This window comes from Eschrichtius robustus, chromosome 6 (genome assembly GCF_028021215.1).
Source record: "Eschrichtius robustus isolate mEscRob2 chromosome 6, mEscRob2.pri, whole genome shotgun sequence".
NCBI classification, from domain to species: Eukaryota; Metazoa; Chordata; class Mammalia; order Artiodactyla; family Eschrichtiidae; genus Eschrichtius; species Eschrichtius robustus.
In genome coordinates this window covers 13036866-13940000 of record NC_090829.1, presented here as the reverse complement: position 1 = coordinate 13940000, position 903135 = coordinate 13036866, and the positions used below count along the sequence as shown (strand labels likewise).

The following is a 903135-nucleotide window of genomic DNA, read 5'->3' as shown; positions in this document are numbered from 1 at the left end:
GGAACCTCCATACTGTTCTCCATAGTGGCTGTACCAATTTACATTCCCACAAACAGTGTAGGAGGGTTCCTTTTTCTTCACATCCTCTCCAACACTTACTATTTTTTATGAGCTGCTTATGAGCATGAATTGGTATTTATAAGGTTTTTAATAGAGAATGTAGCCCATAGTGAACATTATAGTGCCAAGACCAATCTGTAGTCATCATGGCCCTTGGGTCTTGAAATAACTTGAAAGAAGACAAAGATTATTTTGCTTTATAGTAACAAGGGAGAGTTTTAATATTTTTGTGAATTCAAAGGAAAGACAAGATGAGATACCTCAGGCCTGCCTCAAAGTGTAAAATTTTGTCCTGAAATTAACATTCAATAATAAGAATATTAATATTTATAACAAGAAATCTCTTTTCCTTGTGCAAAGGATGATCGAAGGGAGACATCACTAGTTGAGGTGGGACAAATTAGCTAATTTCTGCCCCTTTTCTCTGGGAGGTACTCTTAGGGTTGCCAGATGTAGCAAAGAAAAATACAGGACACCAAGTGAAGTTTACATTTCAGATAAAGAACAAATAATTTGTTAATGTAAGTAGTCCCCAAATGTTGCATGGGCATCCTGTATTTTGTCTGGCAATCCTAACCCTTCTACCTCTTCTCGTGAGATCCTGGCACCATAGGGCTTTCTGCTCTGGACATTTTACCAGACATCTTGGTGATGTGATTGTCTCCCATGTCTGTGTCAGAAGATCATCAGTTACCCTGAATTACAGAGTTCATACATCAAGACAAGAAAGCAAAATCTCCTAATACTAAAGTCTGGAGTGTGGGTTATAACAAGGCTGCTCTGTTTAATCAGTGAGGAGATGCTGGATGGAGGGTTTCTGCCTGGCTCAGACCTTGAGCATTATCCTAATCCATCGCCCTTAAATAGGCAGCTCAGGATATACCTGCCTTTGTGGCTGAAGCTAGCCCCCCAAAATATTTGATAAATAATAGTAGTTATTGATATTTGTCCCCATATCACTGGATTTGCTGATCACCTGGAACCATCTGCTCTAGCTCCACTGTGTGATGAGTCTTGATGGAAATGCCTGTCAATAACAGGTGGGGCTTTGGGGAGTAGGATTGATGGCAATTTGTTGACAATGTTTATTTGAGAAGCTGCATTACTCTGTGATAATTATAGAACCATGAGTAAATCATGCTTCCTCCCCTCCTTTGCATTGGTAATTAGAGCCACAAGGACATGTAGAAATTGCAATGGTAATTTTCAATGATCTCTCTAGGAAGCTCCTTTTCCCAGGCAGCTGGAATGTGTTTGGGGACTCGGCAGGCTCAGTGATGGCAGCTGCTCCTCATTTTTCCAGAATGAACACAATAGTCTGGAGCTTCCTTAGGGCCTTTTAGTGGCTACCTGCCTTCCTTCCCTTAGTAACAGTCTCTCCTGACTTAGTGGGGAAGCTGGAATTATTAATAAAAACTCATTGAAGTTTGCAAAATCAATAATAAAACTTGACATTTGTAGGGATTCTTGAAAGGTTCCTTCATGCATTTTATCCCTTTGTTCTTTCATAGCAATCGCTGTAATCCCCATTTCACAGATGAACAAGTACTAGGGCTTCCTTAAGGTAGTTAAATTTCTAGGATTAGAATCCAGGTCACCTGACCATTGACGAGGGCACATTCTATCTGACTTCCTTTTGTGATCACCTTCTAGGAGAGGAAAGTTTATTTCATTAGCACTTGAAGAAAAATTTCATGGTCCCAGAAGAAGGTATCATTCCCACTTGGCCCAAAATTTCATTTAAAGCACCATGGAACTCAGAAAATATTACAAATTGTCCACCTCTCCCTAATCAGTTATTAAACAATTACCAGTACACCATTGCTAACCGTACAAGACATGGCTTCTCTCCTCTGTCGGTTTATATAGTCATTATTTTCTAAAATAACTGTTTTCTCTACTACAACTGCATTGTCTAGCATGGAAGCACTAGGCGTGTGTGTTTACTGAGCACTTGAAGTGTGGCTAGTTTTTTTTTTTTTAATATTTTTATTTATTTATTTGGCTGTACTGGGTCTTATTTGCTGCATGCAGGATCTTCATTGCCGTGTGCAGGATCTTTAGTTGCAGTGTGCGGGATCTTTAGTTGTGGCATGCAGTATTTTTTAGTTGTGGCATGTGAGCTCTTAGCTGTGGCATGCAGGATCTAGTTCCCTGACCAGGGATCAAACCCAGGCCCCCTGCATTGAGAGCACGGAGTCTTAACCCCTGGACCACCAGGGAAGTCCTGAAGTGTGACTAGTTTGAAGTGAGATGTCCTGTAAGTGTAAAATATACACGAGGCTTTCAAGATTTAATATGAAAAAATATATAAGATATCTCATTAATAATTTTAAAACTATTGACTACATGTTGAAATGATAATATCTTGGATATGTTTGGTTTAATAGAATATATCATCAACATGAAGTTCACCCTTTATTTTTTGCTTCTGTTACTGTGGCTACTAGAAAATGTAACAGGACATGCATGGCTCAAAATATACATCTGCTGGGCAGCATTGCCAGACTGTAAGCTCCTTGAGGATGGAAGCCATGTTTCCTCATAAATAGTAGTGTCTGCTACACAGCAGGTGCTTAATAAATGTATGTTGACTGAATGCGTGGAAGAAGGTAAGCAAAGAGGATAGCTCTACAGGATGATGGGGTGGGATCTTATCATCCATAGACCTGCACAACCGTTAGAGTTGGAAGGGATGAGAAGTCATATACATAGACCCAGTTCTCTGCTAGGGACAGAACACCCTCTTGGGATTCCTGGTGGAGGGCATCTGCATCTTTAGGAAAATGTTTGGTGACTGAGAACCTAGTGCCTCAAGAGGGCATCTGCCCCTGGCGGGGCCTTTATTTGCTCCAAGGATACCCACTGCATAGCCTTGGACACACACACCCACAAGTTCCAGCAGCTGCCTCGTTGGTGAGAGTGACTCCAGGTTCTAATTCTCTCCCTCTTCCTTGTTGGCTCCACTGTTGGCCTCTTTCTGGGGTCCTTCCCCTTTGTCAAGCTCTGGTTGGTTTGGTGATGTATTTGCATGTCTTCTGGGATTTTGAATGAATACTTTCCCAGGCAGCACTGCCTCCTTAGTTTCTCCCTCAGCTTCACGCATCCCAGCTCTCAAACAAGGAAAAGGCTCAGGTTCACCCTCAAATGATTTTTGTAGGTAAAGACCACTGGCTTAGGGCACCATCCAGATCTCATGCTGCTCGGACAGGGGAACTAGGACGGTAGCAGTTCCATTGCTGGAGGTGTTTTTCCAGGGGAAAGCCTCCCTCTTTGGGAACTGAATCTGTCTCCTAGAAGTTTCCACCCATTAGTCTATCTTTCTCTTCCTCCTCCTCCACCTCTTCATCATTTAATAAAAGTAGCTAATATTTATAGAAAAATTCCATAAGCCATTGGCTCTGCTAAGTCTTTTACACCCCTTATCTTTAATTCTCAAAATTGCCCTATGAGACAGGTAGATTTTTTTGTTTTTGTTTTTTTTGCTGATTTACAATGTTGTGTTAATTTCTGCTGTACAGCAAAGTGATTCAGTTATGCATGCATATATATATATATATATATATATATATATATATATATATATATATATATATATATATATATATATATATATATATATACAGTGCTATACAGTAGGACCTTGTTGTTCAGGTAGTATTATTAATTCCATCTATACTGATGAAAGAACTAAACCTTAGAGAAGTTAAATAACCTGCCAAAGGTCATCCATAAAGAATGGCAGGACTGGAATTTGACTCAAGTTTAGTCTAATTCCAAAGCTTAAACCACTAAACACATTGCTATGGTGTTTTGCAATTAGTTAATTCTGCATTCTGAACTTCATATTCTCTTCCGGCTTTGCTTCACAAATCTCTTCCTGCTTGCATAGGGTAGTCTTACAAGAGTTTGAAGAAAGCAGTCACCTCATCCATGGCCTAATTCAATTTTTTTCAGACTGATCACTTTTATTTTCTTCTACTTTTCCTCCTCTGTTTTTGGCTGTCGAGCTAGTCCTGTCCCTCACACCTTAGCCAGGTGTTGGTCATGCTTACGTTTTAGAATTAAAAGAAGGATATATGATAAAATAACAACATATAGCTCTTAAAAAAAGAATTTTTAATATACTCATCTTGAGTTTCACAACAATCTTGAGAGGTAGCCTTAATGTTTTCAGATATTGCGATAATTGCAGACAAGAAATTAAGCGACTTATCTAAGGTTGTATGTATGATGAATAAAATAATTAGAACTTTAAACCTAGACTGTCCTGCAAAGTCCATCTTTTCCCCACTTTAAGTGCACTAATACATGATGTTTGGGTCTTTATACTTATTGGCACATTAGCCCTGGGGGCTTGGTTTCGTGAGTTTCTGTACCAGAGCTCCTTGGAAAGTCTGACACAACTTTGACAGCCAGATTCACTCTTTCAGAAATATTACAAAAAGATTGCCATTTATTTATAAAGATGCAAATTTTTGAAAGAGTAACTGAATCTTTCTAAAAAGCTTTAACTTTGGTTGAGAAACTTACTTGGATAGCTGAGAAGAAAGACAAGAGACTGAAGGAAACCATTACAAACACCTTGGAGAACCAAAACTCAGCCCTGCGGACCCCTGGTAGAGCATTTAGTAAAGTCCCTGGCATGCAGTAGGCCTTCAGTAAGTGTTCATTTCAATGACTGAGCTCACATAGCCTTACAAATGTGGAATAGAGCAGACTAACCTTCTTTCTCTGTGTGCAGAGCAATCAGAGCCTGAAAAACTGAGGTCACTTCTCAGTGTTTAGGAATATCGAATATTTAATGGCATAGCTGAGGCCAGAGCTCAGATTTATGTATCTGGGCCAGCCCTGGCTTTGGTCACCACCTCATACCCCAGCACAGTCCTTAGAACAGGGGTCCCCAACCCCCAGGCTTCAGGCCAGTACCGGTCCGGGGCCTATTAGGAACCGGGCAGCACAGCAGGAGGTGAGCAGCGGGCAAGCGAGTGAAGCTTTATTTACCACTCCCCATCATTCCCCATTGCTCGCATTACTGCCTAAACCATCCCCTCTCCTCCCGTCTGTGGAAAAATTGTCTTCCACGAAACTGGTCCCTGGTGCCAAAAAGGTTGGGGACCGCTGCCTTAGAAGGGTCCTTCTGGAGGATGTGTTAACAGTTGCCATGGTAACTAGGTTCCATGGTAACCAGACACAATTACGATGGTGGTGGTGGTGGTGGTGGTGAAGTTGTAGCCAGTATATTTCATCATTGCTTCCAATAACAAGTCTGCCCCGCTGTTCCCGGGGAGAGGACTAGGGCATGCCCAGCAGCAAACATGTTTCCAATGGAAATCAAATAGCTTCATAAATTTTCCTATAAGATCACCACTGAATTACACTGATCAGCCCACTAATAAGCGTTCAGTGCTCTGTTTAACAGCTCTCAGCCATATCGTCACAGTGCAGTTAAATGAAGTAGCATTGTTCTGACTCTCAGGTGAGTTTTCATAACTTAAGCTAGTTTACTTCCCCTTTTGCCTCCACTCATTCGCTGGGAAACAGTAGCACCATTTTTTTTTTTCTGGATGACATATAAATGCAGGTTGCTCTGTGTTTATATCCAGCTTAACAATAATACGTGCGTGATGGTAAAAATAATCATGGATGTCAGTGTACTGCTTTGCAGTTCACTGAGTACTTATTATAATCATTATATTTCCTCCACACATGAATCCTGGGATGTATTTATTATCCGTTTTACTGATAAGGAAGAGAATGAGCCTCCGAAAATGGAAACATCTTATTCAAATCAGGAAACTGGTAGTGAAGGGGCTGGGACAAAAGACAGGTCTTTTCAGTTTCAAAACTGTATGCTTGCTACTCCACTGCACTGAGCACAACCTCTTGTGTGTCTTCCCAGCCTTTTTTCTTGCAACTCCTCCAGAGTCATCCTAACCTACTCTGTTATATTTGTGGGGAACTGTGTGCCTGGTCTCTGAACACCATTCTGCTTCTCCAATCGCTGCCTTTGTTTCTCCTTCAGGAATCTTCTTTAGCTTCTGACCCCCCTGGAAAGTGTCTACTCATCTTTAGAACTCAGATAAAGCATCACCTCCTCCCTGAGGTACTCTTTGAACCTCTCTTCTTTGTTGAAAAAGACCTGTTGTTCTAAGGAACGGCCTTTATCACTTTTCCCATTTGTCTCTCCCCTAGGCTGTCAACGACTGAGGGTAGAGCCTGGTGCTCTTTTGTTTCTGTATTGCCAGGACCTACCTCAGTGTCCAAAACTGGATAGAAACGTAATAAATCCCTTTTGAAATGATAGGCCCACATGTATTCCTTCCTTTTAAATTTTAATTTTTTTTATTTTACTGAAGTATAGTTGATTTACAATGTTGTGTTAACATCTGTTGTACAGAAAAGTGATTAACTTATACATATATATATATTCTTTTTCATATCTCTTCGATTACAGTTTATCTTTGTCTTAACAGTTACTGAGGTCAAATTTACAACTCTCATTACTTGGAGAAATTTGAAAAATGACTTGTTCTAAGCTCAGGAAGGCTGGACACTTTGCAGTTTTCTCATCTCTTTAGAGCAGTGCTAAAAACATTTATTTTCTCAGTAAGCACAATTTCTCAGTTGTTGTGAAGCCCATACTTGTCCTTCTCACTGAAGATAATCATCTGAGATGGCGCTACTTTTCCTAAACGAGAATAATAGAATTGTAAGCAGGTTCCCATCGGGTTCCTACAGCTTTGTTTTGCCCGGAGCTTTCATAGCTCTATTCCCTCATATACGGTGATAAAATTTTCCTGCGTTTTCAATTAAAGGAGTATCTTTTAGAAAATTAGCTGCTAAGAATTAGACTATGGGGTGCTTACATATCATCAGACAAGTATCAGTATTGGTATATGTGGGAGACACTATGAGTTACTTTCCCTTAGTCCCAGCTAACAGAACCCCAATTTTTAAAATATATACATTCTTTTTCATATTCTTTTCCATTATGGTTTATCACAGGATATTGAATATAGTTCCCTGTGCTATACAGTAGGACCTTGTTGTTTATCCATTCTGTATATAATACTTAGCATCTGCTAATCCCAAACTCAGAATCCATCCCTTCCCCAATCCCCCTCCCCCTTGGCAACCACGAGTCTGTCCTCTATGTCTGTGAGTCTGTTTATATTTTGTAGATAAGTTCATTTGTGTCCTATTTTAGATTCCACATATAAGTGATATCATATGGTATTTGTCTTTCTGACTTACTTCACTTAGTATGATCATCTCTAGGTCCATCCATGTTGCTGCAAATGGCATTATTTCTTTCTTTCTTATGGCTGAATAGTATTCCATAGTGCACATATACCACATCTTCTTTATCCATTCATCTGTTGGTGGACATTTAGCTTGTTTCCATGTCTTGGCTACTGTAAATAGTGCTGCCATGAACATAGGGGTGTATCTATATTTCCCAATTATAGTTTTGCCCAGATATATGCCCAGGAGTGGGATTCCTGGATCATATGATAGCTCTATTTTTAGTTTTTTGAGGAACTTCCATACTGTTTTCCATAGAGGCTGAACCAATTTACATTCCCACCAACAGTGTGGGAGGGTTAACAGAACCTCAATTTAATTTCTGGCCTCAACAGGACCCTTGTGATTAGTGTAAGTGTATCATGGCTTTCTGGCTCTCCTTTGCCAGATAATTCCTTTCTCTGCCTCCTTGAAATCTAAGGGTAGGATTTTGAGTGTCAGTAAGCTAAAGGGAAGGTTCTTTAACGAGGCTGCTTCCATTCCTATCACTTCTTGTCTTGAGACCTTGAGGTGACAAGCCTAAGGTTAAGAACCAAATCCCTAGGTGGATGGAGGAAAGCATAGCAGTTGCTGAATCCTTGAGGACACTTTTGAGCTTCTGAACCATCCATGCGCTCCTCACCCCTGGGTGTGTTAAGTAAACTACAAATATCTTGAAAGTTTAAGCCACTGTGAGACTTTTCATTACTTGCAATCTGATGCCAATGACAGATGGAGTACAGTGAGTATTGTATTTCCACATCTTTAGCAGTCAGAGACTCTACTCCTTTTCAGGGACCTTGTCTCTGCCCAGATTATGAGGTGCTCCTCTAAAAATGTTGCTTTTTTTCCCTCTGGCTAAGTATGTGCCATCCATTTCTTTATAAATTCAGCTTGCATTAATTTGCATTTAATCTGTATTCGTTTCTCTGCCATCTAGGATCTTCTCAGCGTTTTTTCTTAATATTTCCAGACAATGGCAGGTAGTAAGTAAACCTATCCCAGCAATTATAATGAATACTTTGCTTTAGTTTTCTGATTGTATAACTATCTTTTTCTTCTAGGCCAGTACTACCCAATAGAAATATAACAAGAGTCCCATGTGTAATTCAAAATTTTCTGAAAGGAGGAAGCACATGCAGATTACAATACAATAATATCCTATAAAATGCAATGGTTAGAGTGAAATGTAATCCTAGCAAAACAATACAGTGTGTTGAACAGAAAAGAAATATTTTGCATTGCTTCAGTTTTAAAATGGAAATTAATTAAAATTAGTTTATTGCACTAGTCACATTTCAAGTGCTCAAGTAGCCATGTGTGATTACTCTATTGGGTAGCTCAGGACCAGGCTTTAAACTTCTTGAAGGCAAGAACTGTGTTCTATGCAGATCACCCTTTAGTTGTTGCTTCTTCCTGGAACCCTTCTCAGGTCCCCCAAGACTGGGTTAAGTGCCTCTCTTATGTGCTCCTACAGCCCTCTGCACTAACTTCTCAGGCAGTGCTTGCCTCCTGCATTGCAATTACTTATTTAACTGTCTGCAGGCTCCTTACAGGTAAGGACTGTTTCTTGCTTTTTTTCTTTCCTTCCTCCTTTCTTTCTTTCCTTTTTCTTTCTTTTTCTTTCTTTCTTTCTTTCTTTCTTTCTTTCTTTCTTTCTTTCTTTCTTTCTTTCTTTCTTTCTTTCTTTCTTTCTTCCTATCTTTCTTTTAATATTCAAGACTCCTTTTTAAAATTCTTTTCCATCATGGTTTGCTACAGGATACTGAATACTGTGCTATACAATAGAACCTTGTTGTTTATCCATTCTGTATATAATAGTTTGCATCTACTAGTCCCAAACTCCCAATCCATCCCTCTCCCACCCCCTCCCCCTTTACAACCACAAGTCTGTTCTCTATGTCTGTGAGTCTGTTTATGTTTCGTAGGTAAGTTCATTTGTGTCATACTTTAGATTCCACATATAAGTGATATCATACGGTATTTGTCTTTCTGACTTACTTCTCTTAGTATGATCATCTCTAGGCCCATGCATGTTGCTGCAAATGGCATTATTTCTTTTTGTTTTAGGCTAAGTAATATTCCATTGTATATTTGTACCACATCTTCTTTATCCATTCATCTGTTGGTGAGTATTTAGGTTGCTTCCATGACCTGGCTATTGTAAATAGTGCTGCTATGAATATAAGGGTGCATGTATCTATCCGAATTATAGTTTCATCCAGATATATGCCCAGGAGTGGGATTGCTGGATCATATGGTAGCTCTATTTTTAGTTTTTTGAGGGACCTCCACACAGTTCTCCATAGTGGCTGCACCAATTTACATTGCCACCAACAGTGTAGGAAGGTTTCCTTTTCTCCACACTCTCTAGGCAAGGACTGTTTCTAGGTTACAGTTATATGTCCTGTGCTTAGTACAGGGCCAGGCATATCATAGACACTCATCATATATTTACTGCTTTTATTGATGAATTGTTAAATTCACCAAAAATGTTGTTTTGGGAGCTTTTATCAGAATAAGAGTTCCTTGAAGATAGGGATCATGACATTCATCTCTGTAGTCTCTTTACCTAGCATAAAGCTTAGCACATAGTAGGCACTCAATAAATGTTTGTTGAATGACGACTGAACCCTGCCACAACCCCAGGCTTTGCAGCCCTTCTGTCCTTACACCTGTGGCTGGCTGGTTCTGCCTGCAGCCTCAGCTTCTCCTTCGGGCTTTGAGACTTCGAATCACTTTATGAAGACTTGTGTCTGACCCTCTGAGTTTGAGTCTATCCTGCTTCCTCAGTCTGGTTGGTGCTGGGGCCTGTCTTGGGCTTGTCAGGCTCCCTCTGCCTCCATCATCCTCTGCATGATTAAAGTCAATGGCCCTCCTGGCTTTCTGAGCCCATTCTCCCTTTGGAGTGCTTTGTCTTGGATTATGCCTTCCTTTGATTTACATGCTGTGGTGTCTTGGTGTAGACTGATTTCTGGCCCATAGCCATGCTTACATGTCTTGAGATTTCCTTTTCCACTACCAGACTAGATTTCTTCCAAAGTCCACCTCACTTTAGTTGTTTGGGTTGTGCAGTGACAGGACACACCTCCAGGGGGTAACATTCATTCACCCTAGATATAAGCAGTTATTTTGACAACATTCCAGCAGATGGCAGTAAAGCCTTTTGAGCAAGGGGTGCCTTTTTTCTAGTTTGCACAAGGCCCTCAAACAAGCCAGGATCTGGGCTGCCAGTGGGGTCTGTCTGCACGTCTAGCAGGAGCTTCTAGTTGTGGTTCCTGTCTGTCTCCTCTTCCTCTTATCCTGGTAATTAATTGTACTTGGCCAGGTATAAAGAAGATGTAATAAATAGGAAAAGCCTCATGCTTGGAGAATGAGACATATTTCCTTAGGACGATTTCCTGTTACCATGTGTCACAGGTAGCACAGCATGGACCCTGCATAGCCCTGCCTTGATCCTGGCACTCTTGTCTCATTCCCTCATTTCCTATAATTCATCTGTGGACAACACGTGTTCTATCACAAGTCTGATTAAGAGTCCTTATATGGAACATCAGTATGGGCACCAGTGGAACATGGCCCTGGAGATGTTGGAACATCCTATGCAGAATTGTTTTTAAGAGAAAGCTTTTTAAAACCATCAATAGGAAAGAATGCCATTTGCAGCAACATGGATGGACCTAGAGATTTTCATACTAAGAAAGACAAATATTGTATGATATCACTTATATGTGGAAATATAATGAAACAAATGAACTTATATATAAAACAGAAATAGACTTACAGACATAGAAAACAAATTTATAATTACCAAAGGGGAAAGGGGGGGGGTAGGGATCAATTAGGAGTTTGGGATTAACACACACACACTACTATATATAAAATAGATAACCAACAAGGACCTACTGTATAGCACAGGGGACTCTACTCCATATTTTGTAATAACCTATAATGGAAAAATATCTGAAAAAGAATATAGATAGATGGTAGATAGATAGATAGATAGATAGATACACACATACATATAACTGAATCCCTTCACTGTACACCTGAAACTAACACAACATTGTAAATCACCTATACTTCAATTTAAAAAAATAAATAAAACCATCAAAAGGAAAATACAAAGAAATGAAAGGGAACTATTTAATGGTTCCAAGAGAAGCAAGGTGCCCAAATGCTTGTGATGCTAATTTTCCTTTTAGGCCTAATCGTTGGGACTGTGGAGTCACATTTAACTGTGACAGATCCATAAAGCTGTGAGCATCTCTGTGTGTGAGTCCATCAGGAGGAACTCAGCCCTCTGATTATTGACTCTCATGATGCATTTCAGAATGCATTCGGGAAGGAGAATCTAGACCCTGCAGGGCTAGATTCCATGCCTCCACCCAGTGGGCTCCAAGGAGGAGAACACATCGCAACATGAAGCATGTGGTCAGTTCTGTCCTGTTTCAGGAGCCAACTTCATCCCTGGGAATCCCCTTGTCCCCAGCTCCCCTGGGAATGTATTCCTGCTTAGGAGAGCAGAACCAGTCATTATGTGGTTTGGTTCTTCTAGGGTTGGAATATTCCTGATTATTTCTTGGTGGTTTGTAGGCCAGTTTGATATTGGTGACAAAAGGCCAACACCAACTGCTTGGGACAACTGCCCACTGACCTGGCATAGTGGAGATCTTCTCAGCTTTCTTTCTAGAAGCTATGTAACAGATATGGCTAAGATTAAAGATGTTTCATTGTGAAACATCACTGAGGGTAATAAAGAGAATTGGATGGGCAGAAAAGAAAACTGAGGTCTAACTTTGGTCCTGTCTCAAGTAGATATTTAGCTTCAGGAAATTCATCCTTTCTGAATACTGCTTCGCTTACATTAAATGCAAATTTGAAAGAGGGGAAGTTCCCAGAATTCTCTGACTTTGGGTATTGTAAACCTGGCAGGCATTTCCAGTGGAAATTCTGAATCATTAAGAGCAAGAATGGCAAGTGCCTGGCACGGCTGCCACATTGCCCAAAATCAATTGCACTATCCTTTCCTCTTGAGCCAGAGTGTGGTCTCAGAATCTCTCACAACACAGTGCCCAGGAGACCACTACCAATTAACTGAAGTTGGCTTTCAAGATAGAATCTTCTTGCCATACCAGACTGTGAGAATTCAATGTCTGCCTCTCTCATCACGCTGGAATTTCCATTTCCCTAACAGCTCCTAAAGCTGGTTAGTTGCTCATGACAACAGGGGTCTCAACTGACTCACCAAGATAAACTCACATTCCCAATCTTTGGCATACATCAAGGAAAGAATGTCTGAATGTGAAAATAAATGAAATGAACAGCAACAGTAAAGACAGAGGCTATATATATCAATATAAGTGAATAACATTTGATTTGTGCTATATTAAGTAGGAGCAATAGAGAATTTTTTAAAAAAAGATTCCAAATCTAGTTTGGCAAAGTATCCTCACATCTCCAAATAGGGGGAAAATCCCTTTGGCTGATGATATTTAACAATTCTGTGCTGCTGACTTGAACACTGAAGGCTTTTTCTTTGTCTTAGTATAAACTAATGGACAGTAGAGCTTATTGTGTATGTTCTCCAGGGACAAGAACCACCACATCCAAGGCCTTACATCCTCTGTTCTTTAATGTTAATCCTTTTCATCTCATTTAGATGCAGTATTGTACAGCTGGAACAGAATTTTTTTCGTGATATCAGTATTTACTAGTGGTTCTCAGACTTTATGGTTAACAGAATTTCATAGGGAGTTTGCACACAATGCAATTTCTTGGGCCCTATCTCCAGCAAGTCTGGCTTAACAGGTCTGAGTATGGTTTTTATCAAGTCCCAGATAGTCCTTAGATCATAGTTTGCTAAAAAGTTGTCTATTGTATAGTGAAGGAGTTCTTTCCTGAGTTTAAAACTGGATATTGATGTTTCCCATTTTTCATGTCAATGAGCCACATGGTACTATCATTTAAGTCTGTGGTGCCCAGTTTGCATCATATCTTGAAGAATAAATTCCAGAAGCTATATGGAGAACAGAGTAGTTCTTGAGTATGAAAACCCTGAATGACAAAAATACTCATATATCCATGTGATAATATTGTACTTTTAGTATCTACTGATGGAAAACATATGCAATAATAAGAAGAGGTTATGAGCTCATTAACATTTTTAAAGGCATTTATATTTCATCACCTGCATCTATGCACATCCAATGGCATTTTTTATGGAAGTAGAATAAAAAATCTTAAAAGTTGTATGGAGACACAGAAGACCCCGAATAGCCAAAGCAGTCTTGAGGGAAAAAAACGGAGCTGGAGGAATCAGACTCCCTGACTTCAAACTATACTACAAAGCGACAGTAATCAAGACAATATGGTACTGGCAGAAAAACAGAAACATAGATCAATGGAACAAGATAGAAAGCCCGGAGATAAACCCATGCACCTATGGTCAACTAATCTATGACAAAGGAGGCAAGGATATACAATGGAGAAAAGACAGTCTCTTCAATAAATGGTGCTGGGAGAACTGGACAGCTACATGTAAAAGAATGAACTTAGAACACTCCCTAACACCATACACAAAAATAAACTCAAAATGGATTAGAGACCTAAATGTAAGACCAGACACTATAAAACTCTTAGAGGAAAACATAGGAAGAACACCCTTTGACACAAATCACAGCAAGATCTTTTTTGATCCACCTCCTTGAGTAATGGAAATAAAAACAAAAATAAACAAATGGGACTTAATGAAACTTCAAAGCTTTTGCACAGCAAAGGAAACCATAAACAAGACAAAAAGACAATGCTCAGAATGGGAGAAAATATTTGCAAGTGAATCAACGGACAAAGGATTAATCTCCAAAATATATAAACAGCTCATTCAGCTCAATATTAAAAAAACAAACAACCCAATCCAAAAATGGGCAGAAGACCTAAATAGACATTTCACCAAAGAAGACACACAGATGGCCAAGAAGCACATGAAAAGCTGCTCAACTTCACTAATTATTAGAGAAATGCAAATCAAAACTACAATGAGGTATCACCTCATACCAGTTAGAATGGACATCATCAGAAAATCTACAAACAAGAAATGCTGTAGAGGGTTTGGACAAAAGGCACCCTCTTGCACTATTGGTGGGAATGTAAATTGATACAGCCGCTATGGAAAACAGTATGGAGGTTCCTTAAAAAACTAAAAATAGAACTACCATATGACCCAGCAATCCCACTACTGGGCATATGCTCAGAGAAAACCATAATTCAAAAAGACACAGGCACCCCAATGTTCATTGCAGCACTATTTACAATAGGCAGGTCATGCCTATTTACAATAGGCAGCAACCTACATGCCCATCAACAGATGAATGGATAAAGAAGTTGTGGTACATATATACAATGGAATATTACTCAGCCATAAAACGGAGACTGTCATACAGAGTGAAGTAAGTCAGAAAGAGAAAAACAAATATCGTATATTAATGCATATATGTGGAACCTAGAAAAATGGTACAGATGAACCGGTTTGCAGCGCAGAAATTGAGACACAGATGTAGAGAACAAACGTATGGACACCAAAGAGGGAAAGCCGTGGGGGGGTTGGGGGGGGGTGGTGTGATGAATTGGGTGATTGGGATTGACATGTATACACTGATGTGTATAAAATTGATGACTAATAAGAACCTGCTGTATAAAAAAAAAAAAAAAAAGAACCAAAACAGCCAAGACAATTTTGAAGAGGAAGAAGAAGATGTGGTAGTGATAAAGTGTGGAGACTTATTTATGCAATAACAAGACTTTTAAAATAAAACTAGTGTAATGTTGGCATGGGAGTGGGCAAGTACTGTATTTCAATGTAACAGTTCAGAGTGCTCAAGAAATGACCCACATATAATGAGAACTTGGTGTTATTATAAATTGACATATTGATTAATCAATATATTGTGCTAGATAATTTTGTATGAAAAAAATCAACTTAGTTCTATATCTAGGACTCTTCTTGGAGTTTCAGACTCATACTCAACCAATGTATCCCAAACTGAACTGATTGTAACTTGTCAAACTATTCCTTTTGTATTCTGTGTATCACTAACAAAGAAATTTGAGAGCCAGTATTTATTCTTCTGCCTCCTAAATTTATCTCACACATGTAAGCAATAAAATATTTTGTAGAGTTTACTTTCTAAAAAAAAAGTATCAGTTGCATATATGTGTGAAAGATATGGTTTATTTATTTTTTTATTTTAATGAAGTATAGTTGCTTTATCATGTTGTGATCATTTCTTCTGTACAGCAATGTGATTCAGTTATACATACACACACACACACACATATATATATATATATATATATATATATATATATATATATATATATATATATATATATATATATACACACACACATATATACATATATATACTTTTGCATATTATTTTCCATTATGGTTTATCACAGGATATTGAATATAGTTCTCTGTGCAATACAGTAGGACCTTGTTGTTTATCCATTCTGTATATAGTAGTTTGTATTTGCTAATCCCAAACTCACAGTCCATCTCTCCCCACTCCCCTCCCCCTTGGCAACCATGAGTCTGTTCTCTATGTCTGTGAGTCTGTTTCTCTTTTGTACATATGTTCATTTGTGTCATACTTTAGCTTCCACATATAAGTGATATCATATGGTATTTGTCTTTCTCTGTCTGCCTTACTTCACTTAGTATGATCATCTGTAGCTTTGTCCATATTTCTGCAAATATGGACATTATTTCATTCTTTTTTATGGCTGAGTAATATTCCACCATATATATATTATATATATATATATTATATATATATAATATATATATAATATATATATATCAATATACCAGATCTTCTTTATCCATTTCATCTGTAGATGGTTATTTAGGTTGCTTCCATTTCTTGGCTACTGTGAATAGTGCTCCTATGAAAATTCGGGTGCATGAAGATACTGTTTATTTAATCTACATACAACAGATTAGGAAACCCTGTGAAAGAATTCCATCAGCTAACCCGTATGTCCCCCATTCTGTGTTCCTTGACAGAGAAGCTTGAGTCATTTGGGATATGGAAAAGACCGGGGTACTTGAGTTTGAACTCCACAAAGGACACACACTGCCTCAGTTATGTAGAGACTTTACCCATAAGCCTTAGTGTCTTCATCTGTAAAATAATGATGGTTAACATATTCTTAATGGGTTTAATGTAAAGATTGAACTATGTAATGTATGTACGCTTCTTGGCCTGAAATAGACAATTAACATTGGTTTTCTTTCTCTCTTCATAAGAATTAATGAAGTGACTCTTTAGGACATAGCCACAGGAGAATCTGGGGCTTTATGCTTTTCCCTTAGATTCAGCTTGAATGACCCAGAAGCTGTCCTCCTCTACAGGAGACAGTTTAAGGGACTTTCCACTTGGTGCTATACTGATGCTGTATTGTCCTGTGCTTATTTAGTGCCTGTCAGTTGACCACAAGTCTATAAACCACAGTAATCCTGGGAAAATAAGGTGCAGAATTGAAGTGGGCTCCTGCAAGTTATGCGTATCTGACACTATTATTCTTCATTAAAAAGATTCTCACCACTCGAGGAATGATACAGAACAAACAACTACCCCATCTCCTTTCACTTGGAGAAGAACACAGGAACATCACCCATAATTAGTGTGTTTTTGTCTTAATGTTCCCAAGTCAAGCCTACAGATGGAGCCAAGGTTATTACATCCACTTGGAACCTCCTTTTCTGCCCCTCCTCAGGAGATAGCAGGAAGAAGCTTGTGTTTCTCTATTCCTCTGTGACTATTCTACAATTTGACACTAAAAACACTCAGGCTTGAGGTTTAATTTGAATATCTATGGTATAAAATTACCAGTGTTCACATTCCCTAGCATTTTCCTGACAAATTAATTGCCAATACAATTTTCTACAGAGGGGGTGTGTGGAGGGTGATGGGGTTGCCGGTTCAGTTTACGGAGGTAATTATGGGTGCCCTTGGCCAGGAAAGAGCAGAGATGATACTAAGGGGGCCAATGTTGAGGGTAAGCAGCACCTGCTCCTTTGCCTGTTCCATAGATCCATGGGTCTGGGAAACACGTGTAATGTGTAGGATTTAGTACCTTTGTTACATATAATTCAATCTATTCAACATGTTATGATCTGCGCTGCCACGAGCTCTCTGAAATTACACCCTGTGTCACCATTACCTTGTTCTTAGGTCTTTGCTCTATTTTCTCAGCATTCAGAGTCCTTAAAACTTCAGGATAAGGGTGTAAACAGTGAAACTGGCTAAAGCACAGGGTAAATAAGGCTAAAAAGAAATTCTTCATTTTGCCTGGGTCTGAGGGAAGGAGCACTTTTGTTGACATATCTATAAGTAACTGGTCTCCTCTGAAAGACATGGGAAAACATTCTGTTAGGATAAAGCATCTGACCTTTTAAGAAATAATCTCTGCTCATTTCAAAGCCTGCATTGAAAAACCATTTCCCTGAAAGATACACCTTTGGAAGAGATGCATACCTTCCTTTTTCAGCCTAAGCCTCTCACAGCAGTTGTAATTCTCTTGTGTCAGAGGGATTTCCTGCTGGAGTTTTAATTTTTATCGTGCCTAATTGTAAAAACAAAAAAAACAAAAAAGAACAAGCAGAAAAATTTTAAAAAGCCAGTAAAAATCCCAAACTCGGGTGAGGAAGGCATGGAGGTAGTGCATACCAGAATAGATAGAAACCTTTAAGCATCTTCCTTACATTTTTTCAAGTGTTTCAAATACTAGTACTTTTATAGATTTCTTTTCATCTCAAAGATATTTTTAGAAATAAAGTGTTATAACATTACTGTGTGACAAGAAAAAAAAAAACAAAAACCCAAAAGCAGAGAAGTGCATACTATATGACTTCATTAAATCTAGTTCTAGAGTTTTCCCTGTGATGTCAGTTGCTTTCAAAAGTATTAAAGATATAATGAAGATGAGATAACACTTCTGGCACTTTAGTTCCTGGAATAATGGGATTGGAGAAAAAGGAGTGAGGTTCTTTGTTGGCCAAGGCTAATGAACAAGGCTTTCACTTGTCTTTTTGACTAATTTGGATCTCATCAGCCAAACATCTCAGCTCCAAGGCTTCGGCCAAACATGCCTTGGGAGGCAAGGTCACTCCCTCAGAACTTTCACCAGGGTAATTGGTCAGAATATGACAGAGTAGGGGGAACATCTACTTCAGTCTTTCATTTCACAGAGGCCCACGGATGGTCAAGGGATTTCCCAAAGATCGTCAGGTAAGTTAGTAATAGAATGCACACCTGATTCTCTTCAAAGCAGCAATAAGCAAATGTTATGGGACCATAATCAGTTACTTTACGTGGGTGTGGGCCTTGAGTACTAAATTTGTAAATCAGCTTTGCTCTACAAAATTTGCAGATTATGATGCTTTGATAAAAATACCATGGTATTGACTTTCAAGTGGAATTGGGGAAGGAGAAGAGAGTGAATGTGTATTGAGCACGTACTATCACAAGGCATTTCCTATTTACTATTGCTTGTAAATTTCATGTCTCTCCAGTGAAATGGATATTATTCCTAGTTAACAAATGAGAAAATCTAGACTTAGAGAAGTTGAGCATTTTCCCCAAGATCTTTCAGCCGTTAGTGTAGGATTTTTTTTTTAAAATTTTATTTATTTATTTATTTATGGCTGTGTTGGGTCTTTGTTTCTGTGCGAGGGCTTTCTCCAATTGCGGCAAGTGGGGGTCACTCTTCATCGCGGTGCGCGGGACTCTCACTATCGCGGCCTCTCCTGTTGCGGAGCACAGGCTCCAGACGCGCAGGCTCAGTAATTGTGGCTCACGGGCCTATTTGCTCCGCGGCATGTGGGATCTTCCCAGACCAGGGCTCGAACCCGTGTCCCCCGCATTGGCAGGCAGACTTTCAACCACTGCACCACCAGGGAAGCCCTAGTGTAGGATTTGAACCCATAAATATACAATTCCAAGTCCATTTATAATTTTTCTATTCACTATCATTGTTTCACCCATTCCAACATTATTATTATTTTTTTAACATCTTTATTGGAGTATAATTGCTTTACAATGGTGTGTTAGTTTCTGATTTATAACCAAGTGAATCAGTTATACATATACATATATTCCCATATCTCTTCCCTCTAACATCTCCCTCCCTCCCACCCCTCTAGGTGGTCACAAAGCACAGAGCTGATCACCCTGTGCTATGAGGCTGCTTCCCACTAGCTATTTTACATTTGGTAGTGTATATATGTCCATGCCACTCTCTCACTTTGTCACAGCTTACACTTCCCCCTCCCCATATCCTCAAGTCCATTCTCTAGGAGGTCTGTGTCTTTATTCCCGTCTTGCCACTAGGTTCTTCATGACCTTTTTTTCCCCCTTAGATTCCATATATATGTGTTAGCATACTGTATTTGTTTTTCTCTTTCTGATTTACTTCACTCTGTATGACAGACTTTAACTCCATCCACCTCACTACAAATAACACCATTTCGTTTCTTTTTAGGGATGAGTAATATTCCATTGTATATATGTGCCACATCTTCTTTATCCACTCATCCGATGATGGACATTTAGGTTGCTTCCATGTCCTGGCTATTGTAAATAGAGCTGCAATGAATATTTTGGTACATGACTCTTTTTGAATTATGGTTTTCTCAGGGTATATGCCCAGTAGTGGGATTGCTGGGTCGTATGGTAGTTCGATTTTTAGTTTTTTAAGGAACCTCCATACTGTTCTCCATAGTGGCTGTATCAATTTACATTCCCACCAACAGTGCAAGAGTGTTCCCTTTTCACCACACCCTCTCCAGCATTTATTGTTTCTAGATTTTTTGATGATGGCCATTCTGACCGGTGTGAGATGATATCTCATTGTAGTTTTGAGTTGTATTTCTCTAATGATTAATGATGTTGAGCATTCTTTCACGTGTTTGTTGGCAATCTGTATATCTTCTTTGGAGAAATGTCTATTTAGCCCTTCTGGCCATTTTTGGATTGGGTTGTTTGTTTTTTTTGTTATTGAGCTGCATGAGCGGCTTGTAAATCTTGGAGATTAATCCTTTGTCCGTTGTTTCATTTGCAAATATTTTCTCCCATTCTGAGGGTTGTCTTTTGGTCTTGTTTATGGTTTCCTTTGCTGTGCAAAAGCTTTTAAGTTTCACTAGGTCCCATTTGTTTATTTTTGTTTTTATTTCCATTTCTCTAGGAGCTGGGTCAAAAAGGATCTTGCTGTGATTTATGTCATACAGTGTTCTGTCTATGTTTTCCTCTAAGAGATTGATAGTGTCTGGCCTTACATTTAGGTCTTTAATCGATTTTGAGTTTATTTTTGTGTATGGTGTTAGGGAATGTTCTAATTTCATACTTTTACACGTAGCTGTTCAGTTTTCCCAGCACCACTTATTGTAAGAGGCTGTCTTTTCTCCACTGTATATGCTTGCATCCTTTATCAAAGATAAGGTGACCATATGTGCGTGGGTTTATCTCTGGGCTTTCTATTCTGTTCCATTGATCTATGTTTCTGTTTTTGTGCCAGTACCATACTATCTTGGTTACTGTAGCTTTGTAGTATAGTCTGAAGTCAGGGAGCCTGATTCCTCCAGCTCCATTTTTCGTTCTCAAGATTGCTTTGGCTATTCTGGGTCTTTTGTGTCTCCATACAAATTGTGAGATTTTTTGTTCTAATTCTGTGAAAAATGCCAGTGGTAGTTTTATAGGGATTGCATTGAATCTGTAGATTGCTTTGGGTAGTAGAGTCTTTTTCACAATGTTGATTCTTCCAATCCAAGAACATGGTATATCTCTCCATCTGTTGGTAGCATCTTTAAATTCTTTCATCAGTGTCTTATAATTTTCTGCATACAGGTGTTTTGTCTCCTTAGGTAGGTTTATTCCTAGATATTTTATTCTTTTTGTTGCAATGGTAAATGGGAGTGTTTTCTTAATTTCACTTTCAGATTTTTCACCATTAGTATATAGGAATGCAAGAGATTTCTGTGCATTAAATTTGTATATTGCTACTTTACCAAATTCATTGATTAGCTCTAGTAGTTTTCTGGTAGCATCTTTAGGATTCTCTATGTATAATATCATGTCATCTGCAAACAGTGACAGCTTTACTTCTTCTTCTCCAATTTGTATTCCTTTTATTTCTTTTTCTTCTCTGATTGCTGTGGCTAACACTTCCAAAACTATGTTGAATAATAGTGGTGAGAGTGGGCAACCTTGTCTTGTTCCTGATCTTAGTGGAAATGGTTTCAGTTTTTCACCATTGAGGACGATATTGGCTGTGGGTTTGTCATATATGGCCTTTATTATGTTGAGGAAAGTTCCCTCTATGCCTACTTTCTGGATGGTTTTTATCATAAATGGATGTTGAATTTTGTCAAAAGCTTTCTCTGCATCTATTGAGATGATCATATGGTTTTTCTCCTTCAGTTTGTTAATATGGTGTATCACGTTGATTGATTTGCATATATTGAAGAATCCTTGCATTCCTGGAATAAACCCCACTTGATTATGGTGTATGATCCTTTTAATGTGCTGTTGGATTCTGTTTGCTAGTATTTTGTTGAGGATTTTTGCATCTATGTTCATCAGTGATATTGGCCTGTAGTATTCCTTCTCTGTGACATCTTTATCGGGTTTTGGTATCAGGGTGATGGTGGCCTCATAGAATGAGTTTGGGAGTGTTCCTCCCTCTGCAATATTTTGGAAGAGTTTGAGAAGGATAAGTGTTAGCTCTTCTCTAAATGTTTGATAGAATTCACCTGTGAAGCCATCTGGTCCTGGGCTTTTGTTTGTTGGAAGATTTTTAATCACAGTTTCAATTTCAGTGCTTGTGATTGGTCTGTTCATATTTTCTGTTTCTTCCTGCTTCAGGCTCGGTACGTTATGCATTTCTAAGAATTTGTCCATTTCTTCCAGGTTGTCCATTTTATTGGCATAGAGTTGCTTGTAGTAATCTCTCATGATCATTTGTATTTCTGCAGTGTCAGTGGTTACTTCTCCTTTTCATTTCTAATTCTATTGATTTGAGTCTTCTCCCTTTTTCTCTTGATGAGTCTGGCTAATGGTTTATCAATTTTATCTTCTCAAAGAACCAGCTTTTAGTTTTGTTGATCTTTGCTATTGTTTCCTTCATTTCTTTTTCATTTATTTCTGATCTGATCTTTATGATTTCTTTCCTGCTGCTAACTTTGGGGTTTTTTTGTTCTTCTTTCTCTAATTGCTTTAGGTGCAAGGTTAGGTTGTTTATTCGAGATGTTTCCTGTTTCTTGAGGTAGGCTTGTATTGCTTTAAACTTCCCTCTTAGAACTGCTTTTGCTGCATCCCATAGGTTTTGGGTCGTTGTGTCTCCATTGTCATTTGTTTCTAGGTATTTTTTGAGTTCCCCTTTGATTTCTTCAGTGATCACTTCGTTATTAAGTAGTGTATTGTGTAGCCTCCATGTGTTTGTATTTTTTACAGATCTTTTCCTGTAATTGATATCTAGTCTCATAGCATTGTAGTCGGAAAAGGTACTTGATACGATTTCAATTTTCTTAAATTTACCAAGGCTTGATTTGTTACCCAAGATATGATCTATCCTGGAGAATGTTCCATGAGCACTTGAGAAAAATGTGAATTCTGTTGTTTTTGTGTGGAATGTCCTATAAATATCAATTAAGTCCATCTTGTTTAACGTATCTTTTAAAGCTTGTGTTTCCTTATTTAATTTCATTTTGGATGATCTGTCCATTGGTGAAAGTGGGGTGTTAAAGTCCCCTACTATGATTGTGTTACTGTTGATTTCCCCTTTTATGGCTGTTAGTATTTGCCTTATGTATTGAGGTGCTCCTATGTTGGGTGCATAAATATTTACAATTGTTATACCTTCTTCTTGGATCGATCCCTTGATCATTATATAGAGTCCTTCTTTGTCTCTTGAAATAGTCTTTATTTTAAAGTCTATTTTTTCTGATATGAGAATTGCTACTCCAGCTTTCTTTTGATTTCCATTTGCATGGAATATCTTTTTCCATCCCCTCACTTTCAGTCTGTATGTGTCTCTAGGTCTGAAGTGGGTCTCTCGTAGACAGCATATATATGGGGCTTGTTTTTATATCCATTTAGCCTGTCTATGTCTTTTGTTGGAGCATTTAATCCATTTACATTCAAGGCAGTTATTGATATGTATGTTCCTATTACCATTTTCTTAATTTTGGGGGGTTTGTAATTGCAGGTCTTTTCCTTCTCTTGTGTTTCCTGCCTAGAGAAGTTCGTTTAGCATTTGTTGTAAAGCTGATTTGGTGGTGCTGAATTCTTTTGGCTTTTGCTTGTCTGTAAAGGTTTTAATTTCTCTGTTGAATCTGAATAAGGTCCTTGCTGGGTAGAGTAATCTTGGTTGTAGGTTTTTGCCTTTCATCACTTTAAATATAACCTGCTAGTCCCTTCTGGCTTGCAGAGTTTCTGCTGAAAGATCAGCTGTTAACCTTATGGGGATTCCATTGTATGTTATTTGTTGTTTCTCCCTTGCTGCTTTTAATATTTTTTTTTATATTTAATTTTTGATAGTTTGATTAACATGTGTCTTGGCATGTTTCTCCTTGGATTTATCCTGTATGGGACTCTCTGTGTTTCCAGAACTTGATTAACTATTTCCTTTCCCATATTAGGGAAGTTTTCAACTATAATCTCTTCAAATATTTTCTCATCCCTTTCTTTTTCTCTTCTTCTTCTGGGACCCCGATAATTCAAATGTTGGTGCGTTTAATGTTGTCCCAGAGGTCTCTGAGACTGTCCTCAGTTCTTTTCATTCTTTTTTCTTTATTCTGCTCTGCAGTAGTTATTTCCCCTATTTTATCTTCCAGGTCACTTATCCATTCTTCTGCCTCAGTTATTCTGCTATTTATCCCGTCTAGAGTATTTTTAATATCATTTATTGTGTTTTTCACCATTGCTTGGTTCCTCTTTAGTTCTTCTAGGTCCTTGTTAAATGTTTCTTGCATTTTGTCTATTTTATTTCCAAGATTTTGGATTATTTTTACTAACATTATTTTGAATTCTTTTTCAGGTAGACTGCCTATTTCCTCTTCATTTGTTAGGTCTGATGTGTTTTTACCTTGTTCTTCATCTGCTGTGTGTTTTTCTATCTTCTCATTTTGCTTATCTTACTCTGTTTGGGGTCTCCTTTTTGCAGGCTGCAGGTTCGTAGTTCCTGTCGTTTTTGGTATCTGTCCCCAGTGGCTAAGGTTGGTTCAGTGGGTTGTGTAGGCTTCCTGGTGGAGGGGCCTAGGGCCTGTGTTCTGGTGGATGAGGCTGGATCTTGTCTTTCTGGTGGGCATGTCCACGTCTGGTGGTGTGTTTTGCATTGTCTGTGGCCTTATTATGATTTTAGGCAGCATCTCTGCTAATGGATGGGGCTGTGTTCCTGTCTTGCTAGTTGTTTGGCATAGGGTGTCCAGCACTGTAGCTTGCTGGTCGTTGAGTGAAGCTGGGTCTTGGTGTTGAGATGGAGATCTTTGGGAGATTTTTGCTGTTTGGTATTACATGGAGCTGGAAGGTCTCTTGTGGACCAGTGTCCTGAAGTTGGCTCTCCCACCTCAGAGTCGCAGCCCTGGTGCCTGGCTGGAGCACCAACAGCCTTTCATCCACATGGCTCAGAATAAAAGGGAGAAAAAATAGAAAGAAAAAAAGAAAGAGGGTAAAATAAAATAAAGTAAGATAAAATAAAATGAAGTTATTAAAATAAAAAATAAAAAGTAATTAAGAAAAAAGAAAAAAGTCTTAAAAAAAACAAAAAACAAAAAAATGGAAGGTCAGAACCCTAGGACAAATGGTGAAAGCAAAGCTATACAGACAAAATCTCACACAGAAGCATACACATACACACTCACAGAAAGAGGAAAAGGGGAAAAATAATATATCTTGCTCCTAGAGTCCACGTCCTCAATTTGGGATGATTCATTGTCTATTCAGTTATTCCATATCAAGTTTTTTGTGGAGCTTTAATCCGCTGCTTCTGAGGCTGCTGGGAGAAATTTCCCTTTCTGTTCTTTGTTCGCACAGCTCCCAGGTTTCAGCCTTGGATTTGGACCCGCCTCTGCATGTAGGTCGCCTGAGGGCGTCTGTTCTTCGCTCAGACAGGACAGGGTTAAAGGAGCAGCTGATTTGGGGGCTCTGGTTCACTCAGGCTGGGGGGAGGGAGGGGTGCAGATGGGGGGCGAGCCTGCAGCGGCAGTGGCCGGCGTGACGTTGCAGCAGCCTGAGGCACGCCGCACGTTCTCCCGGGGAAGTTGTCCCTGGATCATGGGATGCTGGCAGTGTTGGGCTGCGCAGGCTCCCGGGAGGGGCGGTGTGGATAGTGACCTGTGCTTCCACACAGGCTTCTTGGTGGCCGCAGCAGCAGCCTTAGCGTTTCATGCCCGTTTCTGGGGTCCGCGCTGATTGCGCCCATCTCTGGAGCTCGTTTAGGTGGCGCTCTGAATCTCCTCTCATTTTGGGAGTTCTGACGTCTTCTGCCAGCGTTCAGTGGGTGGTCTATAGGAGCAGTTCCACGTGTAGATGTATTTCTGATGTATCTGTGGGGAGGAAGGTGATCTCCGTGTCTTACTCTTCCGCCATCTTCTCCTCTCTCTCAGGGCTGCTCTGTTTACAAGAACTTTGACTTCGGTCCACCTGGCCCGCCGTCCCCAGGACTGTCGCGGCTTCGGCCGCCAGGGCTCCTCCAGTGCTGGCAGCCTCAGTGATGCCGCCCTCCCCTCGGGCTCCGGAGCAGTTCCGTGATGGAACTGATTGATAACAGATAACAGATAACAGATAACAACAGTTATGAATCTGTTATCAAAGGAATTCAACATTTTAAGAAATCTTGTCCTTTTGAGAGAGAGAAGCCAAATTCATATTTTGCACCAGCTTACTATGAAATTCATTTATTCAACTAAATTTATTCTAAACTTAGTCAATCCTAACCTTGCACAAAACTCTTTTCTGAGGGTCCACTTTCCACAAAGATTTTTATCACTTTCTTTATCGGTTACTTTATTTTCCCATCCAGAAGCAGCCAGCTATAAGGCAGACCTACTTCCTTTTCTCTTAATAAAATGTAATTCCATTCCTCATGCTTTCTTTACTGAAAACATACATCCTACTTTCCTACTGTATACTGAAATATTTCCTTTACTATTTCTATTAGCTTTAGTTACGTGTTTAAGTTAGAATCCTCAGCTCTTAAAACCCTATTTTTTTGTGTGAAAACTAAGAAATAAGCAATTATGAACTGTCCTTCACATTAGCATTCTGTAGATTGGTGACCATGAATACCAGAGATATTTAAAGAAAACATTTGCTTTCTTTAGAGAATGTGGCACCAAACATATTCATGAATAGCCTAAATACCTTTTGTTTCTCTGTAAAAGGAAGCCGATGTTCAGTAATTAATGTTTCAGTATCTTATTTTATTTGGGAATGACTTAGCTATTCAACAAGCTTCCATTACTTAACTTAATTTAGCACTGCTCTAGAATCTCAAGTTACCAGAATCTGGAGAGACTATTTTAGATAGACATTCCTAGAGCATAATTTTTCTTAATAGAATTTATCTGAAAGCTCTTATCTCATTTACATTTTCTCTCCTTAAAAGTTTCTTCACATCAAGTTACTTCACTTGTTGACAAATTTGTAGCAGATATAAAAAGATTTTATGTAGCTTGTATTAAACCTAGGAACAATAAAGTATTATACTTAATGTTGATGACTCTAAAGACATGTCTATATTAACAAGATCAACAAACATTATACCAGATATTAATTTAATACTGAATATTTCCCAGTTCATGTGAACCTGAAATTTATTTAGCTTAATTTCTCTTGTATTTAGAATTGTTTAACTTGTAAGTGCTTACTTTTCTTTAAGCCAATTAAATAGAGCTCATTTACAAATTAACCACAGCAATATTATCCAAAGACAAAGACACATACTGAGACATACATATATCCAGAGACACAACAAGAGATCTAGCTGCATTTTCTAAACTTAGTCATGAATCAGATATCATAATATAAACTCACTAGTTTATAAATAACAGTTGGAATAAGAAACAATTTTAAAAGTCTTTTTCCAGTTTTTTAAAATTCTTAATCTCAGGAATTAGAGGTGGTCTAGAGAAGATAAGTGTTACTGAGAGCTCTGATCTCAAGCTCTTTTCTCAAGGAGAGAAAAATCAGGTTCTCCTAGTAGGACTTATTCCCTTAGGGTCAGAATTCTGAAGAGAATTTTTTTCCTTCAAGCTAGCTTTCTCTACTGGTTGGGAATTGAACAGCGGTTGGTTAACCTTCGACTGGCATTGTGTACTTAATTGGTGCAACTGAAGGTTTATAATTTTCATAGATACCCCCTTTTCTTTCTTTTTAATTGTTTTGAAAATTTGGTCTGATACAGTTTCAAGTAATTAATTGTTGGTTTCCTGCAAAGAAGTAACTCTATCATTTCTTCTTTTAGAAGCTTCTAGATACCAATCAAAGTAAGCATTCCATTCAGTCTGTCTTTTTTCTAACTGTGCTTGCAAAAATATTAATTTTGGAATATCAAAAGGACCCCAATTTTGTCATTTTAGGTTGAGATCTCCTTTAGTATGAGTTCCCCAATTAAGTAGATAGTTGCCAGTATGAGTTTTTGTACATACATAAACCTGGCTGGAGTATTAGTCAGAGATTGGCTTTCTGATGCCCCTTGTTTCTGTGTTTGAGAGGCTCTATTTCCCATTTTAAAGTTGAATTTGTCAGGGATATAAACACTAATGAAATTGTATGGTGGCCAGAGTGCTGCTTGTGAGCTTAACTCCTCTAGGCATCACTCTGGAGTCTTTTCAGCCCTCTTACTTGTCTCATTTTCTCCCTTTGGCGGTCTAAGACCACTGCTGGTGCTTGGATCTCTGAACGGCCAATTCTTATCCGTGACCCCTGGATGAGCAAGTGTTTTAATTAATGGGTGGGCTTCCCTATGGGACCACTGTGCAGTATGAGGACTCTGCCTCCACCACTCCTATAAATTTCTCAGTCGCCTGAGAAAGCTGTTAACCAGCCAAGAGGAGTCTTGTCCCTTTTCTTCAGAGCAAAGCTCTCATGTAATATCTTCACTTTTATCCTGACAAATTCTACTAATGCAGCTGAATTGAGGAAAAGCGTCTGATCAGCCTCTTACCTAACCACTCAATGCAGACCACTCAGTCTCCTCAACTGAGCAAACCCTGGTATCTTTCAACTGAGCCCCACCCAGTGTCTTTCCACTGGGTGGGTATTTCCCTGGTATCTTTCAACCAGGTGCCCCCCCCCCCCAGTATCTTTCAACTGGGAGGAGGCAGGTACCTGCTAGACCACCAAATGAAACTCAGGATCATCAACCAATATGGGAGATCCGAGAACCAGGAGAGACTTATCCAAATTCGTCTGGATTCTCTGAGGAGATGGATGGGTGCAAAGGGCCTCTGCTGGTACCAAAGCTCCAGTTCCTCACAGAGTTCAGGAGAAAGAGAGAAGTCCACTCTGGGTCCTTTATTCGTGGTCGCCATAACTGTTGACTTTTAAAAAATGCACAATGTGAGAGTTGCAAGTTAAATTTTATTTGGGGGCAAAATGAGGACTGCAGCCCAGGAGACAGCATTTCAGATAGCTCTGAGAAACTGCTCCAAAGAGGCAGGGTGGAAGTTCGGTATATATGTGATTTTGGTGATGGCGGAATACATGCAATCAAGCACATATTTTTTACAGAAGGTTTCTGCTAGTCTCGTGCAGGTTACTGCTAGTCACGGGGAGCAGACGTCACCATGAAGGATTTTAGTGCTTTTCTAGATATGAGGAGATCTAAGAATTGGGCTCATAAAATTGGTTCTTGAAAATATCTAACTATTTGAAGACTTGTTCTGCCTGTTTTTCCCAGAACACAGAGTACCTCATTTCAGCTCTCCACCCTGAACTCCTTTCAGGGGGGTGTTGAAAGTCAGCAGCGGCAGCAGCACATGATTTAATCCTTATAGAGGTAGATGGCAAGTACCAATGGAAAGTGCCAATTTGTAGCTGACAAAAGCAAAACAAGGGACAGACAATTACATATAGCATAGTCCTACATTTAACATATACGATATATATTTACATTTATATAGTTAACAGAGAAAAGCATAGAGGAAGTTTGGGAGGATCTATTACAGTATTCAGAGTAGCTAAGTTTAGGGAGTGGGACCAGGTGGAGGTCGACTCTCCCTAATAATTTTATGTACCACTTTATTTTTAGTTTTGTAATGATATGTTAATGTTTTTATTTAACTTTTTTAAAGGGAAGGAGAGGAATGTCATGTCATCCCCTGTCACAAAAGACTGTTTGTTACATCATGTGAGCTCAAGATATTAAAAGGTGACATCAATTCATTTCATCCACATGGTTTTCCTTTCATTGGAAATATTTCAACATTACTTCCCAGCCTGGGAGTAGCTGCAGGGGGTCTAACTTCTAAAGCCAAGACTGAAACGCATATCCTCTCAGCCTAGGCCCACTTCTAGCCTCCTGAACCATGGTGGTCCTGGCGGATCACTTGCGTTTTCAGAGGACCGTCAGGTGGGTTAAGCAGAGGGTGATACCTGGCAGCATGCAGCAGAGCCAGCCCGTATATTCTGTTTCATAAACAGTAAGAACATGCATGGTATTTTTCTCTTAATTTGTTATTAACATTAAAAATTAATCATCTTCACATAAAAACCTTCATTTCCTACATATCTTTAAAAATATCAAAATATTACAGCACCGGGCCTACCTTCTCACCTGGCAGAGATCTACTCTGGGCATGTAGCAGCTGCCCCTGAAGGCAGGGCATGAGGTTTTAGTTACTCACCATCCCTCCCTTTCCCTTTCGTCTCCTTTACCCTGAGACTGAGCAACGGTTTCCATTTATCACCATACTTGTGCTGCCATTTTTATTAAAGAAGTTAAATGTAAGATCAAATTTGTTTTCACATGTCTAAAATAAGTTGGAAGAGAAAAAAACAAAACAAAACAAACCAAAAAAAACCTAGAAGGCCATGCCTTTTAAGAGATTAAGAGAAAACTTATTTCTGTGTTAGAGTCATTTCTCTCCCTCTGGGTTCAATATTTAAAAAGTAATAAAAGTGAATCTGAGTTAAATAAATGTAAGTTAAGGTGGTCTAATGAAACAAATCATAACAAGGATTCATATCTGAACAACTTCAGATATTTGAGTTTGTGACTCTGGATTAAAGGAATATTTGAACACTTTCCCCTATTATTATATCTATAATAGTTTTCAACTCTCTTTACTAATGATTTCTGTATTTGCCTAATCCAGAAATCCCTGCTATCTCATCCCTACTATGACTCGTTGTATGACTGGGCTAAGAGAACAGGTAATTTATCTAATAAGTACCAAACATTCTTAGTCTTCCACTCAGATACATAAGTCCCACATGTTTAGGTTAAGAGAAAATGAAAATGAATGACAATTACCTATTTCCTCAAGATTTTATGCCTCATTTTAGTCCTGGTCTGGTTCTCTTAAGAATCTGGATGGATAACAAAGGCTAATGTATTGGCCGTATATGCTGTAACTGAAAAATATTTGAGAGTTTTAGATGGGAAGATTCCCATGAAGTACTTTCTTGAGTGTTCAAAAAGGTTTTTTATTAAACTCGCTAAAATTATGTCCTTTCAGAAGGCTTTTAGAATAGAAGTTGTTTCCCTTAATTCTGCTTGTGAGATTATGGTCACTACAAAAATAATTCATGATTTGATTATTTTCCTGGAAGATTTCAAATGGAGGGGAAAAAGAACAAGGGAATAGGAAATGAATTTTGGAAAAGTACCAGACACTAGTATATGGCAACAGTTAACTCTTACGGCAACCTAGAAAATATTTTTTGTCCTACTTATGGGTGAGGAAACCAAGGCTTAGACAGATGAAATAACTTGCCCAAAGTCACACAAACAGTAAATGACAAGAGTCAACATTTGAACTCCTATCTGTGTGCAAAACCTTGGCTCACTCCACTGTCAAGTTCTGGAAGTGTGAGCCCCACAACATCAGTATCAGCATTACCTGGGAACTTGTCACAAATGCAAATTTGGAGGCCTCATCCCAGACCTTCTGAAAAGCAACTCTTGGGAGTGGGACATACAATTTATATATATATATATATATTTTTAATTTGTTTCAAGGGACGCAATTATTTATTTATTTATTTGTTTGTTTGTTTGTTTGTTTATTTATTTATGGCTGTGTTGGGTCTTTGTTTCTGTGCGAGGGCTTTCTCTAGTTGTGGCAAGCGGGGGCCACTCTTCATCACGTTGCGCGGGCCTCTCACTGTTGCAGTCTCTCTTGTTGCGGAGCACAGGCTCCAGACGCGCAGGCTCAGTAGTTGTGGCTCACGGGCCTAGTTGCTCCATGGCATGTGGGATCTTCCCAGACCAGGGCTCAAACCCGTGTCCCCTGCATTGGCAGGCAGATTCTCAACCACTGTGCCACCAGGGAAGCCCCACAATTTATATTTTAATAGGTTTCTGGGTAAATCTGATGCATACTCAAATTTGAGAACCCCTGCCCTGTGCCAGACTGATTCACAACAAGGGAGGACACAGGCCTACTGTGTAAAATGAAAAAAGTGTTGAGTGGGGCAGACTCTTCATAAAAAGAGTGCAGATCCTGGATGGCCTCTAGCTCAGAGCCCAGTTCCTACTTCTATTGATGTATACATTTTGATCATGAAACTTAGAGGAATAAGCAGGAATAGCTAATGCCATAAAGGGAGATAAACTCATTTAGCTCTTCCTTTGTTAACATTTTAAAGCTGGAAACATACTGATAAGTAGTCCATTTATAAGACTCAGAAAGGTGAACCGATTTCCTCCAAGTCACACAACTAGTTGGTTAGCACAGAGCCTGCAATAAACAGTTTCCCCAGTATCTAGTTGTTCTCATTCTATTGGCCTCCAATTCCTTTGCTGCACTTCACATGAACCATTAGATATAGAACTGCTGTCTTTTCCTCTTCCAAGCCAAGATGAGGAATCTGAGACGATTTTAACTTCCAGATTCTGAAAAGAATTTCAATTTTTTATTCAACCCTTCTACTTCCTGGCTCTGGGCCAAGGAAGCTGGCCACCAGTTCTTAATCCATTTTTATCAGCTGGAGAATAACTGAGGGAGAAATGCCAGCAGTAACTTCATCCAGAAATGGGGCACAGGGCCCCCTGCTAAGGAAGCTGCCGTCGGCAAGGAAATTGTGAGGACAGCTGGCAGGCAGAGATGTAATCAAGAATGAAGACACAGCAAATGCCTGCTGTCATCTAGAACTTTTTTCCTTCCTAGGTTTCCCACTGCACTGTAAGTGCACTTTGTTGGAAGATGCATGATGGGGAAATTGAAAATTAGATATGAAGCACCAGGAACATTGTTGCCAGTGACAAGAAAATAGAGGTCATGGACAGAAAATAGATTCAAGGTAGCAGTAAAGATTTTACTAAAACCCTGGTTGGGTAAGCCCCTGGCAGAGGAGGGTGGGAGAACAGAATTCAAATTGCTACACAGGTTTTCCAGTTAAGAAAGATATGGAGAACAGGGAACAGAATCCATGCAAATCCTGAGAACTACAAGGTGGATGTGAAAAGGGGAGAAAACTGTTTGGGCCACTGCCAAGCAAAAGCAAGAGAATGATTAGACTTCCTGATCTGGGGTTGGGAGAGGTGCTTCAGGGGGACCAGTGATAAGCAGAACGTAAAATGCAATGCCAGTTTGAAAAGCTAGTGTTTGTTATAGATAATTAAAAGTTTGAAGAGCAGTATTATTCTCGTTATGTTTTTATTCCACACAACTGCATTGTGACTTGTAAGATGGTATAAACATGAGGAGGCAAGTTGATACAAAGGACCCAGCATGGTTTGCTTCCCCATAAGGAGTGGCCCAAGGAGGCCTTGGCTCACGAGGACAAGGACTGGGGGCACATCAAACCAGCAACTGTGTTGGAACCCAGGTTCAAGATCAAGAAGAGAATTGAAGGGGGCTTCCCTGGTGGCGCAGTGGTTGAGAGTCCGCCTGCCAATGCAGGGGACCCGGGTTCGGGCCCTGGTCTGGGGGGATCCCACGTGCCGCGGAGCGACTGGGCCCGTGAGCCACAATTGCTGAGCCTGCGCGTCTGGAGCCTGTGCTCCGCAGCGGGAGAGGCCGCGGTGGTGGGGAGCCCGCGCACCACGATGAAGAGTGGCCCCCGCACTGCGATGAAGAATGGCCCCCACTTGCCGCAGCTGGAGAAAGCCCTCGCACAGAAGCGAAGACCCAACACAGCCAAAAATAAATAAATAAAATTAAAAAGAAAAAAAGAAAAAAAGAAGAGAATTGAAGATGTACAGAAATCAAGTTAGGAAGATGTACAGAATCAAAAATAGACATTCAGGGAGAAAAGATAATAAAGCAGAAGGTGAGCATCAAATCACCAAAAATGTCAGCTAGCATTTTTGGCTTTTTAAATTAAGCAAGAGCTGGTTCCATAAGTGAGCTCCTGGTTCAGTGGGGTGAGGGTCAGAAGTTGGGCAAGTACCAGTTAGGTGGATTTAACTAAGTTCTCTTACAGCCTCAGTCTGCTTATCTACAAAGAGAATGATTGAGAGTTTTTTCTTTCCTACTACCATACCCCAACTCCTACCAAGTGATTGTGAAAATCTAATTAAAAGTGATGTATACAGAAAAGGCTATGAAATGCAAGGAGCTCTTTAAATGCAAATGATGTCATCATTTCTCTAATGTGACTCTGGCTTCTTGGTTCAGTGAGAGGGGTGGTCTGTTTGTGAGCTGTTAGGCTGCAGGGAGAAAAACTCAAGAATGATACTCTTAAGACAGAAGGTAAGTCCAAGCAAACAGTGCAGTGGAAGTTCCTTTATCTGGCAGGGATTTATACTCCCATTTTTAAAGCCCCCCAGTTGTTAGACTAGCGATTCTCTTTATTGTTTCCCACTGCAACAACAGGAGGGTTGATTTTTTCACTTGCCAGATGTAGTGTGCACCCCAATTACTGTCTCTGAAACTTACTACAAAATGAGCGACTATCTCATACTTAGGGGCTCTGTTATTCTTTAATACAGATAAAAGAAAACCAGGTAGTCTAGCTTACCTCCAGGACCCTCTGCTGAACCTACCCACTGGGTTATAAACTCTGCCTTACCCATGTCTGTATGAGCATAAAGCAGGGCAGTCTCCAGGGTTTGCGTAAGCCAGAATAGAGAACCTATTGCCAAAACCATGTGACCGGTGAATTCTTGGCATAGACACTGCTAATTATCTATCCAACGGCCATTCCCCCCTCACATCACCCACTCCTTCCATCTTCCCCCTCAACTCACATACATGCTTCCTCCTCACTAACCTGATTTGTTCAGGGTAGCAATGTGGCCATCTAAAATTTGTAACTTCCCAGCCTTCTTTGTTGATAATAGTAGTCCTATGGCATGTGTCTGACCAATGAAATATAGGCAAACATCCCTGGATAAAATAGCTAAGCCTTGCTAAAAAGACACCCCTCCACCATTCACTTTACCTCCTTCAGTCGTGAGGCCTGGAGACATAGCTGCCTCGCCATCTTCAACCAGGAGGTGACAAGCAGGAGGATGCAGGCTGACCCAGGAAGGGTGGAGACACAGCCTGAATCCCCAGGGCCATCTCTGGGACTGGGCAGCTGTACCACTGCCTTGGTGCTTTTTATTAAGTGAGAAAAACAAATCCTTTCTTTAAACTTCTCTCAGCTGGTCTTTCTTTTATTTTCAGATGAACATATTCCTAATTTAAAAGAGAAACTTTCTAAGGGATATTGGGACTATGTGCCACATCAGTTCATCTGAGCCATTTAATGGGAAGATAGTGAAGGCAAGTAAGAATGATAAGGAAATTCTGGAGAGATGACACACAGGGACTGGGGTTTACTGATACATCATCATTTTGACATAAGTAGAAAAAAATAACAGCACTTAAAAGGCAGCAAACTGTGGACATGGCTCTTGCAGGGTTACTCAATCTATTAACCTATGAAAATTTACTGAGCTCTGTTCTGCACACAGCATCTTCTTCACGAGAATCCTATCAACCCATGCTCCCCTCTATCCTCACTTCAAAGTTACTGACACAGCAAAGCACTATTCCCAGAGGCAAGGAAACTTAAACAAGCAAGACATCCCAGCCACTGGGTTATAAAAATAAAAGTACTGTCTCTGTAATATTATGTATCCAGGAGTCTTCTAAGTGCTTTAATACATTCGCTCATTTAATATTCACAAAACAACCCCATGAGGCAGATACTATTATTATACTCATCTTACAGGGGAGGAGGAGTGGAAGGGCAGTGAAGAGAGGTTAAGTACGTTAGGATATAGTATGTGATAGTATACGACAAGTATGTTATAGTATAGAATAAGGACATTATAGTATAACATATAGTACATTATAGTATAGGATAAGGACATTATAGTATAGGACAAGTATGTTATAGTATAATGTATAATGTATTATAGTATAGGATAAGGACATTATAGTATAGGATAAGGACATTATAGTATAGAATGTAGTACATACTTTTTTTTTTCTTCCACAGTGGCATATTGTTTATGAAAACTTTTTTTTTGAAATGCATTTTTTAATTAAACATACCACTTTTACAAAAATCTACAATTTGAATTTTGGTGAGGAATTCATGAAAACTCTACATGATGTGCATATACCTGCACACCCTCTTTTTTTTTTTAACCGTCTTTAATGGAGTATAATTGTTTACAAAGGTGTGTTAGTTTCTGCTTTATAACAAAGTGAATCAGCTATACATAAACATATATCCCCATATCTCCTCCCTCTTGCATCTCCCTCCCACACTGCCTATCCCACCCCTCTAGGTGGTCACAAAGCAGATCTCCCTGTGCTATGCGGCTGCTTCCCACTAGCTATGTATTTTACATTTGATAGCATATATATGTCCATGCCACTCTCTCACTTTGTCCCAGGTTACACTTCCCCCTCCCCATGTCCTCAAGTCCACTGTCTACATCTGCGCCTTTATTACTGTGTTGCTCCTAGGTTCTTCAGAACCTTTTTTTTTTTAATATTCCATACATATGTGTTAGAATACGGTATTTGTTTTTCCCTTTCTGCCTTACTTCACTCTGTATGACAGACTAGGTCCATCTACCTCAATACAAATAACTCAATTGCGTTTCTTTTTATGGCTGAGTAATATTCCATTGTACATATGTGTCACATCTCCTTTATCCATTCATCTGCTGATGGACATTTAGGTTGCTTTCAAGTCCTGGCTATTGTAAATAGAGCTGCAATGAACATTGTGGTACATGACTCTTTTTGAATTATGGTTTTCTCAGGATACATGCCCAGTAGTGAAATTGCTGGGTCGTATGGTAGTTCTATTTTCAGTATTTTAAGGAACCACCATACTGTTCTCCATAGTGGCTGTATCAATTTACTTTCCCACCAACAGTGAAAGAGGGATCCCTTTTCTCCACACCCTCTCCAGCATTTACTGTTTGTAGATTTTTGGATGATGGCCATTCTGAATGGTGTGAGGTGATACTTCATTGTACTTTTGATTTGCATTTCTCTAATGATTAGTGATGTTGAGCATTCTTTCATTTGTTTGTTGGCAATCTGTATATGTTCTTTGGAGAAATGGCTCTTTAGTTCTTTGGCCATTTTTGGATTGGGTTGCTTGATTTTTTTTTTTTTTTTTTTGATATTGACGTGCATGAGTTGCTTATAAATTTTGGAGATAAATCCTTTGTCAGTTACTTCGTTTGCAAATATTTTCTCCCATTCTGGGAGTTGTCTTTTTGTCTTCTTTCTGTTTTCCTTTGCTGTGCAAAAGCTTTTAAGTTTCCTTAGGTCCCATTTGTTTATTTTTGTTTTTATTTCCATTTCTCTAGGAGTGGGTCAAAAAAGATCTTGCTGTGATTTATGTCATAAAGTGTTCTGCCTATGTTTTCCTCTAAGAGTTTGATAGTGTCTCATCTTACATTTAGGTCTTTAATCCATTTCGAGTTTATTTTTGTATATGGTGTTCGGGAGTCTTTTAATTTCATTCTTTTACATGTAGCTGTCCAGTATTCCTAGCACCAATTATTGAAGAGGCTGTCATTTTTCCATTGTATATTATTGCCTCGTTTATCAAAAATAAGGTGACCATATGTGCATGGGTTTATCTCTGGGCTTTCTATCCTGTTCCATTAATCTATGTTTCTGTTTTTGTACCAGTACCATATTGTTTTGATTACTGTAGCTTTGTAGTATAGTCTGAAGTCTGGGAGCCTGATTCCTTAAACTCCATTTTTCTTTCTCAAGATTGCTTTGGCTATTCAGGGGCTCTTGTGTTTCCATACAAATTGTGAAATTATTTGTTCTAGTTCTGTGGAAAATGCCATTGGTAGTTTGATAGGGATTGCATTGAATCTGTAGACTGCTTTAGGTAGTAGAGTCATTTCCACAATGTTGATTCTTCCAATCCAAGAACATGGTATATCTCTCCATCTGTTTGTATCATCTTTAATTTCTTTCATCATTGTCTTATAGTTTTCTGCATACAGGTCTTTTGTGTCCTTAGGTAGGTTTATTCCTAGGTATTTTATTCTTTTTTTTTGCAATGGTAAATGGGAGTGTTTCCATAATTTCTCTTTCAGATTTTTCATCATTATTGTAGAGGAATGCAAGAGATTTCTGTGCATGAAGTTTGTATCCTGCTACTTTACCAAATTCATTGATTAGCTCTAATAGTTTTCTGGTAACATATTTAGGATTCTCTATGTATAGTACCATCTTATCTGCAAACAGTGACAGCTTTACTTCTTTTCCAATTTGGATTCCTTTTATTTCTTTTTCTTCTCTGATTGCTGTGGCCAAGACTTCCAAAACTATGTTAAATAACAGTGGTGAGAGTGGACAACCTTGTCTTCTTCCTGATCTTAGAGGAAATGGTTTCAGTTTTTCACCATTGAGAACGATGTTGGCTGTGGGTTTGTCATATATGGCTTTTATTATGTTGAGGTAAGTTCCCTCTATGCCTACTTTCTGGATGGTTTTTATCATAAATTGGTGTTGAATTTTGTTGAAAGCTTTCTCTGCATCTATTGAGATGATCATATGGTTTTTCTCCATCAATTTGTTAATATGGTTTATCATATTGATTGATTTGAGTATATTAAAGAATCCTTGCATTCCTGGGATAAACCCCACTTGATCATGGAGTATGGTCCTTGTAATGTGCTGTTGGATTCTGTTTACTAGTATTTTGCTGAGGATTTTTGCATCTATGTTCATCAGTGATATTGGCCTGTAGTTTTCTTTCTTTGTGACATCTTTGTCTGGTTTTGGTATTAGGGTGATGGTGGCCTTGTAGAATGAGTTTGGGAGTGTTCCTCCCTCTGGTATATTTTGGAAGAGTTTGAGAAGGATAGGTGTTAGCTCTTCTCTAAATGTTTGATAGAATTCGCCTGTGAAGCCATCTGGTCCTGGGCTTTTGTTTGTTGGAAGAATTTTAATCACAGTTTCAATTTCAGTGCTTGTGATTGGTCTGTTTATATTTTCTATTTCTTCCTAGTTCAGTCTCGGAAGGCTGTGCTTTTCTAAGAATTTGTCCATTTCTTCTAGGTTGTCCATTTTATTGGCATACAGTGGCTTGTAGTAATCCCTCATGATCCCTTGTATTTCTGCAGTGTCAGTTGTCACTTCTCCTTTTTCATTTCTAATTCTATTGATTTGAGTCTTCACCCTTTTTTTCTTGATGATGAGGCTGGCTAATGTATTATCAATTTTGTTTATCTTCTCAAAGAACCAGCTTTTAGTTTTATTGATCTTTACTATTGTTTCTTTCATTTCTTTTTCATTTATTTCTTTTTTTTATTATATATCTCTTATGGTAAACCAAAAAAGTTCTTTATTTCTCAATTATCAATTTCAGAAAGAGCAATATTATAACTTATTCTATTTTTCAGGAAAGGCATAATTTGGGAGTTTCTGATTTCTATTTCTGTTTTCATTTATTCAGGCAATAAATAGGTCAATCATTTGTTTAGTCAATTTTCTCTCTGTGTTCTCTCTTCAGGGTAAGGTTAATAAATATAGAGTCAGAAGTGAAAATGGTTTTACAGTGAGAAATAGAGATGAGACATTTGAGTAAGGTGTGAGTTTAAGGGAAGTCATGAGGAATAATTACTACTGTGTACACAAAATCTTAACTATTTCCCAGTAAGTGGAATAAGGGGTTATGTGAAATTTCACATGGTATTTTGATGTCAGTGACAACATCTCCACAGTTTCCCAAACTCTTTTTCTTAACTCTTGTCAACCAAAATTAATGTGTCCACAGAACTTAATTGTTCGCATGGTCCAAGGACAGACTTTTTTTTAAGTACATAATTCAGTGGTTTTTAGTATATTCACAGACTTGTGCTACCAATACCAGAACCAATTTTAGAATATTTTCATCAACACAAGAGATAATCCAAGCCCCCCATAAGCAGTCATTCCTCATTCCTGTCACCCCAGTCCCTGGTCACTACTGCTCTGCTTTCCATCTCCATGGATTTACCTCTTTGTGTCATTTCATAGAAATGGAATCATTCAATATGTGGCCTGTCATGTCTGGCTTCTTTCAGTGAGACCATGCTTGCAAGGTTCAGCCATGCTGTAGTGTGTGTCAGTATTTCATTTCTTTTTTTTTTTTTTTTTAGTATTAGTTGTTTTGTTTGTTTGTTTGTACTGCAGGTTCTTATCATTCATCAATTTTATACACATCAATGTATACATGTCAATCCCAATCACCCAATTCAGCACACCACCATCCCCACCCCACCACGATTCTCCCCCCTTGGTGTCCATACGTTTGTTCTCTACATCTGTCTCAACTTCTGCCCGGCAAACTGGTTCATCTGTACCATTTTTCTAGGTTCCACATACATGCGTTAATATACGATATTTGTTTTTCTCTTTCTGACTTACTTCATTCTGTATGACAGTCTCTAGATCCATCCACGTCTCTACAAATGACTCAATTTCGTTCCTTTTTATGGCTGAGTAATATTCCACTGTATATATGTACCACACCTTCTTTATCCATTCGTCTTTTGATGGGCATTTAGGTTGCTTCCATAACCTGGCTATTGTAAATAGTGCTACAATCAACATTGGGGTGCATGTGTCTTTTTGAATTATGGTTTTCTCTGGGTATATGCCCAGTAGTGGCATTGCTGGGTCATATGGTAATTCTATTTTTAGTTTTCTAAGGAAGCTCCATACTGTTCTCCATAGTGGCTGTATCAATTTACATTCCCACCAACAGTGCAAGTGGGTGTCCTTTTCTCCACACCCTCTCCAGCATTTGTTGTTTGTAGATTTTCTGATGATGCCCATTCTAACTGGTGTGAGGTGATACCTCATTGTAGTTTTGATTTGCATTTCTCTAATAATTTGTGATGTTGAGCAGCTTTTCATGTGCTTCTTGGCCATCTATATGTCTTCTTTGGAGAAATGTCTTTTTAGGTCTTCTGCCCATTTTTAGATTGGGTTGTTTGTTTCTTTAATATTGAGCTGAATGAGCTGTTTATATATTTTGGAGATTAATCCTTTGTCCGTTGATTCATTTACAAATATTTTCTCCCATTCTGAGGGTTGTCTTTTCGTCTTGTTTATGGTTTCCTTTGCTGTGCAAAAGCGTTGAAGTTTCATTAGGTTCCATTTGTTTATTTTTGTTTTTATTTCCCTTACTCTAAGAGGTGGATCAAAAAATATCTTGCTGTGATTTATGTCAACGAGTGTTCTTCATATGTTTTCCTCTAAGAGTTTTATAGTGTCTGGTCTTACATTTAGGTCTCGAATCCATTTTGAGTTTATTTTTGTATATGGTGTTAGGGAGTATTCTAATTTCATTCTTTTACATGTAGCTGTCCAGTTTTCCCAGCACCACTTATTGAAGAGACTATCTTTTCTCCATTGTATATCTTTGCCTCCTTTGTCATAGATTAGTTGACCATAGGTGTGTGGGTTTATCTCTGGGCTTTCTATCTTGTTCCATTGATCTATGTTTCTGTTTTTGTGCCAGTACCATATTGTCTTGATTACTGTAGCTTTGTAGTATAGTCTGAAGTCAGGGAGTATGATTCCTCCAGCTCCTTTTTTTTCCCCTCAAGACTGCTTTGGCTATTCGGGGTCTTTTGTGTCTCCATACAAATTTTAAGATGATTTGTTCTAGTTCCGTAAAAAATGCCATTGGTAATTTGATAGGGATTGCATTGACTCTGTAGATTGCTTTGGGTAGTATAGTCATTTTCACAATATTGATTCTTCCAATCCAAGAACATGGTATATCTCTCCATCCGTTGGTATCATCTTTAATTTCTTTCATCAGTGTCTTATAGTTTTCTGCATACAGGTCTTTTGTCTCCCTAGGTAGGTTTATTCCTAGGTATTTTATTCTTTTTGTTGCAATGGTAAATGGGAGTGTTTCCATAATTTCTCTTTCAGATTTTTCATCATTACTGTATAGGAATGCAAGAGATTTCTGTGCATTAATTTTGTATCCTACAACTTTACCAAATTCATTGATTAGCTCTAGTAGTTTTCTAGTAGCATTTTTAGGATTCTCTATGTATAGTATCATGTCATCTGCAAACAGTGACAGTTTTACTTCTTCTTTTCCAATTTGTATTCCTTTTATTTCTTTTTCTTCTCTGATTGCCGTGGCTTGGACTTCCAAAAGTATGTTGAATGATAGTGGTGAGAGTGGACATCCTTGCCTCGTTCCTGATCTTAGAGGAAATGCTTTCAGATTTTCACCGTTAAGAATGATGTTTGCTGTGCGTTTGTTGTATATGGCCTTTATTATGTTGAGGTAGGTTCCCTCTATGCCCACTTTCCGGAGAGTTTTTATCATAAATGGGTGTTGAATTTTGTCAAAAGCTTTTTCTGCATTTATTGAGATAATCATATGGTTTTTATTCTTCAATTTGTAAATAGGGTGTATCACATTCATTGATTTGCATATATTGAAGAATCCTTGCAAACCTGGGATAAGTCCCACTTGATCGTTGTGTATGATCCTTTTAATGTGTTGTTGGATTCTGTTTCCTAGTATTTTGTTGAGGATTTTTGCAACTATATTCATCAGTGATATTGGTCTGTAATTTTCTTTTTTTGTAGTATCTTTGTCTGGTTTTGGAATCAGGGTGATGGTGGCCTCATAGAATGAGTTTGGGAGTGTTCCTTCCTCTGCAATTTTTTGGAAGAGTTTGAGAAGGATGGGTGTTAGCTCTTCTCTAAATGTTTGATAGAATTCACCTGTGAAGGCATCTGGTCCTGGACATGTGTTTGTTAGAAGATTTTTTTTTTTTTTAGAAGATTTTTAATCACAGTTTCAATTTCATTACTTGTGATTGCTCTGTTCATATTTTCTCTTTCTTCCTGGTTCAGTCTTGGAAGGTTATACCTTTCTAATAATTTGTCCATTTCTTCCAGGTTGTCCATTTTATTGGCATAGAGTTGCTTGTAGTAGTCTCTTAGGATGCTTTGTATTTCTGTGGTGTCTGTTGTAACTTCTCCTTTTTCATTTCTAATTTTATTGATTTGCGTCCTCTTCCTCTTTTTCTTGATGAGTCTGGCTAATGGCTTATCAATTTTGTTTATCTTCTCAAAGAACCATCTTTTAGTTTTATTGATCTTTGCTATTGTTTTCTTTGTTTCTATTTCATTTATTTCAGCTCTGATCTTTGTGATTTCTTTCCTTCTGCTAACTTTGGGTTTTGTTTGTTCTTCTTTCTCTAGTTCCTTTAGCTGTAAGGTTAGATTATTTACTTGAGCTTTTTCTTGTTTCTTTAGGTATGTTTGTATAGCTATAAGCTTCCCTCTTAGAACTGCTTTTGCTGCATCCCATTGGTTTTGGATCATTTTGTTTTCATTTTCATTTGTCTCTAGGTATTTTTTGATTTCCTCTTGATTTCTTCAGTGATCTCTTGGTTATTTAGTGATGTATTGTTTAGCCTCCATGTGTTTGTGTTTTTTTACGTTTTTTTCCCCTGTAATTCATTTCTAATCTCATAGCGTTGTGTTCAGAAAAGATGCTTTATATGATTTCAATTTTCTTAAGTTTACTGAGGCTTGATTTGTGACCCAAGATGTGATATATCCTGAAGAATGTTCCATGCACACTTGAGAAGAAAGTGTAATCTGCTGTTTTTGGATGGAATGTCATATAAATATCAATTAAATCTATCTGGTCTATTGTGTCATTTAAAGCTTGTGTTTCCTTATTAATTTTCTGTTTGGATGATCTGTCCATTGGTGTAAGTGAGGTGTTAAAGTCCCCCACTATTATTGTGTTACTGTCGATTTCCTCTTTTATAGCTGTTAGCAGTTGCCTTATGTATTGAGGTGCTCCTATGTTGGGTGCATATATATTTATAATTGTTATATCTTCTTCTTGGATTGAACCCTTGATCATTACGTAGTGTCCTTCCTTATCTCTTGTAACATTCTTTGTTTTAAAGTCTATTTTATCTGATATGAGTATAGCTACTCCAGCTTTCTTTTGATTTCCGTTTTCATGGAATATCTTTTTCCATCCCCTCACTTTCAGTCTGTATGTGTCCCTAGGTCTGAAGTGGGTCTCTTGTAGACCACATATATATGGGTCTTGTTTTTGTATCCATTCAGTGAGCCTGTGTCTTTTGGTTGGAGCATTTAGTGCATTCACATTTAAGGTAATTATTGATATGTATATTCCTATAACCATTTTCTTAATTGTTTTGTGTTTGTTTTTGTGGGTCCTTACCTTCTTTTGAGTTTCCCACTTAGAGAAGTTCCTTTAGCATTTATTGTAGAGCTGGTTTGGTGGTGCTGAATTCTCTTAGATTTTGCTCATCTGTAAACCTTTTGATATCTCCATCGAATCTAAATGAGATCCTTTCCAAGTAGAGTAATCTTGGTTGCAGGTTCTTCCCTTTCATCACTTTAAGTATATCATGCCACTCCCTTTTGGCTTGTAGAGTTTCTGCTGACAAATTAGCTGTTAACCTTATGGGAGTTCCCTTGTATGTTATTTGTCATTTTTCACTTGCTGCTTTCAATAATTTTTCTTTGTCTTTAATTTTTGCCAGTTTTATTACTATGTGTCTCGGTGTGTTTCTCTTTGGGTTTATCCTGTATGGGACTCTCTGTGCTTCCTGGACTTGGGTGGCTATTTCCTTTCCCATGTTAGGGAAGTTTTCGACTATAATCTCTTCAAATATTTTCTCTGGTCCTTTCTCTCTTCTCCTTCTGGGACCCCTATAATGTGAATGTTGTTGCGTTTAATGTTGTCCCATAGGTCTCTTAGGCTTTCTTCATTTCTCTTCATTCTTTTTTCTTTAGTCTGTTCCACAGCAGTGAATTCCACCATTCTGTCTTCCAGGTCACTTATCCGTTCTTCTGCCTCAGTTATTCTGCTATTGATTCCTTCTAGTGTAGTTTTCATTTCAGTTATTGTATTGTTCATCTCTGTTTGTTTGTTCTTTAATTCTTCTAGGTCTTTGTTAAACATTTCTTGCATCTTCTCGATCTTTGCCTCCATTCTTATTCTGAGGTCCTGGAGCATCTTCACTATCATTATTCTCAATTCTTTTTCTGGAAGGTTGCCTATCTCCACTTCATTTAGTTGTTTTTCTGGGGTTTTATCTTGTTCTTTCATCTGGTATATAGCCCTCTGCCTTTTCATCTTGTCTATCTTTCTGTGAATGTGGTTTTGGTCCACAGGCTGCAGGATTTTCATTTTTCTTGCTTTTGCTGTCTGCCCTCTGGTGGTTGAGGCTAGCTCTTTCATTTATTTCTGATCTGATCTTTATGATTTCTTTCCTTCTGCTAACTTTGGCTTTTTTTGTTCTTCTTTCTCTAATTGCTTTAGGTATAAGTTTAGTTTTTTTTTATTTGCGATGTTTCTTGTTTCTTGAGGAAGGATTGTATTGCTATAAACTTCCCTCTTAGAACTGCTTTTGCTGCATCCCATTGGTTTTGGGTCGTCGTTTTTTCATTGTCATTTGTTTCTAGGTACCTTTTTATTTCCTGTTTGATTTCTTCAGTGATCTATTGGTTATTTAGTAGTGTATTGTTTAGCCTCCATGTGTTTGTTTTTTTTACAGAGTTTTTCCCCTAATTGATATCTAGTCTATTGGGTAGTGGTCGGAAAAGATACTTGATATGATTTCAATTTTCTTAAATTTACCAAGGCTTGACTTGTGACCCATGATATCATCTATCCTGGAGAATGTTCTATGAGCATGTGAGAAGAAAGTGTATTTTGTTGTTTTCGATGGAATGCCCTGTAAATATCAATTAAGTCCATCTTGTTTAGTGTATCATTTAAAGCTTGTGTTTCCATATGTATTTTCCTTTTGGATGATCTGTCTATTGGTGAAAGTGGGGTGTTAAAGTCCCCTACTATAATTGTGTTACTGTCAATATTCCTTTTTATGGTTTGTAGCGTTTGCCTTATGTATGGAGGTGTTCCTATGTTGGGTGCATAAATATTTACAATTGTTGTATCTTCTTCTTGGATTGATCCTTTGCTCATTATGTAGTGTCGTTTTCTCTTGTAATAGTCTTTATTTTAAAGTTTATTTTGTCTGATATGAGAATTGCTACTCCAGCTGTCCTTTGATTTCCATTTGCATGGACTATCTTTTTCCATCCCCTCACTTTCAGTCTGTATGTGTTCCTAAGTCTATAGTGGGTCTCTTGTAAACAGCATATATACAGGTCTTGTTTTTGTATCCATTCAGCCAGTCTATGTCTTTGGTTGGAGCATTTAATCCATTTATATTTAAGGTAGTTATCGTTATGTATGTTCCTATTACCATTTTCTTAATTGTTTTGGGTTTGTTATTGTAGGTCTTTTCCCTCTCTTGTGTTTCCTGCCTAGAGAAGTTCCTTTAGCATTTGTTGCAAAGCTCGTTTAGTGGTGCTGAATTCTCTTATCTTTTGCTTGTTTGTAAAGTTTTTAATTTCTCTGTCAAATCTGAATGAGATCCTTGCTGGGTAGAGTTACCTTGGTTGTAGGTTTTTCCTTTTCCTTACTTTAAATATGTCCTGACACTCCCTTCTGGCTTGCAGAGTTTCTGCTGAAAGATCAGCTATTAACCTTATGTGGATTCCCTTGTATGTTATTTGTTTTTTTTCCTTGCTGCTTTTAATATTTTTTCTTTGTATTTAATTTTTGGTAGTTTGATTAATATGTGTCTTGGCGTGTTTCTCCTTGGACTTATCCTGTATGGGACTCTGTGCTTCCTGGACTTGATTAACTATTTCCTTTCCTATATTAGGGAATTTTTCAACTATAATCTCTTCAAATATTTTCTCAGTCCCTTTCTTTTTCTCTTCCTCTTCTGTGACCCCTATAATTCGAATATTGGTGCGTTTAATGTGTCCCAGAGGTCTCTGAGGCTGTCCTCAATCCTTTTCACTGTTTTTTCTTTATTCTGCTCTACGGTAGTTTTTTCCACTCTTTTATCTTCCATTTATCCCTTCTTCTGCCTCAGTTATTCTGCTATTGATTCCTTCTATAGAATTTTAAATTTCATTTATTGTGTTGTTCATCACTGGTTGTTTGCACTTCAGTTCTTCTAGGTTTTTGTTAAACCTTTCTTGTATTTTCTTCATTCTATTTCCAAGATTTTGGATCATCTTTACTATCATTACTCTGAATTATTTTTCAGGTAGGCTTCCTATTTCCTATGCATTTGTTTGGTCTGGTGGGTTTTTGCCTTGTTCCTTCACCTGCTGTGTTTTTCCCCTGTCTTCTCATTTTGCTTAACCTACTGTCTTTGGGGTCTCGTTTTCGCAGGCTGCAGTTTCATAGTTCCTGTTGTTTTTGGTGTCTGCCCACAGTGGCTAAGGTTGCTTCAGTGGTTGTGTAGGCTTCCTAGTGGAGGCGACTGGTGCATGTGTTCTGGTGTATAAGGCTGGATATTGTCTTTCTGGTCAGCAGGACCACGTCCAGTGGTGTGATTTCAGGTGTCTGTGACCTTATTATGATTTTAGGCAGCCTATCTTCTAATGGGTGGTATTGTGTTACTGTCTTGCTAGTTGTTTGGCATAGGGTGTCCAGCACTGTAGCTTGCTGGTTGTTGAGTGCAGCTGGATCTTCGCATTGAGATGGCAATCTCTGGGAGACCTTTCACCATTTGATATTACGTGGAGCCAGGAGGTCTCTCGTGGACCAACGTCCTGAACTTGGTTCTCCCACCTTAGAATCACAGGCCTGACACTCCACCAGAGCACCAAGACCCTGTCATCCGCATGGGTCAGAAGGAAAGGGAGAAAAAAAGAAAGAGAAAAAGAAGAAACAAATAAAATAAAATAAAAATTTTATTAAAATAAAGAATTTTTAAAAATAAAAATAAATTAAAAATAATTTTAAAAAGAAAGAAAGAGGAGAGCAACCAACAAAAAACAAATCCATCAAAGATAACAAGTGCTAAAAACTATACAAACAAACAAACAACACAAAAAAAACCGGACAGAACAAACCCTAGGACAAAAGGTAAAAACAAAGCTATACAGACAAAATCGCACAAAGAAGCATACACATACACACTCACAAAAAGAGAAAAACGAAAAAATATTTATATATTTTTTTTAAAAAGGAAGAAAGCAACCAAATCAGTAAACAAATCTACCAATGATAATAAACTCTAAATACTAGACTAAGGTAAACATAAAACCAGAAACAAATTAGAGCAGAAAGTAAACCCCAAGCCTACAGTTGCTCCCAAAGTCCACTGCCTCGATTTTGAGATGTTTCACTGTCTATTCAGGTATTCCAGAGATGCAGGGTGCATCAAGGTGATTGTGGAGATTTAATACACTGTTCCTGGGGCTGCTGGGAGAAACTTCCCTTTCTCTTCTTTGTTCACTCAGCTCCTGGGGTTCAGCTTTGGATTTGGCCCTGCTTCTGTGTGTAGGTCGCCTGAGGGCATCTCTTCCCCGCCCATACAGGACGGGGTTAATATAGCTCCTGATTAGGGGGGACTGGCTTACTCAGGCTGGGGGGAGGTGGGTACCGAATGCAGGGCGAGCCTGTGGTGGTGGAGGCTGGTGTGACATTGCAACAGCCTGAGGCATGCCATGTGTTCTCCCAGGGAAGTTGTCCCTGGATCACGGGACCCTGGCAGTGGCGGGTTGCACAGCCTCCCAGGAGGGGAAATGTGGATAGTGACCTGTGCTTGCACACAGGCTTTTTGGTGGCTGCAGCAGCAGCTTTAGCGTTTCATGCCTGTCTCTGGGGTCTGCACTGATATCCGTGGCTCGCGCCTGTCTCTGGAGCTCGTTTAGGCAGTGCTCTGAATCCCCTCTCCTCACGCACCCTGAAACAATGGTCTCTTACCTCTTAGGCAGTTCCAGACTTTTTCCTGGACTCTCTCCTGGCTAGCTGTGGCACACTAGCCCCCTTCAGGCTATGTTCATGCAGCCAACCCCAGTCCTCTCCCTGGGATCTGACCTCCGAAGCACGAGCCTCAGCTCCCAGCCCCCACCCACCCCAGCAGATGAGCAGAGAAGCCTCTCAGGCTGGTGAGTGCTGGTCAGCACTGATCCTCTGTGTGGGAATCTCTCCACTTTACCTTCTGCACCACTGTTGCTGTGCTCTCCTCCATGGCTCCGAAGCATCCCCCCTCTGCCACCCTCCGTCTCCGCCAGTGAAGGAGTTTCCTAGTGTGTGGAAACCTTTCCTCCTTCACAGCTCCCTCCCAAAGGTGCAGGTCCTGTCCCTATTCTTTTGTCTCTTTTTTTTTTTTCTTTTGCCCTTCCCACGTATGTGGGGAGTTTCTTGCCTTTGGGGAAGTCTGAGGTCTTCTGCCAGCTTTCAGTAGGTGCTCTGTAGGAGTTATTCCACATGTGGATGTATTTCTGATGTACTTGTGGGGAGGAAGGTGATCTCCATGTCTTACTTCTTCGCCATCTTGAAGGTCTCTCTAGAATATAGTACATTCTAAGACATGACAAGGACATTATGGTATAAGACAAGTATGTTATAGTATAGGATACTATACTATAGTATAGTACATGATAGTATAGGATACGGAAGTGATAGGATAAGTATTTTATAGTATAGGACAAGTGACAGAGGCATGGTTTGAACATAGGCAGTCTGGCTCCAGAATCTGGGCTCCTAAATGCTTTGCTCTACACTCTCCCTCCCAGGGCATGGTAGGAACCCTGTTGGACCTCAGAATGAGACCTTCACTGGTTATCCTCTATCTCCCCTCAACCTCTGACCCAGTTTTCACCCTTCTCTGCCTTCCTCTGTGTCCTGCAAACTGAACCCTGTCTGTATTACCCAGGATCCGTCGGCCTCTGGCTTCCGGTTGTATTTGGCCAGCGTGAAGGGCTGACAGGAGATGAGAGGAAGGGAAGAGGATATTTATTCCCCATTCCACTCCTTCCCCATTCCCTCCTCCTCTTCACAGTGTCAACCAAGGCTACTTCCTCAGCAGCTTCTGCTGGGCAGCAACTCTGGTCATTTTGTCCACTCCCTCCTCTATCTAGCCCTGGGGTAGTTCACAGCCCTTCTTTGTTGCCAATCTCTGGGTGTTTCCCCATCTTTCAGGGTTTGCCTTATCTCTGTCCACATTTGTTAACCTCTCTTCAACTAAAACTTTCAATCATGTCATCCATTTTACTCCATGACCTGACCTATACAAAGTTTCCTATGACAGAGACCCCTTCTTGGTCTCAGGATGGGACACATTTGTGTGACACTTGGCTCCATATCCCTAGGATCATCTCAGTTCTTCAAAATAGTTTAATAGACAAAGAGAGTTTTTTAAAATAATAAAAGGGTCAATATGTCAAGAAGATACAGCAGTTATAAATGTTACACATCTAATAGCAAAAATTCAAAATGTATGAAACAAAAAATTGACAAAACTAAAGACAGATAGATAAAGCCCATTCTAGCCAAAGATTTTAACATACCTCTCTCAAAAATGGTAGGATAACTAGATAAAATATCAATAAAAATATAGAAGATCTGAACAGTTGCCCCTGTCTTCACACCATTACCAACCATATCTGTATCAGGGGACACATCTTCTATTGGTATTTAGAGATAAAATATAATAATTTTAAACACTAGCACACTGGTGATACTGTCAATCAAGCTAAGTGCCAATGAACTATAGAATCCCTTAACAAGGAGGATATGAAAAGCAAAGGGCTCTTGAAACTTGAAAAGGCATATAAAGGGGGAACTTATGAAAAGCCACATAAAAGAGTGGCTGGAGGCTCAAAAGACAGAATGTGGCTATGATTCAATCCATTTATGTATAGTGTTAAATTTCATCCATGATGTTTGAAGTCAAGATAGTGGTTACTCTTGGGGCATAGTAACTGGAAGATGACATAAAGTGGACTCCCAGGATACTGATTAGATTTTGTCAATCGATCTACATGCTGGTTATACTGCTGTGTTCAATTTGTAAAACCTCCTTAAGCTATACCCTCATGATATGTACGCTATTCATCTTTTTTTTTTTTTTAGTTTTGTTAATTTTTTAAAAATTTAATTTTATTTATTTATTTTTTATAGAGCAGGTTCTTATTAGTTATCTATTGTATACATATTAGTGTATATATGTGAATCCCAATCTCCCAGTTCATCCTACCACCACCACCCCCTCCACCACATTCCCCCCTTGGTATCCATATGCTTGTTCTCTACATCTCTGTCTCTATTTCTGCCTTGCAAACTGGTTCACCTGTACCATTTTTCCTAGATTCCACACATATGCATTAATATACAATATTTGTTTTTCTCTTTCTGACTTACTTCATTCTGTATGACAGTCTCTAGATCCATCCACGTCTCTACAAATGACCCAATTTCGTTTGTTTTTATGGCTGAGTAATATTCCATTGTATATAAGTACCACATCTTCTTTGTCCATTTGTCTGTCAGTGGGCATTTAGGTTGCTTCCATGACCTGGCTATTGTAAATAGTGCTTCAATGAACATTGGGGTGCATGTGTGTTTTTGAATTATGGTTTTCTCTGGGTATATGCCCAGTAGTGGCATTGCTGGGTCATATGGTAATTCTATTTTTAGTTTTCTAAGGAAGCTCCATACTGTTCTCCGTAGTGGCTGTATCAATTTACATTCCCACTAACAGTGCAAGTGGGTTCTCTCTTCTCCACACCCTCTCCAGCATTTGTTGTTTGTAGATTTTCTGATGATGCCCATTCTAACCAGTGTGAGGTGATATCTCATTGTAGTTTTGATTTGCATTTCTCTAATAATTAGTGATGTTGAGTAGCTTTTCATGTGCTTCTTGGCCATCTATATGTCTTCTTTGGAGAGATGTCTATTTAGGTCTTCTGGCCAGTTTTTGATTGGGTTGTTTGTTTCTTTGAGCTGCATGAGCTGTTTATATATTGTGGAGATTAATCCTTTGTCCGTTGATTCATTTGCAAATATTTTCTCCCATTCTGAGGGTTGTCTTTTTGTCTTGTTTGTAGTTTCCTTTGCTGTGCAAAAGCTTTTAAGTTTCATTAGGTCCCATTAGTTTATTTTTGTTTTTATTTCCATTACTTTAGGAGATGGGTCAAAAAAGATCTTGCTGTGATTTATGTCAAAGAGTGTTATTCCTATGTTTTCCTCTAAGAGTTTTATAGTGTCTGGCCTTACATTTAGGTCTTAATTTTATTTATTTTTGGCTGTGTTGGTCTCTGTTTCTGAGTGCGGGCTTCATTTAGTTGTGGTGTGCTGGAGCTACTCTTCATTGTGGCGTGCGGGCTTCTGATTGCGGTGGCTTCTCTTGTCACAGAACACAGGCTTGAGGCACATGTACTTCAGTAGTTGCAGCATGCAAGCTCTAGGGCACACGGGCTTCAGTAGTTTTGGCACACGGGCTTTGTTGCTCTGTGGCATGTGGGATTTTCCCAGACCAGTGATTGAACAACTGTCCCCTGCATTGGCAGTCAGATTCTTTACCACTGCACTACCAGGGAAGTCCCAGGATTGTATATTAATCTTGAACAACAAAACACTTTAAAAAGAAAAACTCTAGGAACTTCACACTTTAATTTCAGTTCTTGGTTTATCATCATGAATGTAAGTTGGAACAGAGAAATAACACATATATTGCATATACCACTGTAGCTGGCATGTGTGTGTTTGAGGGAAACATTAGCCCTCAATGCAGTACCACAAATCACAAAGTGATCTGCAAAGTAAATAGAAGGTCCTCCTGTTAATTACTGGTTGGGATTGCTGGCCCCAATTCTTCACTCTTCCCTGTATCCATGCACTATGTTATGAGCTTTTGAAAAAAGAAATTTCCTCCTGTCTCCATTGATGGTGTACATTTCCTTAACCTTTACCTTTGGGCTTGATCATGTTATTTTCTTTAGCCAATTATAAATGGGCAGGAGTGCCAGTTCCAAGACTCAACCTTCAGAGGCCTCATGTATTTCTATTTCCTCTTTTGTGTCTCTGCCATTGCCTTGAAAAGTTGCTGTCCCTCTATCCTGAACCTCAGAATGAAACACATGCATCAAACCTGAGACAGCTGGAGCCTCAACTTGCAGCAGCCTGACAAACCAGCAGACATGTGAGCTAAGTAAATGCTTATCATAAACAACTGAGATATTTTAGTTGTTTGTTACACAGCAGTAGCTAACCACTACACTAGCCAAGAGCCAGAAATATGTGGTTGAAGCATGTTGTAAAGTTCTGCCTGAGTCCTTGAAGCCATAAGACCTACTCCACACAACATAGCCTGTACCAGATCTTGAAATGTTATCATTATGGTTGTTGTGGTGGTGGTGATAATGATGATGATGATGATTATGATGATGATGTCAGGCTCCTGACATTCATGCATATTTTACAGTTTTAGAGTAGCCAAGGGCAAGCCCAGGTCAAAGCTATAGAACAGTGTTGGATGTCAGGTAAGAGATGCAAAGGCAATTTGTAAATAGACCATAGAGTTCCTGACTTTCTTAGCTTCTGGCTTTGTGGTCTATTTACAAATTTCTGCCTTCTGCAGTCCTGAGTAAAGACTTCTACTGTCTAGTGAAGGCTTATGGACCATATTACTTGAAATGGGCTTCACCTTCCTCATCTTCACCTTTGAGTCATGCTCTTGCTGTGGATACTCTGGCTTGGCAAGTGGATCCCAAGCAAACTGAGCAGAAAGAGCCCTTCCCTACTGGCAAAGGAGGCCACTTTCCCCCATCATGCCTAATGAGTGAGTTAACACCTTCCTCACCCCAGATTGCTATTTATCAGCAATCAAAACTATGTGCTCTGATCCCATGGTACTGGAACCCCAGTTCAGGTCTGCATCCCAGAGCCTGTGAGTATGTCTCTGAGCCTCTAACCAGACCTTATCTCCAGCCATTCCTCTCAAGATGCAGCGAGAAAGAGTAAGTCCTGCCTTGGCAAGCCCTTGAAGTTCATTGGTTTAAAAATTTTAAAAGGCACTCCCGAGATCTTGAGCAGTGAAGGCAAAAGAGAGCACATCAATTGTGTTTGGCAGAAGTGCTTCCTTCCTGACATTCAGCAGCTCCTGAGGAGGCTTCATTTGCATACTCAGCGGGCCGCAGAATGAGACGTAAATCCAGAATCCAGCCTCTGTCAGAATAAGAATGGCGTTTAGAGCACCTGGTAGGGATCTGAGAAAGAAGCCCAATCTGGAATCAAACATGAGGTAGCAGGGCGCGTGGCTTTCCACTCACAAAGCAACCGACTTTTTCTTGTGGCTAAGTGAATCAGAAAGGAAGTAAAATTTACTAAAGACCTACAATAGGCCTGGTAGAGTGCTTAGGATTTGCATGTATTATCTTATTTAATCCTCATAACAGCCCTGAAAGGTCTGTTTTTTCCTTTTGTAAATGAAAAAATTGGGGCTCAAAGAGATTAGACTCATTCAATTCATGTGGCTGGTAAAAATGAGAATGGAAATTGGAACCTGGCTCTATTCCACTGTGTTCTTAGAACCCAAATGATAAATGTGACCACAGAAGAACTTCGATAAGAAAACTACCAATGACAAGTATTTTTCGAAAGTCTACAACTGCCTTATCTGAATGACAGGGTAGACATCTGCCCCTAGAATCCAAGCTGGACTTTCAGTCTCCATCAGCCATTGTCAGAGAATGTTGTATTGGATGAACTCACTTCAGGTAGACACAGAGAGTCCTCTCTCTGGTAGGTTTCTGGACACCCTAAGATCACTCTATAACAACCCAAACTTAGTACTATTGTTACCTCATAGCAGATGGCACTGTCAGGATACTTTGAGGGTAAACAGGACAGACCCACTTCCATCACAGAAAAAGGATGGCAAATGGGGAGTCTCACCTAGACACATCTGAACACCAAGAACAAAACTTTGAGATATTCATCTGCATTCTACCTCAGTACGTTTCAGAACTTAGACAAGGGCCAAGCTATGAAGCTCATTATGATTTTGACACAAATTCAGATTCCAATGTAAGTAATATTTGCAAGTATTAATTATGTGCCCATCACTGTGCTAGGACTTTCACCTGGGTTGTCTTGTTTATCTTCCTCACCAGCCCTGTGAGTGAGGAAACTCTATTGCCTGAGAAAACTGAGATCCACTCATGTTACATACATACCATGCACAGTGCCTCACAACTAAGAGCAATAAAGCTTCATGTCAACTCAGCTCTCTTGAAGAGTACTTCAGAACTCCTAGCTACAAACAGTGGTGGCCTGTTTGTAATCACTTGGATTTTTCAATAATTATAAAATAGTAAGAAACCCACAATATTTGAACAAGTATAGCATCACTGGAAAAAAAGATGCTACCTCCAAAGGTGGAAACTTGAATGATAACTAGACTGTACATGAGGGCAGAATTCACATCTGACTCTTAATAAATATTCTTAAATGAATGCTTCTTGAAAGAAACCCAAACCAGGGCTTACACATCTAGTTCTAACAGCATCACTTATGCTATAGGCACCCAGTGTGGATGTATAATGGCTTTCCTTTATGGAGCAATACCACTTCACTGATTAGTCAAATGGTCAGCCCTAAAGATCCCTAAATCCAGAAAAAAAATACTCTAGGTTTTAGGAAGATTTTGTTTTAATTCCTTTTAGGGAGTTAGATCCATGATTACCAGATGGGTTTCTAGGAGATTCCTAGCAGTTCTCAGAGGTGTGTCATCAACATTCTATCCACAAGCATTCAAAAAGGTTAGTGGAAATGCTCTGTTTATACTAGCATATGGCCTTATAGACCAACAGATAAACCAGGCTTATTTTAGCTGGAATTATATCAATTCATTGATTAGAAGGGCTGGTAGGAAGCCATGGTCAGCAGATGAAAAGATAGGTAGAGATATAAGCACACTGAAATAGGAAAATGATTCATTATTACTCATTAATTTCCAACAACTATAAAATTTCCAACAAAATACAGTTTGAAATAAAAGATGAGAATACTAATAAAAACAAAACTTGAGCAAAAAATATGAGTAGATAATTCACAGAAAGAGAAACCCCTAAAGCTAACATTACTAATCATCAGAGAAATGCAAATCAAAATAAGGTGCTACTTTTTGCTCATCACATTAGTAAAAGTAAGAAAGTTAGGGACTTCCCTGGTGGCTAAGTGGTTAGGAATTTGTCTGCCAGTGCAGAGGACACGGGTTCAATCCCTGGTCTGGGAGGATCCCACATGCCATGGAGCAACTAAGCCTGTGTGCCACAACTGCTGAGCCTGTGTGCCACAACTGTTGAAGCCCACACACTGTAGGGCCCGTGTGGTGCAACTGCTGAGCCTGCATGCTGCAACCGCTGAGGCTGCATGCTGCAACTGCTGAGGCCCGCATGCCCAGAGCCCCTGCTCAGCAACAAGAGAGAACCACTGCAATGAGAGGCCCACGTGCCACAACGAAGAGTAGCCCCCACTTCCCCACAACTAGAGAAAGACTGTGCACAGCAACGAAGACCCAACGCAGCCAAAAAAAAAAAAAAAAGTTAGATGATACCAACTCTTGGCAAGAACACGCAGAAATGGGAAACTTCATACACTGCTACTGGAATTATAAGCCTGTGCAGCCATTTTGGAAATATTAATAAATCTGGTTGTAGATTGTGAAAATAAGTATGTGTGTCCTTGAAGTCCCAGCACCCCAAATCCAAGGCATATTCCCTAAAGAAATCCTTGTCTAAGTCCAAAAGGAGTCAAGGATGTTCATTTGAGTCCTGTTTGTGGAAGCAGGAAATTGGAGGCTGCTTGGTTTATTCATTAGGGAAATGAAGACCCAAACTGTGGAGTACTCTGTTGGAATTAGAAGAAACAAACTAGATGTTCAACATGATAAAACAACATGACTGGGAACTTCCCTGGTGGTCCAGTGGATAAGACTTCATGTTCCCAAGCCTGGGGGCCCAGGTTCAATCCCTGGTCAGGGAACTAGATCCTGCATGCATGCTGCAACTAGAGGTTCACATGCTGCAACTAAGAAGTCCGCAAGCCGCAACTAAGAAGTCCACAACTAAACATACCACAGCGAAGATCCCACATGCTGCAACTAAGATCCAGTGCAGCCAAAATAAATAAATAAATAAATAAATATTAAAAACAACAACAAAACAAAAAAATGACTGAGTCTCAGAAACTTAGTGTCAAGTGACAAAAGTAAAAATCAGAATAAAGTCTACAGTGTAATACAATCCAAAAGCACACACACGTTATATTTTCTAAGAATCCACACATACTTAAGGATATGCATCTGACACATTAAAGAAGGTGCCTAGTGAGCAGCAGGCCATGGATAAAGAATGGAGGGAGGCTAAGGCATAAAAGAGAAAATAAAAGGAGAGCGGGAACTCTGGTAATAGTGCTCCATGAACTGAAAAGAATGCCAATCTTAACTCCATGCATCTGAGGTCCAAACAAAGTATGGACTGCATGAAGAGGGACAGTGAGCATAGTAAATAGGGTAATGGGAAAACACTGAGATTGATAATGATTGTCAGGCTTTTTCAGTCGAGATTCTGCCATTAATCATTGGATGAAACCCTCAGGGTCACAGGGAAGATTGACAGTTTCTATCATTCAGTCCCAATTCTTCCTCTGTAATTCCGAAGAGCTCTAAGGCACACAAGCTGTCCAGTAAAAGCCCAGTCCCATCTCTAGCTCCCAGGAGAAAAGATCAATATAAATAACTGTTGCGGTTACATCTGAGCCAGCTTAGTATAACATAAATGGCTTTGCCATAGACAGACAGGAGAAAGGTAAACAATAGCTTGGGAGAAAAACACAGCATCTCTCATTGGCCACCAATGCTAACCCATTCCTCTACCTTTGTTACCAAAGTTGAAACCTGTTTAGCAATGGCTCTGCTGTGGCTTCCCAGTTATCCCTCATTAGGTGAAGAAATTCCAGGAAATACCAAATCAGGAAAAGATAGTTGGCAGCCCTCAGAAAGATAATTGGAGACAATTAACTTCCTAAATTGCCATCTAGACTGTAGGTTCCCTGGCTCTTAATAAACAAGCAAATAAGCAAGGAAATAAAACAAATAAGCAGTTATATTTGTTGCCAGGGAGCAATAAGGAAAAAAAAAAAATAGCCTCAACAAGTAAGCAATATTTTCTAGAGCATGGAGCACAAGGCAAAACAAAAATGGGAGGAATTCTGTTGAGGTATGCAAACAGTTGTTTAAATATGAATCAGTGGAAGAGTCTGTCATATAGAGTATAGAGAGTACAAGGAAGTTAAAAAATACATTCCAACAAGAACTTCACAGATTGAATAATTACTAGCATCCAAGTTTATGCTTAAGATAAAGTCCCAGACATTCATTTAGTTAATGCATACAGTCATATGGTAGCCAAAAGAAAATCAAATTGCTGTGGATAGAACATTTGCAAATATCATGTGAAAAGTTATTTTTCAGGAAACATATTATACATTCTTAAATATTTTTTAAAAGTGAGGACTGGAGTTACACAAAATTGAATCAAACGAAAATTCAAGATCTATGTTTAAAGTTGTCAAATGTTAAACAATTCTAGGAAAATTTCGAGATTTCTAGGATTAGGGGGATCGGGAAAGAAATAATTTCCAAATAATTTACAAGTTTAGGGGACCCTTAACTCCATATGTGACTTCATGAAATACATTTTTTTATAACTGGAAATCTTCTTCTTAAACAATTCTTATTCCCAAACACCGTCATCTGATCCCATTTAATGACATTAAAAATTTAGGGGTATTTTATATTCTTTTCCAATGAACTTTCATCCTTCAGATGGCGACGGCCCCTAACACTTTTTTTTTGGCCACACCGAGGGACTTGCCAGATCGTAGTTCCCCGACCAGGTATTGAACCCCGGCCCTGGCAGTGAAAGCCAAGTCCTAAACACTGGACCGCCAGGGAATTCCCCCTAACACTTTTCAATCAGTCTTCTCTAGCCCCCTTCTAGAAAAATTTCAAGCCATATATGGTCCTTATATCTTTTCAATTCTCAAGGTGAACTAGAATTAAAATGAAATCTAAGTGAATTTTTTACTACTGAAAGGGAAAAAAATCATTCCTGTACCTTCAGGTAGCTTAGAATCTAATGGGGAAGATATAAAAGTAGAGGGATAAAAGCATACAGTGTGATAAATAATATGGTAGCAATAATTACAGGATTTTATGGGGGAATATAAACCGTACTTGGGAAGGGGAGAAAGAAGATCAGAGCTAGATGCCTAGAGGACGTGATGACCAAGCAAAAACCAGCAAAACAGATCAGAGGGGTGAGGAAAGAACAATATAGACTGAGTCATCATCTCAGCTTTCTATATCCACATGCTTTAATAGCTTAGAATGTTTAAGATCAACATGGAATATAAATGGAACTTTGTGGTGGCCCCCAAGCTGTAAGCTTATTCAGCTTTCTGCTTTCCGGAGAACTGCTTGTCTCTTTCTTGGTATGCACTCCTGACGCTGCGGTATTGAGCGTAAAAAAGGAAAATGGCTGTGACCAGTTTCATTCCAGGTGCCTGCTCTGGATCTAAGAGCCCCTGGTTGTTCCCCAGAAGAAGGACGTGCTGCCCTAAGGGGGAAGTCTGTATCTGCAGAGAATGGCCCATAAAGCATGCTGACGCATAGACAGTGGCGACAGAATTATGTGGAAAACAAGGTTTACTGATTTATTGTCTGCTATTCGTTCCGTACTAAACCTATATATACATTCATGCTCTTTGAATAAACTTGCCTTGCAACCATCAGTTGTCTTGGCCCTTCTGATCCCATACTGGTGCTTTTCAGTTCCTTACCCCTCACCGCCAGGAACTTCTAGCTTTCTGCAGCCGGTCTGTGGCAGGACTTTATAACAACAGGCCAATAACTTAAAAGTGCTAATGTTGAATGTCTATTTAACTAATACCAGGATAGCTCTACACAGTTTATTTTATAGCACATCAAGTGATGCCATGTGGGGCATCACTGATTTTTAGAGTCATCATGCTGGAAATCTTACCCATCTTTGGTTTGCTCTAAGAAGCTGTCGTGGTTCCTTGCACCCTGGGTCAACATCCTCTTTTTTCTTCTGGAATCTAGAAAAGATAATGTAGGCAATCAATAGAAATTATAGTATTTTTCTCTACATACATCTTCGACATAGCCTTATTGCATAAAAAGAAGTACACCTGGATAGAAATATTCAAAACCTGAGTTGTGATGGTAGTTGTACAATTCCATAAATTTAGTAAAACCATTGTATTTACCCTTACGATCAATAATTTTTAAGGAGTGTAAATTATAACTCAGTAAAGCCCCCTAAACGTCAAACTTTTAAAATTTATATATTAATTAATGCATCTTTCAATGCATTTTTAATGAATTTCTATATGCATTATTTATGTTATAACAGCATCAGCCTTCTGCATCCTGGTTCCCACCTGAACCAGCTCTGTGAACTCAGCAAGCAGTAAACCCCTCTGAAACTCAATTTTCTCACATTAAGGGTGAATTTTAGTATTATTTACACACCTGTCTCATAGAACACGTTGGGGAATAAATGAGAAATTACAAGATCATTGCCAATCAGGGTTCTAATAATTAATAGAAGCTTCATAAATATTATTCTTCCTTCTCTTTCTTGAAGTATAACACTTCATAACTAATTTGCACATTGCAACTCTGACACCCCTTCTACCAGGGGATTTGTATCCCTGCCGAAGAAGCTATTAGTATTCCACAGCAGTGACTTTTCCCCACAGTTTCTTCAGAATGCATGCCTCCACCTCTCCAGTCTATAACCTGCCTACCCTTTGGGTCCCAACTCTGGGGAAGTGCCAAGTCTTGCCAGTTTTCCCCCTTGCCAGTGGCCTTCTGAAAGTGATACCATCTTGGTTTGCACCTTTCATTTAAGATACTAAAGCTTATACCAAGCAACAGCAGGCTTTCAAAAGAGCTTCCAGGATTATTAACAGTGAGGTCACGAGAGAGAGAGAATTGCCACCCAGAAAAGAAAGAATCAGTTAATGTGCTTCTCCTCTGCTGGCACGCAGAGCTCACCAGCTCCCTTGGGCTGTACAGTTAATGCCTCACCAGGGAACAAGGCAGAATTAAGACATCTTGAATGAGAAGCAGGTGAGAATGGGAAGCTTTGGCCCTGATGCCAATTACAACTTAGACCTGACATGCCAATGTGTGTTTCTCTTCTCCCATGACTCATTTAAGGCAAATGTTAACGAGTACAAATCACTCTCTTCATCTCTACAGCATTCAGTGAAGGCCTGGGATCCTCGCTGCAGCCCTCAGCTCTGTGAGCAGCTCAAAGCAATGTTCCCTTGTGGGGAGGGGGGTGCTTAAATTAAGGCCACTACTTTCAGGATAAATTTTGGGTTTCTTCTGTTTTACCTTCTAGGTCTGCAGTCCCTTTGCCCTCTTGGTCTGTTAGGTTTCCTCCAGCCAACTTCTGAACACCTGGGTCAACCTCATGTGGAAGAGAAAGAATGATGTGCTTTTCAGAAAAACTCATGTCTCACATCAATTATCCCCCCACCAACCAGCTGCTAACACCTGGAATTCCACAGAAAATTGTCATTCCTTTAGCCAAGGCTTTCATTCTCAAAATATGTGTCCAAATTTAATAATATATGTTAATAGTCTTTCAAATGTTTATATCCTTCAATTTATCAACCCCAGTATAGGAATTTAGTCTGACAAAACAGAGAAATGAAGCAAGATTTCTGCAAGGGATGTTTATCACAGGATTGCTTATTACAGTCAGCTCTCTGTATCTGCATTCAGGGACTCAACCAACAGCAGATCAAAAATATGTGGAAAGGGATTTCCCTGGTGGTGCAGTTGCTGGGAATCTGCCTGCCAATGCAGGGGACACGGGTTCGATCCCTGGTCCAGGAAGATCTCACATGCCGTGGAGCAACTAAACTCCACAACTACTGAGCCTGCGCTCTAGAGCCTGAGAGCCACAACTACTGAGCCCGCATGCCTGGAGCCCACACTCTGCAACAAGAGAAGCCTCTGTAATGAGAAGCCCATGCACCCCAACAAAGAGTAGCTCCCACTCACCACAACTACAGAAAGCCCGCGCACAGCAATGAAGACCCAATGCAGCCAAAAAAATAAATAAATGAAATTTTAAAAAAATATGTGGAGAAAAATCCAGAAATTTCCAAAAAGCAAAACTTGAATCTGCCATGCTGGCAACAATTTACGTAGTATTTACACTGTATTTACAACTATTTACATAGCATTCACATTACACTAGGTATTATAAGTTATCTAGAGATGATTTAAAGTGCGTGGGAGGATGTATATGCAAATACTACACTACTTTATATAAGGGACTTGAGTATCTGCAGATTTGGTGGGGGAGGAGGGGGCTGGTCCTGGAGCCAATTCCCCATGGTTACTGAAGAACAGCTGTATATTTTAAAAAATGAAACCAAAGTAAATGCCCCCAAATTAAAATATGAAACAAATTTGGCATAGCCATATGATAGAGTATCAAGAAAACATTAAAAATCATGATTGCAATGTATTTACTAACAGTTAATAAAAATAACAGGACAAAAATTATAGAGTGAGTCTGATCAAAATAATACACATCACACACATCCCACACAATATTATGCATAGAGAAAATTCTGGTAGAAAAAGCTCAAAAATATTGACAGTGTTTTCCTTCAGGTGGTGAGATTCTAAGCGACTCTTTTTTTAATTTCTACAGTTCTATTTCTCATTTAGTGAGCATAGGTTACTTTTCTGATGAAAATAAAAGACTTTAAAAAACAAACTGGTGAAAATTCCTCAATCCTCCAGAGAAGATAGAACTTTGATATCTTGTTTTTGCATAGGGTCTCTGGGAATGTCATCAATCACTTATACTCCAAGGAGTGTCAGTTTCAAATCTTCTAGGGGAGCAAGTGTTGACTGGGAGGAGGGAAGACTTATAGCACTGAGTGTTGAGTGTAGGGAGGAAAGGAGGAGTTGGCCTGGCAGTGAGGTGTGTGTGGACGGAATCATAACACATCACTTCCTGCCCCCACTCATATTGCTCCTTCTCAGAGACCTGTAAACCTGGACACAGTATTGAGAAGACTTCTTATAAGCAGGTAGTGTGGTGTAGTGAAATCACTGAATTAGAAGTACCAAAACCTTTCAGAAAGAAAAAAAGCAGCTGCTGACAGCTGCCACGTGCTAGCTGGCCGGCACTCACAAGAAGAGCCTTGTATTCTCCAGTTAACAATTTCACAAGACATTAACACTCTACAAGATGACTCTTGTCAAAGACAAAAACAAAACCTCTCTAGAATAGTGTGCAAACCACAAAGATATCCTGATATAGTGGCTAAAATGAGTGACTGCTGCCTCTTTATCAATTACAGCTTTATCCCTACTCCACTACTTCCACCTCCTGAATAAAAGTTATTAGGATTTCCAATTGTAGCTATCAAAAATTTCTTCCTAACAACACTCAATGCAGAATAAAGCCATGCTTCCTTGAAGCCTCCACCAATGCTCCTAATCCAAGCTTAATTCTATAACAAGCTTCTCATACAGAAATGCCCCTTGTTCTCCAGGGTGTATGCTCTCCCTTGCTGAAACGAATACCAGTAAGCCCAACTTGTTCCATCACACACACGTTTATTCCTTCTGGTTTTTGGCTTGTGAACATCAACATCTCATTTCCTCTCTTGGTTCTGCCACTTACTGGACATGTGTCCTGGGGCAGGTCAATTGCCTTTACTGCACACACTTTTCCTCATTTTTAAAATGGTTACAATAAACCCTATACCTCTTACCTCTCAGGGTTTTTGCATTTTGGTGCCAATAACAGCAACTGATAAAACAAAAACGCCAAGTCTTGGTTGAAAGCAAATTCAAAAGCAATGAACAGTGAGATGTAGCTTGGAAAGAGCTAATTCAGTGCAACTGAAGTAGCATTCTGGCTCTTCCATGTGCTTACTGTGTGATATTGGGCAAATTGACTAAACTCTCTGAGTGTTATCTATAGGAAAACAATGATCATAATAGTATACCCACCTCAGAGGGTCCTTGTGAAGCATAAATGAGAGAAATATGTAAGAAACTGTTCAATACCTGTGCATAGTAAATACAATGAATATGGCAAAAAAGACATATAGAAGCTAGGTCTAAAGTTTATTCATCTTGGTTTTCCAGTGTTTGACACTTAGTAGACATCTAAAAACTATTTTTAAATGAGTAAATGTGAGCGAATTACATTTGGAATTATTTTATTCACTGAACAAAACTTTGTGGGCAGTTTCTACATGGCATGCTATATTTTACAACCCGAGAGCACAGTGATAAACCAGCTACCATCTTTTTCAGTCTAGTGAAGGAGATAGATATTAAACAAACATACAAATAAACTATATTTACAAGTAGTGATAATTGGTGGAGGAGGGTTTCCCAATGTTGGCACCATTGACTTTTATAACGGGATAATTCTTTGGGGAACCGTCCTGGGCATTGGAGGATGTTTAGCAGCATCTCTTGCCTCTACCCACTAGAAGCCAGGAGCACCCCATCTGCTTAAGTTGTGACAACAAAAGACATCTCTAGACATTGCCAAATGTCTTGGGGGGGTGGAATTCCCCATCTCCACTCCACATTGAGAGCTTCTGCTATAAAGGAAAAGGAAAACAAAGAATAGGATTCTCTGAGACAGCTGAATAAGGGGACAAAATTTTGGTGACAAATTAAGAAAAAGCCTGTTTGGGGAGAGGGTCCTGAACCTGAGACCCCAAAGTGCTCAGGATGTACCTTGGCAATAAGGGAGGAGGAGTGTTCAGGCTGGTCAGAGCCTGTGTAATAGCCCTGAGCTTGGAGTTCATAGGAAACAGAAGTCCAGTGTGGCTGGAGCACAGTGTAGGAATGAGGTGGGAGAAGAAAGGCCGTTCCTAGGGTCTGTAAAATAGGAGGACTGTTAAGACACCTGGGTTCTACTCTATGACATAAATCACAGCAAGATCCTTTTTGACCCACCTCCTAGAGAAATGGAAAAAAAAAAAAAAAACCCAAAAAACAGAACCCAAATGTGACCTAAGGAAACTTACTTTTGCACAGCAAAGGAAAACATAAACAAGACAAAAAAACAACCCTCAGAATGGGAGAAAACATTTGCAAATGAAGCAACAGACAAAGGATTAATTTCCAAAATATACAAGCAGCTCATGAAGCTCAATATCAAAAAAAAAAAAAAAAAACCCAATCCAAAAATGAGCAGAAGACCTAAATAGACATTTCTCCAAAGAAGATATACAGATTGCCAACAAACACATGAAAAGATGCTCAACATCACTAATCATTGGAGAAATGCAAATCAAAACTACAATGAGGTATCACCTCACACCAGTCAGAAAGACCATCAAAAATCTACAAACAATAAATGCTGGAGAGGGTGTGGAGAAAAGGGAACCCACTTGCACTGTTGGTGGGAATGTAAATTGATACAGCCACTATGGAGAACAGTATGGCGGTTCCTTAAAAAACTAAAAATAGAACTACCATACGACCCAGCAATCCCACTACTGGGCATATACCCTGAGAAAACCATAATTCAAAAACAGTCATGTATCACAATTTTCATTGCAGCTCCATTTACAATAGCCAGGACATGGAAGCAACCTAAGTGTCCATTGACAGATGAATGGATAAAGAAGATGTGGCACATATATACAAGGGAATATTACTCAGCCATAAAAAGAAATGAAATTGAGTTATTTGTAGTGAGGTGGATTGACCTAGAGTCTGTCATACAGAGTGAAGTAAGTCAGAAAGAGAAAAACAAATATTGTATGTAACGCATATATATGGAAACTAAAAAAAAAGGTTCTGATGAACCTAAGGGCAAGACAGGAATAAAGACACAGATGTAGAGAAGGGACTTGAGGACACAGGGAGGGGGAAGGGTAAGCTGGGACGAAGTGAGGGAGTAACACTGACATATATACACTACCAAATGTAAACTATATAGCTAGTGGGAAGCAGCTGCACAGCACAGGGAGATCAGCTCAGTGCTTTGCTACCACCTAGAGGAGTGGGATAAGGAGGGTGGGAGGGAGACGCAAGAGGGAGGGGCTATGGGGATACACGTATGCATATAGCTGATTCACTTTGTTATACAGCAGAAACTAACACAACATTGTAAAGCAATTATACTCCAATAAAGATGTTAAAGGAAAAAAAAAAGGCACCTGGGTTCTGCTGTGGCTCCACTCACTTGCCATCTGCAAACATCCATTCTTGTCTTTGCTTGGCCTCCGTTCTTCACCATCTCAACAACAAGGAATTACAGAGTATGAAGCTGAAGGGGCAGTTTCCACATCCACATCCAAGTCCTCTTCTTCCTGAGCAAACAGCCAAACTAAACGTACCCGTGTCCTAGTCAATTTGAGCTGCTATAACAAAATACCATAGACTGGGTGGCTTATAAACAACAGAAATTTTTTTCTCTCACTTTTGGAGGCTGGAAGTCCAAGATCAAGGCCCTAGCATACCACGTATCTGGTGAGAGGTTGTGTCCTTTTTCACAGAGACGGCTCTCTTTTTCTTGTAATCTCACATGGCAGGAGGGGTGAGGGAGCTCTTTGGGGTTTCTTTTATGGGGGAACTAATCCCATTCCCTCATGACCTAATCACCTCCCAAAGACCCCACCTCCTAATACCATCACCTTGGAGGTTAGGATTTCAACATGAGTTTTGGGGGTACACAAACATTCAGACCATAGCAGCCAGCCTCCCCATACAGCTGAGTTCTGGCCAATGGGATGTGAGCAGAAGTGGTGGGCGCTACTTCTAAGTCCTGCCTATAAGATACCACCATGCATGACCTTCCTTGCCTATCTCTCTCCTCTGGGTGAGTTGTCAGTGTCAAGGGTAATTATGGGAAGAACATACTGAAGATGGCAGCTCCTCTATTGGTCTAAGTCCTTCAGTGTCTGCAGGGACTGCATGAAGCAGACAGCCATTCACCCACCAACCTTCTGGTCAGGAACAGCCACAGTGGACTGTTACAGAGCACACAAGTAAACTATTGTGTTAAGCCCCTGAAATTTGGAAGTATGTTACAGAAGTTTGCATTATCCTAAAAAATAGAAGCAACATCTTGGGAAATAGCTGTCTCTTGATAGAGGAGACACATTTCCCCTGGCCAACCACGTAGTGCAAAAAAAGTAAAACATTCTCCAGCCTGATTAGGCAGCTGTGGAACATTCAGGGAACAGCAAACTCCTGGACAACTCAGAATCATAAAAGGGATAGTTTTAGCCTTAAACTTTTGATATGGAGACTATACTGAAAATGAGCAGGAAAGTCCTCTCTCTTTTCAAAATATCGTGTAGAAAATTTATTTTGTGAACATTTTAACACTGTAACCAAACAAAGAAGAAAATCCCAGAACAACAAAGATTTCTGAAAACGAATGTGGTATAGCTAAGAAACTCCAAAACTTCTGGAAAACTACCACCACTACTACCAAATTGAACATTAATTGGTTACAAATCAATTGAAGGACACAAAACATTATTTGAAAAGTGCATAATATCACCTACATTCCTGCCCTAAGGTCTTTTATATCATGTGCATCCCCAGTTTTTCTTACCAAACTTTTCCATCTAAGCTTATGAATCCAAATGTCAATAGCTAGCAATGACTTACACTTTTCAGCAATCACACACTTAGCAATCAATCAAGCAAAATGAACAATCTCCTGTATATTTATTCAAATGCACAACTCCAAATCCATGCATAATGTAAGAAATGGGCTGTAAAGGAGTTATCTTAGGGGAGAACTGTGGAAGTATAAGCCAGACAGACATGCTTTCAGCTGCAAGAAACAGAAAACTCAACCTTCAATGGGCTGAAAATATCAAAGAGGGTATTTTTGTCACTTGATTAGAAATCTTGTATTAAGTGATAATAGATGCATTTAACATTGCAATACTGTGTATATGTATGTGTGTATATGTATATACACACATGCATGTGGTTATGTGTATATATTCTGAAGTAAAAGTTTAATGAAACAAAACATACTACATGCAATGTACTCTGATACTTTTTATTCTGTTTTATTTAGTTTTATTTAGTTGTTTGTCACTGATAGCTTGTCACAAAGCTATCATGACAAACAACTCAATTTAAAAAATGGGCGAAATATTTGAACAGACACTTTACAACAGAAGATACACAAATGTCCAATAAGCACATGAAAAGATACTCTTCAGAAGATAGTCATCAGAGAAATGCAAATAAAATCAGCAGTAAGACACCACTAACACACACCAGAATGCCTAAAATTTAAAAGACTGACAATGTTAAGTGTTGGAGAGAAGGTGAAGTAATTGGGACTCATGATCATGTTGCTAATGAGAATGTAAAATAGTACACTTTGGAAAACAGTTTTGCAGCTTTTCCTTAAGTTAAATAGTCACTTACCATAAGACCCAGCAATTAATAGCATACATCCAAGAGAAATAAAAACACATTTTCTTGCAAAGACTTGCACATGAATATTTATAGCAGCTTTATTCATAATGCCCCTCAAAAAAGGAAACAACAGTCACCAGCAATAAATGAATGGGTAAACAAATTGTGGTATATCCTGACAAAGGAATACTACTCCACAACAAAAAGAACCGTTGATACACACAATGTGGATGAACCTCACGGACTATTCTGAGTGAAGGAAATAATATATATTGTATGATTCTGTTTATGTAAAATTCTATATAAATCTGTTCTTAATGACTATATATATATATATATATATATACATATACATACATGACTGACCACCAAGGGGCACAAGGGAATTTCAGGGGATGATGACAATATTCTATATCTTGTTTATGGTGGTGGTTACATGGGCATCTACATTTGTCAAAACTCATGGAACTGTATATTTAAAATGAGTAATTTAATTTTGGAAAAACACGCCTTTATTACTCAAATTTTTTAGACTCAAATAATATCAAAAGACTTCCTAGAATCCAAACGATTGGTATAATAATCCAGGAGGCTGTCATGCTACTCATGATTAGATTAAGCATGGTGTACAATTAAACATAAGACCTGGTACTCAATAATTCCAATTAGTACAGGCCTTTAGAAGTCTGTTTTCATCCTTATACTAAAACCAATAAAGTACTTTGGTAAAGATCACTTTACTCTTTGAAGAGAACTTTCACTTACATTTTATCTGACCTGAGCAATAGTTCAATAAAGCATATATTTTTATTCATCATTTACAGTTGAGGAACTAAGGTTTAGAGTCACAGAGCTAGTAAATGGACTAAAATCCACCTGTATCTGAATCTATTGTTTTCCCATTACAGCTCTTGACTTTTGGTTTTAATTTCCTTGTTAGCAAGCACTAGAAGACATATTTGGTACAAGTTATTTGCTTTCAAAAAATAAAGTTTAGTTCTGCTGATATCATTCCAACCCAAAGATCTATACTTTATGAGTTCTATAAGATCAAATGGAAGTCACCTTTTAAGAGCTTTAAAAAAAGATGTCCTTTACCTAAATACTTCCATTTTTCTTCCTCCAAAGAGTTGAATGCTCTTTCCTCAACAGATTTGGCTAGTTAATAAAAAAGAAGATACCAAAGAGGGAAATCTATGACCTCTTTGTCAAGGGAAATCAGATTATTCAATACTAAGAAAGGCTATTTTTATTTTCATCTGATGGTCTGCAGGATTTTTAAAGGTTAGCACTATGGAAGTAAAAGGGGAAACTGTTTTGGAAGAGCTCTCACAAATCTCTCTCCTCCCAATAGCCTCAAGCCTGACCTTGTCTTATCAGTAGCCAGTTACCTTGGTAGTTAGAGTGTGGTGATATAAAGAGGACGAGGTACTAGTTCCATCCCTGAGGAGGCCACCTAAACCACTGTTGACACCAGTAGTCACAGTAAAGTCCAGAAAGCTGGAGCTCCCTTAACTCCTGCTGCTTCTGGAAACACATGTCAGTAGCATCTTTTGAGCAGCTAAAAGAAGGTAGGGCATTGACTGTTCACTCTGTTCTTAGAGCACGACTATGAGAGCCAGGTCTCAGGAGATAAGAAAGTTGGGATGCATTTAGTTCACATAACACAATCCCTACAAGCTGCAGCAAAAGAAATCTTGCAAAAGCCACTCATTAACTCTGTGATCATAGGCAAACCATTTTGTTTCTCTGAGCTTCAGTTTCTTCGTCTAGAAAATGAGAACAATCATTCCCTATCTCACCAAGTTGAGGTGAAGTTTAAATGAGACAAATGTGAAAGAGCTGTGGAAATTGGGAAAAGCAGTATAGATATTCAGTCATTCTCTCCTAGCTACATACTCTTTATTAGAGGAAATTATTTTTTGCTCAAGATCTTTGTTGATTCATTTAATAAATATTTGTTGAGTGCCTGATATGTGCCAGACAATGGGCTCTGTGTTGGAAATACAGAAGAAATAGAAGGAGATCCTGATTCTCAAAGACTATATAGTCTGTGGGGTGGGGTGGGGAGCGTGGGGGTGAGGAGACAACAGGAAAAGGAGGTTAAGTATAGTAGATGTTTTGATGTGGCACCCAGATCCCCCTTTGGTGTCAAAAGACTTATCCCCCAGCTGCCAGAAGTACGGGCAGTCCCTTAGAGGGAACGCCTAGACCAAAGAGAATCCCCTCGCCCAATGTCATGCCCTCTTCCTGAGAGTTCACAGCCAATATGATCAGCTTAAGTATCTAAAGGCACAGTCCCCTTGCTCCAAACTGTGTCACTTCCGAAGGGTCACTCCTCTTCAGATTTTTCCATGGGTTGGCTGACATTGGGACTGTATTACAGCTCACCTTCTTCCTCTGACCAATCCTGCTTCCTTCCCTTCCTTTCCACAAGTATTGATCCCAGAGAGTTCTTTAATAAAACCTCCTGCACTCTGATTGATACCCTTCTCAGGCTCTATTTCTGTGGCAATTGGTTGTCTGCGTCAACTTGGCTAGGTTAATGGCACCAGCTTTTGCTCAAACACAGATGAAATGTTGCTATGAAGCTATTTTTGAGATGTGCTTAACAAAATCAGTAGACTTTGAGTCTTCCATAATATGGGTGAGCCTCATCTAATCAGTTGAAGACCTTAAGACTGAGGTCTCCCAAGGAAGAAGGAATTCTGCTTCCAGACTGCCTTAAGACTCGAGTTGCAACATCAACTCTTCCTGAGTCCCTAGCAGATAGATAGACAGATAGGTAGGTAGGTAGATGATAGATCGATTGATAGATAGATAAATTCTGTTTCTCTGGAGAACCCTTCCTGGAACTCTACTACAATATCAGGCATTTATGATACAATGATTAATGATCATTAGCACTAGAGCTGTCTTCACAGGCGGATGACCTGTGCAGCCACAACGGGCCTCACGCTCAGAAGAACTAAGCTCTACTAACACCATCTTGAAAATCTTGGTAGCTTTATCTTCAAATTTGTATTTTTTAAGTGAAATTTTATGGAACAGTAGAGCATGTGTGAGCAGAAGGAGACATGTGTAATATTCATGTTCACTGCTCCTTGCCACCTCATTCACATACAGCATCCACTCTGTATATGTACTCATTCATATACAGCATATACTCTGACCCAGTAATCCCAGTGGGCTCACAATGCATGGGAGCTCAGTGAGACTCAGAATGAGTGCAGGATAAGGTTGTTATGTCTTTGATTACATGAGTAGGGGAGGAAGGACAGCTGACAGCTCAAAGAGGCCACACTTACACTTCTAACCAAAAGTCACAGCAAACAACAGAAAGAAGGCAATCGCATTCTAACAAATATGTATGGCCAAGAAACACTATTATATTCTTTTTTATCCATATTACTTCCGTGTATCAGCCAACTATTTATCCTTAGTCCTTTCTTATTCATCAGTAGCTGAAAGTAGAGAGTGCTGATAAATGTGTGTTTATCAAGAAATGAAATTTAAAGTGTTGAGTTAGTTTTGTGCATATTTTCCACTGTCTGATAGGAACAAAATACATATGCATGTACACACTGAAACATGTATTCTGTGATTTTGGTGATCCTACATATGAGGTAAATGTTCTTATATAAAACTGGCATTGCACACTATAGAGATGAATGACAAAATTCATGTTAATTAACACTGTAAAATTTAAATTTCCTTTACTTAGAATGATATTAAATAGCACATCAATAGCAAATAGCAAACAAATAGAAAGAGACTCTGAAAGAAAAGGCTTTATATTGTTGTACTTTTAATGGCCTCTACTTTTTTAAAAAGGGACCCCAAAGTTTTGTTTTCTACTAGGCTCTGCAAATCATGTAACCAACACTGATTAGCAACATAACTTATAGGTGCATAGAGTTGGGGTTTGAGGAAAGCTCAAAAGCTGAATCTTCAGAGACTATTGGAAATAGTTGGGGAAAGAGAGTCGAGGGAAAAGGAGGAAGAGGTTCCAGGCAGAAGGAATAGGATGTACTAAGTCCTATAGTCTAGAGAGAGCTTGGCTGCTGCAGAAAACTGGAAACAATTTGGTTTATCTGAATCTTGAGTTGGGACAGTAGGGTTGCAGGATCTGGCAAGAGATGAATCAGGCCAGATCATGAGGGTGCTGGTATGTAGGTGATGGGAAGCCAATGGAGAGTTCTTAAACAGTGTTACAGGAGGAGATTCATCTAGAAAGATCTTTAGGACCACATTTGATTCTAAGGGTCTGATGCCCAGAGCACTGTGCTGCTGTTCCTCTGTGAGTTCCACACTGTCTAACCTCCTGGCATTGACTTTCCTTTCACCCAAACATTACAGTCCTAGTTGTCAAGCAGAGTACCATGTACCAGTTGTCAATCCCAAGGGAGCAGAATGCCATGCACTAGTTACCAATCCCAGGGGAGGACTCTAAGCTATGGTATTTTGGTATCAGAGTTGCCAAGGAAAACACAACACAGTCAAACACTGGGTGGAACAACACCTTCCTTACATAGACAAGAGACAAAGCAAGATCAGCCTCAGTAGTGGGTGTCATTCCTTCATGGCCAACGGGTCTCTCCTAGCAGCCAGTAGAGGACAGTTTGCCCCTTTTGTGCTGCAGTGGAAGGAAACCTATCCTTCCTCATGGAGGACAGATATAACAGTAGGTCTGGCCAGGTGTCATGTTACTCACATTTTAGGCACAGACAAAACTACTCATTGCACCTGAAACCAGGAAAGATAAGGGAATAAGCCCAGCACAGGCTGTGTGGGCTCTTTTAACTCTTGCGAAGGCCCAAGGCCCATTCTTATGGGTCTGAATGGGAGTTGAAAGGACTGTCTTCCTCAAAGCTATCTATCCTTCAAAATCCAGATCAAATGCCATCTTCTCCTTGACTCTTCCAGGATCATTTTAACAAGTGCAAAGGCAACTTACTGGAGAAATAATAGTCTCACCAACAAATGGTACCAGAATTATTGGATATGCAAAGAAAATAAACTTTAATCCAATCTTGCATCATACATAAAAATTAATTGAAATGGATCACAGCCTTAAATATAAAACTTGAAGCTAAAAATTCTAAAAGAAGACATAAGAGAAAATCTTTGTGATCTTGAATTAGGTAAAGATGTCTTAGGATACTGAAAGCATGATCCATAAAAGAAACAGTTGATAAATTAGATTTTACTAAAATTAAAAATGTTTGCTCTTCTAAAACCACTGTTAAGAGAATGAAAAGACAAACCACAGATTGGGAGAAATACTTGCAAAGTATATATGTGATAAAGAACATAAATCCAAGTATATAAAGACCTACAAAAAATAAATACCAAGAAGACAAACCACCCAACTTGAGAGTGAGGTTTGAATATACAACTCATCAAGAAAGGTATGCAGATGTCAAATAAACACATAAAAAGATGCTCAGCATAATTAAATTTCAATTAGAAAATTAAAAAATAAAATCTCAATCTGATACCACTAATATCTATTAGAGAGGCTGAAACTTTTAAAACTGACCATAGCAAATGTTGGAAAGGACATAGAGGAACACTTTTGTAGTGCGGGTGGGAATGCAAAATGCTACAAATATTTTGGAAGATAGTTTGGCAATTTCTTAACAGGTTAAACATGCACCTAAGATATGATCTAGTCATTTTACTCCAGGATTTACTCAAAAGAAAAGAAAACATATGTCCCCACAGAGGTTGTACACAAATGTTCACCTTTATTTGCAATAGCCAAAAGGTAGAAATAATGCAAATGCTCATCAACAGGTGAATAGATAAACTTTGATTTATCAGTTACAGCAGGCAGGTAGCTAGGTACAAGCAGAGAAATGGGGCAGGGGCCAGGTGGCAGGAAATCATGCATCTTGTAAACAGCGGGGGTCCATGGGCAGACAAAGAAAAGCAGGAACCTCCAGACTGACAGGAAACCACACATTTTGGGTGATAAGTGTCCTGGAAGCAGACAAAGAAATGTGGGGAAAGGTGGGAATCTCCTGCATCCAAATGTAACCTATTGCTCATTCTGCTCTCATTACAATAAAATTAGCCTTACGGATAAGAAGTTCCCATCATGAACTGATGCCATGACACTTCTGATTTAAGTTAAATAAGGACAAAAATCCCTCCTCCCCTTGGGAAGATGGAGCTGGGATGAAAATCAGGGAATACGACCCCCAAACTCCTCCTTCCCCAGTGAATATTCTGCCCCTTCATTTGTATGCCCCTCATAACTGGCTTGCCAAAGAAACCCAGGGTGGCAGCTCCTCACCTGTTTGCCTGCTCTCCCTCTGAGAACATATTCTTGCTTAAATTCTTACTTTACTTTCTTAGCCTCCCTGCTTCATCTCCGAATTCTTTCGTGATGAAGAAAGAACCTTAAATTCACCAGGAACATAGCCATACAGGGAATACTACTCATCAATAAAAAAGGAATGAACCATTGAGACACACAGCATTGATGAATCTCAAAATAATTATGCTGAGTCAAAGAAATTAGACACTAAAAAGAGTACATAATGAATGTATTTATATAAACCTCTAGAAAACGTAAGCAAATTTATAGTGACAGAAAGCAGATAGTGGCTGCCTGTGGACAGGGAAAAGAGAGACGGGGAAGAAATCGTGGGGAGTTGCCACAGGGAGAGATTACAAAGAGACTTGAGAAAACTTTGGGGGGAGTGTAAAAAATATGTTCATTATCTTGGATTGTGTTGATGGGTTCACAAGTCTGTGTATTATATCAAAACTTTTCAAATTGTACACCTAAAATATATGCAAGTTATTTTATGCTAATTACATCAATAAAGCTTTTAAAAAAATCTTTGTTGTCTGGAGATCCATTTCACTATTTGTATATGTTTAAAATAGTCCAGAATAAAAATTTTAAAAGAAGCACCTTTGTCTTTTTGGTACGACATAATGAGAGTCACAGAACTAGAAGTGGCCTTGAAATGACAGCATATCGATTCCCCTCCCCCACTGGGAGGTCAACAAGCGCTTTCAATGTTTATGCATGTTATAGCCTCAGTTATGTGGCTAGAGTTTTCAGAAACATGCTGGGCTTGCACAAATTTAGTTTGACCCCTAGATGAGCCTCATTTATTCCCCCCTACCCTCACTGCCCCTGCATCAGGGTAATAACGAAACGTCTGTCATTTCGAGCAGTAAAGATTTCCCTACAGAGCCTGACTCCCAGGAAACAGAGGAGCAGAGAAAAGCGATGCAGAATGTGTTTGATTGTTCAGTCTGCGGCTGTCTCTCTCCTAGGTAGCTCTGGCTGATTTAAAGTCAAACAGGTGCTGAAATAACAATCAGATGTTGTTTTTCATGCCACCTCCACTGATAATAATCCACAACCTTGGGCAAGTCACTTCCCCTCTCTGCACTCGGTTCCCTCCAATGTGAGAGGTTTGGTGTCTAGACTGTCTCCAAGGTCCCTTCCAGGACTGATACTTACAAATGTTCTCCTTCTCTGTTCTATATCTTCACCGAATAATAAACTTCAGGGTGAGACTCATCCAAGATGTGAATGGTGAGAGCTGGGAAGGAAGAGTGTCTGAAATGGATGGATCTCATTTGGGTTATACTGTCAAGTTCATTACACTGAAGTTGGAATATGCATCTTGGTCAGGCACAGTTTGTTGAAAAGAATAGAATCCCATTTGTACTTCTCAAGCAAATGGGTAATTTCCAGAAACTGCAGGGAATTCTTAGAACTGAAATGGATAAAGCACAGCTAGATATTATGAGAGACTGAAACCAGGGCCCATAAAACCACAGTGTTACTCATCCCATCGCTCACTCTCTCTCTCTTCTGACTCTGCCTCCACAAAATATTGCTTTCTGCAAAGCAACATTCTGTGTTTCAGTGGCCTATGGTGGGAAATGGCTAATAACAGTTCAGCATGACTTCTCACTCCAATGCCCAGCACCACCTAACTAGTCTTGGGAATTACAGATTCCCAAGAGGGGAGCTCCAGTGGAACCAGCTTAAGGGAGGTGGTTCCCGGGTACAAACTGCCGACCTGGTTGGGGGTGTGGAGCTGGGTCATGTCTTTGGGGATAGGGCGAGGGGAGGTTCTTTTAGAAGGAGGTATGAGATAATTGGTATAAAGACCACCTTTGATAAGGTTTGAGAATCCAACTTAATGCCCAGGGAGCAAGTTTCCTTCCCTAATAAGAACTGAGTTCTTAATTTCTTAGACCTCTTGAACTTTACAGATGAGGGGCCAAGATCCAGTTAGTCGTGGCAGAGCTGGATCTGGAATTCTGACCACTTGATTTCCAGCCGAGGGTGCTCTCTTAGGATGAGTTCTGCCAGAAGCTCTCCTCACATCCAGGATGGTGCTGATGTATTAAGTGCCAGGAAGGATGTTGGTTATGACAAGCACTGCCATTAAATCATAAAAAGGGAATGGGCATTTGAGAAGGACTGTGTTTTCCAAAAATGACCACAACATTCTCCCTTAACCTTCATGCCCTTCTTACGCTGTGCCTTGATACTCCTCCAGTGAGTGGTGAGGTCTGTGTTCCGTCCGCTTAAACTCTGGCAAATTCTTGTGGCTTCCTCAACCAATAGGGCAGGAGAATGCTATGCAGCTTCTGAGGCTACATTGTAAAAATGCCATTCACATTTACCATCCTCTTCTGGGACACTTCTCTTGGAATCTAGGCACCATATATAAGGAAGCCCAAACTAGACCACATGGAGAGGCCACATGTAGGTGTTCAAGCTGAGAGCCCAGCTGAAGTTCCAGCTAACAGCCAGGATCGACTGTCACCATGGAGTCAAGAAGCCTCCAGGTGATTCAAGCCCCCCAAGCCATTGAGAGACCCCAGAGTTTGAATCTGAGGACCCAGACCTCAAGGAGCATCAGAGAATCCTGTGCCTGTTTGTATTCCTGACCCACAGAATCTGTGAGCATGAGAAGAAAGTTATTTTATGCCATTGAGTCTTGGGCTGGTTTGTTATGATAACTGGAATCACACTGATAAATCATCTACTAGCAAAACTTCAGGTCTTACAGACAATTTTTCCTGGGTATTTTTATACTTTCTATCATTTTTAGAAGAAAGTTTTCCATTGTACTACTACTGGTTGCTTAATTTAAAAATAAGACACACAAATTAAACCCACTGGAGTCTGTGGACACTTGTTCCATCCCCTGCTGCAGTTACTGATTAGTGCCGGGTGCCTGTCGGTTTGTGATAAGACAGGATTCCCTCATGACCCACAGAAGCAGTCCAAAGTTAGTCTCGATTTCCTGTACTTCATTCCACTCTTAGAATACTCTCTTTTCCATTATTACTGACTGTTCCCCCCAGCTGTGGCAAAGCTGATGCTTCCTTCTCTTGGGCCATGAGAGAAGCTTCTGTACTGGTTCTAACAACTCCAGGGGGCTTTTGTGTCCAATTCCATTGGGTGGAGAGAGAGCTGGACTCCAGTAGCTTCCCTTCTCACTCAGGCCTGGCCCCCTTCTGCAGCCGTGGACTCCTGTCTCTGGCTTTCATTTCTATTTTCCCATAGTCCTCACCATGCCTCATATTCATGACTGTTCCCCAGCACTTCAATTGTGCTCTGACCATTACACATCAACGGAGCCCTCATGTTATTATTTGCAGAACAATACATGATTATACCTCCAGGAACTGTGTTGAGCAGTGGAATACAAAGGTGAAGGTGTTGCAGGACAGGTCTTCAAGAAGCTCACAATCATCACCACAGAACTTGGCAACTCCTCCCTGACCAGTGCCTGCAAAACTCTGTTGCCAACCCCATGCTATTCCTCACCCTTCCATAAATAAACAACAGCAGAGTTGCCACTAACTAACTGTGAGACTTGGGCGTATTTCTTAATATTCCTGAGACTCCATTTCATCTGCAAAATAGGGGTGATATTACTTGGTACACGGGTTGTAGGAAAGGTGAAATACATCAGCAGATGCAGAGTTCAAAGTCTAGCATATCAGAGGAACTTAATAAATGCTGTTTTTCTCTTCTGCTCTCTCTAACTCTATGCTACTATTTCACAAATCTATTTTGTTTTACAATTTGAGTGCTTTTTAGACCCATTCCTCTGACTGCCCCCCTCTCTTATTTGGGGGGAATCTGTGAAAAGGGGAAATGGTAGAGTGAATCAATATGGGCCATTCTGGCAATGTGTGAAGAGTCATCCAGCCATACCCCCTCATTTTGCAAAGATAACTTCATCTCCTTTTCCCTTTCATTGATATATCTAAGAGTCCTCCTCCCCCTCACAGTAAATCCAGCATCTGTGTTGCTTTTTTAGTCAAGTGGAGAATTTCTCTTCTCTGAAATCTCTCCAACTTCTGAGTCCTTCTCATCTGGGATGTATAGGTGGATGATGCGTCAAGGGAGGGAGGGTAGTAGGAGGTGAAGAAGTTATACATAAAGGGAGAATGCAGGTATAGTGTAATTTTTAAATTTTATAATAAAAGACCATATTTTGGAAAAAAATGTAAGGTGTGTTTAGTTTTTTTTTGGTTTTTTTTTTTATTCCTGTGGTACGTTTCTTGCAAAATTGGCCATAATTCTTCATGTTTCCCTGCATCTGCATCTTTTGCAATGTGGCTTTGCAGCTCCTTCCATCAAGAGGTGGAGTTTACTTTCTCACCCCTTGAATCTGGACTGTTTTGATGTTTTTCCAGTTCCAGGTCCAGGTCAAGAGGTTTTGCACACTTCTTTCCATTCTCTTGGAATTCTGTCACCACCATATGAAAAAGCCTGGGCTACCCTACTGGAGGACAAGAGCCCACCCAGAGGAGCAGGGCTCAGCTGTCTCAGATGAGGCCAACCTAGACCAGCCCATAACCAGCCACCACCCAGACATGTGAGCAAACCCAGTCTCGATCAAAGTGGCCACCCACCCCATAGCTGAGCACAGATGCATGTGTGAGTCCTGTTGAAACACCAACCAGCCCATAGACCTGTGAGCAAAAATAAATGCTGTTACTTGAAGCCACTGAGTTTTGAGGTGTTTGTTTTGCTACAATGCCCCTGATACAAAAACTATAGAAAAATAAAACGGAACAAATCTTAGCTGTGGAGTTTCTCAAAGCAGTGGATGAGGTAAGAGTGTCTGTATCTCTTCGGGCTGGAAGAATGAGGTTTGACATTCTATTTTCTTTCCAGGGAGACACCAACTAAAATAGGCTGAGAAACACTGATCTCAAGTTATGAAGCCTCAAGCGACCTAAATGCTGTTCAAAGAGCCTGATTAACACTGAGCATTCATCCACCTTTAAGCTGACTGTCTGTTGGAAATAATTAGAAAATGAAGCTGGGACTAGGGAAAAGTGTGTGGAGGGGTTAATGTAGGCAACTATTTGCATCACCTTCCCAACCCCATTCCTACTTCTAGGATGTACTCCTTTGGATCAGGTAGTTGCCAGCTTTCTACCTTGCCTCCTTGGCATCACTGGTTGATCCAGAAATAGGCATACAACCCTAGCAGGTCCCATAGAATACTTTCTTGAGAATTTTAATTAATTAATTAATTAATTAATTAATTAATTATTTTGCCTGTGCCGTGTCTTAGTTGTGGCCTGTGGGATCTTTAGTTGTGGCATGCAGACTTCTCAGTTGTGACATGCAAACTTCTTAGTTGTGGCATGTGGGCTCTTAGTTGTGGCATGCAGACTCTCAGTTGCGGCATGCATGCGGGATCTAGTTCCCCGACCAGGGATCGAACCTGGGCTCCCTGCATTGGGAACACAGAGTCTTACCCACTGGACCACAGGGAAGGCCCCTTTCTTGAGATTTTTAAAACTAGAACCAAGAGGAATAGACCCTTCCTCTCTGTTGGCAGGAATGAGAATAGAGAATTCCAGGCAGATATATTTTCTAGCACTTTCAAAGAAAAACCCACTATACTAAGAGAAGTTGAGAAAAAAGGCAGTGACCACCTTGGGAGCATCTGAGTTTCTGGCTTCAGGCATTTCTGGCCTTGCCATGGTTTGATGACATGAGCAATAAACTCCCCTTTTCACCTATGCAAGTTCAAGTTGCTCTTAAACACTTGCAACCAAGAGTCTGATGATAATATCAACAGCAGAGAACATCTTGATTTTGCAACGCTGCTTTGAAGAATTTTTTTTTAAATGGAGAAAGATAAGTTACTTGTGGCAGACACAGAGAAGCACTACTCAGATCCTCCTTCAAGATAGAACTCATGGTCCATCTGGAAGGATTATGATTGGCTGACACCTTCCAGCTGTAAGCACTCTCATGGGCTACCTACACTTTCAAGGCAAGGGCATACTATTCTGGGGACAGTCCCCAGCCAATGACTGACTAAAGCAATGGTAGTGGAGGTCTTGTTATCCTGGGGGTAGCCCCCAGCTAATAACTAAGCAAGACACGTGGTATAAGAACTAGCCATTTCCAACCAATGCAGGACTTCTCTAGTGGACAATTTCCACCACACCCCAAACTCCCCATTTGGCTAGCAGACACTTTGCCAATTCAGCATCACAATCTAAACTCTCTTTGCCCAATCCTACTCTCTCCTTTTCCCTTTCAGAGATGTTACTTCTTAATAAACTTTTTGTATTTCTAAACTCAGTGTCCCAACATTTTAGGAAGCCATCAATTTGGTGCTTAATGTCCTTCCTCCAGCAAATTTAATGTAATACAACCAAGACATGAATATTTTCATAGACATCCAGAACCATAAGCAGATGGAGATGATAAATACCTCCTTCTTCCCCCTTTAGCCCAAACTCTGATTCCTTGATTCTGGTTCCTATTTCCTCCCATCTTTCCAGGGACCACACTGCAATGGTGGAGCTAAATCAAAACCACAAGTCAGGAAAGCCTTCCTGATCCATGTGTTATACTTGGGGCATCAGTGGACTTGCCTCTGAGCCTCTGCGCCACCCTACCGCCAGAACCCCTTCATCTGCCTCACCTCCTAACCCATCTCTGGAGCAGAAGATTAACTAATGAGCTGTCACTCTGAATGATGTAGACTTGCACACATCTGAATCATTTATTTTGAATTCTTTCCATCATATCTAACCTTGAAGCTCCCAGATACATGATAGATAGCTGGAAACAACCTGAACCTGTGTCTTCATTTTATTTTCTACTGGTATATTTAGACAGTGTTAGAAGGTGAAGAAATTATGGCTTGTTCACACTTTGACTTACAGAGTCACTGGTCAGGTGACTGACCTTCAAGCTGAGAGAATTCCTAGCAAAACTACATATTTCTCCAGCTTGATCAGAACAAAGCACATTCACTTCATAATCAAGAATCCAACACTTTAAGTTCCACTAGTTTATTGGAAGTTTTGCAGATACCATTTCTTCAACTTTGTTCAAACTCAAAGAAACAAATATTGTTTTGATAGTACAATAACTATGTAAATAGCCTCTAAAGATGGCCACCAAAAATTTCTGAGTTCTTTTGCCCTTGAACCTGGGCTGGCCCACGAGTGCTTTGACCGATGTGAGGGAAATGATGCTAGGGACTTCAGAGTCCAGGCCTTAAGAGAACTAGAAGCTTCTGCTTCCTTTCCAGAAATCCAGCTGCTTTTCTATGAGATGTCCAAGCCACCGGAGAAGACAAAAAACAGCAGCCACAAGAATGAGCCATCTCAGACATTCTAGGGCAGCTGAGTCCCCAGATAACTGCAGCCCCTGCCGGTGACATAGACAGCAGCAGAACTGCCCAAAGGAATCCAGTAAAGCTACAGAGTCATGAGAAATAATAAAATGGCTGTTGTTTCAAGCTCCTAAGTTTGGGGGTGGTTTGTTACATAGCAATAGATAAAAACAATGAATTTTAGATATTCTTACTTAAGAAGTAATAGGAAGATATGGGGAATGGACACTCTCACATAACTGCTGGTGGGAATATGAATTCAGTTTATACTGAATGCAAAAGCAAAAAAAGTACACAAATACTTTATACAAAAACAGTTAATTTGGAGGGCAATTTGGCAGTATTTATTAACATTTATTAACACAGGCACTATAACTCAGGATCTATTCTAAAACATCACCCACATGTACACCAAGGAACAAATATAGTTATTTCAATATTGTTTGAGAAAAAAAAATGAGTGAAAAATGGAATATCCATCAATGTAGGAAAGGCTACATGTCTAATACAAATATTTTGTATCCGCTGAAAGAATAAGGTAGAACATTATGAAACAACTTAAAACATATCTCCAATATATTATTGAGTGAAAATAAGTTGCACTACAATATATACAGTAAGACAACATTTATGGCAAAAATACACAAGGTAAATACTATATATTTGTGATTGCTTATATATCAAAATGCATAGAAAGCCTGAAGGAGTTAACTGTACTCTTAGTCAGGATAAGATAAGCTATTCTGTGATAATAAATAACTCCAAGATTAAGGTGGCCCTCCTATGTGGTTCTCCTCCAAATGGTGACTTGGAAATCGGTGCTGCTTCCATCATGTAGTTACATAATCTTGTACATGTGGCCTTCAGGGTGTCTGCACCAGGGGAAGGGAGGGAACAGGGAGGCACATTGGCTCTTAACTGCCATGGCCTATAACTGACAACTAGTTCCATTGGCTGGAAGTAGTCATATGGCCTTAACCTTACTGCAGTCCCACTTTTGAGACATTTGAATTTATATTATTTTTATCATTATGGATAGATAACACCATCCTGCATGTGCATATGATAAGCTGAAAATCCCTTTCCATTTAGACATCACTTTACAGTTTCAAACACATTTCACATCCATTATCTCAGTCTAACCTACATGAGAACCCCACATGATAAGAGAGTGAGGTACAATGCCCCTCATTTTCCAAGAGGAAAATTGAGGCCTCGAGAATGTTGACCAAGGTCTCATGGTTGATCAAGGTCTCATGGCTGTAATGAAAGGATGAACTCTGTGAGTTCATCCTTTCATTAGAGACATGACAATCAGCATCCGCCCTACATCATCTCTTTTAAGATGGCCTCAGGATGGATGAATAAAAGAAACTTAGCCAGAGAATAAATAAGGATTTTAAGGAAATGAAAGAAATAGCTGTTTCAGGAACCTGGGTCAGAGTGATTCTGAAAAATCTTTGTTTGCTCATCTATCTCCTTGACTAGAGTGTGACTTTCTAAACGGGATTGGGCCACATCCACCTCTACAATCGCAATGTCTGGCACAGGTCTTGATGCATGATGAGCACCAGACAAATATTTATTGAGTGAATGAATGAATGGTGACAAAGATACACCTTCTATATCCCCAACCATAAAATCATAACATTTTCAACCTTGAGGAAATCTAGACCCTGGTTCCTCAAATGCAGTCCCTGAAGCAGCAACATTAGGATGCTGGGAACTTGTTAGAAACAAGGAATCTGAGACCCCACTCCAGATGTACTGAAACAGAACTTTCATTTTAACAAGATCTCAAGATGAATCATAAATACTTTAAAGTTTGAGTTAACTCAAACTTGTTCTTGCCAAGGGGGAGGACTGGTGGGGGAGGGAAAGCTTGGGAGTTTGGGGTTAGCAGATGCAAACTATTATATATAGAATGGATAAACAACAATCTCCTACTGTAAAGCACAGGGAACTATATTCAGTATCCTGTGATAAGCCATAATGGAAAAGAATATGAAAAACAATGTATATATATGTATAACTGAATCATTTTGCTGTACAGCAGAAATTGACACAACATGGTAAATCAACTCTACTTCAATAAAATAAATTGAAACAAACAAACAAAAAAACAAAGTTTGAGTTAACTCAAATGCACTGGACTTGAGTAAGCATTTCTGTTGTTTAGATAGAGAAATTCTGCAGGTGCCCAAACCTCAGGCATAAGCCAAGCTGGAAGTACAGTCTCACCCCTCTGACCTCACTGATTTGATGCTTTTTACACTATACCCTCTTCTCAAAATAAATGCACGATAAATGGAGTTTGTTTAAATTCAATACATTTAGTCCCTAGGCGGGGTTGGCGGAGGTAAGGTGATCTTTAATAATACGATTCTTTTTTTCTTATACATCTTTATTGGAGTATAATTGTTTCACAATGCTGTGTTAGTTTCTTTTGTACAACAAAGTGAATCAGCCATATGCATACATATATCCCCATATCCCCTCCCTCTCGAGACTCTCTCCCACCCTCCCTATCCCACCCCTCTAGGTCATCTCAAAGCACTGAGATAATCTCCCTGTGCTATGCAGCTGCTTCCCACTGGCTATTTTACATTTGGTAATGTATATATGTAAGTGCTACTCTCACTTCGGCCCAGCTTACCCTTCCCCTTACCCCCGTGTCCTCAAGTCCATTTTCTATGTCTGCGTCTTTATTCCTGTCCTGCCCCTAGGTTCTTCAGAACTATCTTTTTTTTTTAGATTCCATATATATGTGTTAACATATGGTATTTGTTTTTCTCTTTCTGACGTACTTCACTCTGTATGACAGGCTCTAGGTCCATCCATCTCATTACAAATAATGCAATTTCTTTTCTTTTTATGGCTGAGGAATATTCCACTGTATATATGTACCACATCTTCTTTATCTATTCATCTGTTGATGGACATTTAGGTTGCCATGTCCTGGTTATTGTAAATAGTGTTGCAGTGAACATTGGGGTACATGTCTCTTTTTGAATTATGGTTTTCTCAGAGTATATGCCCAGTAGTGGGATTGCTGGGTAATAGGGTAGTTCTATTTTTAGTTTTTTAAGGAACTTCCATACTGTTCTCCATAGTGGCTGTATCAATTTATATTCCCACCAACATTACAGGAGGGTTCCATTTTCACCACACCCTCTCCGGCATTTATTGTTTCCAGAGTTTTTGCTAATGGCCATTCTGACCAGTGTGAGGTGATACCTCATTGTACTTTTGATTTTCACTTTTCTAATAATTAGTGATGTTGAGCATCTTTTCATGTGCCCCTTGGCCATCTGTATGTCTTCTTTGGTGAAATGCCTATTTAAGTCTTCTGCCCATTTTTTAATTGGGTTGTTTTTTTGAAACTGAGCTCCATGAGCTGTTTGTATATTTTGGAGATTAATTCTTTGTCTGTTGTTTCAGTTGCAAATATTTTCTCCCATTCTGAGGGCTGTCTTTTCATTTTGTTTATGGTTTCCCTTGTTGTGCAAAAGATTTTAAGTTTCATTAGGTCCCATTTGTTTATTTTTGTTTTTATTTCCATTACTCTAGGAGGTGGATCAAAAAAGATCTTGCTGTGGTTTATGTCAAAGAGCATTTTTCCTATGTTTTCCTCTAAGAGTTTCATAGTGTCTGGTCTTACATTGAGGTCTTTAATCCATTTGGAATTTATTTTTGTCTATGGTGTTTAGTAGTGTTCTGATTTCATTCTTTTACATGTAGCTGTCCAGTTTTCCCAGCACCACTTATTGAAGAGACTTTTTCTCAATTGTATATTCTTGCCTCCTTCATCACAGATTAAGTGACCATAGTTGCGTGGGTTTGTCCCTAGGCTTTCTATGCCCTACCATTGATCTATATTTCTGTTTTTTGTGCCAGTACCATACTGTCTTGATTGCTGTAGCTTTGTAGGATAGTCTGAAGTTGGGGACCCTAATTCCTCCAGCTCTGTTTTTCTTTCTCAAGATTGCTTTGGCTATTCGGGGTCCTTTGTGTTTCCATACAAATTGTAAAATTTTTTGTTCTAATTCTGTGAAGAATGCCATTGGTAGTTTAATAGGGATTGCACTGAATCTGTAGATTGCTTTGGGTAGTATAGTCATTTTCACAATATTGATTCTTCCAATCCAAGAACATGGTATAGTTCTCCCTCCATCTGTTTATGTCATATTTGATTTCTTTCATCAGTGTTTTATACTTTTCTGAGTACAATTCTTCTGCCTTTTTAAGTAGGTTTATTCCTAGGTATTTTATTCTTTTTGTTGCGATGGTAAATGGGATTGTTTCCTTAATTTCTCATTCTGATTTTTCGTTGTTAGTGTATAGGAATGCCAGATATTTCTATGCATTAATTTTGTATCCTGCAACCTTACCAAATTCATTGTTTAGTTCTAGTAGTTTTCTGTTGGCATCTGTAGGATTTTGTATGTATAGTATCATGTCATCTGCAAACAGTGACAGTTTTACTTCTTTTCCAGTTTGTATTCCTTTTATTTCTTTTTCTTCTCTGATTGCCATGGCTAAGACTTCCAAAACTATGTTGAATAAGAGTAGTAAGAGTGGACATCCTTGTCTTGTTCCTGATCTTAGTGAAATGCTTTCACTTTTTCACCATTGAGTATGACGTTTGCCATGGGTTTGTCATATATGGCCTTTATTATATTGAGGTAGGTTCCCATTTTGCCCATTCTCTGGACAGTTTTTTTCATAAATGGGTTTTGAATTTTGTCAAAAGCTTTTTCTGCATCTATTGAGATGATCATATGGTTTTTATTCCTTAATTTTTTAATATAGTGTTTCACACTGATTGATTTGCATATATTGAAGAATCCTTGTATTCCTGGCATGAATCCCACTTGATCATGGTGTACGATACTTTTAATATGTTGTTGGATTCTGTTTGCTAGGATTTTGTTCAGGATTTTTACATCTATGTTCATTCTTGATATTGGTCTATAATTTTCTATTTTGTGATATCTTTGTCTGGTTTTGGTATCAGGCTGATGGTGGCTTTGTGGAACAAGTTTGGGAGTGTTCTTTTCTCTGCAATTTTTTGGCATAGTTTGCGAAGGATTGGTGTTACGTCTTCTCTAAATATTTGATAGAATTCACCTGTAAGGTCGTCTGGTCCTGGACTTTTGTTTGTTGGAAGATTATTTAAAATTAATTAATTTATTTATTTATTTTTGGCTGTGTTGGGTCTTCGTTTCTGTGCGAGGACTTTCTCTAATTGCGGTGAGCGGGGGCCACTCTTCATCGCGGTGTGCGGGCCTCTCACTGTCCCGGCCTCTCTTGTTGTGGAACACAGGCTCCAGACACGCAGGCTCAGTAGTTGTGGCTCACGGGCCTAGTTGCTCCACGGCATGTGGGACTTTCCGAGACCAGGGCTCGAACCCATGTCCCCTGCATTGGCAGGCAGACTCTCAACCACTGCGCCACCAGGGAAGCCCTGTTGGAAGATTTTAAATTACAGTTTCAATTTCATTACTTGTGATTGGTCTGTTTATATTTTCTATTTCTTCTTGGCTTAATCTTGGAAAATTGTACCTTTCCAAGAACTTGTCCATTTTTTCGTGGTTGTCCATTTTATTGGCATAGAGTTGTTTTTAGTAGTCTCTTTTAATCCTTTGTATTTCTGCAGTGTCAGTTGTGATTTCTCCTTTTTCATTTCTAATTTTATTGATTTGTGTCCTCTACCTCTTTTTCCTTCCTTTCTCCGAGCTCTAGTGTCCCCTTTCATCCTCCGAGATATCCATCCCAAGTCTGACCCTAGTTCTCACTTCTCACCATCACTGCATGAAATTATCAGGGCAGAGCATGCTAAGGACAGCCCAGGAGTGTACTCCACAGGAGAAGAAAATCAACACTGACTCTCTTAGAATTCTCACAGAGGTGATCTCTATTAACCTAAATTTTACCCAGTAAAGCTGATATTACATGCATTTCACAGAGAGGGGAAACTAAGCTCAAAGAAGGTAAGTAACTTGCTTCAGTGACTCTATAAACACAGAACCTTTGGTCACAGAGTCTAAAGTGGCCTGAGATCAACCTGAGGCAGGAGATAGATGGGCTCCAGGTTAGGCATTTACAAACTCGTGTTTGCACTTTGAAATAGAAATAACAACAAAAACAGGGTAAATAACCAGGCTTTGATTCCTGAGGGCCCTTTAAGATAACAGTCACGGCAGGAACAGAGAGGGGCTAAACCCTGTTGGAGTAAAGGGTCCAGAGGTCACATATTTCCCATCATTGGGCAAGGGAGACACTGCACATGTGCAGAAAGTCTCCACAGGGTTCAAAAAGGAGGGGGCACCACCCTAGAATAGGTGATGCCAAGCACCCCCATAGGCCTCTGGGCTGGAATCCATCTTGGAAAAAAGTTGCACACGCATGTTGTGTACGGTCCTAAGGCAGGTCACCTGCAGAAAAAGAAAACAGATAATTGGCCAAAGACCCGGAAGAATAGCCCTATATAAATGATTCAACCGCCTCTTTACTGTGCTCCTCCTCATTAGGGAGGATGCCCACACCCTTTCTCTCTCCGGGTGTGTATTTCTGCCTTGCTTCTATCTTAATAGTTTCTCTGTGCGCTCTCCCGCTTGTTGTGCTGTGTCTCTAATAATAAACTTTGTACCTGTTTTTACAGTTTTTGCCTCTTGAGAAATGCATTTTTCAACGGGGGCAAGGGCCAAATGAATTTCACTTCTAACCTCTAGCCCTTTGTGGACTAGTGGCTAGGATTCCTGGTTTTTATCCAGGCTACCCTGGTTCAATTCCTGGGCAGGGAACTAAGATCTCACTTCAAGCCACCGCTCAATGCTGTCTCTCTGAGATCAAACCCTCCTTGGCTGGCTCGGTTGGGGAATAGTCAGTGAGGCCAGCAATCTCCATTTCTGCAGTTTAGGGTAATGGTGTTGGGACAGAGGTCCATTGTCTGAGCCTTTTTGAAAACACTGGCAGTAGTTACTGGAGAACTACCAAGTTCTAAGCCTCCTGGACAGACTTCAGCCGAGTTCAGAGTCCTGGGGTCTTGAAAGTCTGGACTCAAGACTGCAGATAGCTTTCCCCTGCATGGAGATATGGCTGCCCTCACAACACCAACTCAGATGACTATACAAAGTGAGTTTTATTGCTGGTTCAACATGGTCAGCACAAGGTGGGTAGGGTGTGAGGAAGTTAGAGTCTCTAACAGTGCTCTGTGATCATATCTGATCAAGCAAGAGTTTCCAAACATTGGATCCCCAACATTTTTGCTCCTTGATACACCAATCTGGGAAATGATTTCAAGTGAGAACCCATGAAGATCAAGGAACTTTGTTCCTCCGAGTAGAACTGACTCATGATTTGATAAGAAGCATGATTTGGTAAGTGATCATCATTTAAATCAGAAGCTAAAAGTCATAGATTTAAAAAATTTAACACAAGAAAACTGAGGACCAAAGATGTAAAAGGGCCAAGGTTACATGGCTGGTAAGGGGCTGAGAAGAATTAGAATCTGGATCTAATTCATGTTTCCCATTCTGTGAGCATATCTTTGCAATGTTTATACCTAATTGGTAGCCATCTCTTTTCTATCAGTGTTATATCCCTAGGAGATCTCTTTCATTCCCATGGCTATGGCAAGCATCCATATGACACGACTCTAAAATTCTTATTTCCAATTCTGATATCACTGAAATTTTGATAGCACATCAAGAGAATACATCCAATAGCTGATCTGACATCTCCATTTGGATACCTAACAGGCATCTTAATTTTCCCAAAACAAAACTTTTCATCCACACCTCTATCCAAATTTGTTCCACCTTTAGTCTTCTCCAGGTAGATAAAAATACCACCCTTCCCTTCGTTACTCTATCCAAACACTTAACTCACCTCGAATCCTCATTTTCCCTCATACTCACATCCAATCATCCATTAGCATGTCCCACTGGCCATAATTCCAGAAGATGTCCCAGATCAATCCACTTCTCATCACTATTGCCTCCATCTTCTCTTGCTTAGATTTCTCCTAGTCAGTCTCCTGGTTTCTACTCTTGTCCCCTCCAATCCATTTCCTAACACCCAGAATGATCTCTGAACACACATGTCAGTTCATGTCCCCACCCTGATTCAAAGCGTCCAAAGGTACCCCAGGGTTTTTGAACAAATCCAATGACTAAGCACAGCCTAGGAGGCCCCACTAACCCAGCCCCTGACTGCTATTTGACTTCATCTCCTATTATTCCTTTTCTCTTCACCTTGAACATGCCAACCTAGTTCTAGATGAGGACTTTGCTTGTGCCCTTCCCTCACTCAGGGCTCTACCCCAGATCTCCTTATTCCCCCTCCATCACTCAGATCTGATCATGTGGATCCCCCTCAGGAAGGCCTCCCCTGCCCGTTCTCCAACACGTCTCTCTACTTTATCTGCTTGGTAACAGCAGTATATTTTTTATCTTTTCACTTGCTTAGGGTCTCTTTCCAGCGCCACGCTCCTCCCCACAATGTTAACTCTTTAAGCTCACGAGCCCTGTATCATCATTATTGAGAACAGGGCCCATCCTCTTCCTTCAAAAGGCTTTGTGGGTCAAAGAGTCTCTGTTGCAACTACTCAGATCTGCCACAGTAGCACAAAAGCAGCCAGAGATGATATGTTAACAGACAAGCATGGCTGTGTTCCAGTAAAACTTTATTTACAAAAACTGGTGGTGGACTGGATTTTGCCCAAGGACCACAGTGTGCCGACTTCTTAAGTAGATGAGCACTTGGCATGTAGATGATGCTCAGTCAATATTTATCAGATACATAAATGAATGAGAGATTTAAACAGAACACTCTCTGGGAGGAAACGGTAAACAAAGAGAAAATAACACTAAGCAGGATGATTCTGTATACATCTGGCAATAGCATTTTAAGTACTATTACTTTTTTAATTTTATTGAAGTATAGTTGATTTACACTGTTGTGTTAGTTTCAGGTGTACAGCACAGTGATTCAGTTATACATATATGTTCTTTTTCAGATTTTTTTCCCCTTATAGGTTATTATAAAATATTGAGTATATCTCCCTGTGTTATATATTAGGTCCTTATTGGTTATCTCTTTTGCATATAATAGTGTGTATATGTCAATCCAAAACTTCTAATTCCCCCCTGCTTCCCCTTTGGTAAACATAAATTTATTTTCTATGTCTATGGGTCTATTTCTGTTTTGTATATAAGTTCATTTGTACCTTTTTTTTTTTTTTTAGATTCCACATACAGTAAATCTCCTACATAAGAGTGAGTTCAGTTCCAAGAACACCTTCATAAATAAGTACTGAAATTGAAACTGTGATTATAAAACACCCAACAAGAAAAAGTCCAGGACCAGATGGTTTCACAGGCAAATTCTATCAAACATTTAGAGAAGAGCTAACACCTATCCTTCTGAAACTGTTCCAAAAAATTGCAGAGGAAGAAAAACTCCCAATCTCATTCCATGAGGCCACAGTCACCCTAATACCAAAAACAGACAAAAATACCACAAAAAAAGAAAACTACAGGCCAATATCACTGATAAACACAGATGTAAAAATACTCAACAAAATACTAGCAATCCAAATCCAACAATACATTAATAAGATCATACACGATGATCAAGTGAGATTTATCCCAGGGATGCAAAGATATTTCAATATCTGCAAATCAGTGAATGTGATACACCACATCAACAAACTGAAGAATAAAAACCATATGATCATTTCAATAGATGCAGAAATGCTTTTGACAAAATTCAACACCCATTTATGATAAAAACTCTCCAGAAAGTGGGCATAGAGGAAACTTACCTCAACATAATAAAAGCCATATATGACAAACCTACAGCTAACATCATACTGAATGGTGAAAAGCTGAAAGCATTTCCCTTATGATCAGGAACAAGAAAAAGTTGTCCACTCTTGCCACTTTTATTCAACATAGTTTTGGAAGTCCTAGCTATGGCAATCAGAGAAGAAAGAGAAACAAAAGCAATCCAAATTGGAAAAGAAGTTAAACTGTCACTCTTTGCAGGTGACATGAGACTATACATAGAAAGCCTTAAAGACACTACCACAAAACTACTACAACTCATCAATGAATTTGGTAAAGTTGCAGGTTACAAACTTAATATACAGAAATCTGTTTCATTCCTATACACTGACAATGGAAAATCAGAAAGATAAATTCAAGAAACAATCCCATTTACCATCACATCAAAAAGAATAAAATATCTAAGAATACACTTATGTAAGGAGACAAAAACTTGTACTCTGAAAACTATAAGGCCCTGATGAAAAAAATCAAAAATGACACAAACAGATGGAAAGATATACCATGTTCTTGGATTGGAAGAATCAACATTTTCAAAATGACTATAGTGCCCAAGGCAAGCTACAGTTTCAGTGCAATCCGTATCAAATTACCAATGGTATTTTTCACAGAATTAGAAGAAAAAATTTTACAGTTTGAATGGAAACAACGGAAGACCCTGAATAGCCAAAGCAATCTTGAGAAAGAAAAACAGAGCTGGAGGAATCAGGCTCCCTGACTTCAGACTATACTACAAATCTACAGTAATCAAGACAGCGTGGTACTGGCACAAAAATATTGATCAATGGAACAGGATAGAAAGCCCAGAAATAAACTCATGCACCATGGTCAATTAATTTATGACAAAGGAGGTGAGACTATACAATGGAGGAAAGACAGTGTCTTCAGTAAATGGTGCTGGGAAAACACGACAGCTACATTTAAAAGAATGAAATTAGAACACTCCCTAATACCATACACAAAAATAAACTCAAAATGGATTAAAGACCTGAATGTAAGGCCAGACACTATAAAACTCTTAGAGGAAAACTTAGGCAGAACACTCTCTGACATAAATCACAGCAATATCTTTTTCAATCTATCTCCCACAGTAATGGAAATAAAAACAAAAATAAAGAGTGGGACCTAATTAAACTCAAAAGTTTTGCACAGCAAAGGAAACCATAAACAAAATGAAAAGACAACCCACAGAATGGGAGAAAATATTTGCAAATGATGTGACCAACAAAGGATTAGTCTCCAAAATTTACAAACAACTCACATGGCTTAATATCATCAAAACAAACAACCCAATCAAAAAATGGGCAGAAGACTAAATAGACATTTCTCTAAAGAAGACATACAGATGACCAAGAGACACATGAAAAGATGTTCAACATCACTAATTATTAGAGAAATGCAAATCAAAACTACAATGAGATATCACCTCACACCAGTCAGAATGGCTATCTTTAAAAAATCCACGAAAAACAAATGCTGGAGAGGCTGTGGAGAGAAGGGAACTCTCTTACACTGTTAGTGGGAAGGTAAAATGGTACAGCCACTATGGAGAACAGTATGGAGGTTCGTTAAAACACTTAAAAAAAGAGCTACCATATGATCCAGCAGCCCCACTGCTGTGCATATATCAGCAGAAAAACATGGTCTGAAAGCATACATGCACCCCAATGTTCATTGCAGCACTGTTTACAATAGCCAAGACATAGAAGCATTTCATCAACAGAGGAATGGATGAGGAAGATGTGGTACATATATACTATGGAATATTACTTGGCCATTAAAAAGAAAGAAATAATGCCATTTGCAGCAACATGGATGGACCTAGAAATTATCATACTGAGTGAAGTAAGTCAGACAGAGAAAGAGAAATATCGTATATCATTGCTTATATGCAGAATCTTAAAAAAATCAGGCAAATGAACTTATTTACAAAACAGAAACAGACTCACAGACTTATGGAATGAACTCATGGTTCCCAAGGCAGGAGGTGGGGGAAGGGATAGTTAAAGAGTTTGGCATTGACTTGTACACACTGCCATATTTAAAATGGATAACCAACAAGGAACTACTGTATAGCACAGGGAACTCTGCTCAATATTATGTAACAACCTAAATGGGAAAAGAATTTGAAAAAGAACAGATACATATATATGTATAAGTGAATCACTTTGCTGTACACATGAAATTAACACAACTTTGTTAATCATCTATACTCTAATATAAAATTAAAAGTTTTTTTTTTTTTTTAAAAAAGAGATCAACATAAATGATCAAATATGGACATCAGATAGAAATTGAATTGAAAAAAATTAAACAGAGCCTTGAGGACCTCTGAGACAATAACAAAAGATGCTCCATTTTTGTCATAGGTGTTCCAAAGGGAAAGGTGAAAGAGTTCAGGGCTGAAAATTTATTTGAAGAAATAATGCTGAAATCTTCCAAAATTTTGCAGAAGATGTAAACCCAGAGATTAAAAAAGGTAAGCAACCTCCAAACAAAATGAACCTAAAGAAATCCATGCCCAGGCACATCATAATCAAATTTCTCAAAACTAAAGACAAGGAAAAAATTCTTAGAAGCAGTCAGAATGACACAACAGTTATAAGGGATCAATGACTTAACTGATAATAGATTTCTCTTCAGAAACTATGGAGGCCAGTCAAAAGTGAACCAGCATTTTTCAAGAACTGAAAGAAAAGAAATGTAAACCCAGAATACTTTATCCAGTGTTAAGGTTCCTCCAGGAATGAAGGTAATTGATGAGATTAAGGGAATCTGTCTGTAGCAGAACTGCTATGAAAGAATTGCTAAAGGGAGTTCTTCAGGTAGAAAGTAGTGCTAACAGAAGGAAACCTGGAACATCAGGATGAAGTAAGAGCAATGTAAAGTGTGAATATAATGGATTATTCTTCTCTTCTAGACTTATAAAAACGATGTTTGATGGCTGAAAGTAAAATGAAAACATTTTCTGAAGCAGTTATCAATGTATATAGAAGTAATACTTAAGGCAGCTGCATCATAATGGAAGGAGGATAAAGGGACATAAAGGTGCAAAGTTTCTAGATTTCACAGGGAGTGATAAAATGTTGATATTAGTAGACTGATAATTAAGAATAGATATTGTATAGAGAAATACAAATGCAAATCAAAACTTCAATGAGGTGTCATCTAACACTGGTCAGAAAGGCCATCATTAAAAAGTCTACAAATAATAAATACTGGAGAGGGTGCAGAAAAAAAGGAACCGTCCTACACTGTTGGTAGGAATGTAAATTGGTGCAGCCACTATGAAGAACAGTATAGAAGTTTCTCAAAAAACTAAAAATAGAGCTGCCATATGATCCAGCAATCCCACTCCTGGGCATATATCTAGACAAAACTTTAATTCAAAAAGGCACATGCACCCCTATGTTCATGGCAGCATTATAGCCAAGACATGGAAACAACCTAAATGTCCATTGACAGATGAATGAAAGAAGACATGGTACATATATACAATGGGATACTACTCAGTCATAAAAAAGAATGAAATAATGCCATTTACAGCAACATGGATGGACCTAAAGATTATCATACTAAGTAAAGTAAGTCAGAACATGAAAGACAAATACCATATGACATCACTTATATGTGGAATCTAAAGTATGACACAAACAAATGAACTTATCTACCAAACAGAAACAGACTCACAGACATAGAGAACAGACTTGTAGTTGCCAAGAGGGAGGGAAAGACTGGGAGTTTGGGACTAGCAGATGCAAACTGTTATATACAGAATGGATAAACAACAAGGTCCTACTATATAGCACAAGGAATTATATTCAAAACCCTGTGATAAACCATAATGGAAAAGAATATGAAAAAGTATATATGTATATACCTGAATCACTTTGTTGTACAGCAGAAATTAACACAACATTGTAAATCTACTATACTTGAATAAACTAAATTTTAAAAATATGTAATGCAAATCTACCAGGAAAAAAAAAAGATATTGTAATCCCTATAGCAATCAGTAAATTTAATACATCAGACACACATACATATACCCAAAATTACTAAAATACATTAAAAGTGGAATATTAAAAATGTTCCTCCTGCCACAGGAAGACAGGAAAGGGGAAACATTAATGGAAAACAGAGACAAAGAGAAAACAACAAAATGTCAGACAAATCCTAACATAACAATAATTACATTAAATGTAATTATAGCTTATGGGTCAAATCTGGCCCCCAGCCCATTTTTGTATGGCCCAGGAGTAAAAATGTTTTAAAATATATTTTAAAACCTTTTTCTTTTGAGATAATTGTAGATTTACATGCAGTTGTAAAGAATAATACAGCAAGATCTCACCATATTCCCTTAGCTACATTCTCCCAATGGTGATCATGCAAAGGTAGAGTATATTACAAGCAGGATATTGGCATTAATATAACCCGCTGACCTTAATTAGATGTACGAATTTCACAAGCCCTCGTATGTATGTGTGTGTGTGTGTGTGTGTGTGTGTGTGTGTGTGTTGTGGTGGGGATATTTAGTTCATGTTACCACCACAATGAAGCTAAGATTCCATCAAAGCTACCCTTTTATGACCGTAACTACCTTCCTTCTTGCCTTCCCCTCCCTACTCCCCAGTTACCACTAATCTGTTTCCTAGGTCTATAACTTTGTCATTTCAACAATGTTGTATACAAATGGTTTACAAATATTTTCTCCCAACCTAGAGCTTGTATTTTCATCTTCACAGCATTTCACAAAGCCAAAATTTTTTAATATTGATGAGTTACAGTTTATCAAATTTCCATTTCATGGACCATGCTTGTGATGTCATGTCTAAAACACTTCACTTAGCCCTTAGACCTGAATATTTCCCCCTATTTCTAAAAAATTATATAATTTTACATTTCACAGTTCAGTCCATGATCGATTTGAGTTAATTTTTTGTAGGAGGTGTGGTTTAGGTCAAGGTTCATTTTTTGCTTACGCATGTCCAATTGCTCCAGGACCATTAGTTGAAAAGCTATTCTTCCTCCGTTGAATTGCTTCCCCACCATTGTTATTGAGATATAATTGACATATAATTGTATTAGTTTAAGGTGTACAGCATGATGATTTAATATTTGTATATATTGTGAAATGATTATCCCAATGTTTAGTTGATACCCATAACCTAAAATGTTTACAGTTTTTGTGTCATGAGAACTATTAAGTTACTCTTTTAGCAACTTTCATATATATGATAAAATATTAACTATAATCACCATGCTGTATACTACATCCTCACAACTTACTTATAACTGAAAGTTTGTAACTTTGAACAATTTACCCAGTTTTCCCATCCCCACTTGCCCCATCTCTGGTAACCAACAATTTGTTCTGTTTCTATGAGTTTAGTATTTTAGATTTCACATACAAGTGAGATGATACAACGTTTGTCTTTGTCTGACTTATTTCACTTAGCGTAATGTCCTCAAGTTTCATTCATGTTATTGAAGATGGTAGAATTTCCTTCTTTTTTATGGCTGAATAATATTACATTATATATATAATGCAATTATATATAATTACATTATATATATTTTCTTTATCCATTAATTGATGGACATTAGGTTGTTTCCATATCTTGGCAATAATAAACATGGCAGTGCAGATATCTCTTCAAGATCCTATTTCCATTTCCTTTGGATAAATACCCAGAAGTGGGATTGCAGGATCATATGGTAACACTACTTTTAATTTTTTGAGGAACCTCCATACTGTTTTCCTTAGTGGCTGTACTAATTTACATTCTCACCAACAAAGGATTCCTTTTTCTCCTCATCCTCACCAATACTTCTTGCTTCTTGTCTTTTTGATGATAGCCATTCTAATAGGTGTGAGGTGATATCTCATTGTGGTTTTGATTTTCATTTCCCTGATGATTAGTGATGTTGAGCTCCTTTTTATGTACCTGATGGTCATTTGTATGCCTTCTTTGTAAAACTGTCTATTCAGTTCCTCTGCCCATTTTTAAATTGGATTGTTTGCTTTTTTGCTATTGGGTTCTATGTGTTCCTTGTATATTTTTTACATTAACTGTTTATCAACATATGATTTGCAAATACTTTCTCTGATTTCATAGGGGGCCTTTTCATTTTGTTGATGATTTCCTTTGCTATGCAGATGCTTTTTAGTTTGGTGTAGTCCCACTTGTTTATTTTTGTCTTTGTTGCCTTTGCTTTTGGTGTTAAATCCAAAATATCATTGCCAAAACCAATGTCAAATTGCTTACTCCCTATGTTTTCTTCTGTGAATTTTATGGTTTCAGGTCTTACATTTAGGTCTTTAGTCATTTTGAGTTGACTTTTGTGTAAGGTGTAAGACAGGAGTCCAGTTTCATTCTTTTACATGTGACTATCCAATTTTCCCAACACCATTTATCAAAGAGACTATCTTCTCCCTACTGTGTATTCTTGTCTCTTTTGTGGTAAGTTAATCTATATGCATAGATTTATTTCTAGGTTTTCTATGCTGTTTCTTTGATTTTTGTGTGTTTTGCTGCCAATACCATATTGTTTTGATCACTATAGCTTTGATATATAATTTGAAATCAGGAAGTGTGATGCCTCCAGCTTAGTTCTTCTTTCTCAAGATTGGTTTGGCTATTCAGGGTCTTTGTGATTCCATACAAATTTTAGGATTATTTGTTCAGTTTCTGTGAAAGATGTCATTGGAATTTTGATAGAGATTGCATTAAATCTGCAGATTGCTTTGGGTTGTATGGGCATTTTAACTATTAATTCTTCCAATCCATGAGCATGGAATATCTTCCCATTTATTTGTGTCTTCTTCAACTGCTTTCATCAAAGTCTTAAAGTTTTCAGTGTACATTCACCTTCTTGGTTAAATTTATTCCAGGTATTTTATTCTTTTTGATGTAATTGTAAATGTGATTATTTTCTTAATTGTTCTTTCTGATAGTTTGTTATTAATGTAGAGAAATGTAAATAATTTTTGTATATAGATTTTGTATCCTGCAACTTTACTGAATTTATTAGTTCTAACAGTTTTTAGTGGAGTCTTTAGAGTTTACATATATATATATATATATATATATATGTCATCTGCAAATAGAAATGTTCTTATTTCTTCTTTTCAGAAAATTTGTTTTTCTTGCCTAACAGCTCTGGCTAGAACTTCCAGTACTAAGTTGAATAAAAGCTGTGAGAGTGGACATTCTTGTATTTCCTGATGTTAGAGGAAAAGCTTTCAGCTTTTCACTGTTAAGTATGATATTATCTGTGGTTTTGTCATATGTGGTCTTTATTATGTTGAGGTAAATTCCCTCTAGTTGCAGTTTGTGAAGAGATTTTATAATTAAAAGACATTGAATTCTGTCAAATGCTTTTTCTGCATCTAATGCCATGATTATATAATTTTTATTCTTCATTTTGTTAATGTGGTGTGTCACAGTGATTGATTTGCAGATGTTGTACCACTCTTGCACCCCTGGAATAAATACAACTTGATCATGGTTTATGATTATTTCTACATACTGTTGAATTTTTTGGCTATTATTTCATTGAGGATTTTTGCATCTATGTTCTTCAGTGATACTGGCCTGCAATTTTCTTTTTTGATAGTATCCTTGTTTGGTTTTGGTATCAGGATAATGCTGGCCTCATAAAATGAATTTGGAAGTGTTCTGTCTGCTTCAGTGTTCTGGAAGATTTGAGGATTTGTATTAATTCTCCTTTAAATGTTTGGTAGAATTCACCAGTGAAGCCATCTGGTCCCTGACTTTTGTGTTTTGGGAAGTTTTTGATTCAGTCTCCTTACTAGTAATTGGTCTATTGTTTATTTCTTCATGATTCAATCTTGGTAGGTTGTGTTACTAGAAATTTATCAATTTCCTTTAGGTTGTCCAATTTGTCAGTGTATAATTGTTCATAGAAGTCTCTTATGATCCTTTGTATTTGTGTGGTATCAGTTGTAGTGTCTCCTTTTTCACTTGTAATTTTATTTGACTCCTCCTTCTCTCTCTCTCTCTCAGTAAGTCCAGCTAGAGGTTTGTCTTGTTTGTTTTCAAAAAAACAGCTCTTAGTTTCATTGATCTTTACTATTATCTTTTTAGTCTCTATTTCATTTATTTCCCCTGTGATCTTTGTTATTTCTTTCCTTCTGTTAACTTGGGCTTAGTTTGTTCTTGCTTTCTAGTTCCTTGAGGTGTAAAATTAAGCTGTTTATTTGAGATCTTTCTTGTTTCTTAATGTAGGCATTTATCACATAAACTTCCACTTCAGAATTGCTTTTGCTGCATCCCACCAGTTTTGATATGTTGTATTTCCATTTTCTTTTGTCTCAAAAATGTTTCTTCTTTGACTCATTGGTTTTTCAGTAGCATGTTGGTTAATCTCCACATATTTGTGAATTTTCCATTTTTCTTCTTGTAATTCATTTCTAGTTTCATACCATTGTGGTCAGAAAAGATGCCTGATATGATTTTAATCCTCTTAAATTTATTAAAGCTTGTTTTATGGCCCAACATATGACCTATCCTAGAGAATGCTCCATGTGTGCTTCAGAAAAATGTGTATTCTGCTGCTGTTTGAAAGGGATGTTCTGTAAGTCTGCTAAAGTCCATCTGGTTTATCAGGTAAAGTTTGATGTTTCCATATGGCTTTCTGTCTGGATGCTGGGCCAATTTATTTTTGACAAAGGTGCGAGAAAATTTCAATGGAGAAAGTATAGTCTTTTAAATAAATGGTGCATAATGCATTTGGAATCCAGCCACAGTGTTGTGTATTCACTAGTTCTTTATTTTTTATTTTTGACTATTATTCCATTGAATGGATGTACCACATTTTATTTATTCAGTTATCAGCTGAAGGACATCTGGGTTGTTTTTGATGGTAATAAATAAAGCTGTATAAACAGTTATGTTTTGGCTTTTGTGTAAATGTAAATTTTCATTTCTTTAGGTAAATACCTAGGAGTGGGGTTGTTAGATCATGTGGTGAGTGTATGTTTAGCTTTGTAAGAGACTGCTAAACAGTTTCCCAAAATGGTTGTATCATGTTGAATTCCCATAAGCAATGTCTGATACTTCTAATTGCTCTGCATTGTCATCCGCACTTGGTATTGCTAATATTTTTTTATTTTATCCATTTTACTGTGTGTAAAGTAGTATTTCATTGTACTTTTGTCTATTTTCTAAAGGCTAGTAACTTAGACTAATGATTTCTAATGACTATCTATATCTTCTTTGGTGAAGTATGTTCAGGTCTTTTGTCCATTTTGGGGGGAGAAGGTTGTTTGTGTTCTTATTATTGTGTTTTGAGAATTATTTATGTATTTGGAATACAATTCTTACATCAGAAATGTAAATTGCAAATATTTTTTCCAAATGTATGGCTTATCTTTTCATTCTCTTAACAGAGTCTTTCAAAAGATAGAGCAGAAGCTATAAATTTTGATGAAGTCCAATTTGTCATTTTATCTCTTATCTTTTGGTGTTGTATTTAAGAAACCTTTGCCTAACTCAATGCCACAAATTTGTTTCTTTTATATTTTTTTCTAGAAGTTTTGTAAGGTTAGGTTTTACCTTTAGGTATTATCCATTTTGAGTTAATTTTTGTATGATATGTGAGATAACGGTCAAGGTTCTTTTTTTTTTAATATGAATATCCAATTGTTCCAATATCATCTATTGTTCAGTTCACTAATATCTCTTCAGTTATAGTAAGCAATTTTCTCTTTAACACCTCCATTGAGTTTCCATTTTCAGCTATTATATTTTTCATTCCTAAAACTTCTATTTGCTTATTTTAAATTCCACTAGGTCATTTTGATATGCTCTTTTTTTAAAACTCATTTTTAGTTTTAACTTTCTTTTAAACATTTCATTCATATTTTATATTCTACATCTAATCTACATCTACAGTGTATTTTTCTGTAACTTTTATTCATGGTGATTTGTTTCCCTGTGTATTGATAATTTTGTTTGTGAGATCATATTTAATTGCTCATATTCTATGAGATTACTAAGAGCCTAAGTGGGAGTTGCTGTCACCAAAGAAGATTTGTTTGTTTCTACTGGGAGCCAGTTGGGCTACTAGTCTGGGACCACTTTAACCTCCTCCAAAGGAATTTAAGCCACATACAGAGGATTTAGCTTAGGTTCCCACTTTGCCCTACGTCTAGTATCCCTTTTCTAATGCGGGTTTTAGTGTTTGCATTCAAGGAAACTCTGGGTTTTGCACTTCCTCATCGTTCATGTTTTTTTATTATAATTTACTGTCTCTTTTCCCACCCTCCCTCCACCTAACATGACCTATCTCTTACTTTCTTGTAAGCTCAGCACTACTTTGAAAAGATTGATTTTGTAATTCATGCAGAATCTAGTTATTTTAATGAGTGTACTTTTCAGAATATTTATTATCCATACTCCAGGAGGCATGGATCTATTTTATTCCTTTTTTTTTTTTAATACTGTGTCTGAAAATGGTCACAAAAACCACTCTGAATATTTTTGTTATGTTTAAGACAAGAAACTCACTATTTCAGGATCACAATCCAAGTAGGTTCTAGAGCAGCCTTTCTCCCCTGCTTTTCAAAGCCATCTTGTTTTGACAAATGAGTGTAGACACACATTTAGCCATTCATCTTCAGAAAACCTGTAAGAGAAACATCTTAGAAAGCAAGGCAATTCAGAGTATCACTGGTTCTTTAGGCTCCCTTGGGATGGAGAACAATAATTTTTACTCAGTCATCTTGAGAAAAAGAAAAACATGCTGTAAAACACCAACTTCACTGACCCATGCTGTCTCATAGTTAGAAGCACCTATGACGTCCGTGGTCATAGCTTCACTAAGAGATGAGCATGGGTGTCAGCCTGAAAATGGATGAAATATTTAATATGCCTCCCAGACTTTAATCTCATCCCTCTTATACCAAAATAACTCTGCCTCATCTTAAATAAGCCACAGAAGGCTATCAAGAACTGGATTCAAGTGTGGACTCAATGCAAAATTTCAAGGAAATTGCAATCAGGAGATATAGCTATATTTCCTTCCCTGAGGCTACTTTTCTAATAAGACTTTTTCCTCTCAGTTTACTTTCTCTTTTCCAAAATCAATTTTGTTTAACACAGAGTTGGCCTTTCCCTCCTCTTTCTATATCTAAAACAAAGTTTCTGTTGCTGAGAAAAGAAATAAATTACATGCCCACTGCAAGACATGTTCTTATTTTTCCTAAACTGACACCATGAAGAGACAGAAGGTCACATGTTTTCAATAAAGATATTTTCTAAAATGTATTGCAAGTGTATGCCATGCCAGATTAGACTTGCCAGATAAAATACAGATGGCCTCTATATTTATTTGCTAAATCTAGCAAGCCTAGTCAGAAACCATTTTAAAGACTTTACATAGTTATCTTGAATATTTATCACAATTCTATAAAGTAGGACAAAAAATGGCCAAGCTGGGCTTGAATTCATCTGTGTCTTGTTCCTGAGTCTGGACTTCTGTTCTGCTTATTCCTGTTACACATAATAAAGGCTGATGAGAATACACAGTGGGATTGATACCTATGCTTGGCTGATTTTCTCTTCTAGGAAGAAGGTGACTCATCTCATCTGGGAATTAAGTCTCTATTCAGAAGTCAAAGGGGACTTGTGAGGAAATTGTGTCAAAAGGCTTCACTCTCAGAAGAGAAGTGAGAAAAATCTTACATTCTTTGCCCTTTTAATTTTTATTCTCTATAGTTTGAGACATATAATGTTCTGAAACATGATTTTCATAGGAGCTAAAAATATAAACAGAAAGCTATTCCTGTATCCCCACCCCACCCCCACAAATCCCTCAGTAGTTATTTACATAATAATCTCTGATTTCCCTTTCAGCAAAGGTTCTTTTATTTAATAAAGTGAATAATTTTTTTCTTTTCAAATTACAAAAAAGAATGAATGTCTATTTTTCTTTAACTTTAAAAACATCAAAATTTTATTCCAAAGAAAATTATAGGTATGGTCATATAATAGTTGAAAGACTTTAAGACAAACCATAATTCACTTCTGTGAACAAATCTGTGAGTAGTATTCATTTCCCAGAGGGGAAATCCAGTCCAGAAGTCTGAAGTGGCCTCTTAGAGGCCCTTCCATGGACCCAGTATAATAATAATAGTGATCATACAGATGAAGTGAGATCATAGTGTCCCAGTGGGGAGGATGAAAGTGAAGCTTAAAGCAGTGTTTGAAGGCTTTGGTCATTCATAGATCACCTCCAAGATTTTTTCAATTTCAATATCCTCCTGTTACTAATGTATTATTTTTTTAATTAACTATTTTTTTTTGAGAAGCATAACATTTTAATAGATGAAATAAATCCTCCAGTACATGCAAGGTAAAAACTTTACATTGGGGGGGTGGTGGTGGTGATGGAGTCACTCTATAGTGTAAATTAAAAAATAAAACACACCCTCACAGTAGCTTTTCCCCCTATTTGCAAATCACATGGCAAAGTCATACTCTTTCCACACCGAGTATATGCCTAATCCATCATGATTGCTTAAAAAATAACAACATACAAAAAGGTAGCTACATCTGATCTCGGGTGGCCTAAGCCTGCAGTGGCTTGAAGCAGAGTTTTGGTTCCCGGCCAGAGATTGAGGTCAGGCCACAGCAGTGAGAGCACTGAATCCTAGCCACTAGATCACCAGGGACCAGTGGCCAGTGACAAGGCCTTGGCCCATCAGCTGTGTAGAAATGAACTTCCACATAGAGATGGAAAGTAGTGAAGCAAGTAAAGTGTTTATTAGGAGGGAAAAAGTACTTGTGGATAGACACACAGGCCGGCTCAGAGAGAGAGAGTCGTGCCCTTTTAGTAGTTTGAGTCACTTTTACGGGGCATTTCTTCCAGGTTTCTTTTGACCAATCATCTTGCTTTGCCTGGTTCTGAGTCCGTATTTGGTATATCTGGTATATCTAAGGGTCCTCCCCTGTGTGCGTGCGCGTCTCTTAGCCAAGATGGATTCTAGCGAAGAGGCCTAGGGGTAGTTAACATCACTTACTGTGGGGTGGTGCCCCCTCCCTTTTTGATCTCCAAGGAGCCTTTCTATGTAGTCGGGAAGGTCTCCTTGACTTCGAGTGTGAGGAATATGTGGTTTTTTATCTCTTATGTGGGCAAGGCCCAGCCTCCTCTCTCACTCCTGCTGTTATGGAGTTTCTGTCCACAGGGAAGAAACTTCAGCTGTTCAGCCTGGATCCCATCTACCTTCTGCCTCACATCCATGTCTAAGGAGTGAAAAGTGAGGTAACCTTTCTTTTAATTAGGGAAAAATAAAGACCAAAAAAGAAATGAACCCATGACCTCCTTCCTGCCCAAGTAATAATAAAATTTAGTTGAGGAGTTCCGAAAGAGGAGCTGGGGTAGGGGGTGGGGGGTAATACCACAACCAGCAGATGACACCTCTTCCATCTTCTGTCCCTACTGTGTATGGGCTGGTGGGCCCCGGGGGCCCTCTGAGTGTGTGTGTAAATGGTATGCATTGTCCTGCCCTCTGGAAGATTTCTCTCGAGCACTTAACATGGGTTGGGGGGTGGGGGAGAGTTTCACCTTTGATTTCTTTGGTATAAACGGAGAGAGAAAGAGAATAAGTATCTTCCTTTAGCCTGGGAGTGGAAGAAGGAGATGGGGGGGAGGTGGGGAATGCTAATTCCCAGAATTGGAATTCACTGGTAGTAAGGTCCTGGGTGAGGACCTCTCCCTTAAGGTCTGAGATAGCAGGGTGCAGGTTTCAGACATGGCACAGCCTGAGTTTCTCAGCCTCTCCCTGTGGTCCCACATCTTGGAGTCCTCAGCAAGGTGCTGAGCCAGATCCCTGAGGCATTGGGTTAGGAGCACGCAGGCCAACACCACACTCATGACACTGCCCAAGATGGCAGTCTGAACCTCCTTGCCCTCGGTGCTCACAGCTGCTGCATGACCCAGGAACTGCGGCTCAGTGGCAAAGCCCACCAGGACGCTGACCGCTTGTACTAGGGGCCTACTGAAGAGTGCTTGCTGGGCGCCTGCCGCCTTCAGCTCGAGCACGCAGGCCAGCAACGCCATGGCGCTCCCACTCATGCACTTGACATCCAGCCTGAACTGCTCCCGTGAAAAGTGGTCCTGGGTCTTGTCACTAATCAACTAGTTTTTTAAACTTAAAAATAAATTTAGCCTTATTCTAAGCAATACTATCCTTGAAATTGAGAGTTTGATAATTATGTATTTGTTTCTAGTAAACCTTAAATCACAAACATAATGTAAAATTTAAAATATTTCTTTGAGAGCTACCTAAAATCACTCAGTATACCCATGTTCCACGGTGGTATGTATACAATACTTTGGGAAATACTGGCCTAGAGCAGGGGTCAAAAACCTTTGGCTAGTTGCCTGCTTGTGAAAATAAAATTTTATTGGAACACAGTTTTGTATTTTCTATGGCGGCTGTTGTGCTACAATGGCAGAGTTGAGTACTTGCTACAGAGAACACAAGTCTTGAAAAACTGAAAATATTTAGTATATGGCCCTTGGCAGAAGAGTTTGCTAGCCCTTGGCTGAGAGGAACACTCCCCAGTTGGGTTTTGCCCATTCCCATGGATGCCCTGGGTCCCAATCATAATCCAATTCCCTTATCTGTAGACATGTCTTTCATGACAGTATTACCAATGTTGTGTGTCCAATGCACAATGAGGCCAAATAAATTGTAAGGTCAGAGTTTGGAGCAAAGAAATGTTTACTGAAGGGCCAAGAAAGGAGAATGGTGGCTCATGCTAAAACACTCCGAACTCCCTGATGGTTTTGGGGGAAAACTTTTCATAGGCAAAATTTGGGGTGAGGGTTGCAAGGTGTGTCACTTTCTTCTGATTGGTTGGTAACCAATCAGAGGTAACAGCGTGGTTTTCCAGGGACCTTGTGCTCAGCCTGAAGTTGACATCCTCTACCTGGGTGGGGGTCTTATTTCCTGCAGAAGAATTCAAAGTTATTGTTATGTATATTCCTTGAGGGGGAACCAGGACCCTGACCCAAGTCTGCACTATTGTTTCTTGACTGCTCCTCCCTTGTTTCTGCATCCCCCTCCCTTCCCTGATTAGCAACTGTTTGAATCTGCCCTTTGGAACTCAGAGAAGGTCAAGGAGGCTGAATGAAGCCTATGTCCTGCAAATGAGAAATGGGGGACACAGAAAGGATTTGTACCCAGGAGCCCCACAGGGTCCTGCTCGGTTTCAAGAGGAGCCTGTTCCACATTCTGTGAGGACCAGGCTAGAGAAAATTCACTTAAGCATAGGCTGAACCCATAGTGTCTAATAAAGGTCTATTGATAGATCTCCACAAAATGTCAATTTGTTACAGGAACTAGCTGTCTCATTATCTGCCAACCAGCTGGGATGAACCTTCCTGCACTTTTCTTCTCTCCAATCTTCAAAATGGCAGTGACATAAGATGGGATTTCAAGCTGGAAAACTGACTTTGAATAAGAATTCACCATTGATGGAACTGTCATCTCTCGCTCTGATATCTACATTCCTAACAAGTGTAGGCAGGTTCTGTTTGAGGTTAAGCAGGAAAGTAATCTTCATCAGGTAAAATAGAAAGAAGATTGTGAGGCTGTGTCACTTTACATTACACTGGCATTTTTTTCCTTGGTTGTTTCTTGTGGAAGGGACCAAAAATTCTTACATGAAAGCAAAAGAGAATTGCTAATTTTGAGGATCAAAGATAAATGGCCATGTGTATGTATATTAACTATTGCTTGCTCTGAAATATGTTTTTATTACTCTTATTACTATAGTTCATCATTGGATAATAGCATTAAAATATATAATATATATCCAATTAATGAAATGAGGAGGTGTCACAATTAAGCATTTTTGGTATAGGCTTATTTCTTCAAGGTGTTTGTGGATTGGCTAACCAAATTATAAACAAAGTGTTGAGATATTACAGAGAAGACTGTGATTTATTGTGTGTGTGTGTGTGTGTGTGTGTGTGTGTGTGTGTTTGGGATGGGGAAGAATTGGCAAAGTTTTCAGGAGGACATATCATTTGCATCTGGAAGGATGAGTAGGAGTTTTCTAGGTTGAGAAGCAGGTGGAAGACATTTCAGGGAGAAGGATCAGCCTACCTCTTATAGAAGTTAGTGGTGGTGACTTTATAAGAAGATGCATTATCGCATCTTCATTGTCCACTGCAAGTTTGACCATTGGCAAGCCTTTAGGAACAGGCCATTTTCTGGGTTGGCTTCATGGGTCTTTTGTGAATAAGCCACTTGTTCTCAGGAAAAAGATGCTTCCTTGTCTTTGGGTAGAGAATCCCTGAGTTCTTGATGCTCTGGCCTGGCTTGGCAAACCACATGGACTCTGGGGGTTCAGGTTTGAGAAGAGAGCTGAGACCCAACCCCCAGCCTTACTGTTGGTGAAAGATTTCTTTCTCAGGGTGACTCTGGAGTGACACTAAGAAGCCTCCCTAATCCATCTGCCCCTCACACCATGACCCAGTATCTTGCTGACTTCTCCTTGGAGTGGGCTCTCCCTGCCAGTTCTCCACTGGCCCCTGTAGTGGGAATGGAATCAGACATCAGTTGCTGATCTTGTCTTTCTGCATCAGCCAGTGTCCCACAGGGCCAGGATCCCACGTTTCCTACAGCTCAGGCTTTATCCTTCTGTTAGGAAACAACATTTATCCTGTGGGTGAAAAGCAAGTGTGGCAGCTTCTATTCCAGGAGCTCTGTGCTCAAGAGCAGGAGGATTCATAGGGCCCTTTGCTGACGGAGGCCCTGGAGCAGTCTATGGTCCACAGAGAGGACAGGGGCTTTGCTCACAGCAACTCTGACGTGTTGCTGCAAACCAAGGGGTAACAGGGGCCAGTCAAAGGCAGAAGTGTAGCTTTCACAATATTGATGTCTAATCTAACATCAAGTGATAGTTTCTAGTGACTTAAATTTGACAGAGACATGTTGGGATCTCATGAAGAAGGCTTTGGTAGTGTAGCCTGTACACCAGGGGTGGCGTGGGTTAGACATCCCAGCTTTTCCAGAATCAGTGTCATCTGGAGGATGGCTGAAGTGACTCAGCCAGGAAAGCCTCATGACAGGCTGGGAATAAGAGGAAAGGAGGCTCAGCCCAGTCCTCCTGCTTGTCCTGAGATTCTGCATCATAACAAGGTTTAAATGCTCTTTATAACTTTTGTGAAAACCCTTGGATTCACAGAGTTCATAGAATTATTGGCTAGTTGGATATAGAAATGGAAGGTGTCTTATAGTTCACCTGCTTCAGCTCCTTTGTTTTATTTCAAGATGAAAACTGAAGCCTATAGAGGGCAGCTGAACTGAATTGTCCAAGAAAGGTCCAAATCCTGCTCTCTCCCTCCCTCCTTCCCTTCCTCCCTTTCTACCTTCCTTTCTTAAATATGTATTAAACACACACTATGTTCCAGGTCCTCTTCTAGGCAGTTTGGATGTGTCAGTGAACAAAACAGTAAAGAATCTCTGTTTTCATAGGTCCTACTTGCTATTGAGGAGCCAGACATTCAATAACATACATAATACGTAAGTTACACAATATGATAAGAACAATGGAAAAAAAAAAAACTATGGCAGGATTACTGGGGGTGGGAAGAGGAGGGGAAATGCCGTTTCAAATAGAGTGGTCAGAACAGAATTTGTTGAGAAGGTGACATTTGAGCAAAGGCTTAAAGGCAGTGAGAGTCTGCTGTGTGGATATTGGGGGGCGGGCGAGTATTTTAGAGTATCCTCTAGAATATTCTCTACCTGCAAATCTCCGATGCAGGACTATGTCTGGTGTGCTCAAGGAATGACACAGGGTCCAGAGAGACTGGAGTGGAGTAAATGAAGACTGGATAGTAGGAAATGAGATCAGAACAGCTGGCAGGTTTATAATTACTTTGTAAATGATTATAAAGGACTTTGGCTTTTAATTCTGAATAGGAGAAGAAATCATTGGAAGATTTTGAAGCAGAGAAGTAACATGATTTGATTTCTATTTACAAAGGATAATTCTGTCTGTTGTTTGGTATAGACTGGAAGAAGGCCAGGGGAGTAGCAGGGAACCCAGTTAGGGCTCTTTGTTCAGACAAAGAGATGATGAGATATTATGTTATATTTTTCAGGTAGAGCCAGCAGTGTTTGCTGTTGGATTGAATAGTGGTGTGAGAGAAAGAAAGTCATGGTTAACTCCAGAGTTTTAACCTGAATGATGAGAAAGATGCAGATGCCATCAACTGAGATGATTAAGTCTCAGGTGGAGCAAGTTTGAGAGGGAAAATCAGGAGTTTAGTTTTGGACATGTTGAATCTGAAATGCCTATTAGAATCCAAGCGTTGTTGTTAGATGGTGGCTAGACATAAGAATTTAGATGAAAGCTCTGGACTGAAGATGAACATATGGAAGTAGCCATTGTATATGTGGTATTAAACAATTAGATGAAATTGTCAGGATAGTGTGTATATATAGAGAAGAAGAGATGACCAAGGACTCAACCTCGAGGCACCTCAACATTAAGAAGTCAGAGAAAAGAGAAACCAGGAGACTAAGAAGGTGCAGCCAGGGAGGTAGAAGGAAAACCAGGAGCATGTGGTGTCCTGGGATCCTAGTGAAGAAAATGTAATTAAGAAGGAGGGAGCGAGGAACCGTGTTAAATGCTGCTGATAGATCAAGAAAGATGAGGACTGGACACTGCCATTTGGACTTGGACACAGAGGACACCGTCATGAGAGCAGTCCTGGTGGAGCAGCCATAGAAAAAGTGAAGTTGGAGTGGATTTAGGTGAAAACAGAAGAATTTTGGATACTGTGTATGAACAACACTTTCAAAGGGTTTTGCTGCAAGGAAAGGCAGCTAGAGGGAAAGTAGGAACTAGTGGACAGGATTTTTTTATTGAAGTATAGTTGGTTTACAGTGTTGTGTTAATTTCTGCTTTCTGCTGTACAGCAAAGTGATTCATATATATATATTCTTTTTCATATACTTTTCCATCATGTTTTATCACAGGATATTGAATATAGTTCCCAGTGCTATACAGTAGGACCTTGTTGTCTATCCAGTCTATATATAATTGTTTGCATCTGCTAATTCCAAACTCCCAATCCATCCCCTCCCCTTTGGCAACCACAAGTCTGATCTCTGTGTCTGTGAGTCTGTTTCTCTTTTGTAGATAAGTTCATTTGTGTCATATTTTAGATTCCACATATAAGTGATATCATATGGTATTTATCTTTCTCTTTCTGACTTACTTCACTTATGATAATCTCTAGGTCTATCCAGAGATCATTTCGTAAGATGGAAGAAATAAAATGTTTGTAAACTGACATAGATGATTTCATAGAAGGTGAAAATTTGCTGATGTAAGAGAGATGATGGAGAATTGCTAGGAAAATATCTTTCAGTATAAGAGGGGATGTGACCAAGTGCATTAAGGAGGGTTTTTATTTTTGTTTATAAATAAATAAATAACTTTATTTATTTATTTTTGGCTGTGTTGGGTCTTCGTCGCTGCTTACAGGATTTCTCTAGTTGTGGAGAGTGGGAGCTACTCTTCGTTTTGGTGCGTGGGCTTCTCATTGCGGTGGCTTCTCTTGTTGCGGAACATGGGCTCTAGGCGCACGGGCTTCAGTAGCTGTGGCATGCAGGCTCAGTAGTTGTGGCATGGGGGCTCTAGAGCACAGGCTCAGTAGTTGGGGTGCACGGGCTTAGTTGCTCTGCGGCATGTGGGATCTTCCCGGACCAGGGATCGAACCTGCATCCCCTGCACTGACAGGTGAATTCCCAACCACTGCACCACCAGGGAAGTCCTGAGGAGGGTTTTTAGACAGGAGTGTGGTTAGTTCACATGTTAGCAGATGAGAAGATGGGTAATGTGGCCTTGGAGATGGTAGGTGGGTAGAAGTGGTGGCAGAGTTTGCCCAACTTCTATTCTATTTTTTCAGATTTCTCCAGGAAGAAGCAAGTGAGAATTGGCTAAGAGTAAGAATGTGGGAGGGGTCTTGGGGGTTTGAGGAGAGGAGGTGTGAAAAAGTCCTTTCAAAGAGTAGGAAGTGAATGGACTAGAAAAGTAGAGCACAATCTCTTTCTCCTTCCCTCCTTTCTCCCCCTTCCTGCTTTCTCCCCTTCCTCCCTCCCTTCCTTCCTTGTTTCCTTCCTTCCTTTAATCCAGCTTTCTCTTTTGTGTCTTTAACACACCAAACACTGGATATTTTGGATATTTGTAAGCGGAGGGACAAACATTTTTCTCAGTGAATTCTAGACGTAGAGGCAGCCCTGTTCCAAGTCAGTATCGTAAATGAAATAGCCAGGTGTCAGGCCCACCCATCCTACAATCTTCAGAGCTGTTCCTGGCAGGCAACAATGGATGGATAGAAATGGGCAGTCAAAATGTCAGCTGAGTTTTACAAGAGAGTGGAAATCCAAACTCCAGCAGTGAAACTAAGTTTGCCTCCCTTCCACACACAGGTTTTCAAATTTCATTTTTGAAGGAGGCTGTTCTCATAAGTCAGTTGACTAGAAATTTGATTTGGGTTATTTCTCAGAGCCAGATGAAAAACATTTTGTTATAATGTAGTGTTTTCAGAATATATCCAAGCCAAGGAAATCCATCATTTGAATCAGCTAAAGATTATTGGTCAATATTTCTTTTTCAAGGACCATCAGGTTTCTCAACATCTTATGGGTGCTTGGAGCCTGTAAGGGATTGGATATTGTCTTTACTCATAGGGACCTATGACAGAACAATATAGTATTTATAGATTGTTTGAATTTCAAGTGGGAAGTTAAAGCCTTCACAGGAAAACAGAATGGCTAGGCATTCCATTCTAAATAGCTTTTCTCCTTTCTCAAAATTCTGAAAGTTATTTCCAACAATACGAGCTTGGTTGTTTTCAATCTTTCCCGGCACATCATTTTGACTCTTATTTTCATTCTGTTGGTCTCTGCCTTGCCTCTTCTGTTAGTGTGTTAACATACTTCCAATGACTGAGTGGCCTGAAGTTGGTCAGGATAGTTAAGTTTGACTGAAGCTACATCCATGGTTCTAACTAGAAATGCATTTTAGAGGTTCGATTAGGAAGTAATTGTATTTCTTTCTTTTTTTCCCCACATTTCAATTGCAATGTATTTTTTTAAATTAAAGTATAGTTGATTTACAATGTTGTGTTAGTTTCAGGTGTACAGAAAAGTGATTCAGTTATATATATATGTATATTCTTATATAAGAATATATATAATTCTTTTTCAGATTATTTTCCCTTATAGGTTATTACAGAATATTGAGTATAGTAGGTCCTTGTTGGTTATCTATTTTATATATAGTAGTGTGTATATGTTAATCCCCAAAATCCTAATTTATTGGTCCCTCCCTTGGTAACCATAAGTTTGTTTTCTATGTCTGTGGGTCTATTTCTGTTTTGTGTATAAGTTCATTTGTATCTTTTTTTTTTTTTTTTTTAGATTTCACATGTAAGCAATATATGATATTGGTCTTTCTTTGTCTGGTTTACTTCACTTAGTAGGATCATCTCTAGGTCCATCCATTTTGCTGCAAATGGAATTATTTCATTCTTTTTTATGGCTGAGTAGTATTCCATGTTATATATTTACCACATCTTCTTTATCCATTCATCTGTCAATGGACATTTAGGTTGTTTCCATGTCTTGACTATTGTGAATATTGCTGCTATGAACATTAGGGTGCATGTATATTTTGAATTAGAATTTTCTCCAAATGTATGCCCAGGAGTGGGATTGTTGGATCATATGGTAGCTCTACTTTTAGTTTTTCAAGGAACCTCCATACTTTTCTCCATATTGTCTGGGAAGTACTTGTATTTCTAGGGGAGATAATTTTTTATTTTAATGAGTTAAGATCATATCTACACTAGAGATGATGCCATGGCATCAACATCCCATTTGCCAGCAAATCATAGAGTGGCTTGTGGTTGTGTTCACTGTTGAATCTGTACTGAATTCAAGTCTGAGTTCCTCCACATACTAGCCACCCATCTGACACAGCATCATGATTAACTGGTGGGTCCTCTCTTGCTTTGCTGTTGGTCACTTGTGGAACTCCCTGGGAGTCCTCTTGGAGGGACAAGGCTTCCTCACTGTGGATCCATCCGAAGGGTGGATGTGGAACAGGCAACACATCCTTCCTGCCCACCCCCAATTATGTTACCCACAACATATTCTACTCCAAGTGGCATGGGGATGATGCTCTTTACTGAAGAGTTCAGAGAGGGAGATTTAAAAATTTTTATTTTATTGAAGTATAGTTGATTTACAAAGTTGTGTTAATTTCTGCTGTACAGCAAAGTGATTCAGTTATACATATATATACATTCTTTTTTATATTCTTTTCCATTATGGTTTATCACAGGATATTGAATATAGTTCCCTGTGCTATACAGTAGGACCTTGTTGTTTATCCATTCTGATATAGTAGTTTGCATTTGCTAATCCTAAACGTCCAATCCACCCCTCCCTCAGCCCCTCCCACTGGGCAACCACAAGTCTGTCCTCTATGTCTGTGAGTCTGTTTTTGTTTTGTAGATAAGCTCATTTGTGTCCTATTTTATATTCTACATATAAGTGATGTCATATGGTATTTGTCTTTCTCTTTCTGACTTGCTTCACTTAGTGTGATAATCTCTAGGTCCATCCATTTTGCTGCAAATGCCATTATTTCATTCTTTTTTACAGTTGAGTAATATTCCATTGTATAAATATACACCACATCTTTTTCATCTGTAGATGGGCATTTAGGTTGCTTCCATGTCTTGGCTATTGTAAATAGTGTTGCAATGAACATTGGGGTGCATGTATCTTTTTGAATTAGAGTTTTGTCCAGATACATGCCCAGGATTAGAATTGCAGGATCATATGGTAGCTCTATTTTTGTTTTTTAAAGAACCTTCATACTATTTTCCACAGTGGCTGCACCAATTTACATTCCTACCCACAGTGTAGGAAGGTTCCCTTTTCAAAGAGGGAATGTTAAACTGTAGGTTAAATTTGACTTTTGGCAATGTTCAAGGGAAAAACACAGGAGAATCAGATCTTTCTAGGGGTTCTCTGGCAGAGCCACCTCTCGTTACTGATCCTACTCTGGCAGATGTTTGCCTCCCCCTGGCACAGCTGACCCCTCAAGGCCTTCCCTGAGAATAGTTCTAGTGTCCCGCATTTTGGGGTCTTGACAACCTCCATCCCCTTCTCAGCTGAGACAACCTCTTTCTTTTAGGGCTTTCAAGGGAATCCTCTCTCTTCTTTCTTCCTTCTCCTCTGAGACATATAACTTAACTTCAAGGAGTTTGGGCTTTCACAGTGACAGGAATATGGGTCATAATATGTATCACCAGAAACTTCAGCTTTCTGCCCTATAAACCCCCTCACCCCCACCATTTACAAGGAATTACAAAGAGCTTGGCTACTTTCTTGAAATAGAAATAAGAGAGGAGGTAAAAATTCAGAGACAAAAGTAAAATAATATGCCAATCATTGTGCCATGTGTATTTTTGTTAACATCTGCATGTGTAACTTCTCTTGACACTTGAAGAAAATAATGACCACTATTATGGTGTGAAATTTCCTTAAAGGCTTCTTTTGAAAAATCTCCAAAATATCTTAAGATGGAGTGGTATGTGTCTTAAGTAGGCTTTTCCTAGGGTCTTCCAAGAAGGAGATTCTGGGATGAGGATTTACGTGGAAGTATTTTGAGGAACAGTCATTGGAGTAGTGGGGAACTGGGATCAGGTAGGAAGTGTCCAAGAAAGAGGTTTGTGTTGAGGAAAGTCCCCCAAAGAGATCTTTGACTTTACCCACAGAGGAAATCCAGAGACAGTGGAGTTCAAAGCTCCCCCAATCGGGAGGCAAGCAAGGTGGAATATATGTGCCCCTGCACCTGTCAGTAACTGGTTAAGGGCTATGGGGGAATGTCAATTTCCAGGCACTGGGAGGTCTCTCCAGGAACATAGGCGAAATTGTTTCCTGCAGCCTGAGGGGAGCCCTCTGACAAATGGATGAAGGTATGAGATCTTGTGAGTGTGGCAGATTGAATTTTCCAGAAATGGCACAATGCTCTCTTCCATTCCACATGCTCTCCTCACAATATAACTGTGACACTGTTCCTATTGAGAGATGGGGCTGCAGTTCTTTCCCTTGAACATGCACAGGTCCCTGCTACTGCCGCTGCAGGTAAAATGCAGCAGGAATAATGCTGGGAAGGCTAGCTGAGAAGGAAAGACCATGCATATTCTTCCTTGTTCTCTTGTGAGATTGCCTTTGGAGTCTTAAATGGCCATGTAAAACCTCTGAGGCCAGCGTGCTGTGAGGAACCCTATTTTCTCCATTAAGAGGCCAATGTGGAGAGGAACTGGCAGCCAGTATCCAACTGACAGCCATGTGAGTGAGCCGGCTTGGAAGTGGATCCTCCAGCCCAGCCTCGCCTCCCCATCTGATGCCATTCCTCTTGGAGTCAAGGTGTGTTGTTCCGTTGAACCCTGTTCACATTGTAGATGCATGTGCAAAATGATTATTTTTGTCTTAAATTAGTGAGGTGTGTGTGTGTGTGTTTACATATAGAAGGCGTGTCACCTTTTACAACCTGGCTTTGGAAGTCATAAAGAAACACTTTCACTAAAGTTACAGACCCACCCAGATTTGAGAGAAGGGAACACAGACCCAAACTCCTATGGCAGGAATGCCAATGTCATGTTGTAAGAAGAGCTTGTAGGATGAGAGAGCTTCTTGTGGTCATCTTGGCAAACATAATCTGCCCCACTGGGAAACTTAAAAACCATGGACAATGTTAGAAAGGGATGCTTCTGAATGCTGGTGTAGGTCATGACTAACCTCCACCAGAGCTGAGCCTCTGAACATCATAGACCATGGCTATCTGTTTTTGGATGCTTTGCACAGAGAACAGTGTTGGATTCATATTAGTTGCTCAATAAATGTTTATTGTATAAAAAAATGGTGTCATTTAAATTCCATCTGACCCAACCCTTAAGAACAATTGTTCCAAGTTCATGAAGAGAGGGGACCAAGAAAACTAAGAAGCATGTGACTTTACAAGAAGCATTATAAAGCTGCTGGTGACTGTGGTTACAGACCCTGACCACAGCTGGCAGAAATGACATGCATAACCCCGGTGGCCTCAGCAAGGTCAGAGTCCATGGAGAAGGAGCCAAAGGAAGCAGCAGCTGCTGTGTAAAGCCACTGTGCAGTGGATTGGATATAACACCATTGGCAACAGCAGCAGTAATAATAATGGTTATTATTGTTATAATTATAACAGTGACAATAATTATCCATTAGCTAAATTTACTAGAGAACAATCTATGTGCCAAGGGTTTTAGAAAAATAATCTCTGTGATCTTGAAAACCATCGAGCAAGGTAGGCACTATTATCCTTATATTTTTAGATGTCAAAGCTGTGATTAAGAAAGATTAAGTAATTGTACCAAGAACACACACTTATTAAGAGCAGAACTGGAATTCAAACCAAAGTAGAGCTGATCCAAAAGTCTGTGCTCACTCTGCTGCAACCTGTGTCCTTCTTAGGAAACTTTCAGTGGCCACTGGGAAATCTCAGACCCCTCCTTGAGAAAATAAAGGATTTCCGGGTTTGGAGTGCCAGGGATTCTCAGGGTTGAGATAAATGAAATAGTTACCAAGTTCTTGATGATTCTCCTTCTGACTGGCTTGACCTAGAAAGCAAGGGTTATATTAAAATACAGAAAGTGAGTGAATATCTCACTGGGAAGAACTTTCTTCTCGAGCACTTTAATTTCCCTGTACTTCGGTGCTCTGGATCTTGAAGACACATCCCTGATAAAATATTTACTTGAATGGAATGACATGAGTTGACTGCCATTTCATTTCATCCCTGGAGCATCTCAGAGCACTCATTACTTATTTGCAAGTGGTCATTCAGGAAAAGTTGCATTCGATCTGGGTTTATGAACATGCCAACCTATTTCCTATTCATTTTCCTTCAAGCACTGCTTACAGATTCATCTCCATCATAAGTAACTCTTTTTAGATCAGTTTTTAAAGTATTCATTTTCATCAAAGGTTTACATGCACATGATTTAGTGAGTCAAACTGGGTTATAAGGTTTGATATGAAAAACAGTAACACTTATCTACCCCCATTTCTCCCTCTTAAGAGGGAGCCATTTCATTTCTTTAGTGAATTCTTTTGATATTTACCGCCATATTTTAAAATAACATTTTTCTATTAGGCATTATCTATTGACTTCTGAACGAGGATTTAACTCTCTCTCAATCGCTGTAAACCCCACCCTTACACTTCCCATTCTCCTGTCATACTATAGTTATATCATAATATAAATTAGATCAATACTCAGGGTTTACACTACGGCAGTATAAAGTGTTTACACCTGAATAATTGTAGAGTACTAGAATAACAATTTTGCACTGCCTTTTGTTTTCCAGTGTGAAGTTGTCTTTGCTTGCTTGCTTTCTATGTACCTTTCCCTAAGTTCAGTTCAGTTTCACAGGCTATCCAATTCACCTCTCAATATATATTCATATACATCAGGCATTGTATTGATTTCATTTTCTTGAAGAAATTCATTCTGGAACTGTCCTACTTGCTCCAATACGGACCAATTGCTTTCTATCCTGGGCAGCAGCTGCTATTCTGAGATTACCCTTCCCCATCATCTTGGGGATTCTGGTGTCGTTTTCCCTGTTTCCTGAACCCAAATCTTTTTCTTTTTGGTTTACTTTAAAAAAAAATGGCACATATCCACCAGAGAATACTGAGAAATGTTGCATAAAAACTCAACTATAGCTTTAGAGATACATGTTTAGGTAGTAAAACTATAAAGTAGAACAAGAAAGTTTAGGATAACTATTACCTTGGGGGGGAAAGCAGTGGTAGAGATTGAGAAGAGGTCCAGTGAAAGCTTCTAAATATGGTAATGTTCTTCTTTTTTTCCTAACCTGGCTGGATGTTTCCTATTTGTTAAGCTATTAAATGATACATTTTTGTTTTCTGCACTACTATGTGTGGATAATATATTTGACCATAAAAAGTATGAAAATAAGAGTTTAAACCAACACTTAATCTGCAGTACACCTTCAGTAAATGTTAGCCATTAGTATTACTGTTAAATCAGCAGTTTTCAACTAGTGGAAACTTCCCTACTCAGGGGACATTTGGCAATGTCTAGAGACATTTTTGGTTGTTTCAGCTGGGAAAGAGGAATGGTGCTACTGCATCTATTGGGTCAAGGCCAGGGATCCTGTTAACATCCTACAGTGTACAGGACAACTCCCTAAAGCAAAGAATTATCTGGCCCAAAATGTCAATAAATAATGCTGAGATTCCATAAAAAGAAAGGAAATTGAGTTATTTGTAGTGAGGTGGGTGGACCTAGAGTCTGTCATACAGAGTGAAGTAAGGCAGAAAGAGAAAAACAAATACCGTATGCTAACATATATATATGGAATCTAAAAAATAAAAAAAAAAGGTTCTGAAGAACCTAGGGGCAGGACAGGAATAAAGACACAGACGTAGAGAATGGACTTGAGGACACTGGGAGGGGGAAGGGTAAGCTGGGACCAAGTGAGAGAGTGGAATGGACATATATACACCACCAAATGTAAAATAGATAGCTAGTGGGAAGTAGCCACATAGCTCAGTGCTTTGTGTCCACCTAGAGGGGTGGGATAGGGAGGGTGGGAGGGAGACGCAAGAGGGAGGAGATATGGGGATATACGTATATGTATAGCTGATTCACTTTGTTATACAGCAGAAACTAACAGACCATTGTAAAGCAATTATACTACAATAAAGATGTTTTTAAAAAATAATAATGAGGTTTAGAAACTCTGTTGTAAAGTCTCTCATGTGATATGCATTATCCAGAAGGCCTCAATTAATGGTCATCCCCTCCTCTACCACAAATTATTTTCTTTACTTATATCTGTTTACAGCTTTCTTGTCAATTACATCACTGTTTCAAGATGATAACAATGCATGGCTTCTGATTCCTTCAAGGTCAAACATTGGATAAACATCAAATAGATGAAAATAATGGAATGGCCAGGATTTCCTCTTACATCACTTAGCTAGGATAATGTCCTGTTTGCTAGCAATAAACTCTGCACTCCTGAGAGTCATCAGATTTACTAGGCATATGCTACATCTGTCTTTTCTTCTGAATGACAAGGGTCATCTTTTCTTTTGTTGAAGCCTCTTTCTTGTAAATTCAGTCTGTATCATTGCAGGCCTGACTTTTCAGGCAGTAGTGGCAGAGGGTCCGTGGATGTACTTACATAATCTTTGTGATCTATTGGGCCACAGTAGCTGGCTTTTTCTAGCCACAATGATCAGATTATTAGATCAAGATAATCTTAAATTGTAATAATTTTAAAAAACTCACTACAGAAGATTACAGATAATCCAAAATTAGCATGGCAGTGTTCTTCCTGTTATAGGAAAAACCTCAAAAAGGGAAGAAAGAAGCTGAATTGATAATTATCTATATTGATTTGATGGAACAATTGTGAGGCAATGATTAATTTGATTGTTCTCTAAGGTTTTATCTACCTTCATAATAATAAGTAAAATAGAACATTTGAACCTTATTAAGTCAAATACTTTTCTTATAAATTATTTCATCCCTTCACTAAACCACTCTGCCCCTCAAAAACTAATGCTTTGTAAGCTTAGGAATTCCACAAGCTGAACTAGATATGATTTAACAAGCCACACCAACAGTTTGGACCAGTTTCTGATATCACACCCATGATTTTATATTTTCTCCTTGTGTGCTTCAGGATCTGCAGTCATCCTGTCTGAAGCTACCCCTGGATACAAAGTTTAAACACCTACTAACAAGGGATTCCGATTATTTTGGTTTGGCTCTTTTGTGCCAGCATAGATGAAATTTCTCTCTAATATTAGCCTTTCACCACAGTTTGAGACAATTTTTCATGGTACAATTAAAATAGCAAAGATCTTGGCTTAGTTGGATCCCACTTTTGCCACTTACTGACTGCGTGGAAACATTCATCTAACCTCTCTGTGTCTAAATTTCCTCATCTGTAAAAGGAACAGATACTAATATTCTGAACAGCTATGAAAATGGGGAGGGAGATGTCATGGGCTTTTAGATGGGCAATTTTAAAAAGTGGTGTGGGAGAAACAGGCAATTATAAACATCACTAAATAGCTAGGGACTAGGAATTATGTTCTGAGGAAAATTCAAAGACTTAAAATTTAATTTGGCTGACTATAGAAAGAGGAAAAGGGAATATAAAGCATCTTTTTGAGTGTCTATATGCCCAATGTGTGTGTGTGTGTGTGTGTATAAATATATATATATATATATATATATATATATATATATATATATATATATATATATATATATATATATATATATATATATATGTACACACTAGGTACATTTACTCATTTTCACCTTGTTTAAATCCTTACAATTATCCTATAAAGTAGATATTAGTTTGTTCCTTTTTCAACTGAACCATAGGCTTGCCAGAGACCTGTATGTAATATGGCCTTGATTTCAAAGATGAGCTGGACCCATCCTTGTTCCTAGGAATCAGGAAACAGAGAGGGAGAGGGAAAGTGAAATAGGGAGAGAAAGGGAGAGAGCAGAGAGAGAGGGAGAGAAAGTGAAAGGGGGAGAGGGAGGGGAGAGGGAGAATACAGTTCATGAGAATTGGAGGGTACGTACCCAGTCTCCATAGCTGCCCAAGGTTCTGTCAATCCTGCAGTTTCAAGTCAAATGTATCCTCACCTAATCCTCAACCTTGTGTACACTCATTCAAAGATGAATCATTTGGGCTGTTCTCCGAGTTCCTAGTTAACATCATAATATCAAGAAAACACACACAATCCCCAGCAAGCCTCTCCTGAGTGTTACCTATGAGCCAGGCATTGTGCACACAGACCAAGGAAGCAATCGTGGCCACAGAGATAAACTTGGGTTTTTCTTCAAAGTTTCTATCTGCATATTTTCTCACTTCTTCACAGCTGGCTCTTCACTTCAGGGCTTTGCCTGGCCAATGAGAATGAATGAATGAACGGGGTTCCTAATCACATGGAACTATACACTCTATCCAGGACCACAGCAGGGAGTTATTAGGACCTGATCAACTCCTCCCGCATTGTGTATGGTTCTCTCTGCCTCTTGCCCTTTACAACAGGCCAGTTTCCCCAAATACTTAAAAAGCAAAATAAAACAACTGTGTGTGCTTGTAGCCACCACCTGGAACTTCTTCCCACCCCTTTCCCTGACCATTTGCCTATTCCTGGTCTTGTCTAATCTCTGATCCTCATCCTCTGATCTCCCAGTTCATCTCCAACCATGAACTTGTCCTCATTTCTGGTCTTCAGATCTAGGGCTCCATAGCAGGGCTATCTAGTGTTTAAACCTTGACTTTCCCCTTCAGAATTTGTTGTAATACCCCTACTGTTCATCATGCTGGCTGAAGGTCCCTGGCTAGTATCTGGGCCATTCATTGTCCCTCACAAGACAAAGTGGGAGCATTCAGGCATCCTCCCAAAGTACATTTTTCAACATCTGCTCTGGTGGGATTTAGTCACCCACTGAGTAGTCTGTATGTGAGTCCATGTCTGAAAGGGCTGGGATGGAAGGCAGGGGGCAGAATTGAGATGAAGTCAGGATCCTGAGGTTCTTGATGGCTGGTGAATTCCTGTCTGTCACTGGAGACTTCAACAGGATACAGGAGAGGAATCTGGCAAGTGTGAGGTTTATCCTGGTGCCCTGAATATCTGAAATATATGACAAGAATCCAGCATTGTTGATAAATTGATTGATGGCTTGGTTTGGCCATTCATTCTCTTGTTTATCACACTTTATTTATTAAGTATCTGTCATGTACCTGGAGCCCAGCTTAACAACAAATCTTTTCTGCTTCCACGAAATACTTTGGCCACTGGATTTCCAAAAATAAGCATTGTAAACTTGGCCAGATGTGAGACCAATGGTGTGAACAGGAGGGCTCCATTTTCAAGCTGTGCTGTGACTAGGAAATTACCAGGACAATTGCACTTGCTTTCTTTTCACAACAGCTAGCTGCATGGTGCAATCTGAGCTCCTATGAAAGGAGCAAAAACCCTTTGCTGTAGAGTCCGTGTGGAAGGAATGCCCTGCTGAATGGACAAGACAGTTACGGAGCATGGACTCTAATCCTGGACTTGGCCAGTGCATGAGTCACTCTCTGGATACAGAAAACACAGAAAAGTCTACATAAGAATTTTTATTGTCTATAACCTTAACCTTCCAGACACAATCTTGTGTACAAATAAGATTACAAGATATATACTGCTTATATTAGGCTTTTCCCACTAACATTATGTCTTGAAAAATTTCCCACATCATTAAATATTTTTAGGATATAATTTTTAAAATTTATTTTATTGAAGTATTGTTGTATTGTAGTACTGAAGTATTGAACATTTACAATGTTGTGTTAATTTCTACTGTACAAAAAAGTGCTTCAATTACAAATATATATATACATTCTTCTTTATATTCTTTTTCATTATAGTTTATTACAGGATATTGAATATAGTTCCCTGTGCTATACATTGTTTATCCAGGACAAGGACCATGTTGTTTATCCATTCTATACATAGTAGTTTGCATTTGCTAATCCCAAACTCCCAATTCACCCCTCCCTCAGCCCCTCCCCCTGGGCAACCACAAGTCTGTTCTCTATGTCTGTGAGTCTGTTTTTGTTTTGTAGATAAGTTCACTTGTGTCCTATTTTAGATTCCACATATAAGTGATATCATATGGTATTTGTCTTTCTCTTTCTAACTTCACTTAGTATGATAATTTCTAGGTCCATCCATTTTGCTGCAAATGGCATTATTTCATTGTTTTTTATGGCTGAGTAATACTCACTTCCCCAAGTAATATTCTATTGTCTATATGTACCACATTTTCTTTATCCATTCATCTGTCTATGGAAATTTAGGTTGCTTCCATGTCCTGGCTATTAAATAGTGATGCTGTGAACATTGAAATGCACATATCTTTTCGAATTATGGTTTTGTCCAGGTATATGCCTATGGGTGGGATTGCAGGATCATATGGTGGTTCTATTTTTAGTTTTTAAAGGAACCTCCATACTGTTGTCCATAGTGGCCTCTACAATTTACATTAGGATATAATGGCTACATACATCCATTATTTGAGTGTGTCTTAATTTATTTAACCATATTATTGATTTTTCTTTATTATAAATAGTGCTTTTATGAATGTTTTTTGTCTGCATCTCTGATTATTCTTTTAGATAGATTCTTAGAAGTACTGAGTTTAGGGATTTTAACTTCTAAAGGCTTTTGAGCCATACTACAAAAAGTAAGGCTTTCTTTTCTTCAGACTGAAAGTCCCCATATACATCCCATCAGCAATGTATGAGTGATTGAAACACTACACTCTCTCCAATATTGTGTATTATTTAAAAAATTCTTCTATGATTGAATTAGTTGTTGAATTATCTGTTGAAGGCTAAAAAGGGTCTCTTGTTATATTCAGTGTTTATTACCCTTTTCTGACTCTTTCCCTGAGAAGGATGAAGAAAGTGAACAGGTGTCCAGAAAGTCATCATTACTTTCTGCATTCTCTGATGTGCCTTCATCCTGCTGCCAAGAGACATTGTAAACGATTCATGTTCTTCTTCACCCCCTCCCCCTCAGAACACTTGTCTGAATGATGATGATGTCTCTCCTCTCATTCTGGCTGATAAAGAAGCCAGAACGTACTTGGGGTATGATATAACTTGGAGCTGCTGATTGGGATCTGGGAAAGGAAAGGTTATTAAGACCTTTTTACCCACTCAACATTTTGACCCTGACTTAAAATTTTACTTCAAGGACACAGTCCTAGTTTTGGTTTTGTAATACCTCCAGATGTTTTCAGTTTTACCCAGGATTGCCCCAAGATCTCTTTTTCCCAAAGGTAATTAAATATATTTAATTTGAAAATTAACTCAAAAAAAAAAAAACTTTTTAGGAGGAAAAGAAAATAAAGTAAAACCAAACCAATAACGTAGGGTTTCTCAGCTCCCTGAAGATTGGCAAGCATTTCCCTAACAGCAAAGGACCTTCTTCTGTGTGAGATATTTTTACACAGGCAGGCATGTGGTGTTTTTTGTTTGTTTGTTTGTTTTTGGGTTCTTTTTTTGTCATTGTTGTTTTTTTCCTGAAAACAGTGAGGTAAGGTTGACTGGGATGAGAGCAGAGCTGGGATTACCAGCTTACTGGGATCAACTAACAGTTTAGGGAACAGAGCTAACTGTGGAAGCTGGAAAAAAAATGTAGCCTAGGTATATAAAATGGTATCTAAATAATATGTTAACAAACACTAAATAATATGGTAATGGGTGATACAAGAGGTGGGTTTCAACAGGAAATAATGGGAATGTCCCAACAGATGGGTGCAACACAGTGTGAAAATAGATGGCTGTTGATTCAGCCACTGTGGTCAGCATTTCCAGGAAGACTTTCAGAAGATTGTCTGTGTCTGGACATTATGAATATAGGGCCTGGACACTAGTTTCCATCTACCAGGAAGAGTAAGATGGTTGAAGGACCTGCAGAGATTGGGACCCCAGGCAGAAGGCCAGGTAACCAGACTAGGACATAATGTTATCAACTTGATTTAGAAAAAAGGAGTTCTAAACCCTGAACAGAGTTTAAGGCCAGAGCTACTTCACAATCCAGGTGCAAAGCAAAAGCTTTCGGGCAAAAGCTTTCGATAGCCTCTCAGCCTGAAACTGGCTTGGTCTTAGTACAGGCTGGCAATGGAGGGCTATGGGGGCCCTGTTGTCAGGGTGAAGCAGTTGTGCTGGGATTGAGAGCCAGGCAGGCCTGACTCTAGACCAGGAAGACAGCACGGATAATGCATTTCATGCCAAACACCCCATCTGCACAGTGTCCTCTCTTTTGACTGTATACATGGATTATGAAGACAATTTTACATCCATCCCTCTTATCTTCCGTTTTCTCATTTATCTGCCAGAAGACAATCATCAATGTCCTGTTGAAGAGGATGAAAAGAGAGGCCTGAGAAGAAAGTGCATCAAATGCCCCTTGCCAATGTTGCACCTGTCAGAAGGTAGATGAGGGCTGCGGGGACAGCACATCCATCTTCTTTCATTGGAGTGTTCTTACAATAGTGGGGCCAGAGCAGTCCTCCATCATAGGACACTTAGCCCTTACCACGACCATGACTAAGTTAGAAAAGTTTTGTGCAAGCAGAATTTGGGGGAAAATGCTCTGAGTTTAAGAGGAACGTGGATACTGTTATTTTTCTCCCCACCTTAGTCAAACCATCTGTCTACTCTTCAAAGCACCTGCAGTGTCATGTGGTGGATAGAGCATGAACTTAGGGGTCAAATAAACCTTAAAGCACCACTTATTAGCTGAAACTGATCCTCAGTTTCCTCATTTATAAACCATTCTCTTCTTTGTCTGCCTTCTAGGATTATTTTGCATTTCAGTTGGAAGAAACGCTCTGCATAGTGAAAAGTGCTATACAAATAAAAATTGCAGTTTCTAAGTGAAAAGAACAATTGAAATAATGAATCATCTGTCCTCCAAGTTGTCTCTTCACCTCCCATTCTAACCCTGGCCAGAACCTGGAGACAAGTAGGGCAGTGCTTTCAGGTTCCAAATCAGCAGAGTTAAGGTCAGCCTGGAGGACCATACAGGGGCATCCCACACACAGTCTTATGCCAGGAAGGGAAGGGTCAGCAGGAGGAGGCCTGTTGTCCACTCTCTCTTTATTGGGGGTGATATTCTTGGAAAAGAAAGAAGGCAAGAGACTCAGTCAAATTTCCCAGTCAACAAGCTAATGACAGACTTCTTAGAAAATAATCTCAGTCTTTGTCTATAGAATGCTTTTGGAGGGATTCGAGGATCTTATCCTAAACCAACCTGAATCTATGTGTTTATAGGTCATGGCTCCTGGGGAAATGGGAGGTAAGCTGTGTTTCTCACTGTTCTAAGTGATGTAAATTGTACACTTCGCTCAGAGACTCATAGGTTAGTCTGGGCCTAGAGTGAGGTGGATGGGAGGTGAGTGTTAGAAGTTCTCAGGCCACTCCTTGCTTTGTCTGTGCCTTGTGGTTACCTGTATCTTTGAAATTATTAGAAAAGTTTGATTGTTTTGCACGGAAATGCCAAAAAATCCTAGAAGGCAGGCAAAGAAGAGAATGGTTTATAAATGAGGAAACTGATGATCAGTTTCAACTAATAACTGGTGATTTAAGGTCTATTTGACCCCTAAGTTCATGCTCTATCCACTGCATGACACTGCAGGTGCTTTTGTTGACAATCTGATCTTTTGTGTTATCTCAAATACCTTCCATAAAAATGAGCTGAAGCCCTCCAACAGGAATTACCTGCTTGTTATTCCATTCAGAGTGTTTGTTTTCATGGACACAAAGATAGGTGTAACCTATTCATGACTCAGTGACCCAGTAGGGAATTTTGTGTCCAACAAAACTGATATCGATCAATTTGGTCATGCTGATTCCTTTTTCCCTTGTCCTTTCTCTGCCTTTGTCTCCTCCCCGACATCTCCCTCCCAGAACCACAAATATCAGGTCCTGATCTGTCTCAGTTTACTATCACTTCTATGGGCCTCATTAGCATTGAGATTATTAGGGTCCTCTAGCTATCCCGAAAGAGACACTGTCTCTTAGACACTGTCTAATCAACCATATTGGAGTTTCCATCTGGGTCTATTGAATATGTGACCTTCATGTAGATTCTTTGTCCTCTTCCGGGAATGGCTGCTCAAAGGCCACAGGAATTCTGAGGTTCCTGTCTCTCCCTCCTTTCACTACATGGGTTGAGAACCGTACAGCTGAAGTTCACTCACAGACACTATAGACCCAATAATACTCTCTGCACATCGATACTATTTCCCGAACTTCATTGATCACATGCAAGCGTCAGAATAAAGTTTTGGCCAGCATCCTGCGCTAGCCTCACAGGCCTCCTCCCTGCACAACCTGTGAGCAACAGCACTTCCCTTGCACCTGACTAGGCCTCTGGGGTGAGGAGGTGCTGCACAAAAGTAAATCTGAGGCACAGAGAAGTTAACTACCTGGTCCAAGATCAGAGAACTACTGTGTGGCTGACAGGGTCTTGGTGATCCGGCCAGGTGTCAGACCTGAACATCTCAGAGGGAGAGCCAAGTTCAGGACATTGGTCCACCAGAGACCTCCCGTCTCCACATAATATCAAATGATGAAAGGTCTCCAAGAGATCTCCATCCCAACGCTAAGACCCAGCTCCACTCAACGACCAGCAAGCTACAGTGCTGGACACCCTAGGCCAAACGACTAGCAAGACAGGAACACAACCTGACCCATTAGCAGAGATGCTGCCTAAAATCATACTAAGGTCAAAGACACACTAAAACACATCACTGGACGTGATCCTGCAGCCAGAAGGAAAAGATCCAAGCTCATCCACCACAACACAGGCACCAGTCCCCTCCACCAGGAAGCCTACACAACCCACTGAACCAACCTTACCCACTGGAACTACGGGAACTAGGAACCTGCAGCCTGTGAAAAGGAGACCCCAAACATAGTAAGTTAACCAAAATGACAAGACAGAGAAATACACAGCCGATGAAGGAGCAAGGTAAAAAGCCACCAGACCAAACAAATGAAGATGACATAGGCAGTCTACCTGAAAAAGAATTCAGAGTAATGATAGTAAAGATGATCCAAAATCTGGGAAATAGAATGGGGAAAATACAAGAAATGTTTAACAAGGACATAGAAGAACTAAAGAGCAAACAAACAATGATGAACAGAACAATAAATGAAATTAAAAATTCTCTAGAAGGAATCAATAACAGAATAACTGAGGCAGAAGAACAGATAAGTGACCTGGAAGATAAAATAGAGGAAATGACTACTGCAGAACAGAATAAAGAAAAAAGATGAAAAGAATTGAAGACATTCTCAGAGACCTCTGGGACAACATTAAATGCACCAAAATTCAAATTATAAGGGTCCAAGAAGAAGAAGAGAAAAAAAAAAGGGGGCTGAGAAAATATTTGAAGAGATTATACTTGAAAATTTCCTTAATATGGGAAAGGAAATAGTCAAGCAAGTCCAGGGATAACAGAGAGTCCCATACAGGATAAATCCAAGGAGAAACACGCCAAGACACATATTAATCAAACTATCAAAAAATTAAATACAAAGAAAAAATATTAAAAGCAGCAAGGGAAAAACAACAAATAACATACAAAGGAATCCCCATAAGGTTAACGGCTGATCTTTCAGCAGAAACTCTGCAAACCAGAAGGGAGTGGCAGGACATATTTAAAGTGATGAAAAGGAAAAACCTACAACCAACATTACTCTACCCAGCAAGGATATAATTCAGATTCAACGGAGAACTTAAAATCTTTACAGACAAGCAAAAGCTAAGAGCACCACCACACTGGCATTACAACAAATGCTAAGTGAACGCCTCTAGGCAGGAAACACAAGAGAAAGAAAAGACTTACAATAACAAACACAAAGCAATTTAGAAATGGTAATAGGAACATACATATCAATAACTACCTTAAATATAAATGGATTAAATGTTCCAATCAAAAGATATAGACTGGCGGAATGGATACAAAAACAAGACCCATATATATGTTGTCTACAAGAGACCCACTTTACACCTGAAAGTGAGGGGACAGAAAAAGATATTCCATGCAAACGGAAATCAAAAGAAAGCTGGAGTAGCAATTCTCTTATCAGAGAAAATAGACTTTAAAATAAAGACTATTACAAGAGACAAAGAATGACACTACATAATGATCAAGGGATCAATCCAAGATGAAGATACAACAATTGTAAATATTTATGCACCCAACAGATTAGCAACTCAATCATAAGGGAAATGCTAACAGCTAAAAAAGGGGAAATCAACAGTAATAAAATAATAGTAGGGGACTTTAACACCTCACTTTCACCAATGGACAGATCATCCAAAAAGAAAATAAATAAGGAAACACAAGCATTAAATGATACATAAAACAAAATGGACTTAATTGATATTTATAGGACATTCCGTTCAAAAGCAACAGAATACACTTTCTTCTTAAGTGTTCATGGAACATCCTCCAGGATAGATCCTATCATGGGTCACAAATCAAGCCTTGGTAAATTTAAGAAAATTGAAAGCATATCAAGTATCTTCTCCGACCACAACACTATGAGACTAGATATCAATTACAGTAAAAAATCTGTAGAAAATACAAACACATGGAGGCTAAACAACACACTACTAAATAAAGAAGAGATCACTGAAGAAATCAAAGAGGAAATCAAAAAAATACCTAGAAACAAATGACAATGAAAACACAATGACCCAAAACCTATGGAATGCAGCAAAACAGTTCTAAGAGGGAAGTTTACAGCACTATAATACTCCCTCAAGAAACAAGAAAAATCTCAAATAAACAACCTAATCTTGCACCTAAAGCAATTAGAGAAAGAAGAACAAAAAAATCCCAAAGTTAGCAGAAGGAAGGAAATCATAAAGATAAGATAAGAAATAAATGAAAAAGAAATGAAGGAAACAATAGCAAGATCAATAAAACTAAAAGCTTTTTCTCTGAGAAGATAAACAAAATTGATAAATCATTAGCCAGACTCATCAAGAAAAAAAGGGAGAAGACTCAAATCAACAGAATTAGAAATGAAAGAGGAGAAGTAAGAACTGACACTGCAGAAATACAAAGGATCATTAGTGATTACTACAAGCAATTATATGCCAATAAAATGGACAACCTGGAAGAAATGGACAAATTCTTAGAAAAGCACAACCTTCCGAGACTGAACCAGGAAGAAACAGAAAATATAAGCTGACCAATGACAAGCACTGAAATTAAGACTGTGATTAAAAATCTTCCAAAAAACAAAAGTCCAGGACCAGATGGCTTCACAGGTGAATTCTAACAAACATTTACAGAAGAGCTAACACCTATCCTTCTCAAACTCTTCCAAAATATAGCAGAGGGAGGCAAACTTCCAAATTCATTCTATGAGGCCACCATCACCCTGACACCAAAACCAGACAAAGATGTCACAAAAAAAGAAAACTACAGGCCAATATCACTGATGAACATAGATGCAAAAATCCTCAACAAAATACTAACAAACAGAATCCAATAGCACATGAAAAGGACCATACACCATGATCAAGTGGGGTTTATCCCAGGAATGCAAAGATTCTTCAATATATGCAAATCAATCCATGTGATACACCATATTAGCAAATTGAAGGACAAAAACCATATGATCATCTCAATAGTCGCAGAAAAAGCTTTTGACAAATTCAACACTGATTTATGATAAAAACTCTCCAGAAAGTAGGCATAGAGGAAACCTACCTCAACATAATAAAGGTCATATATGGCATACCCACAGCCAACATCATTCTCAATGGTGAAAAACTGAAACCATTTCCTCTAAGATCAGGAAGAAGACAAGGTTGCCCACTCTCACCACTATTATTCAACATAGTTTTGGAAGTTTTAGCCAGAGCAATCCGAGAAGAAAAGGAAATAAAAGGAATCTAAATTGGAAAAGAAGTAAAACTGTCACTGTTTGCTGATGACATGATACTATGCATAGAGTTCCTAAAGATGTTGCCGGAAAACTACTAGAGCTAATCAATGAATTTGGTAAAATAGCAGGATAATGCACAGAAATCTTTTGCATTCCTATACACTAATGATGAAAAATCTGAAAGAGAAATTAAGGAAACACTCCCATTTACCATTGCAACAACAAAAAAATAAATACCCAGGGATAACCCTACCTAAGTAGAAAAAAACCTGTATGCAGAAAACTATAAGACACTGATAAAAGAAAATAAAGGATACAAACAGATGGAGAGATATACCATGTTCTTGGATTGGAAGAATCAATATTGTGAAAATGATTATACTACCCAAAGCAATCTACAGATTCAATGCAATCCCGATGAAACTACCACTGGCATTTTTCACAGAACTAGAACAAAAAATTTCACAATTTGTATGGAAACACAAAGGACCCTGAATAGCCAAAGCAATCTTGAGAAAGAAAAACGGAGCTGGAGGAATCAGACTCCCTGACTTCAGACTATCTTACAAAGCTACAGTAATCAAGACAGCATGGTACTGGCACAAAAACAAAAATATAGATCAGTGGAACAGGAGAGAAAGTCCAGAGATAAACCCACGCACATATGTTCACCTTATCTTTGACAAAGAAGGCAAGAATATACAATGGAGAAAACACAGCTTCTTCAATAAGTGGTTCTGGGAAAACTGGACAGCTCCATGTAAAAGAATGAAATTAGAACACTCCCTAACACCATACATAGAAGTAAACTCAAAATGGATTAAAGACCTAAATGTAAAGCCAGACACTATAAAACTCTTAGAGGAGAACATAGGCAGAACACTCTATAACATAAATCACAGCAAGATCCTTTTTGACCCACTTCCTAGTGAAATGGAAATAAAAACAAAAATAAACAAATGGGACTTAAGAAAACTTAAAAGCTTTTGCACAACAAAGGAAACCATAAACAAGACGAAAAGACAACCCTCAGAAGGGGAGAAAATATTTGCAAATGAAGCAACTGACAAAGAATTAATCTTGAAAATCTATAAGCAGCTCATGCAGCTCAATATCAAACAAACAAACAATCCAATCCAAAAATGGGCAGAAGATCTAAAGAGACATTTTTCCAAAGAAGATATACAGATAACCAGCAAACACATGAAAGAATGCTCAACATCACTAATCATTAGAGAAATGCAAATCAAAACTACAAGGAGGTATCACCTCACACCAGTCAGAATAGCCATCATCAAAAAATCTACAAACAATAAATGCTGGAGAGGGTGAGTAGAAAAGGGAACCCTCTTGCACTGTTGGTGGGAATGTAAATTGATACAGCCACTATGGAGAACAGTATGGAGGTTCCTTAAGAAACTAAAAATAGAACTACCTTATGACCCCGCAACCCCACTGCTGGGCATATACCCTGAGAAAAACTGTAATTCAAAAAGAGTCATGTATCACAATGTTCATTGCAGCTCTATTTACAATAGCCAGGACATGGAAGCAGCCTAAGTGTCCATTGACAGATGAATGGAGAAAGAAGATGTGGCACAGTATACAGTGGAATATTACTCAGCCATAAAAAGAAACTAAATTGAGTTATTTGTAGTGAGGTGGATGGACCTAGAGACTGTCATACAGAGTGAAGTAAGGCAGAAAGAGAAAAATAAATACCATATGTAGCACATATATATAGAATCTAAAAAAAAGAAAAAATGGTTCTGAGGAACTTAGGGGAAGGACGGCAATAAAGACACAGATGTAGAGAATGGACTTGAGGACATGGGAGGGGGAAGGGTAAGCTGGCACGAAGTGAGAGAGTGGCATGGACATATATACACTACCTAATGTAAAATAGATAGCTAGTGGGAAGCAGGGAGATCAGCTTGGTGTTTTGTGTCCACATAGATGGATGGGATATGGAGGGTAGGAGGGAGAAGCAAGAGGGAGTAGATATGGGGATATATGTATATGTATAGCTGATTCACTTTGTTATACAGTAGAAAGTAACACAGCATTGTAAAGCAATTATATTCCAATAAAAATGTTAAAAAGAAAAAGAATAAAGTTTCATACATTGGTAGAAGAACTGCCTTAGAGCTTCTCATCCACAAATAATTAACTTCCTGCTGTACCCTGATTGGGGAGAGATGGCTTTCCTAGAATCTTTGACAAATGAGCATGTTCTGTACTTTTCTGCCTCTATGGATTCGTCCTATTAGAGTAGGAGTCCTTTGTATTTAAAAATCAGTTTGAGAGGGGAAAAAAATGTTGCTACATGGGAAGAATACCATCTGATTCTAATTTTTTAAAGCACGTATTGAAAGCTTTGGAGGATGAGGAGTCCTATCTGGGATGACTCTGTGTCCTTTTCATCATTCTCCTTGTGCCTCTTAGAGGATGGGGCTAGGCAGTGTAGTGAGATGGTAAAAGGACAGGAAGCATAAAGCCACCAGGTTGTGGAGTGAACCTGTGTGGCCTCGGACCCATCCTTTCTCCTTTCTGAGTCTCATTTACCTTATGTATAAAATTGAAGTCAACATATACATCAAATGGTGGTTGAGACGGTCAAATGTGATGGTGAGTGTGAAGGCATTTTGTAAACTACAAAGAAATATTCTGATTTGGTATTTTAAATAAAAGGGCTTGATTGTTTTCTGGGGCTTCCTGAGTTATCTTTATTACCCCTCCTCCCACCCCTGATCGGCAGTTCCATAAACATTTAACGTGGGAGGTTAGGCTCTATCAGCCTCTTGGCAGACCATCTGCTAAATGAATCCAGAGATCTGTTCAAAAGGGAGCAGAAATTCAAGGGACTAAAGTACACATACACACAGATGAGCGCGCACACCCACACACACACCCACACACACATACACACAGACACCACTTCCCCCCGAATCTCAGAGCTATAATTTCTTTAAATCATGTGATGAAAAAAAAATCTGATTGTTTCTCCCACAGCTATTTATAATGCCAGCAGGGAAAGCAGCATCGGCGCCTTTTGAGCTGGAGCCTCCATGCCGGGTTGGGAATTCATGGTGACTGTGAGGTCTGAAGTGGGGGAGAAACAGGACACTCCCACAGGAAGGGTCACCTTGGGATCAGAAACCAGGGTTAGAACTCAAAATGCCAAGGCCCTGTTGTCATCCTGGCATAGACATTCTGGGGACTTGGCCCTTAGCTCCATCCCCACCTCTGGGACCTCCTGCTGTTATTCTCATGGGGATGGTTGGGAAGAAAGTGAGGCCTGCCCCATCCACTGAGCTCTTATGATGGAACCAGAGAGCAGGACAGGCTCAGCATGACCTCTGGTGATCAAGGACATTGGAGTCAGGTTACTCTGATTTACAAGGTCATGACCAGGATATTTATTCGTTATCCTAGATCTTTGTGGTTTAAACCAGGTATGTGCATCTGGAGTAGCTACATAATTCTTTCAATTTTCATCAGGCAAATCTTCATTCTTTGTCCAAAATAGGACTTAGAAAAACTAGCTGTTGAATTATGGTTGCCCTTCGGCTTTTCCTAGTTACTTGGTACAATGGAATTAAACAGACTTGGGTTCAAATCCCACTAACAAGTTTTGAGACCATGGACAAGAAGGTTAAGCTCTCTGCAGGCAGTTTTGTAAAATGTGGATAATAATAAAATCACACAGCTGTTGCCGGATTTGGAGTAGATACTTACTAAATGTTAGTCCTCCTCCAGGACCCCCTTCCTACTTCAGGACCCCTTGTTGGGTTTCCCGTGGACAACTCCCACCACCCACAACAGCTCTTTAGATTTAGATTGTTTAAAATTCATTTGGTTATTTGTCCAATTGTTTTCAAGCTAATAGAGATAATAAAAGGACCTAAGGGTACCTATCTCATAGGTCTGTTTAAAGGATAAATGATATATTACAAATAAAAGCACTGAGCTTGGCAAATAGTAGGTGGATACAGATTAGCAAAATGTATTATCCTTCTGATGAGGGAGGAAGAGGGGAAAAGACAGTCCTTGAGCCCCCAGTCAACCCCATCTTTAATTGTTCCCTTAGCGACATCTCCACAAGTCAGTAATCCTGAGTTTGAATCAGGAAGTCCTCAAAATATTGTACCTATTCCCAGTGACCTGACACTAAAGAAAATTCTCAGATTAACTAGAGCCTTGTCTCTGTTCTATTTTTCCTGTACACCTTCATTGTTTGGTTATTGCAATTGGAGTTGTTGAGACCATTCCCAAAGAGTGGACAATGAAATGTTCCCCAAAATTCTGTGCAGGGCATTTTTCTGTTTTGCCAGGCTTGCGGAGTGAGGGTGAGATGGGAGGGTCTGGAAATCCTCCATTTTACAAGGGAGGAAATACTTCTTAATTTTATCCTTTTCTGGTTCTAGCTTCAGATCACCATGCAAAGCCAAATCCACCTCCCCCAACATACCTACAACAATCTAGGGATGGCACCTAGTTCCAAATTATAACTTCTGGGTGCCAATTTCTCAAAAACCCTGCTTTCTTTAGGTACTGACATTATTGGGACTCAGTTTTTTCTAATCTTAATAGAATACATAATAACACTGATAAAGAAAGGTATAAAAAGATTCCTACCTAGAAATGCATATTTGTGGCGTCAGAAACGTGCAGCTATTTTCAGGTATGTATAGAACTGGTCCATTGGACTACAGGATTTTAAAAAAAAATGCTTCTCTAAATCTCAATGTGTAGAGAATGGCAGGTACCCTATTAACCATGAAAAAAAAAGAAAAATTACCATTTTAAAGAGCAGAAAAATTGAAAGTAGCTACTTCTGCTGAGGAGGGTTTTATTTTACATCAAAAGAGGTGGAGCTGTGACAAAGTGAGAGAGTGGCATGGACATATATACACTACCAAACGTAAAATAGATAGCTAGTGGGAAGCAACCGCATAACACAGGGAGATCAGCTCGGTGCTTTGTGACCGCCTAGAGAGGTGGGATAGGGAGGGTGGGAGGGAGGGAGATACAAGAGGGAAGAGATATGGGAACATATGTATATGTATAACTGATTCACTTTGTTATAAAGCAGAAACTAACACACCATTGTAAAGCAATTATACTCCAATAAAGATGTTAAAAAAAAAAAAGAGGTGGAGAATTAAGATGGGGAATTAAGAATCTACCTTGACTGTTTATTTGAGGGTGACACTTGAGGGCACTTCCTCTCAAGACATCAACTTAAGGGAGAGGGGGATAGCAGGATTGCTCTTCACAACAAACCTAATAAATCTGGAGGGGGGGATTTTGGATTTGGAAGGGCCACCCAGGAAGGGATAAGGTATGTGAGAGGCAAGGGAACTAGGAGAGGGGGGACAGGCAAAAGGAGGTTCAGGCAACCAGAGGTCCCTAAGTTGGCAGGAAGCCTAAAGGAAGAAACACAGCCAGGAAGAGATTGTGAGAGGGAAGGATGCATTTTGGAGTAAAATGCCGTACTTTTCAATTTTAAGACAATGTCTTAAATTATTGTGGTCCCCATTCCGTTGCTTTAGATCTTGAGTGATGCTTGGTTATACCGACCTGCACTAGGTCTTCAGTGTTTTGTGTGGAAGGAAGGACCAGCATGGATTCCCAAAAGGCTTATGATGTACAGGAAGGACAGAGAAGTTGCAGGAGGAGGGATGCAGAAGCAAGACACTGGCTATAAGATGAGATGACCAAGGGACAGGTTAAGCCCTATGGGAATCCACAGAAACATTGCAGGGGGTGGGGGCAGTGAGAAGGGAAGAGTGTGGGTGCTGGACTTTCTAAAGGTAGCAGAGACACTCTAGCAGTCCTCTTGGAAAATTAAAGGGCAGGTGATTCCCTGAAAACTTGAAGATGGGTGTCCCCCAGAGGCAGCTGATTTGTGTGTATGTGGTGGGGGTGGGGAAATCCTTGGGTGAGGCAATTAACAAATGCTGATACCTTTTACAGACATCACTTTGTACCTGAGAAAGCTACTTTGTGTAAATCATGGGGCTAAAAAAAGGAGCCTGAAAGCCTTGATATGTGGTTCTTGTTCTTGGCAGCAAACTATCCCACCTTGGCACACGGCAGGCAATCTAGGTGAGCTACAGAGATAGGTCAGGTCAGGGGTAAACTCATTTTATAGATAAACTTAGTATCCTTTTATAAAAGAGGGTAAATTACATCATGCTTTTTCATCCTACAACTGTGCTATATCTTCCTTGGCAGGGCTGCTGTGTAGACAGGTGCTTTTTGTGTATGACAAAAAGGCACCTGGCCTAAGTGGGAGTGGGGAGCTAACACCAGCCTTCACTCATCTTGAGTTGTGTGTCTATCAGCTAGTGGGGCCCAGAGACTTGAAAGTAAAAACATGAGCTCATTGTCATCATTCTTTTTATTTTACGTCTTTTGTGTCTTTTTGTAATTCTTAGTTCAATGGTTCTTTGTACAATGTGTCTTAAGAATATTCTTATTGATGGGCCAAACCTTTAAACTCAATCATTTTGTCCTCTCTGAGGTGACATGTTTCAATCTTCTCAACTTCTAAAAAAAGAGACAATGAAATATTACACAATGTATCCACTTGGCAAATTCTTGTGTTTTCTTAAGAGAAATAAAACCATTATTTCATGGGAGACTTGGAAAATGAAAATTTCCAATAAGGACTCATCATATCTATGGCTTGCATGGCTTATCATAGTCAGACGTTAGAATTGTATATATTGCAACTTGACCTTCCCAGCTGGGGTATGAGTTTTGGTGGAAAGAAGCCATGCTTGCACTCTAAGGTTGGAATAACAAGAAGATTGCATTTTGGTATGATTGGTAGTAACTGCCTTGATCAGTGTGTTGAAAAGATGATGGGGCTGTATTCAAGCTGGTTCAGGATGGGACAGCTACAAGCCATTAGTGGTGACTGCTGTGGATATGAAAGAGTGGGGCTCTATGTCCTTTTTATAACATTGGACAGAATAGGTACTGGATAAAACCTTGCTTTGTTTCATAAATTAAAACAAAAAGTATTACTACAAAAGGAATGCTGGAATTCTCACACTACCCAACTTCTCTCTGTATAAGACAAGAAGGTGTATACCCAAAACCATATGATTCATTATTCAAATGGGTACACTCTTTATAAAATTTTTTTTATTTTTTATTTTATTTTTTCAACATCTTTATTGAAGTATAATTGCTTTACAATGGTGTGTTAGTTTCTGCTTTATAACAAAGTGAACCAGCTATACATATACATATATCCCCATATCTCCTCCCTCATGCATCTCACTCCCACCCTCCCTATCCCACCCCTCTAGGTGGACACAAAGCACTGAGCTGATCTCCCTGTGCGGCTGCTTCCCACTAGCTATCTATTTTACATTTGGTAGTGTATATTAGTCCATGCCACGCTCTCATTTCGTCCCAGCTTACCCTTCCCCCTCCCCGTGTCCTCAAGTCCATTCTCTACATCTGCATCTTTATTCCTGTCTTGCCCTAAGGTTCTTCAGAACCAATTTTTTATTTTTTATTTTTAGATTCCATATATATGTGTTAGCATACAGTATTTGTTTTTATCTTTCTGACTTACTTCCCTCTGTAAGACAGACTCTAGGTCCATCCACCTCACTACAAATGACTCAGTTTCGTTTCTTTTTATGGCTAATAGTCCATTGCATATATGTGCTACTTCTTCTTTACCCATTCATCTGTCGATGGACACTTAGGTTGCTTCCATGTCCTGGCTATTGTAAATAGTGCTGCAATTAACATTATGGCACATGACTTTTTTGGAATTATGGTTTTCTCAGAGTATATGCCCAGTAGTGGGATTGTTGGGTCATATGGTAGTTCTATTTTTAGTTTTTTAAGGAACCACCATACTGTTCTCCATAGTGGCTGTATCAATTTCCATTACCACCAACAGTGCAAGAGGGTTCCCTTTTCTCCACACCCTCTGCAGCATTTACTGTTTGTTGATTTATTTATTATTTTACTTTTCTTTTTTTTTTTTTGGCTGCATTGGGTCTTTGTTGCTGTGTGCAGGTTTTCTCTAGTTACAGCGAGCAGGAGCTACTCTTCATTGCAGTGTGTGGGTCTCTCATTGTGGTGGCTTCTCTTGTACAGAGCATGGGCTCTAGGCAAGAGGACTTCAGTAGTTGTGGCTCGTGAGCTCTACAGCACAGGCTCAGTAGTTGTGGTGCACAGGCTTAGTTGGGATCCTCCTGGACCAGGGCCTGAACCCTTGTCCCCTGCACTGGCAGGAGGATTCTTAACCACTGCGCCACCAGGGAAGACCTGTAGATTTTTTTGATGATGGCCATTCTGACCGCTGTGAGGTGATACCTCATAGTAGTTTTGTTTTGCATTTCTCCAATGATTAGTGATGTTGAGCATCTTCTCATGTGTTTGTTGGCAATCTGTATACCTTCTTTGGAGAAATGTCTATTTAGGTCTTCTGCCATTTTGGGATTGGGTTGTTTGTTTTTTTGATATTGACCTGCATGGGCTGCTTGTATATTTTGGAGATTAATCCTTTGTCAGTTGCTTCATTTGCAAATATGTTCTTCCATTTTGAGAGTTGTCTTTTGGTCTTGTTTATGGTTTCCTTTGCTGTGCAAAAGCTTTTAAGTTTCATTAGGTTCCATTTGTTTATTTTTGTTTTTATTTCCATTTCTCTAGAAGGTGGGTCAAAAAGTATCTTGTGGTGATTTATGTCATAGACTGTTCTGCTTATGTTTTTCTGTAACAGTTTTATAGTGTCTGGCCTTACATTTCGGTCTTTAATCCATTTTGAGTTTATTTTTGTGTATGGTGTTAGGGAGTGTTCTAATTTCATTCTTTTACATGGAGCTGTCCAGTTTTCCCAGTACCACTTATTGAAGAGGCTGTCTTTTCTCCATTGTATATTCTTGCCTCCTTTATCAAAGATAAGGTGACCATATGTGCATGGGTTTATCTCTGGACTTTCTACCCTGTTCCATTGATCTATATTTCTGTTTTTGTGCCAGTACCATACTGTCTTGATTACTGTAGCTTTGTAGTATAGTTTGAAGTCTGGGAGCCTGATTCCTCCAGCTCCATTTTTCTTTCTCAAGATTGATTTGGCTATTTGGGTCTTTTGTGTTTCCATACAAATTGTGAAATTTTTTGTTCTAGTTCTGTGAAAAATGCAATTGGTAGTTTGATAGAGATTGCATTGAATCTGTAGATTGCTTTGGGTAGTATAGTCATTTTCACAATATTGATTCTTCCAATTAAAGAACATGGTATATCTCTCCATCTGTTTGTATCATCTTTAATTTCTTTCATCATTGTCTTATAGTTTTCTGCATACAGGTCTTTTGTGTCCTTAGGTAGGTTTATTCCTAGGTATTTTATTCTTTTTGTTGCAATGGTAAATGGGAATGTTCCTAAGTTTCTCTTTCAGATTTTTCATCATTAGTGTATAGGAATGCAAGAGATTTCTGTGCATTAATTTTGTATCCTGCTACTTTACCAAATTCATTGATTAGCTCTAGGAGGTTTTGGTAACATCTTTAGGATTCTCTATGTATTGTACCATGTCATCTGCAAACAGTGACAGTTTTACTTCTTCTTTTCCAATTTGGATTCCTTTTCTTTCTTCTTCTTCTTCTCTGATTGCTGTGGCTAAAACTTCCAAAACTATGTTGAATAAAAGTGGTGAGAGTGGGCAACCTTGTCTTGTTCCTTATCTTAGAGGAAATGCTTTCAGTTTTTCACCATTGAGAATGATGTTGGCTGTGGGTTGGTCCCACAAACCCACAGCCAACATGGCCTTTATTATGTTGAGGTTGGTTCCCTCTATGCCTACTTTCTGGAGAGTTTTTATCATAAATCAGTGTTGAATTTTGTTGAAAGCTTTTTCTGCATCTACTGAGATGATCATATGGTTTTTATCTTTCAGTTTGTTAATATGGTGTATCACATGGATTAATTTGCATTTATTGAAGAATCTTTGCATTCCTGGGATAAACCCCACTTGATCATGGTGTATGGTCCTTTTAATGTGCTGTTGGATTCTGTTTGCTAGTATGTTGTTGAGGATTTTTGTATCTATGCTCATCAGTGATATTGGCCGGTAGTTTTCTTTTTTTCTAACATCTTTGTCTGGTTTTGGTATCAGGGTGATGGTGGCCTCATAGAGTGAGTTTGGGAGTTTGCCTCCCTCTGCTATATTTTGGAAGAGTTTGAGAAGGATAGGTGTTAACTCTTCTCTAAATGTTGGATAGAATTCGCCTGTGAAGCCATCTGGTCCTGGGCTTTTGTGTGTTGGAAGATTTTTAATCACAGTTTCAATTTCAGGGCTGGTGATTGGTCTGTTTATATTTTCTATTTCTTCCTGGTTCAGTCTTGGGAGGTTGTGCTTTTCTAAGAATTTGTCCATTTCTTCCAGGTTGTCCATTTTAGTGGCATGTAATAGCTTGTAGTAATCTCTCATGATCCTTTCTATTTCTGCAGTGTCAGTTGTTACTTCTTTTTCATTTCTAACTCTGTTGATTTGAGTCTTCACCCTTTTTTTCTTGATGATGAGGCTGGCTAATGGTTTATCAATTTTGTTTATCTTCTCAAAGAACCAGCATTTAGTTTTATTGATCTTTGCTGTTGTTTTCTTTGTTTCTATTTCATTATTTCTGCTGTGATCTTTATTATTTCTTTCCTTCTGCTAACTCTGGGGATTTTTGTTCTTCTTTCTCTAATTGCTTTAGGTGTAAGATTAGGTTGTTTATTTGAGATTTTTCCTGTTTCTTGAGGTAATATTGTATTGCTATAAACTTCCCTCTTAGAACTCCTTTTGCTGCATCCCATAGGTTTTGGTTCGTTGTGTTTTCATTGCCTTTTTTCTAACTATTTTTTAATTTCCTCTTTGATGTATTCAGTGATCTCTTGGTTATTTAGTAGTGTATTGTTTAGCCTCCATGTGCTTGTATCTTTTACATATTTTTTCCTCTAATTGATATCTAGTCTCATAGTGTTGTGGTCGGAAAAGATACTTGTTACTATTTCAATTTTCTTAACTTTACCAATGCTTGATTTGTGACCCAAGATATGATCTATCCGGGATAATGTTCCATGAGCATTTGAGAAGAAAGTGTATTCTGTTGTTTTTGGATGGAATGACCTATATATATCAATTAAGTCCATCTTGTCTGATATGTCATTTGAAGCTTGTGGTTCCTCATTTATTTTCATTTTGGATGATTTTTCCATTGGTGAAAGTGGGGTGTTAAAGCCCCTATTATTTTTGTGTTACTGTCAATTTCCCCTTTTATGGCTGTTAACATTTGCCTTATATACTGAGCTGCTCCTATGTTTGGTGCATAAATATTTACAATTGTTATATCTTCTTCTTGGATTGATCCCTTGATCATTATGTAGTGTCCTTCTTTATATCTTGTAAGAGTCTTTATTTTAAAGTCTAATATATCTGATATGAGTATTGCTACTCCAGCTTTCTTTTGATTTCCATTTACATGGAATATCTTTTTCCATCCCCTCAGTTTCAGTCTGTATGTGTCCCTAGATCTGAAGTGGGTCTCTTGTATGGTTTTAGGGAGTGTTCTAATTTCATTGCTTTTACATGTAGCTGTCCAGTTGTCCCAGCACCACTTATTGATGAGGCTGTCACTTCTCCATTGTATATTCTTGCCTCCTTTATCAAAAATAAGTTGACCATAAGTACATGGGTTTATCTCTGGGCTTTCTATCCTCTTCCATTGATCTATATTCCTGTTTTTGTGCCAGTACCATACTGTCTTGATTATTGTAACTTTGTAGTATAGTCTGAAGTCAGGGAACCTGATTCCTCCAGCTCCGTTTTTCTTTCTTAAGATTGCTTTAGCTATTCGGGGTCCTTTGTGTTTCCATACAAATTGTGAATTTTTTTGTTGTAGTTCTGTGAAAAATGCCCGTAGTAGTTTGATAGAGATTGCATTGAATCTGTAGATTGCTTTGGGTAGTATAGTCATTTTCACAATATTGATTATTCCAATTCAAGAACATGGTATATCTCTCCATTTATTTGTATCATCGTTAATTTCTTGCATCAATGTCTTAGAGTTTTCTGCATATTGGTCTTTGTCTCCTTAGGTAAGTTTATTCCTAGGTATTTTATTCTTTTTGCTGCAATGGTAAATGGGACTGTTTCCTTAACTTCTCTTTCAGATTTTTCATCATTAGTGTAGGGGAATGTAAGAGATTTCTGTGCATTAATTTTGTATCCTACTACTTTAGCACATTCATTGATTAGCTCTAGTAGTTTTCTGGTAACATCTTTAGGACTCTCTATGTATCGTATCATATCATCTGCAAACACTGACAGCTTTAATTCTCCTTTCCCATTTGGATTCCTTTTATTTCTTTTTCTTCTCTAATTGATGTGGCTAAACTTCCAAAACCGTATTGAATAATAATGGTGAGACTGGGCAACCTTGTCTTCTTCCTGATTTTAGTGGAAATGGTTTCAGTTTTTCACCATTGAGTATGATGTTGGCTGTGGATTTGTCATTTATGGCCTTTATTATGTTGAGGTAAGTTCCCTCTATGCCTATTTTCTGGAGGGTTTTTATCATAAATGGGTGTTGAATTTTGTTGAAAAATTTTTCTGCATCTATTGAGATGATCATAAGCTTTTTCTCCTTCAAATTGTTAATATGGTGTATCACATTGATTGATTTCCGTATATTGAAGAATCCTTGCATTCCTTGGATAAACCCCACTTAATCATGGTGTATGATCCTTTTAATGTGCTGTTGGATTCTGTTTGCTAGTATTTTGTTGAGGATTTTTGCATCTATGTTCATCAGTGATATTGGCCTGTAGTTCTCTTTTTTTGTGAACATCTTTGTATGGTTTTGGTATCAGGGTGATGGGGGTCTCTTAGAATGAGTTTGGGAGTGTTCCTCCCTCTGTTATATTTTGGAAGAGTTTGAGAAGGATAGGTGTTAGCTCTTCTCTAAATGTTTGATAGAATTCGCCTGTGAAGCCATCTGGTCCTGGGCTTTGTTTGTTGGAAGATTTTTAATCACAGTCTCAATTTCAGGGCTTGTGATTGGTCTGTTTATATTTTCTATTTCTTCCTTGTTCACTTTGACAAGGTTGGGCTTTTCTAAGAATTTGTCCATTTCTTCCAGGTTGTCCATTTTATTGGCATAGGGATGCTTGTAGTAATCTCTCATGATCCTTGTTTTTCTGTAGTGCCAGTTGTTACTTCTCCTTTTTCATTTCTAATTCTATTGTTTTGAGTCTTCTCCATTTTTTCTTGATGAGTCTGGTTAACAGTTCATCAGTTTTGTTTATCTGCTTAGAGAACCAGCTTTTAGTTTTATTGACCTTTGCTATTGTTGCCTTCATTTGTTTTTCATTTATTTCTGATCTGATCTATATGATTTCTTTCCTTCAGTGAACTTTGGGGTTTTTTGTTCTTCTTTCTCTAATTGCTTTAGGTGTAAGATTAGGTTATTTATTTCAGATGTTTCTTCTTTCTTAAGGTAGGATTGTATTGATATAAACTTCCCTCTTATAACTGTTTTTGCTGCATCCCATAGGTTTTGGGTCATCGTGTTTTTATTGTCATTTGTTTCTAGGTATTTTTTGATTTCCTCTTTGATTTCTTCAGTGATCTCTTGGTTATGAAGTCGTGTATTGTTTAGCTTCCATGTCCTGTATTTTTTACAGATTTTTGCCTGTAATTGATATCTAGTCTCACAGCATTGTGGTCAGAAAGGATACTTGATACGATTTCAATTTTCTTAAATTTACCAAGGCTTGATTTGTGACCTAAGATATGATCTATCCTGGAGAATGTTCCATGAGCATTTGAGAAGAAAGTGTATTCTTTTGTTTTTGGATGGAATGTCCTATAAATGTCAATTAAGACCATCTTACTTAATGTATCATTTGAAGCTTGTGTTTTCTTATTTATTTTCATTTTGGATGATCTGTCCATTGGTGAAAGTGGAGTGTTAAAGTCCACTACTATGATTGTGTTACTGTCGATTTCCCCTTTTATGGTTGTTAGCATTTGCCTTATGTATTGTGGTGCTCCTATGTTGGGTGCATAAATATTTACAGTTGCTATATCTTCTTCTTGGATTGATCCCCTGATCATTATGTAGTGTCCTTCTTTATCACTTGTAATAGTTTATTTTAAAGTCTATTTTGTCTGATATGGGAATTGCTATTCCAACTTTCTTTTGATTTCCAATTGCATGGACTATCTTTTTCCATCCCCTCACTTTCAGTCTGTATGTGTCCCTAGGTCTGAAGTGCGTCTCTTGTAGACAGTGTATACATGGGTCTTGTTTCTGTATCCATTCAGCCTGTCTATGTCTTTTGGTTGGAGCATTTAATCCATTTACATTTAAGGTAATTATTGATATGTATGTTCCTATTACCATTTTCTTAATTGTTCTGGGTTTGTTATTGTAGGTCTTTTCCTTCTCTTGTGTTTCCTGCCTAGAGCAGTTCCTTTAGCATTTGTTGTAAAGCTGGTTTGGTGATGCTGAATTCTCTTAGCTTTTGCTTGTCTGTAAAGGTTTTAATTTCTCTGTTGAATCTGAATGAGATCCTTGGTGGGTAGAGTAATCTTGGTTGTAGGTTTTTCCCTTTCATCACTTTAAATATGTCCTGCCAGTCCCTTCTGGTTTGCAGAGTTTCTGCTGAAAGATCAGCTGTTATCCTTATGGGGATTTGCTTGTATTTTATTTGTTGTTTTTCCCTTGCTGCTTTTAATATTTTTTCTTTGTATTTAATTTTGATAGTTTGATTATGTGTCTTGGTGTGTTTCTCTTTGGATTTATCCTGTATGGGACTCTCTGCACTTCCTGGACTTGATTGACTATTTTCTTTCCCACATTAAGGAAGTTTTCAACTATAATCTCTTCAAATATTTTCTCAGTCCCTTTCTTTTTCTCTTCTTCTTCTGGGACCCCTATAATTCAAATGTTGGTGCATTTAATGTTGTCTCAGATGTCTCTGAGGATGTCCTCAATTCTCTTCATTCTTTTTCTTTATTCTGCTCTGCAGTCGTTATTTCCACTGTTTTCTTTTCCAGGTCACTTATCCGTTTTTCTATCTCAGTTATTCTGTTATTGATTCCTTCTAGAGAATTTTTAATTTCATTTATTCTGTTGTTCATCATTGTTTCTTTGCTCTTTTGTTATTCTAGGTCCTTGTTAAACGTTTCTTGTATTTTCTCCATTCTATTTCCAAGATTTTGGATCATCTTTGCTATCATTACTCTGAATTCTTTCTCAGTAGACTACCTATTTCTTCTTCATTTCTTTGGACTGGTGGGTTTTTACCTTCCTCCTTCATCTGCTGTGTGTTTCTCTGTCTTTTCATTTTGCTTAACTCCCTGTGTTTGTGGTCTCCGTTTTGCAGGCTGCAGGTTCGTAGTTCCTGTTGTTTTTGGTGTATGCCCCCTTGGCTAAAGTTGGTTTATTTGGTTGTGTAGGCTTCCTGGTGGAGGGGAGTAGTGCCTGTGTTCTGGTGGATGAGGCTGGATCTTGTCTTTGTGGTGGGCAGGTCCACGTCCGGTGGTGTGTTTTGGGGTGTCTGTGACCTTATTATGATTTCAGGCAGCCTTTCCACCAGTGGGTGGGCTTGTGTTCCTGTCTTGCTAGCTGTTTGTTTTGGGGTGTCCAGAACTGTAGCTTGCTGGTCGTTGAGTGGAGCTGTGTCTTGGTGTTGAGGTGGAGATCTCTGGGAGATTTTCGCCATGTGATATTATGTGGAGCTTGGAGGTCTCTGGTGGACCAATATCCTGAACTCGGCTCTCCCACCTCAGAGGCACAGGCCTGACACCTGGCCAGAGAACCAAGACCCTTTGGGGAAGTCTGAGGTCTTTTGCCATCGTTCAGCAAGTGTTCTGTAGGAGTTGTTCCCCATGTAGATGTATTTCTGATGTATCTGTGGGGAGGAAAGTGATCTCCATGTCTTACTCTTCTGCCATCTTGAAGGTCTCCCCTTGCCATATGGTTTTTAACTATGTTCCATGTTTGTGCAATACTGATTGTTTCTCTATTATGAAAAATGAAAAACTTGCACATTTGCATTTTCTCCCATTTTCCTTTCCCTTACAACCTAATTTCCTTTAGCTATATTTTACTTTTAAGTTGTCAAGATCTATAACCTTTACTTCTACTTTGTACAATTCCCATAATTGTTTAATCCTGTTTTATTGGAAAAAATTAGTCCCTTTTACACGGTTTCTGTATTCTTGGATTTTGTATTTCAATTTAACTCTTTGTTGGTTTGATTTAACCATCTGGGAGTTTTCTTTTTTTCCCCAAGGTTTCTCAGGCATTTTAATCCCTTAACTCTTTCATGGTGAAAGCAATTTTTTGTTTCCTCCATATTAGAACGACATTTTGATTTTGCAAGATAGTCTTGGTTCAGAATTTCTTGAATTCAGAACTTTGTAGCCATTGGTCATTGACTTCTGTCATTAAATTTTGCTGTGGAGATTCTAATGCCAGACTCTACTTTTTCTCCTTGTGACTTGCTTTTTTTTGTCTACTAAATACATGAAGAATTTTCTTTTAGACTTAGAGTTCAATAACTTAATGATGATTTCAGTAATCCTCTCACAAACATTAATTTTTCCTGGAACATTTTGTGTCCTTTCAGTCTGTATATTATTTTTCCTAATTTCAAGGAAAATCTCTTCAAAAACTTTTGAATACATTTTTGTCCCATTTATTTGAATTTTCTATTCTGGAACAGTAATATGTCTTTTGGGAGGTGACGGGTTTTTTTTTTTCTTTCTTTCTATTTTCTGCATCTATTATCTTTTTTCTTATTGTCTTAGGTTCTTGGGGTTTTCTGCTTTGTTTTCTTTTCTTTTATTTTATTTATTTTTTTTATACAGCAGGTCCTAATTAGTCATCAATTTTATACACATCAGTGTATACATGTCAATCCCAATTGCCCAATACATCACACCACCACCCCGACCCCCCACCCCCCACCGCTTTCCCCCCTTGGTGTCCATACATTTGTTCTCTACATATGTGTCTCAATTTCCGCCCTGCAAACCAGTTCATCTGTACCATTTTTCTAGGTTCCACATATATGCATTAATATATGATATTTGTTTTTCTCTTTCTGACTTCACTCTGTATGACAGTGCCTAGATCCATCCACGTGTCAACAAATGACCAAATTTCATTCCTTTTTATGGTTGAGTAATATTCCATTATATATATGTACCACACCTTCTTTATCCATTCGTCTGTCGATGGGCATGTAGGTTGCTTCCATGACCTGGCTATTGTAAATAGTGCTGCAATGAACATTGGGGTACATGTGTCTTTTTGAACTATGGTTTTCTCTGGGTATATGCCCAGTAGTGGGATTGCTGGATCATATGGTAATTCAATTTTTAGTTTTTAAGGAACTTCCATACTGTTCTCCATAGTGGCTGTATCAATATACATTCCCACAAGTAGTGCAAAAGTGTTCCCTTTTCTCTACGCTCTCTCCAGCATTTGTTGTTTGCAGATTTTCTGGTGATGCTCACTCTAACTGCTGTGAGGTTAGAGTAGTTTTGATTTGCATTTCTCTAATAATTAGTGATGTTGAGCAGTTTCTCAATTAGTAACGTTGAGCATTTCTCATTGTAGTTTTGATTTGCATTTCTCTAATAATTAGTGATGTTGAGCAGCTTTTCATGTGCTTCTTGGTCATCTGTATGTCTTCTTTGGAGCAATGTCTATTTAGGTCTTCTGCTCATTTTTGGATTGGGTTGTATGTTTTTTGAATATTGAGCTGCATGAGCTGTTTATATACTTTGGAGATTAATCCTTTGTCCGTTGATTCATTTGCAAATATTTTCTCCCATTCTGAGGGTTGTCTTTTCGTGTTGTTTATGGTTTCCTTTGCTGTGCAAAAGCTTTTAAGTTTCATTAGGTCCCATTTGTTTATTTTCGTTTTTATTTCCATTACTCTAGGAGGTAGATCAAAAAAGATCTTGCTGTGATTTATGTCAAAGTGTGCTCTTCCTATGTTTTCCTGTAAGAGTTTTATAGTGTCCAGTCTTACATTTAGGTCTCTAATCCATTTTGAGTTTATTTTTGTGTATGGTGTTAGGGAGTGTTCTAATTTCATTCTTGTACACATAGCTGTCCATTTTTCCCAGCACCACTTATTGAAGAGACTGTCTATTCTCCATTGCGTATCCTTGCCTCCTGTGTCATTGATTAGTTGAGCATAGGTGTGTGGGTTTATCTCTGGGCTTTCTATCCTGTTCCATTGATCTATGTTTCTGTTTTTGTGCCAATACCATATTATCTCGATTACTGTAGCTTTTTAGTATAGTCTGAAGTCAGGTAGTCTGATTCCTCCAGCTCAGGTTTTTTCCCTCAAGACTGCTTTGGCTATTCCGGGTCTTTTGTGTCTCCATACGAATTTTAAGAATTTTTGTGCTAGTTCTGTAAAAATGCCATTGGTAATTTGATAGGGATTGCATTGAATCTGTAGATTGCTTTGGGTAGTATAGTCATTTTCACAATATTGATTCTTCCAATCCAAAAACATGGTATGTCTCTCCATCCTTTGGTATCATCTTTAATTTCTGTCATTAGTGTCTTATACTTTTGTGCATACAGGCCTTTTAGCTCCTTAGGTAGGTTTATTCCTAGGTATTTTATTCTTTATGTTGCAGTGGTAAATGGGAGTGTTTCCTTAATTTCTCTTTCAGATTTTTCATCATTAGTGTATAGGAATGCAAGAGATTTCTCTGCATTAATTTTGTATCCTGCAACTTTACCAAATTCATTGATTAGCTCTAGTAGTTTTCTGGTGGCATCTTTAGGATTCTCTATGTATAGTATCATGTCATCTGCAAACAGTGACAGTTTTACTTCTTCTTTTCCAATTTGTATTCCTCTTATTTCTTTTTCTTCTCTGATTGCTGTGGCTAGGACTTCCAAAAGTATGTTGAATGATAGTGGTGAGAGTGGACATCCTTGTCTTGTTCCTGATTTAGAGGAAATGCTTACAGATTTTCACCATTGAGAATGATGTTTGCTGTGGGTTTGTCGTATATGGCCTGTATTATTTTGAGTTAGGTTCCCACTATGGCCACTTTCTGGAGAGTTTTTTTTATCATAAATGGGTGTTGAAGTTTGTCAAAAGCTTTTTCTGCATCTATTGAGATGATCATATGGTTTTTATTCTTCAATTTGTTAATATGGTGTATCACATTGATTGATTTGCGTATATTGAAGAATCCTTGCCTCCCTGGGGTAAATCCCACTTGATCATGGTGTATGAGCCTTTTAACATGCTGTTGGATTCTGTTTGCTAGTATTTTGTTGAGGATATTTGCATCTATATTCATCAGTGATATTGGTCTGCAATTTTCTTTTTTTGTAGTATCTTTGTCTGGTTTTGTTATCAGGGTGATGGTGGCCTCATAGAATGAGTTTGTGAGTGTTCCTTCCTCTTCAATTTTTTGGAAGAGTTTGAGAAGGATGGGTGTTAGCTCTTCTGTAAATGTTTGATAGAATTCACCTGTGAAGGCATCTGGTCCTGGACTTTTGTTTGTTGGAAGATTTTTAATGACAGTTTCAATTTCATTACTTGTGATTGGTCTGTTCATACTTTTTATTTCTTCCTGGTTCAGTCTTAGAAGGTTATACCATTGTAAGAATTTGTCCATTTCTTCCAGGTTGTCCATTTTATTGGCATAGGGTTACTTGTAGTCGTCTCTTAGGATAGTTTGCATTTCTGTGGTGTCTGCTGTAACTTCTTTTTCATTTCTAATTTTATTGAGTTGAGTCCTCTCCCTCTTTTTCTTGATGAGTCTGGCTAATGGTTTATCAATTTTGTTTATCTTCTCAAAGAACCAGCTTTTAGTTTTATTGATCCTTGCTATTGTTTTCTTTGTTTCTATTTCATTTATTTCTGCTGTGATCTTTATGATTTCTTTCCTTCTGCTAACTTCGGGGTTTGTTTGTTCTTATTTCTCTAGTTCCTTTAGGTGTAAGGTTAGATTGTTTATTTGAGACGTTTCTTGTTTCTTTAGGTAGGCTTGTATAGCTATAAACTTCCCTCTTAGAACTGCTTTTGTTGCATCCCATAGGTTTTGTATTGTCGTGTTTTCATTGTCACTTTTCTCTCGGTATTGTTTAACTTGCTCTTTGATTTCTTCAGTGATCTCTTGGTTATTTAGTAGCGTATTGTTTAACCTTCATGTGTTTGTGTTTTTTACGTTTTTTTCCCTGTAATTCATTTGTAATCTCATAGCGTTGTGGTCAGAAAAGACGCTTGAAATGATTTCAATTTTCTTAAATTTATCAAAGCTTGATTTGTGACCCAAGATATGATCTATCCTGGAGAATGTTCCGTGCACACTTGAGAAGAAAATGTAATCTGCTGTTTCTAGATGGAATGTCCTATAAATATCAGTTAAATCTATCTGGTCTATTGGGTCATTTAAAGCTTCTGTTTCCTTATTTATTTTCTGTTTGGATGATCTGTCCATTGGGGTAAGTGAGGTGTTAACGCTCCCCACAATTATTGTGTTACTTTCGATTTCCTCTTTTATAGCTGTTAGCAGTTGCCTATGTATTGAGGTGCTCCTATGTTGGGTGCATATATATTTATAATTGTTATATCTTCTTCTTGGATTGATCCCTTGATCATTATGTAGTGTCTTTCCTTGTCCCTTGTAACATTCTTTATTTGAACGTCTATTTTATCTGATATGAGTATTGCTATTCCAGCTTTCTTTTGATTTCCATTGGCATGGAATATCTTTTTCCATCCCTCACTTTCAGTCTGTATGTGTCCCTAGGTCTGATGTGTGTCTCTTATAGACAGCATATAGATGGGTCTAGTTTTTGTATCCATTCAGCAAGTCTGTGTCTTTTGGTTGGAGTATTTAATCCATTCATGTTTTAGGTAATTATCAATACTTATATTCCTATGACCATTTTCTTAATTGTTTTGGGTTTGTTTTTTTAGGTCGTTTTCTTCTCTTGTGTTTCCCACTTAGAGAAGTTCCTTTAGCATTTGTTGTAGAGCTGGTTTGGTGGTGCTGAATTCTCTTAGCTGTTGCTTGTTTGTAAAGCTTTTGATTTCTCCATCGAATCTGAATGAGATCCTTGCCAGGTAGAGTAATCTTGCTTGTAGGTTCTTCCCTCTCATTACTTTAGGTATATCATGTCACTCCCTTCTGGCTTGTAGAGTTTCTGCTGAGAAATCAGCTGTTATCCTTATGGGAGTTCCCTTGTATGTTATTTGTCATTTTTCCTTTGCTTCTTTCAATAATTTTTCTTTGTCTTTAATTTTTGCCAGTTTGATTACTATGTGTCTCGGCTTGTTTCTCCTTGGGTTTATCCTGTATGGGACTCTCTGTGCTTCCTGGACTTGGGTGGCTATTTCCTTTCCCATGTTAGGGAAGTTTTTGACTATAATCTTTTCAAATATTTTCTTGGGCCCTTTCTCTCTCTCCTCTCCTTCTGGGACCCCTATAATGTGAATGTTGTTGCGATTAATGTTGTCCCAGGCTGTCTTCATTTCTTTTCATTCTTTTTTCTTTATTCTGTTCTGCAGCAGTGAATTCCACCATTCTGTCTTCCAGGTCACTTATCCGATCTTCTGCCTCAGTTATTCTGCTATTGATTCCTTCTAGTGTAGTTTTCATTTCGGTTATTTCAGTTATTGTATTGTTCATCTCTGTTTGTTTGTTCTTTAATTCTTCTAGGTCTTTGTTAAAAATTCCTTGCATCTTCTCGATCTTTCCCTCCATTCTTATTCCAAGGTCCTGGATCATCTTCACTATCATTATTCTGAATTCTTTTTCTGGAAGGTTGTCTATCTCCACTTCATTTAGTTGTTTTACTGGGGTTTTATCTTGTTCCTTCATCTGGTACATAGCCCTCTGCCTTTTCATCTTGTCTATCTTTCTGTGAATGTGGTTTTTGTTCCACAGGCTGCAGGATATTATTTCTTCTAGCTTCTGCTGTCTGCCCTCTGGTGGATGAGGCTTGTCACTTTGTTTTGTTTTGTTTTGTTTGTTATTGTTGTTTCCTCTCTATGTTCACTGTGATTGTCTTCCTTATATCTTAGTAATTGTTTTCAGGTGTGTCTATTATATTCTTTGTTCCATAATGTGTTGTTTTGGTTTTGTCTTGTCTCCTTGTCTTTACAGTCTCAATTTTCATCTCATCCTGTTGTTTTATTATCTTTGGTTTGTGGTCTTATTTTATTGATTTTATTTTTTATAGAACCCATAGAAAGAGTGTAGTAGCATGAAGTACTTCTAGAGAACTTCTCCCATGTTAGCTTTGGGAACAGTTTTGGTATATTCTGTCTCCTCTCTCCCTCTCTCTCTCTCTCTCTCTTTCTCTGTCTCTCTCCTTCTCCCTCCCCCCTACCCTGCCTTGCTCCCTCATTTGCCTGTAGTGCAGTCTCTTAAGGCCACACCATTTCTTTTCACCTTCAGTTCTTGATGTGCGCAACCTTACCTAGAGTTTCTATTCGTTCTAACAATGTGGATATATTCTCCTTGACCCTTTTCTCACTCTATCAGTGACTTGTTTGTCTTCCTCTCCTGAGCTACTTTGAAGTTTGCACCTTGTGAGTGCTCCCCATTTTCCAAAATAACCTGGAACCATGGGAGGGATATTGGAAACAGAAGCTTGTGTGCAGCCTTCAGAGAATCTGGGACCTTTCTTCCTTCCAAAACTTTGTCAATTGTCCTGTTTCAGGACTCTTTGCACCTGGTTGGGGCTAGTGTCTATTCGTGCAGAGGGGAGAGAGGACAGGGATGGCATCTTTCTTTGGTCTTTCCTCCAAGTCAATTTGGACCACTGCTTACATCAGAGAGATCATCCTGGTTGTTTCACATCTCTATTTCCACTCACCTTCTTTTCTCAATATTTATTTCCATTCCCGCCAATAGAAGAAGAAATACAAAACGTCAAGTCTCTTGATGAATACCATATGATATCACTTCTATGTGGAATCTGAAATATGATACAAGTGAACTTATCTACAAAGCAGCAAGAGACTAACAGACATAGAGAACAGACCTGTGGTTGCCAAGGGGCAGGAGGGGTGGGGGAGGAAAGGATTGGGAGTTTGAGATTGGCAGATGGAAACTAGTATATATAGGATGGATAAACAACAAGGTCTTACTGCATAAATAGCACAGGGAACTATATTCAATATCCTATGATAAACCATAATGGAAAAGAATATGAAAAAGAATGTATGTATATATGTAACTGAATCACTTTGCTGAACAGCAGAAATTAACACAACATTGTAAATCAACTATACATCAATAAAATAAAAAACACATCTTCTTGAGATTTGGGTCCTCCTTTATAGTTCTGAGCAGAGAATTGAGTCTTCATCAGGGGCTCTCAGAGCACCCTTTCTGCATCCTAAGAGCACACTTTTTGTCTTGTTCTGCTAAGTCTCTGTTATTGTTGGAGATGGTTAGATCTGGGTAGTCCTTACCATTTCCCCTTCCTTCTTATTTCTCTCAGCCAGGGGATGCCAAATGGATTGCTAGGAATTCCTCCATCCCTGGCAATTCCTGTGGTGATAAGCATAGGGGTTGGGAGAGTTTTTACAACCTCCCCCAACTTCTGACTGTACCAATTTGTTAGTGATTATTCCCAGATCCACTGATTCATTTTCTTTATCCAGCTCTGGTTCTGCCAAGCTGCACCAGAATCTTCTCCCCGACACCCCTCGCTCAGCTGCCATTTTTATATGTTCATATCATAATGTTGGCTGTGGTGGTTCTTTTTACTTTTTAAATAATGTGTCATTGTTGTTATAATTATTGTTATGTATTGGGGGGAAGGAAATTCTATTACCTGCTGTCTTTATCTGCCAGAGCACTTTTTATTATGGATTATTAGGTTTTTATTAAACTTAGAGGTGCCCCGAGCTGGCTGTTTACAGCAACAGTGATCATTTATTGATACATTGCATAAGTCTGAGGTTGGAGAAAGTCGAGGGATTAACACTAGTGCACTTGAAATAGTCCCATGTGGCATTGCCCAGATGCTAGAAAATACTCTTACTGAAGGTTCCACCAGGAAAACTTTCTCTACCTTTGGGGAATATCCACATGAAACAGTAAAAATGGCTTGAAATCAAATGGTGTAGTGAAGAAATATGAGCTCTGAAGCCAAACAGGCTTAGGTTAAACCCAGCCTTTACCATACACACGTATGTGGCATTTAACTACCTTAACTTCAGATTCCTCATTTTTAAATGGGAATAATGTCCCTTGTTGTGTAGACTTATGGGGAGGATTCAATGGGATGGCACTTTCAAAGCATTGGGTCTGCACCTGACACAACCCTGGTTCTGGGAAATGTGGTTCCTACTTCTCCCCTGTCCCTGTTGCCCTCCTCTATTCTTTCTGATCTGCAGACCCGGCCAACAGGAAATGAGGAGAGAAGACAGGGAGCCTGACAGGGAGATGATTTCTTGCCTTATATCATGATCTCGTTTAACATAAAGAGTATGAGGTGAGATCAAGTTGTGGGCAGGTGGGAAGGTATTTGCTTTCTGATCTATCCCTAGATAGTGTTTATATTTTCCTTTAAAATTCAATTTGTGTAAAATCCAGAAAGTCATTAAAAAGTGATTATATACTAAACTACTTGTTCTCCCAGCTCTTGACAAGGCTCCAGCAATGTTGAATACATATTAATATAACATAGGTGTAAAAGGCTGAGGTATTTGATTTTAGATGATTTGCAGTGGGCATAATCCTCTCTGCTTGCCCCCAGTCACTGGTTTAGAAAAGGGAATCTCAGGCAGAGAACTGGCTGATAGAGGCCCTGGCAAGGAAGGCAGGGATGTGACTTGATTAGAATCTAATATTCTACTCATCTGCCCTCCAGAGGAGTAGTCCTGAGTGGGATCTGGCCATTTTCCTCTGTTGAGTGAGAAGGATAATTTGAAAGGCTCAAAGAGGTATAGATGAGCTTTTTAAAAGTCTCTTTTAGTTAATAAATCTAACATCAATGTAATGCTTAATTTGAGTTTCTCCAAAAGCTAGCCCTGAGACAAGGATTTTGGTGCAGGTAGTTTTTTTGGGAGGTGATCCTAGGAAGCAGAAGCTTCCTAGGAAGCAGAAGGCAGTAGACTTAGAGTGTCAGAAAGCCGATAAAGATGCATTTATGAAGGGTCACCACTGTGGGTCACTGGGGCTCGGTTTCAGTGAGGGCCCCTAAGAGACTATGGAGAAGATACCAAGAATCATCTCACACAAAGACAAGGAAACTGGGATATTTATCTATAAATTTCCATCCCTCTTTGGTAGAGGGTCACTCTTGGAGCATTGACTTACTTATATTCTTGCCACCCCATGCCAGTGGCCGGAGTATCCCAGACACAAATGCAGGCAGCCCTCTGTGTGTATGAACTGTCTGCAGGTGATCTCAGATGTGAGCAGAGGTATTGTGGATCCACACTAAATGGACCCAAGTCACATGAATTTTTGTCTTATGGATATCTCTGGAATCCCACAGCACTTCCATCCTCACTGTCACCACCTGTGTTTAGGCCACCATCATCTTTCACCGAGATCACTGCCACCATCGTAAGTAAATAGTCTCCCTACATCCTGTCTCCTCACCTTTAATCAGTTCTCGACCCAACTTCTAGAAGGAGCTTTCTAAGATAGAAATAAAATCATGCTAGTCCCCTTTTAAAATTTTTTCAATGATTCCTTAAAGTCCACTCTTCAATTGCCTTATAAGATCTTCAATTATCAGCCCCTTCCCCCTCTTGATTCTCATTGAACCCTTTTCCGTCTCCTGCCCCTCCCTCACCCTGCCCACTGTCTCTCTCTTCCAACTCTCTCCCCAGCCACTTTTATCTCCTGATACAACCATTTCTCTGCCTTTTCCTCCTCCCTCACTTCCATTTTCCTGGCCAACGTGTACTGACCCTTCGAGTCTGAGCCTAAATATTACCTCTTCAAGAAACTTTTCCATTTCTTTTTCTTTAGACCATGTTAACTCTCCCAGCCTGATGTTTCCATACAACCCTGCAAATTGTCTATCATAATCTCACCATGCTTTATTAGAGCAATCTGATCATGACCATCACGCCCTTACCATATCAAGTCTATTTTCTTCCCCTTTATCTCTACAGTGACAGGAAGAGTACCTGGCATATAGCAAGTGCTCAGCAAATATTGAATGAATGAATGATGATTAACACTTGCCTTTGATTCTGTGCTTCTGTATTCCCTGAAGGAAGGATTCAGGACAAAAAAAATGAATCATGAATAGATTGCCATGTTCTTGTGGCGACTCTAATAAGAGGCTGTGAAACGTAGTGTCTGTGTCATCCTTGTTCTCATTTCTGATGGATGGAAAAATATTTACAAAATAAAGGTGGGTTTGAAGTCTAGTTGACTTGATATTTATAAAAAGCAGAGATATTATGATGTGTTGAATCACTTTCTACAAATTTGATGGCCTGAATCACCCCCTTAAATGATCTGATTGACATCTTTCTTTATCCTACTTGTGCTGATTTTCATTGTAAAACTGGTTAATATTGGCAGGACGGAGCTGAATAGTAAAATCTCTGACATGCTAAATCCAGAAAGAATGTTTTGTTTCAGTACACAAAGAATGATGTTTCTGCTTGAGGTTTTCAGTTTGGGCCTCATCTGAAAGCTACTCTTTTTGTCCCCAAAGAGCAGAACGTCAAATGCTTTACCACTGATGCAGAATAAGTGAAATACAGAGGCTTCCAGTGAGAATAATACAGAAACGAAAAACAAGACCAAAGAGAGAGAAGCCATTCCCAAGGCCAGGAGCAACCAGCAGCTGGAGCTGGTAGAACACGTTTGAAGAACTGCTCTTTAGAAATAGTTGATGAAGGCTCTGCATTTAAAATGTTAACTTTGAGTGATTATTCATCAAAAGGCTGCAAAGTTTCTGCCAGTTATGTTAAAGTAGCCCTACTCTGAGGGCTGTTCCATCACAGAATGATGTTGAGAAGAGGCTCATCAGAATCTGTATAATGTGAGAAGACTACATATTGAGAGCAGACCACACACAGAACGTATGTCCTCCTGTGAATCATCATGAATTCAGTCATGGAAAATGATGTGGTGACAAATGCAGAGTCATTGTTAGCTGTAGCTGGTACCCATGACTCTCTCTCTTTTTTAAGACTTGTTATGAGGAAAGACTTTCTTTTTTAAAACATTTATTTTATTGAGTATACTTGATTTACAGTGTTGTGTTAATTTCTGCTGTACAGCAAAGTGCTTCAGTTATACATGTATATAAATTTATTTTCATATTCTTTTCCACCATGGTTTATCACAGGATATTGAATACAGTTCCCTGCACTATACAGTAGGACCTTGTTGTTTATCCATTCTATGTATAATAGTTTGCATCTGCAGATCTCCAATTCCCAATCCATCTGTCCCCTACACCCCTCCCCCTTGGCTACCACAAGTCTATTCTCTATGTCTATGAGCACATGACTCTCTTCTCAATGGTACCCCGATGTTCACTTAATTGGCCACTACTTCTCCACACAACCTACTTATTTGGGGAGTGGGAAGCTTAAGCCATCATCATGTCACATTATCCTGGCCCCAGTATTGACTCTTTGATGGCCATATGGCCTAAGTGATCCAATCAGAACAAACCTTGTAAATTTTGCTTAGGGTTTCTGGACAAAAGTGTTTTCTCCCATCCTCCGGATCTGTGAATGTGTAGTCTGAGCAGTTACAACTACCTTACTCTGTCTTACAGCAGTAAGACACAGCCAGAATTTCTGGATAAAACCCACCTGATTATTATCCTGCTTCTGGAGTCTTCCAAATACATTAGCCAATCAATTCATGATTATTTACCCTAGTTTATGTTCATTTTTCTGTTACTTATTACCAAAAATATTCCAACTTTGTTTCCTTGTATACTGAGTCTTAAAAACTATGAGAATTCTTTTGAGGCTAAACCATACATAAGAAAGAATAACAACATATGATTCGTGTATTCAATAAATATTTACTGAGAGTCTACTATGTAAAAAGCTCCATGACAGTCTTGGGTATACAATGGCAGATGAAATAGACAGTATGTTAAGGGATACAGGTAGTTAAACCAGCAAATACAGTATTGAGTGGTAAATGTTATAGTAGGGTAAGTACAGGCTACTTGTGGGCACATAATAAGACCATGTTATCTGGTTTAGGACATTCAGGGCAGGATTCTCAGGAGGAGGGAAATTTTTTCTAAGACTTGTGTGTGTGTGTGTGTGTGTGTGTGTGTGCTTGTGCATGCGTGCATGCACATGTGCTCATGCACTTCAAGGGAATTCCCAGCAGAGAAAATAGCACGTGGGAGGGCTCAGAAATAGGAGCGAAAAGTGAAAGAAATTCAGTCTGGCTAAAGCACAGATGTCAGGAGATGGACAGGGTCATAGTGTGAGACAAGCCAGAAAAGTAGAAAAAACTGGGCCATGCAGGAAATACTTGGCCATGTTAAGGAGTTCAGACTCTCCTGAGAGCAATAGAAAAGGGCTGCAGGGTGTTAAACAGAGGAATGTCATGATCTAATTCACTGTCTTGTGGATCCAAAGAAAGAAATAATGAACTAGAGGAGTGACAAATTCAAGGCCAGACAAGGAAGTTGTCAAAAATGCAGGAGTTAGGGGAATGGGGCTATTAAGGATTAATTAAACCACTTTTATACAGGTTGTGACAGAGAAAGTTAGAGGATATGCACAGGAGACAAAAGGGGAAAGCTTTGGAGAGAGACATGGCACTGTTGCCACAGTATTTGCCCTCTGTGTACTGATGTCAAAAAGAAATACGGAGACAGAGTTTTGGGGGAAAGAGAAAGAGTAACTTTATTTCTTTGCCAGGCAAAGAGGGAACTTAGCAGGCTAGTGCCTCAGAAACTGTGCCCACCCTTGAGGGGGTAGTGAGGAGTTTTGCAGTGCTCAAGGAGCAGGGCATGATCAGCTCGTGGACAATTCTTGGATTGGTTGGCATTAAGGTGAAGTTTTAAGCATAATTAACCTTCTGGTTTCAATCAGTCTAGGGTCTATGTTCCTGTGGTCAGCAGTTTTCATCTGGTGGGGGTCTGCTTCTTGAAAAAACAACTTAGAAATATGTGTCGGGCATTTATCTGTATCTTTCAGGGAACTGAGAGTTCAGTGATCCTGTGATGTGGCAGAATTACAGCCTAAATTGTTACTAGTTTCCCAACCAGCTATTCTGTTTCTCCATCTTCACGTTTCCCAACCATTAATTCTTGAGTCAGCATTTTACTTCAAAACACAAGGACACAGGGGCTTGTACATGGTTTCAGCACAAGGAGGGATGGAAGAGCGGGCAGAGCCCCACAAGGAGGAGAAAAGGAGTGCTGAATGGTTATGCCCAGAGTGGCCTTGCTTTTAAGGGAGAAACAAGTCAGTTTGTCAAAAGCAAGTCGTTTGTCATCGTGAGGTGATTACACATTTACACCAAGGTGAATGCATTTGTTTTAGACTATGTTATTGAAGTTAAAAAATAGCTGTCTCTCACCATTCTCTCCATTGAATAGATCATTTTCTACAAAGGCACATACATGCACCCACGCTGCTCACTACCTGGGAGACAGCTAGGAAAGGAACTCTAGTTTTACCACATTTAAGTAACTGTGACACTCAGTTGTGTTGGTTTTATTCTTGTTTTCACTCTATGGGCAGGGGTTCAGTGGAAGCAGTAGAGGCCTTGGATTTATTTAGTCTTTGGGTTGACTCCTGACTCTCTCCACTTACTAAATGTGTGACCTTGGGACCTTATTCATTCTCTCTATGCCTCAGTTTTCTTATATCTTAAAAAGAAATATGACTATCTACTTGTATCAATTCACTTTTGATATATAATGAACCACTTCCAAAACTCAGCGGCTTAAGATGTGAAGCATATATGAGCTCATACTTTTGTGCAGGCTTGGCTGTTTTGGGCATAGCTCATTCACGTGTCTATGGCCAATCAAGGGCTGGCTGGGGGCTGGTATGCTAATCTTGCCCAGGTTGTCTCACATATCTGGGTTTCAACTGCAGCAGCTCATCTCCACTCATCTCTTACTCACCTTCCAACAGGATGGCCTGGACTTCTCCTGGTGACTGGGTGAAGATGTGCCAGTCCTCTTAGAAATCTAGGTTCAGAGCTGGCACCAAACTTTTGCTGCTTTCTATTGGCCAAAGCAAGCCACAAGGCTGGCCTAGATTTAAGAGGGTGGACAAACAGATTCCTCTACTCGATGGGAGGAGTTGTAGAGGCACACGGCAAGGGATACATCCACATATATCCATATGTATATATTTCCATATATATTTTTTCATATATATATGAAGGAGAAGAATAGTGATCAATTTTTTGGAATCTCCCACACTCTTACCCTGCACTGTTGGGAAAAATCAATGAGAACACTCCTGAAGAGGCCTAGTACAGCGCCTGGTACACAGATGCTCAGTACCTGTTAACGTCTCCCTTCCTATAAATACCAACAGCAAGATCAGACACAATGGAGATCACCCCCTGCACGCTGCTGCAGGAGGAGGTGACAGAAGCAAAACAGATAAACTTTTTATACATGCCTCAGCATTACTTATGCCTTTGCCAATAAGCAAGTGTTTTTAAAAAAGATTTTCAAAAGAGCAAAATTACAGGCCTTACTTTTAGAAAAAGGAGGTAATGTTGTCTTTCTCTGGCTCATCTTTCCTTTTCCCCCCAAGAATACCCTCAGAATGATAGGACTTTACCTTCTCTTCTCTGGAGGAACAATGTGTTATTTTGGTCTGCCTTTGATCACCGGTGATTCACTTTAAAGGCAGCCCTGCTGGAAAAATGCAGAAAGCAGAGTTGCAATCAGAAAAATGACTATGTACAAATGGCATCCTCTGACTTTCTGTCCTTGTTTCCCAGGAATATTTTGTTTTTTTCTTAATTCCTTTGCTCTATGAGAACCAACCAGGCTGGGAAATGTGGGCTGGGTCCTAATTCTTTGGCTGTTCACATCTGAGTTCTGTGGAGTTAACTGGGGAATGTCTTCCTGTGGAATTTGCCAAGGAGACATTTGACTTAAAGATGACAAGCAGATAAAATGAGGCTTTTGCTGACAAAGTAGGCAAAAATGATGTGCTAAGTTAAATTACCATTAATTTCACAAAGTGTACCAAGAGCCTGAAAATTTTGTAGAGGCTTCACTTCAACTAGTATAACTTTATCCTAAGGAAACAAGTGGAAAACTTGTGTGTTATTTATTTATTTATTTTATTATTATTTTTTTAACATCTTTATTGGAGTATAATTACTTTACAATGGTGTGTTAGCTTTATAACAAAGTGAATCAGTTATACATATACATATATCCCCATATCTCTTCCCTCTTGCATCTGCCTGCCTCCCACCCTCCCTATCCCACCCCTCTAGGTGGTCACAAAACACCGAGCTGATCTCCCTGTGCTATGCGGCTGCTTCCCACTAGCTATTTTACATTTGGTAGTGTATATATGTCCATGCCACTCTCTCACTTTGTGCCAGCTTACCCTTCCCCCTCCCCGTATCCTCAAGTCCATTCTCTAGTAGGTCTGTGTCTTTATTCCCGTCTTGCCACTAGGTTCTTCATGACCAATTTCTTTTGTTTGGTTTTAGATTCCATATATATGTGTCAGCATATGGTATTTGTTTTTCTCTTTCTGACTTACTTCACTCTGTATGACTGACTCTAGATCCATCCACCTCACTACAAATAACTCAATTTCGTTTCTTTTTATGACTGAGTAACATTCCCTTGTATATATGTGCCACATCTTTATCCATTCACCTGTCGATGGACACTTAGGTTGCTTCCATGCCCTGGCTATTGTCAATAGAGCTGCAATGAACATTGTGGTACATGACTCTTTTGGAATTATGATTTTCTCAGAGTATATGCCCACTACTGGGATTGCTGGGTTGTATGGTAGTTCTATTTTTAGTTTTTTAAGGAACCTCCATACTGTTCTCCATAGTGGCTGTATCAATTTACATTCCCACCAACAGTGCAAGAGTGTTCCCTTTTCTCCACACCCTCTCCAGCATTTATTTTTTGTAGATTTTTTGATGATGGCCATTCTGACCGAGGTGATATGAGGTGATACCTCATTGTGGTTTTGATTTGCATTTCTCTAATGATTAGTGAGTGATGTTGAGCACCTTTTCATGTGTTTGTTGGCAATCTGTATATCTTCTTTGGAGAAATGTCTATTTAGGTCTTCTGCCCATTTGGGGATTCAGTTGTTTGTTTTTATGATATTGAGTTTCATGAGCTGCTTGTAAATCTTGGAGATTTATCCTTTGTCAGTTGCTTCATTTGCAAATATTTTCTCCCATTCTGAGGGTTGTCTTTTTGTCTTGTTTTTGGTTTCCTTTGCTGTGCAAAAGCTTTTAAGTTTCATTAGGTCCCATTTGTTTATTTTTGTTTTTATTTCCATTTCTCTAGGAGGTGGGTCAAAAAGGATCTTGCTGTGATTTATGTCATAGAGTGTTCTGCCTATGTTTTCCTCTAAGAGTTTGATAGTGTCTGGCCTTACCTTCAGGTCTTTAATCCATTTTGAGTTTATTTTTGTGTATGGTGTTAGGTAGTGTTCTAATTTCATTCTTTTACATGGAGCTGTCCAGTTTTCCCAGCACCACTTACTGAAGAGGCTGTCTTTTCTCCAGTGTAAATTCTTGCCTCCTTTATCAAAGATAAGGTGACCATATGTGTGTGGGTTTATCTCTGGGCTTTCTATCCTGTTCCATTGATCTATGTTTCTGTTTTTGTGCCAGTACCATACTGTCTTGATTACTGTAGCTTTGTAGTATAGTTTGAAGTCTGGGAGCCTGATTCCTCCAGCTCCGTTTTTCTTTCTAAGATTGCTTTGGCTATTTGGGGTCTTTTGTGTTTCCATACAAATTGTGAAATTTTTTGTTCTAGTTCTGTGGAGAATGACAGTGGTAGTTTGCTAGGGATTGCATTGAATCTGTAGATTGCTTTAGGTAGTAGAGTCATTTTCACAATATTGAGTCTTCCAATCCAAGAACATGGTATATCTCTTCATCTGTTTGTATCATCTTTAATTTCTTTAATCAGTGTCTTATAATTTTCTGCATACAGGTCTGTTGTCTCCTTAGGTAGGTTTATTCCTAGATATTTTATTCTTTTTGTTGCAGTGGTAAATGGGAGTGTTTTCTTAATTTCACTTTCAGATTTTTCATCATTAGTGTATAGGAATGCAAGAGATTTCTGTGCATTAATTTTGTATCCTGCTACTTTACCACATTCATTGATTAGCTCTAGTAGTTTTCTGGTAGCATCTTTAGGATTCTCTATGTATAGTATCATGTCATCTGCAAACAGTGACAGCTTTACATCTTCTTTTCTGATTTAGATTCCTTTTATTTCTTTTTCTTCTCTGATTGCTGTGGTTAGAACTTCCAAAGCTATGTTGAATAATATTGATGAGATTGGGCAACCTTGTCTTGTTCTTGGTCTTAGTGGAAATGGTTTCAGTTTTTCACCATTGAGGATGATGTTGGCTGTGGGTTTGTCATATATGGCCTTTATTATGTTGAGGTAATTTCCCTCTATGCCTACTCTGTGGAGGGTTTTTATCATAAATGGGTGCTGAATTGTGTCAAAAGCTTTTGCTGCATCTATTGAGATGATCATATGGTGTTTCTCCTTCAGTTGTTAATATGGTGTATCACATTGATTGATTTGCATATATTGAAGAATCCTTGCATTCCTGGGATAAACCCCACTTGATCATGGTGTATGACCCTTTTAATGTGCTGTTGGATCCTGAGTTGTGTGTTTTTTAAAAATAGCCTTTAATTGGGGTTAATTTTAGATTTATGGAAAATTTATAAAGACAGTTCAGAAAATTTCCATATACTTCTCATCCATTTTCCCCTAATGTGAAGAGATTATGTATATTCCCAGGGACATTTGTCATAACTAAACAATCAACATTGGTGTATTACTATTAAGTAGACTCCAGGTTTATTTGGATTTCACCAGCTTTTCCATTAGTGTCCTCTTTCTGTCCCAGGATCCAGTCTAGGATGCCACATTGCACTTATTGTTGTCTCAATATCTTCTGGTCTGTGACAGTTTCTCAGTCTTTCCTTTTTTTTTTCCTTTTTTTATGATGTTGATAGTTTTGAGCTGTACTGGTGAAATATTTTATAGAACTTCCCTCCATTGTGTTGGTTTAATGTTTTTCTCATGATTAGACTGACGTTATGAATTTTTGGAAAGAATACCACAGAAGTGACCATCTTGGTATTCCTGTCACATCATCTCAGGGGTACATGATATAAAAGCATGCTGTGGAAGCATTGTGTACAATAGTGAGGAATTGGAAAAAAAATGCTCAAAACAGGGAATTCATTTATATATATCCATATATAAGGATATCTCATAGTCCTTATAAATTATGATGTAGGTTAATATTTTTAGACATAAAAAGCAGGTTGCAAAGCAGGAGATACAGTAAGATTTCATTTAGTAATTAAAAAATATCTTTATGTATATGTGTTTTAAAAACTCTGCACACTGCCTCACAACAACCCTACAGGGAAGACACTGTCAAACCAGAATCTGCCCTTCAGGGCCCTGAGGTCTGCCCATGACTATAATAGCAGTGTACTTTCCTCCCCAGGAGCCAGTGTCCATGGCCACATGGAGGTTGATCCTGTGACCTGGGAAGCAGAAAGACACCTCCACCAGAAGGAGTAGGTGTTTTTCAACGGTATGAGCTACATGATGGGGCTAATGATGTCTCCTAGATTTATTGCAAAGAGTAAACAAGGTAACATGTATGAAAGTATTTGACCCAAAAGGTAATTATGGATTGTGGCCATGGGAAGAGTGGGTCGTATGGGGGAGGGAATTCTGCCAAAGCAATTCCTGTTCTTCCTTTAAATCTCTTTTGTGGACACATGGACTCATTTTTTCAGAAATAACCCTCTGCATGTTGGTTGCCTGAGCCCACAGCCCAGAAGCCTTCCTTTCCACTGGTGTCAATGGGGGCTGATGGTGTCATTAGTCCAGGAGGTGGAAGTAAATTCCCGACCAGGGGGTCCTGTGGATGACCCTTCTGGGGTTTCTTTTCTGTTCTATGCTTTGCACTTTATTATACAGTTCTGAAGAACAAGGGCAATGTTTTTTCAACCTCAGTGCCTAAGACGGTGTTTGGTACAGACTAGATGCTCAAAATGTGTTTAATTAATAAAACTAGCAAGACAAGTCTTCTGTAATATTGAAGGCTCCTCATATCTTTTTCACCTTCTTTCCTCTTTCCCCTTTAGGAAGTTTAGTGTGATCTAACTGCCTCATCCTCTCTTGTCCAAACTCTTAAAACTGACCATTAGGAACTCAAAGAAATTTTCCCACCTCTGGGCCTTCATACTTGCTGTTTCCCATGCCTGGAATGCTCTTCCCCCTGGTCGCTGCATGCCAGCTCTTTCTGACCTTCAGTCCTCAGCTCATAAGCTTCTTCCCTAGAGAGGCCTTGTTGGCCATGCCTGCTTTTGACTTGGAGCTTTTGTTTATGTTGTTTTCTTGTTTGGAAAGCCTTTTGTTCTAAACTGCCTGGTCAATTTCTACAGCTTATGAAGATGAAGATAAGTGTTATCGGTCTTTTCTATGGTAGGAAAGAATCAAGGCCATCAAAAAAGTGGTCCAGAGGATGGAATGGTCCAGAGTTGTCCAGAGTCTTGAAGTAAGCATGTATGGAGAAGAATCTGATGGCACTCACTCACTAGGGGAATTTCATTATGCAGTTGTGTCAAGCCAAGCAGACCTGGATTCAAAACTCATCTCTATAATTAACTAGCTATGTAGATTTTGACAAGATACTTAATATCTCTCAGCCTCAATTTGTTATCTACACAAAATGGAGAGCTATACATATTACCTTATTGGATTGTCATGAGACTTAATTATGATTATGTTGTAAAATCATTCAGCCAAGTTTCTAGCAGATAGAATAGGCTCAAATATTATTGTCCTTTTCTCTCCCTACACACCAACGTTTCCTCTACGATAATGCAAATGTGCTCTTCAGCCAAACTATAAAATAAGGGATAATTATTTGGGGCACCATTAATGCCCCATCTCCCCCATTTTGGCCCATTTGGCATATTGAAAGGAATGATTAATAATTATCTCTTTGTGGGTATATACATTGTTTTGTTTCTTTTAGCCAGGATCTTGTTCTCAACTCTGTCTGAAGTAAAGAAAACTGGAAAGAAGCTTACTTATCCAAAGCTATTAATAGAAAATTGTCCAGGTAACTTTCTGAGGGTATATCAGTTAGAAATACTATTTGGTTGTTAGTAATAAAAAGCTGAAAATAGTGGCTTGTATCAACTACTGGTTTTATTTTTCTCATAATAAAATTGGTGACAATGTGGTTGCCTTCATGATATCAAAGACCCAGGTTCCTTTTATCTTTCCGCTTAGCCTGCCTTGGCAAATGCTTGCTTCTTTCTAGTCACATGATGGCTGATCCACCTTCAACTTCAGGTAGAAAAAAGGGAGGGCTATAGGGGTTAGGAGACAAAAGTACAGGCCAGTACCCTAAGGTATCTCCCTCCTTTTTAAGACTATCACAGAAACTGCTCTGTAACTTTCACTGACATCTCAACAGCTAGACCAGCGTTGCAAAACAGAACTATCTGCAATGATGGAAATGTTCTGTATCTGAACTGCCCAAGATGGTAGCTACTAGCTACTTGTGACTATTAGCATTTAAAATGTGGCTCATGTAACTGAGGAAATGAATTTTTAATTTTACTTAATTTTAATAAATTTGAATTTAAGCAGCTACATGTGCTAGTGGCTATCATATTTGACAGTGCAGGGCTAGACGTTTGGCACATGACTATCCCGTCTGTAAGAAAGGCTGGGACATGTGGGTTTGGGGCTGACACATGGCCACCTCCCTCAAATTGTGCTTTTCTTAATAAGGGAAAACAAACAAATAAAAACAATTACAGGCTAGGCAAATAGCTGTCACTACAACAGAGTGATAGTTGCATGCTGACACTCCTTAAACCCAAAGGAATGGAATCTTGATTGGTTCATCACAAACATGAGGAATGGTGTAGCACAGCAGACATGATGTACCCGAAAAGCAGAATCCCAGAACTGAAGTTCAATTCAAATATCTTCTTTTCACAATGAGGAAACTGAGGGGTGACTGAGAGGCCTAATTAAGAGGTAAATGGCAAATGCAAAGTATTATATATAGAATGGATAAACAACAAGTTCCTACTGTATAGCACAGGGAACTAAAGTCAATATCCTGTGATAAACCATAATGGAAAAGAATATGAAAAAGAACGTATATATATGAATCACTTTGCTGTACAGCAGAAACTAACACAACATTGTAAATCAACTAAACTTCAATAAAATAAAATTTTTAAAAAGAGGTAAATGGGATAATCTGCTCTGAAATAATAGAGAGATGATTTAGTGTTTTTTAAAGCATCACCCATGGTAAAATATAAAATCTCAGAAAGAAAATGCTCTCTGCCAATGGTTTTTAAAATGCGATGAAGAGCTAAAGAGATTTTGATGCCACCTATTGGTAGACAAAAGAATAGGGCACCCCTTCATGGCTGGCTTGTGATGTTAGAGGTGCCAGAGGTCACACAGGGTCTTCAAATAGAAGAATGACAGATAGTAGAAGATGATATCCCTACATCAGGTTGGAATGTGTGTATCAGTTCTCTCTTGACTCTTAGCATCTTAGAAGGGCTTTCTCAGAGAATTCCTCTCTGCTTTCCAGTAATACAACTCATCTCAGGCATATATAGAAACAGCAGAGGAGACGTATCAGTCAATTCTCAAAATCACATGAAACAGAAAAAAAAAAAAACACATTTTAATCTATAAATAAGTGTGCTGGGGGGGAGGGAAATGCAAGTTTCTTTTTACATCCGAAGCCTCAAAAATAAGTTCTGTTATTTACAGCAGTCCCCTCGAGTAGTTGAGGATGTAACCATCCTACAGCCCAAAAGGAAAAAAAAAAAAAAGGAAAACAGAAATTCAATTTCAAAACAAAATGCTCACCCTGACTCATTCAGGGAAGGATCCAAGGTTTTCAATACAGGGCACTGATTCTCTGCTTGTTTTTCCCCTTCATCATCTGTCACCCTTAAAAAATGGTAGCAACTGCATTGGTAAGAATCCACATTTCTTCCCGTTCGTTCCCTGGCTCCATTCCAGTATTGCACTTGTCACACTGATGGGAGGGGTGTCTTTCATATTGGCATAGGACAGTGAGCGGATGCCTCCCCTTATGTTATCAAACAGACACCCGGCAAGTGGATCTGCCCGGAGCTGGAGGCTCCTTTGCGGCTTGGGAATGCCAGTGGCGCCGTGACCCTGTAGCTTGACTTTGCATCATTTTGACCATGGCTGTAGAGCCCAGCGGCTCAGAATCCATGACGAGGAGAGTTGGAAGGAGGTAAGTGATACAGATCAGGGGGTTCTGAGGTCACAGTTGTTAAAGGGAGTCTGGCTGGTGAGCAACTTGCTGTGGGGGCAGCGTCTGCTACCCGAGTTCATGAGCTGGTTATAGATCTTCTTTTGTAGATATGGGCTGTTGGTTCCATGGGAGAGGTGGGAGGAAATTCTGCTTTCTGTGCCTGGCAAGAGCATCTTTGAATTTACCTTCAGTGTCATACCTTGAGGAAAAAATCCCAAGTTTCTGGCATAAGGCTGCACGTGTGTTCTGCACACTGGCTTGCAGGTGACTGTTTGTTTCTAATTAGGGAGTGGAAGCCTGCTGGCAGAGGAAACCATATTTGACACAAGTTGTGGTGCTGTCTTCAGTTTGTGTGTCTGTGTCTTTAACACAGGGAGCTAACGATGGTTGTATTGGACTCTCCCTGTGGTTCTGACTCCATTATCTGCTCTGTGGTTCCTAGTTATATCATTTTAATTGTGCTTTCAGAGCCTGCTTCCATCAACACTCCTGTCCTCCCATTAACTAACTATGTTCCCTGGTCTGGGTATTCTGATGACCCAAACCCTGGGCTTTTTGTAGAGATAATAAAACCTATGTTGGCAGTTGTTGGTGGTCAATAGAGTAGCTTACAGATTGTCTGGAAATAGTACATGATCAGCACACCTTAATTCTTTTTCTCTCACCCATAAAATAAGAGGCTTGCGTTCAATAAGCTCTAAGGCATTTTTGAAAATTTAATAAATGTTTATTGACTACCTGCTAAGTGACATTGCAATAGCATAAGGGTTAAAATCACAAGACAACAAAACAGACTACCACCTGCCTTCATGGGACCTACATTTCAGAGGACACAATCAACATGCAAAGAAATACACGATCACTTTCCTTTTTCTTCTCTTCATCTTTGCAAGTTCAATCCAGCTCAAACTTCAAGTTCATCTCCAAGGCTACTTCTTAATTAAACTGGAAAGGAACATTCTCTGACTTAATATGTCCATATTCAGTAAACATATGCTAACATTGCCTGCCCAGCATCTATCTCCTCTTTTCTTGTAGGAAGACACTGAATTTCCTTTGGGGGAACATCCTGTGTCTCATGCTCAGTTGCTCTGGATCAGGTGGGGCTCCACTTGGGCTCCAGAAGTGCTGCAGAGCACAGTGAACGCTCCCAAACTCTGTGGAAGGCCTGGAGCATTAGGGGAATCCTGTATCCTAAGGCCAAAATGATTGGCTTGTGCTTAACCACGTGACCCAAATTTATCCAATCAAAGTGAATCAAAGGAGCTTCACTGCCTAAGCTGCCTAAGATTCTTTCTAGGGTCCACATTTCATGTTATCCTACTTCAGAAGGTCTTGAGAGGAAAGCTGGGGGAAGAAAAGTGTTAGTATTTTTTTTTCTTTATGAAGACTCTGCCTCTCAAAGATCTTCCTAATTGCCTCTACAGAACCATTAGTGGTGTACCTGTTCCTCATCCTATTACTTCTTCTCTGGCCTTTGAAATTGAGAACTCTGGTTGGAGAAAAGCCCTTGGCTGATAACCTCTTTACATGAAGAGAGGTCTTGTTAGATGTGCCTTAAGAAGATGGGGAGGAAGACCCGCCTATGTCCCTGTCTCCCTGTCCACACTGTAGGTAATATCCTCCATGTCATTCCAATGTCAGAGACTGCCTTTTCTGAACCTTATGGATTCTGAAGTCCAATTTGTGGTCTGACAAATGTGTGGTTCTATGCTGAGAGAATGCAGCTGTCTAGTTTATCTACTGTTGCAGAAACAATCAGGAGCAATTCACAGTATACACCTACAGCGCTCATTTGTTTGAATTCGACTTTTAATAAGTTTGGAAGAGTAAAGTCACACTTCCTTTCTAAAGTGCTTCATAACATGGGGCCGTGGTTACTCCTTACATAAGACAGTGTGTTTGTATTTATTTTTAAACATTGGTGCTCCCCAAGCATTTCTTTATCTTACATTTATTTGTGAAGTGGAGGTATTCGGGAAGACATTATGGGATGAAAAAAGCCACAATGTCCATTCATTTATTCATGCACTTATTTACTAAAAAATAATTACCAGGCTCCTTATGCCAGGCTCTCTTGTAGACACAGAGGATGAAGAGATGAGCAATCTCGTCACCGTTTTTGGTGGCAGTTGAGCATAGATCCAATAAGTTTCCTGAAATGTGTGCAAAAAGTAGCATCACTCCCACCCCTTTCCAGATATTCTCGCTTTCCCCTGAAGAGGAGGTCCCCAGGTGACGTATCCCCAGGAGCCTGGGGCGAGCGACCGGGTCGGGCGGGGAGCCTGGGCTGCGGCCGCCGCCGGCGGGACCCCGCATCCGGGACTCACCCCTGTCTAGGACCCCCTCCCGGCGGGGCGGGGCGGCGCGCTCCGCTCCCCGCCGCCTCCTCCGCCGGGGCCCCCAGGGGGCGCTCGCGCCCAGACCTCGGAACCGGCAGCGCGCGGGCGGCGGGGCGCGCGGGTTTCGTCAGAAGGTGGAGGCTCTCGGCGGAGCCGCGGTCCCCAGCTGCCCGGTCGCGCCCCGTTTCCTCCCTCCCGCTCCGCCCCTCTCTCCGGCGCCCCCACTTCTCTCCCCGAGTGACTGAGAGACGAACGGCCCCGCCCTCGCCACCCGGCATGGAGTCCGGGTCCCCGCGCAGCCCTCACTCCCCGCTCGGCGTCTCTTCCCTCCACGGTCACTGAGCTGCCCCGGAGCCCGAGCGGAGGGCGGCACGACCCCCTAGGCCGACCGCGGCCCCGCCCACGGCCGCACCGCCGCTGCGCTCTGGTTGGACCCCGACGGCCGAAGCCCAGTCCGCCCTCGGGTCCCCGCGCCAGGTAAGTTGGTCCGGACCCTGCACCGCGTACCCGGGCTGCGGCCAAAGACCAACTTTTGAGGTGCAGGGGCTCGCTCCGACCCGGCGCTGCTGTTTAGGAAGAGCTGCGCGCAGCGTCTTAGTCCAGGGGAACTTTGGTCCCTCCTCTCGCCCCTGCCCTCCGCCCGGCTAGCTCGGCCTGGCGGGGATGGAGAGGGGGCCGACCTGCCAGTCCTGAGCTGAATGGGGAGGGGGAGGCGCAGAGTCCCGGCCGGGGTCGCAGCATCCCTCCTCCTGGCGGCGGGGAAGCGAGGAGGGAAGGGGGGTGCTGTGCGGGGTCCCGGGGCTGGACCGCCGCGGTGAGACTCAACCTCTCAGCCTCCTAACCTCCCCTCCTCCCTCTCCCCCCCCCACCCCCCACATAGGTTCCAATACTATTTAACTGCATCTCGGGCTCTCTAGCTTAAAACTCATCCATAGGCTCGCAGGTTCCTTGATTCAGCCAAGTCCCTCTGCGCTCCTTCCTCTATTAGATAAAGTACCACGGGGAGGGGACGGGGATGGGACTGGAGGGACCCCTGAATCGCTGGCCACAGCCGACTAAAGTGGTCAGGACCCCGCTATCACAGATGCCCAAGGACCCTTAGGGTGGAATTGAGGGGGACAGTTAGGAGGTGGTCCTTGCGGAGTCAAGTGAGTATTGACCACCGTCGGGTGGGGAGCAAGCTGAGCCCTGAGAGGTACTGTTAGGAAGATCCGTTTATCCTTCGCCTTGAAGGACGTGGGTGGGCTTTAAGGCTCCGGTCCCCCCTGCCCCCCACTGCAGGTCCCACCGCGCCTCCGGCGGCCTTGCAATCCTGGCTTCCAGTCCCAGAACTTGCCAGGCTCTGGGAAGAATCCTGGCTGCAGAGATGGTCCCTGGGGGCTCGAGCTTAAGAAGTGCTGCCCCTGGGGTTCCGGAGGTGGAGGGAGGAAGGGTGAACGGAGTAGTGGGGTGGGGTAGGGAGATTTTGAGAGAGAAACACCCTGCATCCCCACCCCCTGCCCCCTGCAACTGACCCACTGATGCCATAGGATTTCAGTGCCTTTGGGAGGAGCTGCCTCTGCTTCTTTACTCCTGTGTTCAAAACTATGCAAAACCAACTCTTCATCCTCTGGCTGCTTTGCCAGGAGTTTTAAAGCACTGCTGTGGTTATTCTTGGCTCACTTGGTTTTAGGTTCCCTAAACAGCAGTTTTGAGCTGTCCAAGTATTTAAAAGTGCTCTCCTTAAACTGATACTAAACGCTACTCTTTTGGAAAGCTGCTTTCACTTCAGAGGAGATATTCTTTTTTCCCCATTCCTTCCTTCTACTGCCCTCTTAACAATCCCTGTTCTCAAAGACGTTTGTGTTTTTATTTTTTGCTTTATGTCAAAACGCACTCCCCCCTCCCCCAATAAACTTTCCTAGTACACAGGTGTTTCAAATCCATGCCAATGTTTTGTAGTTAGTATACACTGGTTAAGCTGCATAGCAATCCCCCCAAAAGCCAGAGACAAGCAACAACTTCACTTACTTCATTTGATGCCCTTCAAGTTTGGGAAGGTCCCATTTTTATTACCCAGCAGATAAGACAGAGCTCTGGATGGCTGTGGCTGTGATTAGATAACTTCTGATGTTTTCATTTCCCTTACTGAGCTCCTGCTTCTAGGTTAAATTCATTTTATTGCCGGTCCATTTTTAAAGAAAGACTGACAAAGTCACTCTAATAGATCAGGGGTCTGAGCTCAGAGTAGGTCATAAGTACTCACATGTAGGGAGGTGGATAAAAATAGAAGGAGGGTTGGCGAGTACAGCCAGGACACCTGTGTTAATCCTGTATACTAATAAAGGCCAGAATCTTCTCATTTATCTCTGGTGGGAAGTTCTGATGGTTTCACAGGATCAAACTCAAACCACATCAAAACTAGGTGATTTCCCCTGAGTGTTACATGAAAGGAAGTATCCCTCCATAGTAGGAGTGGCTGTTGAATCCTGGGTTGTTTTTAATGGTTCAATGAGAGAGCTTGCCTATGATAGAACCAAAGGTCTCCAAACGTGTTACCGTGTGAAAATGCTCATGGACATCAAACCTATACCATTCCTGTGAGTGCTCATCCCAGCATAATTTATTGGGAGCAGTGACCTTCCCAGCATGAGACAAGCACTTTGCTACAGCTTCTGAATATTTCTTTAAAAATAGTTGCTCTGAGATTTGTGAGTTGTTTTTTTAATTGTACTTAAAAGACTTCTGTTTATCTTCAGGTCTCTGGTAGCAGCATGGCATTTTGCTTGAATCCATGGTTTGTCTTAAGGAGACCCTGCTTTTGATTAAAAAGTGCCTTGTACTACAGGGTTTCTTGATCTGCACGTGGACTTCTGATTTTAAAATACTGCATTTCAGTAAGTAGGGAGCAAAGATGTTATCTGTTTCCAGAGAAATTTTATGTAGTTTTCCAAAAAATAGAGGCTTTGATTCTTCCCATCATCAGATGATTTGAGTCCACCATCATGACTGAAAACCTTTAGATTATACTAACCAGAAGGAATAATCACAGAGGGAAAAAATGGGTTAATGGTGGAATCTTTATTCTCATCTGCATTTGAATCTTTTGGAACCCAGCTGAATGTATTTATATAGTTTGTACCATGCATTTATCTGTCTTCTCGTTACAAAATTTCTGAAATATAATAAAGGCCTGGACCTTTATTGCCACCTTTATTCACATAAAGAAAGGATTTTTCCATGGAGGTAAACACGTTGGAGATGAGTAGTTAGTATTGTGTATAATCAACGTCCCACACTGTCAGAGGGGTCTCAACCCAGAACAAAGAAGGAGAAGAGGACTCTGATGGTACCAGACCCATTGATTGGGAGAAAGTCTCTATACCAGTTGGGAAAGTCACTTCATTAATCTTTGTAGTTTTTCATCAGAGATGTGACCAGAGGATCTGTATTTCATGCATTTTGAAGAAGAAAGGGGCTGAATTTGTTCTCTATATTTACTTTTTTTGGTCATGTTAATATTTAAAAAAACAAACAAACAAAAGCCCCTTTGGATCCCTGCAGTAACTCAAAGTCATATTTCCTTGGCAACAGGAGCTAGTACACTGGAATCACAAAATATCAAGCCAGAAAATTTTAAATGCACTTAAAATAAAATGTCAAATGGTTCAAGACCATCCTATAGTGCATTAGAACTGATCTGCCAGCATATGATAATAAAGTTCCCTTTAACTTTGCCTTTCTCTTGATTGAATGTAGATGGTAAAGACAGATTACAGAACTTTAATTAGTTTTAGGATGTCCTAAAAATTCTAGAATGGTTTTTCTTTTGAGGGAAGCATGTTATTAAAATTAAGGGGGTTGGAGTGACACATCCTTTCTTTGAGTGAGGTGTTCTTGTGGAGGTTGGTGATAAGTCCAAAATCAAGCTCAATCAATGAGTCAGGCAAGATGTGCTGTCTTTTCTATGCTATTTGAAATGGACAATATAGAGTAGAACCTCAATCAGCATTAAATTCAGCCAGTCTGCTAAAACTTGTGACTGCAGAGTAAAAACATAGTAATGCCTACGTATACTTTCAGTCTTTTCTGTACTAGAAATTTCATTTATGTGGGAGCTTTCTGTTTAGTCTATGAATTACTAAATATTCAATATATATGACATATAGTATATATTTTCCCTAAGTTAGCAAATGCTGGGAAGTCCTTTCTTTGGCTGCTGTATTCTTGGGAAAGCATCTTGAGAACCACTAGCTTTTAACTCAGTAAACATTGAAGGCCTGAAGACAAGTCTTGGAAAGTGGAAGGTGATAAGGATGACTTATTTGGGAAGGTTTATCCTTGTCCTATGATTTTGGTGCACTCCTAGGTGTGGGGGAACCCATCTAAGCTGGCCTGTGGTGGGCTTATCTCTAAACTGTGAACAACAATTTTATCACTTTGACTCTTAGACGCTCAGAACCACAGCCCTCCTGATTACTCCTGTCACTAAGAAACTCAGGTTCCCTGGAGATAATTACTGTGGTGGCACCATGGGCACTGATGATCTTGACTGAGTTGGGGATGATGGTGGGGAGGGGAGCTCCTACCTTCCCTGGGAGGAGCAGGCTTGAGTCTTATTATTTTGCTTTCTCGGAGCCAGTGCAATATTTACCCGATAGATGTGATTAAATTTGTACAAAGTCATTGTCTGCAGCCATCCCTGTTAATGTGCATGTTTTGTGAAGAAGAATTTCTCATGCACAGTCCTAGCTTTCTATTTTAAATGTCACAATTGAGTCAATAAAGTAAACAGATGTTATGTGTATCCAGTTAAGGAATCCACAGGGGAATTCCTTTATTCTGTCTTAAATTAAAGGTCCATTCAAAAAGCACAAACTTTCTAAAATGTTTCTTTTCCATCTCTGGCTCAGAATATCATATTGATAACTTTCTTCTGACTTTGAAAACTAGAACTGCTTCTCCTTGGAAACATCAGGAGAGAAATACAGTATTTCAGGTTAATTCTGAAGCAACCTTATTAGGTTTAAGGTGTACTGACTAAAAGACATTCCTTATGCAGGAGATCCTAAACCTCTGTAGGGCACTTAAAGGAGGAACGAAATCAGGCTGGCGGGTGCCCAAGGCAAGTGCAGCCCCTCGCGCCCCCTCCCCGAACTGGGTAGGGAGGCAGGAAGGGCTGTGAGTTGGCGTTAGAGCGGACTGCCGCTAGAGGGCGCCGGAGCACCAGCGGAGCCCTCGTGCAGCTCCCAGGCCAGACCTCCAGGCTTGTAGATGGGATTGGCAGAACCCCAAGGAGGTGCCCAGAGAGGAGGGGTTGGTTACCGAGCGCCTCTGACTCAAATTGCCTTGCTTCAGAGAGGGGACAGAGATCCGCCTTCAGCATCGGATGGGGCACTTCCAACCTGGTCGGGTGGCCCCGTGGCTGGACACCTGACATGCTGTCTGCAGTCTCACAGCCCTTTGTTTCTCCGGAGGCAGGACTCTGGACCCAGAAATACCTGGCTTGAATCTTGGGCTTGAAGTTTGAAAGGTGAAGGCCTGTGTGAGTGTTGGCCTCTGGAAGATGAGGCTTGTGGTGGTGAATGGGGGAAGTGTAAAAGTGGTATTTTGGTGGGCAGGCTGTGCTCATCCCTGTGCCCTTTCTCTCAAGAGTTCTACCTAAACTTCCTTCTTCCCTTTCCATTTGAGCCTCTTCCTCCTGGCCTCACACCCCTCCCCTCAGCAGAAGGGCCTCACTTATTCATTTGTTGAGCAATCACTGATCACAGTCTTTATGCCCAAAGCTGAATTAGGCACTGGGATCAATCAATGTGGAGTTCCCATGTTTCGAAGTTGCAGCTTGAGGGGCAGATGGAGAATATGAGAGAGAGATGAACAAACCATGTGGGCTGAGAGATACAGAGATACTGTCTCAGAGACCCTGGGAAATGGTCTCTCAAGTTCTTTACACTCATGTTTTTTCATCTCCCTGTATTTCAAGGAATCGGGTCTATGGAGGGAGGAAAAAGGGGAGGGGTCTCACTCAGCATGTACTTTGGTTTATATGTATATTTAACTGTGCTATTAGAGGTTCTCAAGTCAAATCAACTTGTACTACTTCCCTCTATGTGTTAATTTCATCAATATCATAAGATAAATGCCTATATAATTGACTTAATTCCATTTTAATGGGAAAATGATTTTTAAAGGAAACATAATAGAAATATAACAACAAAACCCTTACCTCTAAAGGTTGGGTCTGGAAGAACTTAAATCGAGAGTCTGTTTTTAAAATATTGAAAGATGTAGTCAATACAGATATCAACAAAAATGAAAAATAATAAGGGCAGCAGAATGGTTAAAAGAAATGCTTTATCTTTATCATTAAAGTGGCAGGAAAGTGCTTAATTTATTTGTAGGCACTGGGGACAGAGGATGCCTAATTTTATGTCTTTGTTATATTTGTGCAGTTGTTTCAACAAGTAACTTAAAGACAAAGTGGAAAAACAAGGAGGTTTGTGCCTGAGATGGCCACTCTGGGCCAGGTGAGTTAAGTTTACCTGGCCAGGTAGATCGCAGAGCTCCTGAGAAGCCAGTGTTGTAATTCTTCTGCTGGGTACCCCCTTAGGTTCTGTGACTTGATTGTGAATCATGTTGGGGGAAAGGCCTGAACAGAGGAAAAGGGTGGAAACAGTTGATCTGGGGAGGAGCTAACAACATTCATCACAGCTCATGGCCTGATTGAATTTTAAAGAGACAGGAAAACAGATACTTCCTATGGAATCAGAGAATGTGAGGGCTGAACAATCCCATAAAATTAGGAACACCCCTTCCCATTTTCCGGATGAGGAAACAGAGGCCCAGCAAGCTGAAATCCCTCACCCAAGCTGCACCCATCTCTAGTCCCCACTACGTGCTTTACAAGAGCAGGACTCTTCCTGTCTTGTTCACTGCTGAACCCCAAACAGGGCCAGGCATCTGGCAGCTGCTCCAAAAATTTTGGTTGACTCCATGAAAAATGCTATTTCTTTCTTTCTCACTCTTATTCGGGATTGTGCCAATAAACCACTAGGCTGCAATATAATTTGATAAAGGTAAGTATTTATTGAGTTTTGTTATGATAAGGGCTTAGCCTTTGAAGGTAAACAGACTAGGTTTACATCCTGGTTCTGCCACTCAATAGCTGTTTGGCTTTGGGAAAATTACTGAAACTCTCTGAGTTTTATTTCCTTGTTTGTAAAAATGGGGGTAAAACTGTATAAGGCAGAGACCTTCAAGATGGTGGAGGAGTAAGACGTGGAGATCACTGTCCTCCCCCCAAATACATCAGAAATACATCTACATGTGGAACAACTCCTACAGAACACCTACTGAGCACTGGCAGAAGACCTCAGACTTCCCAAAAGGCAAGAAACTCCCCACGTACTTGGGTAGGACAAAAGAAAAAAGAAAAAAACAGAGACAAAAGAATAGGGACAGGACCCTCACCTCTGGGAGGGAGCTGTGAAGGAGGAAAAGTTGCCACACACTAGGAAACCCCTTCACTAGTGGAGACGGGGGGGTGGACGGGGGGGAAGCTTCGGAGACACGGAGGAGAGTGCAGCAACAGGGGTGCAGAGGGCAAAGTGGAGAGATTCCCACACAGAGGATCAGTGCCGACCAGCACTCACCAGCCCGAGGCTTGTTTGCCCACCCACTGGAGTGGGTGGGGGCTGTGAGCTGGGGCTCTGGCTTCGGAGGTCAGATCCCAGGGAGAAGACTGGGGTTGGCTGCATGAACACAGCCTGAAGGGGGCTACTGCACCACAGCTAAACAGGAGGGAGTCTGCGAAAAAGCCTGGAATGGCCTAAGAGGCAAGAGACCATTGTTTTGGGGTGTAGGAGGAGAAGGGATTCAGAGCACTGCCTAAACGAGCTCCAGAGATGGGTGTGAGCCGCGGCTATCAGCACAGACACCAGAGACGGGCATGAAATGCTAAGGCTGCTGCTGCAGCCGCCAAGAAGCCTGTTGTTAAGCACAGGTCACTATCCCCTCCCAGGAGCCTATGCAGCCCACCACTGCCAGGGTCCCGTGATCCAGGGACAACTTCCCCGGGAGAACACACGGCATGCCTCAGGCTGTTGCAACGTCATGCTGGCCTCTGCCACTGAAGACTCGCCTCGCATTCCGTACACCTCTGTACCCCCTGCCTGAGTGAGCCAGAGCCCCCTAATCAGCTGCTTCTTTAACCCCGTCCTGTCTGAACAAAGAAGAGATGCCCTCAGGTGACCTACACGCAGAGGCAAGGCCAAATCCAAAGCTGAACCCTAGGAGCTGTGTGAACAAAGAAGAGAAAGGGAAATTTCTCCCAGCAGCCTCAGGAGCAGTGGATTAAATCTCCACAATCAACTTGATGTACCCTGCCTCTGTGGAATACCTGAATAGACAATGAATCATCCCAAAATTGAGGCAGTGGACTTTGGGAGCAACTGTAGACTTGGGGTTTACTTTCTGCATCTAATTTGTTTCTGGTTCTGTGTTTATCTTAGTTTAGTATTTAGAGTTTATTATCATTGGTAGATTTGTTTATTGATTTGATTATTCTCTTCCTTTTTTTATATATATAGATATATATTTTTTCCTTTTTCACTTTTTGTGAGTCTGTATGTGTATGCTTCTTTGTGTGATTTTGTCTGTATAGCTTTGCTTTCACCATTTGTCCTATGGTTCAGTCTGTCCTTTTTTTTGTTTGTTTTTAGTATAGTTTTTAGCGCTTGTTATCATTGGTGGATTTGTTTTTTGGTTTGGTTGCTCTCTTCTTTCTTTCTTTCTTTTTTATTACTTTTTAATTCTTTTTTACTTTTAATAATTATTTTTTATTTTAATAATTTTATTTTATTCTTTCTTTTTTTTCCCTTCCTTTTTTTTTTTTTATCATTGAGGCCTTTATTTGAACAATTAAAAAGAACTGTTTTCATTTGAGGGAAGCCGTTGTAGGGGTAAAGAAGCAGAATTCAAGAAGAATTTCAAGAAGGCTTTAACATCTGGAATCAGATGTCATGATTTCAGAAAGGTTAATACTCCCAAGTCGACCCTTGTTATCAATTGTCCAGTCTCAACATTACCTTTTGTCTTCTTGGTCCTTTATCCATTTTAAAGCAGCACCTAGGCACTTCTGTTTGTACTCAGGGAAGGAATGTAGCTATGGGGCGGGGTGGGGGCGTGGGGCGTGCTGGCCTTTGAGTTTTAAGGATAAAAACTAATGAATTAATAGACAAAAGGCTGGGGAGGGAGCATCAAAACGATTACAGCTTCCCCTCCTCCTTCCACAGTCTCTCGACAGCCTCAAACAAGAATCCCCAAGGCCGAGAGGGGTCCTGAGTGTCCAGATGAGAGGAGCCTGGGAGGGTCCCAGAGGAGAGCACTCTCCCTGCCGAGTGAAGAGTCAGCACATCCCAGGTGGGGTGGATTTCCCAGAGCCAGCAGCTCCAAGCTTCAGTTCCGGGGCAGACCGCTGGGCATTAGCGGGACTCAGAGGGAGCAGCTTCCTGGAGCACCAAGCAGCGGAATGAGTCCCACTCATCCTTGGGAATGAGACCCAAGGACGGAGGCAGAAAAGAGCAATCCTAACTCAAAAGAGTCGTGGGATGGGAAAAAGGCAGTCTCCAGGGGAACCTGCTTGGCCTAATCCAAAAGGTGCAGGTGGGGAATTGATATCTCAAGTGATCGAGGGTCCAGATGACATTGAAGAGAAATGAGCTTCATCTCAATATCTTGGCTTTATGCAAATATTAGGGGAAAAGAGGGGAAGATACTGAATTGACCAAGACAAAATTTTTGCCAGCCTGGTAAAATGATGCCTCGGAATAGAAATTGAATTGTAGTAATTCTCCAATTTCTTTTTTTTTTTTTTTCGTTGATTTTTTTTAAACATCTTTATTGGAGTATAATTGCTTTACAATGGTGTGTTAGTTTCTGCTTTATAACAAAGTGAATCAGTTATACATATACATATATTCCCATACCTCTTCCCTCTTGTGTCTCCCTCCCTCCCACCCTCCCTATCCCACCCCTCTAAGTGGTCACAAAGCACGGAGCTGATCTTCCTGTGCTATGCGGCTGCTTCCCACTAGCTATCTATTTTACATTTGGTAGTGTATATATGTCCATGCCACTCTCTCACCCTGTCACATCTTACCCCTCCCCCTCCCCATATCCTCAAGTCCATTCTCTAGTAGGTCTGTGTCTTTACTCCCGTCTTGCCACTAGGTTCTTCATGACCTTTTTTTTTTTTCCCCTTAGATTCCATATATATGTGTTAGCATACTGTATTTGTTTCTCTCTTTCTGACTTACTTCACTCTGTATGACAGACTCTAACTCCATCCATCTCACTACAAACACCTCCATTTCGTTTCTTTTTATGGCTGGGTAATATTCCATTGTATATATGTGCCACATCTTCTTTATCCATTCATCCAATGATGGACACTTAGGTTGCTTCCATGTCCTGGCTATTGTAAATAGAGCTGCTATGAACATTTTAGTATATGACTCTTTTTGAATTATGGTTTTCTCAGGATATATGCCCAGTAGTGGGATTGCTGGGTTGTATGGTAGTTCTATTTTTAGTTTTTTAAGGAACTGTTCTCCATAGTGGCTGTATCAATTTACATTCCCACCAACAGTGCAGGAGTGTTCCCTTTTCTCCACACCCTCTCCAACATTTATTGTTTCTAGATTTTTTGATGATGGCCATTCTGACCGGTGTGAGATGATATCTCATTGTAGTTTTGATTTGCATTTCTCTAATGATTAATGATGTTGAGCATTCTTTCATGTGTCTGTTGGCAATCTGTATATCTTCTTTGGAGAAATGTCTATTTAGGTCTTCTGCCCATTTTGGATTGGGTTGTTTGTTTTTTTGTTATTGAGCTGCAGGAGTTGCTTGTAAATCTTGGAGATTAATCCTTTGTCAGTTGCTTCATTTGCAAATATTTTCTCCCATTCTGAGGGTTGTCTTTTGGTCTTGTTTATGGTTTCCTTTGCTGTGCAAAAGCTTTTAAGTTTCATTAGGTACTTTTTGTTTATTTGTGTTTTTATTTCCATTTCTCTAGGAGTTGGGTCAAAAAGGATCTTGCTATGATTTATGTCATAGAGTGTTCTGTCTGTTTTCCTCTAAGAGTTTGATAGTGTCTGGCCTTACATTTAGGTCGTTAATCCATTTTGAGTTTATTTTTGTGTATGGGGTTAGGGAGTGTTCTAAGTTCATACTTTTACATGTACCAGTCCAGTTTTCCCAGCACCACTTATTGAAGAGGCTGTCTTTTCTCCACTGTATATGCTTGCCTCCTTTATCAAAGATAAGGTGACCATATGTGTGTGGGTTTATCTCTGGGCTTTCTATCCTGTCTATCCATTGATCTATGTTTCTGTTTTTGTGCCAGTACCAAACTGTCTTGATTACTGTAGCTTTGTAATATAGTCTGAAGTCAGGGAGCCTGATTCCTCCAGCTCCATTTTTCATTCTCAAGATTGCTTTGGCTATTTGGGGTCTTTTTTGTTTCCATACAAATTGTGAATTTTTTTGTTCTAATTCTGTGAAAAATGCCAGTGGTATTTTGCTAGGGATTGCATTGAATCTGTAGATTGCTTTGGGTAGTAGAGTCATTTTCACAATATTAATTCTTCCAATCCAAGAACATGGTATATCTCTCCATCTATTTGTATCATCGTTAATTTCTTTCATCAGTGTCTTATAATTTTCTGCATACAGGTCTTTTGTCTCCTTAGGTAGGTTTATTCCTAGATATTTTATTCTTTTTGTTGCAATGGTAAACGGGAGTGTTTTCTTAATTTCACTTTCAGATTTTTCGTCATTAGTGTATAGAAATGCAAGAGATTTCTGTGCATTTATTTTGTATCCTGCTACTTTACCAAATTCATTGATTAGCTCTAGGAGTTTTCTGGTAGCATCTTTAGGAATCTCTATGTATAGTATCATGTCATCTGCAAATAGTGACAGCTTTACTTCTTCTTTTCCGATTTGGATTCCTTTTATTTCTTTGTCTTCTCTGATTGCTGTGGCTAACACTTCCAAAACTATGTTGAATAATAGTGGTGAGAGTGGGCAACCTTGTCTTGTTCCTGATCTTAGTGGAAATGGTTTCAGTTTTTCACCATTGAGGACAATGTTGGCTGTGGGTTTGTCATATATGGCCTTTATTATGTTGAGGAAAGTTCCCTCTATGCCTACTTTCTGCAGGGCTTTTATCATAAATGGGTGTTGAATTTTGTCGAAAGCTTTCTCTGCATCTATAGAGATGATCATATGGTTTTTCTCCTTCAATTTGTTAATATGGTGTATCACATTGATTGATTTGCGTATATTGAAGAATCCTTGCATTCCTGGGATAAACCCCACTTGATCATGGTGTATGATCCTTTTAATGTGCTGTTGGATTCTGTTTGCTAGTATTTTGTTGAGGATTTTTGCATCTATGTTCATCAGTGATATTGGCCTGTAGTTTTCTTTCTTTGTGACATCTTTGTCTGGTTTTGGTATCAGGGTGATGGTGGCCTCGTAGAATGAGTTTGGGTGTGTTCCTCCCTCTGCAATATTTTGGAAGAGTTTGAGAAGGATAGGTGTTAGCTCATCTCTAAATGTTTGATAGAATTCACCTGTGAAGTCATCTGGTCCTGGGCTTTTGTTTGTTGGAAGGTTTTTAATCACAGTTTCAATTTCAGTGCTTGTGATTGGTCTGTTCATATTTTCTATTTCTTCCTGGTTCAGTCTCGGCAGTTTGTGCATTTCTAAGAATCTGTCCATTTCTTCCAGGTTGTCCATTTTATTGGCATAGAGTTGCTTGTAGTAATCTCTCATGATCTTTTGTATTTCTGCAGTGTCAGTGGTTACTTCTCCTTTTTCATTTCTAATTCTATTGATCTGAGTCTTCTCCCTTTTTCTGTTGATGAGTCTGGCTAATGGTTTATCAATTTTGTTTATCTTCTCAAAGAACCAGCTTTTAGTTTCATTGATTTTTGCTATTGTTTCCTTCATTTCTTTTTCATTTATTTCTGACCTGATCTTTATAATTTCTTTCCTTCTGCTGGCTTTGGGGTTTTTTTGTTCTTCTTTCTCTAATTGCTTCAGGTGCAAGATTAGGTTGTTTATTCGAGATGTTTCCTGTTTCTTGAGGTAGGCTTGTATTGCTATAAACTTCCCTCTTGGCACTGCTTTTGCTGCGTCCCATAGGTTTTGGGTCGTCGTATCTCCATTGTCATTTGTTTCTAGGTATTTTTTGATTTCCCCTTTGATTTCTTCAGTAATCACTTCGTTATTAAGTAGTGTATTGTGTAGCCTCCATGTGTTTGTATTTTTTACAGATCTTTTCCTGTAATTGATATCTAGTCTCATAGCGTTGTGGTCGGAAAAGATACTTGATACGATTTCAATTTTCTTAAATTTACCAAGGCTTGATTTATGACCCAAGATATGATCTATCCTGGAGAATGTTCCATGAGCACTTGAGAAAAATGTGTATTCTGTTGTTTTTGGGTGGAATGTCCTATAACTATCAATTAAGTCCATCTTGTTTAATGTATCATTTAAAGCTTGTGTTTCCTTATTTATTTTCATTTTGGATGATCTGTCCATTGGTGAAAGTGGGGTGTTAAAGTCCCCTACTATGATTGTGTTGCTGTCGATTTCCCCTTTTATGGCTGTTAGTATTTGCCTTATGTATTGAGGTGCTCCTATGTTGGGTGCATAAATATTTACAATTGTTATAGCTTCCTCTTGGATCGATCCCTTGATCATTATATAGTGCCCTTCTTTGTCTCTTGTAATAGTCTTTATTTTAAAGTCTATTTTGTCTGATATGAGAATTGCTACTCCAGCTTTCTTTTGATTTCCATTTGCATGGAATATCTTTTTCCATCTCCTCACTTTCAGTCTGTATGTGTCTCTAGGTCTGAAGTGGGTCTCTTGTAGACAGCATATATATGGGTCTTGTTTTTGTATCCATTCAGCCAGCCTGTGTCTTTTGGTGGGAGCATTTAATCCATTTACATTCAAGGTTATTATCGATATGTATGTTCCTATTCCCATTTTCTTAAATGTTTTGGGTTTGTTATTGTAGGTGTTTTCCTTCTCTTGTGTTTCTTGCCTAGAGAAGTTCCTTTAGCATTTGTTGTAAAGCTGGTTTGGTGGTGCTGAACTCTCTCAGCTTTTGCTTGTCTGTAAAGGTTTTAATTTCTCCATCGAATCTGAATGAGATCCTTGCTGGGTAGAGTAATCTTGGTTGTAGGTTTTTCTCCTTCATCACTTTAAGTATATCCTGCCACTCCCTTCTGGCTTGCAGAGTTTCTGCTGAAAGATCAGATGTTAACCTTATGGGGATTCCCTTGTGTGTTATTTGTTTTTTTTCCCTTGCTGCCTTTAATATGTTTTCCTTATATTTAATTTTTGACAGTTTGATTAATATGTGTCTTGGCGTGTTTCTCCTTGGGTTTATCCTGTATGGGACTCTCTGTGCTTCCAGGACTTGATTAACTATTTCCTTTCCCATATTAGGGAAGTTTTCAACTATAATCTCTTCAAATATTTTCTCAGTCCTTTTATTTTTCTCTTCTTCTTCTGGGACCCCTATAATTCGAATGTTGGTGCGTTTAATGTTGTCCCAGAGGTCTCTGAGACTGTCCTCAGTTCTTTTCATTCTTTTTTCTTTATCCTGCTCTGTACTAGTTATTTCCACCATTTTATCTTCCAGGTCACTTATCCGTTCTTCTGCCTCAGTTATTCTGCTATTGATCCCATCTAGAGTATGTTTAATTTCATTTATTGTGTTTTTCATCATTGCTTGGTTTCTCTTTAGTTCTTCTACGTCCTTGTTAAATGTTTCCTGCATTTTGTCTATTCTATTTCCAAGATTTTGGATCATCCTTACTATCATTATTCTGAATTCTTTTTCAGGTAGACTACCTATTTCCTCTTCATTTGTTAAGTCTAGTATGCTTTGACCCTGCTCCTTCATCTGCTGTGTGTTTTTCTGTCGTCTCATTTTGCTTATCTTACTGTGTTTGGGGTCTCCTTTTCACAGACTGCAGGTTTGTAGTTCCCGTTGTTTTTGGTATCTGTCCCCAGTGGCTAAGGTTGGTTCAGTGGGTTGTGTAGGCTTCCTGGTGTAGGGAACTAGTGCCTGAGCTCTGGTGGATGAGGCTGGATCTTGTCTTTCTGGTGGGCACATCCACGTCTGGTGGTGTATTTTGGGGTGTCTGTGGCCTTATTATGATTTTAGGCAGCCTCTCTGCTAATGGATGGGGCTGTGTTCCTGTCTTGCTAGTTGTTTGGCATAGGGTGTTCAGCACTGTAGCTTGCTGGTCATTGAGTGATGCTGGGTCTTGATGTTGAGATGGAGATCTCTGAGAGATTTTTACCGTTTGGTATTACGTGGAGCTGGGAGGTCTCTTGTGGACCAGTGTCCTGAAGTTGGCTCTCCCACCTCAGAGGCACGGCCCTGATTCCTGGCTGGAGCACCAAGAGCCTTTCGTCCACACGGCTCAGAGTAAAAGGGAGAAAAAATAGAAAGAAAGAAAGAAAGAAAGAAAGAAAGAAAGAAAGAAAGAAAGAAAGAGAGAAAGAGGCTATAATATAGTGAAGCAAAATAAAGCTATTGTAAAGCAAAGCTATACAGACAAAATCTCACCCAGAAGCATATACATATACACTCACAAAAAAAAAAAAGGAACAGGGGAAAAATTAATATATCCTGCTCCCAAAGTCCACCTCCTGAATTTGGGATGATTCGTTGTCTATTCAGGTATTCAACAGATGCAGGCACATCAAGTTGTTTGTGGAGTTTTAATCCGCTACTTCTGAGGCTGCTGGGAGAGATTTCCCCTTCTCTTCCCTGTTCGCACAGCTCCTGGGGTTCAGCTTTGGATTTGGACCCGCCTCTGCGTGTAGGTCGCCTGAGGGCGTCTATTCCCCGCCCAGACAGAACGGGGTCAAAGTAGCCGCTGCTTCGGGGGCGGTGGCTCACTCAGGCCGCGGGGAGGGAGGGGTACGGAGGAGGTGGGGCGAGCCTGCGGCAGCAGAGGCCGGCGTGACGTTGCACCAGCCTGAGGCGCGCAGTGCGTTCTCTCGGGGAATTTGTCCGGGGATCACGGGACCCTGGCAGTGGCGGGCTGCACCGGCTCCCGGGAGGGGCGGTGTGGAGAGTGACCTGTGCTCACACACAGGCTTTTTGGAGGCGGCAGCAGCAGCCCCAGCGTCTCACGCCCGTCTCTGGGGTCCGCGCTGATCGCCGCGGCTCGCGCCTTTCTCTGGAGTTCATTTAGGCGGCGCTCTGAATCCCCTCTCCTTGCGCGCAGCGAAACAAAGAGGCAAGAAAAAGCCTCTTGCCTCTTCGGCAGCTGCAGACCTTTTCCCGGTCTCCCTCCCAGTCAGCTGTGGTGCGCCAACCCCTTCAGGCTGTGTTCACGCCGCCAGCCCCAGTCCTCTCCCTGCGATCCGACGGAAGCCGAGCCTCAGCTCCCAGCCCCGCCCACCCCGGCGGGTGAGCAGACAAGCCTCTCGGGCTGGTGAGCGCTGCTCGGCGCAGAGCCTCTGTGCGGGAGTCTCTCCGCTTTTTCCTCTGCGCCCCTGTTGCTGTGGGATCCGCGCTGTTAGCTGCGGCTCGCGCCCATCTCTGAAGTTCGTTTAGGGGGCGCTCTGAATCCCCTCTCCTCGCGCACCAGGAAACAAAGAGGGAAGAAAAAGTCTCTTGCCTCCTCGGCAGCTGCAGACTTTTTCTCGGACTCCCTCCCGGCTAGCTGTGGTGCGCTAACCCCTTCAGGCTGTGTTCACGCCGCCAATCCCAGTCCTCTCCCTGCGATCCGACCGAAGCCCGAGCCTCAGCTCCCAGCCCCCGCCCGCCCCGGCGGGGGAGCAGACAAGCCTCTCGGGCTGGTGAGTGCTGGTTGGCACCGCTCCTCTGTGCGGGAATCTCTCCGCTTTGCCCTCTGCACCCCTGTGCTGCGCTCTCCTCTGTGGCTCCGAAGCTTCCCCCCTCCACCACCCACAGTCTCCGCCCACGAAGGGGCTTCCTCGTGTGTGGAAACCTTTCCTCCTTCACAGCTCCCTCCCACTGGTGCAGGTCCCGTCCCTATTCTTTTGTCTCTATTATTTCTTTTTTCTTTTGCCCTACCCAAGTAAATGGGGAGTGTCTTGCTTTTTGGGAGGTCTGACGTCTTCTGCCAGTGTTCAGTGGAGCAGTAGGAGCAGTAGGAGCAGTTCCACGTGTAGATGTATTTCTAAAGTATCTGTGGGAAGGAAGGTGATCTCCGTGTCTTACTTTTCCGCCATCTTGCCCAGACCCCCATTCCCTCCCTTTTCTTCTGAGCTGTGTGGTTGACAGGGTTTTGGTGCTCGGGGCGAGTGTCAGGCCTGTGCCTCTGAGGTGCGAGAGCCGAGTTCAGGACATTGGTCTACCAGAGACCTCCCAGCTCCATGTAATATCAAACAGGGTACGCACTCCCAGAGATCTCCATCTCAACGTGAAAACCCAGCTCCATTCAATGACCAGCCAGGTGGAGTGCTGGGCACCCTATGCCAAACAACTAGCAGGACAGGAACACAACCCCACCCATTACCAGTGAGGCTGCCTAAAATCATACTGAGTTCAAAGACACCCCAATACACACCACTGGACACGGTCCTGCCCACCAGAAAGAGAAGATCCAGCCTCGTCCACCAGAACACAGGCACCAGTCTCCTCCACCAGGAAGCCTACACAACCTTAGCCTGTGGGCAGACACCAAAAACAACTGGTACTATGAACCTGCAGCCTGCAAAAAGGAGACCCCAAACACAGTAAGTTAAGCAAAATGAGAAGACAGAAAAACACACAGCTGGTGACAGAGCAAGGCAAAAACCCACCAGACCAAAGAAATGAAGAGGACATAGGCAGTCTACCTGAAAAACAATTCAGAGTAATGATAGTAAACATGATCCAAAATCTTGGAAATAGAACAGAGAAAATACAAGAAACACTTAACAAGGACCTAGAAGAACTAAAGAGTAAACAAACAATGATGAACAACACAATAAATGAAATTAAAAATTCTCTAGAAGGAATCAATAGCAGAATAACTGAGGCAGAAGAACGGATAAGTGACATGGAAGATAAAATAGTAGAAATAACTACTGCAGAACAGAATAAATAAAAGAGAATGAAAAGAATTGAGGACAGTCTCAGAGACCACTGGGGCAACATCAAATGCAGCAATATTCAAATTATAGGGGTCCCAGAAGAAGAAGAGTAAAAGAAAGAGACTGAGAAAATATTTGAAGAGATTATAGTTGAAAACTATAGTTGAAAACTTCCTTAATATGGGAAAGGAAATAGTCAAGTCCAGGAAGTGCAGAGAGTCCCATACAGGATAAATCCAAGTAGAAACACGCCAAGACACATATTAATCAAACTATCAAAAATTAAATATAAAGAAAACATATTAAAAGCAGCAAGGGAAAAACAACAAATAACACACAAGGGAATCCCTATAAGGTTAACAGCTGATCTTTCAGCAGAAACTCTGCAAGCCAGAAGGCAGTGGCAGGATATACTTAAAGTGATGAAGGAGAAAAAGCTACAACCAAGATTACTCTACCCAGCAAGGATCTCATTCAGATTTGATGGAGAAATTAAAACCTTTACAGACAAGCAAAAGCTGAGAGAGTTCAGCACCACCAAACCAGCTTTACAACAAATACAAAAGGAAGTTCTCTAGGCAAGAAACACAAGAGAAGGAAAACACCTACAATAACAAACCCAAAACATTTAAGAAAATGGGAATAGGAACATACATATCAATAATTTCCTTAAATGTAAATGGATTAAATGCTCCCACCAAAAGACAAAGACTGGCTGAATGGATATAAAAACAAGACTCATATATATGCTGTCTACAAGAGACCCACTTCAGACCTAAGGACACATACAGACTGAAAGTGAGGGGATGGAAAAAGATATTCCATGCAAATGGAAATCAAAAGAAAGCTGGAGTAGCAATTCTCATATCAGAAAAAATAGACTTTAAAATGAAGACTATTACAAGAGACAAAGAAGGACACTATATAATGATCAAGGGATCGATCCAAGAAGAAGGTATAACAATTGTAAATATTTATGCACCCAACATAGGAGCACCTCAATACATAAGGCAAATGCTAACAACCATAAAAGGAGAAATTGACAGTAACACAATAATAGTAGGGGACTTTAACACCTCACTTTCACCAATGGACAGATCATCCAAAATGAAAAGAAATAAGGAAACACAAGCTTTAAATGATACATTAAACAAGATAGACTTAATTGATATTTATGGGACATTCCACCCAGAAACAACAGAATACACTTTCTTCTCACGTGGTCATGGAACATTCTCCAGGATAGATCCTATCTTGGGTCACAAATCAAGCCTTGGTAAATTTAAGAAAGCTGAAATCATATCAAGCATCTTCTCCGAGCACAGTGCTATGAGACTAGATATCAATTACAGGAAAAAATCTGTAAAAATTACAAACACATGGAGGCTCAACAATACACTACTAAATAACCAAGAGATCACTGAAGAAATCAAAGAGGAAATCAAAAATACCTAGAAAGAAATGACAATGAAAACATGACAACCCAAATCCCATGGGATGCATCAAAAGCTGTTCCAAGGGGAACGTTTATAGCAATGCAATCCTACCTCAAGAAACAAGAAACATCTCAAATAAACAACCTAACCTTACACTTAAAACAGTTAGAGAAAGAAGAACAAAAAACCCTCCAAAGTTAGCAGAAGGAAAGAAATCATAAAGATCAGACCAGAAGTAAATGAAAAAGAAATGAAGGAAATGATAACAAAGATCAATAAAACTAAAAGCTGGTTCTCTGAGCAGATAAACAAAATTGATAAACCATTAGCCAGAGTCATCAACAAAAAAAGGGAGAAGACTCAAATCAGAATTAGAAATGAAAAAGGAGAAGTAACACCTGATACTGCAGAACTACAAAGGATTATGAGAGATTACTACAAGCAACTCTATGCCAAAAAATGAACAACCTCGAAGAAATGGACAAATTCTTAGAAAAGCACAACCTTCTGAGACTGAACAAGGAAGAAATAGAAAATATAAGCAGACCAATCACAAGCAGTGAAATTGAAACTGTGATTAAAAATCTTCCAACAAACAAAAGCCCAGGACCAGATGGTTTCACAGGTGAATTCTATCCAACATTTAGAGAAGAGCTAACATCTGTCCTTCTCAAACTCTTCCAAAATATAGCAGAGGAAGGCACACTCCCAAACTCATTCTATGAGGCCACAATCACCCTGATACCAAAACTAGACAAAAATGTCACAAAGAAAGAAAACTACCGGCCAATATCACTGATGAACATAGATGCAAAAATCCTCAACAAAATACTAGCAAACAGAATCCAACAGCACATTAAAACGATCATACACCATGATCAAGTGAGGTTTATCCCAGGAATGCAAGGATTCTTCAATATACACAAATCAATTAATGTGAGAAATGATATTAACAAATTGAAGGAGGAAAAACATATGATCATCTCAGTAGATGAATAGATGCAGAAAAAGCTTTCAACAAAATTCAACACAGATTTTTGATAAAAACCCTCCAGAAAGTAGACATAGAGCATACTTACCTCAACATAATAAAGGCCATATATGACAAGCCCACAGCCAACATCATTCTCAATGGCCAACATCATTCTCATTGGTGAAAAACTGAAATCATTTTAGGAAGAAGACAAGTTTGCTTAATCTCACCACTATTATTCAACATAGTTTTGGAAGCTTTAGCCACAGCAATCAGAGAAGAAAAAGAAGTAAAAGGAATCCAAATCGGAAAAGAAGAAGTAAAGCCGTCACTGTTTGCAGATGACATGATACTATGCATAGAGAATCCTAAAGATGCTAGCAGAAAACTACTAGAGCTAATCAATGAACTTGGTAAAGTAACAGGATAAAAATTTAATGCACAGAAATCTCTTACATCCTTATACACTAACTATGAAAATTCTGAAAGAGAAATTAAGGAAACACTCACATTTACCATTGCAACAAAAAGAATAAAATACCTAGAAGTAAACTACCTAAGTAGACAAAAGACCTGTATGCAGAAAATTATAAGACACTGATGAAAGAAATTGAAGATGATGCAAACAGATGGAGAGATATACCATGTTCTTGGATTGGAAGAATCGACATTGTGAAAATGACTATATTACCCAAAGCAATCTACAGATTCAATGCAATCCCTAGCAAACTACCACTGGCATTCTCCACAGAACTAGAACAAAAAAATTCACAATTTGTATGGAAACACAAAAGACCCCAAATAGCCAAAGCAATCTTAGAAAGAAAAATGGATCTGGAGGAATCAGGCTCCCAGACTTCAGACTATACTACAAAGCTACAGTAATCAAGACAGTATGGTACTGGTACAAAAACAGCAATATAGATCAATGGAACAGGATAGAAAGCCCAGAGATAAACCCACGCACGTATGGTCACCTTATTTTTGATAAAGGAGGCAAAAATATACAATGGAGAAGAGACAGCCTCTTCAATAAGTGGTGCTGGGAAAACTGGACAGCTACATGTAAAAGAATGAAGTTAGAACACTCTCTAACACCATACACAAAAATAAATTCAAAATGGATTAAAGACCTAAATGTAAGGCCAGGCACTATAAAACTCTTAGAGGAAAACATAGACAGAACACTCTATGACATAAATTACAGCAAGATCCTTTTTGACCCACTTCCTAGGGAAATGGAAATAAAAACAAAAATAAACAAATGGGACTTAAGGAAACTTAAAAGTTTGCACAGCAAAGGAAAACATAAACAAGACAAAAAGACAACCCTCAGTATGGGATAAAATATTTGCAAATGAAGCAACTGACAAAGGATTAATCTCCAAAATTTATAAGCAGCTCAATATCAAAAAAACAACCCAATCCCAAAATGGGCCGAAGAACTAAAGAGACAGTTCTCCAAAAAAGATATACAGGTAGCCAACAAACACTTGAAAGAATGCTCAACATCATTAATCATTAGAGCAATGCAAATCAAATCTACAATGAGGTATCACCTCACACCAATCGGAATGGCCAACATCAAAAAATCTGCAAACAATAGATGCTGGAATGGGTGTGGAGAAAAGGGAACCCTCTTGCACTGTTGGTGGGAATGTAAATTGGGACAGCCACTACGGAGAATAGTATGGAAGTTCCTTAAAAAACTAAAAATAGAACTACCATACGACCCCACCATCCCACTGCTTGACGTATACCTGGAGAAATCCATAATTCAAAAAGAGTCATGTACCACAATGTTCATTGCAGCTCTATTTATAATAGTGAGGACATGGAAGCAACCTAAGTGTCCATCGACAGATCAATGGATAAAGAAGATGTGGCACATATATACAATGGAATATTACTCAGCTATAAGAAGAAACGAAATTGAATTATTTGTAGTGAGGTGGATGGACCTAGAATCTGTCATACAGAGTGAAGTAAGTCAGAAAGAGAAAAACAAATACCATATGCTAACACATATGCATGGAATCTAAAAAAAAAAAAAAAAAAATTCTGAACAACCTAAGGGCAGGACAGGAATAAAGACTCAGACGTAGAGAATGGACTTGAGGACACGGGGTGGAGGAAGGGTAAGATGGGACGAAGTGAGAGAGTGACATCTACATATATACACTACCAAATTTAAAATAGGTAGCTAGTGGGAAGCAGCCACATAGCACAGGGAGATCAGCTCGGTGCTTTGTGACTACCTAGAGGGATGGGATAAGGAAGTTGGGAGGGAGAGGCAAGAGAGAGGAGATATGGGCATATATGTGTATGTATAGCTGATTCATTTTGTTTAAAGCAGAAACTAACACACCATTGTAAAGCAATTATACTCCAGTAAAGATGTTGAAAAAAAAAACTGTTTAAGACAGTAGAGGACCTGTATTAAGTGTTGGTCTTTCTCACTCTTCCACTTCTGCTCTCCGTTCTTCCTAGAGAAGATGTTAAAGGGGGTAGAGTACTTTTTAAATAGGGGGTTTAATTTATTTCAGATAAGACACATCCTGCAGAAAAGATTATTCCTCTATAGAAATGTAAACACATGAAATCACTACAAATACATATTTTATGGGTTAGATATTATTAGTTCCACTTTATAAATAATTGAGCATGCCAAAGTACTGGCAACTGGATAGGAAGAGGACTCAAACCTAGGGTGCCCCACCCCAGCTTCAAGACCACGGGATGTTTTTCTTTTTTTTATATTCTTTTTCATTATGGTTTATCATAAGATATTGAATATATTTCCCTGTGCTATACAGTAGGACCTTGTTGTCTATCCATCCTATATATAATCGTTTCCATCTGCTAATCCCAAACTCTCAATCTATCCCTCCACACACCCTCCCCCTTGGCAACCACAAGTCTGTTCTCTATGTTTGTGAGTCTGTTTCTGTCTCATAGATAAGTTCACTTGTATCGTATTTCAGATTCCACATATAAGTGATATCATATGATATTTGTCTTTCTTTTTCTTACTTCACTTGATATGATAATTCCTAGGTCCATTCATGTTGCTGCAAATGGCATTATTTCCATCTTTTTCACATCTTCTTTATCCATTCATCTGTCAATGGACATTTAGGTTGTTTCCATGTCTTGACTATTGTGAATAGTGCTGCTATGAACATTGGGGTGCATGTAACTTTTCAAATTAGAGTTTTCTCTGGATATATACCCAGGAGTGGGATTGCTGGATCATATGCCAACTCTATTTTTAGTTTTTTAAGGAACCTCCATACTGCTCTCCATAGTGGATTCACCAATTTATATTCCCACCAACAGTGTAGGAGGGTTCAGCTTGGGCATTTTTTTCAAATCCGTGTTTCATATGGTCTTTGTTTCTCATCCATCCTTCCGTGTCTGCCTCTCTCAAGAAGGCTCAGATCCTCCGTTTTCACACCCTCCTAGCTGACTGTGCTTTAGCTCCTGCTGTGTAACATTGATGTGCATGGGTGTTTCTGATTCCCCGGTAGATCACAAGTTTTGCCAGGTAGTGGCTGTATCATACGCTGCTTGCTGTAACCCCAGAGTGATTAGAACTTTCTGGTACATAGGGTGCTCCCTCTGTCCCCCGTGTGTGTACCCGTCCCCTTATCTTACATCCTGCACCTGAGTCAGGTTTGTGGGTGACTACAGTGTACATTTAACTTCCTCAAAATCAACTCTGCACCCTTGATCACTTGTTAAAAATACTCATATTACATTTGGATGGTTTGCTTTCTATTATATAATCTAAATTAATGTGTGACGTTGTACAGATATATTACAGTACGATGTTGTATATGTAATGTAATATGTATTGCACTTGGCGAACAATTTATGGGATTTTTTTCAAAGATCATTTTGACTATGTGTGAGTTTTACTTTATGCATTAACTTTGAATCATATTCCTTACCTACAATGTGCTCCATTATAATTGTAAGGCCATGCTTTGTGTTGTGTGTGGTTAGGTAGAATTATTAGTGAGAGGCATACATTTTGAGTCAGGCATTCCTGGGTCTGAATTCCAGCTCTACTTAATCTCTTGAAGCTCAATTTCCACAGATGTAAAATGAGAATAACTTGAGAGCCTGTGCCCGGGGATGGCTGTGAGCCTCAGAAGATACATGCACCCTAAGTGCCCATCGTATTGTGGACACATGGAAAGTCCTCAGGTTGTCACTGTTGTTGGCTGGTGTCATCCCTCAAGGTTTAGTGCTTAGGAGTAATTCCCCTAATGGTAGTAGTTTGCTGTGTTGCAAGGGAGTTGTGAAAACTAGAAGGAGTGTGTTTATGAAGGTATGATAAAGACTAGCAATAAATCATTTACCGTCCTTCCCCCTCTCCCCTGTTCCCACCCACAAGTTTTATGCCTAGTTGCAAAGATGACTCAAGGGTTATGCTGGGATTTCTCTAAGATAAAATTTCCTCTGTTCCTGCTGATTCCAGATTTATTTCAGATGCAAAGTATGTTTAGCACTGGCCCCCAGATACACAGTCAGAATACAAAATCAATCACTCTGCTCTGCAAGTGGAGCAACAGACATTTATTGTATTTATATATCTCCTATCTTTGTCCGAAAAAGATTCTGGGTAGCCAGCAATAGACAACATATTGGGTACATTCTACTGTCAAAGTCCAAAATGCTACTAGCACAAAATATTCTTTTTTTTCAGGGAGACCCCCATTCATATTGTAAAGCCATGGTTCTCACACTGGTGCACGAATCAGAAATCTCCTGGAGGTCTCTTGTTACTACACAGATCAATGGGCCTCACAACCAGAGTTTCTGATTCGGTGGATCTAGTGTTAGAGTCAAATAATTTGTATCTCTGACGGTTTCCCAGGTGATGTTGATGCTGCTGGTTTGGGAACCACACTTTGAGAACCAATGCCTTAGATACTCCCTTTATTTAGACAAACTGTGCATTTTCTCTCCTGTGGGGTATGACTGAGAACAGCATTGGTGGTGAGGAAAGGGACCTGACATTTACTGAGCACCTGTGACATTTGCCGTGTGCCAGGTACCTCAGCAACACTTTACATGTATTATCCTATTTAATCCTCACAACTGCCCCACCAATCAATTCATAATTATTTATGAGACCCTGTCGTGTATCATGCCATGTGCTGTGCTAGGTTCTGGGGGTGTGGAACCAACGCCACAGACATAATCAGGGAAACATGCTTGAGCAGATAATTATAAGGGCGATTAGTGTGATCCATAGAAAATAGAAGACCAGAGAGGTTAAGTAACTGGGCTAAGGTTACACAGCTAGTGGGAGACAAAGGGGACAAAACAAACTTAAAAACCATTTTACTCCAAAATGTACCGTCCTTCCACTAAAGCGGAGGTTCTTAGATTTTTGGTCTCAGGGTGTCTTTACACTCTCAAAAATTATTAAAAACCTCAAAGATTTTTCGTTTATTTGGGTTAAATCTATCAACATTTACTGTATTAGAAAATAAAACAAAGTGGTTCACAGTTTGAGAACCGCTGCACTAAACCAGGCTGCAAATAGTACCATCTTTCTTAGGTTCTGAACCCTGACTTGTTTTTTTTTTAATTAATTAATTTTTTATTTATTTTATTTTTGGCTGCGTTGGGTCTTCGTTGCTGTGAACAGGTTTTCTCTAGTTGCGGCGAGCGTGGTCTACTCTTAGTTGCGGTGCTTGGGCTTCTCATTGTGGTGGCTTCTCTTCTTGCAGAGCACAGGCTCTAGGCACACGGGCTTCAGTAGTTGTGGCACGTGGGCTCAGTAGTTGTAGCATGCAGGCTTTAGAGCACAGGCTCTGTAGTTGTGGCACACGGGCTTGGTTGCCCCACGGCATATGGGATCTTCCCGGACCACGGCTCGAACCTGTGTCCCCTTCATTGGCAGGCAGATTCTTAACCACTGCACCACCAGGGAAGCCCCCCTGACTTGTTTTAATGTTTTAATGACTTCTGTAAGCCATCAAAGATGAGAAACTTCTCATAAACTATTTTTTTTTTTAAACATGAGGGCCTCTTTTGAGCCTCAGCCTATATTTCTAGTGCTGATGGCTTCCTAAAGACAAGGCTGACCTGCTTTGGAATAGCCCTTTTAAATATGTGTGTGTGTGTGTGTGTGTGTGTGTGTGTGTGTGTGTGTGTTTATGATAAGGAAAAGCCAATTAAACGGCCAATTGCAGAACAAACTAAGATGTGGTAACTTTATTATTCACTGAAGGGTCTCTATCCCAGACGAGGGCATTTAAAAAGTTACAGTTCACAAAAGTCAGTGATGTGCATTGTCTTCAGGGCTCCTCAGGGCAAACGCCATGGCCAGGGAAGCTGAGGGATCCCTCTTGCTGTCTCGTTAACAGTAAGAGAAGTAGAAGAATGACTGGACTCAGGTCAGGCGGTTTTTATGTAACGTTGGCAGCTGAATCATGCTTAATTGTGGGCTAACGACCAATATACTGCCCTTTCCTATCATTTGTATTCATTACCTAGTGAGCATGAGACAGCCTAGTAGATACTTTCCTGGTGTGTAATGGTCTGTGGTTGTTCAGACACGGACGCTCTGGCTGACTCTGAACGCTTTATGGCCTCGTTAAGTTTTACTGAGTAAAGTCACCAAATGAGAGTTGCCATAACTCAATGTGATTCTCAGTGGATGATCAATGAGATCAGATCTCCTTTTATTTTTATAGAGACCAGTGAACTGGAGAGAGGGGGGGTGTGCTGCAGCAAGGTTTGAGCAGTTATTTAGATGTAGCAGACCCTTGGATGAGAAGTAGGAAAGAGAGAAGCCTCCAGTCATATGACTGTGTGGTCTTCTTGACACCAAACATCTGGGTCACTGGTTCATGGGGAAACTTTTTTTTTTTTAACATCTTTATTGGAGTATAATTGCTTTACAGTGTTGTGTTAGTTTCTGCTCTATAACAAAGTGAATCAGCTATACGTATACTTATATCCCCATATCCCCTCCCTCTTGCGTCTCCCTCCCACCCTCCTTATCCCACTCCTCTAGGTGGTCACAAAGCACTGAGCTGATCTCCATGGGGAAACTTTTAAAATGTTTATCCAGATGTTTCATTCACATATGCATATCCCATAGCCAAAACAAACAAATCAGAAATGTGTGATGAGAGATGATCATTTGTCATCTTCCTTAAAAGCTGAATTTTGACACCAAGCATCTCTGTTGGTTGACCTGAGGCAGCACGGAGTCCTTCACACAGCATCTCTGCACAGGGCACATTTTGCCAGGTGATTGTAACATTTTAGAGGAAATGTTTTTTTCTGGAAATAAGCACTTGTATGAAGGTCTAAGGCATAAGGAATTATACTGGCAACTTGAATCTCCTTTTCACCGTCACATCAAGTGGGAAACTGTGATACATACCCTGAGGGGCCATCTCCTGGGAATCCTTTTAGCCAAGTTTCTTGTGCTGTTTGTAAGTCGTGAGCTTCTTGCCCAGAATTCTCATTTTCTGATTCCATGGGCTCATATGAGCAACTCTCAGTGATGAACCCTGTTGGTTTTGCAGATTGCTACAGCTGCTTTCAAGAACCTGTTTTTCTAAAGCAGGCACAGGGAATGCCCTGGCAGTCCAGTGGTTAGGACTCTGCACTTTCACTGCTGAGGGCGCGGGTTCGATCCCTGGTTGGGGAACTAAGATCCTGCAAGACATGCGGCCAAAAAAAATATAAAAAAATAAAAATAAAGCAAGCACAAACATGGAAGGTAGCTAGGCCCCTGCTCCTCACCCACCCTCCCTGCCCAGGGATGGGGCTCGGGGAAGACCAGACCTGCTCACCGACCCTTTGTGTCTGCCCTGTGTCTGCCTTGCCAACAGTCAACCTCAGCTTTATCCCAGCTTAGACTTTAGCCCAGCTTAGACCTCTGGAAGAAAGGGATGGGAGTTATTTTCCGCAGGGATGGGATGATGGGAATCTGCCTGACGTCATGGGGACATCATCTTCCCTAAACTGGGGAGAAAAGACAACATTCAGTTAGGGAGGTGCAATGTGGTTACTTAGGTGGAAACCCTGTCCCTCTTTGCTTGGGTGGCCAGGAAATGTTCTATTTAAGATTCCCATTCCTTCCCTGTGTTTTATGAGTGATTATATAAGTTTACTCTCTAAGCATCTTGTTCTGTGATTTTCCTTTTATAGGTATGTATTTTAATATTTAAGGGAGGTTTGAGGTGAAATAAGACATGATTAAGGTCAGCTTGAGATCTGCAGGTCAAAAAGGTCAGTGTCAAATTGAGATCCGCTAAGGCAGGGGTCAGCCAAATAGAGCCCATGGGCCAAATCCAGCATGCAGATTTTTTGTAAATGAAGCTTAGTTGGAACCCAGTCACACCTGTTGTTACCTATGCTGTTCTCACATGACAATGGCAGGGATGGGTAGCTGTGGCCCTCAAAGTCTGCTGTCTTGCTCTTTGTGGAAGAAGTTTGCCAACTCCTACACTTGGGGACATATTTCTCTTTGGCCATCTCCTGATAGGAAACATACATAGATTTCAGAAAAATCCAAGGGAATATTATTTTAAATATGGACTCTGAGCCATAAATGATAGAATTTTGTTGCTATGCCTTGTGAGGATCTCGTACATAGTAGGTGCTTGTGGGATGAATCATTGTGTATTCCTAGATGAGTGATTTATGGCCTGGGTTACATTCCCCCGTGTATAAAATCAAAGTATCTGGTGTGATCTCTAAGAATCCTTCTTGCACGACTGAACGTTCATGCCTTGTACCCCAGTCTGCCAAGCCTCTTGAGTTCCCATCATTCATATTCATTTAGCATCAGCTGGAGTTATTAGGCAGGGTCAAAAAGCATGACTATCCACATGGAGAGAAACAAGGAGGGTTAAGAGTTGAGAGCATCTAAATAATGCTTAATGCCTGTTCTGAGTTGCTTTGTGGGACATTTGTTGTTCGCGGTGTGATCTTGGACACACCAAGGCTGGATGTGCCTGAGGTCCCAAGTCACAGTCCAGGGGGTAGTGAGCAGTAGATGGATGATGTGGTGGGGGACTGAGGGAAGGAGAGGTGATGGCATTACTGTCTTCCACCCAGGGAGAAATATGAGCTGTGCCATTGTGAAGGAAGGCTCGTGCTCTGTGGTGTGATATGGTAGCCGACTACTGATTCAAAGCTTATGCTGTACCTCCCTTTAGGACCCGGAGTTCCCATGGTCACCTTTCCCGAGGAGATAGCCAGGGTTTCCATCTGCTCAGCTCCACGGATTTGACATAGGGTTATCATTTATTCATTAATTTGGGATGGTGACACACTGCCTCTGCTGAGATGTAAGCAGAGCCTCAGCCTCTGCATTTGCATCCCAGGCTGCACCCAGGTTTTCCTTTCAGGAATTCCAGCCCCCAGAGTGCTGGGGTTCTGCTGAGCAGCCCTGCCTCCTCACATCCTGGTAAGTGACTGACCATGGCAAGTCGGAAGGCTAAGGACAAGCAGGATGTGAGCAGCCCGGAGCTAAGGAAGGGGAGGCCTGCTCACTAACCCTTGGCTTCTATGTGCAGGATCCAGACCACCCTCTTCCTTTTGGGAAGAGAAGGGTAGAAAGGACAGGACCAGGACAGGGCCGAGTGGCATGATGCAGTTTGTGCCGCGTTCTGACTCTTGTACCTTTAAGCTCCATGGCTAGAAGGCATGTTGCAGGGACAGACTGACTGGTCCTGCTGGAGAAGCAGAATTTGTTCCTTTCTAGACATTTTGTTTCTGAGAGCTCCTAGTTCTTAGAACTTCTGAAGGCCTTAGTCTTAGGACTGGAGGTAGAGGGATGCTTTTTGATCTGCTGAAGCATGGCTAATGTTGCAGTTCAGTAAAGTGCATCATTATGTCAAGTGAGAACATTAAAACACATTTTCCTGGACATCTTATATTGGTTGCCTCTATCGTTTGTTTTTAAAAATAAGTGGACAAATCATATGCATCTGATCACAAACTTTCCTTATTCCTTTATATGTGTATCTTCATATGTCCCATTGAATGTATATTTACCTTTATTCATCAAACTTATTTTTCAGATGTATTGTATTACAGACTGATGCAATGCCATGCCTATTACTTTGAATCAAGTATTTAATTAAGTCCTTCATCTAAAACAGCAGCTATCTGAGTATTTCTGCTACCCACTACCTAGGGCTTAGAAGATTTCATGTGCAATCAAGGCAAAGTCTCACAGTAGAAGTTCCTTTCAGCAAGAGAAGACACCCTTTCTGCAATCTTAGAAATGAAGATGCTAGTACTTGGCTTCATGGAATTGGACATAATTTAAAACTGTAACACACTTTTCTGCTTGCTTTATTTGTAAATGTTGATCCTGGCACTGAGAATCTCAGAGCTTTTCCTATTTTCTTATTTCACAACTCCTAAGGCATGTGCAAAAGGAAAGGTAATAAAGGACAATATTTTCAAGATAAAACATGATTCATAAAGGTGACAGCTATGCCATATGTGAGCAGTGATTAACAGCTGCAGAGTCTGCTAACGGCTTTTTAAAAGCAAAGTGATAAAGCAGATTTTCCTATTATTGATATTTTGTGTTTTGTTGCTTGCTCAAGTGCATGCCCTGATTTTTCTAAGCTTCATTTTATTCTGTAGAAATCGAATCACTGTTCATGCCCCAGCAGTGCTGTGTTAGGGCTTACTTAACTATTTCACATAGCTCCCTGGTTATTCTTCCAGTGATATTTTAAGTTTCAAGACAATGATATGGTGTATTAAAACCATAACCTACCCTTCTTATTTCTGGAGAGTGCAATTGGATGGACAGAGGGCAGAATATTTCCGAGGCTTGCTCGTTTCAAATTGGTTTAATTTAGAGCAATGATGAGAGTGGGCATGCGCTTAATGAAGTATCACACGTTTCGATGGTCTTCTCCTGCCATCCCCAGCAGATCCGCTGCAGGCCTGGTGGGGACAGACAGACAGACAGGCCCAAAGACCGATTGCCTCTGAGATGGGGGGGTGGAAGGGAAAGAAAGCTCCTGTTTCAAAATTGAGTTGTCATCTTAGCGAGATCGGTTAATTCTAGGAAATGCATCTTCATGGAATTCAGTTGTCTTTGGCAAATAACCAAGCCCATTTTCTCTGATTGAGAAACCCCTGACCACTTGCCTTGTATAGGTGGTAGTTTTCCTCTTGTTTGGATCACAGTTCCCTTGGAGAATGTACTGAAAGCTATGGATTCTTTCACCTGAAAAGTGAACACACCTATTTGTACACAGAAGTCTGCAACCAACTTCAGGGGTTTATGGACCTCCCTGAAGCAGAGACCTTTTCCTTTTCCCATCAAGAACCCCTTCATTGTTTCTTCAATGGATGTGTTCTCGATGGTAAATTTCTTTTAAAAAATACCTACATTAAACTCATGACATGGTAGCATTTCTGTTAGAGGGAAAGGGAGCAGTAGAGCTGGGGATATTTTGTTACCATAAAGAGCTGTGCATTGTACTGTCTGGGGGACGCTCTAAATTGAGTGTCTGGCTCCTTGGGGGTGCTTGGAGGAAGGGAGTGCAAGAGGGGCGAGGGCAGTGCCTGGGGGTTGGCTGTGAGGGAGGCATGGCTGCATGCCAGTGAGTGTCCTCAGGGGCACCCCCCACCCCCACCCTGTGGAGCCCAGGAGCCCCGATTCCCTGATGGGCTGCCCAGGGAGCTGGTGGGCGGGGTGTGTCATGTGATGCCTTGGCACAAATAAGAGGAGAAGGCCTCCTGTCGCACTCCTGGTGGAGGGCCAGTAGTGCCCAGGCTTTTGCCCAGAAGTCCTCCAGAGCTCCAAGCCCTGGGCCGTGAGACACAGCCTTTCTGGGGCTGGCTTCTCTGGACTAGGGGTGCTGTGCTCACAGGAGATGGTGGGTGCTGACCCGTAAAGCAAATTGGCCTTGGAAGTGGTTCACACACACCTTTATGCAGGTGCATCAGGCAGCCTGGAACTCAGCGCTTGGTGCTCTGTAAGGTCCCAAGAGATATTTTGAAAATAGAGAGGTAACAAGAATAAACATGGAAGACCCAGAAGGTCAAGGGTAAGACTTGTCCTTCATCCCTTTCTTTCCCCCTTTTTTCACCCTCCCTCCCCTTCCTCCTGCCTCTTCCTCCATCTTTCCATCCATCTTTCTTTCTTTCCTGTCTTCCATTCTTCTCTCCTCCTTCCCTCCCTTTTTCCTTCATCCTTCCCAATTTTTCTCTCCACTCCTCACTTTCTTCCCTTTATCATTTCCTTTAATCTTTTCTTCCTTTCCTTACCTCCTTCCTTCCATTCAACAGACATGTTCAGGTGTCTGCCGGGTGCTGTTGGTTCTTAGCTGGTGTGGAATTTTGGTGCCCTTTCTGTCATGACGGGTCCACCCTCGTGCTACCAGGGAACATTTTTGTACTTTGTTAACTTCCCCTGCTCCTTCCTTCCTTCATCAGCTAGCATATATCAAACAGCTGCCTTAGAGAAAAAAGCTAAAATGATTATGGACTTCAGTTTCAGGAAGGAAGGTGAAAATCAAATTTAGGAATCAAGGTACAAGTATGTGAAAAGCCAAATAATAGTGGAATAATTACATGATGTCTTGAAACAAGAAGGTGAGATGCCGGAAGACAGCCTGAACATTATTGTTAGATGAGTGGATTGAGACATGTTTGAGTTTAGAGAATGGAGCAGTTTTTGTGGGGTGGATGGGTTTGGGAGAGTCTTATAGAGAAGGAGCATAAACTGGTGTTCCAAATAGAATTTTCATATTTGGAAAAGAGAGAAAATTTCAGTCCAGGAAAGGGGAATGATGTGGGTAAAAGCTCAGTAGTGTTGGTCTTTTTCTTTTGTCGCCTACATTTTCCAAGGGAAAGTTCCAGTCCAGGGAACCTCTCTTCCTCTCCTGGTCATGGCCATCTCGTCTCCAGTTCTTTATCTTTCCCCACATTTTAAATTCAGCTGTTGATGGGCTCAAGGGAAACACCCAGTTTCTCTCAGCCCCTGCCACGATCAGCAGACTAGTCACTTTCTGTTGCACATAAAGAGCCCCTCAGAGGGGACGTTTAAACTGAAGAGAGGACTTTGAAATGTCATTTCCAGCTTCATGGTTGAAATTCCAACAGTAATTTTTGTCAGCCCTTGGGTGAGCCAGAGCACTGCTTTTAGGGCTCATGGTCTGACATGCTGGAGGTCTCAGAGTGCCTGAAGTCAAGGTTTTGGGCTGGAATTCCTGGTGTGGCTGGTCCAGTGTGACTGAGTCCAATTCAGGAAACACTCCCACTTTTTTTGCACATTGTATGTACATTTAGCTGTTGTTCTTGGATGTTTTCATAGTAGATGGGTGTTACAAGCTGAAGCCAATCCATATTATTTGGTTTCAACATCCTCAGTCCATGTTTTTTCCCTCTGAGGCTGGCATTTCTCTGCGATTGTTCCATTGGATCCTTTCCAAGGCTTAGCCTCTTCGGCAACATTGCTAGGGAGATACACGGTTGCTGGGGTCCCCCTAGGCTTGTGGACTTTTGATATTTGCCCTTAAGTAAAAGAAATAATCTCTTTACCGAATACTTGCTGGTTGCTCAGAATAGAAATTTTCTCACTGGTACATTACACTTGATTATTGAAAAGTTCACATTCAGGCATCGTATATGTCGTGTGTGTGTGTGTGTATGTGTGGGTGTGTGTGTGTGTGTATGTGTGTAAAAATAATTCCTTTTCCTTCCAAGGACATTGTGATGATTCTCAGGATCTAGTTGATCTTCCCTTCTTTCATCAGATGAAGTCTGGTTAAAAGGGTTACCTTGGAGCAGAAAGGAAGGGGGATGATGGCCCTGGTGGTAAATGTAAGCCTCACTGAAAGCTGTCCTAGAATGATATTGTCAAAGGACAATTTTGAAAGTTTTAATTCAGCTTCCCATGTTATAAAAAAGGGAAACCTAGGTCCAGAGATGTGAAGTGATTTGGGCCGAAGTGATGCAATAGATTAAAGATAAACCAGGATCTGAGTACAGGTTCTCTGACTCTGGGAAATAATTACATGTACAGAATCTTTGCACCCTGTTATCAAAATATGTTAGACAAAGAAAGCAATGATAAATAAATATTTGATCAGCAGAATAAAGGAAACAGCTTTGTTCCACGTTTCATTAGGAGTGGTTTGACAGAATTTATAAGAAAAAATTTTTAAATGGGGGATAAAATATATTTCAAGAATACAGAGATCTTTTACAAAGATATATAAGGTCTGTTCGAAAAATATTCTCAGTAAAAAAAGCAATCAGACTTATTGCCCACGACATTCTCATAACATAGTATAATGACTTTGGAGGTGTAGAATACTAAGCTAATTAAAAGCTACTCAGTTGCTTGAAAACGATTAAATAACTGTTTTGTGAAAGACAGAAGCCAAGTACACAATATATTAAAAGACAATGGAAGTGCAGTCTTCTCCATATACCATGGGATGCAATCAAAACTGTAATTAGACTACATTTCCTACTCCCAAATGCCAGTGTTAGACAAGAAAAAAAAGAGATTAAAATAGTTTCTGAATCAAAAACATTTTAAGAAAAAAAAGAAGGAAAAAAGAAAGAAAAATCAAAATAATCTGGATGTCATCGAGGAAGGAAAAACCAAGTGGTCTAATGAACAAAGTTAACATTTCTAGCCCCAGCTTGATAGTGCCTCCTCTTCCTCCTCCTTCTCAGATGCCGCTCATCCTTACCTCAGTCACTGAGAAATTTGGAATGCCTGGCGCCTACACTCCCCAGAGTCAGGATCTTGGGGAGATGTGGAGAGGGGTTAGGGGCTGCCTTGGGGCCATTTTTTCTACCCTGTCCCCTTAGGGAAGGCTCTGGGAGGATCAGAGAGAGCACTGTTCCCAGCTGTAGGCACATTTCTAGAGCAGGGAGGCGGTTGAAGAAGGACCTTCTTTATGAGCTGCAGACATGCCTTCTTGCAGCTCCTCCAGTAACAGCCGCCCTCTTAGAGCCGAGCTCCAGTGCAGAGCCCTCAAGAAGGTCCTGTGTTCCCCACTCAGGAGAATGTGCAGAGTGAGCTCACTGGCAGTCATACACAGTTTGGCTTAGCTTCAACCCAGATCTCCTCCTTTGCCATCCACCTCTCAGAGTCACTACTGTCATCCACCCCAAACATTTACTGATCACCTGTATTGGTTGCATTATTAGAAGCTATGGTATCAATAGAAGTGAAGAACACTGGCTCTGGAGCTGGGATACCTGGGTCCAATTCAGGACTCCACACTTGTAGCTGCATGATTTTGGGCAAGTTATTCAATCTCTTTGTGCCCCAATTACATTGTCTGTCAATGGAATAATAATGATAGTGGGTCCCAAGGCATGGGTTGTGAGGTTGTTACATGAGAAGGGCCTTAAAACACTTTGATAGTGCCTGGCACAGAATAATGACTCCTCAAATGTTAGCAATGATTATTACTTTAACCTGTAGGGACACTGGGTTAGGGTGTAAAATTACCGTACCTGCCCCAGAGGGATTATGCTGTAATCTGGGAAGCTGAACGTTTTTCAGTCATGAAGAAGGAGTTGGTTTTGTGATGCTGAATTCTCTGAGCTTTTGCTTGACTGTAAAGCTTTTGATTTCTCCATTGGATCTGAATGAGTAGATTCAGAATCTGGGTAGAGTGTTCTTGGTTGTAGGTTATTCCCTTTCACCACTTTAAATATATTGACACTCCCTTCTGGCCTGCAGAGTTTCTGCTGAAAAATCAGCTGATAACCTTATGGGGATTCCCTTGTAGGGTATTTGTTGATTTTCCCTTGCTGCTTTTAATATTTTTTCTTTGCATTTAATTTTTGTTAGTTTGGTTAATATGTGTCTCAGTGTGTTTCTCCTTGGGTTTATCCTGTATGGGACTCTTTGCTCTTCCTGGATGTGGGTGATTATTTCCTTTCCCATGTTAGGGAAGTTTTGGACTATAATCTCTTCAAATATTTTCTCAGATGATTTCTCTTTCTCTTCTTCTTCTGGGACCCCTATAATTCGAATATTGGTGCATTGGAAGTTGGTCTTGTGATCTTGTGCATCTAGCAAAGGATCAGTTGTTATGTCTGAAGATGGATCGCCATCCCTCCCCCTCCCTCTAGCATGGATGGAGCAGAGCCTCCTTGTTTACCAAGAAGAGCTAAGCCCTCTAGTAATGTTAGTTTTTCCAGATCTTAGGCTTCTGAGAAGTCCTGTCTGGGTTTCATTCACTCTTTAAAAAAAAAAAAAAAAGCTCCTGGTTACATAGGCATAACTACATGTAATTGCGTAAAGAAATAGAATACACGTGAATTCTTGAATATGCAACTACTCTCGAGGCTAACTTTTTGGTTGTGTCCCTTTGGTATCCTGGGAAAATGCAGAGGAGAGACCAGTCTTATTTTCGGAATCTTATATGAATTTATCAATCTCATCATGCCCAGAAAGATGCATCTCTTAAAATGAAGCCTCCATGCTCTGAGTAAGTTCCTCCTCTTACTGTGTGATGCCAGTCTTCTCAGTTTAACCCTCTCCCCAATCTGATGACAATCAAGGGTAGGATGGAAGGAAGGATTTCGCACCATTGCCATCTTGGCTACTAACGTCTATTTGTCTAGGAGCGTCAACTCTTGGTGGCTTTCATGGCTTATGTCAATGAACTGGGGCTCAGGTTCTGCCCACTTCATGCCCAGCACCACCTCAAGCAGAGGTCAGCAAACTGCAGACAAGAAGCCCAATCTAGCCTGCCACCAGTCTTTATAAATAAAACTTTATTGGGATGCAGCCACACCCATGAATTGACATATTGCCTATGGCTGCTTTTGTGCTGCAGATGCAGAGTTGAGTAGTATTTGTGAGAGACCATATGGTCCACAAAACCTAGAAAATGTCCTGTCCGGCCCATAATAGAAAAAGTCTGCTGATCCTTGACCTAAAGATTAGACGTAGAGAGAGGGAGTCCTCCCAAGGCCACATAGGGAGCCAGAGATCACAACTGTTCTACAGGTAGGGAAATTCAGGACAAGAAAGGATAAGATGAGAGTAAGAAAGTTGCCTGTAGAACCAAGGGGATGAAGTAGTAGCTGAACTGTTTGCATACAGGCTCCTGCTGTTGCCTAGGCTGTAGTGTATAACAACTTGTCTAATTCCAATGGAAGTTGCCCCTAATCATATGCCGTGTTTTCCTCATCACAGGAGTCATGTGAAATCCTCCAGTGATGGAAAATGTCATGGATTCTGTGAAATGATACCCTGTCCTCCCACAGCTCTGCCGTGATGGCTTGTTACAATTTCCAAACAAAACTGTCCTTTGAGGTTTGACCTTACATTTCTGTGTTGACTCTGAGCTGGGTAATGAGGTTCCCATTTTTCAGCTACCATAGCCCCCTCACTCCTTTGAAATTATTGAGTTTTTCTGGGCCACTAGCTATGTGTGAAGTATCCCCAAGGTACCCACACCACTCCAAGTGTCTGCCTTTCCCCTTTCTGTCATTAAAGGGGACACAAGGAAGACAGAGTGTGAAATCTAGGCTTGTTGCCCAACATATCTTGCTTTGCAAGGACAGCAAAGAGCTTAGGAGCCAGTATTTTCCATGTATAACTGACTCCGTCTCTAAGAGGTCGTCAGTCTGATCTCCACTCTGTGACAACCCCTTCCCAGAGCTTCTGCACAGGGCTGTCTGCTGGCCTGAGAGCTGGTTGCTTGCTGGCTGTTCACCCTGGCCCAGCACTGCCTCCATCCAGAAGGACATCATTTCTAACTTGCACAAAGGTGACCTGTGGGCTGGCAGCAGTCCTGTCCCTTCCTCTCTCTGAGCTTCAGTCTTGCCTGCTCGGGGAAACTGAGCTAGATGGTTTCCAAAGCATCTCTTAGCTCTTTGATTTGAAGACCTTTTGAGGCAATCTGCTTGGCTGGCTAAGTCCCCTTCATGCTCTGTGCTGCTTCCCTGCCTGGAGTGCCTTTGAAGCCACCGGGGAAAGCTGTGTGCCAGGAAATCCAAGGGCTTGAGAAGAGAAGAGCTCCTGGGTTGCTCTGAGGACAGGGCTCTGAAGACTGGACTTGACAGTGTCGAGGCAAGTATCGGTTCTGAGAGACCATGGTGGGGGGGGGGGCGGGGTGTCAGACCAAAGGCAGGTGTCGCCAAGTCTGGCCTGATTTTCTCAGCATCAGAGCAGTGGAGAGAAGCCGGAGCCCCTCTGGCTCCATGCAAAGGGAGAACAGCGACGTGCACCCATGTATCTTCTCTCCCTGGCCAGACCATCGCTGGGGTCATGCTTGGCCTCTTACAGTACAGACCTGGACACCAGAGTGACCAGATGCCTGGGCTGAGCCAAGGGATAGTAATAGGGAGGACAATGAGGAACACTGTGGGTGTGAGTACACAGAGGTGAGGCTCGCTGGGGCCATGGACCCTCTAGGGAAGAGGCACCTTGTGAGCTTCCTTGAGATCTTGTCAAACCCACACTCCAGTTCCCTCAGGTTACTAAAGTTTTTGGTGTATTTCTCTTAAAAACCTTGTTTTGTTCTGTTTTGCCCCCACTTTGTTGGGCCTTGATAATGCTGGGTGTGAACATGGTGCTAAATGCTTTCGTATCATCTCATGTAATTTAAACGTTACAAGGCTAGCTGTGACCAGTTCTCTCTACATTTGGCAGAAGAGAAAACCGAGGCTCGCTGGAGTTAGATCACCTGCCCAAAGACACAGAGCTAGAAAGTTCTTCAGCTAAAATTCTAACCCAGATCCTACACCCAGATGATACTGCCTTTAAATGCTATGCCCCAGGGCCTGTCCACACTGCCTCAAACGTGGCTAATGGTGTTGCTAGTGCAATGAGGTTGCAGGGGCAGGGGGAGCTTTCTTACCTGTGCAGACAACACAACTCAGGGTTTCTCAGCCTTGGCACTACTGACATTGGAGCCAGAGAATTCTTTGTTGGGGGGAACTTCCTGTGCATTGTAGGATGTTTAGCAGCATCCCTGGTCTCTACCCACTCGTTGCCAGTAAGTTCTTTATCTCTGCCCAGTTGTGACAACCCAAAATATCTCCAGACTTTGCTAAATATCCCCTGGGAGACAAAATTGACTTTGGTCGAGTGAGAATCACTGACATGAACTAGTGTTAATTTACCAATAAAGGAAAAAAATCTCTGCACATGTAATTTCTTTATTGTCTACTTTTCTTTCCTTTGCACCAAAATTCTGCTATTAAAGGCTTGAGCCCTTCTTCCTGCCTGGCTGACATCCTGAACTGTGTCACTGGGAACGCTTTACCTTGCTGGCATCTTCCCACACGTCCGAGACACTCTCTCTTTGAGCCTGGAGCCTCCTGGGGGAAGTATTAAGAACCAACCAGCTATGAAAACAATGTGTTCTTCCTTGTGCTAAGCGCCTCTGCTCTGGCGGTAAAATGCTTCAGTGGTGTGAGCATATGGCATCAACAGGGCCTCTAAAAACCACGCAGGGCATCCAACAAGCATGGAGGGAAGGGGACAGGCTGTATGAGCTCCAGAAGTTTTTGGACGGGACCTCCCCTCCCCCAGGAGCAGCTGGGCTGGGGTTCCTCGGGGATCTTGAAACTCCACACAGGCCAAGGTTTGCAGGCCTTGAAGCCATTGCATTTTGCTCCTTTAATTAAACACCCTGCAGACCTTGACATCTGCCACAGAGAAAGGCCTAGAGCAGCCCAGTGGCCCAGCGCCAGCCCTCACTTCTGGTCCCAGGCAGGCGTCTATTAGGTGAGGGGTCTAGGCACCTCAGCAGGGACCCGCTGCTTTCTGCCCACACAGCCTCCCGAGGGCAGGACATCACTTGGAGACTTCTAGGCCAATAAACAGCCTGGAGTATTGGTCTCAGAGCAAGGGGTCTGAGCTGCTCAGTCACCCAGTTTAATAGCACCAGGTGTAAAAGCTTAACGAGGTCAGGGGCTTAGTGTGCTGGAAAATGATGCCTGTGAGTTTTCATCATCCTGCCTCCTGGGTGATGTCACTATGGGATCTGACAGTGGGTTTTAAAATAGTCTCCTTTTTTCAGAGCATAAATTTTTGGAGCTAAATAAAATCATCAGGAAAAATCTTTAGAAGTTTAGTCCACAGGGTTTATGGGTATATCCTGAACCATGGCTGACGGTGTAGGGTGTAGATGTGCCTATACCGTTATGCCCATGTGCACACATGCAGGCATACTCTTGTCTCCACGTGAAGGATGAGGGGCTTTAAGCCAGATGAGCCTGTTTCAAATTCCAGGTCAAGTCACTTCCTGCATGTACGGCATGGATGACTTACTTATGATCTCTGAGCCTGTTTCCTTATCCTTAAAATAGGAATAATCATACTGACATCCATGGCATTGTTGTGAAGGTCAGAGATAATGTGTTTGAAGTTACAAAGAATAGAAGACACTTGATAAGTGATGTTGTTGTTATTATCACAATGTTCTCTTGTGAATAGTTACAAAAAAGATACCAAATCTTGGATAGAGCTGATTTTCTTAGATTACTCTTCAGTAATTAAGTTGTTATACCTCATACTTCCTCCATTTCACTCTTGGGACTGGATGTGGATGTTTTCCATTTCGAAATACTCTCTCTTAATCCTCATTCAATAAGGAATAATACGTGATCTTTCAGGAATCTAATTATTTTCACATAAGGGCTCCTGTTTTCCATTCATTCCTATAAACATTTATGAAGCATGTACTGTGTGCCAGACACAGATCCAAGGGCTGGGGATCCAGCAATGAAAACAGACGAAGCTGCTTGCTGATTGTCTACATGCCAAGTCTGCTGCAGCCTTGCCTCCGGGAAAGATGTGCCATCCTGTGGCAGAGATACCCACTGTGAACTAACTTCGTGTCACGCTCTGTGTTGGGTGATTAGGGGAGCAACATGTAGTGATGAAAAGAAACAGTGAAATATGGCAACGTGATGGGTTTGTTGGGTAACTGACACATGAGCAACTGACTGAGACAGAAAATACAAAACCATGACAAGTGTCATGGAAATCCAAGAATTGATTTAGAATAAATTTATGGATGAATAATTCATTAAGGCTTATTAAGGGAAGTTGAGAGCATAGTGCCTGGAACATAGTATATGAATGTTTGAATGGATGAATTGTTGCATGAACGGAAGGCCTGCCATGTACACTTGTGCAGGTTTCGTACTGCACTCCAAGGCATGCCATTCAAACTGTGGCAATGATGCTCAGCCTCTGTGCTCATGTGCCAAGAATTTCACATGTAACCTCATTCAATCCTCCCAACACTCCACCATTTAAGTGGTGTTTTCTCCATTATGCAGACATGGACTTGGGGACTCAATGTGGTTGTTACCTGCCCAGGTTCACAGAAGGAGTCAGTGGAAGTGGAGGGGACACGCAATTGGAATGCAGACCCCTCTGACTCCACAGAGTTCCTGCTTGGAGAATAGAAGAAAACAGTAGCTTGAAATGAAACTTGATGGTTTAGGTCTTGTCTTTTCTTTGAACCAAATGCTTAGGTCTCTGGGGTCAAAAGGAGAAGTGGAGACGCTGAAATGATTGCTTTTCCAGATTTTGAGCTTCAAGTCACATGCTCAGTGAGACCCTTGCCCTGTCTCACATCACACTCTTAGCTCTTCATTCTCCTCTCTTCAAGAGAAGCTTGGATCCAAGATACCAGAAAAACCCATCTGGTACAAGTGGTGAATACACCATATGTATTATTTACAAAATTAATAACGAGAAAAGATAACAGCACTGGAGTGAGGAGCTGTTATTGCAGCAGACAGTCAGCCTCTTGGCCGGGAGATGACATCCAGCTCAGATGTGCTGTTTCTTTTATAACTAAGTTTAATCTCTCTCCATTCCTGACCCAGCAATTAGCTGGATAATGCAATGCCATGTTGGTGTCATGTCAAGACTGTGAACTAACAGGGCCTTCCCCACACTGCCCCCTGAAGTCTTGGCACTTCACACTCCTGTGTGATCCAGGAAATCAGCAGGAGAGGGGGTCGACTGACTGCTCCTGATTGCTGGTTGCTCTTAAAGGCAGTTTATTTCTCAATCAAGTTTTTAATATAACAGTTCAATCTAGAGAACTACAAAAGGTGAAAGAAAACTTTATGTCAGGTTAAAAAGAATTGTGGCTAACAGTGAATACAATTTTAAAGTTTCAGGAAACAGAGGATTATGAATTGTATGGCTTTGGAAGGGGAATGCAGTCTTCCTGCTTTGGAAACATCCCGCTTCTTATGCTGTACTTCTCTCTCAATTCCAGAGCCTGTAGGAGTCTTAGAGATTATCTACTTACAGTTGTAAACAGGCTTTACATCTTTTGTTTTGGTTATCTTAAAGAAAGAAGGGGAGGGGTGAGGAAGAGAATTATATTTCTGAGTTATGTGCTTGATTTCCTTAATTCCTTCCAAGGGTCCTGAAAATGAGATATTATTATCTCAATTGTATTGTTGATGAAACTGAGGTCTTTAGAAGTCCCAGAACCCAGGGTATGTGTTCAATCTTTTCATCTCTGGACTGTCTGCTGTGTAGCCCACACTCTTTGTATAATAACATATATTTTGACACTCAGGGAGGGACTACTTTTCTTAAATAGAAGGAGGAACAATTCTGTGTTAAATAATACCCCCTACAGGTAAATAAAAACAACAATAATAAGTATTTAATGAGTGATTACTGTGTTAGGCGCTCTGCCAGGTGTTCTGTTCTCTTAGCGCTCTGGTGAGGAAGGCACTCTCTTCTGCCCATTTGACAGATGATGGAGCTGAGGCTTAGAGGCAAATGACTCTCCAGAGTCACACAGCTGTTAGAAGTGCTCTAACTTTGTACTCATGGCTTTCTTCTCTGTTAGGCTTTAAAATTCTAGAAGGCAGGGACTGTCCGTAATCAATTTCTTTATTCCTAGAAGCCCTTGCAAAGTGGTTTCCCATAGTAAGTGCCTACTAGATATTCGAATGTCAGAGAATGTAACTGATCCTGGAGTCTGTCCTCTCTGATCTCATCACACATTCTGACTGTTTTATCAAGTGGGCAGATGGGGGAAAGGGTGTGTTAGCAGAGTGTTTCCTTCCTTCTGTGAAGCATAGAGGCCTAAAGCTCTTATGTACATATGATAGGAAAGGAACATTCATTCATTTTATTGTTTTGTTTTGTTTTGGTGACTGTATTAGTCAGGGTAATACAGGTTGTGCTAACTTGACAAATAACCCAATGGCTTTGAACCTCCAAGCAGCTCTCTAGGGCCGCTGCCCCCCATCACCAGTGGTGCAAGAAATGCCTTGACCTTTGGCTCTGCCATTTCAATACAAGGTCCTTTAATAGTCACCACAGTGGGGGCAGCTGGGTGCTGGAACTGTCCTGCCCTGGTCATTGAAGAGACACACATCATACTGGTCACACCCTACCAGCTGGAATTAGTCATATGCTCCCAGACAGCAAAGAAGGTGGAGAAGAGGAATTCTGCCCTGTGCACAGAAGAGGAAATTTAGATGTAATTGATCTCGAAGACTCTAGTCCACTGGTGGTCCTTTGTTTTATTTCGTCTACTGAGTTACAGAAAAGGTTAAAGGTAACAGTTACAATACTATGATATTTCTTCAGAACACTTTCATGGACTTGCAGTTCCATTTGGCAAATTATACTAATTTCAATTCCATATGTTTAACCACAGTGACTCATGTCCAACTCTGGCTATTTTAAGTTTCTATATGTTGGCTATACCAGTAACTGCAATTTTTTTAAAGGATAAGGTATTTCTTCTAAACCATCAAGGATGTTTTAGCTCAGGAAATTGTTCTATTTTCTTGATACTGTCTCAAAGGATGCCTTAACTGGAGTTCTCAATTTTTTTAAACGTCAGTGTAAAAATATTTTCCAACAGATTGTTAAAATCCTTCATAAAACAATGCTAAGTGAACCTAACGAAATATAAAACTATATATATTATGATTCCAAATTTCTCTGTCTCTCTGATAATTGCTGTCTGTGTCACTCTGTCTCTGTTCTACACACACACACACACACACACACACACACAGACACACACTCCATATTGCAAATCAATACATCAAAATCTTGACAGCCATAGTCTCTGAGCCTAATGATTATTTTGATTTTCTTCTCTATACTTTTTTGAATTTTACAAATAATTTTATACCAAAATATCTTTTTAAAGATTAACATAAGTTTTTGCTCAGATATGTTATAATCAGAAAAATACATTTTAGATATAGTTATAAATATAGGATGGATATTTAAAAGTGCTTATGTGTTTCTTGTAATTCCGTCTCACAGCACAGAATTAAATGGTGCTTATTATAGATTATTCCCTCTGTTTCCTTTTTCAAGTCATTTAGAACTTGGAGGCAATGTTGAGAAAAGGGTATGGAGAGCAGGAAGGGAGAGAGATGCCATCCAGAGATGAGGGAACCATCATTTCCATCGTGAAATCCAGTTTAATTAGGGTCAGCCAGTCCCTGTATCACTGTCCCCGTCTGCTCTTCCTGGATAGTTAATTTGGTATCTTCTGATGAATGTCATCTTGCAGTTAAAATGCTGGTGCTGGCGAGTTTCAGCATCTCAGCTGCCATGTCCCCTAGCTGTCAGCAGCCTTGTCTTTTTAATCAGGACCTCTATGGCTCTTTTTATTCAAGTAACTTTTTACTTTCCCAGATCCCAATGAATTTGGATGGAGAAGAGAGACATTAGTTGAATTTTAATTTAATCACTTGCCTCTCGGGAAATGTGCTAAAAAGGATGGTTCACACAAGGACAGGATAACACACCTGCTGGGGTCTGATTCCTACTGACTCATCACCTGGGTACAGAGCACTGAGGGTGAGCAGAAGGCCTGCCACCTGGGAGCAGGAGGTGAGGATGGCTTCCCTTGGAAGCAGGAGAGAAAGGGAGCCCATGTCTGTCAAGGTCATCATAATCCCAGCTGTCTGAGTCATGAGAGGAAGGAGATCTGGGCTCCACTTGCTTAATCCCCAGGAACAAATGACCTAGGCAAGGTACGGGGTCAGCAGAGGATGAGCTGACTGATGAGGGCTTCCTGAAGAGGCTGATCAGACTGACAGCTCAAAGCCTTCCGACCAGAGACAGTCATCACAAGTGGACTGAGGAGTTGCTCTCTGTGACAGATGCCCCCCTCCCCTGTCCTCCTTTACTTATCTCCTTAACTGCATGGAGTCCCTCAAGGGGCACCTGTGATGTCATCTGTACAACCTGTGTGGCTGTGTGGCTTACAGCGAAGTGTGCGTGTTTACCAAGTACAGGTGCTAGTGCTGGGCAGACTAGCAGGGCGAGTTGGTGATGATGAGTTCCATTCAAAACCCAAGAGCTCTCTCATTGAACTCAGAGCTTCTTGAGCCCCAAAGTGCATACAAATCACCTGGGAATCTTGAAAAAATGCAGATTCTGTCTTGGTAGGTCTGGAGTGGGACCTGAGAGTCTGCATTTCAGCAAGTTTTCAGTAGATGCTGAGACTGCTGATTGCAGGACCTCACTTTTGAGTTGTCTTCACTGGGGTCATCAGGCTATCAAAAGGATATTGGGGAAAAAAAAAAAAAGAAGGATATTGACAAAACTTGGCTTCTTGATACATTCTTCTATTGATATTTAGATTTTTATCTATTGCAAAGGATGATTTTTTTAATATAGCCTTTGATGTACAATAGCAAAGGGATTGATTCATCGTTGAGTGTCTTTCTGTTTCTTTGTTTAAGTCGGGAACAGAAGTGCCCAAATGGGCACTGTGGGCTCATTTTCTGCAGGCTTATCAGAAACACACATCCTCACCTAAATGCTGCAGCCCTAATTTCCTAAGTTGTAAGCTTCTGCAGGACAAAGGCCAATACTTCATGTAGACTGGTGCTTAATAAAGATTTTCTTGTCATAGTCTACGTACAGTTTATGATGTGATCTAACTTGGCAAAAAATAAAAAAGGCTTAGGCATTTGAGTTAAATGTGACAAGAAAAATTGAAGCAGTTTCTCTGGAATGTCATGCCTTATCTTCCTGCTTAAATCAGAGTCCAACTCCTTGCAAGACTCCCATGAAAGTGACAAGTCAGCTACACATTAATGAGAGCTTTGGTCCCTGTCTCTAACCTCTTCTTCCTGGGTCCCTCTGAGGTTTTCTGCTGAGGTATCGGTTTAATTTAATATCCCCATCTCTACAGCAATTGGTCTTTGGCCCGTCCAGATTCTGTTCTGAACACCATGGTGTGTTATTGAGATGACGAATAGGACAAATAAGGGAAGTTGAGAAAGCTCTGGGAGGCTGTTGCCACGGGGGCGTTCCAGAGGTGATGACGAGATTGGCAGCCTAACGGGTTTTATTAGCTGGTGCTGCCGTGTCTGCAGTGATGTCATTCCTTTGGAAAGGAGCCCAGGACTCACTGGGAAAAACATAACCTGTTTAAGGAAAATAAAATTGTTTGGAAAGGATCACACCTGGGAAAAACTATTCAGCAGAGGCTGACCTAGGGAAGTTAGAAAAATGAATTCAGTTGCACATGGGTTACCAGAGTTAACATACAATAATTTCTTGCACTGGGCAAGCCTTAAATAATGTCTGTGACTTGGAGGGCGGTGGTGTGACTGATGGATATGGGTTTTAGCCTTGATGTAGCCCCCAAGTCTCTGGATGTCCTCCTTATTTGTGGAGTTCATGGAAGGAGGAAGGTGTGAACTGGTCTTCCATCCACTTCATCCAGGTGTGGAACTGTTTTTAGGAATTGTTGCTTTGTGTCCATACTCAGTATGGATGGAATTTTTTCTAAATGCTGAGAACTACAGGGCACCAGGTATTTCATATGGTCCGGGCCAGCAGGCTTGGAATTTCTGTTTGTTAACAGTTGCTCCATTGTACTTGTGATGTATTTATAGTTTTTATTTGCAGACAGGTTGCCTTTGTCATATCATCTGTGGTCTGTTGATTAAAGCAACCAACCACATTGCTGACATTATCTACTCACCGTACTTGGGTGCGATTCCCCCTCTGCCCCTTCATGGAAGTGTCTTATGCTGCTTTTTCTGAATCAAGATCAATCAAAATCTTCATCTGGTCAAATTGAGTAATCTTTTGGTTTACTTAGTTAACTGTCTTGTTCTCTAGCCAGCAAAATAAATCATTTGGTATCAGTATTTAGTTGAATTTGCTTTGCTTTCTTGATCAGGTTATACTATTTGGAAGCTTAGACTTTTTTCTCCCTGTAACACTTGCATCTACAAAGTGAAGAACAGATACTATAATTGTACATGAAAGCAACTTTGTTCTTTTTTTTTTTAACTTCTAATTTTATGTTGGAGTATAGCCGATTAACAATGTTGTGCTAGTTTCAGGTGCACAGCAAAGGGACTCAGCCCTACGTATACATATATCAATTCTCCCCCAAAACTCCCATCCCATCCAGCCTGCTACATAACATTGAGCAGAGTTTTCTGTGCTATATAGTAGGTCCTTTTTGGTTATCCATTTAACATATACCAGTGTGTACATGTCGATCCCAAACTCTCCTTTCCCCCCATCCTTCCTCCCCTGGTAACCATAAGTTCCTTCTCTAAGTCTGTGAGTCTGTTTCTGTTTTGTAAATAAGATCATTTGTATCATTTCTTTTTAGAATCCGCATATAAGGGATATCATACGAAATTTCTCTTTCTCTGCCTGACTGACTTCACTCAGTATGACAATCTCTAGGTCCATCCATGTTGCTGCAAATGACATTATTTCATTCTTTTAAATGGCTGAGTAATATTCAATTGTGTATATATACCACATCTTCTTTATCCATTCCTCTGTCAATGGACATTTAGGTTGCTTCTATGTCTTGGCTATTGTAAACAGTGCTGCAATGAACATTGGGGTGCATGTATCATTTCAGATCATGTTTTTCTCCAGATATATGCCCAGGAGTGAGATTGCAGGGTCCTATAGTAGCTCTATTTGTAGTTTTTTAAGGGACCTCCATACTGTTCTTCATAGTGGCTGCACCAATTTACATTCCCACCAACAGTGTTTGAGGGTTCCCTTCTCTCCACACCCACTCCAGCATTTATTGTTTGTGGATTTTTTGATGATGGCCATTCTGACTGGAGGTAATATCTCATTGTAGTTTTGATTTGCATTTATCTAATAATTAGCGACGTTGAACATCATTTCAGGTGCCTCTTGGCCATCTGTAAGTCTTCTGTGAGAAATGTCTACTTTGGTCTTCTGCCCTTTTTTGATTGGATTGTTTGTTTTGATGATATTAAACCTCATGAGCTGTTTGTAAATTTTGGAGACTAATCCCTTGTTGATCACATCATTTGCAAATATTTTCTCCCAATCTGTGGGTTGTCTTTTTGTTTTGTTTATGGTTTCCTTTGCTGCACAAAAGCTTTTGAGTTTAATTAGGTCCCATTTGTTTATTTTTGTTTTTATTTCCATTATTCTCGGAGATGCATTGAAAAAGATATTGCTGTGATTTATATCACAGAGCGTTCTGTCTATGTTTTCCTCTAGGAGTTTTATAGTGTCCAGTCTCACATTTAGGTCTCTAATCCATTTTGAGCTTATTTTTGTGTATGGTGCTAAAGAATGATCTAATTTCATTTTCTTACATGTAGCTGTCCAGTTTTCCCAGCACCATTTGTTGAAGAGACTACCTCCACCATTGTGTAGTCTTGCCTCTTTTGTTGTAGATTAATCGACCATAGATGCCTGGGTTTATTTCTGGGCTTTCTATCCTGTTGCACTGATCTATATTTATTTTTTGTGCCAGTACCATACTGTTTTGATGACTATAGCTTTGTAGTATAGTCTGAAGTCAGGGAATCTGATTCCTCCAGCACCATATTTCTTTCTCAAGATTGCTTTGGCTATTTGGGGTCTTTTGTGTCTCCATACAAATTTTAAGATTTTTTGTTCTAGTTCTGTGAAAAATGCCATTGTTAATTTGATGGGGATTGCATTCAATCTGTAGATTGCCTTGGATAGTATAGTCATTTTGAAAATATTGATTCTTCCAATCCATGAACATGGTATATCTTTCCATCTGTTAGTGTCTTCTTTGCTTTCTTTCATCAGCGTCTTATAGTTTTCAGAGTACAGGTCTTTTGTCTCCTTAGGTAGGTTTATTCCTAGGTATTTTATTCTTTTTGATGCAATGGTAAATGGAATTTTTTTCTCAAATTTCTCTTTCTGATCTTTCATTGTTAGTGTATAGAAATGCAACAGATTTCTGTGTATTAATTTTGTAACATGTGACATTACCAAATTCATTGATGAGCTCTAGTAGTTTTCTGGTAACATCTTTAGGATCTTCTATGTATAGTATCATGTCATCTGCAAACAGTGACAGTTTAACTTCTTCTTTTCCAATTTGTATTCCTTTTATTTCTTTTTCTTCTCTGATTGCCATAGCTAGGACTTCCAAAACTATGTTGAATAAAACTGGTGAGAGTGGACATCCCTGTCTTGTTCCTGATCGTAGAAGAAATGCTTGCCACTTTTCATCATTGAGTATGATGTTAGCCATAGGTTTGTTGTATATGGCATTTATTATTTTGAGGTATGTTCCCTCTATGCCCACTTTCTGGAGAATTTTTACCACAAATGGGTGCTGACTTTTGTCAAAAAAATTTTTTGGCATCTATTGGATGATCATATTGGTTTTATCCTTCAATTTCTTGATGTGGTGTATCACACTGATTGATTTGCAGATACTGAAAAATCCTTGCATCCCTGGAATAAATCCCACTTGATCATGGTGTATGATCCTTTTAATGTTTTGTTGGATTCAGATTGCTAGTATTTTTTATTTTTTTAAATTATGTTACCTTTTATTATTTTACAATATATTTCAAAAAATGCTGTTACAGTTGCCTTAACTGCTCTATATATAAGACCTGGAATCAAAGAACACTGAGAATTAGAACACACAAACACCAAGCTGTAATACCTACTTGTGCTGAACAATTACTATCAAAAGGATGTCATTTTTTAAATAAGCAGATGTGTGGCAATGCAAAATAAAATACAAACCTGTTAAAACAGAACAGTAAACTTTGTTTCAATGGCTATAGAAAGGAGGTGGTTTTGTTTTTTGTTTTTTGTTTTTCAACACATCTGGTCTGGCAGCAAGTTGTACTATGCATTTAAAGCAATACATGCCCTGAAAGCTTATATTTTCAGTTGTGTGCATCACCTGAATCAGAGCCCAGGTGAAAAAATATTACTCTCCATACCCTCAACACCCCTCCCTCCATAAGGTCACAATGTTCTTGAACTCAAGATTCTTGTTGGTGAACTATTTTACAATAATTCTTCTCCAGTGACACTGGATGCTTTTAGTTTTCTCTAAAAGAGAAGCAATGAAAATGCAAGGAAACCCTCCAGGGTCCAATTTTCACTTCACATTCTCCAAGGAGTAAAATAGCAGCTCTACATGTTGATGAAAAATGTTTTTGATTTCCTCCTATTAGTTTTTAATCATATTAGCATTAAACTTTATCTGGAGTTAGTTGGATTTCCAAAAGAAAATTTTTTGTTGCCAAATATTTCAGAAATTTAATAAAGCATTACATATATGTAATTAGCTCTTAAATCTATACCAAAAAAAAAATATATATATATATATATATATATATTTATATTTATTTATCTTACCTTTGCTGAAGTCCTGTTCTTTTCTGGCAAAATGTTTAAGTGGACGGACAAATGCTGGCTTTATTTCTTTATAAGCAATAATTTGAGTCTTTTTTTTTTTCATTCAATATGACTGCATGTTCATAATAAATTCACAAAAGGCAATACAAGAAAACACCTACTGAATAGGCATCTGCCAAGCAATTCATGTTTTAAGGTTAGACTCTATCAAATAGCACTACGGCATTATAGGCATTCCATTTTTGTTTTCTTTTTTCAAGTTTGTCAGTTCTTTACTTTTTTTTTTTGTTTGTTTTCTTAGCAGGGGATAGTGTGTAATCACAAAGTAAGGCCTAGAGACCATTTACAGTCACTCCCAATATTAGGGTGGACATAATTCTCAAGAGCTGATATAAACCAAACTGAACAATAGTCAACTAGGACCACATTTGGTCACATTCAAATAGTCTCCAATAACATTTTGCTGATATACATGTTTCCTTCTCGACTGATTTTGTGTTAATCTTTTAAAAATTATAACAAATAAGACTGCCAAGTTTTTGTAGAGTTGTATTTTTAGGGGTTTGTTACATTGCAAGGAATATGTTTTAATTCACAAAATGTCACTAGTAACGTCCTTTCTATAAACATGGTTGGCAAAATAAAAAAGGCACAAAAGGGGAATTATGAGAAATGCTTTCAAAGCAAGTATCTTTCACGAGAAAGAAAGAGTACCAAAGCAAGTATCTTTCACTAGAAAAGGCAGAGAAAAGTGTTCAGTAATTCATGCACAACTTGAGCTAAAAAAAAACCAAAAAACTTCTCTTCAAATGGGTCCTGAGGCTTGAGAAAACAAGTTTTCCTAATCACGTGCTTTGTGTAAAATAAAATGTAAAGCTGCACAAATACATGTTTGGTTTAACAGTGGACCCATGTTTTTTAAAAAGTGAGGCAATTTAAACAAAGGAAAACAAAACCAAAACACCTTCATAAACAAAGCAATTCCACCTGTAGCCTCTGTCCTTTTTACCACTTAGTGGGGTAAAATGTCCAGTAAAATGTAAAATGCAGCATTCTTAATCATGTAATCTAGAAACTTTTCATGATAACTTATTACAAATTGCACTTGACAGTTCACCACAACAATGGAAAACTGGCCCCTTGTTCGTTTACACAGTCCTTGACCCCAAACTGAAGTCACCAGTAAAATGATCTGGATAAAAAGTTTGCAGCTGTGCTCTGCCAGCTAGCTCCACCCTCTGGGTGTGAGCCCACCCGGGACACTGTTTTGTCCTGCTCCTTTGTGGGACTCTCGTCCTCAGGCAGGTAGTCAGGCAGCTCTGTGTTCTGTTCTACTTCCACAGGCGTGTCGTGGACGGGACCAGCTTCTCTTCTCCACTTCCGCTTTTCACAACTTGCTGAGCCTTCATAACCTTGGTTGATGCTATTGCTGATGCCAAAGCCTCTGCTTTCAGATCTGAACGGATTCGCACCACACATCTTTGAACAGCCATTTGAAAAGTAAAGCTAATAACGCCTTTCATTTTTAAAAAAGCCTCTTCACACACGTTTCTCCGAGACGTATCATCAAGACCATCTATATGCAAAACCACTGTTTTGGCACGTTTGTTTGTGGTTCCCAGAAAAAACTGAGCTTTCCTTCGACGTGAATTCATTTCATTGAAACTATCACCATCTGCCATATTGGAAGACTGAAGAATTTCATAGATTTCAGAGGCCAGCAGTTTTGTTTCTCCTGGAGTTGTAGTCGAGCAAAGCCTAGTGGACGACAGGGGGGTTGGGATGTTCCATAAATAAAATAAGGTCGGGCAGACATCCCTGATCCTGGACAATGGCTCTACGGTTTAATGGATCTGCTGCTAGATCCCGGAGCTGGTTAACTACTGAGAGAGCATCAGGTTCTTCATTCATGGTGGAGGAGGACGAATTCATCTTCTATGCCATACACATGAACAAAATCTTCTAAATTCGCTCCAGCGTTCTAGGAATCCGGAGCCTGCCGCAGCATCAGGGCCACACCAATGGATAACGTAGAGGAACCAGCAGGCACGGAGTGAGTCCCTCCTTTCGCAGACGTGGCCTCAGCAATGACAAATGACCCTGATGACTTTAGGAGCCAAAAAAGCTAGGACGTTGGCGGGGAAAGGCCTTAGGGACTCTCCCCCATGACCCAGTCACCTCGGCTGGTTCAGATTGCTAGTATTTTGTTGAGGATTTTTTGCATCTATATTCATCAGTGATATTGACCTATAATTTTCTTTTTTTGTGTGGTATCTTTGTCTGGTTTTTGTATCAGGGTGATAGTGACCTCATAAAATGAGTTTGGGAGTTTTCCTTCCTCTGCAATTTTTAGGAACAGTTTCAGAAGGACAGGTGTTAGCTCTTCTTTAAATGTTTGATGTGAGTCGATCAACTGTGTGAATCACAATCAATGTGTGAATCCATCAGGTCCTGGACTTTTGTTTGTTGGGAGTTTTTTAATTACACTTTCAATTTCAGTGCTTGTGATTGGTCTGTTCATATTTTCTATTTCTTCCTGGTTCAGTCTTGGGAGATTGTACCTTTCTAAGAATTTGTCCATTTCTTCCAGGTTGTCCATTTTATTGGCATAGGGTTGCTTGTAGTAGTCTCTTATGATCCTTTGTATTTCTGTGGTGTCAGTTGTAACTTCTCCTTTTTCATTTCTAATTTTAGTGATATGAGACCTTCCCTCTTTTTCTTGATGATTCTGGATAAAGGTTTATCAATTTTGTTTACCTCTTCAAAGAACCAGCTTTTAGTTTCATTGACCTTTGCTATTGTTTTCTTTGTCTCTATTTAATTTATTTCTGCTCCAATCTTTATGATTTCTTTCCTTCTACTAACTTTAGGTTTTGTTTGTTCTTCTTTCTCTAGTTGCTTTAGGTGTAAGGTTAGGTTGTTTATTTGAGATTTTTCTTTTTTCCTGAGGTAAGATTGTATTGCTATAAACTTCTCTCTTAGAACTGGTTTTGCTGCTTCCCATAGGTTTTGGGTCATTGTGCTTTCATTTTCATTTGTCTCTAGGTATTTTTTTATTTCCTCTTTAATTTCTTCAGTGATCCATTGGTTGTTTAGTAGCCTATCATTTAACCTCCATGTGTTTGTGTTTTTTATAGATTTTTTCTTCTAGTTTATTTCCAGTATCATAGTGTTATGATTGGAAAGTTGCTTGATATGATTTTAGTTTTCTTAAATTTACTGAGACTTGCCTTGAGTCCCAGCATGTATCAATCCTGGAGAATGTTCTGAGTGCCCCTGAGAAGAATGTATATTCTCCTGCTTTTGGATGGAATGTTCTATAAATATCAATTAATTCTATCTGATCGAATGTGTCATTTAAGGCCTGTGTTTCCTTATTGATTTTCTGTCTGGATGATCTGTCCATTGATGAAAGTGGGGTGTTAAAATTCGCTGGTATTATTGCGTTACTGTCAATTTCTCCCTTTATGGCTGATAGTACTTGCCTTATATATTGAGGTGATCGTCTGTTGGTGCATATATATTTACAATTGTTATATCTTCTTCTTGGATTGATCCCTTGATCATTGTGTAGTGTCCTTCTTTGTCTCTTGCAACAGTCTTTATTTTAAAGTCTATTTTCTCTGATGTGTATATTGCTACTCCAGCTTTCTTTTGATTCCCATTTCCATGGAATACCTTCTTCCTTCCCCTCACTTTCAGTCTGTATGTGTCCCTAGGTCTGAGGTGGGTCTCTTGCAGACAGCATATATACCAGTCTTGTTTTTGTATCCACTCAGCCAGTCTGTGTGTTTTGGTTGGCACATTTAATCCATTTACATTTAAGGTAATTATCAATATGTGTATTCCTATTGCCATTTTCTTAATTGTTTTGGGTTTGTTTTGTAGGTCTTCTTTCTTCCCTTCCTCTTTTGTTTTCTTCTCTTGTGGTTTGATGAACATATTTAGTTTTGTGTTTGGGTTGCTTTTTCTTTTTGTGTGTGTATCTATTGTACTTTTTGGGTTTGCTGTTCCCATGAGGTTTTGATATAACAGTCTATATATGTACAAGTTCTGTTTGTTTGTGTGTGTGTGTGTGTGTGTGTGTTTAAGTTGCTAGTCTCTTTCCTGCCTAGAGAAGTTCCTTTAGCATTTGGTACAAAGCTGCTCTGGTGGTGCTGAATTCTCTTAGCTTTTGCTTGTCTATAAAGCTTTTGATTTCTCCATCAAATCTGAATGAGATCCTTGCTGGTTAGAGTATTCTTGTTTGTAGGTTCTTCCCTTTCTTCACTTTAAATATATAGTGCCACTTCCTTCTGGCTTGCAGAGTTTCTGCTGAGAAATCAGCTGATAACCTTATTGGAGTTCCCTTGTATGTTATTTGTCATTTTTCTCTTGTTGCTTTTAATATTTTTCTTTGTCTTTAATTTTTGTCAATTTGATTACTATGTGTCTTGGTGTGTTCCTCCTTGGGTTTATCCTGCCTGGGACTGTCTTTGCTTCCTGGACTCAGTTGACTGTTTCCTTTCCCATGTTAGGGAATTTTTCAGCTATTATCACTTCAAATATTTTCTCGGGTCCTTTCACTTTCTCCTCTCTTTCTGGGACCCCTATAATGCGAACGTTGGTGCATTTAATGTTGTCCCAAAGGTCTCTTAGGTTGTCTTCATTTCTCTTCATTCTTTTTTCTTTATTCTGTTCCATGGCAGTGATTTCCACCATTCTGTCTTACAGGTCACTTATCCATTCTTCTGCCTCATTATTCTGCTATTGATTCCTTCTAGTGTATTTTTCATTTCAGTTATTGTATCATTCATCTCTGTTTGTTTGTTCTTTAGTTCTTCTGGGTCTTTGTTAAACATTTCTTACATCTTCTCAATCTTTGCCTCCATTCTTTTTCTGAGGTCCTGGATCATGTTCATTATTATTATTCTGACTTCTTTTTCTGGAAGGTTGACTATCTCCACTTCATTTAGTTGTTTTTCTGTGGTTTTATCTTGTTCCTTCATCTGGGACATAATCCTTTACCTTTTCATTTTATCTAACTTTCTGTGATTGTGGTTTTCTTTCTGCAGGCTGCATGATTGTAGTTATTCTTGCTTCTGCTGTCCATCCTCTGGTGGATGAGACTATCCAAGAGGCTTGTGCAAGCTTCCTGATGGGAGGGACTGGTGATGGGTAGAACTAGATATTGCTCTGATTGCTGGGCTGTGCTCAGTAAAAGTTTAATCTGCCTGTCTGCTGATGGGTGATGTTGTGTTCCCTCCCTGTTAGTTGTTTGGCCTGAGGTGACCCAGCACTGGAGTCTACAGTCTATATGGGTGGGGCTTACTGGTGGCCTCCAGTAGGGCTCACTCCAATGGGTACTTCCCAGAACTGCTGCTGCCAGTGCCCTTGTCCCTGCAGTGAGCCACAGCCACACCCCACCTCTGCAGGAGACCCTCTACACTAGCAAGTAGGTTTGGTTCAGTCTTCTATGAGGTCACTGCTCCTTTCCCTGGGTCCTGGTGCAGACAAGACTTTGTGTGTGCCCTCCAAGAATGGAATCTCTGTGTCCCCCAGTCCTGTGGAAGTCCTGCAATCAAATCCCGCTGGCCTTCAAATTCAGATTCCCTGGGGATTCCTAGTCCCATTGCCAGACCCCCAGGCTGGGAAGCCTGACGTTGGGCTCAGAACCTTTACTACAGTGAGAGAACTTCTGTGGTATAATTGTTCTCCAGTTTGTGGGTCACCCACCCGATGGGTATGGGATTTGATTTTATTGTGATTGTATCCCTGTTACCATTTCATTGTGACTTCTCCTTTGTCTTTGGATGTGGATTATTTTTTTGGTGGGTTCCAGCATCTTCCTATCAATGGTTGTTCACCAGTTAGTTGTGTAAAGCAACTTTGTTCTGACATGGTCATGACTAATTCTACTGAGGGTTTGTTTTGAGTGGATTGAGGCTATCTTAACATTTCTGTGCCTTAGTTTTCTCATCTGTCAAATGTGGATGATTATAGAACACAACTAGCTCATAGGGTTGATGGCTGTGGGATTAAGTGAGATAATAGTGTCTTCTCCTTTTTCTGACATTTGTATAAGATATTTGAAATGCTACTGCCTTAGGACTTTTGCCCTTGTGTGTTCTGTCTGCCTGGACTTGTTTTCCTCCCAAAACCCTAATCATCAGCTCTCTAATTCTTTTATGTTTTTACTCAAGAATTCTCTCCTCAGTGAGTTTACCATATCTAAAATGTTACTGCTCCCCTTAACACTGCATCCTTCTTCCCTGTTTATTCTTTGTCTTAGCTCTTATCACTGCCATTAAACTGGACATTTATTTATCTTGTTTATTGACTGTTACTCCCTCTTTCCCAACCCATTAGAATGTAAGATCTATTAAGTAAAGAAAAAATCGTGCCCTGTTTTACTTCTAGCACTTGAGGATAAAGTAAATATTTGTTAAATTAATGTAATGTACTATGCTTACAGCATAGTGGGTACTTAATAAACATCACATTGTGACCGGGACACCTCACACTGCCTTCTCTCCACTGCTTATCTAGATTCTACAGCTGAATAAAATTTCATCATCTTTCTTTCTGGGTCCACTCAGCTAACCCCTCTTGCCAGCTGCCTTCTTCTTTAAATCCCTTTTTTTTTTAATGGTAGCATTATCTTTTTATCTGCCCTATCTTGTTCTCTGATTATTTCATATGAGTTGGTCCAACCATCCCAACTATCTTTGCAAATTTCTTGTTGGGAATAAATAACTCATACTTCTGCCCTATTTCCTTCAGCATAGTGCCCAAGATGTAGTGAATGTTCACTGAATATTGTTTCTGTATCAATCTGCATTGAGCAAATGATATGTGACTACAGAATTTATTGTTTACTAACTAGAAACCATGAAACCAATTGAATGGAGGGAGAGAAGTATCATTTTCAAGCAAAAATCACATTAGTGAAATACATTTATTTGTGTGAATTATTTGATCAATACTTGTCTCCATCACATTAGGGTACTCTAGCTGCACTGGCCTTCTTTTCTTTCCCAAGCTTTTATTATGAAAAATTTTAAATATCAGCAACATTGAAAGAATTTTACAGTAAATACCTGTGTACCCACCAATTTGGTTCTACTGTTAAAAATTTTAGTTTAATTGCATTATCACATAATCTATTCATTTGTTCACTCTTCTATCTGTCTATTAATCCATCTTATATTTTGGTGCATTTAAAAGTAAATGAAGGGACTTCCCTGGTGGTCCAGTGGTTAAGACTCCGTGCTTCCACTGCAGGGGCATAGGTTTGATCTCTGGTTGGGGAACTAAGATCCTGCATGCCACGCAGCATAGCTAAATAAATAAGTAAGTAAATAAATAAAACAGTGATAGGGAACTCCATGGTGGTCCAATGGTTAGAACTCCATGCTTTCACTGCCGAGGGCCCGGGGAACTAAGATCCCACAAGCTGCGTGGCAGCCAAAAAAAAAAAAAGTAAAATGAAGACATCAGTACATTTCCCCCTAATTACTCAACATATATTGAACTAGAGTTCATCATATAAATGGAATGCTGCATGAACTGTCTTCTGCATAAGGCTTGCTCACTAAACACAGTGTTCCTAAGATTTATCCATGCTCTTACAAACTCATTCCTTTTCATTGCTGAGTAGAATTCCACACTTTGTCTTGCCCTAGCTGCTGGATGTTGTGACATATGTGGCTGCTATCCACGTATGTTTGTGTACAAAGCTACCTTCTTCCCCTTGGACAAACACCTCGGATGAGATTTCTGGGTCATAGAAATCCTTTTTTGTCCTCAGACATACCAAGCTTTTCCCTGCCTTATAGACTGGCACCAGCTCTTTCCTGTGTTTGGAATGCTGTTCTCTGTGTATGAAATATTTTGCCCCTTATTATATGTAACTGCCTCTTTTGTATCACTCAAATCATAGCCTTCCCCGACCGCCTGTTCTAAAGTAATCACCTAGTCCTTCGTCAGCACATGACTCTTTCATAATTTTCTGCATAGAATTTCTCGTCCTCTGATAATTTTGTTTTTGCCTAATGTAAGCTAGGGATAGGGTCTCTTTGCTTTACTTTTCTCATTCTATAAAGTGCTCAATGACAGTTTAAGCTTTAATAGTTTTAGATAATTCTGCAGTCAAAAATGGCATTGTATGTAGTAGATAGTCAATAAACATTTGATGAAGAAGTGAATACAGGAATGAATACATTAAATTCCTAATTGCTAGGCCCATCCACCTTATTCATTGTTTTATCCTCAGTACTCAACATATAACAAGTGCACACTATCTATTTGAGGGATGAGCAGATGATAACAGTTCCTTGGTAGATCAGAAACTCTTAAGAAAATGCCACTCTGGAAAATGTCTTCTTTCCTGCCTTGTCATATGAAGGCAGTTAATTCAATTCATTAAACATGTTCAAAACCTGGGTAAAAGTGTGTCACAGCTGCAGATGTGAGGCATCTCCCCTCTGCCTTGATATCCAGTGGGAAGTTGCTGGTGGCAAAGTGGAAAACACACTTGTAAGCTGTTGTGAACAGATTGGCTCATTAACCTGGTGTTTAATGGTGCTAAAATGTATTTCTCCAAATTTAGTTACTAGTACTTATCCTGATTCGGGGGTAAGGGTGAAAGAGGAAGCACTTACCTTACAGGGCAGTTAGTTGGGTGGGGTTGGCAACTGGACATGGATTTCTTGTCTTGCTCAGGAATTGTCATCTTGGACACCTGCAGCCACAGAAATAGGAGATCTCTGAAGTTCAAGGGAAGGAAAAGTCAGCATTTTATGCTCTTAGAGTCCTGGAGTGGTAGAGAGGGACAAGAAAGGAAGAATTCCTGGTGACATCTACCTCCAGATTCTTCCTTTCTCAGTCCAGCTGACCTTGTACTATCTGGGAACAAAGAACTGGACCTGCCCATCCTGTGAGTTGAGAAGGGGTCCTCGTATCTTCCAATACTCCACAAAAGAAATGGACAACTAGTGTGGACATTGGAGGAGAATCTTCCCAGGATCGGCTTCTCTCTGCCTTGGCCACTGGTGTGCTTGTGTCCTGAGTAGTATAGGCAGAGGCATGAAGAGAGGCGAGGTGGAAGTTATGGTTGAAGTTGTGTATAGCCCACACAACAATGCTACCCCCTCAGCCCTGGCCCTATCACAGTGCCCAGCAAAGAATCTGCTTATTTGGAGACCAAACTCAAGCAGCCAACTTCCACTGTGCCTTTCACTGTTTACTCCTCTCTCAGAAAGAACTGTATCCATGTATTAAGGCCTTGCTCAGTGACCAAGTTGAACCTAACCATGTCTGGTAAATTCCTTGGTTTGAGGGAAAGGAAAATAATAGCATCAAGACAATCTAGAGCAGCTTGATGAAGGATGAGGGGAATCATATGTGGGCTTCTCTTTCTGCACTAGGCATAACAACGAAAGACCAAGCATTCATCAGGTTATTTTTTTAAAACATCAGGCTATTGTAATTCTAAGGAGGTGCTAGCTACTCTGTAATGTAATATTTTGCAAAACAGAGTTTTTCTGTAATATGAATAATCACCCTATGTTATATGCTTTAGAAACTTGGACTTTGATCTTTTTAGTTGTACTTAAATAGCATTTGAGTTCAAGAGACACTTTGAGGTAAGGGATTCTGGGAAGATGCAGCCTGAAGGTGTATCCTTCATGTCAATCCCTCTTGACTCCAAATCATCTACTTCTACTGCGCCAAGTTGCAGATGGGATTGACACTGGAGGTATTATTGAGGCCACTTTTCCTGGGATTTCTGGGTAAGAGAGCAAGCTCTGGACTTATTTATTCCCCTTTGGGCCCGATAGGTTCTAGGAAATACAGAGGCTGAGAGGCCAGGGGAAAAGAGTGGTTAGGGATGGGCATAGGAGAGATGAAAGGATCTCCTTAAGGAGGAAGTCCAAGTCTGGTCTTTGATGATGGGCCTGGTGGATCTTCCTGGACCCTGAGTAACTGCCAGGGAGTTAATAGGATGGGATGAAATCCTCAAATCCTCAAGTCTAGGAGACAACCAAGTCTTGCAACTCAGGAGGTCTGTATGCAGAGGCTTCCTCAGGGAGAAGGAATAGAAAACGGACCAGTGCTTCACTGGCCCCCAGTGACTGCTGCACTTCCCACTATTTGCAAGTTTCCTACCATCTAGGGTGATGCTTACTTGATTGCTGGAAGGTGGAATGAGTGTGGAAAGATTGTAAGTCATGATTTGCCAGAGGAAATAGTAGTGCAACCATAGGGAGGAGGACAGCAGATATTGCGTAGTGAAACTGAGCCACTAGAGATACAAGCTGACCAATGACAATGATAATAATAAGAGTATTTAGGAAGATTTTCTTACTGCATAGAAAAGTTATTGGGTTTAAAATTATTTTTTTTAATTAAAAATGTAGTAGTTCAACTGAAAGAGCGAATAATTACTGTTAAGAACTAAAAGAGTGGCTTGGAAGATGATTGAGAAGAAATATTTCAAAGTAGAGGGTAAGGATATACAAATATGAAAATAAGGAGGGATGCCAAAAGACCCAGAGGACAGTCTGAGATCCTCACTAGGCATTCCAGAAAGTCCACAAAAGAACAGGTGGTAGAGAGGCAGTTATTTTCAAAAATGATAAAAGAAAATTTCCTTAGTTTGAAAAAAAAACTTGAGTCTATAAATTGAAGGTCCTCACTGAGTTCTGAGCAGGATTAATTAAAAAAAATATATCTGGATTTCTAAAATCAAAACATTCCAAACAGCAAGACTAGCATCAGACTTGTCATCTGCAACTCTAGAATCTAGAACATGGTAGAAATAACATCTATGGAAAATCTGGATTTTTATATCTGATGTTGAACTCTCTGAAAAGAGATTATTCCTAGCTTGAGACTACATGATATAGAAATGCTAACTGATCTACTGAGTCAGAACTTAAAAGACTAGTGGGCACTCCCACTGATATTCTCACTATAGAAAAAGTCTTTTGATTGCATTTTCTCCCAAACCTTACCATTCCTTCCTGGGAAATTCTTTCCCAGTATCACTGAAGACAATTCTTGTAAATAGAAATATTTGAGAATTCCATACTGAAAATGGCTCTTCTGTATCATCCGGTCCTACCTACTACTTTACAGAGACCAGGAAACTAAGGAGTATCAAGAAAGTTAACCAAGGCTTCATAGGGAATGAGTGCAAAACTCAGGACAAGAACACAGGTCTGGTTTCCAGTCTAATCATCCTTCCAATTTAGTTGAGGAGAGGAAGTCCTTTACTTCTGTGATCTATTTCATATCCTTCTAATACATTTCTTTCTTAAATAGCCTTGAATGGGTTCCTGTTGCTTGCAACTGAAGGTCCCGAACTGATGAAAAGTCTAGCTATTCTCTCAGTTTCAATAATGACATATACTCATGAGATTACTAAATTGATATTTCTAGGCATGACCTTTTCCTCTGTTTTCAATATCTCAAATTTCCGAAGTTTCCTTCTGTAGAGCTTACTCATATTTCAGATTCAACAGGCAACAAATGAAACTCAAAATGTCATTTCAAAAATGGCTGTTTTCTTAATGTTCCTACTTCTGTCACTGATATCACCGTTACTCGAGAAATTTAAATCGCTTTTCATGAAACACATTCTCATTAAGTCACTCTCTTCCTCAGAAACGTCTGCCCTTCTCTGCTGCTTGCAAGATCATGTATGTTAACACCTTGGCTTAGCATTCAAGTTCCTGTCAAATCTCTCCACTTTATTGTCATTAACCTAACTTTTCTATATTCATACCTGTGACCATACTGGACATTCCACCTAAAAAGGATTTCCCTACCTGTGGAAATGTTCTCCATATTGCATGTAATAAAAGAAGCTCTGGCTAATGTTGTACAGCAACTATACTTCAATTAAAAAAATAAGCTCTGGCTCTGTGCTTAAAATCAAAGATACTGGGCTGTATGTTAGTTCCACTAATCCTGGCTATGGGTCCTTGAAGCTTTGGTTATTTTTATCTATAAATATGCACATTTTCTCTCTTCTAGGCCAGATCTTTCATTTTTATTCATATAAATAAAGAAAAATAAGGCACAGAGAATTTTAGGGACTTTATCAAGGTCAGATCGCTTCCAGATAAAGGAAAACTAAATGAATATGAGATGCTACATCCTCAAGTGGATCGTTTCTCAGGAGTCCCCTGCGGTCTCCTGCTTGTAGCCTTAAGCATATTCAGATGTGAAGACCCCTCTGTGCATTGGGGACTGGGTGGGGGAGGGGAGCTGTTTGGGCAGAATCTGATCTGTAAAATTTGTTTCAGTCTTCAGCCTAACAGTAGCTGTTAGAATGTCTGAAAATTTTATTCATGAGTGACCTGCCCTTTCCACTGTTGGTTAAAAACAGACTTAATATCCAGGGAAATTTTTTTCAGGCAGGCAAATTAGATAGTTGGAGGCATGCTAGAATCCAGAGACCTTGATGTGAAAATAGGTTACATTGGAACCACGGTGGAGAGTGGGACTCTTAACCATACTTGAGTTGGAGGTGTTTCTGGTCATAATGCCAGTGTCTGCACTGATGATGAACCCCCTCACCCCAGAGTTCTCCCTGTATATTATTTCCATTTAAGGGTTCTTGGTGTAACCCAGTCATTCTCATCACCAGCATGTAGATCCCCATCATTCTTGAAGCAGGTGCTTTGTACATTTTAGAATATTTCAAGAATGCTAGTGCAAACTCTCCAGGTCTCCTGAAATTCAGGCTGTTCCATTTCTGGACAGGAAGACACTTTTCCAAAGAGACGTGGCCTTGGCTTCATTATCCCACCTCCTAACTCAGAAACCAGATCATGCCTTGTACAGCTGTAAGAGTGCACTCCCAGGAGGCTGGGGATGCTCCAGTCATTATGAACTGATGAGATCTTCTTTCATACATAACCCACCTGACAGATCTGATCAGATCACACCTGGGCTCTGCAGGCAGGTGCTGGCTGAGCTGAGAGGTGATGACTGAAGTGTAGGGAGCATTAAACACTCCCCCTGTTGGTATGAGGTTTGCTTGTGTGCCTTTTGTGGGGCTTGCTCCCCTCCTCTCCTTATTACCCTCCCCATTTCACAATGATGTCATTGGGCTTCTCCTTCTAGTTCATCTTCTTCTGCCTTCACCTCGTGCACCGATTCCTTTCCCTCCTGCTTGTTGACTTTCTCGTCTCGAGCCCTCCTGCCTTCCTGCCTGAGTTCACTTTATTTTTAATGGAATTTCTCCTCTGGTTCTCTTCTCTCTCCTCCTACTCTGTGTTCTTCCACAGTCGCCCAGCTATAAATAACCTGAGGCGTCCAACCTTTTGCTCTCATGGAGAAATGAATAATTAAAACTCCAGAGGAAGACATGTGGATTAAATAAGGCACTTAATTCCTTCAAAACACAGAGAGCATTTTGTGGTGTCCTGTACAAATGGATGAGTCACAGTCAATTTCTTTCAGAGGGGAGAAAGCTGTTTGATTTGGTCAGCAGTGTATTAAAAAATGGAGCATGCTAATGAATGTCAGATGTTGGACGGGAACGACACTTCTCCCACATTCTGCGACATGAGCCCTGGAGTCCCAACTATAACACATGTGGAAGTGACAGAGTTTACTGACCAGTGGTTTGTAGAATGTTTCTCTGTAATATTTCATTTACATTATCAAATATCACAAATTTTGAGTCCTTGCTTATTAAATATGGTGAAGTGGGGAATTGCGATTCTCTTAGAGATATTGTTGAGGTGACGGCTTATGGGACTATTTAATAGTAAGTGCTCAGAAAGCTCAGGTGATGTCTCAGGAATGGGTCCACAAAGGAGGTCGGCAGTCGCTGAGCTGAATGGTTCTCACTGGCTCCCCTCATTGTACAAGTTCTTCTTCAGCTTTCCAGAGACTGGGTTCCTTCCAGAATGGTCTAATTTTATGGTATCTTCTCTTACCCTGAAACATCTTGCTGATGTCGTCAAGAAAGCGCGGGCATCAGGATCCATTATGCCACACCCTGCTCTGTTGCTTTGTAAATAGACTTTCTGAAGGAAAGTCAAGGAGGATTTTCAACCTGGATGAAGTCTACAGAGCCTTTTATGGGAGGCCAAGGGCCTCTACAGAACCTTGAAGGGGGAGGTATCGTTCAGAGATCCGTGAGGAGAAAAGGACTGGGTACTGGATTTAGAAATAAAACACACACACAAACCTAAGGAAACTATTGGTAATTTTACAGAAATATCTCAGACCTGGCTCAACCCGGGAAATAGTCATGTGTTGGAACTCCCTCAAAAGAACAGCTGTGTGTGTGTGTGTAAATTCTGCTTTGGGAACAGATAAAATAAATTAAAAACTACCTTAGAGGAAATTACTCAGTTAGGTAGGAGGGAAGGGTGAGTGGCATCTTAAAAGCTGAACAGTAAGGAAGGCAGTAGACTTACCTTTTTATTAAAAAATCATTTGGCAGCATGTGCTTTTGGTTAAATCCCTTCTTCTCTTTTAACATTGATTAGCTGCTTTTCTCTAAAATGAGTTTCATTATATAAAAAATGTTTTCATCTGTTTATCTCCCTGTCCCCATATGCTACTCTCTCAAAGTTTAGGTCCTTTGGGAGGAGTAGGTGTTAATTAAGCTAATTACTTCCTTTAGTTTATTCAGACCTTAGAGATGGCTTTAGGGCCCATTACACAGGGCTCTCCCAAAGAAATAAACACACCTTTGAAATAATTTAATTGTTTCCTTTGCATGCACTTTGCTGCTAAATAAGGGGAAAGACTTTGGATAAGGGTGATTTGTTTGGGGAAGTGCTGAAGGTGAAAGTCACACGAACGCAGTGCTTCTTAAACTTTAGTGTGTACGTGGATTGAATTGCTAGCGCATCTTGTTAATGCAGGTTCTGGTTGGACAGGGCTACCAGATAGTGTCACTGCTGCTGGTCTGAAACCACACTTTGAGAAGCAAGGAGCTAGATTTAAATTTCATGTTTTTGGTGCCACTGTAAATAGTACTTTTTAAAAAATTTTAATTTTCCATTCCATGGCTAGTACATAGACGTGCTATTGTTTTTTGTATATTGTCTTTGTATCGGCAATTTGCTAAGCTCACTATTAGTACCAATAGCTTTTTTGTAGACATTTGGGATTTCCTACATAGTCAGTCATTTTGTCCAAGGATAAAGACAGCATTATTTCTTTCTTTCTAATCTGTATGCATTTTATTTCTCCTTTCTGGAATTTTTGCACTAGCAAAGATCGCTAGTATGATTGTTGAATAAGAGTGCCTTACTGGTTCTTTTAAAGCTAGGAATGTTATTTCAAGCAATAATTAAAGCAGATCTAAGAGTGGTGTCTTAAATTGAACGCCCTATTAACATATCTTCAGGTGATTTTTTTCAGTTACTGCAAAAAGAGACTCTCCTCTGTGGATTAGAAACTTTCTAGGGCTCATCCTCTACCCAAGGGTTTTGTTTCTACTTCTGAGGCACTTGAGATGTCAGCATTTACCCAGACACCCCTACTTCAGATAAAGTCATGCCAGTGACAGCCAGACCTCTGGCTCACCACTCTCTGAACTATGCCATCTCTTACCACTCCTGCCACAAAACAGGGGTGTCTTCTGCCCAGGCAACCCACGCTTGAATAGCTCTAATTAACAGCATTTCTTGTGACTGTCTTTTGCCTTTTCAAAAGGTTGCTGAACATGAAATAAAAATCACAGGTTTCCTGGGCTCTAGGTTTAAAAAGGTCCTGAACCTGGGTGTCGTGTGGCAATCTACTTAGCTTCACATAGCAAAGGAAACAGCAAATGTATTCTCCCTTCAGAACTGTAGCACCACCTGTGATACTTTCACATCACTGAGGTGGAAGAGAGCAGACATTTTTGTGTGGACCCACCACCTCTTAATACACGGCCATGCAGTCCCTTACAGCTCTGCAGAGCCATTGTCAGGAACTTCTTCCAGCCCTGCCATGTGCTTTATCCTCCATCAGCTTTTCAGCCTCCCATATACTTCTTTTCTATCTTTATCAATGAATATCCCAGACAAATAAATTACACTGGGAGCAAAAGAGAAAGGGCCACTAGTGATTTTTTGAATCCATTTTTGAAATATAAGTTTCCAAATCAGATATTTATTATGAGATCAAAGAAAATAAGCTCAACTCTTTTCATATGTCATTCTGTATTGGCATCATGTTATAACGTCAAGTAACATTTCTGTTACATATTTCATTGGATATGTCCTTGAAAAGCTTTGAATAATTGTTATTGTTATTGTATTTGCTGGGGGATTTTAAAGGGAAAAAACTTAAAACAACATTTGCTCCACATGTATAACATTTATTCTCCCTCTGTTCAATAATGGCGATTTGGACTTAGTCACTAAAAAATTGGGTAAAACTCAAAACTCACCTCAGCCCTCAAACTGAGAAGTATTTAAGGAAAAACAAAAAACAAAAAACAAAACCTTTCTATGGCATGTACAATCACAATTTAGATATTGAAATTCTTCTTTTACAAAAAAATCCTATGGATGCTTGTCTTTTCTTTAAGAAACGTGAATATAGATAAATTTTTTCTCTTGGAGATTTAGTCATATGTCTCTAGAGGCTTGTATGATAAGCAGAAAATGATAAATGAAGATGTGTGATTTTTAAATGTCTCTTTCGTATACAAAGTTACCAGTGAAACCATGAGCATCACAGTTCAACTGGAGAGAATATGGACTTTGACTAAAAATTCACAATAATTCAATATTTGTGTTGTTCCCATTATCCAACAGCCCTTGTGCTCCAGAACATTCAGTGTCTTCCTAGAGCCCCATGCATTTCATGTCAGCCTCTTTTGCCCAGGATTCTGCACCTTCCATGCTTAGTCTAATCCTACCCACTCCAGGGCAACCGAACTTCACAACAGACTACCACCTGTTTCCCAAAATCTAAGTGCAGTTTTGCTTCTCGATGCTTTTGACATGGTATTATCTTAGGCTGGACAGGCTTTCTCTGCCTGTTGAAGTTTTATTTCTCAGCCACCACTACGTCAAATTTCATTGTCTTTATAATACTTTTCCTGTAAGAGAAAATGTATCATTCCTCTGCCTTTCACGAAAATTGCCTCCCTCTCTTCTTAGCACTACTTTCATTCTGTTCGGATTATCTGTTCTTCTTACCGTGTTTGTCTACCTGGCAAATTACATTTCTAATGAGGATAGGACTCTTGGTTTATGGATCCCCAAATTTGTGCTGTGTTTTAGCCATTGTTGGTGCTCAAGAAGTATTTTTAAGGTAAGTGTATTTGTAACCAAAGCCTCTGGTGCTGCACCCACAATGATTGATGGAAACGACATTTTATATTCCAGAGCAGCATTTTGTGACTGAAACAAGCCTGTGTGCTTTTAGGGCCATTTAGTTGACCTATAGCGACCCCAGTCAACTCTAAACTCCCATGTTTTTGTGTTGAATCTGATCTCAATAGCCACCAAAAGTGGATGCACAGTAATGTACTCAGGTCTGCAGCTTGTCTCCTAGAAGTCATGGTCATTATCACCTTTGCAAGGTACCTGTATTCATCCAGGAAGTGGGCTCCGAATGTACTTTAAAAATGCATGCTGTATGCTTTAAATATGTACAATTTTTATTTGTCAAGTGTACCTCAATGAAGCTGGAGAAAAACTGCACTGTTTTACATGTAAAAAAATACATTACTCTGGCAAGTAAATTCAACACATTGCAAGCCAGCAGAGCACACAATTATAAACAATTTCCTAAGCATGTGTCTCCATATACAGTAGTCAGCTATTGGTTTATGAGTGCTAAAGGGAAGAAGGAAGGGAGACACAAAGAGAAGGATTATTTGGATCCAGTTTTTGAGTTTTGGGGACTTTATATTCACAATGAAACATAAGTGGACCTGGCATTAGAGTGATCCATGATTGTGTGAGGCCAGTCACATAGGGAAAGAGCTATGCTGACCAATGGAAAAGAGATGCCATTGTTGTCAAGCTCTTTTTTAATTTTGTGGACTTATTTCTAGGAAAAGTCTTATATTGGTAAACTATGTTTACTGGAAAAGAATAAATTTGCATGAAATTGGGATTATCCTGGAAAGCCTTGAAAATATGAAAATAAAAGGGAGAGTGTTCCCCACCTTTGCAAATGACACCCCAATTTTTAGAGTTGTGCAAATGAGAAGACTCAGACTCATCTTTGACACCCTCATAGTCAATCTGTCATGAAGACCTGCTCATGTTCCAACATAAATATCTGTAAACCATCTCTGTTTCAACAGTTGTCACCACTGTCCAAGCTAAAATCACCTCTCCTTTGGTCTACTAGACTAGCCTTCTCTCTGGCTGCCCTCTAACAGTTCTCCACACTGGTTAGAGTGATCTTTTTAAAAATGCAAATCTGATTATGCCATCCCCCAGCTTAGAACCTTTCAAAGGCTTCCCATTGCTCCTCAGATAAAGACCAGAATCCTTGTGGCTCACAAGCCCTGTTTTCTCTGGCCTCTGCATGCGTCAGCAAACCCACTGCTTACTGCTGACCATCACTCCTCACTCTACAACCATACTGGCCTTCTTTCTGCAGCTCAGTTTCACCCTGGTCTTATAACACTTTTGCCAGTTAGGATGAGTAAATATTTAGGATGAGCATTTTCTGGTCTAATATTTATAAACTCTGGGGAGGGGGAACAGGTACTTGCTTATAGCACATGGCAGAGACTCACTGAGATATTTTTTTCAGTGAGTGAATTTTTTGTATGAATTGTTGGACCTCAGTAGACTGTGACGTCTTCAAGGACAGCATATGCCAGAGACACATCCATGGGCCTGTCGTTCATACCAACTGGGCCCAGCCCTGTGCCTGGCACACCTGGGCACTGGGTAAACATTTGTAGCACATTGACTTTAAGTCACTCTGACTCTAGCTGAGAGCCTTGAGAGTCAGACAAGTAGCATCAACATTGCTTGGGAGCTTATTAGATCCAGAATCTCAAGACTCACCCAGACTTACTAAATCAGATTCTGCATTTACCCCCCAGGCCCACTGTTTAATTTTTGAGGTATAGCATATATACAGTAAAATATGTAAAGTGTACTAAACTTAACTGCACAACCTAATGTATTAACTGTGTTACCACTTCTGATCAGAGGTAGAACATTCCCAGCACCCAAGAGCGTTTCTTTCTTCCTGTTTTCAGTCAGTACTCTCTCAGAAGTAACCACTAGTCTTACTTCTTTCTATTAATTAGCTTATTAGCTTTTCACATTCTTGGACTTATAAAGTACCACTCTTTTTCACTTAACATTTTCAGAATCTGCATTTTCACAAAACACCCACCCACAAAACTTGCATGTTCAAGTTTGAGAAGCATTTCTAGGGAGCCTTTGTTCTCACTCCTGATGGCACATTGAAGACCACTGGTGCCTGGGTACCACCCCCATGGATGCTGATTTAATTGGCCTTGGATGAGGCCTAGGCAGCAGAATTTTAAAAAAAAACCCTCAAGGGATTCTAACTTGCAGCCAAAATTGAACACCGCTCTGTATGTCCTTAAATCCTATATCAACCAGAGCTCCCTGCCTCTTTAATCTATGCTGGGAAAGAACAGTCATTACCTCTCAGAATGAAGCAGATCTCACCCAGAGCAGATTTTGTCTGCTTTCTCAGTTAACTGCTTTTCTCATCTCCCACCTTCTCTAGAACCTAGAGAAGACACACTTAAGCCTTTGGCTTGTGTTTTCATCATCCCACGGGAGCAGTGGTATGCTGGAGCTGGCTCATAGTGGCTTGTGAAGGCAAACTTTGTGCTTCTCTTTCCAACTATGCATTCAAGGACGACATGTTGGTAATTTGAAATTGGCCATGATGGGAGTCTTTATACCACAGAAATGGGCAAACACTACCAGTCAGGTTCTGTTTCCTCCCCAGTCTCCTCCTGGAGAGTTGGTTTGCATCACATATTCCCTTAATATAGGCAAAGTAGTTAGGAAGTGGTTCCCGTCATCCACTCAAGCTTTCACTTCTGCCAACACCTAACTTACCATTTGGCAATTAATCATATGTTTAAGTAATATTGGCAGTGCATCCACTGCTTTGGGAGTATAAAAAGATTGGCATGATTATCGTGTTTCTTCCATCCAGCTTAATTGGAAATCCTTAGATGCCTGCTTCCAGGGTCACTACTGTCTGGTCTTATTTAGGCCATCAGTACATGAATAACAGAGCAGAAGTCAGTGAGAACATTCATTACTGTACCTCACTTAAGGTCTTTCGTTGCATCTAGTATTCTCTTGGGGTTGTCCAGCATTTGACTTATCTGGTTTCTATTGATCATTGAATGCCACTGATTACAAAGTGATTCAAGATATTTTGCAGATATTTTGTAAGTAAACCTGTGGGGTAACACTGATAAAGGATTTATGATTCTTAGTGGTTAAAAACAAGACTTTTTAAGTCAGATAGATCTGTGCTTTAATCTCGGCTCTTCTACTCCTAACTGGGTGACTGTGGGCCAATTATAACATCTCTAAGTTTCGTGTTCCTCATCTGTAAAATGAACGAAAAATCCTTTGTGGAATTGTTGTGAGGATTAATTAAGGAAAAACAGGCAATGCACTAGGCTTCAAACCTGACACATAGTCAAACTTTACTCATTGTCATAAGCTGGGTCCCCAGGAACAGACCCTGAGACAAGGATTTGGGTGGAAGTAGTTTGAGAGGTGATCTTAGGAAATATTGGTGGGTGAGGAGTGGGAAAGGGAGACAGGGAAGAGCTGGAAACCAATAAAGGTGCAATTGTGAAGCAAATTTGCATGTTAGCAATTGGAACTTAATTTTACTGGGGAATCTGAGAAACAATGTAGAAGGTATAACTCAGGTTTGTCCCATTAGAAGGTAGAGGAAGCTGTGGTATTAATCCATCAACCCAATAGTAGTAGCCGTGTATGGGAAAGCTTCCTATAGCAGAATGTTGTTTTTCTGATCCATTACTCTGAGAAAGGCAGGATAGTATAGTCAGAGAAGCATTGATTCATCTCCTAAGGTATGTTTTAGCTGTATTAGTCACAAATAGTATCATGGCTTAATTTCTTTTTGTAGGCACAAACATTACTGCTGGTGTGAATTAAAATCACACTCACATACACACACACACAGAAAACCCTTGTACAGTTTTACTTTTCATCCTGTAGTGATGGGAAACAGTACTATATAGCCATTCAGCTCTAATATGCTGAAGCATAGATTCGTCTAGGGGCAGCATGGCTCAGTAGAAAGACCATAGGATGAGGAGTTAGGAGACTTTTGTGGAGTCTTGACTCAGTCACTTAAACTATTTTTGTAGCCTTGAAAGGAGCAAAATTTCCCTGAATCTCTGCTGAAGGGGAAGAATTACCTGCCTCGTTATTTCCTTGTGGTGAGGAGCACAGGGAATAGTGCTTTGAAAAGGGGTTGTCTCGGATGCTGAGGTCTGTATTGGAGGGACCAAGTCTCCATCAGCCACCAGAGCAAGGTGCTTCTGGTTTCTTTTGGCAGGATTCCTGAATTCCCTGTAGGGCTTCGGAGTTACCTTGTATTTTTCCTGTATCCACAGCATTGCAGTAGTTTGTGACCTGAAGACATAGTGACTCTCTGGAGGCACGTTAGACACATTGATGTAAATCAGCTGGTTCCAAGGATTCTGTGCAGTTCTTGTCTTCAGTGAAAAGTGTGGCTGCAACTGCTTTGTTCAGTTTCTCCTAGAAAACAGTGTTGATATCAGTCTCTCTGACATCCTGGAATATTTCCTTGGCTCCTCAAACATGAAGGAGAAGAAACCAGGGCAAATGTTTATATAACTTTATTCCCCCTTGTTCTCAAATCCAAGGAATGATCATGTTGGATTTGGATGGAAGCTTCTTTGCCCTCAACATGTCCATCACTTTATGAATTAAGTTCTACAGGTATATAAGGTATTGGTTTTCAATTACTGAACAAATTTTAACCAGGTAAATATTTAGGTGGAAGACTTTGGAATTGCAAGAATTTACTACATGCTTTGAACTTTAAAGAGCTCCTTTTCTATAAATTGGCTTGTCCAATGTAAGTTTTTTCTTGCAGCTCCACATGGGAGCAAGGAACTTATAATATGTATATATTTTAAAGATGCAGTGTGGCATTCTAGCAATTAAACAATCTCAGTATGATGTAAATGCAATCACATCAGATTCTGTGTTTTGAATTGCAGTGCAAAACTATATATATTTTAAGGATGGACTTACTGTTAGAGAAAAAAATACTATATCTCTTTATTTTTTAAAAAATAAATTTAGACAAATATGGAGTAATCTAGAGTTAACCAGAGTTAATTCCCAAGACTCTAAACTTAAGTACCTGAAAATTTAGATATTTATAGGTTAGTGGTTTTTAATTAGAAAATCTAATGCTCACCAAAAATATTATTCAATATTAATGTGGTTACAATATTTTTAGTTTCAATAAAAAAAAAATTTGGAGAGATTCTTTAGAAAGCAAAAATGATGACACAAATTAAAGATACTAGGAAATAATTATATCATCTTTTTCTTCTTTAAGACGGTTTGCTCAAATCAGCATTATCTATAACTTCAGCATAAGCATAAATTTCAGAGTATCCATAAAGATAATGTATGCAGAATATTTCTAGATAGTTTCATATGTAGTACATATATAATAGTTTTATTATAAGCCAATTTGAAGTTTATTGAATATTGCATATATATATGAAAATAAATCTGGGTCTTTCCTCTTTTTTCTATCAATAGAATTTTTTATACATAAACAAAACAAAACAAACAACTCACATGAGCAAATACTAATAATAGACCACCAATGATCCTGGCAACAAAGTACACAAAGTGGAAGTTACAATCTTCCTTTAACCATAAACTTCAATCATGGCAAAGGGGATAAAAAGTTATTTATAATAATTTTTTGTAATAATTATATTTGATAAACCAATTACTCCTTTTATGTGACTTCACTTTCTAAATCTGACACTTCATTTTTGTGAGTAGAAGGACCTGCATATGTTTGCATCCAGTACATAGAATATGTGCAATGAATAACTGCAGATTGATTGGACTGCTTTGACTTTTTAGCATTTTTAAAATATTGAAGTACATTGTTTTTACAATGTATTGTATTTTACAATGTAAAAACAATGTATTGTTTTTACATTGTTGTGTTAGGTTTTGGTGTACAGCACAGTGATTTAGACATATATATATTCTTTTTTTTTTAAACATCTGTATTGGAGTATAATTGCTTTACATATATATATTCTTTTTCAGATAATTTTCCATTATGTTATTATAAGATATTAAATATAGTTCCCTGTGCTATACAGTAGGACCTTGTTGTTTATCTGTTTTATGGATAGTAGTTTGTATTTGCTAATCCTCAACTCCTAATTTATCCCTACCTCCGCTTTCCCCTTTGGTAACTATAAATTTGTTTTCTATGTCTGTCAGTCTGTTTCTGTTTTATATATAAGTTCATTTGTATCATTTTTTTCAGATTCCAGTTACAAGTAATAGCATATGATATTTGTCTTACTGTCTGACTTCACTTAGTATGATAATCTCTAGGTCCATCCATTTTGCTGCAAATGACATTATTTCATTCTTTTTTATGGCTGAGTAGTATTCCAGGGTGTGTGTGTGTGTGTGTGTGTGTGTGTGTGTGTGTGTGTATATATATATGAAAATATATACATCTTCTTTATATATGGACGTTTAGGTTGCTTCCGTGTCTTGGCTATTGTAAATAGTGCTGCTATGAACATGAAGTGCATGTATCTTTTTGAGTTAGAGTTTTCTCTGGGTATATGCCCAGGAGTGGGATTGTTGGACCATATGGCAACTCTATTTTTAGTTTTTTAAGGAACCTCCATACTGTTTTCCATTGTGGCTGCACCAATTTACATTCCCACCAACAATGTAGGAAGGTTCCCTTTTCTGATTGGACCCTATTGAATTCTGGTATTTTCACTCACTTATCTCTGTGACACTTTATTTATATCTTTGCAAGTGTTTTTATTAAATCACGTTATATATGTAAGACTTTTCACTCGTTTAAAATGGCTAATTGTTAAGAGATCTGAATGGATAAGTCTTAGTGATAAGAGAATTTATCTCATAGGTTCCATTGGTAAATGAAGCATAGGGATGTTTATGTAGAAAGTTTCTAGAGCTTTCAGTGATCAAACGATGGACATTTTAAAGAACCGTCTAGAGGAGATGCCTGAAACTAAATGGCATCGCTGTGGTTTCCATGTGGCAGATCAGGGAGGAGGTGTTTTCTTCCTTGGGTGATTTATTGTCAAATATGGATTGACTGGCTATTCAGCACAGGATGTCACCTTAATTGCAGGTCCTCACTGAGGTGTGAGCTTCTCTTAACTTGCGCTACTTTTCACAGCCCTGAAAGGAGAGGGTGTTGTGGTGGCTAATTATTACTCTGTCTAGTTATTGCTGTTACAAAAAAATGGTATCTTGCTTGAATTAATCATCAGCCCATGTGGTGAAGATTACTTCCCAGGACTTATCAACTTATTAAACAATTAAACTGAAATTCTGGGGACAGTAGAGCTTATCATCCAGTCTCTGTTGCTATCTTGCTCTTGTAAGTAACAGGAGACTGTTGTCTCTATACTCCTCTCACTGTGGTTCCTTCGCTTGAAGTCCAGGATCCTTGAATACTGGATAGAATTAGTTCATAGCTGATTTTTAACTTTACAAAGACTTTTGTGGGAAAGAATGAAGTAAGTTTCACCTAAAGTAGGTTTATCAGAAATGATAATGTTTTTCCTTTATTACCTATTAATTTTTTAGTGTTGGATGTTTATTCCTTTCAGACATTTAGAAGCCAATTGCCAAATCCTTCACCAGCCATTACACAACCAGGTCATTTCCTTTGGCTCTAACTCAGAAGTAATTTCCTTGATCATTTATATGATTTTTTCCCCCCTTGAGCTTCCCTTAATTACTCTTCCTCTTGGATATTGTGCAGCCTGGGATGCTGGATACAATTGTGATGTTCATTTCAGGAGACTATTTCAGGGGGACAGATTTCTTTTTTTCTTTTTTCTTCTCCTACTCTCCTCCTGCACTTTCTTTAAAAAAACAAAACCAAACCAAAACAAAAAACAAAGAACCAAAAAACTTATTTTTCTTAGAGTGTCTCAGACCCCAATGGCCACACATAGGCTGATCTCTAAAAGTGAAAATAGCTTAGGTGAACTTTATCAAAGTTTTTGTTGTCAGTGTTGGGTTTTCATTTGTTTGATTGTTTTTATATGAACCATTTTTTAATTGGAAAAGTAAACCATAGTCATAATATAAAAAAATTAAACCCTATAACAGTAAATCTCCCTTCCAACCCAGACTCCTGACCCCAGATGCTTCTGTTGAAGTGATAGATATGCTGATTTCAACAAACAAGGACAGAAAGATGAGACAGTTATTTTGTAATATCTTTAACTGCCTCATTGGTTTTATCTTCCAAATCAGTGATTTTCCAAATTCAGTGACTTGTGTCCTGAATACATAGTGACTCTCGAGCGACATGTAAGACACGTTGATGTAAATCAGCTGGTTCCGAGGATTCTGTGCAGCTCTTGGCTTCAGTGGAGAGTGTGGCTGCAACTACCTTGTTCAGTTTCCTCCTGGAAGACAGTATTGATATCAGTCTCTCGGACATACTGGAATATTTCCTTGGCTCATCAGACATGAAGGAGAAGAATCCAGGGCAAATACTTAAATAACTTTTTTCTTCCTTGTTTTCAAATCCGAGGAATGATCATGTTGGATTTGGATGGAAGCTTCTTTGCCCTCAACATGTCCACCACTTTATGAATTAAATTCTACACGTATACAAGGTATTGTTTTTCACTTACTGAACAAATTGTAACTAGGTAAATATTTAGGTGGTAGACTTAGCAAGAATTTACTGCATATTTTGAACTTTTAAGAGCTTCCCCCCCACTCCCAAATTAGGATTACTTGTGATCCTTCTACAAATACTTCAAGGATTGAATGTTACATAGGAAAGGGAAAGGGAAGAGTGAAAGGAAGAGAGAGCATTCTCTTTTTTAAAAAGACTAATAGTGGCAGGTTATTAAGTTTTTTTTCACCCAACAATATATTTTAGAGGTCTTTCTATATCAACATCCATAAGTCTACTTTATCCTTTGTCAGAGATGCATAGTATGGATAAGTTATAATCTATTTTTTATTTTTTAAATTAATTAATTAATTAATTAATTAATTTGTCTGCGTCGGGTCTTAGTTTCAGCATGCAGGATCTTTGTTTTCACCTGCGGGATCTTTTGGTTGTGGCATGTGGGATCTAGTTTCCTGACCAGGGATCGAACCTGGGCCCCCTGCATTGGGAGCACAGAGTCTTAGCCACTGGACCACTAGGGAAGTCCCTGTAATCTATTTTGCCTGTCCTTTGTCAGTGGTCATTTCAGTTATTTCATTTATTCATTCATTTTGACGGTTAAAGTCATGCTGTAGTGATTGTCCCTATTTGTATGCCTCATAACCATGTATATACTTGTCAGATAAAATTCTATGCATACTAGACATAAATGTCTTCGCATGTAGATATGTGTGTAACTATTTGTATACTCAAACAGAATCATTAAGAAATACAATTCTCCACCACCCTGGTTTCCTCACTTTACAAGGTACTTTGGGATGGCGACAGGTACAGAGCCACCTCACTCTTCAGGTTTCCTTGCCTTTCCCTTCATAGATGTAGATGTCAGGGTGTTATTTCTACAGTGAAGACATTCAGGGCCCGCAGAAATAGTGTGAGTAGATGCCCCTGGATGTGAGACAAATGGGCTGAAGAGGTTGGAGCCAGTGGCAGGCAGGCTTGTTATAGTTCAGAAGCCTGGGCTTTTGGCCTTGGGATAGACGATGGGGCAGTGGAGCCCAAGCCCTCATTCTCTGTGTGGAGGGACTGGACATCCAGGCAAAGTCAGTCTCATGCCTGAGTCACTTATCCAGTGAGGGGCAGAACCTCCCAGCTCACCACCAAGGGCTTTTTCTACTACCCCATGGAAACTCCCATGTTTGTCTCTCTGTTTCTTGTAGGCTGACTCTCCTATTGTTTATTATTTCTCCTCATGACCTTGACTGGGTTCTCTTGACCCAGTTGAAAGGGGCATTTAGACACCATCCCACTCAACCTCTGGAGCCTAGTTAAAATTTGACAGGCAGTTCTGTCTTGCAGGAGAGATTTTTGCCAACTTCTCTGAGGCCCCCATCTCAATTTGATGATGATTTCAAAATCATTACTAAAAAATAATGATATAACTTTGGGGGGAAAACGATGGTTCTCTGTCTTTCTCTCTCCTGTATTGCTTTTGAAGATGCTTACGTGATAGGGGAATAGTGGGCAGCCAGGCCTGGTCCTATTGACATAGTGTGGGGGAGGGGAAGAGCCAGTGGTGACCTTAATGAATCAGATCACATCCACGTGGCCCTTCTCTCATGGTGGTCAGGGAAGAGAAAATGCTGCTTGGTGTCCTTTCTCAGCTGAGTCTGCCTCCAGGTGGACAGACATCTGTCAGAATCACGAGCTGAGAGTGCTGTGGTGAAAGGAAAGTGGGAAGTCATAATATATGCGTCTGCACTTGAATGTGCATGTTATGAATGTATATACATACGCATTTACTGTATATGTATATGCACACCATGTACATATATGTATATGTGTGTACAAATGGAAGCATATACATACCTATATATGTACACGCATAGATTTTACAATGTATGGCTGTGAAGGGAAGCAGAAGATAAGGACTCTCTCAAACCTCTTCCATGCAGGAAAAAAAGAAACAACTATATTAAGAAGATTTGAGAACAGAAAGTTCTGACAAAAGCAAGGATGTTTTTCTTCCTAAAGTGAAAGATCTCCCACAGGACAGATTATCTCCAAATACCCATTTTCTATCACAAGCAGTATTTATCCTTCTTCTGTCTGTTTACATGGGGGCATCTCCACTGACACTGGTTGCCATGGTAATTCAAAGCAACTGGTCTGGCCCTGTAGTTTAGGATAATATATTTCGAATAGGCAGGGTAAAGAGCCCAGAGAATGCACATTTGTGGCCTGGCACCTTGCTAATCTGTGCTGAATTCTTAGGGTAAAAAAAAAAAAAAAAATCAATGCTGTGCTCTGTGAACCAATTTCTTTTGAAAAGATAAGTGCTGGTGACATGTCTGCTCTTCTCAGGTAATTGTTAAATAGATCTGCAGATTAAATTGACCTTAGAAATAAACAGTCACACTCATTCCTCCATGGTGATAACTGTTCAAAACACACCTTCCAGATTTCTCTGGACTAGATTCCCATGTGGGGAGAAGTAGTTCTTTGGGTTGCAAGCATTGACTCTGGTGTCCAATTACCTGGGTTTGAATCCCAGCTCTGCCACTTACTGGCTGGGAGACCTTGAGAAAATTGCTTAAACTTTTTGATCCTCAGCTTTCTTATCTGCCATTGGGGATGATAATAGTCTCTACCATTTAGGGTTGTACTGAAGAAGAAATTTATTGATATATGTACAGCACTTAGAATTGTGTCTTGTCCACACTAAGGGCTACATAAATGTCAGATGTCATCGCCACCATCATCACCACCGCCACCACCATCATCATCATCATCATCATCATCATCATCATCATCATCATATTTCTGTTATTACATTTAATTTTTACTGGGAAGAATTGACATTTTTTTCCATCCTACATTTAGATGGGCTCTGGGGAGAAGAAAAAAGATAATAAAGTCCATAGAACAGAGTCTGAGTGGAAGCTTGAAGTCACAGGAATTCTTTGAGATAACCTGAAAATCTTCCTGAACACATTTGAGAACTTCCAGCCTTTCTTCCTTCTCCTAAATTCAGGTTTTGGTAGCTTTTGAAGTGGCCATCATACCACTAATCAGTTACATGAAGTGGCTTTTCTCCAAGCCACTGGATGTGCTGAGAGTTTGTGCTCAGTCACACTCTGCTACTACAACCAGCTGGAGTTTTGGAGCCAGGAGATGAGTCAGGGAGGGTATGTACATGTGAGAGGGAGAAGATGGGACCAAACCTGAGTTGAGTTGTGGACGTTTGTTATTTTCTAACTCCCTTTTTAAAAAAAGTATATGAGAAAAAAAATAAAGTATATTAGAAAGCTGAGTTCAGGGAAAGATTAAGAGTAAAATTCATTGTATTAGTGCTTTTTGCCAGGCTTTCTTTGGAACCTGTGATCTAGTAATGGCAGAGCTGGAACGAGTCCATTGGGAATATTTGCTTCCACACTCCCCTTTATGGAGGAGGAAGTGGAACCCTAGAAATGATGGCCTGGGCAGGGAGGGACAAAGGCAGGGCGAGAACCCAGAGCACCACTGGCTGAATCCAGAGCTACCTTCAGAAGTAGGACTGTTTATGGTTTGAGTCTTCAGTACCATCTGGACTCCTCCCCACTGTCACCTCTTCTACGTCATGGTCCTTTGACACTGTTAGAGGATTCTTCTCAGAGGCCTGGGACATCCTTTGTTCCATGACAGCAGCAGCCTCCTGTGGGGTGAAGTGCTTCTCTCATGGAATTCCCACAGGGAAGGCTAGTCTTCTTTGTCCCCAGTAATGCCATCTCTTTATTTAAAAGGGAACCAGATGTCACTGGGGACTGACATCTATTCTAGCTATGTGCACTTACTTGACCTCAGACAAAGAAACTGTGGTTCTGAATGCTCTGATGAGGTTCTGAGTGGACTAGCTGAACCTGGGGGATTCACCAGGCAGAGAGCTGCAGACTTTTCTGTCCTACTGGAGTGTGTACTTGTTAGTGGCAGCAAGACATTTGTTTGCCAAGGGAGGTTTGATGTATGGCCCTTAGTCTTTTTATTGACTTCAGAGTCTCTGAGAACAGTGTTTACTGTCCTCTGATAGGATAGGCATTTCTTTTTGTACTTTCATTTTTTATCTCCCTAGGATAGAAAAATAAGAAATTTCATTACTCCCAATTCTGACTTTGGTTGTCATGTGCATTTTCTTCTCTTAAGTAAATGTGCTTTGCTGGCCTCTCATCCCTTTCACTCCACAAACATCTGTCCATTCACTCCACAATATTCATTAAACATCTACGGAGTGGCAGGCATGGAGCTGAATGAAGGGGGCACTAAGGCAAACAAGAGCCCATCCTGGACCATGAGGAGTCCACAAGCTAGTGGGAGACAGGCAAGTAAGTGATTCCATTGTGTGCTCAGCAAATACTGCTTCATAAATATTTGGTAAGTTAAATTGATTCCAACAGTCAAAACTGAAATTTGGGATTACTTGGCAAGATATTTCAGGTCTGTCATCTGAGGGAATATTTCATATCATCTAGTCCAAGTGAGAAAATATTTCCAATCTTCTAGTCTGTTGTTCAACTTTTTGTTGCCGTTGCTTTGGGACATAGGGTCAATTCAAGAAGCAAATTCAACAGTAATTTTCTCATTGATATTTCATTAGAAATATTTTAACGTTCAATTAAAAAGATTAATCTAAGAATATACTTTTTACTCAATACTACCCCAAAGAGACCTCAAATAGACTTAGTTTTGAGTTGCATTTATTTTTATTGATCTTGAAGCTGTTGTCACTCTGAGGCCTGAAGGGATGAGGAATGGGGGAGGTGGGTATTGGGACTAGAGAAACCACCTGTCATTCTAGAGGGGATGCTTATAGGAGCTATGACTTTAGCTCAGCTAGAGAACAGGACCAACCACAGTGCTCCAGAAAGGAGGAAGCTGGGAATAACACCCTTGCTCCCCCTCCCCTGCCAGTGTCTCCTGTTGACTGCATCTGATGTGAAACCAGAGGGCCAGGGAGCTGCTCATGTATCCCACACAGGTCAGACTCCCGGGAAAAATGGCAGCGTGTAAAGCATGGAGATGCATCTTCAGGGGCAAGGACAAATCTAGCATAGTACGACTTTTGTAAGTGAATCCAGATGACCCTCTGGGGCCAAAAGGAAAGCATTTAAATTCATATAAGGAAATTACTATTTGCTCATCAAAGCTTAATGTCATTACTGGGGGTTTTGAATCTAATGATATCTTAGGGAATCAGAGAAACAGTCAAGAGGTTGCTGTTTCATGGTATAATAAGTATAATTACAAATGCTTTGTTTGTCCTTCCACTGAGTCACAGAATCTAATTCCATATCAGCTGGACATGGTCTTTTTTCACCAGTAAATCTCAGCAGAAGTGAAGCTCTGGGACTTCTAAGGCTAGGTCCTAAGAAGCCTTGCAGATTCTGCCTTGGAATGTTCTGAGAACTTTGATTCACCACCTAAGAAGTCCAGCTACCTTGATATGACCATATTGGACTAGGCCCTGCATTTAACATATCCAGATGAGCCTTCCTCTTCCAGCCATCCCCACCAAGGTGCCAGACATGTAAGGGAAGTCACCTTGGACTCTCTAAACCAGCCTCTTCACCAGATAAACACCAGTGAGTGACCTCATCTATGCCACATGGAACAGAAGAATCACCGAGCAGAGCCCTTCCCAAATTTCCAACTCACAAAACCAGTGGTATACAATGAATGGTTATTGTTTTACCCCACTGAGTTTTGAGTCAGTTTGTTAAGCTGGAATAGATATTTAGGAAACGCCCTTACCCTCTATGTCCACATTAATAATGGGAGGTAGCAACAACCCTCCATCAAACCCCATACACACATATACTAACACATACCACTTTAACTTTACAGTTCTGTTGTAAGTGATCTAGCCAGATAATTGAGTCTAATGTGAAACTGTTGATTCTGGATGAATTTTGAATTCTGGAAATGGAGAAAGCAGTAAAGAGCAGCATCACCAGTTAACCTGTGCAGCCTGGGGAAAGATTCAGTCTGGGGAAAGGTGCAGCCTGGGGAAAGATGCAGCCTGGAGAAGGTACAGCCTGAGGACTGTACAGCCTGGAAAGGTACAGCCTGGGGAAAGATGCAGCCTGGGGAAGGTTCAGCCTGGGGAAACATGATCATCTTCATCACCTCAAGTTGTTTTTAAATAAAAGTTTAATTTTAAGAAACTATAATAAATTATATGCTCCTTGCCCAGATGTTCCATTAGAAAACAAACATAAACATTTTATTCATGTCAGAGTGATTACACTAATTTCTAAGGAAAAAAATGCAGCAAGGAAATGTACAGGTAATGAGACAATCAGAAAAGGAACAAATATTAGTAAACATAGTACTGGTCAGAATACACTGGATTATGCTGCTGTAGCAAACCCCAAATCTCAGTGACTTCACATAGCAAAAGCTTTTTTTCCTGCTATTCTATGTGTGTGTGGGGTGTCTCCACTCACTGAAGTTACTCAGAGATACACAGTAGCTGGAGCTTTACACAGCTTGTGCTCGCACCATCTCCAGAGCTTCAGGAAAGAGAAATGGCAGCTCACATCTGGTTCTTAAAGCTTCATTCAGTGTGAAAGAGAGGCCTTCCATTCCCACTTCACTAGCCAAAGCAAGTTATGTGGCTGCACCCAGTTTGAAGAGGGCAGGGAGTTCTCCTGGGAGAAGGAAGAATGGGTAACCCTTGCTGAGGAGCACTGGTTATGACCACAAGCATGTGTTTTGGGGCAGGCACTCTGCCAGGCATGTTTCACTGAAATCTAACAAAAATCCATTTTATAGGTTGAAAACAGGCCTATGGAGGTAAAGCAAGTTGCCCATGGTCACAGCTGATACTTGTAGAGGAGGGCCTGGGACCCAGGTCCTTGGGTCAGATTCCAAAGGGCAGACTCTTTTTGACACGGTGCTTACCAAGCATATTCATATCATTGAGGAACAAGAACAGACAAAAGGAAGTGAGGAGAATTTGATAACTATTTGTATTTTGCAGCAACTTTCATCTTAATAAGGTACTTTGCTTCTATTTTGACTTGTGCTCTGAAGTGCATTGATATGAATGGTAAGTTATGGAGGCCTCACCGTGTTCAGGGCACTGTTCTTGGTCTGTGAGAGAAAGAAAAAAATCAGAACACAGTACCCTTGTAGAGTTTATTATACTCTAGTAAAAGGAAACATCTTTAAAAGAATAAGGGTTCCTTTTACATACAAACAGCAAAGTCTTGGAATTTGTTCAGGTATAAATATATATTGTTCCAAGCAGATTTTAGAACAGTGGTTCTTAAAATTTTTGAATCTACTGAAAGCTATTCTCTCTCTTAGGAAAGTGTATTTACACACTAGAACTGTACCTTCCCTATATTACGTGCTCAATAAATATTGTTTCTTTAAATTGAAGTATAATTGATTTACAGTGTTTCATGTGTACAACAAAGTGAATGAATGGAAAGAGAAGGAGGGACTATTTGGGATATACTTCTAATATATGTTCATCCTTATGTGGCTGTCACTCAGAAGGATGGTATGTACTTTGCTCTGGGGCATCTTAGCACATTTTTGTTGTTGTTGTTCATAGCATGAGAATTGGGCCCTGAGGAACTGAGCGAAGATCAAATACTGAATGGAAAATAAAACAATGGATTGATTGTAACCCTCAGAGAGTTGGCTGTTAGAGTAGTTGTTGAAACATGTAACAAATTCTGAGGGAAAGGGAAATATATCTCATCATCTACCCTTGACTGAGCATCTGCTAAGCACCAAGCACTTGTTGGGTGGGCACTGGGAAATAAAATTAAAGGTAAAATTCTGATCTTGAGAGGCCCTTAGTCTAATGGATGAAACAGAAGGAAACAACTACCCACAATGCATTGTGAGAACAGTCATAATGGAAGCATGAACAACTTGCTATGGGAGCTAAGACTAAGGCAGGGCCTTGAAGAGTGACTTGAAGTAAATGGTGTTCCTGGGTCCAGTTCCCATGTGTGTGTGTGGCAGTGGGGGTGTGTGTGGCGGGGCAGGGGCCTTCCCCATATCAACAAGGACACCTGGCTGGTGTCTGATAATTCAACTCAATTTTGACACTCTCTGCCTGGAGGTGGCATCAAATTCCAGAGGTTGAGGGCTCAATTCCACAAGACTGCCCCCTTTCCCCACTTCAGATACCACTCGCAAGCCCAGGTTATCACCTGTGCTTCTCACCAACTAGCTATAGACTGGAGGTTCCAACAACCCCCTCCTTGGACTTCAGATGCCAGACACAAGTCCAGGTTGTTTACCTGTACTTTTAACTGCCTGGCTGTAAATCAGAGGTTTCCATGACCCCCTCCTTCCTTGAGTTTCATTAATTTGCTAGAGCAGCTCACAGAACTCAGAGAAAAATGTTACTTACTGGATCACCAGTTTATTATGAAAGGATATAACTCAGGAACAGCCACATGGAAGAGGTGCATTGGGCAAGGTATAGCGAAAGGGCTCAAGACCACTCTCCCATAGATATCTCCATGTTCACCAGCCCAGAAACTCTCCAAACCCTGTCCTTTTGGGGTTTTATGGAGACTTCATTACATAGGCATGATTGATTAAACCATTGACCGTTGGTGACTAAACTCCACTCCAGCCCCTCTCCCCTCCCTGGAAATCCCAGGTGGAACTGAGAGTTCCAAACCTCTAATCACAGGGTTGGCTCTACTGGCAACGAGCCCCCACCCTTATGTGCTTTCCAAAATTCACCTCATTAACATTAAAAAAAAGATACCTTTATCACTCCTAACACTGAGGGTGTTCCAAGGGTTTGGGGAGCTGTGACACAGAAAACTTGGAGGAAGACCAAACATATATGAGAAATATACTTTAGTCATCTGAATGACCAAATCTATCTATCTATGTATCTATCTATCATCTATCTATCTATCTATCTATCTATCTATCTATCTATCTATCTATCTTTTTTTTTTTAATCTCAAGTTTTCCAGGTTAGAAGGGGAGTCTAATCAAGGGAGAACAGCAAAGGCATGGATATTTGCATATGCATGGAATTCTGAGAACTTCAAGAAGTCTAGTGCTTTTTTGCATTATTATTTGAGTAGGAAGATAATAATCTTTCATAGAAGATAGTTTACAGTGGTGAGAAGGGAAGCCAGGAGACCTGTTAGGTGGTGGTGATCAAACTGAGGTTGTCTCCAGAGGTCGAGGACATTCTTTAATGAACTATCTTCCCCCAGGTTAATACTCCCTACCATGCTCATAAGAGGTGTATTTGCTGGGCAAATGAATGAATAACTAATGAATGAGAATCTAGATTTGGCCAGTTGGATGAGATAGGTTAATGGAGTAAGAAACATTTTGGAAGTAGAATGTGTAGCAGGACTTGGTGAGGTGTGTGCTTGGAGAGGTGTGTGCCATGGCAGACCTGGGTTTGGGAAGGGAAAAGGGAGAAGGGAGAGAGAGAAATGGAAAATTGTTTTGAGATATTTAGTTTGTGTGACTCTTGGTGATGCTACTCCTTCACCTCCTGGTTTTTCTTTCTTTCTTTTTTTTTTTTTAATTGAAGTATAGTTGATTTACAATGTTGTGTTAGTTTTGCTACTTAACGCAAGTTCGTATGCTGGAAGCACAGTGAGGCCAAACACTACCAAAACGTCGGAGTTTGGAGCAGAGAAAGGTTTATTGCAGGGGCTAGCAAGTAGATAGGAGGCTCATGTCCCCCAAACTGAGCTCCCCAAATGGTTTCTGCAAAACATCTTTAAGAGCCAGGTGAGGGAGGGGTGTCCAAGGATATGGGATCAGCTCATGCACAATTCTCGGATTGGCTGATGGTGATCAATCTTTAAGACACCAGAATGTCTGGGGGCTATGTGCTCATGATCATCTAGTAGTTCATTTCTTCCATTTGGTGGTAGTTTTCGGCATCTGAAAAACTCAGGAAATATACATCAGATACCATTATCTAGGTACTTCAGAGAGGAGTTAAAGCAGAGGATATGAGGGAGAGGTCCATCCCAGGAAGGCTCCATAGGGTCCTGCTCAGTTATAGTTTCTGGTGTACAGCAAAGTGATTCAGTTATACACACATACATATTCTTTTTTTTTTTTTTTGATCTTTCTTTAAGGCCATGTTTTGTGGATTGTGATTAGGGACCATAAGCTCCCTTCAGTCCTACATTATCTGCCTTCAGTCTACTAGGTTTGGATCTTGAGAGTCAGGAATAGACAACAGAGAAGGGAGAGGAGGATACTTTTGGAGAAGCATGACCTGCTTGCTTGTAATGGGGTAATGCCGTGAATGCATATTCTAATGACTGTTTCCTTTCAGCCAGAGGTCCTAGCTGACCACTCAGGTCATTGGAAAGGCTATAACTTAGCCCACTCAGTGTGTAAGTGGCTCAACTCCATTTCTTTTGGCCTTATGATAATTCATATTGGCTGAGTGCTACTTTGGATGGATTCCTGGGTCAGGCAATATCACACATGTTTGTTCCTCACAGCAACACTGGGAGTTAACCAGAATTACTGATTTTTCACCAGTGATGAAACTAAGGCTCAGAGTGATGAAGTTACCTGCCTAGAGTCACAGAGGAGCTACTGAAATTCAATCCTTTAGGATATAAGTATGTTCAGATTCTAATACAGTACTGTGAAATGATTCCTTAAGGAAAAAAATCATTCTACGAGTCATAATTACTCTAAAGAGTTTTTTTGTAGTTCTCTCTCTCTGCAAAAGCATGTTCACATGGAACAAAATGTCCCTGATGAAGATCCAGGTGATCAAGATATTAATCCTAGCTCTGCTTCTAATCACCCACCCCTGTGGCCTTAGAGCAGCCATTGAACATTTCTGGGCTTTTGTGTCTTGTGAGATCTCTGAGTTTGTCTTGTTCATCTCTAAAGTTTTGACTAGCTATAATCAACATTTCTTGTTCTGATAAAAATTATGGTAATGAATATTTCCAATCCACAGAGTTGATTTCAAGGTAAACCCAATATCACATGAAAACATTGTCAGAAGATATTATCAGCATTTTTTCAAAGCAATAATGTTTTCTAAACTAATATGATTATATATTGTGCTATTCAGCATTGACAGTGAGTGTTGCAGTAAGGGGGACCCCTTCCAGGGCCAGAGAGTAGGCCCTTGACTAAAACTCAGAAATGAATTGTCTGAGGAGACACACGTGCAAACAAAGCAAGAGACATTATTGGGAAGGGGCACGTGGGTGGAGAGCAGCAGGGTAAGGGAACCCAGGAGAACTGCTCTGCCATGTGGCTCACAGTCTTGGGTTTTATGGTAGTGGGGTTAGTTTCCGGGTTGTCTCTGGTCAATCATTCTGACTCAGGGTCATTCCTGATGGCGCGAGCATCACTCAGCCGAGATGGATTCCAGCAAAAAGATTCTGGGAGGTTGGTAGGACATATGGACTGGAGTCTCCTCTCTCCGTTTGACCTTTCCCGGATTCTTCCAGTTGGTGGTAGCTTATTAGTTCCGAGTTCCTTACCAGGACCTCGTGTTGTAAGATAACCCGTGCAAGTGGCTACTATCTTTCCTGGCCAGGGTGGGCGGTTTCAGTCAGTGTTTCCCCTAACAATAGTGTGTTCTCTCTCTCCATCTCTATCTCTCTGTCTCTCTCCCTCTCCTCACACAGTATATTGTCAGACTCACAATTCTTTTCTTTTCAATGCTGAATCATTTGAATGACCTGAATCTTTAGAAGCACCACAAAGTATGACATATTACTTGAATTTGCTGTTGGGTTTTAGTATTCAGAAGATATATTTCTTAAAATAATGGGGTTAGTCATTCAAAAGAAGAAGTTTCTTTTAGACATTTATATTCATAGCTCACTGTCACTGTAATTCAGGGCAATGTATGACATTTTAATTTAGGTGGTTTTATACTAGAGTAGGTGGGGCGGTGAAGGGAAGCAAAAGGATTTTGCCTGAAATTGCATCTGAGAGTGGAAAACATTCTTTGCGCCTTCCACTGTTTTTGAGAGGCGCCATCACACTTTGGTGTTACAGGCAGTTACACAAGCAAGTTAGACTGGGTGGAGGAGAGACTTTTTTTAATCGGGAGTTTCACTTTCCCCATATCATAGTGGTCTTTGGATGAGAATGTTGTCGACCGAAAAAAAAAGGCACAACATGAGAATTGTGAGTTAAGTTTTATCTGGGGCAAAATGAGGACTATAGCGTGGGAGACAGCATTTCAGATATCTCTGAGAAACTGCTCCAGAGAGGTGGGGGGAAGATCGGTGTTACATATGATTTTAGTGAAGGGGAGATGTGCAGTGGAGCACACATGTTGGCAGAGGCTGGCTGCTAGTCACGAAGAACAGGTGTCACTGTTAATTATTTCAGTGCTTTTCTAGATACGAGGAGATGCAAGAATTGGGCTCATAAAATCTTCCCCTGAAAATATCTAACTATCTGAAGACCTGTTCTGCCAGTTTTTCCTAGAGCACAGAGTGCCTCATTCCTGATCTCCACCTTGAACACCTTTCAGGGGGTGTTGAAATAATGAGCTGCAGATGAGGTAGATGGCAAGTGCCAGTTTGTAGTTGGAAATGTTTAGGAAGCTGGTGGCTGTGACTGGTAGTCTGTTCTGAAAGGGCAGTGTTTGAGTTTGTGATTTTTCTTTCATGGGTTTTGATTAGAAACAGCCTGCCTTTTCTCTCTCACCCTTCTGGTCCCCCTGCTGCCTAGATGTTGAAATATTGCACTGAGTCATTTCCCTATTGTTTGATGTTTTTGATCTTTGGTGCCCAGGGATGACTGGCTCCTATGGGCCTCTGGATGTGTTAACCCCAGTCTCTCCAGTCTTCTTTGCTAACTCATTGGTTTTGGTCAGAGAACTGTTGCCTGATTCACAGCTTATGGCCAGTTTGCATCCAGATATCATTTATGGAGCCTCACTGCTCTAGATACTTGCATTTATCTCATTTCATTCATTATAAAACCCACCAGGATTGGGGAATGCAGGAATACTTATTATTAACTCTATTTTTTATACAGAAGAATTGAAGCTTAGGAAGGTACGTAGATTGTCAAAGGTCACATAGCTGGCACATAGGAGAGCTAGAATTTCATTCCAAATATCTGACTTCAAAGAGTTTAGGATAGAGCAGTGGTTCTTAAGCATCACATGTGTCAGAATCCCTGAAGGGCTTGCTAAAAATAGCGTCCTGGACCGTAGCCCCAGTTCTTAATCAGAGGGTCTGGGGAGGGGACACCGAATATGCAGTAGAATCACTTGATTTCAGAACGCTTCTGCTAGAATAAGCTCCTGGAGAACAGGGGTTGTGTGCAACAAATCTTTGATCCTCTGCAATGTCTCCCACCATTAGCAGGACCCTAACAAATATCTGGTGAGTGAATAACTAAGTGAAGGAGTTGGAAGGCATGAGGTCAAAAAGAGCTTTGCTACCTGGCGTGGATTATTTTCCCATTATAGGTTTTGTTTTCCTCAATGAAAGGCTTGAATTAGAATTTTAAAAAATTTAAATACATGCCTTTTCTATTACAGCTGCATACTTACCAGGTCAAATGATTTTCTGTTCAGTAGTTTGATAATAATGCTGATAACCAAAGGCTCTGTGAATGCTCCTCTTAGCTTATTTTACTATAAGAGTCTTCTTCTTGTGTACCTGGTGCTGAATGGAAGGCAGGACACACTAGTGACCACTGTGGTGACTTTTCTTTTTCAAAATCCCCATGATTCAATTCAAGAAGCTATTATATTTGTCCCAGGATCAAGCTGACAGGCATGGGGACATCATTTTCCTTTGGTAAGGTTTGTTTTGTTTCAGTTTAGAGGATGCCCTAGATGTATTCTGACAAGATTAAGGCTCTAGTGAGGATGTGCTCTGCTAACAGTTATAAGTATCAACAGTTTTCTCACCGAGTTCCAGTGTTGGATTATTTTGTATCCATACTCAGTAAGTAGGACATGGCATTGAACTAGGAGAGAATGCCTTTCATGCAGGATGAGCTAACACCCCATGCTAGATCAGTGTGGCTATAGAAAAGAGGAATGAACTTTTAAAAATATTTTATAACATGTTTTCTTCCTGATGACAAAAGTATCATCATGTTCATGATAAAATATATATGTAAAATTTTAATGAAAAATATAGCAAGGTTAAAACTTTGGTATACATACTATGAGTCTTTTATTCTCTCTCTCTCCCCCTTCCTTCCTCCCTCCCTCTCTCTTACCATTTGCAAACAAAATTAAGTGATAGAATATATATTTTTTTCTCACCTTCCAACCCACAGTATTTTCTTACACTCTCTAAATATTCTTCAAGAATATAACTTTTCTTGGCTATATGGTATTCAACTGAGTGTATATAAATACCTGGCTAAAAACAATCTCAGTTTTTTAATATTTATATTGTTTCCAAAATTATTGGTATTATAATAAATGCTCTATTGAACTTCCATCCCTATGTATAAATTTTGTGTATATTTATGATAATTTCAGTCAAAAAACTACACTAAAGTGGAATTTTACTGGATCATAGGGCATGAATCTGCTTTGCTGTTCCATAGATTTCAAACTGCATTTTTTATGCAAGCCATTTTAATATTTAAGATTTTATTGGCTGAAGGTGACATAGTAAACTACAGTGAGCCAATATCCATTAAAGAAATAGACTTGGTAGTTAAAAAGATGCCTCCATCAATTCTGTACCTCTCAAGTATAAGAAATACATCAGGCCAGTAAAATTTGAACACAAGTTTCATCAAACATCAATGAACTGGTAATCCCTGTCTTATGCATATTTCAGAGAACATAAAAAGAAAGAAAAGCTATAGACTTTTTTTAGCTATATTACCTTGATACCACAACCAATACTCAGAGTTTAAAGAAAAGGCTACTATAGACTAATCTCACTTAGAATCATAAATAAATAATTCCTAAATGAAATACTAACATATAAAATCCAGTATTTTAAAAATATATCACGTCCAAGAAGAATTTATCCTGAGGGTGAAGGATGGGTCGGCATCAGTCTGTATATCAGTATATATCACTATATTAATATCAGAGATTAAAAGAGAAAAATGTTACCATTGTCTTAGTAAATGTGATAGCTTTTAGCCTGAGTACCCTAGGCTGGATCTGCTAGAAAGCAGAGCCTGGGGTGCAGATTACAAAGTTGACACTTTGAGGGGTACAGATATCAGCAGGGAGAGTGAGGAAAATAGGTAATATCAGGCAAGGAAAGATGTGAAGCAGTTGTGTTGCTGTATTAGCCACAACTTCCAAATACATTGCAAAGACATTCAAGTATGTTACCTCAGCTTATGGGGATTTACACAAAAAGTTTACAAGAGGAAAGTGCCCCGTTGAGCAGTTCTATAGAGGGGCAAAGGGAGGGTAAGTTTATCTGCCCGTTTCCCTCTTCACTTTTGTTTTGCATTGGTCATGGTCTATCCCACAGAGACCTGATACTTTTGTACACCTGGTAAGATTGTGACTGCTAAAGAAGCCAATTCTAAGCCCTGTCATGTGGCATTTCATCCAAGTCCAGAAGCAGAGAGGAGATTCAGTTGGTTGGAGCACCAACCAATAGAGAAAAGAAGGAGGTAGCTGAGGGAAACAGGAGGCACACAAAAAATTTGGATGCAATACAATTCAGAAAAAGCACTGGATGTGACATAACACTTATGATAAAAATAAATAAAACAAAAGGAAAATCTCATAATCAACATGGTCAATATATCTATCCAAAAGCTCTGGTAAATTTCATATTTTTAAAAGTTCAGAGATAGTTCCATTAAGTCAGATACAAAACAAGGATGCCCACTTCTCTGCTACTATTCCACTTTTTACTGGATATTCTAGCCTTACCACTTAAAAAACCAAAATCAAAAACAAAAACAGAAAACCCAGAACTTAATCACATACTTGCAAGGGAGACTAAAATATGTAATTTCTAGCTGCCGGCCATGTGCTTAGCTAAAACAGGTGTGTGTACTGGGGAAAGGTCTTTTACCATAATGAAAATATGGTGAATGGGTGCTGGGACCATAATTAGTCATTTCTGCCACATCTATTTTGGAAAAAACCCATCAGTATCTACAGACAATAATCAAAAATAAAAAAGAGAGCTTAGTGTTTCCAGATAAAACATTAACATAAAAACTTTAGTAGTATGGGAATGTAAATTGGTGCAGTCATGAAAAACAGTATGGAGGTTCCTCAATGAATTAAAGTTAAAGCTACTATATAGTCCAGCAATTCCACTTCGGGGTATATTACATATCCAAAGGGAAAAAAATCATTATCTTGAGATAGCTGCACCCCCATGTTCATTGTAGAATTATTTACAGTAGGTAAGATATGGAAAACAAACCATGGTCTGTGTCCATCAGCAGATGATTGGATAAAGAAAATATGATATATATATATATATATATTATATATATTATATATATTATATATATTATATATATAATATATATATATGTATAATGGACTATTATTCAGCCACAAAAAAGAAAGAAATCCTGCATGTATGATAATATGGATGTACCCTGAGGGCATTATGCCAAGTGAACAGAGAAAGATACTGTATAATCTCAGTTATATGTGGAGTCTTAAAAAAACAAACTCCTAGAAACAGAGAACAGATTGCCAGAGGTGGGTGTTGGGGGTGGGGTGGGGGAATCAGTGAAAGTGGTCAAAAGTTACAAACTTCCAGTTATAAGATAAATAAATTCTGGGATGTAATGTACAGCATGGTGACTATAGTTAACAATACTAATAGTATATTTGAAAGTTGCTAAGAGAGTAGATCTTAAATGTTCTCATCACACAAAAAAAATTATAACTATGTGAAGTGATGGATATTAACTAAACTTATTGTGGTAATCATTTGGCAGTATATACATATATTGAATCATTACGTTGTACACTTTAAATGAATACAATATGTCAATTACATCTCAATAAAACTGGAAAATTTTTCAGTAATGAGCCCTATAGCAACAGTAATCAATTAGAAAATGGTATGGATAGATATATAAATTATAATAACAAAAACTACATAATGAGTAGACATAAATTTAATCCCCAAATGTACAATATTCTAAAAGAGAAAAATTACAAAACATCTCTGAAACACATAAAAGAAGATAGTAATAAATCTTGTAACCATGTTAATTCTCCTCAGATTGACCTAAAAAACTGATGCAATTCTAATAAATTTTCCAACAGAATTTTTTATAAAACTGGGCAAACTTATTCTAAAATTTATATGTTGAGATAGGTACCCGAGGATAGCCAAAACCAACTAATTGGCAAACAATAGGAAAATGGGAAAAGAGCATCTGGGCAGTTCATAAAGGACAAAACATATAAAGGGGTTCTCAGTCTCACTAGTAATGTGATAAATCCAAATTGAAGTAACCAACCACAAATTGCCCTTTTATGTGCCTTGGATTGACAGAAGTTAAAAATAGTAACAATATCAAGGGTTGGAAATGATGTGGGGACATTTGATGGAGTGAAATTTAGGAATGAAGTGAAATAGGTACAACCATTTTGAGCAATAATATGCCAACACCTAATAAATCTGAAGATGGCTATGTTAATATCTAGGAATACTACTTTTAAGTGTAGTTGATCCTCATTACTCACAGATCCCATATTTGCAAATTTGCCTACTTGTTAAAATTTATTTGTAATCCTCAAATCAGTATCCACAGTGCTTTCACAGTCACTTGTAGACAGAGAGTGGCAAAAGTTTGCATCCCTTGATGTGCACAGTCCCAGCTGAGGTCAAACAAGGCGACACTCTGCCTTCTTGTTTTGTTTGCAAACAAGTGTCCTTTGCATGGTCGATTTAGTGCCATTTTTTTCAATTTGCATTTTGTGCTTTTTGTTGCTGATTTCATTGTTTAAAATGGCCCCCAAGTATATGCTGAAGTGCTGTCTCCTGTTCCTAAATTCAAGAAGGCTATGATGTGCCTTATGGAGAAAGCATATGTTAGATACACTTTGTTCAGGCATGAGTCATAGTACTGTTGACTGTGAGTTCAGTGTTAGTGAATCAACAACATATATATTAAATAAGGTGCCTTTAAGCAGAAACACACATAAAACAAGGTTATTAATTGATTGGTTGACAAAAATATTGTGACCAGAGGCTTGCAGGGACCTTAACCCTGTGTTTCCTCTAGTAACAATGGTACAGTATCTGCTAATTCAGTGTTCACAGTGACTTTATAAAACACAACTACTGCAAATAACAGAAATCAACTATAAACCACAGAGAAACTTGCACATGTTCACAAAAAGACATAAAGAGTGTTCATTGTTTGTAATGGTGAAAATGTAGATACAACCCTAATGTATTTCATGCAGAGAATGGATGAATACATTGTGTTATATACATACAATGGAACACTTTCATAGTGCTAGCATTTTGGTTGAGACTCATACAATAAGCAAAATAACTACATAAAGTATATAATATGTTAAAAGGTAGTGAGTACTGTGGAGGAAAATTAAGTAGAGAAGGGTAATATCAAGTCCTGGAGTGTGGGGTGTTTTTTTTTTTATTGGAGTACAGCTGCTTTACAATGTTGTGTTATTTTCTGCTGCACAAAGAAGTGAATCAGCTATATGTATGCATATATCCCCTTCCTCCTGGGCCTCTCTTCCACTCCCACCCACCATCCCACCCTTCTAGGTCATCACAGAGCACCAAGCTGAGCTCCCTGTGCTGTATGGCAGGTTTCCACTAGCTATCTGTTTTACACATGGTAGTGTATATATGTCAATCCTAATCTCCCATTTCGTCCCACCCTCCCCTTGCCCGCCCCGTGTCCACATATCCATTCTCTATGCCTGTGTCTCTATTCCTGCCCTGCAAATAGGTTCATCTGTACCATTTTTCTAGATTCCACATATATGCGTTAATATAATATATTTGTTTTTCTCTTTCTGACTTACTTCACTCTGTATGACAGACTCTACGTCCATCCAAATCTCTACAAATTACCCAATTTCATTCCTTTTTATACCTGAGTAATATTCCATTGTATATATGTACCACATTGTCTTTATCCATTCATCTGTTGATGGACATTTAGGTTGTTTCCATGTCCTAGCTATTGTAAATAGTGCGGCAATGAACATTTGGGTGCAGGTGTCTTTTTGAATTATGGTTTTCTCTGGGTATATGCCTAGTAGTGGGATTGCTGGGTCGTATGGTAGTTTTATTTTTATTTTTTTAGTGAACGTCCATACTATTCTCCATAGTGGCTGTATCAATTTGCATACCCACCAACAATGCAAGAGGGTTCCCTTTTCTCTACACCCTCTCCAGCATTTATTGTTTCTAGATTTTTTGATGATGGTCATGCTGACTAGTGTGAGGTGATACCTCATTGTAGTTTTGATTTGCATTTCTCTAATAATTAGTGCTGTTGAGCAGCTTTTCTTATGCCTCTTGGCCAAGCGTATATCTTCTTTGGAGAAATGTCTATTTAGGTTTTCTGCCCATTTTTTGATTTTTTTTTTTGATATTGAACGGCATGAGCTCATGTATATTTTGGAGATTAATGATTTGTCCATTGCTTCATTTGCAAATATTGTCTACCATTCTGAGAGTTCTCTTTTCATCTCGTTTAGGGTTTCCTTTCCTGTGCAAATGCTTTTAAGTTTCATTAAGTCCCATTTGTTTATTATTGTTCTTATTTTCATTACTCTAGGAGGTGGGTCAGAGAAGATCTTGCTGTGATTTATGTCAAAAGTGTTTTTCTTAATCTTTCCTCTAAGAGTTTTATAGTGTCCGGTCTTACATTTAGGTCTTTGATTCATTTTGAGTTTACTTTTGTGTATGGTGTTAGGGAGTGTTCTAATTTCATTCTTTTACATGTAGCTGTCCAGTTTTCCCAGCACCACTTATTGAAGAGGCTGTCTTTTCTCCATTGTATATTCTTGCCTCCTTCATCATAGACTAAGTGACCATAGCTGTGTGGGTTTATCTCTAGGCTTTCTATGCTGTACCATTGATCTATATTTCAGTTTTTGTGCCAGTACCATACTGTCTTGATTGCTGTAGCTTTGTAGTATAGTCTGAAGTTGGGGACCCTGATTCCTCCAGCTCTGTTTTTCTTTCTCAAGATTGCTTTGGCTATTCAGGGTCTTTTGTGTTTCCATACAAATTGTAAAATTTTTTGCTCTAATTCTGTGAAGAGTGCCACTGGTAATTTGATAGGGATTGCATTGAATCTGTAGATTGCTTTGGGGAGTATGGTCATTTTCAGAATATTGATTCTTCCAGTCCAGGAACGTGGTATATCTCTCCATCTGTTTGTATCACCTTTGATTTCTTTCATCAGTGTTTTGTAGTTTTCTGAGTACAGGTTTTTGCATCCTCAGGTAGGTTTATTCCTAGGTATTTTATTCTTTATGTGGCAATGGTAAATGGGATTGTTTCCTTAATTTGTCTTTCTTAGCTTTTGTTATTAGCATATGTAAATGCAAATGATTTCTGTTCATTAATTTTATATCCTGCAACTTTACCAAATTCATTGATTAGATCTAGTAGTTTTCTGGTGGCCTCTTTAGGATTCTCTATGTATAGTATCATGTCATCTAAACAGTGACAATTTTACTTCTTCTTTTCCAATTTGGATGACTTTTATTTCTTTTCTTCCCTGATTACCATGGCAGGACCTTCCAAAACTATGTTGAATAATAGTGGCAAGAGTGGACATCCTTGTTTTGTTCCTGATCTTAGAGGAAATACTTTCAGTTTTTCACCATTGAGAATGATGTTTGCTGTGGGTTTGTCATATATGGCCTTTATTATATTGAGGTTGGTTCCCTCTATGCTCACTTTCTGGAGAGTTTTTATCATAAATGGGTGTTGAATTTTGTCAAAAGCTTTTTCTGCATGTATTGAGATGATCATATGGTCTTTATTCTTTAATTTGTTAATATGGTGTATCACATTAATTTTGTTTTTTTTAAATTTTTTAATTTAATTTAATTTATTTTTTTAAACAGCAAGTTCTTATTAGTCATCAATTTTATACACATCAGTGTATACATGTCAACCCCAAACGCCCAATTCATCACACCGCCACCCCCACCCACCATGGCTTTCCCCCTTGGTGTCCATACGTTTGTTCTCTACATCTGTGTCTCAATTTCTACCCTGCAAATTGGTTCATCTGTACCATTTTTCTAGGTTCCACATATATGCGTTAATATATGATACTGTTTTTCTCTTTCTGATTTACTTCACTTTGTATGACAGTCTCTAGATCCTTCCACATCTCAACAAATGACCCAGTTTCCTTCCTTTTAATGGCTGAGTAATATTCCATTGTATACATGTACCACATCTTCTTTATCCATTCGTCTGTCGATTGGCATTTAGGTTGCTTCCATGACCTGGCTATTGTAAATAGTGCTGCAATGAACATTGGGGTGCATGTGTCTTTTTGAATTATGGTTTTCTCTGGGTATATTCCCAGTAGTGGGATTGTTGGAGCATATGGTAATTCTATTTTTAGTTTTTTAAGGAACCTACATACTGTTCTCCATAGTGGCTGTATCAGTTTACATTCCCACCAACAGTGCAAGAGGGTTCCCTTTTCTCCACACCCTCTCCAGCATTTGTTGTTTGTAGATTTTCTGATGATGCCCATTCTAACTGGTGTGAGGTGATACCTCATTGTAGTTTTGATTTGCATTTCTCTAATAATTAATGATGTTGAGCAGCTTTTCATATGCTTCTTGGCCATCTGTATGTCTTCTTCGGAGAAATGTCTATTTAGGTGTTCTGCCCATTTTTGGATTGGGTTGTTTGTTTTTTTAATACTGAGCTGCATGAGCTGTTTATATATTTTGGAGATTAATCCTTTGTCTGTTGATTTGTTTGCAAATATTTTCTCCCATTTGGAGGGTTGTCTTCTCGTCTTGTTTATGGTTTCCTTTGCTGTGCAAAAGCTTTTAAGTTTGATTAGGTCCCATTTGTTTATTTTCATTTTTATTTCCATAACTCTAGGAGGTGGGTCAAAAAAGATCTTGCTGTGATTTATGTCATAGAGTGTTCTTCCTATGTTTTCCTCTAAGAGTTTTATAGTGTCTGGTCTTACATTTAGGTATCGAATCCATTTTGAGTTTATTTTTGTGTATGGTGTTAGGGAGTGTTCTAATTTCATTCTTTTACATGTAGCTGTTCAGTTTTCCCAGCACCACTTATTGAAGAGGCTGTCTTTCCTTCATTGTATATCCTTGCCTCCATTGTCATAGATTAGTTGACCAGAGGTGTGTGGGTTTATCTCTGGGCTTTCTATCTTGTTCCATTGATCTATGTTTCTCTTTTTGTACCAGTACCATATTGTCTTGATTTCTGTAGCTTTGTAGTATAGTTTGAAGTCAGGGAGTCTGATTCCTCCAGCTCCGTTTTTTTCCCTCAAGACTGTTTTGGCTATTTGGGGTCTTTTGTGTCTCCATATACATTTTAAGATTTTTTGTTGTAGTTCCGTAAAAAATGCCATTGGTAATTTGATAGGGATTGCATTGAATCAGTAGATTGCTTTGGGTAGTATAGTCATTTTCACAATATTGATTCTTCCAATGCAAGAACATGGTATATCTCTCCATCTGTTGGTATCATCTTTAATTTCTTTCATCAGTGTCTTATAGTTTTCTGCATACAGGTCTTTTGTCTCCCTAGGTAGGTTTATTCCTAGGTATTTTATTCTTTGTGTTGCAATGGTAAATGGGACTGTTTCCTTAAATTCTCTTTCAGATTTTTCATCATTAGTGTATAGGAATGCAAGAGATTTCTGTGCATTAATTTTGTATCCTGCAACGTTACCAAATTCATTGATTAGCTCTAATAGTTTCCTGGTGGCATCTTTAGAATTCTCTATGTATAGTATCATGTCATCTGCAAACAGTGACAGTTTTACTTCTTTTCCAATTTGTATTCCTTTTATTTCTTCTTCTTCTCTGATTGCCATGGCTAGGACTTCCAAAACTATGTTGAATAATAGTGGTGAGAGTGGACATCCTTGCCTCATTCCTGATCTTAGAGGAAATGCTTTCAGTTTTTCACCGTTAAGAATGATCTTTGCTGTGCGTTTGTTGTATATGGCCTTTATTATGTTGAGGTAGGTTCTCTCTATGCCCACTTTCTGGAGAGCTTTTATCATAAATCGGTGTTGAATTTTCTCAAAAGCTTTTTCTGCATCTGTTGAGATGATAATATGGTCTTTATTCTTCAATTTGTTTATATGGTGTATCACATTCATTGATTTGCGTATATTGAAGAATCCTTGCATCCCTGGGATAAATCCCACTTGATCATGTTGTATGATCCTTTTAATGTGTTTTCTGGATTCTGTTTGCTAGTATTTTGTTGAGGATTTTTGCATCTATATTCATCAGTGATATTGGTCTGTAATTTTCTTTTTTTGTAGTGTCTTTGTCTGCTTTTGGTGTCAGGGTGATGGTGGCCTCATAGAATGAGTTTGGGTGTTTTCCTTCCTCCAGAATTTTTTGGAAGAATTTGAGAAGGATGGGTGTTAGGTCTTCTCTAAATGTTTGAGAGAATTCACCTGTGAAGCCATCTGGTCCTGGACTTTTGTTTGTTGGAAGATTTTTAATCACAGTTTCAATTTCATTACTTGTGATTGGTCTGTTCCTATTTTCTGTTTCTTCCTGGTTCAGTCTTGGAAGTTTATACCTTTCTACGAATTTGTCCATTTCTTCCAGGTTGTCCATTTTATTGGCATAGAGTTGCTTGTAGTAGTCTCCTAGGATGCTTTGTATTTCTGTGGTGTCTGTTGTACCTTCTCCTTTTTCATTTCTAATTTTATTGATTTGAGTCCTCTCCCTCATTTTCTTGATGAGTCTGCCTGATGGTTTATCAATTTTATCTTCCCAAAGAACCAGCTTTTAGTTTTATTGATCTTTGCTATTGTTTTCTTTGCTTCTATTTCATTTATTTCTGCTTTGATCTTTATGATTTCTTTCCTTCTGCTAACTTTGGGTTTTGTTTGTTCTTCTTTCTCTAGTTCCTTTAGGTGTAAGGTTAGATTGTTTATTTGAGATTTTTCTTGTTTCTTAAGGTAGGCTTGTATAGCGATAAACTTCCCTCTTAGAACTCCTTTTGCTGCATCCCATTGGTTTTGGATTGTCGTGTTTTCATTGTCATTTGTTTCTAGGTAGTTTTTGATTTCCTCTTTGATTTCTTCAGTGATCTCTTGCTTATTTAGTAACGTATTGTTTAGCCTCCATGTGTTTGTGTTTTTTACTTTTTTTTCCCTGTAATTCATTTCTAATCTCATAGCATTGTGGTCAGAAAAGATGCTTGATATGATTTCAATTTTCTTAAATTTGCTGAGGCTTGATTTGTGACCCACGATGTGATCTATCCTGCCGAATGTTCCTTGCGCACTTGAGGAGAAAGTGTAATCTGCTGTTTTTGGATGGAATGTCCTATAAATATCAATTAAATCTATCTGGTCTATTGTGTCATTTAAAGCTTGTGTTTCCTTATTTATTTGCATATTTGATGATCTGTCCATTGGTGTAAGTGAGGTGTTAAAGTCCCCCACTCTTATTGTGTTACTGTCGATTTCCTCTTTTATAGCTGTTAGTTGCCTTACGTATTGAGGTGCTCCTATGTCGGGTGCCTATATATTTATAATTGTTATATCTTCTTGGATTGATCCCTTGATCATTATGTAGTGTCCTTCCTTGTCTCTTGTAACATTCTTTATTTTAAAGTCTATTTTAACTGATATGAGTATTGCTACTCCAGCTTTCTTTCGATTTCCATTGGTATGGAATATCTTTTTCCATCCCCTCACTTTCAGTCTGTATGTTCCCTAGGTCTGAAGTAGGTCTATTGTAGACAGCATATATATGGGTCTTGTTTTTGTATCCATTCAGCAAGCCTGTGTCTTTTGGTTGGAGCATTTAATCCATTCACGTTTAAGGTAATTATTGATAAATATGTTCCTATGACCATTTTCTTAAGGGTTTTGGGTTTGTTTTTGTAGGCCCTTTTCTTCTCTTGTGTTTCCCACTTAGAGAAGTTCCTTTAGCATTTGTTGTAGAGCTGGTTTGGTGGTGCTGAATTCTCTCAGCTTTTGCTTGTCTGTAAAGTTTTTGATTTCTCCATTGACTCTGAATGAGATCCTTGCCGGGTAGAGGAATCTTGGTTGTCCATTCTTCCGTTTCATCACTTTAAGTGTGTCATGCCACTCCCTTCTGGCTTGTAGAGTTTCTGCTGAGAAATCAGCTGTTAACCTTATGGGAGTTCCCTTGTATGCTATTTGTCATTTTTCCCTTGCTACTTTCAATAATTTTTCTTTGTCTTTAATTTTTGCCAATTTGATTACTATGTGTCTTGGCGTGTTTCTCCTTGGGTTTATCCTGCATGGGACTCTCTTCGCTTCCTGGACTTGGGTGGCTATTTCCTTTCCCATGTTAGGGGGGTTTTTGACTATAATCTCTTCAAATATTTTCTCCTGTCCTTTCTCTCTCTCTCCTCCTTCTTGGACCCCTATAATGCGAATGTTGTTTCATTTAATGTTGTCCCAGAGGTCCCTTAGGCTGTTTTCATTTCTTTTCATTCTTTTTTCTTTATTCTGTTCCATAGCAGTGAATTCCACCATTCTGTCTTCCAGTTCACTTATCCGTTCTTCTGCCTCAGTTATTCTGCTATTGATTCCTTCTAGGGTATTTTTCATTTCAGTTTTTGTATTGTTCATCTCTGTTTTTTTGTTCTTTAATTCTTCTAGGTCTTTGTTAAACATTTCTTGCATCTTCTCGATCTTTGCCTCCATTCATTTTCCGAGGTCCTGATCATCTTCACTATCATTATTCTCAATTCTTTTTCTGGAAGGTTGTCTATCTCCACTTCATTTAGTTGTTTTTCTAGGGTTTTATCTTGTTCCTTCCTCTGGTACATAGCACTCTGTCTTTTCATCTTGTCTATCTTTCTGTGAATGTGGTTTTTGTTTCACAGGTTGTAGGATTGTAGTTCTTCTTGCTTCTGCTGTCTCTCCTCTGGTGGATGAGGCTATCTACGAGGCTTGTGCAAGTTTCCTGATGGGAGGGACTGGTGGAGGGTAGAGCTGACTGTTGCTCTGTTGGGCAGAGCTCAGTGAAACTTTAATCCGCTTGACTGCTGATGGGTGAGGCTGGGTTCCCTCCCTGTTGGTTGTTTGGCCTGAGGCAACCCAACACTGAAGCCTACCTGGGCTCTTTGGTGGGGCTAATGGCAGACTCTGGGAGGGCTCATCTCAAGGAGTACTTCCCAGAACTTCTGCTGCCAGTGTCGTCCCCACAGTGAGCCACAGCCACGCCCCTGCCTCTGCAGGAAACCCTCCAACACTAGCAGGTAGGTCTGGTTCATTCTCCCCTGGGGTCACTGCTCCTTCCCCTGGATCCCGATGCACACACTACTTTGTGTGTGCCCTCCAAGGGTGGAGTCTCGGTTTCCCCCAGTCCTGTCAAAGTCCTGCCATCAAATCCCACTAGCCTTCAAAATCTGATTGTCTATGAATTCCTCCTCCCGTTGCCAGACCCCCAGGTAGGGAAGCCTGACGTGGGGCTCAGAACCTTCACTCCAGTGGGTGGACTTCTGTGGTATAAGTGTTCTCCAGTCTGTGAGTCACCCACCCAGCAGTTATGGGATTCGATTTTACTGTCATTGCACCCCTCCTACCATCTCATTGTGGCTTCTCCTTTGTCTTTGGATGTGGGGTATCTTTTTTGGTGAGTTCCAGTGTCTTCCTGTCGATGACTGTCCAGCAGCTAGTTGTGATTTTGGTGTTCTCACAAGAGGGAGTGAGAGCATGTCCTTCTGCTCTGCCATCTTGGTTCAGGGGGTATCACATTGATTGATTTGCATATGTTGAAGAATCCTTGCATCCCTGGGATAAATCCTACTTGACTATGGTGTATCATCCTTTTAACGTGTTGTTGGATTCTGTTTGCTAGAATTTTGTTGAGGATTTTTGCATCTGTATTCATAAGTGATATTGCCCTGTAATTTTTTTCTTGTGATATCTTTGTCTGATTTTGGTAACAGGGTAATGGTGACCCCGTAGAACGAGTTTGGGAGTGTTCCTCCGTCTGCAATTTTTTGATAGAGTTTGAGAAGGATAGGTGTTAGCTCTTTTCTAAATGTTTGAGAGAATTCGCCTGTGAATCCATCTGATGATGGACTTTTACTTGCTGGAAGAGTTTTAATTACAGTTTCAATTTCGTTACTTCTGATTGGTCTGTTTATATTTTCTAATTCTTCGTGTTTCAGTCTTGGGAAGTTGTACCTTTCCAAGAATTTGTCCATTTCTTCCAGGTTGTCCATTTTATTGGCATATAGTTTCTTTTAGTAGTTATAGTAACCATAGTAAGTATAGTAGTAGTTAAGTAGTTCTTATGATCCTTTGTACTTCTGCGATGTCACTTGTAATTTCATCTTTTTCATTTCTAATTTTATTGATTTTAATCCTCTTCCTTATTTTTCTTGAGTCTGGCTAAAGCATTATCAATTTTTTTTGTCTTCATGAAGAACCAACTTTTAGTTTTATTGATCTTTGCTATTGTTTCCTTCATTTCTATTTCATTTATTTCTGCTCTGATCTTTATGATTTCTTTCTAGTAACTTTGGGGGTTTTTTTGTTGTTGTTCTTTTTCTTCTTTCTCCAGTTGCTTTAGGTGTAAGGTTACATTGTTTATTTGAGATTTTTTCTTGTTTCCTGAGGTGAGATTGAATTGCTATAAACTTCCCTCTTGGAATTGCTTTTGCTGCATCCCATAGGTTTTGGGTTGTCATGTTTTCATTGTCATTTGTTTCTATGTATTTTTTTATTTCCTCTTTGATTTCTTCAGTGATTTCTTGGTTATTTAGTATTGTATGTTTAGCTTCCATGTGTTTGTGTTTTTTACACTTTTTTTCTTGTAATTGATTTCTAATCTCATAGCATTGTTGTCGGAAAAGATGCTTGATGCAATTTCAATTTTCTTAAATTTTTCAAGGCTTGATTTGTGACCCAAGATGTGATCTATCTTGGAGAATGTTCTATGTGCACTTGAGAAGAAAGTGTATTCTGCTGCTTTCAGATGGAATGTCCTAATAATATGAATTAAATCTATCTGTTCTGTTGTGTCATTTAAAGCTTGTGTTTCCTTTTTTATTTTCTGTCTGGATGATCTGTCCATTGGTGTAAGTGAGGTGTTAAAGTCCCCCACTATAATTGTGTGATGTCGATTTCCCCTTTTATGGCTGTTAGCATTTGTCTTATGTATTGAGGTGCTCCTCTGTTGGGTGCATAAATATTTATAAATTGTTATATCTTCTTCTTGGATTGATCACTTGATCATTCCTTATCTCTTGTAATAGTCTTTATTTTAAAGTCTATTTTATCTGATATGAGTATTGCTACCCTAGCTTTCTTTTGATTTCCATTTGCATGGAATATCTTTTCCCATCCCTTCACTTTCAGTCTGTATGTGCCCCTAGGTCTCAAGTGGGTCTCTTGTAGACAGCATATATATGGATCTTGTTTTTGTTTCCATTCAGCCAGTCTGTGTATTTTGGTTGGAGTGTTTAATCCATTTACATTCAAGGTAATTATTGATATGTATGTTCCTATTACCATTTTCTTAATTGTTTTGGGTTTGTTTTTGTGGGACTTTTTCTTCTCCTGTGTTTCCCTCCTAGAGAAGTTGCTTTACAATTTGCTGTAAAGCTGGTCTCCTGGTGCTGAATTCTCTTAGCTTTTGCTTGTCTGTAAAGCTTTTGATTTCTCCGTCGAATCTGAATGATATCCTTGCTGGGTAGAGTAATCTTGGTTGTAGGTTTTCCCCTTTCATCACTTTAAATATATCCTGCCACTCCCTTCTGGCCTGCAGAGTTTCTGAAAAATCAGCTGATAACCTTTTGGGGATTCACTTGTATGTTATTTGTTGCTTTTCCCTTGCTGCTTTTAATATTTTGTCTTTGTATTTAATTTTTGTTAGTTTGATTAATATGTGTCTTGGCGTGTTTCTCCTTAAGTTTATCCTGTATGGGACTCTCTGCATTTTTTGGACTTAGGTGGCTATTTCCTTTCCCAAGTTTTCAACTATGATCTCTTCAAATATGTTGTCAGACACTTTCTCTTTCTCTTCTTCTTCTGGGACCCCTATAATTCGAATGTTGGTGCATTTAATATTGTCCCAGAGGTCTCTGAGACTGTCCTCATTTCTTTTCCTTCTTTTTTCTTTATTCTGCCCCTTGGCAGTTATTTCCACCATTCTGTCTTCCAGTTCAATTATTCGTTCTTTTGATTCAATTATTCTGCTATTGATGATTCCTCCTAGTGTATTTTTCATTTCATTTATTGTGTTATCCATCACTGTTTGTTTGTTCTTTAGTTCTTCTAGTTCCTTGTTCAACATTTCTTTTATTTTCTTGATCCATACCTCCATTCTATTTCTGCAATTTTGGGTCATCTTTACTCTCATTATTCTGAATTCTTTTTCAGGTAGGTTGCCTATTTCCTCTCCATTTTTTTGGTCTTGTATGTTTTTACCTTGCTCCTTCATTTGTACCATATTTTTTTTTTGTCATCTCCTTTTTATTGTTGATGGATGGGGCTGTGTTCCTGTCTTACTGTTCGTTTGGCCTGAGGTATCAAGTACTGGAGTTTGCAGGCAGTTGGGCAGAGCCATCTTGGTGCCGAGAAGAGGACCTCCAGTAGACCTCACACCAATTAATATTCCCTGGGGTCTAAGGTTTTCTGTTAGTCCAGTGGTTTGTACTCGGTGCTCCCACCACAGGAGCTCAGACCCAGCCCGCGACCTGGGAATCAAGATCCTGCAAGCTGAGCAGTGTGGTTAAAAAAAAAGCAGAACAATAACAAAGAACAAAAAATAAAATAAAATTAGAAAAATAAAAAAATATATTAGAAAAAATAAAAATATAAATGAAACAACAACAAGGTAAAACAGAAACACAACAGCAAAAAAAAAGAGGGGGAAAGGCCTTGGGGGTGTGGGCTTATGTGGGGTGGGGATTAGTTAGAGGCTGGGCCTAGTATTAGGACCCACTTGGCCAGAAAATGCCCTGGGGGAGGCATGGTGGGGCCATGGGTGGTGGGGCTTAGGCTCAGCACAGATGTTTGGGGCCCCGGAGGCCCGGGACCCCTGCAGACTCACTGGAGCTTGAGGGGGCAGGGAAGACACTAGCCTTGTTTCCCTCCAATCCCATGATACCCGGAAGCCTCTCCCCATTGCTGCTGATCCCTGCTCTGTGGGTGGGCCCCTCCAAGTGTGGGAACCTCTTTCCTACCCACCCTGCCCCAGACGGGTGCTAGTGCCCTCTCACCTCCCCTTTTCCTTCCCTCTCCCTCTTTCCCATGTTCCCAGTTCCTGCTCGGCCAAAGGGGTCCCTGAAGGGCTGAGCTTTAGGCCCAGGACCCCAGCAGGCTCCCTGGGGCCCGAGTTGTTGGGGGAGATGCTAGCCACATTCCCCTCTGATCCCCCCGATCCCTCCAAGGTCTCTCCCCATCCTTGCTGATCCCTGCTCAGTGGGTGGACCCCTCCGATCATGCGAACCCCTTCCCTCCCCCAGCCACCCATCAGTGGTGCCAGTCCCATCCCACCTCCTCTTTTCCTCCCCTCATCCTTCCCCCCCAATGTCTTTCCCACCCTCGTCCTACACAGTCGCTTGGGGATTCCTCCCATCCCTTTAGGTGTCTGATGTCCCCCATCAGTGCCTGGTAGGTGCCCTAGTTGTGAGGAGATGCGAACTCTGCATCTTCCTACTCCGTCATCTTGACTGTGCCCTGTAGGGTGCTTTGAAATTTTAAATAATGTGGCCAAGGAATGCCTCCCTGCAAAGGTGTAAATAATTAAAATTTGATATTCTCTTCTTATTTCATAAGGTAGAACTTCTAGAATTTATTAAATAATAATTGTACTAGGAGATTTTTTTAAATTCCTGACTCAGAATCTAGCAAATAGTGGGGGGTGAATAAATGTTTACATAATGAATGCCTCTGATGTTTCATCTTTAAATATGATTTTGGCTAATGTCCAATACATCCACATTTCAGTGCTCTAGGAAATTTGCATATTTTTTGTGTGTTTTATTATTTCATTTGGAAAATTGGAAGAAGTGTTTTAGATTTTCCTGGCTTTCCTACACTGTGAGCTGGAGTTCCATGATTGACATTTTAATATAGGTGAAGCACTGAGCCTGGCATGTATTATCACTCAATCAATGTTTTTTAAGTGAAGTAATGAAGAAACTGAGAGGGGGAAGGAAATACAATGTTTACCTTGATTTGTAATTTTCAAATAATCATGTATTTGGTAAGTAGGCTTCTTTTTCTTCTTTTGCCATTGGCCCTGCAAGTGGTAGGGGTGGGCTTAGCCAAGGGAACTAGTGTTTGTTCAGCAATGATTATGTTCTAGGTACAGAGTGCAGAGTTCATTCCTTTGCATGTAATCATTACAAAACCCAGCAAGGCTGATATTATCTCTACTTTACAGAAAAGAAAATAGTTTCAAAGAGGTTATGCAAATTTCTCAACGTCATACATCCTGAATCATAGCAGAGCTGGCATTCCAGCCTAGTTGATCTGACACCAAAACCTGTGCTCTTTTCTTCACATACTGATGCTAGTTCCCAGAATCATAATCAGTGTGTTCAGTCTATGTATTTTTGTTTGCTTTTTCCTCCATTGCATTTTATACTCAACATAATCATGCCAAAGCATATCAGCACATAGGGAAAAATCACTTCTGGTTTTCAATTTAATAAACACTTATTGAGTTCCTACATTAGTTATTTTCAATACTTTACAGAAAACATGACCTTCTCAACATGATAAAAGGCATTTATAAAAAACCCACAGCTAGAAAGTTTTCCCCTTAAGGTCAGGAAAAGCCAAGTATGTTTACTTTTACCACTGATATCCAACATTGTACTGGAAGTTATAGCCAGGAAAATTAGGCAAGAAACATAAAAATAAAAGACATTGAAACTGGAAAGGAAGAAGTAAAATTATCTCCATTTGCAGATGCCATGATCCTGTATATGGAAAATCTCAAAGAATCTATAAAAAAGCTATTATAGCTAATAAACAAATTCAGCAAAGTTGCAGTATATAAGATCAACACACAAAAATCAGTGGTATTTTTAAATACTAACAATGAACAATCTGAAAAGGAAATTAAGAAAACAATTTCATTTAAATATCACCCAAAAGAGTAAAATACCCAGGAATAAATTTAACCAAAAATGTTAAGGACTTGTGCACTACAAAACATTGCTGAATGTAATTAAAGAAAATCTATATAAATGTAAAGACATCCTATGTTTATGGATTGGAAGACTCATTAAGATGTCAATACTATTCACAGTAATCTACAGATTCAGTGTGGTCCCTATCAAAACTCCAATGGTCATTTTTTGCAGAAATGGAAAAGCTGATCCTCAAATTCACATGGAATTGTAATGTCCCTCGAATAGACCCCAAAACCTTGAAAAAGATGAACAACTTCTTGATTTCAAAATTTACTACAAAGCTTCAGTAATTAAAATGGTGTGGTACTGGCACAAAGATAAACTTGTAGACCAGTGGAATAGAATTAAGAGTTCAGATATATACATATATACATCTATGGCCAGTTGATTTTTGATAAGGATGCCAAGACCTTTCAACAGGGGAAAGAATAGTCTTTTCAACAAATGGTACTGAGACAACTGGATATCTATATGCAAAACAGTGAAGTTGGACCCCTACCTCACATCATATAGAAACATTAACTCAAAATGGATCAAAGACCTAATTACAAGAGCTAAAGCCTTAAAACTCTTGGGAGAGAATGTAAGGGTAAGTCTTCATGACTTTGGCCATGGATTCTTAGACATGATACCAAAAGCTGACCAATTTAAAAAAAATTAGGCTTTATCAAAATTAAAAACTTTTGTTTATCATAGGACATTATCAAGAAAGTGAAAAAGAACCTACAGAATGGAAGAAAATATTTGTAAATCATTTATCTGGTAAAGGTCAGAATATGTAAAGAACTCTTACAACTCAACAACAAAAAGATAAATCACCAAATTTTAAAATGTACAAAGGACTTGAATATGTATTTCTCCAAAGATTATATGCAAAGAGTCAACAAGCACACAAAAAGGTGCTCAACATCATTAGTCATTAAGAAAATGCAAATCAAAGCCACAATGAGGTACCACTTCACACCCAGTAGGATGGCTATAATTAAAAAAATGGAAAATAGGTATTGATGAGGCTATGGAGAAATTAGAGAGTTTGTACATTGCTGGTGGGAATGTAAAATGGTTCAGCCACCATGGAAGAAGTTTGGCAGTTCCTCAAAAAGTTAAACATTCAATTACCATATGACCCTTCAATTCTATTTCTAGGTATATATCCAGAATAATTGAAAACAGTCACTCAAACAAGTATGTGTACACACATGTTCACAGCTGCACTATTTACAATAGTCAAAAGGTGGAAACAGCTCAAATGTCTATCAACAGATGAATGGATAACCAAATTATGGTATATTCATGCAGTGGAATATTATTCAGTCAAAAAGAGGCATGAAGTACTGAAACATGCTACAAAATGGATGAACCTTCAAAACAGCAAGCTAAGTGCAAGAAAGCAGATACAAAATGACAAATACTGTATGATTCCATTAATATGAAATATTTAGAATTGAGAAATCCATAGATATAGAATGCAGACTGGTGGTTGCCAGGGGCTGGGGAGAGTTGGGGGTAGGGAGAAACCATTTAATGGGTAAGAGGTTTTACTTATAAGTGATGGAAATGTTTTGGAACTAGATAGAGAAGGTGATTTCAATAACACTCTGAAGATACTAAATGACACTGAATTATTCTCTTTAAAATGGTTAATTTCATTGAATGTGAATTTCACCCCAATAAATTACTTAAAAAATATTATGACCAATCTTGGAGATTCCAGTAGGTCTCAGATGAGTACCAACTCTGTCTGTTTTGAAAAGATAACACTAGTGGTTCAGATGTGTACCAAGGGTTGTGAACTGTTGGCCTCCATGCCATCAGTGTCCTGGGAACTTTCACAACATTATCTCATTATCCCATTCCTGTCCTCATTTAACCCTCTTAGGTCCTGACTCTGTGGGTCATAATCACTATATGTGTGTCAGTTTTGGTCCTCTAATAAGAAGACGCCAAGATGGAATTAGATATGGAAGAGACTTATTTGTGGGAAATAACTGCAAAGAATAAAGGGAGGTAAAACATTTGGTGGGAAAGGCTTTCAGAGTGTGATGCAAGTCTGATATCTGTGAAAGGGGAACGAGAAGGAAGGAGGCTTGGGGAAGAAAAGCCTCAGACTTCAGTGCAGCCCTGAGAAAAGCTTATCCAGGGAATGAGATCCCCAGAGCAGATTGCCCATCAGAGGAGTCCTCCTTTGGGCTGGAATGGCCTACTTCTTGTACCTGAATCATTCCCTCTCGTTGGCCAGGAACAGCCCTGGAAGGGTGTGGCCTCAGGGATGGATGCTGCTAAGGATTTGAGTATATGGCACCTGGAGGATGTCCACCAACCAGCCTTCTTGCAGCAGGTTCTCTTGAAAGATCTGAGCACAACATCTCAACCGCCACCAACAGTGTGATATTGGACAAGTCCTGTAATCTGTCTGAACCTTATTTGCAAAATACAGTTCATGTCATCTCCATCAAGCGGTTATAGGAAGACAAAATTAGATAAGTAAAAGTACCAGGCAAGGTATCTGGAATGAATATAAGTGATTGACCATTATTATTTTTCCCAGCATACATGTGAGCAAACTGTGGCTCAGAGAGAGAAAACGACCTTTCTGAAGGCCACATAGATAGTAAGTAGCAGATGCAAGATTAAAACCCAGCCTAACTTCATGTCCTACACGTATTCCATTTAATCACATACTTATCTGAGATTTTCTTCCCAGTATCTGGAACTGGGGACTGCATGAACACTCTCCGTGTTCTGTAAGGTTGTCTGTGGAGACACATCTGCCAGCTCTGCGTGTGCAATATGTACTTTTACTTAATTTCCTTGTGCCTTATTTTCCATTGGCACATCACAGAGAAGTGCCAAGCAGCTTCTTCTCTTATCATTAGTTGTGTATTGACATTTGGAACTTTTGAAAAGATGATAACATCCAACACTGAAATATTCATCTTTGATAAACACTATCATAGGAGAAAAAATTAAGATGTAAATTGGTTTCATTTATATCTCACCACTTCCACCACACAACACCAAGTTGACACAGTCAGACTGGCATGGCTCTGCCTTCTCCTGTCATCTGTTGAGAAGTGGACGATAGCAGCAGCTCCTCCTCTGGGGCTCTGGAGTCATGGGAGGTGGCCAGCTGAGGGACTGAGGTGAGCCCCAGCCATTGCATTTCCCCTGCTGCTACTGCTGCTGTGGAAAGTGGAATATTGACAACACTAACAGCCAGAAGCAGCCTGTGGGCAGGGCAGACACACGCAGCCCTGCCGTCTCTCACTTCACATACTTTTATAGACATTATTCAAGAGCATAGCAGCCCCTCCCCATCTCAAATTGCCCCATCGTAAAGTCATTTGTCAGCTTTCATTGCAGAAGGGATGACACCAAATGGTCTCTTCTGCGCTTTCCCTGCACAGATTATTTGCTGGCAAAAAGAGAGAAAGAAGTTTGGCTTTGCTGTTTAGGAGATAAATATTTGGTGCCCGGTTAACCTTATAATACAGTGTCAGATCCAGGATTCAGTTCTGTGGACATTTTTAGTGCTCACCATGGCTAGGTACTAGAAATTTGGAGTTGAAAAAGATAGTCAAAGCAGAAACCGGGGGTGTGGTGAGAGGTGAAGCAGGAACCAGGGGTGTGGGTCAGAACAAGACTAGGTCTTATAGATCCTACTAAACGATTAGACCTAACGGAGTCAGTGACAGGAAGCCAGCGAGGAGAGTAAGTCGGGGAGATACGAGGTCACATTGGTGTGTACAGGGGACGATGGATGTACTGGGAGAGACTAGAGGCTGGGAGATCAGTTAGGAGGCTGATAGAGGAGTCCAGGTGAGAAAAGGTGAAGATCAGAATTTATGCAAATGGCAGAGGCAATGGAGAGAAGGGGGTGGACGTGAGAGAACTTCTGAATAAGAAATAATAAAGGTAAAAGGAGTAACAATAGTAGTAATAACAATTAGTTGTTGCTGTAATAACACTTATTAAATATTCATCTCTGCACCAGGCCCTATGATAGATAAGCACTCTCTTCATTTACAGCAACCCTATGAGATATCAAAAGGCTATCATCGCCTATCCAGGATTCTAAAATTCCTAAAATCCTTCAAACAAAAAGATTTTCCAGATTCATTTGCAGTAAAACTTCAGTAGACTTTTGAACTCGCTTGGTGGAAAAATTTGACTGGAAATGATGGAAGGCTACTTACAGGTTTTATTTATTTAGTGTGGACACCCACACGTTTTGCTGCAGGAATATAAATGTGTTTGATTATGGAGCATGGGCCCCAGACCCTTCTGGGGACATTACCAAATAGACTATAGATGGTGTAATGCCCTCTGCCTGTGTTACAAATTATATTTCACATCCACTTTATACCTTTTAACCTTTCCCCAAGGGTTTCAGATAAGGGACTGTGGGCCTACCTATATTTTAGCTGTGGAAACAGAGGCACAGGGAGGTTAAGTAATTTGCCCAGAAGTATGCAACTAGGTGGTGGCAGAGCTGGGATGGGAACCCAGCTTCTCTGGACTCCAGAGCCTGCACTCTGAAACCTGTTGCTGCACTGTCTGCTTAGGTTGGCAGGAAAAGATCATTTTACAGATGAGGCAACCTACGTCTCTTTTCAGCTAGCTTCTGTGAATGGTAATATCTTGCTTTCTAGGTTTTAGAAGAATGGAAGCATTTCCTTACCAAGGTTACTCAAATGAATCTTTTGGACAGAAAAAAGGACTCCAGGGTGATGAAGGAGGTTTCTGGGGATGGGGACTGGTTGCCAGTTTGGGAAGATTCATCAGGTGGAAGTGAAAGATAATAGCTGCCTAATGTCATGGGCTCCAGATTGAAGGAAAAAAGTGGTGAATCTTTGGCAAGATTATAGATGATTTTGGTTTTGATTCTTAAAGCTTTCCAGGTTTTTCACAACTGTCACAATTTACTTTTATAGTTAGAAAATTGGCTTTTAATTTCTTTGTGACAAATGACTTATTTTGGGGAGAGTTAAAGCAATAAGTGCCTTATAAATAAGAGGCATTCAGTAACTATTTGTTGATATGTTCACTCAACATATTACTTTCTTATCCCACTTGCTAACTGCCCATGAATACTGAAAAGTTTAAAGTAGAAATTTTGTTAATTATTATTCATGTTTTACAAAATGTTTTTCTTTCTCTTAAATTGAACTAATGTATTGCTGTACAATATTATATGTTACAGGTGTACGATATAGTGATTCACAATTTTTAAAGGTTATTCTCCATTTACAGTTGTTATAAAATATTAGCTATATTCCCCGTGTTGTACAATATAACCTTGTAGCTTATTTTATACCTAATATTTTGTACCTCTTTATCCCCTGCCCCATATTGCCCCTCCCCCCTCCCCTCTCCCCACTGGTAACCACTAGTTTGTTCTCTATATCTATGAATCTACTTCTTTTTTTGTTATATTCACTAGCTTGTTGTATTTTTTAGAGTCCACATATAAGTGATATTTCTCAATTTTTTTAAAAAAAGCTATCCAAGTCCACTTAATTACAATAAAAATTTTTAAAGGAATAAAAAGATTTTGAAGTCATAATGAATTGTTTGGTAAAAAAATAAAACAATACCTAATGTGATAAACATTCCAGTAACATTAGAGAATTTAGGCAGTCTTTTGAAGCTTAATAAAACCTAATTTTACTAATATTAAGTTGTAATAAGAGGACAGTCTTTCCTTGTCAAATAAGGTATTATTATGACATTTTATACATATTAGGAATAAACAATAAAATGTTGGTAAACCACAGGAGCCCATTTTTTATTGAGCACCTGATTTGTGCCAAGATGATCAGGAGAGTCTAAGAAAGGTAGTCCCCATCTTGTGTTTTAAAATGTGTATCTTCTGAACCAGGAGTTTTAACTTTCTTTAACCTGTCGTCAAATTGCCTTTATAATATTTTGCCATAAAGGACAGTAAATAGCATCAGATATATTGCATGATTCTTTTCAAAAATAGCCTCTCTTTGGGCCTTAGTTTTCTCATCTGTCACTGGGGATAAACAAGATCTGTTTCATAGAGATGTGGCTAGTGGTGTGCTGATAAATGTTTAACAAACAGCCTTCAAAAAGAAGAAAGAAAAGGGGGATAAATCTCTGATTTGTCGTGTTTCCTAATTTCTGTGGTGTAAATATTCCCATCACATCTGATTTCAGGCCACCATGGCAACATCAAAGCACCATTATACAGTATTTCCTTCCTTACTACTACATAGATAATAGGTGTAAACCACCTTAAGAGCATAGAAAATAGTAAAATGTGGTAAAAATAATTAGGAAGTGATGAGTTTTGAGTATTTATTACCTTTGTTTTAAATATAAAGTTTATATAATTTAATGTCTAAAATGGCTATGTTTGACAGCCAGCTTGCAAAAATTCCTGAAAATTTAACAGTTGACTCTTGAAGCCAGTGCAAGCCAGCTCCAGCATACCACTCACTAGGTGTTATGAAGATTAAAAGGAAATCATAAATTTAAAAACTGCCTAGTAGTTCCTCCATAAATCTCCATTTTCTTCTCTTTTCTCTTGTGTTTTATTAAGCCCCATCCTCCTCCTCAGGGTCCATGACAACATCTCTAGTTTTAATACCATCTCCAAAGACAAATTAGCTTGATGAATTATTCAGAATATTCAGGAAAACTTGGTGAGCACGATTCACTTGCTCTCAGTCTTGTGAGAAGGGTCAGCTTGAATATGAAGAAAAAGGGCCTTGGTGTCTTCATCTCTCTTTGCAAACACTTGTTCTGCACGCCTGGAATTCACTGCCCCTTTTCCCTGGATCAGTAGTTCCTCATGCTTTCTTATCCTAGAGCTGACCAAGAAGAAAGCATGATCTCATTAGAGAATCAAATCTGTGGCTTTATTCAACTTCAGATGAGAGTTCTGGGAGATGTTTCCACTGTATATTGGAAAAATATACACCCCACTGATTCTGATATAGTCATTTTTTGTTTTATTTATTTTCAACTAAGTCACATGATTAGAAATCCATGTGTATCTGAGCCCGTATATTTTCCTTATAAAGGAAATATAAATTTTATTGTGCTTTCAAAATATAAAGGTTAACCATGCTCAGTTTAAAAACCATGAAATAATACTGAGAAATATAAAAAGATGAAAACAAAATTACTCATAATTCTACAACTCAGAGAGAGCCACTATTATCTTTTAGTGGATTTCTTATTTTTTCCTTATTTTTTTTGTTTGTGTAAGTTACATAATTGGGATCATACAGTATATGAAGTTTAGTATTTAGCATGGATACTTTTTGATGTATGACTCTAGAAGATTCATACATTATGTATGAGCATTGTTGGAAACAGTTTCATTAAAAACATAAACTTACCTGTTTTCCTTTTATCTGTAAACCATCATAATGCCTTAATTTCATGATTTAGTTATGAGGAATTAAGCTTGCCAATCAAAACAATATGATTACTTATGTTAAACTTCAAGGATGGGGTTAGAACACATACCCACAAACACACACACACAGGCATACAAATATAACACCTACATACATGTCTTAGGGAACAGGCAAACCTGGGTGCAAACTCCAGCCGTGTTACTGTCTTGCTGTGTGACTTTGGGCAGATTACTCAGTTTCTTCCCATGTAAAATGGGAGTTAATACCTACCTGGAAGGGCTGTTAACCAGATTTGATGATGAGGTGGTACATATAAAGTGCTTACTTAGGATGCAGTAAGTCCCTATGAAAGACAGCTACTCTTACTGTCATTACTGAGTGGCCCAGTCCTGCCAGCTTGAGACCAGGATAGAATGAGCCACTGACTATGGTAGCAGTGGGCAGAGGATAGGCTGTGGGATTAAGTATATATAAAGTGTTTAGACCTGTGCCTGACACAGGAAGTGCCACATGAATGTTTGGTGCCAGTGTGCATTAATGATTAACCTATAACTTACCATCTAGGTTGAGACAGTTTTCTTTTCTTGTAGTACCCTGGTTTGGCTTTGGTAGTAGGATAATGGCCTTGTAAAATGAGTTTGGAAGTGTTTCCTCTTCACTTTTGGGGAAGATTTGGAGAAGGATATGTATTAATTCTTCTTTAAATGTTTGGTAGAATTCAACAATGAAGCCATCTGGTCCTAGACTTTTCTTTATTGGGGATTTTGTTACTACTGATGAAATCTCCTTACTAGTAATTAATATATTGATATTTTCTATTTCATGATGCAGTCTTGGTAAGTTGTATGTTTCTGGTAATCCATTTCTTCTAGGTTATCTAATTTATTGGTGTTTAGTTTTTCATAGTGGTTTCTTGTGTTCCTTAGTATTTCTGTGTTATCAATGGTAATGTCTTCTCTTTCATTTCTGATTATATTTATCTGAATCTTTGAGTCTTCTACTTTTCTTAGTCTAGCTAAAGGTTTGTCAATTTTGTTTATCTTTCTAAAAACCAGTTCTTAGTTTTATTGACCTTTTCTTCTGTCTTTCTAATCTGTTTCATTCATTTTCGTTCTGATTTCTGTTATTTTCTTTCTTTTAGTAAGTTTAAGCTTAGTTTTTTCTTCTTTCTCTAGTTTCTTGAGTGTAAAATTAGGTTGTTTATTTGAGATCTTTCTTTTTTCATAATGTAGGCATTCATACCCAGCAGTGGAATTACTGGATCATATGGTAGTTCTATTTTTAATTTTTTTGAGGAACCTCCATACTGTTCTCCATGGTGGCTGCACCAATTTACATTCCCACCAACAGTGTACTAGGGTTCCCTTTTCTCCACATCTTTACCAACATTTGTTTGTTGTGGTCTTTTTGATGATAGCCATTTTGAGAGGTATGAGGTGATATCTCATTGTGTTTTTGATTTGTTTTTCTCTGATAATTAGTGATAAACATTTTTTTTCATATGCCTGTTGGCCATCTGTATATCTTCTTTGGAAAAATATGTATTTAGGTCTTCTGCCCATTTTTAAAATGTGTTTGTTTTTTTTTTGATATTGAATTGTATGAGCTATTTATATATTTTGGATATTAATCCCTTGTTAGTCACATTTGCAAATATTTTCTCCCTTTCTGTAGGTTGTCTTTTCATTTTGTTTATGGTTTCTTTTGCTGTGTAAAAGCTTTTAAATTTAATTAGGTCCCATTGGTCTATTTTTGCTTTTGCTTCTTTTTTCTTAGGAGACAGATCCAAAAAAATATTGCTGTGATTTATGTCAAAGAGTGTTCTGCCTGTGTTCTCTTCTAGGAGTTTTATGGCTTCTAGTCTTACATTAAGTCTTTAATCCATTTTGAGTTTATTTTTGTATATGGTGTGAGGAACTGTTCTAATTTCATTCTTTTACATGCAGCTGTCCAGTTTTCCCAGCACTACTTACTGAAGGGACTGTTGTTTCTCCATTTGTATATTCTTGCCTCCTTTGTCATAGATTATTTGACCATAAATGAGTGGATTTATTTCTGGGCTCTCTACTCTGTTACATTGATCTATGTGTCTGTTTTTGTGCCAGTACCATGCTGTTTTGATTACTGTAGGTTTGTAGTATAATCTGAAGTCAGAGAGCATGATACCGCCAGCTTTGTTCTTTTTTCTCAAGAGTGCTTTGGCCCAGTTAACCTTTCATTGCTCTTCAGTGAGCAGCTTGGATTTTTATTAACTATTTATATGTAGGAAGTTTCTCTTTGAGGTAGTAAGGGTCCAGGGTAAATTTATAAGCATCCCAGCCCAAAGATTCTCTCTTTTTCCACTGCTACACAGACCCATCCTAGTGTTTCTTGTGTAATACCCTCTTATTTTCTCTGAACCAGACTTAGTACACCAGGGCTTCTACTACCAGCCCTATTCACCCAACCCACATTGATTATTGCAGAACTGAGACACACCTTGTACACTTCGAAGCCCTCATCTTCAAGTGAATGTTGCTTATCCTTTCAAAGCCGAGTTCTCTCTTCTGTTTTTTCATTTTACACCTCCCAGAATGTTTCTGCTTCTTCTCAGATGCTTTTTGCAGCCCTTTAATGCGTTTTGAGTCTCTGTGGATTAAATCTATTTCTTGATCTCACTAAAAATGGAGTTTGAAAGTTTTATTTTTATTCTGTTTATCACTTTTATATGATTTTCATGAGGAAAAGAGTAAGTGTTGACTTAATAGTTATTATCATACCAGAATTCCTGAATAATGTTTCTGCCAAAACAAAAGAAATATAAAACACAGTAGGAGGCCCATAATCCTGGGCCTGCTTTCTCTTCCTTTTCTGTCATTCATTTTTTGATTCATCCCAATCTGGATTCTCCACCTGTTAAAGCCAACAATGGTCTTCCTAAATCCAAAGGATCACTTTAAGTTCTTATCTTCAGTGACTTCACATTTAAAACAGCATTTAACATAGTGCTATGAAAACATGACTCAATTTCCATCTCTGGCCCCTATATTTCTTCCTTTCTGGTGTCTCTCTTCTCAGGAAATGGTATGACCTCTATATATCAGTTGGTCACACCATGAATGTGGGCAGCCATCATCTTGTCATTCCCTTCATCTTCCATTTACATATCCACTTTGCATAGGGCCTGTCATTTTCCTCCCAAGATTCTCCTCAAATCTGTCTGTTTCTTTCCATCTCCTCTACTACTGCTTCAGTCCGAGCCTCCATCCTTTCCTGACTTCATGGCCGTAATGACCATCTCACTACTCTACTCCCTTTCGTTCTTGATCTTCCCCAGTCCATTCTTCACATTGTTCCAGAGTGGTCCTTAAGGAACTTACAAGTGTCATGTCACTCACCACTGCATTTAAAATCTGAAATCTTCAGTGTCATCTACAAAGCATGAGTTAACCCTTAACTGTTTCTCAACCTTCAGTTTCCTCCTACCCTCAATGTCTGAGCCACAGGGCTGACTTTAAATTTGGGCAAACTTGGAGACTTTGCATATGCTGGAATGTTCTTCCATCAACTCTTTACTTGGCCGAGTCTTACTCATTCACCAGGCACAAATTAAATGTCCCTTCCTCAGAAAATCCTTCTCTGACCCCAAAAGGTACCCCTTTCATATCTCATCACACTGTTTGGTCTTTCTTCATGGCCTTTATCCAATTGTGTATGTATATATTTGTACACTTATTTGTTTAATGTTTGTCTTTTCCATGAGGGTGGGGTCTACATCAATCTCATTCTCCATTTAATCACTAGCACCCAGCACAGAACATGACACAAAGCAGGAGCTCAATAGATATCTGTTTACCCAATGATTGAAAGGGAATCTAGGCTAGGCTTTGCTTTGAGACAGAGGTATTTGACGGTCTGATCTGTCATATATCAGATAGCCAGGTTTCTGTCAGGGTTCTATACAGTGACCTGGTAACTGAACCAGCAATTTTATGGTAATAAGGCCTTTCAAAATGTCAGCACATGTATACTTCTGTTTAAACTGTTGACCTTTGGTTACAAGACTTTCTGTCCTCTTGTCCAAATCCATTAGCTGACATGTGAGATCTCTCTGATATCCATAGCCACATTCTTCAGGAAGTTTCTTGAACCTTCCAGTCCTCTGACTGCTGTGGGCATTGGGAACATTGCCTTTTCGCTGTGGTAGCTGTAACCTTACCTGAATAGAACTCACTTGTATCATGATGTCAAACTAGAGGCAGAGAAGAGAAGTAGTATTTTGAAAGACAATTAACTATGACACATAAGAACAAAAGGGATTGTTTCCTCTCTCCTAGTTTCATAGAATGCCAGAATTGGGAAGTACCTTACAGCTCTAACCTAACCCCCAATTGTACAGATAAGAAATTTGAAGCCCAGAGAAGTAAAGTGATTTCACCAAGGTCACACAGTTATGTGACCCCTTTGTCCACTATACCCTTCAGTTATCTTAGTAACCAAAAATGTGCATGCCAGCTTTAGATCAATTTTTCATGGAATTTTTTTTTTTCAGTTGTAAAAATCTTAGAGCAAAATGAAGATAGGGATGAAATGGGGATGGGGACATAAACAATCTTTGTGATTAGAGGGAAAGACTCGAGTTCTTCATCTCTCAGTGTTGAAGGGGACCTCAGAAGTCATATAAACCAAAGTAGTGAGGCAGGTCCTACAAACCCATAGGTATGAAGCTCAATATTGAGTCAATTAGGGATAGCTTACTCTCTGATGAATGATAGTTCCCTTTGCAAACGACTGTTGTTGGTCAAGGTAAGGTTCTCTTCTCCTACTTAAGGAGACATCAGTTTCTCCCTAACCTTTTTATTAAACGGGTTCACCAATTTCTTCTTCACTGAAATGCTCTTCATTTACTTTCCTGAAACATTTTTCACTATTCGCATGCTGAAGGTTGGATTTTGTTCAGTGGTAGTTGCATTTCAGGAGCATATTGCAAAAGCTGTCACCAGTCCAACTGGTAGAGTGTTTTCATTGGCTGTACTTCCTACCATGATTGAAACTGCCCTGAAATTTATGGGAAATGAGTAAGGGTAAGTTACTTTTGTTAAAGTATCAGGTAGTGATATTTCCTATATGAAGTATTGGCCTGTGCGTTCATTGGAAATATTTCTAATCAACACTTTTAGTTTCCTGTGTGTGAGCTCATTCTTTCTCACCTCCCAACCGTTCATCTGCCTCACCTAACCTTGTGAGAGAGGCAGAGGCACAAGATGGGAAGCAGGAATTTTGAAAACATCTGTTTCTGAACATTCTGTGATTACAGGAGTCAGGCTTGAGAGCTCCTCACCGTTCAGTAAGTTCTTTACTACCTGAGGGAAAGAAGTCATTGGAAGAGTGGCAGCTTTGCCCCTTAGGTTTCTATATGTGAGGACCCAAAGAGACCTACATACAATGGGAAGCTTTTAACTTGCTCCGTCCCAACTGAAGGAGGTAAGGGAGTTAATATTCACTAAGCACCTATTATCTGCCAGGCACTGCACCAGGGGCTTAGTAGGGCTGCCACATTGCATGACTCAGGGAGCAGCATTCACATTGTAGTCCATGTGAAGTGGACCACTGAAAGTTGTGCAATGAGGTATCTTTACATCTATTATCAGTTACTACAACTGCTCATATATAATCACACCAAAAAAAAGTCCTTTGGCTTCCATTTGTTTTTTTTATTGGGAACCCTAGTATGAGATCAGAAGAAAGGATGAGGTCAGGGCATGTATTCCCCTGGCTCCTTCGTTGCAAGGTCACTGTGTGCTGGCTGTGTCCCTGATCTTCTCAAGACAGTTTTTTCCTACCTAACTCTCTCCCCCTGGGTTTTAGATCCTACTGTTGTCTCCATATTGCATTATCCCTTGAATTTCCCCTGCATCACACTTACCCTAATTTGAGTGTGCCCTTCTTTTCCCTGTAAGGACCCTGACTAATACAGGATAGATATCAAGATGAATCTGTCTCACTAGAAAGTTAATGTCCTTACCACTACCTCTTGGTAACACCCATTGAAAAGTGCCAGTATTTTCACGGGACTGTCTGAGTTAAGTGGAGTCTCTGGCAAGGACCTCCAGGGTGTTGCATGTAAGGTGCTTACTTGCAAAATCTCCACGGCTCACTTACAGTAGCACTTACAGCCAAAAAGACCTGCTCTGCATGTACATGTCATAGATGGTGCTCAAGTGATTGCCCATTAAGGTACACTGCAATAGTCCTTCCTGTGGAAAGGATCCCCTGCTCCCAGCAGCTTGTTAGGCAGCCAGTGCTGTTAATGCAGACTCATTCAACAGTTCTAAGGTTTGCATCTCTAGGAGTGTTCAGTTAAAGATTTTAAAAGCCCTGTCAGGAGGAGTACACACTTGTGACAGAATGGCTAATTTGTTGGCAAGCTTTCCAACAAGATAGGTAGGTGGAGAGAATGGGATGCAGAGAGGGTCGACTTCGATAAGGGGGAGAGAATGTGCAGAACAGCTCTGTCAGGGTGGCAGGTCTGTGCAGTTGTATGTGATGGTAAGGGGGTACTGGGAGGCCAAGGGCACACCTGATGGAGAGGACGTGAAGACATGAGGTAGAAAAGAGACGTGGGACAAAGTGGAATCTCCACCTCCCTTACAGGTTCTTCTTTTGCAGGCCCCAGATGATGTCAGTATAGATCTCTGGCAAAATATCTTCCTGGCTTAGAGTTTAGTCCTTCCACCTCATCATGAAAGTTACTCTGATTTCCTATTTCCTTCCAGCAGAAGTGGAGTTCAAAGCAGACGGTTTATCATGAGTGAGTCAACAGACTGGAGGGCATCTCCACGAAAGAGATCCCAAGAACATGAGAGACTGGTGCACTTTTAGAGGGAGTGCATCTGTTCTTTAGTTGTTTATCCCTTAAATTAGGTCCAGAGTTGTGGTAAGGAGCTACCCAGAAACCATGGAGCCTATATAAGCGCCATCTCTGTCCCAACTCCTGCAGCCATGGTTTTAATAGGGAGACCATGGATGGAATGGAAGGAGAGAGGTGATGTGCAGTGGGGGGGAAGGGCCATGGAAGGAAGTCAGTGACTAGGCACAGGCTCTGATAGCAGACTCTGATATCACTACTGCTATTACTGCTAGTACTGCTACTGTACTACTAGTACTACTACTACTATTACTACTAGTATTACTAGTACTGCTACTGCTACTGCTGCTGCTATTACTACTATATACCTCTCAGGTTTGCTGTGAGAATTAAAGGAATAAAGTGCTTAGCACAATTCCTGGCACACACTAAGGGCTCATGCTATGTTAGCCATCATAGTTACTGTTACTGTTATGCATAAAGGGAAGGAAGGAGGACTATTAACAGTTGGTGAGAGGTTGCCAGAAAAACCTTCCCAACTTGAGTTTGGCTGGAACTAGTCCATGTTGTGTAACTCAGAACCACCTTTTGGATCCCATTTGCGATTCATTCACCCATTCAACAAATATTTCTTGAGTGTCTACAACGTGCCAGACACTGAATGAGGGATTGGCTCCACAATGGGGAACGTTCATAGTCTCTCATACAGCTCACCTGAGAGTGAAGGAGAGCTTGGCGAGGAGATTATTACATACAGGAGGGCATGTGCTGTGTTAGGGATAGAGGCAGCATGTTAAGTGTATATGGAGAAGGAAGACAGGAGAAGGAGGTGGGCAATTTAAGTTGGCTTGGAATTGTGTCCAGGTTGGCTTCCCACTGATGCTGACTAAACCCTTAGTTGAAGAAAACAAATACAGGCAGACCTTGTTTTATTAGGCTCCACAGATGGTGCATTTTTTACAAACTGAAGGTTTGTGGCAACCCCACGGCAAGCAAGTCTATTGGCATCATTTTTCCAACAGCATTTGTTTACTTGGTGTCTCTGTGTCACATTTTGGTAATTCTCACAATATTTCAAACTTTTACATTATTATTATACTTGTTATGGTGATCTGCGATTAGGATATTTGATGTTACTATTGTAATTGTTCGGCGGCATCACAAATTGTGCCCATATAAATGGTGAACTTAATAAATGTTGTGTGTTCTGATCACTCTTTCTCCCTTTCCTCGGGCCTCCTTCTTCCCTGAGACACAAGAATATTGCAAGTAGACCAATTAACAATTCTAAAATGGCCTCTAAGTGTTCAAGTGAAAGGAAGAGTTGCATGTCTTCCACTTTAAATCAAAAGCTAGAAATGATTAAGCTTAGTGAGCAAGTCATGTTGAAAGCCCAGATAGGCTGAAAGCTAGGCCTCTTGCTCTAAACAGTTAACCAAGTTGTGAATGCAAAGGAAAAGTTCTTGAAGGAAATTAAAAGTGCTGCCTCAGTGAATACACCAATGATAAGAAAGTGAAAGAGTCTTACTGCAGATATGCAGAAAGTCTGAGTGGTCTGGATAGAATATCAAACCAGCCATCACATTCCCTTAAGCTAAAGCCTGATCTAGAGCAAGGACCTATCTCTCTTCAAGTCTATGAAGACTGAGAGAGGTGAGGAAGCTCCAGAAGAAACGTTTGAAGCTTAGCAGAGGTTGATTCATGAGGTTTAAGGAAAGAAGCCGTCTCCATACATAAAAGTGCAAGGTGAAGCAGCAAGTGCTGATGAAGAAGCTGCAGCAAGTTATCCAGAAGCTCTAGCTAAAATCATTAATGAAGGTGGCCACATTAAACAACAGATTTTCAATGTAGAAGAAACAGCCTTCTATTGGAAGAAGATGCCATCTAGGACTTTCATAGCTGGAGAGGAGAAGTCAGTGCCTGTCTTCCAAGCTTCAGAGTACAGGCTGACTCTCTTGTTAGGGGCTAACGCATCTGGTGACTAAGTTGAAGCCAGTGCTCATTTATCATTTCTAAAATCCTAGGGCCCATAAGAATTATGCTAAATCTCCTCTGCCTGTGCTCTGTAAGTGGAAAAACAAAGCCCGGATGACAGCACATCTATTTACAACATGGTTTACTGAATATTTTAAGCCCACTGTTGAGACATATTGCTCAAAAAAAAAAAAAAAAAAAGGTTCTTTTTGAAATATGACTGCTCATTGACAATGCACCTGGCACCCAAGAAGTCTGGTGGAGATGTACAATGAGATTAATGTTGTTTTCATGCCTGCTAACACAACATCCATGGGTTCTGCAGACCATGGGTCCAGGAATCATTTTGACTTTCAAGTCTTATTACTTAAGAAATACATTTCATAAGGCCATAGCTGTCATAGATGATGATTCCTCTGATGGATCTTGGAAAAATAAATTGAAAACCTTCTGGGAAGTATTCACAAATGTGATTCATGAGAAGAGGTCAAAATATCAACATTATCAGGAATTTGGAAGAAGTTGATTCCACCCTCATGGTTGACTTTGAGGGGTTCAAGATTTCAGTGGAGGAAATAACTGCAGATGCGGAAATAGCAAGAAAACTAGAATTAGAAGTGGAGCCTGAAGATGGGACTGAATTGTTGTACTTTCATGATAGAACTTTAATGGATGAGGAATTGTTTCTTATGGATGAGGCAAGTGGTTTCTTTCTCCTGGTGAAGGTGCTGTGAAGATTGTTGAAATGCCAAGGGCTTAGAATATTAAATTTAGTTGATAAAGCAGTCACAGGATTTGAGAGGATTGACTCTCTTTTGAAGGAAGTTCTGCTGTGGGTAAAATGCTATCAAACAGCATTTCATGTTACAGATAAATCATTCCTGAAAGGAAGAGGCAATTGAGGTAGCAAATTTCATTGTCTTAGCTTTAAAAATTGCCACAGCAACCTCAGCCTGCAGCAGACTCCACCCTAGTCAGCCAGCAGCCATCAACATCAAGGTCAGACCCTCCACCAGCAAAAAGATTACGATTTGCTGAAGACTCAGATGATGATTAGCTTTTTTTAGCAATAAAGTACTTTTAAGTTAAAGTATGTACTTTTTTTTAATACATAATGCTATTGCATGCTTAATGAACTACAGTATAGTGTAAACATAACTTTTATATGTACTGGGAAACCAAAAACTTCATGTGACTCACTGTATTATGATACCCATTTTATTGTGGTGGTCTGGATCAAACCCGAAATATCTCTGAGGTCTGCCTGTATTGTGCACTGAACAACATTCTTGTGGTCCAAGTTACTTTACTGATTAATTCAATAAGTGTTTATTGAACACACCTCCCTGGCAGCCACTGAACAAGGTGCTTTAAAACTCCATGAAGGCAGAAAATTTATCTCTTTTATTCACTTCTCAGTCAGTGTCCGTGGACTGAGAAACTCAAGAGACCCAGATGGTACCAAGGATCATTTGAATCTTGGTCCTTCCTGGGGGTCTCTGGTTCCTGTGGGCTTGGTGTTTATAATAAGGTGATATCTGGGCTTCTTTTCTCACACAAATGAATGCACAGCAAGTAAATGCAGCCTTTCAACTCAATGGTATCATCCAAACACAGCATGTCTTTCCTTGTGGGGACAAGTTGGGGACTGGTGATTGGTGAAGAAAGAAGAAGGTGGCAGAATGTGTGACATATAAATCTGGCTGAACTGAAAAATCTTAACCATCCAGAGGCAAAGGCTTATTTGATGGACACTAGAAATCTGAGTGATCATCATTGCAGCCATTGTTTGGAAGATGCTTCAGCTCTGCTTCACCTCAGCTGATCCTGGGACTGTGTCCTCTCCATCCTCTCCACTGGACTGTGTCCAGAGCCTCATCACTCACTGTCAATACCAGAAGTTGGGCTTCAATGCAATAGCAGCCAGCTGCTGCAAGTTCCCTTCAATTTTTCTGTATCTTGACAAAGGTGTCAAGAAACACAACTTCTCACAGGACATTCTCCTCTGGCTTAGGTCTGGGAGGCCTGACACTTCCATCCATTCCGATCAGGCCTGGAGGGAGTGTGGACAGCAGGTGGTCCCTCCAGGATGTTGCCTTAACAAGCGTGGCCAGGTGCAGGTGTGAAAGGACACAGGCTCTGTTTCCTTGTGGTAATCACACCTCAGGCATGACCAGTTGGACACAGCTTCAAGTCTTGAGGTGGGCTTTGGGACAGGCTGTAAGCAGTCACTGCCAGGGCACTGTTGCCCTCTTGGACCCCTCTCTGTAACAGATGGGCACCTTGTGTTGCTGAGTGGCAAAGGAGAAGGGTCAGTGGGGGCCACCGGCTCAAAAGGCTTATTCCTTTGGATAGGTTTGGGTTGTTTTCACAATGAAATTCCCTTAGGATTTCATAGCAGGGTAGATTTAAAGCATGAATTACAAAGCTTTTGTGTTAAATACAATCCCGATTTTATGTGCAAACTATTTTTTTAAGAAAAGCAGACTGTTTTAAATTTTGAATTATTTATACTTTAATTCACTGATATGGTATGTATAATTAATACATCTACAGAGTTTGCTTAATGCTTTAAAACATAATTCTTATTGTATTTCTGTTACAAAAGTAATATATGCATGTTTATTACCTATAATTTAGAAAATACCAAAATGCACAACACTGAAAATTAAAATCACCTATAATCCCATGACTCTGAAATAAATTAATATTAACATTGTAGTGTATTTTCTTCTGGCTTTTATCCTACACATGCATCTAATATGTTTTTTTTTAATTTTATTTATTTATTTATTTATTTATTTATTTATTTATTTATTTATGGCTGTGTTGGGTCTTCGTTTCTGCGCGAGGGCTTTCTCTAGTTGCGGCAAGTGGAGGCCTCTCTTCATCGCGGTGCGCCGGCCTCTCACTATCGCGGCCTCTCTTGTTGCGGAGCACAGGCTCCAGACGCGCAGGCTCAGCAATTGTGGCTCACGGGCCTAGTCGCTCCGTGGCATGTGGGATCCTCCCAGACCAGGGCCCGAACCCGTGTCCCCTGCATTGGCAGGCAGATTCTCAACCACTGCGCCACCAGGGAAGCCCATCTAATATGTTTTTGAATGATTTTTACACATAATGCTTGCATCAAGAATGCAGGCAGAAAAGAAAGCAGAACTGCTTTTCTTGCCTCTTTGCAAGATTGTCCTTGAATGAGTGTTCTTTCAAACATAACCCAGCCACCTGTACCTCCTGCTACAAAGACAAAGGCAGAAAACTATGGTGGGGAGGTGGAGTGTGGGGACAGGCAGAGAAAAATGAAACTCTGGTTAATATCCAAAGCAGAGGGTAAACTATCCTGCAGAATGTATTTGGAGGATTGTTTTACATGGGAACCAAAAATGATTTGATTGACTGACTCATTTATTCATCCATTCAACTTTGATTGAGCCCTCATTTTGAACCAGGCATTGTATTTGGCAATAGAGTAAAAATACAAATGAGACCCAGCCTTGACCTCTGAGAGCACCCAGGCTGGGGTGGGTCCAGATGAATAATTCAGCAATGACAATGAAATGCTTGCGTTTTGAATGTATAGAAAATAACAAGCCATTTGCAGTGGATTGGGAAAGGAACTTGAGGTGATGGGGTGGGAGAAGAGCTCTGTGTACATACTGAGTAGTTTGTTCTTAATTGTGAAAGCACCTGGAGTCCACTGAAGGACTGTAGAGAGGTGAGTTAAATTATCACTTTTGTATTTTGGCCAGCACATTGGGAAACAAACAAGATTTTGACATCAGACAGCTCTATGATTCTCTGAAAAGCAAACAAAACAAAACAACTGAAACACAAGAAAATAAACAAACAAGATTCTCCAAGACTCAGTCTGCCCATCTGTAAAATGGGAATAATAACTGCCTGTAAGGTTGTTGTGAGACAGGAGACAATATGGCATAGTAGAAGGATGTGACCTCACCTCTTCTTATGGAAACACCAAAATTACAACTAACTGCTGAACAACCATTGACAAAAACCCTCTGGAACCTACCAAAAAGATACCCTATATCCAAAGACAAAGAAGAAGCCACAACCAGACAGTAAGAGGGACACAATCATGATAAAATCAAATTCCGTACACACTGGATGGGTGACCCACAAACTGGAAAATAATTTTACCACAGAAGTTGACCCACAGGAGTGAAAGTTCTGAGCCCCATGTCAGACTCCCCAGCATGGGGGCCTGGCAATGGGGGGAGGAGCCCCTAGAGAATCTGGCTTTGAAGGCCAGTGGGGTTTGATCTGAAGAATCCCACAGGACTGGGGGAAACAGAAACTCCACTCTTGGAGGGGGCACACGGGTCTCGTGTGCACCAGGACACAGAGAAAAAAGTGGTGACCTCATAAGAGGTTGGGCCAGACCTACCTGCTGGTATTGGAGGGTCTCCTGTGGAGGCGGGGGGAGGCTGTGGCTCACTGTGGGGACAAGGACACTGGTGGCAGTAATTCTGTGGAGAACTCATCTGCGTGAGCTCTCCTGGAGGCCCCCATTTTCTCACCGAGACCTGGCCCAACCCAACAGCCAGTAGGCTCCAGTGCTGGGTCTCCTCAGACCAAACAACAAATGTGGCAGGAACACAGCCTCACCCATCAGCAGACAGGCTGCTTAAAGTCTTCCTCAGCACACAGCTGGTTGATAAACACACCCCCTGACACGGCCCTGTCCACCAGAGGGACAAGACACATGTACACCCACCAGTGTGCAGGCATCAGTCCCTCCCACCAGGAAGCCTGCACAAGCTCTTAGACAGTCTCACCCAAAAGAGGGCAGAGAGAAGAAGCAAGAAGAAATTCAACACTGCAGCCAGCAGAACAGAAACTGCAATCACAAAAGGTTAGACAAATGAGACAGCAGAGGAATATGTCCCAGATGAAGGAACAAGATAAAACCCCAGAAGAACAACTAAGTGAAGTGGAGATAGACAATCTACCTGAAAAAGAATTCAGAGTAATGATAGTAAAGTTGATTTTAAAGATCTCAGAAAAAGAATGGAGGCACAGATAAAGATACAAGAAATGTTTAAAAAGACCTAGAAGAACTAAAGAACAAACAAACAGAGATGAACTATACAGTAACTGAAATGAAAAATACACTTGAAGGAAGCAATAGCAGAATAACTGAGGCAGAAGAACAGATAAGTGAGCTGGAAGACAGAATAGCTATCATGCAACAGAACAGAATAAAAAAAAGAAAAGGATGAAAAGAAATGAGGACAGTCTAAGAGACCTCTGGGACAACATTAAACACACCAACATTCACATTATAGGGGTCCCAGAAGGAGAAGAGAAAGAGAAAGGACCTGAGAAAATATTTGAAGAGATAATAGCTGAAAAATGTCCTACCATGGGAAAGGAAACAGCCACCTAAGTCCAGGAAGTGCAGAGAGTCCCAGGCAGGATAACCCAATGAGGAACACACTGAGATACATAGTAATCAAATTGACAAAAATTAAAGAAAAAGAAAAAATATTTAAAACAACAAGGGAAAAGCAACATATAACGTACAAGGGAACTCCCATAAGTATATCAGCTGATTTCTCAGCAAAAACTCTGCAAGCCACAATGGAGTGGCACAATATATTTAAAGTGATGAAAGGGAAGAACCTACAAACAAGAATACTCTACACAGCAAGGCTCTTATTCAGGTTTGACAGAGGAATCAAAAGCTTTACAGACAAGCAAAAGCTAAGAGAATTCAGCACCACCAGATGAGCTTTGCAACAAATGCTAAAGGAACTTCTCTAGGCAAAAAAGAAAAGCCTAAACTAGAAAGAAGAAAATTACAAATGGAAAGCTCACTGGTAAAGGTAAACATACAGAAAAGGTAGGAAATCATCTGTACACAAATATGATATCAAAACCAGCAATCATGAGAAGAGGAGAGTACAAATGCAGCATATTGGAAATACATCTGAAATTAAAAGACCAGCAACTTACAACAATATTGTTTATGTATAGACTGCTATATCAAAACATCATGTTAACCATAAACTGAAAATCTACAAAAGATACACACACACACACAAAAAGGAATCTAAACACAACATTAAGGTTAGTCATCAAATCACAAGAGGAGATAACAAAAGAGGAAGGGAAGATAAAAACACCTACAAAAACAAATCCAACACAATTAACAAAATGGCAGTTAGAACATGCATATCAACAATTACCTTAAATGGAAACAGATTAAATGCTCCAACCAAAAGACATAGACTGGCTGAATGGATACAAAAACAAGATCCTTATATATGTTGTCTACAAGAGACCCATTTCAGATCTACAGACACATACAGATTGAAAGTGAGGGGATGGAAAAAGGTATTCCATGCAAATGGAAATCAAAAGGAAGCTGGAGTAGCAATACTCACATCAGAGAAAATAGACTTTAAAATAAAGACTGTTGCAAGAGACAAAGAAGACACTACACAATGATCAAGGGCTCAATCCAAGAAGAAGATATAACAATTGTAAATATATATGTATCCAACATAGGAGCACCTCAATATATAAGGCAAATACTAACAGCCGTAAAAGGAGAAATCAACAGTAACACAATAATAGTGGGGGACTTTAACACTGCATTTTCATCAACGGAAAGATATCCAGACAGAAAATCAATAAGGAAACACAGGTCTTAAATGACACATTAGACCAGATGGACTTACTTGATATTTATGGAGCATTCCATCCAAAAGCAGCTGGATAAACATCCTTCTCAAGTGCACATGGAACATTCTCCAGGATTGACCACATGCTGAGCCACAAAGCAAAACTCAGTAAACTTAAGAAAATTGAAATCATACCAAGCGTTTTTTTAGACCACAACCCTATGAGATTAGAAATCAACTACAAGAAAAAAAAAAAAACAACACACACACAAACATGTGGAGGTTAAACAATATGCTACTAAACAATGAATAGATCACTGAAGAAACCAAAGAAATACTGCCTAACTGCAGGAGTGCTAGGGGAACAGACAATGTTTGCTGAGATGATTTGACACACACACACACACACACACACACACACACAATTTTACCTCTGCTTCTTTGGTCCTACTATTGGCATGGAAGAGGAAAATGATAAAGCAAAAGTTATTTATAGCAAGCTTTTTAATTGAACTAAACTCTGATTTTCCAGTAAGAATGAAGTTAACTAAGTTTTTAAACCCACCCAAAAGCTAATTTCTTTACAGAACTAGCCCCAAAATTCCATGTGTCCAATGAACCAGTCTGAATTATAATTGAACATATTTGTTCTAAAATTGTTGACCCAAACCAAAATATATGAGTAACCTAACATGAATTGATTTTTAATTTGGAGTCTTGTTATTTAACAATGATTTATCTTTAAATCAGAGCTCTCTCAAATGATCTGAAATTTGAGTGTGGGAACATTTGGGCATTTGCTATATTATAGACCATAGGATAGGAGAAATAGAAATAACATTTTTCAGAGACTCTATTGTATTGATTATTATGTTTGGTTCTTTTATGTCTGTTATCTCTCTAATCCTCACAATAGCCCTGGGAGATAGCTTTTTTTTTTTTTTTTTTTTTTTCAGAATGAGACCACTAAGGCTCTCTGTGTTCTCTAACTTCTCTAAGTTATGTCACAACTAGGAAATGTCAGAGCCAGGACACAAATTCAAGTCCTTGTGTCTCCAACACACTTTTGACTCTGTCATGCACCACTTGGGTGATACTCTCATCCATCCAAGCATCTCATGACCTCCAGAAACAGAATGCTGCCTCTGTGTTTTTGCCTTTTTTTGATGATGGGACATACAGATTGGCATATCCTTTCTTCTTTTCCTAGTCTCTTCCATTCAGACCAGTGTTGTGAACTTAGCTTAAAACCTTTCTCTTCCATTTTACAAATAACATAGTAATGGTTCATTTTAAAGCACCTAATACCAATTCTAGCATAAAGAAGTCTTTGTGACAAATACTGCCTTTCTTCTCTCTTCACTACACTTCAGTGTTTTCTCCAAAAATTACCATTGCTTTCATTTTTAAAATTCATGATACTAATTTTGAAATTTCTTTTAAAAATTTATTTATTTTATATTGAAGTATAGTTGACACACAATATTATATTAGTTTCAGTTGTACAACATAGTGGTTTGAAAGTTATGTAATATTACAAAATGATCACCATGATAAGTCTAGTATTCCCTATGCTATACATTACATCCCCATGACCTACTTATTTTATGACTGGAAGTTTGTATCTCTTAATCCCCTTCACCTATTTCATCCATTTCCCCACTCCCCTCCCCTCTGGCAGCCACCAGTTTGTTCTCTGTATCTATGAGTCTGTTTCTGTTTTGTTTGTTCATTTGTTTTTTTCTTAAATTACACATATAAATGAAATCATATAGTATTTGTCTTTCTCTGTCTGACTTACTTCACTTAGCATAATTTGCTCTAGGTTCATCCATGCTGTCACAACTGGGAAGATTGTATTCTTTTTTATGGCTAATATTCTAACATATATATATATATATATATACATATATATATATATATATATATATTCCATTAATCTATTAATGGACACTTAGCTTGCTTCCACATCTTAGCTATTGTACATAGTGCTGCAATGAACATAGGGGTGCACATATTTCTTTGAATTAGTGTTTTAGTTTTCTTCAGATAGATATCCAGAAGTGGAATTGCTGGAGCATATGGTAGTTTTATTATTAATTTTATGTTTTCCATAGTGACTGCACCAATTTACACTCCTAAGAACAGTGCACAAGTGTTCCTTTTCCTCCACAACTTCACCAACATTTGTTATTGGTTATCTTTTTGATAACAGCCATTCTGATGTGTGTGAGATGGTATCTCTATGTGGTTTTGATTTGCATTTCTTTAATAATTAGTGATGTTGAGCATCTTTTCATGTGTCTGTTGTCATCTGTATGTCTTCTTTGGAAAAATGTCTCTGCCCATTTTTAAATTGGATTGCTTATTTTTTGGATATGGGGTTGTAGGAGTTCTTTGTATATTTTGGATATCAACCCCTTATCAGATATATCATTTGCAAATATATTTTCCCACTCAATAAGTTGCCTTTTCATTTTGGGATTTTTTTTTCACTGTGAAAAAGCTTTTTAATTTGATGTAGTTCCATTTGTTTATTTTTGCTTTAGTTGCCCTTACCTGAGGAGACATACCCAACATGATACTGCTAAGACTGATGTTAAAGAATGTATTGCCTATGTTTTCTCCTAGGACTTTCATGGTTTCAGGTTTTACATTTAAGTAAATCCGTTTGGAGTTTATTTTTGTATATGGTGTGAGAAAGTGGTTCAGTTTGATTCTTTTCATGTATCTGTCCAGTTTTTCCAACACCATTTATTGAAGAGGCTGTCTTTTCCCCATTGTGGATTCTTTACTCCTTTGTCATAGATTAGTTGATCTTAGAGTGTGGGTTTATTTCTTGGCTCTCTATTCTGTTCCATTGATCTCTTTGTTTTTTGTACTATACTGTTTTGATTACTGTAGCTTTGTAGTATAGTTTGAAATCAGGATGCATGATCCCTCCAGCTTTGTTCTTTTTATCAAGATTGCTTTTGCTATGTGGGGTCTTTTGGGTTTCCATACAAATTTTAGCATTGTTTTTCTAGTCTGTGAAGAATGTCACTAGTATTTTGAAAGGGATTGCATTGAATCTGCTTTGGGGAGTATGGACATTTTAACAATATTAATTCTTCCAATTCATCTTTTCCCTTCACTTTGGACCAAAGTATCTTTATCTTTTCTGGGCTTTATCATTACTTAGCTTGTCTTTGCTAATTACTTTAGCAATTCATCATATACCTTCTTGCAGAAATCTTTTTCACATGAGCACTGGTTAACATAACTATTTAACACTTACTCTATGCTGTATATCTGCCTTGTTACTCCCTGAATCCTCACAACAATGCTAAGTTAGATCCTACTGTTAGTTCCCTTTTGCAGGTGAGGAAACCAAAGTACATCTTGTCTACAGTTATAACAGTAAATTATGGATCCAGGGTGTGAACCTGGCTATCTGACTCAAAGGTTTATATATTTAAATATAATGCTATATTGCCTTCTATGAATAAAATATTTCATCTACTTCATCCCACTGAAAGTCCTTGAAAGGCAGTGACCACAACTTAATATTTTGGTGCCCCTCCTAGCATGTGATAGAGTATTAGGCACTGGGTAGTTGCTCAATAATCATTTATCAAGTTGAATTTTAGGGATCTTAAGTGTGAAAGGAGAGTATCCTTGACCATGAGCATCTCTTGCCAGTGGTCTGTGATTATGAGAATTAGCCATGTTTGCTTCCTAGACTTTTAGCCTCCAGTGAAATAGACAAACACAGAGTCAGAGGGACTTGAGGGTTAAGGAATATGTCTAAATGTTCTAGACCAGCTGGTGGCAGAGACAGGAATGAATTGGTGCTCTATACCCATAAGTGACATCATTTCTTCTGGGAGAATTGGATTTCTGAGACACAGAGGCAAATCATTGCCCTTTGTTGCAGCCAGTCAGCGCCAAGTGGGTGGGAGCAGTGCTGTCAGCACATCAGGAGTGAGCAGGAAGCCTGTGTTCTGACTGCTGTGTTAACTCCTGGTTATCCATCCCCACAGTGAGAATTCCAGACCCTGTTCTTTTCCTTTAGCCATTTACCATGGAAGTAATCTGTGTTTGAGGCAGTATCAGTGAGAAGCTTAATGCAGGGAGATGGAAGGAAGAAGATTGGAGAGAAATGCTCTCTGGGATAGAATGCTTGGAGTCTCACACTGATGTAATGTTTGGTTCTAAGGTGATGACATAGCTCATAATCGTCATATTTCTAGGTCACCTGGCATTTTGAGGGTCTGGCTGGCCACTCCAGTCCCTGTTTCTGGTTCTGGAGATCTATTTTGTATCAGCAGCTAGAGTCACAGATTTTTCCAGGACCCCACACCATGGGGTTCTGACCTGTCATCCTGCAGTTTATGAGGCTCCATGCCCAGTCTGTCCTGCTTTGAACCTTTGTTGAACAGTCCCTGGTCCCTACCCACCAGGATTTTGTAGACATGGAAGCTGATAGTTATAACATGTGTGTCATCATTGACGTCAGGGGACCATAGGAACACAAACTAAGGAGTGACTAGTGGGTATGGGGTGGTCGTGGAAACTTGTTCAGTGTATTAAAATGGGGCCATGAAGGAGGCATAAATGAGGAGGAATTTTTCATGTGAAAAAAATATATATAATTCCATGGGAATTCCAGTGGAGGGACAAGAAAGACTTGAAAGTGAGAAAAAGAGTAATACGAATGAAGCAGTTTAATGTGGCTGGACGTACCGTATAGCAGAGAGAAATATGCTCAATATTTTGTAATAACCAATGAGGGAAAAGCATCTGAACAAAAAGATAGATATGTATGTATAATTGAATCACTTTGCTGTACACCTAAAACTAACACAACATTGTGAATCAATTATACTTCAATTTAACTAAGTACCTAACTAGCTAAATGAATAAATAAGAAATAAATAAGATAAATGGCTGGAGACTAGTATGCCCAGTGGACAAAGGTCGGAAAAGTCAGCTAGTGATTCTAGCCTGGGAAGTGTGGACTTTGGCCTGTAGAATTTAGGTACCACAGAAGGATGTGGGGCAGGGAGTGACCTGATAAAATTTGAGTTGAAAAATTTGGCAGACACCCCTTGAGCACCTTGTACCTACTGATTGCAATGAGGAATAATTTATGATGGATCCAAGTTGGGGGAAATGAGAGAAATGATTCTCTTTGTCTCATTTAAGGTTTGTTTCCTGAGATTCTACTTTGCCTCATATTACTATTATCATCTCTACTTTCTTTTAATTGGAGTCTCTTTTTATTTATCCAGATATTCACTCATTCATTGGCTCATCCATTTACTTACTTATTACCGTTTGCTTTGTAAGTATCCCATAGTTAGATTTTAAAGACCTAAGGTTCTTGGTCCTTTGGGAGGGAATTTTAACATTTTTATGATTACTAATATATTAGATATGTTGGTCTTATTTATGCCATCTATTATTTATTTTTTAAGTAAAATTTTATCCAAGTGCAACAAACATACAGAAGAGTTTACATCATAAGTGTATAGCTTCACAAATTTTTATGAAACAAACACTCCAAATCAAGATATAGAATATTCCTGCACTCCAAAGCCTCTTTTGTATCCCTCCCATCATTGCCTCCACAAAAGGTTATCATTATTCTGACTTCCATCATTATAATTAATTTTGGCTTGTTTTTGAACTTGATATAATTGGGATCACATGGTAAGTACTCTTTTATATCTGACATGGTTCAGATATAAAAGAACCTCCATGTCTAGGAGGTTCATTCATGCTTGTGTGTGTATCAGGAGGCCCTTTATGCTCATTGCTGTATGGCATCTATCATGTGACTAGATAACACTGTCGTTATCCCCGTCCATTTCTTAGGTCACGTGTTACAGCTCTTGTTATTTTCTATTTACTCATTCAAGGATGGGAAGACTCTGTTCAGCCTGGCATTTACCAGTGTACAGGCTAAGTGGAGTGTCATTAATCTTCCCCACTATCCGCTGGATGCTAGCTTCTCCTGCCTCTCAGCTGAGTATTTGAGGGTCACCATGACATCTAGTACCTGGCCCAAACTGGTAAGGCCCACAGGTATTCATCTAGAGTAGTTTGGCCAAACTGTGACTGGAGCTCCGACTCAGAAGCTCTGAACACATTCCTCTATGCCGTGTGGTACCTGAGAGACAGTGCTTCCCACACCGCACTGCTTCCTGGTGTAGTCATGTCTCATCCCCCAATTACAGTATTTTCAATGGGAAACAAAATATTCCCAACTACAGTATGCTTCTGCTTGGTGCCCAAACTCTGCCATTTTTCCAGAGTTTGTTTTTGCTTTTCCTTTTTGCTAATCATTTATCTTCTGTTGTGTCCCATGACATTTTTTTTATTGAAGTATAGTGGATTTACGATATTGTGATAATTTCAGGTGTACAACAAAGTTATATACATATATATTTCTTCAGATTCTTTTCCAGTATAGGTTATTATAAGGTATTGAATATAGTTTTTTGTGCTATATAGTAAATTCTTGTTGTTTATTTATTTTATGTATAGTAGTTTGTATCTGTTAATCTCATACGCCTATCCCCTCCCCCCCCCCACACACACACTTTCTTCTTTGGTAACCACAAGTTTGTTTTCTATGTCTATAAATCTGTTTCTGTTTTACATATAGATTCATTTCTATTATTTTTTAGATTCCATATATAAGTGATATCATATAATATTTACCTTACTCTGTCTGACTTTTTTCACATCTTCTTAAACCAGATGTCTGTTGATGGGCACTTGGGTTGCTTCCATGTCTTGGCTATTATAAATAGTGCTGCATTGAACATAGGAGTGCATGTATTTTTTCAAATTAGAGTTTTAATCTTTTCCAGATATATGCCCAGGAGTGGATTCCTGGGTCATATGGTACCTATATTTTTAGTTTTTTAAGGAATAACCATACTGTTTTCCATAGTGGCTGCACCAACATACAGATGGCCAACATGCATATGGAAAGATATTCAACATCGCTAATTGTTAGAGAAATGCAAATCAGAACTACAATGAGGTATCACCTCACACCAGTCAGAATGGCTATCATCAAAAAATCTACAAATAATAAATTCTGGAGAGGGTGTGAAGAAAAGGGAACCCTCCTACACTGTTGGTGGGAATGTAAGTTGGTTCAGCCATGAAATTTTTCTGTGAGTAAATAAGTTTAGAAAGCATTATATGCCATATCTCCTTTTTGGTTTACAGAGAATATTCACATACAGCAGAAACTCTCTACTGTAAAAGAACCTGCTTTATGTTATAAAATCTACCATTTTCTACTTTTGAGAGTATCTGTTAGTACCTCACAAAATAGAACAATGGTTCCATAGCACACTGTTATGTAGAAAACAGTCAGCGGGATTTCCACTTGGATGTTTTTTCCTTTTAGTGCTATTGCTAGTTTCTGAGGTTCTCCATGGCTATTTTAATAGAAATGTGGCAGAAGGAATAACAGGCAAAATTAATCTATTATAAATACTTATCTGTGAGAGTCAAGATTGTGGAGGAGTACAAGGATGTGGAGTTCATCTCTCCCCACAAATCTACAAATGGAACGATTCTCACAGAGCACCTGCTGAACACTAGCAGAGGACCTTGGACACCTAAAATGACAAGAAATATCCTTGCATAACCGAGCAGGATGAAAGAAAGAAGAAGGGAAAAGGAAGAGGAAAGGAAGCGGGAGAGACCTGTGCGCCTGGAGGGGAGCTGAAGGAGAGGAGGGGTTCCTGCATCCGGGGAAGCCCCCTCATCAGTGGGAAGATCAGTTGGTAGAGAAAGGGGTCTTTAGGGGTTATTGGAGGAGAGTGCAGCTTATCGGAGGAGAGTGCAGCAACTGGTGTGTCAGGAAGGACAGGGTGAGACCTGCACAGATGGTCCATGCCACAACACTGTGTGCCCCAGCCTGAGATTTGTGTCTGCCACTGTGGACAGGGGCTGGGTGCTGGAACGTGGGGTTTAGAGAACAGATCTGGGGAGAGGACTGCTGTTGCTGTGAGGAGACAGCCTGAGGGGATGGGAATGAGGAAATCCGCAACCGTAATGCTTGTGGCAAAAACCTGGACTACCATTGAAGTGAAGTGGCATTGTTGAGTGATGCATAAGGGGTGGGGCCACCATTGTGGCCTCTCTCCTCACACGCTGGCTCCTGCCTCCCTGGAAAGTAGGAAGGGCTCCCACCAGGGCCAGGACTCCTGCAACCCCAGTGGCTGCCACCTCTTCCTCTGCACCTCATCCCTATTGTGACGGGCACTCTTGTGACCCTGACCACTGCTACCTCCATGCCCCCTCTTTGCTGGGGCACTCTTGTGTGCTCCAGAGCAATCTCAGGAGCAGACACCTGTGGGTGGCCCACATTCAGAAGTGGGGCTGAAACCACAGCTGAACCCCAGGGGCCATGCAACTAAGGAAGAAAAGCTGAAATCTCTCCTTCCAGCTGCACAGACTGTGGATTGACACCACTATGACCAGCTTTGTAAACTCAGCTCCTGCAGAACATCTAAACAGACAACAAGTCCTCCTGCAGCCAAGATGGGTCTATCTTTAGCAGCTGTAGACTCTGTGGGCACATACATGTGGGTGTTGGACAAGGCCAGAGTCTGAGCTGCCACCATAGTGCCCACAGTGGGTCCAGATTCATAATTGCTGCAATCTTGGGACCTGACTTCAGTGGATCTATGCTGGTGGCCTGGTGAAAACAATTTCAGAGAGACACCAGGGCCAATTGCCAGCATACCTATGGTTAAGGTGGGGCCAAGAGCAGTGCCAACAACAGTGTAATCTGAGAGCTCACACAACAGGTGAAAGGTGACACAACAGAGCACACCCACAGGTGAACAGCTCCAGAGGAGGAATACTCAGTGGCTTCTCTCCCAGTGGGAGTGCTCCAATCCCACCTACATTGCACCACAAATCAGAAACACAGCTAAGAAACAGCTCTGGGGACCTCTACTCCAACAACTAGGGAGGAGACCCCAACTCTGACAGGGCAGTGACAACCACAGAGCAAAGGGGAAGCCCCATTCAGTATCCAGGGCAGACTCTGGTCACCACAACGTCAGTCACACCTCTTATCAAGGGGATAATGAGCAGCATACAGTGAAGAAAGAGGTGGCAGACATCTATATTAAAAACAGCCCTGACACCAAAAATTATTAAACCCATGCAGGTTACACAGGGATGTTCCCATGTAAAAATAGCCCTCCAAGACAGTCTGAGGGTCTGGTATCTGGAGGAAGAACCCCCAGAACATTTAGCCTTGAAGGCCAGTGGGGCTTGAGTGCAGGAGCTCCACAGGGTTGGGGGAAACAGAGACTCCACTCTTGGAGGGTGCACACAAGGTCTCACATGCACTAGAACCCAGCACAAAGAAGTACCTCCATAGGAACCTGGGCTGGACCTACCTAGGGGTCTTGGAGGGTGTCCTGCAGAGGCAAAGGTTGACTGTAGCTCACTGTGGGGGCAAGGACACTGGTAGCAGAAGCATCAGGGAATATTGATCAGAGTGAGATCTCCCAGAGTTCCACATTTTGGTACCAAGACCTGACCTCACACAACAACCTGCAGGCTCCAGTGCTAGAAAGCCTTAGGTGAAACAACCAACAAGATAGGAACACTGCCTTCACCCATCAGAAGGCAGGCTGTCTAAAGTTGTACTAAGCTCACAGCCACCTCAAAACATACTCCTTGACACGGCCCTGCCCATCAGAGGGACAAGACCTAGTTCCACCCACCAGAGGGCAGGCACCAGTCCCTCCTGCCAGTCCCTCCTACACAAGCCACTAGACCAACCTCACCCACCAGGGGGCAGACACCAGAAGCAAGAGGAGCTACAGTCCCACAGGCTGCAGAAAGGAGACCACAAAACCAGAACAAAATGAGACAACAGAGAAATATGTTAGACATGAGGCAAAGAGATAAAAAGTTACAAGAACAACTAAATGAAGAAGAGATAGGTAATCTTTTGAAAAAAGAATTCAGAGTAATGATAGTAAAGATGACCCAAAATCTTGAAAAAGAATGGAGGCACAGATCGAGAAGATACAAGAAATGTTTAACAAGGAACTAGATGATTTAAAGAACAAACAGAGGTGAACAATACAATTACTGAAATGAAAAAAACACTAAGAGGACTCAAGATCAGAATAACTGAGGAAGAAGAACGAATACATGAGCTAGAAGACAGAGTGGTGGATATTACTGCCACAGAACAGCATAAAGAAAAAAGAATGAAAAGAAATTAGGACAGTCTCAGGGACCTCTTGGACAATATTAAACATACCAACATTCACATTATATTGGTCCCAGAAGGAGAAGAGAAAGAGAAAGAGCCTGAGAAAATATTTGAAGGTATTATAGCAAAAAACTTGCTAACATAAGAAAGGAAACACTTACTCAAGTCCAGGAAGTGCAGAGTCCCATGTACCAAGGAGGAACATGCCAAGACACATATTAATCAAACTGACAAAAATTGAAGACAAAGAAAAAACATTAAAAGCAACAATGGTAAAGCAACAAATAACATACAAGAGAATCCCCATGAGGTTATCAGCCGATTTTTCAGCAGAAACTCTGCAGGCCAGAAGGGAGTGGCATGACATGTTTAAAGTGATGAAAGGGAAAAACCTACAACCAAGAATACTCTACCCAGCAAAGCTCTCATTCAGATTCAACAGAGAAATCAAAAGCTTTACAGACAAGCAAAAGCTAAGAAAATTCATCACCACCAAACCAGCTTTACAACAAATGGAGCTTCCGTAGGTGGGAAACAGACCAGCAACTTAAAACAAACTTGTACATATAAAACCTGCTATATTGAAACCTAATGGTAACCACAAACCAAAAATCTACAATACATACACACACAAAAAAGAAAAAGCAACCAAAAACAACACTAAAGATGGTCATCAAACCACAAGAGAAGAGAAGAAAAGAGTAAGGGAAGAAAAAATACCTACAAAAACAAACCCAAAACAATTGAGAAAATGGCAATAGGAACATACATATTGTTAATTACCTTAAAAGCAAATATATTAAATGCTGTAACCAAAAGACATAGAGTGGCTGAATGGATACAAAACAAGACCTGTATACATGCTGTCTACAAGAGACCCACTTCGGACCTAGGGAAACATAGAGACTGAAAGTGAGGGGATGGAAAAAGATATTCCATGCAAATGGAAATCAAAAGAAAGCTGAAGTAGCAATACTCATATCAGACAAAATAGACTTTAAAATAAAGACTGTTACAAGGTACAAAGAAGGACACTACATAATAATCAAGGGATCAATCCAAGAAAAAGATATAACAATTGTAAATATATGTGCACCCAACATAGGAGCACCTCAATATGTAAGGTGAATACTCATAGCCATAAAAGGGGAAAGTGACAGTAACACAATAATAGTGGGAGACTTTAACACCCCAATTACAACAATGGACAGATCATCCAGACAGAAAATTAATAAATGAAATATTAGACCAGATAGACTTAAATGATATCTATAGGACAGTCTATCCAAAAGCAGCAGAATACACTTTCTTCTCAAGTGCACATGGAACATTTTCCAGGACAGATCACATCTTGGGCCACAAATCAAGCCTCAGTAAATCTAGGAAAATTGAAATCATATCAAGCATCTTTTCCAACCACAATGCTATAAGATTAGAAATCAATTACAGGAAAAAAAAACTGTATAAAACACAAACACATGGAGGCTAAACAATATGTTACTAAACAACCAATGGATCACTGAAGAAATCAAAAAATACCCGGAGACAAATGACAACAAAAACACGACAATCTAAAACCTATGGGATGCAGCAAAAGCAGTTCTAAGAGGGAAGTTTACAGCAATTCAATCCTAACTCAGGAAACAAGAAAAATCTCAAATAAACCGTCTAACCTTACACCTAAAGCAACTAGAGAAAGAAGAACCAAAAAAACCCAAAGCTAGTAGAAGGAAAGAAATCATAAAAATCAGAGCAGAGATAAATGAAATAAAAATGAAGAAAATAGCAAGGATCAATGAAACTAAAAGCTGGTTCTTTGAGAACATACCAAAATTGATAAACCTTTAACCAGACTCATCAAGAAAAAGAGGGCAATTACTCAAATCAATAAAATTAGAAATGAAAAAGGAGAAGTTACAGCTGACACCACAGATCATAAGAGACTACTAAAAGCAACTATATGCCAATAAAATGGACGACCTAGAAGAAATGGACAAATTCTTCTAAAGTTACAACCTTCCAAGACTGAACCAGGAAGAAATAGAAAATATGAACAGACCAATCACAAGTACTAAAATTGAAACTGATTTTAAAACTTCCAAAACAAACAAAAGTCTGACCAGATGGCTTCATGGGTGAATTCTATCAAACAATTAGGGAAGAGTTAACACTTATGCTTCTCAAACTATTCCAAAACATTGCAGAGGAAGGAATACTGCCAAGCTCATTCTATAAGGCTACCATCACCTTGATACCAAAACCAGACAAAGATACCACAAAAAATGAAAATTACAGGCCAATATCACTGATGACCATAGACACAAAAGTCCTCAACAAGTTACTAGCAAAGAAAATCCAACATCACATTAAAAGGATCATACACCATGATCAAGTGGGCTTTATCCCAGTGATGATAAGAAAGAATGAAGGATCAGAAAGAGAAATTAAGGAAACAATTCCATTTACCATCACATCAAAAAGAGTAAAATACCTAGGAATAAACCTACCTAAGAAGGCAGAAGACCTCTACTCAGAAAACTATAAGATACTGATGAAACAAATCAAAGGTGACACAAACAGATGGAGACATATACCATGTTCTTGGTTTGGAAGAATAAATATTGTCAAAATGACTATACAACCCAAAACAATCTACAGATTCAATGCAATCCTTTATCAAATTACCAATAGCATTTTTCACAGAATTAGAGCAAAAAATTTTACAATTTGTATGGAAACACAAAAGACCCCAAATAGCCAAAGCAATCTTGAGAAAGACAAATGGTCTGGAGGAATCAGGCTCCATGGCTTCAGATTATACTACAAAGCTACAGTAATCAAAACAGTATGGTACTGGCACAAAAACAGAAATAGATCAATGGAACAGGATAGGAAGTCCATAGTGCCACGCACCTATGGTCACCTAATCTATGACAAGGGAGGCAAGAATATACAATGGAGAAAAGGCAGCCTCTTCAATAAGCGGTGCTGGGAAAACTGGACACTACATGTAAAAGAATGAAATTAGAACACTCCCTAACACCATACACAAAAATAAACTCAAAATGGATTAAAGACCTAAATGTAAGACTGGATACTGTAAAATTCTTAGAGGAAAACAGTGGCAGAATACTCTCTGTCATAAATCACAGCAAGATCTTTTTTGACCCCCACCTCCTAGAGTAATGAAAATAAAAACAAAAAGAAAGAAATGGGACCTAATTAAACTTTAAAGCATTTGCATAGCAAAGGAAACCATAAACCAAACAAAAAGACTACCCACAGTATGGAGAAAATATTTGCAAATGAAGTGATAGACAAGGGATTAATCTCCAAAATATACGAACAGCTCATGCAGCTCAATATAAAAAAAACAAACAACCCAATCGAAAAATGGGCAGAAGACCTAAATAGACATTTCTCCAAAGAAGACACACAGATGGCTAAAAAGTACATGGAAATATGCTCAACATCACTAATTAGAGAAATGCACATCAAAACTACAATGCAGTATCACCTCAACACCAGTCAGAATGGCCATCATCAAAAAATCTACAAACAATAAATGCTAGAGCAGGTGTGGAGAAAAGGAAACCCTCCTACACTGTTGGTGGGAATGTAAATTGGTACAGCCACTCTGGAAAGAGTATGGAGGTTCCTTTAAAAACTAAGAGTAGAACTACCATATGATCCAGCAATCCCACTCCTGGGCTTATATCTGGAGAAAACCTTAATTCGAAATGATACATGCACCCCAGTGTTCATTGAAGCATTATTTACAATAGCCAGGACATGAAGCAACCTAAATGACCATGACAGAGGAATGGATAAAGAAGATGTGGTATATATATATATATATATATATATATATATATATACACACACACACACAATGGAATATTACTCAGCCATAAAAAAGAATAAAAAATAATGCTATTTGCAGCAACATGGATGGACCTAGAGATTGTCATACTGAGTTAGGTAAGTAAGAGATAGACAAATATCATTTGATATCATTTATATGTGGAATCTTAAAAAAAATGGTACAAATGAACTTATTTACAAAACAGAAATAGAGTCACAGATGTAGTAAACAAACTTATGGTTACCAAGGGGGAAAGGGGGGGAGGGATAAAGTGGGAGATTGGGATTGACATATACACACTACTATATATAAATTAAATAACTAATAAGGACCTAACATGTAGCACAGGGAACTCTACTCAATACTTTGTAATGACTTATATGAGAAAAGAACTTAAAAAAGAGTGGATTTATATGTATAACTGATTCACCTTTCTGTAACTCAAGAAACTAACACAACATTGTAAATCAACTATACTCCAGTAAAAATTAAAAAAAAAACTTAATCTGTTTATTTCCCATTTGCCTGCAAGCTCCTTGGAGTTAGTGGCCCTGTCTTTTCCTCTTTGTAATTCCCAGTACCCAGCATGGTTCCCAGCACACATCTGAAATGTTAAATAAATATTTTATGAATGAATGAATGAATGAAAGAGATATAACACTCTGGGACTGTTAGTGTGAAGGGACTCAAATAGAACTAGAAACTGAACTGAGATGTTAAGGTATACAAAGGAGGCTGAATAATATTACAGACAGAATCCTGTAACTTTGGAGTTAAAAAGAATACAATTGAATCCTGCCCCCTTCATTTTTTTTGGTTATGTGATCTAGGAATTGACTTAGATTTTCTGAATCTCAGTTTTCTCATCTGTAGAACTGAAATAATACTGAGTTACCCTTAATAAGTATTGAAAGGATTGAATGTGATGGTGTAGCTGGCAGCACTGAGCACAGTGCTGGTCACCCAAGTATGCAAAAACAGTTGTTGTGGTTGGTTTCATTGTTGCTGTTATGGTTTTTCTGTGGCACTTATTTCTCTGGTCTCTGCCTGCACTGGAACCTGCAGGTTTTCCTGTGTTCGTATTCTCTTCACAGGCAGTGCGGATGGACATCTATAGAACTCCCAGCCCCCACATGCATGGCATCTGTCAGGTTTCCTCATCATCTAATCATGTCTTACACATACCTTGTCCAGGTGCCTAAACTTGAGCCATTCAGTCAGTATGTCTTCATGCTGTCAGAGGACCCCTGAAGTTTCTCAGTGCTCACGGGGAGACTGTTTCTTTCCTTTCCAGACTCCTCCACTGAATATAAATTTCTCATATTTTTACACAACAGCAGTCCCACCCTGTACTCTGGTACTATGGAAATTCAACAGGAGAGGAAGGAAGAGAGAGAGGGAGAGAATGAATGTGTGTTTGTGTCCATGTGTGAATACTGACATGCAAATACAATAACTTCCACATTGGCTGCGGCTTTCCTCTTCACTGAAGCATCATGATGACTGATATCTGAGATGGATATGTTGTTATCCTCTAGAACAGCCTCCCTTTTCAGCAGTCCTCTCTCCACTACCCAAATCACACCCACTTTACATAGTACTTCTACCTCAATTCTCATCTCTCATTTGTTTTCATCCATTGCTACTTCAGCAAGGCCATTGCCACAAAGCTTATGTTTTGCCATTTTTAAACTTTCTGTAGAAACATTATTACACATCAGACATAAAGGCAATGCCACATTAGAAAGAAGTTCTAGTTTCTTAAGGAACCTCCATACTGTTCTCCACAGTGGCTGCACCAATTTACATTACCACCAACACTGTAGGAGGGTTCCCTTCTCTCCACACTCCAGCATTTATTGTTTGTGGATTTTTTGATGACGGCCATTCTGACTGGTGTGAGGTGATATCTCATTGTAGTTTTGACTTGCATTTCTCTAATAATTAGTGATTTTGAACATCTTTTCATGTGCCTCTTTGCCATCTGTATGTCTTCTTTGGAGAAATGTCTATTTAGGTCTCCTGCCCATTTTTTGATGGGTTGTTTGTTTTGATGATATTAAGCCACATGAGCTATTTGTAAATTTTGGAGACTAATCCATATGATCCTGCAATCCCACTCTTGCACATATGCCCCCAGAGAAAAACATGGTCCAAAAGGATATATGCACCTCACTGTTCATTGCAGTGCTGTTTACAATAGCCAAGACATGGATGCAACCTAAATGTCTATCAACAGAAGAATGGATAAAGAAGATATGGTACATAAATACAATTGAATATTACTCAGCCATTAAAAAGAATGAAATAATGCCATTTGCAGCAACATGGATGGACCTAGATATTGTCATACTGAGTGAAGTAAATCAGACAGAGAAAGAGAAATATGGTATGATATCACTTATATGTGGAATCTAAAAAAAAATGATAGAAATGAACTTATTTACAAAACAGAAACAGACTCACAGACTTAGATAATGAAGTTATGGTTATGGGGAGAAGGGTGGGGGAGGGAGGGATCATTAGGGAGTTTAGGATTGACATGTATGCACTGCTATATTTAAAATAACCAACAAGGACCTACTGTATAGCACAGGGAACTCTTCTTAACATTTTGTGACAACCTAACTGGGAAAAGGATTTGAAAAAGAATAAATACATGTATATGTATAACTGAATCACTTTGTTGTACACCTGAAACTAACACATTGTTAATCAACTATACTCCAATAAAAAATTAAAAGTTTTAAAAAAATGTTCTAAGGAGAACCTCACTCCAATATCTTCCTTAGGCTGCCACGTTCCCCCACCCCAAGAGTGTGGATGGCAAACATTGTTAATTAACCACACTCTTTCTCATGCAGTCTGTCTCTGTGCAGTACTGCAAGCATTCACCACCGAGCAACTGGCCCTGGCAAACGAGGAAAAGCCTATGGGCCAAACCTGGACTTGCTAAGTCCTTTTAGCACCTCTGTGTCCAGTCTCCACTAAAGAGTGGGAAATAGATTTCTCTTATAAAAGAGTCCTGGGCTTCCCTGGTGGCACAGTGGTTAGGAATCTGCCTGCCAATGCAGGGGACACAGGTTCGAGCCCTGGCCGGGGAAGATCCCACATGCCGCGTAGCAACTAAGCTCATGCTCCACAACTACTGAGCCTGAGCTCTAGAGCCCACAAGCCACAACTATTGAGCCCACGTGCCACAGCTACTGAGGCCCGCACGCCTAGAGCCTGTGCTCCGCAACAAGAGAAGCCACGACAATGAGGAGCCCGCTCACTGCCACGAAGAATAGCCCCCACTCACCACAACTAGAGAAAGCCCGTGCACAGCAACAAAGACCTAACAGAGCCAAAAATAAATAAATAAATAAATTTATTTAAAAAATAAAAATAAAAGAGCCCTGTTTCCATGACTTGCTTTGAGTTGAGGTCCTTGACATCACATTCATGTTGGAAGGTTCTTTTGAGCAATAGCATTCAGTTTTAGTCTTCAGGAGAAACAAAGGAAAAAAAAAAAGAATGCTATGAACAGTAGTTTAATACAATATGTCCAGCACATGTCAGTTATGGTAGCCACCAGCCACAGGTGGCTATTTAAATTTAAGTTAAAACTAAATAAAGTTAAACATTCATTTCCTCAATTGCACTAGCCCCATCTCAAGTGCTTTTGGCCACTGTATTGGACAACGTAGGTAAAGAAAATGTCCATCAACACACGTATTTCTACTTGGCAGCACTGAACTAGACGTTGTGTTCTGTATCCTAAGAGGTAGTTCCTTTTCACTTTGTCATCTATTTAACCCCCCTCTTCTTTCCCAAAACACACGATGCTGTCCTATGCCAATTAAACAAAAGCCTGTTAATGATAGGATGTCGTTCAAAGCAGAAGCAAGTCTTAAACGAGATGTAGGAGCAGAACAAGACCCATCAGTAGATCCATTACCATGCTTTTTCAAGGAAATTGGCTTCTGGCTTCATATACTGTCTATAGTTTCTCCTGTTGAACATAAAAATAATGTTGCTCCTGTTTGCTTTTAAATTTAGCCACATATATGAGACCAGAAGCACAAAATCCACTTTGTGAGCCCCCAGCTTCCTGTTAGCATGACATTAATGGAAGAATCCACCCTGTGATTATATTAAAAAGGGAAAATAACTGAACAAAAGAAGACTGGGATTTGATCTTTTTACTGGGTAAATTTAGTTGCCTGAGAAACAGGAGGAAATTATTTCAGTGCCAAAATAATAAAACATCATCTGAACTTGCTTTTTCTCTCTCATTCAGGATCTATAGTTGCCTTTGGTGTGGTAAGAAAAGGAGTGGCTGTTACAGGGAGGAGACAGTTATACGATTTCCTTTGACATTTTGTTCATGTTTCACTTTTAAAATTTTGTCAGCCTTTGTAATCGTCCAGTTAAATTTGTATATCCAGTTCTTCTCCTAAAAATGGGTGACATTTGAGTGCTATAAAATTAATAGGAATGTGATGCAATGGACATAATTGCTTTCTAGAAAAATCTCATGTTTATGACTCATTGTCAGAGACACAAATGTGAGCCCGGAAGTTCCTAGAACATCGATATATCTGATTCCTTATGTACATTTTCCCAAGAAAGCTCTTTTTCAGTAAATAAGATCTCTGCTGGATTTTTTTCTTTTGGTCTCTCGGTTGTCTCAAATTAGAAAGTCAGGAAATGACTGAAATAATAATTTACTGCACTTGAGTGATTTGACATCTGTTTCTTGAATGTTTCAAGAAAAACATTCAAGTCCACATATTGTCAATTTTGAATCTTATTCATTAGCACCATGGCCTTTTGTGGTTCATGTGGTTTTATTTCTGGGTTTTCTGGTGGTGTAGCCCCACCAATGATAACTCATTGATGCTCACTGATGAAATCATCTGGGTAGGGGCACTGAGTTCCCAGACCCCTCAACTTGTTGGTGAGGCTACCTTTACAAAGAGTTCCAAAAGTGACTTGGGCTGCTTTGAGAGTAAGGGGAAGAAAGAAAAGTGAATTTTTAAAGGCTGCTAGAGCACAATCTCATTAATGTACGTAGTACACCTTAGAGATTTTATTAAGATTGGAGTGGGTTTTAAGTTTGCCTTTGCATGATCTAGAAGGAAAATAATTGTTAATCTAATTAAGAGTGTAAATCATTTTATAAGAAATGGTCAAAAACACAGATTGTGGAGTCCATTAGACCCAGGCTTGATTCCTGACTCTGTCACTTGGCAGCTGTGATTTAACCACCATGAGTCTTACTTTTACATCTATGAAGTGGGGCTGGCAATACTTATCTCAAGAGACTGTCTCAAGAATTCAGTGAAACACTGTCTGTGCAGTTTGTTACTGGTGTCGTTAGTATTAGTGGCTAGGAAAATAAGCTATTTTTAAAAGAGATTTATAGAGCAGTATAGGCTTTTCTCCCTTTTCAGCCCTCGTGGGAAGATTCAGTGTTTGTGCTGGCAAACCAGGAGCCGAGGGAGCCTGAGCAGGATGCATTATGATTAAAGCTGTGAGAGGAAGGGAACCTAGAGGACAGGTTAATTTATAAAAAAAGGAGCTCTCTATGGAGGAAAAAATAATAAGGAATTTAAAAGTTTCAAGGACTGAGAGAGAAGGGCGCCAGAAGTTTTGGGGGATAGACGGAAAGAGGGAGGGGCAGTACAACGTGACACTCAGGGGACCAGGTAAGTCAGGAACATTTGGGCAAGTGTTGTGTGGTGTAAGTCCCCAGTTGCCCCTTTTATTGAGAGTCTTCTTTTTTAAAAAAATTTTAAAAATTGAAGTATAGTTGATTTACAATGTTGTCTTAATTTCTACTATACAGCAGAGTGATTCAGTTATACATGTATACTTTTTTATATCCTTTTCCATAATGGTTTATCACAGGATATTGAATACAGTTCCTTGTGCTATATATAGTAGGACCTTGTTGTCTATCCATCCTATATATAAGAGTTTGCATCTGCTAATTCCATATTCCCAATCCATCCCTCCCCCACCCCCTCCCCCTTGGCAACCACAAGTCGGTTCTCTGTGTCTGTGAGTCTGTTTCTCTTTTGTAGGTAAGTTCATTTGTGTCATACTTTAGATTCTACATATAAGTGATATCATATGGTATTTGTCTTTCACATTCTGACTTACTTCACTTAGTATGATAATCTCTAGATCCGTCCATGTTGCTGCAAATGACATTATTTCATTCTTTTTTATGGCTGAGTAGTATTCCATTGTGTGTGTGTGAACACACACACACACACACACACACATCACATCTTCTTTATCCATTCATCTACTGATGGATTTCCACATCTTGGCTATTGTGAATAGTGCTGCTATGAACATTGGGGTGCATGTATAATTTTGAATTATCGGTTTGTCCAGATATATGCCCAGGAGTGGGACTGCTGGATCATATAGCAGCTTTATTTTTAGTTTTTTGAGGAACCTCCATACTGTTCTCTATAGTGGCTGCACCAATTTACATTCCCACCAACAGTGCAGAAGGGTTCCCTTTTCTATTGAGAGTCTTCTTAAGTAGTTATCCCACAGGGAGGAGAGTGGAGCAGAGTGGTTAAGAGCCTAAATTCTGGACCTGGAGTTCTAGGTTCAAATCCTTATTCATCACACTTGGCTGAATAGTTGTTTTACTTCTCTAAGCTGCAGTTTCCTGCCTGTGAAACGATTCTCCTGGGATCTCATGACTTAATGTTGAGTGCTTGGCAGATATATAAGAGCTTGATAAATGTTACATGAACTCAGTGGTATCCTTTTTAAAAAGGACAATAATCGTTTTCATTATTCTTCTGAAGACATTATGAGGCTTAATTCATTTAATTCTCAGGAAAACTCTACAAGGCAGGAGCTATTATTATTACCATTTCACACGTGATAAAACTGAGGCACAGAGGAGTCAAGTAACTCGCCCCAACTCATACACAGGGAGTAGCAGAGTTGGGGTTAGCATCAAATATTCTGACGCTGGATCCCTACTCTTTGCTTCTATACCATCTACATCTCATATGTGAGCATCTGGTCTTCAGATGAACAACTTCTAGGGCAGTTTGCCTTGTTTTATAAATGCTTGGTTTGTATTCAACAACCTTGCCTCTCAACGTGTGGGCCATAGGCAGCAGGATCAGTGACACCTGGGAGCAGAGTCTCAGGCTCCACCCCAGACTCTTGTAACAGGAACTATGTCTTAACAAGCTCCCCGCATGATCCGCGATCGTGCACAGCCTGAGAAGCTGCTCCAGGATGTGAACATGTAGGAGATGGGCTGTCTCATTAGTGTCCAGCGCCGCGCTTGCCGCCTAAGAATAAATTTACTTTTGATCTAACAGTAGATCAGGAAACTTTGAATAGGAAATAAATTCAGAAGTCGAGGGAACAATACCTGGTTTCTCCTCAGCTGAGTGAATGAGGCTCGGGGCCTCTGGATCCACTGCAGCACCAGGCACACAGCAGACACCCCGTCATATTTCTTGCATTGATATGGAAATGTTGTGTGATAGAGACATCCAGCCTAGCAGCCTTCCCGGATGTGCAGTGACGTTTAAAAAGACCAAATAATGCCAGAGCAAGCAGAACAGAGATTATGCAGTTATTCTTTTTTTTTTTTTTTTTTACATCTTTATTGAAGTACAATGGCTTCACACTGTCACGCCAGCTTCTGCTGCACAACAAAGCGAATCAGCTTTATGCACACACATATCCCCACATCCTGTCCCTCTCCCACCCTTCTAGGTGGTCACAAGGCACCGAGGAGCTGATCTCCCTGTATGCACTTCTTCTTCTTTTTTTTTTTTTAAACATCTTTATTGGGGTATAATTGCTTTACAATGGTGTGTTAGTTTCTGCTTTATAACAAAGTGAATCAGTTATACATATACGTATGTCCCCATATCTCTTCCCTCTTGCATCTGCCTCCCTCCCACCCTCCCTATCCCACCCCTCTAGGTGGTCACAAAGCACCGAGCTGATCTCCCTGTGCTGTGTGGCTGCTTCCCACTAGCTATCTATTTTACATTTGGTAGTGTATATATGTCCATGCCACTCTCTCACCCTGTCACATCTCACCCCTCCCCCTCCCCATATCCTCAAGTCCATTCTTTAGTAGGTCTGTGTCTTTCTTCCCGTCTTGCCACTAGGTTCTTCATGACCTTTTTTTTTTTCTCTTAGATTCCATATATATGTGTTAGTTAGAGTCTGTCATACAGAGTGAAGTAAGTCAGAAAGAGACAAACAAATACAGTATGCACTTACTCTTAACATAGCTTTAAGACAAGCTGGTCCCCTGTGAAACCGAGCTGATTCTCTTTCCTCTTGAGCTCTCTATTGTCTTGGCGTTGTTTTCAGCTCATTCAGAAACTAATTAAGTTTCAGGATCAGTTTGTCCTGTTAGAGAGTGTGGATATGCTAAAGGAGTGGTTTTTTATAACTTAAATTATCCAAGTGAAAGGACAATTATAATTTGCTTCTAAAATTGGCCAAAAGTCAGCTTTCACCAAAATAATTCTCAGCAGACATTAGTCTCTGTAAAACCAGGCTATTGTATGAAAGGCAACAAAAGGATTTAAATAGGCCATGGAAAATGTATTGATAATCTAGCCATATTAATCCTGTCCTCTAACAGAGTGTGAAATTACTTGTTTACTCCACTTATCTGGGGCTGGAGGTAGCTGATCACTGGTTGACAGAGCCATAGTTTGTGATCACATTTCAGCAGTGAGCTTCAGCTGGGCCAAGGCCAAACAGTCTGAATTCACTGACCTATATACCACCTCCAAAGTCAAGGTCAGGACTGCTGCTACCTCTGGACAGCCAGAGGAACTCATGATCTCCAATATGCCCATCTAAGTGTGGCTTTCATTTGTGCACGGACATGGCCTATATCCTGTCCCCCCAAAAGTGAGTATTTGTAGTGGTTTCATCACCAGTCTACAAATATTATCAAGGCGAACACTATTGGGGTAAAGTATAAGAAGTAGTCCCTGACCTAAAGGAGACTAACCACTGTGGTGAAATAGACCCTGTTGATGCTCTGCCCAGTTCCCCTTTATCAGGTTAGTGTATCCATCCCCCAGTGCCCAGTGGATGTGAGTGTTGGCTGTGAATGTTTCACAGCTGCCCTTTTTCTGGAGACTTGGCTGATTGTTCTCAGCCAGTGGCTGGCAGGGGCCAAACCTGAGGACTTATGCCTGCCCAACCCTAGAATGAATGTAAGCCTGAAGGAGCCAAGGGAAGGAACAGTACTCCCAAAGTGCAGTGAGAACCTTGGAGATGGAGTTGCCTTTCAGGACCTGGGTCATATAGGGATTTGGCTCACAGTTCTGGAGGCTGGACATCCCAATCAGAGTGACAGCATGGTTGGGTGAGGGCTCTCTTCTCACTGTGTTCTCACATGGCAGAAGGGCCCAGGGGAGCTCTGTGGTCTCTTTTGTAAGAACACTAATGACATTCATGAGGGTTCCACCCTCAGACCTAATCGTTTCCCTAAGTCTCCACCTCCTAATCTCACCACCTTCAGGGGTTAGGATTTCAACATATGAATTTTGTGGGGGGACACAGACATTCAGACCATAGCAACAGGAGGCTAGCCAACAGTGAGCTGTCATTCAGTGGAGGTCAGCCTCTTAGGTCCTTGAGCAGAAGAAGAAGGGGGTGTGAAATCAATGAAAAAAGGAGGAGTAAATAATGACCACCCTTTGACAATCATAAACTTTCTTCTCTCCTCTAGTTCAACCATCATATTGGCACTAGATTAATTTTTATCAAATGATTATTTCATCATGTCTATTTTCCCAGCTCTAAATCCTCCAAGTGTTTGCCTAAAAGAATGATTCATAAAAATTTTTAGATCATATACCCCACTGGTTAAAAAAAAAGTCTCTGAACATGTGCCCCAATTTCATTTGTTTATTCATTTATAAACGATTTAAATTTACTACCAACTAATATCTCAGAGTACTATGTACACTTACAGTTTAGGATATATTATTCATGGTTATGGCATAAATCCATATTTCAAGAAGCTTTCCTAATAGTTTTAAATTATTTTAGACAGCTTTTGGCCTATGTGATCAGATTGTCACTTATATTTTACTATTTGCCTTCTGATCGGCTAATGTGTATGAATCCTCAGACAAACTACTGATTTGAGAGGTGGTTGTGTGCTCTTAGGTGGAGAGTGTTATGCCCAGACTGTGTGGGCTGCAATGACAGAATGTATTTAAGGGGTCAAGTAGAACCTTAATCCTGGAGTAATAGCAAGAAAATCTAAGAGAGTTCCAGTTGGCAATGGGAGAATAAGTGATTTAATCTTGAGAGCAGTCAGATTACAATAATAATAGCTCTACTTTTGAAGCATCTACTGTATACCTGGCATTGTGCTAATTACTTTACATGTATTATTTCATCTGCCCTTCATAGCAACTCTTCAAGGTAGGTATTACTACAGGAGAGGTTAAGAAGCCTGCTCAAGGTTACATAGTGAGTGAAGGAGCCAGGATTTGACCTTGGAAGGAACTGTGTGTCTCCTTGACAGTCTTTTTTCCATCACATCCCACAATTAATACTTGGCATTAGAGCAGGTGTTCCATTCTATAGGAAAGCTTGTGTTATACAGAAAGGAGTCAGTGGGTCCTGGATGAAAGGAGCCAGCCTGAAAGGGCTCCTATCTCTGTGACATTCTGGAAAAGGCTATGCTGACAGTAAAAAGATCAGTGGTTGCCAGGAGTTAGGGAGGGATGAATAAGTGGAGCACAGAGGATTGTTAGGATGGTGAAACTACTCTGTATGGTACTGTAATGGGGGGGGTACATGTTATTATACATTTGTCCAAACACATGGAAAGTGCAACCCCAGGAGCGAACCCTGATGTGAACTATGGACTTTGGGTGATTATGATGAGTCAGTGGAGGTTCAGCTATTGTAACAAAGGTAATGGAGGAGGAAGGTGGCATATGGGATATCTCTGAACATTCCTCTGAATTTTGCTATGAACCTAAAATAGAAAATAGTCCTTAAGAAAAAGAGAGAGAGAGAGAGAAAGGGGATGGACCTGGCCATGAGCCTGTAAGGATAGGGCCAGTTGGAAGGGGTAGCAATGCCTCCCAGAGATAGGAGAGGCCACTCAGAACTCAGAAGAGCAGTGTGGATCCAAGCTAATGCTTTGGGAAAGCAGAACTCAGGAAGGATAAGCTGTTCTTATCAAAAAGTTGACAGAGAGTTCACAACATTTTTTCCAACACTGTCTGATACAAAACCATCCTCCTACTAGTCTATTCCTTCTCTGTGCACTTTTTTTATAAACTGAAGTTCACATATGCTCTGCCTTCTATGTTGCTCTAATAATTGGTCTGCTCACAGGCTGTAAAAATAGAGGAACCATCATTTATTAAGCTGTGCACTTATGATTTGTGCATTTTCTATATATGAATAAAATTTGTTTAAAAATAGAAAGAATGATTCTGTATGGAGGTTGAAATAAATCAAGGATATTGTCATATCCACTGTTACTTTGTAGATTCTATATATGGTAAAAAAATAGCATGGGCTAAAAGATAGAAAACTGGCATTTCAGTATTAGCTCTTCCATTAGAATAACTGTGTGACACAGGCAAGGTTCCAATCCCCTCTGAGCTTGGATTTTCTTGTATGTAAAAAACAAATGTCCCAAAATCCCTATTAATATTCAGTATGATAGAGGACAGAGCAACTCTCACCCTCAAACTAATCCCACAGCACATATTGAAACAGAATCCCAACTCCTTCCAACTGCAAACTCCCCTTACCTGATATTTTAGAGCAGAGACTGGGAAACATTTTCTGAAGAGGCCAGAGAGTAGGTATTTCAGGCTTTGCAGGCCATGCAGCCTCTGTTGCAAATACTCTGAGCTGCAGTCTATTAAGGCAACCACACAAAATATGTAAATGCATGACCAGGCCTGTGTTCCAACAAAACTGTATGTATCAAAGCAAGTGACAAGCCAGATTGGGCACACAGGTCATAGTTTGTCCACTTCTGTTCTGGGACATAACTTTCTGGCATTCAGTGCAACTTCCCTTCAGCATATATAGGGAAAAACATAGGTTCATAATAATTAGATAAATAGGGAACTAGAGAGTTGGAATGTGGAAGGGAGGCAGGGCAGAGAGCCTTGTGATGGAGCATTGGGAGAGAACATTCCAGTGACATCTGCCATGAGAGAGGGGCATTGTCAGGTTGGAAAAGGTTGGCTTTGGCATGGAGCTAGCTGCTAAGTTTGGAGAGACCAGCTGGTGTGTGTGTGTGTGTGTGTGTGTGTGTGTGTGTGTGTGTAAGAGGTTATGGTGTACTCAAACCTAGCATAGTGCCAGGTACCAAGGGGACTCACTGAATATTTGTGGAAGAAGGGAAGGAAGAAGAATGGATTATCCTCATTTTATAGATGAAGGAATTCCACTGTGGGACACCAATGCTGTTTCTCATAGGGAATCTACAGGGAAACAGAATTTCATGAGAAGGATATTGATTTCGCCCCTGAGAGGCTCTGTCGATGTCCTTACAGACCCAGCCCTCCTCTGAGAAGGAGAGTGTTGGAGGGTTCTGGGGGTTCCCTGTAGCCCTGGGCCTTGGTGATGCAAAGTGTCATTGAAAGGTGACCATGTGAGGACAGGAAGGAGGCCTGCAGTACTTACTTGTGGCTACTGTTTCCATGGGTTAGGCTTTGTGCTCTCCTTCAAATGGTCACAGTCACATTTCTGACATGGTAGCAGGAGCAGGGAAGGGAAAGGAGAGAATGGACTAATGCACTTGAGGTAGGAGATCAGATGCTGGGTCTCTCTTGGACTTGGTTTGCTGAAAGCATCTTGAGAAAGGGAGCCAGGGTTTGGGGAAGGGAAATTTGGACTGTTTCTTCAGGTCAGACATTGTCCTTCTCTGTGCCATCACACAGAAGGAAAAGAAGAGCTGGATTTGGGAGGAATCTGAACAACTTGGAATGTGACTAAACTGATTAAACAACAACTCTGTAAAATTTCACACAAGCCATGCACTTAGTATAGAACTGGATTACAGTTTGCAGTCTGTTGCACTAATTCATTAATATTATTTCACAGACTAAAAAATTTACTATGCAAATGTGTGCAAATCATATAAGAAAATAGTGTTCTTAGCCAAGTGCATTAGCACCTATTGGGTATTTTGGTGGTTTTTTCTTTTGGTTTTGTTTGTTTGTTTGTTTGTTTCACTGGAACTCTGACCCTGCTGTGGAAAGCTAGATAATTAATATATTCAGTACTCGATAGTGTGTGTTGAACATTTTCCTGAAGGGTAACTGGGAGGCTTTCTCCTTTGACAAATACTGTGGTGATTGGCATGTATTTTTTCCTCTTTTTCTTGCCTAAAACAGAATGAAGAAGATGAGCAACATTTATGAGTCAGCTGCCAATACACTGGGAATCTTTAACAGCCCCTGCCTGACCAAAGTTGAGCTGCGTGTGGCATGCAAAGGCATTTCCGACAGAGATGCTCTTTCCAAACCAGACCCCTGTGTCATCCTCAAGATGCAGTCCCACGGGCAGTGGTTCGAGGTAAGCATGTCCAGTGAAATGGACAGAAGCATGGCGGGAGAAGTGATTTGAAAATGTTTTGGCATTTCCTGTCTTCAGGTGGTTTATTTCGGTGAGATGGAAAATTCTAGAAATGAATATGATCACATTTCTGTTTATATCATGATTTTTATTTATTTAAAAAAATTTTTATTTTATATTGGAGTATAATTGATTAACAATGTGATAGTTTCAGGTGTACAGCAAAGTGATTCAGTTATACATATACATGTATCTATTCTTTTCCAAATTCTTTTCCCATTTATGTTATTACAGAATATTGAGCAGAGGTCCCTGTGCTATACAGTAGGTCCTTGTTGGTTATCTGTTTCAAATATAGCAGTGTGTACATATCAATCTCAAACTACCAGTCTATCCTGCCCCCATACCCTTCTCCTGTGGTAATCATAAGTTTATTCTCCAAATCTGTGAGTCTGTTTCTGTTTGTAAATAAGTTCATTTATATAATTTTTTTTGATTCCACATATGAGTGATATCACGTGATATTTCTCTTTCTCTGTCTGACTTACTTCACTTAGTATAATAATCTCCAGGTCCATCCATATTGCTGCAAATGGCATTAATTAATTCTTTTTAATGGCTGAGTAATATTCCATTGTATATATGTACCACATCTTTATCCATTCATCTGTCGATGGAAATCGACATCCATATTGTGATGTTTTAATACTGTGGATATTTTGACATTTACCCTTAATTCGTGTGCTCATTTTAGACATAGTAGCCCCTGGGGATGGGCAACAGGGACTGCCTTACAGGGGCCACATCACACATTTATTTTTCGGAGTGAAAACTTAATATTAGCTAAACTTTATTGGGTGCTTATGAAGTGTCAGGTGCTGTTCTAAGTGCTTTATGTAAAATAACTAATTTTGTCCATACAACAATCCTATGAGGAAACAGACAGGTGAGGAAACAGAAAGATTAAGTAAGTGGAAAATCTAATATTTACCAGTCAAGCTCCAGGGCCTGAGCTCTTTATTGCTATTTTATACTTATGGTGGCCATTGGTGTGGTCTTTGGTGGTTTGTGTGGCAAAATTGCATGTTGAATTCTGCAGTTGGGTTTTGTTTGTTTATTTAAAAGTTGAAACAAATTGGATGAGGACTGTTTTTAAGTTTTGGGTTTTTTGTGTTGTTGTGTTGTTGTTGTTTTCTTTTTAATTTTTGTTCTTGGTACCTGGTCTAAGTTTGCAATGTTTTTAAAGATCTGGTCTCAGGTGGAAGGCAGGAGAGGGAGGAACAGGGGGTGCAGCCAAGGAAGCAGTTGTTATTGTCTCTAAGGGAACCAGATGCCCAGTGGAATTTGGGTGAGGGGTTTGAATCCATACTGAGTAGATCAAGTGTAGACAAATACCTTGTTTGGATCCCTGAGGACAGACTTCAGTCCTTCTTCCATCTGCTTGCAAGGAGCTGACAGGTGCTCCTCTAGGGGCCAAGGTCTTCACTCTACAGCAGGAAGAAGGCTCAGAAAACCTCACAGGTAGCATGTTTACTTACCTGTACGTATGCGATAAAAGCCACTTCTCTGAAAGGATGGTTTGATAGAATTTGGTAAGCTGATGAAATTCAGGTGAGAAGGCAACATAACACACATGAGGGGATGAATGACAGATGGCAGATAGGGGATCTTCATTTAACTTCCAGCTCATCCAGGTTTTTTTTTTTTTTTTTTAAAGCTTGGGATGGGACGCAAGCCTGAGTATTTTTCTTTTCTTTTTTTTTTTTAATTAATTAATTAATTTATTTATTTATTTATTTTTGGCTGTGTTGGGTCTTCGTTTCTGTGCGAGGGCTTTCTCTAGTTGCGGCAAGCGGGGCCACTCTTCATCGCGGTGCGCGGGCCTCTCACTATCGTGGCCTCTCTTGTTGTGGAGCACAGGCTCCAGACGCGCAGGCTCAGTAGTTGTGGCTCACGGGCCTAGTTGCTCCGTGGCATGTGGGATCTTCCCAGACCAGGGCTCGAACCCGTGTCCCCTGCATTAGCAGGCAGATTCTCAACCACTGCACCACCAAGGAAGCCCCACAGGCATCTTAATGTGTAACGTCTTTTTTATCCCGTCTAAATATTCTCCATGACTTTGTTGGTGGGCTTTACTGTCTTTTATTTTTTGTTTAACAAAACTAAATGGAATATCTACATTAGGATATTAGGACTCTCTTGGATAATTAGAGGAAAAGACTTCATCTCCTGAGACCCCCCCCCTTACATAATTTATTTATTATTTGTATATATTTCTTTTCAGTCTTTTCCTTCTGGCATTCATATTCTTACATGATACTTATCATGCACATAAAATTTTCTTTCCTGATTTTATTACTTAGTAGTATATGTTTTTGTCCATATTATTATAATATTCATAATTATAATTTTTAAGACTGCATAATATCCCATCAAGTAGATTTATTTAATCATTTTCCTATTTTTTTCACTTTGAAGTTGCTTTCAAAACTACCCTATTTTAAATAATGCTGCAGTAAACATCTTTTAGCATAAGGCTTTTCCCTTCTTTTTGGATGAGTTCCTAGGAGATAGTCTGTCAAAGTGGAACTAGTGGAACAAAGGACAGGACACATTGGGGGCTTTTGATACATTTGCCAAATTGCTTTTCCAAAGTGCTTTTCTACAGAGTCACTTAAAGTGTGTTTGGCCACAGCTACCAGCCTGCAAACATTTTGTTACCAGTGCACAATGAGATAAGAAGCTTGTGCCACATTGTAAACTGATTCACTGCTTCCTTCATCTAGAAAGTCTTACTCTTTAAAAGTAGTGTCAGCTGAACTTCCAGCATGCTAAGTGATATGACTGATTTATACTTTGGAACTTTGAGAAGCACTTCTCTAATAAATTTTAATCTTAAGAATATACATTTAGGATATAGTTGAGAAAACAGAGCCCACACCAGGTAGCTAATAGAAAAGATTTAATTCAATAACAAATAACAAAGGAGTTGGGAATCTTGAGAAGCTAAGTAGGAACTGTGAGGAAACCCAGAGATTAACAACGGGAAGCTGCTACTTAGGGTACAACAGTGATGTACTGAAGCTATCTTGTAGAGGCTTGAGAGAGACAATTGTTAAATCTTCAGGAATTTTGCTAGCCTGGGTATAAGTATTTACACCACAGACATTGGCAAACATTTCAAATCAGAACTTTCTCCCCACCAAGAGAACCGGTTGCTAAACATTTACCAGCACACCACTGGGAGAGAGGGACAAAAGGAGATGTTAGTACCAGCTGGACCATTGAGCAGAAGCTGGATCTGTGGAAGGAGGGCCTACCTAATGGTAGCCAGCAAGGTAGAGGAGATGCAGGTAATGCTGAAAATGTTACCTGAAAGGGAGATGAGGAAGGGATGTCATCTCAGGTCTCCCATCCATGCCTTCCAGTGACCACACCCCTGGTGGAAGCCAGTTGACAAGGTTCCAGGGAAGAGTCCAGAAAACACTTGAAAGCACAGAGGTAACTGACTAGCACATAGACCTTCTGACAACTCACAGTAACTGGGAGAATCAGGCACTCAGTCATGAAGTAGTGCATATTTATTTAGTGCTAACACCTACTTTTTGGTGCAAGTTCAGTGCGTGGTCCTGTGCTCAAAGTGAGAAGCACCTGACAGTCTATTTAAACCACACACCTACTACCTTCTATGTTTAGTGAAAGCTGGCAAGCATGGCCATTGCCCTGGAACATGACTGATGCACATTTTCCTGTATCTGTCCCTTAGAACATGTCTGGAATTACAGAGAGATTTCTATGTGCAGAATTACAGAATTCAGAGAAAGCAATGCAGAAGAGGATTCATGCCAGCTGTGTCAGTTCCTGAGTGTCTTTGTTATGTGAAATCTGGTAAATGACTAAGTGAAGAAAAAAGAAAAACCTGAGAGGCTAAACTGATTTGCATAATAAAGAGATTGTTGAAGGTGTAAGGATGAGAGAGAGAAAAACAAGGTGAGCTTCTTTTTCAGAGTTTTGAAGTTTGGCAAAAGAGCCTCTCTGGAGATCAGCACTGTCCACTAGAACTCCCTACAGTGATGGGCATGTTCTCTGCCTGTGCTGGCCAGTAGGTAGTCGCTGGCCACAGGTGGCCCCTGAGTAGTTGAAAGGTGGACTGTATAACTGAGGAATGGAAAAGGTTAATTATTTAATTTTAATTAATTAGAGGGTAAATAAGTAGCTGGTGTGATTTCGGAGTCTCCTTGGGTGGTAGAGAATTTGGCTGGGTGGGGAGAAGAGGAAAGGAAGTTTGTTAACACGTTACTACCATAGGCTGTTGTTTTTACAGCTGAACCTCTTTTGGGGAAGACATACCTAGAGATTGATATTTCCTTGTTATTACTTGTGATTTCTGCCCTGTACATTTTGATTTTGTTGTTGTTCTTGTTGTTTGTTTTTTTGTTTGTTTTTATCTGTTTCATCTTTTTTTTTAACATCTTTATTGGCATATAATAGCTTTACAATGGTGTGTTAGTTTCTGCTGTATAACAAAGTGAATCAGCTATATGTATACCTATGTCCCCATATCCCCTCCCTCTTGCGTCTCCCTCCCACCTTCTCTATCCCACCCCTCTAAGTGGTCACAAAGCATTGAGCTAATCTCCCTGTGCTATGCAGTTACTTCCCACTAGCTAGCTATTTTACATTCGGTAGTGTATATATGTCAATGCTACTCTCTCACTTCATCCCAGCTTACACTTCCCCCTCCCCATGTCCTCAAGTCCATTCTCTACGTTGGAGTTTTTATTCCTGTCCTGGCCCTAGGTTCTTCAGAAACTTTTTTTTTTTTTTAGATTCCATATACTTGTGTTAGCATACGGTATTTGGTTTACTCTCTCTGATTAACTTCACTCTGTATGACAGTCTCTAGGTCCATCCACCTCACTGCAAATAACTCAATTTCATTTTCTTTTATGGCCAAGTACTATTCCATTGTATATATGTGCCACCTCTTCTTTATCCATTTGTCTGTCGATGGACACTTAGGTTGCTTCCATGTCCTGGCTATTGTAAATACAGCTGCAATGAACATTGTGGTACATGACAATTTTTGAATTATGGTTTTCTCAGGGTATATGCCCAATAGTGGGATTACTGGGTCATATGTTAGTTCTATTTTTAGTTTTTTAAAGAACCTCCATACTGTTCTCCATAGGTGCTGTATCAATTTACATTCCCACCAACAGTTAAAGAGGGTCCCCTTTTCTCCACACCTTCTCCAGCATTTATTGTTTGTAGATTTTTTCATGATGGCCAATCTGACTGGTGTGAAGTGATACCTTATTGTAGTTTTGATTTGCATTTCTCTAATGATTAGTGATACTGAGCATCCTTTCATGTGTTTGTTGGCAATCTGTATATCTTCTTTGGAGAAATGTCTATTTAGGTCTTCTGCCCATTTTCGGATTGGGTTCTTTGCTTTGTTGATATTGACCTTCATGAGCTGCTTGTATATTTTGGCGATTAATGCTCTGTCAGTTGCTTCATTTACAAATATTTTCTCCCATTCTGAGGGTTGTCTTTTCGTCTTGTTTATGGTTTCCTTTGCTGTGCAAAAGCTCTTAAGTTTCATTAGGTCCCATTTGTTTATTTGTGTTCTTATTTCCATTTCTCTAGGAGCTGGGTCAAAAAGGATCTTGCTGTGATTTATGTCATAGAGTGTTCTGCCTATGTTTTCCTCTAAGAGTTTGATAGTGTCTGGCCTTACACTTAGGTCTTTAATCCATTTTGAGTTTACTTTTGTGTATGGTGTTAGGGAGTGTTCTAATTTCTTTCTTTTACATGTACCTGTCCAGTTTTCCCAGCACCACTTATTGAAGAGGCTGTCATTTTCTCCATTGTATATTCCTCCCTCCTTCATCAAAGATAAGGTGACCATATGTGCATGGGTTTATCTCTGGGCTTTCTATCCTGTTCCATTGATCTATATTTCTGTTTTTGTGCCAGTACCATACTGTCTTGATTTCTGTAGCTTTGTAGTATAGTCTGAAGTCAGGGAGCCTGATTCCTCCAGCTTTGTTTTTCTTTCTCAAGATTGCTTTGGCTATTTGAGGTCTTTTGTGTTTCCATACAAATTGTGAAATTTTTTGTTCTAGTTCTGTGGAAAATGCCATTGGTAGTATGATAGGGATTGCATTGAATCTGTAGATTGCTTTGGATAGTATAGTCATTTGCACATTGTTGATTCTTCTAATGCACGAACATGATATATCTCTCCATCTGTTTGTATCATCTTTAATTTCTTTCATCAGTGTCTTATAGTTTTCTGCATACAGGTCTTTTGTCTCCTTAGGTAGGTTTGTTCCTAGGTATTTTATTCTTTTTGTCGCAATGGTAAATGGGAGTGTTCCCTTAATTTCTCCTTTAGATTTTTCATCATTAGTGTATAGGAAGGCAAGAGATTTCTGTGAATTAATTTTGTATCCTGCTACTTTACCAAATTCATTGGTTAGCTCTAGTCGTTTCTGGTAGCATGTTTAGGATTCTCTATGCATTGTATCATGTTGTCTGCAAGCAGTGATGCAGTTTTACATCTTCTTTTCCGATTTGGATTCCTTTTATTTCTTTTCCTTCTCTGGTTACTGTGGCTAAAACTTCCAAAACTACGTAGAATAATAGTGGTGAGAGTGGGCAAGCTTGTCTTGTTCCTGATCTTAGTGGAAATGGTTTCAGTTTTTCACCATTGAGAATGATGCTGGCTGTGGGGTTGTCATATCTGACCTTTATTATGTTGAGGTAAGTTCCCTCTATGCCTACTTTCTGCAGGGTTTTTTAATCATAAATGGGTGTTGAATTTTGTCAAATCTTTTTCTGCATCTATTGAGGTGATCATATGGTTTTTATCCTTCAGGTTGTTAATATGGTGTATCACATTGATTGGTATGCATATATTGAAGAATCCTTGCATTCCTGGGATAAACCCCACTTAATACTGGTGTATGATCCCTTTAATATGCTGTTGGATTCTGTTTGCTAGTATTTAGTTGAGGATTTTTGCATCTATGTTCATCAGTGATATAGGCCTATAGTTTGCTTTTCTTGTGACATTTTGGTCTGGTTTTGGTATCAGGGTGATGTTGGCCTCGTAGAATGAGTTTGGGGGTGTTCCTCCCTCTGCTATATTTTGGAAGAGTTTGAGAAAGATAGGTGTTAGCTCTTCTCTAAATGTTTGATAGAATTCGCCTGTGAAGCCATCTGGTCCTGGACTTTCGTTTGTTGGAAGATTTTAATCACAGTTTCAATTTCATTGCTTGTGATTTGTCTGTTTATATTTTCTATTTCTTCCTGGTGCAGTTTTGGAAGGTTGTGCTTTTCTAAGAATTTGTACATTTCTTCCAGGTTGTCCATTTTATTGGCATATAGTTGCTTGTAGTAATCTCTCATGATCCTTTGTATTTCTGCAGTGTCAGTTGTTACTTCTCCTTTTTCGTTTCTAGTTCTATTGATTTGAGTCCTCTCCCTTTTTTTCTTGATGGATCGAGCTAATGTTTTATCAATTTTGCTTATCAACTCAAAGAACCAGGTTTTAGTTTTATTGATCTTTGTTATCATTTCCTTCATTGCTTTTTCATTTATTTCTGATCTGATCTTTATGATTTCTTTGCTTCTGCTAACGTTGAGGTGTTTTTTTGTTCTTTTTTCTCTAATTGTTTTAGGTTTAAAGTTAGGTTGTTTATTTGAGATGTTTGCTGTTTCTTGAGGTAGGAATGTATTGCTATAAACTTCCCTCTTAGAACTGCTTTGCTGCATCCCATAGGTTTTGGGTCATAGTGTTTTCATTGTCATTTGTTTCTAGGTATTTTTTTATTTCCTCTTTGATTTCTTCAGTGATCTCTTTGTTATTTAGTAGTGGATTGTTTAGCCTCCATGTGTTTGTATTTTTTACAGATTTTTTTCCCATAATTGATATCTAGTCTGATAACGTTGTGGTCAGAAGAGATACTTGATATGATTTCAATTTTATTAAATTTACCATGGCTTGATTTGTGACCCAAGATATGATCTATCCTGGAGAATGTTCCATGAGCATTTGTGAAAAAAGTATATTCTGTTGTTTTTGGATGCAATGTCCTATAAATATCAATTAAGTCCATCTTGTTTAATGTATCATTTAAGGCTTGTGTTTCCTTGTTTATTTTCATTTTGGATGATCTGTCCATTGGTGAAAGTGAGGTGTTAAAGTCCCCTACTCTTATTGTGTTACTGTCGATTTCCCCTTTTATGGTTGTTAGCATCTGTCTTATGTATTGAGGTGCTCCTATGTTGGGTGCATAAATATTTACAATTATTATATCTTCTTCTTGGATTAATCCCTTGATCATTATGTAGTGTCCTTCTTTGTCTGTTGTAATAGTCTTTATTTTAAAGTCTATTTTGTCTGATATGAGAATTGCTACTCCAGCTTTCTTTTGATTTCCATTTGCATGGAATATCTTTTTCCATCCCCTCACTTTCACTCTGTATGTGTCCCTAGGTTTGAAGTGGGTCTCTTGTAGACAGCGTATATACCAGTCTTGTTTTTGTATCCATTCAACCAGTCTATGTCTTTTGGTTGGAGCATTTAATCTCTTTACATTTAAGGTAGTTATTGATATGTATGTTCCTAGTACTGTTTTCTTAATTGCTTTGGGTTTGTTATTGTATGTCTTTCCTTCTCTTGAGTTTCCTGCTTAGAGAAGTTCCTTTAGCATTTGTTGTAGAGCTGGTTTGGTGGTGCTGAATTCTCTTAACTTTTGCTTGTCTGTAAAGGTTTTAATTTCTCCATCGAATCTGAATGAGATCCTTGCTAGGTAGAGTAATCTTGGTTGTAGGTTTTTCCTTTTCATCACTTTAAATATGTCCTGCCACTCCCTTCTGGCTTGCAGAGTTTGTGCTGAAAGATCAGCTGTTAACCTTATAGGGATTCCCTTGTATGTTATTTGTTACGTTTCCCTTGCTGCTTTTAATATTTTTCCTTTGTATTTAATTTTTGATAGTTTTATAATATGTGTCTTGGCGTGTTTCTTTGGATTTATCCTGTATGGGACTCTCTGTACTTCCTGGACTTGGGCGGCGATCTCCTTTCTCATGTTAGGGAAGTTTTCAACTATAATCTCTTCAAATATTTTCTCAGTCCCTTTTTGTTTCTCTTCTTCTTCTGGGACCCTTATATTTGGAAAGTTGGTATGTTTAATGTTGTCCCAGAGGTCCCTGAGACTGTCCTCAATTCTTTTCATTCTTTTTTCTTTATTCTGCTCTGTGGTAGTTATTTCTACTATTTTATTTTCCAGGTCACTTATCCGTTCTTCTGCCTCAGTTATTCTGCTATTGACTCCTTCTAGGGAATTTTTAATTTCATATATTGTGTTGTTCATCATTGCTTGTTTGCTCTTTAGTTCTTCTAGGTCCTTGTTAAACATATCTTGTATTTTCTCCATTCTGTTTCCAAGATTTTTGATCATCTTTACTATCATTGCTCTGAATTTCCTCTTCATTTGTTTGGTCTGGTGTGTTTTTACCTTACTCCTTCATCTGCTCTGTATTTCTCTGTCTCCTCATTTTGCTTAACTTACTGTGTTTGGGGTCTGCTTTTCGCAGGCTGCAGGTTCATAGTTCCCATTGGTTTTGGTGTCTGCCCTGAGTGGCTAAGGTTGATTTAGTGTGTTTGTAGGCTTCCTGGTGGAGGGGACTGGTGCCTGTGTTCTGGTGGTTGAAACTGGATCTTGTCTTTCTGGTGGGCAGGACTGCATTTGGTGGTGTGTTTTGGGGTGTCTTTGAACTTATTATGATTTTTGGCAGCCTCTCTGCTAATGGGTGGGCTTGTGTTCCTGTCTTGGTAGTTGTTGGCAAAGGGTGTCCAGCACTGTACTTGCTGGTTGTTGAGTAGAGCTAGGTCTTAGTGTTGAGATGGAGATCTCTGTGAGAGCTTTCGCTTTTTGATATTACGTGGGGCCAGGGGTCTCTCATGGACCAATGTCCTGAACTCGACTCTCCCATTTCAGAGGCTCAGGCCTGACACCCGGCTGGAGCACCAAGCCTCTTTTGGGAAGTCTGAGGCCTTCTGGTAGCATTCAGTAGGTGTTCTGTAGGAGCTGTTCCACCTGTAGATGTATTTTTGATGTATTTGTGGGTAAGAAGGTGCTTTCCACATCTTACTCCTCCACCATCTTGAAGGTCCCTGCCAAAGCAATCTTTGTGGAAGTTCAGGAGTCCAGCAGAGAAGTTCCAGCACAGCCCTTTTGGGAAGTCTGAGGTCTTCTGCCAGCATTCAGTATGTGTTCTGTAGGAGTTGTTCCACATGTAGATGTATTTGTGATGTATCTTTGGAGGGGAAGGTGATCTCCACGTCTTACTTCTGCCATCTTGAAGGTCCCCCTGTGCTTTTTGTAATAGCATTCCAACTGGGAAAAGACCCTGTTATGCCCTAGTTTACAGCTCAGGTTACTACTGCAATAATTATAACTACCTTCTGATGCCCAGCTCATATGCAGGGGAACTGCTTGCTTTTTAAATTGGCTGTAGCATGTTTGCAGTGGAAGAGAACATTTGATTCCTAAAGTGTATCATAAAAATGTAAGCCTGATAGTTAGACTCAAAAGGACCTACAATCCGACCTTCTGTGCTGTTAATGGTATTAAGAGTCAGTAAGAATACATAGTAGTTTGTGTCTCTTATTCCCCTTCCCCGATGTTTCCCCTCCCCCCTTCCATCTCCCCACTGGTAACCACTAGCTTGTTCTCTGTATCTGTGAGTCTGTTTTTGTCTTGCTATATACATTCCTTTGTTTTACTTTTTAGATTCCACATGTAAGTGATAACATACAGTATTTGTCTTTCTCTGACTTATTTCACTAAGCATAATTCTCACTAGGTCCATCCATGTTATTGTAAATGGCAGAATTTCATTCTTTTTTATGGTAGAGTAGTATTTCTTTGTATATATATATACCACATCTTTTTTATCCATTAAGGATATATGTACAGCACAGGGAATTATAATTATTATTTTTTAGTAACTTTAAATGGAGTGTAACCTATCAAAATACTCAATCTCTTTGCTGTAACCCTGAAACTAATCTAATATTGTAAATCAACTGTACTTCAAAAAAAGAGTTGATGAGGATAAATCTGTGTCTGTGAAATACTGGGAATCAATTGTTCTGAAATGTAGAACAGATTGTTGCTCTTTGCAGACCAGCAGGGTTTGAAGGGTATGTTTAAGGGCTGAGGAGATGGAGAGGATGCTTTTTGTTTCCTCTCAGAGTATAAAGATGAGATGGTAAACCTTCTGGTAAATCTTTAATGACCATGATTGTAACTGTCAAAAGGAAGGAAAGGAAAACTTGTAGCTTGGAAATACATTCCCAGTGGAGAGTTTCAGACCTATCATTTAATTTCCCTAATTTAATTCATACCCATTTTTTAAATCCCCCTGTACCTGCTCCTGGCCATTTAATGGTGACAGTATGTGGTACAGTTCAGTGTGCTGATAATTTAAAACACATTTTGTCTTCCAGTGAAGGGTGGAAATATTTCCCCCTGGCTTCTAGTGAGTGCTGATATTCACTAACTCCCAGGCACTAAACTTCATATGCAAATGGAATAAATTAACCCTTCTCAGGGATTCACAAGGCAAGAGCCCTTATGAACCGGAGCCTTTTATTCAGTTCCCTGGGCACCTGGATGCTCTCCATGAAGCAGAGCTACACTCCTGATACTGTGGCCCTTGGCAGAGATCTTGTAGACGGCAGAGTAATTGTTCTCATTGGAAAAAGCCAAATGATTGCCCACACTGCTAGGATGTTGCCAATCACCTTTAATTGCAGTTTTCCATTTAATCTTAATACATAGTTATTGAGTTCCTCCATAGGAAGCTCTAAGTAATTCTCAGGATGAATTACCCTTGGATCAATTCCATATGAAAGCATGTTATGATGAATCATATGCTTTGGTGGATTGTTGGTAATAATAATTGTTAGTAATAATTAGTGTGGTTATATCTAGCACATTAATTGTCAGTGGATGTTAATGCAAGATTATTATTGTTTATAATAATAATGTATCCATATAATACTTTACATTCACAAAGCCCATCTACTTAAATTATTTCATTTACTTCTCATAATAGCCCTGTAAAAAGGTGGCACAGACATTGAAATTAACCCTAGCACGTACTGAGTACTATGAAAAAGACATCTTTTGTGTCCTCAAAGACCTCAGAGTCTAGTAGAATGCAGCCCATCTCAGAGCCAGAGGCCTGGAGCCTTAGATGGTCATGTGAACTTGAGAAGGTGGGCTCAAAACAAGGTCCTAACTTAAACCTTTTCCTTTCCTTCAATGTGTGGTGGATAGACCATTTCAAGCGTGCCTTGGCTACCTTTATATGGGGTGGAACTAAAAATCAATCATTCCTCCATCCCTCCACTATTCCCCATGTTCTCTCCCCACTCCCCATCTACCCAGATGTAGGGTCTGGATACCATCTGATCCAACATCCCTACTGGCAGTACAGAGGAGAAATATGGGTCCACGATGGTGGCCTTGCCCACTCCCAAATAAGTGGGCTATGAACTTTTTTCAGCAATTCTTTGTTGGCTAGAGGGCTCATGGAGGAGTTCTGTGAAACAAGTTTCTTTCATGCTTGGGTAAATAGTGAGGCAGCATCCTTTTGTGTATGGAGCCAGGAGGATAGAGTCCAAAATAGCAGTTTCACCTATACCTGAGATTTTCAATTTCCTATTGCTCCAAAATGCTAGAATTTTATGAAAATGGGTCAGACAATATGAACATTTAGGTGATAACAAAATAAAGTAGCCATCTCTAATTGTTGATACCAGCTATGTATTCGTCATTTTACATATTTTCCTTCTAATCCTCACAACTACCCTGCAATGCAGACTTTATTAACCAGGTAAGGAAACTGAGGCTTGGGCAGAATTAATAAGTCACCAGGTCGTACAACTAGTCAATAGTAAAGCTGGAATCTGGTTGATTCTAAAACCCATATTATCTCTATTTTACCAGAGGTCACAAATTTAAAGCTAAAGGCCTCTATCTAATCTCCAGGCATAGTTTATCTGGCCTTCATGTGTTTAAACAAGTTTTGTACTGGTTGACAAAACTTAAAGATCAGGGGATTTTTCATAAAACTCCAGATTTTTTCTTTTGCCAGGAAATCTGGCAACATGGAGCCTTTAGTTCTTGTACAGTGATGGTCAGCATCTGCCCCTACCCAGAATCCAAGTGTGTCCTTTTGCTCACTCCTAGCCAGCCTCCTTCACTCACTGGGATGGCTCCAATGGCCCCTGGAGGTGTTTGAGTTCAGACCACGCTCCTGCAATCCCTGGGCTGGGCCTCTGACACATAGCTAACCGCTCAGTTGTGGACTCAGACAAGAGCTGAAAAATGAAAATTAAGTCAATTAAAGCATTCCCTCTGGGTATCACAAACAAGTTCCTTTCTCGAAAGATTTTCTGTTCACACTTTGCTGACTGGCAGTGTTTGAGTGGCTGACACCAAGCATGACGGATGATAAAAAACAACAGTTTTCTTCAGTTGTTCACAAAGTTTCCACTGTGGTTTCACATCAAACTCCCATTTGGGAAAACTTTGATGTTACTTTCCACCTCCCCCTTAACACGTCCTAATGAGAATAATTTCTTTTCTTAAAAAAAAAAAAAAAGAAGAAGTTGATTTTGGTGATATTAGAAATCTTATCCTGAGCACTGAATAGAAAAGAAAACAAAATGAAATATTAGAACCAGAAAATGTTTCCTTCCTGCTGCTGGAAGTTACATCCCTGTGACCAGAGACTGTGGTGTTATGATGCTCACTCCAAAAATGATGCACTTGGATGAAAGGGAAGATTACTGGATTGTGTAATATGTGACTAAGTAGCTTTCTTATCATTGAAATCTCCAAGTTGTCAATGTTATAATGTCTGAGAGCAGAATCACACAAGATGGGAAATTTGGGGCTACAAATGAGAAAAAGAAACAATTTGAACTGAAATCCTGTTTTCACTGCTTATTCTCTTGGGGGCCCAGAAGATGATTTATCAGCTGGAAGGATAATGTCAGGTCTCCTACAAAGAAGAGAGCACTGTGATGTGGGCTTCACTGCCTCCTTAGCTTGAAGAACTGTCAAGACACACTCTGGACACTCAGACTCAACAGTGGTTGCCATGGGTTTTTGTAATGTGTCTTGAGTCCCATGTTGAGTGTTTGGAAGATGGAATACAGGCCAGGGATAGAACATGAGGAGGCATCTATGATTTAGAGCTCTCTGCCTCTAGCTCAAACCACCTGCAACATTTCAAAGGAGATATTTTCAACACATTTTCTGGGCCCCACTTTTTAATGTTTTTCTAGTCACTATTGATAATCATCATCTTAAAATTACCTTTCCTTTGTAATTTCAATCAATTTTATCTTTTTTTATTAAGTGTAGTTGTGGTTTATTAATAATGATACCTTAAATATGTTGAGAGTAGGCATGCAGTGTATCAGGCACTCTCTTAAGCACTTTACATGTGTCATCATATGTAATTATCAAAACAGCCCTACAAATTGTCCTATGTAGATATTTTATAAAGAGGCACAGAAGAATTAAGCAACTTACTCAAGGGTCACACAAGTCAGTCATAAGTGAAGGAGCTGTGACAAATTGAACCCAGTCTGTCTGACTGCAGACGGTGCTGCCAGGATCCATCACTGCCCATCTCTAAGAACAATGTGTCCCAGTCCCTGAGTGCTGTGTGCCGTGTGCTGAGTTTTTACATGCATATTCATAGAATTCTCATGACAGTGTTAGCAGATAGGAACTGTGATTACCCATTTTATAGGTGAGAAAACTGACACTCACATAGGAAAGGTACATGTCGAAGCTCAGAAGACTAGTAAGAAGTGGTCTTGGGACTTGAACTCAGATCTTCATGTCTCCAGTGCCCGTGGAGGTAGAGTAACACCCATAAGGCCACTAGTCTTTAAAATGAACACGTTTTTCCTCCTTAGAAAAGGCAAGAATTCATTTAAAACTGATTGCATTTATTTTTAATAGAAATTAAATTTGTTTGGGGGCTGATATTTAAAACATCCACCACAATCCCAGTTTATATGGTTTCAGCCTGACCTCCTAGTGGTTCATGATGGTGCGTGGCAGAGTGGTTCAGAGCTCAGACTGTGGAGCCAGGCTGCCCAGATTTAAGTCCTAACCCAGTCATTATTAGCTGTGCTAATAGGCAAATTACCCAGCCCTTTCTGTGCCTCAGTTTCCTCATCTATAAGATGGGTATCATATTGGTACCTTTCATATGGAGATGATTATGAGATTAAATGAATCAGCTCAGGTAGAGTGGTTAGGACAGTCATGAGGTGCACCACACGTCAATGGTGTGACCTTGGAAAGCCTCCTAACCCCTCCAAGCCTCTCACACCACCTCCTTTCTAAACGGTTGTCGTTAGGATTGAATGATTGGCTGGCAGGATAGTGAGCATGCTGATGCTATAGACTCTGGAATTGGACCACTTGGGTCATTTATGACCTTACACAGAAGCCTCGCCTTCCCTGACCCTGCATTCTCTCCATCTGCTACATGGAGGTATCAATGAAACCTGCTCCATGAATTTACTATAAGGGTAAAATGAGATGATACCTAAGAATTCCTTAACAGAGTACCTGGGGCATAGTGAGTGCTTAATAGACATTAAATGTTATTATACTTAAAGCATATAATGTGTGCAAAACTAATGTGGTTAGCACATTACCTAGGACCCCGTATGCAGAAGATGTTATCAGGTAACACCTACATGATGTGTGTTTAATGCCAGCAACAAGCTTTTGGTCTGCTGCCCAGCCCAAGTATTCTTGGTCCCATTTGTCTGTGTTAAAATAAGAGAACTTTCAGTCAAAAATTTTGGCAGGTCTCTAAGTTTCCCCCAAGCCTCTGACTAGCCACTTTGATTGATCTGTTTTGGCTCTCCTGGTAGGGAATTATCCAAGCCTCTTCCTCCCCTGCACTCCCTGCATTTTGAAGAAGACAAATAGGCTTGGAGCAATTTCATTTCACTTGTCCATGTTCTCTAATCTGTGGATGGGACTAAGAGAGGCCGTGCTGATAACCTTGCCTTTCCATCTTTGCTTCTGTACCAACATCAGCCAGCACTGTTCGGCAGTCTTAGAAGAGAAGTGACAAGAAAATTCCTCCTTCTGGAAGCTCCAGATGTTCTTGAGGTCAGTTTATAGGCTAATTAAATATTTTATCTTGATTCAAGCTCAGAAAAGTTCAACTGCCTATCTTGGTTAGTCTGTTTTCAAATACTTGATATTTCAAGAACCTCTTCCCACCTGAGAATTCAGTCTTAGATATTTTCTTCTTGAGTGTGAAGACTAGTTCTTCTTGTTAAAAGATTACAGTTTGGGAACTGTGTGTGGAAGCAAGAAAATTTGGTACCTTTTAAACACCTCCTTTGAATTCCAACCGTTTCAGAACAACTTCTGAGGAACTGGGATTTTTGGTAGGATAGCCTATGTAAGCCTGTCCATCTTGAAGATTTGCTTTTCCAGCTCCAATTACTACCATTGCATAACAATCACCCTAAAATTTAGCAGCTTAAAACAACCATTTTATTAATCTCATGGATTCTGTGACTTCAGACAGGGCACAGTGGGTCTGGCTTACCCCTGATTCACAGCGTCCAGGGCCTCAGCTGGGAAGACTAGAGGGCTGGCAGGATTTGAGGCTTGGGTTCAAATCATCTGAAGGTCCTTCACTCTCATGTCAGGCTGGGACTTCCGACTAGAGCATCTGCATGTGGCCTTCCATGCATGGTGGTCTCAGGACAATAAGAAGAGTGTCGAATGTTTGCCATCCAGTTAAGCCATGGACGATAAAAGTTGAAGTCTCTCTTCTGGTTCTAGACACCGTTTTAAGAATAATGCATAGGGGCTTCCCTGGTGGTGCAGTGGTTGAGAATCTGCCTGCCAATGCAGGGGACACGGGTTTGAGCCCTGGTCTGGGAGGATCCCACATGCCGCGGAGCAGCTAGGCCCGTGAGCCACAACTACTGAGCCTGCGCGTCTGGAGCCTGTGCTCCGCAACAAGAGAGGCCGCGATAGTGAGAGGTCTGCGCACCGCGATGAAGAGTGGCCCCTGCTCGCCGCAACTAGAGAAAGCCCTCGCACAGAAACGAAGACCCAACACAGCCAAAAATAAATAAATAAATAAATTTATTAAAAAAAAAAGAATATACACTACCAAATGTAAAATAGATAACTAGTGGGAAGCAGCCGCATAGCACAGGGAGATAAGCTCTGTGCTTTGTGACCACCTAGAGGGGTGGGATGGGGAGGGTGGGAGGGAGGGAGATGCAAGAGGGAAGAGAAATGGGAACATATTGTATATGCATAACTGATTCACTTTGTTATAAAGCAGAAGCTAACACACACACAAAAAAAAACATATACACATTACTATATATAAAATAGATAATCAACAAGGACCTACTGTATAGCACAGGGAACTCTACTCAATACTCTGTAATAACCTATATGGGAAAAGAATATGTATATGTATGACTAAATAACTTTGCTGTACACCTGAAACTAACACAACATTGTAAATTAACTATACTCCAATATGAAATAAAAATTAAAAAAAAAAAAAAAAGAATAATGCATAAATGCTACCACGACTAGATAAGAAGAAGAAGAAAAGGAATAAATAAGAGCAACTTGTATCTGCATAGCCCTTCCACAATTCTTTTCATAGCTTCCTCACAACAACTTATGAAAGTCAGTACTATTACTTTTACTGCCAATCTGCAGATGAGAACCTGAGATTCAGAGATGTCATAATAACATTTCCAAGGTCATATAGTCAATATATGTGGTACCTGCTCTCTAAAATCCTCTGACTTCCAAGTTTGGGATCCTTTGGTTGCATCATGAATCCTCTCCCACTGATGTTCATGATTCTAACCCTGCCCCTTTCTGAGAAACCAGTACACCTATGGCTGTGGGAACCAGTTGAGCCCACACACAACTCTCTCCATCCCTTTGCTACTTGATCCCTTTCTTGCCCACTCCCTACCTGCTGCCTTGAAATTTGCCCAACCACATTTTCCAATCCTAATAAGTATTTTCCACAATAATTTGCTGGCAAGAGACCCATAGGTGAGTTTATTCCATGGGTGAGCCATGATTCACCTACCAGCCCACTAATGGTGCACATGTAAATGGTTCATTTTTTGATTCATTTAGCAAACACTTATTGAGTTCCTACTATGTGCAAGGCACTCTGCCTTCCATGGGCTGGGAGAATGGCAGGGAGTAACACATGGTTACTTTTGTGCTTTTGTGCAAGTGAACAGAATAGAAAATAAACAATGAATGTATAATCTGTTGTCAGGTAGTGGTGAGTGCTTTGAAGAAGAATGAAGCAGGGAAGAGGGTGGAGAATGCTGAGGACACCAGTTTAAAAATTATGGTTAAGGAAGGCTTCTCTGAGGTATCAACATTTGCACAGGAAATTAAGCCAGTAACGGAGTGAGCTATCTGGTTACAGGGAAAGAGTGTTCTAAAGAAGGATGAGCAGAGGCCATGACACAATGACACAGGTTTGCTGACCTATTTAAGGAATAGCAGGGAAGCAGGATGGATAGAATAAAAGAAAAGAAATTGAGTTATTTGTAGTGAGGTGGTTGGAGTTAGAGTCTGTCATATAGAGTGAAGTAAGTCAGAAAGAGAAAAACAAATACCGTATGCGAACACATATATATGGAATCTAAGGAAAAAAAAAAAAGGTCATGAAGAACCTAGTGGCAAGACGGGAATAAAGACACAGACCTACTAGAGAATGGACTTGAGGATATGGGGAGGGGGAAGGGTAAGATGTGACAAAGTGAGAAAGTGGCATGGACATATATACACTACCAAACGTAAAATAGATAGCTAGTGGGAAGCAACCGCATAGCACAGGGAGATCAGCTCTGTGCTTTGTGACCACCTAGAGGGGTGGGATAGGGAGGGTGGGAGGGAGGGAGATGCAAGAGGGAAGAGATATGGGAACATATGTATATGTATAACTGATTCACTTTGTTATAAAGCAGAAACTAACACACCATTGTAAAGCAATTATACTCCAATAAAGATGTTAATAAATAAATAAATAAATAAAACAATGAGGTTAAAAATGTATGGTTGAGAGGAAATGGTGTGAGGAGGCAGCTAGGGGCCAGGTTGTGTAGGGACTTACAGGCCACAGTAGAGATCCTGGGGGGCTTCTAGATTTTATTCCAAACGTGGAGGGCAATGGAATTCTTGGATCAGGGAAGTGATTGGCATTTTAAGAGATAACGCTCTTTGTTGTTGGGCCAGACAGTGTACAGAGACTACGTTTGTCCAAGGGAGAGATATGATAGTTTGGAGCAGGTGGTAACCGTGGAGAAGAGGAGAAGTGGTTGGAAATGAGCTGTATTTAAAAAATAGACTATAAAATTTGCTGATGGATAGGATGTAGGGTATGAGAAAAAGGGAGGAATCAAGCCCAATTCCAGAGGTCTAAGCACCTAAGTCAACGATGACAATGCTTGGGGAAGAGCGGGCGTGATAATAATTCTACAGTGAACATGCTTCTAGCAGTGAGAGGCAGGGACAGTGTGGCTAAAGACCATCTATGTTTGAATCCCAGCTCTATTATTTATCAGCTGTAAGGTCTTACCCAAGTCAGTTACTTCCATTTTCTTACCTGTATAATGGAGATGATAAAATTACCTACATTGTAGGGTTGTTTGGAGGATTTAATACACAACAGTACCTAGCACTTAACTGCCAGCCATCAGTGTCATTATAAACATAATTCTGTTAACATTTAGATTGTTGTCTTAGGGGAAGTGTTGGATCAAATGATATACACACATGTTAAGCTTTTAAAATTACCGAATTCCCTATCTGGAATGATCATACCCATATGCTCCTACCAGCAAACTGTGAAATGAAAAGGAGGTCCATTGTTAAGAATATGTTTTTTATATAGAACAGCTTAACTCCTGGGTTTACCCAGGTTAACTCCTGGGTAATGTTTTGTTAAACATTATTTAACAAAAATGTTTTAGATATTTAGCATTTAATATATAGACTCCCCAGACCTTTGTTGTCGCCAACTGCCCCAGTCACAGAGGGAGGCTTTCTTTGGTATGGCGTGACTCGAAGTCACTTAAGGGATTCTAATCATATTTCTGTCCTTTTTCTCCCAAAATTATCTTTATATTAATATGTGTATTAATTATTAATATAATATAATATGCCTGATATAATAATAAAATACTAATAAATTAAAACATAACTGTTAATACGTTTTTACTAGTGTACAGTGTGTGTGTGTGTGTATGTGTGGGTTTGTAAGAGTGAGAGCTTGAACAAGGGAGATGTGGGTTGTGTGTGGACTGGAGACTGAATCCAAACATCTCTAGGTTGTCATCTCTAATTCTGAACGATCACTGTGCTTGATGTTGTGCTTTATTTAAAGAGAGAGAGAGAAATTGATTTAATAACCTGTCACATTATACAACACAAGAAGAAAACTAGGGAAGAAAAAGCACTCTGGTATTCTTAGTGGGAAGAAAAATATTGTGACAGCTCCATGGAGGAATCTTTGTGCAGAGAAAACTGGTAGAAATTATGGTGGTGAGTTGAGGATCTTAGGAAAATATACTGCTTCCATGGAATAAATGTGACCACTACACCACAGAGCTTTACATTATAGAAGACTATTTCCCTCTCTTATGTAAGGGGAGTAAGAAAATAGAAACTTCGATTGTTCCTTCTCTTTTTCTAATTCCTTAAAATAATTTATTCCATCATCATTTCCTCTGGGGTTTCTGAAATATTCTATTTAACTGAGGTGGGACAGAATAACAACAAATTATGATAACAATATGATAAAATTGTAAAATTTAATCAAGAGAATTTAATATCTTAGTGTAAATGCTGGCATTTGGGAGAAGTCATTTTGTATGTTAGTGAACAGATATATGTGAGGGAATAATACCTTACAGCCACCAGGAAGACACCTATTGTTGAATAAGTTGGGTTTGTTGCTCTTTGTCACAAGTGAGAACACTCTCCTTGGGGAACTCCGAGGCATCTTAGTAAGAGAGTTTAAGAAAGGACTTAATTGAATTTGGGCTATCGTTAGGTGATTTGGGGAGAATTTAAGGAAGGACAACTTTACTCTGGATTGGATGGAAGCCAGGACAATTCTGTAATTGAGTACCCTAATAGACCTTATCTAGGAGGGAAGAAAAGACCAAGGTTGAAGCTATAATCAATAAAGAAGCATCAGTCGATCATTTAACCAGGATGGGAGATGTTTGGTCATTTTTGTGGTTTGGACAGTGTTTATGTTTTTCTCTGGCTCCAGCATGATTATGGAGCAGTCTATTTTTTGTCTTGCTCCATCATGGCCTTGTGTTATATTGGTGTTCTGTGAAAGTGTTTTGTTCCACAGGACACTAAAATCTATCTGTACGTGCCACGCCAGCTCCTAGCAACACCAAGGTCAAGCTGATAGCACCAAGTCTGCTCACCAAGCCAGCTCCCAGATGTCAGGGGATGCTTTCCTCTGGCTCAGAGTGAAAACCAGGAGTTAAGCTGTTCTATTTAAAAAACATATTCTTAACAATGGACCAACTTATTGACTAAGCAAAGTATCAATCATAACATGTCTTGAATCCAAACAAAACGACCTTTTATTTCTCAGCTGTCCTTATTATCCAAAGAATGATAATTAGGATATTTATCATTCTTAAATGATAATTAAGAATGATAATGATTATTATCCAAAGAATGATGTCCAATGTATGTAGATTCTATAAGTTAATTTTACTTCTTCAATTTAACCCCAAATCTCCCTTATATATATTTTTTTCTCTAGCTCCCTTATTAGATGTAAAATTCCCAGGAGCTCTTTTGAAAACATTCAAGTTTCTGCTCATCCTTTCTATAGAAATCTCTTTAAGAAATATCCTAAGTCCATCAGACAAAGCATGCATTTTCACAAGAGATCTGGGCAGGAGAATTCTTTTTTTTTTTTGAAGATGAGATAGATGGCTTAATTTCTATCCCATTTATTAAGCCAGCTCTAGGGGGAAAGTTATTTTCCAAAAGCTCCATTTTATAAACATCACCTGGTCACTGACATTCATTCAACAGATGACTAATGAATATCTGCCATGTGCCATGCACCCTCCTTGCCACTGGATAGCAGAATTGACAATTATGGTCCCTGTCTTCATAAAACTCATATTTCTCAAAGGACAGGAAAATGTGTGAACTAAAATATTCTTTCAAAGCTTAGAGGAGTCAGAGGAAAGTATATTTGACTCTAGATTGGGAAAAGGAGCCAGGGAGGGTTTTATAAAGGAGATGTGACTTAACTAGATCTTAGGTGATGAGTCTGCCAGGTAGATAAAATAAGGAATAACATTGCTTAAAAAGGGAAAAATTATGCTATGTGCAAAAGACTGACTTCAATAGGATCAGGCAACCCCTACCAATCACCAAGCCTGGATAATTCTGATAAATTGTTCTTGATAGGACTTTATGAAAGGACCATCATCTTCTTGGCTAGAGCTCTTCCTAAGCCATACTCCAAGAAGAGAATATCTCTTCTATTTTTAAAGACCTTTTGAGAAGGGAGTCCACAGTCATCCTGGGAGGTCCATGGCTTTGAGTCACAGAACCTTATTAGCACAGATGGTGTTCAACAGCTCTCAGCGGGAGGAGGAAGTGATGTTCCAGGAGGGATCAGGGGCTAGTTTTGAGGGTTTAATACTTTGAACAGGAAATAACCCTGATGCAGCCATGAGCTGGAGTTTAGATTGCTTATGTGCCAGGATTTTCCCATGAATATAGAACAGGAGACTGGATATGGTAATGTCAGATGAAACAGCTAACTTCTTTTACCTCATGAGATCCTGGGGAACAATGGGGGAGCTTAAGAAAAAAACTCATTAGTGGAAGTAGATTTCTGTTAGTCACAAGATTTCAGCCTGAGTTACATGCACTCTTATTCATGTATTCTCCTATAGTGTTCCACACTCCCTTTCTTCACTTCACTTAATCATATTTTTGTCTCTCAGACAATCTCACATACTTTGTGTGGTTTGCACTCACTGACAAACTCAAACTCTGAGTCTGTCTGTGTTTTCTACAAACACACACACATACACTTACACACTTTTAGATCCAATTCATAGTTAACTCTTGTTAGTGAGCTTATTACCAAATGAAACTGAGCCAAAAAGTCAAACAGTAGGAGACAGTCTCAGTCATACTTTTCATGGAATCTTCCAGAATAAACAAATGACTTTTCTAGGTGTTCTTTATTCTGGAACCTAGGGTGATCCATAAGGGCAAGACTTTGATCTATCTTACTCATCACTGAATTTCCAGCTCCTAAAATAATGTCTGGTACTTAGTAGGCACTAAACGGATGTTTGAATGTATAGTTGAATGGGGTTTCCTCTTGCTTGTAGAGATTGTTGGTGTTTCATCACTGCTGAATTTGATCATTTAGAAGTTCTTCTGTAGAGATCAGTGTACCCTATCTAGTTGTGGCATGTTTGTTCTTAATGGGAATATCTTATTTCTTGATAGCATATGGGTTGAGTTGTTTGAATCATCTAGCTGGTGTGAAATTTTGTTTCAGTCTGTCTTTGGGGAAACAGCCTCTGATAATTATTTTAGGTAAACTTTTAATTTTACAAGTCATAAGTGTACAGATCAAGATATTTTCAGAAAATGAATCCAACTGTAGAACCAGCACTTAGATTAATAAACAGAACATCAGCAGAACCACAGAGCCCCTCTTGTGCCTTCTTCTATTTACTACCCCTCCACCTGTGTCATGAGTAACCACTATGCTGACTTCTAACAGCATTGATAGCTTTTGCCGATCTTCAACTTTTACACAAATAGAGCGTGCAGTGTGTATTTTTTAGAGTCGAGCTTCTTCCATTGAGCATTATATTTGTGAGATTCTTGATATTGCATGTAGTCTGGTTCATTCTCATTGCTGTATACCATTCTGTTGTATGGATATACCCCAATCGATTTATCCATTCAGCTGCTGATAGACATTTGGGTTATATCCAGTTTAGGGCTCTTATGAATAATGCTGCTATGAACATTCTTAGGGATGATTTTTGATGAGTATATTGATGTGTTGCTTTTGTATAAATACCTAGGAGTATGATTACTGGGTCATAAGGTGAGTAAAGGATTAGCTTTAGTAGATATTTCCAAACAGTTTTGCAAAATGGTTGTACAAAAGTACACTCCCATCATTAGTGTATGAGAGTTCTAATTGCTCCACATCTTCTTCAGCATTTGATATTATTTCCTCTCTTTTTCATCTTAGCTATGCAGGTAATGTGTAGTCCTAGATCACTGGGATTTTAATTGAATAAGATTAAATGAATAAGAAGATGAGCACTTTCATATATTTGTTGGGCATAAACATTTTATTTAAAGGTTTGTTTTTTTTTAGTTGTATCTCTATTGTGCAAATGCATTCCCAGACCCAACAGTCACTCTCTTTTCAACCTATTTTTAATTCACTCCCACAGTAGTTGTTACAATAATAAACAGGGTAATTCTTAGCTATCACAGTCATTTTTGCCATCACTCTTATTGTGGAACTTCACACTCTTAAAATTATTGCTTATATTATTGATTACTATTTATATTATTGATATATCTTTCTATTCAAAGTGCTATTCCTGACTCATAATTGTTGTAATCATCATCCACATTACATCATTAGGCTTTATAGTAAACCACATTACATCTCTGTACCAGCTAAGAATGCTTTCAGCTGTGAGAAAAGGAGGCTAGAGGGTTTTGAACAAATAGGGGTTCATTTTTCTCATATAATAAGAAGTTTTTGGTGTTGGGTCAGCTACTCCACATCACTGTCAGGGGTTGAGATTTTTCTGCATTTTCTTTGTGCCACTCTTAGTAAGTTTATTGGGTTTTCTTTCCTGTAGTTGTTGCCTCCTGCACACAAGACAGTTGTTGAATTGCCAAATATGATGCCTACATTCTAGACAGGAAAAATGGGGGTGGACGGAAGGCTATGCCATCCATGTCTAAAACCCTTTTCTAGTGGGCATAGTTTTGTCCCCAGAATCCTGATCTGCATACATTTTAGGGATCACTTGATGGTAACAATGTCACTGGTTACTACTAGATGCAAGGGAAGCTGGGAGATTAGTGGTTGGCTTTGTAGCCTGTAAAGCAGAAGACAAGAGAGAAGGGTGTTGGTTTGGTGTCAAGGAAACAAAATACAGTGTCTGCTGTAGACTGTTAGAAAAAAGAAGGCACAAACAGAGGCTAAAGAGGAGTTGATACAATCAACTCCTCTTTAGCCTTGAAGAAAATATAACTAGAATGGCTTTTAACAAGGTAGATAATGTTCTTTCCTGATGCTCGTGCACGTTATACCTGGTGCTCAGAGCTTGATTTAGGGAGCACTTGCCATGTTGTCCCTAGCTGTTCCTTCTGATTAGTGATGTCCCACACATGGTTCATTAGACTCTGCCACCTTCTGTCAGTTACCACACAGATTAACCATTAATAAAATTGATGATAAAACACACACAGACACACACTTTCTATGAAAAGGGGGGAAAGAAACACCTCATAGCAATAAACAATTCTCACAAAAAATGAAAGTCTTGCCTTCCATTTGGTTGTAGTTGGAATTTTGTATAAATTAGATAAATATTATTTGCTTTTGCCTTTTACTGGTAAATATGGGACCCTGTTTGTCTGTGGAAAAGTAGAACTTTTTTTTAAACTGTACTAGTGAGAAAATAAAATGAAAATGCCAACCAACAAAAATCCAACAGGCTGTTTAAAGTTTTTTAAAGCACAGTGAAATTTCTCATGATGAGGCAAAATGGTTATTATTTTAAAATTGTTTTCCACCTTTATTGAGGTATGATTGACAAATAAAAGTTATATATATTTATATTGTACAATGTAATTTTTTAAGGTGTATGATGTGATGATTTAATACATGTATACATTGTGAAGTGATACCACAATCAAGTCAATTAACACATCCATCACCTCATGTAGTTACTTTAATTCGTGTGTTTGGTGAGAACACTTAAGATATGCTCTTTTAGAAAATTTCAAGTATACAATAAAGTATTATTAACTATGATCACCATGCTGTACATTAGGTCCCCAGAAATTATTCATCTTATAACTGAAAGTTTGCACCCATTGACCAACATGTCCACTGTTGGTCTACTCTCTGGTTCTATGAGTTTGACTCTTTTAGATTCCACATATAAGTGAGATCATATAGTATTTATTTTTCTGTGTCTGGCTTATTTCACTTAGCATAATGTCCTCCGGGTTTATCCATGTTGTCATAATAGCAGGATTTCCTTTTTTTCTATGACTCGTGTGTGTGAGTCCACATATATATGTATATATAAATGTTCATATATATAGATACGTTCATATATATGTATATATACACATATATACATATACACAGTGACATATATATCAATTTTCTTTATTCATTCATTCATTTATAGAGACTCAGGTTGCTTCCATATCTTGGATACTGTGAATAATGCTGCAGTAAACATAGGAGTGCAGATATCTCTTCAAGATACTGATTTCATTTCTTCTGGATGTATACCCAGAAGTGGGCTCGCACGACCGTATGTAGTAGTTCTATTTTTAATTTTTTGAGAAACCTCCATACTGTTTTCCATAGTGGCTGTACCAATTTACATTCCCACCAATATGCATCAGGGTTCCTTTTTCTCCGCATCCTTGCCAACACTTACTATTTCCTGTCTTTTTGATAATAGCCATTCTAACAGGTGTGAGGTGATATCTCACTGTGGTTTTGATTTGCATTTTTCTGATGATTAATTATGTTGAGAACTTTTTTATAAACCTGCTGGCCATTTGTATGTCTTCTTTGAAAAAATGTCTGTTCAGGTCCTTTGCTCATTTTTAAAATTAGGTTACTTGTTTTGTTTGCTATTGAGTTGTATGAATTACTTATGTATTTTGGATATTAACCTCTTATCAGATATATGGTTTGCAAATATTTTATCCCATTCCATCGGTTGACTTTTCATTTTGTGGATTACTTTCTTTGTTGTACAGAGCTTTTTAGTTTGATATAGTCTCACTTGTTTAGTTTTTACTTTTGTTGCCTTTGCTTGTGGTGTCAAATCCAAAAAAATCATTGTCAAGACCAGTGTCAAGGAGCTCACCCCCTATGTTTTCTTCCAGAAGCTTTATGGTTTCAGGTCTTATATTTAAGTCTTTAATCCATTCCAAGTTAATTTTTGTGTATGGTGGGAGACAAAGGTCCAATATCATTTTCTTGCATGTAGGTGTGCAGTTTTCTCATCATCACTTATTGAAGAGACTATCCTTTTTCCATTGCGTATTCTTGGCACCCTTGTCAGAAAATAGTTAACCTTATACACGTGTTTTTTTTAAATCTGGGATCTCTATTCTGTTCCATTGAGTTATGTGTCTGTTTTTACGGCAGTACTGTACTGTCTTCACTATTATAGCTTTGTATCAATTTGAAATCAGGAAGTATGTCTCCAACTTTGTTCTTCCTCCTCAAGATTGCTTTAGCTATTTGGTGTCTTCTGTGGTTCCATGCAAAATTTAGGATTGTTTTCTGTTTTTGTGAAAAATGCCATTGGAATTTTATTAGGCATTACATTGAATCTGTAGATTGCTTTGGATAGTACAGGCATTTTAACAATATTAATTCTTCCAATCCATTAACATGAGATCTTTTTCTATTTATTTGTGTCTTCCTCAATTTCTTTCTTAAATGTCTTATAGTTTTTAGTTTACTGGTCTTTCACCTCCTGGGTTAAATTTTTCCTAAATATTCTTTTCATTTTGATGCTATTGTAAATGGGATTTTTTTTCTTAATTTCCTTTTTGGATAGTTTGTTGTTAGTATATAGAAATACAAGATCTTATATTCTGTAGAGAGTTTGGGTCTGACAGTAGAGATAGGTATGTGGGAAATATTCATCAATAGTATATATGTAATTTCCCTTTTTTGCTTGATTTGTTTTAAGCCAGAATCTTTCCAACTTTTCCCATTGTTACAAGGAACTACAGATGTGAATTTTTTTTTAATTTTATTTATTTATTTATGGCTGTGTTGGGTCTTCGTTTCTGTGCGAGGGCTTCCTCTAGTTGTGGCAAGTGGGGGCCACTCTTCATCGCGGTGCGCGGGCCTCTCACTATCACGGCCTCTCCTGCTGCGGAGCACAGGCTCCAGACGCGCAGGCTCAGCAATTGTGGCTCACGGGCCTAGTTGCTCCGCGGCACGTGGGATCCTCCCAGACCAGGGCTCGAACCCGTGTCCCCTGCATTGGCAGGCAGATTCCCAACCACTGCGCCACCAGGGAAGCCCCAGATGTGAATTTTTAAGTTTAATTCTTTACAATAAAGTTGTAGTTAACTGTTTTCAATGAAACATCTTTGCAAATGAAATGAGCATATTAAATATAACAAGAAAATGAAGTAGTATCATTTTCTTTTAGATTAAATCCAATTTGTATATAGTACTTTCATATATATCAGTCCATTTAATTTCTACAGCAACTCTGCCAAGTCAGTGGTGTTATCTTAATTTATAACTGAAGAAATCAGAGCTCAGAGACCTTATGATTTTGCCAAGGTCACACAGCCAACAAAAGGGGTCTTCTTACGTCCAACTCTGCAGCATCCTCTGAGCACTTTAAGAATTTAGGAGAGGAAAGGAAGTGGAATTTCTCAAAATAATCCATTTAAAATGTACCATAATATCTTGAGGCCTGGGACTCTGTCCATGCCCTGTCTTATTCCCAGTGTTTGGGCCAGTGCCTGGAATGCTGTAGGTGCTCAACAAACATTCATCAAATAAACAATGGAATGAATAAATGGTTTTAAAACTAAAGTAGTTTTAAAATTAAGGTGAAGTGGTCAAATGGTGCATTCTACACTGGACAGCTACTGTCCTATGGAGGTCGAGGCCTAGCCAGACAGAGATTTTGGGGATGGGCATCATCCCCCACTCTTTCCATAGTCTTATGGGCCAGCTATTTCCTCAAGGTGGCCTTGGTGAGGGAGAGGAGGGGGAAGCGAGAGACAAGCAGCAAACAAGGAAGCTGAGGAGTCAGAGAGAAGGTACAGAGCTATCCCTGTACCTTCCACCTGCCCCCAGTGTCCAATACATACCTTACCCATAACTCTCCCTTGCTGAATTGAGAGGTCCATTTAGGGGTAGCCCCTCTTCTAGAGTGTGAGCTCCTCAGGGAGAGAGATTGGGCATTTGCCATTACTGAATTCCCAGCACTGCTGCAAAAGTCAGTGTTGCTTTTCGCCCCCAGCTTTATTAAGGTCTGATTAACAAATAAGAATTGTATATATTTAGGTTTTACAACATGATGTTTTAAAAGTCAGTGTTTCATAGATATTTGTGAACACAAATGAGGCACACCAATGTACTAAAAGAAACCTTTTTCATGCAAAAAATTTTATCCTGTGTAAGTGAAGTTCCATGACTACCAGGTACCTCAGAGTGGTCTAAAGGTCTAGTTACATAGTCAGGGAAGTAGGGCTTGATCTAAAAGATCAGGATATCAAGAAGAGGGGTAGAAGTATTAGCGCGTTGTAAAGGCAGGTTTCTCTGGCCGAATCTCAGAACTCAGCTTTGCCAGAGTCATTATTTTCATCCTCCATTGTGTCAATCAGGGTCCAGTCAGAAGAAAGAAACTACATGTTATTTTAAGAGATAGAATTTAATATAAGGAATGGTTTAGTAGGAATTGAAGATATGAAAAGGCAAATAGGAGACACTACGGCATCAAAACGATAGCAACTGAAAGAAGCAGACTTTGCCCTTAGGGTTGGGAGAATGGAGAGGAAACATGGACTAAAACCCAGATCTCTGAGGAGATGGTGTCATGTCCCTGAAGGGTGTGACAAGCTAGTTCTGTGTGTGTTGGAAAAACTGCAAAGCAGATTCAGCAGCTCCCAAGGGAAGAAGTGTCTTTGTTGGAGTGAGAAGTGTTGGTGGGGGAAGATTGCTGATGCTCCTGGGTTGTGGGAGCCAGTCCCTTCCTCTTCCACCTCCAGACTCCTCATTACCTCTAAGGACCCTGCTTGGCAGAGATTAACAGGGATCCAGCTGCCAAAGCAGACAGTGGTTTTCAGAGTTCCCAGATTCGACATCACAAAGTCATGTAGAAGGGTGGGTTTGAAACTTAGAGGCAAGAGTTTAATAATCGGCAAACCCACCTACCTTCCCCAAGCTGTCAGCCACAGAGTATGAGTGTCTGCAATTATTCCACAAGACAGCTAAGTTCCTACATTGGCCACTGCTAATACCTAATCAAGTTTCATCCTAGTGGTCCTAGGTAGTTTTCAGGGGTGGATAGAGCAAAATGAGATGGATCTTCTGAAAATTCATCTGCCCAACAAATGTTTATTTATTGCCCTGCTCTAGGTCTGGGAGACATACAAGTGAAAAGACGTGGTTCCAGACATCTGAGAGTTCCCAATCTTGTGATAGATAAAGTAAACGAATTATACCATAGTGTGATAAGAGCAATGATTTCATTAAAATGAGTGCTGTAGAGTCATGAAAGATGGCATCTCTATTCATTTTTTATTGCTGTGCAGGACTTTACCCTAAGCCTTAGTGGCTTAAAGCAACAAAAATCATTTATTATCTCACATTTTCTGTGGGGAAAGGATTAAGGCAGGGCACCTCAGAGGTAGTTTGTCCCTACTCCACAATGTCTGGAGTCTTTGCTAGAAAATTTGAAGGCTAAGGGCTGAAATCATTTGAAACCTCTTTCACTCACATGTGTTGGTTGGGAGCCTATCTAGGGCTGTTGCTCAGAACACCTACATGTGGACTCTTCATATGGTCTGAGCTTCCTCAAAACATCGTGTCTGGGTTCCCAAGGTAATTATCCCAAGAGAGAGCCGGGCAGATGCTACATTGCCTTTTATGACCTAGTCTCACATGTCATGCACTTCCATCACAATGTTTTTTTCTGAGATATTACAAAGGTCTACCCAGGTCAAGGTAGGGGAACCAATTTCTCACCTCTCTATGGAGAAATGTCAATGTCATGATATAAGGAAGGGCATGTGGGGCAGGATATATATCAGTGCAGTCATTTTGGAAAATGTCATCTCCCACAAGATCTAACTCAGCCCATGGTTAGGGTACAAGGTAGCCAGAAAACATTCTTAGAGGTGATGGCATTCCTGCTGGATTCTGAAGGCCCAGAAGGATTTTTCCAATGAAGAAGAGAGGATGGTTATTTCAGATAAAAGGTAAAGTCAAAGTCCCAGAGGTATGAGGTAGATTTATGTCTAGAAAATTTCCTGTAGTTCATTGTGTTTAGTTTTCTTTGAATGGTAGGGACTGAGCTTACCAAGTCTTTCTCTCTCAGAAGAGAGACGTGGTTTCAACTGTCAGGCTGATGATGTTACTCCTGAGAGGAATGGAGTCTGGCATTGTGAGGTTAGTCTCCCAACTCTCCTCCTCACTTTTTCTCTGTCTGGACCCACAGAAATTGTTAAGATGCTCTGGGTAGTCAGTTTCCTATTGCCACAGGACCGTACATGTTTCCAGGGTCTGAGAGTGAAATGGTAGGGAAGGAAATGTCAGTATATCAGCAGCCCTGCTCCAGACCTGTTCACCTGGCCCTTTGCAGCATTCTGAAGAATGTTCTCGATGCTGTCAACCAAGAATACAGTCCTCTTCTGAAGATCTCTTCAGTCCTTATTAGTATATCTTATTGCAATCCCCTCAACTCTTCTGATTAGGAAATATCCCAACTTATCCTTATTTTCTAACCAAGATCACCTCCTGGGAGCACGCCCTCCTGTTCTGTCTTAACTCGGCAAAGTTGTACAGCAGTTAGCCACCATCAGCTTGAAAGTGCCCCTTACAAATATCTTCATGTTGCTGGTTCTTTCCCCCTTATCCTCCCTACTTTATCCAGGGACCAGTTTCAATCTCTGCAATATTTCTTTATTCTTTTGTTCCTTTACATCTCTTTTGCCCTCACTCTAGAGATTTAGAATTTTCTTCCTGGACTATTAAAGTGGTTTAATAATTGGTCTCCCAACCTCTTGTCTTTTCCCACTCCCAACCACACTTAGCATCACTAGGACCTCTTCACAGAGGTCGTTAAGCTTGGTTGGTTTTTCCTAGGCGGCATTAATTGAATTGCCCCTCCACCTTCTCTCCTCCAGGCTGGATGACTCCATGTCCCCAGAGGTGTCCCCCCTGTGCATCTCTAACATGGCTTAGTGTGATGTCTGCTGCTGAGTCAAATGATTTCTAAATAGAAACCTTCTGGTTTCTGGCACCATCATTAATTAGCATCCATTCTCAGAACATTTAAAAGAAATTAGTTGAGAGAACAATGTGCTCCCAACAAAACTAATGAAACTTGGAAATTGGTTACATTAAAAAATAAATAAGTAAGTGCAGCCTTTGCTGGTTAACTGCTTATGCAGAGTTTATCAAACGTCCCTCTTCTTGCCTTCCCATTTTTGTCCCTTGATCCTCTGACCCACTGCCTTCTTGTCCTCTCCCCTCAGAATTATGACTACTTGTCTTTTAAAGATCACACTGTGTCCTGTTCATACCTGATTGATTATTAGCAGCTGCAGCCCTCATACCATCAATTTAAGCTGCAGCCCTCATACCATCAATTTAAGCCCAGACTGCCTCTGTTGACAAAGTTGGTTTCTCCCCAAAGGTAGTGACCATGTCTTATGTGTCCCTCTAAACTCTGTAATTATAACACAATGTGTGACACGTAGTTGAATATTTAATGACTAAATGAACAAATTACTAGTAAGAAGTGTTATTTTGCCCACTTTGGGTAAGACAGCCAAATGGGACCGAGGATAGTATCTTGTCCTGATCCCACTGAGATGATCCTGGACAGTTGCCCATGCTGTTCATTCTGCTGAGGACACTCTTCTCGTCGTCCAGGTCATCTCCTACTCATCGTGGGTAGATCTTAGCTTAGTTGTCATTTCTTTGCGAAACCTTCCCTAACACCCTCCTGCCAAACTTCAATCACCCTTCCTTCCTTACCAAGTGAGGGACTCCTGTATATTCTTCCTTATACTTTTCATGTTATAGGAAATGCATATTTTACTGTTTACCTATTAATTATCTACATTCAGCTTCAAACTGTGTGCCCCACAAGACAAAGGTCCATATATATCTTTTATTCATCATATTCCCGACACCAAAGAGAGTGCCTGGCATACTGCAGGCTCTTGATAAATAAGAATACAAGTATGTAGGAATGATTAATAAAATCAGGACCCCTTTGGGGGTCTTGGAATAATGTTCTCTCCCCTTTCCTTCTCCCAACATAGAACTGTACCATCTATATAGCTAAAATTGTGCTATGGAAAAAATAAAACCACAATAAGATATATACAACGCCTTGTACAAAAAAACAGTAACGTCTTTTATTTATGCTTTTGTCTAAGCATATTCCATTATTGTAAAATATGCAGAAGTGGAGGATACATGGCCCACAAGTTTTCCTTAAATTGAAAAGCTGAGCTCACAGTGAGCTTTGGCATCTCTTCTGCTCCTTGTGAACAGGATGCTCCAGCTGCCGTGAGCATCAGAGGTACCATCCATCTACTTCTTAGAGGAGAATATGATTACTGCAAGAAACATTGTGGATTTTATCTAAAAAATGACAAAAATTAATAGTCATAATATAATCTGCTCTGGAATGATATCCTATTCCTCACTTTGATACTTTGACAAGAGTAAGAGTCCTTCATAGAGGGGGTATCCAACGTCCCTCAACTTTAGAGAGGTGATTGCCCCCGTTAACTTCTCATGGGAAAGTTTTCCACATCGAGGGCAACATGAGTTTCTTCTAAGATGTTCTGGTCTTGGAAGAATTCCATTTTAAAGAGTGTATTTCAGCTTACATCTACTAATGGTTGCTTGTATCTATTTAGAGAGAAGTAGGAAGTTCACTGGGCTTAGGTGTCAAAATTGTCCTGTATCCCAATGTTAGCCCTATTGAAATTTTCAGTAACTTATTAAATCTGTAAAATAAAACTAATAATTCCTGTACTTGTATCAGTTAGGAATTATTTGGGCTGCAAGTGAAGCAAATAGCGGTATAGTTATTTACACAAAACACAAGTTTATTTTGCTCACGCATTAAAGACATACAGAGCCTGCTAAAGCAAATTCATTGGGGTCATTAGGAATCAAGGCATTTTATCCTGTTGCTTTGCCATCCTCCACCTGGAGCTTCTACCTTGTGGTCCAAGATGTTGCTTGAATTCTACCCATCAGTCTGCATCTCAGCCGACTAGAAGGAGACAGGGGGAAAGAAGAACATGGGCACCTCTTTTTAAGGATGTTTTCTGGAAATTATAACGCTGCTTCTGCCAGAACTTAGAAGGGTATCATGCCTAGCTTTGGGGGGAGGCTGGGAAAGGCATTCTTTATTCCATGTGGTCATGGGTTACAACAAAAACGAGGAGCTGATTCCTCTGAAGATAAGAAGGATGGATATGGGGGGACAATTACAAGCCTTTGCCACCTCCTCCTCACCTGAATATTGTGAGGATCAAGTAATACAAATGCATTTCATAAATTGTTTAATACTGTATCCTTTACAGATTTTATTTTTAAGATATTATTAGTGCTATTTTTATGGGTAGGAATTCAGAAAACTAAAGAGAAGTTAAAGGAAGTTCTTAAACGGTCAATTGCTAGGTAAAATTTTATTCTGGACAGTGATTATTGAGATCTGTTTTTGAAGGATTATTATAAGGAAAACACTTATCATTCATTACCCAGCTACATAGATGATAGAGGGAACTGGAAGCTAGATAGTGTATCTCTTTCATTTTACAGATAAAGAAACGACGTCCAGAGAGGAGATGTTATTTTTCTAAGGTTACAAAGCTAGAAGTTAGTGGTAGAGCCAGAATTAAAACCCAAGATCCCTGGAAGAATATTTAATATCTTATCCACTGGACATTCCTACCTTCCCAAATTGACAATCAACTGTAAAATAAGGGTTGATTAAGCTGTCAAGGGAAGTTGTGAGGAGTCGCTAGAATTTTCTGAGACTGGCAGGGACCTGCATTTGCACAGAGGCTGGCTGAGGGGACCTCTTCAGGTGACCTCAGCCCCAGGCTTTCCTTGTAATTGGAGTTAAAATTCAGAGTGGCTCATTCAACATTGTCTCTGTGTCCTTTTGTTTCTTAGTTGCAGAGTTGATTTTGGCCCCCTTATGGCTACACTATGGGGTCCATTCTTTTCTCCTTCTTGAAATTTGTTTAATGTTTTGTTTGTCCTTTAGTTCTTACATTCTGAATTCAAGGATTCTCAGTTTATCAGGTCCTGATGCTTTTTGTCCTTACAGCTTTTCTTACCCAGTTCTCCAGCAGCCATTCCCCAAGGGCTGTGGGTGGCGGAGGGTGTCAGTTCCCCCTGAGCGTCACAGCCCTTTTTCCATCTCTTCCCTCGCATCGGGGAAACCTATTTCTATCTCAAAGGGTGACCTTTAGCTTCTTGTATGAACACTGGCAACAAACTCTTACCACTCCCCCAGCAGCACCAGCTGCCTCTCTGAATTCTCACCTGAATTTCTAAGGAGTATTGCTGACTAGTTGCTGAGATGTCTGTGCTTTGTGTTTTATGCTTGCTGTTTTGTTTTAATGCTTGGTGGTATTTTTTTCCTGTTTTGCCCTTTTTTTGTATTCTCTTCTTTGCCCTCTCTCATTGAAGATGACTTTGATTCTCTGTCCCAGCAATCTGTTTTCTGCTGTGTCAGGAGCTGGATGCCACTCTTCCCCTAATTTCCTCTGGCAGGCTTAATTAATTCATATAATTTTGTATGCTAAGTGGGGAACAGTCACTTTACAAAACAACAATTACCTTATGAATCTACCCTGTCTCTATGTTATCCAATCTAATTACATGTCACTTGTTTCTCCTTTGAACCTGGGTTTTTAAACCTGAGTCTATATGGCAGAAATTCTTATTTGCCTAATATCCATGATTCCTTTTTCACTCAAAGAACTCTGCTTTGGGGGTGTGTGAGAAAGGGGCAATTGCTCCCAAGCATAAAAATTATGATTTCCGTGTTACACATTTTTTACCTCAGTAAAAGTTTCAACTTACATTAGCTCACATTTCTTTCTTTTTTTTTTTTTTAGCTCACATTTCTTTTGTTCTGAAATTATTTTTATGTGTCTGTGTTTTGCTTCCTCACCAAGACTCTAAACCCAGGAAGTATGTCCCTTACTTATAAATCTCATTATACTCTTACGTGTAATGTCTTAAATGCAGTGTCCATTGTGTAGTGACCAATATGGTAATAAAAATTGGAAAAGATTAATAAATATAAGTATGATGAAAAAAACACAATTTCCAGCCTCCCTTTCATCCAAGAGGAGCCATATGATAGTGTTCCCACAAATAAAATATTAATAGAAGTCTAGCTGGAGATTCTGAGAAAGCTTGGCTCCCCATCGATGCCACCTCTTTCTTCTTTGTCCGTTTTCATTCCTGCTTCTTGCATGTACGTGGTTGCCACAGCCATTCCCTCGACTGTGAGAGACAGGCCCAGAGGGTTGAGGCGACCTCAGCTCTAGTACTCTGCACCACTAAACAAAAGTCAGTAGTTCCTACCTCCAGAGTTCTTGTTAAAAGAAAAATAAAGCCTCTGGTGGGTTGATATCACTGTTGTGGGGGACTCTTTTACTCTCCTCTAAATGCAGTTTCTAAGTGATCCATTTATAACCAATAGATTGAGTCTCTGATGAACACTGTGATGTGCCACCCAGATCCCATGCAAGGAAGAACTTGTCGCCTGGTCACTGTCAGTACTGTCAGCCCTTTTGGGGGATTATTCAGTTTCAGGCAACCTCTTCATCCAAGGTTACTCCCTTTCTGGAGTGGCTCACATTCAATAAACGATCAGTTGGGCACATAAAGTCCTGGCCATGTGATCCAACTTGGGACAATTCCACAGGGTCATTTAGAGCTCCTATAGGGGTGTCAGTAGCTGTCATTGAGTCCACATGAGTTTGACTTCTCCCTCTGTTCACCCCTGCTTTCCTTCCCTTCCTTTCACGGGTACTGGTCCCAAGAGTGCTCCTCTCTACTAGGCTCTGTCTCCGGGTCTGTTGCTTAGAGTGAGGGTCCCCAACTCCCAGCCCTTGGACCAGTAGTGGTCTGTTAGGAACCGGGCTGCAGAGCAGGAGGTGAGTGGTGGGCGAGCAAGTGAAGCTTCATCTGCCGCTCCCCATCACTCGCATTACCACCTGAACCATCCCCCACACCCCACCGTCTGTGGAAAAATTGTCTTCCATGAAACCGGTCCCTGGTGCCAAAAAGGCTGGGGACTGCTGGAAGGACCCAACCTGTGATACCTACAATTGATTTTCAGTCCACAGATGTTTATTGACATCCTACCCAGTACCACGCTCTGTGCTATGCCTTACTTGGTGGTGAGGGGTGGTGGTGGTGGGTCAGGAACACAAAGATGAGTAAGATACAGTCCTTATTCAGAAGTAGCCCTAGTCTAGTAAAGGAGTCAGATAGGTAAACAAATGCTTTTCATTTGGGGCAATGAGTCCAATTATAGTATGACTATATCACTCATACATTTGAGTGATATTGTTCAAAAAGAGGATGTAGAATAAAAGAAAAATGGCAAAGAACAGAGCCCCTGGGAAACAGCCGTTGTGTCTAGTAGGACCTGAATAAGTACTGCTGAATCCTGAGCAGAGTGATGATGACTAAACATTTGTGTCCCCACTTCCCCTGGGAATATATGGGACAGATTGAACAACTACCTGAAGGCCAGAGAAGACCTCACAGAGAATGTGAGGTTTGAGAGGAGACTTGAAGGATATGGAGGTGTTACCATATAAAGTGGAGGTAAAGGGCATCAAAAAAGGAAGAGTATCCATTAAAAATGCAAGAGCTTGAAAGGGCTCTTGATGTGATTGAAAAAGAAAAATGATTTTCTGGCAGGTGGGGAGACAGGTGAAATGAAGCCAGACAGTGGAAGACATTATATAAGTCTTTGGGAATTCATTGGTATTTGTTTGCATCAGAGTCAAAGTTATATGAAAATTTGAGGGTTAACGAAAGACCAAGTATTGGCCATGTGAAAGGTAGATTAAGTAGGAAGAGATGAGAAGTAAGCAAATCAGTAAGTGCTCTTTGGTAGGGTATCCAGGCAACAGATGATGGGAGACTGAACTAAGACAGGGACTGTGGGTACAGAGAGGGTGTAATAGATTTAGGAAATTTTGGTGGAGGAATTAAGAGGGCTTGGAGTCTAAATTGATGTAGGCAGTAAGGAAGTCAAAGATGACTGAGAATTTTGGCTAATGAGATGTAGTCATGGTACTCTCAAGAGCCAGAAGAGAGATTATAAGAGACTTGAGGTCTCGAAGATATCTAGAAAAACAACTTGAAATAGATTTCTAGCACACAGAACCTTCCCTGGGCAGCAAATATAGGTTTCTAATACACTGAAATATTTGTGTTACTTGAAGCCATACATTTGAGTGATATTGTTCAAAAAGAGGATGTAGAATAAAAGAAAAAATGGCAAAGAACAGAGTCCCTGGGAAACAGCCATTGTGTCTAGTAGGACCCGAATAAGTACTGCTGAATCCTGAGCAGAGTGATGATGACTAAATATTTGTGTCCCCACTTCCCCTCATTAACGTGCAGTATAACTCCTTTCACTGTTCTAGAAAACTCTAGGTTACTCCTAAGGCTTTCTATCCCTTTGTGTACTCATTGGCCAAATCTTGCCCATTTTCAATGCCCTTGAACTCTCTTTATCATTCTGTTGACATACTATTCCTTTTTAATTTTTTGGTCACACCGTGTGGCATGTAGGATCTTAGTTCCCTGACCAGGGATCGAACCCATGCCCCCTGTATTGGAAGCACAGAGTCTTAACCACTGGACCACCAGGGAAGTCCCTCATTTATCATTCTGAAGGGAAACTATCATTCTTCTCAGTTCTAACATCTTCTTACATCCCTTTTAACAAGATGGGATATCCCAAACTCAGAATTATAAGTTGACTGGCTTTCACAGAAAGCAGGGAGCATCTTGCAGTGTGAAATATTGCATCATTCAATTAGGAGAGTTTTCTGCAGTGAAATCAAACTCAGTCCTGAGCACTTATTCTAAAGTCTTTGTAGACAAGAACGGTCTTGTTGGTCTTTGAAAGGCTTGGTGGGGACTAAACATTAGCTCTGTGTTGAACTGAGTTCAAATGGAACTGAGCCAAGCCTTTCAGAATCTTTCCAATAAGTGATATTTTACAGTCATTACCTGACTCCAAATGAAAAGTTTTCTGCAAAGGTGGAAATATATGTCGGGTTTCAGAAAGACTAAAATAGAGGTAAATGTACAAAGTGATCACCATGATGAGTCTAGTTCCCATCTAAAACCATACAAAATTATTGATATTACATTATTATAGACTATGTTCCCTATGCTATACATTACATCCTCATGGCTTGTTTTATAACTGGAAGTTTGTACCATTTAATCTCCCTCACCTTTTTACACTTACACCCCTCCCCACCCTTCCTCTGGCAACCACCAGTTATTTTCCTTGTACCTATGAGCCTTTCTGTTTTGTTCTGTTTGTTCATTTGTTTTGAGTTTTAGAGATCACATTTAAGTGAAATCATAGGGTATTTGTCCTTCTATGACTTATTTCACTTAGCATAATACCTCGAGGTTCATCTATGTTGTCACAAATGACAAGATTTCACTCTTTTTTTTATAGCTGAGTAATATCTTGGCTACTGTGAATAATGCTACAGTGAATGCAGGGGTGCTTATATCTTTCCAAATTAGTGTTTTTGTTTTCTTTGGGAAAATACCCAGAAGTGGAATGTCTGGATCCTATGGTAGTTCTGTCTAATTTTGGGGAGAACCTTCATACTATTTCCCATAGTGGCTGCACCAATTTATATTCCCACCAATAGTGCATAAGGGTTCTTTTCTCCACATCCTCATCAACCCTTGTTATTTGGTGTCTTTTTGATAATAGCCATTCTGACAGGTCTGAGGTAACGTCTCATTGTGGTTTTGACTTGCATTTCCCTGATGATTAGCACCTGTTCATATGTCTGTTGGCCATCTGTATGTCTTCTTTGAAAAAATGTCTATTCAGGTCCCCTGCCTATCTTTTGAGTTGTTTTTTTGATGTTGAGTTTTATGAGTTCTTTGTATATTTTGTCTAGTAACCCCTTATCAGATATATCATTTGCAAATATCTTCTCCCATTCAATAGGCTGCCTTTTCATTTTGTTGATAGTTTCCTTTGCTGTGCAAACACTTTTAAGTTTGATGTAGTACTACCAGTTTGTCTTTGCTATTGTTTCTCCTCCCTAAGGAGACATATCCAAAAAAAAATTTGCTAAGACTATGTGAAAGAGCATATTGTCTATGTTTTCTTCTAGAAGTTTTATGGTTTCAGGTCTTATATTTAAGTCCTAAATACATTTGGATCTTATTTTCATATACAGTGTGAGAAAGTAGTCCAGTTTAATTCCTTTGTGTGTAGCTGTCCAGTTTTCCCAGCACTACTTATTGAAGAGGCTGTCTTTTCTCCATTGTATGTCTTGTATCCTTGTCGTAGATTAATTGACCATATAAACATGGATTTATTCCTGGGCTCTCTATTCCATTCCATGGATTTATGTGTCGGTTTTTGTGTTAGAACCAATCTGGTTTGATTATTATAGTTTTGTAGTATAGTTTGAAATCAGGGAGCATGATACTTCACTCTTTGTTATTCTTTCTCAAGACTGTGTTGGCTATGTGGAATCTTTTGTGTTTCCATACAAATTTTGATTTATTTGTTCTAGTTGTGTTTAAAATGCCACTGGTAATTTCATAGGGATTGCACTGAATTTCTAAAGATTACCTTGGGGAATACAGTCATTTTAACAATATTAATTCTTGCAATCCATGAGCATCATATGTCTTTCCATTTGTTTGTGTTGTCTTCAGTTTCTTTCATCTGTGTCTTATAGCTTTCCTAGAACACAGCTTTTATCTCCTTACTTAGATTTTAAAGACTTTTTTAAAAAATTATTATTTATTTATTTATGGCTGTGTTGGGTCTTCGTTTCCGTGTGAAGGCTTTCTCTAGTCGCGGCAAGTGTGGACCACTCTTCATCGCGGTGCGCGGGCCTCTAACTATCGCGGCCTCTCTTGTTGTGGAGCACAGGCTCCAGACGCGCAGGCTCAGTAATTGTGGCTCACAGGCCCAGTTGTTCCACGGCATGTGGGATCCTCCCAGACCAGGGCTCGAACCCGTGTCCCCTGCATTGGCAGGCAGATTCTCAACCACTGCACCACCAGGGAAGCCCCTCCTTACTTAGATTTATTCCTAGGTATTTTATTCTTTTTGATACAGTTGTAAGTGGGTTGTTTTCTTGATTTCTTTTCTGATAGTTTATTGTTAGTGTATAGAAACACAACAGATTTCTGTATGTAAATTTTGTATCCTGCAACTTACTGAATTCATTTATTAGTTCTAACAATTTTTTCATAGTGTCCTTAGGATTTTCCATATGTAGTATTATGTCATCTGCAAACAATGACACTTTTATGTCTTCCTTTACAATTTGAATTCCTTTTATTTATTTATTTTTTCTTGTCTGATTGCTGTGGCTAGGACTTCCAATGTTAAAGGAAAAAAAAGGGGTAAGACTGGGCATCCGTGTCTTTTTTTTTTAACATCTTTATTGGAGAATAATTGCTTTACATTGTTATGTTAGTTGCTGCCGTATAACAAGGTGAATCAGCTATACGTATACATATATCCCCATATCCACTCCCTCTTGCATCTCCCTCCTACCCTCCCTATTTGACCCCTCAAGGTGGTCACAAAGCACCAAGCTGATTTCCCTATGCTATGTGGCTGCTTCCCACTACCTACCTATTTTACATTTGGTAGCATATATATGTCAATGCCACTCTCTCACTTCGTCCCAGCTTACACTTTCTCCTCCCCGTGTCTTCAAGTCCATTCTCTATGTCTGCATCTTTATTCCTATCCTGCTCCTAGGTTCTTCAGAAACTTTTTTTTTTTTTTTAGATTCCATATATATGTGTTAGCATACGGTATTTGTTCTACACTTTCTCACTTACTTCACTCTGTATGACAGACTTTAGGTACATCCACCTCACTACAAATAACTACATTTCGTTTCTTTTTATGGCTGAGTAATATTCCATTGTATATATGTGCCACATCTTCTTTATCCATTCGTCTGTTAATGGACACTTAGGTTGCTTCCATGTCCTGGCTATTGTAAATAGAGCTGCAATGAACATTGTGGTACATGACTCTTTTTGAATTATGGTTTTCTCAGGGTATATGCCTAGTAGTGGGATTGCTGGGAAGTATGGTAGTTCTATTTTTAGTTTTTTAAAGAACCTCCATACTGTTTTCCATAGGGGCTGTATCAATTTACATTCCCACCAACAGTTCAAGAGGGTTACCTTTTCTCCACACCTTCTCCAGCATTTATTGTTTGTAGATTTTTTGATGATGGCCAATCTGACTGATGTGAGGTGATACCTCATTGTAGTTTTCATTTGCATTTCTCTAATGATTAATGATGTTGAGCATCCTTCCATGTGTTTGTTGGCAATCTGTATATCTTCTTTGGAGAAATGTCTATTTAGGTCTTCTGCCCATTTTTGGATTGGGTTGTTTGTTTTTTTGATATTGAGCTGCCTGAGCTGCTTCTAAATTTTAGAGATTAATCCTTTGTCAGTTGCTTCATTTGCAAATATTGTCTCCCATTCTGAGGGTTGTCATTTCATCTTGTTTATGGTTTCCTTTGCTGTGCAAAAGCTTTTAAGTTTCATTAGGTCCCATTTGTTTATTTTTGCTTTTATTTCCATTTCTCTAGGTGGTGGGTCAAAAAGGATCTTGCTGTGATGGATGTCGTAGAGTGTTCTGCCTATGTTTTCCTCTAAGAGTTTTATAGGGTCTGGCATTACATTTAGGTCTTTAATCTATTTTGAGTTTATTTTTGTGTATGGTGTTAGGGAGTGTTCTAATTTCATTCTTTTACATGTACTGTCCAGTTTTCTCAGCACCACTTATTGAAGAGGCTCTCTTTTCTCCATTGTATATTCTTGCCTCCTTTATCAAAAATAAGGTGACCATCTGTGCGTGGGTTTATCTCTGGGCTTTCTATCCTGTTCCATTGATCTATATCTCTGTTTTCATGCCAGCACCATACTGTCTTCTTTACTGTAGCTTTGTAATATAGTCTGAAGTCAGGGAACCTGATTCCTCCAACTCCATTTTTCTTTCTTAAGATTGCTTTGGCTATTCGGGATCTTTTGTGCTTCCACACAAATTGTGAAATTTTTTTGTTCTAGTTCTGTGAAAAATGCCATTGATAGTTTGATAGGGATTGCATGGAATCTGTAGATTGCTTTCAGTAGTATATTCATTTTCACAATGTTGATTCTTCCAATCCAAGAACATGGTATATCTTTCCATCTCTTTGTATCATCTTTAATTTTAGTTCTTCTAGGTCCTTGTTAAACGTTTCTTGTATTTTCTCCATTCTATTTCCAACATTTTGGATCATCTTTACTATCATTGAATTCTTTTTCAGGTAGGCTGCCTATTTCCTCTTCATTTGTTTGGTCTGGTGGGTTTTTACCTTGCTCCTTCAACTGCTGAGTATTGCTCTGTCTTCTCATTTTGCTTGACCTACTGTGTTTGGGGTCTCCTTTTTGCAGGCTGCAAGTTCATAGTTCCCATTGATTTTGGTGTCTGCTCCCAGTGCGTAAGCTTGGTTCAGTGAGTTGGGTAGACTTCCCAGTGGAGGCGACTGGTGCCTGTGTTCTGGTGGATGAGGCTGGATCTTGTCTTCCTGGTGAGCAGGACCATGTCCAGTCATGTGTTTTAGGGTGTCTGTGAACTTATTGTGATTTTAGGCAGCCTCTCTGCTAATGGGTGTGGTGTGTTCCTGTCTTGCTAGTGTTTGGGATGGGGTGTCCAGCACTGTAGCTTGCTAGTCCTTGAGTGGAGCTGGGTCTTAACATTGAGATGGAGATCTCTGGGAGAGCTCTTGTCGATTGATATTACATGGGGCTGGGAGGTCTCTGGTAGTCCAATATCCTGAACTCGGCTCTCCCACCTCAGAGGCTCAGACCTGACATCTGGCCGGGGCACCGAGAGCCTTGTCAGCCACACGGCTGACAAGAAAAGGGAGAAAAGAAAGAAAAAAATATATAAAGTTATTAAAACAAAAAATTAAAAAAATATTATTAATATAAAAAAATAAAAATAATAAAAAAAGAAAAGAGCAATGAAACCAGTAACCAAATCCACCAATGATAGCAAGTGCTATAAACTAAACTAAGACAAACATATAAATCTGAATCTTCAATCGCTCCCAAATTCCAACACCTCAATTTTTGGATGATTTGTTGTCTATTCAGGTATTCCATGGATGCAGGGTAAATCAAGTTGATTATGGAGATTTAATCCGCTGCTTCTGAGGCTGTATGGAGAAATTTGCCTTTCTGTTCTTTGTCCACACAGCTTCTGGAGTTCAGCTTTGGTTTTGTCACTGCCTCTACATGTAGGTCGCCCCTGGCATTGTTCTTCACTCAGACAGGAAGGGATAAAAAAGTGGCTGACACCATCACCCTGATACCAAAACCAGGCAAAAATGTCACAAAGAAAGAAAACTACAGGCCAATATCACTGATGAACATAGATGCAAAAATCCTCAACAAAATACTGGCAAACAGAATCCAACAGCACATTAAAAGGATCAAACACCATGATCAAGTGGGGTTTATTCCAGGAATGCAAGGATTCTTCAATATACACAAATCAATCAACGTGATACACCATATTAACAAATTGAAGGAGAAAAACCATATGATCATCTCAATAGATGCAGAGAAAGCTTTTGACAAAATTCAACACCCATTTATGATAAAAGCCCTGCAGAAAGTAGGCACAGAGGTAACTTTCCTCACCATAATAAAGGCCATATATGACAAACTCACAGCCAACATTGTCCTCAATGGTGAAAAACTGAAACCATTTCCACTAAGATCAGGAACAAGACAAGGTTGCCCACTCTCACCACTCTTATTCAACATAGTTTTGGAAGTTTTAGCCACAACAATCAGAGAAGAAAAAGAAATAAAAGGAGTCCAAATCAGAAAAGAAGAAGTAAAGCTGTCACTGTTTTCAGATGACATGATACTATGCATAGAGAATCCTAAAGATGCTACGAGAAAACTACTAGAGCTAATCAATGAATTTGGTAAAGGAGCAGGATGCAAAATTAATGCTTAGAAATCTGTGGCATTCTTATACACTAGTGATGAAAAATCTGAAAGTGAAATTAAGAAAATACTCCCATTTACCATTGCAACAAAAAGAATAAAATATCTAGGAATAAATCTACCTAAGGAAATAAAAGACCTGTATGCAGAAAATTATAAGACACTGATGAAAGAAATTAAAGATGATACAAATAGATGGAGAGATATACCATGTTCTTGGATTGGAAGAATCAACATTGTGAAAATGACTCTACTACCCATAGCAATCTACAGATTCAATGCAATCCCTATCAAACTACCACTGCCATTTTTCACAGAACTGCAACAAAAAATTCCACAATTTGTATGGAAACACAAAAGACCCTGAATAGCCAAAGCAATCTTGAGAACGAAAAATGGGGCTGGACGAATCAGGCTCCTGGACTTCAGACTATACTACCAAGCTACAGTAATCAAGACAGTATGGTATTGGCACAAAAACAGAAATATAGATCAATGGAACAGGATAGAAAGCCCAGGGTTAAACCCACGCACATATGGTCACCTTATCTTTGATAAAGGAGGCAAGAATATACAGTGGAGAAAAGAGAGTCTCTTCAATAAGTGGTGCTGGGAGGGCTTCCCTGGTGGCGCAGTGGTTGGGAATCTGCCTGCCAATGCAGGGGACGCGGGTTCGAGCCCTGGTCTGGGAGGATCCCACATGCCACGGAGCAACTGGGCCCGTGAGCCACAATTACTGAGCCTGCGCGTCTGGAGCCTGTGCTCCGCAACAAGAGAGGCTGCGATGGTGAGAGGCCCGCGCACCGCGATGAAGAGTGGTCCCCGCTTGCCGCAGCTAGGGAAAGCCCTCGCACAGAAACGAAGACTCAACACAGTCATAAATAAATAAATAAATAAAAGAACGTGAATTTCTTTAAAAAAAAAAAAATAAATAAGTGGTGCTGGGAAAACTGGGCAGCTACATGTAAAAGTATGAAATTAGAACACTCCCTAACACCATACACAAAAATAAACTCAAAATGGATTAAAGACCTAAACGTAAGGCCAGACACTATCAAACTCTTAGAGGAAAACATAGGCAGAACACTCTATGACATAAAGTACAGCAAGATCCTTTTTGACCTACCTCCTAGAGAAATGGAAATAAAAACAAAAATAAACAAACGGGACCTAATGAAACTTAAGAGCTTTTGCACAGCAAAGGAAACCATAAACAAGACCAAAAGACAACCCTCAGAATGGGAGAAAATATTTGCAAATGAAGCAACTGACAAAGGATTAATCTCCAAAATTTACAAGCAGCTCATGCAGCTCAATAACAAGTAAACAAACAACCCAATCCAAAAATGGGCAGAAGACCTAAATAGACATTTCTCCAAAGAAGATATACAGATTGCCAACAAACACATGAAAGAATGCTCAACATCATTAATCATTAGAGAAATGCAAATCGAACTACAATGAGATATCATCTCACACCCGTCAGAATGGCCATCGTCAAAAAATCTACAAACAGTAAATGCTGGAGAGGGTGTGAAGAAAAGGGAACACTCTTGTACTGTTGGTGGGAATGTAAATTGATTCAGCCACTGTGGAGAACAGTTGGAGGTTCCTTAATAAACTACAAATAGAACTATCATACGACCCAGCAATCCCACTACTGGGCATATACCCTGAGAAAACCGTAATTCAAAAAGAGTCATGTACCAAAATGTTCATTGCAACTCTATTTATAACAGCCAGGACATGGAAGCAACCTAAGTGTCCATCAACAGATGAATGGATAAAGAAGATGTGGCACATATATACAATGGAATATTACTCAGCCATAAAAGGAAACGAAATTGAGTTATTTGTAGGGAGGTGGTTGGACCTAGAGTCTGTCATGCAGAGTGAAGTAAGTCAGAAAAAAAAAAAAAAAACAAATACCGTAGGCTAACACATATATATGGAATCTAAGAAAAAAATAAAAATAAAGAAAAAGGTCATGAAGAACCTAGTGGCAAGACTGGAATAAAGACACAGACCTACTAGAGCATGGACTTGAGGATATGGGGAGTGGGAAGGGTAAGCTGTGACAAAGTGAGAGAGTGGCATGGACATATATACACTACCAAACGTAAAATAGATAGCTAGTGGGAAGTAGCCGCATAGCACAGGGAAATCAGCTAGGTGGGTTGTGACCACCTAGAGGGTTGAGATAGGGAGGGTGGGAGGGCGGGAGACGCAAGAGGGAAGAGATATGGGAACATATGTATATGTATAACTGATTCACTTTGTTATAAAGCAGAAATTAACACACCATTGTAAAGCAATTATACTCCAATAAAGATGTTAAAAAAAAAAAAAAAGAAGTGGCTGATTAGGTGGCTCTGGCTCACTCAGGCTGGGGGGTGGGAGGGGTACAGAATGCGGGGTGAGCCTGCGGCGGCAGAGACCGGCGTGACATTGCAACAGCCTGAGGCATTCCGTGTGTTCTCCCGCGGAAGTTGTCCCTGGATCACGGGACCCTTGCAGTGGCAGGCTGTACATGCTCCTGGGAGGGAAGGTGTGGATAGTGACCTGTGCTTGCACAGAGGATTCTTGTTGGCTGCAGTAGCAGCCTTAATGTTTCATGCCCGTCTCTGGGGTTCGCGCTGATAGCTGTGGCTCGTGCCCATCTCTGGAGCTCGTTTAGGCAGTGCTCTGAATCTCCTCTCCTAGTGCACCCCCAAAAAATGGTCTCTTGACTCTTAGGCATGTCCAGACTTTTTCCCGGGTTCCCTCCCAGCTAGCTGTGGGACACTAGCCCCCTTCAGGCTGTCTTCATGGAGCCAACCCCAGTCCTCTCCCTGGGATTTGACCTCCAAAGCCTAAGCCTCAGCTCCCAGCCCCTACCCGCCCCAGCGGGTGAGCAGATGAGCCTCTCAGGCTGGTGAGTGCTGGTTGGCAGTGAGCCTCTGTGCAGGAATCTCTCCTCTTTGCCCTCTGCACCCCTGTTGCTGCACTCTCCTCCATGCCTCTGAAGCTTCCCCCACCCCCACACCCCACCCCCGTCTCCACCAGTGAAGGGGTTTCCTAGTGTGTGGAAACTTTTCCTCCTTCACAGCTATCTCTCGGGGTGCAGGTCCCATCCCTATTCTTTTGTCTCTTTTTTCTTTTTTCTTTTGCCCTACCCAGGTACGTGGGGAGTTTCTTGCCTTTTGGGAAGTTTGAGGTCTTCTGCCAGCTTTCAATAGGTGTTCTGTAGGAGTTGTTCCACATGTAGATGTAATTTTGATGTATTTGTGGGGAGGAAGGTGATCTTCACATCTTACTCCTCCGCCATCTTGAAGGTCCTCTCCTGGGCACCCATGTCTTGTTCCTGATCTTAGAAGAAATGCTTTCAGCTTTTCACTGTTGACTATGATGTTGGCTCCAGGTTTGTCATATGTGGCCTTTACTTTGTTGATTTATGTTTCTTCTATACCCACTTTCTGAAGAGGTTTTTATCATAAATGGATGCTGAATTTTGTCAAAAGCTTTTTCTGCATCTGTTGAGATGATTATATAATTTTGATTCTTCAGTTGTTAATGTGGTCCATCACATTGATTAATTTGCAAATATTGAACCATTCTTTCATCCCTGGGATAAATCATGCTGTATTATCTTTTTAGTGTATTGTTGAATTCCGTTTGCTAATATTTTGTTGATGATTTTTGTATCTATGTTCATCAGTAATATTGGCCTGTAACTTTCTTTTTTTATGGTGTCTTTGGTTTTGTGGTGTCAGGGTGATGCTGGCCTTGTAGAATGAGTTCAGAAGTACCCCTTCCTCTTAAATTTTTTGAAATAGTTTGAGAAGGATAGGTATTAACTCTTCCTTAATTGTTTGGTAGAATTCACCTGTGAAGCTGTCTGGTCCTGGACTTTTGTTTGGTGGAGTTTTTTGTTGTTGCTGTTGTTTTGTTTAATTACTGATTCAATTTCGTACTGGTAATCAGTCTGTTCATACTTTCTATTTCTTTCTGATTCAGTCTTGGCAGACTGTATATTTCTAGGAATTTATTCATTTCTTCTAGGTTATACATTTTATTGGTGTATGATTGTTCATAGTAATCTCTTATGATCCTTTGTATTTCTTTGGTGTCAGATGTAACTTCTCTTTCATTTCTGATAATATTTATTTGGGCTCTTTTCCCTTTTTCCTGATGAGTCTGGCTAAAGGTTTATCAATTTTGTTTATCTTTTCAAAGAACCAGCTTAGTTTCATTGATCTTTTTATTTATTTACATTTTAGTCTCTATTTCATTTATTTCTGGTCTGATATTTATGATTTCTTTTTTTCTACTAACTTTGGGTTTTCTTTGTTTTTCTTTTTTCTTGTTTCTCTAGGTGTAAGGTTAGATTGAGATTTTACTTATTTCCTGGTGTAGGCTTGTGTCACTATACACTTTCCTCTTAGAACTTGTTTTACTGCATCCCAGAGATTTTGGATCATTGTATTTCCATTTTCATTTGTTTCATGGTATTTTTTGATTTGCCCTTTATATCTTCAGTGACCATTGGTTATTTAGTAGTATATTGTTTAGCCTCCATGTATTTGTATTTTTTGCTGTTTTTTTTTTCTTATAGTTTACTTCCAGTATCTTAACATTGCAGTCAGAAAAGATGCTTGATATGATTTCAGTCTTCTTAATTTTACTGAGACTTGTTTTGTGGCCCAGCATGTGATCTATCCTGGAGAATGTTCCATGTGCACTTGAAAAGAATGTGTATTCTGCTGTTTTTGGATGGCTGGTCTCTATATATTTATTAAGTACATCTTAATAAATGTACTTAATAAAAAAGTGTCTTTTAAGGCAAGTGTTTTCTTTTTATTTTATTTTATTTTATTTTCTGTCCATTGATATAAGTGGGGTGTTAAAGTCATCTAGTATTATTGTGTTACTGTCAATTTTTCTTTTATGTTTCTTAATATTTCCTTCATGTATTTATACACCCAATCATATTTAGGCTGCATATATATTTAAAATTGCTATATTTTCTTATTGGATTGATCTCATTATGTAATGTCCTTCTTTGTCTTTCTTTTAAAGTCTACTTTGTCTGATATAAGTATTGCTGCCCCAGCTTTCTGTCTGATATAAGTATTATTACCCCAGCTTTCTTTTCATTTCCATTTGAATTGAATACCTTCCTCCAACCCCTCATTTTCAGTCTTTATGTGTCTCTAGATCTGAAGTGTGTTTCTTGTTGACAGCATATATATGGGTCTTATTTTTTTTTAAATGCATTCACCATTCTATGTTTTTTGATTGGAGCATTTAGTCCATTTACATTTAAAGTAATTATTGATGCATATATACTTATTTCCATTTTTATTGTTTTCTGGTTGTTTTTGTGGTTCTTTTTTGTTCCTTTCTCATTGTTTTCCTCTCTTCCCTTGTGATTTGATGCCTGTCTTCAGTGCTATGTTTGGATTTCTTTCTCTTTTTGTGTGTGTATCTATTATGGGTTTTTGGTTTGTAGTTACCATGGGGTTTATATATAACACTGTTTGTTTGCATGTATATATGATTATTTTAAACTGATTATTTCTTTAGTTCAAATGCATTCTAACAACCCTATATTTTTACTCCCCTCACCCACATTTAATGTTTTTGATGTTGTATTATATACCTTTTTGTTTTGTGTATCCCTTAACTACTTACTGTGGATATAGATGATTTTACTACTGTTATCTTTTAGTCTTCCTTACTAGCTTTATAAGTGATTGATCCACCACCTTTACTCCTTTCTTGCCTTTACCAGTGAGATTTTTTTCTTTCATAATTTTCATATTTCTACTTGTGACCTTTCTGTTTAGAGAAATTCCTTTAACATTTCTTGCAAGACCTATTTAATGGTGCTAAATTCTTTTATCTTTTACTTGTCTGTAAAACTCTTGATCTCTCCTTCAGATTTGAATAATAACCTTGCTAGGTAGAGCATTCTCAGTTGTAGGCTTTTTTCCTTTCATCACTTTGAATATATCATGCCATTCTCTTCTGGCCTGCAAAGTTTCTGCTGAAAATTCAGGTGATAACCTTATGGGAGTTTCCTTGTATGTAACTGCTTGCTTTTTTCTTGCTGCTTTTAAGATCTTCTATCTTTAATTTTTGCTATTTTAATTGCAATGTGTCTTGGTGTGGACCTCTTTGGGTTCATCTTGTTTGGGACTCTCTGTGATTCCTGGACCTAGATTTCTGTTTTCTTCCCCAGTTTAGGGAACTTTTCAGCTATTATTTCTTCAGATAAATTCTCTGCCCCTTTCTTTATTCTTCTTCTTGGATCCTTCTAATGCAGATGCTAGTATGCTTGACATTGTCCCAGAGGTCAATAGTTTAAGAAAACTATCCTTATTCTTAAAAATTCTTTTTTCTTTTCAGCTGTGGTGATTTCCACTCCTTTGTCTTCCACTTCATTGAATCATTCATCTGTATCATCTAATCTAGTATTGATTCCTTGTAGTGTATTTTTTATTTCCATTATTGTATTATTTTGCTCTGTTTCTTCTTTATATTTTCTTAACTCTTTTTTAAGCTCCTCACTGTGTTTATCCATTCTTCTCCTGAGTTTGTTGAGCATCTTTATGATCATTTCCTTGAACTCTTTATTGAGTAGAGTGCTTATCTCCCCTTCGCTAAGTTCTTCTCCTGGGGTTTTGCTTGTTTCTTCATTTGGAACATATTCCTCTGTCTCCTTATTTAACCTAATTTCTCTGTGTTTTTTTTTTTTTTTCTCCTATGTATTAGATAGGTCTATTATGTTTCCCAATCTGGAGAAGTGGTCTTATGTAGGAGACGTCCTCTGGGGCCCAGCAACACACTCACCTCTGGTCACATGAGCTATATGCTCTAGGGGTGCCCCCTATGTAGGCTGCCCAGGCCCTTCTCTTGTGATGGGACTGATTACTGTGGGTGTGTTGGTAAGCAGGGCTGGCCTCTAGCCTGGTTGGTTGCCAGGCCTGCCTCATGTGGTAGCTGTCAGCCTGCTTTTGGGTATGGCTGCGTCTCCACATGGCTGGCTGCTTAGCTCTGGAGTCCCAGGTTGGTACCAGCCCACTGTTGGGTGGGGCTGGGTCACTGAACTGCTGGCTGTGCAGCCCTTGGGCCTGGTGCTGATGCTTGCCAGCTGGTGGGCAGATAAGCCCCTGGCTCTAATAGGCTGGGGGAAGGACTCCAAAATGGTGCATGCCAGCAAAGTGTCTTCGTGGTAGAATGAACTCCCCCAAATGTCCACCACCAGTGTGTATGTCCCTGGGGGAGTCCCAGTTGTCTCTTGCCTTTCCGGGAGGCTCTTCAAGATCAGCAGGTGGTCTGACCCAGGGTCCTTTCAAACTACTGCCTCTATGCTGGGACTGGGAGTATGTAAGATTTTTTGTGTGTCCTCTAAGAGCAGAGTCTCTGTCTCCTTCAGCCCTCTGGCTCTCCCATAGGGGTGTCCTGCTGCCCTTCAAAGCTAAATATTCTGGGGGCTCATCTTCCTGGTGAAGGACCCTTGGGCTGCAGAGTCTGATGTGGGGCTCAGACCCCTCACTGCTTGGGGAGAACCTCTCTGATTATCTTTCTGTTTGTAGGTTGCCCACCCAGAATTGTGAGGTCTGACTGTACTGTGTCTCTGCCCCTCCTAATCATCTCACTGCTGCTCCTTCCTTATATCTTTAGTTGTAGAAAATCTTTTTTGCTGGTCTCCAGGTCATTCCCATAGATAGTTGCTCTGTAAATAGTTGTAGTTTTGGTGTGCCTGTGGGAGGAGATAAGCTCAGTGTTTTCCTACTCTACCATCTTGGCCACACCAATGTCAATATATTTATGATTGTACTCAACAATGACACCCAAACACACTTTTATAGAGATGGTGCCTGAGTCTCTTCAGGCTGCCATAACAATATCATAGACTGGATGCGTTACAAACAGCATAAATGTGTTTTTCACAGTCCTGGAGGCTGGGAAGTCCAAGGTTACGGCACCAGCAGATTTGGTGTCTGGTGAAGGTTCGCTTCCCAGTTCATAGACAGCTGTCTTCTCTCTATGTCCTTACATAGCAGAAGGGACATAGTAGTTCTTTGAGGTCTCCTTGATAAAGGCACTAATCCCATTCATGAGGCCTCCACCCTCATGACCTAATCACGTCTGAAAGCCCTTACCTCCTAATACCATCACACTGGGGATTAGGTTTCAATATAAGGATTTGGGTTGGGGGGGACACAAACATTCAGTTAATAGCAGATAAGTAGAAATTCTCAAAGTCAGTGATGACAGAGGCAGCCGGACATACTGGACATGGGATTCATATACTGAAACTGCTTAGGAAAGTAACATTTGCACTGATGTCCAGAAATCATACAGGGTTCTTTTTCCTCAGTTATTAAAGATATACTCACGAAACAGGTGTTATTCATTCAAAGACAGACTCACCTGTCACTTGTGAGTATATTCTGTGTGCTAAGCACTGTGGTTTATTTTTGTTGTTATGTTGTTTTGCATTGCTTAGCACACAGAATATACAAGTTACCTTATTTTATCCTTTCAACATCTTCTGTGACATAAACAATATAACCTCCATTTACAAATGAGGGAACCAAGACTCTTTGAGTTTGACTGAATTAGTCATTACAATCTAGATCTCTGACTCAAATTCCTATACTCTTTAAAACATGTCCACACTGTTTCCATTAAATCCTTCATTAAAAATGTATGCAGAGCCTCAATAAAGGGAAGTAAACACAATTTTCAGATGTCTTTATTACCTTAGTGTATCATCCATCCCAGGGACAGGAACTGCTGGGGAATGTGCAGACTTTGTCTCGACTGTTTCCCATTATAGATTCTGCCATTTCTTTTAGTGTTTTATAGCAGTCATTTAAATGGACTCAGTCCATCTTTGACTTTTTTATATCTTAGCCCTCCTCTCCTTATGTTCTGTACGACCAGTAATCCTCAGTTAATATCTAATCTGCTTTCAAATGTTATCATGGTAACTTAGTAACATTTTTACTTTTGTAAGTCTTTAGCCTTAGAAACATCTAACTCTGGTGGACTGGGTCTTTATTATGGCCATCTTTATCTCCCAAACTTAACTTCTGAGGCATTTGTTGTCATACTTTTTTGGGTGATGTGACAACATAACTATATAGACAAAGGGATGACTGATAACAAACAGTTAAAGACCCAAGTGCCTTAGCTTGTCTAAATAATGACTTTGGGGTTGTTATAATTTTGTGTATGTGAGAATTGGAACCCAGGAGAAGGTGATTTGTTTGAGATAAAGGAAAGGAATGAGGAAATAATTGCTGAGTGAGAAAGTATGAAATGGTGGGTCATTCTGTGGATGGATTTGCATTGATGTTTTCTATTTTAGTTAGTTTATAGCCTAGGTTCTGTTGGATCAGAATCATTATAATTTCTTTTAGTAGTACCAGTGCTTCTCTGTGCATCTTTTCCCATCTGACACAAGTTTTGCCATTCTATGCAAGGCTCCTTAGAAACAAAAGAAGTTTGGGCATCAGCAGAATCACAGAGAGTAATCTGAATTGCACAGAGTTCACTAGTTGGCAACACCACCTTCTTATTGTAATCTCTTGGACAGTACTGGGTCTCAATCTTGGCTACACATTCAAATCACCTTTAAAAAAATACTGATGCCTGAGTTTAACCCTCAGAGGTTCTACTTTTATATGCCTGGGATATGGCCTGGGTGTTTGAAAATTTAATCTAACATGCAGCTTGAGAACCACTCAGATATAGGTTGAGAATCACTAAGATCAATGCTAAATTTGGGGGAAAATAGTATGGAAGAGGGTCAAAAGCAAAGATTGGCTTGAGTTGCAAAATTAGCCAAAAAGAGGTCAACTGCAGGTGGTTTCCAGTTATGGGTGTTAGGTAGAGAAGAGCGTCTTGAAGACCACTGAGGTGCCAGCCAGTGAGGGGCAGGCAAGGTAAGGAGCCAAGCTGAGATTTGTGACTGGCTTTCTTGGGGTTCTTCTGGGATAGGTTAACAGATAAATTATCATCCAAACCACACATTTTTGAAAATGAAAAGGAGTGACATTAATTATTATACTGAAACAACAGGCATAAACCAACAAGATTATCTTGGGAAAATTGGGAGGTATGGTCACACCTAGCGTGCATCTCATTCGTGACTTCTGATGTTAAGATCATGTGAGCAGTATAAACTTCTCCTTTATAAGTACAGTTGAAAGTGGTTAATGCTTTTGATCTTTGATAATATCATCCCACAGCTCCATCAGCTTCTTTAGACAGTGGTTTTCAACCTGAGCTGCACATTAGAGTCACCTAGGACTTCAGAAAACAAATGCTAATACCTGTTCCCCATCCTTAAGGAATTCATATTTTGGTGGGTAGAGTCCAGACATTACTATTATTCTTTTAAAGCTTTCTAAGTGATTCAATTTGTTGCCGTGGTTGAGAAGCACTGCTTAAGAAGGAAGGGGTTTCTCAACCTCAAAGCATTTGCATTCCTTTGTGGAGGACTGGCTGAAGACAACTGGCACTGTTATAAAGCTTGATTGTGGTGGTTTGTGTAATGAGTCTTGTTGCTCTATAGCTACCCCTCCTAGATGTGCTTTGTCTCATTTGCTCTTGAAATTATGAGACCATTATGTGATGGTTTTGGGACTCATGGTCTTCAAGTTGCTGTGGGCTTGTGAAGACTTTGGCAGTGATTTTTTCCCAAATGTTTCACTGTTGTGATGGCATTCAAAGGAGAATATGTTTAAAATTCCTTTCATAAAACTTTTAGAATATCATGATATTACCCTAGGATGCCCACTTGTAAATAGGTCTCCGTGGATGACAAGTAAAGGGAGTAAAACCATCTCTCATTGTGGTTTCAGCAAATATCAAACACTGCCTCTTTGTGAACATAGCCAACTCTTCTATCCAAGGCTCTGTGTAGACAATCAGTGCTTCTCTCTTCTCTTATCTCTTACCCTTGGGCTGCTCATTTTTTGATCAGTAGCTCATTAGAGTCCATCAAAGGTGAGAACATCATAAAGAAGGAGAGACCAAACTCACCTGCTATTTTCATTAATGGATCTGGTGATAGGATTGAATGAGAAGAGTCTGAAGCTGGGGTTGAAATGATGCTCTTACACTGTCTGTGTGATGAAATTAATTCATCCTTTTTCACTCCTTTTGTTCTCGGAGGAAAAATCATGGTCAAACCTTTAATTCTCTTGGCTTTAAGAAATTAAGTTTGAAGGTATATCAATAATTGTGTGAATTAACTCACAAATGTGAACAATTGATATTTTACAATTAATTTTTAAATCCCTGAAGAAATGTGTATAGCTGTTTTAAAAAGTTGAGTTGTCAAGAAAAGAGACTTATTTGCATAATTTGGAGAACTTATTCCCCTCTAAACACCTGCATGGTAGTATTTATGTGGAAGAACTTATTCCCTTCCAAACACCTGCGTGGTAGTATTTATATGGACTACATCTGGTGTGAGTTTTTTCACTCTTCCCTTTTCTTAACCACCTAGAACCTGCTTGAAATTGCTCTGTTGTTAGGAGAAATGAAGGCTGTATTAGATTCCTCAGTGGATTCTGTAACATAATTAGTGCAGGAGTGTAACTGATTGAGCAGCAGAGAGGTTGGGAGATGGAGAGGCAATGAGGGCTGTAACAGGGTTTCCCTCCGCCAGCCCAGAGAGGATTTTTTCCACTTACCTTTTCCCCAGAAAGTAGGGACCAAAAAGAACATTCTGTCCTGAAGCCAAACAGCCCGAAATCTATACAACTGTAGAATGTTGTATCTAAAGGCCTTAGAGAATTTCTAGTCACCCAACTCTTTTCTGTAAAATGAAGAAAGTAAGGTTCAGGGAAACAGAAATGTTCCAAAAGTCAAGCTAATTTACTTTTCTAGTTCCTAGTTCACTGTACTTTTCACTGCATCCAGTGAAAAGTCCAGCCAGATGTTCACCAACCCTAGAGCTTCCCTGCTTGTTTTGGGAACTCTGTAAACAAGGGAACATTTCCTGTCAAACAGGGAGTGATTGACTGCAGCTGGAAGACCCGCTCCTCACTTTTACCTGATTTGTGTTGCAAGTTCTATGTCAGATTTTTAGGGGAGGAAAAGAAACCAGTCAGTTTTGCTAATATAGATATAAAATACCCATGTGCCTAAAGGGTAGGTTCTTTGGATACAGTTTTGAAACACTATAATCTGGCACTGAGATTGAAACAAAATATTTCTCAGTAACTTCTTGTTGAAAGAGTATGGAAGGAAGAAGATATACAGATGACCAACAGACACATGAAAAGATGTTCAACATCACTAATTATTAGAGAAATGCAAATTGAAACTACAATACAATGAGGTGTCATTTCACACAGGTCAGAATGGCCATCATAAAAAAGTCTACAAATGATAAGTGCTGAGAGGCTGTGGAGAAAAGGGAACCCTCCTACACTATTGGTGGGAATGTAAGCTGGTGCAACCGCTATGGATTAACAGTATGGAGTTTCCTTAAAAAAACTAAAAATAGAATTACCATACGATGCAGCGATTCCATTCCAGGGCATGTATATGGAGAATACTGTAACTTGAAAAGATATATTCACCCTAGTGTTCATAACAGCACTATTTACAATAGCCAGGACATGGAAGCAACCTAAATGTCCATCGACAGAATGGACAAAGAAGATATATATATATATATATATACACACACAATGGAATATTACTAATCCAAAAAAAGAATGAAATAATGCCATTTGCAGCAACATGAATGGACCTAGGGATGATCATATTAAGTGAAGTAAGTCAGACAGAGAAAGACAAATACTATATGATATCACTTATGTGTGGAATCTAAAATATGATACAAATGAATTTATTTACAAAGCAGAAATAGACTCGGAGACATAGAAAACAAATTTATGGTTACCAAAGGGGAAAGGGTGGGGAGGGATAACTTAAAAGTTTGGGATTAGCAGATTCAAACTACTATATATAAAATAGATAAACAATAAGGCCTGACTGTATAGTGCAGGGAACTATATTCAACATCTTGTAATAACCTATAATGGAAAAGAATTTGAAAAAGAATATTTTATATATGTATGTATAACTGAATCACTTTTCAGTATACTTGAAACTATCACAACATTGTAAATCAACTATACTTCATTTTTTAAAAAAAGTAAAAACAAACAAAAAAACAAAATAAAGAGTATGTAAGGAACACGAAAATGACTTGTGAACTTTGTTTCTTTCATTGCATAATCCTTGATGCAAAGGTTTGACATATGCTTCCAGGTAGAATGTACACATGACCTAAGTCAGGGGAAGCCACCATGTCTTGTAAACAGAAATAATTGACAAAAGGCATACCTTCTTATTCCACTGAGTGAATGAAATCAGATACCATCGTGAGGGAGAGCATGGGCTCTGGAACCTGACTGTGTTTAAATCCCAACTTTACCATTTATTAGCTATGTGAAATTGTGGAAGTTTTCTGTACTTTATTTTGCTCATCTCTAAAATGGGGACAATAACATCTACCTCATGGGAAGGTGAAATATTTTAAGGCATGTAAAGCTTTAGAACAGTACCTGGCACATAAAAGCATTGTTGTTATTAATTATTAAAAATTAATATTAACAATGTTGTTATTAGCCAAGAAAAATAATACCAGGAAATTCTTTTGTGGGCAACTTCTCTAAGGTTCCATAATTTCTCAGTAGGTTTTCCTTTCCACCCCCCATGCTTCTCATTCACATCTGTGTTATTTTCCTCTTCCAATACCTTAGTGCAGAAACTACATGTGAACATCCCATCTTGCTATTGCCTGGATTTGTTATATCCTCTACAACTATAGAGTGTTAGAGCTGTTAAAACTCTGTAGAATGTTTAGAATGTATAAAGCCTTTGATCTCCTGGCTCATTTTAATAGCATTTTGGAATAGTTTGCCTTTTGTAAAACATCTTAACCTGGTTAGAATGAGTGCATGATCATCATGAGAGAGAAAATTATATAGAAACCGTGTAAAGGATAATATTTATGTCTTCCAAGATTCTGCATATAAGTGAGTGCCCCAGAGATATTTACTGACTTGAATACACTTTATAGACAGAACCACATGGTTGGTCATTTTCCTTTTCTCTATGTCAGATTATGTTATCCAAGTTCCCTGGCCTGTTGGAGGAAAGCACATTGTGTTGGCAAATAGAAGGACTAGTCTCAACAAAATATCTCTTGGCTTGAATCTCAAACATATTTCTGGTTTCAGTGGCTTTTCAACCAGAGTAAGACTCAGAGAAGGGCAGATATATGAGATCAAGTGCAGGAAGAAACATATGATAAATTTTATTTTATATGAACTCAATATCTGTGTATTAGAAAGGATCAGGCTTGGCTGCAGGGATAATGATGACAAATATTGCTAGATATATGATGATAGATTCAACAAAGCAGAGTCTGGAAGTGGAGGGCTTTATAAACAGAGGCCCAAAGAAATTCTTCAAAACTAAATGGTTGCAATATTTGTCACACACATTCTCTCCCTCTTTCTCTCTCTTTCTCTCTCTCTCTCTCTCTCGGCACAAATGGGAAAGCAAATGACTACTCAGATCAAAACAGATGCTCAGGAACTAATGCTTTACCTAACTGTGCTACTAACAAGTGTAAGATGGACAGTGAAAATGATGATTTTGAAACCAATCTAAGTCTTGAAAAAGGACATAGAGCTGCAGGGGAGAAGATCCTTTTCACAGACTTGAAGAAACCTTCCTGAAATGGAGGCAGAATCAACTTTACAATCAGAGAGCTATCAAAGATGATGCAATTACTGGCGAGTCAAGAGCCAAAAATATCTGCTTGTGCCTAGAAGCTGCAGATGGGGAGTCTTAGGTGTTTCTCCTCTTTATGTCAGCTCATTGGGTCCAGCCTCAGTGGACACAAACCCATTACTGCTGTGGAGATAAAGGACCAGTTCCAGGACCATGTCTCCTTGTCTTCACACAGGCCAATCTCTGCCCAACTAGGAAACCGTGAGACCTTGTCCAAAAACACAGGAGTTTGTATCTTAGGGACGAGGGAAGAAATAGACATCACTGCAAAAAAATCAAGGTGAGGTCAGGCCCACAAAAGGCCCCTCTTTAACATTGGAAATTCAAACTCAGAAAGAGATTTATAAGAAATACACTGACCTAAAACAAAATCTCTTGAACCTGCCCTTTCCTTGGATTCCTGATCTAAGGGAACAGTAGGAATACCTGGCCCTAGTTGTTGGCTTGTCCAGACCTGTGGAGAAAGCTTGAGAGACAGCATTTGTGTATGTTGGTCAGGCTTTGGGCTCACAAAATTTAAATTCTTGGGTTGAGTGAAATTATATTCTGTGTATAAATCTTTTTCCAGTTTTCTAGGGACCCTCAAAAGAAGAAGAAAACCAAGAGGGGGAGGAGGAGAGCCAGAAGGAGCAAGAGAGGGAGGGTAGGAGGGAGAGAGGAATAGAGAGAGAAGAATAAAAGAAAGAAACACACAGAGTCTCTCTTTAATGGGGTAGAATGTTTCTTATTTTGGTATTGGAACGGAAAATATTGATGTTTTAGCTTGGATTGGAGTGTAGAGGTTAGTTCTTCATCCTGAAATGGAATACACAAATATCTTACCCCAGTGGGATTTGGGGAACCATTTTTTGCCCTTTTTCTTAAAATTGAAGTATAAAATTGCATATAAAATTCCCAGGTCTATTCAGTTCCATTTAAGTGCATATCATTTTGACAATCAAATACACTTATGTAACAACCACCCATATTCCACACAATGTGTAGAATGTAGAAAGTCATCTCATGCCCCTCCCCTCCCAAGCTCTTGCCTCCCAAGAAGACAGCCACTATTCAGATTTCTATTCTCATAGATTTGTTTTAGTCTGTATAAATGTACTCTTTTGTGTCTGGCTTTTCTGTTTCAACATAATGTTTTGGAGATTCATCTGTGTTGTTTTATGTATCAGTAGTTTATCCATTATTTAAATATACCAAAATATTTTTTTTATTCATTCCCCTTTTTATGGGCATTTGGACTAGTTTCAGTTTTCAGCTATTATGAATAAAACTTCTATGAAGATTCTTATACAGTGTTTTAGTGAGCATATATTTTTGTTTAAATTTATACGAAGCTCTGAACTGTCCTTCAAAGTGGTCACACCATTTTGCACTCCTAGAGGGGACTGATGAAAGTTCCAATCACTCCACATCCATGGCAACATTTGACATTGTAGGTCTTTGTTATTTTAGCCATTCCAGTGAGCATGAAATATTATCTTACTGTGGTTTAAGTTGTACTCCCTAATGACTAAATTATGTGGGGCCCCTTTTCATGTGCATATTGGCCATTGTGTATTTTCTTTTGTGAAGTGTCTGTGCATATCTTTGCCCATATTTTTATAAATTGGTTGTTTATATTTTTATTGTTGATTTGTAGGACTTCTTTGTATACTCTGAATAGTCATATTGCAAATATCATCCTCTATGGCCTGCCTTTTCATTTTCTACTAGTGTATTTTTTAAGTTTTTTAAAAAAATTTTAATAAAATCCAGTCCTTTTTTCTTTTATAGCTATTGCATTTTGTGTCTTAACTAAGTAATATTTGGCTTTTTCAAAGTCACAGAAATATCCTGCTGTATTTTCTTCTAGAAGCTTTATAGTCACGGCTTTTGAGATCCCCTTTACAGACAAGCAAAAGTTAAGAGAATTCAGCATCACAAAACGAGCTTTATAACAAATGCTAAAGGAACTTCTCTAGGCAGGAAACACAAGAGAAGGAAAAGACCTACAAAAACAAACCCAAAACAATTAAGAATATGGTAATAGGAACATACATATCGATAACTACCTTAAATGTAATGGATTAAATGCTCCAACCAAAAGACACAGACTGGCTGAATGGATACAAAAACAAGACCTGTATATATGCTGTCTACAAGAGACCCACCTCAGACCTAGGGACACATACAGACTGAAAGTGAGGGGATGGAAAAAGATATTCCATGCAAATGGGAATCAAAAGAAAGCTGGAGTAGCAATTCTCATATCAGACAAGATAGACTTTAAAATAAAGACTATTACAAGAGGAAGGAAGGACACTACATAATGTTCAAGGGATCAATCCAAGAAGAAGATATAGCAATTGTAAATATTTATGCACCCATCTCAGATTAATTTTTGTTTATAGACTGACAGAGGATTTGAAACTATTTTTTATACAGATATCCAGTTGTTTCGGTGCCACTTGTTAAGATTTTTTAAACTTTTTTTGTTCCACGCTGAATTAACTTTGTTGAAAAAAAAAAAAAAAAAGAAAGAAAATCAGTTGAAAGTGTTTGTGTAGGTTCATTTCTAGACTCTCTTCTGTTTATCACTTTTCTATCCTTACAACAGTATTAGACTTTCTTGGTTAGTATATCTTTATAGTATATCTTGAATTCAGATGCTGGGAGTCCTCTAACATTCTTAGTTTTCAAGATTGTTTTGGCTATTCTAGATCATGTGCATTTTCAGAAAAATTTAATATCAGCTTGACAATTTCTTCAAAAGATTTTGCTTGTATTTGGTTGAGATTGCTTTGAATTTTACATCAATTTGGGGATAATTGACATCTCAACATGTATATCTTAACATGATATGTCTCCCTTTAAATTTTTTAAAAAAATTCTCAAAAAACTTTAATAATTTTTACTGTATAGGTCTGTACATGTTTTGCTCATTTTATTTCTATGTACTTTGTTTTCATGCTATTTTAAACTATATTATCTTATTTTCTAATTACTTATTGTTAGTAAATGGAAATACAGTTGATTTTTGTACATGACTTTGTATCCTATGACTTTCCTAATTTGTTTATTAGTTTTATTAGTTTATTGTTTAGATTCCATAAGACTTTCTGAGTACACAATAATATTGTCTGTGAGTAATGATCATTCTCCTTTTTAATCTTTTTTCTTCTTGCCTAGAACTGTCTAGAACTTCTAGTACACTGTTGAATACATGTAGGGAAAGTGGAAATCTTTACCTTATTCCTAATCTTGGGTAAAAATGTTTAGTATTTCACCTTTAAATATGTTAGTTCTAGGTTTTTCGTAGGTGCCCGTTATCACACTCGGGAAAACTCCATTCTATTTCTAGTTTTCTGAGAGGTTTTAACATTAATAGGCTTTTGAATTTTGTCAAATACTTTTTCTGCATCTCTTGTTATGATATGTTTTTTTCTCTTTTATTCTGTTAATGTGGTGAATTATAATGATTCACTTTCAAATGTTAAACCAACCTTATATTCCTGGGATGAATCCCACATGATCTATTACCCTTCTTATACATTGCTGGATTTTATATATTGTTTATATATTGCTAATATTACAGGGGGCACACAGTCATCATACTCTCCTACTAGATTTAATTCTTGAGAAGGGAATTTATTTCTAATCTGTGAAAGTGTCCCTTACTGTATCATACTCATAATGCCCAATAAGTGCATAGAATATGTTTTATTTTAGAAATAAATGAATTCATGAATAAAGAAATAAATGTATATGCCTTGGTTCTCCCATGTCTCTTTCAAGAGTAGGCTTTACTTAATAAAAAACTTGAGACATATAACGTCCCTGTAATGTGCAACATGATAAATATAACTAACACTGTTGTATATGAGAGTAAATGCTAAGAGTTCTCATCAAAAGGAAAAAGTTTTTTTTTCTATTTCTTTCATGTTATACCTATGTAAGTTGTTCACTAAATGCACTGTGGTCATCATTTCTTGATGTATGTCAGTCAAATCATTATGCTGTACACCTTAAGCTTACACAATGCTGTACATCAATTATATCTCAATAAAATGGGAAGGAAAAAAGAAATCTCATGCTCAACACCTTCCCCTTTGCACAGGTCTGAGTGCCTCATACATATTTGAACGCTGTAGCTGTCCATGGTGCGGACAGGTATCGCACTGGCTCCGTTCTCACCTGCGAATGGAGGCTCAGCCATGAGTGTATGGTGATTGGGGAGGGTTCTGCTGGGGTTCCAGCCTTGGCTCCACTGCTACCAGGAGAGTTGAGCAACCCACCTCCTGCCTTTGTCTTCAGTTCCTCATCTGTAAAGTGAGAAGGATCTAAGGTCTCTAAGACCTCCTCTGGGTATAAAATGTTCTGTGTCTGGAGATGGCAAGTGAATTACAAGAAGACCAGGATTAAGATCCAGGTCTCCTCAGGCCGAGCCAGCTGTCTTCTCCCCTGGAATGTTCTATCTTCCTCTTCTAATGCTTACTGTTTCATGCTGTTTGTTTGAAGGCTTATACTAAAAATGTTCAGTGCAGGGAATGGATACTCTTCTCTCTTCCGTCACCAATTCCCAGGAAATGACTGTGTAAAAATGTTTTATGCCCACTCTCTATTAATATGAGGGCAGTAGTCAAACCCTTATTTTTTTCAGCTTTATAGAGGTATAATTGGCAAATAAAATTATAAGATATTTAAAGAGTCCTCAAACCCTTACTTACTGCCATATTAATCCCTTAGTACCTTGGAGCCTTTCTGTATGTATGATTCATTTGGGGAGTAATGGTCCTATCTACGTTTTATGATTTTCTAGTTCCAATTTTTTCAGCTTGTTATATTTCCTCCATCCAACTGTTACACAGCTGGTGTTAAGCTCATAGAATACTCTTCCAGTCAGCTTTTGGAGTTTCTCAGTGAGTGTTTTGTTAAGGAGGGATTAAAAGTATTAATTTTTAATTGAATGAGTAATATACAAATACAGTCTCACTTTAAAACCACCCACCTTCTTTACTGGTCACTTCCCAAGAGGTTATCCATGTGGTGACTTTTCTCATATATTTACATGCATACATACATGTACTTAAAAAAATCTAAAATTGTAACATAAATGGCATCATGCAACGCCCATTTTCCAGTACCTTCCCTCATTGTGTTGTTTCAGTTTATCAATATTGTAAATGGTTCAGCAGTGAAGGTTCTTATATACGTTGTCTTGCACACAGTTGCAGGGAGAGCTGGCAGGAAGAAGGATTTCTGTGTCATGGAGCTTGTGCATATTTAACTTTAATAGATACCATCATAGCAGAGGGGTTAAGAGCATGGACCCTGGACCCAGACTACCTAGGTTTGAATCCCTGCTCTGCTGCTTCCTAGCTGTATGATTTGGGGCTGCTCTGCAAAATGGGGATAAGATCTCACAGGATTGTTAAGGCGATTAAATGAGATAATAGAGAAAATAGTACCCACCCCAGAGTGTCGTCAGCTACACTCTAGTTCACTAAAGCTGGGGACCATGTCTTACTCATGTGGTATCCTCAGTAAAGCACTGTATTTGGCACACATCAGGAACTCAGGAAATCCTATTGAACAATCGTAGTTCAACCCCAAAATGGCTTTTTTTTTCACGTAGCCATAGTAGCTCCTTGCATAAGATGAGAGGGGAGTCAGAGTGAGAAAGAAGTGAATACTTATTCTGCTACTGGCATATGTCAGGTGTCAGGCTGGGTGTTCTACATTTCTTACCTAATTTAATGTCCCATGAGGTTTCATTTTATAGATCAAATAATTGAGGCTCAGAGAGATTAAGTAACTTGTTCAAGGCCACACAGCCAACAATTTTGAATTCAAATTCAGTGTTGTCTGCTTCCTTATCTAATGAGTATCCTTCCAGGACAAACAGTGGGATGCCTTCAATTCCTACAGGCACAGTCCCATTGAGGGAAGGTACACTTTTCCTGGAGGTGTTATAACCCTATACCAAGAACCCTTAGAAAGCATTTTTTTCAAAAGCAGACCCTGTTTTAAGATATAGTTAACATTAAGCTCCAGAGGAGTTCTGGACCTTAGCCAAAAACTAAAAAGTGTTTTAAAATTCAGAAAAATGGAAGTGATGAATTGTGCAGACTGCTGCAACCAAAAGAGATACTCTCAATATTAAGGAGATGCCAGTCATGAATATTGTACTCACACTGAAAGATAGATTTACAGCACCAGACCAAAGATAGGGTACTCCTAGCTCTCAATGCTAACTGATAGTACTATACCAGTTTGCTATTGCTATGATCATTCCGTGGAACAAATAAACACAGAAATTCAGTGGCACAGAAATGACTTAGGTGTGTCTGTGGGTTGGCTGAGAGCCATATGGTTTGGGCTAGGCTCCTTCACATTCTTTTTGGTTGGGACACCTCTGTTCTATGAATTTTTCATCCTCCTCCTGGGACCAGAGGGTTAGACGGGGGATGTTCTATTGTGGTGATGGCAAAAGTCCCAAAGAGCAAGAAGCATCACACAAGGCCTCTTAAGTCCTGGGCTCAGAGCTAACACACTGTTCCTGCCGCGTCATTCTATGGCCAAAGAAAGTAACATGGACAAACCAAAGTCGAGGTGTGGAGAAACATACTCTGTACCTTTAGGGGGAGGAACTTCAAAATCACTTGGCAAAGGGCATGGATTCAGACAGAGTGAAAAATTGAGACCGGTGATGCAATTTACCATGAGGATTAGTCAAAAAGTCCCCTTGAGGCTATGTATTTGCTCCTGCCTTGGTTGGGCAGCTAAAACAGAAAGAAGAGGTTTGTTTCTTTTCTTTTCTTTTTTTTGAATCACCACTGTCATTCCACTAGTGATGGAAAATGCCTTCTTCAATCCTCCCTCCCCTGTGGGCACATGGAGTGAAGAGTAATTTAAAATGAACAGGCTGCTTTAGATTTTTCAGAACACCTGTATCTTATTTTAGAAGTAATTGACGCTCTTGGCCTGGCTTATGCTTGGGCAATTTAGAGCGATTAAAGAATTTTACATTTCTCAAGTGCTTCTGTGTTCAGATGAGCCAAATACAGGTTGGATGCAAATCTTCTACAGTGTTATTTTTTTGAGACACTTTTAATTACTAATCACCTAATAAAGTAGTGAAGATATGAAGTTCCCGGTGTTCCAGTTTGAATTCACAGCAGAACAAATTTAGAAGCCTTCCTGGCAAACTCTACCTCATTGGCTTGGTATTTTCTCCCCTTTCCTTTTTTATTTTTATCAACAAGAAGTCCTTGCCTCTCTCTGTGTTTATCATTTTTGCCCACATGGTGCAGTCTTGAAGGAAGTCAGCTTAAAAATATTGCTCTCTTAAATGAGATTATTCTGGGATAGGGACTAGTGAGGTGAGATGAAGTAGGCAGAGAAGAAGAGTGGGGGTGTGAATGAGGTGGGAGCCACAAACAAGATTAGCCACTGGTGATATCTGCTTAACGATAGACAGATAACCTAGAGATTATGGCTATGATGCAGAGGAAACAACAACATCTGAGATTTTAAAATGAAGCTGTCTTCCAAAGAGGGTGGGTTGTACCAAATACTAGTTCCATTTGTTGTGCAAAACATTGGGTTTGGAAAGGCAAAAAGGTGGGTGTGGAAATGTAGCTTGGCAATAGGAGCCTGGAAGAGCAGAACTGATTTGTATAAAAGAAAAAGGTGGAATTCCCCAAAGCCTTCTACTCAAAGTATTGTCCTGGGACCAGCATGGACCACACCCAGGAGCTTGTTAGAAATGGAGAATCTTGGGCCCAACCAACCTATTGGATCAGAATCTACATTGCACCAAGCTCCCCAGGTGTTTTGTATTGGAGCTGGAGAAGAACTGCCTTAGAACAGCAAGGGTGGAACAGGTTAAGAGGAAAGACAAAAGGAGAAAAGGGAGGTAGGAAGGAGATGGTTTGGGCTAAGGAGTAACAAGCTGCCAGTGAAAAATCATCAGTGGTGGGCAGGCCAATGGACTTTTAAGAACAAAATTGTCCAATTTTAGTAGTTTGCTTTTCTGAAATATAAATCCTTCATCTGTATCCTTCCTATCCTTTAATAAGTCTGTTCTATGTATCCTAACAGCTTGTGGCGGTGTCTGCTTTCTGTTTCTGTGTGTATATAAATCCCAGGACTATCTGAGTTTCTACCTGAGTCTAGGTGGGAAGGACTAGAGACAGCAGGTTCAATGAGGCAGAGTGACTCAGGACCTGAGTGGATCTATTGGAATTGGGAGTCTGGGATAAGAGACCACGAAGGTGATGTTGATATGATGAGAATGTTTTAGAATTTAATCTATTTTCCCCTTTTGCATTTGCTTGTGACCCCCACATTCAACTAAAGGAAACCTTTGCCTCAAGGAATGTTGGGATTATTAAAGCTGCAGGGCAATCAGAGAGGGTCAGTGTGCAACTTCTGGGTGTCTTAAAGGTTCCAAGAATTTCCTAAATTACAGATGCTCCCCGTTATATATCAAGACTCAGACTTATCTGACTCTAATCATAGCATTTTATTCTAAACTCTGTTGTAGAGAAGATCCAGACTATGTTCCTGAAGGGAACATGTGACAAGAAGTGGACACGGAAGGTCTTCTTCAGGGCAAGGAAGGAAAGGGTTTAGGAAATGCATCTCAGGTGGGGACTCTGGCCTCCGCAGGAATACAGTTTCTCCATTGCATTGGCATTGCTTGAGGGAGCTGAGAATGAAGAAACTCTAGTTAGGTTGAAGAAAAAGCCAAAAGTGAGAGGGCTTCTGCCTTCTTCCTCTTTATGACTCTGGGAAGAGACGTGTCTACAATGCCTCATGGTGACATATGGTAACCACAGCAGGATTGACATGGCATTGTAAAACATAGAGTGAGGACTCGACACTATTTCTCCCTAACACCCACCACACTGTTCTCATAGACTGTGGATAACAAGGAAAGGACCAGACTGTACCTCCATGCCCAGTGAAAATATGGTATATATCTGAAGGGCACTCTGGCAAGCTCTGGACAAAGTGACACTGTGGCCAAGGGCTTCAAGGAGGGCTGGCCAAGCTGGCAATTAAATTGGAGTCATGGTCAGAGCTCAGAAGATTTGCTGAGCCTGCAAGAGCTGCTGAGGGTGGGAGGAGAACCCAGCTATAGAGAGCAATGGTTACACTGAGGATAGAGGCCGCTGCCTAAATCCTGGGTGAGGTGAGCTGTCCTCAACCTTGAGTTTATCAGGGGCTACAAGGAAGGACAACACAAGACCAGACACCCCCTCCCCTGCTGCCAGGAAGATATGAGCTTCCCCCCCCTGCTCCCAGATAAACTTATAGAAAGGTGGGAGGGGTGGGGAGATCCTTTAAGAAAAGAGAGGAACACCCTTGATGATGGGGAATTTGACACTTAAATTGACAGAGTACTTACCCAAAGAAGTGGAAATAACTAGAAATATATTTTAATGTGAAGAGTGTTACTTTTAATTCGTATGTGCATGTTTTCTGCCAAAATTGAGAAAAAGATGAGATGAATTAATAGAAAATAGAGGAAGCTACATTTTTGTAATCTGACATGTTGAGTTAAGTCTCCTCCCTGCCCATTTACCCCAAAACACAGATACACAAACACACATACAAAAACGCACACACAGGTGTGGCATGCACATTCCTGAGAGTTTTTTAAAAAGGTATGGAGGGGTCTTTAATTGTTCCACAGTATATGAAGTTGGAGCCTTCAATCTTCATGGGCACTGAGACCCCAGCTGATATCCGAGTGACAGTAAGTGTCAAGTATACGAGCATCTTTTATGTGCCAGGCATTGTCTTGATACTTAATATGTTATTTAAAATAACTTTTACAGAAAAGCCTGTGATTTAGGTGGTGGTGTTACAATTTACAGATGGGAAACCAGAGGCTCAGAAAGGCTGGCTTATAGGTAACTTGCCCAATGTAACATGGCCAATAAGTGACCACATTGGGACCCCACCCCAGACTTAAATCTAGAGTTTATGTGATCTCACATTCTATATTTGATACTCTCCCAAATGTCTGCTTGCATCACAAGATCCTTCCCTATTCCACCCTCCTTCTAGGTTCTGCATCTGTATTTTCCCTCCCTTTGCTTGCTCCTTTTGTAGTCGCATGGTGACTATTTCTCTCTGGGCATTAGCACGAGCACTAGCATTTGCTGTCACATGTAGTCCCCTGGGCTGAGTCCTGTGGTCTGCCTGGACCTTTCTTAGTGGTCCTCAGCCATGAAGAGGAGAGACGCATGTATCCCAGTGTCCATGCAGATCACCCTGGAGACACACAGTGTGGCCCAACATCTGTCATGGTTCCAGCACCAGGGCCTTCCATTTACATTCTGGAAAATGGCCATGGTGCCTCAGCCAGGGAGCCACCCTCGTGTTAGCTGATATTAACTTTGGTAGGGCATGTTCTCTCTAAGCGCCAGGAGCTCCAAATTCCTGCTGGACTGTTGTTGCTCTTCTTTATGACAGCAGTGGTCTGGCAGGTTCTTCTATTACATGAAAGCTGTAGAACTTCCCCTCTCACTGGGTCACTTAATCCCTGAACATACCTTCCCCTGCCCCACTTCTTTCCCAGAATCTCACACAGAATTAAAATCTAAGGCTTCATGGATTCAGTAAAATATTGTGTACAGTTATTATGAAGCCCCCTGGAGTGATGAGACCTGGGATAATTTGAAAATGCTGCTTACTCAGGCTGTAAAATCAGAAGTTTTAAAGAAGAACAGACAAATCAAGAGGCAGATTTGTTGTTGTTTCTCTAATAATCTCTTTATTTTAGGAAGCTGGTCTACAAAACAGTCCTGTACCACTGTTTTGTAAGGTCATACTGCTACCTGCATTCTGATTCTTCATGAGTTATCCTTTTTTACTGTCCACTTTTCTCTCAGATTAGCAATGGATGTCACAACAGATGTCAAAATATATGTGATTGTCTTGCTTTGCAAAAGGACATTGAGAGGGGATGGCATGGCACTGCCTGTGAACCGAGAGGCTATGTAAGACATAAAAACAGATTGGCCACAGGACAGGGATGAGCTGTGCAAATGAAAATACAGAGCTAGTTATCCTCACTATAAATCAGTCAAGAGAGCCAAGATGCATAAACATTTTCATACTTTTTGAACTAGTCATTCCATTTTTGGGAATCTTCCCTAAAGAAGTAATGAAAAATGCAGACAAAAACTGCACTGATTAGATAGTATGGGATTTATTAATTCCTTGAATACTTTATAGAACTTACCTGTAAGACCATAATGACCTAGCATGCTTTAGGCGGAAATACTTCAAGAACTTTTCCAATTTCTTTTATAGTTATTAGACAATTCCAATTGTTATTTCTTGTGTCGATCTTGGTAGTTCAGATTTTCTCACCAATAGTCCATTTCATCAAACTTATCACGTTCCTTTATAGTTTCTTGTCTTCTCCATGTCTGTGGTGATAGGATTTCCCCCAACATTTTATTGTGAAACCTTTCAAACATTCAGAAATGTTGGAAAGAGTATGCAATGAGCACCCATAGACTCACCAACAAGATTCTACCGCTAACATTTTACTATATTTGCTTTATCACATTTCTGTCCATCACTGCATCGTTTTTTTAATGAACTCCAAAGTACATTGCAGACATAATGATAGGATTTTAAAATGAAAAAAATGTTTAAATCTCTTTGAGCAGTGTAATAGTTTTAGTATTATTAGTTGACATATCTGGGGTTCATGGCAGGAAAGAGATGGCATGTCAAATTGGGCAATTTGAGGACTGTTCACAAAAATGGGAACGGTGCCATCCTGGGGCAGTGGGGCACCAATGCCACCTGGGGCCTGGAGGGGAAGGTAAAGAGGGAACTCACTAAAACTAGGGACAGAGCTGTGTGGAGGGGGCTGCTTAACAGGAGAAATGCAGGGGGTGGAGGCCTGGGAGAATAGCCACCCTCCTCTCTCCCTTTAGTCTCCTGCTGGTGCTCCCATTACCCAAACCCAGCCAGAAGCCAGAGGGCAAGGTTAGCCTTCGGAGCAGAGAGCACGGTGGAGAAAGGTAGAGCGTGGATCAGGAGAGGACTATCTAAGTGACATAAATTCTAGGTAGAACATAGCACGTTCAGCAATAACCTGGATTTTGAAATCCTTGGTGTAGCTCAAGTGGATACGTACATGGTAGGTGTCCAGGAAATGTCAGTTAAATTAATATCAGAGTTGTGAAAAGCTTAATTTAAGGTGATGAAATCCTGGAAAACCCATCAGTATAGTAGCAGAAAGACTTTTGGGTGGTAGAGGCAACTGTGTGGAAAGGAGAGGGCAAGAAAACCATGTGGTTGATTGATCACGCTATAGGCTTTTGTTTCCAGTGGGTCTCCTGCCTCACTAGACGCTCCCAGCCTTTCACATCTGCCCTCCTGCTGGCTCACTTAGCCAGGCCTGCCGGCTGCATGGCCAAAAAAGTTAATACCCTTTCTAAAGAAAGTGTTCAGATGTCGTGTCTTCCTTTGGACTTGGGAGTCTTCACACATGGTGCAAGGAGTGCATACAAGACACCATCCTGCACACTGTGGGGAATACAGGCAGGGAGGGCTGTCCACAAGGAGCTTCTCCTCATTTAATGAGCTATAAGGAGGCATAACTGACATCCTCCTTGCAGATGTCATTGAGAAGTGATTTTATCTTAGGGTGTTCCCCGGGTGTGCTCATGTCATCACTGTTTTCTGCTTCGTCTTAACACTGCAGGTCAGGCCAAGGGCAAAGAGAGAAGAGGCCCCCACTATAAAGTATAACAGATGCTTCACATTTCTTTCAGCTACCCACCTACCACCTCTTTCTACATTTGGGAAATCTCCATCTCAGAAGTGTGGGTAGGGCATGCAAACCTTCTCCCTCCTGTGGAGTCTCAGGCTCAGTAAATTGGCCATGCCCGTTGCCAGACTTCGACTCAAAAGCTAGTGAAATGAGACACAAGGGACAAGGAGTTCTCTCTCTCTGGTGGCCTTTGCATAGGGGCAGTAGTTTCTTCTCCAGAATCAGTTGAAAAAGGAGGTGTTAGTCATATTTCCTGGCTGCTTAGCCTTAAGGTTAGTTTTCAAGCCTTCCTAAAGACACTATGAACTACCTCAAATCCTTTTAACATAGCCTTTTTCTTCTTTCCTTCTTACCTGCTGGCTTTCATTCTTTCTTTCCTTCCTTCTCCTGCTTCTTCTCTCTCTCTCTCTCCCAATAGACACGTGCACAGACTATGGGCAGAATTCCTAAAGCAGACTCTTAAAGGGCTAATAAACACATAAAAATATTCTACTCTGTTAATAATCAAATAAGTGTGAATATAAAATAAGATACAATTTTTCAATTATTATAATTCCTTAGGTTTTAAAAAATGATAATATCCAGCATTGTTGAGGGTACAGGGGGAGATATTCTAAACCCCCTATGATTGCCGGTGGAAATAGAATCTAATAAATATGTAAACCTTATGTATAGAGAAGGTTTCTCCTCACAGTGGTGGTTATAATAGTGGAAACATGAAAACAGCTTATATGTGCAACAATAGGAAAGTGATTACATATATTATGTTAATACAAGTCAATAGTGTTCTGCTATTAACAATGAGATTTTGAAGCAATATCTAATGATGTAGATAATGAAATAACACTTTAAAAAGAAGGATAATTATATGTATGGTTAATATGATCCCATATCTGTTAAAATTATGAAAGAATTTGTGTTATCATATACACAAAATGACCAGGAAAAAAATTCACCAAAATGTACATACTTTTATCTCTGAGTTATGAACAAATAGGAGGTTTTAATTTTTTTTCTCTATTCTCTATTCCAAATAGTCTTCAATAATCAAGTAAAAACATTTAAAATCATAGTTATCATTTTCTCCCTTACCACTCATCTAATAGGCCATCTGCTGCAGTTAACTTCTGTTTTCTCCATTTGAAATTTTGGTACACAATTGAAATAGTGGATTTTTTAAACAATTGGGTCCTGAAAGTGGATGTGTAATCTCCATATTTCTGTGCTGGCTCTTAACACTCATTGTACTCCCCTGGACAAACCCCAGTATGTGGGATTTGAGTGAAATCCTATTGCTTTGGCATTTTAACACAATTAACAGTGGGCTTGAATTCAATCTCTGCTCATCTATGATTCTATTCCAGTTCTGCCCCAAGTCAGAAAATAGCCAGATATTCTCTCTGAATATACAAGGTCAATAATGCATTCAGTTGTACTTAATCCTATACACTCAGGATTGTGAGAAAATTAATCATTAAGAACATTGTTTTCTGGAACTAGTAATACTAGTTATGACTAATGATGAAATAAATGGAATTTGCTTCTTTGTTAGAAGAGAGACAGAGAGGTGAAGGGCATATGCATAAAGTTTACATCAGACAAAACTGACCCTGAGTGGATGTAGTGGTGATGAGCAAAACCAAGCCTGGACCTAGGGCACAGCCATGAGGGGAAGTACCACTGTCCAGAAGAGGAGTGGCAGGAACACACCTGTGAGGGGCCAGTGATGAGATGACGTCATGCCTGAGAGAGAACACTATACCAAATTGGCTAAAGTCTTGGCGGGCAGGGAGGGAGGACTGGTTAGCAGATTGTGTCTTCCAAAGGTGGCCACAAAAATAGGACCCTTCCTCATGCTCTTCCTAATAAGACTTTGGCATCCTCCCTTCAAAGTGTGAGATCTGGGTAGAGTTGTGACTACTGCAAATTTGGTGTAACTCTGAGGCTGGATCATAGGAGGAAATACAACTTCTGCCTGGTTTGGGGCAACACTTGCTCTTGAAACCCAGCTGCCATGCTGTGAAGAACTCACACAATCCATGAGTATGTTGAAATGGTTGCTCTACACCACTGGGTTTGGGATGTTTGTTACACAGCATAGTAACTGGAATAGGGGAGATGTGAACATAAATGGGTCACAATCTTGGGATTTGGTACAGAGGTAAGGCTGGACCCCAAAGGCTAGAAGCAAGTTGCTAAAGAAGGGTAAAAACAAAGTAAGTCATCTAAAATAAAAAGACATTTAGCTTGTAGTAACTCTATGCTGCAGTATCACTAAAAACACATAAGAAAATCTACAGCACCTCCAAATATGGAGAAGGACTATTGCTGCTAGAGTTTTCACACACTTCAAATCTCTTGGAGCCGAATTGAGAATCGCAATAGGCAGCCTACCTTCTGAAGCCATTCCCCTGTGTGAAAGAAGCAAGGAAATATAATACTTTCTCACTTCCTTACCAGAGTCTGAACCACGCAGAAAACTGAACAACTTTTTACTGTGTGGGTGAGTTCAGGAAGAAGCCAGTTTATTCTATCCTTGCCACACCTTCTATAAATGTACCTAGTAAATTCCAATCTGATTCATTACTTTTACCCACCTCCTGAATAAGGCCAAGCCCTTAGACCTCTTTTACTACATCTATTCTTAGACAGGTTTTCCCTGTCAACAAAGAATGCAGCTAAGGGGAAGCGGGCTGTGCTGGGGAAACTAGAGAGTGACACAAAGGACTTTTAGAGGTAGAGTTCTGACAATAAAACATAGTAACTAGAAGGTGAAAGAAGAACTCGGGTAGCTGGACATGAGTAGTGGATTTTTGTTATTTTATTCCATCAAGAGAGTTGGAAGTCTAGGCAGTAAGGAGGGAAGACATCAGCTCATTCCAGAGGATCTGTGCTAAACAAATGCCCCTTGGATCCTGGAAATTATACTAGATGTTCTTGAAGAATATATACTTACTTAATGTCAAGCACTTCAGAGTGATTTACATGTGTTAACTCATAATAACTCCATTAGTTAAGTATATTATTTACCCCATTTTACATGTAGGAAATGGGCACAAAAAGGTTAAGTGCCTTGCCCAAAATTGCATGGCTTGTGAAAATGAAAATTTAGGCAGTCTGACTCTAATCCCTGTGCTGTTGACCTCTGTGCTATCAGGCTTCAAATGCTTGATTTAATCCCAGTTAACTTTCCAGAACTGAGAATAGAATCAAGGATGCAAACTGAAAAGGTTTATCCCGTTTCAATAAAAAATAATGAAGGAAGGCTCAGTCCTGTGCTCAATATTCTGTAATAACCTAAATGGGAAAATAATTTGAAAAAGAATATATATATATATATATATATATATATATATATATATATATATATAATAACTGAATCACTTTGCTGTACACCTGAAACTAATACAACATTGTAAATCAACTATAGCCCAATATAAAATAAAAATTAAAAAATAAGACTCAGCCCTCAACTCACTGTGGCTAAATTTTTCTCACAAAGCAAAAATACAAAGCCTATAAACATCCAGGAATTTTTAAAATATCCCAAAGGGAACCCAAATCAAGCTAGTTCCCAATTTCTGCTGCATTAAATACCAGAAGAAAAACCCAATAATATCTACATAGTCATTGAGCAGGAAAGATATGGACCAACAATTTCATGCCTAGTTACTATTTCATCAATCACTCTTCATTCATTTATTCATTCAATCAACATACTTTTTCAGCATCTATTATATTAAAGGGATTACATGAAAGTAGCAGAAAAATATTCTTAGACATATTTTAACTACACACGACCTATGTTCCATCTTTGTACCTCTTGTTGCATGGATTCTTAAAGGTATAGCATGCTTCTTATGACAAAGTTAAGTAGATTAATGGAATCGTGTTACAGTTAACTTTAGCTTTCAGAAGATTTAACTACAGTTAAGTGGGTAGGCAGTATAACCTTGGAAGGCAGATTGCATGGTAAAGAGCAAAAACTTTGATGTCAGAGAATGCTGGGTTTGAGTGCTGTGTCTGCTACTTGGATGTGACCTCAAGTAAGATAATTATCTCTTTTAAACCTCAGTTTCCTCATTGTGAAATGGAGTTAATATGTCATAGGGTTGTTGTGAAAATTAAGTTGGGTAATATATTTAAATGGTTGAGCCTGGTACCTGGCATGGAATTAATATTCAATATAAGTTAATGATGATGGTGATGGTTATGAGGATGTCATATTTGTATACAGTGAGGAGTTAGTATTTAAGTTAATCTGCTAAAGCTTTTCAACAAGTCTTTTTTTGAGATTTTTTTAAATTGAAATATAGTTGATTTACAATGTTGTATTAGTTTCAGGTATACAGCAAAGTGATGCATATATATATATATATATATATATATATATATATATATATATATATATATTCTTTTTCAGATTCTTTTCTCTTATAGGTAATTACAAGATACTGAATATAGTTCCCTGTGCTATACAGTAGGTCCTTGTTGTTTATCTATTTTATATGTAGTAGCGTGTATCCATTAATTCCAAATTCGTAATTTATCCCTCTCCCCTTTTCCCCTTTGGTAACCATAAGTTTGTTTTCTATGTGACTTTATGTCTGTTTTGTATATAAGTTCATTTGTATCATTTTTTTTAGATTCCACATATAAGCAATATCATATGATATCTGTCTTTCTTTTTCTGACTTACTTCACTTAGTATGATAATCTTTAGGTCCATCCATGTTGCTGCAGATGGCATTATTTCACTCTTTTTTATGGCTGAGTAGTATTCCATTGTGTGTGTATGTGTATGTATGTGTGTGTGTCTATATATATATATATATATATATATATATATATATATAGACACACACACACACACACATACATACATACATACCACATCTTCTTTATCCATTTATCTGTCAATGGACACTTAGGTTGCTTCCATGCCTTAGCTATTGTAAATAGGCAGCATTTCCCCCAATTTTATTTATTTATTTATTTTTGGCTGCATTGGGTCTTTGTTGCTGCACGTGGGCTTTCTCTAGTTGCATCAAGCAGGGGCTACTCTTTGTTGCATTGTGTGGGTTTCCCACTGAGGTGTCTTCTCTTGTTGCGGAGCACGGGCTCTAAGCGCACAGGCTTCAGTAGTTGTGGCACACGGGCTCAGTACTTGTGCCTCATGGACTCTAGAGTGCAGGATCAGTGGTTGTGGCGCATAGGCTTAGTTGCTCCGCAGCATGTGGGATCTTCCCAGACCAGGGATCCAACCCGTGTCCCCTGCATTGACAGGCGGATTCTTAACCACTGTGTCACCAGGGAAGTCCCAGCAGCAAGTCTCAAATCCAGTAAAAATACATAAATGGAATCAAACATTGAATGAGTCTCTTTTTCTGTTAGCTGTTACCCCAAATCATCTTTTTATCTCACTTTATGTTGAAATGTAGTATGAAAGAACTAATAGGGAAAGTGATTTTTCGTAAATAATGAAGGTATAAACCAGGAGTAGCAGATGCAATAAAACTTATAGCTCATAGTAATTTCACTTTGCCAAGTGTGGTGACTTGTACAGTGTACAGAATATGCATTATTGTCATGTGGGAGCCATTCTGAAGAAATTTAAAAGAGAAAGAGCAAGTTTGTGGCTAGAGAAAATGCAACATGGTTATTTATATAAGTTCTTCAATCAAAAATTTAAAAATGGGAGAGGAAGTGATGTATTTTCCACATTCTATCTTGTTCCACAATCCCAAGGTTGAAATCAGGCCACAAACATGAATTGAGTATCTCCTCTATGCCAGGCCTCATGAGGGATTCTGGTGTGGAAGAGCCGTGAGGTGTGGACATCACAGCTTAGTTCCCAAGAGCTTGCCTCCCAAGCTGACAGCCTGGATGTAAATACCTATTATGTTGTTTCATGGATCTCTGACCTTCAATCCACTATCCTCCTTGAGCCTCTACTGAGTTATTGGTAAAAAGAGGATAATAATTGTTAGTACCTAAACCAATGACTGTTGTGAATATCTCATGAGATCAGAGGACTCAGAGTGGTGTCTGAATGTGTTAAAAGCCATACCATCTGAGGTTGGCAATGAAATGCTCACACAAATATTTGTCTTGCTGCTTTGAAAGTCCTTTGATTAGAATTCTAGAGTGAACCAGCTAGATATACCACACACTCAGCTGAGCAGAAATTTAAATCAAACTCTAGAATTAAAATCCTGTTGATAAGTATTTTGGCTGACTGTTTCCTAGTGAGCCCGGCATTTGGCCAACATATTTGTTAACTGAGCTTTGATTTGTTCTTTTGGATTCCAGTTCTGTGTCACTCTTTGGCTCTTTGGGGTTCACTGCAGAGGAAATTGAAATAAAAACTAATGGAATAAAATTGGAAGCCAATTGAGAAAATTATAGAGGTGAACATCAGCTGATCTGGGAGAGGAATGGATAAGGCTGATTTTGCGAACTCCTTCGTGAAAATATTTCTGGTCACCCTGCCAGATGTGGCTTCTCCTCTGCTAACCCCTCATGGCTCCCAGCAAATTCTCCCTCGTGATGGATGGATTTATACGTGTACATGATTGTTTCCCCTAACTAGATATTAAGGTCTTTGAGGTTCCGTTCACCTTTTCCAGCTTGCATTGCCTTGTGTAGTGCCTCATATATTCTAGGTAATTGAGCTGTAAAATAATAGAGCTACCAGGAACTCTGAGATGACATACTCATTCCTCCTTTAACAGGATTGGGATGTTTTAACAACCTGCCTGTGGTTACTTGGTTAGTGGCAACACAGCAACTAGACACCAGGTCTCCTCACCTTCAAGGCATGTATTTTTCTGATTATAATATTATTACATGTTTACATATGTTGCACATAAGCATGCTTCCATTTCCATATGTGAGAAAAATATAAAGTACAAAATAAATGCCACCACTCAGAATAATCACTATCAATATCATATTAAATATATGCATAAATAAATATATAAATGTATAAAATACAAAATACATTGACAAAATAAAATAATATATAATCTATGTAAATTGAATAAATGTATGTTTATCAACATTTTATTAAATATATATTAAATAGCAAATTAAAGTATGAATATATCTATGCATCTATATATATATAATTTTATACCCTGATTTTTATTTTATTTAAAAAAAAAATTTTTAACATCTTTATTGGAGTATAATTGCTTTACAATGGTGTGTTAGTTTCTGCTTTATAACAAAGTGAATCAGTTATACATATACATATGTCTCCATATCTCTTCCCTCTTGCGTCTCCCACCCTCCCACCCTCCCTATCCCACCCTGCTAGGTGGTCACAAAGCACCGAGCTGTCTCCCTGTGCTATGTGGCTGCTTCCCACTAGCTATCTACTTTACATTTGGTAGTGTGTACATGTCCATGCCATTCTCTCACTTCGTCCCAGCTTCCCCTTCCCCTTCCCCGTGTCCTCAAGTCCATTCTCTAGTAGGCCTGTGTCTTTATTCCCATCTTGCCCCTAGGTTCTTCATGACCTTTTTTTTTTTTTTTTTTTTTTTTTAGATTCCATATATATGTGTTAGCATACGGTATTTGTTATTCTCTTTCTGACTTACTTCACTCTGCATGACAGACTCTAGGTCCTTCCACCTCACTACAAATAACTCAATTTCGTTTCTTTTCATGGCTGAGTAATATTCCACTGTATATATGTGCACATCTTCTTTATCCATTCATCTGTCAATGGACACTTAGGTTGCGTCCATGTCCTGGCTATTGTAAATAGAGCTGCAATGAACATTTTGGTACATGACTCTTTTTGAATTATGGTTTTCTCAGGGTATATGCCAAGTACTGGGATTGCTGGGTCATATGGTAGTTCTATTTTTAGTTCTTTAAGGAACCTCCATGCTGTTCTCCATAGTGGCTGTATCAATTTACATTCCCACCAACAGTGCAAGAGGGTTCCCTTTTCTCCACACCCTCTCCAGCATTTATTGTTTGTAGATTTTTTGATGATGGCCATTCTGACCAGTGTGAGATGATATCTCATTGTACTTTTGATTTGCATTTCTCTAATGATTAATGATGTTGAGCATTCTTTCATGTGTTTGTTTTCAATCTGTATATCTTCTTTGGAGATATGTCTATTTAGGTCTTCTGCCCATTTTTGGATTGGGTTGTTTGCTTTTTGATATTGAGCTGCATGAGTTGCTTGTATGTTTTGGAGATAAATCCTTTGTCAGTTGCTTCATTTGCAAACATTTTCTCCCATTCTGAGGGTTGTCTTTTCATCTTGTTTATGGTTTCCTTTGCTGTGCAAAAACTTTTAAGTTTCATTAGGTCCCATTTGTTTATTTTTGTTTTTATTTCCATTTCTCTAGGAGGTGGGTCAAAAGGATCTTGCTGTGATTTATGTCACAGAGTGTTCTGCCTATGTTTTCCTCTAAGAGTTTGATGGTGTCTGGCCTTACATTTAGATCTTTAATGCATTTTGAGTTTATTTTTGTGTATTTTTGTGTATGGTGTTAGGGAGTGTTCTAATTTCATTCTTTTACATGTAGCTGTTCAGTTTTCCCAGCACACCTTATTGAAGAGGCTGTTTTCTCCATTGTATATTCATGCCTCCTTTATCAAAGATAAGGTGACCATATGTGTGTGGGTTTATCTCTGGGCTTTCTATCCTGTTCCATTGATCTATATTTCTGTTTTTGTGCCAGTACCATACTGTCTTGATTACTGTAGCTTTGTAGTATAGTTTGAAGTCAGATAGCCTGATTCCTCCAGCTCCGTTTTTCTTTCTCAAGATTGCTTTGGCTATTCGGGGTCTTTGGTGTTTCCACACAAATTGTGAAATTTTTTGTTCTAATTCTGTGAAAAATGCCATTGGTAGTTTGATAGGGATTGCATTGAATCTGTAGATTGCTTTGGGTAGTAGAGTCATTTTCACAATGTTGATTCTTCCAATCCAAGAACATGGTATATCTCTCCATCTATTTGTATCATCTTTAATTTGTTTCATCAGTGTCTTATGATTTTCTGCATACAGTTCTTTTGTCTCCTTAGGTAGGTTTATTCCTAGATATTTTATTCTTTTTCTTGCAATGGTAAATGGGAGTGTTTTCTTAATTTCACTTTCAGATTTTTCATCATTAGTATATAGGAATGCAAGAGATTTCTGTGCATTAATTTTGTATCCTGCTACTTTACCAAATTCATTGATTAGCTCTAGTAGTTTTCTGGTAGCATCTTTAGGATTCTCTATGTATAATATCATGTCATCTGCAAACAGTGACAGCTTTATTTCTTCTTTTCCGATCTGGATTCCTTTTATTCGTTTTTCTTCTCTGATTGCTGTGGCATAACTTCCAATACTATGTTGAATAATAGGGGTGAGACTGGGCAACCTTGTCTTGTTCCTGATCTTAGTGGAAATGGCTTCAGTTTTTCACCATTGAGGACGATGTTGGCTGTGGGTTTTTCATATATGGCCTTTATTATGTTACCCTGATTTTTAAATTAATTTTACATTATATTATAAGCATCTTCCCATGGTATTATATTGTCTCCATAAATATGTTCTTTAAAGACTACCTTGAAAATCCCATTATTATTTAACTCATCTTTATAATGTAGATTTAGAAATTTTTCAAAATTTTCACCATTACAATGCAACTATTTTCTTTCAAAAAATCTTTCACCGTTAAAATGGAAAGATATGGAGGTCATCTCTGCACATTATTCTTGTCCACACCTCACATTTCTTCACAAGGGTAATTTCTGAAACCAAGTAATGAACTATTTCAAGGCGTATGATAAATATTACAAGACTGTTTTCTAAAAAATTTGTACCAGTACATAGTGGTGTATCATTATTTGACTTTCTTGATTAAGGTGTTAAGTCAAAATTGCTTTATTTTTAAAGGCATTATTTTTTATTACCTGAAAACTAAGAATATATTGTACTTATTTGGTCTGAGTAAAATAATAACTCAGAATTTTTATATTTTGAATCACATTCATTGTCACTGCAAATCATATATATTTACTAAATATATACAGACATATGTGTATGTATATTATACTTATATGTACACATATGCATGCATTTAAACATATATATAGTAATTTTAGAATTTACAGAAAAATTTGAAGTATACTTTCATAATAATATCATTTCACTTGAGATTATTTTTTCTGTTCTATGAAATTCTTACATTTTTTTTTCTCTGATGAAAATGTTATTTTGGTAAAAGACTTTAAGAAATACTTTAATGTTCATCAACATGCTTATTCTTATAATTTTAATCTAAAATTGTAATGTTTCTTTAATTCACCATTGACTTTTCAAAACTCATAGGAGGTATTTTTAAATGTCATATTATATCACCTACAGAAATAAGTTTGTTAAATGCCTTACAAGCCTTGTTTACTTTTTACTGGTCCCCGTGGAATGAGTTTGTCACCAATAATAGCTGAATTTTCTCTGTCCTATGTGGAATTATCTTGGGTATTCTAATGAGACTACTGCTTCTAAACATGGATAACAGAACTACACCATAATGTTGTCATTTGTATTTTTTCTGACTTACATGATATGTAAGTCCCCTACATACGAAACTTCGAGTTGCAAACTTTTAAAGCTGCGAACGTGCATCCGCATGTCCAATCATGTAAGTTCATGTGTCTGGCGTACATTGTCATGTGTGTGCATCCTTTACAAGTGGTTGTGCTTTTGTGTACTTTACTGTACAGTACTGTATAGAGGTACGGTAGTACAGTATCTTTATTTCAAGACCAGATGTCTGGAAGCAAACGTAAAAGCAGCAAAGATATAGCTGGTACTGCTTAAGATGTAGCAGTGCTGATGTAGCTGATATCTCCTATTGCTGATGATCCTTCAGCTCTGTCATCTCCCACTTCCTCTCCCTCCTCCAGCCAGTAACTCTTCTTGCCTGTTCACTTGATGCCAGCCCCTGTATGCCAGCTGTTGTACTGTACTACGGTACTTTTCAAGGTACTGTACTGTAAGATTAAAAATGTTTTCTTTATTTTTTGTGTTTGTTTTTAATGTATTATTTGTGTGAAAAGTATTATAAACCTACTGCAGTACAATACTATATGGCCAATTGTGTTAGTTGGGTACCTAGGCTCACTTTGTTGGACTTACGAACAAATTGAACTTACAAACACACTCTCAGAACGGAACTCGTTCATATGTAGGGGACTTAGTATATATGAAATCATTAAAAATCCATGTGCCTAGAGAGAATTAATATGAAAATCTGATAATTTTGCCAGAATTATAGGAAAACAAATCTGAAGGTCATAGGGTTTTCAAATTATTTTTAACATTTTATTTTGAAATAATTTTAGACTAACACATGTGTTACAAAACTAGCATGTATACCAGAAAAGTCATGTCCATGGAGACAGAAAGTAGCCTGGAGCCGGGGCAGGGAGTGAGTGGAGATAAGCGTGAGGTTTATTTTAGGGTGATGAAAATGTTCTAAAAATAGTTAGTGGTGATGGTTTTACAACTCCATAGATTTACTAAAAACCATTCAATTGTATACTTAAAATGAGTGAATTTTATGGTGTGTATATGATACCTCAAAAAACTCTTAAATAACAAATCATCACATTGTACACCTGAAACTAATATAATGTTATATATCAATTATAACTCAATAAAAATATATATATAATTACATTTCTTTTAAAAGACCCTCTGAAAAATATAGTACAGGGTTCCCATGTACCTTTTACCCAACTTCCTTCAAAGATAACATAATGTATAAATAACCTTAGTGCAATTGTCAAGACCAGCAGTTTTACATTGATACAACAGTATTACCTAAATGACAGGTATTATGTGGGTTTCATCAGTTTTTTTTTATGCACTTTCCCTTTGTTATTTTAGGGGGGGTGCGGAGAGTTCTATTAATTTTATTACATCTGTAGATTTGTGTCACCACTACTGCAGTTACAATACAGAGCTGTTCCATCACCTCCCACAAACACTGCATTGTGCTGTCCCTTCAAGTCACTCCCTCCCCATCCATAACCCCAATGTCAATCACTAATCTGTTCGCCATCACTATGATCTTGTCATTTGGCAATTTTATATAAAGTAAAATCACACACTATGTAATCATTTGAGATTTACCTTTTTCCCTCAGGATAATGCTCTTGAAAGCCATTCAAGTTGTTGTGTGTACATATAGTGTGTCCTTCTTTAGTGCTGTGTAGTATTTCATGGTATAAATAACCAACAGTTTGTTTATCCATTCACCTCATGCAGGACATTTGGGTTGTTTCCAATTTTAGGCTATGAACATTTATGTACAAGTGTTTGTGTAAATTTAAGTTTTCATTCTGTAGGGTAAACACTCAGGAAATTACCAAACTGTTTCCTAGAATGGTGGCACCATTTTACATTCCCACCAGCAATGTGTGAGTGATCCAGTTGCTCTGTCCTCCAGTGAACGCCTGTTACTTCCAGCATTTTGTTATTTTAGCCATTCTAGTAGGTGTGTAGTGGTATCTCATTATGGCTTTAATTTGCATATTCCTAATGCCTAGTGATGTTGAACATCTTTTCATTTACTTGCTTGCCATCAGTATATCTGTGGTGAAGTTGTAAATTCAAATATATTATCCATTTTTAAACTGGATTGCTTAATTTCTTACTGTTGAGTTTAGAGAGTTCTTTATATATTACAGATACCAGTCCTTTGTTAGACAAGTGATATACAAAGTTTTCTTCCAGTTTATAGCATGTCTTTTTATTCTCTTAACAGTGCCTTTAGCCTAGCAAGAGTGGTTTTGTTTTGTTTTTTATGGTTTGTTTTTATAAACTCTAATTGATCAGCTCTATAATGGATTATGCTTTTGACGTCATATCTAAGAACTCTTTGCCTAACTCTTGGTCATGAAGGGAAATTATGTATTTTCTTTTCCAAACTCTATTTCTTTTGCTTGCCCAATTGTACAAACTGGAACACCTTGTGTTGGATAAGACTGGTGAAAGTAGACACACTTGCCTTAATCTTATGGAGAAGCATTCAGTCTGCTACATTGAATATGAGCTATTGAATGTGAACTATTGGTTGTTTTGTAGATGCTTTTTATCATGTTGAAGTTTCCTTCTATTCCTACTTTGCTGAGAGTTTTTAGCATGAGTGGTTGTTAAATTTTATCAAAAGACTTTTATGCCACAATCAATATGATCATGTGGGTTTTCTCCTTTAGACTGTAAACATGGAAGGTTGCATTAATTCATTTTTGAGTTTTGAACCAACTTTGTATCCACTTGGTCATGATGTATTATTCCTTTTACATATTTACTAATATTTTGTTAAAATTTTTTATATCTATGAACAGGAGAGCTGTGGTTCAAATGCCAATTATATTTTAAAGCCTTTGAAGTGCTATTCTGGTCTGCCCCGCTTGTTGTGTACTACCCAGAGGCCAACCTGAAACCTGGGTGATATTTTATATCATAATTCAGTTCTCAAAGCATTTGCTGTGTTCACTCTTGGTTAGTTTTATGCATGGGCCTCTTCAGGGTGAGCCTGGGACTGCAGACACAGATGTAAAGGGTCCCTTTCTCTGGCTTGTCTTCTCAGTGATCCCCACTCTCTAGTTACGGGGAATGCTGTCTCTCCTGCATTTGCTTAGTGAAAGGTGTGGGTAGCCCTTTAGAGCTCCACTCCACTGTATATGCAGCAGTAATGCCAGGCGGGGGCAGGGAGCGGGGAAGGGGTGCATGTCACCACCTCTTTGCTGTCATTTGCTCAGTGTACGAAGGAGTGAGTTGATGGGGCTCCACTCCAAGACTTTTTTTTTTTAAACATATTTATTGGAGTATAATTGCTTTACAATGGTGTGTTAGTTTCTGCTTTATAACAAAGTGAATCAGTTATACATATACATATGTTCCCATATCTCTTCCCTCTTGTGTCTCCCTCCCTCCCACCCTCCCTATCCCACCACTCTAGGTGGTCACAAAGCACCGAGCTGATCTCCCTGTGCTATGAGGCTGCTTCCTACTAGCTATCTATTTTACATTTGGTAGTGTATATATATCCATGCCACTCTCTCACCCTGTCACACCTTACCCCTCCCCCGCCCCATATCCTCAAGTCCATTCTCGAGTAGGTCTGTGTCTTTATTCCCGTCTTGCCACTAGGTTCTACATGACCTTTTTTTTCCCCCTCAGATTCCATATATATGTGTTAGCATACGGTATTTGTTTTTCTCTTTCTGACTTACTTCACTCTGTATGACAAACTCTAACTCCATCCACCTCACTACAAATACCTCCATTTCGTTTCTTTTTATGGCTGAGTAATATTCCATTGTACATATGTGCCACATCTTCTTTATCCATTCATCAGATGATGGACACTTAGGTTGCTTCCATGTCCTGGCTATTGTAAATAGAGCTGCAATGAACATTTTGGTACATGACACTTTTTGAATTATAGTTTTCTCAGGGTATATGCCCAGTAGTGGGATTGCTGGATCGTATGGTAGTTCTATTTTCAGTTTTTTAAGGAACCTCCATACTGTTCTCCATAGTGGCTGTATCAATTTACATTCCCAACAACAGTGCAAGAGGGTTCCCTTTCCTCCACACCCTCTCCAGCATTTACTGTTTCTAGATTTTTTGATGATGGCCATTCTGACCGGTGTGAGGTGATATCTCATTGTAGTTTTGATTTGCATTTCTCTAATGATTAATGATGTTGAGCATTCTTTCATGTGTCTGCTGGCAATCTGTATATCTTCTGTGGAGAAATGTCTATTTAGATCGTCTGCCCATTTTTGGATTGGGTTGTTTGTTTTTTGGTTATTGAGCTGCATGAGCCCCTTGTAAATGTTGGAGATTAATCCTTTGTCAGTTGCTTCATTTGCAAATATTTTCTCCCATTCTGAGGGTTGTCTTTTGATCTTGTTTATGGTTTCCTTTGCTGTGCAAAAGCTTTTAAGCTTCATTAGGTCCCATTTGTGTTTTTATTTCCATTTCTCTAGGAGTTTGGTCAAAAAGGATCTTGCTGTGATTTATGTCATAGCGTGTTCTGCCTATGTTTTCCTCTAAGAGTTTGATAGTGCCTGGCCTTACATTTAGGTCTTTAATCCATTTTGAGTTTATTTTTGTGTATGGTGTTAGGGAATGTTCTAATTTCATGCTTTTACATGTACCTGTCCAGTTTTCCCAGCAACACTTGTTAAAGAGGCTGTCTTTTCTCCACTGTATATGCTTGCCTCCTTTATCAAAGATAAGGTGACCATATGTGCGTGGGTTTATCTCTGGGCTTTCTATCCTGTTCCACTGATCTATGTTTCTGTTTTTGTGCCAATACCGAATTGTTTTGATTAATGTAGCTTTGTAATATAGTCTGAAGTCAGGGAGCCTGATTCCTCCAGCTCCATTTTTCGTTCTCAAGATTGCTTTGGCCATTCAGGGTCTTTTGTGTTTCCATACAAATTGTGTAATTTTTTGTTCTAGTTCTGTGAAAAATGCCAGTGGTAGTTTGATAGGGATTGCATTGAATCTGTAGATTGCTTTGGGTAGTAGAGTCATTTTCACAATGTTGATTCTTCCAATCCAAGAACATGGTATATCTCTCCATCTATTTGTATCATCTTTAATTTCTTTCATCAGTCTTATAATTTTCTGCGTACAGGTCTTTTGTCTCCTTAGGTAGGTTTATTCCTAGATATCTTATTCTTTTTGTTGCAATGGTAAACGGGAGTGTTTACTTAATTTCAATTTTAGATTTTTCATCATTACTGTATAGGAATGCAAGAGATTTCTGTGCGTTAACTTTGTATCCTGCTACTTTACCTAATTCATTGATTTACTCTAGTAGTTTTCTGATAGCATCTTTAGGATTCTCTATGTATAGTATCATGTCATCTGCAAACAGTGACAGCTTTACTTCTTCTTTTCCGATTTGGATTCCGTTTATTTCTTTTTCTTTTCTGATTGCTGTGGCTAACACTTCCAAAACTATGTTGAATAATAGTGGTGAGAGTGGGCAACCTTGTCTTGTTCCTGATCTTAGTGGAAATGGTTTCACTTTCTCACCATTGAGGACAATGTTGGCTGTGGGTTTGTCATATATGGCCTTTATTATGTTTAGGAAAGTTCCCTCTATGCCTACTTTCTGCAGGGCTTTTATCATAAATGGGTGTTGAATTTTGTCGAAAGCTTTCTCTGCGTCTATTGAGATGATCATATGGTTTTTCTCCTTCAATTTGTTAATATGATGTATCACGTTGATTGATTTGTGTATATTGAAGAATCCTTGCAGTCCTGGAATAAGCCCCAATTGATCATGGTGTATGATCCTTTTAATGTGCTGTTGGATTCTGTTTGCTAGTATTTTGTTGAGGATTTTTGCATCTATGTTCATCAGTGATATTGGCCTGTAGTTTTCTTTCTTTGTGACATCTTTGTCTGGTTTTGGTATCAGGGGGATGTTGGCCTCGTAGAATGAGTTGGGGAGTGTTCCTCCCTCTGCAATATTTTGGAAGAGTTTGAGAAGGATAGGTGTTAGCTCCTCTCTAAATGTTTGATAGAATTCGCCTGTGAAGCCATCTGGTCCTGGGCTTTTGTTTGTTGGAAGATTTTTAATCGCATTTTCAATTTCAGTGCTTGTGATTGGTCTGTTCATATTTTCTATTTCTTCCTGGTTCAGTCTCGGCAGGTTGTGCATTTCTAAGAATTTGTCCATTTCTTCCAGGTTGTCCATTTTATTGGCATAGAGTTGCTTGTAGTAATCTCTCATGACCGTTTGTATTTCTGCAGTGTCAGTTGTTACTTCAACTTTTTCATTTCTAATTCTATTGATTTGAGTCTTCTCCCTTTTTCTCTTGATGAGTCTGGCTAATGGTTTATCAATTTTGTTTATATTCTCAAAGAACCAGCTTTTAGTTTTATTGATCTTTGCTATTGTCTCCTTCATTTCTTTTTCATTTATTTATGATTTGCCCTTTATGATTTCTTTCCTTCAGTGAACTTTGGGGTTTTTTTGTTCTTTTTCTCTAGTTGCTTTAGGTGCAAGATTAGGTTGTTTATTCGAGATGTTTCCTGTTTCTTGATGTAGGCTTGTATTGCTATAAACGTCCCTCTTAGAACTGCTTTTGCTGCATCCCATAGTTTTTGGGTTGTCGTATCTCCATTGCCATTTGTTTCTAGGTATTTTTTGATTTCCCCTTTGATTTCTTCAGTGATCACTTCGTTATTAAGTAGTGTATTGTGTAGCCTCCATATGTTTGTATTTTTTACAGATCTTTTCCTGTAATTGATATCTTGTCTAATAGCGTTGTAGTCAGAAAAGATACCTGACACGATTTCAATTTTCTTAAATTTACCAAGGCTTGATTTGTGACCCAAGATATGATCTATCTTGGAGAATGTTCCATGAGCACTTGAGAAAAATGTGAATTCTGTTGTTTTTGTGTGGAATGTCCTATAAATATCAATTAAGTCCATCTTGTTTAATGTGTCATTTAAAGCTTGTGTTTCCTTATTTCTTTTCATTTTGGATGATCTGTCCATTGGTGAAAGTGGGGTGTTAAAGTCCCCTACTATGATTGTGTTGCTGTCGATTTCCCCTTTTATGGCTGTTAGTATTTGCCTTATGTATTGTGGTGCTCCCATGTTGGGTGCATAAATATTTACAATTGTTATACCTTCTTCTTGGATCGATCCCTTGATCATTATATAGTGTCCTTCTTTGTCTCTTGTAATAGTCTTTAAAGTCTATTTTGTCTGATATGAGAATTGCTACTCCAGCTTTCTTTTGATTTCCATTTGCATGGAATACCTTTTTCCATCCCCTCACTTTCAGTTAGTATGTTTCCCTAGGTCTGAAGTGGGTCTCTTGTAGACAGCATATATACGGGTCTTGTTTTTGTATCCATTCAGCCAATCTGTGTCTTTTGGTGGGAGCATTTAATCCATTTACATTTAAGGAAATTATTGATATGTATGTTCCTATTCCCATTTTCTTAAATGTTTTGGGTTTGTTATTGTAGGTGTTTTCCTTCTCTTGTGTTTCTTGCCTAGAGAAGTTCCTTTAGCATTTGTTGTAAAGCTGGTTTGGTGGTGCTGAACTCTCTCAGCTTTTGCTTGTCTGTAAAGATTTTAATTTCTCCATCAAATCTGAATGAGATCCTTGCGGGGTAGAGTAATCTTGGTTGTAGGTTTTTCTCCTTCTTCACTTTAAGTATATCCTGCCACTCCCTTCTGGCTTGCAGAGTTTATGCTGAAAGATCAGCTGTTAACCTTATGGGGATTCCCTTGTGTGTTATTTGTTGTTTTCCCTTTCTGCTTTTAATATGTTTTCTTTATATTTAATTTTGGATAGTTTGATTAATATGTGTCTTGGCATGTTTCTCCTTGGATTTATCCTGTATGGGATTCTCTGTGCTTCCAGGACTTGATTAACTATTTCCTTTCCCATATTTGGGAAGTTTTCAACTATAATCTCTTCAAATATTTTCTCAGTCCCTTTCTTTTTCTCTTCTTCTTCTGGGACCCCTATAATTCGAATGTTGGTGCATTTAATGTTGTCCCAGAGGTCTCTGAGACTGTCCTAAGTTCTTTTCATTCTTTTTTCCTTATTCTGCTCTTCAGTAGTTATTTCCACTATTTTATCTTCCAGGTCACTTACCCGTTTTTCTGCCTCAGTTATTCTGCTATTAATCCCTTCTAGAGTATTTTTAATTTCATTTATTGTGTTTTTCATCGTTGCTTGTCTCCTCTTTAGTTCTTCTACATCCTTGTTAAATGTTTCTTGCATTTTGTCTATTCTATTTCCAAGATTTTGGATCATCTTTACTATCATTATTCTGAATTCTTTTTCAGGTAGAATGCCTATTTCCTCTTCATTTGTTAGGTCTGGTGTGTTTTGACCCTGCTCCTTCATCTGCTGTGTGTTTTTCTGTCTTCTCATTTTGCTTATCTTACTGTGTTTGGGGTCTCCTTTTTGCAGGCTGCAGGTTCGTAGTTCCCATTGTTTTTGGTATCTGTCCCCAGTGGCTAAGGTTGGTTCCGTGGGTTGTATAGGCTTCCTGGTGGAGGCGACTAGTGCCTGTGTTCTGGTGGATGAGGCTCGATCTTGTCTTTCTATGTGTCACGTCCACGTCTGGTGGTGTGTTTTGGGGTGTCTGTGGCCTTATGATTTTAGGCAGCCTCTCTGCTAATGAATGGGGCTGTGTTCCTGTCTTGCTATTTTTTGGCATAGGGTGTCCAGCACTGTAGCTTGCTGGTCGTTGAGTGAAGTTGGATCTTACTGTTGAGATGGAGATCTCTGAGGGATTTTTGCCGTTTGGTATTACGTGGAGCTGGGAGGTCTCTTGTGGACCAGTGTCCTGAAGTTGGCTCTCCCACCCCAGAGGCACAGCCCTGATGCCTGGCTGGAGCACAAAGAGCCTTTCACCCACATGGCTCAGAATAAAAGGGAGAAAAAATAGAAAGAAATAAAGAAAGAAAAAGGATAAAATAAAATAACGCTATTATAATAAAATAAGAAAAAAATTATTAAGAAAAAATTTTTTTAAATTTTTTAAAATAAATGTATTAATTTTTTATAATAAAAATAAGAAAAAAATTATTAAGAAAATTTATTAAGAAAAATTTTTTTAATTTTTTAAAATAAAAAGTAAGAAAACATTTTTTAAGAAAAATTTTTTTTTTAATTTTTTAAAATAAAAAATAAAAATATATATTAAGAAAGAAAATTTTTTTTATTTTTGAAATAAAAAATAAGGAAAAATTATTAAGTAAAAAAAAAAACAAAAACAGATGGACCGAACCCTAGGAGAAATTGTGAAAGCAAAGCTATACAGACAAAATCTCACCCAGAAACATACACACATACACTCACAAAAAAAGAAAAAGGGGAAAAATTAATATATCCTGCTCCCAAAGTCCACCTCCTGAATTTGGGATGATTCTTTGTCTATTCAGGTATTCAACAGATGCAGGTACATCAAGTTGTTTGTGGAGCTTTAATCTGCTGCTTCTGAGGCTGCTGGGAGAAATTTCCCTTTCTCTTCTTTGTTCGTACAGCTCCCAGGGTTCAGCTTTGGATTTGGACCCACCTCTGTATGTAGGTCGCCTGAGGGCATCTGTTCTTCGCTCACACAGGATGGGGTTAAAGGAGCAGCTGTTTCAGGGGCTCTGGCTCACTCAGGCGGGGGGGAGGGAAGGGTATGGATGTGGGGTGAGCCTGCAGCGGCAGAGGCCGGCGTGACGTTGCAGCAGCCTGAGGCGCGCCGTGTGTTCTCCTGGGGAAGTTGTCCCTGGATCACGGGAGCCTGGCAGTGGCGGGCTGCACAGGCTCCCGGGAGGGGCGGTGTGGATAGTGACCTGTGCTTGCACACAGGCTTCTTGGTGATGGCAGCAGCAGCCTTAGCGTCTCATGCCCGTCTCTGAGGTCCTCGCTGATAGCCGCGGCTCGCGCCCGTTTCTGGAGCTCGTTTAGGCAGCGCTCTGAATCCCCTCTCCTTGCGCACCGAGAAACTAAGAGGCAAGAAAAAGTCTCTTGCCTCTTCAGCAGCTGCAGACTTTTTCCCGGACTCCCTCCCGGCTAGCTGTGGTGCACTAGCCCCCTTCAGGCTGTGTTCATGCTGCCAACCCCAGTTCTTTCCTTGGGATCCGACCTCCGAAGCCTGAGCCTCAGCTCCCAGCCCCCGCCCGCCCCCGTGGGTGAGCAGACAAGCCTCTCGCGATGGTGAGTGCTTGTTGGCACCGCTCCTCTGTGCAGGAATCTCTCCGCTTTCCCCTCCGCACCCCTGTGGCTGCGCTCTCCTCTGTGGCTCCGAAGCTTCCCCCCTCTGCCACCCACAGTCTCTGCCCTCGAAGGGGCTTCCTAGTGTGTGGAAACCTTTCCTCCTTCACAGCTCCCTCCCACTGGTGCAGGTCCCGTCCCTATTCTTTTGTCTCTGCTATTTCTTTTTTCTTTTGCCCTACCCAAGTACGTGGGGAGTTTCTTGCCTTTTGGGAGGTCTGACGTCTTCTGCCAGCGTTCAGTGGGTGTTCTGTAGGAGCAGTTCCACGTGTAGATGTATTTCTAATGTATCTGTGGGAAGGAAGGTGATCTCCACGTCTTACTCTTCCGCCATCTTGCCCAGACCTCCACTCCAAGACTTTTTAAGGAGAGGCCAAGAAAGTGGCTCTGCCCATAGCTGCCACTTCTGTGGTGTTAGTAGGGCAGGGTGGGGTAACAGGGAACCAGTCTAAAGGGCTTCCTCCTTTCAGTCCTCTGGATATAAGGAGCAGGCTTTTCCTGGGAATAATTTATTTTTATTGTGCGCTGTGGTGGTTCTGAGTTGCAGGCAGCTCTAGCACCCAGACTAAGATATATATGAGAAATAAATAAATAAAGCCCAGGGAACTCACTGCGAAGTCTTCCTTCTTTCTTAGCCTGACCATCCTCTTAATTTCACCCTTTAAAATCTTCTGATACTTACTTTGTGCAGGTCCAGGGTTTTAGTTATAATTAACAGTAGTAGGGTGAAATGTATTTATTCCATCTTGAACAGAACCAGAAGCTATCATTTTATTTTCATTAGTAGTGACATTGAATTTTTCTAAATTTATTATTGGGCTTCCCTAGTGGCGCAGTGGTTGAGAATATGCCTGCCAATGCAGGGGACACGGGTTCAAGCCATGGTCTGGGAAGATCCCACATGCCGCGGAGCAACTAGGCCCGTGAGCCACAATTACTGAGCCTGCGCGTCTGGAGCCTGTGCTCCGCAACAAGAGAGGCCGAGATAGTGAGAGGCCCGCACACCGTGATGAAGAGTGGCCCCCACTCGCCGAAACTAGAGAAAGCCTTCGCACAGAAACGAAGACACAACACAGCCAAAAATAATTAATTAATTAATTAATTAAATTTATTATTAATTTTTATTTATTCTTCTTTGAATTACTTGTTCATTTTTTGGCCAATTTCAAATGAGATTTAAATGTTTTTCTAATTATTTAATATGAATACTTTATATGTATTACTTGTTTATAATAATTTTACTTGCTATAAAATTTCTCCAGTTTTTTTCTTTTTATATGTATTATTTTTGACAAATCTATAGTTTTTTTCCATTGTGATTTCTTCTTTTTACATTCTAAGATCAGATAAATGGCAGTAATATTTTCTTTTTTTTTTTTCTTTTATCCATACCTTTTTTTTTTTAAACATCTTTATTGAAGTATAATTGCTTTACAATGGTGTGTTAGTTTCTGCTTTATAACAAAGTGAATCAGTTATACATATACATATGTTCCCATATCTCTTCCCTCTTGCATCTCCCTCCCTCCCACCCTCCGCATCCCACCCCTCTAGGTGGTCACAAAGCACCGAGCTGATCTCCCTGTGCTATGCGGCTGCTTCCCACTAGCTATCTATTTTACATTTGGTAGTGTATATATGTCCATGCCACTCTCTCACCCTGTCACATCTTACCCTTCCCCCTCCCCATATCCTCAAGTCCATTCTCTAGTAGGTCTGTGTCTTTATTCCCGTCTTGCCCCTAGGTTCTTCATGGCCTTTTTTTTTTTTTTTCCTTAGATTCCATATATATGTGTTAGCATACTGTATTTGTTTTTCTCTTTCTTATTTAAAAAATTTTTTTAAAGTATAGTTGATTTACAATGTTGTGTTAATTTCTGCTGTACAGCAAAGTGATTCAGTTATACAAATATACATTCTTTTTTAATATTCTTTTCCATCATGGTTTATCATACGATATTGAATATAGTTCTCTGTGCTATATAGTAGGACCCTGTTGTTTATCCATTCTATATAATAGCTTACATCTGCTAACCCCAAACTCCCACTTCATCCCGTCTCCAACCCCCTCCCCTTTGGCAACCATAAGTCTATTCTCTATGTCCCTGAGTCTGTTTCTGTTTCATAGATAGGTTCATTTGTGAACTTATATTTTAGATTCTACATATGTGATATCATATGATATTTGTCTTTTTCTTTCTGACTTCACTTAGTATGATAATCTCTAGTTGCATCCATGTTGCTGCAAATAACCTTATTCCATTCTTTTCATGGCTGTGTAGTATGGGTTATTTGTTTTTCTGTTGTTGAGTTGTATAAGCTGTTTGTATATTTTGGAAGTTAAACCCTTGTTCATCACATCATTTGCAAATATTTTCTCCCAGTCTTTAGGTTGTCTTTTTGTTTTGTTTATGGTTTCTTTTGCTGTGCAAAAGCTTGTAAGTTTGATTAGATCCCATTTGTTTATTTTTGTTTTTATTTCTCTTGCCTTGGGAGACTGATCTAAGAAAATATTGGTATGATTTATGTCAAAGAATGTTTTTCCTATGACCTCTTCTAGGAGTTTTATGGTGTCATGTCTTATGTTTAAGTCTTTAAGCCATTTTGAGGTTTTTATGTGTGTGTATGGTGAGAGGATGTGTTCTAACTTCATTGATTTATATGAGGCTGTCCAACTTTCCCAACACCACTTGCTGAAAAACTGTCTTTTTCCCATTGTATATGCTTGCCTCCTTTGTTGAAAATAAACTGACAGTAGGTGTATGGGTTTATCTCTGGGCCCTCTATTCTGTTCCATTGATCCGTATGTCAGTTTTTGTGCCAATACCACACTGTTTTGATTACTGTTGCTTTGTAGTATTGACTGAAGTCTGGGAGGGTTATGCCTCCTACTTTGTTCTTTTTCTTCAGGATTGCTTTGGCAATTCTGGGTCTTTTATGGTTTCATATAAATTTTAGGACTATTTGTTCTAGTTCTGTGAAAAATGCCATAGATAATTTGATAGGGATCACAATCTGTAGATTGCTTTGGGTAGTATGGCCATTTTAACAATATTAATTCTTCCAACCCAAGACCATGGGGTATCTTTCCATTTCTTCGAATCATCTTCAATTTCCTTTATTAATGTTTTATAGTTCTCAGTGTAAAAGCCTTTCACCTCTTTGGTCAGGTTTATTCCTAAGTATTTTATTTTGGGGTTTTGGTTTTAAAAGGCTTTTTTTTTTTTTTTTTTTTTTTACATTCCCTTCTGATATTTCATTGTTAGTGTAAAGAAATGCAACTTATTTCTGTATGTTAGTCTTATATCCTGCTACCTTGCTGAATTTGTTTATCAGTTCTAGTAGTTTTTGTGTGGAGTCTTTAGGGTTTTCTATATATAGCATTATGTCATCTGCATATAATGACAATTTTACCTCTTCCTTTCCAATTTGGTCTGATTGCTGTGGCTTGGACTTCCAATACTATGTTGAATAGAAGAGTTGAGAGTGGGCATCCTTGTCTTGTTCCAGATTTTAGCAGGATGTCTTCCAACTTTTCACCATTGAGTATTATATTGGCTGTGGGTTTGTCATAAATACCTTTTATCATGTTCAGATATGTTCCCTCTATACCCATTTTGGTAAGAGTTTTTATCATGAATGGATGTTGAACTTTGTCAAATGCTTTTTCTGCATGTAGTTTTGTCTCTTCTTTTGTTTATGTGGTATATCGCATGGATTGATTTGCATATGTTGAACCATCCCTGTGAACTTGGGATGAATCCCACTTGGTCCTGGTGTATGATCTTTTCTATGGGTTGTTGGACTTGGTTTGCTAATATTTTGTTGATAATTTTTGCATCTGTATTCATCAAAGATATTGGCCTATAATTTTCTTTTTTGGTGGTATCTTTGTCTGCTTTTGGTATCAGGGTGATGTTGGCTTCATAGAATCTCTTTGGGACTGTACCCTTCTCTTCAGTTTTTTGGAAGAGTTTGAGAAGGATCAGTTTAACTTCTTCTTTGTATATTTGGTAGAATTCACCTGTGAAGCCAGCTGGTCCTGGACTTTTTTGTGTAGGGAGTTATTAAATCACAGATTCTATTTCACTTCAAGTGATTGATCTGTTCAAATTATCTATTTCTTCTTGATTGAATTTTGCTGGGCTGTATGTTTCTAGAATCTTGTCCGTTTCTTCTAGGTATTTGAATTTGTTGGCATACAGTTGTTCATAGTATTCCCTTATGATTTTTTTTGTATTTCTGTGGTATCGGTTGTTATGTCTCCTTTTTCATTTCTTATTTTGTTTATTTGGGTTCTCTCTCTTTTCTTCTTGGGGAACCAGGCCAGAGGTTTGTCAAAAAACCAGCTCTTGGTTTCATTGATTTTTTCTATTGTTTTTTAAATCTCTATTTTATTTATTTCCTCTCTGATCTTTATTATTTCCTTCCTTATGCTGATTTTAGGTTTTGTTTGTTCTTCTTTTTCTAATTCTTTTAGGTGGTAGGTTAGGTTGTTTATTTGAGATTTTTCTTGTTTTTTGAGAAAGGCCTGTATCACTATGAACTTCCGTCTAAGAACTGCTTTTGCTGCATCCCATAGCTTTAATATGGTTGTGTTTTCATTGTCATTTGCCTCCAGGTATTTTTAAAATTTTCTCTTTGATTTCATTGTTGACCAGTTTGTTTTTTAGTAGCATGTTGTTTAGTCTCCATGTAATTGTTTTTTTCTCATTTCTTTTTCTGTGGTTGATTTCTAGTTTCATGCCATTGTGGTCAGAAAAGATGCTTGAGATAATTTCTATACTTTTAAATTTGTTCAGGCTTGTTTTGTGCCCTAGTATGTGGTCAAGCCTAGAGAATGTTCCATGATGTGCACTTGAAAAGAATGTGTATTCTGGGGTTTTTTTTGGATGTACAGTAAGTCCCCTACATACAAATGAGTTCTGTTCCAAGAGTGCATTTGTAAGTCCAGTTTGTTCATAAGTCCAACAAAGTTAGCCTAGGTACACAACTAACACAATCAATTATATAGTACTGTACTGTAATAGGTTTATAATACTTTTCACACAAATAATACATATAAACAAACACAAAAAATAAAACATTTTTAATCTTACAGTACAGTACCTTGAAAAGTACAGTAGTACAGTACAACAGCTGGCATACAGGGGCTGGCATCGAGTGAACAGGCAAGAAGAGTTACTGACTGGAGGAGGGAGAGGAGGTGGGAGATGGTAGGGCTGAAGGATCATCAGCAATAGGAGATGGAGGGCAAGCTGCAATTTCACTCATGCCTGACGTTGATGGTACAGGTTCTGGTTCATTGCTGGATTCAATTCCATCTACCCTCTTGAAAAAACAATCCAGTGATGTCTAGGTAATAGCTCTTTTTTTCTCATCATAGATGGCACGGTAGCACTGTATTGCATTCTGAATGGCTGCTGCAACCTTCAAGTACCATTCTACATTCGGGTCCTGTGCGTCAAAAACTAATAGTGCCTCCTCAAATAAAGAAAATCCCGTTGCCATTTCCTGCATCGTGAATCTCTTTGGTTCTTCAGTTTCTTCTTCAACCTCGTCTCTCTTTGTCCTTTCTCTTGTTTCTGGAAATCCTGGGCTTGAAATAAAGATACTGTACTACTGTACTCTATACAGTACTGTACAGTAAAGTACACAAAAGCACAACCACTTGTAGAGAATGCATGCACGTGACAATACACCAGACACGTGAACTAACTTACATAATTGGACATGTGAACGCACATTCGTATCTTTGAAAGTTCACAACTTGAAGGTTTGTGTGTAGGAGACTGAAAATATCAATTAGGTCTAACTGCTCTATTGTATCATTTAGGATCTCTGTTGCTTATTGATTTTCTGTCTCAAAGATCTGTCCATTGATGTGAGTGGAGTGTTTTAAAATCTCCTATGTCTGTTAGTATTTGTTTTATGTATTTGGGTGCTCCTATATTAGGTGCATATATGTTGATGAGTATAAAATCCTCTTCTTGTATTGATCCTATTACCATTATATACTGTCTTCTTTTATCTTTCTTTATGGTCTCTGTTTTGAAGTCATACTGTGATATGAGTATTTTGACCCCCGCTTTTGTGTCATTTCTGTTTGAATGAGATATCTTTTTCCATCCCCTCATTTTCAATCTATGTGTGTCCTTTGCCCCAACGTGGGTCTCTTGTAGGCAGCATATTGTAGGATCTTGTTTTTTTTTTTATCCAATCTGCCACTCTGTGTCTTTTGATTGGAGCATTTCTCCCATTGACATGTAAGGTAATTATTGATAGATATGTATTTATTGGCTTTTTAAACCTTGTTTTCCCATTGATTTTATATTACTTCTTTGTCCCTTTCTTTTTCTCTTTGTTTTTCTTTTTGTGGTTTGATTATTTTCTTTTGTATTATACTTATGTTCTCTTCTTTTTTGGCTTTTGTGGTTCTATTGTATGTTTTTGATTTCCGCTTACCCTGTTTTTCAAGTATGTTAACCCCTACTTATATCTAATTGCCTTAGACAGGTAATCATATAGGCCCAAACACATTCTAGGGAAAAAAAAATCTACATTTTCTTACTACTCTCCTCCCCCACATTTCATGATTTTGATGTCCTCTTTTATGTCTTCATGTTCATCCTTTTGCTGTTCATTCTGGTTATCATCACTTTCACAGATATTCTTTGATTTTTTTTTTTTTTAATCTGTGTACTGGCTTATTTAAGTGATTTACTTTCCAACTGTGATTTTCTCTTTCCTACAGATTCTTATTTTTTTTTCTATTTAGAGAAGACCTTTCAATACTTCCTTTAAGATAGGTTTAGTATTGCTGTATTCTTTTAGTTTTTCCTTGTTTTAGAAATTCTTTCATCTTCTATTCTAAAGGATAACCTTTTGTTTGTTTATTTGTTTGTTTTACACATTACTACAACATTAACATCTTAAAACATCACTCTTTTTTTTTCTAACATCTTTATTGGAGTATAATTGCTTTACAATGGTGTGTGAGTTTCTGCTTTATAACAAAGTGAAGCAGCTATATATATAAATATATCCCCATATCTCCTCCCTCTTGTGTCTCCCTCCCACCTTCCCTATCTCACCCCTCTAGGTGGTCACAAAGCACTGAGCTGATCTCCCTGTGCTATGTGGCTGCTTCCCACGAGCTACCTATTTTACATTTGGTAGTATTTATAAGTACATGCCACTCTCTCACTTCGTCCCAGCTTACCCTTCTGCCTCCCCCTGTCCTCAAGTCCATTCTCTATGTCTGCAGCTTTATCCCTATCCTGCCCCTAGGTTCTTCAGAACCTTTTTTTTTTTTTTTAGATTCCATATGTATGTGTTAGCATACTGTATTTGTTTTTCTCTTTCTGACTTACTTCACTCCGTATGACAGACTCTAGGTCCATCCACATCACTACAAATAACTCGATTTTGTTTCTTTTTATGGCTAAGTAATATTCCATTGTATATATGTGCCACATCTTGTTTATCCATTCATCTTTCGATGGACACTTAGGTTGCTTCCATGTCCTGGCTATTGTAAATGAGCTGCAATGATCATTGTGGTACATGACTCTTTTTGAATTATGGTTTTCTCAGGGTATATGCCCAGTACTGGGATTTCTGTGTCATATGGCATCTAAAGGATACTCTTGTTGGGTAGAGTATCCTAGGTTGCAGATTTTTCCCTTTCAGGACTTTGAATTTATTTTGCCACTCCCTTCTGGCCTACAGTGCTTAGGTAGAGAAATCAGCTGATAGCCTTATGGGGGTTCCCTTGTAATTAACTCTTTGTTTTTCTCTTGCTGCCTTTAGTATCCACTCTTTATCTTTAAGTTTTGCTATTTTTACTATAATGTGTCTTGGTGTAGGTCTGTTTGTGTTTATCTTCTTTGGGACCCTCTATGCTTCCTGTACCTGGATATCTGTTTTCTTCATTAGGTTTGGGAAGTTTTCTGCATAATTTCTTCAAATACATTTTGAATCCCCTTTTCTCTTTCTTCCCCTTCTAGAATCCCTATTTTGTGTAGATTGGCACACTTTATATTATCTCATAGGTCTCTTATATTGCTTTCAATTTTTTAATTTGGCTTTCTGTCTGCTGTTCTGATTGGGTGATTTCATTATTCTATCTACCAGGTCACTTACTCGTTCTTCTGAATTATTCATTCTGCTATTAATTGTCTTTAGCTCAGCTTTTGTCTCAGCAAATGAGTTTTCTCACTTTTCTTGGTTCCCCTTTATAGTTTCTAGTTCCTTTTTACAGTATTCTGCATTTCTGTCAATAGCCTTTCTTAATTCCTTCAATATTTTCATTATCTCCTTTTTCAATTCAGTGTCATTAGACTGAAGAGATCTGTTTCATTGTTTATTCTTTCAGGGGAATTCTTTTGGTCTTTTAACTGGGAGTAGTTCCTCTGCTTCTTCATTTTACTTATATTTTCCTTACTCTGAGAGTTTAGGAGAAATAATTATCTACTGTGGTCTTGGAGGGCTATTTATATGTGAGAGTATCCCTGTGTAGCTTCTTTGGTTTTAATATTTTTAGTGGAAGGGCTGTTTTTAGTATGGATGTCTGTTGCCTCTTTCCTCAGCTTGTGCTGGCCATTATCCCCTTGATAGGGGATGTGCAGATGTGGTGTCTGGTGCCTGTTCCTGGAGTTCTCAGTGGTGGTGGCAGCTCACATGCACCACTGAAGCACACAATGGGAGCAGAAGCAGCTCTTGACCACTTCTGAATTCCAGGAGGATGGCAGCAGCAGCTTGTGACCGCTCCTGGAACTTCTATAGGTGGTGTCCTGCCACCTGAGAGCACACATCGGGAAAAAGGCTGCAGTGGCAGGTCCCAGATCTCCCCTGACACACCTGCCAGACAATGGCGCCTGGCCTCTAAGGAGGCCCAGGCTTCCTCCACGTACACCCTCAGTTGCTATCACACCACACTCCAGCCCCTTCAGTCTCTTTCTGCACAGCCAACCCCAGTCCTCTCCTCCAGGTCTGATCTCCGAAGCCTGAGTGCCCCCAGCCCCTACCTGCACCGGTGGATGCACATCTCAGGCTGGAGAGTGTGGGGTGGTGGTACTAACCATCTGTGCAGGCCACTTTCCATTCTGGCTGCCACAAACCAGTTGCTGTGTTCTCCTCTGAGGTTCTGAAGCTCCTCCCGGCTGTTCTCCCTCCTGGTGAGGGGACTTCCCAGAGATTGGGAACCTTTCCTCTTTCACAGCTTCTTCCCAGGGGCACAGGTCTAGTCCTGATTACCTTCCCACTTCCTTCCTTTTTTCTTTTGTCCTACCAGTTACATGGAGATTTTCTTGCCTTTTCAGAAGTCTGAGGTCTTCTGCCAGTGTTCCATAGATATTCTTTGAGAATTGTTCCACATGTAGATGTATTTTTGATGTATTTGTGGGAGGAGATGAGCTTCACGTGTTGCTACTCCACCATCTTGATCACCAACGAATTTATTTTTATTCTTTTGTGAGAAGTGATGTAACTTGATCTTTTTTCTTCCAAATAGTTAATTGTCTCAGCATCTTTGTTTATTTAGTGATCCTTTCTTTCTCTATTAACAGATATAATTATTGAATGAATAAGCCCTTTTTCCTTCAAAGAAGAATTTCTTTGCCACCCACACCTTCAAGCCCAACAAACCCTCTCTTTGAATCAAAATAAGAAAATAAAATCTAACTTCTATCATAAAAGGTGACAAAAAATCTCCTTGTCTTCACTTTTCTACTCCCCACTCTTCAGTCCACATCTAAAGGGATAAACAAGTAAATGAGCCAAACAAAGAAATAAGAGAAATTTAAAAGGAGATAATTAAATTTGGCTGTCCTATGAAACTAATAAAGGGAGAAAATGCAGAAGATAAAGGTTATTATAAAATCTAAAAAGGGAATTTAAGCCACAGGCTTTCACTGTAGTCTGCATTTTTCTCCCTAGCTTTTGTCTTTTAAAAAATGAAAAACATATGAATATTTATTGTCATCTTATCTTTTCAAAATGTGGAATTAAAATTAGTGTTTCATAGAGAAGTAAAATAATTGTATCTTAGTTCACAGACATTTATGCTTTTCCTGCTTAATGTTTAATCCTTTGAATTATTCAAATGATTTTAATTGGCCATTTTAATAACTATATGAATTTAAAGATATACCACAGACCTCAATTGCCATCATTTTTATACAGATGGGGAAAATATACCCCAAATGCCAGTTTCCTCTTGCTGGTATGTACGTGACTCAGTAGAGGAAGGAATCATGATGAAATGTAGGGTAAAGGAGAGGAAATGGTGGATGTTCTTGATGAGTCAGTGGTAACCTTTGCAAATTTTCCCTATTTCAATGAATTATTCTTGAGCAAGTCAGCCCAGCCAAGTTTTATATCTTGATACTCTTCTGGCACAGATAGAATTTTTAACTGTAGAGGCTGAGAGATCATCTTTGTTCCCAAAGCAGCCTCACTTGACCTAGAATTTACTGGCACTCTCCACTCAAACCACCAACATATTGATATAAATGTCAATTATACAATATAAAATATACCGATCAAATAGAACCTTGAGCCCTTGGCAGTGAGGACTCAGGGTGGCCTGAACAGAAAGGATTTTAGTCATTGAAATTAAAGGCCCAGAATCTTTTTTTGACCAGAAGAGAACTAATATTTAAAAGCACCTGCTCATATTTTGGGTATAGTCTGGTTTCCCTGTAACTGTTTTCACACTTGATACTGAGGCAGCAAATCCAGTGGTTAAGAGAGTATAGGTTTGAAAACAGGCTTGAGTTTGAGCCCTGATCTGTTACTTCCTAATTATTTTAAATAGTTTAATTTCAATAAGCCTCAGTTTCCTCATTTATAAGTGGGGCTAATAATACCTCCCCCTCAAGATTGTTGGTGGATTAAGGGAGATATAAGTGAAGTGCTGTGCCTGAAACAGTGACTGTAAATAAATAGTAACCGATATGAATGGAAAAAAAAGTAAAAGCACCTGCTCAGTGGTTTCACATATTCTCCCATCTAATTGTCACCTCAGTCTGCAAAACAGGCACTAATGGCCCCATTTCACAGATGAGGGAAAATGAAACTTGGTGAGATTGTCTCTAGCTCAAGGTTTCAGACTTGGTAAGTGATGGAGTTGGCATTTAAATCTGGATTTTGGACTCCAGAATCCATGCTAGTCACTCTAAGGCTCTAGGGACACAGAGATGATTTTAGGGGAAATCTGGACACAGAGTTAAGTAATCCTGAATCACACAGTGAGGCAGTTAGACCTTCTAAATTCTCTTTCTATTCTTCTGATGATAGCAAAAAGAAAGTTTTGTTTTGGTGTTGTATACTTTCATGTCTTTTTAACATTTTATGTCCTCCATTTTCAATAAAGAGGACAAAGATCTCAGACTCAAAGTATTGGGCCAGCAAAAGTATCTACCTAGAATTTATTTATTTATTTGTTTTCATTATGTATATTTTTATATCTCTTATTTATGGCAAGTTATACTAATTTTCCTTTTATGGTAGTGATGTAAAGTTTCAGTTGTTTAGCTAGATATACTTAATTTTTTAATGTGTCGATTTAAAGAAAAATTAGTATCTAAATGCAGGTATTAGTAGTATACGAAAGATATATGTGAGAAGCACATATTTTGTTTTAGATATGATGCTATAAATTCTTAGAACAATTTCAATGCTTGAACAATATGATGTATGCTCCCTTCCCCTAGGGGCCACAGTTATCCCATGTGCCATGGGCCACTGGATATGAGATATATCAGTACCAGAACATGATAGCATTTTTCTTGCAGGGTAAAGAAGAACTTATTCTCAACTTTGAGAAATTTCTAACAATGTTATATACTAGACGAACTGCATAGAAAACTATAGATTTTTCTTCCTAAAGATTCTACCCTCTACTTCTGGGTAGAATAACTTTTACCTAAGATTCTACATATAATTTAAAATTTGACCTACAACAGGGCTTCCCTGGTGGCACAGTGGTTAAGAATCCGCCTGCCAATGCAAGAGACACGGGTTCGAGCCCTGGTCTGGGAAGATCCTACATGCCGTGGAGTAACTAAGCCCGTGTGCCACAACTACTGAGCGTGAGCTCTAGAGCCTGCAAACCACAACTACTGAGCCCATGTGCCACAACTACTGAAGCCTGTGTGCCTAGACCCCATGCTCTGCAACAAGAGAAGCCACGACAATGAGAAGCCCATGCACTGCAACGAAGAGTAGCCCCTGCTAGCTGCAACTAGAGAAAGCCTGCGTGCAGCAATGAAGACCCAACACAGCCAAAAATAAATAAATAAGTAAATTTATTAAAAAAATAAAAATTTGACCTACAACAATGATTCTAACAGTATCTTTCAATATATTTTCTAAATTTTCCATAGTGAAGTCAACTTCAAGGGAGACCTTCATTACTAGAGGCATCTAATGCAAAGTTTTTCATTTGTTCAACAAATGTTTATTGAATACCTACTGTACACTTAACATACACTTGGGATATCTCAGTGAACAAAATAGGTAAGAATTTGTGGATCCTGCCTTTGTGAAGAAAAGGAAGAGAGACAATAGATAACATATATAATAAGTGAGTATATAAAAAGAATGTGGTAAGTGCTATGGTGTAAGGATTGGGAAGGCAGCAGGGTGTTGGAATTTGTTTAGAGGGGTCTGAGCAGGCTTTATTGGACATTTGAGCAAAGACTTGAAGGTGGTAAATAAGAGTAAGGAGGAGGAAATACCATCACAGTTATACAGAACAAGTACATCCCAGGAATGTTTAAGGAATATTAAGGATGCCTGAGTAACAATAGTAGGGGATGTAAAGAAGTGGAATGGAAGGAGGTGAACAGTATGGAGGGAAACAGAGTAACAATGATCTAGTTTATCTTTTAGAAGAATCATGCTGTCAGCTGGGTTGAGAATAATCTATTGAAGAACAAGAATGAAATCAGGGACTCAGACAGAAGAGTATTGTAGTCATGCAGGTGAGAGATTATGGTAACTTGGACCAGGGAAGAGGTGGAGAAAACTAGTCATATTCTGGATATATGTTGAAGGTAGATGGAGTTAGACGTAGAGTGTGAAAGAACTTGTCAACAACAGGGCAGCAAGGGATGGAATATCTGGGAAGGAATCTCTGTAGCAAAGGCATATATTTGGAGGAGAATATGGTCTTTGAGCAGCCAGATTGTAATGGAATTTTATAAGCTCCAAACCTTTAGTTAATTTAAGAGAAGAGATCCATAAAATACTTGGTTTTTGCCTGTATAGCTATGTAAATCTAAATGATGACTACCACTTCTTGCCAGAATCTTCCAGTGTTGACTTTTAGAGATGTGTCTGCATGCACATAGGATCTTGCTAATTCCCACCTAAAACCTATCACCTAGTGGCTTGATTGAAATGAACATCACGTTCTACTGGTGAACAGTCCTGGTGGCAGTAATGCGTATATTTATTTCAGCAACAGATGACATATAAATCCAACCAATTTCTCCCTATCCTCTTGTGAAGGGGTGTCACTTCTGATTTAGTCAATCTTAGCATCTTCAACATTTGTCAAGCAATGTTTCATTTGGGCTCTTTACTCCTTAATTTGTTGTTTTTTTATAGTGTAGTTACAGTATTGTTTTATAGGATCATTTGGTTAATGTTCTGGACACCCTTTTTGTATATACTGCCTCATCAGCTCCATCTGGGATCTGAATGTTAATTTCTTGCTCTTGTAACTTTTCACATTGTGCTGATGAGGTGGGGTTGTGGAGAAGAGGGCATAACTAAACTGCACCAGTGAAATTAAGTTTGAGTGACTCAAAAGAAGCATGCATTTCATTTGAAAAATACTAACTTCTGGCCATGTGCCAGGCACTGGGATCATAATGATGAAAAGTACTGTCCCTACCTCAGGTGGATGATGATAAGGCCTGGTTTAGAGCAATGACATTGATAGTAGATGAGAGAGGAGATGGATTTCAAAAGTGTGTCATCTATGTACATAAAAAACAAAGATATTTTATGTAAGTTCTCAAGAAATACACCGTTTCTTAAGAAACATAATGCTTACCAAACTTTTAAGCAAAAAGCATTCAAATATGTGATCCAGATTACAAAGAGATTAATCAAAACAAAAGTTCAAGAATAAAATGTGTGAACTCAGTGATCCCCACTACCACCTTCGCATTCACCCAAGAAGAAAGGTATATACATACAAAGACTTATATAAGAATGTTCATAACAGCTTTATTTATAATAGTCAAATTTCCTTCAATCTGAGAATGAATAAATAAATTGTGATATAGCCATACAATGGAACACTACTCAGCAATAAAAAAGAAAAAAACTGCAATGCCTATGATAACATGGATAAATCTCACATTTTTTTTATACTGAAGGCAACCAAAGAGTACATACTGTATGATTCCATATATATGAACCCAAAATAAGCAAATATTAGCTAGGATGATAGAAATCAGTACAGGAAGAAACTTGCTTGCATTATGGAAATATCTTGATTATGCTACTGGTTACATTAGTATACACAGTTGCCAAAACACATTGAACTGTGCTCTTAAAATCTGTGCGTTTTAATGCTGGCAAATTATACCTCAATTTAAAAAAAAGACTGGGGGGGGATAAAATTTGACCATGAAACAATTAAAAAATTATATCAAGCAAATTTAGAATCTGAGCAATACAGTGTTATATTGGCTTGTCCTAGACTTACAGGGATACTGTCACCATACGTATGACTTACTATACTGGGCTATTTTTAACTGTGGCTTCTACGTCTTTCTCCCTCATTGAAATATGAGCTCATTAGTCTCAAATTTATTGTGATAGAGAGCATGATGCATGTCACAAAGTATTTTCTTGGAATCTGTCATATCCTCAGCCAAGGAAAACCATACAAGATACCAGGGTTTGTTCTGGTAAAACTACTATGTACTTGTGCTTTGCCTCATCCAGATCAGCTCCATGTTTAATCTTCTCGTTTTATCTCATTAACTTCCTGTTTGTTTCTACTACAAATACAACCTAAAGAGCTACCACTTTCCTACACTTCAGTCCCAACTCAACACTCTTCCTTATGATATAATGAAATAAGGGTAAAAACTGAAATTAAATACTCTAAAACATGACATTTATTGTGGCAGAAATGTAGGAATACACTAGTAGATTTGATTCACTCTTCTTTATTTTGCATTTTTAAATTTATGGCTATTTTGTTTAAATCATAAAATGGTTTATGTCTTGCTATGCTATCAGTTGTATCCTATTTGTCCATTGCTGCTGTTTCCTACAAATATAATAAGGTTAGAGACTGCTGCTGTGATGAGCCCATAAGACTGTCACAGCAGTCACAAATTACTGTGTCTTGCTTCACCCTTGAGTATATGCACATTAAAGTCATGTGTGTAGTAAAGCAGGTTTCCATTACTGGCAAAGCTAAGACACCTTGGAATAAATAGATCATTTTCACAATGCAAAGTCTGATTTCTTTCTAGAACACATTTTAAGCAATTCAGTATCTGTGGTTGGGCATAGAAGCAATTGGGAACTGGGTTGACCAGGCTTGATGGTATTTTTTTCTTAAGTGGTCATCCTGAGACGTTTTCCTTTTCCTCCCAAATATATATCTTTGATGCTAAAGTTTTAGATACATCTTTTTTGAATCCCATAAGAATTCCTCAAGATAATTCAAATTATTCCTTTTGAAAGTGAGATATAATGTACTTTGTAACTTCAAATGTCTCTGTGGAGACACAGAGCTCATTGGATTTTGGTGACTAAGAAAAAGACACCTGATGTGATAGAGTGTATAGTACATCTCTGTGTTTACATTCACAGGGTAGGGTGACTGTGAAGACCTCAGCGGATGGCCCTGTTGAATAAAAGCAGTGTTTAGGATGAGGTTTAGGGAAGGATGTTAGCTTAAAGACTGAGTGACGTAAATTTTTTCATGTACTTTGTCTCCCTCAGTCTGAGTGACCGGGTACAAGGGAGCCCATCCCACAGGGGAGCTAGAAGAACCAAGATACATTGAACCCAAAACCTGGATGGGAATTTTCCCTGAGAAATTACTTTTCTCCTCTCAGGTCCATCTTGCTGTTTTCCTTTTGTCTGACCTTTATGGTGTAAGAGATTGAATGAAGAGTGGCCTTTGTAAAACTCTGCAGTGGGGAGGCCACTTAGGGTGGTAAAAGTCACAGAACAGAGTCAGAAGAACTGAGCTCAGTCCCACAGGGTCTTAGGCAAGTACGTCATAGTCCCCAAGCCCTTATCTGTAATAGAAAAAATAAGGATTCTCTAAATTTCCTTTTAGTCCACTCTGACTTTCTGTGACTCTGGTTCAAACCTTTCTCAGGTATGAAATGATCCTTAAACCTTCTCTTTTCCAATCCACCCAACTGTCCTCATGTGGTTTAGTTTGTATTCTTTAACCATTTGTGTTACTCTTAACCAGAAGATCCCCAGATCCACGAGAATACCCTTAGACCATGAAGAGCCCGAACATATTTTTGACTGTGTACTTACTATAGGCCACTCTACCAGGCACATGTGCGTGCACCCACATGTACACACACACATGCACACACACACATACACACAATTTTACCTTTTCCTCACACATAACCCTGTTAAATAGTCATTATTTACCCCATTTTCGGGTGGGTGAGGGAATGGAGATGTACAGCAATTAAGCAATTTACCCAAGATTTAGCTTATGTAAGTCAGGACTGGACTCCAGGACACATAATCTCCCCTCTATCTTGCTCCAACTCCTGAAAATACTCACTAATTTCACTAACTTATTCATGCAAATCCAGAACTTTATTGAACGCTTAATCTATGCTTGTCTCTATACTGGGATTTGAGATGCCCCTAGTGTCTACAAAAATATTAATTCAGGAATTTTTTTTTCCTTCAGGAGTGAAAATAGTCCAACATAGATTCCACCAAAACTTTTCTAGAGTTCTCTGTTTTTATCACAAGCTTTTCTGTGCCCTTTTCTTTTTCATTTTGTTTATTTCTGGCTTCACACAATGACCATCTAAGACCGGGGCATAGGGTCTGGGCTCTGGGTCATGCTTTGGTTATTAACTGACATGCTAGGAACAGATGGCCTGTGCCATTGGGTCTGCCATTGGAGACAGCAATGCTGAATGAGATGACCGAGAGTTCATCATGTGTTCTAGGCTTTATGAAGCCTAAGGACCTTGGTTGGACCTCTTTCTAGTGACCTCAATCACAGTCATCAGCCTGGGGAAGGATTTTATGACCACTCTCAATCTAAACCTGCACAGAGTAGATGTATTCTTGCCTACCTGAACTTTGTGCGAATACCCAATCTACTATATTCAGGGCCCATCAGGACATGACCAAGAAGAAGCTGACACTGGTAGGAAAAGAATGACTTCTTGTATGTTTCTTCATTCTGACATCCTTCTTAGGACACAGCTCTATCTTAGAAATGACTACTCACAAAAATTACCACATTTTTATTTGTTGATTGGGCCTCAAACAGTGAAAATGGTTTTGCCAAATTTTAACTGCCATTTCTGAGGATTACTTTTAAGTATATGTTACAAGAACCACTCACGTGGTTCCTATTTCTCAATAGAAATTACATTTGAAATAAATCATTACTATGACACCAAAAGCTGCCAAGGAATCTCATGACAGATCCCTGTGGTTCCTGAAACTCTTGGGACCCTCACAGGGTCCTGCTTCAACTATTCTATTGATGGTGGAAGTTCAGGTCACATCCCATGAGAAGAAGACTAAAGGTCCACTTGTGTGGTCCCTCTAAGACTTCAAGGTTCTGTGCTGCTATGAAGAATTTTCAGGAATATCAGCCTGTCTTCCTTCCTACTCCCTAATGTGCTGTCCTCTCCAGGCCCCTCACCAAAGATGCTCTTCAAATCCAAGGTGCCTTAGAAATGAGAGCAAGGACACGTTGTCTCCATCTCTAGTTATCTCTTCTCTTGTTCTGCTCCAGAGGAGAAAGAGGCAGACACACCAAAAAACTGGGGAATGTTTTCCTCCTGAGTAGGTCCCTATGCTTAGTCTGCTTTCACTCAAACAAGCTGTTGTTTTTTCCAGTGGGAGAAGTTTACACAGGCTTACCTATTTAAGTACTGATAAAACTGGGACCCAGGGACATTGAAAGACCTGAGCAGACCCCTGACTGGTATTATTAACTTCAGCAGTTCTGCCCTCTTCGCCACCAACCCAACTAAAGGATAAGGCTGGGCACTAAGTCACATCGCATTTACAAAGGTCGCTGGCATCCAGTATCTTTTGACAACATACTCAGAAACCCTCAGAGTAAGCTGCCTCCTGAGAGATGGGTAGTTCTTTTTCTAAACTCTGAGTTCTACATTTCTTTCTAAGCCACATTTATGTCAAATTCCTATGTTACTGGATAACCAGAAAGATATCAGAGTACATATGATCTGAATAACTGGGTTTTGATTTATAGAATCATAGAGTCACAGTGTTAGCTGGGGCCTTTCAAATGTCTCATTTGACAAAGTACTAAAGAGAGTTTAAATGACTTACCCAAGTAGTTAGCTGTAGAAGTCAGGTTTTCTGTCTTCCAGACTAGTGTTTTTAATTCTCTGAGAGTTCAGCATATTAAAGATTCTTAGTCTTAAGAATAAGGAACCAGACTCTCATTCATTTATTCATTCATTCATTCAACAAGACTTTGTTGTAGATCCTCTCTGTGCTAGGTGATGAAAGGGTTCCTAAGAATCATGAAACAGTTCCTATATATCTTACAATCTCGTTCTAAGTTCCAGTATGTACACCAGTGCCTCTATTTCTTTTTTCATTTAAATTATTGAAGAGAAGAAATATCTGGCTTGCTGCCTTTGATATCAGACTGGAAACAAAATATAGACTTGATGTATGGTTTTATGTAAATCCCACAACATGTGCTTATCTTTACATAATATGCAATGTGGCTGATGAAAGTAACTTGGCCTTCATGCCTAACCTTTAAGGAGGGTGTGATTGCAACATGATTTTGCAACTCTGGTTATTTTTGCATTCACTAGAAAGTGCTTCAGTGGTGCTCCAAAGCTCACCTTCCATTTGTTTTCAGGAAGGTATTTAATTACCATGCGCTCAGTGAAAATGAAAGTCTTGACCCTATATTCAGAGCACGTGGTACATTTCAATTCCAACAACTCACCGTGGTGGTGTCTGTATTGATGTGACAGTCTCCAAGAGGATGGTTTCTGAACTGTGGCACCATCACACTTATGTCTTGCTGGCAGTGCCATAGTGGAAAGCTCACAAGCGCTGGTGTTAGAGTCAAATGCAGACCTGCCAGTTATGGGCTGTGGGATCTCGAACAAGTTGCTAACATTTCCAAATGTCCATTCGGTGAATGTAACCCAGAATTCTGCAGGGTTGTGGTGAGGACGGAGTGATATGAGAGGCATCTAACAATACCTGGCATGTAGAAAGCTTTCAATAAATGTTAGTTTCCTTTCCTTTTTACCTGTGTGCACATGCACGTGCGCACACACACACACACACATACACACAAGACTCGCAATGATGTGTGAGCTGCCACTTATTTCTGCCTACTTGCTGAGAAGTGGGGAAATTATTTTAGAGATCCAATACTGGATGAAAATAACAAGTTGAAGTATATGAAACAGGAGTACTTCCCAAATGATCGTTTAGGTAGATAGATTGTTCTGGGGCTGCAGGAGTGAGGCGATGACCTGGATATGTGTTATATTTATGTGAACAAGGTACTTCCTGACTCTGTAAGACTATGTCTGGTCAGGCGTTTGGTTCCCTGTACAGATAGAAAAGCCAGTTCACTCCCCAAGGCAGACAAGGACATCAACTTTGATGGCTGAACGACAAACTCATGGCCAAATTCTTGCCACCTGTTAAATTAGTGAATCCTGAATTACATAGGGATATAGGAGTAGGGTGGATATTTTAGGAGAAAAAGAATACATTGATTATTTTCTAACCCTTGTTAGTTCATTCTTTCAGAAAATGATCCATTTGTGCTAAGGTTGGAATTACGGTCATTGGTCTGTGCTGGTATAAGGATCAGGGCAGCCAGTATATGGAACACATAAAAATCCCTCTTTAGGATTTCATGACAAAGAACAGAATTCCACATCTTCCTACAGAGGTATGACCAAATATGTTTTGTTGTAGCCTGACTGGAGGTTAAAATTTTAAGTAGTTCACTTACAACCTGGAAAAAAAAAAAAAAAGTTCTATTCACGTAATTAGCTGGTTCATGAGCTCCATTGGCTTTTACTTTTTTTTTGTAAATCCAATTTCACTGAATTTACAGAATTTTGGAATTAAATGGCTTCATTCTACCTCAGTTATCCAGAGTATATATAAAATAGCAATTTCCCCAGATAATTGGTATGTTTACCAAGTCCTTCTTACTTCTGGAAATGTTATTTAACATTACACTTACCTTGGTAATGAGGGAATAAGCAATCCCTTGAAGAACTACTCAGGGTTGATTTGTCAAGTTTTCCTATTTTCCAAAGGAGTCTATCAGATATAAATGCAAGGCATAAGAATCCCTGGAGAGACCTAGGGGCCTGGGGAGCAGGATCCTGAAAGGATTTGGACAGCATCAGAATACAAAGAAAAAGTTGATTTGCTTCTTGGACATAAGGCTGAGTGAGCAAACTTGCACTAAGTGTGGGGATTCAGTGCACGGCTACATTCCCCCTTCCAAATATACCCCGGTTTCCTTTTGTGAAGTGAAATCTCCCCCAGTTCATAAAGCCTTGGTGGGAGAAAAATTCCATGTGTCCTCACCTACAATGGAAACCAAAGGGCTCACGCCCTCTCTGTCGTCTCCTGATATAGCCATGGTGCAGCCAAGCAGATGGTTTCTCTCCAGACCTTCCATCCTGGGTGAGTGATAAAGGGTGGAAGGAGTGCTTGGGAGTCATTCATCACAGTGGCTACACCAGCACCATGGACAGCTGGCCAGACAGCTGGACAGCTGTCCAGTCTTCTTGCAATGAGGAGACAGCTGGCTTCCAAGTTGTTAGCCCCCCAGGGGCTGTGTAGCCCTGCCAGTTCCACTGACTCCCTAAACTCCTAGTATTCTCCAAAAAATGTTCTTTTGGATAAATTAGCCAAATCTAGTTTTTATAGCGTGCAACTAAGGAACCATAACTGATCTAGACCTGTATTCTAAGCTTGTCTCAAAGTACATTACACTCCACCAATTAATATGCTGGATTATCAGTGGAGAATTCTCAAGCTGAAAGGGGCTCTAGAGGTCCTGTAATCCAACCACCTTCTTCTGCATTTCTCAGGGGCGGTAGGGAGCTGAGACATAGGCTGATTACCCTTTACAATGTGGGAACGTTATGGCATAAAGGTTAAGTGAGTTCGCAAGATACGTGAGTCACATTTCTCAACAAATGGGAAGAAAGGGAACACAGCTCCCTTGACATCTCTGTTGTTCAGTTGTTGATGGGTTGAGTTGATGTTGGCAGGCACATCAGTGGTGTAGCAAGAAGTGCCATTAAAAACCTGTCCAATATCATGTCCTTTCACTCTGAACCGCTCGTCAGAATTATTTCTACTCACTGTCTGCACTTGTTTCTTCAACTGTAAGATGGAGATAAACATTATCTCATAGAGTTATTGAGAAGTTTAAATGAGATGAGTGTGGGCTTCAGAGCTCCAAATCCCAGGACCTAACAAAGTACTAAAAGCTATTTTTAAAACAGAAAACAGAAATTGATAAGATGTTAATCATAATTGGGTCTTTCTGGACACCAGAATCTCTATTAGTAGGAGATGTTTATAAGGATTACATAAGCAAAGGAAGTGAAGCAAACATGACTTGCATAGTATGTGTTGGATGCAGAGATGTAGCACCCAGATCCCCCATTAAAGGATTTGTTGCCAGCTGCCAAAAATGCTGTCTGTCCCTTCAGGGACTGACTCAGCTGCAAAGAACCCCCCCACCCAAGGTCATGTCCTTCCCTGAGCTGCCCAGCTCTATTGACTGACTGATGGGTGTGGGAAAAATGTCTGGCCATTTCAGCCCACTGTCAGACAGCTCTGTCAGGCCATGTAAGCTCCAGAGCTCTCATGAGCCAAGTCTGTTATTGGGGTTCATTGCAGCATCTCCTTCTGCCCATTCTGCTCCCTTCCCTTTCCTTCCACAGACGTTTTGGCCCCAAGGGCATTCCCTAACACACAGACTGGAAGCTAAACTCAGAACCTGCTTCTGAAGGAACTCAATGTACAACATCCTGTGTTGGGCATTTTACACTGAATTTTTGCAAGAAACCTTATGAAACATCTCTAATTTTCCTACTGTAACAGATGAAGGAATTGAAGCTCAGTGAACTCAGCAGCTTGTCTCAGGAAACACGTTATGTGACAAAGCTGGTATTCAAATCTAGTTCAGTTTGATTCCAAGAACTGTGTTTTGAGAAATTATAAACGTATCTTTTCTTGGACTGAAAGAACAACTTTCTCTCCCGGAATGAGCAGCTAGGCTCAGTGCTTGGTCAGAATCATTCTGTCCACATAACTGTCTAGGTTGGTTCCGATGAGATTCCCTTTCCTTTTGCCTTTATCCATTTGCATCCTTCTTTATTCCCTGAGTTAATGGCTATTGTTTTAGCCTAAAAATAACAAGTGTCAGCTTCTACACATTTTCAAAAATTTCAACATCATCATTTAAAAATAGACTCTGAAATTTTGTTTTCTCTCTGTTGGCAACCACAGTTGCTATGGAGTTCAAGTAATAGATTGTGATGTTTAACACTGAATTAATTACTACTTCTCACTCGCAGGGAACATCTAATTATACATATTCATGCCAAGCAAGATTTGGTTTTCTTAAGGAAACTGTGGTGTGGTGTGGGGTGTGTGTGTGTGTGTGTGTCCTTTTACCCTACAAGGTACATGGGGGAAGGGTCTTGGTTTGTGGTCTTCTAGAAGACTTCTCTTTCCTTCTTAATTACAGTTTTTCCTACTAGATCTGACCTATATTGAGATCATATTTCTCCTTACACACCTGAATAGATTTTCCTACATGCAAATGGTGGGCTTTTTCTTTTATTTTAAACATCATGGTGAGGTAAAGCATGAAGATTTCCTCTCATCTCCTCCCCCTGTCTTGTTCTCTTGGACACATGTATCATGAGGTGGTGAAGTATTACTGGAGACAGCATGCTATCTGTTAGGATCAGATATAACTGAGTCTGAATCCTGGTTTTGTAACTTAATTAACTTGGAGCCAAGTCATGTCAGGACTGAACTTCAACTCCTTAATTGATACAATGGAAATGATTTTATCTACCACTTGGAGCTGTTGCAAAGATAAATTAAGTTTTAAACAAACTTAACACCATACTTCTCAAACTTTAATGTGCAAGATGGAGCTCTTTTTAAAATGCAGATTCCGATTCAGCTGGTTAGGCTTGGGGACCGAGCTTCTGCATTTCTAACTGGCTCCCATTTGATGCCGATGCTGCTGGTCCATGGACCACACTGTGAGTAGTAAGAACGTACATGAAGTCAGTTCCTCTGTAGCTATTAGTACAAACCCTTAATTTGTTACCCTACACATTTTGGATAGAAAAGCACAAAATTCACACCCACTGGCCAGATGGAGAAACAGAGGCACGGGCAAGCAGATCATGCACTGTCACCAAGAGGACGCCATGGGGTGTCTCTGCCACGTGTTGCCTTCCCCTGCAAAGCTTCTATTTTTCCCTTGTGCGGGCTGTTGCAACTCCTACTGCTACTAATGGGAGTTATCCAGGCATGTGTGGAGGAAAGAACATAAATCCGGTGGTGTTTTTATGTACTCAGCTAGTAAAGCAATTTTGTATTTTGCTGAAAAGAAACCAGTTTCTTGACACTGACAGTAAGATGTTTAGAAATTTACTCCTTTCAATTGGCTCATCAAATAACTAGCTTTTTAAATTGGATTTGGGGTGTTCATTTGAAAACGGGATTGTGGCTCAAAGGCTTAGGGGACCTAAGTGGTTGAGATTGTGCAACACAGCACTGAGCATATTAAGATTTGAAGGCAGCCCCTTGCTGAAAAGATCCTTGGATTCTTACAAAACAGGAGTTGGCAACCTTTCAGATGTGGGTAGGCGGCATTTCTTTTATTTATACTCTTCATTTAGGGGAGGTGGTAAAATGCTTCTTCTTTGAGAAGATTGGGAAAGGACTTTTCTGCGTGCTTCCTGACTTACTTCCTAGAACTTCTGTGTCTTTCTGGCCTGCCCTTTTGAATCACGTATACCTTGCTGGCCTTTGTTGCTCCATCCTTTTGGATCTTGGACCAGGACTAAAACATATGTACCACTATTCCCTTGGCTGATGACCCTGCTGGCCTCAGGCTGCCCTTCCACACCACCATACCACATGGTAAAATGACAGTAATAACCAGAGTCCTCCAGTGGCCACCTGGAGCCAACGTGTTTTGATTCCTCCATAACCTCTCTGACCATCTATCCTCCTAATCACTCCTCATTTCTCACACTCCAGCCACGTCGGCCTCCTTGGTGTTCCCTGACAGTACGAGGTATATTCCAACATTAGGCCCTGTGCCATAGCTGCCCCCTTTGCCCGGAACACTTTTTCCCCTGAGAGTAGCCCAATTAACTCTCTCCCCTCCTTCAAGGCTTACCTTCTCAATGAAGCCTTGCCCCACTACTCCTTTAAATTACAAACTGCAAATCCAGACCACCCCCACTCCACCATTCCTGATCCCCCTCACCCTGCCCTACTTTTTCCTTTTTCCATAGGGCTTATAACCTTCTGTTCCTATGCAGTGAACTACAGTTCCAGTAGAGAGCATTCCTCACTGCCTCTCCTCCTCCCAACATTATTGATTTGGATTGAAAATTCCTTTCCTCCCACAGAAGGCAAATCTAAGTCTTCAGAAACAGCAGAAATAAATTTTCCTAAGGAAAAGTTCAGGCTGTTATGTATCTTGATTTTGGTGGTGGCTACACAGGTGTACAAATTTGTCAAAGCTCATCCAACTGTACAGTTTAAATGGATATAGTTTACTGAAACTGAATCATACCTCAATAAAGTTGATTTAAATAAAAGAGGATATAACTGTTCCTCTGGTGCATGGGGTGGGTGTGAAGTGGGCTGATATTATAGGGTGAGGTAGTAGTTGACATTTAGGAAGATAAATTTCTTCCTCGGAAATAATGTGGATAAGGAAATCAGTACAAATTGGTATCCTGGGAGTCACTCCCTCTGGCTTTGAAGGATGAGAGCAAATATTCGGTGTTAATGATTCACGTTGTCCCTGCTGGCTCTTCTTTCATTTGCAGAGTGACTCTCAGAAACCCAAAGATTAGAAAATTTCGGGTTGGTTTAGTTTTATGGTTTTCTAAAGTGAGTTGATCCCTATTTCAATCCTATAAAGGAGTGTGGATTAGAATCTCTTCACTCTGAAAACATAGTTTTCATTTGGATAAACAAAACCAGAAACAAACAAAACCCCTCATCTTTCCTTGAACTCTTCTCATGTTAATACAGGAAACAACTAACAGGAAAACAGCTAGCAAACTCCTAGAATGTACACACTCAGATATCTAGAATTGTCCACTCCTCCTCCTCAGCCCAATTTCAGTTTTCAACTTTTCAAAAAGAATCAGACAAATCTCTGATGTGAGGATGCAAGGAAGTAAAGGGAAGATATAATTCTGCCTCTTCTGAAACACCTGCCATTACAGAATGGAAGGTTTGAAAAAAACTATCAGAACCTGAGTATCAATGTTAGTCCTGGACATACTAAAAACTATGCTTCTAGACTTTGAAAAGTATTAAAATACTTATAGATGCATCTTAAGTAACTATAAATAAAGTGGATATTAGGACTTTTTTCCAAACATGCTCCAAGTATTATATATAGGCCGGTTCTGGAATCTTCATATACTGGAGTAGAGGGAGGGCTCTTTGTAAAGTGCATCGTAGTTTACTTAAACCTCAGTTGAACTCTCAGAAGTGTTACCAAGAGGATGTATCTGCTTCCCTCCCGCCCCCTCAAGCTGGAATCTGGCTAGCAGTCAGGAACCTCTCACATGAATTGGGGAGGTCAGCTTACCCCAGGGGCCCTCCATCTTCATCCTGGATGGCTCTAACCCTCTTCAGTTCTTATCTATTTGATTTTCTTTTTCCTGTCTTCTCAAGGAAAAAGTATTCAAGATGCTTCTGTCTCTTTCACTTTATTTATACTGTTAGCATTGTCCACTTTCATGATCCCAGAGCCTATTTCCTTATATCTCTCTCTAGAATGTCTAGTGATACTTTCTGATTTCCATGCTCAGTAATCCTCCCTCTGGTCCTTTACATCTGGTGGATATTTTTAGATTGTTATCCGTCCACCTCCACCACCCATTGTTGCTCCCCACTGAGGCTGTTCAGCCAAACTATACATACTTAATTCTTCTAATCTTCCTTTATCCACCAGTCTCTTAAAATTGTTTTGTTCATTTTAAGACCGCCTCCTGATTGTAGCTGCCCTGTGACCCCACAGACTTTCTCTCAGACACGGCGAGTGAAGGCACATCTCAGCATCTCCCGCCTCTGTGAAAAATAAACAGTGGAGATACTGCTTTGGGAAAGCAAGTGTTCTCCTTACTTGCTGCAAGTAATAAATACTTATTTCACTAAAAATAATAATAATAATAATAATTTAAAAAAAATAAACAGTGGAGACAGGAGGATTCTTGTGGCAGTCATTATCAACTTTTGTCCAGTTCTCTGCCTTCTGAACACACAGTAGGATTGCAATTCCTGGGCCCTTGTCATTGGTAGAAACTTGTGACCAATTCTGCAAGTGAATTATGAGTAATGAAACACTTCCAGACCAGTGAGTCCCTCGAGTGCTTTTTTCTTTCAGGAACAGTGGCTGCCAATGTTCAGGATAGTGGCTGCTCAATGCAAACCATTATATATAGACTGGATAAACAATAAGGTCCTACTGTGTAGCACAGCAAACTATATTCAATATCCTGTGATAAACCATAATGGAAAAGAATATGAAAAAGAATGTATATTGTGTATAAATGAATCAATTTGCTGTGTAGCAGCAATTAACACAACACTGTAAATCAACTATGCTTGGATTAAAAAAAAAAATAGCAGCTGCTCTGCTAGCCTGATCCCTTGAGTTACTACAATGAGCTGAGACCCTCCTGCCAAGCTACGCTGTCCATGCAACAAGAACAAAGAGTATACTTTTGTTGTTTTAAGTCTCTGAGATGGGAGGGCTCTTTGTCACTGTAGAATGACCTAGTCTCTGCTGACTAATACAATGCTAATAGATGCCCTGAGGTGCTCCACGTATACACACCAAGCAGCATGTTACAGTCTGGGACACTCAGCAGACTAAGAACTTTTATATAAGGGTTAATTTGAATAACATTCTCAGAGAAAGAATTAGAGGCAAGGTTGGGGCAGAAAAGAAACATGGAGGGGTGGACTCTCATGAGGGAGCTTTGAATGTACAGCAGAGACTCCACTTCGTACCAGGCAACTGTCCTCCTGGATGTGAAAGCCAGTCACCGAACTGTCTTTCCATCATTTCTCTCTCCAGGCCCCAGTTCCAGCACATCATATTTAGGTTATTTCTAGGATTAACATCTTTATACTTTTATGTCTCTTCTACTTCTTTCTTCTCCTCCTTCCCCTTTTCCTCCTCTTCCTTTGACTCCTTTTCAATTTTTTCCTCTCATTTATCCCCATGCAGTGATGTCACCTGCTTACTTGAACCAGCCAAAGATATTCGATGACTCTTAAGAAGCACTGTTTACCTTTTATAGTCTACTTGAAGATATTTACTCCCTCTTTGTATTAAATTTGCAAATTTCTACAAAAATCTATCAGATAATTATGACCTATTCACACTCTTATAAGTGAATGTTGTAGCTTATGATGTGTTTGTCCACATTTGGTTACTTGTTTGCACACGTTCCACTGGTTTCTCATTAACCTTGGCGTATTTATTGTCAATCTTATCCGACTTTTACTACCACACAGTTGTGGGCTGACCCTGCACATTTTCCTAGGTATTTATTGAAGCTTTGTGGATGAGGGGAGTGTGCATATTCATTTGCTATTGTAACAAATTACCACAAACGTTGTGGCTTGAAACAACACAAATATATTATCTTACAGTCTATATAAGTCTGACATGAGTCTTAATGATTAAAACTAAGATGAGGGGAGAGCTGTGTTCCCTTCTGGAGACCTTAAAGGAGATTCCATTTCCTTTCTTCTTCAGCTTCTAGAGGCCACCTACATTTCATGACTTGTGGCCCCTTCCTCCATCTTCAAACCGGTAATGACAGGTTGAATCATTCTCATATTGCATCACTCTGACCTGCTGTTTGGCCTCCCTCTTCTGCTTTTAAAGACCGTTGTGATTACATTGGGCCCACCAGAATACTCCAGGGTAATCTGCCTATTTTTGTCTCCACATACTCACCAACACTTGTTATTTTTTGTTTTTATTTTGTTAACAGCCTTTCTAACATCTATGAGGTGATATCTCATTGTTTTAATTTGAATTTTCCTGATGATTAATGATTTTGAGCAACTTTTCATGTACCTGTTGGCCATGTATGTGCCTTCTTTTGGAAAAATGACTATTCAGATTCTCTGCCTATTTCTTAATTGGCCTGTTTGGTTTTTTGCTATCCATTGCATGGGTTCTTTATATATTTTGGATATTAACCCCTTTTCAGATATACGATTTGAAAATATTTTCTTCCGTTCGGTAGGTTGCCTTTTCATTTTTTTGCTGATTTCCTTAGCTGTGCAGAAACTTTTTAGTTTGATTTAGTCCCATTTGTTTATTTTTGCTTTTGCTGCCTTTGCTTTTGGAGTCAGATCCAAAAAATTATTGCCAAGACTGATGTCAAGGAACTTATCAACTATGTTTTCTTCTAAGAATTTTATGGTTTCAGGTCTTACGTTTAAGTCTTTAATTCATTTTGAGTTAATTTTTGTGTATAGTATAAGATAGTGGTCTAATCTCATTCTTTAGCATGTGGCTGTCCAATTTTCCAGAACCATTTATTGATGAGATGGTCCTTTCCCCATTGTACGTTCTTGGCTTCTTTGTCGTAAATCAATTAGCCATATATGTATCAATTTATTTCTGTGCTCGTGATTCTGTTCCATTGATCTATGTGTCTGTTTTTTACACCCATACCATGCTAACTGAATTCTTCTTACCCACATTTATGGTGCCCTTGTCTTCCTCCCATGCTCTGTACACCATTTCCCCTCACAGACACTTTCCTTAGATTTCAGGCTGGCTTGTACCCTGTGACCTCAATTCTCTGATTGGTTTAAGAAAACTTGTGAATATTTAGAGTATTTGGCTTTTTCTGGTTGTTAGAATAGAAGTAATTCTCTTTCCAGCTTTCAACATTGTAGGCAGAAATCCCCATGTCTTCTATCATGTTCTAATTTCTACATATATAAAATTAAAGACAGGCAGTGTTCTTGCTTTCATGGAGGATACATTTGGACATTTTCTACTATTTCTTTTGTTGTTAAAATTCATCATAAATTTTAAAATATTTGTAAAATAACATATATATATATGTGAAAATGTGGGGAAACAAGTCATTTCATATTTTGCAGATTAAGATATAAATTACCATACCCACTTTAGAAGATAAGTAGTCAAGACTTAAATTATATACCTTAAAAAAAAATGCATCCCCTATGACCCAAGGATTTCTTTTTATCTACCCTAGGGAGATACATGACCTTGTTCACAAAGACATTGTCATAAGGGCTTTCACTGCCACATTGTTTTAGAGAAAAATTGGGGAAGAAAATAAATATCTGTCAATAGGAGAATGTATTCTATTTTGTGTCCATACTATGAAATAATATGCAAACAGATACAATAGGGTAGATCTATAGGTAGTGACCTAAGTATCTCCCAGACAAAATATTTTTTAAAAGGTATGAAATGATATATGTAATATACCTTTTAAGAAACAATTTTTAAAAACCCAAGCTTGTTAAATGATGTTGAGTGATGAATAGTTGAAATAACTACTTAGAGACATGACATAGCAGATAAATTTTAATAATGCTGGGAGGAGGAGGAGGAGGAGGAGTTCCTCATAAACCCACTATTCAGATATTCACTAAGAAACTGGATGTCCACATGAATTCCTAAATTGAACAGATAGATAATTATACCATATAACTTGAAGTTCTTTTCCAAATCTGGAGTTATACAAGCCTATTAAAAGACAAAAGTGAAAGCAAACTTGAACTTGTATTTCTAACCTTAATACTCAAGTAAGCAAATGTGCCATGGAGCCCCGATACATGAGTACAACTTAAGCTCTAGCAGGAAATGTTATGGCTGAAGGGAAATGACTGAGAAAAATATAATATGGGCTGTGAGGTGGACAAACGGTTTCATGGAGCTTTATTTTAGCAGCTTATCCCCAAACTTAGTGGCATAAAACAATAAGGGTTTTTGGTCTCGTACTGTTTCAGTAGGTCAGGAATTTGAAAGCGGTGTTGCTAGGTGGTTCTGGCTCAAGGTCTCTCATGAGATTACAGTCAGATATTGGCCAGAGCTGCAACCTTCTGGAAGCTTGACCAGGTTTGAAGCAATTGCTTCTAAGATGGTCCATTTATGTGGATGGTGAGTCGGTGCTGATTGTAGGCAGGAGGCCTCAGTTTCTCACCACAGGGACCTTCCCATAGGAATATCTGGTTGCCTCATGCTTAGCAGGTGGTTTCCTCTAGAGCAAGTGACCCAAGAGAGAGGAAGGTGGAATCTGCAACATCCTTTATGACCTAGCCTTAGAAGCCACACCTATTGATTGTGCAGGTTGGCCCTCTTCAGTGTGGGAGGGAGCTGTATAGGAGCTGGGTATCACTGGAAACTATCTTGGATGTCTACTGTCACAGGGTTATGTTCCAACCCAGTGCTTTTTAACCACATTTCTAAAGCAAGTGATGGGCAGACTCGTCCAGACAATGAAAATGATTTCTAATTCCATCACTTTTTAATGACATGTTCAGTAAATAAGAATGGGATTTTTTCCATTATTTTTACTTCAAGTTAATTATATTCAAATCGTCAACTATTTCATGATTGCCTATAATATGCAGATAGGAGGTGAAGACTAACACATCTGGAGTCATGTCTGCTACTTCACAGCAGGCTTTGCACAAGTTTGTCATATTTAAGCTATTCAAGAATCCTGTACATAAGTATAATTTGTTTCATATCATGGATGACAAAATTGAGGATAAATGAAATGCTCATAATTACACACCCAGTCAGTAGTACCATCAGGATTTGAACCCCAGACTACCTGTCTCCAGGTGTTCTTTCCACTAAACTGGGATGAAAAGTATTTTCTCCTTATTTCTCTAATTTTCGATCCACTAATATGAAATTAATTTTCTTGAACTTAAGAAAATAATGACTCAAAAATATTTATTTCTCTGAAAACAATGCAATGGTTATGAAGCTCAGTCTACAAATTGCTGAGTAAGAAATATAACTTGCTTTATTTTCTGTAATACTAGTTAATATTTATGACCATAGGAAACTAATAGGAAGCTTTAACGTCTATCTTTTCTGTGGCTCCTGAACCCTCCTTATTCCCTTTCTATATGGTGTCAGAGTTGGGCAAAGAACAGGGACCATGTGACCCACAAAGGTCCCTGAGATGTCCTTTGCCTCATGGCCTTGAGGTCTTGTGATTGTATGAGGCTTCCATGTCTGGTGTGGGGAAAGGGGACTTTTGTTCAAATGGCACCTCCCCCTACCTATGCCTACCATAGCCATTTCTCCTCTATGGATTTGTGTGCCCCTCTCCCTCCAGCACCCCAAAAGCACTGGCAGCTTAGATGACCTGTTCCTGATCTCTAAGCTTCCCCACACCTCTCTGAATGTGCTGACAGTCCATGGTCTTGCCAGGATGCTTGTCCCTATGCTCTCCTGTTATGCATACGTTTCTTTTTCTCTTCTCTCTTCCTCCTAACCTTGAGAAATCTGTGATTGTAAGGAGAGCCCCTTCACCTCCTGCTTCACTTAAGAATTTTTGTGAAAATTGCAAACTTCCTCCTTCCTTATCCATTCCCCTGGATGGACATTAGGTTTTTGAAAACAAATCCAGGAAGACTTGAAAAATCATTCACTCTCCTTTACCCTGACCGCATCCTCCTTCAGAGGTAGGGGACCTGGAGTAGACCACCTACAAGAAACCAGAGCAAGAAAATGCAGGAATAACTGTTGTAGTTTGTAGCCTCATAAAGTGTCTAAGAGATTTTTTTGAATTTTCACCTTTTCCCAGCACCTGGGACTTAACATCAGCTGACCAATTTGGCTGTGGTTTGGTTTTTAGGGTGTTTTTTGTTTGTTTTTTGCTCCAGGCAGAGGCTGACAACTGTAAAATTACTATGTTCTGAAATTAATACTTTAAAGCGAAGTTCATATTTTAAATTAAATATCATTTAGTTGTACGTGGAAGGATAGTACCCAGCCAACAGAAACGTTCTCATTAACTTTCAAGATACTTTTAGGAAGACTCAGATAGGGAAAGTTTCATGTTCTAATCAAGACCTGGCTGAATATGGCCACATAGTATTTAATGTCTAAGTCATTAGTTAGTACGATTCTAATTGCCTGTTAATAAAATGTCTGGCTTAGGGCAAAGAAAAGTGACTCAGGAATTTCCTGATTTCCTATTATTTATCCACACATCTGGTAAGTTTTATTTTCCATCAAAGGATGTAATAGTATCTTCCACCCTACATGCTTTTCTTTAAATGTGACCTTTCCAAATCCATGGGTATTAGAGGTAGAATCTATGTCGCTTTTTCTTGCACCTAAGCATACCTTTTTTCAGGGTATATATCCAGTAGTGGGATTGCTGTGTTGTATGGTAGTACTATTTTTAGTTTTCTAAGGAACTTCCATACTGTTCTCCATAATGGCTGTATCAATTTGCATTCCCACCAACAGTGCAAGAGGGTTCCCTTTTCTCCACACCCTCTCCAGGATTTATTGTTTGTAGATTTTTTGATGATGGCCATTCTGACTGGTGTGATGTGATACCTCACTGTAATTTTGATTTGCATTTCTCTAATGATTAGTGATGTTGGGCATTCTTTCATGTGTTTGTTGGCAATCTGTATATCTTCTTTGGAGAAATGTCTATTCAGGTCTTCTGCCCATTTTTGGATTGGGTTGTTTGTTTTTTTGATATTGAGCTGCATGAGCTACTTGTAAATTTTGGAACTTAATCCTTTGTCAGTTTCTTCATTTGCAAATATTTCCCCCCATTCTGAGGGTTGTCTTTTCGACTTGTTTATGGTTTCCTTTGCTGTGCAAAAACTTTTAAGTTTCATTAGGTCCCATTTGTTTATTTTTGTTTTTACTTCCATTACTCTAGGAGGTGGGTCAAAAGGATCTTGCTGTAATTTATACCATAGAGTGTTCTGCCTATCTTTTCCTGTAAGAGTTTTATAGTGTCTGGCCTTACATTTAGGCCTTTAATCCATTTTGAGTTTATTTTTCTGCATGGTGTGAGGGAGTGTTCTAATTTCATTCTTTAACATGGAGCTGTCCAGTGTTCCCAGCGCCACTTACTGAAGAGGCTGTCTTTTCCCCATTGTATATTCTTGCTTCCAGTATCAAAAATAAGGTGACCATATGTGTGTGGGTTTACCTCTGGGCTTTCTATCCTGTTCCATTGATCTATATTTCTGTTTTTGTGCCAGTACCATACTATCTTGATTACTGTAGCTTTGTAGTATAGTTTGAAGTCAGATAGCCTGAATCCTCCAGCTCCGTTTTTCTTTCTCAAGATTGCCTTGGCTATTCGGGGTCTTTTGTGTTTCCATACAAATTGTGAATTTTTTTGTTCTAATTCTGTGAAAAATGCCATTGGTAGTTTGATAGGGATTGCATTGAATCTGTAGATTGCATTGGGTGGTATAGTCATTTGCACAATTTTGATTCTTTCAATTCAAGAACATGGTATATCTCTCCATCTGTTTATATCCCCTTTAATTACTTTCATCAGTATCTTATAGTTTTCGGCATACAGGTCTTTTGTCTCATTAGATAGGTTTATTCCTAGGTATTTTATTCTTTTTGTTGCAGCAGTAATTGGGAGTGTTTCCTTAATGTCTCTTTCAGATTTTTCATCATTAGTTTATAGGAATGCAAGAGATTTCTGTGCATTAGTTTTGTATCCTGCTACTTTACCAAATTCATTGATTAGCTCTAGTAGTTTTCTGGTAGCAACTTTAGGATTCTCTATGTATAGTATCATGTCATCTGCAAACAGTGACAGCTTTACTTCTTCTTTTCTGATTTGGATTCCTTTTATTTCTTTTTCTTCTCTGATTGCTGTGGCTAAAACTTCCAAAACTACGTTGAATAATAGTGGTGAGAGTGGGCAACCATGTCTTGTTCCTGATCTTAGTGGAAATGGTTTCAGTTTTTCACCATTGAGGATGATGTGGGCTGTGGGTTTGTCACATATGGCCTTTATTATGTTGAGGTAAATTCCCTCTATGCTTACTTTCTGGAGGTTTATTTATCTTAAATGGCTGTCGATTTTTGTTGAATGCTTTTTCTGCATCTATTAAGATGATCATATTGTTTTTATCCTTCAATTTGCTAATATGATGTATCACATTGATTGATTTGCATATATTGAAGAATCCTTGCATTCCTGGGATAAACCCCACTTCATCATGGTGTATGATCCTTTTAATGTGCTGTTGGATTCTGCTTGCTAGTATTTTGTTGAGGATTTTTGCATCTATGTTCATCAGTGATATTGGCCTGTAGTTCTCTTTCTTTGTGACATCTTTGTCTGCTTTTGGTATCAGAGTGATGGTGGTCTCAAAGAATGAGTTTGGGAGTGTTCCTCCCTCTGCTATATTTTGGAAGAGTTTGAGACAGTTAGGTGTTAGCTCTTCTGTAAATGTTTGATAGAATTCGCCTGAGAAGACATCTGGTCCTGAGCTTTTGTTTGTTGGAAGATTTTTAATCACAGTCTCAATTTCAGTGCTTGTGATTCGCCTGGTTATATTTTCTATTTCTTCCTGTTTCAGTCTTGGAAGGTTGTGCTTTTCTAAGAATTTGTCCATTTCTTCCAGGTTGTCTATTTTATTGGCATATAGTTGCTTGTATTAATCTCTCATGATCCTTTGTATTTCTGTGGTGTCAGTTGTTACTTCCCCTTTTTCATTTCTAATTTATTGATTTGACTCTTCTCCCTTTTTTTCTTGATGAGTCTGGCTAATGATTTATAAATTTTGTTTATCTTCTCAAAGAACCAGCTTTTAGTTTTACTAATCTTTGCTACTGTTTCCTTCACTTCTTTTTCATTTATTTCTGATCTGACCTTTATGATTTCTTTCCTTCTGCTAATTTTGGGGTTTTTTTGTTCTTCTTTCTCTAACTGCTTTAGGTGTAAGGTTAGGTTGTTTATTTGAGATGTTTCTTATTTCTTGCGGTAGAATTGTATTGCTATAAACTTCCCTCTTAGAACTGCTTTTGCTGCATCCCATAGGTTTTGGGTCGTCATGTTTTCATTGTCATTTGTTTCTAGGTATTTTTTGATTTCCTCTTTGATTTCTTCAGTGATCTCTTGGTTATTAAGTAGTGTATTGTTTAGCCTCAATGTGTTGGTATATTTTACAGATTTTTTCCTGTAATTGATATCTAGTGTCATAGTGCTGTGGTCAGAAAAGATACTTGATACGATTTCAAATGTCTTAAGTTAACCAAGGCTTGATTTGTGACCCAAGATATGATCTAACCTGAAGGATGTTCCAGGAGCACTTGAGAAGAAAGTATATTCTGTTGTTTTTGGATGGAATGTCCTATAAATATCAATTAAGTCCATCTTGATTAATGTATCATTTAAAGCTTGTGTTTCTTTATTTATTTTCATTTTGGATGATCTGTCCATTGGTGAAAGTGGGGTGTTAAAGTCCTCCACTATGATTGTGTTACTGTCAATTTCCCTTTTTATGGCTGTTAGTATTTGCCTTATGTATTGAGGTGCTCCTCTGTTGGGTGCATAAATATTTACAATTGTTGTATCTCCTTCTTGGATTGATCCCTTGACCATTATACAGTGTCCTTCTTTGTCTCTTGTAATAGTCTTTATTTTAAAATCTATTTTGTGTGATATGAGAATTGCTACTCCAGCTTTCTTTTGATTTCCATTTGCATGGAATATCTTTTTCCATCCCCTCACTTTCAGTCTGTATGTGTCCCTATGACTGAAGTGGGTCTCTTGTAGACAGCGTATATACAGGTCTTGTTTTTGTATCCATTCAGCCAGTCTGTGTCTTTTGGTTGGAGCATTTAATCCATTTACAGTTAAGGTAATTATCAATACATATATTTCTATTACCATTTTCTTAATTGTTTTGGGATTGTTATTGTCGGTCTTTTCCTTCTCTTGTGTTTCCTGCCTAGAGAAGTTCCTTTAACATTTGTTGTAAAGCTGGTTTGGTGGTGCTGAATTCTCTTAGTTTTTGCTTGTCTGTAAAGTTTTTAATTTCTGTGTCGAATCTGAATGAGATCCTTGCTGGATAGAGTAATCTTGGTTGTAGCTTTTTCCCTTTCATCACTTTAAATAAGTCCTGCATCTCCCTTCTGGCTTGCAGAGTTTTTACTGAAAGATCAACTGTTAACCTTATAGGGATTACCTTGTATGTTATTTGTTGTTTTCCCCCTGCTGCTTTTAATATTTTTTCTTTGTATTGAATTTTTGGTAGTTTAATTAATATGTGTTTTGGCATGTTTCTCCTTGGATTTATCCTGTATGGGACTCTCTGCATGCTTCCTGGACTTAACTATTTCATTTCCCATATTCGGGAAGTTTTCAACTATAATCTCTTAAAATATTTCCTCAGTCCCTTTCTATTTCTCTTCTTCATCTGGGATATCTATAATTGAAATGTTGATTCATTTAATGTTGTCCCAGAGGTCTCTGAGACTGTCCTCAATTCTTTTCATTCTTTTTTCTTTATTCTGCTCTGCAGTAGTTATTTCTGCTATTTTATCTTCCAGGTCACTTATCTGTTCTTCTGCCTGAGTTATTCAGCTCTTGATTCCTTCTAGAGAATTTTTAATTTCATTTATTGTGTTGTTCATCATTGTGTGTTTGCTCTTTAGTTCTTCTGGGTTCTTGTTAAATGTTTCTTGTATTTTCTCCATTCTATTTCCAAGATTTTGGATCATCTTTACTATCATTACTCTCAATTCTTTTTCAGGTAGATTGCCTATTTCCTCTTCTTTCTTTTGGTCTGGTGGGTTTTTAACTTGCTCCTTCATCTGCTGTGTGTTTCTCTATCTTCTCATTTTGCTTGACTTACTGTGTTTGGGGTCTCCTTTTCATGGGTTGCAGTTTTGTAGTTCCCATTGTTTTTGGTGTCTGTCCCCAGTGGCTAATGTTGGTTCAGTGGGTTGTGTAGGCTTCCTGGTGGAGGGGACTAGTGCCTGTGTTCTGGTGGATGAGGCAGGATCTTGTCTTTCTGGTGGGCAGGACCACGTCTGGTGGTGTGTTTTGGGTTGTCTGTGACCTTAGTATGATTTTAGGCAGCCTCTGTGCTAATGGGTGTGGTTGTGTTCCTGTCTTGCTAGTTGTTTTGCATAAGGTGTCTAGCACTGTAGCTTGCTGGTCGTTGAGTGGAGCTGGGTGCTAGCATTGAGATGGAGATCTCTGACAGTGCTTTTGCTGTTTCATATTACATGGAGCTGGGAGGTCTCTGGTGGACCAATGTCCTGAACTCAGCTCTCCCATCTCAGAGGCACAGGCCTGACACCTGGTCAGAGCACCAAGACCCTGTTAACCACACGGCTCAGAAGAAAAAGGAGAAAAAGAGATAGAAAGAAAAAAGTAAATAAAATAAAATAAAGTTATTAAAATTAAAAAATCATTATTAATAATTTTTAAAAATTAAAAAGTAATTTAAAAAAAGAAAGAAAGAAGAGAGCAGCCAAACCAAAAAACAAATCTACCAATGACAACAAGTGCTAAAAACTATACTAAAAAAAAAAAAAAAAAAAAAAAAAAAAGACAGAAAGAACCCTAGGACAAATGTTAAAAGCAAAGCTGTAGAGACAAAATCACACACAGAAGCATACACATACGCACTCACAAAAAGAGAAAAAATGAAATATATATATATATATATATATATATCATTGCTCCCAAAATCCACCGCCTCAATTTGGGATGATTCATTGTCTTTTCAGGTTTTCCACAGATTCAGGGTACATCAAGTTGATTGTGGAGATTTAATCTGCTGCTCCTGAGGCTGGTGGGAGAGATTTCCCTTTCTCTTCTTTGTTCACACCGCTCCTGGGGTTCAGCTTTGGATTTGGCCTTGCCTTTGTGTATAGGTCACCTGAGGGTGTCTGTTCTTTGCTCAGACAGGACGGGGTTAAAGTAGCATCTGATTAGGGGTCTCTGGCTCATTCAGGCCGGGGGGAGGGAGGGGTACAGAATGTGGGGTGAGTCTGCAGCGACAGAGGCCAGCGTGATGTTGCACCAGCCTGAGGTGTGCTGTGTGTTCTCCCGGGGAAGTTGTCCCTGGATCACGGGACCCTGGCAGTGGCGGGCTGCACAGCCTCCCCAGAGGGGAGGTGTGGATAGTGACCTGTGCTGGCACACAGGTTTCTTGGTGGCTGCAGAAGCAGCCTTAGCGTTTCATGTCCATCTCTGGGGTCTGCCCTGATAGCCGCGGCTCACGTCCGTCTCTGGAGTTCATTTAGGTGGTGCTATGAACCCCCTCTCCTTGTGCACCTGAAACAGTGGTCTCTTGACTCTTAGGCAGGTCCAGACTATTTCCTGGACTCCCTCCTGCTATTTTTGGCATACTAGTCCCCTTCAGGCTGTGTTCAGCCTGACAACCCCCATCCTCTCCCTGGAATCTGACCTCCAGAGCCCAAGCCTCAGCTCCCAGTGCCCACCTACCCCAGTGGGTGAGCAGACAAACCCCTCTGGCTGGTGAGTGCTGGTCAGAACCAATCCTCTGTGTGGGAATCCCTCCGCTTTGCCCTCTGCACCCCTGTTGCTGTGCTCTCCTCCGTGGCTCTGAAGCTTCCCCCCCCCCACCTACCCCCATCTCTGCCAGTGAAGCGGCTTTCTACTATTTTGAAACTTTTCCTCCGTCACGCTCCCTCCCCAAGGAGCAGGTCCCATCCCTATTCTTTTGTCTCTGTTTTTTTTTTTTTTTTCTGTTGCCCTACGCAGGTACTTGGGGAGTTTCTTGCCTTTTGGGAAGGAAGTCTGAGGTCTTCTGCCAGCGTTCAGTAGGTGTTCTGTAGGAGTTGTTCCACATGTAGATGTATTTCTGATGTATTTGTGGGGAGGAAGGTGATCTCCACGTCTTACTCCTCCGCCAGCTTGAAGGTCTCCTCCAGCATACCTTTTTTGACTGAGTACAGTGGAACAGATCTTAGAGTCAATCTCACAGTGGAAGTTACTCTCTGTGACTCCTTAGGCATTAAAGGAACCGCAACTCCTGCCTAACTCTCTCTCAGGACACTTGTTCTTGGTACCCAGTCATCTTGCTGTGAAGAATTCCAAGCCATGTAAAGAGACCAGTTGTAAGTGGTCCAGCTGGCAGCTGGCCCAACCACCAGCCAGGCAAGTAAAGAATCTTCAAGGTGACTTCATCTCCACTCATAATTGGGCTGCAGCTTCATGAGAGATCCTGAGTAAGAATCACATAGTTGAACCCAGAACTGTGAGAGATAACAATAATAAATGGTGATTTTTTTCCCTATACTATTAAATTTAGGTTTTGTTTTGTTTTTTTCAGATAGTCACAGGAAACTAGAACAGCACACTGGCCCAGGGACAAAAACAGCCTGAACGAAAGGTGTCAAAGTTGCTGGAATCACCCGCTTGTGGTTTCACTGTAGCTCTAGATGCTAATCTTCCGTTCAGCTCTTTATCTTACCATAAATACTTGGAAAGCATGAGCGTGCCCTGTCATATACATCTCTGAAAAATTATTCTTCAGATCATGTATCCAGAATAATATATCTCCCCAAGGCACAAGGAAAGTAAGAGAATGCATATCTCTCAGTTTTGCAGCAGGTACTGTGTGATTCATTCATGGGCTGATGAGATGGGAATGAGGAGAGAGTTGCCCACAAATGGACAACTAAAATTCTGGCTGGACTCAAGGCACATGAATATGGGAAGTGCTCAGAATTCTGCTCATTTTGGAATCTAGTTTGCTTCTATTTTCCTTAAGTAATAAAGCATCCAAAATATAGTGGCTTAAAACAACCACCATTTATTTAACTCAGTTTGTGGGCAGCAGTTTGTGCTGTGCTTAGCTGAGCATTCTTCTGGTCTCAGATGAACTTTCTCATATGTCTGTCTTCAACTGCAGTAAAACCTGGCTAATGGCAAGGATAATGGGCCACATGTTCCCTTGCTCTTCTGCAGCACAGGCTGGGATCAGTCACATGGCAGTGGTATAGCTCTAAGAGAAAGAGCAGAAACAGGCAAGCTTCTTACAGCCTTGGCTTAGAATTGGCACACAGCCACTTCTGCCACATTTCTAAAGCAAGTCACAAGGCCAGGCCAGATGCAGCGGGTGGGGAAATACACTGTATATTTTGAAAGATGAGTTGAAAAGTCACATTGTAAAGGATGTGGGACACGGGGAGGGGTAAAAAAAAAAAAATCCATTTCACAATCACTTAGTCCTGGCCTTGGTTGACCAGTAATACAAACCTTTGTGCTAGTTCTATGGATCAGGCTATGGAGGGCAGTCTAAAGATTCAAAAGGACCAGTTGCTAGCCATTTATTCCCAAGGCTGCAGTCATACTCAGGAAAGATATACCTCCCTGTTTGAAAGGAGTTTTCAAATCACATATTCAACAGATATTTACAATTTGTGTTTTGGTAATACTTGCCCACTCCCTGACATTAACATTTGCCTGATTGCATTTGGTTAAATCATGTGGATTCTTCTTAGGGCCAGCAACTGGGTTCCACAGAGGTGTAAATACTGATGATGATAAAATGTGAATGGATAGGGAAAGCAGAAGTAATAACAACTCTCAGAACTTCTACCCGATGGTTGAATCACAAGAGTCTCAAACTGTCAGTGCTAGGAGGAAATTTCAACCAACCTCTTCAACCCTGTTGGGGTAGATTAATTAATAATGGTGTGTGTGTGTGTGTGTGAGAGAGAGAGAGAGAGAGAGACAGAGATAGACGTTGACTCTAGGTACTGCAAAAGATAAAACAAGGTAAGAAAAAAGAACTAACGCGTATTGTGTCAGGAAGTCTATCTTACAAACTCAGATGCTCAGAGATGGAGTCCAACCTTAATCAGAACGTGAATTTCTTTTTTTTTTTTTTTGAAGTTTTGAATTTTATTTTATTTTATTTTTTATACAGCAGGTTCTTATTAGTTATCCGTTTTATACATATTAGTGTATACATGTCAATCTCAATCTCCCAGTTCATCCCACCACCACGCCTGCCGCCACTTTCCCCCTTGGTGTCCATACGTTTGAAGAACCTGAATTTCTTATTCAGTAAGAAGCTAGTTCTTATTCATAGTTGTCCATTCTTTTCACAACTATCATTTGATCACTGCATAATGCTCCAGCAATTAGAAGTATATAATTTACTTAGCCATTTCCCTGTTGTTAAACATTTATATTGTGTTTAGTTTCTTATCATTACAAATCGTGCTGCAATAAACATTTCTGAGCAGAGTATGTTCTCCCCAACTTGTGTATGGGTCAGGAGGGCTAAAAGGTGTTCATCTTTGTGTCTCCAGTGGCTAGAACAGTGCCTGGCACAAAGTAGGTACCTAACGATATATTTTTTAATATGTTTCCTCACATTTTAAATTCTTTATTTGGGAAAGATTATCAGATGCCTATGCTTTCAAAGTGTTCTTATCCAAATATTTCCTTTAAGGAGAAGAACAAATCACATGCACAGTTTTTCTTTCATTGAAAATCTTTATAGAAGCAATTACCAGCCAAACCTCCTTGTACCTTTGTTTTCTGGAAAAAAGGGACTAAATTTGAGTGGGGCTGAGTGTACAGAGACAGGGGGAAAGAATTCGTGTTTCCTGTCACCTGCCACATGCCAGGCACTGTCCTAAGCATGGTGCTGCATCATCTCATGTTATCTTCATGACACCCAAGACATGGGTAAAGTCATACCCGTATCCAAACCTCCAGGAGATCATGCAACTTGCTCAATTCCAAGGCCACCCAGTTGGCTAACAGCAGAACCAGGATTTGAATTCAGATTTGTCTGACTTAAAAGTACTGTCGAATTTTACCTTTCACTACCCCTCTGGAAACCAAGTTTGATATATAAGGTAGAAAATGCTCCAAGTCAATCTCAGAAACTTCTAATTCCAGTCCTGTGTTCATTGAAGTTTTCAGACTGAGGCCAGGATGCTAAGACCCAAGGCTTGAAGTACTCTTTCAGAGATGGTTTTCTCTGTGGGTTGCTGACTTGTTCTGCTGTGGGTCTGTGTTATCATAACCTGGTCTCTTTGCAGATCATCAGGGGCAAAGCAGAGACATCTTTTTCAGTGTCTATAAAGCCAAATATTCTGTCTTAACTGTTGGTTTAGTTCTGAGCTTTCAGATACGTTAGCAGGTTTGGGGGAGATTCCAGGGTTTCCCTCTGTGAACACTGATCTTTGGAGACCCTGCTATGAGGCTCTGCTTAAATGTCTGTCCTTTGACATCATTCGCAGGCTTGCTGTGAGATCAGTGCAGTGTGACTTAGGTGTCTCTGTTTACTAGTGCTGCCAGCACTGTTCTGGCCACATCCCAGCTACATTCAGTGCATCTGCTCACTGCCTCACCCGACTTCAATTCTGCAACCCAGAAGGAACAACTGGGCAATTTGTCAACATTTTTTGCTGTGCACACCAGAAGAGTTTGTAATAGTCTCCTGTTCTACACCTGAGACTAGAGGTCTGAGGCACTTGAATAATATTCCTTAATATTCTTGGTTGTTCTCTGCCCTGGGACTTGATGTTTCCATGGCCCTGAGTCTCTGTTACCTGTTAGAAAGGAAGACTTGCACTCTACTTAGACTGGATGGGTGGAATCTGATTCTCACCCAAGTCCTTCTGGGACGTTTTCTATGTTACTCTTTTCCTTTCTCACTTTGGATGCATAGTCTGATTTGGCGTGAAAGTGACCCTCCTTCTATGTTTTCCTGGAACTTCCCCTCCCTATTTCCTCAACCTGGTGGGTAGGCCCATCTGACTATTGCTGTCTCATCTGGGGATCCTAGCAATGGGGCTCTCTCACTTTCTCTCCAGTCCTGTTGGCTTCTGGCTTGGTTTCTTTTGAATCCTAGCATGGCTTGAGCTCGGGGCCACTAGTCAATGTACCCAGACTAGGTCCTGACACTGAGTATTTACTAAGCACCTATCAGCCCTCCCAAGCCTGAGAAAACACTCATGAAGTATACTACATTTTATATCCCAGAATTTTTTTGCACAGTGATGCCCTCTCTTTGAAGACAGAGCCCATGGTTGAGTCCTGTCTTTGGTAAGAACTAATAGCCCAGAGTCTCCCTCGTTTCTCCTCTGTTGACACATAACTTTGGCAGACACCTGAGCAGATGGAGCATCTGGGTTTTGTTCCACTTCTGTCTCTGTTTAGGGTCACAGGGCAACTTTTTTTGCCTGAATTGTATAGCTTTATCTCTTTTGCAGTGGTATACATGGTTTGGAGTGATTGGACAGGAAGTTATTGTGAAATACAGTAAAGTACAAAAATAAACCTGACCCCATTTCAATCAGGAAAGCAGCATGAGCTCTTTAGAAAACTCCAGGCACCACCTGCATACTGACTGATTGGTCTGCTGTGGGCATTGCTGATAGAAGCAGGTCACTCCTCTCAGGCCCCCAGGACAAATGATGGAGGCTGCCTGCAGGTGCCACTGGGGAAACACATGTCCATGCACCATGCTGCGATGTCTGGATACTGACTCCACTTGATATATAAACCTCTCTGTCCTTTTTCTTATCTCTACTTCCTTCTTTATAATCAGTGTGAACCCCTTGGAAATCTTTCTAGATGATCCCTTTCTGTGGTGATATTGTGAGTTCACCCCTAAAGTAGCTCTCAATCCCACACTCCTTTTCTTCCACCCTCACGGAGAGCTTCTTCACTTCTCTCATAGAAGATGGACTAGCTGCCTGTTAGGCATGTTCATCTTTGTGCTTGGTCTTCTCCTGTTGCCAGAGTGGTTTCCCTAATATATATCAATTGTGTCATTTATTCCAAATATACATCCAATCATGCCTCTCATTTCTTCAGAACTTTTATCATGAAATTAAGGCCACACCCTTAGGCTAACAATCAAATCCTCGCCAACTGTAATGCCAGTATTTCTTTTTTGGATTTTCTTCAACCAGGCCTTCCCAACTCACACATGGGCCACACTAGTGAGAGGCACATGGTGGGAGGGCCTCAACAGAATTGAAAGAGGCCCTCCTTTTCTTACCCATCAAATATTTTAGCAAATAACGTCTCATCCATTCTAACCCTGACATTTTAAGCGTCCATAAAATTAAAATATTGGTACGTTTAGGATCAAAATCCTAAATATTTTTTTCCTTTTTTGCCAGTAATGAATTGATGGACTGTGACAAAACTAGCAAGATTTGTGCAAAACCATTTCTTCTGTCATTTTTATCATGAGGCTACAACCCCAAAGCCATTCCACCATTTATCTACCCATATAGTAACCATTAGGTGCTTGGCACTTGCCAGGAGATGAGAATATATAAATTTTTAAGATAAATGGACCCTGTCTTCAAGCAGCTTGCCATGTAATAGTGGTAGAGACCTGTAAGCAGAGCTGTATTATTAGGTGTTATGAGAGCTGCAAAAGCACTCTTAATGGTTACAGAGGGAGCACAAACTCCTGGAGAGGTTAGGAAAGGCTTCTGGAAGGAGATGTTTGAAATACACACACACACACAAACACACACACACAAAATGAACAATCCATATGAAGACTGAGACCTGATGTCTAAGGCTCTTGGAGACCAAAGCCTGCTCCATTCCTAGACTTTACATTTGTTCTTCAAGAATAGAGAGAAGGCAGTAACCCCAGCTGCTAGCACTGACCACTTTTTCACTAACCCTAGGATGATCTGCAGGCCACTGAATTATTATTCTGGTGTGTTTCACCAGTGGTTACATTAGGGAAAGGGGGTATAGGCTGCCACTGAAAATGGTGATTGTATGTGGCCCTTGTGTCAGTGCTGGAGCATCATTCGTGGGAGCTAAGAGATGGGAGAAAGGGAGGGGATTGTGGAAGAAGATTATTCCAGTTTTTTTCATAACTCAGTTTGGAGACTGAGAAGTAGCAGCAAAATATCAGAAAATAAAAACAAAAACAAAAAAACCCCAAGAGCAGGTAGAAAATAATGATCTATTTTCAGGATACATAACAATTCTGTGACTCACTCTTGCCCGTAGAGTGGATTCAGTGAGATGCGGGGTCTGAATATACCCCTGAAGGCTCTTGTGGGAGAATTTTGAGCCCAGCTCAGGACCTCAGATGAGATTATTATGATGGTCCCATTCGGTATTGCAGCTCCGCTTCATGCCTTGGTCTTAAACACACTGCACAGAGTTTAACCTTTAATGAGTTTATGTTTACTTCAGGAACAAGTCCTGGCCCAGCTGTCTGTGTCTTTTCTAATTCAATGATGCCCAGTCTCTCATGGGATAACTCTAAAAGTTAGAAACATATCCACAGTAGCGTTCATAATATTTTTTCTCTTTCAGAGCCAGTTTTCAAAACTCCACAAACTGAATAAATACATCTTAAGCTCTTTGGAAATGTCTTGTCAGGAGAGTTTGGAGAAAAGTGTCTTTAATTGAATATGGGGCATACAAGTTCAATTTAAATTCCAAAGTGTGGGCTTCCCTGGTGGCGCAATGGTTAAGAATCTGCCTGCCAATGCAGGGGACATGGGTTCGAACCCTGGTCCGGGAAGATCCCACATGCTGTGGAGCAACTAAGTCCGTGTGCCACAACTACTGAGCCTGTGCTCTAGAGCCCACAAGCCACAACTACTGAGCCCATGTGCCACAGCTACTGAAGCCGTCATACCTAGAACCCGTGCTCCACAACAAGAAAAGCCACTGCAATGAGGAGCCTGTGCACCTCAACGAAGAGTAGCTCTTGCTCGCTGCAACTAGAGAAAACCCACATGCAGCAATGAAGACCCAACACAGCCATAAATAAATAAATAAATAAATAAATAAATAAATAAATAAATAAATAAATAAAAAGTTTATAAAAATAAAGATAAAAATAAATATATTCCAAAGTGTGATGGAGTTAAACTTTGCACAATTTTATCTTATTGATTTTCTTCTGTGTTTTTGGTTAAAAAAGAAATAAAAACTTCCAAGCAATCACTTTTCTTTTGTGAAAGTCAAGCTATGATGTCAGTAGTATTAATGCCATATTAAAAAAGTATTGTACTGGCACAAAAACAGAAACAGAGATCAATGGAACAGGATAGAAAGCCCAGAGATAAACCCATGCACATATGGTCACCTTATCTTTGATAAAGGAGGCAAGCATATACAGTGGAGAAAAGAGAGCCTCTTCAATAAGTGGTGCTGGGAAAACTGGACAGGTACATGTAAAAGCATGAAATTAGAACACTCTCTGACACCATACACAAAAATAAACTCAAAATGGATTAAAGACCTAAGTGTAAGGCCAGACACTATCAAACTCTTAGAGGAAAACATAGGCAGAACACTCTATGACATAAATCACAGCAAGATCCTTTTTGATCTAGCTCCTAGAGAAATGGAAATAAGAACACAAATAAACAAATGGGACCTAAAGAAACTTAAAAGCTTTTGCACAGCAAAGGAAACCATAAACAAGACCAAAAGACAATGCTCAGAATGAGAGAAAATATTTGCAAATGAATCAATGGACAAAGGATTAATCTCCAAGATTTACAAGCCGCTCATGCAGCTCGATAACAAAAAAACGAACAACCCAATCCAAAAATGGCAGAAGACCTAAATAGACATTTCTCCAAAGAAGACATACAGATTACCAACAGACACATGAAAGAATGCTCAACATCATTAATCATTAGAGAAATGCAAATCAAAACTACAATGAGATATCATCTCACACCCGTCAGAATGGCCATCATCAAAAAATCTAGAAACAATAAATGCTGGAGAGGGTGTGGAGAAAAGGGAACACTCTTGCACTGTTGGTGGGAATGTAAATTGATACAGCCACTATAGAGAACAGTATGGAGGTTCCTTAAAACACTAAAAATAGAACTATCATACGACCCAGCAATCCCACTGCTTGGCATATACCCTGAGAAAACCATAATTCAAAAAGAGTCATGTACCAAAATGTTCATTGCAGCTCTATTTACAATAGCCAGGACATGGAAGCAACCTAAGTGTCCATCATCAGATGAATGGATAAAGAAGATGTGGCACATATATACAATGGAATATTACTCAGCCATAAAAAGAAATGAAATGGAGGTATTTGTAGTGAGGTGGATGGAGTTAGAGTCTGTCATACAGAGTGAAGTAAGTCAGAAAGAGAAAAACAAATACAGTATGCTAACACATATATATGGAATCTAAGGAAAAAAAAAAAGGTCATGAAGAACCTAGTGGCAAGACGGGAATAAAGACACAGACCTACTAGAGAATGGACTTGAGGATATGGGGAGGGGGAAGGGTAAGATGTGACAGGGTGAGAGAGTGGCATGGACATATATACACTACCAAATGTAAAATAGATAGCTAGTGGGAAGCAGCCGCATAGCACAGGGAGATCAGCTAGGTGGTTTGTGACCACCTAGAGGGGTAGGACAGGGAGGATGGGAGGGTGGGAGACGCAAGAGGGAAGAGATATGGGAACATGTGTATATGTATAACTGATTCACTTTGTTATAAAGCAGAAACTAACACACCATTGTAAAGCAGTTATACTCCAATAAAGATGTTTAAAAAAACAAAAAACAAAAACCAAAAAAGAAAGTATTACCAGTTTTCTACCACCTAATGCATATTTACATGTCCGAATTCTGGGACTTCCCTGGTGGTCCAGTGGGTAGGACTACATGCTCCCAACGCAGGGGAGCCAGGTTTGATCCCTGGTCAGGGAACTAGATCCCACATGCACACTGCAACTATGACTTTGCATGCCGCAACCAGGGAGCCCGCATGCAACAACTAAGAGGTCCACAGGCCGCAACTAAAAGATCTTGCAAGCTGCAACGAAGATCCCGCATGCCACAACTAAGACCCAGCACAGCCTAAATAAATAAATAAATAAATCTTTAAAAAAATAAAAAGTAAATAAATGTCCAAATTCAGCTAATTATTTGGTAGGCTGAGAAGAGAGTAAGAGGTAACTGCTTTCTTTCTTCCAAACTCTTGCCTAATTGAAAGAAAATTGGAAGGTTGAAAAACTTCTTCCTTGGACTCCCAACTACCTCACAAAACTCCCACCTCACACTCAGCTGAAGGGTCATCTCTTCTAGGAGGGATCTTCCTACCACCCTTCATAGGTCAGGTTAGATGATGCTATTAGGTGTGAATTTATATCACTCAGTGGATATCCTTAACTTCACACTTAGACTATTTAATCTGTATCTGTTTACTGTATTTACTAAGTATCTGTTTATGTGTCTAACTCTCTTACATTGTGATGTTCCTGAGGGTGGAAACTGTACCCTAGTTATCGTCCCATTATCTTACACAAGTCATGGAACAGAGTAGGTCTTTGGTGGTGATTCAGTGCATTATTGTGTACATGTCCATAGATCCATCTTAGTTGGCAGAAGCCTGTGACTGAGGCCTTTGAGGAGTGCTCTTCTCATAATTATGTCATTGGTTCAATGGCAGAACATCTGAGGTCTCATGTCCATTCACTGGGCAGTTTTGCTCAACCAGTGCACTTCTGGGTAAGCCTTGACATGGCTCATTCAGGGAGTTTTGATGTAAGAGGCATTGATGTGCTGTATCTGAACAGGGCAGTCAATCTATCTCAGAACATCACTGACACAAATATTGCCATTCCTAATGCAAGTAAAATACTTACCCCACTTTCTATAGCCATTGACTCTGAGGTATTAATAAGGTTTGTAATAGAGCCCACTCGTTTCCATGTTCCTGGTTCCTACAGAATAGAACAAAAACATACAATAGTTGTCCTGAGAGTTGGACCCTTCTAGGGTGATCGTTTGGTAAGTTTGTAATACAGTCTAACCTTTAGCTGAACTTTGGGAGGAATCTCTGTGATGGAATAAACCAGTAGTCTTGATTAGCCACCGGCATGAAGCCAGCCACATCATGATTCATTCATGCTCGTGAAATCATGGGCAGATAGATCTCCAGTGAGTTGGATGTGTTCTGTGCTGCCTTCCTCAGAACCCTCCCCTTGCCAGTTTTGGGATACTTGCTCAGGAAATACTAAATCCAAGAAAACAGGTCATTGCAAATGATGAGGGCTATAAAGTATCCTGCTTTCAGCCCAACTCTCCTTGACAAATGAGAATGAAGAGAAGATGGCGTTGATGTGGTCAGCGTTTCAGTCCAGAATTCAGATTTCTGCAGCTTAAGAAAACCAGAGCCACTGTGACCTGCAGAGTGTAATCATACAGTGTGGAGTGAATGAAGCTTAAGTAAATACCTGTCAGAGTCTAGAGCTGACCAATGCCATCCGGAGTGAATAGGAACCATTCGGCCCCGTTCCAAAGAAAGACTGGTCAGTCTTCTGGTTGGAAGAACAGAGCTGTTACATTCGCAAAGAAAGTGAAACTTGCCCAACACCATTAGAGGAAAAGAGTATATGTGTATTATTCTAACAACAAAGCAGTGGCATGGAGAGGAAGGCTCCCGCGGTCTGCCTCTGTGAACTGCAGTGGCACTGATGCTCTTTGAGTGGGAGGTTTATGTTCATTTGCAAATGCGATGACATTTTCAGCTTTTTGTGCCAGGAAGCACCTTGGGAAGCTTGTGGGTGAATGCATTCTCCCTAGAGAGCAGCAAATGAGGTTAAATCCATGTACTGATGGAGTGTCTGGAGAGAAGGGTGGGGGAGCGGGGGAGGAAGGGGCGGATAGATGTGTGGCAATGGGTTACTCTAGTTTGAACTGACTTAGAGAAAATGTATCTTGCATCATTCATTCCTTCAAAGACTGCAGGGACGAAGCTTGGGAAACATGTGTCTCAGTAGAAAGCTATGGGGTGGTTTGTGCTCTTGACCTGAGGGAGCAGATCCAGAATAGATGAATGTGTCTGAATAGTCAGGGATGGGACACCTGACTTCATCCGAGTTAGGGATTCAATTCAACAAGTTTGATAAACAGGGAGATTGGTAGTGACCAAACTAACCCCCTTAAATAGTTAATGAGGCTGAAGATGATTCCAAAATGGCTTAATGTGGCAGAATTTTTCTCACAAAATGGTTTTGATTCAAGTAACCTTGGACAACTGTGGTGCAAGAATAAAGAAATTCTCTAGACAGAAAAAGCTCTGCTGCTTCCTCAAGCCAAAGTTGTTAGAGTCCAAAGGAACTTAATTTGGTACTGAGTTCACCCCCTCAATCTCCTAGGGAGGAGGAGGAACCATGAGAATTTAAATGATTCCCGTGGAATTGGAGGCTATCATCAGTGTACTGCTCTGAGCTTTGGTGATTATGCCTCTCACTCTGGAATCTTGGACCCTGCTGCTTCCCTTTAGGCATTGGCTACAAACCAGGGACCATCCCAAAGTAATAGTAAACACATTTCCAAGTGATCCTGGAAAGAGTTCTAGACTTTTTGGCAACTCACTAGCAGATTTTTGATTCACTGAGAGAATTTCCACTGGGATAGTGTACTTCACTGCTGAATAATAGAGTTTCCATATGCAAAATAAAACAATAAGCAGCAAGCAAAAATAGTAGTACTGCCATGTCTACTTCTGCCACGTATGGCACCTTTGCAGATATGAGAAAGATGCCCCCTGCCCCCGGTGGTTGAATTTGAGAAAAACACCCTTTCCCCTGCACTGACTTTCCAGGATGGGCTTGGAGAGGGGCTGGATTTCATTCCCTATTCACCCCCTTGACCAGGCATGCCTTAGCAGGATGCAGACTACACATTTGGATGCAGGAACTCTGGTACCAGACTTACTTTCAGGTTTTTGTGATACCATAAAGAAGAACATCTGTACAAGTTCTTTGAAAGATGTCATGCTCTTTATCGGTGTAAGTCCTATTAAGATACTGAAATTGGTGGACTACAGGGAGATCCCTTTATAGCCAAATTGTGCTTGGGCATCTAAGTTGAAACTCATTCTACTCCTGAGATCTTTACACCCAAGTCAGCTGCATCTCTGAAAAAGTAGTTTCCGAAATTGAACTGGATTTTCCATAAGTATTTTCTTGGGAAATGTCACTAAAGGATGATTATAAGGGTCTGTGTGTCAGGATACGTCCCTGGTGAGAAGTGTCATTCCTCAGAGGTGGCCCCTGATTGCTTGGTATGTTGAGAGCCTGATAATCCTTGGCATGTTGACAGCCATCTCAGGGTGGTTGTGCACCACAGGCAAGGAAACAGGAGGGCAGCCAGTGGCAATGAGCTCATAGAAACAGGGCACACGATATGGGAGTGACGGGGGAAATGCACGGTGGTAACTCCTGATATGAGGACTTTGATCTCAGGTACACAGACACGGAGGTTTACAAGTCTGTTGCCCAGTTCTCTGTGACTCTCTCCTTTTGAAGAGGTGATATTTGAGCAGATTTCTGAATGGTGAGAGGGAGCCAGCCAATGTGAAAATCTTGGAGTAAAGCCTTCCAGAGAGAGAAAATAGCAAGTGCAAAGATCCTGGGGCAGGCACAAATTTGGTGTGTTCAGAAAGAGAACTGGATCAGTATGTTTGGATTTTAGTGAGTGAGGGAGATCACAATGGAAGAAATGGTCAGAGCAGTAGACAGAAGTCATATCATGTTGGGCAATTGTTGTCAACTCCCACCGCGTATCAAAAATGCAGGCGCTCTACCAGCAGCAATTCGTATTCAGTTAGTCTAGGGTGGAGCATTAGTGTTTGATTTTTGTTGTCATTGTTGTGACTGTTGTTGCTCCTGTGGTTATTTTAGGTCTCCAGGTGGTTCCAGTCAGAGGTGAAAAGGCTCTGATGTGGAGCCTTATAGGGTCTTCTAGAAATTTGGATTTTATTTTAAGAACAGTAAAAAACCACAAAGGATTTTAAGCAGGGAAATGACATGATATGATTTCCATGTCTAAATGTCATTCTTGCTCCTGTGTAGAGAATGAATTAAAAGGGGGTAAGTACGAGGGAGACTCTTGGAAGTCCGTGACCAATATCCGTGGAGCCTTGGTCTACTGGAGGGAAAAGTGGATGGAGAGGGGAAGCGTGGAGGTGTAGTCCTGCACATTTCCTAAAGTATTTATTTTCTGATGGATTGGATTTGGGGGTATGGGAAAAGATGAATGACCGACAGATTTTTTATTTGAGGAATTCAGTGTATTGTGGTGTCATTTACAGAAATAGGACACCCTGAGGAGAAGCATTTTTTTTTTTGAGGATGAGGGAGCGGAATAAAAACTTCCATCCCGGCGAGTTGTGTTGAGGCTACATGTTGATTTCCAAGTGTAGATGTCTGGTTAGCAGCCGTTTATTCACAATAGGAATTTAGGGGTGAGATACAGGATGTGCATAGAAAATTGAGTTTGTATGGTATATCGATGGTGTTTCTCATCTTATATGAGATGGTATGCAGGTGAGGGCAGGAATAAACTTTTGACAACAACCTTGGTCCAGAGGCAACTCTGAAGATGAATCACTGTGTCCTGTTCCTATCCTGCCCCTCATCCCAGGCTGGTTCTCCTGCCAAGAGAGAGGGGGGTACTTTCAGTTCCTAGTTCCCTTTAATTCTGATTCAAGGAGAAAGCTGCCAGTTTTGTGACTATAGTGCAATATCTTTAATAACTTAATGATGCCTTCTGACAACCTTAACACCAGTGAAGTGGTTCACTTAATGGTGACAATCAGTCCTTTTGTTAGGGAAAACAACTGAAATCACTGGGGAAACTTGGCTTGGTGATGGCAGGCAGCCCTGGAGGGGCGAAACCTGCCTCAAGCATGGTTTCAGAGCACCCAGTGGCCATGGGGGATGGGGCATGGTACCTTCCCAGACACTCTTGATGAATTTCTCCATTCCACAAGCACATCAGTAACTCGCCTCCTTTCCCGATCTTGTATGGTCTGTTGATATTTTGACTTAGAGCAACATTCTTCATACCTGGAGAGGCACACCCCCTAGGGAAACATGAAGATTTTCCAAAGAGTATAAGGGCTTAATTACAGATCTTCCAGTTCCATCTGTACTGTTTCTTAAGAATTGAACTGCCTAGGAACTCACCCTTCTCCTACTCTATCAAATAAAGAAACTTGTTGCTGGGCTCTGTCTATGGTGCATTGCCCTGTGGTTTACAAAAGCCTCCTAAGTTCTAAACAAGGGGCCATTTGAATATTAGTGTAGGTACTGAGAAAACAGATGACCGTCCTGACTGGGTAATCAACAAATCTTTCTGCAAGTCAGGTTTTCCGATTCTTTGCTTTCTACAAAATTGAAGGTGGACTAATTGACATGTCAGTTGCTAGATCATTAAAAATAACTTTGATGATAAATCACTACGATTTTGACATACAACTTGGAAGGGGTACAAAAATTGAATGGCACCTCTATTACAAAACTTCCGTTCATGTCTATTTATTTACAAGAAAAAGTTTCTCAGTTCTAAGCATTTATAAAAATGAAAAACAGGAATGCAATGGAGGCTGAATCTGATTTATTCTTGAGATTTGTTATATTTATTCTTTAATACATGAAGTAATTATAGGAGAAATAGCCATTCATCTCATTAAGAGATGCATTTTGAATTATAACTTTACCTCTAATAATTATCAAAATTTAGAGAATATTTCATTGTTTTGATCAATCCTATACTCATAACTGTAATGATAACTCAATCCAAATTAAAATCTTTAACAGCATTACAGAAAACTTTTTAAAAAGATTTACATTTATAGACATATTTTTGTCACAAAGAGGTATGAGAGACCAATGAATAAAACATTTTAAAGTATAAAATTATATTTCTTTGGGATAAAATTCTATGAGGAAAATAAAATGGAAATCCAGTTTGAAGGGAGAAAAGGAAGTTTATAAAATTTATTAATGAAGAGTTTGTCTAAGTATTTTTTCAATAGATAATAGCATTAAATCACTATGGCATCAAATTTCCACTCTTTAGAGTTCAAGCAGTTTTAAGATGGCAGAATTAAAATATGCTGAATGTTATATGCTATTAAAGCTGGGGATGAAATATTTCAGATGCCAGCTTAGAAGTGTTTAAATGGATTCACAGCTTTTCAGAATTCTTTCAGGGGGCATCTAAGCACAAAGCTAGAAGATGACTTTTAGAGTGTGTGATGGATCTTCTTATGGGCTCTTTAGGTTCCTCTTAGGCCAAGGACAAAAATCCTCATTCTAAATGGCCACTCTTGGGCCATTGAGCCCTGGGGTGTTGCAGTTTTAGTTCAGGATAATTTCAAAGTGACCATTGGGAGGATATAGATAGGTAGGTAGGTAGGTAGGTAGGTAGATAGATAGATGATAGATAGATGATAGATAGATAGATAGATAGATAGATAGATAGATAGATAGATAGATAGATGTACATAACGTAAAATTTACCATTTCAACTGTCTTCAAGTGTATGATTCTGTGACATTAAGTACATTCACACTTGTGTGCCCATCACCACCATGAAAATATGTATTTTTAAAAACCTCTAGCACCTCAAATATTTACCATCAGTGAGTTGTATTTTATTGGTGTTTGCTGAGAGAGAACTAGGCATGTGAAACATTGCACCTTATTTTCTGTATAATTCTGATTGAGAATTTTGTTTCCTCTGTGCTGCCATATAAGTCCCACGAGAAATACCTCCTAGCATTCAGGTCTTGGAAAGAATTTCATTTTAAAAATATTGTCAGTGGCTGGGCTCTTTATTTATCTGCATTTAAAAACCTGTGACGATTATGTATTCCTTATGTGGTAGAAATATGAAACAAGAAGAGAGTTTGGAGGTCTTTTACTGAGGGCAGTGAGCTGTATGCTCAGCTCTACATGACTAATGTGGTCCTCTGTGAAGCCCTGGGAGACACAGTCCAAGAGGGGGTCTGAAAGGATGTATTTCTAACCAGGATTTGCTCTATTATCTTTACATTAAGTTATATATCTGATTTGTCTGGGAAGTTCATTTTTTCATTCACTCATTCATATTCACTCATCAAACATTGATTGGACACCTGTTATATGCCAGGTCACCACCATGCTGGCACTGGGCTAGAGGTAAAATGTATAATAACCACCCTCAGAACAATACATGGTTTAAAGTGGGAAAGAGAATTATTCTAAATGTTACCAGTGGGGTTGGCGCTGTTGCTGGTGACACCTAACTGAGCCAGGAAGCAGAGTCAGAGAATGGGTTTCAGAAGGGATGATGCCATAGCTGAGCCTCAGAAGACAAGCAGGAATCAGCAAGGTGGAGAGAAGAAGGACAGAATTTCTAGCCAAACGTAGCAGCTGGTCTTCCCAACTAGCTCTCCCCAGACTCGGCCCATTCTTGACCTGCATTGGAGAGATTTGAAATTCTAAATTAGATTCCTAAGAAAGATGCCAATTAGAAGAAAGCATGGAGTGACTGGCAAACAAAGTTGGCTGTGTTGGGGTAGGGGGTATCTAGACAGGTACCACTTGGCCTGCAGAACAAAGAAGTACCCCTGGGGAGGGTGGGTGTTGGCTAAGCAGCTTAGTTAATTTTCAGATGTCCTGTGTTCTTAAAACTCTGTGACAGCAAGACATGGGCATTTATTGTTTTGTGAGCAGAGGGGTTAGCATAGCCTTTCACTGAAGGTCAAACCAACCCATGGAGGGGAAGTACAGAACTCCCACATCTGGCAAGAGTAGGAGAAACGACCTGGAAATGGCAAAAGCATGTCAGACATGAGTACAAGTTCATAGTGTACTGCTGGCTGCCTGCAGTGGGCGTGGGCATAGGAAACTAAGCTGGAAGAAAAGCAAGCATGGCTCTCCCTTATTCCCTCTCCTGTTTCTTGTCACCCAGTCTCCCCTTAAGGATTTGACAAGGGGAGGTGATTAGAAGGAGAATGGAATAGAGGAAGAAATGGACATGGGTTGGGTGTCTACTGTGTGCATCAAGCTTCAGCTCAGTATCACCTCCTTCTCTGAACTCCTGGACTAGAAAGATGAAAGACCCCTTTTTGTGCTCCTAGGGTGCCCTATTCAGAACTCCAACCTGATTTACTTTGGGTTTTTTTTTACATTTCTGTTGGATTATAATTGTTTTACAATGTCGTGTTAGTTTCTGCTGTACAACAAAGTGAATCAGCTATAAGTATACATATATCCCCATATTCCCTCCCGCTTGAGCCTCCCTCCCACCCTCCCCAACCCAGGTCATCACAAAGCACCGAGCTGTTCTCCCTGTGCTATACAGCAGCTTCCCACTAGCTATCTATTGTACACGTGGTAGTGTATATATGTCAGTGCTACTCCCTCAGTTTATCCCAGCCTCCCCTTCCCCCCATGTCCACAAGTCCATTCTCTACATCTGCGTCTCTATTCCTGCCTTGCCACTAGGTTCATCAGTACCATTTTTCTAGATTCCATATATATGTGTTAATATACAGTATTTGTTTTTCTCTTTCTGACTTAACTTCACTCTGTATGACAGACCAATTTACTTTATTCTATTGGGGAATTTTTTTTTCTTTCTGTACATGCCTCCTTCTCAAAATCATGATTTTCCCCAAAGCAAAGGTTATATATTCTGATATCATAGATTCCTTAGAAGGATTTGGCACATAGTAGATACTCAGTTTCTGAATTAAGTGAATTGCATCTCTTTAATGGCGTTTTATGTTCGATGCCTCATTGAATAATTGCAGAAAGCACTGGCTTAGTGTGGGCTGTGTACCAGGAAGGCTCTAACCCATATTCTTCTCCTAAAACCATGTAAAGTGGACACTCATTATCTCCCATTATATAGGCAGTTACCACATCTCATAAAGGTTAAATAACTTGGCCTGGTCCCACAGCTAGCAGGTAACAGAGCTGGGATTTGAACCAAGGCAGTCTGACTCCTGAGTTTGCACTTTGAACCATTATTCCCATCCTGTTCTTGCCACATTAATATTGGGTGGATATTTATAACCATGTAACCCAGTTTTGCAAAGAAGGTAAGTAAGTCTCAGAGAGTATAAGGGAGTTGCCCAAGACACACAGCTGGTAATTGGCTGGCCTGAGATTCAGATTCAAACATGTGCAACTCCAAAGCTCATGTCTATTACACTCCACAGCAATTTGCGCACTCTCAGAACTGGACAATCATCTCAAGTGTTTTGACTGAGGACGCTGAGAGAGTTAAGGTATCATTTCTTCAAGAATGTAGGGTGAGTAGCTGAAGATGGGTGGCTGGTGAAAGAGCAGAAGCAGACCGAACTTCCTCTGTTATTAGCTTCTTATTTAAAAGTGTATGTGTGTGCATGTGTGCATTTGGTTGAGTTCTCTGAAATGTGCACAGTGTAAAAATTTTGAAAACAGAGGAAAAAATGAATAAGAAATCATCATTATCATTCTACCTTCCTGGCATAATCATTGCTAATTTCTGTGCATCTAGTATGTATGTGTATGTGTATAAATAAATATATTTATAAGTGAATTTAGACTCACATTGTTGTCTGTGACTTTTTTCAGCTTAACATTATAACCTAAGCACTTTCTAATTTCATTAAATATTCTTCAATTATGTGCTTTTTAATAACTTCACAGTAAGTGGATAAACCATAATTTATTTAATCCTGATCCCTCTATTGTTGGATATTTATCAGTGTTTACATCTTAGACAATTTTACAGAAAATTCTTAAAAATAGAGTGGTTGGATCACAGACTTTTTATGCACATGGAGAAAATGTCCTCAACAAAGGTGGTATAAATTTATTTTTCCTCCAAATCTATATGTAAATCTCATCTCCCTAATCTTTGTCTACAGTATTATCTTTTCAAAATTTGTCAGTTGGATAGATGAAAAACTTTCTCTTCAGTTTTAAAATTACAATCGTTTGATTATTAAAGTGGCTAGATGCTTTCTATATATTCTTGGTCATTTGTTTTTCTTCTTTTTGGAAAAGTACTTTCATATCATTTGCTTTTTCCATTAAGATATTTTTAATATTCTAATCAACTTGTCTGAACTATTATTAAAAAGAAGACTTCATCTGTTACAGATATTTTCCAAATTGTTAATTTGTCTTTTTAAATAATTAATTAATTAATTAATTAATTTTTGGCTGTGTTGGGTCTTCGATGCTGTGTGTGGGCTTTCTCTAGTTGCAGAGAGCGGGCGCTACTCTTCGTTGTGGTGTGTGGACTTCTCATTGCGGTGGCTTCTCTTGTTACCGAGCACAGGCTCTAGGCGTGTGGGCTTCAGTAGTTGTGGTGTGTGGGCTCAGTAGTTGTGGCACACGGCTTAGTTGCTCTGTGGCATGTGGGATCTTCCCAGACCAGGGCTCGAATCCGTGTCCCCTGCATTGGCAGGCGGATTCTTAACCACTGCACCACCAGGGAAGTCCTGTTAATTTGTCTTTAAAATGTTTTTCTTTTTTTTACATATGGAAGTTTAAAAATTATATAAACAAACTCTGAATTTACTTTGTGGTGTCTTTGCTTCTAAAATTTGAATACCTCAAAATCAGAATCATATTTACCTATGTTTTCTTACACTTATGGTTTCAGTTTTTATAGTTAAGACTTTAATACATTTGCCATTCATTTTGGTACATGGTATGATGTAGGTGTTAATTAATCTTTTCTTTTTCTCAATTAAAGAATTGTTCAAAAGTGATCTACTGAGCAGTCCTTTCTCTGGTGGTCCTTGGTACAATCCTACCCTAGTTTTTTATTTAACAACATCCGCTCCCCTCTCATTATATAAAAGGGGGAGGCTATGTGTTGTGGGGTCTTCAGATGCATAATTCCCAGCTTCTGCCCTCCAAGAACTTGTAACTAAGTGGGGAAGTTCAAGCTGTTAAATTAACTCCTGCACAAGACAGAAGGAAGAATATGGGTGATCATTTTGGTCAAGGCCTCAAGGTTTTCTTTAGGATATTGGTGAAATCTCGGGTCTAGTTTCAATATCCCCTGTGGAAGATGCAGAGATTCACCACCCACACCTCCTTCAAGGAAGCTTCATGCCCAGTCGTGGGGAAGGATGGTCATCAGAGAACCTCCAACTGTCAAAGCCTTCAGGGTCACCTGGGTGCAGAAGAACACCTCATCCAAGGACATGCCCTTTCCAAGGCATCTGGTGCCTAAGAGAGGCTGGGTGTAAATGCCTCACTATGTGGGCCTAATGCAGGGAGATGCTGACAAGGAGTATTTGCTCCAAGGCTCCCCACGAGTTGGTCAAGACTTTATCAGCCCTGCATTGCTGTTCATCTTCTCCCTCTGCCAAATCTTGCTTCCTCCCTTTCCTCTCACAGGTATTAATCTCTAATAAACCTCTTGTACCCCCAAACCCACTTCAACATCTGCTTCTGGAGAACCTAACCTGAGATGTCCTCTCCTTCCCTCGAGTATTGCCCTGGACCAAGGGGGGCTAATCAACACTTCCAAGGCACCCACAGAAACTTAGTTCTGGAGATGCAGGAGAAACCTTACAAATGAATTCAGTGTGCCAGGAAATGAGTGCATCAGTTAGCAAGTAATATAAACTTAAAATGTGTGAAGATACAAAGAGAGAGGTAGAAGTTCGAGCTGGTAATAACTGATGTGTTCACAGAAGGTGTACAGGGAACCACCTGCCAATCAGAAGCTTGTGCTGGTGCTAAGTTCTTAGGATCTGATGAAAGAAGCATAGCATCATCACCTCATGTCCACAGAGAGGATATTCACTTTCCCTGCACAATACAAATACGATTTCTAAATGGGCACTGTGTGATAGCACTAACATTTACAGAGTATCCCATGTGCCAGGCAGTGCACTAGGCAATTTCTAAGGATAGTCTCACGTAATCTTCACATCGAACATTATTATCACCCTCATTTTCCTTAGAAAGTGTAAGTACCTGCCCAAAGTCATGCACATTTTAAGCGGTGGACTCAGTGCAGGAACCTGAGCAGCCTAAGCACTACTTTGTTGTAGGCATGTCAGCCACTAATGAGCTGTGTGATCTTCTTGGAAAGTTACTCTAACCTCAGTTTCTCCTTCTCTAAAATGGGCATAATGGTGTTTATCTCATAGAGTTGTTTGGGTGACTCAATGAGGTAATGCAGTATAAAGTCCCAGGCATTGTATGTCACAAAGTAAAAACTTTACACATGTCAGTTGTTACTATCAGTGTTGTTATCTTCTAGGTTTCTGACATGAATTTCCACATTGTCTGAAGGATGTTTTATTTTTGATAAGGGACTACATATGGGAAGACTTCTGGTCACCCTGGCAAACTGACCTGACATAGAAACACGAAGAAATGCTAGGCGAAATTACAGAAGTTTAAAATAAACACAGCTAAGCTTGAAAGTAAGACAAGGCAATCCCTGGTGGCAGAAATGAAGGGAAACAAAACCAGAGCATTTGGCACAATTGCTGGTGACCTGCTCATAAAGCTGTAGGACCTGACCATCAGCCCTAAGTCCTGGAAAGCTGGTGTTTAATCTCCCATATGTGCCCTGGGGCCTTGCACCTAAGCCCCTGTACAGACATGGGAATTACTCAGATTGGAGAATGGATAAAAGAAACCTGGAGAAGCATCAAGAAAGCTGGTCCTATACCTTAAGTCACAGATAGTAATAGAGTCACCTGGGAGTATTACCACAGTCCTGAATACGTAAAAACCCATCAGTGCATAAGGATTCTATACCTTGTGGCTCTCTTAGGGTCTTGGCAGATGCAAGCATAAAATCCAACACTTAAGGACAACTCTAAACCCAGAGAACCCAGACTCTCAAGGAACACAACTCCTGGGAAGATGAGCTCACAATAAAAATTACAAATCACATGCAAGGAAATAAACCACCATGAGAGAGAGTTGGCAGATGTAACAAACTGTCAATTCTGTACTCAAAGAACTGGAGATAATAGCGCAGTCTGAAAGAAACTTTAAAAGAAGTAGTTTAAAAATATGCAGGGAGCTAAAAGGAGAGAAGCAATAAGGCAAAAATAATAAGAGTGGAAACAAAAGCCCTGGAGACTGAAGGAGCTATGGGCAGGAGGACTGTGATAAATAGAGTAACTAGGGAGGCCTGGGGGTGGGGATGGTGAAAAGTAATCAGAGACATGAAGGAGGTGAGGGAGTTAGCCAAGCAGTATCAGAGAGAAGAATTTCTAGGTTGTGAGAACAAAGAAAGCCTTGGAGACAGAACTGCAGCTGGTATGTCTAAGGCCAGCAAAGAGGTGGGTAGACCTGGAAGGGAGTGTCTGAGGGGGAGAGTTAAGTTAGTTAATCTACCTGAGCCTCAGTTTACTCTACTGTAAAATGAGGAATATCTACTTCCCAGAGTTGGAAAGTTTAAATAACTTAAGCAAAGGAGCCGGGTTTATGGAACAAGGCCACTTTAGATCCTTTATATCCGCTATTTAATCCTCAAAGAAGCCTCTTATTATCTCCATTTTACACATGCAAGCACTCAGACTGCAAGAAAGCACAAATATGTGAGAGATACAACCAGGATTTAAACACAGGTCCTTTTGTCTCCAAAGCCCAAGCTCTTTACATTATCTTCATGTGGAATGGCCAAATGCAGTGATGGGTATAGAGTAGGTGATTAGTAATTATAGTTTCATGTTTTTATTACCCTGGACCAGATACATCAGTAATTAATTTCGTCTTAGTTTGGGTTCCCCACAAAATAAAGCCTAAGACAGAGATTCGAACATAGGTATTTTATTTGGGAAGAGATGCCAGGAAGCAGGCATGAAGGAATGGGGAGAAGGAGACAGGGAAGAAAGAAAAGACAATAAAGGCGCTTCTAGGATGGGCAGCTGGGGCCCACTCATACTAATGATTTTATGAGGAATTGTGTAGCATGCATCTCAGAATTGTCCCTCCAAAGGGTGGGAGGCTGGTTAAGGTCACCCTGGGGAGTGATAACTCACCACATCTCCAGACTTCCTTCAGGTGGGCCCGCACAGCTTCAGATAAAGTCCAGAGGCTTTACTCTTTCTTTCTAGAGAAAATGTCAGCAGTGCATGAAATACTAAGAGATCTACATTTCCATTCTTTATTCCCTACCAAGGAGACCTAGAATCTCTGGTTCCCAAGCTGCCAGCTCTTTCACAATATATCATATGCTCTTTTGAAACATCTTAAATCTAGTTGCCTAATTTCAAAAACCATGTATGGCCTTTTTGGAGTAAAATTAATCTTTTCAAAATAACTAGGAACCATGAACTGTGTGTGTGCGTGTATGTGTGTATTTTAACTAAATGAGATAAACCAAACTGAAATTATTCACATGTGTTCAAAGTGCATCAAATATTGGTAGGGTGTAGATTAAATTATTAAATGTTTCAATATAATTATAAAGTATTTGCAAAATATGACATGTTAGGGAACATTAAATCTGTTTGAAAAGAGATGAGACAGTAATAGTGTATGAAAATCTTTTGTGTTGGATGTCTCTTTTCACTAAGATATTATATTTTTATTTTGAATTTTAGAAACTGTTATCTTCAGAATTGACCAAATTGATACTTCCCTTTGCGTACTACAAAGTTTGGTCTCCTTGGTTTGATGTACTCATCTACTTACGATATTGAAGATGCTTAAGAGCATAATAAATAGGGTAATCAGAGGAGGCCTGATTACTGAAAGGGAGAAATGAAGAATTGCAGAAACAGTGTCTTTTTTTAACATCCTTATTGAACTATAATTGCTATAAAATGGTGTGTTAGTTTCTGCTGCATAACAAAGTGAATCAGCTATATGCATACTTATATCCCCATATCCCCTCCCTCTTGCATCTCCCTCCCACAGTCTCTATCCCGGAGAGAAACAGGGTATTTTTCAGTCATTTAACTATTTCAAAGTACTTCCATGTCAATTATCTCATATCCTCATTTATTCATTTACTCAGTCATTTAACAGACAGTAACTACTGACACCCTCTCTGTGCCAGGATCAGTGGCAGGCACTTGGAGGTAAAGATTCGAAAAAAGTCTCTGAAATTGCTTGTGGGAGGAGTCAAGATGGCGGAATAGGAGGACGTGGAATTCGTCACTCCTCACAAGTACATCAAGAATACATCTACAGAATCATCGACAGGAATACACTGGAATTCACCAAAAAATGATACCCCACATCCAAAGACAAAGGAGAAGCCAAAATGAGACAGTAGGAGGGGCGCAATCAGAGTAAAATCAAATCCCATAACTGGTGGGTGGGTGACTCACAGACTGGAGAACACTTATACCACAGAAGTGCACCCACTGGAGTGAAGGTTCTGAGCCCCACGTCAGGCTTCCCAACCTGGGGGTCTGGTAACGGGAGGAGGAATTCATAGAGAATCACACTTTGAAGCCTAGTGGGAATTGATTGCAGGACTTCACAGGACTGGGGGAAACAGAGACCCCACTCTTGGAGAGTGCACACAAAATAGTGTGCACATCGGGACCCAGGGGAAGGAGCAGTGACCCCGGAGGAGACTGAACCAGACCTACCTGCTAGTGTTGGAAGGTCTCCTGCAGAGGCAAGGGGTGGCTCTGTTTCACCGTGGGGACAAGGACACTGGCAGCAGAAGTTCTGGGAAGTACTCCTTGGTGTGAGCCCTCCCAGATTCTGTCATTAGCCCCACCAAAGAGCCCAGGTAGGCTCCAGTGTTGGGTTGACTCAGGCAAAACAACCAACAAGGAGGGAGCCCAGCCCCACCCATCAACAGTCAAGTGGATTAAAGTTTTACTGAGCTCTGACCATCACAGCAACAGCCAGCTCTACCCACCACCAGAGCCTCACATCAAGCCTCTTAGATAGCCTCAGCCACCAGAGAGCAAACAGCAGAAGCAAGAAAAACTATAATCCTGCAGCTTGTGGAACAAAAGCCACATTCACAGAAAGATAGACAAGATGAAAAGGCAGAGGGCTATATACCAGATGAAGGAACAAGATAAAACCCCAGAAAAACAACTAAATGAAGTGGACATAGGCAACCTTCCAGAAAAAGAATTCAGAATAATGATAGTGAAGATGATCCAGGACCTCGGAATAAGAATGGAGGCAAAGATTGAGTAGATGTAAGAAATGTTTAACAAAAACCTAGAAGAATTAAAGAACAAACAAACAAACAGAGATGAACAATACAATAACTGAAATGAAAACTACACTAGAAGGAATCAATAGCAGAATAACTGAGGCAGAAGAACGGATAAGTGACCTGGAAGACAGAATGGTGGAATTCACTGCTGCGGAACAGACTCAAGAAAAAAGAATGAAAAGAAATGAAGACAGCCTAAGAGACCTCTGGGACAACATGAAAGGCAACAACATTCGCATTATAGGGGTACCAGAAGGAGAAGAGAGAGAGAAAGGACAAGAGAAAATATTTGAAGAGATTATAGCCAAAAACTTCCATAACATGGGAAAAGAAATAGCCACCCAACTCCAGGAAATGCGGCGAGTCCCATACAGGATAAACCCAAGGAGAAACACACCGAGACACATAGTAATCAAATTGGCAAAAATTAAAGGCAAAGAAAAATTATTGAAAGCAGCAAGGGGAAAACGACAAATAACATACAAGGGAACTCCCATAAGGTTAACAGCTGATTTCTCAGCAGAAACACTACAAGCCAGAAGGGAGTGGCATGACATACTTAAAGTGATGAAAGGGAAGAACCTACAACCAAGATTACTCTACCCAGCAAGGATCTCATTTAGATTTGATGGAGAAATCAAAAGCTTTACAGACAAGCAAAAGCTAAGAGAATTCAGCACCACCAAACCAGCTCTACAACAAATGCTAAAGGAACTTCTCTAAGTGAGAAACACAAGAGAAGAAAATGACCTACAAAAACAAACCCAAAACAATTAAGAAAATGGTCATAGGAATATACATATCGATAATTACCTTAAACGTGAATGGATTAAATGCTCCAACCAAAAGACACAGGCTTGCTGAATGGATACAAAAACAAGATCCATATATATGCTGTCTACAAGAGACCCATTTCAAACCTAGGGACACATATAGACTGAAAGTGAGGGGATGGAAAAAGATATTCCATGCAAATGGAAATCAAAAGAAAGCTGGAGTAGCTATACTCATATCAGATAAAATAGACTTTAAAATAAAGAATGTTACAAGAGACAAGGAAGGACACTACATAATGATCAAGGGATCAATCCAAGAGGAAGATATAACAATTATAAATATATATGCACCCAACATAGGAGCACATCAATACATAAGGCAACTACTAACAGTTATAAAACAGGATATCGACAGTAACACAATAAAAATGGGGGACTTTAACACCTCACTTACACCAATGGACAGATCATCCAAAATGAAAATAAATAAGGAAACAGAAGCTTTAAATGACACAATAGACCAGATAGATTTAACTGATATTTATACAACATTCCATCCAAAAACTGCAGATTACACGTTCTTCTCAAGTGCGCATGGAACATTCTCCAGGATAGATCACATCTTGGGTCACAAATCAAGCCTCAGTAAATTTAAGAAAATTGAAATCATATCAAGCATCTTTTCTGACCACAATGCTATGAGATTAGAAATGAATTACAGGGAAAAAAAACGTAAAAAACACAAACACATGGAAGCTAAACAATACGTTACTAAATAACCAAGAGATCACTGAAGAAATCAAAGAGGAAATCAAAAAATACCTAGAGACAAATGACAATGAAAACACGATGACCCAAAACCTATGGGATGCAGCAAAAGCAGTTCTAAGAGGGAGGCTTATAGCTATACAAACCTACCTAAAGAAACAAGAAAAATCTCAAGTAAACAATATAACCTTACACCTAAAGGAACTAGAGAAAGAAGAACAAACAAAACCCAGAGTTAGCAGAAGGAAAGAAATCATAAAGATCAGAGCGGAAATAAATGAAATAGAAACAAAGAAAACGATAGCAAAGATCAATAAAACTAAAAGCTGGTTCTTTGAGAAGATAAACAAAATTGATAAACCGTTAGCCAGACTCATCAAGAAAAAGAGGGAGAGGACTCAAATAAATAAAATTAGAAATGAAAAAGGAGAAGTTACAACAGACACTGCAGAAATACAAAGCATACTAAGAGACTACTACAGGCAACTCTATGCCAATAAAATGGACAACCTGGAAGAAATGGACAAATTCTTAGAAAGGTATAACCTTCCAAGACTGAATCAGGAAGAAATAGAAAATATGAACAGACCGATCACAAGTAATGAAATTGAAACTGTGATGAAAAATCTTCCAACAAACAAAAGTCCAGGACCAGATGGCTTCACAGGTGAATTCTATCAAACATTTAGAGAAGAGTTAACACCCATCCTTCTCAAACTCTTCCAAAAAATTGCAGAGGAAGGAACACTCCCAAACTCATTCTATGAGGCCACCATCACCCTGACACCAAAAGCAGACAAAGATACTACAAAAAAAGAAAATTACAGACCAATATCACTGATGAATATTGATGCAAAAATCTTCAACAAAATACTAGCAAACAGAATCCAACAACACATTAAAAGGATCATACACCACGATCAAGTGGGATTTATCCCAGGGATGCAAGGATTCTTCAATATACTCAAATCAATCAATGTGATACACCATATTAACAAATTGAAGAAGAAAAACCATATGATCATCTCAATAGATGCAGAAAAAGCTTTTGACAAAATTCAACACCCATTTATGATAAAAACTCTACAGAAAGTGGGCATAGAGGGAACTTACCTCAACGTAATAAAGGCCATATACGACAAACCCACAGCAAACATCATTCTCAACGGTGAAAAACTGAAAGGATTTCCTCTAAGATCAGGAACGAGACAAGGATGTCCACTCTCACCACTATTATTCAACATAGTTTTGGAAGTCCTAGCCTCGGTAATCAGAGAAGAAAAAGAAATAAAAGGAATACAAATTGGAAAAGAAGAAGTAAAACTGTCACTGTTTGCAGACGACATGATACTATACATAGAGAATCCTAAAGATGCCAGCAGAAAACTACTAGAGCTAATCAATGAATTTGGTAAAGTTGCAGGATACAAAATTAATGCACAGAAATCTCTTGCATTCCTATACACTAATGATGAAAAATCTGAAAGAGAAATTATGGAAACACTCCCGTTTACCATTGCAACAAAAAGAATAAAATACCTAGGAATAAACCTACCTAGGGAGACAAAAGACCTGTATGCAGAAAACTATAAGACACTGATGAAAGAAATTAAAGGTGATACCAACAGATGCAGAGATATACCATGTTCTTGGATTGGAAGAATCAATATTGTGAAAATGACTATACTACCCAAAGCAATCTACAGTTTCAATGCAATCCCTATCAAATTACCAATGGCATTTTTCACAGAACTAGAACATATCATCTTAAAATTTGTATGGAGATACAAAAGACCCCGAATAGCCAAAGCAGTCTTGAGGGAAACAAACGGAGCTGTAGGAATCAGACTCCCTGACTTCAGACTATACTACAAAGCTACAGTAATCAAGACAATAAGGTACTGGCACAAAAACAGAAACATAGATCAATAGAACAAGATAGAAAGCCCAGAGATAAACCCACGCACCTATGGTCAACTAATCTATGACAAAGGAGGCAAAGATATTCAAAGGAGAAAAGACAGTCTCTTCAATAAGTGGTGCTGGGAAAACTGGACAGCTACATGTAAAAGAATGAAATTAGAACACTCCCTAACACCATACACAAAAATAAACTCAAAATGGATTCAAGACCTAAATGTAAGACCAGACACTATAAAACTCTTAGAGGAAAACATAGGAAGAACACTCTTTGACATAAATCACAGCAAGATCTTTTTTCATCCACCTCCTAGAGTAATGGAAATAAAAACAAAAATAAACAAATGGGACCTAATGAAACTTCAAAGCTTTTGCACAGCAAAGGAAACCATTAACAAGATGAAAAGACAACCCTCAGAATGGGAGAAAATATTTGCAAACGAATCAACGGAAAAAGGATTAATCTCCAAAATATATAAACAGCTCATTCAGCTCAATATTAAAGAAACAAACAACCCAATCCAAAAATGGGCAGAAAGCGGGCTTCCCTGGTGGTGCTGTGGTTAATAATCCGCCTGCCAATGCAGGGGACACAGGTTCGCTCCCTGGTTTGGGAAGATCCCACGTGCTGCAGAGCAACTAAGCCCGTGCACCACAACTAATGAGCCTACCTTCTGGAGCCCATGAGCCATAACTACTGAGCCCAAGTGCCACAACTACTGAAGCCCAAACGCCTAGAGTCCATGCTCCGCAACAAGAGAAGCCACTGCAGTGAGAAGCCTGTGCACCACAACGGAGAGTAGCCCCCGCTCACCGCAACTAGAGAAAGCCCACAGGCAGCAACAAAGATCCAACTCAGCCAAAAATAAATAAATAAATAAAATAAATTAAAAAAAAAAAGCGCAGAAGACCTAAATCGACATTTCTCCAAAGAAGACATACAGATGGCGAAGAAGCACACGGAAAGATTCTCAATATCACTAATTATTAGAGAAATGCAAATCAAAACTACAATGAGGTATCACCTCACACCAGTTAGAATGGGCATCATCAGAAAATCTACCAACAACAAATGCTGGAGAGGGTGTGGAGAAAAGGGAACCCTCTTGCACTGTTGGTGGGAATGTAAATTGATACAGCCACTATGGAGAACAGTATGGAGGTTCCTTAAAAAACTAAAAATAGATTTACCATATGATCCAGCAATCCCACTACTGGGTGTATACCCAGAGAAAACCATAATTCAAAAAGACACATGCACCCCAGTGTTCATTGCAGCACTATTTACAATAGCCAGGTCATCGAAGCAACCTAAATGCCCATCGACAGATGAATGGATAAAGAAGATGTCATACATATATACAGTGGAGTATTACTCAGCCATAAAAAGGAACGAAACTGGGTCATTTGTTGAGACGTGGATGGATCTAGAGACTGTCATACAGAGTGAAGTAAGTCAGAAAGAGAAAAACAAATATCGTATATTAACGCATGTATGTGGAACCTAGGAAAATGGTACAGATGAGCCGGTTTGCAGGGCAGAAGTTGAGACACAGATGTAGAGAAGAAACATATGGACACCAAGGGGGGAAAACTGTGGTGGGGTGGGGATGGTGGTGTGCTGAATTGGGCGATTGGGATTGACATGTATACACTGATGTGTATAAAAGTGATGACTAATAAGAACCTGCAGTATAAACAAACAAACAAAAAAAGAATACATCTAGAAATGGAATAGTTCTCCTAGAGCACCTCCTGAACATTAGCAGAAGACTTCAGACACCTAAAAGGACAATAAAAATCCTCTCACAACCGGGTAGGACAACAGAAAGAAGAAAAAAAGAAAAGAGGAATCAAAAAATGGACCAGCAACACTGGCAGGAAGCTGAAGGTGAGCGGAGGTCCCTGCACTCAGAGAAACTCCCTCACAAGAGGGAAATCAACTGGGACAGAAAAGGACCTTTGGGGAATCAAAGGAGAATGCAGCAGATGGTCTGTGGAAGACAAGACAATGTAAGAACTGTTTGCATGGTCAAAATCACAGCCCTGTGCATTCCAGCCTGAGTTGTGAGTCGCCTGTTGCAAAGGGAGGTTGGGTGATGGAAAGTGGGGTTTGGAGCACGAACCCAGGGAGAGGACAACTGTTGGCTGTGAAAAGACAGCCTGAAGGGACAGGAGTAAGGAGCTCCACAATCAGGAAGGTCTACAGAAAAAGCCATAAGAAGCAAGGTGTCATTGTTGAGTGGTGTGCAAGGGGTGGAGCCGCCATTAGAACCCCTTTCCCCGACCGCCAGCTTCTTCAGCCTCTGCAGGCACTGGGAGGGGCTCCCATCTGAGTGGGCCCACCTGCCCCTTGGGCTGGGGTCTCCTCTGCTCACGTGAGCTCTGGGGTACCGCCCACCCAAAAGCCTCCTTGAGAATCACCCCTGGGTGCCCCTGACTGGGACAAGAGCCCACTGATGCTGGCAGGGGCTGAGTGCTAAAACGTGAGGTTGGGAGAACGGATCAGGGGAGACAAGCACTGTTGGCTGTGCAGATACAGCAGAGGGGATGGGAGTGAGGAGATGCATGGCCGGGAATACCCTTAGAGGAAGTGTGGTCTGCCTGGAAAGCAAGGCACCATTGTTGAGAGGCATGCAGGGGGTGGGGCCGCCACTGTCCCCACATGCCAACTCCTGCCCCTGTGGGCACTGGGAGGGATGACCACCAGAGCAAGTGCATCACAGTCCATTCCAACTGTGCGCTGGTCCCGCCACCACAGGCAACTTGCACACACCACAGTTGTGGCCACCCTACCACCCCTCGGCCTGTATGAGTAAGTGTGCCCCAAGCAGCTGCTGCTTTCACTCCCTCTTGCCTGGGCAAGGAACAGACGCCTGAGGGTGATGCGCACACACAGATGGGGTCAAAACCAAAGCTGAGCCCCAGGGACAGTGCGACTATGGAAGAGGAATGGAAATCTTTCCTTGCAGCTGCATAAGCTGTGGATTAAATCCCCAAGATCAGCTTGGTAAACCCTGCATCTGTGGAATAACTGAATAGGCAATAAATGTTCCCATAATTGAGACCAGTCTAGACTTTGCAGCAGTTGACTTTGGGGGCAAGTGTGTACAGGAGTTGGGCCAGGTCAGAGTCTGAGCTGCTCCCACAGTGCCCACAGCAGGTCCAGAGACCTATCTAGAGGTATTGGAGGGCCTCTGAGGAGTCAGGGATTGGCTCTGGCTCACTGTGGGGGCAAGGACACTGACAAAGGAGACCACAGGAAAATATTCTTATTACTGTTGGTCTTTCTTTGTTTGTTTCATTTTGTTCCGTTGTTGGTGTTGTTGCTTTTATTTTTTTATCTTTTATTTTTAAGTTTAATTTTAATTTTTTAATTTTTTTAAAATATATTTTTTATCTTTCTATTTTTACTTTACATTTTTGTTGTTTTGTGGTTTTTTCTGTTTTTGTTCTTTGTTTTTTATTTTCTTTTTTGTGTTTTTTTGTGTATATTTTATGTTTTCTTTGCATTTTTGTTGTTTGCTTTCTGTTTTTGTTTTATTTTTCATTTTTTTTTGTTTCTGTTAGTTTGGTCCTTATTGACTGTTCTTATTTTTTAAATTCTTTTGTTTATTTGTTCTCTTGTTTTATTTTTTTTCTTTTTTCTGTGTGTGTGTGTTGTGTTGTTGCTGCTGTTTGTTTGCTATGGTTTTTACTATTTGTCTTGGGTTTTGTTTGTCTGTTTCTTTTCTTTCTTTATTCTCTGGTACACTGTGCGACTTGTGAGCACTTGGTTCCCTGGCCAGGGTCAGGCCTGGGCCTCCAGGGTGGGCGTGCCAAGTCCAGGATGCTGGTTCACCAGAGAATTCCCTGGCCCAGGGAATATTAATTGGCATGCGTGCTCCTGGAGGCATCCATATCACCAAGACCAGGCCCCACACAACTGCCTGCAGGCCCCAGTGCTGGGCACCTCATGCCAAACTAGCAGCAAGACAGGAACACAGCCCCACCCATCAGCCGACAGGCTGCCTGGAATCATACTAAGCTCACAGACACCCCAAAACACACCACCTGACATGGCCCCACCCTTCAGAGGGAAAAGACTCAACTTCACCCACCAGAGTGCAGGCACCAGTCCCTCCCACTAGGAAGCCTGCACAAGCCCCTGGACCAACCTCATTCACCAGGGGGCAGATAACGGAAGCAAGAGGAACTACGACCCTGCAGCCTGCAGAAAGGAGAGCATAAACACAATAGGATAGAAAAAATGAGACAACAGAGAAATATGTTGCAGAAAAAGGTAAAATGCCACAAGAGCAAATACATGAAGAGGAAATAGACAAGCTACCTCACAAAGAATTCAGAATAATGATAATAAAGATGATCCAAGATCTCAGAAATATAATGAAGGCAGGGATTGAGAAGATACAAGAAATATTTAACAAGGACCTAGAAGAGCTAAAGAACAAACAATCAGTAAGGACCAACACAATAACCAAAATGAAAAATACACTAGAAGGAATCAATAGCAGAAAAACTGAGGCAGAAGAATGGATAAGTGACCTGGAAGATAGGCTGTTGGACATAAAGATAAAAGAATGAAAAGATATGAGGATGGTCTCATAGACCTCTGGGACAACATTAAATGCACCAACATTCAAATTATAGGGGTCCCAGAAGAAGAAGAGAAAGGGAAAGGGCTTGAGAAAATATTTGAAGAGATTATAGTTGAAAGCTTCCCTAACAAGGGAAAAGAAATAGTCAACCAAGTCCAGGAAGCACAGAGAGTCCCATACAGAATAAACCCAAGGAGAAACATGCCAAGACACATATTAATCAAACTAACAAAAAGTAAATACATAGAAAACATATTAAAAGCAGCAAGGGAAAAGCAACAAATAACGTACAAGGGAACTCTCATAAGGTTATCAGCTGATTCTTCAGTAGAAACTCTGAGGCCAGAAGAGAGTGGCAGGACATATTTAAGGTGATTAAAGGGAAAACCGTACAAACAAGATTACTCTACCCAGCAAGGATCTCATTCAGATTCAATGCAGAAATCGAAAGCTTTACAGACAAGCAAAATCTAAGAGAATTCAGCACCACCGAAACAGCTTTACAACAAATGCTAAAGGAAATTTTCTAGGCATGAAACACAAGAGAAGGAAAAGACCTACAAGAACAAACCCAAAACAACTAAGAAAATGGTAATAGGAACATACATATCAATAATTACCTTAAATATAAATGGATTAAATGCTCCAACCAAAAGACACAGACTAGCTGAATGGATACAAAAAGAAGACCCATATATATGCTGTCTACAAGAGACCCACTTCAGACCTAGAGAAACATACAGATTGAAATTGAGGGGATGGAAAAAGATATTCCATGCAAATGGAAATCCAAAGAAAGCTGGAGTAGCAATACTCATATCAGACAAGATAGAGTTTAAAATGAAGACTATTACAAGAGAAAGGAAGGACACTACATAATGATCAAGGGATCAATCCAAGAAGAAGATATAACAATTATAAATATTTATGCACCCAACATAGGAGCACCTTAATACATAAGGCAAATGTTAGCAGCCATAAAAGGGGAAATCGACAGTGACATTATAATAGTGGGGGACTTTTAACAACTCACTTTCACCAATGAACAGATCATCCAGACAGAAAATAAATAAGGAAACACAAGCTTAAAATGACACCATAGACCAAATAGACTTATTTGATATTTATAGGACATTCCACCCAAAAGCGGCAGAATACATTTTTCTCCAGTGCTCACGGAACATTCTCCAGGATGGATCACATCTTGTATCACAAATCAAGCCTGGGTAAATTTAAGAAAATTAAAATCGTATCACACATTTTTTCCAACCACAACGTTATGAGATTAGAAATCAATTACAGGAAAGAAAACTGTAAAAAATACAAACACATGAAGGCTAAACAATATGCTACTCAAAAACCATGAGATCACTGAAGAAATTAAAGAGGAAATAAAAAAATACCTACAAACAAATGACAACAAAAACATGATGACCCAAACCTTTGGGATTCAGCAAAAGCAGTTCTGAGATGGAAGTTTATAGCAATACAATCTGACCTCAAGAAACAAGAAATATCTCAAATAAACAACCTAACCTTACACCTAAAGTAACTAGAGAAAGAAGAACAAACAAAACTCAAATTTAGTAGAAGGAAAGAAATCATAAAGATCAGAGCAGGAATAAATGAAATAGAAATGAAGAAAACAATAGCAAAGATCAATGAAACTAAAATCTGGTTCTCTGAGAAGGTAAATAAAATTGATAAACCTTTAGCCAGACTCATCAAGAAAAAAAGGGAGAGGACTCAATAAAATTAGAAATGAAAGAGGAGAAGTTACAACTGACACCACAGAAATACAAAGGATCATAAGAGACTACTACAAGCAACTGTATGCCAATAAAATGGACAACCACGAAGAAATGGACAATATCTTAGAAAAGTACAACCTTCCAAGACTGAACCAGGAAGAAATGGAATATTATTTGTGATTTTATATATGAATAATAATGAAATTGAAATAATAATGAATTTGAAACTGTGAAATAATGAAATAATGAATGATGAAAATAATGAATGAAATAATGAATTTAAAACACAAATAATGAAATTGAAACTGTGATTAAAAATCTTCCAACCAAGAAAAGTCCAGGACCAGATGGTTTCACAGGCAAATTCTATCAAACATTTAGAGAAGCGCTAACACCCATCCTTCTCAAACTCTTCCAAAAAAATGCAGAGTGTGGAAAACTTCCAAACTCATTCTACGAGGCCACCATCACCCTGATACCAAAACCAGACAAAGATATCACAAAAAAGAAAATTACAGGCCAATATCACTGATGAACATAGACACAAAAATCCTCAACAAAATACTAACAAACTGAATCCAACAACACATTAAAAGGATCATACACCATGATTAAGTGGGATTTATCCCAGGGATGCAAGGATTCTTCAATATCCACAAATCAATATGATACACCATATTAACAAATTGAAGAATAAAACTCATATGATCATCTCAATAGGTGCAGAAAATGCTTTCGACAAAATAGATGCAGAAAAAGCTTTCAACAAAATTCAACACCCATTTATTCAACACTCTCCAGAAAGTGGACATAGAGAGAACCTACTTCAACATAATAAAGGCCATATATGACAAATCCACAGCAAACATTATTCTCAATGCTGAAAAACTGAAAGCATTTCCTCTAAGATCAGGAACAAGACAAGGTTGCCCACTCTCGCCACTACTATTAAACATAGTTTTGGAAGTCCTAGCCACAGCAGTCAGAGAAGAAAAAGAAATAAAAGGAATCCAAATTGGAAAAGAAGAAGTAAAACTGTCACTGTTTGCAGATGACATGATACTATACATAGAAGGCCATAAAGATGTTACCAGAAAACTACTAGAGCAAATCAGTGAATTTAGGAAAGTTGCAGGATACAAAATTAATACACAGAAATCTCTTGCATTCCTATACACTAACAACGAAAGATCAGAAAGAGAAATTAAAGAAACAATCGTATTTATCATTGCAAGAAAAAACATAAAATGTCTAGGAATAAACCTACCTAAGGAGGCAAAAGACCTGTATGAAGAAACCTATAATATACTGATGAAAGACATCAAAGACGATACAAACAGATGGAAAGATGTACCATGTCCTTGGATTGGAAGAATCAATATTGTGAAAATGACTATACTACCCAAAGCAATCTACAGATTCAGTGCAATCCCTATCAGATTACCAATGGCATTTTTTCACAGAATTAGAACAAAAAAATTTACAATTTATATGGAAACACAAAAGACCCCAAATAGCCAAAGCAATCTTGAGAAAGAAAAACAGAGCTGGAGGAATCAGGCTCCCTAACTTCACACTATACTACAAAGCACAGTAATTGACAGTATGGCCCTGGCTCAAAAATAGGAATATAGATCAGTGGAATAGGATGGAAAGCCCAGAGATAAACCCATATGCCTATGGTCACCTAATCTTTGACAAAGGAGGCAAGAATATATCAATACAATGGAGAAAAAACAGTCTCTTCAATACGTGGTGCTGGGAAAACTGGACAGCTACCTGTAAAAGAATGAAACTAAGAACACTCCCTAACACCATACACAAAAATAAACTCAAAACTCAGACGTAAAAAGAAAATAAACTCAGAAAATAATCCACAAGAATAAACTCAGCCATAAAAAGAAAGGAAATTGAGTTATTTTTAGTGAGATGGATGAACCTAGAGTCTGTCATACAGAGTTAAGTCAGAAAGAGAAAAACAAATATCGTATATTAACACATATATGTGGAATCTAGAAAATGGTATAGATGATTTTCTTTGCAAAGCAGAAATAGAGACACAGATGTAGAGAACAAACATATGGATACTAAGCTGGGGGATGGGGGAATTGGGATATTGGGATTGACACATACACTATTGACACTATGTATAAAATAGAAAACAAATTAGAACATACTGTATAGCACAGGGAACTCTACTCAGTGCTCTGTGGTAACCTAAATGGGAAGGAAATCCAAAAATGTTGGAATATATGTATAGCTGATTCATTTTGCTGTACAGTAGAAACTAACACAACGTTGTAAAGCAACTATACTCCAATAAAAATTAATTAAAAAAAACAGAAAAACCTATCTCTGCTTCACGAAACTCTGGGAGCTGTGTTCCGGCATGCATGGTCAGGTCCTTCTTTGTGATGAGAGAATGAGACTAAAAAGATGAAGCCATTTACCCAATGGAACAGGTTGTTAACGTTTGAAAGGGCTAAATTTTTAACCAGGTCTCCTGGCTTAAGTAGGTAGCCTGGACATGTTTTTAAGATGGTGCATTTAATAACAGTTTCACTTGGCATATAGACCTAGAATGTTGATTTTTTAGCCAGCTGTGACCCAGTAGGGAAATATTAGAAGAGAACATGCATGAATTTCCACTTGTGTGTCCTCACTTCAGGAAGTGTTCTTCTTTGACTTCAACTTGACTTTGGACTCCTCTGCATATCTTAGCTACATACATTTTAAATTTAATTTTTCAGTCTTTTATTTAGAAGGACACTGTACTTTGCTCTGCCATTAAGATTCTGAATGGCCCCTGCATATTTATTATGCATTGCTTTCTTCATTTGAGATATTCAAATGACTAGGCTACAGCTGGAAGCTTTAACTCCAATAAACAAAAGATGGGGTCCAGATTTATGATGTCCTCATCTTTATGGAAGGTAGGACAGAAATGTCTCTTCCAACAGGTTTTCTGCTCTTTTAGCCTATTTGTTCCTGAAAATTGTCTGCGTCCTGCCTTATCCAGGCAATTGATGTAACAACTGGGGGAAATATTCCTTGTCTTTGCTGCTTACTCAGGAACTTTGTTTGACTTCTTGGTAGGAGTGGGGCCAAAGTTAGACCCAATTTCATTTTATCCCCACCTGAGTTTACCAACAGGCAGGGACAGATTGATTCAGAGGGAAATTTGTTCCCTCCTGTCCCCTACCTCAGAGAAACATTCAGTTGGTCTCACTCATGCAATTGTCAGGGGGTCCCTGATCAAACTGGTTCTCACCACGGCAAAAGTCATGGCCTCTCCTCTCCCGCTCTCCCAGCCTCCGTTCATCTGTTTGACCTCAGGTTGTGCCTCTCAGTCCTGGTTCACACACCCCCCTCGGACCTGATGGCAGACTTATCTTCTCTCCTTGGTGCTCATCTCTGGGCCCTGGTTTTGTATGCCCCTCCAGCTCAATAAGCTGCCAGCCCATCCTCCCCAGCTCCCAAGAGGGGAGATAAGACAGGTAGGGAAACTATCTGTAGTTGCTATCCATAGGGTCTGGCCATACTGAAGATTTTCCCAGCATGCTGTGTCACAGGTGCCTTCTGATCCATCACACTTGGAATTGGAACAGGGAGGCTGACTGTGGAGGGAGAAGGTATATCTGCCACTTATGTATCCTCTATTCTGTATTCTCTATTATGCATGCAAACTGCACTTTACATGTACTTCCTGGTGGCAGTGATTATAATCCCCACTTTCCAGGTAAGGAAACCGAGTTTCAAGGCGGTTATATGACTTGCCAATGTCACATCGCTGTAAGTGACAGGATTTGAGCCTTACTCCAAACCCATACTCTATATAGAACAGGCTGCATCTCACAAGATCTGAACTAGACATACGCCTCTGAGAGGAGTGTGTGATGGGGAGTGGGGCAGTGGGTGTTCAGGCAGTGCATCAGGCAAGCAGCTGTCCCCAGGGAGCTCTAGCACAAAGCAGTGCATATTCCCTAAAGGAAGGGTGTAGGAGCAGAGGGAGACTTGTGAGATCTGTCTTTGGTCCCCAGGATAAGCCTGATGTTGGAGGTCAGCCACACTCTAATCCAGAGGGCAAGGCAGGACCCTGTGCATGAAGGAACGCAGTCACTGGAGAGCAAAACCCAGTCCTGCTGGGACACTTGGTTTTGACACTGGGCCAGAGTCATACAGAACCAGTGTGAATCCCCTTCCTGAAGGCAGAGCTATGAAATTCCCCCAACACATCATCATTACATTGCAGCCTCAATAAAGGGGTGCATTTTGCCTCCAGGCCTGCTCAGGAGAAGGTCTCTGCATGGTTCCTTCAATCTTGCCCAAGGATGGATGCCAGGTGCTTTCCATTCTATACCCTCACCTCCTCTCCACATGCCCATCCACCACTCTTGGTCTTGGGGGAGCTTAAGATTCTCCCGGAATGTGGAAGAGTGTGGCCCATAAAGGGTGGGACCAATGGGATTGCATAAAGTCCTGGGGTGCATATTGAGTCTCGATGGCTGCTATCAATAAGACAGCCAGGGAGGGCAGTCCCCATGCCTCCTCATGAGCAGTGAGCCCAGGAGTCTACTCCTGCATCCCTCTCAACCTCTGTCTCCAGTGGGATCCATCCTCCCATGAAACAGTCCTCATCTACCCTCTGGGGAGGTCTTCCTGCTCTTCAGCTGTTTCTTCCAATTCTACTATTTATAATGAGATTTGCTTTTGTTATTTGAAATTATTGGGCTCTTGAAACTAAAAAAAAAAAAAAAAAAAATCTTGAAGTGCTGTCATCTCTGGTCCAAACTGTGGTTAAAAACTCAAAGGTGAACACACCTCATATTTTTTTCTGTCTTCATTTCTACAGTTTTGGATGTACCCAAGAGCAGGGTATGCTGAAATCTCCTCCTGCTTTGTGAGTACTGAGAGAGGTCGGGCTCAAGTTCTTGCAGGGGAAAGCACCTCACCACACAACCTCCCAGGGGATAAAAAGAAGCACTTCCTCATTAAAGAGACACGTTTACTGTAAGATGAGCCCCTCTTTCAGGAAGATTAATGTATATATTTTAGAACGCATGTTGGACGAGGCAAGTCTGCAGGTGAGGTGTGGTCCAATGGCTGTGCTCTGAGGATGGGGGAACATGGCCTTCCCAGCTAGAAAGTATAAAAACTCAGCAGCCTCTGACCAACCTTCCTGTGTACCAGGGGACAGGTGTATCAGTAACTGATATAAAACTCAAAGAATTACCCTGTCACTCTTTAATTCAATCTATGCACTTACTTCAATGTACTTCTATTAAGTACAATGTACTTCTCCTTAAATCTGTGTGTAGCAGGTGGAGGATGAGGAGGGGAGTTGCTTTCTCCCTAAAGATAGTTCCTTTAATCAGCTGTCAGCTCCTGACAAATGAAAGGCCATTGTCCAGCAAGATGCGATAAAGCAGTGTGTTAGGCGAGGTGGCCCCATTTTCAGTGTTTTGTGTAAACTGAGTTGGCTTTTGGAGATGCTGATTGCTTCCAGTCTGAGTGCTTTTGTGCAGCGCTTTCCCTAAATTGGCATCTGCTTTATCTCTGGGGCTATCTCCCTTGCTTGGCTTCAGTGCCTCAATTTGAAGCTGACTGGAATGGTTTTGTCTGAAATAAAGTTCCCAGCATTACACTCTCTCCTCATCTCTGGTGGGAGGCAGCAGGATGTTGAGTTGAAAAATGTTCGGCCATGAGCTATCAGCCTCCTCCCTCTCCTTTTGCAGGCTCTGGTTTCTGGAATCCTCTGACCAGGGCTTTGGAAGGTCCTGAGGCAGTGAAAAGAACAGAGTCCCCCAGTTGGAATACTGGCCTGCCAACTAGCTATAAGTGAACATAGGAAAATGTGTTAAAATCTCTGAGCCTTGCCTTCCTGACTTATGAGAAGGGAAACAGTTTTATTGGAGGAGGTGGAATCACCTACATTGGTATCAGGCCATGACAAATACATGAAGAGGCTGACATCTGATCATCTAAGATGCCTTGGTTGGTTTGGGAAGCTTATTGGAGAGCTAGTGAGAAGTTGGGTTGGGACTGAGGCAGTGACCAGGTCAGAAAGGTGCTCCAGAGTAAGCTAAGGAGGAGAGAAAAGTCAAGCAGGAAGAAGGATACTCCACCCTGTAGGAGGCTGCTGGGACCAGAGCTGAGAAGTGTGGCCAGCATTTGTCTGCTGCCTCACAGTTATCTACTTCTGGGTCACATTGTGCATGGAGGCCAAGGGAGCCCCGCAGCTGGTCTGGGCTGGTGCGTTTATTACACACTTACTTTCATGATGCAGGTTGCCCACAAAGGCCCCTCATCAGCATATTCTGACCTTCTCCCAAGCACAGTGAAGCCATGGCATTTGCACTGTTTCCCTTACCTTATAGTTCTGAAATCTGAGATTATGGATTGAGACAAATAAAGAAGAAAAAGAAAATGGAGAGCCCTGAACTCTCATTGTTTTCCACGTGGAACATTTTTAGATTTTTTTCCAAATTGCTCTCTGGCCCTGTGCAAGTTGCCATCAGGAACCCTGATCCAGAGAAGACAGAACCTGGAGAGTCAGGGCTTTAGGCATCATGCCCATCTCTCACTTTTACCTGCATCTAGGTCCGAACCTAGAGAATTCAGGTTCGAGCCTTCCAAAGAAGTGTGTATCCAGTGGCATTTAAACTGATGGAAGAGGTGATTGGAACACTGCCTCACTTTGCCCCTCCCCCCCACCCATCTCTTTCTCTAGCATTCTTTAGATATTTATTGTGTATGAACTAAAATTCTCCCCCACCAAAGATGGTTGACCTTCTGGAACAAAAGAAAATGATCACTAAAATCTGTCTCAGGATCAATCAGAGGTTTTAAAGAACTTGTGCTCTGAGCTGTTTCCACAGTACAGAAAGAATTTACTGCTTCACGACCCTGAGTATCTTCCCTTCTCTCTTCTCTCTCCTGTAGGACCCATGGCCTTTTCACTCCTCATCAGGACATTCCCTAACAGGTGAAAAATAAAAATGGGAAAAGAAAAAGGGGGGACAGCTAGAATAGAAAACAAGCTAACTTTAGCTATTAAATAGCCCAGAGGAAGAGAGATCTAGATAAGAAAGAAGTTAGACCAATTCAGTTAAGGGATGATTTCTGAATTGCCTTTGGATTTCATCTTTCCTTCCTTTCTGCCCCATCCCTTCTCAGCCAAAATCACTGAAGCAAACTTTAGACTGTGATTTTAAGAGCAGTCCTCTTAAGCAAAAGAAAACCACCAGTTTAGAGTTGGCTTGAAGGAAAACATCTGTCTTCAAAGAGGCCGCATAGGGTGGTGCCATGGTTTTCCATTATTTTTAATCAGGAGAAACTTTTAAGAACAATGTCTAACTCTGAACCTCTAGGTGTTAAAGGGTGAGGTGGGAGGAGGGGCAGCGGGGGGGTCTCTCTAGTGTAGCCCCCCTCGTTCTTGCCAGCAGCCCCTGAGGCACAAAGAGAAGCCTTCCCAGGGGTCTCCAGATCCCACTCCTCAGTGATTTTGAGCTTTGTGCTCAGTCCGGCCTGAGTTTAAATCTCATCTCTGTCACTCTTCCAGCTAGAATACTTTTTGACTACAACAGAATACTCAGCTATTTATTAATTATTATTAATAATTAATGTCCTACAAACCCAGGATCTTTCCTTTTTCTGCTCCATCCAGAACATTCAGGCTGGTTCTGCATTTTGGTAAGATGGTGGCCATAGCTCAGACATTATGCCCTCACTCTTCTGTGTCCACAAGAAGAAAAGAGGTTCTTTCTCTCTGCTTCTTTCTCTTTTTTTAAGGGTAAAAGCATAGAGCAGAGGCTACTCAGCAGACTTCTCTTGCTGTATTTTTGGCTGAAACTAGATAGAGACTCACCTCTAGATTAATCACTGATCAAAGAAAATGAGGTTACCATTTGGGGTTTTGACCAATTATGTTCCACCTCAGGGTGGCCGTCTGTCTCCCAGGTGTGTCTGTTAGTGGTGTATAAGATAGCACACACGAGGGGCGGCTGGCCTTCAGTAAACAGAGCTCACTGGTGCCCCCAAACATATTCACAATGAGCCTACAAATCACATGTTCTCAAAAGGAGCAAAATTCCACAGGAATACAGTGGAAGAACTGTGCTGATATTGAATCACATGTAGTAAGGTCTAGGGTTGTTCAGCGTCCCTTCCCACTGTGCTCATTCCTTTCCACTGACAGGGTGTTACCAAGCCATCTGTTTCACAAATCTGAATAGAAAGACTAGGTGACTTCACATCAATAATTTGTTTCAAGGGAAAAATTATGGCTTCTTGCATCTGCGGCTGTCTGATAAGCCTGCTAGGGGAGGAGATTCATGTAGTGATTCTGATGCTGTCAGGGAATTCCTATGCACGTGACTAGCATGGTGATGCCACCTCATAGCTTACACACCCCGTGGACACTCTCCAACAGAGCTTCTGTAACCACACTTAGTGGCAAGACTCTTTTTTTCTTTTAAGAAATTTTGTTTTAATTGAAGTATAGTTGATTTACAAAGTTATGTTAGTTTCTGCTGTACAACAAAGTGATTCAGTTATACATATATATATATTATTTTTCAGATTCTTTTCTATTATAGGTTATTACAAGATGTTGAATATAGTTCCCTGTGCTATACAATAGGACTTTGTTGTTTACCCATTCTATATATAATAATTTATATCTGCTAATCCCAAACTCCTAATTTATTCCTCCTCCCCTTTCCCCGTTGGTAACCATAAGTCTGTTTTCTATGACTGTGAGTCTGTTTCTGTTTTGTAAATAAGTTCATTTGTGTCATATTTTAGATTCTACATATAAGTGATATTATATGATATTTGTCTTTCTCTTTCTGACTTAATACACTTAGTATGATCATCTGTAGGTCCATCCATGTTGCTGCAAATGGCATTATATCAATCTTTTTATGGCTGCATAGTATTCCATTATATATATGTACCACATCTTCTTTATCCATGCATCTATCGATGGGCATTTAGATTGCTTCCATGCCTTGGCTACTGTGAATAGTGCTGCTATGAACATTGGGGTGCATGTAGAGTTTTTTGTCAGGATATATACCTCGTAGTGAGAGTGTGGCAAAAGTCTTGAGGTCTCACTCTGTAGTTCCTTGCAAATGCCAATTAGCACTTATAATAACATGTATCCCATCTGTTCATGTAGCATACCTTTGTTGGGCACCTGCTCTGCACCGGGCACTGTTCTTAGTGTGATGTAGGTACGGGCCACTCAGCCTTGTTTGCTCCATCAATCCCTTCCTCTACATTACAGTGAAGATGGTTCCACCAATCCTGTGATGTTGCCACCCCTCGTGGTCCAACTCCTGTGGTAGAATGAGGAGCCTGCTCTGGGACAAGAAATGTGATAAACTCCTGGGACACCTCCTTTCAGGAGCTTCCTTGTGGTCTCGCTCCATCTGTTTTTCAGTCATTTGCTTACTGATTGTGAGGGATGCTGGTGACAGTTCAGGAAAGGATCATAACACCCTTAAAACTAGTTGAACTAAATGTAGACTCAGGGGCAGGAATGATTGTATCTGGAAATGTGTGTGCTGGAAAAAAAGTTAAACCTGACGCTAACCCCGAACTGTGCAGCAGGCATCTAAGAGGGAGTCAGGAGCACATGAAACCATTTTCAGATAGCATCAACCTCTTCAGAATGGGAATTTTGAAAAATCAATAAGGATTCCAAACCCAGATGTCTTTATGGTATAAATAAATACATAAATGCCTTATAATTTGGATATGTTCATTTGTGGCATTTTAAAAGTCTATTGTTTCTTCAACAAATATTTATTGAACATCTATTATGTGGCAGATTCTGCACTAGACACTGAGGACATAGCATTAAAGGATCAGAAATGTTTCTTGTTTTCATGGGGCTTACAACTTGGTAGGGGCAAAACTTTAACAAATAAACATATAGAAATAAGGAATTATAGTCAAGATGAAGACTATGATGGTCACCAGACATTACATTTAGGCATTACTTTCACCTTTTTTTTCTTTTGAATTGATTTACAGTGTTGTGCCAATCTCTGCTGTACAGCAAAGTGACTCAGTTATACACAGACAGACATTCTTTTTTAATATTCTTTTCTGTTATGGTTTATCAAAGGATATTGAGTATAGTTCCCTGTGCTCTACATTAGGACATTGTTGTTTATCCATTTTAAACGTAATAGTTCACATCTACCAACACCAAACTCCCAGTCCATCCCTCTCCTGTGATGACCACAAGTCTGTTCTCTATGTCTATTTCTGTTTTGTACATAGTTCATTTGTGCCATATTTTAGATTCCACATGTAAGTGATATCATATGGTATTTGTCTTTCTCTTTCTGACTTACTTCACTTAGTATGATAATCTCTAGTTGCATCCATGTTGCTGCAAATAGCATTATTTCATTCTTTTTTACGGCTGAGGAGTATTCCATTGTATATATATACCACTTCTTCTTTATCCATTCATCTGTCATTGGACGTTTCAGTTGTTTCCAAGTTTTGGCTATTTTGAACAGTGCTGCTCTGAACATAGGGGTGCATGTATCTTTTTTTTTTTCTTTTTAACATCTTTATTGGAGTATAATTGCTTTACAATGGTGTGTTAGTTTCTGCTTTATAACAAAGTGAATCAGTTATACATATACATATGTTCCCATATCTCTTCCCTCTTGTATCTCCCTCCCTCCCACCCTCCCTATCCCACCCCTCTAGGTGGTCACAAAGCACAGAGCTGATCTCCCTGTGCTATGCGGTTGCTTCCCACTAGCTATCTATTTTACGTTTGGTAGTGTATATATGTCCATGCCACTCTCTCACTTTGTCACAGCTTACCCTTCCCCCTCCCCATATCCTCAAGTCCATTCTCTAGTAGGTCTGTGTCTTTATTCCCGTCTTGCCACTAGGGTCTTCATGACCTTTTTTTTTTTTTTTCCTTAGATTCCATATATATGTGTTAGCATACTGTATTTGTTTTTCTCTTTCTGACTTACTTCACTCTGTATGACGGACTCTAACTCCATCCACCTCACTACAAATAACTCAATTTCATTTCTTTTTATGGTTGAGTAATATTCCATTGTATATATGTGCCACATCTTCTTTATCCATTCATCCAATGATGGACACTTAGGTTGCTTCCATGTCCTGGCTATTGTAAATAGAGCTGCAATGAACATATTGGTACATGGCTCTTTTTGAATTATGGTTTTCTCAGGGTATATGCCCAGTAGTGGGATTGCTAGATCATATGGTAATTCTATTTTTAGTTTTCTGAGGAACCTCCATACTGTTTTTCACAGTGGCTCTACTAACTTACATTCCTACCAACAGTGTAGGAGGGCTCCCTTTTCTCCACACCCTCTCCAGCATTTTTATTTGTAGACTTTTTAATGACGGCCATTCTGACCAGTATGAAGTGATACCTCATTGTAGTTTTGATTTGCATTTCTCTAATAATTAGTGATGTTGAGCACCTTTTCATGTGCCTACTGACCATCTGTATGCCTTCTTTGGAGAAATGTCTATTAAGGTTTTCTGTCCATTTTTTGATTGGATTGTTTGTTTTTTTGTTGTTGAGTTGAATGAGCTGTTTGTATATTTTGGAGATTAAACCCTCGTCTGTCACATCATTTGCAAATATTTTCTCCCATTCTGTAGGATTTTTCATTTTTTTTTATGGTTTCCTTTGCTGTGCAAAAGCTTGTAAGTTTGATTAGGTCCCATTTGTTTATTTTTGTTTTTATTTCTATTGCCTTAGGAGACTCACCTAAGAAAATATTGGTACGATTTATGTCAGAGAATGTTTTGCCTATGCTCTCTTCTAGGACTTTCATGGTGTCATGTCTGATGTTTAAGCCTTTAAGCCATTTTGAGTTTATTTTTGTGCATGGTGTGAGGGTATGTTCTAACTTCACTGATTTACATGAAGCTGTCCAACTTTCCCAGCAGCACTTGCTGAAGAGACTGTCTTTTTCCCATTGTATATTCTTGCCTCTTTTGTTGAAGATTAATTGACCGTAGGTGTGTGGGTTAACCATTACTTTCATAAATAGATTTTCACGCGTTCCAATTTAGTGAATAAAATGAAATATCTAATTTCTGAAAAAATATGTGATTTCTCCTTATTTTGTGGGCATACAACTCCAGTAAATGGCTTGTGAGTGGTGTGAAGTCTTCAGCAGTTTAGATTCAGGGGTCCAACCATGACATATAACTCAGATAAGTAGGTCAGGGAGGTTTTGCAAGGTGAGAACTTTGGTAAAAGGGACACAGCCTAAGTTGGTTCCAAGGTGGCAGAAATCTCAGGATATCAGCTTCATAAATTGCTCTTCTAGGCCTAAATACCAGCAGGTGGTCACAGCACTGGGCAGAGGACCCTATCTTTCTTCACTCTTGCATCTAGAGTGTTATCCCATAGTTTCCTGGGACTCCTGGAGCCTCCTCCAGGTGTTGACCCTCAAGAGTGGGATACATGCAAGACAGTTCAATGCTGCCTGCCTTCCAGGATGGTCACTTGACCAACAGAAAGATCACCCATCTTTGCCACACCAAATGGCAGATTCATTAATGCTCCTACCTTCCTTGCCAACTCTTCTTTTACTGCTCAGGTAGACACCAAGGAAATATTAGCAAGCCCACTGCATAAACAAGTGCCCAACCAAGGATCCCCTTCTTGCCAGCCCTACCAGTCTCTGAGGATAGTTCTCCTGCAAGGACTCTGCTCCCCTGAATTTGCAGAATGAAGCTTTACCTCCTCTTGAGGGGGAAGAGGGCAGTCATCACACACCCCATCAGCCAATCAGAACAAATCCAGCCCTTGTAGACCCTCCCTTCTTTCCTCTCTAATCATAAGCTTCGATCGGAGGCACTGATGGTTATGGGTTTGGTCATCTCAGAGGGGTGTTTGGCCTTCAATTTATTCCTCACTTTAAAATATGAGGTATTTGACATTTGTGTCCTTAGATGGAAGTAATTCCAGGGTAACAGGAGAAGCCCCATTTAAAATCCCTTCACATGTGTAATACACTAACGCAAACCTAAAACCCAACAACAGCTTGTGAATCCACATGGTAGCTGGGTCAGTGCTCAGAACATGTTTTGTGCCATGAAAATAAACAAACAAAAAAAAACCCACATACATTTAGAAATGGAGTATCTTTTTTTTTTTTAAACATCTTTAGAAATGAGTATCTTGAAATCATTCAAAGGCTCGAGGTTCATGCTTTGTTGTTAAGAGTAAATGCATCATGAACTATGCAAACTGATTGTTTCGGGGCCCAGACCAAGAATAATTAAGCTCTGAGAATAAATTGAAGGTTATCTTTGGCCCTATTTGGAAAAAAAAAATGTAGGTAAGGAGAAATAAGCAAAGCTCACCTCATAATGCAGTTTTAATTATTCAACTTTTACAGAGGTCTGTTTAAAAGATAAGGAACAAAAATCATTATTCATAGTTCAGTTACTAAAGAAGAGGGAGAACTCCCTTCCTCCCATTATTAGTGGCCAATCGATGGCCCCTGCTGACTCTAAATCCTAGACAAGCCAGACTGGTCATTCAGGAAGGAACAGCAGGAGGAAGGGAGCAGATAAGAATGAAGAAAAAGGCTTCTTAAACAGACTTGTCTACCCTGTGTTTCCTGCCAGCTGTCTCATAACCACTTTTTGACAACAGGCTATTATCCCCCGCTCCCAAACAGGGGTCATCATCATTGTGGCTTGGGGGGAGTTGTCTCAGGTAACCATTCCTTTCTGGACATAATTCACATCTAGGCTTCTTACTAATTTATTGTAAGAAAAACTTGAATGTTTCTTTTTCAACACAGACCAATCGTCAGCTATATCATCTACAAAAGTAAATGTTAGATTTAATATGTATATATTCTTCACACAAGTGTGCATCCTCATTTACAGACAGCCACGTCTTGTGATTTGTCAGACAAAAGGAACCTGGCGCTTAAGTTTTCTTCACATCTTCCCACAACCCTGAGGGAGATACCCACCAGTCATGTTTCTCTGTTTTCACTGTGTAGCAAATTGATTGTAGAGCACCCCGAAACCTATCCCTCAGTTTGCCACCTTCCAGAAGAGGGCCACTGAGCCAAACTTCACCTCATCTAACTCTAGGGATTCCATGAGCGCTGGAAAATTCCATGGGCAACAGAATGTGGGAATCTCTTCCAACACCAACGGGTGAACACAGATTGGGTGAGGTCAAGCTTTGTAGATATTTGATGAAAATCCACACACTCACACCAGCATATACCTAAATATAATAACGATTTGCTGTGCCGGTCCTCTGGGCTATGAAATACTCAGAACGTCTTTTGGTAGCATATTCAAGCTATAAGGAACTTAGAATTTCCCTCGAATAAACAAATTGCTTTGAGAGGGGTACAGGTAGCCTTTTTTTCTTACTGGTCTAGTTTGGGGCTCTAGTTGCTTTTCAGGAGATTCATTCAGTATTCATGTCCAATCTGGCTACACTACAGGGAAGTGTGACATTGAATTCATGACGCAGAGGATAAAAAAAACAAGGCAAAATCATCCTCGACAGCAGAAGGAAAGCAATTCTGTTTTTCCCAGGCCTTTCAACAGCTGATCAGAGAGAGCTATTCCCCACTCTGCTTAAGACGAAGTTGTTCAGCTCACTTCCCTCTGGACCCTTCTGATTAAAGTGGGTTTTACACATAGTGTTAGCTGAATCTCAGCAAGTTCAAGGTCCTAAAAGTGCTTCAATTTCTTAAAATTGAGAGATTCTAATGAGAGATTCCACAGCACTGAGTGGAAAGTACAGATCGCCATGAAGGGCATTTACACAAAGGAAGATTTCTGATTCAATTTCTATCCCGATGGATGGACTCATTCTGGGCTCCGGATATGTGGTAGTATTTTTTTTTCAAGTCTCTCCTGAATCCAGCTTAGCCTGTCTAGTGGTCTGTCTTCATTTCCACCTCTCCTTGCAAAACTAGGAATTGAAACTCCTGGGTTCTTATGGAATCTCTCTTTCTGGGCATCCTTAGTGACCTGTACAAGCCACCAGAAGGCAGGACTGGGTTCTAGAATAAGTGGATACAAACATCCTCAAAGCCAGCCTTTAGTTTTCTGCAGAAACACTGAAACTTCCAATACATGCAAACTGGCTTAAGCTTGATGACAATCACAAGTCATAGCCTCCTCTTCCACCGAGCTTTGGAATTCCAGATATCCTCACCAGTAGCTGAAGTAAAATACCTTTCTTTCCCTGTCTTTCCCTTAACCAGACCTGGTAGGACAAATAAAGCAAAAGAACAGAAAAGCCTAAGACCCAAAACATCCACAAACTGGAGACTTGGTTTCTAAATAAAATAATAGGGTGTAGGCTCGGTTTGGTAAGGGTATGTGACTTTCTTGATACAAACACTCAAAACATGTTTCTCCTAAAACCTGTGAAATCTGAGTGTGGGTGTTTGGGAAAAGGGATTTGGGGAATTGAAAATAAATCCTTCTAGGTCAAAGTTATCCTTTTGACAGGCAGATTGGATCTGAAGCTCTTGTTCTGAAGAAATATTCACTGAGGTAGCAGAGGGGAAAATTGTAACTGTGATTTTTTTTTTTTCCTCTCAAGTCCGGCAGAGTATGAACAGTGTTCTCTTCTTGCCTAAAGGAGAAAGGGGTCACGGCTACCCCCCAGCCCCCATTAGTGCCCCAGCCAAGCTGAAGGGAGCCAACTGGGTTCTTTGTAAAAAAAAAAAAAAAAAAAAAAAAAATTGCCACTCACTGGACTCAGATGGGTCCAGCCCTTCATTACTGAGTCCTGCTTTTTTTTTTTTTTTTTTTTTAAACAATCTGAACCGGTTTTCTTCAACTTTCTTTAAAGAGCCAACTCTAAATATATGTCTCAATGTGGTTTATCACTCCTGGGTAGAGGGTAAACCATGCTGAGAAGTGATGGAGGTTTTTAAATAAATATCTAAATACAATACACATGCACACCACACATACACACACACACACACACACACACACCTAGCACTTTCCACACTTTGTGCCTTTATTATCCCATAATCAGATGTCTTAGATAAGCTACAGACCAAAGATGGAAGGAAGGAAGGGAGGAAGGAAGGAAGGAAGGAAGGAAGGAAGGAAGGAAGGAAGGAAGGAAGGGAGGGAGGGAGGGAGGGAGGGAGGGAGGGAAGGAGGATGGACTTTTCCCCTTTCTTGCACACATGTGTTTATGCCCAGGTTCAGACTCTATTTTAAAGTTTTGTTATGATTTTTTATGTATACAATATTAACAGTCATCCAAATGAAAGGAAAAATTCCCTTAGAGCATTGCTTCAACAACAGATCAAACCGTGTTCACTTTGCTTTACTCTTTTCCTGTCCCCATCCCAATGTTGGCATCAATTTATCTGCCATTTACTGTTGATTCTAGAGCAACATAGCTTATGAAGTGCATCAATTGATGTATTAACTGCATTTCAGAACAACACCAAATAAATGAAACAACATTAAATGGGGATTGTAAGATGTGTCGCGAGCACAGAAAATCAGCAAAACTCTGAAAACTGTGCATCTTTGAATCAAGGAAGCCTGTGAGGTACCATTTCATTACAGATACAATTTTGAATCTAGACTTTTTATTATAATAATCATTTTGTAGGGCTGTATCTAGGCATTATAATTCTAATTTTTACAGCATTATATTATGTTATCAAGGGACATCCTTCTGACCATTCTTCTTTGGCAGATATTTAAGCCTCTCTCCAGTGGTGAGGTGTGCTTGAGCCAGCCCTTGGGGGCCCATCCTGCATATCTCATCTCTACCCTGGCTTCAGAGACTTCAAATTGGTGGCTTGGAATTGGCCATGACGGGAATCTTTACACCATGAAAACTGGCAGATATGGCCAATTTACCAGCACCCCACTACTTATTTCTAATATTGTTCCTATTATATATAATACCTTAACGATTGACTAAGTGTCCCAATTTTTTCTTATTCCGAATTTGGAAGAATTCCACTAAGGGGATAATGATAATGAAGTACTAATAAGTAAATGCTAACACTTCTTCAGTGCTTACCAAATAAGATACTGTGCCAGCCCCCTTACTTATCCTCAAAGCAACCCCATCAAGTTAGGTATTATTTGTAATTTCACTTTACAGGTGAGAAGATTGAGGCTTAGAACAATTGGATGACAGTCAAGCAACTAACCCAACAACACACAGCTGGCAAGTGGCAGGGTCAGGGTCTGGATGCAGGCAGTCTGGAGCCAGAGGTCACCCCCAAACCACAGTGAGGTCATTAGCATTCCTGGGAGTCTAACTGTGATCCCCAACAAACCAACTCTGAAGCCCAAGCCTGCCAGGTCCCTCCCTCCCCTGTCACAAGCCCACACAAGGGTTCACACTTTCTGTGGCTGCCCCGAAGCTGCTGGTGCCAGGTCTGCTCCATTCTCTTCTCTCTTTCTTGCACCATTTAGTTCCAGCAGTCTCTGAATTGATGCAGTTTCTCCATCCTAGGGTCTTCAATGCTTTTCTTCATAGTTCCTCTTCTTTTTCTTCCTTCCTGATGTTGTAGCTCATCCTTCTCAGGGCTCCAGGGTTTGCCTCCATCTTATCCATCCCTCTTTCTTCCAGTTTCTCCTCCTGTTCCTTGACCTGAGTGGACCTGAGAGGAGTGACATGACAGGAGTCTGCAAAAAACCCTGAAAACCTGCTGGTCAGGAAAGCAGAGTTTGTTAGACTTCCTGCAGTGAAGGACAAGGCCACCTGGATAATCTTAGGAGTTTCTCAGGTGGGGGGAGGTGAGGGGAGGATGTTTAAAAGGTTTTAGGGTCTCATCTCCCTGATTCAAGGCAGGTCCTGAAAGACGGGGAACTGGTCAGGGTTGGAGAGACTTTATGGGCTTCTGGTTGGTGGGCACAGTCAGGGGATCACCTAAAACAACTCCGACTAAGCCAGCTGCTAATCTTCATCAACAAACTCTCGTATTGTTCATGTTGTCATCTTCCCAATGCAAGTACTTCCCAGAGCAATTAACCAAGTCACTTGTGTGGGTTCCCAGTACTGTGTTTAGCACAGAAAAAGGAAAAACACTTGCTCCCAGTATTGTTTATCAGAGAGAGAAAAGTGTGATATCTTAGTTCTCAGGCAGAAGAGGCCCTTTCTGCATCAGTGGTTTTGGGATCCCAAATGGGCCCTCGTGACAGAAGCCCGACCGTGTCCCTGAAGCCCAGACTGGTGATAGCACAGGGCGCCATACTCCAAAGGCCATCTCTCCCACAACCCAGTGGCATTCCTGGATTTAAGTCTAGTCTGTGCTTTTTCCAGGTGGGTTTCCTGGCTTTAGTGACACCAGGACTTTGACAGGAGATTTTGTTCAACCACACAGAGCCCTTCAATATGTCTGGGCAATGTCCTCCCTCATAAGCCCCCTGGGAAGATGTGCAAATAGGAGCCCTGGTAGCCTGCCAGCCTTTCAGGGTTCTATCAGTGGACTTATAAATCAAATATTTCAGTTTTGTATTTCTTACTATGTGCATATAGCAGTTTTCTTCTTCTGAATTGTGATCATAAGGTAATTTCCACAAGTGGGACCACAGGGTTAACAGGAAGTGAACATTTTCATGGCTCTTGATTTTCATTGCCAGCTTACTTTCTATAGAGGGTGGTAACAATTTATATTGCGAGCAGCAATATGATTGTACTGTTTTCACCACAATATGGCTGACATTGTTTTATGATTCAAAATATGCATACTATAGTTTAATTATACTATTATTTCTTGTACTTAAATTTCAATTTCTTTGATTTCTAAGGAGGCTTAACATTTAAATACATGGTCTGTGTAACAATGATTAGAACTAAGAGATAGGCAAAAAGAAAATTTCAGAAGCATCTAAAGTTGCCACCCCAAAGTAACCACTGTCAATAAAAGACCTTTAGGTTTCTTTCTTTCTATAAATATACTCTTCTTTTTTTCTGTGAAAACTGGGTCACACTGTTCAACATATTTTGTAACCTGTTCTTTTTTTTTTCACTCACTCACATATTCTTACACTTTTCCATGAAATAATGTCTCCCTAACACCAATTGTGCTGATGGAACATTATCTCATTGTTGTGAGGCAGTGAAAATGGAGATTAAGGATGTAGACCATGGTGCCCAGATGCTGGGTTCAAGTGCCAGGTTAGCCATTTGGGATCCATGTAACCTTGAGTAAGGTATTTACATCCTTGTGAGTCAGTTTACTCCCTTGTGAAAAAGAGATCATGATACAACAACCCTTATAGGGTTGTTTCAGAAATTAAATAAATTAAAACTTGTAATACTTAAAGAGTCTGGCACACTATGTGTTTGTTTGCTGGAAACAATGTTGGGTGTGCCATAATTAATTCACCAAACTATATCATTGGACATTTCAGTTGTTTTATTTTTCTTCTGATACAGAAAATGCTGTGATGAACATTTCTTAAGATAAATTCCTGAATATTACATTGCTTGATCGAAGAACACCTACCTAGTTAAGGCTTTTGTTATGTATTGCTAACTTTTCCTCCAAAAAGTATATCCCATGAGCAGTATAGGAGAGTGTGATTTCTTCCCTGATATTAGCAATCAATGTCCTTTAGATTCTTTGCCTGCCTGAGACAGGTGAAATCTGGAAGGTAAACATGAGCTGACCAGAGAGCCAAGGGCACAGTTTCCTGTGGGCTCTCTGTTCTGCCCATCATAATCTCCTCATTAGCTGGCCTAGGACTCTATCTAAAGCAGGGAACATTCACCATTTAGGTGCTATTTTAAAGTGAGAAATGATAACTGGTAATATTGCATTTATGGTTATCATTAACTTGAGCTAAATTACAAAGAGACAGCTCCAGAAATAAGTGGAAGAATTGGAGGAATAACAACCCAATTTATTACATCTCTGTATGCCCACAGTGAACACTGCAGGCTTATCACAATGGGGACTTCAGAGAGTGGGCTTCAGATCAGCCGAGTCCGACAAAGCCTGCTTGACATAGCAGCTGTGGTTTGTGTTATCTCAGGTATTAAGTCAGTTGCTAAATCAGATTTACCATGATACTTTATTTCTTGTCCAGATTAAAGAGGAAAAACTCATTGTGCAAGAGAATCAAACATTGGCTGCTTTATCATAATTACGGACACATGCACAGCTGAGAATTTCATTAGGGAACATACATTATTGAATTTAAGGAGATTCTAGATGGCTATGTCCTGGGTAGAAAAGATAGTTTTATTTTCTGAAAAAAAAAAAACAAAAACATTTTGTGGTATATACATTCTTTCCTGCCTTACCTCCTTCTCCATTGGATTTTCAATGAGACTTGTCCAGTCACTTCTGTGTGTGACTTTTCTTCCTGCCTTGACATGTACAAGTTGAATTGTAATATCAAAAAGACCATAAGCTTTTGCCCACTGTAACTTTGTCAAGGAAAAAAATAATGTATACCTAAAATAGGGGGAAAACAGTTGATATTTTTTGTGTTATTACCTGAGTTTTCCCACCAAAAGGAATTAAACTATGCTTATCACATCTTTGTATTCCAAGGAGTGGTTATCTAGTTCTTGTTTAAGATTGTTTGGATGTCAGCTCTCTTCATTGCTGGTTACCCGCTTCAGGTCACATGCCTGACTATTAACTTAATCCATGAGAAAAAAAGTTAGAACATGCATGTCATCATACTGTCCTTCTTAAGTTGCTCTGGAAAGAAGTTTGAAGAGGGGGGTTGAAGCTCTTGGGCCATATGAGGTGACTGACTAATCTCCATCCCTGACACACTTCTTCCCCCAAACCACAGAGGTAGAGTGACTGTTAATGAGTGCCTGTCATTTACAGTGTTTAGAGCGTATATTATTCACTTTTATTTGTTATTCAAGAAGCAAAGACCTAGAAAATTGTGTGTTTTAAATAAGATCAGAAAGAGAAGGGATGAGGCAAGACTGTAACTGACATACATCAAACATCAATTACAGACTAGACATGCTAATACATGACAAATGATTTAACCTCAGCCCACAGCAGTGAGATAAGGTAGGTACATATCCTAGCCTGGCAGATGTGAAATGCATCATCCAGGTCCATAAAGGCCACAGGTGATTTAGTTAATTGCAGTCAGTCCCCAGCTATACTGCAGAACTTATCAGGGTCTTCAATTTGCTGTCTAGTATTGTGGATCTTCAAGAAGGGGATATAATATACAGAATTTTCCAGCTGACTTGGCATGCCCTCCAACCCCCACACACATACAAGCAGATAACACACAAACAGGCATAATTTCTTTTAAAAAATATCTTTTCAGCTAATGTTTCATAAAGCACATTTGGAAAATACTCCTCATTGTACTGGTGAGATATGAGAGACCCAGAGTAGCTAAGCAACTCTCTCAAGTTCACACAGAGATTTTGAAGTAGAATTGGCACTCAGCCCCAGCCATTGCAAATCTTAACCCTGAGCAGTCGTAGTTTTAACAATGATGCCTCACATGGTGGTAAAAACTGGTTGAACTCTAGCTGATAGTTTCTCCTCTGATTTCTTTTTTTCCTACATATTAATATTATTCAATATTAATTCTCAACTTGAGTAACAAAAGTAAGTCATTCCTTCTTTGTCTTAAGCAAAAATCCTAAGATACTGAACCTTAGCTGAGAATGAGATGTTGTGGAGAAGCCTATCAATCTTTGATTTGACCAGACATGGTGCAGTGATGAAAGACACAGCCTTTGGTTGAGACATGCAGCCGGGATCATATCTGGCTCTGTCACTTGACTGCTGGGATTTTTAAGTCAACGAGGGCAGTGTCTATGTTGGTTTTGCTCAATAGTGTATACCCACTTTTGGCTTACAGACTATTAAGGAATAATAGTTAAGCATGTATATATATATCTTTCCCCCATTCCAACCCTCCAATGTCTTTGCCCATCTCACTCAGAGTCAAAGTGTTTACAGTGACTGACCTGCAGAGTCATACATCTCTCTAACTTGATGTAATTTTACTCTCCCCTTCACTCAGTCTGCTGCAACCACAGTGGCCTCCTTGCCATTTGTTGAGCCCTCCAGGTCCATTCAGGGCCTTTGAAAGTCTGTTCCCTCTGCCTAGAATGGTCTTTCTAAAAGAGCTTGCTCCTTAACCCTCTTTGTGTCATTATCCAAAAGTCACCTTTGTTCCAGTTATCAATCACTATGTAAGAAACAGCCCCCCAAATTAGTGGTTTAAATAACAATGATTAATTACTGTTACATAATATGATTCTATGGGTCAGGAAACAAGACAAAACACAGAGAGGAAACTTGTTTCTGAACCCCAGAGTCTGAGGCCTCAGGTGGGATGACTTGTACAGGTGAAGATAGGAACAGCTTGGGGATAGCTGGCTCTCCCTCTCTCTCACTGTCTCTCTCCCACGACATGTTTCTTGTTGTGCATAGCTTGGGCTTCCTCACAGAATGGCACCCTTAAAGTAGTAGAAGATCTTGCATAGCAGCTCAGAGCGAAAAATGGACCAAAGTGGAGGCTGCCAGTCTTCTTGAAGCTGATCCAGCAATTAGGCACAGCATAACTTCTACCAAATGCTGTTAAAGTAGACACTGAACAGCCCAGATTCTAGAGGAAGGTTGTAAATAGCATAGCTTCCTTCTTTTAATAAGAGGAGCAGCAAAGAATCCGTGCCCTCTTTAACCACCACATCTCAGTAAGTCCTTCTCAGTCTATCTTATTTAAAACTGCAATCCCCCAATGCTTTCTACACCCATTCTTGCTTTATTTTTCTCTATGACAGCATAATCACTTAATATATTTTATATCTTACGTATTTAGCTTGTTGTCTGTAACCCCCACTTGGGTATAAATTCCATGTGTCCAGGGACTTTTTCTGTTGTGCTCCCTGTTGTATCTTCATCAACTAGAATAGTGTGTGACACATAGTAGGGACTCTATAAATAGTTATAGAAAGGAAGGAAGGGAGGGAGGGAGGGAGGAAGGGAGGAAGGAGGGAAGAAAGGAAGGAAGGAAGGAAGGAAGGTAGGAATGAGGGAAAAAAGAAGGAAAGAGGTGGGGGGAGGGAGGGGAATAAAACTGAGGTAAGTTAACTACTGTGACCCTAAGTTTCCTCATCTACAAAATGGGAATAACACTACCTTCATTCTAGAGCTCTTTTAAGGATTAAATGAGTTCAGGTATATAAAGTATTTAGTAGAGAGCCTGGTGAATAATTAGTAGATATTAATTTGAGTGGCCACTGTGTACACTTAAATGGATTTCAGAAAGACCGTAAAATAGATTTAGACACTGTCTTCTTGGGCACCACATAATCTTCTGACATATGGAAGAAACAGGCAACTTCAAGCCAACTAAAAGCTTCGCTCTGATAATTGAGCTTAACCACAAAAGGAAAGTGAGGATTTAATGGAAGGGACAGGAGTCATTTATTTTTAAAATGGGGTTCCTTTTGAAGTGAACATCAAAGTGGCTAGAAAGACCCTTTATAAAATTGACATCAGGATGGGTCACCATGTATATTTCACCGAGGAGGGAAACCTCATTTGAGTGCTATCATTTTCTCCCTAATTGTCTATAAATAGTAATTCAGTCATTTATTTCCACTCAAAAAAGACTTCCTAATTTGTTCATTTGAGCATTAAAGCAACGCTAATGCAGAGTTTCATCTCCTCTCAGCTGGAGAATCATGGTTTGGTGGGTTTTGTTTTTTTGCTTTTTTCGTTTGTTTTTTTGCTTTGTTTTGTTTTTTGAGAAGTGTCCAGACATCCTACCTGCTTCCATTTCTACATCTCTTTTTGCTTCCTCTTCTTCAAAGTGATGAAAGTTAACTCAAGATATTATTGTGGGGTGGTGAGAGTCCCAGGGTCCTCAGAGAGGCAAATGGAATGAGAAAGCAAGAACACAGAGTTGTACAGGTGCTAATGCAGCTGTTAGCTGCCTTGGGCATCTGGGTGAACTTGACCCGAGATTTTCATGGCCTGTGGAAGCCACCCGCTGCCCCCACCAGTGGATAATCCTCTCAGAAGCCTACTTCCTTGTGGACTCTGCCTCCATTACCACCAGTTTTTTCCTGTAGCACCAATCTGTCACTAGAGACAATATGCCCAGGCATTTCATGATTTTTTGTCCTTTTTTCAAGTGTTTTGTGACTTTGGTAACCTGATTAGAAATGCGGCTGGGAAATGATGTGGAAAATGAGCCCTTGCCTCATTTTCTCGGCCCTACACCCATTTCCCTGTTTCCCTCTCCCTTACTGGCTCCTCCCTCTTTGGAGGAAAAAGTAAATCCTACTCCAAGTCTCAAGCTAAACAGTTTTATCCTCATTCTGGTCCTGAAGGCTCAGATTCTACCCCAAAATGGACTTACCTGGGCACCTACTCAACAAGGGAAGTGTGTCTCTTCCCACAGGGAGTTCTTGGACTAACTTCCAAGAAAATGAAGTAGTCACCCTGAATCTCCTTCTTTTACTTTGACCAAGCTCGTATCCCCATATGATTTCCTGTCCCTTTGGCCCAGTCACCACCCAAAAACATAAGAATGGACAGGACTGGTAGCCTCATTTGATGAAGAAGGGCTGCTGTTAACCACGTTTCCAAATTGCCCTTTTTAAAATAAAAATTCTCACAGAGTTAAAGTTCCCTGGGAATGAAGTATCTGGTTGCTCATGGAGTAAAAATGTGAACTTCCAAAGCTTTGGTTGGTAAATCATCCTCAAGGGCAAAAGGATTTGTCCCTTCCCATGAAATATGCAAATGGGCATGCACCCTGCACCTCGAGGGTGACTCAGTGATTTGGGGGATGGAAATGGGGAAAAGTGCAGGCTTTCTGCTACATTTGGGGCTAAGATTTAGGCCACCTAAAGTGGAATTTAGACACATATCACATGGGAACCTGGGTTTGATTAGTGAAAAGGAACAGACAACAGTTTTTTGGGTTTTGTTTGTGTTTTTTAACAAACAATTCACTTTAAGAAAAGGGTTAGATTCAAATCTGCAACTTAACAGTTAGGCATCCTTGAGCCAGTTATAAACCCTCCTTGAGCCTCTTTTCCCTCATTTGTACAATAGTGGAGAGGATTCCCACTTTACAGGGAAGTTATGAGGAATAAGTTCTATAAACACACAAGAAGGTCTGAAAAAATGTCAGGCTCATAATTTCCTCCCTTAAGTCAGACAAAATCCTACAGTCATAACTTAGATGGGCTTCATTGTCATACATTTCATTCATGGATATTGTAGCAGGTCACAGTGACCAGGGCATGTTCTTTGTAATGAAGGAAGTACTATTTCAGAAGTGGCAAAGCTGCTTGAGGTCGTTCCTGTAAAATGGACACCTGACAAAGCCATAATATTGACAACAATCTGCAAGCCACAGCACCTAAGGTACATTAGAGTGCAGCCTTCAGAATATCTAGCAAGGTGCCTTATAGATTTATTCCCATTTGTAGGAGGGATGGTGCTGAAGTTTTCTCATTTCTCATTAATGCTAATCATTCCTTAAAGAAAAGCCCTGCAGATGTCTTTAAAAACCTACAAACATTCCTTAAACCCTTATGCAATCTTCTATCCATTATTTTAGCAATGATAAAGCAGCTAACATAGCTTGTCTGTACCTGATCGTAGCTCTGTATTTTTCTCCCCCACCTCTCTTATTTTTTTCTTGTAAGATGACTTCTTTGCATTCGAATCCAGTTTCTTTCTCACTTGGGCCAGTAGCTCTCTGTCCAATCACTAGTTTGAATGGCAGGTTGGTGCTACCATTAGATAAATATTAGGACCCTCACTTTATAAATTAGAGGTTGAGCTTTTGAAAAAGAGAAGGAATTGGTAAACCTTGGCTTGGCCACAGTAAATAAGATAATGGAAGAAGTTTTCAAGAACTCAGATTTCTTGGCTTTTGGTGACAAGTTCCCTTAAGTCAGCTGTCTTTCTAGTGAGGATTCTGGTGAGAGCCCTGACAGAGGAACATGGGATGTCACACCTTCCCTGATCTAGAAATGGGAGCCTCAGCCTGTGGCTCCAAAGCCAACTTGTTGCTCCATGCCCTGCCAAGATCAGCGGTTTTTAGCATCCATCTGAGCTGTTGCTTACCGCCCAGTGACCTGCGCTGACTCTGTTTCCTGACTTGTTCCTTCCTTCTTGTTTGGCTCCGTCCACTTTCTGCTGTTCCTGTCATCTGACTACAATCCCACTGGTGTCCCAACCTGCTTGGTTCTCTCTCTGAGTTAGACACAATTCAGCCCTCAATTCTGGGCCTCCAACTCAAGCCCTTGTTATTAAATTGCTAAATCCCCAAGAACTGTAACTGATGGCCCAGTCCCAAAAAGGGCCCCTTAAGGATTTGCCTTTTCCCTGAGATGACCCACTCCTGCCATCTCCTGGTCAAAGGTGAGCTGTCCAGCTGCCATCCTCCACTCATCATTTCCACCCCAAGGCACAGCATGGATGGATGATAATGGAATTTAACCTTCTAGGTGAAGGCACTTTGAGATAACAGGGTAGCAGCACAGTAGCATAAGCTCTGCCCTATAATGGTACTCCCAGTGTTTGGCTCTGGATAGTGAAATCTTCGTCCTGGGTTCCTGTGTGGGTCTGGTGGACACGAAGGTTTAGAATTTATGAGGTGAAAATTGAAATCTTAGCTAAGAATAAATACCCTTGAGAAAAACCTAGCTTTTTGTCAGCATCTGATAAGGGAAGACCGAGCAAGGGAAATATACAACTGTTAATTTTATGAGGTCGTTTTTACTTTAGCGCTAATGAATATTTGCGGGTCTAATTACCAACATGTGTCAACACTTCTTGTGTTTGGCCAAAGAGATATCAAAATGTTTTGGACACCAAAGCTTCTTGGCATTTTTTGCCCACTGTGTCTATAAAGAGAGAAAGCCTTAGTATGACAGAAAGCCCTAGCATGACACTTGGCACATACTTGGTCCTTGGATGTGTTCTTGGTGGTAGGATGATTATTGGATCAGGAGGACTTAGATGAGTTTACTCACCTTCTCTCAGGAGGGAATAGAGAATTTATGGAAGCACACTGTCAAGATTCCTTTGGGTCGTGCCAGGGAAGTTTTGCTTTTGGAAATTGGTTTCCGGAGTCCCTCAGAAAACGCTTCACAATACTAACAACCTGACAATCTCCAGAATAAGAATGCCTAATGTAAGGGGACAGATGATCCCAATATGATTTATTTAATAATGATATATAATAAGGTAGACATGCAGCCTTTGTATTTAACAAATCCCATTACAAAACACACAAAGGAAGTAATCAAACACTAGAATGTGCAAACTTGGAAGAGATCTGACACCTGGTTTCTGAATATTAAGAAACTTGTCAAACTTACTCTGTCTCCTAGCAAGGCAGTGCTCAGATTTATGACTGTGAAAACCCAATGTAACAGTAATCAATTTGTAATTGTTTTGTATTCTTTCCTCCCTGCAGGTTGTAATGGAGGAAGTGGATGGAATAGCAATTAACTCTTTGGGGTAAATATGAGTAAAGTCAGTGGCAGCACATTTAGCATTAAAAATTTTTTTTTGCAAACTTACAAAAGGAGGAAAGGCTTTATTGCATTCATGTAATGGTCATCCGTCCCAGGCCCATAGAGTGATTTCCGTAGTAGTTGCAACCATTATCCCCTCCCTGTGGAGGTTTGAGTTGCCGTAGCTTCATCTGTATCATCCTGTAGCAGGTGATGCTCTCAACAGTTCTTTTAGTGGTTCAGTAATTTTCTTACAGTGTATCTAGGCTGAAAGAAATATTTACCAGTTCCATTTATTAAGTAGTTAGGTCCAAACAACAGAACAAGGCATTTGAAAAATAATACACATGAATTGAAAGAAAAAATATTCAAAATTGTACCTTTTAGTAATCATAGTTACTCGATAACGGAATATATGTGCCTGTTGCGCACTGCACATATTTTCAGAACTTGAAATGCTATTGGACCACGCCATTCTCATTTCCTGTTCCACATTTTGGCAACTGCCAAAAGCCTGGTTTCACAAGGATATCACGATGTAATGTTGTAAATGTAAACTACTTCAAGTCTGCAAGATATCCAACAGATATCAAATATCCCTGTACTTCTCTGGAAAATATCCAGTGTTGCCCATGAGCTCACTGTAATGCCCTGGGTGACATGGTGTACACAGTTTATAGCCAGAGCTCATAGCTTCATGTCACAAGAGTGCCTAGCTTATACAAATTCAACTATAGTAGCCCCCTCTTATCCATGGGGCATATGTTCCAGGACCCCCAGTGGATGCCTGAAACCACAGATAGTACTGAACCCAATATATACTATGTTTTTTCCTATACATACATACCTATGATAAAATTTAATTTATAAATTAGAGATTTATAGAGATTTAAGAGATTAACAACAGTAACTGATAATAAAATAGAAGTTATAACAATATACTGTAATCAGTTATGTGAATGTGCTCTTTCTCTTTCTCAAAATATCTTACTGTACTGTACTCACCCTTCCTCTTGTGTTGATGTGAGATGATAAAATGCCTACTTCATGAGCTGAAGTAAGGTGAATGGCATAGGCATTGTGGCATAGCTTTAGACTACTATTGAATTTCTGCCAGTATGTCCAAGGAGGATCACAAGCTTAGGGTGATCCTACATTATGGAGCCATGAGTTGATGGCTGGATGTCAGGAGCAGATGATGTCAATGTTTGGGGATTCCAAGTGGGATGGAGCAGGATGGCATGAGATTTCATCACCCTGCTCAGAATGGCATAAGGCATGCAACTTAAAACTGATGAATTGTTCATTTCTGGAATTTTCCATTTAATATTTTTGGAACACAGTTGACAGTGGGTAACTGAAATTGTGGAAAGCAAAGCCACATGTAAGAGGGGACTACTGTACACTCTCTTGCTGCTAAAAGTTATTCTTGTGTTCAAAGTTCCATATTTTTAAAATTTTATTTATTTTATTATTTATTTGGTTGTGCTGGGTCTTAGCTGTGGCCAGCAGGCTCCTCAGTTGCAGCTTGCCAGCTCCTTAGTTGTGGCATGCATACTCTCAGTTACGGCATGCATGTGGGATCCAGTACCCTGACCAGGGATTGAACCCGGGCCCCCTGCACTGGGAACACGGAGTCCCAACCACTGCACCACCAGGGAAGTCCCAAAGTTCCATATTTTTAACGTAACATGGCCTGCAAATGTAAGTCAACTAATACGACTTACCCTCATACAAAGAATCAGAATCTATTCCAACATAGGCAGAAAACTTAATTGTTTTGGATATACTGAAAGATATTACGTCTGTATTTTGCAGGTGATTTAGGTATTTTTAAAATTTTTAAACTTTTTTCAAATACAGAATACTCATACACAAAAATGTATATATAATTTTATATAAATACATGAGCCTATCTTCACCTTTTAAGAGCAGTCTCTCTTTTTCTTGTACTTTTTTGCTTGATTTCACCATCATCTTCCTCAGTCTTTCAATGTATATTCTCACGCTAATATAAACAACTTAGAATATAACCTTTTAGATTTTTCTCTTTGTTCATGTAATCTTAAATGCCATATTGATAAACACACTGATATGGATACTAGTCATCGATTTACATGATGGAGACACATTATATATTGTTTCTTGTGTCTTGCATTTTTAAATAAAAAGTACCAAGTCAGTTGACAATTCATTCTTTCAAATGGCTGCACGATATCCCATGGTGTGGATGAACCACACCCATGGGTGTGGTTTATCCACCCATGCTCTTGTTAATGAGCATTCATCATGTTTCCAGTTTATCTGGCCCCAAAACAGCTCTACAATCCACAGTTTTGTTCATATTTTCTCACATACCCAGTGGTTTTATTTCTAAGGGTTACATTCTCAGGTATAGAATTGCTGTGCTGAAGGGCATATTCAAATTAAATTTTTTAAAAATAGGTGTTGCTAAATAGCTTTTATTATTTATTTATTCTATCTAGATTTGATTTGTTTCTGGTTTTTTAAGTAGTTTCCACCCATTCCTGTTTCACTTAGTAGCATTGTTTTCGGCGTCTATAGATCTGATCACAAGGTTTCCCCCCTTTAATGTATTGATATAATTAATTATATTGATAAAATTCCCAGTACTTCATTTGCATCACAGGAATAAACTATATGGTCATAATGTATTTTTGTATACACTGCTGGAGTCTTTTGCTAATGTTTTGTTTAGAATTTTCATATCTATATTCCAAATGAGGTTGGTATATACTTTTCTATTTTTCTACTATTCCTTACCAGGTTTTGGTATGAAATTTATGCTTGTTCCACGAAATTAATTGGGGAGCTGTCTAGCTTTTTCTATGGCCCGGAAAAATTGAAGTAACATCGTAATTATTCTGTAAAATTAGCTAAATCTCAGCTGTGAACCCATCTGGTCGTAGTGCCCTTTTCAATGTCAGATCTCTAATCACCCTCATGAGCTTGTCTACAGTTGTTGGTCTATTCAAGTTTTCCATATCTTCTTGGATAGGTTTGGGTAATTTATATTTTGCTGTAAAATAATTTCCCCTTGGAAATATTTAATATTAAATATTCTTTTAGTCCTTCCTGCATCTGTGATTGTTCTTTCTTTTTTATCTATAATCAGACTGCTAGGTGTTGGTCTGTTTTATTCTACACTAATTTTCAAAGAACCACCTCCCAAATTTGTTTATCCTTTCTAATATTTGTATTTCCTTATCTTTTATTTTGTTGTTATAAGCTACTATCTTTATTAATTCCTTCTCCTAATTTCTTCTGATTTATTTTATTGTTCTTCTAGTTTCTTAAGATGAGTACCAAGTGTCTGTATTTTTGTACCAGCCAATACCTCTATGGCCTTATTTATTGTTTATCTAATAAATCAGTCCTTTCTGAGATATGTGTATTGAAATGTCCAATAGTAATTGCATTTTTTCAGCATTCTCTTGCATAGGTTTTGTTTCATATATAGATGATCTTTATGTGTGTGTGTGCATTCAGGTTTATGACACATACATTTTTCACAAATTGTGCAACTTATAATTACACGGCACCTGTTTACCCTGTCCATCTTATTTGCTATTAACAGCACAAATCCTGCTTTCTTTAGATTTTTATTTTACTGAATTCATTCCTTGTGTTTAATCTTTATTATTTTCTCTAGCTGTGCTTCTTGTAAACTGCATTCAACTGGGTTTCTTTTTAAGCCAGTAAGATAGTCTTTGTATTTTAATGGGAGAAATCAGTCTATTTACATTTATTCATTGACTATTGTGCTGTATTTTGTTTCTTCCATCTTATTTTGTTTATTATTTGTTTTACATTTTTATTTCCTTTTGTTCACTTTCCTTATTTTTGCACACATTTTATGATAAAGTTGCTATTCTTTTCCCCTCATCAATTTGGTAAAATTATTTCCTTATTTTTCTTAGAAAAATCAGGAGTGGTTATCAGGAACTCAGTTTTGACACGCAAAGTTTGAGATGCCTGCGAAATGTTAAGTGGGGCTTGGAGACTGTCCATAGAGTTCAAGAAGTTTCAGTTTTGCCTCCTATTCAACCACAGGGCAGTAGCTCTGAGGCCATCTCTCCAGTGTGTCCTGAGAGGGCTCAGCCTTGGGTATGCACAGTTTCTCAGACCATCAGGGGTAAATGTGATTTTATTTTGAAAGCCTGGCTTCCTCAGAGTCATCCTGGGTCAGAGGAGCTTAACATTCAGCTAACGTAGGTCTAAATTTGTGCTTAATCCCCTGGAGCTACTAAGGCCCCTGTGTTTTGCTGATGGATCAGGTGTGGCTGGGGAGATGCTTTAGAGTCTGCCCCGTGTTCTGCTCTGACTGTTCCTGAGTAGGTGCAGCCTAGGGAATGCCCATAGCCTTCCTGACCCCCAGAAGGATTTTTCTTGTCTGTCCTTTTCCCTGGTTCTCACTGTTAAATTTCTGGCTGTCCTGCCAGGTAGCTTGTTGCTACTAGTATGACTACTAGCCCTCTCTTAATTGCTCTCTACCAAGATCTCCATGGTTTTTGACATCAAGGCATTTAGACAGAACTTCTCCAGGCTTTGTTTCCAGTAAAGTCAGCCCCCTCAGGCAGAGCTCTCTTCCTTAAGGTTCTCCTCCTCACTTGGGCAGAACCTCTGTGCCACTGTGCTGAGGCGGGCTGGGGACAATGCATTTCGATGTGTGATGGTCAGGGAAGAAGGACATCTAGGCTTGAGATACCAGTTTGGGAGTCATCAGTTTACTAATTTTATTTAAAACCATGAGGTTAGATTAGATGATCTAGAGACCTATGTAGAGAGAAAATAAAAGCAATCAAAGACTTAAGCCACTTGTAGGGCTGAGCATTTAGCTATGAATAGATGAGGAGTTTCTGCCTCAGACCAGGACCAGGAAACACTTGTTCCATCAGTCACAGGCCAGCTCCATCTCAAACCACAGGAGACAGACTGAGTTTCATACCTTGTATGTCTCATCCTGTACCCGTATCACTTGGTTACAAACATGCTTTTCCATCCACCAAGTCTAGCTTATGCTGTTGTCTCAAGAATCCAACTGGTTCTACAGGTAGGAGATGAGCAGAATCCTTTCCCATTCTGTGTCTGAGACCTTGAAAAGAATCAGGGCAGGCTGCTGTGACATTCATATTTGGTGTAGAAAAAAGTAACTGGAATATGATAAAAATAAATAAGTAAAATCTGGAGCAGAAAGCCTGGTTTCACAGTCATCACGGCCAGAAACTAAGGGTGAGACCACCATGGGCAAGTTACTTAACTTCCTCCGGTGTCAGTTTCCCCAATATTCATCTTCTCTTCCTTGCAATGCTATCATGTTCTGAGACCTAAGTAATATAATGTAAGTACAGTAACATGCAGTAGGTGCTCAATAAATGTCAGCTTGTTTCCTTTATTGACCACAGAGGCCAGAGAAAAGCTACTTAAATCCATGAAGTAATCTCTAAATTTCCATTTTAGTTGTTCCTTCTTTATCAAACTGTCTACCTTCCTATAGCTACATTGTTTTAAGGATACCTGAAGGGTACGTTAAGGAATTATTTCAATCATGCATGGCAAGACACACAGATACAGAATGATTGCTATAAAGGAGAGAGTCTGTACTCACATTTCCCTAGAAACAGGAGACACCTTGTGACACACAGGGACACAGGGGGCAGCACAGGGGTCAGTCAGGAGGCAGAGGGAGTAAAGGAAACATGAGCAACAGCCTTTATTGTGGTTTTCATGGGAAAGAATGGGCTAGGCAGGGCAAGCAGGTTTAGGATTGGTTGGTTTGAATAATTTCAGTGAGCTCCAGTGAATAGGGGATGTCCTTAGTTGTCTGATACCTGGCTCTGGGAGGATCAGGGCAGGAGAGTCATGGCAGAGAGTGAAAGAGCTGGATACAGGAGGTGATGGGGGTAGGGGGGTGGCTCTGGCTTGGTTGGTTTGCATATGAAAGGGCGCCCTCCAGGTTTCTTACTCTCTCAGAATTGGCCAGCCCTGACAAGGACGGTCCCTCCAGGGTCAGCAAGGACCAAGATGTCAAAGCATAAAATATATAGAAAACAAAAAGTCATGATTAATACACACATTCTGTTTTATGTTTGTGCATATTTGCTAGATCAAGAAAAAGAGGGCTCACATTGGATCAAGCAAAATCAGGGAGCTGGAAATTAGCCATGGAGAACCCATAATCACTAAATTATCCACTAGGTAATAAAAACTATCCATTCTCTGGCTATCAAAGCCAGTTTTTTAAAAATCCATATTTGGATTCAGGGGTAGAATTGGAATTCCAGAGCTGGGGGCTTCCCTGGTGGCACAGTAGTTGAGAATCCATCTGCCAAGGCAGGGGACACGGGTTTGAGCCCTGGTCCGGGAAGATCCCACATGCCACGGAGCAACTAAGCCCATGCACCACAGCTACTGAGCCTGCGCTCCAGAGCCCACAAGCCACAATTACTGAGCCTGCATGCCACAACTACGGAAGCCCACACACCTAGAGCCCGTGCTCTGCAACAAGAGAAACCACGGCAATGAGTAGCCCACGCACTGCAACGAAGAGTAGCCCCCGCTCACCACAACTAGAGAAAGCCCATGCACAGAGACAAAGTCCCAATGCAGCCATAAATAAATAAATTTATTAAAAAAAAAAAAAAAAAAAGAATTCCAGAGCTGGAAGAAACCTTAAGAATTAGTCTATTCCTCCCCTCCAACCCCTCACATCTGTTGCTTAAATCTCTTCCTTATTCCTGCTAAGGTGGCGTCTTACTTCTCCTTCAGGTTTTTCTGATTGTAAGTAAAGGTCCTCTCTTTATGGAACCAAGATCTGCTTCATTTTGTCCTTGGCCTGTTAATTCCTGAAAGCCTGCTGTCTTGATGTACAAATACAAAAAACACTCAGCCAAGCTCCCAGAATAACTGCCAGATCAGATAAACTATGTAAAATGGGCCTACAGAACTGACAAAGAGACACTTGTATTTGTCACACCTATTGCACACTTAAAGATGTCACTTATGAGAATTTGTTTTCTATCTCTTTCTCTGAGCTGGGGTAGGAAAGCCTCCACCTCAGGGCACCCCAGAGTGTTGCCAATAGCCACTGCCACACAAAATGTCCTTCCCACAGAATGGATGGGACTATGAGTAGGACATCTGTATTATAAATTGAAGTCTTGACTTTGGGAGGTATGGTATGTAACTCGTTTAATGCTGAATCCCTAGGGCCTAGCTCCGTGCTGAAAAAATCACAGGCACTCATTAAATCTTCACCGAGTGAATGAGAGGATGCATGGAAATGAATATGAAGTGCTAATTGGAAGCGTCTGCAAATAAGTAAGACACAAGAAAAGAAGGTTTGGTTTGCTAGTAGAAATCACTGATGTTGTTACAAGAAAGCAGTATATTCTGAATTAGGTTTTCTCACCTGTTGAGCAAGGGGCCGACATAGAAGGGTGTTGTGTAGCTTTAAAGAGAAAATGAGCATTAGGAACTTAGCACAGAACCCATGATGAGCAGTCAAAGCACTCCAGCTATTGTTGATTTGCTGCTTCTTTATACAGTTGACCCTTGAACAACTTGGGGGTTAGGGGTTCTGACCCACTCATGCCGTCAAAAATTCACATATAACTTTTGACCAAAACTTAACTGTTAATAGCCTACTGTTGACCAAAAGCTTTACCAATAACATAAACAGTCAATTAACACTGTTTGTATTGTATTATATACTGTATTGTTATAATAAAGTAAGCTAGAGAAAAGAAAATGTTATTAAGAAAATTATAAAGAAGAGAAAATACATTTAAAGTACTGTATTTATCAATACTGTAATCTTATGTCATCTATTTGCAAGATGAATCATCTGTCAGTACCTATATGTATATTGTCTTATACAATATAAAAGACTGTAGCTGTTGTATGTATTACTAACACTAGACATCAAAAATGAAAAGATAATGTGAAAAAGAAATTCATATTTTTTTACAGGTATAACGAATCATTCATTGATAACAGAGAAGCAGCAGTATGATTGGTTCATGGTAACCTAGCCTATACATTAAGGAATGAATTGTTGTAAAATGTCTGTGGCATAAAGTATTGCAGTCATATTCAAAATACAGCACTGGAAACATTATTACTTTTTAAAAAATTGCCTACCTGTGATGATAGGCTGATATGCAGTTTCTCCAACTATGAGAGAGGAAGAGAGAGAGAGACAAGCATACTGCACAGTAATGTAATTCTCTGAAAGCAAAGTTATAAAACAATAAGAAAACTAACACATTATTAACTTTATATTCCATATTACTCACGTTATGCCTACGTAAGGATAGGCTATCCACTTCAATACAAGTCTTGCACACAATGTTCTACACAGTAAACACTTAGGCAATGATGATGATGATACAAAAATGTTTACACAGTTCTTGCTGTACAGTTATTAGATTTTCACATGAAGACACATACATACTCCCAGCAGATAAGTTTATTAACCGTATGGCATGATGATTATTTAGTATTCATTAAGTGGAAGTGGATCATCATAAAGTTCTTCAACTCATGTCTCCACACTGAGTGAACTGAGGAAAAGGAGGAGGATTGGTCTTGCGGTCTTGGGTGTCAGAGGTGGAGGAGGTGGAGGGAAGGCAGGAGAAGCAGTCACACTGAGTGTAAACTTATGGAAATACATCATAGTTTCTGAATTTTCTACTTTTTCATTTCTCTGAAAATGTTTGTATACCGTAATCTTTCCATCATTTGCTTTAGTTTCAGCACCCATATTATAGAAGGATCCATGTTGTAAAAGTAATCAAAAGCAGTCTTGAATGATTGGAACCCTTCTGCTGGATAGTCTGATGTCAGTTTGTTTCCTGGCACTGTTTCTTCTATGTCTTCCTCATCCTCTGGCCCTGACTCGGAAGCACTCATCTCCAACAAGTTGTCCTCTGTTGATCCCTCTGGTGTGGTGTTCATTAGCCCTTGAAGATCCATAACTTGAAACCCTTCACCACCCCTCTTTTTTGGCCATATCCACATTCTCTTTCATGATTTCCTTTGATTGGCTCTGTCATAAATCTTCTGAAGTCATGCACAGCATCTGGACACGGTTTTCTCCAGAAGGAATTTACTGTTTTGGGCCTGATGGCTTTCATGGCTTTTTAATAACAATGACGGCATCTTCAGATATCTTTCTCCTCAGTGATTTTCTTAATGGTATCTGGGAACTTATCTGCTACTTCTCGGTCAGCAGAATCTCCTCCTGTCATGTTGACATTTTTTAAGCCAAGCCTCTTTCTAAAATTATCAAACCATCGTTTGCTGGCTTTAAATTCTCCAGCTGTAGATCCTCCACCTTCCTTTTGCTTTAAGTTGTCATATAATGATTTTGCTTTATCTCGAATCATATCAGAGTCTATAGATATGCCTTTCTTAAAGCAGTCCTGCACCAACACAAAAGCTGCTTTTCCAAGTCAAAATAAAAGGCATTTCACAAAAAGTGCAAGGTTTTTGCAGCTGCTGGTATAGCTGAAGCAATGGCTTCACAAATTTCCTTTTCTTTTTTTACAATGGTCCTTATGCTGGATTCTTTCATCTTGAAGTGGTGGTAACCACAGCTGCAGACCTCAATCTAGGGTACATATCAAGCAACTGAACTTTTTCTTGTAACGTCATGACTTTCTCTGTTTCTTGGGAGCACTGCAAGCATCACCAGTAGCACTTCGTGTGGGTCCCATAGGTGCCAAGGTTTATGGCATTGAACTTAAACATGATGAAAAATACTCAAGAACTGCAAGAGATCACTTTTTACTGCCATATGCTATTTACTTGAAACAAACTGCTCACTTAGAGATGATTAGCATAACATGGCACCTTAAGTGGATACTCACAACACTTAAGCTCATCACAATAGCAACAGGAGACGACTACAAATTATTACAGTAGCACAGTATGTACTACAGTTAATTTTCTGCAGGTGTGATTTAATACTGCATCTTTACAGTTGTTTACATTTCTCTCAACTGCAAATGGCACCATGTATGGTCTGTAAGTGTTTATGTGCTTGTTTTGATAAACTTTAACTTTTTAGACTAGATTTGTGTATGTTTTATGGTGGTAAATGATAAAATAGACTAGAATCTACATATATTTTATGCATTAATGACATACCTAACTTTTATGTATATTTGTCGATACTTCTAGGCTATACAGTTTGCAAGTTTTTCAAATTGTAACAGATCTCCAAGACATTTTCCAATATATTTGTTGAAAAATTCCACATATAAGTGGACCCATGCAGTTCAAAAAGGGCCAACTGTAATCATGAGAGTATCTAACCCCATGCTTATAAGTAGGCCTTCAATAAATTGTAATCACTGATGATCATTTGAATGATGCTGATGATGGTAAGAGTGTGGTGGGAAATTTCACCACTTAGAAATTTGGCCCCAGTCCTAATAATGCTTGTACCTAATGAAGGACCCAGCAATGTAAGCTCTTCAGTGTCAACAGAATTACTCACAAATGAGTAAGAGGAGGATCACAGCATCAGTGGGAGATGCCTCTAAAAGAGACATATGCTTCATAAAGAAGCCTTGTGTGCTGTATGTACATGCTTATTTAAAGACAGAGGAAGTGAGGATACGGGGAGGGGGAAGGGTAAGCTGGGACAAAGTGAGAGAGTGGCATGGACATATATACACTACCAAACATAAAATAGATAGCTAGTGGGAAGCAGCCGAATAGCACAAGGAGATCAGCTCTGTGCTTTGTGACCACCTAGAGGGGTGGGATAGAGAGGGTGGGAGGGAGGGAGACACAAGAGGGAAGAGATATGAGGACATATGTATATGTATAGCTGATTCACTGTGTTATAAAGCAGAAACTAACACACCATTTTAAAGCAATTATACTCCAATAAAAAATCCCTAAAAAAAAAAAAGACAGAGGAAGTAGAAGTTTGAGAATGGGAAAGATAAAAAGAAAGACAGAAGGATTTTTACCTCTTCTAATAAAGACGTTATCTTGTGACAGTCTTAGGGTAATTGCCATAAAGAATCCGTCTTCCCAAGTGGTTGGAAATAAATTGAAAAATCCGTTGAGATTACTTTTCTGATTACCAGTCCTTTTCACTTATCAGAAACTGTCTCTGTTGTTTACAAGGAAATAAAGAGGAATAGGAGGAAAATATATATATACATTTGGAGAGCTTTTTGGTATGTGGAGTAGCTGGAAACTTTTAGGGTGATGCCAGAGTGGCCATCATCTACAGTAGCCTAAAACATTCCAGAGCTCAGCCTGCTGCGGGCTAGACTTGGGCCCAGACAATCAGGGCCCGGTGAGGAGAATGGGCCTCCTACACTTGGAGTGTCCATCCACCGTGTTCTCTCTCAGCCCTGTGTAAGCAGCTTCAACTTTTTAATTAGCAAATATAGTGAAAAGTTTTCAATTCCTTGGTTTCTAAAGGAAGTCTTTCAGGGAGTGGTAAAATGGAAAGTGAAATATGTGGACATGGGGCAAAAGTAAGGGATGCTGGTTGTTGGGCCCCAGTGGAAGGAGAGCACAGGTGTGTGGCTGGACTGACAGACGGGCAACCCCCAGACCTGTCACCAGGCTAGGCCTGTGGTTTGTGGCTAAACAAAGCTGTTTGGTCTAAATTGACTGTGGTGAGAAGGCAGGGGGCCTGTGGCACATGTCTGGATCCACCCCAGGCTGAGAAGAAACTCAGCTCTCTCTCTCTCTCTCTCCCACTGTCTTCTAGCTTCTGAGCTAGAGTTTCATGGTGATAAGAATTTATGGTAACTTGGGTTTGGCTTCACGTAGAAGCTCAACATTTTAATGAGGAGATCTGGGAGAAAAGCTGGTCAAGAGAAAAATCAGGGAAGATGAGACGGAGGGCCCATGGAAATTGTGCAAAATATTGAACACACTCAGAAACTTATCATGTGTCATTCATTTAGTAAATAAACACTGAACAAGCAGTTTGTGTTTGGCACTGTGCCAGGTGTGGAGTACGTAAATCAATGCACCCCACTTGTGTTTTAACTTCTTTGCTCTTAGAGAAAATAAAAGATATCTATTTTTTTAACACTTTAGTGCAAACTCCTTCAAGTGTGTTTTGTTGGATATTAATATATGTATTTTGTGAGGGGGGAAAAGGAGACTTAAATACATTTGGAAAATTTTAGACAAGCTAACACACTTATTGCTGCAGAACCCCTCAGGGGTCTGTAATGTACTATACTATGCATGACAGCTTTCTAAGAAAAGGGTAGAGTGGGCAGGGCTTCCAAAACTCCTTTGACTACATATGCTTTATTTCCAGGAGCTGCTTGTTGAGCTAGCATGTTGCAGAGCATGCTTCAGGGATGCTGCTGTAAAGCACTGATCATCCCTTTCGGGGGACAGGCAGGATGTCTGACTGCACTGCTCTGTTAGCCGAGCATCCTGATCTGCCCAGCTGTGAGGTCCCCTCTGACTGATGCTTGTGTTGGGAGGCACCTGGGCTAGCCCTTTTCCTAAGATCCCATTTCCTGGCATGGCCTGATTCCATAGTATTGCCCCCTTTAGGGAACTTGGTTTTTAGAATTTTGTTTCCAGTGTTGTGGGGGATTAGCCCGCATTAACAAAACCACACAACAAAAAGGCTGACTATGTGGATGTTTGTTTTGAACTTTGAAGCTGAAATGCTGGGCCCTGGGTCCTGTAAGCACCTGTGTAGCTGTGTTGGTGGTTGTGGAATACGCAGTTTGGTGTGGGGAGTCCGAGCACTAAACCAGGAGGCAGAGAACCTAGCTTATCCACATCTCTACTGTCAGTCTGTAGCTTCAGGAGTTTGAGAATGTCATTTTAATATCTGTGGGCCTCAGTTTCCTCTGTTACGAGTTGAATCACCAGAGGAGAAGAAGAATGACACAAGTGACACCTGAGCCAGTCCTGCCCCTCCTACACCCGGGGCAGACATTGCTAAGTGATCATTTTCCCCATAAATACAGAGATGGCGTCAGGCACCTTTGCGATACCCTGTTCCCACCAACCACTCTTAACCGAGAGGCAACATGGAGGCTGCCGCCATTCCCAGACTGAATGAACGCTAAGATCTGAGCTTATTGCCATAAACAACATCTACTTTCTGGGAAAAGCCAAGTGTCAAGGAGAGGTGAGCCCCCCCACTGAATGAGGGAGCACTGTGGGGAAGAGCCCCAGGCATAGGCTGCTGTGCTCCTCCCTGTCCAATGGCATTTGGAGAAGATCCACTTGGATCATGTGACTAATTCACAATCTGGGCAGTTGCGAATTGATTTATAAGCAGACTGGATGTTGGTTATTCTAAAGGAGTCAGGGGAGGGGGAACTGGAAGCTGAGAGGTTGACCCCAAGCTACAGGACCATCCCCATGGCTTCATCCATGCACGTGGGCTCCTGTTGTGAGGAGGGTGAGGCAGCCTCGCGAGCCCACCTTCACACTCAGCTGGCTGGTGCGCTGGGTTGGACTTGGGATGTGTATGGAGCATCCTGCAGATGAGTTTCTTTTCACTATTTCAAACGTCAACTAATAAGAAAACTTAGGTTCTCCAGTCTTTTTTTTTTAATTGTATTTTACTTATTTTTTTTATACAGCAGGTTATTATTAGTTATCTGTTTTATACATATTAGTGTATATATGTCAATCCCAATCTCCCAATTCATCCCACCACCACCAACCCCCCCACCACTTTCCCCCCTTGGTGTCCATACTTTTGTTCTCTACATCTGTCTCTCTATTTCTGCCTTGCAAACCAGTTCGTCTGTACCATTTTTCTAGATTCCACATATATGCGTTAATGTACAATATTTGTTTTTCTCTTTCTGGCTTACTTCACTCTGTATGACAGTCTCTGGGTCCATCCACATCTCTACAAATGACCCAATTTCGTTCCTTTTTATGGCTGAGTAATATTCCATTATATATATGTACCACATCTTTATCCATTGGTCTGTCGATGGGCATTTAGGTTGCTTCCATGACCTGGCTATTGTAAATAGTGTTGCAATGGACATTGGGGTACATGTGTCTTTTTGAATTATGGTTTTCTCTGGGTATATGCCCAGTAGTGGGATTGCTGGGTCATATGGTAGTTGTATTTTTAGTCTTTTAAGGAACATCCATACTGTTCTCCATAGTAGCTGTATCAATTTACATCCGCACCAACAGTGCAAGAGGGTTCCCTTTTCTCCACACCCTCTCCAGCATTTGTTGTTTGTAGATTTTCTGATGATGCTCATTCTAACCAGTGTGAGGTGATACCTCATTGTAGTTTTGATTTCCATTTCTCTAATTATTAGTAATGTTGAGCAGTTTTTCATGTGACTGTTGGCCACCTGTATGTCTTCTTTGGAGAAATGTCTATTTAGGTCTTCTGCCCATTTTTTTTAAAATTTTATTTATTTATTTATTTTTATTTTTGGCTGTGTTGGGTCTTCGTTTCTGTGCAAGGGCTTTCTCTAGTTGTGGCAAGGGGGGGGCCACTCTTCATCGCGGTGCCCAGGCCTCTCACTATCGCGGCCTCTCCTGTTGCGGAGCACAGGCTCCAGATGCACAGGCTCAGTAGTTGTGGCTCACGGGCCTAGTTGCTCCGCGGTATGTGGGATCTTCCCAGACCAGGGCTCGAACCCGTGTCCCCTTCATTGGCAGGCAGATTCTCAACCACTGCGCCACCAGGGAAGCCCCTACTGCCCATTTTTTGATTGGGTTTTTTTTTTTTTAATATTGAGCTGCATGAGCTGTTTATATATTGTGGAGATTAATCCTTTGTCCATTGATTCATCTGCAAATATTTTCTCTCATTCTGAGGGTTGTCTTTTCGTCTTTATAGTTTCCTTTGCTGTGCAAAAGCTTTTAAGTTTCATTAAGTCCCGTTTGTTCATTTTTGTTTTTATATCCATTACTCTAGGAGGTGGGTCAAAGAAGATCTTGCTGTGATTTATGTCAAAGAGTTTTCTTCCTATGCTTTCCTCTACGACTTTTATAGTGTCCGGTCTTGCATTTACGTCTTTAATCCATTTTGAGTTTATTTTTGTGTATGGTGTTAGGGAGTGTTCTAATTTCATTCTTTTACATGGAGCTGTCCAGTTTTCGCAGCACCACTTATTGAAGAGACTGTCTTTTCTCCATTGTATATCCTTGCCTCCTTTGTCATAAATGAGTTGACAATAGGTGCTTGGCTTTATATCCCGCTCCATTGATCTTTATTTCTGTTTTTGTACCAGTACCATATTGTCTTGATTACTGTAGCTTTGTAGTATAGTCTGAAGTCAGGGATTACGATTCCTCTATCTCCGTTTTTTTCCCTCAAGATTGCTGTGGCTATTTGGGGTCTACTGTGTTTCCATACAAATTGTGAAATTTTTTGTTCTAGTACTGTAAAAAATGCCATTGGTAATTTGATAGGGATTACATTGAATCTGTAGATTGCTTTGGGTAGAATATTCATTTTACAATATTGATTCTTCCAATCCAAGAACATGGTATATCTCTCCATCTGTTTGTGTCATCTTTGATTTCTTTCATCAGTGTCATAGTTTTCTGAGTACAGGTCTTTTATGTCCTTAGGTAGGTTTATTCCTAGGTATTTTATTCTTTTTGTTGCAATGGTGAATGGGATCGTTTCCTTAATTTCTCTTTCTGATCTTTTGTTGTTAGTGTATGGGAATGCAAGAAATTTCTGTGCATTAATTTTGGATCCTGCAACTTTACCAAATTCATTGATTAGCTCTAGTAGTTTTCTGGTGGCATCTTTAGCATTATCTATGTCATCTGCAAACAGTGACAGTTTTACTTCTTCTTTTCCAATTTGGATTCCTTTTATTTCTTTTTCTTCTCTGACTGCCGTGGTTAGGACTTCCAAAACTATGTTGAATAATAGTGGTGAGAGTGGGCAACCTTGTCTTGTTCCTGATCTTAGAGGAAATCCTTTCAGTTTTTCACCATTGAGAATGATATTTGCTGTGGGTTTGTCGTATATGGCCTTTATTATGTTGAAGTAGGTTCCCTCTATGCCCCCTTTCTGGAGAGTTTTTATCATCAATGAGTGTTGAATTTTGTCAAAAGCTTTTTCTGTATCTATTGAAATGATCATATGGTTTTTATTCTTCAATTTGTTAATAAGGTGTATCACATTGATTGATTTGTGTATATTGAAGAATCCTTGCATCCCTGGAATAAATCCCACTTGATCATGGTGCATGATCCTTTTAATGTATTGTTGGTTTCAGATTGCTAGTATTTTGTTGAGGATTTTTGCATCTATATTCATCAGTGATGTTGGTCTGTAATTTTCTTTTTTGTAGTATCTTTGTCTGGTTTTGGTAGCAGGGTTATGGTGGCCTCGTAGAATTAGTTTGGGAGTGTCCCTTCCTCTGCAATTTTTTGGAAGAGTTTGAGAAGGATGAGTGTTAGCTCTTCTCTAAATATTTGATAGAATTCACCTGTGAAGCCATGTGGTCCTGGACTTTTGTTTGTTGGAAGATTTTTATCACAGTTTCAATTTCATTACTTGTGATTGGTCTGTTCATAATTTCTATTTCTTCCTAGTTCAGTCTTGGAAAGTTCCACCTTTCTAAGAATTTGTCCATTTCTTCCAGGTTGTCCATTTTACTGGCACAGAGTTGCTTGTAGTCGTCTCTTATGGTGCTTTGTATTTCTGCAGTGTCTGTTGTACCTTCTCCTTTTTCACTTCTAATTTTATTGATTTCAGTCCTCTCCTTCTTTTTCTTGGTGAGTCTGGCTAATGGTTTATCAATTTTGTTTATCTTCTCAAAGAACCAGCTTTTAGTTTTATTGATCTCTGCTATTATTTTCTTTGTTTCTATTTCATTTATTTCTGCTCTGATCTTTATGATGTCTTTCCTTCTACTAACTTTGGGTTTTGTTTGTTCTTCTTTCTCTATTTCTTTTAGGTGTAAGGTTAAATTGTTTATTTGAGATTGAGATTTTTCTTGTTTCTTGAGGTATGATTGTATTGCTATAAACTTCCCTCTTAGAACTGCTTTTGCTGAATCCCATAGTTTTTGGATTGTGGTGTTTTCGTTGTCAGTTGTCTCTAGGTATTTTTTGATTTCCTCTTTGGTTTCTTCAGTGATCTCTTGGTTATTTAGTAATGTATTGTTTAGCCTCCATGTGTTTGTGTTTTTTACGTTTTTTCCCCCTATCATAGCATTGTGGTCAGATAAGATGCTTGATATGATTTCAATTTTCTTAAATTTACCATGGCTTGATTTGTAACCCAAGATGTGATCTACCCTGGAGAATGTTCCATGTGCACTTGAGAAGAAAGTGTAATCTGCTGTTTTTGGATGGAATGTCCTATAAATATCAATTAAATCTATCTGGTCTATTGTGTCATTTAAAGCTTGTGTTTCCTTATTAATTTTCTGTCTGGATGATCTGTCCATTGGTATAAGTTAGGTGTTAAAGTCCCCCACTATTATTGTGTTACTGTCATCTTCCTCTTTTATAGCTGTTAGCATTTGCCTTATGTATTGAGGTGCTCCTATGTTGGGTGCATATATATTTATAATTGTTATATCTTCTTCTTGGATTGATCCCTTGATCATTATGTAGTGTCTTTCCTTGTCTCTTGTAACATTCTTTATTTTAAAGTCTATTGTATCTTATATGTGTATTGCTGCTCCAGCTTTGATTTCCATTTGCATGAAATATCTTTCTCCATCCCATCACTCTCAGTCTGTATGTGTCCCTAGGTCTGAAGTGGGTCTCTTGTAGACAGCATATCTATGGTTCTTGTTTCTGTATCCATTCAGCGAGCCTGTGTCTTTTGGTTGGAGCATTTAATCCATTCACGTTTAAGGTAATTATTGATATGTATGTTCCTATTACCATTTTCTTAATTGTTTTTTGTTTGTTTTTATAGGTCCTCTTGTATTTCCCACTTAGAGAAGTGCCTTTAGCATTTGTTGTAGAGTTAGTTTGATGGTGCTGAATTCTCTTAGCTTTTGCTTGTCTGTAAAACTTTTGACTTCTCAATGGAGTCTGAATGAGATCCTTGCTGGGTAGAGTAATCTTGGTTGTAGGTTCTTCCCTTTCATCACTTTAGATATATTGTGCCACTCCCTTCTGGCTTGTAGAGTTTCTGTTGAGAAATCAGCTGTTAACCTTATGGAAATTCCCTTGTATGCTATTTGTCATTATTCCCTTGTTGCCTTTAATAAATTTTCTTTGTCTTTAATTTTTTTCAGTTTGATTACTCTGTGTCTCAGCATGTTTCTCCTTGGGTTTATCCTGCCTGGAACTCTCTGTGCTTCCTAGACTTGGGTAGCTATTTCCTTTCCCATATTAGGGAAGTTTTCAACTGTAATCTCTTCAAATATTTTCTTGAGTCCTTTCTCTCTCTCTTCTCCTTCTGGGACCCCTATAATGCGAATGTTGGTGTGTTTGATGTTGTCCCAGAGGTCTCTTAGGCTGTCTTCATTTCTTTTCATTCTTTTCTCTTTATTCTGTTCTGGGGCAGTGAATTCCACCATCCTGTCTTCCAGGTCACATATCCATTCTTCTGCCTCAGTTTTTTTGGTATTGATTCCTTCTAGTGTATTTTTCATTTCCATTATTGTATTCATCTCTGTTTGTTCTTTAATTCATCTAGGTGTTTGTTCTTTAATTCTTCTAGGTCTTTGTTAAACATTTCTTGCATCTTCTTGATCTTTGCCTCCATTCTTTTTCCATGGTTCTGGATCATCTTCACTATCATTATTCCAAATTATTTTTCTGGAAGATTGCCTATCTCCACTTCATTTAGTTGTTTTTCTGGGGTTTTATCCTGTTCCTTCATCTGGTAAATAGTCCTCTGCCTTTTCATTTTGTCTATCTTTCTGTGAATGTGGTTTTTGTTCCACAGGCTGCAGGATTGTAGTTTTCCTTGCTTCTGTTTTCTGTCCTCTGGTGGATGAGGCTATCTAAGAGGCTTGTGCAAGCTTCCTGATGGGAGGGACTGGTGGTGGGTAGAGCTGGGTGTTCCTCTGGTGGTCAGAAGCCAATTAATCTTTAATCTGCTTATCTGCTGATGGGTGGGGCTGGGTTCCCTCCCTGTTGGTTGTTTGGCCTGAGGCAACCCAACACTGGAGGCTACAGGCTCTTTGGTGGGGCTAATGGTGGACTTCTGGAGGACTCATGCCTAGGAGTACTTCCCAGAACTTCTGCTGCCAGTGACCTTGTCCCTGCAGTGAGCCACGGCCACCCCTGCCTCTGCGGGACACCCTCCAACACTAGCTGGTAGGTCTGGTTCAGTCTCCTATGGGGTCACTGCTCCTTCCCCCTGAGTCCTGTGCACACACTACTTTGTGTGTGCCCTCCAAGAGTGGAGTCTCTGTTTCCCCCAGTCCTGTCAAATTCCTGCAATCAAATCCTGATAGCCTGCAAAGTCTGATTCTTTAAGAATTCCTCCTCCCATTGCCAGACCCCTTGGTTGGGAAGACTGACGTGGGGCTCAGACCCTTCACTCCAGTGGGTGGTCTTCTGTGGTATAAGTGCTCTCCAGTTTGTGAGTCACCCACCCAGTGGTTATGGGATTTGATTTTATTGTGTTTGTGCCCATCCTACTGTCTGATTGCAGCTTCTCCTTTGTCTTTAAATGTGTGGTATCTTTTTTGGTGAGTTCCAGTGTCTTCCTGTCGATGATTATTCAGCAGTTAGTTGTGATTCCAGTGCTCTCACGAGAGGGAGTGAAACTGTCAAGGCTCTCCAGTCTTGGACGACCTTTCCCGAGGACTCTACAGCTGTGACAGAGAGATGAGGCGGTGGGACCATCTTGTTAATAACCAGCATCTGAGTGAAGTGCAAACTGCTTTACACTTGTGTGGGATTAGCCTCCAAGCTCCCTCATGAGGAGGATCTGACAGGAGCTACAACTCGGAGTGACCTGTCATGCAGTCCCTTCCCACCCCCAACTTGGCAGGCTCTGATTTCCTTCAGCAGACAAGCATGAGTTTTGTCAGGCAGTTTCTGATCATTTGATGTTCATGTGCCAGCTTACAGCTGGAGTCTGGTAGAAGGACGTTGATTTAGGATTGAAAACACCATTTATGTTTTAGACTCTTCTTATGTCCTCTCTGCTTAGAGCATCCATATTTCTCCTGATCTATCCCAAAAGGGAATGAGCTAACTGGAAGAAACTTGAAGAGAAAAATATAAAGGAGGGGGGAAAGAAGGTGTGAAGACAGGGAGAGACATGCTGGACCCTCACAGTCACATCAAAAAGCCTTTTCAGGGTCTGTCTCCCAGCTGAAGACGTTAAAGATTGTTTTCCTGTCAAAGAACATTTGGAGTCTTGAGTGTTGGGAAGGGCTCTGCTTGAAACCATTATATTGAGAGGGTACCTGAAGAGATATGTCCTCTTCAAGAGAGATGGTCATGTCCCAGGAAAGAGCTTTAAGGGGAATCTCAAGTGGCCCCATCACTACAGCTGAGTGACCTTGGGCACATTAACTCCTTTGACCCTACGTTTTCTCATGTATAAAATAGTGATAATGGGATGGTTTGTTGGGATGATTGAGTGGGACAGTACATGTGAATTGGTTAGAATAATGCCTGGGGCATTTTAAGTGTTCAGTAAATGTTCCTTATGATCTATTACTGAACACGGTTGGTGAATAGATGTTGAGGCTAAGAGGAAGTTACCACATGAATAATATATGGATCAACAGTTTTCAGACTCTTAAAAGACCATATAATTCATTCATCATGAGCCACCAGGCCGGACACAATTTTGCCTACCCTTGGGATTCTGAAGTCTCTTCCAGAAGAAATGTTAATGACACACGTAGAGATGTATGGGCAAAGTTCAAGGGATCAGCAAGGGATGATGAGATGCTCTGGGAGTAGCAACAGTGGGAAGGTACCACTGGACTTGATGGGTAGGTGGAGATGGCAGTGTTACTGGAACCCAGTGAGAGCTGGAGGCTTGCAGGAAGGGTTACTAGGAGGGGACTGTGGGGGTGGGGGGACATAGTCACTACCTAAAACTGAAGCATGGGGCAGGAAGGGGGCAAGCAAAACACACTGACCTCTCTTTCTTCCCACTTTCTGATATCCTACTGATGTCTCCTATTGGCTGAAGAGGCAGGTTGACAAAGTAACCCTAATAAAGCAATTCATGCAGCCAGTCTCCTGGGGAACAGAGCAGAACAGAAAGATCTGCAGATGCAAAGGAGACTAATCACCACATTCACTAACTCTCATTTCACATATTGGGAATGTGGCAGTTAATGGAATGCTCAGTTGGATAATCCATCAAGTAAATCAGCTCACAACTTAGTTATTTCCTTCAGTCTTCTTATCCTGTAACAAAATGAGCAGCAGTCAAAATGGCAGCTCCCAAGGAAGAAGAAACTTGCCAACACACAGTCTGACCAGGAGGTGGGGGTGCTCAGAGTAGATCACACGGTCCTTCTGGTCGCCATGCACCTTGGGGCTGAGCCATATCAGCTGGTAATATAATATTACTGGTCCTCAAATTGAACTGTATATTCATTAAGATTTCTAAACCACATAGTTTATAAACCTTAGTCTGTTAAGGCTGCTATAACAAAATACTATAGACTGGGTGGTTTATAAACAGAAGAAATGTATTCCTCACAGTTCTGGAAGCTGCAAGTCCAAGATCAAGGCATCGACCGATTCGGTGTCTAGTGAGAGCCTGCTTCCTGGTTAATAAACACTTAGCCGTCTTCTTGCTGTGTCCTCACATGGCAGAAGGGGCAAGAGAGCTCTCGGGGTCTCTTTTATAAGGGCACTAATCCCATTCATGAGCACTCCACCCTCATGACTTAATCACCTTCCCAAAGCCCCACCTCCTAATACCATCACACTGGGGCTTAGGTTTCAACATAGGAATTTTGGACCATGGGAGCTAAGCCACACACACTGGACACTCATGTTGGGGAAGAGGAACACCTGAGGAGGATGCAGCAGTGCATACTTGAGACCCCTGTCAACAGGGGCTGAGGAGGGCAACAAAGGAAGAAGAAGACCCAGGACCAATCCCTGTGGCCCTTGAGAACTCTCTGAAGGTACCTCTAGGTGATGCTCATTTCATTCACTTCTGAGCCCCACTCTTGGGCGAGGTGATGTGGCTCTGCTGTTTACTCAACAGCACAAGCCTGGGCTGAGTCCAGTGGTTAAAGGACTGTCTCATTCCAGGTCCTCCAGCAGGTTAATTCCCAGGGCTCTGTAAACAGAACCCAGCTCGCACAAGAGGCCCTGTTCCTTGAGAGCCAGGTGAAGTGCATAGCAGAAAGATAAGGCGGGGGTGGGTGGGGGTGGGGGTGGGGGGTGGTCAATGGATTGACTTTTGTAACCCTGGATCACTCGTTCAATTTAATCTATAGAGCATTTGAAGATTTTGCCATGGGGTGGGTGAGGAGTGCCTTTTCAGAGATGAATCTGGATGCTTCTTGAGAGAGGTAGAGTGATGTGTAGTTTACTAGGACTGCCATAAGAAACTACCACAGACTGGTGGCTTAGATGACAGAAATTTATTGTCTCACAGTTCTGGAGGCTAGAAGTCCAAGATCAAGGTGTTGCCAGGTATTGCTCCTTCTGAGGGCACTAGGGAGAATCTGTTCCACACCTCTCTTCTGGCTTCTGGTGGTTTGTTGGTCATCTTTGGTGTCTCATGGGTTGTAAGTGTGTCACTCCAATCTCTTCCTTCATGTCCAAATGGCATCTCCCTGTGTGCATGTCTGTGTCCAATATCCCCTATTTATAAGACACCAGTCATATCAGATCATGGATCCACCTCACTCTAGTATGACTTCATCCTTACTTCTATCTTCTGTAACAGCTGTATCTCCAAATAATATCACATTCTGATACACTCAACATATGAACTTTGAGGGACATAATTCAACCCATAATAAATCATAAAGTAGGAAGAGCATATATTTTGAAATTGGAGATACTGAGTTTGATCCTTTCTTTTGCCACTGCTTTTCTGATGCAGTTTTATTTTATCATTTGCAAAATAAGGATGATATATTTAATAGACTTATTGGTAAAATGATAAGTCATTGGTAAACTGAAGTACTATTTTATGTATCACCAGTTAACAAAAATATACTTTCAGTTAAACAATGGCATGTCATCGATTATAACACGCATCCCAATTTTAAAAACGTTACATTGTGAAAGAAAGTTTGTTTTAAAGTTAATGAAGATAAGGACTGAAAATAACATGTAAAACACCTTCTACAGGAACGTAAGAAGGTGAATGATAAAGGTACATCATTTTTTCTCTCACCCCTTTCTTTGCCTGTGCAGAAAAGTTACCATCATCATTGGTCACCACTCAAGTTGCCATTCATTTCCAGGATAAATTTAAATAATTTACTAAGCAAGGGTAAAAATTCCTAAGGAGGTGACTTCTGTGAAGTGTGTTATTCATAACACAGCTACTATGATTGCTTCAAGTAGGGATGTCTTCTGGAGTTTCTCTCTTAAGGATCCCACTCTTTATTCATATCTTGGCTACTAAGTCCACTCATATGCATGGTCTGAGACCAAAAGACCCTTGGAGAAGTTTCTTTATTTGTTTAGCTGGGATTGAATGTGGATTGGACAAATAGGAGACACACTAGCTTTGAAGAGTGTTCAGTTCTGTGTTGATTAGGACTAACCTCCACATTGTAGGATATTTAGCATCTAGGGATGTCACCCCATCATTGTGACAACCCCAGACGCCCCTACACATTTCCACATGTCCCCTGGGAAAGTGAGTATTGCCCCCATTGAGGACCACATGTGTCCAGGTGAGAGATCAGCTTCAGCCCAGGATGTTATGATAAGAGAAGGAGAAGCAAAGGTTGCTGAATACTCAGGCATATTTTCACTCATAGGACCTGGTGAGCAGGAACCGACTGTGAGGCACACCAGTCAGGCAGCCAGAAATGATGCAAGCATGAAGACATAGCACAAAAATGGCATCAGGAAATTCAGGTTCCCACGGGTGACTTCTTTTTACATAACCAGCAAAATGTTACAGTGTTAGTCCTATTCAAGTAGAGAATCCACTTACAGTGAAAATAAAAGCCATATTTCACTAGCACCAACCTCCCTCCCCCTGTTGAGTGATTTTAAGACCAGAGACTTGTTTGTTTCAGTGGTAGGACAAACCTGCCAACTCCTTGGCCAGGCACTTGAAATCAGCAGCCACAAGCAGCTGAAATTGAATAATGCTAATTCTGGTGACTCAGTGACTTATTATCTAAATTTTATGTGGTTTAATATGTCCCTTTGGAAGTTACATGGTTTGAAAAATTGTCTGTAATCCATCCTTTATTTTTGATCATAACGTTATCCATTATTTATTCAGAGAAAATTAGTTTCTCCTCACCCTCACTAAATAAATATTGCAGAAATATTTAAAGAATATCAGTTTGAAATAATATCTAATTATACACCTGCCCTGGGGGCCTTCACGTCTCTCTCTGGCACATGATGTCACTCTTCGCCAGCCCTGTTATCCTTGGGATAGGGACCTGTACTTCTCTAGGAAACCTTAGAGCATTCAGTGACTGACATCAGTTTTGGCTCCTGACTTTACCTTCTCCCCACTTCTCCAGCACATTGTTTAGTGCTCACCTCCCAATCACCTCACCTCCTTTGCCTATGTCAGTCCCAGCCCTTGGGAGCCTCTGGGAACAGATGGCCATTCTGTGCATAGTCTTGAACTCTTTTTGATGACACACTGACCTTGTCCCCTACACAGTTCAATCTCCGTGGGCAGTGTTCAAGGCCCCCATTGTATCTCCAGTATGCCCAGTGGACAAACCAGATCTCCAGAGACACAACTACAGCCTCATTCACTGACTTTCCCCAACAGTTCCATATCTTATGCCTGTTGTCTGGTTTGTACATCACTTTGAGCAAGAGGATTTAGGTGAAAAAGCTTCAAATTTGCATGACTATATAGCATAAAGATGAAAAATCCTACCTCTTGCAAGCGGTATGATACTGGGAAAGTTATAGGGTCTCTCTACCTCCCAGTAAAGGGGGTAATAATAGTACCTACCTCACAGTGTTGTCATAAGGATGAAAAGAGAGTGCCTGTCAGGAGATTTGACCATACACTTCACCAAAGAAGACAGATGGCAAATAAGGACGTGCAAAGATGCTCCACATCATTAGTTATTAGGAAAACACAAATTAAAACCACAATGAGATACCACTACACACTTATTAGAATTTTAAAAGTTAAACATATACCTATTTCACTCCTGGAGAGAAGAAATATATGTCCATACAAACGTTTGTACATGAATATTCATGGCAGCTTTATGTGTAACAGTCAAACTGGAAACAGTCCATCAATGAAATATTACTCAGAAATAAAAAAGATGAACTGTTAATGCACAATGAATAAATCTCAAAATAATTACACTGAATGAAAGAAAAAGACAAAAAGACTACATAGTGTGTACAATTAATTTATATGTCATTATAGAGGATACAAACTGATTATGGTGACAGAGAACAGGCCAGTAGTTGCTTGGAAACAAAGGCAGGAAGTGGTGAGAGGAAGAATTAAAAGGGAGCATAAGGAAACCGTAGGGGTTAATGGGTGCCTTTACCTGATTGTGGGGATGGTTTCACAAGTCTATACACATACGAAAACTTACTGAATAGTACACTTTAAATAGATGTGGTTTATTTTATGTAAATTATACTTCAATAATGCATTTTTAAAAGTGAGTGCCTGTGACACACCAGGCCTTCCATAAGCATTAACTATTATGAACTTTACTGTTCTACTGAAAAATGTTTTAGATGAAATTCTTTAAAAGAGCATCTCATCCAAAGCAATATCTAATGATTGATTCTATCATCATCATATCATAACCCAGCTGCATTTTTTCTTTCTGTCTAGGGATGCTCATGAAGAAACATGAATTAAGAAAAATAGTCCAGACTTTGAGGTCAAAAAGCCTGAGCTCACTGCCCATTCTGTCATCCAGTACTTTGTACTGACATCTGACCTTGATTTTACTCATATATAAAATAGTATAAAGCTACATCACATGATTGCTATAAGAACCAAATAAAAAAATGTGTGTGAGTATGTTCTGCAAACCATAAGCAACACTGGGGTATCAGTCATTACAACTGCAGAGGAGAGAAGTGTTGACAGTTTTGCAGACTGGGTAACAGAAAGAAAGCAAGATTTTTTAAAACCTTGACAAAAAAAAACCTCACACAAGAGCAAGAGCTAGACCCTCTGTCTCTTCAGTTCCTTTACTCTGATATTCCAACATTCAAATTGCCTAAGAACCCCTTTAAAAATACAGATTTTGGGGATTCCCTTACTCCTATTGAATCAGAACCTGGAGTATAGGGATCAGGAATCTCAGTGTTAAGGAAAGCTGCCCCATTGATTCTTTTTTTATTGTTATTAATTTTTATTGGAGTATGGTTGCTTTACAATGTTGTGTTAGCCTCCACTGCACAACAAAATGAATCAGCCATACACATACAGATAATCCCCTCCCTTTTAGACTTCCCTCCCATTTAGGTTACCACAGTGCATTAAATAGAATTCCCTGTGCTATACAGTATGTTCCCATTAGTTGTCTATTTTATACATAGTATCAATAATGTATATGTGTCAATGGAATATTACTCAGCCATAAAAAGAAATGAAATTGAGTTATTTGTAGTGAGGTGGATGGACCTACAGTCTGTCATACAGAGTGAAGTAAGTCAGAAAGAGAAAAACAAATACCATATGCTAACACATATATATGGAATCTAAAAAAAAAAAAAAAAGGTTCTGAAGAACCTAGGGGCAGGACAGGAATAAAGACGCAGCCGTAGAGAATGGGCTTGAGGACATGGGGAGAGGGAAGGGTAAGCTGGGATGAAGTGAGAGAGTGGCATGGACTTATATATACTACCAAATGTAAAATAGATAGCTAGTGGGAAGCAGCCGCATAGCACAGGGAGATCAGCTCAGTGCTTTGTGACCATCTAGAAGGGTGGGATAGGGAAGGTGGGAGGGAGACCCAAGAGGGAGGAGATATGGGGATATATGTATATGTATAGTTGATTCATTTTGTTATAAAGCAGAAACTAACACACCATTGTAAAGCAATTATACTCCAATAAAGATGTTTTTAAAAAATGCAAAAAAAAAAGAATTAAAAAATATGGCTACACAAATAAATAAAGAAATAGTGTACATGTGTCAATCCTAGTCTCCCAATTCTTCACACCCCACCCCTTTCCGCCTTGGTATCCATACATTTGCTGTCTACATCTGTGTCTCTATTTCTGCTTTGCAAATAAGATCACCTATACCATTTTCTAGATTCCACATATATGCGTTATTATACGATATTTGCTTTCCTCTTTCTGACTTACTTCTCTCTGTATGACACTCTTTAGGTCCATCCACGTCTCTACAAATGACCCAATTTCATTCCTTTTTATGGCTGTGAGCCAGCAATCCCACTACTGGGCATATACCCAGAGAAAACCATAATTCAAAAAAACACATGCACCCTAATCTTCATAGCAGCACTATTTACAGTAGCCAAGTCATGGATGCAACCTAAATGTCCATCAAGAGATGAATGGATAAAGAAGATGTGGTATATATATACAGTGGAATATTACTATTGCCCCATGATTCTGATGCAACCAGCAGCACCAGTCAATGGCTGGTCCTTTGGAAACAACTGCCTTGACCTTGACACCTTTCAATGAGAAACATCAGCCGTCCTAGGCTCTATTGCTCAGGTTAAACCTGTCTTCAGTCTCCAGAAAAGAATGCATCTCCCATACTGACTGGGAATGCAGAATGTTTTGAAACATCTGTGAGTGTTACGAGCATTTCCCCATCACCATTCTCCTCCTAGTCCTGAGCATCCATACTCAAGGGTCTCAATGGCCCTGAGATTATCCTTGGAATTATCTATCTTGGTAATGCAAATGTTTGTTACTTAACTTCTTTCCAAGCCAATCCTCTCCCTCACAAAACCAAGCCATTCAGTGTTGCCTTGGATGGTCCATCTGAGGTGTGGTGTGATGTCTATGTGGGATGAGCATTTGAAAATCAAGAAGTGAGAAGAAAATCAGCAGGATTGATGCACATCAGCCATTTGCGCCCTTTGGGGTGGTTAAAGCAGAGAAACAAAGACTAGAGTTTCCATCTTCTGTCTCTTATCATCTAAACCTGGCTAGGACTCTGTTCTTCTAGCCCTGAGGAAAGAACCTTTTCTGTGTCTTGAGAATCCACCTATAAGTTACTTCTTGGAGATTATTTCAAAATCTTCTACCAAAAGGCACCACATGAATATAAATAAATCTCTTATCATATGGCTCATGATGCTATGAATTTGGACCAAGTGTTGCAAAAATGCCTCTAGAAGTCAGGCGGGGGAATTCATTGAGGGTGAAGAGCTTGGAGAATGGAGAATGAATGCCCATCTGAATGGGGCAGCCCCCAGTGGTTGCCATGTATGAATGTAGTCCCAGGTTGCCAGATAATATGATTTTTTTTCCAAAGGGAGGGCAATAGAAATAGCGGCTGTTTTCTGTTGACAAATTAAGAGAAAACTACGTTTAAGTAGGACGAATAAAACACCTCAAGGTAAGTGTGAACTTGCAGACTACCAGTTTGTGACCTCTGATTTTTACTATTACTCAAAACCATAATCTCTTAATAAACTGAAAAGAACTATGCCAATACAGTAAATCCTTGTACCCACACAGTTAACCAATAACATATGCAATCCTGCCCCCCCCCCCAGAATGAACATTTTAAAAGATATAAAATTCAGCTCAAACAGAAGCTGAGTCTTCACGGGAAGAGTCAAATAACCATTGGTCTGTACAATAGCTTGTTTTCAACTGCTAATCAGCAGTGGGTTGGGGTTTGGTTTTTCTGTCTCTTGCACAGGGACATAAAAGGACCATATTCTCCTCCTCATAACCTGGATCATTCATCCCAGCAGGAATAGCAGATGGTGTTCCTTACAGGGTAACCCTCTCTCACACAGGGCCCTGCATAGGAAGGGACAGGGACAGGGACCAAGCCCTGAACTCAAGAGTGTATCCAATTTTCTTTGCTGGATATCGTGTACACACATGATATGGTCAAAAATGGTTTCCCTGATTTTATTGAGAAACTTTCCTTGTACTCTAATGAAAGTGGGGAGATGTTTTTTACAGTTTGTGCTAATGAATGACTCTTGGGACGTATCCAATAAACTGTCGACTGAAAAAAATTGCACAGACTAAAAGTTGAGAATTATGTTTTATTCAGAGGACATTCTGAGCACTTCAAGCCTGGGAGACAGCATCTCAAATAACCCTGAGAGACTTCTCCCAAGAAGCAAGGTGGGGAGCCAGGATATATAGGAGTTTTTGCAACAAAGACCAGGTAGTGGGAACATCAAAAGATTACTCTTAATTAAAGAAAACCATATATCTCAAGTTAATGAAATTTAGTGCTTTTCTATGTATGGGAAGATGCAAGAGTCTGGGCTCACTGAAATCATTCCTTTCATATGCATCTCAGATACCTGGGACCAGTATCCTTCTTCTCTCCATCCTGATCCCCTCATGGTGCCCCGTGGTGGTGGCTGCAGTGGCTGAGGGCTTGGCAGCCGGCTCTCCATCCTGAGTTCCCTCAGGGCTCACCATCAGTGTGGCTATAATGTGATGGCTTGGTGGCTGCAACATCCTTTGTTTACTGATATGGCAGGCAATATTTTTCATTCACAAAACGATGTTTCTATTTGAAAGCTGACAGTTCATGTAGGCTCCAACTGACCCATAAAATATGAGTGATGGATATCTCCCTTTGAGAGATACTGTAGGATCTTGGGTTATCTGTAACTTGGTCCTGTAAGGCTTCACAGAATATAAATGGTGTTGAGTATTCTTACTTGGGACAGACGTGGAAGAGAAGAACTTTAGTGGTGGGGGTACTAGCAGAAAGCAGGTGGCATACCCAGAGTTTCACTCAAAGGGCTAAACTCTTCACACAGAGACTCTTTGCATGTGCCTGGGCAGGCGTAAGGGAGCTGAAAAAGGACAGCGTGGCAGCAGCAGAAAGCCATTACCACCCCTCTGTCTGAGGGTCAAGACTGTGTCACCAGATCCTGGCGGCAGCTCCCTCTTGGATGGGAGTCCCTAGCTGACTTGTGTGTAGAGGGACGGAGACACTGCCTATGTCCTTCTGATCTCCTGCCAAGTCTCCCCTCTGGCTGCCTCCACCCAGAACCCAGAGGTCAAGGGAGCCCAGGAAAGTCAGTCCATAGAAGTCAGCCTCCAAGGGCACAGAGTATGGCAGAAAGTGAGAGAGAAATGGAAAGTTATTACCACAGAAGGCCTGGGAAGTCTTCGCTCCTGGAACATTAGAGCACAAAGAGACTTTTCATCCTCTAATCCTCTAACCCTCACTGGTTGATGAGGAAACTGAGGCCCCGGGGACTGAAATGACCGAGTCAACATGTGTAGACCCAACAAAAGGCACACTTGAGACCACAGGCAGTTATCTTCATATCCCTTTTCATGTCCTTCCCCTTCAGTATGCTGGGATTCATGAACTATGACACTCATACTAGAGTAGGGTTGGCTAAAATGGGGCTTCTACATGGTCTTTTGCCCTGACTGTGCCCCTCAGACTTCAGGAATTGAATATAGATTTCTTTTCTCCTGAACCCAAACGTGCCCTCTGACTCTTTCTCATCCTGAGGCTCCAGGCAGCCCCTAATAATCAATCCATCTCGTTGCCCTGTTATTTAACAATACAAGGTGCTCTAAACCCTTAAATACAAAGCTCAGATTATTCTATGATTTTCCTCCTTGAAACATGGCTTATTCTCTGAAGATGCATCCTTGAAGACATCCAAATTGCTCACCCTGGTGACTTGGTGGAGGGCATTGACAGTTTGGAATGAGACAGAGCACCGTAAGATGAATCCTCATGAAGGATAATGATACGAAGCCCTGATCCCTGATGAGTTTTCTCTTTCTCTCTTCTGCAGGTGGACAGAACAGAGGTGATTCGCACCTGCATCAACCCAGTGTATTCAAAACTGTTTACCGTGGACTTTTATTTTGAGGAGGTGCAGCGCTTGCGGTTTGAGGTCCACGACATCAGCAGCAACCACGATGAGCTGAAGGAGGCTGACTTCTTGGGCGGCATGGAGTGCACACTTGGCCAGGTGAGTCCACGGTGCCCTTCCTCCCTTTTTGCCTTCTGAGGGCCTTTCTCCTTCCTTTTGTCTTCTCTCCTCTCATTCAACCCTTGTTTTCTTTCTGCTGATTTTATTTCCTTTAACATGCAGCATTTCGTGATGTTCCATGCACTGCCATGTCCATTATATTCAACATTATACTTACATCTGGATGATGCTGCAAATATATCAAGTGTTATCTTGCAAAGATAATCATTTTTGCTTTCTGAATTCCTTCATTCTGTCAGTCATTTATTTAACGACTATTTATGGAGCACCTGCTCTGCTCCAGTTGAGTGTCTGCTATAGCCTTATCCTGATACATCATAATCTTCTATCTCCCAACTCAACTATGGGAACCGCCACACAGGGAGTATCCCTGAGTCCCGTGTATTCCAAGCCTCTGGTGCCAAAAATAGCCCAAGAGAGGGCTAAATAGATATTTGGTGAATGAATAAATGCTTTACTTAATCCTCACAACAATGATGGGAAATAAACATCATTATTATATTCATTTGTCAGTGAGAAACGAAGACTTAGAGAGGTAAGTGACTTGCCTGAGGTCCTGCACTAACGAGGGCAGAGTTACAACCAGGTGAGCCTCACTCCACACCCCATCATCTTGCCTTTCTTATGCCTTTCCTTGTCCCCTTCCCTTACTGCTGTACCCAGAACTTGAGTAGGTGCTGAGGAGAAACCTAAATGAAGAAATAGTCCCTGTGCCCAAGACTAATTGGAGAAGGCACAGTATATGCCCCTCAAATAGAGCCATTCATGATGCCCTCTAAGCCATCATGAGACAACATATCCTGGGCTCTGTACATAGGGTTGTGGGCCTGCAGGGAAGGGAGAGCTTTCTGCTGGGGAGAATCAGAGAAAGCATTGCGGAGCCAAACTTTGGAAAAATATGGTCCGGGGATTGAAGAAGAAGGAGGAGGGAAGCCTTTCAGGCAAAGCATAAAGCATAGAGGTCAGAGTAACCATGCAGGGCTAAGGGGCGGGAGGACCAGCCAGTCTTAATCAGGGTCAGATGCTGATTCACTAGGAAACCAGTGCAGCTTAAAATTCAGAGCCCCTCACTTGTGTGGACCCTTCCAAAGCTCTGTGTCACGTTTTTATTTGTAGTTTTGTACTTTTTTCACAAAGAAGGATTCCAAATTATATAAACCTCACAAAACCTGAATTAATCCCATGCAGAGGTAAGGGTCTTGTTTAGGGATTAGTAAGAAAGAGTCTGCCTGGCAGAGAGATGGCAAGCATGCATGTTTGTTTGCTGTTTTCACCCTGCCTCATGCCACTTGTCACTAAAGGAAATTTCTCCCATGTGAGCACTGACAAAATAGACAAGCCCTCAGTTACCCTTTTTTGGCAAATATAGTGATTGATTTCATAAGATTGTTCCTTGCTTCTTCAGTAAAAGCCAAAAGCCTACTGTGGAAGTAGAGCTGAGGGGAGGCAGACAGAGAACCTGGGATGTTCTCCCTCATATATTATATGATGGTCATTATATGTCTCTCTCATGGCTTTTGGAAAGAGTCGAGAGCAGATAGTTCTAGAGTCTTGCCAGGTACAGTGTCCTATAAGTAGGCATTGAATGAATGAATGAATGAAAGAATAGTGGATTTGAGATGGAATTCTGCAATGTATAAATAAAATTAAAAGGTGACTAAAATGGCAGTTTTATAGATATAAAGGAACCATTCTAAGATTCGCCCTTAGACAATGGGCATCCCTTCTATGTATAAAAGTTATATTAAAAAAAAAAGTTATATTCTGTCCCAAGAAATAAATGTAGATCCATTAAGAATCATGTAAATAAAATATATTTTATCTAAAGCTTTCATAATTTTTTCTGTGTGAATGACCCTCAAACTTACATCTTTCATAAGGTTCATTTTCCCATATCCAGCCAGTCCTTGACCCTCTACTTTGGGCCAGGCAGTGTGCCAGGAGCCAACAATAGAGTGGGAGGCCAGAAGCATTGTCCTTGCCCTCAAGCAGCTCACAATCTACTTGGGGATAAAGATGTAAAAAAATTAATTACACAAACAATTAATTAAATCACATCCATTCTTAAGGAGAAGTACAGAAGAGGAGAACAAACAATGAGAGGATGGCCTCAGGTGGACAAGGGCTCAAACAAGGCTTCCAGAGGGAAGTGACATTTCCACTGAAACTGGAAGGGAGCGTGAGCAGGGAGAGGAAACACATTCTGAGTAGATGGGAACGCTGTGTACAGAGTCTCTGGATTCAGGAAGGAGTTTGGCATATGGTATCTTCATTTGGACTTCCCAAGAAGCCGACTCTGAGATAGGAAGTCAAAGGAGGTGTAGGAAGCACCACGGTGGAGTGGAGAAGTGAGGCAAGAAGAGGAGGGCAGCCTGGGAGGGTGTGTTGTCCAGCCAGCTACTGGACATGGGTAGCTGCAATGTAACGGGGCTACGACATTCTAGAGGCCAGTGCAGAGCAAACACCAAAGAGTGATCTCACCCTCAGGATGAGGGAACTGGAGCTTTTATACATGTGGGGGTGTATATACTCTCAACAGTCATTGAGGGCTGTTCCCAGCATGGAAATAGTAATCCCCTAGCATTTATGGCTTATTGCATGGGTGGGAAAGACCAGAAGAAGTTTTCAAGCAAAGAAACACAGGTGCTAGTGGTCAGAAGTCAGTGCTGTGCACTCAGGTCATAGGGCCTGGGGATAAGAGCAGGTCACTGACAGCATCTGCTATATCGACTCTGGTTGTCCCCCACCCAGTAGCCAATCTCCTCCCTCTTTCAGCTGTCAGACCCTGATCATTTTCAGACGATTTTCCACCATGCGGCCATGCAGAAAATGGCTCTATCCCTAGCTCAAAAAGTGAATCCTGAGGAATCTCCACCAATCATATGAATCCCATCCCCCTTTGCCAGACATTGGTTTAGGGGTGGGCTTGTGAGCAGTTCTAACCAATAAGACATAAGAATTTTTCTTGGAAAGGTTTCCTAGCCTTAGCAAAAGAGATACACATGAAGATTCCTGGAACCACTGCAGTCGTCTTGCAGGAGACTGTGGATAAGAGCAGCCCTTGGGGAGGTTAGAGCCAAGAGATATGGCAGGACAGGCCTGACACCCCGTACCTGGAGCCCACCTACCTGTGGACTCCTCATTAGGAGGGAGTAAGATGTCCTGCCGTCAAAGCCCTTTGGGGTGAGGTTTCCCATTACTTGAGTGTAAAGCATCAGGGTTGATATGGAGTAATGAGGAACTGAGAGATGGCCAGACGGCCTGGAGTGGAGGGAACAGAGAAACTGAGGGGTGCATTGGCATAATCGTCTTAATCTCTCAAGATGAGGAATATGTAGACATGAGCACTGAGGGTGAATTACCAATAGTCCTTCCTAAGTATATTTTGATGCTTTTGAAAGGGCTTTCAAACTGATCATTTCACCTGGCTTTTTTTTTAAATTTATTTTTTTGAAGTATAGTTGATTTATAATGTTGTGTTAATTTCTGCTGTACAGCAAAGTGACTCAGTTATACATGTATACATTTTTTTCATATTCCATTACAGTTTATCACAGGATATTGAGTATAGTTCCCTGTGATATACAGTAGGACCTTGTTGTTTATCCATCTCACATATGCTAGTTTGCATCTGTTAATTTCAAACTCCCATTTCACTTGACTTTCCCGACGACACTGGGAGGACAGGTGTCATCATCCACATTTCATAGTAAAAAAACTGAGAAACAGAAAGATTCAATGCCTTGACAGAGCCAAGACAGAAATCAAGAGTTCTTGATCTCTAATTCAGAGCTCTTTCTTCTGCCATTATTTAGGAAAAGATAATGTGGGGAGGCCCCCTGTTGTGAGAAATTTTTTTGACATTGTGGCTTAAGGGGGGAAAAGGACATGAGCAGAAAGTCAGCAATGCTTCCTGAGTCACACTACTTCACCCCCGGGTGACTTGCTGGCCTTACTGGGTATCCTGCATATACTTAAACAACGCACCCTCTCATAGTATAGGCCATGTGACTGGTGCCATTGCCCTTTCCCACACTTTGGGGCGCCACTCATTGGCTTAAATCAATAAGGATGTCTTAATTTTGTGGCAACAGTGATTGATTCAAGGAAGGCATGTAACTAATCGGGTGTAACGAGATGTAAATATATATTTCCTGGAGCCTTCTGGGAAAGAAAAGGTAGGACTGTGAGGTGGAAATGGACCCTGCAAGAGAAGAATGTGGAGCTGCTGGGGAAAAAGAGAGAAACTGAGTAATGTTCTTTACACTCTAGATAGAGTCTTGTCTGAAGCCAGCCTGCCCTGGGAATTTCAGCCAATAGCTTCCCTTTGGACTTCCTTGGTGGTCCAGTGGTTAAGAATCTGTCTTTCAATGCAGGGGATGCCAGTTTGATCCCTGGTCAGGGAACTAAGATCCCACATGCCTTGGGGCAACTAAGCCTGTGTGCCGCAACTACTGAGACCACATGTCACAACTAAGACATGACACAGCCAAAAATAAACAAATTAATTAATTTAAAAAAAAGCTTCCCTTTGCTATAGGCTAATTCTTTTTGCTACTTATAATGTGAAGTCTAACTGATTGAACCATACTCCATAGAACCCCTTTCCCAAACCATAGAGACCTCTTTAAATTCCAAGCTCCTGTAACCCATCTCCATTTCATTCATGCAGCTCATTCTACATTGCCTTGAGAAGGTTCTTTTTATCAGCTCATTAAAATAATTTCTCTCTATAATTAGCACTTATTTTTATATTTATCTGGTCCCCAGATTACAAGTTTCTGAAACCAGAGGCCACATTCAGCACTTATTTGTGCCTAAGGCAACGTCATGCTTTATATATCACACGTGCTCAAGTCAAATTTATTGATTAGTTAATTTTGAAAGTTTCAGATCAGTATGAACTTTTATTTTGACAGGATAAGTTTCATTCTTTCATTTATTCATTTTTTTCAACAAGCATTTAGAGAGTGCCCTGGGTACACCAAATACTGTGCTAGGTGCTAGAGGCACAAAGATGAAAAAGAAAGGGGCCCTGCACCAGAAGAGCTTATAATTAGCTGAGAGACACAGACCAGTAAATAAATCATCAAAATGCATATTACTAAGTGCTATAATGAGTTGTGTTCCAAAGGCTATGGTGGAAAGACTTGCCTCTGCCTAGAGTTAAGCACTGAGGAGGTCTCATACGAAAAGTGTCTCACTCTGGACCGGAATCTCAAAGAGTGGGTAGGGATTCACCAGCAGAGAAAAGAAATGACTCTCCAGGCAAAATGACTGGTACACACCAAGGCACAGCAGCATGAGAACGTTAGAGAACTCTAAGTAACCCAGCATGGAGGGATGGGCAAGTGAGCTGGGAAAGGGATAAACGAGGCTAGGCAGGAGAGGAGGAGCTGACCATGTGATTTTATGAGGCTTTCACTAAAGTTTGGAGAGCTCGGACTTGATGCACTGAAGGCCCTGAGGGGCTTTAAGAAGGGCAGGGCCAAGACTGGATGTGTGTATTAGAAAGGTCACTTGGGTATTCCTGTAAATGGTGGATGGGTGAGGATGGATGTGGAGGCAGGGAAACCAGTTAGGAGGTTGTTATAATAATAGAAAAGAGCTGAGGAGAGCAGTGGTGATGAAAGTTGAGAAGAGGAGACGCAGAGGGGAGTTTGTTCAAGAGCACAACCAGCAAGTCTTAGAGACTGGGTGCGGGATGAGAGGTCCACTGGCATCTGGCTTAGGTTACTGGAGGAGTGACTTGGCTGTCTTTGAGGGGAATTGGATGGAGGAGTGGGATGGGGAGTAGGATGTAATGCTGATGCCTTAAGCTCAGGATGTCTGTGAAGAGCCCAGAGGAGATTGCCACTTGGTGGCTTGACCACGTGGATCTGAAGATGACACAGATTTGGAAGCTGGCCCCCTATAGATGGTAGTTGGTAGCAGGAAAGTGATGAGATTTCTCAAAGAGGCTGTTTTATTTTTACTTTTGGAAGAAAATTCATTGAACATGCCACATATGAACAACTCATAAAGGGTTTTTAAAAAAATCATTGAGTATGTAAGAACATTTCATTTTCTTAGGTGAAAGTGTGAGCTTGATGTCTTGAAATCAAAATCCTTTTCTATGTGTAGAGTAACACACAGACAAATGCGGTTGTCATGAGAGCTCTGTGAAGGGGGGCAGACTTCTTCACAATTCATAGTTTGACAAGTTGTGAACCTTTGGCGAGGATGGAAGTTTTTCTAGTTTTTTTAAAATTTTTCTCTCTACTATGATCAAGCAAAAAAAAAAAATCATTTTTCTTCTTCATAACTTCAGCAATGAGAGAAGATTCCTTTTCCTTGCACTGTTCAGTTGGGCAGGGGTTGGTGGACATGGGAGCTGTAGGAATGGCATGGTCAGGTCTGAGGCGCTGTTTCATGATGCTACGCCATGAAGCTGGGTGGACTAGGGTCATATCCTGGCTCAGCCGTGCTCAGGTGTATGTCCAGAAGCAAATTCCTGCAGCTACTTAAACCTCAGTCTCTTCATTTGTAAAATGGATATAATAATGCTGGCCTCAAAAAATAGTGTGACGGGGGAGGAGCTTCAGGATGGCGGAAGAGTAAGACGTGGAGATCACCTTCCTCCACACAAATACATCAGAAATACATCTACATGTGGAACAACTCCTACAGAACACCTACTGAACACTGGCACAAGACCTCAGACTTCCCAAAAGGCAAGAAACTTCCCCACGTACCTGGGTAGGGCAAAAAAAAAAAAAAAAAAAAAACAGAGACAAAAGAATAGGGACGGGACCTGCACCAGTGGGAGGGAGCTGTGAAGGAGGAAACGTTTCCACACACTAGGAAGCCCCTTCATGGGCCGAGACTGCGGGTGGCAGAGGGGGGAAGCTTTGGAGCCATGGAGGACAGCGCAGCCACAGGGGTGCGGAGGGCAAAGCGGAGAGATTCCCGCACAGAGGATCGCTGCCGACCAGCACTCGCCAGCCCGAGAAGCTTGTCTGCTCACCCTCTGGGAGGGGTCGGGGCTGGGAGCTAAGGCTCTGGCTTCGGACGTCGGATCCCAGGGAGAGGACTGGGGTTGGCGGCATGAACACAGCCTGAAGGGGGCTAGTGCACCACGGCTAGCCAGGAGGGAGTCCAGGAAAAAGTCTGGAGCTGTGATTTATGTCATAGAGAGTTCTGCCTATGTTTTCCTCTAAGAGTTTGATAGTGTCTGGCCTTACACTTAGGTCTTTATTCCATTTTGAGTTTATTTTTGTGTATGGTGTCAGGGAGTGTTCTAATTTCATACTTTTACATGTACCTGTCCAATTTTCCCAGCACCACTTATTGAAGAGGCTGTCTTTTCTCCACTGTATATGCTTGCCTCCTTTATCAAAGATACGGTGACCATATATGCATGGGTTTATCTCTGGGCTTTCTATCCTGTTCCACTGATCTATGTTTCTGTTTTTGTGCCAATACCAAACTGTCTTGATTAATGTAGCTTTGTAATATAGTCTAACGTCAGGGAGCCTGATTCCTCCAGCTCCATTTTTCGTTCTCAAGATTGCTTTGGCTATTCGGGGTCTTTTGTGTTTCCATACAAATTGTGAAATTTTTTGTTCTAGTTCTGTGAAAAATGCCAGTGGTGGTTTGATAGGGATTGCATTGAATCTGTAGATTGCTTTGGGTAGTAGAGTCATTTTCGCAATGTTGATTCTTCCAATCTAAGAACATGGTATATCTCTCCATCTATTTGTATCATCTTTAATTTCTTCATCAGTGTCCTATAATTTTCTGCATACATGTCTTTTGTCTCCTTAGGTAGGTTTATTCCTAGATATTTTATTCTTTTTGTTGCAATGGTAAACGGGAGTGTTTTCTTAATTTCCTATCAGATTTTTCAACATTAGCATATAGGAATGCAAGAGATTTCTGTGCATTAATTTTGTATCCTGCTACTTTACCAAGAGAAATGGAAATAAAAACACAAATAAACAAATGGGACCTAGTGAAACTTAAAAGCTTTTGCACAGCAAAGGAAACCATAAACAAGACCAAAAGACAACCCTCAGAATGGGAGAAAATATTTGCAAATGAATCAACGGACAAAGGATTAATCTCCAAGATTTACAAGCAGCTCATGCAGCTCAATAACAAAAAAAACAAACAACCCAATCCAAAAATGGGCAGAAGACCTAAATAGACATTTCTCCAAAGAAGATATACAGATTGCCAACAGACACATAAAAGAATGCTCAACATCATTAATCATTAGAGAAATGCAAATCAAAACTACAGTGAGATATCATCTCACAGCGGTCAGAATGGCCATCATCAAAAAAAATCTAGAAACAATAAATGCTGGAAAGGGTGTGGAGAAAAGGGAACACTCTTGCACTGTTGGTGGGAATGTAAATTGATACAGCCACTATGGAGAACAGTATGGAGGTTCCTTAAAAAACTAAAAATAGAACTACAATACAATCCAGCAATCCCACTACTGGGCATATACCCTGAGAAAACCATAATTCAAAAAGAGTCATGTACCAAAATATTCATTGCAGCTCTATTTACAATAGCCAGGACATGGAAGCAACCTAAGTGTCCATCATCAGATGAATGGATAAAGAAGATGTGGCACATATATACAATGGAATATTACTCAGCCATAAAAAGAAATGAAATGGAGGTATTTGTAGTGAGGTGGATGGAGTTAGAGTCTGTCATACAGAGTGAAGTATGTCAGAAAGAGAAAAACAAATACAGTATGCTAACACATATGTATGGAATCTAAGGGAAAAAAAAAAAGGTCATGAAGAACCTAGTGGAAAGACGGGAATAAAGACACAGACCTACTAGAGAATGGACTTGAGAATATGGGGAGGGGGAGGGGTGAGATGTGACAGGGTGAGAGAGTGGCATGGACATTTATACACTACCAAATGTAAAATAGATAGCTAGTGGGAAGCAGCCTCATAGCACAGGGAGATCAGCTTGGTGCTTTGTAACCACCTAGAGGGGTGGGATAGGGAGGGTAGGAGGGAGGGAGATGCAAGAGGGAAGAGATATGGGAACATATGTATATGTATAACTGATTCACTTTGCTATAAAGCAGAAACTAACACACCATCGTAAAGCAATTATACTCCAATAAAGATGTTTAAAAAATAAATAAATAAATAAAATAAATAAAAATCAGATATTGAAATATACATTTCAAAGTGGCAAAATTGTATAAATTGTATAACTCTCACATGAGGGAAAATATTAATAAGGTATAGTTCCAATCAATTTTGAAATTTCTTAAAAGATAATCTTGAAGGTTTTTTGTTTTGCTTCATTTAATCAAATATTCAGATAAACATAATTAAATCTATTGACTTTTTTTCCATTTGTAGTATGTATCACACAATACACTTACAATACAAAATATACACACTGACTCAGGAAAAAAAATGTATGAAGAAAAAAGAAAAAAAAAAAAAGTCTGGAGCTGCCGAACAGACAAAAGACTTTTTCTTGCCTCTTTGTTTCCTGGTGCACGAGAGGAGGGGTTAAGAGCGATGCTTAAAGGAGCTCCAGAGACGGGTGTGAGCCGTGGTTATCAGTGCGGACCCCAGAGACGGGCATGGGACGCTGAGGCTGCTGCTGCAGCCACCAAGAAGCTTGTGAGCAAGCACAGGTCAATGTCCACACCTGCTCTCCCGGGAGCCTGTGCAGCCCACCACTGCCAGGGTCCCGTGATCCAGGGACAACTTCCCCGGGAGAACGCACAGCATACATCAGGTTGGTGCAACGTCACGCCGGCCTCTGCCACCACAGGCTCACCGCGCACTCTGTACTCCTCCATCCCCCCGGCCTGAGTGAGCCAGAACCCCCTAATCAGCTGCTCCTTTAACCCCGTCCTGTCTGAGCGAAGAACAGAGGCCCTCAGGCGACCTATACGCAGAGCGAGTCCAAATCCAAAGCTGAACCCCAGGAGCTGTGTGAACAAAGAAGAGAAAGGGAAATTTCTCCCAGCAGCCTCCGGAGCAGCGGATAAAATCTCCACAATCAACTTCATGTACCCTGCATCTGTGGAATACCTGAATAGACAAAGAATCATCCCAAACAGAGGAGGTGGACTTTGGGAGCAATGATATATATATATATTTTTTTCCCTTTTTCTCTTTTTGTGAGTGTGTATGCATATGCTTCTGTATGTGATTTTCTCTGTATAGCTTTGTTTTTAGCATTTGTCCCAGGGTTCTCTCTGTCCGTTTTTTTTTTTTTATTATTATTACTTAAAAAATTTTTTTTCTTAATAATTATCTTTATTTTAATAACTTTATTTTATTTTATTTTATCTTCTTTCTTTCTTTCTTTCTTTCTTTCTTTCTTTCTTTCTTTCTTTCTTTCTTTCTTTCTTTTCTCCCTTTTATTATGAGCTGTGTGGAGTACAGGCTCTTGGTGCTCCTGCCAGGTATCAGGGTGGTGCCACTGAGGTGGGAGAGCCAAGTTCAGGACACTGGTCCACAACAGACCTCCCAGCTCCACGAAATATCAAACGGTGAAAACGTCCCAGAGATCTCCATCTCAACCGCAAGACCCAGCTCCACTCAATGACCAGCAAGCTACAGTGCAGGACACCCTATTGCAAACAATTAGCAAGACAGGAACACAATCCCATCCATTAGCACAGAGGGTGCCTAAAATTATAATAATGCCACAGACACCACAAAACACATGAACAGACGTGGACCTGCCCACCAGAAAGACAAGATCCAGCCTCATCCACCAGAACACAGGCACTAGTCTCCTCCACCAGGAAGCCTACACAACCCACTGAACCAACCTTAGCCACTGGGGACAGACAACAAAAACAATGGAAACTATGAACCTGCAGCCTGCATAAAGGAGACCCCAAACACAGTAAGTTAAGCAAAATGAGAAGACAGAGAAACAAACAGCAGATGAAGGAGCAAGGCAAAAACCCACCAGACCTAACAAATGAAGAGGAAATAGGCAGTCTCCCTGAAAAAGAATTCAGAATAATGACAGTAAAGATGATCCAAAATCTTGGAAATAGAATGGAGAAAATAAAGAAACGTTTAACAAGGACCTAGAAGAACTAAAGAGCAAGTAAACAGTGATGAACAACACAATAAATGAAACTTAAAATTCTCTAGAAGGGATCAGTAAAAGAATAACTGAGGCAGAAGAATGGATAAGTGATCTGGAAGATAAAATAGTGGAAATAAGTGCTGCAGAGCAGAATAAATAAAAAAGAATGTAAAGAATTGAGGACATTCTCAGAGACCTCTGGGACAACATTAAACACACCAACATTCGAATTATAGGGTTCCTAGAAGAAGAGAAAAACAAAGGGACTGAGAAACTATTTGAAGAGATTATAGTTGAAAATTTCCCTAATATGGGAAAGAAAATGGTTAATCAAGTCCAGGAAGCACAGAAAGTCCCATACAGGATAAATCCAAGGACAAACATGCCAAAACACATATTAATTAAACTACCAAAAATTAAATACAAAGAACAAATATTAAAAGCAGCAAGGGAAAAACAACAAATAACACATAAGGGAATCCCCATAAGGTTAACAGCTGATCTTTCAGCAGAAACTCTGCAAGCCAGAAGGGAGTGGCAGGATATACTTAAAGTGATGAAGGAGAAAAACCTACAACCAAGATTACTCTACCCAGCAAGGATCTCATTCAGATTTCATGGAGAAATTAAAAGCTTTACAGACAAGCAAAAGCTAAGAAAATTCAGTACCACCAAACCAGCTTTACAACAAATTCTTAAGGAACTTCTCTAGGCAGGAAACACAAGAGAAGGAAAAGACCTACAATAATAAACCCAAAACAATTAAGAAAATGGTAATAAGAATATACATATAGATAATTACCTTAAATGTAAATGGATTAAATGCTCCAACCAAAAGACATAGACTGGCTGAATGGATACAAAAACAAGACCCATATATATGCTGTCTACAAGAGACTCACTTCAGACCTAGGGACACATACAGATTGAAAGTGAAGGGATGGAAAAAAATATTCCATGCAAATGGAAATCAAAAGAAAGCTGGAGTAGCAATTATCATATCAGACAAAATAGACGTTAAAACAAAGACTATTACAAGAGACAAAGAAGGACACTACATAATGATCAAGGGATCAATCCAAGAAGAAGATCTAAGAATTGTAAATATTTATGCACCCAACACAGGAGCACCTCAATACATAAGGCAAATACTAACAGCCATAAAAGGGGAAATCGACAGTAACACAATCAAAGTAGGGGACTTTAACACCCTACTATCACCAATGGACAGATCATCCAAAATGAAAATAAATAAGGAATCACAAGCTTTAAATGATACATTAAACAAGATGGACTTAATTGATATTTATAGGACATTCCACACAAAAACATCAGAATACACATTCTTCTCAAGTGCTCATGGAACATTCTCCAGGATAGATCATATCTTGGGTAACAAATCAAGCCTTGGTAAATTTAAGAAAATTGAAATTGTGTCAAGTATCTTTTCCGACCACAATGCTATGAGACTAGATATCAGTTACAGGAAAAAATCTGTAAGAAATACAAACACATGTAGGCTAAACAACACACTACTTAATAACCAAGAGATCACTGAAGAAATCAAAGAGGAAATCAAAAAATACCTAAAAACAAATGACAATGAAAACTCAACGACCCAAAACCTATGGGATGCAGCAAAAGCAGTTCTAAGAAGGAAGTTTATAGCAACACAATCTTACCTCAAGAAACAAGAAACATCTCAAATAAACAACCTAACCTTACACCTAGAGCAATTAGAGAAAGAAGAACACAAAAAACCCCAAAGTTAGCAGAAGGAAAGAAATCATAAAGATCAGATCAGAAATAAATGAAAAAGAAATGAAGGAAACGATAGCAAAGATCAATAAAACTAAAAGCTGGTTCTTGAGAAGATAAACAAAATTAATAAACCATTAGCCAGACTCATCAAGAAAAAAAAGGAGAAGACTCAAATCAATAGAATTAGAAATGAAAAAGAAGAAGTAACAACTGACACTGCAGAAATACAAAGGATCATGAGAGATTACTACAAGCAAGTCTATGTCAATAAAATGGACAACCTGGAAGAAATGGACAAAATCTTAGAAACGCACAACTTGCTGAGACTGAACCAGGAAGAAATAGAAAAAATGAACAGACCAATCACAAGCACTGAAATTGAAACTGTGATTAAAAAATCTTCCAAGAAACAAAAGCCCAGGATCAGATGGCTTCACAGGCGAATTCTATCAAACATTTAGAGAAGAGCTAACACCTGTCTTTCTCAAACTCTTCCAAAATATAGCAGAGGGAGGAACACTCCCAAACTCATTCTACGAGGCCACCATCCCCCTGATACCAAAACCAGACAAAGATGTCACAAAGAAAGAAGACTACAGACCAATATCACTGATGAACATAGATGCAAAATTCCTCAACAAATTACTAGCAAACAGAATCCAACAGCACATTAAAAGGATCATGCACTATGATCAAGTGGGGTTTATCCCAGGAATGCAAGGATTCTTCAATATATGCAAATCAATCAACGTGATACACCATATTAACAAACTGAAGGAGAAAAGCCATATGATCATCTCAATAGATGCAGAGAAAGCTTTTGACAAAATTCAACACCCACTTCTTAGGGTAAAAACCCTCCAGAACGTAGGTATAGAAGGAACTTTCCTCAACATAATAAAGGCCATATATGAAAAACCCACAGCCAATATCGTTCGCAATGGTGAAAAACTGAAACCATTTCCACTAAGATCAGGAACAAGACAAGGTTGCCCACTCTCACCACTATTATTCAACATAGTTTTCAAAGTTTTAGCCACAGCAATCAGAGAAGAAAAAGAAATAAAAGGAATCCAAATTGGAAAAGAAGAAGTAAAGCTGTCACTGTTTGCAGATGACATGATACTATACATAGAGAATCTTGAAGATGTTACCAGAAAACTACTAGAGCTAATCAATGAATTTGGTATAGTAGCAGGATACAAAATTAATGCCCAGAAATCTCTTACATGCCTATACACTAATGATGAAAAATCTGAAAGTGAAATTAAGAAAACACTCCTATTTACCATTGCAACAAAAAGAATAAAATATCTAGGAATAAACCTACCTAAGGAGACAAAAGACCTGTATGCAGAAAATTATAAGACAGTGATGAAAGAAATTAAAGATGATACAAATGGATGGAGAGGTATACCATGTTCTTGGATTGGAAGAATCAACATTGTGAAAATGACTCTACTACCCAAAGCAATCTACAGATTCAATGCAATCCCTATCAAACTACCACTGGCATTTTTCACAGAACTAGAACAAAAAATTTCACAATTTGTATGGAAACACAAAAGACCCTGAAGAGCCAAAGCAATCTTGAGAAAGAAAAATGGAGCTGGACGAATCAGGCTCCCTGATTTCAGACTATAATACAAAACTACAGTAATCAAGACAGTATGGTACTGGCACAAAAACAGAAATATAGATCAATGGAATAGGATAGAAAGTCCAGAGATAAACCCATGCACATATGGTCACCTTATTTTTGATAAAGGAGGAAAGAATATACAGTGGAGAAAAGACAGCCTCTTCAATAAGTGGTGCTGAGAAAACTGGACAGCTACATGTAAAAGAATGAATGTAGAACACTCCCTAACACCATACATAAAAATAAACTCAAAATGGATTAAAGACCTAAATGTAAGGCCAGACACCATCAAACTGTTAGAGGAAAACATAGGCAGAACACTCTATGACATAAATCACAACAAGATCCTTTTTGACCCACCTCCTAGAGAAATGGAAAGAAAAACAAAAATAAACAAATGGTACCTAATGAAACTTATAAGCTTTTAGACAGCAAAGGAAACCATAAACAAGACGAAAAGACAACTCTTAGAATGGGAGAAATTATTTGCAAATGAAGCAACTGGCAAAGGATTTATCTCCAAAACATACAAGCAACTCATGCAGCTCAATATCAAAATCAAAAAACCCAATCCCAAAATGGGCAGAAGACCTAAATAGACATCTCTCCAAAGAAGATATACAGATTGCCAACAGACACATGAAAGAATGCTCAACATCATTAATCATTAGAGAAATGCAAATCAGAACTACAATGAGATATCATCTCACACCGGTTTGAATGGCCATCATCAAAAAATCTACAAACAATAAATGCTGGAGAGGGTGTGGAGAAAAGGGAACCCTCTTGCACTGTTGGTGGGAATGTAAATTGATACAATCACTATGGAGAACAGTATGGAGGTTCCTTAAAAAACTGAAAATAGAACTACCATACGATCCAGCAATCCCACTACTGGGCATATACCCTGAGAAAACCATAATTCAAAAAGAGTCATGTACCACAATGTCCATTGCAGCTCTATTTACAAAAGCCAGGACATGGAAGCAACCTAAGTGTCCATCAACAGATGAATGGACAAAGAAGGTGTGGCACATATATACAACGGAATATTACTCAGCCATAAATAGGAATGCAACTGAATTATTTGTAGTGAGGTGGCTGGACCTAGAGACTGTCATACAGAGTGAAGTAAGTCAGAAAGTGAAAAACAAATACCGTATGCTAACACATATATATGGAATCTAAAAAAAAGAAAAAAGAAAAAAAAATTGGTCAGAAGAACCCAGGGGCAAGACGGGAATAAAGAGGCAGACCTACTATGGAATGGACTTGAGGATACAGGTAGGGGGAAGGATAAGCTGGGACAAAGTGAGAGAGTGGCATGGACATATATACACTACCAAACGTAAAATAGACAGCTAGTGGGAAGCAGCCGCATAGCCCAGGGAGATTAGCTCGGTGCTTTGTGACCTCCTAGAGGGGTAGGATAGGGATGGTGGGAGGGAGGGAGACACAAGATGGAAGAGATATGGGGACATATGTATATGAATAACTGATTCACTTTGTTATAAAGCAGAAACTAACACACCATTTTAAAGCAATTATACTCCAATAAAGGTGTTAAAAAAAAAAAAAGAAAGAAAGAAATAGTGTGACGATCAAGTGAGGAAATACTTACAAGGTGCTTAGCAGGTCCCTGGCACAGAAAGAGCACTCAGGGTCTAGAACCTGTTATTAAGGAGATACCACTACAGACACTTGTAGGGACCAACATTGTTTCAGAAGTGAATGTGGAAGGAAAACAGGTGAAAACCTTATGATAGAACCCATGTCCTGGGCAATTAGTAAAACTGAACTTATAATTTTGCCTTAGGTTTTTTTGCATGCTTTATACAGTCAAAGATTCAGTTTGTGTATAATATTTACTCTTATAGGGCTATTTTTAGTAAAAATGGTTTCAAGTAAGATCTCTGAAGTAATTTGGGACAGATGTTCCCATTCTTATCTTCCACAACTGAAGCCCAAAGGGAAAGATAAAAGACTTCCCAAAACCCATCCAGAAAGTCACACATTCAGAGCCTCTCTCCTCAAGGCTGTCTACAGGTACTTGCTCTACCCGTCTGAGTTTGTCACATTCTCATTCTGCCATGTGAACCAGCAGGACTCATGGCCTTTCGGAAGGGAAAATAGCAGCCCTCAGCATGCTAGAAACTGACATTGACCATGACGTTGCGTACCAGCACAGCAAGTGACTTACCACTGAACGGTGATGCCAGATGAAGGTTCACATCCTCCAAGAGCACTCAAGGCAGAACTGTGTGTTCTGGGCGGATGGATGAAGGGGGCGAATCACAGAGATGCACGTGCTCGAAAAGCTGTGTATGCATTCTGGGTGACTGTGGAGACCATCCTTGGGTTTCTGTTGGCTGAAAGAAGACCAGGAACTAAACCCCGTTCCTGCTGCACCCAACAGAGGGCATGCCAGGGAGAAATGCGACCCCTTACTATCTCAAACAGCAAGCAGACCTTCTTTAATGTGATGCCTTCATTTTCTGTCACTGCTTATTAACTCATTCATTCATCCCCATATTTTTCCACTCCATCATGCACCAATCCAGTGGACAGTGAGTCTGAAAAAATAAAAATAATAAATATAGCAGCTACCTTTCTCTAGGCACTTTTATTTACCAGCCACTGGGCTGGGCACTCACTAGACCTCAACTTAATTGAACACAATCATACTCTTTTCCATTTGCTCTAATAGTTTATCACTAACTAGTGTAAATTATGATGTAGCAGCTATTAATGCAAATCTGGGTTGGAGTTTACCTTGCTAGTTTGTTTTTTTTAAGTTTGTCTTATACAAAGCTGATAGAGGCAACATAGGAATTCTCTTGGGGGAAAAAAATAGCTTTGGTTATCTCTCCTCAAGGTTTGCACGCTGAATTCGCTTTAAATATAACACAGCTTCTTAAATAGTGGTTAACCTCCCAAAAAAGAACCTTACAAATTCACCATCCAGAAGGTGTTCCCTCCTGGTCTTTTCACCCTAAACCATGCTGCATAAACCCATTATCCAAATTCATGGTTGCCCTGGGTTTCATCATTGCTTCCCTTGCAGGCATTTTCTCTCCTCCTTGGCTTGGAGGACAGTTACACTGTGTGAAGTCTTCCTCTCTCTGTCATGTGGCTGCTCTTCAGTGTATTTCTTCCCCCAAAGGTCAGAAGATATCTATTATAACCAAGAACCTCCTGCTTCCTGTCATCATAAGTGAGCAGGGAAATCTTTAACACCTCAAAGGATTTCAAGGCTCTCTGGGGGGGCTCTGACTCTCATTCATGAGAGAAGAATCATGTGCCATCTTCCCACAGAGCAGAGGTTCTCAAACTTGAACTTAACAAAGCCAGGTGGAGGCTCATTAAAACATGTAGTACAGACCCCACCCCCAGAGTTTCTGATTCAGAAGATTTAGTGAGAACACAGATAATTTGCCTTCCTAAGTTCCCAGGTGATGGAGATGCTGCTGGCCACACTTTGAGAACCACTGTCACAGAGTCTTGGGGGAGGAATGCCAATGAATCTTGGACAGTGTATCATTAGTTTTAATAACAAAAGAACTAATGTTTGGGGTAATTATCTAGAGAAATTAAGGAGGACAACGAAAATATCTGGAGACAGGAAAAAAAGTTGCTTCATAAAGTTTACAGTCCCACAAAGGACCATGCACATGGCTTTGAGTTTATATTCTTGGTGAGGATCTTGATTTCCAAAGTTTGTTTCTCCTATCCACTCAATATAGTTGAATGGACCTATTACCTAGAATGTTGGTTCTTCTCCTGACACAGGTGAATGTTAGCATTAGATAAGCCACAGTGACCCCTGAAAGGATTGCTGACCACAAGCTTTCAGTGATCTACGTGCATTTGGTCTCAGGCTGGGATGGACCCAATCAGTGGGGACTGGGGTTTTGATGGTGCAAAGCGTGCTATCCAAACTCAATATAAAGCCCACAGTGAGATTCCCAAGGTTGGTTTTTTGTTGCATAACATCCAGTATCCTCATGGCATAAAATTGATGGCCCAGGGGAGTCAAATTTACACATTATAGCAGGCAACTCATTTTCCTTCTGCTGCTCACATGAAAAGCTTTCCCTAACTTTGCAGAATTACTGCAGGCAGAAGCCACATGACTGATGAATGATGTCATCAATAAGTGTTATCTCAGCTGCCACGGACCAGCTGAGAAATCCTGGGAAGCAGTGCTGCTTCCATGTTGACTGCTCTGCTCATAGGTAGGTGGGATCACACAGGGCAATTGTGGGTGAGCACACCTAGCTCTCCAATGAGAAGAAAATTAATTCTTCCCTTTTTCTTTGCTATCTTTGTCCAGCAAGTAATCTTCCTACATTTGGGTACTAGGGAAACCCCTCTGCTTCCTCTAGAGTCTCCTTTTGTACCTTTAAATCTCCTCTATGGTGTCCTAGACTGGTGTCAAGAGCCCTGGGGCCTGGATCTGCCACCAAGTCCCTGTGGGATCTTGGTGATGTAGTAACCTCATCTGTAGAGGGAAGGTTTTGTATTGATAAATCTCCAAGTTCCTTCCAATTCTAATAGTCAATGATTCTCACTCATCTCTTTCCTTCCCCTTGTCTCTGAAAGTAAAGCATCCCTCCCTGCATCCTCAACCCTTTGCAGGATGTTGTCTGCCCACCTCCCCTCAACTCCCCCACCCCACCCCTTCTCTTCTCATCCAGGACTGAGCCTGCCAATCATAGATGTCATTCAGCCACAGATTGTACCTCCCGCCTGAGGTGCCCCCTGGAAAAGCAGCTCCTTGTGTCTACTTAATTTCAAAGATAGTTTTCAAAAGATATATTTAGTGGCAATTAAAATGGGCATGTGTTTACAGGCCCTGTTCCACATACATTCACAGGAACATGGTACCTCTCCTAGCTCCATATGTGTACAAGGGGGGAGGGCAAGTGACCTGAAACTGGGTGAGAATTTGCAAGCACTGACATGTTACTACTGAAAAGCAGCTTTAGGTGTTTGACCTGGTCAACTCTTTAAGGCAGGCTGGTGCAGGCACTCAGCCTTCAGCTTACCCGGCCAGGGCACCCTAGACCTGTCTACCCATACGGAGAGACACATGTGCCACCTGGGTTTGAAGGCAGCCACTGGTACCTCTACCAGACCTACCACTTTTGCTTGTTGCCAGCCAGCCTTCATTCCAATCGCTCTTCCACCCAACAAAGAACTACTGGCTGTAAAAACCCACCCTAATCCTGTCTTCTTGGGGTTCACACAGGCTGTCTCCACCATCTGGTCCTGGTCTATTCCCAGCCTCATCTGGTTATACCTTCTCGATTATCAGCATTCTGAGTGCCTTAAATAAAAATGTCCTAGGCTTGTCTCAGCCCTTAAGCATGAGACACTACAACACTGTGAACCAAATACTCAATATGCCAAATGGCCAATTTGCTGAAGTCAAAATAACCAGAAAGTCAATTCACCAAATAATATAGTAGCCCCAAATTAATTCTCTACCAAATATTTTTATTTACCAAAAATAATTTTTTAAAATATATTTATGTTTTACTGCCATTATTTTAAAACCTGAGAAGATTACTGCATTTTTTTAGCTTGGCAACTTATGAAATTTAGTTACCAATTACCATAAAATTTTCTGAACATCATATGTAGCCATCAGAAGACTAACCTCTTCTTGGTCTTCTCTCCTGAAGGTGGGGAAAAAATATTACTAGCTCTTCAAGTACTCATTTCTTAGTAGGCCAAAGGACTAGGAGGAAATATTTTTAAATGACAAGAATGAAGACATGTAGAGTGTGGGGTTATAGGTGATTTTTCATGTCACCTCCATGTTTTTCTATATTTTCTAAAAGGAACATATATCACCTCTATAATCAGGAAAAAGTTACTATGAATGTTAGTAAAAACATCATAATTAAAAAAAAAAATCAAGCCTGTATCCTGACTTAGAAGAACTCATATTCACATAGAAGAATATGATACCTAGTATTGTACAGATCTTAAACTTTTGAAAAACTTTAAAACATGTAAAGATGTCTAATTTGGGAATTAGTGAGAAATGCTTTTGAGTGAGGTATCTGCTGTGGCTGTGCTTTCTTTTTATATATATATCTATATAGAGATATATAGATATATATCAGATATATATTTTTTATTGAAGTATAGTTGGTTTACAATGTTGCGTTAACTTCAGGTATATAGCACGATTCAGTGTATACACACACACACACACGTATATATATAATCTTTTTCAGATTCTTTTCCCTTATAAGTTATTATAAAATATTGAGTATAGTGCCCTGTGCTATACTAGGTCCTTGTTAGTTATCTATTTTATATATAGTAGTGTGTATATGTTAATCTCAATCTCCTAATTTATCCTTCCCTCACCCCTTTCCCCTTTGGTAACCATAAGTTGTTTTCTATGTCTGAGGGTCTATTTCTGTATATATATATATATATATATATTTATATATATATTTATATATATATATATTTTTATATATATATATATATGTATATATTTATTTTGTTTATTTTTATTTTTGGCTGTGTTGGGTCTTCATTGCTGCCCGTGGGCTTTCTCTAGTTGCAGTGAGTGGGGGCTACTTTTCATTGTGGTGCACGGGCTTCTCATCGTGGTGGCTTCTCTTCTTGTAGAGCACAGGCTCTAGGTGTGCAGCCTTCAGTAGTTGTGGCTCACGGGCTCTAGAGCGCAGGCTCAATAGTTGTGGTGCATGGCCTTAGTTGCTCCGCGGCATGTGGGATCTTCCCAGACCAGGGCTCGAACCTGTGTCCCCTGCATTGGCAGGCGGATTCTTAACCACTGCGCCACCAGGGAAGCCCTCTATTTCTGTTTTGCAAATAAGTTCATTTGTGCCTTTTTTATTTAGATTCCACATATAAACAATATCATATGATATTTGTCTTTCTCTGGTTTACTTCACTTAGTATGATAATCTTTAGGTCCATCCATGTTGCTGTAAATGGCATTATTTCATTCTTCTTTATGGCTGAGTAGTATTCCATTTGTATACATGTACCACATCTTCTTTATCCATCCACCTCTCAATGGACATTTAGGTTGCTTCCATGTCTTGCTTATTGTAAATAGTGCTGCTATGAACATTTAGGTGCATGTATCTTTTCAAATTAGAGTTTTCTCCAGATATATACCCAGGAGTGTGATTGCAGGATCATATGGTAATTCTATTTTTAGTTTTTAAGGGGACCTCCATACAGTTCTCCATAGTGACTGCACCAATTTAGACTCCCACCAACAGTATAAGAGGGTTCCTTTTTCTCCACACACCCCCCCCAGCATTTATTATTTGTCAACTTTTTGATGATGAGGCTGTGCTTTCTGTTAGGTTTTTGAGAAAGAACTTTGTAGATGCTGCAGGTAAAGCCTTGATTCCCACCTCACTGCCCACAGGAAGGAGGTTTTCCTTGGGTAATCTGATTCTGATGTTTTGTTATACTGCTTTTGATTACAGAAGATACCCTGGAGAGCTTGGAGCACTAATAACGAATAAGTTAAGGAAACTTCACTGGAACTGCAAAGAGGTTCTGACATTCCCCCAAAGTCCAGAATCTCCAGTTCAAGCTTAATTTGAGAAAGAAAATATTTTTATTTTGAATTAAACTAATGAAGTTTAAAAGGAGAAAAAACAATAACTGCTTGGGTTACAAAATCATTCCCAAGAGTCTTGGTTTCAGATTCAAGGGCAAAATGAGGCCGAGTGTGAATTCATTAACTTTGTTTTGGATGGAAGGTGAGCCTTTGAGGCTCCTCTGTCCACCTGGGCAGGTCGGTCAAGGCCCCGAGTGAGCTGATTATAGTGCTCACCCACTCTTCCCTGACATCTGCCCACCAGGGGGCTGAGGTCAGCACACACTCCCAACGCAGTTATCAGCAACAAAGGAAAGGAAGTCCTCCAGACCTCTCTCCCCACAATAAGACTTGAACCAGGAAAATTAATATTACAGAGAACCTGCAGAAAGGGTTCCAGTGGAATCAGAAAAGCTTGAAACAGAGAGGAAGACAAAAGTCCAGCTGATGGGGGCTTCCCTGGTGGCGCAGTGGTTGAGAATCTTAAAAAAAAAAAAAAATCCAGTTGAGTTCAGCCAGCACAGCATAGGCGTCAGCCTTTGGTGCTCCTGGCCTCTGCTTAAATACTTCCAAGGAGGGGGAATTCATCCTTACATGTGAGGTACCCTCATAAAGATACCATAACCTAGACTCCACTTGCCCCAATTCACACATGTTGTCATGGTTTAATTATTAACACTGTTCCCTTTCATTTTCAAGTGTCCCAATTAGGACAATATTTTTTACAGTCCCTTCATGATAATAAATCATTTTCATAGCTGACATTTACCAAGTGCTGATCATATGCCAGACATTTGTGAGCTTGGTGCTATCAACATCATCATGACAATTATCATCATCATCAACACCAGACCAAGATCCACGCTTCCTAAGTGGCAGAGCCAAGATGCAACAACAGGCATTTGGATTCAGGGTCAGAGCACTAAGCTCTTCCTCCCTCACCCCCAAGCTGCACTATCTCTGGGCTTCTGTTTCATATACCTAATAAGAAAAAGATCCATATCCCTTTACAAATCTCCCCCCACTGACTTTCTTATAAGTGCTCAGTTGAAGGGAGGAGACTGATATTTGGGGGCCTTGTTGTATCCCAGGTGCTGAGTTACCTGAGGCCAGTATCACCCCCACTTCTACAACCCTTTGCAGATTGGAAAAATTGGAGAGTAATTCTCCCTAAAAGCTATCACTGTAAACTGCTCAATGAGGTCAAGAAGGAAGTGACCTTCTCCACACGTTGATAAATTGACTCCTGTATCTTTCTCCCAGCTCAGGAAGACCTGTGACAGACATCTGCAAATGGACACCTCATTTATGAGTGTTTATCTGCAATACTCCTGGACCACAGAGTCTGAGCAACTTACAGTATTCAGGCCTCACCCTTCCGTGGGCACAGACCTATTGCTTATGTACCAGTTAAGGATAACAATCAGATAAAAATAACTGACATGTACTCATTCATTTATTCATTCATTCAGTGAATAACACATCAATGCCAACAATGATAATAAAAAGCTAATATACATTTATTCACTCATTCAAATAAATATGTATGTATTCATTCATTTATTGAGCACTTACTGTATGCCAGACACTCTTCTAGTCCCTGGGACGTCAGCTGTGATAAAAGGGGACAAAACCCTGTTATCGTGGAGCTTACCCGTTCCTACATAAAATAATGACAGTGATAGTCCTATGAAGGAAAATTCCAATGGGGTAAGGGATAGAGAGTGATGGGAAGGGGGTAGGTGCTCATTTAGATAGGAGTGTCTGGGAGGCCCTTTCTGAGCAGAGACCAGAAAAAAGTGTGGGCATGAGCCACGCAGAGAAATCCAGGAAAGCAGTCTAGGCAGAGGGCAGAGTGACTGCTCTTATATACTGCCAGACCTTATGCTGAAAACTGCACCAAACATCTCATTTCATTCTCACAGAACCCCTGAGGGGAACGTACCATATTTCCACATTTCCTGCTAAGCACCTGAACCTTGAAGTGACTTGCCTAAGTGCAAGCCATTTTCAAGTCGGGGAGTTAAACCCAGGCCTCCCGACTCCCAGATGATGTCCCCACTGCAGCTCCTGGGCACTTCTGTGCCTTGGCCTGTGGGTAACAAGCACCAGCACTTTCAACACAAGATTTAGAGGATGACTAGGAAACGACCTCTATAAAGCCTGCATCACCCATCCTATTCTGCATCTGGTTCTGACATCTTGTAACATTATTTTTGATTACAGAAGAGACCTGAGAGGGCTTGGAGCGCTACTAATGAATAAGTTAAGAACCCTCACGGGCCCATGAGGATGGGAAGTTTAAATCTCTGTGTCCCAGAGTTCACCAATCATGCCACAGGCAAGCAGGGATCCTTGATCTGGTCCCAGGCCTGGAGTAAGTGGGATAGGAAGGAGCACACCACAATCGGGTGAGTGGGTTCTGAGACAGCACACGTGGAGAACAAGACAACAGCCCCATGGAAATGGGACCACTCAGCGGATATTGGGCTCTGACAACTGCTGGAGGTCTTTGACCCCCAGACCCTCCCTCTGTTCTGCTGGAGGACCGTGAGGCCCACATCCAACATTGACAGATAGCTTTTAAATATTCTGGTGCATGTTATTCTAGATTTTTTTTGATGTATGCATATACATACAGTTCCTTTTTAAAAAACAACCATCTGGTGACTTATACATGCTTTTTGTAACTTGCTTTTTTCACATAAAAAATATATCTTCCCATGTTAATGCAACCCTCTCCAACATTTATTTGTAGACTTTTTAATGATGGCCATTCTGACTGGTGTGAGGTGATACCTCATGGTAGTTTTGATTTGCATTTCTCTAGTAATTAGCAATGTTGAGCATCTTTTCATGTGCCTGTTAGCCATCTGTATGTCTTCTTTGGAGAAATATCTATTTGTTTAGGTCTTCTGCCCATTTATTCTATTGGGTTGCTTAGTGTTTTGTTTTGTTTTTTGAAATTGAGCGTTATGAGCTGTTTGTATATTTTGGAAATTAATCCCTTGTTGCTTGCATCATTTGTAAATATTCTCTTCCATTCCATAGGTTGTCTTTTCATTTTGTTTATGGTTTCTTTTTTTTTTTAACTTCTTGATTGGAGCATAATTGCTTTACAACAGTGTGTTAGTTTCTGCTTTATAACAAGGTGAATCAGCTATACATATACATATATCCCCATATCCCCTCCCTCTTGCGTCTCCCTCCCATCCTACCTATCCCATCCCTTTAGGTGGTCACAAAGCATGGAGCTGACCTCCCTGTGCTATGCGGCTGCTTCCCACTAGGTATCTATTTTACATTTGTTAATGTATATATGTCCACGTCACTCTCTCACTTCGTCCCAGCTTACCTTTCCCCTCCCCGTGTCCTCAAGTCCATTCTCTACGTCTGTGTCTGTATTCCTGTCCTGCCCCTAGGTTCTTCAGAACCTGTTTTTTTTTTTTTTTTAGATTCCATATATATGTGTTAGCATATGGTATTTCTTTTTCTCTTTCTGACTTACTTCACTTGTTTATAGTTTCTTCTGCTGTGCAAAAGCTTTTAAGTTTATTTAGGTCCCATTTGTTTATTTTTACTTTTGTTTCCATTACTCTGGGAGATGGATTCAAAAAAGTATTGCTGCGAGTTATGTCAACAAGTGTCCTGCCTATGTTTTCCTCTAGGAGTTTTATTGTATCCTGTCTTACATTTAGATCTTTAGTCCATTTTGAGCTTATTTTTGTATATGGTGTTAGAGAATGTTCTAATTTCATTCTTTTACATGTAGCTGTCCAGTTTTCCCGGCACCACTTATTGAAGAGGCTATTTTTTCTCCACTGTATATTTTCGCCTCCCTTATTGTAGATTAATTGACCATAAGTGCATGGGTTTATCTCTGGGCTTTCTATCCTGTTCCATTGACCTCCGTGTTTTCATGCCAATACCATAGTATTTTGATTACTGTAACTTTGTAGTATAGTCTGAAGTCAAGGAGAGTGATTCCTCAAGCTCCATTCTTTTTTCTCAAGATTGTTTTGGCTATTCAGTGTTTTTTGTATTCCCATACAAATTAAAAAATTTTTTTTCCAGTTCTGTGAAAAAAATGTGATTGGTAATTTGATAGGGAATGCATTGAATCTGTAGATTGCCTTGGGTGGTATAGTCATTTTAACAATATTGATTCTTCCAATCCAAGAACATGGCATATCTTTCCAACTGTGTCATGTTCAATTTCTTTCATCAGCGTCTTATAGTTTTCAGAGTACAGGTCTTTTGCCCCCTTAGGTAAGTTTATTCCTAGACATTTTATTCTTTTTATGCAATGGTAAATGGGGTTGTTTCCTTAATTTCTCTTTCTGATATTTCATTGCTAGTGTATGCCTTGCACTTTTAATATTCTTCCTTTTGAAGCCTCCATCAACACACAGAAAAGAAGACAGCCCCTGCCTTGAATTGGCTGTCCCCCACAGAGCATAGCCCCAGCCTGAGCAGGGAGGACACAGCCTGTGATCTCTCAGGCCCTCACCCATGGGAGGGAGGAGGCTGGGCCCCCACAGGGTGTGTTCAGAGGCTGCAGGTAGTGAGAAGACATTGCTGTTGTTCTCAGTCTGGGAAAGTTGCCTCATTCTCAGACCGCTCCTTTCTTTCCTTCATATATTTCCTCCTCAGCTCCTGCCCTTCCATTCATCATCCCCATGTTGGAGACTCCCAGCTCAGGCCTCTCCTATATGCCCCAGATTTATGTATCCAACAGTATCTAGATACTGACTCCACTCGGATGACCACAGGTACCTCAGACTCAACAACCCCACATCAAGCTCACCATGTCTTCTTGCTCTCCCTGCCCAGAGCCTCCATCTGCCCCACTCAGGGAATGACACCTCTGTCCTCCCAGATACAGAGACCCAAAACCGAGGAGCCTTCCCTTGCACCACTCACTCACTCCCTCTGCCCCACAGCCCACCCATCAGCCTTTCCCAAAGCCCCATCAACTCAGTGTCTTAAATATCTTTACTCTCTACCTCTCTTTCCACTCCACTGCCAGAACCCCAGTCCAAGCAAATCAATGACTATAATCATCTCTTTGTGGGAATTGATTAGACAGGAAAGAAAAGAAGAGGAAGGAGCATTTCCTAAGCATCTCTATGGGCCTGATGCTGGGATTTTGTTGCTACTCATTATGCACATGATAAACCAGTGGGGTGGATAGTATCATCACCATTTCACAGAAGACAAAACTGAGGCTTGGAGAGGTTACCCTGCCTGGTCCCACACCACGCTCAGCATTTGGACCCTCATGCGTGACCTTTTTCTTTTCACTAATTTATTTATTTTAATTTTTTAATTGAAATATAGTTGATTAAGACTGTTGTGTTAGCTTCAGTTATACAGCAAAGTGAATCATTATATATCTATTCTTTTTCAGATTCTTTTCCCTTATAGATTATTGCAGGATATTGAATATAGTTCCCTGTGCTATACAGTAGGACCTTGTTGATTATCTATTTTATATATAGTAGTGTGTATATGTTAATCTCAAACTCCTAATTTATCCCTCCCCTCCCTTTCCCCTTTGGTAACGTAAGTGTTTTTAAATTGGCTGTGTCAGGTCTTAGTTGCGGCACACGGGATCTTCATTGCGGCATGTGGGATCTTTCATTGAGGCGAGTGGGCTCTTCGTTGCGGTGCATGGGCTTCTCTCTAGTTGTAGCATGCGGGCTCCAGAGCACATGGGCTTAGTTGCCCCATGGCACGTGGGATCTTAGTTCCAACCAGGGATCAAATCCGCATCCCCTGCATTGGAAGGCAGATTCTTAACCACTGGACCACCAGGGAAGTCTCCCATAAGTTTGTTTTCTATGTCTGTAAGTCTATTTCTGTTTTGTAAATAAGTTCCTTTGTATCATTTTTTTAGATTCCACATATGAGTGATATCATATGGTATTTGCCTTTCTCTGTCTGACTTGCTTCAGTTAGTATGATAATCTCTAGGTCCCTCCATGTTGCTGCAAATTACACTATTTCATTTTTTTTTTTCATGGCTGAGTGATAATCCATTATATATATATATATATATACACACACACACACACACACACACACGCACACACCACGTCTTCTTTATCATCATGTGTGGCTCTTACTCTACATTATGTAACAAGAGTGAATCGAGGGGACCAGTTAAGTGGCCCCTGCAGTGGTCTGAGGGAGAGGGAATGCCCCTCTGAGGTCAGCTCCCCCAGGGCGAGGAGAGTGTGAATCACTGCACACATCTGGCAGGGTTTAGCGCAAGATCAAGTCCAGCCTCTGTCATTTATGGGAAGCAGCAGAGAGGGGATGGATTCTGGGCTGGACTGACTGGGTTCAAATCTCAACTCTGCTACTTCCTGTCTGTGGAACCTTGAGCAAGTCACCTAGCCTCTCTGTAGTGGACCTAATGGTGGCCGCCCAAAATATGTCTACATCCTCAGCCCCACAATCTGTGAATGTGACTTTATTTGGACAAAAAGTCTCTGCAGATCTAATTAAGGATCTCAAGATGAAGATCTCATCCTGGATTATCCAGGTGGGATAAATCCAGTGACAACTGTCCTTATAAAGGAACCACAGAGCAGGGACACAGACAGTAGAGGGCCTCATGAAGGAGGTGGAGTGATACAGCCACAGGCCAGGGGACAGTGGCAGGCACCAGACACTGAAGAGACTAGATATGGAAATCACCCTTAGAGCCTCCAGAGGGAGCACGACCCCCACAGATGCCTTAATTTCAAACTCTGCCCTCTGCGGCCATGAAAGAATATGGTTCTGTTGTTTTATGTAAATTTGTGGTAATTTGTTATGGCAGCCCTAGCAAACCAATACACTCTCTATACTTCATTTTCTTATCTGTAAATGGGCATAATACTTACTCCACAGGGCTGTCATGAGAATTAAATAAATCAGTACACATAAGGCACTTCAGAGGAGTGGCTGGCACACAGTAAGTGCTCTTCCTGCAGTAGTATCATGACTCTTCAATAGCTTTATTACCTTAGTTATCTTTGAGCTTCTGGTCTCTTCACCTGTTGACAACCTAGTTAACCTAGTCTAGCAACCTGAAAGCTGGAATTTGCATCCTTCACGTAAAAATGGTCAAGGGCTTTCTCCCATCCTCTTCTGTCCTGTGGACTACTAGTGTTTGGTTGCCAGCCTCACTGAAGACAAGTCACCGCCTGCCAAGGCAATGGTTGAAAAGCTGCCTTGTGCCCTTGACCTGACACAGTGCCCTACCCTAGGCAGCAGCTGCTTGGAGACACAGCTCTTTCTCTTTCTCCTGATCGCCATGTGGTACAGCTTAGCTTGGGGTGGGGAGGTGGCCTTTGGACCAGGTCATTTGTGATGAGAGGCAAAGGTGCATAATTAATACACAGGCAGTCCTTAAATCCCTCTCCGAAACTCTTTCCGTCCCTTACTAATGAAGTCAGAGAAAGGGTAAAAGCCTGTAATTACACTTGAGGTAATTAGAACCCTGCTTAATAGAAATCTCAAGACAGGAAGCCCAAGCAAGCAGATTACCTATCACTCCTGTCACTTGGAATCATTCTCTCTAGGCTGGTCCTTCTGTAGGTCTCCACTGGGGAGCTGAGGACCAGACTGAGTTTACATAAAACATACGTACACACGCGTGTCGCCGTTCTCTCTTCCGAATGGCTGAGAAAGCTTCTTAGCTCCTACAGCTTTACCTTTAGTGAAAGTCAAAATCAGCAGAACAGATTCATTTTAAAGTCCTTTTCTAGAAATCCTTTAAATCTGATCATATTGTACTGAAATTGTCAATGTGCAATTCTTACTTTGTAGCTCAGTGCTTCTCACTTTTAATGTACATGCAGGTCACCTGGGGACCTCAGCAAAATGCAGATTCTGATTCAGCAGGTCTGCGGTGGGCCCTGAAAGTCTGCGTTTCTAGCAACCCAGGCCATGCTGCTGCTGCTGCTGCTGCAGGGAACCAGCTAGGATGAGGAGGGGAGGACACGCGTGAGGGGAGAAGGAATAGCTCTCCATCCCACGGGTGACTTCACATCCCTCCTACCAGAGCAACCATCCCAAACTTCTAATGAAGATCTTAAAAATGAATAAATTTGCCAATTGAGGGGAGAAGGTATGAGTCATCCTAGGCAGAGGGAACAGCATAAGAAAAAGCATAGCTCTTAAAGGCTATTTTTTAATGATCTTTAAAACCGTTTTAAGGCTTCCCTTTATTGGTAGTACACACAAGATGCCGAGGTTCTCAGCGGTTATTATGTGCTCAGATAGGATTTTGGCTCCTTTGGGTCAGTGGTGGGAGCAAGATGACCAGGAGAGGGAGGAAGAGTGTCAAGGCCAGGGTCTTCAGGCCTATTTATCTTGAGAGGGTCTGACTTCTATCAGGTGAAGTAATATTGGCCAGCAGTCTTGGGAGGGAAATGGGAAGGTAGGGATTTCCTTAAAATCAGTCATCACTGAAGCCATCATGGCATCTTTTCCTGGAACTTTAAACCTGGTCATGGGCTAAGTCAGTCTATTAGTTTCCTGTGTTTACTGTTACAAATTATCACAAACTTAGTGGATTGAAATAACACAGATTTATTCTCTCATAGTTCTGGGGGCAGAAGTCTGAAACCAAGGTGTCAGCAGGGCCGTGCTGCCTCTGGAGGCTCTAGGGGAGAATCCATTCCTTGCCATGTCCAACATCTTCAAGTATTTCTCTGCTCTGTCTTCATATTTTCATCCTTTCTGAGTGTATGTCATTATATCTCCCTCTGATTCCCTCTTATAAGGACACGAGATTACATTTAGGGTCTACCCAAATAACCCAGGATAAATTCCCTATTTTAAGATCCTTAACTTAATTATACTGTAAACACTTTTTTTTGCCATTTAAGGTAATACACACAGGTTTCATCAATTTAGGGTATGGATATCTTTAGGGAGTCATTTTTTACCTACCATAGCCAATGTTGCTGAAGTACCTAGTGTCAATCAGAGGACAACATGGCCAAGAACCTGGTCTCTGGGGATAAATTAAAAGTCTTCTTTTCTGTCCCTCATATTCAGCCTGCTCCTCATACTCATATATACCCTTGGTACCTACTAATCCCTCTCCTTTTGACTACTCACTTATCATCCCTGAGCCTTCAGGTCAGGAGCAGTTTCTTCAGAAATGCCTTACCTGACCTCCTGGATCTGGTGAGTCCCCCTCTCATGGCATGACATTACTTCTCCTTGCAGAGTTGGAATTGACATGGGTTTTGTGTGGCTACCTCTGGAAGGGCAATTATGTGCCTGTCTTGTGACATCATTTTATTCTCAATACCCAGCACATAATAGATGCTCAATAAATATGATACTCAGTGAAGGAATGAATCCTGGCTTCAACTCTTATAAGCTATGTGTATTAACCTGTTAGGGCTGCCATAACAAAATATCACACACTAGTGGATTAAACAATGGCAATTTTATCATAGTTCTGGAAGCTGGAATTCCAAGATCAAGGTGACAGCATGGTTAGTTTGTGGTGAGATCTCTCCTGCTGGCTTGCAGACAGCTACCTTCTCATGGTGTCCTCACATACTCTTTCCTCGGTGTACATATGCAGAAAGAGAGAGAGAGACTTCTGATGGATCTTCCTTTTTTTATAAGAACACTAGTCCTGTTGGATTAGGGTCCCACCCTTATGACTTCATTTAACCTCAGTTATCTCCATTATAGACCCTGTCTCCAAATACAGTCACATTGTGGGTCAGAGCTTCAAGATATGAAGGGGAGGAGGGGTGGGAAGGTTCATAATTCAGTCCATAATGATATGTGACCTTAGATAAACTCAATTTCTCAAAGCCTTGCTTCTCTCATCCCAGTTGCTTGGGGCAAGAGAGAGTTTTGCTCATTAAATGACAGTAAATGAGATAATGTATGTGAAATGCTCAATACATTATCTGACACAGAGTTGAATTTTGGTAGTGTCTCCCAGAAGCAGACAAGGATTGGAAAGTAGATTATTTGGAAAGTGAAGGAAACACTAGAAAGGGAGTGGAGAAGTGGCAGGAAAGGGGGAGTGGTCAATAAAGAAAAGGCTGTGATGTCTAAGGAATCACCACTGGGAGTAACTGGAACTCCATCCACTGGGAAAACTCAGCTTCTGTGCAGAACAAACACCGCAGAGTTACCCCTATCCCTGGGCCAAAGGAGCTGCGGGGTTTCTGTGCCAAAGCCCATCAGTTGGTTGACTCCGCTCCCAAGGGTGTTAATCCCCCCCACTTTCAGCTTACTGTTCCTGTGGACAGTGGGCACAGACTCCAGAAGAACCTGTAGGCAAAGAGATGCCAATGCTGGCTGTTGGGAGCCCAGCCAGCTCTGCAAGAACCAGGCCTGAGAGGATCTGGACCAGTCCCCCTCTGTTGCTACAGGAGCCATCAGGAACCCTTGGTTGTACCCTGTAGTGATGGGAGTAGTAATTGCTAGTTTGCAGAACACCAGGGATGCTCCTTGACGAAAGGTTCTGGGGTCAAAAAAGTGTAAAGAATGCTCCTTCCATGGCTGTGCTCAGTGTGATTCACAACTAAATCTCTGTTAATATCCTGCAGTTAAAGATGTCAAACTTTTTCTAATCGTGTGATTTCCAGACTTACCTACACAAAGACTTTTTCATACAATATTTACTTACTTTTTAAGAAATGAAAGTTCTCTGACACATGCTTTGGGCGTTATGAATTCTGGCTAACAGAGGTGCGAATGTCAAGTATTGTAAATATGTTTTCACCTGTCCACCACTGTTACCTCATAACAGTGCCTGGCACAGAAAAGATGTTCAATAAATGTTTGTTTTTGCAATAAAGTCTTAAAGCAATTTCCAGAAATAATCTGAAGATATTCTCAGTAAAAGAGATCTCATGAAAGACGACTGTCTAGTCCCCAAAATGACTGCTTTGAAAGTCTTTGTAAGCAAATCCAGATGAACATACACTTGTTGAAATATTGACCAAAATGTTTTTTATTCTCCTGGTATTGTTCCCATTTATCTAAATGAAACAGTGGACTTCCCTGAAAATGAGGATCCCTGCTGTTAGAATACCACCCACTTCACAGGGAGAGAAGCACTTCCTCCCCAGATCCATGTGTGAATGCAGATCAGGGACTTGATGGTGTTAATGTCCCTCTGATTCAACTTTGCTAATAAGAGTGTTTCCTCCCCCTATATTTCATCCTTCTGTTGAAGTCTAAGGATTGCAACTGTGACCCCACTATAGGGTGAGAAGAATCAAATTAGAGGACTTCTGACAAGTGCATCCCCTTTAGCCCAGTGCTAAATGCTGCCTATTTGTTGGCCTCAGTATCAGCTGGGACAAGTGTAAGTCCTTGTCACTCTAAACCCCTCATCCTCTGACAAGACCTAAGGCTGTTTTTGAGTATGATGCAGTTGCTTCAGCTGCAACAAAGCCTGCGTGAGAAGGGAATTGGCAACAAATAGACTTTTCTCTATAGATCGCTGCTTCAGCTGGGCATCCTACTATTTTTGCCCGAAGTTCTAAGAATGGCAATGCCAATGGCAAGTCACTGTCAATCATTATTACAATGAAAGGTTTGAAACCTTAGTTATTACTCATTCTTTGGAGCTGAGTTGGAGGCCTGGGGCTGTAGAATGTTTGTTTGAATGCCTGCTTGGTTAGCCACTTGTTTACCCATATGACCATTTCTTAAGAAGGAATATTTTCTGGGAAATTGCTTGTCTTCCTAGCATTTGTAAAAGGCAGGAGGTGGTATGTGGTAGCATTCTCTTCAGACCCCACAAATGGAAATGTTGGCATTTCTAAAGAAGAGTGAGAAGAGAGACCTGGTACCATCCTTGGACTTCCTTGAAGAAAGAGAATGTGGATCTTGGAAGACACAGTCTGTAAAGACAGTCTACCAATACCTGGTAACCCAATGCATGGATCATCTCAGGGCTGACAAGGTTATTGGGGTCACTTGGAGTTATTGGGGTAGGTAACCAATGTGGATGAAACGCAGTGACAGTGGCCCAAAGTATTTCTGAGACCAGATTTATTTGGGAACAGGGTATAATGTTCCCAAATAAATCTGTTACCTTTCTTTAGAGAGATACTGACCTGGCTACTGCTTATCAGTGACCCTTGTTTTGTCATCTATTCATGTGTCTTCCCTTCCACTCTCCACTGAAAAACCCCTAGAGAGAAACCACAAAGTCTTCTAATGTCCTTTTGCTGTTTGTCTTCTGTGTTTCCTCTGTGTTTTGTTTTATCTCAACTTAAAAAAATAATGTCTACATTATTCTAGGAAATGGTAGCTTTTCTAGAACAAGTGACAATCTGAGAATTGGGGTGGGGGAAATAATGATTTTGCCGATCGTACTAAAAGCACTGGAACATTCTTAATGAGTAGGGTGGGAAAGGTGAGTTTGGATTCAGAATAAACTATGGAAAGGAAAGCCAATTCCTTTATCACCTGAATTTTTTCATGTCATTTTATTGATAGTCAACTATAAATAAAAAACCTATGTTCTTAATCATTATGCTACACTGCACTTAACCAAAGCCAGTGTCTCCAGATTACTTCATTCTTAAGGTTTAACTTGATTATTTCTTTACCATCTTCTCCATGCTTACACATTGAGATTTAAGCACTAACATGAGATCTAGGGCTTAAAAGCAAACACATGTAGTACAAATCCAGCTGTGAACATTTTCTGAACCTGTTTTAGGAGTTCGCTTACCAGTCATAATGTAACTGGAGATCAGTTTCTGGAGTCAGACCTATGTTCAAATCCCAGCCACACTCCCTCCTAGCTCTATGGCCTTAGGAAAGTTACTTAAACTCTCTGTGTCCAACTTTGCTCTGCTATAAAAGGAAATTAATAATACCAAATTTGTGGGGCTGTAAAGTTAGCAGCAAAATGACCACTAAGACAAAAACCTTACTGAATTTCCCCTTCCCCTCAGGGTCTATTCTCTCTTCCCCACTATATAGCCAAACTTATTGAAAGAATTTTCTTCTTGTCCATTTTCTTCCTCTTTCTCTCCTCTTCAACCTACTCCAGTCTGTTTTCTGCCCCAATCTTTGTTCTTTGCCTTCCAATTTAATGTCCCCTTCTTGTGACTCTTAACTCACTGAAGGGCATAACTCTCTGATCCAGTGATACGTTTAGGATGCCTCCCACTCTTTCCGTATTCAATCCATTTCCAAATTCTGACTATTTTACACCTAACTATCTTATAAATCCGGTCTTTTCTCTCCATCTCCATAGCCACTATTACCTCTCACCTGTACTGCTGCCAGAGATTCATAAGTGGTCCACTCTCATTCACCCCATTCATCATCTCCACCATGGCCAGTGCATCTCTCCTTTGTGATGAGTTATATTTGTTTGACCATTTGGTTTATTACTATATCCCCCACTAAAATGTAAGCTCCATGAGGTCAGCTATTGCATCTGACTTTGCTTACCACTCTATTCTTAGTGCCTAGCACCAAGTTTGTCGTATTTTGGGGACTAGATAATGATTTTTGGAATGAATAAGGCATCTCCCACATAATCTGTATACTTACATGGGAGTTCCCATTGCGCTCATTGATATCATCAACATCATCATCATCACCTGGTGATTCTTTATAGAAACACTCCTTCAGATGACTGCAGACTGAACATTAGGATCTTTAAATCTGCTTGGCCTAAGGAAGGTCTCTGAACTTTTTGCATTTGATATTAACACACTCCTAATATTTTTATTGCTCTAACACAGAGACAAAATATATAAGGATTTCAGAGAATAGGTTTATGTCCCCACTTTTCACAGTGATCTCCTTCCCCTTCTTACGTGTACTTTTACCGATCGCTGCATTAAAAATTACTGCAAAAGTTGAAAGCTTGAAAACAAACACTTATTGTCTCACAACTTCTGTGTGTCAGGAGTTGGGGAAGCGTGGCTGGGTCCTCTGGACCAGGGTCTCTCACAAGGCTGCTGTCGAGGTGCAGTTATCTCAAGGCTCACCTTGTGGGAGGACCTGCTCCAGGCTGTTGTGTGGCTGCTGGCGGGCCTCTGGTTCTCACTGGCTGTTGAGTGGGGACATCAATTCCTGGCCATGTGGGCTGCTCCTACAGGGCTGTTCACAACCTAGCAGCCTGCTTTCCCCAGAGCAAAGGCTCTAAGAGAGAGAATGAGAGATGATGAGCAAGAAGGAAGTCAGTGATTTTGGAACCTAATCCCTGAAGTGATATCCCATCACTTTTGTAGTATTCTGTTCATTGGAAGCAAATCACTGGATCCACCCAACACTCAAGGGGAGGGAATTACACAATGGCAAGAACACCAGGAAGTGGGGATCACTGGGGCCATCCAGATAGAAGCTGCCGCCCACAGCAGGGGACTATGCTCTCCCTCTGCCGAGAGCAGAGCATGGCTTTCACTCGAGGCTTTTAAGCCTTGTCTCCTCTGGGAATCCTGGGGAATCCTGGGGTTCAGGCCCATCAGGGCCACACTGCCTTGCCACCTTTCCCTTTCAGAAAAGAAAACAAGAGGGGATGGGGCAGGTTCTGCTGAGAATAGCTCCCAGTGGAGAGGACCTCAGTTACTCCTTTTGGCTTGTCTGAGCATCAGTCTCCTCATGACTTACTTTATTGCTTCCTATTGAATATATTAAAAATAGAACCCTAGAGCTTATCGATACAGGAGGTGTATATTTAGACCTTGAGTTTCTTTCCTCCTTTCACCCCATCCTCCACTCGGCACAGAGGTTTTAGTGTTAATTTGAGATCATTCTGAAACTTCATCTCCTTTATGCTAATGTACATATCCAACATGTTTTGTCTACTTTTAATATAAATGTCTCAACAACGATTAAGCCACCTCCATTATTACTGAATTATCTGTAATCCTTTACACACTCACACTTACAGCACAAGCCATAAGAGGAAAGAAGGGAATGACATGTATTTAGGAGAGGTTTGTGGAAGAACATTGGAAAATAAATGAACATTGATGTCATAATTTCAAGGAGAGTTGTAAGTGCAAAATTTTGTAAGGGAAATACTAAAGAGTATATCTGCAAGTATATGACTAGTATCTCCACCTTGTGTTTCCTTTTGTACAGATTGTTTCCCAGAGAAAGCTGTCCAAATCCTTGCTGAAGCACGGGAACACGGCAGGGAAATCCTCCATCACGGTGAGCCCTCCCTAAGCAGCCACCTGCCCAGGAGCCCAGATGGAGCTGGCTGGTCCGACCCAGCCACGTGGGAAGCTGACCCTCTGGATGTTGGGAGTTGAACCCACAACTGCTCAACTGTCCCAGTTGCCCTTTCTTTTTTCCATCTTTATCCTTCCTGAAAATACAATTTTGACCTTTCCATTGTAGGAAAAAGGATTTGAAAGTAAGGCCGTTCACTTCAACTAAGCACTTCTGTAATTAAATGTAGGTTTTAGCAGGGGACAAAGATGGAGTTATTGAGCACAGTAAGAATACAGAATTGTCTGGAGTTTTCAAATCATCAGAGCTACCTATCACCCCCCCGCCCCACCCCCCCGGTGAAAAAAAGCTACCTGTCCCTGTTTCTCAGTTTCTTGAGAAAAAAAAAAAAAAAAAAAAAGCTCTAATAGCATTTAGTCCAAGGTTTGGTCTGTTGCCTAAGGACGAGAGAGCCCAGCATTTAACTCTCCTCTTTAATATAATAGTCTGGAACCGTACCGTTCTATTTGGCAGCCATGTGATTATTTGAGCTTAAAATTATTTAAAATTAAATAAAAGCAAATAGTCATTCCTTCCGCTATCCACGTATCAAGTGCTCAGCAGTTCCAAGCGGCTGGCCGCTGCTATATTGAACGGTGCATATTACAGAACATTTCTGTCATTGCAGAATGTTCTATAAGGCAATACTGGAAGTATTTCTAAATAAAATATTAAATGTTCAAGTAGAACTCCAGTATTTGAAACTTTGGCATCTTGTATTAACGCCCTTGAGAAAGATAGTCTAACCATTTAGCTGTGTGGACAAAAAATAATAATAATAGGTAGAAAAAAGTACCAGGAGAATCTGAATTGATTGCAAGGCAGATTGTCTCAGGAGGAAAACCTCCTAAGTTCCTCTCAACATTCCTTTTTAACTTGAAAGTGACTGATTCATTTTAAAAATTTTAAGCCATTTTTTAAAGGAAAAATTCAAAAATATTTTATTTCCACTGGTGAAAGTTAGGACCATTCTCACAAGTGCTTAGCTGAGTTTGTTGGCTTGAATATTAAATATTAAAATGACACGGTCATGTCAGAGCTTATTCTTGACTGCCACGTTCAATCATGAACAAATGGTTCAAACGGTCTTTAAAGACGCCATTTGTACTCTAAAAATCCGTGGACCCACGGGCTCACTGCCAAAGCCCACAATCCTAGATAAGACTTGGGATGGTGAACCCAGGTGTGAGATCTGCCACGGTTCTTTCCCAGGTGAACAAAAGCTCATCTTGTCACTTTTCTCTAAGACATCTTGGCAATTTCCTTTCTCTACACAGCCCAGAAAAACTTAATCTCCTTCCTAATTTTAAATATTTAAATACTCCTCTTAATCCTGTGTCCTTGGATCAGAACAATGGCTTCCATAGCATCTGGAAAACACTTGAAAATATGTGCAAAATTTTCTAGGCTTTGCAAATGGAGGTCATAACTTTCACCATCTTTCCAAAGGTGTCTGTAACCAAAAAATAGTTAAAGTGGAGTGTAAGAGGCTCAAGTGGAGTGTAAGAGGCATTAAGATGATACGGGACAAAAGATAATTGAATGAAAAATCTAAATATGATGATTTCTGGTTTATCAAGCAGTTCTTCAGTTTTCACTATGTATCTGGACACATGTTCCCTACTCTTCAGGTGCTCACACGTTTGGAGGGATCCTTCCCTCTTTAGACAACTCTTTTAGCTTTAATATTATGTGTAAAATAAAAATTTCCAGAGGCTACCAATGTGTACTCAGAACAGATGAACCCAACTCATAATGGAAAAGTTGGGCTCAGATAGAATGGAGATAAAATTGAATTAAAGCTCAGTATCTCCACATAACAAATTTGATAAGGGTGTCCACACGTTATGGCCTCTGAATTCATGGTGAAGTCCTAACTTGATTTAGAAGTGGTTTAACCTATATGCAGCTACATTGGTCCCTATATTTTTGTTGTTGTTATTATTGTTTTTCTCCCGACTTTTTTTTTTTTAACATCTTTATTGTAGTATAACTGCTTTACGATGGTGTGCCAGTTTCCGCTCTATAACAAAGTGAATCAGCTATACATACACATACATCCCCATATCTACTCCTTCTTGCATCTCCGTCCCTCCCACCCTCCCTATCCCACTCCTCTAGGTAGTCACAAAGCACCGAGCTGATCTCCCTGTGCTATGCAGCTGCTTCCCACCAGCCATCCATCTTACGCTTGGTAGTGTACATATGTCCATGCCACTCTCCCACTCCATCCCAGCTTACCACTCCCGCTCCCCGTATCCTCAAGTCCATCCTCTAGTAGGTCTGCATCTCTATTACCGTCTTGCCCCTAGTTTCTTCTGACCATTTTTTTCTTTTTTTTTTTTTTTTAGATTCAATATATATGTGTTAGCATACAGTATTTGCTTTTCTCTTTCTGACTTACTTCACTCTGTATGACAGTCTCTAGGTCCATCCACCTCACTACAAATAACTCAGTTTCATTCCTTTTAATGTATGAGTAATATTCCATTCTATATATGTGCCACATCTTCTTTATCCATTCATCTGTTGATGGACACTTAGGTTGCTTCCATGTCCTGGCTATTGTAAATAGAACTGCAATGAACATTTTGGTACATGACTCTTTTTGAATTATGGTTTTCTCAGGGTATATGCCCAGTAGTGGGATTGCTGGGTCATACGGTAGTTCTATTTTTAGTTTTTTAAGGAACCTCCATAATGTTCTCCATAGTGGCTGTATCAATTTACATTCCCACTAACAGTGCAACAGGGTTCCCTTCTCTCCACATCCTCTCCAGCATTTATTGTTTGTAGATTTTTTGATGATGGCTATTCTGACCAGTGTGAGATGATATCTCATTATAGTTTTGATTTGCATTTCTCTAATGATTAATGATGTTGAGCATTCTTTCATGTGTCTGTTGGCAATCTGTATATCTTCTTTGGAGAGATGTCTATTTAGGTCTTCTGCCCATTTTTGTATTGGGTTGTTAGTTTTTTTGTTATTGAGCTGCATGAGCTGCTTGTAAATATTGGATATTAATCCTTTGTCCGTTGATTCATTTGCAAATATTTTCTCCCATTCTGAGGGTTGTCTTTTGGTCTTGTTTATGGTTTCCTTTGCTGTGCAAAAGCTTTTAAGTTTCATTAGGTCCCATTTGTTTATTTGTGTTTTTATTTCCATTTCTCTAGGAGGTGGGTCAAAAAGGATCTTGCTGTGATTTATGTCATAGAGTGTTCTGCCTATGTTTTCCTAAGAGTTTTATAGTGTCTGACCTTACATTTAACTCTTTAATCCATTTTGAGTTTATTTTTGTGTATGGTGTTAGGGAGTGTTCTACATTCATTCTTTTACATGTAGCTGTCCAGTTTTCTCAGCACCACTTATTGAAGAGGCTGTCTTTTCTTCACTGTATATTCTGGCCTCCTTTATCAAAGATAAGGTGACCATATGTGCGTGGGTTTATCTCTGGGCCTTCTATCCTGTTCCACTGATCTATATTTCTGTTTTTGTGCCAGTACCATACTGTCTTGATTACTGTAGCTTTGTAGTATAGTCTGAAGTCAGGGAGCATGATTCCTCCAGCTCCGTTTTTCTTTCTCAAGATGGCTCTGGCTATTCAGGGTCTTTTGTGTTTCCATACAAATTTGACATTTTTTGTTCTAGTTCTGTGAAAAATGCCAGTGGTAGTTTGATAGCGATTGCACTGAATCTGTAGATTGCCTTGTGTAATAGAGTCATTTTCACAATGTTGATTCTTCCAATCCAAGAACATGATATATCTCTCCATCTATTTGTATCATCTTTAATTTCTTTCATCAGTGTCTTATAATTTTCTGCATACAGGTCTTTTGTCTCCTTAGGTAGGTTTATTCCTCGATATTTTATTCTTTTTTGTTGCAATGGTAAATGGAAATGTTTTCTTAATTTCACTTTCAGATTTTTCATCATTAGTGTATAGGAATGCAGGAGATTTCTGTGCATCAATTTTGTATCCTGCTACTTTACCAAATTCATTGATTAGCTCTAGTAGTTTTCTGGTAGCATCTTTAGAATTCTCTATGTATAGTATCATGTCATCTGCAAACAGTGACAGCTTTACTTCTTCTTTTCCAATTTGGATTCCTTTTATTTCTTTTTCTTCTCTGATTGCTGTGGCTAAAACTTTGAAAACTATGTTGAATAATACTGGTGAGAATGGGCAACCTTGTCTTGTTCCTGATCTTAGTGGAAATGGTTTCAGTTTTTCACCATTGAGAACGATATTGGCTGTGGGTTTGTCATATATGGCCTTTATTATGTTGAGGAAAGTTCCCTCTATGCCTACTTTCTGCAGGGTTTTTATCATAAATGGGTGTTGAATTTTGTCGAAAGCTTTCTCGGCATCTATTGAGATGATCATATGGTTTTTCTCCTTCAATTTGTTAATACGGTGTATCATGTTGATTGATTTGCATATATTGAAGAATCCTTGCATTCCTGGGATAAACCCCACTTGATCATAGTGTATGATCTTTTAAATGTGCTGTTGGATTCTGTTTGCTAGTATTTTGTGGAGGATTTTTCATGTATGTTCATCAGTGATATTGGCCTGTAGTTTTCTTTCTTTGTGACATCTTTATCTGGTTTTGGTATCAGGGTGATGGTGGCCATGTAAAATGAGTTGGGGAGTGTTCCTCCCTCTGCAATATTTTGGAAGAGTTTGAGAAGGATAGATGATAGTTCTTCTCTAAATGTTTGATAGAATTCACCTGTGAAGCCATATGGTCCTGGGCTTTTGTTTGTTGGAAGATTTTTAATCACAGTTTCAATTTCAGTGCTTGTGATTGGTCTGTTCATATTTTCTATTTCTTCCTGGTTCAGTCTCGGCAGATTGTGCATTTCTAAGAATTTGTCCATTTCTTCCAGGTTGTCCATTTTATTGGCATATAGTTGCTTGTAGTAATCTCTCATGATCCTTTGTATTTCTGCAGTGTCAGTTGTTACTTCTCCTTTTTCATTTCTAATTCTATCGATTTCAGTCTTCTCCCTTTTTTTCTTGATAAGTCTGGCTAATGGTTTATCAATTTTTTTATCTTCTCAAAGAACCAGCTTTTAGTTTTATTGATCTTTGCTATTGTTTCCTTCATTTCTTTTTCATTTATTTCTGGTCTGATCTTTATGATTTCTTTCCTTCTGCTAACTTTGGAGTTTCTTTGTTCTTCTTTCTGTAATTGCTTTAGGTGCAAGGTTAGGTTGTTTATTCGAGATGTTTCCTGTTTCTTGAGGTAAGCTTGTATTGCTATAACCTTCCCTCTTAGAACTGCTTTTGCTGCGTCCCATAGGTTTTGGGTGGTTGTGTCTCCATTGTCATTTGTTTTTAGGTATTTTTAGATTTCCCCTTTGATTTCTTCAGTGATCACTTCGTTATTAAGTAGTGTATTGTGTAGCCTCCATGTATTTGTATTTTTTACAGATCTTTTCCTGTAATTGATATCTAGTCTCATAGCGTTGTGGTCGGAAAAGATACTTGATATGATTTCAGTTTTCTTAAATTTACCAAGGCTTGATTTGTGACCCAAGATATGATCTATCCTGGAGAATATTCCATGAGAACTTGAGAAAAATGTGTATTCTGTTGTTTTTGGGTGGAATGTCCTTTAAATATCAGTTAAGTCCATCTTCTTTAATGTATCATTTAAAGCTTGTGTTTCCTTATTTAATTTCATTTTGGATGATCTGTCCACTGGTGAAAGTGGGGTGTTAAAGTCCCCTACTATGATTGTGTTACTGTCGATTTCCCCTTTTATGGCTGTTAGTATTTGCCTTATGTATTGAGGTGTTCCCATGTTGGGTGCATAAATATTTACAATTGTTATATCTTCTTCTTGTATGATCCCTTGATCATTCTGTAGTGTCCTTCTTTGTCTCTTGTAATAGTCTCTGTTTTAACGTCTATTTTTCTGATATGAGAATTGCTACTCCAGCTTTCTTTTGATTTCCATTTGCATGGAATATCTTTTTCTATCCCCTCACTTTCAGTCTGTATGTGTCCCTAGGTCTGAAGTGGGTCTCTTGTAGACAGCATATATAAGGGTCTTCTTTTTGTATCCATTCAGGCAGTCTATCTCTTTTGGTTGGAGCATTTAATCCATTTATACTTAAGGTAATTATAGGTCTTTTCCTTCGCTTGTGTTTCCTGCCTAGAGAAGTTCCTTTAGCGTTTGTTGTAAAGCTAGTTTGGTGGTGCTAAATTCTCTTAGCTTTTGATTGTCTGTAAATCTTTTAATTTCTCCATCAAATCTGAATGAGATCCTTGCTGGGTAGAGTAATCTTGGTTGTAGTTTTTTCCCTTTCATCACTTTAAATATGTCCTGCCACTCCCTTCTGGCTTGCAGAGTTGCTGCTGAAAGATCAGCTGTTAACCTTATGGGGGTTCCCTTATGTGTTACTTGTTTTTCCCTTGCTGCTTTTAATGTTTGTTCTTTGTATTTAATTTTTTTTTAATTTATTTATTTATTTTTGGCTGTATTGGGTCTTCGTTTCTGTGTGAGGGCTCTCTCCAGTTGCGGCAAGCGGGGGCCACTCTTCATCGCGGTGCACGGGCCTCTCACTATCGCAGCCTCTCTTGTTGCGGAGCACAGGCTCCAGACGCGCAGGCTCAGTAGTTGTGGCGCACGGGCTTAGTTGCTCCGCGGCATGTGGGATCTTCCCAGACCAGGGCTCGAACCCATGTCCTCTGCATTGGCAGGCAGACTCTCAACCACTGTGCCACCAGGGAAGCCCTGTATTTAATTTTTGATAGTTTGATTAATATGTGTCTTCGTGTGTTTCTCCTTGGACTTATCCTTTATGGGATTCTCTGTGCTTCTAGGACTTGATTAACTATTTCCTTTCCCATATTAAGGAAGTTTTCAACTATAATCTCTTCAAATATTTTCTCAGTCCCTTTGTTTTTCTCTTCTTCTTCTGTGACCCCTATAATTCGAATGTTGGTGCATTTAATGTTGTCCCAGTGGTCTGTGAGACTGTCCTCAATTCTTTTCATTCTTTTTTCTTTATTCTGTTCTGCAGTAGTTATTTCCACTATTCTATCTTCCAGGTCAGTTTTCCGTTCTTCTGCCTCAGTTATTCTTTTATTGATCCCTTCTAGAGAATTTTAATTTCATTTATTGTGTTGTTCATCACTGTTTGTTTGCTCTTTAGTTCTTCTAGGTCCTTGTTAAACATTTCTTTTATTTTCTCCATTCTATTTTCAAGATTTTGGATCATCTTTACTATCATTATTCTGTATTTTTCTTCAGGTAGACTGCCTATTTCCTCTTCATTTGTTAGGTCTGGTGGGTTTTTGCCTTGCTCCTTCATCTGCTGTTTGTTTCTCTGTCTTCTCATTTTTCTTAACTTACTGTTTTGTGGGTCTCCTATTTGCAGGCTGCATGTTTGTAGTTTCTGTTGTTTTTGGTGTCTGTACCCAGTGGCTAAGTTTGGTTCTTTGGGTTGTGTAGGCTTCCTGGTGGAGGGGACTAGTGCCTGTGTTCTGCTGGATGAGGCTGGATCTTGTCTTTCTGGTGGGCAAGTTCACATGTGGTAGGGTGTTTGGGGTGTCTGTGGCCTTATTATGATTTTAGGCAGCGTCTGTGCTAATGGATGGGGTTGTGTTCCTGTCTTGCTAGTTGTTTGGCATAGGGTGTCCTGCACTGTAGTTTGCTGGTCATTGAGTGGAGCTGGTCTTGGCGTTGAGATGGAGATGTCTGGGAGATTTTCGCCGTTTGATATTTCGTGGAGCTGGGAGGTCTCTTGTGGACCAGTGTCCTGAACTTGGCTCTCCCACCTCAGTGGCACAGCCCTGACGCCTGGCTGGAGCACCAAGAGCCTGTCCTCCACACGGCTTTCACGCTGCCTTAGTCTCGAAGCTCCCACCCCTGCTCCTCAGGCCGGTCTCCTTGCTTCTTTTTCCACCAGTTTCTGTTTCAAAGTTTTGAGAGTCACTATTCAATATTGGGAAGTGATCTTTTATGAAAAAGGGTGTTAGGTTATTATCTCTTCACTTATGTCAAAGTCTTTGTCAGGAATTCTGTCTTCTTGGGATTTAAGGGTTTATTTCCTTATTCTCTCTCTGTCTCTCTCTCTCTCTCTCTCTCAAAGCCCAGGGACAGTCTTTTTTGAAACATTGGAATTAAAACATTTCTTTGATGACCTTTTAACCATTGGTCTGGAAGGGATGTAGAGACCAGTTTATTCCCCATCCCTTGTTGGTGTAATTCAAAACAGTGAAGAAATATTGCTGCCTGCTCCTCCTTTTTTGTCAGTTCCCAAAGAAGAAAATGTATATAATTATTTATAGACGTGCCATTCAGTGCTGTGTGACCTTTGAAGGAAGAAGCTCTTCCTAATTGCTCCCCCTAAACCTCTTCCCTTAGCTTACACCCCATATCTCATGTTTTCATGCTCAGCACAGATGAGATCTAGTTATCTTCTGTGGTCTGTTCTAGGGAGTTCCCTGTACACCTGGAGATGCTGTGCCATCTTCACTGGGTTGTGGGAAACTCCATGCCAAATGTCAGTCTTTGTTGATTTTTTGGATCAGACATGAGCTAAATTGTTCATGAATTCCTGGGCTTAGTTTTCGAACTGCCACTGCACCTGATGTCTCCTTTTTCCTTTAGGTGATTGCTGAGGAATTATCTGGCAATGATGACTACGTTGAACTTGCCTTCAACGCACGGAAACTGGATGACAAGGTAAAGTGTTTGGCATCAGCTTTATTGAAGGTAGTAATAAAACTAGCACACAAAGCTTAATAAGATTCTCCCTCACAGCTATTTTTTCCCTTTCAACTCACATTATTAAACACATCAAAGATTTCAGAGAGGTCTGCAAAGTTAGGCTTCCCCCAAATTGAGAAGCAGTTAATGAGAAGTGGGAGGGACTATAATTAAAACAGGACCACCATTTTATTACACTAAGACTTCATTCCTTCCCAAATGCCACAGGTCATACGTGCATAAGTAAATGCAATTTAACCCCAGTGCTAGGAGCTTTTCAAAGGAAAAGAGATGTGAAAGGGAAGAAAAGTTACATTTATTAAGCATCTATATTTGCCAGGTACGTGGTTAAGAGCCTTTCAAGTATGATCACAGTTAATCATTCGTATAGCACCCTTGTAACAGGTATTATTAACCCTGTTTAGACCTTGATGAAGAAACAGATTCAAAGATGAAGTAATTGTCTAAGGTCACTCCATGTGTTATCCAGATAGTCCAAGAAACAGACAACAAGACAGGGTTAACAATGCAAGAATTTTATTAGAAGAAATGCCTGTGTAGGGAACATTGGTAGGAAATCTGGGAGAGCTGACAGACCACAAAGTAAGTCTGAATATAAGTAAAGGAGAGCAGGAGAGAAGTGGCAGCTCCTGCAATGCCATGTAGTCTAAGGAAGGTTCCACAAAGCCATCAAGGAGTCCTAGAGCCAAAATTGGCCAGCAAGAGAGTCCTGTGTCTCCCATGAGTGCCTTTATAGCCCCTACACACACAGCACTGGCTGGGAGCAGCCCACAGGCAGCCTGGCCTCAGAGTGAGGGCAGGGCTGGATTTCCGAGCACAGCAGCTGGGGCCCATGGTAGGTTACACTCCCTGGAGTAGGAGGTCTGCAAAGCACATGCTCATGGCCACCATACCCTGCTAGTTGGTGGTAAAACTGAGGACTCAGTCCCATGTCAGTCTGACTCCCATCTGTACTCTTTCTGTTATATCTCACAACTTCCTCCCCATCACAGGCCGTATTAGTCTTGTGTATACAGAAAAAGTTCTACAGTCACCATCCCTTTAAAAAAAAGTTTCCTCTCCAACCTCACCATATATTTATTATTTCCCTCCAACCATATCCTTGAGTCAAAAAGCACATCATATCCATAAATGTATTCACAAAAGACTCCATTTTCCAAGCGTACAACTAAGGAAGAGGCGATACGGGGATGTGGGACTGCTTTTTCAAACAATTGCTTACAGGCATTAGGCTGAAAAAGGTAAAGCACTCAAGCAATTCCCCATAGTCTTAAGCAGCAGTTTATATCCTGGCATAGTTCATTTTCACCTACAAAAAGTACTCAGTCCATTTATGCATTCATTAATTCACTCTCTTATTTGTTCATTTATCCACTCGTTCATCATTCATTTACCAAACCTTTGTTGTCTGCTTGTTATGCATCAGTTGGCGGGAAAAGGGCACACTTTGAACTACTCTTACACCCACAACCTGGAATTCACCATCTAAGTGACACATCAATTTAAATCACAAGTGCTATAATGATACTAGAGCCATAAGAGGATGATACACAATCAGAAAATCCTGAAAAGGGTAATCCATTCTGCCTGGGGACATTAGGAAAGACTTTGTTCTTAAGAAGGAATTATATTTGGATTTTTTTGTCCTGAGTAGATTGTGTGACACTTTCACAAACTGCTACCTTTTGACATTAGATGAACGAGGTGCTGGGAACTGTAGAGTGCGTTGATGTCTGTGGGGTGTAAGCTCTTATCCCTCACTTCCTGTGATCATCGTGCTCTTTCTCTCCCGTCATCTTCAAGTTTCAGAATAACTCACCAGACTGCTTTGTAGCATCTTTCCTGGTGACAATTTTAAGCCATTGGGTCAGTGTGTTGCAGTTTTAAGTTACTCACTTAATGGCTTATAATGGCTTCTTTCCACTTAGTCATGTCCTCTAGCTGACTTATGTTATAATGCAAGGGGCCATGGGGGTTTGTTAGTGGGTCCATTGGCTCTAAGGTGTTTGAGCAGTTTCCCTTCATTCAAATGAGCGCTTGCTTGCTAACAGAACTGAAGGAGCCCCATGCAGCACTTACCGTGGTTCTCGATGGCCGTTCCCACCCTCAGCTGTGCTGATTGTCCAGGGCCCTCAATTGCTCATTGCTGAGACCCCAATACCACAGAGCTGGAGAGGCCAGGTCCTCCATAATATGGTGGTATCTTTCCCAGACTCAGTCACCCAGAGGGGAGCAGGCCCTGTTCAGACAAAAGCAGAGGTCATTGCTCCAGTGGACTGGGGAGTGAATGGTCTCAAGTGGAGAGACGGCAAAGTTGTAGAGTTGAGGAGCAAGATGGTACCATGAAGATCATCTCACACAACCTCTTCAGGAAACAGAGGCTCAGCAAGGCCGGATGACTTACACAAAGACACTGCTGCCCGGTTATCTATTTCTGCATCACAAACCACCTCAAAACTGGACAACTTATACTAACAACTACTTTATTATATGTCATAATTTTGAGGTTAGAAATTTCAGGCAGGTTTCAACTGGGCAATTCTTCAGTTATACTCAGCTGGTGGAGGAGCTTTACTCACATGCCTGGCACATGGGATGGCTGGAAGGCTGGGCTCCACCAGCTCAGTCAGCTAGACTGCCTTCATGGTGGTCTTAGGTTTGTCACACTTTCTACATTGTGGCTGGCTTTTCCCAAGAGAACACCCCAAGAGAAGCAGGCAAAAGCTGTGTGACCTTTTCTGACCTAGGCTTCAAAGTCATGTAAGTGAGTCATAAGGCAGCCCAGAGTCGAGGGGAGGAGAGCGACTCCATGCCTTGATTGGGGAGTCATAATGTAGAAAAGCGTGTGGACAGTGGACATTGTAGTGGAAAATGCAACCTGCCACAGTATTTTTGTGATAGAATCAGAATAATAGAGGACAATTATTTCACGTCATAGCTGGTAAAAGCATTCCCAGAGGTTCTCAAGGACGACCTCCTTCTAGCCTTTAGCACTAAATGAGGGTGTAGCTACCTGCATGTTAACAGTTAATCTTATATTAATTGCAAAAATAGACCATGACTAAAAGCTACTGAAATAAACAAATCTTTCAATTTAAAACATTTTGCTAATTAGTATCATGAGAGCAACTAATTTCTATATACATTTGAAAAATTGCAGTATGAATATGTGGGGAATATACACTATATCCAATTCAGACAGTAGTTACGGAGATCTGGAACCCCAGTGCCCTTGCAGTAACTCTGGTAACCTCTAGGTATCCACATACCTCTGGTAGAAAGCTCTGCCTAATACAATTGCCCTCTTTTACGTATGAGAACATCGAGGTTCAGAGATGTGAAATGACTTACCAAAGGACACACACACACACACACACACACACTCACAGATAATCAGTAACAGAGAGGGACTCGATCAGTTTGCCTAACTACAATCTAAATCTTCTTCAGGGCAGAGGGTTAATGAATACAAGTTGGATTGGTCTTGGGCTGTGGAGAACTTGGTTATGTTCCCGTGTATTTCGGGGAAGTGGGGAGCCAGAGAAGAGGAAGGTGAGGGTACGTATGCTACAAGGCAGCAGTCCTCAAGGTGTGGTCCCAGTTCCCAAGACCTTTCGGAAGAATGCATGAGGTCAAAACCATTTTCATGGTAATACTAGGACATTATTTTCTTCCTCCACTCTCATTCTATCACATGTGTACGGTGGTTTTCCAGAAGCTACATGATGCCTAGTATCACAACACATTGAATGCAACAGCAGATATGAGAATCCTGCTGCTTTCTATTGATCTAGTCATTAAATTGATTTACAAAGATGTAAAATAATATCATTCTCCTGACAATTTTATACATTTGGAAAATATAATTATATCCCATTAAGATGTTACTTTTTATTATGATGTCATAGGTTTATCTTTATTACTTTTAAAATGATATAACAAATGAATATTTTTTAAAATTCTCAGTTTTAATTTATAATATGGTAAAATATTGACAGATATAATCCACATAAACAAAAGCTCCTTGGTGTCCTCAATAATTTTTAAGAGTGTAAAAGGGTCCTGAGACCAAAAAGTTTGAGAACTGCTACTGTGGAGTATAATAGTACTTTTGCAAACCACAATGACAGATAATGTCCCTTTTCTGTCATTTTCTGTCATTTTTAACTCCCCTTTCCAATGCTGTCCAGGAAACCAGCAGCTGTCTATTCAGGACGGAAATCCAGAGTCCTTGAAATCTGAGAAGTAGGCTTCGTGAGAGCCGCATATAAAATAGATGAGGTTTGCAAGAAATAACTTATTTGTCTACTGTTAATGCAATTCACTTTGTGGAGAGATAGGCTTTTTAACTCCTAAATCACATTTATTACATTAGCAGCTAGTTGGTGATTAATCTAACAAGTAGAGATATGAATGTAATCACTTTGGAACATTCAAACTGACAAAGTGTTCTTTCTCCTCCCTTTCCTGAGAAAGTATTCATGACGGTGTGTTGGAACTGATTCTCACACTGGTGCTCTTCATATATGTAATCATGATCATTATAAGCTGTATTTTTTAATATTGCCATGATGCTAGTTTGATGGGGTGTTGTATAAGCAGTTGAATCTTTCTCTGAAGGAGAGGTTGGTAAACATTTCCTATAAAGGTCAGATGGTGAATAGTTTACACTTGCATGTTGTATGGTCTCTGTCCCAACTATGCACATTTGCCTTTGCAGCATGAAAACAGCCATAGACAATACGTAAATGAGCATGGCAATGTTCCAATAAAACTTTATTCACAAAAACAGGCAGTGGGGGACTTCCCTGCTTGAGCAGTGGTTAAGAATCTGCCTGCTAATGCAGGGGACACAGGTTCAAGCCCTGGTTCAGGAAGATAACACATGCCACAGAGCAACTAAGCCCATGCACTACAACTACCGAGCATGTGCTCTAGAGCCTGCAAGCCACAACTACTGAGCCCACACACCGCAACTACTGAACTCTGCATGCTCTAGGCCCCACTCCCTGCAACTAGAGAAAGCCCACATGCAGCAACAAAGACACAACGCAGCCAAAAAGTAAATAAATAAATTTTAAAAAAAGAAAAAAACTAAAAAAAACCCCTAATGAACAGGCAGTGGGCTGAATTTGGGCCACCCACCATACTTTGCCGACCGCTGTTCTATAGCAACATTAACTCTCTCATGTTGCACTGTGATTTTACTATGTTCATGTATGCCTGCCTGAAAACTAATCCAGCCTGCATTAATGAAAGCAAATTATCATTCATGAGTATCTACAATGTACCAGGTGTCAGGTGTCTAACTACATTACCCCCAAAGCTCACCATATTCTTAAAAATAGGTCTTATTATTTCCAGTCTACAGATGATGCATAGTGAGGTCAAAGAATTTGCCCAAAGTCACAAGGCGAGGAAGCTATAGAGTCGGGATATGACCCCATATCATTCAAACAATCTCTTCTAGTTCCAATATTCTGTTCTCATGATCATTGTCATGGCTATGCACTGCTTCATTTTCTCTTTCAAACCTCAGCTGATTGCTTACTGACCTCTCACTTGACTAAATTTCTTTCATATTGGACTAAAAGAGCAGGGACATAGCCTCCAAGTTATTAAAACATTTTACCATAGCAAAACTTCAGTAAAATGCCTATATCATTAATTTTCATTGTACTGAACTGTCCCAAGGGCCATCTTAATGCTGATGGTCAAGCAAAGGAAACTGAAAATTCCAGATTGAGGTCAAGTAACTACACAATTAGACACAGATTTGTTGTTTTTAACTATGAATCTCTGAGTGTACATTTTAGATGCATTTGAGCTGCTTATGAGTTGTTTTATTTTCAGAAATCAGATGCCTTCTTAATAGTAATCACCCCTGAGGCTTTCCTGGTGGTGCAGTGGTTAAGAATCCACCTGCCAACGCAGGGGACACAGGTTCAAGCCCTGGTCCAGGAAGATCCCACATGACGTGGACCAAATAAGCCCTTGCACTACAACTCCTGAGCCTGCGCTCTAGAGCCCACGAGCCACAACTACTGAGCCCGCATGCCACAACTACTGAAACCCACATGCCTAGAGCCTGTACTCCACAACAAGAGAATCCACCACAATGAGAAGCCTGTGCACCATAATGAAGAGTAGCCCCTGCTCGCTGCAACCAGAGAAAGCCCACACACAGCAACGAAGACCCAACTCAGCCAAAAATAAATAAATAAATAAATTTATTTTAAAAAAAAGAACTCTTACTAACATTAAAAAAAAATAGGAAGAGAAGATGGCGGAAGAGTAAGACGCGGAGATCACCTTCCTCAACACAGATACATCAGAAATACATCTACACATGGAACTGCTCCTACAGAACACCCACTGAACGCTGGCAGAAGACGTCAGACCTCCCAAAAGGCAAGAAACTCCCCCACGTACCTGGGTAGGGCAAAAGAAAAAAGAAACAACAGAGACAAAAGAATAGGGATGGTACCTGCACCAGTGGGAGGGAGCTGTGAAGGAGGAAACGTTTCCACACACTAGGAAGCCCCTTTGCGGATGGAGACTGCAAGTGGCAGAGGGGGAAGCTTCAGAGCCACGGAGGAGAGCGCAGCAACAAGGGGGCGGAGAGCAAAGCGGAGAGATTCCCGCACAGAGGAGTGGTGCCGACCAGCACTCACCAGCCCAAGAGGCTTGTCTGCTCACCCGCCGGGGCGGATGGGGCTGGGAGCTGAGGCTCCGGCTTCGGTTGGATTGCAGGGAGAGGACTGAGGTTGGCGGCGTGAACACAGCCTGAAGGGGTTAGCGCACCACAGCTAGCCAGGAGGGAGTCCGGGAAAAGGTCTGGAGCTGCCGAACAGGCAAGAGATTTTTTCGTGCCTCTTTGTTTCCTGGTGTGCGAGGAGAGGGGACTCAGAGCACCGCCTAAACGAGCTCCAGAGATGGGCGCGAGCCGCGGCTATCAGTGCGGACCCCAGAGATGGGCATGAAACGCTAAGGCTGCTGCTGCAGCCACCAAGAAGCCTGTATGCAAGCACAGGTCACTATCCACACCACCCCTCCTGGGAGCCTGTGCAGCCCGCCACTGCCAGGGTCCCGTGATCCAGGGACTACTTCCCCGGGAGAATGCATGGTGCTCCTCAGCCTGCTGCAATGTCACGCTGGCCTCTTGCTGCCGCAGGCTCGCCCCATATCCATACCCTTCCCTCACCCCGGCCTGAGTGAGCCAGAGCCCCCGAAGCAGCTGCTCCTTTAACCCTGTCCTGTGTGAGTGAAGAACAGACACCCTCAGGTGACCTACAAGCAGAGGCGGGTCCAAATCCAAAGCTGAAACCCGGGAGCTGTGTGAACAAAGAAGAGAAAGGGAAATTTCTCCTGGCAGCCTCAGAAGCAGTGGATTAAAGCTCCACAAACAACTTGATGTACCTGTATCTGTGGAATACCTGAATAGACAATGAACCATCCCAAATTGAGGAGGTGGACTTTGGGAGCAAGATATATTATTTTTTCACCTTTTCCTCTTTTTGTGAGTGTGTATGTGTATGCTTCTGGGTGAGATTTTGTCTGTAGAGGTTTGCTTTCACCATTTGTCCTAGGGTTCTGTCCGTCCATTGTTTTTTATTTTTTTTTTTTACTTAAAAATTTTTTTGTTTTTTTCTTAATAATTATTTTTTCTTTTAATAACTTTATTTTATTTTATCTTTATTTTATTTTATCCTCTTTCTTTTTTTTCTTTCTATTATTTCTCCCTTTTATTCTGAGCTGTGTGGAAGAAAGAACCTTGGTGCTCCAGCCAGGCATCAGGGCTGTGCCTCAGAGGTGGGAGAGCCAACTTCAGGACACTGGACCACAAGACACCTCCCAACTACACGTAATACCAAATGACGAAAATCTCCCAGGGATCTCCATCTCAACACCAAGACCCAGCTTCCCTCAACGACCAGCAAGTTTAGTGCTGGACACCCTATGCCAAACAACTAGCAAGACAGGAACACAGCCCCATCCATTAACAGAGAGGCTGCTTAACATCATAATAAGGCCACAGATACCCCAAAACACACCACCAGACGTGAACCTGCTCACCAGAAAGACAAGATCTAGCCTCATCCACCAGAACACAGGCACTAGTCCCCTCCACCAGGAAGCCTACACAACGAACTGAAACAACCTTAGTCACTGGGAACAGATACCAAAAACAACGGGAATTACGAACCTGCAGCCTGTGAAAAGGAGACCCCAAACACAGTAAGATAAGCAAAATGAGAAGAAAGAAAAACACACAGCAGATGAAGGAGCAAGGCAAAAACACACCAGACCTAACAAATGAAGAGGAAGTAGGCAGTCTACCTGAAAAAGGATTCAGAATAATGATAATAAAGATGATCCAAAATCTTGGAAATAGAATAGACAAAATGCAAGAAACGTTTAACAAGGACTTAGAACAACTAAAGAGTAAACAAGCAATGATGAAAAACAATAAATGAAGTTCAAAATACTCTAGACAGGATCAATAGCAGAATAACTGAGGCAGAAAGAACGGGTAAGTGACCTGGAAGATAAAATAGTGGAAATAAGTACTGCAGAGCAGAATAAAGAAAAAAGAATGAAAAGAACTGAGGACAGTCTCAGAGACCTCTGGGACAACATTAAACGCACCAACATTTGAATTATCGGGGTCCCAGAAGAAGAAGAGAAAAAGAAAGGGACTGAGAAAATATTTGAAGACATTATAGTTAAAAACCTCCCTTATATGGGAAAGGAAAAGTTAATCAACTCCTGGAATCACAGAGTGTCCCATACAGGATAAATCCAAGGACAAACACGCCAAGACACATATTAATCAAGTTATCAAAAATTAAATATAAAGAAAACATATTAAAAGCAGCAAGGGAAAAAAACCAAATAACACACAAGGGAATCCCCATAAGGTTAACAGCTGATCTTTCAGCAGAAACTCTGCAAGCCAGAAGGAAGTGGCAGGACATATTTAAAGTGATGAAGGAGAAAAATCCTGCAACCAAGATTACTCTACCCAGCAAGGATCTCATTCAGATTTGATGGAGAAATTAAAACGTTTACAGACAAGCAAAAGCTGAGAGAGTTCAGCACCACCAAACCAGCTTTACAACAAATGCTAAAGGAACTTCTCTAGGCAAGAAACACAAGAGAAGGAAAACACCTACAATAACAAACCCAAAACATTTAAGAAAATGGGAATAGGAACATACATATTGATAATTACCTTAAATGTAAATGGATTAAAAGCTCCCACCAAAAGTCACAGACTGGCTGAATGGATACAAAAATAAGACCTGTATATATGCTGTCTACAAGAGAGTCACTTCAGACCTAGGGACACATACAGACTGAAAGTGAGGGGATGGAAAAAGATATTCCATACAAATGGAAATCAAAAGAAAGCTGGAGTAGCAATTCTCATATCACACAAAATAGACTTTAAAATAAAGACCATTATAAGAGACAAAGAAGGACACTATATAATGATCAATGGATCGATTCAAGAATAAGGTATAACAATTGTAAATATGTATGCACCCAACATAGGAGCACCTCAATACATAAGGCAAATACTAACAGCCATAAAAAGGGAAATCGACAGTAACACAATCACAGTAGGGGATTTTAACACCCCACTTTCACCAATGGACAGATCATCCAAAATGAAAATAAATAAGGAAACACAAGCTTTAAATGATACATTAAACAAGATGGACTTAATTGATATTTATAGGACATTCCATCCAAAAACAACAGAATACACTTTTTCTCAAGTGCTCATGGAATATTCTCCAGGATAGATCATATCTTGGGTCACAAATCAAGCCTTGGTAAATTTAAGAAAATTGAAATCGTATCAAGTATCTTTTCCGACCACAACGCTATGAGACTAGATATCAATTACAGGAAAAGATCTGTAAAAAATACAAATACATGGAGGCTACACAATACACTACTTAATAACGAAGTGATCACTGAAGAAATCAAAGGGGAAATCTAAAAATACCTAAAAACAAATGACAATGGAGACACAACCACCCAAAACCTATGGGACACAGCAAAAGCAGTTCTAAGAGGGAAGATTATAGCAATACAAGCTTACCTCAAGAAAAAGGAAACATCTCGAATAAACAACCTAACCTTGCACCTAAAGCAATTACAGAAAGAAGAACAAAGAAACTCCAAAGTTAGCAGAAGGAAAGAAATCATAAAGATCAGATCAGAAATAAATGAAAAAGAAATGAAGGAAACAATAGCAAAGATCAATAAAACTAAAAGCTGGTTCTTTGAGAAGATAAACAAAATTGATAAACCATTAGCCAGACTCATCAAAAAAAAAAGGGAGAAGACTCAAATCAATAGAATTAGAAATGAAAAAGGAGAAGTAACAACTGACACTGCAGAAACACAAAGGATCATGAGAGATTACTACAAGCAACTCTATGCCAATAAAATGGACAACCTGGAAGAAATGGACAAATTCTTAGAAATGCACAACCTGCCAAGACTGAACCAGGAAGAAATAGAAAATATGAACAGACCAATCACAAGCACTGAAATTGAAACTGTGATTAAAAATCTTCCAACAAACAAAAGCCCAGGACCAGATGGCTTCACAGGTGAATACTATCAAACATTTAGAGAAGAGCTAACACCTATCCTTCTCAAACTCTTCCAAAATATTGCAGAGGGAGGAACACTCCCCAACTCCTTCTAGGAGGCCACCATCACCCTGATACCAAAACCAGATAAAGATGTCACAAAGAAAGAAAACTACAGGCCAATATCACTGATGAACATAGATGCAAAAATCCTCAACAAAATACTAGCAAACAGAATCCAACAGCACACTAAAAGGATCATACACCATGATGAAGTGGGGTTTATCCCAGGAATGCAAGGATTCTTCAATATACGCACATCAATCAACGTGATACATCATATTAACAAATTGAAGGAGAAAAAAACATATGATCATCTCAATAGATGCAGAGAAAGCTTTTGACAAAATTCAACACCCATTTATGATAAAAGCCCGGCAGAAAGTAGGCATAGAGAGAAATTTCCTCAACATAATAAAAGCCATATATGACAAACCCACAGCCAACATCGTTCTCAATGGTGAAAAACTGAAACCATTTCCACTAAGATCAGGAACAAGACAAGGTTGCCCACTCTCACCACTATTATTCAACATAGTTTTGGAAGTGTTAGCCACAGCAATCAGAGAAGAAAAAGAAATAAAAGGAATCCAAATTGGAAAAGAAGAAGTAAAGCTGTCACTGTTTGCAGATGACATGATACTATACATAGAGAATCCTAAAGATACTACCAGAAAACTACTAGAGCTAATCAATGAATTTGGTAAAGTAGCAGGATACAAAATTAATGCACAGAAATCTCTTGCATTTCTATACACTAATGATGAAAAATCTGAAAGTGAAATTAAGAAAACCCTCCGATTTACCATTGCAACCAAAAGAATAAAATATCTAGGAATAAACCTACCTAAGGAGAAAAAAAACCTGTATGCAGAAAATTATAAGACACTGTTGAAATAAATTAAAGATGATACAAATAGATGGAGAGATATACCATGTTCTTGGATTGGAAGAATCAACATTGTGAAAATGACTCTACTACCCAAAGCAATCTACAGATTCAATGCAATCCCTATCAAACTACCACTGGCATTTTTCACAGAAGTAGAACAAAAAATTTCACAATTTGTATGGAAACACAAAAGACCCCAAATAGCCAAAGGAATCTTGAGAATGAAAAATGGAGCTGGAGGAATCAGGCTCCCTGACTTCAGACTATACTACAAAGCTACAGTAATCAAGACAGTATGGTACTGGCACAAAAACAGAAACAGATCAATGGAACAGGATAGAAAGCCCAGAGATAGACCCACGCACATATGGTCACCTTATCTTTGATAAAGGAGGGAAGCATATACAGTGGAGAAAAGACAGCCTCTTCAATAAGTGGTGCTGGGAAAACTGGACAGGTACATGTAAAAGTATGAAATTAGTTCACTCCCTAACACCATACACAAAAATAAACTCAAAATGGATTAAAGACCTAAATGTAAGGCCAGAAACTATCAAACTCTTGGAGGAAAACATAGGCAGAACACTCTATGACATAAATCACAGCAAGATCCTTTTTGACCCAGCTCCTAGAGAAATGGAAATAAAAACAAAAATAAACATATGGGACCTAATGAAACGTAAAAGCTTTTGCACAGCGAAGGAAACCATAAACAAGATCAAAAGACAACCCTCAGAATGGGAGAAAATATTTGCAAATGAAGCAAATGACAAAGGATTAATTTCCAAAATTTACAAGCAACACATGCAGCTCAATAACAAAAAAACAAACAACCCAATCCAAAAATGGGCAGAAGACTTAAATAGACATTTTTCCAAAGAAGATATACAGATTGCCAACAAACACATGAAAGAATGCTCAACATCATTAATCATTAAAGAAATGCAAATCAAAACTACAATGAGATATCATCTCACATCGGTCAGAATGGCCATCATCAAAAAATCTAGAAACAATAAATGCTGGAGAGGGTGTGGAGAAAAGGGAACACTCTTGCACTGTTGGTGGGAATGTAAATTGATACAGCCACTATGGAGAGCAGTTTGGAGGTTCCTTTGAAAACTAAAAATAGACCTATCATACGACCCAGCAATCCCACTACTGAGCATATGCCCTGAGAAAACCATAATTCAAAAAGAGTCATGTACCACAATATTCATTGCAGCTGTATTGACAATAGCCAGGACATGGAAGCAACCTAAATGTCCATCATTGGATGAGTGGATAAAGATGATGTGGCACATATATACAATGGAATATTACTCAGCCATTAAAAGAAACGAAATGGAGTTATTTGTAGTGAGGTGGATGGAATTAGAGTCTGTCATACAGAGTGAAGTAAGTCAGAAAGAGAAAAACAAATACAGTATGCTAACACATATATATGGAATCTAAGGGGAAAAAATATCATTAAGAACTTAGTGGCAAGACGGGAATAAAGACACAGACCTACTAGAGAATGGACTTGAGGATATGGGGAGGGGGAAGGGTAAGATGTGACAGAGTGAGAGAGTGGCATGGACATATATACACCACCAAACGTAAAATAGATAGCTAGTGGGAAGCAACCACATAGCACAGGGAGATCAACTCTGTGCTTTGTGACCACCTAGAGGGGTGGGATAGGGAGGGTGGGAGGGAGATGCAAGAGGAAAGAGATATGGGAACATATGTATATGTATAACTGATTTACTTTGTTATAAAGCAGAAACTAACACACCATTGTAAAGCAATTATACTCCAATAAAGATGTTTAAAAAAAAAAAAAACTAAAAAAAAAAAAAAAATAGTAATCATCCCTGATATTTGTATAGTGCTTTACTAAGTGTCCTCAAGCATTCTCTCTTTTATTGGTAATAATAAATAGCAGTAGTGCTTTCTGAGTGCTGACCATGTGCCAGGCACTGGACTCAACACTTAGGTGCATCAGCAACTATAATCTTTCTGCATTGCTATGAGGAAAAGCTGATACCTTCTCCATTATGGATAAAGAAACTGAGATGTGGAAAAATTAAATATCCTGTCCCACATCACCCAGACTGTATATGGTGGAATCAGGGTTTGAAAGCCAGTGTGCTACATGTAAGACTTTTTATTTACTTGAAGATGAAGATTATATCCTGATCTTTCTTTTCTTGATTTGTAGTACTGTTACCAAGTCCAAGCTCACTCTGCTCACCACACAACAGACCAATAAATCAGGAGATGAGATGTTGAGGCAAGGAACAGTGACTTTATTCGGAAAGCTGGAAGACCAAGAAGATGGCAGACTAGTGTCCCCAAAACCATCTTACCAGGGTCTGGATGCCAGTTTCTTTTATAGAACAGAGAGTGGGAGGAGGTGAGGAAATAAAGTAAAAGGGCCGTTATTTTTGCCTGGCTTGGCCAGCATCGGGGAGGGTATGTGAGAATTTCTTCCTTTCTACAGCCATTCATAGGTGGGCAGGGTCAGATTGTCTCCCTGTGAGCTGAACAAAGGCCCTTTAGTTTAACATTCAGGCAGAGAGGCAGGGTCCCCTGAGGCAGACCATTATGTATGATTATAGTAACAAAAGCAATGAAAAGCAAAGGTTAAAGTCAAAGAAACAGATCCAACATGGAGTCAGATTTTGCTCTTCCCTGTTACAATACGTCCTCCTGACAACAACTCCATGCCTATCCTTAATAGTAGCTTAAAAGCATGTGAAATAAAGCAGAAAAAACATTGCAATATACTTCCAAGAGAAAAAAATAGGGTACCAAAGTGTATATAGTGTATGATTACAAATATTTTTTAAAAGAAAGAAAGAAAATTATGTCTAGATTCTAGAAAAAAATTTATCAAAATGTTATTGATAGTTGTGGTATTATGGGTGAGATTATGGGCTATTTTTTCCTTCTTTCTATTTTTTAAAAAAACGATAGCAAACATTTAAAATTATCAATAAAAGGAAAAAGAAAAATAACTGATAGCGTTCCTCCAGTGTGTTGAGCAATTCTTAAGTACAATTGACATACACATTCCCTGAGGGACCAACAATCTATCTCAGGGGTCAAAGCCTGCGGCTCCTGGAGAAGGGCCCCAAGGGCACGCAGAACAAGCTAAAGTGCCCACACTAGGAATTGGGAGGGGAAGCTCTGGTTCTCTAACATGAGTGTTGAAACAGAAATAGGCTCGAGGGCGAATGTCTTGAGCAGATACGTATGTTAGTGCAAGTATGTGTGCCCGACGCGCAGTGAGGCCAAACAAACTAAAACATCAGAGTTTGGAGCAGAGAAAGATTTATTGCAGCGTCATACAAGGAGATGGGTGGCTTATGCTCTAAAATTCAGCAAAGCTTTTTTTTTTTTTTTTGGCCACACCACTTGGCTTTCAGGATCTTAGTTCCCTGACCAGGGATTGAACCCACACCCTCTCCAGTGAAAGGCAGTGAAAGTTCAGAACCCTAACCACTGCACCGCCAGGGAATTCTCTTGGCAAAGCATTTTAAAAATGCCCGGGGAGGGAAGGGGGTGGCAGGGTATGTGATCAGCTCATGCACAATTCTCTGACTGGCTGATGGAGAGGTAACAGGATGGTGTCACAGGGGTTAACATTATGAGTCCTTAGGCTCCAGGAGGCTCCAGGTCATCAAGTAGTTAACATCTTCCATTTAGTGGGAGGTTTCCACATCTGTAAAACAACTCAGGAAATGTGCATCAAATACTGTTATCTGGGTACTTCAGAGAGAAGCTAAAGCAGAGGATATGGGGGAAGTGCCTGTCCCGGGAAGGCCCCATAGGGTCCTGTTCAGTTACACATAGTGGTAACAATCAGATAGAAGTGTGTCTGGGAGGAAAACAGGGGCCATTTTTGTGGAGAGACAAGTTTTGCAGGGCAGACTTACTGATGAACTCTGTGTTGTCAATCAGGCACCTTCAGAAATAGGGCGGAAGGGTATTTTCCAGACTCTGGGTGTTTGATCCTGGTTGGGTAGGGAGGACAGCCAAAGGGAAGACAGATATCCCCATCTGCCTCCTCCTTCTAAGGTATTCTACAAAGTTTTCACTACAGAGCCAACCATGTTATTTTTTCCTGCTCAAAATCCTTCAGTGGCTCCCCACTGCCTCTCAGGTAAGTGCAAACACCGGATGCACATTTAAGGCCCTTCACCTCATGGAGCCACCTCCACCAGTACTGCCTCAGATTCCTCCCCTACACATCCTGAGGCTTCAGGGTAATTCAGCTACTTGGTGTGTACTTTCTATGTTTACTCTTTTACACCTTCACTCACTCCATTCCCTCCCTAGAAACATCCTCCTCACAACCATATTTTGCAGTCAAAATCCATTGACTTTCCCTCTTCTGTTATTCATTCATTCATTCATTCATTAATACTTAGCCCTTGGTTATGTTTATGTGTGTACTTAGCACAAAACTAGATGGCCCTTTGGAGGGATGAGAAAAGGTTTTATCCTTCCTTGTATCTTAATATCAAGCACAAGGGCTCCATGATCAGTATATCCCCTGAGAGTATTTTGTCGAGCTAAAGACTAGGATGGCTGTAGGCTTTATTCTGCTTTGCTGCTGTCTAGATTTCTGGGGCGGGGAATTACCTAGTGAAATACATAGTAAGAATGTGATGACTAAAGCTGTTGCTCAGATAGCCTCCTATTCTGTACCTGGTTTTCTTGTCCCTCGCTCATTCGTTTATGTATTCATTCATACATTCAGTAAACACTGTGTACCACTGAAAGCTAGATGCTATGGAAGATGCTATGGTAGAAATATAAAGGAAAATAAGACATAATTCCTCCCATCTGAGAGTTTATAATCTATCAGGGTAAAAAGCCAAGTTTAAAAGAAAGATATGGACAGGTCTGCTTCCAGTATTAAAGTGCCTGTTTGTTTTACATTACTCTACCGCTGAAAACAACTATAAACACTGGACAAGATACAAGAGACATCTGTTTGAGGGTCTTAAGGCAGTCAAGATTCAGGGTCAGAGAAGCTGAAGAGAAGAGAAATCCATTGAGGTGATTCAGACATTCTATGCAGATTTTCCACTCAAGACAATTCCATAAGGCTGATTCATAAAACCCAGGGATAGAGAAGCTGGGAAGCCTAGCAGAAAATAGCTACTAAGAAACAGAGAAACTGAGCAGTGCTTTTAATAGTCTTATGGAATTGGGGAAGTAAAACTGGAGTTCAGGACTTCAGGGAGAGCTTGGGTTATTTGTAGAGGCTTCAGAGAAGGGAAGCAGCCCAACGGTTGGAGTGACTTATCCCCTCAAGGCATTCATTAATTAGCAAATAGCAGCATAGAGAGAAACTGAACCAATAACTATAGAGCCAAGAGATTATGGAAGTAAACAGAGTCTTTCAGAGTCTCACAAACAGAAATGAGCCTTGAGGGCTTGTCAAGAAGGAACAGCCCTCATAAACAGTGAGTCTTTGAGTGAGAGCCCTTTAAGTATTATACCCAAGGAATAAAGGAATCAGAAATAGGTCGGACCTTTAAAGACTTTTGAAGAAACCAGCTTCTAAAGCGCTCAGTCCTATTTGGATTCAGGTGACTGCCTCCATTCTAATTGCTTGCCAGAAGCTGAAGACTCATCTATAGCCTTTATAATTTTTTTTACACAGTGTCTAGTATTTAATCAAAAATTAACAAACGTAACACGAGGCAGAATGAAGAAACAGATAATAAAAACAGACCCACAGTGATCCAGATACTGTAGTCATCAGACATAGGCTTTATAATAACTAGAATTAACATGTTTAAGACAGCAGATACACTGCTTCTTAGAGAACCAGCATTTGGATCGATCTTTGAAGACTACTTGGGATTTCAGTCAACCAATCCTTACTTCTCAAAGGACTCGGGGTTAAGATACAGCTCATTCTAGCCAAAGGTGGGTCTCAGGGATGAAGAATAAAGCAAGGAAGGGTCAAATTCAGGAGTATTTTATCCAGGGCTGGATCAAATGTGTTTGTGCAAGGAGTAGGGAAACAACTCATTTCTGCTTATCTATTGTAGGATTTCTTCAGTAAGTCTGACCCATTTCTGGAAATTTTTCGAATGAATGATGATGCAACTCAGCAGCTTGTGCACCGAACTGAGGTGAGAAGAGCCGTCTTCAGCTGTGCCATCTCGTCTCTTTAAGATGATACACTGACATGTTTTGAGAAACCCCTTCCCTTTCTTAATGTCTGTAGCTATCCCCCAAGACCTGAAGTCTTCCCAGTCCTTAAGAGGGCTCTTTATTCTCAATGTGGGTGTTATAAGAGGAGACGCTTTCTCACCCAGATTTTCCATTATTGACCTTTAATGCAGAAAGCCAGCAACTTATTAATAATAAAAAGATGAATACTAGCTAATATTTAATAAATGTGACTAGGTACCAAGCATTTGACTGAGTGACCTCATATGCATCATTTTATTTACTTCTCACAACTATGCATTGACATGATTATTATTACCCTATTTTACAGTTGAAGAAACTGAACTTTGAGGTCAAGTCACCTTCCCAGTAAGCAAGGGGTAGAGCTGAGGTTTGAATTGAGTTTGACCCTGAGCTTTGCTGTGATTTGAGAAGCCAATCTGCCTCCCCAGGGAAAGTCCATACACAGGACTGATGTCAGATCTGTCGTACAAACGGCTGTCCTGTATCAGCAGTCACTTGGTCTGGCTGCATCTCCCTCTCACCCTCCTACCTTCTCTCCACATGACTCCGAGCCTTATCCTTCACTATCTTACCCCCCGCTACCCACCACCACACACCCACTTAACAACCAACCCTAGTCTCCACTTTTTATTTTATTTTATATACAAGCCAGTTCAAGAGAGACTGTGTGGGGGTGAGAAGTGCATTGATAAGGAGGAATGGCTTGGAGCTGAGAGAGAAAGGTGCTTCTAGTGTTGGGTAAAGGAAGAAGGAACTCTCATGACTCTCTCAGGATGATAGTGGGGTGCTGTGTTCCCATACCACACACTGGAAATCCATTTCCTTTTTCCTGAAGTAGCAGAGTTGCAGGTAGCATTAGGGGAAATTTTCATGTCATATTTAAGGTAAACAAGAATCAAATAGTCTTGGACGGGCCAGATCTGTGTATGTCATCTGGTGCATGGTTAGCATTTAATAAAGTGTGTTTACTAAAAGAATGAATATATGAATGGAGTTGAATATTGATAGTATGTCCACTCCCTGTGATAGTACAATGTGATTCTTTGGACAGTCACAAACTATTCACTGGGGAATAGTTTCAAATGTAACTGGGATGGTTTCCCTGAGTGGCACCCCATCACCATCACCAAATAGAACTTTTTCCCACATAAGGATTCCTTTGGTGGAACAAAGTTCTTTCAGGAGAAGTAACTAAATGTTGGGGAGAATCAGAAGTAGTACCCGTTCATGCCTTTGCTCCAGCCAATGCATGGGGACTTGAATGTGCAGGGAGAAAGAAGAGGGGTGGCATATTGTTAGACTTCTTCACTCCTGATGGCATCCCTCTTCTTGGTAAACTCCCCTGTTCCCAGAATCTCTAACTCTTCCCCATACCCCATTGCAAGGGGCTCCTGGAATCTCATAAGAAATGTGATTGTAAAGTTTTCCAATGAGTCAATCAACATACATTGATTTTTCCTCTTTATTACTCAATAGATACAAAATAAATACCAGGCAATACCGTTCTCTCTGGGTAAGCACATGTGTGTGTGTATGTGTGCATACACACACACACAGATTTTAATTTCAGAGGACATTTCTAGTTGAAATTTTGATCTGCTATTGAGTTTTACGAAGCTGTTGTAATGAAACATCTTCACTTTTTAGTATTTCTATACAAAGGTGAGAAATTTAAATTAACCAAAACAATTTTATCTAACTTTTCTTCTCACTATCACTTTGCTCATTCAGGGAATGAGAGCAAAAAGCAGTCACACAGGAACATTATTTTTCTACTTTTTAATGCATTAAAGGAAATTTAATAATGAGCCTACAGTATAATCAATAATTCATCATTATATTAAGGAATTCAGGAGAAGAGGGAATCACTTATAAAATAATTATGTTATGTAGATAGAGAATTAATATTTTTACAATTCTAAGACTCTGCTAACTAAAAACTTCATAGGAAGAAAAGTCAATATGACAGAACTCCATTTAACTTCATTTGTATGTACCCTAGAGCAGTGGTTCTCAAATATCATGCATCAGAATCACCTAGCGGCCCACCTCGAGAGTTTCTGTCAGTAGGTCTGGGTGGAATCTAGACATTTGTATTTTTAACAAGTTCCTGCTGGTCCAGGAACCACACTTTGGGAGCCCCTGACCTAGAGTACATAGTATAATCTTAGGCACAGAGCAAATACTCATACACTAAACCAAATTGAATTACTGAATCATCTGATGGCAGAATAAGACTTGACTCGAATAGACTCTCAGGCAGGATTTAGCCAAGTTCATGATTAGTAAACTGCTTTTAAAAGGGTTTCACGACATTACAGTCTTAGTTTGTGATCCTGAAGTTCTGAAGATCTGTCCTGTTATGCCTCCCAAGCATACATAGTATAAATGTACTCCTGGGATTTTTCTTTCAGAAACTTTTCTTCTGACTTGCAATCTGATCTAACCAAGGTCACAGGTCACCAAAGGCCGCTCAGTTCTTCAGCAGCAGAATTGTTCTGCCACACTCCCCCACACACCAATAGGCTTTACGTATGCTGACCTCAGTAGAAGAGAATTTATGCCATAGGACTGACAGTCCTACAGAACTGGAGATCCTTTATCAGAGGCAGAGGAAGCCCATCTCCTTAATCCCAACCTCTTTTGATATAGAAGGGGTCATCTCCAGCATCCACATACTGGACAATATTATTGTCATTATTCATGAAATAACAGCCAGGCCAGTGACTGCAAGAGTTCTGCCCAATACGATCCACCTAGTGGGCACCCTTTAAAGGTTTACTACTCCACGTTTTCATGAAGGCACCTGTTCCAGACAATTGTCCTTTTCATAAGCACTGCAGTGTTTCTCAAGCAGTTTTTATGTTGAAATGTGAAAATGTCAAGCACTACCTCTCCAACCCACCACTCCTCTCTTTTTTTCCTCAGGTTGTGATGAATAACTTAAGCCCAGCCTGGAAATCATTCAAAGTATCAGTAAATTCTCTATGCAGTGGAGATCCCGACCGCCGGCTGAAGGTCAGAAATCTGTCTATGTCTGAGAAATGTAATTTTACATATTTACCCCTCCTCTTTCTCTTCAAGTGAATGTTGGCAAACCCAAAATTTTCTGTAGCATTTACCCAAATCTCTTAGCATCTTGATGGAAGAAACAAGGGCTCTCCTTTCTGCTGGAGCCATTGAGGCTCCTGAGATATCATGAGATAAATCTCAATCATGTTATGTTAAGTGGCAAATCCCATGGCCTCTAGGAGAGAAACTGTGGCAATAAGTTCAGGGTATAATTGGGAGTTACTAAAAACACAAATACTGTTGTTATCAGTTATCTACCGCTGCATGACAGACTACTCTAAAATTTAATACTTAAAACAATAGCCATTTATTTAGCTTATGATTCTGTACATTGTCAAGTTGAGTTCATCTAGGAGGCTCTTTTCTTGGTCTTGCATGGACTTCCTTATGTATTTGCAGTCAGCTGTACCTGAGCAGGACGCCCCTGCTTCTGGGGTTTGTCTGGCTGTCATCTGGAATGATCAGGGTGGTGGAGCCATTTGTCTCTCATCGATCAGCAGGCTAGCTTGACTTATACACTCAGCAACCTTAGGGTCCAAAAGAGCCAGGACAAAAGATGCACGTCTCGAGGCCCAGTCTCAGACTCACATGAGGTCACTTCCTCTGCGTGCTATTGGCCAGTCACACAGTCATCCCAGATTCAGGGATGAGGAAATAGGACATGGACTCCACCTCTTGGCGGGAGGAGCTGCAGAGTATGGTGGCCACTTTCTTCAGTCTACCACACATGCTTTTTGAGTATCATGGGAATGTAGAAGTTGGAAGAAAAGACTCATTATAAGAGTCAGGATGACCAAAGGAGGACAATAGGCTAAGTGCCTGAACCAGACTCCCAGAGTCATTCCTTATGGTCCCTGGTCTGGCCCTCTCTCTACCTTGGAAGTCCAGAAGCTCCATATTGTCAGTGTCCCAGAGGTGACTCTACCAACTCAGGATGACTAAGTAAATTCAATAGAGGCCAGAGCTATAAATCAAAAGGCCGACAGGTTCGTGTTCAGTGAGAAACATGACCCTCAAGCAGACTCAACATTCATATCAGCTTTACCAGGGCATTTTCTCCATGTGGGCAAACCATGGGGAAGACAGTTTTCATAAGGTTGTGTGACAGCCTAAAAGCAGAGCCAGGGAAGCTGGATAATGGAGGTGGTTAATGGCTTCAGACTTTAAAAGCCTGAGGCACCTACCACTCCAATGGGATTATAGGTCTGTTAGGCAGACTAAACATTCATGTTGGGGGCACTGACTCCCCTGGAAAGTGTTAGATGGGCACTGCTAATGTTTGTCTTTGTAACTTTACACTTTACTCACTCTTTTTGCCCTGTAATCCTTCTTCTAATGGATATAATTATTTGCATTTGTCAATGTCATCCATCAGTTTAGAATCCTATCCATTGGTTAGTCCCAAACTCTTAATGTGACTTTACATCTTTGTTTAAAACCATTCTGTTCGGACTTTGTACTATCTGTGGACATGCTTACTTCTGTGGTCTGGAGGAGCAGCTCAGAGTTGTCCCTAATATCTCCTGTGGGAGCCTCCATTTCCACTGGAATTGTCTTTCATGCCAAAATCAGGACTCCTGGCTGTTTGGGCCTCATGTATAAGCTCATATGCACAGTGGCCAAGACCTACAGCTTCAGGCCTGGGTTGGAGATTGTCACCTATACTCTGAGCCACCCCATCCCATTCCCAGGGAGATAAGTGGACCCTTTGGGGCAGAAATAAGATAATGCCTACATTAGCCATAGGTCAACTTAGTCATGGTGAGTTATTAGATAAAAGGGGAGGGTTATCTATAATTGAATAAATAAAGATGCAGAAAAGGAGCATTTTGTGGCCTTTCGAGTGCTCTGCTGTCTGTAGAGGACAAGTGGGAATAAAGGAGAGAGAGAGAAAGAGAGAGAGGGAGGAAGGAAAAGGAAAGGAATGAAGGAAGGACAGAGAGATAGACAGAGAAAGGGAGGATCAGGATTTCTCAACAGCTGCACCATTGACATTTGGACTTTGTTGTGGAGCCTGTCCTGTGCATTGTAAGATGTTTAGCAGCATCCCAGGCTACTAAACACTCGTAGTAATACTTCACCCCCGTCAGTCTTACAGCCAAAAGTGTATTCAGACATTACTAAATGTTCCCTGGAGGGTAAAATCATTTAGACCAATGCATCAGAATCATCTAGAAGGCTGTTAAAACACAGATTGTTAGGTGTTATCAGGGTTTCTGATTAGGTAGGTCTGGAGTGAGCCTGAGAATTTGCATTCTACAATTCCTGAGTGATGCTAATGCTGCTGGTCCCAGCCCACACTGAGAACCCCTGGTACAGACATTTGCTCCTTCATTACAGTCCTTCCGCGGCTCAGTGCCCCCCACCACTTTCCACCACCCAGCCTCCCCTCCACCACCTTTTCTCTGCCCAGCACTCGTACCCACCCTGCCCTCTCCAAGCCTTCAGGGCTTGGCACATGCCTCTCTCTGCCTGATGCCTTCTTCATTCTTCTGCTTTTCTTGGATTATCGTCATCTGCTACTTTCCTTCGGGTCTCTCCAATATCCTTCCACTTCCAGAAACCTTCCCTGATCTCTTTAGCTTCTATGGGTGCCCTCTAGCCCTCTGCACCCAACTCATGGAGATACTTCTCCACTTGTTTGGAACATTTCCGTTTCCATCTCTTTCCCCAGCAGGTGACTCTTTCTTCCCAGTTTGCCCCTTCAGGGTGAGAACCATGTTTTTTTCCCTGTGTATCCAGGCATCCAGGCATCCAGCCCAGCGCTCGACACGGAGCAGATACTCAGTAACTGTTCCTGGAGTGAATGGACAGAGGAGCAGGGAGGTGCTAAGAGGTCAGCAGCACCTCACTGGGGGGGGGGGGGGGCTTGGGGGGAGGGAATCCGCCCACACAGGTGTGCTGAGCTCACTAGGTGACAAATCCAATATCATCACTCACCTGCTCACAATCACCAAATGCAGCTTTCCTGAAAAGCTTGAGAGACTTCCCGTATTGCCCTTTATTTGTATTATTATTTCATCACAAAAGCCACTGAGAAATGCTCATAATGTTGTTCCCATTCAGCTTTCTCTGAAATAAAATGGTACCATATTGGCAGGCAGCATCTCCTCACCATCAAAAAAAAACAGAATGTGAACTTTCAAATTAAAAATTTGCGGACTTCCCTGGTGGTCCAGTGGTTAAGAATCTGCCTTCCAATGCAGGGGGTGCGGGTTCAATCCCTGGTCAGGGAGCTAAGATCCCACATGCCTCGTGGCCAAAAAAACCAAAACATAAAACAAAAGCAATATTGTAACAAATTCAATAAAGACTTTAAAAATGGTCCACATCAAAAAAAAAAAAAAAAAAAGAAATCTAAAAAAAAGACCAAAAAAGAAAAAAATTTAAAACCCTCTGTCCATTTAGATTCTCAGTCTTAGCAAAACTCTAATAATGAGGTCTTTGTCCCAAATGAGACTTGATATCTTTAAATCTCATTTATTCAGGGTTTACACTAACACCAAGTTTAAATCAAAACAGGTTTTTCTTTTGGTTTTATTTATTTTTTTCCTATTCCTCCTCTATGGGAAAAATTTTAAAAAGCATTCAAATAAGTATTTTTCAGAAATTGATGCTTTAATTTATTTATTATGAAAAATTTTAAACACCCATAAAAGTAGTGGGTTATGATAACCCACCCCTCTCCCCACATCCTCAACCATTATTAACTTGTGGCCAATTTTATTTCATCCATACTCCCAATACCCATTTTCTATCACCCCGCCCCCCCCCCCCAACCACCACTAGATCGTTTTGAAGCCAATCCCAGACCAGGGCTCACTCATTCATTAGGTAAAGCAAGCGTAGTGCCAGAACCCATGATACTTTTAAGAACCTACAAGAACGTTTTAATTTCTTTTAAAGTCAGAAGGAAAAATGAACTTGTAAGGTTGAATAAAGTGTTTCCATTTTTTTCTCACATCAGAAAACAATAACATTTTTAGGATCCCCAAAATCTATTATGGTGAAAGGGGGTCCATGAAGGCAAAAGGGCCTGGGGCCAATGTAAGTCACTATGGGGTCCTCTCCCAAACACCATGCCATTCCATCTGAAAATACTGTAATATGTATCTCTAAAGGACAAGGAATCTTTCTATAAACATAACCACAAATCTGTTTTTATACCTAGGTTATCTAATCTTCCTTAATGCCAGCAAATGTTCTGCCACTATTCATAAGTGACCGTCTAATTTATTTAATAGTTTTTTTTTTTAATTGGAATCTAAACAAGGTCCAAGCATTGCATTTGACTGAAATGTCTCTGAAGTCTCTTTCAATCTGTTAGTTCTCTCTCCCTCTTTTTTTTTTTTTTTCCCTTGCAATTTACTTAAAGAAAGTTGAAGAAACTTTCTTCTTTTACTTGAAGAAACCAGGCTGGTTTGTTCTGTCACATTTCCCCCACTCTGTGTTCCCTGTAAACAGCTAGTTGGGACTTGATCAGGTTCAGGGGCTGTTTTGTAGAAAGAATGTTTTACAAGGGATGGTGCTCTTTTATGGTCTTAACAGTCATTGAGGAGCATTGCTTAGATTCATTATTCCATTAGAATTTCCAAGATGGTAATTTTCTAATTCTATTATTCCTTCTTTATCTATTATTTAGAGTTCTTCTGTAAAGAAGAGCTCCCTTCAACAGCTGTTTGGTTCCCTGAGGTGTGATTTGTACAAGAAAGGCCGGAAAATGCTTTATTCTTTCTTTTTTTCAAACAATTTTCAGAATAACAAGTTACTTCTCTAGCATTCTTCATAGGTGACTAATGGGCTCCCTCACTATTATTAAGAATTCATGGAGTTTTAAAATATACTCCAGTGTTTCAATCTATTTCAGTTATAATTATTCCTTTGAAATCTTGTATCGTCCCTTGTTTAACCAGTTAAAACCCCTTCAAGTTGGCTCTTGAGTTCTTAATAGCTTCCTTGCTTTCTGGTATGAATTTTTTTAATTCATGAATTTTGAAATTTTGAAATTCTTTTCTTCTGTAAGATATGTATCCCTCTATAGATGCTAACTCATACTTTAAAGTCTAGAGACAATTCCTCTCTATAGTTGAAGCTCTAACCCATAAAACGGTTGGGTTCCTTTGTTTCATGTTGCTTTCAGCTTTTAGAATTTATTTTTTCAAGTTTAATTTTGTTTTATAATTATATAAAATGTTTACATGATTCTAAAGTCAAAACTACAAAACAAAGTATATTCAGAAAAGTTTAGCTCTCATTCCTGTTTCTCTAGTTTTTACTCTCTTCCCTTACAGGTAATCATTTTGTAGCACATTTTAATACCTGATAGAACCAGCCTCTCTCACTTCTGTATTCTTTGTCTTTTTAAGGGTCTTCAGGTCTGCTTGGATATTTTGCTTGTTGTTCTTTCCATTAAGCTTTATAAGCAACTAGTACCAGAATTTTTTTTAAAAAGTGATAGTATTTTTATTGAGATTGCAAAGGAAATCTCTTTTAATGTTGTCTTCCCAGCCCAGAACATGACTCGTTTTCAGTTCATTCAAGTCTCCTTTTGTGTTTGCAGGAGCACTTACTGTTCCTCTTAGAGGTTTGGAATGTTTGTTTTTAAGTTTATGCCTAGTTTGTTTCTTTCTTTCTTTCTCTTCCATTACACCTTCTAACTGAATATTGTTTGTATACATAAAAGCTATTGAATTGTTTTCTTAAATAACTATTTTATTAAGTTTTATTGTTGTTTATACTAATTTTCTGTTAATTTTTTGGAGTTTTTAAAATATAGATAATATGGAAATAGAGATAGTTTTGCCCATACTTACTTAACTAGTCGTTCTCCTTATTTCTTTTCTTTATTTGTGTGTACCAGTGCTCCCAACACAGTGTTAAATAGTAGTAGAGATGGAGGCCATCCTCTGGTCTTATTCACCAGTATGGTGGAAAATGCTCTGGTGTTTCCCCATCAATACTGACAGAGGTTAATTTTTTAAAGAAATTATGAAGGTGTCAGAGGCTTAGAGTTTTCTCAGCCACATCTACTGAGCCTTAAATACCTACGGTATGATTCAGAGAGGATTCTCTCTTGGTAACTCAAGAGACAACCCTGCAACAAGCTGAAATGTCTTCTGAACGATGTAAAAGACATTGCACTACTTACTGAGTAGATTTAGGGTTACATTTAATATTAACTATTTAAAGAAATATATGTATTTAATATTTAATACTAGCTGTTTAATGACATATATATTTAATATTTAATATTAGCTATTTAATGAAACATGTATTTAATATTTAATATTAGCTACTTAATGAAATATATTTAATATTTAGCTATTGAATGAAATTATCCATGATTTCTATGACATATTAGAGTCCTTATCAAAATCACAACTTCATTTACTTCTAACCATACTGTGAGGTAGATTCCATTGTGTTCATTTTACAGATGAAGAAACTGAGGCTCAAAACCCCATGCAGTCAAATGCCAAATTTCATGCTTTTTGTTGAATCGTGCTGCCTCTATTTTGTTGTATTCTTAGAAAATAAATCATCCTGATAAAGGATGATTTATCCCATTACTCTCACTCAACCAAAATGCTTATCATCATTCAAACATTTAACAGAAAGAAGACTTGTCTCTATGTAACCTATTTCATAAAGTCTGAGAAACTATCAACTATTCACCATATTACTAAAAGGGAAAAAACACTTTCAATGAAACTATAACACAGTGCTTTTCTATCAATTTGTGGTTGTTAAGAAAATAAATATGTGCCTCTTTGATTCTATGAAATATGATATTAATCATTTCCTTTGATTTTATCAACACATTATTAATACCCAGTACGTATTTGTTAGGAGACAGTGCTGGTATTCAGAATAGATTCTTCCAGATGGGGGTCTTAGAGAGAAAGAGAAGGAGAAGGGACCACCAGCAAGTATTATTAACACCCTAACTGTGCCTAGTACTGGGGGAAAGGTCATGCCAGAACAATCCAGACAAATACCATGTAAGCACCCTGAGGTCATTTCCTGTCCCTTTTTCTGGTGCTCAAACTGCACAGGTAACTTGGAAACTTTCCCCTAGAGTTTATCGGACATTCTCTGAGGATAATTGATAGAAGCCACTTGCCTTGAAGAGGGATCTAGGGTGATGAGGACCAGTTGTTTCTATATCAACTTGCCCCCAGGCCTTATTCTGGAGACAGGTCCAGGTTATTAACTGAGGTCTTAGTGGGGTGGACACAAGCAAGACAGAACCAGGAGAAGGAAGTAGCAGAAAAGAAGGAGAAGCAAGTCCCCAAAATAAAAGCAGAGGTGATGAAACTCAGGAGGCCATGAGGGTTGAGAGGAGGCCCGGACACAAGTCTAAAGCAACCATAAATGGCATTTTAACCCACCTAATATCTTGCTCATTCTTCATGCCCTCCCTTCCTCTGCAGTGGTGCCTGGGTGATTTAAAACAGCATGTTCACAAGCTCCCTCCTGAAACCCCAAAGTTGGATTCCTGGTCAGTCACAAAAGTGTTGTGTTGAATCAGAATCCCAGTGGTCCTGGAATCTTCAGTTTAATGGTTTTCCTAAACAATGCTTGTGCCCGCCATTTGCCAAGCGCACATGGAGAAACAGTGTCTTCCTACTGATTCTCCAAACCTAGCTGACTTCCTGACACCTCTCTTAGTTAGCTCAGTGTTTTTCCTGCCACCTCACTGCAAAGCTAATGTGTGTATATATTTGCTCTTCCTCCTGTATGAAATCCTAACATTCGTCCTTGGCTTCTATCCAGCTATTCCCATCCTCCCTTCTCAGGTGTGAACAAGCCACCTTCTCCACAAATTCACTGTCTTTGCTTAGTCTCTGAGCCAGACTGGTTCACAACTGCCAAATGGATTGGACTCCTGGAGTGTGTTCTTGGAGTTTGCCCCGGACATTCCCCCTTTATTCCCAACCCCATATGACTCCTAACTCCTGGACCCCTAAATACCTCTTATTTGGCATCTGGTCCTTTGGACTTAGTTCCATACTTGTTTCATCCTGATTTTCTCTAACAAACCTCTGGCTCTTACTGCTTAGGAAGGAAGAAACCCCACCCCAGTTCCAACCCCCAGATCTCAGTCCTTGACAGTGGCCCCAATTCAGCCCCATAGTTCCCCCAAGTTCATGGAAGGGGTTTCAATCATTAGATAGCCCATGGCTTACACCAGCATTTCCTGATTCTTGCTACAAAACATGGGAATTTGGAATTGAGGGGTTCATTGTTATGTTCAGTGTGGTTGGAAAAACCTGTAGTAAAGAACCTGACATTCCCAGGTGGGTGGAAGCAAGTTTACTTCCTTCTCTACCTACCTTATAATGGAAAGGGAAAAATTTGAAGGTGGCTCATGGTCCTATGAAGCTTTCTTGAGATCTGTTAAAATGTAAGTGCTTTCTTGATGGCTTCTGGACTCAAGGGTTGCTGGTTTTATGCCTGTCTATAGCCCACTCAGCCTAGATGCCCTGCAATTACCAGAGGAGTGCAGACTCACCAAGGTGTCTCTGTGTTGGATCAGCCCTGGCACAGGACTTCTCAATGCCACTTAAGTAAATGGCACCTGAGCCCAGCAGGCTGCCTCTACTGAGATCTGTAATCTATACAGTACTGCAGCAAGGAAAAGCAACAGCCAGCTTAAATAGTGTTAAATCGTGCAGGAATAAAGAAACTTCTGAATGAGAGAAAAAATACATATTCTCTTAATTTTAATAATATTTTTCCTTTTCATTAATATTATCCCCCTTTTTACAGATGAGGAATTCAAAACTCTTTGTTTAAGGAAATTGTTGAAGATTATACAGTGAAGTAGTGCAGCCTTAGTTTAAACCCAGCTCTCTCTTGCTCCATCGTTCTTGTTCTTAACTATTGAAGGACAGCTAACATTCACCAAGCATTCACCCACCAGCTCCCAGTTGCTTCGTTGGACACTGCTTAAGTGACTTCATTTAACCCTATAATTATCCTAGGTTATACAATGCTGTGGTAACAAAGTGCCCCCATGAAATATAAGTTTCTCACTCACATAACAATCAGAACTAAAGCTTTCTAACCAGTGTCTGCCTCTGCTGCGTACAGTGATTCAGAACCCAAGTTTCTTCTATCTTGTGGCTCCTCCATACCTTAGAGCCTCACTGTTATTTGTATCCACACAAAGAAGGGTAAAAAATGTGGAGAAGGATGAGCTGCCCATGAAGAACCCGGTAGCTTAGTTGCACCTGTGCAGAACTAAGAGTGCCTCAGCTTTTTCTTATCTCCAATCACCTTTCCCCACTTTCCCCACACCCAAGCTTTATCCCATAAACATCCCGAGACCTTCAACTTTGCCAACACGGATTTGAGATTCGTTCACCCATCTCCTCAACTGGCTGCCTCATGAATAAAGCCTTTCTCTGATGCAAACTTTGGCATCACAGGGTCTGGCTTGATGCACCATGGCCAATCACGGCTTGTCCTTCAAGATTCCACCTGTTCTTACCACCCTAAGAAGGCTCATTTGATGCCTCGACTTAGGGTACGTAGGAGGTGTGTTTGCTGAGGCCCTGTATAATCAAAGAATATCTACTGAAGGCTCTACAGGTAAAAGGCAATGGATTTAACTGTAGGCTTTTCTTCAATGTTGTCTGACATCCAATATTACATAGAAGTTTGAGTGAGGCTAATGGCAGACTCTGGGAGGGCTCATGCCAAGGAGTACTTCCCAGACTTCCACTGCCAGTGTCCTTGTCACTGTGGTAAGTCACAACGCCCCCCCTCCACTTCTGCAGGACACTCCAACACTAGCAGCCGTGTGGCTGACAGGGTCTTTGTGCTCCAGCTGGGTGTCAGACCTGAGCCTTTAAAGTGGGAGAGCCAAGTTCAGGACATTGGTTCACCAGAGACCTCCTGGCCCCACATAATATCAATTGGCGAGAGCTCTCCCAGATATCTCCATCTCAACACTAAGACCCAGCTCCACTCAAAAACCAGCAAGCTCCAGTGATAGACACCCCATGCCAAATAACTAACAAGAGAGGAAAACAACCCCACCCATTAGCAGAGAAGCTGCCTAAAATCATACTAAGTTCACAGACACCTCAAAACACACCACCACATGTGGTCCAGCCCACCAGAAAGAAAAGATCCAGCCTCAGCCACCAGAACACAGGCATCAGTCCCCTCCACTAGGAAGCCTACACAACCCACTGAAATAACCTTACCCACTGGAGGTAGACACAAAAAACAACAGGAACTATGAACCTGCAGCCTGCAAAAAGAAGACCCCAAACACAGTAAGTTAAGGAAAGTGAGAAGACAGAAATATGCAGCAGATGATAGAGCACAGTAAAAAACCACCAGCTCAAACAAATGAAGAGGAAATAGGCAATCTACCTGGAAAAGAATTCACAGTAATGATAGTAAAGATGATCCAAAACTTTGGAAATAGAATGGAGAAAATACAAGAAACGTTTAGCAAGGACCTAGAAGAACTAAAGAGCAAACAAGCAATGATGAAAAAAATGAAATTAAAATTTCTCTAGAAGGAATAAGTAGCAGAATAACTGAGGTAGAGGAAAGGATAAGAGACCTGGAAGATAAAACACTGGAAATAACTAACACAGAGCAGAATAAAGAAAAAGGAATGAAAAAAATTGAGGAGAGTCTCAGAGACCTCTGGGACAACATTAAACGCACCAACATACAAATTATAGGGGTCCCAGAATAAGAAGAGAAAAACAAAGGGACTGAGAAAATATTTGAAGAGATTATAGCCGAAAACTTCCCTAACATGGGAAAGGAAATAGCCACCCAAGTCCAGGAAGTGCAGTGAGTCCCATACAGGATAAACCCAAGGAGAAACATGCCGAGACACATAGTAATCAAAGTGGCAAAAATTGAAGACAAAGAAAATTGTTGAAAGCAGCAAGGGGAAAATGACAAATAACTTACAAGGGAACCCCCATAAGGTTAACAGCTGATTTTTCAGCAGAAACTCTACAAGCCAGAAGGGAGTGGCATGATATACTTAAAGTGATGAAAGGGAAGAACCTACAAACAAGATTACTCTACCCAGCAAGGATCTCATTCACATTCAATGGAGAAATCAAAAGCTTTACAGACAAGCAAAAGCTAAGAGAATTCAGCACCACCAACCAGCTGTACAACAAATGCTAAAGGAACTTCTCTAAGTGGGAAACACAAGAGAAGAAAAGGGCCTACAAAAACAAACCCAAAACAATTAAGAAAATGGTCATAGGAACAAACATATTGATAATTACCTTAAACGTGAATGGATTAAAAACTCCAACCAAAAGACACAGGCTTGCTGAATGGATACAAAAAAAAGACCCATGTATATGCTGTCTAGAAGAGACCACTTCAGACCTAGGGACACATACAGAGTGAAAGTGAGAGGATGGAAAAAGATATTCCATGCAAATGGAAATCAAAAGAAAGCTGGAGTAGCTATACTCATAACAGAAAAATTAGACTTTAAAATAACGAATGTTACAAGAGACAAGGAAGGACACTACATAATGATCAAGGGATCAATCCAAGAAGAAGATATAACAATTATAAATATATATGCACCCAACATAGGAGCACCTCAATACATAAGGCAACTGCTAACAGCTATAAAGAGGAAATCGACAGTAACACAGTAAGAGTGAGGGATTTTAACACCTCACTTACACCAATGGACAGATCAGCCAAAATGAAAATAAAGAAGGAAACAGAAGCTTTAAATGACACAATAGACCAGATAGATTTAATTGATATTTATAGGACATTCCATCCAAAAACAGCAGATTACACTTTCTTCTCAAGTGCGCACAGAGCATTCTCCAGGATAGATCATATCTTGCTTCACAAATCAACCCTCAGTCAATTTAAGAAAATTGAAATCATATCAAGCACCTTTTCTAACCGCAACGCTATGAGATTAGAAATGAATTACAGGGGAAAAAACGTAAAAAACACAAACACCTGTAAGCTAAACAATACGTTACTAAATAACCAAGAAATCACTGAAGAAATCAAAGAGGAAATCAAAAAATACCTAGAAACAAATGAAAATGAAAACATGACGACCCAAAACCTATGGGATGCAGCAAAAGGAGTCCTAAGAGAGAAGTTTATAGCTATACAAGCCTACCTCAAGAAATAAGAAAAAGCTCAAGTAAACATTCTAACCTTACACCTAAAGGAACTAGAGAAAGAAGAACAAACAAAACCCAAAGTTAGCAGAAGGAAAGAAATCATAAAGATCTGAGCAGAAAAAAATGAAATAGAAAGAAGAAAACAATAGCAAAGATCAATAAAGCTAAAAGCTGGTTCTTTGAGAAGATAAACAAAATTGATAAACCATTAGCCAGACTCATCAAGAAAAAGAGGGAGAGGACTCAAATCCATAAAATTAGAAATTAAAAAGGAGAAGTTACAACAGACACTGCAGAAATACAAAGCAACCTAAGAGACTGCGACAAACAACTCTAGGCCAATAAAATGGACAACCTGGAAGAAATGGACAAATTCTTAGAAAGGTATAACCTTCCAAGACTGAACCAGGAAAAAACAGAGAATATGAACAGACCAATCACAAGTAATGAAATTGAAACTGTGATTAAAATCTTCCAACAAACAAAAGTCCAGGACCAGATGGATTCACAGGTGAGTTGTATCAAACATTTAGAGAGGAGCTAACACCCATCCTTCTCAAACTCTTCCAGAAAGTTGCAGAGGAAGGAACACTCCCAAAGTAAATCTATGACGCCACTATCACCCTGATACCAAAACCAGACAAAGATACTACAAAAAAAGAAAATTACAGACCAATATCACTGATGAATATAGATGCAAAAATCCTCAACAAAATACTAGCAAACAGAATCCAACAACACATTAAAAGGATCATACAACATGATCAAGTGGGATTTATCCCAGGGATGCAAGGATTCTTCAATATACGCAAATCAATCAATGTGATACACCATATTAACAAATTGAAGAATAAAAGCCATATGATCATCTCAATAGATGCAGAAAAAGCTTTTGACAAAATTCAACACCCATTTATGATAAAAACTCTCCAGAAAGTGGGCACAGAGGGAACCTACCTCAACATAATAAAGGCCATATAAGAAAAACCCACAGCAAACATCATTCTCAATGGTGAAAAACTGAAAGCATTTCCTCAAAGATCAGGAATGAGAAAAGGATGTCCACTCTCACCACTATTATTCAACAGAGTTTTGGAAGTCCTAGCCACAGCAATCAGAGAAGAAAAAGAAATAAAAGAATACAAATTGGAAAAGAAGCAGTAAAACTGTCACTGTTTGCAGATGACATGATACTATATAGAGAGGATCCTAAAATGTCACCAGAAAACTACTAGAGCTAATGAATGAATTTGGTAAAGTTGCAGGATACAAAATTGATGCACAGAAATCTCTTGCATTCCTATACACTAATGATGAAAAATCTGAAAGAGAAATTATGGAAACACTCCCATCTACCATTGCAACAAAAAGAATAAAATACCTAGGAATAAACCTACCTAAGGAGACAAAAGACCTGTATGCAGAAAAGTATAAGACACTAATGAAAGAAATTAAAGATGATACCAACAGATGGAGAGATATACCATGTTCTTGGATTGGAAGAATCAATATTGTGAAAATGACTATACTGCCCAAAGCAATCTACAGATTCAATGCAATCCCTATCCAATTACCAATGGCATTTTTTACAGAACTAGAACAAATCATCTTAAAATTTGTGTGGAGACACAAGAGACCCCGAATAGCCAAAGCAGTCTTGAGGGAAAAAAACGGAGCTGGAGGAATCAGACTCCCTGACTTCAGACTATACTACAAAGCTACAGTAATCAAGACAATATGGTACTTGCACAAAAATAGAAACATGGATCAATGGAACAAGATAGAAAGCCCAGAGATAAAGCCATGCACCTATGGTCAACTAATCTATGACAAAGGAGGCAAATGGAGAAAAGACAGTCTCTTCAATAAGTGGTGCTGAGAAAACTGGACAGCTACATGTAAAAGAATGAAATTAGAACACTCCCTAACACCATACACAAAAATAAACTCAAAATGGATTCAATACCTAAATGTAAGACCGCACACTATAAAACTCTTTGAGGAAAACATAGGAAGAACACACGTTGGCATAAATCACAGCAAGATCTTTTTTGATCCAGCTCCTAGAGTAATGGAAATAGAAAGAAAAATAAACAAATGGGACCTAATGAAAGTTTAAAGCTTTTGCACAGCAAAGGAAACCATAAAGAAGACGAAAAGACAACACTCAGAATGGGAGAAAATATTTGCAAATGAATCAACGGACAAAGGATTAATCTCTAAAATATATAAACAGCTCATGCAGCTCAATATTAAAGAAAAAACCCAATCCAAAAATGGGCAGAAGACCTAAATAGACATTTCTCCAAAGAAGATATACAGATTGCCAACAAACACATGAAAGAATGCTCTACATCACTAATCATTAGAGAAATGCAAATCAAAACTGCAATGTGGTATCACCTCACCCTGGTCAGAATGTCCATCATCCAAAAATCTAGAAACAATAAATGCTGGAGAGGGTGTGGAGAAAAGGGAACGCTCTTGCACTGTTGGTGGGAATGTAAATTGATACAGCCCCTCTGTAGAGCAGTATGGACGTTCCTTAAAACACTAAAAATAGAACTACCATACAACCCAGCAATCCCACCACTGGGCATATACCCTGAGAAAACCATAATTCAAAAAGTGTCATGTACCACAATGTTCTTTGCAGCACTATTTACAATAGCTAGGACATGGAAGCAACCTAAGTGTCCATCAAGAGGTGTATGGGTAAAGAAGTTGTGACACATATATACAATGGAATATTACTCAGCCATAAAAAGAAACGAAATTGAGTTTTTTGTAGTGAGGTGGATGGACCTAGAATGTGTCATAAAGAGTGAAGTAAGTCATAAAGAGAAAAATAAATACCATATGCTAACACATGTATATGCGATCTAAAAAAAAAATGGTTCTGAAGAATCTAGGGGCAGGGCAAGAATAAAGACGCAGACGTAGAGAATGGACTTGAGGACATGTGGAGGGGAAAGGGTAAGCTGAGACGAAGTGAGAGAGTGGCATTGACCTATATACACTACCAAATGTAAAATAGGTAGCTAGTGGGAAGCAGCTGCATAGCACAGGTAGGTCAGCTCGGTGCTTTGTGACCACCTAGAGGGGTGGGATAGGGAGAGTGGGAGGGAGACACAAGAGGGAGGGGATATGGGGATATATGTATACGTATAGCTGATTCACTCTGTTATACAGCGGCAACTAACACAACAATGTAAAGCAATTATACTCCAATAAAGACGTTTAAAAAAATGTGGAGAGTGGTCTCTCTAGAGGTTTCTGCTGAAAGCAGCACTTGACATTGCTGCCTATATTCTAATGACTAGAACTCAGTCATACAGCCACACTGAACTGCAAGAGCAGCTGAGAAATGTGGTCTAGTTGAATTTTGGGTGGTTTTTGGTGACTATCGAGCTGGCACTTCCATGGGGAGACACTGGTAATATCCCATTTTGCAGATGAGAAAACTGAAATCACTTGAATAAATTCATGGAACTTGCAAGTGGCATAACCAGATTCAGGTCTGTCTGACTCTGTCCAGTAAAACTCTCTGTGATGGTGGAATATTCTGTACCTGTGATGTTCAAGAGAGTAACCCACTGCACATATGTGGCCAAAGTCATCCTTGCCCACACTCTCCTCTCTTTCTCTTCAGGAAGCCTTCCTATTTTCACTCATCCCATGCTGGGAACACATTCCTTCTTCTCCAATAAACACCATCCCAGGAGAAAATTTCACCCCTTCATGTGTCAAGCCTCCACTGCTCATGGGAGTCCTCCTCTGCCAATTTCCAAAGGGGGGGGAATGGGTGTCCTGAAAATGAGGCCAAAAGTAGGTACTGCCATGCAAAGATAATCTTTTCATCAGTGAGAATCAAGTCTGATTTCCTCAATATCTAAGAAGAGAGAACACCTTGTCAAAGCAAGTGCTATGTTTTTTCTCCCCAGGAAACTATATAATCTGGTCTTACATAAAAAAAGAACTTTGCAAGTTAGTGTTTGATGGGTACACATTTTCAGTGGGGAAGATGGGAAAGTTCCAGATGTGGATGGTGGTGATGGGTGCACAGCAATGTCAATGTACTTAATGCCACAGAGCTGTGCACTTAAAATGGTTAAAAGTAGATTTTATGTTATGTATCGTTTTCCAAAAAAAAAAAAAAAATGTGTGTGATAAAAGAATCTTCTTCCTGTTGTTGTGACTTTGAACTTGCTCCTCATGGAACACCTGCTTGGCGTTACTGTACTAAGGAGCGTTTGAGTCCTGCCCATACCTGGCAAACCTCACCTAGGATGGCTCTTGCTCTCACTGCAGCCTGGGATGAGGGTCTGGCAGCTCTGCAGATGCCCAGACTCCTCCCTCTCCCTCTCAGAAACCCTTGTGGGGTACAGGGGTGGTCCTTCATTGCACCGTTATGAGTGAAAAGTATAGAAGGGTTGGCATGATCTGGTACAACTGTTTTGTGGGGAAAATGGTCAATCTCTGTCTGGTCAAGCTATGTCTGATTAACTCAAAAAAGATTTTTGAGGAAATTACCTTTGGAAAATACTTTGAAATTCTGAACTAAGAGAACCAAATAAACACTAATCAGTGCCCTGGTGAGATCTCTCATGTAAAGTGAAGAGGGAGCCGTGTTGTCTTCCAAGGTGGACATTTTCCTGCTAGAGAGAACATCTATTCCAATAAATCGTGATTTATTACTGTGAGGAGAAGCAATTTCCTCACATTATTTAACCCTTCTATGCCTGCATCTGCACTGAAAATTAAGATAGCTAACCAGCTCCTGGGAAGATGCTTGGGGAGAACTCGGCAGCTGGACCAAGTTGCTGAATGATGATGGGGAGGGAATGTTCTAAGGAAAGTATGACGATGCTCTGTGCATCCTTGAGGCATAATTCAACCTGATGGGGCTCCCTGTCCTGTCTGAATAATGCTGTGTGTGGGCAACATGGACATTCTCTTATGCCGGTTGCTCTTGTTTGCTTGTGTGTTTGTGTTTATTTAGGCCACTTTTCATCGTTCATTGCACCACTTTGTTAACGTTGAAGCTGAAAATGTGGCCTCAAGATCTCAATTTTCATTTTTGCACTTTTGGAAATGTTTTGAAATGTAGCCTTGTCAATAGGAAGGTTTTCACAAATTGGGTTGACATCCCGAGAGGCCATTGTACTGAGTCCGTTTCTGTAGGGCATTCAGTTACTCTCTCACATTTTAAACATTAAAGAGGAATGTAGGTTTTTTGAAAAAAGTATTGTAATCTGCAACCATCCTGGGCATTTCTTGTGGAAAGTCTTTTCAATAGAATTTTCAAATAAAACATTAAGAGAGCTCTCTCTTAGGAAGAAGGATAGCTTTTATAGAGTTCTTGAGGCCAAGAGAAATGACCCTTTCTTAGGTGCTGGGTAGAACAGTCCCAAAGGCCCTCCTCCTCAGGAGCTGGAGGAGGTGTCAGCATCTTTTCATGGCCACGGTGCTCATGAAATCCCATCTGCTATAAGGTGCTCAGACTTCCAAAAGGGGTTGGGAAAGGCCAAGATTTTGTCTCTGGGGACCACATGAAACCATTGTCAGGGGAGAACATACTGACTGACATTATAAGAAATAAAGTATTTGTCCCCTGGGAGCATGTGAGGACCTTCCTTCTTGTGACCTTAAACTCACGACAGAGGATGCAGATGCCTTTGAGCCATCCCAATAAGGAGAAGAAAGCTAGAATGATCATTACCCCGGCCTCTACCCAATGAGTTAGAAACAAGTGAGATGCCTCCTCGTGTTGCCTAGTGTGGCCGCTCAGCTAGACAGCTCCAGCCCAGGCCCTGTCCACCAGCTGTGGTCTCCAGCTTCTTTGCTTAGACAGCCACTCACACTTGATGGGTCCTGGAAAAAGTGACTCATGTAAGAGTCAGATCCCTACATCAGGAGGCCAATATATGAATTTATAAAAATTTTAATATAATTTATTATTTATTTAATAAAAATTATAAGCATGCTCCACCATACTCCTTCCCTGATGTCTAAACCTTTGTGAAGCAGAGTTAGCCATCAGAACATTGCTTGGTGAGCATGGAAAAATCAAGGCCAGGGCATATGAGGAGTCTTGAGAGATTCTACTGTGGTCAGCAGTTGGACACAAAGACCCTTTGGAGAGTCTAAGTTAGGCAAATAGGATATTTGCCTTTTAAAAGGCAGAATACATGAACTCATTAAGGCTGATCTCTGGACTCCAGAGCCCTGGGATGAGCCATGGTGAGTCTTGTCAAAATATAATTTCCAAAAAGTTAAAAGCATAACCCATCCAACTGTCAATGAGCATGTGTCAAAGATTTTAATCAACTCATTCATGAATGAGGAAACCAATACGATGATAAACTATTTTCCAAGAGGAATAGGGTTTACACAGTCTTTTTCTTTAAACATGACTAAGATTTCTAAACACAAAATTGATCAGTGTCCTTCACAGCAATAAATCATAAACTTCAGGGTTATCTTTGCTACTAGATAGAAATAATTGCATCATATGTAAGTTTAACATATATAACTTCACAGAGTCTGAGCTCTTAATTAATAAATAATAAAGAGCAAAATCATGCAATGGTACATTCTTGTAGGAAAATCAATCATCCTTGGGCCTGTTAAACAATGCTTCAGTATGCCATTGAAAGAAATTGCAGTCACACGCTTGACTTGTTTCCAGGTTATGGATAATTTTTCTTAAACTCATTGGTCCCCTAGTTCACATTTCTATAAAGTGATACATGCCTGAAATTCCTATCTGTCCTCCTTTGTTCCCTCTCCATCTCTGAATGGCTGGCACATTGTTAACTTTCAGATGTCAGCTCGGAACCCAACTGCTCAGAGATGCCTTCCCAGAGCTCGTCGTTCATACATACCTTCCTCCAAGTACTCTCTATCTCATCACCCCATTAATCTCTCTGATGGCACTTACCCTCATCTGTCATCATCATGTTTATTTGTTTACATGTTTATTGTCTGTCTGCTATACTGAAATGCAAGTACCAAGGTCCTAGGGAAAGGAACTGGCCTATATAATTCACCTCTATATCCTCAGCTCCTAAAACAGTGCTGGGCGTATAGTGAATGCTTGATAAATATCTACCTAATTGATGGATGCATGCATGCATGCATGGATGGTTGGATGAATGCCTGCATGGATGCATGGATGCATGGTATGTATGCATGCTTAGTTACATTAGCGACATCTTTTGGAAGACTTCCTGCCAAGTTTTTGCTATTTGGTCTGCCCTTTTAAAGTCTCCAAGAAAAACACTCCTCTCATCTACTTATTCTTACCCTCATATATATTGACACTGCTGATTAACTTATTATTGCCATCTCATCACTTTTGACCTAGGGTACTACCTTTATGTAAGGCAAGGGTAAATGCATTATAGAAATGTCCCTTCCTCATTGTCAGTGTCTTGGAGAACACCCCACTACAGCCCATTTACAATCATACTCTCTCCTAATAGTTTTCTCCCTCGAATTTAAGCACATTCTAACAGTCCTGTAGTGTTGCAAGAAGGAAAGAGAGGAAGGGAGGAGTCTGGATGAGGGAGAAACCAATAGAGAAAGACACTTCTTCAGGATGAGGGACTGGAATGAAAGCCACAAAGATGATAAACAAGATCTTGGCCTCACCTGGCTGTCACAGCATAGCTTTTGGAGGCCAAAGGGACCTAAATTCCTCTCAGAAAAGGAAAGGGAAGGAAAGCAGCCTTGAGGATTTTCCAAATGTCAAGGATCTCATTTCACAGCATATTTCCTGGTCAGGTATTTACTTCCTTCAGACAATCTCTGAAATAGCTAGGACCAAGTCTAGGGCTAAGAATGATAAATTCTAGCTCACCTGTAAGCTGTGAGATTTTCAATGGAAAAAATCAGGAGATGGAGGTAGGGTGAGTAAGACAAGTAGGATTCAATTAAGTCCCAGAGTGGGTGAGAAAAAGAAGGACCATCTTCTATATTCTGATCCTCAGAAAGTTTTCTATAACTTCCTTTCTTTTTTTTTCTTCTCTTTCCCTTGGCAATTAAACATCTACCCAAATTTTATTGTTGTTGACCATCCAGCATGCCTGGTTGCACTCTCATTTAAAATATGTTATGACAGCTATCTCACGAAAGAGTAAAATCACTAAATGGACTTGTCAGGAAGTATTACCTTCAGCTCATCTCCCCTGGAGACCAGCTAGCCCTCTTCATACGCTCTCTTAAAATTCACTCATCCCTGCTGCTCCCAATAATGAAACCAACTCTTGGAGGTGTACAACGTACCAAACCTCAACAGACCTTTTCACAGGTGAACATATCTAGAACAATGTTGTCAAACTTGAGCATGCATCAGAATCTCCTGGAGGGCTTGTTAAAACACACATATATGGGCTCTAACCCCAGAGTTTCTGATTCAGTCGGTATGGGGTACAGCCGGAGAATTTCCATTTCTCACAGTTGCCACGGGATGCTGATGCTGCTGGTCCAGAGTTCACAGGCAGAGAATCACTGATACCGAAGAAGCAGTCAAGAGACGACCTCAACGACATCTTTCCTTCAATTCACCCATCTCCACCTTAAAATTTCTCAGTATCGGAATCCATTGTTTCCTTCTTGCCAAAACTAACTTATTTATTCATTCACTCCAGTTCCTCATAATACTCAGACTCTTCCATGTCTAGTCACTGATACAAGTACTTTTTTTTTTTAACATCTTTATTGGAGTATAATTGCTTTACAATGGTGTGTTAGTTTCTGCTTTATAAAAAACTGAATCAGCTATACATATACATGTATATATATCCCTATATCTCTTCCCTCTGATGGCTCTCACCCTCCCACCCTCCCTATCCCACCCCTCTAGGTGGTAACAAAGCACCAAGCTGATCTCCCTGTGCTATGCGGCTGCTTATCACTAGCTATCTATTTTACATTTGGTAGTGTATATATGCCCATGCAACTCTCTCACTTTGTCCCAGCTTACCCTTCCCCCTCACTGTCTCCTCAAGTCCATTCTCTAACAGGTCTGTGTCTTTATTCCCGTCTTGCCACTAGGTTCTTCATGATCATTTTTTTTTTTAATTTAGATTCCAACATATGTGTTAGCATACGGTATTTGTTTTTCTCTTTCTAACTCACTTCACTCTGTATGACAGACTCTAGGTCCATCCACCGCACTACAAATAACTCAATTTCATTTCTTTTTATGGCTGAGTAATATTCCATTGTATATATGTGCCACATCTTCTTTATCCATTCATCTGTCGATGGACACTTAGGTTGCTTCCATGTCCTGGCTATTGTCAATAGAGCTGCAATGAACATTGTGGTACATGATTCTTTTTGAATTATGGTTTTCTCAGGGTATATGCCCAGTGGTGGGATTGCTGGGTTGTATGGTAGTTCTATTTTTAGTTTTTTAAGGAACCTCCATACTGTTCTCCATAGTGGCTGTATCAATTTACATTCCCACCAACAGTGCAAGAGGGTTCCCTTTTCTCCACACCCTCTCCAGCATTTATTGTTTGTAGATTTTTTAATGATGGCCATTCTGACCGGTGTGAGATGATATCATTGTAGTTTTGATTTGCATTTCTCTAATGATTAGTGATGTTGAGCATTTTTCATGTGTTTGTTGGCAATCTGTATATCTTCTTTGGAGAAATGTCTATTTAGGTCTTCTGCCCATTTTTGCATTGGGTTGTTTGTTTTTTTGATGTTGAGCTGCATGAGCTGCTTGTAAATTTTGAAGATTAATCCTTTGTCAGTTGCTTCATTTGCAAATAATTTCTCCTATTCTGAGGGTTGTCTTTTCGTCTTGTTTATGGTTTCCTTTGCTGTGCAAAAGCTTTTAAGTTTCATTAGGTCCCATTTGTTTATTTTTGTTTTCATTTCCATTTCTCTAGGAGGTGGGTCAAAAAGGATCTTGTTGTGACTTATGTCATAGAGTTTTCTGCCTATGTTTTCCTCGAAGAGTTTTATATTATCTGGCCTTACATTTAGGTCTGTAATCCATTTTAAGTTTATTTTTGTGTATGGTGTTAGAGAGTGTTATAATTTCATTCTTTTATAGGTAGCTGTCCAGTTTTCCCAGCACCACTTACTTAACAGGCTGTCTTTTCTCCATTGTATATGCTTGCCTCCTTTATCAAAGATACGGTGACCATATGTGTGTGGGTTTATCTCTGGGCTTTCTATCCTGTTCCATTGATCTATATTTCTGTTTTTGTGCCAGTACCAAACTGTCTTGATTACTGAACCTTTGTAATATAGTCTGAAGTCAGGGAGCCTGATTCCCCCAGCTCCATTTTTCGTTCTCAAGATTGCTTTGGCTATTCGGGGTCTTTTGTGTTTCCATACAAACTGTGAAATTTTTTGTTCTAGTTTTGTGAAAAATGCCAGTGGTAGTTTGATAGGGATTGCATTGACTCTGTAGATTGCTTTGGGTAGTAGAGTCATTTTCACAATGTTCATTCTTCCAATCCAGGAACATGGTATATCTCTCCATCTATTTGTATCATCTTTAATTTCTTTCATCAGTGTCTTATAATTTTCTGCATACAGGTCTTTTGTCTCCTTAGGTAGGTTTATTCCTAGATATTTTATTCTTTTTGTTGCAATGGTAAATGGGAGTGTTTTCTTAATTTCACTTTCAGATTTTTCATCATTAGTGTATAGAAATGCAAGAGATTTCTGTGCATTTATTTTGTATCCTGCTACTTTACCAAATTCATTGATTAGCTCTAGTAGTTTTCTGGTAGCATCTTTAGGATTCTCTATGTATAGTATCATGTCATCTGCAAATAGTGACAGCTTTACTTCTTCTTTTCTGATTTGGATTCCTTTTATTTCTTTGTCTTCTCTGATTGCTGTGGCTAACACTTCCAAAACTATGTTGAATAATAGTGGTAAGAGTGGGCAACCTTGTCTTGTTCCTGATCTTAGTGGAAATGGTTTCAGTTTTTCACCATTGAGGACAATGTTGGCTGTGGGTTTGTCATATATGGCCTTTATTATGTTGAGGAAAGTTCCCTCTATGCCTACTGTCTGCAGGGCTTTTATCATAAATGGGTGTTGAATTTTGTCAAAAGCTTTCTCGGCATCTATTGAGATGATCATATGGTTTTTCTCCTTCAATTTGTTAATATGGTGTATCACATTGATTGATTTGCGTATATTGAAGAATCCTTGCATTCCTGGGATAAACCCCACTTGATCATGGTGTATGATCCTTTTAATGTGCTGTTGGATTCTGTTTGCTAGTATTTTGTTGAGGATTTTTGCATCTATGTTCATCAGTGATATTGGCCTGTAGTTTTCTTTCTTTGTGACATCTTTGTCTGGTTTTGGTATCAGGGTGATGGTGGCCTCGTAGAATGAGTTTGGGAGTGTTCCTCCCTCTGCAATATTTTGGAAGAGTTTGAGAAGGATAGGTGTTAGCTCGTCTCTAAATGTTTGATAGATTTCACCTGTGAAGCCATCTGGTCCTGGGCTTTTGTTTGTTGGAAGGTTTTTAATCCCAGTTTCAATTTCAGTGCTTGTGATTGGTCTGTTCATATTTTCTATTTCTTCCTGGTTCAGTCTCGGCAGTTTGTGCATTTCTAAGAATCTGTCCATTTCTTCCAGGTTGTCCATTTTATTGGCATAGGGTTGCTTGTAGTAATCTCTCATGATCTTTTGTATTTCTGCAGTGTCAGTGGTTACTTCTCCTTTTTCATTTCTAATTCTATTGATCTGAGTCTTCTCCCTTTTTCTCTTGATGAGTCTGGCTAATGGTTTATCAATTTTGTTTATCTTCTCAAAGAACCAGCTTTTAGTTTCATTGATTTTTGCTATTGTTTCCTTCATTTCTTTTTCATTTATTTCTAACCTGATCTTTATAATTTCTTTCCTTCTGCTGGCTTTGGGGTTTTTTTGTTCTTCTTTCTCTAATTGCTTCAGGTGCAAGGTTAGGTTGTTTATTCGAGATGTTTCCTGTTTCTTGAGGTAGGCTTGTATTGCTATAAACTTCCCTCTTAGCACTGCTTTTGCTGCGTCCCATAGGTTTTGGGTCGTCGTATCTCCATTGTCATTTGTTTCTAGGTATTTTTTGATTTCCCCTTTGATTTCTTCAGTAATCACTTCGTTATTAAGTAATGTATTGTTTAGCCTCCATGTGTTTGTATTTTTTACAGATCTTTTCCTGTAATTGATATCTAGTCTCATAGCGTTGTGGTTGGAAAAGATGCTTGATACGATTTCAATTTTCTTAAATTTACCAGGGCTTGATTTGTGACCCAAGATATGATCTATCCTGGAGAATGTTCCATGAGCACTTGAGAAAAATGTGTATTCTGTTGTTTTTGGGTGGAATCTCCTATAACTATCAATTAAGTCCATCTTGTTTAATGTATCATTTAAAGCTTGTGTTTCCTTATTTATTTTCATTTTGGATGATCTGTCCATTGGTGAAAGTGGGGTGTTAAAGTCCCCTACTATGATTGTGTTGCTGTCGATTTCCCCTTTTATGGCTGTTAGTATTTGCCTTATGTATTGAGGTGCTCCTATGTTGGGTGCATAAATATTTACAATTGTTATAGCTTCCTCTTGGATCGATCCCTTGATCATTATATAGTGTCCTTCTTTGTCTCTTGTAATAGTCTTTATTTTAAAGTCTATTTTGTCTGATATGATAATTGCTATTCCAGCTTTCTTTTGATTTCCATTTGCATGGAATATCTTTTTCCATCCCCTCACTTTCAGTCTGTATGTGTCCCTAGGTCTGAAGTGGGTCTCTTGTAGACAGCATATATATGGGTCTTGTTTTTGTATCCATTCAGCCAGCCTGTGTCTTTTGGTGGGAGAATTTAATCCATTTACATTCAAGGTAATTATCGATATGTATGTTCCTATTCCCATTTTCTTAAATGTTTTGGGTTTGTTATTGTAGGCGTTTTCCTTCTCTTGTGTTTCTTGCCTAGAGAAGTTCCTTTAGCATTTGTTGTAAAGCTGGTTTGGTGGTGCTGAACTCTCTCAGCTTTTGCTTGTCTGTAAACGTTTTAATTTCTCCATCGAATCTGAATGAGATCCTTCCTGGGTAGAGTAATCTTGGTTGTAGGTTTTTCTCCTTCATCACTTTAAGTATATCCTGCCACTCCCTTCTGGCTTGCAGAGTTTCTGCTGAAAGATCAGCTGTTAACCTTATGGGGATTCCCTTGTGTGTTATTTGGTTTTTTTCCCTTGCTGCCTTTAATATGTTTTCCTTATATTTAATTTTTGACAGTTTGATTAATATGTGTCTTGGCGTGTTTCTCCTTGGGTTTATCCTGTATGGGACTCTCTGTGCTTCCAGGACTTGATTAACTATTTCCTTTCCCATATTAGGGAAGTTTTCAACTATAATCTCTTCAAATATTTTCTCAGTCCCTTTCTTTTTCTCTTCTTCTTCTGGGACCCCTATAATTCTAATGTTGGTGCGTTTAATGTTGTCCCAGAGGTCTCTGAGACTGTCCTCAGTTCTTTTCATTCTTTTTTCTTTATTCTGCTCTGTACTAGTTATTTCCACCATTTTGTCTTCCAGGTCACTTATCCTTTCTTCTGCCTCAGTTATTCTGCTATTGATTCCATCTAGAGTATTTTTAATTTCATCTATTGTGTTTTTCATCGTTGCTTGGTTCCTCTTTAGTTCTTCTACATCCTTGTTAAATGTTTCTTGCATTTTGTCTATTCTATTTCCAAGATTTTGGATCATCCTTACTATCATTATTCTGAATTCTTTTTCAGGTAGACTACCTATTTCCTCTTCATTTGTTAAGTCTGGTGTGCTTTGACCCTTCTCCTTCATCTGCTGTGTGTTTTTCTGTTGTCTCATTTTGCTTATCTTACTGTGTTTGGGGTCTCCTTTTCACAGACTGCAGGTTTGTAGTTCCCGTTGTTTTTGGTATCTGTCCCCAGTGGCTAAGGTTGGTTCAGTGGGTTGTGTAGGCTTCCTGGTGTAGGGAACTAGTGCCTGAGCTCTGGTGGATGAGGCTGGATCTTGTCTTTCTGGTGGGTACATCCACGTCTGGTGGTGTATTTTGGGGTGTCTGTGGCCTTATTATGATTTTAGGCAGCCTCTCTGCTAATGGATGGGGCTGTGTTCCTGTCTTGCTAGTTGTTTGGCATAGGGTGTTCAGCACTGTAGCTTGCTGGTCATTGAGTGATGCTGGGTCTTGATGTTGAGATGGAGATCTCTGAGAGATTTTTGCCGTTTGGTATTACGTGGAGCTGGGAGGTCTCTTGTGGACCAGTGTCCTGAAGTTGGCTCTCCCACCTCAGAGGCACAGTCCTGATGCCTGGCTGGAGCACCAAGAGCCTTTCGTCCACACGGCTCAGAGTAAAAGGGAGAAAAAATAGAAAGAAAGAAAGAAAGAGGCTATAATATAGTGAAGTAAAATAAAGCTATTGTAAAGCAAAGCTATACAGACAAAATCTCACCCAGAAGCATATACATATACACTCACAAAAAAAAGGAAAAGGGGAAACATTAATATATCCTGCTCCCGAAGTCCACCTCCTGAATTTGGGATGATTCGTTGTCTATTCAGGTATTCAACAGATGCAGGCACATCAAGTTGTTTGTGGAGTTTTAATCCGCTGCTTCTGAGGCTGCTGGGAGAGATTTCCCCTTCTCTTCCCTGTTCGCACAGCTCCTGGGGTTTAGCTTTGGATTTGGACCCGCCTCTGCGTGTAGGTCACCTGAGGGCGTCTATTCCCCGCCCAGACAGAACGGGGTCAAAGGAGCCGCTGCTTCGGGGGCGGTGGCTCACTCAGGCCGCGGGGAGGGAGGGGTACGGAGGAGGCGGGGCGAGCCTGCGGCGTCAGAGGCCGGCGTGACGTTGCACCAGCCTGAGGCGCACAGTGTGTTCTCCTGGGGAATTTGTCCGGGGATCAGGGGACCCTGGCAGTGGCGGGCTGCACCGGCTCCCGGGAGGGGTGGTGTGGAGAGTGACCTGTGCTCACACACAGGCTTTTTGGAGGCGGCGGCGGCAGCCCCAGCGTCTCACGCCCGTCTCTGGGGTCCGCGCTGATCGCCGCGGCTCACGCCCTTCTCTGGATTTCGTTTAGGCGGCGGTCTGAATCCCCTCTCCTCGCGCACCAGGAAACAAAGAGAGAAGAAAAAGTCTCTTGCCTCTTCGGCAGCTGCAGACTTTTTCCCAGGCTCCCTCCCTGCTAGCTGCGGTGCACTAACCCCTTCAGGCTGTGTTCACGCCGCCAGCCCCAGTCCTCTCCCTGGGATCCGACTGAAGCCCGAGCCTCAGCTCCCAGCCCCGCCCGCCCCAGCGGGGGAGCAGAGAAGCCTCTCGGGCTGGTGAGTGCTGGTCGGCACCGCTCCTCCGTGCGGGAACCTCTCCGCTTTGCCCTCCGCACCCCTGTGGCTGCGCTCTCCTCCGTGGCTCCGAAGCTTCCTCCCTCCGCTACCCGCAGTCTCTGCCCGCGAAGGGGCTTCCTAGTGCGTGGAAATCTTTCCTCCTTCACAGCTCCCTCCCACTGGTGCAGGTGCCGTCCCTATTCTTTTGTCTCTGTTATTTCTTTTTTCTTTTGCCCTACCCAAGTACGGGGGGAATTTCTTGGCTTTTTGGAGGTCGGACGTTTTCTGCCAGCGTTCAGTGGGTGTTCTGTAGGAGCAGTTCCACGTGTAGATGTATTTCTACTGTATCTGTGGGAAGGAAGGTGATCTCCGCGTCTTACTCTTCCGCCATCTTCTCTCCTTCCCCTAAAATCGATTTTTAACTTAGTAGTAATCACAGAACATGGTCTGTCTTATACTGATTCTTTGACTTTTTTGAGCCTGAGGTCAATTTCATAAAGATTTCATGTATGCTTGAGAAGAGTATGTTTCCTCTACATGGAAGGGACTCCTGTGACAGGGTGGGAATGAGGGTGGGGAGGTGAATGGAGTTAGAAAGGGGCAAGAGTGGGGACAAAGAGACCAGTTAGGAGGCTATTGTGACGATTTAGGCAAGAGATGGTGGCTGGGACCAGGAAGGTAGTAGTGGAAGTGATGAGATACAATTGGATTATGGATGTATTTTCAAAGTAAAGCCAACAGGATTTCCTAAAGGATTGAATGTGGGAGAGAGAGAAGTCTTGCCTAAGCAGCTGAGATGGGTGGGACTATAGGTGGAGCAGGCTTGGGAGCAAAGACTCAAATGGAGAGTTTGTGTTAGACACCCAAATGCAGAGGTCAAGGAGGCAGAGGAAAAGTCTGAACTGAAGATACAAACTTGGGATATAAACTTGGGTATTTTTGGCTTGCTGGTGGTTTTTAAAGCCATAAAAGTAGATGAGAATACCTAGGGTAATGGTTCTCAACTGGGAGTGACTGGGGTGGTTGCTACTGGCATGTAATGATTAGAGGTCAGGGATGCTGCTAAACATCCTGTAATGCACAGGATCATCCCATCCTAACAAGGAATTATCTGGCCCAGATGTCAACAGTGCCAAGGTTGATAAAACCTGACCCTGTGGCCTGAGGGCATGAGTGTAGCTGGAGAAGAGAAGCTACTCAGAGACTCAGCTCTGGGCACTCCTTCCTAGGAGTTCAAGGAGATGAGAAACAATGAAAGGAATTGGAGGTTGTATGTCCAGTGACACTGAAAGGAAACCAAGAGAGTATCATACACTAGAAACCAAGTCTAGAAAGTCTGTTAAGTAGCAGAAGTGATCAGCTATGTCAAATACTGATGATAGGTCAAGAAAGATGAGGAGTGAAAATTGACCATTGGATTTTTCATCGTGGGGTCACTGAAAAGACCCCCACTTTGACAAGAGCAGTTTTAGAAGAGTGGTGTTGGCAAAAGGTCATTGAGTGACCTTGGGCAAGCTGCTTAGCCTCTCTGAGTTTTAGTTTCCTCACTCATAAGATGAAGATAATTACCTATATCACAGAGTTGCATGAGATAATGTAAACAAGGTATGTAGAGCACCAGCTCAGAACTGGCACATAGTAGGCACTCAATAAATGTAAGATCTCCCTCCACAACTTTTCCATCATTTCCAACTTCTCTCCTCCTGCCCACCCTACATTCATATACAAACCTGCTGCTTCAGTGCCTTACCACACTCTAGGTACTATTTAGTATCAGATGAGGCAGTTCTTTCATTTAAACACACTTTAAGATGGGAACCATATTTCAATTATCCCTTATTATGAACTGAAGAAAAAGAAATGTGTTAATAACTTGAGTTTTTCTGTATGAGGTGATAAAGTGTACTGGGAGAGAACCAGGTAGCAATTTAAAAATATACAGAATCACAAAGTAATTTCTCATTAATTTAAGCATTCTCTTGTTAAGCTGCATTATGTATGAAGTCTTTCTACAGTTTTGGAATTGTGCAAGCCTGAAACAATGGTCCCATGTACTAGATCTACTGTTGCTCCACATATTTTCTTCACATAAAACTCCTCTATTTCAACCTCTCAATCAAAATCAAAAATCTTCAAAGAGATGTCAAAGGATGGAGATTGGGAAAAATCTAGAGAGGTGGACATTCACGTCTTAAAACCTTTTACTCTGGAGTCTCCCACTGATGTTTTCTCTTGGGACTCAGAAAATGATTATATTACTCTAATGATTGCACAGTAACCTTATAAAATTAATTGAGTTTCAAAAGGTCAAAGGTAGCTATATTGTGGGGAAAAGCTACCTGAAAATATGTCATTCGGCATTCAATTCTAATTTTCACAGAACTAAGGGCCCTGGAAGGTCATCCAAGTAATGAAATTTTGTGCTAATTCCCGTCAGTCACACACTATGAGCTCTCAGCCCAAGTGGCTCCTGACTACTCTAGAAACTCAGAAGGCTGAAGAGGAATTCTGCATGATTTGGAACTTCATGTCGTGACTCAGTTCCAAGTGATTCTGAGGCAACCTGATTTTCACATCTGCCAATTCCTCAAAGCGAAGCTTTCATTCATCTCTCTACTTCTGCATCTACTGTATTTCACTGAGTCTTAACACACACATTTTTCTCAAATTCTTGTCTCAGAAATCAGACCACATCATACAATCAATGGCTTGTTACTGTTGCTGTTGGTCAGTGTCGTTCAAAAGAACACTGTGTTATGTTGGAAATGTTGAAATGCTGTTGGTCTGTTCTGTCCAATATGGTCTCCATTAGCCACCTATGGCTTTTGAACACTTGAAATGCAGCTCATGCAATCGAATAAGTGAATTTTAAATTTTATTTAATTTTCACCGTTTTAAGTTTAAATAGCCACATGTGGCTAGTGGCCACCATATTGGACAACACAAGTACAAGTTGAATGCTTTCAGAAAGTATTTTCATTTGTTCCTTCCACACACTTGAGGAATGATCAACTTGAGACTCCTTTAAATTAAATTCTCTGTTTGAGGCTTTTTTGCACTGCTCCGGTAGTGTGATTTCAGATCACGGCCCTGAATGAATACCAGCTTTGGCTCAAATTCTCAGAAGAGATTTTTCTTTTCCTCCCTTTAACCAGTGTCAATATTGAGATATGTAAATTTTCCTGCCATCCCTTCCTGCATGGTAGACTTTTTTTTTTTTTTCCCTCACCTTCTCTTACTCTCAGAGGGTGGCCCTTGAGTTCCAACATGCAGAAATAATTTCCTATTAAACTCCTCGTCGTGGATGTTTTTTAGTTTCATATTGAAACCAAAAATAATGATGCTTCCTTCAACCAGTAATAACTAAAATGGATGGGACAGCATCACCCTGGTCTGGCTTTTTTTTTTTTTTTTAACATCTTTATTGGAGTATAATTGCTTTACAATGGTGTGTAAGTTTCTGCTTTATAACAAAGTGAATCAGTTATACATATATATATATATGTCCCCATATCTCTTCCCTCTTGCATCTCCCTCCCTCCCACCCTCCCTATCCCGCCCCTCTAGGTGGTCACAAAGCACTGAGCTGATCTCCCTGTGCTATTCAGCTGCTTCCCACTAGCTATCTATTTTACATTTGGTAGTATATATAAGGCCATGCCACTCTCTCACTTCGTCCCAGCTTACCCTTCCCCCTCCCTGTGTCCTCAAGTCCATTCTCTACATCTGTGTCTTTATTCCTGTCTTGCCCCTAGGTTCTTCAGAACCTTTTTTTTTTTTTTTAGATTCCATATATATGTGTTAGCATACGGTATTTGTTTTTCTCTTTCTGACTTACTTCACTCTGTATGACAGACTCTAGATCCATCCACCTCACTACAAATAACTCAATTTCGTTTCTTTTTATTGCTAGGATGTAACCCTGTTTGCACAGGGGGAGACTGAATGCTAAAGACACTGTTTCATGAGCATCTTTATGAGCTTCTGTGTACAAGAAGTGCAGTTTTAGGGTCCAGGTAATGATGCAGGGTGCAAGCAGAGGGTCCCTCTCTTCACTTCTGCAAAACCCAGCCCTCTGGGTGCTGGGCCTCCCACATCTTAGAGCTTTGAGAACTTTGAGGGCCACTTTCCTTAATGGAGGCATCATTCTGGATGCCAATGGCACCTGCAGTAATAAGGCAACATTAAGAGGCTAAGGAAGAGGCTGAGCAGAAAAGGAAGAAACATGACCATGCCCCATGGGGATGCAGCTAGACAGGTTGGTTTCTGGGTCTAACTGGAGATTCCCTAAGATACTTGGGGTAAGAGGGTGACTATGAAACTCTGCAAATGACCATCATTTCTGCTTGAATACATGTGGCTCATTGCTAGAAAGATTTTAATTAATAACATTTCTGGGACCTTACTTCAGTTGAGGACAGGGTGAGAACTGGGATAGTCAGATCATGAGAGAAGAAGAAAAATAAAGGAAGAAGTGTAGTTAGTTATTCCCGAGGCTGAAAGTGAAATTGCAGATGAAACATTTTTTACATTCCTTTTTGTCTGATCCATTCAGATTTTATCCAGAAGATGCAAAAACTGGGAAACCCGTTTGAGGATTTCTGGAAAGTCGTAAGCATATTGGGCCCAAGACATAAGGCTGGGATTTGTGCAGAGTCCACTTTTGGCCTCTGGGTTGTTGGGCATCAAAATGGCCATCCTCTGTCCCCACTAGGGGTGCATCAGGCACTGTAGACAGAGAGCACCAGCCTTGGGTTAACTTGTGTTTGAGTCAATTCTGCCAAAGGTACAGTGAATTCAGTTAACTTGCCAACTATGAGATCCTTATCTGAAAATAGGATATGATACAGCCCCCATGAGACCTCACAGAGTTTTTGTATCATCAAATGAGATAATAGAAGCCCAGTAAAGTGCTATATGAATGTAGGGGGAAAGAGCATGTTTAAATAGGGCCAATCTACAGTGAAATGTTATTCCGTTGAAGAGAGTAAAAAGCACAAATGATGCTCACCTAAAAAAATTACTCCAAATTAAGATCTGTAGGTACCAGTCCAGCTCTCTCAACTTAATTGAATCTACTTGTATTTGGGGTTGAATTGAATGTATAGTAAGTTCTGTCAGTGATAAAAGGGAATGAAAAGAATACGGAAAGTTAACAGGCTGTCTAAACCTAGACCCATTTGCTATTCCAACTGTGGCTCATTACTCTGATATTGAAAAGAAACACTTAAATTGAGGAAGAGACAAAAGGAAGCTTCTAGAGGAAGGATCTACCTTGTGTAGTTGGAAAATAAGGCTTTTTTTTTTTTTCCTGTCAAGGGCAGGTTACTTCTCCCTATGGTATATTGCTGGAAGTCTCTAGGGACAGCCAAAATTCCTAGAACCTGTACACAGATCTCAGCAGCAGCTAGGATAGTATGTTTTCCATAGTTAAAATGAGAAAGCTATGTTCCAAAGGCAGATATAACAAGGGGACATGGCCACAGGGGAGAGAGTCTCAGGAAACTTGGTAAATAAGCCAGAAATTGATGGTCAGAAAGATGTCTTAAATTATAATCAGAAAATCCAGATGGATTCATGGCAGCACAAAAGAAAACAGCCACATTATCAGGAAAAGTTTAGAAAAACACATGTAGCAGAGAATAGAGCCAAGTCAGGCACTCAAAATTAAGAAGAATGGTGAGAAAGGGGAAGATCTGTCAGAGCTAAATGGCATGGCAACGTGGTGGACAAATGTCATGGCAAATAGAAAGAAAAGGAACTGTATCCTCTTTACCTTTTATCCACAGAACCTAGGGACATGCCTAATATAGAGTAACTATTTAATGAATACATAAACCCAGCAAACAGATTTAGGATATTGAAAACTGACTCTTCTAATTCAGCCAACTGATACCCTAAACCAATCCTTCTCAAACTTTAATGTGCATACAAATCACTCGGGGATCTTGTTTAAATGCAGGTTTTAGTTCAGTAGGTCTGGGATGGGACATGAGAGTATGCATTTCTAACGTGCCTGTGACTACCACAGATACACTGATTCACCCCATAATTTGAGTAATAAGGGCCTTGACTCAACTCAGCAGCTTGTATTAGCTTTTTGTTAAGGCAGAAATCTATTACAAGAAGAAGGACTGCGAGTGGAAATAAGGAAAGTATCTTTCAGGAGTAAGGAAGTCAAGCTTGGGCAAGAATGACAGTTCTTGGGAAGAATGATTTGGGAAACTTTCCTGGGACAGTGGCTGCCAACAGCCCTGTGCCCAGAAAGAGGAGACCACGGTGGCCCAGAATTATACATGCAGAACTGGGGGAGAGCAACATTTGTAAAATGGTTTATCCACCGGAGCTGTTACAATTTTTCATAACCTGAACAAAACTCATCATCCAATGATGGACTTCATTTCAGCATGCCCCATCTATCTTATTGCATAAAAATAAAACTTCAGGTTTATTTTTTTACTTTGAGTATATCACTACAGTGGAGCTTAGTGACATAGAAAGCTGGTATAAAAATAGAGTTATGTGTCACAAAAGGGTAGAAATAGGAAACTGTAGACATTGCAGACAGAGAATTATCACATGAACACTTTGTAGTCTCCCATTTACTGACCCCTCCTTCACCTTGTACCTATGGTCCTCTATGAACTATAGCATGTGGTCTGGGTTTAAAGAGAACTTGGAAAATGCCTTCATCTCTTATAGATGACCCTAGATATGGCTACCAAGCAACAGTCCCAAGCAGTGATGCAGAATCAACCCCACCTTTACCATGATGACATTCTGTGTTCTGAGATCAGCAACTTCAGCACCGGGGACAGAGGCAAATCCCTGTGGACACACAACTCTGGTTTCAATATGAGCCTTGCCGGGCATCTACCCCCCTTTCACCACTGTGCACAGGACAGTCATTTGTGACGTGCCCACCTTTCCTTCCAATTATGCCCCCATCCTTTATATTACAGGACTTTTTCCTGCTGTGCTTATGCATACAGGACAACATACACCTTTTCCCATGGGAAGGCTCTGCCATTTTCATTACTGGAACTAGGCACCCATATATCAAACAAGTTCTCCAGGAAGCATTGTTAGCTCCTAGACTGTTTCATACTGATTGTCTACTCTGCTTTGGTGTGTCTCTCTCAGCTATTGGCTGTCAGATGACATCTCCTCATGCACACTGGAGTAGGAGGTGATCTTCAAAACTTTTACATGAGGCACACTTTATGACAAGAATCAACGATACATGTCATAGCACAACAATCTTAAGGTCATGTGTGGGGTACTCAGATATTCTAAGTTATTGACAAGCTGAACAAAATCAAGCTGCCACTCTTCCTAGTATAGTATAGCATGTGACATCCCCTTTGCAGTAGGGGATTAACTGCACACCCTAAGACCAAAATTGTAGTAAGGAAATGAAGTTAAAGAAGGTTCCTGAGAGGGGTGAAACCAGGCAGAAGACAAAAACCAAAATCAGGGCTGATGACTACATATAAGAAACTTTCTCTGAGTTACAGAGAGTCATGAAGCATAGGTCTCAGCCAAGGGAGCCAGTTGATTATAATTAGGAAAGGACACATTGGAATGAGATACCCAGACACAAATGGCCTCTTTTCTAGCAAATACTTATTTTAATTTCCTCAGAATGAGATTTGCAGGCTGAAATGGTCAAAGGGGAAGATTCTCTGAAGCTGGCCATGAGCACTACAATTATAAGGGATAATGGCCTAGGGGACACCTGAAGTGGCAGCATCAGAAGAAGTAATAGCAGATGGCCATAGGAAAAACATTGAGATGGGGCACTGTTACTGGTATTCATAATGAATAAATACTCCATGGATCTTGTAGTCAAGGGAGGAAATTAGGATTTTTTGCCCAATGGTGGTTCCAAGTCGGAGTCAACACCATAGACTTTGAACTTAGGTCTTAATTTGACCCCTATGCTGGCTTTTCCTAAGGGTCCTTCTTGGCTCCAAGAGCCTTCCTAGTCAACATGGAAATAACAGACAAAAGTTACTCAATGATGGTGTATTAATTTCCTATTTCTTCTGTAACAAATTCCTACAAACTTGGTGGCTTAACACAACACAAATTTATTATCTTACAGTTCTGGGAATCTGAAATCCAAAATGAGTCTCTCTTAAGGCTAAAATAAGTGTCAGGAGAGCTGCATTCCTTACGGATGCTCAAGGGGGCAATCAACTTCCTTGCGTTTTCAAGCTTCTGGAGGCTGCCTGCATTTCTTGGCTCATGACCTCTTTCCAGCAATCAATCACTCTGACCTCTGCTTCCATCACCACTTCTTCTTTGGTTCTGACCTTCTTGCCTCCCTTTTATAAGGACCCTTTAGGTTACATTGGTCCCACCTGGATAATCCAGGGTGATCTTCCTATCTCAAGATTCTTAATTTAATCACATCTGCAAAGTCCCTATTGCCTTATAAAGTAACATATTCACAGGTTCTAGAGATTAGGATGTGGACATCTTTGAAGAACCATTATTTTGTCTATCATAGGTGGTATCTTCACTGAAGGCCAAAAAATTAGCAAATGTTAATCTGACCTTCAGGTAGCCGGTAACTCTGGACCCAAGGGCTCAGGGAAAATGGCCTGCTGTGCTAAAAGGAAAAGGATTTATCCTGGTACAATTTGGTCAATTTAAAACCTTTTAAAACTAACATAATTTCTTGCTCCAAGAAACTCTCTCTTTAAGTCATCTCATTACAATACATCATCATCATTATTTTTTAAATCAACCAATTACAGTAATTTTTGTGTTCTGAAAACAGAAACATGATAGTTGGCTGCTCTCCCAGAAAACCTTTTACATTTCTTTCCACATATGAGTATTATGAAAATCATCTCCAGATGAGTAGAGCTGCATGCTGGTATGCTCTGGCTGAAGCTCTCTTGGGGGGCTCACACCCAAGGGAATGTGGCAGCAGGGCCAATCGCTGCTTTTGCCCTGGTTAGAGGAGGATGTGGTTGTGAGGCAGGGGTTTAAAGCCCACAGAACTCTGGACAGAAAGTGCTGATCAGGGACTGGAGACTTTATTTTCCTACAGTCACTGTCAAGTCCGACAATTCTACCTCCTTACTCTCTCTCTATGCCACCCCCTTCCTCTCCAATCTCATGCTACTCGTCAAGACAGTGTGATATTTACATTGCAAGACTTCCCCAAAATGACCTGATCCTACGAACCGCCTAGGATGTGTATAAAACATCCCAGGCACCCCACTTAGAAATTCTGATTCTAAGCCTTGCAGGGGCCTTGGAATTTGAAGGGGCCAAGCAATTCTGTTATCTGGCAAGGATGGGCAAGACACATTTCCAAGCTGGGCCGAGAAATAATGCACACTTTTTCAATATTTTTCAAGCTGGTGAACTTGAACAAGTTACTTAGCTTCCCGGAACCTGTACAATGAAGAGTTCATAGGTTGTTTGGAGAATTTAATAGGATTGTCTTCACTTTTCACTGTACACAGATCATGGATTATCTTCTCTCCCTGCCCTTCATGCCTCTCCCCATAGTACCTGCCATATTGTGGTTTTCATACCTGGCGGGTGTTGACTGACTGCACATGCCATAAAATGACAACCAGCAGCACTTGGTTAATCTTTCTGCCAGGACCTTCCCTACCTACCCAGTCATCAACTTTATTGTGTAATTACATGGGCTTTCAGAGGCCTCCCTGCCACACAGCTTCCTCTCGTCCACAAGGAAATGTCCATAAAGTTTCTCCTTTCTTCACAGCACCCAAAGAAAGCTAATGTTCCCCCACAGCTGTGTCAACCAACTTCATAGTTCTAGGAAGTGCCTCCAGGAAGTGCTTGACTTTTATTCTACAAGAGAAAGAATCATGGCAGTTTTACTACCCTAGACAGGGCCCCTGCTGGCTAGAGAGTTTCTTCACCAGTCTCAAAGTCTCATGTCTCCCTGCAGCAGGAATGCATGCCACGTGCCACAGGCTACATGCTATTGCGATATATACGTTTAACACGTGCTGTGGAATCAGCTCGATTTTAAGTACCATCCCCATTTTATTTTTGGCAATTTTAGGCTTTATATTTTAGCCTTCCAAAGAATCTTGGGAGTATATTATGACTGATGCCCTATTTTATTCACTCTCTTTACCACTTGTCTCAATTCTCAATCCTCTTTTTCTTCTTAAGGTGATGGCAGTGGGTGCAGAGTGATGATCATGCTCTTATAGTAGTTTATACCTCTTAATCCCCTACCCCTATGTTGCCCCTCCCTTCTCCCGACTGGTAACCACTAGTTTGTTCTCCGTAACTGTGAGTCTGCTTCTTTTTTGTTATATTCACTAGTTTGTTGTATTTTTTAGATTCCACATATAAGTGATATCATACAGTATTTGTCTTTCTCTGTTTGACTTATTTCAGTTAACATAATACCCTCCAAGTCCATCCATGTTGTTACAAATGGTAAAATTTAATTTTTTTATGGCTGAGTAGGATTCCATTGTATATATATACCATATGTTCTTTATCCATTCGTCTGCTGATGGACACTTAGGTTGCTTCCATACCTTGGCTATTGTACATTGGGGTGCATGTATGTTTTTGAAATAGTGTTTTTGTTTTTTCTCAATATATACCCAGGAGTGGAATTGCTGGGTCATATGGTAGTTCTGTTTTTAGCTTTTTGAGGAATTCTTGCCCAAACCATTTACATCTCTTTCTCTCTATACTTCCCACTCCTGACACTATAGCAAAGTGTCAAAGTGTGGCTTCTAGACCAGCAGCATCACCTGAGCACTTGTAAGAAATGGAAATTCTTGGGCTCCACCCCAGATCTGCTGAGTCAGAAATTCTGAGAATGAGGTCCAGAGATCTGTGCTTTAAAAGCCTTAGGTGATTCAGATGTACTCTAGTTTGAGGTTCATCATGCTATAGCGACTTCCTGTCTATCAGCCATCTCCTGAAAACACACTCACAATACATCTAATTGTTAGTAGCTTGGAATACCACCAACCTGTCCATAGAATGCTTAGAAGTCCTCCCCACCATCCCAACTGACCTCATTTTAATTCTCTTTTCCTTCAGATTTCCTTCCCCCACTCCATGAACATGGAGCCACTATCTCATTCTCCACACCCCCCCTTTCCAAAATTTAAAGCATAATAAGCTAAACTGGAAATCACCTGAGAGATAGTCTAAGCCAAATGTGGTAGTGGTGTTATCTCAGTTGTGAGACCTGGACTGTCATGTTGAGTGGTATTCTGAGGTCATGTCCAAGTTCAATGAGTAAAAGCTGACAGGTGCTGAAATGGGAAGTAGCAGCAAAGTGCCCTGCACAAGTTTTACCATGAGGCCTGGGGAAAGAAAGTGACTTGTGTAAAGTCACACAGCTAGTGAGTGGTGGAGATGCTTCTTGAAACCATAAATTATATTCAATACTCTTCTCACAAGACTCATGTTCTTTCCCTTTGCTCTCCCGCCTTTTCTCCATTTCTCTTTCTCTTGACTCTCCATCACCCTTGTAGACTTTCTGCTCATCATTAACATGACTACCACAAACGAGTAAAGGAAATGGGAGGGGGGGGGCAAATCAGCAAACTGAGCTCCTTTTTACTGAGGAGTCTTGGAGAGAGGCAGGTGAAAACCAATGGCTCCATAAAATATGCTGCAGGTCTCCCTCATCAATCTCTCTTACCACGTGAAAGTGAACATGCCTTTCTTCCTTTTTCTTTCCTTCTTTCTCTCCTTTTTGCTTCCTTCCATCAACATATTTTTGCTGGGTGCATACTAAATCCAGGCATTTTTATAAGCTCTGAGGATACAGCAGTTAACAGACCCAAAAAATCCTGCCCTCATAGTCCTAGAATTCTAGTAAGGAAGATAGACAGGAAACAAATAATAAATGACAGAATATATGGCATGTCAGACGGTGATAAGTCTTACGGAGAAAAATTAAATAGGCAAGAGAAATATGAGGAGCAGAGAAGAAAACAGTTGTCATTAGGATGGTCAGAGAAGGCCTCAAAGGAGGTGACCGGTTAGCACAAACCAGGAGGGAAGGGAGCACACCATGTCACAATCTGTGAGAAAAGTGTGTTAAGGCGAGCAAACACGAGCACAAAGCCCATGAGACAAGCACATTCAAGAGAAATTTGAGGAGGGATAGGAGGACACCATATATGGGGCAGAATGAGCCAGGGGGAAGGTGCTGGGAGATGTCACTAAGGACTGATGGTGGGACACGTTGTGTAGGGTCCTGTTTGCCATTGCAGGCACTTGGGACTATACCCAACTCCAAAGTGATGTCTCAGTTCCCTCACAGTTTTGGTGGTGACAAAGCTGCTCATAGTTGATAAAGTAATGAACTCTAAGGTTGCGATGATAGACTGTGCTTTCTTCCCAGAAGTCTCTGCCATCCAGCTTTGCCCCACTTATGATGGACACTCTGGCCCCTGAGAGATAAATATTTTAGGGGCAGGGGGATCTTTGGGGCATGCTCCTTCAAATCCTATTAGACAGGCCTTCTCTATATTTATGTAAGACAATAAATATCCTTATCCTCTCAAATTACTGTGCAACTAAACAGCTCAGGACTGTACAAAGCCCAGCCTTATTCGTTTTGACCTGTCAGTGCACACAGAAAACAAAGACAAAAGAGCCTATTTCTAATTTAAAGGGAAACATATTGAAGGAGGGGGGCAGCTGTGCTCAGGAGACTTGGGTTTCAGTTATCCCAGGCAATGACTGCCTGTCTTTGGAATACTCACTTAATTTCACTGTCTCTGCTTATTTGTAAAGTGGATCCTTGGATAAGACACTTTTAAGAAAGTCTGTGCCCGAGGGGGGTCTGGGCAAGATGGAAGAAGAGTAAGACGCGGAGATCACCTTCCTTGCCACAGATACATTAGAAATACATCTACATGTGGAACTGCTCCTACAGAACACCCACTGAACGCTGGCAGAAGACGTCAGACCTCCCAAAAGGCAAGAAACTCCCCACGTACCTGGGTAGGGCAAAAGAAAAAAGAAATAACAGAGACAAAAGAATAGGGATGGGAACTGCACCAGTGGGAGGGAGCTGTGAAGGAGGAAAGATTTCCGCATACTAGGAAGCCCCTTCACGGGCGGACACTGCAGGTGGCAGAGGGGGGAAGCCTCGGAGCCATGGAGGAGAGCGCAGCCACAGGGGTGCGGAGGGCAAAGCGGAGAGATTCCCGCACAGAGGCTTGGCGCCGAGCAGCACTCACCAGCCCGAGAGGCTTGTCTGCTCACCCGCCAGGGTGGGCGGGGGCTGGGAGCTGAGGCTCAGGCTTCGGTCGAATCGCAGGGAGAGGACTGGGGTTGGCTGCGTGAACACAGCCTGAAGGGGTTAGCGCACCACAGCTAGGCGGGAGGGAGTCCGGGAAAAAGTCTGCAGCTGCCGAAGAGGCAAGAGGCTTTTTCTTGCCTCTTTCTTTCGTGGTGCACAAGGAGAGGGGATTCAGAGCGCCGCCTAAATGAGCTCCAGAGACGGGCACGAGCCGCGGCTATCAGCACGGACCCCAGGGGCGGGCATGAGACACTAAGGCTGCTGCTGCCGCCAACAAGAAGCCTGTGTGCAAGCACAGGTCACTATCCACACTGCCCCTCCTGGGAGCCTGTGCAGCCCGCCACTGTCAGGCTCCCGTGATCCAGGGCCAACTTCCCCGGGAGAACGCACGGCGCGCCTCGGGCTGGTGCAACGTCATGCCGGCCTCTGCCGCCACAGCCTCGCCCCGCATTCGTACCCTTCCCTCTCCCCCGCCTGAGTGAGCCAGAGCCCCCGAAGCAGCTGCTCCTTTAACCCCGTCCTGTGTGAGCGAAGAACAGACACCCTCAGGTGACCTACAAGCAGAGGCGGGTCCAAATCCAAAGCTGAAACCCAGGAGCTGTACGAAAAAAGAAGAGAAAGGGAAATATCTCCCAGCAGCCTCAGAAGCAGAGGATTAAAGCTCCACAAACAACTTGATGTACCTGCATCTGTTGAACACCTGAATAGACAACGATTCATCCCAAATTCAGGCGGTGGACTTTGGGAGCAGGATATGTTAATTTTTCCCCTTTTCCTTTTTTTGTGAGTGTATATGTATATGCTTCTGGGTGAGATTTTGTCTGTATAGCTTTGCTTTCACCATTTGTCCTAGGGTTCAGTCTGTCCGTTTTTTTGGGTTTTTTTTACTTAAAAAATTTTTTCTCTTAGTACATTTTTTCTTAATAATTTTTCCCTTATTTTTTATTTTAAAAAATTAAAAATTTTTTTCTAAATAAGTTTTTTATTATTTATTTTAAAAAAATTTAAAAAATTTTTTTCTTAAATTTTTTTCTCAATTTTTTTTCTTATTTTTATTATAAAAAATTAATAAATTTATTTTTAAAAATTAAAAAATGTTTTTCTTAATAAATTTTTTCTTAATAATTTTTTTCTTATTTTTTATTATAATAGCTTTATTTTATTTTATTTTATTTTATTTTATTTTATCCTCTTTCTTTCTATTTTTTCTCCCTTTTATTCTGAGCCGTGTGTATGAAAGGCTCTTGGTGCTCCAGCCAGGCATCAGGGCTGTGCCTCTGAGGTGGGAGAGCCAACTTCAGGACACTGGTCCACAAGAGACCTCCCAGCTCCACGTAATACCAAACGGCAAAAATCTCTCAGACATCTCCATCTCAACATCAAGACCCAGCTTCACTCAATGACCAGCAAGCTACAGTGCTGGACACCTTATGCCAAACAACTGGCAAGACAAGAACACAGCCCCATCCAGTAGCAGAGAGGCTGCTTAAAATGATAATAAGGCCACAGACACCCCAAAACACACCACCAGACGTGGATGTGCCCACCAGAAAGAAAAGATCCAGCCTCATCCACCAGAACACAGGCACTACTCCCCTCCACCAGGAAGCCTACACAACCCACTGAACCAACCTTAGCCACTGGGGACAGATACCAAAAACAATGGGAACTACGAACCTGCAGCCTGTGAAAAGGAGACCCCAAACACAGTAAGATAAGCAAAATGAGATGACAGAAAAACACACAGTAGATGAAGGAGCAGGGTCAAAACACACCAGACCTAACAAATGAAGAGGAAATAGGTAGTCTACCTGAAAAAGAATTCAGAATAATGATAGTAAGGATGATCCAAAATCTTGGAAATAGAATAGACAAAATGCAAGAAACATTTAACAAGGACGTAGAAGAACTAAAGAGGAACCAAGCAACGATAAAAAACACAATAAATGAAATTAAAAATACTCTAGATGGGATCAATAGCAGAATAACTAAGGCAAAAGAACAGATAAGTGACCTGGAAGATAAAATACTGGAAATAACTACTGCAGAGCAGAATAAAGAAAAAAGAATGAAAACAATTGAGGACAGTCTCAGAGACCTCTGGGACAACATTGAATGCACCAACATTAGAATTATAGGGGTCCCAGAAGAAGAAGAGAAAAAGAAAGGGACTGAGAAAATATTTCAAGAGATTATAGTTGAAAACTTCCCTAATATGGGAAAGGAAATAGTTAATCAAGTCCTGGAAGCACAGAGAGTCCCAAACAGGATAAATCCAAGGAGAAACATGCCAAGACACACATTAATCAAACTATCAAAAATTAAATATAAAGAAAACATATTAAAAGCAGCAAGGGAAATAAAACAAATAACACACAAGGGAATCCCCATAAGGTTAACAGCTGATCTTTCAGCAGAAACTCTGCAAGCCAGAAGGGAGTGGCAGGATATACTTAAAGTGATGAAGGAGAAAAACCTACAACCAAGCTTACTCTACCCAGCAAGGATCTCATTCAGATTTGATGGAGAAATTAAAACCTTTACAGACAAGCAAAAGCTGAGAGAGTTCTGCACCACCAAACCAGCTTTACAACAAATGCTAAAGGAACTTCTAAAGGCAGGAAACACAAGAGAAGGAAAAGGCCTACAATAACAAACCCAAAACATTTAAGAAAATGGGAATAGGAATATACATATCGATAATTACCTTACATGTAAATGGATTAAATGCTCCCACCAAAAGACACAGACTGGCTGAATGGATACAAAAACAAGACCCATATATATGCTGTCTACAAGAGACCCACATCAGACCTAGGGACACATACAGACTGAAAGTGAGGGGATGGAAAAAGATATTCCATGCAAATGGAAATCAAAAGAAAGCTGGAGTAGCAATTCTCATATCAGACAAAATAGACTTTAAAATAAAGACTATTATAAGAGACAAAGAAGGACACTATATAATGATCAAGGGATCGATCCAAGAATAAGGTATAACAATTGTAAATATGTATGCACCCAACATACGAGCACCTCAGTACATAAGGCAAATACTAACGGCCATAAAAGGAGAAATCGACAGTAACACAATCATAGTAGGGGATTTTAACACCCCACTTTCACCAATGGACAGATCATCCAAAATGAAAATAAATAAGGAAACACAAGCTTTAAATGATACATTAAACAAGATGGACTTAATTGATATTTATAGGACATTCCATCCAAAAACAACAGAATACACATTTTTCTCAAGTGCTCATAGAACATTCTCCAGGATAGATCATATCTTGGGTCACAAATCAAGCCCTGGTAAATTTAAGAAAATTGAAATTATATCAAGTATCTTTTCCGACCACAACGCTATGAGACTAGATATCAATTACAGGAAAAGATCTGTAAAAAATACAAACACATGGAGGCTACACAATACACTACTTAATAACGAAGTGATCACTGAAGAAATCAAAGGGGAAATCAAAAAATACCTAGAAACAAATGACAATGGAGATACGACGACCCAAAACCTATGGGACGCAGCAAAAGCAGTGCTAAGAGGGAAGTTTATAGCAATACAAGCCTACCTCAAGAAACAGGAAACATCTCGAATAAACAACCTAACCTTGCACCTGAAGCAATTAGAGAAAGAAGAACAAAAAAACCCCAAAGCCAGCAGAAGGAAAGAAATTATAAAGATCAGGTTAGAAATAAATGAAAAAGAAATGAAGGAAACAATAGCAAAAATCAATGAAACTAAAAGCTGGTTCTTTGAGAAGATAAACAAAATTGATAAACCATTAGCCAGACTCATCAAGAGAAAAAGGGAGAAGACTCAGATCAATAGAATTAGAAATGAAAAAGGAGAAGTAACCACTGACACTGCAGAAATACAAAAGATCATGAGAGATTACTACAAGCAACTCTATGCCAATAAAATGGACAACCTGGAAGAAATGGACAGATTCTTAGAAATGCACAAACTGCCGAGAGTGAACCAGGAAGAAATAGAAAATATGAACAGACCAATCACAAGCACTGAAATTGAAACTGTGATTAAAAACCTTCCAACAAACAAAAGCCCAGGACCAGATGGCTTCACAGGTGAATTCTATCAAACATTTAGAGACGAGCTAACACCTATCCTTCTCAAACTCTTCCAAAATATTGCAGAGGGAGGAACACTCCCAAACTCATTCTACGAGGCCACCATCACCCTGATACCAAAACCAGACAAAGATGTCACAAAGAAAGAAAACTACAGGCCAATATCACTGATGAACATAGATGCAAAAATCCTCAACAAAATACTAGCAAACAGAATCCAACAGCACATTAAAAGGATCATACACCATGATCAAGTGGGGTTTATCCCAGGAATGCAAGGATTCTTCAATATACGCAAATCAATCAATGTGATACACCATATTAACAAATTGAAGGAGAAAAACCATATGATCATCTCAATAGATGCCGAGAAAGCTTTTGACAAAATTCAACACCCATTTATGATAACAGCCCTGCAGACAGTAGGCATAGAGGGAACTTTCCTCAACATAATAAAGGCCATATATGACAAACCCACAGCCAACATTGTCCTCAATGGTGAAAAACTGAAACCATTTCCACTAAGATCAGGAACAAGACAAGGTTGCCCACTCTCACCACTATTATTCAACATAGTTTTGGAAGTGTTAGCCACAGCAATCAGAGAAGAAAAAGAAATAAAAGGCATCCAAATCGGAAAAGAAGAAGTAAAGCTGTCACTGTTTGCAGATGACATGATACTATACATAGAGAATCCTAAAGATGCTACCAGAAAACTGCAAGAGCCAATCAATGAATTTGGTAAAGTCGCAGGATACAAAATTAATGCCCAGAAATCTCTTACATGCCTATACACTAATGATGAAAAATCTGAAAGTTAAATTAAGAAAACACTCCTGTTTACCATTGCAACAAAAAGAATAAAATATGTAGGAATAAACCTACCTAAGGATACAAAAGACCTGTATGCAGAAAATTATAGGACACTGATGAAAGACATTAAAGATGATACAAATAGATGGAGAGATATACCATGTTCTTAGATTGGAAGAATCAACATTGTGAAAATGACTCTACTGCCTAAAGCAATCTACAGATTCAATGCAATCCCTATCAAACTACCACTGGCATTTTTCACAGAACTAGAACAAAATATTTCACAATTTGTATGGAAACACAAAAGGCCCTGAATAGCCAAAGCAGTCTTGAGAACGAAAAATGGAGCTGGAGGAATCAGGCTCCCTGACTTCAGACTACATTAAAAAGCTACAGTAATCAAGACAGTTTGGTACTGGCACAAAAACAGAAACATAGATCAATGGAACAGGATAGAAAGCCCAGAGATAAACCCACACACATATGGTCACCTTATCTTTGATAAAGGAGGCAAGCATATACAGTGGAGAAAAGACAGTCTCTTCAATAAGTGGTGCTGGGAAAACTGGACAGGTACATGTAAAAGTATGAAATTAGAACACTCCCTAACACCATACACAAAAATAAACTCAAAATGGATTAAAGACCTAAATATAAGGCCAGACACTATCAAACTCTTAGAGGAAAACATAAGCAGAACACTGTACGACATAAATCACAGCAAGATCCTTTTTGACCCAACTCCTAGAGAAATGGAAATAAAAACACAAATAAACAAATGGGACCTAATGAAACTTAAAAGCTTTTGCACAGCAAAGGAAACCATAAACAAGACCAAAAGACAACGCTCAGAATGGGAGAAAATATTTGCAAATGAAGCAGCTGACAAAGGATGAATCTCCTTACAAGCAGCACATGCAGCTCAATAATAAAAAAAACAAACAACCCAATCCAAAAATGGGCAGAAGACCTAAATAGACATTTCTCCAAAGAAGGTATACAGATTGCCAACAGACACATGAAAGAATGCCCAACATCATTAATCATTAGAGAAATGCAAATCAAAACTACAATGAGATATCATCTCACACCGGTCAGAATGGCCATCATCAAAAAATCTTGAAACAATAAATGCTGGAGAGGGTGTAGAGAAAAGGGCGCACTCTTGCACTGTTGGTGGGAATGTAAATTGATACAGCCACTATGGAGAACAGTATGGAGGTTCCTTAAAAAACTACAAATAGAACTACCATACGACCCAGCAATCCCACTACTGGGCATATACCCTGAGAAAACCATAATTCAAAAAGAGTCATGTACCAAGATGTTCATTGCAGCTCTATTTACAGTAACCAGGACATGGAAGCAACATAAGTGTCCATCATCAGATGAATGGATAAAGAAGATATGGCACATATATACAATGAAATATTACTCAGCCATAAAAAGAAACGAAATGGAGTTATTTGTAGTGAGGTGGATGGAGTTAGAGTCTTTCATACAGAGTGAAGTAAGTCAGAAAGAGAAAAACAAATACAGTATGCTAACACATATATATGGAATCTAAGGAAAAAAAAAAAGGTCATGAAGAACCTAGTGGCAAGATGGGAATAAGGACACAGACCTACTAGAGAATGGACTTGAGGATATGGGGAGGGGGAGGGGTGAGATGTGACAGGGTGAGAGAGTGACATGGACATATATACACTACTAAATGTAAAATAGATAGCTAGTGGGAAGCAGTCGCATAGCACAGGGTGATCAGCTCGGTGCTTTCTGACCACCTAGAGGTGTGGGATATGGAGGGTGGGAGGGAGGGAGATCCAAGAGGGAAGAGATATGGGAACATATGTATATGTATAACTGATTCACTTTGTTATAAAGCAGAAACTAACACACCATTGTAAAGCAATTATACTCCAATAAAGATGTTAAAAAAAAAGAAAAAAGAAAGTCTGTGCCCTAGCTTAATATAACTTTAGGCTTAGATATCAGCAAGGTTTCATTATTATTTCTTCTTGATATTTCCCTTTTGCCATAGAAGTTCCACTCATTTGGGATAGCAGAATATAGAAAGAGAAAGGAGCATTCTCTGCCATCTGAAGCCATCTTTTTTTTTTTTTTTTTGAATTTTAGAATTTTATTTTATTTATTTTTTATACTGCAGGGTCTTATTAGTTATCCATTTTATACACATTAGTGTATATATGTCAATCCCAACCTCCCAATTCATCACACCACCACCACCACCCCTCCACTTTCCCCCCTTGGTGTCCATACGTTTGTTCTCTACATCTATGTCTATTTCTGCCCTGCAAACTGGTTCGTCTGTACCATTTTTCTAGGTTATATATATATGCGTTAACATACGATATTTGTGTTTCTCTTTCCGACTTACCTCACTCTGTATGACAATCTCTAGATCCATCCACATCTCTCCAAATGACCCAATTTCATTCCTTTTTATGGCTGAGTAATATTCCATTGTATATATGTACCACATCTTCTTTATCCATTGGTCTGTTGATGGGATTTAAGTTGCTTCCATGACTTGGCTATTGTAAATAGTGCTGCATTGAACATTGGAGTGCATGTGGCTTTTTTTTTTAAACATCTTTATTAGAGTATAATGTTTTACAATGGTGTGTTAGTTTCTGCTTTATAACAAAGTGAATCAGTTATACATATATATATATATATGTCCCCATATCTCTTCCCTCTTGCATCTCCCTCCCTCCCACCCTCCCTATCCCACACCTCTAGGTGGTCACAAAGCACCGAGCTAATCTCCCTGTGCTATGTGGCTGCTTCCCAATAGCTATCTATTTTATATTTGCTAGTGTATATATGTCCATGCCACTCTCTCACTGTGTTGCAGCTTACCCTTCCCCCTCCCCATATCCTCAAGTCCATTCTCTAGTAGGTCTGCATCTTTATTTCTGTCTTGCCCCTAGGTTCTTCTGACCACTTTTTTTTTCTTTTTTTAGATTCCATATATACGTGTTAGCATACTGTATTTGTTTTTCTCTTTCTGACTTACTTCACTCTGTATGACAGACTCTAGGTCCATCCACCTCACTACAGATAACTCAGTTTCGATCCTTTTTATGGCTGAGTAATATTCCATTGTATATATGTGCCACAGCTTCTTAATCCATTCATCTGTTGATGGACACTTAGGTTGCTTCCATGTACTGGATATTGTAAATAGAGCTGCAATGAACATTTTGGTACATGACTCTTCTTGAATTATGGTTTTCTCAGGGTATATGCCCAGTAGTGGGATTGCTGGGTCTTATGGTAGTTCTATTTGTAGTTTTTTAAGGAACCTCCATACTGTTCTCCATAGTGGCTGTATCAATTTACATTCCCACCAACAGTGCAAGAGGGTTCCCTTTTCTCCACACCCTCTCCAGCATTTATTGTTTGTAGATTTTTTGATGATGGCCATTCTGACCGGTGTGAGATGATATCTCATTGTAGTTTTGATTTGCATTTCTCTAATGATTAATGATGTTGAGCATTCTTTCATGTGTTTGTTGGCAATCTGTATATCTTCTTTGGAGAAATGTTTATTTAGGTCTTCTGCCCATTTTTGGATTGGGTTGTTTGTTTTTTTGTTATTGAGCTGCATGAGCTGCTTGTATATCTTGGAGATTCATCCTTTGTCAGCTGCTTCATTTGCAAATATTTTCTCCCATTCTGAGCATTGTCTTTTGGTCTTGTTTATGGTTTCCTTTGCTGTGCAAAAGCTTTTAAGTTTCATTAGGTCCCATTTCTTTATTTGTGTTTTTATTTCCATTTCTCTAGGAGTTGGGTCAAAAAGGATCTTGCTGTAATTTATGTCATACACTGTTCTGCCTATGTTTTCCTCTAAGAATTTGATGGTGTCTGGCCTTACATTTAGGTCTTTAGTCCATTTTGAGTTTATTTTTTTGTATGATGTTAGGGAGTGTTCTAATTTCATTCTTTTACATGTAACTGTCCAGTTTTCCCAGCACCACTTATTGAAGAGGCTGTCTTTTCTCCACTGTGTATTCTTGCCACCTTTATCAAAGATAAGGTGACCATATGTATGTCGGTTTGTCTCTGGACTTTCTATCCTCTTCCATTGATCTATATTTCTGTGTTTGTGCTGGTACCATACGGTCTTGATTCCTGTGGCTTTGTAGTATATTCTGAAGTCAGGGAGCCTGATTCCTCCAGCTCCGTTTGTCTTTCTCAAGATTCTTCAGCTATTCAGGGTCGTTTGTGTTTCCATACAAATTGTGAAATTTTTTGTTCTAGTTCTGTGAAAAATGCCAGTGGTAGTTTGATAGGGATTGCATTGACTCTGTAGATTGCTTTGGTTAGTAGAATCATTTTCACAATGTTGATTCTTCCAATCCAAGAACATGGTATATCTCTCCATCTATTTGTATCATCTTTAATTTCTTTCATCATTGTCATAATTTTCTGCGTACAGGTCTTTTGTCTCCTTAGGTAGGTTTATTCCTAGATATTTTATTCTTTTGGTTCAATGGTAAATGGGAGTGTTTTCTTAATTTCACTTTCAGATTTTTCATCATTAGTGTATAGGAATGCAAGAGATTTCTGTGTATTAATTTTGTATCCTGCTACTTTACCAAATTCATTGATTAGCTCTAGTAGTTTTCTGGTGGCATCTTCAGGATTCTCTACGTATAGTATCATGTCGTCTGCAAGCAGTGACAGCTCTGCTTCTTCTTTTCCAGTGTGGATTCCTTTTATTTCTTTTTCTTCTCTGATTGCTATGGCTAAAACTTCCAAAACTATGTTGAATAATAGTGGTGAGAGTGGGCAACCTTGTCTTGTTCCTGATCTTAGTGGAAATGGTTTCAGTTTTTCACCATTGAGGATGATGTTGGGTGTGGGTTTGTCATATATGGCCTTCATTATGTTGAGGAACGTTCCCTCTATGCCTACTTTCTGGAGGATTTTTATCATAAGTGAGTGTTGAATTTTGTCAAAAGCTTTCTCTGCATCTATTGAGATGATCATATGTTTTTTCTCCTTCAATTTGTTAATATGGTGTATCACGTTGATTAATTTGCATATATTGAAGAATCCTTGCATTCCTGGGGTAAACCCCACTTGACCATAGTGGATGATCCTTTCAATGTTCTGTTGGATTCTGTTTGCTAGTATTTTGTTGAGGATTTTTGCATCTATGTTCATCAGTGATATTGGCCTGTAGTTCTCTTTCTTTGCGACATCTTTCTCTGGTTTTGGTATCAGAGTGATGGTGGCCTCAGAGAATGAGTTTGGAAGTGTTCCTTCCTCTGGTATATTTTGGAAGAGTTTGAGAAGGATAGGTGTTAGCTCTTCTCTAAATGTTTGATAGAATTCGCCTGTGAAGCCATCTGGTCCTGGGCTTTTGTTTGTTGGAAGATTTTAAATCACACTTTCAATTTCAGGGTTTGTGATTGGTCTGTTCATATTTTCTATTTCTTCCTGGTTCAGTGTCGGAAGGTTGTGCATTCTAAGAATTTGTCCATTTCTTCCAGGTTGTCCATTTTATTGTCATAGAGTTGCTTGTAGTAATCTCTCATGATCCCTTGTATTTCTGAAGTGTCAGTTGGTACTTCTCCTTTTTCATTTCTAATTCTATTGATTTGAGTCTTCTCCCTTTTTTTCTTGATAAGTCTGGCCAATGGTTTATCAATTTTATTTATCTTCTCAAAGAACCAGCTTTTCGTTTTATAAATCTTTGCTATCATTTCCCTCATTTCTTTTTCATTTACTTTTGATCTGATCTTTATGATTTCTTTCCTTCTGCTAACTTTGGGGGGTTTTTTGTTCTTCTTTCTCCAGTTGCTTTAGGTGTAAGGTTAGGTTGTTTATTTGAGATGTTTCTTGTTTCTTAATGTAGGCTTGTATAGCCATAAACTTCCTTCTTAGAACTGCTTTTCCTGCATCCCATAGGTTTTTGGTCGTTGTGTTTTCATTGTCATTTGTTTCTAGGTATTTTTTGATTTCCTCTTTGATTTCTTCAGTGAGCTCTTTGTTATTAAGTAGTGTGTTGTTTAGCCTCCATGTGTTTGTATTTCTTACAGATTTTTTCCTGCAATTGATATCTATTCTCATAGCATTGTGGTCGGAAAAGATACTTGATACGATTTCAATTTTCTTAAATTGACCAAGGCTTGATTTGTGACCCAAGATATGATCTATCACAGAGAACGTTCCATGAGCACTTGAGAAAAATGTGTATTCTGTTGTTTTTGGATGGAATGTCCTATAAATATCAATTAAGTCCATCTTGTTTAATGTATCATTTAAAGCTTGTGTTTCCTTATTTATTTTCATTTTGGATGATCTGTCCATTGGTGAAAGTGGGGTGTTACAGTCACCTACTATGATTGTGTTACTGTCAACTTCCCCTTTTATGGCTCTTAGTATTTGCCTTATGTATTGAGGTGCTCTTCTGTTGGGTGCATAAATATTTACAATTGTTATATCTTCTTCTTAGATTGATCCCTTGATCATTATGTAGTGTCCTTCTTTGTCTCTTGTAATAGTCTTTGTTTTAAAGTTTATTTTGTCTGATATGAGAATTGCTACTCCATCTTTCTTTTGATTTCCATTTGCATGGAATATCTTTTAGTATCCCCTCACTTTCAGTCTGTATGTTTCCCTAGGTCTGAAGTGTGTCTCTTGTAGACAACATATATATGGGTCTTGTTTTTGTATCCATTCAGCCAGTCTGTGTCTTTTGGTTGGAGCATTTAATCCATTCACGTTTAAGGTAATTATCGATATGTATGTTCCTATTCCCATTTTCTTAATTGTTTTGGGTTTGTTATTGTAGGTCTTTTCCTTCTCTTGTGTTTCCTGCCTAGAGAAGTTCCTTTAACATTTGCTGTAAAGCTGGTTTGCTGCTGTTGAATTCTCTTAGCTTTTGCTTGTCTGTAAAGCTTTTAATTTCTCCATCAAATCTGAATGAGATCCTTGCTGGGTAGAGTAATCTTGGTTGTAGGTTTTTCTCCTTCATCACTTTAAATATGTCCTGCCACTCCCTTCTGGCTTGCAGAGTTTCTGCTGAAAGATCAGCTGTTAACCTTATGGAGATTCCTTTATGTGTTATTTGTTGTTTTTCCCTTGCTGCTTTTAATATTTGTTCTTTGTATTTAATTTTTGATAGTTTGATTAATATGTGTCTTGGCGTGTTTCTCCTTGGGTTTATCCTGTATGGGACTCTCTGTGCTTCCAGGACTTGATTAACTATTTCCTTTCCCATATTAGGGAAGTTTTCAACTATAATCTCTTCAAATAGTTTCTCAGTCCCTTTCTTTTTCTCTTCGACTGGGACCCCTAAAATTCAAATGTTGGTGCTTTTAATGTTGTCCCAGAGGTCTCTGAGACTGTCCTCAATTATTTTCATTCTTTTTTCTTTATTCTGCTGTGTAATAGTTATTTCCACTATTTTATCTTCCAGGTCACTTATCCATTCTTCTCCCTCAGTTATTCCGCTATTGATCCCTTCTAGAGAATTTTTAATTGCATTTATTGTGTTGTTCATCACTGTTAGTTTGCTCTTTAGTTCTTCTAGGTCCTTTTTAAACGTTTCTTGTATTTTCTCCATTCTACTTCCAAGATTTTGGATCATCTGTACTATCATTATTCTGAATTCTTTTTCAGGTAGACTGCCTATTTCCTCTTCATTTTTTAGGTGTGGTGGGTTTTTGCCTTGCTCCTTCATCTGCTGTGTGTTTCTCTGTCTTCTCATTTTGCTTAACTTACTGTGTTTGGGTTCTCATTTTTGCAGGCTGTAGGTTCATAGTTTCCATTGTTTTTGTTGTCTGTCCCCAGTGGCTAAGGTTGGTTCACTGGGTTGTGTAGGCTTCCTGGAGAAGGGGACTAGTGCCTGTGTTCTGGTGGATAAGGCTAGATCTTGTCTTTCTGGTGCGCAGGTCCACGTCTGGTGGTGTGTTTTGAGGTGTCTGTGGCCTTATTATGATTTTAAGCAGACTCTGTGCTAATGGATGGTGTTGTGTTCCTGTCTTGCTAGTTGTTTGGCATAGGATGTTCTGCACTGTAGCTTGCTGGTCATTGAGAGGAGCTGGGTTTTGGTGTTGAGATGGAGATCTCTTGGAGATTTTCACCATTTGATACTACATGGAGTTGGGGGGTCACTTGTGGACCAGTGTCCTGAACTTGGCTCTCCCACCTCAGTGGCACAGCCCTGATGCCTGGCCGTAGCACCAAGAGCCTGTCCTCCACAGGGCTCAGAATAAAAGGGAGGAAAAAAAGAAAGAAAGAAAGAAGAAGATGAAATAAAATAAAATAAAATAAAGTAAAATAAAATAAAATATAGTTATAAAAATAAAAAATAATTATTAAGGTAAAAAAAATTTTAAGTAAAAAAAATAAACAAACAAACAATGGACAGACAGAACCCTAGGGCAAATGGCAAAAACAAAGCTATACTGGCAAAGTCACACACAGAAGCATACACATACACACTCACAAAAAGAGAAAAAGGGAAAAAATATATATATATATATCATTGCTCCCAAAATCCACCTCCTCTGCTTGAGATTATTCGTTGTCTATTCAGGTATTCCACAGATGCAGGGTACATCACGTTGCTTGTAGAGATTTAATCCGCTGCTCCTGAGGCTGCTGGGAGAAATTTATCTTTCTCTTCTTTGTTCGCACAGCTCCCGGGGTTCAGCTTTGGATTTGGATCCACCTCTGCGTGTAGGTTGCCTGAGGGCGTCAGTTCTTCGCTCAGACAGGATGGGGTTAAAGGAGCAGCTTATTCAGGGGCTCTGGCTCTTTCAGGCCGGGGGAAGGAAGGGGTACCGATGCGGGGCGAGCCTGCAGCGGCAGAGGCCTGCGTGACATTGCACCAGCGTGAGGCGCACTGTGCGTTCTCCCAGGGAAGTTGTCCCTGCACTTCGGGACCCTGGCAGTAGTGGGCTGCACAGGCTCCCGGGAGGAGAGGTGTGGATAGTGACCTGTGATTTCTTGGTGGCTGCAGCAGCACCCTTAGCATCTCATGCTCGTCTCTGGGGTCCGTGCTGATAGCTGCGGTTCGCACCCGTCTCTGGAGCTCCTTTAAGTGGTGCTCTTAATGCCCTCCTCTCGCGCACCCAGAAACAAAGAGGCAAGAAAAAGTCTCTTGCCTCTTCGGCAGCTCCAGACTTTCCTGGACTCCCTCCTGGTTAGCTGTGGTGCACTAGTCCCTTCAGGCTGTGTTCACACAGCCAACCCCAGTCCTCTCCCTGCGATCCGACCGAAGCCCGAGCCTCACCCCCAGCCCCCAACCATCCCGGCGGGTGAGCAGAGAAGCCTCTCGGGCTGGTGAGTGCTGGTAGGCACTAATCCTCTGTGCAGGAATCTCTCTGCTTTGCCTTCTATACCCCTGTTGCTGCGATCTCCTCTGTGGCTCCAAAGCTTCCCCCCTCTGCCACCCGCAGTCTCCGCCCATGAAGGGCCTTCCTAGTGTGTGGAAACCTTTCCTCCTTCACAGCTCCCTCCCACTGGTGCAGGTCCTGTCCCTATTCTTTTGTGTCTGTTTTTTGTTTTTTTCTTTTGCCCTACCCAGGTACGTGGGGAGTTTCTTGCCTTTTGGGAACTATGAGGTCTTCTGCCAGCATTCAGTAGGTGTTCTGTAGGAGTTGTTCCACATGTAGATGTATTTCTGATGTATTTGTGGGGGAAAAGGTGATTTCCACGACTTCTCCTCCGACACCTTGAAGCTCCTCCCTGCATGTGTCTTTTTGAATTATGGTTTTCTCTGGGTGTATGCCCAGTAGTGGGATTGCTAGGTGATATGGTAATTCTATTTTTAGTTTTTTAAGGAACCTCTATACTGTTCTCCATAGTGGCTGTATCAATTTACATTCTCACCAACAGTGCAAGAGTGTTCCCTTTTCTCCCCACCCCCTCCAGCATTTGTTTGTAGATTTTCTGATGATGCCCATTCTAACCGGTGTGAGGTGATACCTCATTGTAGTTTTGATTTGCATTTCTCTAATAATTAGTGATGTTGAGCAGCTTTTCATGTGCTTCTTGGCCATCTCTATGTCTTATTTTGAGAAATGTCTATTTAGGTCTTCTGCCCATTTTTGGATTGGCTTGTTTGTTTTTTTAATATTTAGCTGCATGAGCTGTTTATATATTTTGGAGATTAATCCTTTGTCCATTGATTCATTTGCAAATATTCTCTCCCATTCTGAGGGTTGTCTTCTCGTCATGTTTGTAGTTTTCTTTGCTTCACAAAAGCTTTTAACTTTCATTATGTCTCATTTGCTTATTTTTGTTTTCATTTCCATTACTCTAGGACATGGATCAAAAAAAATTATGCTGTGATTTGTGTCAAAGAGTGTTCTTCCTATGTTTTCCTCTAAGAGTTTTATAGTGTCTGGTCTTACATTTAGGTCTTTAATCAATTTTGAGTTTATTTTTGTGTATGGTGTTAGTGAGTGTTCTAATTTCATTCTTTTACGTGTAGCTATCCAGTTTTCCCAGCACCTCTTATTGAAGAGACTGTGTTTTCTCCATTGTATATCCTTGTCTCCTTTGACATAGATTAGTTGACCACAGGTGCATCTGTTTATCTCTGGGCTTTCTATCCTGATCCATTGATCTATATATCTGTTATTGTGCCACTATCATACTGTCTTGATTACTGTAGTTTTGTAGTATAGTCTGAAGTCAGGGAGTCTGATTCCTCCAGCTCCGTTTTTTTCCCTCAAGACTGCTTTGGCTATTTGGGGTCTTTTGTGTCTCCATACAAATTTTATGATTTTTTGTTCTAGTTCTGTAAAAAATGCCATTGGTAATTTGATAGGGATTGCATTGAATCTGTAGATTGCTTTGGGTAGTATTGTCATTTTCACAATATTGATTCTTCCAATCCAAGAACATGGTATATCTCTCCATCTGTTGGTATCATCTTTAGTTCCTTTCATCAGTGTCTTATAGTTTTTTGCATACAGGTCTTTTGTCTCCCTAGGTAGGTTTATTCCTAGGTATTTTATTCTTTTTGTTTCAGTGGCAAATGGGAGTGTTTCCTTCATTTCTCTTTCAGAATTTTCATGATTAATGTACAGGAGTGCAAGAGATTTCTGTGCATTAATTTTGTATCCTTCAACTTTACCAAATTCACTGATTACCTCTAGTAGTTTTCTGGCAGCATCTTTAGGATTATCTATGTAGAGTATCATGGCATCTGCAAACAGTGACAGTTTTACTTCTTCTTTTCCAGTGTGGATTCCTTTTATTTCTTTTTCTTCTCTGATTGCCATGGCTAGGACTTCCAAAACTACGTTGAATACTAATGGTGAGAGTGGATATCCTTGTCTTGTTCCTGATCTTAGAGGAAATGCTTTCAGTTTTTCATCATCAAGAATGATGTTTGGGGCTTCCCTGGTGGAGCAGTGGTTGAGAATCTGCCTGCCAGTGCAGGGGACATGGGTTCGAACCCTGGTCTGGGAAGATCCCACATGCCATGGAGCATATAGGCCCGTGAGCCACAACTACTGAGCCTGCGCATCTGGAGCCTGTGCTCCACAGCAAGAGAGGCCACGACAGTGAGAGGCCCGCGCACCGTGATGAAGAGTGGCCCCCGCTCGCCGCAACTAGAGAAAGCCCTCGCACAGAAACGAAGACCCAACACAGACAAAATAAATAAATAAATAAATAAATAAGCTTTAAAAAAAAAAAAAAGAATGATGTTTGCTGTGGGTTTATGGTATATGGCCTTTATTATGTTGAGGTAGTTTCCCTCTATGCCCACTTTCTGGAGAGTTTTTATCATAAATGGGTGTTGAATTTTGTCAAAAGCTTTTTCTGCATCTATTGAGATGATCATATGGTTTTTATTCTTCAGTGTGTTAAAATGGTGTCTCACATTGTTTGATTTCCATATATTGAAGAATCCTTGCATCCCTGGGATAAATCCCACTTGATCATGGTGTATGATCCTTTTAATGTGTTGTTGGATTCTGTTTGCTAGTATTTTGTTGAGGATTTATGCATCTATATTCATCAGTGATATTGGTCTGTAATTTTCTTTTTTTGTAGTATCTCTGTCTGGTTTTCGCATCAGGGTGATGGTGGCCTCATAGAATGTGTTTGGGAGTGTTCCTTCATCTGCAAGTTTTTGTAAGAGTTTCAGAAGGTTGGATGTTAGCTCTTCTCTAAAAGTTTGATAGAATTTACCTGGACACCATCTGGTCCTGGACTTCTGTTTGTTGGAAGATTTTTAATCACAGTTTCAATTTCATTACTTGTGATTAGTCTGTTCATATTTTCTATTTCTTCCTGGTTCAGTCTTGGGAGGTTATACCTTTCTAAGAATTTGAACATTTCTTCCGGTTGTCCATTTTATTGGCATAGAGTTGCTTGTAATAGTCTCTTAGGATGCTTTGTATTTCTGTGGTGTCCATTGTAAGTTCTCCTTTTTCATTTCTAATTTTATAGATTTGAGTCCTCTCCCTCTTTTTCTTGATGAGTCTGGCTAATGGTTTATCAATTTTGTTTATCTTCTCAAAGAACCAGCTTTTAGTTTTATTGATTTTTGCTATTGTTTTCTTTGTTTCTATTTCATTTATTTCTGCTCTGATCTTTATGATTTCTTTCCTTCTACTAACTTTGGGTTTTGTTTTTCTTCTGTCTCTAGTTCCTTTAGGTGTAAGGTTAGATTGTTTTTTTGAGATTTTTCTTGTTTCTTGAGGTAGGCTTGTATTGCAATAAACTTCCCTCTTAAAACTGCTTTTGATGCATCCCATAGCTTTTGGATCGTCATGTTTTCATTGTCATTTGTCTCTAGGCATTTTTTGATATCCTCTTTGATTTCTTCAGTGATCTCTTGGTTATTTATTACATATTGTTTAGCCTCCATCTGTTTGTGTTTTTTATGTTTTTTCCCCTGTAATTGATTTCTAATCTCATAGCGCTGTGGTCAGAAAAGATGCTTGATATGATTTCAATTTTCTTAAATTTACTGAGGCTTGATTTGTGACCCAAGATGTGATCTATCCTGGAGAATGTTCTGTGTGCACGTGAGAGGAAAGTGTAATCTGCTGTTTTTGGATGGAATGTCCTATAAATATCAATTAAATCTATCTGGTCTATTGTGTCATTTAATGCGTGTGTTTCCTTATTAAGTTTCTGTTTCGGTGATCTGTCCATTGGTGTAAGTGAGGTGTTAATGTCCCCCACTATTATTGTGTTACTGTCGATTTCCTCTTTTATAGCTGTTAGCAGTTGCCTTATGTATTGAGGTGTTCCTATGTTAGGTGCATATATATTTATAATTGTTATATCTTCTTCTTGGATTGATCCCTGGATTATTATGGAGTGTCCTTCCTTGTCTCTTGTAACATTCTATATTTTAACATCCGTTTTATTTGATATCAGTATTGCTACTCCAGCTTTCTTTTGATTTCCATTTACATGGAATATCTTTTTCCAACCCCTCACTTCCAGTCTGTATGTGTCCCTAGGTCTGAAGTGGGTCGCTTTTAGAAAGCATATATATGTGTTTTGTTTTTGTATCCATTCAGCGAGCCTGTGTCTTTTGTTTGGAGCATTTAATCCATTCATGTTTAAGGTAATTATCAATATGTATGTTCCTATTACCATTTTCTTAATTGTTTTGGGTTTGTTTTTGTAGGTCCTTTTCTTCTCTTGTGTTTCCCACTTAGAGAATTTCCTTTAGCATTTGTTGTAGAGTTGGTTTGGTGGTGCTGAATTCTCTTAGCTTTTGCTTGTCTGTAAAGCTTTTGATTTCTCCATTGAATCTGAAGGAGATCCTTGCTTGGTAGAGTAATCTTGGTTGTAGGTTCTTCTCTTTCATCACTTTAAATATATCATGCCACTCCCTTATGGCTTGTAGAATTTCTCCTGAGAAATCAGCTGTTAACCTTATGGGAGTTCCCTTTAATGTTATTTTTTGTTTTTCCCTTGTTGTTTTCAAAAATTTTTCTTTGTCTGTAATTTTTATCAGTTTGAGTACTATGTGTCTTGGCGTGTTTCTCCTTGGGTTTATCCCGCCTGGGACTCTCTGCGCTTCCTGGACTTGGGTGGCTATTTCCGTTCCCATGTTAGGGAAGTTTTCGACTATGATCTCTTCAAATATTTTTGGGTCCTTTCTCTCTCTCTTCTCCTTCTGGCACCCCTATAATGTGAATGTTGTTGCGTTTAATGTTTTCCCAGAGGTCTCTTAGGCTGTCCTCATTTCTTTTCATTCTTTTCTCTTTATTCTGTTCCACGGCAGTGAATTCCACCATTCTGTCTTCCAGATCACTTATCCGTTCTTCTGCCTCAGAATATGCTTATCCGTATTCTGCTATTGATTCCTTCTAGTGTCTTTTTCATTTCAGTTGTTGTATTGTTCATCTCTGTTTGTTTGTTCTTTAATACTTTTAGGTGTTTGTTCTTTAATTCTTCTAGGTCTTTGTTAAACATTTCTTGCATCGTCTCCATTTTTGCCTCCATTCTTTTTCCGGGGTCCTGGATCATCTTCACTATCATTATTCTGAATTCTTTTTCTGGAAGGTTGCCTATCTCCACTTCATTTAGTTGTTTTTCTGGGGTTTTATCTTGTTCTTTCATCTGGTACTTAGCCCTCTGCCTTTTCATTTTGTCTTACTTTCTGTGAATGTGGTTTTTTTCCACAGGCTGCAGGATTGTAGTTTTCTTGCTTCTGTTTTCTGTCCTCTGCTGGATAAGGCTATCTAAGAGGCTTGTGAAAGTTTCCTGATGGGGGGGACTGATGGTGGATAGAGCTGACTGTTGCTCTTGTGGGCAGAGCTCGTGAAACTTTAATCTGCTTGACTGCTGATGGGTGGGCCTGGGTTCCCTCCTTGTTGGTTGTTTGGCCTGAGGCGACCCAACACTGGAGCCTACCCGGCTCTTTGGTGGGGCTAATCGTGGACTCTGGGAGGCCTCACACCAAGGATTACTTCCCAGAACTTCTGCTGCCAGTGTTCCTGTCCTCACGGTGAGACACAGCCACCCCCTGTCTCTGCAGGAGACCCTCCAACACTAGCAGGTATGTCTGGTTCAGTCTCCTATGGGGTCACTGCTCCTTCCCATGGGTCCTGATACACACACTACTTTGTGTGTGCCCTCCAAGAGTGGAGTCTACGTTTCCCCCAGTCCTGTCAAAGTCCTGCAATCAAATCCTGCTAGCCTTCAAAGTCTGATTCTCTAGGAATTTCTTGTCCCATTGCCGGGTCCCCATGTTGGGAAGCCTGATGTGGGGCTCAGAACCTTCACTCCAGTGGGTGGACTTCTGTGGTATAAGTGTTCTCCAGTTTGTCCGTCACCCACCCAGCAGTTATGTGATTTGGTTTTATTGTGATGAGCCCCTCTTACCATCTCATTGTGGCTTCTCCTTTGTCTTTGGATGTGGGGTATATTTTTTGGTGAATTCCAGTGTCTTCCTGCCAATGATTGTCCAGCAGCTAGTTGTGATTCTGGTGTTCTCGCAAGAGGGAGTGAGAGCACGTCATTCCACTCTGCGATCTTGAACCAATCTCCATCTGTAGCCATCTTGACTGGCACCAAGAGCTCTCCTGTAGATTCAGAAGGGCAGGTGGTCCTTACAGAGGGAGGGTTCCTGAGATGCGTATCATTTCCTCCAAAATGCCTTCCCTGACCCCTCCTTCTGACTTAGAACCTTCTTCTGTGGTTTTACAGTATCCTGTCCTCATCTCTAATATAGCAAAGATATGTTATTTGTTGGTGCGTTTGCCTGTCTTTCCTATTTCCCCCTTCTCTGCCTAGTACCTCACCTCCCTACACACACTAAATTATAAGCTCCTGGGAAAACAGGTACCCGCCTTGTTAGCTGTATATCTTTAGCCTTTAACACAGTGTCTGGCACATAGTAGTTGCCCAAGAAATGGTGAATGAATTAATTAATGGTTTGAGTGGTGGTAGGTTAACGTTGGTGTCAAACAGAAGCCTCTGAAGAAAATGGTCAGAATGTTTTTGGGGGGGAATTTTTTAAAGTTACCAGCATTCTAAAGGATCCTGTTTATAATCCAGTGGAGATTCTGACTTAATTTGTGGAAAATTGCTGTAATTGCAACATGTTCAGAGAACCAAAGGTACAAAGAAGACACTGTCCTTAAGAATGGACTTTTGCTATATTCCAGGGAATATGGCATGGGAATTAAGGTGAGGGTTATGATAAAAACTAGTGTTTCTATTTCATATTTTAGTTTACAAATTATTTTCAAATATGTTCTTCATTGGAAAGACATCTGGATTAGACATCAGAGAATCTGGGTTTCCAAAAAGTGGCCTAGCCTTTCTGAGCTTTAGCCTCTTCATCTGTAAAATGGAAATGATACATATATGCCCATCTCAAAGGGTTGTTGAGAGGATCAAATGAGACAAGATATGTGATGACTAATTTAAAACTTACAAGCATAGCTGCTGGTGTGGGAAAGTGAGTCTGGGGAGCCATTATAAATGGCTCCACAAAATAAGTGACTGAATAGGTCAGTAAGATGAAGTTTTTACTGCCTCTGAGCTAAGAGCAAGTAGAGTAAGACTTTAAAAGCAATAGTATCATGAATAAATTTTGTGAAGTTCGCCCTCAGTTTTGTTATCCTTAAAATTAGAGAGTCCTACTGGAATGATCCCCAAATTACTATTGAACTGAGATACTAAGATGTCAATGACATGCTTGAGACAAGGCATGGTGAATAAGTTCCCATTTAATGAATCTAAGAATACCAGCACTCCTCAGAACAGTGCTTAGACCCTATAAATCTACATCACATGAGTGCAGAGTGAGTATCTGAAGCACATTGTCCTCTGGCTCATGTTATAGCTGAGCTTGTTGGCAGCATTTCTAGCCCTTATTATCCCTAGTGGGCCTGGACGAATTGGCCAAAGCCTCACAGAGACTGGCAGAGCTAATTATTTATAGATGCAGCTCATCAAAGACTTTGCACCTTCGTTTGTCAACACAAATGAAGGGCTGATCTGCTGACTCCCATTCTTCCTTTCTCTTTTATGTACTGTCTGTTCCTTAATTCCTTTCATTTTGATGTGCCTTCAGTTCTGATGAATTCAAAGCTATGAGGATTTTAACTTCCTAATCCATCAGTTGGGAGTGATCAGGAGGGAGAGGAGAGAAATACTATCCCAATTCTTCAGCTAATCTGTCATTAGGGGATTTCCATAGGAGTTTATGTTGGTTAGGCTATTTCTGTTAAAAGGAATTTTGATGGCCTTTAGTTTGGGTGAGTTAAGTAAGAACTCACCTGAAAAAAAGGGAGAAGATATGGGGGTTTTGCTACGGCCTCAGGATTCTGGGAACTGCTAAACCACCAGGTCTCACAGAGCTTACTAAGTAGTTCGACTCAATAAATCATTCAGAATTCAGAGCAGCACAAGTGACTGGGTAATCTGGTCAACCTCCTAAGCAACAAGGGTTCACAAATATCTATTCTCATGCTCTACCATTGTGGCAACTTGACTAGTCTCCCTGTGTCCTTCAGCTACTATTCCCAAAACCAGCTGCTTCATTCTTTCTCTCTGTGTCAAGTTCTGATTGGTCTAATTAGTTCCCTTTGTCCATGATGAACAGAACTTCCACACCAGGTCATCTCATAGACTCCTGGCCAACCTACAGGTGGGCTGTCCTTAGACAAAGTGCCCACTTCAGAGGAGCACAGGCATGAGTCACCATTGTGTGGACAGAAACCCTCAGAAGAGGGATGTGCGAGGAGCAGATGTTCTGAAGCCCAGCCTCCAGTAACACTTTCAAAGTCAGTGCCTTAATGGGCTGAGATGCCTATCTGAACCAAATCTTCTTTCCTACAAGTAACTGTGATATATTAAAAGAAAATCCAACTTAAAAAGCACAAAGGTTTTAAGAACTCCTTTATGCACCATTTCATTATTTTTATTACATGCTTCTCTATTATTCTTTTGTTAAAGATCATTCAATTAGTGAAGTTCCTAATGTACTAAAATAAACTTATCAAAATATTGTTGTCATATAACTTCTAAGTATCATCTGTTGGACAGAGTGAAGCACACATGTTCAAGGTTGTGTTCGATTTAACTAGTGGTATGGCCATGGTGTTATTTTCTGTGATTATCTATTGCAGAACTGAGTGCATTAGATATATTTCAGGTGACCTGGGCTTTTGTGGTGAGCTGGAGACCTAAACAGTATTTACAACTTTGTTGTTCTGAGTTCTCAGCATCCAGTTAACAGTAAGAACTTTCAGAGTTATAGTCATTTATAAATTGGAAATTAATGCAGAAATCTTATATCACCTGAAACCAAGCATCTTTGAAACAGCCACCTTCATCAGACATTTTAAAAATCTCTGATCATCACAGCCATCTTATGTCATTTGATTCTCTCCATGTCTTGGGAAATGGTGTAAATATGAGGAAAGGTAACTGTATATTTATCTAAGACAGTGGTTCTCAAACTGTGGTCACAGAACTAGCATATCAGCATCACCAGAGGACTTGTTAGAAGTACAAATCCTCACGCCTTACCCCAAATCTCCTGAATCAGAAAGTTTGCTGATGGGGCTCAGAAATCTGTATTTTAACAAGCCTTCCAAAAGATTCTTGTGTAAACTAAAGTTTAAGAATGCTGAGCTAAGATTTTTGTGAGCTTCAGAAGACCCCAGGAAGACTCTATTTCCATAAGAACAATGCAGTATCCCCATCACTTGGTTAGGAACAAGAGCGTGTATTATTTCTCTAAGTACCTCTGACTAGGGTCAGATCTGGGAGGAAGCCCAGACTAAGGATGAATGTCATCAATGTACCTTTGTTCTCTTTCTCTATTCTCTGTCCTTCCCTTCTTCTCCAGCAGGCTGCCCCTCACCATGTCTAAGCTCCTTCAGTTTCCTACATAGTATTTCCTCCTCCTTCCTCTTTGTTAACCTAAACTCCATGTTTCCTTCCAGTTCTGCTTCAAAAAGGACCTCCTCCAAGAATTTTCCATGTTTTCTCTCAGCTGCATTCATCAAGCATTTATTGAACACCTACTTTTTCCCTGGCACAAGTTACAAAGACAAATAAGACTCTGTCCCTGTTCTCCCGTGCAATGAGGACACACAACAGATGATGCTACTTTTTTGCTTTCACTCAAACCTTTCTCTACAGTTCCTAATAAATTGCCAGACAACTTCGATCTGGTTTTAGGTTATGTCCAATATATGTTTATCTTCCCTACTAGATGGCAAGCTCCTTGAGGGCAGTGACCACATTTTAAAACTCATTTTGTATATTGCGTGTTTCCTGGCAGCCTGCAGAGAATGTGTTGGGGGAATGTTGTTAGGTTGAATGAATGAGGTAATGGTTGAAACAGTAGTATAGATGTGCACAGAATGGATTCAGTACCTTCATGGTAAGCCTCTCTGTCTTTTCTTCCTCTGCCCTTTGAGTCACTCTTACCCACTTACCTGGGTTATGAAACCAATAAAATCCCAAAGACAACTTGTTTGAACAAAAGTGGATTCATGTTTCTCCATGCTGGGCCGTGGGGAATCCCAACAAATGCCAGGCCAGCCACCAGGTCAAATACCAATTAAAAGTTTAAAAATAAATCTTAAATCTGTACCTTAATTCTACCCCCTGCTTTTGGTTGGGATGATGTTTGGGTTTTGAAGAAAAATTTTGTAGAATCCTGACTCAGGGCCAAAAAGACCAATAGTTTGCCCTTAATTAGTGGAATTACAAAGAACCTGCCAAATCAATGATTTGTACATGACCAGAGAGACACAGAGGAGAACGATGGTCTGTGTAGTACTTATTATATGTCCACATCTTTCAACTGAACTAGATTACATGCCAAGCTGAATCCTCCAAGAGCAGCTGCCTGTAGGTTGCTTACAAACTCTCTTTTGATCCACATGTCAAGTCAGTACTTAGGTTTATAGAGCACATACCTGCTTACCAAGGTAACTGTTGGCAATATGAAAAATAAGATATTACAAAGTCCATGTTTGCCAATTTGTTCAGCTCTTCATAGATCAAAGCTCCAGAGAGCATCTTAAAGGTTAAGCTTCTCAGCTGCATAGCACAGGGAGATCAGCTAGGTGCTTTGTGACCACCTAGAGGGGTGGGATAGGGAGGGTGGAAGGGAGACACAAGAGGGAGGGGATATGGGGATATATGTATATGTATAGCTAATTCACTTTGTTATACAGCAGAAACTAACACAACATTGTAAAGCAACTATACTCCAATAAAGATGTTTTTTAAAAAAGTTAAGCTTCTAAGTAAGGACAAAAGGAGAATAAGACAAGTTTCCTGTGGCTCTCTTAGAAACTCATACCAGGGAGATCATCATCATCAACATTATATCCATGGGATGTTGCGGCTTGAGTCATCAGGAAACTTTGAGATTTGCTACCTGAATATGTGGCTTTAAAATTAGAAGGACTCGTCATGGAAAACACATGACTTTGTGAATAGGAGAGGTGGGAAGAAAACGGATGGGATGGTAATTTCTGTGAATGAAATAATTTTTTTGCTGCCTCATTATGATTCTTGACAGTCTTGGCAAGGTGGCAAAAATGAAAGCTACCTTTTTTAATAAAATAGAGCACTCAGGATCACTAAAGTTGTCAGTAGGAGGAAGAATCTCAGAATAAGGAAAAGCAGCTGAACTATAGGACCTAGGCTTCCTAGGAGTGTTTATTAATTAGCAGTCTCAAGGTAACCTGCTTCCCACTTAACTCTGACCCAACCATGGACATATGGTTCTCCTCTGAGTGCTGTGAGGTCTAGCTATGAAAAAACCAAATTACTCAAACCAAATGTTGCTAACAGATAGGTAAGAACAAATAGAAAGTAAACGCAGGGAGTACTCTTAAGTGAAAATGATGTGGTTTATAAGATAATGCTCACTCTTCAGGGCTTATATCCCTTCCCTGCCCCAATGGATAAGGCCATGACATTCAGGTAGTTCTTTTCCTCCTAGTACTCACCCTACAAACATGCATCCTGACTCATCAGACTTGAGACTGACAGTAGGAAACAGGTTTTAATCTTATATTCCAACTCTGAACAATAAATAATGACTGCCTGGGATGCTGGATTGAGGAGGAGTCTAAGTGAGGAAAGTATGATTGATTGGTGATGTCTGCAATGGACAAGGATAAGAGGATAGACAGGAAGTAGTGGGGGAATGATTATGCATGTGCCAGGTATTTGGCATCCTGGTCTAGACCTAAGAAAGAGATACCAAGACAGAGGTACACAATTCTCTCTTTCTCCACCCTAAGGACCTTACTCTTCCTCTATGATTAATACTTGAAGTAATGCCTCCCCATTTCAGGGAAGACCCCACCTAAGAACAGGGTCCAATTTCTACAGGCAGCCATGTTAGACTCTTGCATATTTGTCTCAGTATTCACACAGAAGAAACTCATGCTGATGGGGGAGACATATCTTTCCATCAGCCATTTTTCTCTCTGGAATGAATCTCCATAACAGTCTCAGTCTTCCTTTTGGCCACACGGGACCTGGAGTTTCTGAAGTTACAAGTAGCTGTCACAGGCAGAAGGCTAACCCTGTGGGGTGAGCGTAAACTTTACAAAACAGTCCCTGCATGAGAGGGAAAATCTGACCGTGCCTCATCTCCCCTTGCTTGTGGTGAAGTCATTCCTGATCAGCTCAAAGAGGAGGACAAGTTACAAAATAGCTGCAGTGAGGGCAAACCTGAAGAAGAGGGGAAATTGATTGCTTTAAAGGCAAGTGGCAGTAGGAAAACTTAGTGAAAGCAGGGACTAGGCAAAGGAAAAAATCATGAGTCTGGGGGGAACTAAAAAGAGGAAGCCATTCTAGATAAAGAGGAACTGACAGATTCTTCATACTGGTCACCCTTCCAAAGATCAAGCTAGATGGCAAGATGAGACTGAATATCAAGGTACAGCCACCAACTTTAAATCTGGATCTGAGAATAAAGTCCCCATCAGTGGTGGACCTCACACCAGCCCAGAGCAACAGTCTAGAAAGGGTAGCACTGAAACATCACAAGTCAACCTTCTCATCCCACATGTAGCCTGGTGACAAGTGTTTGTACAACATGATTGATCACCCTGCAGTTTGCTTTGTCAGTCAGTCATGGAGTTAATTACATGTTACTCTTGGGCACTATTATAAATAATGGTATGGCAAACAGTTCAGCTATTAAATTGATGACACAGCTACATCAGTATTGATGAACAGGGATCTTCTCCATCAAAGATAATTTATATCCCTTAGCATAATGGGCCATTCTGCTCCCATTTTTGCCAAGGCATCATTCATACTGATACAGGCAATGAATCCATCAATAAAGGAGGAACAAACATATTTTGTTTTGTAGTTTTTAAAAAACTCCCCTGATAAATGCTGATCATAAGGAAACAGGGATTTTTGTATCGCTGACACAGAGCTTAAGGAAAATGTGAGCTCACCATAAAACTTGCCAAAACAGAAAAATAAGATGGATTCAGGCGAAAGAATTTGCATCCAAGCACAGCTTCTCCAGAATGTACTGTCCACCTGCATAGGACATCCTTCTTTTCCACTCACTCTGCAAATATACAGCCAAATTCCTTGCCCAAGTAAGCTGTGTATTATATACTGTGTATTATGCCCTAATCTTGGAAATTATTCACAATACACATTAGCAGGACCTGGAGTAGGGGAAGGCAAAAGGAGTATTGGCGCAAAATTTAAGGAAGCTGTCACTCTCAGCTTTACGCAAGTGGCAACCCTGTGCTTGTGGTGCCCTAAGAAAAAGTGCCTCTTTAAATTTTGTGCCCTTGATGGCTGGTTGGCCTCACGTTGGCATTTCAAAGTCTGCAATAGAGAAAACCGTTTAACTTCTATTATCTCAGGGTAACCCAAGCTTATGTGAGAATTCAGCCCTTTTTTATTTTTTATTAATACTCTATTAACCTCCGATAAACCTGGTGCTCTATGAAATGAACTTTTAAAATGCTTTGCTACCATATGGATTTTGATTTCTGCTCTTTAAAACGATAACCTTGATGTGGAGAATGCAATTTAGATGGAAACTTGGGTCCATTTGTCATAAACCACCATTGAAAATACATTGACTATTATGAAAGCCAGAAAAAAAATTCTAATTATTTTCCACTACTTTTGCTGGCTTTTAAAATAGTTATTGATGAACCTGTTACTAGGAGGGCCTTCCTATCAGTGAATGGATGGGTTTACACCATCCATGGGTAAAGAAGGTCTGTGTCATCTCCCCAGAGACAAATCAAGCTATTGCTCTGTACAGTGATAGAAATGGAATGAGAAGAAAGGTTCAATTACTTGGGTAATAAGCCTGATAAGCTAGGTCAGTGGCCCTGCTTTATACTGTCAAAATCTCAGCTCTCTGCTTGTCCATCTTGCAAATGTGTGTCTGACTCCATCTGGATGAAAAGAATAGGATATCTTCCTGGATGACTCAGAACCAAGCCCTCCTATCTCGCAGGAAATTGTTCGACTCAAAAGTCTGTCTATAATAATTATTGTTTAGAAGAGGAGAAATGATTCTCTCTGACAAGGAGAGTTTCGCCAGTAGCAATTTTAGGCTAACAACTTAGTACCATTGTTCGGTTTTCTTGTTTCATGTAGGAACTGCAGACTCTTCCTCACACTCGCTAAGTAGGCAGCATAGCTCAAGGAGATATAGATTGACCAGGAAGGGCTGGTTCTATGTAGAAAAGCTGAGTGACAGAAGGACCCCATCACAAGGAACTAAATGAAATTAATAAAAAGTATTGGACTACCGGAAGCTTGGTTTCAAGGGTGGCTGGGGTAAATCCACACAAGACTTCAGTCAGAAACCGGTTCCTGGATGAAGACTCAGGATCCAGACCAGGGTCAGAGGTGATGTCTGCCCACAAGAGACATGGGTGAGAGGGTCCCAAGGAGTAGCCAGGCCCTGAAGAGCATGAGCATGCAAGGTCCCCTGGTGCCCAAAGGATAAGCTGGATGCCCCAGCCAGCCAAAGTAACATTGTAAATGCGGGAACGGAACAGGGACCAGTCAGTGGTGGTGATGAGGCAGGAGGATACAGAACAATGTTTGTGACTCTGACTGGAATGCCTCAGTTATTTTATACTGTCTGTGGATAGAGGGTTAGTCCAGTTTAAACTCCCAGAATTGGCTTGGGCGTGGCAGCAACAAATCTGTTTTCCATAAATCATTTCATGTGATTGGTTAGGAATGGCTCGTTTCTCCATGCTTTTGGGATCTGTTTTGTTCCCTTGTTTTAAAACCTCCAAGTCTTGAACACCTATGATGGTTCCATAGGCAATAATTAAACAAGAGAAGCAAGTAAATGAGCTTATGTCAGAAACACACTGTAATCAAGCTGCCTGGCTGCACCAGGGCTCCCTCCTGGCTGCTGCGAGCCCCACGTTGCCAGTTTGTGGTTTTCAGACTGATTAAGCCATACGAATCGAGTCATCTGTTCTTTTCCGGTCTTCAAGAGCCTTTTCCTCCTCAGGGACCAATGGAGGTTGCCTCCAGGCATCAAATTACAGCAATCAATAAAGCACGAGCAGCATGGCTCATTTAGGAATAAAGACACAGGCATTCTTCTAGAAGAAACAATGATTACCTGTCATGAGTCCGGAGATTCATGGTGTTTATTAGAGGTCAAGAATGTGGGATTCAACATTCGACATGACCAAATACTAAACTATCCCTTGGGCCTCAAGCCTATTCTTCCTGTGATTCCTACCCAGGTGAATGGTACACTGCATCACCCAAGCCAGAAGCTTGTGGGTAATATCATGAAATTTTATTGTGTATATAATTTATACTTCAACAAAGTTGACTAAATGAAAAAAAAAACATATTATTAGGCATATAGGAACAAATGTTCAATAAACTTCAGTTTGCCTTTTACAATAAAAAGTCCCCATGATTTAGAAAAAAAAAAGATGTAAGGAGCAGATTGAGGTAAATGGCGCTGACCCAAGTCTGCAAGGGGAACTCGTGCTTTGGGATGCCTCTCCCACTGAGCACCTGGTCTGAGTTTCAGGATTAGAAGGAGCCCCATCAGTCTGGACATAGGGCGCTGATGATGAAGGTGGTGCACCCCCAGGATGAGCACAGAGCACCCACCCCTCACTGCTGCTAGACTGCATGTCCCAGACGCTCAATGTTTCCTCTTGAGGTGGAGTCAGCGAGTGAGGGCAGGCCGGGCAGGGAAAACAGGTGGTGGAGGACTATGCACAGACTCAGGTAGGGGTCTGCACCTGGAGTTAAGGCAAACTGGTGCACCCAATGTTTAGTATGGATTTGAAAATAAAGACTGGTGGTAGAGCCTACACTTCACTTGGTCTTGCTCCATCAACTAAAGCAGGACCTCTGACCTCCCCTCCACTTTAAAGTTCACTTTTCAATTATTTCTTTGAAAATATCAAGCAGGTTCTTGCACATGCTCACCCACATGTCATTTCAGCTATACCTCTGGCGTGGGCCATGCCCCCATCCTCTTCCTGTGCATCACCTCCTGCTTCTGCCTCCCCTGAAGTCCACTGAGGGCCCTTCCCCACTCTCATTGTATCAGAAGCTCATGTGAAGTATTAACCCCCAGGCCAAGGGGAGTCACCTTCCACAGATACGAAAGATTTCAGCACCATTTTCTCTCCACTGCTGCTGCTGCCTTGGTGAATGGTGCCTGAGTGTATGGATGTCAAGGCTGTGCCCTCTAAGCTTCCAGACATGTCTGCTGCTGCTGCTGCTGCTGCTGCTGCCACCGCTGCCGTCCTTCTGCCCTCAGCCCCCAGCAACACCTCCCCTACATGGAGAAACACTGAGCCCTCGGGATGCTCAAATCTGAGCCTCTTAGTGCATCTAACCCCTCTGTTCTCCTGACCTACATAAGACCCTGCTATTTTGTGAAAACTTCTCTTTCAAGCTACTTTTCTACTTACAGCTCACTCCCCAGAACTCAGACATGAATCCATAGGGGTTAGACCTGTAGAAAATTCTGAGCGATTGTCACCAGACTCTACTCAGCCTTGCCCCACTCCTCTAAGATGCAGTTCTTTGTTCTTGGGCCCATCTTGTTGTCCCACTCTCTCCTCACCTTAGGTTGAGTCCCCAGAAGATACTCAGACTGTCATACAGAAAGACGTCCGCTAGTCCTGCCCACCAGCCCAGCAAAGATGACTGCCAGAGATGCACATGGCTGAGGCCCCAGCCCTGCCCACCATTTCTGGAGCTGTACCTACATTTTGTTTATTTGAGAAACTCTCCCCTCCATCTGGATGCTGCATATGCCCATCTCTCAGGGTCCAGCTTCGTCCCTGCTCTACTGTGAAGATTTCTGTCTTCACTCCCTGTGACATCCTGCTCTGCCAAACCTCAGAGGTCCAAATCAGAGTGTTCATGTTACAAATGGGGGAGCTACTTTTAATTCCCATCCAAGTAGCTGAGTTGATGTCCAAAGGTTATTGCCAAGTCTGCAGTGAGTAAAAGCAATCAAGTGATGAGAAAATAATCAAAGGGGCGTGGACCCTCTTCCCATGGACACACCCTACCAAGGTCTGCCTGTGCTCAAGTCACAACGACCAGATAAGCAAATATACATTTAATACTCTTTTTTAGATGTTTACAGTCCTGTGTAAACCATTAAACCGATTTTGTGTTAAGGGTTGTCATTAAATTTTAACAAAAAAGAAGCCATTCCAAGTACTAAATTATGAATGAAATTTTCCCAAATCCCTAACCATAGTTATCCTGAAATATAATTTTATGTATTTGCCTAAAACTCCTTAAAATGATAGAACATTGCCTGATTTCCCAAAAGCTGCAGTTAGGAGACGGGTCTAGACTAAGTGACGTGAGAACACAGTTTGGTTCCTACATTACTGATTCTGTTAGCATTTAATTTTGATGGTCTTAATTTAAAATTCTACCTTTAAATGAGCCCAGTAAGGCCTCACCTAGATTAATCATTCAGGACAATCTTACAGTGCTTATTATCAAAAAGAACATTAAAGATGTATATAAGTATATTCTTCCCTGAGAGAGGTCAGATATCCATGATTTAGTTGGTTAGTTAAAAAAAAAGAAAAAGAAAAAAGGTCTGCCATTGAAAAGGCACATGGCATGAGTATGTTATGAAGCTATGTGGTATAATGAAAAGGGTCCTGAGTATGGAGAAATAAATCCAGGTCCACAGCCTAATTCAACTCTTGCTAGCTCTGTGCTTGGGAATAAGCCACCTTCAGTTGCTCTATTGAATTTTAGGATCACCATCTGTGAAAATGGACCTGCCATCTCATGGTGCTCTTGTGAGAATCACCATGAGAAGATGAACAATTGACTTTCAGTTGTCCAAAGGGTATAAATATACCTAGTGAAAGAAAACAAAGGAAATTGTCTTTTTGTCTTGCTTATGGTTTCCTTTGCTGTGCAAAAGCCTTTAAGCTTAATTAGGTCCCATTTGTTTATTTTTGCTTTTATTTTCGTTACTCTAGGAGGTGGGTCAAAAAAGATCTCACAGCATTTTATGTCAAAGGGTGTTCTGCCTATATTTTCTTCTAAGAGTTTTATAGTGTCTGGCCTGACATTCAGGTCTTTAATCCATTTTGAGTTTATTTTTTGTGTATGGTGTTAGGGAGTGTTCTAATTCCATTCTTTTACATGTAGCTGAACAGGTTTCCCAGCATCATTTATTGAAGAGGCTATCTTGTCTCCATTGTATAGTCTTGCCTCCTTTGTCATAGATTAGGTGACCATAGAAAAGACAAGCCTCAGAATGGGAGAAAATATTTGCAAATGAAACAACTGACAAAGGATTAATCTCCAAAATATACAAACAGCTCATGCAGCTCCATATCAAAAAACAAACAATCTAATCAAAAAATGGGCAGAAGACCTAAATAGACATTTCTCCAAAGAAGACATACAGATGGCCAACAAACACATGAAAAGATTAAACAACATCACTAATTGTTAGAGAAATGCAAATCACTATTATTATCTCCTTTAATAGGGAGAGTAGTGAATAGAAATGCAACATCATTAATTATTAGAGAAATGCAAATCAAAACTACAGTGAGGTATCACCTCACACCAGTCAAAATGCCATCATTAAAAAAATCTACAAACAATAAATGCTGGAGAGGATGTAAAGAAAAGGGAACCCTCTTGCACTGTTGGTGGGAATGTAAACTGATACAGCCACTATGGAGAACAGTATGGAGGTTCCTTAAAAAACTAAAAATACAACTACCATATGACCCAGCAATTGCACTACTGGGCATATACCCTGAGAAAACCATAGTTCAAAAAGACACATGCATCCCAATGTTCATTGCAGCACTATTTACAATAGCCAGGACATAGAAGCAACCTAAATGTCCATCAACAGAGGAATGGATAAAGAGGATATGGTACATATATACAATGGAATATTACTCAGCCATAAAAAGGAATGAAACTGGGTCATTTGTAGAGACATGGATGGACCTAGAGACTGTCATACAGGGGAGTGAAGTAAGTCAGAAAGAGAAAACCAAATATCATTTATTAACACATATATGTGGAATCTAGAAAAATGGTATAGGTGATCTTATTGGCAAAGCAGAAATAGAGACACAGACACAGAAAACAAATGTATGGACACCAAGGAGGGAAGGGGTGGGTGGGATGAATTGGGATATTGGGATTGACATATATGCATTATTGATACTGTGTATAAAATAGATAACTAATTAGAACCTATGTATAACTCAGGGAACTCTACTCAATGCTCTGTGATGACCTAAATGGGAAGGAAATCCAAAAAAAGAGGAGATATATGTATATGTATAGCTGATTCACTTTGCTGTACAGTAGAAACTAACACAACATTTTAAAGCAACTATACTCCAATAAAAATTAATTTAAAAAAAGAAAAAGAAAATAAAGGGAGTAGTGTTACATTAATCAGGTATTGATAAATAATTAAGAATTTTATGGCTTTAATATAATTATCTCAGACTTTGGAACAGAAAGTTGAAAAAGGAATAAAGACGCAATGCCATGTAACTAGGGAATTCTGGATCTGAAAGGACCTCAGAGAGCACTTACTCCAGCTCCCATTCCCCAGACACCCATTTCATAGAGAAGGAAACTGAGGCACAGAGATACGGAGAAGACACCCTAAGGTCTCACAGTGCTATCCACAGAACGAGGACAGAACTCAACCTGCTGCTTCCCAGGCCCTGGCCCCTGTGTCTACAACCATTAAACCGTGTCCATAATCCCATGCATACAATCCTTTGCCTGTGCCTATGTCTACCACCACCAAAACATATTACCCAGTTTGATCATCTCCTTTAATAAAAATTAACCAGTTGATTGCAGTACCTTCCCTTTGCACTGTGGAAACAGGGCCAATCTGAGGACTACCATCCACTCAACTTAAGGAGAAAGACCTTTTTCACAGATAAGAGAAAGATTCATCACAGATTTATCTGTGTTCTTACTTGTGCCCAAGAACTGTGCTAAACCCTGATAGAAAGCTGAGTACTCAGAAGTTTCCTTCCAGTAGTGGATAAAGACCAGTGGTGACCATGTAGCTGGAGACACATTAAAGCAGATGTAAACAGATTGCAATGGAAGCTTTGGGGATGGTGTAACCAAGGAGCCAAGAGAAAGTGGACAGTGAACCCTACTTCACCTGGACAAATGACAGGTTACTATGTTAAAACATATATAAAAATTTAAAAGGCAAGGGAAGAACAGATTTCCTTTAAATATGAGAATTCTGCAGTGATGAGCGGCAGTTATGTAATTTTATAACCACAGTTTGGGTAGCTCACCGTGGCCTTCCAGGACCTGGATCACATTCAGATCCCAAGAACTCTGATGTTAAAGCCAATTGTACTTTAAAACCCCAAATATTCCATAATAGCAGGAGATCATTCACCTCTCTGTGTCTCAGTTTCCTCATCTGTAAAGTGGAGATGACAATAATAGTGTCCCACTGATGGGGTTGCTGTGAAGATTAACTATCAGAGCATGTCAAGGGCTTAGAACAATGCCCGCGACAAAGTAAGTGTTCAATAAACTTTGGCATATCAGTATGAGAAGACCGATTGTCACTGAAAACTCAATTCTTAATATGAAGGTATGAATGCCAAGGGAGAAGATGAGGGAAGGTGCGTCAGCCAGGGTTAACCAGAGAAACAGAACCAGTGGAAGATAGACATTAAGAGATTTATTGCAAGGAATTGGCTTATGCTGTTGTGCAGGCTGGCTGGACAAGTCTGAAATCCCTGGAGCATACACCCAGGAAAGGCAGGCTGGAACTCTCAGGCTAACTGAAGTTAAGTTATGGCACAAAGGCAAAATTTCTCCTTCCTCAGGGAAGCCTCATTCTGCTCTTAAGGCTTTCAAAGGATTGTGTCAGACCTACCCAGATTATTAAGGAAATCTCCTTTACTTTGAGATTTCTTAACAGCTTTATTTAATTGATACATAAAGAATTGTACATATTTAATGCATATAATTTGATGAGTTTGGACATATGCAAACATATGCAGACTCATATGCATATGAGTTTGAACCTGTGAAACCGTCACCAGAATCAAGGTAACAGACAGATCCCACACATCCCAACATTTCCTTATGTCCTTTTGACTTGTTTTGCGATAAAAACACATAACATGAGATCTACACTCTTAAGTTTTGAAGTGCACAACACCATATTACAAACTATAGGCACAATGTTGTACAGCAGGTCTCTAGAACTTACTCATCTTGCGTGACTGAAACCTTACACCCATTGAACAATAAGACCCCAATGCCCCCACCCCTCAGCAACCTCTATTGTATTCTCTGCCTCTATGAGTTTGACTGTTATAGATGCCTCATAAAAGTGGAATCAGGCACTAGTTGTCCATCAGTGACTGGCTTATTTCAGTTAGCATAATGTCCATCCAAGTCACAAATGGCAAGATTTTCTTCTTTAAGGCTGAATAATATTTTATTGTATGTATATACCACATTTTCTTTAGTCATACACTTGGGTTATTTTCATATCTTGGCTATCGTGAATAATGCTGCTGAGGTTAGCATGGGAATGAAGATATCTCTTCAATATCCTGACTTCAGTTCTTTGGATGTATACCCAAAAATGAGATTGCTGGATCATATAGTAGTTCTATTTTTAATTTTTTGAGAAACCACTATACTGTTTTCCATAGCTGCTGCACTGTTTTATATTCCCACCAACAGTTACAAGGGCTCCAATTTCTCCATATCTTTGCCAACAATTGTTATCTTTTGTGTTTTTTTAATAATCGTCATCCTAATAGATATGAGGTGATATCTCATTGTCATTCTGATTTGCATTTCCTGATAATTAATGATGCTGAGCATCTTTTCATATACCTGTTGGCCATTTGTATATCTTTTTTGGAGAAACATCTGTTCAAGTCCTTTGACCATTTTTTAATCAGGTTATTGGGGGGTTTTTTGCTATTGAGTTGTAAGAGTTCCTTATACATTTTGGAAATTAATCCCTTATCAGATATACAGTTTGCAAATATTTTCTCCCATTCTGTAGGATGCCTTTTCACTTTATTGATGGTTTCCTTTGCTGTGCAGCAGATTTTTATAGCTCCGGTAGGAGTTTGATATAGTCCCACTTGTCTATTTTTGCTTTTGTTGCTTGTGTGTTTAGTATCATATCCAAGAAATCATCGCCAAGATGAATGTCAAGAATATTTTCCCCTGTGTTTTTTTTCTAACAGTTTTACAGTTTCAAGTCTTATGTTTAAGTCTTCTATCCATTTTGAGTAGATTTTTGTGTATGGTGTAAGGTAGGGATCCAATTTCATTTTTTTGCATGTGGGTATTCAATTTTCCCAACATCATTTGTTGAAGAGACTCCCTTTTCCCCATTGTGTATTCTTGGCACCCTTGTCAAATATCAATTGACCATATATGTATGGTTATTTCTGGGCTATCTATTCTGTTCCATTGGCCTATAGATCTGTCTTTATGGGAGTACCATGATGTTTTAATTCCTGTGGCTTTGTAATATATTTTGAAGTGATGTCTTCAGCTTTGTTCTTTTTCTCAAGATTGCTTTAGCAATTCTGTGTTGACAAAATTCAACACTTTTTCATGATAAAAATGCTCAACAAACTAGGAATTACCTTAACATAATAAAGGCCATATATGACAAGTCCACAGCTAATATATTACTCAATGGTGAAAATGTTAAAGCTTTTTCTCTAAGATTAGGAATAGACAAGAATGCCCTCTCTTGCCACTTCTTTTCAACATAGTGCTGAAAGTCCTAGTCAGAGCAATTAGACAAGGAAAAGAAATAAAATCCATCTTTGTCACTTTCTAGATGTCTAGTCAAGTCACTTGACCTCTCTAAGCCTGTGACTGATACCTGTGAATGGTGATAATAATATTGTCATTTCAGGGTTATCATACAGGATTAGAGACCATAAACACAAATGGCCTGGGTTCATAAGAGATGATCATTTAGGACAAGCTCCAAAGTTTAACTTCTTTTAGTTCAAAGATTACCTATTGTTAACTGTGTGGTGTTGGAAAACTTACTTTACCTCTCTGTGTCTCAGTTTCCTCATCTGTAAAATGAGCATAATGAAAAATTGTTCTGGGTATTAAGTGAATTTACATATGTAAAGTGTTCAGAACAGTTTCTGGTACATAGTAAGCACTATATATGTTGTAATTATTATAATTTGCTGTTTTGTGGTTGGCGGGGGGAATTAGGTAGGCAGGAAGCCTGGACTTTCGTCTCAGCCCTGCACTGGGTGAACTTGCAGGAGTCACTTCCTTTCTCTTCCATTAATTTCCTTCTCTGTAAAATGAGGGAGTTGACAAGACCATCTGTCGAGCTCAGACATTTTAAGATGATATACCTAAACTACACTGTGAGCTGTAGGAATGCGGAAGGCCTCCTGACTTGTAGGTGGTTTTGAGCTGCTGCTCTGTCACCAATCTGTCAAAGTTTCCTTATTGATTCACACCAAGAACCTGCCTCTGTCTCAGCTTTTCTTCAGGGCAGTTGATCTGTTTACTTTTCACCATAACATGTTCCTCTGTCATCTGTATCAGAGTTGTCATAAGCCAGCTTCATGGCAGGGAGAGAAAGACTGTGGTTTTATTTTTCTGCCTCACTGTGTCTTCTTTCCTCTGGGACCCCTCTGAGAAAGGTCGAAACAGAATTCTGCAACTGCCATGATGAGAAATGCCACTGATTGAAGAAGCAGGGCCCATGTAAACAGCGGTGCCCACCCCCCAGGAGGCCAGGCCTGGAGCCCTGTTGGGCCTGACTCATCATCCAGCCCAGGGGGTTTCTGTCCCAGAGAGAGCAAATGTCCTGAGTGTTATGGTGGCAGGTGGTAGGAGGGCAGTAACTAACTGAAGCGTGATGGGAAATCTAAGAGAAGCCAGAGATGGCAGATAGGTGGTTTTGCTTGAGGTTTGGTGACAACCAAAGTACTACATACATTCCCTCTTGCTTTTCCTATATTCTAACGAAGAGATTAAAAGAAACACAGTAAAACTCAAGGAGTGTTGAAAAGACTGCTTTGGCCCCTTTGCCTTTTTATCTGCTTCCCCCCAAGATAGAAGACTGAGTATCTAAGTGTCAGACTCAGGTGTCCCAGGGCTGTGTTCACTACTGGGCACAGTTAAGAGCCTGAGAGGCAAGGTCCCAGAAACACACTTCCTTCTCTTTCTGTGCCCAGGCTGGGCAAGCTTTCTTTTGCTTCTGGCTCCAGGTAATGACTGTGTGAGTGTCAGGGTCAGTAAGGAGGGGCTGGCAAATAGAGAGAAAAACCCCTGTTGTGAGTAACTGAGATCAGTAGACAAGTGTTTGACAGTGTGATGTTCACAGTGCACATCCTGAGTGATGTTTCCCACTGGGTGGATGTTGATACAATCCACTGTGACAGAATATAAATGAGTAGGAATAAGTTTGGGGGGGGATTATGTTTCATTTGGGGCATATTTCATTTTAGGCCTGTGCGGTATCCCACAGGTCAGAAAATAGATTTATAAACCAGGTTTTCCAGGAGGGACTGGCCAGTGGGGTCTTCATCCCAAGAAAGAACCAGGCTGCCCCTTGAACCCCAATATTCCAGGGAAAACCTCTGAGTAAATGTCTCCTTGCTGCCTCGATCTTATCTGAGTTCTGGGGTTCCTGGCTGCAGATCCCTGGTTTAAGATGTAGAAGTGATATCTGATGTGCTTGAAACCCTAGTCCAACCTCCACCCTAGAAAAAATGGGGACTCCCTCTTCATCTAAAGATGTGAGGCCAAGCAGAGGGATGGCTACTGATTTAATCTGCATCACTCTGCAAAGTGTTACTTGCAAGTCCAGAAGTTAGCCTTAGTGCTGTTAGATGGAGCTCTCTTGTTGGAAGGTCGCATCCTAGGTGTGATGGACGCCTGCTTTTTACCAGTGTAACTCACCTCTCACTGTTTTTCACCCATTTTTCATGTGGGTACAATTAAAGATCTCACTTTTTGCCCTCTTACTTGTTTTTGTTAGCATCGCTCTTTTGCCTTCAGAAAAAAAAAAGAAAATGTGACTCATATGATCAAATCATTAAACATAAGCTGTCACTGTGGAAGCTACAGGCATGGACTCAGGCACCTGATTCCAGCTGTAAACCACAGAGGCTCTCTGCTGTGGGAAAAACAGCACTGGAATTAGAGTCAGGATACCTGCCTTCAAATCCCAGGTTTTTCATTCACTGGATGGTCCCTTTGGCAAGTGACTTATCTCCTTTCGGTCTTACTGGCCTTATCTGAAAAATGGGCAAATTATTAGTCACTGCTGCATCACAGGGCTGCTTGAAGATCATGACAAAAAGGCTAAGTAAAACCAATGGAAACCAAAGGGATACCTCTTCCCACATGCTGTCATCCTAGACTTTTGATCCAGACCAACTGTCCTTCATCAAGTCTTCCTCATAAAGTTTGCATTGCCTTCAGCTGCTGTGGATGAATTCTTAAGTTTAAAAAAAAATTCTTAAGTTAAAAAAAAAATACTTATTTTCTCTTGCAGTGCATAGTATGGGACTGGGACTCCAATGGCAAACATGACTTCATTGGAGAATTCACCTCAACATTCAAGGAGATGAGAGGAGTAATGGAAGGAAAACAGGTACGTGGTAAACCCCTCATGGCATTTCCCCCAGACTCGCCTCTCACAATGCCTCCTTAGCACCCAGCTATACACAGAGCAGCTAGAGGTGAGACATTAATACATGATTAAACATGGCCAGGAGGGAGCATGGTGGGAACTGAAATCTGGATTCTAGTGCCAACCCAGCTCATAGCAATTGGTTGTGACCTTGGACAGGACCCTGCTCCAAGGTGGTACAGTTTCTCCACTGGCAAAATGGAGAAGTCAGATGAGAAAGTTTCTAATTTCCTTTAGCTGTGTAGCCTTGGACAAGTGACTTAATCTCTGTGCGCCTCAGCTTTCTCACCTAAAAAAAATGAAGGTGATAATGGTACTTACCCGGTAGCATTCAGTGAAGATTAAATGAGATAATTCATGATACGCACTTGGCAGGGTGTCTGGAACTTCCAAAATATGTGCTGGTGTTATTATCATGTTGCAGTATTCTTTCTAGATCTACATTTCCATGACCTGGTGGCATTAATTACACATTTAATGCTTTGGGCAAATTATTTGATTACTCCAAATTTTTATTTTGGGCACCAGATTTTCATCTAGTTTCACCATTTCACTCTTACACTCTTGATACCAAGACATAAACCCAAACACTACAACATACCACAGGGGCACATAGGGATTTCATTGCATCACACAGAAGCCTACACCTCCTCTGTGTATCTCTCAGACACCCATACTTTGATGGATACATACATACATCTATTGGTCAGTTGCTGTCATCTGGATCCTGACCATGTAACTTCTCCTCTGATCTGTTCAGGATTCACCTGCCCAGCGTCAGCTGCAGAACCTGAATCTCTTTGCCTGAGGGCTTTCTATGGCTGCTGGAGCCTTCTCTGCCCACATCTACCGCAGGCTGGACATGTTGGGGGAGTCATACACATTTCAGGGAGCAGCCCTCAACAAATTGCTAGTGGGAGATGGGATATAAATACCCCAGCTCTCTTGCCCTTCAGGTGGCAAAACTCTGAAGCATGCTCTGTGAAGTTGCCCAGAGTTCCCCAGCAGGAAGCAGCCCTGGTTGCCCATAGGGGTACCTGAATGGATCACATACCCCTTTTTGGCTGCTTCCCTATTTCAGTTCCCCACTCTTCTATTGTTCCTTCCTGTTATTACCTCCCAGATGAATTACTTGGACTTAAATCCTTGCCTCGGCGTTAGCTTCTGGAGGAAGTCAAACCAGTCTACCTGCCATCCTTACTCTGGGAGCCACTGTCCCCATAGAACAAAAAGGAGTGACAGCAGAGAAAGACTTTTTCCCCTAAAGACCCTGTGCCTGGCCTGCTCAGAAGTGCTGCTTGGGGAAGATTGTCCCAACTCACTGTTCAAGTTTCCCCTTTCAGATGTAAGTCAAGATGTAACCAGACTGGATGGAAATAAACTAACGTTCTTTAGAATCAGAGGCTTAATCTGAATCAGGCCATTTGTTGAATACCTTCCTTTGGCCTGAAAAGTCAAGGGCAGCTTTCTGCATAGCTCCCACAACCTGCTATATATGCTGTTACATACCCAGCACTGCAGGAAACTTGTCAGACACACAGAGACCTTCACCCATGAGCAGGCTTGCAGAGTTTCAGGGGTACAATGAAAGCCAACACTAAACTATAAATAAAGTCACTACCCAAATAACTAGGAATTTATCCAGAGACGTTGTTGCTTCTTTGAATGTACAAGACCAGGCTCTGTTGAGCTAATAAATCAATGGCAGTTATCCATACCACCCACTAGAGTTCTAAAGAGTTTTACGAAGTTTTGCCTTGTTCTGCTTTACAAGTAGAAATAGCCAAACCAATAAACATGGGAAACACTTCATCTTTAGAATCCTAGGAGGATATTATAGCATACATCACAATTGAATCACACTGAAGTCTGATGCTTTCAAACAAACAGAAGTGAATCTTGAAGTCCCTCTGAGGAAATGGATGTGATGCTACTGTAACTGTCTGTATCACTGAGACACCAGAAAGGTTTTGGTGCAATTCCTCAGTCCCTATTCTGGCACCTTTGCACCCAGGGAACTGTTCTATTATTTATTGACTCCACTAATATTTACTGAGGAGCACCTGCTAAGTGTCAGGCTCTAGGTGTGACATGACTGTGCATCAGAGTAAAATATAAATATGAATCAAGTAAACAAAATATGTAATTACACATTGTGACAAATGCTATAAAAACCTGAGCCAGTTTAGTTATAAAGATATAACATAGAAGAGAAAACCTGAAAAGGTGACATTTATCTTGAGGGCCCTTAAAGATGAAGTGAAGCCAACCATGTAACAAGCAAGGGAACAGTATTTCAGCTCGAGGGAACAACATTGCAAAGTACTGAGTCAGGAAAGAGCTTGGTGTGATTAAGGATCTGGAAAGAGACCAGTGTATCCGGATCAGAGAAGGTGAGGGAGCCATGCATGAGATGTGGTCAAGGACAGAGGCCGAGGCCAGGAAAAGCAGATTCTGATAGCTCGGAGAAAAGAGTTTAGATTTTCCTATAAATATGTTGAGAGCACACTGAAGCCACAGTCTCCAATTTAGTAGCCACTGGCTACATACACCTATTTCAATTTCAACTTTAGTAAGTTTAAGTTAAATTAAGTTAAAATTTCAATTCCTCCACCTCTTTCTCTCTCTTTTTCTCTCTCTCTCTCTCTCTCTCACACACACACACACACACACCAAGTGCTCATGTGACTAGTGTCTTCCACATTGATTGGTGCAGACTTGGAATATTCCCATCATTGTAGAAAGTTCTATTGGGCAATGCTGCAAAGGGGTCTAGGCTGGAGAATGATGTTGATTTTTTAAAGATTACTCTGGCTAGTGTGTAGATAATCAGTTACAGAGAGAGACAAGAGAGTGAGGCAGGGAGATCTGTCAGGAGGCTACTACCATGGGCAGGACAGGAGGTTGGCCATCTGGGCTGAGTTCCCCTGGGAAACTCCTCTCTGTTCCAAATGGGACTCACTCCTGCACTTGTGCCTACACATCTGGGGTAGCTGAGATGTTTCTCCATGTGCTCTTTCATCCTCCAGGACACCAGCTTAAGTTAATACATGGTGAAAATGTCCCAGCAGCAAGAGGAGGGCAAGCCCCAGTGCACAGAGGCTTGTCAAGCCTCTGCTCATATCACTTTTGCTAACATCCCATCGGTCAAAACAAGTCACCTGACTAAGCTCAGAGTCATTGTGCGCTGGGAGGAATGGGTCATTGGCGCCAATGCTGTATCAGTCTACCCACTCACATCTGCCTCAGAAATTGCTTCATTTTCAGATACTTCCAATTGTCAGAGAGTGAAAATTTGTCTTCTGAGTAGAAATCCAAGGATCTACTCCCATAGGATAGTGGGCAGGAGCATTCAATGACTCTTGGATGTTTGACTTTGTCAGTGGTCAAGGCGCAGGTGGCTTTGTCCCCTGAAGCCTTCTGTAGGCTGGAAGGGTTGAGATCTGTTCACCCTTTCGCTCCCAGCTACCTCCTCAGTTCTGATTCTACCCCTCACAGAAGCCTCTCTGGCGATCTAATGTGCCACCGTTGTGACTGTGTCAATCCGTTATTTTAGTTTTCTGTGAAGTTAAGCAAACTTACCATCATCCCCACCAGCTTCCTGTAGCCAGTATTCAATGTCCCTCAGTTTTCCTACCTCTTAAGTCAATTCCCAGACACTAAGACTCAGCATTTGGGTTACTCAGCTGTGTTTCCCCAAATCTCTCCTTCCCTCTGCTGCTTAATTTGATCCCATTAATAGCAAACATTTATAAGTGTCAGGCACTGTTCTAAATGTATTACAGGGGTTAATCATTCAATCCTCACAGTAACCCTATGAGATAGCTACAATTATAAGCTCCATTTTACAGAGGAGACATGCAAGGCATAGAGGAATCAAGTAATTTGCCAAAGGTCACACAGCTGGAAAATGGAGGAGCTGGGATTTAAACCAAGCAGAGTAATGTCAGAGTCTCCCTCTCCACCACTCCTCCTTACTGCCCCTCCAGATGTGAGGGGATCAGCTAGAGACCATGGGTCAGCCCTCAGGTCCATCTGCAGCAGTGCCCAGGGGCCTCATCACGAATGACTCCACTTCTTCCTGAGCTGGCAATCATGCTATAACCTTTCTTGTTTCAGGTGCAGTGGGAGTGCATCAACCCCAAGTACAAAGCCAAGAAGAAGAATTATAAGAACTCGGGCATTGTGATTTTGAACCAGTGCAAGGTATATACATAGCCCCTGTCTTCCAGGGGTATGAAGCTAGGGCTGTCTGGGAGGAAGTCTACAGGTTATGTGGACAGAAGGAGAGAGTGTCAAAGAGATATGATCTATTTTAAACAAAAATCAGAAAGTCAAGGTATTAATGGACATACACTGTAAGCATGGGTGGTCTTGGAGCTGTGGTAGGCCAATGCCACCATCCCCTCCACAAGGACAGTCCTGCCGCCAGAGATAGGAGAGTCCTGGTCTGCCCAGGGCAGCACCAGAGGGAGGTCCCCAGAGGGGGTCATCAACATTTCTAAAGCACCTACTCTGTGCCTATCCCAGGGTTCGGTGCTTTATACGTGACACCTCCCCCATGCCAAGAGGGTACCATGAAAATAAGACAGTGGGGGAAAATTAAAGGGCCTAAAAATTCCTCCCAGAGGGGGCTCTAACTTCGCAGAAAATCCCATCTGGGAATAATTTTGCCACTGATTGAGTACTTACTATGTGAAAATAACTATAATACGTTCTGTTTACTCTTATCACAACCCTGAGATTTCTACTTTCAAATAAGATTGTGTAACCAGTTCATCACACACATGGTAAGTTTAAGAGCTGAGATTTTAGTCTCCGTCTGTCTGACTCCACGACATAAGACTTACATACCATCCAGTTTCTCTCTATATATATCAGGTTCCTTCACTCAGAGTTGGCCTTTCCTGGCTGCCAGGAGCTGCAGGAGCTCATCCTTACATAACAAGAGAGTAAAGGAAAAGACTGAGGGGTCTGGCTTAGGTCACATGCCCACCCCTTGAACCAATCACTGGAACTAGGAGATAATGCTTATGATTGGCCACCCGGGGTCACTGTTTTAATAATGGCTTTTTTTCTGTATTTTATGATGCTTTGACATCTTGGGGCCTTGCATACTGGAGAGGAACTGCCCCTCCCAGGGTTACCTAATTCCTAAAGGTAGCAATCAACTTGCCTGTGAGCCTGTCTTTGACATGCAGACCAATCCATCCAGAGCCTATACCCCCAGCCACCCCCTTTCCTGAACTCTCACACACCAAGCCAATATTCCGTCTGCCCTGTATCACCCCAGAGCCAGGTTTCAGACAATTAGAGACCATCCCTATGGCCCAGAGACTCGTAAGTTACTCAAACTATTGAATTCTAAACCTGTTTAACTGCTTACCTTGCTTCATGCATTCCTTCCCACAAAAACCATGATAAAGATTTTTGCCTGTGCTTTCCCCTCATTCCTCTTGCCTCCTGACTGACCCTAGTGCTTCCCTGTGTGGCCCCCTTGTGTGGCAGGACATGCCTCCTGTCCCTTGGGGAGCTGTGAGTAATAAACTTTTCTTTCAAAGGCAGTTGTCTCTGGTCATCTTACCTACCTGTACAGACCAAATCCTAGTACATTCAGAATAGACCTGTGACCATCCCTGTGCCCATAGCAGCAGGAGAAAAGAAGATCCAGATGAGCCAGTTCAACTGTCCATCTCTGTAAGGTGATTGTGCACATATCTGTTTTGATCTAAGAGTTCGGCACTCAGAGGCCATGGTGATCGAACTCATTTTTTTGGTGTACAGACAGTAGTAGGGTATCCCAACTATCAGGTGAAGCATTGCCATAAGGAAGCCAGGAGCAGGCACTATTCAGGGAGCCCAGTAAATATCAGCCCTGAGACAAGTCTGCCAATAGATGTGTGCCACCTGGAGGTGGTGCCTGGAAACTCTACCATGGGGTTTTATGGGTCAGTCTCTGAGAAGCTGCCCTGAGTGTCAGATGGAGTCTGAGAAGTGAGGGTCAAAAATCAGCTAGTAGTTGTCCTGGTAAAAGGATCCAGATTGTGAGCTCAGTGGCTGCATATACCATGCCTGTTTCTCTCATCCCTGTATCCCTAGCATCCAGTGCATGGTGGGGGCTTAATAAATCCTTGTTGAATAAATAAGTAGATGAATGTCACCAAGACTCAAGCATCAGAATCATAATGAAGCAGAAATTAAGACTAGAAATCAGTAAGGTGTGTGAGAACACAGATGCCAGGGGTTGGGAAGAAAGAAGGGACCCTGCTGACTTCCAGCCTAGAGGTTGAAAGGATGGACTGTACAGTCAAGACTGCCATCATTTGAGTTCCACCTCCATCATCTTAGCCTCAGTTTCCTCATCTATAAAATGGGCACAATAATAACAATAGCATCACCTTCACAGGCTTGTTCTAAGAATTAAATGAGGTAATGTATGTTAAGTGCTTGGCGAACAGTAAGTGCTCAATAAATGTTAATCCTTGTTGCTCATGGCATGGGAGAAATCTCACTAGCTGGCAGCTGACAGTAAAGACCTTCTCAGGTAATTGTGATCTTGAAGCTGCCCATCTTGATTACTGTGGTGTTAAGAATGTTACCAGAACTGGGACTTAGACACGGGCAGCAAGACTGAAGCCAAGTGTGAGACTTCATTCATTTCAAACCAGTGGTGACCCTTGAAAACACAGTATTAGTCTCACCCCAGAGGCAGAGGCTGATTAAAATCATGTGTAAACCAAAAGAGAGGGTAGCAGGGGATGGATGCTGCAGCCCTCACAGGCCCATCTAAATTCAGCATTGCTTTCTTTTTCTCCTTTCATGGAACAAAATCAGCTGACCCATCTTTTTCCCACAGATCTTTCTCTGCTTTTTTCTCTACGTCAGCATAACCCCAAAGTCTAGGCCTCTAATCTATAGGTACACAGAGCATACTGTTCCTAATACAGTTTCCTCTCCTCCTCCCGTGCAGATCCACAAGATGCATTCTTTCTTGGATTACATCATGGGTGGCTGCCAAATCCAGTTTACAGTGAGTTGTTTCCATATTTGTCCTTATTCAGGAGTAAGGTTGGGGAGTGGTGCTGGGTGTGGGGCACGAGGAGACAAGTCTGTTAAGACCCTGGGTCAGCTTTGCTCACGTCTCACCGCTGAAATATCATACAGTAACATGTTTTTACAAGGAGGTCATACTTCTGTTTTCCTCAGTGAGTATGGTTTTCAGTGTCATGTCAGGAAATTCCTGCCATTCAGCCTCAAGTGGTTCGGGTAACCAGCCTAATGCTTTCCATTCTTTCCATGACTACGTGAGGCAGGAGGCAGTGGGTGGGTTGCCAGGTCCCATCACTGCGTGAAAAGGGTGGGAAGGAAGTGAGCCGCACTTGCGCATCCCACTGGACAACTGCAGACGTCTTGGTTGTGTTCGTGTGGCCAAACCACGAGCATCCATGTCATGCCCAATGGTCAGTGCCAAGAGTAAGCCATCCAAATGGTTCATCAGTCAATGAGAAAGCGAATTCCAAAAGACTGGAGAACCAGTCTTGCAAGGTTGAAAAATAGAATGAGTGAGTGGATTGAGGATCATCGCCTACATGGAATCTGTGAGCCCATGGGATTTGCACACTCCTAATACATATTGGAGGGTTGGGGTGGACTGGGTCTTTTTTAAGTGCCCGGGTGGGCCAGGGTTGTGAGTCCATCTGCCCTGGAACAATTTACTTTCAGTGGCTTCATATTCAAAATCCTACTAGGTTTAGGCAGACATGACCTGCAGAAAGAGAATACCCAGATGACAAGGAATAGATCTGCTAAAACCTATGGGAAATCAACGTGGATGTAAACAAGAGGAATCCAATCTGTGCAGCATTTGTTCCTCATCTTACAAAAGTGTACTCGTGAAACTCAGCCCTGTTTAGCTCCCTAGACAGGCTCAGTCATGTGAGGAAGGCAAGGAAATTGGTTTGAGCTCAAGAAAGTAGACAGGAGCAATGTATTCCTGAGACTAGGGATAGTGGTACCCAAAGGACTAGAAGGGGGTTCCCCGAGGGGTTGAGATAAGGCATCTCCCTAGATAGAGGCTTGTCCTCTGCTATAACCTCAGAGGGGTCCACCTATGTCCTGCCTAAGCTCAGGCCATTGTTCATTTGCCCCTGAATACTTACAGGAGTTAATTATAGATTTTGGTCATTTCTTTGAAGTCTAAGTTTCTCTAAAGACACACCCACCCAGCACCCACCCCCCCCCACTCCCCCGCCATATACTCACTGGCATGTTTAGAAGGTAGCAAACGTGCATTGTGGGAACACACCCCTACCTCCAGCTGTCCTGGGCAAATGGAGGTGGAGGAGCCAGCAGTGTCACAGAGGAGATAGTGTCCCACGCTCTTAGGCAAAGGATTGATGCAGAAAACTATTTATAGATTTTTCAAGGGAAAGCTCTATCGGTTTGGGTCTGATTTAGATTCTATAGATCCCATGCTTTTGAACAACTCTTTATTCAACCTTCAGGGGCTTGCTTTGCCCTTGGAGGTGGGCTACAAAGAATTGGCCCCAGGGAAAACTGAAGTTTGACCCCAGAATGTTTCCAGCTCTACACCCTGACACATGAAGGGGAGGGGAAGGGAGATCGTGTTGCCCACCTGACAGGAGGATTGCTCTCCTGGCTTTGTTTTCCCCTCCTTCTCACTTTTGCTGATGCTCCCCAGCTGGAAGGGACCACCTCAGGTGGTTCTCACTACCACCTTCCCAGCCCCGGCTTCTCAGCCATCCAGGGTCCATGGATCGACCTGCGGGAGGTCTGGAGTGAGTCTGGAGCAAGGCATGTGAACAGGGGGAGCATGTGCAGCTAAATGCCGAGGAGACCAGACCATCAGCAGTGCCTGCAACAAAGCCCTTCCTCCTGGAGGACTCCGGGCCGAGGACGCAGGAGAGGGTTGCTAGGTGTTCTATGTTGAGCTTTCTATTAAAGAAAACATACCGGCCACCTCATTGTTATTTTCCTCTAAAATTAAGTCAGCTTTCCCATTATTAATTTCTTATTGCTCAAGCAGTGCCATCTAATGTAAATGATAAGCTGTAATACAAACTATTAATAACAAATTAACATGTCAATAATTTGGTATTTATTATATGCCCAATCATTTTATTGAGGCCATCTGGAAAAATGAAGGGAATGTGGCAGAGGGATGAGAAATGAGAAGAGAGCTTCCTGGCGTAGAGACAGGCAGAGCAGAGGGAGGGAGGAATGAGGTTCCGTTGCAGTCACCCCACCCCTGAGCTCTCCAGAGTTGAAATCTCCCACTGGCGCAGAGGATGGCCCGAGATTCCTAAGCAGGCCCCGGAGCTTCAGCCAGGATGAGCCTCCGTCTCCCTGGAGACAGACCTTCAGGAGCCAGCAGTGGAATACAATTCTGCATGTTTCCTCCCCTCTTCACCCTTCTCGGCCCTGTCCCTGTGCCCAGGAGGCCTTCCTCTTCGCGTGCATCAGCCAGGTTCGCCTACTCATGGACTTTGGTTGGATTTGACCAACGGTAGGCAGCAGCCAGAGGTCAAATAATAGGAGGAGAATGAAGTTGGGGCACTTCTTCCCCACTCTCTACCCACCAGGCTGCTGTTTGGCAGTGACCACATTCCTCTACAGAAGGACACAGTTCCCTTCAGGTGTCCTGCCCTGCAAACACTACTCTTACTCGGTTCTACTAACTGCCCCTCTTGACCCTTTCTACTCAGCCTCCCTTAACATTTTAGAATTGTCCTTTTATTAAATTCTTCTCAATCATCCCTTTTGAATGGACCATTTGCTTCCTGTCAAGACTCTGACCAATACACACTACAAACAGGGGTGAGAAGAAAGCTTTTGCACCTTCCATTGATGCCTGGAGCTCCTGGTTCCACCTTAAGAATATCAAGAGTAGAGCATCTTTCCCTTCAGGTAGTAGGCTGATATAAGTTGCTCAGAATACTTCTGTTGAATGGTGGTGGATCAAAGCCTAAATCTTCAAGAAGAGATAAGGTTTAGGGAAAAGAAGAAATTGGATAAATAAATGTGATACTATGTTTTTGCTTTAAAAATCACCCCTGTGAACTTAAATATTTATGCATCCATATATTCTAATGATAAATACTGAAACCTTACTTGGGTTAATGTGAATATACAGGATATATTTAGGGGATTGTTGGGGAAATGGTTTGGATTGAGAATTTGAAGGCCTTGAATTTTTAGGTAATTAGGTGGATGTGGGAATGTTCAGAAGACTCTTGGGCAGGACTCGGGAGCAATCAGGCACATGCTTTAGGGAAGTAAATCTGGGAGGGCTTCATGAAAGGGACTCTGAAAGAAGATATTAAAACCCACTGTAGCCGTCCTGGTGATGGGTAGTAAGAGGTAACTAGAGGGGCAGCAGTAGGAAGGGGCACTGTGGAAAGAGAGTCTACTAGCCTTGACTTATGATACAGGAGGAGACGGAAGGCAAGGGAGAATGATGAGTCCAGGATGACTCAAATCTTTTGTGCCTGAAGACAAAGCATGGCAGTCCCATTCACAGAAATATGGAAATCAAGAGGAGCTGCCAGACAATAAGATGAACTTCCTCACGGATGCAGTGGAAGTATTTTCAGGTATCCCAGTGGAGATAGCCTTTATAAGTACGGACCTCAGTTTCAGGAGAGAGGTGGAAACTGCACATACATGGGCCTGGAGGAGATGGCTAAAGAGAAAAATACAGAAAGACAGGGGGCCTGGTGACAGAATATTGTGGAAGATCTGCATTTGTCAGCAGGGGAAAGAGGGGAAAACAATAAAGAGATGCCAGAGGGGAAGGTCCCAGAGGAGACAGTAACTCAGATGATCAGGAGGAAGTGTTACAGGATCAGGGGCAGTAATCTCATATGCTAAACAGAAGATAGAAGGTGAAGAATGAAAAACGGTGACTGGGCCATGTGTTGAGTAGGCCCAAATCATCTTCAGAAGATCAACTTCAGCAGAATGAGACCGGAGACCCAGGAGGTGGGGTGTAACAGACAGTGAGGAAGTGAACACAGTGGGTGTAACTACTCGCTCAAGAAGGCCAACAATGAAGAGAAGGCAAGAGGTGGAAAGGAGGGTGGCAACCTGAGGATGAGAAGAGGGGAGTTTTAGGCTATAAAATAAGCAGAGAAGGCCCCGGGAGGGAAGGACATAAAGGATGCTAAAAAAAAAGCCCCAGTCTATGATTCTTCCTCTTTTTTGGTCACATGGACCATTTGAAATCTGATACAAGATCTATATCCTCTCACTGGAAAGTGCACACACCCAATTCTGCACACCATTTCAGGATGTCAAGGGCACCCCTGAGGACAACCTTTGTTCCTCGTGTGAATCTTTGAGTCGTAAGGACTCCGGGGCAACAGTCGTGTTGTGGTCTTGGAGGAGCTGGGCAGAGGTGAAGCAGAGACTTGAGGGAGAGAGATTGGGTTCCATGTGTTTGGCACATGGCACAGCAGCTAAAAGGAAAACCAGACACTAGAATTTCATATACAAAATACACAACTACAGACAACATAGACGAGGCCGACTCCATAAGATATTTGAAGAGAAAATGGTAGAAGAACTCAATGTTTCTTTTGAAAGTTATTGCCTTTCCAGATGCAAAAAAATGTTCATTGTAAAACGGATTTTCACAGAGACAGGCTGTAAGCAACACAAATGTCCAGCAATAAGGTAATAGCTATATAAATTGCAGGTCTTCGTTTAGGTGGACTATGATAAAGCCATTTTAAGTGATAATTATAATGATTGGTAATAACATGAGGATATGTTTATGTCATAGTGTTAAGTGAAGAAAAAAAGAACATAAAGCAAAGCTACCCTATGATTACAACTATGTTAAATGTTTATACATAATTATATTGTATGTTTTATATATAAATTTTAAAAATATTTTGGATATATATATTGTATATAACTAAAAAGAAAAAATATGACTTACCAGACTAGTAGAATCCTGAGTGATTTTTTTCTTATTATATTCAGATGGCCCTTTTTATTATTTGTAATTTTTTTTAAATTAAAGGGGGTTCCCTGGTGGCGCAGTGGTTGGGAATCCGCCTGCCAATGCAGGGGACATGGGTTCGAGCCCTGGTCCGGGAAGATCCCACAGGCCGCGGAGCAACTGGGCCCGTGCGCCACAACTACTGAGCCTGCACTCTAGAGCCCTCAAGCCACAGCTCCTGAGCCCACATGCTGCAACTGCTGAAGCCCGCACACCTGGAGCCCATGCTCTGCAATAAGAGAGGCCACCACAATGAGAAGCCTGCGCACCGCAAGGAAGAGTAGCCCCTGCTCGCGGCAACTAGAGAAAGCCCGCGTGCAGCAACAAAGACCAAACACAGCCAAAACTTAATAAATAAATAAAATAAATTTTAAAAAATTAAAGAGGGTATTGCTTTCCTTTATCTCTGATTTTATAGTCTACATTTTAATAATATAATATGATGTAATAAGCTGAATGTGGCTTCTCCCAGATTAACCTTGAAACCTAGGAAAAGATCACCTCTTAAAGGTCCTCTCACGTCATCTTTTCTGACCCTAACACACTTGAGACATCCTATGCCCAAGCTGTGTCTCAGTTTAAGTTTTAAATCCTGATTTGATATCCCAGACTAAACACTGACGGATTCTGGTGTAGAACCCTGAGAAATGAGAATGAGTCCTGGGATGAAGAGGAGAATGATTTGCACTTTCCAGGAAATGAACCAGGTGACCTCTGGGGTTTCTCCCATCTGGCCTAGGTTCCTATTCCTTTGCCTGCTATAGGGTTTTGAGGAAACAGAAAAGCACAATAATTAAACCTATTATTTAAGAAATAGTCCAGACTAAAGAGTATCTCCACCTACAAGTCTTGTTTTATAGGTCCAAATTGTATACAAATCTAAAAAACAAACAAACAATAAAAGCTTCCCTATAGCAGGTGATATCACAAAGGTTGCAGAGAGATCAGGCAGCTAACCAGAGATAGGTTCACAGCAGCTTTCCCCAGACAACATCTGGGAGGTTCTCAAACGGCGTATTTTTTCACCGGCAGGGAAGGGATATGAGGCCTGGGCTCGTTTCAGGTAAGAAGCTAAAAATGTCCAAGGAAGGATACTCATCGTTAGCGTCCAGCCTTTTCTGGAAGCAGTTCCCCACACTGGGGACTTGGCAGCATGGAGGAAGCAAGCATTTTGCTTTCTTCACAAGGTTTTGCAAAACTGCTCCATGGCTCTGCTTAATGAAGAGCGAGACCTCCTGGGCAGAAGGGGAAACAAAGGAGGCCTGTTCCTGGGCTGCCCGCTGGGAAGATGGGAGCACACATCGGAACCGCAGGCTTTCCTGAATGCTTCATAGCAGAAGATGAAAATGGCAGCTCTGCAAGCCCGCCACATTAAGGAAGCCAGGAGTCGGGAGCCTCCTCCACAAACTGGCATTTTTCGGTCATTTTCTTGCTTTTATTTCTCAACTTAATCCCATCTTTCACAGCCTCCCTGTTGCTTTTTAAAATAAACCTAACCTTTCTCTCTGTTCTCTTTGCACTCATGCTAACTTAAAGAGCGCAGAGAATTCTTGGTAAAAGGCCACCTCCTGAAGACAGAGATTTTATCTCCAGCCTCATCAAGGAGACTTCAGAAACCATCAGTTGCCAGGAAAGAAAAAATATCTTTTAGCTGCCTTGTACCTGAGACTGTCCATTTACTGTCTAGTCAAATGATAAAATATTTTTATGAGCGGTGGGAATTACAGAAAGTAGTAGGTGATAAAGGTCATTGGTTTATTTCCTTTTTCATCAGGTAATTTTTAAGTTCACACCCTTCCCCAAAGTTACATCAGCATCTCCTGAGCTGGAATAGCCTCTGTGGTTGTCACAAACATGGGGGCCATCCCCATGGGAAGAGTGGAAACCCCAGAGGCCTGCCTGCAGAAAAAAAGCAGTTTCCATTGGGCATGCTTGTATGTCCCTACAGGACCACCAGGAACAGGCAGCACAATACCGCCTTCTAACCTTGAACTTCAGGTTGTCCCACTACATAATCTCCTCCATCCCCAAGGAGATCTGGCCGCTCCCTTTCCCTAACTGGCATCCAACTTCACAATCAGTCACCGAATCCTATTTGTTTTCTATGCTTAATATCTTCAGTCACAATCCTCTTCTCACCACCATCTCTGCCCCACCCTGGTTTGTTAAGTGTAAGGGAATTATTCCAAGCCTGAGGAGGAAGAGTTGATAGAAATGAAAAGATATAGCAGCACTGGGACCAGAGTGAAGAAAGAGAGGCATCTAGGATGCAAAGTTTAAGGAGGCATCACTCTCAGATCAGGCAAGTGTAGGGTCAGCTCAGATGAGTGCCTTCCTGGGCTTATGCCCTAGTCACCTCTCTTATTTTACCCTAATCCCAGCCCTATGATTTTTTTTTTTTAATTTTAGTATAGATTGTTGCCAAAATCTGTTAAGCTCATCCAGATGTTACATCCACTTCTCCCCATACCACAGGTACTCATCCAGGTGATACACCTGGGCTCAGATGCTGCTACTTCGTGCCTGCATGCTTGGAGGATCTTGCCTATGCCTGGGAAGATAAGATGTTCAATTATGTTTCTTTAGTTGCCATTTTCCTTTATGGAGGTTTTTCCCTCTGTTCTTTATATTATCTGATTTCATTCTCTGGTTTTACATCAAGACACCAGCGTATTTTTTGTCATCACAGGATACCCTTGACAATCAGGTAATCAACACATGGTACAGGTTGTCAGTTGCAGTGTTAAGAAACACAGGTAGATTGGGATGCTCCACGAAGAGGGGCATCATAAACACAAGTGAGGGGAGCCACAGGTACTCGTTATTAATAATAAAATAGCAAACCTGCCAGTGATTTGTAATACTTGCAGTGATATTAATAAATCAGAGCAGAATCAAGGTTGTCTCCATAATAACATCCTTGCATCCTCTAGAATTTTCTACAGCTCTAAAGTGCTTTTCTCAGTAGAAGAGAAAGAGGTGGCTTTACTTCTAGCCTTCCCAGCACTATTTTTACCTTCTAAACACTATGTACACATGTGAGGTGCCATGATCTCTTAAGTATGTCTCATCAGGACAAAAAGGCAGAGAATGGTGGGTGTGTGTTGAAGCTTAGTACATCCAAGAGTCCCTGAGATGTTTGATTTCTCCAAACACTGTCTCTCAGGTACCTCTCAAGTGTCCTCCTTGGAGAAGTTTTCCAGGGGTTGTCTGCAAGCATCCGGACCTCTGTCTGGTTGGGGCCCCATTGCATGTAGGCTCCCCAACACCACCCCTGCCGCCTCAACTAGCTTTTCACCACAGTTCGTGTTGTCTTCCTCTCTTTTCTTCAGTGGCTTGGCTTTCACCTTCAGGGTGAAATCTATCTCAGAAGATACTGGATTTCACTGGTCCTTTTAGGTCACCCCCAGTCGTCTTCAGTAACCCATTCTCCCACTGTTTTGGTTTTTATTCATTAAAATTTTTTTTTTTAATTTTAATGTTTTTAGTGAAGTGTAGTTGATTTGCAATGTTGTATTAATTTTTGCTGTATAGCAAAGTGATTCAGTTATACATATACATGCTTTCTTTTTTGTATTTTTTTCCATTATGGTTTATCACAGGATATTGAATATAGTTCCCTGTGCTCTATAGGACTTTGTTGTTTATCCATTCTATTTTTTTTATTTTATTGAAATATACTTGATTATACTGTATGATATCAGTTATATGTGGAATCTAAAATATGATACAAATCAACATATCTGCAAAACAAAAACACTCACTGACATAGGTTGGGGGGTAAGGGAAGGGAGGAATGGGAGTCTGGGATTAGCAGAGGCAAACTATTATTATATATAGAATGGATAAACAACAAGGTCCTACTGTATAGCACAGAGAACTATATTTTCACATCCTGTGACAAACCATAATGGAAAATATATGAAAATATATATATATATGTATAACTGAGTCACTTTGCTGTACAGAAGAAATTAACTCCACTGTTCTTTATACACAGACACACACACACACACACACACACACATACACACAATTTAGTTGCCGTTTTCCTACCTTTTACAGTTGCTTTGGTCATAAAGTGTTGTTCATTCAAGGTATTTCTTCTCTCCTAAATTACTGTAGTTGCCTCCTGGTTAATATCCCTACCTCCAGGCCAAATCTCCTAATCCTTCATAAGAATAAAACATGCCCACGAGATGTCTGGACATGCCGGTCACAGACTTACTCATTCTCTTGGGTATATAATGATATGATGAAGGAGCAGAGTCTTTGGAACCATATAGACTTGGGTTTAAACCCAGCTCCATCCCCTATGACTTTGTGACCTTCATCACCTTTGGGCATCAGATTCATCAATAAAAAGGAATAATAATCTCTACCTCCCAGAGTTTTTATGAGAATGAAATAACACAATGCCTGTAAAGCTGCCAGTGCAGGTGTCTGACACATAGTAGGGTTTCAACAGAGGTTACCCCTCCCTTCTTCCCTTTGTGTCCAAAGTAAGGGCATCTAAGGGTTGGAGGAATACTCATATGACCTTTTCTTTTGAAACACTTAGTATTATATTAGCGTTTCATCAGTTTGTACTCCCTTATTGAAAACATCTGGAGGTTCTGAAAATAGAATTTGAATCCTGCTTAAAGTTATTTACAACATAGTCCTGTGGAGAGGTGAGGAAGAAAAGGGGAAATTCAGTGATGAAAGAATAACTTTACGAAGGAAAAAAAGAGAGGTTGTTAGTGAATTACTGTTAGTCAATGCTTTTTCTCTTCTAGTTACTTTGGTTTGATTGCAGGCTTACAGTATAAGATGAGGTGACATTTTTTTCCATCAACGTTACTCTGAGTCTGGTCTTTCAGAAGCAGACACAGAGCACATAGCCCCTTTCCTCTGTCCTTCCAGAACTAGCATCCCACCTTAAATCCAATGAGATATTCCAGTGGTTTGTTATAATGGAATTTTGCCAAATGTTATGCAAATAGCATTTGTCATTCACAAGATCATAAGAGAAAATAGAGCCTTTTTATCATCAGTCAGCCAGTGAATGGATTCTGTTGAGCTGGATGCACCATGAACATTCCTTTCTTTCCCTACAACTCCTTTCATTTTAATCCCTCTCTCCCCACTCTCCACCTCCAAGATAAAGCATTTCTTTGGAGAGGCGTTTGCTAGGTTAACTTTCATTGAATTGGTGATGATATTAGAAATCAGAAGAAATACACCTTCCCGTTTTAGCACCACCCCCAGGCTAAAGAATTTTGTCGTTGTTGTTGTTAAGAAGTGTCCTGTGTGGGACTTCCCTGGTGGTCCAGTGGTTAAGAATCCACCTTCCAATGCAAGGGATACAGGTTCGATCCCTGATGGGGAACTAAGATCCCACATGCCTCGGGGCAACCAAGTCTGCGCACCACAACTACTAGCTCATGCGCTCTGGAGCCCACACGCCACAACTAGAGAGAAGTCCGCGCACTGCAACGAAGACACAACACAGCCAAAATTAAAAAAAAAAAAAAAAGTGTCCTGTGAGTCAACTTTTATTTAGATGATGATGATGTAGGGGGTCAGAAAAAACTTAAGTTCAAAGATAATGCCGACTAGGTGGCCAGACAGAGGTTTCTCTTCTCCTCTTGCCACTGACAATGCTGTAGACTTCAGGCATCTTCTCTGTTGTGGGTGGGAGTTTTTACATGAATGAGCCTTACACAGAGCTGCTTCTGGCAGAAATTTTATTATAACCACTTCAACACCTCTCTCTACAACTGTTCACTCATGAAAATAACAGTGGCTTTGTTATACAGACTGCATCTTTAACACAGAATTTAGTTTTGAGGGAGTTTAGCTAGGCCTCAGAGATGGAATCGTCCTGCCCGGAGAGCACTAAGGACACTTCTTAGTGAATTACAACATTCCACCCTTCCCCTTGTTGCCTGGTGACGTCATGGGTCAGATGCTGGGTTTTCTGACCTGGACGTCAATCTCAAGTTCTGTTTTGGACAAGGAGAAGAGAGGGCATGGGGGAGAGGGAGGTTGAAGACTATAGAAATGTCCTCAACCAAATTAATAACTAGTTTTTTTATTGAAGTATAGTTGATTCACAATGTTGTGTTAATTTCTGCTGTACAGCAAAGTGACTCAGTTATACATATATATACATTCTTTTTTTATATTCTTTTCCGTTGTGATTTATCACAAGATATTGAATATAGTTCCCTGTGCTATACGGTAGGACCTTGTTGTTGATCCATCCTATACATAATAGTTTGCATCTGCTAATCCCAAACTCCCACTCCATCCCTCCCCCACACCCCCTCACTCTTGGCAACCACAGGTCTGTTCTCTATGTCTGTGAGTCTGTTTCGTAGATAAGTTCATTTGTGTCATATTTTAGATTCCACATGTAAGTGATATCCTATGGTATTTGTCTTTCTCTTTCTGACTTACTTCACTTAGTATGATCATCTCTAGTTGCATCCATGTTGCTGCAAATGGCATTATTTCATTCTTTTTTATGGCTGAATAGTATTCCATTGTATATATGTACCACATCTTCTTTATCCATTCATCTGTGGATGGACATTTAGGTTGTTTCCACGTCTTGGCTATTGTGAATAGTGCTGCTATGAACATAGGGGTGCATGTATCTTTTTAGAATAGAGTTTGTCTGGATATATGTCCAGGAGTGGGACTGCTAGGTCATATGGTAATTCCATTTTTAGTTTTTTGAGGAACCTCCATACTGTTTTCCATACTGGCTGCACCAATTTACATTCTCACCAACAGTGCAGGAGGGTTCCCTTTTCTCCGCATCCTCTCCATTATTTGAATAACTAGTTTTTAAAGCTGATGAATTTCTTCTCTAACTCTGCTTATTGGCAGGTGTGTAACATACTGCTTTCCCCCCTCCTCTGGCTGTGTCTCTCTCAGGGCTAATCACAATTCCTACAAAATGTATTCATTTTAAATCCACCCATTTGCCTATCTTCTCTTCCAGGTAGCTATAGATTTCACAGCCTCGAATGGGGACCCCAGGAACAGCTGTTCCCTGCACTACATCCACCCTTACCAGCCCAATGAGTACCTGAAGGCCTTGGTGGCCGTGGGGGAGATTTGCCAAGACTATGACAGGTATGAGACTCCCCATCTCTGTGGGTTCCTTCGGCCCTTGCCTGACCCTGGGCCAAAGAATGGAAATAAGTTATGCTGAGGCTCATGAGGGGACAGAATAAAGCTTTGTCCCAAACGTGTTATCCTCTCCACACCTAGAGAAACTGAGTTCATGCCAAGCTCACATTGACCACCAAAACAATCCTTTCTTAGCTTTCTTCTCTTACTTGGCTGGCAGGACCACTGGATAGCGATTTTGATTTCCCTTTTGTAGTTTCATTATGTGCCTTGCTACTCAAAGTTTGGTGCATGGACCAGCAGCATAACTTCACCTAGGAACTTCATCAAGTCCCACTTGAGAATCTAAATCAGCATCTGCATTGTAACAAGATTCCCAGATGATTCATGTGCACTTTGGAATTTGAGAAGCACTGGTTTATTGGGCACTATTCTATCTGATCCTCACATTAAACATTCTGTCATGGGTGTTGTTTAACAGAAGAGGAAAACTGTGCAGGGAGGTGAAGTGATCTGTGCTCTGTTCCACACCCAGGGGCAGGAATTAAACCCAGATTCAGCTCATTCCACAGTGTAAGCTCATAATAGTGGGGTTTCATGGACCTCAAAAGCTGCTGGTAACTTTAACAGAAGGTGTGTGTGTGCCCATGACAGTGTGTGTATGTGTTTGTAAGTCTGTATAGAAAACACAATTTTGAGATCAGATCAGTATTACATTTATTTTTACTTGATAATAAATATTGACCTTGCCCACCAAGAGAATTCCCTGTAAGAAGCGATTTACATAAATTACACTGAACTGAATTTATTCTGCCTTTCCAGTATTTCCAGATTGAGGTGAAGTTGTTCACATGTTTGATCAAGAAGGCTCTTTGAAGTAGAACCAGTGTAAATATAAATATGGGTAAATCTCAGTTGACAGCCTGGTGTGATTGTAATATAGGGCTAGTCAGTAATGAGCAGCAACTAATTGACCTATTAAACCAGGAAAATAAAGAAAGTGACTCTGTCCTCTGGTTTCAGGGAGATTTCATGGAATAGCCTGATTTCTGTTCTCTCTAGTCTCATAATTGGTTATAAACCATGATAACCTGATACCCAAGCACCACAGGGAGTGACACAACCTAGTGACCAGAAAGTGCAGAGAAATCAAAAGGACAGGTAATAGGAAAGCTTCCAGCAGTGGACTTCCCACTGGCGAGTCTCTGGATTCATATTGTTCATCACCAATAACTCAGATGGGTGTGAGGTCAGTTGGGGATGAATGAACAGGTACAGTCAAATCAGACAGCTCTAAACACAAGGCCCCTGATAACACTTCCTCTTTTCCACATTTGGAACAGAGGGCAATAATAACATTTTTAATTACCTTGTTGAAATGATACTTGTACTTAACCTTGAAATATTGTCTGTGAAAACAACTTGAATCTCAGCTCTGATTTCTTTAGACCCCAATTCGGGGAGGTTCTTAGAGGGGCTCGTGTCATATGGAGATTTCTACCAAGGAGAGAAAAAGATGAACATATTGCATCCTCACTGTCAGAAACTTCTCCAAACATCCCCAAAACAACAACACAGTAATTCTCTCCTTTCTCTCTCTCTCACTCTCACATACACTCACACACACACACACACATACACACACAAGTGTGCCCATATGAGAGAAGAAGGAAGAGAGGGAACATCTTCTGGATTCTTAATAACTTTTAAATGTTGAAATTCTCATAAAAGAGATAAAGTAGGTAAAAGCACTTAATACAACACAATAGCTGCTTAGTAATAAAGTTGACTCTAACTGACTTTGCAAGGCACAAGGCAGTGTAATAATGAATTCCAAAGAGGAGATTTGGTGGGCTGGCCAGAAATTAAGATGCTGACACCCAGAGCCCTTGCTGCGGTTGTGCAGCAGATTTACCGGACAAGTTGCAGAACTTCTGTTTCCTGATTACCTTGCATGAAAGATGCAGATACAACAGTCAGAGGGACCCGCACATCTTTTAGAGCTGTTATCCCTTTATAACGTGAGCCAGACAAAGCCTGGGGAGGATTTTGTATTCCCTCGAAAATAAAGATTCATTCTAAAAGTAAGAGATGACACTTTTGGGGTTACATGAAGAATCATCGCAAATGATTCTTTTAAAAATTTAAAAATAAAATACCAAAGTTGTCGGCCCCAACTGGCCAAGAAAATCAGGTTCCTTCGGCTCAGTGGAGCTTTTTTATTTTTCATATAAAGAAGGCACCTCAGCACTGAAATGGGCACACTAATTGCTTCTTGAAAACTGACAAGGTTCCACTGCTTCTCCTCTGTGTGGGTGGAAAGACAATAGACAGGAAGGAAGTCAGGACATTTCAAGTCGGGGTTTTGGAATTAATTTATTCTTGCATCAAAGTCAGTGAGGTTGTTGCTCAGAAAGAAACACTTCAGTAAAAACTGACAGAAGGCACCGTTCCCCCTCCTGCAGCGACACGGAGGTTTTTAATCCCCAGGAGGCTTGGAAATTCCTCCCAGCCTCTGACAGCCAAGGGTTTTCTTCCTGCCTAGTGCAGTCACTGTTCACGGGTCATGATGAGCTGATCCGTGAAGCTGAACAGCTTGAGAGACGCGTGAAGTTCGGAGTTCTCAGGGTGGCCTTGAGGGGAGGCTCCCCCCAGACTCAGGTCCTGAGCCCGGAAGGCAGCCCAGCCAGCCCATTTTCTCTACACCTTTGAGAGGGAGACCCCTGCCCTCTCTCCCCTCCAGCTCCCCAAGAACGTGCGCTCACAAACGAACTCATCTGTTCCCGGTTGGTTGTAGCCCTTCCCCAGCTCCTACGAACAACCTGGTCTCTTTAGGCTACTCAAGGCAAAAATGGTATCCATTCCTTGGGCTCAGCAGAGATGTGAGTCTCTGACCACCTGCCATGTCCCTCATAGAAAGGCTGGTCTAGCTGCTACCAAGAGAGTATAAATACGGTACATTGCTCGCAAATACAGACCGATGTTTGATAGGCTTGGCCACCCCAGAATAAGGCAGGGGTACTGGAAACCACTGAGGCAGGCGTCTCCTCTGAGGTGTGCTCAGAGCAGTGCGGAGGCAAGGTTAGAACTGACACAGGCATGTTTGAGTGCAGAGGGTTGGGTTAGAAGTCAGAAGGCAGGGTTACATCACAGTGCTACCTTTTCCACTCTGCCGATACCAATCCATTGTTCTCAACCTTGGCTCCACATTGGAACCACTCAGGAAGCCTTAAAACAAGCGGTACCTGGGCCCTACCCCCAGACACCCTGATTTAATTAGTCTGGTGCACATCCTGAGGATCAGGATTTTTAATTCCAATGGGCATCCAGGGTTGAGACCCAGAGTTAAATTGGGAGAGATAGGTGAGATGAAGCGGCTGAGGACCTACTGGGTGCCAGGCCCCTCACGCAGTGCTGTAAAGACACAGAGAGATTAATAAGCACAGTTTCCCCTCAAGTGGGTCACAGTCTCATGGGAGAGAAAGGCACATAAATGAATCACAGCCCTACATGGCCTATGTAAGGATGGGGATGCATGAGGAAGGAAGGATTAACTCTATCCTTTGTGGAAGAGAGATTGACAGTTGAGGAGGGCCTCCTGGAGGTGGTGAGTTCTGCTAATTCTGTTCTTTGTTGTTATTAGCACATTATTCTGAATCATTAGACCAGACCAACCTCCTATGAAGGGCAGAGTCAACAGGGTCCTGGTGTCAGGGGTCCTGGGTTCAGATCCCAGCTCAGCTCCCTTTATTCTCCTGAGGTTGTACTGGGCCTTGGTTTCCTTGACTGCAAATGAAAGATTTATCTAACTTCCCCTGCAGGGTGGTTGTAAGGATTAGATACAAAAGTTTTGCCTTTTGTACATACTTGATAAATGATAAGAGGCTATTTTCTTTAATACTCTTACACAAAAGGGAAAAGGACTATAGTGTCAGACTTAAAAGTCATTTTGGACCAATGACCTTTAAAATTTTTTGGCTCACATACCCCTAAAAAGAGTGTTAAAACATATAGCCCTCACACACTTTTGCATTGAAATCTAACATTTTCCATCAAGAGTTTAAATAGTGACAAAGAATGAAAATTCTAGTGTAATGTAAATATGGACATTTAAAAATAAAACTCTTACCTAACTCTGGCAAATGCATCCAGCAGAATCTAAATGTCATAGCTATTTGATACCCACCATCGTCCATTTAAAAAATGCACGAACAGTTTCATCAGTTTGAGCTGAGAATTTTGTTTCTTCTTTTTCATGAACTCATATTTACATTCCCTTCCCCCATAGAACTTCATTCCAATGTATCTTTAAAAATTTGGTTTGAAGTTCCTTTATTGATCACTGTATCATACATGTCTTTAACTAAAATATGAATATAAATTTTTGTTTCCAATCTCTAAAATTTACTGTAATGAAAAGATTCAAAGTACTTAAAAAATATCTTCTGGTTTAGTTTTTATTATAATCCTTATTAGTGTGTAATTGATCATAAATATTTGTGAAATTTCAACACCTGATTATTGCCTATAAAAAATAGAAATGAAGAAATCTTAATGAAACAGATAGTAGGTTATTTTCCCAATTAGTTTACATATCTGTGGATGACTGCTACCTATGACCAGAATGGGAAAATCTAACATCAGTTCTAATCCAATTTTTTGTTTTTATCAATGTAAATACTAAGAAAGCTTGTTTTTATAAGTCCATGGTAATGGAAAGAGTTTGCCTATGAGTATCATGTAATTCTTTCAATTCTAAGTTTTATATCAAAAAATTACATATCTATCATCAAAAGGTATTTTTAATCATCTACCACCTGACATCAGCACTTCCTACAATTTTTTTAAAGCAAAAATGCGCAACTACCTGACTTACAAAAGGATTTGTTTGCTAGTGAGTCATTCACATCAGGAAGTGTCTCTTTATTTTCTGCTGTGAAGCTTTTATGCTCGGTAGCAACGCACCACGGTGGCTGAGATTCCTAGTGCATGAGCGGAGGTTAATTGGGAGAGGGGAGGTGTGAATGAGGAGCAGGTATTTCCATCAGAGATGTTCCCAGAAGATGAATTTCAGTAAAGAATACGTGGGGAGGTAGAGGAACTGAATACTGATTTCCTTTAAAAACAAAGAAGCCATGCTCTCATATCCCTAGAAGGACTTTGCATTTCCATGTACCCTAGCTTTAAGATCACTGCTTTAGAGAACAGCCTTTATTAAATGTCTAGTTGTTCTGAAATGCTATTTTGCTCTCAGTTCATCTCCATTTCCTTATGGACGCAGTCATTTGTCCTTTCTTTTGTTAATCTCTTGCTTTAGCCCACTTTTCCTTACCAGGGAGGGTAAAAATGCATCTTCCATCTGCAGGTCATCTGATCAAGGTCTTTCCCTAAGAAGTTCAAGACAGCAAGCTCATTGCCACTGAAGACCCTGGGCTCTTAGATAGTATTTTATACTATTTTATTCCAATAGTAAGAAATACTGCCTTCAGCAATGTGGTGATCTGCCCTGAATTTTCCAGGTTGGAAGTTTCTACCAATCAAGTCCTCAATAATTGCTAAATGACCCCTTTACTCAGTGCTGGTGGATCCTATCTTAAGTTCCCTGATGGGTTGGCATGCCGATGCTTGCTTGTGTGCTCAGCTTGCCTTCCCTTGCCTCTTGCATAATAAGACCCTCTCTGCCTAGTTTTATTTCTAATCAGGGAAAATGAATGCTTAAATCTATTGTGCTTAGGCTTGAATTTTTTTCTTTAGTATGTTTATTAGAGTCTTTGTGACTTCAGAGAACTGACGCCCTCCTGACTCATTAATTATTCCCCTTGTAGGTGAGGCATTTTCCCTACCTCCCTACTCTTGAAACTCGGTTGTATAACAGCGCATCATGCTCAGCAAACTTCAAATCCACAAGGGTGGCTTGAGGGTTAAAAGGAATATCATTACGTCTGGAACACTGGTTTTGTGATTAGAAATGGGTGGAATATTAACTCTCACCCCTCCTAAACTTATCAAAGAAATTAAAAAGTGTGGAGCCTTCTAGGTTTCTCTGTTTTGACTTCTGAGCCATCCGAGTTGGAAGAAGCAGGACCCATCCTCCACCCAGAACAGTTTTCTTCCAGACTTAACTAGAAAGTACCTCTAAAATCTCCTTTGCTGATTCCTCCCCACATCTGCTCATCCTTGTCTTAGTTAAGAAGGAATTTCTGAGTCAAAGTATTTCAATATTTCCAAGGACCAGAAGTATTTTTTTCTCAGAGCTGTGGCTAATCCTTTATAAGATTTTATGATTTTCTATTTATCATCATTAATACCTTTTCTAATACCTGCTAGATGCAATGCCCCACGAAGCCCATATCTACGCAACAGAAAGGGAAAGAGGGAACTGGTGATTTTCTGGCTAATTTAGACGTTGATTTCAGAGAATTCTGGTTTCCCTGTACCTCCCAACCCCTGCCCCAAATTTGATCAAATGGGCTGTATTTTGGTGAAGTTCTTTTTTTTTTTTTTTTTTCTTCACAAACACACTGTATTTTATTTTTACAAGAGATAAATAGACTGACACCAAGCATTGTACATGGATGACCACAACAAAAGCAACAATGATTGCAATTACCAAACATGAAACACACTCATACTATGTCATAATATTGACATTCAGTCCAGTAATCCTCCACTGTAACAGCTCCTTTACTTTGCAGTGAAAATTGATTTGTATATTCTTTGCCTCTGAGTCCTTGTGGGATTTTTTTTTTTTAATTCAGACAGAAAGTCACAAAAATTATACTCATCCTCATCAGTTCACTCAGTCCCATGTAATTAATTTTTTTTTTCATCTTGATCTTTTGTTAGCACTTTTATGAGTTCATCAGTTTTTCATCAGAGTTCTGAAAATGCTTATTCATTCAGTTCAGCAGTACAGTCGGTTACCAGAAACCTGTACTTGTCAGAGTCTTTTCCATGAATTTCTTGAAGATGAAAGCCTTTTATAGGAACATATTTGCAAAAGCATCAGAGTACACCCAGAACTGTCTGTAAATGACAAAAGACTTAAAAATGACCACTGTTAAAGACTTGATGAAAGTTCATAATAATGCAGTTGACAAAATTAGTTATTTCTGAGATATACATTTTAAAGTAATAACTAGGATTGTTACTTATAACAATATACCAGAACATATAAGATTTTTAGAAATTTCATGTAATGTCTGAAACATTTATATTAACATATTTCCATACATATTTCCATACAAATACAAATATAAGATTTTTAGAAATTTCATATAATGTCTGAAACATTTATATTAACATATTTCCATACATATTTCCATACAAATACAAATATAAGATTTTTAGAAATTTCATGTAATGTCTGAAACATTTATATTAACATATTTCCATACAAATAACCCAATGAAAGTTTAGTATTAGTTGTTTTGTTTGTTTGTTGTTTTATACTGCAGGTTCTTATTAGGCATTAATTTTATACACATCAGTGTATACATGTCAATCCCAATCGCCCAATTCAGCACACCACCGTGAAGTTCTATCAAAGCCATCATTGGCTACTGATGACCTCTAAATCAGTTAGATAGTGATGGGTGATGGTCTGGCTTTGATCCTTTGACTTCTCAGCTTGGGGCTCCCCTTTTGCATCCAGAGACATTCTGGGACAGTGAGCCCTTATCTGAATTTCCTTTTCTCCTTGACTGGCTCTGCAAGAACTGTGAAATGGAGGAACTGTTCCAAGAACAAATCTCATTTGTGTTTTTAATGGGAGAGAAAGTAAAAGGTAGATAGCCTGAGGGGGGTATGCCTTCTTCCAAGAGCAATACTCCAGAGGCCAACTGCAACAATCCCCTGACAGCACAAATTTTGCTTAAGAAGAGTCTTATTTGTGATCTGGTCAGGAGGCCCAGTTATGGGAAGTGCAAGAGGAAATCACATTTAATGCTGTACATAATCAGTAAGTTATGATGGTATAATAGAAAAGGCATGGGCTTTGGAATCACACAGTGCTCGCTGGTAAACACCTTGGGTCACTTTCTTAGACTTTCTGAGACTCAGCTTATTCATCAGTAAAACAAGAATAATAAGTAGGTGGACCTTCAAACATTGTGTGAAAATTAACTAAGTATGTACATGGCCTAGCATCATATCTGGCATATTGTAGTGCCAATCAATGTTTATTCTTCTCCTGCCCATTGTCTCACCTATAGTATAGGAAAGCAGTAAAGTGATGAACTTTGGGGATAATTTCTTGATTTTAGTTGCTCACACTATTGCTATCCCCTGTTACCACAGGTAATCAAGAAGCATGAGTCAGCATTTGGCATAGTGACCTATTCTAGCAAGGTAATGCAAGTTCGTGTTTTTCTTCCTCATTAGATGGACAAATGTAGCAACTTCTTTTTTTTAATTTCAGTGACAAAATGTTCCCAGCCTTTGGGTTCGGTGCCAGGATACCCCCAGAGTACACGGTGAGTGAGTGTTTTGCTATAAACAAAGGATGACTTGGGTTTCCCTCACAGGAGTCTCACTCTTTCGACCTTTGATATAATTATGTAAGGGCCCAAAGAGGCAGAAGTGGTCTTCAGAACCAGTGAGGTTAGCTCCTCGGAGCCTCTGTTTTGATGACAGCCAATCTCCTGATATTCTGGATTGGCCTTCTCAGAGCCATTTCCAAATGAAGTATTCCATTGTTTAGCTTCTTATAGACATAGTCAGAGACTGTGGAAACACTTGGAAGTTGATCTCCAGTGGCTCAGAAACCATGTATTCAGATCTCCCCTGGAGAAAGACCCTATTGACCATGTTGACAGTGAAAGTCCATGACAGGGAGGTCTACAGACTCCCTCATCCCAAGTCCCTAAGCACCAGTCTTGTGTGGGAGACACAGAAATATCCTGAAGAAAGCGCTGCTCGGGCTCAGAGAATCTGGAGCTGAAAGGATCATGTAAAGACACTGGAATCCTATTTGGTCTCGATGCCAATTTCTCACAAAGAAGGCAGAGACTGTACGTGGAGAGATTTGTGCTGCAGTGGGGCTGAGGCACTCTCCCATGGTATACCAGATGACCCTGTGGGACACTCTCCACAGGGGACTCACCCTCCCAGGTGGGAGAACCTTGGAGAGGAGCAGGGCTCCTGCTGCAGCCTCAGGAAGCCTCTGAGGTCCCAGCTAAGTGCAAGCAATACTGCCCAGTCATCAATTTCTCTTTTACTGACCTTGTCTGAGCTGCACAGCAGGAGGCAGATGCCAACTTTTGCTTCCACCCCAGAGCTGTCAGACCAAGGGCCTTCAGTGAAAGAGGGAGTCCACCTCCCTTTTCCTGCTGGAGTGAGAGATGATGGAGTAGCCTGTCTCCCTGACCTGTCCTCCTCCTTGTTTGCTTTGTAGCCCACACTGGCCTTCCTGCTGACCATGCTACAGAATTCTAGAAGCATTTGTTGGAAATGAGTACATGGTGGGGGAAGAATATAGAACAAGAGCTGTCAACTGGTGGCCTGTAGACATTAGTCAGGCCATATTCTATTTGACACACAGTTTTTTTTAAGAATTAGACAATTTCATATAAAATGTCAGATTTCTGGCTTCTCTGGAAAAACTGAAAGGCCTGATAACACTAAAATTTAAAAGATTACACCTAAAAGTATTAGCCAGAGCTCAGGAGATGCAGTCCCCTTCAGATGGGGTATCAGTTCCAGAATGTGGGCGGGTGGGTGCCCACCTTCCTCACAGAGGTGCTGAGCCTTGAGCCTGGAATGCACCTGGACAACCACCAGTCCAGCTGCCCTGAGATGCTTGAGTGTCCTCCTCACATCCCCCCAGACAGCCTTCCAGTCCCAGCTTGGCCCAGCGGGGCTGAGGACAAAGGTGTACAGCATACCTGGCCCCCAAGGCCTTCCTGTCCTCATCCCTGACATCTGTCTAGTCGCCCTCCTGAAGCAACTTCTTCTTCTTCTTGCTGTTTGCTAAAGTCCTGATCCCCTGGCTCCACTCTGACTGGCAGCTAACTTATTCCTGCTGCCCTAACAGGCACCCCTTATGTATTCTCAGTCTGCTCCCCCAAAGCCATTCAGATACCTTTTCCATGCCTCATCTCCCCTCTGCCCCAGACAGGCCTTGATGGTCTCAGCAACTCAGGTGACCCCCAGAGTGTTTACAAAGTTACCATGACTTGCTTCTTGAGGATAAAATCTCAGTTTGCATTGAAACTGAGCCACAAGCACCTCCGCCTTAGTTTGTGCTCTCCTGGAACCTTGCAACAGGGATTTGGAGGCAAGCAGTTTATTTGAGAGTTGGAGGAAACCTCAGTAGAGAGTGGGGAAATGGGGAGAAGTCAACATAGGGTTTACTAACAAGCCATTACCAGCATGGACAGCCAGAGCTGAATCCCAGGAGACAATGCAAAGCACACACAGACCCCAAGCGATAAGAGAGCTGGGGTATTGACACACCACCTCCCATCAGCCCATGATGAAGAGCTACTCTACAGGCACATTACTCCCAGGGGACATTAATTCCCCACCGTTTTCAGCCTGTCACTTGGGAAGGCAAAGCAGGCTCTGGAAGCCCAAGACAAACTTAAGGTAAATAAAGCAGGCAGGATGGTTGGCATTCGGCTGAGTTGCCTGGAAAAGCCAAGGGCAAGGGAATGTGAGCGAGGCACCAACAGCATAAGCTCTGACCCCCACTGAGAAAAGAGGGGTCTTTTAGCACAATGACCTATTTTCTAGGCCCCAGAGAGTCCTGTGGGAAATAGCCTTTGAAATGGAAGTCTCAGTAAAATTCCAAGTGACCCAATAAAAATGTCTAGATGCCAGGACACCCCTCTTATTTTATCAGGTTTTAGAAAGAAAAAAAGTAAACCACATATTATTTGACCTTGTACATATGTCCTGCCAGGTAGAGGAATTTGTGTTGGAAGTATTACTTTTCCAAAAGCAAGAGTCTATTTTTACCTGTATGTATGTGAAAATCCTCCTGCCTGGCAGCTCTGTATATTATGTTAGAATGAGTCTTAAATGTCAACAGCTTTGCTGGAGCCTTTGTAACCATGGCCATGTCAAGCAGACAGCTTAGGTTATTGAGTTATCATTTTTTAATCACTGGGTCCAAATAGAACTCAACCAAATCTAAGCCTCTGGTCTGTGGCCACTTCTATCCGGAAGCTATTTGGAGTTACATTTTTATGAAATATTTTCTTGGATTTTTTTTCATATGCCTTATTCTCCCCCTCCTGCCAGCATTTATCTGATTCTAGAAAATCTCCCTGTCACCTCAACTCCACAGGGAGCTTAGAATCCACCCTCCATCTCAGAGTGATTGTGTAAAGGCTTAAAATGGTTCCCGCTGCTTGACACATAATGAATGTAATGAGCATCTGTTGGCAAACTCTAAGCCCCAGTGCCTCCTTACTGGATTAATGTTGTCATTCTCCTTTCTTCCTTTTGTAAATTTTAATTGGTGTCCAGGTATCTCACGACTTCGCAATCAACTTTAATGAAGACAACCCAGAATGTGCAGGTAAATCACAACGTGAAAGGAAGTCAGTGTTTCACAGCCCTTCCCTTCATACTTTTCCCATTTTAGTTTCTCACTCCTGATGCAGTATGTCAGTGATGATTGTCCACAGCAGAGAAGTAGGCTCGCTGGACCCAAATAAACACGCTACTCTGAAGGCCACAACAGAGCAGAGACGTAAGAGCTGGAAAAGACAGAATGCAGAAGAGGTCTTGAGCTTAGAGCGAGAATATTGATTCCAATTCTGGATTCTTCTGGCCAAAAAAACAAAAAAAAACCAAAAAAAATTTGAGGGAAGGGTCACCTGATGGGCAGTGATGAGGTACCCCTCTTTCTGCTTTCCAAGTTGTCATCAAGTATTTATTTTGCACAACTTCCTCTCGGTGAAGTAATAAGGAAAAGGGGAAGCGTGGAGATCATGTGACACTTTCAGCATGTTGGCAAAGGATACGCCCTCAGAAACTTCAAGCAAGTCACTTCATGGTTTTGTGCCAGAAAGAGCCTTCTCAAAGGCTTTGGTCTGTATTACGTTATTTCCAGCTAGAAATTCCCCAAGACATTCCACAAAATAATGATGATGACTATGATGATAAATTGTATCCTAGAATCATTTTTCCTGATTTCTAAATAATAAATAGAGCCAAGTACACCTGTTGCTATGAAAATGGTAAGACATTTTTGCAGTGGGCTGGTGGAAATGTCTGTGTCTCTCCTCCTTCCTGTAGAGGAGGAAGGGGCTGAACAGGGTTAATTCAGATCCTGTGGGGGATGTAGAACATCCCACAGTTTCTTTCACAAATTTGGCACTAACTGTCCAAGAACATGACATCAATATACCCGGGTCCGCACGTGACAACCTCTGAGACCAGATCTCCATTCTGCCCTTATTCCCTCTCACCATCCCTCATGCCAAGTTTATTACAGTTTAGGCTTCCCTCATCTCAAACCATTCCCGCTCTTCAACTGTAAGAGTGGTTTTCCATCAAAGCAGAGTGAAGGACATATCCAGTGTTAACCCGTTTCACATCTTAGAATTCACCTGCCTGGTATTTTTGGAAGAGAACTCAGACTTGCTTATCTTAGGCAAAACCTCAAAAACCAAAACAGAAAAAGAGATTCTGTTCAGCATCACTTAACTTCAAAACCAGGCTATGTAATGATTTGGCACCTGTCTTTAGAATGGCAGACTATGGGGCAGGACAAAGAGAATGCAGCATTTTCAGTCATTTTCATACACATTTTGTTACATGCATGTGTATAAAGGCAGAACAGAATACACCTTGCCCATCCAAGATGCCCAAAATCTGGTTGGCAGGATGTGGAGGGAAAACAATCACAGCAGGGGCTTTGTGGGTCTCTCTGGCTTCAAACAAGACCAGTGTGCTGTTTCAGGGTAGAAAGGGGTGTAGGAGGATGAGAGGAAACAGGGGAAGAGAGAGGTAACACAGGCACAGACACGGAGAGGACCCTTTGAACAAAAATCATTGGTAATGGGACTGTCTCTGTGGGATCACAGTTAGAACATTCAGTGTGCAGCCAAGACTTATGCTGGGAGGAGCTACACTAGCAGGGCTGCCTCTTCCAGCAGAGCCCACCCGTCATGATCTCTTGGATGGAAGCCCCCCTTAAATGAGGGGTGCCCGTGGTGATGGACGTCACTCACCTGTACTACAGTCCCCGGCAGACGACTGTGACCGTCATTTTGCTCATTCATCACACATTTGGGGAGCAGCTACCATGTGCCCGACCTGCCTCGAGCTCATGAGAAAGAAAGTCACAATTCTTACCCACAAGGACCTTAACATCTGGAGAGACGGTTGTGGGTACACATCACTCACATAGGTGGCCCAGGGTGGTTATACTAGAGTCAACAGGACGGTGGGAAAATGAGAGGGATGTTAAAGCTGTGAGCATGGCCCTTAGAGCCAGACACACCTGGGTGTGAATCCTGAGTCTGCAGCAAACCTCTCTGAGCCTCAGTTTCTTACCTGTAAAATGGGTACAATGTTGGCTTCATTACAATAGGAGGATCTAATGAAATCTATTTTGTCAGGTGAGACAGAAGGGAGACAATGGTGGAAATGATCGCTTTTGACTTGAACCTTTAAAGAGAATGATTTCAGATCAAAATGATTTCTCTCTGAGTTTTAAGTTGTAGGGTTGCAAAATATTCCCAGTATGAATCCCTTATTTTTGAAAGTGTAGAAAAAGATTTGGGAACACATCGGTTTGTAACTGACATTTTTTTAATGGGTTTAGAATATTCTCTTTGTCATAAAAAGCTTGTTTGTATTCTGTAGCAAACACAATCATTCATTAATAAATTCTTCCCAAGTCAATTTCAAAAAAAAAAAAAATAAATAAATAATAATAAGTAAAATGAATAAAGAAAATGATTTTAGTGGGAGTGGAGGCAGAAATACCAGCTCAGATGTGGTATTTTCTTTTTTATCTTAAGAACATAAATGTGCTATTGATAAGGACTATTTGGGGGAAGTTAATGCTTCATTTGTGTGTGTGTGTGTGTGTGTGTGTGTGTTTGATTATAAATATATTTAGGGAGACTATTTAGCTATTGATCTTTGCCAATTCCACCTCAGGGATTCAAGGAGTTGTGGAAGCCTACCAGAGCTGCCTTCCCAAACTCCAGCTCTATGGCCCCACCAACATCGCTCCCATCATCCAGAAGGTCGCCAAGTCAGCATCAGAGGAGACCAACACCAAGGAGGCATCGGTAAGGAGAGGGGTGGTCTGCCTGCTAATGGACATTTACCCATCCTCACCTGGATACTGGCCATAGCACCCATCCCAATCTGACAATAAATTTGCATTTCTACCTGTGTGAGTTTGAAGAAGTGACTTAACCTTCCCCCTGTCCTCAGTCTCCTCACCTGAAAAATGGGGATAATCATGCCTATCTCTGCTGGATTAACATAAGGTTTAAAGATGACACAACTCAAATGTCTGCAATGTTACCTGAACACAGGAGGCCTTCAACAGGGGAAGCCACTATATTCACTGGAGTGTAGGTCATCCTCATAATACTCATACTCACCTTCAGTTCCTGGGAAGGAAAAAAAACAACTGTCCAAAACTAAGCTTGCTTTCCACTGTACCCAGACTACAGATGGAAGTGAAGTAAAACAATGGGTTATTCTTCTGCCTGGTAGTCAAGTGAAGTAACACACAACATCACAGTGAAGGTTTATTTCAGGTCCTATTTGTGGTTTTCTTAAGAAAAATGCAAACCAAGGTTACAAGGCCAAATAGAGTTTGTTTTTTCCCCCTAATATATTAGACTTAAATATAGTGCCGTAATAGCTTTTCTATGCATCATTTTTCAATACTGTCATTATGTCCTATGTCCTTTTTTAGCTTTATGACTTTTTCTCAGATTTAGCAGAATATTGCTAATGTCTGAGATTTTTCTCTGTGATTTTATCCTGGGTTCCAAGACACTGAATTTGCATGAAGAACATGATATGCTGCTCCCTCACCTTCTTACGTGAGCTCATCTGACCCCCTTGCCCTGTGCCTGTGTTCTCAGCTTCCCTCGTGTTAGGATGGGCTGGACCACACTCCCGTCTCATGGCTACCTCTGCTCTACGCGCTGGACCACACTCCCGTCTCATGGCTACCTCTGCTCTACGCACTGCAGCACACACCTCCCAACTATTAGGGACACTGACCTCATACTTATATTCCCTTTCTCTCCTATCACCTATTTTTCCCTTTCTACTGAAGACTCATTCCTATTAGCAAATAAAGCATGTTACAATATCTCTTGTTTAGGTTCAAAACTCTCTCTCAACACCACTTTACCCTTTAGGTACTGTCCCTTATTTTACTCTCTTTTACAGCAAAATTCATTGAAAGAACTGCCCATATTCACTGCCTTCATCTCTCCTCCCATTGGCCCTTCCACCTATACCACCCAAACTTTGCTCCCCGACACCCCTGTGAAGACCACATTTGTCAAAGTCAGTAGCATCTCCATCTTGCCAAACCCACAGAGGCCTTGAAGCAAATCTGAATCCTCTCAGATGCAAGATTTAGGCATAAGGTTGGACAGGATCAGTATTTCATTTTATTTTTAACCTTTTTTTTTAATCACCAGGACTTCAAATTCAAATATTTCAAATAATACCTTGCTCAGAAACCAAACACATAAAATAGATTTTAAGAAAACAGACTATTTTTGCTAAATCTGGTCTGAGGGATGCGGTCCAAACTTGTCTATTCTCCTTTATCCCCAAGAGCATCCAAGGCAACCTTAGGGCTCCCTGGAGCCCAGTTTGAATCATCTCAGCCTCCCTGGGGTACCAGGACTCACAGGAGTAAAGAGAATCTGACATAGGTCTGAGTTTTGGACTAACACAAACCAGCATGAGTCTCTGGCTATTACTCACTCCTTCAGGGACCGATGGGTCTGCTCTGAAAGGACAGGTCAGGAAACAGTACTGAAAGCATCTAATCCACATCTCCCCAAATAACTCACTCCTATAGGCCAGGAACACTGATGCTTTCCCCCAGAGGTTTCCATTACCTTTTGAACAGTGTATGGTCCAGGGCCCCTTGTTATCACTGACTGCTAAGGGTCCTAACCTTGAACCTTGTAGGCAAGTGCTGCCAGGAAGTCTGTGGCTGTAGGATTTTCTCCTCAGTTTTGTGGAACTCTTCTAGAAAGAAAAAAAGTCCTCTCCTTATGTAAGCAGGACCTCAAGTACATTCAAAGACTATAATATTTCACCCGTGAGCACTTTCCTAGCCTGACTTTGGAAGCAACTGTTACTGCGACCTTTATTGGAAATTTCCATCAGGGTTTTGATCCAACAGTCTGCAGCCTATTACCTTTAGCTAGATTAAACCTGGAAGGATCAGGTTCTAGAATCTTGACAGTCTCTTCAGACCAGAGCTTCTTAACCATTTTTGTTCCATGGACACCATTAGCAGCTGGTGAAGCCCATGGACCCCTCCTCAGAAAGGCCTTTAAATGCACAAAATAAAATATGTTATAAAATAAACCAATTATATTGAAATGCAGTTAACAAATATCTTTAAATGTGACATAGAAGCATCATAAATATAGTAATAAAATTAAATTATGAGAATTTGTGGCTGGCCTAATACTGTAATTTCTAAGTAGTGTTGAATGTAAATGACACGTTGAGATATTCGCAGACACTGTAAGATAACAGGAACGTATTCTGTGATTTCTATTAGTGACTCAGTCACAAGTACAGTTAAAACTAATTTTATTTGTTGATTATATTTAGAATTGAAAAAAATGATAAGCTTTAGTTAGAGGTTAGTGAAAATAAAACTTTAATTTACCCCAGCTGCACAGACTGCCTGAATCCTTTCAACTCAACAGTCCGCAAGCCTAGGTTAAGAACCCCTGCTCTAAATGAAAAGACAGCCACATTCTGCAAACCTGTTTTTCAGTGGCTTGCTAGCTAAGAATGGCTTTTACGTTTTTAAATGGTTGAAAAACATCAAAAGGAGAATAATATTTCATGGCACACAAAAGTTATATGACATTCAAACTTGTGTCCATCAATAAAGTTTTATCGGAACACAGCCATGCACATTCCTATCAAGCACTGTCTATGGCTGTTTTCATTCTAACAGGCAGAGTTATGTCATTGCCACAGACATCATTATGGCCCACAGAGCCTAAAGTATTTATTATAGCCCCTTTACAGAAAATATTTTGCCAACGCCCGCTCTAGACCACAACAACTCTAAACTTTCTTGATGTGGTCGTGTGACTGTCAGGTTGTTTGCTCCTGGGGGGTATTGTAGGGGGCAGGTAGGGGAGATCCGTGCCCTGGACCATGAAGACCGGATCAGACAGGAGTTACGGGAGGGTGGGGAGTGGACGATGAGGGCACAGAAGTGCGATTCCCTCACGAGCCCACCTGCTCAGGAATCAGGATGAGTCTCCATCCAGGTGTGGCACCTGCCATGGCCTCCAAGGCACACCCTGGGAGGAGTCATTTCTGGTTCTGGTGTTTCCTACACTGCTTCCCTCCATCCCCAGGCCACCAAGCTGCCTCCTTCTGTGCCTTCTCCTTGCAACTCCCTAGCTCCTCCATCACTTCACCCGACTGAAACCTTCCTCCAAACTCCCAGGCCACCTTCTCTGTGAATGTATAAGACTTAAAAAGCATAGGTATGGATGAAAATTGAAAACTCGAATGAATTTGAAAATTGATCAACTAGAACTAGGGGTGGGTAGTTAGTGGACATGGAACAGAATTAGTCTTTATATTTATTTATTTATTTATTTATTTATTTATTTATTTATTTTTGGCTGCATTGGGTCTTCTTTGCTGTGTGCGGGCTTTCTCTAGTTGCGGTGAGCGGGGGCTACTCTTCGTTGAGGTCCACAGTCTTCTCATTGTCGTGGCTTCTCTTGTTGCAGAGCACAGGCTCTAGGCACATAGGTTTCAGTAGTTGTGGCATGTGGGCTCCGTAGTTGTGGCTTGCAGACTCTAGAGCTCAGGCTCAGTAGTTGTGGTGCACGGGCTTAGTTTCTCTGCGGCATGTGGGATCTTCCCCGGCCAGGGCTCGAACCTGTGTCCCCTGCATTGGCAGGCAAATTCTTAACCACTGCACCACCAGGGAAGCCCCAGAATTAGTCTTTATATTAAACTGTATGGAAAGCATTTAGGACATGTGACTATCTTCATCATAGTGTGAATTTCTCTTCTCTCCAATTGTAGTTTTGACTGAGTTGTTTTGTTTAAAAACATTTTTTTCAGACTCGCAGAGAAAAATGGGAACTCTTTAGCACTGCCAGCCTATATGCAGCTTTCTAAGTGTGATTCTCAAAACCAGATGTTTTCAACATGTGATTATTCTACCTAGCCTTTCTCCTTTGAAATGTGACAACTTGGAATGGTTTCATCATCCCACATTTACTCCCTGTAGATGTTGAACATACTGCAAAGATTACATTAGAAATTATTTTGGGTTTGGCATGAGCAACATCTCAGTGACCTCCTTCCCTCCCCTCTCACCTGAGAGGCTGTCATGATGCCTCTAACGACTAAGGACAGTGATGTCCTCCACTGGGCCTTCCCTCTCCAGACCCCATAGCCCTTCCCAAGCCCTTCCTGTGCTGATGAGCATGGAGCCTTCTCTCCAATCTCCGTCTCAGATGAGTCACCCACCAGCCTGTCCAACCAGGACTTAGAGCAGGAAGAGTCTTCTGCCCACATCCTTGGAGAAGGGCAGCCACCTGCAGGCCACACACTAGCCCATGGCACACAGCCTTCAGAGGCAGAGACTGTGACCCTTGCCTCTTCTAGCAGGGCTTTAGTGCAGCGCCATCCACTAGAAATACAGTGGGAGGCGTGCAGCGATTTTAAATTCTCCAGTAGCCACATTTAAAAAAGTGAATAGAAGCAGGGAAATTAATTTTAACAATGTATTTTATTTAACCCAGTATAACTAAAACATTATCATCTTAAGAGGTATTCCATATAAAAAATTATTAATAAAATATTATACACTCTTTTTTTTGTACTAAGTCTTCAAAATCCAGTGTGTATTTTATACTCACATCATCTCAATTTGGATGCTAAATTACCGTAGAAAATACTTGATCTTTATATAGATTTTATAAATTGATAACTGAGAAAGTGGATTCACATATTTATAGTTGTTCCAAACGTACTTAAAAGATTTCCAATAACTCAATCGGGTATCCACTTTTTAAAGTTAAATTTAAATTCATTCAAATGAAATAAAATTAAAAATTCTGTTTCTCCATTGCTTTCGCCACATTTCAAGGGCACAATAGTTACATGGAGCTGGTGGCTATTGTAAATATTAGGCAGCTTGACTTTAGACTCTTGCAAATCTCCAAGCTGAAGAGGACTGTATGAATGATCTAGTCCCACCCGTCATTTGAGAGTTGAAGAGGCTGAGACCCAGAGGAGTTAAGGGAAAATTCCCAGCATCTCAGAGCAAGAGGCTTTGAAGCCAGCCCCCTGACTCTTCTGCTACTCTGTCTACACCCTGTGCTTTGTAACCATCACTAAGGTGATTATTAGAATTAACCTGCAATTACTGTGCCTGCCTTTAAGCTCCATTCATCCTAAGTCTTCAGTGTTTAAGGTTGTCAACATGGGCACTCAAGAAAAGTCAGTTGTCACTTGCTGTGGTCAGTATGCACTGGAGCCGCTGGAGTGTGTAACTGGCTTTGTCCTTGTCTCTCCCACCTCTCCATCCCCATCATCTCCTGGTGTCCCACTGATGGCAGCAATACTTCATCCTGCTGATCCTGACTGACGGGGTCATCACAGACATGGCCGACACGAGGGAGGCCATCGTCCATGCCTCCCACCTCCCCATGTCGGTCATCATCGTGGGAGTGGGCAACGCAGACTTCAGTGACATGCAGATGCTGGACGGCGACGATGGGATTCTGAGGTCGCCCAAGGGAGAGCCCGTCCTTCGCGACATCGTCCAGTTCGTGCCCTTCAGGAACTTCAAACACGTACGCATATCTCGGGGGCTTCCCCTGGGAGAGCAGAAGCCCCCCTCCCCATTTTTCCACCAGTGTTCGTAGTAAAGCAATGCCAGCTGTCCCTGCCTGGGCCAGGCTGACTCCCACCCAGGACATGTAGAGCTTGGCTTGCTGGAGAAAGAATTATAACCTGAGTCATTGATGAGGAGTCATGCTAACTATGTAGCCAACATTTCATTGGAGCTTGGCCTCATCCACAGAATTTAGGGTCTCCATTTTACCCAGGACTGCCATATACAGTTGGGCAGGTTGTTCCCTGCTCAAGGTTGCCTGGCTGAAGTAGCAAAGAGGAGATGAAATTCAGCCTTGGTTCTCCTTGTCAAGCCACGTGCCCTGGCAGAGGTCTGTGTTTGCCTTGGCAAAGTATGTTTTCAAAATGATAGAAACTTAAATCCTGTATAAATATATAGTAAGCAGCATCAAAGATTTATTTAATTCATTAATGAGGGAACCAGCAAGATAACAAAGTTAGTTTAAAGGATGATATTAAACAGTTGTTTGTGGTCAATAGGGGAAAATGCTGGAATAAGTTTGCTAAGGCAGAATCAAAACTGGTTCATGACCGACAGGGTTTAAAAAAATAAAAAAAAACTTTTCTGATTCATACAATGTTTCCCTCTCGGATGGCGGTGGCCCTGAAGAGCCCTGCAGAGCCTCCCCCGCTGTGTCACAGACAGCCCCCTGTGTTGTTCCGTTCCGTGCCCCAGTGAAAGCTCCCACAAGTGTGTGGGCAGTGAGCCTGGGTGACTCACAGCGGGCAACTCTGCTACCGTAGCCCATCTTCAACTTGCCCAAGGGGAGGTTTCCAAGCTCCCAAGTTGTCTGCACAGGACAGCAAGGTGGGGCATCCTCTTCAAGTTAGGGTGCGCTGGAGCTGAATCTCCCACAGTTGTGTTCATCAGTGAAACCACTTGCTCGCATGGTGCCTGAGGTGGAAGGAGGGTGTTCTTCCGGACTGTGATGTCCCGCCCTGTCTTGTCGGCTGGACAGAAGTACCACAGGACTGACCACCACCCACAGCGTTGCCTGAGTGAAGAGGGGTCCAAGAGCTTCTCCAAACCACCCTCTCCCCGCCCCCTACAGACACACACACACACACACGCCACGGGGCCATGCACTGTTGCAGCCTCCACCCAGCCCCTGCTCTCCCTCACACACTCACAGAGTGCCTGCTGTGTGCTAGCACTGGCACCACGGTGAGATGAGGAGCCATGGGCCCCAGCCTCCAGGAATTTACTGGAGAACTGCCCAGTTGGAACACAGGTGTCCGCAGAAAACTCTCACACTAAGAGATCTATGGGCGATTGAGGTGGGCCACCCTGTTGCTACAAAACTTCAGAGAAGCGGCTGGAGCTGGAACATGAGGAGAACAGACCCTGGGGGTTGGGCAGGGAGGTGAGGGGCACCCGCAACAAGGAAGTGCCTGATCAGCGCGAGGAAGGGGGCGCGCTCACTGTCCCTCTGCTCCAGGGTCCCAGCTCCCTGTGGTCCACTAGAGCAGAGTACCAGGAGTTTAGCACCCGCCTTAGCTTCCTGAATTTCAAATTAGATTCTGAGAACCGTTTCATTATCCAAACTAATCTATTCTGAATTCAATAAACCATAAATAAAACGCAAGGTGAGGCACTGATATCATTTCATACAGCCAGGAACCCATGAATCGCCTCTCTCTTTCTGCTCTGCATGGTAACTCAGAGCTTCGGACAGGGCAGAGGCTCTGAGCTGTGTGGCTTGGGGCAAGTTACTTAACCTCTCTGTGTCACAGACTTTCATCTGTAAAACAGGGCAAATAACACACACATTGGAAGATTAGAAGTGGGGCTTATATAACACACAGCACAGCGCCTGGTGCATGTAGGTGGTTAATAAATGTGGCTTTTATTACTGTTCTTGCCAGCTACTTTCATATTTTCTTGCTTTATCCCAAGTTAATGGACCTCCAGGCCCTCCTTGCTCCCCAGAACCACCAGCACAGATATGCAACGGGCAGGAGAATCATTGGGAACTGTGCTGTCCAACACAGTAGCAAAGAGCCACATGTTGTTATTTAAATTTAAATTCATTAAAATTAAATTTAAAAATCAGTTTTTAGTCACACTAACCACATTGCAAGGGCTCAGTGACAGCACGTGTCTGGTGGCTACCACGTTGGACAGTGTAAATACAGAATACTTTTATCATCCGAGCAAGTTCTGCTTGACATACTGTTCAGGAATATTTTTGTCTTCAAATAACAGCAAATCCATCTCACAGTGGATTACATGAGTGGTTCTTAACCAAGGATGATTTTTCTCCCCAGGGGACATTTGGCAATGTCTGGAGACTTTTTTGATGGCTACTTGCATCCAGTGGGTAAAGGCCAGGGATGCTGGTAAGCATCCTACGATGCAGAGTACAGTCCCCACACAAAGAATTATAAAATATATCCAATATATCAAAATAACAATAGTGCCAAAATTGAGAAACCCTGGATTATATAAGTACAAATATACTTTTCTCGTGTAGCTAGATATTAGGGGCTGGTGGCTGCTGACATTAGTTTTTTCAATGATTCAATAGTGTCAGGACCAGCACTTAGAGATTCTTTTTGTTATTCCCTCACAATGATAAAATGGTTGCCATAGCTCTAGGAATCATATTCTAGTTCAAGGAAAAAAGGAAGCAGAAAGAGAAACAGAGCCAGTGATGTCTGTTAAAGAGCTCCAAGAAACACCCCCCAGGAAACTCCCACTTGGGTCTCAAACAATGAAATTGGGTCACATGGCCGTCCCTAGATGCCAGGGAGACTGGGAAGTAAAGTCTTTATCTTTCTAAACTTTGTGTGAGCAATGATCAGAGAGAAAAGGGAGGAAATGACTATTGTGTCTTCCCCAGTGTAAAAGTGGGCCATGATCTAACACACGACCCTGAGCAGTTATTTATAAAATAAAAGAGCATTCATGGATACCAATGTCCAACATACTATGGCATCTTCAAAATGTGAGCAGTCGCTTTAGAAACACTCCTCACAGTGTTTTCAGATTGTTTTTAAGGTATGTGTCTTTTACATTTTGAGCCTCCTAAATACTCTGAGATAGAATGAATTCCTGTTCTTTCCTTTCTTGTCTCAGAATATCGGGGCATAGCAAAGTTGAATGGCTGAGTCACAAGCCACATAGGAAGGAAAGAGCTAGAAACCTGGTCATCTGGCATTTAGGCCAGACCCCTTTCCTTCAGGACTTTTCCAGAGGGACTTCAAACATTTCTCTCTGCTTCAAATTTTCAGCCTCTTCAGTAATTGCTAACAATGAGGTTCAGGCAATCTTACTTGCCCAGTGGCTGGGGAGTTAGTAGTGAGTGCTAGGGTCAGAGGTCCGGCCCCAGCTCTGTATGAGTCCAGAGTCCATGCAGAATATCAACCTCTACCTTCCTCTGCCCCAAGGCCTGCAGTGAGTCCATAATGCTGATATAAGAAAAGCTACATAAATTAGCACAGTATTCAAGACTCTCCATCACCGGGCCAGAAGCTCATTTTCCAACTGAATGCCCCACCAATCCTGCATCCCCAACACACACACACACACACACACACACACACACACACACACACACGCACGCATGCACTTCCTTTAGAGCCCCATCAGATGACTCACTGTCCCTAGAATGATCAAATGCCAGTCCTCTCCTTCTCCCTGTTTTAAAATATACCCAATGTAAATGCCATCTCTTCTTGGAAGCCTGCTGTGATTTCCTCCAAGATGCCTTAGTCTTGTTTTTTTGTGCTCTGGTCACACAGTGTCTGTGACTCCCTAGAGCAGTGCTTCTCAAATTTCAATATGCACAGGAATCACCTAGGCATCAAGTTAAAACGCAGATTCTGATTCATTAGCTCTGGGATGGGTCTAAGATTTTACATTTCTAACAAGCTCCCATTGATGTGATCTGCTGGTCTGTGGGATGTATCATGTTCTGCCTCATAGGAGGGTTAATTTCTGCCCCACCAGGTTCACCTCACATGACTGTAACTTCCTAATGGCAAGAATCATAGACCCTATAAACCCTCGCATCGTTCCTGGAACATAAATAGGTGTCTGGATTTGAATGTAAATCAGACACAAAACTGCAAGGCAATTCTTTCTGCCATCCAGTGTTCTCCCATCCTCAGATGTGAATAGTTTTATATTTTGAGACAGACATGAAAAAATATAAGTATGAAATTAAAGGTTCATTTTCCAACAATCTGACAACTCTTGCTTGGAGTAGATGCTGACAAGTACAGAATGAATGGTGAATGAATGAATGAATGAATGAATGGGACCAGCTGCTTAGAGCAGGACTCAAGTCTTTTAGGCTGATTTGGGTCAGATTCCCTTGGCCCGGTGCCAAAGTCACTGTGATTTCTTCTTCCCTGCAGGCATCTCCAGCTGCCCTGGCAAAGAGCGTGTTGGCTGAAGTCCCAAACCAAGTCGTGGACTATTACAATGGCAAAGGGATTAAGCCAAAATGTTCATCAGAAATGTATGACTCTTCCCGGACACTGGCTCCATGAAGTCTACACACTTTTACAGAGTCCTCAAATACTATTCCTGCTGATACTTAATACTTCTATTATCCTGTACTTAAAAAGACACACAGGTACACATTTAAAAATAGCATGTTTTGGTGATTTTTAACTAACTAACAATTTTTTTTGCATGTGTAGCCCTGAGGCCTGGATCTGCTAAGCCCTTGTATTGTTAAAGACTTTTTACAAAGAAACACGGATAATTATAACTTACTCTTTACATTACAGCATGTCGCCTTGATATAAAATGTTATCTGTATCTGTTTTTTATACAGGTTTGTTGAAATTTTGCTAAATTTCTTATTATCTTTACACTGTAAAGCATTTTGAAACATTTCTTGAACGTTGATAGCCAAAACATATTTGGTTTTATCTGCTACAGGATGAGAGACTTTTTAAAATGGCAGATGCATGGACTGTATTTTGCATGTTTAAAATAAAAAACAAAAAACAAAAACCATGCTGTTTTTGCAGTTGTCGTCCATAATTCCTCCCTGCTGAGAATGGTCTCTCCACTGAAAAAGGGGCTTATCCACCTAGAGGTGGTCTTCCTGAAGTGGGTCTGGGACACCCAATCCAGCACCTCCCAGACTTCCCCATGTATACAAATCACCAGAGGATCTTGTTTAAATTTTGACTGTGATGCAATAGGTCTGCATGGGCCCAAGATCCTACAGCTCTGAGTCCCAGATGATGCCAATTCAGGCCCCATGTTTATGTCACTCCCTAGGAATGACCTCAAAGAGTCTTCAATAGACCCATGACAGTGGAAACTTGTCCACAGCAAATAGCCATGTGGTATGGCTTTCCAGAGAGGTGGCCCGCCAGGTTGATGTTTAAGCTTAGTCTAGGGCTTCTTTGTGCCTCTTTTTATTGCTCCTGAGAGCGAACTCAGTCATCAACACAAATGCCTGGAATCATTGTTTTGGGTGGAGGTGTTTTGTTTTGATATAAACAAGCCAGTCTTGAACCAAAAGAATGTTTCACTTGTATAGTCTTCTTGAAGAGAAATGGACAAGTGTTCTGCAAGCATAAAAGGCCCTAGGTGGAGCCCACTTTTGGTCAGAGATATGGGAAAGTAAATCACAAGGCAAAATAGATCTGTTTGTTGTTCCGTGATGGGGGAAGTATTTAACAAGAAAACTAAATGCCTTGTACGATTTCCAGTGGTATAACTATAGATCTTAACCTTGCAAATACATGTTGGCCAAAAGCACATTTGGGAATGATGGTAAAATGTATGACTGAAAAAAATCATAAATATTTAAACTGTATTATTTTATGAATAAATTGGGTACTTATGGAATTTTTTCTAAGACTTATAGTCTTGTTTCTCTTTTCAAGGCAATTTCTGAACAGTGTTCATGTAAGTGACTTGGCCTCAGGTTAGGAATAGCTCTTTCACAGTCCCATAGAAACATGTGGATCATGGTTTTTAACAGGCAAGGAATTAAAATACTTAGACCCTGTTCACCAGAAATAGCTGGTGGTTGTTTCTAACCCAAAACAAGGACATGAGCTTCAATGCCTATGTGCCAGGAACATAGTAAGCAATATGTTTAATGAATAGATAACTATTCAATAGATAGATGCTTAAGGAATAAATGGAATACTACTCAAATGAGTGAATGCATGAAAGAACGAATGAATGGACTTGTTAATATGCCTCATGATCAACATCAAATCCACTGTAGATTTTTTTTCATTTTTTAAAATTTTTATTGAAGTATAGTTGATTTACAATGTTGTGTTACTTTTAGGTGTACAGCAAAGTGTTTGAGTTATATATATATATATATATATATATATATATATATATATATATATATATACACACATATCCTTTTTCATGTTTTTTTCCATTATGGTTTATTACAGGAAATTGAATATAGTCCCCTGTGCTGTACAGTAGGTACTTGTTGGTTATATATTTTATATATAATAGTGTGTATCTGTTAATCCCAACCTCCTAATTTATCCCTCCATGCCCCCCTTTCCCCTTTGGTGACCAGAAGTTTGCTTTCTATGTCTGTGAGTCTATTTGTGTTTTGTAAATAAGTTCATTTGTATCATATTTTAGATTCCATATATAAGTGATATCACATGATATTTCTCTTTGTCTGGCTTACTTTACTTAATATGATAATCCCTAGGTCCATCCGTGTTGCTGCAAATGGCATTATTTCATTCCTTTCTATGGCTAAGTAATATTCCATTGTGTAAATATGTACCACATCTTCTTTAACCATTCATCGGTTAATGGACACTTAGGTTGCTTCCATGACTAGGCTATCATAAATAGTGCTGCAATGAAATTGGTGTGTATGTATATTTTAATGGTTTTAATGGTTTTCTCTGGACATATGCCCAGGAGTGGGATTGCTGGATCATATGGTAGCTCTATTTTTAGTTTATTGAGGAACCTCCACACTGTTCTCCATAGTGGCTGCATCAATTTCCATTCCCACCAACAGTGTAGGAGGGTTCATCTTTTCTCCACACCCTCTCCAGCATTTATTGTTTGTAGACTTTTTGATGATGGCCATTCTGACCAGAGTGAGGTGATACCTCATTGTAGTTTTGATTTGCATTTCTCTAATGATTAGTGATGTTGTGCATTTTTTCATGTGCCTGTTGGCCATCTGCATGTCTTCCTTGTAGAAATGTCTATTTAGGTCTCCTGCCAAATCCACTGTAGATTTAACAGGTGTAGATTGAGTGGATGTGGCTGTCAATCAAAATGAGACACCATGTCATTCTCAAATATCCCTTGGGATCCACTACATTCATGTCAGGATGCCTGGGGTCTGGGAGATAGGGTGCTAAGGATAGAGTCCAGGTTTTCTGGCAGAACCTTAAGGCAGTCAACTTCCCTTTTCATGGCCACTCAAGCCCAGCTCAAAAGAATAATAAAAATAATAACTAACAGTCATTGTACCAGCCACTGTTCTAAGTGCTTGTCACAGGCTACCTCATTTAATTCTCCCAACAGCCCCAGAAGGTAGATAGTATTATGAGTCTCATTTTGCAGATAAGGAACTTAAATACACAGAGTTTGGGTGACTAACCCAAGGTCATACAGCTATCAAAAGGCATAGCCAGGATTTGAACCAGATACTCTAGCTCTTGAGCACAAACTCATTTTATAATCCCCATTTCAGCTACCCTCCTGGCACCTTACCCATCTACTTGACATATTCAGCAGCAGATTATTAAGATATTTGAAAGAATGAGCCTTAAAATATGACCTTTGTCTCCATTTCAGAAATCTCTGTCTCATCTGGTGATCTCATCTTTTTTTCGTGGGCTTTTGGCATCTCATGATGTATAACATCCCCCTGGGAGCAGTGGAAGAGTCTCGAGACACACCCAGGTCTTCCCAGCTTCTTGCTACCAAGGAGACCATGTAGATGAGACATTTCAAACACAGATGCTTCCAGGAGCCGAGACACCATGTGAACAACTGAGGAGGAACAGGTTTAAAGGGAGGGATGTAAAGTAAGGGGTGTGGTGAGGATGGAGGAAAACTGGAAGGCAAGCGTGCAGAGGAGGGCTGCTCCACCCAGCTCCAGGGGCCAGGCAGGACCATGGACCCAGTGCAGCCAGGCGGTTCAGTTTTTCAAGACCGTTGAAAAATGTGATATTTCACATAAAACCTGCCAATTTGTAAATAGAAAAACCTCATTCAAAATTCAGCAATCGTTTTAAATACTAAAAGGGTTAAAGTGTCTGCGTCAAATGAAAAATACCTCTGGGTTCCCGTTGGCTCTGGAGTGCAAATTCGGAACTACTGAGTTATATGCATGTGTGGCCTGCCCTCCAACAGGCCTCGGTAGATAACTTCTGAGGACCCCAAAGAGATTTTATTTATGTGGTTTACATCTATTGATATTTGCTGTATTTTAAATTGAAACTGAAACTATATTTATTAATTCATTTATATCAAATTATATATTAACATAAGAATGTTTTTAGAAAAACCTGTATTTTCAAAACCAAAAAACAGTGAGACAAGCTGCATTGTGTCTTGCTTAACAAAAGCCAGCTGGATTCTTACATCTGCTTCTGCATTCAACCTGTTGTGAAGCAATGTCTTGGTTGAAGTACAATGAAGAAACTCTAGTCTTACGTGGCTATGTAGTTGGTAAGGGGAGGAATATTTTTAAGATAATTGTGCTAGTTCTTCTTTTTACCACGACAAAATTCAACCAATGGTAGTTTCTTGAAGGTTAGTTGCAATTTTGAATATGGAAGCATATCAATAAATGCTTCCTAGCATTTTCCATGGTTCCTTTATCCATGCATGATTCTGCAACATCATGCATTGGTCATTCAGAAAATGATGACCCACTCAGTTATTCACATGTTCCAAATACTTCCACAGTTTATAGCATAAATAAAATCACATTCTTCTGCTGTATAATATCACAGCTGATCTCATCAGACAGTCTAAGTATTGAGAATCTGTCAAATTCCAGTGGCAGACTCAGGTTTTCCAAAATTCTATTCTTTGCTAGAAAGCTCAAATGCTATCATTGGAAACATGTACTGTCAGTTGTTTTTATTGAAGTGGCAGGCTCACTTCATTCATTTACAAGAAAATATCTCCTGAATACCCATGTCTGAATAACTCCAATTTCTGTATCAGCCTTTTGTCGAGTTAAAATGGTGTTCCATGAAGCAAAAAGGCCCACGTGCTTTTCTTCGAGGTAGAGGGGCTTTCTGGTGCTTTGATTTGATCACCCAGCATATGAAAAAGACATGGGCTCAAGGGTCGAGATTTAATAAAACTAATAATTTTTCTGCTCCTTAAGACCATCCTTAAGTGAAACTGCATGTTCTTTCCTGCAAGGTTGTGCTGGTGAAAATAGAATGACCACTGGTAAAGTGATGCCACCTTGACGTGAGCCAAGACACGAGCAGTTTTCCCCACTGATGCTTTTGCACTATTGGTGCAAATGTCGACAACGTGAAAAAGGCAAATAACATCTTAGTGTCATTGTAAAAAAAAGTTTTCACCTCACAGGCTTCCTGAAAGGGTCTCAGGGACCTTCGGGAACCACACTTTGAGAACTGCTTGCTCTAGACCTCCTGACAAGAGGGCTGTTGGTTCGCTATTTCTCCGTAATAAATTACCACAAGCTCCGTGGCTTAAAACAGCACACATTCAGTACTGCACAGTTCCCTGAAGTCAGAAATCTAGGGAGACTCAGCTGGGTTCTCTTAGTCTCATAAGGCTGAAATCAAGATGTCAGCGGGACTGCATTCCTTGCGGAATGCCCTGGGAAAGAATCTGCTTCCCAGCTCCTTCAGATTGAGGTCCTGTTTCCTCATTGGCTGTCAGCTGGGAGGTCGGGGGGTGGGGTGGGGGGAGTGGTCTTTACTCCTAGAGGCCTCCAGCCTCCCTTCCCTGCTTTCCATATGACCCCTCCAGTACTGGTGGGTCAAGCACCTCTCAGATATTGACTCTCCCTTCCTTCTTCTGCAGCATCTCTCTGACTCCAGCAACAGAAAGTTCTCTGCCTTCAAGGTTCATGTGACCACATTGAACCACCCAGGTGATCCAGGACTTACTATACAAAGATGTGTAACCTTAATGACATCTGCAACATCCCTGATGTCATGGAATATAACATGTTTATAGCTTCCAGGGATTAGGGCTTGGACATGTTTGAGTGGCCATTCTGCCTACCCCAGAGGGAATGCAGGATATTGCCAGATGATTCTAAAAGGAAACATGGAGTGTTCAAGAAGTGTAAAAAGGTTGCCCATGGAGACAGAAGGAGAATACAGACAAGGCCAAGGAGTGATGGTAAAAATACCTGCTGATTCCAAATTGCTGCCCAGGAGAGCATCCTCTAAATCTGTTTGAATACCTTGTTTCTTCAGTCTTTCCAGCACTTGCTAAATACCCACCTGCACTAAGCTTGGGGGTGGGGATGAGGATGTAGGGGGGAGTTAGGAGTGAAGGAAGCAGAGGATACATGGTCTCTGCATCCAGAGGAGCTCCCAGCCCAGAGCTGCTCTCTGATTCTAGGACTTTGGAATCCTGTTAGACATACCATGCATGCCTTAACATTAAGACACACAAGATTTAAGGACTTTCTCATGAAGATGCTCTTAAATATTGAAAGGAAAAGAGTGTTGCAGGGAAAGAGGTGGGGACACGTGAGAAGAAACAGCAAGCCTGCCTACCATTCTCATCCTCCTCCTCCTCCCTGCCCCCTACATGAGACTACTGACCTTCAAATCAGTCCAGAAAAAATTCTACTTTCTCAATACCTCTAGACACTCTGCCCTCCTACTGAGCACAGTTCAGTGGAAATACCTAGTATTTTCCAGCCAGAACAACCTGGATCCAAATCCAATCTTTGCTACTTCAGAGTTGTATGATATCCCTGATCCTCAACTTTCCCATCTATGGAATGGGGAGAATAATTTCTACTTTGACAGGTTTCCTTGAGGATGTGAGATAATGTGTGTAACCCTGTCTAGGGTTGCAGGTTGGGTTTCCCAAGAAGCAAACTCTGAGACTGAGATTATTGTGCAGGTAGATTATTAAGAGAACATTATTAAGGAAATATTCTTGGGATTATGAGCTGTGGAAGGAAAGGGAAGGAGGTACTACTGGGCAGAGGAGATGTTGGGTTGCAACATAGTCCTTCCAAGTTACCCCGAGTTGGGGCAAGGTGGCCACGCCTTTATACCCCCTCATAGACCAACCAGCCAGTGATGTAAGCTGCCTCAAGAAGAAGGGTGGTTTGGAGTGAATAAGTCCTTCAGTCCTGAAGGGGAGATCTGAGTTTCACAGCACAACACCCATGACCCCTGGCATATGGCAAGTACTTAACACATTGTAACACTTTCTATTATAATTATCAGCATCATTTTTATCCTTCTTTTTATAGCCATTGCCCTGACTTAGTTTAAGTCTTCATCATCTCTTGTCTGGGATATGAAAGAGCCTCCTAACTGGTTTTCCTAATCTACATTGTCTTCCTCAGATCTGTTCTCCATACTGTCGCCAGAGTGATGGTTATAATCTAAGCCTCTCACTGCCCTGCTTAAAATCCTCCAGTGGCTCCCCACAAACTTCAGGATAATAAAAGATCACTTTAAAGTGACCTTGAACATAACATATACCTGACTTTCTCATCTGATCCTTGCCCACTTTCACTGCCCCCCTCGACCACCCTACTGCTATTTGACAACCTCTTCACACTGCATTTGTTGAAGCTTCCCCCAACCCACCTCTTCACTCTGTTGGTTTCTGCTTATCTTTGAGGTCTCAGCTCAGGTGACAACTGCTCTCAGAAGCCCCCCCGAAACGAGACATGGCCAAGTATTTGTATTCCTCTTACCAGTTCCCTTTTCATCTGTGCATACTTATGTCAGAAGTCCCTCCAACTAGGACCTGAGTTTCTCTTAGAGAGCGGAGTCCTCAGGTCCCATTGTACAATCAGCACAGATACAATATCAGAGCATGCAGGGCTAAACCAGTAAGAGGAGGTGCCCTTCTGGTCAATGACAGACCTCCCCACAGTCTTCTGAGAAATGTAGCTGCCACACACAAATCAGATTCTGGTGCATTAACTTCCATTCCACCAAAAGTCACTGTTTAACACAAAGATTTCCAGACCAACAGGATGAAGTACAACAAACTTATAAGAGAATGTGACCAGTATCTTAAGGTTGATGTGATACAATTACATAATCCAGATGTTTCCAGAACTTCTCCTGCCTTTCATTAAAAACACCAACAGAATAGAGGGATGAAAATGTTTGGGAATAAAGACACAGACCTACTAGAGAATGGACTTGAGGATATGGGGAGGGGGAAGGGTAAGCTGTGACAAAGTGAGAGAGTGGCATGGACTTATACACAGTACCAAACGTAAAATAGATAGCTAGTGGGAAGCAGCCGCATAGCACAGGGAGATCAGCTCGGTGCTTTGTGACCACCTAGAGGGGTGGGATAGGGAGGGTGGGAGGGAGGGAGATGGAAGAGGGAAGAGATATGGGATCATATGTATACATATAACTGATTCACTTTGTTATAAAGCGGAAGCTGACACGCCATTGTAAAGCAATTATACTCCAATAAAGATGTTAAAAAAAAAAAAATGTTTGGGAACTAGAAACAGAGGTTCACAACATTGTGAATGTCCAAACTGTCATTGAATTGCTCACTTCAAAATGACTAATTTTATCTTATGTATGTTATCTTACATGAATTTCACCTCAATTTTAGAAAAACAAAAACAGTAAATACCCCAGCTTATTTGATGAGCAGACAGTCCAGTCATTCACCAGGTTTCCTCCTGGACCCACCCTCACTTCTCACCTTGGATGTGGCTCCAGGTTCTTCTGCTAATCACCCTCCTTCCACATTAGCACATTTCTGGGCTGCTGCATCTTCTCTCAATCATACGCCACCCCTACCTACCACCACCCCACCACCATGGACACAGTCCCCATGCTTAATTCCCCAAAGTACAGCCAAGAACAGACAGTAGCGCTCAACAAAGCTTTCCTGAATGTTTGAACTGAATAAAGAACATTTTTAATGTGATGGAGATGCATTTAAAAGGGGATGCTGTATTTGCTCTAAGAACTTGTGGATTATAAGATGCACCATTCATATCATAACTCCTAAGAGAAAAAGAAACACCATAAAATATTTACAGGAATTTCACATTTGCCAATAAAGCACACATTTATCCCCAAAATCCCATTCTTCTTTCTTCTTTAGAGTCAAAATGCATCTAAGCCTTCTTCATGTTGTGACTTTAAACGTGCTTCTACCATTTACACATAAGCAGAGCATCACAAATAAATGTTGGGATTTGTAACTGCTTGGGACCTTGACCTTTTGGGATTTTTAGGGCAGATAATATAATTCTGACGTTTACCCAAGAACACTGAGGTTTTGTATGTGTTTCCAATTTGATGAAACTTACAGTGGTTTCTAATTTTAAAAGCCCAGTGTGGATTCACAAAGGAACACCAGTCGGCCATTCCATTCCTGACTGTTTCTGTGGCTCCTGAAAACATAAAAGGGAGCCTTGCTAATGGAACCTTGCAGCCTTGCTAATAGAACAAAGAATACTTTTCTCCAGAACGTAAATACAGCTTCAAGTTCGGGCATTATGAATCATTTCTCTAGTCTTGCCCAGAAACTTCTGAAAGAAAAATAAAATAGATTCAAACATACATTGGTTTCTTATAGTATATGGAGTGCCCTGTTCTTTCATACATCTATGTACATACATGCACATATATTCATTAGCTTTCACTTTGTAAAATTGAAAGCAGAGCTGAAGGTTTGCAGGGTTCCCTCTAAGATGAACAGACAGCATTTCCCTCATTATTGCCCCATCCTGATGGCCAGGTGGGATTTCTAAGAAAGGAATTTCTTTCACAGGTGATTAAAAGGCATGTATTTCAAAAGAAAGATCTTTTCTTCCCTTTTCTTCCCTTTTGCATATTGAATGAGTTTTCTAAATGACATAAAATGCTAAAGAGTACCTCCTGCATTCATTAACAATCCACAGGTAAATCCTTGGTAACCAGCTGGGATCCACTGGGACCAAAATCCCTGCCTTATGGAAAACAATCAGAGCACCAAATGTCAAACCCAGGTGGACTGGAGTGTGGGATATGAAAAATATGTACACCCACAGGGACTGGATTAGGCTAAGAAAATAATTTCATAATCTAAACTAATTCATTTAGAGTTAAATATGAATCAAATGAATTGAAAGTGATTACAAATATCATTAAATATAGCCACAGTCGAGAAATTACCATCATGTTCTGTTTATGTCTCTTTATTTAATAGCCTCAGGATCAGAATGAACTTAGCTGAGCTGCCATCCTGCAGGTCTCAGTTCATTCTAGAATGTGCATTTATCCATTCTAGCAAGAGTAGTTAACAAGGTGGTCCTACACTCTTGAAGAAGGCTGACTCAAGATGGTTATGAGCAAGAGTTTTGGTGTCAGGCACAAATATGTTTCCTAGACAATATAAATTTCGTTGCCTTCTCTGACCCTCAGATTTCTCATCTGCAAAATGGAAATGATACTACCTGCCTCTTAGAGTCCTTGTGAGGACTTCAGGAGATAATATCTTTAAAATGTTGAGCTCAGTTGCATGGCATATAATAAGCAGTCTCTAGGTCATTATTTGTAGCATAATGGGCAAGGTGTATAGCCTGGAAGACAAAAAGAAGGCTAAAAAAATAATAAGTACGATGAAAAATGCACAAAACTGTAGCATTTGATGACCCTTGTCACAGTGGCTGGCTCACGGATAAACATGTGACCTGAGCCAGGCCAGAAAATCCAAACCCAGGACTTTTGCTGGAGCTCCCAGGAGAGAGTAACTGTGCCCTGACATTGCTGCCCTGTGAGGACATGACCCTGCAGGTGGGGGAAGACTTCGCTGGCGCCTCATGGGAATGAGGCCAGTGCAGAATGAAGAGGTAAAAAGGGAAAAGGGAAGGCAGCATCCTGATGACCTCAGCCAGGCTCTGGATCCAGCCTCGCCCCTGGAATTCACCACCACCAAAGCCTGTAGTTGTCCTTTCACCTAATCCAGTTGAAGCTGGACTTCTGTTGCTCACAGCCAGAGATTTTTGACTTGACCTTGGGCAGAGAGGAAAGATGGCAGGGCAGGGGTGGAGGGAGGTGGTGCTGCATGCTGTTCCTTCCCTCACCAGCTATGAAGGGAACCCGTTCCCCTCACTTCTTTCTGGTCACTGAACACTTGTGGGGCTGAGAACTATCTGAATTAATATAAATTACTCATCTATTAATATTTGGTTGTAAGTCTTCCGCCACAGGACTTTGGAGGACAGGCTCATCTTTGATTTCCCTGTAGGATTTAGGGTAGAGATAGCAGGTGGGATTTGGAACGTAGAAAGTCCTTGCATATTCATTGAATGAAACAAACATGTTGCCCATTCACCAATTTTTCCTTGTGTGAGATGGAAAAGAGACAGAGGAGATACAGACAATTTGTTTCTGGAATGGATCAAATCATCTGAGTTGCCATTGCAGGGAAAGGGCAAAAGGAAAGTCCTCCTCTCTTCTGCCTGAGGGAAACCCACCCTGTTCCTTCTTAATATTCTATATCTACCACTTCTTACTGTTTCCTATGTGATGACCCATTACATTTTTCATTTCAGGATTTGGAATAATTCAGAAACAAAGGAGAGATTAAAATCAAATCTTTCTCACATTCTTGGAAGCAGGAAGGACATTCTAATTAAGGTGTTCTCTAAATTTGCTAGAAGTTTAAGGGGAAAAACTGAGAGAAGTTTCAGGGAGAATGGCTCCTTGTCCATGGGTAGCGTCTTTTTCTTCCTGAAGAAAATCCACTCTGCTTTAGAGTCCAAGAAAGCATCCATCAGGACCAGCATATTTCTGTTGCCTGAGACCTCCAAATTTCCAGTCCTGGGATGCTTCCCTGTGCTCATGGGAGGAAGAGCCAGATTTCAGTGACAAAGTCAATTTCCCCAAGGATCAATTTCTGATATATTTTATTTTGTTGTCTGACCAAGTCCCAAACTCCCTTTCGCAGAACGCCTTGCCTCAGAATGACATTTTACATTTAGACAGTTCCAATCTAGCTGATATTTCACTTTAAAGATCATTTCCCCCCTTTTCTACTGGTCATAACTTAAGCAAGGAGATGTTTTATAAATAACTTCTGCTTTCAGTCACCCAAAACAGCAAACCCAAGGGCTCAGCATCATGTAAAGTGGAAAAATAGAACGGGAATTAGGAGACCTGGGTTCTAAAGCAGGCTGGACTAGGTACATTGCTTTCCTACGGATGTTTACTAAATATCCATCTTGCAAAATTTATCTAACCTTTCCAGCCACAATACTTTCCTCATAGGTTGCTGTGGGGATTAAATAATAATATTTGCAAAACATTTACCATTACACCCAACACTATATAAGTGGCTCAAAAAATTATTATGAGTCTTTTCATTACTACTATTACTACTGCTATGATATAGCAGCAGTTCTTTTTCCAGAAAACTCATGTTCTCTCAGACAAACTACTGTTCCCATAATGACTATTCACTTGCAGGAAACTTTAAGGCAAAGTTTGCCTACCCACACCTGGCATTCTCTGCACTGCTCCTGGACTGGAGAGTGTGGATTCCAAGGGTAAAGAAAGAAACAGAAGGAAGAGAGAAGAGTAGGCTTAGCATATTATACCTTGTCCAGAAAGGAGCCCAGTATCCTTGATGGTAGTGTGATGATGATGATGATAAAGATGATGATGGTGATGATGGCGATGGTGATGATAAAGCTGATGATGAAGGTGGTGGTGATGGTGATAAAGCTGATGATAACGGTGGTGGTGCTGGTGATGATAAAATGATGGTGACAATGATGATGATGATGGTGATGATAATGGTGATGTTTTTAAACAATGAAAACACTACTCTTTCATATGCTGTATTTCTGTAGTATTGGAAGGAGATCAGAAAACATGGAGATAAAGGACACTAGAGGCAAAACAATGACAAAGAGATGTCCTAACACCTGTTAGGAATCTTGCAAGACTGCATCAAGATGAATTTGTTCATGTACAAAATACCAATGAGAAAGTTAGAAAAGGATAAGTCAAGATTTTTCACAATTATTGCAATATCTAACAGAAAGTGAATGTAAATATTAATAGTAATAGTAGTCGACATTTTTTTTAGTTCTTACTATGTGCCAACTACTGTGTTAAGCACTTTGCATGCATCATTTCATTTCCTCTGTACTGTTGCCTTAAGAGGGTTTTTTTTTTTTATGACTTTTCTAGATGAGGAAGCTCAGGGAAACAAGTGATTCCCCCAGGTGCATGGAAATAGTAGCAGACACAGGATCTGAACCCAGACTTTCCCACTTCTAAAAAAAGTCTGCTCTTAGCTATTATATGAGTAGATCGAGTCCTTTGCTTCTGATGTTGGTGGATGAGGTAAAAGGAGCATGTTGGTGAGCAAAACAGAGTCTTTTGCTCTTGTTAGTCATTTGGTAACCCAAGTTCAGGCCCTTTCACCCAAGCTATGGTTCTGGGGTTGCCTCGACTCCTGTCGGTGTGATAATTCTGACTACTCTTGATATTTCACATCAGTTTCATATATTTTTTACTGAGGTATAATTCACATACCTCAAATCCTCCCGTTCAAAGTGTATATCTCAGTGGTTTTTAGTATATTCACAAAGTTGTGCCACCATCACCACTAAAATTTTCAAGTGTTTCTGGAGCTCTTATTATATATATATATATAACATATATATATAATATTTTTTTTTTCCTGGGGGTGGGTACCACATGGCTTGCAGGATCCTTAGTTCCCTGACCAGGGATTGAACCCACGCCCTTGGCAGTGAAAGTGCGGAGTCCTAACCACTGGACCACCAGGGAATTCCCCTGGAGCTCTTATTATAAATGTAGGATTTCTGGGAGAACTGAGGAAATACATTACTATTACTCTGCCTTGAAAGAGTTTGCAATCTTGTCAAGAACGCATGGCTTATAAACTTAAGGCTCCTCACTACTTACAATAAAAGGGAATAATACCATACAAGAACGTAATATATGCAGTAAGTGCTAAGAGAGAGGAATTAACAGGCAGGTCTAGTGATGATGAGAGAGTCCTCAGTGGGGAGGTAGGCCTTGGAGATGAGGAAAAATTGGAGAGGTGGTGTGAGCGGGGAGGGCATCAGATGCAAGAAGCTGTCAGGCTAAATGGCCCAAGTGTTAAACTCTTGCCAAGCATAACTATTTGCCCTACTGAGAGACTTGCTGGGACTTCAATAGGAAATACAAAAGAGATTAGATGAAGCCCAGTGATTTCAGCCAGAGATGGCCTGCCCTATTTGAAGGTAATTTATACAATAGTGACCAGTGGCTCCTCTCAGTAACTTGGGTGTGATGCTCATTGGTTTCAGCGGGATGCATGCTTTGCGGAGCAAAGACAGCATTTGGCCCATGGTGGAAATTCCTGCATTTAAAAGCCATTTTGTTCCATTTTGAAATAAAGTGGGAGTGAAAGTCATGCCCCATGATGCTTCATGGTTAATAAAACTGCAAAGGCATTTCTGCCTGGGCATAAAAGATTATTTTAAGCATCATCTTCTGGGCTCCTTGGTTACTAAGGGAATCCTGTCTCAGCTCAGCGGTGCAGACAGGCTAGTTGCCATGACAATCCTGCTAGGCCTGGTTGGAGTCTAAATACCACAGAGGGAGGAACCGCTGTCACTACCTGACCGCTGAGCAGCTTGGCAGTGCCCTCCCTGCCCCTGCAGCTGGCCACCCCTCCTGGACCCCACCTCAGCTGCCCAGTCCTTGCACCTAGGGGGCACAGGCACCACTGGAAGTGCATTTAGGGTCAGTGGCTCAACTTGTTTGATGGTCAATCTCCTCTTCTGTCCCAGAATGTGATGTTCATGCTGGGTCATATTCAAGTCTTCCTGGACACCCACAATCCTTCAAGCCTGGCCTTTGTCTCTCCGAATAGAGGAAATACTAGATATTTACCAAAAAGTTGCACTAGGAAGCAGAATAAAATCTGGAATAAATCTTATTTTCTTTCCAGCCAGACATAATCTGAAACATTTTCACAGGGGAGACCTGTCACAGTATTGGTCAATGAGCAATTGATCAATCCCTGCAACTGCCTAGATGCAATTCTATCCTTTCACATGGACACACTCATGGTGTTTGTGGCAGACTATACTTTCTAAAGATGGTGGTGACCATGTCTCCCATCCCATGTGACAATGTGACTCAATGCTCACATTGAGGCATGGGTCTCTATTCCTTGAACCTGGGCCAGCTGTGTCTGAAGTGAAGGAATGACATGTGATTTCTGAGGTTAGGTCATAAAAGGTAACACTGCTTATATCTGGTTCTCTTGGGATGCTTGCTCTTGGGATCCAACCCTCATGTTGTGAGGAACCCCAAACAGCCACATGGAGGGACCACATATAGGTGTTCCAGAGAACAGCCTAGTTGAGGTCCTGACTGACAGGCAGCATCGAACACCAGACATGAAGTGAAGGCACCTTCAAATGATTTTAGCCCCACAGCTGACATCACCCCTGGTCTTTGAGTCATCTCAGTGGAACATGAAGCAGAAATAAGCTGTCCCCACAGTGCCCTTTCTGAATTCTCAACCAATAGGAGGCATACAAAAAATTAAATAGTGGTTGTTCTATGCCAAAAAGTTTGCGGTGATTTATTACCCAGCAATAGTAACTGGAACTACATTTTCTTCCTAGGCTGTCCTTTCTCTATTCTGCTCCTGGGGACTCGTATTCTCCCCTCAAGGAATAATTCAACTGTTACCCTTCAGATGCACATTTTTCTTCTCTTGGGTGAGAGGCAGTGCAACAGAGCAGTGAAGCACTTGGACTCTGGAGTCAGCCTGCCTGGGTTCAACTCCTGGCTCCATGACTTACTTGATAAACTTATGGTTTGTGACCTTGGATGAGCTGCTTATCTCCCCTGTGCCTCAATTTCCATATCTTTAAATGAGGATGAAAATAATAGTACATACTTCATAGGTGAGGAGTGAGTTGGAAAACACTTAGAACAGTGCTTGCCACTTAGCACAATTTAAGTGTTGGTTATGTCTCATTCTTCTGGGACCCTTTCCAAGTATAATCAAAATCCCAAATGAACTCATTCTCTAGAATTTCTCAAGACTCTGTATCTTCTGGGCTCAGACAGGACCACGACCATGGCTCCAGATAACAAGAGTATTCACTGGTCTAGAGCTACACTTCTGCCATCAGAACTACACAGCATCTGGAGAAGACCAGGGGAAAGGAGCCGCCCTTGACTGAAAGCATCTGGTCCTTGGGTGTGTGATGCTCCACTGTCTGCCGCCAACATTTTTGTTCAGCCATCAGAGAACTGTAAAGAAATGTATATGGGTTTAATTACATTAAGTTTCAGAACCATTCTGAGTATAAGGACAGACTGCTGGGAAACTGTAACCCACATCACCACATGGCCACACTGCTGCTGGTGCTGCTTCTTCTTCCCCCTCCTCCTCCTCCTCTTTTTCTTCTTCTTTTTTAGGCTTCAAGACAAATGTGTTTCCATGCTGATCAGCTCTTGGAACCCTAAAATCTGTGGGAGAATTAGGATTTATAAATAAAAAACTATGTTTTTAAAAGCTTTATACTGAAATTGAAAATTGTAATTTGGTCTTACTGGAGGACATTGAGGCAGAAATCGTCTTCTTACAGATTCTGCAATATGGCTGTTTAAGTTTTCTATTCTAATTAGCAATGGGATCTCAAAGTTCAAAATTTCCTAAAGTTCATTTTATCTATTCCCCATCTAATACTCAATGAACTTTCATAAAATCTCTACCAATTTTAAAATATGCTAAATTCTCACAACTTTAGAAAAATGGAAGAAAGCCAAGGATAATTTAATTAGAAGTCTAAACTCAAAACAATTTTTAATTTCAAATATAAGTCATGTTATAAGCTAAGAGATAGCATAAAGGAATGTAAAATATAAACTAATCAGCAATGAAAAATGTATCATTCTGCAAGCAGCCAACCAAACAGGACATATCACAAACACTGTAAGAACTAACTGAAGGGCCTAAAGGCAGGAACACATGAAAAAGATACTTTCCAATAAATTCTTGGTTTGAAACCTACTCCTTCTAAGATGGTTCTCTTTTGTTGCCCATGGCTTTAGAAATTCAGAAGTGAAACTATTCCTCATGTTTTATTTAATATGAAGAACATTTATTACATCATCTTTGGTCTGAATTAGAGGAGCAAGGATTACAGAATGGTAGCATTAAAGGGAGATAATGGGGGCTATCTTTGTTCCAGTGAGAAACGGAAGTCCCAGAGAGGCTGATATCAGGGTCCCAGGGTCCAGGGTGGTCTCTGAAGGATGACATTAGAAATGCTGGGCAGCTTGAGCTCAGCTCCCTAAAGGAGACCTGGCTGGGTAGCTTGAGAACTGGACTGGTCCTTGTGAATTAGCAGCACTTCGTAGCGACTAAATCAAGTAAGATGATACCTCCCAGACCCAGCTGGCAATCAGGAGATGTGTGCTGTGTGACAGCAGACAAAGCATGTTTTGCTTTGATTCGGTTCAGCAGTAGCGTCTGCTAAGGATTTCATTGACTCAAGGTTGCCATTATGGACCAGGAGAGTTTTGGCACTAGGGGCAAAGTTAGACTGAATGGCTGACGCCTCAGGCCTCACAGACCACAGTGTGTGATAGGATCACTTACCAATTTTCTTCTTAGCGATAGAGGAATTCCAACACAAGAGTAATAACACATTTGTCTTACAGAATCAAAGAAATAGAATGGCTGAGAGCACATACTCTGTGGGCACACTGCTGAGATTTAAATTTTGGCCCTTACTAGTCGAGTGAACTTGTGTTGTGTAATCTCTCTGTGTTTATTTTCTCAATTGTAAAAGGGAGATAATTATAATATTATCACATGGGGTTATCATAAAGATCAAGTGAGGAAATACACGAAAGAGTGAACATGAATCCTGTTAGGAATCAGACTGCGGTGTTTAATTTATAATGGAATGTCAACACAATACTTCTAACAGAACACACCCAAGGTCACAACCCAGCTACAAAATGACTAACAGTTCCTTCATCTGAGTGATTTCTGCTCCCTCACCATCATCATCCCTAGTCTCACTTTGCCTTTCGTTCCTCCAGAACAAAATTATTGAGATGCCCAAATGCTGAATTGTCCTTGATAGCATCCATTCCAAAACAAGTCCCTGTTTTCCTGATGCCACCCAGCATAAGTTCAAATCTTATAACTCGTTTGTATAGAGACATCCTCAGGTGTATGCTCTCTCTTGCTGCAGCAAGCTAATTAAACTTAACCTTGTTTGAGTTTGGGTGTGCCCCTGGTGGTCTCTGACTGATGGGCTTCCACAATACTCAGCACATATAATAGCATACTATATGCACAAGAAATGCTAGCCACTGGCAGTAGTAGGCAAGTCTTTTTATTCCCAACTTCTTGCATACAGCACACCTCAAGACATGCTTGTTCAATAAAGGGCTATTCTCAAATAACTGGGAAGCCAGGCTAAGATGAGAAAACAAAGCAAACATTTAGAGACTGTGCTTTGTTTTCTAATTTTTATTTTTAGAGAACAGTCCAAGTAGTTACCAGGAATTGACCATTGCCTGGACTTTTTAAGCTAGGGTAGCCAGATCTTGAATAAAAGAGGGTCTTGAAATAGCTAAACTTTTAAGTTTTTATTTCTGAATTTCTACAAATACCCATTTGACAAAGAAGGAAACAAACTTTTGAAGTAATAGAATGAATGCCCAAGATACATCCATGGTGATTAGGTTTATTTGCACCTAAGGTGTATTAGGTATCTGTTTAGTGACTCAAAATGAGAGTAATCGTTTATTCTCTGTGGCAGTTTCTTCTGGTCAGGAACCCATGAGTTCCTTAGCTGGGTGGTTCAGGCTCAAAGTCTTTCATGAATTGCAATCATCTGAAAGGTTGCCTGGGACCGGAGGATCCCCTTCCTAGGTGGTTCACTCCTAGCTGGAAAATTGGTTCCTCTCCACAGGGCTGTTTGAGTGTCTGCAGGACATGACCGCTGGCTTTCCCCATAGGGAGCCGTCCAAGAGCCCAAGACACTAGCAATACCTTTTATGATCCACCCCTGGAAGTCACACATCATCAACTTGGCCATATTCTACTAGTACATGCCAACCCTGTTTCAGTGCCGACCCTGCCCATCTGCCAGATGTGCTATTTTGGACCAGCACCAAAATTCTAAGTCTGTGTTCGCTCATTTATAATATAAAAATAACAACCTCCCTTCAGGGCTGTTTTGAACGTAAGCCAATATAAGATTATCAAGCGCTGCTTAGTACAATGAGCTGCCCCACAACAGGCAATACTTAGAAGTGATTTCGTTTCCTTAGGAAGCCTGTCCCTAGTTCGCCTCATTCTCCTGAAGTTTAAACTCCGAGCATCCTTCTTTTTTCCACCCCTGGAGAGCCGAGTCAGTCAGATCCCACCCTCCCCAGCCGACTCGATCCCGACGTAGGACTATTCAGGACGCGGCACTCTAGTTCCCGGGGCTCACCTCGGCACCGGCGCACTTTGCGAACGGACCGGAAGTGGCTCCGGCAGCTCTTCTTCGTCCGGAAGGGCAGTGGCGGGCGGCCGGTTGGACGGTTCGGGAGGACTCTGCGGACTGGGTCGCCGGCGCGGGGACTCCCTGAAAGCGGAGCGGCGGGGCGCCCGGAGGTGAAGGGGTTGCGCCCTCCCGGCCTAGTCATGCCCGGTTGTTGGCTGCTGGCTCGGACCGGCGCTCGGGTGCTGGACCGCGGCGCGGGCGGCCTGGGCGCTGCTCGGGGCTCGGAGAACAGGTGGGTGCGGAGGAGAGACGAGGGTGCGGGGTGGTCCCTGCACCTGTGGCTTCGGACTGTGGCCTGGCCCGGCGCGGGGTAGGAGGGGGTTCCGTCCAGGCCTGAAGAGTAAGAATCATTGCTGTAAGGACGTGCCCTTTGAAGGATGGAAGGAGTGGGGGTTTTTGCTTTTTAATGCTGATGAGCATTAAAACAAGCATTACCAACAGCAATAATATTATCTGCCAATTAGTGAGTGTTTACTCTGTGATATATGTTCAGTTAGGAACATTAGGCTCCTTAGGTCATGTAGCCTCGCGTTAGAGCTGCTATCATCCGTTTTACAGATACCATCATTTCCCCGTCCTATCATTATTCGTTTTGCAGGTAAAAGGGAAGCTTAGAGAAAAGTGATTTGCCCAAGGTCACTTAACTAATAAGTGCAAAATTGGGACTCTAGCCTGGATGTATCTACCTGTCTACAAAAGAGATCGCAGGAAGATTTACTTCCTTTCTGACCCTCCTGGCAAAAATTACACATCTCTTTCCTGACCTCCGTCCTGTAAGGTCTTTCTTGGTGTGTCCAGCTAGTCACAGGTCATGTCTTTTATGGATTTTAGAATTTGCACACCCAGTTTCTTCACCACTCTGAGCCAAGGCCATGTCATTACAGGGGTTTATCAGAGAAAGATCAGTAACCCCACGTTTTGTCACCTCTATTGGATGTAACTGTTAAGGTACATGTTCTAGTGGACCTGCGGCTTCTCTTGTCTACATAGGACTACTCTGTTAGAAATCTGTTTATCCCAGAGGAGAAGAGGAAGAACTTTTCCTCCAGGGTAACTATTAACAGTTGACATATGAGCCCCATTATTATCGTGAGGAATGTCAGGGAAAAAACTGGAACAGAATCCAAACCCTTTCCAAAGGCCCTGACTACACTTTCCAACTCATGTGACCTCCCTTCTGTACATTAAGTGGGGAACCTTTTGAATTATGCTTTGTTTTCTAATTTTTATTTTTACAGAACAGACATCTGGCTTTTGGTTAGACGTCTCCATGGCAAGAGTGGTACTTGGTGGGATGAGCATCTTTCTGAAGAAAATGTTCCCTTTGTTAAGCAGTTGGTCTCTGATGAAAATAAAGCCCAATTAGCAAGTAAACTCTGTCCCCTGAAAGATGAGCCATGGCCTATACATCCTTGGGAACCAGGTGGTTATTTTGTATATGTTGTGTTCTCATCGCCTAATTACTGTCTGGCTGGCACATTTAAAATCATAGTGACTTCTGAATCAATTTATCATCTCTTTAATTTATTTTTCATGTCTTAAGTGTGTCTATTTCATTGTGGTTTGCTTTGCAAGTATGTTTCCAGCATCCTAGTCTACTGTTAGTGAATGTCTGATGATCATCAAGACTTCCTCAAGAGACTGCTTTGTAGGTGAAAAGAGAATTGTTCTGCAAACGTTTTCTTGTTTTCTTCAGATGAAAAATAATATAAAATAAGTCAGGGAAGAAAAGCTGGAAGAGTGTGATCTAAACTGTAATGTACCACACAGACGTTTGTAGCTGGGGTATTCTACCACTCCACGCCTGCCAAGCATAACCCCAGAATCAGCTCTTTGTGCCTGGTTGAGTGCTAAATCCATGTGTGGCCAGACCAAAAAGCATAAGGCCTTTCCTGTTCATGGAGTTGTCGTTGGTTGGAGGTTATTGTGGCTGTTGAATTGTTTAATGGCTAGAATTCTTAGTGGAGCAACTTTATCAATTTATGCAACAAATCTAAGTGTCATGGTGGGTGCTGACATATTTTAGCAACATGACCACTTGTGTCATCTCAATAACTCCAGCTAACTTATTAGAATTTGAATAGTAGATGTTTCCTAATTAATGAGGTTGGATATGAATTGATATTAGGAAAGCGAAGCATAATGATGGATTTATCATGCCCTCTATTAATACCACTTTTAAATACCAGAATATATCAGTTTAACTATTTTCTTTATTTTGTATGGTTTTCTTATATTTTTTATTTTACAGAGATTTATTGAATACCAATATATTATGTCAGGCATGGCTGAAGGCAATTATATCTGTAAGGAACAGTTGTATTTTACTGTATGAATATATCAGCATGTTTCTTATCTGCTTGCTCCTTATATGAAACCAAAATTTAGGAAATACCGTTGTATCGTGTTGACAAATGTTGAAAAGTCTGTGTGAATATTGATTTGTTTTTAATTGCCAGGTTCCTCTAGAGTAGGCCTTATTGCACTGAAGCTAGGCATGATGCCCTTATGGACCAAAGATGGTCAGAAGCATGTGGTCACATTACTTCAGGTAAGAAAGAAACAGAAGATGTAACAAATCTATGTGTGGGCTGAGATCTATTTGTGCAAACCTAAATGGGCAATATTTGTATCCTGAAACATTTGACTGTGTGGTGAAGAAGAGATAAAGTCGAGCATAGATACTGTAAAAGAGCTTTACTTCTGATGGTGTCAGTAAATGTTCTCACTCATTCCTGAGTGGTGGCTTTCTTCATACTGGCATTGGGATAACTGGGGCAATGAATTAAAAAAAAAAATTGTAACCTAACTTCTTACAGATCTACTAGTTTAATTCATAATCAGAAAAAAATCTCAGTCCCATCTTATTTTCATTTATGGAGTTCTTTCAATTCCAAATTGTAATTTTGATCTCTTTACTAACTCAGAATGTAGCACTTTTGTCTGGGGAAGCAGCATTTTGTTCTCTGAGATAAGGTTAAACTCCAATGGTTAAGAATGTAGGCCCTGGAACCAGAATACCTCAAATGTTGGTTCTGCCATTTTCTAGCTGTGTTCCTTGGAGCACTGTGTCTTATCTGTAAAAGAATAATTTTATTCTGTAGAAGAAATCACTGTGATCTCCCTCAAAGGGTTATTGTGAGGCTTGCACAAGATGCTAAATGTCAAGCACTTAAAATTTAAAACAATATTAAATGTCCAACAAATGTTAGCTGTTATGGTCTTTATCATTATTATAAAAAGATCACTGATAAAGTTGAGACTTTCATTCCCCAGATCACTTTGAACAGCTCAGTTCATATTGGAGTCAAGCCTTAGACAAGCAATTAGGCAGGTGATGGGGAGTAAAATGAGACCTCATGCACATAAGTGCTTCCAGTGCTGACAGGCACAGGTGGCCTGTAAGCCCTTAGTAAGTTTTTACTGACTCTGAATGATCAAGGAAGGGATTATAGTTCCTGGAACTCTACAGAACTTTGGGAGCTTTTAGGAATGATGGGTGAGATTGTCAATTGGTACAGCTGCTTCAGGAAATAGTTTAGCATTATGGAATAGTTGAGGTACGTGAACCTGTGGTCTCCCAGTTCCACTCCTGAGTGTTACTAGAAAATGCGAACAGATGATTTATAGCAGCATTACTCTTAATACTCCAGAAGTAGAAATAACTCCCATGTCCATCATGGTAGAATGAGTAAATAAATCATGGTGTATTTACATGATGGAGTGCTGGGTGGCAGTGAAACTGGACAGAATAGAGCCGCACACAACAGTATGGGAGAACCTTACCAATAGAATCTTGAGTGAAAGCAGGAAAATATGGAGGAGTATATGTGGTCTGACTCCATTTACATAAAGGTTCAACAGGCAGCACTGAACTATGGATTAAACAATACTTTCAAAGGTAGTAATTGTAATGAAAAGTTAAATGATTACCATAAATGTCAAGAGAGGTGGTTATTTCTTGGACAGTTCTTCTCAAACTTTACCTCAGAATCACCTGGAGGGCTTATAAACACACAAGTTTAGATTTAGTAGGTCTTGGCTGAGGCCTGAGAACCTGCATTTTCACGGAGTTCCCAGGTGACTGATGCTGCTTGCCTGGGGACCACACTTTGAGAGCCACTGCTCTAGGGGTAAACAGGGTGGGGGGTAATGGGTGTAGGGGGGGATTGGGAAGAGACACAGAGGTTTGGGGGATTTTTGACATTCGTAGTGGTTACATGCATATTTTCTTTATAAATACTCATTTTATTGTATATTTGTGTTTTATGCACTTTTCTGTTTGTGTTGTATTCAGTATTTGACAGTGTTTTTTTAAGAGTGTGGTTGGTATGAGAGGGATGGTGAGATAAGAAACTTTAGGGAATTCCTAACTGTCCGAGGGCCTCAGTGTGGCTGATATGTAATGTTAACATGTGTCCTGGCACATACTTAGTTATTTTATGTTTGTTTTTTTAGGTACAAGACTGTCACATCCTAAAATATACTCCAAAAGAAAATCATAATGGAAAAATGGCAGCCCTGACTGTAGGAGGAAAAACTGTATCACGTTTCCATGTAAGGGCGCACTTTCATTCCTAGAATAGTGCATTTCATTAGTTTTAGACCTGAATTCTTTGAGATTCTGAGTTCTTTAAGTTTTGAGGATATCCCATAGCCACAGACTTGTCCAGGAGGTGAACTGTGGATTTGTGGGGAGGCAGTCTGATAGAGCCACTGACCCCAGGAGTGTGGGAGACTTAAGTTTGCTCCAGTACCTCCCTTCACTGTCTGGAACAAGTAACTTCACCTTCTAAGCTTCAGTATTTGCCCAGATGTAAAATGTGGATAAATATACTACTTACCTAAGAGGTTTGGTGCCAGGATTACGTGAGACTTTTCACATGTGCCTGGCATGTAACAGACACTCAAAAGAGGGTAGCTATTTGATTATTTTGTGGTTGTTTTATGTTTAATTTCATTTTTTTTCTAAATTGTCTCAAGTCTTGACTCCAACAGCATGTAAGGATGAATTTTTCATATATTAGAAGTTTTCAGTATTGGGACGAAAGCTGTGTATGAAGTCACATCAGATTTTTCTGAATAAAGTGTATTTCCCAAGTAGAATACTAATAGAATGCTGAGTTTGTGGTTTAAATGTGAAAAAATCTGCACAATTAGTATTTTGGCGGGTTTGGGGATGACTAAAAGCAGAGAATGCCTTTCTAGAAAAGGTGATGGTTTTCACTAATGGCTGCTGAAACATCTTTCGGTTTACTACAACGTTGCTTGTCTCTAGATTAACATTTTTCCATTATAAATTATTTATGAAATGAACATGAATGAAAGTTAGGAGACAACCTGTTCTGTGCAGCTGTCAAAACTAGCAAGTGTTTATCGATTGCCTCCTATTTCCTTGTCATAGTTAACTTTTGAGCACTTATTACTTGCTGAGTGTGTAGGCATTAAGTCTTTTACATTTATTAACTTTTTCAGACTCTAAAGATAACAAAGTTAAGTAACTCCCTCAGGGACACCCACCAATAAGAGGTAGAGTGACAGTTAGACTCTGAAAGCCTTACTTTGTTAATTGTGTCTTGATATCCACCCTTTGGGAATACATAGGGAAGATGGACTAATTTGGCTATCTCAATACAGTACTGTAAATGCAACAAGCACGTTGGCCAATTCTGCTTTTGGAAATCCTAGGAGGTTTCACAGGGAGGATACCAGAAAGGAGAGTCGGTGCTAAAGGCATGCCAGGCAGAGTGGGCTCTGCAGAAGCAGGTGCATGGAAGAGCATTCGTGCTTGGGAAGAGAAGGGCCATGTGTCTGGATCTTAGTGTGCAGTCGGGGAGAATGTGGTAAAGGTGTGACAGGTGGGGTTGTCAGGATGGAGGGCTAACAAGTTTAGACTTCATCATGTAGACTTTGAGGAACTTTCTGAATTCTTTAACGAGGGCAGTGGTCAAATTGTTATCATGGTTAACTAAATTAGAAGATGCCAGGTGCAGGGAGGACATTTAGGAGGTTGTTTTAAGCCCTCAGGGAGAGTTGATAAAAGTCTTTTGCCCTAGAGCAGTTGCATTGGGCTTGGAAGAGGCAGGGATTATAAAAGATCAGGTGAGTGTGAGCGTGTGGGAAGAGGACCCAGCAGGTCAGTGCTCATGCCATGACCTGGGACAGGGACGAGGAAAGGGGTGCTTTGGAGGAAAGACGTGTTTGAAGTGTTTTAGAAAATCCAGGTGGAATTGTCCTATAAGTATATACTGATCAGCAAATTGGCGCTGGTTGGAGTCCTATGGTTTAATAGGCCTGTCTCGTAAGTGTTAGAGGACTTAGCTATTTTTTGCATATTATGGTAGTATAGTTTATTTTTCATTAAGCCTTCATAGTAATATCTGCTGTTCCTGACAGTTTATTGCCTAATAATTACAGGGTTCAGATAATACCACAGTAATTAAAAACACAATGTGATATTTTGGGAAACATTTTTTTTAAATGTCAAATGTTTGAATTTTTAAGTGTGTAAATATTTGCCCAACTTCCTGTGAATCATGTGAACAATTCTTCAGTTTGATAGACACCTCTGTTTTCTAATTGATTGTATTTCTGTGTTTTTGTTAGGACTAGCACTGTCATCTTTATTTCATTACCAATTTTGTAAATTTTTGACTCTACAGCCTTGGTATTTGTAAGTCAGGTGTCCTGTTGGGATAATCCATTCTGCTCCAGCAGATTTGTGAACATTACTTCCTTGGGACTGTGCGGTAGTGGGAAATGAGTGGACGTGGGATAAGAAGAGCTGAGTTCTTCCGTGGCTGCCAGTAGCTCCTTCACTCCACCTTTTTGAACAGCCATTTTCTTACCCGTGAAGACAAGGGATTGGACTTGATGGTCTCTGAATTCTCTCCCAGTTCTAAGTCTCACGTTGGTTCTCAAATATTTTAGTTTTTAAGAAAAATAAAAGTTCCCCTCCAAAAATGAACTTGTCAGCTCAATTTATTCTATTTTACTTAGTGATAAAGATAGTCTTATTGATGAAGTCTTATTAACATAATAACTAAACTATTACAGAAACGATAGTACTTTTATTTTTACTTTCATATTTGAGACTCTGGTCTTCATACCTTAAGCTTTATCTCACCAATGAATATATAGCACAGCAGGGTGATTTGGTTGCTGTATTCTTATACTGTGGTGAATTTTAACCATTTATCTGACAAACTTTTAAAACTGTTCACTATTCTGGTATAGAAGTGCTACAGAGGCCCTTTTATTCTTCAAGATATTATCTTTCTAGGACCAGAGGTCATGTATTATAATATTAAGAAAAAAGTTTTGTCTTTGAATGACCTTTCATCAGAATAGGATGTGAAAATGAAGTTCTAGAATTCTTTATAAGTAAAGCATTTTGGTTCAGAAAGGAAAAAGGTTTTTGAAACTAAAAGTATACAGACTTTCTCTTACATATTGTAGCCCTCAGGGAAACTGCAGGTAGATTGATTATAGAGGGTTTGAGAGAGAGAAGAGACACCTATGACTAGGTAATATTAAATAGTTAAGCATTCTAAAATGAGTTGATTGAATCAGTTTTATTTATAATAGGGCTAGAATGTTATTTTTTTTTTTAATCTGTAAAGAATTTATGCCTCCAAGAAGCTAGACTGCTTTGCTTTTGCTATTTCTGTACCTTATAATAAATAAAAACTGATGTGGTACATAATGTTTTTGAATAAGGAAGCTAAGTGGCCTTAAAGTTGGTTAAATCAATTCATCTTAGGAGCAGAGAAGCATTTTCATTGTGAGGAGGATAATTGCAGAGAACTGAAGAGGGAGGAAAAAAATGCAACCTCATAGATAGGCTTATCCAAGTGTGACACTGCTGTCAGTCTTTTAAATTGCCTTTTGAAATCATTTATTTGGAAGTTAGAGGGGAAAAAAAGCCCTCTGTTACACTGCTGTTGACTCAACTCAACTTGAACATCTGGTTTTTCTCAGGACAGATACCCAATTAGTTTTATGATATTTTGATTTTAAAAGAAAAAAATTATTCACTTTTAGTGAAATTGGAAGATAATCAGGAAATATGTATTACCTTTGTCCTTTTTATGTCTCAGTCTATAGTTACTTAGTCAAGATGTTTATCTTGTCCATTTTGTATTACTAAAAAAAGTACAGGATTTTTCTCATAAGCCTCCTGGAATACTTAAAAACCAATATTAATAAAATAATGTGTTTTAAATTACCAGGTGGAATATGTGAAGGTCAAAAATAAAATTGAAGTCTGTTCTAAAATTTAATAAATCTGAATCCAATACATCAGGAAAATAATTTTAAGGATACACATTTTTAAAATTTTTATTGAAGTTTAATTGACCTAAAACACTGTTAGTTCCAGATACACAACATAGTGATTCAGTATTTCTATACGTTACAAAATGATCCTCACAGTTACCATCTGTCACCATACAAAGTTATTACAATATTATTGACTATTTTCCCCATGCTGTGCATTTCATCCTCCTGACTCATTTATTTTGTAACTGGAAGTTTACCTCTTAACCTCCCTCACTTATTTCACTCATCCCCTCCACCTCATCCCCCTCTGATAACCACCTGTTTGTTCGCTGTATCTATGAGTCTGTTTCTGTTTTGTTACCTTTGTTCATTTGTTTTTTTAGATTCCACATATAAGTGAAATCATATGGTGTTTGTCTTTCTCCATCTGACTTATTTCACTTTGCATAATATCCTCTAGACCCATCCATGTTGTTGCAGGCAAGATTTCATTTTTTTTTCATGGCTGAGTAATATTCCATTGTGTGTGTGTGTGTACACATATATACACATCTTTATCCATTCATCTGGCATTGGACACTTAGGTCACTTTCGTATCTTAGCTATTGTAAATAACACTGTGATGAACATAGATGTGCATATATGTTTTCGTATTAGTGTTTTTGTTTTCTTTGGAAGAATACCCAGAAATAGAGTAACTAAATTATATGGTATTTCTATTTTTAATTTTTGAGGAACCTCCATACTGTTTTCCGTAGTGGCTGCACCAATTTACATATCTGCCAGCCGTGCGCAACGGTTCCCTTTTCTCCGCATCCTCTCCAAAACTTGTTATTTCTTGTCTTTTTGATAATAGCCATTCTGACAGGTGGGAGGCAATATCTCATTGTGGTTTTATTTGCATTTCCCTGATGATTAGTGATGTTGAGCATGTTTTTTCAAGTGTCTTGGTCATTTGTATGTCTTTGGAAAAATGTCTATTCATGTCTTCTGCTTATTTGTTAATTGGGTTGTTGGGTTTCTTTTGCTGTCAAATTGTATGAATTCCTTGTATATTTTGGATTTTGACCCCTTATCAGATATATCTTTTGCAGATACCTTCTTCCATTCAGTAGGTGGTCTTTTTGTCTTAATAGTTTCCTCCACTTTTTAGTTTGATGTAGTCTCATTTATTTATTTTTGCTTTTGTTTCCCTTGCGTGAGGAGACAGATCCAAAAAAATTTTGCTAAGATCTAGGTCAAAGATAGTACTACCTATGTTTTCTTCTAGGAGTTTTATGGTTTCAGGTCTTATATTTAAGTCTTTAATCCATTTTGAGTTTATTTTTGTATATGATATGAGAAAGTGGTCCAGTTTGATTCTTCTGCATGTAGCTGTCCGGTTTTCCCAACAACATTTATTGAAGAGGCTGTCTTTTCCCCATTGTATTTTCTTGCCTCTTTTGTCATAGATTAGTTGACCATTTAAGTGTGGGTTTATTTCTGGGCTCTCTATTCTGTTCTGTTGATCTATGTGTCTTTTTGTACCAGTACCATACTGCTTTGATTACTGTAGCTTTGTAGTATAGTTTGAAATCAGGGAGCATGATACCTCCAGCTTTGGTCTTCTTTCTCAAAATTGTTTTGTCTATTCTGGGTCCTTTGTGTTTCCATACAAATTTTAGGATTTTTTGTTTTGGTTCTGTGAACAATGCCATTGGTATTTTGATAGGGATTGCATTGAATCTTTACATTGCCTTGAGTAGTATGACTATTTTAACAGTATTAATTCTTGCAGTCCATTAGCATGGTATATCTTTCCATTTTTCTGTGTCATCTTCACTTTCTTTCATCAGTGTCTTTTAGTTGTCCAAGTGTAGGAGGTCTTTTACCTCCTTGGTTAGATTTATTCCTAGGTTTTTGTTTTTTTTTTTTGATAATTTGCAATTGCAAGTGGGATTGTTTTCTGAATTTCTCTTTCTGATAGTTCATTGTTAGTGCATAGAAAAGCAACAGGTTTCTATATATTAATTTTGTATCCTGCCACTTTACTGAATTCATTTATTAGTTCTAATAGTTTTTTTGATGGCATCTTTTAAGATTTTCCATATATAGTATCATGTCATCTGCAAACAGTGATAGTTTTATTTCTTCCCTTCCAGTCTGGATTTCTTTTATTTCTTTTTCAAGGAGCCACATTTTTAAATGAACTTTTGTGTTTGCTTTTGTGGAAGAAGTGAGTATGACTGAGTATGAAAAGCAGGGGCCTTGGTAAAAGTGATGTTGAATATCAGTCTTAGATTTCAGCATATGGGAAGTAAAACCATAGAGAATGACGGGAGTGAATGTATGTTATCACTGTTGGAAGAAAGGATAGCCTTCCAAGGGGACTCTGTGAGGTAGAGAACAATCTTCTGTGGACATCCGGAGCAGAGCTGTTCAGCATTTGTTGCACAGTCCCACTGGGGGGCTCCAGGGAGATTCTCGGGGGGCTGTGGACTGATCCAAAAACTAAAGTTCTCTGCTTATAGGCCAATGCCACCCAATTTCATGTCAGCTGAGGATAGCCTACTCAGTAAGTTATAAAGGGGCACAGTTCTTATTTCAAACTGAAATTAGCAAGTACCTGAAGTTTGCTGCATATTCAAATACATGTTCTTCAGATAAGTGTGGCTTATCACTGGACCTGGGACTAGACATGTATTTAACAGACTTTCAGTGAGCTTTGGAAGTACATAGTAGGGGGAGATTATAGGCCAACAGACTGGCGTGGGCAGGCACAGGTAAGCATACGTAGAGTACTGTGGCTCATTGGGGTCCTACAGGTGCTTCGTTTAGGATCAGAGGAGAAGCAGAGGGAGAGGGAACAGCAGGAAGATAAATATTATTGCTTATATTCTCATGAAAGAGGCTCTTCACATCAGGAAGTGGTACAGCTTTTTTGGTAAGTCTTACAGTATCTATATCAAGAGTTAAGAATTAAAACAGAAAGAAAAAGACAACAGGGCATTATGGTAAGGGAATAAGTTGTCCATAAAGTTTTCTATTCAAGGATATTTTCTATTCAAGGATATTTACAATAGCAGAACAAAAAAGCAGGGGTGGAGGGAAGAGCAGACAGTAGGACCTGCCAGGAGCTGGGGATGGAGCAGCCACTACAGTCTCTGCTCTCTAGAAGCTTACATTTTGGTGGGCTTGGGGGTGAGACAGGGAAGCTATTGCACAGAAGATAAACAATTAAAAAATGTGTATTGTGACAGATGGAGGGAAGTGCTTTGAAGATTAATAAAGTGGGCTGAGGACATTGCAAGAGACAGAAAGTGGTGCTATTTTAGGTAGAATAATCAGGAAAGGTAAGTTGATATTTGGGTGAAGACCTGAATGAAGTGAGGGAGCATATTATACAGAAATCTGGCAGAGACGTGAGGAGAGACATAGGTGAGGGAGGTTAAGAGGTACAGACTTCCAGTTGCAAAATAAATGAGTCATGGGTATGAAATATACAGTGTGGGCAATATAGTCAGTAACTACGTAATATCTTTGTATGTGACAGGTGGTAACTAGACTTATAATAGTGATCATTGTGTAATATATAGAAATATTGCATCACTTTGTTTTGCACCAGGAACTCACAGTGTTATAGGTCAATTACACTTCAACAAACAAATTCATAGAAAAAGATTTCAGTTTTGTGGTTACCAGAGGCAGGTGATGGAGGAGGGGGAATTGTATGAAGTCAGTCAGAAGGTACAGACTTCCAGTTATAAGGTAAATAAATACTAGGGATGTATGTACAACATGATAAATATAATTAACACTGCTGTACATTATATGTGAAAGTTGTTAAGAGTAAATCCTAAGAGTTTTCATCACAAAGAAAAAATTTGTTTTCTTTTCCTCTAATTTTTTATCTATATGAGATGATGGATGCTCACTAAACTTATTGTGATAATCTTTCCATGATGTGTGTAAGTCAAGTTGTTATTCTGTGCACCTATAATAGTGAGGCAGACATTTTCTACAGTTGTAAAAAGCATAGACAGTTTAAGACTATGGAGAGGAAAAGGGAAAGGGAAAAAAATCTGGCAGAATGGCATTCCAGGCAGGGGGATCAGTATGTGCAAAGGACCTAAGGCTGTTGTTTAGTGAGTTCTTAGACGGGGAAGGAGCACATTGTCCCCGTGGCAGGGCGAGCTGGGAGGAGAGTAGGTGGTGTAGAACCTTGGAAACCATGGTGAGGACTTAGGACTCGATTCTTCTGCACAAGATGCAGACCGTTGTGGAGACTAACGTAACTTGAGTTTAGAAGGATCATGCCAGCCTGTGAATGGAGAACATACCAGGGGGTCAGGAGTATAGAAGTTGGAGACCTGATAGGAGGCTACTGAAATAAACCAGACAATATATGGCTGGCTGGGGTGGGGGTGAGAAGTGGCTGATGTGGGCTATGTGTTTAAATAGAGGCTACAGGAATAGCTGATGGATGGACATGGGATGTGAGAAAGAGAAGAGTTGTAGGTGACCATAGAATTTTTGGTTTAAACAGAAGTATGGAGCTGCTGTTTATTGAGATTCGGAAGATGAGGAGAGCAGGCCTGGCGGGGCAGTGGCATGTTGAGTTCAAGTTTAGACGTGTTAAACTTGAGTTGTTGTGTGACATCAAAGTGAAATGTTGACTTGGCAATTGGGCAGAAGAATTTGTAGTTCAGAGTAGAATTTGGGGTGGATGTTAGAAAAGTGGGTCATTAGCCTGTGAAAGAACCAGGGAGTAGTAGCTGGAAGTGGCGTGGAGGCCTTCCAAGGAGAGAGCAGCTGCCCGTGCCAAGCAGTGCTCGTGGTGACCAGGGCATTTGGTGATTTTGGCCAGCATGTTCCGTTGAGTACGAGGGGCTGGAAGCTCCTGATGAAAGCCTTGTCGTGGGCAGGCACAGAAAGATTAGCTGGAGGAGATAATGTGGCCAAGGAAAAGTTTGTGTTTTAATGTGAGTTATTGTGATTCTTTTATGCTGCTAGGAAAGTTCCAGTGGAAAGGGGGAAATTGTTGATTCAGGAGATGGTGGGGACAGTTTCAGGAGTAAAGCCATTGAGTAGGTGAGAGGAGGTAAGAGTCAGTACACAGTGAAGGATTTGACGTTAATAAGAACATGGACAGTTCATCTGTTATTGTGGTTCCCAGCCCCAGATTCACATCAGAACCATATGGAGTGCTGAAAAAACACTGACACCTGGATGCCCCCTTAGACCGGTGAAGTTACAGCCTCCAAGCTGAGGCCCTGGCCTTGGTGTTCTCTGAAAGCTGCCCATGTGCCTCTTGTGCACCTGGAGTGGGGTGGGAGGGTGATGATTGATTTGGTGGTAAAAGCTTGGGGAAGGGCTCTCGATTCTTCTGTTTTTTTCAGTGAAATAAGAAGCAGCATTATCAGCTCAAAGCAGGGAGAAGGAGGGGAGAGTGCTGAAGGTTTTAAGAGGATGTGGCGGAGCTGCCTTGGGGAGTGAGAGGGATTTAACAGGGGAATGTGGATTGGCCAGGCCACACTGGGACTCACTGTGAAGTCTGGTTGTACATTTGAATGTGACTTGTCATGTTTTCTCCCAGCTGCTTGGACACAGCAGGGAAATTAGACAGAGTCAGATTTCCCAGGATTGGGGTTCTTGATACAGACGGTCTCCAGTCAAAATCCAAATATGAGCATGACTGTATTTCTTTTCCTGTGGAACAAGGGTCTTTCCCCGTATACTTTGAGCTACACTATGCCAGTTCTTTATATGAGCTACACTGTGCCAATTCTTTATATGAGCTACACTATGCCAATTCTTTATATGAGCTACACTATGCCAATTCTGAGTGTGATGGATGAAAATCTCACCTCCCTTAACTAAGGTCAATAGAGTACTCTTTGGTTCATTGGGGAGGCAGAGTGCTCTTTAATTTGTTTTCCTGGAGTGTTAGTAACTTAGTTTAGATCTCTAGGCATTAAATTCCGCTTTTCGTAATTAATGTGTTACTTATATGTGCTGCTTTTCCTCTAGAAATCTACATCTATATTGGAATTTTACCGAGAACTTGGATTGCCACCAAAACAGAAAGTTAAAATCTTTAATGTAACAGATAATGCTGTAATTAAGCCAGGTAATCTGAGGTGGGGGAGAAGAGGGAGGTAAAAATACCCAAATATGTGATTTGTTTAACGTCAGCCCTTTCAATAAAGCTGAATTCACAATACAAAGTCCCAAACATTTATTTTTAAATATAGAACTGTATCTGACTTAACACTAGGGACAAACAAGTCTTTTTCTTTTTTAAGTGGAAAGAACTGTAGAGAATTCTTTGTTTTCCATGAAAGAGGGAGGAACACTTTTGTTTTTAATGTACAGAAGGTTTCACATTTGGAAAAGCCACTCCAAATAAATAAACGAACTTTTAAAATGTGAAGTTCACTGTTTGTAGGCTGGCATTTTATTAAGTGAAGAGTAGACTCTCACTGAGATAGGATAATTTGAGAAAATGTAGCCTGAAACAGGAAAGTGACTGACCATAGCACCTTGTAAAGATCTTAAATGTAAAGATTCTTACTTAAAAATTTCAAAGTATTTTACCTACTCCATGGGATGTCAAAAAGTAAGATTTGGCAGTATGATTATATTGGTTCATATAGTTAATGGCATTTTGATGTCTTTGAACTTCAGAAAAGCTCCCTGATCTCTTGAACTTGAGTTCTCTAACAGGTAGACTGTAGAAGGATGTTTTAAGATTTGATATTTTAATACCTGAACTGAATTTCTTGAAGTAGAATACAATTGCAATAGGCCTTATTAATAGGGGCGGTAGAGTCAGCCTTGATATAAGTTAGAATTGAAGGTATTTTTTGAAGTGCAAGTTTTTCATCTTGAGGTAAAGTACATGGAATTAAACTAACAAGTATAAAAATTAAGTCCACATTAACTTTTGCTGTATCACAAACCATATGATAATTTTGTGTGTGTGGGTGATAAATGGTCAAATATCAGCAGTTCAGGTCATTCAACCTCGTAGAAATTCGGTCACTTTTTAATCTCCCCTATTTTTTCTTGAATGAAGGTTTTTCTCTGCCCATATAAATCCACGTTGGGTCCTACCTTAAAGGACACTAAACCTACAGCACTTTACTCCCTGTTTTAAACAAACAAAAATAGCTTTTGATTACATTCTCTACTACATTGGTTCCAGCTTTAAAAAAAAAGTCTTTTACTGGATGATGTTAAAGTTGATTCCTATTTTTGGATAACTTATCTCCAATAGGAAAAAAAAAAAGACTTGATCCAGCCCCAGTGTTTTTTGAGTCATTCTCTTATTTTTATTTTCCTTATTTGAAATAGGAAATACATCTTAACATATTGTTATTCACAGAAACAACCAAGAATCTCATGTATTTATCAGCAGGAACAGTGTTGTCACAGGAGTTGCCTGTTTCAGCCAGTATCACGTTGGCTTCTGTGAAGGCACAAGCGCGCCAGTGGCCGTGGGCTGTTGGCCACTCCAGCACCATGTGCCCCATACTTCAGCCTACATGCAGTCCATTAAAATACATTTGTTGAGCAGTTTTATTATTTTATTGTTGACATTGCTAATAATTAAAATTGCGGAAGAGACTCTCCTGACATTTTGAAATCTGATAGCTAGAAGGCTTCCTGTATGTAGTTTATGTTTAATGAAGTTATTTTTGGGCTGATTTCATACTGATTTTTTGTTTTCTTTTCATAAAGGCACTCCTCTTTATGCTGCTCACTTTCGCCCAGGACAGTATGTGGATGTCACGGCCAAAACGTAGGTCCACGTAACAGGTTTTTTCCGTTTGTTTTCCTTGTATATTAGAAAACAGCAGAGTGAGTGAAAGAAGTGCAGCCTTTCAAAGTCAGTGAATAAAGGATAAGTAACCATTATTCTCATTCATAACTCGAATCCTTAATGTTACTTATGGTACTGGTTTTTAAATTGCACCGAATTAGTTGTATGTGAAGAGTTCACTTTGGGTTACAGCTTTTAAACTGAGATGTGTGCTTCTTGAGATGGGATTAAGAGAAAGGTCCATTACTGAGTTCCTTGTGGGCTGGGCCCACATCTGTTTGAAGACCAAAGGCAGCATACGGTTTGTTGGTGAAAGATACAGGAAGCAGTTAAATTACAGACATCTTGCACTATTTGCGATAGTTGTGCTTAAGGTTCCCCTAAGGTAACTAACTGTAAAGCATTTTTGGAACTGTGTTAAAAGCCTATCATGAGCTGAAAGAAGAAATAGGATTACACCTTAGGCGTCTTCAACAGCGTGGCATCATCTCTTGGCACTAGAAGAGACCTCTTCCACAAAAGCAAAATATTTTGTTATGTGTAAACAAGGGTTCAAATTTGGTAGAAATTAACACTTAATTTTCACGCTAACAGAAATGCTGACTTTGAATCATACTTATGTTGGGTGGTGGTGTTTGGGGTACTGTAGTTTTTTTTTAATATCTTAACCGTCTGTTAAGATAAGCCAAGTACTGGCTAGGTAATCTCCAGGAAACATTTAGATCTTATAGAAGTAGTTTTTCAAAAATCAGCTGAGGTTATCTCACTATGGAATGAAGTCACCAAGCCTTTAAATATGTTTATATAGAAATTGTTCAGGGACTTCCCTGGTGGCTCAGTGGTTAAGAATCCACCTGCCAATTCAGGGGATACAGGTTAGAGCCCTGGTCCGGGAAGATCCCACATGCTATGGAGCAGCTAAGCCCGTGCGCCGCAACTACTGAGCCTGTGCTTTAGAGCCCACGAGCCACAAATACTAAGCCTGCGTGCCACAACTACTGAAGCCCGCGCACCTAGAGCCCATGCTCCGCCACAAGAGAAGGCACTGCAGTGAGAAGCCCACGCACCGCGATGAAGAGCAGCCCCCGCTCGCTGCAACTAGAGAAAGTCGGCATGTAGCAATGAAGACCCAACTCAGCCAAAAATAAAAAAATAAAAATTAAAAAAAATAGAAATAAATTGTTCAGTATCAGTTGTTAGAATCCACATGATCTAGGCTAAGCTTAACTCCAGATATCAGCTCTTGTCTATGTGGCTTGCAGGATCTTAGTTCCCCAACCAGAGATCAAACCCTGGCCCACGGCAGTGAGAGTGCCCATTCCTAACCACTGGACCACCAGGCAATTTCCCAGCTCTTGTCCATTCTTGTTTCTTGTTCTATCAACATAGATGGTAGTTTCACTGATTTATGTGCCTCAGTTTTCTTTTTGGAATATTCTGACTGAGAACCCTTTGAAAATGAACAGTGGCCCACTGGTTCTCTGGGTTAACCTTAGAATCACAGTGACTGAGACAGAGCAGCTTCTTATATCCAAGGAAACCAGATAAATCCATCATCAGTTTCCTAAACGCGGTCAGATATTTCTTCACTTCCACATTATTACTGCCTACTTTTAAATGCGGGCCATTGCACACAGGTCCTAGGGGCCTTAACTTTTGATTAGCTATTTAGAAGTGGAGTGGGCTAGGTTGGCGGTGGAGTAGAGGAGAGTGGGGCCTATTTAAAGAGACTGTGAACCTTCCTCTTTTTCTCCCTGCTTCCTGCTTGTTGCGAACTCATTCCTACTTGCTGGGGCATCTGGAATTACTGGTCTTTTGCTAACGTTTGTCCTGCCTGCCCTTGTGAAGAAGTCAAAATATCGGAGCTGTAAAGCTTTGGTTTGAGTAAGTGGGGAGATGTGTGTGTTGTGAATCAGATGGTTTTACTTTTTAAATTCCTGAATTATTACGTATAATAAAATGCCTCATGGTAATTTGTTAATTTACACACGGTTAATAATGTGTGCATTCCATTACATATTTTACAGGGTAAATGAGATATTCAGGAAACCCTGCAAAGTCAGATTCCTTTGTTAGCAGATGCTCTGTGGCAGTGTTTGTGACTAGCTTGGGTTGGAGCCTAGCCTTTCAGTGCCTATGTTCACTAGATGCTTTCATTTCATATGCTACTGTTGGGTTTCCTTGGCTTCCTAAAAGCTATTTTTAAAACTTCAGGCTTCTCCTTGTGAGTGTAAAGTAGAAGGAGAGTGTGTTGGTTTTGTTTTGTGTTTTAAGATCGTGTACCTAGAAGACAAGAGTGTGTACAGCCATGTGCCAGCATCAGGACTAGATGGCTGATGAGAGCTGGGAGAGTAACTAACCCTGGGATTTAGAGTAGTTGACATTCAACTCTGGAAAAGGGGCACCTGCATTTGAGAAAACCCTCATTGTTGTGTGGGCTGCAGTACCGTCTTCTGTTTGACTTTGTGTAGCATGTGCACTGTACTCTGGTGTGCGTACCTTTTCGGGGTATTTCCTGAGATCAAAATGAAACAGACTTTGACCTTTCACTAAATGTTGCCAATGGCTACAGCTCTTGGAGCTGGCATGTTATTATGGCCTCAGGATGCTTGTAAGTGCTTGCGAATTTACAGAGCTCTGTCCTCATGTGGAGATGTTTTGGATTCCTCCTGGGTGCAGGCTTAGGTCTCAGCTACACCCAGTCCTGGTGGAAGCTGTCTCTTTGCCGTTGACTTTCCTGTGCATGTGTACGTGCACGCACACATCAATTTGCTTGCTTTTCTTTTTCCTTTTGAAATTCTTCTACATCCTTTCCCTGATGCTTCTCATTTTTTGGACAGTTCACCCCGCTTGGAGTTTTAGCCCTCGCAGCCAGTGAGAATGTTTTTTTTCCTTGTTGACTGTAAATGGAACCATTATCTTTTGGACATAGGCTCTGAGTCCTTGCAGTCTCTTGCTATGGCTCACTTACAGCCAGAGATTTTCTACCTTGTCCTCCATTTTCAGCCCCTGTTTTAAAATTTTGAAACTTCTGGGCTCCATTGTCTTCATTATTAATCCTGTTACAGGTGCAAACACTAGAGAAAAAATGGTGCAGTGACATGGTTAGGTCAGATGAGGGACATGGGTTCACAGCCTGGGGCATCATTTCCCACACTTGAGTGGGCTTCACAATCTCCCCTACCTCCACTCCCCCACCAATCTTCAGATTCATTAGATCTGGGGTAGTACCTGAGAATTTGCATTTCTAACAAGTTCCCAGGTTGTGTGGATGCTGCTAGCCCAGGGACCACACTCTGAGAATCACTGGACTGGAGAACAGTCAGGAGCTCACCGGCGGACCTTCTTTTCCTGCTGCTCCTTTACCCAGCACAGAGTCCCAGTGCCTGCCTTTTCTCAACTCTACTCAAATTATAACATATGAACATCTGTTTTAAAGCAGGCAAGTCTAATTAATCCAGTTTCAAATAACATTGTCAGTAAAATCAGGCCTTTGTATTACCCACATTTTAGTTAGCATGAAACTGAAAACTGGTCTCCTTAGTAACTGGCTTCATCATCTCCTTTCCATTAGAGATTAATTTGAGACTTTTTTCTTAATTGAAATTGTTCATTTTTCTCACGTTGTAATAGTGATATTTAATGGTTAAATCTATACTTATATTTCAAGTTTTTTACCTTATACCTTCAATTTTAATTGCTGGATTAAATATACTTTAGAAATAACTAACTAAATAAGAAAAATTAAAATGGAAAAGTACTCATTTAAGAAAATACAGTGTTAATAGAATCTTTCTACTTCAAGAATGAAATTGTCTGCAGACATTTTCTTTTTAGTGACCAGTAACCAACAGTAGCAGCCTCTCGAAGGCTTCCTTAAATTTTTAAAATGTTCCTCTTTTAATGATTGCATTGGGAAATCTGCTTACACTGAAAGTTACATTGTATTTACCTGTGCTGAATTTGGATATAATTTTCTATATAAATAAGTAAATTTACCATTGTTGTGTTGGAGTGTGAGGTGAATATATATTTAATAGAGTTCTTTTTAATTTTTACTTTTAAACCAGAAATAGTTTTTCATCTAAAAGGTCTTAGTATACAAATTTAGATTATATGGGAAAGATCTTTACATCTAATATATAAAACCATTCTAGCAGAATAATTTTTCACAGTTTTCATTAGGCTATAAATAGGTAATAAGGCCCAGTCTTTGAAATATGTCAGTTTTATGTAATTTATTCTAAATAAAATTTAAAGTCTAGCACATATATTGATGCGTTCCCCACACCACCACCACTACCCACTTCCTGTACTAGGACCCTTTTAAAGATTATATTCTTGTTCTGTAATTATATTCCACCATAACTTCTAATAGATGATGGGTTTGGGGGCCTAACGTTTTCCCTTTCTTTCTCAGTTTTGAGGAGGAAACCTCTCTAGATAATATATAAAGAGTGGGTGAGATAAAGTATGACTGTTGATTCCACCCTCAACATAGGATGTTTAGTCCATTGTTTTCTGTTGAATCCTAGCAGTGCTTATTTTAACTTGTAGAGTTTTTCTTTTTTTAAGGAAAGAAATCAGAAAAGAATTAAAGTAAGATAAAAATAGAACTGTAAGATAAAAATAAAACTGCATTCTGCAGTGTTTAGGAGAAAATGTTAGGTCTCTGTCTCAGAGGACTTGAAGGACACAGGTGGTGATGCATCTATAACGGTGGGCATGGGGGCACTTTCCTGCCAGGTGTCTTACTGAACTTTGAATTCATGACAGTGGCAAGCCTGAAGTAATTTCTTAAATCCCAGATTGAAATCAGAAAACAGCTCATTCAGCTACTTCTTTCTGAGTGAGAGATAATCTAAAACTCTGTCTACGAGTCTGGGCTAATGAAAACAACCCATATATTTTCAGGCACAGTCATATTACTTTAATAGCAATTTCTGGCATAATCTTACTATTTTTGAAGTTAACAGTGCCCTTTAAATTCTCATTACCCTTTGGCCTCAAAATAGAAAACTAGGCCCTTACTTTGATAATGTTATCCCTGGTAGTAAAAATGAAAGCAGTTGGGGAGAGTTAATTTGGGTTCTTTCATTAAAATATCAAAATGTGTACAGAAATATTGTCCATCATAGCCTTAAGGTGATTCAAAAGCCAGGTAGGTTCTTAACAAAGCAAAGACTCTTCGGGATGTGTGAGCAGTCCTGCACACTGTTCAGAGAAGGGTGCCTGCACATGGTCAGAAGCCTTCCCCACTAGCTTGTTATTCTGACTGGTGGGTGTTTGCTGGGAACTCGGAGGGAAAGCAAGGTGGATGCTGCCTTCAGGGAACAATTGCTCTCCAGCCCTGCACATTTGCAATTTTATTTCATTTTTAATAAGTTACTTTATTTACTAGTTATTCAAAGCAGTAAACTTTTAAGCATACTAGTGAAACAGTTTTCAAAATGAGTAAACTATAGAGGGAAATAGTCTCTGTAAAAAATAATCCTTCAGTCAAAGTGAGTGTCTCATCAGAGGTGGTCTAGGGAGTGGCTGAAAGCATGGATCTGTTTCTCAGCAGCTCTGTGACCTAAACAGCTTCCTTAACCTCTCAGTCGCCTCATCTTTAACATGAGACTAATTACAGCACCTACCTCATAGCCATGTTGTAAAGACTGAATGAGATAATGCACAGAAGGCTCTTAGCTCAAGATCTGGGACATAGGGCTTCCCTGGTGGCGCAGTGGTTAGGAATCTGCCTGCCAATGCAGGGGACACGGGTTCGAGCCCTGGTCTGGGAGGATCCCACATGCCACGGAGCAACTAAGCCCGTGTGCCACAACTACCCAGCCCACACGCCTAGAGCCTGTGCTCTGCAATGAGAAGCCACTGCAATGAGTAACCCCCGCTCAGCAACGAACACCCAACGCAGCCAAAAATAAATAAATAAATTAATTTAAAAAAAAAAAAAAAGATCTGGGACATAGTGAATGCTCAGGAGTATTGGCTGCTATCGCTATTGCTGATATTACTGTTTTTTCATTTGTTTCAAAATTTTAAAGGAAAAATCTGTTTTCCTCAATAGGAAATATCTTTTTAACTGAATTAACAACATTAAGTCATTAGGAATTAGACTGTGGTATTTTCTAATACATCAAATTATTGCCTCTTACTTTAGACTGTTTTGTATAGCAAAGTAGTAGCTTTACAAAGCACTGTAGGTAATTTTAAGAGTACATGATACCTGCTACATCTAGAATTTACAGTGTAATGAGGATGCCCTTGAAATAACTCCATGCTTCTCTGATATGCTACTTTATTTTTGCTTTACTCTATTTTTCAAGAGGCAGTATGACCTGGGTTAAAAGCATGACCAGATACTTTCATTTACCAGGCATTTGACCTTGGGCAAGTGGCTTAACCTCTCTGGATGTAGATTTCATTATCTTTAACATAAGGGTTTGGGAGTAAATGGTTTCTAAGGTTCCTTTCTTTTTTTTTTTTTAAATGTGGGTTTTTGTTTTTTTAAGTATAGTTGATTTACAATATCGTGTTAGTTTCAGGTGTACAGCAAAGTGATTGAGTTACACATTACATATCCTTTATCATGTTCTTTTCCATTGTGGTTTATTACAGGATATTGAATATAGTTCCCTGAGCTATACAGTAGGTCCTTGTTGGTTATTTATTTTATATTTAGTAGTTTGTATCTGCTAATCCCAAACCCCCGATTTATCCCTCCCCACCCTTTTCCCCTCTGGTAACCATAAATTTGTGTTCTATGTCTGTGAGTCTGTTTCCGTTTTGTAAATGTTCACTTGTATCATTTCTTTTTTAGATTCCACATATTCTAAGTTTCCTTTCAATTCTAAAAATCTGTTTCCAAAAAATAATCCCTCAGTTTTCCAAGTGGCATAACTCACTGTTTTCTATATTAATGAAGAAGTAATACTCAGAAAACTGTTGTGTCTTTTCATGATATCGCAGAATTATTTGAGTTTTTGAGTTTTCTTCTTTGAGAAGAGCAGACTGAACTCAGGACAGCAAACGTGGTGTTCTGGGTTTACTTAGAACAGCTGGAAAATGCTCCCTTCTGTAAGAGGACTCACAGGAATCACTGCACATTTGGCTCTTTGTACTATTGAATGAGCTAGATTTGATGTCAGAAAGCTGTAAGTGGTGCACTCTTAGCAGTCAGTTGTTGATAAAAATATTCCCAGATATTGATGGGAGCTTTATAGTTTTTAGACATAAACAGAATACCTGCAGTTCAGGTCATGCAAATTCATCCTGGAGAGTAACAGCCATACAGATCTTCCATGCCAGCTTTTAACTGTATGTGATGGGACACAGAGCAACTGGAAGATTCCACCATGACTTACCTGTGTGCTCAGGAGCTGTTTTATATCACTGATGGAATAGGTTTAGACAACAACACTGAGTTGAGTAGAAATTGACTCCCAGCATTTACAGGGATCTTCAGTGGCAAGGGCAAAACTCAGTGATGGGAATTTTGGAGGAATTTCCCTGAGGACTCAGAATGGATGGACTAGAGAGCACTCCTCACCTCATGGACATTTTGTTTTACCCCACATACAAGTGTATCCAGAACCATGCAGTCAAAGGCAGTTTCCCACAAAGTGGGGAAATACATGATGGGTTTGTATTAAAACCTGTGTGTCTGCTGGTAGACATTTAGGCATTTGTCAATGTGACAGGGAAATGAAATTCATAGTAGTATTCTCTAGAGATTTATAGAATGCAGTTGGAAACACTAAATTATGCATTCTCTTCTGCAAGATTCTTACAGTCAAACCTTTAAGCCCCTCCTCACCTTTTCTTAATATAATCTTCATAAACTTTTGTAAAAGACAAGCCCATTATACAGCATTTGGAAACTACAGGACAAAATAAAGGAAATAATCATCTCTCTTCCTAAGACACAGTTATAGCCAGTAACAAAATTACTCTGAGTTCTCTAAGTAGGGCACTAGGGTTAGATGCTGCACAATCCCTGCACTTCATGAACTTAAAGTATAGTAAGGAAATACACCCAGAAACATGGGCAATAAAGTCTAAATTTAAATCGCATCTCTGAGATTTTTTGATGAAGTTTTGGTTTTAGCAAGTACGAATGCTCTAAATAAAATAAATTTTTTTATGTTTTCCTAATTTTCAGATATGTTTCACTAAATTTGGAACTTCTAACATTGTGTTCTTAGCTGATTTGAATTTTCCTTTATTTGGTTTTTTCTGCTGTCATTAAAAACTGCAGCAGAAAAGGGGTGGGAGAGATAAAGTATGTTATGTGTTTTATATCCTATTTAGTAAAGTGAAGGTATTATTTTATGTGACCTGTGAAAACCTTATGTTTGAATTCTGCACGGGTTTGCTAAGTGTAGATTCGTTCATATCTTGCTCTTGTTTCGTTTTTCTTCTCCAGTTGGGCGACAACTGAGAGAAACAACAGAATAGACACCTGTGCCCCCTCCGTGGAGCAACAGGTGCCCTCTGTTCTCCGTAGTCTCAATTCAGCCAGTGATTTGTCACATCATGTGTGTCTTACCCTTTTGTTTAAAGGTTATTTATTGAAGAGGCTCCTGTTGTACACAGTATAACAACATGATGTGTTCTAGAACTAGATTGAAAAACAGTCTGTAATTGGCTGACAGTAATTAGCACTTTCAGGATACCACTTTGATTTTGTAATCGTTTGCTGGTAAAATGAGCTAAATTATCTCCTGTAATTTACCTGGAGTGTCTTTTACTGGTGCACACACGTATGCTCTCTCTTTAAGCAGGAGATGAATCAGTTTGAGAACTCAGAAGTTACCAACAAACTTTCTACAAAGAATGACCAGTGTTAGAATGCCATATTTTGAAAACATGCTCATTTTAGATTTGGCATTGCCAGTCCGTTCCCTTGTTTTCTTTAAAGTGTTATTTGCCAGGGCTTCCCTGGTGGTGCAGTGGTTAAGAATACACCTGCCAATGAAGGGGACATGGGTTCGAGCCCTGATCTGGGAAGATCCCACATGCTGCGGAGCAACTAAGCCCATGCACCACAACTACTGAGCCTGTGCTGTAGAACAACTGAAGCCTGCGCACCTAGAGCCCATGCTCTGCAACAAGAGAAGCCACCACAATGAGAAGCCTATGCACCACTACGAAGAGTAGCCCCCACTCGCCACAACTAGAGAAAGCCCGCGTGCAGCAACGAAGACCCAGTGCAGCCAAAAATAAAATAAATGAAATAAATAAATTTATAAAAAATTTTAAAAAATGTTATTTGCCAAACAATATCATAAGTTCAAATGACTCTTTAGTTACTTCTTTTTTATTTTTAAATTGCAAAGCATTTATTTTTCAAATATCAATATATTCTAAAATTCAGCGTTAAGTAGAAATATTTGTTAAGTTTCTGAAGCCAAATTTCAGTAAAATATTTGATTATCATAGTTTCCCTTCTTAGATGTTAACCTTGCAAAGTTTATAGTGACTTTTCAATGAATATATGTTAAATTTCTGTTTTAGCTCTTTGATCAAGCATAAACATTATTTTGAGTTTTGGAGGCAAAAAAAGAATTATGTAGAGGCATGCCTTGGAGATACTGCAGTTTGGTTCCAGACAACGGCAGTAAAGCGAGTCAAGCTTTTGGTTTCCTAGTGCATATAGAAGTTATGTTTACACTGTACTGTAGCCTGTACAATAGCATTATGTCTAAAAAAACAATGTATGTGCCTTAGTTTAAAAATACTTCATGGCTTAAAAATGAACGAAATATAATGCCATTTTCAGCGACATGGATGGACCTAGAGATTGTCATACAGAGTGAAGTAAGTCAGAAAGAGAAAGACATGTATCGTATAATATCACTTATATGTGGAATCTAGAAAAATGGTACAGATGAACTTGTTTGCAAAGTAGAAATAGAGTCACAGAAGTAGAAAACAAACTTGCGGTTACCAAGCGGGGGGAAGGGTAGGGTGGGTTGAATTGGGAGATTAGGACTGACATATACACTACTATATATAAAGTAGATAACTAATAAGAACCTACTGTATAGCACAGGGAACTCTACTCAATGCTCTGTGGTGACCTAAATGGGAAGGAAATTTTAAAAAGAGTGGATATATGTATATGTATATCTGATTTACTTTGCTGTACAGCAGAAACTAACACAACATTGTAAAGCAACTATACTCCAATAAAAATTAAAAAAAAAAAACTTCATGGCCAAAAAGTGCTAATCATTATCTGATCACACAGGGTTGCCACAAACCTTTCAAATTGTAAAAACCACAGTATCTGCGGAGCATAATAAAACAAGGTGTGCTGGTCAGTGTACTCCATAAGTGATGTGTTCAATTGATTAATGTGAAAAAAGCTACATTTAAATTATTCATATACAAATAACTTTTGACATGTGATATGATATTATTCGACTGTTCTATACATATTCATATTATTTTTATGCTGGTTTCTTGATTTATCTAAAACAAACCATCTTAGTCATGTGGGCTTACTTCAATCCATTACTCTCTGATAATTCTTTGTTAAATGCATAGCAAAGTCCTTGTGGAAATAACATAGTTTTCAAAATCTTTTGTGATTGGTCCTTTTTGTAAATGTCCTGAACTGGGCACTATTTATTTAATAATAGCTAGCTTTATTAAATTAAGGGAACACAACATGAAAAATATGTTGATATATTATCTAATGAAAGGTGGAAAAAGTGTTCATATTAAGAGTCTATAAAAAGAAGCCTGGTAGAGTCTTACAATTCATTCTAGCCCTTTCCTTGTATCATTTGTCCCGATACATTTGACAGAGATAAACTCTAATACTGCTTGAACCTTAGTGTTGTGTCTACCTACATTGCATAATGTTTCTCTAGTTAGCAGAATTTGAAAATAGAATGGTTTTGTTTAAAAATTGAAATATTAGATTTTTTCTCTGATTTTATTTCTCCATTGGCTTCTGATTCAAACCTTGAAACCAAGATCCATCTTCTAAACTTGTTCAGCATTTAGAGCATTATTACTGTTTTATTTCGTGTTCTATTGTATATTGCTGCCTAGCACATTACCCTAAAATACAACAGCCTAAAACAACAAACATTTATTACCTCACAGTTTCTGTGGTCATAACTCCCAGTACAGCTTAGCTGGGTGCCTCTGGCTCAGGGTCTCTCACGAAGCTGCAGCCGAGGCAACAGTCAAGGCTGTGGTCATCTCAGGGTTCAACTTGGGAAGAAGTGTCTACAAGCTCATTAACATGGCCACTGGCGAGCGTCAGGTCCACAGTTGTTGGCTAGAGAGGTCCTTGCTGCATAACTCTCCATAGGATAGCAGCTGGCTTCCTTCAGAACCGAGAGTGCAGAGATGGAAGCCAGTGTCTTTGTAACCAAGAGTCAGAGGTGACGTCTCATCTCTTCTGCCGTAGTTTATTCCTTAAGAGGTGAGTTGCTAGGTCCACACAGACTCAAGGGGAGGTGATTGATCACACAGGGGCATGTGTACCAGAAGGTGAGTTTTCTCAGGGGTTTTTTTTGTTTGTTTTTTTTTGTTTTTAATTTTTATTGGAGTATAGTTGCTTTACAGGAGGTGGGGGTCTTAATGGTGGCCTGCTGCATTGCTTACAAGTACTTTGAATTTATAAAATGTCCCACTTTTACTGTGTTGTTTCATAGGGTTAGGAAGATAGAACTGCTTAGCTTGCTGTTGTCTCACAATCTTGAACTAATCATTTTATGTAGAATGAGACTCCAGGAAGGGGTGCAAACCAGGACAGAGATAAAGGCATGTTCATTTGTAGTTTTGCTTGTATGGCCTTTTCTAGTTATTTGGATAAGGAACTTTGCTAAAAACTCTAAGGTACTATCAAAGTATACAGTTGGGGGTATTTTATCCTCTGTTCATTATGTAAATTCTAATGCCTATCTTGTTCAGTATTGGTAAAGGTTTCCAAGGTGTCATGAAGAGATGGGGATTTAAAGGCCAGCCAGCTACTCATGGTCAAACAAAAACCCACAGAAGGCCTGGAGCTATTTCAACTGGTGTAAGTATAACTTAGTGATCCTCTTTTTAGTACTAAAGATTCAGCTTTTGTGTATATGGTGCTTTAGTCTGTCCTTGGGATCAAGTCACATTATTTGAATCTTACTCCAGGTGGGTCCTAATAAAAGTCACACATTTATGAGTCCTGGCCTTACTTACTTTCCAGAGCCAGACTTGAATCATTTGGTTATATCCTACATACTTACGGCCAGTGTTCTCAGTACTTGTCTGCCTACTTTCTTTCCCATCTCTGTCTCCCATCCTACACTCTGATGTGAGCTGCCAAGTGATCAGGGATCAGAATGCCCTGCCATCTGGCCTCACTGGTTCCTTCACAGGTTTGTTTTTGCCTTAGAGGAGACCGTTGGGAAAAGTTGTCAAGGACAGTATAATGATGAAGGGGAAAGTAATAGAGAAAAAATGGAGAAATAGACAATAAGAGCATAGGAAGGAGAGAAGGAGTTTTGTACTGCTAATTTAGTCCTACTGAATATCTCTCCCAGAGGTGTACCATAAAGAGCCTGGGGGAGTCTTACTCTTGGGTGGGAAGAGTATGGAAGGGCTTAGGAGTGGCAGGAGTGGCACTTAACTAGATATACTTTTTTGTTACACTTTTTACTTTGGAACCATGTTAATGTTTTACAAATTCAAAGTAAAATAAAAATGGGGGGGATCCATAATGGAATATAATTAGGAAATGAACATAACTATTTCAAATGAGTAACAGAACCTCACTAAAGTGGGGGACTAGAGTGGACTAATAACTCAAGTAACTTGTGAACACATAGTTGTTGGCTGTATACCCGGAGTCTAAATTTAAAATGTACTGTGTGCAAGTGTTGAGTTCTAATTATGTTTTTTTAGTAGTATTAGTTAGCCAGTCTGAGATAATTTTCTGTGAATTATAGGATTGACCAGATAAGTGAATATATTGATAATGGAAGCCAAGTTTCTCACTATTGGAGGTAACTAACTCTCTCCTTTAGTCACTCTGCAGAAGGATAGTAACATCAAAAGCCAGGGTGGGAGAGTAGGACCATTCCAGCAGCTGCGGACTGGATGGAGTCCAAGTCAGTTAATACAGAAGATTTGTGAAAACAGGCCAGGCAGTCCATTTTTTCTTTGAATGGTGGTGTGACATGTTTTTATGTCCTTCTCAGCCATTATGGGCTCAGTTGCTGCTCTCTTGTTACTGAACTTTTCTCCTAAATATGTTCTTAGTCTATATTTTTTTGTTCTAATCTAATTTAGAAAGGGAATTCTCTAGGGGTAAATGTGACTAAATCCATGTTTAGTTCTTTACTGGGGGCTAGCAAAATGGGGGAAAAAATAAAACATTTTAATGACATATCTTATTTGCATTTTGGTTTGATCGGTACTGTTTGAAATTGAGAGTACTACTTAAAAGTGCTACTTTTGGTTCTCTCCTTTAGGATGTTGCCAGAGTCTGGCCTGGAACTAAAATGCCTGGACAATTGGGGAACATAGATAGGACAGCATTTGGACTGAAAGTAAGTTTCTGGAGTGGCTTTTCATAGGAATGGTTAAATTAGTGCCTATAGGCAAATGCACCAGCATACATATTTAACATGTGTTGGCGTATGGTGGTTCTAATAGGTTTTACAATTATTGAGGGGTGGGGGAATACGTGAACTCTGTGTGTGTGTGTGTGTTGGAGTTGTCATATATGTTCATTTAACATGCAAGCCATGGAAAATGCACTCATTAAAAAAAAAGTTAATTGTCTACTATTTGACCTGAAAGATTTCCATAAAGTGTTGTTGCATGAAAAAATAGAGATTCAGAGCATTATGTATAATACTCTTATAAAAGAGTAAACAGAAACTCCCTACATATATATGTCACCATGCCATGTAAGCACAGAGAAGAGTAGATGGTTATATATCAGATTGCTTTCGATTAAATGTCAAATGTGTGGGTGGATGTGGGTGAGGAAGAGGAGAGAGGAAGACAAAGTAGGAGACAATCAAAATAGGAAAATAGAGTACTAAAAAAGCATTGTGGTATACATCCATTTTTGTAAAATAATTATATATTTAAAAGGGGCAGAGAGTTAAATTCACTCTCTGCTAACTTGAGGAATATATGTAATATCTAAGTGAAAATGAGTTGTATATAATAGGTGCCATATAATTATACTTTTATTAAAACAACTAATCTGTATATATGTATGAAAAGTGTAGAAAGTACAAAAAAGAAAATAGGCCATTCAAAAGAACAACCCCCAAAGACAACCACTGGTAACATTTTGGTGCATATTCTTTCATTCTCTATTCTAGATATATTTTATTTATAAATTTTAACCAGCAGAAGTTTTTAAATTTTATGTAATCTAAGATTTTTTTTTCCCTCTCTGTTACATTTATACTTGCCACAGACAACTATATTTGTATCTGACTTTGTGCATTTTCTTTTCATGTATGCATATGTGTGACAGGAGAGAGATTTCAGTTTCCCTAGTATTTAACAGTTAGCCATGAGGTATGGGTCAAACTTGATTTTACCCCCAAATACTTTCTCAGTACCATTTCTTGACTGTTCTCTCATTTGTGTAAATGTTTTTCCCACGTGAAGATCTGTTTGAAGGCCATCTGCTCAGCACACTTTTTAAAAAAATTAGACCCAGAGAGGTTGCGGCTTCCCAGTTTCTAGTTGCAGCAAGCTGATGTTAACTAAGAATAAAATAAAATTGAATTTTCATTTGTTATTCTTAATGGCGCCAGAAGAATATTGAAATATCCAAGTAGTCTTGATCGTTCAGTCACATTTATACTTAAAATGAGAGTTTTCTACCACTTACATGAGACATATCTGTTGTAGTATTGCAGTACAAGTCATCCATAGGATTTGAAATTTTTATTCTCATTCAATATTTTGAGGTGCTAACATGATTATTTCTTTACAGGCTACTTATAGCCTCAGCTTTTGTTTGTACTGATATAAGTATATTCTCATATTTTTGACTCTTAAGGTTTGATTTTATTTCCACTTTAGGTGTGGAGAATAAACACAAAGCACAATATAATCTATGTAAATGGCTCTGTACCTGGACACAAAAATTGCTTAGTAAAGGTATGTATAACTGTCTTTATGTCTTTATTTTCCCTTGTTCAGAGATGTGGATGTGTGCCATAAGTTCTCCTCTCACCCATAAATGTGTCTTGAAAATAAGTAGCTGTTTCTCCACATGTTCTTTGCTAATTTTTCTGCTTTTTAGTAGCACCTGAGTGAGAAAATTGCACAAAATAACCTATAGCCTATGTCTCTAAAACCATGAACCTTCACAAAGGGTAGGTCCAGTAAGAGGCGCTTTAGAAATACAAAAAGGATATTAGCAAAACTACTTGCAAAAATATCAATATATCTCTATCCTTCCAAAAAATAACTTTTTCATTTTTTAAGAGTACTTTGACACGGGAACCAGAAGTGTGTGTGGTGGAAATAAAATGAGAATCAACAAGAAAGGTGGTTTGAGGTGGACATTTTAAGGAAGGATTTATTATTATTATTATTATTATTATTATTATTACTAGCATTGCTCTGTGTTTTCCTTAAAAATACATTTTTATGTTCAAAACATGAAGAGAAGAAAACATGTTATACAAGATAGACTTGAAAAAACGTTCTTAAGCTCTCAGAGATTTATTTCCATCAAATAAAATACAAAATAAATATTCAACCTGGGATTTAAGTCAGCATAATACAAAATGAGATGTCACTTTTGAATTTTGAATCTTCCATTCTGAAAATAAATTTGTAGTTGAAGTGATATCAGCAGTTCCCCAAAATAGATTCTTCATTACTCTTCCAACAATAACAACAAAAATAGGCTGAAATTTAACCCTCAGATTTTTAAAAAAACCTGTCTTTTTCTATGTATTCTTTTCATTTCTTAAAGTAGGTTCTGTTACTAGCATAAGGTACAATATTTATTTCAGTCTTACAGTAATTAAAATCCCCTTTCTGGAACTCTTCACTTTTTTGACTAGAGTATTCTCATTTTTTTTTTTAAAGGAAAAATGCATTTGATTAATTCTTGCAAGATTTTTTGGTCCTTTTTTTTTTAAGTTTGCAGTTTTTTAGGTTTAAGTAAGTTTTCAGACCCCCGGTGACCCAAGTCATGTATATAGTGACAGGTACTGGAAGCCAGCAGGTTGTCATTGTGCTTTTCCTAACATTTGGGCTTCATAATTCAGTGTATTCCTACCTCCAGATTTATTACATTGTTATAAATATAACAACCAAATAAAAGAGGAAAAAAAAGAAAATGATCATTTTCCATAATAAATTATACTGGATAGCAGATGAAGTTTTAAACATTGTCAAATCCTCCTTTTCTCCCCATTTGCTGTATACAGTTCTAGGCTGGCTTCCAGCTGAGCCTCACTGTTGCCATGACTCCTCAGGTTCACCTCAGCATCTTCCTTGACACCAGCAGGGATGAACAGGTGAACTGCCTTGAAAAACTATATGTGCAGGGTTCTGATCTGGTTGTTATAAACAATTTATAATCAACAACACGTATTACTCAGATTTTTCCACCCACTTCAATAAAGATTGCCTCCAAAAACTCAATCCATTTAATGGATGGTGGCTTGCTATCACTGAAGATATTCAGAAGGTACACTGAAGGCAATTCCAAAAGAGGAGTCCAAATACATTTTGAGAAACTGTACCATCAGAGAAATGTCTAGACACTTTGAACTGTTAACACACTAGGTGAATATATTTCCAACAAACAGATTTTGATAAAAGAATTCATCCTGAAAAAAAATCTTTGAAATATAGTGCCTTTTAACTGTCTTTTATAACCTTAAATGTCTGTCCCAAACATTAAGGTGTGGGTTTGGGGGAGTTTTTTGTGGGCTTATGTTTTAAATGTCAAAAGTTTGGTAAATCTTCTGAAAACAGTCACCCCACTTTGTCCATTCTTCCCAGTGATCCCACAGCAGGTGAATAAGCCCCTTGCCGTTGGAGGTTGAGGCTTGTCCTGCTGGACAGGCAGCCTCATTGGCATCCACTCACTCCACAGGAGCTTTTGGTTCCATCAGAGTACAGAGCACAGGGCTGCCTGTCATTCATTCTAAAGTTAGTAAGATAGTCTTAGGGATAACCAAACTGTTTAATTAATGTAAGCTTTTTGTTCTTCTTTGGATTCACTAAATGTATTAAGAGAGCCTAAAGAACTGTTATTTACAGCATAGTGTACTGTACTATTTGTGTGTGCTCGTCCCTATATTCTAATTTATAATTTAAGTTTGTTTTCAGATTTTCCTGTTTTTTGTGTGTGTGTCCTACCTCCAGCTTTCCTAAAAAGTGTTTGAACTGGTTTGCCAATATACATAAATATAAAAAGAATGAGAGGGAGTCCTGAAGGCAGGGAAATAATAAAGCCAGGGATAAGATTCAGTGCACAAAAACATGTACCAGCAAATTTGGGACAAGATGGTGGAGTAGAGGGACCTTGAGCCCACCTTCTCTTATGAGCACACCAAAATCACAACTAACTGCTGAACAATCATCAATTAAAGAAAAAGCTGGAGACTACCAAAAAAGATATTCTACATGATATAAAGAAGAAACCACAATGAGATGATAGGAGGGGTGCACTCGTGATGTAATCAAATCCTTTACTACCTGGCGACACAAAAACTGGAGAATGATTATATCACAGAAGTTCTCCCACAGGAGTGAGAGTTCTGAGCCTGACGTCAGTCTCCCCAGCCGGGGGCCTGGCGTCAGGAAGAGGAGCTCCCAGCGCATTTGGCTTTGAAGGCCAGTGGGGCTTGATAGCAGGAGCTCCACAGGACTGGGGGAAGCAGAGACCTCACTCTTAAAGGGCACATGCAGAATCTCATGCACCTGGAACCCGGGCAAAAGCAGTAATTTCATAGAAGCCTGTGCCAGACCTACCTGCTGGTCTTGAAGGGTCTCCTGAGAAGGTGGGGGGCAGCTGTGGCTCACCCTGAGGACATAAAAACCAGTGGCAGATATATTAAGGAGTATTCATCTTCATGAACTCTTGCTGGAGGCTGACATCTTGCTTGGGTCATTAGCACCAAAACCTGGCCCCACCCAACAGCCTGTAGGCTCCAGTGCTGGGACACCTCAAGCAAACAACCAAGTGGGCAGGGACACAGCTGCATCCGTCAGCAGACAGGCTGCTTAAAGACTTCCTGAGCCCACAGCCATCTTTGGACACACCCCTTGACACAGCCCTGCCCACCAGAGGGCGAGGAACCAGCTCCACCAACCAGTGGGCTGGCACCAGCCCCTCCTGCCAGGAAGCCTGCACAAGCCTCTAGAACAGCCCCATCCAGCCAGGGTCAGACACCAGAAGCAAGAAAGCTATGATCACACAGCCTGTGGAACTGGGTCTGCAAACAGACTGGTCCCTGATCCTTCAGTGATGAGAGGGAAGTGTACTGCTGGGACATACAGGACATCCCACTTCTCCAGGGTTGGGAAATGCAATTAACCTGCCACACATAAATATACAAGTAGAAATTTGACGGAATGAGGCAGCAGAGGAATATGTTTCAGATGAAGGAACAAGATAAAATCCCTGAAGAACAGCTAAGTGAAGTGGAGGTAGGCAGTGTACTCAAGAAGGAGTTCAGAGTAATGATCGTAAAGATGATCCAGGAATTTGGGAAAAGAATGGATGCACAGAGCAAGAAGTTAGAAGTTTTTAACAAAGAGTCAGAAAATATAAAGAGCAACCAAACAGAGATGAATATAATAGCTGAAATGAAAAATAGAAAGAACCAGTAGCAGAATAAATGAGGCAGAAGAATAGAGCAGTGAACTGGAAGAAATAGTAGTAGAAATCACTGCCGTGTCACAGAATAAAGAAAAAAGAATGAGAAGAAATGAGGACAGTTTAAGAGAACTTTGGGACAACATCAGGAGCACTAACATTCCCATTATAGGGATTCTAGAAAAAGAAGAGAGAGAAAGGGCCTGAGAATATACTTGAAGAGATAATAGCTGAAAACTTCCCTAACCTGGGAAAGGAAACAATCACCCAAGTCCAGGAAGCGCAGAGTCCCATAGAGGATTAACCCAAAGAGAAACACACCAAGACACATAGTAATCAAATTGACAATACTTAAAGATAGAGAAAATATTAAAAGCAACAAGGGAAAAGCTATAGATAATGTACAAGGGAACTCCCATAAGATGGTCAGCTGATTTTTGAGCAGAAACTCTGTAGGCCAGAAGGGAATGGCATGATGTATTTAAAGTGATGAAAGGAAAAAATCTACAACCAAGAATACCCAGCAAGGTCCTCATTCAAATTTGATGGAGAAATCAAAAACTTTACAGACAAGCAAAAGATAAAAGAATTCAACACCACCAAACCAGTTTTACAACAAATGCTAAAGGAACTTTTCTAAGGGGAAAAGAAAAGGCTGCAACTAGAAACAAAATTATGAAATGGAAAAGCTCACTGGTAAAGGCAAACATACGATAAAGGTAAATTGTCCACACACAAACTAGTAGGGAGGTTAAAAGACAAAAGTAGTAAAATCATCTGTATCCACAATACGCAGTTAAGGGATACACAAAACAATTAGATGTGAAATATGATATCAGGGACCTCCCTGGTGGTGCAGTGGTTAAGAATCCGCCTGCCAATGCAGGGGACACGGGTTCAAGCCCTGGTCCGGGAAGATCCCACATGCCATGGAGCAACTAAGTCCGTGCACCACAACTACTGAACCTGTGCTCTAGAGCCCACGTGCCACAACTACTGAAGCCCACACACCTAGAACCCATGCTCCACAACAAGAGAAGCCACCACAATGAGAAGCCCACGCACTGCAACAAAGAGTAGCTCTCACTCGCTGCAACTAGAGAAAGCCTGCGCACAGCAACAAAGACCCAGCGCAGCCCCCCCAAAAAATTAATTAATTAAAGAAAAAAAGAAATATATCAAAAACAGTAATTGTGAAGGGAGGAGAGTACAAATGTGGGGTATTTAAAATGCAGTTGAAATGAGATCAGCAACTTAAAACAATCATATATATTTATATTTATATATATGCACACACACTGCTATACTAAAACCTCATAGTAACCACAAACCAAAAATCTATAATACATATACACACAATAAAGAAAAAGGAATCCAAACATAACACAAAGATAGTCATCAAATCACAAGAGCAGAGAACTAAGAAGAAAGGGACAAAAGACCTACAGAAATCTAATAACGAAATGGCAATCAGAACATATATATTGATAATTACCTTAAATGTAAATGGATTAAATGCTCCAATCTGAAGGCATAGACTGGCTTAATGGATACAAAAACTAGACCTGTATACATGCTGTCTACAAGAGACCCACTTCAGATCTAGAGACATACAAACAAAGTAAGGGGATGGAAAAAGGTATTCCATGCAAATGCAAATCAAAAGAAAGCTGGAGTAGGAATACTCATATCAGACAAAATAGACTTTAAAATAAAGACCGTTACAAGAGAGAAGGACACCACATAATGATCAAGGGATCAATCCAAGAAGAGATATAACAATTGTAAATATATATGCACCCAACATAGGAACACCTCAACATATAAGGCAGATGTTAATAGAGATAAAAGTAGAAATTGACAGTAATAATAATAAGGGACTTTAATGCCCCACTTACATCAACGGACAGATCGTCCAAACAGAAAATCACTAGGGGAAACACAGCCTTAAATGATACATTAGACCAGATGGACTCAATTAATATGTATAGAACCTTCCATCTGAAAGCAGCAGAATACACTCAAGTGCACATGGAACATTCTCCAGGATTGATCATATGTTGGGCCACAAAGCAAGCCTTAGTAAATTTAAGAAGATTGAAATTGTATCAAGCGTCTTTTCAGACCACAACTCTATGAGTTTAGAAGACAACCAGGGAATTCCCTGGCGGTCCAGTGGTTAGGACTCCGTGCTTTCACTGCCGAGGGTGCGTGTTTAATCCCTTGTCAGGGACCTAATATCCCACAAGTCGCCCGATGCAGCCCAAGAAAAAGAAGAGAAAACAGCCACAAGAAAAAAACTGCAAAAAACACAGACACGTGGAAGCTAAACAATATGCTACTAAACAACCAATGGGTCACTGAAAAAATCAAAGAGGAAATCAAAAAATACTTAGAAAATCATGAAAACGAAAACACAATGATCCAAAACCTATTGGACACAGCAAAAGCAGTTCTCAGAGGGAAGTCTATAGCAGTACAAGCTTACCTCAGGAAACAAGAAAAATATCAAATGAACAACATAACCTTACACATAAAGCAACTAGAGAAAGAACAATCGAAACCTAAAGTTAGCAGAAAGAGAACTCATGAAGATCAGAGCAGAAATAAATGAAATAGACACTTTAAAAAAAATCAATAGAAAAGATCAATGAAATAAAAGCTGATTCTTTGAAAAGATAAACAAAATTGGTAAACCTTTAGCCAGACTCATCATGGGAAAAAAGGAGAGGGCCCAAATCAGTAAAATCAGAAACGAAAAAGCAGAAGTTACAGCCAATACCACAGAAATACAAAGGATCATAAGAGGCTGCTACAAGCAACTATACAGCCATAAAATGGACAACCTTGAAGACATGGACAAATTCTTAAAAAGGTGTGATCTCTCAAGACTGAACCAGGAAGAAATAGAAAACATGAACAGACCAGTTACCAGTACTGAAATTGAATCAGTAATTCTAAAACTCCCAACAAACAAAAGTCCAGGACCAGATGGCTTCAGGCAAATTCTACCAAACATTTAGAGAAGAGTTAACACCTATCCTTCTGAAATGATTTTAAAAAATTGCAGAGGAAGGAACACTTCTGAACTCATTCTATGAGGCCACCATCACCTTGATACCAAAACCAAAGATATCACAAAAAAAGAAAAGTACAGGCCAATATCACTGACGATCATAGATGCAAAAATCCTCAACAAAATCAAACCAAAAAAAAAAAAAAATCTAGCCAGCTGAATCCAACAATACATTAAAAGGATCATACACCATGATCAAGTGAGATTTATCTCAGGGATATAATGAATTTTCAGTATCTGCAAATCAATTAGTGTGATACACCACATTAACAAGTTGAAGAATAAAACTATATGGTCATCTCAATAGATGCAGAAAAAACTTTTAATAAAATTCAACATCCATTTATGATAAAAAGAAAAAAAAAAAAAAAAAACTCCAGAAAGTGGGCATAGAGGGAACCTACCTCAGTATAATAAAGGCCATATGTGACGAGCCCACAGCTAACATCATAATCAACAGCAAAAAGTTGAAAGCATTTCCTCTAAGATCAGGCACAAGACAAATGCCCACTTTTGCCACTTTTATTCAACATAGTTTTGTAACTCCTAGCCACAGCAATCAGAGAAGAAAAAGAAAAGGAATCCAGATTAGAAAAGAAGTAATTAAATTGTCACTTTTTGCAGATGACGTGATACTATACATAGAAAATCCTGAAGATGCTATCAGAAAACTACTAGAGCTCATCAGTGAATTCTGTAAAGTTTCAGGGTACAAATTAATATATAGAAGTCTGTTGCACTTCTATACACTAACAACAAAAATCAAAAAGTAAAATTAAGGAAACAATCCCATTTACAATCACATCAAAAAGAATAAAATACTTAGGAACAAACCTACCTAAGGAGGCAAAAAACCTGTACTCTGAACATTATGAGATGCTGATGAAGGCAATTAAAGAAGACACAAACAGATGGAAAGATACACGATGTTCTTGGATTGGAAGAATCCATATTGTTAAAATGACCATACTATCCAAGGCAATCTATAGATTCAGTGCATTTCCTATCAAATTTCCAATGGCATTTTTCACAGAAGTAGAACAAGAAATTTTAAAATTTGTATGGAAACACAAAAGACCCCGAACAGCCAAAGCAATCATGAGAAGGATGAATGGAGCTGGAGGAATCAGGCTCCCTGACTACAAAGCTACAGTAAGCAAAACAGTATGGTACTGGCACAAAAACAGACATCTAGATCAATGGAACTAGATAGAAATCCCCAAAATAAAGCCATGCACATATGGTCAGTCTACATCAAAGGAGGCAAGAATATACAATGGAGAAAAGGCAGTCTTTTCAATAAGTAGTGCTGGTAAAACTGGACAGCTGTGTGTACAAGATTAGAACATTCTCTAGCACCAAATACAAAAATAAATTCAAACTGGATTAAAGACCTAAATATAAGACCAGATACTATAAAACTCCTAGAGGAAAACAGGCAGAACACTCTTTGACATAAATTGCAGCAATAACTTTTTTGATCCTAGAGTAATGGAAATAAAAATAAACAAATGGGATCTAATTAAACTTAAAAGCTTTTGCACAGAAAAGGAAACCATAAAATGGAAAGACAACCTGCAGGATGGGAGAAAATATTTGCAAAACGATGCTACCAACAAGAGATTAATTTTCAAATGTACAAACACAAATGTACAAACAGCTCATACAGCTCAATATCAAAAAAAACAAACAACCCAATCAATAAACGGGCAAAAGACATTGACTGTCTAAGTAGACATTTCTCTGAAGAAGACATACAGGTGGCCAAAAGGCATATGAAAAATAATGCCCAACATCGCTAATTAGTAGGGAAATGCAAATCAAAAAAAACTATAATGAGGTATCACCTCACACCAGTCAGAATGGCGATCATCAAAATGTCTACCAATACTAAATGCTGGAGAAGGTGTGGAGAAAAGGGAACCCTCCTACACTGTTGGTGGGAATGTGAATTGGTGCAGCTACTATGGAAAACAGTATGGAGATTTTTTTTAACTAAAAGCCGAGTTACCATATGGTCCAGCAATCCCACTCCTGGGTATATATCTAGAGGAAAAGATAATTTAAAAAGATACATGCACCCCAGTGTTCATCGCAGCCCTATTTACAGTAGCCAAGAGATAGAAACAACCTAAATGTCCATTGACAGAGGAATGGATAAAGAAGCCATGGTACGTTTATACAATGAAATATTACTCAGCCATTAAAAAAGAAAATAATGCCATTTGCAGCAACATGGATGGACCTAGAGATTATCATATTAAGTGAAGAAAGCCAGACAAAAGACAAATATTATACAATATCGCTTATATGTGGAATCTAAAAAATGATACAAATGAACTTATTTACAAAACAGAAATAGACTCACAAACATAGAAAACAAACTTATGGTTACCAAAGGGGAAAGGGGTGACGGAGGGATAAATTAAGACTTTGGGATTAGCAGATACAAAGTACTATATATAAAACAGATAACCAACAAGGATCTACTGTATAGCAAAGGGAACTATACTCAATATCTTGTGATAACCTATAATGGGAAAGAATATGAAAATATGTATATATGTATAATGGAATCACCTTGCTGTTTCTTGGGTATAATAGATCTATAAAAATTTGAAAGTTCTTGAGAATTCACCGTTTAGGCATTTATAACTAAATTTTCACAATTATCAAATTTGCACAGAAAGTTTTGTTGTTCGTTTTGTTGTTTATCTGCTTGGGTTTTATTTTCATTTACAAATTCTGAGACAATTTAATTGGTAAGAATTTGACTTTTTTTTCCCAAGTTAAAGTTCAACTCAAGATTAGTGGATTGGAAAAAAAAGTTAAACAAGTGTATTTTCTTCTGGGCAACTTACTGATAATCTCTTGGAACAATTTAATGAGAGAAATTAATATAGGTGTTTTTCTGTACTTAGCTATTCCTAGCAGCTATGTACTTACTTCAACCATATTATTCATTTCTTATTGCCAAAATGAGTATGCCTTATTTTAATGTTTGTGTAATTACGTGTAATTGTGTTTTTTACTTCTCTCTGAATGAAGGCTGTAGAATGAGTCAGAAGCTTTAAAGAACCTAATGTTTTCCAAAAATATAACCCAACATTTTAGATCATATCGATATCTGTACTATTCCTCAGTTAATGAATTTACAAATGTAATTAGAATATTTTTAGAATATAAAGAGCTAATACAGCTGTTTTCAAGACTTCTGGGTTTATTATTGTTTCTGCTAAATACTATTCTGTCCTTAGCTTCTCAAAGAGAACATTACTTGTTAAATATAAGCTAATTTCCTTAACAAAACTTGATATTTTGGGTTATGTGCTCTTAGAATTAAGACTAACAAAAGTACTAGGTAAATTTTATATTTTTTAACCCGAGCTCAAGAAATTTATGGTAGAATATAGAATAATAAAAATACATGATATGAGTAGATAATAAAATCAGTAATTGAGAAGTAGATAGTAATACCTTTTAGGTATATAGTTTATGTCAGTTCTTTATATTTGAAAAATCAATTTGGGTATAATTGATATTTATGTAGTAATTGTAGAATATAATTTATTCTGTTGGGCAGTTCTGTTTATGGATAAAATATAATCAGTGTAATTTTATTCTCATGAGGTAGCTGATTAACTTGAGGAAGGTTATATTTCTGTCATTGGATTAGTTAAGTTTATTGGAATAAAAATACATATATAAAGTAAAAGGAACTCAGTGTATAATAGCTGTGTTATTCACATTAGAAAATGAAGGAACAAAAAACAAAGAAAAAGGAAATGTAGGAAGAGCTATTCTTTGATTATGAATGAGACTATAAGCAAATAAGTAAATAAAGTAATAAGTAAACCAGACTATCTTTAAATAACTTAATTGGTATCACTTATTAATAAGATCTTTGCTTCCTCCCCCCAGATCAAAGATTCTAAATTGCCTGCATATAAGGATTTCTGTAAAAATCTACCATTCCCAACATATTTCCCTGATGGAGATGAAGAGGAGCTACCAGAAGATTTGTTTGATGAGGATGTGTGTCATCCTGGGGCGCCTTCTATTACGTTTGCCTGACCTCATTGGACATGACAGACTCCCACATGTCCTGTGAATTCTGATGAGCCAGAACAATAATATAACCAGGAATTATGTTTTCTTTTCTTAGTAACAACATACCACAGTGGTTATCTTTGTCAAGGGCATAAATTTATCCCTCATCCTCCAACTGAATTTCATTTAAAAAATTACCACATTAAGCAAATCAGTTAAGTAGATTGAATATGCCAAATTTAGATGGACCAGCAGTTTGCATATTAGTAAAATCTTTGTAATTTGTGGGCTTTGTTCTTTTTTTACTATGTATTTCTCAAGTTATCTTAAATGTTTATAAATTTAGCTTCTTTTACTAAAGATTTGTCTGTCTTTGTGAAAGAGTGGTTGTGGAACAGTGTCAAATCATATGGGGACTATGGTGTTACCTATTTAGGTAAAAGAAACCATTTCCTGAGTCCTAAAAAGAAAACAGAATTGAGATTTTTATCTAGATTATAGAAATGTTTATGTCATAGTTAAAGGCCTGACACAATAAGATCATAAATTATGGGTCTTATTTACACTTCTTTTGGGAGGTATAGTTATTTTTTAGTTAGATCACTCAACTATAAGACAGGTGTAATTATTTTTCCTTTTTTTTCAGCCGTGCCCTGCAGCATGCGGGATCTTAGTTCCCTGACCAGAGATCCAATCTGCCCCCCACAGTGGAAGCTCAGAGTCTTAACCACTGGACCACTGGGGAAGTCCTGTAATTATTTTTCCTTGATGCCTTCCAAAAGGGATTTGAAATGGCCTGGGTGTACATTCAACAAACTTTTTTTTTTTTTAATTAATTTATTTATTTTTGGCCGCATTGGGTCTCCGTTGTGGCACGCGGGCTTTCTCTGGTTGCAGCGAGCGGGGGCTACTCTTTGTTGTGGTGAGCGGGCTTCTCATTGCTGTGGCTTCTCTTGTTGAGGAGAACGGGCTCTAGGTGAGCAGGCTTCAGTAGTTTGGCATGCGGGCTCTAGAGTGCAGGCTTAGTAATTGCGGTACATGGGCTTAGTTGCTCCGCGGCATGTGGGATCTTCCCGGACCAGGGCTCGAACCCGTGTCTCCTGCGGTGGCAGGCAGATTCTTACCCACTGCGCCACCAGGGAAGTCCCTCAACAAACTTATTAATCACTTATTACTCATGTTAATTAAATGAGTTAAATGTTAATAGCTCCTGGGTTTCTCTTCATTGTATGGAATGAAAATGTTTACTAATGGCTACTTATAACAGATAATTAAGCTTAAAAATGTTAAGTATGAGCAGGCCTCATTTAACTACTGGATTTCCTCTGGACCAGATTCCTGAGGATCCACAGAGTCTAACTTTTTAAACTCCAGGTATCTTCTGAGACTTGATTCACATGGCCACCCAAGAGACTTAATAACCACAGTGTTAGACCTTTTAATAACAAATCCATTAGTTATCAGGGAATCACACGAAAATCTAACAGTATTTTCCTTCCCACATTGCATTTCTCATTCTTAATTTTAAATCCAACTGTAGCCACATCTCTTTTAAAGTTTTCATTTATACTTCATCTCTTTTCATTAAAGACTTGTGACTTTAATGGTTCTGGTGACTGAATACAGCATCAATATGCAAACATATAATAGCAATATTTAATTGGGAAATTCTGTGGGAGGAAAGTGGATACCATCCACAACAGCAATTTTTTAAAAGGTTACTGAGGAAAAAAAGCCTGACATATATTCTAGAAGGTCTTATTGGAGAAGATAAGATGTTATTGAAGGACATAAAAGATAACCAAGATAGTCCTTTCCATTTTTTAAGTTATGAATGAAAAGACTTAATATTGTAAAGAATTCAACTCAATCATATTTTTAAAATCTCAACAGGACTTACCATAGAACTGTTGAAACTGATTCTAAAATTGATATGAATGTGTAAATTCAAGAATAACCAAAACTTAAAATGGTACCCATTGGTTAGGTTTGCCCCATACTATGATTAGGGACTATTTATGCATATTTAACTTTGAAATTCTGAATACTGTATGCATCAATTCTATTCCTTTAATTAGCTGCATTTGACCAAAAGATTTTAGTGAACTTATAGATATGTCAAGGTTGCTGATAAAGTTATGGGAAGCAGCTGTTACCTTGCAAAACAAATGAACAATTATTGCTGGGAGAACATAAACTCTTGTTTCTGAATAAGGTATTTGCAGAGGTTTGTATCAGGAGTCCCCAACCTCTTCTGAATGAAAAACTGTGTTTAATTTCCCAGAAGCCATTGATGGGGGAAATCATTACTCAGGAAGGATGCTTTACACAGTGCAGGAAAGGAATCATATCATCTGAAAGTAGCCAGATGACAGGAGAGCCAGGACATATGGCGTTTTGAAGAAGGCAGGGAGTCCTCTCCACTAGAGAGCCTGCCCCAGACCCATCACCATCTTCCTCTAGAGTTTGTGTTACCAAGTCCAAGCTCGTGCTGCTCACCCCACAACAGGCCAGTAAATCAAGAGACAAGCTGTTGGGACAAGGAAAGCCAGCAGACCAAGAAGATGGTGGACTCATATCCCAAAGAACCATCTTGTCTGAGTTAGAATTCAAGTTTCTTATATAATAAAAGCAAAGGGAGTAAAGTCAAACATTTCCTGGTTCCAGCCAGCCTCCGGAGGGGATGTGTTAATTCACAGGTGGGCCTGGTCCAGATGTTTCCTGTGAGCTAAACAAAGGTATTTTAGCTTAATGCTCATTACCTGGGAGGCAGGGTTCCCAGAGATGGGAATTGCATATACTTTAAGCTTGTAGGCAACATCCCTTTAGTGATTAACTTGTAATAGAATACAAAGGTTCTTCCCTATTACAATTCCCCACTGCCAATGTCCACTCCACAGTCTTGAGGGGAAAGGGACAAAGACTGCTCTGGCTACTCCCTGCTAAACAGGGGCAATGAATATTCTTTAGAATCTTTAGGAGTAAAATCCTCTTTCCTTTTTTATCTACAACCATTTGAACCTGATGAAACTCCTTAGCGCTTTGTTGTCTAATTTGTAATTGAACTTGGGTTTGGGGTTCGGTTCCAGTTCCCAATACATGTACTAAGTTCCTGTGCTGTTTATTTGGAAAAAATTAAATAGGTTGACCCCTCTCCAGCCATAATGAAATTACCATTTACTTCAGTTCAATAGGCAGACCTGTTGGAGTCAAACTCATGAACAGGGTTTAGTATAATGCCCAAAGTTTTAGCATAATTGGCAACTGCTAGCTCTTTCAGAGCATTTATAGATTCTCCTGCCTGGACAGACACCTAGAATGAACTACAATACAGTATTTCAAAGGGGCTTAATTTAAGCCTGCTTCTGAGAGCCACTAATCCATAGCAGGGCAACTGGCAAGGCCTTATCCCAAGTTAAATTAGTATTCATTTTCTCAGTTTTTCCTGTTGATTGTGGTCTCCAGGATTAATGTAGTTCCAATGCCTTAAACCAAATCAGGGGATAATTTCCTTTTAGGAGGGCTTTAACTGATTAAAAAGTACTGATTTTAATGAATTTATTTACAAAACAGAAGCACAGACTTAAAAAACCAAAGGGGAAAGGTTAGGGGGGGAGGGATAATTAGGAGTTTGGGATTATCATATACACACTACTATATATAAAATAGATAATCAACAAGGACCTACTGTATAGCACAGGGAACTCAGTATTCTATAATAACCTATATGGGAAAAGAATCTGAAAAAGAATATATGTAACTGAATCACTTTGCTGTACACCTGAAACTAACACAACATTGTAAATCAACTATACTCCAATACAAAATAAAATACTTTTTAAAGTACTGATTTTAAAAACTGGTAATTTTAAACTGTCACACACAAAACCAGTGGTGCACAAAACAGTGTCCTTTCCTTCTGAAGTTTATACAATTCATTGTTATCATTAATCAGTCTTTTTACAAAGAGTCCTGAGACCATTATTCCACCACTTATTAAGACTGGGGTGGCAGGTATTGGAGATTATATTCATTTAGCCTCTGAGTTTTCTGGACGGACTTGGTGACCTTGCCAGCTCCAGCTGCCTTCTTTTTCACCACTTTAATGACACAGCAACTGTCTGTCTCATGTCATGAACAGTAAAACAACCCAGAGGAGGATAGAGAAACTCTCAACAGATATGGGCTTGCTAGGAACCGTATCAACAGCAGCAGCAGCACCAGATCAAAAATTTGGTGCTAGGACTTCCCTGGTGACACAGTGGTTAAGAATCCACCTGCCAGTGCAGGGGACATGGGTTCAATCCCTGGTCTGGGAAGATCCCACTTGCCACAGAGCAACTAAGCCTGTGGACCACAACTCTTGAGCCCATACGCTGCAACTACTGAAGCCTGCATGCCTAGAGCCCGTGCTCTGCAACAAGAGAAGCCACCACAATGAGAAGCCTGTGCACTGCAATGAAGAGTAGCCCCCACTCGCCGCAACTAGAGAAAGCCTGCACGCAGCAACAAAGCCCCAATGCAGCCAAAATTTAAAAAATAACAATAAATATAAAATAAAAACGAACTTGGGCCCATCTTCCAGCTTTTTCCCACAATAATGATCAGTCTCCAGCTCAGCAAACTTGCAAGCAGTGTGAGCTGTGTGACAATCCAGCACGGGTTCATATCTAGCACTGATTTGGCCTGGGTGGTTCAAGATAATCACTTGAGGTATGAAGCCAGCTGCTTCCATCGGTGGGTCATTTTTTCTGTCACCAGCCACATGGCCACAACGAACATCTTTGACAGACATGTTCTTGACATTGAAGCCCACATTGTCCCCAGAAAGGGCTTCACAAAAGCTTCATGGTACATTTCAACAGACTTTACTTCAGTTGTAACATTGACTGGAACAAAGGTGACCACCACGATAGGTTTGAAACAGTCTCCACTCAACCCACAGGGACAGTACCAATACCACCAATTTTGTAGATATCCTGGAGGGGCAGACTCAAAGACTAGTCACTTGGATGAGTTGCTGGCAGGATGCAATCCAGAGCAGCATGGTTCCACTGGCATTGCCATCTTTTGGGTGAATTTCCATCCCTTGAACCAAGGCATGTTAGCACTTGGCTCCAGCATGTTGTCACCATTCCAGCCAGAAACTGACACCAATGCTCCTGCGTTGGGGTTGTAGCCAATTTTCTTAATGTAAGTGCTGACTTCCTTAACAATTTACTCATATCTCTTCTGGCTGTAGGGTGGCTCAGTGGAATCCATTTAACAGCAACATTTAGTTGTTTCACACCAAGAGTGTAAGCCAGAAGGGCATGCTCATGGGTCTGCCCATTCTTGGAGATACCTGCTTCAAATCCACCAGCATCAACAGCAACAATGAGAACATCACGGTCGGCCTGGGATGTGCCTGGAATCATGTTTTTGATCAAGTCTCTGTGTCCTGAGGCATCAGTAATAGTCACGTAGTACTTATGGTCTCGAATTCCCACAGGGAGATATCGATGGTGGTACCACACTCATGTTCAGCTTTCAGTTTGTCCAAGACCCAGGCAATCCTCTTCAGAGACTTCTTCTGTCCAGGTGGGATTGCTTCCACCCACCCTGAAAAAAAGTGTCCACAAACACTAGCAGGTATCTGAAATTTCCTGCAGCTCAAGGCATTTGTGTCCAGTCGTTGGTGGCACAGATTCCTTTGTGTTGGGCCCCCATCTGGGAAGGTCCAACAGCAGTCTTTGGGTTGCTTTTAGAACGAATCATGCAATTCTGAGTGACTCGCTGGATGGTCTTCTATAGGTTAGGCCCCATTATATATTTTTGAATCCATTGTAAGGTGGCATCTCTCCTGTAATGGGTACTAATATGAATGTGCTGCAGCACAGGGTCCAAGATCACCTCAGGAATCAAAACAATTGTGCACTACATTTCCAGCCAGGCAAGGTGCAATCCAAGTGAAACCCCACTCCTCGACCCTCTCTTTGTCCTTTTCTGAATATACTGGATGGTATTTTGACAAGTCAGTCTGTGGGAGAAGTGATCCTCTTGCCTCAGAGGATATTGCTTTAGGTTAGGTGTCCCAGCGTCCCTTTTTAAGGGGATGTCTATTGGCCATGTGTTCTTGGCCTTCCCTGGGGTGCTGTTAGCACACACTCTGGTCTTACCTTTCATAGCCCTGGGGTTGGGGGTGGGGGGGGTGGGAGGGGGAGGAGAGCTCTGTCTCCTGGGGTTTTCATGAGCACCATCTGTAGGCTTAAAGAGTGTTCACGTGGGACTCTGATGTCAAGCTGTTCTGAAGAAAAACTTAAGGGTGAAAGCTCATTGTTCCTCCCCCAGTAGGGGCTTACCTCTCTTCCAGTTACTCCCCTTTCGGGAATCCAGTGCCAAAAAAGTGGCATTTTGTTTTACATCTTCATTCTTCTGTTGCTGTTCCCTGTTGAACACTTTAAAAACAACATCTACCCATTGAGAAGGGTTCATTCCAAATGCACCATCTAATCTTCACAACTTTCTCCCAATATCTGAGACACTTTGTCCAAAAAAGATCAAATTTATCATTCTAATATTTTCAGGGGTCTCAGGATCTGCATTAGTATAATGTCTGTAGGCTTGATAAATCTTTTCCAAAAATTCAGAGGGATTTGTGTTTTTGCTGAATTTCTTGAATTTTGTTTGAACTATTTTGCTTTGGTTCCCCTTTTCAAAGCCCTGCCCAGATGCACTAATAAGTAGTATCATAATAAGGGCATTCCTCCCTCATCAGTGTCCCATTTTAGTTCAGCTGTGGGTGATGCCAAGTGGGCTCCAGTTGTAGAGGACCCTCCTTGTGAAGGAAGGTTGCAATCTTTCCAGTTCAAGAAGTCTGAGAAACGCAGCTGACTGATCATTTGCATTTAGTCCCCATATGAGGTAAAGGTGTAAGGGAAATTGCCCTGCCCTGGGAGGGGCCCAAACTGGGTGCCCTGTCAGGTCTCAGATGGCGGTACTAGACCAAATCCCTGTGCCCCAGGAACTAACACAGGATTTTCTAATTGATCACTATAAGGAGGGGCAGTTCTGAGCCCCAGTGTCAGGAATTGGGGTTGGATAGGAACGGAAAGTGGTGAAAGGGGTGGATATATTGGCATAACAGCTGGAGGAGTTAAGGTTTTTTATCTTCCCCCCAGAATTAGACTTTTTAAATTGAAGTATAATAGATTTTTTAAAAATTGTATTTATTTCTTTATTTGGCTGCTTTGGATCTTCATTGCTGCGCACAGGCTTTTCTCTTGTTGTGGAGAGCAGGGGCAACTCTTCATTGTGGTGTGTGGGCTTCTCATTGCAGTGGCTTCTCTTGTTGCAGAGCACAGGGTCTAGTCGCACAGGCTTCAGTAGTTGTGGCTCGCGGGCTCTAGAGTGCAGGCTCAGTAGTTGTGGCGCACGGGCTTAGTTGCTCTGTGGCATGTGGGATCGTCCCAGACCAGGGCTTGAACCCGTGTCCCCTGCATTGGCAGGCGGATTCTTAACCACTGCACCACCAGGGAAGTCTGAAATATAGTTGATTTACAGTGTTTTGTTACTTTCAGGTGTACAGCAAAGTGATTCAGTTATACTGTATATACATATATATATTCTTTTTCAGATTCTTTTCTCTTATAGGTTATTAGAAAATATTGAGTATACTTCCCTGTGCTATACAGTAGGACCTTGTTGTTTATCTGTTTTGTATATAGTAATGTGTATATGTTAATCCCAAACTCCTAATGTATCCCTCCCCCTCCTTTCCCTTTTGGTGACCATAAGTTTGTTTTCTATGTCTGTGGGTCTATTTCTGTTTTGAATATAAGTTCATTTGTATCATTTCTTCTTGGATTCCACATGTAAGTGATATCATATGATATTTGTCTTTCCCTGACTTACTTCACTTAGTATGATAATCTCTAGGTCCATCCATGGTGCTGCAAATGGTGCTGCAATCCCACTCCTCAGCATATATCTGGACAAAACTCTAATTCAAAACGATACATGCACCCCAATGTTCACTGCAGCACTATTTACAACAGCCAAGACATGGAAGCAACCTAAGCGTCCATTGACAGGTGAATGGATAAAGATGTGGTATACACACACACACACACACACACACACACACACACACAGAGTAGAATATTACTCAGCCATAAAAAAGAATGGAGGAGTTAAGATTTGAAGCAACATATTCTCACTCTCATTCTCTTCCTTTTCTTATTTTCATTGATGTAATAGCGCAAATGCTTGCTCATAAAGGATTTCATCATTCTTCCCTGCTTCTTCACAGAATAGCCATAAATAGTAATTGATGATCTCTAACCTTTAAAGGATGACTTTTTGCCTTGGCATCAACCAAACAGGGAGAATTCTGGGCTGAGGGTTTTGGTGATTTTAGGAACCAAGTGGAATCTTTCTCTTCTCCCTAGGAATGTCCCACAGACACGTCTTTCCCCCCCGCCCCATTCCTTTTCTCCATTTGACATCAGTAGAAGTTTTAAATATCACAAAATTGATTTGACTGTAAATGAAGAAACAATACCAAACAAAATGAAGTGAAAAACTCAGAGGACAAACAGTAAATCCTAAATAAACCCTCAAGTTTGGTCTTGGAGTTTTACATATACAATGACACAGGAGACCATAAATGATGTAATTAACACAACAAGGGTAGCAGTGCATGGTGCACAGGGTCCCAAGATAACCCTGCCTAAACCCCCTGTGGAGATCCAGACAGGTACAGTGGCCACACATTTTTACAGTAAAATATCATCTTCTCACTCATGGGTTCATGGCTGTAATCAGATCACTTATCCAAAACCTACCTCAGAGGACTTACTATAAGGGATATTTAAAACATTTCCCATTTTTAAAGACAGAAATTCTAGACAAAACACAAATGGCACATATAAATTCTAGCATCCAAAGAAGCAAACAAACCAGTTCACAAATCGAGTAAAAGTCCAACAACTCTTTCCTCTCTCTAACAGGGTACCCTAAACAAAGGTATTTTAGCTTAATGCTCATTACCTGGGAGGCAGGGTTCCCAAAGATGAGCCATTATGTATAATTGAAGCTTATAGGCAACATCCCTTTAGTGATTAACTTGTAATACAATACAAAAGTTCTTTCCCATTACATCTGCAGATGGACTGTGTGTCTGCATTTGAGTTTGAAGGAGAAATTTTCCGATCACCTTTTAGGATCACAAGTGTGAGCCCTGTCACTTAGAGCCAGACAGGGAGCAGAGGATCCACTTCACCCCCACTCCCCACCACCAGCACCTTGTACAGCTCCCTATTTTTGAAGAGGATCAGGACCCCGTTCCCGCAAACTTTTTCAGTGGCCCAGAAGAAGTGACCTGAGTTCTACTGAGCCAGGTGGGAAAGGAGGATGCCTTCTCTACGCTTACAGGGTACAAAAGCCAAAGTCTGCCTGGTCCAACAGACACTAAGCAAAACACCTGTGATTTGCTAAGAATCTTAGGTCACTTTCTGGCTCCAGCTCTTGTCATCAAATATTCAACTCGAGGAAAATGGAACTCTGCCTACTATGGATAAGCAGTACGTGGTCTGGACATGGGTCGCTCGCCTTTCTGTTTGGAGCCCATGCAATACTAGTGGCTTACTCTTGAGCTGTGTTGGCAGATGGAAAGGCATGGAGTTCAAATGGGCTTAAACTTGATCCACTGTTTTAGATTTTGTCTTGAAATGAGGAAATTTTTGTAACCATACTTCATTCAGTTTAGACATTTCTTCCAGTCTTAGTTGGTATTAGCTATTAGTTATAAAATAGGTAAATACTGGGCCTCATATAAATTCTGTAGGCCTCAGTAAGGCCAACTGGTCAAGACATACCTGCTTTAGCACTATTCACAATAGCCAAGATATGGAAACAACCTAAATATCCATCAACAGATGAATGGATAAAGAAGATGTTTTATACACACACACACACACACACACACACACACACACACAATGGAATATTACTCAGCCATAAAAAAGAATGAAATAATGCCATTTGCAGCAACATGGATGGACCTAGAGATTATCATACTAAGTGAAGTAAGTCAGGCAGAAAAACAAATATCACATGATATCACTTATATGTGGAATCTAAAATAGAACACAAATGAACTTATCTACGAAACAGAAACAGACTCACAGACATAGAGAACAGACTGTGGTTGCCAAGGGGGAGGAGCGGCACGGGAAGGCTGGATTGGGAGTTTGGGATTAGCAGATGCAAACTAGTATATACAGAATGGTTAAAAAACAAGGTCCTACAGTATAGCACAAGGAACTACATTCATTATCCTGTGATAAACCATAATGGAAAAGAGTATATATATCTGATTCACGTTTCTGTACAGCAGAAACTAACACAACATTGTAAATCAACTATACAATAAAATACACTTTAAAAAAAAATGCCCATTAGTGCCCGCATTGGCTGAAGGTCACTGCTTTGGAAGTTCCCCCTGCTCTTGCAGGAAGTATGGCAGGAGAATGGGCTGGTGGTGCTTATCTTGCTTCAATAAACTGTCCCATAATGGGCACACATGAGAAGGGAATGGAATGAGCATATTGAAGATTTTGTTTTTCCTTCTATTCATTTGACCTTATTCTTTCCTCTGGTCTGGCTTCCCCTCTGCGTCCTGCTGACCAGCATAGTGCTCGGCAGGTGACAGGCAGAACCTCCAGAAGGCTTATTTGGTAAGTGAATGAAATGAACATACTGAACATACTGGAGCATCTTCTTTTTTTTTTTTTTTTTTCTGTCTTTCAATTTCCTTGGTTATTCTATTTGCCTTTCTCTTGGTTGACTCCAAGCACCATAGTGACATTCTTGTAAAGGTCTGAAACCATTTGAGAGGCCCACAGGGCAAATCACACATTTACATACCCTACACTTCTAGATGTTAATGGTCAGATTAAAACTTGAATAAGTGGAGGGCAGACTTGTTCCTGGTGAAAAGACTATATTTCATAAAATTTCCTGTTATTTCTAAATTGTACCTAAAGGTCCAGGGCCGTTCCATCATAATCCCACCAGAGTTGAGGGAAGGGAGTGAACAGAAAAGGCATGAGGGTATAATTCTGTAAAAATGGTTCTCAAATTCATCCAGAATAATAAACGAGAAGAAATCTCAAAAGAAATTCTAAAGATAATAAGTAAATGGGGAAAGATTTATCTTTCCAAATTCTAAACCATAAATACTGCTTTAAGAATGAACAAAGCCCATGTGGTACTGGCACACGAATAAGTAGATCTAAAAAAACAATAGAACAAGTACAGAAAGATGCTTTTATAAGTAGTCAGTTTTTAAATTTTAAGATATTTGAAACACAGGAATCCATAACTCCATACAATAATACATATAAATAAGTGGGAGAGAAGGGAGGACTATGGCTTTCAATGGAATGTTGACTGCCCAGCTGACAAATGTGGAAGGGGTACTAGAGTTGGAAAATCATTGTTCTGCAGCCATCATGGTACAGACAAGAATCATCAGTGGATACTAAGTCAAGGGGGAGGGAGGGACAGATTCTGATGGTAAGCAGGATATTTGCATGGTATTAAAGTGTCTCCCCACACATGGAAGCAACCTAAATGTCCATCAACAGATGAATGGATAAAGATGTGGTATACACACACACACACACACACACACACACACACACACACACACTGGAATATTAGCCATAAAAAGAATGAAATAATGCCATTTGCAGCAACATGGAATGGACCTGGAGATTATCATACTAAGCGAAGTGAGTCAGACAGAGGAAGACAAACATCATATATCACTTATATGTGGAATCTAAAGTATGACACAAATGAACTTACCTATGAAACAGAAACAGACTCATAGACATAGAGAACAGACTTGTGGTTGCTGGGAGGGCAGGGAGATGAATTGGGAGTTAGGGGTTAGTAGAAGCAAACTATTATATATAGAATGGATAACAACAAGGTCCTACTGTATAGCACAGGGAACTATATTCCATATCCTGTGACAAATCATAATGGAAAAAAAATAAAGTGTCTTCCCATGGATTGCTTACTAGTTGAAAGGGGAAAACACTAACTATACAGTAATTACCAGGTGATCAAAATTAATAGCACCAATATGGGACAGATGAATATTGTGAAACCAGATATAATACTTTGAGACAAAATGTCACTTCTATCATATCCCAGCTGGAATGTATAATCTGAATTTAGTCATTAAGGAATGTCAGGCAATTCCCCCCAAAGAAAAAGGGAATGAATGCTTTCAAAAAATGTCAAATGCATAAAATCAAAAAAAAAAAAAAAAAGACTGGGTATAGATACCAGATTAAAAGAGATTAAAGAGACATGACAACCAAATGTAATACCTGATCCTAAACTAGATCCTGTATTGGAGGTGGGGAGGGATGCTAGGAAGGACATTATTGGTAAAATTGGAACATGGACTTTATATATTTTTTTTATTGAAGTATTGTTGATTTACAATGTTGGTAGTTTCAGGTGTACAACAAAGTGATTCAATTATACATATCTATATATATGTATATTCTTTTCCAGATTATTTTCCCCTATAGGTTATTACAAAATATTGAGTATAGTTCCCTATGCTATACAGTAGGTCCTTGTTGGTCATCTATTTTATATACAGTAGTATGTATATGTTAATCCCAAACTCCTAATTTATCCCTCCCCTGGAACATGAACTTTAAAGTATTGTGTCAATGTTAAATTTACTTGAATTGACAACCCTACTGTGGTTATGTAAGAGAAATTCTTACTTCTAGAAAAGGCACACTGAAGTATCCAGAGGAAAAGAGTCACAGGGAGTGCAACTTACTCTCAAAAGTTCAGGAAAAGACTCAGGAGAAAACATTTATATAAAATAGGTAGATAGATAATAAAGCAAATGGGTGCAAAATGTAAGCAATAGGTGAATCTAAGTAAAATGTACATGGATGTTCTTTGTAGTATTATTGCAACTTCTCTGTAACTTTGAAATTATTTCCAAATAAAAAGTGGTTTTTTGTTGTTTTTGTTTTTGTTTTAAGAATACACACAGTTGGGACTTCCCTGGTGGCGCAGTGGTTAAGAATCTGCCTGCCAATGCAGGGGACATGGTTTCGATCCCTGGTCCAGGAAGATCCCACATGCCGCGGAGCAACTAAGCCTGTGCACCACAACTACTGAGCCTGCACTCTAGAGCCCATGAGCCACAACTACTGAGCCTGCATGCCACAATTACTGAAGCCCGTGTGCCTAGAGCCCATGCTCCACAACAAGAGAAGCCACCACAGTGAGAAACCTGTGCACTGCAATGAAGAGTAGCCCCCACTCGGCGTAACTAGAGAAAGCCCATGTGAAGCAACGAAGACCGAATGCAGCCAAAAATAAAAATAAAATAAATTTATAAAAATATATATATATGTCCACAATTTAAAAATACTAAAAAAAAAAAAAAAAGAAAGAAAAACGAATACACACAGTTATGGTCCCATTTATATAAAGTTCAAGAATAGGCAAAACTGGGACTTCCCTGGTGGTCTAGTGGTTAAGAATCTGCCTTCCAGTGCAGGGGATGTGAGTTTGATCCCTGGTCAGGAAATTAAGATCCCACATTCTGCGGGGCAGCTAAGCCCGTGCGCCGCAACTACTGAGCCTGCAAGCTCTAGAGACTGTGTGCCACAACTAGAGAGCCCATGTGCTGCAACTACTGAGCCTGTGCACTCTGGCATGGAACGAAAGATCCTGCATGCTGCAACAAAGATCCTGCGTGCCACAACCAAGACCTGACACAGCCAAATAAATAATTTAAAAAATAAAATAAAATAAAAAAGGATAGACAAAACTACTATAGAGGTACTGAGTGGGTGGGGCTCACAGGAGTCAGGTGTGTTGTTGGAGACATTTTATACCTGGATTTCAGTAATGGCTATGTGACTGTATGTGTTTATATGTAAACATTCATTGAGTTGTTTGCTTAAAATTTGTGTACATATACATACTATGCCTCAATTATAAATTTAATTAAAAATTTTTTTATTAATTGTGGTTGAGAGCAAGTCGTGTATGAAAGTGTAGGAATAGAAAATGAGGAAGGCAATGAAATTGCATTTGTAATGAAATGGCACCAAGAAAAACTACTTCAAAATTGGCCTCAGAACTTTCACAAATGAAACAAACTATTCTAAATCACCATAGGACTACACACAACAGAATGATACAATCGCTGTGCAAGAAATGCTAAGTCGGAGAAGGATTGGCAGAGAGGTTGATTAGGAAAGATCTCCAGGAAACCTGAGGTGAGGCTTGAAAGGAAATATAGGAGTTGGAGAGGAAGAGGATTACATAGCATACTTACTAATTTCCCTTCTTCAACCATTTATGTAAGCTTTTAGGTTGGTGAGGCTTTCATTTGAGACTGGCTTGGTCTTTTTTTTTTAATGCACAAGTATAGAACTGAAGAAAGTCATATCTGTTAGATAAAGAAATAAACGAGCATATATTATCTCTCTGAGGAGAAGTATTAAAAAAAAAAAGAAAACTATGATGATGGATTCTCGAGACATGGGGCTGCAAGAGAAGGTTGGCACTTAGCAAGTCTACATACTTACTTAAACCCACATTTATAGAGGAACTTCTCCCATGTCCTGGACAAAAGTGCTATTCTTGGGAGACCAAGATGTGTCCCTCAAAGCCCCAAAGAGCTTACACACTCATAGGAATACATAACAAAGAGTCATATTAAAAATGGCAAGTTGGGACCTCTCATCCGCAAAGTGAAATGAGATCACACTTTTTTGCACCCCCTCTGTTCCAAAACATAACAGTGATAGACAAGATCTGTAAATAGACATAGCCAGGCTCCACAACAAATAAACCAGAAAAGGAAAAATATGTAAAGCAGAGAACAAACTGAAGCACAAGCCTCTTAAGACATGGGTGAGAAAAAAAATTGTGGCAGTGGAGTTAAAGGCGCCAAAATGCTTGATTAAAGAGGGGAGACCAAAGCCAGAGGAAGGGCTATACCATCCCAATATCCTCACCAAATGAAGACAAGGGGAAAAAAAAAAAAACCTTTTGCCAATGTCATTTACTGGCCTAAGCATACATACACACACACACACGCACGCACACACACACACACGCACACACAATGGAATATTACTCAGCCATAAAAAAATTAAATTTTGCTATTTTCAGCAATGTGGTTGGACATAGAAAATATTATGCTTAGTGAAATAAGTCAGAGAAAGACATACTGTATGATATTTATATGGTCGAATCTAAAAAATAATACAAATGAATGTATATGCAAAACAGAAACAGACTTACAGTTATAGAAAACAAACTAGTGGTTACCAGAGGGGAGAGGGCAGTGGGGAGGGGCAATTTAGGGGTATGGGATTAAGAGATAAAAACTACTAGATATAAAATAGATAAGCTATTTTATTTATTTTTAATATATAAATAGATATAGCCATTATCTTATAATAACTTTTAATGGATTATAATCTGTAAAAATACTGAAACACTAGGCTATATACCTGAAATTATTATGACATTATAAATCAACTATATTTCTATTTTAAAAAAAAATATATATATTGCCCTTCCTGTTTATAACCCTGCAATGATTTCTGTTGTTTTTAGATTAAAATCCAAACTGAGCCAATCAATCAATTACTAAATGTTATTACCCAGAGATAAACCAAGTTCCTGCTGGCTCAGTAACTGGATTTGCAAAGTCTTCGTTATTACCAGAAATCAGGATCTTTTGAAATCCTTCTGGACTAAGGGTCCAGGAGCCAGGTAGAAGCAACTAAAAAACCATCAGATGAAGACAGATGAGCAATGAGGCAAAAAGAGAAAAAGTAAATACATTTTTATGGGTAAATAAACAAAATATCTCCCATTCAAAATCAAAATTCTTTTTTAAAATGTTATGTTTTTACCATAAAAAGAAATCAAACGCTAAGAAAGAGCCAAAACAACCAACAATCAGAATGAATTCTCTCCACGTGAAAGTTATAAACAGTTCAACAATGAACTTAAAATTAATGTCTTTAGGATGCTCAAAGAGATGACTAAAATTATAAATTTCATTCAACATGGTAGGAAATGACAAAATAAAAACAGGCCAAAAGGAAATAAGAATGGATTGCTATATCACGAAATGGTATGCTCCTAACAATTTAACTTCAAAATATATAAAGCATATAAAAATAAAATTTCAAGGGAAAAAATCACAGATCAATGATTAGAGTGGAAAATGTTAACATATCTTTATCAGGTATGTTAAAATAAACTGATAAAAGAAGCAGACCAAAATCAACAAGGACATGGAAGATGTGAGCAACACAATTAACAAGTTTAATCTAATGGGTATTTACAGAACCGTTACACCCTGGCAGCACAAAGGTCTCTCCGGACTCTTCTAGGCGTTAATTAATACTTTGCTGTTTCTGGAAGATTCATTCCAGCCTTATCCTAGATAAGGTGCCTATCATTTCTGCCATTATTGCATCAGTGACAATAATAATTGCTGAGATTTATTGCACCAGGCCAAGGGCTAACTATGCTGTTATCTAATTTAATCTTAAAAACAGTTCTCTAAGGTTGTACTTTCCAAAGTACTGGCTACATGTGACTCTTGAAAACTTGAAATGTGTCTAAATTAAGATATAATGTAAACATAAAATACGCACTAGAATTTTAAGACACAATACCAAAAAAAAAAAGAATAACACATTTCATTAATAATTTTTATAGGGTGGCCTTAACCCTGGTGGCCCAGTGGTTAAGAATCTGCCTGCCAATGCAAGGAACACAGGTTTGCGCCCTGGCCTGGGAAGATCTCACATGCCACAGAGCAACTAAGCCCACGCACCACAACTACTGAGCCTGAGCTCTAGAGCCCGCAAGCCACAACTACTGAGCCCATGTGCCACAACTACTGAAGCCTCCGCACCTAAAGCCCGTAGTCCACAACAAGAGAAGCCACGACAATGAGAAGCCCATGCACCGCAACAAAGAGTAGCCCCCGTTCACCACAGCTAGAGAAAGCCGTGCACAGCAATGAAGACCCAACACAGCCAAATTTTTTTAAATAAATAAATAAATAATTTTTATATCTATTACATGTTGGACACAGACAATCTCATACATGCCAACAGCCAACAAATCTACTCGGCGACCGTGACGGAGCAGTACAAAAACATGATCATTGAAATTGTGTCTGAGCACAAACAGAGCAAGAACACAGTCCAGACCATAAAAATGACCAAACGCCCCAACTCCCAGCTAATACAAGTGACTTCTTCACCAATTACAGCTTTTACTATGTTTTGTTTCTCTCACCTCTGAGGGATAAAAATTATTAAGGTTTAGCAGAATTGTTCCTGCTCACAGCACCCAGTCAGAGCAAAAGCACCTGTCTGAATTCTCTCCCAAATCACCTAACACAAGTTCAAATCCTGCGACAGCCCCCTCCTAACCACCCCTTTCTGAAAAGCCTCGAGGCTCCTTGTGGATGGCTATTTCCAGCATTGCTGGAGGTCATTAAATCCACTTTGTTCAACTACACTGTATTCCTGATGGTCTTTGGCTGGAGGGCATTGACAAACCCGTTTACCAGATAAGAAAATTGGGCCTAGAAAAGCTAAGTCACTGGCTTGAGGTCATACTGGATACTGGGCTACCATCAGTGATCTTCAACCTTGACCACACATCAGATTCTCTGGAGATGGGACCGAAATATCCATATGTATTAAAAGCTCCCCCCAGCAGTAGCCAGCCAGCTGAGGTTGAGAAACACTGGCCGGGTGATGTCTAGGGCGGCACATCTCAAACTTCAACATGCCTGTCAATCATCCAGGGATCTTGTTAAAAATACAGATTCTGATTCAGTGGGTCTGGGTGGAGCCTGAGATTCTGCATTTCTAACAAGATCCCAGGTGACACTGACACTGCTGGTCCATAGACCATATTTCGAATAACAGAATCTGGTGTCCCCTACACCTCCATAGCACTGACTTTCTAGAAATGTGTTTTATGTCTCTATTTATCAAAAAAAGTAACTTATTCATTTATTGAGCACCTACGATTCATTAAGCACCATGCTGGACCCTGGGGAATCCAGCAGGAAACCAGATAAAAAATGTCTCTGACCACCCAGAGCTGACTTTCTCAGGACTGAGGGGGACGTGTCTCATTGTCCGGTTGACCCAGGGTCAGCGATCGTGCTTCCCCTCTAGCTGGGGCCCTTGTGTTGGTTGGGGCCCTGGTAGCTTCCTTCCAGCATCAACATTTTATTATTTGATTTTCTCCTGAATAGTATGAATTTGGGAACCATACATTTATTCCAGAGATCTTTGTTTACTAAAACAACTATAACATGGGGAAGAGAAAACACAATATATTCAAGGTCATGAAAATAGAAACTGTGTTGTCATTTTTTAAAAATCACAGCAAATGTACTGGAATTTCACAGTAAATTATTTAGCATCCACGAAAGAATCCCCCCAAAGATTATCGCATGCTTAAAGTAGGTCAGATTCTGGGACTATGTGTCTTTAGACTGTACCTAACTGAAGCACAAATGTTTTCATTGCTCTTGCATTAAATGGTTTTGACATGAAATTTTAATTAGTCTTCAAAAGGCATTGTATGTCTGCTGCTGGGAGATGGGGAATTTGGTAACCCTGGCTTTTTTGTTTCTCCTGGATGTTATACCTACAGGACCAATTTATTGATAGCTGGAGTTTTCTTGCTCTTCATGCCTGGTCAGTTGTGTAGGGTGAAAAAGAGAAAAGCTGTCCTTGACACCTGGGAGCTGGTTTGGTGCTCTCTGCTGGGCTGTGGTCCTCTTGAGGAATATAACACTTGCACAGACCATCAACATCAGAGGAGGCCATCCTGTGATGTTGATGGATGGAGACAAAAAATGACCACCCTACAATCACGTATGAACACAGACAAATTGTGATCATCGTCCAAACCACAAAGTGACCACATGTCCCCTATCTTGGCTGAGTGACCGCTGCTGCTTTCTCAGCACCAGCCTTGGTCTATTCCTCCCTCCTTCTAGGTGAGATTACTCGGGTAATTACTTGGGTAATCACAGAATTCTCCTGGCACACAGTGGCCACTCCAGATATAATTGTGGAATGGATCTCCTAATTTCTGATTCCATACACCGTCTTCTTGGACCGCCATTTCCTATTCTTCTAGCTCACAAGACTTACCTCAGATGCATGGATCTCAAGGATGCAAAGCCAAGCTTTTCACCTCCCCCAGGCCTGGCCTCAGCCGCTGGATGAGGCCGAAGAGACTCACAGCATCAGCTGAGCTGCCTCACATTAGGCTCAGGAGCAGGGCCACTGCAGATGCTCACACATGCTCTCAGGCTGCGGGACAGACCGGGCAGGCGATTCCCCCGGGGGAGATTTGAGCCGGGCAACATATAAGGAAGGTAAGAGGGGTTTGAGATAGAACTGAGAGGTCCTGGGGCAGAAAACATGGAGGAAAGGGGATCAGAAGTGAGGGGTCATCTTCAGAAGCACGGGCTTCCAGTGGAAGAAAGTGGCATTTCACGTCTCTGGGGTAGAAAGAAACAAATTCCTGTTGGGAGCATGACCTCTTACTCCTCATCCCCCAAGTTCTGGACCATCCCATTCATAAGCCCTTTTACAATATTTTAGAAAGAGGTTCATTTAATTAAAAAGCACTACCAAGTAGCCTAGTGCTGCCGTTGCGTGCAGGGCAGAGAGCCCCGTAGCGGTCTGGTCTCTGGATATCCCACCGTTGTTGTCACACCCACAGCGCTAGATGGGCGTGGACTCGCCCCACCTCCTGACACACAAGCCCTCTGCCTCGTCCGGCTTTCCGCCCCTACTCCCAGCTCTCCTGTGACGTGGAACAGCTCTTAACTTATTTTGGGCCATCCTTCTCCTTTCGAGCTCCGCAATCACCTGCCTCTTTCCCAAAACACATCTCCAGTATTAATAAAGGAAACATTTCTGCTCAAGCCACAGTCTCAGAGCATCTAGTGTCAATGCCCCCACATGGCAGTAGGAAAGCACTCTTTCTTGGGGAGTGTGGTAGACTGAAAACGGCCCCCCAAAAGATACACATGTTCTAATCCCTGGAACCTGTGAAAGTTACCTTATGTGGCAAAACAGAACTCTGCAGAAGTGATTTTGAGATGGGGAGATTGTCCTGGATTATGGGAGTGAACCCTAAATGCAAGCTCATGCATCCTCCCTGGAGGGAGGCAAAGAGAAGACAGGCAAAGAGGAGAAGCAGAGTGACGACGGAGGATGCAGCCACACGGCCAGGAACACCGACAGCCACAGAAGCTTGGAAGAGACCAGGAATGGATTCTCTCCTGGAGCCTCCAGAGGAAGCCCAGCCTGCCAGTGCCTTGATTCAGACCTCTGCCCCCCCAGAACTGGAGAGACTACATTTATCTCTAGCCACTGAGATTGTGATCGTTTGTCACAGCCTCCCCAGGAAACTAGTATAAGGAGGTCCCACCTCTCCCTCTCCTGCCAGCAAGCTGGTGAGCAGCCTGCTGGGAGCACAGAGTGGGCACCAGACTCAGAAAGACAAAGAAATATGTGTGGAGCAGCAAGGGGATTCCAGCCAAGGTGTCTGCCCATGTTTCTGCTCTTGACCTGTCATTGGGCAATGAGGGTCACTACCCAAAAAGAGGCAGAAAGTTCATGACTCCAGATGAACCCAGAAGCCCTCAGCTACAAACCAGCATTTCTTGGGGGGGAAAAAACCCCATTTTTGGAATAGAAAAATTTACAGGGGAAGGCTTCAGGGAGGTGACCTTTCTTGAAATGTCATGGCCTGTGCAAACTTCCAGTGTTCAGTTTGGCAAAGAGAGGAGCCTGGGGCTGGCAGGAGAGGAAGGCCCAGGGTAAGCTGATACTACTGAAGGCTGTTGGTTTAGAAGGGGCTGGAAGCACCAGGGGCTGAAACCATTTGCAGAAAGCCCCTTCCTTTCCTGAGTTCACCTAACCCCAGTGTTGTCCAACAGGAGCTGAAGAACCAAAACGTTCAATGAATAAAAATGTTTCTAGCCTCTCAGACCTACCCCTTCCCCAGGCTAGTGTGAATGGCAAAAATAAAATCCCTTTTGGTGGGTGTGAGTTATGCTGTGCCCAAGGGGAGTCTGGGATCTATTAAACAAATACTTCTTTCTCTTAATATTTACGTTTCATAATTAAAATATATAAGCATTTTACAGAAAATTTGTAAAACAGAATAGAAGGGGAAAAAAATCATACACCCATCCCTCTAAATGCACCCACCCACTGTTGGGATTTCAGAGTATTTCCTTCTTCCACATCGTTTTTCTTTGGTTTTAAAAAACTATAATCAGAGGACTAGATTCTCAAATTCTGAGAGCTTGCACCTGACCACCCACTTTGAGACAGTTACCTATCACCTCTCCCTGTTTTTATGTTCCTCATAACCCTCATCATCGTTTGCAGTACTCACCTGCAGTCAAGGCCCAGACATTGGAGGGAAAAGGGATGAGGAGGAGGGGAATGAAAATTGGTAACAACCACCAAAGCAAAATTAAGCTCATTTGGATAAATAGTGTTCATTAGTGATGTTAAATCCAAGTGACAAAAGTGAAAACTCTGACTTTATAAAGTTGATTCTCATTATTCATGGATTTGTGAGTTCGCCTACATACTAAACTTCCTCTGTAAATGGAAAATCCGTACTTGTGGGCCTGGGGTCATTTGCAGACACAGAGGAGGGAAAACCTTGAGACCCTGCCACCATGTTCCAAGCCGAGGTCACACAAAGGGACACGGCCTCCTTGCTTCAGCTCTTCCTGTAAACAAGGGTCCTTTTTGAGTTTTATTTAGCGCTATGTTTATACATTTTTGCACTTTGTGTTGGTGATTTTGCTGTTTTCCGAGCCTAGTACAGAAGTGCTGTCTAGGGTCCTAAGTGCAGAAGGCTGTGATGAGTCTTACAGAGAAAATACACGTGTTAAATAAGCTTCATTCAGGCGTAAGTTCTAGTGCTATTGGCCATGAGTTCAATGCCAATGAATCAACCAAATATATTAAAAGGTGTCTTTAAACAGAAACACACATTAAACAAGGTATGTATCCATCGGTTGACAAAAACACCATGACCAGAAGACCAGGACCCTAACCCTGTATTTCCCCTGGGAGCAGTGGTTCCATGTTCACAAATCTAGTGTCCATGGCACCTTTATAGAATATCATGACTGCAAATAACAAGATTCGATTAGACACATTTTAAAAAATATTTTCCTTAAAAAACTAAAAATAGAGTTACCGTATGATCCTGCAAGCCCACTCCTGGGCATATATCAAGAGAAAACTCTAATTTGAAAAGATACATGCACCCCAATGTTCATTGTATCACTATTTACAATAGCCAAAACATGGAAAAAACCTAAATGTCCATCGACAGATGAATGGATAAAGAAGATATGGTACATATATACAATGATATACTACTCAGCCATAACAAAAGAATGAGATAATGTCTTTTGCAGCAAAATGGATGGACCTAGAGATTATCATACTAAGTGAAGTAGGTCAGACCAAGACAAATACCATGATATCGCTTATATGTGGAATCTAAAATATGACACAAATGAACTTATCTGTGAAACAGAAACAGGATCACAGACGTAGAGAACAGACGTGTGGTTGACCAGAGGGTGGGAGAAGGAAGAATTGGGAGTCTAGGGTTAGCAGATGCAACCTACTATATAGAGGATGGATAAATAGCAAGGTCCTATTGTATAGCACAGGGAACTATATTCAATATCCTGTGATAAACCATAATGGAAAAAATATGAAGAAGAATGTATGTATATGTATAACCGAGTCACTTTGCTGTACACTAGAAACTAATATAGCATTGTAAATCAACAATACTCAGTAAGAAATGTTTTTAAAAATTATACCTTTAGAGGATTTTGATGCATGTATAATGAAAACAGATGGACCAAGTTCATGGGCACATCTGTGTACAAGTCAATGAGGACAGCAAAGGTGCTTCTAATTTTTGTTCTGCGTGTCAGAGACCACTAGAACCCTCCCCAACACCTCTTTTTTCTCACAGCACCCTAATTTTATTTGGGGTACAAAAACATACAACCCAAAAGTCTACATTTCCCAGCTTCATTTGCAACTGACAGTGATCACAAGAGTGTAAGCAGCAGTCATTGATGGTGAGATGGTTTTTTAAATTACAATAAAATATACATGAACATAAAAGTTACCATTTAAGCCATTTTTAAGTGTACAATTCAGTAGCATTAAGTATATTCATATTGTAGTGTTACCATCACCACTATTCATCTCCAGAACTTTTTCATCATCTCAAACTGAAACTCTGTCCCCATTAAACACCTTCCCCACCCTCCCCTGCCCCCTGGTAACCACTATTCTACTCTCTGTCTCCAGTCATATGACATACTTGTCATACCATATGACATACCATTCCAGTCATACCGTATGACATACCAGTCATGTGGTAAATGTATGTCTAAGTTTTTAAGAAATGGCCAAATTGATTTCCAAAGCGTTTGTGTATTCCCACCAGCTAGTCTGAGGTTCAAGTTCCTCCATGCCCTCACCAGTACTTGGTGTGGCCAGTCTTTCTATGTTGAACCATTCTAATAAGTGCGTAGTGGTATCTCATTGTGGGTTTTTGGATTTTTTTATTTGTCTCAAAAATCTTTTCTTAATAGGGTGAAATTCATATGACAAAATTAAACATTTTGAAGTAAACACATCAATGGCATTAAGTACATTCACGATACTGTGCAACCACCACCTCTATCTAGTTCCAAAACCTGTGCATCCCTTCCAAATAAGACCCCATTAAGCAGTCACTCCTGGTCCCCTCTCTCCTCAGACACTGGCCACCATCAACCTACTCTCTGAATTTGATGACTCTAGGGACCTCATATAACTGGAATTACATAGTATTTATCCTTTTGTGTCTGGCTTATTTTACTGAGCATGTTTTCAAGCTTTATCTATGTCGTAGCATGTATCAGAATTCCATTCCTTTAAAGCTGAACAGTATTCCACCTTACATTGTCTTAGTCCATTCGGGTGGCTATAACAAAATACCATAAACCATGTGGCTTATAAACCGAAATTTATTTCTCACAATTCTGGGGGCTGGGAAGTCCAAGACCCAGGCACAGCAGATTGCGTCTGGTGAGGACCTTCTTTCTGGTTCACAGACAGTGTCTTTGTGCTGTGTCCTCACGTGGTAGAAAAGGAGCAATCTAGCTCTCTGGAGTCTCTTTTATAAGGGCACTAAACACCTCCCAAAGTCCCAACCTCCTAATACTATTAGATTGGGCATTAGGTTCTACATATGAATTTGGGTTGGGTGGGGGGAGGTTACAGTGGGGGACACACAGTTTTTTACCCCTCCCTGGTTCCTTTACTTCATCTCTAAATGTGGATGTAATAGCTGGAGCTTCAGCAACCATCTTAGAACTTGAGGGCACTTTGAGGATGGGGCACTAAGAAAGATGAAAGTCTCCTTGATCACATCATGGAATGTAGTATAGAGATGGTGATGGCCAGGTTTCCTTCCTGTGAGAGAAAAATCCAGTCCCTCATTTGTCTTGTGGGGTCAGAGTGGTCTCTGATACTTGGCAAATACAGGCCCTAACTGACACATCCCCCTTAGTACTGACCTCCATCCTGGGGCAACATTGGTTGGATCAGAAATAATTCTGCTAGGAATAAACCTACCTAAGGAGGCAAAAGACCTGTACTCAGAAAACTATAAGACACTGATGAAAGAAATCAAAGATGACACAAACAGATGGAGAGATATACCATATTTTTGGATTGGAAGAATCAATATTATGAAAATGACTATACTACCCAAAGCAATCTACAGATTCAATGCAATCCCTATCAAATTACCAGTGGCATATTTTACAGAACTAGAACAAGAAATCTTAAAATTTGTATGGAGACAAAGACCCCAAATAGCCAAAGCAGTCTTGAGGGAAAAAAACGGAGTGGGAGGAATCCGACTCCCTGAATTCAGACTATACTACAAAACTACAGTAATCAAAACAATATGGTACTGGCACAAAAACAGAACAGGATAGAAAGCCCAGAGGTAAACCAATGCACCTATGGTCAACTAATCTATGACAAAGGAGGCAAGGATATACAATGGAGAAAAGACAGTCTCTTCAATAAGTGGTGCTGGGAAAACTGGACAGCTACAGTAAAAGAATGAAATTAGAACACTCCCTAACACCATACAAAAAAAAAACTCAAAATGGATTAAAGACCTAAATGTAAGACTAGACACTATAAAACTCTTAGAGGAAAACATAGGAAGAACACTCTGACATAAATCACGGTAAGATTTTTTTTGATCCACTTCCTAGAGTAATGGGAATAAAAACAAAAGTAAACAAATGGAACCTAATGAAACTTAAAAGCTTTTGCAAAACAAAGAAAACTACAAACAAGATGAGAAGACAGCCCTCAGAATGGGAGAAAATATTTGCAAACGAATTAATGGACAAAGGATTAATCTCCAAAATATATAAACAGCACATGCAGCTCAATATTAAAAAAAAAACAAACAACCCAATCCAAAAATGGGCAGAAGACCTAAATAGACATTTCTCCAAAGAAAACATACAGATGGCCAAGAAGCACATGAAAAGCTGCTCAACATCACTAATTATTAAAGAAATGTAAATCAAAACTACAATGAGGTATCACCTCACACCAGTTAGAATGGGCATCATCAGAAAATCTACAAACAACAAATGCTGGAGGGGGTGTGGAGAAAAGGGAACCCTCTTGCACTGTTGGTGGGAATGTAAATTGGTACAGCCACTATGGAGAACAGTATGGCGGTTCCTTAAAAAACTAAAAATAGATTTACCATATGACCCAGCAATCCCACTACTGGGCATATACCCAGAGAAAACCATAATTCAGAAAGACACATGCACCCCAATGTTCATTGCAGCACTATTTACAATAGCCAGGTCATGGAAGCAACCTAAATGCCCATCAACAGACCAATGGATAAAGAAGATGTGGTACATATATATAATGGAATATTACTCAGCCATAAAAAGGAACGAAATTGGGTCATTTGTAGAGACGTGGATGGATCTAGAGACTGTCATACAGAGTGAAGTCAGAAAGAGAAAAACAAATATTGTATATTAACACGTATATGTGGAACCTAGAAAAATGGTACAGATGAACCAGTTTGCACGGCAGAAATAGAGACACAGATGTAGAGAACAAACATATGGACACCAAGGGGGGAAAGTGGTGGGGGGGTGGTGGTGGTGGTGGGATGAATTGGGAGATTTTGATTGACATGTATACACTAATATGTATAAAATAGATAGCTAAAAAGAACCTGCTGTATAAAAAATAAAATTCAAAAAAAAAAAAAAGAAATGCCAAATTTTTCATGCAACTTTTGACCAGTGAACTCATACGTTTTACTTCCTAGAGGATGAGTTGGTCTTAATTCAATAAAGTGAATGGAAACACACACACACGAAAGAAACACTCTGATGTTCTGATGTCAGAATGCCCCAGGGGTTCCAGGGGCCAGGCTGGCCATGACTCTGTCAGACATGCATCCCAACTCACCTGCCTCCTCCCCCACCTTCTACGGGTATTGATCTCTAGTAAACATCCTGTGCCCCAAACTCCATCTCAGTCTCTGCTTCTGGAGAACTCAATCTGCAATACACTCCAGTCTCTCAAAGTCCTTCCTGGCTCTAAGCGTCTATGTGGAAAGACCAGTGGAGAAAATACAGCAGAGTAAGGGCATGGGCTTCAGAGTCAACCTTGTTTGAATCTTCATGCTTCCCAGCTGTGTGGCCTTCAGTAAACGACTTAAATTTTCACATCTATGAAAATTTTCACATCTATGAAAGACAGACAACAGTTTCTCCTTTGTGTAAAAGGGAAGAACAAACCTGACTCCATATTAGATCTGTTCATTTTTTTTCTTTAATTTTATTGAAATACAGTTGATTTACAATGTTGTGTTTAATTTCTGCTATACAGCAAAGTGCTTCAGTTATATCAATATATAACTGAATATATTCTTTTTCATATTCTTTTCCATTATGGTTTATCACAGGATATTGAATATAGTTCTCTGTGCTGTACAGTAGGACCTTGTTGTTTATCCATCCTATATATGCTAGTTTGCATCTACTAACCCCAAACTCCCAGTCCCTCCCTCCCCCACCACCCCTCCCCCTTGGCAACCACAGGTCTGTTCTCTATATTTGTGACTGTTTTTTGTTTCATAGATATGTTCATTTGTGTCGTATTTTAGATTCCACATATAAGTGATATCATATGGTATTTGTCTTTCTCTTTCTGACCTACTTCACTTAGCATGATCATCTCTAGGTTCATCCATGTTGCTGCAAATGGCATTATTTCATTCTTTTTTATGGCTGAGTAGTATTCCACTGTATATATCTATACCACATCTTTATCCATTCACTTGTTGATGGACATTTAGGTTGTTTCCATGTCTTAGCTATTGTGAATAGTGTCGCTATGAACATACAGGTGCATGTGTCCTTTTGAATTATAGTTTTCTCTGGGTATATGCCCAGGAGTGGGATTTAGATCTGTTCCTTTTACTTTAAACTTTGTGCTCTGTTGCCTGTGCTTAATCATGATGGCTCTTTACCTTTTGTAAAAGAATATTGCCTATAGCCTGAAATATATAGGATAGCACATTCTCAAGGCTCTGACATTTAAGAGTCCGTTCATATAGAGGTAAAAAGTTGCAGAACAGAGAGTAACATTTGTCCTGTTGAAGGTTTACAGGAACATTATGACCTGACCTATGTGGTGCAAGGACGAAGGATTCCAACACCAAGAAGTTTGTAACAACCAACCACGTTTCTCCCTTTCCGTGCCTTTAAAAATGTTTGTTGAAACCCTTCAGGGAGTTTGGGGTTTGGGGGGCACGAGCCACCCATCTCCTTGTGTGGCCCTGCAATAAACTTTCTCTGCTCCAAACTCTGACATTTCAGTATTGTTTGGCCTCACTGTGTGTTAGTGTGCACACGAACTTTTGTTCGGTAGCATTTAGACAGTTATTGTGTGGATTAATTGAGCTAATGCATGTAGAGGGCCTGGCAGAGGGAATGGCATATGCTAATAACATTATTATAATTCTTCCTTTGGCAAAAACCTCCTTGTGCATTCAACTTCACACAGTGATTCACATAAAAGAATTCCCTAATGAGGGTGCATGAAGCAGCAAACACTAAGATTTACATGTATTTTCCCATTTAATCTTCCTGGGAACCTCACCCAACCCAAGGTGGTTGTCATTAATATCTCCATTTTACAGATGAGAAAGTTGAGGTTCAGAGAGATTGAATAACTTGCCCAAGGTCACAAAACCAGTAAGTCATGGAGCTAAGATTCATATCTGGGTCTCTTTGTGTCCAGAGTGTGAGATAATAAGAAATACATGTATTGGTCTCTGCCCCAAGATTCTAACACAGAGTTCCTAAAATCCTTGTAAAAAGGGATGCTGGGAGAATCTTTAGTTCTAATATTTAGTCTTTGATCCTGGTTCCTAATACTAGTTCCTAAATCCCTTGGAATTTCCTGGGGGACAAGAACATCTTCTGTTCAAATGAGATGACTCTGGGTGTGCTCTTTGATGAAGGCTGGTCACAGGAAAGACCAAGCCATGATTAGAGGCTTGGAACTTTCAGCCCCTCCCCTCATTCTACAAAGAGAGGAGGGGGCTGGAAACAGAGTTCCTAATCGATCATGGCTATGTGATTAGGTTCCATAAACATCCCAATAGGGGATTTCTGGGTTAGCAAACACATCCAAGTACCAGGGGGTTGGCACACCTGTGGTGGAGGGGGGAATTTTCCCCCTACCTCTCGTGGGTTCTTGTGGCTGGATTAATAATGAAATTAACACAAGACAGATTAACAGGCAGAAAAGAAACAGTTTAAATAGTGAGCACAGAGGTCACATAGAAATGGCACCTATGAAGTGGCCAAAGCAGTCAGCTTTTATACTTTTTAGACAAAGAAACAGTAAATTTGAAAGGACAAGGAAACTTAGGTTTGGGTGCTTAATTAGTAAAGAAGTAACAAGGTTTGTTTATATGAGCTTCTCAGCCCTGGATTCCCTGCCTCTGGATATCTCTCTACCTCCTGGAATGGGGAGGATGCCTTTCATGTGGGAGATTTGTTTCCTGCTCTCAGCGGACAGAGAGGAGGGTAAAAGTCTCTCTCGTATCAGCTGTTTCTTAAATAACTTTAATTCAAAACAATCAATACACTATTGAGACATATTTGGGGGCAGCCTGTCCTGGGCCCCAACACACCTCAGCTCCACGGGGACTGAATTTCCTGCACTTGGGGCTCTTCCAGACCTTGTCTTATGTATCTCTCCACCTGGCCATTCCTCTGCATCCTTTATCATATCCTTCATTATATAATAAACAACTAGTAAACATGAGCATTTTCCCTGAGTTCTGTGAGCTGTTCTAGCAAATGATGGAATCCAGGGAAGGGGTTGTGGGAACCTCTGATTTGTAGGCAGTTTGGACAGAAGTTGTGGGTCACCTGGGAACCTACTGCTTGTGATCGGCATCTAACATTCAGGCGACGGTCTTGTGGAACTGAGCCCCTAACCTGCGGGGTCTGTGCTAACTCCAAGTCAGACTTGAACTGAATTGTGGGATACCCAGCTGGTCACAGAGAATCTCTTGGTGAAGGGAAATGCCCAGACATTTGGGGACCAGAAGTGTCAGAGCAAAGTTCTCTGTGTGAGGAGTAACAGGAGACACAGACACGTGCCGTCCTGGGTGAGACGCAGAGGCTGAGCGTTTTGCTGCACAGCCATCATGCCCGTGGCTCTGTCCCCACCATGCAGCCCTTCCCAAAGTAGCAGGGGCTGAAGAGATGATTGCTAGTTCAATATTAGGCAGGGGAAGCCTCAGGGAGAATACAGATACAGATCAGTGTTTGCTTCTATACATTTATGTTTGCTGATTTTAGTTAGGGAAAGATAATCCTCAATTCACTCCCTGGATCAAACTAGGGCACAACTGAAGAATGCAATCGCTGTGCATGTAAAGCTCCTCTGGGAGCCCCAGAGGGAGGGAGTGAAGGGGCTGGAACCATGGAGAAGTGGGAGGAGGAGACAAGTGGAGGTCAAGCTGGACAGTAGGACAGTGAGGGGCAAAGCACAGGTGGCAGTTGTGGCTGGGGGACTTCTAAGAAGGGGATCCCTGATGTCTGGTGTTTACAGACCAGCCGGACTGGCCCAGACACCCCAACTCCACGGTGATCTGCAAATCATCAGTAGTGGAGACTTCGCAGGAGTGTGAGTGGCTTGGGGGCAGCAGGGAAAGGAGGCAGGGGCTGGTGTTTGCAGGGGGGGTGGTTCACATGCAAAAGAAGGAAATGGCCACAAGAGACAGAATGGGATACAGAAATCAGCAGAAACAGGAAATCAGAGCAACGATAACTGGGAGAAACATGTGCCTTCAAGAGTCTCCCCAATACTAAGGAGGCCAGGATTCTGGAGGACTTGACACATCCAGGTGGTGCTGGGCCAGATTGATTGGAAAATGGCCAGGTACCTCCAGCTCGGTGTCCACTGCTTCTGCAATGGCTGAGCCTGGATGTCCTCTGACCAGGTCCCTTAAAGAATCCTAATCGGATAGAGAGACACTGCCCCACCCCAAGTCACCTGGGAAAGAGAGTGCATGTGTGTATATACATGTGTGCACGTGTGTGTGCATGTGTGTGTGTAGGGGCATGGAGCATTCTCTGGGACTGGAGCTGCCTTCCCCTGCCTTCCCCTCCCCTTGGGCTCAGCCTTTGAGAGCTGAGGAGGGGAATGCAGAGAGAGGGCTGCTGAGGGCTGGAGGGAATCGTGCCTATGAATGGGCCCTGCCGGGACCTAACTTTTTCCCTCTTCCAACCACAGTACACATAAATGCTCCTGCATTAACGGACTAGGTCTTACCTGTCCGCAGGGGAACCCACCTGTGGGGAGAAAAGCACGGAGATTTATCAGCTGTCCACCCGCAAGACCATTTCTCCTAAGGGCCTTGCCGGCAGCCCTCACACCCACCTGGAAGAGAACCTGTTTAGTTCTTCTGGGTGGCAGGAGGTGGGCGGGTAAGGAGACAGAGGCCTGACCCTCTTGGCCACACCCCATCAAAACAGACACCCCTTCCTCACCTGCCTCTTTCCCACCCACCGTGACAGGGAGCAGGCGGGGAGGAAAAGCAGCTGTAACGGGGCCCTTTCCACTTCTCACAGCAAACAGGAAGCTCATCCCACCCTGGAATGCTGTCTTCCCCAGAGTAGAAGGCAGCAGCCTGGAGCAGGAAGACTAGGCAACCTGGGGTTCAAACCTACCCCCAGCACCTACAAGATGAGAGTCCTTGCGAAAGTAGCAACCTCTTGACGCCTGTTTCCTTGCCAGTAGAATTGAGATAGTAGTTGTGGAGATTCAGAATATGTCACCCCAAAACATGCCATTTGGGCATATTGATTATTTTGAATTAAGGGTACTTGAGAAGCAGCCAGTACAAGACACTCTGAATCTTCTGAAAGCAGGAGGTGAATCTTCCATGTGAAAAGCACCCTCCCAGTGCTAGGAGGGTAGACGCACCCTCATCACCAGAAATAGGGAATTCAGGGCCCAGAAGTCTGTATAAACAAACCTGTTACTTCTTCACCAGTTCACTACCCCAAGCCCAAACCCCTTTTCTTGTCAATTCTTCACAAATGTATTATTTCTTTGTCTAAAATGTACAAAAGTTTCTTGCTTTCGTTACTTCTTTGAGTCTCATATTTTTATGGGACTCCCGTACATAGGAAATTAAATTTGTTTTTCCCCTCTTAATCTGTCTTATGTCAATTTAACTGTTAGACCAGCCAAAGGATCTAGAAAAAAAGAAGGGAAGTTTTCCTCCCCACTCAGTCTTGTGCTCACAGGGGGGCTCTAAGAAGGAGATTGCGAACACAACACACTTGGAGCAGAGCTAATGCTCAGCAGATGGCAGTTTACTTTTGCTCTGGAAAACCCAAAGCCCTTCCCACCATTTACTCTTTTCCCCAGGTCAACTTGAAAAAGCAACAGGGGCTCATCATGTGACCTGAAGGAAGGTCAGTATCTGCAAGCATCTGCCGTCAATCAGGCACAGGCTGTGGGCCTTCTTAAAACAAAACAGATGTGTGGGGATGAGACCAAGGAGCCCATCCTCTCAACCCCAACTTGTGGCCCCTGATTTTCTCAGAGTAAAGAGCTAAAAACGACAAAGGGTTTGATCAGGGTGGTGTATGGAGCCTGGAACAGAGACCATCTCCACCCCCGGTCTCGTGAACGCTGTTGCCTTCTGGCTCTGATGAGCCTGGAGGGTAATTGGGAGAGAATGGAATGGGGTGCAAACCTCTTGTGAGCTGGTCTTATTGTGTTACTGAGTCCAAGCTCACTCTGCTCGCCACACGACAGGCCAATAAATCAGAGACAAGGTGTTGTGGCAAAGAATAGCAACTTTATTCAGAAAGCCGGGCGTCTGAGAATATGGCAGACTAATGTCCTAGAGTCCCATCTTATTGGTGTCTGGATACCAGTTTCTTTCATAAAACGGGGGGGAGGGTGGGTGAGGAAGTAAAATAAAAAGGCCATAAGTCTTCCAAAGTATCTCCTGGCTTGGCCAACCTCAGGGAGGGGATGTGTTAATTTCTTCTTTTCTGCAGCCATTCACAGGTGGGCAGGGTCAGGGTGTTTCCCTGTGAGCTGAACAAAGGCACTTTAGTTTAACAAGCAGGTGGAGGGGCAGGGTTCCCCGAGGCAGGCCATTATGTATGCTTACAGCTATAGAGAGCATCCTTTTAGTGATTATAGTAACAAAAGCAACAAAAAGCAAAGGTAAAGTAAAAGAAACAGATCTAACATGGAGTCAGCTCCTGTTCTTCCCTGCTACAATTGTCTACAGTAACTGGGAGTGGGGGCAGGCACAAGGCCCTGCTCTCTTCATTGAACTAGAGTCTCCTACAAAACAAAAGCCTTACACAGCTGCGGAAGCCGCCGTAAAGCTTGCTGTCTCCAGGGCACAAAGGCCCATGTATCTGGAGGAAGGATGGAAGAAAAACTCTACCCCAGCTTAGGGCAGAAACCTGTCTTGTGGGAAGGGAGCTGCTGTACTGTGAAAACACTCAAGCAGCCCTGTGGAGGGGCTCCCATGAAGAAAAACTGAGCCCTCTCCACCTCCCTCCCCCCACCCCCTCCCTGCCCCAAGAGCCAGAATCACCTTTCCAGATGCATGAGTAATCCACCTTAGAAGTGCCGCCCCAGTCAAGTCTTCAGCTGACAACTGACTTCAGCCTAATTATAAACACCAAGCTAGAACCATTGAGCCAATTTACTCCCAAATTCTTCACACACACAAACTGTTAAAACCAAGCAGGACCCTGTAAGGCCCTCTCTGGTACAAGTCCTTTCTGTGTCCCCCATTTCTCATTTGCAGGAAATAGGCTCCATTTAGCCTCCTTGACCTTCCCTGACTTCCAAAGGACAGATTTAAACAGTTGTTAATCAGGGAAGGGAGGGAATACAGAGACAAGAGAGGAGCAGTCAAGAAACAATAGTACAGCCTTGGGGCAGGGTCCTGGTTCCTCCTCAAGTAATATACATAAGGATACCTTTGAGTTCTTCTGCAGGAACTAAAGCCTCCACCCAGGTGGAGGATGTTAACTTCAGGCTGAGCACAAGATTTCTGGAGCACCGTCCTGTTACCTCACCACTGACCAATCAGAGGAAAGTCACACACCCTGTGGCCCTCACCCCAAATTTTGCCTATAAAATTTTTTCCCCAAAAACCATCAGGGAGTTCAGGGTTTTTGAGCACAAGCCACCCATCCCCATGCATGGCCCTGTAATAAACCTTACACTGCTCCGAACTCTGATGTTTCAGTTTGTTTGGCCTCACAGTGCATCAGGCACATGAACCTGTGTTAGGTAACACTGTGAGACATAATAAATTATTACTTGTTTTAAGCCACTAAGTTTTGGGGAGATTTGTTTAACAGTAATAGGAAACCAATACACGATTTTATACATCAGAATTCCAAGTAAAATTTCATCTGAAGAACTCTGTTGTGTAAAAGAAAACAACAGCAAACAAAAAACTTTAGTATCCATGTAATCCAACCTTCTTAATTCATTAATTAGAAATAGAGCCAAGAAAGATCAAGATATGATGACATAACTGAGTCAAGGCAAAACCAAACCAACACACAATTTTGATGGCTACTTCATTCCATAGCATTCAACAAGATCAGATATTGAGAGAACAAGGTATTCAGAGTTTGGTTTAGAGAAAAGACTGGTTTATCCAACCTGGTTGTTAAGGCAAGTACCAAGATGTTCTTGAGGGAAGTTTAGTTGCCTGGCCTTCAGGTTTAACTTGATAACAAGGTGAGACAGGAAGGGGCCAGGGAACAACATTTTACAGAATGATATGGCCCAAGGACACGACATAAACTGGTTAGAACCAACTAGGTCCAAGATGGCGGATGAGTCAACTTCTGCTAGACCTTGAGCCTCAGTGTACCCTCATTGTAACACAGCATGCTAAATGACACACCCACAGGTGCCATGACAGTTCAAAGGTCAACCATAAAAGGTCAAAAAGTGGGTGGTGGTCCAATTCCTGGAAATCCCCACCCCTTCCCCAAAATAGCTGGAATACTCCTCCCACTCATTAGCCTATGAAATTACCCACCCCTATAAAAATTGACAACCCCATTCCCTGGGTTCTCTCTCACCTTCTGAAATGACCCACACCCTGTCTATGGAGTGTGTATCTCCCTGAATAAAACTTCTTTTGCTTTACTTTGGCTCGCTCTTGAATTCTTTCCTATGTGAAGTCAAGAACCCACACTTGGTGCCTGTCCCAAGGATTCACCTGAGACCTGGGACATGACAATCCTCTCGTGCCCCACTCTTTTTCATGCAAGAAAGTGTTGAGGTAAATGGCAAGACATCACTGTTTATCGCTATCCTGAACATAAGGCATGATGAGTTGGAACTTTAAGTCTTTATTTAAAAAAAAAAAATTTTTTTATAAGCAAGTTTAAAACTCATCAATCCATTAACTAAAAACTTTGCTGCCCCAAACATGGCAATTTCCAAACACCAAATCAGTGATTTGCAACATAAATAAAGCAATCAGAATGATGAAAATAGAAGCCTTCCAGCAAAATCCACTTCTGAGAGCTGCTGCCAAAGGGAGAAGAAAAAACATTTTCAAGTTAAAATTTGGACTGAAAATGAGCTGAGAATAAGCTGAAAATTATCACCTCTCTCTGAAACCCAGTGGTTAATTACACTGTTTCACAGCAAGGTGCATATAGATGTAGCTGGGATAAAAGAAATAAATGTACGTTCAGAGAGAATTCAAACCACAATTCCCTTGATGGTGTATTAGTCACTTCTTTTTCCTGAGCACAAGCCAGGCTGCAAATGTTATGCTGACTTCCTTCCGTAGAGGTTGTGAAATTGCTAGAAAATGGCTGAGGACCTTTGCCCTGTCTCTTCAAATGACAAGTTCCCAGATCTCTCCTTTCAATGTGCCTTGATCACTGCTATTTATGTTCCCAACTGGAAGCATATGCAGTGTGTGGGACCAGTCCCAAAACTTGCTGGGGTTCTTGCTGTTTCCCCGGTCTGTGTGAGTAGCAAAGATGTGGAAGGTCTCACACGTGCAGGGGCTGGGGCTGCTGCACAGCTCTACATGGAAGCGCTTTCCTCTCTACTCAAAATATGATTTATATTATGATTTAATTTTTATATAAATGCATCTACTTACAGTCAAAGGCAGGTAGAATAAGGCTATTTAAATAATTAGAATGAGCAGAGTAGCTCATGTTGAAATGAAGCAGGACCCTGTGGGGCTCTCCCAGGTACAAATCCTTTCCATGTCCCCAGCTTCTTGTTCATAGGAAATAGGTTTCATTCAGCTTCCTTGACCTTCCCTGAGTTCTAGACAGGGAAGGGAGGGGATGCAGAAGCAAAGGAGGAGCAGTCAAAACAAACAAAACAAAACAAAACAAAAAACAGTGCAGAGTAAAGCAGGGTCCTGGTTCCTCCTCAAGGGATATACATAACAATGTGTTTGAGTTCTGCTACAAGAACTAAAGCCCCCACCCAGGTGGAGGATGGTAACACCAGACTGAGCACAAGATTCCTGGAGCACCACCCTGTTACCTCATCACCAACCAATCAGAAGGAAGTCACACACCTTATAGCCCTCACACAAAATGTTGCCTTTAAAAACTCTTCCCCCACAAACCATCAAGGAGTTTGGGGGTTTTTTGAGCACTAGCTGCCCACTCTTCTTGCTTGGCCCTGAAATAAACCTTTCTCTGCTCCAAACTCCAGCGTTTCAGTTGGTTTTTCCTCACTGTGCGTCAGGCACACAAACTGAGCTTGGGTTCGACAACAATATACAATGTGCCAGGTGACGTATTTTGCAGTAGTGTGTCCTGACCCCACCATTAGTTTATTCTCTTCTTTATCATGGTTGATTGAAATGTATTATTATTATTATTATCAATGTTATTAATAGTTTTTAAAAGTTTCTTTTATCTTTACTGCTCATTGTTAGTAAAGTTATGTAAATCTTTAGAACTATTGTCAAAATAGAAAATTATCCAGTTTCTTTCACAGATGTAGAAACTGGAAGATTTCAAGGCATGTCAGGTCTTCCTGTGCACTGAGCAATATTAAAGAATTATCACATCGGTATACTAAAAGCCATTCCTAGACCCAGTCACATACAATAAACATTCTATTAAGGGTTTGACTTTGTATGTGAGCCAAGGCCCACAAAGCTCTCCTAGGAAAACTGGCCTGCTGCCTGGCTGACAGGTCCCAGCCTCACAGACGGAAAAGAAGGTCACTTCCTGGGAGGCCACAAAGCTGAGAAAATTGAAAATTGAGAGGACCTCAAGAAGAGAGGAATTTACCAAATTGATAGGTTCTCTAGGTTAAATCTGGTGGATATAGTTTCTTGGGTTTCGTTCCTCAAGCCTAGGAAAGAAAATAATAGAGACTTTATAAAGTCCAATTTGAGATTCTTAATCCATATAGTTGCCCAATACTATATGGCTCTAGATTTGAAAAGCAAATTCGAGGAAGCCTTTAGGGTTACTTAACACTCTCCCTGCATCTCTTAAACATTGCAGATTATTTACGATCCCAGTAGAGGAGACTGTCAAGAAAAATTATCCTAAACTTGAAAATAGGCCAAGGAGATTATTGGGCATTCTTTCAGAGTAGTGTTGGGAGTGTTCCTCTGACTGGCTTTCTATGGACCAGGCTATTTTATAGCTCTGTAGGGGTAGAGGCAAACTTACAGAAAACTGACGGCACTGCAAATAATTTTTGCCCGAAAGCAATGCAGTGGCTGCCTGACAAATACTGATTTTGTCTGGTAGTAAGACAATTGATTTCTATCTGTAAAAATGATAACCTTCAAAGTTACTCTTTATTGTCTGTAGGATATTAACCAATTCTGCATCTCTGAACAAACTCATTTCAACATTTTCTTTGGTCTGACTCTTGTAAAGCTCTGCTCTTCAAATTCTCATTTGAATTAGTTTTAACATTTTACTGGTTCCCTAATGAGTGGAAGAAAATCTCTGACATGTTCATTTTATATTTTTATGAAATCATGTATGTAACTTTTTGAGAAGTATTTTTCAGCACACGAAACCCTGGGCACAAAACTCTTTCCGTGTCCCCCGTTTCTTATTTGTAGGAAATAGGCTTCATTCAGCTTCCTTGACCTTCCCTGAGTTCCAGAGGATAGATTCAAATAGTTGTTAACCAGGGAAGGGAGGGGATGCAGAGACAAGGGAGGAGCAGTCAAGAAACAATAGTGCAGCCTTGGGGCAGGGTCCTGGTTCCTCCTCAAGGGATACACATAACAATATCTTTGAGCTCTTTACAGAACTAAAACACCTAACAAATGGAAGATGATAAGTACTCGATGGAGCATTCTTTATTCCAGAGAGAAGGTCACAGTTCAATAGATTTGAGAACCGCAGAAGCCCATCATGAGACGACCTGATGCCAGATGATCTCTAGATTGAAGGAATGCAGGCCCTGCATGCACCCTGATCCTTATCAACAACTCTGCCCTTTGACTAAAAGACTCCTCACAACCCCCCACCCCCACCCCAGGTCGGGACACACAGTTTTGAGGGCATTAGCTTGCTGTGGCCCCCTTTCCCTGTAAAAGCAATAAAGCTATTCTTTTCTGCTTCACCCAAAACTCTGTCTCCGAGATTCAGTTCAGTGCTGGTGCATAGAGGTCGGGTTTCCTCATCACACATGCACTAAAAATATTCCAGCAGTTTTGTAATGTGCCTCCTTAGCCCAGTCTTAAGATCCAGTTCACACTATGGAGCCAGATTAAGCTTCCCATTGTCCAGCTCTGACTCTATCACTCCCTTGTTCAAATCTCTTCAATAGCTCCCTCCTCTTGATACAAGAAGGTTCAAATACATTAGGTTGGTATCCCAGGCCTCTTACAATCATGCCCCAACCTCTCTAGATCTACCCTTGGCTTCAGGTAGGGTACCTAATTAATGTGTGGTAACAAATAGATGACTGAACTCACTAATACCATTTGCCTGAATGTAATGGCTTGCTTTCTGCTGTTAAGAATGAAAGCTGTCCCTTTCCCTTATTGGGCATCCCACCTAAAGTATTTTTCATCTGGCTTCCCCCAGGAGCAGAGCCCAAGACAAGGTTTTAAGGATCAGTAGTTTGAGAGCTGATCTGAGAAAACTCCAGCAAAGATGTAAAAAAGGTGGCCTGGGAAGAGAACAATGTGACGGAGGGTGTGTGATGAAGCCAGCTCCCACGGTATGTAACTGTGAAACCGAGCAGAACCCTGTGCCCACACCCGCAAGTGAAAAGGCCCCTCCATGTTTACAGAAGAGCGGAAGTCTCCCAGGCCAATTTGAGTCACAAAGAGCAGGCTCAAGCAGCTAATGATTCGGACAAAAGAGTCACAGACCCAGTGGCTGATGAATATTCCTGAGTTGTCTTACAGATACTGTACTTGCCACCAGAGGGATAAAGCTAACTGCATGATGAACAGACTGCAGCCATGACATAAGCTGCTCCATCTTGAGCAGTACTGAATGTATGGCTAGTACAATTCCAAGAACTGGCCTTAGGAGAGTGAGATTAACACTATTGCTCATAAGAATCTATATCTTTGTGGGCATCCAAATAATTGTAGTTTGTTCTGCCCATGTATGAAAATGGGCAACTACAACTGTCAGCAAAGAGATGCTACAGACCCATGTCGATGTCTTCCACTCTAAGAACATGGCACCTTGTGTCAGCATGAAGAAGTTACAGAAGATGGACCTTAACCCATGATCCCATAGAAATGAAGTGATGTTCTGAGAAGTGGGGATTTGTAAGCAGCTTTTGGCAGGAAAGACCACTTTGCAGGAAAGAGTTCTCTGCAGGAGGCCCCTTTTCTCTTGACACCAACCTTAAGCCAGGCACCCCCATGATCTACTCATCTCTGGCTGAAGCACACCTTTCAAGTCTTTTGACCACACAGTACTTTGCCTAACTTGTTGGTTCTTTCTGTAGAACAAAGAAGTCGAAATGAAGAATAAGTAACTAACAGATGACATGATCTCTTCCCCAGCTTCCCCTTCAGTAAACTCATGAACAAACTGTGTGAAGAAGATAGTATCTAAAGAAAGACCACAAGCCTGCACACAGTGGGGTTTAGTGACAACTCTGACCCTCTATCTCAATGAGTAACTGAGATTACATCCCTGTTTACCTTTAGAAGCTTTCACGGCTGAGCAGAATCTTCAGAGGTGGTTTTGGGGGACCCTGTGTCCACCATCTCCCCAGATTACTGGCTTTCTGATTAAAGGCAACTTTCCTGTCTACCATCATCTGTGAGTATTGATTTTGTAAGGGGCAAGCAGTAGGACCCGACTCCATAACAACTGGAGCTCACTTCTACTGAGGTGTCCGGGGGGGTAGAACAGGACCCTCCTCAGAGCTGTCCCAACCAAGCAGTGAGGACACGGTGTGTATTTATCTACTGATTCCCCATCTGTCATTGGTTAAGTGTTACTTCTGGGGACATTGTCTCCTGACACTTGCAGCTGCTCTGCACACGGGCCAAGCTGGCTCCCTCATCCAGACAGAGATGCTCAAGGAGAGTCAAAGTTCTTCCCAGTAAGCAGCCTTCAGAGCACCAACAGCCCAGGATGCAATCCTACAGAGATTCCCAGCCAAGTAATTCAACTTGTTTCCTACAGATTAAGACAGGTTCCTCTCTCCTAACAGCTTTCTATGTCAGAAGCTGAATTTTTTTCTGATTATATTCTACCACTACTGAGTTATATTGCAGTCCTAGATTTAGGCATTATGGCTTTGGAATATATTGAAGGGTCTCAGGGGTCTGGACTCATCGTGTTTGGCCATAAAGGCAATTAGATGTCTGCAATTTTTTTTTTAAGATTGTATAATGTGTCAATTACATGCAAGATGAGATTGGTTGGGACTCCTGCCTGCCTTTATGGTATCACTTTTCCATGCTTTTAATGTGCTCCCTTTGGGCTCTGTTTAGCATGCAGGTTACAGTGTGGGGAAGTAGAGGTGAGGGGAGGAGGCCAAATGCTGGGAATCTGAATCATCCTTGTTAAAAGATAATCTGCATGCATATGAGGAAGGAAAAAGGGGAGGCTCATATCTCTCTGCAGGAGGTTCTTGAAAACCAATCACAGACAGCTATCTGTTCACCTCTGGAAAGGAGGAGGGCCAGATGGAACGTGGGTAGCTTTGGGAACCAACTGAGTCATGAGAAATTTCAAATTGTGATAAAATTTAACCATAAATGTGCTCCAGTACAGGTGGAACAAGGCTTGTAACCAAGCAGGACACTGTGGGGCTTTCCTTGGACAGACCCCTCCCCGCATATCCTCTGTTGTAGCTCTTCTCTGAAGTACCCAGATAATAGTATTTGCTATATTTCCTGAGTTTTTCAGATCCTAAAAACCACCACCAAGAGGAAGAAATTAACTGCTTGATGATCATGAGCATAGAGCCCCCCGACCTACTGGTACCTAAGGATTGATAATGTTAACCCCAGTGACACTGCCCTGTTACCTCAAAATCAGCCAATCAGAGAATTATGCAGGAGTTGATCACACACCCTATGATCCCCCCTCCCTCACCTGGCCCTCAAAATGCTTTGCTGAAACCCTTCGGGGAGTTCAGGGTTTTGGGGAGCATGAGCCACACATTCTCTTCTCATGGCCCTGCAATAACCTCACTGTGCATTGGGCACATGGACTTGTATTTGGCAACAGGCTGACTCCTAGTTCAGACTGGATAATTGTACTTAGAGAAATGCTATAATCTGTGGATTTGTTATCCAAACACTGGGTTTGTCTCTTGGTGGGTGTTGAGCCAAAAGACACAACCAAGCCGAAGATCAGGAGAAGGAAGGATTTATTACCTGCAGCAAATAAGGAGAACACCTGGGAATCTTCCCAAAGCAGTTTCTCCCCCAAACAGCAAACTTGGGGAAGTTTTAAGGTAAAGGTACAGGCATATTCATGAGGGGCTTGGGTGGTGTATACATATCCATGAAGGGCTTGAGCAGAGGAGAATTCAACATAGAATTGGGGCAAAGGTCAACAGAGTCTAAGCTTTAGCTGATTGAAGTCACGCGGGTCAGAAAATGTCAACATCATCATCCCTTAGGTTCCAGTAGATCTGGTGGTTGAGCTTCAGACTAATCTTTACCATTGAATTAGAACTGGGAGCCTTTATACCTGATTTGTTATCTTTCCTATTGTTACTCTCTTGCCTGATAACAGTCCTTCATTTCTTTGTTCTTTTGTTCCCTTAAGATCATTAATTATTGAGACCTGTTCAAGGGCAAGCACTGTGGCCAGGCTTAGATCCCAAAATGGCTTCTCTTATGTCAAGAAAGTCATGCCTGGTTCTCCTTTCCCGGGGACCCCCTACAGTACCTACTTACAGATTTACACGCCAAGCTGACAGTCCTTCACCTCTTCCCTCTGCCTCCCACCCCGTTTCCAGCACACTCCTTACCTCCCTGGGTTCCAGTGTTCTTAGAGGCTTGTTCAGATTTGCAGTTAGTTATACTCAAGAACAGTAGTTCTCAAACTTGAGCTGCATCAAAATCACCTGGAAGTTTTGTTAAAACACAGATTGCTGAGTCTGAACTCCAGAGTTGCTGATTCAATAGTTCTGGGGTAAATTTGCATCTCAGGAAGTTCCCAGGCGATGCTGGTACTCCTGGTCCAAAGGCCATACTTTGAGAACCACTGCTCTAGAAAGAGTAGGTAATTGGACATGGGTCTTCAGCCCCACCAGAAGTCTGCCCAGTCTTTACAGAACGATTGAAATCATCACATCCTTCAAAAGGCTCACGAATACCCCCCAGCTCAGCTCTATGTTGAAACTAGCAGATCATCCCATTTTGGGGCTTCTGAATTTTAGAATTTGCATCAGAAAGTCCTCAACAATGATCCCACCCACAATCATCTACATTCTTGCTTCTCCACAAAGTTTGTGGATTGTTCCTAAAACCCCAAATGCAATCTTTTCACTAAAGCTTTCACTCCTAAAAGGCCAAATATCTACTCAGTGTGAATATGACTGTTCTACAGATGGGAAAAGAGGAAAGATCCCAGGGACCAGATCATGAACACAGGAATCTGCTGAATGTAATGGAATTTGGGTCGTCCGTCTCCTGGCTGAATGCAAGTTTCACTCTGGTTCCCTCAGCGTTTGGTGAGTTCAAGGACAGCCTTTGGCCCACAATCCAAAGAAAGCAGCACCTGTGAGAACTAGAGCCCTGCCTCCCAATTTTGGCATTTGGTATGAAAATCAGTATCTTTTGGCTTTTTAATTTTTTTTGGTATGAAAATCAACAGCTACCAGTGGATTCTTGCCCCTAAAGGTGGGGACTAGAGCTCTTTAATCCAGCATCACAGCACAGAGAGCCCACCACCATGTCCCCTGAAGCTGCTATTGACAAGGACTTGGGGACAGGTCCTGGAATCCCAGTGCCCAAACTGAGCTACGGACAGTGAGCTGGCATCCACAAAGACAGGGCTGCTGTGAGAAGGGGTAAGCACATCCTCTGAGCTGAGGATTTCCCATCTACTCACTGGATGACTTAGAATAAGCCACCGATTTCTCTGAATTAGTGTCCTCATCTGTAGTGATAACACAGCCTGTGTTTACTGAGAGCTGGACTATGGGCCAGGTGCTATGCTAGTCCTTGTCGACCAAAAAAACCCACAGAAGGCTGCAAACAAGAGTTTTTTTAGGCTCGTAAGAATTGCAATTTGGGGGCCTCCTTGGTGGCACAGTGGTTAAGAATCCACCTGCCAGTGCAGGGGACACAAGTTCGAGCCCTGGTCTGGGAAGATCCCACATGCCACGGAGCAACTAAGCCTGTGTGCCACAACTACTGAGCCGGCACTCCAGAACCTGCGAGGTACAGCTACTGAGCCCTAGTGCCACAACTACTGAAGCCTGCGTGCCTAGAGCCCACGATCCGTAACAAGAGAAGCCACCGCAATGAGAAGCCCACGCACCGCAATGAAGAGTAGCCCCCGTTCGCCGCAACTAGAGAAAGCCCGCGCGCAGCAACGAAGACCCAACGCAGCCAAAAATAAATAAATAAATAAATAAATAAATAAATAAATAAATAAATAAATAAATAAATAAATAAAATTAAAAAAAAAAAAAGAATTGCAATTTGGGAGGTGCACCAATTCCAGTAGCAACTCAAATGTGCTCCAAGGGAAACACAGAATAGCAGGGGTTTGTAAAGATGACAGACAGAGACATTCAGAGAAGTTAACATAGGTTGTTTTACAGAACTACAACGCGTGCCAGCAGACATTCAGTTACTTACTTGTCGGCAGCAGATTGCTTGCTGAGCTGCAGTTTCTAGGGAGTAAAGAAAATGAGTTCTAGGTGGCCTGTGGATGCCTGTGTCAAAAGTCTATATTATATCTGGGTGGAGGTGTGTTAAGTTCCCCCTCCCTACTGCCTTCCTGGCTCCAGGGTAGATCCCTTTGACATGAGTGACTCCATTTTATTATTTATAGTCCACATCCTTTACCTGCATTATCACATTAATTCTTCCTGAGAACTCTATGCGATGGGTATTATTATTACCCCATTTTACAGATGAGGACACTGAGGCATGAACTGGCTGCATAATTGGCCCAAGTTCCTAAGCAGTGAAAACAAGATTCAAGCTCAGTTCTATATGACTCTAAACCATCCTTTCCCTAGTGTGGTCTCATCTAATCTCATGATTTGAAGCACCACCTACTAGCTAATGACTCTCAAATTTATACCTTCAACTCCAATAAGTATCTCCAAAACTGAACTCTTGATCCAGCCTTCACCATCTCAGAAGTGGTGATGGAGAGAAGCAGACTGAATACGAAATAGTTTGGAGGCAAAAGCAACACAATTCTACCATTAGTCCCCGGCCAAGTGTCCATAAAAGTTCTCACATAATTACTGGGATTTTTCGTGGTCAAGGAGTGATAGGATAAGGACAGTCTTCCCCCTAAATCCCATTAGAATGCAAATCTCCCAGACAAAGATAGCATCACCTCAATCAGTATCAAGCTTTATCACCTTTGTGTGACTAATTTGACTGAGACCTGACCTGAGGCATGTGCAGAGGAATAGTAAATGCCCAGGGCAGGACTCCCCAGCCCAAGGGCCCACCTGGCCTGGCAGGTAAAGTGAGTGAGTAAGGCCGCCCCACTTTCAGAGGATAATCTGCAGCCCGTGCTGTTGCCTTGTTAACAAAGGCATGCTGCTTCTCCAGTCCAGCCCCTCCCTAGCACGGGACAGTATTGCTGGAGCTTCCAGTTTTCTGAGATGGAGCATGGGCTGCAGGTTATTAGTGTGAGAATGCTCAATTTTTAAACAGTGCAACTAATTTATACTGGGCGGAGAGGGGGACTCTGAGGGGGGAAAAAAGAAAAATAAGGTCAACCCTTGAAGTAATTTTGGAATTTCTTGACTAGTATGTTTAGACATTAACTCATTCGATTCTTACATTAATCCTGTGAGGTTAAGTGGGAGTGTTCCCATTCTGCAGATGAGAAAACCGAGCCTCACAGGGCATGGAACTTGCTGCAAATTAGTCTGAGGTCTTGGGCCTGAGTTTCTATATCTGTAAAATGAGGAAGAGGAGGTTTCTGAGCGCCCTGAAGTTGGGTGCGAAGGTCTGCACAAGTTAACACATGTGTATTTTTCTCAGAAAAGGATGCATAATAAGCTTCATCATATTCTCAAAGGGGTCCCAGACCCAAACAGCTTGAGTATCACCATCCCAGAGAGGATACAGATGAGGAATTTATAGAAGAAGGCTGTCAGATGTCCAATAAACATGAAAAACTGCTCAGCTTCTCTGCATCAGGGAAATGCATGTGAAAGAAAGGGGCTTATTTCAAAGATAAGCCATGAGGATCCAAGGACCCGAGGTAGTGCAGTGAAGCTGCAAATGGCTCATTCAATCAGTTATGGCTCCTCTGGTGGTCGTGCCTCTCCTGCTTGATGTCTGTGGTCATTCTTGCGCTAATCACGCCAACAAGTGCCCAATGGCTTCACAATTCCTGTGCACCAACCTTCAAGGAACAACTATAAAGCTCAGTGTATCAGGATATTATTCAAGGCCGATTCTAGCTGTTTGAAAATATTTTGTATCTTTTGAATCATTTTATAACATCCTACCCTCCTCTCTACTGCAAAAGGATTTTCAGTAATAACTACGAAATGAAACTAATGATAACAATGATCAGAAGGGAAATGAAGACAGTAAATATTTCTATTATTGAATTGCATGTGCATAATTATGTCAGTAAATAAATTTTTAAATAAGTATTACATTACAAAGGATAAAAGATGATTAACATTTCAAAATTATATAAATGTAATTTTTGAAAAAGAAAAACCTACCTATGCCATCTCAGTGATGAAATAGCATTATAGTTCTTGTGTTTGAGCCTTAACTTTTGCAAATGTCAATAATTTGGTCCAAATTTGCATATTCATGTTACATAGAATAGCCAGATTTGCCTCCCTATCTCTTCACTAACAGTTCATGGAAGACAGTTTTTATTAATTTTAATTCTGAAAGTTTTCTTTCACTCGAAGTAAGTTATTCAAATCATTAAGAAAAGTCTTAAACAGGGACTTCCCTGGTGGCACAGTGGGTAAGACTCCACGCTCCCAATGCAGGGGGCCCGGGTTCGATCCCTGCTCACAGAAGTAGATCCCACATGCATGCCGCAACTAAGAGTTTCTATGCCACAACTAAGGAGCCCACCTCCTGCAACTAAGGAGCCTGCCTGCTGCAACTAAGAGACCCAGTGCAACCAAATAAATAAATAAATAAAAAGAGAGGCACCTAGTTCTCAAAAAAAAAGTCTTAAACATAAAGATAAATTTGACCGATTCATAAAAACCTCAATTTATAATGAATGTCAGAAATGCAGCATTTTCCACATCTTTGTTTCTTGGGGATTGTTCTCAGTGGTCTTCATATGTCTCTGTAGCTCAAACATTTCCACTGAAATGTTTTCACCAGAAGATTCATCATAAATTTCTATTACATTTAGTAAAATCCCTGAAGATTTTCCTCTTACACTGAATTTAGAGAAAATGACTAAATAGTGAACATTGAAATTATTTGATCCATTGCTTTAGAATGAGTGTCCTGTTCCTGGTGAAAACTATCCAGGTGTTCAAAGACTGTCCTTTTGATTTCTTCTGGCAATAGAAGACCAGCACCTTTTGTCATGTTTCCTGGAGTTCTTCTTCAAAATTTGACTCTGTTTTCCATGGAATTGCCTATTTCCTTACTTTTTAGCAGTTGTTGTATTATTCCTGGCTTTCTCCACAGTTTCTGTGCACTGACCTTCAAGGAACAATGTTAAAGCTTGGCGCGTCAGAATACGTGATTCAAGCCTGATTCTATTTGAAAAAGTTGTTGTGTATTTCAATCTCCAAACAGAAAAATTACATCCAACTCTCCTGGTTTATTATGAATCTCCAGTGTAAACACGAGTGTGTGGAACCATAGGGACTGGAGACACAAGCCACACCTGAAGTCAGCTAGAATTATTGAAAAACATTATAATTCACTTTTAAACAAATATGTGTGGCTGAGTTTGTGTGCATTTGAGGCCAGTTGTATAGCTGGGACTCGAAGCTTACACATATTATTAAAACTCAACAGTACCCACAGCAATAGCTTAGAATGTAGGCCAACAAAAGATTTTTTTTAAATTTATTTTACTGAAGTATAGTTGATTTACAATGTTGTGTTAATTTCTGCTGTACAGCAAAATGACTCAGTTATACATATATATATTCTTTTTCATATTCTTTTCCATATGGTTTATCAAAGTATATTGAATATAGTTTCCTGTACTATACAGTAGGACCTTGTTATTTATCCATTCCATATATAATAGTTTGCATCTGCTAATCCCAAGCTCCCAATCCACCCTCCCTCACCCCCTCCCCTTTGGCAACCACAAGTCTGTTCTCTATGTCTGTGAGTCTGTTTCTGTTTCTGTTTGATAGATATGGTCATTTGTGTCATGTTTTACATTCCACAAATAAGTGATATCATATGGTATTTGTCTTTCTCCTTCTGACTTACTTCACTTAGTATGATAATCTCTAGTTCCATTCATGCTGCTGCAAATGGCGTTATTTCATTCTTTTTTTATGGCTGAGTAATATTCCATTGTATATATGTACCACATCATTATCCATTCATCTGTCAATAGACATTCAGGTTGCTTCCAGGTGTTGGCTATTGTAAATAGTGCTGCTATGAACATAGGGGTGCATGTATATTTTTGAATTAGAGTTTTCTCCAGATATATGCCCAGGAATGGGATTGCTGGGTCGTATGGTAGTTCTATTTTTAGTTTTTTGAGGAACCTCCATACTGTTCTCCATAGTGACTATATCAATTCACATTCCCACCAACGGCAACAGAAGATTTTTGAGGGAGGGAGTACGTTATCACTGACATTGTTAGAATGGCCTACATGTGGTGATGGATAAAAGCAAACTGACATTGTTTGCAATCTTTTATTGCTTGTACCTTGAGCACCTGCTCTCACTGGGGTCGGTTTGCCACTGGAGAGAGACGCCACTTTTCAATCATAATTCTGGAAAAATCTAGAGGTGTGACAGCACCTAATGCTAGACCAAGATGTGGAGTGTCTGGGGGCAGTGAGATAGAAGGGGAAGGGAGAAGGCAGAATGTACTCACTCATTGCAGGAGAAAATGGGGATCAGTCTCACATTTGGGCTAGAATCTGGTAATATCTATGAAAATTAAACATAAACATGCCTTTCAATCTAATCCTACTCCTGGGAAAGAGGCTGAAGGTACCTCAAAATATCGTTATATCTGAACCGTGGAATTCCACAAGGCCACTAACAAGAATAAGTTAGAGCTGTATTGGCTGACTCAGAAGTATTTCAACAATGTTTTATTAATGGAAAAAAGCAAATGTTTACCAACTACAAGCCCTTCTACGTGTGATATGAAATTTTCCATGAGGGTAAGAACCCAGGGGAAGGCCCGGAAGGGCTCCTACCCACCTGGCTTATTCCGACAAGAGAGGGGAGGGGTCAAAGCAAGAAAAAATAAGCCGTAGATAAGAGAGAATAACTAAAGAGTCCCACAATAAAAACAGCATGCAAAATAGTCCATTTATATAAAATTACATGTATTTGTTCACTGTCCCCGAGAACTATGAAAAAAAGGCCAAATTACCCAGGGCTGCCGATCAGAACTTTCTATGATGATGGAAACGTGTTCTATTCATGCTGTGCTATCCAAACCAGTAGCCAGGAGACGCATGTGGCTACTGAGCGCATGAAATGTGGTTAGTGTGACCGAGGAACCAAATCTTTAATTTATTTAATTTTAATTAAACTTAAGTAGCTAGTACAGCTATAGACAATGGTTTACTATAAGCAGTACTGTTGCTTTATTTTCTTTTTTCTACTCTTTATAGTGTTTGAATGGTTCTATGATGAGCAGTTATTATGTAATCAGTAAAATAAATAAATAAATAAAATTTAAAACCTGTAGAGAAGCAGTATGTGTGGTGATTAAGAGCTCAGATTTAGATCCAGACAGCCTGGTTCAAATCCTAGCCTTGCTACTTCATTGCTTATAATTTGGAGCAAATGCCAAATAAATAAATAATTTTTTTTTTTTTTTAAAAAAAGACTTCCCTGGTGGTCCAGTTGTTAAGACTCCACACTCCCAATGCGGGGGGTCTGGCTTTGATCCCTGGTCGGGGAACTAGATTCCACATGCTGCAACAAAGATCCCGCATGCCGCAACTAAGACCCGGCGCAGCCAAATAAATACATACATACATATATACATAAATATTTTAAAAAATAATAATTTGGGGCAAATTACTTAGCCTCAAGTTGCTTTATTTACTATGCCTCAGTCTCCTCACCAGTAAAAGGGGCATAATCATAGTACCCGTGTCATGGGGTTACTGTGAGGATGAAGTGAGTCTATACATGAGAAACTCTTAGACCAGTTTCTGGCACATGGTGTTTGATAAGTATTTGCAAATACAAATATTACCAAGGGTTTAGTTACAAGTGATAGGAGACTCTGGCTAAAGAATATACTCATTGGATACCTGTGGGCTCGCAGAAATGTTGAGATGTCTGGAGGACCAGGTTTCAAGCCCAGAGGGCAGACCCCCAAGTGATGCCTCACTGCTGTTCCGATGCCAACATATGTTTTCGGGGGCCATTGCTTCCCTTCGGTTCCCGAGTGCAAGTGCTGTCGGGTGTATCAGGTTGGCACAGCCTAGATCACCAGTCCGGGCCGGAGCCCTGGCTGGAGGGAGTCTGGGCAAGCGAGTACTCTACCTGCTAACTCAGCCTCTGTTGGGGGAGGGGGAGGCTCTACGATGGGAGGGCTCCCCTCAGATTCAAAACACTTCATGTGCTGGGAAGACCAAAATAAAGATAAAAAAATACTACAAATGTTATTTAAATTAGGGAAAGGCTGGGGAGAAGGGGGAACGAAAGAAAAAAAGGTTTTTCCTCAATGTTCTGATAGTTTTATTCAAAGAATTATTTTTCAAAAAACAGTTCATTAATAGAGAAACGTTGAAGGTTTAGAATGGGGGAGGAATAAATTAGGAGTTTGGGATTAACATATACGCACCACTATATATAAAATAGATAACTGACAAGGACCTACTGTATAGCACAGGGAACAGTACTCAATATTTTGTAATAACCTATAAGAGAAAAGAATCTGAAAAAGCATATATATATATATATATATATATATAACTGAATATATATATAACTGAATCACTTTGCTGTACATCTGAAACTAACACAACCTGTAAATCAACTATACTTCAATTTTAAAAAAAGGATAGGAAAATTTTAAAAAAATATTTCATGAATTTTTAAGCTAGAATTTGAGTCTTTTTTTTTCTTTTTTTTGAATTTTTGAATTTTATTTTATTTTTTATACAGCAGGTGCTTATTTGTTATCTATTTTATACATATTAGTGTATACATGTCAATCCCAATCTCCCAGTTCATCCCACCACCACCACCCCCATGCCCCCCCCACCCCCCGCCCACCCCGCATAGAATTTGAGTCTTGAAAGATGTTTTCTTGCTTGAGGCAGAAGATCCAAGCAAAACACTTGGACCCCCCCACTAGCTCAGCTACTTTGCTTTGCCCCGGGGTTAGAAATTTGGGTAACCTTGATAATCAGGTTAATCATTAAGATCTGTCCCAGCTCTTGGATTCTAAAAGTACTTCCTCCTTTCTCTCCTGGGGCCCTTATTCTTTTCAGAGGTGAGAAAAAGATATTCCAGTAGGTGAAAACTACTTCTCCCCATGTTCATGCTGTACCATCTATACAAAAAGCCTCCTTGATGGGAATTCTGAGAATTGTGGGTTTGAGGATACATAAAGCCCTGGGTGGTGAGTGCCCAAGGTCACTGGAACCAGGGGTTCTGCTGTCCACGATCATCTGATACCACTTCACTAGGAGCCACCACTTCTAGCTGTGTGACCTCTGGGCTCATCCCTTCACCTTGGTCCTGTCTCAGTTTCCTGGTCTATAGAATGAGGGCCATGATAATAGAATGTACTTCATGAGGTTGTTAGCAGATTGCATGACTATGTATGAAGTGCTTAGAGCAGTGCCTGGCATATATCATGCACTATAAAAGTGTTCTGGTGGGTAAATAAAATTTATTTTGGACCTGTTCCTTTCTCAAGATATTTAAAAATTTTTAGTTCCAATAAAAAAGACTGACCTTCAATAAAGGGGAAATGTTGAGTTTGGGTTTGGATATGACATATTTTAAATGCCTACAAGATAGCCTCTTGAGGATGTCTGCCTACACACATTGTAAGCTGAATCTGGAATTCTGTTGATATCTCTGAATCTCAAGTTTGGACATTTATGCAGCTAGAAGTAGAAGGCCTCTGAAGAATAGATAGGGTGAGAGTTGTTATGCATTAAGATGTGTAGATACTGGGACTTCCCTGGTGGTCCAGTGGTTAAGACTCTGTGCTTCCACTTCAGGGGGATGGCTTCGATCCCTGGCCAGGGAACTAAGGTGCCATGTGGCATGGCCAAAAAAAAAAGACTAGTAGATAAGGAGTTTATTATTAGTATTTGTGAAAAAACAAAGAAATGAGATTGCTCCTAGGCTGATCTCATTCTTTTTTGATTTATACTGGTGATTGTTATGGTCCGAAAATTTCCGTAGAAGAAGACCAATAAAAGTCTCATTTTCTGCCATCAGCTTCCAGGTAAAGTGATTATCTCTTCAGAAATTGCAGATCCCTTAAGCCATCCGTAAAAGGAAACAGCATCAATTCCACCAGTCCCCAAAGGACAAACTTTGAGCAGAAATACTGCCCACGGGGTCTGGTTTATTGAAAGGGAACGTCTCCTGCCTCCACGGCACCCACTTGCTGCTGAGCATCTGCTTCTCAACTTTTTGAGAATTCAGTGGAAGGGATGGGAAGGAAACAAAGAGATGGTTGACTATTTAGGAGCCAAGACCTCTCCATTACTTGAATTTATCTGAAAGCCAAGTGTTCTCTATGGCAGGGGATGAACAACACTTTGTCTCCAAAATTAAAGCAGGTTGGTGGTGGAGCTTTCCTTATTTTCTCTTCTTCCAGGCTCTTGCCAGAGAAACAGAAGCCCTTGTTCTAATTCATGTATTCTATTCCAGGTATGTAATAAAGGTTCATGAATGTGTCTGAGGCATTCAGTTTGCATTCCAAAGTGTTTTTCCAGAGGCGGTTGGAATCTTGCTCACAGCACCCTAATTTTTCCCATGGCTAGTGTCTTTAGGATTAGTTATTCTGGCTAAAGAAAGTGCACACAGGTTTCTTTCTTTTTCTTTTTTTCCCTGTCTTACTTTGGATCTTCCTTCTCTTAAGTAGTATCGTAAAATGGTAGTCTCGGTGAAAAAGTTGGTTAAATTGGTGACATTCGTGGATGTGGAATAAGCCTTTTTTTTTTCCCTTCTTCTTCTCGTTTCTTCCTTCTGCTGTTGCACCAATCATGTTTACTTTCCATGTAAGCAAGGGGAAAAAAAGTAGTGAAAAATGGAAAAGTAAGAGAGCATATTCTGCAGGACTGAAGGAAGGTATGGGCATAAAATATCTTGGAGACGAGAAAAATGATGAAATCCTCATGGAGGTGCCGGGGATTGAACCCGGGGCCTCATACATGCAAAGCATGGGCTCTACCACTGAGCTACACCCCCAAGTGACAGTTGCCTCTTTTTTTGGTATGTTAGGAAATATACCCATTTTCTGTATTCTTTGGTAAAGCTATTTCCTTTTGTCAGAAAATTTATTCAGTTAAATCCACTATTTCTACAATTTTTAAATTAGACTTTTTTTGGTGGATTGCTATGCTCAAGGATAGTAAATTCTAAACCCAAATTGTTACCATTCCTGCTCTTAGTTTCTTCTCAGCCGGGTCAGTCCTCTCCAAGACCTTCTCACCTGGGCCAAAAGACTATGACAGAGTAGATGGAAGCGCATAAAACAAAGAAACCAGCTCACTGGAAATTATCACCCGGAAACAGAAAACTGATTCCACATTAACAAAAATTAATCCATTCCTCAGAATCTTTGAAGATTATTCAAGAATGAATGAAAAGAAGAGAAAAAATCAGGGACTCTAAGAAATTTTTAAAAAAAATTTTCTGTTATTTTCTGAGCTGTGTCAGAGGAGCAGAGAGGCTTTCCAATGAATCCCTATCATTTCTCTTTGGTGTCTCTCCTCCTACCATCCCACACCACCAGGAACTGGATGCAAACATCATACGTGGAAGACATTCCAAACTTTTTGGGTGGATAAATATATTGGACAACGAGACAGCAACACTTTTGAAGACTGAAATGTTCTAAAAAATCGATTGAAAACAATCTCCGTTTTGAAAAATGAGTGTCAGGGAAGCTCACCCCTAAGGAGCTGAAATAGCTCAGTTGGGAGAGCGTTAGACTGAAGATCTAAAGGTCCCTGGTTCAATCCCGGGTTTCAGCATGTTAAGTGTTTTAGTCAGCATCCATGAGGAGGAGCAATTCTGGTAACCCCTACCAGAAAGGTCTACCTTTGCATCCTTGAAACTTCAATCTTTTTTTTGTTTTGTTTTTTTGGCCATGCCACATGGCAGTGGAAGCTACCAGTGGAATCTTAACCACTGGACCACTAGGGAAGTCCTGAAACTCCCATCTTTGAATTTGGGTCTTGTGATTGATGTCCGATGAGCTTGGCACATGAACAAAGGAAATATCTGGCATTCATTGCTTCTCCCATGTGTGTGCAGTGATTGCAGTGCCCAATGAATTTTGATGTGCAAGATAAAAATGAATAGCAAAATTCATTCTTATAATTAAAAAACAAAAAAAAGACTGCCTTTACTGATGTCACCAGAATTCCCACAGCAATTATTATATGGATGAGTAGTAGGACAGGGTTCTTACTTCCCCTCACCATTGGCATTTTTTCCTCTCCTTACACGTGGTGGGGTGAAGAATTTGCATAATAGATCCTGCAAGTTATTCTAAACAAGGTCGCCCATTTTAGCAAAGGAAAGATGTGTTTGGCTTGGAGATGCTTGTGATAGGCTTGAATAATGGCATCCAAAAGATGTCTACACATTAATCCACAAAACTGTGAATATGTTACCTTATATGGCAGGTGTGATTAAGTTAAGGACATTGAGATGTGAAGATTATCCTGGATTATCCTGGTGGGCCCTGTATGATCACCAGGATCTTTATAAGAGGCCGGTGGGAGGTCAGAGAGGAAAGATGCTACATATGGCTGGCTTTGAAGATGAAGGGAGGGACCATGAGTCAAAGAATGGAGGCAGGTTTTAGAAGCTGGTAAATGCAAGGAAACAGATTCTCCTCTGAAGCCTCCAGAAGAAATGCAGCCTTGATTTTAGACTTCTGATTTCCAGAACTATAAAATAGTAATTTTGTTTTGCTTAAAGCCACTAACTTTGCACTAATTTGCTACAGTAGCAAAAGGAAAAGAATACAATGCTCTATACCAAAGACTTTCTCCAGTTAGAACATGGAAAGTTCAGAGGACTTGACCTTGCAGAAGACGCCTAGAGTGAACCATAGCATAAGTAGATGGCACTTTTTTTTAAAGAAAGATTTGGCATCATCCTCTGGACTCTGTTTTGTGATCAACTAAGAATGAGATCATTTGCCATCTGGTCATGAGTTGTACCTGCAGGTGTTTCCAAACATAGCAGCGAATTTTTTCCTTAGAACATACTTGAAGAGTTCCTATTTTTCTCTTGTGTCATTCCTTCCATTGTTTTTGTTGTCTGTTCCCTAAATCTTTTATTTACATTTTTACGTATTTATATAATAGTACTTAAAACTACCATGTATCACAAGCCTTCTGTGATCAGGCATGGCCAAAGCATTCACATGCATTCATTCATTTAATCTCCACAATAACCTTTGGAAGTATTTACTGCAATTTTACCCATTTTACAGATGAGGAAACTGAGGCATGGAGAGAATAAGTAACTTTCCCAAAGTGGCACAGCTTTACAGTGAGCCATGGTTCAAAACCAGGTCATGAGCCTAACTGCTCATAACAATGAACTTCCTCAGGGCCAAGACCCAGTGTTATTCTTGTTTTTACCTCCTCGACTCTCACCCTGCCATGCCTAGCCCATTTATTGAGCTCCTGTTATTGGTAGCACTGTGGTAAACACTTCCACATATATGACTTCATATCATCTCTACTAGAACCTCAAGTGTCTTGTCCAAGGCCCTACAAATACTAAAGTGGAAGACCTTTCCAAACCACTATGCTGAGTTACAGACCTGAGAGCACTGGAGTTGGGGCCAAAAGCCTGATTGGAGCCTTAGCTCTTCCACTTACTACCAGCGGTGCAACTTGTGCCAGTCTCTTCATCATTTGGGTATCTCTTACTTCACCTCTAAAATGGGGGTGATCAAACCTACCCTGTAGGCATTTCAAGCTCCTCCTGGATGGGGCTGGTGGCACATCACAGCTGGGAGACAGAGCTGGCTCCCCAAAAGGCAGCAGCAGGTGCCTGAGGCTGGCTGATGGAGCAGAGCACTGGAGGGCACTCTACCCTTTCTCCAGTGAAGCTCAGCTCTGGTCCTCCTACCTTGCCTTCTCCAAAAGGAGCCACCATCCAGCTGAAGATGTTAGAGATTACTTCCTCCCTGGGAGCAGTGTCACATCACCTGCCCCAACTCCCATACCATTCATTCACTAGGTGCAAATGCTGTTTCTCCCCCCCTCCCCCCCTCAGCCAGGGTCTTGTTGCCACAGGCATTGGCAGCAGCTTACAGAGCCTCACTGTCATGTGGGGATGGGAGCAGGAGGCTAATGCCCTACCTGACCCTTTCTTTCACCATGGTTCCAAACACCTATCCAGGCACTGAAGGAAATTTGAAGACGAAAGGACTATGGGACCTTTATGCTTGAGATGAGGGAGAGGGTCCCAGTGCCTGGGAAATAGGCATACCACCAGTTTCTACTACTTCTGCAACCCAAGGACAAGGAAGAAAGGAAGCAGCCCACAGCAACCTCCAACCTCAACTCCAGGAACCAGGAAAGATTCTCAGCCACCTCCCAAATTATTTAAAACATAATTCAGGAGAGACCGGCCAAGATGGCGGAGTGGAAACAACTTGAGCTCACCTCCTCTCATGGGCACACCAAAATCACAATTATCTGCAGAACAACCATGAAACGATGAAAAAGACCAGAACTTACCAGAAAAGATCTTCTACAGCAAGACACAAGGAAGAAACGACAAAGACGTGGGTAGGAGGTGCAGACTCACAATACAGTCAAGTCCCGTACCCCCAGGCACCAAATTAGCACCAGCACCTGGCCCCGCCCAGCAGCCTGTGGGCACAGGTGCTGGGACCCCTCAGGCTGAGCAACCCCCGATCACCAGCAGACAGCCTGCCTACAGACTTCCTGAGCCTACAGCCACCTCTAAACACGGCCCTGCCCACCCTGGGAAATCTTCAAGTACACTTGGATTTGGACTCATGAGCTCAAAGTAGCTCTGCAGTTTTCAGAGGGAACACTCTCTGGACCCTGGTTTTCATATCTGTGAAATAAAAGTGTTGGATGAGGTGATTTGTCTGGACATTGGCAGCTGTGAAATGCCACGTTCTCTGATGATCTCAGTAACTGGTATGCTCTGACAACAAAGGACATCAAGAAGATCCCATTATTATGCTGAAAAAAAAATGATTATTTTCTCTGAAGTTGTCTCTAAATTCCATTTTGGAAATAGGCAGTGTGTGCATTTTTATAGGAATTTGTACTCGTTTCCCTAAAGCACTTGCCAAAGTCACACCCTTGGTTATTGGAAGAATTGAGGGGCGGCCCTCAGTCTCCAGACTCCAAAGCCGGAATGCGGGCCATTTCTACAAGGACGGAAAGAGGTGCCAAAAGGGGACCGAAAGGGCAGGCTCTGCTTCTGTAAAAGTCCTTTGGAGCTTGCTGACTGTTTCAGTTTCAGCCACACTCAGACGTGCGCTCTTGCTGGTGTTCCCATTTTCCACATGAAAGTTGCTAGGGCTCTTTCACACTTTCCTTCTGAATTACTACAACACGGTCTTAGGATTATTCCTATTTCACCTGGAGGCTTTCCTTTGAATGTACAGTGTGTGTGCACACATCTGTTTACAGTTTGCTGAAATCTCAAGTGTGATTCCATAACATCTCGGTTTCTTTTTCCATGGGGGATGGATGTCTCCCTCATTTTAAGCCTAAGTCAGGGCTGCCCAAGGCTTTTCACATCAGGGCACTCATAAAAATGGTATTTGCACAGTGGATGGGGCTACTCCAGATCCTGAGGTGCCTGTCTGGAGACTCCAGCCTTTAGGTACCCCGTCCCAGCCCAGCATCCCTGAGGACTGAGGGCATGACAAGGCCCACATGTTTTCTCTAACATTTTGTTATAAAAAGTTTCAGACATAAATAAAAGTTAAGAGAATTATACAGAGGATAACCATGTACCCACCACCTAAATTCTACCACTAAGATTTTACTTTACTTGCCCTATTACATTTGTATTCATCTATCCACCCTTTATCCAGCCATCATATGTGTGATGTAATGCGATGTAAGTTGCAGATGCCAGCATCCTTCACCCTAAACTTTTCAGCACACATAGTACTAGTAACTAGAGCTTCAATATTTATTTTTTTTAAGATGAAGCTTATGTACTGTGAAATGCACTAAACTTTCTTTTAACCATTTTTTAAAAATTGAATTATACTTAATTTACAGTGTTGTGTTAGTTTCAGGTATACAGAAAAGAGATTCAGTTATACATATATGTGTGTATAAATATTCTTTTTCAGATTATTTTCTATTATTACAAGATATTGAGTATATTCCCTGTGCTATGTAGTAGGTCCTTGTTGTTTATCTATTTTATATATAGTAGTGTGTATATGCAAAACCCAAACTTCTAATTTATCCCTCCTCCTGGTCCCCGTTTTCCCCTGGGTAACTATAAATTTGTTTTCTGTGTCTGTGATGAAGTGCACTAATCTTAACTGGCAAACCCATACACTCACGTAACCCAAACCTCTATCAAGATAAAGAGCATTGCATCACCCAGGAAGTTCCCTACTGCACTTTCCAGTCCATCCCCATGCCCACCACCCCACCTCACCCCTACAGGTCAGTTTTGGATGTTCTAGAGTTTCATGTAAATGGAACAATACAATATGTTCTCTCTCAGCCCAGCTTTCACTCAGTGTGTTTTTGACATTCATACATGTGGTTGCATGGAATCTGTAATCCCCTTTTACTAACAAGTAATCCGCACTGCATAAATGCACCATGTTTTGTTTAACTGTTCCTCTGTTGATGGACCCTGGGCTGCTCCACTTTTCCATTCTCTCTCATGATATCTACCACTCAGATACATTTCATGCTCCAGCAGATCCATTCCTGGAAGACTGTGTGAAAAGAGTGCTCCGGTATATCAAGCCCAGTTTGCCCACTGGCTTGGGCTGGGGTTTGGTTTCTCCAGGGGCAGTTTGCACACTGGTGAGCCGTGCATGGGACACGATGGTGGCCTTGTCATGCCCTCAGTCCTCAAGGATGCTGGGCTGGGACGGGGTACCTAAAGGCTGGAGTCTTGACTGTATTGTGAATCTGCACCTCCTACCCACGTCCTTGTGGTTCCTTCCTTGTGTCTTGCTGTAGAAGATCTTTTCTGGTAAGTTCTGGTCTTTTTCATCGTTTCATGGTTGTTCTGCAGATAATTGTGATTTTGGTGTGCCCATGAGAGGAGGTGAGCTCAAGTTGTTTCCACTCCGCCATCTTGGCCGGTCTCTCCTGAATTATGTTTTAAATAATTTGGGAGGTGGCTGAGAATCTTTCCTGGTTCCTGGAGTTGAGGTTGGAGGTTGCTGTGGGCTGCTTCCTTTCTTCCTTGTCCTTGGGTTGCAGAAGTAGTAGAAACTGGTGGTATGCCTATTTCCCAGGCACTGGGACCCTCTCCCTCATCTCAAGGATAAAGGTCCCATAGTCCTTTCGTCTAAGAGATTTATTCCAGTGACCTCATTTAACAGATGAGGAAACTGAGGCCCAGTGAGTAAGAGACTTGCCCTGGGTCACACAGCTCTAGCTAGTGGCAGGCGAGGCCTAAAACTGTCAGGCTGAGAACCCTCTTGGTTCTATCATTAGGAAAGGTTTTTGCCTCAAATCGAAGCATTGCTATCGAATGCATTTTAGAATCTTGGACTTTTAGTTCTAATAATGTATTTCTGCAAATGGTAATCTTTGGTATCTCCTGAAGCAATTAGTTCAAACTTTTTTTTTAATATTTGTTTATTTATTTGGCTGTGTCAGGTCTTAGTTGCGGTATACAGGCTCTTCATTGCTCACACTGGCTTCTCTCTAGTTGCAGTGGGCGAGCTCCAGAGCGCACGGGCTCAGTAGTTGTGGCGCGTGGGCTTAGTTGCCCTGCAGCATGTGGGATCTTAGTTCCCCAACCAGGGGTCGAACCTGTGTCCCCTGCATTGGAAGGCAGATTCTTAACCACTACACCACCAGGGAAGTCCCCAAACATTATTTTTTAAAGTTTGTAGACACTTTAAAAAAGAAAAGAATGAAACGGTAATTTAATTACCGTTTAATTTAATTAAGCAGCTTAATTAAAGTTTTTAGTTATTTATCTATTTATTGCTTTATAATAAAGTGTTTCTGCAATGCCCAACTGCTTTGGCAGAGCATAGAGAAATACAATTATTAATTGCTACTATCATAACCACTTCACAAAGCAGTGAGTACTTAGATCTTCACCCATACTTCCTGGGAGCAAAAGTTTCACACCAACATTCCTCAAAGACAAGCAACTTCAGAGTAAAATATTCAAATGAATCATCAAGAGCTATTATTAAACTCTTTTCAGAGTTTCTGAGTCATTGCCTAAAAGAATATCTAACTTGGGTTTAATTTGAGGAGAAAATAGGGGGCTCAAATTTGACATTTTTCTTCTGCCTTAAAAAGCACTGGTCCTTGACCCTGTTTCCTGGTCCTGCCCTCCCCATCACTCCTTCTAGGAGAGGAGTGGTACTCACAGGCACGCTGACTGCTCTGTAAAATGAGATGTGTGCGCAGGCCTTTTCCTAACTCTGACAAAGTAGCGCGCTGACCACCTTGCCAACTCCCTCCACCCAGAGCCTCCCTAGAAAAGCTGTAGAAGCAGGTGCAGTCGTGCATCTGAAAAACTATCAACAACACCTCCAAAGTGTGAGATGCCCCTGGGGAGAAGGCAGGCTGTCTAGGCTGGTGTGATGGGGGAGACAGCGGGAGGGCAGAGCAGACGGAGGGTATGGGCAGAGAGAGGATTCTAAATTCTCTTCCCTCTCCATGGCCTGGCCTTGGATGGATCAGAGCAGCCTCTTGGCCGCAGAAACCTGCAGCATCAGTGCAGGCGGCCAGTGCTGTCAGGGTACGTAGAAGTACCACAGAAGCCCTGCTGGTGCGAGGAGCTGATGAAAACTGGACCGGCAGCTGATACTTAGCATCCGCTCACTCACCTCTCCCACCTCAAGCTCCCCAGGATGACGGATTCTAACCTAGGAAACCCCTGCTCACAGGAGGTGCCTGGCAGCACGGTACCGAATGTTGTAGTCTGCGGGGTTCTGTGAGGTCCAAAGTGGTCTGCCCAGGGGCTCGTCCCTTCCCTTCTTCTTAAACTCCCGTGGAGGGATCTGGCTCTTCCTCAAAACCAGAGAGGATAGCTTAAAACAGGAACATGAGTTCCCAGGGTGAAATAACCTTGCACCTAAAGACGACAAACAGAACAGCAGACGTTGATTGGAACTCACCGGGCAAGAGCTTAAATAAACACAATAAATATTCTCTAAAGGGCTGGAGGGTGGGGAAGAGGCGAGATGGTGGCCAAAGGGCACGAACTTCTAGTTACAAGATGAATAAGTTCCAGGGAGCTAGTGTGCAGCACGGTGACTACAGTTAACAACACTGGGGGTTGTATACAATGGAAGTTGCTCTGAGATCTTAAATGTCCTCACAACAACAGCAACAGAAACGGTGGTTATGGGAGGTGAAAGAGGTGAGAACTAAGTGATCAAGAAAAACCAAGTCCTATCAGGTCGTTAGAGCAGAAATGCCTAAAGGCAACCACTGCTGGGCTTTTCCATGGCAGAGCCAATAAAATCCTGTGTACGTGTGCGCACGCGCACACTCCAGACAGCTTGAATTAGGTTTCTGTCTCCCGGAAACAAGGACCTAAGAGAGGACGCGGGAGGGGGCGTAGCTTTGCCGCTTTGTGATGCAATGAACAGAGTGACTTCAGAAAGAGCCCCTTTCCGAAGGCGTTAGTTACTTTAGCTAATAATTCACTAGCTAAAGCCCCTAGTCTTCTTATCCATTCTTGACATGGCAGTCCCCATAATCTTGCTGAAATAATACAAAAATGTGTACTCTTTAGAATACATATAAATTTTGATTCCATCTATACAAAGCTCTGGAAAATAAAAACTAATCTCTACTGACAGAACGCAGATCAGCAGTCGTCTGGGGCTCTGAGTGAGGCAAGGAGGGAGGATTTAAAAAGGGGCAGGAGAAAATGCTTGGGGTGATGGACATGTTCGCTCTCCTGATGGTGTTTATGGTTTCAGCAGGATATATGTGTGTGGAAACTCACCCAAACGCATACTTTTTTTTTTTTTTAGTATTAGGTTCTTCTTGTCTCAAAGTATATATATATATATATATATATATATATATACATTTTTTTAAAACATCTTCATTGGAGTATAATTGCTTGACAATGGTGTGTTAGTTTCTGCTTTATAACAAAGTGAATCAGTTATACATATACCAAACGTATACTTTAAATACGTGTAGTTTATTGTATGGCAATTATATCGCAATAAAGCTTTAAAAAAGAAAACAAAATAAAAACGTATTGGCAAAACAAAAAGCAAATTGGATAATGTCGCCCTATTTAACACCCTGCAGTGGTCTCCCAATTCTCTCAGGGCAAAACCCAGTCTGTAACGGGGTTTGGAAGGCTTTCCTGATCTGCCCCTGCCCGGTCACAGCTCTTACCATGTCCAGCCTCTCAAGTGGGGCCCCGGACATCCTGGATTCCCCCCAATTTCTGGGTCCACTTCAAGCATGTGTAACCTTCTGCTTCTTGGAACATCTCCCCGTGCCCACTCCTGCACGCGCACACACACGTTTACCTGGATACTTGCTTTAGGCTCCTGCTCATACATCCCCTCCTTGACACTTTCACGGAGCATCTCCCCACCCCCACGAATGCTCAGAGCCTTCCTATGTACTCCATTGTACACAAGGCTTTCCACAGCTTAGCACGTATGACTCTGTCTCCTAAGTGCCTTTTTACTTCTCTGAAGCCCCTCACCATCCTGTGAGATATTCTGAGGGTCTGTCTTATAAATCATAGCTCTGGTGCCCTGAACACTGTCCAGAATATGATATGCTTGTTGAATGATTTGATAAATAAATCAATAGGTCATAGACAGTCCAAGAGTATATCTTAACTGCTAAACTTAGAGGAGACTGAGGCCAACCTTGAGAAAGGGGGAGAGTCAGGGTAGCACAGTGATAAGAGCTCGGGCCCCAGTGTTAGGTAGTCTTGGGTTCAGATATCAGCTCTGCCACGTAGTAGTGTAAACACATGGATGTTCCCAAACCTCGCTGTGCCTCAGTCTCCTCCTCTGTTAAATGGGGATGGTGCTATCTATTTCATTGGGGTGTTTTGAGGATTAAAGGAGATAATCTGTATAACTTGAGGTCCAAATGTAACTACAACTAAAGAAAATAATATCATAGTCCTTAAGAGAAAAAGGAACTAAATAATAATAGAAGCCAGTCAAATACATGTTCCTGGTATTACCAAAATGAGGAAGCCAGTTTAAGGTCAAGTAGCTGCACAGCAGTTCATTTCCCTCCGATCAGTTTGTGCCTGAGAGCCCGTCTCAACAAACTTCTTGCCTGAAAATCTCTATCTCAGGACCTGCTCCCCTGGAAACTGGGCCTGTGACACTAAGTCCAAACACCCATCCCTCGACGCACAGGTCACCCCCATGCACATATGCCCATGCACCACTGGGCAAGCAGTCAATTCAGGACTCTGATGCCTCCCCTGAAGCCAAAGCAATGGGGGCAGCTGAGTATCTTGGATCAGAAGAATAGAAGCAAATTCCCACTGCCCTTATGAATCTGAAATGTTGAATCATATTTCAGGGCAAGGAGCCTTTGGGAAAGATGCTCTGAGTTTATTGAAGGACTGGAAGGAAAAGGATATTTAGGGGGAAAATCTGGGAGAGCAGGACACAGACAACTGAGCTTATTCTTGATAAAATGTAAGCTCCTGAAGGGAGGGATTTCTGTCTACTTTGTTCTCTGCTGTGTCTCCTGAAACAGTGTCTGGCATATGGGAGGTGCTCAATCAGTATCAAGTCAATGAATATAGAATTTGACAGGGCAGGGAAGGAGGCAAAGCTAACAGCAAAATGAAAACTTTAATGCAACTGCCAGAGAAAGAGTGAGGCGGTGAAGCTTGGTGGGTCAGATCCTGAGCTGTGACCACAGGCAGACCTGAGTTCAAGTCAGGCTTCGCAACTTACAGCTCTAGGACAGCTGGCAAATCATTAGCCTCTGCAAACCTGTTTCCTTATCTGTGAAATTGGACTCATATTTAATACAATGACTCTGAAGATTAAATAAAATGATTTAGATTAAGTGCTTGTACAGGGTAGACACACAGTTCTCTGTTCATAAGTGAGCACATTTGGTACACATGTACACACACACACACACACACACTCACACAACCTCCAGGGACTTGAGGGGTGACAGTGTTTTACTTCTGGATCCTCCAGAGGAAGGAGTGTGGTGCTTTGTCTGCTTTAAGGATGACAAGAATCAATGCAAAATGTTCTGGCCAAGTAGAGCCTGTGAAATAAACCTGAAAGGCTATACCAGCCCATTAATTTGAGTCTTAACCATATTACTGATTTTAGAGTCACTTAAGCAAATCAATGTTTCGAAACACACTTTGGAGAACAGCCTAATTTGTGAGTAATTTTTTTAAATCGGCCATTTGAGATACTGCTGCTGAGGCCTGACTATTCCACTTTGATTTAGAGCAGAATGCTTGTGCCAGACAGAGGACAGGCCATTTGACTCTTTCTGCCCACGCATTCTAAACAACAAAAGCTAGGACACAAGATTAGCTATGGCCTCCCGTTACCATGGTATATAAGCTACAAAGTCCATTTCTGACTCCAGTCTCTAATTGAATGTGGGACGGAACTGGGAAAGCTGCCAAGGAGAGCCAATGGTTTCACATAAATTCTTCAACTATAGGGAACAATACAATACAATACAGGCAGAACAATACAAGTTTCCTTTGTGCTCCCTTTACACTTTGATTGACAAAAGTAATTATGTACTTATTCAGAGGTAATGGTCTGTCTTCCATGGTACCATTATGGGTGGTTTGGACATTGTGGTTTTCTTTCCTCCCTCATTGAATAGCAGCCATGAGATCTGAATAGAACCGACCCTCACTTAATCCTGTTCCCCTGGGCACAGTCGCTGCTTTAGGCCACCCAGGCCAAAGTTCATGGTTGCCCTTTGACCATAGGGGTTGGTCAGGGCTGGTCAATCATGGCAAAGCTAAGGACTCTTGCTTTGGATACAAATAAGGGGAACCAGCCTTGAGATGGAGCCCTCACTATAGTAGTATAGTGTAGAGAGAGAATAAAACTAAGTCATTGAGCCTTTGGGTCAACTATTCCTGAAATCTACATACTTCTCAGATTTCCAGGTATATGAGCTAAAAAGGTTTAAATTGGATCTTCTGTTACTTACAACCCAAAACTTCATAAATAATATATGCCCATCAGAAAATGAAAAGGTATGTACATTTCCAGAATTATATTTGACTTCTTGCCTTTCATCCCAGACCCAAATTCCTTGCAGTGGCGTGCATAATCAAGGTGGACAGTCTTACATATGCAGAATGATTTTCCTTCACATCAGAAAAATCTATCATTCATCCAATGGGCTTGGTTTATCTGTTAAAATGTATGAAAATAACACTTGCTATAAATAACTTATATCTTAGTGTAATTACAATTAGCTATAATGAATGCACTTGGAGGCCTATCTTGCGGTCTGATAAACTGCCACCAGCTGTCATGCTAGCAGACCTGAAACAATGATTTGTGAGTTTAATTCCCTTAAAATAATATCATGAAACTGAAGCAACATGACCTCTCAACTCACCAGTGTTATCTTTAAAATTTCCATGCAGCCAATACACAAAGATATTTGTTCTGATATTGGACACGGTTTAAAAAAAGTGGATGTTCTATGTTTTTTGAAGGACATAAAGCCCTTCACACTAAGGAGATGAACCATAGAATTTCAGTTATCAGCCAATAGGTGGAAGAGAATTTGAGGAGTGTCCATTCCATAGGGACCACAAAAACCTTATCACATAACAATCAGCAGGGCTGGTCTTGAGTTCCAAACCTCAATGTAAATACTAGGTCAGCTCATCTCGACTGTACCCATATTTGAAGACTAGGAAGTGTGATGTTGCTATGGTAATAAGTTGCTAGGATACCTCCAAGCAGCCAGTGTAAGCTGACTTTGTTAAACGGTATCACAAGGATTAAGAACTAATACGTGTTTTGATTGGATAGAGTGACTAGAAGTGTTTCTTTGCATTATTTAGGAAGCCAAATAGGGACCTTTGAGATAATTTATCATAACCTTTTGTTCATTTCACAGATTAATTTATTCAAATATTTATTAAGCACATACTATGTGTCAGGCAGTGTGATAAATAATGGAAGACACAGGGCACCCTTGAGATGTGCACAGGAGATGCGGAGACCAAGACCCAGAGAGACCAGGAAGTTGCCTAATGGACACAAGGCCCCTGGACTTGTACAAGAGTCTTGAATCCCATTCCAGTGCTATGTGCCACAATGTGAAAAAACTTGTTGGAGGGACTTCCCTGGTAGTCCAGTGGTTAAGCATCTGCCTTCCAAGGTAGGGGACGCAGGTTCGATCCCTGATCAGGGAACCAAGATCCCACATGCCACAGGGCAACTAAGCCCATATGCCACAACTACTGAGCCTGCACACCACAACTAGAGAGAAGGTCAGGTGCTGCAATGAAGAGCCCGCGTGCTGCAATGAAGATCCCGCGTGCTGCAGCTAAGACCTGACACAGCCAAATAAATAAATTTAAAAAATTATTTTTCAAAAAAAAAAGAAAAATCTTGGACAAAAATTAATATGAATTAATATTCAAAATGAGCTTCTACTGGCTTGCTCAGCTTTCATAAGAGAAAAGACTTTTCAAGAAGCATGCATTCAATAAGCATTTTACTGAGTGCTTACTGGGCCTACTCTATTGTAACATGCCAGATGCTGGGGAAACACAGTCATGTTCTAGTAGGGCCAAAAGAAAATCAAAGGAAGAATTCTGGCCAGTGGGATGGTTCTCTTGTGGAGGCATGCTCAAGTTGCCATGGCAGCCCAAATGAGGGGAATGAAAGCTGCCCTAAAGGGGTGATGAGCTTTGAAGGACAAGCTTTGAAGAACAAGTAGGCATTAAGGAGGCTTGGGGCAAGCAGGCCTTTCCAGGAACGGACTCCATGTGATGTAATTAATATGTTACTACAGTGAGGACTGGCATTTTCTCAGCAGTGCCTGAGGGCAGGTGCCTGATACCTATGGGGACCACGTGTTCAGTTTAAACAGTCAACAACTTTGTCCCAAAAAGTTGGAGCCATTTCAACCAACCATATTCTAGTTTGGGAAATGGGGTATTGAAGCCAATATTTGAACAGATCTTAAAGTACATGGTGCTGGAGTCACTATGAATGGTTCAAGTGGTTGGTTATTCTGCCCGAAACATTTGTCCCAATCACAGACCCAGCACAGTTTTAACTCCTTCCTTAACACCAGATCCATAAAGGCTTTGCTTCCCCTTGTGCCCGCCTCCTCCAGGCTGCCTGTCCTACACCGTTAGCCCTTGTCTCTGGAGACAGTTTCGTGTCCACTGTGATCTCCTCCCTGCTTGGCTGGGCCCTCTCTTTCACAGGAGACTTGGGGCTGGTCTGGTCATCGATGGCACCGACAGGCAGAGGCACTCACCCTCCCAAGCCTTGCACCCTGAACCTCCATTCTGTTCCATGCTGGGGAGGCCTCCACCAGCATCCTGCCCCACCCGCCCGGCCACATTGTCCGGTCTCCAGCACCTCACCTCTTGCTTCCAAGCTCAGCGCTGCCCGTCCTGGTCTCTGCCTGGTGCTTTGGGCAGTGGCGGATGAGCCAGACCAGCCAGTCGTTGGCCTTTCTGACCCCTGTCTCTCAGCCCCCAATGCATGCTGTGCCCTATTTCTTAGAAGTCACTTAGGACTCCAGATGCCTCCAGGGTGAGAAATGAGCTTCTCCCCTCCTGCATTTCACCCACTGTAAGACATCATTGACTGCTACATGCATTATTATTTTATGTACTTCTAAGAAAGAAAAATTCTGCCATTAAGCCATAACACGATGTTTTCTTATCACTTCATTTTCTAAAAATTTCTATATATTGAAGATTTTTTTACTTCATTAGACATGGTTTTTTATCATAGATCACTCTTGTGCATACACGGGAAATATACCCAAAGTAAAGTGATTTAAATATTCCTAAAACTTCTGCAGAGTGTTCAACTCTTTTGAATCATTTTTCAACTTGAGGTGTTAGGTGTTTGTGTTTTTCTACAAAACATCGACCTCTGTGCCATCAAGAGCAACATTTCTTAAGAGTTCTCCACCTGAGTCTCTGGGATTTCCTCCCAAGCTGCTGAAATTCATCCCACAGGTTTTCAGGCCATGTGCAGCAGGTGACGACCATGTCAGGACCACCACCTGGCATGAGTTGTAAGACCTATCCTGACTTCAGAGAGTTTAATGTCTGTCTTAGAATAATGGAAACAAGGGGACGTCAGACCTGCTGTTCCCCACACACAACCACCGCTGCAAAACTCACCAGGGAAAAGCCCAGGACCTGAACTTGTCTACCTCAGCCTTTTGACACGGCACCACCCTGCGTGCATCTCCAGAGATGTCTAAGCTGTGACTGGCTCTTCCTGGCGGCCTCGTTCCTGGCAGCCCCACCCCAGTGGGAGAAGGATGAGCTTCAAAGCCGGCACCACAGCAGGAGCTGTGTTCAAGGACTCTGAATTCAAACCTGTCAAATTCATGCCTGGATCCCTCTGAAGAGTTCCTGGAGTGAGTGGTGTGCTGAGGCAGGGTAGGCCTGCAAGGAGGGTTCTCACACCCAATACCCTCTTTTATAATCAACACTTCTAGACACCAAAGATGGCTGCAAATATATCTGTCCCACCTGATCTTCTAGAACTTGGTCACTCCTTTATCCAGAGATGGAGCCCAGCCTCCCCACCCCTCGAATCTATGTGAGTTTTGTTGTTTGTGACCAACGGAACATGGCAGAAATGAAGTTGACTTCTGAGGCTGATTCAGACAAGGCCGTGCAACTTCCATCTTGCTTTCTGGAGCCCTGACGGCCAGGTAAGCAGTCTGACCACCCTGAGGTGACCACTCTGAGGAGCCCAAGCCAGTTACCATGAAAAAGCCTGAGACTGCGTGGCAGGAGACAGGCCTGGCCGGCCTGCAGCTGCTCAAGTCCAGCCTGGATCTGACCCCAGCCATGAAGGATAAAGGAACTGCTGTTACTCTAAGCCACTACATTTGGGGATGGTTTGTTACATGACCATAGCAGATGGAACCCACCTTTGAGGATGGGGTGTCATTCCCACGGGGAATGACCGGTCTAGAGCCATTAAATCCTCCACGTGACCACCAAGAACAGCGTCTCCAGGGAAAGGCTTGGAGCTCCGAGACCACTGTTTTGGCCACTTCCTGCTCACAGAGCTTCAATTACCTTCTCCATGCCCTCTTCTCCTCTTCATCACCCTGAAGTCTTAGGATGGAAAATTTAGATAACTTACCATCTATCGCATAAGCAAGGAACAACTTGAGCTAGCTCTAGAAGCTGGAAAAAGGTCAAATGGATGACAGATAATTCCCTATTCAGTTACACCCTGGCCTTGGCTTTGGGGCTCCATCCTGGCATCGGGGGCTGCATGGGGTGTAAGGTGGTGACAGGCCTTGCCTGCCTTGCTCCACGCCGATAGCGAGGGCATCCAGGCCTCCACACTCAGCCGGACTAGTCTTCGTGAGACATGAATCTCATACAACTTGGGGAATGTTCTTTAGGAAAAATAGAAACCAAATTTAGAAAAAAGGAAACCAAAGGGAATATCGATATAGGATGTAAAAGCACAAACAATAACAACTTTAAAAAGCTGAAAAATACCACAAACATGACAAAATCCAGGGAAAAAAACCCCATAAAATTATGATGAGTTAATTACCTGACATGATCTTATGGTATTCTTTCCTACTTTGGGGGGTTGCATACTCTTTTATCCCATTTTATACTATCATTTTCTATATAGTATGAAGTAGATTAACCTAGTCCAGAAGGTCAGGACCAGAGACTGATTCCCTTAGGAAGTGACATTAAAAATAAGAAAGAATGAGAGTTAGTGAGGCAAAAGGTGCATGTGGGAGGGGGATCTGGGGCAGGGGTGGAGGGTCAGTGGCCTGGGGAAGGGGATGAGGGTTGCCCTGCAGTGAGCCTGAGGTCAAAGTTGCTTTCTCAGCTCTGGTGGGTCGGAGGATGAGAAACTAAAGGGGAGGTGATCAAAATGCAGGGGAAATGCCTGTGTGGAATATTATGCAGCCATTAAAAGGGATCCTGTGGGGGCTACGTAGCAGCATGGAGCAACACTTTGGCTGCAAATTGCAGGCATGAGTTTCTACACAAAAGCACAGCCACGTGAAGAATTATGGAATCTCATGAACAAGATCCCTATTGGAACAAAGAGGAAGTTTGAGTCTTTAGTCTTTTTTTCCACCTGTGCTAGGCATGGGTTGTTTGTGCTACACAGCATCCCTGCCCCCTCCCTCGGGGGTCTGCTATATATCCCCAGATCTCCTCTCTGTTCCCCCAGCCACCACGAGGGCGGAGGAGCCTGGCCTGGTCAGTCAACTGCATAGTCCTAGTGCCGGCAGGGAGGGCCCAGGTGAGCATGTGACCACACCTGGCCACTCAAGCTCCACCGTGACTTTCTCATTTGGGGCTGAAGAACTTCAGTCCTCCAACTCAACAAACTACCCAACATTCTTCCTGGGATGGGTCCCATGTCCGCCCTGAATCCTTTCCTTTTTTCTTTAGATTCATTTGGGTTGGGTTTCTGTAAACTCACAAGAAAAAAGCAATTTCCTTTTTATTTTTTTAACTGGTCATTTTAAAAACAAAATACGTACACATTGTAGAAGGTTCAGGCAATATGAAAAAGCATAAAGAAGAAAGTTTATGTGTCTCTCCCTGTCATTTATTTCCAGTTTTATCACGTTGTGCTCAGAGAGTGTGATGTGTACTCTATCATTTCAGAGGTGGTACAAGACTGGAGAGGATTTACTGAGGTTTTCTAACGCCCAATAGATGAGTAATTTGGTAAATGTTTCCCGGGTCCTTAAAGGTAGATTCTCTGCTTCAATCAACAGAGTTCAGGATTTATCTTTCATTTTGCTGACGTTTGTGCCTAAGTTTTTTGTTTGGAGTCTGGAGATAATATAATAGTATCTCTACCTGATATAGTTGGGTTGTCACATAATGTTAACACATGCAAAGAGCTTACTAAGAATAGTGCCCACAGCACAGTAAGCACTGCCAGAATATTTGTTGCCATCATCATCGTTATTATATATCCTAGATCCTGTACTTAAACGTTGACATTTTATCTGCCAAGGACTGAGTTTGTGGTCTCCCAATACTGTTGTGTTGACTTCTCCTTGCATTTTCCATAGATATCCTGTATATAATCTGAAATTCATGCGGTCATTGTGGATAAACTCTTGATCAATTAAAGAAAGCTAATACAGATCTAGCCCCTTAAACCCTTTCCTCGGGGCTGCCAGCTCTTTGTGTCTTATCCCATCTTTCCTCTTATTCCCCAGTCCACATATTCCTTAAATTCCCTGAGCAAAGCCTGCTTCTGTTGGGGAATCAGTCTTCTAGAGAATGCTCTTTATCATTTACAGCCAGCGTTCACGTCCCTTTCATGAACAGACCGCATGTTGTTATTTCCTGTTTACTTCAGTGAATTGGAGGCGATCCTTCCACTCCTTTGCCCTCAACAAGCACATGGCTCACTCACCTGCTCGCCCCTCCCTGTTACCTGGCCTCTGCCTACATCCCCACCTGGAACCAGTCCTGGACCGCAGGAAGTTGGGAATGGATCAGTCTGTTCTTTAGTGGCCAGGAGAGCCTGGGGGGCTGTGGCTGTGGGTAACAGCCGTCCTCCCGGGGCTTTTCCAAGGGCTGTTTTATAATTACTGAAAACCCCACCAGGGTCATCTGAGAAGAAAGAGAGAAGTCCTTGCCACTGCATCCCCTGGGAATGCCTGTGGAGGGTAACAGGCCCCGGGGGGTAGGAGGGGGCAGCGCTCATATGCGCATCAGGGTGAGCAGAGCACTTGGCAGGGGTGGGGCGGGGATGGGGGAGAAGGCCCCAGAAGGCAGCTTCATCTCTCTGCCTCTGGCCTCTACCAGGCTGCCTTTACCTGGAAGGAACGTGAACGTCCATGTTCCTGCCTCTTGCAGAGTTAGGGGGCGAGGCCATGTGGTTTCTTTTCCTGGGAGTTTTCTGTGGCCTTAAGTCCACGGTGGGTGTTCCTCTTTCCTCTGCCCTGCCCATGCCCTGTCCTTCCTCCTCAGAAGTGAACGTGTTTTAAATATAACCCCCCACCTCCTGCTCACTGCCTGTCCCTGAGGAGGGCCAAGGTACAGCGTTTGTTAGCTGGGCTCAGATTCTGTCGCCATTCACTAATTTCGTCAGATAAAATTTCTGTTTTTTTTCTCATGTTCATTTGTCTGTGTGGAGGGGACGGTTTGGAGAAAAAAGTTTTCTGTGCAATAAACCAAAGTCATAGGACCCCCGCCTTCCCTCATCTGCACGTCTGCCCTGGTCTGGTTTACTCAGCAGCCTTTGGCCTGAGTAACTGTGAAGGTGGCGGCCACTCTCCTCAAATGTTTCTGCTCAAAGCAGCAGCTTTGCCAGAAATTGGATAACCAAGGAGACTCTGGCTCCGGACAGCATGGGGCCCAAAAGTGTGAATTCAGCACCAGCCGCCGCAGCCGCAAGGAAAAAGCAGAGAACTGAGAAGTGCGAGCATCTTGCTGACTCTGCTGAGAAAGGCAGAAATAGGTGTTTGGGGGGATGCAGCCGGGGCCACTCACCTCCCATGAAACAAAATGCGAGAGGGGCCAGCATCAGGTGGAGACCGTGCTGGGTAAGTGCTGCCTGCTTTACCCTCCCCACAGGAACCACAAACCCAGCGGCTCAGAGGAGGAAGAGGTCAGGTGCTGGCTGAGTCACCACCGCAGTTAATGGGGTCAAGGATTCCACGGAGCTGCCCGGCTTCTCTCTCCCCTTGATGACTGGTTTCTCCAGGCCAAGCGGTTTCCTCATACTGCAGCAGGAAGGTACTGGATAAGAGGGGAGAGACCAGAAGCAGGTGTGCCATCACCTCCCTGCCTGCCTGCAGATGGGAAGATGAGGCAGGCGAAACGAACACAAGCCACAGAAAGATGAACACTCTAGGGGGGCTGGCTGAGACGGCACCCTCTCACTGGGAGAGTGCGTGTGGGGGTGATACAGGGGATCCACAGGCTGTCCCCCTCAACAATCCCCAGAGCCAAAAAATAAGAAGATTTAGTATAAACAAAAAGGCAAGCTGACAACTGCACTGCCAGGAGGCTCTGACGTGTCGGGACAGCCCAGCAGTAAGATGCAGTCTGTAAGGGCTGTGAAGCAATGTGCGCGGCTGGGCCCCGGGCCGGGTCTGCACAGGCCCAGCTCCAGGTAAGGTAAGAGGTGCCATCACTCTGATCCCGCTCGGCCACAGGGTCCTTGCCTCCTCACAGGGATGAGCGAGGGCTGCGGGACACACAGCACAGATGGAGCGGGTGCGGGCTGTGCCCTGGGAGGCTCTCAGGCATCCCTTCCCCCGGCCTGCCTACCTGGGGAGCTGACGGAGGGTCAGGGCCAGGTTAGGAGACAAAGGACAGAGTCGGCCACCTCTCCAGGCACCTACCTGATCTCCACAGCTGCTCCCACCCCCACTGCTTCAAAGGCCAAGAGCTGCCACCCATCCCCACCCACCCCTTCTTCACAGCCCTCTCGCCCAGGGCTCCTGCCCTGTCAACACCCTCCTTCCCCTCCTGGAGCCTCGCTGAGGACTCGGCTAGTAGCTCACACCACCTTCTCCAGCAGCCGTCAGTTTCTGGCTTCATCACATGGACCTTGACTTTCCCATGATGGCTCCACCTCAGCTTCAGAAACACCCTCTCTGGCTCAAGTACCCCTCCCCACCCACCGCAGCCCATGCTGGAGTCCTACCTCACCAAGACCTCCAGTTCACTAACCCCTCCGGGGTCACCTCCTGCCTTCAATTCCCGTCTTATTCAGGTTAAACCTTACACCCCACAGTCCAGCATTACGTCTCCTCTAATCTCAGCCCCCTTGCCCCTCCTCCCTTGTGCTCCTCTGGGAAAGGTCCAGCTCTGCCTCAGTGACCTTGTCCCACCTGAACGCAGCTGTGGGGGAAACACGTGTGTGTGTGTGTGTACACCGTCCCCCCCAAGATGTGGTACATCTGAGCACCTAGATCCTGGTCTCACAGCTCAGCCCCGCCTGCCCTTCTGCGTTTCTGTAATCGACTTGCTTTCCCAGGTGCGGATGAAGGACTGCCTCACGCCCTCTGACAGCATCCTCCACCCACGTCCAGCCGACGGTCTCACTTCCTTTCACCAGGAAGAGATTACAGCTCCTTCAGCCCACCACTAATTGAGCCCCTCCTCCTCTATACTTTCCCCTCCTCTTCTTGAGCCCATTGTGTTGCAGGACTGGCTGTCCTCCTCTCAGAGGGCTCAGCCCGCCTCCTTTTTCACGACTGTGCCCCTTCAGGAACCCTCTCTCCACTCTCCACCTTGACTGTTCCCATCGACACCCAGGCTCTCCCACTGCAAACCCTCCCTGACCTGACAGCCCTCTCCACTTCTCACCCCATTTCTCACACCCTCTGGACCTGCTTCTCACTGTCCACCCCACCACCACCTACTCACTCAACCAACGCCCACCCCTTCCTGAAACAGCTCCCCTCCAGGTCATCCAAGACTCCACGCTAAGAAATCCAAGAGACAGTTCTGCCCTCCTTTCACCGAAACGCTCATGAGAGCTTGGCATGTCCACCCTTTTCAAGCAGCTTCCTCTCAACTCCTTGTCCTCCTGAACGTGTCCTGCTCCCCCCACCAGACTTTCAGGGCTTAGGGCCCTGCCCTGAGTCTTCTTCTCTTTTCTCTCTCCCTGGATGACCCCATCCAGTATGAAGTATTGCCACACCATTTTTATGTGGATGACTCACAAATTTAGGTCGCAACACCTCCAAAATGACCTTGATTCCATCCCCTCCAAAAGCCTGTGTGGTCTCCCTTCCAGCTTTGCCAGGCTTTCCCTTCATCCGTAAGTTGAACACCTTAGGGCACCAGCTGAAAAGTCACCCTTGAGTCCTCTCTCTCCTCACCCCACCCTCTAAGCCAGCCCATCAGAGGGCCTGTCAATGCCGCCACCACCATCTCTCAAGGGCTCCCACTTCTCTCCACCTCCTCTGCCATCCAGGCCCAGATCAGCACCACCTCCCACTTCCCCTCCTACCCACTTCCAGTCCATGCTCCACACACCTTGCCCCGACCATGGCCTGTAAGGCTCTGTACCATCTGGCTCCTGCTTCACCTCCCCTTGCTTACTTTAGTCTAATTACACTGGCCTTTTGCTGCAAATTCTCTGCTTCCCCTTACCCCCCGCTGCCACCCCCAATTGAGAAATGGAGTCTCACTCCCTACCTTTGTTCTGGGATAATTTGCCAAGATTCGTTCCCAGAGCCTTAACACGTGCTCCTCCCTGGAACACCCAGAATCCTCTCCCCACACTCCTCCCTGGCTGTCCTTTCCATCCTTCAGCCTAAATGCTCTTCACAAAGGCCCTTCTGGACCACCTCAACTAAAAGTGAAAGATACCAAGGTGGGACCTGTAGCAATCCTTTATTTCCTTCTTAACACGGACATAAATAAAACAAGTAAATAAGCATCATAATTTAATTAATCTTATCTTCCTTTCTAGAGCAGTGGTTGGCAAACTGTGGCCCACAGGCTGGCCACATCCCTTTTTAAATGGTTTTATTGGAACACAGCCACACCCACTGATTTATGTATTGTCCACTGCTACTTCTGACTTGGCAGAGTTACGCAGTTGCTACAAACACCATGTGCCCCACCAAACCTAAAATATTTACCATTTGGCCCTTTAAGAAAAAGGTTCCTGGCCGCACGGAGAGCAGTCTATGGCTCTCACATCCCTAGATCACCAATATCTCATACAGCTAATTTGTTGAAGGAATTGAAGGGCTTTGAGGCCCGGCTATAAGCCCTTCTTTACTGGGAGACTCTTTTTTGTTGGGGCAGGTCTAGATCAGGGCTGGGCCAGCTCCCTTCACTGTCCCCAGAGTCTAAGGGATCCCAAGTGAAAGCCCTGGAGGAAATGCACCAGAACCCAGGAGTCTCGAGTCCAAGGTCAGTCCAAGGAGGCCAAACCTTTTCCTCACCCCTTCTACCCAGTTTCAGAAGAGGGCAGGGGGTAGGTTAGGGCCCTCTACCACACTTTCGGGGGGGGTACTGCTCTGGCCAACCCCCAGGCAAGGATGCAACTACTTTCAGGGGGAAAACGGGTCCTCTGCTTCTCTGTCCTCCCCAACAACCATGGGCTGGGCTAGACCCTGGGAACAGCCATGTAGGAGTGTGGGGAGAGACCCTCCCTGGTTCAGAAGCTCCTCCCCAGCAAGGAGATGGGTATGGCGACAAGCTACGCCCCACATGTGCCACTTCCTGCTTAAACTGGACATGGCGAGGGATGGGAGAGGCATCAGCTTATGTGTGAGTGCGTGTCTGGGGGTCACTAGGCTGTGTGTGCGCACATGTACAGGGAAGAGGCAGGCTCTGTGAATCTGTCAGGGCGCCCAGGATGAGCTGCGGACTTTTGCCACTGATGCCATGAGTCACCACGGTCTGCTCAGAACACACTACATACCTTTCCCTTTTAATCTGTTATCATCTATCAGGCCCAGGCCCAGAGGAGAAAACATCCCCTTTTTCCTCCCTCCCTCCCCAGTACAAAGCCCCTGATCTCAGGCAGGTTCCATGGGTTCGTGGAGGGCAGCCGCTAGGGACGAGCTGAGAACTTAAGGCGTGCGAAAGAGCCAGGTTCCAGCAGTCCGAGGTTCTGGAGGGCTTCCAGCAGCTGTTCCCGTGCATTTCCAATAAAGGTATTCTCCAGGAAGGCAGGCAGGCCTCCCACACCATCCCGCAGGGTGTACAGGGGCACCCGTACCAGGCCCAGCACCTGGAAAAGAAAGGAGACATGAGACTCTGGGAACGCAGGGAGCTCGTCCCAGCCAGATCTTTCTAGATCAGAGGTCTCACCCCTTTATCAGTCCAGCAGAACCAGGCCTGAGGATGCACACCTCTGTGGCCCTAGAGGGCCCAGGTCTTTGCAGACAAATGACCCAGGTCATGCTCTCCAGCTCCGCAAAAGCTAACCCTTCCCACATCACTGTAGTGGCTCCTGCCTCCGGGATGCACCCTGGGCCCTACGCCAGTAGTCGTCAAAATGCGGTCCCCGGAGCAGCCGCATCAGCACCATTTAGGAACTTTTGAAACACGCAGTTCTCAGGTCCTTCTACCCCTCCCCCACTGAGCTGGCAATTCTGGGAGTGGGGCCAGTAATCAGTTTTAATGAGCCTCCCAGATGATTCTGATACCCGCCAAAGTTTGAGAACCATCGCCATACACAATGTCCCCCTCTCCCCTCGCCTAAGTGCCAGGGTTTTCCCACAAAACATCAGGCCACTTCTCCTACGCAAGAAAAACAGGGGACTAAGGTGCAATGCCTGCCACTACCAAGGGGGAGTAGAAGAGTAACTTGGGTGGGTGTGTTCTACAAAGACAACTGTAGAGGCTTGTGAAGTGGGGAGGGGGTTAGATCTCTGCAGGGAGACCAGGTTGGCTGCAACTAGTCACCCAGACCCCAACTACACGAGGAAACTTCGGGACAGGCCTTCGGGAGCTGGAGGACGCGGGGTGGGCTCCTGGGCTGGCCCCACCTCCAGCCCGTGGTCCCGGGCGCGCGGCGCGCCCATCTCCACCGCAGTCAGCTGCTCCAGGGTCAGGCACTTTGCGTAGAAGTGCGCCACGACGCGCGGCCGGGACCCGGCGTGCGAGCTGCGGTAATCGGCACGCTCCACGCGGAAAGAGGCCGTGGCCTCGCCCAGTTCCTCGCCCAGCTCGCGGTTCAGCCCGGCCTCCAGGCTGCCGTCCCGCAAGTCCACGAAGCCGCCGGGGAAGCCCAGGCGCCCGTCAAAGCGCATCTGCATCTGCGGGAGAGGGAAGCGGAGATGGCCGGGGGCGCCCAAGGCGGCGTTGGCCGCGGGGCGGGGGCGGGCGGTGGCCGGGCGCGCCCCTTCCTCACCAGCACGGCGTAGCGCAGCGGGATGCGGCCGAAGAGCAGCCCCGGGTCCGGCGCGTAGAGCAGCGCGTGGCACGCGTGCCGCCAGCCCGGCCCCAGCTGCAAGGCCTCCGCCAACTCCAGCCTGCGCATCCCGGCCATGACCGGACCTCCCCGCTCGGCTGTCCAGGGGGCCGACGTGGGTAGCGGGCGGGGCGGCCAGGGCCAATCCCTGCAGGGCCCGGCGGCCAGGACCAATCCCTGCAGGGCCTGGGGCGGGGCGCGGCCGTGGGCCCGGGCGGCAGCCAATCAGAACGGGGCGCGGCGGCGGGTGTCTGGCCCCGGGAAGCCTAGGGCCAAGTGGGACCTGGGGGAAGTTGGCCTTGGTACGGGCAAGGCTGCAGGCGTGGCCAGGTCCTGGACGCGGCGGGAGACCGTTAATGGTGCTGACGTCACAGTCTAGCTCCAGGGGACTTCCCCAGCCGGTTGGGAGAGCTGGGTCATGCGAAGAGGTTTGCAGGCTGGTAGAGTTTAATTATCTAATTAAGGACGCGTCCTGGGAGCCACACCTAGTTGGTCTGGATGGTACACGAAGCCCGGGTCCTAGGGTGAGGTAAGGGTTGGCAGAGTTGGCTTCCGAGCCGCGGCCTTGCCTGGGTGGTGGGAACAGAGGAGCGATGGGTGTCAGAGCCATCCTGAGGGTGACACTGCGGGGACTCAGTAGCTGATTGAGTGTCGGGGGGACTTTGCCAGGATGACGTCAGGGTGGATGGCGCCGTCACTTTCTGGGATGGGGATAGTGTAGTTCTGAAATTGGGGGTGGCAATAGGTGGTGGATAGGATGGACAGACCCACGAGATTTTCCGGGAAAGGGTAAGGGAGGAAAGGGCTGTGGGTGAAACCCTGTAGGCACAGGAAGGAGAGAGAGCAAGGGTCAGAGGTAGAAGAAGAGCCCAAGGCTTTCTAGACTTTACTCTCACATACGCTCGCTCAGACCACTGAGCTGTGAAGCAAGGTGGGGAACCGCGCACCCCCAGGGCAGGGGGCTGCTCAGGACCTGATGCTGAGTGAGGAACAGGGGTTCAGAATCCCTCACCCCAGGCCTCCCCACTTTTTCTCAGGCCCTGCACTCTGTGCAGGTCATCTCTCCTCAAGAGTCAATATTTATTACACAAAGGAAAGGAGGAGGCAGCTTCTCGAGAGGGGCTGGGCTTGGAGTCACAGACTGTTAGTAACAGCACGTGATGAGAAAGAGCCCAAGAACCCACCCAGAGACAGGCTGGCGACCTTAGCAAGGCAGTCAGTTCTCTCAGATCCCAGTCTCTCATCTGTTAAGTGCAGAGTATTCCAACCTATTAGGGATGTTAGAGATTTAAAGCACTTAGAACGGTGCCAGGCACAGCAAATGTAGCCATCCATGGAGTCAGGGGTGGGGCAGTCTTATGTTAAAGGCCCGCTGGTTGGAACTGAGCCACACTCACCAGGCCTCAGCATGGGGGCTGGGGGGTGGGGTGGGTGGAGTGAGACGTTCCTGGCATCATCTTTCCTAGCTTAGTCTTCTGAGTAACATGGCAGAGACGGTATCTACTGACATCAGGCAACTGGATCGAGGTGATGAGACACACTCATTCCCCTCTTAGAGTTCTAGGGGCGCCTGGAAATGGCCCTGGTTAAACGATTAAACCTTGCAAAAAGCTCATAAAGACTGCCAATTCCAGAATGTAAATTGGTGCAGCCACTGTGGAAAACAGTATGGAGGTTTCTCAAAAAACTAAAAATAGAGCTGCCATATGACCCAGCAATTCCACTCCTGGGTATATATCCAAAAAACAAAAAATAAAACAACAACAAAAAACAGAAACACTAATTCAAAAAGGTACATGGACCCTAATGTCTGTGGCAGCATTACAATTGCCAAGACACGGAAGCAACCTGAATGTCCGTTGACAGACAGATGGATGTGGTATATATACAATGTGATACTATTCAGCCATAAAAAAGAACAAAATTTAGCCATTTGCAGCAACACGGATGGACTTGGAGGATACTGTGTTAAGTGAAATAAGTCAGACAGCAAAAGACAAATACTGTATGATATCACTTATATGTGGAATCTAAAAGATACAACAAACTAGTGAATATAACAAAAAAGAAGCAGGTATAGAGAACAAACTAGTGGTTACCAGTAGGGAGAGGGAAGGGGGGAGGGGCAGTATAGGGGCAGGGGATTAAGAGGTACAAAATATTAGGTACAAAATACCTACAAGGATACATTGAACAACACGGGGAATAGAGCAAATTTTTTTTTTTTTTTTTAAATAATGTGAGTTGTTTTTTTTTTTTTTAATTTTTATTTATTTATTTATTTATTTTTGGCTGTGTTGGGTCTTCGTTTCTGTGTGAGGGCTTTCTCTAGTTGCGGCAAGTGGGGGCCACTCTTCATCACGGTGCGTGGGCCTCTCACTGTTGCGGCCTCTCGTTGCGGAGCACAGGCTCCAGACGCGCATGCTCAGTAGTTGTGGCTCACGGGCCTAGTTGCTCCGCGGCATGTGGGATCTTCCCAGACGAGGACTCGAACCCGTGTCCCCTGCATCGGCAGGCAGATTCTCAACCACTGCGCCACCAAGGAAGCCCGCAAATATTTTATAATAACTATAAATGGAGTACAACCTTTAAAAATTATGACTCACTATATTGTACACCTGTAATTTATATAATATTATACATCAACTATACCTCAATAAAAAAATAATAAAAGCAAAAAGACCTGCCCACTTCCAGACCAATCGAATCAGAATCTCTGGCAGTGGTGCTTAAGTGTAAGTGTTTTTTATATGTGTTTCAGGTGACTCTAATAAGGAACCAGGGCTGGGAACAGTGCCCTAAACCCTTACCCCTAACACTCCAAAGGGTTTCTTGGTTTCTCTCCTAGAAGGGTTTCCTTGAAGGATTTAGGGTCAAACATGCACTTTCCAGAGCTACTGGCTGTTGTATTTTTCTTTTATGGTTGCTTGAGGAGACTTTTTAAAGATAGATTCAGCTATTTCTAAGGCAATGTGAAAAACTATGAAAGCAAGGCAACAGCTCTACAAGAAAGTGACTGGAGGCCAGAGCTTTTTCAGGATGAATGAATATGGAAGCCCTCAAGACCCTCCAATCTTGCCTCCCCTTCCAAACTGCTCTCTGCCTCTGCCGGGGGAGCCCAGCCTCTACCCTCTGCTATTCCACCTCCTGAGGCAGACTGCCTAGCAGTTGGGGCTGAAGGTAGAGAGCTGAACCATGTGCCTCCGGAGATGCTGCAAGTTCAAAACCAAAAATAGCTCAGTGTTCGGCCTCAGAGGATGCTAGGGAACATATTCATTATTTTTAAGATAATGAGGAAAGGAATTAAGCATTTATCCTTTTTATATGGGCTCTACCTCAGGGTAACCAAATAGTTGATGAGGGGAGGTTTTTCTTTCTATGGAGAATTCCAGTTATTCAGAGAAGAAAGATGGAGCCAATCAAAACTTTGCTTTTTTTTTAAGCTTTAAAGAATTAAGAGATCCTAGGAAATGATCATCAATGGCTGCTAACATCACTAAAATGATGGAAGAATGCACCACCTATGAAATATTCTTGCCAAAAAATTGAATTTGAATCTAACCACCATATTATAAGAAATACAAAAGAACATCTTTTTCAAATATCAGGAAGAAGCTAGAATGATCCAGGTGGTAGTGGATTAGAGTTGGAGACATCAGTAAGAATTTGTTTAGTTTAGATACAGATGGTTACATACAGAAACATTTTTGGATAAGTGTATATTCAAGGATTATTTCGTACACATATAAATTTCATCGCTCTGTCAGCTGGGAGGGCCTAGAAGCAGCGATTCCCCAGGAGCAACAAGCACACGCAGCTCCCAGATCTTGGTTTCTGTTACCATTTCCCAATTAAAGGAATCAAGACTCCTTGGAGAAGTGCTGATTCAGGCACCGGGGCAGGAAATATACACAGTGGATACATGATGAGCCTGGAGCATCTTGTGATGCCAGAAAATAAGGAAGTGCACTGAAAAGCCAAAAATCAATAATGAAAAAAAAAGAAAAACCACCCATATCGATGGGAGTTTGTCAAAGGGATAAGGACACAGGAGCCAACTCAAGAGCTAAAGAGCTCCCTACAGCTAAAGCTGAAACAGTCTGGGCAAGAAAATAAAGCAGTATTGGATTATAACCCAAAGGATGAAATAAATCTCTACGGGTCTATACTGATCTAAATCATGAATAAGTACATAAATGGGGGGAAAGAAGATCTCCCACGCAGAAGTAGTTGAAATAATTTATATAGGAGCTGTGCCCTGAAGACGGTGAAGTGTAACTGCCGACTCCTTCAGCGTGGGCTGCTGAGAACAGCCACTTCTTTCCAAAGGGGGCATAATGGAAGGGGGTAGGGGTGGGGCCTCTGCCGGGTGATCGGGGCAGTATCAACAGTGGTAAGTCCTGGGGGGGGGGGGGGTATGCACTTGTGATATGATGGTAATTATAGGGTCGACTGTGTGAACTGTCTGGGGTCTCTGTACTGTCTTCACAATTTTTCTGCAAATCTAATACTTCTAAAAAGTAACGTTTATTTTTTTAGAAAATCAGGATGATGCCATCTAGACTGAAGGAAACTTTAAGAAAGAAATGAGCTGGTTTCTTCAATAAATGAATTACATGGGGAAAGGAGATGGGGGTAGAATCTGTACATTAAAAGAGATTGAGGAGACATATCTAGTGAAGGGATTACTTGGATCCTAATCTGAAGAAACAAAGAAAGTGGGGGAGATGTGAATACTGAGCAGATATTTGATATATAGGAATTATTGATCATGCTTAAAATGTGATAGTAGTATTATGGCTTTTTACAAAAAAAGTCTTTATCTCTTATAGATACATGCTGAAATATTTATGAATGATAAAAAATTAGCCAGTGAGGGGGTAATGGGTGAGACTATAAATAAAATAAGATTGGCTACGAATTGATCATTTCTGAAGCTGAGTGACAGTTCCCTAACAAGGGCTTATTATGTTATTCTCTTTACTTTAATATACTTCGATGTTTTTCATAGTAAAAAGTTAAAAATAAAAAGCACTTTGACTTCTCATGAAGTTAAAGGTAAAGGTTATAATTTACAGTTGAATAAAGCTTTGCATTTCACAAAACCCTTTCATAGATAGGATCCCTTTTGGTCCAGGAGAGGGAGAGGGAGGTGAGGGTCTGGTCTCACTTTTTAGGCAAAAGAAGACTGCAACCAGCATCTCCCATCTGTCAGGAAATTTTACATCATCCCACTTAATTCTCATAAAATTTCCCAGGTGTTTCAAATGCAGAGCCAAGACTAAGAACCACTGATTTTGAAGAGTATAGGAATGGGGGAGGGAGGGAGGGAGAGGAGGTGCTACCCTCAGAGAGCTGCCAGCTAGAGCCTGTTGGTGTTTATCCAAAAGGACCTACTGAAAGTGTTAAATGCCGCTGTTATTATTATTTTTCAGGCATTCACATACCTGCAGTCACATCCAGCAGCCTTCAAGGAGGTGGCATTCTACAGAAGGCAGCCCTCCTCTTGGTTATTTGCAGGCACAGCATCAAAAATATCCACGGCTGTGTTGTCTGGAGCTCATCAGGTGGATCCATTTCACTAGGAGGACAGAACTTTTCAGACACCTCCAGTTCATACCTGGACCTCTCCCCCTGAATACCCCACAAATGCCTCAAGTCCAGCACACCCAGGAATGAGCTCAGTATTTCTTCCCCACCTGCGTCTCCTGTAACCCCACCTCTGTGTATGCCCACCGCCTGCCATCCTCCTTTACCCACCCCAGGCAGCCCTCACCCCTCAGCTCCCTTTCATCGTCTCCACGCTCCATGCCCTGACTCATCAGATGAAGGTCAGGCTTCATCTTTGCTCACCTGGACTAACCTCCTAACTGCCTTGCTGTCCTGCCTGTCTCACCCTTTTCAAACCTGCCCTTCACAAGGTCTCAAGTTACAGCTTAAAGTCATGCTGTCTTCAGGTGCTTCGCATTTCTAAGGGATTCTTGCAGAGCAAACTCAACAGCTCACATGTGAACTTCACCTTCTGTATTAGTTATCTGTTGCTGAAACATACTGTAAAGTGTAGTGACTTAACAATAAACACTTCATATCTCACAGTGGCTGAGGGTCAGGGACGGGATCAGCAAGGGCTGCAGTCAAATGAAGGCCTGACTAGGGCTGGAGAATTTGCTTCCCGGGTGGCTCACTGTCATGACTGGAGGTTAGTGCTGGTGGCAGAAGCCTCAGTTTCATGCCATATAGATCTCTCCATGGGGTTGCTTGAGTGTCCTCATGACACAGTGGCCGGCTTCTTTCAGAGTGAGGGACCCAAGGGAAAGCAAGATGGGATCCATGTCTTTTACGACCTAGTTTTCAGAAGTCATACATGACCGCTACAGGATTCTCCTGGCCATAAGGCCACCCCTGATGCCATGTGAGAGGGAGTTGCACAGAGCAGGATACCTACCAGAGGTGAGGACCACTGGGGCCATCTCAGAAGCCGGCCACACACCTTCCTCTCAAACCTGCCGCGGTCACCCTTACACTTGAACCATCAGCACAAAAAGATGACACATTCCTGGAACCCACAAGGCTTTGTGTTCTTCATGTCTGTAAGATCTTTGTCTCCTTCTTTCTTGCCTGAAATATTTTCCCCAGCTTTATTGAGGTATAATTGACAAATAAAAACTGTATATATTTAATTGATATACATATACATTGTGAAATTACCACAATCAAGCTAATTAACATATCTATCACCACACATATTTTATGTGTGGTGAGAACACTTAAGATTTACTTTCTTAGCAAATTTCAAGTATACAGTAATACAGTATTATTAACTATAGTCACTATGTACATAAAATCTCCAGAACTTATTCATTCCATATAACTGAAACACTGTATCCTTTAACCAACTGTCCCTGTAAGTTTCCTGCTCCTGAGTGATCACTCAGCCAGAACGAGTTCAATGGCCAAACTCAGAGTCTGAGGGTAAGGAAATACTCTCTTCCCATGATAGTGGGAAGAACTACGAAGTTAAAAGGGAGCAGTCAGCATCCAGGGAGGGGTGAATTGGAACCAAAAATTCAATCAGAGAAGGAAAAAGCATAATATTTCGGAAAAAAAATGTTCTAGCTGTTGAAAGTTTGTCTCCCAACTAAACTTACAAATCTACTTTGCAAATACTCTATTGGAGTCAAGCTCTCAGTTCTGCATAAATGTTAACAACTCCGGTACTCCTAATGAGTATTTATGAATATATTATTTCATAATGTATATTTGTTGGACTAAATTTCTGAATTTCCTTCTGAAGTTAGGGGAGAACTGAGCGTCCTGAGGGCACTAGGGATGCTGCTTACCCCGGGGTCACACAGGTGGGTTCATGAATGTGAAGTGGGTTGAGGCCTGGTTGGGGGACGCAGCTGGTCCTCAGCACAGCTCGGTTGCCTTTTCAGAGCTGCTTTCTTCATGGCCTCTCAGCCGACTGTGAGCAAATTTTTAGTCAGATGCTGGCTGAAAATGGCTAAAAGTGTTTACTTTTGGGGTGTGTTTGCATGTTAGTACTAGAATCTTAGCCGCCTAAGGAAGTCTTCAGGGATGAATCTCCAATGATGGGAGATCAGGCAGCCTGACGATAAATAATTCCTCCTCCAAAGTTGAGAGCATCTTAACAGCGTTTAAAGCATACCCACACATTACACCGAACCCCATGAGCAATCTCCTGCGATTCAACGTATGAGATAATCTTGCTTATTTTTTATGGCTATCTTCAGACAAAGGCAGGAAACTGAGACTCAGAGGAAATGACTTGCCCTGGATCACACGGTAAATGGCAACAGTGGGGCCAGAATCCAAGTCATCTGGGAGCAAGTTCAGTTTGTTTGCCTTACACGAAGGAAGATCATTTTAAAACACTCTTTGCTGTGTGTCCACCCCTGCCCCTCCCCCGGTCCCCTCTCTCTGTCTCTGTCTCACCCCTGCTCCTTCTCTTCCTCATTTTTCATTCTTTCTCCTTTATCATCTTGGTGGCCTGGCTCCCTTCCCTTCTGACACAGTAGTTAACACACATGAGTTACCCATCATCTTGAAAGAGGAGCGGGGTATTTCTACCCCCCTCCCCTTGAGTTACTGTCTGATTTGTCTGCCGCCTTTATCCTGATCCCATATAATGGACCTAGAGCTTTCACTCCAGCCTCAGCCCCAAATACATTAAATAATTAACTCCATCACTCTCCTTTGTGTGCCTTATCTCTGCATCACCCAAAATAGCTCGTGGCATTTCCTCTGCATAAATAGAAAGCAGAAAGGTCAGTTGGCATTTGTGAAATATATATATATATTTTTACAAAGCTGAGAGCTAGCAGGGCTTCTTTATTCCCTCATTCCTGTGACTGATTCATAACAAACAACTTCCTAGCTTTCCAATTCCTCAGCCAGTTTCCACTCACCATCTTGCAATTTGGTCAGTGATTAATACCCACATTGAGTATGGCTGAGGGACAAGGCATTTTCCCAATGGTAAAATCAAAAAGGAATTTTCTAGTCATCTTAAATCCTGTGCTGCCACTCCCAGTGAACCAACTAGAAGGTAAACACAGTGAGTTTCTTTTATAAGACGTGGAGCTCTGATCCAAGATGGTGTTTCTTCCTAGCTTTCCTTTCTTCGATGCCTGATACAGTGCACAGCACAAATCCTGGAGGATAAGGTGTTTTCCTTCTGCACCTGTCTTCCTAGACATTGTAGGGGACCAGACTAGGCCACCTCCAAATATGCCACTTTGGCATAAGGATTATTTTGAGCTGAAAGTAATTAAACAGTAGATGCAGGAAGAGCCCTCTGCCTTCCCACGTTATGCCTAAATCATACATTTCCCATGAGAAAAGCGCTTTCCCTGGACCAGGGAGAGGAGAACATTCTTATCGCTGGAGATGGGGCACCAACGCCGAGACGAATCTGTACAAGCAGACCTACTAACTCAACCCTTATCTTCCATCACTTTCCCCGTGTGTCTCCTAGTCACTGCCCCACAATTTACCCCTCCTCAGAGCTCAAATCTATTTTCCTTTGTTTTGTCACATCTCCACAAACTGATTACTGCTCTTTCATCAAAACAGTACATAAGCTGTCTGGCTTGTTTCTCTGGTGTTTTCACTTCTTTCTAGAAAGCACCCCCCTCACCTCCCCAACCCCGTCACATGCCATGTAAAAACATTAACATCAAATAAAACGTGTATCCTTTTTCTCCTGCTGTCTGTTGTCAGTTTATTTTGTAGGCCCCAGCTGCGGCACCGAAGAGGGTAGAGGAGGTCTTTTCTTCCCTCCAACATGTTCTTAAACCGAGGGTGTTGTTCCCTGGACATGTTTATTTGTTTGTGAAATATTTGAGAATCTAGCTATTTCCTCTTTTGACCCAGCAACTCACCCAAGTGTCAGGGAGGAAGAAATTTCCCCTCCGCCCCTCTTGAGTTCTTGTGGCTGGACTAGTAATAAAATTAACACCAGACAGCTTAACAGGAGAAAAAGAAACACATTTTAATTCATGTGCCTGAAGGTCCCATAGAAATGGGACTTAAGAAGTGGGGCAGCTTTTATACTTTTTAGACAAAGAAACAATACATCTGTGAGGAACTGACAGGACAAAGAAACTTCGTTTTGGGTGCCCAATTAGTGAAGAATCTAAACAGAGCTTGGGCTTGGGTAGTAAACTAAAAGAAGTGGTAAAGTTTGTTTATACAGGCTTCTCTACCATGTTCCCTGCCTCTGGTGATAAAGGTGTCCTTCTTCCAGACACAGGGAGGGCACCTTTCATATGAGATTTATTTCCTGCTTTTCAGGGAGACGCAGGAGGGTCAGAGTTTCCTTCTTGCATTGGCTGCTTCTCAAGCAACTTTAATTCAAAATCATCAATCTGTCGTGGTGGCATAATTTGGGGCTGCCCACCCTGAGCCCCGACACAAATATTCTGTTCTAACATGAAAACCATCAGCAAGGAGATTCAGAAACTTTTATTAACTTGGGTGCTACCCCTCTTCCAGATGTAGTTGAATCTGTTTGGTCATAAAAGGGCATGGGAGCTACAGGGAGCTCCTCCTGGTGGTGAGGGCTCTTCCTTGTTCGCACGAGGGGCATGTCCGCATCTGTTCCCCTCAGCAGAGTGGTCATGTGCTCCATCCATCCCGGGCTTCCCAGGGCAGACCTGGCTTTCAGTGTTCCCCCCTGGCAACAGCCGCAGTTTCTGGATTTTGACGTGAGCAATGTGCTCAAGTTCAGAATTCTGCTAAGTCTCAGATCCCACCTGCAGGGAAAGAGGGCAGAACGGGCATCTTTGGCTTTGGGGAGAGGCAGCATGAAGATCTATGGTGGCCCTCGTACTGGGGTACAGAGGCTGAATCTCAGAGATGGAGTTTTGGGTGAAATTAGAAAAGAATAGCTTTATTGCTTTGCCAGGCAAAGGGGGCCACAGCAGGCTAATGCCCTCAAAACTCTGTGTCCCGACCTGGAGGGGGTAGTGAGGAGTTTTATAGTAATGACTCAAAGAGGGCGTGATCAGCTCATGGACATTTTTCTGATTGGTTGGTGGGGAGGTAAGCGGGAGTCAGCATCATCAGCCTTCTGGTTCCAACCAGTCTGGGGTCTGTGTGCTTATGGGCAGCATACAGTTAACTTCTCCCACCTGGTGGGGGCTTCAGTATCTGCAAAACAGCTCAAAGATATTGTTATGTGTATCCCTTGAGGTGGAACCAGGACCCTGCCCCAAGGCTGCCCTATTGTTTCTTGACTGCTCCTCCCTTGTCTCTGCATCCCCTCCCTTCCCTGATTAGCATCTGTTTGAACCTGCCCTTTGGAACCCAGGGAAGGTCAGGGAGGCTGAATGAAGCCTATTTCCTGTAATCAAGAAATGGGGACACAGAAAGGCTTTCGTGCCCAGGAGCCCCACAGGGTCCTGCTCGGTTGGTTTCAGCCCCAACACCTCTTCATAGGGCACTGGAGTTGGAGGGAACACAGAACAGTGATGTTCACAAGCCCTTGATCATTGAAGTCATGGCTCACTTGGGTCCCCGTGATTCCTTGGGTTTCTGGGCAGAGGTGGGAATGAGGCTTAGAGCACAGCCACCAAGCACCCTTGTCCTTAAACTGACCCCACCAAGTTCCCTCAAGTTAGTCACACTGACCTTTTTCCTCTCGATCAGTACGTTTTGAGAGTATTCACAGTGAGACATCTGGAGTCTTTGGGCTCTTCCTCCCAATCCTCAAACCACCTTCAGGGATGGTGGTAAGTGAGATGAATTATGCCCCATCTAAGAGGAGACAAAGCTACTGCTCCAGTAAAGGGAGGTGGGGAAGAGGGCAGCAGAAGGAAGGGTCTGGAACAATGGTTCTGGTTGTGGTCCTTATGCTGGCAGCGTCAGCATCACCAGGCACTTGTTAGAATCACAAATTCTCGGGCTTCGACCAGATCTTCTGAATCAGAATTGCTGGGGATGGGCCGGTAATCTGTTTTTTAATAAGCCCTCCAGGGATTCTGATGCTCAGATTTGAGAAACACTTGCCTAAAAGACCCTGCATTGAACTGGGGGCACAGGCCCATCCATAACGGGCCAATAAGGGGCCAATAAGCCCCTCTGTCTCAGTGTCCTCAATCTGAGGCAGGAGTAGAATAGTGAATCTCAGTGCTTCCTTGCACCAGATTCACCCAGGCAGCTTGGTAACAAAAGACAGGCTTTGGTCCCTTATCTCCCCAGAGAAAGGGAGGAGAGTGGGACTGGGTATTGATAAAGATTCTCTCCTTGACCAATCCTGGAAGCCCTCTTTTTTTTTTTTTTTTTTAAATATTTATTTATTTATTTATTTGGTTGCACTGGGTCTTAGCTGCAGCATGTAGGCTTCTTAGTTGCAACACGTAGGTTCCTTAGTTGTGGCAGGCGTGCTCCTTAGTTGTGGCATGCGAACTCTTAGTTGTGGCATGCATGTGGGATCTAGTTCCCTGACCAGGGATCGAACCCGGGCCCCCTGAATTGGGAGTGCAGAGTCTTACCCCCTGCGCCACCAGGGAGGTCCCTGGGAGCCCTCTTTTGACTACTCCTCAACCTTGGGCCCTGTCTTCAACCTGGTAAGTCAGTTTAGGGAGAACCCCCCACCCCTGATGTCTGATCACCTGGTCTGCCTCCAGCAGGAACCCTGTTAGGTCAGTTTAGCAACAATCCCCCCTGCCTTGGATGTCTTCTCTTAGTAACCTTCTACCCTGGATGCCCACCAGTGCCCCCACTCCTCCTTGGCTGTAAATGCCGTGCTGTCTTTGCCGCATGAGGAGGTGAGTCTCTCCTGTCTCCCTACTGCAATAGTCTTGGCACCTGGTTCTGAATAAAGTCTTCCCTATGGGTGTAACAAGTGTCAGAGTAACTTTTCCTTTAACACATTTTCTTAAACGTGTGCATGTGTAAGAAGCTGCTCAAGCAGGTCTGATGTAGCTCCCTGGCCAGAAAACCACATGCACTATGGTTACGAGCGTGGGCACTGGAGTCAGACAGACCTGGGTGAAACCTAAGCTCAGCTTCTCGGGACTGCGTGACCTGACTGGTTACCTAACCCGAGCTTCGTCAGATGCAGAGTGGGGAATTTCTCTCTCTCTCTCTGGTGAAAAGATCGAATGAAGTAAGGTCCTTACAGTAGTGAGCACAGCACTGGTCCATAATAGACAACAAACAAACCAAGTCTTAGCTGCTTTAAGTAATAATTACCCTTAGATGGATGTGCTACATTCAATAGGATACTTCTGGATAAGGACAGGGCAAAATAGGTGATTTATTTTG

General features: G+C 40.4%; 3 protein-coding genes, 2 non-coding genes and 2 pseudogenes across 9 annotated transcripts; 3 read left to right on the top strand and 4 right to left on the bottom strand.

The window, feature by feature from the left end:
* Nucleotides 1-172591: 172591 nt before the first annotated feature.
* Nucleotides 172592-751203, top strand: CPNE4 (copine 4). 5 transcript variants are annotated; one of them, XM_068547306.1, is made up of 17 exons: nucleotides 172592-172956; nucleotides 332239-332419; nucleotides 348589-348663; nucleotides 559209-559388; nucleotides 596609-596680; nucleotides 605369-605443; nucleotides 623113-623196; nucleotides 626189-626278; nucleotides 707089-707187; nucleotides 711346-711432; nucleotides 714197-714256; nucleotides 726246-726379; nucleotides 734796-734850; nucleotides 737849-737900; nucleotides 740498-740631; nucleotides 746170-746406; nucleotides 750830-751203. In XM_068547306.1, the coding sequence occupies exons 2-17, from the start codon at nucleotides 332240-332242 to the stop codon at nucleotides 750962-750964; spliced, it is 1749 nt and encodes a 582-aa protein (XP_068403407.1). In that variant the 5' UTR covers nucleotides 172592-172956; nucleotide 332239; the 3' UTR covers nucleotides 750965-751203. The 5 variants fall into 5 exon arrangements, with proteins under 5 accessions (XP_068403407.1, XP_068403410.1, XP_068403408.1 ...); XM_068547307.1 differs by lacking the exon at nucleotides 172592-172956 and adding an exon at nucleotides 249471-249545; XM_068547309.1 differs by lacking the exon at nucleotides 348589-348663.
* Nucleotides 224840-225718, bottom strand: LOC137766714 (armadillo repeat-containing protein 1 pseudogene; annotated as a pseudogene).
* An 18958-nt stretch (nucleotides 751204-770161) lies between the features above and the next one.
* Nucleotides 770162-812571, top strand: MRPL3 (mitochondrial ribosomal protein L3). Its single transcript, XM_068545912.1, has 10 exons — nucleotides 770162-770407; nucleotides 771414-771598; nucleotides 772635-772726; nucleotides 774634-774732; nucleotides 784465-784564; nucleotides 786178-786238; nucleotides 798197-798305; nucleotides 799738-799815; nucleotides 801320-801397; nucleotides 812083-812571. Exons 1-10 carry the CDS (start codon nucleotides 770316-770318, stop codon nucleotides 812233-812235), a joined length of 1047 nt encoding a protein of 348 aa, XP_068402013.1. The 5' UTR covers nucleotides 770162-770315; the 3' UTR covers nucleotides 812236-812571.
* Nucleotides 812572-817211: 4640 nt separating this feature from the next.
* Nucleotides 817212-831444, bottom strand: LOC137765813 (putative elongation factor 1-alpha-like 3; annotated as a pseudogene).
* Nucleotides 831445-865178: 33734 nt separating this feature from the next.
* Nucleotides 865179-865250, bottom strand: TRNAA-UGC (transfer RNA alanine (anticodon UGC)). The gene has a single exon. It is a non-coding gene; the product is annotated as a tRNA-Ala (tRNA).
* Nucleotides 865251-865965: 715 nt separating this feature from the next.
* On the top strand, nucleotides 865966-866038 carry TRNAF-GAA (transfer RNA phenylalanine (anticodon GAA)). Its single transcript has one exon. It is a non-coding gene; the product is annotated as a tRNA-Phe (tRNA).
* Nucleotides 866039-887796: 21758 nt separating this feature from the next.
* Nucleotides 887797-890442, bottom strand: NUDT16 (nudix hydrolase 16). Its single transcript, XM_068545911.1, has 3 exons — nucleotides 890284-890442; nucleotides 889919-890188; nucleotides 887797-889158 (listed from the first exon to the last, which is right to left on the bottom strand). The coding sequence occupies exons 1-3, from the start codon at nucleotides 890419-890421 to the stop codon at nucleotides 888979-888981; spliced, it is 588 nt and encodes a 195-aa protein (XP_068402012.1). The 5' UTR covers nucleotides 890422-890442; the 3' UTR covers nucleotides 887797-888978.
* Between the last annotated feature and the right edge of the window lie 12693 nt (nucleotides 890443-903135).

Bases quoted from the DNA above. Each gene is read 5' to 3' on its own strand.
- CPNE4 (XM_068547306.1), top strand. From the start codon at position 332,240: ATGAAGAAGATGAGCAACATTTATGAGTCAGCTGCCAATACACTGGGA. The intron at 596,681-605,368 runs GTGAGCCCTCCC...TTTTTCCTTTAG, and splicing joins CAGGGAAATCCTCCATCACG to GTGATTGCTGAGGAATTATC. The intron at 746,407-750,829 runs GTACGCATATCT...TCTTCCCTGCAG, and splicing joins CCTTCAGGAACTTCAAACAC to GCATCTCCAGCTGCCCTGGC.
- MRPL3 (XM_068545912.1), top strand. From the start codon at position 770,316: ATGCCCGGTTGTTGGCTGCTGGCTCGGACCGGCGCTCGGGTGCTGGAC. The intron at 799,816-801,319 runs GTAAGTTTCTGG...TTTCCACTTTAG, and splicing joins GGACAGCATTTGGACTGAAA to GTGTGGAGAATAAACACAAA. The intron at 801,398-812,082 runs GTATGTATAACT...TCCTCCCCCCAG, and splicing joins ACAAAAATTGCTTAGTAAAG to ATCAAAGATTCTAAATTGCC.
- NUDT16 (XM_068545911.1), bottom strand. From the start codon at position 890,421: ATGGCCGGGATGCGCAGGCTGGAGTTGGCGGAGGCCTTGCAGCTGGGG. The intron at 890,189-890,283 runs GTGAGGAAGGGG...CCTCTCCCGCAG, and splicing joins CGCTGCGCTACGCCGTGCTG to ATGCAGATGCGCTTTGACGG. The intron at 889,159-889,918 runs GTGGGGCCAGCC...TTTCTTTTCCAG, and splicing joins CCCGGGACCACGGGCTGGAG to GTGCTGGGCCTGGTACGGGT.